General features: G+C 42.7%; 1 protein-coding gene, 1 long non-coding RNA gene and 1 pseudogene across 2 annotated transcripts; 2 read left to right on the top strand and 1 right to left on the bottom strand.

The window, feature by feature from the left end:
• Positions 1-130,960: 130,960 nt before the first annotated feature.
• LOC124723217 lies at positions 130,961-551,112 on the top strand. The gene is made up of 3 exons (XR_007006542.1): positions 130,961-131,204; positions 282,707-282,777; positions 550,801-551,112. It is a non-coding gene; the product is annotated as an uncharacterized LOC124723217 (long non-coding RNA).
• Positions 418,546-418,663, bottom strand: LOC124723458 (annotated as a pseudogene).
• A 28-nt stretch (positions 551,113-551,140) lies between the features above and the next one.
• On the top strand, positions 551,141-860,636 carry LOC124722367 (FMRFamide receptor). The gene is made up of 2 exons (XM_047247540.1): positions 551,141-551,821; positions 860,127-860,636. The coding sequence occupies exons 1-2, from the start codon at positions 551,141-551,143 to the stop codon at positions 860,634-860,636; spliced, it is 1,191 nt and encodes a 396-aa protein (XP_047103496.1).
• Positions 860,637-1,153,433: the final 292,797 nt, after the last annotated feature.

Genomic DNA, 1,153,433 nt, shown 5'->3' on the forward strand with positions numbered 1-1,153,433 from the left:
GCAAAATTCTCAATCACTAGTAGCATCTTCAGAACGGCAGTCTTATATTTGCGTAATTTCCGTGACACAGGGTCATTGTCACCAACTTATTTTCTACATAGATGGATTGTGAGAAGCTAATTTTCGGCCTGATTATCCAGAAAGTGAAGGGAATAAGCTGACAATGACATTTTTTGTTGCCTTTCCTCACGATTTCATTGTTATTGCAAATGCTACAGGAATTACATTAGTCAGCAAATTTAAACTTTTCACCAGCAGCTTGTTTGTAATAGAGTGGCCATACTCAATTTTTGGGCCTTGAATTCATAGGAGAAATCAGCTTCTCTTTATCAGGTAACATTTTCTAGACATACAGCAAAATATAAATCAGTGCTTGTGAGCACGAACAGAATTAAAACAGACAAGAAATACATATCTAAAACTTTAGAACTGTAGGTGGTCACGGTCGCCTACGGTGGACTGGAAGCCGAGCGGTGACCTCCCCAGTTGACAGGATGCTAGGAAATGACTGTGGACGCGTCAGAAACGCCAAAGAAACATTGTTAATTCATGACACCATTATTTCTGCCGAGTACAATGTGGCCCGCGTAACACAGGCTGGCTGAGCGTGGTGATATCAATGACCTTCCCCGTGTCCTCGCTGACTCGGAGCGATGACACCAGCTCCGGGCCGCACTAGTCTTACTAGCGCAGCGCCGCGTGCTGTGACGTAGCAGTAGAATGCCCTTCGGCCGCGCGTAGCTGGTGGCGCCCGGCTGGCCGGCCGGCTCGGCGGCGGACAGCAGGCCACTGTGCGTAGGAGGCTCCAGGTTGGAGTCCTGGCGCTGTCAGCACGAGAAGCGTTCTCGTAGTGCGGAGTGTACTCTATCCCACCCCTTCTTCTTCCCTGCTCCTCCTGGTGGCTTCCGCGGTGGACGGACAGAACGGGCTGCAGTCCCCCAGCGTTGTCGGCTCACCCGGTTGTGACGGCGGATGCACAGGGTCTAGGCCCCACACAATCTCGACGACGGCTCACTGATGTGGTCATCAGTGGCGGCGAGCGAGTCTGCCGCGATGTCTGCTAATCCTTGGTTGATGATTGACAGCGGCAGCAGAGAGGACCAGAGCTGGTACTGTCCCCTCACGTCTGCTGCTGGATGGGCTGCCCTTACTGCAACATCTCCTTAATAAAGATTAACATGTCGATCACCGAGATGAGCGCTACACAGCGTCCCAGTACACATCTAACTGCAAGTCTAACTGCGAGTGTCTTGTTGCTATCAAAGCTGGCGTATTTAAAGGGAGCACGAGCGACGTCCTGACGTCATGCTCGTTTGTAATGAACGCATTCGTTCCACTTATACTGCTGATTTATCTGTCGTACTCGCCCCTTAGGTGTTCTTGTGACAGAGTTAAGTATTGTTACGACAGACTTACGCGAAGTTGTGAAATGCAGTACAGCTGACGCTATACCTCTGTCTTACACTCTACGAAAGTCTCCGTCTAATACAAACCCGCGTGCTAAGCAATTCTGTCTCGCCTGTTGTGTGTAACAAGGCCACTGCCCCTGCGTGACGACACATTCCGATACATGTGCAATCTTCTTACCTCTTGGCTAACCTACTGCCTCTGGTTCTCGGCATAGGCAACGAAACTTTGACAATATTCCACGTTTCCAACTCTTTACTATTCCGGGACACTACAGAACACAATAATGTTTAATATGTATACATGGACATGACGGCCATAGAAGTGTTACATTAGTTCACAACAAATTATCATCTTATTTCTTCTTTGGTATTCGTAAAATATAACAATGATGCCCTTTCTTTATTTACTGTTTCTTAATCGAATCTATCCTAGTGAACATTTGTAGAACTTCTAGCACTACTGTACCAAAAATAATTACAAATAAAAAATTGACATCCAAACAAAAGAACAGTAAGCATCTAAATACGGAATACAAACAATAAAAATCCCTAAAAATTAAAGACTCTTACGTGCTAGAATATTTTGAAAGATTGATTTGGATTCTACACACCAAAGTACATTCTAAATGACATATCACACATATCGGATGCCAAATGGCTGTTGAGTAGTGTTACTGGAGATTGCATCACTTGTTCAGAGAGACCTGGGTTTATCTGTAAAAGACAGCATTAAAAGATAAGAATCCAATCAATACGCAATGTCCTTTTAACACCTCATCTATCAGCATCACGTAACAATAAGTACCCATCGAATGATACGGCGCTATGATTAGCACACATTTGGAAGAACGGTGATTCAAATTCCTGTCACTCCATGCAATTTAAGGTTTTCCATGTTTTCCCTAAATCCCCAAGCAAACCGCAAGAATGGTCACTTTGCAAAGGATACAGTCTATTCCTTTCCCCGTCCTTTCGCCAATACGAGCTTGTGCTCTGTTAGTGGTGACTTTTTCGTCGACGGATCGTTAAACTCCAATCTTCTTTCGTAGCTACTCGTAACTATGAAAACGTTCTAGCAAATAATTGCCTTTCGAAGCTAAATTAGCTATAAGACTATGTAGCTACTCTTGTGCCAAAATACATTTTTACGAAGTCCACATTAATCACTCGATTCTGTTCGATTTTAATCCTAGTCACGTGCCATTCAGTCACACACGAAAATTTATTCACATTTTAAGTTATTTAATATCTAATCAAGAATAAATTGTATGTCATGAAGGCTAACGTATCAACATAGTTTTATAGCGTTTTCAAGGTCGATTTCCAGGACGGAATTTCCATTTCTTTCATATCATTAGTGCAGTTGTAAATCAGTTACAAATGAGGTTAAATAGCCGTAAGAATGAGTACAGCTCTTCCTCCGTCCTTTAATTGTTCCTTACGGCTAGCGACAAAGGAGGTAATTCACGAACCTCAAGGCAGCCTCCGCTGCAACTACATTTCGTACAAACATAATTCCGTGGCAACTGCGCGGTACAATAGCATTAATTGGCCACAGTGTTCGTCCCGTAGCATCTGTTGTTCCGGTTACGCTGCACCAACATCTAAGATGCTCTGAGGTCCCTTGCCTTCTGTAGATGTCGCTGACGCTAACCAAGTTAAATAGATCCCATTCATTTACTGCGAAACGCAGTTACCGCTTGTGGCTTACATATCTTCCTACTACATCTTGTTTTGCAACGTGAAGTAAAATGTTTGGTGTCGTAATCAACCGCTCTTTATAACACAAGATTTATTATTACCTCTGAAGTGGTCTGGGACGCGGTATAATGTCTCGAGAGAGAACAGTGTCTATCGCGACAGAATGAAGTTTGCTTACATGTCTCATTTATTTCCTTAACCTTTATACAAGAGGTTATTACAAACGATAGGACAGTGAATTCTATAAAGCCTCTCCATGTTCTGCACTAAAGTCTGAAGGTCAAAGAAGCTTTTTTCCAAGTGCAGAGTAAGTGATTCTGTAAAACAACTGTAGGAGATTTCTTTAAAGATAAATTTCACAAATAATGACATTGGCTAATGTAATTGCATGACTACTATATCCAAAACAAACATTCGGCGCTTAAATGTATTTTCCGTCTCTCATTCAACATTGAGACTACTTAAAATTAGTTCTTATTTTCCTTCTGTTGGACGTCACGTTAATGGAACTGAATTCTAAATGTCCTAAGAGCCAGAATGAATATTTTATGACGTTAAAACAGTAGAGATACCATTTTCTTATAACATATTCAGACATCGATAAGTTTATACAGCCACTGAATACTTGGGTTCAAATGGATCTGAGCACTATGCGACTTAACTTCTGAGGTCATCAGTCGCGTAGAACTTAGAACTAATTAAACCTAACTAACCTAAGGACGTCACACCCATCCATGCCCGAGGCGGGATTCAAACCTGCGACCGTAGCGGTCACGCGGTTCCAGACTGAAGCGCCTAGAACCGCACGGCCACACCGGCCAGCAATGAATACTTGACTGTGCTTACTTATACATCTACATACGTACACTGCAAACTACGGTGAAGTGCAAGGCATGACACCATACGCCAGAGTTTCTTTCTGTTTAGTAGCAGCAATAATGACTGCTTAAATGCCTCAGTGCGTGCTGTAATTGGTGAGTTAGCTTGTTTGTTAGTTACATGTAACATAGATCGTTTATAAGATTCTTTTGTCGAAATGACGAGGAAATAGTCAGTTTACGGGATATGTATGCATGATCATTGTTAATTAATGAACACATTATTTTTTAGTCATACTCATGCAACTACATTTAAAAACAAGTTTTTTTGTTTTTGCTGCATATTGAACTCCTTTCTGAGCCACGGACAGCTACACATCTTCACTATAATCCACAAGTCACCTAGCTGTATATGATTTTAGTAATGGACAATTGAGGTCTTTTTTCCTTTGTGTTTTAGGTATGGACATCATTGTTATTCGTAATTGTGATGGATTATTTATGAATATTTTGACGGTGCTGTTAAAGCGCGCAACGCCTTGAAAATTTATTATTATTGTTATTACGGCTCACTTTTCTGTAAATCAATGCTGTCCTTCTGAGAGGTAATCCACACACAAAAAGTATTCCATAAGGCATTATTGAGTGGAAACATACAAAGCGCATCAAGTGTTTTATTATTTTGTTTCCAATTAATTATGACAAGAACAACAGTAGCTGAACTTAACTGTAGGAGTAGCTCAGTAATATGCCTCTTCGAGTTCAGATTTTCGTCAGTGCGTACACTCAAAAATTTGGAGCAACCAATCTATAAACTGACACCTGTTGAGAGGCTACATCAATTGTTGATAAGTCTCTTGCACAGAACTGAGTATAGTATGGTCTAATCTTGTGTTCGCGGTCGCTGTGGAGCAATACGTAGGGACCTGAAGAATATCTCTAGATTCTTCACTTAATACCTGTTAGTGAAATTTTGTGAACAGGCTCTCCCGCGATACTTGACGTCAAACTAACCATTGGGTATCAGTTCCGCATGTTTCTTTTTGTATACATTCAGCAGCTCCTGTTAGTCCTATCTGGTATGGATCCCACACACGTGAGCAATATTACACGTTGAGACGCACAAGTGATTTGTAAGTAGTCTACCTTGCAATTTCCTTGTATTCTGCCAATGAATTGAAGTCTGCCACCTGATTTACCAACGTGGGGAGTGCTGAAGAGTAATGCTTCCGAATTTTTTATGTGAAAACTCTCGAAACTTTCGAAATAACACAAACGTTAGTAATATTCTACATCTTTATTCTTCATGTCTTCATACTTGCAGCCGTTTGCCACTAAGGCGCACCAAATTGCAGCGTGTAACATGACGGCGTGTAAAGTAACTATGTCGGTGCGTGAGAAACAGCGTGCTATAATCGAGTCTTGAATGCGAAGAGTTCGTCCACACATGGAGCAGCCTCTTCTTTACCGTGGAAATGCCAGACAACACATGAGCGCGGTGACCTCTGCAACACTTAGACGCCATCGGTTCACTTTCATCGATCGTCCTCCATACAGTTAAGACTTGGTCCCGATTTTTATCTGATTCCAAAACGTAAATAACAGCTTCGAGGACTTTACTTTGAGTGTGATGAAGCGGTGCGAGTAGAGACGACGTTGTGGTTTCATCAAGAGAGTGAAAGATTCAAACATTCTAGAGGGACGTTATCTACAAACTGGGTTCTGGTTGGGAGAATTATGTTCGTTGCCAGGGTGACTATGTTGAGAAATAAATATGTAGGCATGAAGAACATAGATGTAGAATCTTATTAACGTTGTTTTATTGAAAGAGATTTAAGTGTTTTCACATAAAATAATCGGAGGCATTATTTTGCAGCACTCCCTCTTACGTCTGATCCTCTGTAATACATCTACTGTATACCATATTTATGTGACTTATGGCAATTTTTATACATTTTACAAGAAAAATTCCTTTCCTAACCGAGTATTATAGTGAAACATGAAATGTTATGGACATGATTTTTTGTGAAAATGATTTGCTTTCATTTCTTACGGACGTGTCATATTGTAACGTCCCCTTAGGACAATTATACATGACTGTGCTTAAACTGACACACAATATTTTTAGCGCAACGGAATCTGACTTTCAATAATCCCTACAAAAGAATAGCCCTGACTAACATTAACCTATACCTTTCACAAATCACTTACCTCACAAAAATCTTCGTTACTCGAACTACTGCAATACAGCGAGCGCCACTACTGCCAGCTAAATAAAGGATTCAAACTACGGAAGGCACTAACTACTGATAGGCATAGATAGCAAATGAAAGATATTAACAGAGAACAAACAATGTATTTCCCTTAATAGTCATAATATATATAGCAGTTCATGACAAATTACAAAACTCCGCCATCTCTCTCCCCACATCCATCACTGCTGGCGGCGCACCTCCAACTGCGCAACGCTACGCGCTGTTAACATCCAGCTGCCCAACACTACAATGGCAGACAACAATGCAAACAAGCCACAGACTGCACACAGCACAGCCAGTGATTCTCACACAGACCGCTACGTAACGTTGCCAATAAGAAAACATAAACAGCCTACTTACATAGCCCCCATGCTCCCCACAAAAAATTTTACAAATTGTTTTGGGCAGTGGCCAATAATGATTTGATAAAATTTTTCATAGTTACAATAACAAAGATATCAAACGCACACACTTATTGATACATTGTTGGTCAAAAGCTAAAATTTTCTCTCAGTCCATAAAGACAGTCCTGATCATTCTTCACAGTAAAACTGCCGTTTCTTTTCTCAATGTCTGAGCAGTAAAAGACAATGCACACAGAAGTAGTGGATTTCCATGCAGTCTTGAAGAAGTAGTGTTGTCCTTCCAACGGAAAGACACTGCTGACTCTTGACATGCAGACAGGTAATGGGCCACAACAGAGCAAACCCACAGCTGAGTCAGTCGAAGTTTTGAAGAATACTGGTAGGTAGGTCATCACAGAGCAGACCCACTGTAGTCCAGGTAGAGATTATGGTATTGGTGGGCCACCAGAGATGCAGACTCACTGCAGTCCTTGTAGAAATAATGGTACTGGTTGGTCATCAAAGGGGTAGACCGACTGCAGTCTTTGTAGAGATAGCTAGCAGCCATCCGTTGCGGACTGTGCAGGTGCACAATCACCATCGAAGAGTCTTGCAGAGAATATAGCAAGTCCATAAACCACCACTTGTGCACTCACAAAATTTCTGGAATTGTCCTTAGAAGTCTTGCAGACAGTATAGCAAATCCATAAACCACCACTTGTACACTCACAAAGTTTTTGGAATTGTCCTTAGAACCAGCAATGCTGTTATCCAGTCCCTTGCTGAATGATTAACACACGTGCAAACACTAACAGTCCATACTTCTCACATATTGTCCATATACTATGACGAACAGAAACGTGTGCAGTGAAATGATACTTAATTTGAAGAACTGGTGTCAATTACAATATCATAACATGAGAATACAATAACAAAGGTACAAAATACATCATTAAAGAACATAACAATACAGATAACATTTGTAGTAAAACAGGCTTTACAAAAGAATAGAAATAAACATATACATCAGTGTTACAAGAATTATGACATAAGTAAGTATATAAAAGATCGGAATAACTTTTGAAACATCAACTTCACACATGTGCATTAAAACAAAACAGAATAAATAATGTCTAAACATCTTTACAAAGAAAATAACATATTATAAATGCAAATTATATTTGAGGATAACAGTATTCCTCATCATAGTGAATGTAGCTCAGTACTAGAAAAATTCTACAACATAAGTCTTATCAGATAAACACATAAAGACAGGAAGTACACAAATACACAAGGGTACACAAACACATAGCATAATAATACAAAAGGAATGGACAGGGTTTGTTTTACTGCAGTATTTTGCAAACAAAACTTTCTTTACTTCTTTGAGATCTCCCTTCATTCATCATTATTCCCAAAAAGTCCTATCTATACCTGCTTTCTGTATTCTATTCATATTTATTTCAATATAATTATTTCTCAGTGTACAATACTCATTTTGGCCCAAATCTTTTTCATATAACTTCGCAACGCATTCTTTACCTATTCTCCATAGTCAGTTTCTTATATAGTCTACCCCTCTTAAGCTAACTTAAATCTACTGAGGTCAGATGCTAAACTAAGGGACGAGGCAATGCAGCAGCACAAAACAATTAACACAAACAGCAATGATAAAAAATACAAAAGGCAAAGCAAGCAGCATAAATTAGCAGAGCAATTGCAATATTACAACTAATATAAGGCAGTGTGCAGCAAACAATAAAAATAAATCAGTAGTAAAACTTGCTTAACAGAGTAATATAAAGTCAAATTCAGTAACACTATGCCTGGCAAACAGCAGCAGCAGATGCTATAACTTATACCTAAACATGACAAAGCTCAAGCAGAAAAAATAGTACACTAAAGACAACAACACAGTAAGGGAAATGTATATTCACATCTTAATATCTATGTCATTAAAGTGGTGCACCACAACTTATTCTACAAAATAAATTACCAAGTACTTGAAAAGAAACTTATGTATGCAGTTCCTGTGAAGGTAAATGTCCTTTTGTGCTCCCTCATTTTTTTGGAAAAAATTATTATTTACTCGATCTGTAGACAGAAAATATTTATATTGGTACATCTTTAAAATTTTATTTTAACCAATGCTGCAGTGCAGCTAGAAACTAGATATTAAACAAAATAAGTTAATAAATACATAAAGCAAGCCATATGGCATTTCTCTCAACTATCAAGACAATAGCTGTGAAATGTTTCTCATCGTTTCATTAGGCATTTTAGTAAATATCATAAATTAAGAGCTCCACTGTATACTCATATGTTTTCAAGTTTGAGCGTGTCGTATTTGCGATGCTTTCTACAAAGGAATGTCAATAGCGAGGATAATGGCCTCCCTTTTTATTTTTCTCCACCTGCGCCTCTGAAACGCACACACTAATGGCTTTTTTTTCCAGGCGTCTGTCACGCAGCTGGGTGCTTACAGAGACCTACCTTTCTTCCCGAAATATTTACGACAGCAGTTTCCGCTACAGTGACAGTCTCATATAAAAATATTTCACAGGGCGTGAATTTGAGTTACAAATCTGTAGAAACAAAATCCTATTGATATAACAGTGTCCAAAAAATTTTCGTTTGCGTTGTAATACATTCACGCATTTACATGCATTTCATAACTCTTAAAGTACGATTCTTGGTTTCCAACAACCTTTTTCACAAACCAGCGTAATCAAATAACTCGTATAGTATCAGCTTATTGATCATAAACATACCGCAACAGCATAATACACATAGTCATCGTAATAATAACATCATAACACCTCAGTCAACTCTCAAAATCGTCGTAGCTTCCTCCAATAATTTCAAAACCTAAAAAATATTCTCTGCTCATTTCAATAGTGTCATCTACCTCAAACGTACCTTAAAAATCATGCTCCCTTACCAAATACATCATTCAAAGCTCTTATAGTATCACAATGGTTCCTAAAAAATATGAACAGTTTACAAAGTACAGACAAAATACAGTTTCATAAGTGTGAAGTTATCCAACTGTGTGATTGCGTAAACATCTGTCACTGATGTAGTAAAAAAAATGTTTATCTCTGTCAAATAATCAGATAGCTGTGTAATTCTGTGTTAGAGAAATATGGTACCGATGTGTAAAGTTGTATAAGCAAATACCATATTAGCTAGGGCTCCTTGTGCTTGCCAATTGTATATTGTCACTCATTAGTAGCGTCGTGATAAAATCGTGTAGCTGTCACATAAACTAATCACTGTGTCATCTGGTATCTCACTGAAAGTACTTTAAATCCAGAATGTATTTTCAAGTAAACCAAAATGTTGCATTAAAATCTCATTAGCAGTACCAGTATGTGTCCTAAGTATGTAAGCCTGATAGTCGTTATGTAATCGTGCAACTAACAAGCAAGAATGTACAAATACAACACTGTGTCGCCTGTTCACTATAACAATACATTCGTAATTTCTGTTTAAAAATGTTCCCTAGGTTCTAGACTGGATGTTTAACTTAAAACATTGTTGCATGTTAACAGTTTCTTAAATCTGACAAAGGATACTAGAAATGTGAAGTGAAAAGTTTTATGGCAAAGACAAAGTTAAAAAGCAGATTATCTCTCAATAAATGCTTTTACATGTGAAATGTGGTGTAAACCTTTACTCTTCCTAGTACGCAGAGTTTCAACTTCAACGCAATTATCATGTGGTATACGTCGGATTCTGTATGGTCCATTGTAAACTAGAAAGAATTTGTGACTCAAGTGTTTCTTCTTATGTGACAATGAATGAGCTTTAATGAGAACTTTCTGACCAATGTATAATTTCTTTCCATTTGCTTTACCGTGTAGTTTTCTCCTTTTGTCTGCTGCAGATTTTATATTTTTAATAGCCAAATCAATTATGTCTTTGTGTCGAAGTTTACGTGTATTCGGGAAAGGTACAAGCTCTCTGATTCTGTTCGGTGGTTCTTCATTCTTTAGTACAAGAGTAGGTGGTAAAGCAGTGGAGTCGTGAGGCATTTCATTCAGCACGTTTTGAAATAAGTGTAAATATCTGTCCCAATGCTGATGCTTTCTGTGACAATAAAGTCTGCAAAGCTTATTGATTTCTTTCATAATCCGTTCAGACGGGTTACAATGTGGTGAGTACAATGAAATAAAAACAGGTATGATTTTATGATTCCGAAGCGTGCGTGACCAAACAGCAGATCTGAATTGCGGTCCGTTATCTGAAATGACTTTACTAACGTGTCCAACTTCACGTAAGAAATTTTTAACAAAGGCGTTGGATACAGACCGTACAGTGGCTTTACGTAACGGAGTGAAAGAAACAAATTTTGAAGTAAGTTCAACAGCGACTAGAACGTACGAAAAGCCATTAGATGTTCTGACAAGCGGTCCCAAGAGATCAACAGCAGCAAATTCTTTTAATTTAGAAGGAATAATAGGAAACAATGGAGCACGATGTGAGACAGTAGATGGTTTCGCCTTTTGACAAAGTTTACAAATAGACAAGACTCTTCGAATTCTTTTTTCCATATTGTTAAAATAACAAGTCGTTCGAAGAATATGATAACATTTTCGTGGACCAAAATGTGCGTAGCTGAAATGAATGTACCAAATGAGCTTATTAACAAAATCGTCTGGAATGCAAAGTACCCATAGCTTGTCATCAACAGTGCAGCGTTTGAAGAGTATGTTGTTTCTAACCAAATAATAATGCCGAATCTGTGTGTGTGTCTTTTCATGCCATTTGCTTTTGATGTCTTTCCAAATCGGATCTTTATCTTGTTCATGAGCAATGTCCTTTAAAGATGTGGTGATGAAGTTTTCAAAGGCGACTTTCTGAATGTAAAGAATACTGAAATTTTTCTCGAGGTTACCTTCTGTGTTACTTTTCTCAAGCCCAGCTGGTGCGCGTGACAGTGCGTCTGCAACAATGTTCTCCTTGCCGGGAATGTAGACTATTGTGAAGCGGAATTCTTGCAGAAAGAAATTTTAAAGACATAAGAAATTGTAATGCACGATGATCACTGTATACTTTTACGTGCTTACCAGAAAGAAAGAAACGGAATTTGTTAAATGCCCAAACGATAGCTAAAGCTTCTAATTCAGTAACGGAATAATTTTTTTCAGATTTTGTTAGCATTCGGCTAGCAAAAGCAATGGTTTTCTGAACAGTAGTGTCATTTTCTATGGCTTCTTGAAATAAATGGGCACCAAGACCGACTTTAGAAGAATCGGTGCTAAGGCAGAAATCTTGTGACAGATCTGGATGAGCTAGTTTTGGCGCGTTAAGTAACGCTTCTTTCAAAGAATTGAATTCCAACTGTGATTGTTCGTCCCAGTTCCAAATAGTATTTTTTCCAGTGAGCGAACAAAGTTTTGGTGTAACAAGAATTTGCATATTCAGAAAACGCCGGTAAAAATTTACGAGACCCATAAAACTGCGGACTTGTCTTTTTGTGGATGGAACTGGAATGGCTCTGATTGCTTCTAACTTTTCAGGATCTGGCTGAATGCCTTCAGAAGAAATAATATGTCCCAAAAACCTCACCTTTGACCTACCGAATTCAGACTTTTCCAAATTAACTGTAATTCCAGATTCTGCAAAAATACGTAACAAACTGTTAAGGATGCGATTATGTTGTTCCCATGAAGCTTCTGCTATTAGAATATCGTCCACATATAAGGTGATGTGACGTTTTAAGAACTCAGGTAATATGGAATTTAGCCCGCGAATGAATGCTGCTGAAGAAATGTTCAAACCAAAGGGAAGTTTCCGAAACTGATAACAAACGCCGAAACAAAGGAAAGCTGTGTATTTTCTACATTCTGGATGGTTGGTTGGTTGGTTTTGGGGAAGGAGACCAGACAGCGAGGTCATCGATCTCATCGGATTAGGGAAGGACGGGGAAGGAAGTCGGCCGTGCCCTTTGAAAGGAACCATCCCGGCATTTGCCTGGAGCGATTTAGGGAAATCACGGAAAACCTAAATCAGGATGGCCGGACGCGGGATTGAACCGTCGTCCTCCCGAATGCGAGTCCAGTGTCTAACCACTGCGCCACCTCGCTCGATCATTCTGGATGAAGTTCGATCTGATAAAAGCTGGATCTGAGAACAATGGAAGACAACACTTTTACACCATTAAAATTTTGAAGAAGTTCTTCCAACGTTTGCGGCCTGTCTGTTTCAGGAATAATGATGGTATTGATTTGTCTCGAATCTAAGACAAGTCTGATCGATCCATTTTTCTTCTCAACAACATGTAATGGATTGTTGTATGAGCTTGCTGCAGGCTCAATAATGCCCTCGTCAAGCATAGATTGTACTTCTGTTCTAACACGGTCCCTATAATGCGCCGGAATTACGTATGGTCTAACACAAAATTTAGTATGCTCACGAACACGAAATTGGTATTGAAATCCCTTGATTGTTCCTGTTTTGTGAGTAAAAACTGTGGAATGTGCTTGTTAAATCTCAAAAAGGTCCTGCCTATCAATGTCATTACAGTTCTCAATTGCTTGAATTTTATTCTGAATTAACTCATTAGTATCAAATGCGCCGTCGATAGACTTACCTTCTTTTTCTAAACTTATTTCAGCATCGTGAAAGCTTAAGATTGCTTTGTATTCATTCAAAAAGTCTACTCCCAGTATAATTTCCGTCGACAATAATGGAACAATAAGAAAGTTCATAGAGAAGCTGTGGCTTTGACAAAAGAATTCTAAATTGATTTGTTGGCGTACATCTACACTTTTTCCAAAGATTGCACCTTGTAATTTAATCTTACGTAACGGAAGTGTGGGGCAATCGTTCGATTTGTTACATTTGCTAAAGGCTGTTTCACTAATTACTGAAATGGGACTGCCAGAGTCAAGTACTGCCGTAAATTTTACGTCATTTACTGTAAAGTGAATCACAGGATATGCAATGTTGTTATGTTTTACGTCGTGTTCCTGGAGTAAGAAGTCCCTAATGTCTTCCATTTTTACGTAATTACTAGCTCCGGCAGCTGCGTCGTCAGTTTCATACGTACGTTTCGTGGCTGCCAGCGGTATGAGTCATTGCCTATTGTCTCTTTGTTGGCGCGCGTCGTTATTGGGATTTGGAGACCTAACTTCTACAAATTCACCTCCTCATGAGGGCCCTGCTCTGTTTGAATCCCGCCAGTTCTGATGCAATTCAGGTCTGTCGTTACGATCATATCGTCTGTCGTCATGTCGGTAGATTCCATAGTTTCTTTCTTGTCGGTCACATGGAGGAGAATTTCTCCCTGAATCGTAACTGCGCGCTGGACTGTTGCGTCTAAAGTTATTCTGTCTCCCCTGATAATATTTATTTTGGTTCCCATATTGTCTGTTTCTCTGATTGTCTCTGTGATATACATTACTACGGAAATGCGATCTTTCTCTGTGACTATTATTACTCTGCCAGTGGTTGTCATATGGGTGGTGTCTGTTTTGGTCACGATTTGCGTTGTAAGAATAGACTTGTCGTGTCCAGTTATTGTTTCTGTCGTCACGGAATTGTGACGGATGTGACCTGTAGTGATTGTTTTCCTGTTTTCGCATCCCGCGACTGTCAGTGTCAATTTCTAATTCTTGTAAGAGTCCCAGAAAAGCTTCAATGTTAGCTTAAGAGGGGGTAGACTATATAAGAGAATGAGTTGCGATGAATTGGAAGAAACGCATTGAGAAGATATAAGAAACAGATTTGGTAAAAATGAGTATTGTGCACTGAGAAATAATTAATTTGAAAGAAATATGAATAGAATACAGAAAGCAGGTATAGATAGGACTTTTTGGGAATAATGATGAATGAAGGGAGATCTCCAAGAAGTAAAGAAAGTTTTGTTTGCAAAATGCTGCAGTAAAACAAACCCTGTCCTTTCCTTTTGTATTATTATGCTATGTGTTTGTGTACCCTTGTGTATTTCTTTTCTTCCTGTCTCTGTGTACTGTTTCATAGAAATTTTTTTCTGTTCTAGTACTAAGCTACATTCACTATGATGAGGAATACTGTTATCCTCAAATATAATTTGCATTTATAATATGTTATTTTCTTTGTACAGATGTTTAGACATTATTTATTCTGGTCTGTTTTAATGCTCATGTGTGAAGTTGATGTTTCAAAAGTTATTCTGATCTTTTATGTATTTACTTATGTCATAATTCCTGTAACACTGATGTATATATCTATTTCTATTCTTTTGTAAAGCCTGTATTACTACAAATGTTATCTGTATTATTATGTCTTTAATGATGTATTTTGTACCTTTGTTATTGTTTTCTTATGTTATAAAATTGTAATTGACACCAGGTCATCAAATTAAGTAACTTGTAAGTTCCATTTCACTGTACACGTTTCTGTTGGTCATAGTATATGGACAATATGTGAGAAGTAGGGACTGTTAGTGTTTGCACGTGTGTTAATCATTCAGCAAGGGACTGGATAACGGTATTGCTGGTTCTAAGGACAATTCCAAAAACTTTGTGAGTGCACAAGTGGTGGTTTATGGACTTGCTATATTCTCTGCAAGAATCTTCGATGGTGATTGTGCACCTGCAGAGTCGCAACAGATGGCTGCTAGCCATCTCTACAAGGATTACAGTGGGTCTGCATCTTTGATGGCCCACCTGGCAGGGTCGCCATATGAAACGTCCCCTTAGAAAAATTGTACAAGTCTGTGCTTATCCTGGCAGGGTCGCCATATGTAGCGTCCCCTTAGAACAATTATACATGACTGTGCTTAAACTGACACACAATATTTTTAGCGCAACGGAATCTGACTTTCAATAATCCCTACAAAAGAATGGCCCTGACTAGCATTAACCTATACCTTTCACAAATCACTTACCTCACAAAAATCTTCGTTACTCGAACTACTGCAATACAGCGAGCGCCACTACTGCCAGCTAAATAAAAGATTCAAACTACGGAAGGCACTAACTACTGATAGGCATAGATAGCAAATGAAAGATATTAACAGAGAACAAACAATGTATTTACCTTAATAGTCATAATATATATAGCAATTCATGACAAATTACAAAACTCCGCCATCTCTCTCCCCACATCCATCACTGCTGGCGGCTCACCTCCAACTGCACAACGCTACGCGCTGTTAACATCCAGCTGCCCAACACTACAATGGCAGACAACAATTTAAACCAGCCACAGACTGCACACAGCACAGCCAGTGATTCTCACACAGACCGCTACGTAACGTTGCCAATAAGAAAACATAAACAGCCTGCTGACAATATGACCAGATGTCAGTAAGAACACTTTTATAGGAAAAAATTGTCTTGTACAGTATTTAAATAGAACTTCATTAATCTCAAAAATGCATGCATTTGTTAGTCGTATGGAATATTAACTCAGACACAACTGACCAGCATGTACTGCAGTTGCTTTCTAAAAAAAAAAAAAAAAAAAAAAAAAACTGGGACGTACTCGGGTTGTTTAATACAAGATGATTTTTATGATAATTACAGTTAACTATCATTGCAGTATATTAAAAAAGTCACTTTTGTAAAGCAAGTACTACACGCTGTAATTTGCAGCAAGTAATGTATATGAATGGTTTTCTTTCTGTAAACTATAAGTGTAAATACACTAGTATTTCTGTTTCATATTCACATATTTCGACGTGTTCTGGAGATGACCTCAATAATTCGTTAAGTAATTTTATAGGATTAGTGCCATTAAGGGCTCACTAACATGTATGTCTGTAAATCTTAAGGAAGCTTCAATTACTCCAGTGTAACAGCTAATGGGATTAACATTTTGTCCCTCTTTGATTAGGGTGTAGCTTGGTGTTTTTAACTGCAAGATACTATGGTAAAATAAATCATTCGTAGGATTGCAGGCAATTGGTTCCACACTGGGCACCAAAATGTGATAAAATAAATTGGTTGGATGAATGATATGCAAACTGTCACACTGGGCAACCAAAATGTACTACATTAAATACAAATATGACAAAATGCGTGGAAAGATTTATATTTATTGTTAATATTATTATTATTAGTATTGTCAGCCACAGATCAACAACATAAATACAATCGCAAGACCGATTTGACTTGGCGTAGACACGATTAAGTAATTAAGCAAATAAAGAGGGGAGAAATAACCGTTTCATTTCACCCGTTAATGAGTTCGGTGTTGTATGCAATGGTATGTGACTGACTCAATGTTGACGCGACCGGTCGATTTTCTCCAGCGTCGTGTGGCTGCTGTTGGACAGCTGACAGTCTTCATCTACCATGTCCCACAGCTCTTAGGTGGCACCCTCTGCAGGTTTAACTCTTTTTGCTTTCACTACCTGACAGATGGCCTAACTCCTCTCCAGTCAGAGTGATGCCCGATGTCTGACACGGTGCACGGTGTACATTTCCCATTTCCTGCAGTGATTACCTAGCAAAGGCAGCGATGAGGTCATATTTGGAAGTTGTTGTCAGACGAAGGATACAAAGTTAGGCACTCAAAGACTGAAGTGGTGGTCCACAAGGAAGTCTGTCCGGCAAGTAATGGGAAATAAGGACTTCATAGAGTGACGCTGGACATCGGAATGAATGCAGGGATCAGATTCAGAGCCAGAAAAATGAGTTGACAAAAGCTGAAAAGCTTTCAGAAGGCATGATGCATAATTGATCCATCAGAAGAAAAAAAAATCCACTCACTTCTCACTGCTCTATAAATGACTGCTTTTACTGAGTCCTAATGTTTCGCTCACCGATCATATCACTCAATCAATGGGTCATCCTCTCTCTCCTTTCTCACTCATCGATCACGTAGCTGTCCGAGCTCAGTAAGCTTGTTCGTTTTCTCCCATTCTGACTTCCAGTGAGCTGCAATTCCAAACACATCGTGTTTGTCATTGGCGGGCTCAGTATCCAATCTTACCCAACGAACAATCGACACTGGTAAAACCGCCCATCAACCTTTGTGCAGGGGCCCAAAATTTCCGACCTTGCAACTCGAAAAGTTCAAACCAGTGGCTGGTGTGTAGCATGGGAAACGCCAGTTGCTTTCACACTGGCTCTTTGTTGTGACACCTCCCAGCGGTGGCTGCTGGTTTCTTAGCAGAGTGCATATCTAAATTTCTCGTGAACGATACTAATAAATCCTGTAAGTCGTTATCTGCATTCCTGAGTTGTCAAGACGGTTGCTGCCTATCAATGGACCGGGTTGTTTATAAGGGAATGGCTGTAAGCCTTCCCTCAAGTGTCCCAGGTGTTAGGGACTCGAAAGCGTTCTTCTGCTTTTAGTGATTATTTACTGGACAACCGTTTCAGAGCGAAGCAAGCACTTCAGTTAAATAATAAATATCTGGTTTCCGGGAAAGTCTCACTATGTTCAGAGGCGGCTTAAGTGGAGCCCTTTTGTCCTAAGCGTCTGACAGCAAATTGTCACAGTATTTTTTCCTTGTCGTGTGAGTCCTATTTCTAACAAGGAACCAATTAATTTCTCCCCATAAATTCTTGAAAAGGCAGTTATACAGTCATCATCCGGCAACATACCTTTCTTGATACTTGCTAAATCCCATTAGCTTCTGGAGTCAGGACAGTCGATATCATCTGCTACGTTTCTCTCCCCCTATGAACTGCTTTTGTTATCAGTTGAACTTCAGTATATCAGTAAATATTGCGCCTCAAGACTAATATGAACCAACGAAGGTGAGATTTAGACACTAAAATGAAACTGAACGAACTTCAGGGCAGAAAGTACGCGGCGATGAACTGAAGGGAAGTAAGGAGTTCTATCGTCCAGTAAGAGTTTGCAGTATTGATGGAATAAGATGTCACTTCTGACGAATAGTACAGAAACGGGGAAGAAGAGAGGAGACAAAACAAATAAATAGTTACACATACAATAGATGTTGTTTATAATCTGCTTTATGTAACTTCTCGATCATTTCCGAGTTCTTCTGTTCTGCTATCGGCGTCTAAGGTCTTTAGTGACGCAACGAAACTCTGAGCAGCTCGTACTCGCTGCCCTAGATGAAGTAGACAGTGTTACCTGTCAATATCATGTGGGAATAGCTTTCCCCATTCACCGGAGTCGATGTCCTCAAGCTCAACGAAAAATTATCATAAAGATCACCACATTTCGCTGTTTTTCTGGGGTTTGCAAGAGATATATAGTGTACAGCTGCTCAACGAATCTTGTACGCAGTACAAACACTCTGAGATAAACTAGGATATTCTTTGATTTTCTTGTTTCAAAGCAAACATTAAATAATAAAACATTTGTTTCATTTTTGCAGCTCTGTATTAGCCAATTTTTCTTCATGTAATCTTTTTCCAACCCAATAAATTTGATTTTTATTATTTTACGTGCATAAATGTACGCCCATAATCAGTAAAAATTGCTCCTGGGACAGGAAGGTTTCTACATGATTGGAATCTAACCAGGAGCCAGCAAAGTAGAGCCACTGCTTTATTGGTGCTCAATATGCGGCCCACAAAAGTAGCCACTGCACACTACCAGGTAGTAAAACTGTGATGAGGAACCAAGTAGAATGATTACTTGAGTTATTTCAGAAAACTAAAAGAAGGCTGCAGTTCTGTATCACGTGAGGATGAGTTATTAGAGACGCACTATAAGCTTAGATTGTGTATGGATGGCGTAAGAAGTCCGTTGTGACCAGATATAAATATCTTAAAATTCACTTTATGCAACTTCGGAAAAATCGTAAGTTATTTAAATCCGAATATTTGACTGGGCTTTATTTGCTGTACCATTGAAATAAGAGTCTCGCTCGATCTAAGTTTTGAATCTGATATATACATGAAATAACTGTGACATTATGTTGATAATGTTGATTATCATGCTCTTGGAATGTTATACGATGTTGTGCTGAAAAGTAATGGCCCAGAATCTTTTATCTGAAAACACTTAACGCTTTTTAAATAAAACAAACGTTGTTAACATTCTACCTCTTTATTCTTCATGTCTACATATTTATTTGTCAACATAGTTACAGTGACCACAAACATATTTTTCCGAACGAGAGACAAGTTTGAAACTTCCTCACGGAATAAAACTGTGTGCCGGACCGAGACTCGAACTCGGTCCGGCACACAGTTTTAATATGCCAGGAAGTCTCATATCAGCTCACACTCCGCTGCAGAGTGAAAAGCTCATTCTGGAAGAGACAAGTTTGTTGATAACGTCACTGTAGAATATTTAAATGTTTGACTCTGTCGACGGAGCCACAACCTCATCTCTGCTTGCCTACCTTCATAACTATCAAAGGGATGTCCTCGATGATTTTCTTTAAGTTCTGGAAATAGGTAAAAATCGGGGCCAAGTCGAAACCGTATGGAGGACGATAGATGACAGTGAACTGAAGGCGTCGGATTGTTGCAGATGTTGCAGCACTCGTGTGAGATCTGGAATTGTCATGCTGAAAGAGAGGGTGTTCCATGTGTGAACGAACTCTTTGAAATCGAAATTCGGTCACAGCACCCTGTTTCCTAAGCATCGACATAGTTACGTTACACATCGATATTATGAAGCCTACAATTCTAAGCCTTCTACATGCAGAGAGCTGTAAATACACTACGTGATCAAAAGTATCCGGACACCTGGCTGAAAATGACTTACACTCTCCATCGGAAATGCTGGAATTCAGTATGGTGTTGGTCCACCCTTAGTCTTGATGACAGCTTCCACTCTCGCAGGCATACGTTCAGTCAGGTGCTGGAAGGTTTCCTGGGGATGGCAGCCCATTCTTCACGGAGTGCTGCACTGAGGAGAGGTATCGATGTCGGTCGGTGAGGCCTGGCTCGAAATCGGCGTTACAAAACGTCTCAAAGTTGTTCTATAGGATTCAGGTCAGGACACAGTGCAGGTCAGTCCATTACAGGCATATTTTTGGAACACAACCTACTACCAGTTTAGAGACAGATGTGATGACACTTTTTGCCGGACCTGGCCATCATTTTGCAGGACAATGCTCAAGCACGTACAGTGCAAGCTGTTTCCGATTTGTTTGACTGATGGACCTGCTAAGTGCTACACCAGCTACTGCACTCCCCTGACTTAAGCCCTCGTGAGTTCAACTCGATTTCTAAACTGAAGGAAACACTTCACGGCATTCGCTTCAGAACTGCTACAAATTCGTCGCGCAATAGACCTCGCCGCTCGAACTGTCAACACAACTGGCACTGCTAAGAGTATCCTACGACTTCCACATGGCTGGCAACGGGTTATACACTGTGCTGGTGACTACTTTGAAGGTCAGTTAAACTTTGAAACACGTATCTGTTTTGTACGAGCTGTAAGTAAATAGTTGCCACTATTAAAGTTCCAACCCCCGTATAAAGTTCTGGATGATGCCATCGACGTTGTAAAACACGTAAGGGATGTAGAAGATCCACATTAATATTCACGTTGTCGACAGCTGTCATGGTGCCATCGATTACTGCCGCATGTTCCCCATAACATAATACTTCCCCCGCCGACCTGGGTACATGGGGCAGTGCACATTTCGAGCAGTGTTCGTATGGATGACGGCGCATCCGGATACGATCGTTGAACTGGTATAACAAAAAGTGATATATCCGACAAGGCGTTTCAATTAGTCCACGGTCCATTCACACTGTATCTGCGTCCTCTGCAATTGTAATTGACTATTTCGATAGCTCAAGATGAAAAAAGAAGGGGTCTGCTGCTGCGAAGCTCCCTGTGCAACTATGTGTGCTATACAGAGTACTCCAGAAATACCTGTTCCGGCACAAGCTTTGTACTCTGTCATAAGATCTGCCACAGATCACTGCATATCCTACTGTGCAGAGCGGGCAACCTCCGACTCCACGTTCCGTAATGAGGCGTGGACCTCCAGCACCTTGTCGCTTATTTGTGGTTTCAATAACTTTCCATAGAGACACACAGATAGCCTCACGTGCATAGTCGACCAGTTTCACTGTTGCCGGGAACATTGTTTGCATCGTTGGATCATATCACCACCACTACCGTGGTACAACAACCGAGATAGATAACTGCTACGGAAGCAAAGGGAACTTCACAGCAAACATAAACATAGCCAAAGCCTTTCAGACAAACAAAAATTACACGAAGCGAAATGTAGTTTGAGGAAGGCTATGCGAGAGGCGTTCTACGAATTCGAAAGTAAAGTTCTATGTACTGACTTAGCAGAAAATCCTAAGAAATTTTGGTATTATGTCAAAGTGGTAGGTGGATCAAAACAAAATGTCCAGACACTCTGTGACCAAATTGGTGCTGAAACAGAGGATGACAACAGACTAAAGGCCGAAATACTAAATGTCTTTTTCCAAAGCTGTTTCACAGAGAAAGCCAGCACTGTAGTTCCTTCTCCAGATTGTCGGACAGATGACAAAATGGTAGATATCGAAATAGATGACAGAGGGATAGAAAAACAATTAAAATCGCTCAATAGAGGAAAGACTGCTGGACCTGATGGGATACCAGTTTTATTTTACACAGAGAACGGGAACGAACTTGCCCCCCTTCTTGCAGAGGTGTACCGTAGGTCTCTAGAAGAGCGCTGTGTTCCAAAAGATTGGAAAAGGGCACAGGTCATCCCCGTTTTCAAGAAGGGACATCGAACAGATTTGCAGAACTATAGACTTATATCTCTAACGTCGATCAGTTGTAGAATCTTGCAACACGTATTATGTTCGAGTATAATGACTTTTCTGGAGACTAGAAATCTACTCTGTAGGAATCAGCATGGGTTTCGAAAAGACGATCGTGTGAAACCCAGCTCGCGCTATTCGTCCACGAGACTCAGAGGGCCATAGACACGGGTTCCCAGGTAGATGGCGTGTTTCTTGATTTCCGCAAGGCGTTCGATACAGTTCCCCACAGTTGTTTAATGAACAAAGTAAGAGCATATGGACTATCAGACCAATTGTGTGATTGGATTCAAGAGTTCCTAGATAACAGAACGCAGCATGTCATTCTCAATGGAGAGAAGTCTTCCGAAGTAAGAGTGATTTCAGGTGTTCCGCAGGGGAGTGTCATAGGACCGTTGCTATTCACAATATATATAAATGACCCTGTGGATAACATCGGAAGGTAACTGAGGCTTTTTGCGGATGATACTGTAGTATTTCGAGAGGTTATAACAATGGAAAATTGTACTGAAATGCAGGAGGATATGCAACGAATTGACGCATGGTGCAGGAAATGGCAATTGAATCTCAATGTAGACGAGTATAATGCGCTGCGAATACATAGGAAGAAAGATCCTTTATGATTTAGCTACAATATAGCATGCCAGCAACTGGAAGCAGTTAATTCCATAAATTATCTGGGAGTAGGCATTAGGAGTGATTTAAAATGGAATGACCATATAAAGTTAATCGTCGGTAAAGCAGGTACGAGACTGAGATTCATTGGAACAATCCTGAGGAAATGCAGTCCGAAAACAAAGCAAGTAGTTTACAGTACACTTGTTCGCCCACTGCTTGAATACTGCTCACCGGTGTGGGATCCGTACCAGATAGGGTTGATAGAAGAGATAGAGAAGATCCAACGGAGAGCAGCACGCTTCGTTACAGGATCATTTAGTAATCGCGAAAGCGTTACGGATTTGGCAGATAAACTCCAGTGTAAGACTCTGCGCCGGCCAATGTGGCCGAGCGGTTCTAGGCGCTTCAGTCTGGAACCGCGCGACCGCTACGGTCGCAAGTTCGAATCCTACCTCGGGCATGGATGTGTGTGATGTCATTAGGTTAGTTAGGTTTAAGTAGTTCTAAGTTCTAGGGGACTGGTGACCTGAGATGTCAAGTCCCATAGTGCTCAGAGCCATTTTTTGAAGACTCTTCAAGAGAGACGCTCAGTAGCTCGGTACAGGTTTTTTGTTGAAGTTTCGAGAACATACCTTCACCGAGGAGTCAAGCAGTATATTACTCCCTCCTACATATATCTCGCGAAGAGACCATGAGGAGAGAGATTTGAGCCCACACAGAGGCATACCGACAATCATTCTTTCCACGAATAATACGAGACTGGAATAGAAGGAGAACCAATTGAGGTACTCAAGGTACCATCCGCCACACACCGTCAGGTGGCTTGCGGAGTATGGATGTAGATGTAGATGTAGATGTAGATGTAGATATCAGGTTGCCCTTTGTCAAAAGTCCTTATATCATTTGCGGCCTGTATCGTCGCCAGAACGACTCCACATTTGTATCTGCTCCTCCTTCCTTACCGAGTCACACGCATGCAAAACTACCAGGCGGCATTCATTGCCGCGGTGGTCAGTGGTCATAATGTTTTCCTCAAAAGTATATGCACTGATCAGCCAGAACATTATGACCACCGACCTGCTATCGATATAAATCTGTCCAGTCGATAGCAGCGTTACATGGCGAGGAACGACTGCTTGTCAGACACACGAACGGTACATGGAGTATCTATGAGCGTGTGTGTAATGGGAAAGGCGCGCGATCTGAGCTTGACCGTAGGCAGATTGTGATGGCCCGGAGGCTCGACACGAGCATATCTGAAACTGCATGACCTGTCGAGTGTTCGAGGAGTGCTGTGGTGAATGTCTTTAACACGTGGCGAAACCAAGACGAAACCATGTCCAGAGGTCGTGGGCTGGGCGGCCACCCCACATTACAGATGGGCATATTAGTAATACAGGACAGGCGGCGAACTGTGGTGGAGCTAACGTCAGACTTTAATTCAGGGCAGGATAAAAGTGTGTCTGAACATACAGTGCACCGAACACTCCTAATGATGGGCCTCCGCAGCCGACGACCCATGCATGTGCCAATGTTAACACCACGACTGAACCGATTCGAACTGTAGTAAATGCTAATCTGAATGTGGAAGCATTTGTATCTGACATGGAATCTTCAAATATAAAAATTATGTGGAACGTAAAAGTTAAATTTCGGGAATCACGGTTCAAAAATCATTTTTTGCAATCCGCGTCATGCCTTAAAGCTATTAAGGAATCATCTGGTTCACGGTGGATACCGTCGAATGTCTGCTAGTTGGCTCAGAATCTTCTGGTGTCCACTACTGCTAGAACACTCAGGGAGTGTCCTAGCAGTAGTGGACATCAAAATGAAACTTCCCCTTAGAAAAATTATTGAATTACTGTGCTGATAAACCTCTTACATTAGTTGATTTTCAAACAGCTGAGCAGAACTGAAAGTACTCAGACATTTCGCTCTTTACCTATTCTGATCAACACTAAACTGACACACAATATTTTTAGCGCAACGCAATCCGACTTTAAGTAATCCCTACAAAAGAATGGCCCTTACTAAATTAACCTATACGTTTCACAAATCACTTACCTCACAAAAATCTTCGTTACTCAAACTACTGCAATACAGCGAGCGCCACTACTGCCAGCTAAATAAAAGATTCAAACTACTGAAGGGACTAACTACTGATAGGCATAGTTAGCAAATGAAAGATTTTGATAGAGAACAAGCAATGTATTTACCTTAATGGTGTTCAAAAGTCATAATATATATAGCAGTTCATGACATCCATTCTTACAAATGTACTGTTTCTGATGGACACACGTCCAGATCATCCGCTCTCAAAAATCCGCCATCTCACTTCCCCACATCCGCCACTGCTGGAGGCTCACCTCCAACTGCGCAACGCTACGCGCTGTTAACAGCCAACTGCACAACGCTATAATAGCAAATTCCAACAATGCCACCCAGCCACAGACTGCACACAGCACAGCCAGTGATTTTCATACAGAGCGCTACGTGACGGTGGCGTTACCAGTAGAGGAACCTAAACAGCCTACTTACAAGAAAATCCTGAGGAAGATCCCAGCAGAGGAGTCGAAACGTCGATCATTTTAGAAGAAACATGACACGGCCTAATAACCCAGAAGATTTTAACTTCAATAAAAGTAATGTCCGTGACCGGGCTGATGGCGTGGCCCCAGGAAGATTTCAGCCTTCCTTCGCAGTGGCCGATAGTCTTGGCCGCTATTTACCACTGGGAAGATCCCCTGTACTCATTTGACAGGCTGAGAGAACCTGGGCCGCCTAGGAAAGATTGAAACGAGGAGAAATTCCAGCCGCTATCCAAGTAATAATAATAATAATAATAATAATAATAATAATAATAGACAGCAGTATCAAAAATCCCGATGATATTCACAATTGTGGGTTATGCATGTGTGCACGGTGCGCTTCTAAGCTTTTACGTGCTGCGGATGGCGAGAGATTTTGTGGGGAGGTCACCATCCACAGCACACCTGCACGTGATTCCCACCTTTTATTCTAGTAACTGTGGAAAATACTAAGTGTCTCGTTGTCCAGTTATCGTGGTAAACGAGGAAATGGTGATCGAATAGAACAAATATTGAGAACAGGTTCCTGTATAAAAAGATTGAGAGGCAAGCTCTTTGAGAAACGGGTAAAAGGTGGATCACGACAGTAAAAACAAATCCTAAAGCTATATTATGTGCATTTTTATTGTTTCAACATTTCATTCGTATAAATAATTTATATCTACTTGTTCAAAATATTGTTTTCATCCACAGAAATTACCTGACTTGAACATTAAATAGAAAATTTTGTGAGCTGCCTTTGATGTATTTATCTCTTTACAGAATCACCATATTCGGTCGGCTGCTTAAAGATGCGTCCAACGCATGCTGGCAGACTGACGCAGATTCGCAAAGCTACCTCTTACGTTATACGAGAAATGGTGTAGCAGAGTTCTTCCCGCCCCTTGTATCAGCTCGCTTTCTTCAGGAACTAGCCGATGTTACTCTTTCTCGCCTTGTTTCGTAATACTGGCTTTTACTTCACAGCTTCAGCGTAGGCGGTTTATCTTCTGTGAAAGATATCGTTTCCATTACAGGATTACGACCGCGCCTGGTGAGTGATCCAGAAGGATTTTCGCCATTTTTAAAGCTTACGGCTTTCTATAGGCCCGTCTCCGAACAAAGGATCGGTATGTTATTGCCGGTAACCCTATAAACACCTGCGCTTATTTTTTTCTGACGTTTTACTGAAAGATATTTCCTTTGTTCCTCCAATCATACGAAATACGGTAGCCACAGCCACTGCAATTTCGTTTTCACGCCTGCAACCTTCCTCGAGTGGCAGAACAGTGAAACTAAATATATAGGGCGATAGGTCTACAATAATCAGAAAGACGTGTGAAACCTACAGGTCTCCTTTCACCTTAACGTAATGCAAAAACTATGTGGTGTTCGCTTGAACAGTAAAAGACACTTCACCTGACACACTATGAAGTCATGCAGTTTAGCTCTTGTAGACAGAATCTTTATATTTACTAGTAAACGACAGCAAATTACTTCACTGTGGTCAATAAAAACGCAATAGAGGCTATATCTGCTGAATGTTATTTCCAAATTTATTTTAGAAGTTCTGTAGACTATTGATCAAATCAGGTCCATAAATTTGTTTGGATTGCGACAGCATGTTACCCTGTAAATAATTACCAAATAACTTCTCGTAGCACATATTATGAGCTTATTACTAGAAAGATACTGGTCTACAGAAACACGCACGAAGACACACCGATATCGGTTGAGCGTGAAATAGTTCTGCTTATTGTTTCGACGCTTTAACAGTGGCAATAAACATGTCACTTAAGTAAAATTTAAATTTTTGCATGCTGCAGTTTGTTTAAAGTATGCAGTGTTGGAATTCCATAAACCAACAGAAGCTGCAGGTCTAGTGCTAGAGATATCACGACTCGTACCGCGTTCGATTACGTTGCAATGGGGGAGGTTTGGCATAATGACTGACTGCACAAGTGTACGTGGTATATTCTGTAGAAATATGTTCCGAAATCTCTAGATGGAGTAGAAGCAGGTGTAAATCTTCTCGTACACTGCGATCATATTTTCTGCCCATTTGAGGTGCTCATCCAATGTTTTCTGATGTAGTACTGTGATACCGTCTTGAAGAGTAGCGGGCAATTTCTCGCCGAAATGTAATTAATTTTTGATGTGATACAAAAGTTGTTGGCTACTTATTCGCATAAAGTATTGGGTTTAGCGGCCGGTGACCATTCCATACCAGATCGTCATTCACCTGGACGAAGGCAGTAGTGATGTCTCCAAGTGTAACACTGCTGCATATCTGGAGGTCTTCGGCATAGAAATAATAATTACAGGCCCGAATTGATGTCATGTCATTAACATTCAAGGAAAACTATATTGAGCCAAGGACTGACCCCTGTGGCACTCGTGGGAAAACATGGTCCCAGGCTAACGTTTCATTCTCAACTTCCTCAAGTAGCTTTCAAGCAACTTCAGCGCACTATCTGCAAATTTTAGCTATCGCAATCTTTTCAGAGCTGCTTGTCGAATTTGACGGTATGAAGTGCGTGATTGAAATATAGTGGTGCCAATACTGAAGCCTTACAGTTATTATGGCCTATTTAATGTCAACAGTTATCTTAATTAGTACAGTTTCGGCACTATGATGTCTAAGAAATTCTAAGTGATGTATGACGTATATGTGGACGAAGGGCAACAGACAGATTCCAGATTGCTACATTTCTGGGTAGCGTTTGACACGATGGCTCACTTCAGACTGTTAACTGAGTTCCGAGCATATATAGTAGGTTGTCAGGTATGTGAGTGTCTCGTTGAGTTCGTCGATAACGGAACCCAGTACGTTATCCTCAACGGAAAGTGTTCATTAGAGACAAGGGTATAGTTAGGAGTGCCTCAGCAAAGTGTGACAGAACTGCTCTTCTTCTTTATTCAGGGTGGAGATAAATAGGCTGAACAAATTGTAAGGGTGTCGCTGGATAGGTTGTGCTGATAAACATTTTTTCAGAAAAAGTTATGTAAGTTTCTCCGTTCCAGATTTAATTAGCATTGACTTTAGCAGACCGGTTCGTTGCGTGCGCAAATTCAAGCACTTGTGCGCTCTAAAATGCGGTAATGCACAGACATCTGTTGGTTTGTCAATTACCACTTGTTCAACTACCCATTACTAGTTAAAATGTGCCTCTTTCAGAAGTAATAAATTTAAGCTAGGTGAGAAAAAGCTACGTTTGTTCGGTTTGAGCAAACCGATCGAAGAACATCTTTGGCAAGACTATCTCTGGCAAGCTGCTTGAATTTGTGCGTGCAGTGACGTGACTGGCTAACTTCACCGCTAATTAAATCGGAAACGGTGCACTATATCGAATCTTTTTCTTAGCAGTTATTTCTCAGCACAACGTACCATGCAACGCCCTTATAAGCTACTCACACTTTCTTTCTCTCGCTTACGCCATAGTCTCGCAGCGATCGCAGGGTCTGCGTGGCTACAACGGATGTGGCAACATTAGTTTTAGGGATGTCAGGATGCCCTTCCTGCCGCCACCCCGTACCCCCCAGGACGGAATCAGTGTACTCCAACTGTCTGCGGCTAGTGTATATCGTGAAATAGTGCGGTCGTGTTTCAAATGTCTGCGACGCGTGTAACTGAGGCGGAACGTGTGGACCAGCCCGATATTCACCTAGCAGGATGTGGAAAACCGCCTAAAAACCATATCCAGGCTTTCCGGCACACCAGCCCTCGTCGTTAATTCGCCAGGCGGATTCGATCCGGGGCCGGCGCGCCTACCCGAGTCCAGGAAGCAGCGCGTTAGTGCTCTCGGCTACGCTGGCGGGTATAAGCTATTTACACTGCTTATATATAAACAATCAGACGAATAGGGCGAGCAGCAATCTGCAACTGTTCGCTGATGACGCTGTGCTACACGGGAAAGTATCGTCATTGAGTGGCTTTACGAGGACACTGGATTACTTAGACAGTAGACTAGAACAACATTTTAGATAGAGCGGATTACGTTTGATGTTTTATCATTCTTAAACTCTGAATGTCGAAGCGAAAATATTGAGACTTCCATAACGAGAGATTTAATAGTTAACTGCTTGCAATGAATACTTAAAATGATGAGGTACTGTACAGAGTGTTCTTGCTTTTAAAAATTTGTGATATCTGCTAATAAAGTTTAATAAGTTAGGTAATTAGTTGCTTATTCTTCCACCAGTCATTTGACAATTATCCTAGTAACGTCAGATTAATAATTAAAAAGCATCCAGCCGAAGTAATACACTGTTCCGTCACACTAATGTGACCATCTGTCAGAAGCATGAATGACCACCCTTCGCAGCGCGAATAACTGCGCAACGTGGAGGAACAGTGTCAGTGAGATTTTGGAAGGTATCGACATGGATATCTAGCCATTCCGACATCAGTGACGTGGACAGTTGCGCTAGGATTCAAGGTTGACCACCCATGGTGCGACATCCCGATCGAGATAGTCTGACAGATTATCGAGTCGGTTTAAATCTGGGGATTCTGGTGGCCAGGAGTGTACGGTAAACTCATACTGATGCTCTTAGAACTACGCACGTACACTGTGAGGTGTGACACGTTGCATTGTCCTGCTGGTAGATGCCGTGCTGAGGAAGAATAAACTGCTTGTAGAGGTGGAAATGGTCCCCAAGGATAGATGCGTATGCATGTTGATCCATTGTGCCTTCCCAAATGACAAGATCACCCAGGGGAAGTCAAGGAAACATCCCAAAGACCATAACGCTCCATCCTGTGGCCTGGATACTTCGGACCATTGTTGCCGGGTGTTTGCTCTCAAACATGTCACGCTGTGCACGCCAACGGCCATCTGTCAAATGGAGCATAAACCGTGATCCTTCTGAAAAGGCCACCTGTCATCAATCAATGGACGTCCAGTTGCTGTAACGGCGCGCAAATTCCAACCTTCGACGCCGATGAACAGCAGTCAGCATGGGTGCTTTGGAGGCACATACGCTGCAACGTTCGCTGAGGAGACACTTTTCGTAGCTCTTCTGTTCATCTACGCGGTAGCTGCTCAGCAGTTGTACGTAAATTCACCCGCACACACCTCTTCAACTGTCGTTCACGCTCGTCATATATGACCCTTTACTGCACGACAATTGCCTCGGCAACAGTTAAGGATACCACCACTTAGCCATGCACGGTATACTTTAACCAGAGCGACATGCGATCTGTTTGCAGTTTCGCAAATGGTTCAAATGGCTCTAAGCCCTATGGGACTTAACATCTGAGATCATCAGTCCCCTAGAATTTAGAACTACTTAAACCTAAATAACATAAGGACATCACACACATCCATGCCCGAGGCAGGATTCGAACCTGCGACCGTAGCAGTCACGCGGTTTCGCAAATGCTTCCACCCATGGCCCGAATGTCAATAAACATACCCTTTTGGACATTAGATTAAATCGTTCCGTTTCCGCATTACTACGACTGCACTGTTGCCCGCGTCTTCCTGACACGCTTTATATACCCTCCAGAGATAGCGCTGCCACCTGCCGTCTGTGAGTGGTTATTGGTCGCTGGCGTCGAACATAGGCGATGGTCACATTAATGTGTCTGGACAGAGCATTTTAATATGTTGTAAGGTCTCGGGGATCTCTAATGGGTAAATGTGGGCTAATCTACTAACGTTTAGCTTTGTATCAGTTGATTTGTTTATTTTTGCCCAGGTTACAACAGGGGCCTTGAGATCACGTTGACAGGCTTGGGTTAGGCGTGGAACACATTGTCATTAGTAGTGTTGTTGAGTAGTCGCCTGCAGCCGCCACGCTCAGAGTATCTTATGAGCAGAGTGATCCAACGTTGTTGGCATTCCAGTCTGGCGTCCGAACTGGATCAGTTGCTGGCACTGCCCTCAGGCATTGCTATGCTACTAACAAGGTTGGCTGGAGGTCTGACCCATTCATGGTAAGTGACAAGAACGTAGTGTCTAGCTTTTGGTTGCCCAGCGGACTCCAGCTGCTAGAGTCTCAGTTCGACCCTCAGCCCTTCAGTGCAAAGGCTAGGCCCCAAAATCAGGCAGTCCTGTAGGATGGTGAACGAAGATGGCTCCTCCAGCAGATGGTGGGTGATCAGTGATCCTCCTCAACCTCAAAGGAGTAGCCCACTCCATGTCAGTCGCCGATTCAATCCTCCTGCAGGCTGGACAACCAGTATTTATATGCGACACGGTCAGGCTGAAACGTCCCATTATAAAAATTAATGAATTACTGTGCTGATAAACCTCTTGCATTTCTTGATTTTCAAACAGCTGAGCAGAACTGAACGTACTCAAACATTTCGCTCTTACCAATTCTGATCAACACTAAACTGACAGCCAATATTTTTAGCGCAGCACAGTCAGACTTTTAATAATCCCTACAAAAGAATGGCCCTGACTAACATTAACCTATACGTTTCACAAATCACTTATCTCACAAAAATCTTCGTTACTCGAACTACTGCAATACAGCGAGCGCCACTACTGCCAGCTAAATAAAAGATTCAAACTACTGAAGGGACTAACTACTGATAGGCATAGTTAGCAAATGAAAGATTTTGATAGAGAACAAGTAATGTATTTACCTTAATGGTGTTCAAAAGTCATAATATATATATATATCAGTCCATGATATCCAATATTACAAATTTACTCTTTCTGATGGACACACGTCCAGATCGTCCGCTCTCAAAATTCTGCCATCTCTCTCCCCACATCCACCACTGCTGGAGGCTCACCTCCAACTGCGCAACGCTACGCGCTGTTAGCAGCCAACTGCCCAACTCTACAATGGCGAATTCCAACAATGCAAACCAGCCACAGACTGCACACTGCACAGTCAGTGATTTTCATATAGAGCGCTACATGGCGTTACCGACATAAAAACCTAAACAGCCTACTTACAAGGCGTCTTGCTAAGCAGACGCCCGAGCTTGCCGTATTGCTGATGAAGCGTCCCAGATTTCGGTAAAACCGTTGGCCATTGACAGAGTAGACGTGCCGGTGTATCGAGGCAGGCTTGGTGGCGAAATATTGTGCCAGCTGATTACTACAACGAGCTCTTGTACCAGCCAGTTAATTCTCTATAGCTCATTTTATACTTCAATGGTGTCCAAAATTAAAGCAGCATACTGCTATTTCCCCATCCTGTGTGTAATTCACAATATAATCATACAGGCTCTCAACAGATGTCGTTACGTTCGTGTTCTGCGCGGAAGATGGCATTTCAATCAAAGGACAACCACGTCAGAAATGACGTCAGGGCACCTATTAAGCTGGGTATTGCTTGCAGGGTAGTCCCACATCCACAATCGCCGCGTACACAGTCACAGACAATGTAGTATGGCACAGAGCAGATGCCTACAGACTGTCTGCCATGGAGAGCCATTGGAAGAATGGAAGCAGGAGATGTGGTCCGATGACTTAATGTCAATTGTTCTGTTGTTTCTCGGATGAGGTGACAGTTTATAGAGACCGAAACTATATCCCGGAGACCAGCACAGGGCCGACCACATGTGGCATCAGAAAGAATGAACCGTTATTTGTCCGTAAGGGCACGATGGTACCGCCTCAGTACAGCACTGTAACATTGTGGAACGAGACCAATATCGAGGATCCCTACTGGTGTGGGCAGGGATTATGTTGACCACTACAACATCTCTTCATGAAATTGAATGGGTAAATCAGCAAGATTTAACTGTTGTCAGGTACCGAGAGTAGATCTTGGGATCTCATGCACGGTTGTTGCGAGGTGCTGTGGGCCCAGACTTCGTATTGATGGACGACGATGTTCGACTTCATAGAGCACGGGTGGTTGAGGTTTTTTTGGAAGCAGAATATGTTGCACACATGGCGTGGCCTGCTCGCTCTCCCGATTTGAATCCAATGAAGCATGTCTGGGATGCAATAGGGAGACGGATTGCATCACGTCAGCATTACCCAATCACTCTCCAAGATTTGTGAGCAGCTCTGCGTGAAGAATGAGCATTATTGCCTCAACATGAGATTGATGACATCATTCACAGCATGTCCCGTCGTTGTCAGGCCTGTATTATTGCCGGAGCTGGCCACACCCTACACTGAACACGTTAACGAGTTGTCAGAATGTGTGTGCAAATCCGTTAAGTTGGAAAACAACGAAGAACATTTTTGTCTACAGTTACGCATGTTGCCGTTGATTACGTTCTGTATTCTTTACAATTTTTCTACCTTACTATCACCTACTTACATTGTTTCGTGGCAAAATAAACGCAACCTTCCAAAATTTCCGTTCTTTTCTTTAATTTTGTACACCAGTCTATTTATTCATATTTCATCCTGGGTAACAGCATACATTGCCACTACTTCACATGCTACATGTTCATCCTGTCGATTGACGTCGGAACATGACAATAACTTAGCCAATCCAATACATTCCTTCTACTTTCTCACATGTTTGTCTGAGAAACTCAGTGAGCATCCCTCATCATCAAAGAAGATGTTGAGTTCTTGAAGATGAAAAAGGCTTAGCATTTTCACCAGAGATCTAGAGCACTGAATTTTCTAGTTACATTCTTGCTGCGCTGAAATGACAGAGGAGCTTCTGTTTTTAGTTTTTATCAACCGTTACAGTTTCAGCAAGTACTAGTTTGTGTTATTTAAGCAATCATTTATTTTATAGTGTGTATGATATAGTATGTTCGTTTTACCTACTAACACACACGTTATCCATTTATTTCATTTCCTTGGCAATAGAGTACGATTCCTTGACAGGAAAACTGATTTTAATTATTTATTTAACTTGTTTCTCTTCTTGTAATTTAAATGTGGGTTTTGTTTGACGATAATGAATAGAGCTGTTAATGTAATAGATACTACTGTCTTTCCCAGTGTGCATAATAGGTCTGCCTTGATTATCAGATAACCTGCGTTCACAGGCTGGTAGGCAAACACACACATGCAAAGGAAAGAGATACTGAGATGACTGGAAGGACTTGCAGATCAGAAAGGTTTAGTAAGGTGTCGCGGTGCAGGATCTTTAAAGCTTTGGCTCTGCTCGGTTGTCGCTGGTGCGCTTGCTACCGTGGGCGGGAATACGACCGTAACTCGATTCCACTTCAGCGATCCGAGAGGAAAAGAAATCGACCTAGCGGCCGCCCGAATGCGGGCTTTTCACACACATCAAGGGCAAATAAACCGGGAACCCTAGACCCTGCCCCCTACATCTATTCTCAAGATTTAGTTTTTAGCACTTAGCCGTTGGCTAACATCGCGGAATCGATTATTCTCATACAGATGCTCCTGTATATAACGGATACAAAAACTGAAAGAACAAGAAATTAAAACACGTGTCAAATTGTGTGCAATTGTTGACTAACTGCTCATGTTTTCTCTGAATCCTTAAGAGCTACGGTAGGGAATAAGATCTGTTGACTCATTGTAAATATATAATTTAGCACTTCATAGCTGCCGCTATTGTTATTTCACCTCATTGCGAAGGGCACTGGTACTGATGTTATCCGTTCCTATATTAAAGTGTGTCTGTTGCTAATGAAATATAATTTCTCGCATCGCTAATCTTGCGTAAAAGTTTGTCGGTTTTCCTTCTGCTTCAAACAGGAATAAAAATTTGTGCTGCTAATGATAATGTAGATGTCTTCGATGGGTGTAATGTCTCTTAAATCTGTCAATGTCAAGACCTCGAACCACGCACCACAATGATCATACTCACTGTCCCAATAACAGTTATTATTGTTAGCACACTGGACATTAGCCACTGCAGGGGAAATTATACTAGTATCGGGTAATATCGCTTCTACCTTGAAAATGGCTTCAATTCGGCGAGGGAGAGGGTCCACAAATTTTTCGGGTATGCCATATCCAACTCATTGGTGACATGTTTATCGTAACGTGTCACCCACTGACCAAATAATTCCAGAGGTTTTCTATGCTATTAATGTCGGGTTATTACTGGGCCTGTCGACGCCGGAGGGGTGATTGAGTGTTAGTCAATCCAGGAACATATGCATGCCTCTCTAAAGACGATTGTTGGCATCTTCGTCGCCGGAAGTTTTCCCAGCGTACTCACAATGAAGGTGTAGAAGTAAGAGCAACACATGTTCACCGACAGTTTCGAAGGAAACACTTGAACGAGTGGGTCCAAATCACGGTACAAAGAACAATCAAGAAATATAGAGCACTTGCCCGCGAAAGGCAAAGGTCCCGAGTTCGAGTCTTGGCCCGGCACACAGTTTTAATCTGCCAGGAAGTTTCATAACAGCGCGCACTCCGCTGTAGAGTGAAAATGTCATTCTAGAAACATCCCCCCGGCTGTGGCTAAGCCATGCCTCTGAAATACCCTTTCTTCCAGGAGTGCTAGTTCTGCAAGTTTCGCGGGAGAGCTTCTGTGAAGTTTTGAAGGTGGGAGACGAGAAAATGGCGGAATTAAAGCTGTGAGAACGGGACGTGAGTCGTGTTTGGGTAGCTCAGTTGGTAGAGAACTTGTCCGCGAAAGGCAAAGGTCCCGAGTTCGAGTCTAGGTCCGGCATACAGTTTTCATCTGCCAGGAAGTTTCATATCAGCGCACACTCCGCTGTAGGGTGAAAATTTCATTCTAAAGCAATATCACATAACCACCTCACGACTGAACTACACCTTCCACAAAGAGTCGGTTAAACGCCTCATTGGATCGTCACTGCACTCGAAGCATTACATGATTTGAAAATAAGCAAAATCGCGATTCGTCGGATCAGATTAAACGCCTCCTGTCAGCAACTGTCCAGTTTCTTAGTTATTTTGCCCACTGAAGTTCAAAATGGTTCAAATGGCTCTGAGCACTATGGGACTTAACTTCTCAGGTCATCAGTCCCCTAGAACTTAGAACTACTTGAACCTAACTAACCTAAGGACATCACACACATCCATGCCCGAGGCAGGATTCGAACTGCGACCGTAGCTGTCGCGTGGTTCCAGACTGTAGCGCCTAGAACCGCTCTGCCACCCCGGCCTGCCCCACTGAAGTCATGAAGCTTATGTGCCCCTGTGAGCAAGACCATAGTGCGAGGTACCCGTTTCCACATTTCTACTGCATGCAGTTCCCTGCGCAGTGTTCGCTCTGAAACTGGTTGAGAATTACCTGTACCCACTGACAGCAGAACTTCTTTCTGCGGTCGAAACCGATCGTCACTTACGAGACGTGACACTCGTCTCTATCTGTTAGACTCCTTAACGATCACTGATCTTTCACAGTGCTACATTACTGCAAGAGGTACACCTTTCCTGGTATACACATTGGCCAGTCTGCCTCAACACACCAACAAACCGGGCAACCTCACAGACCGTGTGGCTATGCGCACGTCCACCACGATAGATCTTTTCCGCCATTGTGTCACTTCCCCACATCGACCCTTCTCACTGTACTAATTCCATACAACCGATGGCGCATAAGACCATTTCACTGGCATGAATTATGTCAGCTGTGAATTGCAATATGAGCTGGTACCATTTGTACATCAACTACAGTCAAGCGACCGGTGTGCTTTTTTAAGGGGGTGGATAATACTTAGTCCGATGGGCTTATCTTCTGTTCTCTATGTTATGTCTGATGACAGTATCCTTGTAGGTCGATGCGTGGGACAAGGTCGTTGTTTCGTCAAACATAATTCTATAGTTTATTTATGGTGGCTCTGCAATCGACTGGCGATTAAATATTAGAAACAGTAACAACTTTAAAATATCAGTGGTATGCGTTGGAAGCTACGTAAATGAGAACGACCATCTAGAAATAGTTGTAGTAAGGGCAGATGACAGACTAAGTTCCTTGGAATAATCTCAAGCAAATTTAATTCATCCACGACACAAGTAACTCACCTAACGCCCATCAGATAGATTATTTAGAGTGCTCATCAGCCTGGAATCCTTACGGGATAGTATTAATAGAAGAGACAAATATTATTCAAAGAAAGGCAACACATTAAGTCGCGGGATTCGTATAGTAATCTCTCGAACGTCACAGAAATACTCGTCGAACTCTATTCAGAGAATACACATTGCAAGAAAAGTCAAACAGCGTCTCACCACGATCCATTAAAAAAATCATTTTAATTCCAGGGTCTGGGACTGGATTGATGGTGTTAACTGGGTGACCGCCGATTCTGTACATAAGAAGCTGGTGTGTACATAGTTCCGCGTAGTCAGCGCGTACACAACTTTCCTACTAGAGTGCGCCCCGCTAAGCACAACAGCGCAGGTGCAGCGCTCGTCCGTCTCCGCCCTACGAGATGGCGCTGCCATAGAGATGGACCAAATTCTGCTTCCGCCGATCCGCGTATTAATATGTAACGCAGCCAATGAGACTGCTGCTAACGTAGAACCTTTTCTCCTCAGTGATACATGAACGCGCGAGGTATTATAACAAGCGTACAGACCTCCGATTAGTCAGTCTGCATTTGTCTGCACCAGTCTGTACCAGTCTGCATTAGTCTGTACCAGTCTGTATGAGTTCTACATTTGTCTGTACCAGTCTATAGTCAAGTTTCTGTCTGCGCCTATTAAAATTACCATATTCCGGTACATAGCCATGAAGATAAATGTATAGACACTTTTGTCAAGTATCAGAGATACATGTGAGAATAAGATTAACGCCGGCCGGTGTGGCCGAGCGGTTCTAGGTGCTGCAGTCTGGAACCGCGTGACCGATACGGTCGCAGGTTCGAATCCTGCCTCGGACATGGACGTGTGTGATGTCCTAAGTTCTAGGGGACTGATGACCTCAGATGCTCAGAGCCATTTGAACAATAAGATTAACGTACCAATACCAAAGGAACTTCAGATTGTAAATTGTAAATAGCATCCAGAACCAAGTTAAGTAATTTTTATGCTTGTTATTATTTTAATAAATGTGTGTGAAAATTAATCAAGTTCTGTTTAAAGTTGGTCACCATCAATCTGCTACTCTAAGCGTGCAAGTGGCATTTCTATCGTCTGACCTAACGGCAGAAGATAAACACGCCACGATAAGACCACGAGACATATTGCTGACACTCGCCTACTTCGTTAGAGCGACAAGTCAAATAATCTGATGGTGTGTGTACTGAAGGTTTTACAATACGCACACCACAGAAGGCATTGGGACGTCAGATATCTATATTCCCTCGCCTCTCTGACAAACCATCGCTGGAGGCCCCACGCAAGACGGTCATCAATCTCAGGGACATTGAGCTGACTGGGGATGCAGTTTCTTTTCTGGAGAAGGGACTTAATTTTACTGGCACACCTAGCTTCACGCCGGTAGCGCACATTCAGTGCAGTTGGACATGTTGCTGCGCGACTACCACCTGAAACAGCTGAAGAAGTACGCCAGGAAACCTGCCGTGCTCTGAGGAGAACATAACTGATTTAGTAGAATATTATCAGCAGGGAGAGGGCAGACATTCGAGACCTGAGACAGAGCCCTGAGATTGTTGTCTTACCGGCTGACAAAGGCAATGCTACGGTTGTTCTTTCCCATAAGGACTACATTGAGAAGGTGCAGAGCCTGCTAAATGACGAATATTACAGGAAGATCAACGCCGACCCCACAAAGAAGGTATAGAACAAGACTAGGGCTCTCCCCAATGAAGCGAATTTACCAGAAGGTGTCCCCAAGAAATTTACACCTCAAGGACTTGTACCACAAAGACTTTATAGACTCCCTAAAGTCCACAAAGAAGGGGTGCCGTTACGCCCAATTGTCAGCAACATTAGGGCACCTACATAATTGCTGACCAAATACCTGGCAGAATTACTAAGCCCTTATGTGGGTAAACGCCCTCATCACGTTCGTAATTCTGTGGATTTCGTAAAACTTTTCGACAGCTTCAAGCTGAAAGACTCAGATATCCTGGTGAGTTTTGACGTTGTTTCATTATTCACCAGGGTGCCTCTTCGAGAGTCAGTTGAACTTATTGCACAGAAATTTGACGAGAAGACGACCGACCTTTTCAGGCACATTCTGACCTTCACGTATTTTCTCTTTAATGGAGAATACTATGAACAAACAGAAGAAGTCACAATGGCGAGCCCCCTCACCCCTGTGGTCGCGAATTTCTATATGGAGTACTTCGAGGAGGAAGCTGTGGCGTCATCCAAATGGAAACCTACTTGTTTTCTCCGTAATGTGGATGACACGTTCGTGATCTGGCCCCATGGAAGGGACAAGCTCCTAGACTTTCTTACACACCTGAACTCCATACATCTGAACATCAAATTCACAATGGAGACCGAAGCAGAAGAAAGATTACCATTCCTGGAGGTCATGGTCAAAAGAAGAGCGGATGGCACCCTAGGACACAGGGTATACAAGAAGAAAACGCACACCGACCTGTATTTGCATGCGGATAGATGCCACCACCCTTCGCAGGGGATTGGGGTGCTAAAAACACTGGTGAACAGGGCGCGCACCATCTCTGACACAGAGAGAACACCTCAAAACTGTATTCCGAAGAAACAGATACTAGCAATGGCAGATCAGACGCGCTCTCCGCCCCACCTCTACAGTACAGCGTGTGGAGACGGAAGAAGTCACGGAGGAAGAGATAGGCACTGCCTATATACCGTATACTGGCGCAGTATCGGGGAAAATAGGACGAATGTTGGGGAAACACCGAGTGGGAACTGTCTTTTGTCCACCCAATAAAACACGAGTATTACTGAGAAGTTTCAAAGACGATCTCGGTTAGCGGAAGGCCAGTATATACCAGATCCCGTGTCAGTGTGAGAAGACTCATACTGGACAGACAGTGCACACCATCAAAGATCGTTGCCGAGAACATCAGAAGCCCACTCCATTTAGATACCCCAACAAGTCGACGGTCGCAGAGCACTGTTTGTCCGAAAATCACGAAATGGACTACCAACATACCAGGATCTTGTCACAGACTGGGACAGCGTCGTTAGGGAGGCTATCGAAATTCGTACCAGGGATTGACTCATCAACCGAGATTGCGACTATAACCTCAGCAAGGCATGGGAACCAGCATTGAGTCTAATTAATAAGACGCTCAGCAAAGAAAACGAACGGGGGACCAGGGAGGATGAGGCACTTACACCGACGCCATCACAGACGCCGACGCCAGCGTCTCAGCGACCGCCGACGCGCGGCCGCGGGCACGGACCGCGGAGATAACGCCTCACAGGGGTAGGGGATTTAGGACGGCCGCCCGCCCTTAGGAACTCAGTCAGCGCACCTGACGATAGTGACATGTCTGATCGCCGAAATATTGAGGCCGTTGGACACTATGGGCCGGCAGTACACCCGTGGACTGTTCGAGCAACATAGACGCTGATATGAGGCCAGCGTCATTGATCTGTATATATTTGTCATTGTATGTCTAAAGCTTTATATATATTATTGTTTTTAAATCTGCAGCCCGAGCTGAGTGGTCAGCACAAAGTGTATATTGGTCAGACAGAAAGAAATTTCAAGTCTCATTACTTTATTTTGCAAGTCTGTCCTGATCACACGAAATCTTTCACACTTCACGATTATCGCTTTCCGCTACTTTCATCTTCAAATTTGTTACAAAATAAAACATGGTTTAACCAACTAAGTTCATTTTGTTGAATCTAAATCTATAAAAGGACTAGTGCTACATAAGGCAAATAAAAAGTATTTCCATGATTAATCGCCAAGCACACCAGCCATACATACCATACTTATTCTGAAGAAGGTTTCAACGTAAAATTATACATGTAGATACACAGTAAGTGCTGGTGATGATTTGGATGCGTCTGATATGTACACAAATAACTGAGACCAGCAGAGGGTACATGACTAACCAGTATCGCAAATTTAATAGTTAAAATCCAGTATGTGCAGTCATTAACTGAAATCACTTCGCATAGCAAAATGAGCATCTAACAATTAAACGTCTACTGATGTACAATATGTGGAATTAGATCCATGGTAATAGCGTGCAGCTCCTATCTAGCAAAATAATATACACATCTGTGTAAAAGCCAGTACAAAAAGTTTAGAAATAAATTCACATCTATAAATTAAAATCTTCCAGCATGACAAAACAATTAAGCCATAACCGTAAGTGTAAGATGATTAACGAAACAGTGAATATTAATTAGAAAGTTGATAGTCGATAATACATCCGGAATGGGATCTCAATGGTGCCGCCTCGTGACATCTCTGTATGATGTCCTTAGTTTTCCTGCGGCCCAGTCTCCTCGCCGCCGGTGGAATTCGCACGTGACAGTACGCGAAGCTGCTGGGGAGGTCGACGCTGCTTAGACTAGTAGGATTCTGAATACATCAAAATACGCGTCCAGGTTAAACTTATTTTGTTCACTTAGCAGTAATTATTCCTGTTGCCGTTTTCTGTGTACATAAATCTCCATTTCCTCGAGTAGGCTTAGTAATTGCTCCTTTGCTGCTCTATGCAACACTTTCATATTATTGTCAATGTTTCCTGCCGAATGTTTTTCTCTCGCCATTACAATTTTCATGTGTTTTCAAACGTGTTAATAACCTTGCATCGCCGGCCGTAGTGGCGAGCGGTTCTAGGCGCTACAGTCTGAAGCCGCTCGACCGCTACGGTCGCAGGTTCGAATCCTGCCTCGGGCGTGGATGTGTGTGATGTCCTTAGGTTAGTTAGGTTTAAGTATTTCTAAGTGATGGCTGGGTGTTGTGTGCTGTCCTTAGGTTAGTTAGGTTTAAGTAGTTCCAAGTTATAGGGGACTGATGACCATAGATGTTAAGTCCCATAGTGCTCAGAGCCAGCCAATAACCTTGCAGACAATGAACGGAGAAAGATGATGGTGAGACATAGGAAGAAAACTTCCAACTTACAGATAAAGTATAATGTAAGGGTAGACAGAAGGCGGGAAATCAGGCATCAACTTGCAGACAGGTTGGAAAATCTCATGACAATAAAAATGACGGATAAAGAAGTGGATCTTCTGAATAAGGGTTAACAATTTAGTATTACCCCCAAATTGAGCCCAGGTATAATCAAAAATACCATTACAGAAGTAAAAGATTTATGTGACGTATCTAAACTCAGTAAATTTGATCAAATGGACATAGCAGTGGAAACTAACAAATGTATAGCCGAAGTAGGCCGCTACGAACATAATAATTCAAAACATTTAGAAGCACTTAACAGCCTAAATCATAAACTAGAAATGGAAAGGGCGACGGTTACGAAGATTGACAAAGGAAATTCGGCTTCGTAATTTATGATTACGACTACATCCAAAAAACGGAAAAATTACTTGCAGATAATAATGTAGTCGAAGTTAAGAGAAATCCTGTGAACATGTTTCAATCAGATACAAGAAAAGCAATTGAATACAATATCTTTTTGTTTCCAGATGAGAAAGAGAAACGAACATCAAAAATGGTGAATCCGTCCATTCCTGTGTTTCGTTCGCAAAATAAATTACGCAAGACGGAGGAACCGATTAAGCCGATTATTAACAGTATGTCGTGTCGCCAGGAATGTAACAAAAGACTGAGAGCAGCATATACTTATAAAAAGACATTCAGTGTCAGGAATAGTTATGGATTTGCGAATGATATTAAGGATGTACCAATCCCAGCTGGAGGTACATCGGCTTCCTTTGACATTGTTAACTTGTATACTAACGATACGTTGGAGATAATAAGGAAGACCTTGCTAACATACAACAACATTAGTCAAGGGGAAACAGTAGAACTGTTAGAAATTTTATACATTATGTTGTCATTTAATTACTTTAAGCTTAACGATAAGACTTTTTATCAGAAGGACGGACTCCCAATGGGCAACAGTATGTCGGGCACTTTAACTAACGTATTTGTAAATGAGCTAGAAGATAAGTTTTTTGAGCAAAATCCTAACATCTGCGAAAAAGCTGTCTATTACAGACGTTATGAAGACGACATTATACTACTGAAAAAAGGCGATGAAAATTAAATATGCGAGGTAGTAGAAAGAATGGGTGAGATGTACGAAAAAATTAAGTTCACAGTGGAACTGGAAGAGGAAGTAAGTGTGGGCATACTTCAGAGCCATTATTTACAGGATGCTAAAACTACCACTCACCGCTAATGACGAAGTGGAAGAATTAAATGTGATTAAACAAGTAGCAAAGGCAAACGGGTATAATAAGGACCGTGACGTAATGAACATCTAAAATCAACTAAAGTAAAAAATACGTGACAAGGAGGAGACAATAGGACCAGAGGGCAAGAAGTTTGTTGCTATGTTATACAATGGTGCATTTTCCGACAGAATTGCACAGGCTTTCAGGAAAACTAAAGTGAAAATTGGATTTCAAACAAAAGGTGCAATTAGTTCTAGACTACGCCACAAAGCTGGCAACAACAGCAACAGATAATTAGAATCTTTTGTCTATAAGATCAATTGTCAGAACTGTGACAAGTTTTATATGAGTTCAGACGCGAGGTTTCAAGACTCATTTTAGAGAGCACACGTATAACGAAAATAATAGCACTTTCGGTACACATTTGGACAGAGAAAAGAAAATGGGCCTTCTTCCGCCTGCTCCACCGCAGGAAAACAAGTACGTCATGCAGAGAACCCACGAGGCGACGCCATTGAGATCCCACTTTTTAATTAATAGTCACTGTTTCGTTAATTACCTTACACTTACGGTTATGATTTAATTGTTTTGTCGTGCTGGAAGATTTCAATTTACAGACGTGAGTTTATTTTGAAACTATTTATTCTGGCCTATGAAAAATTATGTATTTTACTTTGGCATTCTAGGAGCTACCCATTATTACTCTTTTCACTTTTAATCTGGATTTTAAGTATGGATGTAATTCTACATATTGTATATCAGTACATGTTTTATTGTCAAATACACATACTGCATCTTAACTATTAAATTTTCGATACTGGTTGCGCATGTACCCTCTGCTGGTCTCAGTTATTTGTGTAAATATCCGACGCATCCAGATCATCACCAGCACTTACCATGTATCTACATGCGTAATTTGACGTTGATAACTCCATCAGAATATGTTTGGTACGTATGGCTATTGTGCATGGCGGTTAATCGCGAAAATACTTTTTATTTATTTTACATAGCACTAGGCCTTTTATAGGTTTAACTTCAGCAATCTGAACTTAATTGGTTACACCCCGTTTTCGTTTGTAACAGATTTGAAGATGACAGAAGCCGAAACCAATAAAGTAAAGTGTAAAAGATTTTGTGTGATCAAGACGGACCTCTAAAATAAAGTGCCACAATATGATTACGGACACATTTTCGGAGTCTATGTCTTCAACTGATATTAAAGACTCATTTTAGAGAGCGTAGTTGTAGCCACAATAAGAGAGCATTCAGTATACATTTGGATTAACAAAAACATGTGGCGAGAAATATAGACGATAATATGGAAGTGTTACATAGGGCAACAAAAGGACAATTACATTGCGCTTAAGGACCGCGAAGATAAGCTGGCGGAAATTAGGGCTTGTACGGATACGTATAGACAGTCGTTTTTCCCTCGCTCTATTTGCTAGTGGGACAAGAGGGGAAAAGACAAGTAATGATACAGGGTACCCCCCGCTTGCAGAATATCTGTGTAAATGTAGATGTAGATTGAACATATTGGAAGAAATGGAAATTTACGTCCATAGAAAACGGCAACCACCATTACTGCTGGATGACCAGAATGAGTTTAACTTGAATGTTTATCTTGATACATTCAGTAGCTAGCTTGAGGGGGGGGGGGGGGGGGGGGAGGTGGAAGGTTGCACCGGCCATCGGCGGCGCGGAGCCTGGGCCTTCTTCCGCAAGCCACAGGAAAACAAAAAACTTGTTACTGGGAAGCTACGTGGCACCGTCACTGACATTCTACTTCGAATGTGTCATTGACTGTCAAGATTTTAATTAATAGTGACTGTCTTGTTTAATTATTTCGTCATGCTGAAAGGTTTCGATTTATAGATGTGATATTAGTTTTAAATTTTTTATCGTGGCTTTTTCACTATAATGTGTTATTTACTTTGCCAGGCTAGTAGTTTCCTGTTATTACTCTTTACATGTTTTTTGAAGATTTTAAGTATACATTCATTCATATTTAATGTCAGTTAATGTTTTATTGTCAAACGCTCATTTTGACGTGTGACGTAAATTTAAGTAATGACAATGCATAATGGATTTCTACAATTGAAGTTACAATATTGGCAACCCATGTACCCGAGCATTATTGCTCTCTGATGACCTCAGTTATTTGTATAAATATTGACGTATCCAGGAAATCACCAGCTCTTACTATCTACCTAGATATATATAGATTTTGAAGTTCACACCCACGTCAAAATATTTTGATGGTATGTATGGCTGTTAATCATATTAACATTTTAATTTTTCTTGTGCATCACTAAGCCTGTTGAAGATTTTGATTCAGATATCTGGATTATATGATTTCACCACTTTTTTTCTAGTTTTCACAGATTTAAAGATCGCAATGGCCGAAACTGGTATTGGTGAAATGTACAATTTATGTGATGAAGACGGTCCTTTAAAAGTGATGTGCCATTACATGGTCGTGGGCTCATTTACAGACTTTCTGTCTTCAATTGATAATCAGTTATTATTTTTCTCTAAAACGCTCTTTAGCATGGAATGCCATTGTCTTAATTTTATTTTTAGATGTTCTCACATGATAATCATTTGCTACCTTGTGTAAGGATCAATGTGGTCTTTCTAGTTTACCTTCCGAGTCCGATAATATGAGGACCGCACCTACTCGTCATCGCCGATCTTGTCGAAGTTTATGGTATATGCAGGTCATGGCCAGAAATGAAAGAGACAGAAGTAAGAGCTACAGATGGCCAAGTGTTTAGAAAAATTATCATTTTTGACGCAGGGCGGGCAAGGGACGCGCCGTTGATCTTAGTTTAGTTTCAAGGCAGCGCTTGGCGCAACAGAAGGAGTAGAGAACCATAATCTGAGGGTCGTTTGGTCGAGTTCCTATGCGGAAACTTTGTTTTTTAAAGGTTGTCATCTTGCTTTCAGCTGCTAGAGTTTATTTTAAGATTGGAATCTCGGCATTATGCCATTTTCAGTATTTATGTTACTCTTAATATGAGTAAATCGAATAACGCTCAATGTACGGTCTGTTAAGTAAGATCGCAGTCGGGCAATCAGTAGAAACATGTATTTCACAGCGCACTAAGACATACACATACATCATATATGAATAAAAGAATCACAGTTAATAATACGTCCGGTCAGACACAGCGTCGGTAGTTGCTTGGCACCTTCGAGACATGCTTGAAACAAAGTTTTCGGTGCAAGAGACCTCAAAATGCGTGAAATTTTGCTTGCGCTTGACGCACGCAATGTTAAGAGTGGGTTGCCTGAAAAAAGTTTGATAATCATTTTATCCAACTTTGGATTCGCCTTACCGACTGAGCCACGTTCTTCAAAATTATCCACGTGTTTAACCAATTTATAGCACGTTACCTACTTTGGTACAACTGACTCTGATTTCCCCATATATTTAGACGCTGCGGCATGACTCATTTCAGGATCTTTGTGATGGCTGCAGAGAAACAAAGACTCATAATGCTACGCGTAAGCTGCACTCATGTCTCTTGTTATGTATCTCAGTCAAGAATTCAAAGTTAAGTAATGCCTTATGGACATTGCATGAAGGACAGGACTCTGAAAGAACTAAGTCGATATTTTTATCATCTGTGCATAATGGCGACCACGCTTTTACTTAATAAATTGTATTGTTTTTATAAATAATTTCTTTCTGTTAGTTGATTCTTGGGCAGGACAAACAAATCCACAATTGTACAATGAGATTTTGAAGATGAAGGAGGATTGCCATGGTACAATATTAAAGTGACTCTCCCGAAACGCACTCCGCTAGAGCAACTCAGTGATGTCTCTTTTTAACGCAAGGTAAAGGATTTGATCTGAAAGCTTCTATACTGCTCTTATCTCATAGAACGAGAAAATAAATCACATCACGAGAAGACTGCATCGAAGTACATTCCGTGGTACATCACCAGTTATCGTCACCAATATTTGGTGAAACGATGCGTTACTCGTGGTTTACTGCCAAACGGTGTGATGAGAGAGAACCTTCAACAATTGCAAACCAAATTTGTTTTTCTACATAAAAATACGGTGTTAGCCACGTTTCGAAAATGCCGAGAAGATTAAAGCCTCTCCTGTTTTTACGATGACTATCACCCCAGCACCTGTAAATCATGAAGTATATACAAAGTTCTCGAGTACACCTCGAAATTTATTTACAATTCCAAATTTCCCTTTGTCTTTCCTTGTCATGCCTTTTAAGAAAATATTAATAAATATGATATAATGAGCATTATGAAAATAAGAAAAAAGCAGTTTCCATATTGGGACTCGAGCAAACAACAGTCGAATTACCGTTCGGAGCTTCTTCAGCTACGCCCTACGCTGCCCGGGAAGTGCCCTACCATATACAGCTAACGCCTGGACGGACCCACGACAAAAATTTTTACGATTTCTGAACGGATGGCCAACTGGAGCTATGAATTCTGTCCTCATTTCTGAACAAGCCTTGTTTATACAATAAATGTGGACGAAATCGGTGACGACGAGTAGACGTAGTCCCTTTGTAAGATTTTTCCACCTTTGCAAACGGAATTGTATTTATATTTTCGTTATTAAGCTTATGATGGTGCAATTATTTAATCTTCCATGACTTTACGACGTTGTTTGTGCTTTAATGTTGTTTCGTATGTACATAGCTTGTATTACGCCTATTAGATCTAGGTGTACCATTGTTTTCGATTTTTTTCCGATTACTTAACTCTGTTAACTGTATCAAATCTTTCTCAAACTCGATAAAGGTATGTATGTGGGACAAATGTATTCACAAGACATCGTTATCATATTTGAAAACATTAAGTGTGTCTAGTTTGTTAAACAAAATTCACACTTCCATTCAGTTAAATATCCCTGTAGTTTGTCCATTTGATTATATTAAAATCTGCACTCATGCTGGTAGTGAGTGTGTTCCAAGTTAAAAAAGAACTTCCGTTAACTATCACAGACGACGTGACGGCCTATAAGAAGACGAACACGGGAGTAGGCCTTTGGCAGGAGGTGCTCGAGGGGAATGTCAGTGTGGGCGTTGTTATCAGAGCCCAGGTGTTACACCGACGAGGTGCGGCTGACGAGGCTTGGCTGGAGATCGATAAGTTGACAGAGCATCGGTGGCAGGGCGTCAGGCGGCCAGCGCCGGCGTTAAATCGCAGCTGCCATCGCTTGCCTCGCTTCGCATGTGGTCACCCCGGTGTGCCACGTCAGCCATCGACAGCCGTGCGCCGCGATTATCTCTGTGCGGCGCACGATTACAAACTTCTCTGGACGATGGTCTTGTATACAGAGACGTCACGACACTAGAAAATCGGAGGAAATGCAGGAACATCTGAGAGAATCGACGCCTCGTGCAGGGAGTGGCATTTGCCCCTCACCGTAAACAAATTTAATGTATTGCGAATACATAGACACAAAGACTATTTATTGTATAATTCAAATGGTTGAAATGGCTCTGAGCACTATGGGACTTAACATCTGAGGTCATCAGTCCCCTAGAACTTAGAACTACTTAAACCTAACTAACCTAAGGACATCACACACATCCATGCCCATGGCAGAATTCGAACCTGAGACCGTAGCAGCCGCGAGGTTCATGACTGAAGCGCCTAGAACCGCTCGGCCACCGCGGCCGGCTTTATTGTGTGATTACAAAATTGCAGAACAATCATTCGAAGCAGTTACTTCCATTAATATGTAAAAGTATAAGTACGTAGCGACTTGAAGTGGAACGACCACATAAAATTAATCGCATGTAAGGCAGATGACGGACTGAGATTCATTAGAAGAGTCCTTAGGAAATGCAACAGAGGGAGTAGTATAGAAAAGCCTCGTTCGACCAATACTTGAATACTGCTTGTCAGTATGGGATCCGTACCAGATGGGACTGATAGAGGCAATAGGGAAGGTCCAAATCAGAGCAGTATATTTCGTTACAGGTGCGTGAAAGCGTCGCGGAGACGCTCAGCCAACTCCAGTGGAAGACGCTGCGGGAGAGGCGTTCTGTACAACGTTGTTGTCTAGTGTTAAAGTTCCGTACCGTACATTACTTGAATAGTCAACTAATACACCGTTCTACGCATATCTCGTCAAAATTTTCATGAAGATAAAATTAGAGAAATTAGAGGGATTCCAGCTCACAAGGAGGTGTACCAACAATTGTTGTTCCCGCCAACCATGCTTGACTGGAACAGGAAAGGACAAAGTGACACTGATACACCAAGTACCCTAAGCCACAAAGCGTGAGATGGCTTGCGCAATGAAGCTGTAGCTATAGATGTAGGTCATATTGTACTACGATTTTGTTGGCAACTAGTTATGACTGTACTGTATTATAGCAGTCCTGACGGCGAAGGAAAATTAATCTCCCGTCTATTTAGAAATATTTATGAATTATATTTGTTTCATCGAAATTGGTGAATATATTTAACTGCTAGTTTTATACCGGAACATTACCGATTTCTCTACACTAAAGCACTGGATTTGTATGTAAAAGTATACATCGAGAACAAAACAAATCTTGAACCATCCAAAAATCCTCATTCAATAGGAGCTATCCTCAACAAAACCATATTTTTCAGATCGTGTTGTCAGTAAACAAAAAAAAAAAAAAAACTTTGTGTTACATGAAAACCTCTCCAAGTAGTTAAATGATGCAACGTGGAGCTTACACTCTTTCACGCTGCGCATTGCCGCCCATTCAGTATACTGTGTAATGGCAGAATACACAGGATATCGATATACATACTGCTAACAATACGAAGAGATACAAAAATATCTTCAAGCAAACTACGCTTAATGTTACAGAGAGAGAAAAATGGTTCAAATGGCTCTGAGTACTATGCGACTTAACTTCTGAGGTCATCAGTCCCCTAGAACTTAGAACTACTTAAACCTAACTAACCTCAGGACATCACGCACATCCATGCCAGAGGCAGGATGCGAACCTGCGACCGTAGCGGTCGCACGGTTCCAGTTACAGAGAGAGTTCAATTCGTTTATCTTATTCTGCATTCGGGGGGTCCCATTTATTTTAATCACTATGAATAAACTTGGTCTGAAAGAAAAATAAAAACGACTCGAGCAAATGTCTTTTAGGTACCCGAGTGACATTAGCGAACCGTGACTGCCTGTCTTGTGACTTATTTCGTTAAAAGGTTTGAGTTGTGGAACAAAGAGAGTGTGACACCACTTATGATATAAAGTACATACGTTGCTTAATTAAACTGATAATGTAGTCCTCATAACCCACAGTTACGCTAATTGATTTATGAGCTCTTAGGGGTAATGCATCCTTATGAGAAAGCCCTCAAACCTCCCCTTCCACTCCTCCTCTATCCCTCTGGGAAATGCCCAGCCCTCCTCTCCCTACCCCCTATTGGAGAGAAATTCAGTAATTAGTGGGAGGTTTAAATTCTCATTGTAAATTAGTATTTTTGGTTTAAATGTAGATGGTAATTACACTCATTGCAATGGACATAATAATAATAATTATAATCAATAATAATATATTCTTTATTTAGAAAAATACAATTTGCATGCTACTGGTGTGGAAGGATGTAGGGTACTCTCTTTATTTCATCGTCTTTGGAATACTGACATATCATAACAATGATATCACAATCTAAGATGGCCAAATCAGAATGTTGGTGCAGTCTAACTCTTCTCCTCCTATTGAAAAAATTGGTGGGAAAATCCAAATTTCTTTCTCTGGCTGTGAACTATGAGAGTTGGGCAATGGTAGATACCACTGACTGAGCACTAGAGAGTAACTCTAGCCAGTCTCATCAATAACAGCTGGATGTAGAGAGGATAATTTCGCTATTAGTCTAGGACTAGAAAGTTGCTCCAGCCAGTATAGTCAATAGCTCTATGTGGGAAAAGTGGGCAATAATAGTAGAACAGCAAACTATTACTGAAGTGCAAGAGAGAGGCCTCCTGCAAATCTGCAAGGAAACAGCTGCTGAGAGGGACATAAGGATGGGTAATAATATTAGCACAGCGACCCAGATTCTCAGTGCTGCTATAAATCCCTGCCCTTCTGTACAAGAGTCCTGTAGCGACAGTATAGAAAAATTAAACACACTTATACCACTTAACGAGTTTAAAGTCGTATGCTAGCCAACAGAAACATGGGGGACACATCGCATGATAGTTTTAATGAGTGTACTGCTCATTATCTGACTTGAGTACGGCATTTTCAGTCTAGTCCGGCGCCATCTACCGAGTGTACTGCGTCCCTGAAGGGCCGACTAGGAAGAACCTTTCTTTATATCTGGTCAGTCAGCACAGGCAAGCTACGGCTTCTGGTCTGCCAACCCCTCGAGAACACCCCTGCCGTGGACGAGCATCGCCAACTCCTACCACAGTGCGAGACAAACGGGCACGGTTTGGGCGTATAGTTCCAACTGCAATTCCATCCACAACATACACTTTCTCCAGTTTAAAACAAAAAATCTACTTCACCCAATCACAGGCTGGGATGTTGTTGTCCTTTCACCCCTATATTTTCAAGTGAAATGTAGTTTCCTCCTTTTTATGAGCGTCATTTTCGAAGACAGAAGGAATCAGAGCAAACACACGTTTTCACATCGCTAAAGTGTCGTTCTTAGTGGTAAAATTCTGTACAACAGTGTGGCGTAGGCTAAATATCCTCTAAATACTCTCTCATCTGTTAAAAAGATTTCTTCATATCAGTTTAATATCTGTCACATCCTGCATCACAGAGCTAGAATGCTAAACTCATTTTTGGCTCACGACGGAGTGCTAAGAAGATGCCCTACTTCTGTCACAGGATGCCTCCGCATTTTCGAACTCTCTTAAGGTAGTCAAATTTCTCGTTACATATGAAGTCCCTAGGGGGAGTAAAATAGCAGCACAGAGGAGTTGTAAATATCAGATTAATACTACACACCACTTTTGAAATTCTGTTGTATAGGTGATTTCATTACGATGGACTTCTTTCCCTATGTACGTGGGAAATTTAAATTTCATTTAAAGATCTCTACGCAACGAAAAAAACGGTTGATTACCACTCCAACCCGCGATTCATATTCGTGGCGCTTTTGCCATCGCTTCCACCCACCCAGTGGCACGTCATTGACACAAAAATGCTTAACAAATTAATTAAATTGATCATAAGAGTCGCTTTGGATGGTAATTTTTAACCTGCAGTCAGATTGTGGGGGCTTCTCACAGGCTAGACACACATCTCTTCCGATATTAAAATGACTTGTAAAATTCATCAAATAGCTAAAGACTCCAATGCTAATTACTGTCAGTGTGTCGATTGCATCGTCATAGTGGTGGAAGTAAGTCACTTAGAATTCTGGTATACCGCTCCCGAACTAATCTTGCTGAGACCTGTCGGTCTGTTGTGGCTGTAGGATGTTTCATTCTGTTTTACGCCTCCAAAACACCTCCGCCCCCATGCTCGCCACCCCCACGGTGTCGCATGAGAGCTGTGGCCACCGCCGTCAGCAGGTCGTGAACTCCCGCCCACATGCCAGGGCTGTATCGCTCCTGACTTACAAGCCACCGCACACTGTACCGGGTAACTGTTGATGATTCCTGACTCACAAAAGTTGTCCTATTCGTTTCGGAAGGACTTTGTGCTTAAATATTGCCGGAGTTAATAACAGGAAGTTTAACAGTGTACTTCCCTTGTCCCACCTGCAAACCGAATAGTTGTGAGATTTGTTTTCGAAATACCGCAGAAAGGCCGACGGAGTGAAAAATAACAAAGAACAGTCTTGCTCAAAAGTATCCGAACGACCTGAATTGCATTTCGCCTGATTCGCATGCAACCGGCATAGCGCAGCAGTCTAGCAGGTTCTCTAATCGCTCCTTGGTACAGTCGTTTGACTATTGAAAATGGTTCCAACAAGTCACCACTAGGAAACACTGCTCTGTATCGCTATAACTCAAGATATAAAGTAATACCACGATACTGCAAATATCAGGGAACACCTTATGACAGATAAGACTGTCCTTAAGGCTTGTAAGCTCACATTTATTACAATAAATGACATACCTGAAATGTTACCACTCTCATTATTACGTCAGATGGGTAATGCACGTAGTAAGTTCGTCGTACTCATTATTTACTCTTGGAAGTAGCATACCGTACTTACTATTTAACACAAAATGACATAAAAAATTGAAGTTATTCACGAGCAGCTAGTTGAGAATGTGTATGAACTTCAAATGACACGACGAACAGTCTCGTTCTGCATATGGGTTCAAACCCAGGTCATGCAAACTAAGCAAAGATTTCGTGACTGACGGAAACTAACAGTCATTCCTGATTAGGCATACAGAGAGTGATATACCTCGATTTTAGACAGTATCAGTTAACATGTATCAACTTTAAATTACATAACGCAGACATTTTTAACGGACGCGAATTCCTACCCAGCATCTACTGTCCCTGTTAACGACCTACGAGAGATGTTAAATATTGCTTCTTCACAAGTAACTTACTTGAAATGCAGTGAGGTAAAGCTTTGTGTTGGACAGGGATTCGAACCCAGAACCTAATCGGATTGATATCGAAGCACAATCAACTGTGACATATCGGATTTTCTCGGCAGTAGCTAGATGTTTTAACTGAAATGACGAAACGAAACATTAATTTTTTCCTTCCGAGGACTCCAACGCGGCACCTATCGCTGTTATATTCTAGAGAAAACGAACGTTAAATATGGGTTTGTTGCAACAGCAGCGACATGTGAGTATGTTTGAACTAGAAATAATATGACGAAGAGTTCAGTGGTGAATGGGAATAGAGCCCCACACATATCGTTGTTGACTACACACAAAGGGGAGTCAGCTACCGAATTCTTCTCCACCAGCAGCTCCCAATAACATCTCGAACTTACAGTGATCTCCCAAATAGTTCTGTGTCTCACTGGGAGTCAAAATCGTCAAATATCGATAGTGTTGACAACGAACGAAAATACATTAAACATCAAAATTATTATCCACCAACAGATAGGTGTTCTCATGCTAGAGCTTGATAATACATAATGAAATCTTTAGTGCCGGACCAGGATTCGAACCCATTCATGTGTAACATGTGGAGATGTTGAGGAGTCTGTAGTTTTGAACAGACAACAAATTGTAGCCGAGCTGTATTGTCACGAAGGGATCAAATTCCGCGTTAAGGGCGGTCTGAGTTGCATTCCCAGTTCAGAACCAATATCATCGACATACAGAAGCTCAAATAAAAGATGGAATAAGTGTCCTGTGACCCTACATAACGTTTGTTTCGTCACTAGAAATAAATAACTAGTATAAGAAAGGTTACTGGTGACAGAGTTTCTACATGTCGCCACATAGGCTTCCAGTAGTAATTTGCAGCATGTTCAGTAAATTCATTTACTTGGTTGACCGAATCACCATGAACTAGCTGCCTCAGATACCCAGTCCATTCATTCGACTCTATTTTGTAATCACCGAAATAGAATCACGTAACTGCCACCTACACAGATCAGCCAACAGTGTAGGATGCAGAAATTTAAATAGGAAGTGTTCCTTTCCACTTGAGCTACCGTATTGCGCTTTCTGATTGTTGAAAACGTCGTGCAGTGCAAGTGAAAAGCTGTAACTGTTTGTCTCTTAGAAGTCTAGACCCAGCTATATGCATTATCTCACAACAGAGTGGAATGCAGAAGTTCTGGAGGAATTGTTGAGTTAACGATAAGTGTCGCGCACTGGAGATAAGATGTCGCGAGTTCGAGTACATTCGTTGCTACGTTTTTTAAAACACAATTCTGCTGTCTGGTAAAGTTATCAATCTAATGGAACTTCGAACATAATTCCCTTCACTTCTCAACCCAAAATAGTCGCATGTCAAAAAAGGGCTAACTTCTGCGACATTTTGTTCTTTTCAGGCTTAATAGACATCCAGGGAGCAGATGCATCTCGAAACTTTTGTATTGTGTATGGGGAGAGCGCATCATGCCAAAATACGCCAGAAAAGTATTTTTTACATTAGCTGTCATGTGGTAGTGGAATTTTATTCTTCTTCAAACCTTGTTTGACAGCTTTAACTCAGAACAAGTTTTCTACATGCATGTAATCAATAAGCTGCGCGTGCATTGTCAGACTGTTATAGATAACATCAGATAATTCGCATATATCCTTGATGATTAATATCTCTCTCATGTTTACTATTGTTTTAACAACACTAAAGGAAAACTTACGAAAATTGTGCGCTGTATTATAAGAAATGAAATAAAACTACCCACGATAACCTTACGACGAAAGTCTGTTTTAATAAAACTGAGTATCTGTACACAAGCGTGCCTCTATGGTGCACGAATTAGTAAAATACTACTCATTTAGATTTTGATTGGGTCTGTGTTTAATTGGTATGCTGTGACATACTTAAGGGGTATACAAATGTGGCATTTCATAAATTAAGTTACATATTCCTAGAACCCAAAATTTTCTTGCCAGCAGCGGAAAGAGGCGTTGCCTGTTGTGCAGCATTGTAAGTTTTTCACTATTGCACCATGAGCCTAAAGTATTTTCTTGCGATTTCCTTATCGATGTTTGATCTGACTGCTTGTAGCTCTTCCACAGAAAGGATAAAAACGTTGGAGTTAGTGAGACTGGAACTGCGAACAATAATATACGCTTTTTCACAGGTCAGCACGTTACCAAAGAGCTGGCGAAGAGGTATGTGTGTCAGCTTCGTCTTACGAGGCCAATGGTTGCTAGAACTCGTAAACCGCTATTTAAAGGACGAGATTAGTTGCGATTTCCACGTGCAATGACTTTACTGGGCTGAAAACCGAAAATTTACAATCTTTTATTCCACCTCAAGCGATAATAACTCAGATTATTCAATGGAAATGACAGGTAAAATCAAGTGAACTTTGAGGCTTACTTCCGTGCACACCAGGAAGTAACTCGTCGATCACAGAGTTGCCAAACATACCCTGCCTTGTTGCCAAATCTCAGTTACAGTATCAGCAGGAAGAAGACGAACCGATGTGATCCTACAGCGGGCTGTGAAGTGACCATAGCTGGCGTCTCCAAGTCGCGGCTGCTACGGCCTGGAATACGTAATGCGTCTGATTCGCATTTCTGTAACTAGGTTTAGGGACTGGAGCGTAGTTACTAATAATACTCAGAACTGACTGCAAACTAAGCATCATAAATCAGTAACTCAAAACTAAGAACTCATTCACAGAAATTTTCGTGCCTCCCTGATAGTCGAGCACAACAAACAAATAAAAATTAAAAAAAGAGAGTGTGTGTGTGAGAGAGAGAGAGACAGAGAGAGAGAGAGAGAGAGAGAGAGAGAAATCAAAAAGAGTGAGAGAGAGAGAGAGAGAGAGTACAAAATTGTTGTAACGAAATTGAATCAAGCAAAAAGCTTACTGACAAATTTCACAGAAGGAAAAGGGTGACGAAATGTCGCTCCCTGGAAGGACATGTTGTTTTATTTAAATGATTACAAAATCAGGTAAAACAAACAGGCAGGTTGTCGGTATGAGCACATTACTGTTGTCAGTATGATGTTGCACTGCCCAGGGCCTGTAATGATAAAGGGCCCGTTTAGATCAGGCATATTATATCCAGAAGTGGAAGAGAGAGTACCACTAAGTTCTACAACCTGTATGCATTGCATACGCACAGAAATTATTGTTACAGTGTACTTATGGAGCCAAATGAGTGAATTGTGTATTTTCCAGTGACAGAGAGCGCTGGCAAACAGTCTTCGCTACATTAGGTTACTCAAACTGGTGTCACTCTGAGCTAGAATTTATGGTCAGCAACTAAGTGTAAGGTCAATGAACTGGATGCGAGTTTTGCGACTATGAAATACTTTCCTACATTATGGAAGCGAATGTTAAATTTGAACTAATATTGCGAAAATTTAGTACTTGGATAGCTTAAAATGAAAATCTTTCTGTTTTTTGCAAAGGAAAGCAGCGAATGTACTCGAACTCGCGACATCTTATCTCCAGTGCGCGACACTTACCATTAATTCAACAATTCCTCCAGAACTTCTGCATTCCACTCTGCTGTGAGATAATGCATATAGCCGGGTCTAGACTTCTGAGAGACAAACAGTTACAGCTTTTCACTAGCACTGCACGACGTTTTCAACAAACAGAAAGCGCAATACGGTAGCTCAAGTGGAAAGGAACACTTCCTATTTAAATTTCTGCATCCTACACTGTTGGCTGATCTGTGTAGGTGGCAGTTACGTGATTCTATTTCTGTGATTACACAATAGAGTCGAATGTATGGACTGTGTAGCCGACGCAGCTACTTCATGGTGATTCGGTCAAGCAAGTAAATGAATTTACTGAACATGCTGCAAATTACTACAGGGAGCCTATGTGTCAGAATTCTCATCCAGTGTGGCGCAACGGCGTTACGATAGAAAAATGAGTCACGGAGAAAAGGATTGGGTGGTTTCTTGGACTAATGACAAGTTCATATGCCTACAGTCTGCGTTCGATTCGAACTTCTGTCAATGATTTTATATAGGAAGAGACAGATTCCATTCTCTTCTGGCTACACCATGTGAAGAAGATATAATGACACTGTGGTCTGAAATTCACATTAAAAATGATATTCCTCCTCTACCAAGCAGAAATTAGTTTGAACCTCAATAAAGGCTGGAGTGGCGACATGTAGAAATTCTGTCACCAGTAACCTTTCTTATACTAGTTATTTATTTCTAGTGACGAAACGAACGTTATGTAGGGTCACAGGACACTTATTCCATCTTTTATATGAGTTTCTGTATGTCGATGATATTGGTTCTGAACTGGGAATGCAACTCAGACCGCCCTTAACGCGGAATTTGATCCCTTCGTGACAATACAGCTCGGCTACAAATTGTTGTCTGTTCAAAACTGCAGATTCCTCAACATCTCCACATGTTACGCATGAATGGGTTCGAATCCTGGTCCGGCACTAAAGATTTGATTACGTATTATCAAGCTCTAGCATGAGAACACCTATCTGCTGGTGGATAATAATTTTGATGTTTAATGTATTTTCGTTCGTTGTCAACACTAACGATATCTGACGTTTTTGACTCCCAATGAGACACAGAACTATTTGGGAGATCACTGTAAGTTCGAAATGTTATTGGGAGCTGCTGGTGGAGAAGAATTCGGTAGCTGACGCCCCGTTGTGTGTAGTCAACAACGATATGTGTGGGGCTCTATTCCCATTCACCACTGAACTCTTCGTCATATTATTTCTAGTTCAAACATGCTCATATGTCGCTACTGTTGCAACAACCCCATATTTAACGTTCGTTTTCTCTAGAATATAACAGCGATAGGTGCCGGGTTCGAGTCCTGGGAAGGAAAAAATTAATGTTTTGTTTCGTCATTTCTGATAAAACATCTAGCTACTGCCGAGAAAATCCGATATGTCATAGTTGATTGTGCTTCGATATCAATCCGATTAGGTTCTGGGTTCGAATCCCTGTCCAACACAAAGCTTTACCTCACGGCATTTCAAGTAAGTTACTTGTGAAGAGGCCCGCATCTCGTGGTCGTGCGGTAGCGTTCTCGCTTCCCACGCCCGGGTTCCCGGGTTCGATTCCCGGCGGGGTCAGGGATTTTCTCTGCCTCGTGATGGCTGGGTGTTGTGTGCTCTCCTTAGGTTAGTTAGGTTTAAGTAGTTCTAAGTTCTAGGGGACTGATGACCATAGATGTTAAGCTCCATAGTGCTCAGAGCCTTTCTTACTTGTGAAGAAGCAATATTTAACATCTCTCGTAGGTCGTTAACAGGGGCAGTAGATGCTGGGTAGAAATTCGCGTCCGTAAAAAATGTCTACGTTATGTAATTTAAAGTTGATATTTGTTATCTGATACTGTCTAAAATCGAGGTATACCACTCTCTGTATGCCTAATCAGGAATTACTGTTAGTTTCCGTCAGTCACGAAATCTTTGCTTAGTTTGCATGACCTGGGTTTGACCCCATATGCAGAACGAGAGGGTTCGTCGTGCCATTTGAAGTTCATACATATTCTCAACTAGCTGCTCATGAATAACTTAAATTTTTAATGTCATTGTGTGTTAAGTAGTAATTACGGTATGTTACTTCCAAGAGTATATCATGAGTACGACGAACTCACTACGTGCATTACCTATCTGACGTAATAATGAGAGTGGTAACATTTCAGGTATGTCATTTATTGTAATAAATGTGAGCTTACAAGCCTTAAGGACAGTCTTATCTGTGATAAGGTGTTCCCTGATATTTGCAGTATCGTGGTATTACTTTATATCTTGAGTTATTGCGATACAGAGCAGTGTTTCCTAGTGGTGACTTGTTGGAACCATTTTCAATAGTCAAACGACTGTACCAAGGAGCGATTAGAGGACCTGCTAGACAGCTGCGTTATGCCGGTTGCATGCGAATCAGGCAAAATGCAATTCAGGTCGTTCGGATACTTTTAAGCACGACTGTACGTATCTACCGACCACCTCATCCTAAACATGTATGAGCCTGAAGACCTGTGCTTACCTGAGAATACAATCCTGTAGATGCGTTCCTATTAGCTCCAGCCAAATGAGTTGACGGATGTTTCGGGTAATCATATGGGAATCCCTGGGTTGAAGGTATTTAAGGCTGACTGCAAAAGTATCCACCTGCCCCCAATATACTTTTCGCATAATGTCCACGAACGTAAGATACAAGGACTTATCGCTCAAAGGGAGACATGAAGAGAGTCTTTATCTGCCTCGCTTTACTTGCAAGCGGAACAGGGAAGGAAGTTGAAATGGCTCTGAGCACTATGGGACTTAACTGCTGAGGTCATCAGTCCCCTAGAAATTAGAACTACTTAAACCTAACTAACCTAAGGACATAACACATCCATGCCCGAGGCAGGATTCGAACCAGCGACCGTAGCGGTCGCGCGGTTCCAGACTGTAGCGCATAGAACCGCCCGGCCACTCCGTCCGGCAGGAAAGGAAGTGACTAGTATTGGTACAAGATACTCTCCGCCACACACCGTACGATGGCTTGGGAGGTATGTGTATAGATGTTGTTTTAAATTTAGTCTATCTGTTAACATGGCAGTCCGTCTATTTTTACTCACACAAAACTCAGTGAAGGCTGTTGTCTCTTATTTACCGAGAAAACAAAAGACAGAACCTCTGACGCCTTTTGTCTCTCGGTAAAAACGGCCGTATTAGCCCCAAATTTTCTCATTGTAGTCACTCCAGGAGACGTTTGTACCGTGTTGTAATGTCTGCACACAGCACTTAGAAGAAACTGTATAGAGTTCACCTCTCAACTTCCCTTTCGTCAGAGTATCACCTACCTACCACACTCTCAAGAATCCTCCAGCCTTCGATAGATAGCATTTGAGTCCACCTGATTTCCACGAGTAAGAGACGTCCCTGGTCAAGTCACAGAAGCCTGTTTATTCTCTTGAAATGGCATCACATTCCGACAGCACTGTTCCATTAGTTAGAGAGTTGAGTAGGCCACCCCCGTCACTGACTAGGTAGAGATCTATTACAACGAGGAAAAAATCACACTAATGCAGAGGAGGAAATTCACAACAATACAGAGTATACGTAAACTGCACAAACAAATTCAGAAACATAACACCTACAACTTATCGATATCGGATGACTGTCTATAAATGTCACCCTGTACATATCCTGATCTCTTTATCATATTCCTAAGATTACTACACTAGAAATAAGACACTGTAATGATGTCAGAGTCTTCATTGACAACACAGTTTTTCGTGAGAAATATATAACCTATTTCCAAATGGAGTACACCTTCGTAATACGAATCTAACAGTATCACAGAGCTTCCTATACACTATCCATTGAGTCATTTACTTTGTTGCAAATCTCACATGTCCACTCATTATTCGGAGCTACTACAAGAGTGGCGTGGACGGCGCGGAAGGGGGGAGAGGGTGGTGTACACCCATGTACTGTTCGATAGTGGACCGGTATGCTACTGTATTCCGTCTAGAGCTGGAGGTAATAGAAGCACTTCTATAATGTTGTATTCTGAGGGAAACACAGGTCTTCAGCTCCATACACAATAGGGGTGGGGAGATCAGCTGACATGCATTTTGCTATTTTTCACTGGGTCGTCTTTTCTGCGGTATTTCGAAAACATCTCACAATCATTCGGTTTTCAGGTGGGAAGAGGGGAAGTATACTGTTCAACAAGCTGTTATTTACCCCAATGACATTTACGCACCCAACCCATCCGAGAAGAATAGGACAACTTTCGTGAGTCTGGAACGGGCGGAGGTTCACGATCTGATGACGGCGCGACCCGATGGCGGTGATGGGCATGGGAGCGGAGGTGTTTTGGTGGGTGTGGGTGGGGGGGGGGGGTGGAGGGGGGGGAAGAGACTGAAACATCCTGCGGCCACCATAGACCGACAGGTCTCAGCAAGATTAGGTCGGGAGCAGTATACCATCTACAACTAGATGTACTCCGCAAGCCATGGTGCATGGCGGAGGTACCTACATCTATATCTACATTTATACTCCGCAAGCCACCCACCGGTGTGTGACGGAGGGCACTTTACGTGCCACTGTCATTACCTCCGTTTCCTGTTCCAGTCGCGTATGGTTCGCGGGAAGAACGACTGTCTGAAAGCCTCCGTGCGCGCTCTAATCTCTCTAATTTTACATTCGTGATCTCCTCTGGACGTATAAGTAGGGGGAAGCAATATATTCGATACCTCATCCAGAAACGCACCCTCTCGAAACCTGGAGAGCAAGCTACACCGCGATGCAGAGCGCCTCTCTTGCAGAGTCTGCCACTTGAGTTTATTAAACATCTCCGTAACGCTATCACGGTTACCAAATAACCCTGTGACGAAACGCGCCGCTCTTCTTTGGATCTTCTCTATCTCCTCCGTCAAACCGATCTGGTACGGATCCCACACTGATGAGCAATACTCAAGTATAGGTTGAACGAGTGTTTTGTAAGCCACCTCCTTTGTTGATGGACTACATTTTCTAAGCACTCTCCCAATGAATCTCAACCTGGTACCCGCCTTACCAACAATTAATTTTATATGATCATTCCACTTCAAATCGTTCCGCACGCATACTCCCAGATATTTTACAGAAGTAACTGCTACCAGTGTTTGTTCCGCTATCATATAATCATACAATAAAGGATCCTTCTTTCTATGTATTCGCAATACATTACATTTGTCTATGTTAAGGGTCAGTTGCCACTCCCTGCACCAAGTGCCTATCCGCTGCAGATCTTCCTGCATTTCGCTACAATTTTCTAATGCTGCAACTTCTCTGTATACTACAGCATCACCCGCGAAAAGCCGCATGGAACTTCCGACACTATCTACTAGGTCATTTATATATATTGTGAAAAGCAATGGTCCCATAACACTCCCCTGTGGCACGCCACAGGTTACTTTAACGTCTGTAGACGTCTCTCCATTGATAACAACATGCTGTGTTCTGTTTGCTAAGAACTCTTCAATCCAGCCACACAGCTGGTCTGATATTCCGTAGGCTCTTACTTTGTTTATCAGGCGACAGTGCGGAACTGTATCGAACGCCTTCCGGAAGTCAAGAAAAATAGCATCTACCTGGGAGACTGTATCTAATATTTTCTGGGTCTCATGAACAAATAAAGCGAGTTGGGTCTCACACGATCGCTGTTTCCGGAATCCATGTTGATTCCTACATAGTAGATTCCGGGTTTCCAAAAACGACATGATACTCGAGCAAAAAACATGTTCTAAAATTCTACAACAGATCGACGTCAGAAATATAGGTCTATAGTTTTGCGCATCTGCTCGACGACCCTTCTTGAAGACTGGGACTATCTGTGCTCTTTTCCAATCATTTGGAACCCTCCGTTCCTCTAGAGACTTGCGGTACACGGCTGTTAGAAGGGGGGCAAGTTCTATCGCGTACTCTGTGTAGAATCGAATTGGTATCCCGTCAGGTCCAGTGGACTTTCCTCTATTGAGTGATTCCAGTTGCTTTTCTATTCCTTGGACACTTATTTCGATGTCAGCCATTTTTTCGTTTGTGCGAGGATTTAGAGAAGGAACTGCAGTGCGGTCTTCCTCTGTGAAACAGCTTTGGAAAAAGGTGTTTAGTATTTCAGCTTTACGCGTGTCATCCTCTGTTTCAATGCCATCATCATCCCGTAGTGTCTGGATATGCTGTTTCGAGCCACTTACTGATTTAACGTAAGACCAGAACTTCCTAGGATATTCTGTCAAGTCGGTACATAGAATTTTACTTTCGAATTCACTGAACGCTTCACGCAAAGCCCTCCTTACGCTAACTTTGACAACGTTTAGCTTCTGTTTGTCTGAGAGGTTTTGGCTGCGTTTAAACTTGGAGTGGAGCTCTCTTTGCTTTCGCAGTAGTTTTCTAACTTTGTTGTTGTACCACGGTGGGTTTTTCCCGTCCCTCACAGTTTTACTCGGCACATACCTGTCTAAAACGCATTTTACGATTGCCTTGAACTTTTTCCATAAACACTCAACATTGTCAGTGTCGGAACAGAAATTTTCGTTTTGATCTGTTAGGTAGTCTGAAATCTGCCTTCTATTACTCTTGCTAAACAGATAAAGCTTCCTCCCTTTTTTTATATTGCTATTAACTTCCATATCCAGGGATGCTGCAACGGCCTTATGATCACTGATTCCCTGTTCTGTACATACAGAGTCGAAAAGTTCGGGTCTGTTTGTTATCAGTAGGTCCAAGATGTTATCTCCACGAGTCGGTTCTCTGTTTAATTGCTCGAGGTAATTTTCGGATAGTGCACTCAGTATAATGTCACTCGATGCTCTGTCCCTACCACCCGTCCTAAACATCTGAGTGTCCCAGTCTATATCTGGTAAATTGAAATCTCCACCTAAGACTATAACCTGCTGAGAAAATTTATGTGAAATGTATTCCAAATTTTCTCTCAGTTGTTCTGCCACTAATGCTGCTGAGTCGGGAGGTCGGTAAAAGGAGCCAATTATTAACCTAGTTCGGTTGTTGAGTGTAACCTCCACCCATAATAATTCACAGGAACTATCCACTTCTACTTCACTACAGGATAAACTACTACTAACAGCGACGAACACTCCACCACCGGTTGCATGCAATCTATCCTTTCTAAACACCGTCTGTACCTTTGTAAAAATTTCGGCAGAATTTATCTCTGGCTTAAGCCAGCTTTCTGTACCTATAACGATTTCAGCTTCGGTGCTTTCTATCAGCGTTTGAAGTTCTGGTACTTTACCAACGCAGCTTCGACAGTTGACAATTACAATACCGATTGCTCCTTGGTCCCCGCATGTCCTGACTTTGCCCCGCACCCGTTGAGGCTGTTGCCCTTTCTGTACTTGCCCAAGGCCATCTTACCTAAAAAACCGCCCAGCCCACGCCACACAACCCCTGCTACCCGTGTAGCCGCTTGTTGCGTGTAGTGGACTCCTGACCTATCCAGCGGAACCCAAAACCCCACCACCCTATGGCGCAAGTCGAGGAATCTGCAGCCCACACGGTCGCAGAACCGTCTCAGCCTCTGATTCAGACCCTCCACTCGGCTCTGTACCAAAGGTCCGCAGTCAGTCCTGTCGACGATGCTGCAGATGGTGAGCTCTGCTTTCATCCCGCTAGCGAGACTGGCAGTCTTCACCAAATCAGATAGCAGCCGGAAGCCGGAGAGGATTTCCTCCGATCCATAGCGACACACATCATTGGTGCCGACATGAGCGACCACCTGCAGATGGGTGCACCCTGTACCCTTCATGGCATCCGAAATGACCCTTTCCACATCTGGAATGACTCCCCCCCGGTATGCACACGGAGTGCACATTGGTTTTCTTCCCCTCTCTTGCTGCCATTTCCCTAAGGGGTCCCATTACGCGCCTGACGTTGGAGCTCCCAACTACCAGTAAGCCCACCCTCTGCGACTGCCCGGACCTTGCAGACTGAGGGGCAAGCATTTTGTTAAGCATTTTGATATCAATGACGTGCCACTGGGTTGCTGGAATGGTTAGTAAATCGTCTTTCGTTGTTTCGAGATCTTTTATCGACATTTAGATATCCCACCTACACTAACAGGGAAGGCCATCGTAATGAAATCACCTATATAGCAGAATTTGTGAAGTGATGCGTGGTATTAACCTGATAGTTACAACTCCTCTGTGCTGCTATTTGACTCCCGTAAGGGACTTCGTATATAACGAGAAATTTGACTGCCTTAAGAGAGTTCGAAAACGCCGAGGGATCCTGTGACAGAAATAGCACGTTCGTCTGACAACTCCGTCATGGGCCAAAAATGAGTGTAGTGTTGTAGATCTGTGATGCAGGATGTAACAGATATTAAGCTAATATGAACAGATTTTTATACCGGATGAGAAAGTACTTAGAGGAAACGTAGCCAACACCATAATGTTGCACAGAATTTTCATACTAGGAACGACACTTTAGCGATGTGAAAACGTGTGTATGCTCTAAATCCTTCGATCTTCGAAAAAAATGCACATGAAAGAGAGGGATCGACGTTTCGCTTGAGAAATTCGAGGTGTAACGACAACAGCATTACCGTCTTGGATTGAGTAAAGCGGATTTTTTTTTAAACTGGAGAGAGTGTATGTTGTGGGTGGAATTTCAATTGGAACAATACGCCCAAGTCCTGCCTGCTTGTCTCGAACTGTATTAAGAATTAAAGAAGCTGGTCTGCAGCAGACGTGTTCTCGAGGGGTCGGCCGACCAGAAGCCTGTGCTGACTGGCCTGGCCAGGTATAAAGAGAGCTTCTAGCTGGTGAGCTCTTCAGGAACACAAGCACTCGGTAGACGGCGCTGGACTAGACTGAAGATGTCATTTTCAAGTAAGATAATGAGCACTACTCTTATAAAAAATATCATATGATGTATTTCCCATGTTTCTGTTGGTTGGGATGCGACTTGAAACTCATAAATAGGTGTAAGTGTGTTTCATTTCCCAATACTGTTTCTATAGGACACTTGTATGGAGGGTCAGATGTTTGAGCAGCATTGGAACTGTTCGCTTGAAGATCCATAAGAGGTCACTTCCCTGCACTTCAGCAACCGTTTGCTATTGTATTATTATTATACATCCTTTCTGTATAGGGCTATTGGCTAGACTGGCTGGAGCAACTCTCTCGTGCTAGACTAATAGCGAAAATACCATCTCTACATCCAGCAGTTATTGACAATGCCAGCTACAATTAGTGTCTGGTGCTCGATCAATGCCATCTACCACTCCCCAGCACACATGCTTCACAGCCAGAGGATAAATTTGGATTTTCCTGTGCATTCTTGAATTGTCCACTAATAGTAGGAGGGGAGTTATACTGCACCAGTAATCTAGGTCAGCGTTCTTGGATTGTGGCGTCATAGGTAGATTCTGTCAGTATTCCAAAGATCAAAATTAAAGAGAGTACATATATCCTTCTACACCAGCGATATGCAAATCAATTTTTTCCAAATAAAGAATATATTATTATTGATTATTATTATTATTATTATTAATACTATTATTACTATTATTATGTCCTCTGAAATTGAATGTATTAGCATTTGATTTTACCACAAAAATTTGTAGTTGACACTGATTTTTTAATTTCTCACCAGTAGAGGGATGGGGAAAGCTGGTGATTTTCCAGTGAGGAGGGGACAGGAGGAGGTGGTGGGGTGTGGGGTTTCTCAGAAGGATTGGTTGTCCCCTGGGGGGTCAAAAACCGATTAGCAGAGCAGTAGATATCCCCAGGAGGTCATAAATCATTAGCATAACAATAGGTCAGTGGGATTACATCATAAATTTAATTAATTGGCATATCAATTTGATATCAAAAGTGATGTCATACTCTCTTTGCCCCACTACTGATGTGAACTGTGGTTTATTCTTAAATAGCACCCTATACTTATACACTATTTTAATCTGTCACCGATATCCTTCCCCAAAAACCTATTAAAAACTGTGTCACTGTGTACGATTAATGGAAATATGACGTTATTAAAAAAGCTAGCTGATATAAATGTCATGGTAAAAGGCAGTCAGTTATGCTGTGGACCATGGCCTGATGCCCATAAATGAAATATCGGTAAGAACACAAAACTGGAGTTGAGTCTCGTGCACTAGCACACAGTGCACACACACAGTGTACTGTTACTCTTCCAGTTGCTGGAGTTGACAGTAAATGAGTGCGAATAAGGAGGATTCACATCCGTCACTGAGTCAATCGTCTAGTTTCTAAGGTTTGTATTTGTAGAGTGTACACTAACGAAGAGAAGGTAGAAATGTTACAAATTTACTGAAATGTACTACAGTACTCTGCTAGCTGTACCCATATTGTAAATAAGAAAATATTATTGCAATTATTGTTCTGCTAACTTAAATTCTTCATATATGAGTGAATTCGATGGTGCACATTGTACTCACACAAACTGCGGCGTTGCTGGTATGAAAATCGCGTAACTGCTTACTGCTTCTTTCATCGTACTGTCAACCACAAAAGTTCCACCTACCTCAGTACGGCGTCTGGTCAACAACTCGCTTCTCTGCAACGTAGATACTGTTCTGAACATGTTAAATGCAGCGTTGAAGGAAAACATCGTCAATACTTACGTTAGCACAGTCCGCATTAACTCTGTAGCTAAATGTCATGTAAATAACTTATAGCAATTTTCGGGTGGAGGGCGATTGGTTCATCTCTTAGAAAAATGTCAAAATTCGGCAGATAATTCTTTATTTGCTTTAGATGCCAAATCAAATAGGTGTCATCAACCCGCATTTAAAACTAACAGCTAATATCATCATCTTGCAGCTTTCACCATTTAGTACACACACAAGACAGCCAGAAATGTACCAAAGTTCAACCCGAATTGTTACGCGATTTTCACAGTTTATACTCAGTTACAACATGAGTTTTACATTCGGTCCTTTTCAGTGGATTTCTTTAAAAGAAATTGCTCACCAACTATTCCGTATACGATTACGAAATATGGCACGCGGAATTCTTCACAAAGGCCGAGATTTCACACGCGTTTATCTCTCCTACTAATTCCTTCACAAAGCTCAAATTTTCACAATCTGTCCGTAAATGCATCTGCTTTCACGGCGATATAAACCGAACGCGAAATAACAGTACCTTCTTCATTTGACATATAACTCTTTCGGACACATTCAACATGACCTGGGCGTCTGACAGCGAGACTACGACTGTCTCAATGCCGTTTCTCACAGCGCATGTACTACTCGATAGAGTGCGGGAAAAAATTCACTCTGATTGGTTGCTCAAATGAACAGCCAATCAGATCAATCTTTCAAGATCATATTCGCGCCTAAACTGTTTTACTACAGTCAACATTCACAGATGCATTTACATCATTTTATGCTGCAAATATTAATAAAATGTTCAACCAAACCAAAGGAAAACTAATCTCGAAATAACTTTAGAAAAGCATTGCTCTACAAATAACTATTCTGACTGCTTCTTACAAAAACAAACACACTTGGACATAAGTCATCATCAATGAAGGGGAATGACAGCTTTTGTTGCAACAGCTTGTTGCACACTTTCCCATGACCAAGTTACGTAATGTTTCGCAGGAGATAATATTGGATCTTTACGTATGTCCCGCATACACACTCTCATTTACTCTCATTTATTTACACAAGAAAACAAATAGTTATTAGATAAATATTAATTCTTACTGAATTCTCTATTACGCAGACGAAAAAAGTGAGCGTTATTTAAGTATAAAAATTCAAACATACTGACCTAACATTTTGTAAACTTTAGTAATGATTCCAACTGATAGCAAAGGACAAACTGTTATGCATCCGAACTGACAATCTTACTAGTGTCGGTTTTTGGTATTTTTGGTAATTTTCTCTAACTTTGAAAGTATCCCAGTCAGAAAGCTGAAATTTTGCAACCAGCTTTTTTTATAACAAATGGCTAAATATAAAGTTTTTTTCGAAACTGAATAAGATTTAGTATAGTTTGTTTAGATTCTTAAGGATATGAGTATTTTGTCGCTGGAACTGACACAAGTACGCTTCCTACGGTCGTGCTAGGCACAGGTGCGAGTGAATCACGCCGAGATACAAGCAGCTGTCACCGCCACCGACTCCAAAGCTACGAGCCCGTACTGCAAGGGGTAGCTTACTGCAATAAAATGCTATTGCGGTTTGACTCGCGACGTAACAAAACCTACAATTGAAATCGTTTGGCTCAGTGACTTATGTGAATCTTACATGTGTTTCCATTAGTTTAATATTAACTGCAAGTAAACGAGTCCCTTTACTCCGTGTACCTTCACTATGTGCCAGTACAAGAAAGTGGAAGTCAATATTAGTCGATACTTTGTTACGTTTGGAATAACGTCATGTTTGCGGGAATCGTACACCGTCGTACGTTTTCCAAAAGCTCTTTAGAACCTAATAAAGAAATATAGGGTGTCTGGTATCCGGCTCCTCGGACGTTGAATGCCCGCAGAAGGTAATGGACCTAGATGTCCGTTAGAAGGCCCAGTCCCTCCGCAGCGCTGACAGCGCAGCGTGTACGCGCCACCTATCCCGCAGCGTGAATACACCGGCCATTTGTGTTCCCCGCGACCGATGTACTGTAAACACGGCCGCCCAGCGAACGGTCAGTCACTTCTCTACTCACGTCTGATATTTTCGATTACTGTCATTGTTGTATTAACCGGCCACGATTTTGTTAATCCTAAGAGTGAGGGCGCTCCGGTTGGCTTATCATGTGTTTTTACCGTGATATTTCACTTGGACATGGCCGAGCGGTTCTAGGCGCTACAGTCTGGAACCACGCGACTGCTACGGTCGCAGGTTTGACTCCTGCCTCGGGCATGGATGTGTGTGATGTCCTTAGGTTCGTTAGGTTTAAGTGGTTCTAAGTTCTAGGGGACTGATGACCTCAGCAGTTAAGTCCCATAGTGCTCAGAGCCATTCACTTGGACACGGTTTACCATTTGATAGTATGCGCACAACTGTCCTGACAGCATCCACAATGTGATGTGTTTTCTTTAGCCACCATTGTACATGTTTACTGCAACGTCACCGCGTGTTTCCTACTACGAACACGGGACATCAAGTACAACAATATCGTGGCTAGGTAGTACTGCGGTCTATCAATAATAACCTCGCTTGGAGCTTGGTGTTTCTCTCTAGGCGGGATTCCGACTCTCTCTCTCTCTTTGCTCGTGGCCTGTTGACATCGTTGTGACGAAGGTTTGCTTTTTTTGTTTCCATAGATTCCTCTGGTCTTGTCCTTGTTTGTGACATATTTAGCACGGCTGCCGCTTGGTGCCGAATTCTCTTCCGCCTTGCGGCTTTAGGTATTTTTCTCGTGGGTTCTGACACGTGCGCTGAAATCCGCGCAGATATAGCAGAGTGCTATTTTAAAAAAGAAAAGAAAGGCGTCCTGCCGTTGAGTCTCCGAAACAAGTGTTTTATTTCTAAAGGATTTTCGTTAAAACAGATTTTCAATTGACGGCTGGCCTGTCTGTTATTGACATCGAATAGCTGGCGTTCTTGTTTACTTGGGCTGGGTTTGAGCAGCCGCATATGACAGAAGACTGAGAAGTTATTTGTCAGTATTCTTTCCATTCCTTCAGCTCGTCTTTATTCCAGTTTTAGATAGTCTTATACAACACCCATGTTTTCATCCGGTGTCCTTCCTCTGAGTTTTATTACAATGAGATCAACAATGTTGTTGACTGTTTGACTGCCAGTTTTTGTTGCTCGTTTAACACCGCCCGGGAGACACGTGTAGGGAAAATTAAAGGTAAATTCTAGAGTCGTGAGCTGCAAAAGAGAACTGCAGTCGGCGATGTTCATTCTAAAACAAGTTTGAGTTGTAAATTATTCCTGTGGTTTCCTGTTAATAAATATTTTCAATAATACAGTGCCTGACAACAAAAATGTGGCACTGGAAGACATAGTCGGATATCAGTGAATTTTGTGCACGTACTCACCATCGCAGGTATGGAAATGATTAGCGCTGTGGCAGAACAGCCACACGAGTGCATTAGTACTGTTTGTGTTTAGTGTTCTTACCAGGCCAGATACGGTGTATATGGAGCGTGTACAGCGTCATATGTTGACATATTACTTTTAGAAATTTAATTTCGTTTCCTCCTCCCTTCTGGACGATCCACCTTTTTTGTCATTCAGAGTATAAATAAGACACGGTGGTTAAGATAATTACTTGTACATTTACATGATACCATACTGAGCACTGAGTAGCGTGTTTCAACTGGTGTGAGTGGTACAGTACACACTGTGATATATGCGCACACCACAAATCAAAACAGATGTGGTCGAGCAGTACGGGGTAGTATGGAGGAGGTTTTGGAAGCTGGGGAAGGGGGAGGAGAGGAGGAATAGCGCACGTGTAGAAGTACTCGAGCATTGTGTCAACATCTGAAGTGAAGTGTTCTGGTCTGTCGGTGTTATGCAAATAACATTGTTTTGCTCTAGCGCTTCTGCCGCGTACCACATGGTCCACTGCAAGGTAGTGAAATGGAAATAGGAACGGTAACTTTGCTTTTTATAGAGAACTTCTGTGTAATTTAATTCCTTCCCTTCATTGTAGTGAGTTGAGTGAAGTGAAACGTTTCGATTGTGGCTTAAGAATAATTCTCTCAAGTGGGAATGAAACTAACTAGTAATTTCTCTGACACAGCTTCGTCCTCGTTGTTAGATCACAGAAGTCAATATTAACTACTAAGCAGAAAATTTACTCACAGGACGTGTTAGGTAACATGTAAATAGAGTCACAGCACATTTGTGCAACCAAGCATTACTCATTATATTTTTGCGATATGCATGGTTGGACAATTATATGGAAACGAAGAAAACACAAAACATTACCATCCCTAATAGAGTATAGGAAAAGAGTTAGCATTCAGAACAGCTTTGCGCCGTCTCAGAATAGACAAATACAGTTCCGGTGTGGCTATCAAGGGTACCGTATATCATTGTTCTTGGAAACTAGTGGCAAGTTCAGGTTCAAAATGACTCTAACAAGGGAACCCCCCATCGCACCCCCCTCAGATTTAGTTATAAGTTGGCACAGTGGATAGGCCTTGAAAAACTGAACACAGATCAATTGAGAAAACAGGAAGAAGTTGTGTGGAACTGTGAAAAAATAAGCAAAATATACAAACTGAGTAGTTCATGGCAAGATAGGCAACATTACGGACACTGGAACCGTAGCAGCGCCGTGGTCTCGTGGTAACGTGAGCAACTGCGGAACAAAAGGTCCTTGGTTCAAATCTTCCATCGAGTGAAAGCTTTAATTTTTTATTTTCAGTTTATGTGACAAACTCTTATGTTTTCATCACTTTTTTGGGAGTGATCATCACATCCACAAGAAAACCTAAATCGGGCAAGGTAGAACCCATTCGCCAAGTGTACAAGTTAGGTGGGTCGACAACATATTCCTGTCATATGACGCACATGCCGTCACCAGTGTCGTATAGAATATATCAGATGTGTTTTCCTGTGGAGGAATCGGTTAACCTATGACCTTGCGATCAAATGTTTTCGGTTCCGATTGGAGAGGCATGTCCTTTCGTCTACTAATCGCACGGTTTTGCGATGCGGTCGCAAAACACAGACACTAAACTTATTACAGTGAACAGGGACGTCAATGAACGAACGGACAGATAATAACTATGCAAAAATAAAGAAAGTAAACTTTTCACTCGAGCGAAGACTTGAACCAAGGACCTTTCCTTCTGCAGCTGCTCACTCTACCACGGGACCACGGCGCTCCTGAGCTTCCGTTCTCCTTTATGTTGCCTATGTGGCGAAGACTGATTACCAGTTTGTATATTTTGCTTATTTTTTCACAGTTCCACACAACTTCTTCCTGTTTTCTCAATTGATCTGTGTTCAGTTTATCAAGGCCTATCCACTGTGCCAAGTTATAACTAAATCTGAGGGGTGTGCGATGGGGAGGTTCCCTTGTAAGTACTATGGGACTTAACATCTGAGGTCATCAGTCCCCTAGACTTAGAACTACTTAAACCTAACTAACCTAAGGACATCACACTCCTCCATGCCCGAGGCAGGATTCGAATCGGCGACCGTAGCAGCAGCGCGGTTCCGGCCTGAAGCGCCTAGAACCGCTCGGTCACAGTGGCCGGCGCAAGTTCAGGTAGTGATGATGGAAGCGGATAGTGATCACACGTTCTTCTCTCCTACGTAGTACACCAACAAAGGGTCATTAATATTCAGATCTAGTGACCGTGGTAGGCTGAAAAGACGCGACAATTCATGATCGTACTCACAAAACAAGTCCTGGACAGTGCGAGCTATGTGGTAAGGGGCACTGTCGTCTTCGATTACAGCATTACCATTGGCGAACAAACATAGTACCACTATATGGGCTAGGTCTGCTAAAATGGTCACATAATTCTTGGTAGTAATGCAACATTATAGAGTAACCTCGCGGCCCATGAAATACTGCCATATGGCTGCCCAAATCATCAACGAACCCCTGCCATGTTTCACTATTTGGACATAAACTTAGCTAGAAATCGTAAACAGTGTGAAACAAGACTTACCCTACCAAATTAGTTTCTTTCATTGGTCCGTAGTCCAGGTTTTATGTCTTGGGCACCGTGTTTTTCTGTTACGGGCACGTCTTCCACTGAAGATCGGTTTGGAATTACAAATGGCTCTGAGCACTATGGGACTTAACTTCTGAAGTCAGCAGTCCCATAGAACTTAGAACTACTTAAACCTAACTAACCTAAGGACATCACACACATCCATGCCCGAGGCAGGATTCGAACCTGCGACCGTAGCGGCCGCGCGGTTCCACATTGTAGCACCTAGAACCGCCCGGCCACACTGGCCGGCTGGAATTACAGCTCGCCTTGCATTTCCATGCTTATAGAACTCCCTTCGTTTTGTTTTGGAGTTGAAAAGGTTCGCGAATGCGACATGCAGTTCCGCAGTGGTTTTTCTGCTGTCGTTCTCGTATTTTTCGTCACAATCCTCTTCAATGACCGTCTGACACGATCACTCAACACACACTCTCGTCCACGTTCTTAGTGGATGATGTTCTCCCGCTTTCCCTACATTACGGCGCTGATAACATAGTCGTTGAGCGCCCCTAACCTACAAACACACACATCAGCACGGAGCCGCTTGAAACACCAAACACATCGGCTAACTTAGTTAGGGAAGCACCCACCATACGAGCACAAACAATTTGCCTAGGTTCGAATTCACTTAGCTCCGTGTAATGCACGCAAAGCGTCAGAGAACACCGTTCTGAACACGTCTGACACATGTAACGTATTGAGGACACTACTCAGCTGACGTTCGTGGTCAAATACAGAAGCGCAACAGGTTTGCGTAGCATCTGCATGTCGAAATACGCATTTCTCGCTGTGTTTCCTTTCTTTGTCCAATCTTTGTATTTCAGAAACTCTTAACGATAAATTTAAAATATCAGTTTCATGTAAACTGTGTGTTGCCACTGTGGACAAGAAACGACCCGTTGCCCTTGTAACAAATACACTCCTGGAAATGGAAAAAAGAACACATTGACACCGGTGTGTCAGACCCACCATACTTGCTCCGGACACTGCGAGAGGGCTGTACAAGCAATGATCACACGCACGGCACAGCGGACACACCAGGAACCGCGGTGTTGGCCGTCGAATGGCGCTAGCTGCGCAGCATTTGTGCACCGCCGCCGTCAGTGTCAGCCAGTTTGCCGTGGCATACGGAGCTCCATCGCAGTCTTTAACACTGGTAGCATGCCGCGACAGCGTGGACGTGAACCGTATGTGCAGTTGACGGACTTTGAGCGAGGGCGTATAGTGGGCATGCGGGAGGCCGGGTGGACGTACCGCCGAATTGCTCAACACGTGGGGCGTGAGGTCTCCACAGTACATCGATGTTGTCGCCAGTGGTCGGCGGAAGGTGCACGTGCCCGTCGACCTGGGACCGGACCGCAGCGACGCACGGATGCACGCCAAGACCGTAGGATCCTACGCAGTGTCGTAGGGGACCGCACCGCCACTTCCCAGCAAATTAGGGACACTGTTGCTCCTGGGGTATCGGCGAGGACCATTCGCAACCGTCTCCATGAAGCTGGGCTACGGTCCCGCACACCGTTAGGCCGTCTTCCGCTCACGCCCCAACATCGTGCAGCCCGCCTCCAGTGGTGTCGCGACAGGCGTGAATGGAGGGACGAATGGAGACGTGTCGTCTTCAGCGATGAGAGTCGCTTCTGCCTTGGTGCCAATGATGGTCGTATGCGTGTTTGGCGCCGTGCAGGTGAGCGCCACAATCAGGACTGCATACGACCGAGGCACACAGGGCCAACACCCGGCATCATGGTGTGGGGAGCGATCTCCTACACTGGCCGTACACCACTGGTGATCGTCGAGGGGACACTGAATAGTGCACGGTACATCCAAACCGTCATCGAACCCATCGTTCTACCATTCCTAGACCGGCAAGAGAACTTGCTGTTCCAACAGGACAATGCACGTCCGCATGTATCCCGTGCCACCCAACGTGCTCTAGAAGGTGTAAGTCAACTACCCTGGCCAGCAAGATCTCCGGATCTGTCCCCCATTGAGCATGTTTGGGACTGGATGAAGCGTTGTCTCACGCGGTCTGCACGTCCAGCACGAACGCTGGTCCATCTGAGGCGCCAGGTGGAAATGGCATGGCAAGCCGTTCCACAGGACTACATCCAGCATCTCTACGATCGTCTCCATGGGAGAATAGCAGCCTGCATTGCTGCAAAAGGTGGATATACACTGTACTAGTGCCGACATTGTGCATGCTCTGTTGCCTGTGTCTATGTGCCTGTGGTTTTGTCAGTGTGATCATGTGATGTATCTGACCCCAGGAATGTGTCAATAAAGTTTCCCCTTCCTGGGACAATGAATTCACGGTGTTCTTATTTCAATTTCCAGGAGTGTATTTTTGTCATTCAGAGCACTTACAAATTGTATACTTTGCCTGTGACTATATCGCGGTTGCGGAATATCACTAAAAAAGAATATATGACAGAGCTATAATTGAGCTCGAGGATGGCTTAGTTTACATTAGCATAATATCTTTTACGTACTACTTTGTCGAGTCCACCAATAATTGTTTTGTAGGAAATTCTGCTGTGTAACGATAGATCGTTTGGAATCCATATCTGTTCGGTGTAAGTTATCTTTGCTCTGCCACATTGAATGTTCTGAGCATGTAATCCTGGATTTGTGGCTTGACATTTTCCTTTGACACCGCACTCTACTGTATTAACGGGGGATTTCTATTGAAATTCATCTCGCAATGAGATACAGCCGATATTGAATATTGAATGTTCAAAATTTTTCTTAAAGTAACAGCCAATGTTGTCTCTATTGTCTCATGTTATATCATTCTGGAGCCCAGATTGCAAATGGAATTGCATAAGTGCGGGATTTTTAAGCTCGAGTTTACATCACCTGCTTCCCTTCTCCCCATACCCCGAAAAGTAACTCACCATGGAATGATAAATACAGTACCTAAAATGTTTATTAAGGCGGCAGTAGTAACAGTTAACACAAACTATTTACCATATGATTAGACGTCTTATTGTACCTAGTAATCTACTCAGTAAATAAGACCTCCAGCGTAAATGGGTGTTACATGAGGACTACAGATACCCCTGTAATATTTTTAATCTGTTGATGTGGGCGCTATTTAGATTATCTGTTTTACTTTACCGTTCGAATTCACAGGTAAGCGTGCCTCGTGAGAATATTGCATGCCATCGAAGTGTACCGGTAGGCGTTATTGGTATCGATCGCAAGACGCAGACAGCTGAGTAAAAGAAGAACTTCAAGCCTCCGCTATTCAAACAAATATTTCACCCACAGTAAATCTTTGACAACGTTTCCTTACACGAGCTGTACTTTGAAATTTTTGGAACCTGAAAGTGGCTGGTACCTTGTAAGTTCAACATCTCCAAGCTGCAAAAGACTTTTGCGTAACTCCTTATAATTCCAATCCAACCAGCTGAAACATATGTGGAACGTAACATACACTGAAGTGACAAAAGTCATGGAATACTTCGTAATATCATTCCGGGTCTCCTTTAGCTCGACTTAGAGCAGCAACTTGACGCAGCACGGACTCAACAAGTCGTTGAAGCATATAACCATTTCCAGTCAATGATCGGTTCAGTTGGACCAGAGGACCAAGTCCATTCCTTCAACCACGGCCCACACCGTTATCGAGCCACCTCCAGCTTGCACAGCGCCTTGTTGACAACGTTGGTAGACAGCTTCGTGGGTTCTGCGCCACACTCTGGCCCTATCGTCAGCTCTTACCAACTGAAATCTGGACTCATCCGACCAGGCCATCGTTTTTCAGTCGTCTAGGGTCCAACCGATATCGTCACGACCACAGAACAGGTGCTGCAATCGATGTGATATGAGCATAAACACTCGCTAGGTCGTGTGCCGTTATAGCCCATTGACAGCAAATTTCGCCACTATCCTAACGGATACGTTCACTGTACGTTCCATATTGCTTTCTGTTGATAGTCTGCGCAGTGTTGCTTGTCTGTTAGCACTGGCAACTTTACGAAAACGCTGTTGCTGTCAGTCGTTAAGTGAAGGCCGTCGGCCTCAGAGTTTTCCCTGGCGAGACGTAACGCCTGAAAGTTGTTATTCTCGGCATCCTGTTGAGACTGTGGATCTCAGGATATTGCATTCCCTAACGATTTCCGAAATGGAATGTTCCATGCTTCAAGCTCCAGCTACCAATCCGCATTCAAAGTATGTTAGTTCCCGTCGTGCTGCCATAATCACGTCGGAAACCTTTCCACATGAATCACCTGATTACGAATGACAGCTCCGCCAATGAGCTGCCGTTTTATTCCTCGCGTACGCGATAATAAAGCCATATGTATATGTGCATATCTCTATCCCGTGACTTTCGTCACCTCAATGTGTAGGTTAAGAGATCTTGAGCCTCTTACCTTGCCCGTACACAATTCTCTTTTTTCGTCAATATTCGGATTGCTGTAACTACCTGCACCATTTATTCTCGCTTATAACTGTACACAGAAAGTAAACTGTTGCTTTTCGCTAAATAATATACCATTGTGTAAAAGCGCATCTGGAATGAGTTAAGACGTTCGAATTCCTACGCGCACCAATTTATGGGGATGTGAAATGGAATGTTCACGTAGACTGAACCATAGGTATAGTATATGGCAGACTTCGGTTCATTGACTGTATGCTGTAAGGCTTGATGTTACTATTGGCAACTGTTACGGTTTGAGTGTATTTAGTTATATAATGTCATTGTGTTTATGGAACTATTTTGTATTGTACACCAGAGCATGAAACTTCGTCAGGCTGTCTCACGTATCCTGGTTGGTGCAAGTTCTGTTATTTGTTGAGGAGAAGGCGTAGAAAAGGACACAGTCGTTTGCACGGAAGCCCTTCCACAAGGATGTATGCGAAATATAGACTGGCGGCCACAGCGATGCTTGCAGTAGAAATTAGTAATGGACAGTTGGAAATGTTCTTTCCGGTAGTGAGGATGCAGCATCGGGCTTTGTGCGAACTAGTGTTTGTTCAGGACTGTAAATCTTTGGCAGGTAAAAACGTTTTCTTTCCATGCCCTTATGACTAACTTAAAGTAATCTCACGGTGATATCCTAAAAACAGAATTCGAAGCTACTTTTAAAAACACATACGCACTCACTCACGTCTTTAGGTTACATGTGATACGTCCATCTTGCCTAGGTAGAGCAGGTGTAAATATTGGTTCCATTTAAACACCCCAGTACTCCCTGGGGACTTCAGATGTACTTTCTCCCTTCAGCAAATCTCCTGTTCTCAACATTAAAAAGAGAACAACCACTCTGGAAAGAAAATAGCAAGTGCTGGAACTCTTAAAAGATGAGTTGATCAAACTGCTTGGTACTGTCAGGGAGAGGTTATTGAGTCCGTTATTGGAGACCAGCTAAAGGGCAGGCGTGAGAAGAACTAAGACCTGCAGGAAAACAATATTCAGCTGATTCTTCATTTGACCCCTGCAGCCCTCCACTTTTGGACACCAATTATGACCTGGTTATCAACGGTGGAAATAAAAAACACTCTCTAATGTTATGACTCTTCCATGATAAAAATTTCTAATGAGAGACTTGCGATGAAGTGTCAATTAAATGAGGCACGTGCCAAACGTGGCCACACTTTGACTGCGGCCTGGCTGAAGGGGCTTTCAATTTTGCTTTTCTTGATAATAAATTTTGTTGGATTTTCATTTAAAACGCTTAAATATACAAGTTGCTCCCTGTAGATTAGTCTACCGTTTTGTGTTGTTTTTATCCTGTTTTACTAAAATACTTTGAAATATTTTTGGTAACTTTTTGGAAAGGGCCCATATTTGTACACCATTAGTGCTATTTTACAAGGTTGTTCGGGATATTGGTTTGCGAGTATAAATAATTATGTTTCTTCCTCTCGCTTATTAAATTCTTTATAGTTCTTAATGAAGGTCAAATAGCTCCGTATAGTTGTTAATGAAGGTCACATATCTCTGTATAGTTGTTAATGAAGGTCAAATATCCAAAAGCGTGCCTTTAAGTAAAAACCAAAATATCTTCTTTCACATTAAGTTCCTTTGACAATGATAAAGTGCCGGAACGTTTCACGAAGAACTAATATAAATATTGTGAGGTATAAGACGGGACTTCCATTATAACTGCAGAACAGGACCGCTGTTAAGATTTCACGCAATATGTATCGAAAATGTACTAGGTGTAAAAAGTATATTGCTTGTATAACACTCGTACGACCTATCCTGCAACATTCCTCCAATACCATATGATCACATATTTGTTAGACTCGTGGAGGAATACCAGGAAAATGATTAAAAACCGGACGTGACACACACCTGCGCAGTAAACGCCAACCATGCCACGAAAGCCTACTTACAAAGTTTCAGGAGTCAGAAGTAAGTGAAGAGTCTAGACCCTACTTATCGTTCCCGCAGCACCGCAGAAACAACATTAGACTAATTACAGCACATACAGAAGAACATTAAGCAGGCATTCCTCCCACGCTCCGTACGCGAATGGAAAGGGAGGAAACCTAATATGTGATTCAACAGGAAGTACCTTCTCCCGTGTGCGTCACAGCGGTCGACAGAACGTAGTCATAGATTTGGAATCATTATAACATGGATGTCAGGTTGAAAGCAGCGTGTTTGTTAGCTGTTTCATTTACTCACTATTTATTTTACCTTTTTGAAGATCTGCAATAGTTGCATTTTGCAACTATCTTTGAAATATTTAGTTAACTAGCTTCAGTATACAGGATGATTATAATTAAAGTTCCAGTTTCAAAACGATGTAAAAAAATGAACCAATGCTCAGAATGAAGTCTAATTTGAACGGAATACTATCGAGAAGCACTGGACGGCTTCGGGTTTGGTTACAAATGACAGATAAATTGCCGTACAATGGCTATGGTGTGACTTGCACATGAAACGAAACGGACCGTGCAGTGTGTATGACAACAAAAATTATGAATTAAACAGTTGTGGCATTGTAAGTTAAAAAGGTTCAAACGTGTGTGAAATCTTATGGGACTTAACTGCTAAGGTCATCAGTCCCTAAGTTTGCACACTGCTTAACCTAAACTATCCTAAGGACGAACACACACTCCCATGCCCGAGGGAGGATTCGAACCTGCGACTGTAGCAGCAGCGCGGTTTCGGACTCAAGTGCCTAGAACCGCTCGGTCACAGCGGTCGGCCATTTTATTTTCTTCTGCTTCAGACCGTGCAGGTGTCCGTCGTCCCACTCAAGTAGACTTCCGCCCACTCGCTCTGGTCGCTCTGCTTTGGTGAGGACGCAATCACGTTGCCCGTGGACAAGTTGCGACAGCCACTGCGTAGCGCGCTACTTCAGCAGCGATATCTTCTATGATGGCCGCAAGTGGTTCAAATGGCTCTAAGCATATTGTATCTTGAACCTCAGGTGTTAACCTAACCACTGATATACTGTGAACCTTCATAAATTTACTGTTACTTATAAGCGGTCATATCCTGTTTCAACCTTACATGTTCAGTTATTTTTATTGTTAGTTATACTGTTCGTTGATTGCCGGACGTGGTGGCCGAGCGGGTCTAGGCGCTTCAGTCTGGAACCGCGCGACTGCTACGGTCGCAGGTTCGAATCCTGCCTTGGGCATGAATGTGTGTGATGTCCTTAGGTTAGTTAGGTTTAAGTAGTTCTAAGCTCTAGGGGACTGATGACCTCAGATGTTAAGTCCCATAGTGCTCAGAGCCATTTGACATATGTTCGTTGATTTGTTTTCATAATAAAGATGAAAAGAGAATAATAAGAACTAGTAGAAGAATAGGAAATCTGTTCACTGAAATAAACAGTCCAGTCAGTGTTTAGATACTGATCTATGACCGAAGTTCGAAATAAATGCCAATCGATCATATCGCTGTACGATTATTCATCATGCTTTCATCATCATTTTCTCTCTTCACTAGCAGTTATCCCCATCTCCTAACCCATTATTTTTTTTAAGACAACACACGTTTCTTTGCTACCTATACAGAATTAGAATGGCAATATAATGTTAGCGACAAGTGGCTGATGTTTTCAATAATCTGCACTGATTAGGGTTTCTGAAAGAAGCACTGCTCCCCATTTAAAGGCAGACGAAATGCCAGAACAGTACCATTTATAGCTTAACAACTTCTTGTTTTCTTATATCCTGTCATAGGCTCTTGTAGTGGAAAAACAGAATTTCAGACAAAATTTGTAACAATCGTGCATATCAGTCACAGAATACCTGCTAATGCTGGAGACAGAAATTGTCTAACTTATGTTTTGATTATGATATCTACCTGTATTATAATTACATGTTTTTTTTGCCGATTTTGTGTTTCATTTCAGGAAATCAGGTGATTAAGGAAGTTTTGTATAAAAAATGAAACACCTCCTAAAATTATTCTGTTTTCATGTTAGACGCTACTTGTTTTGTTGTCGCATAATTAAGGATCTTTGTTCATGTAACTAAGCAAACACCGTTCGTCGTCAGCAATTGCTGGACCCATTAGTTACACCCCAGTCCTTGCTTACTCTTTTTCTGGCGAAGTTTACGACTCACTTAGTTGCCTGCTTTGCTATGTTATCTGCGTTGTCGTGTGTGCTAGTGACTGCGTTCAAGGTAATAAAGTGTTACATATAACGGATTGAATGTACTAGTGGGTTTTTCTGAGTTCTGGAAAAGCCTACCAACCTACTGGTCTGTTATTAAAAGCCAGAATCTGAAACGAATTAAAACTGAGCTGACACATTCCAGAGGAATACATGTTACCGACATTTGGATGATTTTCCATTCATTATTCTCGTTGTAAGTGCGGCGATGCAATAATTGTCAGGAATTCCAGTCTGACGCACGAGGCACCAGAGGCGTCACCATAGTTTCGCCACCCCGAGCTTCGTGAATGGAAGCTGGCGGGACTTTCTTGTTGTCCCTGGCAGCAGCAATCTGAGAATCCCCGCCCAAATATCTGGGTCGATCTCTGACGCACTGGAATGCGGCTCCTGTGAATGAAGCGTTGCTGGTCTTGAATTATCGAGTGAACTATCTTCAAAGCTACAAGCCCTCTGCTCTCCTGAATTACCCTAGAAATACTGGCGTGCTACTAATTAAACCTGTTTTTCTTTGTAAACGGGGAGAAAAATTCTGCGACGTGTCTTTAAGATTGAGAAGTTTCCCTGCTATACTTTTCTGCAGTCACCTAAAATACTAAAGTATTAAATATGTTATAAATGACAGCTATGTGGCTATGGCTTTTATCGCATCTGTATTTTGTTCCTGTAACTAAGAACCTAATTCACCAATTTCCTCTTAATATGCAGTAATGGAACTTATTTCATATAGTAGAATACTTGGTATTCGTTATTATTATTATTGGTTTTCCCACCCTAAGCTTACTGCAGTTAATGAGTATTTTTCACCAGACACGTTTCGCTTTTATTTATAAAGCATTTTCTGTGATCATTCTGGAAATGTGGGTGCCGAATACGTCTCTTAATTTTGGTATGCATAGATTAAGATCAGTATTTCCTTATAAAATTGTCGCACAATTTTCCAACGACTTTTTGCTTCATGTTTACGTATCCTGCAAACTACTGCTATTTCCTTTGTTGGCAGCGGAGGTTGAGATCGGAAAATAATTAGTTGCTCATTCACTTTCAGCTATGTTTCACCTTTCGTTGAAACCATTTTTTTTACTATGCTTTGGTATTTCTCTACTTCACCGCATTTTCGTAAAATTTCCCCAGAGAAATAGTCTTCTCGTTCCACGTGTTCCGCACTCAGCACACTGTTTATGTTCATACATTTTTTCTCTGTGTAGGTTATTAGTGTTGCCAAGCTCCGCTAACTGCGAAGGAAAAACCAGTGGTTCCATGAAATATGTTATTAAGAGATAAGAAAAAGCTAGTATATAGTGGGCCAATGTTGTAAGCAAATAATGTTTTAATCTATAAATACCTAAATTTAGGGAAATTTTATGTATCCATATCTCCAGAATGACCACAGAAGATGCTTATAAATAAATTAAGAAACTAGAAACCAGCCTCGATTGCGAAAAAAGCACCTAGAGCTAATCTAGGTTTCGGCGTAGATAACTACACCTTCTTCAGAACAATAAAACCCACAAGTGCCTAAGAAGACCTTTGTCAATGATTAAAAGAACACCATAGCTATACATTTATAAACGAAAAAAAGGAAAACACAAAGAGTACATATGTACAAAGTCAAAACCACTACTTAATGGTGTACGCTCCACCTCACACCGGCCTATGTTCGATGGGCCATGACCCGCCATAAACTGCAGTTTGTGCGGTGGAACGTACACCATTAAGTAGTGATTTTGACTTTGTACATATGTACTGTTTGTTTTTTCCTTTTTTTCGTTTATAAATGTATAGCTATGGTGTTCTTTTAATCATTGACAAAGGGCTTCTTAGGCACTTGTGGGTTTTATTGTTCTGAAGAAGGTGTAGTTATCTACGCCGAAACCTAGGTTAACACTAGGTGCTTTTTTCGTAATCGAGGCGGGTTTCTAGTTTTTTAATATATTAACCAACGATTGCTGACGCGCTGCGATGTTGAAGGTTCTTATAAATAAAGGCAAAACATGTCTCCTGAAAAATAATCTCTCATTGCAAGTAGCTTAAGATGAAAAAACCGTGAGATCACCGAAGTTAAGCGCTGTCGGGCGTGGTCGGCACTTGGATGGGTGACCATCCAGGTCGCCATGCGCTGTTGCCATTTTTCGGGGTGCACTCAGCCTCGTGATGCCAACTGAGGAGCTACTCGACCGAATAGTAGCGGCTTCGGTAAAGAATACCATCATAACGACCGGGATAGCGGTGTGCTGATCCCACGCCCCTCCTATCCGCATCCTCTACTGAGGATGACACGGCGGTCGGATGGTCCTGGTAGGCCACTTGTGGCCTGAAGACGGAGTGCTTTTTCTAAGATGAAAAAAATCAATAACAATTGTTTATAACAGCTGCTGCAGAAGATGGGCAAAAATTTCTTGTTCTATTTTGTGCTACGTGAAGTGTATCAGAAGACGGTCCGTCCGACCTGTGTGTCAATGAGGGGTGCTATATTTTTCAACTAGATTATGTGAATGGATGAAATACACTTAAAAGAATATTTAAAACGACTAACGTCAACTACAAAGCCTGGTTCCGTAGTAAATTGCCACCTAGTAAATAAAACGTAGACACGTATGCAAGCCGTTCATCGAGTTCACATCACGCAGCACTTCAAGTATACTATCTCGTAGAAAGAAATGAATCATCACAATTATAGGCTATCTGACATCCAGTACTGAATATAGGAACACAGCTCCCCTCTCCAGACTTCAGCATGTATTCCGGTTACAGTCGACGGCTTCATGTATCCTTCCAGTCATACAGCTTTAGGTTTTCCGCGGATTTCTTAAAACGTCTAAGGCAAAGTGATTGTTCATATTCATTTGGTGCGTTCGACACTTGGAAGTGGTCCAGTGTGCTGTATCCAGCTTCTACTTTTCCTTGATTAAATTCAGTACATTTTTTATTGTTATTGTTTAAATCATCTCACTGACCCTATTGTCGTACAGTCAGATATAAATTAGACCTTATCAAAAGAATGCATTCAGTGATTCCCTACTTGTCATTTTCGATTCAAGATGTCATTCATTTGTGGTTTTTTCCCCGTGTTATTTTAAGTATGTGTAATTAGGTCAAGCTGCAACACAGAAATTTTTATAAATTTCTATACAAAGTAATAACTCACGACACGATTATTAAAAGAGACAATGTCTGTGTGAGCCGTGTATACTGAATATTTTTTCAGTATTTAAATTTTTGTGGTTGTCAAAATATGAGTACAAGTCTGTAGCCACGGTTTCGCCACTTTGAATGAGCATAAACTGCAAACTGAAGCCTTAGAGATCGCAAAACCCACTATTGTCTTAGATTTGATAAAGATAGATCTATTTCTTACCTTTTTTCAGCAACATATCAGAAAAATATGATATTCCGACGACAGGTGATTGCTCACAATGTTAACTCTTAGCAAAGAATTCATGTTTTTAACGTAAATTACATTTTTACTTCCTAATTTAGACATCTTTGTTTTCCTGTAGGTACCTTATTTATAATATAAATGGCATTTACATTTCAGAGTCCCAGAAAAAGGACGCGAGAACTGGCGTAGTGGTAAGTCACGAGACAGCATTCCGGAGGACGGCGGCTCTAATTCCGTTTCTCATATAGAGATATAGATTTAGCAAAGTGTCCTTGCAAAACGACATGGTTTATTTTCATTCCCATCATTTCATAATCCGAACTTGGGCTCCCTAAGTCTTCCTTCTTCCCGGATGCAGAGAAGAATGAAGGCATACAACGAATGCCTGCAGCAGAGACGCCCGCTTGTATGGCGTTTCCGCTCTATTTCTTCCCGCAATGTTTATAAGCTCACAAGTAACGTCTGCTATACATTCACCATTGTGAAAGAATAATTATTTCACGGGTTTCATTTCCTAGAGTGATATACTGGCTTGTGTTCTTCACTACATCGATGAAAAGGTCAATAGAATCAAATTACCAACCGCCTCATCAATGACGTGACATTAACATTTCCCTATAATTCCAAAAAAGGCCTCTAAGCATAAATAATAAAAATGAACTTCTGATGTATGATTTTGGCCGACTTGGAACTCAAAATAACCATATAAGATACATGGCAGTGGAAAATTCCTTTACAAGATGACTGACTTAAAACATGCGTAGGAATAAGATAACATTTGTTGATGATAATTTCAGGGGCACAATAATTTTGAAATTGCTATTTTTAGACATTTGGCAACCAGAGTAAAGAAGCAACTGTGATTTTTTAAAAATTCGACAGCGTGCTGAAAAGTAGTGATTTCGAATTTTTTATTTTGGTCTCAATATCGGCATGTGTCATGTATTTTAATCGGTCGACTTTCCCAATTTGCTGACTCAAATTGCTGCATCCCTCTGTCGCTAGAGGACTCTGAATTGTGCTGTGTAACGTGATAATGTGAAACGTAACACTGTCTGTGCGTTAGAAACAGTGTGCTGTAATAGAAGTGCTATCAACAGAAAAGTCTCTCCAATTGAAATCCATAGAAGAATGCTAGACCACACATGAACGCTGCAGTATCTGCAACAATTCAACGCCTTAGGTTCACTGTCATCGATCACCCTCCATGCAGTCCCGACCCGCCCCCATCTGATTTTGATCTGTTTTCAAAACTTAAAGAACATCTTCGAAGACCTCACTTTTATAGTGATGGAGTGATGCAAACAAAGGTGAGGTTGTGGCTCCGTCTACAAAGTCAAACATTCAACAGCGACGGTACCAGCAAAACGTTGAGAAGTACATATGTAGACATGAAGAATTAAGATTTTTCATGTAACAGTACGAAGGCATTATTCCTTAGCGTGTGCTTGTAAATTATACACACATACCTTATGAGTGATGCTCTAAATACGCAATGAATTAATTGTTTCTCATTCCTGATCCCTAATCATAAGTTTTAGATTCAGTGCAATGAGAATATTGCTTTTCTTTGTTTTATTTGGTGAAATTAGATGCGCCCTCCAGGTTAGCCGAGAGCGATAATGCGCTGCTTCCTGAACTCGTGTAGGCGCGCCGGCCCGGATCGAATCCGCCTGGCGGATTTACGACGAGGGCTGGTGTGCTGGACAGCCTGGGTGTGGTTTTTAGGCGGTTTTCCACATCCCAATAGGTCAATACTGGGCTGGTCCCCACGTCCTGCCTCAGTTACACGACTCGCAGACATTTGAAACACGTTTGCACTATTTCATGATTTACACTAGATGCAGACAGCTGGGGTTCACTGATTCCATCTCACGGGTTATGAGGTGGCGGCAGGAAGGGCATCCAGCCACTCCCTTCAAATTAACCTTGCAAATCCGATTGTAACCACGCTGGCCCTGCGAAAACTGCAGGACAAAGGCGTAAGCAAAAGAAAGAAGAAAGAAAGATTTGACGAAATTAGATGGACGATGTCACAGGCCATTTGGCACGCTGGAAAAAAGTTAGTGTTTCCCAGGAGACGTCACACTAATACACTGTCACATCGCCTCTGGTCGTAATAATGGCCACGATTCGCCGAGAAGGCTGGTGCTACACAAATTTCTTCAGGTATGCCATATCCAGATGAAATATCTCGTTGCTGATTACATCCCTTACGGGTGCCAAATCGTGAGCAAGTTGACAGATATCTTTCACCCCTTGTTGCACATAGCCCCAGACATTTTCTCTGGGATTAAGATCTACTGAATTAACGGACCAGTCTGGGTGCGATGGGATGATTGAGTGTTCGTCAAACTAGAAACTTTTGCTAGAGTCCTGTGAACACCTTGGAACATGGAAGGCTCCACACTATATTCAGCACGAATATGTAGAGGAAAGGGTAGTACGTAGTCACACTGAATTTTTAAGTACACATCATGATACATGATCTCAGAAACCTAAGTGAGTTTATCCTAGTCAGAGTACGAAAAACGCCACCAAAACATCATAGAACCATCTCTAGCCAGAACGACACCTTGAACACATTGCATGTTAAGCACCTCCATCAGCCGTCGAAACACCCGCGACTAGCTTCGTTTGAAAAGAGTCAAAATTACCATTCGTCGCTTCAGACTACATACCTCCAGTCAGCTACTGGCCAGCTTCTAGTTGTTTGGCCCATTGTAGCCCTACGGCTGCAAGCGCAGGCCTTTTCCGGGGTACCCTACCCAAAATGTCTCTTGCGTGCAGTTCCCTTCGCAATGTTCTCCCGGTAGCTATTTGAGACTGACATGCAGTCAATGACAGCAGCAATCCCTGCCGGGTTTGCAACCAGTTGTCATTAAAAAGCATGACGTCCATCATCGATCCCTGTCGGTTAGAATCTTGAGACAGTAAGCACTGATAAACCAACAAATCAGGAAATTTCATTCGCGGTGTGGTAGTGGGCAACTTCTAACACGATGAATGCTTTCTGCCATTCTGCCACATCTACAGCACGACCCATCTTAAATGAGCTTACTGCATACAACCGACTGGCACATACTCACCGCTGCAATGACTTAGGCAGCGGTGGAGGGTCGAATGAGCGCTTTGTACCAATTATACATCATCTACTCCTTTAAAGCACTCCAAAGCGACCATTTTGCTCTTTCAGTGTGATGACTAATATTATGTGCACTAAGATTGTACAGGCTGCAACTGGTATTTACGTCATTTGCAGACTGATAGTTATAGCTATCACAGTTCGTAGGTTTTCGGGATGGGCAGTACATCAAAGTACATGTGGCAAGAGCAAGGCATTAATGCTTATTTTCCCCTGGGTAGCGGTACGGGTATTGAAGTGTGGCTGCGTGGACGCAAAACGGTTAGTCTATATTGACAGGTATAGTCCACTTAGTGGTGCAGTTACGACCGTGCAGAAAATATCCGGTCGTAAAGCTTGCGACACGTTTGTGGGAACACTGCTCGAGGCAGAGAAAAAGCGACCAACACAATGATGTGTGTACATATTGAGATACCACATATAAAAATGTCTGCATTTATACCCGTTACACCCGGTATTTGTGGTGGAAACTTGTAGTTTATGCTTTATGTTATATGGTTTGTAGAATTATTACACTGATAGTGGTACACAAACTGACTGCAGGAAATGGTAATCGCCAAAACTAGAAGGAACGTTCCTGTAGTAAGTCCGAAAACCAGGGCCTGTTGAGATGTGGTCAATCTTCCCTCTCATTCCCATTTTTTACGTAGAAGTGGATACTACAGGGAGTGGTGCATGTTCTTACCACGCATACTTCAGCCCATTTTCACAGTGTATTGAGCTCTCTTTCAAATATACCTTGCTCCATTCTGTTTGCGCCACATTCGTTGATGACAAGCTCCTGTGACGTTTGCACATTGTCGATGGGTTGGGCAGACACCAGTACCTTCCAACGTCACCAGAGCCATAAACCAGACGGATTCAGATCCGGTGAACTTAGAGGCCATACTGATGGACCTCCTCGACCAGTGCAACGCCCCTGAAACGTTGCGACGAGATACCGTCGTGCGATCTGTAGAAAACAAGGTGGTGTCCAGCCGTGCATGCAACACAGTCGTCGTCTTTCTGCCAGAGTAATGTTAGCCAGTAGAGCAGGTAATTCATCGCTCAGAAATCGACGAAACACAAAACCTGTTAATCTGTTTGGTGAAGTTCCTACATATACAGTCATACTGAAATGGTCGCCTCAGCTCCATGTGCGGCGGCGCGGTTCTTTCCGTCCCTTTACGACGAACCTGCACCTACCTGTGAACATTGTCTCAGCAGATCATCAGTAGGAAAGCCGAGTAAAAACTACTGTACTTCCTGTACTTCAATGTGAACCAGGTTGCAATTGAAGTCACTAATCTACGTTTCGGGAGAACGTTTTGACACAATGAAAGGTTGGAAATTTTTTCCTCAATTAATGTATTCTGAAACTTAGGTGAACAAGTATCACTGCCAAGCCCGTGCTAGTCTTAACACAGTCACTCATAATCCCTTTCACTCACGTTAGCAAGTTTATGGTGTTGCATTTCCCGAAAACGTAATAGATACAAAAATACTAATTGTTTTTGATTGATAATGCTCGCCAAATATTAAGTCTGTCGGTACCAAATGTAGTCACAGTTTTTAGCCACCGACCTGCTCAATACGCCACGCGGAATATATGTCTCTTCTCGTGACAAAATTCACTTAAAAATTCCGAAATTTCTACACACACATCGGAATAATTATGCCGTCACTTTACAACACTTTTGATGTATGAAACACTGCTAGATCCGGCAACTTATCATTTCCATCGGAACTACTACTACACACGTCCGTACTGTTTCATGGCTAGGCTCCGACTCTTCTCTAGAGTACTCTAAGTCTTCTCTTCCAGCAGAGAAAGGCGTGCGAAGAATATTGCTTTACCACTGGTCAGTTTACTCAACAGCCAATAGCAAAACAACATTCTCCCGCGTCAATCAGCGCTTTTCATCAATAACCAATCGCATAATGGTAAACCTAACGACTGTACTTTTTACCGACGTAATTATTTAATATGCTGAAGTTTAGCTTGTGCATAAATTTATTTACTATTGTTATTTATACCTGAGTTAGCTTTCCCTTTACCATAAACTTACTTTACAAATCTATTCTACAAAAATCCCCATTGTCCACATCCATACTTCTTCGAAATGTTCCCACACTAAATTCCAGTACATAACTCGTCAAACAATTATCTTAATATTAACTTTAAACCACACTCACGCATCATTCATACTGCTAAAACACATTTATAACGTTTTACATACACAGAAAGAAATAATAACATTTTATGAAAATACTAGAACAGTTTATGAAAAACATTCTATTACTTTAGTGCACTCTAGTGGGCACAATCGAAACTAAAATCACAGGCCCCCAGTCCAGTATTGTCCTCTATCGGATGATACATAAACTACGTGCGCGTCCAGTATCGCGTCACCATCTGTCACCATCCAGCTCTGAGACACATCTCCAACTTAACCGCCTCCAAGGCAGGATCGGTATACGGTGCTGCGCCTCACTTGATTGCTCCAGGTGCGTGTTGTGGCAACTTACTATGACATATCTTGTGAACCCTGCCTGCATCAACGAATGCTATTACTAGTAGCCAGAAGAAAAACGGCACTTATCGCAGGGGGTATTGGGTCTGGACACATAAAGTATTTGACCAATACTACCTCCTCTAGGACTGAAGAAATCCATCTTGGGAAAGATAAGATGAGAGTCATTCGAAAGTGGATTCCAAAGAAGAAACAGGTAGCCAAGTATACACATTATAACTAAGTCTTGTTGTAAAAATATATGTCATGGACAGATTTCTGTTTGTGACACGGCACAATAAAATGCGTAAATCAAAGATATTTTGCTGACTTAAATGGATTATTAGCCATAAGACTGGACTCGCTAACAAATAAATACTGATAGGAAGGAGCCTGCATAGGTACCAACTCCTGAGTATCGTTGTTAGTCGTATACATAGCCTTTCCATTTCAAACTAATAAAACTCAAACTAATAAAGGACTCTAGATCAAGATTAACATAAAACTGATGGTAATGGAATATACGTCCATTATGTGCGGATTGTGTTCTCTCTTTGTCTTTCTTTTTTTTATCCTCGGGAACGGAGAGACAGTAATCATTGTTATGTTGTTACTTGTTCGTCTAATTTCTTTCTAAGAACATAAACGAGCTACCATAGCATAATTAATTCTGTAGGCATCGGAAAGGATTTCCCTAACCTTTACGTATTTATTTTTGTTATTGGGATTTACAAGGGTACGAACATGTTTACAATATGTTTCAAACACGGCGATAGCTAAAGTTGAAGTAGCACAAATGTATTTGTGTTCCCCTCATTTTAATAAAATACATGAAATACATGACGTAACCTAAATTTATATTCCCAGTATATTTAGATAAATTTAAAGAATACCATAAGACGCTGCGGACGAGTTTTCAACTGCCTGCACCGGGGTAGGAGGTTGAAAGATTTGTATCGGGGGGAGTGTTGGTGGTGGATTTAGTGGCCAGGGGTATGAGGGTGGATGGTGGAGGGGATGAGGTGGGGCGGGCGACAAATGGTGGAAGCCTCCTGCAGTTTGTCTGCTCTCAGCAGCTTAGATGCGCGGAAACACAACACGATTCCCTCCTACTGATGGGTTCTGCGAAACGGCTCAGGAATATATCGCGTGAAGAATGTTTCGTGGCGCTGCAAAACTGCGCTGCGGTGGTGGGTAGAACTACCATATTCTTGTCGCTCTCCTCGCATAAGTAAGTGCATCATTTGTTTGATAAATGTCACCCTAGGTAACAACTCTCAGCTGTTATCAGTTTCTTTTCCTTTTTGTCGCACCAGTGTAATTCAACGCACGTAAACATATGGTAATTCAATGTAGATTTCATTAATGAAGTCAGTAAGGACAGACATTATGAAAAGTAAGCGGGGACCTCGAAGCGCAAGGAATATCTACCAGCAACTCCCTAGTTTCGGGTAATGAACGATAGTAGTGATAATACTATGCCTTGTTTTGACAGTGAATTCTGTTTTTTACTCTCATCCCATTAACAATTCTAGCTATTGAAAGAGATCTTATTTAATAGACACCTCTTTTCATCTTAATGTAAATATTTATAGAACAAGTAAAAGCAAGGAAGTTCCAAAGACGACTTCTTTAGATGGGGTCCAGTATGAATCTTATCTACACTGATCAGCCAGAACATTATGACCACCAACCTACTGTCGATGTAAACGTAAAACTTAAACTTTACAGGAATCGTAGTTATCTACGCAATGAACGTGATCCAATAATGAAAATCAGACAGTCCAAAAATAAAGCAGGTCCGAAGTAGAACAGGAGGCGAATTGTCGCGGAACTAACATCAGGCTTTAATGCCGGGCAGGGTACAAGTGTGTCTGAACACACAGTGCACCGAACACTCCTAACGATGAGCTTCCGAAGCCGACGACCCATGCATGTGCCAATGTTAACACCACGACATCGGCAACTACGACTCGAATGGGCACGTGACCATTGGCACTGTACGTTGCCGCAGTGACAGAGCGTTGCATGGTCTGACGAATCCCGGTACCTTTTACATCATGCCGATTGGAGAGCGCAAACTCGGCGTCTTCCTGTCTTCCAGGGGAATAGCGCCTTGACTCCCTGACTGCGGGACGGAGACAAGCTGGCGGCACTACGCTGCGGGGAACATTTACGTGGGCCCACATGAGACCAGACGTCCAAGGAGTATAGTACATTGATTGTACACCACGTACACCTCATCATGACAATCATGTTTCCCGACGGTAGAGACATTTTTCAACGAGATAATGCGCCATGTCACAATGCCAGGAATATGATGGAGTGGTTCGGGGAACACAGTGGCGAGATCCAATTGATGTGCTGGCCCCCATTCTCGCCAGATCTGAACCCGGCCTAACACATCTGGAGGTTGAAAGGACACTTGCACTCTGCCCAGCAATAAAGTCTGATGTTAGTTCCGCCACACACGGACAGCACACTCACAGATACTACTACATGAACTGTGCGTGTGTCTGACTAGCGCTCATACTTCGCCAGGTGCTATAGCCCGGACGGGTCGTTTTTCTATTGGAAGCGGCCAGAAAAATACGCCTAGATTTACACAAGAAAAAGAAATAAAACAGCGGAAATCGCATTTAGCGGAGATTTTCAATGGTGTCCTTAGTTGTTATAAATAAAAATATACATTTCCTGGTGTAAGCTCAGACGTGGCCCCGAGCCAGGATACGTGTTCTTCCAGCTTCCGGAATACCGGGAGAGGCACCTTGAGATTGAATTCCACTTCCTGACTTTTCCGATACTTGACACAGTGAGGAACATGGAAGGGTGGGGGGGTGGGGTGGGGGGGAGCTGCAACGTATAAGCAACATAGCGCGACTCCGATGTGATTATATAAGCACCGACATGTAGGCGACCGATTAGTGTGGCATCATGTCTTTCCGAAGTACGTGCGATAATTGCGGAAACGTGAACTATTCCGACACTATAAGCAACGTACTGTGAATCTTTTCATGGCATATGAAGGACAAACAGCGGTGGATATCCATCGGACAATGAAGTATGTATATGGTGCAGCATGTCTTTCGAAAATCACAGTGGTGGAATGGTGCACCAAGTTCCGTGCTGGTCGTGGTTTTACACTGAACGTCTGTCGATCTAGGAGGTTGACACTGAACGTCTGTCGATCTAGGAGGCCACCCTCATCCATTGCGGACAAGTGAGGGACACTCGAGCACCCGTCATATAATCCTGAGCTCTCCTCATACGATTCTCGTGCTTCGAATCCTTAAAAAGGGCTTGAAATGTTGACAAATCCTGTCTGAAAAAGATGTGCAACAGGTAGTTGCAAACTTCTTCACGCAGCTGGACACGTTGTTGTACCAGATGGTTAGCCGGCCGATGTGGCCGAGTGGTTCTAGGCGCTTCAGTCTTGAACCGCGAGACCGCTACGGTCGCAGGTTCAAATCCTGCCTCGGGCATGGATGTGTGTGATGTCCTTAGGTTAGTTAGGTTTAAGTAGTTCTAAGTTCTAGGGGACTGATGACCTCAGATGTTAAGTCCCATAGTGCTCAGAGCTATATGAACCATTCTTGAACCAGATGGTTATCTTCAGCCTCGTGCGTAGGTGGGATTGTTGCCTCAGTGCTCAAGGCGATTCTGCCTGACTGGCATAACGATGCTGCACTGTAGGACTTTCGAACCAAGTTTTTTTGATCTCCCCTTATGTATTATTGAAGCAGAGATGATGCTGGAGATATTCACTGATGTAAGCGACTTTGGCTACGTGCAGATTGCTATGGACCAGCGTCTGGGCACGTAGCCGTCCATTAGCGTGTACCAACGGGTACTTCCACCCTCTTTTTCCATGCTTCGAGTTACTAATGGCGGTGTCCTGCTCACTTACTAATCTCTCAGCCCCATGACGTGGGAGAGGTAGAATTACGTGTTAGACTATAACACTCCAATGAAGCAAAGACACAGTTTACGCAAAATGAAATGAGAACTTCTAGAAGCGTAATTACATAGGTACAAGGTACAAACCTTGAGAATACCCTAGAGCTACAGCACAGTCAGTAAAAGTGGGAAACGTTGGTGAGGTACTTGCTATGAACACAACTGGGTACATAGAATTCCTCTAAAATTTTCCGCCGGCCGGAGTGGCCGAGCGGTTCTAGGCGCTACAGTCTGGAACGGCGTGACCGCCACGGTCGCTGGTTCGAATCCTGCCTCGGGCATGGATATGTGTGATGTCCTTAGGTTAGTTAGGTTGAAGTAGTTCTAAGTTCTAGGGGACTGATGACCTCAGCAGTTAAGTCTCATAGAGCTCAGAGCCATTTTTAACATTTCCCTTTCCATCCTGTGCCCTTCCGACGATTGTCGCAGGGTGTTTGCTTTCAGTCGTATTACGCCGTACTCGCCAATAGCCCTGTGCAAGATGGAGCCTGAGATGCGATCCATCTGAAGAGGCCACCTGTCGCCACTTAGTGGACGTCCAGCTGCGGGTTTTTTTTTTTTTTTTTTTCATCAGTCTACAGACTGTTTTGATGCGGCCCGCCACGACTTCCTTTCCTGTGCTAACCTCTTCATCTCAGAGTGGCACTTGCAACCTACGTCCTCAATTATTTGCATGACGTATTCCAATCTCTGTCTTCCTCTACAGTTTTTGCCCTCTACAGCTCCCTCTAGTACCATGGAAATCATTCCCTCATGTCTTGGCAAATGTCCTATCATCCTGTTCCTTCTCCTTATCAGTGTTTGCCACATATTCCTTTCCTCTCCGATTGTGCGTAGAACCTCCTCATTCCTTACCTTATCAGTCCACCTAATTTTTAACATTCGTCTATAGCACCACATCTCAAATGCTTCGATTCTCTTCTGTTCCGGTTTTCCCACAGTCCATGTTTCACTACCATACAATGCTGTACTCCAGACGTACATCCTCAGAAATTTCTTCCTCAAATTAAGGCCGGTATTTGATATTAGTAGACTTCTCTTGGCCAGAAATGCCTTTTTTGCCATAGCGAGTCTGCTTTTGATGCCCTCCTTGCTCCGTACGTCATTGGTTATTTTACTGCCTAGGTAGCAGAATTCCTTAACTTCATTGTCTTCGTGACCATCAATCCTGATGTTAAGTTTCTCGCTGTTCTCATTTCTACTACTTCTCATTACCTTCGTCTTTCTCCGATTTACTCTCAAACCATACTGTGTACTCATTAGACTGTTCATTCCGTTCAGCAGATCATTTAATTCTTCTTCACTTTCACTCAGGATAGCAATGTCATCAGCGAATCGCATCATTGATATCCTTTCACCTTGTATTTTAATTCCACTCCTGAACCTTTCTTTTATTTCCATCATTGCTTCCTCGATGTACAGATTGAAGAGTAGGGGCGAAAGGCTACAGCCTTGTCTTACACCCTTCTTAATACGAGCACTTCGTTCTTGATCGTCCTCTTATTATTCCCTCTTGGTTGTTGTACATATTGTATATGACCCGTCTCTCCCTATAGCTTACCCCTACTTTTTTCAGCATCTCGAACAGCTTGCACCATTTTATATTGTCGAACGCTTTTTCCAGGTCGACAAATCCTATGAAAGTGTCTTGATTTTTCTTTAGCCTTGCTTCCATTATTAGCCGTAACGTCAGAATTGCCTCTCTCGTCCCTTTACTTTTCCTAAAGCCAAACTGATCGTCACCTAGCGCATTCTCAATTTTCTTTTCCATTCTTCTGTATATTATTCTTGTAAGCAGCTTCGATGCATGAGCTGTTAAGCTGATTGTGCGATTATTCTCGCACTTGTCAGCTCATGCCGTCTTCGGAATTGTGTGGATGATGCTTTTCGGAAAGTCAGATGGTATGTCGCCAGACTCATATATTGTACACACCAACGTGAATAGTCGTTTTGTTGCCACTTTTCCCAATGATTTTAGAAATTCTGATGGAATGTTATCTATCCCTTCTGCCTTATTTGACCGTAAGTCCTCCAAAGCTCTTTTAAATTCCGATTCTAATACTGGATCCCCTATCTCTTCTGCGGTACTGTCGTGCAAATTCAAGCCTTCGTTGCCAATGAGTAGCAGTCAGCATGGGTGCTTGAACCACGCGCCTGATGCGGAAGCCCATACGCTGAACGGTCGTTGAGAAGAGAATGTTGGTATTCCTTAAGATCATCTGGACGGTCAGTTGCTCAACGGTTGCATATCTATTCGCTCCTGCACATCACAGCAACCGTCGTTCACCCTTGTCACCTATGGTCCGTGGTATACCACAGTTGCCTCGGCGTCAGTTTTTGATTGCGCTATGTCGCCATGCATGGTGTGTTTTAACCACGGCGGGACGCAAACTGTTTATAAATTTAGCAGTTTCGTAAATGCTTCCAATCCTGATCCGAAAGCCAACGATCATTCCCTTTTGGCCGTAAGATAAGTCGCTCAGTTCCCGGACTACAATAATGACTGCGCTGTTATCCATGTCGCCCCGACACGCTTTATATTCACTCTACTACTACTGCTGCCACCTGCCGTCTGTGAGTGGTTATTGCACGTTGACGTGGAACATCAGCGGTTATCACATTAATGTGAGTGGGCCGTGTATTATGGATGGTGCTGCCAATGCCATCAGAGGACACCGCCTTCGGTTCCACTCGCTGCGTTACAATCTATCCGCTCGCACGTATTCTTAAGATTAACACTCATGACATACGCAAGGGTAAAACCACTCAATACAAAACAGCCATTGGTTTCTAGACTTATCATCAATGACTATGAACGCTAGGTGGGAGCCGGCCGGGGTGGTCGTGCGGTTCTGGGCGCTACAGTCTGGAGCCGAGCGACCGCTACGGTCGCAGGTTCGAATCCTGCCTTGGGCATGGATGTGTGTGATGTCCTTAGGTTAGTTAGCTTTAATTAGTTCTAAGTTCTAGGCGACTGATGACCTCAGAAGTTAAGTCGCATAGTCCTCAGAGCCATTTTTGCTAGGTGGGAACTTTGTTTACTATAAACTTTAGCATTTGAGAAATTCTCAAATCCTCCATAGGATGCAGCACAATGTTATAACGATCTCTGATGCCATCCGGACCATGTCGGTAGAAGGACCCTGGGGGTGTCACTTCAAACGTATCCGATCGATCTGTAGATCAGGAGAAGGAGAGCCTAATTTTGACTCAGAAGACGCAGTTTGGAAAATGTAGTGGAAATAAACTGTGACCTAATCACTGACAAGAAAGAGCTAAATACATGGATGACTGATGAAAATCAGTGAATCTGGAGCACTAAGAGTTCCGGAAAAAGAGTCTATAGTATCCTGCCAGACGTTAGAGAATTTGCAAAAATGAGTCACCTAACTCCTTCGAAGGTGTTGATCCACATGCTTACGGAACACCGACCTTATCCAAATAATCTCCACAACGCCAGTGTAAGAAGCAACGACAGATGCATTTCCAGAGAAATGGGAGCACCTGACCATCTCTGTAGATGTTGGGGCTGTCAGTTTAGAAGACCGTAGTGTTTTCGAAGTACGAGAGAGAGAGGTATGTACTGCTCTGCACTGAGTATCGGAAACATTTCCAATGTGAGGGCTGGTAAAGTATCTTTTCCTTCAGAGTGGAAAATAACATGAAGTTAGGTAATGTGTAACAGTACCGCTTCACTGTAGACCCAGTATCAAAGGGAACACTGCAGAACAAAGATGACCGACTCCATCACATGGCACGGACAGCATTATGTTCCTAGTACATATCATGAGTATCGACTCCTTAGTTGCTTTCAGTACTAGCAATTCCATCCTTGTGTGAACTCCAGCGGTAAAATGTGAGAGAATACGTGTACGAGGAGGACTTCAGTGACATCAGGTGGATGACACCTCATTTGCCAACAACATGAAGATCAGTGTGAGAATGCACAAAAATGAAGGAGGCAACGTTTTCTGGGTCCTAAACTGTGTGCCAGGGATGTTGCAGCGTTTCGGATACGGACTTACAGACTGCGATTGATAGACTACCATTGAGCAAATGGACTTAAAACAGTAACGGAATTATGAATAATTACTACCTAGGCTTAGTAAATTTTACTAAGTCCATTTATCACAGTACTGTTAGTTTTATTGGTTCTAACTTTTGCATGAGAAAAGCAAGTTTCTGTCAAGCTACAATCTCATTCTTTCCTTGCCATTACCTTTCCTCCTTCTCCCCACCACTTACTTTTCATTAATTCTTTTTGTTCTTTTCAAGTAGTTAAGTAGTAAAATGTAGTGTTGAGTTTGCAGCTATAGAGAGAACTGTTTATAAACGACGGAACTTTTCGATTAGTGTGCTGTGGATTGTAACGATAATAATAATAATAATAATAATATAACGACTCTGAAACACTGCAGGCAGTTTCTTCCAGGGCGCATCTCAAATGCAAAAACAGCAACTAATAGATAAACAAGCAAAAGTGAAGCCGCAACAACAGTCATCCTGCTGACAATCCGTGGTGCTCCAGATATTGTTGCACTGTACATGTTGTGGTTGTGGTCTTCAGTCCAATGACTGGTTTCATGCAATTCTCCAAGCTACTCTATTCTGTGCAAGCATCTTCGTCTCTCAGTAACAACTTCAACCTACATCATTCTCAATCTACTTACTGTATTTATCTCTTGGTCTCAGTCTACGATTTTTACCAACAGACTTCCCTCCAGTACTAAACTGGTGATCCCTTGAGGTCTCGGATGTGTCCTACCTACCGATTCCTTCTTCTAGTCAGGTTGTGCCACAAATTTCCTTGCTCCGGGGTTCTATTAAATACCTCCTCATTAGTTACGTCATCTACCCATATATTGTTCAGCATTCTTCTGTAGCACTACGTTTCAAAAGCTTCTATTCTCTTCTTGTCCAAACTGTTTATTGTGTATGTTTCACTTCCATACATGGCTACACCCACACAAATACTTTCAGAAAGTAATTCCTGGCGCTCAAATGTATACCCAATGTTTACAAATTTCTCTTCTTCAGAAATGCTTTTTTTGCCATTGCCAGTCTACATTTTATATCCTCTCTACTGCTGTCTTCGTCAATTACTTTTCTGCCCTAATAGCAAAACTCATCTACTACTTATAGTGTCTCGTTTCCTAATCTAATTCCCTCACCATCATCTGATTTAATTCGACTAGATTCCATTACGCTCGTTTTGCTTTTGTTGATGTTCATCTTACGTCCTCCTTTCAAGACCGGATTCATTCCGTTCGACTGCTCTTCCAAGTCCTTTGCTATAACTGACAGAATCACAATGTCTTCGGAAAACCCCACAGTTTTTATTTCTTCTCCTTGGACATTAATTCCTACTCCAAATTTTTCTTTAGTTTCCCTTACTGCTTGATCACCGTACAGATTGCATAACATCGTGGATAGTCTACAACCCTGTATTACTCCCTTTTCAACCACTGTTTCCCTTTCATGCCCTTTACTCTTATAACTGCCGTCTGGTTTCCGTACAATTTGTAAATAGCCTTTCACCCCCTGTATTTTACCCCTGCTATCTTCAGAATTTCGAAGAGGGTATTCCAATCAACATTGTCAAAAGCTTTGTACATATGGATACTTTACTTGCTGGTAACAAGACCATTTCCTGTTACAAGGCACGTGATGTGGCTGTACAATCCTGCACACTATAGCAAACAATATGCTTACCTTCTCGGACGCTGAGATGCTGCATGGCGTGAGTGTAGCCCTTTTGGAGTCACTGAACGTACCGATACCATATCCAAACGACAGTAGTGATATCCTAACCAGCGCAAACGGCAGTATAGCGGAACAGAAAACAACAGTTTCGATATGCCGGTTTGGAATCACCTGCTGGTACTCGTTTCACCTGCTTACTCGAAGAATAACACTATCTCCTCACAAACATACAACATTAAGATACGATTTTTGAGTGAGAAAACCTGCTGCGTATCTCTCCTGACAATTGGAATGTAGATGACGTTGCTCCTACATACTAGGGGCGGCTGTGCTGCAATGTTTATCAGTTACATATCCAAGCATGTGGAACACTTGGTGCCAGTTTCATGTCTGTTGCATGCCGCCTTCATGGTGCTGCAATTTTAGTGGTCAGCAGTGTAGTTCTAGTGAATTTAGTTAGTACTTTAGGGCAAGTAATATGTGCAAATTAGAATTCTGTGTACTCGTAAAATGTGGTATAACGTAGAAGCGATGACGATTTACTTACTGTCTGATGCCTCGAGTACGTTTCGTACAAGGGCATTGTACACATTTGTTGTAGCAGGCTGTTAAGTGCGTGGTCCGTCAAACAATTTGGCAGGTCTCATTTGGCCAAAAACTAAACTTACGTCGATGAAAATATATCAGCTGATAAATACACAAAAGTTTTTCTCCCAGGAACGTTACAAACAATAAAGGTTTGCCCGTAAAGTTTACTTCGGACAAGATAGCCACATGTAGTGCTTTCAACTAACGTAATCGAGACATCCCTTTTAGACCGAATCGGCACACCCGTACTACGGTGATACGGCCATGTAATAAGGTTGGAGGCTACAAGAACAGCCCAAATAAATTTTGTAAGATAGGTGGAGGGAAAACGTCCTGTAGGAAGATACGGAAATCGTTGGTTGAACATGATCGAGGATGACATCGCTGTCAGAGGAAAGACAAAAGATGATGTTTTCCGAGACAGTTTATACATGCGTAGGAGAAAGTGGAAAAAACTCATTAACTGTACCTGCGAAACTGGAGCTGTACGATGATGATGATGATGATGGTGATGATGATGGAGGTGGTGATGGTGACAACGAGAAGCTGTGTAGAAGTAAACTCTTATTAAATGCAAAACTAAATATCAGCTTTTTTATTTCATTTCAGTCAATTTAAATACTTAGTTTCTTCGACTTACCTCTTCCAATTTTGTCCATCTTTATTGGGTAGCACTACCGAAAATATAAAGTACACTCTGACATTTTTAGTCACATCGCTTATTTATTCCCAGTTCATTTCAATAATTTTTCCCGAAAAAAAAACAGTTGCATATCAGTCTACGATATGAAGATGAGAACGATGGAGCATTTCACAAGTTTGTAATCGTTCGGAGCTGCCAATACCCGATCACCTTCCACTGTTGCTCTTAGCCACGGTGTAGGGGAGCTGAGGAAACTTTCTTGTATGACATAATATGGGGAGGGGGAGTCACATGACAATAGGCATCGGCTGTATATCTACAACGTTACTTTATAATTAATCGGAAACGACCATTAACAGAAACTTCAGAGTAAGCCTGTGACACTCCTAAAAATAACATGTGAACGGTTTTCGAACCTTATTGTGCTGAAATATTTTAACGACATTTGTAAACAACATGCTTCCGAAAAATATCGAATGCACTTGGGGATGCACAGTTAACTAACTGCAAGATGCTGAAACAGGCAAGTTTGTGCACCAGTGCTAATGAAGCAACTTCATCCTAGCAGCCTGCCGTGTGTACTTCCGCGGCTTTTAATTATGTAACTATATTCAGAGTCAATATTTATTTTCAACATACGCTGAAAATTACGAGTAAACTGGAAATTCCTCTCGAGCGTTGGATCTAAGCATAGGCGTAATTACACGTATCGACGAAAACATTCGTCAGGGAATAAGAATTGTCTTTACTGTGTCTCGACTTTATTGACTTTTATCTATTTTCCAAGTCCTATGAACACTAAATTTACGAAAAGAAAAGAAAATAAGGATTTTATGTCCCACCGATATGAGACCGCAGTTTCTGTAACAAAGTATGATTGAATAAATTGTCTCTAGCATGGAAACCATGCATCTCCGGACGTAAGTACATTAGACCTTTCTTGTTCCGTATCCCCTCATCGATCAACCCCTAGAGTTTGTACACGTTGGAAAAAATCACCCTGTAGAGGCATCACAAACTTACCTGTTTTTTTACTACACTGCTAACTACAAAATGAAGGACTGTAGACACGTGTTGAGTGATTAAGTGATCACTGTGAAGGGCATGGAGATAATCCATACTCATGTGAGACGTCGTTATCAGTAACCTACAGGGTTTGAAAGTCGCTTCCATTGGGCCGCCTGGTCGAATCGCAGAGTATACAGATTTGTGGGTCATTCAGATGTGACAGTAGGCCAATGTTGGACTGTATTTGAATTTGAGGACAGGCGTACGCATCATCAAGGTTCCGGTCGTCCATGTCCGAGCACAACGGAGGACCACTGTTTTGTGCACCTTGCATATCGCAGTCCTTCCACATCTGTGTCTGCGATCCGAGAAGAAGCTGTAATATTCTGTGTCACCCAGCACACTTGGTCAAAGACTAGCAGCAGCCGATCTAGCGTTTTACCGTCCCAAGCATACGGTGCTGCTAACAATGCAACACTTGAGGCTATGTCTAAAGTGGAGGCGTGACTGGGAAGCATGGAGTACTGATGAAGTATATCGCATTGTGCCCAGCGATGAATCACGGTTCCGCACCACCCCGTATGACCATCGTCAGTGAGCATGTCGTCGTCTTGGGGAGAAGCACCACTTTTCCAGTGCTTTGGAGAGGCACAGAGGTGCAACCCCTGGCGTCATGATGTGGGAAACCATCGTGTAAGCCTTCAGGTGACGACTGGCAGTGTTTGCGGGAATTCTGACGGCACAGTGGTACGTCGTGAACATCCTGCGTTCTCGTATGTTCCTTCTCATGCGACAGTATAATGATGCCATTTTTCAACCGGACAATGCTCATCTACACATGACACTTGTCTTTATGTACTATGTGCGTGATGTTGAGGTACTCGTGTTGTCAGAAAAATCCACTTATTTGTCCCCAATAGACCATGTGCATGGCCATCTAGAACATGAATTGCACCCCTGTGCTAGTATCTAGGATATCAAGATCCAGATACAACATTTGACGGCCACTTGAGTTCAGAAAGGATATATCGCGTTTATTACTCTTCCCAGCTTAATCAGTGCATGCAGCGAAATCAGCTTGGGTGTAACGTCCTTAATGATAGGTGGGCACATACTGTCAAATTCTTTGTAAATTTCACTCCTTTTTGTAATAGCCGAAATAACATCACATAACGTCTCAACCTCTAAAGTTTCATTTCTTTTAATACTCCCCTTCTGAGTGGTTTACTTTCTTTTGTCAGAAAGTGTGTATTCCGCACGCCATTATACGGTGTGTAGTGGAGGACATCTAGTGTACTATTGTTACACCCCTTCTTTCCTGTTCAGTCGTGAATGGTCCCCAGGAAGAACGACTGTTGGTAAGCATGTAAATGAGCTGTAGTCCCTATCATCTGTCCTTCATGGTCGTTTCATGTGTATGTGCTGGAGAAAGTAATATAGTAGTTGACTCTACTAGGAACGTACGTTCTCAGAATTTAGTAAATTACTGCGTAATGTGCAACACCTTTGTGGTACCTTGCAACACACAGTATCTCCATGATCCTTTCGTTTTTAGAGAATGCCGTATCTTCTTATGTATCTACAGGTTTTTGATAAATCTTCTGATTGCTATCGAAGCTTACAATACACCATATCTAAAATTTTGATAGTATGGAAGCATTAGATTTTCATTTTATCACTAAGGATGATAATTACTCGAGAAAAGTTGTTAGATTTGTAACAGGAAACTATCGTTATTTCAATTTATTCTGCGATACATCTGCCGTTGCTGATGTACTCCTAAGTTTCGTCAAGAAATTTGTTTCAATAATGTAAAACTTTTAATATTTTGATTGTTTAACTTGCAAGAGACGGTATATGTCCTATATTGCTTGTAAATCTGCGACGTGTAAGAGTGGCCTAAATACCAAAACTACTACATAGCTGTAAGTTTACTGTGTTCGGAATATTTTTGTTTAGTGCACAGGTTTGTATTTCATTGCATTCTCAAGTTGTTCCATCTAAGCAAAGAGTAATTTCCGTATGTTATGTATATAAAAAGGTCCTTTTGTGTTGAAAAAATTAGAGAAAATCTTAAAAATATATTAAAAAGGAATCAATACTTTTAGACAGTGTCGGTAACGGTACGTTTGTTCCAGGTTATCGATTTGTCCGTATAACTCTTGTTATAGGTATCGATCAAAAAATTCTATCGAATGTGACATAGGAACGTCCCTCCAGTTAGCGTGCTAATAGCATGACTTCCGCACGCACCGAGTGTAGCAGAGTCGCTATCGATGAATCAACGCAAATGTCATGCACATGTGCATGAGGAGACATACAAAAAGGACTGTCGAGCTATCAAAGACGCGCGTGGTCGTGATCGGTAACTGCACTATGCCAGCTGGGGTTCCTATAGTCAGTGAGTCGTTGACCTTCCTCGAGGACGTTGAGAGGAAATCAATACCTTCGGTTGTAATATGTCAACAAAAAATATCACGAAGCTGAACTCACTGAATTTAAAAGTTAAACACTGTAGCTTCGTAGGGTGGAACATATACATCGGAAGAAATATTGAGCGTAGTTTAAGTGATAACGAAAGTATGGATCTATTAAGTTGAAAGAGCGGTGATGGGTCACCAAGAAATGTTACTTTACTGCAGTCGGGTTACTTGTCTGAAGAGGAGGAATCTATGATGACTTAATTGTGGGTCTGCTGTAAAACCTGAATTGGTGGAACTACAAGATAGACGTCACCTATCCCGCAAAAATGTACCTGCAAAATTTGAACAACCTGTATTAAGCGAGGACTAAGGAAATTCTCGTATATTACAGCCCCTTACGTACCGCACCCGTAGGAACCTTGAAGGCACGATTCGGTTAATTAAAGCGCATACAGAGGCAATTAACTAGTCATTCTTGCCGTGCTCCATACTTGAACGGAAAACGAAGGAAACCTATTCCGTAATACAATGCACTCCAAAGCGGTTTCCAGAGCGTAGATGATGAGATTATCGGTAGCTACATTAGACGAAATACGCGAAAACGATGAATAGGGCTGAAAATCTTTTAGACTTTTTTATAAGAGTAGAAGGTACGATAGCGAATTGATGGGGATTAGAATGAAAACGTTTTTATCAGTTGATGGGGTGTGGCAGAAAAAAACCAAGAGCCTGCCATAGTCAGTGAACGGGATGGACTGTAAACAAAATTAAGGCACAGTCTGTCTAGAAACATATGGATTCCTTTTTGTAAAAGAAAATCGAATTCCACGTAAATGGTATGAATTGTTTTATCAGGGGAAGAATTTGCAAGAATTCGTGGAAAAAATATCTAAACTGGAAATATATGCGTCCTACGGAAAGGTGAGGAATAAAAATGTGAACTATGGTACCGTACCGAGAGCAGTATCTCTTTAAGGCTATGCAAGACGCATATGATTTCAATAAGCATCTACTCCTAGACCTACATTTACATCTATACTCTGCAAACCACACTGAAATCAATGGCAAAGTGTACTTCCCATTGCACGTGATATCAAGCTTTCTTTCCTTTCCATGCACGTATGTGGCGTGAATCGAATGACTGCTTAAATCCTTCTATACACGCTTTTATTCTAATCTTGTCCTCGTAGTTCCAGCGATACCGATATGTTTAGGGTTGTAGCATATTTCTAGATTAGTGTAGTACTGGGTTAAACGTATCTGTAACTGATTGTAAAATTGTAAGTTATGTGCATATTTTATTTGTATTTCTGCAATGATATGTGATTGCCATACGATTAATAAGCTAGATTCCTCAGTTAATGCAGGCTGTTGCTACTTCGTAAGTTGGTTACCTTAGGATAGTTATCGCCTATCGCTTGCTATTTTAGGTTTATAGCATGCCAGTGACGCTCTTCTGTGTGTCAAACACACCTGGGACCATTCGTGCAGCCTCTCTTTGCATACGTCCTATATCCCCTGTTACTCCAATTTGGTTTAGGTCCCATACACTTCATCACTAATCTATAATGGGTCTCAAGAATGTTTTGTAAGCAATCTGCTTTGCAGACTCATCTTATTTTCGCAGTATCCACAAATGTGTAACGCTTGTTTAACTTAAGACTAAGTCTCTGTGATCATTTCATTTCAAATTCCTACCAAGCGTCACATCCAGGTACTTGAATGAGCTGACTGATTCCACTTGTTACTCAGTGATGTAATGATAGGCTACTGCGGTTTTACGCCTTGTCTTCTTTTCTGATTCCTGGTCTTTGTCCCAAGTCTTCATGCTGTCGGTATCTTAATTTTTGGATAGGGTAATATTAGTGGTAGAGCGTGGCCGAATGCCATTCCTGGCGCCACCCCGTACCCTATACCGTGACGGAATTTGCGTACTCCAAATATCTGCACCTATGTTGTCCCATGTAAAAGTGTGTCTACGTTTTCTGAGTATTTGCGTATCGTTTAACTGAGGCGGGATGTGGGCTCCCACCTGTTATAGACCTATTCGAATGCGGGAAACCGCCTAAATACCACACCCAGACTGCCCAGAACACCGGTCCTCGTCGTTAGTCCGCCAGTCTCACGACTGGGGCGTCTCCCGGAAGCGGCATTATAAGGTGTGTGACTGACCGAGGACGTCGTTTTTGCGTTTTATGTCAAGTGCACAATTTTACATTTCTGCACATTTAAACCAAGTTTTCGATTTTTGCACTACTTCCCTATCTTATGAAGGCCTCACTGAACATTTGTGCTGCTTTTCCTCAGGTTGTGTATCATTTACAGACAACTAAAACACCTACAACAGTCTGAGGTTACTATTAATATTATTTGCCTTGCAACAACTGTGTTACATTTTTTCATATAATTGTTATAAGGGCTCATAAACAGATTCGGAAGAAACGTACGTGAAAAGGAACAGACTCCTGAATATTAGGAGTAGTTCGTTGCAGTGTTCTTTCTCCATACGGTAACTGAGTGGAGAGGTGCCCCATTCATTAACGTTGCTACAATGTGATGGGAAGCCCCCGGGCGATACGTGGTAATCACCAAAATTTTCAGTGCTGCAAATGATGGTGACACAATGTCGCCAGAATCTGTATCGATCCTCTGCACAACAGCGACTGGAATTCTCGTTGCCACCCATAGGACGAGAGCGGTCTCCGTCGCCAGACTTGGCTGCCGACGCTATTATACTGTAATAGAGAGCGTCCCTGAGGGGCAATCCCACGTCGCTACACAGCTGCCTCACCGACTGGAGAATACTACTGATACGCATATGCCTGCTGACTATTTGTGTCCACTCTGTCACTAAGCGAATCAGCAAAGTACTAGACTATGATGCTAACGTAACAGACTGTAAATACAAAAAGGTAAAATTAGTCAGATGTTCAGTAAAGTAAACAACTGATGTACGCCATATACAGTTATTAAGAGTCAGCATACGTAGAAGTTGATGACTGCTACAGCAGAAAAATAGTTCTGAGAAAACGTCTTTGCCGCTGTAATTAGAGAAACTAGATTCAATTAATCCACAATTTCTGTTTAGGATAGAAAAAATGCACATGATAGAGAATCCTAAACTGAGTAACTGAAGGTAAAGTATCAATGGACGGAAATGCAAATTTCGGGTGATATGAACTTTTGAATGAGGCGTGAATGGAAGGAAAGTATTGGGTAAATGATTATGTTTCTGTACAGACATTGGGAGCGATACCTTGAAGTACAGTACACAAAATCCAAAATTTCTTACCAGATCAAAACTTTGCTCCAAACCTAAAAACTTTGACTTTGGCGGGTAAGGCACATACCACTGATCTGTTCAGTTGAGAATGACCCGCGCTCACAGCATTACTTCCGCCGGCACACCTCACCTACTTTATAACCTGTAAAACTGTGAGGCCGGGTCGAGTAATGGACAGATAGGCAAGCCTTTAAACAGATAATTTTGAGATCTAGTGTATGGTGTTGGGTTCAAAGTCATCTTGTATCGGAGGTATTGCGATATACTGGGAGAATAACTGGGCGCGTCTGATTTACACGCTGGTGACAAAATCATGGGATAGCGATATGCACTCATACTGACTGTGGCGGTATCGCGTACACAAGATATAAAAGGGCAGTGCATTGGCTTTGCTGTAATCTGTATTTAGGTGGTCCATATGAAAAGGTTTCCGATGTGATTATGACTGCACGACGGTAATTAATAAACTTTGAATGCCGGATAATAGTTGGAGCTAGAGGCATGGTGCACTACATTTTGGAAATCGTTAGGAAATTCAATATTCCGAGATCAACAGTGTCAAGAATGTGTCCAGCATACCACATATGAGGCGCTAGCTCTCACCACGGACAACGCAGTGCCCGACGACTTTCACTTAGCGATTGCGAGCAGTGATGTTTCGTAGTGTCGTCAGTGCTAATAGACAAGCAGCAGGGCCTCAAATAACTGCAGAAATCAATGTGGGACGTACGACAAACGTATCCGTTACGATGGTGCTGCGAAATGTCTCGTTAATGGACTATGGCAGCAGACGATCGACGCAAGTGCCTTTCCTTACAGCGCGACATCGCTTGCAACGCTACTCCTGGGCACTTGACCATAATAGTTAAACCCCGCACGACTTTAAAACCGTGGCCTGGTCAGACGAGTCCCAATTTCAGTTGGTTATAGCTAATGGTAGGGTTCGAGTGTGGGGCAGATCACACGAAGCCATGGACTCAAGGATCCTTTTATCATTTGGGTACATGGAGGCCATTTCCAGTCATTCATGGACTTCATGTCCCCAAGCTACGACTGAATTTTTGCGGAAGACAATTCGCCATGTCTCCGGGCCGCAGTTGTTAGCGACTGCTTTGAAGAACAATCTGGACAGTTAGAGTGAATGATATGGCCGCCAGACAGTTGACATGAATTCCATCGAAGATAACTGGCACATAATCGAGAGGTCAGTTAGTGAACAAAATCCTGCATTGACAACACCTTCTCTATTATGGACGACTGTGGAGGCAGCATGGGTCAGTATATCTGAAGTAGTCTTCTAACAACTTGTTGTGTCTGAGCCACGTCGATATGTAGCACTACGCTGTGCAAAAGGAGGTCCGACACGATGTTAAGAAGTATCCCATTACTTTTGTCAGCTCTGTGTCTTTAGCAAGAGAGTGAGAGTAAATGAAACGAGATTCGTAGGTCTATGTCGTTGAAAACATGGCGGCTCACTTATCCCTGATCAGACAGTTTAGAAAAATTGTAGATTTATGCTAAACAGGTGACGGAGTCGAATTCAATCTCTACACCGAATCCATTCAGTCAAAAGACTGCTATTACTGTTGATGAAAGAGCTTTGCTGAAATCACTTAGGCTTTCTGGAGAGAAGTGCGTAAATGCTCCATGAAAGTGTAACACACACAAATATAAACCTCATAAAAATGCAAAGATGGAAGGAAATCTGAGATACCCTGCTACCTTTATAGAAAACGTTGTTCGCAAGAGTAGATTGAAATTTTTGACTGGATCATCTGTATGCAAACAAAAATGCCTGCATAATAGTTTCCTGAGAGATCCAATCTTACAGATACCTAGTTTCCCACCTTCGAAAAAAGAGAAGTTTACTATCGAGGACAAGACATATCATTCAATTCAGAATTTCTGAATCATGAGCCCAGAAATATCAGGTGTGGTACCATTTGGAAATAATTTCAGTCCCAGTGATTTCGAATCTCTGTTCCCAAAGTGTGAAAACTCCAATGAAGGAACAAACGACCATGGTACCGTTAACTCCTAAGCTCTTCACACCAGCCATTTAGTACTGACAATAACAAATGATTACGAAAGCAAAAGAACCAAAACAGTTTCGACATCGGCACCAAATCGTGGAACTCAAGTACAGACTTGCTCACAGCAAGCTCATGTCAAATGCGATACGGTTTGATGATAACTATTTATATGTTTGACAATGTGTCAGATGGTGGGGGCGATCTGAATTGTTATACTGTTCTGAAATATCAAGTACGCCAAGATCGCTTGTAAATCCTTTTATTAATTACCGGTTTAGATAGATCTGTGCTGTCATTATCGGATCTTGTAACACGTTGACAAAAGTTCATGATCTTTACAGACTTGTAAGTCACATGGTGATGTTACGTCGTGACTTGCAAGTTTGTAAAGACCATGAACTTCTGTTGATGTGTTACAAGATCCGGTAATCAATAAAGATATTCGCATGCGATCTTGGTGAACCAAACATTTTAGAATAATATAAGATGTAACTACTGATGAATTGGCAGGTTATTTTGATGTTTTTGTGTATGTCTCAAAGAAGAAGATCCACATGTTTGAAACGATGTATATTTAAGTATCCAGGTTTAACCCTTTCAGACCTGAATTTTTTTCTGGAAGAAGGAAACATTTTCTTTATGCTGTAATCGTCTTAGGTGATTTTTAATGATTTTAGATGCAAGATTTATACAAATATATATAACCGTTTTCAATATATACTTTGTAAAATTGGCTTCATTTTATGGACAATGATAATTCAATAATTACAATACAACATAACAATAATAATATTAGATTATGCAGTGGAGTATTAAACTTCCTGGCAGATTAAAACTGTGTGCCCGACCGAGACTCGAACTCGGGACCTTTGCCTTTCGCGGGCAAGTGCTCTACCAACTGAGCTACCGAAGCACGACTCACGCACGGTACTCACAGCTTTACTTCTGCCAGTGCCTCGTCTCCTACCTTCCAAACTTTACAGAAGCTCTCCTGCGAACCTTGCAGAACTAGCACTCCTGAAAGAAAGGATATTGCGAAGACATGGCTTAGCCACAGCCTGGGGGATGTTTCCAGAATGAGATTTTCACTCTGCAGCGGAGTGTGCGCTGATATGAAAGATGTGAGGACGGGGCGTGAGTTGTGCTTGGGGAGCTCAGTTGGTAGAGCACTTGCCCACGAAAGGCAAAGGTCCCGAGTTCGAGTCTCGGTCGGACACACAGTTTTAATCTGCCAGGAAGTTTCATATCAGCGCACACTCCGCTGCAGAGTGAAAATCTCAACCCAGTGGAGTATTGTTAACCAACAACTACCGCGAACGGTTCTAGGCGCTTCAGTCTGGGACCGCGCGACCGCTACGGTCGCAGGTTCGAATCCTGCCTCGGACATGGATGTCTATGATAACCTTAGGTTAGTTAGGTTTAAGTAGTTCTAAGTTCTAGGCTACTAATGACCTCAGATGTTAAGTCCCATAGTGCTCAGAGCCATTTGAACCAACTACCACGAATTTTGGCGGTCACAAGTTGCTGCCCTCTGTTACAATCACTTGTTGATACTTTTTCAGTGACACCCAACAGGTGGGAGCACTTGTGCATGATGAAAGGATTGAACATTCGCAAATTGTGTACTTAGGTTTCCATTGAGGAAAAATATTTCTCTTGCAGCTAATACACTCTAAAAATTAATGTGCACAATTGTAGCCAGTGGGGCTGGAAAGGGTTAAGAACTGTACATATCATAAGTGCTGCAATTTATCGACTGCTGCCGTTTCAGGCTCCCTTTATTTTATTGTGAAAAACAGTTTGTTTTTAAGAAATTCTTTAAACTTCTCAGGTATGGTGAGAAGCCGTTAAATATTACGACGCTAACATTCATTAATCATTTAGGATTGATTTCCGGTAAACTTAGCCCTAACGTGACGTGGGGAATAATAAATTGGGTTACATTTACTAACTAAACGAAACACAATTTTAGCCTTGTTTCACTAACTCTATTATTGCTGGACGACTTAGGTTTCGGGGTATAACCCCATTTTCCAATACAAAGCTGAAAGTAAAGGTGAGAGCAAAGCATAAGTAAATACTTTTTTTAATTCTAAACTATAAAAGTTTTCTGTTGACAGTTTTTCCACTGTTACATAAGTATTTCAGAAAATTCGTTAGGATAGCATTTACAATAACCATACATAAATGCAGTGGAATAGACTTACGTGCACAGTAATGAGAGTTTTGTCGTTATATATTTATGAATGAAAGAACCAAGATTCTTCTCGTATACAGAGGTTGTAACATTATCTAAATGGGCGAATAATTGAACTGTGGTTGATCATTCAATAGCAGATGTGGGGATATACTGTATGTTGTCTTTCAGATATTTCAGGTAACGTAATATTCACTAGTATCAAGCCATACTTCCAGTGACCACCAGAGTACGCTTGGAACTACCTAAGCATTGAGAGAAGAGGTGGACGTTTCTGTTTGATTTTTCGTTCTTATGTATGTGTGCGCTTCCCAACGTCTTCCCCGATCTCTCCTCATTCATTAATTTAATCTTGTTTAATTTTTTGCATGCTCTTATACATTTGAGTGGACTTTCTCCTAGTGAGATAGGGTCTGGCAAAGATAGCACGGGTTTAGTTGGAAGTTTACTAGGTCCCTGCTCATCAACTTCACAAAAGAAACCAAAGACGTGGGTGGGGAGCTTCCTTCAGCCGGGATTGGCCAATCTGGTTGGGCGGCCCTCCCCATCACCGTCAGAAAGTGGAGGGAACTGAGGGTTGGCGCCACTGCGGATCGGGGACTGCTGGAGAGAAGAGGCTGGTAGTAGAACACAGCAGATGTACTTTGTTTAGTGTTATGAAATGAGAAGCCATCTCCAGCACTGTAAACATGTTAAATATGTAAGTTGTAATATTAATCAAAACGCTTCTTTTTGCTGATAATATTTTCTGTTAATTGACAGGGGACATTTCTGGCTGATGGGGTGTTAACTCAGTAGTTAGAGCTGCGCTATACCTAGGTCCTTTGTTCAGGTCACGATCCACTTCTTTCTTCAGGTTTTAGAAGTTAGTTCTATGACAACGTGTGTTACAGATAACTGAAATATTTAAGTGTGTATGTTAACTGTAAGTTGCTATAAAAATTCGATACATTAATGTAAGAAATTCTTTCATTTTCTGCGTGTAATACTTTGTTAAATGGCCAAGCACATGTTGTGGTGAGTAGTCTACTCAGTATATGTACCGCATTTGCACTGAAATAGCAGCAAGGAAAATAAAATGTGCTTCAGCCACATCATAAGTTGAGAAAATGCGAGTGTAGAAATTAATTTGGAATTAGTACATGTCCAGTAATCTTCTCCATGCTATTCATGGCAGAAGTTGCAAGGTGATAACCGTGAAACGTGATGCTGTTCATTGTAAGCAGTGACGTGCGCTACAATTAGACAATGAACGCAACACAATGGAAGAAAATTGCGTGTGCAGATTTAAATATGTACTTGGGGTCGATACACGGTGAGTACATACGCTATCGATCAATGGTTCGGTAAAGGCTTCATGGTCTGTTGAACGATATGCCTTACCGATCCCTAAAAATAAATTTATATACTAGGAAGTGGTGCGTGCAGATTTTTTTAAGTAACAGAATCATTTCACATTGTTTTGTCATTATCATTTTCCAAATGTCCAGAAGAGGTCATTCCATAGACAAGTGAGCAGTGGTTAATTGCATGACTATAATTTTATTGTCCAAAAATGTGTGTGACTGGTGAATGAGTGTAAGTTGTTTGGTTTGTGGGGTTATTCAAAGTAGTTACAATTTTGGGTTGTGAGGGCACAGTCATATCCTATCCAATCTGCACATTGCTATCAGATTAAAATAAAGAGAGACCACAGTTAACGTTAGGATGAAATCAATGAAAGTAGTAAAGTATTTGACATACCGCGGACGCTGCACGCGCGGTATCTTAGTGAATCACAATTGAGAACAGGTGCCTCGGGTGACGTGAGACGAAGGTAGAGAATGTTAAATTATAATGGCAGTAGTAAAAATTTTATTAGTTAGATGGATAGCCATAAAATAAATATTTGGATGATTCTGGAAACGAGAATTTGTCGGTATTAATAATTCAGTAGCAGTGCCACTCTCCCGCCATGTTTATTTGCCATGAGGAAAAGTTTAAGTTAACGGACAAGAGATCCGCCTCTGAACATCACTGATAGTGACTCTGGCATGGTTTGAGTAAATACAGAGTGGTTCAATGAATATTCCCCTCTCAGATTGCGAAGTATCAAATAATAGCTTTTGTCTACTTTAGGACAGACAATCAGAAAAAATATCAGAGTTGGTGATAGAAAATTAACTTCTGAATTACCGCATAGTGGAGGCTATAGCTGGAATTGAGATATTTCACAAATGTAACGTCGCAGCTAAACAGAGGTTGCTGCGCAAACGCCCCTCTAAAAATATAATATTATGGAGCAAGATACATTAGTTACAAAAACAAAGTCACATATCTGAAGGGTTCCCCACAGATACACAAGAATAGGGATACCGAAATGTAGCTTGGAGCCACTAATCGGAGCGCGTAACATAAGGATAAATGGCGGAAACTCCTCCGACAATTTTTTTTTCAAAAATTTAACAGATATCCTCACAATATGTTTCTTAATTTCCACTGTTTCCCACTGAGTGAGATCTGAACTTTTTCCCTCCATGTGTAGCTCTTGTACATCTATTATCTGTTTGTAGTTTTCGCTTTATCGATGTTCGGCAAAGGATGAATTTTACTTCTTCAATATCCAGCTTCTATGGTGTTATTTGAGCCTAGTACGTATTGACCTCCTGTCTGTCCAGTACAGCAGAACTGATAACTCATGCCAAATAATGTTATAAATCCCAATTTTCATGTGGATGGTTCTCTATCTTCTGAGCTAAGGAAACTGATTCCTAATTGTAAACGGTCTCCTAACGAATTTTGTAAAATATATGTGTAGCTGTGTCAAAATTTTCAACAGAGATAACGTTTAAACGAGGGCGTGCTGGAAAGTAATTCCTCCGCAAGTTTTGTGTGAGAATTCTTAAAACTTTTTAGATAAAACAATCGTTATTAATATTCTACATCTTTATTCTTAGTGTATACATATTTGCAACCCTCTGCCGCTAGAGAGCTTTGAATTGTAGGAAGTAAAATGGCAGTATATAACGCAATTATGTCGGTGCGTGATAAACAGCGTGCTGTAATCGAGTTTCGAATGCGATGAGTTCGTCCTCACATGGAGCACACCTTCTCCTAGAGCATGACAATACCAGACCACTGTTCAACAATCCCACGCCTTGGGTTCACTGTCATCGATCATCCTCCATACAGTCCATACTTGGCCCCATCCGATTTTCACCTGTTTCCAAAACTTAAGGAACGCCTTCGGCGACCTTATTTTGATAGTGATGAAGCGGTTCTAGCACAAATGTGGCTGTAGCTCCGTCCACAAAGTAAAATATTCTGCAACGACGGCATCAACGAACTAGTCTTTCGTTGGGGGAAATGAGTTCGTCGCTGGGATGACTACCTTCAGAAATAAATATGTAAACATGAAAAAAAAGATGTAGAACGCCAATAACGTTTATTTTTCTTAAATAAGAGTTTTCTAGTAAAACCTTCAGAGGAATTGCTTTTCAACACTACCTAATATTTTAAGTCAAGAAGCCAGACATTAAGGAGTCGTTTATTAGATCAGTTCTTTATTGAAATATGGGCTTATGACCCGAAACCTATGTCATACAGTGATGATAATATTGAAACAAGTCTACAAAAGTTTTTCGTTCAGTTATTACGATGTACAGTATTTCACCAAGAACTCACATTTTAAACAATTAAAAATTATGTCGTATGTTTTGAGATTAAAAAAGAAAACCTGTAAGAACACTGAACATTGGCCGCTAATGTCAACATTTCGGAATAGAGCCTCGGTTCGGTGCACAGTTTTAGTCTACCCGGGATTTTCAAAACAGCGTCAAATCCGTTGTAGAGTGAAAGATTTATTCTAATTACGTAATGTGTCTGTGATTTGTCCACGGTGGATTTTGTCCTATGCGTGTACATGAACTCATTGGTGTCTGCAACCTCTCTCGTTGAAAACTATCCCATGAAATCTTCGCACACATATATGGATACAACGCGATTGTGGCTCCCAGTTCTCTTTGCAGTTCTTGTGCGTAATCATTTGCATCTGGCTTTTTCCAAAAGTTGAATGTAAATACACTGAATGAGAAAAAAACTGAAGCTACCAGAAATCGAAGACAAAAAGAAAAAAGAAAATTCGTGTGCTGAGAGGGTATGTGATGTTATTTCAGTGATTACAGAATCGAGAGAAATTTACCAAGACTTTGGCGATATTCGTCAGCTCACCAGTATGACGTAGCACCCTCTATGATTCGGACGCATGCGCTGTTTCGCTTGGGAAGGATGTTATAAAGCCGTTTTATGCACTCCCGTGGCAAGCTGCCTCGCCACTATTGCACTGGCACTGGGGCGGAGTTTACGTCAGAGCTGCTCCCACACAGATTCTGTCGGGAACAGATTTGGGCACCCTGCTGGCCACGAGAGTACCTGACCGTCACGCAGACAGTTCAAAAAGACACGTGTCATATGAGGACGGGCATTGCCCTGTTGAGAACTGGTGCCATTACGCCGTCGCATGAGATGCAACACAAGGGGACAATGGATGTCCACGACGAACCATTCTGCCCGATGAGTTACCTCAATCACCACGAGATGTGACGTAAAGTTATACCGGTTGACTCCACACTTTGACGTCAGAGGTAACACAGTTGTGACTCTCCAAAACATTGGCAGGCCTACATGTTGACAACGTAGTTTCGACTACGCTGCTGCAGTTTCACTGGGAAACCCTTACACAGTCCCGATCTCTCCCGATGCGATTTCCATATTTTTGGTGCCCCGAAGAAAGATATTCGTGCCCGTCCATTTGTTTCGGGCGAAGAGATGCACGCCACGGTACAGTCACGGTTCCGTAGGCAACGGCAAAAATTTCTCCTTGAAGTCATTGACCATCTTGTCTCTTAGTGGGATAAATGTATTAACAGTTACGGTGATTACTTTTGAAATAATAAACAGCTTACATACGTTGTTGCTATCTGTCTCGCTTTCATTTGACTGCCCATTGTACAGTGTGAACATCAATTAAACCGACAAACTGCAAGGACTGATTCCTGATTGGAAATGAAGAGACCTATGAACATGTTTCCGGTAGTGGAGGTTGTGCGTGCAACGACAACAAATCGTCCTGGAACACAGCACAGAGCTGTATCGCATCCAAGTCACAGCAGATATTCAAAGTGGTCTCTATGGGATGCAATGCAAGCTGTTGTCATGCAGGATACACATAACCGTAGTTTGGCTTACACGATGTTGGCGGTCACTTGCCTGGAACTTGTACTAGGGTTCATCTCAATATCCTGTAGACCAGGACCACCAAATCTGGTGTACTCACAGTTCGCCGCCTCCCGGTACGTACGCCTGTCTGAAATGATCGATTATCACACAAACGCCCAAAAAGGGCTTGAAATATTGTGCGGTGTGATTGGTGTCTGTGAATATACTTGTTTTGGTATAGTCGTGCTGCTTCTCGACTGTTTACATTTGCTTGACCGTGCACAAACACCCTTTCGGCTTGTTCCTGACATGAATACCGGACCATTCTGCTGCTTACAGTACGCTGCGTCAATTACACAGCCAACAACACACAAGGAACACACGGCATGGGGTCAGAGGAACTTTCATTCGTCAGCTCCATCTACCGTGGCAGCGATGAGTTTCTGGACATATGTTGATAGGAACTTTTTTCCTCCATTTCCTGGCAGAATCCGTCCCTGCAGTTTTTTCAATTTTATTAATGTTCACCCTCCAAATACAGAAGTCAAACTTTCGAATAGCACTGCCATACAGACAAGATAAACATCAAGTTTCGTAGGCTTCCTGCACTGTAGATGGTGCAGAACTGATAGTAGGCCAATCTGTGACCCTCCACCGCTGATGTTCGTCATGACATTGAATTGATGAGTACGTGTCAATCGATTATACGGAATCAGCGTTGTAAGATGTGTCGACGTGGTGTAGTGCCAAAAGGGTTGTACGATTTGTTAGTATATCAAATGGCTCTGAGCACTATGGGACTTAACTTCTGAAGTCATCAGTCCCCTAGAACTTAGAACTACTTAAACCTAACTAACATAAGGACATCACACACATCCATGCCCGAGGCTGGATTCGAACCTGCGACCGTAGTGGTCGCGCGTTTCCACACTGTAGCGCCTAGAACCGCTCATCCACTCCGGCCGGCTGTTAGTATATCAACACTGACTTCTCAACGTATGTGTAAGGAATGGGGTCCACCTGGCAGCAACGTAATATGGCGTACAGTGTTCGTATAAATACCGTAATAGACATGGATCGGTGACGACTGTAACACCTCAACAATAACATTCGGCTTTCAACTTGACGGGAATTGTTACCGTCAGTGAATACAGGTACACCTCAACCTGCTTCAGAATGTTGCGTAGGAAACAGCAAGCAATGGACTTTTGGAGTGAAATATCTCAGAAAAGGTCGTAGCTCACCACTGCACACAAAGTTTCAATTCTACAATGGGCCAAATAACACAGAACCTGCTCATATCATATTGAAGGTATGTAGTGTGGTCCGTCAAGTCGCGATCTTGCGTCTGTTCAAAAGATGAAAGGCGCCGAGAGAACCTGCTGCCTAATAAGGTGTTAAAGCCGTGCTGGGTGGAGGGTGAAATTCAGTTCAGAGGTGATTCGGTGCCTTTTTTCTGGGCGCTTAATGTACCATTAGTTGGGCCCGCAGAATTATGTTGTCACGGACATGAAATGAGTTGTTTTTTTCAACAGTCTAGGTTACCTATTGTTGCCCTTTCTTCTACGTCTAGAATGATGAGTATTCTATGGACACTCACTCCATCCAGGATACACATCCGGGTTCACAGGGTAGCATGCACACGTTTCTTGTTTGACGAATACTCAGGCACCTTATTGTTGCGCTAAATCACTCGAATATAATCCCACATCACTCGAATATAATCCCACTGAAAATGTCCGGTACTGTATGGAACTGCAAGTGAAACGTAGCAGTCAACATCTCCGCAGTTTGGTAGCTCTGTGGTATCTGATCAGTAATGAGGGACCAGAACTGGACGTGTGGTAGCTAATGATACAAATTCTTTTCCTCACTGTTTTGTATCAGTTATCAAGGCCATAGGAGTGTTATACAGCCCGTGTATGACTTATTGTTTAGTGACCTTAAGTTGGCATATTCTTCACGTATTTTAATGCTTGTAACACAAGCATGTTTTGTGTTACGTACTACTTTAAGAGGACGGGAACAGGGTCAGACATGAAAAATCTGGTGTCAGACACATAAACATGAATAGATAATAGAGACGATATTGCTGAAAGCGACAGACGTAGTTTGGAACAACTTGGTTCACAATAAACTCTGCACAGTGCCAGGTGATGGCCATCGTTAACATTCTTCGCTGTGGAATAAGGGTGCTGAAACGTAAGGACTGATCTTACTATGCCTTACGTAATTCCACTTGGCACGTTCGTCCTTGCTGCATGAGTCTAGGATGTTGATCACTGGACTTCGACGAGCATTTAGCGCAACTTAGGACATGTACTGAGAATGGCCGAAATATATAAACCTGTAGAATGGCTGGCAGATACTCATAAGAGGTCTCTTACTGCGTTCGATGAGATAAAATAGTGCCGAGGACATAATATAAGGTATAATTATCATAAGGTGACATTAGAAGACATGCAGGACCAACACGGAAAAGTGGGCCTACAAACCATAACAGCTAGTTTGGAGGTGGCCTTTATTGAAGAGTGGAAGTTACATGGCCGAGGAGGAAGTGTACTGTCTCTATCCTAAAAAATAACACAATACCTGCTACTGCTTTATGGATATATCATTCGCTTACATAAATGCCAACATCTGGAACCTCGGGCAGCGTCGCACGAAAGTGCCAATTTCATCCACGGTCAGAATCAACTTATTTGTGGAACGCAAGACAAAATTCAAATGGCTCTGAGCACTATGATACTTAAAGTCAGAGGTCATCAGTCCCCTAGAACTTAGAACTACTTAAGCCTAACTAACCTAAGGACATCACACACATCCATGCCCGAGGCTGGATTCGAACCTGCGACCGTAGTGGTCGCGCGGTTCCAGACTGAAGCGCCTAGAACCGCTCGGCCACAGCGGAACGAAAGACAGACTAATCGTCAGATAGTTCCGTTGATTAACTAGAAGGGTCTCTTCGTCGGGCCCGGATTCATTCCCCTCACACTATACTTCAGAAAACCGTTTTGATAACAAATGCCAGCCTCACTCTAATCCGACGGGCCTGATGTCACTACTTCAATACCACTACACTATTTCAGTTACACGGAAACCAATTCAGGTTGTTAGCTTTATCAACATAGTGCATCTGATTTTCGATACGTGCTGCTTTGTACGAAGCACATGCGTAGGCCTACATCTAAACCAAACTGCATTCCAGAAAGCCTAAAACGCATTTCAACATTCTTGTGTCTCCCAGACTAGAACAAATGGGCCTACTTTGTGCATCACTAACTTAGAAATCAGTGATAGTATTGAAACAGCGGCTGAGTTTCAGAGAGCCCATGATTCCTGCAACCAGGTGGGCTGCCGACGGAATTATCTATTTCACGGGGTGCAACAAGCTCCATGAATGTTTTAACTTTGAAGCCTGACAGCAAATCGGTCTCTTCAGTAAAATGTTAGAATTTACATTGTTCATTTCCATTATTATTTCAGCCGAATCGCACAGAGTTGACAGAAATAACATCGTCTACATGCTGCATAAAAAGAAGCTTGCGCAGCTGATTTCTCAATCATAAATTACGTTGGGTATAGGCTCCTAATGTAAGAAAGAGAAATGTCTACCAGGACATGTTTCCAAACCGAACTGTCGGGACTGCGGTTTGTCATTCGGCGATGTTGGCTCGCGCTGTTCGCGATGCCACGAGTCTCATATGAATATGGAATCGATGGGCTTAGGATGCCTTTACTCGACGCCATTCAGGATCTCAGCTGCCTCGTATGATTGGCGCCGGAGAAGTCAGGCATATTGTTCACTCTGCCATACAGGACCGTGTAGAACGTCCGATACATTGAGTCCGGTATTAACTCGTCTGCAGGAAGGCAAGTTACCGTACGGTCTATTGGGCGCACTTCTGGATTATAACGGAAAGTCGGCACGGTCAGAATTCAATGGCTTCCATTCACGCGGCATTAGAAGCAGGCTCGCCGACATTAGTGCACCCAGTGGTAGCGCTGGACACAAGAGAGGCTTTCGGACGAGTTTCAGTCTGCATACAGCATCAGTATGGACGTATCTGTAAGTGGAGGCTCCGAAGGCTTGCAGACTGCGTTCGTCATTGTTATACGGGCTCAGCTCTGGACGTGAAAGTGTGGGATGCCATTGGGGAGGAAAGATCATCACCTGATTTAGACAACAGAGCAGTTACACTTTTGATGTGTTTAAATCGGTAGCTGAGCCCTGTCTTTGACATTTACGTGGTGTTATCTTTCAACAAGATAATACAAGACCGAAAGTTGCCCTTGCTGCCCTCACCTACTTATACATAGTGTTGCCATTCCAGCACGTTCTCCGATCTCTCACTCATTGAGAACATCCGATTGTGGGTTGCTCGGAGACTGGCACACAACCACTCACCATTCATTGAGATTAACGAACTCTTCCACAGAACTGAAAGAGTGTGGAATGACGTACGCGTATTTGTCATCCAAGGTCTGTTCGACTCGATTCCCAGCGAGGTAAGAAGCATGGTTTCTGCCAGAGGTGGCACCTCTGATACTGAAATTCGCATTCTGTATACCCCAAATCACCTTATAAATTAATCGTGATATCTTACTCCTATACTGTAGACGCACAATAAGACAAATTTCGTTAGGTGTTTCTTATCATGATATGGCAGTGTGAATAGCCAGCAGCCTCACTTGTGGAACGTGGTAGATTACTAACGTACTGACTCATAAATCACTAACGAAACAGCATCTCAGCTCCAGAGAACCCACGACTCCTGCAAGTAGCACACTTCATGTAGTTTCACAGTTTGTTTCTGATGGTTGCTAATGACTGGGCCTCTTTTAACGTTCAGGCCTTTCAGCCAGTGAGCTTCAGGAACAGAAAGCAGGGATCTTCACTGCTATTTCGTACCCCACCCAACAGCACTCTTCTGGGAAGTCTCGCTTTCTGCCGGGACATCTTACTTTACCAACATCACTGTGATAATAAAACAGAACATGGCCGCGTGCGAAGGAAATAGAGAAGATCCAAGAAGAGCAGTGTGTTTCGCCACACTTTCATTTTCGGTTACTGTGAAAGTGCCAGTGAGATGCTAATCACACTCCAGTGGCAGGCGCTACAAGAGAGGCCTTATGCATCACTTTATGGTGCACTGCTAAAATTTCGACAGCGCTTGTCACCAGAAGAGTCAGCTAACCAATGTAATGCTTACTCCTACAATATCACGAAGGTAAAATTACATCGATTCGAGCTCACACGGAAATCTACTTACGGTGGTTCCTTCTGCGCTCTACTCGCGAATAAGTTACCTCCGACGCTCTCCATAAGGTGCTTCGCAAACTGCAGATGTAATCTTGCAAACGCCAGATTCGGTTGGAGATCACTTGGTGTCACATTAATCTGTACGGGACCATATGATTGATCGAAGCCATCTGTCCAGAAACTTTGTGAGCATAATGGCATTTAAACTTAGGACGACACAGAAAAACCCGAAATACTAAATCTTTTCCCAAATCTGTTAGACAGAGGGCACTCTAGAGCCTCCTTTAAATCGTAGCACGAACGATGAAATGGCTGATATCTAAATATGTGACTATGGGATAGAAAAGCAACTGAAATCCCTCAACAGATGGAAGACCACTGGATGTGACTTAATATCAGTGTGATTCTGCATAGAATATACGAAAGAACATGCCCCTCTACTAGCAGCAGTGTACTGTAGGTGTCTGAATCCGCGAAGTGTTCCTGACGATTGGGAAAAAAACACACGTTGTTCCAGTTTTGATGCAGAGTCGTCAATGACAAGCACAAAACTATAGGCCTGTATCTCTGACGTTGGTCAGTTGTAGAATTTTGGAACATGTTTTGCGCTCTCATCTTATGATATTTCTGGAGACCTAAAATCTCCTGTCTAGGTAACAACATGGGTTCCGAATACAACGCTCGTGTGAATCCCAGCTCGCTCTGTTCAACCACAGTACCCAGGAGGCTGTAGACACCAGCGCCCAGATAGAGGTCCTGCATTCGATACAGTTCCTCACTGCCGCCTAATGACCAAGATAAGAGCGTGCGGAGTGTCGAAGAAACTCTGTGAATGGACTGAAGAGTTTCTAACGTACAGAACGCAACTTCTCATTCTCAATGGAGAGGCGTCTTCAAACGTAAAAGTGACTTCGGAAATATCCCAAGTGAATGTTATAGGTCCAATACTTTTCATAGTATATACTGTGTTGCAAAACGATACCGACAAACATCGAGGAGTTGTAGAGGGTGTCTTGGGGAACGAGCTGATTATAGGAACCCACGTCCGAAAACATCATCCAACGACGCTGGTACAGAGCATCCACGTTACGGGTTCCGACGTCTGCCGCTAGGCCAACCCTTCAGCAGCCAGCATGACATTGTATGGTCTTGCATTTTATTTTTCTCCTGTATACCGAAAAACATTGGAGAGTTTAGAAAGTTACAGGACAAAAATAAATTGTAAGCGAAAACCCGTGTCCGAAACCGTTGTCCACCGAGGCAACAGAGCATCGTATTCCTAGGAGACCAGGCCTGTCAACAGAGCAGTTAGCTCTCTCTTCTCCACTAGCGAAAGTGGCAGTCAGTCGCTGTCAGTGAATAATTAACAACATTACGAGACGTTCCACCTATGAAATAACAATGAAATCCAGACCATTAGCTGCTTACAGGCGTTGATAAATATCAACGGGGACAGTTGAAATTATGTGCCCCGACCGGGACTCGAACCCGAGATCTCCTGCTTAGATGGCAGACGTTCTACCCGACCTTTTTATGCTACTTAATCTAACTTAAACTAACTTACGCTAAGGATAACACACCTACGCCCGAGAGAGGACTCGAACCTCCGACGGGGGAGCCGCGCGCCCTAGACCGCGCGGCTACCTTGTGCGGCAACTAGGCCATCGCGGACACAGAGGAGCCGGCCGGTGTGGCTGAGCGGTTCTAGGCGCTTCATGCTGGAACCGAGCGACCGCTACGGTCGCAGGTTCGAATCCTACCTCGGGCATGAATGTGTGTTACGCCCTTAGGTTACTTAGGTTTAAGTAGTTCTAAGTTCTAGGGGACTGATGACCTCAGATGTTAAGTCCCATAGTGCACAGAGCCATTTGAACCATTTGACACAGAGGATAGTGCGACTGCAGGGCCTTATCTCTGGCACGCTCCCCGTGAGACCTCCATTTCCTACTTACTGGCCGGCTGGTGCGGCCGTGCGGTTCTAGGCGCGTCAGTCTGGAACCACGTGACCGCTACGGTCGCAGGTTGGAATCCTGCCTCGGGCATGGATGTGTGTGATGTCCTTAGGTTAGTTAGGTTTAAGTAGTTCTAAGTTCTAGGGGACTGATGACCTCAGAAGTTAAGTCCCATAGTGCTCAGAGCCATTTTGAACCTAATTACTGTCAACACTCGACATTTGTAGTACCCCTGCCCACTATTCTCATTACTCGCGGCAGTCAATCTACCAATTCCCGTAAGAGTTCGAGCAATGTGAGTGCATCCGCACTGAAGAAGATCATTGGCCGGTAAGCCTTGTTTACATGAAGATTGTATCTGTTCTTTCGGGCATGTCCGAAAGAACGGATACCATCTTTATGTATTCCATCTATGGTCCGTCAGCGTACAAAGTCACATTTGTTGCCGAAGAAGTGGCCCAGCGGTTGACACTGGCGCCTGTAACTACGATGCTCAGTAGCGTCGTTGGATGATGTTTCTGGTCAAGGGTTTCTATCCTTAATTCGTTCCTCGAGATACTAAATACAACCTCCCGATGTCTGTCGGTATCGTTGTTTAATACCCTGGTTGTAAATCACATTGTAGATAACATCGAAAGTCGCATGAGGCTTTCACGGATGACGCTTTTTTATACAGAGACGCCTCAACGGTAGTAAATTGTAGCGAAATACAGGAAGACCTGCTGAGGCTCGACACTTGTTACAGGGAGTGGCAACTGATCCTCAACATAAAAAATGTGACGCATTGCTTATAAATAGGCAGAGAGATCCATTACTGTATAACTACACGATTGGAGAACAATCACTGGATTACTTCCATAAGATATCTATGAGTATGCTCTTGGAGTGAGCAAGAGAGGCGTTATGCATCACTGTTGAAGTTCCGAGAGCGTACGTCCCTAGAAGACTCAACAAATATAATGCCTCCTCCTACGTATATCTTCCGAAATGACCATCAGTATAAAATTAGAGAGATTCGAGGCCACACGGAGGCTTGCCGGTACTCGTTCATCCCGCGAATTATCGGCGACTGGGACAAGGAAGGCGGAAAGTGACAGTGGTACAAACGTACCTTCTACCACACACCTCAAGGTGGACTGCGAGATGTAAATGTATGATGATGGTCGTTATTCAGTTCACTTATTATTAGTTATAAAGAAACCGGTGGAGAAATTCTCCTGTCGGAGCACAAAAAGGGCTGATATGCTCCTGTTTTAAAAGACTAACTGAAAAGTCGGATACCAGCTGCCTCATCCTACGTTCTTCAGCATCTTTAAAAACTCTCCCAAAAATTTTGGCATGTAAGCATATTCGCTCTCTTTTTAACATGTAACTCTCAGCTCACTCTTAAGAGCTCCCCTAATTGTAACTCGCTCACTCTCAATATTCCATCGCTGTAAGTCTCTCCTACCCATCTACCCGCACTTGCCAATCACCACTCACTCATTCAGCCAAATTAATAGTCTTTATCTCCTTGTTTCTCTCTCTCACTGACTCCTGTCTCACAGCCACATTATTCTTCATTTGTCGTACTATTAATGTCTCGTCCCCCTGTCACTGTCTCCCTCTTGCTCTCTGTTACTGTTTCCATCTCATTCATTCCTTCCCACTGCTGCTGATTCTTCTCGCTGTCACTATCTCTCTCTTCCTCGTTGTCATTGTCATAGACTTTGCCTCTCATTATCACTGGCTCTCACCGACTTCTACTTTCTCCTTCTCTTCATTCCTCTCCCACTCGCACTGTCTCCTTCACTCTTTTCCTAGTACTGTTCTGTCAATTACTTTTCATTGACATTTTATCCCTCTCTTTCTTTCACACAGCCGTTGTCTCTACCGCTCTTTGTATAGCAAACCACTATCTACTCACGTGTTCGTCTCTTTCCCACTGCCACTGTCTCCTCCTCTCTCAGCATAAGAAAGCGTGAATATGTTCAGGTGCTAAAATTTTTGAGAAAGTTTTTAAAGGTGATGAAGGTAGAATTGGGCAGCTGTTACCCTACTTTCCAGTCAGGCTCTTTTAAAACAGGAGAATATTAGCCATTTTTGTCCTTCGATGGAAGCGTTTTTCTGCTGGGTCCTTTCTTTTCCCTGCTACAGCAGGGCATCACACTCATATGATGTGAACTTTATGTGTCATTAAAAGTTTGACACCTTACTTATGTAAATTATAAATAACGCAGAATTAATATAGCACCCCAGGCTATATTGACCACACACAAAAATTTTACATGTGATTCAGTACTACAACATGGCGTTCTCAAAACCCTACTGCTTGTAACGGAGACACTTTACAGCATGTTTTTTCGTGCAGCGTCATTTTATGAACAATCTTTTCATCTCATACCGTATCTTACATGCGTACTTTAGCTGTATAAATATGGTAGCTTTGAACTTCTCTATCTCGGAAACGGATAAAGATATCAAGCAAATTTTCAGAGTTGTTTGAGACCGGTATCTTAGAAATATGACGTAAAAATTACAGTCATCTGCTGTGGATAGTCGTCTCGGAATCCACGACTCGGTTTTGGTACTCAAAAAACATGATCTTTGGGGTAGTTCTCGATAATGGACAAAGATTTTTGAAAACGGAAACATGGCTTTTCTAGATAAATGCATAGAGAATATACTGGTGAAATTTAAGCATTTTTTGTGCGGTTATTTATTATTTAGATTTCGCCTTATCCCATTTTACGTGTAGAAGTAGCGTAACTTTGAACCTCTGTATCTTGGAAGCTGATGAAGATATCAAGAATATTTTCAAAGCTGTTCGAGATCGGGATCTTATAAATATACTGTAAAAATGTCAGTAACCTACTGTGCAGAGTTCTTGCAATCCCCTGTCGGATTTCAGGCGCTAGTGATGGCGAAAAAACAGTAAAAAAACCCTTTTTGTAGGGTTTTCAGAGGATCCGCCCGTGGATTAATGGTACCTCCATAAATCCCAACGAGTCTACCGTAGACCGCGTCAAATGCAAAAAGAACCAACTGATCTGCTCCATTTGCCCAAGCAGAAATACAGGGTGTTACAAAAAGGTACGGCCAAACTTTCAGGAAACATTCCTCACACACAAATAAAGAAAACATGTTATCTGGACATGTGGCCAGAAACGCTTACTTTCCATGTTAGAGCTCATTTTAGTTTCGTCAGTGTGTACTGTACTTCCTCGATTCACCGCCAGTTGGCCCAATTGAAGGAAGGTAATGTGGACTTCGGTGCTTGTGCTGACATGCGACTCATTGCTCTACAGTACTAGCATCAAGCACATCGGTTCGTAGCATCAACAGGTTAGTGTTCATCACGAACGTGGTTTTGCAGTCAGTGCAATGTTTACAAATGCGGAGTTGGCAGATGCCCATTTGATGTATGGATTAGCACGGGGCAATAGCCGTGGCGCGGTACGTTTGTATCGAGACAGATTTCCAGAACGAAGGTGTCCCGACAGGAAGACGTTCGAAGCAATTGATCGGCGTCTTAGGGAGCACGGAACATTCCAGCCTATGACTCGCGACTGGGGAAGACCTAGAACGACGAGGACACCTGCAATGGACGACGCAATTCTTCGTGCAGTTGACGATAACCCTAATGTCAGCGTCAGAGAAGTTGCTGTTGTACAAGGTAACGTTGACCACGTCTCTGTATGGAGAGTGCTACGGGAGAACCGGTTGTTTCCATACCATGTACAGCGTGTACAGGCACTGTCAGCAGCTAATTGGCCTCCACGGGTACACTTCTGCGAATGGTTCATCCAACAATGTGACAATCCTCATTTCAGTGCAAATGTTCTCTGTACGGATGAGGCTTCACTCCAACGTGATCAGATTGTAAATTTTCACAATCAACATGTGTGGGCTGACGAGAATCCGCACGCAGTTGTGCAATACGTCATCAACACAGATTTTCTGTTAACATTTGGGCAGGCATTGTTGGTGATGTCCCCATGTTCGTCCACCTACGCTCAATGGAGCACGTTATCATGATTTCATACGGGATACTCTACATGTGCTGCTAGAACAGTGCCTTTACAAATACGACACAACATGTGGTTCATGCACGATGGAGCTCCTGCACATTTCAGTCGACGTGTTCGTACGCTTCTCAACAACAGATTCGGTGACCGACGGATTGGGAGAGGCGGACCAATTCCATGGCCTCCACGCTCTCCTGACCTCAACCCTCTTGACTTTCATTTATGGGGGAATTTGAAAGCTCTTGTCTACGCAACCCCGGTACCAAATGTAGAGACTCTTCGTGCTCGTATTGTGGACGGCCATTCTCCAGGGCTGCATCAGCGCATCAGGGATTCCATGCGACGGAGGGTGGATGCATGTATCCTCGCTAACGGAGGACATTTTGAACATTTCCTGTAACAAAGTGTTTGAAGTCACGCTGGTATGTTCTGTTGCTGTGTTTCCATTCCATGATTAATGTGATTTGAAGAGAAGTAATAAAATGAGCTCTAACATGGAAAGTAAACGTTTTCTTTCTTTCTTTCTTTGGGTCAGAGGAATGTTTCCTGAAAATTTGGCCGTACCTTTTTGTAACAACCTGTATGTGTGTAATATTCTTACTCTGACCCGGCGCTGTAGAATAGTTACAGTAAGATGATTCTTCCTTTCTGTGTACAATTGTCCCTAGCCCAATGTCTATCTAAGACACTTGACCGTACCTATCTATCACCAATAGAACCCGCGGTACGAGCCACGGAACAACTCCGCTTTTGTGCACGGCGTTTTGGAACGTAAGTAGCCATAGAATGGCTGACTGCAGTACACCTCGTCGGTTGGTGGTGGCTGCTGACGAGTGGGCTTCCAGCAGGTCTGGCGGCGCCAGAGGCTGCGCGGGCGGCGCGGCGCTGCGCGTTCGATCTGCGCCAGTCTCTGGCACGGCGCCGCGGCCGACAGACGCCTCACACAGCGCCGGCCCGCTGCGCCGCCAGCCGCCAGTCGCCGCCGAAATTCGCCTGCGTCCGTATTTACTCCTGCGCGCGCTCTAGCTTCCGCCGCGCACGGCACTCGGTGGCAGCGCCCGGCGTCCGCGGACTGCTGCGCTTGTGCGGACTTCCGCACTTCGCATTGCTTTGTAGAACCGTGCGCCGTTTTGACACCGCACTTTGTGGAGAATGCGGAAATCAGCGCAACAGTGTCGGTTGGCTGCTTTCTTCAAATGATGGACTACACTGAAGGTGAAAGATGCCTTACGTATTGGCAGCCAACAACACGTTAGTTTTTTGTTGTTTTTTATTTTATTTTATTTTTTATTTATTTAATTTATTTTATTTTTATTTATTTTATTTTATTTTATTTTTTTGTTTTGTAATCAACTTGTTTCACTAGCGATGTACCCATATCATCTTGTGTGAAAATTCGGATGTCAGAAAATCATGTGTCAGAGTGTATTACACTTGTTCGTCTTAATTTTTATATGAACATTTGATGTCGTTATTTATGTAAAATACACATCATAATATTAATTTTTCGTGAACTTTAGTATCTTCTTAAATACTGTAGTATTCCGTTAGCTTGAAAGTTAAATTTAAATAATGAAATCCCGAAAATGACAAAAGATTTTTTAATTCCACACTCCTGCACATTTAGCTTTTAATGGAGCGACCACAGACACACAACAAAGCCCGATAAACTGTATAGTTCACTCTTCATTACTATAAACGTGTGCGGCGTTTACACCGAGGTCCCACCACATTGTCGTACGAACTTGATCGAAATGAAAGGCTTAGTTCATTGAGTAATTTTATAATTGTGAGATTATTCCACACGGACACCGTATTACCGTTACGTTTTACGTTAATTTTTAATGTGTGAAGGGAAATTCTCTGACAGAGTGGAAACCTTGCTATAGTAAGATACACTGTAGCTGACAGCCTAGCATAAATGATCAACACGTTGAGTTAACAAATGAAAGGCTTAGTTCATTGAGTAATTTTATAATTTTGAAATGATTCCACACGGACACCGTATTACTGTTAGGCAATGAGTGGAGCGATTAAACCTGATCAGTTTTACCTCGTAATGCTTTGGTGAATTTTGTGTCAACACTGCCACACCCAATGTATTTACAGCAGACAGCAGTCTGCGTTTCTAACTCTCAAATAACTATTCCCTCGCATTTTTCTAAAAGTGTGACATGTGCAGCAGTTATTCTGACATCATATTAGTAGCATCTAGGAGATCTCTTGACTCAAAAAATTTTCGCTTAAGCACTAAGGTCAATGATGTGGGGCAGTTCTTTATAGGCCACATAGGCCTCCTCTCTGAAACAAGTAACAGGTATGATTCAAAGGTAGATATAGTTTGAGCATAGCTTTCACGGTAGGCTTATTTTTATGGACCAACAGGCTACTGTGGTACTGATTTTAAGAAATATCAGTAGATACGGTAGTGCAGTGCAAGCTCGCAACAAAATTTTGGTACAGTTATTGCAGCGTTTAACATATGAAAGATCAGGTTTTTAATGTAAGGTATTACATTTTTTCATGTCACAGAAAACGCGTTGCACCTACAATGAGTATGCTGATGATCCGAAATGTGCCTATTCTTTCAATAAATTAATGGAAAATGTCTGCATAAAAACTGTAAGTGTTTTGTCAAATAACTTGATTGATTTACTATTTTTATCCAGATAATCAGAACACGATTTAATGGTATGTTTGTTTATACATGTATATGTGTCGCATCCTTCGACATCGTTGTATGGTTTTCCGATTGTTGCTTGTACAATAATTCATGATCCTAAAAAAATTCTAGACGCAATACGTCAGTTCTCGGTCATTCTACCTATGTCGGAGTAAACAAGGATACTTCGTGCCACCAACATACCCAAAAGTTTTGAAGTATAACGAGTAGTTTGTTATTTTTAATGCGAGGGTATGTTAGTAAAAATGTACCGTCTGTAAAGTGCACAATACTATTAACATGTTGCACCAAGTACTCAGCGTCGGAGCTGCTTGTTAAGAACAAATAAACTGCATGTTACGCAGCTGCCGGTAGTCTAACAGAGATTCTTACTAATGGGACGCTATTGTGCATCCTTCGGCAGTTGGCAGTGAGGAAACTAAACGTGGCCACTGTGAGCAATGAAGAGCGATCATATGAACGCGGCGCGTCTATACATAGTGGATTATATTTAGGCGCCGAAGACAAGCTGGCACACCTGCTCCTCTTGTTCTCTCTGTTCATACTCTCAGCCTCTCTCTGTCTAGCAGCCACTAACCGGCCTTAACCGAAACATTCTAATTGCTGCCTACCACGACATATGTCACGTTTTACGTTAGTTTTTAATGTGTGAAGGGCAATTCGCTGATAGAGTGGAGACCTTGCTGTAGTAAGATACACTGTAGCTGACAGGAACACAGAAGTGAAAGACGATGCTGGTGTAGTAAGACAGCAGACTGACCCTCGCGTCTAAAATTTTCTTCACATTTGCCATGTGAGATAGAGAATAGCAGCGAGCACACTTTTTAACAATAACGTTTATTACAGTCAAAAATCGCGTAAATGTTTCTGTGGCTGTACTGGTTATGGCTAGATAATCTTTTTCAACGAGTCTTCGCCTAAAACTGGGTCATAAAAATTCAGTCCTCATGCGAGGCTCCTCGTAGTTGCCTCATTTCATTGTATTATAATTACCTTTATTGTCTCGAAGAACTAAACGGGTTTCACTAAAACATTAAGTCATTTATTACCGAGATCGCAGTCTCCATACATATTTTCACTCAGTGCTGGCGCAGACGGCATATGCAATAAACACAAATCAATGAGCAATTTCTGGATTCCTTAAATAAACACCAACTAGTTAGAGAAAAAGTAAAAAATGTGTTTGAAAGTCAAAATGCTGCTTCAGAGTAAGTGTTTTTGCTTAAATTAGTAGCGAATTAATGTCACATATTTGTTATTGGCAGACATAAGTCAAAAGTAAGCTTTATTAGTGAATCAGTGAAATAATAGGTGCTGACGACATGCAGATAGTTTAAGTAGAATCTCAACTACGAATAACTACGAGATATGTTGAAATATAGTCACCATATGCCAGAATTTAAATTTTCCTCCACATTCACCATATGGATTGTCAGTTTGTTGTTTATAACACAGTTTACAATGACGGCTCTCTACTTAACACACACATTTAATAACTGACTGAAAAGATTACTGTGTCAGCACCAACTGACGGAATTAGGCGTTTTCAGCATTGTGAGATGCATCTGTCTGTGGAGAGCTCAAATTAAAATAGACCCTTTTATCGAAAAATATGTGAAACAGCTCTTAGGAAATGACAGATACCTATCTGGTCACGGACATTGTTTCCCGAAACCAGTCATAGGGATCAAGTAAAAGCATTTCGAAGTATAGGTGGCTTATTGCGATCTCCCGCAGCGGCCTTCAATTGAACAGCAGCTGCAAAGTTCCCAAATATTTAGTATTGATGTAATAATATTACTAAAGAGAAGTTACACGCTTGCTAAATGGCCATGTGAGGAGAGTGTGAACGTGAAAAACAAATGATGCAACAGCGCAATTTTTTAAGTGATTGGACCTGTATTGTGGACGAGATGGGTGGAAACCGCTGTCCAACGAACCTGACTTAGACCTAAATTACTTCAGGCGAAAGCCGGTATGGTCCCCTTCATCGTGCTACAATTGTTCACTTTTTCTAATCCAGAAATGCTGGGGTGGATGGTAGATCGATCGTTAACTTGGCTTTGTTTCAGTAATTCACTTTAACACATATTGTTTCAGCCCCTTTCGGTAGCCAGCCACGACATTTCGCTCTCATAACAAAAATATCGACCAATCTGAAAATAACGACTTACCTTAACCACGCGCTTTTCTGTTCGTACTTAACCGTCGCTGAAAGATAAGGTGTCACAAAAATCGATTATGTGCAGTTCTTTTTAATAAAAAGCGTGTAAGGAAACCGTTTGGAAAACTTTCACAACATATTTCTCACAAACACAAGAAGAAAATATGGTGTACTGACGTGTGCACGGAAACGTTTTATTTTCACGTTGTAATTCATTTTAGAGATTTCTTCAGAGTTCATTGATTCCGGAATACACATAGAAACCGAACGTACGATAATAGAACATGAAACTCAGGGCATAGACTAATATTTTGCTTCGTGATCGCCTAAAACACATACCTAAAACACAACGTACTTCGTCTACGTTGCATCTTCTACTTATTCAAGTGTTAATCTCCGTCGACTGTTGCTAAATAACATATTCCTTGACGGATTAAAAGGAAGAGGTAAATCAGTTGCCTGACCGCCACGCCCTACGGACTTAGCCAATTATAAGCCCTTGTGTGTAGAATCCCGTTATGAGATGCAGAGTGGCATCAACACTGTAGGAGTCAGCGAAAACAAAAGCTATATTTCTAGAATATATCGGCACATGCGGGATTCAGTGAGATGTATGATGCTCGTATAAATGATAAAAGAAAATGTATTTAACATACAAGGTAAATTAGAATTTCATGTTCCTGTGTTATTTCCCTTGATTAAGGTGATACGAAAATTTCTAGAAAAATTTAATGTAATCCATATCGACATTGCGGTTTTGCTCGATATTTGTGGGAGAACTGTGATCTAATATTTTGGTCGTACTTTTCTTGTTGTTGTAGTCTTTACTCCAAAACGTACTCTGCAGCTCTCCGTTCTAGTCTGTACAATGTCAGCCTCTTCATCTCTGCATAACTACTGTAAGCTACATCCATTTCAACCATGCTTATTGTGTTCAAACCTGAATTTCAAGAAATATTAGTAAGTACCTGTTGCTTATCTAATTGTGTGGCGGGAATTATTAACCTCCCGGCCTGGGGCGCTGCATACCTCTGAACCGAAAAATGTTTTCTACTTAAAAGTCGAGGACTTTATCCGTACTGACTTTAAAACTATGCCATCTATCTCATACATGAGTCATCTTAGTTAAATTAGCTGTCCATTAATGTACATTACATATGGAAGGAAGGAACACCAAAGTTTTCCGTCGTATCACAGACGCCGTCATTACGGTCGGGTCTATGTACGATTGAACAGAAAGGCCAAGAAAATCAGCCTTGTCCGTTTCAAAGGCACCATCGCTGCAGTCAAGTGAATAAAATTAGAGAAATCATGCAATATCTAAATCCGGAAGTTAGAACGGGAATTTAAAAGCCGTTCTGAAGTGTATATACCGCCGCGCCACCAGCCGCTGTAGCAAGGTTACATTAACAGTATTTTAAAACCTCATGATTATTATCAATGATTAAATCGTGTATGTCACTCTAGTAAAGATTAAATTTTCAGAACATATACGCTTCATACCTACAGAAATTTACGTCAGGAAAATACAAAGCCGCCCGCAATTACCGAGCGGTTCTAGGCACATCAGTGCGGAACCGCGCTGCTGCTACGGTCGCAGGTTCGAATCCTGCCTCGGGAATGGATGTGTGTGATGTCCTTAGGTTGCTTAGGTTTAAGTAGTTCTAAGTTCTAGGGGACTGATGACTTCAGGAGTTAAGTCTCATAGTGCATAGAGCCATTTGAAACATTTGAAAATACAAGAAGGCGTATGTATCACAGAAAATCGTGTACAATGTAAGTGAATATATACCGAAACGGGGTAAAAGCCGTAGTGAATATCAATAAATTTTTAATTTTTCTAAAAGTTGCCCGGCCCGTTTTAATCACCTTTTTAAGCTTCAGTGAATTATTAGCGGTTGTTGTCCGCGGTGCAAAGGAAATAATTGACCTACTGACCTATGCTGACAGCGTATGATCTTACAATCTTGCATATAAGAACAAACGTTCAAACAGTGGCTCGAATCAGTTAGTTGTAATATTAGTTCGTTCCTAATTGTTAGGCAATTAAACGCTATGACCGACTATTCAGACTTGCTTTCAGCAAACAATACGTAAAAGAATAAACCCAAATTAAAGGTGCAATCCTGGCTAACAATCTGCGAACAGATGCTTAGTGTTCATCATTCATCGCCATTATGTAGTTAACGCTAGAGCCATGGAGAACACGTTACAATCTATTGACAAACCTCGGATGGGCTTAACCCTCGAGAAGAGCGAATTGAAAGGAAATAGGAACACAGTCAGAAAAAATTTTCATCGGTATCAATTGTTCTGTCTTGTATTTAAGCATGTTAAATCATTTGACCATGATATAACATTTTGCTGTAGAACGTAATTACTGTTCCGACTTCCAGAAAGCACCAGTAACAGTGTAGTTGAAGCTAATCTCTGATTTACGTCGATGGCTCTTACTTGCGTGCTGCCAGTTATGAGACACCAAATGGTCACACCAAACGAGTGAACGTAACACTCTCTTTCCCGCAATATAAACGTCTGCTGTACGGAAAACGAAACTACCCACCGAGTTGCATAGCACATTGTTTCATACAGGCGCTGGCTGTCGCCATCATTTGACAGTGATCACACATCATACTGAATCAAATCATTCAGATTTGACATCGGGCTTTACTCACTCTACGAAACTACACAAAACCGCTAAGAAAAACTATCTGAGGGTTTATCTTACACATTTTAAATTCTGAACCCAGAGAATGTTAGTTAAATCGTAACCGTAAGGGGTCACAAGAGAAAAATAAAATCAAACTAAAAGACCAACTGAAGACTGATGGATTGTCATCGCTTTAGTTTGCCTGAGGTGCAGCAGAACATACTGCCTACTAGATCATACAAAAAACACGCATCTTTTAACGGTTGTTTACGATGTACTTAAATTACTTAGAACAACTTTACCTAACCAGTCAGGGTCAACGAAAGAGGTGACGCACTAGTATGAGACAGGACTCGCATTCGTGAGGACGGTGGATTAAATACCTGCCCAGCCAGTCTGATTTAGGTTTTCCGTGGTTTCCCAAAGTCAGTTAAGACAAACGTTGGGATGGTTCCTTTGAAGAGCAGGTTGACAGTTCACTTTCCCATCCTTTGCTAATCTGATTGTGTACTTCGTCTCTGATTACCTCGCCGTTGACAGGACGTAAAGTCTTAGTGTTCCTCTTCCGTTAGGGTCATAACCTCATAAACCTTTGCATAATATTTGCAAACATGAGACGATGTTGATAATGTTGCTATATCCTGTGTAGTATCTCTCGAGAAACACCTACATCTCAAAGATGATGAAGTGGCGAAATGTTATATATTGTCACTCATCGCGCCTCAGACGAATATTTGTATCCCATGTGTTAGATTTACGTCGTTTAAATGCTTAGTTTCCGCACTGGTATATAATGGATCACTTTAAAGTGTCATCATCACAACCCTTCGAATTAAACGATGTGTAAGTTAACAAACAGCTACAGTATATTTTACGTTTGTGCGGTGAGTGGTATAATCTACCTAAATACAAATGTTTTCACTCACACCATAATCCCTGCAATAATCTGCACATTGTATACAATATAAGGTTCCTGTAAATACCAACCCCATTATGATGAGTCTACGCTGCTTCGAGAGCTCGCTAACAAGACAATAAAAAAATTTAAACACGTTTTAAACCGACTGGTTGCGGTTTCCACGCGGATCAACCACTTGTACTTGAGAGGCCGATATGACCATACGTCATGTCTCCACGTGATCAGGAAATGAATACACATGAAGTCACCGAAATTTCAGGGATCAAGCACACAACAGTAATGTGTTTATTCCTTCTCTCCCTGACCTCAACATAGAGACTGATGCGGGCATCTGAGAAAAAAATTTAATCCTTTCTAAGGTAACAACGACTGTAGTTTTTATTATTACACAGTATTGTTTCAAACAGCCTTCATATCTCCCTCGGCAGACTGTTCAGCTTTGGTCGTACGGAGATGCAGTTCGGGTGATGCGTCTGGCGTACGCCAAGCACATAAAGCAAGATCAGAGGAACAGAGAACTGTTTGGTCCAGAGCCAGAGGTTTATGGCTGAGCTGCCAGGTCCACCATGTGTTTATTTACCGCCTGGTTTTTTGGCGGGCTGGAGGAAAGGCCTTTCCTTGGGGTACTCAGTAGCCTAACTCCTGGAAGATTTTAATTTAAATCGTAGAATTCCAGATAGAATCAAAATTCAAAACTTTTAGTGCCTCGTAGTGGTTCCAATGTACCTTCCAGATGCTATTAGTTCATGCTGTTTATAACGAACAGCGTCGGGATAAACGTATTGCTTGTAAGTGGCTAGCTTCAATGTAGGTCATGTTGATCCGCGAAACATGGTATGAGTTCTCAGGTAGTTTCTTAGATTCACTTGTGGCATTAACTATCACCCTAATACGTCTCAGTCAAATTTTGGTCCACGAAAGGACCTCAGTTAGCATAACTGAGAGCAATTCTAGATGCAGACTATCAGCAAATTGTGCAGCGGGCAATTGTGTTGTTGGTCCCAAGCTGTGGAGCTATATACGAAGAGAGCAAATTTCTAGAGCCACTATGTTAAATCATGTTATGTGCTGATGATTTATAACAGTATTTAGTTCGAGAAGCTAAGTTCTATCAGTTACACTAATTAATTGCAAAAACTGCAGCTGAATGTATTATTTGCGAACAAGCTCCAATAAAAGAATTTGTTACACGAGCTGGATGAATTAAGGAACATAACAGTTACCCATATTTCGACGACATTACTCTTTGTTATTGAAGCTAGATGAATCTCATAACCCTTTGCATAACTTATCCTCAACGTTATCTAAGATTGGAAAGACCACAATAATATTTGCATGCTCATTGTTTTAATAATAATAGCAGGGTCACAGGTTGCTAGTTACTATGTGCATTGAAACAAATGGAACAATGGCGGGGGAAATTTTCTTGGAATGCTTTAGTGCAAGTCATAATCATATGATCATTTAGCAGAAGGCGTCGTTGTCTTATGAGAGGCGTCCACCCTGCGCTCCTGAGAAATGGAACCTCGCGAAGTGTATTTCCATTGGCCAGGTCGGGCTGGGCCATGTATCTACCAACAATTACTGATAGACATTGCTGAAAACCAGAGCTAAAACGTAACTCTAAGGGTATCACATGAGGACTACTACAGTTTCAACTGTGAAATAATTACTCTATCACCGCATTCGTCAAAGTTTCCTCTGACCATATTCTCTGACTGCCCAGTTTATGACACTACCACACACCTTTTTTACACATTCATACAACGGGTGTTCGGCCAATGTGTGGTCTGAAATGATAACTTGGGCTTCCTCTTTATATTCTGGTTCAAATGGCTCTGAGCTCTATGGAACTCAACTGCTGTGGTCATAAGTCCCCTAGAACTTAGAACTACTTAAACCTAACTAACCTAGGGACATCACACACATCCATGCCCGAGGCAGGATTCGAACCTGCGACGTAGCGGTCGTGCGGTTCCAGACTGTAGCGCCTTTAACCGCTCGGCCACTCTGGCCGGCTACTTTATATTCTGGACCAGTACAAAAATGCATAATTCACCCTTCAACGTAAAGTATTTATGAAACAACGTCTTGGGGTAAACCGTGAGCTATATTTAAAAATATTTAATTGCCTGCCCGGTGTTCAGACATACAGCCCATGATCAATGGCACATATTCTTTACATCTGTATTACATGACGTGTGTGTGTGTGTGTGTGTGTGTGTGTGTGTGTATTCAAGCATGAAATCTTTATTGTGTGAAAACTGAAGTGATTCTCTCAGATACAAATGTTCTCGCCTGTAAATTTTAGAGCTGTCAAACGCCAACAGCCACACATCTTGCTCGTTTAGCACACTGTTGTGATGGGATGTAAACGTGGAACTGTCTTTTAAAATGTGCTTAGAAGCTGCAAAGCACTCAGCATACTAGATTTTCACATAAAGAAAGCTGATTTTGAGACACTGAAATTATGTAAGGTACTTTGATGAAACTGATACACTGTAAATAATTTCACCAGTAGACTCTAGTTTTTGTACATGTATTTGAATCGCTAAAGTCTTTAGGCAGTGGCATGAATAAATTTTCCCGTAGCGAACTGAGAGCTCCTCAGTTTCCTCCACCTAATCTCCCATGTATAAGTTTATGCTCAGTTAATTCTAATTGGATTGTAATTTTCATTATGAAATACTATCAAATGTTGATCACTACTTAAGTAAAGTAATAACCAGATGTTAGTGTAAAATTATTATAAATTCAAAGTGTAGTGCCTTTATTGCCATTATATCACCGTATGTATACCTCCAAGCGCAGCCCCGATCCAACTGTCGTCACTTCCTTGCCGTCTCATATGCCATCTGAAGTACACTCCCACCATGTCTTGTGCTAACGGACTCATCTCGCGAGATAATAACACAAATTGTTTAATGAACGTACCTGTCAGTTTGATAAAAAAAATGTTCAAATTTGTGTGAAATCTCATGGGACTTAACTGCTAAGGTCATCAGTCCCTGAGCTTACACACTACTTAACTTAACTTACCCTAAGGACAAACACACACACCCATGCCTGAGGAAGGACTCGAACCTCCGCCGGCACCAGCCGCACAGTCCCGGCTCGGGACTCCATATATATATATGGAAATTTGCCATTTTTGCGTCACAGGCTGCAGTCTCCATTATGATGGTCCTGGCTGACTGGCTGACCATCGATCGTTGGGATTTCCATTCGGCCGTGACTCTGTTAGCTCTCTCTCCGCACCAGCCTGTCAACCTTGTTTATAATACCTCCATGTACCATTGATGGAGTGCCACAGCACGGCGCCCACACTTTCTGATAGCGCCGTTCTGACATGTAATGCCACAAGCTCGAAGTATTTGTCTCACCAATAGAATATTTCATAGATGACATGACTGCTGCTGTGTAACCTTTCGTTTCGTATTCATAAAAGAATTCCAGTACTGAGTAATACTTGTTCATCTGAGATCGTACAACTCTGCGAACAATTGGAACAAAAACATTGTCAGGTTCTAATACGGGTGCGGCCCTTCTGCAATACCAAAGATGTACAGACCTATATTACACTTTGGGTCTGTCACTCAGACACGCAGCTGCAAAAGCTTTCGAGATGCGCTTGCAGCGTCATTGTCAAGCGAGCTGTGCGTCCTCTATTTGTTGATATAGGTAGTTTGGGGACTCTACGACTGTGTGAGTGATGTGAAGACGGGGAACATTCCTTATACGTTTATAGGTCCATGGGGTCTCATGTTTTGTGGCAGTGTTTACGCATGTTTTCCTACGGATGCTACTGGTTTTTCGTGTGTTCGTGGGGCAAAATTGCAACAACGTGAACCGTTTTCATTACCAGACGATATATGAGGGGCTGAATCACGAAATTACCTTCTCTTTCCTTATGTGAGCTGATTACCCTGCCTCCGTTGCTCTGTTTCTCATTGTCCTTCGATTTGGAGGAAGCCAGTTCGAATCTCAGTGGTGGAAGAAGTTTCCATCGCCAGTATTTGGCCGGCAATGGGAAGAGAGTTCGCTCCTGATCACCATCCTGGAAAGAGGCAATATGAAACTGTTGCTGGTGATTCATCTATCGCACTAGGACGTTACGTTTGTCGACTCTCAGGGTGCTTTTCGAGGTGAGTGGGCTACATGCTAGCACTTCCCTCTCCAATTATTATCAACAACAACATAAACATGACACTGAAAGTTACAAGCATTTATAACAGTCACCGACACGAAAGAGGAAGAGCTGACACACAAAATTCACCCTTCGAAATGAAAGTTGCCAGTATGCACGTCTAAGAGAAGCCACTGAAGTTCAGACTCTAAGGGGTACCTCAGGCAATAACAGCACACCACTTTACCTCCTCCACTCCCCGTTTGTCTTCCTGTGTTCTGTCAAGCGTCTGTTCTCATTTACTGCTGACTGACTGCCAACTTCAGCTAAATCACCCATCTACACTCCACTGCGTTTCATGGCGTGCATCAGCTCTGGACACGTGTCAGAGATATCTTAATTTATCAGCCTTGTTTGGCTGAATCAAATGAGTGAAGCATTCATGCCACAAGTGTAAGAGCTCCGATGCCCTATCTGATTGACCGATGTATGACATTCCACACTGACTCGGGATGCTGTAAATTCCGAGCTGGCATGGGTCTCACTAACATTTAACGATTGCAAATAAGTGTCTTATCTTATTCAGTGGGCATGCCACATCTTTTGTGCTATACTTAAGGGCTCTTCCTATTTACCCATAAATCACCCCTACATAGGGGAGGGGGATGGATATGCCATGGCGTTTGTATTTTCCATTTTCTTTTTCTCTTTCCACGTGGTACTTTTATGCTGAAGCTGAGTGTAATAGGTGTTCGTGAGACAAAATTGCCATATATGTAATTCAGAAGCAACCCTAGCGTCACCAGGCAGGCTGTGTGTATAAAAATCTTCTATCACGTAAGAATGGCGTCCTGAAGACTTTGGTACACAGAGAATGGAGCATTTGCTGCTTGCATGTGTTAGAGTTGCAGCGTATTTGTGAGGGTTACGGAATGAGGATTGGTGTAGAGGGAAAGCGAGGGGTTGTGCTACTGCTAGAGTTCATCTTATGTACAAATACTATACTCAAACTCTCAGAAGTTTTCTACAAATTGCCCTATCATTTTGGTGAAATGGTAACACGCTTGACTCGTATTTAAGGGGATGGCGTTTCACACCTTTTTGGTCAGCCATATTTAGGTTTTCTGCCGTTTCCCTAATTCGCTAAATGTAAATGTCGGGTGGGTTCGTCTGGAAAGACATCTGACATATTGATCTGCCCCTAACGATCTCGACATCCCGTTAGCCGCCAATATTTCTTCCTTTCTGTACAACACGAACGTTAGCTCACACTTTATACTTCGCACATCTGACATTACCAAACGTCTCTTGCGTAACCTCCAAATCCTCTATCTTCTCCAATAGACTTTTCAGAGACCTACAACGCTTTCTTTTCAGCATAAGATTAATTGCTCCTATTTCCTTTCCCTTCATGTGCAATCTAAATATTACAGGTGTTTAGTTATACCAATTATACCGGACATTGTTCAACTTCGTTACATTGCTTACTGGTGGTTATTATTACTAACAGGAACTGGCACAATGTCCAGCACCTTCTGTACAAGAGGCATTGAAGAGTAGTTACCTATTTCTCATTACTTTTGTGATTTTTCTTTTAACTCTGACATACAGAATTTAAAGTGCATTAAAATATAACTTCAAACACGAGCTCATTTGGAATATAGTCAAGTTTCTTCTCTACGTCTGCTTTATGACATCACAATTACTAATATTCGATATATATTTGATACTAAGAAAGTCCTCGTATGATCGTCTTCCTTTCAGTTACGCATCCCATCCAGGTTAAATCTGAAATAAACCTCGAGCTATGCAATACCTGTAGTAGCTTTTCAACTGTAACTTTAAGGACATCTCCATATGGGTACAGAGGGTCTATACTACAGCCGGTCTTTATAGGCCGTTGCAAACATTCACTACATTTTCTTTTCCATTGTTCCATTATTTCCAGATGATGTACTGCACGTGGAACTATTGTGCTATCTAAGGGGTGGTAAAAATAAAATCTGACCTGAAAATGTTTATAAATTTATAAAATATTTACAGCACATGCTTGAAGTGGTCACTGTTGACGCTGATGCTGCTTTGTGCGTGATTTATCTAACTGTCAATCACGAGCAGCAGCTCTTCCTGACTTATGGCAGCAATGGAGTTTTCAGTGTTTCTCTGGAGCTCTTCCAGTGTGTCCGTGTTATCTGAGTATTCCTGATATTTTAGCTTGCCTCACCGTAAAAAATAACAGGGCGTTTGCTGTTTGTACTGTTTTTACATTCCGATAAAGTATTCAGTCGTGATTTCAAATGATTTCATTGCTATTTGGATTACGTTGTCCCGAAATGGCGAAATCACGTCTCGTTAGAGTTTTATTTTAATCTAGATGTACCTCTGTGATGATACCCAGCAAACGTATAAAACGTAAACTCTATCCGCTGGCCTAGGCTGGATCATCAGTACCGACCGCGCACCGTGTCGGGCGTGAAAATGGCGTCATTAGATGCGCTGTGTAGGACGAGGTGTCAGCACACTGCTCTCCCTGCCGTTTTCTGTTTTCACAACCTGGAGTCGCTAATAATCGCTCTTCAGTTTACATCACGTGGTTGATAGCATCACTTCCTATCATCCCAGAAAGAAAAAAAAAAACCCTTGACAGTACCGGGAATCGCACCCTGGCCTCCATATGACCACTCAGCTACCCAGGGGGACCTAATAAAGCTGTTGGGATGGCGAAGAAAAGTCTGTAGGGTTTCTCTTAGATGATTGTAGCAGCGTCGGTGTGCTTCCTAGCTATACAATCTACGACAGCTGAGATGCTCGCTAAGGGTTTTAGGTCATTCACCCATCTATTAAAATGGTTCAAATGGCTCTGAGCACTATGGGACTTAGCATCTGAGGTCATCAGTCCCCTAGAACTTAGAACTAGTTAAACCTAAGTAACCTAAGGACATCACACACATCCATGCCCGAGGCAGGATTCGAACCTGTGACCGTAGCAGTCGCGCGGTTCCGGGCTGAAGCGCCTAGAACCGCAAGGCCACCATGGCCGGCCCATCTATTACTGTTTAAAGAATTTGATATAATTTTCCGAATTAAGGTTAAATTTACTGGAAAATTTTATTATTGTTTTCTAAAGTTATGTATCATTCTGATGGTGGTGGTAAGTTCCTATGGGCCCAAACTGCTGAGGTCATCAAAATGGCGCTGAGCACTATGCGACTTAACTTCTGAGGTCATCAGTCGCCTAGAACTTAGAACTAGTTAAAGCTACCTAACCTAAGGACATCACACACATCCATGCCCGAGGCAGGATTCGAAACTGCGACTAGAACCGCACGGCCACTCCGGCCGGCTCTGAGGTCATCGGTTCCTAGGATTACACACTACTTAATCTAATTTAAACTAACTTACGCTAGGAACAACACACATAATCATGCCCGAGGGAGGACTCGAACCGCCGACGGGGACAGCCGCTCGAACCGTGGCAAGGCGACTGAGACCGCGCGGCTTATTTTGATGAAGTAGATTTGTCATTAGTGCGTAGTGGCTGATAATGTCTCTGCTGATATTCGTACGGCCTACATTCAAAGACAATATGATTAATATCTCTTACTACAACATTGTCACATTCACAGTAAGCAATATTTCGACGTTTTTTGGTGGAGATGAATGGCGAATGATACTTGATTAAACCTCGTGCGAATTAAGATACTTGCAATTCTATTATTCGTTTTAACAGTCTGTTGCTGAGCGGCGAGCATGTCTCACAACCACGAATGGGACCTGGATTCCATTCCCTGTATTTCCAGCGATTTTTCCTTGGTGGCAGGAACAGAACGGAACGCAGTCAATCACGTGGCGCCATCTAAGGCGAAAGTTTAATGATAATTAGCCACACCAAGACCAGGAAAGGCTATCTTCACTGCATCAAAATGACGCCATATGGTGGTGCAGGATAATATGGTGGCCGGTCATTATGGCATAGCCCTGTGGGGCTGACGCGTCGTTACTTCTTGTTTTCTTTTGGAAGTAGCGATTCGAGAGAATGTTGGGTTGTATTTTAGTCTCCGAAAGTTGTGTATTCTCTCGTTAAGACGCGGAAACGTTTTCTTAGGTGCCTTGCACTAAACCCAATTCGTACTTCTGTTTCTGCATCTGTACAGTGGGTCAACGCAGTGATTAAGACACTATACTCGCATTCGGGAAGGCAGTGATTCAAATTTTCGGCAGCTATCAACATTTAGCTCTTCTAAGATTTCCCTTACATGCTAAAGGTAAATGCAGAGATGGTGCCATTGAAAAGGACACCATGCATTTCGTTCCCCATCATTTCTAAATATGAGCGTGTGCTCAGCCTCTAATGACCTGTTCGTCGATGGAAAATTAAACCTACATTTCTCACTGTTTCTCTTCCACAATATATGGTGGTCAGAAACAGTCTCAAAGGCTTGTAAGGGGGTTTCAGGGTAGGTTATGCTGAGAGACAGCTGTTAAGAAAAGAATTAGGTACGTTGTGCCGTTTCCGAGGTAATTAAAACTGAACTTCACCAATCAGGAGCACGCAAATTCAAGCGGCCCGCCAGATACAATTAATGTCAGTCGTTCTCATAGCGTAGGTGATAGCGCAAGAGACTGCTCAGACTTTGGCTCTGGTTCGATCCTTACAACCGTATCGTCCTCTTTTTGGTCTTACGAAAATAAAAAAAACAAGCGAAGAACTCGATTGGCGACGCCGACCTGGCGGACCGCTTGAATTTGCGCACGCAAAGGCCTAATTGGCTAACCTCAGTTCTGATTAACTCCGAAACGGCGCAACATACAGATATTTTTTCAACAATTATTTCTCTGCACAGCCCACACTGAAATGACCTTATAATCTTTTCTTACTTTTTCTGGCCACTTGGTATATGCAGCACCTTCACATGAAATCGCCACGTGGTTCGGGCGCAACGTGCAGATCGGTGTCCAGATTGCTTCTGTTATTGCAGCTGTCGCCACGGACATATCTGAAATAGGAGACGGCGGATTTGGTCGCCCTCAGCGAGACAACTAACGAGCAGCGCCACGAGGCTGACCGCAGTGGCGGGTATACTGGCAGACACAGGCGCATCGCAGCTGCATTGGGCGTGCTGGCGTTGCCTGATACCAGGATGGACGGCAGCTGTGGCTGACTGATGGAGCGATATGCCGGCCACAGGGGTACACTAGCTGTGCTGCGCTCTCCCACCTGCGGCGTCCTGTACGCAACCGAGCGCAGTGAAAGGGCCGTGGACCGTGCATCGCCTTCAGCATGTGCGTCTTCAACGTCCGCAACGCTCTTCTCAACATCTCTGTCACAGTGTTGATAAAAGTAACATCGTTTGCATCTACAAACATACTTCGCCGGCCTCAGCACAATGCTTGATGAGGACAGTTCTTACCAATACTCAAATTAGCGACTTGCTGCTTTATCCCACTCACGTAACGGGTGAGGGAAAAGTGTCTGTCTGTTTACACTGTACGCCCTCTAATATTTGTTACCTTAACCTTAAATACTGACCTTACGACTTATCTTAGAAGAATGATTAAGGAAAGGCAAACCGGCGTTTCTAGCATTTGTAGACTTAGAGAAAGCTTTTGACAGTGTTGACTGGAATCTCTCTTTCAAATTCTAAAGGTGGCAGGGATAAAATACAGGGAGCGAAAGGCTATTTACAATTTGTACAGAAACCAGATGGCAGTTGTAAGAATTGAAGGGCATGAAAGGGAAGCAGGGGTTGGGAAGGGAGTGAGACAGGGTTGTAACCTCTCCCCGATGTTATTCAATCTATATATTGAGCAATCAGTAAAGGAAACAAAAGAAAAATTCGGAGTAGGTTTTAAAATCCTTGGAGAAGAAATAAAAACTATGAAGTTCGCCGATGACATTGTAATTCTGTCAGAGGCAGCAAAGGACTTGGAAGAGCAGTTGAACGGAATGGACAGTGTCTTGAAGGGAGGATATAAGATTAACATCAACAAAAGCAAAACGAGGATAATGGAATGTAGTCGAATTAAGTCGGGTGATGCTGATGGAATTAGATGAGGAAATGAGACACTTAAAGTAGTAAAGGAGTTTTGATATTTGGGGAGCAAAATAACTGATGATGGTCGAAGTAGAGAGAATATAAAATGTACTGGCAATGGCAAGGAAAGCGTTTCTGGAGACGAGAAATTTGTTAATATCGAGTATAGATTTAAGTGTCAGTAAGTCGTTCCTGAAAGTATTTGTATGGAGTGTAGCCATGTATGGAAGCGAAACATGGACAATAAATAGTTTGGACAAGAAGTGAATAGAAGCTTTCGAAATGTTGTGCTACAGAAGAATGCTGAAGAGTAGATGGGTAGATCACGTAACTAATGAGGAGGTATTGAATAGAATTGGGGAGAAGAGGAGTTTGTGGCACAACTGGACAAGAAGCAGGGACCGGTTGGTAGGACATGTTCTGAGGCATCAAGAATCACAAATTTAGTATTCGAGGGCAGCGTGGAGGGTAAAAATCGTAGAGGGAGACCAAGAGATGAATACACTAAGCAGATTCAGAAGGATGTAGGTTGCAGTAAGTACTGGGAGATGAAGAAGCTTGCACAGGATAGAGTAGCATGGAAAGCTGCATCAAACCAGTCTCAGGACTGAAGACCACGACAACAACAACAACAACAACAACAACCTTAAAATGCTCCTGAACATATTTCGTAAGTAATCTGCCATTTACGGCAGATTATAAAGTGATGTCAAGTCACCGAACTTATAAGAAAATGAATACAAATACTGATCTCAGCAGGCACTACACATTTAATAAACACTGGATGCAAGCATATACAGGGTGTCGCAGGATAAATGAACTATATCCAGCGATATTACATGAACGATCACTCATAACCAAAAAGCGTACCAAATGCGGTCTCTAAAACGAATATCTCAACAGCTAAGAACAATTCTTCATCTTAGATACCGTTATACAGATCTCTTTTGCAAGCTGTTTGTTTCCCATATTTTGAGGTGTGGCAGTACGGACCAAAAAAAAAAATTCCACTAGTCACGGGTGCGAAAGTGCTTACCTTAACAGCTATGAGCACTTGCGCATTTTAGCAACAGTAAGAAACGTCTCTTCTACTGAATAAGTGCTCACAGCTCTTAAGGTATGTAAATTAGAACCCATATTTACCAAACTATTTTTTTCTTGTTTTGATCCATACTACCACCCCTTAATGGTTCAAATGGCTCTGAGCACTATGGGACTCAACTGCTGAGGTCATTAGTCCCCTAGAACTTAGAACTAGTTAAACCTAACTAATCTAAGGACATCACAAACATCCATGCCCGAGGCAGGATTCGAACCTGCGACAGTAGCGGTCTTGCGGTTCCAGACTGCTGCGCCTTAACCGCACGGCCACTTCGGCCGGCTACCACCCCTGAAAGCTTATCTGTTGTTCCGTACTATGGACAACGGTTTCTTTTAATTAGTGCTACTTAGCTTACATCCTGTTGGACTTTTATTCCACAATTTTTGTCTATCTTTAGCTACAAAGTGCTTACAATTAGTTTCGGTATCACACTAGATTCTCTAAACGACTTTCTTCTTTTCGGACTCTGTATTAAGACTGTCTTCTTCTTCCGATACATCTGCTTCTCATCCTGCCTCTTCTTCGTGTTCTTCTTCATCTAGGGGTTGAAACAGAAGATGAATTTTGTCGTCAGAGATATAATATGGTTTTCTAAGAGCAATAAGGTTCCTTAGAAAAACAAAATCATCCTATTAGACAATAAATGATGGCTTAGAACACTTGGAAAAATAACTGATGTTTTGTAGTTCTATGAACCTCGTATTATATCCCCGACAGCACGTGTCCATCAGAAACGAGGGTATCGGCAAGAGTAAACTAGGGCAGTGTGGTAGGACGCTCTTATAACCTATATACATAAATGATATAATGCACTGGGCGAGGAGCAATCTGCGGATGTTTTATGATGACGCTTTGATGTATAGAAGGTGCGGTGAGTAATCGTAGAAGGCTAGGAGACGACGTAAAAAAAATTCTAGTAAGTATGATGAATCATACCTTGCTCTGAATGTAGATAAATGTAAGTTAATTGAGATGACCAGGAAAAACAATCCAATAGTGTTCGAATACCGCATTATAAGTGTACTAGCTGACACACAAATGTTCAAATGTGTGTGAAATCTTATGGGACTTAACTGCTAAGGTCATCAGTCCCTAAGCTTACACACTACTTAACCTAAATTATCCTAAGGACAAACACACACACTCATGCCCGAGGGAGGACTCGAACCTCCGCCGGGACCAGCCGCACAGTCCATGACTGCAGCGCCTCAGCCCGCTTGGCTAATCTCGCGCGGCTAGCTGGCACAGTCACTTCGATTAAATATTTAGACACAACGTTGCATACCGATATGAAACGAAAATAGCACGTAAGGATGGTAGTAGGGAAGGCAAATGGTCGACTTTGTTGCGACCCATTCTTGAGTGGCGCTCGAGTATTCTGGATCCCAACGAATCAGATTAATGGTAGGATTGACAGCAATTCAGAGGCCGACCGGTGTGGCTGAGCGGTTCTAGGCGCTTCAGTCTGGAAGCGCTCGACCGCTACGATCGCAGGTTCAAATCCTGCCTCGGGCATGGATGTGTGTGATGTCCTTAGGTTAGTTAGGTTTAAGTAGTTCTAAGTTCTAGGGGACTGATGACCTCAGATGTTAAGTCCCATAGTGCTCAGAGCCATTTTTTTTAGCAATTCAGAGACGTGCTGATAGATTTGTCACCAGTAAGCCGCGTCGACCCCGGCCCTACCGCACCGCCCTTCACCACGTCGCGCTGCGCAAATCAAAAGGAAGAGATTCCTCACAGTGCGGCGCTTCCGGCATGGACGTCAAACCACGCCGCTTTGCGCAACAACGAACACGTTCCGCGCAGTGTTTGTGCATCAGAGCAATTGGTTCATTCGTGTACGCTCTGTCTGGACAGCATTTTTCGTTCCCAGCTTCATCAACGCGACGCACACAATGGAACATTGCTGCGCAGCTACGAACACTCTGCTCCACTGTGCGCTGTTTTGTCCGGGTCTGCGCAGTTTTGCGCTATTTTGCGCCACCCGTTTGCGCGTGGCGCAGTGCTGCGCGGCGCCTCCGGTGTGGACGCGGCTGTAAGTTCCATCAGCACGTGGTTATTCTGGAGATGATTTGTGAACTGAAATGAAAATCCCTTGAAAGAAGATGTCCTATCTGCGAAACACTATTGAGAAAATTTAGAGAACCGGCATCTGCAACTGATTGCACAACGATCTGCTGCCACGAAAATACATTTCCCGTCTCGTCCACGGAGATAGGAAAAGGGAAATTAGGGCTCTTACTGAAGCCTATAGACAGTTTATTTTCCCTCGCTCTATTAGCGACGGTTCAATCCCGCGTCCAGCCATCCCGATTTAGGTTTTCCGTGATTTCCCTAAATCGCTTCAGGCAAATGCCGGGGTGGTTCCTTTGATAGGGCACGGCCGACTTCCTTCCTCATCCTTGCCTAACCCGATGAGACCTATAACCTCGCTGTTTGGTCTCTTCCCCCAAATCAACTCAACCCAACCAATCTATTGGCGAGTGAAATAGGAAAGGAAATGACAAGTAGTGGTATAGAGGCCTATAGACAATCTGTTTTCCCTCGCTCTATTAGCAACGGTTCAATCCCGCGACCAACCATCCTGATTTAGGTTTTCCGTGATTTCCCTAAATCGCTTCAGGCAAATGCCGGGATGGTTCCTTTGATAGGGCACGGCCGACTTCCTTCCTCATCCTTCCCTAATCCGATGAGCGGAACAAACACTGGTAGCAGTTACTTCTGTAAAATATCTGGGAGTATGCGTGCGGAACGATTTGAAGTGGAATGATCATATAAAATTAATTGTTGGTAAGGGGGGTACCAGGTTGGGAGAGTCCTTAGAAAATGTAGTCCATCAACAAAGGAGGTGGCTTACAAAACACTCGTTCAACCTATACTTGAGTATTGCTCATCAGTGTGGGATCCGTACCGAGTTGGGTTGACAGAGGAGATAGAGAAGATCCAAAGAAGAGCGACACGTTTCGTCACAGGGTTGTTTGGTAAGCGTGATAGCGTTACGGAGATGTTTAGCAATCTCAAGTGGCAGACTCTGCAAGAAAGGCGCTCTGCATCGCGGTGTAGCTTGCTGCCCAGGTTTCTAGAGGGTGCGTTTCTGGATGAGGTATCGAATATATTGCTTCCCCCTACTTATACCTCCCGAGGAGATCACGAATGTAAAATTAGAGACATTCGAGCGCGCACGGAGGCTTTCCGGCGGTCGTTCTTCCCGCGAACCATACGCGACTGGAACAGGAAACGGAGGTAATGACAGTGGCACGTAAAGTGCCCTCCGTCACACACCGGTGGGTGGCTTGCGGAGTATAAATGTAGATATAGATGTAGGTACCTCCGCCATGAACCATGGCTTGCGGAGTACATCTAGTTGTAGATGCAGATGAAAAATAAATGCCAAAAGAATGTAATGAATAAAAAACAACCGATTAAATATATTTCTATAATTACACGCCTGGTATATTTTTGTCCCAGAGGACGCCTAAGTAAACGTTAAAACACGTCAACCAGTTGTAGATGTTCTGACAACGTTAGTGCTTCTTCTGATACTTGCAGACACTTCAACAAGATACATGAAATGTGTCAGCAGCTCCGTATACGAACAACCACCAGCTGAATAAGGGAATGATGACAATGAAAATTTGTGCCGAAATGGGACTCGAACCCGTATTTCTCGCTTTACGTGAGCGGTCGAATTAACCGCTTTGGCTATCCGTGAACGACTCAAGGCCAGATCCCAACTTCTATCTGCCGTCGTCCTACGTCACAACCTATACTCGTACACACCTTATTGGATTCCCGTACAAGCGAGGACACTTTAACTGAAAGTCAGCGGAGAAATACGATATTCTAGTGCCTGTGCTGTTAAGAAGAAAGACGCATTGTTCCTTTGGACATGCATCCCGTCCAGTTTATATATGAAACAAACCTCCACCTACGCAATACCATTAGTAATTTTCGTACTGTACAATCGAGACTATATCTCTTAAGACATTTCCATGTGTGAGCAGAGGGTCTATACAGCATCCTGTCTTTGTTGGCCGTTGCAAACATTTACTATATTTGCTTTTTCTTTGTTTCAGGATTTCTAGATGATGTAGTTGACATGGAACTATTCTGTTCCCTAAAAGGCGCCCAAAATAAAACTGCGCCCGAAAATGTTTATAAATTTATAACCCATTTCAGCGGATGCTTCAATGGTCACTATTGTCTTCGATGTAGGTCTTTGCGTTGCTTATCGAGCTGTAAAACGCGGGCAGAGCTCTGCCTGACGGATGGCACCAATGGGATTTTCAGTGCTTGAATATCCGAAGGAACATTACATAGTTATTCTTAACACCAGAAGCACTGCAGTACTGCAGGAAACATAACAAGATCAAATACCCCTTCTTCAGTTTGAATGATGAGTTTTATTCATCGGCGTATGTACCGAAAGGTTAATCCTTAAAATCCGCACTTTGTAAATACTATAGTAGCAGCTGAACTGTGCGTCACTCCCCTTGGAATACCAATTCTCTATATTTACGCAACAAGGCTGGACGAGAACAATATAGTGTATTTCCAAATAGTTCCGATTAAGATTGCTGAGAATTCCTGGGCTATGGACTAAACTGGCCAGCTTCTTTCCCAATAACGAGTCTCTAAATATGTTCAATGTCATGCCTCCTTGACAAGGACTCCAAGCGGCTGAGCAATGCTTTGCAACTTGTCACTCCAGCGCCTTGTATGTGTTTTCCTTTAAGATGCACTGTACTCTACGGGAGACCTTCTACGTCTTACATTTGCTTTCCTTACTACAACTTGTAATTGTTAGTCGTATATAGAATTGCTTCTTACTATTATATCTAAATATGTAAACAATATGACTGGCTCAAGATGTTCGTCTCTACTGTTGTAATTGAACACTGTTGCTTTCTTTCTTTATGTCAGGAGCATTAGCTTTCATTTACTCACATTGTAAGAGAGCTGCCGTTCATTACACTATGTTATCCAACTTTTTCTGAATTTACGTACGCCCGTATAGTAATGGTACTACCCTGTAGACAGGAGTGTCGACAGCAAACAAGCTGATAGTCCTGTAGGCCCTAACTAAAATTTGTTTAAGCATTTGGGATGTATCTGAGGTCCTAATACACTTCCACGCGGCACAAAATGCAGATTGCTTTTTTGATGAACAATCGCCATCGAGCAAAACGTACTGGGTTATATTAGTAAAAAATTCCACGGTACTCAGTACACGTATCTTCCTTATTAGTCGACGACAGTGCGAAGTGCAGAAAGCCATTAGGAGATCTAAGAAGTAGAGATGAGATACGGAGTGAGTACCAGTCGAATATTCTGGATGCATACTACACAAATAAATGCGCCTCTTTTACATCACGGTAACGGGCGTCCTTCGTTCCCAGTATAGTTTCACGAATATGTCGAGTCTTGAGAAAGGTGGCACTGCCGTCGATTCATACACGTCGACTTGTTCTCCCTTACTGAAGCGTCCAGGAGTGTAAGGCTACTCGTGACTACTTGTTAGTACAGAAATGAGAACACGAGTTGCTGTTGTAAATTAGTGCTGACAATGCGAAATGACCGATTGTCGAGATCAGATGTCCTTTGACGAAAAAGTCTTTTATGAGACTGTGGAAGGGGCAAGACGAAAATTAATTGATGGAAAGTACAGAACGGCAGATGTGTCCCATTACAGGAGGAGTGACATCAGGAATACGTTTCATGCCATAATCCATGCTCCGGACAAAAAACATACAAATTTCGTCCAATGCTAACAAAATAGTTGTATTCTTGTTTATTCGACCTATACCATGAGAAAATATATGTGCTGCGTCAGACGAAAACTGGGCACAGAGAAACGTCACAGTTATATCCCAGCGACGAGAATGAGTGCTATTTCTGTATTCATTTGGTCACAGCAGCTTCCGTTTATAGGTTAACAGTGAGTTGCATAGCTTATCATTCATTTCTGTAATTTATTTCAATAATTAATCACCATTTAAAGATTCCAAGTCATTCTCATGTCATGTTTTCTGGTACTCTTGTTACACAGTCGGTCACGCCTGTGTATATGGCAACGTAATTGTTAGACATTCTCGGAATATATATTAAATGTGAAATAGTAAAGTGATTAATTCTGAGCCGTATTCTACATGAAATCTAAAAGAAATTCCATCTGCACCTGGAGCGTTGCTCGCGTTGGCTAGTTCAAATGGTTCAAATGGCTCTGAGCACTACGGGACTTAACATCTGAGGTCATCAGTCCCCTAGAACTTACAAGGGAACCTCCCCATCGCAACCCCCTCAGATTTAGTTATAAGTTGGCACAGTGGATACGCCTTGAAAAACTGAACACAGATCAATCGAGAAAACAGGAAGAAGTTGTGTGGAACTATGAAAAAAATAAGCAAAATATACAAACTGAATAGTCCATGCGCAAAACATCAAGGACAGTGAGAGCTCAGGAGCGCCGTGGTCCCGTGGTTAGCGTGAACAGCTGCGGAATGAGACGTCCTTGGTTCAAGTCTTCCCTCGAGTGATAAATTTAATTTTTTATTGTCATCAGTTTCTGGGAATGATTATCACATGCACTAGAAAACCAAAACTGGGCAAGGTAGAAGAATCTTTTTACCCATTCGCCAAGTGTACAAGTTAGGTGGGTCGACAACATATTCCTGTCATGTGACGCACATGCCGTCACCAGTGTCGTATAGAATACATCAGACGTGTTTTCCCGTGGAGGAATCGGTTGACCTATAACCTTGCGATCAAATGTTTTCGGTTCCCATTGGAGAGGAACGTCCTTTCGTCTGCTAATCGCACGGTTTTTCGGTGCGGTCGCAAAACGCAGATACTAAACTTATTACAGTAAACAGAGACATCAATGAACGAACGGACAGATCATAACTTTGCGAAAATAAAGAAAGTAAACTTTTCACTCGAGCGAAGACTTGAACCAAGGACCTCTCGTTCCGCAGCTGCTCACGCTAACCACGGGACTATGGCGCTCTGGAGCTCAGATTCTCCATGATGTTGCCTATCTTGCGCATCTACTACTCAGTTTGTATATTTCGCTTATTTTTTTCATAGTTCCATACAACTTCTTCCTGTTTTCTCGATTGATCTGTGTTCAGTTTATCAAGGCCTATCCACTGTGCCAACTTACAACTAAATCTGAGGGGAGTGCGATGGGGAGGTTCCCTTGTTAGAACTACTTAAACCTAACTAACCTAAGAACGACACACACATCCATGCCTGAGGCAGGATTCGAACCTGCGACCGTAACTGTCGCGCGGTTCCAGACTGAAGCGCCTAGAACCGGTCGGCCACTCCGGCCGGCCGTTGGCTAGTATTAGCCTAACTGCCATAATGGGGAAGTCACTAGCATTTAAGCCAGTGTAAATCCTAGTATAATCCCAGGATTATAGAAAGTCTGATACATCATCTCCTGGCTGCACAAAGCCCCTCTCCCATCTAATACTGACAGCAGTCTCTGGCGTCCACAATAGCCAAAGAACAAGCCCAGAGGCGCCGCCAGAGAATATGTAACAAGAACTGATGGCGCCAGTATTATACAACACTGTCAGTGTAGGTGAACTTCCGGACTCCATAGGAAGAATAAGGATTTAAGCTCAATGCCAAGAATATTCCAAGAACACAAAATGCATTTTCTAACAGAACGAGGAACTCAGAATTATCTATCCATGTTTTGAAATCAGAGGTGAGCAACTATTTTATGTATACTGATTTGACCATCATTGAACAAAAGCAATTTTTGAGCTCCAATAAGCACCAGAATTTGAAGCAGAAAAGTATTTTACCGTGGAGTTTTCTTTTCATACTTGATACATCTGTTCCAAATGAAATGTCTAATTATGCCCTTGGATACACGCACACAATGTTACAGGGCAGAAAGAGACGTCGTCAACCTTTCTCAGGAAGTTCTGAAGCTGTTCCACAATTGCGCAGTAAGACGTTTCTTTTGTTCTGATGCGGTACCACTTAAACGTAATATTAATAATTTATAAGTTCTAAATAGCCATAAATAACAATAATTCTTCGCCACAATAATTCCAAAGCGCCAACGTACAAAGCATATGTTGCTACGACTACACTCATCAGTGAACCATACTCTATCTCAGTTGCCATACCAATTATTTTGAAAGCTTATGAAGCTTTGACGTAGTTTTAAGGCGAGAAATTCCAGTCAACTGAATTATACAAATATATTTTATTATATTGCGATGTCGCGATTTTTTCAGTGATAATGAGTCTCGTTGAAGTACACATCATAGCAGTAGTCGAGCAACCAGTCATATTTCGGTAATGCGGGAAGCGTCAAGAACTCATATTTGCGAATGAGCCCATTAGGACTACGCAAAGTACGTAATGCATTTGCGTTTCTTTCTGCCCATATTTCTTTCATTCTTTTGCTGTGGGCTTCTTTTCTTTCTTGAGACCACGTTGGTCCAGTTTTCTTCTTTGGTTTCTCCTCTTGGTCAACTTGCCACTTGTGAATTTTGGATCTGAAGATTTCCCTGTTTTAGATATCCTCTGGTGTAATTCCTGCTAGTTCGAGATCTGTTTTGATTTCGCCAATCCATTTCCTTGGGTCTGTTTTAGATTTACTCCTGCTTTCATAGAATTCAGCTATTTGCTTTGTAAGTCTTCCCGCATTCATTCTTTTGATGTGTCCATAGAATCTCAATTTGCGTTTTATAATATCACTGTAAATATTAGAGTATTGTTTGATTTCCTGTTTGCCTCTGAGCCGATACTGTTCATCTACAAGTTGTACGCCAAAAATTTTTCTCATTATATTGTAAAAATTACAATGTTTCATCAATCCACAGTCAAGCCATTTAAAAATATTCAAACATCCAGTATTACAGGGTAAGAAGGATGTGAAACAATTTTAAAATATCAGTTATACAATTTACCAGTTGCGTCTCCTTAGCGTCGTCAGGTATATTTTCTCTGGTCATGACTGAGGTACCACAATTTGAAATTTCGTGATGTTATAAATACAGGTCATCACGTGCTTCATGAGACGCCCAGTGTCAACGGTTAATTTAGAAGAATGGAACGAAAGACAGAAGTCAACTAGGGGGAGATAGCATCAGATTGGATTGTAGAAGGCTGAGGAACAACGCACACTACTGGCCATTAAAATTGTTACACCAACAAGAAAAACAGATGATAAACGGGTATTCATTGGACAAATATACTATACTAGAACTGACATGTGATTACATTTTCACGCAATTTGGGTGCAAAGATCCTGAGAAATCAGTACCCAGAACAACCACCTCTGGCCGTAATAACGGCCTTGATACGTCTGGGCATTGAGTCAAACAGAGCTTGGATAGCGTGTACAGGTTCAGCTCCCCATGCAGCTTCAACACGATACCACAGTTAATCAAGAGTAGTGACTGGCGTATTGTGACGAGCCAGTTGCACGGCCACCATTGACCAGACGTTTTCAGTTGGTGAGAGATCTGGAGAATGTGCTGGCCAGGGCAGCAGTCGAGCATTTTCTGTATCCAGAAAGGCCCGTACAGGGCCTGCAACATGCCGTCGTGCATTATCCTACTGAAATCTAGGGTTTCGCAGGGATCGAATGAACGGTAGAAACACGGGTCGTAACACATCTGAAATGTAACGTCCACTGTTCAAGGCGCCGTCAACACGAACAAGAGGTGACCGAGACGTGTAACCAATGGCACCCCATGCCATCAAGCCGGGTGATACGCCAGTATGGCGATGACGAATACACGCTTCCAATGTGCGTTCACCGCGATGTCGCCAAACACGGATGCGACAATCATAATGCTGTAAACAGAATCAGGATTCATCCGAAAAAATGAAGTTCTGCCATTCGTGCACCCAGGTTCTTCGTTGAGTACACCATCGCAGGCGCTCCTGTCTGTGATGCAGCGTCAAGGGTAACCGCAGCCGTGGTCTCAGAGCTGATAGTCGATGCTGCTGCAAACGTCGTCGAACTGTTCGTGCACATGGTTGTTGTCTTGCAAACGTCCCCCATATGTTGACTCAGGGATCGAGACGTGGCTGCACGATCCGTTACAGCTATGCGGATAAGATGCCTATCATCTCGACTGCTAGTGATACGAGGCCGTTGGGATCTAGCACGGCGTTGCGTATTACCCTCCTCAACCCATCGATTCCATATTCTGCTAACAGTCATTGGATCTCGACCAACGTGAGCAGCAATGTCGCGATACGATAAACCGCAATCGCGATAGGCTACAATCCTACCTTAATGGAAGTCGTAAACGTGATGGTACGCATTTCTCCTCCTTACACGAGGCATCACAACAACGTTTCACCAGGCAACGCCGTTCAACTGCTGCTTGTGTTTGAGAAATCGATTAAATACTTTCCTCATGTCAGCACGTTGTAGGTGTCGCCACCGGCGCCAGCCTTGTGTGAATGCTCTGAAAAGCTAATCATTAGCATATCACAGCATCTTCTTCCTGTCGGTTAAATTTCGCGTCTGTAGCACGTCATCTTCGTGGTGTAGCAATTTTCATGGCCAGTAGTGTAGATGTTCCAGCGTACCGACAAGTGCCGGCACGAAGATGAAGAACGCTTGAGCAGAGAAGGCTGTGAAACGACGTCAGCCAATAGTTCGCTGACTAGGACCGCATGACGACAGGAGCGGCATCTGCAAGAAGATAATACACTCCTGGAAATGGAAAAAAGAACGCATTGACACCGGTGTGTCAGACCCACCATACTTGCTCCGGACACTGCGAGAGGGCTGTACAAGCAATGATCACACGCACGGCACAGCGGACACACCAGGAACCGCGGTGTTGGCCGTCGAATGGCGCTAGCTGCGCAGCATTTGTGCACCGCCGCCGTCAGTGTCAGCCAGTTTGCCGTGGCATACGGAGCTCCATCGCAGTCTTTAACACTGGTAGCATGCCGCGACAGCGTGGACGTGAACCGTATGTGCAGTTGACGGACTTCGAGCGAGGGCGTAAAGTGGGCATGCGGGAGGCCGGGTGGACGTACCGCCGAATTGCTCAACACGTGGGGCGTGAGGTCTCCACAGTACATCGATGTTGTCGCCAGTGGTCGGCGGAAGTTGCACGTGCCCGTCGACCTGGGACCGGACCGCAGCGACGCACGGATGCACGCCAAGACCGTAGGATCCTATGCAGTGCCGTAGGGGACCGCACCGCCACTTCCCAGCAAATTAGGGACACTGTTGCTCCTGGGGTATCGGCGAGGACCATTCGCAACCGTCTCCATGAAGCTGGGCTACGGTCCCGCACACCGTTAGGCCGTCTTTCGCTCACGCCCCAACATCCTGCAGCCCGCCTCCAGTGGTGTCGCGACAGGCGTGAATGGAGGGACGAATGGAGACGTGTCGTCTTCAGCGATGTGAGTCGCTTCTGCCTTGGTGCCAATGATGGTCGTATGCGTGTTTGGCGCCGTGCAGGTGAGCGCCACAATCAGGACTGCATACTACCGAGGCACACAGGGCCAACACCCGGCATCATGGTGTGGGGAGCGATCTCCTACACTGGCCGTACACCACTGGTGATCGTCGAGGGGACACTGAATAGTGCACGGTACATCCAAACCGTCATCGAACCCATCGTTCTACCATTCCTAGACCGGCAAGGGAACTTGCTGTTCCAACAGGACAATGCACGTCCGCATGTATCCCGTGCCACCCAACGTGCTCTAGAAGGTGTAAGTCAACTACCCTGGCCAGCAAGATCTCCGGATCTGTCCCCCATTGAGCATCTTTGGGACTGGATGAAGCGTCGTCTCACGCGGTCTGCACGTCCAGCACGAACGCTGGTCCAACTGAGGCGCCAGGTGGAAATGGCATGGCAAGCCGTTCCACAGGACTACATCCAGCATCTCTACGATCGTCTCCATGGGAGAATAGCAGCCTGCATTGCTGCGAAAGGTGGATATACACTGTACTAATGCCGACATTGTGCATGCTCTGTTGCCTGTGTCTATGTGCCTGTGGTTCTGTCAGTGTGATCATGTGGTGTATCTGACCCCAGGAATGTGTCAATAAAGTTTCCCCTTCCTGGAACAATGAATTGACGGTGTTCTTATTTCAATTTCCAGGAGTGTATAAGCACCGTTCCTGCCAGCCTCGGCCGCTCAGTACTCGGTCGGCACTACGAGAGCAGTTATTAGTGTCCCATAACCATTGCTTGTATATACATAGTATATAGAGAAAGACAGTGGCTTGCCGGAGTGGCCGTGCGGTTCTAGGCGCTGCAGTCTGGAGCCGAGTGACCGCTACGGTCGCAGGTTCGAATTCTGCCTTGGGCGTGGATGTGTGTCATATCCTTAGGTTAGTTAGGTTTAATTAGTTCTAAGTTCTAGGCGACCTCAGAAGTTAAGTCACATAGCGCTCAGAGCCATTTGAACCATTTGAGAAAGACAGTGACTGTTTGCCTTTCGCCCATCGCCTGCGACACGTTCTTGTAATACAAAGTATTGTCAGTCATCTTTATTGTAATAAAAACTATTAATGTGATCTTCTTGCATTCTTGTATAGCATTCCGAGAACGCAGCATCCTTCAGGCACACTATACGAGAAGAGTGGCCAGGGCCCCACAGTAGGAAAACGCGATACATGACTTATTTGAGAAGATGTAATGAAGAAAGGCAAACCAACATGGGCGGAATCCGTAAATTTAGAGAAATATTTTGAGACTGCTGACTGGAACTAAGTCTTTGACATTCTGATGTTATCAGAAGATGCACCGAAATCAGACTGCAGTTCTAAAACTTGAAACAGGTGGGAAGGCAATAACTGAGATGGGAGGGAGACGGCCTTGTAGCTTAACTCACATTTTGTAGATAGAGCTATTATTAAAGGAAAAAAAGGAGATTTTTAGAAAAAGGATCAATTTCAAGGAGATAAAATCAAAACTTTCAACGTCTTCTTATGACATTGTAATTCTGTCTGAAATGGCAAAGGACTTAAGGATTCTGAACAGACTTGATAATAAAATTTTGGAAAGCATTCTTGACTAGAGCACAGAGTTCGATATAAAATGTTAAAATAAAGAAAAGCCTAGAACGCGTTGTCAGATTTTTTCATTTGCTGGCAAACGGTTTTGGCCCTTTCCTCGAACCATATCCGCAGAAGTGAGCAGCGACAGCCATACTTATACAGATCTCGCACCGTCTGCCGCTACCAGCGGCTGTAATGGCGGTGTAAGCCTGAAGATCGTTCGAGGAAACGGCCGAAACCGGTTCTCAACAAATAAAAAAAAAACCAGAAAAAGTGATCGACACTGTTTTTATTGATTTTTAAGACTAGATAATGTCTTGAAAAGATGTTATACAATGGATATCAACGATAGTAACACAAGGACAGTGAACATGAGGCAAAAGCAGCACCAATTCTTACCAGAGTACAAGATTTTCGTTTTCAGCAAGCTAGATAAATGGGTGGCAGAATCAAATAATGACAGTTAGGAACTTGATACACTCAGCTCTCGGCAGGGTTGCGTAGAGAAGTATGGACCTAGAAGAACAGTTCGTGGTGGGAGGGACGCACAATGATACACAGTTTCTGTTATGAAATGGTTACTATTCACAGTGTGTGTAAAACGAAGCTGTACTTAAAAAATGCTAAATGAAACGGGTATGGCTGTCAAAAGTAAAGCCTTCAACGATTACCGTAGCAGAAACTCACCGAAAGTTCTCTCACAAAACCCAAAGAAATCCTGACCATATGCACACATAAAAAATGTTTTGTATCACCTCGGTTCCGAGAGTTCCAGAACCTGTACAAAAAATTGGAATAGAGATAAACGTAAATATCATTTCCGCCCTTTATATTGCTCATGAAAACCACACATTGCATGTTGTACCACCACACAGCGAGACCTTCAGAGGTGTTGGTCCAGATTGCTGTACGCACCGGTGCTTCTAATACCCATAGGCCATCCACAAGTTCATCAAGGCACTGTTGGTCCAGATTTTCCCAATCCTTAACGGCGATTTGGCGTAGATACCTCAGAGTAGTTCGTGGGTCTCGTCGTCCATAAACAGCCCTCTTCAATCTATCCCAGGCGTGTTCGATAGGGTTTATGTCTGGAGGACATGCTGGCCACTCTATTCGAGAGCTGTCGTTATCCTGAAGGCGGCTGGTCCCAGCGGAGGTTCGAGTCCTCCCTCGGGCATGGGTGTGTATGTTTGTCCTTAGGATAATTTAGGTTAAGTAGTGTGTAAGCTTAGGGACTGATGATATTAGCAGTTAAGTCCCATAAGATTTCACACACTTTTTTTTTCATCCTGAAGGAAGTCATTCACAAGACGTTCACGATGGGGACTCGAATCGTCGTCCATGAAGACGAATGCCTCGCCTATATGCTGCCGATATGGTAGCACTACCGGTCGGAGGATGGCATGCACGCATCGCACAACCGTTACTTTACGTTCCATGACCAGAAGCGGCGTACGTCGGCCCCACATAATGCCACCCCAAAACAGCAGTAAACCGGCACCCTGCTGCACTCGCTGGACAGTGAGTCTAAGGCGTTTAGCCTGACCGGTTGACCTCCAAACACGTCTCCGACGATTGTCTGGTTGAAGGCATATGCGACACTAATCAGTGAAGGTAACCTGATGCCAATCCTGAGCGATCTATTAGGCATGTTCTTGGGCCCATCTGAACCGCGCTGCTTGGTGTCGTGGTTGCAAGGATCGACCCCGTCATGGACGTCGGGAGTGAAGATGCGCATCATGCAGCCTGTTACGCACAGTTTGAATCGTAACACGACGTCCTGTAGATGCACGAAAAGCATTATCCAACATGGTGGTGTTGCTGTTAGGTTCCTCCGAGCCATAATCCGTAGGTAGCGGTCATCCACTGTAATAGTAGTCCTTGGGCGGCCTGAGCGAGGCATTTCACCAACAGTTCCTCTCTCTCTGTATCTCCTCCATGTCCGAACAAGATCGCTTTGGTTCACTCCGAGACGCCTTGACACTTCCCTTGTTGAGAGCTCTTCCTGACACAAAGTAACAATGCGGACGCGATCGAACCGCGGTGTTGACCGTCGAGGCATGGTTAAACTATAGACAACACGAGCCGTGTACCTCCTCCCTGTTGGAATGACTGGAACTGACCGGCTGTCGGACCCCCTCCGTATAATAGGCGTTGCTCATGCATGGTTGTTTACATATTTGGATGGGTTTAGTGACGTCTCTGAACAGTCAAAGGGACTGTGTCTGTATCCACAATCAACGTCTATCTTCAGGTGTTCTAGGAACCGGGATGATGCAAAACGTTTTTTGATGTGTGTATAAAGGCTGTCAATAACATCAAAGATAGTATTCAGACACACATGGGTGACTCAACAACAGAAATTCAAGGTGGCAGGACAAAAGCAGAAATGCGTATCTCTGATTTTAAATGTTCTTTTACGAAGGAAATCCAGTAGTATTGTTACAGTTTAATTCTCGCACAGCTCCAGAGATCGGTAACAGAGATATCAGTGTCAATGGCGCTGGGAAGCAGCTGAAATCGCTAAACTGGAGAAAGCAGCATGTCCCCTAAATCTCTGTCAGATTCTATGCAAAATGTGCAGCTGAGTTAGCTCCCATTTCTATCATACCACATCGTAGATTCGTCGAATAAAAACTTTGTCCAGTAGTTAAATCTTAGGTCACAGGTTCTACTAGTAGACGTGATCTGCATATGTAATTCAACACCTTTTTCCTGAAAGCAGATCAGTTTTATTCAGAATTCTAGTGCCGGCCATGGTGGCCGAGTGTTTCTAGGCGCTACGGTCGCAGGTTCGAATCCTGCCTCGGGCATGTCTGGTCGTGATGTCCTTTGGTTAGTTAGGTTTAAGTAGTGTAAGGTCTAGGGGACTGATGACCTCAGAAGTTAAGTCCCATAGTGCTCAGAGCCATTTTTGAGAATTCCAGTACATCATATTCTTCCCAACTATTTTGACTACAAACCCTGTTTTTCAATATAACATTCGCTGAATGCGACGGCCTTACGCCACCTAACGCGAAGGCCTTTCCGCCCACACGGTACCACTCTGCTGGTCAACGTCGGAAAAACGTCTTGCTGCATGATAACGCCCTCCTACTTCTTCACGTACTGCTTCCCGTTCAGTGCATCCTTCACATTGGGTCAAACAGATGGAAGTCGGAAGGTGCGAGATCCGTGCTTTAGAGTGGATGAGAAGGAACAGTTCATTGAGGTCCTGTGAGATCCTCCCGGGTCGCAGACTTCTTTGAGTACTTGCATTGTCATGGAGAAGGAAAAGTCAGTTGGCAACGAACACACAGAAGTCATTTCTTCAATTTCCAACATTGCAGAAGTCACACCTGTCTGCGGCCGGCCGACACGCGGGAGTTCGCACAGCTTTGCACGATCTTGTTGCAACGATGCAGACACCTCGCCCAACGGCTCGTCGTGCTTTCGTCACTGCCAGCTCTCCATAGATATTCTACAAGCGCCTTTGAATATCTGCGATTCTTTGGTCTCCGCCAAAATAAATTCAGTGGTAGCTCTTTGCGCGGAACGCAGCTCTGTCACAGACGCCATTTTGAGGGCTACATATAGCAGTGCCACCTATCGGAACTTCTTGAAGCAATAGAGGCTGAAGCGGAAGTATTCCACGACGTCCCCATCAAATTCCACAGTCTTTCAACCGAAATTAGCAGAGATGGAATGGGCTGCATTACTTGTTAACCGTCCCTCGTACAAAACGACCGTTCAATTTATTTGACATCGATCTGTTGTAGTACACCCGAGCTCAAAAATAGGTATTTCGAAGAGAAGGACTTCTTTCATGCCAACCACGATCTATTCCGCAAACATCAGTCATGAAGACCCAACTCATGCTTTTCTCACAAGGCGTCCTAAAAACCCATGTTCCAGGCAGTCAGGTCGATTTAGTATTTTTTGACTTCCGAAGAGCATATGTACTATTTTCACACCGACGCTTTTTAATGACAGTGCGCATATGGGATATGTAACGAAATTTTTTGCTGAACTGATTATTTCATAACATGAAAGGCGCAACAAATTATTTTGGACTTAGAGATATAGACAACTCTAAGAAGAAACTTATGCGTGCTCGACGGAAGGATGCTCGCTACCACACAACATTAATAGTAACCTCAGCCTTCTCGCATATGATAAAGATAGAAAGAAGTACTGTCTGAACAAAGCTACACGTACATTCTGTTCGTTGTAGATGAGATCAAGATGTGGCACAAAGACTGGACACTTTATTTAAACGCTCATAAATATAAAATTGCGCATTATACGAAACGAAAAATTTTAGTATCTCCTGACTACAATATCAGAGGGTCACAATTGCGATCAGTCAACTCATTCAATATTTTATGTGGGTCTACCACTTTGTACGGATAAGATATTGAAGGATTACATAGGCTCAGTATAGGTAAAACGGTTCGCAGATTCCGGATCATTTGCAGGATAGGTAAAACGGTTCGCAGATTCCGGATCATTTGCAGGATAACGGCAAAATGCAGTCTGTCAAGAGAGGAGACTAGTAACAAAATACTTGTGCGTCGCGTCTGAGAATATTCCTCCAGTGTGTGGAGCCCATACTATACGTTACTAATAGTGGTTATTGAGCATATACACGTAAGCGCCAAAGAAACTGGTTAAGGCATGCGTATTCAAATACAGAGATATGTGAAAAGGCAAAACAAGGTGCTGCTGTCGGCAACGCCTGTGTAAGACAACAAGTGTCTGACGCAGTTGGTAGATCAGTTACTGCTGCTACAGTGCCAGGTTATGAAGATTTAAGTGAGTTTGAAAGTGATGTTACAGTTGGTGCATAAGCGATGGGACACAGCATCTCCGAGGTAGCGATGAAGTGGGGATTTTCGCGTACGACCATTTCACGAGAGTACCGTGAATATCAGGAATCCGGTAAAACGTCAAATCTCCGACATCGCTGCGGCCGAAAAAAGATCCTGCATAAATGAAACCAACGACGACTGAAGAGAATCGTTCAACGTGACATCATCGACACAGACTTTAGGAGCCGATGGCCCACTCGTGTACCGTTGATGACTGCACGACACAAAGCTTTACGCCTCGGATGGGCCCGTTAACACCGACATTGGACTGTTGATGACTGGGAATATGTTGCCTGGTCGGACGAGTCTCGTTTCAAATTATATCGAGCAGATGGACGTGTACGGGTAATGAGACAACCTCATGAATCTGTGGACCATGCACGTCAGCAGGCGGCTGTTCAAGCTGGTGGAGACTCTGTAATGGTGTGGAGCGTGTTCAGTTGGAATGATATGGGACCCCTGATACATCTAGATACGACTCTGACAGGTGAAATGTACGTAAGCATCTTGTCTGATCTCCTTCATCCATTCATGCCCGTTGTTCATTACGACGCCCTTGGGCAATTCCAGCGGGACAAATCAACACCTCACACGTCCATAATTGCTACAGACTGGCTCCAGGAACACTCTTCTGAGTTTAAACACTCCCGCTGACCACCAAATTCCCCACACACGAACATTATTGAGCATACTTGGGATGCCTTGCAACGTGCTGTTCAGAAGAGATCTCCACCCCCACGATCTCCACCCCCTCGTGCTCTTACGGATTTATGGACAGTCCTGCAGGATTCATGGTGTCAGTTCCCTCCAGCACTACTTCAGGCATTAATCGCGTCCATGCCACGTCGTGCTGCGGCACTTCTATGTGCTCGCGGGGGCCCTACACGATATTAGGCAGGTGTACCAGTTTCTTTGGCTCTTCAGTGTAAAAAGAATGACAGACGCTTCAAGACAGACACCAGCTCTCCCGCGAAGGTCTAGTTTCAGCTTTACAAAAACCATCTATATGTGAGGAACCTATTAATATGTTATAACTCTTTACTGATCGTCACTCAAGGGGCCACGATTGTAAAATTAGAATCTTCACAGTTTGTACAGAGGCTATTAAATAATCATTCTTCTCGCGCTCCATACGCGAATGGAGTAAAACAATGGAACGCATCCTCTTCTACAAACTTTGCAGTGCTTCGCAAAGTATAGATGTATATGTACATATACACTCCTGGAAATGGAAAAAAGAACACATTGACACCGGTGTGTCAGACCCACCATACTTGCTCCGGACACTGCGAGAGGGCTGTACAAGCAATGATCACACGCACGGCACAGCGGACACACCAGGAACCGCGGTGTTGGCCGTCGAATGGCGCTAGCTGCGCAGCATTTGTGCACCGCCGCCGTCAGTGTCAGCCAGTTTGCCGTGGCATACGGAGCTCCATCGCAGTCTTTAACACTGGTAGCATGCCGCGACAGCGTGGACGTGAACCGTATGTGCAGTTGACGGACTTTAAGCGAGGGCGTATAGTGGGCATGCAGGAGGCCGGGTGGACGTACCGCCGAATTGCTCAACACGTGGGGCGTGAGGTCTCCACAGTACATCGATGTTGTCGCCAGTGGTCGGCGGAAGGTGCACGTGCCCGTCGACCTGGGACCGGACCGCAGCGACGCACGGATGCACGCCAAGACCGTAGGATCCTACGCAGTGCCGTAGGGGACCGCACCGCCACTTCCCAGCAAATTAGGGACACTGTTGCTCCTGGGGTATCGGCGAGGATCATTCGCAACCGTCTCCATGAAGCTGGGCTACGGTCCCGCACACCGTTAGGCCGTCTTCCGCTCACGCCCCAACATCGTGCAGCCCGCCTCCAGTGGTGTCGCGACAGGCGTGAATGGAGGGACGAATGGAGACGTGTCGTCTTCAGCGATGAGAATCGCTTCTGCCTTGGTGCCAATGATGGTCGTATGCGTGTTTGGCGCCGTGCAGGTGAGCGCCACAATCAGGACTGCATACGACCGAGGCACACAGGGCCAACACCCGGCATCATGGTGTGGGGAGCGATCTCCTACACTGGCCGTACACCACTGGTGATCGTCGAGGGGACACTGAATAGTGCACGGTACATCCAAACCGTCATCGAACCCATCGTTCTACCATTCCTAGACCGGCAAGGGAACTTGCTGTTCCAACAGGACAATGCACATCCGCATGTATCCCGTGCCACCCAACGTGCTCTAGAAGGTGTAAGTCAACTACCCTGGCCAGCAAGATCTCCGGATCTGTCCCCCATTGAGCATGTTTGGGACTGGATGAAGCGTCGTCTCACGCGTTCTGCACGTCCAGCACGAACGCTGGTCCAACTGAGGCGCCAGGTGGAAATGGCATGGCAAGCCGTTCCACAGGACTACATCCAGCATCTCTACGATCGTCTCCATGGGAGAATAGCAGCCTGCATTGCTGCGAAAGGTGGATATACACTGTACTAATGCCGACATTGTGCATGCTCTGTTGCCTGTGTCTATGTGCCTGTGGTTCTGTCAGTGTGATCATGTGATGTATCTGACCCCAGGAATGTGTCAACAAAGTTTCCCCTTCCTGGGACAATGAATTCACGGTGTTCTTATTCCAATTTCCAGGAATGTAGATGTGGGTGTAACGGTGTGAAATCTAGTTAAATCATTTGCTACTACGTTGCTATATTGAAAGTCGTAGACGTGTTTTCTAATGAACAGGGGAAACATCTGTCATCAAACAACTAAAGAAAATATAAAATTTAGACTGGTATTTGCAACACAATCTCTATAGAAAAGAGCAGTATCCATACATTTTCTACAAATGTGTGTTTGGTTGTATGGATGCTCTACATCTCCCCCTAAACCTAACGTTGCTACCTCCGGATCACGGGGTCTCGGGTCCGATTCCCGGCCGATTTGGGGATTTTCGCTGCCCGGGAACTGAGTGTTTGTGTTGTTCTCATCACTTCATCATTATCGTCATCATTCGTGACAGTGGCGTGATGGGACTGTGAAAAAATTGGGACTTCGTACGGGAGCTGATGACCGCGCAGTTGGGCTCCCCACAAACCAAACATCATCAACATCATCATCATCATCATCATCATCCTAAACCACTGGACGAATTTCAACTAAATTTGTTCAGCATGTCACTTACTGCCTGCAAAGATTAGCTGCGAGGGTAAGATAAACATACCTATTGAAGGGGTGGGGGTGAAAAAGTAGTATAGCCGACGAAGTGCGAATAAGCATTAATTCAATATTTGAGAAGGAGATCACTAACTGACTCGTAAAAAATCTTTACACGTAATTTCAAGCATTTCCATTTTTTATCCTCACTGATAACCGACAAAACATGATGAAAAGAAGAAAGGTTAATTGCTTACTACATTTTCGTCGTTCATGCAGTAAAACTGCCACATCGAGCATGTCGTTTTAATTTATTACTTCTTTACTACTAACTGTATTTCCGATACATTTTGCAGACAGTAGTCACATATACCACTAAATATATTTGAAAATTATATCACTGTAAGACACACAGTTCAGGAGATACACCGAGCGAGGTGGCGCAGTGGTTAGCACACTGGACTCGCATTCGGGAGGACGACGGTTCAATCCCGTCTCCAGCCATCCTGATTTAGGTTTTCCGTGATTTCCCTAAATCGCTTCAGGCAAATGCCGGGATGGTTCCTTTGAAAGGGCACGGCCGATTTTCTTCCCAATCCTTCCCTAACCCGAGCATGAGCTCCGTCTCTAATGACCTCGTTGTCGACGGGACGTTAAACACTAACCACCACCACCACCTCAGGAGATACGACTTCAGGAAAACTCAGATGCTCGAAATACTGTCGCATATTGTCTTACGTTTATATTTATTACTCCTTCGCTACTAACTCTTTTCGCAACACATTCCACAGACAGTATTGAAATATGCTGCTGAATGTACACTACTGGCCATTAAAGTTGCTACACCACGAAGATGACGTGCTACAGACGCGAAATTTAACCGACAGGAAGAAGATGCTGTGATATGCAAATGATTAGCTTTACAGAGCATTCACACAAGGTTGGCGCCGGTGGCGACACCTACAACGTGCCGACATGAGGAAAGTATCCAACCGATTTCTCATACACAAGCAGCAGTTGAACGGCGTTGCCTGGTGAAACGTTGTGATGCCTCGTGTAAGGAGGAGAAATGCGTACCATCACGTTTACGACTTCGATTAAGGTAGGATTGTAGCCTATCGCGATTGCGGTTTATCGTATCGCGACACTGCTGCTCGCGTTGGTCGAGATCCAATGACTGTTAGCAGAATATGGAATCGATGGGTTGAGGAGGGTAATACGCAACGCCGTGCTGGATCCCAACGGCCTCGTATCACTAGCAGTCGAGATGATAGGCATCTTATCCGCATGGCTGTATCGGATCGTGCAGCCACGTCTCGATCCCTGAGTCAACAGATGAGGACGTTAGCAAGACAACAACCATCTGCAGGAACAGTTCGACGACGTTTGCAGCAGCATGGACTATCAGCTCGGAGACCATGGTGGCGGTTATCCTTGACGCTGCATCACAGACAGGAGTGCCTGCGATGGTGTACTCAACGACGAACCTGGGTGCACGAATGGCAAAACGTCATTTTTTCCGATAAATCGAGGTTCCGTTTACAGCATCATGATGGTCGCATCCGTGTTTGGCGACATCGCGGTGAACGCACATTGGAAGCGTGTATTCGTCATCGCCATACTGGCGTATGACCCGGCGTGATGGTATGGGGTGCCATTGGTTACACGTCTCGGTCACCTCTTGTTCGCTTTGACGGCGCTTTGAACAGTGGACGTAACATTTCAGATGTGTTACGTCCCGTGGCTCTACCCTTCATTCGTTTTCTGCCAAACCCTACATTTGAACAGGATAATGTACGACCGCATGTTGCAGGTCCTGTACTGGCCTTTCTGGATACAGAAAATGTTCGACTGCTGCTCTGGCTAGCACGTTCTCCCTATGTTCACCAACTGAAAATGTCTGGTCAATGGTAGCCGAGCAACTGGTTCGTCACAATACGCCAGTCACCATTCTTGATGAACTGTGGTATCGTGTTCAAGTAGCATGGGCAGCTGTAGCTGTACACGCCATCCAAGCTCTGTTTGACTCAATGCCCAGGCGTATCAAGGCCGTTATTACGGCCAGAGGTACTGATTTCTCAGGATCTATGAACCCAGTTGCGTGAAAAAGTAATCACATGTAAGTTCTAGTATAATATATTTGTCCAATGAATACCCGTCTATCATCTGCATTTCTTCTTGGTGTAACAATTTTAATGGCTAGTAGTGTACCGAGAAAATTATATCATTGTACGACGCGTAATTCAGGAGATGTAACGGCATAAGCATTAAGCTGCGTAAAAATGAAAGTGCACTGCGTAATTCACTAGATATACAGGTGAGTTACATGTAAAAATAGCTCTTACGTGTGAAATATGTTAAATATGGGGGATTATCAATAAGCAGTGCAATTTTCGGAATTTATTGTGGGTCTTCGTGGAATATTCCCGCTTCAGCTTCTATAGTTTCACGAAGTGGCGACAGGTCGTGGTGCTATACGTAGCCCTCAAAATGACCTCTGTAGCCGGCCCTGGTGGCCGAGCGGTTCTAGGTGCTACAGTCTGGAGCCGTGCGACCGCTACGGTCGCAGGTTCGAATCCTACCTCGGGCATGGATGTGTGTGATGTCCTTAGGTTAATTAGGTTTAAGTAGTTCTAAGTTCTAGGGGACTGATGACCTCAGAAGTTAAGTCCCATAGTGTTTAGTGCCATTTGAACCATTTGACTTCTGTAACGGAGGTGCGTTCCAAACAGATAGCTGTCACTGAGTTTCTTTTGAAGGAAGAACCAAACATCTGAAATACTCACAGGCGCTTACAGAATGTCTACGGAGACTTGATAGTCAACAAAAGCACGGTGAGTCGTTTGGCAAGCATTCTGTCATCATCGCAACAAGGTCGCGCAAACTTGTCCGATTTCCTGCGTGCTTGCCGGTTGTACACAGCTGTGATTCCGGCAATGTTCTTACTTCAGCGTGTTCGTCGTCACGAAAATGCAAACGGACCTCTCACGGTCCATGACAACGCACGGACCCTCACATGTCTGCGCCCTTGAAAAGAGCTCAAAAAACTCCATTGGACTTTTCTTCCTCATCTACCCTACTGCCCGGATTTCTCTCCTTCCGACTTCCACCAGTTTGGCTCAATGAAGGATACACTCCGTGGGAAGCAGTACGTCGATCATGGAGAGGATATTCATGCAGGAAGATGTTGGTTCCGACGTCGAACTGTAGAGTGGTATCATGAGGGCATACAACGACCCCTCCCCCCTCCGCATGATGGCGTAAGCCCTTCGCATTAAGCAAATATTATGATGAAAAAAAGAGTGGGAATAATATGGTGTATTCGAATACTGAAGAAAACTAGCCTTCATCCAGAAAAAAGGGTTGCATTACTCATTGAAAGCCCGTCGTATATGTGACATGTGATTACGGGGGCACCGCCACGGGTGAAATGCTCCTCCTGAACCTCTGGATTGATTTCAGCCAATCTTGGTTAACGTACTACTTACCATCTGGAAAGAAATACTGTGGGAGTAAGAACCAACAGCCTCATATTGGGATAGTGATAATAATGTGGACAAAAAAGCGGTAGGAGGAGATGGACAGATAGAGAGTGTGAAGAGGGAGATAGACACAGATAAGAGGAGGAGGAGATGGACAGATGGTGGGGGAGGAGGAATTAGACAGAAAGGGAAAGGGAAGAGGTGGATAGAGACAGGGAGGGGGGAGCAATAGATGGGCAAAGAGGGGAGGAGGAAGGGATGTACAGAGAGAGGGGAGACAAGGAGATGGACAGAGAAAGGAGGGTTGAGAGAAGGAGATGGCTAGAGAAAGAAAAGAGGAGTTATGGACAGAGGAAGAGGAGGATATGGACAGAGAGAGGGGGAGCGGAGGATATAGACAGAGAGCAGGAGGAGTAGATGGCCCAATAGGAGATTGGAGAATACATACTCGGGCAACGCCAGGAACTCATCTATTGTTAATATAATATAGGGAATTCTGTTCTGAAATTATTTGTCGGGATCGTTACAAAACACAAGAGCATAGAAGCATTTGAAATGTGTTAGCACAGAAAAGTTCTGAAGATTTAGCGGGTGAATGGGATTACCAACGAAGATGCATTGAATGAAATTGGGGACAAGATTAATTTATGGCACAACATGAGTAAAAGAAGGCATATGTCGATGTCCTGAGACATTAAGAATTATTTAATTTGGTGACGGAAATAAGAATGTGTGTCTGATGGGTGAAGGGGAAACTCAGATTGTAGAACCAGACCAATACTTGACTAGAGTAAGCAGCTTCAAATTGGTGTAGGTCGCATTGGTTACGCAAATGTGACGAATTGCATAGCACATTCTAACGACAAGATTCGTGTCAATACAGTCTTCGGAACAAAAAGAACAGCAACAATAATAAATATTACTATTACTACTGCTACTACTACTACCTGCGTTGATGATGTGTTCACTAGTTACCGACCCTGGATGGTCTTGATAAATAACAGGTTTTATTCTTTAATCCATGTATGCTTTCGTACTGTCTGGTTTGTTCACAAATTTTTAACTTGTGGATTACCAATTTCTCATTGCATTATTCACGGATTCCTCAGGATGAAATCTTATGAGTTGAAAATCGATGATAGTGTCATTTGAACATTTGGCTTACTGTTAACTTGGTAGCTCCAGTAGCTTCTCGTTATTCATGGAATAAGCAAAAAGAAACGAAAGAAAAAAAAGAAGAAACTTGGTTTACAGTTCCTTCAGTTGAAAATCGTTTGACTTTAAATGAGGCACCTATTTTCTGCCAAGACGATTTTTTACAAAAGATACTAAGTATTTGAATTTATGACACCTGAAATCACTTCGTATCAAGTCTTCGTAAATCTTGCATAGTTATCGAAGCTAATTTAATAGGAAGCATATTTAATAATTCGTGAGCTAGAAGCATTCACAGCTGGGGGTAAACAAGCTATTGCTCTTCCCTCAATGTATATGGAGATGATAATTCTCCCGCAGCTGTGATATATCAGAAAGAGGATGACGTCAGACGGAAGACCGCGCGAGAGATGATGTATTTCTCCCAGACCATTCAGCCTGAAAGTTCAAAGCTCTGGCCGGCCGAAGTGGGCGTGCGGTTAAGGGCGCTGCAGTCTGGAACCGCAAGACCGCTACGGTCGCAGGTTCGAATCATGCCTCGGGAATGGATGTTTGTGATGTCCTTAGGTTAGTTAGGTTTAACTAGTTCTAAGTTCTAGGGGACTAATGACCTCAGCAGTTGAGTTCCATAGTGCTCAGAGCCATTTGAACCATTTTTTTTCAAAGCTCTGCTGAGGAGTCTCAGTTTGGTGTGTTTTTCGTCTGACAGTGTTAACACGCGATTTAATTATGGCATTCCGCCATTATCATGAATTCCACGGATTCAATAAAAGTTGTATGAACTAGCCAAGAAAAGGACACCACTACAATATATGAATGCATTCAGAAATAAGTCGATAAAGGGGAGAAGAAACAGCATAAATTCATATACAGGGTCAAATGCAAAGAATTTTTCCAGAGAATCGTCATGTAAGAGGCCAAAAGTATTAGAATAATGGAAGGTTAAACACGAATTTGTACAAAGGATTTAGTTAGATAAGTTCGAGAAGTGAAATGGTTTCGTATTTAGGCGCAAGTCAGGCCACAACCCCCCAGTGAAAGCGGCCTTCAATACATCGAATTAAGTACCTTCGGATTTTATTTTCCCCATTAACCGGTGAAGCAGTCGTTTCAGAGACAGAAAATATTTCGTTTAGTTTGTTGACAACAGACTTACCGTAAGACGTCAGTTAACAAAGACTGTTAAGTTTTCAGAAATATCCATTTCATTTTTTTTTCCTTCCCCATAATTACACATGTGAATAAATGGTAGCTGTTATGGTAGAAAGAATATTTCGTGTGGAATTTGTAGAATTTTGTCCTTGAATGCGTCCTGGTGTAAGCTTATAACTACAGGTATCAGGAAATTAAGAAATAGTATTAGACCACGATGGGAACAACGCTGAGACATGGTGTTGCGCTCACAGAAGCGATATTTTCATGAAGTAATAATTTTGAAAGCTCTTTCGATTGATTCATGGGTTTCATGGTCTGAAATCAGACCTCTATGGAAGCAGCAACTGCCGAATTCCTGCTTTTCATTCCACGGTGTACTATAGAACGGAGGTTCTCGCGCCACTGGGTTTTCTTATAGCTCAAGACAGACGTAGTAATGCTTATGACATCAATTGCATCGTAAATATAAACGGTTACAGTCATTATACCTTTTGTGCAGGAATTACAGAATAAGGTTTCGCCGTAGTGTAAATGCAGGACTAAATTCTTCGTTTGTGTGGCCATAGTGCTCGTAGTTGTTTACAATTCTTGATGGTATTTTGGTTCTGTCATTGAAACAACAAAAACGTGTGAATTTCTTCACCATTGGCCACTCCGGCCGGCCCTCTTGTGAATCTTAGAAGGGGAAGGCATCAGACGCGGCGAACCGATTCGGCTCAAATTTGGCAGGTCGCTTGCGTACAACCTAAAACGAAGGAATCTAAGATATTTTGGATCGACACACCCTTTTTTGAGAAAATCACACCTCAAGGCTATGACGAGCAATCGACCCAAAATTGGTGGGATCGATAGATAATTGTAAATATAGCATTTTTCATCATCAGGTATGGAGTCCGAAAACGCATACTTTTCCATAAATCGAGGTAGGAAACTTTTACAACCACCGCATCTGTACCCACTTGGTAAACGCGTAACGCCGACAGCACCGATAGCGCAACGGCCAAGGTAACTGGCTGGGAATCGGAGACACGTAGCGGATGTTCTTTTTTTTGTTTGTATTTTTCCATATCTCAATTGACAGGGATAGGAGGGTTAATAAGATAAGTAAATCAACAAGGAATGATAACAATAAGGTAGAATGAGATTTTCACTCTGCATCGGAGTGTGCGCTGATATGAAACTTCCTGGCTCGGGACCTTTGCCTTTCGCGGGAAAGTGCTCAACCAACTGAGCTACCCAAGCACGAATCCCGAGTTCGAGTCTCGGTCCGGCACACAGTTTTAATCTGCCAGGAAGTTTCATATGAGCGCACACTACGCTGCAGAGTGAAAATCCCATTCTGGAAATATCCCCCAGGCTGTGGCTAAGCCATGTCTGCCAGGAAGTTTAATAATAAGGTAGGCTAATAAATTTCCCAAAAACTCTTGGGATAGTAATCCACTAAAATGTTACTCCAGGTCACTTTACAATGGCTCTTCCAGTCACCGTTACGTGTCGTGCAATCTTTCGACGGCTACACTGTTCCTTTCGAAAAGTCAGTGGAAAGCAAACTTCGCTAACATTTAAAAATATGTCTTTTCCGGGAATTAATTTTGATGCGTAGCACGCATTCGATATCATGCCTGAAAAATCGGTGCTGAAGGTTGGTTGTGAATTATGCTGTGAATAGTTATTGCATGCGTGCGGTTCTGCGATTCCCGCTGGGTTTCCAGAGGCACACTGCAATTCTGAAGCCTGGAGATAAAGTTTTTAACCTGGCGATAGAAATAAACATCACACGGCTGGCACACAGGTGTGCGGTTTGGCGGTATTACTTTTACTGTGCACGTCGGCTGACCCTCGCCATCTATAAACATTGTCTCATATATTGTGGTATTAATTTGTCCATCCCAGGAATCCAATATTAAACAAAACTTGGTATCAGAAACGTATGGTTTTAAAACATTCTCAAGGAATGTTATGTAAATCGCATTCGTCAGTTTCCCGGATTTGGAGCAGGTAACGCAAACATTTTTCAACGAGTCGGTTAAAGGATTGACCTCTTCTATAACCCGAGGACCAAATGTAACATTCGTTTCTTGTAAACACAGGAAAACCTTAGGCAACACTTTTCCAGAGGCTGTGATGGCATATTACGCCGTGTACGAATGTGTTACTTTGTTTTTACTACCAACTGCGACAAGGGTTCGCTTTTCTCCCTTATGCGATAATGTGCGTCGAATGTTCACTCGATACCCGCAACCTGTTTGATTGGTGTTGATCACGTAATAACGATTAAAACCGGTCATAAGTGACGCCGTTTGCGTGCTGAAATGAGCTGCCACTTTCTGTATATCTTCTATATTTTGTACCTCCTTAGGAGAGACGTATTTAGTGACGTGCCGTTGACGAATTTTTTACTCCGATTAAAAATTTCTTGCCCAAGATAATGTTGCAGCAAACGTAAAATCCTTGTTGGCCGTATATCGAAGCGCTGCACCTGCAGCCCACTCCTGAAGTATTCTCGTGGTTACATACTCGCTAGGACAACGAGGTTCGACAATTCGGTCGTATGTCCACTTATTTATCACCTGGTATTTGTCGTATCTTGTCCCTCACTTTCCCACAATTTCAATTCCTTCCTTTTCAGGGCTGTTGTTGCTCCATTATTTTGCAGTGTTCGTAAGTGCCAATTTGGATGTTTCAAAAATGGTTCAAATGGCTCTGAGCACTGTGAGACTTAATTTCTGAGGTCGTCAGTCCCCTAGAACTTAGAAATGCTTAAACCTAACTAACCTAAGGACATCACACACATCCATGCCCGGGGCAGGATTAGAACCTGCGACCGTAGCAGTCGCGCGGTTCCAGACTGTAGCGCCTAGAACCGCTCGGCCACTCCGACCGGCCATTTATCAGTCTCCTAAACAAAAATGAAGGCATTTAAACAAATAATATCCTTCGCCTCGCCACGCAAAGAATCATGTTCTCATCTACTTTTGCCTCAGGTAAAGAGAGAGGCTTTAAGTTATCTGCTGTACTGCTGCAATACTTTCTTTATATAAACCAGCGGTAGTCAACGTGGTCCCCAAAGACCACTCGTGGCAATTCCAGCTTTCATGGTGGGCGGTTGGTATTAGAGGTTTTAAAAATATTCCCATTGGTTTTCCATAAAACAGTGATATAAAGTACTTCGTAACTAACTGTTATTTTATGTTTCAAATTCTTGTGACTCTGCTTCATAAACTTCGTATGGCAAAGTTAATTCCCTACTTCATAAATCACCATTACTGAAAAAGCAGTGGGCGTTTATAAAATTTCACTGCTAACAGAGATGTAAAACTGGGCGATAGGTACAAAAGATTGACTACCCTTGATGTAAACGAAGCAAAGCTGCATCATATGCTGAAGTAGATTTTCGGTATACGTTTTACATTATGCATGAGTAACTGAAAACCACAAGTTTTGGATTCACATGTTGTTCCCCCATACAGGTCCTCTGAAACGACTGCATTCAACTGGAAGTCACTTACGCGACTAGCATAGCCAATTATCCAACCGGTTAAAGTGGATACACAGTAACGTGGAATCCGAACTACGTTTAGTTTCTGGCGAATCTCTAAATCATTGAGAGATGAATACTAGATTAAAAGGCAGGGCGAATAAAATATTTCATGCTCGGGATTAGATCTCACATTCACTCGGTTTCCAGACACACGCTCTACCGCTTTTTTTTGGGCTGTTGATGACTGGAAATCGAGCGGATGGACGTGTACGGGTATGGAGACAACCTCGTGAATCCATGGACCCTGCATGCCAGCAGGGGCTGTTCAAGTTGGTGGAGACTCTGTCATGGTGCGGGGCGTGTTCAGTTGGAGTGATACGAGACCCCTGATAAGTCTAGATACGACTCTGAGAGATGACACGTTCGTAAGCATCCTGTCTGATCACCTGCATCCATTCATGACCATGGTGCAGTCCGACGGACTTGGCCAATTCCAGGAGGACTCCGCGACATCCCACACGTCCAGTATTGCTACAGAGAGGCTCCTTCAACAATTTTCTGAGTTTAAACTCTTCCGCTGGCTCATGAGGACCCTACACGATATAAGGCAAGTGTACCAGTTTCTTTGGCTCTTCAGTGTACGTCCTAAAAATCGTTCTCGAGCAGTTGAGTGATGGGTCATGTCACCATCGACTGGTGAAAAAGAGGAGTGCATTGCCACCCTCTGCTATTGGGGGAGGGAACTAAAGTTAAATGCTTCTAGTCGGTAGCTACTTGTGTCAGGCAGATGATACTTAGTGTTGTATAGACTAGTACTCAGCAAGGTCTATCACAGTGTGCAAATATCCTCTTGTGTATCATCTGAGCGAGTCGGTTAGCAAACGATTGAAGTTAATCAGGCAGAAAAGACCCATCATTCCGGAAAGGCTCTTGCATATATCTTGGCCCACTGCGCGACGGAAGACTGGAAAGGTGGGTGATGAGCAATAAAAGCTAGATAATACGAATTACAGTGTACGTGTGTGTGTGTGTGTGTGTGTGTGTGTGTGTGTGTATGTGTGTGTGTGTGTGTAGTCCTTTGGAAATAGCTCGCTCTCCATTTCACTGGTCATTCTACGAAATCAACATTCGTCAGTTGTGTGACATAGATAAGAAATAGTATGTTTTTCCGCCGATGGTGTAAATTGTTACTGGTCATTCAAACCTCTTACCTTTTCTATTCAATTAGTGGTTCTGCTTGCTTAAACAGGTCATCCGATACCACCTATGCATCTAAAGAAAACCGTCCAGTGTGCTGTCCATATTTCCCAGGCATCATAACCTATTAACCAAAACGTTATGACCACCTGCTCAACAGCGTGTTGATCCAACACTGGACGCAATACAGCAGTGATTCTGTGTGCGATAAATTCAACAAATCGTTGGTACGATTCCGGGGATATTTGGCACCAAATGTCTACTCGTAAGTTACGCAATTCCCGCAAATTGCGGACCGGTGATTTGTGGGAGTGGAGCTGGCACCTGACTGCGACCCAGATGTCTTCCATCTGGTTCACGTCACGCGATTTTGATACCCTCATATGATAATAGAACGAATCTGGTCTTCTGACAAGGACAGTTATCCTGCTGGTAGATGATGCCATACGGGAGATATAAAACAGTGTTCATGTAGTTCACAGGTGTCATGGAGTCTTCGGTTACTGCTAGAGATCTAATGTAAGCCCATGTGAATGTCACGCATAGCATAATACTTCCCCAGTGACCTTCGTCTGGTGCTTGATGCAATTTCAGAGGAGTCATTTTTCTGGTTGACGTCATATACAGAGACCACCATGCCCCATGCTGAACAGTGTGCATTGAGCTGTGTGCTCGGAAATGTTCATGCCTCTACCTGCAATTTACTACATCGTCAGATCTACCGAAGATCGTTATGGAACTTACTCGTACTTTACAGAGCGGGAAAGCATTCATCACCACCACATAAAGAAAGGGATGCAGCGTGCTCAGTGTGGTGTCACCCGACCGGTCAGGCTTTGCGAGGCGCTGCGCTTACAGAGTCAAGGCGTGTGCCCTTCAGCGTTTTTAAAACGATTTTACAGAATCTCTTCGATAAAAAAAGAAAAAAAAAACTTTATTTCCACATTACTTGTAGCTTCGTAAGTCAGCTTCGTTTCGTTAATGGTCACATTTGTTGTGATATTTCCTACATAAACCATAAATTCTAAAACGTTACAATGAAAACTTGGGGTCGCTATGATTCTGCGATTGGTGCATATTAGACCACATGTTCATTTCCGACCGTACTAGAGCACGAATGAAATATTCATAACATCTCTCATATCTCCTAAACCGTTCGAGATATCGAAACGAGAGTTTGGACAATGATAGCACGCAAAGAGAAGACTGTTTTGCTGTATCCTTAACATATGGAATTTTATTTACGGTGATGTAGCAGAAGCTACAGTTTTTACAGTTTTTTAATCCACAACTGTAATTTTTTAAGTCATGGACAGCTGGTGGAAACAGAATTTGTCAGTATGAAAAACATGAAATTTCTTCTCTTATGTTACTGTAAACCGACACAATGAGATCTTCCGTAAGGTATTGACCTCTCTGGTCACCAACTAATTGTTTAATAAAACATCCTGTTTCAGTGTCCTGTCACAACAGCTAATGCAAGGTAATTTTGTGCAAAATATATTGTGATTAGGCAAAATAAGTAAAATTAAACCTGTCAACAAAAGAAATGTAGTCCTTACTCATAAATGATGATGCTTCTTCAAATGAGAAAAGGTTAACATTTTAAACAGAAACAAAACGCCAATTCTGTTGCAATTTTGGCGGAATTGTATAACCTACCGTATTCTTAATACTCAACAGCAGCGACTGTGACATAACAAAGGATTTTCTTCCTGTTCTTCGTATGAGAAATTTGAAAATCTTTCACAGCAATAGTGAATTATCCTTTCTCTCCTATATCCATTCAGAGCGAACAGGTTACGTCTCCACCTTAATTACTTTTTGGTGTGTTAAAGATAAGTTATACATATTTCTAAACTACTTTAACCTTAATGAATTGTCTCAAGCGGTTCATAAACTAATGACTATCTTATTTTCGCAACCTTATCAACCACAGATAAGAAGGCATCAAATATGTTATTTTAAATAGCACAATTCTGCATTTTTGCTCCAGACCAGAACTGACACAGTAAAACACTTCTGTAACTCTGAAACTGTGAAAAGCAGACGACTTGCAAACCTTGGTAAGTATTGATGGAAGTCACTTTCTCTAATGAATTAGGGGATATTTCTAGTAAAAAGAGTCAGTCCCTCATTCTGACATAGATAGGAACGAACTGAAGGTACGCTATATACAGTAATTTTTCGTATGTCAAAGATAATTTAAGTGTAGAAAGAAAAGCTTTTGGAAAGTTTCATTGTGTTGATTTACAGTAGAATAAGAGAAGAAATTTCGTTTCTTTCATACTAGCAACTTCTTTTTTCACTAGCTGTCGACGACGTTTCAAAAATACAGTACTGCTTTGAAAAAAAAATTAAAATAAAAACTACAGCTTCTGCTATATCACCTTAGAAAAAAATCCGTATATCGACTACAGGGCAAAATACTCTCCTCTCTGCTTCATATCATTGGCCGAAATCTCAGTTCATTATCTCGAACGGATTACGAGATATGAGTGACGTTATGAACATTTCACTTCCATGATCATGCGAACTAAAGTGAACATGCGACTTAAAATCCATTCTCTCGAGATTTGAGACAGCTGCAGACCTCCTCTTAAGTCTAAAAAAGAATTCAATATCTTAGCTTAATTTCATTGTCGGCAAAATTTGGCGTAATATGAGCCAAACGTAGAATCTTAGCGACCCCAATTTTTCATTTCAACATTTTCGAATTTGATGTTTATATAGGAAACAAGTCAATTAATATGACAATTAACGACTTGATGGGCATTTTAACAAGAAGTTGATATATAAAGCTACAATTAACGTAGAAATCAAAGTTTTTTTACCCTGTAGAGGGTGCAAAATCGTTTGAGAAACATTGCGGGGCGTTCGCCTCGATCCTGCCAGAGCAGCGTCTCGGTTCGTTACGTAACACCGAATGCACCGCGGTTTCTCTTTAGGTAGTGGTGCTTCGACTTCCACATTGTGTGATGTTCCGTATACAACCAGTACTTGTCGCATACTCATGGTTTCACCGTTCTTCAATCATCTTGCGTAAATGCTCCCGACAGCAGCACACGAAGAGCCTACCAGTTCCGCCGTTTTCAAGAGGCTCGCTCCCAAGCAATGGGTCATAACACTCTGCCCTTTGTCAGAGTCACTTACATGAGTGGATTTACCCATCTTAGGTTCGTATCGTTGTTTTAATGACTCTTCATTCGTCTCTACCCCTCTCATCTAGTTCACTTACCGAGTCAGCGGCCGGCCGGTGTGGCCGTGCGGTTCTAAGCGCGTCATTTTGGAACCGCGTGACCGCTACGGTCGCAGGTTCTAATCCTGCCTCGGGCATGGATGTGTGTGATGTCCTTAGGTTAGTTAGGTTTAAGTAGTTCTAAGTTCTAGGGGACTGATGACCTCAGTAGTTAAGTCCCATAGTGCTCAGAGCCAGAGAGCCGAGTCAGCGGCCTCAACGCTTCCGGAGCAATTCATTATCGCATTGGGTAATTAACAAAATATTTTGGCCCAGTGTAAATTTTGTCGTCCAGTGTGATCCCAGGGAACGCAACACTACATATAAAACAGACAAAACAGCTTTGTGGGCTTCACTCGTCCGCTCAGCCTCTCACAGCGTCTGAAATCCTGACATTCGCTCACGCTATGAGCATTTGTGTAGGGCGAGGAATTCAACACTCTCTGAGCCTCTCACAGCCATTTGAACGTTCACTTCCTCAATAGGTAGTGTATCGTTTGGACAGACGATGAACCCCGTTCTTAAGGTTGGCCCGGTGCTGGAGACGGAATGTCGGTCCTACCTGTTGAGACTAATTTATGGCGGCAGACATCAGAGGGCTTAGACAGGAAACACAGATACTCTAGCCGCACAAATGAAGAAAAAACCCATTAATCATCAATTCATAATCGGACAGCGAAAAGTGTACGAACATCGAGAGATTCTCCCGCTTACTGTGAATGTTAAGTTCAGGCAGTAGGAAACAAAATGTTTCAGATTTCGAACAAGACTTTCACAAACGCCTCTTGAATACAAACAGCCATTTTCTCTTTCACATATTTATAAATATGAACTCGAAGCCCCTGAAAGAAACATCTTGGAATACACATCTCAGTGAGGTTGCAGAATGTTGCACCGTACACTGACGGTCACAAAGTGAGTCTCCAGTTCAGCAATGTGGACGAATGTCTGCGACAAACGTTCATTTCATGTATCCCTCCTACCCTCCTCTGAACCCAAAGCAGTTAGAAAGCAAAATATATTCCGCAGCTTTCAAGAATTTAGATTAAGGGTATTCAGGTCTATTATTCTGTAGACCTTTCTCTGTTTTTGCGACTCCCTCCCGTCATCGGACACGGAAGGACGATTGCGTAAACAACGATCCCCTAAACGACGCAAAAGGAGGCACCGTACGATATTGGAACGGGGTTCATCGTCTGTCCAAACGATACACTACCTATTGAGGAAGTGAACGTTCAAATGGCTCTGAGCACTATGGGACTTAACTTCTAAGGGCATCAGTCCCCTAGAACTTAGAACTACTTAAACCTAACTAACCTAAGGACTTCACACAACACCCAGTCATCACGACATCTTTACAACATGAGTTGCATCAGAAATGTTTGTTTGTCAAAATCGGTTTAAGAGTTTACGACCCATCTGATATTTTAGAAAACAAACCTTTCTAGTGCGGTTCATGGTGTGCAAAAGATGTTCTTTAATAAATATATGATTGTATTTTGCCAGAACCCCACAACTACTTCAACGCAGATTTTAGAGTATTTTTGGCCGTTTTGAATGGTTAATCAGGTGCATTATCCTCTAGCAGATAAGAGAAAAACGAGAACAATAAATTATTTACTATTTACTCGGGTGGTGCAAGAAACGAACGATTGGTGATACTATTGTGCGCTTTGTAACTAGAGGTCAGGAACCATTGAGAGAGAGAGAGAGTCTTTATGTTTCCATGATGTTCTCATTCACGGTTGTGTTCTGGATGCAGTGTCTATGAACGAGACCAGCGTACGAATAGATTTCCTCCATTTACCACGAGGGAATCGTTGCCTATCGGGATTGTGAACTATCGTACCGTGAAATTGGCTCTCGCGTAGGAAAAAATGGAACCACAGAGAGATGGATACAGTTTCAGTGAGACGGAGGACGAAACAGATGAGTGACGTACAGGAGTCCAACAGCCCATTTATACCAACGAGTGCGAGGATTGACATCTCGAAAATACGGGCAATTACAGACTACTACAGACTGTCATACCACTCAGCAGTTATAGTCTCCATCAAATTCTACTAACTCTTACTGCAGCCGCCTAGGATTACATTGTAGCTTTCTTGATCCGACTTGAAGGAACGAATCTGACGCAACTTAAGAGGAGCAGTCAAATGAAAAAGAGACATATAGAAAAAGTAAGTAAGCTGTTCATTATTTCAAAATTAATAGCCATAACTGTAAATACATTTCTCCTACTATGAGGCAACGCAGCCAATGCCTTCACGGGCAAATGTTTGCAGTTGCCTACGGAGTCATGATTGTGCCCAGGCGTGCACCTCTTCGTCCGACGCCAACCAGTGGCCAGAAATGTCTTTATTCAGTCTTCAGTCATATGTGTTGTCAGTATTAAACGCATCAGATTATCATATTTTTTGCCTCTCTGCATACGTTTCGTAAGATTCAATTCTATCCCTATTTCTTTATTTTACTTTTACGCTGACGACGTGCCAAAGCCAATTTTTTGTACCCTCGTCCTACTGTTCGCCTGCAGTACGCGTTTGCTACCCTCCAGAAATCCTAAAGGTCCCTCCTGCTCCATCTCAGTTACTTGTGCAATCAGTGGCTGCTTCAGATTGACCTCTCCAAAAATACAGGGAATCATTTTTACGATGAAGCTCTGCAATATACGTTAATTTCGGTGTCATATATTTCCATAGACAGTGGGCAGCCTCCAGGTGGAGCCGCTGCGTGCTGATGACTGAGATGTTCCCCACTATGGTTCACCTGGTCCTTGTCATTACCGTCATTAACCACCGGGTTTTATAAATAGTCAGAGGTTAATTACTATCGTATTATCTTGGACACTGGTTATTGCTAAGGTAGTTATAGATCAATGAAGTTTCAACTTGTTCTTGAACTTTAGGTATGTCCCTGATGTGTCGGCAGCTGGGCCAAAACCTTGTAGATCGAGATGGCTGAAAATGCACGCTAGACTAACGCAGACGGGCGTGAAGTACTGGAACAGGCTACGTAATTAATGCTATGAAGAAAAGTACGTAGCTGGATTAATACTTATCTTTAATCAATCATTGTGGTACATCGCTCTTGACGATACACAGGAGACTTTAATTACAATCACTGTAAGGCTAATGGCGCCTTGCTAGTTCGTAGCCATTAACTTAGCTGAAGGCTATTCTGTCTCTCGGCTAATGAGAGAGAAAGGCTTCGTACATCTAGTCGCTAGCTAGGTCGTCCGTACAACTGGGGCGAGTGCTTGTTCGTATCACGAGACCTGCCTTGTGGTGGCGCTAGGTCTGCGATCACACAGTGGCGACACGCGGGTCCGACATGTACTAAATGGACCGCGGCCGATTTAATCTACCACCTAGCAAGTGTGGTGTCTGGCGGTGACACCACAGGCCCCATTCGTAGATTCAGTACAGCTATCGCGTTGAGAAACTTTTGATACGCATTTGAGACAGGCGTGTTATATCATGGCGCACTGTAATAGTCACATTTCGAACGTATCCTGTCTCGGCTAAGTTCAATTTAATATCCAATTTGGCGTACTCCGCTATGGTAGTGACTGCGGTAACCCTCTGTCATAAACTAATATAGATAATCTACCTACTGACCCAGTACAAAGTCCTTAATTGACTAAAAACTATTCAACGTACTGAAAAGCTAAACATGGGGATTGAATCTCACTGCCATCTCCTGCTGCTATAAACACGTGGTCTGACACATTTTCTCCTACAAAACTTCCATCACTCCCTGTACACTCTTAAACGCCATGAATTCCATAATACTTCAAGCATCTCATTACCCGCCAGAACACGAATACATTATCAGGTCATAAAATTCTCCAGCACCATGTGTGTATACCATTAACACCTCAGAAACTCCACTGCAATAGTCAAATAAATTCCCCCAATATCTAATCCTGTTCCACTGCTCTACAAAAACCAAAAAATCCCCCAAACTCTACATTTACCACCATTTCCACTTCCACAGTCTGCTGCTCTTACATACCTTAACTCACAATAAGATGGTCTCTTCTCTCCTCATACTTTCATTTTATTTCCCCTTCATGACTATGGTAGAATACACCCCCCCTCCCTCCCCCCCCCCCCCCCCCGCCAACTACTTACCCACCTGCAATACATTCAGACGCATATAACAACCCATCTCCGCAGATGCTAGGCTACATCTTACACCATTACATAATAGGTCGACCTTACCCCTCCTGTCAAATCCCTTCGCAGTACTTGCTCGTATTCAGTACAGTCCTTCAATGTCGGTTCTCCAAATGTCCTCAATAGCGCCTCTCGAAAGAACGTCGTCTTCCCTCCATGGATTCTCATTTGAGTTCACGAAGCATCTCCTTAATACTTGTATGCTAATCGAACCTATCAGTAGGCAATCTAGCTGTATGTCTCTGAATTGCTTCGATATCTTCCTTTAACTGGACCTGGTGGAGGTCCCAAGCACTCGGACAGTACTCAGAAGTTGGTCGCACTAGCATTCTATACGCTGTCTCCTTTTACAGATCAGCTACACTTTCCTTAAATGCTCCCAACGAGACGAAGTAGAACATTGGTCTTCCCTACTAACTTGGAGTGCTCTTTCCATTTCATATCACTTTCCAACATTACGCTTAGACATTTAATCGATGTTATTGTGCCAAGAAGTACACCAGCAATGCTGTATTCGATAGTTAAACGATTGGTTTTCCTACTCATCCGCATTAACATACATTTTTCCACATTTATAGCAAGTCACCATTCATCATTTACCTGAATATTGGGGAATTCTACTGCAAAAAGTCTATCCTCGCCGCTGAAAAGCAAGAGAGTGAAATGAATGTTTAACTATACACTGCGTTGGTGCTGGAAACGTTGTGCTGTCCTTAACTTAGGCGCCAGCCGGAGGCCTCGGTACATTATTACATGTGACATGTGGCAACTTTCCCGTACGGCTGCCAAGTCATTGTTCATGGCGTTTCCGGATTTCTCAAGGCTAAATCTTGTCAGTCACTAAAGTTAATATCTTGGAGTGAATTTTAACTTAGAGAATTTACAGAGTGATTGTAGTTAAAGTTAAACTTTCAAACTGCTGCAGAATGACGTCAAATTGCAAAGGAATATTATCGGAGAAGGGGGAAAATGTATGGCAGAAGAAAACCAAATAGCTACAAAATGTAGCAATAGATGGCTCTGTAAGCATCATAATTTAATAGTGGTCGACTACAAATGACAAATTAATCATACAACAATGCCTAAGGTGTACTTTTGACGTTAAAAAAGCTGTACTACTCAGTGTGCGTGGGTGTACAGGTGTGGTGCTGATAGTTACGTAAGCCCATCCCCCATGGTAAGATCACATCACATCAGATGGTAAAAATCGGTTTTTAATTGTTCTGAGGCCAAAAACCGCATAAAAAGCATCAGTCAGATTGGTTTTTAATTGTCCTGAGGGCAAAAACCGCATGAAAAGCATCAATCAAAATGAAATCGGAATATTAATTTCCGTGTGATTGGCACAAAGCATGTTTAGCATGCTGTTCACCGTTTTCTGCAACAAGTTGAAATCAAGAAAGAGCATGTTCCACAACTGATCGAAGTGTTTCCGGGCTCATGTTCAGAATGTGTTGCGGAGTGCGTGCCTTCAATGCAGCTAAGTTTGCAACCGGAACACTGAACGCAACATCTTTCAGATAGCCCCACAGCTAGAAGTGGTCGGGACGGCCAGGCTGTAGTGAAATGGCGGCTGATAATTCTAGCATTTCCGAAATGGCGCTTCAGCAGCTGCTTAACTACAGTTGCAATGTGCGGAGGTGCGCCATCTTGCATAAAAATTTCCCCACCACACACCCACGCTGTTGCAGAGCTGGAATGACGTGGTTGCGCAAAAGACGCTCGTAGTGCTTACCAGTGACGGCGCAGGTAACAGAACCGGAAGCACCTGTCTCTTAGAAAAAATATGGCTGGTTGATTTGCGTGTGTATTTTCCGTTGCCCATATTCGACAATTCTGTGTATTGATATATCCGGTCAGATGGAAGTGGGATTCGTTTGCCCACAAAATCTTCCACGGCCAACCATTGTCCACTTCCATGCGAGCAAGAAATTCTACAGCAAAGGTCTCTCTTGCTGGCAAGTTAACAGGAAGCAACTCATGCACATGGGTAATTTTGAATGGATGAAAAAGAAGGCTGTTTCGCAGGATTTTACGCACCATGCTCACGGGTATGTCAAATGTTCGGGAAATTCTCCGTGCACTACACGTGTACATACCACCACTCGTCTCCTCCTGCATTGCCGTGGCCACTGCTTCCACTGACGCCGAATCAATTCGTTTCCTTCCTCTGCCAGGTTGCACACCAAAAGAACCCGTCTTTTCGAATTTCTCAAACACTTTCTTCAGACCCGTGGTAGTCATCAGACCAACGCCTTTTCTTCAAACCCTTCAGTGTCCGGAACTTCTGCAGAGCGACGTATGCACAGTCATCATTCTTGTAACACAGCTTTAAAAGCAGAGCGCGATCCTGCTTTGAGACAATCATAGCGAACGTCGCAGATCCGAAAGAGAGGAAAAGCTGTGTACCCGACGAGTTTATACTAACTTGAATTGGTCGTGCGCTTGACAGGTGTTTTTATTTACATATGCTGACACATACAGCGCCATCTATTCATCAATGTTCACACTATTTTTTTTCTTCTGCCGTACGTTTTCCCCCTTCTCCGATAATATTCCGTTGCAATTTGACGTCATTCTTACCAGTGGCTTAATTTCTACAACGTTTTGGAAGCTTAACTTTAATTATAATAACCCTGTGTTACAAAGTTTTCATTTCCAAAAGAACCATCCGATTTTACAAGCATATACATTTTACAGGCATGAATATACAATCATTGGGTACTTCTTACATTGATGCTTGGTTCGAAGTTTTCTTTTTCTTCTTAGATCTTCAACCACCAGTTTTGGTTAGCAGCAGTTCGCCATGCATGTCCTCTTGAGAGCGCTATAGGTGGTGCAACTGGTATCCTCTGCGATATGGTTGATGTATCCTAGCCTCAGTCTGCCTCTTGCATTTTTCCCTTCTGCTGTCCCTTCAACGATACTACGAATGATAACATCATGTCTCAGCAGATGGCCTACCCATGTGTCGGTTTTCTGTTCGATTAACTTCAGAAGACAAGGCTTCTCTTTCTCGACTCTGCGGAGTACCTCTTCGTTTGGCATCATCTCGTCCCAGGAAATCTTGAGCATTGTGTGGTCGCACCACATCTCGATGTTTTTCTGCTTCTCCGATTGTCCATCTTTCACTACCGTACAGCACCACCCCCCAAACAAACGTCTGTACGAGCTTCTCCTGAGATGTTTGTCTGTGCTGCTGGATGTGAAAAGGTTTCTTCCATTGTTAAAAGCATTGGTGGATTCCGCTTACAATGGCCTTCCTTGACCTGCCGTCTGATGTAATTTTACTCCCTAGGTAGGCAATGAGCTCGATTGTCTTCAGTCGCTTACGGTTAAGTGAGCGTGGGGCAAGGGTGTTTTCATTTACCTTTAACTAAATCTTCAATGTGATCTCCAACAGAAGCACCACGAACATCTAGACGATACCAGAATGTATTTTCACTCAGTAGCTTAGTGTACTCTGATTATAAACTTCCTAGTAGACCAGAACTATGTGTAGGACCGGGACTCGACCCAAGAAGCTTTGCCTTTCACGGGCATGTGCTCACTCTTTAAACTACCCAAGTTTGGAATGTAGGAGATTGAAGCACTGTCGAAAATAAAGATGTGAGGGTGGGTCGTGATTCGTATTTCGAAGCTCCAAGGACAGAGTCCCAGTGTAGCACACAGTTTTAGTCTGGCACAAAGTTTCATCGAGATGAAATTCCTAATCCTTCTATAATTTTGGGAGCGTTTCTTGAGGTACTGCATCCACTGCTGTCGCCATGCTGCGTCCGAAGTTGTTGGAAGAGGTGGCACATAAACGGAGTCTTGTACGGAACGCCAAGAAAAATACAATACTGAAAGATCAGACAACCTTATAGGCCAATCGTACACCTCTTACGCTGTAGGAGGTGTAATGCTGCTTTCCCGACGAAATTCACATGACGCAAATGTAACAGATGTGCATCAATTGAAAAGGAGAACACAAAACGACTTTTATTGCTATGTCATCAAGCAGTGAGTAAGCAGTGAGTAAGCTAACTGTACAAGTGAGATACATACGTGCAACAATATGAACCAATAACTTTCAAATGGCGACAAGGCCAAGTACCGATGAGTATGCTCAAATTCCCCAGAAATTACTGCAACTCTCTATCTCACGTGCGCACCGTCCGTTGTTGGCAGTGTACCACAACAAAGAGTCAATTAACTTGCAGTGTTGGATTAGTGCACAGCAACCGGCGCACTCAGAACAAGCGTTATTTAACAACTGCTACGCAGAATCCTGTACGCAGCCTGTTTGACTTTCGCCGACAGCAATGGAAAACAATACATTCTGCCTGCGTGGACGGTATACAGTATGTTTGACCGATGCTCAGCCGAAGGGCAGACGGTAGCCGTTGCGGCCAAGCTGCAGTGGCGCGTAACAGACGTCAAATAAAAAGTTATTGTAATTAGACCATTCAGAAAAGCGGCTATCAAACCGAAGTTTGGGTCGAACACTTCTGTATATTATTGAATGTGGCTTGCCGTTGACTTCCTCCAGCCTTCTGAACTGACTAACGTAACCAGTTACAGGGCTACCTACAGTTTAACGGATATTCCGAACCACGGTGCAACTCAGCCTCTTTCACAGGTCATCAATATTTATGCCAATGTGTGACCAGCAGACATTTCGTCACGCGGCCAGTTTGACTGACTAAGAGCGATTGGAAAAAGGCGAAAAAGGATTCTTTACGGTCAGTGGCTAAGATGATAACCTCTCTATTTTGGGAAATAAATTTTTAGTTTCTTTTTACTGACACGAACAACTTGCACTTTGTAACAACAACTTTTTCTCCTAACAACTGCTCATAATGACGACCGCATATCTCAATGCATCCATTGCAACGTAATCAATGAAAAAACCTGAACTGAATGTTCCCTGCTCACATTGTTTTGGGATATAATTTATGCTCCATTAGTACTTCCACACTGCGTTCTTCGAAGTGTAGAATTTACGGACAGTTTCACTCTTATATTCAAACACCATCTCCTTAAATTTTACGGCACACAAAATTCTTTGTTGATGACCTTCGTCAGCACTTTACTGTTAGAACGACGCAGTTACTCCTACATTTCTAAGCACGCCGATAATTTTTCCCAATACGGTTGCCGCTTTATGCTAAACTTCTCTCTGTCCTTTTTTCTCTGCTTTGCAAGCAATATATCCCACAGCACCACACATTAAACGCGTGTCTCCAAATTCCACCAACGAGAATTGCTACATCTTCCCATATCATTCATTAACTGTAAACCGGTACGCTCAGAGATAATGGGCTAATATTTTTCTCGGTAGCACTATAACATCAATGCGAAAGGCAGTTGATTTTTAATAAACATACTTGGTTTACAAATACAAGCCTCGGATGCACTGATCGTTCCGCTTCTTGTATCGCTTGAAGTTCTCATTTCCAGTCGTGGGATCCTAATATCAGAATACCTTGTTTAGGATGTTCTACCATCTGCGTCATTCTGACTCAAAGTTTTGGTCACTCTATGGAACTTCCCTTAATGAGGAATCCTGCCTAGTAGCATTGGCATTGGTTACTCTGGTTGTATTCTCGGAAGTTGTCTAATGCTTCCCGGTTCACCGATTGGACTCCATCTGTAGATGCGATGGAGCAAAACGCTACCCTACCCCCTTGTCTTTCAGATACAAATGTTACTTGCGTTTATTGAAGAAGAGTGACCAACGTAGGTTTTGATGGACTTTTTTTATTGTATCTAGTAATTACACCAAATAATCACTATAGATTTAGTGAACGATTTGGCAATATCACTGAAGAAAATATTGTTACCTCAGCCGCACTTTTTATGAATGATTTATCTCGCCGTAAGCAGCTTCGGGCATGATCCCATCGTCAGACGGCAGCGAGTCTTTCTTGTAAAAATTTCACGTTTTGAACCTATACTATATCAGAATATTGATGATTTTCTTGTTTACGGAAGCTTTTGCTCTGTGTACAAGTTTTTAACATTTTATTTCCTTGAGAAAAGGTTATTCTCTATATATTACAGCATATGGAACCTGCCGGAAATGAGCTTCACTGAAAACATGGTGGTGGACACATGACATTAACTTAACCAGTAATTTGATTGGCTGTACCAGTGAACAAAATGATTCAGTACTGGGATACTTCTTCAGCTATGATGAACATTATTGTAAAGATTCTGTTCTTTAATCAAATGGACTGTTACTGCTCACATAGACCAACATACGACACAAAGGCTACCACTCAAGAAAACTTAGAAAAACTACATTTTGCTGAAAATGAAGTACAGATGAATTTGTTGGGACAAACAGAAATATACAGCCATATCCACAACAAACCTGACACCACCTTGAATGAGTAAATATGGCTAAGAAACAAAATATAACAACAAAATCTTATTCAAATTTTATAAAGCTGTACTGATAGAGGGAATGTGTACACTGCCATAGTAAACGAAGTTAATTTTTAAAAAAAATATTTCAGTCTACATTGGCAATATTTTCAAAAGTTAAATATATAGCTTCCGTCACGATATAGGGTAAGAAAAAGAATATTTGCAATGTTATACATCATAGTTGTAGAAACACGCCGTTACTGCAGCATCCCGTTCATTGGTACAACCAATCCTATCACTAGCTGACTTAATGTCATATGTCCGCCATCATGTCGTTTTGTAATTTATAGAGAAAAATTCTTCCTCAAGTAAATAAGAGGTTAGGACCTTACATACATTGTAAAAGCTTATGTAAATAAGAAAATCGTCAATATTCTGTCATAATATAGATTAAAAATGTGAAATTTTTACAAGAAATCCTTGCTACCATTTGACGATTTGCTGACAAGGGAACCTCCCGGTCTCGGAAATTCAGTTCGGGATGAGACTTCACAGGCTGATAGTATTCCTCAAGGGTGGTCACTCATAGAAGTCTCAAAGCGCACCATCCACAAATATGCGAGAAAAAAGGTTCTTAAGTTTTAAGCGTAGTTCATACGGCTCTCATATGCAGTCAGAAGTAGCATTCCAGCAGACAAGCCAAATAGCCCAGTCATGAGTCTGGCGTTAGCAGTCGCCCGGGGTGTACGTGCCGTACTGCGGAGCGTGTGAGCACGTGTTTGTTTACATTGTGACTTGACCTGCACGTAGGCTTCACGCACTGAGATCATGGAAAATAAGTTCAGGAAATCGACAATACATTTCAACTTATGCCCGTAATATGCACAACCGAAAGCCTTAGATGTGGAACGTTTCCTCCGTGAGGAGGCGAAGATCCCGACATTGGAACTTCTGGGTATCCACCTCTCGATTCTCAGCAACACTGTTTAGGTTAAAACGATCAATGATACTGCGAGTGAGTGCGTTTTGAACGTGACCAAATAGGGACTTCGTTTCCGTTACGCTGACGGTAACGTCGGGGTGGACAAAGTCGAACACGCGAGGTTAGGCGTTCGAACTATTCTCGTGTCCCAACAACCATTCGAGGTTCCAGCAGAGGACGTCATAGCTGCTTTTCGGGCATACGGCGCTGTTCATGATCATAAGGCAGAACGCAGGGCCCACATCCGTACATATCCTGCTCTTAACGGAGTGCGTCAAATCGCAATTGATCGGCGCAACCATGTTCCGTCATATGTGACATCAGCGGATGTCGAGCAGTAATCATGTACGACGGACAACCGCGGACTTGTTCTGGGTGTGGAAAAGAGGAGTGATGATGATGATGTTTGGTTTATCGGGCGCTCAACTGTGCGGTCATCAGCGCCCGTACAAAGTCCCAATTTTTACACAGTCTAGTTTTTTTCACAGTCCAATCTAGCTACTGTGACGGATAATGATGATGATGATGATGATGATGATGATGATGAAATGGTGACGACAACACAAAGACCCAGTCTCCGGGAAGAAAAAATCCCCAACCCGGCCGGGAATCGAACCCGGGATCCCGTGAGGTAAAGAGGGGCACATCACATCTGAATATATGCAGCGACGGATAACGCTGCTACCAACTGGAGCCGTAGTACTTCCCTCATCGTCTACGGTACTTCCGATCACATATGCGACGGCGCTTAAGTCGCTGCCGGCCGCCCGGCGGCTCTCTTAATCAAGTGAACAGCTGATGGTAATTGTTACGCTCCTTCCTGAACCGGTTGCGGACGAGATGACTGACGATGTGACTTCAGCCATATCCTCAGTTCCGGTGGTTGCTCCGGCTGCAGCCGTGACTGACGCTGATGTGGAACGTGACTCCTTAGTCGACTCTCTGGCTGCCCGACGGCGGCCTTTCTGCCTGACCGGCGCGACTCCCTCCCGTCATCGAACACGGACGGACGATTGCGTAAACAACGATCCCCTAAACGATGCAAAAGGAGGCACCGTACGATATCGGAACGGGGCTCATCGTCTGTCCAAACGATACATTACCTATCGAGGAAGTGAAGGTTCAAATGGCACTGAGCACTATGGGACTTAAATTCTAAGGACCTCAGTCCCCTAGAACTTAGAACTACTTAAAGCTAACTAACCTAAGGACATCACACACATGCATGCCCGAGGCGGGATTCAAACCTGCGACCGTAGCGGTCGCGCGGTTCCAGACTGTAGCGCCTAGAACCGCTCGGCCATCCCGGCCGGCGGAAGTGAACGCTTCGGTGTCGGAGACCGTGAACGACAGCGTCGTCACTGTATCTGTTGACTGGCGGCCCTAAGTGGCTCTCGCATCGACGGAACGGAATGTTCCTGCTAGTGAAGCCCCTTCCGGAGAAGGAGCGATCCCAGTGTCGGCAACTTTTGAACATACGGATACCACGGCAACGGAGTCACCGCGGGCGTGGATGGAGGATTTTGAAGAAAGAGCGATTCCCGTACAGGAGAGATGACCGTTAGGGAAGGCGACCTGTTGATGTTAATTCCTGCGCCGTGCGAGGAGCGCCGGCAGCTCCTGCTTCCGGGTTCCCCCGCATCTTCACACCAGCGACCTGCTGCCTCCCCCCCCCCCCCCACCCCCTCACCAAGGTAGGGCACAGCTCCACGCATACCGTATCGCGACATTGAATGTCAACGGGATCAGCGCGCCGGTTAGAATATATCTTCTGAAAGAAGTGATATAGGCCTCGGAAACAGACATTGCACTGTTACAAGACGTGCATTTTTAGCAGCGCTACCCCTGATGGTAGGATACGACTTCTATGCCTCTCATGGCAACCACATTGGCCGCTGAGTGCCAGTCTATGTACGCGAAGGCATCCCGATTGACGGCATCGTCTATCTCCCGTCTGCCAGGGGTATGCATTTTACGATTCACTCCACGCGGGTCATTAATGTCTATGCCCCCTGTGGTACTGGACGTCGGCGTGAAAGAGTACGATTTTATGCGGAGGAGATAGCCCTACCGTTCTTAGGTCGGCACGTACATCTTCTCTTTGGAGGGGACTTTAACTGCGTACACGGCGGAAAGATTAATACCTCAACTCTACATCGTGCCAGGAGCTGCGTCTCGGCGCGCCGACGACCCGGGATTTACGTTTCACACGAGACATTCGGCTAGTCGGTTAAAAATGGGTCAAATGGCTCTGAGCACTATGCGACTTAACTTCTGAGGTCATCAGTCGCCTAGAACTTAGAACTAATTAAACCTAACTAACCTAAGGACATCACACACATCCATGCCCGAGGCAGGATTCGAACCTGCGACCGTAGCGGTCGCTCGGTTCCAGACTGTAGCGCCTACAACCGCTCGCCCACTCCGGCCGGCGCTAGTCGGTTAGGGCGCACTGATGTCTCATGTAAGCTGGTTGATGCAGTGCTCGATGTTGAGCGCTGGCCTTTGATGTTCTCTGACCACTGGGTGCACATATGTATATTGCTGCTTCCCCGCCAGGAGGCTTAAAGGAGTCGGGTACCATGGAAACTCCACACTCACCAACAGCAGGATCCTGATTGTCTCCAACGTATCACTGAGACGTTGACAATAAGCGAACAGCGTCTCCGATCCTGCGAGTCTGTCGTGGACTGGTGGCTGAAGAATCCTAAACGTGACCGCTTGGTACAAGTGCACTGCCGACTCCTACTTCCGTCCTCCGCGACCTTGATAGCCAGCCACATTCCCCGGAAGTACAAACTGGACGCAGCATGATTGAGGATAAGCTACTAGCGATCGCCGGAAACTACAGGGAGCTTTGGTGCGTGGCCGCAGACCTGATGTGATTTTCCGGGAGAATCACTTCATGCTTCATATTGTGCATGATCGCAGACACCGCAGACAAAACTTAGTCACAGAACTCCAAATCATTGTGAGCAGCGGCTCACCTGCCAAACGGACATAGTACACTACTGGCCATTAAAATTGCTACACCTCGAAGATGACGTGCTACAGACGCGAAATTGAACCGACAGGAAGAAGATTCTGTTATATGCAAATGATTAGATTTTCAGAGCATTCACACAAGGTTGGCGCCAGTGGCGACACCTACAACGTGCTGACATGAGGAAAGTTTCCCACCGATTTCTCATACACAAACAGCAGTTGACCGGCGGTGCCTAGTGAAACGTTGTTGTGATGCCTCGTATAAGGAGGAGAAATGCGTACCATCACGTTTACGACTTTGATAAAGGTCGGATTGTAGCCTATGGCGATTGCGGTTTATCGTATCGCGACAATGCTGCTCGCGTTGGTTGAGATCCAATGACTGTTAGCAGAATATGGAATCGGTGGGCTCAGGAGGGTAATACGGAACACCGTGCTGGATCCCAACGGCCTCGTATCACTAGCAGTCGAGATGACAGGCATCTTATCCGCATGGCTGTAACGGATCGTGCAGCCACGTCTCGATCCCTGAGTCAACAGATGGGGATGTTAGCAAGACAACAACCATCTGCACGAACAGTTCGAAGACGTTAGCAGCAGCATGGACTATCAGCTCGGAGACCATGGCTGCAGTTACCCTTGACGCTGCATCACAGACAGGAGCGCCTGCGATGGTGTACTCAGCAACGAACCTGGGTGCGCGAATGGCATAACGTCATATTTTCGGAAGAATCCAATTTCTGTTTACAGCAACATGATGTTCGATCCGTGATTGGCGTCATCGCGGTGAACGCACATTGGAAGCGTGTATTCGTCATCGCCATACTGGCGTATCACCCGGCGTGATGCTATGGGGTGCCATCGGTTACACGTCTCGGTACCCTCTTGTTCGCGTTGACGGTACTTTGAACAGTGGACGTTACATTTCAAATGTGTTACGACCCGTGGCTCTACCCTTCATTCGATCCCTGCGAAACCTTACATTTCAACAGGATAATGCACGACCGCATGTTGCAAGTCCTGTATGGGCCTTTCTGGATACAGAAAATGTTGGACTGCTGCCCTGGCCAGCACATTCTGCAGATCTCTCACCAATTGAAAACGTCTGGTCAATGGTGGCCGAGCAACTGTCTCGTCACGATACGCCAGTCGCTACTCATGATGAACTGTGGTATCGTGCTGAAGCTGCATTGGCAGTTGTATCTGTACACGCCATCCAATCTCTCCTTGACTCAATGCCAGGCGTATCAAGGCCGTTATTACGGCCAGAGGTGGTTTTTATGGGTACTGATTTCTCAGGATCTGTGCATCCAAATTGCGTGAAAATGTAATCATATGTCAGTTCTAGTCTAATATATTTATCCAATGAATACCCGTTTATCATCTGCATTTCTTCTTGGTGTAGCAATTTTAATGGCCAGTAGTGCAGATGCTTTGCCGAGCATCATCGTCGAGTCTATCGTGCCGATGATGGGGCCTTCCTGGACTACGATCCTATCGTCGTGGACGTTCCGCGCACCCTCACGGTTGAGGAGGGGTTTACGTTAATTGAACCTTTCACGTCCGAGGAGGTCACAACCGCTATCTTCAGCGGTGCGCTGTGCAATCCACCAGGCATCAACGGACTCCCTACTGAATTTTGTCCTACGTTTTGTGGTCTCATGCCTACACAATGGACGGAGATGTACAATGAACTGATCACACCTGCAGCTGCAATTACGCCAGCCTTTGTTGAGGACATTATTGTTCCCGTTCGTAAGCTGACGCCTGGAATTACGCCGGGCCGCTACCGCGCTATCACTTTATTAAATAATGATTAAAAGATTTTTGCGCTGTTGGCAGCGCGCTGCAGACCCCACTTACAGCGCGTCCTCTCCACAGCTCAAACTACGCCAGGTTGCACAGTTAACGTCCAGACAGCACTGGAGGCTGTCGTGACGTGATTGCACTTATAGAGGTGTGTAGACGTAGTGCGGCGGTTGTTGCCGTAGATTTTGATAGCGCGTTTGAAAGGGTAGGCCATGACTTCCAGTATTCTGTCTTAGAACGGATGGGCTTCGCTGCTGGTTCACCAGCGTTCTTCGGCAGCTCTATACCAGCCCGCGTTCACTGGTCCAGGTCAGCGGGCGTGTGGCGGGTCCGATACCCACTCTACGGTCGGTCCGATAAGGCTGCGCCCTGGCCATGTACTTTTATGCAGTGGCGCTGGAGCCGCTCATAAACCTGCTGACAACGCAGTTATCTGGACTCATCTTACACAGTTACACCTTTCGATGTCGTGCATACGCTGATGAACACCTGATGCTCGTTCGTTCACGGGAGGAGGTCGCACGAATCCTCGACTCCATCACGGCTCATGGGAGAGCGGCTGGAAATTTGATGAATGTTCGCAAATCAACGGCGCTGTCTGTTGGTCGCGGGCTAGCTCCGGAAGTTCTGGCGCCCCAGGCCCTGTGTCCAACATCTCCGATATCTTGGGATCACCTTCACATCGTCAACGCATCGTACAGCGGCGGTCAACTTCCGTCAAGTTGTGAGAATTACCAGCATAATGATCAGTCACAGTTCCGTACGCCGCCTCGATCCTTTGCAGCGTGTTGCCTATCTGAATGCCCATGTACATCCAGAATGGTTCATATTACGCAGGTTCGACCGCTGCCGATTACGATAGGACGCTATATTCAAGCAGCATTCAGATATTTTCTGACGGCTGGGTCCATCTTCAACGTCTTCAAAGTACGCTGTGATACACTCACTCGCCCACCGCATGCAGGAGGGCTTTGTCTTACGAACGTCCGCTTTCATGTGGCAGCACTTTTCATGGCCACGATGCATGAAGAATGGCGCAGTATCGAGACCTCCATTACACACCATTTACTTGCCGTTCTTGTGTCAGCGTCCCTCTCACCGCCGTTCCCGGTCGGTAGCACCAGGCCCGCGTTTGCACACATCGCTACTTTCATTGCGGAGCTCAGTTATGCTCACTCCGAACCCCCACGAATTCGCCTGCCCAAAGGCTAGTTACCATCATTGCGGTCGACTTAGATTTGGTTCCTCATTCATCACAGCCTCTTTCCGACACATCTCAGATCGACTTGGCAGTATGTGACTTGTGGGAAGTGTCCAACTAATCAGCAGCTCCATGCCATAGGACTCTCCACTCTGCGCCGTCAATCTTAGCCGTTGGTGATGTCTGGTTGTTGGGGCGACAAATGGTCGCGTGTTTTCTACGAGTGCCGCCGTATGTTATTGAACCCGCGTCCTTTCTTTACCCAGCGGTGGAATATTTTCCTGCAACAAAGTCTCGGGCGGTTCACTGGACAAAGGGCGGGACTTGGGCATATGTATACGAAGACGCCCATCACTCGCTCCTTGATTTTTGGCAATACTTGCAGACTGCACATGCGGAGGTTGCGCACAGTTGCCGTTATCGCGCGAAACAGTTCGCGTCTACGACGTGCAAAAGGCTTCCTTAAAAGCTGACCAGTGAAAACAATTGTAATTCATTTTCAGTGTTTTTAGTAAGTAACTGCAAATGTTTTGTAGAGGATCCACTGTAATCTCTGTATGACGATTAAGACGCCAGATACCGTACCACGCAGACTATTTTAGAAAATAAAAGCGAACAAGCTTCGACCTCCTGTATGCTAACCACTGCCCCAGCTGCACGGCGTTATTGTTTTCCCTGACAGAGATAGTTACCGGAAGTACAGTGTTGCCAGACTGCCAAATGGTTCAAATGGCTCTGAGCACTATGGGACTTAACATCTGAGGTCATGAGTCCCCTAGAACTTAGAACTACTTAAACCTAACTAACCTAAGGACATCACACACACCAATGCCCAAGGCAGAATTCGAACGAGCGTCCGTATCGATCGCGCGGTTCCAGACTGAAGCGCCTAGAACCGCTCGGACACAACGGCCGACCTTTTGTCGGAGACATTTTTGTATTGCCAACATATGAGGAATCGCGTTGCGAAGTGAGAGTGCGCGAATTTTTCTTCACCCTGTGTACAGACAGACAGACAGACGGTCAGAAAGTGTCAAGGCGCGCACAGAATTAAACGAGCAATGGGCTAAAGCGCCAGTTCATTCCTAACTTTCGCAGAAGCTGCAGCGCTCTGTACTTTGAAATATTAATGGAAATTTTACAGTATTTGAATTAACAATGTCTGTCAACGAAGACATATCGAAAGTGTCAGAAGCTGCAGATTCATTATATAGTGAAGTGTCGAAGGTGATGTTAAAAGATGCTGTTGTTTATTACGAACGCTTGCTTGTTGCAAATAATTTGATTGCATCTGAATCTTAAACAACAATTTCTCGTGTAACAATGTTGATGGATGAAGAAATTTATAGACGTACTATGGGCATGTTGACTGAAGAAACACTTGTGGCTGATGATAAACTTGCTCACGAAAATGAAAACTGTGAAGGAGAACCTTTCGAAAAGCACGACGACCACAGCTCATTGGATGAATATGAACCAATAGAAAAGAAGGCAGAGCAGTAGACCTTCTTTCTTTGGATTACAAAATGAACGTTGTTAATTTTGCGAAGGTTCACCCCCCGTGGACACTACAAACAATACAAAAAAAGAATCACGGGAGAATTATCAGCAAGTGACAATACGGAATTTACTACAGTGTGCTTTAGTAGCAGCGCAACAGTTTACAGATTTTGAATTTAAAGCTTCTGGCTATTGGGTTCAAAGATTCAAAAATAAGGACGAAATTAGTCAGCCGAAAGTGACAAGATTTGTTTGAAGAAAAGAAACAGCGACGATCGAAGAAACCTAGGTTGCTGCCGACACTTTTCGAACCCAGACGTTAAAACTGATACCGAATTTCAACAAAGATTTTATTATCAGTACTGAGCAGACTTGTATTTATTGCAGGCTATTTAAAAATTCATTTTATTCTCTAGTGTTACGATTCTCTGACAAATCCTTCAATTTCGATTGTTTTTTCTTTCCAGGGTGTCAGTATCAGTTGGTGTTCAACAGGACTCAGAATCAAACCTATTGTCGTCAATAGACACGACATGAATAAAGTGACGCGTACAGATACTGCTCAGTAAGCTTTCAGTCTTTCAGGAAGTATCCTACCTCAAGTGAGTGTGTGTGTTTACAAGAGGCAACCGGAAACTTCAAAAAACAGTAAAAGAATACGAGCAAAATTATAACAAGTTCGTAATAACGTCTTCCAAATCTGAGAAGGTAACGACAAAACTTTATACTGATTTTCTCAACTGGTATCAGGTGTCATCGCCAATTTTTAAGGGGTTGGGGTTGGGCTGTTTTGGGGAAGCAGACCAGACAGCGAGGTTATCGATCTCATCGGATTAGGGAAGGACGCGGAAGGAAGTCGGCCGTGCCCTTTGAAAGGAACCATCCCGGCATTTGCCTGGAGCGATTTAGGGAAATCACGGAAAACCTAAATCAGGATGGTCGGACGTGGGATTGAACCATCGTCCTCCCGAATGCGAGTCCAGTGTCTAACCACTGCGCCACCTCGCTCGGTCTTTTAAGGAAATGATCCAATATGCAAGGTACGCTTCCAAGCTTTCTGATGAAAGAGAAGTTTTCAGGAATGTCAGCGAAGTATGTTTTTCAAAAGATCTTCCAGTAACCAGTCATACTTCATAATTGTGCAAGATGCCAAAATAATTTTTGTTTCAATGTTTTCATGACAATTGTCATTCTGATGCTTGCACCTAACACACAAAGTCGACAAATGGACATGATATTGTAAAAAAAATTATATAATTGAAACCCCACCAAGAATTTTGTGACAGTGGTAACTAATTTACCTGCATTAAAAATGCATTTGAAATTATTCAACTTCTTAAAAAGGTAATATTGATGAATTTAGTTCACATTTTGAGTAGCTGTGACAGCCATTTCATTAACAAAATTAAATTATTTGTGATTTACTTGATAACACTTTATGTAGTCAACTTCATTTAACAGTTGTTATAAGTTTTAAAACAATTAAAAACACGAATTTCATGAAGATTCTGTAATATTATAGGACGGAAATTTGAAATCTTTGCTCCCTTCTGACTATGGGTTTAAATTAAAAACTAGTTCAGGCGAAACGAATCATTCATTCGGAAAGCGTGGTTGTTTGCAAAGTTTCTTTTCGATGATATTTACGAAAACAGCTGCTGTGTTCAAAACGACCATGGATGAGATAATACTTTTAATAACTTTGACTCTCGGACATACATTTAAATCCTGAAGTTATCAGGGGTAACATAGAAGGTTCTGAAGGCCAACCATAACTTTTTCAGAAACAAAACAGAAATGGTAAGAGTAGAAAGAAATGAATGGGAAACAGTAGTGGAGAAATTTGTTAAAAATATTTTTAGCCGGTCTCTTGTATTATTCAGTCTGTGTAAAGAGCAATCAATAAAGCAAAACCTAGGCGATATCGGAAAAATGAATTAAAGTTCTGGATAAATAATCAAAAACTTAAGGTTTGCCGATGACGTTGTAATGTCGGAGACGTATTGTGTCTTGGTAGATGAGTTGAATACAGAGGAAAGTGTCTTCAGAATAAGTTGCAAAGAGAATATGAATAAAAGCAAATCAGTGATACCTGACTGCAGTTGAATAAGTCAGGGGACGCTAAAGGAACTAGATAAATAAGACGTTGAAAGCTATAGACGAGTTTTGCTATTTGGACATCAAACTAGCTATTGATGGCAGAAGAGAAGAAGGTAAGAAATGTACACTAGCAAGAGAAAGAAAGACTTTCCTGAAAAGTAAGGTATGCGGACATTTAATAGACAAGATTTGAGTTTTGGGTAGTAATTAAAGAGGGTTAAAATATATAGACTAGCTGTACCATGAAATACACTCCTGGAAATTGAAATAAGAACATCGTGAATTCATTGTCCCAGGAAGGGGAAACTTTATTGACACATTCCTGAGGTCAGATACATCACATGATCACACTGACAGAACCACAGGCACATAGACACAGGCAACAGAGCATGCACAATGTCGGCACTAGTACAGTGTATATCCACCTTTCGCAGCAATGCAGGCTGCTATTCTCCCATGGAGACGATCGTAGAGATGCTGGATGTAGTCCTGTGGAACGGCTTGCCATGCCATTTCCACCTGGCGCCTCAGTTGGACCAGCGTTCGTGCTGGACGTGCAGACCGCGTGAGACGACGCTTCATCCAGTCCCAAACATGCTCAATGGGGGACAGATCCGGAGATCTTGCTGGCCAGGGTAGTTGACTTACACCTTCTAGAGTACGTTGGGTGGCACGGGATACATGCGGACGTGCATTGTCCTGTTGGAACAGCAAGTTCCCTTGCCGGTCTAGGAATGGTAGAACGATGGGTTCGATGACGGTTTGGATGTACCGTGCACTATTCAGTGTCCCCTCGACGATCACCAGTGGTGTACGGCCAGTGTAGGAGATCGCTCCCCACACCATGATGCCGGGTGTTGGCCCTGTGTGCCTCGGTCGTATGCAGTCCTGATTGTGGCGCTCACCTGCACGGCGCCAAACACGCATACGACCATCATTGGCACCAAGGCAGAAGCGACTCTCATCGCTGAAGACGACACGTTTCCATTCGTCCCCCCATTCACGCCTGTCGCGACACCACTGGAGGCAGGCTGCACGATGTTGGGGCGTGAGCGGAAGACGGCCTAACGGTGTGCGGGACCGTAGCCCAGCTTCATGGAGACGGTGGCGAATGGTCCTCGCCGATACCCGAGGAGCAACAGTGTCCCTAATTTGCTGGGAAGTGGCGGTGCGGTCCCCTACGGCACTGCGTAGGATCCTACGATCTTGGCGTGCATCCGTGCGTCGCTGCGGTCCGGTCCCATGTCGACGGGCACGTGCACCTTCCGCCGACCACTGGCGACAACATCGATGTACTGTGGAGACCTCACGCCCCACGTGTTGAGCAATTCGGCGGTACGTCCACCCGGCCTCCCGCATGCCCACTATACGCCCTCGCTCAAAGTCCGTCAAGTGCACATACGGTTCACGTCCACGCTGTCGCGGCATGCTACCAGTGTTAAAGACTGCGATGGAGCTCCGTATGCCACGGCAAACTGGCTGACACTGACGGCGGCGGTGCACAAATGCTGCGCAGCTAGCGCCATTCGACGGCCAACACCGCGGTTCCTGGTGTGTCCGCTGTGCCGTGCGTGTGATCATTGCTTGTACAGCCCTCTCGCAGTGTCCGGAGCAAGTATGGTGGGTCTGACACACCGGTGTCAATGTGTTCTTTTTTCCATTTCCAGGAGTGTACTTATCTGGAAAAGTGACGTGTGAGAACAACTCACACAAATCTTAAGTTGCAAAATATTCCTATCGAGTCTAGTTTTATGTGGAAGTGAAGTGCACGCGATAAATTGTGTAGTCCAGAAAGGAACGGAAGCTTATGAATTGCAGTTTTGAAGAAGAATACTGAAAAGTGGATATATGGCTCGTGTAACAACGAATGAGAGAAAGAAGATATTTATAGTACAACTCGACTAAAGAAAGGTACAAATTGGTAGGCTTCAAGGAACAGTTAACCAGGTCATGAACGGAAGGGTGGATGATAAAACTTGTAGAAGAAGATCAAAGATCTGACTACAATAAGGAGCTTCAATATGAAGTTGATGCAGTAGCTACACATAGATGAAGATACTTGCCAAGGGTAAACTAGCGTCGAAAGCATCATCAGACCAATGCTCGGACTGAACACTACAATAGGAACAACGCGATTTGGGTTTGTGATCCCAGACTAGATGAGAAATCGTTATGTGCTGCTCCTAAAATGTGTTATTTGTTTAGATTATAGACGAAACATTGTTTTTCTCTGTATGAGAAGTTTTGTGAGAAGTCTTGGAGACAAGGAAAATGGACTGTTCTGTGTCGTTATGATTTGTACACTATGTGATAAAAGTATCCGGACACACCTAAAAACTTACGTTTTTCATATTAGGTCCGTTGTGCTGCCACCTACTGCCAAGTACTCCATATCAGCGACCTCAGTAGTCATAAAATATCGTGAGAGAGCAGAATGGGGAGCTCCACAGAAATCACGGACTTGGAACGTTGTCAGGTGACTGGGTGTCACTTGCGTCATTCGTCTGTACGCAAGATTTCCACACTCCTAAACATTTCCAGTTCCACTGTTTACGATGTGATAGTGAAGTGAAAATGTGAAGGGACACGTACAGCACAAAAGCGTACAGGCCGACCTACTCTGTTGACTGACAAAGACCGCCGACAGTTGTAGAGGGTCGTAATGTGCAATAGGCAGATATCTATCCAGACCATCACACAGGAATTCCAAACTGCATCATGATCCACTGCAAGTACTATGACAGTTAGGCGGTAGGTAAGAAAACTTGGATTTCATGGTGGAGCGGTTGCTCATAAGCCACACATCACGCCAGTAAATGCGAAACGAAGCCTCGCTTGGTGTAAGGAGCGTAAACATTGGACGTCTGAACAGTGGAAAAACGTTGTGTGAAGTGACGTATCACGGTACACAATGTGGCGATCCGATGGCAGGGTGCGGGTATGGCAAATGCCCTGTGAACGTCACCTACCAGCGTGTGTAGGGCCCACAGTAAAATTCGGAGGCGGTGGTGTTATGGTGTGGTCGTGTTTTTCATGGAGGGTACTTGCACCCCTTGCTGTTTTACGTAGCATTATTACAGCACAGCCCTACAATGATGTTTTAAGCACCTTCTTGCTGCCCACTGTTGAAGAGCAACTCGGGGATGGCGATTGCTTCTTCAACACGATCGAGGACCTGTTCATAATGCACGGCCTGTAGCGGAGTGGTTACACGACAATAAAATTCTTGTAAAGGACTTGCCTGCAGAGAGTCCTGAACTGAATCCTATAGAACACCTTAGTGATATTTTGGAACGCCGACTTCGTGCCAGGCCTCACCGACCGACATCGATAACTCTCCTCAGTGCAGCACTCTGTCAAGAATGGTTTGCCATACCTCAAGAAACCTTCCAGTACCTAACTGAACGTATGCCTGCGAGAGTGGAAGCTATCATCAAGGCTAAGGGGGGGCCAAAACCATATTGAATTCTAGTATTACCGATGGAAGGCGCCACGAACTTGTCAGTCATTTTCAGCCATGTGTCCGGATACTATTTATCACATAGTGTAGGTCTCAGGGCTGCTCCGATGCCATATCGAAAACCGTCGGTCTAGTATTACTGGATTTTTCACTGTTCACGATGGTGGACAGGTCACTATGCCTAATAGAGTAGTTTTTTAGTTCGATGATGATGTTTGGTTTGTGGGGGGCTCAACTGGGTTGTTATCAACGCCCGTACCAATTCCCAACCTTTGCTCAGTCCAATCTCGCCAATTTAATGAATGTTGATGAAATGATGAGGACAACACAAACACCCAGTCATTTAGAGGCAAGTGAAAAACCCCTGATCCCGCCGGGAATCGAACCCGGATCCCCGTGCTCGGGAAGGGAGAACGCGACCGGGGGGCCACGAGCTGCCCACAGTTAGTTCGAAGTATCTCTGTTCGCACGTTGGTGACAAGAGGAAAGAAGGCCATTTTCTTACCCAGTGCTCTAAGCGAGTGCCGGATTTCCGCTGCTTTCGACAAATAGTTTACGTACTTACTTATTTTGGCGTAATATTTCTATTAAAGGTAATAAAATGGTAATAGCTGTTTATGATCAAGACAATACTGATTGACCTATGAGTATAGGAAATTGATGATCTAAGCCGTAAGAAGACTGTGTCAAAGGTAAACTGCGTGGTGGGACAGCGTACTTGTGACTGGATACTGTTTCTTAATGGAGTGGTATCCAAACGGTACACGGTTCTCTGGTCACGAGCGTGTTCGATAGATAAACTAGTCTCCCTTCCCTGATCGTAAGTAAAAGACGCAGATAGGTCGCTAGGCTACCTCAGAAACCGAGCAGCGAGGACTAATGTTGCTTCTAGCCGAGGTAAACAATCTTAGTTTCTTTCCACCGTAAGATGCAATATGTTTTACTGATTTACCTGTGTATATATTTACTATGTAAGCAAAGTTATCATTAATGATGTAGCAAAAATATTGTGAGTAGGTGTTCTGCACTTTTCTGTGCACTGTTAACATCTTGATGATTGTGTAAATAATAATTCGCACAATTCATCTAGTGTTCTTACTGAAATAACAAACGTACTTGTGACCATTTATTTGATATGTGTATAACTAATGCAGTAATTTTCGCCGAATCCATCGCGCTGTGTGACAATCCGTTCTTCCAGAGCACAAAACGGTGGTAGTGAAAGAGCAGTGGACGTAATATTTCGCAGTTTCTATGCGTGGTTCGAAACTACACTACCTACGCGCTCTTCGAAGTAGTATTCTGGCTGATAGGATGTGGCCCAGATGTTCTTTTTGTTTCTTAAAGAACTGGCATTAGGTATGTGGCAACACATCCTAGAATATTGCAACGTTTGAAAAAAAAATGCCACCAGTGTTTTATTTACATGTCGTTGGCTAAACCTACTGCTGAAATCATCAATGATTAGAACTGCACTTCTCCGTGATACGTAGAACGACCACGAGGGCTCATTAATGTTATTCGCGTTGTTATCCGGCCTGATATGTAATATAAAGGGCGTGAACAGCATCAGGTGATGAGAATTCACTGTGAAGATAAATTGTAATCGTCTGAGATAGCGTTGTCAGCAACTGACAGTTGAAAGGAGCCTTATTCCTGATTTTTATTTGGCAGACTGGTGGAATCGTGCTGGGTGCAGATATGTGGGGCGATGTTGGACTGTATGGGAAAGTGAGAGTAGGTATACCGTTCGTCAAGCTTCCTGTCGACCATGTCTGACGCCCAGAAGAGGACCATCATATTGTGCACCAAGCACATCGTAATGCCTTCACACCTGCACCTGCCATTCGAGAACAAGTAATGCACTCTCACCAACATTCTGTGTCATCCCGCACCATTGGTCAGAGGCTACCAGCAGCCAAACTGGGAAATTACCGTCCGATGCATTAGCTGTCATTAACACCACAGCACAACCGGCTGAGTCTGAAGTGAGACCGTGATCGGGAACCTTGCGCTGCGGAAGAATGGCGTGTCATTGTGTTCAGCGATGAATCGCAGTTCAGCACTATACCCCGAATGAAAATCGTCGGCGAGTATGACGACGACCTGTCAAGAGTCCCCATTCTTCCATTGTTTTATATGTGCACAGCGGTATTACTTGTGGTATAATGGAATGGGGTACCGTCGGATATGTCTTATGGTCATGGCTGGTACAGACTGAGGAATTCTGAGTTACTCTCGTGGCAGCACGATTCTCAGATTTGTCCCCGATAAACATGTGTGAGATCAGCTCGGACATCAGCTGCGTCGCAGTGCCAGCATCCAGGAACTGTTAAACAGAACTGTTACACAGTCGTGTGTCAGCATCCCTCAGAAGATAATAAAACAGGATTGAGGTGTTGCATCATCTTACTTATAACTGGACTCATTCTGTCAAGTTGTTTATAAATTTGTTTCTATTTAGTAATAACTGAAATAACACTCTTAGCCGATTTCCCCCTCCTGTTCTCGGTGCTCCACTTTTTTTTTTTTTTTTTTTTTTCAGGCGCTTCAGTTGTGACGTTTGCCATACCAAACCGTAGTTGTGCGTATTTGTACAGTCTGAATGGTGAGTTGATTACCGTGAACAGCTGCGTATCTTCGTCTAGTTGTATTTATAGGTTTTCATGCGGTAGTGTATTTTAGAAAAGTTAACAGCTCCTCTGAGTGCCGTGTGGTATGCGTTTCTATTACCACATTTATGGCCGTTTTAAAATCGCTGAGCTGGCGTAGTATACAATTGGGCGTTTTACTACCACCGTGCTTTCCACAGACTCGACGAAATTGGTTTCTATCGCCCATGCAGCCCGTAACGTGTCGGGTTCAGCTTTTACGTCTGTTAAGGTACAGGGGGTGGAGTTGAGCACGACAGAATTTTGAGTTGTAAGGCCGTTTGCACAATACATCTCGTGAATACACAATGCTGGAACTTGTAATATCACAGTAGCCATTCCAGTAATCTGGCGCATAAGAACACCGGAGGCCAAATTAACGAGCAACAAATCCATTTAGGTGAGGTCTCTTTTGGTTTAAACCTGATGGACATTAGTTTGCTAATCACCTTCATGACAAGTGTAGAAAAGGAACTGACAATCGGGGTTTCGGACATCTACCACAAACAATTTTTATGCACTACAGTTGTCCCTGTGATCAGTTTTGATGAACTTTTAAAAATCTTTCCTACATTGAGTGCATCAAGCAAACCAGAACTACATACATGAGTCTTAATGACAGAATGTTTCATAGTCTGGTCATCCTGAATGGTAAATGAAACATGAAAGAAATTGGACAACACTTACACGAGTTAGTTATTTAGTTAGCTGCATTTCTGTGGATCAAATTACTGAAGGATGCGATATAAATCAGATTAGTTATACAGCTACATTCTGCAAACTATTTTATTTTATTTTGTGGTGGTTATCATTATATTTTGCTTTCATTTCTGTTCCATTCTTAAACAGTGCCTGCTAATGACAACTGTCGATCACAGTTATCATATATATGACTTGTTAATGTGTATGGCTACATCCTGGTTACTAAATCATTGAATATTGCATTGAATCAAATTTAATGAAAACTAATGTACAAGTATGTGATATTATTATTGAAATACTTGAATTTAACAGAAAAGTAGACACGTTTATCTTCTACAGTACCGTATACATACTTCAAATTTTTAATTAAAAATTCTTATGAAAAGTAAAAGTATTTCAGATTTGTTTTGTTCATGTCTGGAGCAGCAAACATAGGATGAAATTTTCTTGTAGAAATAACAAACACCCAATCAGGTGCAAAATGGAAGATATATTAAAACCTCTTTTCCATGGTTTCAACGTTTATAAAATCATCTTCTTCAGAAGGAAATATTGACAACTGGGTTGCATGTTGCTAGTGCTCTAGCCGAACATTGATGAGGAAATACCAAGTGACAAAAACCATGTTGCGCATGTTTTAATTATTATTATGGAGAAATTTTATATTTGACTGACGCCTTTCGGTTGCGTTTTAACGTACCTCTGCCACAATATGTAATCCAGCTGTCGATGTTTCCTTTTGAAGACGATGTTGCTGTTAAGGTTGAAGCAATGGTAAAGGGGTTGAATAAACCTCCATTCTTCAACTAATTGGCTGTTTATTGTTTCTACAAGAATATTTCAGATTAGGTATAGCATTTTCTTTCCTTCTGTCAGACGTTCTACCTCATCCTTCAAATGTTCAAATATTTTTGTGGCTACACAGTAGGTATGGAAGTTTTTTTCCTGTTAGTGTTGTACAGTCGGTGACAGACTTCGCGAGACTCCTCGCCTTCTCGCTAAACACATACACACACTGTAGTGTCATAGTATCTTATGCCATAAGTTTCGTTAATATTTGCCAAGTACATGTAGAATATACCTGAATGTTTTTAAATTACTGTGTTTCTGTCAATGGGACAACACGCTCGTTTTGGCACATACATCATGACGTCACTCACACATTAGTAATTTATGGGTGATGCACATTTGATAGAATTGTTGAAATTCAGCCACACACTGTATTGTCAAAGTACCTCACGTCATAAATTACTTTAATATTCACCACCATGTTTCAAAATATGCCATGACATCATTATTTTATACATAGACTGTAATGTCAAAGTATCTTACCTCTGAAATTATGGTAATATATCTCGCCATTTTCCATGTACATATCAAATGAATTCGCAACTGCGAATAAGGACTATCATCAGCTGTAGAATGGAATGACGACAATGAAAATTTGTACCAGGCCGGCGCATGCATACATGCCCAAAGAAACTTTACGTCGTAACCAGAATAACACAGACACTGCAATATCGTATTTTCTACGTGGGATAACTTTGCTGTTGGCTCTCCATGATCCTTCAACACGAACGGTCCTCGAGCGACGAAGCTTGCGCAGTTGAAATAATAATGAAATTAATTTATTATATTGTTTATAACAAAGATCCACACCTTGACCCCAGTCAAACCATACCCTCTCACGTTGGTGCACAGATCTCGAATGACACGGTCCACACATTTGTTCTCGTAATAAAGGGGGGGGGGGGGTTTGGGAACTTGAATATATTGGTCCAGAGAGAAAGGGAGAGCGGTGGGTGGAGGGAAGGATGTCGGCTGTAAAACACACAGGCACCCTACGGGTGTGTGCAATGTATTGGGTTGAATGTTGACCTTGAAGATAACAAGCCAAATTGCCTCATGTGCATGGACAGAGCTCCCATAAGCCTTATCGTATCAGCGAAGATCTTATTATATCAGTTACCTTGCAAATCGCGCTCGTACGCCCACTGTCCTTCTGCTAACGAAACCCTCATGTCTACAATCAGGGCTGACTAATCAGTTATATTTCGTCTGCGATTCACCTGACACTTTTTTTAGCTGTAAAGCTGGCGTGCAGACGTAGTGTACAAAAGACAAGCCGTAAGTAAGGACGAGAAACGGTATGTTAATGAAACTTGCAGGTACGACCTGATGCAGTAATGCTAATACCCTGAGCATCTCAAAACAGGCGCTAGTGTACAGTGTTTGTGAACACTGCACTCTCGTCTTAACGTGTAGTGTAAGTGCGAAGAACATCAACTTATCTAAGTACTGTGAATAGTCTCTGTGACACTTATATTTACACTCTACCTTCCAGTGGTAGTGCACATAGTCCCTCATTTCAGAAACCCTCAAACAGCGCGGAGAATAGGAAAGGCTTCTCACAAAAATTCAGACTTAACAATACAGCAAAGAACCGTTTCGAATCCCGCAAGTTGTTTTTCACAGCTCTAAACCTTATTGTACCAGATGACTTGAAGATAGATTGGCAGACAAGAAGATTGACACCTATTTCATTTCTGTTAACGGAACGAATGTTTGAGTTACCGCGAACACTGTCGACTATATTAAACAGAATTCGAGTTGGCGTGGGAAGATACCGAAGATTCTACTTTTGACTACGAGGTGGCTCTGACGTTGGACACTTTCTGACGTGTGCAGAAACTGGTTTTAAAGTACTGATGACGTCTATTTTTACAAGTTGATACATTGTTCCTGGGACTTCCCACTCCTGTTTCTTATTTATATAAATGATATGCCATCTACTATTACGGGTAACTGTAAAATGTTTCTGTTTGCTGGCGACACTAGCTTGTTAGTAAAGGATGTTGTGTGCAACATTGGCCTAGTTTCAAATAGTGGAGTTCATGACCTAAGTTCATGGATTGTAAAAAATAAACTAACGCTAAATCACAGTAAGACTCAGTTTCTACAGTTTCTGACACACAAATCAACAAAACCTGCTATTTTAATTTCAAAGAATGGGCACATGATTTCTGAAATTAGCCGGCCGATGTGGCCGAGCAGTTCTAGGCGCTACTGTCTGGAACCGCGCGACCGCTACCGTTGCAGATTCGAATCCTGCCTCGGGCATGGATGTGTGTGATGTCCTTAGGTTAGTTAGGTTGAAGTAGTTCTAAGTTCTAGGGGACTGATGACCTCAGATGTTAAGTCCTATAGTGCTCAGATTCATTTGAACAATTTCTGAAATTGAACAGTTCAAATTTCTAGGTGTTCAGATAGATAGTGAACTGTCGTAGAAGGCCCACATTCAGGATATTGTTCAAAGACTTAATGCTATCATTTTTACTATAAGAACAGTATCTGAAGTGACTGATCGTTCGACACGAAAAATAGTCTACTTTGCTTATTTTCATTCGCTTATGGGGTAACCCTTACCATTCTAAAAGGATATTTTTGGCTCGGAAACTGGCGGTCCGGGCAGTAAGTGCTGTAAATTCACTAACCGCTTGTCGACCACTGTTCATGTGTCTGGGTATTTTGACATTGGCCTTTCAATATAAATATTTTTACTGTCATTTCTTGTCAACAATATTAGCTTATTCCCAAGAATAAGCAGCTGTCACTCAGATAATATTCGGCAGAAATCAAACCTGTATTTTGATCGGATTTCCTTAACTCTTGTGCAGAAAGGTCTGCAGTATACTGCTGCATCCATTTTCAATAAGCTACCGCTCGACTTCAAATATCTTAGCGGTAATCCATGCGATTTCAAATCGAAACTGAAGAGTTTCCTCATGGGTCACTCCTTCTACTCTGTCGAGGAGTTCCTTGAAAAATTAAGCTAATTCTTGTTTACTTGAACTTATGGATTAACGTTTTTCGGGTTCATGAACTTTTTATTTTTATATGTTATTACTGTTATGTTGTAATTTCATGTACTGACATGCTCGACAACCTTGGAGATTTGCTCCTCTATTTGGTTCTACAGAACTTGATGTGTAAATAAAATAAAAATAAAAGAGTGAAGTTCGTTCCTAGCATTAATTATTTATACTTACATTTTCAAATCCTATTTATTACAGTCTATTTACGTATGAAATTTGTATACTGTACGTATGTGAGAAGTATTTCTTCTCTTAAGGTGCTGTCAAACAATTTGTTGGTGGTATTGGACGGGAACAGTTCGTGACTTTGAAGAAGATGTAACGTTTCCTCGCCCAAGGGCGCGTTACACCAGAGGGGCTTAATAGATGACCTGGGCCTCATTAACTCTTTCGAGATCCAAACTGTATCGCCCGCTGGACACTTTGCCTGCTAGGTATGCCGCGCAGTCATAAAACCCTTCCGGGAGAAGTATTTCCCCGTTACACCATGTATTAAACTTTAAATCGCCCTAGGGTCGCCAGTCTCACAAATTAATCCGTGCCCTGCCAGACTATGACTATGTAACACTGATTAATCCTACAGGATCTCTGGTTGTATTCTCTAGAACATTTCTAGAGATCAGTACGTGCATCGGAACGAGATACACATGAAATTATTAGTCTGTTAAGTTATCCTTAAGAAAAATTCATAGACACGAAAGGATAAACAAACTACACTCATTAACATCAGGATATGATAACGGTTATAAAATTATTTCATTCTGACTTCACTCGCTTTCGAGCCTCACTGTATTTCTTTTCTTTGGCCACCTCTATGTAATCTACCTTAGTAGCTGAAACATATTTAGTTTGCTGCTCCTGCTAACTACAATCTGATGCCGAAGCCGGAAGATTCTGTGTTTATGACAGTTTTCACCAACTCGTAAATTTGAAAATCAAACCCGTCTCAACTTTGCCACTATTTCTATAAAAAGCAAAAATAAAAATGCAATCACCAGACGCTACAAACCCAGTTAAAGTTTTTTACTCCATCTATTTTCTAGTCTATGTTCCCTCCTTTCTCTTCTTCATGTTGTCGCAATCCAGTAGCTGCTACGTTAAGATAATCATTGGCATCTATTAGCCGCCCTCGCTAATTCAAAACTTTTCAACTACGGAACCCTATTGACTTGTTACATTGACATGTCATAGGCGGTTACATGGAACTTACTTTTCCTCTCAATGACGTTACCTGGGGACAGTAAGGCTACTGAGGAAGTCCCTGTTTGTTTTTGCCAGATTTTGGTTTCTTTCCCAGGGGTCTGATAACTTTCCCATGCTTACAAACCTGCGAGATTCTCCTTCTGAAACAAAGTTGAGCAACCTATTGGAGTGCCCGTGAAAATTTCTGATATCTGTAAGCCGGCATAATATGTCGAAACCACTGAATAATTTGTCATCGGTTAGCCATCTGTCCTCCATAAAATAGATGAGGCGTCAACGACTACCCAAACCTGCCCCCCTCAAACCCCTCCTCCAGCCCCCCCCCCCCCCCCGACCCCACCCCCCGCCGCCACCAGTTCTCATCTCTTACGACACGTTAAATAGGCATCCCAACAACACACGCCTAAAGTTATTTACAAAAGTCGCACATTGAGGATGTCTCCATTTGTGTTTTCCTCTTTTCCTTCTTTATTTGAGTGCAATAACAACGGTAGCTACTGAAGACATCTTAAAATATTCTTAAATGAATCCAAGTGGAAGATAAGTTCCATTAATTCACAAATAAATGCCTTTACCAATCGTGTATCTCTATAAATTACTAATGCTGGTGTTGGACTTCTCGTCTGTGATGATATGCATGTGTTACACCGTACTTCACGTCCTCAAGCTGATTTTTACTTCTGTCTATGCTAAGTTATTTTTAGTTACCTCTAGATTTACATATAAATTCCGTAAGTCAGTGCGTAGCGTAACTCGTTTTGTACGAATATTTCCTTTCGGCCAACGAATATACTTTTTTGTAGACAGAAACATCAGAATTTATCGATCTAATACTACTGTTAGGCCTATTTGATGAATCATTTATATGTTTGAGAACGTTAGAGAACCTATCAAGCTTCTTTGGAGCTTGCCCGAAGTTTCTTTTATTTCCGCTGAATCCAGTATCACGTACATGTACATGTTAAAAGCTTCTCGTATGCCAACGCCAATGTCAAATGATATAATTAAATGGGTCACGTAACACGAAACTTCCATTCCAGTAATGGACGATCTAAATACGGGACAACAGAGGAAATTTCGGAGAAGTCCACCCACATTTCGGATTTTCAAAGAAATTTAATTTATCTTGCAAATCGGAGACGACATTTAGCAAACGTCATTTTGAATTTTTATGTTCTTTTACGTTCCGAGCCAGTATTCAGTTTTCTCATAACACCATTCAGTTTCCTTGAATCTTATGTTTATCTTTGACGGTATATTTGTAGATCATTTACTTCCGTTTGCAGGAGACATAATACTGCAAAAAAGTAATTTGGACAGTTCTGCCAGTACAGATGCCAATATCTATGAATTGCTTTCACCTTGTTATAATTTTGCAACATAATAAATACTTCTCACTTAATATGTAATATAATGAGTTTATTCAATATCAGAATACCATAAACTGATAAAATTAGTGTGCCTTTATTACAAAGTAAAAACGTAACGAAAAGTTATCATTTACGTTTACTAAATTTATCATAAACAAAATTATGTTTTCACGTTATCATGCCGGCCGGTGTGGCCGAGCGGTTCTATGCGCTTCAGTCTGGAACCGCGCGACTGCTATGGTCGCAGGTTCGAATCCTGCCTCGGGTATGGATGTGTGTGATGTCTTTAGGTTAGTTAGGTTTAAGTAGTTCTAAGTTCTAGAGGACTGTGACCTCAGATGTTAAGTCCCATAGTTCTCAGAGCCATTTGAACCATTTGAACCACACTATCAATTTTTGCTGCTCTGCTGCATTTCGTGTGATGAAAGGAAAATTCAAAGCTACTTTAAAAATATGATTCTACAGACCTTAAACGACAACGCAACCAAGGAAATGGGACTGAAATGCTACCGTTTACATTGCATGAAAATTGACACTGAAATTAAGACAATATACGTATTCAGTACATTTACATTTAATACTAAATAATATACATATATATACGTATTCTGAAAATCTGCATCACATCTCCAGAATCGCTCTCTGTTTTGCCTCATATCGATATTTTTCGTGATACATGTATTGAACATGTCTCTACGCATGCTCTTCGGTCCAGCAGTATTTACGTTAGAAATAAGTATTCTGCTGGCCTACTTAAATTTATAGTTATTTTGGACCAGTTTTTTCTAGAATTCCCTTGACCATCAGACACCATTTTTTAACTACCATTCTGAATCTTCTTAATATAACTCAGGGCATTTTTTCTAAACACAGACTATATATTTTACCAATATATGTGTAAATTATGTATCATTTAGTCATTTATCGCTTTTTCGGTCAATTTTTTACTCTGTGCGAAGTTCAGAAGAAATTAATAATGCATAAATACCAAGTCTTATTTAAAATATAATGTACGTAGTGTTTAATCACTACCAAAAATACCTTATCTGGATGAACGTTGCAGGTAGACAAAAGCTGAAGAGCCAAAGCGAAGTAAATATTATGTTGGCGCATAGCTTCGTAGCGTTTTTGTTTTGCCTGTTGGTCTTCCAGATGCTGTGTGTTTATTTAATGATTGTCATTCTTTATTTGTCGTTCACTGATGGAATCTGAGTTTATATATTGTCATTTGTCTTTTGGAGATAGTGATGGAGCTGTGGACGCTAGAAAATGGAGTGCCAAGTGGCGGAATCGAAACATTCCCTACATATTCTGCTGTTTCAGTTCGGTAGAGCAGTGACAACAGCGGAGACAGACAGAAACATTTGCACCGTGTATTGTGATAGTATCATTTGACAGTGCACGGCAAGAAAGTGGTTTTCTCGTTTGAAGGATGAACGTTTCGACATTAGTAACTCTCCACGTTCAGTAAGACCTTCGAGATTTGCTGAAGATCGATTAAACTCATTAATACACACATGATCTGTGTTAGTGTCTTAGGGAACCGGTAGATGTGATGAACTGTGATCATTCTGTCATCGTGCGACTTTTACATTCAATGAGGAAGCTTCAAAAATGGGGTGTATGGGTACCACATGCTCTAAGCCAAATTCACAAAAATCAGCGTGTTGCCATTTGTGGATATCTGCTTGCTCTTCATCAACTGGCTAGTGAACAACGCCGAGCATTCCTATACTTTATCGTTATTGGTGACGAGAAATGGTGTCTTTATGCTAACATAAGGGAAATAGAAGAACTGTTGAAACCAAACAAAGCGGTAATTCCCCGCACAAACACTTGCACGCTTCCACAAAAGATAGCGTTATGCATCTGGTGGAACAGCGACGCTGTAGTGTACAACGAATTTCTTGCTCTAGGTGTAACCATCAATACTGACATTTATTGCCAACAACTGAGACGTTTTGCAGGCCAAATTCAAGAAAATCAACCTGAAAGACTGCGTGAATTGATGCTACTTCACGACAACGTTCGCCCACATTCTGCTAGACTGAAGAAAACGGGATACAGGAGTTGGGTAGAGAAGTTATTCCGCGTCCACCTCATTCCCCTGACCTTCCACTTCATTCCCCTGACGTTGCTCCCTTAGATTTTCAGCTTTTCCCCTTTCTGTCGAGAGACCTTCAACGAATTTCAAAAAAATGGATCAAATGGCTCTGAGCACTATGGCACATATCTTCTGAGGTCAACAGTCCCCTAGAATTTAGAACTACTTAAGCCTAACTAACCTAAGGACGTCACACACATCCATGCCCGAGGCAGGATTCGAACCTGCGACCGTAGCGGTCGCGCGGTTCCAGACTGTAGCGCCTAGAACCGCTCGGTCACTCCGGCCGGCCAACGAATATCCGTTCCGAATGTAAATGCGCTTCGAACATGGCTTGACTAGTACTTCGCATCAAACCCATCTGATTTCTACAGTCACGGAACCGAAAAGCTACCTCATCGTTGGCAAACTGCTGTAAATAGTGAATTAGAATATACACTGAAGCGCCAAAGAAACAGATATAGTCATGCGAATTCAAATACAGTGAAATGCCAGCAGGCAGAACATGCCGCCTATATAAGAGAACTAGTGTCTGGCGCAGTTGCTATATCGGTTACAGCTGCTACAATGGGAGGTTATCAAGATTTAAGTGACTTTGAACGTGGTGTTATAGACGTCACACGAGCGATGGGACAAAGCACTCCGCGGTAGCGATGAAATGGAGATTTTCCCGTACGACTATTTCACGAGTGCACCGAGAACATCAGGATTCCGGTAAAACACCAAAACTCCGACATCACTGCGGCCGGAAAAAGATTCTGCAAGAACGGGAGCAACGACGACCGAAGAGAATCGTTCAACGTGACATAAGTGCAACCCTTCCGCAAATTGCTGCAGCCGGCCGCTGTAGTCGAGCAGTTCGAGGCGCTTCAGTCCGGAACCACGTAGCTACTACGGTCGCAGGTTCGAATCCTGCCTCGGGCATGGATGTGTGTGATGTCCTTAGGTTAGTTAGGCTTAAGTAGTTCTAATTCTAGGGGACAGATGACCTCAGATGTTAAGTCCCATAGTGCTTGGAGACATTTGAACCATTTTTTGAATTGCTGCAGATTTCAATGCTGGGCCCTCAGCAAGTGTCAGCGAGCGAACCATTCAACGAAACAACATCGATATGGGCTTTCGGAGCCTTCGTAGCCGAAGGCCCACTCGTGTACTCTTGATGACTGCACGACACATAGCTTCACACCTCGCTTGGGCCCGTCAACACCGTCATTACACTGTTGATGACTGGAAACATGTTGGCTGGTCGGACGGGTCTGGTTTGAAATTGTATCGAGCGCATGGACGTTTACGAGAATGGCGACAACCTCATGAATCCATGGACTCTGCATGTCAGCAGGGGACTGTTCAAGCTGGTGGAGGCTCTGTAATGGTGTGGGGCGTGTACAGTTCGAGTGATATGGGACCCCTAGATACGACTCTGACAGGTGGCACGTACGTAAGCATCCTGTCTGATCACCTCCATCCATTGCTGTCCATTGTTCATTCCGACGGCCTTTGTTAATTCCAGCAGGACACTGCGACATTCCATACGTCCAGAATTGCTACGGAGTGGCTCCACGAGCACCCTACTGGGTAAACACTTCCGCTGGTCGCCAAACTCATCAGATATGAACATTACTGAGCGTATGTGGGATGCCTTGCAACGTGCTGTTCAGAAGAGGTCTCCACCCCCTAGTACTCTTACGGATTTATGAACAGCCCTGCAGAGTTCATGATGTCAGCTTCCTCCAGCACTAATTAAGGCATTAGTTGAGTCCATGCCACGTCGTGTTGCGGCACTTCTACGTCCTCGCGGGGCCCCTACACGATATTAGGCGAGTGTACCAATTTCTTTGGCTCTTCAGTGTATCATTGATGAATAAAGTCTCTTGTATGTTTATTTGTTGTTTCGTATTAAACTTACGGAAAAACGCTACGAACGTATATACAACTTAATACTAATGTTGCAGGAGTAATAAATTTTATGATAGGCTGGGGTCCATTTCAAATTATATAGCTGCTTTTACGTCGAATATTACGATGAAGATCGAATGTAAATGGTCTCACATCAGAATATAAGCCTTATCCTTGTAGTATGTGTTTTGTCAGGGTGGAAGACGGATTTTAAGAGAATAATCTTGATTTTAATGTGTGAGGGTAAACAGAATCGGCACCTAGCGCCGCGGACTTTGATGTTCGTGAAAAATTTGCGAGCCGTCTGCATCTCAGATACTCGGTTTAGTTCTGGATACCCTTCGTTGCTGTTAGCTGTCCTCATGCACGTATGATTAGTATCGAAGTTCATTTGTGAGATATCGACTTTCACTCCATAAAGCTGCAGGGAGATAGCCTATCACTCGCCGAGAAATAGGTTTTTTCCCGCAGCCCACCAGCAGAGGTCCTTAGGGGATAGCGGCGATATAGTATGTTGACCACAAAGAGAAGGCACCGAAAATTAAACAGTTTCATCACTTTCTCCTGACTTGGAAAATGAGATATTATTTTACGGTTGTTCACACAGATCTCTGGACCTAGAGGCAAAATATTTCGGCAAAGGACAATGTTGCCATCATCAGGTGTGTGAATAAACAGATTCCCGTTGGTTTTATCTACATACGCGCCCATCTTGCGTCAAAAGGTATGTCTATGGCAATAATCTCTCCGATTCGTGTCCATTCCCCAGTCAGAGTTTCGCATTTAAACGGGCGTACTATGAGCAGTGCTTCAGGTGGTGCTTTATCGGCAACATTTTGACACTCTTTCTTTTCTTTTTTTTTTTTTTTTTGCTAACATGGCTTTGGCTTCGTTTAGTTATTGATTAAGTTCTCTTAGGTTTCTTATACAAATTTCTGACATGAATATTAAGCTATAACGGGTCTTTTCTGTTCCTCACTACCTTGCTCATCACAAACTCTGGAGTATTGTTTAATAATTTACAAATTGATCAGTTGAAACACCATATTTTCTAAAAAAATGTCATCTGCTATGCCTTTGCTGTAACACTTGACATGATGGATATACACTGACGGAGAAAATTACACCACTAAAAAGTAATTAATTTAGAGCGTTGAAATTTCTGGAATGCTTTTGTCCAGGTAATATATTTCAGTGATTAGCATTGCAAGATCAGAGGTTAATGTCAGCTCGAGATAAGCTACTGCAAATGTGAAATGCTGGCACGTTAATAACCGGTGTAGCCACCATAATGTTGAACCTAAGCATGCAAACATGCATGCATCGTGTTTGACAGGTGCCGCATGTCATTTTGTGCGGTGGAGTTCCATGCCTGTTGCACTTGGTCGGTCAATACAGGGACGGTTAATGCTGTCTGCTGTTGCCGCTGACGCGGTCATTCTTTGATATCCCATATGTACTCGATCGGAGACAGATCTGGTGATCGAACCGGCCAAGGCAACATGTCGACACTCTATAGAGCATGTTGGGTTACAACAGTGGTATGTGGGCGCGCATTATCCTATTGGAAAACACCCCCTGAAATGCTGTTCATGAATGGCAGCACAACAGATCTAAACACCAGGCTGACGTACATATTTGCAATAAGGGTGCGTGGGGTAACCACGAGAGGCTCCTTCTGTAATACGAAATCTAGTGCCATAGCATAACTGCAGGCGTGTGGGTCCAGAGTGTCTAGCACGTAGGCAGGACATAAAATGGTCTCCTTCTAACCAATACACGGACATCACTGCCATCGAGGCAGAACCAGCTTTCATCAGAAACCACAACAGACCTTCCACCCTGTCCAATAATGAGCTATCACTTTACACCAGTGATGTCGCAAACAGCATTCGTTTGGGGTCAGTGGAATGCACGCTACAGGCCGTATGTATGGCTCGGAGCTGTCTTCGAGGTAACCGATCTTTAACAGTTCGTTGTGTCACTGTGGTGTCAACTGCTGCTCGAATTCCTGCTGCAGACACAGTACGACATTTCACAGCCATGTTTCGGATACGATGGTTTTCCCCCTTGTTAGTGCCACGTGGCCGTCCGGAGCCCTGTCTTCTTGCGACCGTAAATTCCCGTGACCACCGCTGCCAGCAAAGTACCTTCCTGCCAAGTCTCTCTGCAATACCGCAGAAGGAACGTCCAGCTTCTCGTAACCTTATTACACGGCCTCCTTCAAACTCAGTGAGGTGTTGTTAATGGCGTCTTTGTCGCCTTAAAGGCATTCTTGATTAGCCTCAACTCAGCATGTCCAATCTCGAAGATAGCTAACGCTCACGACCGTTACAACGTGTATTTGAGGCAAACCTCGGTTGAATACTCATAGTGGCGCTACCAGCACGACTCTTGCGCGACTGGCGCGAAATTTGATTAGGCGTCATCTTCCATATGTAGAAATACGCCTACCGGCTGCCGTTTATATCGCACAATTCCTTCTTGGTGTCGCAATTTTTTTTCCGTCAGTGTATTTTATGCGCCTTTGACGCTTCCCTTCACCTTTGTTATTTACAACTTGAAAAATCTGTACTTATTTCGCTTTATGTGATCGAATTATTCTCTACAACAACTGCGCCCTTGCCACTGGTGTTCTTCCAGTCCTTGTGCTACATACTTCATTAAAATTTCATTGCTATTTACTGTCGTTTTCCGTTGACATCTCTATCCCACTATGTACGTTCGCTTCTAGTCGACTTCTCTATTTCCTGTGCTAAATGTAACTTATAACCGTTAGTAACTAAGACCAATTCTGGAATCTTATTATTGATGATCTTACAGGTAACTGGCACCTCTTTTACTTACTAATAAAGAACAGAACTCTCGATTATATTTAATGGCCGGCCGCGGTGGTCTCGCGGTTCTAGGCACGCAGTCCGGAACCGCACGACTGCTACGGTCGCAGGTTCGAATCCTGCCTCGGGCATAGATGTGTGTGATGTCCTTAGGTTAGTTAGGTTTAAGTAGTTCTACGCTCTAGGGGACTGATGACATCAGAAGTTAAGTCCCATAGTGCTCAGAGCCATTTGAACTATTTGATTTATATTTAATGTTTCCTGTGAAGTACTCCATCCAGAGTTGGCATGTAATACACTACTAGCCATTAAAATTGCTACACCACGAAGAAATGCAGATGATAAACGGGTATTCATTGGACAAATATATTATACTAGAAATGAAATGTGATTACATTTTCACGCTATTTGGGTGCATAGATCCTGAGAAATCAGTACCCAGAACAACCACCTCTGGCCGTAATAACGGCCTTGATACGCCTGGGCATTGAGTCAAACAGAGCTCGGATGGCGTAAACAGGTACAGCTGCTCATGCTGCTTCAACACGATACTACAGTTCATCAAGCGTAGTGACTGGCGTATTTTGACGAGCCAGTTTCTCGGCCACCATTAAGCAGACGTTTTGAATTGGTGAGAGATCTGGAGAATGTGCTGGCCAGGGCAGCGGTCAAACATTTTCTGTATCCAGAAAGGCCCGTACAGGATCTGCAACATGCCGTCGTGCATTATCCTGCTGAAATGTAGGGCTTCGCAGGGATCGAATGAAGGGTAGAACCACGGGTCGTAACACATTTGAAATGTAACGTCCACTATTCAAAGTGCCGCCAGTGCGAACAAGAGGTGACCGAGACGTGTAACCATTGGCACCCCATACCATCACGCAGAGTGATACGCCAGTATGACGATGACGAATACACGCTTCCAATGTTCGTTCACCGCTATGTCGCCAAACACGGATGCGACCATCATGGTGTTGTAGACAGAAAACGGATTCATCCGAAAAAATGAAGTTTTGCCATTCGTGCACCGAGGTTCGTCGTTGAGTACACCATCGCAGGCGATCCTGTCTGTGATGCAGCGTCAAGGCTAACCGCAGCCATGGTCTCCGAGCTGATAGTCCATGCTGCTGCAAACGTCGTCGAACCGTTCGTGCAGGTGGTTGTTTTCTTGCAAACGTCCCCATCTGTTGACTCAGGGATCGAGACGTGGCTGCACGATCCGTTACAGCCATGCGGATAAGATGCTTGTCATCTCAACTGCTAGTGATACGAGTGTTCCGTATTACCCTCCTGAACCCACCGATTCCATATTCTGCTAACAGTCATTGGATCTCGACCAACGCGAGCAGGAATGTCGTGATACGATAAACCGCAATCGCGATAGGCTACAATCCGACCTTTATCAAAGTCGGAAACGTGATGGTATGCATTTCTCCTCCTTACACGAGGCATCACAACAACGTTTCACCAGGCAACGCCGGTCAACTGCTGTTTGTATATGAGAAATCGGTTTGAAAATTTCCTCATGTCAGCACGTTGTAGGTGTCGCCACTGGCGCCAACCTTGTGTGAATGCTCTGTAAAGCTAATCATTTGCATATCACAGCATCTTCTCCCTGTCGGTTAAATTTCTCGTCTGTAGCACGTCATCTTCGTGGTGTAGCAATTTTAATGGCCAGTAGTGTAGATTATCAACTGAATGGAGAAGTTATAACCGCAGATGTGCACACCACACGTACAGTGCCGCCCGAGCAGTCGCTTCCTGCATGCAGTGCAGTGCGCCTCTGATCTACGAAGGCGTGCTGAAAAGTAATGCCTCCGAATTTTTTATGTGAAAACTCTTACAGCTTTTTGCATGAAACAAACGTTATTAACATTCTACGTGTTTAATCGTCAAGTCTACATATTTCTAACCTGACATGGTCATCCAGGCGACCGACAAACACATTTCTCCCAACGAGAGACCAGTTTGACGATACCGTCACTGCAACAAAGTATGTTTTACATTGTCGCCGAAGCCACAACCCCTCCTCTGCATGCACCGTTTCGTAACTATCAAACTAAAGTCCTCGAAGGTCTTCTTTAAGTTTTGGAAACAGATGAAAATCGGATGGGGCAAAGTCGGGACTGTAAGGAGGTTCGGGCCGGTCGTTCTGGCCGAGCGGTTCTAGGCGCTTCAGTCCGAAACCGCGCTGCTGCTACGGTCGCAGGTTCGAATCCTGCCTCGAGCATGGATGTGTGTGATGTCCTTAGGTTAGTTAGGTTTAAGTAGTTCTAAGTCTGTGGGACTGATGACTTCAGATGTTAAGTCCCATAGTGCTAAGAGCCATTTGAACCATTTTGTAAGGAGGATGATCGATGACAGTGAACCCAGGGCGTCGGATTGTTGCAGATATTGGAGCCGTTGTGTTTTGTGTGGCATTGTCATGATGAAGGAGAGGGTATTCCACCTGTGGACGAACGTTTCGAATTCGGAACTCAATTACAGCACCCTGTTTCTCACGCACCGTCATGTTACAATTCGGAGCCTTCTACCAGCAGAGGCTTGAAATTATGTAGACACGAAGAATAAAAATGTAGAGTGTTAATAACATTTGTTTTATTTCAAAATCTTTACAATTACTCACATAAAATTTCGAAGGCATTACTTTTCGGCATGCTCTTGTATTAAGGCGACCCTACAGTGCTCCACCAGATAAAATAGTTGTGGAAGTCCGCATTCGAAACTGTCGCAAAATCATCGAACGAGCGTGAAGTAAATAGTTGAAAAAGTCTGGAAGAATAGTGTGTTAGGATCTTGTAAAGAGGAAGAAAATCACGAGCAGTGAATCCACGCAGCGTGCGATGCTGACAGACTTCTCTCATTCTCACTTGGGAATGTAAAAACATGATTAAACACTATACTCGCAATCGGCCAGCCGAGAGAAACTGAAGATGGTCCTACATGCAGGCGGCAATCCTCATTCCTGCCGACATGAATACCATATGCCAGTCGACAGTATCCTGTGCGCTCAATAACCGCCAAGACAACCTCCCCTACGATTCGGGCAAGATTTATTGGAAAATAACCGAGTGCGACCAGCCAGCTATTTTCCAGTCGCTCCTCCGCATTGGGGAGAAGAATGTTTTTATCGTCAGCCACAAACATTTATGTTTTTCAAAATTGTACTCAGTCTTTAAAGACCTCCTAGTCGACTAGACGTTATATCTTAACCTTCTATTCGTTTCTTTCGATGCAATACTGCCGCGAACTGTGCTGCATGCAGCGTGGTGTAGCAGTTAGCGTCTCTGTCATTGCCTGTTGAAATCAGATCACCAGCAAATATTTGTTATTTGGTATTTATTATTTCTAGAAGGACTTCGAAATTTCTTAGCAGTTCTCTTTCATTCAGGAAAAGTTCTCTTCTGTGCGTACGTTGTTGCTGCAGCAAATATGATTTCAGTGCTAACTGTTGTACTTCACTGACTACTCTACCATCTGGTTTGGAGTTGATTTTCTTATGACGTGACAGTATTATCATAGAGTTTAACTCTGTTTCGATTGCTTATAGCATTGGTCCCCTGTTCGAAACAGAGCACATGGCGTCATAACGATGTTGACTAATGGAATGGATACCTCGAATGACTGACCTCATCTCTTTATTGTGTAAAACAGAATACTACCGACCAATGTTTCTCATATAGCCTTAGGTGGAGGAAACAGTCACCTCGATTACCCCGGAAACTTTTTCATCAAATGCGAAACAGTTCTGAAGCTCCTCTAGTTGTGTGCGCGTAGCACACATGGTTTCTCCAGTACCGTTCAGCGGCCATCCTTATGTTGATCTGCGCAGTCCTGTCGCCGTATACAAGGTGCGTCAAAAAATGTATACACACTTTGAAGCGTCATAGAAAATTTATTTCCCGTTCTACAATGTTAAATTTTTGGAAATGGAAAGCTTAAAGTCCAATTGGAAAAATAAAAGTACTTTGAAAATGTGATTAATGTGGCTGGTGGCCTTCAGCATCAATACATTTCTGAGTACGAGTCACCACTGATTCCGTACATCGTACCAAAGTGTCCAGTGAGATTTCTGCGCACAACCGACTCTCATTCCAAAGTGTGTCCAGGTTACGTGGTTTACGTTTGTACACCTCATCTTTTACTGTGCCCCATAAGAAGAAATCCAGCGGCGTGAGGTCTGGAGAGCGTGCAGAAAACTCGATTGGTCCCATGCGTCCTATCCACTGGCCAGGCACATTGTGATCCAGGTATGCTCGTACGTCCCTATGACAGTGCGGCGGGGCGTCATCTTGTTGGAAATAAAACTTATCATTACCGTATAATACACGAATGGCAGGGAATATAGAATCAGCAAGCAATGTTAGGTACGTTTCTCCAGTAACAGTACCTTCAAAGCGGAAAGACCCAATGAGTCCCCTTGCCACAAACCACACCACACATTTACACCAGGCAAATTCACAGCCTTTTCAACTGTAATGTGAGGATTAACTTCAGCCCAGTACACACAATTGTGCCTATTGACAGTTCCATTGAGTTTGAATTGGGCTTCATCCGACCAAATTATGCTACCCATAAATCCCGGTTCACGTCTCACCATCTCCTGAACCCATTCACAAAATTCTAACCTTCGATCTGAATCGACGTCACTTAGCTGTTGCACCAGCCTTGGAATGTATACACGAAACTTGCCATTCTTCAGAATGCATAGCACACTACTAGCACTTCTACATCTACATCTACATCTACATTGATACTCCGCAGACCACACAACGGTGTGTGGCGGAGGGCACTTTACGTGCCACTGTCATTACCTCCCTTTCCTGTTCCAGTCGCGTATGGTTCGCGGGAAGAACGACTGTCTGAAAGCCTCCGTGCGCGCTCTAATCTCTCTAATTTTACATTCGTGATCTCCTCGGGAGGTATAAGTAGGGGGAAGCAATATATTCGATACCTCATCCAGAAACGCACCCTCTCGAAACCTGGCGAGCAAGTTACACCGCGATGCAGAGCGCCTCTCTTGCAGAGTCTGCCACTTGAGTTTATTAAACATCTCCGTAACGCTATCACGGTTACCAAATAACCCGGTAACGAAACGCGCCGCTCTTCTTTGGATCTTCTCAATCTCTTCCGTCAACCCGACCTGGTACGGATCCCACACTGATGAGCAATACTCAAGTATAGGTCGAACGAGTGTTTTGTAAGCCACCTCCTTTGTTGATGGACTACATTTTCTAAGCACTCTCCCAATGAATCTCAACCTGGTACCCGCCTTACCAACAATTAATTTTATATGATCATTCCACTTCAAATCGTTCCGCACGCATACTCCCAGATATTTTACAGAAGTAACTGCTACCAGTGTTTGTTCCGCTATCATATAATCATACAATAAAGGATCCTTCTTTCTATGTATTCGCAATACATTACATTTGTCTATGTTAAGGGTCAGTTGCCACTCCCTGCACCAAGTGCCTATCCGCTGCAGATCTTCCTGCATTTCGCTACAATTTTCTAATGCTGCAACTTCTCTGTATACTACAGCATCATCCGCGAAAAGCCGCATGGAACTTCCGACACTATCTACTAGGTCATTTATATATATTGTGAAAAGCAATGGTCCCATAACACTCCCCTGTGGCACGCCAGAGGTTACTTTAACGTCTGTAGACGTCTCTCTATTGATAACAACATGCTGTGTTCTGCCTGCCAAAAACTCCTCAATCCAGCCACACAGCTGGTCTGATATTCCGTAGGCTCTTACTTTGTTTATCAGGCGACAGTGCGGAACTGTATCGAACGCCTTCCGGAAGTCAAGAAAAATAGCATCTACCTGGGAGCCTGTATCTAATATTTTCTGGGTCTCATGAACAAATAAGGCGAGTTGGGTCTCACACGATCGCTGTTTCCGGAATCCATGTTGATTCCTACATAGTAGATTCTGGGTTCCCAGGAATGACATGATACGCGAGCAAAAAAACATGTTCTAAAATTCTACATTACTCTCACGTGCCGCTTGCCTCGAAGAATTTTGAGGCGAACGCTGAAACAGTTCCAAGATCGCAGTTGTGGAATCATTACTTGTAGCTGTACGAGGTCGCCCTGATCGACCTTTATACACATCACACACTGTTCCATGAATTTCGAATTTGTCTCGCAGACGTGTAATTGTTGACCTTGAAGGTGGTTCTGTACCATACTCACTTCTCCACTATCTTCGAACCGCAGCTACATTCTCAAACTTCCAGTGACAATTATCTGCTTCCGCGCTTCAAAGCTCAAACGCACGTCCTCTATGTTGCAATTACTTCCTTGACACTGCTGCCACCTGTTGAAGAAACATAACATTACTTTCTCACAGTCATTTAACCTTGTAGAGCGGGAAATAAATTGACTATGACAGTTCAAAGTGTGTATACATTTATTTGACGCACCCAATATAATAGTTTGAGAAAAATAACGTCGAAGGATTTTTCACCTTTCCATTTTTATTCTGTCACCACGGCTGGAAAACTGAGTTGTGTAGTGTCATAGTTTTTGTGGATATTGTGGTATATAAGTAATGATAATTATATATATATATATATATATATATATATCATTACTTACCGCCGGCCGGAGTGGCCGAGCGGTTAAAGGCGCTAGAGTCTGGAACCGCGCGACCGCTACGGTCGCAGGTTCGAATCCTGCCTCGGGCATGGATGTTTGTGATGTCCTTAGGTTAGTTAGGTTTAAGTAGTTCTAAGTTCTAGGGGACTTATGACCACAGCAGTTGAGTCCCATAGTGCTCAGAGCCATTTGAACCATTACTTACCTACCACAATGTCCACAAAACCTATGACGAAAGATGATTTTGTTCTCCAGTCACCGTCACACGCTGTAATGGTGAACCGATCTTAACGTTGCTACTACAAACGTATAGCGCGTATTACAGAGTCAGAAGTAGAAATTGCGGCCTGCCTATCTTTATGCCTCACTACTGCTTGTTTTTGAATATCACCATGTTGGCACGTTTGTGGGTATTCTATGTGAAATTAGGTAACATACAACAGTTTTCAGGAGACATGCAGCTGTAAAAATGGTTCAAATGGCTCTGAGCACTATGGGACTCAACTGCTGAGGTCATTAGTCCCCTAGAACTTAGAACTAGTTAAACCTAACTAACCTAAGGACATCACAAACATCCATGCTCGAGGCAGGATTCGAACCTGCGACCGTAGCGGGCTTGCGGTTCCAGACTGCAGCGCCTTTAACCGCACGGCCACTTCGGCCGGCCATGCAGCTGTAACACGGGTAAAAGTTATTTGAGGCACAGAAGCTATTTTAAAGGAGTATTAGAGTTGAGAAAAAAATTAGGTAAACTTCAGGATTACTGGATTGTGCTTTATGCCCCGCTGTCCCCGAATACGAGAATAATTCCCGAAGGATAGAGACACCCCGCTAGGTAGTATAGAACATCACTTCATCACTCGTACCACTTCAGCATTTCTATAATACAGAGGTTTTGTTAGATCCATTCCTTGCAGAAACTGTTTAAATGACACAATGTACAAAGGCCTGCCTCAATATTATACTGACTGCTGCGCTGTTTTCATATGTATGTTACATTGACAAAAGTGGGTCCCCTCTTTTTCTATGTAAAGTATTTCAGAGACGTCACGAAGCTAATGTAGGCTCTGTTTTATTATGTGACGACAACTGTTGAACATTGACATTGAAGGGAAGCATGCCGGGTGTAAGAAACGTTCATAGCATAGGAAAATGTATCTGCGAGTTGTATCAAACAGACCGGAATATATGGTAGAGTGGAAGCTGTATTATTCTTAAATCGTTGTTCAAGTACTACGAAAACGGTAAGCTACTCTAAAATAATTCTTCTCCTTGTCATCATATTCCCTGATTTTCTTGATGAATATTTGCTGTCTTAGGTGCGGAGTGTGCTTTTCTTCTTGTTCGATATTTTACATTCATATATTTTGTATCAATATATTATTCAGTCACTTACATACAGCTTTTTTACATCCACTGCTGGTAAGTCGCTCTCAGTTGTGTCTCAGATGACATCGATATGGCTGAGACGTCAGTTTGTAACTTATCTTTCTTCCCTTCTAGTTATATCTTCTGTTTGGTTTCTAAAGTGGTGTCTTAGTTGTCTAGTAGCAGCTGATTTTCGAGATGTTTCCCTATGATATTTGATACCCTCCCGAGTTTTTCTTAGAATTATTTATCTGGTGGTATGAGTTCCCAGATATCCTTGTTCTGAGGATTTTTCTCATGATCTCTCTTTCCTTTCAGTTTCTTACTGCCATATGTTAGCGGACGCGCAAGAATTTTGTTTCATTACTATCTGGGACTATCTTCACTTAGCCTTTAAATTCTTTTGTAGCAGTGGCATTCGTTTTATTTTTGAAATACATGATTGTGTAATATCCTGCTCCATTATTCGCACAGTTCTTTGACTGTTGCTCTGGTATCGAAATCTACTGAATTCAACGCATCTGATAACATGCTGATTTCCAGAAAACAAGCTTTTGTGAAGAAACGAAACATCGGTTGATAGAAAACTAAAGTGAAAGTGTCCAACAGCATCAAAGGGCTGCGTATTTACTTTGCGTTTCTTTACTAGGGGTTTTCCACTAATTCATTCGTTTCAAATTTCCCCTCGGAATGGTAACTTTGTTACACGAGTTGTACTCATAAACACACAAAATACAAATCAGAAGCGCCTTTTAGGTGATTAAACACACACACACACACACACACACACACACACACTTAAGTACTTAAGCTGATCGTCGGTAGTGGGTTATATTGGAAATTGGTGTTAAGTACTATGGGACCAAACTGCTGAGGTCTTCGGTCCCTAGGCTTACACACTGCTTAATCTAACTTAAACTACCTTACACTAAGGACCACACACACCCCATACCCAAAGTAGGTTATAACGCACCCTTTTAATCATTACTGCACGAATATTTTTCTTATTTGATAAGGCGCTGCTAATGGATATTATTTCGGTTGCAACATCTTTACAGGCGTGACTTGTTATCGCGTTCAGCTGTATGAGCTGATATTAGAAGTTGTTAAGGATTATTCTTCAGAGAAATACGCTTTCTTTCCGTAAATTATATGCTCTACGTAAAGATTACCTAGGTAGCAAGCCTGGCGTATCGTAAGTAACGAGTGGAGTGTCATTCATAGCTGAAGAGCGGCTGGCGGACGGAGCATTAAGAGGCGTGACTGTAGCCTGTAAATGGGATTAGATGGAACGGCTTTCTATCCGATTACCAGCGGGCGACAGCCACTCCGTCAACAGAGAAGAGAAGGCCGATGACTAACACCAGCTTCACCCGCAACAAAGAACTCAAAACCTCGCCCCAACGCAAAGATTCATGTTCATTTACACAGGGCCACGGGAGATATCACACGACAAGAAACCGAAGACGCTATCCACATTATGGTACCAGTTGTTATTCTTACGCCATAAAACAATCCGTTGGTATTACGAAGAGGGGAACTACAAATTGTCTCAAACAGGAAAAATTATGAGGACAGTAAAGGACCATAAACTGAGTACATTGTGTTCAGCAGCAATGGCAGAAAATGAATATTTCAGGCTGTACGGGGTCTAGAATGAACACGCCTTTGCCACCTCCTTATGTTTCTTGATAAGCAACTGCCTTTCTCTTCTCCGTGGTCGGCGGTACCTTACAAGCCAATACCCGAACGTCTGCTGTATTCACCATTGTATACCGTTCATTACTTGTCGTCTAAGATCGACCGTTACACGTTGCAGGAATTCACAGCAGCAGGATGTGGTGTAAGTAGTATAATTTTTCTAATAGCGCATCACTTTAGTTGTATGGAGATGGACTCATAATTGGCTCGATATTATTTGTAGGGTTCATAGTTTCACCTTCGGCAACGCAAACCGAGGACAGGCTTACCGAAATATGTGTGACAGGTGCCCATTTGAAATACCGTGAGCGGTAGGAAACGAAGACCGGGTGCACACCCGAAATATAATAGGGTATTCATTTCGCAGTGAAATTTTTAATATTCACAGGTCAAAGTTTATTTAACTCTTGAAAGAGCGTTACAGATATGCTGAATAACATATAGCATTAGTTATAGCAGCTAGAACAATTAACGTAGTAATAAGCTTTATTTTAAAAAAAACTCGAAATAAAGTCATAATAATAAATACAATTCCAACCACCAAAATTTAATAATCAAGCAATAGAAATTAAAATAGCAACATCACCAATACGATTAGATAAAGCAGTTAATATATCTGCTAGGGACGTACGTTCTCGGAGCTTTAACAGTAGAACATTCTGTGATGCAGAGCGCCCGTCTTGCAGCGTCTGCTAGTGGGATTTTCTGAGCATATTCGTGAAGCTTTCACCCTTACTAAATGAACCTGTAACGAAACGCGCTGATCTTGTTTGGATCTTTTAACTGCAGCTTGCACAGAGGCATGTAAGCAGTCACTTTCCCATGCTCCACACGAAAATGGAACAGAAAGCATAGTATGGGCTACAATGGGGTTTATCCTCTGCGTGCACTTCACTGTAGTTTGTAGAGTAGGGTTGTAAAACTAGAACAAGTGACCAGAAAGCCAGCTCAATAAGCTTTCGGGAACCTATTACATTTTCTCTGCGCTGATGCACGTTAGCTTAAGTTAATCTGAAGAGTAAGTAGTTAAGACTGTTTTGTGTTTCTAGCTCTACAAGATAAGCTATTTTGGGATGCGGAGAGTTCATCATAACAAGAAAAGTTAAACTAAGTTTCCCAGCACCGAATCCACTATAATTTCAATCAAGACACAATTTCATTACAAGCACATCACAGAATGTAAAGATTTTGCATAAGGTAATCAATAGGGAATCTACTTAAGGACTAATAAAATCTAGGAATACGGACGTAACACAAAATGCGGGTGAATTTTCTTGTTATTCATATTTCACTACGTTCGATAATGTTTTGACAGAATCACCTTCTCGAGTTGCGCATACACGCCTTGAACAACTTTTTTTCAACATGCGTTTCCAGAAAAGGCTTTCTGCTGTAGACAACAGTATGCATGAACATCAGGGAAAACGCTCACCGCTCAAAATGTTAATCTCTCTCTTAAAATAGCACACTGGTCAGTACTGAGCGCTGTAGATTGTGTAGAACTGCTGATTCTACCCCTGACGAAGTAATTCATAGCAGCGGAGGTGCCAAACTGTGGGTCGACATGGAGACGTCCGCAGCTCGTGGTCTCGTGGTCGCGTTCTCGCTAGCCGAGCACGGGGTCCCGGGTTCGATTCCCATCGGGGTTAGGGATTTTAACCTGCCTGGAGATGACTGGGTGTTGTGTTGAGCTCATCATTTCATCATCATTCATGAAAGTGGCGAGATTGGACTGAGCAAAGTCTCGGAATTTGTACGGGCGCTGATAACTGTGCAGTCGAGCGTCCCACAAACCAAACATCATCATCGACATGGAGACTTGACTTAATAGCAGAAAGTAGCTGTCAGGTTTAGACGTTCCCGTGACCACACCATGCACGAAATTACCCAATTTGTGGAGTATCAAAACAGACTGTTCAATGTGTCTACAAGGGATAGTTCACCACTAGCCACCATGGAACGGAGCTGGAGAATAGTAGTGCACAAAAATTAAAAAAACATCTATAGGGATCAGAAATAAATGTCAGTCTGTGACAAACGGTTTCTATCCCGAAAGGAATTGCTGCCACCGGCCGGGGTGGCCGAGCGGTTCTATGTGCTACCTTCTGGAACCGCCTGACCGCTACGGTCGCAGGTCCGAATCCTACCTCGGGCATGGATGTGTGTGATGTCCTTAGGTTGGTTAGGTTTAAGTAGTTCTATGTTCTATGGGACTGATGACCTCAGAAGTTAAGTCCCATAGTGCTCAGAGCTATTTGTACCATTTTTTTGAATTGCTTCCATCAGTGAAAGCAGGACCATCTCAATCAGTTACCGGGAGAACATGCGAAGCGAACTGCATGCAGTACACGTTCGGAGTAGCGTACCTTGCAAAAGGCCATTGCTCAAACGTGCATACAAAGTTGTATCTGTACCTCTTCGATGCTAGAAATATAAGGGAGTAAGTTTTGGTGAACAGTGTGACTACGCTATTGAACTCCCTAGACCAGTCCATGGCCCATTAAATGTTTGATTTCAGTTGATAGGACACATGCTAAGGAATGAAGGACTCGCTAATTTAGGGCTGGAAGGAAGTGTATGTGTGTGTGGGGGCGGGGTGTTAAAATTATATAGGTAGCCCAAGGCTTGGATATACACTCCTGGAAATGGAAAAAAGAACACATTGACACCCACCATACTTGCTCCGGACACTGCGAGAGGGCTGTACAAGCAATGATCACACGCACGGCACAGCGGACACACCAGGAACCGCGGTGTTGGCCGTCGAATGGCGCTAGCTGCGCAGCATTTGTGCACCGCCGCCGTCAGTGTCAGCCAGTTTGCCGTGGCATACGGAGCTCCATCGCAGTCTTTAACACTGGTAGCATGCCGCGACAGTGTGGACGTGAACCGTGTGTGCACTTGACGGACTTTGAGCGAGGGTGTATAGTGGGCATGCGGGAGGCCGGGTGGACGTACCGCCGAATTGCTCAACACGTGGGGCGTGAGGTCTCCACAGTACATCGATGTTGTCGCCAGTGGTCGGCGGAAGGTGCACGTGCCCGTCGACCTGGGCCCGGACCGCAGCGACGCACGGATGCACGCCAAGACCGTGGGATCCTACGCAGTGCCGTAGGGGACCGCACCGCCACTTCCCAGCAAATTAGGGACACTGTTGCTCCTGGGGTATCGGCGAGGACCATTCGCAACCGTCTCCATGAAGCTGGGCTACGGTCCCGCACACCGTTAGGCCGTCTTCCGCTCACGCCCCAACATCGTGCAGCCCGCCTCCAGTGGTGTCGCGACAGGCGTGAATGGAGGGACGAATGGAGACGTGTCGTCTTCAGCGATGAGAGTCGCTTCTGCCTTGGTGCCAATGATGGTCGTATGCGTGTTTGGCGCCGTGCAGGTGAGCGCCACAATCAGGACTGCATACGACCGAGGCACACAGGGCCAACACCCGGCATCATGGTGTGGGGAGCGATCTCCTACACTGGCCGTACACCACTGGTGATCGTCGAGGGGACACTGAATAGTGCACGGTACATCCAAACCGTCATCGAACCCATCGTTCTACCATTCCTAGACCGGCAAGGGAACTTGCTGTTCCAACAGGACAATGCACGTCCGCATGTATCCCGTGCCACCCAACGTGCTCTAGAAGGTGTAAGTCAACTACCCTGGCCAGCAAGATCTCCGGATCTGTCCCCCATTGAGCATGTTTGGGACTGGATGAAGTGTCGTGTCACGCGGTCTGCACGTCCAGCACGAACGCTGGTCCAACTGAGGCGCCAGGTGGAAATGGCACGGCAAGCCGTTCCACAGGACTACATCCAGCATCTCTACGATCGTCTCCATGGGAGAATAGCAGCCTGCATTGCTGCGAAAGGTGGATATACACTGTACTAGTGCCGACATTGTGCATGCTCTGTTGCCTGTGTCTATGTGCCTGTGGTTCTGTCAGTGTGATCATGTGATGTATCTGACCCCAGTAATGTGTCAATAAAGTTTCCCCTTCCTGGAACAATGAATTCACGGTGTTCTTATTTCAATTTCCAGGAGTGTAGTTAGTAGGTTCAAATTGAGGTGGGTTGCAACTGTGAAACGTCTCTGTTAGATTCGTTTCATACTATTTAACTTGTTTTTCGTACAGTTATTTGTATTTTAGTTTTCCATTTCGTGTTTGTCCCCATTCAGTGGTACAGAATTACACTGAAGTATCAAGTTTTCCAGTAAGCATCCAGTCCTGTGTACATTATCTACATATTGTGCTCTCAAATTACTTTCATTTTTATCATCTGTATAAATGAGTGAGTGAGTGTGTATGTTGAATTTGTCTTATATATGGTGGCAGTACAGCATATACCTATCTGCTGTGGTTGTAACACCGAAGCAACGTAGCTTTCTCAGTCAAGGCAAAGTGGTTTGTACCTTTACGGCAGTCATTCGACAGCAGTTAAGTTGGTGACGAAGGACCCCTCCGGTCTCTTCCGGCTACGTGGGGGAAGTTCTTTGCAGGGAGAGAGTGCTGGACCTCTGGTGAGTGAAGACGGTACTCTTAAAAACGACTTGGTGTTGGTGAGTGTGTTAATATGTGATCGTGTGTAGCTATTCCAACTTTTGTACACGTTCGATCTGCTGGTTCATTGTTAAATTCGGCAGTCGAACTCTTACATTTTTCAGAGTATGGTTTTCTGTATGTAGGAAGTTTCTCCGGTCCTCGCTTTGTGTAAACAGAACACGTGGTGTAGGAAGTTCGTTACTCCAGCGCAGATTTCAAATTCAGTTGTCTGACTTCTTTTTTAAGTAGAATGTATGTGTAAACTTCTCTCATATGTATGTGTTGTATTTCTTCTTCTTTTCATTTCGTTTCAGTTTTAAGATTGTGCAGCTTTGTCCATGTCACGTATTTCGTTTCAGTTTTAAGATTGTGCAGCTTTGTCCATGTCACGTGGTGGAAATTTCACCCCGTGTAGCTTCAGGACAATCTTGGATATGTTTTGTTCTTAATTCCGCATGATATTTTATTGCTATTTGTGTCTATACGGTTTACATTTGTGTTCTTGAGTATTTCGAGAGTATTAGTAATTTTCCTTTGCTCATGAATATTCAATGGCATTTACGGGTGTTTCACATGACCGTAGCTTAGTTTCATGTGCAAGGTGATGCAGATAAATTTCTTGGTCGGAAAGTGTTCCATAGTACTCATATTCACATTAGTTCAGTCATAGCGATAGGGATCACCCTCTGAGCCTGTGACTTACTGTGATGGACTAGATTCTTTTTATCTTGAATCGTGTATGTTTAAGTGAACTTTTCCCAAGCGAAGATTTTCTTTTCATTTACCACCGCAACGTACGATAGTGCACAATATCATAATAAGTGAGGTAATGAATTACATAACAGGCATCGACAGATCATAATTTATAATTATTTTGTGAATTTTTAATATGGTGTTCTATTTTAATAAACTATTTTAAACTGTGATGACTGTTTCTCAGACAAACCCAGTCCGCTTTAATAAGTTTATTCTTAATACGTCCCAACTGGCGTTCCTGGAGCGCAAAACGCAGGCTTTATCTGATTACCTTATTCTTTTTGTTGAGGCTTAAGCTCCTGCTTCCTCTGAATTATTTGATTTAACGGTTGCACTTAAATTGTTCCCATATGCTCAGTCCATATATTCACTGGGATCCTTTTATTAATTTTAACACGTTAGTTGGGCATGGATGTGTGTGATGTCTTTAGGTTGGTTAGGTTTCAGTAGTTGTAAGTTCTAGGGCACTGATGACCTCAGAAGTTAAGTCCCATAGTGCTCAGAGCCATTCGAACCATTTTTGAACCACTCTCCAGATAACCATTGACCCATTAATAACCATTACACTGTTACGCAGAGACGAGCCTTGCACATGTAGACATAAAGGATGGTATGGTGCCCCATCGTGTATAAACGACAGTCGTTTTCTGCCTGCAGGCATTACATTCTCCAGTGGCGCGATTAAATTATCACACAACTGCTGGTAGCAAAGAGTTCTTGCTCATTTGCCTGTTATAGTGTATTGCCTCAAGGGGGCTACCTGCAACATTCCCTGTTCAAAATCAATGCATTAGATAAAAATCGAAGTACGTATGTATTTATGTATGTGAGTTCCGTATCTCCTCCTGAACAACTGGACCAGTTTCAAACTTGGCAGACATACCAGTTACTGTCTGGAAGGAATCGCTGTGGGCACAAGAACCACCTACCTCTGAAAAGAATTTGTGGTGGGGATGAAAAAGAAGTGTAGCCCACGACGCACTAATGCCCAAACTTTATTCATCCAGTATTTGAGAATGAGAGCATTTAGTGAGCTTTAAACGCGCTTTGAAACCCTTACGAAATTTTTTTCTCATTGACAACACCCACAAAATGATGAAAGAAGAAAAGCTGTTCATGCAGTAAAACAGTCCCATCGCGCATGACGCTTTACATTATTACTTCCTTACTACTAACTGTACTTCCGACACACTTCCCAGACAGTGTTCACAATACCAGTGAATGTATCTGAATGTATATCATTGTAAGACACATATTTCAGTAGATAAGAGCTGATAAACACTGAGATGCGTGAAAGACAGCCGCATAATGCATGCCGTTTAAATTTATTACTTCTTTGCTACTAACTATATTCACCGACAGTATCAAAATATGTCGCTAAATGTACCTGTAAAATTACATCATTGTACAGTACATAGCTGAGTAGATATGACGTCATAAACACTGAGCTCTTGGAAAACGAAACTGCACGGTGAAATTCACTAGAGATGCAGGTTAAATATGTGCTCAAATATGTGTGATATATGTACTTTGAAAAGCGCATAATTAGGCTCCAAGCGCATTCATCCTCACTGCAGAAATCAATGACTTTTCTGACAAACATTTTACGATGAAGACCGGAAGTCAGTGTCCAACGAACACAATATTTCGACAAGCGACCACACTGCCGACATCAGGTGCGCTGATGAACTGATTGCGTAGGAGCTTGTGCAAGGCATTGACCTCTTCAACCCCTCCCTTCGAGCTGACGCTCTCTCAGCGGTCAGCACACAGGCTCCAGCACGTCTTCCCCCTCCGAAAGGAGTCATTTTGGAAAAGGGGAGCGATGGGTAGCCGACCCATCGCTCCGGCTTCGGGTGAGGGTGTCGCCAGCGTCTCTGCTGTAGCTCCACCTGCTCCCGAAATCAGTTCATTGTAGAATCTTTCCTTCCTCTTCTTAACGTAATTGGAGGTTCCCAGGCCTACTAAGGTTATGGCCACAGTCTTGATTGATCAGCTGTTCTCTTACCCGAATATCCATAGGTTGTTTAATGTCACAGTCTGAAATAATAGACGTCTGTGTAAGAACCATAGTATGGTCGAAATCCCCAGCGTATACCCTGCCTAGTCAGATTAATCTGACCATTTGTGAATAACCACCTTTAGCAGCGGAGACCGTTACGAGATTTGCACGAACATAGTCAGTGAAACAATTAATATAAAGTACTCGCAGGGACGCAGCCCCATGCCGGCTCCAGCGCCGTGGCCAGCTGCGCTAAATTTCTCGGCTGAGGACCCACGGCAAGAACAGCCCGATCGAGATGGTCCAATAGTTTCTTTATTAGGTTTAATTCCAGGGAGTTTGGTGACCAGGGGCGTACGGTTAACTCATAATGGTGCTCTTCCAACTACGAACGTACACTGCGAGCTGTGTGACATGTTGTCTTGTACCCAGCGAGGTGGTGCAGTGGCTAGCAAAATGGACTCACATTCGGCAGGACGACGGTCCAATCCCGCGTCCGGCCATCCCGATTTAAGTTTTCCGTGATTTCCCTAAATCCCTCCAGGATAATGCCGGGATGGTTCCTTTGAAAGGGCACGGCCGATTTCCTTCCCCGTCCTCCCCCAATCTGATGAGACCAATGACCTCGCTGTCTGGTCTTCTCCCCCAAACAACCCAACCCAACCCATGTTGTCTTGTCCTCCTGGTACATGCCATCGTGCCGAGGGTAAACAAACTGCATGTAGGGGCCGACATGATACCAAAGGATTCATGCATACTTGTGTTGATCCATTGTGCCTTCCAGAATGACGAGATCACCCACGGAATGCCACAAAAACATTCTCCACACCATAAAGCATGCAGGGTGTTTATTTTCAGATGTTTCACGCACACTCCAACGGCCATCTGTCCTCTGGAGCATAAAACGTTGTTCATCTGCAAAGGCCACCTAACGCCATTCAGAAGACGTCTTGTTGCTGTACTGGCGTGCAAAATTCAGTCTCCGTAGCCGACAAACAGCAGTCAGCCTGGATGCATGAACCGGGTGCCTGCTGCGGAGGCACATGCACAGCAACGTTCGCTGAAATGCCGTTGAGGAGACGCTATTGGTAGTTCCTCGGTTCATCTGGGCTGTTAGTTGCTCAGTAGTCGCACGTCTAGTCGTCGTTCACCCTTGTCACCTATGGTCTGTGATGCACCACAGTTGCCTCGCCGCCGATTTTGGATAGCGCCATTTTTCCATGCACGGTATACATTAACCACTGCGGCACGCAAACAGTTTATAGACTTAGCCGTTTCGGAAATGCTTCCACACTTATCTTTTGGGCGTCAGATAAATCGTTCCTTTACGCTGCAGTGTTTTCCGTGTCCCCCAGACACATATACCCTTCAGTGCTAGTGCTGCCACCTGCCGTCTGTTAGTGGTTATTGCACTAACATAGGCGGTGTTCACATTATTTCGACTTGACCGTGAGGTTCCGATAAGCAATGTTCTGCAACTGCCGACGTCTTAGACTGCTTCATTCTTGGTGCAGTTGGTGTTCTCGGCAACGATTTTTCACAGTACGCGCAGCATGTCCGATGTTCGTCATGCCACATTGGAAGGTTTTTTCTAGGCCTTAGGGTCCAGCAGTATAAGGCCGTCCTTGACAATACCAAACAGTGCCCGTGTCTTAGATGGTGGGTGGAAGACAGACGTTACTTGGCATTTCTGAAAAAGTCGACCTATCTTTCCGGATAACGGTCCACAATATGGAATAAACACAGTGGCCACATTCTTATCAGGTTCCTCTTCTGTTTGCGTTTGACCATAACTCTACCGAATTTCGGTGTCAATCAGATCCCTTACCAGTGTGGCAACACGTACATAGTGCATACAGTTCGTTGTGTGGAATATCGTTGCCGAAAACACTACCGGTGCCCGAGACAGCGGCAGTCGAAGAAGTCGGCAGTCACGGGACATTGTCTGAATTATACGGAATGGATTATGACCATACTAAGGTTCTGACATAGATGCCTATCTTCTGGAATTCTGCCATTAAAGTAGCAGCGGGAAAACTTTCCCATCAGAGCACAAAGAATGTGAATATGTTCCTCCGAATAAAAAATGTGGTACCAGGTACCTCATTCTACATACCTCAGCATCTTTCAAAATTTTACCACATATTTTGGCATGCGAACATATTCGCTCCTTCTTAACATGCAACTCACCTCAATTTCCCACAAGTTCCCCATACTGTAACTCACTCACACCAACTAGTCCATCGCTGTAAGTCGCTGATACCTAACCACTTCCAATTGCTATTACTCACCCACTTATTCAGCCAAACTCATTGTCATTATCTCTTATTATGTCTGTGTGCCTCTCTCATTGTCTCCTGGGTAATAGCCACAGTTCTGTCGTACTACTACAGTCTCTTCTCACTATCTCTGTCTCCCTCTTGCTCTCTCTTACTGCTAACATCTCATTCCTTCCTTCCTACTGCTGCTGCCTCTTCTCACAGGCCCTGTCGCTCTCTTCCTCGTTTTCGTTGTCATATACTCTGTCCCTCATTATCACTGGCTCTCACTTACTTCCACTTTTTTTTCTTTATTCACTTTATTATTTTTGTTATAGCTATGAGGAAGGTAGAATGCGGCATCTGCTACCCAACATTTCAGTCAGAGTCTTATAAACGAACATATTCGCTTTTTTTGTCCTCCGGTAGAAGCATTTTTCAGCTGGTTTTCTTCCTTCTTACCCTTGCTGCAGCGAGCATGTAACTCATATAAAAAAAGGAATATTTGGTCAGTAAAATTTAGATAGTTTACTGAAGTGAAACCGATATAACACAAAACTAATGTTACAACTCAGACTGCATTTGACGCGAAAAAATAATTGCATGTGCTTCAGTACTACACCATGGGTTCCCAGATGATATTGAAGATATTTTACAGCATATATTCCGTGGTACGTCACTTCACAAACTACGTTTTCGTCTCACACGGGATGTTACGTGAGTATATTACGTGTACAACTAGGGTAAATTTGAACCTCTGTACCTGAACCCTAGATCGGAATCAGGAATAAGTCGTAAAAATTACAGACATTTGCTGTCCATAGCCGTCTCGGAATCTGTTGGTTAGTTTTGGTACCAAAACAAGATAATTTGGGGTGTCTCTCGATATCGAACCAACTTTTTTGAAAACGTGGAGATGCTTCTTCTAGAGAAATGCCTAGAGTATATACCGATAAACTTTTAGCAATTTTCTGCGGTTATTTATTATTTAGATTTTGCCTCATACCGTATTTTACGTCTAGAAATACGGTAACTTTGGACGTCTATATCTTGGAAACGGATGAAGATGCCAAGAAAATTTTCAAGGTTGTTGAAGATTGGGATATTAGGAACACATCGTAAAAATTTCAGGCATTATTTATGCATAGCCGTCATGGAATCCTCGACTGGATTTTGATCCGCTGGTGACGGCGAAAGTATACTAAAAAATTCCTTTTGTTGGCGGTTTCCGCGGAGCTGCCCATGAACAACGGTGCCTCCGTAAGTCCCAGCATACCCACTGTAGGCCACATCAAATGCAAAAATAACCAATCGATCTGCTCCATTTGCATAAGCGGAAACAAGTGTGTAACATTCATACTTTGATCTTGTACTGTAGGATTGTGACATTAAGACAATCATTCTATTTAACATAGCAATGGTCCCTAACCCAAGCACTATCCGAAACACTTGACCCTACCTTCTTATTACCAACTGAACCCGAGAACTGTCATAGGAAAATCCCTTATCTATGCGAGGCGTTTTGGAGCATATTATGTACGCATGCTGTCGTATGCATACCAACACATCGAGATTTGAGTAAGGGAACATCTAATCAGTTGTGATCACTTTTAGTAAGGCCTGGGAAGCAGATTAAGAAGAGGAAAGAGACATCCCACAAACAACTGACTTGGGGAGCTGGTGGAGCTACCGAAGAGGCGCCGGCAGCATGTCTGTGGGATCGTTCCTCGTACGGAGCGACGTGTCGGTGGGAGGGCAAGGGTAGGATATGCTGGGCTCACCCCCGCGCCTGGGCACGGACCAGTGAAAGAGCGCCACGTCAGTGGGAGAGGGGGGAGGACATGTAATAACTGCGCCAGTTCCTAGGTAATCAGTTCATCAGCGCGTCTGATCATGGCAACGTTTCGTCCATTGGACACTGGCATCTGGCAATCCACCTGTGAACTATTTCATCATGAATTACGCTGGAAAAAATTGATGGATCACATTTTTTTCTTTGCGGATGGTTCGCGCACAGTGAAGGCAGACGTGAGCCTTTCTTGGCACTGCGTGCCGAAAGGTGACACGAGCCGAGGAATAAACGGCGACGCTGACTTTGAAAGTGAGACTAGAAATGCTGGCTTCAGCCCCCTTATTGAGGAGGCCGGTAAAATATGGCGCAGCGGTCCAGCAAGGCCGCCGGAGACAAACAGCGAGCAGGGAGCAGAGAGGGCAAACAGCAAACAGGCAGCTCGCCGCCTGGCGCCTGGCGCCGCTCCAGCCGCGGCAAAAACCGCCGCCCCCGCTGTCGCCAAATGGATTACCCTCCAGTCATACGTACCCGCCGACTCCCTCACGTCGCGCACACCAAATTTCCCACCGGCGTGGCTCGGAACGCTGCTGCGATACAGGAGAATACAGTCTCATTGTCACACGAGGAGATGTTTTCGCTGAGAAGTAGCTTTATAGACTTAAAAATTGAGCGGCAAACAACTGTTCGAAGTACTTTTCCTGCTACCCACTAAAAGACGATATCGAGATGGAATCATATTGTGATATACGCTTTCATAAACCCGTGAAACATCACAGAAATAATGACAACTCGAACAGTCATACATCGAATGTTATAAATCTTTACAGAAGTGAGCAACAAAGAATATGGCATTAATAAAACGTAAAAATACGTCTCCCGAAAAAAAAGTGTGCTACTGAATTTGAATGTGTTTCCACTGATCAAAATAGCAGAGCAAGAATAACGTCAACAGAAAAACATTTAACGGTACTCAACAAGAAAGTTAACCAAGACTTTGCTTTACTATACTTCGTAGAGCGAAAGAAGAACCCTCACACCTAGTAGCAAAGTTTCTAGCTTTCAGCTGCTCAGAGTAAAAGGTTACTGGCGGTACCAAACCTACGAGGGTAAGTGAAATGACGTTGTTAAATATCTTTAAAATTTGTTTAATTGAAGAAAGGGCAACACAGGTGTATCATTTTTTGGCAAAGTCTCCCTGTCGTTCAACACACTTTCTCCAGTGCGCAATAAGTGCACGGATTATATACCCTAAGGCGCCAAGAAACTGGTGTGCCAGATGTATTCAAATACAGAGATACGTAAACAGGCAGAATACGGCTCTGCGGTCGGCAACGCCTACATAAGACAACTAGTGCCTGGTGCAGTAGTTAGAATGGTTACTGCTGCTACAATGACAGGTTATTAAGATTTAAGTGACTCTGAACGTGATTTTATAATCGACGCACGAGTGATGCGACACAGGATCTGCGAAGTAGCGATCAAATGGGGATTTTAACGTACAATTTCACGACAATGCCGAGAATATCAGGAATCAGGTAAAACATCAAATCTCCGTCATCGCTGTGGCCGGAAAAAGATCCAGCAAGAAGGGGACCAACGAAGACTGAAGAGAATCGTTCAAGGTGACATAAGTGCAACCCTTACGCAGATTGCTGCAGATTTCAGTGCTCAGCCATGATCAAGTGTCAGCGTGCGAACTATTCAACGAAATATCATCCATATGGCCTTTCGGAGCAGAAGGCGTACTAATGTACCCTTGATAACTGCACGACACACGGCTTAACTCCTCGGCTGGGCCCGACAACACCGACAATACACTGTTAAACTCCGCCCAAATAGGCCATGAAAGCCCAATGGTATTTACCGGCCGCCGAGTCATCCTCAGCCCACAGGCGTCACTGGATGCGGGTATGGGGGGGGGGGGGGGAGGCATGTGGTCATCTCACGGCTCGCCCTGCCGTTTGTCAAATTATGGGACTGGAGCCGCTACTTCTCGATCAAGTAGCCCTTCAGTTTGCTTCACAAGGACTGAGTGCACCCCACTTGCCAATAGCGCTCGGCAGACCGGATGATTACCCATCGAAGTGCTAGCTCAGCCCGGCAGCGTTTAACTTCGGTGATCTGACAGGAACCGATGTTGTCACTGCGGCAAGGCCGTAGGCCAACAATACACTGTTTATGACTGGAAACATGTTGCTTGGTCGGACGAGCCTCGTTTCAAATTGTATCGAACGGACAAGTACGAGTATGGAGACAACCTCATGAACCAATGAACCCTGCATGTCAGCAGGGGACTGTTCAAGTTGGTGGAGGCTCCGTAATGGTGTGGGGTGTGTGCAGTTTGAGTGAGATGGAACCCCTGATACGTCTAGATATGACTCTGACAGGTGACACGTACGTAAGCATCCTGTCTGATCATTTCATATTTATTGTGCATTCCGACGGACTTGGGCAATTCCAGTAGGACAACGCGGCACCACACACGTTCAGAATTGCTACAGAGTGGCTCCAAGAACACTCTTCTGAGTTTAAACACTTCCTCTGGCCACCAAACGCGCCAGACATTAACATTATTGAGCATATGTGGGATGCCTTGCAACGTGCTGTTCATAAGAGATCTCAACCCCTCGTACTCTTGCGGATTTATGAACAGCCCTGCAGGATTCATGGCGCTAGCTCCCTCCAGCAGTACTTCACACATTTGTCGAGTCCAGGTCACTTAGGGTTGCAGCACATCAAAATGGTTCAAATGGCTCTGAGAACTATGGGACTTAACTTCTGAGGTCATCAATCCCCTAGAATTAGAACTACTTATACCTAACTAACCTAAGGACATCACACACATCCATGACCGAGGCAGGATTCGAGACTGCAACCGTAGCGGTCGCGCAGTTCCAGACTGTAAAGCCTAGAACCGCTTCTGCGTACTCGGGGGGGCCCTACACGATATTAGGAAGGTTTACCAGTTTCTTTGGCTCTTCAGTGTACTCTCGTGCGCAATCTGTTGTACCTCTCTGCTTCATCGGAAAAACTTCTTTCCTCCAATCGCCTACCTGAATGGGTCAAACATGTGGTATTCACTCGGAGCCATCACTTTCTGCTTCAGAGCGTCGCAAAGTTCTTCACAGACGTCAACGAGTCGCTTTTTCATTTCTGGAGTCATTTCCTGTGGCACCCAACTTGTAGACGCTGAGAAACTTGAGCACTTCATGAATGATGTAATGCACTGAGTCATGTCTAGTGATCAGATTCGCGGCTGTTTCTTCAGCCATCGTACGGCAATTTTCTGTCACATTGGCTTCAACTGCTGCAGTGTACTCTGTTGTAATGTGGTGTGCCTGACCCAGGCGCTGAGCGTCTGTACGGAAGTCACGACTTTTCGAACTTTCTACTCCTTCTATACACTTACTGCAGTGATAGACATAATTCATCACACTATGGCTTCATTCGCCGATGGATTTCAATAGGTTCCGTATCTTCAATGGTCAGAAAATGACAGAACGCTGTTCTCTCTTGGCGCTTGTCGCAAGTGGGGCAGCCATTTTAAACAGGTTTTGAGGCGCGTTTCGCTTGTCTGTAGTATGCTGCAACATGTACGGTATTCCTTACATCATTGGTAACATCAGTGACAACTTACAGAACAGTGGTAACAAATTTCGATTTTTAATTGCACTTTTAAGGTCTTCATTTGACTCCGCCTAGTATGTGACTAAACGCGACAGTCGTCTATGTATCTGCCATCCATACTGGGCGTGGCCACAAAGACGTACGCAAAATCGAGTTACCTGATACGCTGTGGCAGACGCGTGAAGCAGGCACGCCAAGCCCACATCAACCGACAGGGGTGTATTTTCGGCGTGTGGACTATACATCCCGCGTCTTAAAAGTTCCGAGACCAATTTTATTCTTGCCGTATAAGCGAAGTCATCGTAGTAATCACGGTGGCAGCTAAGACTAACAACTGTAAACAACGAATGTGCATTCCATCAGTCTATTGTGAGCAGGTAATGCATGTGCGGCCGTAGTGTCTCACTGTTGTGGCACAGCGCGGGGTAGCCGCGCGGTCTAGGGCGTATTGTCACGGTCCGCGCCGCTCCTCCCGTCGGAGGTTCGAGTCCTCCCTCGGGCATGGGTGTGTGTGTTGTCCATAGCGTAAGTTAGTTTAAGTTAGATTAAGTAGTGTGTAAGCTTAGGGACCGATGATCTAAACAGTTTGGTCGCATAAGATACTACCACAATTTTTTTTTATTGTTTGGGCACAAATTGCAATTGACAACAAACTATACATCTCTAAATCAAGTGTTCGGGACACATTCTTCATAATCTTTTGAAAGTAGACAAAAGTGTTCGCAAAATTCGTCGCTCATGTTTTGAATCCTGAACAAAAACAACAAAAACCAGGATGCGTTGACGGCTACTGCGAGTTGAGTTAAATTCTTTTCTCGAAAAAAATCACCAGGTGTGATGGGACGCGGCGTTATCAATACCAATCTACCAAAAATCAGCAAAGTGCAGAAATTCATACGAAATGTTCATGCTTTGACGACGTAACTGACACTATTTATTTATTTATTTTTTATGGTATGGAAATACTCATGCAGTTTACAGCTATATTTACACAATACAATATTTATACATAACCAAAGAAATGTACAAGAGTTATGGTTACTAATTATATCACAAACTGATATCCAGTGCTGCTGGCGAGGCGTTGATTATGTCGTTCCAGCCTCCACTAAAACATCTAAGGGAACATTCCTCTACAATGTGTTCAACAGACTGTTCTGCTCATCCACAGTCGCACATCGGGGAGTCTGAGAGACCCAATTTGAACGTCAAGGCCTTAGTTCTTCCATGTCCACATCGGATTCTGTTGAGCACACACCAGGTTCTTTTAGGTAGTAAGAAGCCTGATATGCATGTAGGGTCTTCGAGGCCACGGCGAAGTATGCTGGTGCCGTTTTCCCATTTCTCCTTCCACACATCTTCAATCTTGAATGGCTCTGGTTCTCGAGCTGTCCAGAATGATTTTCTTGATTTGAGTCGCGTGCAGGGTGGATTGAGCAGTATTTTCTGGGCGAGTAGCCTTTGGGGAAGCTTTTCGTTATTAGTCTTTTCCCGTTCGCGGGCCGCTCCTTCTTGTCGTCTCAGATGTGGTGGGGCGATGGTACTGAGAGCAGACAGCCAAGGTAGAGGGGTTGATATCACCTGGTAAGAGTCCCAGTCTGGCACAGAAGCCAATGTGACGCACGAGTAAAACAACGTGGGAAAGAAGGACTTTTCCTATAGTTTCGTAGGGTTGTATTATGGACATATGGTGCATTGCACTCGTGGAGGTGGCGAGGGGGGCGTGGGAGGGAGAGTGTTAAGCACAGTCATCTTCTTTCATGTACTATGACGTTGCCTGCCTAGTGTTACAAGCGGAGTTCGAAATACTGTGCAACTTTACAGTATTTATCCAAAGAAAATCATTGTGAGCCATGAAAAGAGCAATAAATAATATAACTTTTTGGAAGGTTTTGTAAGAAACTACTGAGTAACATGTCGTTGGGTATGGGATTGTTGTGCTGTTGTTGCCGCTGCTGCTAGGCTGGCAGTTCCCACTATCTAAATTTTCTCTCCAAGTTTGTTCTTGTGCCACTGACTTACCGGAGAGATTGTATGTCAAAATAGGATTAGACGACACTCAGTTTTCTGGTGTAGGAAACAAAGTGAGAGAAATGACTTCTCCGTCATTAAAGGAATTTAATTCTTCTTATAACATAAAACTCTTCTTCGAAATTAGAAGGTTAATAGAAACTATAATTCTTATTGAAAATCAAACCCTTCCAACAACTTGAATTTCTTCACAGAAATAGCTCTTAGTAGAAAACTAAAACTCTTCTCAAGAAAGAGAGATCGAGCTCAGTAGGGACGTTCGGATACTTAAAAAGACCAGATATACATCCACATTTGTGCTCTGCAAAACACATGTCAGTGAGCGGCGAAACGTACCGTGTGCACCACTGTCACCCATTACTATTACAGTCTGGAATGGTTTGCGGGAAGGACGTTTGTTCGTAAGGCTCAGTGTAATCTAAGATCCCCTTCACAATATTTTCGCAATGTCACGTAGATGGAAGCGATTTAATACACTACTGGCCATTAAAATTGCTACACCACGTAGATGACGTGCTACAGACGAGAAATTTAACCGACAAGAAGTAGATGCTGTGATACGCAAATGATTAGCTTTCCAGAGCATTCACACAAGGTTGGCGCCGGTGGCGACACCTACAACGTGCTGACGTGAGGAAAGTTTCCCACCGATTTCTCATACACAAACAGCAGTTGACCGGCGTTGCCTGGTGAAATGTTGTTGTGATGCCTCGTGTAAGGAGGAGAAATGCGTACCATCACGTTTCCGACTTTGATAAAGGTCGAATTGTAGCATATCGCGATTGCGGTTTATCGTATCGCGACAATGCTGCTCGCGTTGGTCGATATCCAATGACTGTTAGCAGAATATGGAATCGGTGGGTTCAGTAGGGTAATAAGGAACGCCATACTGGATGCCAACGGCCTCGTATCACTAGCAGTCGAGGTGACAGCCATCTTATCCGCATGGCTGTAACGGATCGTGCAGCCACGTCCTGAGTCAACAGATGGGGACGTTTGCAAGACAACAACCATCTGCACGAACAGTTCGACGACGTTAGCAGCAGCACGGACTATCAGCTCGGAGACCATGGCTGCGATTACCCTTGATGCTGCATCACAGACAGGAGCGCCTGCGATGGTGTACTCAAGCGACGAACCTAGGTGCACGAATGGCGAAACGTCATTTTTTCGGACGAATCCAGGTCCTGTTTACAGCATCATGATTGTCGCATCCGTGTTTGGCGACATCGCAGTGAACGCACATTGGAAGCGTGTATTCGTCATCGCCGTACAGGCGTATCACCCGGCTTGATGGTATGGGGTGCCGTTGGTTACACGTCTTGGTCACCTCTTGTTCGCATTGACGGCACTTTTAACAGTGGACGTTACATTTCAGAGGTGTTACGACCCGTGGCTCTACCCTTCATTCGATCCCTGCAAAATCCTACATTTCAGCAGGATAATGCACGACCGCATGTTGCAGAACCTGTAGGGGCCTTTCTGGATATAGAAAATGTTCGACTGCTGCCCTGGCCAGCACATTCTCCAGATATCTCACCAACTGAAAACGTCTGGTGAATCGTGGCCGAGCAACTGGCTCGTCACAATACGCCAGTCACTACTCTTCATGAACTGTAGTGTCATGTTGAAGCTACATGAGCAGCTGTACCTGTACACGCCATCCGAGGTCTGTTTGACTCAATGCCCAGGCGTATCAAGGCCGTTATTACGGCCAGAGGTTGTTGTTTTGGGTATTCATTTCTCAGGATCTATGCAACCAAATTGCGTGAAATTGTAATCACATGTCAGTTCTAGTATAATATATCTGTCCAATGAACACCCGTTTATCATCTGCATTTCTTCTTGGTGTAGCAATTTTAATGGCCAGTAGTGTAGTTACATCTTCTAGGAACGCACGCATGCGGTACTTTAATAGGAAACCATGCCGTGGGTTTGTCTTGTAGTGTACACCACTGGCGATGTGTTACTAGCAGATCTTTTTTTTAACTTCTCTTTTTCTTTATCGATATCACCTGGTAAGGGTCCCAGACGGTCCAGCAATACTCAAATATCTGTCGAATGAGGATTTTGTAAGGTAGCTCCTTTCCTGAGGCGTTTTCCAATGAATATCACTCTGTCATATGCCTTCCCTTCGGTTAGTTACTTGTGGTCGTTACACTTTAATTCGGTCCGTATGCACTCTTCCAAACATTTAATAAATGGGCTCGCATCCAGCGGTTGTTCGGCAGTGATGCAGTCATACAATAACGGGCCTTTCCGCCTGTTTAAGCCCAATACCTTACCTGTGTCTATGCTGAAGATCAGCTGCCAGTTCGGGACCAAGAACAGATCGCCCACAAGTCCTCCTGCATTTCGGTATATTTTTCTAGTGTTACGACTTACATATATGCAACAGCATTGTGGGCGAACAGCCTCAAGGTGCATCCGACGTTATCCACCAGGTCGGATACGTGTGATGTCGTTAATGATGGGGCTGACGAGTTCCATAACAAGTAAATGGCACCCCTGTTTCAAATTAGCTTTCAGTAAATTAAGGATCAGGGAAGTTGGATCGCGAACAGCAACTCACATTTGACCAACATTCCAAACATGCTCTACTGTGATGACGTCGAACTGGCTACCCAGTAGGCTGACTAGACTATTTTTATCAATACCCAATGATGAGACTAGGCTTATGCTGCTTTGCCACAGAAATAACCATCTATTGCATCATTACGGGGGTGTACACAATCACCAAGAATGGCAGACCTTGGCATTTACTACCTCACATGGAGTGACACATAAATCCTCTTCACAGAAAGATAGTTCCTCGCTCAAAGACATCCCACTCCCAGACGTGTTACGGTTTCTTGCTCTGCAGTCCCATCTAGCGTCCGCCCCTGGTATCTGAGTGGTCAGCGCGACAGAATGTCATACCTAACGGCCCGGGTTCGATTCCCGGCTGGGTCGGAGAATTTCTCCACTCAGGGACTGGGTGTTGTGTTGTCCTTATCATCATAATTTCATCCCCATCGACACGCAAGTCGCCAAAGTGGCGTCTACTCGATAGACTTGCACCAGGCGAACGGTCTACCCGACGGGAAGCCCTAGCCACACGGCATTTCCATTTCCAGTCCCGTCTAGCTCTTTGCAGATTAACGACCGAGGTCGCGCAGTGATCAAGTATTCGACAGGAGATAAAGGAGGAGACTTTAATCTAGTGTACGTTCCTAGTACAGTAAATATACATTTCACTTACTCGCATTTCTCGTAAAATGATCGTCATTGGAAAACCAGAGAAGCGGGAACCCATATGGAGGCTTATTGGTATTTGTTCTTCCCGTGGACTGACTGCAAATGGAACAGCACCCGAAATATTCTGCGACACTCAGTATAAGGTGGATAGCGGAGTATACATGGGTATGTAGAGCTACGTGGTGAAACTAATGTCTTTAATTATTTTTATCATTTAAACACTGACGTACAGAATTTTCCCAGACAAAGACACCTCCGACTTAACCTATTCATTTACTGCCAACAATATACTAGCCCAACGCAATCTGACTGCTGTACAGTGACAACATGACATCCAACACTTAACGCAAAAGAATGGCCCTGTGCTGCAAGAAATCCTAACAGTAATAAAATTCCAATAAATATGAAATTAAAGAAATATGAAAGTAACTCCAGCTCTGTTAATTGCCTAAATTCATTTCAATTACGAATCCCATTTTTTTTAAGTCAATTACCTCAGAGAAAATGTTCATAACACGAACTACAGCAATTACAGCAAGCAGCAACTACAGTCAACTAAATAAAAACAGTCTAACTACTATAGAATAACTGCTAGGAGGCATATGGCTAGCAAAAGAAAGATTTTGTTGAAGAGAAAACAATGTATTTAGAAAATTTTACCTTACGCATGTGACACCCAGTTCCAAAAATTATATAGTTGTCAATAATTCCACTGCCCAGACATTATCAACAACATCTATCCTCATACAATTCCTTCCGTCTCACTTTTCAATGCATGTCCTACCGACACAGAGTCTCCACTAAGAATATCATGTCCATACACTTCCCTAACCACGAGCAGAGCGCTGTCAGCGATATTAAAACAGTCTATAGCACTGCCAACATACAACCAGGCTACTTACAGTGGAAATATAATGCCTGATAATAAAAATGAAGCATCCAGAAATTCATGAGTCGAGAGGGTATATGATGTTATTTCAGTTATTGCAAAATCGTGTAAAATTTACAAAGAACGGCGGTATGCACCTTTATCTGAACCACCAGCCCCCTGCCCTGGCCCAGATGCATGCAGTGATTGGATTGGTACACGTGTCAGGAAGCCATTGCATCGTCTTTTGAGGGAAACAATCCAATAACTATCGGAACTAATCCTTGATACACCGGATGATAGCAGTGGGACAGAGTTGATGTCCAACAGGTTGTTGCATATGTCCTATTGGGGACAGATCTGGGGATCTTGTTGTATACGAGGTACCTCAGCGTCACACAGACAGTTCATAGAGACACGTGTCATGTGTGAACAAGCACTGCCCTGTTGAAACATGGCACCAGGTCACTGTCGCGTGAATGGTAACACAACAGGACGCACGATGTCCGTGACATAGCGTCGTGCCCTCAGAGTTCCCTCAGTCACTGCTAGCCGTGACCTGAACTCATACCCGACGGCTAATGGCACGATGACGCCAAGAGTAACACCGCTATACCTCTCGAAAAGTTTGGGAGAATGGTACCTCTGCCAAGTCACCGCTGTACACGTGGACGACCTTCATCCAGGGTAGTGCAGAAGCGCGGCTCATCGCTGAACACAGTGTGGCGTCATTCATCTGTAGTCCATGCTCAAAGTCATAGTTCTTGTCACGTCTTCAACCGCACCTGCTGTAATGTTAACGACAGCCTACGCATGGGGGCGGTAACTGCATAGTCTTAATGTTGCTTTCGTGCATGGAAGTAGAGCAGCCTGCCCGTTCTGGTGATAACACGCGGCAGCTTGCCTGCCTGACTAACATGTAAACATGGGCAGGTTAAACGCAGAATGTATACACCTCTGCATCCAGAGCCTCCTGCCGAAGAAACAGGCCACGCGCTACGATGCGCGACGCTGGAAAAGCACGGCCGCAAGTCACGGATCGGATCCAGCGCGCGAGTACAGAGTGTTGGCGCCCAGCTTAAGTATCCTTACATCGATAGTTGGATTCGCTCGTCTGTGGTCTTTTCTACGAACCAAGATATCTAAAACGCGAGGTCTCCAGTTTATTCCTCTCCCGTGGTGAAGCAAATGCTCGGATGGTGGAAGTTAAGATTTTGAAATATGGGTTGCTGTACCATTCGGCCGTATAGCGAAATTATCATCTCTGAAAACATTTAGGTTTCAAAATCACCACTGAAGTGATTTTAACACTAAGTCTTCCATAAAAGTGTTAACTACTATGGGCGAAAGAGGGGTGCTCATAGTGACACCGTCAGTTTGCTCAAAATATACACTGAAGCACCAAAGAAACTGCTATGGGCATGCATAATCAAATATAGAGATATGTAAACAGGCATAATACGGTGCTGCGGTCGGCAACACCTATATAACACACATAGTGTCTTGCACAGTTATGTCGGTTACTGCTGCTACAGTGGCAGGTTATCAAGATTTACGTGAGCTTGAACGTGGAGTTATAGTAGGCACACAAGCGGCGGGCCACATCATCTGCGAGGTAGCGATGAAATAGGGATTTTCCCGTACGACCAATTCACGACCGTAACGTGAATATCAGGAATCCAGTAAAACATCAAACCACCGACATCGCTGTGGCTGGAAAAATATCCTGTAAGAATGGGACCAACGACGACTGAAGAGAATGGTCCAACGTGACAGAAGTGCAAGCCATTCGCAAATTGCTGCAAGATTTCAGTGTTGGGCCATCAACAAATGTCAGCGTGCTAACCATCCAAAGAAACATCATCAAAAATGTTCAAATGTGTGTGAAATCTTATGGGACTTAACTGCTAAGGTCATCAGTCCCTAAGCTTACACACTACTTAACCTAAATTATCCTAAGGACAAACACAAACACCCATGCCCGAGGGAGGACTCGAACCTCCGCCGAGATTAGCCGCACAGTCCATGACTGCGAAACATCATCGATATGGGCTTTCGCAGCCGACTTGGACAACTCCAGCTGGACAATGCGACAACCGACAGGTACAGAATAACTACAGACTGGTCCCAGGAACACTCTTCTGAGTTTAAAAACTTCCGCTGGCCACCAAACTCCCCAGACACGAACATTATTAAGCATATCTGCTATGCTTTGCAACGTGCTGTTCAGAAATGATCTCCACCCCGTGGCGGTGTTACGGATTTATGGACAGCCTTGCGGGACTCATGGTGTTAATTCCCTCCAGTACTACTTCAGACATTGGTCAGGTTCATGCCATGTCGTGTTGTGCCACTTTTGCGTGCTCGGGGGGGCCCTAAACGATATTAGTCAGGTGTACTAGTTTCTTTGACTCTTCAGCGTAGTGTTAACAAATGGTTCAAATGGCTCTGAGCACTATGGGACTTAACTTCTGAGGTCATCAGTCCCCTAGAACTTAGAACTACTTAAACATAACTAACCTAAGGACATCACACACATCCATGCCCGAGGCAGGATTCGAACCTGCGACCGTAGCGGTCGCGCGTAGTGTTAACACAACAGATGCCCTGCTCATAAATATTTAGCAGAAATACACACTTTAAAGCGCTTATTTCCAAACTAGTGAGTGGACAGCGCTTGTCCTATCCACAGATTTCCACCAAAATCTCCTGACTTTAAGCCACCACACTTTATCCTCTGGGTTCATGTAAAACTCGGTCTACGGAGTAGGTTCCAACTACTTTGAAGCATATGAGAGAACTCGTTACTGCTGCGTGTAAAGCGGTAACTCGAGACATGTTGACAACAGTGACTTTCTGAGTTATACAGCGTGGACGGAGTTTCGAACGCTCAGATAGTGTTATTGGGCGCTATCGGTATGGGCAAAGCACGACCAAATTTTTTAGCTTGACTCGCTATGATATCATAGGCGTTGGTCATGCACCGTCGCTTTGAATCTCATACAGTTACTACAGAGTTGACCGTTAACTCTTTAGGTAAATAGAGTCAGCCAATAATGTATTTAAATGAGTAAAATGACTGAATAAATCTCATAGGAATAATGATGTTGACAAAACCTTAGCTTTGTAGTTTGAACCAAATAAATACACTCCTGGAAATTGAAATAAGAACACCGTGAATTCATTGTCCCAGGAAGGGGAAACTTTATTGACACATTCCTGGGGTCAGATACATCACATGATCACACTGACAGAACCACAGGCACATAGACACAGGCAACAGAGCATGCACAATGTCGGCACTAGTACAGTGTATATCCACCTTTCGCAGCAATGCAGGCTGCTATTCTCCCATGGAGACGATCGTAGAGATGCTGGATGTAGTCCTGTGGAACGGCTTGCCATGCCATTTCCACCTGGCGCCTCAGTTGGACCAGCGTTCGTGCTGGACGTGCAGACCGCGTGAGACGACGCTTCATCCAGTCCCAAACATGCTCAATGGGGGACAGATCCGGAGATCTTGCTGGCCAGGGTAGTTGACTTACACCTTCTAGAGCACGTTGGGTGGCACGGGATACATGCAGACGTGCATTGTCCTGTTGGAACAGCAAGTTCCCTTGCCGGTCTAGGAATGGTAGAACGATGGGTTCGATGACGGTTTGGATGTACCGTGCACTATTCAGTGTCCCCTCGACGATCACCAGTGGTGTACGGCCAGTGTAGGAGATCGCTCCCCACACCATGATGCCGGGTGTTGGCCCTGTGTGCCTCGGTCGTATGCAGTCCTGATTGTGGCGCTCACCTGCACGGCGCCAAACACGCATACGACCATCATTGGCACCAAGGCAGAAGCGACTCTCATCGCTGAAGACGACACGTCTCCATTCGTCCCTCCATTCACGCCTGTCGCGACACCACTGGAGGCGGGCTGCACGATGTTGGGGCGTGAGCGGAAGACGGCCTAACGGTGTGCGGGACCGTAGCCCAGCTTCATGGAGACGGTTGCGAATGGTCCTCGCCGATACCCCAGGAGCAACAGTGTCCCTAATTTGCTGGGAAGTGGCGGTGCGGTCCCCTACGGCACTGCGTAGGATCCTACGGTCTTGGCGTGCATCCGTGCGTCGCTGCGGTCCGGTCCCAGGTCGACGGGCACGTGCACCTTCCGCCGACCACTGGCGACAACATCGATGCACTGTGAAGACCTCACGCCCCACGTGTTGAGCAATTCGGCGGTACGTCCACCCGGCCTCCCGCATGCCCACTATACGCCCTCTCTCAAAGTCCGTCAACTGCACACACGGTTCACGTCCACGCTGTTGCGGCATGCTACCAGTGTTAAAGACTGCGATGGAGCACCGTATGCCACGGCAAACTGGCTCACACTGACGGCGGCGGTGCACAAATGCTGCGCAGCTAGCGCCATTCGACGGCCAACACTGCGGTTCCTGGTGTGTCCGCTGTGCCGTGCGTGTGATCATTGCTTGTACAGCCCTCTCGCAGTGTCCGGAGCAAGTATGGTGGGTCTGACACACCGGTGTCAATGTGTTCTTTTTTCCATTTCCAGGAGTGTATTTATTTGAATAATTTTCACACACGTGTGAGTGGTAGCCTTACATAAATTGCAGATTCCTATAAAAATATTTACAAACAATAACTGATGTATGTAATGCGAGCGGAGCATCATATAGAGAAACACAAGAACATTTGATCTAACTACAAATTAGTTCACGACAGTCAACAGTAGACACTCGAAGTCAAAAATATACAGTTTACCAATACCAATCGTGACGTAAACTAAAGTTGATTATCAACTGTGAAAACAAATAAAAAGTCCGTCACAAACAGAAACAAATATCAACTGCAGCAGACAATTAAAGTTTGCAGCCACCTCAAATCCCATAAACAATGTTAAAGTTCGTAAAGTAGTACAAAATCAATCACAGGAAACACAGTCAAATGAGATAAGTCTTATGAAAAGTTATAACATGCATGAGAGCGTGCAGAAAAGTAACCCCTCGGTATTTTGTATCCTGTTCTCCATGTGAGTAGAGGCATTACATGTCATGCACATTACGTGGTCGTCTTTCCTGCTTCGCTGATGCAAGTTGCAACCCTCTGCCGCTAAAAACTTGGGGGTGTGTAACGTAACTAAGTCGATGCGTCGAAAATAACGTGCTGTAACTGAGTTTCTAACCGCAGGAAACTTCACCCACACATGGAGTCTCCTCCCCTTCAGGTTGACAATGTCAGAGCACACTCGAGCGCGGCGACATCTGCAACAATCCGACGCCATGGGTGTGTGTGTTGTCCTAGCGTAAGTTAGATTAAGTAGTGTGTTGGCTTAGGCACCGATGACCTCAGCAGTTTGGTCTCATAAGACCTTACCACAAATTTCCAATTTCCGACGCCTTGGGTTTACTGTCATCGATCATCTTCCGTACAGTCCCTACTTGGTTCTATCCGATTTTCATATGTTTCCAAAACTTAAGGACCGCCTTCGAGGACTCCATTTTGATAGTGACGAATAGGTGCAGGCAGAGATGAGGTTGTGGCTCCCTCAACAAATTAAATCATTCTGCAGTGATGGTATCTACAAACTGGTTTCTTGTGGGGGGAAATTTGTTTGTCGCCAGGATGACCTTGTTGAGAAATAAATATTTAGATATGCAGGATAAAGATATAGAATATTAACAGAGTTTGTTTTATGTAAAAAATAATCTGAAAGCATTACTTTTCAGTGCGCCCTTCTAGCTCAAGCTCATAAAATTATTCCATGTCTAACGGAAAGTTGAAGTATGTAAGTCACTTGGCTGCTAGGCCCGCAGACCACTTGACAAACTTATCAGCACTGACTAGCAAATGACAACCAAAAGATCATCTGCACCTTACTGATCGCCCTTGAATATTTTCTGTGACGCCACTCATTACTGAATACATTTGAGGCACTTCTATAATGACGATAATTCATATCCAAATCTAATTTTACGTAGATTTTAAACGGTTATTAACGGGTGAGTAGTTAACTGGAATTTGATTTTCAAACAGAAACTGGCGGACATTAGTGAATGTGGAACTCTACAGTCTTTGCTGGCTCGTCACCCAATTTAATTAAAATTGGGAAGATTTAATATAAAAACTTAATTAATCACTAAATTATTAAGCATTAGAATCGTGTAACAGATCCAGGCGAATATATGGAATGTGCATATGGGAACAATTAAAGTACCCATGATTGGAAGCACAGAATGCAGGTAATGTACATAGGATTGGGTGTTTTTAATGTAGCACTTTACCACTGAATGGTAACGAACACGAAGTACAAAGCTAAATCACTAATGACTGGATGCGAAGCACGAAATACAAGTTAAATAATATAAAAACGAATCTAACAGACGTTTCAATGTATGATATTACAATACTGCTAAAACGTTTTCAGTAATTTTGTGGCCTCTAATTAAAATAGCAGCTGGCCTCAGTGGCCGAGCGGTTCTAGGCGCTTCAGTCTGAAACCACGCGACCGCTACGGTCGGAAGTTTGAATCCTGCCTCGGTCATGGGGTGATGTCCTTAAGGTAGTTAGGTTTAAGTAGTTCTAAGTTCTAGGGGACTGATAACCTCAGACGGTAAGTCCCATAGACCTGAGAGCCATCTGAACATCAAAATAGCAACACAGTATTAAACGTGTCATTACTAAAATTCGTTAATCATGCCCACATCTGACTTTTACAATGTGAGAATGTTTACGTCAGACTGTAAATACATATAGCCAATTTGAAGAACGAGTGTCCGTCTGCCTTTTAGTAGAATGTGTTTCATTTTCAGCCTTTGTTCCTCACAATTCACACTTACGTGGCTATTTTATACAATTTTACTAATGGCCATTTACATAATTGACCCATCAAAGCATATCATAGAGTAAATTATGAATACTCAGTTAAGGATCATCAGGCAAAGATCTAGGAAACCCAGACTGCCTTCGTGTTTCATGCAACTGTGGAGGATTTATAATATGGGGACATCTGCATATACACTTTTAATATCGTCGTCTGTAATTCTCTACACTCGCACCTTATTTGAAAAGTAGCTTCTTGTCGTGTTAAAAGATGCCGCCAGCTTGATTTTGACGCTTAATATGATCAGATTGCCCCAGTATCTCAGTTTTCATTAATTTCATAGTGTGTCATAAGTAAAACCGTTGTAAGTTTTCAACTATTTATTCGAGACTTATCCTTAAAGCTGCAATGAGCTCGTGCCGTCGCTGCGGTTTTTCTGGTGTTCTTAGTTTTACGGTATCATGTTTGTAGGGTCTGCAATATAGTTTCATTGAAAATATAACATTCATCCGTCATTTCCTCCACCTTAGTTGTCCCTGAGTCTTCTCCATCCTGTGGCGAAGCACGAGCCTGTCTGCATTCCTCGCCCGGTCGGCTAACCGCTGCGAGATGCCAAAGCTCCCACCACAGTCTCTCCCTCCGAGAGGTCACAAAGCGACGTAACCTAAACGCTCCTCACTTGAATATTCTCTTTAAAAAAATTACCAACGGAATTGTGATGGCATATAACAGTATCTTCCACGTTTCTGTTCCACAAATATGGATTTCTGTTAGTAATGTATCACTGATGTACAACACTTTACCAGAGCCCAAATGTCACAGAATACTACACAAATGTAAAGAAAAGTATGTCATTTGACTGCCATACATAGTCATAAATTTTATGTGAACAGTGTAATAATTATGTCACTAAGAAACATTTCATTACGAGCATCAGTTATCTTTATGGCTATCTTATCACTTGTTGAACATTGTAGGAGACAAAAATGGAAATTACTGATCTTTTAAAGCCGACTGCGTGACGTACAGTGACATAAAATTGCGTTTGGTTCCAAAAAGTTTAGATATTTCAATACGTCAACGTTATGGAATGACATCACCTCTCAACCCTGTGGCGCGAGTTTTCGTAAACATTGAAACGACGGCAACAACGACACAAAATTCCTTGTCCTGAATGCATTCTTACTCAGTAATTTCTTGTTAGACGTACAAAACAGTTATTCCACTAACACAGATGCGTACTATGGGGCAAGAAAATACCATAGTTCGATAGAAAATGGCCACTGAATTTATCTCGGTGATCAATTAAGTTGCAAAAACGAGACGACCTTCGTTCGTTATCCATCATAGGTGTCGGTGGGAACGTAGCCACATATAGTAGTAACAATAAATGAAACAGAGTCAGGCTGCAGATAAAGTGTTATAAATATTATTGCGTGTTCGATTTCGTGGCTTCATGCTTCACTCTATGATGCGCTTCCATACATGAGATTACACACAGCAGTGCATATAAAACAAGAAATGTAATTTCTTTCGAAGTTATGACCTAACCAGTCTACTTGTCTTAACGTTACGTTGGAGATCAGTACTAAATCATAATGCACTGAGGCAACAAAAGTCATGGGACACCTCCTAATATCGTGTCGTACCTCATTTTGTCCTGCGTAATGCAGCGTCTCGACGTGGCACGCCCTCGACAAGTCGTTGGAAGTCACCTGCAGAAATACCTAGGCACGGTGCATCTATAACCTTCAGTAACTGCGAAAGTGTTGCCGGTGCAGGATGTAGAGCACGAACTGACTTCTTGAAAAAGATGTTGGATGGGACACACGTCCGGCTATTCGGGTGGCCAAATCATTCGCTCTAACTGTCCAGACTGTTCTTCTGGGCTGTTGGGCTGTGGTGGTGGAGGAGACCAGACAGCGAGGTCATCGGTCTCATCAGAGTAGGGAGGGACGGGGAAGGAATTCGGCCGTGCCCTTTCGAAGGAACCATCCCGCATTTGCCTGGAGCGATTTAGGGAAATCACAGAAAACCTAAATCAGGACGGCCGGACGCTAGATTGAACCGTCGTCCTCCCGAATACGAGTCCACTGTGCTACTCACTGCGCTACCAGCTCGGTCGACTGTTCTTCAAACCAATCCCAAACAAATGTAGCCCGGTGACACGACGTCGTTGTTTGAGAACATGAAGGCTCTGAATGACTGCAGACGGTCCCCAAGTAGTGGAACATAACCGTTTCGAGACAATAATTAATTCAGTTGGACTAGAAGCCCCAAGACATTCCTTGTAAACTTGTTGGCAACTTCGTTCCATACTTTCGTGGGGTCTGCGCCACACTCGAAGCCTGCCATCAGCTCTTATGTAATCGGTACTCAGGTGACCAGACCACGGTTTTGTCGTCTAGGATCCAACCGATATGGTCACGATCCCAACAGAAGAGCTGCAGGCGATGTCGCGCTGTTATCAAGAGCACTCGCGTCAGTCGTCTGCTGCCATACCCCACTTACGCCACATTTCGCCGCACTTTCATAGCGGATATGTTCGTAGAAAGTCCCACATTGATTCCTGTAGTTATTTCAAGCTGTGTTTCTTGTCTGTTAGCATTGACGATTATAGGCAATCACCACTGCTCTCGGTCATTAAGTGAAGGCCGTCGGCCACTGCGTTGCCCGTGGTGAGAGGTAACTCCTGAAATTTGGTATCCTCAACACACTCTTGAAGTTGTGGATCTCGGAATATGGAATTCCCTAACGATTTCCGAAATGAAATGTCCCATGCGTCTAGCTCCAACTACAATTCCGCGTTCAAAGTCTGTTCATTCCTGTCGTGTAGCCATAATGACGTCGGAAACCTTTTCACATGAATCACTTCAGTACGAATGACAGCTCCGCTAATATACTCCCGCTTTATACCTTGGACACGGGATACTACCGGCCACTGTATACTTGCGTATCGCTATCCCATGACTTATTGTCACCTCAATGTAAGTGGGAAATACAATTAGTCGTAGTAAATCCCAGTTATAGTGCAGTAACGTTTCTTGTCACTAGCGTGGATTGTTTCCTAATTGTGCCACTCATTTACAACTTACTTGCTGTAGTTGGCTCACTGTGAAGTTATCAAGGAGGTATAAGGAAAAAGGATAATCCGTTTTAATTTATTCATACTCGCAGTTTCTCTAAAACATTTGTTCTTCGAAATTGAGTCAACAGATGTAGACAAGTCTGGAGGAGAAGGCAGTGAATGAACAGCCTGGACGACCTGTTAACAGAGGGAACGAGCAGTCACAGAGAATGAGGCTAAAGAACGATATTTCCTAAGGGCAGCGAAGCTGAAATCCATTCACACTTTATGATCTCAATTAAGCGCCAAAATTTAATGCTAAGGAGTAATCCAACGGCGAATGATTGGACGGAATAAGCTACTGCGAATTAAGTTTACCTTTCTGGCAGAGAAATCAGCTTTACGAAAACCTGCTCACGAGCGGCTGAATGAAGAGACAACGCGTATAATAAAAGAGTTACAGTGTTTAATATAAATCAAACGGCATTTGTTTCAGTTATTTTAGATCAGATCCGTAAAAGAGAAATTCGTTATATGAGATGTAACACGAAGGAATAATATGGAAGAAGGAACTGCAACAAAGCAGGTGAAATAGAGAGAAAAGTATTCACACCTGGTTAACATTTAGAGAGAAGTCTGGCTATCTGAGAATTTTCTTTATCATAATCTAATAGCATCAGAAAATTTTTTCTGCAAGCTAGTGTGAACGATAATGACGTACTGCTTTACCATATTATGTGCATCGGAATTACTTCAGTCCTCACCCGTAATGTACCACAACTTAAGACATATTACTAACAAGTTTTAAGTGATAGGACTAGCCAACATTCGAAGCAGCTGTAAAAATTAGTCTTTGCTTAGTCGGAGGCCCCTAGGTATAACCGAGACCCTGTCAAGTTCTACACATACATGACGAATTAGGTCTACTGTTGATCATAATTCACCCCATAACCTCTTGGTGCGGGTTATATTCCCCGTGACTAGAAAGTAATACCTGCAAAATAGTTCCACTTCGTAAGTGAGTGATCAGAGGATGATCTGGAGTCATTTCCCCGAATTTCTAGTGTCCTATTCTTGGCAGGAGGTCTGGAACTAGGTACGCTTTGGTGATGCCAGTTGTTAAGTTACTTTAGTGATAAAAAGCGGTTCTAATGTCTGTGAAGCTTACAACGGCTGGGAGAGTTATGTGCTGACTACATGATCTCTCCCACATCCTAATATCGCATTCGAATTGTGACACTGGCAGAGGGAGAGACTGCGGCCGGTCAGCAGCGAATGGCCCGTCACAGACGGTACGTGTCACACTTATCTACAAAGTAGGAAGTATAACTGATGTACAGGAATACCACCCTATACCATATCTATTTGTAGAAAAATTCTGTAACATATTTTGTGCTCATGTGATCAGCCTGGAACAAAATGAACTTCCAGGGGAAATCAGCATGGGCTCCGGAAACAATGATCGTGCGAAGCTCGTCTCACGATCTTCCCATACGATCCTCTCTGCCATGCGTAGAGAAAGCCAATTTGACTGGTTGATTCAGACGTTTGTGAACGTTTTCTTCAGGTACTGAATTGTCTAATCTAAGGAAACTACGTTCCTGTGGGATACAAGCCAAACTTGTGTCGAGATCGAAGATTGCCTAACCGTTAGGACACAGCATTTTATCCAGAATTGAGAGTCACCTACCGAGTCTGAAGTTATATCTGGTGGACTTAAGCGGAGTTTAGCAAATCCATTAAAGTTCACATTATACATTAATGACTTTTCTTATACAATTAATTATCAGATGATATTATAACAGACGAGGTAATTTTGTCGAATAAATGTTGCAGTAATATCCAAACATCCAGTCAGGTTCGACAGAATATCATCCTGTCCAAAGTCTGGATGCTAGCTCTTATTACAAGGAAATGCAAAGGTGAAAAGTCCTTGTAGGGATAGTCATGTTATACACATACATACTGCATAGAGATTTCAAATACAATGACCACATAGGCTCAGTTTGAGGTAACGTAAACCGCTGGATACGATTCATTGGTTGGATACTGGGGACCACAGTTTTCCTATACATGAAACTATACAACATGTAACTGTATGTAACACCCACACGACGCTGACCTAGTGTATGAGACTCATATCAGAGCTTATACAAAGTTTATATACAGCTCATACAAAGAATAGCGATGCGAATTGTCACAGGCTTGTATCAGTGGCGAGAGTGTGTAACAGAAATGATGAACTATCTTATCTGGCAGACGTTCGAATGACATATCGCAAATCTGCCGAGACAATGCGTTGAAAACGTCAAGAATCGTCTTTCGGGTGATAAACTACATGATGTTCTTCAGACCCCTATGCACATAATCTGTACAAATCGTGGTCGATAAATTTCACAAATATCAGCTCACTCAGGGTCTTAAAAACTGTCATTCTTTCCACGCTTCATCCATTAAAAGAATGGTAGGGAACCTCAGCATTTGGTACAAAAAAATCCTCGGAAACATATTCCTCTACGTTTCGTAAAACATAGATGTAAATGTAGAAAGAAATAACAACTATCACTTTAAATATATGAGTGTTCACATGATAGCCTGAGTCAAGACGTTTTGCTGCAGCTTATTGTTTCAAAGGTCCCTCCACTAGCGTAACGTTCGCTGGAGCTCACTTTCCGCGATGGTGCTCAGTTCTCTTATCGCGGCCTCTGCATTCTTCTTCGTCTTTTCTAGATGAGGTCCTCAGAAGTTCGTTAAAGTTTGAGAAACAGGAGACAATCTGCAAGTTTAGTCCGGAGCCCGGGCAGGGGGGGGGAAGGGTTGGGGGGGGATGTTTGAGTAGGTCACTTCGGATGCCGGATGCTTTGTTATTTTATTGTGGGTGGAGGGAGATGTGCTGCATTGTCGAAATGAAGTATTAAGTTTTGACTTTGTGCAGATTATTCATCAGAAGAGGTGATACATCCCTCTTTTTAAACTCTTAGATCATTACTTGTGTTGGAAATTATAATATACGGTGTGAAACACAAAGGTATGAACCCACCCGCACAGCCGAGCTCGTTAACGGGCTGCTGATGAGCAGACCAGCCTGGATGTGATTTTCCGGCTGTTTCCCACGTTGTTGTTGTGGTCTTCAGTCCAGAGACTGGTTTGATGCAGCTCTCCATGCTACTCTATCCTGTGCATGTTTCTTAATCTCCCAGTACCTACCGTGAACCATGAATTTACTTTCAAAACCTTTTCTTAAGAATTTACTTTATTTAGTAGCGATTCATCAAGAACATTAACACATTTAATCACACTCTGTGAGCGTGGAAGTAGTTGCCAAAGGGTAACTGATGAAACAATTAAAAAAAATGTTTTTTTCAATAAATGGAAATTGCAATCCTAAAAGACCATTTTTTGGAACAGATTAAAATTATAATCAGAAAGCTCCCTGTAAATATCAAGTTACAATTTATTCAGAGGCAGAAATAACAATTTCTTTTTTTGATAGTATGAGCTTTCGGGCTGAGAACCTTGCCGCTCCCTTTTAACACGGCCGTAGTCACGACCGCTCACAACAACCTCTGAAAGACTACACTGTTGCAAATCTGCAACACACTAGATTACTTTAAACTATTAGTGTCGTTTTACACCACAAAATTTGTGAAAATGTCGTTCCAAAGGAATAGGGGACTTTCATTTACGCCATTTGTGACACCTCCTGATGCTTTTTTGTGTCGATTCCAGGCAGCGGTGAGTCCGAAATGTTTTCCTAGGCCACTTATAAGGAAATCCATGATTTGAACGCTGTGCGTCGCATTTATGACCTCTGTAGCACAGGCATTAGGAGGCGGCCTGTTATATGGGTTACGTAAGGTGTGACGACCTTATCATGATATGTCACGACAACGATGCTAATGCGACATTATTAGCCCATCTTACGCCGTACATGAACGTCTACACTCTGGCCACTTCCGTTGCACGTGTCGACACCTTGCTTGAAGCATCACCAAGCCTGAATGTGACATCCCAAGGCGCCATAGTTTTGCACCATTACAGAAAGAGTTTGGAGGTATCTTAGAGCCAGATTACAAATATATGTATCGATCTGGTAGAAAATGACATAGTTTCAAAACAGTGATCCTCATATTTCGTTAAGCAGCTATTTTTGAGAATAGAGGCACCAAACAAGGTGGCTGGTACCATGGTGCAACATCAGCTTTAAATATCAAGACACTACTCTACAATAAAAGGGAAGATAGTTCATTTACATCTTTACTCAACGGCAAACCGAAGAGTGGGCCATGGAGGGTAGTCCCCCCCCCCCCCCCCCATTCCCATCCCGTCGCCCCATCCATGTTTGATCGGTGGAATAAAAACAGTCGGCACCTGTACAACTTATCCCAAATTGATCTACTTGTGCCATTACGCCAGACGTCACTTGGATGAATTGGTATGTGTGTTCACTAGTATGACAATGTCTCCCGCTGCATTTTGTTGAACGATTCCGTAACGCTCTCACACTGACCAGCCAGACCCATAATAAATCGCTCAGTTCTTCTTCGGATGTTTTCTATCTCCTCCATACACCCAGCTCTGCAAATGCGGACACAAATGGAAAATGTTGACGTTTGAACATGTTGATGGATTCTAACGAACTATTATTCCAGTATTTCCATGCCAGTCGGTTATTCTGATCAAAAGTTCACCCTTCTGCAAACTTATTTTCAGTATAGAAAAGAGACAGCCCTATAGATGAATAATGGTGTGAGTAAATGATAGCTATTAAGTATGTCAGATGCTAAGGGAACGTGTGAGATGAGGATCGCAATATAACACGCGCAGATGACGTGTACACACAGTTTATCTGACATTTTTTGTATTTTAAGGTAGGCATGATGGACATTGAGGCGTCATACTGACAAATCGCACAGAAAGGTCGCTGTAGTGAAATGATTGCAGACCAAGTGGTGACTGTATGAACTCAGGACAATAGTGAGAAGAAGGGTAGACACATGTCCTTGGAGGAGGACTGTATGTACTGCAAGAAAATCGTACGACTATTCGACTGGCTCTGGCATAAATATGGATGACGACAGCTGAAATCCTGACTGAGGTTACCTGCAGAATGCCATCGAGAAACATCGGAATACATTACCGGAAGATAGCTGTAGATTTCGAGTTTCCACTCTTCATTTACGGCCCACATTATGCCACTGACAAGAGATGATGTAGAGCCAGAGTCTATACGGTGTGCAGCAAAGAGTCTCACTTCCATCTGTGGCAGTCAGATAGAAACCTACGTGTCCGCAGACTAGCAAGTGGATGACAGAAGACACAGGCCTGTCCAACTTCTGGAAATGTAGGATGCAGCGCTACTGGTTGTGACAACAGGACTGCTAGGGTAATCGCGCAAGAGAAGCTGAATGCTCGCAAGCATTAGGCAAGAGTGATAAACTCTGTTGTCGACCCTTCATAATGACGCTACCAGCTGGCATATTCCGCTGGATAATGCAAGATCCTACACTTCAGTTCAGACTAAAATCTCTTTGAAGAATATACGAAGGCATAAGTTTCCTTCTTGGTCTCCAAATTCTCCACTCAAAGAGCAGATCTGAAATGCGATGGGAAGACGTATACTTTCATTCCACCCTCAACAGGCAATCTTTTTGAACTGACTCCACATATGAATCAGGCATGGTTAGAAATTCCCCAAGATGACATGTCGAGGTTGTTTGCTTTCATACCATAAGAAATATAAGCTCATTTGTGTGAGTGAGCGTCACATTTCATTCTGATTTTGATGATGAATGTTAGCTGTGAATGGAATGAAAGCTTCATTATTTGACACTCCACATAGTTCGATAAAAGTTGGACTAGTGCATCATGGTGACACTTCCCAATTCTCACAGAATATTACACGTGGAGCACATTTTTCTGCTTCTTTCTTATAGCGGTTATCCCTTCTAGTACGGGACCCGCTTTCCCAGGATTTGGCAGATTTTATTTCATTATTCTCCGTGTGATCCATCTGCCCATCCTGACACCAAAAGTCGTCAAGGTAACCTATTTGAGGGGAATCGTGTGCGCCATCTGTGTGTGACTCATTTAAACTATGTACCGTGTGGTATCGTATTCTGTCTCTGTATCGTAATCTCTGATACGAAATTTGATGATCAACCCAGCATTTGCCTAAACGAACGCCAGAATCTACCTAAAAACCGTAACCAGGCTGCCCGGTGTACCTGCTCACAGTCGTTGGTCAGCTGCGTGGATGCGATCATGGTCTGATTCGCCTTCCTTTCTCGCAAGGCAGCGCGAAGAAAATTAATTACCTTTTACTTTAACAGCATGGATTTGACTTTTCCATACGGATTTCAGGTGTTATCATTTCAGGGTGTTATTATTTCCGCCGGCCGAAGTGGCCGTGTGGTTAAAGGCGCTGCAGTCTGGAACCACAAGACCGCTACGGTCGCAGGTTCGAATCCTGCCTCGGGCATGGATGTTTGTGATGTCCTTAGGTTAGTTAGGTTTAACTACTTCTAAGTTCTAGGGGACTAATGACCTCAGCAGTTGAGTCCCATAGTGCTCAGAGCCATTTTTTTTTACAAAGACGAAACTTGTCTAGCTTGAAGGGGGAGCCGGCCGGAACGGCCGAGCGGTTCTAGGCGCTACAGTCTGGAACCGCGTGACCACTACGGTCGCAGGTTCGAATCCTGCCTCGGGCACGGATGTGTGTGATGTCCTTAGTTAGTTAGGTTTAAGTAGTTCTAAGTTCTAGGGTACTGATGACCTCAGCAGTTAAGTCCCATAGTGCTCAGAGCCATTTGAACCATTTTTTGAAGGGGGAAACTTGATGCCGCAATGGTTGGCGCGCTAGATGGCGCTGCCATAGGTCAGACGGATATCAACTGCGTTTTTTAAAATAGGAAACCCCATTTTATTACACATTCGTATAGTACGTAAAGAAATATGAATGTTTTAGTTGGCCCACTCTCTTCGCTTTGTGATAGATGGTGCTGTAATAGTCACAAACATGTGTCTCACAATTTTAGACGAACAGTTGGTAACAGGTAGGTTTTTAAATTAAAATACAGAACGTAGGTACGTTTCAACATTTTATTTCGGTTGTTCCAATATGATACATGTACCTTTGTGAACTTATCATTTCTGAGAATGCATGCTGTTACAGCGTGATTACCTGTAAATACCACATTAGTGCAATAAATGCTCAAAATGATGTCCGTCAACCTCAATGCAATACGTGTAACGACATTCCTCTCAACAGCGAGTAGTTCGCCTTCCGCAATGTTCGCACATGCATTGACAATGCGCTGACGCATGTTGTCCGGCGTTGTCGGTGGATCACGATAGCAAATATTCTTCAACTTTTCACACAGAAAGAAATCCGGGGACGTCAGATCTGGTAAACGTGCGGGCCATGGTATGGTGCTTCGACGACCAATCCACCTGTCATGAAATATGCTATTAAATACCGCTTCAACCGCACGCGAGCTATGTGCCGGACATCCATCATGTTGGAAGTACATCGCCATTCTGTCATGCAGTGAAACATCTTGTAGTAACATCGGTAGAACATTACGTAGGAAATCAGCATACATTGGACCATTTAGATTGCCATCGATAAAATGGGGGCCAATTACCCTTCCTCCCATAATGCTGCACCATACACTAACCGGCCAAGATCGCTGATGTTCCACATGTTGCAACCATCGTGGATTTTCCGTTGCCCAATAGTGCATGTTATGCCGGTTTACGTTACCGCTGTTGGTGAATGACACTTCGTCGCTAAATAGAACGCGTGCAAAAAATCTGTCATCGTCCCGTAATTTCTCTTGTGCCCAATGCAGAACTGTACACGACGTTGAAAGTCGTCGCCATGCAATTCAATGTGCATAGAAATATGGTACGGGTGCAATCGATGTTGATGTAGCATTCTCAACACCGACGTTTTTGAGATTCCCGATTATCGCGCAATTTGTCTGCTACTAATGAGCGGATTAGCGGCGACAGCAGCTAAAATACCTACTTGGGCATCCTCATTTGTTGCAGGTCGTGGTTGACGTTTCACATGTGGCGGAACACTTCATTTTTCCTTAAATAAGGTAACTATCCGGCGAACGGTCCGGACTCTAGGATGATGTCGTCTAGGATACCGAGCAGCATACATAGCACACGCCCGTTGGGCATTTTGATCACAATAGCCATACATCAACACGATATCGACCTTTTCCACAATTGGTAAAAGGTCCATTTTAACACGGGTAATGTATCACGAAGCAAATACAGTTCGCACTGGAGGAATGTTACGTGATACCACGCAATTATAAGTTTATGAGTATTACAGCGCCATCTATCACAAAGCGAAAAAAGTGGTCCAACTAAAAAATTCACATTTCTTTACGTACTACACGAATACGTAATAAAAAATGGGGGTTCCTATTTTTAAAAACGCGGTTGATATCCGTTTGACGTATGGCTGCGCCATCTAGCGGGCCAACCATAGCGCCATCTGGTTTCCCCCTTCAAGCTAGATGAGTTTCCTTCTTCGTAGTTTTTTCGTTTGATGCTTATTTCTTGAGATATTTTGCCCACTCATTATCAATGGACCACTCTGTATAAATAATTAGTACGGAAGTTTATGAATAACAGAAACATATTTTTTCATACGTTTAGCGTAGTACTGAAGCCGAGTCTGATATATTTTTGTCTCACAGTTTTTACTATTTTACTTGTTGGTTAAGAACATTGCGATTTCTGGTTCTGTATGATAAATCTGTATTGTTTTCTTTATTTTTACTATATCATCCCTTTGACGTTACAAATCAAGAACAATCGAATGAAACCTGAATTAAACATAGAAAATTTCAATTTTGCTGTAAATATTGCTTACTTTTAACTAACAGATATTACTAAGCAGACCAAAAGCTCGTCACCTGCCACTTCATACATCTTCACTTAGTTTCTAGACGCTTCCGGTTTTTAGGGGAATCTAGTAGTACTCTTATCACATACATAAAGAAATTAATCGTTGTGATGTAATGCCTGATAGCTATGCAACACACCTAATATACAGGTACGACCTTAACTCTACTGTATTTTATGCTTACTTGTGATACTCAACAGATGCCTACAGTAGTTCTACAATTCTATTAATAGTGATGATGATGTTTGGTTTTTGGGTCGCTCAACTGCGCAGTTATCAGCACCCGTACAACCTTTGCTCAGCCACTTTCATGAATGATCATGAAATGATTAGGACAACAGAAACACCCAGTCATCCCGAGACAGGTGAAAATCCCTAACGCCGCCGGGAATCGAACCCGGGACCCCGTGCTTGGGAAGCGGGAACGCGACCGCGAGACCACGAGCTGTGGACGTCTAATAATGAGGCATCGCACTTAAGGGCTTCAAACACTTGACAGGATTTGGAAAGCTGCGTGAGGTGCAAACTCGAACTACTTCTCAGCAAGTTGCAGCAGCATGTAAACCAGTCCGTTAACAGGGGTAGAGCTGTGAAAGTTGCTGGTTGCAACCAGTGCCCGGTATGATGGCCCATACATGCCACAGGTTAGCAAGTTGACAAGGAGACCACATGGATTTTTGTAATGTTTGATATTTATGCTGTGTGAACTTCAGAATTCAAATATCAAACACGAAAAGCTGCTAAGCGCAACTGTAAAACATTCTCGAGAAAATCGACTTCGAAGTCTTGCGAGCATCTTTAATAAGTTAAAATATAGTGGTTGTTTTCTACGAGCAGCCTGTTTTTAGAATTCTCGCTCACTACGATGGAGGCCAGTGTTCTGTTCCCAGCAGAATCAAAATGTAAAACAAAGATGTATATTCTAAGAGCATTTCCGTGAAGCGTAGAATACATAAAAATGTCATTTTCTCATTATTTTCAATTCATTTCGAATACCTACGTCATTTAATATGAAATGCATCAAATACATTCTAATTAAGACATCAAATTGTCATATTTATGGAAAATGCATGTCTCTTAGTTTCTAATTACATACCACTCACAAAAATCCAATTTTCATTGCAAACATAAATTCTTAGCTTTTGATATTTTATAAAAGATTGTTAGTCAAGATTGTTTACATAAAAATGTAGATTAAATTTTATCCCATCTTTACGTGTTTTACAGTTCACAGGAATGCTCGTAGGGCATGCACCTATGTAAAAAATTTGATCCCGTCAGGAATCGAATGCAGGCCGCCCACAAAGACACCGATCACTAATTTACTTATTTCACGAGAAAAATTAAGAAGTAAGATGGTCGGAAAAATCCGAATTCGATATTCTAGAGAATGTTCGAGAGCTGCGTGGAACTGCTGCGGGGGACCGATATTTGTTTTCTGAACTTCACGTACCATGAATGTAAAAAATACTCTACTTTTGAGTGCACCCCGCCGCGCTACAGGACGCTCTTTGGGTCGCCCGCACTGTCCTAAGAGTTATCGGGACAAAATATGACCCTGACGTCATGAACCACTTGATCCCTACTCCGTCAATGGATTCTTGCAATATGGTTTTGTGCGATTACCTCCTACAAGAAAGCAGTTCCTAAATAACTCAGGGCTATTCTTGAGAGTGGTCTGTCGTTGAAGGAGCAATGAAACAATCTGAGAGTGAAGGTCGCAGCGCCAAGCAACATGTCAAAAGTACAAGTCAGGGAGCAAGCACCTGCCGGCCGATGTGGCCGAGCGGTTCTAAGCGTTTCAGTCTGGAACCGCGCGACCGCTACGGTCGCAGGTTCGAATCCTGCGTCGGGCATGGATGTGTGTGCTGTCCTTAGGTTAGTTAGGTTTAAGTAGCTCTAAGTTCTAGGGGACTGATGACCTCAGATGTTAAGTCCCTTAGTGCTCAGAGCCATTTGAACCATTTGAGCAAGCACCTGTGCTTCATGCATGGGCTTCAGCTATATGCTACTCGGCAGGAGTAACCCATCCTTCACATGTTTCACTGTGTAGTACAATTCCTGCCACTCGGAACAGGCTGGCATTGCTCTTCGCCAAACTTATCGACAGGTGAGGGATGGGTGATACCTCCCTCAGTCGGAATGATTCAAGTTTTGGATGGAATAGTACCATCCGACATCAGACGGATAGAAACTGCCAAATTCGAAAGGGGCAAAGTTAACATTGATGATGGACACGGGGCACGAATTTGTTGCTCAACTTTTAAACATTACGAAAATTTTTGTCAAGTAACGCCTCCCTGGTGAAGCCAAAGACAAAACAGAGACTTCAGCGCTGACAGATCAGAAATAAACGTGTTTGGATACCACCAAAGAGAAGCTATCCCCTTGAAGCGTCGAAATAACTGACGATGGCCAAAGTAGATAGGATATACAACGTAGACTGGTAATGGCCAAGGAAGGTCCTCTGAAGAAGAGAATCCTGTTAATAATGAATATTGATTTACGTGTCAGGAAGTCTTTTCTGAAAGTATTTGTGTGGAGTGTAGTCATGTATGGAAGTGAAACATGGACGATGAAATGTTTAGACATGCAGAGAATAGAAGCTTCGGAAATGTTGTGCTACAGAAGAATACTGAGGATTAGATGGGTAGATCACTTAACTAATGAGGAGGTACTAAGTAGATTTGGGGAGAAAAGAAATTTGTGGCACAGCCTAATGACAAGAAGGGATCGTTTGACTGGACACATTCTGAGACATCAACGGATCACGAATTTGGTACTGAAAGTAATTTTGGGAGGAAAATCGTAGAGGGAGACTAAGAGGTGACTACAATAAGCAGATTCAGAAGGATGCAGGTCGCAGTAGTCATTCGGAGATGAAGAGTCTTGCAGAGGATGGAGTAGCACAGAGGGCTGCATCAAACCAGTTGTCGGACTGAATACCATAACGTCAAACCTGTCAGGTTAGAATGGAGACTACGCCATAACCAAGATGCCTCTTGCAATTGCAGTACTAATCAAACGGTGAGTCATTTCCTTGACAGCCCCGTTTACATCATCTCCTCTCGCACTGTGATGCATGAGGATCAAGTATCAGCAGGCCCTAAGGCAGTGCATTTTGTTGGGCTGCTACGCTAAATCTAAATGCCATCGACATAGTTGTCATCGAAATGATAAGAAGAAGAATTACCCTTAATTCCATCCACGTATGCTTGATTTGTTCTGCTACGAAGTTAAGAATGTACCCAAAATAAATATAATCTTCTATTGTTACTGTTAGCACATACAATCTGATAATCATAAAAAGTACCAATGTGGGAGCTGTACCGGAGGTTTTGTATGGTGTCCCGGATTAATATTCAGGGATATGACAAGAAGGATCATTCAAGCAAAAAAAGTCTAGTAAACTGGGGCTCTAAAACACATACTTCAAGAGCTATAAGCACTTCATTTTCGATACTATGAAACAAATTCCGTCTCTGTAGTTCTTTACTTTCCATATTACTGGACGAAAAGACATTTTTATATTTTTATAACTAAATCTGCTATTTCATACATGACTGCAAACGATTCATAGAAAACTTCAGTATTGCTTTAATCGGCATATGAATAGCACTCCATTGCACATCAATTATTCACCAAATACGGGAGTACAAACTATACACTGAAATTTATAACAGCATAGGAATACTACAGTATGTGTATTTCATTGAAATAGGACTGAAAAGCCGGCCGCTGTGGCCGAGCGGTTCTAGGCGCTTCAGTCCGGAACCGCGCTGCTGCTACGGCCGCAGGTTCGAATCCTGCCTCGGGCATGGATGTGTGTGATGTCCTTAGGTTAGTTAGGTTTAAGTAGTTCTAAGTCTAGGGGACTGATGACCTCAGATGTTAAGTACCATAGTGCTTAAGCCATTTGAACCATTTGAACGACTGAAAAAATATGTTTCCTCTTAAATACTGCAAAAAAAGAAATTAAAAATTATTGTATGAATATCATGTGATGGAACATTGTGTCTCACACAGTATACAATCACTGATATTGATACAATCTCCGAGTAAACTGAAGATATCAGAGATTATATAAGATCTTATAATAGATTCTTTACATCAACATCTCTCAAAATTTACGATAACACCTACGATAAATAAACTAGCGGGACACATAGTGTAATGCAATAAGAACTGGTTCCCCGTTGTACGGGTATATCAAATATCATTGTCACGTGGTTTGTGTCCACCTCGATAATGAAGGTACCACAATGAAGAAAACTATCTACTAAGCACATACATTACAATGACACAGTACGGTGTTACCTTAACTCAGAACAGCGGCATCACAAGCAATAGAACGCTTCCCCGAGTTTCTCAGCACCCACTGCAGCCATATGTTATTGAGACCAGTTTGAACAGTAAGCGAAAGTTTTGAGCTAAAACCCCATAGCTCCGGTGCCACTCTTTCAACGGCGAAGCGTGCTTCTCGACACGGAAGTACAAAAAGAAAAGTTAAAGAAAGCTCGGTGAAAATGATGTGCTGACAAGCCCTTAAATTAGGAACATTTGGAACAAGCCGCCCGACAAATTGTACGGGGTACTACTGTCGATAGCGGTATGACACAGTCAATCGTACCCCTTAAGCATCGCTGGTTCGTTCAACAATGTCCAAGCAATACCATTCACGCCCGTTAATTCGAGGCTTTGCTCAGGTTTCGAGTGGGACGTTCGTATGCACCTAGTCAAGTTTACAAATTTTTCGACGTATGGAAAGGCAACTGTGAGTGATTCGCCGTTGTATTCGCAGCGGATGAGCGTAATTACTGGAAATGGAACTGAATTCAACTTTCGTGATGAGTATAGTTGCTCCTAGGCTTTGTTAAGAATTATGCAACTTACTAGCTCAATATACCAAGGAAATAGTCTGAACTGCTGTTCTATCAAACAAGATTTTAGTTTAAACTGAAGAACTAACGAATTTAATATTTGTAAAGAGAAGAGATGCGTTTTTGTTTAGGCAACTCAGTAAGGTATCATTAAAAGCGTGTTCTTTCGGTCAACCGCCGCTTACCAACGTCCGATAGCTGAAAAGAAAACTGTTTCAGTTAAAATTGGGCAAATATAAGAGGCTGCAAACGTAAGGGAACGAATTTTAGAAAGTGTGCGAAATAGGCGACTAAGGCAACTGGAGAGATTTTAAAATTTGAATTTTTCGCAGTGGAAGATAAGTGAGATATGAGGAACCTTGGAATTTGGAAATCAATATGTAGGATGAAAAGATGAAGCTAGAAGGAGTGAAGAAGTCAGCGACGTTGACTCAAATTGTTCGGCACTGTTCATAAAACATTGTAAACGCTTCAGTATCGTGACAGTATTATTCGCAAGACGCAGAGCACTTTATTACGGGGCGCCCATAAAGGGATGTCCTCAGTTACAAATTTTAATAGTATCAACTATAAGCGTTGTAAAGTGTTCGTTCAAGGTCACAATTAAAGAGTATCTTAAACAGTTTTACGCCAGTATACGTGTGAACACTGCTTTGTTGTTTTCCTGCTTGCAGCGCCACATACGCAAAACGGCGATTCCTGAGACAAGGGTTGGGTTGTTTTGGGGAAGGAGACCAGACAGCGAGGTCATCGGTCTCATCGGATTAGGGAAGGACGTGGAAGGAAGTCGGCCGTGCCCTCTGAAAGGAACCATCCCAGCATTTGCCTGGAGCGATTTAGGGAAATCACGGAAAACTTAAATCAGGATGGCCGGACGCGGGATTGAACCGTCGTCCTCCCGAATGCGAGTCCAGTGTCTAAGCACTGCGTCACCTCGCTCGGTCCTGAGACAAGGGCATCGTCAGAAGTGCCCTAGGGACTTGTAGTAGAACTACTCTTATTCTCTATGTACATAAATGATCTGACCGACCGGTTGAGCAGCAATTTATGGCTGTTTGCTGATGACTCTGTGCTGTACGGGAAGGCGTCATCGTGGAGAAACTCTAGGAGGGTATAAGATGACTTACACAGAACATCAAGTTAATGTGATGAATGGTAATTCTCTCTAAACGTAGAAAAATGTAAGTTAAGGCGAATGAATAGGAAAAATAATACAGTAGCTTTCGAGTAAAATATTAATAATATGCTGCTTGATACAATCACATCGATTAAATATTTAGGTATAATGCAAAGCGATATGGAATGGAATGAGCACAACAGGTTGGTGGTTTTATCGGTAAAATTTTGGGAAAATACAGCTCATCTATAAAGGGAGACGGGGTATAGAACGCTAGTGCGACCCATCCTCAAGTACTGCTCGAGTGTTTGGGTTCCCCAATAGGTCAGATTCAAGAAAGACGTCAAAGAAGTTCAGAGGCGTGCTGCTAGATTTGTTACCGGTAGGTTCGATCAGCACACAAATGTTATGCGGATGCTTCGCGAACGAAAATAGCAATCCCTCGATGGAAGAAGGCGCTCTTTACACGAGGTACTATTGCAGAGATTTAGAGAAATATAATTTGAGAACGACTGCAGAAAGATTCTACTGCCGCCATCGTAAACTTCGAGTAAGGACCACGAAGGTACGATCAGACCAATTACGGCTGTTACGGAGGCTTATAGGCAGTCGCTTTTCCTTCGCTCAGTTTGCGAATAGAGCTGGATAGGAAATTACTAGTAGCGGTACGTGATACGCTCCGCCATTCACCGTACGGTGCCGTGGCTTGCGGGGTATGTATGTAGACGTAGATTAAGCTGTTTAGTCTCGCAAGCCAGCTGGAATGCTGTGTGCACCGGACGGACGACGCCTCGCGACACATGACAGGAACGCAAACCGTGTGTACCTCTAAACGGGGTTCTGGCTTGTATGTTCCACATGGAATTCGGTTTTGCATTACAACGTAAGACAACAGAGTCTGAGCGCGATGTCACCGAAATGACAGGACATACTGCATCGCCTTTGAAGCAGTGCTTGCGATTCCTCGTGATGCGTTCGCGCTTCGGCTCCCAGGCTCTGCAGAGTTCTGGCGCTTGCAAGGGTACTCCGGTGTTATCCAGGTTGTGCGCTTCCTGCCAGTGCAGTGGGACAAAAGTGGTAGCCTATGCTTTAATATGTGGTTGTTATGTGAACGCTTTTATGAAATGAAAATCAGCCGACAAAAAAGAGATATCGCATTCACAGCCTTCAGAAATAGCTTTGGTTCTCCTAAAGAAGAAGCCAATTCGAAATGAACAGATAATGGTTCAATCGAAGAAAAGCTGTACTTGGAACGTAAATGATGTATTCTCAGTTGAAGTTAACCTTTCATTAACTGAATTATTGTGCAGTTTTATTTTTAAAGAAAACATCAGTCCTTATCTCCTACAAATCAAGGAATTTTGAGGTGTTGACTTTTCCATGTGATATTCTGTAACAATATCATAAACCATTAAACTCAGGTCCATAGATTTAAATATTTCGAGCTAGACTCAGTTGAACTTCTCTTCAATACGTAAGCACTGGTATCAATTTTTCCCAAGATGGCATTCTTAATGTCTCTTTTTCGATTTCCAGATATCATCACCGAATTTCCGAGAGAAGAACTGCTAACAAATCTACCGAGAACCAAGTACAGTAGCCTTCAGGTGAGTACAGACTCAAGTAGTCATTAAGTACAGCACATCCTTAAAAGTGACCACCGGCTGATCGTAGATGTGGAAGAACGTCCCTTGTTGTAGTAGAGGGCAGCCTACGATGCGACGTTTTAGGAGAGTATCTCGCTAACACAGTAGAACAGCTTTCTTATTTAAGGCACTAGCAGGACATCGTGACACAGCCTTCCAATTTTGTAAACCAAAGCAACGGCCCAGTTCCTTAAGTAAGGACAAAGAGAGTAAATTGGTGTGACATAAGTTGATCTTTGGTGGTCATTCTATGGACTTTGATGTTACAATCATACGCAACGAATGTCACGCAAACTCATATTATATGGTTCATATACATCTATAACTATTTGATTCTCTGCAATTTACACTTAACTGATTGGTAGACTGCTCATAAAATGACTTTAAGACTAGTTCTCGAACTACCCACCGCCGAATAGCATGTGGGAAAAATTAACAGCTAAATATTTCCATCTGAGCTCTTACTACTTTTATTTTATTACGATGCTCATTGCTCTCTATGAAGGTGGAAGCTAACAAAATATTTAGGAATTCTGAGGAAAAAGTTGGTGATTGACATTTCGTGAAAGGACCTTGCCGCCACGAAAACCCTTTGTTTTAATGATTGTCTCCTCAAATCGCTTATCATATCCATGACACACTCTCCCTTATAACGCAATAATACAAAATGAGCTGCCCTCTTTTGAAGTACTTCGATGTCCTCTCTCAGTCCTACATCATAAGGCTTCCACATCACTTAGGAGTACTGGAGCAGAGGACGGACACGTGTAGAGTAGGCAGTCTAGAAGACTTTTGCGTTACATGGAAAACATGACACAGTCATCCAATAATGTCACACTGGATGGCACGCCTCTGTAGACTTCTTTACTCATACGTATATACAATCAGTGTCTATGCCATACAAAAACATTTCTGCGACAGAAAATTCATGACAAGTGTTAAGACATTAACCACGCGTAGTTTCCATGACCTGAAATCCACTGCGAAAGCAGTGGCCAGGCGCACATCAGGATTGGTACAATACGACCCGACGCGCGTGAATCTGAGGGACACTATTTTCGTTAAACTTTTCTGTAAGTTTAACGTGTAATGTGTAACAGATAAATAATAACAGCAGTTATAGTTTGATATTTGCTAATCGTTATGGAAATCGAAAAATAAAGAGCAAAAAAAAAAAAAAAATCGCCTGTATGCGGAAACATACGCAATGTGTGTCCTCATAGCAGTCACAGTTTTAAATGTGAGAAGCGGAGCTCATGTAGTTTCCGTCAGGCATGTTAGTATAAAAAGTGTATCTCTCTATGTTGACTGCCGGCCGGTGTGGCCGTGCGGTTAAAGGCGCTTCAGTCTGGAACCGCGTGACCGCTACGGTCGCAGGTTCGAATCCTGCCCCGGGCATGGATGTGTGTGATGTCCTTAGGTTAGTTAGGTTTAAGTAGTTCTAAGTTCTAGTGGACTGATGACCACAGAAGTTAAGTCCCATAGTGCTCAGAGCCATTTGAACCATTTTTTTCTCTATGTTGACTGAGAAACTAAAATTTATATTTTGTCAGTGTAATTTTAAAACATTTTATATTCGGTCTTTATTTCTCATGCAAAAATTGAGTTGCTTAAAATGCGGAATAATTTGGTAACATCAGTTGTATGGCAATATACTAACGGGACCAAATCCACTCGACTAGTGCCCAAAAGGAACCACGCTACTTGCTTACATTCAGGGACACTGAGGCCTTAGCTATGAAATAATCGTCATGTGACTTGCCATGCTCCCTTCACTGTGACACCATTCATAATCTAAGAAGCCACATCTCATTTCCTGGAACTGTGACAGCCATTAAATTGAAACAACCAATCAAATATCAATAATGTACAGGTCATTAAAACGAAACAGACAGTGACAATATAGTCCTAGAGCCACCACCTTGGCCCTGTTCAAAAGCAAATGCATTACCTAAATTTTTTGCACTCATGTTTAAAAGTATTTGCCAACAAATGTATAAGACATACACACTCTGTCACACACACACAAAGCACTTGTGAAGGTCCACAGTTCGGTCACTATACCACACATGGTGCAAAGCAAAACGGGTCCTTACACTAAATGTTTTCACATCTACTGGATGCCCCAAAAGAGCATTACCATTTGAGAATTCAGTACTTAACGGAATAATGTAGGTAAAGAGGTACAGTTCGATGGACATGTTCGAAGTGACTTGGAGTCTTATTCAAACCATAAAAATTCGCACGAAAAGACAAACAGTTGGCGCTTCATATAATACAAAAGCAATAATTGTCGTAATAACTGATTTTTAGCAAAGACCATGTTCTTAATAACAAATTGTCAAGATATTGGGTGTCATTCATGACCACCTGTAGCAGACACACAACGTTGTGAACAGCGCTGTGCAGCATACTAGTAGGTGTAATGAGATATCGTCATCCGATGTAGTCTTTTAATATCCCTCAAGACGTCGGGCGATAGCGGTAGACTTGCGACCTCATGTAACCCCACAACCAATAATCACACAGATAGAGGTCTGGGGAACTGGAAGGACATGCATGACGAGTGGCGGCTCAAGCCGCAATCCTCGCTCTACGTAGTGGGCAAGAATTCTTTCATGCGTGTAGCAATAGGAGGTGGAACGCCATCTTGCCTAAGAGTCGTGACTTCTAGCATGTGTTAAACAGCCAGGCTAGGAATGATGCGTTATGTAACATATCGGCGTACCTCGCACCCGTTAGGCTGACAGTTTAAAAGGCAGCCCGCATTTCTAGCGCCATCTGTTGGCCGGATTTTGCACTCGATTTTGGTTTCAATAAAAACCACTATCATTTCAGGCATGTGTACGACGTTTTACGTCTCATCTACATTACTCCGTGAATTGGTATAGTTTCAATTGTTTGTGGCTGTGGGTCGCCCTGTAAATTGCTCAACGAAAGTCATGACGATTCTCAACCGTCAAAATGTTGTTTCTACTTCTAAGTGGCCTGCAAAAATATGTCACCAGCACACAAATGCAATGATTATTTCAATTGCCACAATGTTATTTACACACACACACACACACACACACACACACACGCACACACACACACACAAAGAGAGAGTCATAAGAACGGACGTGTAAAATGTGACACTGGAATCTCAGATTACGTGCCCCCCATGCTGTTACTGCAACAAAATTGTTAACACATGTAGCTAAGGAAACAACCTAATCATGCAGATGATATTTCATGTATAGACCTAAATGGGGCCAACTACCAAAACGAGTGTAACTAGCCCTTTAACTGTACAAAACATGCGTTGGCTAAAATATTACACTAAGCAAGGAAGCACATAAACAAATAAACAGTCTGCATTACTCTCAGTTACTGGGAGAATAATATTACTGTATGATGTTTAAAGCCTGACTGTGAACTCTCAGATTAACTGTCATAATGCTAATCCCATATCTAAATTCTTGTATAAATCTGCAAGACACGTGTAACATAAGAAGGAGGTATTTCATCTTTCACTCCAGTCCTAAATGATGATATGAACAGCAATGAATTTGAACAATCATAATTTCATGGTGTGGGTTCCTGTAGTCATGTCCTAGTTCATGAACCACGGGCAACGTATGAGTGGCCAAGTAAGTGGTCCCGACAGTCGGGATACCAGTTACTTTGGAATAAGGCTGGGCATCTCGGACATATTCTGAATCGTGGTCACCTTTGTACTCATACGGCAAAGACTACCAAATCCACCGGTTAGTCCCTCAGCCGTTAGGGGTAAAACCCAATGGGACTCGGGGCAAGTAAGGCTAGCAACCTGCTTCCCTGGTACTTTAAATATGATGCAGGCAACAATCAGAGCAAAATGCCTCAAACCTTTGGAGGTGACGGACTCCCACCTCTAACTGACAAACCAGGGACTCCAAGGATACAACTTGGCAAACAAATGGTAATGAGATGGGAAGCTATTAATATCAATGGGGGCTACTCTGGTAAGAAGGTAGAGCTGGCAGAGGCTGCAAGTAAGATAGGGCTGGACGTTTTAGCTGTTAGTGACATTCGGGTAAGGGGTGAGAAAGAAGAGGAAGTGGGAGAATACAAGGTCTACCTGTTAGGAGTCAAAGCAGGAATAGCACAATGGGGTGTAGGGCTTTACATCAGGAAAGAAATGGAACCCAGCGTAGTTGCAATAAGGTATGTAAACGAACGACTGATGTGGATAGATTTGACAGTGTCTAGCAAGAAAATTAGGATTGTGTCAGTATATTCGCATTGTGAAGGGACAGATCAAGATAAGATGGATAGTTTTTATGAGGCACTCAGTGATGTAGTTGTTAGAGTAAAGGACAAGGACAGTGTTCTGCTCATGGGTGATTTTAACGCCTGGATTGGAAATCGAACAGAAGGGTATGAAAAGTTGACTATATAATAACAGATCAGGAATTCAGGAAGGCTGTGAGGGACACACGTGTATTCAGGGGATTCTTTGATGACACTGATCATTATTTAGTCTGCAGTGAAATTGGGATTGGGAGGCCGAAAGTGCAGGAGGTCAGGTCCTTATGTAGGAGGATAAGAGTGGAGAAACTTCAGGATAAGGAAATCAGGCACAAGTACATAACAGCGATCTCAGAAAGGTACCAGTTAGTTGAGTGCAGTCAATTACAGTCATTGGAAAAGGAATGGACAAGGTACAGGGACACAGTACTAGAAGTGGCTAAAGAATGTCTTGGAACAGTAGTGTGTAAAAGTAGGATGAAGCAAACAGCTTGGTGGAATGATACAGTCAAGGCAGCCTGTAAAAGGAAAAAGAAGGCGTATCAAAAATGGCTACAAACCAGAACCCAGGTAGACAGAGAAAGTTATGTTGAAGAAAGAAACAAAGCCAAACAGATAATTGCAGCATCCAAGAAGAAATCGTGGGAAGACTTTGGAAACAGGTTCGAGACTATGGGTCAAGCTGCTGGAAAATCATTCTGGAGTGTAATTAGCAGTCTTCGAAAGGGAGGTAAGAAGGAAATGACAAGTATTTTGGACAGGTCAGGAAAACTGCTGGTGAATCCTGTGGATGCCTTGGGCAGATGGAGGGAATATTTTGAAGAGTTGCTCAATGTAGGTGAAAATGCGATCAGTAATGTCTCAGATTTCGAGGTAGAATGGGATAGGAATGATGATGCAAATAGGATCACATTTGAGGAAGTGGAAAAAATGGTCAATAGATTGCAGTGCAATAAAGCGGCTGGGGTGGATGAAATTAAGTCGGAACTCATCAAATACAGTGGAATGTCAGGTCTTAAATGGCTACACAGGATAATTGAAATGGCCTGGGAGTCGGGACAGGTTCCATCAGACTGGACAAAAGCAGTAATCACACCAATCTTTAAACATGGAAACAGAAAAGATTGTAACAACTATAGAGGTATCTCTTTAATCACAGTTGTGGGTAAAATCTTCTCAAGTATTGTTGAAAGGAAAGTGCGAGTATTAGTTGAGGACCAATTGGATGAAAATCAGTGTGGGTTTAGGCCTCTTAGAGGTTGTCAGGACCAGATCTTTAGCTTACGGCAAATAACGGAGAAGTGTTATGAGTGGAACAGGGAATTGTATCTATGCTTTATAGATCTAGAAAAGGCATATGACCGGGTTCCTAGGAGGAAGTTATTGTCTGTTCTACAAGATTATGGAATAGGAGGCAAACTTTTGCAAGCAATTAAAGGTCTTTACATGGATAGTCAGGCAGCAGTTAGAGCTGACGGTAAATTGAGTTCATGGTTCAGAGTAGTTACAGGGGTAAGACAAGGCTGCAACCTGTCTCCACTGTTGGTAAGAGTATTTATGGATCATATGTTGAAAACAATAGACTGGCTGGGTGAGATTAAGATATGTGAACACAAAATAAGCAGTCTTGCATATGCGGATGACTTAGTTGTGATGGCAGATTCGATTGAAAGTTTGCAAAGTAATATTTCATAGCTAGATCAGAAATGTAAGGACTATGGTATGAAGATTAGCATCTCCAAAACGAAAGTAATGTCAGTGGGAAAGAAATATAAACGGATTGAGTGCCAAATAGGAGGAACAAAGTTAGAACAGGTGGACGGTTTCAAGTACTTAGGATGCATATTCTCACAGGATGGCAACATAGTGAAAGAACTGGAAGCGAGGTGTAGCAAAGCTAATGCAGTGAGCGCTCAGCTACGATCTACTCTCTTCTACAAGAAGGAAGTCAGTACCAAGACTAAGTTATCTTTGCACCGTTCAATCTTTCGACCAACTTTGTTGTAGGGGAGCGAAAGCTGGGTGGATTCAGGTTACCTTATCAACAAGGTTGAGGTTACGGATATGAAAGTAGCTAGGATGATTGCAGGTACCAGTAGATGGGAACAATGGCAGGAGGGTGTCCACAATGAGGAAATCAAAGAAAAACTGGGAATGAACTTTATAGATGTAGCAGCCAGGGCGAACAGGCTTAGATGGTGGGGTCATGTTACACGCATGGGAGAAGCAAGGTCACCCTAAAGACTCAAGGATTCAGCAGTAGAGGGTAGGAGGAGTCGGGGCAGACCGACGAGAAGGTACCTGGATTCGGTTAAGAATGATTTTGAAGTAATGGGTTTAACATCAGAAGAGGCACCAATGTCAGCACTGAATAGGGGGTCATGGAGGAACTGTATAAGGGGGGCTATGCTCCAGACTGAACGCTGAAAGGCATAATCAGTCTTAAATGATGATGATGATGATGAATGATGATGATGATAATTTCAGGGAATGAGAAGGTAACGCACAATTTTACGTCAAATCTCACAAGGATTTTTTCGACTTCAAAATGTCACTCCAAATACATAATGGATGTAACTTACACTAATGCTGGTCTCAAATATATGTAAAAAATTGTAGATCTTTCCTAGTAATGAAGCACCTAACTAAGGGAAGTTTTAGGGGGGAGAAGATAACGAATCAGGTTCTACACCAGTAAAATATAATCGACGGTACTGACGGGCTAATACTGATTTTATTACATATAAGCATATTCGCATTTGTGAACAAGACAATCTTTTGGGGAAGGCTCCAATGTTTACCAATCGGGACTGTGGTGCCCATTCTCCGTAAAGCGTTTACAGATAGTATTTCGGTAATCAGCAACTAAATAAAACCTAATCCTAATGATAAGACTCCTTAATGCGACATGTAAACGCAAAACATTGAAAAAGACAAACTGATAGACCTAGCACCGTCTTAGGAGAAGAAACACTGCAGACAACGACGCTCAGGTTGATGTTGTATCCCTTGACTTCAGGAAGGCATTTGACACCGTCCCGCACCACCATTTAGCTGACCGAGCTTCCTAGTATCCGGCCACATCTGCGACTGTATTCAGTACTTCCCTGCAGATAGAACTCAACAATTCGCTCTTAACAGAAGAAAATCAACACATATGAAGATAATTTCCGGATTGCCCCAGGGGAGTGTGAAAGGACCGTTATAATCTTACAATGTGTACAAATAATCCAGTAGAAAGCATCGGAAGCTCTTTAAGGTTGTTCGCAGCTGATGTCGTTGCTATATGAAGGTACCAACGGCATAAGACGGCAAAGGACCTAGAGAGGGTTGATGATTGGTGAAAGGACTGGCAGTTGACCCTAAACGTAAATAAATGTAATACGTTGCGGATAAACGGGAAAATAAATCCACTCTTATACAACTACAGTTTTGCTGGCAAATCGCTGGAAACCGTATCTAGCGTAAAATATCTAGGAGTAACTATCCAGAGCGACCTTAAGTGGAATGATCATATACGTAAAACAAATAGCAGGAAAAACAAGTTACAGATTTAAATTCATAGGAAGAATCTTAAGTAAATGCAATTCATCCACTAAAGAAAACTGTTGCAGGGCTCTTATTCGACCGATTCTTCATTATTGTTAATGTGGGAATGTTACCAGGTAGGACTGAAATACCAGAGAGAGAAGAGCCAACGAACAGTGGCGCATTTTGTTACGGAATTGTTTGGTCGGTGCGAGAATGTTACAGAGATTCTTAACAAACTCTAGGGACACACGTTACATGATGGTGTTGTGCATGACGAAGAGGTTCACTACTGAAATTTCCGGGAGGAGTCAAACAACGTATTACTTGTGTATTATATTGTGTATTGAAACCGGGGACCTAGATACGATGGAGATGCTTCGTCCCACCGTAGCCCTCAGTGGTCCACAACCCCACAACACGCCAAAGCTATACACCCAGCCCACCGCCGCCCCACACCGAACCTAGGGTTATTGTGTAGTTTGGCCCCCAGTGGATCCCCTCGGGAACGTCTCATACCAGACGATTTTAACCCCTAATGTTTACATGGTAGAGTAGTTGCGGTGTACGCGTACGTGGAGACAGTGTTTGCGCAGCAATGGCCGACATAGTGTAACTGAGGTGGAATAAGAGGAACCAGCCCGCATTCACCGAGGTAGATAGAAAACCGCCTTAAAAACTATCCATAGGCTAGCTGGCACACCGGACCTCGACACTAATCAGGCGGGCGGATTCGTGCCGGGGACCGACATGCCTTCCCGCTCGGGAAGCAGCGCGTTAGACCGCGCGGCTAGCATACACATCTCGCGAAATGACAGTAACAAGAAAATTCGAGAAATTAGAACTAATACAGAGGCTTACCGACAATCAGTCTCCCATGCAGCATTCGCAAGTGGTTCAGGGAAGGGAGGATCAGTTTTCGTAATGGAAGTACCGTCCGCTACCCTACGTTAGGTGGCCTGTGGAGTATGATGTGGATGTAGAAATAGGTGTTTTGAAAAAATCTTTATTGCATTGTAACAGTTAAAGATCTTATTCTCATAATAAACATGGCAACTTCCATAATGTATGGAATACAAATGTAAACAGCGCAGTAAGGTTCCGTACACAGAGATGAAACTTGGATATCTGTGATCTCCAACGAAAATTCGATCTATCTAGCTTCCAAGAACAAAACACATGTTGCACTACTGTCATAATTTAATTTTTCTGTAACCTTGAAAAGAAATATTCATGGCTCTCATACTAACTCCACTGATAAAACTTAAAGGTTAAGGTACACTGATGATGACTGGAGTTCGATTATTGTACCACACTTTCCAAGGCTCACTGTAGCCTAAAATTAAGTATTTCCACATCTAAATGATCTACATATATTATTTACTAAAATATTCATGGACTTCTTATTCGCACGACTGAAATTAATTATAGGTTAGGCAATGAAAAATGGCTCTGAGCACTATGGGACTTAACATCTGTGGTCATCAGTCCCCTAGAACTTAGAACTACTTAAACCTAACTAACCTAAGGATATCACACACATCCATGCCCGAGGCAGGATTCGAACCTGCGACCGTAGCGGTCACGCGGTTCCAGACTGAAGCGCCTAGAACCGCATGGCCACACCGGCTGGCGGTTAGGCAATGACCACAATTCAATCTTTGTGCCACACATTAAAGAAATCGAAACACACAAAAAATAGTTCTTTAACATTACAAAAGTGTACTTATTGACTGTAGTAAATTGATTTCTGTACCAAAGTAAATAATATTTTTCCTGACCGTTTCGATCTTCAAATGCTGTTTCCACATATAAATTTATCAAACAAATCTCAGTTTGGCTGAAGCAGATATCAGTCAGCCAAATATCATAGTGACTCGATTTAGGGCATTACCTTTAATGTGCCACAAAAAAACGAATGTCACCTTTAGGTGATAATCCTCATTGTTGCGTACATAGCTATATTGGTAAGAAACGAAAATTATTACTCTTTCCAACTGCTTTTCAAAGAAAAGAATATAGTGACCTAATTGTGTATCAACCTTATCTGGTAGCATAAGACTTTTTGTCATCATATGTAACTGTACAGTAGAGTCTGCATTTCACTTCACGCCATGCATAGTCATTTTACAGCAAAATTTTAAGGAACTGTTCCATACATGATCATGTTGTAACATTTTGGGGCAATGATGGTCAGATTATTTGTATTTGTATTTTAAAATGTGGCTAAAAGAAATTACTGCAAAACAGTAATGTAATGTGTCATATATCACAATATTACAGTCAAATTGTAACAACTACCTGTATAAACCAAAAAGTAAGAAATTTCCCCAGTCATGTCTATGTTACAACAGAATTCCAAGAGCCTGCCCATATATCTACATGTTGCAACATAATTGGAACAAAATACCAAACACATCAAAGTTTACAGCCAAATTGTAACATACTGCCTCATGGTACAGCGAAAGGATAAGAAATTATGACATACATCGCTAATGGATAGTGGATACCTTTGGGGCAATTAAGGTCAGATGATGTGGTAAGTACCATTACAGCCAATCCAGTTGGGGGCAAGGATGGACAGTTGTAATATCGTGACACTCATTACACCAAACACATGATGATAGCACATGCACGGCAACAGTGTGTGTTGCCAATGACTGTCCGCTACTGGATCTTACAACAGTGTTCTAACACTAGCAGCTTACAGTGTGTACGTGCTGTGTGTTTCAGTTACTCATGGAGTCTGTAATAAGTCGAATGAGTCTCTTTGATGTTTGGTATGTGTGACTGAGATGGTGTGTGTGTGTGTGTGTGTGTGTGTGTGTGTGTGTGTGTGTGTGTGTGTGTGAGAGAGAGAGAGAGAGAGAGAGAGAAAGAAGGGGAAGGTTCTGTGAGTTGGGCATGTGATGTTTGGGTGTGTGGTGTCTGCAACTGGAGATCGTCTATGACTGGGCAGTGTCTGTGACTACAGGGCGCCTGTAAATAAGGGGTTGCCTGTGACTGTGTGGGGGTGCCTGTGACTGATAGAAGTGCCTGTGACTGGTGCTGCCAGCATTATCCGCTAGCGGTGTTAGCTACTGGGTGGACGGGGGGGGGGGGGGAGGAGGGGAGGTGGTTGTCAGCATTAAATACTCAGTATGCCAGCTACTGGGGGTGTAAGTTACTAGCAATCTGGGTTTCACCTACTGGTTCTTAAATCTGTGTTGTAACGCAAGTAGCTGACAGTGTCTACATACAGTAGACGATTGCCATTGTCCCAAATACACGGTTGATGCTACTACTGTGGGGCAACGATGGTCATTTTACAGGATGCACAAATTGTGATCAGTTTATAGGGTGGACAAATGGTGATCAGTTTACAACGTGGGGAGATACTGATCAGTTTATAGAGTCGAGCAACGTAAATTAGTTCAGTGCGTGAGCACAATTACGTTCAGTTGCCGTACGATGACTGCCATTAACCCAGATACCATACTACACCATGCTGTTACTACAACATCAGAAGCTAACAGTCTGTGTGACATACCTTGGCAGTGGGTAGTAGCTACTCGATCTCCCTTTTTTATATTAGGCTACAAATAAATTTTAGCAAACTTCGTCATTCATGGTCATGTTACAGCAAAAGTGGACCAAGTGCCCCATAACATCATGATGTTGGATCAAAATTTTGCCTAATTGTCCTATACAATATCATTGTTACTAACTTTCACAAGTTACAGCAAAAATTGCAATAGATTACCATCATACATCGCTAAGTTACAACAAAATTTCAACATAATTATGTCACCACCGTTAAGCAAAAACGTAGGAAACTGCCCCAAACATCACCGACTAAGCAATTTGAGGCTTCTTCTAACAAGTTACAATTTGTTCCAACAAGCAAAAGCTACACATCAGCAAGTTAGGACATATCCATACCAACAAGCTAAGACTTGTTGCAGCATACAAAGCATATCATGCAGGCTAGGTCAATGACTAGAATGTGAAGTCTTGATATAGTAAGAGGGAGCACGGATTGCTATATCTACATCTAGATTTGCACTCCGCAAACCGCTCTACAGAGCATGATGGAAGGTGTCTTGTACCACTACTATCCGTTCTTTTCCTTTTTCTACTGGCAAACAGGGCAAGGGAGAAATGACTGTTTATGTGCATCCATACTATTTTGGACTAAGCAGTTTCATCACTCACTCTTTAACACAGCTTTCATCGATATGGTACTGACCTGGGCAATTGGAGTCATGGATCTTATAAAGTGTCTTATTTTTGGAACAAAGACTTTACTTGCTAGTACTGATAAGTCTCAACTTGCAGACTAATATCTATTGTAATAAGGCACTACTTGACTGAACCAATATCAGTTTGCTTAGCTGGTGATGTATGGGGCAGTTTGTTTCCATTTTGTGTAATATGGAGACATTTTGGTTTAACATAGGGATGTATATTGGCAAGTTGTAATTTTTACTACAAGGCTGGCATTTTGTTTCAATTTTTGTGACAATGGTGATTTGTGTGGCAAATAGTTACAATGTTATTGTAACTTGATGAGTATAACTTAATTTCTTAGAATTTTGTTGTAAAATGACAGTGTTTGGGGAAATTTGTTACAATATAGTTTCTTGCTTATCTGTATTTGAATATGAAATGAGGGATATCCTGTAACAGAAACTGTTACACCAACTGAAAAATTGTGGCATATATACTATCAACTTTATGTGTATCAATATTAGTACCATAGGGAATGGTAGTCATGCACTTATTTGACTGCAGTATCTGGGCTAATAGCAGTCACCATGTGTCAATTCACTGTCATTGCCCTGTAATAGTGACAGCCATGTATTCAGGGTAATGGTTGTCAGCATATGCCAGTATATCAGAGACAATGACAGTTAACATATCATCTGCACATTATTGCCCCAATTATATCCACCAAGTATGTGTAAATTTGTTAAAATTTTGATGTAAAATGAGGTAGTTTGTTACATTTTTGCTACAACAAGGGACAATTTGTTAAACTTTTCCTGTAAAATAAGCCGATTTCTTACTTTTTGCTGTAACATGGGGCAATTTGTTACACTTTTGATGTAACATGGAGCCATTTGTTACAATTTTTCAGTAACATTGTGATTTAACGGGCAGTTTATTAGCATTTTTCCATGACATGTTGCGTGTGTGTGTGTGTGTGTGTGTGTGTGTGTGTGTGTGTGTGTGTGTGTGTTTTGCTGATGATGAAGTTTATGTATTTTACATGAGGCAATACTGCAAGTTAAATGCATTACATATTTTTGGAAGCAGTTTTGAATATAGAAGCTAAAAATTCAAATCATTCTTACAGTTATGTGATTGGCTGTTTCGTTCTTATTTCTAAAACCATAACAAGACTATTGGATTGTAAAAAACACGAACAATTATGGGGGGGGGGCATGGCTCGTTGCATGATGATGTCATCATACATAAGGAGGCGTTGCTTGTGAAGTTCCTTCCAATACTTGCAGGCAATAAGGGTGACTCTTCTCTAGCGCTAATTGAGTGGGTTTGGTCGCATTAGCAGATTACCGTCCTTGTAGTTTCCTTCCTTATTATTTCATTCTGTTCTTTATTCTCATAGGTGTGTTGCATGTAACTCTGTACATGAACAGGGAGTGAGAAGAAGGTTGTTGGATTCCGCTCACAACGACAATGTACAGGAGGTCAAGCAGTCAGGACTTACGGGTGCGCATCTAGGGCTACCGTGAAATGACAGAACAGGAAATTGGGTAAAATAAAGAGAATATATAGTATTTCAGTGTACGGTGTACAATGGGGCGTGCCTAGGGTCAGAAGTTGCAAGGTGTAGGCCAGTATAGGAGGACTAATAACTAATTGAAATAGGCAACGGAAGGGGAAGCAGTTCATGCTAACTTATGTTGGTGTCCGGTCACGGGGCACAGAGCCGAAGGCTCTGACTCTCAAAAAAAATGTCTGTTCTGCTCGAGGTCTGGATCACAAGAGAGCGAGGCAACTGTGTTCTGCATTGCAGAAAGCTCCAGCGTCCACACATGTGACCTGTATCCCACGCACGCTATTGGCGAAAACCGATGGCGTGAATTCGCTAGGAGTTTTAGCAGAGAGCTCAAGATGTCTCTTTTCAGTAGCTTTAACTGGAAAGAACTCCCTCTGTTTTGAAAGATAGGCAGCTTGTGTCACCTAGGCACAACCGAAGTTGCTGTGGGAGAAAACTTGTAAAGATCTGACTGGGGCATTTGAAAAAATTTTTTTTAAATTTATTCCGTAAAATATTCCTTGACTTGTTGCCACCCTCACACTCCTTCTCCCTTCAAGAAGAGTGGTGACTCACATTACTTACAAAAGTGTGTCTGTCACTCTCTGGAAAGATTGTTTGCGCTAGTAGGGGCCTTAATGCTATGGGAGGGATCTCTTATAACATTTCATTTAGTGTAAGAGGGAGGTGACTTACATGTTGGCAAGTTTATCAACTTTCACGAGTTAAAAAATAGTAAAATATTAACTGTACACATTTTCTACTATAATTGAAATCATCATCGTCCAGATAATCAGTTCTTAAACTAAACAAAATTAAAATCGAGCCAGAAAACTTCACAAAAGAGGAATGAACTATTATGGTTTCTGTTAGGTTGAGTGGAGAGAAATCTGTTATTACTGCTGTTGCAGTACTAATCTCATTCTCATTGGAAGTAGATGCTGGCTGGACTGAATCAGCACTGATCTTTTAATGGTTTACAGGCGCCCCTAGAAATATGTAGTTGTTTGTGTTGTCTGGCAAATATTAATCTCGTTGCCACATAGTGGAACGAATACGAAAATATAAATTGTAACATCAACATAACAAAATACAATGGAAAATCCAAAATTTTAACAAAATACTTAAACTAAGATAATCAAAGTATTTCTGTAGCAACATAATAAACCAGCTTACTGCAGAACATTAACGTGTGGCTTGGGTAAAAATTGGATTAAGTACATTTGAAAAAGAACAGTAACCCAAGTAAAATCTAGGTACATCATCTGACTATTTTTGCGGGTAGTAGTTGCACAAAGTTGCTCAGGCTACAAAATATTAACAGATTTCAGTAAAATGGAAGATTCAGTTACTAAGCCAAAGAGATGGGGTTCTATGAAACACATAACACAAACCTTATCTATATTAACCCATGTTAAAACAGAGAAGCACAAAACCTTTTCTTATACCGACAAAATGCTCCATTCTGAATGAAATCAGGGGATAGCAAAGGCTACCCACCAAAAGTCCTTGAATTCCTGATACCAAAATGCTACCTTCTTTCTTTAAAATATCTTAAATCGCTTCATGGAGCAATAGTCCTTCGAAACATGGCATACTGGAATACACAGTGAGAGAGAGAGAGAGAGAGAGAGAGAGAGAGAGAGAGAGAGAGAGAAATGTTACACCTAGGTCAAAATTACTCAGTAGTTTCAACTTCTAAAATTGAGGCATAAACTACCCAGAGCATTTGATGAGCTGTCGCTGCCTCAAATTGGATAAATAATTGTAAATGGCCAATGGAGCCAAATGATAGTTAAAAACTCAGAAAAGCCAAATGAAAGCTATACCTATTCATTTAAAAATTATTTTAAATTACTTCATGGGATAATAGTCCTAATGCACATCGCTTAATTTGTCATAACTGTGGCAAATGGAAATTAACAGGGTTGAAATGTGACTAAGTTGTGATTTATCTGACAAATAATATAGGTCTCATAAGTGGGTAGGTATAATAAATATTTCTCATAAGTTAGTGCTCAAGATCCAACAAAAGATTGTCCAGTTGCCAAATGAGGATCTGGTATGACCTTAACCACTTAACATAAAATCCCGAGTGTATTCGTTTTTTTAATTCTGACGAAATAATAAAACGCCAAGTATACTCGGGCTTATCATTTCCGACTGGCACACGTTTTAAAAGGCCGAATTTACTCGTTCTATCTCGTGTTTTTGCAGTTCCTTGATATTTTCGTAGATGTCACTGTGGTGTGTTACTCTGAAGTGTGCTCTATATTTCTGGCTAGAGATTGAATCAGGCAGTTGTACTAGCGTTCACTCTACAATCTGTTCTTGCAGTTTGCCTGTTATTTCCTCACGTTTTATGAAAATGGAGAATGACGATGAGTTTGATAATGAATTTAGTGGGTCTGAGAGTTCTGAAGATAGCTATGAAGAGAGTTCGGAAGTAGGAAGTGATGAATCAGTTTCTTCTGAGTGTGACATTGCGAGCGCCAGAGTGTGGTACGAGATAGATCCATCTAAGCCACTGCCACCTGCTCCACCACGTTTTCCTTTTACAGGTAAACCTCAAATTAATTGTGAACCCTTATGGAAGATGTCTTGCATTATTTTAGAGAGTTCATTGATGACGGATACATGGAAATTTTTGTTACCGAGACCAACAAATATGCAACACAAACAAACGTCCCGGCATGGAAGCCAACAACAATTGATGAGATGTTCATATTTGTTGCTGTAATATTGTTACAAACCATTGTGAAAAAACCCACATTTCAGATGTACTGGACAAAAAGAGCTACATTAGCCACACCAATTTTTAGAGAGGTTCTACCGTTCAAGAGGTTTATCAATTTGAAGAAGAACTTACATTTTTCGGGCAATGGTACCTATAACGCAGAAAGCCATCCACAACCCAAACTGAATAAAGTATGGCCTATTGTGAGCTACCTGTCCGCTAAATTTAGAAACAGCTGTGTTCCAGAAAGAGATGTCACCTTAGATGAAAGCCTGCTGTAATATAAAGGGCGACTGGGTTGGATCCAGTATTTGCCGCTCAAGAGAGCTAGGTTTGGCATAAAAACATTCATGTTGCGTGAGTCACAGACTGGATATGTTTTGTCCCTAATTGTTTACGTTGGCAAGGGCACAACATTTGAGGAAGAATACAAGGATCTGCCAATTTCGTCACAAATTGTAATGACACTAATGCAACCCTTGCTAAATATTGGATACTGCTTGACTCCAGATAATTATTATAGTTCTCCCCAGCTAGTTGACCTTCTGCTAACAAAAAGAACAGATATGTATGGCACCGTGCGTCCTACAAGAAAACAAATGCCGCCTTCTTTCCGGACCAAGAAACCTCCAGCGAGGTAAGCTGACTGCACTGAAATGGAAAGATAAGAGAGACGTCTGCATGCTGTCCACTATCCACAATGCAGAAATACAAACACGGAAAATAAGAAACAAGTACATTGCCAAACCAGTGGCTGTATTTGCTTATAATGACACAATGGGAGGTGTGGATGAAGTTGATCAGCACATCGCAAACAATCCATTGCCACGCAAGAGGGGTAAAAAGTATTGCAAGAAGGTACTTTTTCATCTATTGGAATTAGCAGAATGGAATGCCTTTGTCCTATATAAAAAACATGGACGAGAGCTCACTGCCCTTGACTTTCGCGTGGCTGTCGCTGAACAGATCATTGCCAAACATCAGGGGGAGGAATGTTCACCCAAAGCAGCGGGCCGTCCATCAGCAAAATCAAGCCCAACGCGACTTGTTGGACGTCATTTTACATCTACGATTCCTGCGACCAAGAAGAAGCAGAATCCATCAAGAACGTGTAGGATGTGCAGTAGTGTTCGTGATGCCACAGGGAAGAAGGCACGGAGGGAATCAAGATACATGCGTAAAGACTGTGGTGTAGTTATGTGTATTGATCCTTGCTTCAGGGTATTTCACACAACCACAAACATATAAACAATGGCTCTAAATTTTAATGGTTAGTGTTGCTGTTCACTTTTAGTGCCTCGATGCAAAGAGTTACTGTAATTTTAAGAAGAAAAATAGAGGTTAAGCGTATCACGACTATACTCGTGATTTTAAACCAGGCGCTATTTAGAGATGAAAATGTCCATTGTTAAGCACCTAAAAAATAATTTCATTGTCACTGTCATTATTGTGCTTCACTGAATATATAATTTTGGCAATAAAAAATTAGTTGACAAAAGAACCATCATATTGTAAATAATACATATGTTAAGAGGTTAAATATTTGTAGGGTGAATGCACCTAGCGTAAGAGCTTACTATTCATAATACAGTTTCGACTTAGACTCATTAACTGTAGAAAACACACACTAATTTAAATGCTCTCTAATTCCCAAAACCACAAAATAAAAACGTCAACACATATCACTTCATTACATCACAGTTATAAAAAGAACACAAAGCAAAAGTACTTGAGGGAACAGATCTTTGCGAAATCGTTAATATCCATTACCTTGCATAAAATATTGCTCATTATCCCATCATACCGTGGTACCACCCTCAATCCCTTTACTCAATCCCTTTAGCAGGAAACACATGAAAAATAACTAATTTCCATTATCTAAGTAGATAAAAATATGAAAACATGCTCTGGATAAGACACAGCTTTAATATTTTTCCCAACAGTGTCACTCAACGACAGTGTTGTGCAAACATGTTACAATAATCATTAACAAACTGTCCTCTATAACTAAAATTAGAACTAGAAAAACTTAAGAACAAGACCAGAACAGCCCCTGTTGGATTGTTAATTGAAAATGAGGATCGGTTACAACCTTATTTTTTCCTCTAAAACGGCGAAGTTCAAGAAAAATATCTGCCTTGTCAACTGTTATTAGAGTTTACAGTTTTCAGATTATCGGTGAACCTTCATTGGCTTAACATAAGCTTGTAAAACAAAGTTATTGCCATTGAGAACACAAGGCAAAACTCTTGAAAAGACTATTAAAATCTGTGTCCACAGTGGCAAAACAACTAACAGTATCCTCGTCCTATCCATAAGACTTCACATAAAAGAAGGGAAAGAATGTAGTGAGTTTACAATCAGTTCGTAAAATACGAAAAGGTTCACAGCTAGAATGTGTTCCTGCGAGACGGATGTGCACGCAGTGTTTGTGAGTAAACATACTTCTGACTGATGGGCGAAGAGCACGTGGCTTGTCCAGCGGAGAGGGAGAGATATGCGTCTGTGACGTTGAAAAACTTTAAAGGCGCTTCTCTCTGGTGGGTTGATGGAAGGGGGTATTACCTGTGGCGTAGCGCAAGTCCTGTGGGAGGGGGGAAGAGCAGAGAGGTAGGGAGGTGGAAGGGCGAGAAGGGTGAGGGAGAGGTAGCACTTTCAGCACTCGGCACAGCACTCGTGCGCTTGCAAAGGCTGCACCTACATTCCATCCGGAAGTCGTCCGATCGAACCTGTCCGATGAAGGGCGATAAACGTGTCCTGGCGTCATCCGACGTGAATGCCTACACTGACTCCAAGGGGATCCCGTAACGGCGTGCAGCTGACGCACATGGTACACTGGCTGCCAGTTGCCATCACATAAACAATGGAAGAGATTACACTGATCGTCAACCCAGTGTACTGTCGTCATTCATGAGTATTCACACTGGAATAAGTTACACGCTATAGGTCAGCAATTGCAGTTGCTGAGATGATATCATGGGTGACTGGGATGATGATTTTTTGTGTTGGCTGCTGCTAGATAAGAACATTCGCCTTTAAAGTTATAGGCAAAAGACTTGGCTGCATCGTTTTAATAAAGGCAGATCTGTTCAAACATTACTACCACATGTCTATAGAAACGTTTGACTATATATTTGAATGCATAACAGGCTATATAACTGGCCATTATAACTTCAGGGAATGTATCACTCCAGAAGTAAACCTTACCATCACAATCAGGTAAGTCAACTATTTTGTTATTGTGAATGGCATAACTAGTAAAATAATATTAGAATACTATAAATAAATTCTGGCATCAGTTACAATAAAATATATTTATTAACATAGACATATTTTTAACGTTCCTTCTCAGTTATATTAGACATTATTAGCAAATAAGCTACTGTTTACAAGTATCTATGTATATATACTAAGATGGTATCTGTTCTTTCGGACATGTCCGAAAGAACAGATACCATCGGTGACCAAGCACCTCGTTAGAATGAAATTACAGGCGTTGACATACGTCAGCAGGGACTATGTATGATCTGAAAATCACACTGAAACAATTTTTAGTTCAAGACTGACAAATATTAACACTGAATGCCATGAGAATAATTGTGGAAAATAATGTGTAGTTTATACATAAGGACTTGTTAACAGCACATTACGGATAGTCCATTAAAAAGAGTTTTTCAACAGGTTGTTGGGCAGGAGGACACATTTGAATTACACTCACAAAAGAAGACGAATCTTGCCGTGGTGGTACTTTGATCACATGGAGAAAGCTCATTCTCTTTCTGTGTGGCAGGCTAGTTTTCTGAGCTGGGCCATGATGTTATAATGCCTTTCAAAAACAGCATGCTTTTTAAATAGGGCCATTTATCAAATGCAATAAATTCCTGACTGTTCTTAGAGTCATGTTGTATTTTATATTTTTTCCTAAAGTGTCTCGCAAGTTCTGCCACGTTACCCGAGCCTGTTCACCTGAAAAAGGAAACGTATATCTCACAAAATCAGCACATAAGTTGTACTCAGTTCTTAGAACAAATGTTCTGTTATTGCTTATGTATGTTTAAGGTCCGTAAAATATCACTAACAAAGGATACATACATCGTTTGAATAATATTCCATTATCATTTCACCCTTTCAGGTACTTAGCAACAGGGATGTCTTTTCACTCCTAGGGTCTAACATATCGACTGAGTGATTATACGGTAGGTAAGTGTCTCTCGGAAATTGTGGATGCGATATGGAGGAATGCCTATGAGCGACAGGGGAATGTTTCCGGCTTCTACTTTGTCTGCATTCTTGGAGAACTATCATGCTACACTACCGCAATCTTCACCTGTCGATGGAATTACGACAGATATGCCGTTTGTCTTGCTTGGAAATGATGCATATTCTTTGAAAATTTATCTGATGAAACTTCTTCCAGACGCCATCCCTCAAACGAAGAAAAAGTTTTCAATTACAGATCATCGAGGTCTAGAATATGTGTGGAGTGTGCATTTGGTATCTTGACTGCCATGTGGTGTTTACTGGGAAAAGTACTGAAACAGAACCTGGCAAAGCAGAGAGGATAGTGAGATGTATTTTCTTACTGCACAACATAATTGTTGACCGTGAAGGTGGTGACTTCTTCAACTCCGCAAGCTTAGAAGACGACGTAATTGCATCACCACATCAAGAAAGTGGTTCATCAAGAACATTGAACAGACTGTCTACAACAGGCTCAAATTATTAGAGAGAAATTCAAGTCCTTCTTCAATGGGATTAGCGCCATACATTAAAAGTAACTTGATTGAAATTAGTACTGATTTATAGTAACATGTAGTGATTTGAAAACAAGCATTAAAACGATTGCAACATAATTTAGATATTTACCTTTGACTGATACTTGCTCTCCAATAGATTCTCACAGTTCTCGCTTCATATTCCAGTTATGGTAGCATTTAATCCACTGGTCCCACAAGCGAGGATCATTCCTCACGAGATGAATTAGAAATTCCTTGTCGATCATCCTGCTCGTGATGCACCGCCGGACTGCCCTCCTGGACTGGAGACAAACATGTTTGGCCAGCCAATCCAGCAATCCGGGGCCAGACGACGTATTACTGCACTTCTCCCTCCAATGTAGGCATGTGCATTAGTTACCTGGTGTTTGTTTTTTACTCCAGCATTAGCCAGCGCCGGACCGGATCGGATCGGACGACTTCCAGATGCAATGAAGGTGCAGCCTTAGTGTCTATCGCTAGCACGCGCCACCAGCTGTACTTTAAAAATGTTTTCTTCAAGATCGCCTCAGGCTGCACCTAAATTTCATCAGCAAGTCGTCCGTTACGATCCGATCCGGCGCTGGCTAACGCCAAAGTAAAAAACAAACACTAGGTGGCTGATGCACGTGCCTACATTGGACGAAAAAGCGCAGTATGACGTCGTCTGGCACCTGATTGCCTAATTGGCTGACCAAACATGTTTGTTTCAAGTCCGGCAGTGCACCATGAGTGGGATAATCGACAAGGAATTTCTAATTCATCTTGTAAGGAATGAGCCTCGCTTGAGGGGCCAGTGAATTAAAGGCTAGCATAAACGGGATATTAAGTGAGAACTGTGGGAATCTATTGGGGAGATACTATCAGTCAAGGATAAATACGGAGTTTATGTTTTAATAGTTTTAATGCATGTTTTCAAATCTCTACATTTTACTACAAATCAGTAGTAATTTCAATCATATTACTTCTAACATATAATTTTTTTATCAAACTGTCAAAAAGCAATAAATTTTTAATTTCCAAAATACTACTCGAAGCGTTCGTTTTGCCACAGAATGGCGCCAACCCGATTGAAGTATGACTTGAGTTTCTCTCTGATAATTTGAGCCTGTTGTGACTGTCTGTTGAATGTTCTTGATGATCCAGATTCTTCACATGGTGGTGCACTTTCGTTTTCTTTTAAATTTGCAGAGTTGAAAAAGTCACCACCTTCATGGTCAATAATTGTTTTGTCCAGTAAGCAGATACAATTAACTATCGGCCTCACCTTGCCAGGTTCTGTTTCAATACATTTACCCAGTAAACGCCAATTGGGAGTCATGATACCAAAAGCACATTTCACGCATCTTCTAGCCCTCGATAATCTGTAATTGAAAACCTTTTCTTTTTGTGAGACCTGTCGTTTGGATGAAGGTTTCTTGAGGTATGTTTTCAAAGGATATGCATCATCTCCAAGCAAGACAAATGGCATATCTGTAGTAATTCCTTCGACAGGCAAAGGTTGCGGTAACGTAACATGACAGTTCTCCAAGAATGCTGACAAAGTAGAAGTCGAAAACATTCCTCCCTCACTTTGTTTTCCATAATCTCCCACATCTATAAAAATAAATTGATAACGATAGTTCGCCACATCTCTAAAAGCTATTGAAAAAACATTTTGTAATTAAAAAACGTAATTCCACAGGTCGTGGAATCCTCTCGGTATTCCTCCAAAAATTTTCATATCAGGAACGGATAGACGTCACTCACAGAAATTCCTCCATATCGCATCTGCAACTGCCAAGACACACTTACCTACTGTGTAAACACTCAATCGAAATGTTAGACCCATGGACCGAAAAGACATCCCTGTTGCTAAGTACCCGAAACTGTGAAACGATATTGGAATATTACTCAGTCGCTGCACCCAAGTCGTTTTCCTACGTCTTTTAAGGCTAACGTTCTTGTCTAGCACGAGCCAACACAAAAAAATCATCATCAAATCACTCAGGATAGCTTCTCAACAACTGCAACTGCTGACCTATAGCGTACTCAAGTAGGACGGCGCCGGGGCACGTTTATCGCCCTTCACCGGACAGGTTCTGATCGGACGACTTCCGAATGCGATGTAGATGCAGCCTAAGAATGCGCAAAAACAGAGTAAGACAATGCTGTCTTACAGCAGGTTAAACACTAAGTACAGAGTGACACCAAATTTGTATATGGAAGGATCTTATCTTTTGTATGACAAAAAAAATGGTTAACAAGTGTTGGTTCGGACTGTTAGTACATTACTTTTTTTAATTTAAAACTGAAATAGAATGACAGAGTGCATCTCTGTGTTGAATTTCAGCAAACACAAAATTCGGAAAACGCTGGCTAGTCGTTTCAGGAATTTGTTGTCTTCATAAAAACTGCAATAGAGTCGCCTCAATATAACGAAAATTCCCATACGTAACGGTTGGAGCGTGTTACAGAGTACTGCAGGACTTAATATGCCGTGTAAAACACTTAGGTAAGAAAAACGTTAATGTTAATATCACTGGAGGCAGGTCAAGAAAGCTTTGTAAAGAGATACTGAAGGAAATGATCAGTTAAAAGGACATAAGAATTAAAAACGCGCAGTCTTTTATAACTCTTAGTGACATCTTGAAAGAAATCAGGGAAAAAAGTGCTTATAAACCGACAGTGGACTAAGCTCATGCGCAAAGCAGTGGAACAATGTATTATTAGTTGCAAAGATTCGCAGTATCGCAATCTATTGAGCAATAAAAGACCAATGGAATAGACGCTACAAAGAGATGCTCTACATTCTTTGTTTGACAACAATACGAAACATTTCAGGAAGCAGACTTGTAATAAGTACTAGTATAGAAAAACTTTCTTTCGAAAGACAACACAAAATCCTTGTCAATAAAATGCCAACTGCAAGTGTACTACAGTACGACATCAAAATTCTGCAACAAAGCTGAACAAAGCAAACAGCGAAATTCATCACGTGACGAAAGCCTATACAGTTGTTGGCAGAGCGCACCTTTAAATATCTCAAAATCTTCAAAATACCTAAACTCTCCACGTAATAGAAATAGGCATGCACGTGGGCCATCCTTCTGAAAAAATATTAACAGTTACTTAGAATCACTTAATATTTGTACAATCTGTAATTTTATCAGTAAATTGTCATTCAAAACCTATACAATAAATGACTTATAAATCATATAAAAATTAAACTTAATTAAGACAGACAAGAGTGAGAGAAGTGATAATGTGTGATGCGTGGCTGGCTTATCGCAAGGCGACAGCTGTGCTGATCCATGTGTTTGTACCATGCAGTTGTCTCAACTGGAAACCCGCTGCATGGTAAAATGAAGCATGGTTAACGGTTCTGCTCTGACATCTGGGAGCGACAGCATAAAATAGACCAGTTAACATCACTGAATCATGTTCTCCCATACAATTAGCAACATAACTAACATTCATTGCATCCTCTTCAGATTCCACAACGAAACAGTATCTGTGCAACAGAAAGAACAGCACTTACAGCACCTGACTCAGGAACTCTTGGCTACACATAATTACCTTCAACCACTAGAACGACAGGACGTATTGTCTGCTCACAAATTACCTCAATAAATCAATCTCATATCTATCTTCACATTAAAAAAAAAAAAAAACTTCGCTACACTCTGGGTGAAACAGCTGGAAGTCACCATATCCTCGCGAAGCTCACAGGGTTACAAGAGATCAACTCTCCTTTATCACTCGTTATAACTCTTATTACGGTACGTAACTTAATACATCTTAGATCCTTGCACTGAGTTAACCAGTTAAGCAACTACCAATTACGAAAAACAGAAGGCATGGACGGAAAAACAATAAAACATCGGGGAAGAGAATGTAGAGAAATTCAGAAGAAAAAGAAAAATAAGGTAAAAAAAGTTCATTCCTTTCGTTCCACAGTCCGGCGTACCACACAGCGTCCTATAGGTTTCGGCAACACAGGTGCTAATCGTATTCTTACGACTGCGTATGCGCTTAGGTTCTCAAGTCGCCTAGTACCAACCTTAAACTGACAGACAACACCAAGATCGTCAGAATCTATGGTCTGACGCTTTTCTAACAACGCCTAGACATTGATTTCGCGTTTGTGTCTGGTATTGCAATAAAAACAAACTCCCATCAAGGTAAATGGATTTAGGGCGCCAACGATTTCGGAAACCTTGAAGACGCGGTTTGGAGGCATACGAGGTTACAGAACCCTTAAAGCGCTCACGTCTGTGGAGCAAGGAGTAGGAACCTACTTTCATCAGACGGCGCAGAAATGATGCTTATAGGAAAGATGGAAGAAACTTGAATTGATCTTGATACGAAAACAAAATGTCATGAACGACTGGGAGACTCTGTGTTTGCCAAACACATTGTGCACGCTGCACATCCATGGAGATTAAACGAAAACTCTCAGGGATATACCTTAAGAAACTACTCACCAAAATTACTAAGCATGATGTACTTCGACAACAGAGACTGAAACAAGGGCAAGAAATCCACTGCAATACACAGGTCCTAAGGAAGTATGTGTATAAATTACACATCCATTAATTACCCAACCAACACAAATCTTAAGGGCTTATCAAGGACCAATTACACATTTTATCGTACCTCATAGTAATTAGACTCACAAAAATTTAAAGTTCAAATCGTCCTAGGTAAAGACACCTCCAAAAAACGAGCAATAACTGCAAAAGACGCAAAATTTAACTGTTTATTGCAATTTACTGATCTTTAAGTTCTTCTCTGAACAAATGGCTGCAAGTGCCTTAGTACATGGCAACACTCACTCTAGAGTCGTCGCGTCGTGACGCGCAGAAGCGCGGCGACGGTAGGGTGGCGCCTGAGGGCCATACGCACGCGGTACCGGTCTAGCAGCGGCATGGGTGGCGGGGCGGCTGGTTGCATGGCGACGAAAGTACGCGTCCCGGACGTTGAGTCCAGGACCATAAAGCAGGTGGCAGTGAGTGGCTGGCCAGTGGCGAACGTGGGGCGGTATTGCGGCAAGTAGGCCGCGTAGCTAGTCGGCACCAACAGCAGAGACCGCGACGCGGACATCTCGGCCCGCGTGTGGCGGCAAAGCTTCGTGGCTTGCCACACTGCACTCAGCCGACTGGCGGCATCAGAGGCGACGGAGGTAGGAGATAACAGCAGCAGGTTAACGGAGGCAGCGGCAAAGAAGCCGCGCCGAGGGTGAATAGTGCACCCGTGCGCTCCATGAGCCACAGCCCCGATAAGGACGCCTCGCGCATTTTCTTCATGTCTCGGCGCCGGCTCAGAGTCAGCTAGCGGCGACTGAGAAGTTGGACATTCTGCGACCGTCAAATGGCGCCGCAGCGCACGCAGCCCGCACTTGGGCTGTGAGGCGCAGCTCGGTGTACTCAGCGCGCACGTGTTGGTGCGGCGGGCTGCGACAGGCAGGAAGTAGACTTTGTCCTGGGCGTTGGAATAGGCTAAGACAGCGTCTGGCGCGGCATCGCAATTGACGGGCTGCAGCGCCCATGCTCTGCTCGCAACGGAATAACAGCGGCGAATACTGACCGACTACAATACATCGAACATGAACAAAAAGTAATGTTCCGAAGGTGGTAACGAATCGCGTTCCTGACACCAATGTACATGGGCAGGGAGATGGAAGAAGGTTGTTGGAGTCTGCTTACGACGACAATGTACAGGAGGTCCAGCGATAAGGACTTGTGAATGGGCATCTAAGGCTGTCATTAAATGACAGAACAGGAAATTAGGCAAAATAAAGAGAATATATTTCAATGTACGCTATACAAGGGGCGCGCTTAGGGTCGGAAGTTACCAGATGTAGGCCAGTCTAGAAGGTCTGACAACTAATTGAAATGGGCAACGGAAGGGGAGGCGTTTCATGTTGACTTATGTTGGTGGCCGGTTACGGGGCGCATAGTCAGAGGCTCAGCCTCCCAAAAAGACGTCGGTTCTGCTCGATGTCCGGATCACAAGAGAGCGAGGCAACTGTGTTCTTCACTGCAGAACGCTCCAGCGTCCACACACATGACCCGTATCCCACGCACGCTATTGGCTAAAACCGATAGCGTGAATTCGCTAGACTTTCAGCAGCGGGCTCAAGATGTCTCTTTTCAGCAGCTTCAACTGGACAGGACTGCCTCGGTTCTGAAAGACGGGCAACTTGTGTCACGTACGCACAGCCGAATTTGCTCTGGGAGAAAGCTTGTAAAAGTCTGACTGGCGCCTTTGAAATACATTTTTTAAACCAATTCCTTAAAATACTCCTTGATTGGGTGGCACCCTGTACAACTCTGTATTTAATTAAGCATAGTCCATGCTAGTTGACTAGTTTAAAAATAGCGTGAACATGGTGGTTCTTCCAAAATTAATCATTTTTAATACTCAATCATAAATACAGCGTAAATAGATACTAAATTTTTATTATTTTTTATATGATGCGCTTCGAAGGCTTTACTCTATTATCATGGGGCAGTTATGGTATTTAGACAAGGTCCATTTCTTCTACTAAATGAACAATGTACATGTGTCCAGAACGTTTTAAGTTAATCACTTTGATTGAAAAATGATTTTGATGGATTTATGATGGAAATATTGTGGACCTGATGTGGCAAAATTGCAGTCGTGTGCACCTTAGTCGTGGAGATGCATAAAGCATGTATTTGTTCCTCACACATTAAATAATATCTTCTCGGTTTTCAAGCCGTATCAGTTTGAATAAAATTCTGGAGCTCACCATGGCTCAATAATTCAACCCGACGTAGGGGTCGTCTTCTGGTCGTTTACACCATTGGTCGACTGCTGATGGTGTCACTCCTGTCTACATAACGGCAGGAAACTATGGCTGTCTGCGTCATCGTCGTCAGGAATAAAACTACTGACTGCTGGGTCTGGCAAGAATTTTCGCTCTTAAATAGCCACGATTATGGCCTCTGGCTCTGGCACCAATCAAAGAGGGCCAAAACGACGAGGACGCGGAAGGTGACTTGAGCAGCTAATAGCAGCTCAAACCCGCAGACATCTACATCTACATTTATACTCCGCAAGCCACACAACGGTGTGTGGCGGGGGGCGCTTTACGTGCCATTGTCATTACCTCCCTTTCCTGTTCCAGTCGCGTATGGTTCGCGGGAAGAACTACTGCCCGAATGCCTCCGTGCGCGCTCGAATGTCTCTGATTTTACATTCGTGATCTCCTCGGGAGGTGTAAGTAGGGGGAAGCAATATGTTCGATAACGCATCCAGAAACGCACCCTCTCGAAACCTGGACAGCAAGCTACACCGTGATGCAGAGTTCCTCTCTTGCAGTCTGCCACTTGAATTTGCTAAACATATCCGCAACGCTATCACGCTTACCATATAACCCTGTGACGAAACGTACCGTTCTTCTTTGGATCTTCTCTATTTCCTCTGTCAACCCGATCTGGTACGGATCCCACACTGATGAGCAATACTGAAGTATGGGTCGAACGACTGTTTTGTAAGCCACCTCCTTTGTTGATGGACTACATTTTCTAAGGACTCTCCCAATGAATCTCAACCTGGCACCCGCATTACCAACAATTAATTTTATATGATCATTCCACTTCAAATCGTTCCGTACGCATACTCCCAGATGTTTTACAGAAGTAACTGCTCCCAGTGTTTGTTCGGCTATCATATAATCATACAATAAAGGATCCTTCTTTCTATGTACTCGCAATACATTACATTTGTCTATGTTAAGGGTCAGTTGCCACTCCCTGCACCAAGTGCCTATCCGCTGCATATCTTCCTGCATTTCGCTGCAATTTTCTGATGCTGAAACTTCTCTGTATACTAGAGCATCATCCGCGAAAAGCCGCATGGAACTTCCGACACTATCTACTAGGTCATTTATTTACACTACAGGCTATTAAAATTGCTACACCACGACGATGACGTGCTACAGACGCGAAATTTAACCGACAGGAAGAAGATGCTGTGATGCATATGATTAGCTTTTCAAAGCATTCACACAAGGTTGGCGTCAGTGACGACACCTACAACGTGCTGACATGAGGAAAGTTTCCAATCCATTTCTCATACACAAACAGCAGCTGACCGGCGTTGCTTGGTGAAACTTTGTTGTGATGCCTCGTGTGAGGAAGAGAAATGCGTACTATCACGTTTCCGACTTTGATAAAGGTCGGATGGTAGCCTGTCGCGATTGTGGTTTATCGTATCGCGACATTGCTGTTCGCGTCGGTTGAGATCCAATGACTGTTAGCAGAATATGGAATCGGTGGGTTCAGGAGGGTAATACGGAACGCCGTGCTGGATCCCGACGGCCTCGTATCACTAGCAGTCGAGATGACAGGCGTCTTATCCCCATGGCTGTAACGGATCGTGCAGCGACGTCTCGATCCCTGAGTCAACAGATGAGGTCGTTTGCAAGAGAACAACCATCAGCACGAACATTTCGACGACGTTTGCAGCAGCATGGACTGTCAGCTCGGAGACCATGGCTGTGGTTACCCTTGACGCTACATCACAGACAGGAGCGCCTGCGATGGTGTACTCAACGACGAACCTGGGTGCATGAATGGCAAAACGTCATTTTTTCGGATGAATCCAGGTTCAGTTTACAGCATCATGATGGTCGCATACGTGTTGGGCAACATCGCGGTGAACGCACACTGGAAGCGAGTATTCGTCATCGCCATACTGGCGTATCACCCGGCGTGATGGTATGGGGCGCCATTGGTTACACGTCTCGGTCACCTCTTGTTCTCATTGGTGGCACTCTGAACAGTGGACGTTACGTTTCAGATGTGTTACGACCCGTGGCCCCTCCCTACATTCGATCCCTGCGAAACCCCACATTTCAGCAGCATACTGTACGACTGCATGTTGCAGGTCCTGTACGGGCCTTTCTGAATACAGAAAATGTTCGACTGCTGCCCTGGTCAGCATATTCTCCAGATCTCTTAACAATTGAAAACGTCTGGTCAATGGTGGCCGAGCAACTGGCTCGTCACAATACGCCAGTCGCTACTCTTGATGAACTGTGGTATCGTGTTGAAGCTGCATGGGCAGCTGTACATGTACACGCCATCCAAGCTCTGTTTGAATCAATGCCCAGGCGTATGAAGGCCGTTATTAGGGCCAGAGGTGGTTGTTCTGGGTACTGATTTCTCAGGATCTATGCACCCAAATTGCGTGAAAATGTAATCACATGTCAGTTCTACTATAATATATTTTTCCAATGATTACCCGCTTATAATCTGCATTTCTTCTTGGTGTAGCAATTTTAATGGCCAGTAATGTATATTGTGAAAAGCAATGGTCCCATAACACTTCCCTGTGGCACGCCAGAGGTTACTGTAACGTCCGTAGATGTCTCTCCATTGAGAACAACATGTTGTATTCTGTTTGCTAAAATCTCTTCAGCCACAAAGATGCTCTGATATTCCGTAGGCTCTTATTTTGTTTACCAGGCGTCAGTGCGGAACTCTATGGAATGCCTTCCGGAAGTCAAGGGAAATGGCATCTACCTGGGAGCCTGTATCTAACATTTTCTGGGTCTCATGAACAAATAAAGCGAGTTGGGTCTCACACGATCGCTGTTTCCGGAATCCATGTTGATTCCTACAGAGTAGATTCTGGGTTTCCAGAAATGACATGATACGCGAGCAGAAAACATGTTCTAAAATTCTACAACAGATCGATGTCAAAGATATAGGTCTATAGTTTTGCGCATCTGCTCGACGACCCTTCTTGAAATCTGGGACTACCTGTGCTCATTTTCAATCATTTGGAACCTTCCGTTCCTCTAGAGACTTGCGGTACACGGCTGTTAGAAGGGGGGCAAGTTCCTCCGCGTACTCTGTGTAGAATCGAATTGGTATCCCGTCAGGTCCAGTGGACTTTCCTCTGTTGAGTGATTTCAGTTGCTTTTCTATTCCTTGGGCACTTATTTCGATGTCAGCTATTTTTCCGTTCGTGCGGTGATTTAGAGAAGGAATTGCAGTGCGGTCTTCCTCTGTGAAACACCTTTGGAAAAAGGTGTTTAGTATTTCAGCTTTACGCGTGTCTTCCTTTGTTTCAATGCCATCATCATCCCAGAGTATTTGGATATGCTGTTTCGAGCCACTTACTGATTTAACGTAAAACCGTAACTTCCTAGGATTTTCTGTCAAGTCGGTGCATACGATTTTACTTTCGAATTCACTGAACGCTTCACGCATAGCCCTCCTTCCGCTAACTTTGACATCGTTTAATTTCTGTTTGTCTGAGAGTTTTTGGCTGCGTTTAAACTTGCAGTGAAACTCTCTTTGCTTTCGCAGTAGTTTCCTAACTTTGTTGTTGAACCACGATGGGTTTTTCCCGTCCCTCACAGTTTTACTCGTCACGTACCTGTGTAAAACGCGTTTTACGATTGCCTTGAACTTTTTCCATAAACACTCAACATTGTCAGTGTCGGAACGGAATCCCAGAGTGACGTCATGCGTCACGAGGGGCCGACGCCACAATTGAAACTGCCGCTCTCGCCTCCCTACGAGCGAAAAATATCCGTCGTTGTTTCCTTTCGACATCCAAATCCCCCCACCTCCAAACCTAACTCAATGTGTACCTTGGTCTCTGTTCATTGTAATTTCAGCTGCCTCTTATATGACGGAATCCCAGTATGCTGACGCATGTATGTGTTCTTAAACTGTATTTTGTGTACGTTTTCCGGACAATGTTCAGCTATGGCCGACTTATCAAGCTCCTTTTGTTTAATATGTCTTTTGTGCTCGGTACAGTGCTCTGAAACTGTGCGAACTGTCTGATCTATATGGACGCTGCGGCACTCGTAAGGGACAACATACGTTGCCCTACATTCAACATCATCCTGCATATGTCAAAGTCAGCCATACCTGCTCCTTCTTCTTTCACCCCGCTGCAGGTGTGTCTCAAGGCTCTGTTCTCTCACCTGTCCTTCACATCCTGTACAATGCAGACACTCCCAAGCCGCCACCCCCAACATACCTCCTGCTGTACGTAATACCCTTAAATTCTTTCATGCCTCCCTCCAACGCCACCAGGATCTCCTAGCCGAGTGGTTTAATACGTGGAAACTTAAAGTAAACCTGCAGCAAAGCCAAGCCACCAGCTTTGGCCGCACCAGTTGGCGTTTCCGTCGTCCAGGTTTCTATCTCTCCGTTTACAATCAACCCACTCCTCTGACTAATACAGGAAAGTATTTAGGATTAACTCTCGACAGAAAACTAAAATGGGACGCACATCTCCTTACCATCAAACACAAAGCCCAAAATCTACTACAAATAATAAATTGTAACAGGCCGCACCTGAGGTCTACATCTTCCTACCATTATCCTCACCTACAAATCTCTCATTCGCGCTACCTTAACCTACGCTAACATTGCCTGAATCTCTCCCTTGCCTAAACTCTGTAAGTCCCTCGACATCCTGGAAAGACATGCACTCCGCGTCGTCTTCTGCACCCGCCTACATTCCCTAACTCACATCCTGTACCAACTCATTCGCTTCCCACACCTCCTTCTCTTCCTAGATCACCTTCGGATACGACACATATATCGCGAAACCTAGTCCTAGCACCCAATCCATGACCCACTAATCACCAATCCAGGTACCCTGCTGCACCATTACATCCATATTTCACCTTCCACGCACCTCCATGCCTTATTCCTCCTCTCGTGCAGGAACGTTAACCAATTCTCACTCCCCAACGATGAAATCCGTGCCGAGATATACACCCCTTCCCAACCCTAATCACAATGCTTCAACTCACACCATCCTCCATTTTTCTCTTTACCCTTTCTCCACCTTGCTGACTTCAAGTCACTGTCTGCTGTTCTGCAGGACCCCATAGTCATATTCATCATTGCACCTTCATCATGTCAATTTTTTCGTGTGTCACTTACGATCACCATTACACCATGGGATCATTCACGTTCAAGAGTGACTTTATTTTAAGTGTAGTATAAGATCGTCAAACGAGTTTGAACAACCATCAGTACTTTCATCTCTGTTTGTTTCACAAATCCTCGTTTATTGTCACTTGATTTTATGTAAAAATCGTCACTATCGTCCACCTATGTATTTTTTAGAAAATCAGTTGTCATTGCCACCTTTTATATGTTTTAGCCATTTGTAAATACAATTTTTGTAACCTTTGGTTCCCACTGTGTTGAACTGAAATAACAATAAAGAAAAAGAAAAAAAATCAGCCCCCACAGTAAGCGGTTTTTTCCTGGCGACGATGACGTGGATAGCAATCGAAAGCTGAAGAACTTTATTTGAACTGACGTGGCTTGAAAACCGAGAAGATTTTATTTAGTAATGCTGTATTTATACATTCACTATTTACCAGTTATACCAGATTTGTTACTGGTATATCGCGTTTCCTGTTTTATAGAGATATTGTATGTCATTTTCTTCCTGTGATATACGAGAGTTATTGCAAAGTGTTTTTGGAAGTTTTTTCCTTTGTGGGCATTGGACCATGATACAGGGCATATTTCTCTGCTTAACGTCTTGTCTCCCAATGCTGGTGACAGTATCAGAATTCATAACGACATAGAAATGAGTTAAAATCTGAAACAAGCTCATGAAACCGAACTTCTTTTACGAAACCGCGCCATCAGGCTTCATCAGTCCGCTATCTAAGATCTTGGAGTCGAACTGATTTTTGATATGAAGATTTCAGTTTGGAAAAGTTGGTGCTGTTTATTTTATTTACTACTAAGGCTCACAACCTCTCTAATTTCAGTGTTTCTCGTTTTCTGTTGGAGCTGTTTTTTGTGTTTTTGAATTTATATTGCCGTCTATGTACATCCTAGCAGAGTGATAATTCGATTTTGATAAAACTGTGGTATCAAAGAAACGATTTTGGTGGTCCTCTGGTCACTGAGTATGTTCTGCTACCTCCCATTTATCTATGGTGCCCAAACGACAGTTACTCTTTTATTCCATAAGGCGGGTGTTGATGCTTGTTTTTGCAATTCCTATGTCACTCGACCGCATGTGAAATGCGTTTTATATAGTCCGGCTGCGGCAAGCGGAGGGCTTAGGTCTACTGCAGATGTTGGCGCACCTACGAGATACATACTGTGTCTATATCATGTCTTCTGGTTACTCTGCTGATGCGATTTGTGACAGATTTTACAAATGGGGGGAAAACTTTCCTTCTAGTTGGTTCTTCATTATAAGCTGCAAATACCTTAGGATTAGCCCTCCATGTATTTTTCTTGAAAGCTGTTTTAAATATTCGAGCGCGTCCTCCAAGTACTGTGGCACATAGTTTCTTCCAGTCCGGTCCACCAATGTTTCGGTAACTCCTCTTTCCGCTTTGGGACGGTGACTGGAATATCTGTGAAGGAATTTCTATCCGTAGACTGGGATTTCTGTAAACATTGTGCCTTTTAAGTTTCGTCGGTTTTTCTAAGTATCTGCACATCCCAAAAATGTATGCGTACAAATTATTCAGTTTCCTGAGCATGTTTGAGACTATAACTGCTTTCTGAATGGTTATAGCCGCTGATGATGTCTCTAGAATCGAAAGGCGAAGGGTTAAGCAGAGAAATATGCCTTTCACAACGGCATAGTGTCCATAAATCAAATATCACCAAAAATGCAAATACCGGGCGTGGATGCCGGCATTATATAGATGTTATATAGCTATACAACTTCACCTTTTCTACATTATTTCTACACTACTGAGAGAAATGTTAGGTTTAATTTTCACATACGTCATCCGTATACTTCATTAATAATACATTTTACTTGATATGTATTCTGAGTTTCGTGATATAAATTTAAATGAACAGGTTACCACACGTACATTGTTTCTTTAAATTAATGTTGTTTGTATACTTTTTGCGATAGTGTTGTTACGTCTAAGTTATTTCTAGTTCAGAAGTTGATGTTGGTCTTACCTTTCTCCAGGATTTTTTCTATCTGTAGTAAGGACAAGCCAGTGTTTTGAATGCTTTAATGTGGAATGCCCTTTTGTTTGTTTATTTGTTTCTTTTTATTTAATTTGTATTCGATTAGCTATTCACTTCTCTGGGTTACAGATTATGTTTTTCATAATTATGTTGATAGTTTCAATTTTATAATTACTTTTCGTTACTAATTTTTTTATGATATACATTTAATTTGACAGAGGTATTATTACTACTATGTGGATCATACTATTCAAGCTTGTTAATATTTGTGATTTGGGACGGCACGTGAAGTTGTGAATGGTCATTTCTGTTACTGCTGATCATTTTAGTTTGCATCTACGTTCTGAAAACGTTTAAGTTATAACAGCGTTTTCTCTTTATCGTACTCCAATAGCTATTTTCTATTATTCACCTGTCACGTGATATTCGACGTTCTTTCCGTCTTTATCTAATGAATTTTCAACATTTTTAATTTTCTGCCACATGATCATTATCCGATGATATTCGTAAGACCGAATTTCTTTCAATGAATTTAGCTGTTTCCAGTCAAGTGTTCTTCTTTTACGCAATGTATCATCCTACGTCAACTGCATGCTGTAAACTCGTGATAAAAGGTAGTAAGTTAAATTTCATCACCAGTATTTATCTATAAAAGTGAGTTCTGGTTGTGCATGCAAGTCCTCATCATTAGTATGTGCACAGATATCCGTAATTAACTATCTTTGCAATGTCTCATTTTTAGAGAGTGGGACAATATTGAAAGTGACAGTCCGTCATATGGGGACGTTAAGATCATCGACTCACTTGATACTTTTCCTGGCCATTTACACCATATACGCTAAAATCTATCAATAACCATAGGAATTCCACATCACTGGCTTAAACTGTACAAAAACGTCAGTTGTTAGCAGTTAGATAACGTGCAGGGACCCAAAGTACATAGATTTATGAGAACTGAAGCAACGGTGGGAAAATTCCGTCGTGAGAGATGTCAAAAAGCAAATGAAACGAGTGAATGGCGAATTAGAAAAGACGGCTACATTCATCAAACCTTCAGTTACCTAGTGTCACCTCAGCATATTACAGAGCGGTTCATTCTCAATAAAGTGATATGTTATGTCCCCAACTTAATGCGCTGTTTTAAGTGTGTGCTCTATAGACACTAGTTCAGTACGTAGTAAATTTGGGCTGGCTACACACCACTACCACCGTCATGCCTTAGCAAAAGATCTATCTGAAAACCCAAGGAAATTCTGGTCTTACGTAAAATTGGTAAGCGGGTCGAAGGCTTCCATCCAGTCACTCACTGATCAGTCTGGCCTGGCAACAGAAGACAGCAAAACGAAAGCTGAAATTTTAACTTTAGCATTTGAGAAATCTTTCACGCAGGAGGATCATACAAATATACCGCCGTTTGAGCCTCGTACAGATTCCCGTATAGAGGACATAGTGATGGACATCCCTGGGGTTGGAATGCAGCTAAATGGGTTGAAAATAAATAAATCGCCAGGTCCTGATGGGATTCCAATTCGGTTTTACAGAGAGTACTCTACTGAATTGGCTCCATACTTAGACTGCATTTATCGCGAATCTCCTGCCCAACGTAAAGTCCCGAGTGACTGGAAAAAAGCGCAGGTGACGCCTGTATATAAGAAGGGTAGAAGGACGGATCCTCAAAATTACAGACCAATTTCCTTAACATCGGTTTGTTGCAGGATTCTCGAACATATTCTCAGTTCGAATACAATGAATTTCCTTGAGACAGAGAAGTTGCTGTCCATGCATCAGCACGGCTTTAGAAAGCATCGCTCCTGCGAAACGCAACTCGCCCTTTTTCAATATGATATCCTGCGAACCATGGAGAAAGGTATCAGACGGATGCCATATTCCTTGACTTCCGGAAAGCGTTTGACTCGGTGCCCCACTGCAGACTCCTAACTAAGGTACGAGCATATGGGATTGGTTCCCAAATATGTGAGTGGCTTGAAGACTTCTTAAGTAATAGAACCCAGTACGTTGTCCTCAATGGTGAGTGTTCATCGGAGGTGAGGGTATCATCTGGAGTGCCCCAGGGAAGTGTGGTAGGTCCGCTGTTGTTTTCTATTTACATAAATGATCTTTTGGATAGGGTGGATAGCAATGTGTGGCTGTTTGCTGATGATGCTGTGGTGTACGGTAAGGTGTCGTCATTGAATGACTGTAGGAGGATACAAGATGACTTGAACAGGATTTATGATTGGTGTAAAGAATGACAGCTAGCTCTAAATATAGATAAATGTAAATTAATGCAGATGAATAGAAAAAAGAATCCTGTAATGTCTGAATACTCCGTTAGTAGTGTAGCGCTTGACACAGTCATGTCGATTAAATATTTGGGCGTAACATTGCAGAGCGATATGAAGTGGGACCAGCATGTAATGGCAGTTGTGGGGAAGGCGGATAGTCGTCTTCGGTTCATTGGTAGAACTTTGGGAAGATGTGGTTCATCTGTAAGGGAGACCGCATAAAAAAACACTAATACGACCTATTCTTGAATACTGTTCGAGCATTTGGGATCCTTATCAGGCCGGATTGAGGGAGGACATATGAGCAATTCAGAGGCGGGCTTTTAGATTTGTTACTGGTAGGTTTGATCATCATGCAAGTGTTACGGAAATGCTTCAGGAACTCGGGTGGGAGTCTCTAGAGGAAAGGAGGCGTTCTTTTCGTGAATCGCTACTGAGGAAACTTAGAGAACCAGCATTTGAGGCTGACTTCAGTACCATTTTAGTGCCGCCAACCTACAGTTTGCGGAAAGACCACAAAGATAAGATAAGAGAAATTAAGGCTCGTACAGAGGCATATAGGCAGTCATTTTTCCCTCGATATGTTTGGGAGTGGAACAGGGAGAAAAGATGCTAGTTGTGGTACGAGGTATCCACCGCCACGCACCGTATGGTGAATTGCGGAGTATGTATGTAGATGTAGATGTAGAACATGGAAACACTTGGTCATCCCGTCCCTTTCACATGAAATACAGAGACAGCCATGCTGTTTGGAGCTGTGACTGCCAAATATTCGTGGATTAAAAGTAGATTCTGGAGATGAAAGTCACAAGGAGAATATATTTCTGGAAAGCAACTCCGCAACGCAGACTTTGTCGATGGAAGTAACAACAAACATATACACGTTTAAGTGGTCTTATAATGGCGGAGTTCTCGTAAAGGCAATTACCTCACCCACACAAACAGCGAAAGCATGAGACAAACTTTTCCTACAAGTTACAAGTTATATAGCACAGATTTTCAACCTTTTCCCACCCACCACACCTTTTCCGATGCAAAAATTACTCAACGCCCCCAACCCTTTTTTTCAAGGAAAGGAAATCAGACGCAGGTCCGATCTATAAATAAATAACATAAATTTTTCCAACAAGTTTTGATCATAACACGCTTTTCGAACAATAATTCAATGGCCAAAGCCTTCGTCCTGGAATGCCATATTACAGGCATATGTGTTCAAACTTCAGCTGGTTCATATCTTGCAATTAATATGCAATTCTCAATAAGGATTGAAAAAGTTATTTTTTAAATTATTTTATTAAAAGGTATCAGCAATATTGATGTCGTCCTCAAAGATTGACTAACAAATACATAATTAAAAATTACACAATATATTTAGTGAGAGGGGTGAACTTGGTGTAAAGACACTAATTTTTTAGTATTTGATGTCATGTTTGTACGAGTGTGAGTTAAATGAAAACCTTAAATTTGTAATAACAATTAACCTGTAAGTTGGTAAGTGTGCTACAAACAGCGTACAGAATGGCCTGTAGGTGGCAGCATAGTGCAGATGCACACATACCGTCGCAGTATCAGTATAAAGTTGGCCGCCCCACTTGCGACTTGCACCAGGGAAGAACAGCGTTCTATTATTCGGTTTTTGCGTAGTGAAGGTGTGAAACCTATTGAAATTCATTGACGAATGAAGGTTCAGTACGGTGATGCATGTTTGTCACAGCAGCAAGTCTACGAATGGAGTAGGAAGTTCGCAAATGGTGTGACTTCAGTGGAAGATGCTCCTCGTCTAGGTCAGGCACAACGAGTTGTGACTCCACAGAACATTGCGGCAGTTGAAGCCATAGTGAAGGAAAACCGCCGAGTGACAGTAAATGACACTGCAGCATGTTTACAGATTAGTCATGGGTCAGCACACCACATTGTGCATGATGTGCTTCAGTTTCACAAAGTGTCTGCAAGATGGGTGCCACGGCAGCTGACTCCTGAAATGAGAGAACGATGTGTTGATGTTTGTGAAGAACTTCTTCGGCGCTTTGAACGAGAAGTTCCTAGATAACAGAATGCAGCATGTCATTCTCAATGGAGAGAAGTCTTCCGAAATAAGAGTGATTTCAGGTGTGCTGCAGGGGAGTGTCGTAGGACCGTTGCTATTCACAATATATATCAATGACCTTGTGGATAACATCGGAAGTTCACTGAGGCTTTTTGCGGATCAAGCTGTAGTATATCGGGAGGTTGTAACAATGGAAAATTGTACTAAAGTACAGGAGGATCTGCAACGAATTGACGCATGGTGCAGAGAATGGCAACTGAATCTCAATGTAGACAAGTGTAATGTGCTACGAATACATAGAAAGAAAGATCCTTTATCATTTAGCTACAATATAGCAGGTCAGCCACTGGAAGCAGTTAATTCCATAAATTATCTGGGAGTAGGCATTAGGAGTGATTTAAAATGGAATGGCCATATAAAATTAATCGTCGGTAAAGCAGACGCCAGACTGAGATTCATTGGAATAATCCTAATGAAATGCAGTCCGAAAACAAAGGAAGTAGGTTACAGTACACGTGTTCGCCCACTGCTTGAATACTGCTCACCGGTGTGGGATCCGTACCAGATAGGGTTGATAGAATAGATAGAGAAGATCCAACGGAGAGCAGCGGGCTTCGTTACAGGATCATTTAGTAATTGCGAAAGCGTTACGGAGATGATAGATAAACTCCAGTGGAAGACTCTGCAAGAGAGACGCTCAGTAGCTCAGTACGGGCTTTTGTTGAAGTTTCGAAAACATACCTTCACCGAGGAGTCAAGCAGTTTACTGTTCCCTCCTACGTATATCTCGCGAAGAGACCATGAGGATAAAATCAGAGAGATTAGAGCCCACACAGAGGCATACCGACAATCTTTCTTTCCATGAACAATACGAGACTGGAATAGAAGGGAGAACCGATAGAGGTACTCAAAGTACCCTCCACCACACATCGTCAGGTGGCTTGTGGAGTATGGATGTAGATGTAGATGTAGAAGGTGATGGCTTCCTTGCAAGAATCGTTACTGGGGCCGAAACGTGGGTTCACTTCCACCATCCGGAAACGAAGAGAGCGAGGAAGGAATGGCGCCATTCCTCATCACCAAAACCAAAGAAGTTCCGAACAGAACCATCAGCAGGGAAGGTTATACTGACTCTGTTTTGGGACGAAAAGGCAGCTTTTTGGAGCATTACATGCCTAGAGGCACCACTGTCACCAGTGCATCATACACAGATCTTCTAAAAAATCATCTGCGGCCTGCAGTCAAATCAAAGCGATGTGGATTGCTGTCAGCAGGTGTCCTTTTGCAACATAACAATGCAAGGCCCCACACTGCCCGTACAACAGTTGCAACAATCAAAGACCTACATTTTGAGTGTCTTCCTCATCCACCATACCCACCAGACCTCGCCCCAAGTGATTTCCATATGTTTGGACCATTTAAAGACGCAATGGGAGGAAAGATATTAAAGGTTTTCATTTGACTCACCCTCGTATCAGCTATCTCAAAACATCGCGTTCTGCAGCTGACATTCTGTTTCTCTTCTTCATAACTAACATGCCAACGACGCTAAATCCTCTTTCCGCTGAATGCGAAGATGGGGAAGCAATGAAATACTTCTATGAGGCAGCCCATAACTCTGGATACAATGTAACTATCTGCCTCTGAAGCCAAAATTCTTGATTTTCATTTTTTAATATTAATTTTCAGTTATCATTTGTTGCAAGTTCTGTCAGCTTTATCTGCGCCCAGCGTAATGTTACTTTCTCTCTGTGATCACAGAAATGCATCAGGGAGATCTGAATCGTGTGCAGCATTTTCCCTGCTTTGTTCAACAGTGGTATTTGTTGGTTGCACTGAAGAAGTCAGAAGAAATAGAAAATTCCTCCCACATTCAGGCCTCGTAGATTCCATTGCCCTCATGAAACTGTACTTAAACCTATTAAGCAACCATCTTGATTATTCTAAGATTCAGACAAAGTGGTGGATGATTATGTGCTCTAAGGTCCTTCCCACGTAACTCTTGAAGCCAACACTACGATAATATTCGGCAACGTGTGATCCTCTTCAGGTTCCGGCAGGGGGAATAAAATAACCTCCTTTCACGGGTATGCGAAATGTCCTGTTCCAAAACTTAACGTATAAGCATGGAAGAGAGATTTTTTGGAGTTTGCCTTTAAGTGTCACACCATGCTGCAATGAATGCTGTCGTGACCTTTGACCCTTACGTGCTACAGACAGTGCCAATTTCAGCTCCTAGAGCGAGAAAGGGAGGTTGTAAACTTCATTGTTGGTAAAACTAAAATGAACACTGCCTCTCTCAGTGATGGTTCAACAGTAACGGAAAGCTAGGATCTGTCTATCATTTGTACGTGCGAAACGGTCCAACATGATCCGCACAAAGTCTCCTTCGCTGGTCTGGAGAGTAATATTCTGCATTGCAACGGTACTGGGCATCTTGTACTTCTCGCTGAAATTGTTCTGGAAGCGTCCCATACAATCGACGGCTTTGTGAAACAGTTTGTTAGTTCCGGAATGCCTGGCGTGATATTTTATTGATCTCTCTCTTCATACGGTGGCATTTCGCTATCAGAAACCGAAAGACTACGAGGTTTCCAACTGATAATGTGGACTGAAACTTTCTGAGTGCCATGCACCTGTCCTTCATTGCGGAACAACATTCTGCATTCCTCCACGGAACAGGCAGTCTTTTTAGTTTTCCAAAGAAAGTAGGAATGGATGCATTTGTGACGTGGTAGGTCATGCCGGTGATGTGATCCACTCGTTCCTGGAGCTTGTTTCTACGTTGCAAAAATGCAAGATGGCTATACGGGAGCGGTTCTCGACGGGGATGGTAATGAGGTCTGGTTGGTGGCTCGGTATAAAGCAAATTAAGGGAGTATTGACGGCCACTTGTTGCCCACCCCCCTCCCACCGGGGCAATACTCGCAAAGCTGCGGTGGAAAGGTATAGTGAGATCAAAAGGTATTAAAGGCTTGTTTCAAAAACAACAGTTCTATGTTAGTTCCAACAATTTTTGAGAAGTATTAAACGTCAGCTTGCTTACCAGCTGAATTTTTTTATGTTGCAGTCTTTCCTTAGATACACCTCCTGCTGCGCCCTGGTATCTGACGCATGTGCGCAGTGAGCGAGTAGTAGCAAAAGCAAATTGTTACTGCTTTTGAGTCGAAATTTGCCTTGCACAGATATAATTTAGGTCGAAAACAATTTCGCCGGTTAAAACATCTTTCTTCTGTGAAAACAAATGATGAAAATTTAGTATTTTGTCGGCACTTGAACGCACTTAAAGAAGATTTGGCATGCGAGTTTTAAGATCTCCTTAAAACAATCAATCCAGATTGAGCACTGGAAACTTTCTTTCATCCACAAACATCAGAATTATCCTTTCAGGAAGAGCTGACAGAACTTTCAACAAATGACTAGTGAAAATAAATATTCTGAAATTTATATATATATAAGATTCGCGAGTGCGAAATTCTGTTCTGCAATGACGTTCTCAGGTATGGTCTTCTTATTTTTCGTTACAATCCTCTTCAGTGACCATCTGCGACGCTCAGTCATGACGAACATTCGTCCGCGTTGTGACTTAGCTCATGATGTTTTTCTGCTTTCCTTGTATGCTGTATAAATTTTCGGTGTCTCTTGAAACACCAAACACTTCGACTCCCTTGGTTACGGAAGCACCCACGGTACGAGAACCAACAATTTGTTCACATTCGAAGTCGCTTAGCTCCGACATAATGCACTGACAACTTTGCAGAAAACTGTTGTGCCTAAGGCTTTCCAGTGCAACGCATTGAGAACGTAGTACAAGTGCCGTCAGTAGTCAAACACAGCAGCGCAACGTGGAGGCTCGGCTACCATCTGCATTTATCTTCAAGCATGTATTTCTCTCGGTGTTTCCATATTTATGTCTACGCCCTATATGTGACGCTTTCACGCATGCTTAACGAACATGTGACAAAACCCACTGCTCTCTTCGGATCTTCTTTGTTTCTTCTATGAACTCAGCCTGACGACCAGTACTCAAGTACCATTCGAACGAGAGTTTTGGAATCTACCTGCGCAGACACGCCCCGTAACTACGGGACTTCCTAGGTTTTGCCCATTCTGGTTGACACTGCTTCTTTTCTAGCTAAAAACCAAACACATCTCCCATAAATGAAAGAGAGCAACCTTTAATGTGTTGGTTGGCTCAGTCGATGATATACCACGTGTCTCTTCTAAGAATCATATAAACTACAGTTGCAGGTGCCCAGTGTATGAAATATGCATTGAAGAAAACAATCTGGAGGGATTATAACCAGATCTCTATTAATTTTCTTCCGAAAATTGTCATTAGGCAATTGCTAACCCCATTTTAGCATTGTATCAGAAGGAAATTATGATGCTGGAAGCCACAATCGAACGTTGGGAAACGAATGGTTACTGATTGCTCGTGACATCTTTAAGTTTGTCTCAATATGACAGATACCTGACGTGGTCGTTTTCCAAAACACGAATGTAATTTGAACAGATGTGTCATACGTAAGATGCATCGTTCCGGGGTCGCTAGTGTCTACAAACGTTTGGCTTGTTAGTTAAACAGCAGACTGATGCAAATGGAATGAAAAAAATATACAGACGATGTAGTATGTAGTGGGGTTGCAGTCAATGTATTATAAACAAGATCGAAGTGTTGCCTGACACTGATAATGAATTTGAGGCAGTGCCACACACTTCTCTAGTACCTCCTCGATTTCTGCGCAGATGAAAGAAACTATAAAACGAAATTGGAGAAATGGGGTGAGGATGGGGGGGGGGGGGTTAATTTCAATCAACACTTAGGAATTCCGTTAACCGCTGTGCATTCTAAGAGAAGCATCATTGTACGAGGGGCGTCCAGTAAGTAATGCAGCATATTTTTTTTTCTCGGCCAGCCACGTTAGAGAAAATGCAGAATTTGTTGTGGGTCTTCGTGGAAAAAAACGGCGTTTTTACCGGAGGTGTGTTCCAAGCAGAGAGCAGTTACTGAGTTTCTTTTGGCGGAAAAACAGAGTGTCGTAGGTATTCATAGGAGCTTGCAGACTGTTTATGGAGATCAAGTACTGAACAAAAGCACGGTGAGTCGTTGGGTGAGGTGTCTATCATCATCGCAACAAAGTCGCGCAAATCTTTCTGATCTGCGTGCCGGCCGGCCGCACACAGCTGTGACTCCCGCGATGTTGGAACGTGCGGACATTCTCATTCGAGCAGATCGACGGATCACATTCAAACACGTCGCTCTACAGCTGGGCGTTTCTGTTGGTAGTGTTGACACACTCGTCCACCGGTTGGGGTACTCAAAGATGTGTACCCGCTTGACTCTCGCCGTCTAACAGAACACCATAAAGAGCCACGAATGGCCACCTGTGCGAAATTGCTTGAGCTTTACAGAGCTTTTTTTGTCGAACACCGACACAGGCGTTGAAACATTTGTTCATCACTTCGAATCGGAAACAAAACGACAGTCCATAGAGTGGCGCCACACCACCTCTTCCCCGAAAAATAATTCAAACCGCACCCTCAGCTGGTAAAGTAATGGCGACAATCTTCTGGGACTCTGAATGTCCTCCCTCATGGTGCAACAATCAACTCTGGAGTTTACAGTGCTACTCTCAATAAATTTAAGAAAGCAGTTCAGCATGTTCGTCGCCTCAAAAATACAAACGAACTTCCCTTCCTCCTTAACAACACAAGGCCTCACATTAGTCTGCGAACCCGTGAGGGGCTCACAAAACTTAATTCGAACGTTCTTCCTCATTCACCCTACAGCTTGGAGCTCGCACCTTCCGACTCCCATCTGTCCGACCCAATGAAGGATGGACTCCGCGGGGAGCAGCACGTGGATGATGGGGAAGCTGTTGATGCAGAAAGGCAGTGGCTCAGACCCAGAGCAGTAGAGTGGTACCATTGCAGGAATACAGGCCCTCCCAGTAAGACGGCGTCAAGATATCACATTGAACGGTTTTTATGTTGGAAAGTAGGGTTTCCTTGCTAAAAGAGTGGGGTATAATATGATGTATTCGAAACCTGAGCAGAATCAATCAGCTTTCAGAAAAAAGTGTTGCATTACTTATTGAACGCCCCTCGGAATGCCGAGTATTTTTAGGGGGTATTGCAGCAGCTACAGGGCTTGCGATGGAACTACTGTAGGTAGAGGACCGAAAGGTACACGGCATCATATAGCAACAGCTGGCCTGCTCATGTCGCCAATCACCACACATGGGGAAACGACATCTGACCCTTTTTCAGTCCTCCTTATCATAAATTAGAAGTGTTGTCTGCTACTGATAACAAGCTTAAGCCAGTAAGACACACTTCTACTGCTCTAAGGCCTACAGTAACCTATCATGTGTGGAAGAAGTTGGTTAGATGGTCATTACTGAAAGTAAACATCCACAATTATAAATGAAAAATCACAAAATTGTGGCTATCTCGGAGTAATACTTTTTATTTCTAATTACGTTCTTCTACGAAACAGTGACGGAAGAATATAGTAACAAACATTAACTTTATCTTGTAACTCTTCCATTTGGTCAGTGTTTGCATAGAAAAACAACAATATGGGAATTATGAGTCCAATTTTTATGCAAAACACTTTGTTATTCGTTTGCTTATATATTCCCAATGTAGTTTGAGTGACAAATATCGCCATCGTTAGTCGGTTATTTAAATCTAAAACCTGCAGAAAACTGTATAGTTATACAAACACTGTAACACATTATTACATTTTTACTGTTCTTTTTTGAAATATAGTTTTCTGTCGATACTTTCATAATACTTTATTTATTGTAGGTTATGGCATGTTTGTAACAGTTGTTGTAGCTGTTTGCGGCATATTTCCTTTGCTTTTTCTGTTGTTTTTCTCAGCGTACATCATGTCATCTGCCACTTTATGAGCGGCTGTTAGTAAACATATATTAAAAAGTGAACTTACGAATGTCAGCGTTATACACTTGGGGCTGCGGTAGTGTTGTGGAAACAGTTTCCGCAACCCCAAATGTATAACGCTGACATACTTAAGTTCACCTTTTAGTATATGCTTACTAACTGCCGCTCACACAGTTGCAGATGACATGATGTACGCTGAGAGAAACAACAGAAAAAGCAAAGGAAATATGCCGCAAACAGCGACAACAACTCTTAAAAACACGCCATAAGGTACAAGAAATAAGGCAGTATGAAAGTATCGACAGAAAGATAGACTTCAAAAAACGAACAGTAAAAATGAATTAATGTGCTACTGTGTTTGTATAGCTATGCTATTTTCTGCATGATTTAGATTGAAGTAACCGACGGATGAAAGCGATATTTGTCACTGAATCTAGTTTGGGGAATAAATAAGTAAACAAATAACAAATTTTTTTGCAAAGGCGGACTCACAATTCCCATATTGTTGTTTGAGTAATAAACACGTATGATGAAACAATTTTGTATGTTATTCTAATAACTGTCTTACCTATAAACGTGAAGTATTAGTAAAATAAAAAGTTAGTAGCTGTTCATCTGGTCTTGAGCTGAACCGTCCGCTTGAATTAGACACACTGGTGATAATGTGAATCCTATTATGAATTTTGAAACCAATGCCGTAACGCTTGAGAAGGAAGAATGTCATAGCAGGAAGAACTACTGGCAGATGCCAAAAGTTGGGTATATACCTGAAATTCTTCTAACTTGCCTATGAGTGCACAGGTTGCCTAGAAAAGGAACTGGTACATTTGTTGGAGTAGACAAGACACTTAAAACCTCTAAGGAAACATAGCCCATACGTGGACCGTTTGGAAAGTGACCATGAAAGACTGGAAAACTTTGTATCTGTGACGCGCTGCCAATCACCAAACTGATAATCTGAAGTTGTTGAAGACTTGAGAGAAAATGAAGAAATCCAAAGTTCATTATTAATATTAATCTGTCGTCATGCCGTACTTCTACAGGATGGTTGTAGCAGTCTAGATTCGTTATAGAAAAATTAAAATTTCATAATTATCCTACAAGAGATACATTCCAGCGAGACCGTTTTGAGACCATTTCCTACAAGTACAGGGACGAGATATTTCAAAAATCCACACGAGTCACATATGTTAAGTTTTTTTGCGTCAAAGATTGTTGATACCTTCTCGGATACCTTCATCGAGAATTGAGATAAATAATCATGACACAATTTTAGCAACAGTGGTAATTAGTGTTCAAAGGACTACTAAGAATGTGCGAAGAAATGGACACAAGAACTTTTCCTATCTTTCAAGCGAGTGGCTGACCAGGCTGTACTAAATGTCTACTGATACAACGCTACAACTATCAAAATTTATGAGACATAACAAGCTTATCCCTAAATGTTGCTCACAGTGAAGTGCATTTGGGCAAAGAGACAAAGGAACGTGGCAGCTTAATACTCCGTGGGCAACAAGGCCATTAAAGATTAGTCATATACTCATCTGGAAAGAGTGTGGAAGACACAGTTATGAAGGTATCACCCCGGCATTAACCATAAGTTGTTTGGCACACCACGTAATAGATAAATATGGAAGGCTCAACAAGGATTAGTACTGTGCTGCTCGCATATACAAACTAAGGTATTCACTAGTCACGTTTCTTTAAATGCACTAAGATAAAAAGTAACTAAAGCTGTCCTCGAGTCAGAAGTTGATTTTAATGCAGCAGTGTTCTGCAAGCTAAGATGTTACTGGAAGCTGTATGTCCCGCCATACTTAAGCCTTCGAAAGTATTTACCCAGTCAGTTACAGGCTAAATTGCAGTTTCAAGTGGGCTGTGGATTCCAAATTAATTCCAACTTGATATTTTTCACATATACAAATCATTCTCAGTTGTGGAAGAAGCGATAACACTCAAAAGATGTGCCTATATCGTTTATCGTTGCTAAAAGAAATGAAAGATCGGACAACACTGAGTTATGACACTGTCGTCGTTGACGGGTCTCATGTTTCAAGACGTAAATCAAGTAGTATCTTAGATGCTAGTTTTCAGAGAATATCACTGTGATGACTGCGATTCAAGTGGAGTTGTGTAAGACGACGTGACAGCACGTATCTTACAAATGTCGGAAATCCACCATGCTTCATCCCACGACCTGCGTTGCATCGCCTCACTCTGTAAAACACTGCAGCGACGTTTACAGCTTAACTCAAAATTAAGAAACACATACAACAATGTTTTCCATCGCCTTCGTACAACGATTTAGTGAGGATCAATTGTTCCACAAGCAGGGCACGATCCGAAAACCTGCAGTTCCAATACAAGTAACCATTGCGTTCGCACTGAGGCAAAATACTGTGATGATCATACGTTCTCTTACATCATTAAAACGTCTGTGTCCGAAAGCTGAAGGAACAAAATAGTATTCGAAATTTTACACTTTGCTTCCAAATGTTCATCAGGCAAAGGAAAATTATTGCTATTATGCAGATAGAACATTTCAGCATTTTTAGCCTTCCCGAAATATACCTTATATGTACTTTAAGCAGATGTTTTGTCCTATAACTTTGACTGAAAAAATACGACTGAATTTCTTTCTTATTGGTACTTCAGAATGTCTTCCTTAGCTTTAAAATATGCGAAACTCTTACTGAAAACATTTGTATAACAAGCTGTTCAGTAATACTTGTGATATATAGAAACCAACAGCATAATGCAATCACTTTAAACACGAATTAGTTGTGATGGAAATAATGGCAAATGGCGCTCGGTAGTTGCGAAAATTTAAGTCTAGCCGCTTTATTAATTGCGATACATTCAGTAAAACAAACTAGGTTTGTAATGATTCATCTCAGGAGACCATTCTGGAAGGAACTCGATGGTCACAGTGGGCAGCAAAATAGCATGGGACGATAACACAGATTTAGTCGTGGGTAAAGCAAATAACAGAGTTTGATACTGAAAACTCTTTGAAAGCTACTGTACGCAGCTTTTAGATGACATACTTCTCAGTAGTGGTTGAGTTAGCTGTTTGAAGTTCAACAACAGAGAAATCGTAATGTTTACCCAATAGGGTATTACAGAGAAACACATGTTTATCTAGCTCTGGGAGGATGATACAAAATGCTGAGATATCTGGAATAACATATTTTCGATTCAAGGAGCCGAATACCTTATAACTTACTTGCAGGATTTAAAGAATAGGTTATTAATGATGAGTATTCATTGCTACCCATGTACCATTTGAAGATATGAATAGGTAGTGACAATCACACGAACAATATAATGAGACTTTTGTTTCACTGTCTAGTAAAGAAACCCGCCCTTGGTCATACACCTACACAAACTTACCAGTTGTTAAGTTAGATGTATTTACTTTTACGAAGTACCGACTCGCTGTAAGAATGAAACAGCTGTCAAAGTAACGTGGTTAATTTGACACTGGTATACCAAGTTTTCCTCAGAGGAAAGTGAAAAACCGTGTTCTAGCGTTCTAAAGCTGATCTCTAGGATGTTTTTGCTGTGTGAAATGTTCGCTTTAGGAAACATTTTCACCACGTTTCCAGATCGCTATATCATCTCAATATATGAGAAATTAAAGTGTTAATTGACAGGAAACAACTATTGTTTCTAGGAGCTTCATTTCTTTTCCATGTCTAAGACTCCATTGTTGTCAGAGGTGTCTTATTTGCTAGCAAATGACACTTGGAACAATAAACGCTGTGCGAGCCTTCTGTGTCCAGAGGGTGCAAACGAGAACCGTTAACGAACACCAGGGACCGGCAATAACGCTCGATTGCCGTGGTGGCAATTGTACGCCGCCCTTCCACTGTCTCACAGGATTTGCTTCCCGCCTACGTAGTAATGTGATTTTCTGGCTCTGTTCACTATCCTCCAGTAGTTGCAAATATAGACTGCTCTCTTGTATTAGGGTAATGTAAACACTAGGTGCTCCACCTTTCCCATTCAGTACCCTTTAGAAATTCAGTGGTATTCAGAGCGGGAAGATCTGAAAAGCGCACGGAAATAAATTGTTATCTACACAGTGACCACATAAAATATCTAAAGTAATTTTATAACGTTTCTAACTCGATAACTAAAGGTGTCCTCAACGTGAGCTTGCGTGGTATAAGTATGTGGAAAACAATAACGTAACATTTTATATGTCTGTTTTTTCTTCAACTTTCTTTGTATTTTGAACACATTAGAAACACTGGAGTAGTTCGCTTTACGAAGAACGTAGGAATACTGTAGGGTAGCATTCTTCGAGAAATAATCTTGACATTCACATGGCTTTCGTATTTCCTGCAGAAATTGCTGTGAATCTGAATTTCATTTCTACATTTTATGTATAGTAGTGTGTTGTGGCATCCACGGTGAAGGACTGCTTTTGTTCTTGGACAGGTAAGGAGATTTATCTGTCAGTTCTGCACATTATAGTATTTTATATTCTTAGCGTCGATAAAAATGATGTCGGACCCTATATTCAGCACAACATGCCATTCAGTGTAATGCGAAGTAATGAATTTCAGGGCTTCAGTCAGTTCCAGGTCTTATCGGGATTTGTAGTTTTGTGAAATGTAAATATTGTTAAATACAATATGTCATCATAAGTCAGCATTTATTGTGATAACAACTGTCAGAAGACGCTCATGATTTACACTGGATACATTTATGCACTATGGTCAACGTACATTTGGTTGAAATTCTCTAATTCTAAAAGTGTATTGTAGGTCGACATGACCTATGATTACATTAATTCGCTCTTAAGTGACGCTTGGCGTCTCTCCAAAATCTGTTTGAAGACATCCCTCTCTTCACTAGTTTTAGAGATGTGGTGCAACAAAAACGAAATGTAAAAACGTATTTACTAATAGAACAATTCTGCCTGAAGGCTACTCCTATTTTCATTAATGTTAGTATTAACTGAAAGTAGTTTGTGTGTTGCATATAAATTTTTTTTGAATATGTATTAATGTGATAGCAGTCATTCTTGATTCCGTTATTAATTCCACAAACCGGTCGGCTGTCTTAGCAAAATGAATTAAGCTGAATTTTTACAATATTTAAAACACTAGAGAATTTTGTGTAAAGTGTCTCGTGTTGAATATATTTTTTGTGCTACCTCAAAAATGTGTCTTGTATTTTGCAAGTCTCTTGTATTTTCGAGGTTAATATAATTATTTGTGTTTTAGCTGTACCGATACATCTGATGTATTTGGAAAATAGCTGTATGTTTAAAAATGATCTTTTGTCTTATAGCATATGCTGAATAAGTGTAACTTTTGAAAACAGTCTTTTAATTTAAATGTAAATATTGCGCAACATCATCTTTCTTTAATATACGATAGAATTTTGAAATTAGCCAAATCTGTTGGCGCCTCATGAAACATATTATCCTACTATTACGCTCTTTTTTGTTATTGATTGTCAGTTAATAGTAGCATATATTGTGGGATAGCGTTTTAAAGAGCTTTCAACATCCGAAACAAATATTTTACACAGGAAGCCTAAAAAGTAATTTCGGAAGTACTGAATGGTATCCATGAAATCGAAAAGCAATCAACAATGTTGTTCTGTTCTCATGAATATGTTTTGTGTATGAGAGGAAACTAGAACACATTTGATATAACTTTTGGTAAAGATCGAAGAGCTTGTGGCCCTCCAGCCAGCTCGGTATTTTGACCATCTAATGCTCCAGTTCGATAGAATTTGGTACGATATCCTTCAGCAGGAAATCCGACAAATCTGTCAGTCAATGCCAAGACGAATAACATTTTGTATAAGGACAGAAACTGAACAAACGCTGTATTAACTCGCTCAATTTTTGAAGCTCTTTCTCTTGAATAAATCAACCAATTTTTCTGAACCTATAGTCGTCTCTTTGTCTGTACATGTACGTCAACTACAGGGTTATTACAATGATTGAAGCGATTTCACAGCTCTACAATAACTTTATTATTAGAGATATTTTCACAATGCTTTGCACACACATACAAAAACTCAAAAAGTTTTTTAGGCATTCACGAATGTTCGATATGTGCCCCTTTAGTGATTCGGCAGACATCAAGCCGATAATCAAGTTCCTCCCACACTCGGCGCAGCATGTCCCCATCAATGAGTTCGAAAGCATTGTTGATGCGAGCTCGCAGTTCTGGCACGTTTCTTGGTAGAGGAGGTTTAAACACTGAATCTTTCACATCACTATGCGTGAAACTTGCCCGCACGCGTTCAACCGTTTCTTCGCTCACCGGAGGCCGACCCGTTGATTTCCCCTTACAGAGGCATCCAGAAGCTTTAAACTGCGCATACCATCGCCGAATGGAGTTAGCAGTTGGTGGATCTTTGTTGAACTTCGTCCTGAAGTGTCGTTGCACTGTTATGACTGACTGATGTGAGTGCATTTCAAGCACGACATACGCTTTCACGGCTCCTGTCGTCATTTTGTCTCACTGCGCTCTCGAGCGCTCTGGCGGCAGAAACCTGAAGTGCGGCTTCAGCCGAACAAAACTTTATGAGTTTTTCTACGTATCTGTAGTGTGTCGTGACCATATGTCAATGAATGGAACTACAGTGAATTTATGAAATCGATTCAATCATTTGTAATAGCCCTGTATATCTATTACCGAATCTATTCCATCTCATTCGAATAATTCGTTCGTGTTGTGTCATTTTGTTCTTAGAGTGTATTACAGATATTCTTAGCTCTAGATTTGTAAATCCCCGTAAAATTTGCGACTGCAGCTGTTACCATTTAGCAGTTCCCGTCAGTCTCTTACTGTCAGTGTAGGGCTTAGAACATTACATTTTGTACTTGCTTTGTATTTGACGTATCATTGGACGCCTCAGAACTGTAATTCACTAGTGTATCAACCTTAGATTATGACTTACTTTTACGATCGTTTAATAACACCGTGACATTCTCCCATCCCCCTCCCCCTCCCCCCTTAATGTTCTAGGGTTAACAAACTACAGTGGCAGATGCTACAACAAAGGCGTCGTGGATAACGGAGGGGTTTGCCTTAGAAATTACGGAGTAGTACGTTGCGGGATAAGCCGGGCAACATATTACTTCCTTTCACATACATCTCTGAAGTGGTCACATTCTTACCACGCGCTATTCGCCAATGTACAAAGAACGACGGAACAGATAGTGGTGCCGGAAGCTCCTCCACATACCGTAAAGCGGCCTGGACAGTATAGATGTAGATGTTGGCACTCGCAAGGTTTTTCATCAGCGTAAGATCTAAACATTCAAAACTATCGCAATGGAACTTCTGTAATACTCAGTGCCATACCAGTTGTCAATGTTGACGTTGAAAATTGAAACTTGGAAAGAAATTAAAAATGTGCGTCGAGGTCAGACTTTAAGCCAGACCCCATATATCGTAGACAACACTCTAATCTACTGCGCTACGTAGCCACGTCAGAAATTCAGTTTCATACTACCTTCACTTAGGGGCAAGAGTTCTCCCTAGAGGATAGTGTACCATGGAACACTCAACGTTTTTTGGTCGCGTTTTACACATTTAAGTGATGTACACTGATCAGCCAGAGCACTATGGCCACTGGCCTACTATCGATATAAGCCCGTCCAGGCGTTAGCAGCATTACCTGGCGAAGAATAAGTGCCAGTCAGATACGCACGGTGCGTTTAGTGTCAGTGAGCGCGCTGTCCGTGTGAAGGAAGGGGAAGGCGTGCGATCAATCTGAGTTTGACCGAGGGCAGATAGTGACAGTCCTGGGGCTCGGCACGGGCGTTTCTGAAACTGCACTACTTGTCGGGTTTTCGAGGAATGCTGTGGTGAGTGTCTTCAATACGTGGCTAAACCAAGGTGGAACACGTCCATACGCCGTGGGGCTGGGCAGACTGGCAGAACAAGACAGGTGGCGAACTGTGGCGGAACTAACATCATAATTTAATGCTGGGCGTAATATAAGTGACAACCCCTATTCATTAGTCTGGGTGTTCTAACATTGGCCTCTCAATATACAGATGTATATTCTTTAATGTCGTTTCTTGCTAACAGTATCAGCTTATTCCCAAGAATTAGCAGCTTTCACTCAGTCAATACTAGGCAGAAATCCAATCCTCATTTGAATTGCAGCTCCTTGATTCTTTTCTAGAAAGGCGTCCAGTATTCTGGCGCATACATTTTCAGTAAGCTGCCATAAGAAATCGAAAATCTTAACAGTAGTCCACGCGCTTTGACATCTAAATTCAAGGGTTTCCTTATGGATCACTGCTTCGTTGGACAATTAAGATGGTTCCTATGTTATATTGTTGCGTTTTTATATACTTATAGTTTGTTGCTCTTTAGGATTCATAAAAAATTCATTTTATCTGTTAGTACTTTTGTGTTCCAATTTCATGTACTGCCACTTTCCATGACAATGGAGATTTGCTCCTCAATTTGGTCCTATGGAGCTAGACGTACAAACAAAGAGTAGTGCACCGGAAACTCCTAACGACGGGCCTCCCCAGGCGACGACCCATGCATGTGCCAATGTTAACACCACGACATCGGCAACTACGACTGAGATGGGCAAGTGACCATTGGCACTAGACGTTGGACACTTGTCCTGCAGGACGGAGATAAGCTGGCGACGGCTCCATTATCGTCTGGGGAATATTCACATGGGCAGCCCTGAGTGCAGTGGAGCTCGTCAAAGGCACCATGAGCGCCAAGGACTATCGTACACTGGATGTCATACACTGGTTGCAGACCACGTACACCCCTTCGTAACGATCACGTTTCCCGACGGCTGTGACATTTTTCAACAAGATAATGAGAGCTCATCACCCCATTCCTCGGAATTTGCGGGCATTAGGTGACTTGTGTGCTAAGATTTGTTGCCAGTAATCTCCAGTGATCTACCAAGGCTTCATTGTTTCCATGCGATAACGCGTCGCCGCTGTTATCTGTGCCAAAGGTGGACATACCGGCTACTAGGAAGCTGATCATAATGTCCTGGCTTACCTGTGTGTATGGACAAACTTTCAGGGATGACGGAGAAGAGGAAATGCATCAGTTTGAGGTAATGGGCGCAGTCTCTAAACAACATACCCGAAAGCTGTAAATGAAAATAGTTGTAACTTCTCTGACAGTGGAATACGTAGACCGGTATTGTTGTTGCTAGGATGGTATGGTAAGCAGCTATGAGAAGCAGTAGTATGGACTAAAACAAGAAATAAATATCAAGCAAACATGGTCTCTAAAATGCATACTTTAAGAGCTATGAGCAATAATTCAGAAGATTGATACAGTTACCCTTTCCATCATCCCTGAATGTTTGTAAAATCATTACAGAATCATCCTACATAACGGATGGAATGTGCACAACCATGTACCTTGAAACAGAACAACGTGTTTTTTTATTTATTTTACCATGGAGCATGTGATATTTGCAAATGAAGTGAGTTTCTTTAATGTTTTAAAAATTTTACCTATCTTACAAATGGAAATTTGTGTTAGTCGCCATAGATTCTACTTCTGAATACACAGACGGAAAACTGTCACAACATCTAGAAGGAGCTGAGCGACGTAAACGTAAGTTGGTAGGGGCGTTTCTACTTCTGAAAGATGATGTCTATTCAGATTTCGTGCTAGTAGCGCCACTATTAGTATGAAAATCAGATTTACTTTAAATATATGCTGTAACGGTCGTCAGCGTTACTTACCTTTGAGATTGGCCGTGGTGAGTTAATGTTAGTGAAGAATGTCTTTCAGGCGACAAAGATGCCATTATCAACACCTAGCTAGTGTGAACGGTGTCGTGTAGTGGGGCTACGGGAAACTGGATGTTGCTCCCGTGATACTGCAGAAAGATTTGGAAGGATTGTAGCCACTGTACATGACTTTTGGCAACGGTAGTCAACAGAATGTACTCGCAAGAAGACCGGGCTCCGGATGGCCAGATGGCACTATCGAGAGGGAAGACCATCGTGTTCGGAATATGTTCTGCCGCATGATACTGCATCTGCAGCAGCAATATGAACAGCAGTTGGCACCACAATGATCAGTGGACTCTTGCAAATCGGTTACTTAAAGGACAACTCCGAACCAGACGCAATGTAGCGTGCATTCCACTGTCCCCAAACCACCAACATTTGCGACTTCAGTGGTGTTAAGTGAGAGCTCACTGAAGGGTAGGGTGGAGGTCTGTTGTGTTTTCTGATGAAAGGTGGTTCCGCCATGGTGCCAGTGATGGTCGTGTTTTGGTTAGGAGGAGGCCAGTTGAGGACCTGCAACCAACCCGTCTGTGCGCTAGACAGTGGAGCTACACTACGAGTTAAGGTCTGGGGAGCGATTTTGTATGACAGCAGCTGCACTCTGGTGGTTATTCCATGCACCATGATGACAAATTTCTACTTCGATCTGATGATTCTATCTGTTGTTCTTACATTCCTGTTTTCAACCTGGATAACCCTCATCTCCATACCACTGTTGTAACCCAACATGCTCTACAAGAAGTCTCGGCTTGTTGCCTTGGCCTGCTTGATCACCAGATCTGTCTCCGTCTCCAATCGAGCACATACAGGACATCATCCAACAAACACTCCAGCGTCATCCACAAACAGCATTAACCATCCCTCTATTGACTAATCAAGTGCGATAGGTATGGAACTCCATCCCACGAAGCAGCATCCGGCACCTGTACATCATAATTCATCCACGTCGCGTTTTTGCGTTCAACACTATGGATGTTACCCCGTTTATTTGTGTAGCATCAGTTCACAATTGTAACAGCTTATTTAGCGCTTACATTAGCCTCTTACCTTTAAATGTTAATCACTTAAATACACTCCTGGAAATTGAAATAAGAACACCGTGAATCCATTGTCCCAGGAAGGGGAAACTTTATTGACACATTCCTGGGGTCAGATACATCACATGATCACACTGACAGAACCACAGGCACATAGACACAGGCAACAGAGCATGCAAAATGTCGGCACTAGTACAGTGTATATCCACCTTTCGCAGCAATGCAGGCTGCTATTCTCCCATGGAGACGATCGTAGAGATGCTGGATGTAGTCCTGTGGAACGGCTTGCCATGCCATTTCCACCTGGCGCCTCAGTTGGACCAGCGTTCGTGCTGGACGTGCAGACCGCATGAGACGACGCTTCATCCAGTCCCAAACATGCTCAATGGGGGACAGATCCAGAGATCTTGCTGGCCAGGGTAGTTGACGTACACCTTCTAGAGCACGTTGGGTGGCACGGGATACATGCGGACGTGCATTGTCCTGTTGGAACAGCAAGTTCCCTTGCCGGTCTAGGAACGGTAGAACGATGGGTTCGATGACGGTTTGGATGTACCGTGCACTATTCAGTGTCCCCTCGACGATCACCAGTGGTGTACGGCCAGTGTAGGAGATCGCTCCCCACACCATGATGCCGGGTGTTGGCCCTGTGTGCCTTGGTCGTATGCAGCCCTGATTGTGGCGCTCACCTGCACGGCGCCAAACACGCATACGACCATCATTGGCACCAAGGCAGTAGCGACTCTCATCGCTGAAGACGACACGTCTCCATTCGTCCCTCCATTCACGCCTGTCGCGACACCACTGGAGGCGGGCTGCACGATGTTGGGGCGTGAGCGGAAGACGGCCTAACGGTGTGCGGGACCGTAGCCCAGCTTCATGGAGACGGTTGCGAATGGTCCTCGCCGATACCCCAGCAGCAACAGTGTCCCTAATTTGCTGGGAAGTGGCGGTGCGGTCCCCTACGGCACTGCGTAGGATCCTACGGTCTTGGCGTGCATCCGTGCGTCGCTGCGGTCCGGTCCCAGGTCGACGGGCACGTGCACCTTCCGCCGACCACTGGCGACAACATCGATGTACTGTGTTGAGCAATTCGGCGGTACGTCCACCCGGCCTCCCGCATGCCCACTATACGCCCTCGCTCAAAGTCCCTCAACTGCACATACGGTTCACGTCCACGCTGTCGCGGCATGCTACCAGTGTTAAAGACTGCGATGGAGCTCCGTATGCCACGGCAAACTGGCTGACACTGACGGCGGCGGAGCACAAATGCTGCGCAGCTAGCGCCATTCGACGGCCAACACCGCGGTTCCTGGTGTGTCCGCTGTGCCGTGCGTGTGATCATTGCTTGTACAGCCCTCTCGCAGTGTCCGGAGCAAGTATGGTGGGTCTGACACACCGGAGTCAATGTGTTCTTTTTTCCATTTCCAGGAGTGTACACTTGCTCCGGACACTGCGAGAGGGCTGTACAAGCAATGATCACACGCACGGCACAGCGGACACACCAGGAACCGCGGTGTTGGCCGTCGAATGGCGCTAGCTGCGCAGCATTTGTGCACCGCCGCCGTCACTGTCAGCCAGTTTGCCGTGGCATACGGAGCTCCATCGCAGTCTTTAACACCGGTAGCATGCCGCGACAGCGTGGACGTGAACCGTATGTGCAGTTGACGGACTTTGAGCGAGGGCGTATAGTGGGCATGCGGGAGGCCGGGTGGACGTACCGCCGAATTGCTCAACACGTGGGGCGTGAGGTCTCCACAGTACATCGATGTTGTCGCCAGTGGTCGGCGGAAGGTGCACGTGCCCGTCGACCTGGGACCGGACCGCAGCAACGCACGGATGCACGCCAAGACCGTAGGATCCTACGCAGTGCCGTAGGGGACCGCACCGCCACTTCCCAGCAAATTAGGGACACTGTTGCTCCTGGGGTATCGGCGAGGACCATTCGCAACCGTCTCCATGAAGCTGGGCTACGGTCCGGCACACCGTTAGGCCGTCTTCCGCTCACGCCCCAACATCGTGCAGCCCGCCTCCAGTGGTGTCGCGACAGGCGTGAATGGAGGGACGAATGGAGACGTGTCGTCTTCAGCGATGAGAGTCGCTTCTGCCTTGGTGCCAATGATGGTCGTATGCGTGTTTGGCGCCGTGCAGGTGAGCGCCACAATCAGGTCTGCATACGACCGAGGCACACAGGGCCAACACCCGGCATCATGGTGTGGGGAGCGATCTCCTACACTGGCCGTACACCACTGGTGATCGTCGAGGGGACACTGAATAGTGCACGGTACATCCAAACCGTCATCGAACCCATCGTTCTACCATTCCTAGACCGGCAAGGGAACTTGCTGTTCCAACAGGACAATGCACGTCCGCATGTATCCCGTGCCACCCGACGTGCTCTAGAAGGTGTACGTCAACTACCCTGGCCATCAAGATCTCCGGATCTGTCCCCCATTGAGCATGTTTGGGATTGGGTGAAGCGTCGTCTCACGCGGTCTGCACGTCCAGCACCAACGCTGGTCCAACTGAGGCGCCAGGTGGAAATGGCATGGCAAGCCGTTCCACAGGACTACATCCAGCATCTCTACGATCGTCTCCATGGGAGAATAGCAGCCTGCATTGCTGCGAAAGGTGGATATACATTGTACTAGTGCCGACATTGTGCATGCTCTGTTGCCTGTGTCTATGTGCCTGTGGTTCTGTCAGTGTGATCATGTGATGTATCTGACCCCAGGAATGTGTCAATAAAGTTTCCCCTTCCTGGGACAATGAATTCACGGTGTTCTTATTTCAATTTCCAGGAGTGTATGTTACCAAGACAAGTTTATTCCAGAAATTTCATTACTCTACATTAATTGCTGTTTGGTGTTCCGATTCGTTTTCGCCGGTCTCTATTTATGCTCTGATAAAACTTCTGCCTTATTCGATCACCATTACTGATTATTGGTGCATAGTAGAGCTATAATGTAACAGAGAGACTATCAAACACAATATCGACAACATTTTCTCGACAACAGCGCTTTTAAATTTGAAAAGAATATTTGTTCCTAGGTACATGACATTTTGTACCACGGAACATGTTTTCACATTTGGAAAAAACCTTAAGTCCTGGGAATATTTTTGTAATTTCTGAAAAACGTTACAAATAAGAAGTGAATGCCATTGTTAAAAATAGAAGTGCGTAAAAGAATTAAAGGATCACTTTTTCGAAACCTCTTAACTACCACACTTTGCGACGCTTTGTTCTTAAAATTCGGTTCAAAGTTGCGTACAGTCTTCCTCTGTAATTGTGCAAAAGCACGGCGCCCTGCGACTTTATCCTCGGGTTCGACGATGCTTCATGTTATTAACACATGGGAAAAAAGGTCGCAGCTCAGTTAATGTGAAGCATAATGTTGGTTAATGGTGTCATACTGGTACCAAATTTCACCACAATTCTGCCCAATGGCAGCGTTGTTGTGTCACATGATCGAGGTCTTCACAGCCCCTCTTACCCAAATTTCGCCCCTTCTTCTGCTGCCACTGGGATGGAAGTCAGAACCTCCGCCATTAAACGTGCTCTGCACCTTTGGATCACATCGCGACTGTAGTTTTTCTGTCGTATAATTTTGGGATCTATTAAGGACCGCTCAACACCATTCGACGAAATCTCAACGTGAACTGATGCAGAAAATGATGCCTGTGCTTCCTCATCCCTCCTATATTGCATCCCCATACGACGTGATCATGAGGGGATGTGACATTCGTACATACATAGATATAACAGCAAAGGGTCCTTCTTGTTCGGTAAAACCCTCGGTCCCATCCACTCATCTTTGTTGAGCAATTTATAGATGTACCTGTGCAGACAGAACGCATGGCAAGTGTGATAGATGCCTGCAGGCAGGCTACGCGGGTGCTCTTCCGCCGCTACACTACTGCTCTTGCGGCTGATAGTACATCATCCGAAATCGAAATGTATCGGAAGGGTTGCCTGTCTGAGAGCGCTTAGACCTACGACAGGGGTTCTGCCAATACAGGTACATTTTTGAAAATGCCAATAAAGGCTGGTGGGTGCCGAACTGGTCGGTGTCAGACTGACTCTTCGCCGTTTGATTCATGCATGTGTCAATGTGGCATCCACAGGAGGACACAAAACTGGGGCTCTTCTTTGGATCACTTTCAGATTTCATAGAACACTTTTGAACGTTCCCTAACGGTCCAAATCTGTACACGAGAGTAAAAATTGCAGTCATGCTGCGCTCCAAACGGTTGCGATCACGTTCGATGTGGATGCAGCCCCTCAGTTTCCTTAGACAAGGGTTGAAATCCCGTTTGGCGTCAGCACTGTCAAAGGTTGTTAAGAACATCTTCCTGTAGCTCATCGCACTGTGAAATTCCGTTTTCGACCATTCAATGTGTGGGAATTAGCACACCAAAGAAAGGGGATATTTCAGTGATGTGCTTTATGCCACCCCCAGCGACCTTTCTGTGCCAGTTCTCAGCGATGATATGTCTGGAATGTTTCTTCCAGCCACTCACAATAAAACCACGTAATTTCAACGATGTGCGTCACAGTTCTGAGCTTCATCGCTGAGGAGTCAAAATAAGGGGTGAAATTTGGGTGAAAGGGAGTGTGACGAACTTCTCATCGTGTGACACGTTCAAGACTGGGCAGAACTGTGGTCAAATTTGGTGCCAATGTGATACCATTACCACAGCAGGAACCTCACATGAACTTCTGGGCTGTGGCCTTCTTGTTTTTCGACTGTTTCGACACCTTGCTGTCTGAAGGGTCGTCGAGTCCGAGGGTGACCTCGCAGGGCACCACGCTTTTGCATCATTACAGAGGACAGAAGTACGCACCTTTGAGCCAAATTTCAAACCTAAGCGCTGCAATGGGTGTGGATTACAGGGTTTATAAAGTGTGCTTCTCACAGCATTACATCATTTTTCATTCTATAATAAGAGCTGTTGTTCAGAAGCTAGATGAGAACCACACTAACTATCCCTATACTGAAAACCAAGTACAGCAATCATTAAAATTATCTTAAATTTATGGCAACATGCTGCAAACTAGAAGGAATCCTACATTACTGTCTTCTGTCTAGGATCAAGTTTTGATGATTTTACTCACATTATTGAAAAGACCATGTTTTCAGAATTGAAAGATATTCATTGTGAGCAAGAAGAAACTGAACGAGACAGGCAACTATTCCCGTTTGTTCAAGAATCATGTCTAACATCCATGATATCACATTTCATCACCTTCGGTTTCATCTGGCAGCATAAAACAACTGAGTTAGTTGTCATTTCCTTATGTCTGCACCTGTACATTCAGTAGTTATATCAAATAAAATTGGTTTAATATTTCATTTATGAGAGGCTATGGCAAATGTTGGTATACACGCACTGAAGGTGAGGAAACAACTAGAACAGAACTGTGTAGTCAAATACATTTCAAGTTCAGGTCAGGAAGCGAAACCAGGATCACAGACGAGTTAGCTATTCTCACTTCGTCTTCGGGGCTATAATGTGATGGCCACTACCCGATTTTTTGTGTAACGGTCTTCGCGGCATGTGCCATCACATTATTTCGTAAAGCATGGTAGAGCAGTTCACCTTCTCATTAACCCAATTACCTAGGGAATTAGGTTATTTTAAAATCACTTCGGTCACGCTCATTAGACTATAATGAGTATGAGCCATGAAGATATTTTACCATAACGACTAGAAAACGTGGCGTAGTTTTGGAAGTGCTGCATAGTCCGCTAACTACTTTCACAGAAGATCTGAGCAATTTTACACTATTCCTATACATCTGACAGGAAAAATAAACATGTGTATTTCGTTCATTTAGATCGTTTTAAGAACTCTTTTTGGCGTATCTTTACATAATTTACTCGAGACTTCCGTGATACGCACAAGAAAAAAGCAACAAGATTTTCCACCCAAGCATCAACGTCGCTTCAACAACAATACGTGTCCTCATATAACCATTGCTAGTAAATATTACAAAAAAATAAAACAGCGTGTGAATGCTTTTCATCGGTACCTAGTAAAGGGCGCATGTAATTTACTTAATATATGAAATTATTGCGAGTGACACTGTTTCAGGCTGATTTAAAGTACTTTCAAACAGAACATTCTCTCCACGTAAACAGGGTGTGAAAGTTCCACATAATGACACTACACTTTTAAGGAATTAATAAAAAGACATAAATGCTCATCTCCGTTACAGGAGGAACCACGCAATGCTTAAGAAATAGAACTGATAAACTAAGTATCCGATTAAAAATTTAAACAAATCAAAACACAAAGAATGGTTCATCGATGAACCCCTGTTTATTCACTCTCAGTAGGTTCTCTTCGACAGTACCGCATTGCTGTGACCACCTGTCATAGCACCCGTTTTAAAGATTACTGGGCGCTGCACCATTGAAAGTACATCTATATATACAATCATACTAGAAGGTATCAGATAGATTATATAATGGTAAGACAGAGATTTAGGAACCAGGTATTAAATTGTAAGACATTTCCAGGGGCAGATGTGGACTCTGACCACAATTTATTGGTTATGAACTGTAGATTAAAACTGAAGAAACTGCAAAAAGGTGGTAATTTAAGGAGATGGGACCTGGATAAACTGACTAAACCAGAGGTTGTACAGAGTTTCAGGGAGAGAATATGGGAACAATTGTCACAAATGGGGGAAAGAAGTACAGTAGAAGAAGAAATGGTAGCTCGAGGGACGAAGTAGTGAAGGCAGCAGAGGATAAAGTAGATAAGAAGGCGAGGGATAGTAGAAATTCTTGGGTAACAGAAGAAACATTGAATTTAATTGATGAAAGGAGAAAATATAAAAATACAGTAACTGAAGCAGGCAAAAAGGAATAAAAAGTCTCAAAAATGAGATCGACAGGAATTGCAAAATGGGTAAGCAGGGATGGCTAGAGGACAAATGTAAGGATGTAGAGGCTTATCTCACTAGGGGTAAGATAGATACTGCATACAAGAAAATTAAAGAGACCTTTGGAGAGAAGAGAACAACTTGTATAAATGTCAAGAGCTCAGATAGAAACCCAGTTCTCAGCAAAGAAGGGAAAGCAGAAAGGTGGAAGGAGTATATAGAGGGTCTATACAAGGGCGATGTACTTGAGGCCAATATTATGCAAATGGAAGAGGATGTAGATGAAGATGAAATGGGAGATACGATACTGTGTAAAGAGTTTGACAGAGCACTGAAAGACATGCGTCGGTACAAGGCCCCTGGAGTAGTCAACATTACATTAGAACTACTGACGGCCTGGGGAGAGCCAGTCCTGACAAAACTCTACCATCTGGTGAGCAAGATGTATGAAACAGGCGAAATACCCTCAGACTTCAAGAAGAATATAATAATAAGATGTGTGAGACAGGCGAAATATATAATAATTACAATCCCAAAGAAAGCAGGTGTTGACAGATGTGAAAATTACCGAACTATCCGTTTAGTAAGTCACAGCTGCAAAATACTAACGTGAAATCTTTACAGACGAATGGAAAAACTGGTAGAAGCCGACCTCGGGGAAGATCAGTTTGGGTTCCGTAGAAAGATTGGGACACGTGAGGCAATACTGACCTTACGACTTACCTTAGAAGAAGGATTAAGCAAAGGCAAACCTACGTTTCTAGCATTTGTAGGCTTAGAGAAAGCTTTTGACAATGTTGACTGGAATACTCTCTTTCAAATTCTAAAAGTGGCAGGGGTGAAATACAGGGAGCGAAAGGCTATTTACAATTTGTACAGAAACCAGATGGCAGTTATAAGAGTCGAGGGGCATGAAAGGGAAGCAGTGGTTGGGAAGGAAGTGAGACAGGGTTGTAGCCTCTCCCCGATGTTATTCAATACGTATATTGAGCAAGCAGTAAAGGAAACAAAAGAAAAATTCGGAGTAGGTATTAAAATCCATGGAGAAGAAATAAAAACTTTGAGATTCGCCGATGACATTGTAATTCTGTCAGAGACAGCAAAGGACTTGGAAGAGCAGTTGAACGGAATGGACAGTGTCTTGAAAGGAGGATATAAGATGAACATCAACAAAAGCAAAACGAGGATAATGGAATGTAATCGAATTAAGTCGGGCGATGCTGAGGGAATCAGATTAGGAAATGAGACACTTAAAGCAGTAAAGGAGTTTTGCTATTTAGGGAGCAAAATAACTGATGATGGTCGAAGTAGAGAGGATATAAAATGTAAACTGGCAATGGCAAGGAAAGCGTTTCTGAAGCAGAGAAATTTGTTAACATCGAGTATAGATTTAAGTGTCAGGAAGTCGTATCTGAAAGTATTTGTATGGAGTGTAGCCATGTATGGAAGTGAAACGTGGACGCTAAATAGTTTAGACAAAAAGAGAGTAGAAGCTTTCGAAATGTGGTGCTACAGAAGAATGCTGAAGATTAGATCGGTAGATCGCATAACTAATGAGGAGGTATTGAATAGAATTGGGGAGAAAGGAGTTTGTGGCACAACTTGACAAGAACAAGGGACCGGTTGGTAGGACATGTTCTGAGGCATCAAGGGATCACAAATTTAGCACTGGAGGGCAGCGTGGAGGGTAAAAATCGTAGAAGGAGACCAAGAGATGAATACACTAAGCAGATTCAGGAGGATGTAGGATGCAGTAAGTACTGTGAGATGGCCGGCCGAAGTGGCCGTGCGGTTAAAGGCGCTGCAGTCTGGAACCGCAAGACCGCTACAGTCGCAGGTTCGAAACCTGCCTCGGGCATGGATGTTTGTGATGTCCTTAGGTTAGTTAGGTTTAACTAGTTCTAAGTTCTAGGGGACTAATGACCTCAGCAGTTGAGTCCCATAGTGCTGAGAGCCATTTTACTGTGAGATGAAGAAGCTTGCACAGGATAGGGCAGCATGGTGAGCTGCTTGAAACCAGCCTCAGGACTGAAGACCAAAAGAACAACAACTTCCCTAAATCGCTCCAGGCAAATGCCGGGATGGTTCCTTTGAAAGGGCACGGCCGACTTCCTTCCCCATCCTTCCCTAATCCTATGAGACCGATAATCTGGCAGTTTGGTCTCTTCCCCCAACCAACCAACCAACCAACCAACAACAACAACAACAACAAGCCAGAACATCATGACCACCGACTTGTTATCGATGTAGGCCTGTCCAGGCGACAGCAGCGTCACCTGGTGAGGAATGACTGCTAATCAGATACACGCAAAGTGTAGGTAGTATAAGTGAGCGTGCAGTCCGTGTATAGAATGGGGAAGGAGCATGATCTGCCTGAGTTTGACCGCAGGAAGATTGTGATGGGCCTGAGGTTCGGCACGAGCATTTCGGGAACTGCACTACTTTTCAGATGTTCGAGGAATGATGTGGTGAGTGTCTTCTAATCGTGGCGAAACCAAGGGGAAACCAGGTCCAGACGTCGTGAGGTTTTGTGGCCGCCCCTCATTACAGACGTCAGACGTCGGAGGCTGTGCAGCCCGGTATGTTGCATGGTCTGATAAATTCCGAGAGCTTCTCCGTCTTGCCGATAGGAGGATGTGAATTCGTTGTCTTCCAGGGAACAGCTCCTTCACGCCTGTTCTGTGGGACGGAGACAAGCTGGCCGCGGCTCTACTATGCTCTGGGGAACGTTCACGTGGGCATCCATGAGTCCAGTGGAGCTCGTGCAAGGCACTATGACCACCAAGGAGTATCGTACACTGGTTGTAGACAACGTACACCCCTTCATGACGATCATCTTTCCCGACGGCAGTATCATTTTTCATCAAGACAATGCACCATGTCACAAGGCCAGGAGTGTGATAGAGTGGTTCGAAGAACACAGTGGCGAGTTCTAGTTGATGTGCTTGCCACCAACTCGCCAGATCTGAACCTCCATCGAACACATCTGGTATACGATTGAACGAGGCGTCAGAGCTCACCGTCCCCCAATCCGGAATTTAAGGGATTTAGGTGACTGTGTGTGCAGATGTGTTGCCAACTCTCTCTACCGACCTACCAAGGTCTAGCCCTGGCACTTGCTTCCAAGCCAAGACGCGTCGCCTTTGTCATCCGCGACAAAGGTAAACATACCGGCTATTGGGTATATGTTCATAATGTTCTGGTTGATCAGTGTACATCAGTACTCCGCAAGCTACTATGCTGTGTGTGGTAGAGGATACATTGGGAATCACTGTCCCCTCCCTCCTTTCTTGTTACTGTTGCCAATGCTGCGCGACGTGAACGACTGTGGCAATGTCTGAGTGTGAGATCAAATATCTCTAATTTTACCTCAATGGTCTTTTTCTGAAATACACGCAGGAGGAAGCAGTAAACGGGTCGACAATCCCAGAAACGTACGTTCTTCGAATTTCAACAGTAAACCACGCCGTGATGTACTGTGAATGCATCCCTAGCAGCGTCTGTCACTAGTTTTGGAGGAGCATCTCCGTCACGGTTTCTCACGTACTAAACGAACCTGTGTCGAAATGCGCTGCTCTTCTTCGGATATTTCTACACTACTGGCCATTAAAATTTCTGCACCACGAAGATGACGTGCTACAGACGCAAAATTTAACCGACAGGAAGAAGATGCTGTGATATGCAAATGACTAGCTATTCAGAGCATTCACACAAGGTTGGCGCAGGTGACGACACCTACAACGTGCTGACATGAGGAAAGTTTCCATCCGATTTCTCATACACAAACAGCACTGACCGGCTTTGCCTAGTGAAACGTTGTTGTGATGCCTCTTGTAAGGAGGAGAAATGCGTACCATCACGTTTCCGACTTTGATAAAGGTCGGATTGTACCCTATCCCGATTGCGGTTTATCGTATGGCGACATTGCTGTTCGCGTTGGTCGAGATCCAATGACTGTTAGCAGAATATGGAATCGATGGGTTCAGGAGGGTAATACGGAACGCCGTGCTGGATCCCAACGGCCTCGTATCACTAGCAGGCTGTAACGGCTGTAGCGGATCGTGCAGCCACGTCTCGATCCCTGAGTCAACAGATGGGGACGTTAGCAAGACAACAACCATCTGCACGAACAGTTCGAAGACGTTTGCAGCAGCATGGACTATCCGCTCGGAGACCATGGCTGCGGTTACCCTTGATGCTGCATCACAGACAGAAGCGCCTGCGATGGTGTACTCAATGACGAACCAGGGTGCACGAATGGCAAAACGTAATTTTTTCGGATGAATCCAGGTCCTGTTTACAGCATCATGATGGTCGCATACGTGTTGGGCGACATCGCGGTGAACGCACATTGGAAGCGTGTATTCGTCATCGCCATACTGGCGTATCACCCGGCGTGATGGTATGGGTTGCCATTGGTTACACGTCTCGGTCACCTCTTGTTCGCATTGACTCCACTTTTAACAGTGGACGTTACATTTCAGATGCGTTACGACCCGTGGCTCTACCCTCCATTCGACCCCTACGAAACCCTACATTTCAGCAGGATAATGCACGACCACATGTTGCAGGTCCTGTACGGGTCTTTCTGGATACAGAAAATGTTCGCCTAGTACCCTGGCCAGCACATTCTCCAGATCTCTCACCAATCGAAAACGTCTGGTCAATGGTGGCCGAACAACTGGCTCGTCACAATACGCCAGTCACTACTCTTGATGAATTGTGGTAGCGTGTTGAAGCTGTACACGCCATTCAAGCTGTGTTTGACTTGATGCCCAGGCGTATAAAGGCCGATATTACGGCCAGAGGTAGTTGTTCTGGGTACTGATTTATCAGGATCTATGCACCGAAACTAAGTGAAAATGTAATCAAATGTCAGTTCTAGTATAATATATTTGTCCAATGAATACCCGTTTGTCATCTGCATTCCTTCTTGGTGTAGCAATGTTAATGGCCAGTAGTGTAAGTTTGTCAACTAATTAAACGAAGGAAATGCAGCTACTGATGAACCACAATCATTGAAACGAACAAATCCATTAATATGGTGTACCTTAAATGAAAGAAATGGCCATACAGGATTACCAAGTACTTTGCAGTGCACCTTGCTTGAGTGGAAAGCGAGAGATCCTCCATGTGGCAGGTAGCGTCCACTGTCCACATCGCCAACATTGACCGGGCCACTGAAAAGCTATAAGGCGGTGTGTTAATAGCCACTCAGCGTCTTGATGAAGTGCCTATCCACGGAGCGTGGCAGCAAGTCCGCCGGTGAATAAGCCTCGGCATGCAGGAATCTCAGATGTCTGTATCTAACAATGATGAGCGCCAGTAGACACTTCGTATAACTGCAGCCATTATCAGTATTATGGTCTCTCCCCTACAATTGTTTCAAAGATAATATTTGTGGCATTAATCGTAATTAATAAGTTTTTCTCCGAAGGAAGGAAGCAGCTACTTGCTACTCAAGCATCTCAGTTCCTCCTCAGAAGTTTTTTTCCACCCGAAAAATTCATTGGATTTCACCCAGGCATTTCGAAAGCGCCATAGGTAGCTCCACTTGATTTCCAGTTATAATATACATCGAGGAACTGTGAATATGGACTTCATACGGTGTTGTTTCAGTTATAGCCAGGTTTAAATATAGCCCACAGCGTCTGGTGTAGTAAAACTTGTTCAGAATAGAAGCAGCTGTATTAGAAAAAGGAATGAAACACTTTACGACCAGGTTTGCTTTCATAAAGTTATAGGATTGCGAAAACACTGTAGAACGAACATTGGCAGATGATGATATTATGCTAGTTCCTTAAAAGATTTGTGACGAAAGATTAATGACTACATGCCAGTTGCAGACCGCACGCAGCAAGGCAGGCATCAAATTCTATTAAGTAATGTCAATCCTGGGAGAGTTTTTTCGGTTGAATCTTACTTTTACAACCAGTAATGTACTACTAGAATGAATATTTGCCACTACACTGCAGTGAGCACGCTTGTGAATCATCTTACCAAATTAAAACTTCGTACTTACGGGAGGGTGGAAAAAACGCTTAGAGACATCACTCACGCTGGCAGCGTACCAGACGAATGATCGTTAATCTGTGGTGTTTATTTAATGCGCGTCTCACTCACCTCCCCGTCTCGGAAGATAGCGATTTGACTCTGTCGTCAATTACATACATTTTCGTGATTCTTTAAACAAGGTACGCTGAGGTGACAAAAGTCATAAGATATATCTTAATACCGTGTCAGACCTTCTTTTGCCCGGTGTATTGCAGTAGGTCGATGTGGCATGGACTCAACAAGTCGTTGGAAGTCTCCTGCACAAATGTTGACCCATGCTACATCTTTAGTAGTCTATAATTTCGAAAATATTGGTACGTGTAGGAGTTTGTGCACCAACTGACGCCTCGATTATGCCCCATAAATATTCGATCTGATTCACGTCGGGCTATGTGGATGGACAAATTATTCTTTTGAATGGTCCAGAATGTTCTTCAAACCAATTGCGAGCAGCTGTTGCCCAGCGACACGGAGTATTGTCATCCATAAACATGTCCGAAAGAACAGTTACCATCTTCATATATACAGGGTGGTCCATTGATAGTGGCCGGGCCAAATATCTCACGAAATAAGCGTCAAACGAAAAAACTACAAAGAACGAAACTTATCTAGCTTGAAGGGAGGAAGCAGATGGCGCTATGGTTGGTCCGCTAGATGACACTGCCATAGGTCAAACGGATATCAACTGCGTTTTTTTTAAAAATAGGAACCCACATTTTTTAGTACATATTCGTGTAGTACGTAATGAAATATGAATGTTTTAGTTGGAACACTTGTTTCGCTTTGTGATAGATGGCGCTGTAATAGTCACAAACATGTGGCTCAGCCGGCCTGGGTGGCCGAGCGGTTCTAGGCGCTACAGTCTAGAACCGCGCGACCGCTACGGTCGCAGGTTCGAATCCTGCGTCGGGCATGGATGTGTGTGATGTCCTTAGGTTAGTTAGATTTAAGTAGTTCTAAGTTCTATGGGACTGATGACCTTAGAAGTTAAGTCCCATAGTGCTCAGAGCCATTTGAACAATGTGGCTCACAATTTTAGACGAACAGTTGGTAACAGGTAGATTTTTTAAAATTAAAATACAGAACGTAGGTACGTTTGAACATTTTATTTCGGTTGTTCCAGTCTGATACGTGTACCTTTGTGAACTTATCATTTCTGAGAACGCATGCTGTTACAGCGTGATTACCTGTAAATACCACATTAGTGCAATAAATGCTCAAAATGATATCCATCAACCTCAATGCATTTGGCAATACGCGTAACGACACTCCTCTCAGCAGCGAGTAGTTCAACTTCCGTGATGTTCGCACATGCATTGACAATGCGCAGATGCACGTTGTCAGGCGTTGTCGGTGGATCACAATGGCAAATATCCTTCAACTTTCCCCAGTCTACTGTAGACACTGACGGAAATGCAAGAACTGTGTCTTATAAGACTGATTAACACTGAGAGATTCAGAAACTAAATTACCGAAACACACGTTAGGCTAACTATAAGTAATTCGCTCCTGGTTGGGAATTCATAAAATGTCATGAAATCGGTCACTTTCCTGTTGCTGTTCTGTGTTGGCTGGCTGCTGCTGTCTGACTGTTACTGCCAATGAGCGATCACTAGCTTTCAAAACAAACGTACAAACGACTATCGACACGCGCTACGAAAGTCTGCTGTAAACACTGACGAATTCATAAACTGAACTACGAAACCACATTGGTGAGAGTAAATAATTCGCTCCTGGTTAAGAACTTGTAAAATGCTGAAAATAGGTTACTTTGCGACAAAAACGAAAAGTCGAAGGCTGTGTCTGTTGAATATTAAATTAACACGTAGAAATTAAGGAAACTAAACTACCAAAGCACAAAAAACTGCTGCCTGACAGTGTGGATTTCTCTGTCCCATGACTTTTGTCAGCTCCGTGTGATTGTATTGAAGAAACTAAAAGTACAAATTAGTTTTATTCCTTTACTCAAAATAGAAATGAAGAATTGTGGCATTTATCACCTCTTGTATTCTATAACAGTATAACAATCCATCAAAATTCATAGATTTCCATACTTCTTCCTTCCATCCGTTGTTTGTTTTTCCTCACAAGCACAGATTTCAGTCTTTTTCACGTTGGAATTGCTACTGTCTTTAACTGGACCCATCTTGTAGATCTCTACAGTATTTCAGAGTGCAGAATTACTGTTTTTGATATTATATTTAGGTATTAATAAAGCTCGAGAAAAGAAAAACTTGTAACAGTAGATACAAAAATTAGCGATGTAAAACGACGGCGGCGACCATCGACTGATCCAGGTGTGGAACGTCCTTTTTTTGTAGATTTGAGGCAGATAGTACTCCCAAATGTGTAGTAGCGTGCACACCACGAAGTGATAACTTAGAAAAGTACCCCGCGAACAGCGTAGGGCAACTTCTGACCTCAGGCACTAGCCAATAAGATACTAAGCCAAGAAAGGAAGATTACGGTTTAACATGTCATCTTTTACGAGGTCATTAGGGACGCAGCACAAGCTGGAATCGGGAAAGGGCATCGGCTGTGCCAGAGGAACCAACACGGCAATTTCCTAAATCAGTTTAGGAAAACCATGGAAATCCTAGATCTATATGGCCATACGGGGATTTCAAACGCTGTTCTTCTGAATACGAGCAGCGCGGTCTGCTCTCGCGGTTAGAGGCGCTATGTCAAGGATTGCTCAGCCCCTCCCGCTGAAGGTTGGAGTCCTCCCTCGGGAATGGGCGTGTGTGTTGTTCTTAACATAAGTTAGTTTAAGTAGTGTGTAAGTCTAGGGACTGATGACCTCAGCAGTTAGGTCCCTTAGGAATTCGCATTTGAACATTTGTTTCTGAATGCGAGTCCTGTGTCTTACCACTGCACCACCACGTTTGACGACATTAAGCAGAGTATTCTGTTCGAGGAAGTGAATCTTTGGCACTTAACATTCCCAGGAGGTAGCAGTGTGTCCGCAAGCTTTACAGTTAAAGATGTACACACATTTGAGGCTCTCATGAGTGGACTGTGCCTACTTGTCGTCACCGTTTTCGTACAGATTTGAGACATTTGCAGAGCTTGGCCAGAAGTCATAGCTCCAAATGGCGGAGAGCTTAAATATTTTTGATGCGGGTTGGATAAGGTATGAGCCTTTTATGTTAGCGTAGTTTCCAGGCAGCAGGAGGCACAGCAGAGAAAGTTCAGAAACCGAATCCTGGTATCGTGTGCTAGAGTCAACATGCAGAGACTTTTTTATTTCTTTGTTTTTCAATTCTTACCTTAGTTACACTGCAAATAAACTGAAGTAATGATCAGTATATTGTATTTATTAATATTTTCATTAAATTCATTGAAAGGAAAGGCAAAGGAATTTTTGGTGATGAGTATACGGAAAATGTAGGAATGTCGTAACTGCTTCATCAAAATCTGAGAAACTTACACCAACCTTACTGAATAATTTTTGGAATGTTTTGATGAAGCCTTACATGCAGGAGAACAAATATCTTCTGTTAACTGACTCTTGGGATGACTAACAAATCCACAATAATATGAGATTTTTCGGTATGAAGTAGTATTCCCGTCATGCAGTATTCAAGGGGACATGGTACATGGAATTCGTTGAAGTTTGACATTTTCTGTTTTCTACTCCATAATGTACTTTGGACTTTCCTGAACATTTTGGTGTATAATACATTAAAATCAGACAATTGTGAGACCTTCAAATAATATTTTGAATGTTGACGTGTGACTGTTAAATTTCGTGGCTACGCATATACTGCCACATTGAGCAGTCATATATTGGGAACTACACGGTCTAGAAGGCTGTGAATTGCTTTGTTTTGTGCCTACTGCTACGTCTGAGAAGTTAGCATTATGGATAAAAAATCAGTCCTTTGTTTCTGATACTAGCCTTCATTGAAAGTAGTGTCATTATCGGCAATTTTTGTAGTGAGCTAACTTCTATTGCTTTTTATACGTAAATAAAATGACTAAGTGTAAAAGTAACTTCAACAAACGCAAATATGCGGGTAATAAATATGCGAGACCTGCATTTTCTTCTGGAGTACTTGCAAAACGTGTGCTAACAGTGAACGGAACCAAGATAATGTTTCTGAAGTGACCACGCCCCCTAGCGCATTGAAAAGGAAAGTAACTTTAGAAACGGGTGACAATGGTAAAAGTAATGATATTATGGACAATGTCATTATTAATCTGCAAATCCTTACACAAGTTCTTTCTAAAACTGTCTCTTGCTGTCTTTGTGGTGGTGAAGTTAAGCTTTATGAACATACTGGAACTAGAATAGGTGTTGTGTCTAAATTAGTTATTAAATGTCAGAGGTGCAAAAACGAAGCAGCATTTCATACTTCATCAAAGTTTTCAGGTAATGAATTGTATGAAACTAATGTGAGATTACTTTTGAATGCATTACGGGAACAGCAGTGATCAATGTCTTATAAATAATTACTATTAAAAACAGTCTTGATCACGATTTATTTAACAAGGTGACCGGTTTCGACCACTACTGTGGTCATCTTCAGACCATTGAGTAGGAACCTCTTTCTGTGGGAGAATCACTAGAGTAGTGATTCTCCAACAGAAAGAGGTTCCTACTCAATGGTCTGAAGATGACCACAGTAGTGGTCGAAACCAGTCACCTTGTTAAATAAATCGTGATCAAGACTGTTTTTAATAGTAATTATTAATGTGAGATTGTTCTTGGCCTTAGATGCATTGGTAAAGTTCCAAGGGCTGGTAATGTATTCTGCACTGTGTTGAATTTGCCAAAACCACCTTCTAGGTATACGAAACATGTAACAGCAATTGGGGATTCTGTAAATGCTGTGGCTGAAGATTCAATGGTTGCTGCTACATCAGAAGCTGTTGAACAAAATGAGGGTGACACAGCCATCAATGTCGGTACCGGTTTGAATTACTGCGATCGACGGTTTAAAATCTGCGTGTGCTTGTAGGCTGAATAAGGGAAATAGGCTTGTCTCAGATTGATGTAACAATTTATTAACGATACCCTGCCGGCGGAATAGACAATAATACACTGCAATCGATAACTCGTGTGAAGGTGTGAGAAAAGTTCAGTACGGTAAATTATTCCGTATCTAACACACTTCGATTCACGCTTTCGCCAAGGAGTAGAACGTGGAACAGAAAACTACAATCAAAGAGTAAATCACAGAACGAATGTCTCTTGTGTATAGCGTCTCTGGCGTTCAGCGGGGAAGTTTCTCGGCTCTGTACTTTCAAATAACCGCGCATGTCACGCTACTGGAGGATGACTGACAGAAGACGCCACATCAGCCCCCATGGTGGAAGCGGAGCGTCACTCCAAATAGCGTGCTGGAAAACTGTCATGTCGCCCGTACCTTGAGATGCGTGGTGATGGGTCAACTGCGGCCCCCGGCTGCGTCTGTGTCGGCGACGAAGTTGATGGAATGATTGCTGAGTGAGGCGGAAGTCGTGGTAGGTCAGACGTCGTTGCTTCCGGAAAAAAGTACGCCGGTTTCACGCGGTCAGTGGAGGCTGTAGTCAGTTTCCCATTGATCAAGACGTCCACGGTCTTACTTCCTCTGGTTACGACACGGTGTGGGCCGGAATATGGTGGCTGGAGCGAGGTTTTAATACCTTCCGTTCGTAACATGACGAGTGTGCAGGAGGATAGGTCACGATGGACAAACGTGGCAGGCGTCCCGTGTCGGTGAAGTTGCTGCGGACGGAGGCGAGCCACATGTTGTCGCAGTTGGCGGAGAAATTCCGGCTGGTCGCCAGTAGGATTCGGCAGAGCGTCGGTAGCCACGAATTCTCCCGGCAGGCGTAATGCTTCGCCGTAAACCAATTCGGCTGAAGAAGCATCCAGTTCTGGCTTGAATGTGCTTCGGAGTCCAAGTAACACCACAGGGGGATGCTTTGGTCCATCCGGTGCAATGATACACTAGGGCAGCTTTTAGGGTACGGTGCCATCGCTCTATTAAACCATTGCTGGCAGGGTTATCGCTCGTCGTCCGTTGGTGAAGAGTGCCACAAAATTTTGTCAACTCTCGAAACAAATCGGACTCGAATTGACGTCCCCTGTCCGTCATAATGTGCAGCGGGAAACCAAAACGTGACACCCAGTGTGTGATGGAGGTGAAAGCGATAGTTTCCGCCGTAGCATTGTCCACTGGTGCAGCTTCTGACCACCGAGTGTACCGGTCAATCTACATCTACATTTATACTCCGCAAGCCACCCAACGGTGTGTGGTGGAGGGCACTTCACGTGCCACTGTCATCGTAAGTACGTAACGGTGACCATCGGATTATGACAGTGGGCCAACAATTTCAAGGTGGACATGCGTGAATCGTGCTGCTGTGATTGGAAAGCTTCCTACCGGCGGGTGGACGTGGGGATTTATCCTGCTACGCTGGCATTTCAAGCAGCATCTCGCCCATTCGCGGCAGTTCGTTTGCATTCCAGGCCACACGTAACGCGCTGTTACTAAGCGTGTCGTAGCTCGTATGCCTGGGTGACATAAGTTGTGCAGCGAATGGAAAACTTTCTTCCGAAATTCCTGAGGTAGGAAGGGTCTCGGCTTCGATGTGGACATGTCACAATATAGCTTTACATCGCCTCCAGGAATGTCTACCAGTTGCAGGTGCAGCGATGATTCACCATTTGACAGAATTGCTTGTAATTCCGCATGAACTTGCTGTGCTGCAACGAGGTTGGCGTAATGGATGGTATTGGCGATGCTACTGACTCTGGACAAACAATCGGACACTACATTGTCGATCCCAGACACATGATATATATCAGTGGTAAACTGAGAAATAAACATGAGCTCGTTGTGTTGTCTGGGGGAACAGTTCATGTTGTTCTGACGAGATGCCTATGTTAGTGGCTTGTAATCCGCAAAGATAACAAAGTCACGTGCTTCTAGTTGCGGCCTGAAGTACATGACAGATTCGTAAATGGCAAGAAGTTCTCTGTCGTATGCACTCCAAAGTCCTTGTGAGGTTTTCAACTTGCGTGTAAAAAATGCGAGTGGCTGCCTCGTGTCACTATATTGTTATCGTAACACAGCGCCGACTGCGGTCTGGCTAGCGTCGACTACCAATGCTAACGTGGCGGTAGGATCTGGATGTGCCAGCAGGGCAGCGTTGGCGATGCTTTTCTTGGCCGCTTCAAATGCGACAGTCATTTCGTGAATCCAAGTTATGGGCGTGTTACCCTTTGCTTTCGGACCAGTTAGCGCTGCGACTAAAGAATCCTGTATTTCAGCAGAGGGTGGCAAACGGCCCACAATACAATTTTAGTAATAATTCTAGTTCATTGTATCTAGAAAGGTGCATTCAATAATTATGGAAAATTATAAGTTGGTAACTTAAAGAGTTTCCAAGATAATGGGTCACAAAATTCGATAATTTAATATTGGCGGAATAGGACATAGAATGCCCCTTTAGCCCGTCCGGTTGACCGTGTAGTCTAACGCACGGCTTTGCGGGCGGGAAGGAGCGCCTGGTCCCCTGCACGAATCCGCCCGGCGGATTTGTGTCGAGGTCCCGTGAACCGGCCAGTCTATGGATGGTTTTTAGGCGGTTTTCCATCTGCCTCGGCGAATGCGGGCTGGTTCCCCTCATTCCGCCTCAGTTACACTATGTCGGCGATAGGTGCGCAAACAAGTTCTCCACGTACGCGTACACCATTATTACTCTACCACGCAAACATAGGGGTTACACTCGTCTGGTGTGAGACGTTCCCTGGGGGGTCCACCGGGGACGAACCGCGCAATAGCCCTGGGTTCGGTGTGGGGCGGCGGAGACGTGAAGTGGACTGCGGTTGTCGTCGTGGGGTTATGGACCACTGTGGCTGTGGCGGGGACGGAGCCTCTCCGTCGTTTCTAGGTCCTCGGTTAACATACAATACAATGTCCCCTTAAGTAATTTTCTCCGTTCTCCACCTCCAAACGGCTCTCGCTAGTGTATCCATGTGATATATTTTTATCGTCAGGTAAATAATTTGATCAAAAAGCTTCAAAACTGCTCTGATCTCATCTGGAGAGAAAACGAAATCCATTTTAGAGAAGGCTGCATCAGAATACTCGTACACTTCGTTGCCAACATTTGCTGAAATTATGCATTACGTGTGATATTAGAGAAAGCGTTTTATGGGTATAAACCAAGTTTGTTTTTCTATACAAACTTCTAAAACTACCATGTGATTTAAAAATTCGGCGTTTATAGCGTGTGCAGGCTTCCAAGAAAATTTTGCAAAAACACACATAATGCCTGATTGGGATAACAGCAATCAGTGATTTTATAATGTTACTTATAATCAGTCTTGTGAAATTTGCTGGATTTGGACGGGTTACTCCTGTAACTGAAATATCAGATCTGAAGATGGTTCTGAATGAACCGAAACCGGTCATATGAATAAAAAATTTTGCAATCAGAACTGATTATAAGTAACATTCCAAGAAAATTAGTCGTTGTCCTATTTTTATTATGAGTGTCACCCATCACATGTAAATAATCGGGTGTAAAATAATAAGAGTATCTAACATTATGTTCCGGCTTAACAACAAGCGCCGGCACAACGATGAAGAACGGAAGAGCAGAGAGGGCTGTGAGACGGTGTCAGCCAATACTACGCTGACCAGGACGACACCAAGACAGTAGCGGCATCTACACGAACAGAATACAAGGGCCGCGCCGCCGCCCGCGGCGGGAGAGGAAGAAGAGCCGTCATACAAATGCTACAGCAGTGACTTACGAACTGTTATGTTTTGCTTGCATTGAAATTGTATATACCGAAGGGCAATGATTATTTGCCTGTCGCCATTTGCTTTCGATACAACTTTGTGAATACGCAGAGTTAAGTAGGTTCAATTTAACTTCTTGTAATAAACTCCATTAATTCGAGTTGCTTGAATTGTTGTCTAGCGATCCGATAAAACAGCTTCCTAAACACCCTATATTAGACACGTGGGTAGGATACTACGTACTATATACGAAGTTTTCGTGCACGCTTTACAATCTGTTCGTGGAAATTTATCTGCAATCGCAAATTTTCGTTGAGCTTTCCATTATTGTGCTTTATGCGTATATTAAAAAAATACAATATATAGAGCATTATTTCGTTTTATTTGCAGTGAAAGAAGAGTAAAAAGTGAAACAAAGGAACAAGATTATACAAATAGATTCGAGCCTACAACCGTCGAATTCCTATTCTGTACTTCTTCCGTTGTACAAACTGTTGCCTGGAAATTACGTCAACATAAATCACTCATGCCTCGCCCTAGCCGCACCAGAAATGATACGTTTTCTAAATGCTTGGGCATCTGCAGCTCCGGCTTCTGCTGTCACTTTCATTTCTTGCCAAGCCCTGCAAGTTCCACACAATTGGACAAAGCGGGGATGACCAGTAGGCGCGGTTCCCTTGTGAGACTGAGTATTTTGAGATGATGTTGTTGTTGTGGTCTTCTGTCCTGAGGCTAGTTTGATGCAGCTCTCCATGCTACTCTATCCTGTGCAAGCCTCTTCATCTCCCAGTACTTACTGCAACCTATATCCTTCTGAATCTGCTAAGTGTATTCATCACATGGTCTCCCTCTATGATTTTGACCCGCCACGCTGCCCTCCAATGCTAAATTTGAGATCCCTTGATGCCTCAGAGCATGTCCTACTAACCGGTCCCTTCTTCTTGTCAAGTTGTGCCACAAACTCCTCTTCTCCCCAATTCTGTTCAATACCTCCTCATTAGTTATGTGATCTACCCATCTAATCTTCAGCATTCTTCTGTAGCACCACATTTCGAAAGCTTCTATTCTCTTCTTTTCCAAACTGTTTATCGTCTATGTTTCACTTCCATACATAGCTACACTCCACACAAATACTTTAAGAAACGACTTCCTGACACTTAAATCTACACTCGATGTTAACAAATTTCTCTTCTTCAGAAACGTTTTCCTTGCCATTGCCTGTCTACATTTTATATACTCTTTACTTCGACCATCATCAGTTATTTTGCTCCCCAAATAGCAAAACTCCTTTACTATTTTAAGTGTCTCATTTCGTAAACTAATTCCCTCAGCATCGCCCGACTTAATTCGACTACATTCCATTATCCTCGTTTTGCTTTGGTTGATGCTCATCTTATATCCTCCTTTCAGGACACTGTCCATTCCGTTCAACTGCTCTTCCAAGTCCTTTGCTGTCTCTGACAGAATTACAATGTCATTGGCGAATCTCAAAGTTTTTATATCTTCTCCATGGATTTTAATACCTACTCCGAATTTTTCTTTTGTTTCCTTTACTGCTTGCTCAATATACAGATTGAATAACATCGGGGAGAGGCTACAACCCTGTCTCACTTCCTTCCCAACTACTGCTTCCCTTTCATGACCCTCGACTCTTATTACTGCCATCTGGTTTCTGTACAAATTGTAAATAGCCTTTCGCTCCCTGTATTTTACCCCTGCCACCTTTAGAATTTGAAAGAGAGTATTCTGGTCAACATTGTCAAAAGCTTTCTCTAAGTCTACAAATGCTAGAAACGTAGGTAGGTTTGCCTTTCCTTAATCTTTCTTCTAAGATAAGTCGTAGAGTCAGTATTGCCTCACGTGTTCCAATATTTCTACGGAATCCAAACTGATCTTCCCCTACGCCGGCTTCTACCAGTTTTTCCATTCGTCTGTAAAGAATTCGCGTTAGTATTTTGCGGCTGTGAATTATTAAATTGATAGTTCGGTAATTTTCACATCTGCCAACACCTGCTTTCTTTAAGATTGGAATTCTTATATTCTTCTTGAAGTCTGAGGGTATGTCGCCTGTCTCATACATCTTGCTCACCAATTGGTAGAGTTTTGTCAGAACTGGCTCTCCCAAGGCCGTCAGTAGTTCTAATGGAATGTTGTCTGCGCCCGGGGCCTTGTTTCTACTCAGGTCTTTCAGTGCTCTGTCAAACTCTTCACGCAGTATCGTATCTCCCATTTCATCTTCATCTACATCCTCTTCCATTTCCATAATATTGTCCTCAAGTACTCCGTCCTTGTATAGACCCTCTATGTACTCCTTCCACCTTTCTGCTTTCCCTTCTTTGCTGAGAACTGGGTTCCTATCTGAGCTCTTAATATTCATACAAGTGGTTCTCTTTTCTCCAAAGGTCTCTTTAATTTTCCTGTAATCAGTATCTATCATACCCTAGTGAGATAAGCCTCTACAGCTTACATTTGTCCTCTAGCCATCCCTGCTTAGCCATTTTGCAATTCCTGTCGATCTCATTTTTGAGACGTATGTATTCTTTTTTGCCTGCGTTCTTTAGTGCATTTTTATATTTTCTCTTTAATCAACTAAATTCAATATTTCCTCTGTTTCCCAAGGATTAATACTAGCCCTCGTCTTTTTACCTACTTGATCCTCTGCTGCCTTCACTACTTCGTCCTCCAGAGCTAGCCATTCTTCTTCTACTGTATTTCTTTCCCCCATTCGTGACAATTGTTCTCTTATGCTCTCCCTGAAACCCTGTACAACCTCTGGTTTAGTCAGTTTATCCAGGTCCCATCTCCTTAAATTCCACCTTTTTGCAGTTTCTTCAGTTTTAATCTACAGTTCATAACCAATTGATTGTGGTCAGAGTCCACATCTGCCCCTGGAAATGTCTTACAATTTAAAACCTGGTTCCTCAATCTCTGTCTTACCATTATATAATTTATTTGATACCTTCTAGTATGTCCAGGATTCTTCCATATATAAAACCTTCTTTTATGATTCATGAACCAAGTGTTGGCTATGGTTAAGTTATGCTCTGTGCAAAATTCTATCAGACGGCTTCCTCTTTCATTTCTTACCCCCAACCCATATTCACCTACTATGTTTCCTTCTCTCCCTTATCCTACTCTCAAATTCCACTCACCCATGACTATTAAATTTTCGTCTCCCTTCACTTCCTGAATAATCTCTTTTATCTCATCATACATTTCATCAGTTTCTTCATCATCTGCAGAGATTTTGAGATAAGGATACAATAACCGGAAATTAGTATTTCAGACTCGACGAGGCCTCGCATGAGCAATGCATATGTTTTTTAAACTGTTTATGTTTCACTGAAAACAACTGCCTGGCGCATCGGCTTTGGTGGCTCGTGTAAATCAGTATTCAGTTGTTTGGGACTTGTGCACAGTCGAGTTTACCACTATTTACAATTACCGTCTAGTTGTCGAAGATGGGCCATCACTCGTCACAATAACTTTCTGATATGGAATTAATGTAGTCTGCAGAACGATACAGTATACCGGAAACAGAGCAGATGTACAGACAGAAGTTTCTCAGCCGACTTCATCCAGAATGAAAGAAAACTCTCGAGTAAGAACTGCTTGCGCAGAAGAATTTGAGAACAAATTATTGGATTGTGGGAGGAAGATTCATCAATAAGGGACCGTCAACGGAAAATGAGATGAAGATATAGAAAACTACAATGTATAGAATAGAGATGGATCAGCAGCTACACGTCTTACATGAACGATTGCAAACAAAGTTACCAAATGTTTCTGAACCCAGACTTCTGGTCTATCAATGCACTGTATTGTATTGCACTAGTTGAGACTGGCCATAGTAAATTTTGACAGTTGCTGTGACATAAAGTAAAAATTATGAGTTGTAAGTACTACATGGTAAAATACATTCGTTTTCGGCTATTATTAAAACGGCATGCCCGAAAGGAAAGACACGATTATGACCTTGCGACAGGGACAGTTATCTTGCTGGAAGATGTCATTATTGTAGGGGGAGACTTCAAGCATGAAGCCGTGCAGGTTGTCCGCAACAATGTTCACGCAGTTCACTGCTGTCATGATGCCTTCTATTACCATCGCAGATCCCATGGAAGCCCAACTCAGTGCACCCCATAGCATAGTTCTGCCCTCACCGTCTTGCATCTGTGGCACGTTGCGTGTGCAGCCATTGAGCTGGATGACGGCATGTAATGACCCGGCCATCGCCCTAGAGTAACATGAAATGCGATTCATTCGTCATGCGACTAATTTATATCGATCCACGGTGAAAACTCAGTGATGCTGTGCCCACTACCATCATAACGGACGATGTCGTTGGGTCGACACGAGAACGCGTAGGAGTCGCGTGACGTGGAGCTCCATGTTCAACAGTGGCCTTTGAACGGCGTGCTCCGAAACACTTGTGTCTTTAACACCACTGTATACTCTGTCGTCAGATCTGCCACAGATCGCTGCCTATCCTGGATTACACAATGATGGATTCACCGACCTCTATTTTTTATGATGAGATTCAAAATGGTTCAAATGGCTCTGAGCACTATGGGACTTAACTTCTGAGGTCATCAGTCCTCTAGAACTTAGAACTACTTAAACATAACTAACCTAAGGAAATCACACACATCCATGCCAGAGGCAGGAATCGAATCTGTGGCCGGCTTGTGATGATACATGGTCGTCCAATACCGTATGGCCTACTCGTTATTTCACCATACCTCAACCACTTTCATTAGGTTCTCAAGACAGTAGTGCGCCAACAGGTGACCAGCTTCGCAGTTTCAGAGATTCTCATTCCCAGTCACAGCACCAAAATCATGTCCCCTCTGTCAAAACCGCTTATATCAGTGAATATCCGCATATGCGGTCTGTATCTTCGCTATAATGCCCATTATCCCTCTTTTGCTTACATTCTTTCCTTACTGCGTCACACCACCACGAGGCATTCAAGCTCGTGGTGGGCAGCGGTCATATTGCTGTGGTTCATCAGTGTGTGTGTGTGTGTGTGTGTGTGTGTGTGTAAATCAGTTCCTTGTCGCAACAATGGCAATTGTTTGTGTGACGTAAGGTGGAAGCATAACGTAGTCCGTGTTGTGTGTGTCCAACAGTACGACAGTTATGTAATGTTGGCTGCATAGCTTCAGGCGAAATTTCTCACCAGGCCCTCGTACTTGGCGGGAGGCTCTATTTATAGACATCATTACGCGCTCACTGTGAGCTCATAAATGAGAAGAGCGACGTGATGCTGTCTAGGGTCATACTAGAGACACTGCCCAACACATATGTGCAAATCTTTATCGGATTTTCATAGTCTTTTCCATTTCGCTACCGATCGGAACTTACTTTCTGGACACCCCTCATATTGCGAGGTAGCTTGCTGGCATGTACCAGTTTTATAGTCTCTTCACAGGGCCAGACAGACTGAGGCAAAACTGAAGGCCGCACAAATGAGCAACAATTTGTAGTAATTTATTAGTAGAAAATATACAGTACATTAAGTACCGTGTGGTTGCAACTGCAGTGCAGACAGAGGTCTGCTGTGGGACGTAATTATCTTATGACATCGAAACTTGGTAGATACTCTAATCTGTTAATGCGGAACCGATTTACGCTGAAAGAAGATTAGCTCCCATTTTGGCCAATGAGTGCAAATCTGGCACTGTGTAGTACCTTATCGGCGTCTCCGGTGCTCATATTGAACAAATTCTGTAAGCGATGGTTAATACTACCACAATAATGGACAGCCATTCGCTAATCCCAGATAAGAGCATACACATGGCTCCGTTGAGACAGTGTTTATCAATAGCCAGTTCGACAGTATCAACACCTTCCCTCAGGAGAACGCCAGGACTTAGAGTCGCCCCCCCCCCCCCCCCAAAGAGCCTGACATTATACTAGTAATATATACATTGGTTTGCAAAACTTCAGGAGGAAAGTAATTTTCGGATGATGCGTCGCTGCCAAGTAACATTGCTTGATGAAACTTGGTCCATACATAGAAAGAACTGTTACAGTGTAATACATAAGGTGTCTAAAAGAAATAGGCAATGAGACTACCTTGAACTACGAAAGTTGAGGAGCTCTTGGAACGAGAGAATATTCGGTGAACGTGCTGGTCTAACTATTCCCCTGGACTAAACCTCATCGAGCAAGTGTGGGATGCGTTGGGGAGGCGTATTGCAGAACGTCTATATGCACTAACTACCAGCCAGTAGGTGTCAACCGCGCTGTTGGAGGAATAGAAGGACCTCCCACATGAATTGCTCACCAACCTTCTGGCCAGCAAGGGAGCATGTTGATGAGTATGCATTGCTATCCGTGATGATCACACACCCTATTTTGAATATGCCCCGCCGTTTTTAATGTCCTTATCATCGTAAATCGCGGTGGCTTCAGTGCAGTTATTGTCATTTAATGTGTCATTTCTGTTCGTCTCATTGTGTTATACTTTAACTTGCGTTTTGCGTTACACCGTAGCAGTTCTTTTTATGTGTGAATCAAAGAAGATTATGGTTCAACGTCTTGTCGACATTGAGGAGGGATTGGGGGAAGTAACAGAAAATTTAAATCAGGACGGTTGAACGCGTATTTGGACCGTTGTCTTCCCAAATACGAGTCCAGTGTGCTAACCAGTGCGGTACCTCGCTCGGTCTTTGTATATACGCTCAAAGTTTGATCCAGTTATGTTATTTAACTATAACACATAATACAAAATTTGCTTTCGTCGTCAAGTTTTGCTCATCACTGTATCAATCATTAATCACTGGATTCAGGACTAGGCCATTGTTCAAATATAGATCAGCTCAAGTAAACTTATGACAATTTTGCTACGCATCATCTACACACGCAAGATACTGGGTGGTTGTAATTAAAGTGCAGTTACACACATTGGTACAGGGTGGGCTATATGGCAGCGAAACTCAATGGATATTCTAATGCGGAACCGACTTACTCTGTAGAAAAATTGTTTCCAATTTTGGACAACAGGTGCAAATATGATACTGTTAATGCAAGAAAGACATACAGAAATATTTCAGTATGTAATGGATTACGGGAAGTATGAAAGGCATAATTGTGGTAGTATTAACCATCGCTTACAGAATTTGTTCAATATGAGCACCGGAGACGCCGATAAGGTACTACACAGTGCCAGATTTGCACTCATTGGCCAAAATGGGAGCTAATCTTTTTTCAGCGTAAATCGTTCCACATTAACAGATGAGAGTATCTACCAAGTTTCTATGTCATGAGCTAAATACATCCCACAGCAGACCTCTGTCTGCACTGCAGTTGCAACCACATGGTACTTAATGTACCGTATATTTTCTACTAATAAATTACTACAAATTGTTGCTCATTTGTGCGGCCTTCAGTTTTGCCTCAGTATGTCAGGCCCTGTGAAGAAACTATGAAACTGGTACATGCCAGGAAGCTATCTTGCAATACGAGGGGTGTCCAGAAAGTAAGCTCCGATCGGTAGCGAAATGGAAATGACTATGAAAATCCGACAAAGCTTTGCACAGATGTGTTGGGCAGTGTCTCTAGTATGACCCTAGACAGCATCACGTCGCTCTTCTCATTTATGAGCTCACAGTGAGCGCGTAATGATGTCTAGAAAATAGTGCCTCCCGCCAAATACGAGGGCCTGGTGAGAAATTTCGCCTGAAGTCATGCAGCCAACATAACATAACTGCCGTGCTGTTTCTTCTTCAAGACAATTCTCAGCCGGATTCTGCAGGGCAATGAGGATGCTCCTGCATCGTTTTCAGCTGCTGAAAATATTTTATTACCCATAGCACTGCCTGTAATTGTCTCCCTCTGAGATTCATCTCTGCTCACATGAACCACTGGCTATGAAGACAACATTTTGGCACAGACAAAGAGCTCTACGCCAGCGTAGAGAATTGGCTGAAAGCACTGGCGGCTGCCTTCTATGATGAGGGTATTGGAAAGTTGGTTCAACGCTACGACAAATGTCTAAGTCAGAACGGCGACTACGTAGAGAAATAGCTGGAAGGTATAGCTAACTATTACAAATAAAACATTTCTAACTTTCAATGTGGTTTTCATTTCGTGATCAGTCGGAACTTACTTTCTGTTCAGCCCTCGTAAGAACTTCTTTCTGTGGTAGGGAATTCTTTTGTTGTCACTTTTATACGTGACCAAGAGTATTTAGTGAATACCACACTTTTCCATTTAGGATCTCTACAGTCCGGATAAGTCTGACATGAAAGCTTTTAAATACCCTACATATAAGCCACCGAAACCAAGAAACAGTTCCACACAAAATTCGAGAGGAAGAATTATCTTAAGATGGTGAGAGCGTTACCAATGAACGGCAAAGATTTTGAATTCGGATCGCCATCCGACAAATAGTTCGATCAAAACAAAGCTCCACACCTCTCCACAATGTTGAGTCCTAAGAGTTTGCTGCCAGAGGTTACCCATTGATTAGGACCTATAATTTGCTTTCGTAAACAGCGGGACTTTATTCACCCCTCGTATATCCACATTGAAGTGTTTATTGGTTTTTCAAAATCACTTCAAGGTATTGCCAAGACTTGATATGATTCTCCGTCTGGATACATCAGAACGCGTGCTCCGTCTACAGTGACCACATTAACGGAACGTTAAATTTCACGCTTTATTTATTTGTTTTTGAGCTGTTCTATTCATTTCGATATACAATGATGTGTACGGCAAATCTGTGTATTATATTATTCTTCCTGTTTTCTTATAGATCACAGGACTTTCTTCACAGTTAAATAAAGATGTAAATTATAATATTCGTCACTTTAGTCAGGGTTGTTCTGTTGGACAATATTCCTAGCTTAATGGCATAGTAGTGTGAATCCCAAGTCTAGATTTGTATTTAAATACATCTTACTTAAATCTATCCCATCTAAACACACAATATGCTCTTTACATGCTGTTCCATAGGCTTGAAGAAATTCTTGAATCAATAATTTTCCGCCCTGGGCAATGAATTCAGTTATCTTTGTACCCCATCGGTCAGTTCTGACATTTAAGTCATTCTCAAGAGAAAACGTTTGATGTTAATGGAATGTATCACAGAGATGAGCAAAAATATCACTTCAGACCTTGAATACATCTAGTTGTACTCACTAATACGACATATATGCGATTTAATATTCGCAGTAAATCACAAACAAATTAAAGAATGCACGTTAACAGTCTATAGTCGCATCTGAACGTTCGTTTTAAAAATGTATCCCAAAATAACACGTTATACTTCAGGCTTGTTGATACATAGCGGTATGGGCCAAAATATTACTAGCACCTGCTTAACAGCTTGTTCGTCAACGTCATTCATCCAACCAGGTGACTCGTTTCCACTGATCCGAAGCCCAGTGTCGATGATTCCACGCCCACTGCAATCGTAATTGACGTTTTGTTGGGTCAACATGTAAATATACAGGCGTCACAGGAGTCCCCAGTGATTGACAATATGTAATGAACTGTGCGCTACAAAGCACTTTTGCCTGCACCAGGATTGCACACTGTCTTCAAATATACCACAGATAGTTGCCTACCCTGTTTTTACAGGGAGAGAAAGACTCCGAGGCACGGACATCCCGCACCTTGTCGCCCACCCGTGGTTTCACCATCCTTCAACCACTTATCGTGGGTGCTCAAGAAATTAGCATACAAATAATCGACAAGCGTCGCCGTTACCTAGCTGCTCCTTCACAAGTGTCAAGCCGTAAAGCGTTACACTCTGCTCTTCCTCAAAGTCGTTCGTTACTACATAGTGTAACATTTAAAGGATCATTACTTTAAAGCCCACTAATTGTTTCCAATTGCAGCGCAGATGTTTAACATTTGGCTTAGAGGTGCCTACAACCTTTCTCTGTAATGCTGCAAAAGCGTGACGCCCCGAAAAACCACCTTCTGGTTCGGCGACGCTTCAAACAGCAAGGTGACGACACATGCGGAAAAAGGAAAGAGCTCGGAAGTTCACGTGAGCTGTAAGGTGAGTTAATGATTTCACATTGACACCAAATTCACCACAACTCTGCCCAGCGCCATCATGGACGTGTCAGACGGTGGGAAGGTCGACATCCCCGCCCTCCATTCTTATCCACAGTTCAGCGCTTCGTTTGGCGGCTCTGCAATGAAGTGTCGAACAAAGGGGCTCGAGTGACACCAAGGATGTTACCGAAGGCATTCACGTGTGTGTCAATGTTGCAGACGTCCGTGGAAGCACCAGAGGAGGGCGTCAAAAAGAAGGACTGAGAAAGCATAAACACCCTTTTCTTCTTCGGACCATTTTGAAATTTCGTCGAAGGGTTTTGAATGATCCCAGGTGGTTCCCCCCTGTATACCTAAGTATTTTCTTAAAAAATTTTACCTTTTTCTAGGAAATCGCGCTTCCTAGCGCTACGTGATAAATCTGTTTCTTTTCTTTTTTTTAATTTTTACTACAACATCGCTCTGTTTCAAGTTACAGATCAATATTGTTCAAGTAAAACCTGAATGAGACATATGAATTTTGCTATAACTACTGTTTATTTTTAAGTAACAGAAAGGAGAATAGCTATGTAGAACATACGTGGCCATTTACGTACCCTCACTCAGGTTCTAGACGGTTCACTTCAGGTTTCTAGGGGTATCTAGTAAGGCACTAATCGCATACTCAAATAAAGTTACCGAAATGAGCTTACGCTCGATAGATATGCAACTAACTTAGCGTACAGGTAACCCCGTTAGGATCTTAGCTGGCCAAGGCTTCTAGGGAAACTACCATAGTCTCCACTACTTACGATAGTCTACGCTAGCTTCATACAAATCCACATATAATGCATTTACATTATGTCCCATGTTTCATTCGAGAATGACGCTGGGGTGGTAATTGGCCAATCGCATGTTTAACCCTTTCAGATACTCTGGCTCCAATTGTGTGCATTAACTTTTACTGTATCTTCAGTGCAAATGAAGTATTTTTTCCAACTGGAAACCTCAAATACATATTTGTTAATATTCAACATTTTCTTCATGCAAAAGTGGGGCCGACTGTTGAGCATTACAGTGAAAATACCAGCAAGTCAATGTAGCAGTACGTAAAAGCTCTTGACCACCACTCTACATGGATGTTATTGGTTCACTATATTCCACTATGTAAGTGAATATTGTCATAGTAATTTTGCATGGTAATTATTAAATGATCATTTTACTATTTATAACAATAGAGAATATTTCGTAATTAGTTATTTTAGTCCATAAAATGAAGCCAAGTGTACAAAGTATGTTTTAAAAACGGAAACCTATTTTTTTATAATTCTTGCTCTTAAAATAATTAAAAAATCACTTAAGAGCATTGCCACACAAAAAAATTACTTCCTCCCGGAAAAATTCATGTCTGAAAGGGTTAAATTAATATATTCACTGTCCCAATAGGAAAAACCTCTTCATTCAAATAATACTATACTTCTTGACGAAACGAATTCGGAAGAAACTCGGTTCTCTAACTTTAGTACCCCCACCCCCACTCTCTCGAGTAATCTCGTCATCACCTCACATACAGCGAGTTAAACGCTCAAAAGTAAAATAATTTAAATAATGTACGCTGCATCTACGTCAATACGTTTGAGATGTGGCAGTTCTGCTCTTCAATTGTTTTCAAGGTTCGCCACACGCAACGTGACTACACTATCAGTATCGCATTACCTGACATCCGTCCAGAATTATGTCCACAGATAACCATTCGGAATTAATTTCTGCCATTGACTGAATTCGGCACTGGCCAGTGGCACTCTACCTTAATCTGATCTGACGCCAGTTTTATTTGTTCAATTCCTGTCTGCGTGTGTGATTCGACAAATTTCGATGTATTGAATGTATGAGAATGCTGCAAGTTTGGTCTGTGAGGCAATGACCGCTGGCTCGAATTCTGTAAACAACTGGGTTTCTCGAATTTTGTGACTGAAACCTTCGATTGTATAGAACTTCAGCTGCTGAACATTTATTTCAGTGAAATCCGCCGCCTTAGCTGAGTGGTTAGCGCGTTTCACTGCTATGTAGTGGGTCCAGTTTCGATTCCCGGAAGGGTGGGAGATTTTCTCCTCTCGGGGATTGAGTGTCGCGTTGTCCTCATCATCATTCCATCATCTTCGACACTCAAGTTTCCCAGAGTTGCGTCAACTGAAAAGACTTGCATCTCGGCGGCCGAACATCCGCATGTGGGAACTCACTGCCATCAATGCCATACGCTCATTTCATTTCATTTTTTTCATTTCGGTGGAACTTTATCTCTGATCCCTAAGTGTTTGTTTTTCCTATAGCGATGGTACCTGCTTCACAACAGGTTGTAATGTAAACATAGTTGCTGCATGTTTACTGGTAACTACATGTAGATTACGTGCGACAATATTCACAATAGAAGGAAACTATTAATTTTCTTTAAGAAACTATCTGCTGTGGGTTCACGGTCACATTCATGATGTCCTCAAGGAATTCTGGTAGTGTCCAGAACGTATCTTTTAATGTGTAGCAGTTCTCAATTTCTAGTGCAGCGGGCAGAACTATTGCTAGTAGATTTTCCTGTATTTCTACAGGACTGTCGTAAACTCAACTTCGCATACGATAAGTGCTATAAGTTGACCGTCTAACGTAGTACACGTCATCCTATTTGACTTATTGCGTACCAGGACAAGCAACTCTGAGACTTTTCTCCTTCTTTCAGCAGACGTGGACGCGTTACATATCTGAAGGGAAAACTTCATTGCACGAAACCAGCATGTTTCCAGTCATGAGTTCCTATTCAAAATATCATGTACTCACTCATCTATATAAGTCCTAGAAGTTCGTAACTGGAATTTATGAACACCCTGTACAAATCTGAATTAAACTCGTTTGCTTAGCCGCCTGCTGTGGCCTAGCGGTTCTAGGCGCTTCAGTCCGGAACCGCGCTGCTGCTACGGTCGCAGGTTCGAATCCTCCCTTGGGCATGGATTTGTGTGATGTCCTTAGGTTAGTTAGGTTTAAGTAGTTCTAAGTCTGGGGGACTGATGACCTCATAAGTTAAGTCCCATAGTGCTTAGAGCCATTTCCGTTTGCTTACATTAAGGAACGCGTTAAAAGGATGTTACAATTCTTTACAGCAATTATTTGTAAACGTTAGACATTGGAAACGGGTCACTCCGAGTACCTCTCAACTTTTTTCCAGAAAATCAGCGCTGACTTTCCCCACTCAGACGTCCAGTACAAGATCTAATATAATCGTGGCCACTCAATACAGTAAAGTACTTAGTTCTTCGTGGTAACAAAATGGTAGTATCTTTGACATTTATTTTTGAATCTAATACCCTCTATTCTTCATTCACTGAGAGAAGATCCCTAACAGGTAGCAGCGCTACTGACAGCACTCAACCGCAAAGTGCAAAAGGCTGCCGGGTTTAATTTTTTGCTACAACGTTCACGCGCTAACAGTATTTTCCTCACACACACGAACGCACACGCACGCACGCATGCATACACAAAAGAGCCACTAACAAGGAGCATCAAAGTTCCCAAATGCCAAGTATGAAATAAAAATGAAGATCTAACATTTAATTTTCTTACGGGGTAAACGTCATGATCATCTTTATCCGACTAATGGTTTGTCACGACCGCGCTAGAGTTCCTATTTTCGCTGCTCCTATCCTCATCATCCCATAAGGAGACCACAATATTTTGTACTTTTCCTTTTCTTACGCTCTCCTCTCTTAAATATTCTCATTCTACACGTGATTACTTATGTTCTTCTATTACTCTGGCATTATTCGTGTATCATCATCGTTCACCTTTCTCTCAGATTCTCGCTGCGTAATTGTTTTATTTCGCCCCATGGCGTCTGTTTTAACTTGAGGCTTAGAACTTCAAACGCGTTGAGATTTCAGTGGTACGGCTGAAGACGTATAACTTCGTGTGTCTGGTTCTGTACTTACAAATTGGTCATATTTCGCTTTCTGTTGTTCTTTTCCTAGGGCCGTTGCAACATAATGCGTACAAATAATTCGCTTGCTTGGTCTTCCAGGTTAATTTCATTTACAAACCTCGTCTTACCTTTGATTCAAAACGCAGCTTTCACGATACGCTTAAGGAATATCACAAATAGAATTCACCGCAACACTAGTTGAAAACCATAGTTCGTTAGAACTGCCGCAACACAGATTGAAAACTATAGTTTTTTAGAACTGAAGCAACAATGTGTGTGAAATCTTATGGGACTTAACTGCTAGGGTCATCAGTCCCTAAGCTTACACACTACTTAACCTAAATTATCCTAAGGACAAACACACACAACCATGCCCGAGGGAAGACTCGAACCTCCGCCGGGACCAGCCGCACAGTCCCGGACTGCAGCGCCCCAGACCGCTCGGCTAATCCAGCGCGGCGATGCGTACTCAAATTTGTGTTACGGATGATGTGTGTGATTTCCTAAGGGACCACTGCTGAGGTCATCGGTCCGTAGACTTTAACTAACTTATGCTAAGAACAACAGACACACCCATGCCCGAGGAAGGAATCGAACCTCCGGCGGGATGGGCAGCGTAGTCCGTGACATGGCGCCTCAAACTGCGAGGCCACTCCGGGCGCCTTGTGTTACATAACTGGTCGTGGTAGACGTGCGAAGCAGCCATGCCGTACTCACTTCAACTGTCGCGGATTTTCTGCAACAGAATGGACTGTCATATGTGATGTGTACCGTCCTTACTGTCAACGGCCGTGGAGCGCTGGATACACCGGTTCCCGTCGTATCACTGAAGTTACCCACCGCTGAGCATGGCCAGTATTCTGGTGGGTGACCTTCCATGTACGCTGCCCGCTGTTGACAGTTTCTATTTTGTCTTTATGACAGAGGGGACAGGAGGAGTGGTGCCGGAAGTGCTTGATCACCAGTCTTCGTGCCAATGTCTTGTGTTAAATTCCAACTCCTCCACAGTGTTTTATAAAATTTAAGTATGCTCCATTTTTTATGGTAATCCGTCAGTTGGACGTGGACGTTACGCTCGGAAGGTCTCTTGGTGCTGTTCGAGAAGAGTAGGCTATGCTTCGGCACTGGGTTTCACCTCTACCTTCTCTCATTATCATCCAACACATAAATGACACCACACTGAACACACAAACTCCCTGAAGTTATTTACAATCAACAATGTTAACGGTTGAATAGCTCGCAACGCTCACACTTGCCAAAGGAAATGTGCCTACAGGTGCGAAGGACAGAAAACACCGCCGGCCGGAGTGGCCGAGCGGTTCTAAGTGCTACAGTCTGGAGCCGCGCGACCGCTACGATCGCAGGTTCGAATCCTGCCTCGAGCATGGATGTGTGTGACGTCGTTAGGTTAGTTAGGTTTAAGTAGTTCTAAGTTCTAGGGGACTGATGACCTCAGAAGTTAAGTCCCATAGTGCTCAGAGCAATTTTTGAACAGAAAACACCTTTCAAATTCAGGCGGCTTAACCTGCCCTTTGGGACCTTCCAACCACACTACTTTATTTATATCCTCCTTGAGTGCTTTACCCGAACAGGACAGCGTATAATACTAGAGTGTATGTGAAATGGTAATCTCTAAAGCAGGAATTGCCAAGACTTCGAAGTGATCGTGAGGGGGGGAGGGGGGGGGGGGGTAACTGTGAACCTGCGGAATTTAAATTGCATTGCAGTTGCAGTCCTATGATTTGATTTTATATTTCACGTTTCTCAACAACATAGACCAAAAACAAAACAATTTTTTTATTATTCAATTATTTATGGCGCTCTGAAAACGTATAACTTTTATTGGTACAAACTGTCGACATACCGATAAACGCAGACAGTTTCACAAGATTTCCCACTCAGGTTGCCACGTAATGGTAACTAATATAGTTCCATAACCGAAACGTCTTTCACAACACATATATTGATCGAAATATTCTAGAACTTTTGTAACCACATTATCGACACGTGGAAACTACCTAAAGAAAGCAGTGCAGTCGTTTTGGACAGAGTTAACGTCAAAGGGATTTGTCTTTAGGACGGGAATTACCTTGCAGATCAATCAGTTACATCTGCACATACACAGGGGCGCTTTCAACTGAAACTGCAAATAGTCTCGAAAACAGATGAAAGACTGTCAGCGTTCTCAAAACGTATAGGAAACTAACCTTGTAGTTCTCTCAAGTTCACAATAAAATCTTCAAAGCTCAGGTTCTCTTTAACGCCAGTGAGCTTAGGAAACTTGACTGTATTTGTCAGAACACGCCCTGTCTACAACGTGACATTTTGTTTAAATGCATCCTAAAAAAAACAGAAATAAGTTGTTTGTTTTCTTGCAATATTCTACTGTGTACACTGTGCAGCAACTCCATTTAAAATGCAAGGTCTGGAATCCATTACGGATGTTCTAATTTTCGTTTCTGCACTCTATTTTCCTTCATAAATTCAACAATATTGGGACTCAAATCGAAAAATCGTTCGAGGCTTGCCCCTTAACTTGGACAATGTATTTTGCAGTACTATATAAAGTCTCCATTCTCTTCGTTCAGTTTCATCGAAAACTGTAACAACTGACAGCAGAATAACGGGTGCGACTTCCGAAATGTTGCTATTCGTGTCACCAATTTCTTCATGCGATCCATACCTGAAAACTTTGCACAAAATGCTTCTTGATGTAGAGAACAATGAATCCTGCCCGTCGATAGTTGTAATTTTTGTCTCTTTCATTGTCAACTAGATCTTTAAATTCCTTCTGCATGCATTGTAATGTCGTTGTATAGCAAATTTGTAATACTGGTTCCTTATGCGATTGCATAATGTATATTGAGAATTCTCATCCCACTCTTCCGTCAGTCCCATTCATTTTTAAAGGCTTGAGGCGATAGATCTTACTTTTTTTTTGCAAACAGCCACTGGACCTGTGAACGTTCTCCATAACACGAACAAATAGCGAAGGGCAGACAGTGCTGACACCATGATTCTGCTGAGCTGATGGTAGTTCTGCCGACCGAAAACCGCCACAGTGCAGTACAGAATGAAGTGTCGCCCTAGTCGGTTACTTCTGCGGAGGACCAGGGAAAGCCAAGACAGTTCGTGTCTTGGCCCGCACACAGCCCGAATACTCTGCACGCGTGAAGTTTGGCACGCCGTGGCCGTCCCTAATCTAAAGTAAAGGCATTATTTTTAATTGACGTTTATGCAACTGCATTTCACTGGTTTCTTTTTTTGGTAGTTGTTTTCTAGAATTCGTAGTGACTGTCAGAAAGAACCAACCTTAGAATGTTTAAAGAAGGATTCAGCTACATAGTGATGTCGTCCTTTTGGGCTATACAGACGTGATAGTGTGAGCTGTTTGTTCTGCGTGACGTCCTGCGCTTCTGATTCGTTGTGGCTATTCACTGATGAGTGTCAAGATGATGAGTTAGCTTTTCCGCTATGCCACAGACGTCAACGAATGCCTTACTGCCAGAAATGAAGGCAACTCTGCCTCAGATACTTCACTGTCTAAATTCGAAAGGCTTGTTAAAAGAAGCACAGTTTGTGACAGAAGAGCTCTTAGCGAATTTTGAGGAGCTATCCGGCGAATATTTTCCTTGGAACATTGTCTGAAGAAGCACCTCCCCTGCCTCGTAGCAGAAATGTTACTGCAAGTTATTTTATCATCAGAAACAGATATTCCCAGAGACTACGCTGCTGTGATGATAGCTACAAGTATAATGTCATTTCCGGGGTCTCTTGCTGGAAATAATTTTTGCGACTGGAGACACGGTATTCCAGCAAAATCGAGAAAGATGCGAGAATACAGGATGACTTACACAAAACTTCTGTTTGGTGTGGTAAATGGCTGTTTGTTCTAAACGTAAGATAAATAAGTTAATGCAGACGAGTAGAAAAAACGATCCCGTAATGTTCTAATACAGTATTAATAGCGTGCTGTTTCATACAGTCACGCCAATTAAATATTTGGGCCTGACGTTGCAAAGCGGTACGAAGTGGAAAGAGCACGTGAGGTCGGTGGCAGTGTAGTGTGAGGAAGGGACTTCAGTTTACTGCGAGAATTCTGGGAAAGTGTGGATGGCTCCTTTTGTATGTGAGCTCAAACGTTGGGTGTGAAATTAATATCACGTATGGTTCCTTTATATCTGGACCTTCTATGCCCTGCTTTTGTAGTCACGTCTGGCTCACGCCCTCAGTCTTCGCTAGCTTGTATGCCAATCGATAAGATCTGAAAGCAATATATGGCATGAATGACTCCGTGAAATGATTAATCTTGAATTTCTGTTGCGCAGCGAATAACGGCTTCAGGATTCAGTTGGAGATATTGTACCACGGGCATATACCGCCAAGAGGAAGCTAAAAGTCGTGAGCAGTCAAATTGTAATTGGGACGTGACGGGCTAGCCTCTTTTACCTATCACTAGTTTTAGCCCATCATCATTATTATTAATATCTTTTGGGGTTCCGTAAATAAATGATTAGCACAGAGAGGTGGCGGTGAAACATTGGGCGCGTTTCCTCATTTCGGAGTTATTTGACTATACTGCTGATTTGTGACGTCTACTCGACAGGGTCTTCTCGGTATGTCACAAATATGCGATATTGAATTCAATATTATTCTGACGTTTTGTTAAGATTATCCAATACATAGCAATGAAAGAGTTGGGTTTTCATTTAATCAGAAGCAGGCCGATTTATCAGGCTTTGGGGTTGAAATAGACATCAAGGTCAGACTCAAACACTAGAGACTCATAAGGGATATATGGAGCAATTGACTTACTCTGAGTGAACTGACTTTCAGTAGGACATAGAGAGCACAGCAGAGAACCAGATAGATGCACATTGTTATGCCTTGAGAATTCGTCACTACCACAAGCGGAGGTACAAAAACATAAAAGTCATCGACGGGCTGAAATTTTCTATACATATATGTAACCATCTTGCCCATTAGACCTACCTTGCAATAAACTTCGATTAGAATTACGGGACTATGCACATTCACGATAAAACACATGGTGGTTGATGGCCAAAATACATATTTCGTAAAAATTCTGCAGTTCCAAAATTATTCAGTTACGTCACGCATACAGGGATTCCCTGAACTGAGAAAGCGAAGATCTATGCATTAAATACGGTCAAAGTGGTCTACCTTTAAGATGGAGAACACACGCCGGCTGATGGCTGAAATTATCAGGCACACGATGGGAACACCATCAGAGATTAGACAAAATGTATAAAAACAATGCAGTTTGCACTTACCAGGAAAATGGTATCTCTTGACAAGTAGACCTCTTTATCTGTACACAGCAAATTGTAGCACACGGCACTAGCCTAATGGGCATTTACTTGAATGGAGTAAGATACACGAAGTTCCTTCAATCACGCGAATTCACACCACAGTACCGATTAACATCCGCAAACACTACAAATTGTTGTGATAAACACCAGTCTAAATTAATTCCAACATTAAGTCAATGCAAGTTTAAAAAACGCTTTCTCCACTATCTCAGAGCAGAGCAAGCCATGAAGGTAACAAAATATCGTCGACGTACCGCCGTGCTGTAAGGGTCCCGCGAATGATAACCAAATGGGTCCAGCTTGAAAAGAAATGGCACCCCACCCAATTACTCTTGGTTGCGGGCCGTATAGCGGGCGACAGCCAGTTTGGTATCACATCACTGTCTGGGGCGTCTGCAGACACGTCTGGATTGTCATTGATTGGATTAGAACCGTTTTAAGTGATGGTCCCAATTCGAACTGAGCCCTGAGTACTAGCAAATGCTAAATGTCAGCAGCACCCTTACAGTACAGTGATAAGTCCACGACATTCTAGTTGATACCCTTCATGGCAAGCCAACCTGGGTCTGCATTTCAGAAAGGTAATGCCTGTCTGTACTCGGTGAAAATTTCTACTGCTTGTCCTCGTGCTTGTCAAGCCCTACCTTGGGCAGCAAGGTCGCTAGATCTCTCCCTAATTGAGAACGATTGGAGCATTGTGAGTAGGACTCTCCAACCAGCTTCACTTCTTTGCCTACAATGTAACCGATTCAGATCATAAACGGTCATTTGTTTCTTTGGTGGTCTTCGCATAGTGTGTAAGGGTATGTTCCAGAAGTCTAACTCGCTAATTGGACAGAATTTGACACGATATCCCTAAGGAGGACATTCAACAGGTGTCAGTCTATGCCAAGCCGAATAACTGCTTGCATAAGGGCCAGAGATTGTCAGAGAGAGGGGCAGATGCACATGGACAGAGAGAGAGCGGTAGGATCAGATTGACAGAGAGAGGGGTAGTAGCAGATAGTCAGGGAGAGGGACAGCAGCAGATGGGGAGATAGGGGGGCAGTGGGTGATGGACAGAGATGGAGGCAGTAAGTGATGGTCAGGTAGGGGGGGGGGGAAGAGTAGGTGATGCACAGAGAGAGGGGGCGGGGGGCAAGAGGTGATGGACAGAGATTGGCAGGTGGAGGAAGTAGACAAAGATAGGATGCCGGGGGAGACTGGCAGAGAGAGGAGAGGAGGAGGTTGACAGAGAGAGGCAGACAGAGAAGATGAACAGAGAGAATGGGGTGGAGGAGATGAACTAATGGAAGACTGGAATGAATACACACCCAGGCAACGCCAAGTAGGAGGAGGAGATTAGTGTTTATCATCCCATTCACAACGAGGTCATTAGAGACAGAGCACAAGCTCGGATTGTGTCAAGGATTGGGAAGAAAATAGGCTGAGCCCTTTCAAAGGAACCATCTCGGCATTTTCCTGGGGCAAATCAGGGAAATCAATGGAAACCTAGATCTAGATGGCCAGACACGGGTTTGAACCGTAGTCCTCTCGAATGTGAGTCCAGTGTGCTAACCACTGCGCCACCTCGCACGCCAGGTATTCAGCTATTTGTGCATATTGCTAGTTGCAAGTAAACAGTGAGTAGGGAACTGTATACATGTGCCCAATGAATAATAAACAGCCCAGAGGGAAGGTTCGAACAACAAAAGCGGGTACGGCTGACAGTCACATCCATTATATCACCACAGCACTCTCACGAAAAGATTAAATATGATAGACCATACCTAGTAAAATCATTAATATTGAATGTGCCAAAGCGTCACGAATTCATGTTACTTAACATTAATCAAACCAATATACAGAAAATATTCATAGGAATTATAACAACAGACTCTGACAGCGACATGTAGCTATCATCGCTGTCGGAGATCGATTCTTACCTGCAGCCCCCAGCATCGGCGGCGTCGCCATCTACAAGCTGTCTGCGTAACCGACTCTCTGGGAAGAGGTCACGCCCCATGTCGCCTGCCGAGACTCCGCGACCACTGCCCGCGTGTAACCATGACCCTTCTCTCGTGTGCTCGACTGGGGAACTTTCCCTTCACCAGCCGCTATCTGGTGACATCTGCTTTGATTGCAGCCTACGCATGGATTTTAATATTGGTCGGCTATCAGCTATTTGTGTAACACCTCCCTTAACAGTTATTGAATTTACTGTGTGTCTGTACACTGCCGTACGTCGCCCAATAAATTTTGGTCATAACAGCAGACTTCATCAGAGGTGCCGAGTAATTCCGAACTCGCAGTGCACCAATATATCTCACAATATGGACCCGTACCGTGCTTTATGAAGCAGCAGCTTCTTCAGCAGCAGGAACAACGGCAGCTTACTAGAACAACAGCAACAGCAATCATATCTACAGCAGTAGCAAATCACAGTGTTTATCAGGGGCGAGAATACTTCGGCATTTCCACCGTTTCCTTCGCTTCTGGATGGCGTTGACGCTTGGGAAACGAACTTACAACGTCTCATCAATCATTTCTTGGCCTACAAGGTAACCTATTCGGATCATAAACGGTCATTTGTTTCTTTCGTGGTCTTCGCATAGTGTGTAAGGGTTTGTTCCAGAAGTTGTTCCCCTCCATTTGCTGAATTCGTAAGCTTTTGTTCAGTCATTATGGGTGTCATTACCGTGTGGCGTTTCTGGGCTGCAATTTTACCAGCGTTGCAATCGACCGTCGGATGTCGGATATATATATATATATATATATATATATATATATATATACCTCCAACTCTACTCGGGTCGTGTCTTCACGGCCTAGCCGTAGATCTCGATTCGTTTGTTTATCAGCAGTCGAGTGGGGCAGCGTCTGTTCGAAAAGGCATCGCTGTTTCGTTAGTCGGTTTGCCCTAGTCGTTTTGTTCGAATTTTCTCTCCTTAATTTTGAGCTATCGATGAAGCCGTCATTGTGTTTGCTACTGTAGCTTTTACTCTAGTTTTGATTCTGGTTATTTCTGTGGCTATTCTTCTATTGCGGTTCTTAAGGTTGTCGAAAATAAAAAATACTGAAAAGCGCGTTTTTCTTAGCGAGTGGGAGAGTCACTAGTTTTCTGTACAGAATTCCGATGAAAAAAAAATCAGTGTTTAATTTGCGAAAAATGTTTAAGTCAGTACAAAGTTCATAAACTTGCTTGATATTTCCCTTCACTCCATGTAGTCATACACAGACGTAGGGCGTTACTCTCCTGACGAAAGATACCCTTTTTTCGATAACTTCAAAAAAAAAAGGTAGAAGAGTTGTCTCAGTCATCGAATCTTAAAGAAGAGAGTTTGTCTGCATCGTATGTCTTACGCTTAAAATTAGCTGATGTTCAGAAACGCGTCAGCGACATCTTACACGTAAAATTATCTGCAATAGATGTGGTAAAAGCGTTTAGTTTCGATAATGCCGCAGTACACTTCAAAACAGTTGCTTTTCCACGTAGCATTCTGAAATCATGATATGGTACATAGCATAAAAAATAAACAGTAATTTAATTGTGAACTGTTGGCATTATTTTTGTGTGTGTGGACTCGAGCACTGATCTAAAGATCCTAGTTAACTATTAATTCTTTTCGCATAATAAAGGACGACTTCCCTGGAAAGTTGCCCGCTTTAGTTCCGATGCTCAGAACAACAGGTTTATGTATTTTAATGTGTTTGGTTTTAAAGGGTGTTCTGCACTTTTTGCAATGGTTTACAGTCTGTGGCCGGTAGCGAAAATGGTTTCGTCTATTGCATTTTTCATCAGAAAGCACCATCTGGGAAAAGCCGCAATGATAGACGTAACGAAAATTACGAATATAACACGCAGAGGAAATCAATAATTTAAACAATTTTGGAAAAAGTTAACGCGTTACTTTTTCATTCCGAATTTCGTTGGTTGAGTGCCGGAAAAGATTTTATTAGTTTCTTTTAACTTAGAATAAAATTTTCAAGTTTTTGGGTAGAGAAATAAACTCGGATATTATGGAATTTGAGACTGAGCTGAATGTTTCACTTTTTTTAATCAGAATCACCCTTTCTAACAGATTTTACAAATAAATTACATAATTTGAACTTACTTATGTAAAAAAGGAACACGCTGTTTTTGATATGTTTACGGATATTAATGGATGCCGGTGTAAACTGACGTTGTTTATATTACTATTAAACAAGGGAAATTTGTGTTATTTCTCGAGTTGCTGTAAATTCAAACAGGAAAACATGGAACTAAAATTTTCAAATTTTACTTCCATTTTTGGTGATGTCTCCAGTGGTTGGCACAGTTGTTTTAAATATTTAAAATTTATAGAGCCGGATTGCTTCATAATGCAATGAAAATTGGTCTTCTTCAAGAAGTGGTTTGCAGATTACAAAATGATCCATTCATGCTATCTAGAACCTAAACAGATGCCGAAATTTTGTAATTATGCCACAAGATCGGTATCCAGAAATCACAGATTTTTCATGTCAACATCATTTGTGAAAATACATTTTCTTCGATGAGTACATTATATCTGCTCATCGTAATGGAGTGTCGAATGAACCACTGGAACTTCAACTCCGTTTCGCTACAATGCAAACTAAAATCGAATTGCAGATGTTGTCAAGACCAAAAATAGAGCTAACCTAAACATTTAAATATTTCATCAATGTAAATATAAGAATTTGAGACAAACAGCTAAATAAAGAGCAATGTCTTAGTGGTGTATGTCTTTTGCCGTTTACGTTTAGGGAGTTCGTATTATAGAGCTTACGATCCCCGAGAGACAGTTGTCCGACGTGGCCGTGTCGGGGCAATGACGTCACCGCACGAGTCGATTTGGTGGGAAAGCAATCGCTGAAGAGGAATGGCTCTCGAGTCACGGTTTGCCAGGTCTGCTATAAAGAACTGATCACTGACATTCGTGGTCTTAGTCGCCGTTGTTCTTCTATGTGCTCCGAAGAATCACGCCGGCGATAGTATGCCAATTCCTTCATTCGGGACTTGCCTATCCAAAGTTCTCCCTACGAGATACTAGGCACACAGGCTTTACGGAATTTTTATCCTTCCTTAGAAGAAATCCTTAAAACTGTTCAGGATTTCGAATTCACTAAGGAAACCGAAATCCAGTTGGATACTCGGTCTGCAGTTTCACCACCGGTTTGACGGTAAACACTTACTGTAAGTACAATAGGGAATCTAAGGCTCGTGTCGGCCGCCCCGGTAAACATGTTACGCCACGGTCCTCCTCTTCAGCATGGCGGCCTAGAGGCACACGAACGGGGCCGCGACACTTCAGACGATCTCTCTCCGGTAGCTCATTTTCTGAATCTTTTCAGAGTTCTCCGTCTCAATGGAAATTCAATCCGCACCGTTTACCTTCTTGTCCTCAGTGTTTTCACAAACACCGTCGCTCCCTCTGCCCACATCGGTCTGCTACTTGTTCTTCGTGCTGCACTGGGGATAACAATAACAGCTTGTCTCGGTTGTCCGACATACGGAAACATCGGTACGCTGCGGAGTCTGGTTCTACCGTTTCTCCCCTTGTTGTATGAAGTCACTGCCGTCCTTATGAAGGCCCACGAGAAAAACAAGCCGTTGCGGGTACGTCACGAAGGTAGTCCTGAACTCGCTCGCTCGCTCAACTCAGCAGACACAAAGTACTAACGAGAATTCCATCTTTCACTCGAAACTGCTATTATGAAGTCTTACTGACTAACAGTACTACAGCAAAATTTAATTTAAGATCTATACTCGATATAAATGGTATAACGGCTTGGTCATAGCATTTAGTCTCTTCTGCTTAACAGTACTCATTGCATGCTGGAAGTGGTGCCTTATGCAACTGATAATCATTTTAGCATGATTTTATTTTATTGTACGCCAGTACAGCCGTAATAAATTATAAGTAGGCCCATGGACTTCCCATCATTATAGGACTGCCGGCCGTGGCGGCCGAGCGGTTCCAGGCGCTACAGTCTGGAACCGCGCGACCGCTACGGTCGCAGGTTCGAATACTGCCTCGGGCATGGATGTGTGTGATGTCCTTAGGTTAGTTAGGTTCAAGTAGCTCTAAGTTCTAGGGGACTGATGACCTTAGAAGTTATTGTCCCATAGTGCTCAGAGCCATTTGAACCATTAAAGGACTAATAACAGTAAGATTCCATAATAGCGGATTTCAGTACAAGATTCAGTTTTAGTTTGTACGGACATGCCTAGTTACGAGGTAACAGGTGTAGAATCATGGTTTGTCTGCTGATTTGAGCGAGCGAGCGCGACACAATCTTCTTGACTGTAAGCGCCGCGGCCTGTATTTCTCGTTGGCCTCGCGTCCTTATGAGGCAGCGGACTCTATTGAAACATTGACTCAGCCCGCTGCAGGTACACTTTTCAAATAATTATTAATGCTACAAGTGAATATTTTGAAAGTCCGTTTTCAGGCTCATCCAATTCTCTTATAGTACTACCTACGTTGCGTTAGGTTCTGCTCAGCTACAACCTTTTCTTAGGGGAGTAACGGCGTATGATGACCATGACATACACGTGAAAGGTGTTTTTGTAATAAAAATCTCTCATAAAAATTATATGAGTGCATGGCGTCTGTTCTTTCTGACGCGGTATCCGCACCTGTGATACATATTATATAAATTGAATGAGGATGCGGGAGAAAGGAAAGGGAAGGGAAGGAATTATTTATTGACGAAGGCTGCACGGCGACTTTATGCGGAATCATTAGCTAAAAGTGAAAATGTGTGTCGGGGCGTGATTCGAATCCGAGATCTCGTGCCCACTAGGCAGTTGCCCTTAACCACTGCGACACTAATCAATTACAACAATGCATGGTGTCTGTTCTTCCGGACGTTCATTGCCTATCGAGGCGAATCAGTTATATGAATGCTGGGTGACTGTCCTTCTGAACAAGACTGAAACAAAACATATCACGCAGTCACGTGATAGATTCGCGTCGACGGGCAGTGAATCCACGAATCTGCAATGCGGATGCACAATTGCTAAGACCTCCTGTGGGAATCACAAAGGCTAGCATGGAGGACGTGGCCATGGACTGCGGATAGGGCCACATGCAATACCCTTAGGGAGCCATGATGGACATCTTGGAAAATTTAGAGATCTTCCTGCACAATAAACAGGATACAACGGCAATTCTTAATGAGCAAATAGTAAACTCTGATAATAATTATTTTGAAATCTTCGCAAATATTATGAGTTCATGACGATACTGCTCCTCCTTCTCAGCTATGTTAATATTGTATGACGATGTATATTGATACTACTTTTATTATAGTGTTTTAATTTTATAATGAAGACCTACAAAGTTTAAAGATTTCCTTGTATAAGTTGGTTGGTTGGTTTGGGGAAGGAGGCCAGACAGCGTGGTCATCGATGTCATCGGATTGGGGAAGGATGGGGAAGGAAGTCGGCCGTGCCCTTTCAGAGGAACCATCCCGGCATTTGCTTGGAGTGATTTAGGGAAATCACGGAAAACATAAATCAGGATGGCCGGACGCGCGATTGAACCGTCGTCCTTCCGAATGCGAGTCCAGTGTGTAACCACTGCACCACCTCGCTCGGTTCCTTGTATAAGTCCTAAAACATTAATATGTAATTCAGAAACAACTTTGTGTATGAATATCCATAATACAACGACTTACGTAGATCGATGGCAGCATGATGAAGGGAGGATTGTGATACACCGATGCTACGATATCGAATGCCGTGCTACAACAGACGACACGTACGAGGAGGATACTATAACGACGGCATGCTAGCCAAATAGGCTAAGGGGCACCGATATACTTCTTTTTCTAATATGTTAATATTATAACGGAGATTACACTGATTCAGAAGTTTTTTATTAATTACTAGGAACTACTTTTATGGACAGCAGCCAGAACACACCACGACAACCCATGCTGTGCAAAGATAACGCCGCAGCAGAAGACCACATAGATTGACAACAAAATGGCGGAAGAATGATTATGGTACGCCGTTACCATAACAACGAACGCCGCGCAAATGTGGTATTACAGCAGACGACTTATTCGAAGTGGCTACCATGACGACAGCGTCCCAACCACACAGGCTAGGGGGCGCTTGATATATACTATCGCCCATGGCAACGGGGTCCCTACCACAAAAGGTAGAGGGCTCTGTTCTATCCACAAATGATGTGAAAAATGAATGGGACAAAAGTTGCCTGAATTTTAAATAATTGTAAATTTCTCGAGGTTTAATTGGTTATATTTATTATGTATTGTGCTTTATATGACAACTGGAACAAACTTTAAACTTTACCGTCGGTCACCGTGGAGGGCGTTACCGTCTGCCCACAAAAAAAAAGAAACAATAGACTTCTGCTCGTCACTTTCAGCGCACCAGCTGAATGTAACTGAATAATCGCTATCAATCCATCGTCATTCAGTTTCTGAACTTCAAGTGTATGCAGGATGTCTGTGAATAAGGTAATGTCGTAATTGTAATAGTGAATCTGAGAAGTGGTAGTGAGTGTATTGTGTAAAGTATGGTCGTGCTTTAGTTATCGCTATAAAAGAGGAATAGTGACTGCACAACTCTGCTTATTTAAGAGCAGATCTATAGCCATACTCAAGAAAACATAATGTAGAGGTCTTACTTCCTCAATATGTTACGACAGTCAACCTTGAGGACTACGGATTCGCTGGGAAAAGAGAATGGTACTGCTTGCAACGTGTTTGAGCGGGTAAAATCATGAAATGTGTGTAATGTGCTCTCGGATATTTATATGAAACTGATTAAGCCTCGCCGCCATGTGAACGCTTTTGATTACTACATGTTCCTTAGACAACATGTACCATTACTATATGATATATATCGCACAGATTTTATTTGCTACTTCGCTTGTTTAAAAGGGGTGAACTCATTTCAAAGTATGAGCCCTGCTTTAAACACTATGATCGAATGAGCGTTGCCACATTAATGGACCTCCATCAAATAAGATTTATTGTAAAGGTTTTTTTTTAAATTACTGCTACCAGTAACAAACTTTGTTGCCTATTGTATACTTATTTATTTAGCGACATGTTTCGAGAGAATACTTCATCTTCAGGCTAAATGGCATTACAAAAACAATTTTACAATAAAGTCATACCGATGTTACATAGTCTTTTCATAAATGCTGTTGTTATCCTGTGGAAGAAGAGAAACGTCAGTAAGAGAGTAAGAGACGATGTCACTTTGGAAGCTAGACTGATGTTTGCGTGAAAATCTTTTGTTCTTCTGGCGTGGCAGTCTCGTTGTGATGCCCTGAGGTGTTTCCATTTCCTTGGCTCTCTTGGTCACTATTCACAAATTTTCACTGACGTAACAGTAACTTGGATACAGCAAAATGTCTTCAGAGATTTGTTGTATTGGTTATATAGCTGAAAAGATCAATAGCAATAATAATATCTGCTCCGTAACGTATTTTTTTACTTCATGGTTTCTATTATGATGAGAGCAGACAGTTCATGTTTAAAAATATGGCAGACACAGAAAGTTCTGGTACATTAGAGACACTCTCAGCAAGCATTGCATCACCGAGCCTTTTCAAGGATGTGACGTACGCTAAAACACGAGAGAATGCAGCCGGCCTGTGTGGCCGTGCGGTTCTAGGCGCTTCAGTCTGGAACTGCGTGACCACTACGGTCGCAGGTTCGAATCCTGCCTCGGGCATGGATGTGTGTGAGGTCCTTAGGTTAGTTAGGTTTAAGTAGTTCTAAGTTCTTGGGGACTGACGACCACAGATGTTAGGTCCCATAGTGCTCAGAGCCATTTTTTGAACGAGAGAATGCGAAGTCGTTAACTCATTTCTACCATACAAGTCACTGGGATGATCCTGACATGCCCTATAAAGATATGGTGGCGTCCCTTCGATTATTCGGCCATTATCTACGTGAAGGGGAAGGAGAAGATCTCATGCATGCATCGGATCTTCAAGTTTGCTGCTATTCAAGACCTAGAATTCTATGGGTACCCTGCTCTCCGTGAATTCAACAAGAAGAAGACGGGGCCATTATCTACGTGAAGGGGAAGGAGAAGATCTCATGCATGCATCGGATCTTCAAGTTTGCTGCTATTCAAGACCTAGAATTCTATGGGTACCCTGCTCTCCGTGAATTCAACAAGAAGAAGACGTGTGAAAATGCTTATGAAAATGTTAAATTACTTTGAGAAATGAAAGAAATTTTCCCTCATAATATGTGCATGATTCCTCTTTTCCACTGTTCCTGCTTTGAAACATTATAGTTTCGTCCAGTTAGCATGTCTGTGGTACTCATACATATAACTTTAGATATGTTTGCTTCATGAGTCTGGAAGCGGACGGGGTTATGTGCCTCCTGCTCCCATAACACAACACGTGCTGCACAATGGACGTAATTCCATGCAACCATTCGATATATTTTGTTATTCTCGGTCTTAAACTTCACCTCCATAACAGCACTCATCTTCAGAAAAACTAATGTCATTTGTGTCCTACACAGCTTTTATATATACTTACGTAATGCAATAGGGGTTAGGTTTTTTATCCTAAATAGTAACAACAACAAAGTCATATGGAAGCGGATTTTTTCGTTTATTGAGTCCACAGAACTAGAATTCGGTTCTTGAGATCAAATTTCATTTCTTGAGATACAATATAGTTCCTGAGGTACAATTTGACTCTGTTATTCCAATGCAAATATACTTTTAACTTACATGCTGCAACATAATACTGATCGAGATTATTGTCTACAATTTTTTTGCAGTAGCATTGGATAACAATGGTTACAATTTTTTTCAGATATGTAAATCTACGCTAAAACTAATGCCGACATACTTTTTTTACTACTACAATTAGATTCCACTGTTCCAGTAGCGTAGCTTTTACAATAATTGTGATGGATTGTGTATCCTTAGAATATAATTTCAACAGCCCCAACAGCAAAGGTTTTTACAATGATAATAGTAATTTTGGTGAACTGTGAGCTATATAGATACATATACTAAAAAACTAATCTGATTTGGATGGCTAGTGGCAGGTGAGAACTTAAGAACTGTTCTAGTCTGTAGCTACGCTGGCTGTCTCTCCTTATATGCTGAGCTTCAGATCAGCACATGTGTGAATGTTCGCCTAGTAAATGCCGTCCTTCAGGTAGTCCAACAACCATAAATCACATCAGGTGATCCTGCCATCCAAGTATATGGAAAGCCTTTTCAATAACTTTAGCAAACACTGATGGCATAGAAATAGATCTAAAATTGTCTTCATTATTCCTTTCTCCCTTTTTATAAAGCGATTTTACTACTGAGTACTTGAATCGTTCGTGAAACTGACCATTGGTAACGAAAAATTACAAATATTGTTAAGTACAAGGCTAACATGCGCACACAGTACTTTAATATTCTGCTAGGCACTCAATCGTATCCATGAGAGTCCGTAGTCTTCAGTAATTTGATAACTGACTCAATATCCCCCTTGTCAGTTACTCAGAGCAGTATTTCAGACATCAGTGTCGGAAAGGCATTTGCCAAATTTTTGTTTAATTGATCAGCAATGCTCCGAAAATAATTGTTAAATACTTACCAGTAACCGAAATATTTTTACTACGAACTGAATTTATATTACCGAACTTGTGCTGCTGACCAGACAATTCCTTCACAACTGACCATATGATTTTCATTTTATCCTGTGAATTAGCTATTCTATTGGCGTACCACTCCTCTTTGCCTTCCTAATAAGATTTTTAAGCACGTTACATAACTTTTTGTAGTGGGCTACTGTAGCTAGATGGTGACTACATCTAACATTTTTATATAATTCCCGCTTTGTTCTATATGATATCCTTATCCCACTAGTCAGCCACCCAGGCTGCCTTTTGTTAGTACCCCGTTTATAACGTTCTAGGAAAGAGTTATATTTGTGACCTATGTTATCGCCACTGTAAACATCCTGCCACTCTTGTTTCCTTAACGAGGTTTAAAAAACTCTCTACTGCCGTTGGATTAGCTTTACTATATACACTCCTGGAAATGGAAAAAAGAACACATTGACACCGTGTGTCAGACCCACCATACTTGCTCCGGACACTGCGAGAGGGCTGTACAAGCAATGATCACACGCACGGCACAGCGGACACACCAGGAACCGCGGTGTTGGCCGTCGAATGGCGCTAGCTGCGCAGCATTTGTGCACCGCCGCCGTCAGTGTCAGCCAGTTTGCCGTGGCATACGGAGCTCCATCGCAGTCTTTAACACTGGTAGCATGCCGCGACAGCGTGGACGTGAACCGTATGTGCAGTTGACGGACTTTGAGCGAGGGCGTATAGTGGGCATGCGGGAGGCCGGGTGGACGTACCGCCGAATTGCTCAACACGTGGGGCGTGAGGTCTCCACAGTACATCGATGTTGTCGCCAGTGGTCGGCGGAAGGTGCACGTGCCCGTCGACCTGGGACCGGACCGCAGCGACGCACGGATGCACGCCAAGACCATAGGATCCTACGCAGTGCCGTAGGGGACCGCACCGCCACTTCCCAGCAAATTAGGGACACTGTTGCTCCTGGGGTATCGGCGAGGACCATTCGCAACCGTCTCCATGAAGCTGGGCTACGGTCCGGCACACCGTTAGGCCGTCTTCCGCTCACGCCCCAACATCGTGCAGCCCGCCTCCAGTGGTGTCGCGACAGGCGTGAATGGAGGGACGAATGGAGACGTGTCGTCTTCAGCGATAAGAGTCGCTTCTGCCTTGGTGCCAATGATGGTCGTATGCGAGTTTGGCGCCGTGCAGGTGAGCGCCACAATCAGGACTGCATACGACCGAGGCACACAGGGCCAACACCCGGCATCATGGTGTGGGGAGCGATCTCCTACACTGGCCGTACACCACTGGTGATCGTCGAGGGGACACTGAATAGTGCACGGTACATCCAAACCGTCATCGAACCCATCGTTCTACCATTCCTAGACCGGCAAGGGAACTTGCTGTTCCAACAGGACAATGCACGTCCGCATGTATCCCGTGCCACCCAACGTGCTCTAGAAGGTGTAAGTCAACTACCCTGGCCAGCAAGATCTCCGGATCTGTCCCCCATTGAGCATGTTTGGGACTGGATGAAGCGTCGTCTCACGCGGTCTGCACGTCCAGCACGAACGCTGGTCCAACTGAGGCGCCAGGTGGAAATGGCATGGCAAGCCGTTCCACAGGACTACATCCAGCATCTCTACGATCGTCTCCATGGGAGAATAGCAGCCTGCATTGCTGCGAAAGGTGGATATACACTGTACTAGTGCCGACATTGTGCATGCTCTGTTGCCTGTGTCTATGTGCCTGTGGTTCTGTCAGTGTGATCATGTGATGTATCTGACCCCAGGAATGTGTCAATAAAGTTTCCCCTTCCTGGGACAATGAATTCACGGTGTTCTTATTTCAATTTCCAGGAGTGTAGTTTTTAATTATATGTGACATTTGTTTGAGTATAAAAGCCCTTTAGTGTTAAAATTTGTGCATCGTGGTCTGAAAGACCATTCACTCTTTCACTAACAGAGTGCCCATCTAATAATGAAGATTGAATAAAAACATTGTCTATGGTTGTGGTACTGTTCCGCTGCATCCTAGTTGGAAAAAACACAGTCTGCATCGTATCATATGAGTTTAGGAGACCTACCAACACCCTTTTTCTTGCACAATCATATACGCCGGTGGCGTCGGGAACGGCGGCGTGAGCGAGAGGCGTGCCGGCAGCTGCAGCTTCTCGCACGGCGACCAGCGGCGCCCTTGCTCGCGGAGCCTTACGGGCTTCGCCATCACTGGCACCCAAGCCACGGCGTATTGCAGGAATTGTTACCCGTACGCAGCCACGCAGCCGCTTTAGAAGAGTGAAAGAATAACGAACACAATTATGTACAACGTTCCAGACACTGCTTGCTGCAAGGAAAGAAAGAACATAGATTATTTGAAACCAGAGTGTGTACTACCTATTTCGCTCTGTTCGTTGGCATCTCCCTCATCTCCTCACCCAGACGAGGGTCTTCCTCCATCCTCTTCACCCAATGCGACCTTTCGACCTTACCTGAACTGACAAGAACAAATCGATTCATCACACTGATATCACCTGCAACAATAATGATCTAATAATAAAATCTACGGGAAACAAAATTATTTTTTTTACAAAATGTAGTTACATTAGGTCTGCGATAGCTACTGCATACACAGTATGATCAAAAGTATCCGGACACCCCCAAAAATATTTTTTTCATATTAGGTGCATTGTGCTGCCACCTACTCCAAGGTACTTCGTATCACCTTCCTCAATAGTCATTATACATCGTGAGAGAGCAGAATGGGGCGCTCCGTGGAACTGACGGACTTCGAACGTGGTTAGGTGATTCGGTATCACTTGTGTCATACGTCTGTAAGCGAGATTTACACTCTCCTAAACATCCCTAGGTCCACTGTTACCGAATCGATGTGATAGTGAAGTGGAAACATGAAGGGACACGTACAGCACAAAAGCGTACAGACAGACCTCGTCTGTTGACTGACAGACACCGCCAACACTTGAAGAGGGTCGTAATGTGTAATAGGCAGACATCTATCCAGACCATCACACAGGAACTCCAAACTTCATGAGGATCCACGGAAAGTACTACGGCAGTTAGGCTGAAGGTGAGAAAACTTGGATTTTTGGTCGAGCTGCTGCTTATAAGCCACATATCACGCCGGTAAATGACACGGTACACAATGTGGCGATTCGACGGCAGGGTGTGGGTATGGCGAATGCCCGGTGAACGTCATCTGCCAGTGTGTGCAGTGCCCACAGCAAAATTCGGAGGCCATGATGTTACGGAGTCATCGTGTTTTTCATGGAGGGGGCTTGCACCCCTTGCTGTTTTGTGTGGCACTATCGCAACGCAGGTTTACTTTGATGTTTTAAGCACCTTCCTACTTCCTACTGTTGAAGAGCAGTTCGGGGGTGGCGATTGCATCTTTCAACACGATCGAGCACCTGTTCATAATGCACGGCCTGCGGGGGAGTGGTTACACAACAATAACGTCCCTGTAATGGACTGGTCTACACAGAGTCCTGACCTGGATCCTATAGAACACCTCTGCGATGTTTTGGAACGTCGACTTCGAGCGAGCCCTCACCCATCGACATCGATACCTCTCCTCAGTGCAGCACTCCGTGAAGAATAAGCTGCCATTCCCCAAGAAACCGTCTAGCACCTGATTGAACGTATGCCTGTGACAGTGGAAGCTATGATCAAGGTTAAGGGTGGGGCAGCACCATATTCAATTCCAGCATTACCGATGGAGGGCGCCAAGAACTTGTAAGTAATTTTCAGCCAGGTGTCCGGATACTTTTGATCACATACTGTATCTCCAGCACATACCCCTCCCTGTCCACCTTATTCGTCTGCCGGAAAATCATTTAGTACAAAAAATACGCGACATATTTCATGAATATGACGACATTTAATTACGTATGCAAAGTACCATGGAGATGAAAAAAGTAATGGATACATATATACTAAATTAATACGGAATTCTTAGTGAAAAGAAAAGAAGGAACGTCTCATTGATTTTGATCCTTGCAATCATGTACAACAACAACTGCTATATATTACGTAAACGCTGAAATTTTTTGGAAAGAAACTATCTATAGATGACATATACTGCAACAATACGAAATTGTTAGTGAAAAACTAATATTTATCGATTTTGGTCCCTCGAAATCATCTACAACAACTTTACACTCCTCGGTCACAACACATTTCTTAATCGATGAAAAATGTATGTACTACGTACGATAATATTGCTGCTGCTGCAGTTCCTGCCACTGCTGCTGCTGTTGCTGTTGCTGCAGCTGCAGCTGTTGCCTCTCGACCTCTTCAATTACGCGCTGGATCCATGCTGAAACAGTACGACATGTATTCAATACGAAATTTTTGGTGAAAAATGTTACAGTTATCGATTTTGGTTCCTCAAAATCAACTACAGTCTTCTTGGTCACCACAAGTATTACAAAGGTGGAGTATCTACCGTACTTACACTACTGCCAATGCAGCTGCTGCTGTTGCACCACGGCATGCATTTCATTCACGTTTTGTGTTGGTGGATATGCGCTGAAAGGATAAAAATAAATGTATTCAATACTACGAAATTCTTAGTGGAAGAGCAAAATTAGTTAATCTGTACTTACCAGATAATTCCCCATCCTGCTCAGTCTCTGCCACCCGCCGCTACTTCTGTCGACGTTGCTTGATGCAGCTGACTGCTTCATTTCTCACCTCAACTGGTAATACACACGCAAAAACGGAGCAAACTGACGATTAGCGAACACGATCAGGACCTCGAACTCACACTACAGTGGTTGACGACAGAATGAGGGCTACTGGCGGTCATAAGTTCTTTAAGGCTTCTTGCCTTGGTGTGTCGTAGGTTAAGCAGCCTATACTGCTTTTCCTACAGCTGCCTATGGACTTTTTTTTTCTCAATTATGGATTTCCTTCTTGGTGTCACTGTTTTCGGCTTCTTGCTTCTTTCGCTACTGGTGCGTGTTCGCTACTCGCGGAGCTGCTTCGGCTAGCGAGTGGTCGGTCAGCAGTGGACTTGGCTTCAAAGGCCACTGACGAGTTGCTTGTTGGATGCTCTCGTTGCCGTGTAGAAACTTGTAGCCGGAAACGCTATTTCAGCGTCAGTATTTCGGCAACTTGTGTAGGTCCCTCGTGGGGAAATCACGTGGCAGGTGCAGTGCAAGCGTGAGGGCTTTGTTCTGCACGGTTTGTAGCAGCTTCACTGATTTGTCGGTCGCGTTTCCTCAGACTACGGCAACGTATTCCAACACTGGCCTGATGAGACTTAAATACAGTGTCCTGTCGCAGTCTGGAGGAAGTGTTGACTCAGGGTTCAGTAGCGGGTACAGAAGGCGCTTCTTGGCCTGCGCCTTTGCCCGCACCTCTCGAATATGCGCCTTCCGCGTCAGGTTTGTGTCCAGTGTAACGCCGAGGTTCCGACCAATGCGTGACCATAGGATAGAACCTCCCATGATCTGCACTGGCCTGATGTCCGCTGGTACCTTCTTCCACGTGAAAATCACCGCCTGGCACTTGCCTGCGTTGAATTTGAGCCGCCATTTGGTGGCCCAAGCTGCGATCTCGCCGCAGGCGAGCTGCAGGCGGCGACGCAGCAGTTGCACGTTCATGCTTTTCGCGAACAGCGCTTTGTCGTCCGCATAAAGTGTCAGGTGTACCATCGGCGTTTTCGGGATGTCAACAGTGTAGAGACAGTGCAGTAGGGCGCCGAGGACGGACCCCTGTGGTGCTCCCGCTCGGATGGGACGAGCTGTTGATGTACCATCGTCGACTCGCACATGGAAGGTACGTCCGTGTAGATATGATTGGAGCAGGCGGACGTGCGAAACTGGCACCCCGTGTACGAGCAGCTTGTACAGAAGGCCGTTGTGCCAACACAGTCAAAGGCGCCAGCGACGTTCAGTAGCACCGCCCCGAAGTACTCGCGACATTCCAGAGCCCCTATCGCGTGCTCCACGAGACGCAGCAGCTGCTGTTGCGTCGAGTGTCCTCTGCGGAACCCGAACTGCTCGTCAGCAAGCAGACCTTCTTCCCTGACATGGCGGCGCAACCTTCTTGCGTAGAGGCGCTCGAACACCTTTCGGGTGGACGGTAGCAGGCTGATCGGTCTGTAGTTCTGGGCCAGAATGTTGTCCTTCCCTGCTTTTGGAATGGCCACCACCTCAGCATGCTTCCACGCCGAGGGGTAGCTGCAGCTCTTCAGAACGGCGTTGAAAATAGCCGTCAGGACGCGGACTGCGACCTGCGGCAGTTGTTTCAACAGCGCGTTGTTGACGTCGTCGCAGCCACCTGCCTTCCTGGTTGGCAGGAGGGCGAGCTGTTGTTGCCCCTCTTCTTCTGTGGTTTCTTCAATCTCGTCATCTTCCGCTCTGACGGCCAGGAAGGCAGTAAGCCGCTCTTCCACCAGGCGGACGTGTTCGTGGTCGATGTCGTCTTCCACCGGCGTTAATTTTTCCGCAAACGCGTTAGCAAACACGCTGGCTATGGTGTCGGGTTCTGCGAAGACGTCACGCTCCGCCTGCAGCGGCGGATTGCGTTGGCGACGTCTCAGGAATCTCTTGGTGGTTTTCCACGCGCTGCCCTCGTCAATCCTGAGCGTTGCGATGAGGCCGGCCCAGTCTCGGTTCCTGTGGTCGGCTAATGCGGCCGCGATGTGGCAGCGGTTTCGGTTGAGCTCAAGTTTCTGCGGCGGGGTCTCTCGTAACCTGCTAGTCACGACGGATTCTGTTCTTCTCCCAGATGACATCTATGATGTCAGTAGGCAGCTAGTGGGAGTGGTACTGTGGTTTCCTTGGTCCTTGCGACGTGGCTGCGTCTGCTGCATCCAATGAGTATCGCGTGAATGCTACGATGGCCGCGACTGCTCCCAAGACGTCCGGATCGAGGGTGGCGGTTCTGTCTGTGCCAGGAGCACTCGAAAGTGCTCCCAGTCGACGTTGTACAGCGTTCTGGGGCTCTCCGGTGGTGCTACGCCATCTGTATCCAGGTCGAATATCACTGTCAAGTGATCTGGCGACAGGGCACAGCGGGTGGACACGACGGTGTTCTGTGCTGCCCCCTTGATGATGGCGACGTCGAGGACGTCAGCGAGGCCGCGTCGTGGGTATATGATACAGTCACAGGGCCCTGCCACAATCGCATCGTGATTCCTGGCCACTCGGAGTGGCCACTGGCTGCTGCTGTTCGTTACTCGGGAGTTCCACTCCGAGTGTTTTGCGTTAAAGTCGCACTGCCAGCAGCGCCTCGAAGTCTGCTGGTTGTAGTGTCCCTCTCGGTAGCTGGTATGCTGCAATGAATGTTATCTTCCCCGCCGACGTACTAACAGCGACACCTGTAGCTTCCACCTTCGCCAGCTCTGGAAGTCGTACAGGATGGTATCGCAGCGATGTCTTGACATACACCAGCGTCCCACCGCCTGCCGTTTCTCGGCCTGTGCCGTAGGATCGGTAATTTACTGCCCGCACGTTGACCCCAGGTTTCAGGTGAGTTTCCGTCACGAGGCATACGTCCACTGCCTCGTTGTGCAGAAACCGCCGGAACTCGCCTTCTTGGGTGCGAACACTATTTGCGTCCCAGAAGCAGGCTGTGATCCCCAATAGTGGTGTTAACCATGTCTGGGCGTTGTGGATGCTGTTGTGGTGTTGGCCTTGGCGGCCGCTTGCACTGTAGCCACGATAAGCTGCAGAATTTGCATAACGAGTTGTTTGAACTCGTTCAACATCGCCCTGAGCTCTGCTGCGTGAGATGTTGCCACTGGTTTCTCCTGGTGCGGTGTCGTCTGTTGGGCTTGTGGCTTGTTCTGCGGTTTATGAGTCGGTGGCGGCCTGTGGTGGCCTTTGTCAGCGCCTACCGTGCCCCTTGCCCATCCTGGCTGGTATCTGTTGCTCCGTCTGTGGTCCGCACCCGATAGTGTCTGCCGCGGTAGGAGCGTTCTCCGTTCAACGTCCGCGGCCATGGTCATCTGTGGCGGCGTTGGACGTTTTTGTGTTGGCCTGGGTGGCGTTGGTCTCGTTGCTGTTGCTGTGGCGTAGCCCCTTTCCTCTTGTACTGGCCTGGAAGGGGCCGCTCGTCCTCTCTGGTTTGAGGCTGCGCGTTTGGAGGTGCTGCAGCCTCGGTAGTTCGCCACGTGTTTATGTTTAAAACTGTGAAAGATTGGAACAAATGACGCTTTTAGCTGCGAACAGCAGCAGCTACACAAAAAATAACGGAACTTTGTAAGATCACTGTGTATTTGTTTGGCGGTGTCGGGCGCTAACAATTACGAGCATTTCACGACTGCTGGTGATTTGCCCAGAGTCACATTTTTTGTGGCTTCGGAAACATTAAAAAATTTCAAGCTTAGCACGAAAGCATAGCACACTGAATTCAATGACATGATGATGCTTAACGGTATGACAGCACATTGCTAATTTCGATGCTGTCAAACAAAGTAACTGTCCATTACTTTAAGTGCTCCTATAGTGCACTTTTGCTTTGTGCTTTACGTCAGCTAAATGATCCTTAATATCTGCTCTTCCCCATACGCAATAATATCCTAACACTTAGAAATCACACATTCTGTTTCATATTCACGCCTTCTTCGTTTTATGAAGAACCGCTCATGTGAATATTTTATTTGGAATGAACACTTCCTCTTCGGCATTTTGAGTACACTTGAAGCAATTAAACATCTTAATAAAAAATTAGTCGCGATACGCCTCAGAGAAACAGAGAATCACGTATTTGCAAAGCGTAAACTAAAGTAAGATAAAGGACACTGATGGTGGTCCATCAATGTAAAAAAGCGCATTCGAGTCGTAGTGCTTAAATCACGGCTCATACTTTGAAATGAGTTCACCCATTTTAAAAACGTGAGGTAGCATATAAAATCTGCGCCATATATATATCACACAGTAATGGTACAATCATGCTCAAAAGTATCCGAACGACCTGAATTGCATTTCACCTGATTCCCATGCAACCCACATAATGCAGCTGTCTAGCAGGTCATCTAATCGCTCCTTGGTACAGTCGTTTGACTATTGAAAATGGTTCCAACAAGTCACCACTGGAAAACACTGCTCTGTATCGCAACAACTCAAGATGTAAAGAAATACCACGATACTACAACTATCAGGGGACACCTCATCACAGATATGACTGTCCTTCAGGCTTGTAAGCTCACATTTATTGCAATAAATGACATACCTGAAATGTTAGCACTGTCATTATTACGTCAGATAGGTAATGCACGTAGTAAGTTCGTCGTATTCACGATTTCCTCTTCAAAGTAACATACCATACTTGTTATTTAACACAAAATGTCATTAAAAATTCACGTTATTCACGAGCAGCTAGTTGAGAATATTTATGAACTTCAAATGACACGACGAACCGCCTCGTTCTGCATATGGATTCAAACCCAGGTCATGCAAACTAAGATTTCGTGACTGACGGAAATTAACAGTCATTCCTGACTAGGCGTAAAGAGAGTGATATACCTCGATTTTAGACAGTATCAGTTAACAATTATCAACTTTAAATTACATAACGTAAACATTTTTAAAGGACGCGAATTCCTACCCAGCATCTACTGTCCCTGTTAACGAACTACGAGAGATGTTAAATATTGCCTCTTCACAAGTAACTTACTTCAAATGCAATGAGGTAAAGCTTTGTGTTGGACAGGGATTCGAACCCAGAACCTAATCGGATTGGTATCGAACCACAACCAACTTTGACATATTGGATTTTCTCGGCAGTAGCTAGATGTAGCAGTTGAACGAAATGGACAGTGTCTTGAAGGGAGGGTATAAGATGAACATCAACAAAAGCAAAACAAGGATAATGGAATGTAGTCGAATTAAGTCGGGTGATGCTGAGGGAATTAGACTAGGAAATGAGACACTTAAAGTAGTAAGGGAGGTTTGCTATTTGGGGAGCAAAATAACTGAGGATGGTCGAAGTAGAGAGGATATAAAATGTAGACTGGCAATGACAAGGAAAGCGTTTCTGAAGAATAGAAATTTGTTAACATCGAGTATAGATTTAAGTGTCAGGAAGTCGTATCTGAAAGTATTTGTATGGAGTGTAGCCGTGTATGGAAGTGAAACATGGACGATAAATAGTTTAGACAAGAAGAGAATAGAAGCATTCGAAATGTGGTGCTACAGAAGAATGCTGAAGATTAGATGGGTAGATCACATAACTAATGATGAGGTATTGAATAGAATTGGGGAGGAGTTTGTGGCCCAACTTGACTAGAAGAAGGGATCGGTTGGTAGGACATGTTCTGAGGCATCAAGGGATCACCAATTTAGTACTGGAGGGCAGCGGGGAGGGTAAAAATCGTAGAGGGAGACCAAGAGATGAAGACACTAAGCAGATTCAGAAGGATGTAGGCTGCAGTAGGTACTGGGAGATGAGGAAGCTTGCACAGGATAGAGCAGCATGGAGAGCTGCATCAAACCAGTCTCAGGACTGAAGACCACAACAACAACCTAGCTAGATGTATTAACTGAAATGACGAGACGAAACATTATTTTTTTCCTTCCCAGGCCTCCAACCCGGCACGTATCTCTGTTATATTCTAGAGAAAAGGAACGTTAAGTATGGGTTTGTTACACCAGCAGCGACCTGTGAGCACGTTTGAACTAGAAATAATGTGACGAAGAGTTCAGTGCTGACTGAGAATCGAACCCCAAACATATCGTTGTTGACTACACAAAAAGAGACGTCAGCTACTGAATTTTTCTCCACCAGCAGCACGGAATAACATCCTTGAACATAGAGCGATCTCTCAAATAGTTCTGTGTCTCACTGGGAGTCAAAAACGTCAGATATCGTTAGTGTTGACAACGAATGGAAATGCATTAAAAACCAAAATTATTATCCACCAGCAGATAGGTGTTCTCATGCTAGAGCTTGATAATACATAGTGAAAACTTTAGTGGTGGGCCAGGATTCCAACCCATTCATGCGCAATATGTGAAGATGTTGAGGAATCTGGAGTTTTGAACAAACAACAAGTTGTAGTCGAGCTGTATTGTCACGAAGGGATCAAATTCCGCGTTAAGGGCGGTCTGAGTTGCATTCCCAGTTCAGAACCAATTTTATCGACATACAGAAGCTCAAATAAAAGATGGAATAAGTGTCCTGTGACCGTACACAGGGTTTGTTTCGTCACTAGAAATAAATAACTAGTATAAGAAAGGTTACTGGTGAAAGAGTTTGTACATGTCGCCACTCCTGACTTTATTGTGGTTCAACCTAACGTGTACTTGGTAGAGAAGGAATATCATGTTTAATGTGATTTTCAGACCACAATGCCATTATACCTTCTTCACTTGGCGTCGCCAGAAGAGAATAGAATCTGCCTCTCCCTATCAATAAACATCGGCATAAGTTGGAATCGAACCCAGACCACCATCATATGAAACTATCATCGGTCCAACAGACCACCAAACCCTCTTCTCTACGACTCATTTCTCTATTGTAACACCGTTGCGGCACACAAGATGAGAATTCTGACACACAGGCTCCCTGTAGTGGTTTGCAGGATTTTCAGTACATTCATTTACTTGGTTGACCGAATCGCCATGAACTAGGTGCCTTGGCTACCCAGTGCATACATTCGACTCTATTTTGTAATCACAGAAATAAAATAACGTAACTGCCACCTACACAGAACTGCCAACAGTGTAGGATGCAGAAATTAAAATACGAAATGTTCCTTTCCATTTCAGCTACTCTATTGCGCTATCTGTTTGTTGAAACCGTCGTGGAGTGCAAAAGAAATGCTGTAACTGTCTGTCTCTCAGAAGTCTTGACCGGCCATATGCATTATCTCACAGCACTGTGGAATGCGGAAGTTCTGGAGGAACTGTTGTTCACTTCCAGAGCTGGGTCGCTGTGTCACAGCTAGTAGCGTAACGGTAAGCATCGCGCACTGTTGATAAGACGTCGCGTGTTCTATTACATTCGCTGCTACATTTTTTAAAACGCAATTCTGCTGTCTGCTGAAGTTATCAATTTAACGGAACTATGAACATAATTCTCTTCACTTCTCAACGCAAAATAGTCGCATGTGGAAAAAAGGCTAACTTCTGCGTCATTTTGTTCTTTTCAGGTTTAATAGACGGCCAGACACAAAATGCGTCTCGAAGCTTTTGTATTATGTATGGGGAGACCGCATCGTGCCAAAATGTCAGAAAAGTATTTTCTACATTAGCTGTCGTCTGGTAGTGGCATTTTATTCTTCTTCAAACCTTGTTTGACAGCTTTAACTCAGAACAAGTTTTCTACATGCACATAATCAATAAACTGCATGTGCATTGTCAGACTGTTATAGATAACTTCAGAGAATTCGCATATATCGTTGATGATTAATTTCTCTCTCATGTGTAGTATTGTTTTAACAACAGTAAAAGAAACCTTACGAAAACTGTGCACTGTATTGTAAGAAATGAAATAAAACTACCCACGATAACCTTACGACGAAAGTCTGTTTTACCAAAACTGAGTATCTGTACACAAGCGTGCCTCTATTTGCACGAATTAGTAAAATACTATTCACTTAGATTTCGATTGGGTCTGTGTTTAAATGGTATGTTGTGTCATACTCAACAGGTATGCAAATGTGGCATTTCATAAATGAAGTTACATATTCCTAGAAACCCAAAATTTGCTTGTCAGCAGCGGAAAGAGGCGTTACCTGTTGTGCAGCATTGTAAGTTTTTCACCATTGCACTTTGAGCTGAAAGTATTTTCTTGCGATTTGCTAATCAATTTATTTCCTTCACACTTATCACCCTGGCATGTGAGTCTTAAGTGAAGAACAATATTGAATTTCGTATCGTTGACGGTCGATTCGAATTTCTTCAGAGACGCTTGTATTGTATAGCAGCTTGGCAGTCAGAAAGCCGAGATCTACGACCATTAACACAACTTATTGAGTCGAGCTGCCAAGAGGATTTGATGTGTAAAGGTTTTCTTCTGATTTTGTTACAGAATATTTTATGGGAATTCGCAGCTCCATGAAATAATACAAAAAAAAATCGCACGCTCTGCCCCTAAAACGGTTAGAACTGACGATTCCCTTAACCGTTGGAACACGAGACTCGGGCGGTGCCACGGGGCTACGGACACACTGCTGCCAGTACGCCACTCTGATCATGGTATTGGTCGCTCAGCCTTATAACGCATCGTGAAAGATATTAAAAGTTGTCACTTATGTGAAGAATAGCATTTCTGTAGCCAAAAAATTGAAATTTCTGTCTCAGTGTCTTAGTTTACGTGAGGATTATGTACCACGAGTCATTCAAATGGAAAGGGAATATCAAGTGAATTTAGCGAGTCAATGAGAGTACGAGGAATGTGAGCTCTAGCCACGAATGGATCGTGTTTCTCAGTACACCGCAGCGGTATTTGCTGTTGTCAATATCCTGTCACACGATTGTCTCTTTCCACCCTCTTTCCGAATGTAACTGAGAGAATCAGTCAATTTGGGGATTCCATAGTTGTTTTAAAAGAGAGAATGGACTGACTAATAGTGGTCGGGAACTCTATAACCATGACGGTATAAATTCACTTCGAATTCCAGCGACGGAAATCATTACTCGTTCAAAGTTATATAGGCAGTGGTTTTCCTTTTGCTCTATTTACAAGTGGAACGGGAAAGGAAATGACTTGTAGTGGCACAAGAACCACCCACACAGTTGATCGCATAATGACTTGCGGATTATGTACATAGATGTAGATGAATCAATCATCATAGTCTTGATTTTACGGTAACTCTCCTGAAGAATTTGTATGGGGCTAGAAGTAATCATCCGCATTATGAATAACTCGTAGAAACTCCTGACATGACAACAGAACGAAAATACTTGCGTATAATACAATGTTGTGGCGCTAAAACAAATAGTTCACGTTTTGGTTAAGGTGATCACTGTCGACTACGAAATTACTCATTATCGAACCTCACCTATCAATTCTTAACGATATCCAAAGTGTGATGTCCCTAATTTTTAGCTCCAACTACTGTTCCACGTTCAAAGTCTATTAATCCACGTCGAGTGGCTATAATACCGGCGAAAACTATTTCACAAGAATCACGTGAGTACAAATGACAGCTCCACCGATGCAGTGCAATACCTTGCGTACGCGTTACTGCCACCATCTGTATATTTGCATATCACTATCGTGTGACTGTCACCTCAGTGTAAATGTTCCACACTCAGCTATCAGCAGCACTTGGGCTTGGAACTCCTGCTTCCAACGGCATCATAACAGTCTGTTCATCAGCGATCGGTCAAACGATTGGCTTAGGAGCTACAGACTCATCGAGCAGCCTCACCCTCCACGCAATAGGTTCCCAACCTTTCTGAGACCACTGACCGCGCCTTCTCGTTATCACCGAACTTCGTCAAAATTTGTAACGTAGGTGGGGCTCGACGAGATATTTAAATTACAAGTGATAGGTCCATATGGCCAAGTGTTCAGAAAGAAATACACTCCTGGAAATTGAAATAAGAACACCGTGAATTCATTGTCCCAGGAATGGGAAACTTTATTGACACATTCCTGGGGTCAGATACATCACATGATCACACTGACAGAACCACAGGCACATAGACACAGGCAACAGAGCATGCACAATGTCGGCACTAGTACAGTGTATATCCACCTTTCGCAGCAATGCAGGCTGCTATTCTCCCATGGAGACGATCGTAGAGATGCTGGACGTAGTCCTGTGGAACGGCTTGCCATGCCATTTCCACCTGGCGCCTCAGTTGGACCAGCGTTCGTGCTGGACGTGCAGACCGCGTGAGACGACGCTTCATCCAGTCCCAAAGTTGCTCAATGGGGGACAGATCCGGAGATCTTGCTGGCCAGGGTAGTTGACTTACACCTTCTAGAGCACGTTGGGTGGCACGGGATACATGCGGACGTGCATTGTCCTGTTGGAACAGCAAGTTCCCTTGCCGGTCTAGGAATGGTAGAACGATGGGTTCGATGACGGTTTGGATGTACCGTGCACTATTCAGTGTCCCCTCGACGATCACCAGTGGTGTACGGCCAGTGTAGGAGATCGCTCCCCACACCATGATGCCGGGTGTTGGCCCTGTGTGCCTCGGTCGTATGCAGTCCTGATTGTGGCGCTCACCTGCACGGCGCCAAACACGCATACGACCATCATTGGCACCAAGGCAGAAGCGACTCTCATCGCTGAAGACGACACGTCTCCATTCGTCCCTCCATTCACGCCTGTCGCGACACCGCTGGAGGCGGGCTGCACGATGTTGGGGCGTGAGCGGAAGACGGCCTAACGGTGTGCGGGACCGTAGCCCAGCTTCATGGAGACGGTTGCGAATGGTCCTCGCCGATACCCCAGGAGCAACAGTGTCCCTAATTTGCTGGGAAGTGGCGGTGCGGTCCCCTACGGCACTGCGTAGGATCCTACGGTCTTGGCGTGCATCCGTGCGTCGCTGCGGTCCGGTCCCAGGTCGACGGGCACGTGCACCTTCCGCCGACCACTGGCGACAACATCGATGTACTGTGGAGACCTCACGCCCCACGTGTTGAGCAATTCGGCGGTACTTCCACCCGGCCTCCCGCATGCCCACTATACGCCCTCGCTCAAAGTCCGTCAACTGCACATACGGTTCACGTCCACGCTGTCGCGGCATGCTACCAGTGTTAGAGACTGCGATGGAGCTCCGTATGACACGGCAAACTGGCTGACACTGACGGCGGCGGTGCGCAAATGCTGCGCAGCTAGCGCCATTCGACGGCCAACACCGCGGTTCCTGGTGTGTCCGCTGTGCCATGCGTGTGATCATTGCTTGTACAGCCCTCTCGCAGTGTCCGGAGCAAGTATGGTGGATCTGACACACCGGTGTCAATGTGTTCTTTTTTCCATTTCCAGGAGTGTATCATTTTTGGCGTGGATCGAGTGAAGCGTTAGCCATTTATGTTAGCGTAGTTTACAGGCAGCGTTTGGAGATGGGGAAAGAATGCGGAACGTCACTCCGAGGGCTCCGTATGCGGAAACATTTTTTTCATTTTCAATTTCTACATTATTTACTCGGCAAATGAATCGAAATAACGCTTAGCATAAGGTACTCATTAATATTTACATAAAAGACATGAAAAGGAAAGGCGAAGCAAACTATTAAATTGCAAATAAAATTCCAGGAAGACATTCTAAGGCGTATACGAGAATTTCATCCGTAAACTTCGACATTTTTATTATTTTGTAGTTGGTGATTTACACGTGCAGGTGAGCAGAAATTTTCTCGGCATGTTTTACCCGTTATAAAAGGCGGCGTTTTACAACTACGTAGCTGTTTCAAAGTTTCTATAGAGAAACAAACTTAGTTCACAATCATAAAAGATTCTCTCTCGTTGCACAGTTTGGCAGCAAACCATACGTAACGCCTCATGTGGCCAAATATTGGTGAGGATAGCTGGTGATGCACAACGTAATTTATTTTGATGCGAAGAGGTTCAAGAAACAGCCTAATAGCTGCAAAACAATGGTTTATTAGCTATTGACCTAAGTTTCGATATTTCTAAAAATATCTTCTTCCTAAAGGGTAGGCCCCCTTCTGGAGAAGACATTTTTACATGTGTTGAAACCTAGGTCAATGGCTAATAAACTTTTGTTTTTCAACTGTTTGGCTGATTTTTCAACCTCTTCAGATTTACACAGTTGTTGTTTCACAACCATGTTTAAGATTTTGTATTTTGATGTAGTTTTCTCAGGATGTGATTTCTATCTCTCTCTCTCTCTCTCCTTCTCTCTCTCGATGAGAGGAGAGCAGCTTTGAAGCTATTTGATCAAACACTTCCATTGAAAAAAAAAAACTGAAAGATATTGCCGTGTCGAATTAGCAGCCGAGGGCTGCTCGAAGGTCAAAACGAAACCAACGGAATGCGAAAGTTTTCACTTTAATTACAATCGCTTCTCGGAATATTATTTGCACAGTCTTGGTGGGAGCTGTAAATACAAACATTTCTTGGAACTTTATTTGCACTCCCAAAATGTCTTTTGCCTTTCCTTTTCATGCTTCTCGTGAAAATATTAATCAATACAATATAATGAGCATTATTTTGGTTTATTTGGAGCGTAAGTAATGTGAAAATAGGAAATAAAGAAGTTTCCGCATACGGACTCGACCACACTACCATATGATTACCTTTCTGTGCTCTTTCCACTGCGCCCACCGCTGCGTAGGATCTACGTCAACACGAGTAATGCCTCATGCCTCGAGCGCCCCGCCCCCAAAAAAGCTATTTTTTCTGATCACTTGTTTATCTGGAGCTCTCACTTGCGTCACTCCCATCTCTGGCCAAGCCATGCATATATGAGGACATGCTGAAAAGTAATGCCTCCGAATTTATTATGTGACAGCTCTTAAATATTTTTAAATAAAACAAACCTTATTAACATTAGACGCCTTATTCTTCATGTCTACATATTTGAAACCCTTTGCGGCTAGAGTGCACCGAATTGTAGCGTGTAACGTCTATAAATGGAACTCCCTCTCCAGCAGCATGACACTGCTAGACCACACATGAGCTTTGTGACGTTTGCAACAATCCGACGCCTTGGATTCCCTCTCACTGATCATCCTCCATACCGTCCCAACATTGTCTCATTCGATTTTCATCAGTTTACAAATATTAAAGAATACCTTCGAGGACTTCACTTTGATATTGATCAAGTAGTGCAGGAGAGGTGAGGCTGTAGCTCCGCCGACAAAGTCAAACATTCCACAATGACGGTGTCAACGAACTGCTCTCTCGTTGGGAGAAACATGTTCGTCGTCAGGTTCACTATGTTGAGAAATAAATACGCAGACATGAGGAACAAAGTTGTGGAATGTTACTAATGTTTGCTTTCTTAAGAAAGCTTGAAGTGTCTCCACACAAAAAATTCTGAGTCACTACATTGCAGCATGCCACTTATCACAAATTTGGACGAAATCGGTGATGCGGTGCGGGCACGATCTCCTTGTGTGTGCAAACCGATATTACCTAGTATCCCCTTGTCTCTCCGTCCATTCCGTCACCATCGTCAACATTAGCACGTAACCACACTTCAGAAAATATGGAATTTTCTTTGAACATTTTTAAAATGACGAAAGATAATGATATTTAGTTTTCATAGGTGTTTTATTACACCACGAACTAATGAGCCAATGGCAGAGCTGATACTGCCCATTTCTAATATTCTTTTTTTTAAGTAGTGAAACAATACTCACAAGGGGAACGCAGCAAGTACCATCACCCAGTTTCCCAGTAATTTCATTCGCGATTTCACCACCTCCAGAAATAAAAGTAATAAACATTTAAGTAACTGATGGGCAGAAACATTATACATACATGTAACCAGCTTGAAAATCATCTCTACCTTTGCTATATGCTCAGATTAGTATTACAGGGCTGTGCCTATTCACGATGATAACAAATGTCTGATGGCTAAAATCAGTAAGTTTCGTATAGATTCTATAACTCCGAAATCATTCAAAATAAGCGACCATGTGTCTCGGGTTATCCGTAGATGCTCGACCGTTTCTCAGAAAACGACGGTCAAAATTTTTGCAGTAGCTGGCAGTATATTGAATCGAAGAGGTGACACAGTGGCTAGCGTCGAAGCTTCACGTTTTTGTGTCCCATGTTGGAAATCCGTTTTTTTTAATATAATTAAATCTTATTTCATTTATCTTCCAGTGTTCGTAGAAGGCTCCCACACAAATGTTTCATAAAAAAATTTATATAAAACGTAATATTATGTCTGGGTTTCACAAAAAAGTGCCATACATTTTTGTATAATAAATACTGAGGTGACGTAAGGTCGTGAGAGATCAATATATCCTGGCATATATAGACGGCTGTTGTATCGTGTACGGTAGGTGTAAAGGGGCAGTGAATTGACGGAGCTGTCATTTGTACTCGGGTGATAAATTTGGAAAAGGTCCCGACATGATTATTGCCCCACGAAGGGAATTAGACTTTGAAAGCAAAATGGTAGTTTGCGCTAGATGCGTAGAACATTCCATTTCGGATAACGTTAGGGAATTCAATACTGCGTGTTTCACAGTGTCAAGAATGTGCCGAGATTACCTAATTTCAGGCATTGCCTCTCAACACGGACAGCGCTCCGATCGAGAGCAGCAGCGTTTCCTCAGGGTTGTCACTGATAGCACTCCCACCAAGACTGTGCAAATAATATTCCGAGAAGGGATTGTAATTAAAGTAAAAACTTTCGTATTCCGTTGGTTTCGTTTTGACCTTCGAGCAGCCCTCGGCTGCTAATTCGACACGGCAATATCTTTCAGTTTTTTTTTTTTTTTCAGTGGAAGTGTTTGATCAAATAGCTTCAAAGCTGCTCTCCTCTCATCGAGAGAGAGAAAGAGAGAGAGAGAGAGAGAGAGAGAGAGAGAGAGAGAGAGAGAGATAGAAATCACATCCTGAGAAAACTACATCAAAATACAAAATCTTAAACATGGTTGTGAAACACTGCGCGAAATAACAGCAGAAATCATTGTAGAATGTACGTCGAAAGTATTACTTAGGACAGTGCAGTGGAATGTGGAGTTAATGAGCTATGGCAGCAGTCGACCGACTGGAGTGCCCTTGCTAACAGCACATCTACTGCAGAGCCTCTCTTGGGCTCGTGATCATGTCGGTTGGACCTTAGACGACTGCTCGCAAATAACGATGCCATGTCAACGAGCAACAACTGTTCACGATTGCTTTGAAAAACGTAGCGACACATTTGGCCACCCAGATCGCCCGACGTGAATCCCATCGAACACTTATGGGACATAATCGAAAGGTCAGTTCGAGCAAAATATCCTGCACCGGCAATAACTTCGCAATTATGGACGCCTGTAGAGGCAGCTAGGCTCACTTTTTCTGCAGGGGACTTCGAAGGACTTGTTGAGTCCATGCCTCGTCAAGTTGCTGGACTACGCCGGGAAAAACGACGTTCGACACGATATTAGTAGGTACTCCATGACCACGACTTCCGTCGCCTCAGTGAATGAGTGTATCGTATTTGCAGGGGTTACAATATTTTAACATTTTCGATTCCTTACCTTTAATTCTTATATCAATTCTTACATCTTTTTCGTAGTTTAATCTTGAGGAAGATTTGGTTCAAAATGGTTCAAATGACTCTGAGCACTATGGGACTCAACTGCTGAGGTCATTAGTCCCCTAGAACTTAGAACTAGTTAAACCTAACTGACCTAAGGACATCACAAACATCCATGCCCGAGGCAGGATTCGAACCTGCGACCGTAGCGGTCTTGCGGTTCCAGTCTTCAGCGCCTTTAACCGCACGGCCACTTCGGCCGGCGGAAGATTTGGTACATTCTTTTGGTTGATACCGATCTAAGAAACGTTCGAAGCATACAAATTTCGAACACCATGAGCATCGCCACAGTGACATTTCTTCGTATGAATCTCATTTGGGAAAGAAACATCGTTAGCATTGCTGAAGATTTCACTCATTGGCAACAATTTCGCCGCAAAAGAAGCACAACGTATAATTTTCAGAAAACCGGCGCTTGTAACTGATGAATCAAGATACACTGTAGGAATTCCGGTGAAAACTGTTTCAAATAATTTTATCATTCTTTTATTGTTTTTTTCTTTAATTTTCTCAATAGACAGACAATTAGCTGACGAAAAACGAGAACGTTATTTCAGCATACACTGGAAAACATTCATGTAGTAGTCTTCTACGGACATGGGCGAAAAACACAAAAGAGAAACAAAATTAAAAACAATAATCGGGATTCAAATTCGGGGCGCAAGACTGTGAAGCCGCGATGCTGACCACTGTTCCACTGCTTCGCTCGAACTAATTATGCGCTAAAAGGCATATAGTGAATCTCGAATAATTTGACCGTTGTTTTCTTAGAAACGGTAGAGTATCTACGGATAAGCCAAGACACGTGATCGTTTATTTAGACCGCTCTTTCACTGAGCGATGTTTCTGGGAATCAGGTTATGGCACTTGCCGTGTTCTTCTCGTCAGTGCATCCCGAGTGCTACCCCGAACTCATTCTAAGGCAAGAAAACCAACTACCCACATTTAAGATAAACACTTGCTACAAAATATGCTTTCCTACTGACACTTACTTCACCCACACCGTGCACCTCCATTAAAAGTCAACAGAGTTAGAATGTGTACTCCGTAGCTACCGTCCGTATACCACTTAATTACTAGCGTCCTTACATCTTAACCGGCAGAAACTGAAAGACTTCAGACTGCAACTACTTTTTGTCTGACCACTACCACCTCCACCACTACCATCACTACCACTACTACTACTATTGCTAGTAATAATAATAATAATAATAATAATAATAACACTGTGTAGGGCTCGCGCACGCCATTCGGGCAAAAGTGCTCGTCCTGCAAGTGCTGGTGTGGATGTTGCTCATTCCATTACATTACAATTGGAGAAAAACAGTAAGTACAGAGACTAAAACAAATACCAATTGATAAATACTGTAGCAGGAGAAGCTGAGTAGCACCATGGTGTAGTGGTTATGACACTGAACTGTTGCATGGAGGGTCGTGAGCTCAAAACACACCGACACTGTACAGTTTTAATTTCTATATTCGGTCCGAGTACATTCTAGAAGTATCCAAAAATGTCAAGAATCATTAAGTTCTGTAGCTGTATACATACTGTATGTGCTCTGGCCGGAGGCAGTTAGCTCCGCCCTCTTGTATGTGCAAGTGCTGAATAAACCTTCGTTAAGTGAAGTTAGTGTTCGTCATTCATCTACTTACACCTACTTCTAGATGACAATACAAATTCGTGATTAGTAATAACACACATAAAATGGTGTACGAAATTTGCAACCAGTCGTAAAATGTTTATTCAATTGTGTCATATTTTTAGATATCAGTGCAATAGCTCTCGCTGTAAGAGATCCTCTCCAACTCCAACAAGAAAGAGGTAAAAAAAATTGACTGGCGTTACCCTTACACACGTCACACACTTTTTGTACGAGAGACAATTATATTATGTTGTGTTTCTTAGTAGAATGGTTCTTACCAATGAACACTGTCGCTTGGAAAGAAATGAGTTATCCAATAAAACAATACCAATCGCAGTTATTTAGGTTTTATTTTTAGGCTACTAATTTGGACGACACATTACGTCATCTTCAGACCTGCTTACATCAAGTAACCTTCGTGTTACAAAATACAATAGCATTCTTAACTGGTCTCGTAACGATTATTACGGGCATGTGTGCTCCTTGGACAACTGTCAGCAACTCAGGAGCGCACCGCAGCCCCATACTCCAGACAAAAGATGGAGTTACATTCATAGAAATGAATTAAGTTTTACTTCGATTTTCCGTTATAAGTTTGAAAGGAACATCTTTTACAGTGTAGTGTGATGATTATTAATAACTATGTTTGAAGCACTTTCAATCCATGTTCAGTATTTCTGGGTGACAACTTTTTTCTTTTTTTCTTTTGTTTTCGCTAGTACTGGCAAAGTCTGCCAGACGTTGGACCAGGGTATTGGTGGAATATGTAGTTTCCATTTTGAACCTCAACGTTGTCATATTTTCCCAGAAGTTAGTGAGGTATGCAGAAACATTGAAATAGAGTCTTCTCTGTATCCTCACTGTATGTCTAGTGTTTGCGTGTGTCCTGTGAATGAGTATGGTAGTACATGATCACTGTAATGTTGGATTTGTATATTATCGATAATGGAAGTGAAAAGAAGTAAAACAGGATAATCCGTGGCCGATGGATATTGCACTACTCTAGAAATTCGCAGATAGTATACAGCGAAGGATGCCACGAGTTTGGAATTGTCACCATAAAATTATCGCGTAGTTTAGTTATCATATACTTTAGTAATGGCCTCAGGTTATGTTAATAAAAAATGTAAATTGAAAAGACAAAATGTAGTGATAATTTTAAATGATAGTCAGTGTTTCCCAAAAAATCAAAATCATACTGTCTACAGGGTGGTCAATTCATTTAGGGTCAAGATTATAGATAGGGTAGAATATCCTACGCATAATATACTGAGATTAGAAAACAATGGTCGGAAATGAATATTTTACACGGTACGACTCTTGAACGAGCATTGTATGTGAGGTTTGTATTTGTGAACTGATTACCTTCCATTAGAAACAAGATGCTGCTTCGACGTTGGTGACACTACCCCGCGCGATGAAAATCCATACGCGAAGCTGTTCTCAGAACACAAGCAAACATTCTCCAGATAACTTGTGATGTTACATTGCACAAGATAAATGAATAGGAGCTGATCATCTCCCATGTAGTTTCAATGACAAACGATTTCTGATATTTATTCGAGATGTACTGCCACATTTGTACATCTTGCTGATGACAAGCGGTCGTAGTTTCAATTATAGTGTACATTATAGTGTACCTTCCTACATGAATGTGTGTCCTCATTGCACGAAAGGAAAGGCAGCTTCTATCAAATGACCAGCACATGAATTTTTTTCCTACGAAGTTAAATCATTAATACAAGTAACCTCCGTGGAGTCTGAAGGAGAAATGCTTCATAAGATCCCTTGCTGCCTGCCCATTGTACAACAGACAACACGCATATACGAGAGGGTGCGCTAAAATTGTTATAATTCACACATCGAGACTGGCGGCCATTACTTTGAACTGTTACCATGAGCTTAAGTTGTTGCTGTGACAATTACTTTCCTACCTTAATGTTTACAATTTAGGATCCTTTACCACGTGCATTATCCCGACTAAGGATCTGAGGTATTTGCAATACCTGTAGATTATATAAGAAAGTATGAGTCTTGCACTTCTGTTAGGAACGTGATTCAGGCATAAGGAATATTAGTTTATTAGACGATAAGTGTTTGTCATGTTTGAACTTTCATTGTCAGCAGAGTGTCTTGTTTATGTCACAAAGGGGCTCTTTGAAATCTGTTTTTCACGACGGAATTCGAAGGCGCCTTTGATGCAGGTCAGAACACACTATTGTCTCAGCAGCGTTTATTGGCCACAGAGCGCCAATCCAAGGTTTTGACGACGGTTCCGCGACACAGGAAATGTTCGCCGTAAGCCATTGCGCGATCGACCACAAGCAATCAGTCCACAACGGGAACCGATTTGTGGCCTGAACTGCACGACGAAATCTAATAATGTCTGCAAGACAACTGTCTCGAGAGCTTGGAAATGCCTCAGGAGTTGCAGACTGTGTATCAGATAGACGGAGCAGCTGGTCCAGTCCGGCCGTGTGTGCCCAACTCACAGCAATGCGGAGACGAGTCCGTTTGAAGCTCAGACTGGGGTTAGCCATGCGTACGAAACCCTAATCCGACCCCTCTCCGCATATGAAAATGTTGCGTCGACTTCATCTGCTTCCACACTTTACTGCTCTCTCCAAATCTTAGAGTGACACCTACTTAGCGAACTAATTTTTCCCCGTCCGTCTCCCGTACCAGCTTATGCATTTGGTAACTGAAGATATGAAGACGTAGAGCACTGTAAACATTTCATTGTAATGAAGATAGTCAGATAATAATTTTGTCACTTTATATTGTACCGCTTACGGGCTTAGATCTTTCTTACAGGTCATCTTTCTCTTCACCTTCGTATTCATTGTCCTATATAAATCTCAATGTATCCATTAGAGCACATTTCTGCGCATGTCTGTTATGCTAGTAGATTGAGGACCTAAAAATAATTTCGAGTAGTTGATTAGTAGAGGGGCAAAACCCTGTTCGACATGCCGTGATGATTTGTGGCTCCTGCATTCGGGAGGATGACGGTTCAATCCCGTCTCCAGCCATCCTGATTTAGGTTTTCCGTGATTTCCCTAAATCGCTTCAGGCAAATGCCGGGATGGTTCCTTTGAAAGGGCACGGCCGATTTCCTTCCCAATCCTACCCTAACCCGAGCATGAGCTCCGTCTCTAATGACCTCGTTGTCGACGGGACGTTAAACTCTAACCACCACCACCATTTGTGGCTCCTCAAACTGCTAGCAGAACAGACGTGGAACAGTTTATTGAAATGGATATACTGCTATATGGATGAAGATGACCTGCAACAGTGATCGAAACCGGTAATCGGAACATACATAAAAAAATTTTGAAGTTTCCACTCTCAAACACCCAGAACACTTTCACCTGTGGTACAGTTCCCAAAAAACTGAGTCTTATCACCATTTTTATCTACCGTTCTCGCCAACCATCACCAGCTGCATCATCTCAACAAACATGTCCTACATTTTCTCCGTCACGAAACGCTTCACATCCTTCCCCAGTGTAGTTCTGATCAGATTTACCTCCAAGATCATGAAATCATTTCCTTATAACTACCCGCCGTATCACCTAAACTGATACTACTGCTCACTCTGCAATTAAAGGCCTAACCCATCTTTTTCGTACCTAGTGGCAATTCCTCCAGCCCATTCTAACACATACATCCCATCTATTGGTTCTGTCCTATACACAGCCCAACGTTTTTCCTATGTTATCCTCCGCGATAAAATCTCTACCCAATCCTTCCAGCTAACATTACCAGGGAACTCCACTATCATCATCCCAAACGAACAGGTAGAACTTACGTACCCAACATCACACTATTCATTTCGTTATCGTTATTTTATCTTAATAAAAAAATTGTTTTCCTTTTAACCATTTTAAGTCGACAAAAGAGCAACAGATTGTTTGCTGCTACGTTGTTCACCTCAGGGAGGACATAAATAACAAGCGAATGCAAATTAAGTCCAGATCAAACTGCCGGCTGAGGGAATGTAGTATTTTCGTGCGTATTTTGTTCCAGTTTGTTAAAGGTTTGTCCTCGCACGCTGGTCTATTGGAAAATTAATAAACGAAACTCCTCCAGAACAGTCCATGAAGGCCCAACGGTACCGACCGGCCGCCGTGTCCTCCTCAGCCCATAGGCGTCACTGGATGTGGATGTGGAGGGGCAGATGGTCAGCACACCGCATACCCAGCCGTATGTCAGTTTCCGAGACCGGAGCCTCTACTTCTCAATCAAATAGCTCCTCAGTTTGCCTCATAAGGGCTGAGTGCACCCCGCGTGCCAACAGCGCTCGGCCGACCGGATGGTCACCCATCCAAGTGCTAGCCCAGCCCGACAGCGCTTAACTTCGGTGATCTGACGGGAACTGGAGTTACCACTTTGGCAAGGCCGTTGGCTCGGGAAATTAATGGCAGATATAATTAGAGGGACAGCGTGGAAATAGCCTATTCTGTTGTGTTGTAGTACTTGTGTGGAAGACAACATATTGAATGAGCGCTGATACTCTAAAGAATAACATTGGCGCTGAGATGTCTAAAGACGAGATACTGCAATCATACGTGTGACGACTTAGAGATGCATCATTTACAATATGTGTGGGACTTACCTGCTAAGGTCATCAGTCCCTAAGCTTACAGCCGGCCGAAGTGGCCGTGCGGTTAAAGGCGCTGAAGTCTGGAACCGCAGGACCGCTACGGTCGCAGGTTCGAATCCTGCCTCGGGCATGGATGTTTGTGATGTCCTTAGGTTAGTTAGGTTTAACTAGTTCTAAGTTCTAGGGGACTAATGACCTCAGCAGTTGAGTCCCATAGTGCTCAGAGCCATTTGAACCTAAGCTTACACACTACTTAACCTAAATTATCCTAAGGACAAACACACACACACACACACACACCCATGTCCGAGGGAGGACTCAAACCTCCGCCAGTACGATAATGCCTGCCTGCAGTGAGCTGTTTTCTTGAATGAGTTTATTTCCGATGACGATAGCCACCACATGGACTGGCGAGTGAGGATGTGAAATGTACAGGTTATTTATGAGATACATTGGAGAGACGGCTTCCAGCTCATCAGTCGTTGCCGAGAATGCTTCCTGAAATCCTGATAGCTTCTTCTCAGGAATGAGATCAAATTTCAACATGGCACAGCGATGCTAAGGATATATGGTAGTTATCGATAGCCGTGTGACGTAATAACAGTTTGTTTAGAGGAAGAGGTTCTTTAGGTTTTCATTATTTTTTTATTACTGTGCGATGAGATTCACAACCTTTCTAATAAGGAAACAGTTTGTTCACAAGTACGTGCCAAATATCTTGTGTTGAGGTGTTACCTCGTTCTGTAGCACTTTCGACAGTCTGTTCAAGGAACCAACATTTACAGCTGTACTTCGCAAGCACCTCACGTGTGTGTATGAGAGGGTACTATATGAAACAATGTCACTTCCCCGTTTCCACGAGAAGAACGACTGATAGTAAACTTTCGTGTGAGCTCTCTAATTTTGGCAAGAATTTTTCGTGAAATATAATTACGAGGAAGCAATTTATTGGTTGACTTTTATTGGGACTTATGCTCTCTGAATTTCAACACTAAATCACACTGTGATACACAAGGCGTCTCCTGTCGCTCTTCCATTGGAGCTGGATGAGCATCCTCGTGATGCTTCCGCGCTTTCTAAATGAACCTGGAACGAAACGGGTTGCTCATCTTTCGATCTGCTCTGTTTCCTTCATCTATCCAAGTATTAGTTGAACGATGATTTCGTTAACTATTTCCTTCGTGGGTGGAATTCGTTTCCTGAGGATGCATCCAATGACTTTCAATCTGGCAACCAGCTTGGCTCCAATTAGTATTATGCGGTCGTTCCAATTCAGATCTCTCCGTTCGCATTCTCCCAGATATTTTCCAGAGATTGTTCTGCAACCGAGTTATTATTCAAAAATGGATCTTTCTCTCTATTTATGATCAATGCATTACATTTATTTAAGGCGGGCGACAGTACTGAACTGTTGAACCAGATGTCGATCGTTTACATGTCATCCGGCAATTCGACAGTTTCTTAACGTTGCAACCTCTCTACATAAAACAGAATCACGAGCGAAAAGCCTCGCGGAACTTCTGACGTTATGTGTATGAAATGTGTGTGTAATATTATCGGACTCAACTGCTAAGGTCATCAGTCCCTAAGCTTACACACTACTTAATCTGAATTATCCTAAGGACAAACACACACACCCATGCCCGAGGGAGCACTCGAACCTCCGCCGGGACCAGCCGCACAGTGCATGACTGTAGCGCCTAAGACTGCTCGGCTAATCACGCGGGGCTCTGACGTTATCCACTAAATCATATACACCGATGATCAGAAACATTATGACAACCTGTTTAATAGCGTATTGGTCCACTATGCAAACACAGTACAACAGCGATTCTGAATGTTACGGATTCTACAAGTCCTTGACAGGATTCCAGAAGTATGTGGCATCAGGTGCCTGCTCACAGGCCAAGCAATTTCCGCAAACTGCGGGATAGTGGTTTACAGACACGTAGCTGGAGCCCGATATGTGTTCTAGTGGGTACAGATTAGTCACGTTTGGTGGCCAAGATGTTAATGTGAGTTCACTATAATGTGCCTCAAACCACTGTAGCACGATTCTCACCTTGCATCATGGACAGTTATCCTGCTGGGAGATGTCATCGCCGTACGGGTGGCCCGCAATAATGTTCACGTAGTTTACTGCTGTCGTGATGCCAGTGGTAGCCCATCTCAATGTACCACGTAGAATAACTCTGCCCTAACCGGTCGCCGTCCGTAGCGCAGTGCATATTTCGTGCAACCATTCACCTGGATAACGGCATGTAAGGACCCAACCATCGACCAGGTGTAACAAGAAATGCGATTCACCTGAGGTCATCGGTCCGTAGACTTACACTCTACTTAAAATAATTTATGCTAAGAACAACACACACACACACACACACACACACACACACACACACACAAACACACCACGCGCAATCCGTGACACGGCGCCTCAAACAGTGCTGCCACTTAGCGCGGTGGGAACTCTTCACTCCAGTCACACTGCTGATATTGCGTACGTTGATATTTCGTTCACAAGGCGGAAATTGACCTGTATTGAACGCTTTCTGGAAATCAAGGAACATGGCATGTTCCTGGGCATCATTAGTCACTCTATTTCGAGTCTCACGAACGAACAGACGGAACTGTTTCACGCAATCGTTTCCATCGTGTGATTACACTTGAGGGTTGAGTGATACTGTATACAACTGTAGCCGTTTGCGACTCGTCCGTGTACATTTATTAGGTCCAGTAACAGAAAATCACATCAGCTATAATGTTCTTAAATAACAATGATCATAGTTTAGTATGATTTTTCCTCCATCCTCAGGCATCTGTGAAACTGAATTATGTATCTTAATCTGTCCATCCATGGATTTCGGCCATGTAGGTCAACAACAGATCAGATATTTGTGTGAGGTACATACGCTTGTCAGTACCGGGTGATCAAACAGTCAGTATAAGTTTGAAAACTGAATAAATCACGGAATAATGTAGATAGAGAGGTACAAATTGACACACATGCTTGGAATGACATGGGGTTTTATTAGAACCAAAAAAATACAAAAGTTCAAAAAATGTCCGACAGATGGCGCTTCATCTGATCAGAATAGCAATAATTAGCGTAACAAAGTAAGACAAAGCAAAGATGATGTTCTTTACAGGAAATGCTCAATATGTCTACCATCATTCCTGAACAATAGCTTAAGTCGAGGAGTAATCTTGTGAACATCACTGTAAAGCATGTCCGGAGTTATGGTGAGGTATTGGCGTCGGATGTTGTCTTTCAGCATCCCTAGAGATGTCGGTCGATCACGATACACTTGCGACTTCAGGTAACCCCAAAGCCAATAATCGCACGGACTGAGGTTTGGGGACCTGGAAGACCAAGTATGACGAAAGTGGCAGTTGAGCACACGATCATCACCAAACGACGCGCGCAAGAGATCTTTCACGCGTCCGTTGGACATTTTGTGAACTTGGTTTTTCTTTTTGGTTCTAATAAAACCCCATGTCATTCCAAGCATGTGTGTCAATTTTGACCTCTCTATCTACATTATTCCGTGGTTTATTAAGTTTTCCAATATATACTCACTTTTTGATCACTCAGTATAATATTATAGACTTCAAGCAGGCCCTCGATAGTGTTGATAGGGCAGAAATGTTAAATTATTTGCTACTGCTTGCTATACCATCTAAGTATGTTTCACATATTCAAGCATAACTGGCTGGTTCCAAGGCTGTAGTGCGAGTGGATGGAGAACTCAGAAAATGCTTTGGCGTTAGTAATGGATTCAGACAAGAGGACGCCCTCTCCACAATGCTTTTTAATTCGATTCTTGAAGCAGTCTTCCGGAAGCGTCGAATACCTGGTTACATAGATATAAAGCCAACCAAGATATGTGAAGAATATGATGATGATGTTGCAGTTACTAATAGCAGTAGGTTTTCACTTTCGAGAACAATAGATGTGCTGAAACAAGCTCCGTAGAGGCTTTCGGTTAATTAAATGAAGACCAAGTACATGAATTTCACTAGGAAGAAAAATAATAACTTTCATAAACCATCAGCAGCAGGTTTCAATTTTGAACATGTGCAGAACATTGAATATATGGGGTCTAATATTAATAGGACAAATTCCATGTCAACTTAAGTAAAACTGCGCGTCCTAAGTGGTAATACATGCTTCCACACCTTTATAAAATTGTAGGCCTCAAGGTTACATTAAATAGACAGCTGAAACTGCAAATTTATAAAATCATGATCAGGACAGTTGCTATCTGCGGATCTGAAACATGGGCACTAACGCGTAGTGATGAGCAGCAGCTCAGTATGTTTGAACGCAGGGTTCTGCACAAGATCTGTAGAGCTGTCAAGGATAACAGTGATTTTTATAGATCCAGAACAATGAGCCGTACCGCTTTATACAAGGAGCTGACATTATAAGAATAATAAAAAGTAGGATAATAGTCTGGTTTGGGCGTGTCTTTAGCATGAATATCGAAAAACAGCTAAAACGATATTTGAATGTAAGTCAGTTGGAAGAAGATGGAGAGGAAGACCACGAAAGTGTGGATAGAGGAAGTGGAAGACGATTTAAAATCTGATAGATGCTACGCTGGAGAGGGCAGATTGGAGGAAACTTGTTGAAGCGGCTAAAATCCATCCTAGATTTTAACGCCATGAGAAGAAAAAGAAGAAGAAGAGGAATAAGTTCAGGTAAAATTTAAGTGAATATAACCAAAATTAGTACCTTTGTTTCTGATTTGGTCGTCAGTCCGAAGACTGGTTTGATCCAGTTCTCCACGTTGATCCATAAAGCTCAAGTCTTTCTTGTCTCTACATAACTACTGCAACTTACATCCATCTGAACCTGCTTGGTCTTCCTCTCTAATATTTACCCCTCCCACCCACCCAGACACAACTTTCCATACCAAAATGATTACTCGTTGATGCCTCAGAATGTACCCTAACAACCGATAGCTTCTTATAATCAAGTTAGTTAGGCCATAAATTTATTTTCTCCCACACGCATTTTAGTACCTCCTCATTACTTATCCGATCTAACCATCTAATCACCCACATTCTTTTACAGAACAACATTTCGAAAGCTTCTACTCTCTTTTAGCTTGAATTGTTTATCGTTCGCGTTTCTTTTGCATACAGGGCAAAACTCTTGACGAATACCTTCAGAAACGACTTCCTAACACCTAGATTAAATCCAACAAAAACAGTTGAAAAATATTAGTCCTGTAACAATAAAATATTTTTCATAGAAGAGCAAATTGCTTTAATGTGGACAATACAAACCACTCGGCAAAAAGTAATTTCCCAGCCTCCTGTTGTACTTGGGTCATGGCAGCTCTTAAAAACTATTAACTAAGCTAGTTACATCTTCTATCACCATAACCACGGTTATTCCATGCAAAATACACTCCTGGAAATTGAAATAAGAACACCGTGAATTCATTGTCCCAGGAAGGGGAAACTTTATTGACACATTCCTGGGGTCAGATACATCACATGATCACACTGACAGAACCACAGGCACATAGACACAGGTAACAGAGCATGCACAATGTCGGCACTAGTACAGTGTATATCCACCTTTCGCAGCAATGCAGGCTGCTATTCTCCCATGGAGACGATCGTAGAGATGCTGGATGTAGTCCTGTGGAACGGCTTGCCATGCCATTTCCACCTGGCGCCTCAGTTGGACCAGCGTTCGTGCTGGACGTGCAGACCGCGTGAGACGACGCTTCATCCAGTCCCAAACATGCTCAATGGGGGACAGATCCGGAGATCTTGCTGGCCAGGGTAGTTGACTTACACCTTCTAGAGCACGTTGGGTGGCACGGGATACATGCGGACGTGCATTGTCCTGTTGGAACAGCAAGTTCCCTTGCCGGTCTAGGAATGGTAGAACGATGGGTTCGATGACGGTTTGGATGTACCGTGCACTATTCAGTGTCCCCTCGACGATCACCAGTGGTGTACGGCCAGTGTAGGAGATCGCTCCCCACACCATGATGCCGGGTGTTGGCCCTGTGTGCCTCAGTCGTATGCAGTCCTGATTCTGGCGCTCATCTGCACGGCGCCAAACACGCATACGACCATCATTGGCACCAAGGCAGAAGCGACTCTCATCGCTGAAGACGACACGTCTCCATTCGTCCCTCCATTCACGCCTGTCGCGACACCACTGGAGGCGGGCTGCACGATGTTGGGGCGTGAGCGGAAGACGGCCTAACGGTGTGCCGGACCGTAGCCCAGCTTCATGGAGACGGTTGCGAATGGTCCTCGCCGATACCCCAGGAGCAACAGTGTCCCTAATTTGCTGGGAAGTGGCGGTGCGGTCCCCTACGGCACTGCGTAGGATCCTACGGTCTTGGCGTGCATCCGTGCGTCGCTGCGGTCCGGTCCCAGGTCGACGGGCACATGCACCTTCCGCCGACCGCTGGCGACAACATCGATGTACTGTGGAGACCTCACGCCCCACGTGTTGAGCAATTCGGCGGTACGCCCACCCGGCCTCCCGCATGCCCACTATACGCTCTCGCTCAAAGTCCGTCAACTGCACATACGGTTCACGTCCACGCTGTCGCGGCATGCTACCAGTGTTAAAGACTGCGATGGAGCTCCGTATGCCACGGCAAACTGGCTGACACTGACGGCGGCGGTGCACAAATGCTGCGCTGCTAGCGCCATTTGACGGCCAACACCGCGGTTCCTGGTGTGTCCGCTGTGCCGTGCGTGTGATCATTGCTTGTACAGCCCTCTCGCAGTGTCCGGAGCAAGTATGGTGGGTCTGACACACCGGTGTCAATGTGTTCTTTTTTCCATTTCCAGGAGTGTATAATAACACATAGTTAAAGGGTATTACGTCCTACGTTTAATTGTCGTCTCTGTCAACGAATTTCGTTTTGTATGGTTTGACATCTCTTTTTGATACATGGCGTTTTATGTATAGGCTATAGTTTGTAGTGATTCTCCTTATCCGCATGTGAATATTTAAAATTCAGTTAATATACTTTGTTATTTTGGTTTTGTTCCTTGCGCTTTTACGCTTCGGGTGTCCTTCATAAAAAAAAACGTAAGCTTAACTGATAGACGTTAGTTTTAATATTAGTATATGGTTATGATTATTTTCTTCATGTGGGGTATAACAGCCGTGGAAGGTGGAATCTTGGAAACGTCTTCTAACAGTGAGGATTATTCAATTTCCATGTTCAAAGTAATTTCGTAACATCGGCATGATGTTTTTGACTTGTGGTAGGTTAGGAAGTATTGCCTCTTAATTAACTGTTGTTGTAATTTCCACTGAATTATTATGTATGTGGAAAATGAAGCTTTAACTGGTACTGTTGATAGTTCTTAACAGTAATGCTAATGGAATTTCTCATTAACGCAAGTTGAGAACACAATTACATTACAAATCGTAAACGTAAAATTCGTATCTACATAGAAATGAAATTTTCTATGGTGGCGGGTGGAGACTGCCACGATGTGATACGGCGGGATTGCAATGATCGCATGTTACCATTTATGCATATTCTGGAAAGCATGGTGAGTGCGATTCTCCTTGCTGCGCCTTGAACTTTGTGCTAAAATACGGTAGAGCACGTCTTCCCACAACCTCTGGGACAAGGATTTCTTCTACAGCAGGGGCAGCGATATAATCGCCTGTTCGGATCCACAGGCACGTTCAACCGCTGTCGACACTAGGATGAAGACGGTTGCTCTTAAGTGATTTACGACAGTAGACCTAGCATGCACAGCTCAAGGATGTTTCCTGTACCTCACCCACTGAATTCGTACCAACACATCTTTCGTCGTAACGTGCCTAATCGTAAGTTGGCCACACTCATGTTAGAATGATTCAGAGTCTCATAAATAACGTGGCTCAAATGTTAAATGAAACAAAATGAAATTTAACTGGTGCTTGTCATTTAAACTAATGATCCGCCAACCTTCTTAATTTTACGAGTATTTCGTGCCACTTAAACTGTATTAACGGAGCATCGGATTATTTTGTAATTTTTTATTTATGAAAAACCGCAAACCGTTTTCGACACACGCGTGTGTCGGAGACTTAAATCGAAACAAATTCATCGAACTGTGTTTTCAACCTCTATGTCAAAGAAGATCATTTCCTCGCAACTTCATAGCATGTACTGACAGCAGCAACAATCTGAAGTATTATGGTAATAACGTAAGAGTAACTGCATCATACGCCGAAGGACGACGTTATTTTCACTATGACTGCCTTAATTTAACCTGCTGTTCGCAAATTTCAACTAGTAGCAATTGTCAAAGGGTCTAGTCCATATGAGTGACATTAAAACAACAATCGTATAACGCTACATACAATCGCTAAAGATGAAAGCATGAGTCCTGAAACACTGAGCGCATTATATATTCTGTGATACTTGTAATATACAACTACAGCTTACATAATGTCGTCCTTCAGAAAATCTCAATTGACTGAGACCTAACTCAAAAAACTAATTATATCATAGTTTACTGTCAAAACTCATTACATTATCGAAAATTCAATTTTATTTTGTACGACTGTAAGTGTAGCACGATTATGAAATTTTAAATACAGCTCAGTACTCGGCACTGCCTATATCGTTAATAATTACCATGCTGGTTATTTTGTAGTGTGGTGCAGAGTGATGGCTCCCCAGCAGATGGTTCTTCGGGTTTCAGAACCATGGAACTACAAATGTTACAGACAGTACTGCTAATCAAGCGTCCCGGATGTCAGCGTTCGCAATATTCCATCGCCACAAGACAGATGTTCGAACAACTTCGCTTTGTAAAGTCGATATGCTGCTGAATGAATGATATTTTGATATTCGACAGGTTTCCTAGTTCTCCTATCCGCAGCTTTTAATGTTTCACTTACGTTATGCGTTGGTGAAATTGTGTAGAACGCCCGTCGTAAAATTTGATCGGATGCGGGATCTCACACTATGTAATGAAAAGCACCCGGACACCTGGCTGAAATTGGCTTACTAGTTCGTGGTGCCCCACATCGGTAATGCTGGAATTCAATATGGTGTTCGCCCACTCTCAACCATGATGTCAACTTCCACTCTCGCAGGCATAAGTTCAATCAGGTGTTGGAAGGTTTCTTGGGGAATGGCTACCCATTCTTCACGGAGTGCTGCACTGAGGAGAGTTATCGATGTGGGTCGGTGAGGCCTGGCACGAAGTCGACGTTCCAAAGCATCCCAAAGGTGTACTATAGGATTCAGGTCAGGACGCTGTGCAGCCCAGTCCATTACTGGGATGTTATTGTCGTGTAACCACTCCGCCACTGGCCGTGCGTTATGAACAGGTGCTCGATCGTGTTGAAAGATGCAACGCCTTCACCCAATTGCTCTTCAACAGTGGGAAGCAAGAAGGCGCTTAAAACGTCATTGTGGTCTGTGCTGTGACAGTGCCACGTAAAAGAACAAGGGGTGCAAGTCCCCTCAATGAAAAACACGACCACACCATAACACCACCGCCTCCGAATTTTACTGGTGGCACAACCCACATTGGCAGATGACATTCACTTGGCATTCACCATACCCACACCCTGCCATCGGATTGCCACATTGTGTATCGTGATTCGTCACTCCACACAACGTTTTCCACTGTTCAGTCGTCCAATGTTTACGCTCCTTACACCAAGCGAGGCGTCGTTTCGCATTTACTGGCGAGATATGTGGCTGATGATCCAAGTTATATCACCCGCCTGTCATACTACTTGCAGTGGATCCCGATGCAATTTGGGATTCCTGTATGATGGTCTGGATAGATGTCTGCCTATTACACATTACGACCCTCTTCAACTACTGGCGGTCTCTGTCAGTCAACAGACGAGGTCGGCCTGTACGCTTTTGTGCTGTACGTATCCCTTCACGTTTCAACTTCACTATCACATCGGAAACAGTGGACCTAAGGATGTTTAGGAGTGTAGAAATCTCGCGTACAGACGTATGACACAAGTGACACCCAGTCACCCGACCACGTTAGAAGTCCGTGAGATGCGCAGAGCTCCCCATTCTGCTCTCTCATGATGTCTGATGACATCTGAGGTCGCTGATATGGAGTATTTGGCAGTAGGTGGCAGCGCAATGCACCTAATATTAAAAACGTATGTTTTTGGGGTGTCCGGATACTTTTGATCACATAGTGTATTCCCGAGTGTTCATGAATGGAATGAAAGAATCTCACAAAAGCGTATATTGAAAGATCTAGGATACATTGAACATCAGTATAATATAGTACACACGTGAAATATTTTCCCTTGCTGTATATATTGCCCCTGTGTGTATAGTAACTTGTTTCATAGATCGTATTCACGATAAACGTGCTAATGCGGAACGTGTCAACCGATCAAACATAGGAAATACACAAGCTTCCACATGCACATTACATTAATTTCTCAGAAGGCGTTGTTACCGTATCGTTTGACGCAGTTTTTCTGGATTTCTCCCCGGCCAATTTTCTAGTTTTGAATTGTGTGCCTAATATTTGCCTCTCTTGTATATCAAGTTGTTGTTCCTGCCCACTTCAGGCATTTTTCGCTACACCGAATCATTTTATTGATACAATTTTAGCTTTACTATGAGTTTCGTAGTATTCTACAAGCTTTCTAGTTAATGTAGCTTGTTCCTTTCCTTTAATATGTTCATAGAGTTTTATTCTTCATTCTTTCGTATACGACTACATTTTGGTATACTTTTAAATCTCCTTAGTAGTTCTTAGTTTGTATGTTCATTCTTCAGTATAATTTGGGCCTAAAATTTTGCTGACTCATTTTCTTCTGTTTTGGATTTCATTTTCTTTTCTCTCGGTTTGAAATGAGTGTCTCTGCTTCGCCGGCTCCTGTGTCCGAGCGGTCGCAGGTTCGAATCCTGCGTTGGTCATGGATGTGTGTGATGTCCTTGGGTTAGTTGGGTTTAAGTAGTTTAAAGTTCTAGGGGACTGATGACCTCAGATGTCAAGTCCCATAGTGCTCAATGCCATTTGAACCATTTTTGTCTCTGCTTCATAATGGCACACTGTTGTGATGACAGTGTTGCTCAGTCTCAGTTTGGCGTCTTTTGAGAGGCAGTCTTGTTATATGCAAGTTGATTCAAAAGTAGTGTACCATAGGACAAAGGCTACAGTGGTGATCCATTAGTCTGGCCCATAGGACAAAGTCGTTTTCAGTGTTATTACGATATTTCGAAGCATAAAAGTCTAGTAAACGTGGACTCGAAAAGGCATACGCTAAGAGCTATGAACACTTGAGACGAGTACTAAAATTAGAATACATAATAAGACTACAGACCACAATATCGTTATGTGATTGGAGTATATTTCGCTGTCACACACAATTCAACTAGAGGTCCAATATTTTCCGCCAGTTTTAAGGATATGTCATGACGACTTTTTTATTTATATAACTGAGAATGGAAATACAGACATGTGAGAGGAATTGGTCTAAAAATGTAAACAACAATTGGAGGCGTGAGGCGTAGAGCGTTACATTGTGCCTATTGAGATCGCAACAGCTGTGAACAGTCGTACAATATGGAAAGTATATGCAGCACAATATAGTGATACGCAAATCATATAAGTGGTGCATATACTTTGCAATACTTCAAAAATACAATCTTGCAACTTCGCAACAAAATTTCGCAGAATTTTTTATATAAGTACTATAATTATTTAACCTCATATATTCGTTTACTCTGTATTACATAGTTTGGAAGTTAGTTATGTTCACATAGGGCGCTTCTAACATTGTTTTCTACCGTAGGCCACCAACACTTCAAGAATATTTCGCTACAGTGGGAGAATAAAAATCGAAAACTGACGATTATGTAAAGCGCATCTTGTGAATCTTGTGAACATCCATCTAATGATGAACTTGTCAGTTCGAAACCGGTTACGACGCTATTTAATTCAATAAACAGCACTGTTAATAGTGTCTGGTTACTGTCTTCTTCTTTCTAAGAATCAACCTACATTAATTGTACACAACCTCGGTCTCATCATGTCAGTTTTAGCCAAAATAGCAAGGAGGAATTAGAAATAATGCCTGATATGGGGATTCAATTAATTGTAGCCACAGGAATGATTAAGAAACCTGTTAAGTATAAAGTGTTGATGCTTCTTAGAATAAATGATATACAACTGTATCATAAATTCCCAATAATTCAAGGATTAACTGTAAACATGTTGAAAAGTGTGGATCTTTCAATCAATATAAAGGGAAACAAGGTGTCAATGAGGATTCTATGATGTTGGAAATACGGGGAAGAAACGTAATTATACCATTTTCTAGGAAAAAGAATCTAACTGCGGGGGGCTTGACAGTTTTCCCAGGAGGTATTGTAGAAAAAGGGAATGTATGAGCGGGTATAATGAATACGGCACTGAGGAAATGGGATTAATACAGAAGAGTTGCTGGTTGCACAGGACAAGGCAGAAGGGGAAGTAGAAGAAATACATTAATTCAATGAAAGCCAGAAGGAAGAGTAAAGAGCATAAAAACTTTTTCTTAGGTCAGCCAGAATTATTAAGGGATTATCAAAGCTATTTCACTGTGAAAGAAGATGCATAGTTTTTCAAAATACCTAGAACAATTACAGGAAGAGCATAGGAGAGCAGGAAGCGACTTCATCCAAAAAACGCATAAGTGGGGAATTATTGAAAAAGCTGTAAGTTTGTGCAACAATCCATTAATTGTGGTTATTAAGAGAGATGGATCTGTGAGCCATTTGTTGGATACTAGGGCTTTTAATAAAATTGTTAGACCAGAAAGTGATAAGCCTGAAAACATTGATAAACTGTTACAAAAATGTAAAGGGGCTTAATTCTTGATTTCAATGGATGTAACACGTGGCTATTGGAATTTGCCACTATCAAAGGAATCTGGGAAGTACACAGAATTCTTGTTTGCAGGTAAGTGTTATCAATATAAGGTTGTACCATTTGGATTAAGTATAAGTACTTGTGCTTTTCTGAGAACTATGTCAAAAGTTTTAGGTGACGAACTACTGAGAAAAATAACTGTTTATGTTGACGATGTTTTGAATACGGCTGTAGCCTGGGTCAAACATTGTATTTTATTAGACAAGGATTTGGATACAAATGGAGTAGGGAGTCTGCTGAATTTGGTAGGAAAAACACTTGGTGAGTGATCCCTCCTCTACCTAGGTGTGTCCATTCTTATTTTCTCGTTCACTCTATCCTAACTATTTTCTCTCTGGGCTCTGTTCCCACTGTGCTCTTCAATTTTTGTTTTACTCTTTTCTATACAGAGTCTATCCTATTAGATGTGACCACAACTTCTGTGGATTAGATGATTTGGTAAAGGAATTTTCGGTACAGTTATACAATTGTAACAGCTGCCATCTCTTGCATAAAAATTCTTACAAAGTAGGGCAAGAAATGATTATAGAAGTTAAATTTGGAAGTAATAATGTTCTGGTATCCATTCTGGATTATAAATTAGAGTCCGCTGTAACGTTTGGTAAAATGAAGGTTTACTGTGGTGACAGGAGGTTAATGATGGGTAACAGTAACAATATTGAAGAAAGTAAAGTAGAGAGTGCCTCAGTGAAGGTCAGTGGTTATTGAGTACAGGCAGTAGGATCAGAAAATGTTGTGTTTGCAGGTAGTAATGCACAAAAAGGGGTTCTTACTGCAATGAAGAGGTGGAAGTTTAGAATGAACAGGCAGTGGTTTCTGGGTCATACGTTGTGGTTGAAATGGTTGCTTTAAGGAGATAAGAGAGGTGTATGTGGAGGAAATAGACGTTGACGTTGTTGTGATAGGTGAAGGTGTAAGCGATGAAATATAGCTTAGTGAGGTAAGTTCTCTTACATGCTGTATGAATGTAAGTGTTAAGCAGGCACATTTTCTTTGTTAAGCGACGTGAAAGTAAGATGGAGAGAGAATTGTATTCTAGTAATTGGATGGCCAGGGAAAGTTAAATCCAGAAATGGACACCTCAGGGTTTTGAGTTTAGTAATGCTGCAGGTACCGTGCAGATAAAAAAAGGAGTTGGGGTAAATATCTCATAGAGCATTACACTCTTCGTAGTGCTAGGTAATTGACTATTACTAGGTTCTCGAGTTACAGACAAGACTACTTCAGTTTCTATTCATGTTGTCAAACTTCCTCTTCTACCACTCTGAACTGTAGTCTATCATCTTCAAATTTTTCCCTTCTATAGGAAAGTTTAAGCAGCAGGGGGTATTGTCATGTTTAAGGTTATGAACAGAGAGAAATTTTTAATTGTGGAAGGGAGGATTATTAAAATTTGAAGTGATTACAGGATGTGGTTTTGAAAATGAAGTGATTAATGAGGATTTGGGGTAACTTCGCGTAGTGAGACGTGTTCTAATGAAAAATGGGTAGTGGAATATGAATTGTTTATGTATAGTTTACTGAACGTGACATGGGAAGGAACATATTAGTAAATGGAGGCTAATGAAGAATAATGTGTTTTGTTGCAACCAGAGGTGTTTTGTCACGATGAAAAACAGATAACAGTGAAGTAAGATGTCTTGTTGCAAGGAGACATCGTGTAATTCCGATGGAAAATGGTTAACAGATTTTTGTAACATAGAAAAATACCAGAAGTGAGGGTACCACAGAGCCAGAATACGGTCCCCAAAGTGCTCCACCAGGACATCAAACACACTCCCGCTTAGTTGGGATCGAGCTCTGTCTCATGAGCTGTTTGAATTCTGTATGGGAGGAGTTCAGGTCCCTAACAACAGTTTGTCGCGGTGTCTCCCAGTTGATTCTCACCTGTTGTGCAGCACGTCTGATCGATTTCCTGGGGCTGGTCTGAAACACAGCGCGTGTCTTCTCGATGTTTTCAGGTGTCTCCACCCTTTTTGGACGACCGACATTGCCAACACTGTCTTCACGAATGCTACCCAATCTCTCAAATTTGCGAATAAAATTCCTGATTGTTGGCACAGTTGAACCGGTTGTCTTCAGCTTGAATTCGGTCGCAAACGTCCTTTGAGCCGCAGTTGTTCTGTTACTTCTGGGATAGTATGCCATAACAAGCACTGTATCTCAGGCACGCCGTTCCGTGACTTTTCACGTGCAAATAGCCGACAACAAGGCTCATGCGCATACTAATTTCCATCATTCTCCGAGGCCAACTGTGCATTTCTAACGTGATGACACATACCGTTCAGAAGTTAAGATGACTTCATTTCATGTTGTATTTGTAGTCTTCAGTCCAGAGACTGGTTTGATGCAGCTCTACATGCTACTCTATCCTGTACAAGTCTCTTCATCTCCGAACAACTACTGCAACCTACATCCTTCTGAATCAGCTTAGTGTATTCATCTCTTGGTCTCGCTCTACGATTTTTACCTTCCAAGCTTCCCTCCAACAGTAAATTGGTGATCCACTGATGCCTCAGAACGTGCCCTACCAACTGATCCCTTCTTCTAGTCAACTTCTGGCACAAATTTCTCTTCTCCCCAGTTTTATTCAGTACCTCCTCATTAGGTACGTTATGTACCCATCTAATCTTCAGCCTTCTTCTGTAGCACCGCATTTCGAAAGCTTCTATTCTCTTCATGTCTAAACTGTTTACCGTCCATGTTTCGCTTCCATACATGGCTACACTCCATACAAATACCTTTCAGAAAAAATTACTGACTCTTAAATCTATACTCGACGTTCCTCTCTACTTCGACCATCATCTGCTATTTTGCTCCCCAAACAGCAAAACTTATTACTACATCATGTGTCTCATTTCCTACTCTCATTCCCTCAGCATCATCTGATTTAATGGGACTACATTCCATTATCCTCGTTTTGCTTTTATTGAAGTTCGTCTTATATCCTCCTTTCAAGACAATGTCCAATCTGTTCAGCTGCTCTTCTAGGTCCTTTTCTGTCTCTGATAGAATTACAATGTCATCGGCGAACCTCAAAGTCTTTCTTTCTTCTCCATGGATTTTAATTCCTAGTCTAAATTTTTCGTGTTTTTCCTTTACTGCTTACACAAAATACAGATAGAATAACATCGGAGATAGACTACAACACTCCCTCACTCCCTTCTCAACCACTGCTTCCCTTTCATGCCCCTCGACTCTTATTACAGCCATGTGGTTTCTGTACAAACTGTAAATAACCTTTCGCTCTTTGTATGTGACCCCTCCCACCTTCAGAATTTAAAGGATGTTATTTCAGTCAACATTGTCAAAAGCCTGCTCTAAGTCTACAAATGCTAGAAACGTAGGTTTGCCTTTCCTTAATCTAAGATAAATCGTAGGGTCAATATTGCCTCACATGTTCCAACATTTCTACGGAATCCAAACTCATGTTCCCCGAAGTCGGCTTCTACCAGTTTTTCCATTCGTCTGTAATGATTTCGTGTTAGTATTTTGCAGCTGTGGCTTATTAAACTGATAGTCGGTAATTTTCACATCTGTCAACACCTGCTTTCTTTGGGATTGGAATTATTATATTCTTCTTGATGTCTGAGGGTATTTCGCCTGTGTCATACATCTTGCGCACCAGATGGTAGAGTTTTGTCAGGGTTCGTTCTCCCGAGGCTGTCAGTAGTTCTAACGGAATGTTATCTATTTCCCGGGCCTTGTTTCGACTTAGGTCTTTCAGTGCTCTATCAAACTCCTCACTCAGTATCGTATCTCCCATTTCATCTTCATCCACGTTCTCTTCCATTTCCATAATATTTCCCTCAAGTACATCGCCCTTCTATAGGCCCTCTATGTACTCCTTCCAACTTTCTGCCTTCCCTTCTTTGCTTAGAACTAGGTTTTTGATCTGAGCTCTTGATATTTATACAAGTGGTTCTCTTTTCTCCAAAGGTCTCTTTAATTTTCCTGTAGGCAGCATCTATCTTACCCCTAGTGACATATGCCTCTACATCCTTACATTTGTCCTCTAGCCATCCCTGCTTAGCTATTTAGCACTTCTTATCGGTCTCATTTTTGAGACGTTTGCCTGCTTCATTTACTGCATTTTTATATTTTCTCCATTCATCAATTAAATTCAATATCTGTTCTGTTACCCAAGGATTTCTACCAGCCCTCATCTTTTTACCAACTTGAGCCTCTGCTGTCTTAATTATTTCATCCCTCAAATATACCCATTCTTCTTCTACTGTATTTCTTTCCCCCGTTCTTGTCAATCGTTCCCTTACGATCTCTCTTAAACTTGCTACAACCTCTGGTTCTTTCATTTTATCCAGGTCCCAGCTCCTTGCATTCACACCTCTTTGCAGTGTCTTCAGGTTCAATCTACAGTTCATAACCAATAGATTGTGGTCATAGTCAACATCTGACCCTGGAAATGTCTTACAGTTTAAAACCTGGTTCCTAAATCTCTGTTTTATGCTCTGTGCAAAATTCTACCAGACTCCTTCCTCTTTCTTTCATTTCCCCCATTCCATTTTCGCCTACTACGTTTCCTTCTCTTCCTTTTCTTACTACCGAATTCCAGTCCCCCATGACTAATAAATTTTCGTCTTTCTTCACTACCTGAATAATTTCTTTTATCTCATCATACATTTCTTCTATCTCTTTGTCGTCTGCGCAGCTAGTTGGCCTATAAACTTGTACTACTGTGGTTGGCGTGGGCTTTGTGTCTATCTTGGCTACAATAATGCGTTCACTATGCTGTTCGTAGTAGCTTACCCGCGCTCATATATTTTTATTCATTATTAAACCTACTCCTGCATTACTCCTATATGATTTTGTATTTATAATCCTGTATTCACCCGACCAGAAATCTTGTTCCTCCTGCCACCGAGCTTCACTAATTCCCACTATATATAAATTTAACCTATTTCCCTTTTTAAAGTTTCTAACGTACCTGCCCGATTAAGGGATCTGACATTCCATGCTGCGATCCGTAGAACCCCAGTTTTCATTCTCATGATAACGACGTATTCCTGAGTAGTCCCCGCCCGGAGATCCGAATGGGGGACTATTTCACTTCCGGAATGTTTTATCCGAGAGGACGACATCATCATTTAAACATACAGTAAGGCTGCATGCCCTCGGGAAAAATTGCGGCTGTAGTTTCCCCTGGCTTTCAGCCGTTCGCAGTACCAGCACAGCAAGGCCGTTTTGGTTAATGTTGCAAGGCCAGATCAGTCAATCATCCAGACTCTTGGTCCTGCAACTACTGAAGAAGCTGCTGCCCCTCTTCAGGGACAACACGTTTGTCTGGCCTCTCGACAGATACTTCTGTGTTGTGGTCGCAGATATGGTACGGCTATCTGTATCGCTGAGGCACGGAAGCCTCCCCACCAACGGCAAGGTCCATGGTTCATGAGAGGAGGCTTCATTTCATATAGTTCAATAACTGTCACTCTGTATGTTATGTTATGTTGTAAATATTGGCGGAGGATGATTTTCCCTAGATGAAAGTTAATTTTGCAAGACCTTGAATCTACCTAACGTAAATATTTCAGTTAGCTAAATAATTAAACAAAGTGTTTGCATTAACTACCATACTTTGCTGAAGTTTCGGAATTATTTCGATTTAATTACTTATGGTTCGAAGTAAGTTTAATTAGATGCCACTTCAATGCACTAGTTATAGTAAAGTCTCTGTTAACTTACTTAACTGGGAAATGAAATGTAAGAAACATATGTAGAAACGATCCATTTCAGGAAGACGTAACTGTTATTTGTAGGCTTAGACGAAACTATCTTTTCAGGAAATATGGGCTTCCAACCGAAGCCCAGACTGTGGCTGAAGGTCAGACGCTATGGACGCCACATACTTGGGTGGCCTACGTATGTGAGAAACGTGTATAAAAAATTTGTGACGCTAGATCACGCCTTCATTCTCACTCATAACTAAGCACAATTACAATAGCATTAATAAATAACTAGAAAACGGAACGAACAGATCCGCAAATAAAAACGACAGTATGTTGACTACAGCTCCAAGTATTCGTCAGCTAGTGACCACCACCAGATAGCATAGAAACTACACAGACTCGGGCACCAGACGCTACTAGATCTGTGTGTGACTCATACTGCACGCCTGTTCACTGCAGTTACGACCTCAGTATTCACGATGTAAGGCTCTACGCCTCACCCGCTTGAATTATGAAAAAAAAATTTTGCAAATAAAATTTTTTGAATAATTTAACTCAAACTTTGGGTCAATTCCAAAAAACCAAAATATAGTAAATTACATTTCCCTTACGTCAGACTTGGTAGTTGTAAAACTAACCTAGCCTATGATTTAACAAAGCTATATTGCTGCCAAAAACGGCAAATTAATTTTTATACAAAATTAGTTTTTTCACACAACAATATAACTTCTGTTTTCTGCGCAGTTTGCAATTATTTACAAAAAATTTCTTTTTCTCAGTGTATGGCGTCTCTCTATTTTACACCAATTAAATTCTCTGGTGACCCCTAGTGAGATAAGCCTCTACATCCTTGCATTTGTCCTCTAGCCATTCCTGGTGTTGTAATGGTAATCGCCAGCTGTGTATTTCATTTATATTTAAGTGTGTGACTGATACATAAGGATTAAGAACCTAGGTAGCGAATTATGCAGATGAAAATCAGCAAATAATTACATATACTTTTACTTCTAGAATCAAATATTCCACATCGTATATTTTCACATAGCGCACTATTCACCGTACCAACTGCTTAGATATAGCGAACAGAATGAGGAGAGGTGTCAGATGCTTTAATGAGCCATAAAATTGTTACCACTGCATACAGTAAGATTTTTTGCGGCTTTTGGCGTTGCGGACATGTGACGCGGCAAGGAAAATATATAAATGGAGCAGAAACGAATAGGAAATCACCACAGCATGGTGCGCCCTGCAAATGGGGAAGTCATCAGGCATAAGCGGCTGACATAAGGGACACACTGTCATTGGCCACACCCTGGGAACGAGTATCTCGGAAATGGGTCGACTGTATGCGTGCTACTATCTTGAGTATCTATGGAAAATGGATGAAGGACTGTGGAATAGTGAGTAGGCTACAATGTGTTGGACGTCTACGCCCTATCACAAACTGTGGAGGTCAGAGGCTAACACGCTTTGTAAATTGAGATACTCGGGGATCTTAGCTGATCTGACTAATGAGTATAATGCTGGTGCAGGCACAATTATTTAGGAGCAAACTGTTTAGCATACCTTGTTAAAAATGGAGTACTACAGCAGACGACCCGTACGTGCTCCCATGTTGAACCTACGACGTTGTCAATTACGACAGCAGTGGGCACTGGATCTTCGAGAGTGGACCCTGGATCAGTGGACACTCGTCTACATGTAAAATGAATCACTTTCCTAGTTACACCAAGCCTATGGCCGTGTCTAACTACCCCGTCATCCAGGTGAACGGCGACTCGAAGCGTACACTGCACAAATGACTCAGGCCGGTGGGGGCTGTATTATGCTGTGGGGATATGCAACTGGGATTCTGTGGGACCTGTGGCAGTAATCTAAGGCACTAGGACAGGTCTGGACTACATGAACGTTACTGTGGCCTACCCGCATCACTTCATGCTTGATGGCTTTCAGCGATATCACCTGCCAGCAGGATAACTATCCGTTTCACGAGTACAGCATTGCGCTGCAGTGGTTTGAGGATAATGGTAGTGAACTAACTTGGCCCTCCAAATTCGTCTGTCCTTCACCCTACACAGGGTGGTGAAAAACGCTTTGAAAAGCTAGTAAGGATGCTGTAGAAGTTAACAAATCAGGAAACTGTGTATGCAGATTCGAGCGGCCCGCGAGGTACAATTGTCAGTTTTCCTCATAGCATAGATGACAGCGCACAAAACTACATCTACATCCATACTCCGCAAGCCAGTGGCCAGCAGCTATACAGTCAACATCGTAGGTGCCAAGTGAGGCATTCGGAAGCCAATTTATGTCGAAATTGCCTCGGATGTGGTTTCGGCTATAATATGGTGCTCTTGTATTATGGAATGGCTCTAAAATGATTAATACGTCGCCAAGAAGAAATTTGAAAGGAGTCTTAAACAGCAAGAAGTGAGACCAGATAGCCGCCACGTGCTTGCCACCACTATTCCGCCGCTGCTCCACTAACTTCAGGAAATCAGATATGTATTTTAGTATGGACCAGTACATTTGTGTGTGTTATACAATAATAATTTCCGTGATAAAAATATGTGTTTGAACTTTGAAATTGCCCTGATCATGAAACCCATACAGGGTCCTATCCTTAACGTGCGAAAGACCGAGTGTCCTGTTTCTGAATAATCAGTGATTTGTTTCGACTTTGAACGTGCCAAAGTTTCAATGTTAAAGTGTATAAAAGATGCTAGTTAAACCACCTGCTTCACAGGTAATGAAAAAGGCACATAATTTGACTTACAGGTAATTTGATTTGGCCTTTACTATTACCATAAACTAATTTCTGAAGTTTTATTTGAGAATAACATTTGAGTAAAATGCTATATAGTTTTGAAATATAAACAAATTCAAGTGGGGTTACAAAGTAAGATTAGTGAAATAGTTACAAAATTTGCTGGCAGAGTGAATGATAGTTTATGGCCCCCACTATATTCTTCTCTATAATGAGAAAGTTAAACTAAATACTGCTTTTGCTAATGGAATCTGAAGTATTTCCATAAAAGAGAGAGTATAAAAAAATTGTTTGTACAGTGTTATTTTATTGCATTTGTGATGTTTGTGTGTTAGTTAAACCAGGACTCTTGTCACGCTTTACTTAGTCTCGTGATGTCTTTGATGATATTCTGGCGCTGAATTGATTAATGATTGAGATAGTAATTATTATCAATAGGAGTAAAATGCCATTTATCTTTCTGTGATTGCCACTTTATGCAAATGATAAATACTACTAAACACTGTTCAGTTCGTCTGGTAGTCGTAGCCGGCCGTTATGGGCGAGCGGTTCTAGGCGCTTCAGTCTATCGGTTCTCCCTTCTATTCCCGTCTCGTATTGTTCGTGGGAAGAAAGATTGTCGGTATGCCTCTGTGTGGGCTCTAATCTCTGATTTTATCGTCACGGTCTCTTCGCGAGATATACGTAGGAGGGCGCAATATACTGCTTGACTCCCCAGTGAAGCTGTGTTCTCGAAACTTCAGCAAAAGCCCGTACGGAGATATTGAGCGTCTCTCTTGCAGAGTCTTCCACTGGAGTTTATCTATCATCTCCGTAACGCTTTCGCGATTACTAAATGATCCTGTAACGAAGTGCGCTGCTCTCCGTTGGATCTTCTCCCTCTTTCTATCAACCCTATCTGGTGTGGATCCCACACCGGTGAACAGTATTCAAGCAGTGGGTGGGCGAATAAGTGTAATTTAACCTACTTCCTTTGTTTTCGGACTATATTTCCTTAGGATTCTTCCAATGACTCTCAGTCTGGCATCTGATTTACTGACGATTAATTTTATATGGTCATTCCACTTCAAATCACTCCTAATGCCTACTCCCAGATAATTTATGGAATTAAGTGCTTCCAGTTTCTGACATGCTATATTGTAGCTAAATGATAAAGGATCTTTCTTTCTATGTATTCGCAGCACATTACACTGCTCGCTTTTGATCCTTACTAGCGTCCGACGTCCAATTTTTGTATCGCTCTCTCGTGCGATTTTAGGAAACCAAACGGAGAACACCTTTGGCGACACCGTCTCTGGCTGGGCGCTTAAATTTGCGATCGCAACGGCCTCATTGGCTAACTTCAATGCTAATTAACTCGGAAACGGGGCAACGTATTGAATATTTTTCTTAACAATTAATTCTCACCACAATCTTTCCTGCAACACCTTTGAAACGTTTTTTTTTCAGGCAGTTTCTGACAAATCTGTACAAAACATCTGGGATAATATCGCGTGCCAGTCCCGTGCCCACGAACCACCAGCTTATAATTTAAGGAAACTACGGGACCTGCGCGCGGAGACCCCTGGTGCCACATACACGGGCGACCTGCCAAGGACTTGTAGGACCCATGCAATGCAGGATCGTTGTTACGTTGTTTGCCATATGTGGGCTAACATACTATCAAGCAGGTGATCGTTAAGGTTTGTCTCATCAATATATGTCTGCTTATTTTCGTCATTTGTCGAAATGTTTGCTGTAGACAGCGAGAAGTCAATTTCGATAATGATTTTCGGTACAGGTGTTTTGTTGCTGCGCCTACTAAGACTGTATGAAAGATATTTAACTCCTGCAGTCACAAAGAAAGATGAATGTAGTACGTATCTGTAAACACATATTCTTCACCGTCGGTTATGCATATCAAAGCTGCTTTCGTCTTCAGCTTAGCGAACTTAACGCTACATCGCGTGTAGGTAGCTACGTTATTTGACCTAAATACATACAGCCTATCGCTCTCCATTAAAGGTGTAGTGTTGGCAAAAGAGCCAACACTGTTTTTCTAGAGGAGGCCGAAATGCACGCGTTTAATTACGCGCTGACTGGCGTTAGGTCTGGAACAGGTCAGAGAAATAAGACTAGCAAAACAGGAGGTAACTGGTAGAATACTTAACTTCAATCCACAATTGTAGAACATCTCTCGTTACGGTACATGCTTCATAATATTAATTATCAATTGAATACGGCGCCTTGCTAGGTCGTAGCAAATATAGCTGAAGGCTATGCTAACTATCGTCTCGGCAAATGAGAGCGTATTTATCAGTGAACCATTGCTATGAACGTCGGCTGTACAACTGGGCGAGTGCCAGTACGTCTCTGTAGACCTGCCGTGTGGTGGCGCTGGGTCTGCGATCACTGACAGTGGCGACACGCGGGTCCGGCGTATAGTAATGGACCGCGGCCGATTTAAAGGCTACCACCTAGCAAGTGTGGTGTCTCGCGGTGACACCACAAAAGACACCATTGAATTTTTTTCCCCAATACTGGCATTATTCCGCTTTCATTGCATAGCTCGTAACGCATGAGCCATCGCACACCAAGAATATGAGAAGATGGCATAGCGTTACGTTAGTAAAGGGAAGGATTATTAGGCACGGTAATATTTTGAGCTGTGTGAACATTTTCAGTGGATTTTAATTTTTATCCGTTTATGTTGTATGTTAACCGGGGACCTAGAAACGACGGAGAGGCTCCGTCCCCGCCGCAGTCGCAGTGGTCCACAACCCCACAACGGCTACCGCAGTCCACTTCACCCCTCCGCCGCCCCACACCGAACCCAGGGTTATTGTGCGGTTCGACCCCAGGTGGACCCCTAGCGAACGTCTCACACCAGACGAGTGTAACCTCTATGTTTGCGTGGTAGAGTAATGGTGGTGTACGCGTACGTGAAGAACTTGTTTGCGCAGCAATCGCCGACATAGTGTAGCTGAGGCGGAATAAGGGGAACCAGCCCGTATTCGCCGAGGCAGATGGAAAACCGCCTAAAAAGCATCCACAGGCTGGCCGGCTCACCGGACCTCGACACAAGTCCGCTGGGCGGATTCGTGCCGGGGACCAGGCGCTCCTTCCCACTCCGTAAAGCCGTGCGTTAGACCTTCGGCTAACCGGGCGGGCATTTTTATCCGTTACTGTACCACGTTGCTGATGGAGAGAATGTGTGGTACTGTCCGAGGCTGTTCCGTATCCTAAGGGTGATCACAAAGAAGCCACGTTGCCCCCCAACTTGAAATAATAACAGTCGTTACCCGAAACGTCGATTCAATAAAATTACACATATGGTAGGAATCCAAAACTGAGTTCTGTAAGGTAAGAAACTAATTGTCAAAACAGACTATTTAATTTTTATTGACGTACACTACGGTCACCTTCCACTAACAGCTTATGTTCACAGTAAATGTTCAAAGTTACAAGTGCCGGTCCCAGTGTATCCATTACAAGGTCGCATAAACTGTTGTACATTCCGTCAAATAACCACACTGCCCGTTGTGCAATGAGACGGGAAGCCAAGTTCTTATCAGTCTGTTTCTCTTTCGTTTCTATTGGGATTTCATATACCAGCTACATTATATAACCCTACACGAAAAAGAAAACACAGCGGTAAAAATCTGACTCTATATTTTTGTTAAGGTGCCGCAAGAAATTTTGAATTAGACACTTAAGTAGTTTATAAACACATGCCTCATATGTATTACTCATTTAAGACCACGTCACACGTGAAATAATCATTTCCGAGCTTCAGTTGCTAATACTCAGTTTTAAATCCTGTAACATCTAAAATGAGACACTTAAAGTAGTAAATTTGGGGAGCAAGACTCTCACAGCCAGGAGCACCTCCGAAGATGTCCAACTTAGCTTTGGACGAAACGTTAGGGATAAAAGAGTTCCATGGACCATGGCCATACAACCCGGAAGAATTCTCGGTAGCTGAAACATTCGGTCGTGAAAGCCTTCATTGTATGGCCGTACATTGAGGTGACAAAAGTCATGGGACAGTGATATGCACATATACAGATAGCGGTAGTATCGTGTACACAAGGTTTGAAAGGGCAGTGTATTGGAGCAGCTGTCATTTGTACTCAGATGATTCATCTGAAAAAGTTTCCAACGTGATTATGGCCGCACAGCGTGGATTAACATATTTAAAACGCGGAATCGTAGTTGGAGCTGGATGCATGTACATACCATTTCCGAATTCGTTAACGAATTTAACATTCCGAGATCCACAGTGTAGAGTACCTAAAATTTCGGGCGTTACCTCTCGTCACAGGCAACACAGTGGCTGACGGCCTTTACTTAACGACCAAGAGCAACGGCGTTTGCATAGAGTTTTCAGTGCTAACAGACAAGCAACGCTACGTGAAATAACACCAGAAATCAATGGGGAAAGTGCGACGAACGTATCCGTTGCGGTAGTGCGGCGAAATTTCTCGTTAGGGGCTATGGCAGCAGACGTCCGACGCAAGTGCCTTTGCTAACAGCACGACATCGCGTGCAGTGCCTCTACTGGGCTCGTGACGAAATCTGTTGGATCCTAGACGACTGGAGAACCGTGTCCTGCTTAAAGGAGTCCCGATTTCAGTTCGGAAGAGATGATGGTAGAGTTCGAGTATGGCGCAGACCCCACGAAGCCATGGAACCAAGTAGAGAACAAGAGACTGCGAATGCAGGTGGTAGCTCCATAATGGTGTGGGCTGTATTTACATGAAGTGGGCTGGGTCCTCTGATCCAGCTGAACCGATCATAGACTGAATATCGTTAAATGGCTATTATCGGCAGCTTGGAGACCATTTCCAGCCATTCAACGGTGGAACTTTTATGGATGACAATGCGCTACGTAAGCGGACCAGGTTGTCACGATTGGTTAGATGAACACTCTGGACAATTCGAGTGAATAATTTGACCACACACATCGCCCGACATGAATTCCATCGAATAGTCAAGGAATATAATCGAGAGATCAGTTCGTGCACAAAATACTGCACCGTCAAGACATTCACAATTAGTGACGGCTTTAGAGGCAGCGTGGCTCAATATTTCTGCAACGACTGCCAAGGACGTATTGGCTCGTTGCCACTTTGAGTTGCTGCACTGCGCTGGGCAAAAAGAGGCCTGGCAGGAGATTAGGAGTTACCCTATGACCTTTGTTAGCTCAATGTAAGGTTCAGTAATCAAATGAATGGTAGCGTCTGCAGCTGGCTGTCATCTTGTCTGAACACTGATGTAGCATGGAATTAGGAAGTGATTAACGACAATGGTGTTCGTACGTGCACTTTCAGCATACGTTGTTGTCACGGCAGTTGGCTCGAAAGTCTGTGGTCCCGAACCGAGGTACTTAAGGTACACTTTTAACACGGTGACACAGGAAAAGCCAACTGAGAGAGAATGCCCCTTGCGTTGGGCATTAAAGATGTAGCAGTGATCAAGTGTGCTTTGGCTAATCCAAACGCCGATGAAAGTGCAAGATCGCAAACCCCGGTCACGTGAGAGGCAGACCTATTCCATTTGCTGTATCGACAGGAGCGCAACTACCTCCAATTCAATCCCGCTGATCTTTTATAAACAAAATGAGTTTGCATTCTATTAAAAATACAATTAAGAATTTTAAAAACACTCCTGGGGCTTTGTGAAAGGGATATCACATGTGCATCAACGAACTTTTATTTGTGGTGCTACTAGCTGAGTTTCATAAAATAGCCCAGTTACTAATAATATTATATTAGATATTGCTCTAATTGTTACAGAATTACGCAATACATTTCACTCCCTACAGCTAGGATTTCCACATACAAGTTATCACGAGAATTAAGAATTCGACACTAAAATCTTTCTTTTTTGATTATCTATTCGTGTCACTCTCGTCAAACGTTCATACGACCGCTGCAGATGCTGCGAGTGTGTTACTCTGAAATTATTACGTTTCTGGACAGCCACCTAAATACAAAATTGGCTAAAATTAATTAAGGACTTCCAGAGTATAATGTTCACGTATCACCACTTTCTCACCCCTCCCCACAAAAATAGCGGTGATTGAAGAGTCTTACCCACATAGCAGCTTCTTATATACAGTACACGACATTTGTACTAAGTTTGATTGCAATTGCACCTCGCATTCCATAATTATACTTTACTTGCCCCGTTTACTATCAAAATCACCACATCAAACGTTTAAATGTGAATCGTACCCTCACTAATCAGACAAGGGAACACACAAATTGCGATTCCACTCTGATGTAGTACGCCATCAATTAATTTTACTTCCCATCTTTCCAATTGCCCCCCCCCCCCCTTCCTCTACTCCCACCATTGGCGTCACTACGGCTATCGAGACGAATCCAATGATGTGTAACAGTAAGGTCTTTGAAGGTGAACGAAGGTCAAAAAGGTGGCATAAACATCCATTTACAGAAGGTGCTCGAAGTGACAAATCAACTTATGATTTATTTGATTTATTTCTTCCAACGGGCTTTGTTTCTGTGAAAATACTTTCATATCAATGAAAATGACTATAATGTGCAACCTTTCTAACATGGAAGTGTCTCTTCAGGAGCAGTTCAGAATAGCGTCGTTGTTCCGCTCTTCCACTACATTCAGAGAACCCACACATGCGGCCCACCCTTCATCCCTAAATCTACCAAATGGTTCAAATGGCTCTGAGCACTATGGCAACATCTGAGGTCATCAGTCCCCTACAACTTACAACTACTTAAACCTAACTAACCTAAAGGCATCACACACACCCATGCCCAAGGCAGGATTCGAACCTGCGACAGTAGCAGTCGCACGGTTCCGGACTGAAGCGCATAGAACCACTTGGTCACAGCGGCCGGCCGTAAATCTGTCCTTACTGCTGTGTATCCCTGATAACGTACAGCTAACAATGCAGAAAAAACAAACTAGGGACATAACCGAGTAGTGCTGAATGCAAGATTGAGGGCGTAGACTAAAATGGGCATTACTTTTGTCAACACCAAGAATCATGAGTGAATGAACAATATTGTCTCGTATTTTTGGCCTCTAATACTGTTTATAGTAGAAAGCAAAAAATGGTTCAAATGGCTCTGAGCACTATGGGACTCAACTGATGAGGTCATAAGTCCCCTAGAACTTAGAAGTACTTGAACCTAACTAACCTAAGGACAACACACACATCCATGCACGAGGCAGGATTCGAACCTGCGACCGTAGCGGTCGCGCGGTTCCAGACTGTAGCGCCAGAACCGCTCGGCCACCAGCGGCCGGCAGTAGAAAGCATAAGAACTGTTCGTTACCCTACATACATACATATCCAGTAATCACAGGCCCTGCAGACGACGCGATGCTTCCACAAGCTTCGCAATTCCTTTCTGATTTGTGCTCGGTTCCTCCAGGTGTCTTCGATCCCCGACGCTGCCACATCCTTCGCCAGGTCGTCCATCCAGTGCTGCCTTCGTCGTCCTATGCCCGCTAGATTGTTTTGTTCTTCAGCTTCTGTAGGATTGTTGGCGGTTGTTACATCAAGAAGTAGATTTGCTCATACTTCCTCCTCTGCCATTCTCCTTTATCTAAGACAGGTCCACATATCTTCTTCATCACTGTTCTTTCACTTATTAACGGTTTTATCTTGTCTCTTTTAGTCATGGTCCAGGTTTCTGAGCAGTACGTGACTGCTGGCACGTCACTATGTAACACATACTCATCTCAGTATCCACTGATATTGATTTTGAGCTGAGCGTCTGCCTGAGGAAATACATGCATTTCATTTCCACTGCTACTCTTTCCTTGATGTCCAGTCCATTCCTATGATGTTGTCACTGGAAAACCAAGATCCCAAGTATGTGAGCCTGATGCTATCTATTTCTTGAAGTTCTCCCTGCTCTTATCTTTTCAGATACGTTACTGTGTAAGAAAAGCCATATTGTTACAGTGACTACTGAAGATACACTAAAATAAAGCGAATCGCGTGTGGTTTTAATAAGACTTTCATTACAGTCGCAAAAGACGGTGTTAATCAATACAAAGTGTGCACCGATATCAACTGTAAATAGATAGCACTTTCACTATCAGTCCTCCCAGCGATGCGGCCATCACAGATATTAATGACACTGAACAACAGTTTAACTATCGATTAACATTCGTTATATTTTATCTTCAAAAATTAGTGGATTATGATTGCTGGACAATGGTAAATGTTCTCTGTGAATTCACAAAGCTCTTCAATTGCATTTGTGATGTAAATTTTGACGTGCTATGGAAATCTGCAGAAATAGCCCGTTTTCCTATTTTTGCTATTTGTTAGTTTTGTCTAAATTGAGTTTCTCCACCACTGCAGCACTGTATTTTACGTTCGTAATTCAATTTTCGTCAACCACAGTAAGGACTGTTAATTTTTATCACACTAAGCCACACGCTGTCTGTCGTTTTCTGTTCTGAAGAGGTACAGATCACTGCGCTTCTGTACCTGCTGCTGTCTGTCTTGCTTTCCGATGTCTCGGCGCTTTTTCCGATATTACGTAAATACATCGAATCATTAATCTTTCCGTAACTGAAAAAATGGCCTGTTTAAAAAAGTACAAAAGAATTTGGAGCGGCCCGAGTGGATAGTACCTACCTGCACAAACAATTTATGAGATAAAGCTTCATACAGAAATATTCAGAACTGTTATGCAACCTTTGTAATGGATGCATCGCCTGCCGGTTATACAACGACCGTTTAAATAATATTCGGATGAAGCAGCCCCAGGTAGCGCTCACAATCTGATACACTATTGCTAGTACGCTCGTTAGAAAACTATGACTATAGCGTCAAAATGTTAGGGGATTTAAAAAGCACCACTCTGCACACTACTCAAACACTAAGTATATGAAGCAAGGAAATCACTATCTGATGATGTGTGCGTTCGACTGGTAAAAACGGTTATAGTGAAACAAATTGTGCGTGACCTGCGGCTGCTTTATCTGATTATAAATGAGATGAATAGAAGAGCAGAAATATCAAACGTTCTAAGTCCTATTCATTTCACAGAAGGCGATTTGTGTTGTGTTGTCTACTCCGTACTCAGTTGCATGTCCCCAAGACTTGTTGCAGGTGCCAAATCCCTGAGAAAATGTTTCGAACATTCATTACTAGATGGGTTCATGGTCTTTGTGCCAACAGTTCACACTTCTGGAGTTCCAGGTGCCATCTGTCAAAGCCTTTGTTCCTTTAGATTTACACAATATTGTTCAGCTATCTAAAGGTATGAATTCGTTCTACACTACTGGCCATTAAAAGTGCTACACCAAGAAGAAATGCAGATGATAAACGGGTATTCATTGGACAAATATATTATACTGGAACTGACATGTGATTACATTTTCACGCAATTTGGGTGCATAGATCCTGAGAACAACCACCTCTGGCCGTAATAACGGCCTTGATACGCCTGGGCATTGAGTCAAACAGAGCTTGGATGGCGTGTACAGGTACAGCTGCCCATGCAGCTTCAACACGACACCACAGTTCATCAAGGGTAGTGACTGGCGTATTGTGACGAGCCAGTTGCTTGGCCACCATTGACAAGACGTTTTCAGTTGGTTAGAGATCTGGAGAATGTGCTGGCCAGGGCAGCAGTCGAACATTTTCTGTATCCAGAAAGGCCCATTCAGGACCTGCAACATGCGGTCGTGATTTATCCTGCTGAAATGTAGGTTTTCGCAGGGATCGAATGAGGGTTAGCGCCAGGGTCGTAACACATCTGAAACGTAACCTCGACTGTTCGAAGTGCCGTCAATGCAAAGAAGAGGTGACCGAGACGTGTAACCAATGGCACCCCGTACCATCACTCCGGGTGATACGCCATTATGGCGATGACGAATACACGCTTTCAATGTGCGTTCACCGCGATGTCGCCAAAGACGGATGCGACCATCATGATGCTGTAAACAGAACCTGGATTCATCCGAAAAAATTGCGTTTTGCCATTCGTGCATCGAGGTTCGTCGTTGAGTACACCATCGCAGGCGCTCCCGTCTGTGATGCAGCGTCAAGGGTAACCGCAGCCATGGTCCTCGAGCTGATAGTCCATGCTGCTGCAAACGTCGTCGAACTGTTCGTGCTGATGGTTGTTGTCTTGCAAACGCCCCCATCAGTTGAGTCAGGGATCGAGATGTGGCTGCACGAACTGTTACAGCCATGCGGTTAAGATGCCTGTTATCTCGACTGCTAGTGACACGAGGCCATTGGGATCCAGCACGGCGTTCCGTATTACCCACCTGAACTCACCGATTCCATATTCTGCTAACAGTCATTGGATCTCGACCAACGCGAGCAGCAATGTCGCGATACGATAAACCGCAATCGCGATAGGCTACAATCCGACCTTTATCAAAGTCAGAAACGTGATGGTACGCATTTATCCTCCTTACACGAGGCATCGCAACAACGTTTCACCAGGCAACGCCGGTCAACTGCTGTCTGTGTATGAGAAATCGGTTGGAAACTTCCCTCATGTCAGCACGTTGTAGGCGTAGCCACCGGCGCCAGCCTTGTTTGAATGCTCTGAAAAGCTAATCATTGGCATATCACAGCATCTTCTTCCGGCTGGTTAAATTTCGCGTCTGTAGCACGTCACCTTCGTGCTATAGCAATTTTAATGGCCAGTAGTGTATGTACGTCCAATCGATGACATTGCTTTCATTGATTTCGAAGATGCTATCAAAGCAGGAGTGCTAGATTTACAGTTACGGTATGACGAAATGTCTTATACTCGTTCATCTGAAATGGCTATTAAAACTTCATGCACTAAAATAGAAGAATGGAAATATGCCCTTGCATTTAAAGTAGGCTGATGACATGTCGTTCTTCATCGGAAAGAAGAGACGCGCCTGTCAGCTGTACAACAGGAAGATCTGTTGACGGCGCTGCCATTTTTTCCTGAACAGCACTGGGAGTTCAAAATGGTTCAAATGACTCTGAGCACTATGGGACTTAACATCTGAGGTCATCAGTCCCCTAGACTTAGAACTACTTAAACCTAACCAACCTAAGGGCATCACACACATCCATGCCCGAGGCAGGATTCGAACCTGCGACCGTAGCAGTAGCGCGGTTCCAGACTGAAGTGCCTAGAACCGCTCGGCCACAGCGGCCGGCGGAATTCTACAGTAAACTTTGCAACATCTGATCGCAAGAGCGGGGTGTAAGAAACAGAAGTCTGTAATGATAGCTTTTACTTGAATTTAATTTTGTTGTTCCCTTGCAGATATTCAAAAGATATGAGAAATGGTTTTTGCCGACTACATTACTACAAATTAAAGCCTTACTGCCGTGTTTCTGCACTTGTATTATAACAAATAAAACTTAGTGCCTCAGTATTAATGACTTTCATTTCGGCAATTTGAACAAATGAGTTCCCTGGTTTTGTACGTAGATAGATTTTAATACAATATATATTTTTTAAATTTGTCTCATTTTTAGCGATTATGGAGTAAGCAGCATAATTCTGTTGTATTAGTATACCTTCAATTTTTGGATTCATCCGAAACATTTGTACTCCGGCCTGGTGAAGCAACAGCGGTTCCATGTTTCAAGTAAAAGACAGTGTCTGTTTCAATGTTTATTGATTCATATAGAGTTTCGCACTGTCAGCGCATCATGAGATTAACTGCAAAACGTTACAAAGTAATTATTACATGAATCATTGATTCACGAAACTGTCTAAGCCATTAAGTGGCGGAATAAGCTAATGGTGCGAGCATCAAACATACGTTAAAAATACAGCAGGGGCTGCATTTGTCAGAACTGAAAGCCCTGGTGGCATGCACCTCGGTGAATATTAAGCCACGGAAAAAACGGTTGCAGCGGAAACACAATCGTCAAATTGAAGATAAAAAGAACCTGAAACGACGAAAAAAGTGATCATGCAGGAACGAAAAACCACGAAATACACGAGCAGCCGGATATCCAAGATAAGTGAAGTAAATGCAGTCACCAAGCACCTGTAGCAAACGGTGTAGATAGGCTGGCGTTCAATGGCATGTGCCTCTCTAATATATACTACTGCCGCCCGCATCTCGTGGTCGTGCGGTAGCGTTCTCGCTTCCCACGCCCGGGTTCCCGGGTTCGATTCCCGGCGGGGTCAGGGATTTTCTCTGCCTCGTGATGGCTGGGTGTTGTGTGCTGTCCTTAGGTTAGTTAGGTTTAAGTAGTTCTAAGTTCTAGGGGACTAATGACCACAGCAGTTGAGTCCCATAGTGCTCAGAGCCATTTGAACCATATACTACTGCCGATGAAAGGTGTACTGAGGCGTGGAGGACGCGGAGTTAGTTGAGGTAAAAGTGGAAGTAAATGGGAAGGACCAGGTGGCAGCTCTAGTACTGAAGGTAAGATTAATTAAATGACTTACGTAACCTGATAAAATTTAAATAATGAAATACTTAACAGGAAGTTTTGACGTTTGACACTTCTACAAGCAGTTATATAGGCTTCATGATTTCTGCATTTGATTCTCCTTAACTCTGCTAACGTTACTAGAAAACTTTCTTTGCCCTTCAATTGGTGCGCAAAGCCGACGACCAATCGATCGCTCCCTGGGAATCGCAAGGACCTCTACGTTTACGGGTGAAACGATGTCGCACAGATGTTAGGACAGGATGTCGCGTTATCTTTTACTGCTCTCCTAACGGTTTCCTATTCGCGTGTAATGTTTTCTGTACTCGAATCTCAAGTTGATATCCACACAGCGAACTTTTCCTCCCCTAACCGGTCCATTTGTTGGGAATGCTGGGTCGTAACGAGTGGCGTGCGGATTTCCATCTGGGCGCGGCAGGAAGCTGGTGAGGACAAAGGCGAGGCGGCCCCTTTCTTCCTTTTGAATTCAGCGGCTTCCTTTCCGGCCGTGCCGGCCCGCGGCAGCCAGCCCTGTCCGTGTTTAAAGAGCATTCCCTTGCACTTAATTGGCGCGCTGGCGGCAGGCTACGCGGCGCAGCGGGCCACGCTTGACTCGGCCGGCAAGCGGCCTGCGAGATTAACGAAATCGTGTTACCCAGCGCGTCTCATTTGATTAAAAAACGCTCTCGCACACTTAAAAAGAGCACATTTTCCGAGTAGCTTGTAAGGTTTTTAAACTGAAGAGGTACGGCAACAAACAACCTCTCTCTGTAACGTATAAGGTGAACAAAATTCCGCGCATACCAACATTTCTTTCCATTACCACTTACCCCGGCTAGGACAGGCTACCCTGTGTTCAAATTCTGACAAATTTATTTTGTTTAACTTCGACGTCAGATGCCTTTCTCACTGGTGGAGTCTACGTTATCTAAGGGAGAGAAGTAACGTGCGCCACCAGTACAGCATTTGCGTAACAGAGCGTGGGAAACAACCTAAAAATTCCAGGATGAAATTTTCACTCTGCGCTGATATGAAACTTCCTGGCAGATTTTGGCTATGTGCCGGACCGAGACTCGAAATCGGGACCTTTGCCTTTCGCGGGAAAGTGCTCTACCATCTCAGTTCCTCAAGCACGACTCACGCCCCTACCCCATAGCTTTAGCTCTGCCAGATCCCGAGTTCGAGTTTCGGTCCGGCACATAGTTTTAATCTGCCAGGAAGTTTCAACCTAAAAATTACATACGTGTTTGCCAGTACATTAACAACGAACGTCAATCCGCCACGAGGTCTCGATTCGGGTGTGTCTTACCGTGCTGTGTTGAAAGTCAGCACGCTATGAGCAGATTTCGTACGTATTAACGCTACACTAACTTACTTTTTTAATTTTTAAAGAACTCATTTTACAGCATTTATGTTTAATATCAATATTTAGTTTGCCACGGCACTTTTTGTCAGTACGTTGACATTATTGGGTTCCTGTACATTAACTACACATATCTTCTTTATAACTGTACACGACCCAGGTGCGGTGTTTTGTTGTTGTTGTTGTTGTTGTTGTTATGTGTGCCAGTGGGGTTAGGTAGTGAAGTAGTGCAGCACTTTGCCAAGCTAGACGTTGCCATACGCATGTTTCTGGATAGAGTCCGCCTTTAGCAAAACACAGTTTTGTTTTTTAACCCAAACATGTTTCACTGCAGTTGCAGCATCTTCAGTGGGCTTTTATTTTTCATCTGTTAGAGACAAATGATGTTTTTTACTGTTTGTATACATGTAACTATTAGTTTTTAAATCATAATTACAGATATTTAAAAAAACACACAAATTATGAATTCATACATGTTTACCACATGGTGTGGTTTTTCTGATGTGATGTGTTTCTGCAGTGACGGTTTTGTTCCACAGTTTGTTATCTGCAACCACTCACATCTTAAAGTAGATAAATTGTTTAAGCCAAAATCACGATTTGAAAATAGTTATTTCTGTGCGTGAAATTAATTAATTCTATGTGTGTGTGTGTGTGTGTGTGTGTGTGTGTGTGTGACTATTTACAATTGTTTCACCTACATTCCCTTTTTCCTCATCGTCATCACGGTCAAATACTATATACTGAGTTGCCACTGTCACTGTTTCACTGTTTACCAGCTGTAAAAACAAACATGTTGGGCAATGGAACAGTTGAAGGTGTAAAAACAAGATGGCTGACAGTGAAACAGTTGAAGGTGTTCCTGGCGGTTGTTCAGAATCTTTCAGAGGTGTCTGTGAATTTGTGTGTGTGTGTGTGTGTGTGTGTGTGAGAGAGAGAGAGAGAGAGAGAGAGAGAGAGAGAGAGAGAGAGATTGACAGTAGGTTTTAGAATTGTTTTGTGTGTGTGTGTGTGTGTGTGTGTTTATTTATTTGTGTGGAGCGGTGGGCTGGGGTGGGGTGGGGGAGGACTGGCTAAAGTGGCTCTGAGTACTATGCGACTTAACTTCTGAGGTCATCAGTCGCCTAGAACTTAGAACTAATTAAACCTAACTAACCTAAGGGCATCACACACATCCATGCCCGGGGCAGGATTCGAACCTTCGACCGTAGCGGTCGCTCGGCTCTAGACTGTAGCGTCTAGAACCGCACGGCCACTCCGGCCGGCTGGGGGAGGGGGTGAGAGCTCTATAGATTGGTCTTGTCTAATAGTTCTTTGAGGGCAGGTAACAGAGTTCAATTGCAGAGGGCTGTGTATTCATTTATTACTTGTTTGCCTTCCACTGTGGCTTTTTGTATCTGATAATTTTCTTCAATTATTAGTTTTTGTGGGGGGCTGTTGCTGCATTTGAGAATTTTCAAACTGGTATTGATGTTTGTTGGATTATGTTTCTTGTCCATGAGGTGTTCAGCAAATGTGGAATGACAGCTGTTACTTTTTAATACTCTTCTGTGTTCTGTGTATCTGGTATTAAAGTTTCTTGATTGTCTGCCCTATGGAAACCGCTTTGCAGTCCTGGCATGTTAGCTGGTAAATACCAGATGTGTTGTGTTTGTTTGTGCTTGTGTCGGCTGTCCATAGTTTTCTCTGTGTTGAGTTGTCTGTCCTGTATGCTATTTTTACCCCTTGTTTTTTGAGTATGTTGCCTATTCTGTGGACTGCTTTGTTGCTGTAGGTGAGAGTGAACCACCTGTTTGTCATTGTGGGTGTTTCTTGTTCATGTGTGCTCATGTATGGGTTGTGTGTGTTTGTAAGTTGATGACGAGGCTTTTGTTTTTGTGTGTTGGGTGTCCTTTTTAATTTTGTTTTAATTTTGTGGTTCAGTTTATCTATAGTGTTGGTGTCATATCCATTCTCTACTGCTATTTGTCTGATTGTCTGCAATTCATTCTTGTAGTTGTTTCAGTGAGTGGGGTTTTGTTCAGTCTCTGCAGCATATATTGGAAGGCGGCTAGTTTGTGTGTAATCGGATGATTAGAATCTTTGTGAATGGCTGTGCTAGTGGTGGTCGCTTTCCTGAATGTAGAGAATTGGTGTTGGTTCTTATGTCTGTATATTGTGAGGTCAAGGAAGTTTAACCTTTTGTCGTGTTCTGTTTCTATGGTGAATTTTATTTTTGGGTGTACTTGGTATATATCACTGTGGAGTTGTTGGATGCGACTTTCACCTAGAAGACATATGATGTCATCTACATAACGATACCAATATATTATCGGATATTGTTTAGGTCTTACTATTGTTCCAAATAGGAAAAAGAAAAAGTAAGTGTAACATTATGTAAATAGATACACACACACACACACACACACACACACACACACACGCATAGAATTAATTATTTTCACGCATAGAAATAACCATTTTCAAATCGTAATTTTGGCTTAAACAATTTATCTACTTTAAGGTGTAAGTGGTTGCAGATGACAAACTGCGGAACAAAACAGTCACTGTAGAAACACAACGCATCAGAAAAACCACGCCATGTGGTAAATAGGTATGAATTCATAATTTGTGTGTTTTTTCAAATATCTGTAATTATGATTTAAAAACTAATAGTTACATGAATACAAACAGTAAAAGACATTCTTTTTCTTTAACAGATGAAAAATAAAAGCCCACTGAAGATGCTGCAACTGCAGTGAAACATGCTTGGGTCAAAAAACAAAACTGTGTTTTGCTAAAGGCGGACCCTATCCGAAAACATACGTATCCTAAAGCAAACACGGAGGAAGAAATAAGCTTTAACCCCAAGACGATTACTACTCAATCTTACTGAAGCAGTGATGTGTGTTGTTTTTGAAATTCCTAAGCCTGTCGCAGACCTCATTCCGATCCATATAACACGGATACATTTGTTTTAAGTTGAAGCCACAGTTGAAAGGTAACTAATGGTGAGTTTGGACCCAGAATTCTAGAATTGCTTTATGGAGCCCCAGTTGTCCCTATGAAAACATCGAAATCTGGTGAGCAAATGTAGGACCAATTAAAAAGATATTTGAAAGATGTTTTCTTTCCTAGTAAGGGAGAAAAATCTATGTTATTGTTAAATTCTTGGGGCTATCATTGTGAAAGAACTGTATAGAGCATCGTACGTAAGGACAAGGAACTTGTTTGTCTGATGATCCCAAAGGGCTCGAGGACACAGACACAGTCGTGAGGTGTATACCGCTTTCGGTGGGAGGACTTTGTGAGAGTTTCAGATCAATTTCTGTTGAATGATTATGATGTCAGTCTCCACTTGGGAAACAATATAATCAAAATTTTTTGGAAATTTGTGGTAAGGTTCTACGGGACCAAACTGCTGAGTTCATCGTTTCCTAGGCTTACACATTAATTAAACTAACTTACACTAAGGGCAACACATGCACCCATGCCCGAGGGAGGACTCGAACCTCCGACGGGGTGCGCCGCGCGAACCGTGACAAGGCGCCTTACGGCTACCACGCGAGGCCCAATATAATCAACCTGCTGTCACTATAACATAATCAATTCTCTTCTCCAAGGCTTACCAACATACTGAAACATCCCTGATGCAAATAAGAATATTTAGAGGGTTACCGGCGACAAATCGATATTTTGTATTGTGTTTGCTGTCGTGTATTTTTTTTCGGTCATTAGCCTTCTGACTGGTTTGGTATGGCCCACCACGAATTCTGCTCCTTGTGCCAACCTTTTCATCTCACAGTAGCACTTGCGAGCTACGTCCTAGATTATTTGCTGGATGCATCCCAATCTCCGTCTTCCTCTACGCCGTACGCACCATGGAAGTTATTCCCTTGATGTGCTATCATCCTATCTCATCTTCTTATCAATGTCTCTCACATTTTCCTTTCCTCGCCGACTCTTCCTCATTCCTTACTTTATCGTGTATGTTGTTGTTGTTGTTGTTGTTGTTGTTGTTGTGGTCTTCAGTCCTGAGACTGGTTTGATGCAGCTCTCCATGCTACTCTATCCTGGGCAAGCTTCTTCATCTCCCAGTAACTACTGCAACCTACATCCTTCTGAATCTGCTTAGTGTATTCATCTCTTGGTCTCCCTCTTCGATTTTTACCCTCCACGCTGCCCTCCAATACTAAATTGATGATCCCTGATGGCTCATTAAGAAAATGTATAGCCTATGTCTGTCCCAACCTTTGTCAGAATATAGTGTAAAAATGTGAAGTAAATCAGTCAAAAACTTTTCGAGATTTTCGCTAACAACGTTTCCCTCTTATACCCCAAGACACAAAAAAGACGCACCACGAATGAATTATCTGAGTGGAACAGAAATCGGTAAATGTGATGGACATGTACAGGAAGTGTCAAGGTGCCGCGGATGACAACCAAAGGGGCTATGAGAAGAAATGGCACCGCAGACCGTCACTCGACTGTCTGGCCGTATGGCGGACGACAGCCCGGTTGGTATCCCATTGCTGTCCCAGGCGTCTCCAGACACATCTTCGGCCTGGAATATCATTGACAGGAGTAGAATTATCTTCTGCGATGTGTCCCACTTCTAACTGAGCTCCGATGGCCTGCAATGACGCGTCTGGGAATGCCCCGGACAGCGGTAGGATATCAACCGGACTGTCGCCTGCCATATGGCCCGACAGCCAGCTGTAACTACGATATTGCAGTGCCTGTGTTATTCTCAATACGATGCAAAGTTCTTTTCATGCACTGCAGCGACTGCAGCCGATATGAAATACACTAAATGTATCCGCAATTGCGAATATGGACAATCATGGGCTGTGGAATGAAAAGACGACAATGAAATTTGTGCTGGGCAGGGACTCGAACCCGGATTTTCCTCTCATCGCGAGCGATCGCCTCGCCATTTGGCTATCTGTGCACGATTCACGGCCAGATGCAAACTTCCATATGTCGTCAACCATGTGTCGACAACCTGTACTTTACTTTCAAGTAAAACTTCTCACCTGTGGGGAATATACATAATGGATGTACGAGTACAGGTTGTCGACCCATGGTTGACGACATATGGAAGCTTGGATCTGGTCGTGAGTCGTGCACAAATAATCAAATGGTAAGATGACCGTTCGCGATAAGCGGAAAAGCCAGGTTCGAGTTTCAGCCCGGCACAAATTTTCGTTGTCGTCTTTTCATTCTACAGCTGATATTTGTCAATATTAGCGTTTGCGAATACTTTTAATGTAGACCAGTAGTAATGGTTTCGGGAGCCAATTCTTTTTCGTAGCAGGAGTTCTTCGGTTGTCATCCGCGGCACCTTTACAGCATAGCGGTACGTCGACGATATTCTACGCACCGTTTTGTTGCCCTTCGTGGCAAGCCAGCCTGACCTTACATTTCAGCAAGATAATGCCCGCCTGCACACGGCGAGAGCTTCTATTGCTTGTCTTCGTGCTTACCAAACCCTACATAGCCGGCAAGGTCGCTGGATCTCTGCCCAGTTGAGAATTATTGGCCGAATAGTTCAACCGGCTCGGTATTTTGACGATGCAACACGCCAATTGGACAAAATTTTGCACGACAGTCCTCAGGAGGACATCCAACAACTCTTATCTTTTATTGTCAAGCTGTATAACTGCTTTCATGAGTGCCAGACGCGGAACATCGCGTTATTGGCTTGCTCGATATGCTAAGCTCTTTCTCTCGAATAAATATCCAATATTTCTGAAATAGTAAACATTTGTTTTTTCTCTACATGTGCATCATATCTACCGATTCTCATCTCAACGTTTATTAGAGTAGCATGCAAAAATTTGAAGTAAATCGCACGAGAACCCTTTTCGTAACAACTTTAAGAGATTTTTTGGTAACCACGTCAAACGACGACTTTCCTTTATATACTACGTGCTTAATCGTTAACCCAATCGCTTTCGCTGGATGCTGCTAGCCGGCGTGGTGGGCTTAGGTGGTATGCAGTAAGTGTAGCGGCCGGCCGACTGGCGGAGCGGTTCTAGGCGCTACAGTCTGGAACCGCGCGACCGCTACGGTCGCAGGATCGAATCCTGCCTGGGGCATGAATGTGTGTGATGTCCTTAGGTTAGTTATGTTTAAGTAGTTCTAGGGGACTGATGACCTCAGCAGTTAAGTCGCATAGTGCTCAAAGCCATTTTTGAAGTAAGTGTAGCGCGTTAATCGCATAAGTTATTTCTAACATGCATAACATAAACACTTCAAAAGGGAAGAAAATTTATTAAGCAAGTAGATGCTGTAACTGCCTCCCTTCGTTGTTCAAGCATTTTTGATACCTGCTAAGAAAACTGCTCATTCCACTCAGCAGTTCCCTCTGAGAAACGGCAACAATTACGTGACAAATTTTATTTTAAAGTTTATCTAGAGTGTGTGGATTTGATTATTACACTTTCTCCTTTAATGTCCCACAGAGATAAAAATCGCGCGGTGTTAAACCGGGGGAACGAGGAGGCCGTACCTTGTTAGTAATAACTGTATCCTGAAACACCTCATGAACTTCCTGTCGTGAGAAGTTGGCTGCATGTGCCTTAGCAGAGTTCTGCTGAAACAGTGAAAGCAAGTTCTCTCTCAGTTAATTGGCCAAAAAACGGCCACAAATTGTTTTCATATATCTCTCGCTGCTAACTACTTCCTGGGAAAAATGTGGCCTATTATTCTCTCACCGCTAATAGCGCACAATACTCCATTTTTTCGTTCATGAAGGGATGCCTCGCGTACTACGTTAGGGTTTTCAGAACTCCAGTAACGGTTATTTTGTGAATTAACGCATTAGCTTACGTGGAAACATGATTCATCCGAAAATAAATTTAATTTTTCCAACATGCACCGTATTCAAAGTCCATTCATATAACTGCAAACTTTTTGCAGAGTCATCCGGTTTAAATTCTTGCACTGCGGTTATTTTATAGAGTTCACTAGCTTTTTAGCCGTTTGAACAGAGCCATAGGAACTCTCATTTGCTGATATACATGTCAAACCGACTTTTTTAGGAGACCTTCCCAGAGCAACGTTAACGAATTGTACGTAGTTGTCTATGTTTTCTGTTACGTTTCACGAAATTTATTTATCTCAAGTTATAGATATCGATTAGTAATAGGTCTTCAAATCGTCATCCAAATTCGAGATGTATTGACATATCGGTAGAGCTAAGTTCACGATTTGAATAGGTCGAATTTCGTTAGATCTGTAGGGAAGACCTGTTTATCAATACATGGAAGTGCGAGAATAGCTGGTTGGTATTCCGATGTGTCGATGGGACACAGATCCTCGTACTGGACCAGGAAAGATCGATATATCGATAGGCCGAAGAATACTCAAGCAGCAGGTCTATGTTCGTTACTCGCTCTCATGATTTAGATACGTCGCCGAGTCGAATGTTGATATATCGGCAGCTCGAAGTTCGATATACAAAAGGTGGAAGTACGATAGCTCCACAGGAGTTATTTCGGATGATCGTCAGTCTGAAGTACGATATTTCGATAATCGTAGTCTGGTGGCTCGGCATATGATAAATCGATAGGCGAAAGTCTCGGTATATGTATAGGTCAAGGTTCAGTACAAAGATGGGCTTAACTTCGACATACTGAAAAGCGCAAACTTTAAGCAACTGTTTGTCGAAGAATGACATCGATAGATCGACATTCTAATTGGATTCGTAAGAACAGCGAAATTCAACCGACTTATTTACCTAAATTCATCACGATATACATGCAACTTCTACCTATAGGTGTATGAAAGTTCGATCTACTGATGTGTTGTGCTTTGACCTATCGACACGTAGAACCTCGAACGATCGATCTGCTGGACTTTGACGAATCGTCACGTAGGGCTACCGCCGATCTATCTATCGAACATCTACCAACCGACGAAACTGACTTTATTCTATCTGTGTACCGAAATTCAACTTATCGAACCATAGGACTTTGGCACACAGAACTATAGGAATTAGTCTATCGACGTAACTATATAGTGGACTTAGATGATTACGTACTATAAGGTCTGTAAAAACGCAAGTACAATACTCTAATACTAACGGAGAGGTTTTGGGATGGTTTTACTCAACCTTTTACAAGGTTTCGACGGATGTAAACTGGTACTCTTTAGAAAGATATGTAACTTGTTCTGACTTAGATCTAAAGACCCAAGGAACTTAAGCCTACTGAACAGTCTATCATCGATGCACGATATGTCGAATTTCGACATATAGTTATGTCCTAATTCGACGTATCGATGTATTCTATGTATATCTATCGATTTTTCGTGCTCCGACCTATCGATATTTGGAGCTACCACATACCTATACGTCGAAATTCGAATGTCGGTGTCTCGAACTTCGACCTACCGAATCATCTCTATCCCTTCATTTGGTACAGACCAATCAATGCATTGTGGTGCATTGTCAGACACTTAATTTTAATCATTCTTCTGCCGCTACGCTCGCAGGTTCGAATCCTGCTTCGGGCATGGATGTGTGTGATGTCCTTAGGTTAGTTAGGTTTAAGTAGTTCTAAGTTCTAGGGGACTGATGACCTGAGATGTTAAGTCCCATAGTGCTCAGAGACATTTGAACCACCATTCTTCTGTAAAACCATACCTCACAAGAATCGACTCTCCTCTTTTTCGGTTTTCAAATGAAAGTATAATTGTTTCACAGTAATTATCGATTTGTTATTCCTCAACCTGTCTGTCTATCGAATGTGGTCCTACTGATACATCGTTTGTCAACCGATCTATGTATCAGACCTAGTCTAATGTATCTGTCGGATTCGACCTATTAATGTACTGAGCTTCGATGTATCTATCTGTTGTACTTAGTCCTATCGATACGTTCTACTTCGACGTAGTTGTCCTTCGTACTTCGACGTATCGATCTGTCTTACTTCGCCCTGCCGTTTAGGATATTAAATTGCCTTCCTGTATTAGAGAAGAACTAACTAATTGTAAGTACTAAATATTCTGCTTTAATTTTAAAATGTTTGGTCACAATTAACGAAGCGATGTTAAGGTTCAAAATTATGCTGAAATTGAGGACATTGGGACGAAGTCCAAGTGGGAGTTCATGTCACGCAAGAAGATGGTCACAGGACGTACCTTTCCTCGGGGGAAGAGTAAGATTGGCGGGTATGAGTATGTTATGACGCCAATATACACTGTTCAGAATAACCCTTCCTAGGCGGTAAGACAATGTAATCTTTTTAAGAAAAATAATTACTGTGTTATGATACCCTTGATGACATTCTCGTGCTGTCGCCAACAATACGTTGCTGCAGCAGCTGTCCCTTGCGGTTAAGTGTGCTGAGAACTCTATTGTCAACCGTACAGTTTCAACCATAAATTTACTGTTTTATGTCACCTCTGTACACTCCTGGCGGTATTTAAACATGCTGAAATAATAGTAAATTAATCCAAAGCAGCCAACCAGTTGCAGCGAAAGGTGGTTTTATTCAACATTTTACCATACTTTCGACGGATTAAACCCGTCTTCTTCAGAAAGATATATAACCTGCTCCGTTTTCAGTTTGACGTCCATGGATTAACATGGACATAAAACTGAATATAGTCAGAACAAGTTACATATCTTTCTAAAGAGTACCAGTTTACATCCGTCGAAACCTTGTAAAAGGTTGAGTAAAACCATCCCAAAACCTCTCCGTTAGTATTAGAGTATTGTACTTGCGTTTTTACAGACCTTATAGTACGTAATGATACGGCACAATTATCACATGCTTTAGGCCAGAGACCTATACTCAGCTACAAAGGGGTATTTTGGGCACGACAATGTCGCTCTGTAGTACATTGCGTATGCAACTGAAAATGAACAGTCCAAGTTCGCGATATAAGCGTTGTACGTTGCACTGTTGTGTGGTTTTTAAAAATTTTTTATCATTGGTGTGTATTTGTTATAATAACATAATTTCCCAGTGATTATGAAAACTACGTATAGTAATAAATTCGAACTGGGAACTCAAATATAGGCGGTGATATTCAGATATGAGGGCTAGTTGCACCCAGCTCTGCCCAAAGAGGAGAGGGCAAAGTAAGTTCCTGACGAAAGTTTTATTTCGGATCTGACCAATGAAGAAATGCTTTACAGAAGGAAAAACCACAAAAAATACGTGGCAGGTTTTTCACCTGCCGATGAAGGAATTTCACAGGTTCTCGTGTACCTAGTAGTGTGGTGAGCGTTCAAAAGTAAAAAAAAAAAGAAGATAAATAATATTTTCTTTCTATACACAGTACATCACTCATAGACACGAAGTGCTGTTGTGGTTGGGGTTATGGAAGCACGATATCAACTCATTAACGCCAGAGCTTCGAGCTTTCTTAACAAGTATCTACCACAGAGATTCTATAATGATTTCTTTTTCACATGTCAGGTAATCATTTTATTGGTTGCCATTGTGGTATGGAGAAGCTGTATGTCTAATGATAATGACCAATATTCCACTATGAAGCGTGTCCCTTGTATATGTAGACGAGCAGTGTGTTAACGCTCCCAAAATTGCGTCTCAATCTTAATAAATACGTTTTCTTATAGTAAAATTTCCTGGGATGACGGGTGAAAAACTTCTAACACGTAAAATAAAATAATCTATGTTCATTGTTATTCGAATCACTGCTAGTACTTCTCAGAAATGAATCTTTTGAGTCAAAGAGGTGGTCAAGCCGAAATCTCGCCATTGTTTCAAACTGTTGTAATCGGAACACAACAACTAGTTCATTTAAGACCACTATATGGCTTTCATTTTGAATGTAAAGAAAATTGCGCAAAATTAAACTACAGATCAGTTTTCTCTCCCTAGAAAGAGCTGATATTTAAGACGACGCTGAAAATTAAATGAAAACATAGCGACAGGAAAACTTCACTTCCAATATGGCAGCACGACCACCGACAAAAAATTCATCGATTTTACGGCTGGTATAAAACGAAAGATTTTTCGATATAGCTGTTAGGTTCGTGGCAGATAACGTCTAGCATCGCCATACAACACATAACAGTAGGTCATAAATCTGTCAGCTGATAGGGGAAAATACGGGCGGCTTGCAGAGGAATGACGAATGACTGAGAGGCGCAGATGTCAAATGCTTGCCACTCGCTACTAACGACATGTCGAATATAGAAACAAATGACGGAGTGCAGCACCGCACCTCATGGGTTTCCTTGCCCATTTCCGTAAACGCCGTCAGCCGCTACTCCGTAGTTAAAATTGTCAGTAGTGCGTTCCTGCTACTCGCTCGGCATTCTACATATTTTACTCGTTTTGAGAAGTACTTGTTAGCACACTGAGCCTTACCATAAACTTTGTTCTTACTTGTCCCTTGCAATGGTACAATTTCTTTCTGTTTGTTGCTATGGCTTCTGACTAATGAACTTCGAGGGACAAATTTACCGCTAGCATCGAATAGCAGGATGCATATCCCATTATGTCATCATAAGAAGAACGCCGACTGCATTTTCTGAAAGTTTCTCAAAGTACTGCTCGTACCTTATTCCAGTTTCTAGCTATCTGTTCCATAGAGGAATTTCTATTATTGTATTGTGTAAAACGTGGTAGATACGAATTACTATCTCATATCTGTATTCTTTTTTAAAAACAAACAACCTTATAAATGTTCCACAAGTAACCATGTTTACAAATTAATTCGCGAAGTGAATATAAAATGATTCTTTCCACATCATTACGATTTATCGTGCAAAATGATCAATGTAACATAAAACCATCTAACCGACTGTATTGTATTTTATGGAACTGGGGACCTAGAAACGACGGAGAGGCTTCGTCCCCGCCGTAGCCCGCAGTTTTACACAACCCCACAACAGGCTACAACAACAAAAAAAATGGCTCTGAGCACTATTGGACTGAACATCTATGGTCATCAGTCCCCTAGAACTTAGAACTACTTAACCCTAACTAACCTAAGGACATCACACACATCCATACCCGAGGCAGGATTCGAACCTACGACCGTAGCAGTCGCGCGGCTCCGGACTGAGCGCCTAGAACCGCTAGACCACCGCGGCCGGCCAGGCCACAACAGTCAAAAAATGGTTCAAATGGCTCTAAGCTCTATGGGGCTGAACATGTGAGGTCATTAGTCCCCTAGACTCAGAACTACTTAAACCTAACTAACCTAAGGACGTCACACACATCCATGCCCGAGGCAGGATTCGAACCTGCGACCGTAGCAGCAGCGCGGTTCTGCACTGAAGCCTACAACAGTCCACTCAACTCACCGCCGCGCCAAACCGTACCCATGGTTGTTGTGCGGTTCGGCCCTAGTAGACCCACACGGGAACGTCTCACACCAATGTCTGCGCAGTAGAGTAATTAAGGTGTACGCGGACGTGGAGATAGTGTTTGCGCAGCAATCGCCGACATACTGTAACTGAGGCGGAATAAGGGGATCTAGTCCGCATTCGCCGAGGCAGATGGGAAACCATCTTAAAAACCATCGACAGACTATTCGGCGCACCGGACCGCGACATTAATCTGCCGAGCGGATTCGTGCCGGGGACCGGCACGCCTTCCCGCCCGGAAAGCAGTGCGTTGGACCAAACGACTAACCGGGCGGGCTGCATCTAACTGACTAATTAACTGACTAACAACTAACAACTTAACGCCGATCACAATGTCCAGCGTGATGATGTATAGGGATAATGTGATGTATGTAGGACTTAAGTAATGTGGCATGGTGTTTCGTCTACATCAATATGACTAGTCTGCTGTTAAAATACAGCTCTTGGCAGATGGTTCTGTGTCACTTTTAGACTATTTCTCTACCGTACCAGAGAGAGAACTGATCGGTACTTTTATCTTTGCAATTTGATTTACATTACAAATGAAAAGCATACAGCGATCTTAAGTGACTTAATTTTTGTGTTATGATTACATCACTTCGAAAGTCATGTAAAGTATCTTCTGCAACTGTGGAATTTTAAATCAAAAGACTAATTTCTAATAATTAGCAACAATGATTCGAACAACAGTGAACAAAGTTTGTTTTATACTGTTAAAAGTCGTTCACCTACATCTCTCCGTGCGAACTTTGATTTCTCTTATTTTAATGTGGTAGCAATTTCTCGCTGTGTAGCTCATAGTTAGGAAAATATTTTCGCAATAGAAGGAGACAGTTGGTGACTGAAATTTTGTGAAAAGATCTCGCCGCAGTGAAAAACGCCTTTGCGTTAATGCTTACCACGCCGGATCACGTACCATAACCGTGACACTGTCTCCCGTATTTCGTTGTGATAATAAACGAGCTACCCTTCTTTAAACTTCTTGACTGTCATTCAGTTCTGGTTGGTAAGAATCCCATATCGCACAGCAGAGGACGAACCTGCCTAGTGTTGGCAGTCTGAAAGAGAGAAGCAAACGAATGCTTTTCTATATTCTGTCAGAGACAACACGTCCGTTAAAGGCAAAATGACCCTTAGTGGTCTAATTTATATGGAATTGCGATAAATCGCTGTTATCAAGGTACTGACGTAAGACATGGTAGTGTAGCAGGTCGGGATTATGTGACAATAGATATTGAGTGTCAGTGATAGAGGGGAGCACAGGTCATTATTTTGTCAGGGATGGCGGGAGGGAAAGTCACACTTTGTGGACGGAGGAGTGGGCTCTTTCCTTGACTCAGTGGCTGAAGTGAGAGTGAAACATTGGTGGTTCTACTATCAGTCATTTATTAAAAAACGTAAGACCCTTTAAACAAACAGAGTAATACACTGTGTTTTAACTCGCTCAACTCCTCGCGGCAGCGGTGCTGTGCGTATGCGTAGCATACAGATTATGCTGACCGATGATACGGCGACGGCTCGTGTTGCAGCGCAGAGCCAGAAGGCGTATATTCTGTTCAGTACCGTACCCGTGACCCACTGCGACGGCGGCGCGGTCTTCTTGTGAATTCGCTCGTCGCGTTATTAACAAGCAGCTACAGCGTGGTGCGAAGTGCCCCGTCCCTGAATCGAACAAGCGATCCTCAGGTTCGGCATCTTCTGGCGGAGTTCATGAACCTCTAGGTTCACAGGTGACCCGTTTGGTGGGGTCGCAGTCCATTCGTCCTCACCAACTACCTGGGTAAGTACCACGCGACTTCTTCCTGGCAACATCTGGGATGGAATCTTCTGCATTGACCTACTGGCGCGGTAATGACGCCATCTTCTGTCGAGCAGCGTAGCAGCTAAGACGTTGCAGGGAAGTATGACGTCTGCTGACTAGCCATCGGTCCGTCCGTCCATGCAACGTTTCTTCTTCTCTCCTATCTCCCCTCAAAGGACCACCTCATGCCCATTTGTGGGAGGTAGTTTTTCGGTGTTTTCGTCAATGTCGCTAAGTTTCTAGGGCGGCAACTGACTCTTCGACCGTTAATCTATGCTTCTCACGTTGGGCAGAAACGTGACAAATGTCGACTCACGTGCCGGCTTTCCTTGTATTACCTCGATGCTGGCGTGGTCGAGCATTGCGCTGTCGTCCTTCTGCGAATCGCCAGATACGTCGCATACGTGAGTTCAGTATGCTGACAGTTCCTGAAGTATTGATCGCTGATGTGCAATCTGCTCGGTCGTTGATCTGTCGAAGTGCTGACTGCTGCTGCGAAAACTCCGCTGATCATCGACCTCCTTGTTCGACTACTGCCGCTTCCGAATATTGTGGCTTAACCTGTCAAAGTCTCTAAAATGTTCGCTTAACCTATAATAAATCTTAACGTATTTTTCTGCCGGATCTCTGCTTTGAACAACCATAAATACAACATAATTATTATACACAATAGTAAATGACACATAATTATTATACATAATTATTATACACCATACAGTAGGATTCGTGTGCTAGAAATAACGATTGGTAATTTGGCACAGTTATGAGGTGTATTGCATTGAAATAATTTTGTGGTGTATCTGAGAAGAATTGATTTACCGTAGACAACATTAAATCAATTATATTGGAACTCGAATACATCAGTTACACGATTCCAAGAGAAATGGCACACACAGTCTTGTTGTCAAATATTCCAGCATGATGCTACATGACTGCCACAACACTTTCGTAAGTAGTTTGAGGTTGCTAACTTCTCTAGCCTGACACCAAAGCCAATGTACATGACCAGCATATAGCTGCTGGAAAAATAATGAAGTGCACAAGTCGACATAGGTAAGATTCGTTGACAGCAGCAGTTTGAGCAGTAGCAACTAAGCAACTTGTGATCAACTGATAAAGGAACATATGTAGCTGTCTTCAATAAAACCAGAATTTGGAGATATTCACATAGATATTTTTGTATCCCGCCTGGAAGACGGCGCATGGGTAGCAGCAGGAAAAGGTGAAAATCTTTCGGTACTGCACTGTGAATTAAAATCACCTTTACTTTAGCTACAAGAGTAATACATAACTTTGCCCTGAGGTGCGAAGCTGAAGCGAAGTGTCCACGCCGTCAGCTCTTGATCAAATAGGCAGAATCAGGAGCGGAGCTCGTAGATCCCTCCAACTCCGGCTAGAGTGCGCTGTCGTCGGTGTCTCATAGTGCCAACTTACGAAACTATGCCGTAGCATCGTTGCTATGGATACCACATCCCTCTCCCCTGAAATGACGTACCGGGCGGCGCAGCTGACGGGGCAGACAGCTGAACTGCCGGGGTGCGCTGTCCATACGCGATCCCGAATTGCTCTCGAGGGGGCGAAGAAAACGCCCCGTGGAAAACCTGCCCAGGCCGCGCACCGCCACTGGGTATGCTCGGATGAGGAGGCGGAAAAACGACCTCCATGAGCGACGGCGGCGGCGGCGTGACGTCAGCCTCAGCGTCCATCGGTTCTGCCGCCGCGGAGGAACACGGCGGCGGCAGTGGCTGGAGGTGGGGCCGTGGCAGCGGCGAGAGGCGTCCGTCCGGTGCAGGTGACCGGACCGGCAGCGGCGACGCCGGCAGGCGCTTCCGCGGCGGAGGCGCGAGCGGCGGAGGCGCCGTCGGTGGAGGCAGAAAACCGAGGACGGCACGAACGGATCTGTTTCCCGTATCGCTTGACAGTGCCTGAGGGACCAGAAATGAGAAATAAGGTGCGGCCAAGCTGGCGAAGAATGCGCCCCTGCTCCCAGCGCTGCCTGCCAGAGAAAACGCGATAGAACACCAAATCAAGCCAGAACGAGGCGAAGCGGCGGAAGTGCGCGGCGGCGGGTGCAATAGATGCAGGAGCGACCGATGGGGAAAGGGGGCCGCGCGGCTGAGAGCGATAGGAAGCAAGGAAAGTACAGAGCGCGCACTCGCGTGAGTGCGTGGCGCGCAACTTGATCATCTGCGACTTACACATACGCACAAAGCGTTCAGCCTCGCCGTTCGACTGGGGGTGGAACAATGACGTCAAAGGCTTATGTTCATTGTCCAAATAGAACTTTCGACTGTACAAAAAATCATGAAACTATGTCACTCCATATACAATAGCTAAAGCTTCTTTCTCGATTTGAGAATAGTTTTGCTGGGCAGAACTGAGCAACTTAAACGCAAAAGCGATCGGGTGATCGACAGAATTAATGCGGTGCGAGAGAACCGCTCCGATGCCGTGAGAAGATGCATCGACAACCAAATCAGCTCGTTTGGAGGGATCGAAAGGAGCAAACTGCGATCAATAACAAAGCAGATTTGGGCTTGTGGAAAGCAGCGTCACATTCCGAAAACCAAACAAAAGTAACGTTCTTACGCCGAAGGCAATGCAAAGGCGCTTGCAATCTGCGCTGCATTTGGTATAAACCGAATATAATACGTAATTTTGCCCAATACAGACCGAAGTTCTTTCAAGTTCCTGGATGCTGGCAAGTCTGTAATTGCACTGAGATGTGACGGCGATGGGTGGATACCTTGTCCGTTAATCATATGTCCTAAATACTGAATCTCAGTTTGAAAAAATTTGCACTTCTCCTTGTTACACTTTAGTCCTGCCTGCAAAAGTACAGTAAATAAGGCACGCAAATTCTGCAAATGTTCGGCAGGGGTGCGACATGATACGACTATATCGTCCAGATAATTGGAACAACCAGGGACAGTGGCACACAAGTGCTGATAGTAAGACTGAAAAATAGCGGGAGCCGAAGCACAACCGAACTTGAACAATCCAAGGTGGGTGTTGATCACAAAATAGCGCTGCGACTGTTGGTCGAGCGGAATCTGAAAGTATGCGTCCCGCAAGTAAATCGTGGAAAAGATTTTTCCCGCACCAAGCTTATCAAAAACGTCTTCGGGACGTGGTAAGGGAAACGTAGGTACCACCGTCTGGGGATTTACTGTAGATTTAAAGTCAGCACAAATACGGAGACGACTGTTTGGTTTCTTCACACACACTATAGGCGAATCCCATGGCGAAGCAGAAACAGGTTCAATGACACCACTGTCTTGCAATTGCGTAAGTCCAGCAGCTACGGCGTCGCGCAGTGCGTGCGGTACCGGGTGCGCGCCGGAAAATAGGCATGGCATTGTCTTTAACTACAACATGCGCTGCAAAGACTGTGGCTCAACCAAGGCCATCAGAAAAGAATTCAGTAAGATTATCGCATAGTGCGGCAACACTGTCTGCATGGTCACTAGCGTTGATGCCAAGTACATTGTCCTGAACTGCGAGGCCAAAAAGTTCAAATGTGTCCATGCCAAAAATGTTCGTAGCATCACTAGAGCGGAGCACATGGAAAGACACTGTACGGGTCGTTGCACCATATGTGGCTTGCAAACTACACACGTCGAGCATTGAGATTTCCTGTCCAGTACATGCAGTCAGTGTGGAATGTGAACGACGAAGCGGGGCGAATCAAGCAAGTCATACGTTGATTTGTTCAGTATAGAAACCGACGCACCAGTGTCCAGCTACATGCGAAGAGAACGTCCACAAGTGTTCAAAGTCACAAAAAGTTTCCTCGCATCGCGCTGAATGCGAGAGGAAGTGTCTAGCAAAACTTAATTCACACGACGAGCTTTCGAAGCACGTGAAGCAGAAGGCTTTGAATAAATGGCATTAACATCCATAGGCTGATGTGAATCATGATTACGACGGTGTCCGTTCCGGTGACGCCCACGTGAGTCACGCGAACGGGAGACAAATTCGGAATTAGATGGTTGGTTGGTTGGTTTGGGGAAGGAGACCAGACAGCGAGGTCATCGGTCTCATCGGATTAGGGAAGGACGGGGAAGGAAGTCGGCCGTGCCCTTTGAAAGGAACCATCCCGGCATTTGCCTGGAGCGATTTAGGGAAATCACGGAAAACCTAAATCAGGATGGCCGGACGCGGGATTGAACCGCCGTCCTCCCGAATGCTCGGAATTAGAGTTTCTCTTACTACACACAGCTTGCACATGTCCTTTCTTATTACAAAAATAGCAATGTGCTTGACAGGATGGGCAACTGTCCCGTGGGTGGGCACGAAAGCAATTCGGACATGATTTCAGTTTCTGATTAGGTGCCAGGCGTGAACGTTGTTTACGTGCGCGCGAGCAGCGCGGCGTGTCTGGCTGGGCTGGGTGGAAGGGCAACAGTACACACACCCGGGGTCACATCGAACGTGGAAGTAGCCATATCTTATGTATCTAGTCTTTCTAGCAAGTCTACTACTTCCTGCAAAGACGGGTTTTTAAGTTTGAGGATTTTCTCTAGGATGCGGTGATCCGCCACATTTTGCGCAATAGGTCTCTAATAATTATATCCGCATAATTATATCCGCATATGACCGTCCACACGAGCAATTAAAGTGACAATCAGAAGTTAGTCCCTGAAGGTCCTCTAACCAAGCTTTATTGGACTGATAGGGACACGCCTGAGACGAAAGAATTTGTAGCTACAGCTACCACATTTATATTGTCACGGAAGTGGGAGTTCAAAGCATCAATCACTTCGTCGTACATTTTAGTTTCTTGGTAGGAAACAATTTCACGAGCACACGGTATAGCACAACACCCGCGTTGGCAATGAAAAAAACAAGCCGCTCTGTACCTGGTATGTTGTATGCTACGAAGTGTGTCTCGATCTGGGCGATGTATTCTGGCCAGCGTTCAACATCAGGATTGAAGGCACGAAATGGCGGCGCGGTCGACGAGGGCGTCGGTACAGGCGGTGGCGTCGGAGGCGCCGAAGTAGCTGCAGTTTGTAGCGTGACCAGTCCATTTATGGCAGCAAGCAGCTGCGTCATTTGCTGAGCCTGAAAACGTACAAGATGGGACAGCGAAGCCTGTTCCTGTGGCGAAGCCACGGTTTAAACAGTTGAAAGTCTTATAGCGAATGGTGGGAACACTTAAAGACAGTCACTAAGCCACACGGGGATATCACAAAAAAGCTAAAGCAGTACCGAGCAAAAAACGAAATGATAGAAGGTGAAAGGGGAGTCTTCGTCGCCAACTTTTGTATCCCGCCTGGACGGTGGCGCGTGGACAGGAGAAGGAAAAGGTGAAAATCTCTCGGTACTGCAGTGTGAATTAAAATCACCTGTGGTTCAAATGGCTCTGAGCGCTATGGGACTTAACTTCTGAGGTCATCAGTCCCCTAGAACTTAAAACTACTTAAACCTAACTAACCTAAGCACATCACACACATCCATGCCGGAGGCAGGATTCGAACCTGCGGCCGTAGCGCTCACGTGGTTCCAGACTGAAGCACGTAGATCCGCACGGCCACACCGGCCGGCCAAAACCACCTTTACTTTAACCACAATAGTGATACATAACTTTGGCCTGAGGTGCGAAGCTGAAGCGAAGTGTCTCGGCCGTCTGCTCTTGATCAGATAGGCAGAATCAGGAGGAGCTCATAGATTTCTCCCGTTCCGGCTAGAGTGCGCAGTCTTCGGTGTCTCATAGTGCCAACTTATGAAACTATGCCGTGGCATTGTTGCTATCGATACCACAGATAGGGCCTATTTTTGCCCTCAGTCTCATTTCATGTGGTTCCTGATTTGTGGCTAACTTCGTCAGTTTCCGAGGTGCTCTACTCTTTAAGTGTACTCTCCTAACGTAAAGACATGCAGGGACTTCACAGTTAATCCGGACGACGAACATTCCCGTGTCGATGCCCACTGTCCCACTGTTTCCTAATTCCATTAACTTTATGTTCTTTTACTGTTGTGTCTTCACATACAAGGAGTTACGGTCCCCTACTGTCTCGTCTGGAAGCCTGGGTGTCCGAGCGATGTGTGATGGCTTCAACAGTATGTTTTGTGGGAGGCGAAGAGACTGGCATAGTCCTCCCTTTATCACAGCTTATAGGTGTTTTATGTTCGTGTTTGCTCTTTTGCTCCATGTGACCGCTGGGTCCAGAAGCACTGGCCGTATAAGCATCTTATATAGCGTCACACGGAGATGTGATACCGGCGTGGGTGTTGCATTTAGTATAAGGTAGAGCGCCCTCATTCTGCCAAGTGATTCGCCTTTGAGATTTTTGACGTGCTGGCCGATGATCTTCCCTGACGCCGCCTTTATACCTGTCTTCTGTGGACTGTAAGGTCTGTCGTCTAACAGACGCTTCGTTTTTTCTTTCTTTTATTTTCTTTCATATTTTTGATTCCTCATAGTTGCGCGCTGTCAGCAGCTATGTGGCCTCTGTACACACATACTGGTTTTGTATATAACGTATCTGCAAATAGAAATATTAAAGTATGATAAAAAGGTAGATTTCGTTACTTTGATGTGATGACCTTGATAAGACGATGAATTAATTCAGTGAATTTTATCCATTGTGGATGATTTTGAACTCCGTGACTGTTCCTTTATAGGGTGTTGAAACATTTCCGCAACCAGTCACAATAAAAGATTATTTATTCGTCACACGACCGATTTCAGGCTTGTGCCCAACCTCAGGTGTTTATACATTCTCGTACATGTTTATATTGCTGGAGATCAATTAAGATGAAGCATTATTATTACAATTACGCTTTGGTGACAGTTCTTCCACTTAGCTGCACATTTGTCGTCATTTTCACCATATTTCGTTATTTCTTGACTCGTGAAGAAGAACGTGTTTACAAACAAACATGTATGTTACCACAGCGTAATTGTAATAATGATGCTTCATCTTTGTTGATCTCCAGCAATATAAACATGTACATGAATGTATAAACACGTAAGGATGGGCAGAAGCCCGAAACCAGTCGTGTGACGAATTAATAATCTTTTATTGTGATTGGTAGCGGAAATTTTTCTACACCCGATGAATTGATTCGATTGAGGTCTGCTTTGTGTTGTTACGGTGCAGACGATTTCGATTATGGAGCTCCTGACGGTACACCAAATTCTCAGGACCAGCTCTTGGATAAATGTAAAAAAAGCTGTGTGACAGGAACAGTCGGAGTGAAATCGGAGGTAGGACATTGGTGAGGAATTTTGAGAGGATATTAATAGGATAAGCAAATGAAGGAGTGTTTGTGGGAAATGGTATAAGGACCAAATGGTATTTTTTTCAGGAAATGAAAACAATATCTCAGATGTTACGTATTGTTTCTTTGCCATTAATAATGGTTTTTTTATCATGAATACAAATATAATTAAAATATAATTAGTACTGAGAAGGAAAACTTTCAAAATAACAGATACAAGAAAAGGAAAACGTAAGCGTTTAGAAAATCAATTCTAATTTTCTGTTTTATTCAGCTACCTCACTGGTAAATGTTTTTGTAAAACACAAGGTATTTCTTATCAATGTAAGGAAGCATAGACAGAAAATCCTTCTTTTTTTCAGCACTTGTTTGAAGTGACGCATTTAACTGATGAAGATCCTCCAGTATGTCCCATTTTGCATTGTATAACCTTTCTTGAAGACTGAATAAGCATTCCATTCCTTAATTTCACTGAGATAACACATCTTTCCATTCATTCGAGAGCTCCTTACACGTATATTAGCATGTTACCAGAAATAAAATAATATAAATACAATATGTTATATGAAATAAAAATTGATAAGCAGTTATTATTACAATATTTGCAAGTTTAATTTATAATAACATCATGGTTCACAAAACATATTTTGAGGTAATAAAGACAATACATATCTATCGTACTGGAGTTTCTGCTCATTTATTTACCCCTATTGACGTAGTGCAAGCCTTTCCATGAACTCTCACATCTTTCCTGGGAGCCACTTTGTTCCTGATAGTATTACATTCTGTTTTGAGGTCCATCTTCATGCAGTAAGATAATAAATAACGAACTGAAACACGTTAATGTGTATGTCATTGGTAAAGGTCAGAGAGAAGAATGTATAGAACGCCTCTACGCTAACGGTCTCTATGGAAAGTGTAATGGAGGCATTAGAGGTGCCATGTTTGGACAAGCCTTTGAACTAAATGAGAATGAACCGGCACTTGCATTGTTTCTTACAGTATTAACAGTAGTACATTGAACGGTTTCAATGCAAAAATGCGGACTGAGTTCCGTAGTAGTGGAAATGATGTGCTACGTAATTTTGGAGTGAGGCTAAAAATAAAGCAAAAAAAAAAAAGAAAGGAGGAGAGTAGCAAATGAGAAAAAAATACACTGTTTCTAGGAGTAAGAGGCGATGATGTTTATCAGATATACGGAAAGGTTTTCAAGTTTGATCTGTTTTAAGATAAGGTGTCGTTCACATTACTTTTTGTGTGATGTTAGGCCTGTAATGTCACGAGTTGTTCGGTTGGAAAGGTATATCGATAGGGAGAATGGGGACGGATAGCCTTACTTTCAAGGGGCTAGTCTGCTTGGGTTACGTCGAAAGTTTTCAGTTGGGTGGGATTTGTAGACGGTAGGTTAGTAGGCTGATTACTTGGAAGTGCCAAGCTCTAGCTAACATATATCCTCTTTTTCTTCAGATTAGTGAATAAAGATTTGGGCAACTAAACGAGAATAACCAGGATATGTTTCGAATTTTTCTTCTCAAGCAAAAACACTGCCATTTTATGGTGTCTGTCCACTGATGTAAACATGGATGGTCGATTTACGCGGCTCCGACGGAGATAATAGACTTGCTGTGCTAACTATCGCACTGCCTCAACTCTTCTCTTACGAGTTAATTCCGGAAGGCAATGGCCGTCGCTTCAACTCCACAACTTTGATTACTAGTTGTCTCTGGTCCTAAACAAACACTCACCACCGGATAGGATTACGGCCCGGAAAATCATGTCTCTGCCATCATCTCATCGCGGAGGTAGTACCCAAGGACTATAACATACCACAACCCGCCAAAATATCTATGTGTGTTTGCAAATGACAAGGCAGTACTAAGCGAGAGAAAAATGAAGTACTACGGCTCGTAAATAATTTGCTTAAGAACTCCATTCCATCTAAGCAGCAAGAAGGTAACTATCCCACCATTCTTCGTCAGCTTGTGTCTGCTCCTCGCTCTGCTACCGCTCACAGGCTTTTTCCCCCAGATGCCACTTACATCCACCTTACTGCAACGTCACATCGTTCAGATGTCTCCATTGTTCCGATACTTATTCTCGTCTGACGCTTAAACATTCTGAACCCACTACAAACTTAGCATATTCCATATCTACACATCACTAACAGGTCTAGTATCCAGTGTGCTCTGGAATCACACAAGGGTACGTGATAACTACAGATGCAGATTGTAGTGTCGGCAGACTTGCCAACACTACGCACACTAATTGAAAGAGGCGGCCAAGATGCACGCGCTAACTCACGCAGGCGGGCGTTAGGTCTGAAACAGGATACGTAATGAATGCTATAAAGAAAAGTACGTAGCTGCTGGAATACTTAACTTTAATCCATCATTTGTATACAACGTTCTTGATTATACAAGTGAGACTCTCCCTCTAGATAAATGCAATATAATGCTAATGGCGCCTTGCTAGGTCGTAGCCATGGACTTAGCTGAAGGCTATTCTAACTATCTCTCGGCAAATGAGAGAAAGGCTTCGTCAGTGTAGTCGCTAGCTAAGTCGTCCGTACAACTGGGGCTAGTGCTAGTAAGTCTCTCGAGACCTGCCGTGTGGTGGCGCTCGGTCTGCGATCACTGACAGTGGCGACACGCGGGTCCGACATGTACTAATGGACCGCGGCCGATTTAAAACTACCACCTAGCAAGTGTGGTGTCTGGCGGTGCCACCACACAGATAATAGTGGAGTTGAAGAAAAATGAGTTACCATTACACAACTCATACTATATTTCGAAGAGAACGAGAATTTAATTATAGAGAGAGATAGAATGTAGCCGTCGGTGAAGGTAAGGAACAGAAAATACGCCGGAGCTCGGTACTTACAAGAAAAATGAAAGAAGATCTGTATGAATGGAACTCTGTGCTGTGCACTTGTCATTAGTAGTAAATTAACTTTTCGAGACGTAAATATACATGTAAGGCGCAAAGGGCTCAGAGACGATAGCAGAATGACAGTTATTGTACAAAAAACATTCTGTAATCAAGTTAAGCATTGCAACAACAATATAACATTTATAGTTACCATAACCTGGTACTAATGAATTATCAGTTAAAAGTCAAGAAGTTAAAGAGAAAGCAAATCAGACACAGCAGCTAGGAAGAAGGAATTACAAAGTGGACTGTCTTGGAATACCATAAACTAGGAATAATGTCACTTCAAAGACTTATTGGTATGATAAACAGACGGAGTTGCCTTAAAAGAAATGTATGTAAAGCAGCAGAAAAATCAGAGACCCTTCAAAAGGCAGAGAAGTGTTAGTCATAAAATATGAGACAGTGCTGTTAATAAAGAATCTACGAAAACTTAAAAGTATTTAATGTGAACAATGGTATAGGTCACTCAGACACGAAATGTGAGACTCGTCAGGCACAGGTGGAAATGCAGCATGATACGGTTCGCTGATGACGTAGCAGTCACAAAAAGCGAATAGCAATACATTCAAGTACTTAACGAAGTGGAGCCAGTTCTAGCTGGCGGCTATAGCATGCACATGAGCAAAAAGAAAAAAAAAATGAGGTAATAATGAGCCAGCGCACATGCCGGGCAGTTAATGTTTTATTATAAAGTCTTAAAGAGCTAGGTAAATTTTTCTGCTTCAGACGAAGAGAAGTTAAACAAGAAAGTTGCCAGTGGCGCGTAGTAGAAAGGACCGCAAAAGACAAAACGGGTTTCTATAAAAAGCTACAGCTGCGAACATCCACAGGTATAGACGTCATTACCAGACAAAAATACATGAAGACTTTGGTTTGACCACAGCTCGAAAAAGAATTGAATACATCTTGCAACGAGTCATCGAGAAAATGAAGACTGATAAAAATATAATATACTGAAAAGATATTCGTTCGACAAATATTCCGTCATGCGTCGTTGCTGTAAAATGTAGTTGAAGAGATGAAGAAAGAAGAGACTGCAATAGGGAAGCCAAGGTATGACTATGTAAGACCGATCGTCGGAGATTTCGAACGCGGCGCTACGCAGCAATGGATACCTACATCAAATAAATAGTGCAAGTTAATGGCGGAAACAGTAAGTTCAGCGGGAAGATACTAGATCACAACTGTATTTTCTTTTGCAGTGGAGAATGCCGCATCCTGCTAGCCGCTCTCTGTTGGCGTCTCTCATGAGGTTCTGGTCGCCGCCTGACGCTCTTTGAACTATTAGGCGGCCGTCCTCTGTGCAGTTAAGTCACAGGTCACACTCCAGCAGTCAGCAAGTGGGAACATCCGGTGCTGTTGTTGTCTGACAAGCTTTAGCCTCGAGGTCTGCCACGTAATCCATGATGCTCCGGGATGAGGATGGTCAAATCGGTGCCACTGCAGAAGCCGCTAGAAAGCTGGCCATTGAATCTGCCGAGGACATAAGGCGTGTAGCTTTGCAAACTTTTAGAAAATCCTGGTCGCAAGAGAGTAATGTCTTGCAAATGGAAGACACAGGTAACCGGGTTCATTCCGTCTCTCTAGACTTCCGAAAGAGGTTCGACACTGTAGACCATCGCCAGCCAATAAGCAAAATACGACCACACTCAGTCTCTTCATAGATATGCGACTGACTCTATAAATTTTTGACTCATGGAATCCAGTACGTCATAACTCGACTTCAAATGTTTCACGAACATTAAATGCACAACGGTTGTGCCGCAAGTGAGCATGGTGACAAACGTGTTTTCAAGGCGTCGGAGGAAGGGGGCGGGGCGTCATGGATCTTATGCCACACTCACAGAGGACATTTTACTGAAAGCTTATATATTCTTACGTGTACAAACTTCCAAATTTCGCGAATAACATTCAGAACATAAAGTAGCTTGATTACCGAGTGTCTCGAAAATGGCAGGGTATTCCAGAAGTTACAGTCTAACAAAGGATTTTATTATTTTTTATTTACACAATTACCTATAAAGATGACCTGTTCTGACCGTCTTAAAAGACCATCCAAACTTCTAAAATAAAAATTAAGGCTTCTATGTCCAACATGTTTAGAGAATATTATATAATGCTGCAACTAAAATTTTTGATAACTCATCCAGTGATATACACTGGGGTAACAAAAGTCATGGGGTAGCGGCATGCACTTATACAGATGGCGGTAGTACGGTGCAGACAAGATATAAGGCGCAAAAAATGGCTCTAAGCACTGTGGGACTTAACATCTGAGGTCTTCAGTCCCCTAGACGTAGAACTACGTTAACCTAACTAACCTAAAGACATCACACACATTTATACCTGAGGCAAGTTTCGAACCTGCGACTGTAGCAGCAGTGTGGTTCCGGACTGAAGCGCCTAGAACCGCTCGACCACAGCGGCCGGCCGGGTATAAAGCGACAGTGCATCGGAGGATTTGGCATTTGCACTCAGGTGATTCATGCGAAAGGCTTCCGACGTAACTTTGGCTCTACGATGGCAGTTATCAGACTTTGAAAGCGTAATGGTAATTGGAGTTACACGTATGGGACACTCCATTTCGTAATTCGTGAGGGAATTCAATATTCCTAGATCAAAAGTGTCAAGAGCGTGCCCGGAATACCAAATTTCAGGTATTACCATCATGGACGACATAGTGATCAATAACGTTCTCTTCGACCGATCGTAAAATTGTTAGTGCTAACAGACAAGAAACAATCCGTGATGTGACCACAGAAATCAATGTGGGATGTACGACGAACGTATCCGTTAGGTCAGTGCGGCGGAATGTGGCGTTAATGTGCTATGGCAGCAGATGACCGATGCGAGTGCCTTTGCTAATAGCACGACGTCGCCTGCAACGCCTCTCCTGGGCTCGTGACGATAGCAGTTTTACCGTGGACGACTATAAAATGTGGCCTGGTCAGATGAGTCCCGATTTTAATTGTAAAGAGTTGATGGTAGGGTTCGAGTGTGGCGCAGACCCCACGAAGTCATAGGACTCAAGTTGTAAACAAGTTACTGTGCAAGCTGGTGGTGGCTCCATAATGGTATGGGCTGAATTCACATTGAGTGGACTTGATCCACTGGTCCAACTGAACAGGTCATTAACTAGAAATGGTTGTGTTCGGCTATTTGGTAACTATTGGCAGCTATTCATGGACTTAAGCTTCCCAAATAACGATTGAATTTTTATGGATGTCAATGCACCATGACACCAGGACACAATTGTTCGTGATTTGTTTGAAGAACATTCTGGACCATTCGAGCGAATAATTTGGCCACCCATATCGCCCGACATTGATCCCCTTTAACATTTATGGGACATAATCGAAAGGTCAGTCCGTGCACAATATCCTGCACCGGCAACACTTTTGTAATTATGGATGGCTATGGAGGCAATGTAGCTCAGTATTTCTGCAGGGCACTTCCAACGACTTGTTGACTCCATGCCACTTCGAGCTGCTGCACTACACCGGGAAAAGGAGTTCCGACTAGATATTAGGTGGTACCCCATGACTTTTGTGAACTCAGCGTAAAAGGTCTGAGAGATGATGAAGTCCCATACTCTGTGACGGAGCGTAGGGGAACGATGCGGGAGACCCGCACCGCCGTACTCGGCAAGGTCCTAGTGGAGGTGGTTTGCCATTGCCTTCCTCCGACCGTAATGGGGATGAATGATGATGATGAAGACGACACAACAACACTCAGTCATCTCGAGGCAGGAAAAATCCCTGACCTCGCCGGGAATCGAACCCGGGACCCCGTGCTCGAGAAGCGAGAACGCTACCGCGAGACCACGAGCAGTGGACGTCTGAAAGATGGCAGATTAAAATTTGAAAACAAACTGAAGAATTTTGTCCTTGACAACTCCTCCTATTCCTTAGAAACATTTACATTATGGCCATGAATAAAAGGTGGTGGGCAGGAATTTTTAACTCTCATCTGTATACTTTAAATGTAGGATACTTACTCGTATAAATGTAGCAATATTTACGAATTAATTTGCGATGTGAATGTAAAATGACTCGTTTCGCATCATTACGATTGTTGGTCTAAAGTGACCCATGGAACGTGTAGCTAACTAACATAATAGCTGCAATATAAAATGAAAGTTGCAACACACGAAAGTACCAACAACATAAAATACACTAGTATGTAATGTAAAGGAGCTACAAATTTGAGCGAATATTTCTAAAAATAAGTGTTAAAATTTCGTTTCAAATTCAAGAAATAAGAATTATAAAAAAACATGTTTACCAGTTCCGGTATGTACACTGTGCAGGGCTGAGCCGGCCTGGGTGCCGAGCGGTTCTGGGCGCTACAGTCTGGAACCGCGTGACCGCTACGGTCGCAGGTTCGAATCCTGCCTCGGGCATGGATGTGTATGATGTCCTTAGGATAGTTAGGTTTAACAAGTTCTAAGTTCTAGGGGACTGATGGCCTCAGAAGTTAAGTCCCATAGTGCTCAGAGCCATTTGAACCATTTCGTAGGGCTGACGGGAAGAAATTTTCTGACGTGTTAGAAAGAACAAATATACGACAGTAACAAGTTGACACTGGAGGTTTACTTGAAAACTGAAAAACATGACATTAGAAAAATCGTACAAAGTCTACAAATTTTGCACACATCCAACACGAGACGTTATGTGGACACACTAAAGGTTCTAGAGCTACATAGCAAACAAAGGAACAGGAGAAACTACTGATGGGACGAAATAAATTCGTCGAGTACGCGTATAAACGAGCAGTCGAAGAAGAAGCGCCAATATTTCATGAACTTTTGTAATATTGACACTGCGAGAAGAAATAAGAATCATTCAAATCATAGCAAAGTAATGAAATTTTAAATAGAATGTTCGTGCTCCTCATTTTAACGAATCCGTTTAACACACGTAATGTATCCAGAATGAGATTTTCACGCTGCAGCGGAGTGTGCGCTGATATGAAACTTCCTGTCAGATTAAAACTGTATGCCGGACCGAGACTCGAACTCGGGACCTTTGCCTTTCGCGAGCAAATGCTCTACCAACTGAGCTACCCAAGCACGACTCACGCCCCCTGTCCACAGCTTTACTTCTACCAGTACCTAGTCTCCTACCTTCCAAACTTTAAAGAAGCTCTCCTTTCTTTCAGGAGTGCTAGCTCTGCAAGATTCGCAGGAGAGCTTCTGTAAAGCTCTGGGTAACTCAGTTGGTAGAGCACTTGCCCGCGAAAGGCAAAGATCGGGAGTTCGAGTCTCGGTCCGGCACACAGTTTTAATCTGCCAGGAAGTTTCACACTTAATGTATAATTATCGCTTTTGTAACCACCACTAGATGGCCATAGTGGAAGGAAGTTTATTTTTAGATTCTACTAGGCCTATATATAATATTTCAGGATACTTTTATGTTAGTCACAACACGTGGTCCACCTGTGTGGCAACTGAGTATGAGAAATTCACTATTTCATTATTTTATAATGCTACATATGTTTCACATGTGACATAACAAATTAAATAGAAGCTTCAAATTTTATTTTTAGTCCTGAAAATGGCTGTCTGAGACAGTGGAAACCGACAATCTGTAAATATAATTGTGTTGCTTCGGAATAAAAAAAGGAAAAGACATTTCAACTGATTTAATAATCACGTTCGTCTGCAGATGATATATAAAAATAATGTCATGCTTCGTAGAATAACACAGGATACTTTTCAGTTTCTTCATGGTTCCATCCAAGGGCAAGGGACTGGGCTTGAGGCACATACACAGGCTGATTATACCTGCTGCCAACAACAAATCCGACACAGTGCATGAGTCCACAGGTGGATCCGGCATAGCATATGAGGTTGAGTAAAACTAGACAGAAATGGGAAAACTGTCCAATGAGGATATAAGGAGGAAGTGGAAACGACTTAAAGAAACTGCCCCCCCCCCCCCCCCCCCCCCCCGCTGCCCCGCCGCCCCGCCGCCCGCTCCCCTTACAAGCTCGCATTTTCATAGTAATTCGATATTATATCTTTTAATATCGTTTAAGTTGTGAGTGTATGCATCTATTAGATTTCTATTTCGTAACACATGAACAGATACCATTGGTGATCTAGCAGCTCTTGAAGAATGAAATTACAATGAAATGCAGGTCATTAGCTTCTTACAGGCGTTGATAAATATCAAACAGGAGTGATATGAAGATGGTATCTCATCTTTCGGACATGTCCGAAAGAACAGATACCATCTTCATATAGATGAGGCTTACCGCCCAATGATCTTCTTCAGTGTGGGTGCACTCACATTGCTCTAACTCTTACGGGAATCGGTACATGGACTGTCGCGCGTAATGGGTATGGTGGGCAGGGTCACTAAAAATGTACTGTGTGGACAGTAGGTTGGAAGTGTAGGTCTCACGGGAAGCGTGCCAGAGATAAGACCCTGCAGTTGCACTATCATCTGTGTCCTCTGTGGCTCAGTTGGACTGAGATTCTGCCATGTAAGCAGGAGATCCCGGGTTCGGGTTCTGGTCGGGGCGTCGGGGCACCATATTTTCAACTCTCCCCGCTGATATTTATCAACGCCTGTAAGCATCTGATGGTCTGCATTTGATTGTAATTTCATTAAAATTACATCGACACTCTAAAAATTTAAATATCTGGAAAGTAATTTAACAGGTTCAAATTTGGACTTGCGAAAAAGGGGGAGAGTGCACCACGGTCAGAAAATATCATACTAGCAACTCTCGAAAACTATCAGAAAACAGTTAGGGCTAAATTCACTCTTCCCTTAAGACTGTTTGTGGAGCTCGGATTTTGTGGATAAAAATTTCCAAGCCCTCCAGTATGTTTAAGGCATGTTCCTTTGGGGCTCTATGCAGTACCTCCTTCCTTTCACTTATCTTACCTAACTTACGCTTTTCCGTTAAGTGCGTCTCAGTGCTCTACCGCTCTCGTTTGGTGTAAGGAATGGCAGTTTGTTTAAATGGGGATATGTGATAGCTAACGCCTGTACAGATCTTATAAAGATGATAACAATGCAAGATAAATCATTTCTGTGTACTGACAACGCTGGACTGATGCAGACTCGAATATCCTTCAGAAATCTTGGAAGACAGAAAATATTGGTCCAACTGTATCTCTCACGGATCAGAGAAAACTGATTATAACGATAGGTCGAATTTATCACGACGAAATTGTTTCAAATAAACAGAATTCAGTGTAGGACAACTTGGTGCATTATTCACGTGAGAGTTTATCTGAACAGCTTCAACAGAAGCTGCATATTTTTCATGTCGAAAGTGTAGACTGTAGGAGCAGTACCGGACGTCGTACGATACCAAACAAATATGTAGTCTTTTGAAATAATGTGTGCCTAATACAACAGTGGATGAAATTAAAAATAAAATAAAACTTTATGTTCAAAATACTGCCAAAAGGTCACTACTTGTGAAGCTTCAAAGAGGAGAGATATGGGAAATGAAGACGTTTACGAATCAAAAATGTTTTGACTAGTTTCGTTTCCAGAGCGTGCACCTGTTATGTATGAGTAGCGTTTGTGAAGCCCAGCACGGATCGGTAAAAAAAAAAAAAAATGAAAAATCCTCACAACTGCCACAATGATACCACAAACAATCGCAAGACGCTCCATTCTCATGGAATTAGTGAAGAAGTTATGAGAACGACTCTAACAGAGCTTCTTTCTCCCATTTCCCTACCTTTTGTTTTAGCCTCCACATCATGGACATCATTGCTAATCTACTGTCATCTACCACCTACATCTCGCCTCTTATATCATCATCTCCAGATCACATACAGTCAAACCCTTCACCAGAAAAATGCAGCTACAAATCCAGAATACCATCGTCTTACAGATTTGAAGACCACACCAACACCTCATCATGTTTGAGACAATCGTTCTTGTTCCTGCGTATGTCCACTGACGGAAATGGATAAATGTTCCACCATGAACCACCAGTCCAGTATAAAACCATCCATTATGCAGGTGTTCACCACGTAGCGGGTATTAAATGATAAAACTTTCATTCCGTGCCCAACATCAACATCGGTATGAGGTTCAAATGGCTCTGAGCACTATGGGACTTAACTACTGTGGTCATCAGTCCCCTAGAACTTAGAACTACTTAAACCTAACTAACCTAAGGACCTCACAGACATTCATGCCCGAGGCAGGGTTCGAACGTGCGACCGTAGCAGTCGCCCGGTTCCGGACTGCGCGCCTAGAACCGCTAGACCACCGCGGCCTCGGTATGAGGCACGCTTATACTATTCTATTCACAATACATCTTGTGACATCTCATTAAGATTACCGGGAGGAGGCTGGTATGAAAGTATACGTCTCTCCATCTTATTCCCTCTGTGAAAAATTAGCTAACTGGATAGGTCAGTCAAGGCTCCATTCAATCTCCAAGACACTTGTGGTGTGAACCGCAGTATAAGTTCGTGCGTTACCATTTTGGACTAGGCCATTTGGAACGCTGGTCATGAGGGGAATGACAAGTGTTTATCATTCCTCCTAAATACTGGTTAGCACTCAGCCTCACTTCTGAAATAATACCAAATCAATCCCGTTGTCATATCTAATAACTCCCCACTCTGTCGTTTCTTGATTTGGAGAAATATCGGACTTGAGATTTGTTGTTTTCTGCGACCTTTCCTCAAGTCGTCTATGCACAAGTTGGGCTCCATTTAACCGCGCCAAACATAAGCGAGACTCGACGCTGAACATCATAGATTGCCACTCGGTGCCCATTCGACTCTGGTAGTACACAATGGAAGTCACTGTTCCCTGTGGTATTACTTCAGTTGTAAACCGCGCATGGAAGCTGGAGATGCCTACCACGTTTTCAGTAATGCGTTTCCTATGGTTCGTGATGACACTCTGCCTGTAATCTTAGCCAGAATTTCAGCTGTTGTGACCTACAGGGCCCGTCAAACAGTTCTTCTTGTGGTCTAGTTCTTCTGGAAGGGTCAGCGACTGCTCGTCTTGCCACACTGTAGTGCTGAGTTGACTATAGACCACTCCATGTGCAGTCACTACACTACAGCCAATTAACTTCGAGATCTTTCGATACGATGCTCCCATGCCCCTCATGCCAATTAATCTACATCTCTCAAAGTGTAGAACCTGGCGATGATCTGCACGTGAACGTCCACTGGGCTTGCGGTACTGCAATCTGTATCACATCTAATCCCCATCTTGTACTCACCCCACAAGCTCACCGGACAAAATATTAGTCACCACTATGCGCATACACAGATGAATCATTAAGAATTTACAGAGTGCAAAGCGTTCTAGTCTCGTGCTCAACCGAGTGCACACTGTCTCTACGTAGCGCAAGACAGTAGCGATCAGTGAGACATTTATGTTTCAAGCGCACATTTTGTTTAAACAAGGCTAAATGCAAGGGCGTGACAGAGCGACGAAATGGAGCAATAGTGTTCGGCCGTGCCCATGACTATACGTGTGTGAAGTTGGTGTTTGGCGGCGGACTGTTCTGCATGTCTACAAGCAGTGTTGTAACACACGTAGCCACGAAGACGACTTCAGAATTGTGGTCGAGAAAAGATCCTGACTGAGAGGGATCAGACAGGCGTTGCACGGCTTGTGGATCAAAATCACCTCCAAAGCCACCAGAAATTGCTGCAGGCACTGCATGAAGGTTCAACCCTATCTGTTAGTAAGAGTTCATTCAGACGGGAACTGCACACAATGAACATTTGTCGTCGGTCACCTTGCAAGAGGCTACTGCTCACACAGTGCGCGAAGATAGCAGTAGTCAAGTTCATCGTTCTGTAAGAATACATGACTTTTTTCCGAAAACCCCACTCCAACCTACTAATCTCAATTGGCCTGCAAAATCACCTGACTTAAACCTCACAGAAAATCTGTGAGACACGCTGGATCTACCGGTAAAACGCCGACATGAGCATCCCTGCAAATTGGTGGAATAGTGCGATCAAATCCTCGGCTAGTGACTTAACCTGGATGCAACGTGCCTGTACATTATGGACTCGCATCCTAAACGAATCCAGGCAGTTATCAAGTCCAGGGGTAGAATTACACGGCATTAGATGATGCTTGTAATAATTCCTCTAATCCGTTCACCTTATGTAGGAATGTTTTTCCTGCAAGTTAAGTACTGTAAGTAGGTTTGCGTTTGAATAAAATATTGATGAAAATGTGCCACAGACATGGATGTAAGGAAATATCTAGTTGCTAGCGTTCGGTCATCATGTAACAATTTAAATTTTCGTCTGTGTAGTTTTAACTGTTATGTTCAAAAGTTTAAGTGTGGTAACATGTCCGATGCCAGCCCATCCCCCGGCTGAGGTAATGTAAATAACGGATTAATAAATAATGACTTACTAACTGCAAACCCACTTCATGATCAGTTTGTCTTGTTTAAACCCATGTCGGTCTACTATGTGTCAGGTGATGAAATCAGCATTAAACTTACGATTACAGCGTTCCCAGTAACCGTGAAGCCGGAAAGATCACGGGAACAACCGCTAAGGCAGAATAATAGGAGCTGTGTACATGGTATTATTTATTCTTTCATGAGCACTTAACCTCATTACAGAAAACATTTGACAGTAGAACACTAAACGATCAGTTCGCAGAAGTGTAATCTCTTTTATGACTGCAGTACCTTATTCGGAGTTTCCCCTCTGTGGTAATTTAATGGAGTCTGTACCTGTAGAACTTCTTCCATAAAAGCTCTCGGGTTTCTGCCATAGAATTTATGATACTTGAAAACTAGCTACAGTTATCAGGAAAATGGGAGAAATGGTGATATTGTGCAGCATGCGGCAGACAGCTACAGTATTGCAAACAGCATACTGTGTACTGCGTTAATGTGTAACACTCCACACGCGTATTTCGCTTCAGTGACTTACTGTATCCATGTATCATAAGTCATGACTTTCGGAACTGGCAATGGAACGGAGAAAAGTAACTTGTTAAAACTGCACAGACGCATTACATTGCAATGTACAGTTCGGTACAAACGGATATGTAACCTTTGAAAATACTGAGCTGAATGAATGTGAGTTTTGTTCCTCCGTTACGGTAGTCCATGTCTTGATATTTCAAACTAATAAAATATAAAGAAATTGCAGTTCTAGAAGAATCAAATGCTGTTATAGAGACATTGACTGTTTTAAGGTCTGCTGACGGCTCTAAAGAGAGAACCTGTTATATGTTTAAACAAATTAAAATGCGAGAAAGAATGTGGTTTCAGCAGACTTTTTAGATATTACATGTTCTTCTAGTACCATCTATATTGTAGGGAAACAATATTTTCGACTAATGTAGCGCCGATGTCAGCGGATTTAGAGAAGGAGCCCAAAATAGTAATAAATGAGGATGGACTACACCCCTCCAAATGCGACTCCAGTGTCTTAATCATAATCTCATCTCGCTCGAGGCCAGCCGCTTAGTGGAAAAGAGAGATAACACCATATAGCCGTATAAACATTAAGCACTAAAACACTGCGTTAGGTATTGGTTAAAAACAGTCTTGGTTGCAATTTTATTTTATTTTTTTTATTTTTCAACCACGCGTTTGCCCGCATCTCGTGGTCGTGCGGTAACGTTCTCGCTTCCCAAGCCCGGGTTCCCGGGTTCGATTCCCGGCGGGGTCAGGGATTTTCTCTGCCTCGTGATGGCTGGGTGTTGTGTGATGTCCTTAGGTTAGTTAGGTTTAAGTAGTTCTAAGTTCTAGGGGACTGATGACCTAAGATGTTAAGTCCCATAGTGCTCAGAGCCATTTGAACCAGCCAACTACGCGTTTCGCCTTATTTAGGCATCTTCAGGTTGATCTACATAGAAAACAGAGAACAAATACATCTATTTATGAATAGCGATCGCGTTGTGCAAACTTGGATAACCCTAAAAGCATGTATAAACAGATCAAATACTGAAAGAGCAAATACCTTAATTTGGTATTTCTTAGAACGATCCTTTAGACAGTGTAGCCAAAGGGCATCGTCGAATACATCAAGCAACATCGCCTTCGTTAAACTCAGCGAAAACTAAAAATATAAAATAGTAAAAACAGATCACCAGTGATCGGACACTCAGAAATGTAATCATATTGCAGAAGCCTTATTGTACGGCCTTACCTTTTCTTGATGGACGCGAGTGACTCCAAGACCTGCATAACTCGTTCCCGTTCACAGGGGCGAGTAACAGAATGAGATGGGGCTCAGGTAGTAAGCATAATGCACCACAGCGTCGTGTGCTAGTACTGACGCCCAATACAGACTCACCTCAACAGGTGGCGCTGCCACGCAGCTGCTGGCAAGAATGAGAGAACGTAAACTGGATATACATACCCACTAAAACTTAATAAATGTAATGCACATAAAACATTAATAAGATGAAATTACTAGGAGCAACACCTGCGTTAGGTTATTACGACGTGTGAAGGACTCTGTGGCTGCTTATGATAACTGCATCTTGGCTGGACCACTTCGGGGAGAGTTTCTCTCAGAAATCGCGTTTAGATATCAAATATGATATAGCTACCTCTGTAGAAGCCGCACGCTCGCGCACGCCTGCGTGAGTGCGTGCGTGGGTGCCTGTGAGAGAGTGAGTGAGTGTGTGTGTGTGTGTGTGTGTCACTTCTGAATCACCCTTTAACCAAACTGTATTTATTTTATAAGGACAAAAGCTAGAAAGAAGAGTTTTAATTCTTTCTCAGTTCCATATTGTAAGCTTATTATAAGTCAGACTGAATGAATTTGTAGTAGTCAGGCAGCAGCAGTCGGCCGAGACACAAGCAGCAACAATGAAGTAACCGATTTTGTGACTTTTATGAGTTCCTAGCCAGGAACGAATTTTATCATATCATTTGTGTGCTTTAATAATTTAGTTTCTTGAGTTTCTGCGTGTTAATTAAATATATAATAGCCACAGTTTACGTCGGAAAGTAAACCGATTTTGTGACATATTACAAGTTCCTAATCTGGGGCGAATTATTTAGTTTCACCTAAGTCCTTCGGTAGTTAAGCTTTTAAATCCCTGCGTATTAATGTAATTTATTAGACACAGTTCCTGCGTTTTCGTCGGGGTCTACACTAGAGTTGCGCATCATGTGTCGATAGTCGTTTTATCTGCGCAGTTAAGTTTTCCACGGTCTTTAGTATGGGCAGGGACTGCGATTGTAGTGTGCGGATGTGAGCCGAGTTGGTGACCCTTCGCTCTCAGCTTCAGGCTGTGATGCCTTCCGTTTCAAAGCTTGAGGCTGCAGTAGATGGGCACCACAGTTGTGGGCCGGCCGTGGGGATCCAACAGACGTCCAGCACGTCCGAGTCCTCCGATCTGTCCTCACTGGTGGCCCGCTCAGTTACTGCTTGCACTGCGGTTGACCCCTCACCTGTAGTCGAGTGGAAGGTCGCCCCGGGGCGAAAGATTTTGTGACATATTACAAGTTCCTAATCAGGGGCGAATTATTTAGTTTCACCTAAGTCCTTCGGTAGTTAAGTTTTTAAATCCCTGCGTATTAATGTAATTTATTAGACACAGTTCCTGCGTTTTCGTCGGGGTCTACACTAGAGTTGCGCATCATGTGTCGATAGTCGTTTTATCTGCGCAGTTAAGTTTTCCACGGTCTTTAGTATGGGCAGGGACTGCGATTGTAGTGTGCGGATGTGAGCCGAGTTGGTGACCCTTCGTTCTCAGCTTCAGGCTGTGATGCCTTCCGTTTCAAAGCTTGAGGCTGCAGTAGATGGGCACCACAGTTGTGGGCCGGCCGTGGGGATCCAACAGACGTCCAGCACGTCCGAGTCCTCCGATCTGTCCTCACTGGTGGCCCACTCAGTTACTGCTTGCACTGCGGTTGACCCCTCACCTGTAGTCGAGTGGAACGTCGCCCCGGGGCGAAAGATTTTGTGACATATTACAAGTTCCTAATCAGGGGCGAATTATTTAGTTTCACCTAAGTCCTTCGGTAGTTAAGTTTTTAAATCCCTGCGTATTAATGTAATTTATTAGACACAGTTCCTGCGTTTTCGTCGGGGTCTACACTAGAGTTGCGCATCATGTGTCGATAGTCGTTTTATCTGCGCAGTTAAGTTTTCCACGGTCTTTAGTATGGGCAGGGACTGCGATTGTAGTGTGCGGATGTGAGCCGAGTTGGTGACCCTTCGCTCTCAGCTTCAGGCTGTGATGCCTTCCGTTTCAAAACTTGAGGCTGCAGTAGATGGGCACCACAGTTGTGGGCCGGCCGTGGGGATCCAACACACGTCCAGCACGTCCGAGTCCTCCGATCTGTCCTCACTGGTGGCCCGCTCAGTTACTGCTTGCACTGCGGTTGACCCCTCACCTGTAGTCGAGTGGAAGGTCGCCCTGAGGCGAAAGATTTTGTGACATATTACAAGTTCCTAATCAGGGGCGAATTATTTAGTTTGACCTAAGTCCTTCGGTAGTTAAGTTTTTAAATCCCTGCGCATTAATGTAATTTATTAGACACAGTTCCTGCGTTTTCGTCGGGGTCTACACTAGAGTTGCGCATCATGTGTCGATAGTCGTTTTATCTGCGCAGTTAAGTTTTCCACGGTCTTTAGTATGGGCAGGGACAGCGATTGTAGTGTGCGGATGTGAGCCGAGTTGGTGACCCTTCGCTCTCAGCTTCAGGCTGTGATGCCTTCCGTTTCAAAGCTTGAGGCTGCAGTAGATGGGCACCACAGTTGTGGGCCGGCCGTGGGGATCCAACAGACGTCCAGCACGTCCGAGTCCTCCGATCTGTCCTCACTGGTGGCCCGCTCAGTTACTGCTTGCACTGCGGTTGACCCCTCACCTGTAGTCGAGTGGAAGGTCGCCCCGAGGCGAAAGATTTTGTGACATATTACAAGTTCCTAATCAGGGGAGAGTTATTTAGTTTCACCTAAGTCCTTCGGTAGTTAAGTTTTTAAATCCCTGCGTATTAATGTAATTTATTAGACACAGTTCCTGCGTTTTCGTCGGGGTCTACACTAGAGTTGCGCATCATGTGTCGATAGTCGTTTTATCTGCGCAGTTAAGTTTCCCACGGTCTTTAGTATGGGCAGGGACTGCGATTGTAGTGTGCGGATGTGAGCCGAGTTGGTGACCCTTCGCTCTCAGCTTCAGGCTGTGATGCCTTCCGTTTCAAAGCTTGAGGCTGCAGTAGATGGGCACCACAGTTGTGGGCCGGCCGTGGGGATCCAACAGACGTCCAGCACGTCCGAGTCCTCCGATCTGTCCTCACTGGTGGCCCGCTCAGTTACTGCTTGCACTGCGGTTGACCCCTCACCTGTAGTCGAGTGGAAGGTCGCCCCGGGGCGAAAGATTTTGTGACATATTACAAGTTCCTAATCAGGGGCGAATTATTTAGTTTCACCTAAGTCCTTCGGTAGTTAAGTTTTTAAATCCCTGCGTATTAATGTAATTTATTAGACACAGTTCCTGCGTTTTCGTCGGGGTCTACACTAGAGTTGCGCATCATGTGTCGATAGTCGTTTTATCTGCGCAGTTAAGTTTTCCACGGTCTTTAGTATGGGCAGGGACTGCGATTGTAGTGTGCGGATGTGAGCCGAGTTGGTGACCCTTCGTTCTCAGCTTCAGGCTGTGATGCCTTCCGTTTCAAAGCTTGAGGCTGCAGTAGATGGGCACCACAGTTGTGGGCCGGCCGTGGGGATCCAACAGACGTCCAGCACGTCCGAGTCCTCCGATCTGTCCTCACTGGTGGCCCACTCAGTTACTGCTTGCACTGCGGTTGACCCCTCACCTGTAGTCGAGTGGAACGTCGCCCCGGGGCGAAAGATTTTGTGACATATTACAAGTTCCTAATCAGGGGCGAATTATTTAGTTTCACCTAAGTCCTTCGGTAGTTAAGTTTTTAAATCCCTGCGTATTAATGTAATTTATTAGACACAGTTCCTGCGTTTTCGTCGGGGTCTACACTAGAGTTGCGCATCATGTGTCGATAGTCGTTTTATCTGCGCAGTTAAGTTTTCCACGGTCTTTAGTATGGGCAGGGACTGCGATTGTAGTGTGCGGATGTGAGCCGAGTTGGTGACCCTTCGCTCTCAGCTTCAGGCTGTGATGCCTTCCGTTTCAAAACTTGAGGCTGCAGTAGATGGGCACCACAGTTGTGGGCCGGCCGTGGGGATCCAACACACGTCCAGCACGTCCGAGTCCTCCGATCTGTCCTCACTGGTGGCCCGCTCAGTTACTGCTTGCACTGCGGTTGACCCCTCACCTGTAGTCGAGTGGAAGGTCGCCCTGAGGCGAAAGATTTTGTGACATATTACAAGTTCCTAATCAGGGGCGAATTATTTAGTTTGACCTAAGTCCTTCGGTAGTTAAGTTTTTAAATCCCTGCGCATTAATGTAATTTATTAGACACAGTTCCTGCGTTTTCGTCGGGGTCTACACTAGAGTTGCGCATCATGTGTCGATAGTCGTTTTATCTGCGCAGTTAAGTTTTCCACGGTCTTTAGTATGGGCAGGGACAGCGATTGTAGTGTGCGGATGTGAGCCGAGTTGGTGACCCTTCGCTCTCAGCTTCAGGCTGTGATGCCTTCCGTTTCAAAGCTTGAGGCTGCAGTAGATGGGCACCACAGTTGTGGGCCGGCCGTGGGGATCCAACAGACGTCCAGCACGTCCGAGTCCTCCGATCTGTCCTCACTGGTGGCCCGCTCAGTTACTGCTTGCACTGCGGTTGACCCCTCACCTGTAGTCGAGTGGAAGGTCGCCCCGAGGCGAAAGATTTTGTGACATATTACAAGTTCCTAATCAGGGGAGAGTTATTTAGTTTCACCTAAGTCCTTCGGTAGTTAAGTTTTTAAATCCCTGCGTATTAATGTAATTTATTAGACACAGTTCCTGCGTTTTCGTCGGGGTCTACACTAGAGTTGCGCATCATGTGTCGATAGTCGTTTTATCTGCGCAGTTAAGTTTCCCACGGTCTTTAGTATGGGCAGGGACTGCGATTGTAGTGTGCGGATGTGAGCCGAGTTGGTGACCCTTCGCTCTCAGCTTCAGGCTGTGATGCCTTCCGTTTCAAAGCTTGAGGCTGCAGTAGATGGGCACCACAGTTGTGGGCCGGCCGTGGGGATCCAACAGACGTCCAGCACGTCCGAGTCCTCCGATCTGTCCTCACTGGTGGCCCGCTCAGTTACTGCTTGCACTGCGGTTGACCCCTCACCTGTAGTCGAGTGGAAGGTCGCCCCGGGGCGAAAGATTTTGTGACATATTACAAGTTCCTAATCAGGGGCGAATTATTTAGTTTCACCTAAGTCCTTCGGTAGTTAAGATTTTAAATCCCTGCGTATTAATGTAATTTATTAGACACAGTTCCTGCGTTTTCGTCGGGGTCTACACTAGAGTTGCGCATCATGTGTCGATAGTCGTTGTATCTGCGCAGGTAAGTTTTCCACGGTCTTTAGTATGGGCAGGGACTGCGATTGTAGTGTGCGGATGTGAGCCGAGTTGGTGACCCTTCGCTCTCAGCTTCAGGCTGTGATGCCTTCCGTTTCAAAGCTTGAGGCTGCAGTAGATGGGCACCACAGTTGTGGCCCGGCCGTGGGGATCCAACAGACGTCCAGCACGTCCGAGTCCTCCGATCTGTCCTCACTGGTGGCCCGCTCAGTTACTGCTTGCACTGCAGTTGACCCCTCACCTGTAGTCGAGTGGAAGGTCGCCCCGAGGCGAAAGATTTTGTGACATATTACAAGTTCCTAATCAGGGGCGAATTATTTAGTTTCACCTAAGTCCTTCGGTAGTTAAGTTTTTAAATCCCTGCGTATTAATGTAATTTATTAGACACAGTTCCTGCGTTTTCGTCGGGGTCTACACTAGAGTCGCGCATCATGTGTCGATAGTCGTTTTATCTGCGCAGTTAAGTTTTCCACGGTCTTTAGTATGGGCAGGGACTGCGATTGTAGTGTGCGGATGTGAGCCGAGTTGGTGACCCTTCGCTCTCAGCTTCAGGCTGTGATGCCTTCCGTTTCAAAGCTTGAGGCTGCAGTAGATGGGCACCACAGTTGTGGGCCGGCCGTGGGGATCCAACAGACGTCCAGCACGTCCGAGTCCTCCGATCTGTCCTCACTGGTGGCCCGCTCAGTTACTGCTTGCACTGCGGTTGACCCCTCACCTGTAGTCGAGTGGAAGGTCGCCCCGCGGCGAAAGATATCCCAGGCGGCCGCACGTAAGGCGTTTGACAGACAGATTCCAGGTGCTGTCTGTAGCTGACACGGTGGCTGAGCCAATTGCTGTCGCCTGTTCTGCTTCAGAGGAAACCTCTCAGCCTGCAAGATCCGGACAATAACAGAGGGTGGGATTATTGATAGTTGGGAGCTCCAACGCTAGGTGTGTTATGGGGACCCTTAGGGACATTGCTGCCAAGAAGGGAAAGAAAACCATTAAGCACTCCTTCTGAATACCGGGTGGAGTCATTCCAGACGTGGAACGTTCCCTCCCGGATGCCATAAAGAGCACAGGGTGCAGCCAGCTGCAGGTGGTTGATCACGTCGGTACCAATGATGTGTGCCACATTGGACCAGAAGAGATTCCCTCTGTTTTCGAGCGGCCAACAGAAGTGGTAAAGGCTGCCAGTCTTGCTTCCAAGATGAAAGCAGAGCTGACCATTTGCAGCATAGTCGACAGGACTGATTGCGGACCTCTGGTACAAGGCCGAGATGAGGGTCTGAATCAGAGACTCAGACGGTTCTGCGACCGTGTAGGCTGCAGATTCCTCGACTTGCGCCAAAGGGTGGTTGTGTTTCGGGTTCCGCTGAATAGGTCAGGTATGCACCATACGCAGGAGGCGGCTACACGGGTAGCAGGGGCTGTGTGGCGTGGAAGTCTTCAGTCACAAAGGGTGGAGGTCGAATACAGGAAGAACATAGATACAGGAACCATTGGTATAACAGTTGTAAATTGTCGTAGCCGTGTTGGGAAAGTACCAGAGCTCCAAGCGCTAATAGAAAGCACTGATGCTCAAATCGTTATAGGCACTGGAAGCTGGCTAAAGCCGGAGATAAGTTCAGCCGAAAGTTTTGCGAAGAACCTAACGGTGTTCCGAAAGGTGGAGGCGTGTTTGTTCCTGTTAGAAGTAGTTTGTCTTGTCGCGAAACTAAAGTAGAACTTCCTGTGAGTTTGCATGTTTGCCTGGGCAGAGGTCATCTTTTGCAACCAGAATAAAATAATAATTGGATCCTTTTACCGACCTCCCAGTTCAGATGATAAAATTGCTGAAACTTTCAAAGAAAAGCCCGCATCTCGTGGTCGTGCGGTAGCGTTCTCGCTTCCCACGCCCGGGTTCCCGGGTTCGATTCCCGGCGGGGTTAGGGATTTTCTCTGCCTTGTGATGGCTGGGTGTTGTGTGCTGTCCTTAGGTTAGTTAGGTTTAAGTAGTTCTAAGTTCTAGGGGACTGATGACCATAGATGTTAAGTCCCATAGTGCTCAGAGCCATTTGAACCATTTTCAAAGGAAACTTGAATTTGATTTCAAACACGTACCCGACTCGTACGATTATAGTTTCTGGTGACTTTAATTTACCCTCAATATGTTGGCGAAAATACATGTTTAGTTCCGGAGGTACGCATAAAACATCATCCGAAATTGTGATAAACGCATTGTCTGAAAATTATTTCGAGCAGTTAGTTCAAAAGCCCACGCGAATAGTAAAGGGTTGCGAAAACACACTTAATCTCTTAGCAACAAACAATTCTGAGTTAATAACGAGCACCAACACCGATATAAGGATTAGTGAACCAAGGGTTTCGTAGCGAGGCTGAATATCGCAATCTCTAAATCCTCCATAAATAAACGAAAAATATACCTTTTCAAAAGAGCAGGTAAAAATTCACTTGACGTCTTCTTGAGAAAAAAATCTACACTCCTTCCAAATAAATAATGTCATCAAAGGTTCGAATCCTGCCTCGGGCATGGATATGTGTGATGTCCTTAGGTTAGTTAGGTTTAATTAGTTCTAAGTTCTAGGCGACTGATGACCTCAGAAGTTAAGTCGCATAGTGCTCAGAGCCATTTGAACCAAACATGTCAAATTTAAACAGACGGAAAATCTCCAATATAACACTAATGTGCTATACGTCACTCTTCCCTAACTACCGAACATTAAGTCCTGTTACCGGAAACGTCACATATAACACCAACCTGCCGTGACACAAGCTAAACTTACCCTCTGAGAGAATTTGGGAAATTTTGACCGCGTGCTTGCCTAATGAATGAAGGTATTGGACTGTAATTTTTAATATAGTGAAATTAATAGAAAAATAAACAGCCTTTAATTTTGTGGTTAATAAAAGTAGAAAATTTCATACACGAATGCCCAATTAGGGACATTACTTTGATAATATGTGTTTAAGAGAATTAAATATTAGTTAGTGAAGTCACTTTCATCAATATTTCAAATGGTTCAAATGGCTCTGAGCACTATGGGACTTAACATCTATGGTCGTCAATCCCATAGAACTTACAATTACTTAAACCTAACTAACCTAAGGACAGCACACAACACCCAGTCATCACGAGGCAGAGAAAATCCCTGACCCCGCCGGGAATCGAACCCGGGTCATCAATATTTCCCTTTGAACAGTACACAGGATACAAACGGACACAGGGCACTCTGAGCTGTGAGTAGCAGCTCTCACCAATACTGAACGTACTAGGAATCATAGGAAGCAAAATTTGTACCAAACTTACGCTAGTAAGAGCTACACTCAAGATTATTATTTGAAGCAGTACTGAAATGTTACTGCAAGAAGTGCAGGACTAAAATTGGCCATGAGGGGGTTCTGACTTAACTGAAATATAAATACCATAAATAAAATTAAATAATGTTTGGGTAGCTCAGATGGCAGTCTGCCGCCGGCACTGCTGCGAGGCGGTCACGTGCCAGAGCGCTGCGGGCGAGGCGCGCACGGTGTGTTTGTGTTTACTTCGGCCGCTGTAAGTGCCGTTTTTCCCTTCTAGACCACCATGGCGCACAACTATCGGAAGAAGACATTACGTTTCAACTTTTGTTCCGACTTCGCCCGACCCAAGGCCCTGGAGGTAGAACGATTTATTCGCGATGAAGTTAAAATACCACCAACGGATCTAATTGGTTTCCACGTGTCCATAGTTAGCAGTACCGTCTACGTCAAAATAATCAACGATACGGCGTGCGACAAGGTGCTTCAAGAGGCAAAACGTGGACTGCGCTTCTGTCATTCCGACGGCAACGTCGGATCCGTTACCGTCGATCACGCAGGTCTCGGCACACGGACGATAAGCATCTTCGAACTGCCGTTCGAACTACCTGCAGACGTCGTCATCGAGGCGCTCCGCCCCTATGGCAACGTTCTCGAACATGTTGCCGAACGATGGGTACAATTTCAAACCTATCCCGTTTTAAACGGTGTTAGACAGGTCCGCATCGAGTTGCAGAAACACGTGCCCTCCTATCTACATATCGGAGGCTGCCGTGCCATTATAATGCACGACGGCCAACCTCGGACCTGTTCCGGTTGCGGGAAAGTAGGTCACCTACGGTCTGAATGCATTCAACGACGTGTCGCGCAGCTCCCGTTGTCGGAAGCGACCGTCACACCCACCATGACCGCCCTACCGGTCACTTACGCAGCGGCTCTTGCCACGTCTACAGTTTCGTCCAGTCCGTCGCCCGGTCCTTCCGATCGGCACGTCCCACCGTCCCAGTCACCTATGGACGGTGCGGACGTTCAACCTGACAACCTTCCCGCCGAACAGGCTCCCACACCGGACGCTGAGGAGAACAGTACTTCTTCACAACACCTGTTTAACAATTTCATTGTACCCACCGACGCCTTCGAACCAGGTCGACGCTCCTCCTTGCCGTCGTCCGACACTGAGGAACACGTGCGCAAACAACGCTCGCCACGTAGGCGCAAACGCCGTCGCCGTTCACCCAAGGGCTCTCAAAGCGTCACCACCCGCGACGACGAAGACGACACCCAACCAGCCGACATTTCCACGCAGAGGTCGGCGGACAACTTTCACGATGAACAAGACGTTTCGCAGGACGGGACCACAATGGAGGTCGCCACGCACAATGTAACGATCGGTGCGCCGGTTGAGACGCTTGTCTCCCCGCCGACAACTCCACATCTCTCTCACCACGACCCAGTTCCCATGGACATTGGACAGACCCACGGCACAGGAGCATGGGCCGATGACACTGAGGAAGGTACGCCCCCTCCTCCGGATGAATTACCTCCGCCGGACAAGGCTGCCTGGTAACATCAAAAGCGAGGCACTGCAGCTGATGGGACGGGATTTCCTGTCGGTGCCCTCCTCATACTTCCCTTGGTGATGGTAGATGCGCGTCCACCACCACTGAAACAAACGTACCGGTTCGCCACACTGAACATCAGCATGATCGGCACTGCACCCAAGCTGCAACTCCTATGTGGCATGCTTCGGGCCTCTGACGTCGACGTCGCCCTTCTTCAGGAAGTACGCGTTGCCACACTACCACCAGTCTACGGCTACGACTCATACACGTCCACATGAGATAAATCAGGGCGTGGAGTGGCTTTCTACATACGCGAAGGAATCCCACTCAAGGACACGACAATCCTTCCCTGTGGAAGGGGCATGGCTGTTACCATCTTCGACACGCGCGTCATCAATATCTACGCTCCGTCTGGCTCCACGAACCGTCGGCAACGGCCCACTTTCTTCGGACATGACGTGGCGCCCCTGTTTTCTGGATGCTATGATCTCCTTATCATGGGAGGCGATTTCAACTGTGTCCTCCATCCGCAGGACCAAGTGCCTGGTTATTCGCCATGCCCGGCGCTGCTCACCTTAATCAAAGATTTTCATCTAGTGAGAAAATTCATGGCAATACCCCCGGTTTTACCCATTATACAGCACATTCTGCGAGCAGACTGGACCGGTTTTATGTCTCTGCCCATCTTGGCAATGAAGTCGCCCAAGCTAAACGATGGCCCCTTGCATTTTCGGACCACTGCGCCGTCATTTGCTCCCTGGTTCTGCCATCTCAGTCAGTGTGGCGCAGCAGAGGTTATTGGAAGCTTAATACCTCCCTCCTTAATGATCCACACTGTCGACAATATATTGCCACTACATGGGCGTCTTGCGGAAGACGCCTCCCGCAGTACACATCCACGTTCCATTGGTGGCTCAAATGTGCCAAACCTGCGATCAGAAAAGTCTTCATGCAATGTGGCAAGGAAGCAGCAGCATGGCATCAGGACACCACAAATTTTCACTACGCCGTCCTCCGTGAGCTCGATGCGCTCTCTCCACCACTGACACCCATAGGGAACGACAGCGTACTGAAGCTCGTCTCCTGTCTCTCCAACGTGCACGACTGCATGGTGTCGTGGTGCGTTCCCGACGACATGACCTCCTCCACGACGAAACCCCATCCACAATCCATGCTACATCCGACCACAGTCGTCGACGTCGACGTTTCGTCCCCAACATCACGACCTCCGATGTTGTTCACCACACAACACAGGCGGCAGTGGTGTCTGCCTTTGCTGAACATTATCGCCAATTTTATGATGATGAACCGATGGCAACGCCAATTCCTGATGATCTCCGTCCTTCCCCTGATCGGACCCTCACCGTCGCGGAGTCAACGTCCATGATGTCTGCAGTCACCGCAGAAGAGGTGGTAGATGCGATCAACAAAGGGGCCAAGAACAAATCACCAGGACCAGATGGTCTCCCAGTGCAGTTTTACCGGGCGTTCACCACGTTAATGCTTCCTCGCTGGACGGAAATGATTCAGGAACTCTTTACTCCGTCCTTCCCAATTCCACCCGAATTCGTCACTGGCATTCTTCTACCTGTGCCTAAGCCAAAGGGAGGGTCTCATGTCTCTGCATATCGCCCCCTTACACTACTGAATGCAGACTATAAAATCTATGCACGCCTCTTAGCAGCGGGCATACGCACCGTCTTACCTACGGTCCTTTCACCGGAGCAGACTGCACGTGGTTTTGGGGCCACCTTACAAACAGCCCTAGGAGAATGCCGTGACCTAATCGCACTGGCGTCGGTTTGTCGCCTTCGTGCAGCACTGATATCCGTCGATTTCACGAGTGCCTTTGATCGCGTTCGACACCCATTCCTCCTCATGGTGGCTACACGTATGGGGTTCCCATTACTTTTTGTCGATGCCATTCGCCGGTTACTACTTCCCGCTGTCTCGATGGTCCAAGTCAATGGGAGGCTTGTAGGACCGATTCCTATGCGCCGCTCTGTGCGTCAAGGATGCCCTATGTCTACTTTACTACATGCCATTGTACTTGAGCCCCTCATCACTGGTCTTATCTCTAGACTGCAGGATCTCTCTTTGCGTGACTACACCTTTCACTGCAGGGCTTATGCGGACGACCTCCTCTTTCTCACCTGCTCCCCCACAGAACTCAATGACGCCATTCAATGGATCCACCAGTATGGACGTCTTTCTGGTAGCATTATTAATGTCCGTAAATCGACTATGATGCACATTGGGCGCGGCCTTCCGGCTACGGTGCCGACCCCACTCCCAGTCAGTACCACCCTTCGTTACTTGGGTATCGAATTTACGAGCTCCACACACCGAACAGTGGCCCTGGCTTACCGGCGGCTTTTGCAGTCGATTCGGCACCATGTCCACGGTCAAGTGCACTGTAACTTAAACCAACTCCAACGTGTGTCCTATGTCAACATGTATGTCGCCCCTAAACTGGTACACGTCGCCCAGACCCCCCCCCCCCCCCCCCCCCCCAGTGCCGTTACTCCTTGGCCGACGCATCCAATCAGCCTTTGGATATTTCATGTCAGCAGGGGCACTTTTAAAAGTCCGCTACAACACTCTAACACTGCCTCCTGCAAAAGGTGGCCTCGGACTCGTCAACGTGCGGGCACGATCTTCTGCACTCTTTGTCCACACTCTGTTGCGGCACTGGCAGGGGCCGGTCCCGTCCTTAACGCGCAGTCTCTTAGATATCCTCCGACCAGCTTCTCTCGATCCACCGATCAATGTGGCACCTATTTCTCCATTATTGTACCACGTCGCCAATTGTTTCATAGAATTCAGCTACGTTCGGGCCGATCTTCCAGTCACCCGTCCTCCACGTACAAAAGATTATTATCGTTTGTTTATGCTGCCCAACCCTTGCGACCCCATGGTACTACAGCATCCTGACATTAACTGGCAAACGGTTTGGGGGTGTGTGCCTGCACCCTTTTTACCGTGGTCTGTGTCTGCATTCTGGTATGTTTTAGTCTATGGAAAATTCCCGACTAATAGTCGACTTTATCGCATAGGACTGGCCACCTCCCCACTCGGCCCTGACTGTCAGCTCGAAGACACCGACAAGCACCGTCTTACGTGCCCCCTGAAACAAAACGTATGGCTCCTCATCCAACGAATCGTGGGCTTGTACCTCCGTGCCCCGCCAACGACGGTAACCCCGGATTTCCTGTTGTTGCCCCAGACATTTCACTACCCTTTTGCTAAGCACCATACCCTAATCTGGTTTCGAGGACAGGCTTTAGAATACCTGTTTCAGAGTGGTCCGCATACAGTCCTTGAGTTCTGGTACAAAGTTGTGACCGCGCATAGCACCCTCACCCGAAAACCATCTTACCGACAAACTTTTGCCGGTTATCTCCGCAGCGTCTTCCTTGACCCCCCCTCAAAGTTGGGGTGTGCCATGCCTACCTGTCACATGATGCAACATCCGTATCCACGTTCTCATGCATCGGCCGAAAAAAAAGGAAGAAGACAGAATATGTTATATTTTGTTGTATTTAACGTTTTTTTAATATTTTTTTGTTTAACTAACAGTCATTTGTATGTGTTTAAATGGTAGCTTGAAGAACTCTTGCATAGTGAATATATATATATATATATATATACACTCCTGGAAATGGAAAAAAGAACACATTGACACCGGTGTGTCAGACCCACCATACTTGCTCCGGACACTGCGAGAGGGCTGTACAAGCAATGATCACACGCATGGCACAGCGGACACACCAGGAACCGCGGTGTTGGCCGTCGAATGGCGCTAGCTGCGCAGCATTTGTGCACCGCCGCCGTCAGTGTCAGCCAGTTTGCCGTGGCATACGGAGCTCCATCGCAGTCTTTAACACTGGTAGCATGCCGCGACAGCGTGGACGTGAACCGTATGTGCAGTTGACGGACTTTGAGCGAGGGCGTATAGTGGGCATGCGGGAGGCCGGGTGGACGTACCGCCGAATTGCTCAACACGTGGGGCGTGAGGTCTCCACAGTACATCGATGTTGTCGCCAGTGGTCGGCGGAAGGTGCACGTGCCCGTCGACCTGGGACCGGACCGCAGCGACGCACGGATGCACGCCAAGACCGTAGGATCCTACGCAGTGCCGTAGGGGACCGCACCGCCACTTCCCAGCAAATTAGGGACACTGTTGCTTCTGGGGTATCGGCGAGGACCATTCGCAACTGTCTCCATGAAGCTGGGCTACGGTCCCGCACACCGTTAGGCCGTCTTCCGCTCACGCCCCAACATCGTGCAGTCCGCCTCCAGTGGTGTCGCGACAGGCGTGAATGGAGGGACGAATGGAGACGTGTCGTCTTTAGCGATGAGAGTCGCTTCTGCCTTGGTGCCAATGATGGTCGTATGCGTGTTTGGCGCCGTGCAGGTGAGCGCCACAATCAGGACTGCATACGACCGAGGCACACAGGGCCAACACCCGGCATCATAGTGTGGGGAGCGATCTCCTACACTGGCCGTACACCACTGGTGATCGTCGAGGGGACACTGAATAGTGCACGGTACATCCAAACCGTCATCGAACCCATCGTTCTACCATTCCTAGACCGGCAAGGGAACTTGCTGTTTCAACAGGACAATGCACGTCCGCATGTATCCCGTGCCACCCAACGTGCTCTAGAAGGTGTAAGTCAACTACCCTGGCCAGCAAGATCTCCGGATCTGTCCCCCATTGAGCATGTTTGGGACTGGATGAAGCGTCGTCTCACGCGGTCTGCACGTCCAGCACGAACGCTGGTCCAACTGAGGCGCCAGGTGGAAATGGCATGGCAAGCTGTTCCACAGGACTACATCCAGCATCTCTACGATCGTCTCCATGGGAGAACAGCAGCCTGCATTGCTGCGAAAGGTGGATATACACTGTACTATTGCCGACATTGTGCATGCTCTGTTGCCTGTGTCTATGTGCCTGTGGTTCTGTCGGTGTGATCATGTGATGTATGTGACCCCAGGAATGTGTCAATAAAGTTTCCCCTTCCTGGGACAATGAATTCACGGTGTTCTTATTTCAATTTCCAGGAGTGTATATATATACTTTTAGTTTGTTCAATAAAGACTATTAAAAAAAGTAAAAAAAAGGATGAAAACGGGACATGTTATATTTTGTTCTATTTAATGTTATTCTAATAATTTGTTTACCTAACACTCATTTGTATATGTTTAACTGGTACCTTGAAGAGCTGTTGCTTTGTGTAAATATATGTACTATCAGTTTGTTCAATAAAAAGAGTAGTTGGTTGAGCACTTGCCCGCGAGAAAAAGAAAAGATGGTAGAGCACTTGTCCGCGAAAGGCAAAGGTCCCGAGTTCGAGTCTCTGTCTGGTACACAGTTTTAATCTGCCGGGAAGTTTCATATTAGCGCACACTCCGCTGCAGAGTGAAAATCTCATTCTGGAGTTTTCTTATAGTCAATTTTTCGATACTTTCCCAAAATTTCTATTTCATTTTCAGTCACAGGCGCTTATTTAATATCACTTTGGATGACATCAACTTTAACTTCACATTTCATATAATCGTCTTGGATTTCAGTGGTTCACATATGTTCACCTGAGTCTATATTCTCATGATTATCAAGAATATTTACTTGTTTCGAGTTTTTCATCAGCCAAGATCATTTCATCCACACTATTAAGGATTTCATTCTCCTCCAGATCCCTGTTGATACCGACCATGTTTCTATTTTTTGCACCAATTTCTATAACATCGGCAGGTCGCATGCTTTGCGTGGCAACTTCCTTTCTCTTACCAACCTGTTCCTCTGTAATTGCTGCTCGTGCATCTTGTGCAGCGTTAACTACTTCCACCTCCTTTTCATTTTCGGACAACGCCCTCTTTTTGAGGTTTCCACTTTCGTTTCTCTCTTTTATTAAATCTCTGGTTTATAACCCTTTTCAAAGTTGTCCCTCTCATATTGCTTTGTACTGTAGAACAAATCGTCACGCCCTTATCCGATCCCTGAAGACTCACTGATGCGCAAATTGTCCGTATTTTCACTTTTACTTAATAACATGTCCAATTCTCTTTTCATTTTGGTGATATTCCCTACGGGAATAGGTCCACTGAATTCTCTCGCAACGCCATCTCTTCCTACTGTCGTTACTACAGCCGCACGTTGGGCAGCTGATAGCTCCGCCAAGTTCAATGTACGCGGTGGTTTAGTTTGCATGCTGCAGCGTGCCGCATGTTCTCTTGTATGTAACTCATACATGCCATCATCTGTGGTTCTGTGCACACCGCCTTGTGACACAGCTCAGCCTTTTGCTCATGCCTAACATTCACTTTGCTTCAGCCGGTATGACTTCTTTAGTTTGGGCCCGTTATATTTGTCTGCGTGAATCTGGCCCGTAAAACACGTGGGCCTTAGTTTTCCGAATCGTTTCGGTTTTGAAAATTTCGCGACGCAAATCGTCTATCGCGAAATGACGTGTTATCGCGACCCTTGCCTCTACTTCTCTGTATCATATTTACTCGGTAATATTCACTTTCATTTTGCTCATGATGCTCAGGATTTTCCCTACTCCGGATGTTATTGTTTTGGCGATAATCACGGTTTCCTCTCCAGTGGTCCTCGTCTACCAATCTTTCCAAAAAACGACGAGAAGCTTTTTGGCTACTTCCCACATAACGTTTTGAATCCTCCAGGAACTTTATCCATGATTCCCACACTATTTCGGATTCTGTTCGTCTATTTCTCAAGTGTGTCAATTTTCGAAACCACATTTCGCAGAATTCTTTCACTAAGTTCTTGCCTCTGTTGTCATATAATCTGGCCATGATAAATTCCCGCCATAGGCAGTACTGTTTTTGTTCTGACCAGTATTCCTCTATAAATTTTTATTTTAAATTCTTGGTTCAAATGGCTCTGAGCACTATGAGACTTAACATCTGTGGTCATCAGTCCCTTAGAACTTAGAACTACTTAAACCTAACTAACCTAAGGACATCACACACATCCACGCCCGAGGCAGGATTCGAACCTGCGACCGTAGAAGTCGCGCGGTTCCGGACTGAGCGCCTAGAACCGCTAGACCACCGCGGCCGGCTTTAAATTCTTCAAATGACATTTCTTCCCTATCGAGATTTAGTTCCCATCTTTTTGCATCACCTGCCAAAGCGCTAATGACTTCATTGATCTTTTCCTGGTCTGTTACATAATCAAGAAAATTCCTTTCACAGTTTTTCAAAAAATCTAATGTGTGCCATCCATTATGTCTTTTTGCCCGATCGAATCGTTCTTCGTCCTCCACCAGTTTGCTACAAATTATCCTATCAGTGGAATAATTCGGTTTTTCTCTTATTTTCCGTTCAAGGTCACTCGCTTTACCTTGAATTTTTGAAGTGGTCTGCTCACACTTCTATTCGCATGATGCCACTTGTTTACTTAGTTCCCTTTCTGTGTCGTTCACCGCTTGTCTCAACTGAGAAATTTCGGTGTTACATTTGCTCATTAATTCGGTTTTGAGGCCGAAAACACTTTCATCAACTTTTGTTATCACCAAAGGTTTTACAGTATCTTGAATTTTCATTATTTCTGCATCGAATCCATCGTTGATGTTGTTAATCTGTCCCTGCATAGTAGCGACATTATTTTTGATAGTATGTATCTCAGTTTTTAATTCCTTGATTGCACTTTTATTACGACTATTTTTAAGTCTACTTTTTCGATCTGTTTACTGCTTTTACTACCTTGTGCATTAATTTGATGACCTTGTGCTGTAATTTTTACAGACAACATTTTTATCAATTCGGTCATATTCATTGGTTTTCCGCTATTTGTTCTTAGGTGGCATCATATTCAGGTTCTATTTCTCATATTTCACTCGGTTCACATTCGACTTTCGATGAACTGAACTCATCCATTGGGTCTTTAACATAACCTCTGTCTACGGTCGTGTTGTCTTCCCTACCTTGTTTTATTTGCGTTTAGCTCATCGTCTGAATTCGAGCTCTAATGTGCGCATGGTACTCCACGTAAGCTTGTTGCCGTCCTGTGGCGTCATCTATGTTCTTGTCTAGCGAACTATTGCTACCTAATGCACTAGGTACTTTTTCGTCTCCCTCATTCTGACCTACTGTACTCTTTGTATCAATTTTAATTTTGTTAACACTTTACATTCTATTGTTTTAAGGCCTATAAAGTAATCTATTAATTATTTCGCCTGACCTGTTGCAAGTTCGCGCCGCTGGATATTCAGAACTCGTCTTACACTTGTTTCACGACCAATATTTACGTTCTGAACTATATTCTAGTGAATCCTCTTTGTGCCGACATTTTAGTGCAGTGTTTACAGTGAGTGATCAGTGTTGTATGTCTTTTCCGAAGTGTTACGAACGGCCATCATACCGTCCCTGGGTGTGATTTTATATCTCTTGCGAACAGAAACCAGACTCTCGCCATGTTTTTTAATTATCTGTCTACTATGTTACCTGTCTGCATCCTGTGTATTTTATTCGCTATGCCACACCTTTGCTTTACGTTTTAACTTTCCCCAGTTTATCAGCCATTTTACAATTTAAGTCCCCGTTTTATCGCCTGCTTTTATTGTTTCTTAACTTCTCCTTGCATTTTAAAAATTCTGTACGCTGCAGAGCAGCGTAATAAGCTGCTGCCAGCCCGCCCCCTTTGGGGGGAATCGAAATACAGTACAGGAAAAAAAAGTAGTGAATAAAAGTGACGAATGTCCTGCCACCTAGCCCCACGTATAAAACTAGTTTGTTATACGTCACTCTTCCGTAACTACCGAACGTTAAGTCCTGTCATAGGAAAAGTCACGTGTAACACTAACCTGCCGTGACACAAGCTAATGTTACCCTCTGAGAAAATTTGGGAAATTTTGACCACGTGTTTGCCTAATGAATGAAGGTATCGGACTGTAATTTTGAGCCGGCCCGTGTGGCCGAGCGGTTCTAGGCGCTACAGTCTGGAACCGCGTGACCGCTACGGTCGCAGGTTCGAATCCTGCCTTGCGCTTGGATGTGTGTGATGTCCTTAGGTTAGTTAGGTTTAAGTAGTTCTAAGTTCTAGGGGACTGATGACCTCAGACGTTAAGTCCCATAGTGCTGAGAGCCATTTTTTTGTAATTTTGAATATAGTGCAATTAGTCTAAAAACTAAACAGGCTTTAATTTTGGGGTTAATGAAGGTAGTAAAATTCATATACGAATGGAAAATCGAACGGTCGCCAGCCCAATTAGGCACATTAATTTTGAAATATATGTTTAAGTGAATTAAATATCAGTTATTGAAGTTACTTCCATTAATATTTCCCTTTGAATAGTACACAGGATACAAACGAACACAGGGCAATTTGAGCTGTGTGTAGCAGCAGTCACCATTACTGCATGTATTAGTAATGATAGAAAGGAAAATTTGTACCAAACTCACACCAGTAGGAGCTACATTCAAGATTGTTACTTGGATCACTACTGCAAGAAGTGCAGGACTAAAATTGGCCAGGAGGGGTCCTGACTTAACTGACATATAAATACCACAAATAAAAATAAATAATACCACAATTACACTCTTTATGCTCCCATATACTGAAATGTATCAGATTTCCTTAGTAGCAATAATATTCCAATTACTTTTCTAATATGAGAAGAATATGGTGGGGACCCGTAAACTTATATTGCATCACTAGTCGAACTCTATGATTATTTCAGTAGCAAAATTCAGTTCAACTAAATGTAATTTTTAGTTTCACTATGAATAGTTTATATTTTTAATTTTTAAATCAAATTATTCAACACTGTAGGGCAGCGGCCTTGCCGCAGTGGATAAACCGGTTCCCGTCAGATCACCGAAGTTAAGCGCTGTCGGGCGTGGCCGGCACTTGGATAGGTGACCATTCGGGCCGTCATGCGGTGTTGCCATTTTTCGGGGTGCACTCAGCCTCGTGATGCCAACTGAGGAGCTACTCGACCGAATAGTAGCGGCTCCGGTCAAAGAAAACCACCTTTACCACCGGGTGAGCGGTGTACTGACCACACGCCCCTCCTATCCGCATCCTCATCTGAGGACGACACGGCGGTCGGATGGTCCCGATGGGCCACTTGTGGCCTGATGACGGTGCGCATTCAACACTGAGCTCAATTAAATTCAAAATTCGTTAATGATAGTAATCAAAGCTAAATTAAGTTTCAAATGAGTATAACTTATTTGCCTTTTTTCATCACCTGTGAAGCAAGTATTTTAGACAGTCATATTTACACAGTCTGGCACTGGATTTTAGCAAAACGACTTTTTGCAATAAATTGAGAGTATTTTCGTAAAAAACTTTTAATAATCCTTGCAGATCTCATAAACATAAATAATCAATAATAGTGCGTTTGAAACAGGATACTCGGTTTTATAAACACTAAGGAGGGGATTCTGCATAGTTTCATGGTCAGGATAAAAGTTATGGCTCTAAACACAGATTTATAGCACTTGGATTATTATTAAAATCACTCTCACAAATTAACTGGTCCATGCTCTGATACATATCTGTATGCATGAAGTTGGTGGAGCAGTGGCGAAGGTGTGGTGGCAGGCGATGTGGTGGCTAACTGTATTCACGGCTTTTTATGTTTGAATGCTCTATACAGTTTCTTCTTGGCGACAGATTTTTAATGTGTTAGAGCCATTCCTAATTGCCCAGAGTACCATGCAACAACCAAATCGACATCCGAGGTAAAATTCCTTGCAAAGCGGCTGCCAATATCCTGTCTTGGCACAGTCGATGTGTATCGTGCAACGGCTAGCCACTGACTGCGTACCGTTCACACCAAGGAGACGCCCAGTTCGATCGCCAAAATCACCTTTTACATCTCGCCAAGCCACTTCCGTTGCGGAGCGATTTCCCTTCATCTTTTGCATTTTACAATACAAGTGCCCTAAGCATGAACCAGCTTCCAATATACAATGTTTTTCTTCTAAATATACACATACTATAAAATTTCATTATTTTAAACATCATTTAGCTTTTTCCATATATACTTTACTACTTTACAAAACTTTAAATTTCATGACGCAAATCAATGACCTTAATCAACAAAGAATATGTACTTCGTAATTACAGATACAGTTACATAATATAAACTTACTTCTAATCAATATATGTGTTACACCAAGATTGGCGATCTCTTACAGAAGCTCGAAATTTAGCGCGGACTTCAATGCGAGATCCTTATAACAGTTTCCACAACGAAACTTTGTCTCGAAACCTACCAGAAAATCCAAAGAGATTTTGGTCCAATGTGAAGTATGTTAGCGGCAAGTAACAATCGATGCCTTCTCTGCGCGATTGCAATGGAGGTACTATCGAAGACACTGCTGCTAAAGCAGAGTTACTAAGCACAGCCTTCCGAAATGGCTTCACAAAAGAAGGGGAAGTAAATATTCCAGAATTCGAATCAAGAACAGCTGCCAACATGAATAACGTAGAAGTAAATATCCTCGGAGTATTGAAGCAACTTAAATCACTTCTGGTCCAGACTGTATACCAGTTAGGTTCCTTTCAGAGTATGCTGATGCATTAGCTCCATCCTTTATAATCATATACAACGGTTCGCTTGACGAAAATCCGTAGCCTAAGACTGGACAAATGCACAGGTCACACCAATATTCAAGAAAGGTAGCAGGAATAATCCACGTAACTATAGGCCCATATCGTTCACGCCGATATGCAGTGCGATTCTGGAACAGATATTGTGTTCGGACACTATGAATTACCTCGAAGAAAACGGTCTATTGACGCACAGTCAACACGGAAAACAACGAGCTCTTTTGCCGCAAGAAGTTTTGAGTGCTACTGACAAGGGTTTCAGATCGATTCCGTATATCTGGATTTCCCGAAAGCTTTTGACACTGTACCACACAAGCTGCTTGTCGTGAAATTGCGTATTTATGGAATATCGTCTCAGTTATGTGACTGGATTTGTGAAGTCCTGTCAGAGAGGTCACAGTTCGTAGTAACTGACGGAAAGTCATCGAGTAAAACTGATTTCTGATTTTCCCCAAGGTAGTGCTACAGGCCTTCTGGTGTTCCTTATTTATGTAAACGATTTGGGAGACAATCTGAGCAGCCGTAATAGGTTGTTTTTAGATGTCACTGTCGTTTATCGACTAAAAATGTCATCAGAAGATCAAAACCAACTGCAAAACGATTTAGGAAAGATATCTGAATGTTGCGAAAAGTGGTAATTGAACCTAAATAACGAAAAGAGTGAGGTCATCCACATTGGTCCTAAAAGGAGTTTGTTAAATTTCAGTTACACGATAAATCAGTCTAATCTAAAGGCTGCAAATTCAACTAAATACCTAGGAATTAAAATTACTGACGACTTAAACTGGAAGGAAGACATTGAAAATATTGTGGGGAAGACCAACCAAAGACTGCGTTTTATTGACAGGACACTTAGAAAATATAACAGATCTACTAGAGAGACTGCCTACACTATGTTTGTAGTGTAGGCTCTTTTAGAATACTGCTGCGCGGTGTGGGATCCTTTCCGGATAGAACTGACGGGGTACATCGAAAAAGTTCAAATAAGGGCAGCACGTTTTGCATTATCGCGAAATATGGGAGAGAGAGTCACTGAAATGACACAAGATCTGGGCTGGACATTATTAAAAGGAAGGTGTTTTTCGTTGTGACGGAATTGTCTCACGAAATTCCAATCACCAACTTTCTCCTCCGAATGTACAAATATTATGCTGATGCAGACCTACATAGGGAGAAACTATCACCACGATAAAATAAGGGAAATAAAAGCTCGTACGGAAAGGTATTGGTGTTCGTTCTTTCCGCGCGCTGTACGAGATTGGAATAATAGGGAATTGTGAAGGTGGTTCGATGAACCCTCTGCCAGGCCCTTAAATGTGATTTGCAGAGTATCCATGCAGATGTAGATGTAGAAACAAATTTATTTACTTGTTAAGCACCATTAAACGTGATTTTTGCTTAGTTCCAGCGATTCCAACGCTAATCATAATTCTGCTGTGCAGATATAGGTTATAGATATCTTCCGACAAATAAAAAGAAAACTACTTACCAAAGATACATATTGCCTGTTAAAAAAAGCGACGCACGCAGAAAGTAAGGAGCAAACCAAATGAAACTTCATGGGTTGAGAGGATATGTGATGGTGTTGCTTTGATTACAAAATAGTCAAATTTTCAAAGAATTAGGCTGTGTGGCACAACGATACTGTCGCATGAAAGGTGATACATGAAGAGGCAGGATGTCGTTACGTACTGTAGTGCTGTTAGACATCTCTCAGTCTCTACCGGCAGTGACCTGAAGTCAAACCAAATGACTCTTCACTCCACGTCACCGTGATTAATATTGTTACGTCTGTGCAAAACATTCGAAGGATGAAACCTCTCCTCAGGCCACCGCCGTACTCGCCGACGATGCACATCCGAGGTAGCACAGAGCTGTGTTTCATTGCAGAGCGCAGTGCGATGCCATTCTTAAGCAACCGACACTGCTCAGTCACAGCATCACTCCCAAGGCAGCAGTCTGTGTTGTGATGCTAAAGACAGCACACGCATGTGACGGGAAATCCCTAGTCCAGCTGCTGCGTCTCCGGCCAATTCTTTCATGGAGTTCTTTCATATTTTCAGATGCCAGGCGCGTATGTGAAGCTGTTACGATGTACTTGTATATCGATCCCTCCTTATGTTGGTCAGACGTGGTCGACGGAAACCTTAACGACAAGTATGCCTGCCCTCACGTTTCCATACAGTCCAATTTCGGGCCACTATCACCTCACAAGCCCTGCATATCTGCATGGTTCGACCAGCCAGCCAAATGGAGACCGACTATGAGCTCTCTTTGAAACGCAGTCAGGTACCGATAACACCATGTCGCACGAGTACACGACATCTCCATATCCTTCAATGTGATCATTCGACATCTGATGCTGTCCACACTCCTTATATTGTTGATGTACAGGTCTAATGTCTATTCTGTGCAATTGAGTGCCGAGCGGTTCTAGGCGCTACAGTCTGGAACCGCGCGACTGTTACGGTCGCAGGTTCGAATCCTGCCACGGGCATGGATGTGTGTGATGTCCTTAGGTTACTAAGGTTTAAGTAGTTCTAAATTCTATGGGACTGATGACCTCAGATGTTAAGTCCCATAGTGCTCAGAGCCATTTGAACCATTTGTTATCTACTCAAGAAATTTCAATCACCAGTTTTCTCCTCCGATTGCGAAAACATTCTGTTGACACCCACCTACATAGAGATAAATAATCATCGCGATAAAATAAGAGAAATCAGGGCCCACACAGAAAATATTAAGTGCTCGTTTTTTCCCGTGTGGCGTTCGAGAGTGGAACGGCAAAGAGACAGCTTGATGGTTGAACCCTCTGCCAAACACATTATTGTGAACAGCAGAGTAATAACGTAGATGTAGATGTCAGCAATGTATAGAAGGGCAAATGAAGCAGCGCCATCAGGCCCGAGAGACCATGCTATAGTTGATGGACTACTGTTTCATCCTCACTCATCCTTCATCGGATGGCGTGTGGAGGAGCATGGAAAGTCCAGTAGAAATAGCAATGTGTGCGTTGACGAATATCCACACACACTCTTGTGCTGATATACAAACACACTTTTCTGTAAATGTATGGGCCGGTTTTGTCGACGATTTTGTGCCTGGACCTTACTAGCCTCCTGATACAATTAACGAATTCGTCTACAGTTCGTTCCTTCAATATGTCATGCCACAGTTTCTAGAAGATATTCGTCAGGCTATGTGGTTTCAGCATGAAGAGGCGCCGACACGCGTTGCTCTTGATGTTAGGAACCACAACGAAGTATAATTAGGACGGCAGAGGTCTAGTCTATGTGGTCCTTTTTGATAGCGAGCTCGGTCGCGAGATATGATACAAACGGACTACTTCTTCCGGCGGTATGCGAAGAGCCTACCTAGTTTACGAGTATCCAATCGATACTCACTCTGACCTGGCTGCTAGGGCACAAAACCCCTGGAATTCTTTGGTATGTAAGACAGTCCATGGTACGTCTCTGTACACTCTGCCGTGATCATGGTGTTGGACATTTTGAACAGTACCCGTAAGACAGCAGTTCTGCAGTTGTTACGTGCTGTACTATACACAGTGTGATAAAAATATACGTGTTTTATCTGATGTTTGTTACATTACTCTTTGTTTTATGCTGCACGTTTTTGTAGATGCATATACAGGCTTCTTCATTGTTGTAGAGGTACTTTGACAGAAACAAGGGTGGTTGCGATAACAAACCGGATATTTCATAATAACGTTATTACTGCGTACCGATCCGCCGGTGGTCATGGATCCCTCGGACCAAAATTCACAAAATATATCCCAGGACAACCCCTGAAAGTCGAACTACTACGACAAGCTCTTGGGCTCTCCTTCTACTTGCGCTAGAACCTCGAGGACCGGAAAAAATTCTGTTACCTTATACATTAAAACTTAAGTTCACCTTGTAAAACAGTTTATGAAAGTGTCGCTCAAAAAACAGAGAATTTTTCAAATACCTCTACTACATTTTTACACATCAGAAGCGAAATTTAAAGAATGTTGTCGAACCTGACAAGCGAAAGATGATTTTTGATTGAACTTCGAATAAGAAATGACTGTGAATGGGAAGGAAGCATAGATACTATTCAAGTAGCATCTTACCAACTTTCTAGACAGTAAAAAAGACTCACATTACATTTCTGTCGCAGGCAATAATCTGGAAAATTTCAAGACGTTAGGCTGTTGAACATCAAGAGTCATCTTTCTTTTCCTTGTGTCATTGTCCCGCATCTGCGCGGGGTCTGCAACCTTACTGTTGGTTGTGGCGTGATTAATTTAAAGGATGACCTCATGCCCTTCCTGTCGCCACTCCCCGTTGCCCCCCCCCCACCCCCACCCCGCTCCCATCCCTGTCCGGGACGGAATATGTGTAACGCGACTGTCTATGTATAGTGGTGTTATCCACGTAAAGTGCGACCGTTTTTCTAAATGTTTACGAAACGTTTAACTGAGGCGGGTCTTAGTGCCCAACCAGATATTAATGTAGTCGAATGTGGGAAACCGCCTAAAAACCACATCCAAGCTGACTGGTGCACTGCGCGGATTCGATCGGTGTCCGGTGCCCCTGCCCTCATCCTAGAAGCTGCGTCCTAACACGGGCGGCTATATGGGTGGGTCAATGAACATCAAGAGTCACCTTTCGAAAAGTCTCCTCGATTATTTCCATGAATTTTCGAGTGATGTCGGTGCAGAACAGGTTGTATGCTCTTATCAAGACATCAATGTAATGGGAATACCGTATCAAGCTCGTTAGAATACCAGTACGACGGGAAACTACAGTAGCTAACTTCAGCGATATGTACGACACGCAATTCTGGGATTAAAAGCTATGTTACAAGTCTTAAGGAAAAGAGAGAAAGGAAATATGAGCTAATGGATACACAATTACCACGTAAGATTACATGTCTTTTGCTAGTTTTCTAATTTATAAGCAAAGCTACAACGTGTCAAAATGGTGTGTGATGGAAAAAACAGAAGTTACATGCAGATTAAGCATCAGAAAATCATGTAATTAAGCTTTTACCTAATAAAAGAAATAAAAGTATGGTTTAGTTTACTTGTGTAATTATTAAGAAATTGCCAAATGTGATACTAGCCATTTCGTAAATCAAAATGAAAAATCGTACTTACGATGGATGGAAGTGTCAACAGCAAAGAAATTTTCTTGGAGATTAGAAACTGTATACCGGAATGGGAGCGGATCACGGACGTTTGGATTTCCAGGGCTTTCTCCTCTCAACTTAGCCACAGAGCACACCTCAACTTATCTTCCTATAGGTGTGATCCTTATGAAACTATAGAATCTAGCCTGCAAAAGCCTGCTGGATTAGCATTCATAATAAAATGCAGAATGGTTAAGTCGCAGCCTTGAGATTATTTGCAGAATGAACTCTTCATCTTGCATCAGGATTTCCTATGAAGGAACCTTCTGTCATTAAAATATCAGGATGTATGGAACTCGTACCTTTAATCAGCCTTTTAGAATATGTGTCTTCATAAATAGTTCGTTTTTAGGCGTATAATAACATATTAACTAATCAGTGCGCAATGTTTAATTTGATGTGAATTAAGTACACTCTTAAGTCTTAATAATCCTTGGTAAAAGCTATTCCGGTACGACAGAGATTCTATGAAAATTCATTAAAAGTACTGTCAGCATTTACTTCCACATTTAGACCCCGCAAGCCACCTCAAGATGTATGGATGAGACAGCTCTGTAACGCTCTCACGCCGATTAAACGATTCCTCGACGGACTGCACCGCTCTTCGTTGGATGTCTTCCCTTATATTAACCAAACTGATTACGGTCCCAGAACGATGAACAATACTCAAGAATCGTTGAAACTAGTGTTTTCTATGCCATTTCTTTCGTGGATAATTTACTTTTCTTTAATATTCTTCTATTGCCTCTCAGTCTGACATCTGTTTTCCTACAAAAAGTTTTATATGGCCATTCTACTTCAGGGCGCTACCGACTGTTACTCCGAGGTATGTTACAGTTGTTATTGGTTCCAGTGTTTTATCGCCCCTAGCGAACACCTGTTTAATGTATAATATGTTATATTTTTTACGTTCATGGTCAAATTCCGTTCTTTATAGAACTTATCAACCCCGTTATTTGCGCGAATTTCATGACCTTTTCGTAGACATCTAATGCCACGTACCTCCAAATACCTAGCAACAAACTGTCGTATCCCATATACGCAGAATCAGTGATTAATTTCGTTCCAAGCACGGACAAACATGATTTAAGCAAGTGGTCATAATGTTTTGGCTCATCAAAGTAAATCTTCGATAGGGTGCCTCTTGAAACACAATACACATCCTGTCTCTTGATTACGGAAGCATACATCATACGAGCACCAACAATTTGCCCGTTCCATTTCACTTAGCTGCAACGTAATGCACCCGAAACTACACAGAACACTGTTCTGACCACTTACAACGTACTGAAGACACTGCACAGGTGCCATTCGTGGTTAAATACAACGCAACCTGCAGCCTTGGGTAGCATCTCCATTTATGTCCAGGCATGTATTCCTCTTGATGTTTCCATGTTTTCTGTCCAACCCATATATTTAAAGGGTGATGCAGCTTAGACAGGCCATCCCAAATACATTCAGAATGAATAAATACTGCATATCGAGGAGCGATTTAAATGTATTTGTGTTATCAAGGTAAAGGAGACGACGGGTTGAAGTTTTATATTTATTTGTAGACGCTGTAGTCCACGTAGTTGCTGACACTCCAGGCAGGGCAAAGCTACGGGTTTTCCGCCTTTTACTGGGACGTGAATGCGTTACCTCCGGTTGTGCAAATGCCTGTTAGGTAGGTGTTGCATAGAAGGCAGCACCTGGTCGCATTGAGGTGTTTGGTTCACCCAGCGTCAATTTGTCATCAAAAGGCGATAATATTGTGTTCAGTGGACAGGAAATGGAGCGCTATTGTTGGGAGGAATGGAGAGACATGTACTGTGCTTACGGGGCGGCGGATGGAAATGCTCACGCAGCCAACGTCTGCTCGTTCAGCCGTTTCCGAATCGTTGAGTGCACATTTACTGCCATCCATAGGACCCCACTAAACACAGTTTCGCTTGAAGTTACCACTGGCACGTTCTCGTAATGTCACATGTATATTTAAGGCCTACTTCGTAAGCCGGGGTATTCATTTTGTGTTACAGATGCGAAACCCTGACAGACGTGGTCTTCAACGCACATTGCGTACAGCAGGGCTTGAGTAGGACACTTTAGCACTGCTGGAAAACAGAACATTAACAGGCTGGAGGCATGTTGCCCGGGAAATGGGTGTAGGCCTTTCCGCAATTTGGCGTGTATGGCATGGAGATGATTTGCATCCCCAACCGCCTTCGGAGGGTTCACGCCCTTAACCCAGACGATTTTCCACGTCGAATGTAATTGTGTCAGTGGTTTTTGCTAGTGTTTTCCACTCAGTTGGACTTTATGAGCCATGTACTTTTTACGGGTGAGGCATCATTTACACGAGAGGATACAAGGTATGTTCAACAGCCACAATCAACACATGTGGGCACAGAAATATCCGCACGTCGCCTATGTTCGTGATCACCAAGATAGCTTCGATGTCAACATCTGGGCCAGCTTGGTGGGCGATAATCTGGTCGGTCAATACATGTTCGCTCAGCGACTGAACACAAACAGATACTGTTTATGAGAAACTCTGCCAGAGTTGTTAGAACATGTTCCACTCAACGTGCGACAACGAATGGAGTACCAAAACAATAGTGCACCGGCGAACTTCGCACATGCAACGCGAATGCATCTGGATGAAACATTTGGTGAGAACGTGGTAGGGCACGGTGGGCCTGCCGCATGGCCTGCACATTCACCAGGCTTGATTTCCACTGATTCTTTCTACTGGGGCCACCTGTTGACTATGTATCACCCATTTCTACTGATGAAGAGCTGATAGCGCGCATTATGGCAGCCTACGATGCAATTTCCACTTTGCCAGTAGTGGGTGAGAGAGTGCGACAATCACTCCAGCGTCGTTCTACGACGTGAGTTCTGGCAGGAGGGCGTAATTTCAAGCACATTTGGTAACTGTTTTCAAATAAAGGTTGTGAAACTTCACCCCGACTTTTCATTTACCTTGCTGCCACAAGTACGTTGAAAATGTTGCCCTGCAGACCTGCTCGGATGGCATGTTGTGTGCCTACCCTCTTGGCGAGTAGCGACACTATTCAAGGGCGCCTAGCGCTTGACGATAAGGGATGCAGACATGGGGTGCTATTTGAAATATGCTTCTTATGACCTAGTACTCTATATGTACTCTAATAAACCTACGGGCAGACATAGGCTACATGTACGTCAGAAGATTTATTAGAGTATTGTTTCAAAATTTGAACTAAATCGCTCAACAAATTTCCGAGATTTTTGCTAAAAAATCTGCCATATAGCTTGTTGGTTGGTTGGTTGTTTTGGGGAAGGAGACCAGACAGCGTGGTCATCGGTCTCATCGGATTAGGGAAGGAAGTCGGCCGTGCCCTTTCAGAGGAACCGTCCCGGCATTTGCCTGGAATGATTTAGGGAAATCACGGAAAACCCAAATCAGGATGGCCGGACGTTGGATTGAACCGTCGTCCTCCCGAATGCGAGTCCAGGCCATATAGCTTGTGCCCGCCCAACCGCGTATCGGAGTATCGTACCTGAAAGTGAAGTCAATCGCTGAAGAGTTCTTCGAGAGGTTTGGCTACAACGTCACACTATGACTTGTCTTTGTAGTAGTATAGATAACTGTAGTTAAAACCGAGCGCTTCTAGAGTTAAGTCACCACAATCCTGCTTTCCTGAGGTACTTTGTTTCTGAAGATATAACATACTCTGATGCCATAGCGTTACTCCTTATTTCCTTATTTTTGTTTTTTAGAATAGATTATTGAGCAGCTCCACTCATTTGGAATTTTATGTTATTGTGCCACACAATAAACCGGTAAAGAAATAACTGTATCACCCATAAACGTCTCCACAAAAAAAATTATCAGTCACATATTTGACGTCATCGTTGGTCTTTCCAAAACGTTACTTATCTTTATTAGAGTTGTACATCCTGTAAGGATCGTAATATGTAGAAACATACCGATATCTCTTTAGTGTAAGCAATCCGCCGACACTTTGCCGAAAAAAACCGAGGCTTAATTAGCCAAAATATTTGTTGGGTAATAGTTGCAAACAGATTTAAACATGACTGTGCCGCGATTGAGTTCAGTTTCTCGCGAATAGGACATATGTGTAACCACTGGCATGCCTCACTTGCTATTATGTGTACGTATCGTTGAAATACGAAACACAGTAAATGGCTCTGAGCACTATGGGACTTAACATCTATGGTCATCAGTCCCCTAGAACTTAGAACTACTTAAACCTAACTAACCTAAGGACAGCACACAACACCCAGCCATCACGAGGCAGAGAAAATCCCTGACCCCGCCGGGAATCGAACCCGGGAACCCGGGCGTGGGAAGCGAGAACGCTACCGCGCGACCACGAGATGCGGGCAAACACAGTAAATAAAATTTCGTTTCTTGCTGGGTTGTTTTGGAAATCAGCTTTACGTAAACACAATTAGTTTATTTTTATTAGCCAGCCTTTGTGGCCGAACGGTTCTAGGCACTTCAGTCTGGAACCGTGCGACCGCTACGGTCGCAGGTTCGAATTCTGCCTCGGGCATGGATGTGTGTGATGTCCCTAGGTTAGTTTGGTTTAAGTAGTTCTAAGTTCTAGGGGCCTGATGACCTCAGATGTTAAGTCCCATAGTGCTCAGAGCCATTTGAACCATTTTATTTTTATATTTACCCTGACATGTTTCGACACCAATGTGTCGTCTTCTGTCGGTCAAATTTTTATATCTGTAAAGTAATAGCAAACATTTATAATAATTTAACTGCTGTAGGCCTAAGAAGTACAATACTTGCAACACAGTACAGAAGAATCTAAGACCTAAGAACACCTCTGTAGACAAATTCTCCAAAGCTGGAGTATATCAGTTAACCTGCAGTTCATGCCAGTCGGTCTACATCGGCCAAACATGCAGAAATTTCAAAGCGAGGTACTCCGAACACGTCAGAGCCCTAAGAATTGATAGTACACACTCCACTTCTGCAGACCATGTAATACAAGAAAACCACCACTCAAAAAACATGGAGACTGATCTTAAGATCCTCAGAGAAAGCAACAGTCTCTATCAAATACTTACAATAGAAGAGAACTACCACATAAAAAAAGCAATAATACAGGGAAAGAGAGTCCTGAACGAAAATACAACACTGTGCAATAAAACACTGTTTGGAACGCTCAACAACACAACACAAAAACATAACAGGAAAAAAGCTACTGTTTTCTTGGCTCCCTCCTCACCCCTCTTTCCATCTCTCTCTCTCTCTCTCTCTCTCTCTCTCTCTCACACACACACACACACACACACACACACACACTCACACACTCACACATTCAAAATCAGTGCCATAACAATCACAAGGCCGACGATGAGCAGGTGAGCAACGACAATAACATGACACCTCTCACTGGGTGTGTTGTCAGAAGTGTCTGTTCAGATCACATTCCGCCATATTTTGTGTAAGTGCATGTGAGCGGAAATTTTCTGAGAAACTGAATGAAAACAATGCACTAAATAGTAACTGACTGAGACAACAGCAAGGGACACGAAACAGGACGGAAAATGTAAGTACAGAAACGTACATAATCTCTACCCTCGAAACAGCTCTCCACAAATAGGGAATAATTATCTTCATTGATAGTTTGCAGATGACATGCTGTCAAAAAACAAAAAAACAAAAAACGACGAAAACGAGCACTAAAGTCGATGTATAATAATACAGTTCAGTTAGCGATGTAATTTTAAGGTGAGTGTCTAAGCAAAACGAAACAAATTGCAAATATAGTACTTCTTAGGCCTACAGCAGTTAAATTATTAAAAATGTGATACAGTACTTTACAGATATAAAAATTTGACCTACAGAAGATGACACATTGGTGTCGAAACATGTCTGAGTAATATAAAAAGAAACTAATTGTGTTTGCATAAGGTTAATTTCCAAAGCAACCCAGTTTTTAAACCGCAAACACGGAAGAACGAAAAGAGAAGCTTCAAAACTTAGTAAATGAGTATCCGTTCCTTACCTTTTCTTTCGAACTTACAGCCATGGAACTGCTTGATAATGAAGAAATTCACCCTTTTCCGCAATTATTTCAGGGATCGGAATGCCAACACGAATATTCCACTCAGTGATATTTTACTTCTATTGTTGAAGTTAATTGTTTTAAGATAGTGTGGAGACAGGGGGATAGCACAAGTCACTGATTGCTCGAAGAAAGTTGAATCCTTTATTTATTTCCCAATAATTTGCTATACAAGACTCGTGCTTACGTCAGGCGGTCAGTGGGTGGACTGCGTCGAACCCACGGTTCACACTGCAGCGATGTGTGGATGAGACGAAGCCATCAGTCGCTACTATCAGCTCGGCATGACGGCGTGGCGATCTTGCGAGGTGCCAGGCTAGCAGTCACGGGTGGCCGTACTGCACTGAATCAGCTGTTGGCTAGGCTGCAGGTGAGGCGAGTTGGCGGATTGCCTTGCCGTATGGCTTACGTCCAGTGGACCGTTGGCTGGGAGGTCCTCAGTACGCCTCGCGGACCATTTGTACTGTGGCTGTACTCCCTGGCAGGCAGTTGTGTCACGATGACCGTTGAGCGTTAGCGAACTTACGGTCGAGGACCACACTACGGCTGACGCTGACACGATGACGTGCTGATGAGTTGCCCTAGCCGGGCAAGGTGGCCAGTATTGATACGCACCAGAGCGGGCTTGCAGTTGAGCGGACGCGCCAGGGGCCAAGTACACGACTTGCCGCAACACCACCGAGGAGACTCGGACTGTGGTAGAACCTTTGGACATCTGCCAATCGGTCGTGCTTGGTGTACTGAGATAGGCGAAGTGGCGAAACGCTGCTCCAGATTGTTACGATAAAGCAGAGCGTTTACGACTTCTTTGGCTCGCCACACGATAGCAGGAAAACCTGCTTCATACTTCAACATAAATGCAGGACCATTCGTGTGAGGTATTTTAATCATAAACCTCTTTGGTGGTACATAGTAATTGTTTCCTGTCAACGACATTATTGATAGCTCCATATTAAGGCAGTTACAAGAAAACAAAGTTTCCTGTGAGATTGAGGTTAACTGCCTTCCTGATTACTATGGGTCCAGACGTCGAGAATAGTTATTCCTTGCCAAAAGCAAGACAGTGCAATGAGTGGGCAATTTAATTCTACTGTTTTTTAAACAATGTTTACGCTGTGCTAATATACCGGCTGCTTATAATAAAAGTGCCGCTACCCACTTGTGTGTGCTGTAATTATCGTATGGTAGCGAAACTTGGTAGATATTCTAAAGCGTTAATGCGGAACCGATTTGTGGTGGAAAAAAATATTTCTAAGTCTGAATAGCAGGTGCGAATCTGGCGCTGTGAATGCAACAAAGACATATAGAAATGTTTGCATACATAATGGATTAGGAACAGGACATGGGCAGAAAAGGTCAAACAAGTGAGAAACGCGTAATGCTGAATTTTGTTAACTACCACTTTCACAGTTTCTGTAATATGAGCACCGGGGACATCGATGAGATGCTGTACAGCACCTGATTTGCACCTGATGGCCAAAATTGGAACTATTTTTTCCAGCGTAAATAGGTTCCGCATAAACGCATTATCAAATCTACGAAATTTTGCTGCCATACGATATTTGCAGCCCATACCGGACCTTCGTGAGTAGCTGCAATTTAATGATAACTACCCGGTACATTCAGAAGTCAGAGATTCATTATCAGTGCATCCACATGTTGTTTACATAGATTTTTGAAGGTCATGTTTGAAAATTGTGCAAATAACATGTGGAAGTTTCTTCACTGTGTTGTCATATGGGGCAGTAATTAGTTCAAATGTTCAAATGTGTGTAAAATCTTATGGGACTTAACTGCTAAGGTCATCAGTCCCTAAGCTTATACACTACTCAACCTAAATTATCCTAAGGACAAACACACACACCCATGCCTGAGGGAGGACTCGAACCTCCGACGGGACCAGCCGCACAGTCCATGACTGCAGCGCAGTAATTAGTAAAATTCGGAAACACGCGTCTCTAGTGTGTTGACATCGGGATGATGGTCTTTACACAAGAACTGAAGTCGTGATGATGAAGTTGTAGACTGTCAAAGTAAAAACGCTGTTGAAAAGGTAGTAGACCGATTTTATTATCATGTTAACCAACAATTTCGACTCCTACATCTGACTGAATGTCTTATAAACAGCGCGCTGTTTCTAAGAAATAACACGAAAACCTTTTAGCTTCCCATGGTCGGGGTTCACACTAATGTAGACTTTTTTAAGGGACATCATATTCGCCGTTGACTGTTGAAATTATGTATTTCACAATTTAAATTTTGGTCTTCGGGTCATTTTCAAGTGGTACTGCAACAGATTTTGCTTCAGCACATGTCAGACTTTAAAATCCTCCGACATGTATACACGTCATCGTCAAAAAAAAAAAAAAAAGCCTTTTCGCTGTAGAAGTACAGTAACAACACGAGTGTGAAGCTCTGTACATCGTTAAATGACGTAAATTACGTGCAATGTTACCACTGGTTACATCTATCATAAACCGCTAAAAATCAATGTTCTAACACACTGTTTAAGTGTGGACTACGCGAAGGATGTTAACATTGCTAACATTTCACTTAATTTACATCATTTCACGGTATACAGAGCTTCGCACTCACCTGATGTTACTATATTTCTACAGTGAAAATGCTTGTTTTTGACAATGACACGTATGCATTTCGGAGGATTTTGAAGTCTGACATGTGATGAAGAGGCAAAATGTTTTGCAGTATCACCTGAAAATGACCCAAAGACCGAAACTGTAATTATGAAATAAAGAATTTCTACAGTCAACGGCAGGTATGATGTCCTCTTTTCATTTAGAAAAAAAGTTAGCATTGCGTACATAACCGAATATGGTTTGGGATTACGGTTGGCAACCTATATTTTACTACGCGTTCTTCACTGACGCTAAGTGAACAGCTGGAAGAACTTGCCAGAATGTAGCAAGTCTAGGCAGAGGTTTTTCAGGGGGTCGGCATTTTTCGGGAGGCCGAAAGCCGCCCCGTGCTGTCGAGGGAGGTCGTCGCACTGCGTGGGGTGCGGCCTGTGGGCGCTCTTTATACTTCATGTGAAACAGACCGCAGCGACAGCAGCCAAGACTTATTGTGCTGCCGTATAATTCTTCCGAGGCAGAGGACGGCTACGAGCTCTTGAGGCGCCTGCTTTCCCCGTCGCAAGCACCAGCGGCCACGTCCCCTATCCACCTGCCTCTTAAGCTAACAAAGGCCCTAATGAAATATCGCGACTTGGAGACTAAGTTGCAAAAAATTCTCTACTTGATACGGTACAGTGTAGCGATCTAATTTTGTCAAATAGATACTGCTTTGAAATATAGTGTCAACGTATTAATTAATCTGTACGATTGTAAGTTATTGCTACCTGTATGTACGAGTAATTTCTAAACACCTACTTTTATTTTAGACACAATAAGGTAATACGATAACAATTATTACTAGCTTCGGAAATACATTGGCCATCTGTAGGTTATACAATAAGAAAAGGCGAAAGTGCACTCTAAAATATTACACCTATAAAAAATTTTGCAAGTTCTATTTGCACGGTCAAAATACGCGTGGTTTATATCTATACGACGCAGGCGGAATTCTGCAAGCAAATCGCTCACGGTATGAGATATGAAACTAAATCTAACGGGAACCTCTCTTTCTGCTAGATGCGCATGTCCTCTGTAGTGAAAGTAAAACCTGGCAGATCTTTAGCGCAGAAAACACGGAAATTTACAACGAGTAACAGGGAAATAGAATTGCTTCAGAACTTTCTTTACACCACTAAGTTTGAGTTTATGTCTTACGTTATAAACAGATTTTTAAGCCTTCCGTTAGTCTATTCTATCGAAACTACTAATTTATGCCTAAAGGTTCTTGCCAAAATAGCGCTAAAAGAAAAAAAAGGCAACCAAAGAAAAGAAAATGAAACAAAAGAAATCAAAAACATACGAGGGTGAGTCAATAAATAAATCGCAGACTGAGATAGACACATCAGAGCCCAGTTGCCAGCCTGAAATTTATTTTTCGTTCAATATGCTCCTCTTGTAAACTTAAACACTTATTCCATCGTTGGACAATGCGTTAAAAGTCTGCAGCATTGAATTCTTGTGACAGCGTTCGCATCAAACGTGTAACCGCTCGGGATGTAATAAGTTTATTTGGTTCCTTAAATTGCTGCAGTAATTCCCCTGGACGGTGAAAGTAGTTCAATCATTGGATAGTCTATGTGGCTAGGATGCTCCTTGTTTGTGTCTTTTTTGTCCTGGTTGCATTCCTTTATCCGACTAAGCAAAAATTTTATGAAATGCAATTCCAACCATATCCGGTACGATTCTCGCTATGGGTGTGCTCTGCAGGCAATCCATCTGCTCACAAAAATCGCATTGTTCTATTAGGCACACATGCATAACACTCCTGCCATCCCGGTCTGACTGCAAATCTATAGCAGTTGGCCGCGAAATATTGGGTATTGGCTACGTTTACCCAACATGCGCTGCCACGTTCTAGATACGTATAAAATTTAAAACGATATGCTGTATTCTGGTTTTGAGACTTACTCATTGACTCACCCTGGTTATTGTATGAATGTTATAACTTCACCATTAGGTATTAGCGCACTAAGATGTTTGTTGTGTACAGAAGAATAGCTTAATTTTACGCTTTAGGGCGGGAAATATGTGTATATATCTTTCACACTATCGATTCATATAAAATTCCTACGTTGTATTTGAAGAGGGAAGTGTGTCTCCTCCCGCCTCATTTGAAACTTCTCTTCATTTTTGTTGTCATTATTTCGTAAAAGCTGACCTGTGTAGGATCTGGTCCACTAAAGGCGGATTCTAACTACCGAGAGATATTGCCATCAACTGTGACCATTCGTCCTGACAAAGTATTTTCTTAACAACTAATTGTCTGAAGAAATCATCTTGAATTTTTTTCTGGAGTATATTCTGTTAAGCAGATAGTTTTCAGTGTTCAAAGCATCTCCCGAAATTTGTTAATCATTGAACTTCTTAGTCAATCAACGCCTTAGCTATAGAATACTGTACTTTCTTTTGACTCACGAACACTGTAATTACTTCAGAATCCTTATCTGCTTATAACAACACAACACACTCGACCAAATATGCCAGACTGACCAAAATTGTTCTATCGTATCACGGGAAAATAATCCCTACAATGAAAGATTTCCCGATTGCCACCCTAAGCTGGGAATTGGTAGAAATTCTCCTTGTCCATCTTCGACTACCGACAAACAGGGTACTTCATTGTGTGTGTATCCTAGGATACAATCCTAAAAATGACAGGCAATCTCCTCGTCCATCTTCGGCTGCCAACAAACAGACTATTTCATTGTGTGTGCATACTGGGATACCATCCTAAAAATGACAAGTAATTTAGGAATCCAGGAACGGAGGGGTGTCAAGGTTTGCCTATATGCCGATGGCTAGGACTCTGCCACAGGTTATCTCTGTACAGGTACATTTTTGAAGTGCTCAACAGAGGTGCAAGGGTGGCACTGAGGCTGGTACTAAAGTGGTGGATGTTAGAGGAACAATTTGCCATTTTATTCACTTATGTATCAATGTCGCGATCACGCCACAGGAGAGCCAAAAACGGAGGGCTGGAAAGCATAAGCACCTTTTGCTGCCTCAGGTTATATTCAGATTTCTTTAAATGTTTTTAAATGGTCCCTAGAGTTTCCATCTTGTACACCAGAGCATTAACTGCGGTCGCACTGCACTCCAGAGGGGTGATATCACGTTCAGTGGAGATGTTGGCCCACAATATCCATAGAGAAGGATGGAATCAACTGGAAGGTGTCAGTAGCGTCAGAGGTCGTCAATAACGTCGTCCTGTTGCTACGAACTGTCGTTTTCGACCGCTGAATAGGCAGGAATCAACGCCCCAAGAAAAGTGTTGGGTCCATTGACGTTCTCTATGTCATCCCCTGAGGCCTTCCCGCGTAGATTCTGACTGGCAGTACGTCCGAAATAATTTCCTCGACCACCAATAATATTTAGTTGGTACGTAAGTCCTTGGTGTTTACCGTAAGAGAGAAAATCTCATTCTTGAAACATCCCCCAGGCTGTGGCTAAGCCATGTCTGCGCTATATCCTTTCTTCCCGGAGTGCTAGTTCTGCAAGGTGTGCAGGAGAGGTTCTGTGAAGTTTGGAATGTGGGAGACGAGGTATTGGCGGAACTAAAGCTGTGAGGACGCGTCGTGAGTCGTGCTTGGGTAGCTCAGATGGTAGAGCACTTGCCACGAAAGGTAAAGGTCCCGAGTTCGAGTCTCGGTCCGGCACCCAGTTTTAATCTGCCAGGAAGTTTCTCATCAGCAGTGATGGTAACACCTCGGGGAAGCAATTCGTAGTAGACGACACTTCGGTGTTCCACCAGATGCATAACATTATCTTTTGTGGATTCGCGCAGGACTTTGTACGGGGAGTTTTTATTTTGTTTGGGCTCAATTATTCCTTTCCTTTCCTTATGTTAATATAAAGACACGATTTCACTAGCGATAGAGGATAAGAATGGTCGGCGTTGTTCATGAGCCAATCGATGACGAGCAAGCAGAGATGCAAATATGTCCACCAGCAGATTTTTGTGATTTTGACTTAGTGAATGTGGTACTTACACACCGCTTTTTGAATGTTTCCCACTACATGCAAATGTCACCCAATGGTGGAATGATCACAGTTCAACACATTTGCCAGTTCTAGAGTACAATGGCGTTGAGAATTGTGGATTAATGCGTTTAAACGATCTTCACCAAACCACGAACGTCTTCCTGAAGGTATAGAGTCATTAATGGCAAAACAATTCGTAAAGCAAGAAACCATTTCCTTGCTACGATCTGTTCAATAGCATTATCCCCATAAACAGCGCAAATTTTTCTGGCAGCCTTCGCTGCTTTCATCCCTCTACTGGATTCAAACAGAAGAATATGTCGAAGATGTTCCAATTTCTGCAGTTTGCTCTCCATTTTTTGGCGTCTACAGCTTAAATCACCATATCCAAATGACAGAAGACAACATGTAAACTCAAAATTTAACAGCAAACTACAAATTAAAAAATCAACAATGGACAAATAAACCAACAACAACAGGAATACCATCATCCAAAACAAAAACGCTGCGAACCTATGCACCAACTTAATAAAACGGCGTGATTTCAACCCTCGGCCTTGTGACATCAAAATAAGAGGTGAAATGAGAGTAAGAAAGAGTGTGACGACGTTCATATCGGGTGACACGTCCACGGTAGCGTTGGGCAGAATTGTGATGGAATTTGGTGCCGATGTGACTTCATTAATCCACCTTACACCTCACATCAGCTTCTGAATCCTGACCGTATTTTCGCATGTGTCAACTCTTTGCTGTTTTCAGCACCGCCGAGAGCGAGGATGACGTCACTGGGTTCCACGCTTTTGCGTCATTATAGCGGAGGGTAGTAAGCACCTTGGAGCCAAATTTCAAACTCCACGTCGCAATGGGAGACAATTGTGGCGCTTCGTAGAAGCGACTATTTGTGTTGCGCAGCGTAAAAGATGAGGTAGTTCGTCGCAAATGATGAAATTAAGCTGAAGACTAGAACACACGACATGATAAAGATGAAACATGAAGACACAAAGAGTTAATATTCTAGAGTTAATATTCTAACTTGGAGCAATTACTAAATGTTTCAGTCAATTTGGAATTTAAAATTGTGCGGGGTAGTCTTACGTTAGACAACAGATAACCGTAACACAATAAACATGTTTGACGTCGCATAGTCATCTCTGACCGCACTGAAGCAGGTCATAGCTGGAATTGCTAACTATATATTTTGTACGCCGAGTTTCGGAATATCATGACACAACATCATAAATACACTGAGGCAGCAAAAGTAATAGAATATGTCATAATATTGTGTCGGACCTAGTTTTGTCCAGAGTAGTACAGCAGTTCGACGTGACGCACACTCAACAAGCCGTTGGAAGTCCCCTACAGAAATATTGTCATGCCTCCTCTACAGCCGTCCATAATTGCGAAAGTGTTGCCGGTGCAGGATGTTGTGCACGAACTGACTTCTCGATTATGTCCCATAAATGTTCGATGGGTTTCATGTCCCTCGTTATGGATCCACCACAAGCTTCCACAGTGCCTTGGGTCGATGGCTTCGTGGGATCTCCCCTACTCTCGAACCCTACCATCAACTATTTTCAACTGAAATGAGGACTCATCTTACCAGGCCACGGATTTTCAGTCGTCTAGAACAAAACCGATATGGTCACGAGCCACGGACAGTCACTGCAGGTGATGTCGTGCTGTTATACAAAGGCACTCCCGTCGGTCGTCTGGTGTCATAGTCCATTAACGCAAAATTTCGCGGCACTGTCCTTACGGATACGTCCATACCTTCGTCGTACGTCCTACACTGATTTCTGCGTTTGTTGTATTCTCCGCACAGTCCTGACACAATGGATCTCGGAATACTGAATTCCATAACAATTTCCGAAATGTAATGTCCCATGCGTCTAGCCCCAACTGTCATTCCGCATCCAGAGTCAGTTAATTCTTGTGCGCATGGGAATGTATGTTAGTTAACTAGCAGATCTTTCAGCCATATACCAAAAATCCCGTGGTTGTCTGTGTTGTCATCATATACGCTCTCATCTCGTTGTTGAGACACAGAAACATGTATCGCTGAGAAGAGAACTAGCCTGTAATACTGGAAGATAAGCTGTGGATACAAAATTGACTAATTTGCCTTTATTTACCTCCCTTATGGCCGTACAGACGTGACAAGGTCCTTCCCAATTGTCTACTGTTGGACACAGTCTGAGGACATATGGCTTCTTTCTCCAGCGAGAGGAACTTTAAGTGTGTGGTGCATGCAGCATATGGTTTTCATTTGGGTAAATTTTGACAGACAGTGTGTTGCACTCAGGCAAAAGGAGAGACGATAGTTTACCTACATATATACAGTGTTTTTTTTAGCAGACACTGACACGAAAACGGTAGAAATTTCAGGATTCTGTGAAATGTCCACCCCATTCACTACTACTAGATATGTATTCAGGTTGGCTTACGTCACCTAATCTTTGTAATTCTACTCAAGTTTCAAGTAGGTCTTACAACAACGATGTTGTTTAAAGTTTGACTGACAGTGTCAATGAGACATACAGACACAGAGAGAGAGAGAGAGAGAGAGAGATGGTGAAAGAAATTTTAACTGAATCTTAGCTCAGGCATTTCTAAGTTTTATACAGTTTCAACATAGTCGTTTCAGACGAGCGGAAGATGAACCACAAACTTGTCTAATGCTAGGTTCAAGACACCGTCTTAGATATTCAACGTTACGCCTTAAGCATGTTTTAAATAGTTATTTTCCACGGTAATGAGCCCAATTACCTGTTCCCTATTCGTGAACGGTTTTTCAATTTTACGCAGTTCCTCCAACCCGCCAAGAAACACATAAAATTTGTAACTGACAATTACAAGACTGGAGGAATGGACAGTTTTTTTTTTCAGTATCCTATACAGAAATCTCTAGAATTCATTTTAAGCATTCGCGTTGTGTTTTTAATGATCCGCAAATTAGAAGCAAGAAAGTAATTACAAATTTTAAATAAACGCTGAGGTTAGCCTGTGACTCTTCATAGTTTAGTGGGAGCTTCCAGTATTTCACAGTACGAGGGCTGTTCGGAAAGTAAGGTCCGTTCGGCCGCGAAATGAAAACCACAGTGAAAATAAAAAAAAAAATTATTCGCAACTATTAGCCATACCTCCCAGCTACCTCTCTAAATAGTCGACACTCCAACTTAGACATTTGTCGTAGCGTTGTACAAATTTTCCAGTACCCTCGTCACAGAAACAAGCCACCTGTGCTTTCCGCCAATTCTTTATGCTGATGTGCCTTTCGTTGTTTGTGCCAAAATGTTATCTTCGCAACCTGCGGTTCATGTGAGCAGAGATGAACAACGGAGGGAGCCAATTAAGTGCTGTACTGTGGGTGATCAAACACGCTGAAAACGCTGCAGGAGCGTCTTCATTACCCCTGCAGAATGCGGGTGAAAAGTGTCTTGAAGGAAGAAATGCCTGACTTTTATGTTATTTGGGCTGCATAGCTTCAGATGAAATTCCTCACCAGATCCACATACTTGGCGGGAGGCACTGTTGTTTTAGGCATTTCTCGGTAATGACTTTGTGCTCTGAACTGAAAAGAGCGACGTGAAGCAATCGACATGCACACTAAAGACACTGCCCAGCACATCTGTGTAGAGTTTCATCGAATTAAATCCAGTTAATTTTCCATTTAACAAATAATAATTTGAAGGTAGGGTTTAAACGACGTAAATAGTACGTACCGGAAATAATAAGTTAACACTTTTTGAGTTTTGACTGCACTGAAGTGCCAAAGAAACTGGTATAGGCATTTGTATTCAAATACAGAGATATGTAAACAGACAGAATACAACGCTGCGGTCGGCAACGCCTATATAAGACAACAAGTGTCTGGCGTAGCTGTTACATCGGTTACTGCTGCTACTATGGCAGGTTATCAAGATGTAAGTGAGTTTGAACGTAGTGATATAATCGGCGCACGAGCGATGGGACACAGCATCCCCGATGTAACGATGAAGCGGGAAATTTCCCATACGACCATTTCACAAGTGTACCGAGAATATCAGGAATCCGGTAAAACATCAAACCTCTGACATCACTGCGGCTGGAAAAAGATACTGCAAGAATGGGACCAACGACGACTGAAGAAAATCGTTCAGCATGACATAAATGCAACCCTTCCGCAAATGGCTGCAGATTTCAATGTTTGGCCATCGACAAGAGTCTACGTGCGAACCATTCAACGAAACATCATCATATGGGCTTCCGGAGACGAAGGCCCACTCCTGTACCCTTGACGACTGTACGGCACAAAGCTTTACGCCTCGCCTGGGTCCGTCAGCACCGACACTGGACTGTTGATGGCTAGAAACATGTTGCCTGGTCGGACGAGTCTCGTTTGAAACTGTATCGAGTGGATGGACTCTACATGTCGGCAAGCGACTGTTGACGCTTGTGGAGGCTCTGAATTGGTGTGGGGCGTGTATAGTTGGAGTAATATGGGACCACTGATACGTCTAGATACGACTCTGACAAGTGACACGTACGTAAGCATCCTGTCTGATCAGCTGCATCCATTCATGTCCTTTGTGCATTCCGACGGACATGGGTACATCCAGCATGACGACGCGACATCTCACTCATCAGAATTGCTACAGAGTGGCTCCAGGAATACTCTTCCGAGTTTAAACACTTCCGCTTGCCACCAAACTCCCTAGACATTAACATTACTGAGCATATCTGTGATGCTTTTCAACGTCCTGCTCATAAGAGGTCTCCAGCCCCTCGTACTCTTACGGAATTATAGACAGCCCTGCGGGGTTCATGATATCAGTACCCTCCAGCAGTACAGCAGACATTAGTTGAGTCCGTGCCACGTCGTGTTGCGGCACCTCTGAGTGCTCGTGGGGGCCCTACACGATATTAAGCAGGTGTACCAGTTTCTTTGGTTCTTCAGTGTATTTCTGTATTAAACTGGCAGCATCATCACCACATTGTACGGGTTGGTCAGAAACAGTTTGAAAATCTTGTAAGGGTCTTGCAGGGTAGGTTGTGATGAGAAATAATTGTTAAAGAAATTCGATACGTTGAGCCGTTACCGAGTTAATTAGCTTTGAAGTTAGGCAATCAGACCGCTGTGCTCGCAAATTCAAGCGACCCTACAGACTCTTACAGCGTAAATGACAGGGCACGATACGGTTTCAAGAAACCGAAGAAAGCACACGTTTTGCAACACGTCCCTGGCGTGCCGCTTGATTTTGCGCGAGCAACGGTCTGATTGGGTTCTTCAATGCTAATTAACTCGGAAGCGGTGAATTTCTTAACAATTATTTCTTAGCAGAACCAACCGCGTAACACCATTACAAGCTTTGCAGACTGTTTCTGAGAACCCTGTATATCAACACAAGTCTGACTTTCCTTCAAATGTATAATTACGAAGTAAATTATCTGTCGCTTGCCTTGTCGGAAGCAGAGCAGTTGAGAATCGGATACAAAATTTCTTTCACTGTATTCTGACATTTCATATTATTTAGGTAGACAAAATACGCCATAATGTCCACCTTCTGGAAGAATTCATGCTGTGAGATGGTGCAGTCCGCAGCTCGTGGTCTCGCGGTAGCGTTCTCGCTTCCCGAGCACGGGGTGCTGGGTTCGATTCCCGGCGGGGTCAGGCATTTTCTCTGCCTCGTGATGACTGGGTGTTGTGCGACGTCCTTACGTTAGTTAGGTTTAAGTAGTTCTAAGTTCTAGGGGACTGATGACCATAGATGTTAAGTCCCATAGTGCTCAGAGCCATTTGAACCATTTTTTTGAGATGGTGCAAGTCTTGCAACAACACGAATTTCCTTGGATACCTCTGGCACCCATGGCTGCAATTTACATGAGACGACCTGTTACTGCAGGAATACTAATTGTGGCCATGATGGGTAAATTGCATCAGCGTTGGCACAAAATATTACAATCTTGAAAAAATGCACCACAACGTGACCTCACTCAACCACTGCTAGTCTGCTACTTTCTCTCACTTCAGTCTGTCCGCCGCACGCCTCGTTCCAAAGATTAGGAGTTCCACAAACGGAAACGACAAGGGCCACGTGCCATCCCTGTACCATCACAGTCTACTGCGTCAGTCTAGTGCACATTTTCTCTTACAAAAAAGACGTTTCAGAAATGGAACAAGAGAAAAATACTGGCAGTTCTCAGGCTTAATGACTTCACAACTTCGTTAGATGAATAGTACTCTCTTCATTACAATAAATTATTGCTTCCTCGGAAGAGACAAAACTTCAAAAACAAGATTGTCTTAAATACGCAGGTAAATAACAATGTAATACACTATTAGAATCATTTTGTAACATCTCCCTCTCAACATTCATCTCTAAATATTGGTTCAAATGGCTCTGAGCACTATGGGACTTAACATCTGTGGTCATCAGTCCCCTAGAACTTAGAACTACTTAAACCTAACGAACCTAAGGACATCACACATATCCATGCCCGAGGCAGGATTCGAACCTGCGACCGTAGCAGTCGCGCGGTTCCGGACTGCGCGCCTAGAACCGCTAGACCACCGCGGCCGGCTCTCTAAATATTAATCGACACACTACCTAAGTGCAAAAGTTTGACACAGACCATGTTATACAAGATTGTGTAACAATTCCGTTGCACAGTCTTGTGTAACGTGGTCTGTTTCATTCCATATGAAGCATACTGGTAGTTTCCACATGTATGTAATGTATTTTTGATAACCCCAATACTCATTACAGACTGTGTCGGGTTTATACTTCCATTTTGATTGATCTTAAGCCATATGGGACAGGGACGGATTAAAAGATTTGCACGAACGTTTCGGTGAGTCTGCTATCTGAGCTTTATTATTTCGTTTGGAACGTCCATGGGGATGCTACTGACATGAACATTTGCTAGGTGTCTTCGACTATACTAAAAATTTAACTAGGGTCAGAGACATTTGCCAATGTTAACTAAAAGTTACCTGTACAGTAATGGATTCCTCGCTCATACAATAACTTATAGCATAGTTTGAAGTAGTAGACCGACTAGTTAGTATTAAATTTCAGATTGTCTACTTGATCTCTAGTTAGTTTAATTTAAGAAGTTGCCCAGTTGTGGATTTTGAGAGTTGTTAACCGTTCGTTGCCCTTGACAAATTCCAGTTTCACAGTATTCTTCAGAGGGTGAGTTTCCAGCGGTCTTCATACTTTTTCGCACAATTAGGAAAGTGTGAAGAATGCCACTTCTCTCGTAACCTGTCTGTATAATAGACACTAGGCAAGACTGCACGAAAAGCACTTGTAAGCAATGGCTGCAGCGCACGCAAGTAAGCTCTGCGACACTGGCCGCAGCCACTGAAGGATTGGAACTGCACTGTACAAGTTGGTCTAGCTCATTATTGTTCACAGCTATGGGTTCATATTTTCGTGTTTTAATGGACATCGTTGGGGTCGGCCAACAAAATCAAAAGACGATTGATGAGATGTGATTGGTGTCATTGCTACGGGGACGTCAGTGGCTTCTCAATCTGTATGTTTCGATTTGACTGTCTACTTAATGCCGTGTGCTGTATGTCAACAGAGTGAAGAGTTCTGACGGGAATTTTTTGTCTTTTATTGCGTCACTGACGCAAAGACAAGAAACTTTCGAAAATCACATTACAACCACACATTGCTGATCGTCAGGAGGAAGAAGAAAATGGGAAATTAGAATAAAATCTGCGAATGTTCCATTTTTCAATAAAATAAACAAAATATTATGTCACACTGCTTAGAGTCCCGGTATTTTTCAATCGGAGACTTGGAAGAATACGAGTATGTGGTATCTCTCCGTGTTTTCCTTTCTCATAGTATCAGAACACGACCACTGTTTTGTTAAAACCCGTTACGCTGCAGATGTCTTTGTGATTGCACCTGTAAGAGAATAAAGTAGTGTAGTAAGTCAACGCTCTCTGAGGTAACAGAATGAAATTTTTATGCAGCGGCAACAGATGCTGATGAAATGACGAGAAAAATAAAAAATGCTAAATATCACAACATTAGGTATATAGTGTTGGGAGTGTATTAAAAATCATCGTGAAAATAACTTACAGCACTTGTGATTCGTGGAACAGAAGAAGACAGATTCTATACTTTTTAATACCGAGCAGCGTTTCAGTCTGGCGGCAGATAGTGTTATCCATACATAACATACCGCTAGCGTCTGCCACCGTGAGTTGCCAAATGTCCTTGTTCGCAGCGGGTCATTCACACCTTTTAATTCTTCTTTTGCACAACACACAAATTATTCGATTGTCTTTCGGGCGTACATCCGAGACAATGTTATTTCTTCTTCCGATATTTCTGCTGATAACTTTACAGCCACCCTCAAAGTGAGTCGCTTGCACAATTTAAATCATTTGACACAACACTGTGAATTAAAGACTCATGCGTTAGGTGTAAACTGCTGGCAACAAGATCGTCCAACACAGGTAAAATTTTGTGTGTTCAAGATTATTAAAAAATAAAAAAATCGTACAGTCAGTAAATCCACATAATTTGAGAATTATGTGGTGATTATAAAAAGTGGATGGCATGTGAAGGAATGACAGACAGTGAAGACTCAGAAACATACTTCCTTTGAGAGCGCAGACGTGAAATGAGCTGGAAGCCCTAGTGTCGGTGGAGAGGTGCTAATCGTATTTCCACAGCTTCCTTGATCACTGAATCCCAACAGGATCATGGGTGGTTAGTATATTGACTTCCCTTTAATCAATAGAATGGCCAATGGAAGCACAGTGTTCAGCCACTACAGATTTGACGGGCTGTAGAAAGTTTTTCTAAGTATTTTTTGCGCTATGTAACTTTTAGCACGCTGAAAAGAAATTTAGTATATACTCTCCTTTCGCAAAAGCAAATCGTGTCTCATATATCCCACAAGAGCTGCCGCCTTGGCCGGTGGGAGGAAGACCGAATCCACTTCATGCTTCTTCATTACTCTGGCAGTTTTTGAAGAAACATTACCAGAATAACGAAGTAGCATAATATGGGTGTAAGCTTCCTCCTACCGGCCAAGACGGCAGTTAGTTTTGGTCAACAAATGATTTTACGGAAGACGGGTATGTGAAATTCCTTCTCAGTTTGGTAAAAGGCACAAAGAGCAAACAATACACACTATACAATAACGGAACGTCATACTCCAGCAACACCCCAACAAATCTTCAGTGACCGATCATAGTTTTTCCACTGGCCATTCCATGATTTAAAAAAAAAAAAATGTTGGTTACAGACTAATCCTGTTGAGATTCAGTGGTCAAGAACCAACAAATCTTCAGTGACCGATCATAGATTTTCCACTGGCCATTCCATGATTTAAAAAAAAAAATGTTGGTGACAGTCTAATCCTGTTGAGATTCAGTGGTCAAGAAAGTTGTGGAAATACAAGTAGTGGACAACCTTCTCAGGATAGACGAGGGCTTCCAGCCCGGCACATACTGTAATCGCCTCATTTCACGTCTGCGCATACAAAAGAAGCACTGTTCTAAGTCATCGCTAACTGCCATTCCATCACATGCCATTCATTTTCACAATAAACCACGTAATTCGTAAGGACCGTGTATTTGCTGACCCTGTTCGTGCAGTTTTAATTAATTTTTACTTATAAACGCATAAAGTTTTATTTATTACTGACGCTTTCGCTGCTGACAGTGCTACCCCTGATGAACAATATTGGATCAAGTAGCCTTCCTGGTTAGCCATGCGGACTAAAGCACTGCCTTTCGGGCAGGAAGGCGTGCCGGCCCCCGGCATGAATCCGACCAGCGGATTAGTGCCGAAGTCCTGTGTGCCGGCCATTCTGTGGATGGTTTTTAAGGCGGTTTTCCATCTGTATCGGGGAATGCGGGCTGGTTCCCCTTATTCCGCTTCAGTTATACTACAGACTATGTCGGCGATTGCTGCGCAAACACTTTCTCCACGTACGCGTACACTCGTCTGGTGTGGGACATTCCCGGGGGGGGGGGGGGGGGGGGGGTCCACTGGGAGCCGAAGCGGCGCACAATAACCCTGCTGGGTTCGGTGTGGGCTAGCGGTTGGGTGAGTGGACTGCTGTAGCCTGTTGTGCGGTTGTGTACCACTGCGGGCTACGGCGGGGACAAAGCCTCTCCGTCGTTTCTAGGTCTTCAGCTCCGTACAATACAATACAATTGTATCAAGTGGTTTAAATTCTACCAGCGACTCATCTTGAAGATGGCTGTAACGTTTTCAGCTGAAACACGGGAATAAGAAATAACGCTATCCCGGATGCACGCCCAGAACAAAACAGAATATTCTATCCGCTGAGAAAATTTCAAGACACACAACACTTTTTTTTAATTTTCAGTAGCTTTGAACCTGATGCAGTTCGAAGTCGCATAACTCATGTCAAGCTTTGTGTCTAGGAATTTGTTACGTCTCCAAGCATCTTTCATTTGAAGAAGTCCGCCCCGGTAGCTGAGTGGTCAGTCTGCCGCCGGCAGTGCTGCGAGGCGGTCACGCGCCAGAGCGCTGCGGGCGAGGCGCGCACGGTGTGTTTGTGTTTACTTCGGCCGCTGTAAGTGCCGTTTTCCTTCTAGACCACCATGGCGCACAACTATCGGAAGAAGACATTACGTTTCAACTTTTGTTCCGACTTCGCCCGACCCAAGGCCCTGGAGGTAGAACGATTTATACGCGATGAAGTTAAAATACCACCAACAGATCTAATTGGCATCCACTTGTCCATAGTTAGCAGTACCGTCTACGTCAAAATGATCAACGATGCGGCGTGCGACAAGGTGCTTCAAGAGGCAAAACGTGGACTGCGCTTCTGTCATTCCGACGGCAACGTCGGACCCGTTACCGTCGATCACGCAGGTCTCGGCACACGGACGATAAGGATCTTCGAACTGCCGTTCGAACTACCTGCAGACGTCGTCATCGAGGCGCTCCGTCCCTATGGCAACGTTCTGGAACATGTTGCCGAACGATGGGTCCAATTTCAGACCTATCCAGTTTTAAACGGTGTTAGACAGGTCCGCATCGAGTTGCAGAAACACGTGCCTTCCTATCTACGTATCGGAGGCTGCCGTGCCATTATAATGTACGACGGCCAACCTCGGACCTGTTCCGGTTGCGGGAAAGAAGGTCACCTACGGTCTGAATGCATTCAACGACGTGTCGCGCAGCTCCCGTTGTCGGAAGCGTCCGTCACACCCACGATGACCGCCCTACCGGTCACTTACGCAGCGGCTCTTGCCACGTCTACAGTTTCGTCCAGTCCGTCGCCCGGTCCTTCCGATCGGCACGTCCCACCGTCCCAGTCACCAACGGACGGTACAGACGTCCCGCCGGACAATCTTGCCGCCGAACAGGCTCCCACACCGGACGCTGAGGAGACCAGTACATCTTCACAACACCTGTTTGACAATCTCATTGTACCCACCGACGCCTTCGAACCAGGTCGACGCTCCTCCTTGCCGTCGTCCGACACTGAGGAACACGTGCGCAAACAACGCTCGCCACGTAGGCGCAAACGCCGTCGCCGTTCCCCCACGGGCTCTCAGAGCGTTGCCACCCGCGACGACGACGACGACACCCAAGCAGCCGACATTTTCACGCAGAGGTCGGCGGACAACTTTCACGATGAACAAGACGTTTCGCAGGACGGGACCACTATGGAGGTCGCCACGCACAATGTAACGATCGGTGCGCCGGTTGAGACGCCTGTCTCCCCGCCGACAACTCCAGATCTCTCTCACCACGACGCAATTCCCATGGACATTGGACAGACCCACGGCACAGGAGCATGGGCCGACGACATTGAGGAAGGTACGCCCCCTCCTCCGGATGAGTTACCTCCGCCGGACGAGGCTGCCTGTTAACATCAAAAGCGAGGCATTGCAGCTGATGGGACGGGACTTCCTGTCGGTGCCCTCCTCTTACTTCCCTTGGTGATGGTAGATGCGCGTCCACCACCACTGAAACAAACATACCGGTTTGCCACACTGAACATCAACATGATCGGCACTGCACCCAAGCTGCAACTCCTATGTGACATGCTTCGGGCCTCTGACGTCGACGTCGCCCTTCTTCAGGAAGTACGCGTTGCCACACTACCACCAGTCTACGGCTACGACTCATACACGTCCACATGTGATGAATCAGGGCGTGGAGTGGCTTTCTACATACGCGAAGGAATCCCACTCACGGACACGACAATCCTTCCCTGTGGAAGAGGCATGGCTGTTACCATCTTCGATACGCGCGTCATCAATATCTACGCTCCGTCTGGCTCCACGAACCGTCGGCAGCGGTCCACTTTCTTCGGACATGACGTGGCGCCCCTGTTTTCTGGACGCTATGATCGCCTTATCATGGGAGGCGATTTCAACTGTGTCCTCCATCCGCAGGACCAAGTACCTGGTTATTCGCCATGCCCGGCGCTGCTCACCTTAATCGAAGATTTTCATCTGGTGGACGTTTGGGAGAAAATTCATGGCAATACCCCCGGTTTTACCCATTATACAGCACATTCTGCGAGCAGACTGGACCGGTTTTATGTCTCTGCTCACCTCGGCAATGAAGTCGCCCAAGCTGAACGATGGCCCCTTGCATTTTCGGACCATTGCGCCGTCATTTGCTCCCTGGCTCTGCCACCTCAGTCAGTGTGGCGCAGCAGAGGTTACTGGAAGCTTAATACCTCCCTCCTTAATGATCCACACTGCCGACAATGTATTGCCGCTACATGGGCGTCTTGCGAAAGACGCCTTCCGCAGTACACATCCACGTTCCATTGGTGGCTCAAATGTGCCAAACCTGCGATCAGAAAGGCCTTCATACAATGTGGCAAGGAAGCAGCAGCATGGCATCGAGACACCACAAATTTTCACTACGCGGTCCTCCGTGAGCTCGATGCGCTCCCTCCATCACCTGACACCCACAGGGAACGACAACGTACTAAAGCTCGTCTCCTCTCTCTTCAACGTGCACGACTGCATGGTGTCGTGGTGCGTTCCCGACGACAAGACCTCCTCCACGACGAAACCCCATCCACAATCCATGCCGCATCCGACCATAGTCGTCGACGTCGGCTTTTCGTCCCCAACATCACGACCTCCGATGGTGTTCACCACACAACACAGGCGGCGGTCGTGTCCGCCTTTGCTGAACATTATCGCCAATTTTATGATGATGAAGCGATGGCGACGCCCATTCCTGATGATCTCCGTCCTTCCCCTGAACGGACCCTTACCGTAGCGGAGTCAACGTCCATGATGTCTGCAATCACCGCAGAAGAGGTGGTAGAAGCGATCAACAAAGGGGCCAAGAACAAATCACCCGGACCAGATGGTCTCCCAGTGGAGTTTTACCGGGCGTTCACCACGTTAATGCTTCCTCGCTGGACGGAAATGATTCAGGAACTCTTTACTCCGTCCTTCCCAATTCCACCTGAATTCGTCACTGGCATTCTTCTACCTGTGCCTAAACCGAAGGGAGGGTCTCATGTCTCTGCATATCGCCCCCTTACACTACTGAATGCAGACTATAAAATCTATGCACGCCTCTTAGCAGCGCGCATACGCACCGTCTTACCTACGGTCCTTTCTCCTGAGCAGACTGCACGTGGTTGTGGGGCCACCTTACAAACAGCCCTGGGAGAATGCCGTGACCTCATTGCACTGGCGTCGGTTTGTCGCCTTCGTGCAGCACTGGTATCCGTCGATTTCACGAGTGCCTTTGATCGCGTTCGACACCCTTTCCTCCTCATGGTGGCGACACGTATGGGGTTCCCATTGCTTTTTGTCGATGCCATTCGCCGGTTACTCCTTCCCGCGGTCTCGGTGGTACAAGTCAATGGGAGGCTTGTAGGACCGATTCCTATACGCCGCTCTGTGCGTCAAGGATGCCCTATGTCTACTTTACTGTATGCCATTGCACTTGAGCCCCTCATCACTGGACTTACCTCTAGACTGCAGGGCCTCACTTTGCGTGACCACACCTTTCACTGTAGGGCTTATGCGGACGATCTCCTCTTTCTCACCTGCTCCTCCACGGAACTCAATGACGCCATCCAATGGATCCAGCAGTATGGACGTCTTTCTGGTAGCATTCTTAATGTCCGTAAATCGACTATGATGCACATTGGGCGCGGCCTCCCGGCTATGGTGCCGACCCCACTCCCAGTTAGTGCCACCCTTCGTTACTTGGGTATCGAATTTACGAGTTCCACACACCGCACAGTGGCCCTGGCTTACCGGCGGCTTTTGCAGTCGATTCGGCACCATGTCCGCGGTCAAGTGCACCGTAACTTAAATCAACTCCAACGTGTGTCCTATGTAAACACCTATGTCGCCCCTAAACTGGTACACGTCGCCCAGATCCTCCCACTGCCGTTACTCCTTGGCCGCCGCATCCAATCAGCCTTTGGATATTTCGTGTCAGCAGGGGCACTTTTCAAAGTCCGCTACAACACTCTAACACTGCCTCCTGCAAAAGGTGGCCTCGGACTCATCAACGTGCGGGCACGCTCTTCTGCACTCTTTGTCCACACTCTGTTGCGGCACTGGCAGGGGCCGGTCCCGTCTTTAACACGCTGTCTCTTAGATATCCTCCGACCAGCTTCCCTCGATCCACCGATCAATGTGGCGCCTATTTCTCCATTATTGTACTACGTCGCCAATTGTTTCATAGAACTCAGCTACGTTCGGGCCGATCTTCCAGTCACCCGTCCTCCCCGTACAAAAGATTATTATCGTTTGTTTATGCTGTCCAACCCTTGCGACCCCATGGTGCTACAGCATCCTGACATTAACTGGCGCACGGTTTGGGGGTGTGTGCATGCACCCTTTTTACCGTCGTCTGTGTCTGCACTCTGGTATGTTTTAGTCTATGGGAAATTCCCGACTAATAGTCGACTTTACCGCATAGGACTGGCCACCTCCCCACTCTGCCCTGACTGTCAGCTCGAAGACACCGACGAGCACCGTCTTACGTGCCCCCTGAAACAAAACGTATGGCTCCTCATCCAACGAATCGTGGGCTTTTACCTCCGTGCCCCGCCAACGACGGTAACCCCGGATTTCCTGTTGTTGCCCCAGACATTTCACTACCCTCTTGCTAAGCACCATACCCTAATCTGGTTTCGAGGACAGGCTTTAGAATATCTCTTTCGGAGTGGTCCGCATACAGTCCTTGACTTCTGGTACAAAGTTGTGACCGCGCATAGCACCCTCACCCGAAAACCATCTTACCGACAAACTTTTGCCGGTTATCTCCGCAGCGTCTTTCTTGACCCCCCTCAAAGTTGGGGTGTACCATGCCTACCTGTCACATGATGCAACACCCATATCCACGTTCTCATGCATCGACCAAAAACAAACACAATTTTATTTATTTATTTATTTATTTATTTTACAAAAAGGAAGAAGACAGAATATGTTATATTTTGTTGTATTTAATGTTTTTCTTTTTTAATATTTTTTTTGTTTAACTAACAGTCATTTGTATATTTTTAAATGGTACCTTGAAGAACTCTTGCATAGTGAATATATATGTACCTTTAGTTTGTTCAATACAAATTTTTAAACAAAAACAAAAACAAAAAAAACAAAAAAAAAAGGAAAACTGGATATGTTCTAATTTGTTGTATTTCATGTTATTCTAATAATTTGTTTACCTAACACTCCTTTGTATATGTTTAACTGGTACCTTGAAGAACTTTTGCTTTGTGTATATATATATATGTACTCTCCGTTTGTTCCACACAAAAAAAAAAAAAAAGTGGTCAGCGTGAAAAAAAAAAAAAAAAAAAAAAAAAAAAAAAAAAAAAAAAAAAAGTGGTCAGCGTGACAGACTGTCAATCCTACGGGCCCGGGTTCGATTCCCGGTTGGGTCGGAGATTTTCTCCGCTCAGGAACTGGGTGTTGTGTTGTCCTAATCATCATCGTTTCATCCCCATCGACGCGCAGGTCGCCGAAGTGGCGTCAAATCGAAAGACCTGCACCAGGCGCACGGTCTACCCGACGGGAGGCCCTAGCCACACGACATTTCATTCGAAAAAGTCTTTTGAAAGAGAGCACTTATGATTTAGTTGTTGTTACCTTGCATTATTTTGAAAATTAATTCATTACTACGATCGTAATGTGCATTTTTGAAACCTAGACACGTAATTATATTTTTAGACAGCACTCTTTTGACTGGTTTCATGAGGCCCGCCACGAATTCTTGAATTTGTCTGCTCCACCAAACTTTTCATATCATAGTAGCACGTACAACCTACGTCCTCAATTATTAATTGGATTCATTCAAGTCTCTCTCTTCCTCTGCAGCTTTTACCCTCAACAACTCCATATAGCACCATGAAGGCTATTCCCTGATGTCTTAACATATGTCCTATTGTCCTGTCTCTTATTCTAGTCAGTGTTTCCCATTTCTCCTTTTCTCGTCGATTCTGCGGAGAACCTAATTCCTGACGTGTCAGTTCACCTAATTTTCAACGTTCGTCTGTAGCATCGATTCTCTTCTCTCCGGTTTTCACACAGTCTACGTTCCACTACCGCACAATGCTGTGCTGGAGACGTACATTCTCAGAAATTGTATCCTCAAATTAATGGTTATGTTTGATACTAGTATAGACTTTTCTTGGCCAGGAATGTCCTTTTTGCCAGTGCAAGTCTGCTTGTCATGTCCTCCCTGCTCCATCCATGATGGGTTATTTTACTGCCTAGATAGTAGAATTCCTTAAATTCGTCTAAGCCAGCCGCGGTGGACGAGCGGTTCTAGGCGCTTCAGTCCGGAACCGCGCGACTGTTACGGTCGCAAGTTTGAATCCTGCCTCGGGCATGGATGTGTGTGATGTCCTTAGGTTAGGTTAGTTAGGTTTAAGTAGTTCTAAGTTCTAGGGGACTGATGACCTCAGATGTTAAGTCCCGTAGTGCTCAGAGCCATTTGAACCAAATTCGTCTATTTCGTGTCTCCAGTTCTGATGTCAAGTTTCTTGCTATTCTCATTTCTTCTGGATCTCATTACTTTTATCTTTCTTCGATTTACTCTAAATTCACTTTCTGTAGTCAATAGACCGTTTATTTCATTCAACAGATCCTATAACACTTTCTCACTTTGACTGATGACAGCAATGTCATCAGCAAAACATATCATTGATATCCTTTCCCCTTGAATGATAATCCCAATCTTGAATCTTTAATTTCTTTCCATCATTACTTCTTCGATGTATAGAGTGAAGGAATACATCCCTGTCTTACATCCTTTTTACTCTGAGCAATTCGCTGCTGGGTTTCCAGTCATATTGATCCCTCTTGGTTCTGGCACATATTGTACATTACTCGTCTTTCCCTCTAGCTTACCCAGGTTCTCCTCAGAATTTCAAATATCTTGCATCATATTACAGTGTCGAACACTTTTTTCCAGGTTAACAAATCCTATGACCGTATCTTGAGTTTCCTTCTGTCTTTCTTCCATTATCAACCGTATCGTCAAGACTGCTTCGTTGGTGCCTTACCTTTCGTAGAGTCCAACCAATACACGTCTAACAGATTCACAATTTTCTTTTCCATTCTTCTGTATGTTATTCTTGTCAGAAATTTGGATGCATGAACTGTTAAGCTGACGGTGAGATAATTCTAATACTATTTGGCTCTTACTATCTTCGTAATTTGTGGATGATGTTTTCTGAATGTCTGAAGGTATATCGCCAGTCTCATACATTTGATATAAAAACGTAAATAGTCGTTTTGTTGCCACTTCCCTAAAAAAGTTTAGATATTCCGATGGAATTATTTACTCTTAAGTTGTCTAAAGCTCTTTCATATTCTGATTCTAAAGTTCGATCTCCTATCTCTTCCCTTGTGGACTCCTGTTCCTTCTTCCATCGCGTCATCAGACAAGTCGTCCCGCTGATAGAGACCATCAGAGTACTATTTCCACCTGTCCGCGTCTTCTCTGCGTATAAATGTAGAATTCCCACTGTACTCTTAATGTAACTGCCCCTGCTTCTGCTTTCAGCTAAGGATGTTTTGACTTTTTTCTATGTTGAGTCATTTCCTCGGATAGTCATTTATTTCTCGAGTTTTTCAAATTTTTCACGCAGCCATTTCGTCTTAGTTTCCCTGCACTTCCCCTTCATTTGATTTCTAAGTGACTTGTGGTTCTGTATCCTTGGTTTTCCCTGAACATTTTTGTACGTCCTCCTTTCGTTGATCAACTGAGGTATTTCTTCTGTTACCCATGGTTTCTTCGCAGTTACCTTCCTTGTACCTACATTTTTCGAGAAATTTTAATAGCCAAGATCACATTTAGTAATAGTACTGAAAGCTATTTTGGCTATCCAATATTCTCTACAGCAATTCAGGATTGCCCCTTTTAATCTCTAGTTGTGATAAATGTCAACCTACATTTTTCTGTCCAACTTCTGTGATTCAAGTAAGTTCATGCTGGAAAAATATTAGAATTTACAAAATAATGCTCTTGAGTTCAGATGTTTTTATACAGTGCAGTTTCAATACACATATCATGCAGATATAAATAAAATTTGTGCATTTCATTGAAACCCTGAAAGAGTAACTCTGAATATGAATATACCTCACTCAACACCAATTGCTACTGATCATACTTTTTACTAGTGCTATAATCTAGAAATGTACAGGAATTTAACAGTGGTAAATACATTTAGAGTGCTCGAGATGGTAATTTTGAGCTGTTTGTGAAACAACATGAATTTTTATTAAGTTTTCCACCTTCTATGCAAAATGAAATATTATTAGGTGCCGAATATAATTTAAATTTTCTAAAACATATTTATTCCAGAGCCTTACTAGAGTTTCGAGCTACTCCATACCACCCAAATACCGTGAAACAATTGTTGATCTGTATTATGGGAACTGGAAGTCTGATAACTATTTTTAGATACACTAACACCGAGAAATTATTGTGTAAATGTTATAATAAGCACTTTCCCTGGTCACAAGGCTCAGATTATAACCTGTAATATTCTTGGGTTTGATACAAAAAGAACAAGAAGTGCAAAAACACGAGGAAACTAAATGCGAAAGGAATTGAGGAATTCATGTAGTGAAACATAACATATAACCCGAATAGATATATAAGAAATTCCTGGAGAAAGTGGAATATACAACAAATTCTGGAACGTAGTCGTAGGTTGCTTCATGAGAGGTTGTCTTGAAACAGGAATTTTTTCTATAGATTGCTTTTCTCAGTACTTGAGGTTACAAATGTCACAAAATTTATACAGAACTAAGAATAGATATCGAGAACACTTATGACTAAAACGTTAAATCAAATTACAGAGTTCGCCTTAAAATTCTAAGCAACTATAAGAATACTGATATGCAGGAATTGTAGCTGGAACACGTACAGTCTATTTGGATAAAGGTAATTCTTACAAAACAAACTATTTTGATAATAGTAGAAACGAAAGAAAACAGCTCAAGTAAATGAGCAGATTTCCTTAAATGTTACATCTTCAAATAACATTTTTAATGTGATCTACTCTCTTAAAACTGGATGATCTGTTGTCAGAGTGAAAATGATGGGGAAATAATAGAGCGTTGCTTACCTGATATTTCTTTTATTGACAAATTTTGTGCTTCTGTGTATCAAACTTTCTAGCTCTGTTATTACTTTAATTCTCATGATTAAGTTGAAAAGTGTTTGCAAAGCTTATTCTTACAAGGAAAAATCACCAACTTGACCTCAGACTTGAAGGAGAAAAAAGCCATATGATCCGATCCCACGTAAAATAACTGGGCCAATTTCGATTATACACAGTTATGACTTCCGAAAGTAGAGCGTTTCAACTTCCCGCGCACCAGCTGTTTGTGATTTGGTCAGCCACAATGCAGCAGCTCAATGCCCGGCCGCGAAGTGCTATACAGTGTAATGAGTAAGAGGTTTGTTAATGCTGTTTTCACATTATTTACATGCTGTGTTCATTGTGCCAAAGTGCGGGGTTTTTAACCCACATTAAATGAACACTTTTATTTATCAATTCACAAACACAGTGTAAATTAACGAAACGAAATGAGTGTGCCATTAAAGAAGCGGCGCAACGTTATTTAATTATTAACATCGAAATTCTGCGCTATATTCTTTAGATTTTAAGGCTAGCATTGTGAAGGTGAAGTACATTTGCAGGAGATCCACTAGTCTTCAACGTGACTGACATGGTTAAATTGCAAATCTAAAATCATTAATTTCATTTCATAATAATCGTACAGTCGCTTAGGTTTATTCACTTTGATTTTGAGACTTATTTATAGCTACAGGATATCGGTAGGAGATTATTGTTGAAACAATATTGGAGGTGTATCTGCATGAGATTGACGCATTGTGTAATCATATTCCCCACTATTTTTCGACTAGAATAAATTTTTTTTCTCGAACAGGATTTCGAAACGCATTGGGCAGATGTGTGTACCTTCAGCCTCCTACTTCCACGCCTTCGTTATCGCGTGAATAAGAGGGCCCTGGTTGCCACTCCGCTGTACAGTTCCTCCCTCTCTGGCATAAGGCGGCTGCAGTGAAGCGGAGGTAGTTGCAAAAAAAAAAAAAAAAAAAAAAAAGGTTAAACGTTGTGCTTTCACAAGGTGATAACAGCGTACTACCAGAATTATGGCCCAATTTTTCACGGTGGATCAATTTCTGGGGCTGATTTCCTGCAAGCGTACGTTTTTCTCTTTAAAATACGAGGTTAAGTTGGTGAAGTTTACTTGTTAGTTTAGAAAGAGATAAGATGCAAATGTTCGACTTACGACAATAGACATTCATCAAATTAGTGCTATTAATCTAAAACGTGTTATTTCTCTGTTTTAGGTTACTTCACGTGCAGGAATGCTGACTGCAGGTGGGAATGAAAAGTGGAATCTGTAGACAAAGAAATTCTGAGGAACTGCTCGCACTCTAAGTAGCTAAACTGAACAATGGAAAGAGTAATAAAGGATTGTTACTTAATTATGTACTTCTGGAAGTTTAAAAGTACCACTGAGAATAGTCATCTGACGTTCGCGCACAATATTCTGTGGCAAGTGGAGGATGATCGTGGAGTAGAAATGGTGAATTATTAGGAGAAGAGGGGGGAAAATTTTGGTGGAGCAGGTGGTGCCGGTGTTTCCGAAGAGAGCTGTGCGACGGGAGTGAGCAAGAAGGCGCCAGCATGAACGACAGCTCGTGCTCGCAGTCCAATGCCAGCAGCACGGACGGACAGCTGCTCTTCGAGTTCGTGGCGTACGGCGTGCTGCTGAACCTGATCGGTATCTTCGGGATCGTAGGCAACATCATTTCGATGATCATACTATCGCGGCCACAGATGCGCTCGTCCATCAACTACTTGCTGATCGGGCTGGCGCGCTGCGACACCGTGCTGATCGTGACGTCGGTGCTGCTGTTCGGGCTGCCGGCCATCTACGGGTACACGGGGATGCTGATGGCGTACTTCTACTACGTGTACCCGCTCGTGGCGCCCATCGTGTTCCCCGTGGCGCTGATCGCGCAGACGGTGTCGGTCTACCTGACGCTGACGGTGACGCTGGAGCGCTTCGTGGCGGTGTGCCACCCGCTGCAGGCGCGCTCGCTCTGCACGTACGGCCGCGCGCGCCTCTACGTTCTGCTCATCCTGGCACTCGCCACCGTCTACAACCTGCCGCGCTTCTGGGAGGTCACGCACGTCGAGGACTTCAGCCCCATCACCAACTCCACCATCTACACTGTGGCGCCCACCTCCCTGCGCGACAACCGCATCTACATCTCAGTCTACATACACTGGCTCTACTTCATCTTTCTCTACATCCTGCCGTTCGCCTGCTTGGCCGTGCTGAACACCGCAATATACCGTCAGGTAAGCTAAAGCTCTCCTCGCTGTAGTAAAAATTGAGATAATTAACTATAGAATTTGAGATTTTTCTTAATATGAAGTTTAAAATGTAACAGCTCATTCGTTTTTTCATAGATTAAATAAATTCTAGAGTTTCATACACCTGTAAGTATGGTTTGTATGCTGTGCAAAATTCATCGAGGCATCTCTCTTATTTAAGAAGGGAAGTGTACCTACAGCAACAAATGCAGCCAATAGTAAGTGAAAAAACTATGAAAGTTGACAGTAAAAAAATTGCTTTGTTATGTTTTTGAACTTCCACTTGTATGAGTGTGAATCCTGAATCCTTCCTAGTCATGCTGACAAAGTTTTATGAATTTATTTGTAAGAATATAGACGGTAGAAATTAAAATCTCGTGTGGTGCCTCTCCTACTACTAGTCGGCCCACTTTGACGTCCTATCTTCCTTAAAGAAAATAGGAGACATCGGCGCTGTGGGGCGCCGAAAGTGGAGTGCAATGGCGTCGTAGCTTCTTCGGATTCCGTTTCGTAGACTAATTAGTTACGCAACCCATTACCCATGAATGTAAAGTGGATGCACGGGACGCTTAAGTCGTATGTTGGGCAGGACGATAAACAAATTATTTATCTAAATGGAAACCGTATCCAGAAATATATAGTTGGGGCTCTCTGGTGCGTTAAAATTATAGAACGGTTCTGATATGGTCTTAGGTCGATGTTCCGCGTTAGTTACGAAATTCAAAAAAGAGCGTCAAATTACGAGGTGCGACAATAAAGTAATGAGACCGATTTTCTTTGCAGGATGTGGCAACCCTGCAGGCTTGTGTAGGCACAATGTCTTTGACCTTGGCCTATATGTTACTTCTAGTCCAAGTGGCACATCGATGAAACTGCTCAGTTGTGAGTTGTGCTGCAATAAGTTAACACGTGTTTTTGTCTCTCGTTACGGAAATGGAACCGCATAATATTACGCAACGGTATGCCATTTCTTTTTGCATTAAATTGGGTGAAAACGCGACGACAACTTACGGGAAGCTTCAGAAGAATTTTGGAGAGGAGGTTTTGTCAAGAGCTCAAGTTTTTCGTTGGCATAAAATGTTTAGTGAAGGCAGAACGAATGTTGAAGATGAAGACCACAACGGACGACCATCAACCCCACGGACGGATGTCAACTTGGCCAGGGTGCGTGAACTCCTACGATCTGACCGAAGTTATCCGTGAAAATGATTTCCGAAGAACTGAACATCAGTCGAAAACCGGTTCGTCTAATAATAACTGAAGATCTTGGTATGAGAAATGCGCCATCCCATACTGCACTGTCAGTACAGCAATTTTTAACCTCAAAACAAATATCAGTACTACCACAACCACCTTGTTCACCAGACATCGCTCTGTATGACTTTCTTCTATTTCCAAGAGTCAAAACGGCGGTCAAGGGACACCATTTTCAAACAACACAGGATGTCCAAAAAGCTGTGACGAGGGTCTTGGAGGATATTACAGATAATGAGTTCCAGAAATGTTACCTTCAATGGCAGAAGAGCTGGAAAAAGTGTGTGCCATCGGAAGGGAACTACTTTGAAGGAGACAACACTAAACTTGATTAAAACGCTAAGCAACATTTTTTTCACATCAATCTCATTACTTTATTGTCGCACCTTGTATACTGGACACTACAAAAGTGATTCAGAAATTTTACTTACAACTACTAGTGTCTACATCGGTTGAGAAATACACTCATAAACCGAAACATTATGGCTACGATCAACGTGAGACTGAATGCCGCCGGTTAGCGATGCGAGGACGCGACATGGTAAGAAAAGCATATGAGCGAAGCAGAAACGAATGGAAAAACATTCTAGTTACCATAAGTGTTACAAACGATGAAAGCAATTGATATAAGTGTCTCTGAAATAGTAAAGATTGTAATGGATCGACGTCTGTGAACGAGATCTCGGAAACGGCAAAGCTGGTAGACTGTTCGCGTGCTACTCTTGTGAATGCTTGAACTGCTTGAAACACGATGTAACCAAGTTTAGATGACAAGGTGTTGGACATCCACGCCTCATCGCAGAACGTATAGGTAGGAGGCTTCCTCGATCTGTAAGGTAGGATAGGCTGCGATCTGCCGCAGATATGACGCACATTGTACAATGATCGTGAAAGCAAAAGTGTTTCGGAACACACCTTTCAGCAAAGGTTTTTGTAAATGGGGTTCCGTAGTAGATGAACACTACATATTTTCGTTTTTAGCCAACGGCATTGTCAATTACAATTGCAGTGGGTACGGGATCATCGAGTTTGGGAGGTCGTCTGTCATATCCGGATATGCCGTCATTTGAACGCATGACTGTTCGAAGTACGCACCGTGCCGCTTATGATGGCCGGTAAGGATTGTCTTATGTCATGGGGGACATTCATCTGGTCATCCATTGGCCCTGTGGTGGCAATTGAAATCACCATCTCAACTGTGGACTACCTGAATATTGTTGAGTGCCACGTGCTTTCTTTCGTGCTTGATGCTTTTCTCGAAGACGATTGCATCTTCCAGATGGGTAAATGTCATTCTTACGAAACCATAATTTTGCTACAGGTGTTCGAGCTGCATAACAGGGAACTCGCATTGATGTCTTGGCCACCAAATTGACTTGATTGGGGCCCGATGGAAATCATCTGGGATGCTACCAGGTACCAGCTGTGCACTTCCAAACCACGGCCCAGATTTATGGGAAATGCGTGACCTGTGAGTACGCATATGGTACCACATACCTCAGAATACCTACGAAGGACTTTCGAATCCACGCTACAAAGAATCGCTGATGTATTGAGTTCCTAAGGTGGATCCACACACGATTAAGAAAGCGGTCCTAGTGTTTGGGTTCATCGGCATAAGTGCAACTATGTGTTCAGTATTTCAGTCACACAGAGCATGGATTTTTGATACAACGTCCTCCTCTGATGTTAAAGTAGTGACGGGCACAGTGGTCTTTATAGTTCCTCACGGAAGACAGGCAAGAGGTGGTCACGGAACTGGTCCCTCTACAAGGTAGGAAGAACAACTCTAAGAAAATTGATGTAGAGCAGTCCTGTTAGTGTGGCCGTAACTACGGAACAGTTATTGTGCGTAAATTAGCTCACCCAAATGTTCGCAATGAACCTTTGTTTTAGCCTTCTATCCACTTGTGCATGTGAATTTCCGCCAACACAATTATAGGGGTTGTGCAAATTCACAATGCCTTCTCTGAAGTACCAGAGCAGACAATGGTGGCTGGAGTAGGCAGCGCTGTAAATACCATTGAGCAATCTTTACTCACCTGGGCAGTCTTCCACTACTATTGCTTCGACATTGTGCAGAGTGTATGGATGTATATCTTGATCTGAATACGTTAAATGAGATATGCTCTCCACTTGGGCCACATGAAGAATGCTCTTGGGCGGTTTCTCTCTTAAATGTTCCAAAACCTCCTCTGTAAAAGCAAGCATTTGAACGGAGCATCAGCAGAAATTTGTCACTCCTAATACCAGAAATAAATACAGAATATTCGATACAATGTTAACTAGGCCGACATTGCAGATTTCTCAGTATCGCGCTGTAAAATGTAAGAGGCGCGGAAAATGAATGTTGTTACGCGTACACACATTCCATTCAAGAGTTACGGGCACTACTAGCGACTTTTCGGTCTTTTGTAGTCTTGTCTCAGTTGCTACGAACATCAGATGGGGAGGAATATGGGATAGCTCTAAGTCCACAACAAAATATTGGTACGAATGTTTTCCGAGTATTTTCGTATAAAGGACTCGAAGTCTCTTGTGCCTTGTCACATATTAATTGTACACTCCTGGAAATTGAAATAAGAACACCGTGAATTCATTGTCCCAGGAAGGGGAAACTTTATTGACACATTCCTGGGGTCAGATACATCACATGATCACACTGACAGAACCACAGGCACATAGACACAGGCAACAGAGCATGCACAATGTCGGCACTAGTACAGTGTATATCCACCTTTCGCAGCAATGCAGGCTGCTATTCTCCCATGGAGACGATCGTAGAGATGCTGGATGTATTACTGTGGAACGGCTTGCCATGCCATTTCCACCTGGCGCCTCAGTTGGACCAGCGTTCGTGCTGGACGTGCAGACCGCGTGAGACGACGCTTCATCCAGTCCCAAACATGCTCAATGGGGGACAGATCCGGAGATCTTGCTGGCCAGGGTAGTTGACTTACACCTTCTAGAGCCGTTGGGTGGCACGGGATACATGCGGACGTGCATTGTCCTGTTGGAACAGCAAGTTCCCTTGCCGGTCTAGGAATGGTAGAACGATGGGTTCGATGACGGTTTGGATGTACCGTGCACTATTCAGTGTCCCCTCGACGATCACCAGTGGTGTACGGCCAGTGTAGGAGATCGCTCCCCACACCATGATGCCGGGTGTTGGCCCTATGTGCCTCGGTCGTATGCAGTCCTGATTGTGGCGCTCACCTGCACGGCGCCAAACACGCATACGACCATCATTGGCACCAAGGCCGAAGCGACTCTCATCGCTGAAGACGACACGTCTCCATTCGTCCCTCCATTCACGCCTGTCGCGACACCACTGGAGGCGGGCTACACGATGTTGGGGCGTGAGCGGAAGACGGCCTAACGGTGTGCGGGACCGTAGCCCAGCTTCATGGAGACGGTTGCGAATGGTCCTCACCGATACCCCAGGAGCAACAGTGTCCCTAATTTGCTGGGAAGTGGCGGTGCGGTCCCCTACGGCACTGCGTAGGATCCTACGGTCTTGGCGTGCATCCGTGCGTCGCTGCGGTCCGGTCCCAGGTCGACGGGCACGTGCACCTTCCGCCGACCACTGGCGACAACATCGATGTACTGTGGAGACCTCACGCCCCACGTGTTGAGCAATTCGGCGGTACGTCCACCCGGCCTCCCGCATGCCCACTATACGCCCTCGCTCAAAGTCCGTCAACTGCACATACGGTTCACGTCCACGCTGTCGCGGCATGCTACCGGTGTTAAAGACTGCGATGGAGCTCCGTATGCCACGGCAAACTGGCTGACACTGACGGCGGCGGAGCACAAATGCTGCGCAGCTAGCGCCATTCGACGGCCAACACCGCGGTTCCTGGTGTGTCCGCTGTGCCGTGCGTGTGATCATTGCTTGTACAGCCCTCTCGCAATGTCCGGAGCAAGTATGGTGGGTCTGACACACCGGTGTCAATGTGTTCTTTTTTCCATTTCCAGGAGTGAGGGGAAATTATGTGCACAACATGGCGAGTTTTGAATGTATGCACAGCGTGTCTTTTTTATTTCCAAACTTGTTCTGTTCACTGACAGTACTTCCTGTTGACAACAATAATGGGAGCTATACTTCTCGCCCTTAAGCTTGCACTCGGTACCTCTCGAATCTGGCTTTGATTTGTTTTTGTGGCAAAGTTAGCTGTACTTTAACAATGATACACAGCATTATGAATAGGTGCACTGGTGAGGAGTTGGCCAATATGCAACTCGATTACAGGTCCACTGAAGGCAAAGTACAGAACGGCATAAAGACATTACACTCGCTGACCACGTACGACGGTAACCACATCACGGTAGTACTTCTGCAGCTGTAAATAGTCTCCTTACTAGAAACTCTATCCTTTCGTGTTATAGTAACTGTATATTAGAAGTTTTTTCGCTGCTGTGAAGTAATTGTCACAGGAAAATCTTCCTTGTAGTATGAAAGAGAACGAAACTCAAATGTAATATTACTCTGTAATGAGTCACAGGAGACGCAGGTCCTTTATACTCAAATACTCGTAATACACCCCTAAACAAGAAATAAAATTTTGTCGGAGGAGTTCAAGGTTACGCTGTTTATATGTTAGAATACATTTCCACAAAAAATCTGGCTAATTTTGGACCTTTCACATCAACTTTGTCGTATGTAAGAAGCATATTTCTTTACTTGTGTACTAGTTTTTTCGCTGCTGTGAAGTAATTGTCACAGGAAAATCTTCCTTGTAGTATGAAAGAGAACGAAACTCAAATGTAATATTACTCTGTAATGAGCCACAGGAGACGCAGGTCCTTTATAGTCAAATACTCGTAATACACCCCTAAACAAGAAATAAAATTTTGTCGGAGGAGTTCAAGGTTACGCTGTTTATATGTTAGAATACATTTCCACAAAAAATCTGGCTAATTTTGGACCTTTCACATCAACTTTGTCGTATGTAAGAAGCATATTTCTTTACTTGTGTACTAGTACATGTCGTAATGCTGGCAATAATGTCATTGCACTGGTGTACAACACATATCCCGTTATGATAAGAAGAAAGAGGTGTGGGAAGACAAGCTTATGTCCATTGGTGCTGTTAGGCGCAGCCTGTAGATACCTTTACGCTGATGGCTAATGGGTTGCCTAATTAGTTAGGGTAGCAAACACAATATGAAAATACACTGACGCCACCGTTCTCGACATTCTAAAGCTACCAAACTATGCATATCCGAGCTGGAAAATGACGAGTTTGCTGTCTCGTACAACTTACTAAGCTTGGTGGAAGTTTTTCGATACACCTCATGTAGATGATCCGGGTGCAGCGTTTAAAAAAAAGTAAGGGCCAGTCGAATGAAAAGAGACAGATGGGAAAAAGTAACGAAAATGTTTATTATTTCAAAAGTAATCGCCATAACTGTTGACACAGTTATTCCACTGTGAAACAAGACGGCCATTGACTTCATGAAAAATGTTTGAGGTTGTCTACGGAACCACCATTGTACCCAGGCGTGGACCTCTTCATCACAAGCAAATTGGCGGTCACTAATGTCCTCCTTCATGGCTCTAGGAATATAGAAGTGGCATGGGGAGGTATCTGGGCTTGTATGGAGGATGTACTAGGGCTTTCTAGTGAAACGTCTGTAGCCTAGTCGAAACGATGGGCACGCCAGCTTCCTGAAAATTTCTTTGACTACAAGGGCCCACTGCTCACTGCTTTTTTGGAACACTGCACCACATTCGTTCTCGTCCATTTGCTTCCGACGAATAGATGCACGCCTGAGTACAATAACGGATCCGTAGGCAACCGCAAACATTTTTCTATGAAGGCACTGACCGTCTTGACGCACATTAGGGTTGCATGTATTAATACGAGTAGTTATGCCAATTACTTTTGAAATATTAAACAGTTTACTTACTTTTTTCCACCTGTCTCGTTTGCATTTGACTGTCTCTTGTACATTAAAACAACAGTTTCACTTGCTTTGTCTGCAAGGAGTCCCATTGTTTCCTCAGTGAGTATAGTATTGGTAACAGAATTTTTTATCCATGACTAGCAGTATTGGGAAATTGTTAAACTGTTCGCTTTGATCCTGTGCCCATTACACATGTTGTACAAATGGAGATGATATTTTAATTACTGACGACGCCTTTTGGCATAATTGTTTTATTATTCTCCAGTGCATGATGTAATTTTAGAAGTTTTACTTCTGATGAAGGTATATTTATATGTACCGAAACCTTGGTCAAGAATTATAATAAAAAAATTCTATCCTGCAACTGTTTTTGGCTGCCATCCTTTATTGTGAAGAATTTTAACAGTTGCTGCTGCAGCCATGTTTAAAATCTTGAAGTATTGGGAAAGTAATTCATGAATACGAGGAACAGTGTTGGACCTTATATGTTTCTCTGGGGAACCTCTATATTAATGTATTATGGTTCTGAGATGTGTTTTATCAAAATTTTTGCCTTATTTGAAGTTTCTGTAATATCTCAAATTGTACCCCTCTGTAGGATATGACCCATTCGCTATCTACACCTCTTACTCCTAATGTTTCTAACTTATTTTGGCAAATGTTGGGATGGCTCCTTTGGAAAGAGCATGGACGATTTCCTTCCCCAATCCTTTCGCAATCCGAGCTAGTGTTGCATCTCTAACGACTGTTCTGTCGAAAGCCAGCCGGAGTGGCCGAGCGGTTCTGAACACTACAGTCTGGAACCGAGCGAGTGCTACAGTCGCAGGTTCGAATACTGCCTCGGGCATGGATGTGTGTGATGTCCTTAGGTTAGTTAGGTTTAAGTAGTTCTAAGTTCTAGGGGACTGATGACCTCAGATGTTAAGTCCCATAGTGCTCAGAGGCATTTGAACCATTTTTTTTGTTCTGTCGAAGAGTCGTAAAACTTTCAATTTTCATCCTCTTTTTATGGTCAACAGTATCAAAAGCCTTAGAAAGATCTAAACGTATGTCTGTGACACACTCGTCCATGTCAAGAGTATCATGTATAATTTAATTGAATTCTACTACTGGTCATTCTGTACTTGTACACTACGACAAACCGGGAAGGACTTATAAGGCTAAATTTATTTAAGTGATTCCTTACCGTTATTTCATAATCACTTCTATTGTTTTTGAGGCAAATGACAGCTGAGAAACGGGCTTGTAATTTTCTATATCTATCTGTAGCAGAGACACAGCTCGTTTCCGGTTTAAATACTCTGGAAAGTTCCATTCCGCAAATGACTCATTTATTATATTTGTCAAGGGACCTTTTTTTTCTCAGTATGCATTGTTTTAGCACAGATATTGGCACTTAATCTAAACCTATTGAATTCTATTTTCTTAGGTTTTGTACGATTTTATGCACTTCATGAACTTTTGTGCTTAATAACGTCATTGTATGCCTACTTAGTGTTCTGTTACCTACACAGTTTATATTTGTTTTTGAAGATTTTTATCTTTGCGGCTTCTCTTAAATAACAGGAAAATGCTCGTTCATGTAGCTGACTAGTTTGTGAAGATAATTTATTACTTTATCGCCCTCCGTAACACCTATGTTATCGTGCTTTCTTGTCTGTTCCTGTCTCCTCTTTAATGACTTCCAAACAGCTTTCCTTATATTCAATTCATTCTATAATTTTTTTGTCAAATGACTTTTTGCAACAATCAGCGCTCTCCCATAAACCCTTTGTACTTGCGGTGGAAATTCAAAACCCTGGATCATTGTGACTCTTTTCATTGTAACTGAGATACTTATGGGTTTGGGAGGACTTCCTGATACCTGCTGTTATTTATTTGTTTTTATGAGATACTGCTGCTGATCTAAGTACTTCCGAAAATATCTTTCTGAAGTTCAGTTTAAATATACCGCCCAGTCACATTAATGTGAGCATCTGTGAGAAGCCTGAACAGCCCACTTTTGCCGCGCGGACCGCTACGAGATCTGCAGGAATAGAGTCAGTGAGGTACCGACAGGAATGTGCAGCCGTGCCGACTCCAGTGCCGTGGCTAGCTGCCCTGAATTCTTCGGCTGAAGATCCATGGGACATGCAGCCTGGTCGAGGTGGTCCCACAGATTCTCGATTGGGTTTTAACCTGGGGAGTTCGGTGGCCAGGGGAGTGTTTTAAATTCATCCTGGTGCTCTTCGTACCACGCATGCACACTGCGACCTGTATGACACGTGGCATTGCCCTGTTGGTAATTACCACTGTAATGAGGAAAATAAAACTGCATGTAGGGGTGAACATCGTCCACGAGGATAGATGCATACTTCTGCTGATTCATTGTGACTTCCAGAACGACGAGATCACCAACGGAATGCCAAGAAAACATTCCCCATACCGTCACCAACGGAATGCCAAGAAAACAGTCCCCATACCGTAACAGCCCGCATCTCGTGGTCGTGCGGTAGCGTCCTCGATTCCCACGCCCGGGTTCCCGGGTTCGATTTCCGGCGGGGTCAGGGATTTTCTCTGCCTCGTGATGGCTGGGTGTTGTGTGTTGTCCTTAGGTTAGTTAGGTTTAAGTAGTTCTAAGTTCTAGGGGACTGATGACCATAGATGTTAAGTCCCATAGTGCTCAGAGCCATTTGCACCATACCGTAACATTCCCTCCTCCGGCCTGGAGCCTTCCGATGATTGTTGCAGGGCCGTACACGCCAAAAGCCATCTATCAGATAGAGCATAAAATGTAATTCATCTGAAAAGACCACCTGTCTCCTCTCAGTGGACGCCAAGTTGCAGTATAGGCGTGAAAATTCGAGCCTTGTAGCCGATGAACAGCACTCAGCATGGACATGAACCAGGTGCCTGCTGCAGAGGCCCATACGCAGCAAAAAAAATGGTTCAAATGGCTCTGAGCACTATGGGACTCAACTGCCAAGGTCATTAGTCCCCTAGAACTTAGAACTAGTTAAACCTAACTAACCTAAGGACATCACAAACATCCATGCCCGAGGCAGGATTCGAACCTGCGACCGTAGCGGTCTTGCGGTTCCAGACTGCAGCGCCTTTAACCGCACGGCCACTTCGGCCGGCTCATACGCAGCAACGCTTGCTGAACAATAGTTGAAGATACATTGTTTGTAGCCTCTTGGTTCACCGGGGCGGCTAGTTGCTTAACAGTTTGCAGGTCTATTCGCCTGTACCTATGTCAACAACCGTCGATCTCCATGTTATCCAGGGCTCGTGGTGCAGTACAGTTGCCTCGGCGCCGGTTTAGGATACCGTCATTTTGGCATACACGGTGTACTTTGACCACGGTGACATGCGAACGGTTTACACACTTCGCCATTTGAGAAATGCTTCCAACCTTGGCCAGAAAACCAATGATCATGCCCCGTGCGACGTCAGATAAACTGCTCCATTTCTACCTTACAACAACCACTGCACAGTTTTGCGCATCCCCTGACATGCTTTATATACCGTTCACTGCCAGTGCTGCCTCATGACGTGTGTGAGTGGTTACCGCACGTTGACGTCAAACGCAGACAGCGGTCACATTGATGTTACTGGATCGTGTGGCATTGAGAACTCGGCGAATTTTGCATTTACATTGATTTCTCTATTCACACATTCAAAGCTTTGGTTTCCTAGTTCTCTCGGAAAATTGGGCATTTTGCATTTTGACTTCTGATGTAGGAACTTTCTTCCAACTTTATTTCACTGTTGTTATTTATCAAAAATTATCTAAGAGTCCAAGATCTTGTGAAGTTATAGCACACTGTTCCCTGTTCCTATTCGTAGTCACATGGTCGATTACCGATGCTGTTGTTGTAGTTGTCCATGTTGTACTGTTGACCAACCAGACACGCTGAAACGGTCATAGAAGTTTCAAAGTGTGCACCTAGTTTCTTCTGTGATATTCGCATTTATAAAAAAAATAAAAAAATAAAAGAAAAGTGCAGGCAGACAAAATGACTCACTTTTTGTTGATGTCGAGCCCTGTTAATTCAATAACTGATATTTAAAAGAGTTCGTCTTCACTGACTGTACTAAGATCACGTCTCGAAGTTTCTTTCCCGAATTAAATGCGTGATCCTCCACCTTTTGTAGAAGTTTTGCTATAAGAGTCTGTCCTTTCATATTATCATAGATGAGCATTGATTTGAGAACACTTCTCGCAAGGCAGAGAACTCATTGAATGAACTCATTGTATCTACATTATGAGACAAAATAAATAATACAGTATTGCAATTGTAACTGTCGAATGTAACTGTTGAATGTGCGCCGAGGGCATTTACTCTCTTAATTATAATCGGAAAAAGGCTATATTCTTATTAGGAAATAACGAAGAATAATTTCAAAGAATGTATAGTCCAGAAATACTACAGAACAGTTATGCTCCTAGCAACGTTCACTTTGCATAAGAGACCTAATGAAAAACTGAAAGACCTTTATACAGCTATTTTCCCTTCGTTTCGGTAGCCATCGGGACAGGTGAGAAGGATGATTATAATTGTACATCGTACCTCCGTCATGCACTAAAAAGAGACTTGCACGATGCATAAGTGGAAGTTAATTGCGTTATGGCCTCGTTTCGCTAGTAAAAGTTTTTTATCACCGCCATAATTCGTCAGGCAGTGTACAGGCGAGGTGAAACGTGCCAACTAGAGCGCACGGCGTCTGCGGCGTCTGAGGGAGCGCGCCATATCGGCGATAAACGCGCAAATTATGCCGCCTGCATCCACTCAGCGGGAACAACAGTAGCCACACCACGCTGTATGCAGTCGAGCACACTGGAAAACACCGCCAACCCACAATCGCATCCTACTAACACTTTCAGCGAAGTTATGGCACATTACAGGACTCACCTCCAAAATACGAGGCGTATATATTCACACTATAGCCTGTTAACAGAAATTCGAGCAGCACAGGCAAACAATATTTTCGTTAAGGGCAACACTAAAGTAATTCAGCTTCCGTATAGAAATCAATGCTAGTTCGGTGTTACCTGCTCCATCTTAATGCCGGATGATGCCGCCCAGAAAGTGTCGTCCGAGGGGCTATCACAAAAAAACGCAGAAAGCCTTACACAAAATTTCCACATAGTCTAATGAATAGGGCAGCTCTGATTAAAAGTGGATAAATGCTTGATAATGTTCACAATAAAAAGAAATAATTTAATAGCATCCAATTAAAAGATGAGTTGTAAAGTTCTATAGACGATCACGTCATTTAAGTGTTTAGGGGCAATGCTAAACTTATGTGTGAAATACACGTTCCAGTCACATTAACGTGATCACTACCTGTGTTCGATGTCAACGTTCAAAAACCACTCACACACGACATGTTGCAGCACTAGTATTGGAAGATATACAGGGTGTTACAAAAAGGTACGGCCAAACTTTCAGGAAACATTCCTCACACACAAAGAAAGAAAATATGTTATGCGGACATGTGTCCGGAAACGCTTACTTTCCATGTTAGAGCTCATTTTATTACTTCTCTTCAAATCACATTAATCATGGAATGGAAACACACAGCAACAGAACGTACCAGCGTGACTTCAAACACTTTGTTACAGGAAATTTTCAAAATGTCCTCCGTTAGCGAGGTTACATGCATCCACCCTCCGTCGCATTGAATCCCTGATGCGCTGATGCAGCCCTGGTGAATGGTGTATTGTATCACAGCCGTCCACAATACGAGCACGAAGAGTCTCTACATTTGGTACCGGGGTTGCTTAGACAAGAGCTTTCAAATGCCCCGATAAATGAAAGGCAAGAGGGTTTAGGTCAGGAGAGAGTGGATGCCATGGAATTGGTCCGCCTCTACCAATCCATCGGTCACCGAATCTGTTGTTGAGAAGCGTACGAACACTTCGACTGAAATGTGCAGGAGCTCCATCGTGCATGAACCACATGTTGTGTCGTACTTGTAAAGGCACATGTTCTAGCAGCACAGGTAGAGTATCCCGTATGAAATCATGGCGGTGAATCGAGGAAGTACAGTACATACTGACGAAACTAAAATGAGCTCTAACATGGAAATTAAGCGTTTCCGGACACATGTCCACATAACATCTTTTCTTTATTTGTGTGTGAGGAATGTTTCCTGAAAGTTTGGCAGTACCTTTTTGTAACACCCTGTATAAACCGTACCGGGAAGACACGGCAAACAGTGCCGTATCTGTCGTAATGCGGAAACGGAGCGGTTTATCTGATGCCCGGAAGTGCATGATCATAGGCTTACGAGCCAAGGGTGGAAGCATTACCCAAGCGGCTAAGTTTGTAAACAGTTCGCGAGCCACCGTGGTTCATTAGTACAGTGGATGGCAAAATGTCGCTAGCCAAACACGACTCCGAGGCAACTGTGGTGCGACGTAGGCCACAGATGACTGGGGTGATGATGATGATGATGATGATGATGATGATGATTGGTTTGTGGGGCGCTCAACTGCGCGGTCATCAGCGCCAGTACAAAGTCCCAATTTTGACACAGTCCAGATTTTACACAATACATTCTAGCCACTGTCACGAATGACGGTGATGATGATGAAATGATGAGGACAACACAAACACCCAGTCTTCGGGCAGAGAAAATCTCCATCCCGACCGGGAATCGAACCAGTGATACAGAGGCAGCAACGCTAGCTACTAGACCACGAGCTGCGGACGAAGACAGGTGTGAACGATGGCTACGGGGATGTGTGCAAACGAATAGACGTGCGTCTGTTGATCTTGTGACCACTTAGACGAACCAAGGGGCTACCAACATATGTTCTCAACGACCATTCAGAGAACACTGCTGTGTTTGGGTATCCGCAGCCGGCTGCTGGTTCATGCACCCATGCTGACAGTTGTTTATTGCAGACGAAGACTAGAATTGGCACACCAATACCGCAATTGGACGTCCACTTAGTAGCGACAGGTGACCTTGTCAGATAAATCATGTTCTATACTTTAACGGACAGATGGCCGGGGGTACGGTGTGAAACATCTGAAAGTAAACACTCTGCAACAATCGACGGAGAGGTCTAGGCCGGGGGAGGGTGCATTATAGTCGTGGCATCCCTGGGTGATCTCGTCATTCTGTAAAGCACAATGGGCCAACACAAGATGCATCTATTCTTGGGGACCATGTCCCGGCATATATGCAGTTTGTTTTTCCTTGGCAGTGTCACCTACCAGCAGGCAATGCAACGTGTCACACAGCTCGCAATGTGCGTGCGTGTTCAGCGTACTCCTCTGGCCACCGAAATCCCCGGACTTAAAACCAGTCGAAAATCTACAAGACCATTTCGATCGAGCTGATCGCATCATGGATACTAAGCTGAGAAACGTTTTGTAGCTGGCCACGGCAATGGAGTCGGCATGGTTCAACACCCCTGTCGATATATTCCACAGCCTCATAGACTTTCTTCCTGTACGTCTCGCAGCGGTCTGTTCTGCAAAATGTGATAACTCAGGCTTTTTGTAGGTGGTGACATGAATATGGCTGGACAGAGTCTAACGAATATGAGAATTCTGTTGTAGTGAAGGAGAATGAAAGACTTAGATCTGCTGAAAGGGTTATGAAAAAATACAGTGGTTTTGTAAAGGAAATTGCTCATCAGGAGGAGGTAGAGCGCCTCTGCAGTACTGATCCTGCGTTTGCAGCAAGTAGGTACGACAACAGACATCAAAAGAGCTGAGAAGTACACTGCTAGAATCGTAACTTGTTGGTATAGCCCTGACGGAACTGTGACGGAGATGCTTTGTAAAATAAAATCAGAGTGTTTGGGAGGAAGAAGACGTTATTCATGCGACTTTCCTTTTTGGTATGCTTCGTAAATTGATGTTGGAGGAATAAATTCAACAATCATAGCATATCTCACACATGCGTCATGAGAACAATATAAGAGGGATCAAGGCTCTATAGAATGAAAAAGGCAGCCATTTTTTCCTCGATGAATACGAAGACTCATCAGGACAGACAGTCGCTAATACTGATACGAGGTACCCTCCACGACACTTCGCAAACTCGCTTGGGGAAAACTTATTCGTTGAAGCACAATTCGTACACAGTGACTCTCAGAAAAATCCCCCGTATATTAGCAATACAGAGGTGGCTGTAGCCAAATTTGCATATTTTCAATAGAGAATGGACGTGTAAGAGTTGTAAGTTACCTGGCAGTAATCAAATGGTAGACACGTAAATTCTTGGAATACACTTTAACATCACTACGAATTTAATATAGTAGTTGGTGTGTTGCGCTAAAATTTTCGAGATTGAATGTTCGATTCGAAACGTATATCTTGTTATTTATTTGTCTGTTTGCGGAATTTGGCGGAATTTGTAATTTATTTTGATTTCAACGAAAGTAATTCGGGCTAGTCAATCCAGATATAGACTGGAGAGAGTGACGGAAAATAGTGCGTGACATGAGATCATATTGAACACTTAAAGGAAATATGCAGGGTGTTTACATGTCTTCTCATCTAACATCTAGGGATGATATCTCACGTCATCAGGCACAGCTTCTGTTCCGGAGAAAATGTTCGCTGAAGCTTCCCAGCGACGCTAGGCGTCTTTCTATTGAATTGGATGGCACTCGGATAACGAGATTTCATTAGACTAGCTGGGCCTACTAACTAAGCTCGAACAGTTTTGCAGAGTTTCTCCAACTATATTGGAGCAGCATATCATCATCGAACGATTCGACGCTGTTCGAGTTTACAGGCAATACCAAGTAGGCTGAGGCGTCAATGGGAATTTGGACAGAGGAGGAAGGCGAGCAAGGGTAGTCTGTGCTGTTGTACAAAGCCACTGTACCAGGTTGTCGTAGTGATTGGTGCATCTACCTAGTGAGTAGGAGACCTGGGTTCAAGCCCCGGCCCTTACACGAATTTTCATTCGTCACTTCAGTCTGCACACACACATTACAGATGTTTGAGACTTGAAAAAGGTACCTGGAACCATATAATTTCATCTAATTAAAGCACCGATGCCGGGTTGTCAGGTAGGATCCAGGATTTCGTTCTATGCTGAGGTACTATTCCAGTAAAGCTGAACAGCCTCTGCAATGCTGTTCGAGTTTAGGGGGAGTACTAAGTGGGTTGAGGCATGAATGGTAATTTGAATTGAGGAGGAAGGCGTGCTAGCGTAGTCTTTGCAGTTGTGCAAAGCCCCTGTGCCAGGATGGCGTAGCGGTTAGTACACCTGCCCAGTGCACCAAGTTCGAACCCCAGCCTTGGTATAAATTTTCATTCACCGCTTAGGTCTGCATATATGTACATGATAATAAAACGACACCTAGCGTCTCTGGGAGCGTTATCAGACATTTTATCTCTAAAAAAACTTCTTTCCCATGACGCGATCTCCCATCCACAGAAGTGTGATGCAAAGACTTTGAAACACTGAGTAATTCATTAAAAGTCGAATAGTAAAAACCACTGTACATCTTCCTTTGTGATAATATTACATAATTTCCTGTGTTGAAAATTACTGTCTAGACATTTAAAGCTACATATCAACCCATACAGATTAAAATTAGCAGATAACAGCAAAAATGGTTCAAATGGCTGTAAGCACTATGGGACTTAACATCTAAGGTCATCAGTCCCCTAGACTTAGAACTAAGTAAACCTAACTAACCTAAGAACATCACACACATCCATGCCCGTGGCAGGATTCGAACCTGCGGCCGTAGCAGTCGCGCGGTTTCGGACAGAAGCGCCTAGAGCTGTTAGGCCACCGCTGCCGGCCAGATAACAGCAGATCTGCCTACACCTAAGAATCGAATCTTCCACTTTGAGCATTCTAGTCAAACTCTGAACTCAATGCATTAATTAAACAGTGAGTTTATTCCGTTTTAAATGAATACTTTTGTCTATCATGTGATAGCGCTGTTGCTAAACCTCCATTTTCGTCGTTCGTTTTCTACCCAAAAGATGCGAGGGACGAAATTTTATTGTAGTTGTGTTTGTGGTGTTAGTATGCAAGGAACCGAATCGCACCGTTCTAATATCCGAATTCTCTCCACCTCGATTATCTAAATGTATACTATTTCTATCTGCTTCCTGCGTCGAGAGCGAAGGGAAGGAAAGCGGGTCAAGGTCTTGCGATGTCACTATGACTGCGGGCTCTTACTCTCGAAGTAGATGGAAGATTTGAATCGATTCACAATCGTACAGGCGCTAGCAAGGGCAATTCCGACAGTAGCCCGCAACACTACGAGAGCAAACAGGTGAGGACGGAGTACGGGACGCATGACGTGGCGTACATTTGCCGCGCGAGCGGCTGCGCGGTGTCGCGTCCACGTTCCCGTCCAGCGCGCTGTTTGCAGCAGACCGCAGCTGCTGCCACCGCGCCGCTGCATATGCATCTCCCGCCCAGATAATGGCCAGCCGGATTTGCAGCTTCGGGTTAAAGTGTCACTCGCGGATGTAATCACGAATACTCGCCCAACGAAACTATGCCCCGCTCGTAATACTAACCCCTTGGCACTCGCTCGCGTAAGTTGTAATTCACGTACAGCTGTTGGCTTAGATATTTACTTGTATTGCTGAGTTATACTGCAGCCAACAGATACTGGTAAAATATACAGACATGAGATGTATTGACTTCCCGAGGGACTGTTTTCATTCAGAAGGCATGACAGCATTCGCGGATTTATTTTACTAAAAAAGTGAACATACTTCGCACAAACGATACAGAAATGAACCACTGCATTACCTAAAGCATAAAATACATTCTGTAATATAGGACCAATAAATGGAAATAGACCCTACTGTAATGAGAAATTTATGTAGTCAACCTTGTGTGTGTAATTTAAACAAAAGAATTCTTTGCCATCAGCTGTATATATTTAAATTTTTTGTTGCCCCGCTTCTGTTATTTGAACCACGATTACTGGAGGATTGAGGAATCAAAAGAAATGTATAGTTTACAGAGACGTGAAAATCGAAATATAAAGATGGCACCTCTGAACGTCAACAACATATACAGTGCTTACATAGCAATGCGACAATAATGTGGTGCCATTTTTCAACAGAACTATCCTCGTCCACACATTGAATGTGTCTCTGTGAACCGTCAGCGAGATGTTGAGATACTTCCATGGCCAACAAGATTCCCAGATGTGTTCTCGATAGAACACGTGTGGCACCATCTCGGATGTCAACACCGTCCAGTGACAGTTTCCAATACTTCAAGGTCCATTAACAAAAGTTGTGACGTCGCGAGGTGGCGCAATTGAATTGTTAACCTACTGAACTCGCATTCGGTAATACGGCAATTCAAACCCCCTTCCGGCCATCCTGGTTTAGGTTTTCCGTGATTTCCCTAAATCGCTTCAGGAAAATGCTGGGACGGTTCCTTTGAAAGGGCATGGCCGACTTCCTTCGCCGTCCTTCCCGAATCCGATGGGACGGTTGACCTCACTGTTTGATCCCCTCCCCCAAATCACTCAACCAACCAATGGATGTGGGCCAGCTTGCCTCAGGAGAGGGTACAAGGGCTGTATGACACCCTTCCCAACCGAATCAGAACATGCATCCAGGCCAGAAGGGATGCAACCCAATACCGATAAATAGTCTCATATTGTCAAGGTCTTCGTAAATTTGACTCGACTTTCTAATCACTGAATTATCACACATATCCTCTTAACTCGTGAAACTCTATTTCGATTCCTCCTCCCCTACCATGTGCTTCATTTTTATCTCAGACAGTGTAGATTATACGCGACTGGCGAACTCCAAGAATTTTAAAAAAGGTGTTCACACATGGACTTTAGTAGTATTTGATGGTCCTGAGTACAAAATTAGTTTCAGAAACGAAAATAGGCGCTTTCACTGACACATAGATTAGTGCGTGAATGTCCGTAGAAGTAACTACATTCCTTAGTCTGTATCCGTCTGTCCTGACGTGCAATGAATCCAGCCATATGAATTCCAAAGCCGGCCGGGGTGGCCGAGCGGTTCTGGGCGCTACAGTCTGGAACCGCGCGACCACTACGGTCGCAGGTTCGAATCCTGCCTCGGGCATGGATGTGTGTGATGTCCTCAGGTTAGTTAGGTTTAAGTAGTTCTAAGCTATAGGGGACTGATGACCTTAGAAGTTAAGTCCCATAGTGCTCAGAGCCATTTGAACCATTTTGAATTCCAAGTACTCTTCGAAACAAGCATTTATTTACGCGTCAACAAATTAAAATAATTCGAAGATATTACTAAACAGTCTGCTAGTTTCTTCATATTTGTAAATAACAACTGGTAGTGTCACAGATAGTCTGTCTCAGTACGTACAGATCTCGTGAAAGGTTTTAGGTATTTCGCAGTTTGCCTATGCTAGACTTCTCTTTAATGTAACGTTGTGGTAGCATTTTCCTTCTGATAAGCGGGGATATTTCAAATGATTCGGAAGAGCATGAGTAGGCGATGTTTTCACTGCAGCAAGGTATACCAACATACGAAGAGCAGCCATTATTCAGCCTCAGTATAACTACATGGAAGTGGATCGTGGTTTAACGTTCTACTACCCAGGAGTCGCTAAATGACGCATCATACGGTCAGTTTGAGGAACAATCGGAAGATAAATAATCCATGACAGTTGCAAAGGGACCATCACGGCATGGATCATACGTCCAGTTTGAGGAACAATTGGAAGATTTATCATCCATGACAGTTGGAAAGGAACCACTACGGCATTTCCCTTAAGCGATTTAGGGAAACCACGAAAACCTAAATTCTGGACGCCCAGACGTGGAATTCAACCGCCTTCGGTGCTTTAACGAGTCTTATTTGAGATGTGTAGACATTCAACAGTGTTGATCGTTTAGTTAACCCACGAACAGTACAGAGGTACCTCTGCTAGATGTCTTGAAGCAATTTAACCGGTTATGTGCAACACAAAGTTCACTTTGTAGCAGGCCTATAGGATCTTCCCCACTAAACGGAACTGTGATTTCATGCTATTTCTCTGCATTTCATTGACACTATACTTTTTGAAGTATTTACTATTATGTTAAAAAAGTAGTTGACATTTGTTTTTATGGTGAAATGACTAAGCCATTTTCACGAATCCACTTCATCAAGTTTTTCACATTTCTATTGAACTAGGTGTTGTGTCTGCCTCTATGCTGAATGTGACGTAGATGTATACATCGCACACGAACAAAGAGAGTATAATAATGTAACTAATATTCTTTCTATGACTGGAACATAAAAATTGGCCCAAGAACAAAACGTTCTGGGATGTCACTTTCCGTAGTACTAGTTCCCGTTAATGAATTCCCTGCACGTATACAGGGTGAGCAAAAATTCGCGCACTCGGACTTCGCAGCGCGATTCCTCACATACTAGCAGTACAAAAATGTCTGTCACTAAATTTCGTCCTGCGCATATTTCTGGCAGTAAACGGACGTTAAAGACTGGCAATTGGCAACATTATAGTCACAGGTACAGTAACTATCCCTGCCAGCACAGCGAAATAATGCTGTGTATTTGGTGCAGTGGATAGCGATTTGGGTCAGCATGTAGGGGATCGAGGGTTCAATTCTGGGGCGGAAGCTCATCTGCTTTATTTGCTAAATGTATTCTGTGTGGTACGGTATATGGCGTCTTAATCGTCACACAGCTATTGCAGTGAGTCTCCTACAAAGCATTTGTAGTTACATATTACGAACACAGAAATGGAACTGCAATCACTTCCATTGGTCAGGTTTTAAAGAAGCCTTTTGCGCGTCGTGGACGCGAAATGTTTCGCACCACTGCATCTAATAGATTGTACTTCCATTTTTGTGTTCACTGTATGTAATTGCAAATGTTTTGTAGAAGACCCCTCTAATCGCTGTATGACAATTAAGACGCCAGGTACCGTAACACACACACTACATTAGCAAAAAAAAAAAAAAAAAAAAAAAAGACAAATTCACTTCGACGCAGCATCGAACCCTCGACTTCCTGCATGCTAACCCAAAACGATTCGTACCCACTGTACCAACTGCACAGCGGTGGGGTTGATGCTGATAGAGGTAGTTCCTGTACATGTGATTACAGTGTTGCCAGATTGCCAATCTTTAACGTCCATTTACTACCTGAAATATGCGCTGGACGAAATTTTATGACAGACATTTTTGTATTGCTAGTATGTGAGGAATCGCACTGTGAAGTCCGACTGCGCGAGTTTATCTTCACCTTGTGTATACGTTATTTCGTGTGAAATGATAGAAACCAGAGAATGACTCTATGTTGGATATTAGTTCATTGTAGTTGACTGAACAATATTTAAATCAGGACGTAGCCATAAGGCGTTGGTATGTCAGCATATCGCAGTTCCATACAGAACTGTATCCGTGAGAATTTCAATACAACTTACCTTCCTCCAACACCGAACCGAGAACTTGATAAATAGATGTTCTCTGTCCACTATTATAACCGTGTATTAACCGTGGGGCTAACGGCTTTCTGGAGGTCAATGGAACTGGCTTCTACGCAGTATATTAGATAGTTAGATTTTGTACAGCTTGTGAGCTATTTCCTCGACTCAGAACTTTGTGTGTTTTCCTGCTATATTACTCTCCTGACAGAGGGAGGTGGCAAAGTGGTTAGCACACTGGACTCGCATTCGGCAGGACGACGGTTTCAACCTGCGTTCGCCCATTTTGATTTAGGTTTTCTGTGGTTTTCCTAAATTGCTTCAAGCAAATGCTAGGAGAGTTACTTTGAAAGGGCACGCCCGACTTTCTTCCCCATCCCTCCACAATCCACTGGGACCGCCGAGCTCGCTGTTTGGTCCCCTCCCACAAATCAACCAACCAACCTACTCTCTCCGAAGTTGTGCATTTTATGTTTTACGATATACTCTGCCACAGATCTTTAAAATTTTAAAGAGTTTGGAGGATGCTTAATGGTGTACTTTTCGATATGTAAATAATGTTTAGTATTGAATACTTAGTTATTCACTGAAATAAAGAACTTAAACGTTACAGTAACAAGTTAAGCGCATGGCAGCTGTTAATACTGACGATCGTCAGTTGAAATACATGCATTACACCGGGGCAGAAGATTTTGCCACAGCCGTTCAACATCCCCTTCCTGTAGTAGAGTCGGACAAGCTGCTAGGAACGTAATAGGCAGCTCCTCTTTAGTTGCTACTAGGTTTCAGGTACCAGTGACTTCCTGTAAGCCGATACGAAAACATTCGCCGTTGATCCACAGGAGACGATTGTTTATTGTTATTGTTTTGTGCGGCAGGCAGTTGTTTATCATAATTCATAAGCAGTTTAGAAATACGTGCTTCGGACACAATGCACATAAAAACATCGTATTGCATGATTTATTAAGTTCCGACCACTTGTTTTTTTATGACAAGATATGAAGTTTAGATCATGTGTCGAATGTATAATATTTGTTCTAAGTTCTTGTGCCACCGTGCGTATAGCATTGCGGAGGGTTAGAGCTAGGTTGCGAGAGACTCGGTGAGAGCGCAGTCGCGCTGTACCAGAGCGCCGTCTCTGGCGGAGTTTCAAGGTAGCCGCTGTTGCTTACGAGGTGTGAACCAGTGTTGTTTATTTGGCAGAGCAGGGAACTCGCGTTCGACGTCAGACGTCTTAGCTACTACAGCTATTTCCGCCTGTGTCATCGGCTTCTTTGAAGGGAATATTTAGATTATCTGATACTTCATTTACCCCTTATCCTTCAATATATTGTGGCGTAGCCTAAACGTTTGCTTCTGTGAAATGTTCTCCGTGGACGTGGCATTATGAAAGAAGTATCACCGTTGGCGATTACGTAATACCTGAAAATTCAGTCACATTTGACAGTATGTTGTTTTCCTGATGAGGACTATGGTACTTATGGTCGAAAGCTCGTATATTGTACAGATGTAAAGGGACAACTTAACGGTGAACGTTTTATACATATTCTGGACATGTTTTCCCCTATAGTCCTTCTTCTCCAAGCACTTCACTGAGAAAAGCCAGTTATTTTCACTATTAGAGACATCATGAGTTTGGTCATATGTTGCACACCGAATACGCCGCTGACACTGGCTCCCTGTGAGTTTACCACAGGGCCATCTCTAGTGTGGTCAAATACTAGATGGCTCTGAGCACTATGGGACTCAACTGCTGAGGTCATTAGTCCCCTAGAACTTAGAACTAGTTAAACCTAACTAACCTAAGGACATCACAAACATCCATGCCCGAGGCAGGATTCGAACCTGCGACCGTAGCGGTCTTGCGGTTCCAGACTGCAGCGCCTTTAACCGCACGGCCACTTTGGCCGGCTAAAATACTAGATGACTGAAATATAGCAGAGTGGCTGAATTGCACTACACAGCGCATCCAATACATTCAGACACCTTCTGGGAGAAATCTGTCTTCCGAAATTTATAGCACAATTTATCGAAGAAACAAGTGATTGTTTCTTGTTTGACTCATTCAGACATGTGCTTTATCTGGGTAGATTTGATCGGCGAGTCAGTGACTCCCGATAACACTTCTTCTGTAATATACATATCGGCTTCGAGGATGACATATTGCCTAAACGTTTTGATAGCAATAATATACGTGTCTAGCTACTTACAATAAAATACGTTTCTAGCTGCTTCGTATGAACGGTGTCTGCCTTAGTGAGAGAATTCGCTGGTACGGATGTCGGAAGATCCACTTTTATCTTGAATGAGATTTTCACTCTGCAGCGGAGTGTGCGCTGATATGAAACTTCCTGGCAGATTAAAACTGTGTTCCCGACCGAGACTCGAACTCGGGACCTTTGCCTTTCGCGGGCAAGTGCTCTACCATCTGAGCTACCGAAGCACGACTCACGCCCGGTCCTCACAGCTTTACTTCTGCCAGTATCTCGTCTCCTACCTTCCAAACTTTACAGAAGCTCTCCTGCGAACCTGGCAGAAGTAAAGCTGTGAGGACCGGGCGTGAGTCGTGATTCGGTAGCTCAGATGGTAGAGCACTTGCCCGCGAAAGGCAAAGGTCCCAAGTTCGAGTCTCGATCGGGCACATAGTTTTAATCTGCCAGGAAGTATCACCTTTATCTTGCTTTTCACCGTAGTTTCGTTATTCTCAGTCAGTTTTCCTAATATGAGATTGAACGGAAAGAGATTAGCTTACCTAACAGTATTGGATGTATTCACTGTATTCTCGCATACAGTGCTTCAATGCAATTAATTACCCCCTTGCTTAATACCGACAATTTTTATGATGTCTCTAATTTGTGAATCGGTTCCTCAGTCGATAATTGTCTCACTTAAAGCTCACAATTCACGTTAAACTGTAGGTTGCCCAATAACTGGCTATGTCATTTCAAATGTTTGAGGAAGGCAGCAGCATACTAGATATAAAAGGATCATTCCTAGTACACAGTTGGCTGTATAACCCTGTGCTGAAATAGGGAAGATTAAAAAGCACTAACACCACGATTCTTCCGAACTGAAGAGAGTTGTGCCTACCGAAAACTTCCACACTGACGTACTCAATGAAATGTCTTGCTGTAATGAAATGTCTTGCTGTTCCGTCACTTCCGAGAAGGACCGAACAAAGCCGAGACAGACCGAGCCTCGGCCCGCCCGCACTTGGCACACCCTGCACGCGTGAATTTTGGCATGACTTGACTGGTCTTGCATTAAATGGTGTTTCCATTATTTGCTACTCTCTTGGAATCTAGCAAAAACTTCCCTACGTCAATCTGCTCCCCTGGATACATATCTTCCCTTGCGCAGTTTCATTGTCAGCACAGTAATAAATACGTCATCCAGTCCATTCATTTCCTGGACGTATTCGTTTGTTTCCTGACTTCCTGGTAACTCCTGACATGCAGCTCTCAGCTATCGTCGATGTTTAAATAATTTTCGCAGTAAACTTCACTACCATACGTAAGAAATGACAATAGCCGCTGGAGTGGAAAACATACACGCAGATGAAGAATGCATGAACTACGTCTGCTCTCCGTGGCAGCTGAAGACAGACGCATTATGGAGGTTTAAACATTACCCTTTTTTTACCACGTTCCGTCACTGACAAATTTTGCCACGGTAACTCCTTCCTTGAAATTATTAACCTAAAAATTAAACTTTGCAAGTTTGTGGTAAGGTCTTATGGGACCAAACTGCTGAGGTCATCGGTCCCTAAGCTTACGCACTACTTAATCTAACTTAAACTAACTTACGCTAAGGACAACACACACACCCATACGCAAGGGAGGACTCGAACCTCCGACGGGGGGAGCCGCTCGGACCGTTACAAGACGCCCCACACCGCGCGGCTACCCAGCGCGGCCCTAAAAATTAGACAGCACAGATATCCTCTTGTGTCATTAGACGTTGCGTCCTTAATCTGAGAACCAAGAAGATTTAATTCTTTCAATAACACTTAAAATACACTATCTGTTCAACATTACACGGATACCATTATGTAATGCAGAACTGAATACCGGGTGTCTGGAGAGGCTGCACCGCCGATATAAAAAGAGGCGACGTGTTGAGCAGTCAGAACAGAAGCAGTTAAAACAGTATGGTTCGGTAAGGAGAGATCCATGCCTTAATGTGGACTAGTCACTGGATGTCACCTGAGTAACATCACGGACATTTCAACTCCTCTAAAGCTGCCTAAGTCGACAGTTGAAGATGTAACCGTAAAGTGGGAACGCGGAGAGAAAACCACAGCTAAAGCAAGACCAGGTAGACGTCACGTACTGACGGGCGGAGATCGTCGGGTATTGCGGAGGGTAATTGCGTATAATCGCATGGAAGCGGCAGAAGGAATCACGGGTGAGGTCAAACGTGCTAGCATAATGACTGCGCACGTGGAGTTAATAAGAACGGAGTTGAATCGTCGAGTAGCTCAACATAAGCCACAAATTTCTGTATACAATGCTAGGTGAAGCTCAAGGTGGTGAAAACAGCGACGCCAATACACAGAGGATGACTGGAAACGAGTTATTTGGAATGATGTATATCGCTGTAGCCCGATGACTGTGTTTGGATTTGGCGCATGCCTGGAGAACGTAAATTGCGAACATTTGTTGAACTAATAGTAAAATGTGCAGAAGGTGCTGTTACGGTATTAGGGGTGGTCACTGAATGAATTTTCAACTGCCAGGATTCCTAAATTCATTTCTTCATATTGATTCTCGAATTCGGCAATTCTCTGTTGCCATCTGCGGATCTGCAAAGGTGGGACCGAAAATACTAGGCTACAACAACTAACATAACAGCTAACATAATTATATCCGAGATTTGGAAATCATAAATTAACAACATACCTATGTTTATATCGTCATAGAATCTTTTCCTTCCGTACAATGAGCGGTGCCATACAATGTGTGCCCATGTTGGTCTCATGAGCTTTACTAGAAGTCGACGTGTGTGTTTTAAAGAAGCTTCTATGCACACACATGTTATTGGGCCGTTTACAAAGACTTACATTCATCACTACTTTATAACTAACAGATCCCAGCGTAAACATTCTTGGTAATACATAAGTACATCAGATGGCGCAGTAGTACGAATCGATATTATCATCTCTCATGGATCAATTGTTCCTTAATCCTTATAACTGCATATCTGTAAACCATTATCATAACATACGAGCCAAGTCAGTATTCTTCATTTTAAAAAAAGAAACTATCTGTTAAATCATGTGCTACATTCATAAAATATAATTTATACATAAACCTTTTATATCATTTTAGAAAACTTTCTAAACATCATTTTATAAAAATTTTTGATTATCTTTACCAAATTTTGCTTTATACGAAATCACAATCAATATGACAAACTAGAACCCCTTAAAAGCTCTTTAGAAGTTGATTTTGATACATCCAGGAATAGCATGACATCTACAGGCACTGATATGATATTTCATCAAGAATACGTTTAAAGTGTATGTACAAACAGTGGAGCTACTTAATGTTTGTGCTTTTGTTGTCAATTACGATATCTATATGAGCTTATCCACGACAGCACGTTGCTCGAAGTCTAAGCAAAATCTCGTCGTCTGACGCCAGTGTGCAATCTGATGACCTGATATCTAGGTGACCAGTCTTTCAATGTTTAATGTTACCTTTGTATAATTATTGCACCATGTGGGTTTGCAATCGCTCTTAAACTGAGCTCATGATGTAACATTACAAGCTAGTTCTTACAAATGCGTACTAGAAAAAATATCTTCACGTTATATCTACCACGAATGACTAATGTCAAAAATTCGATCATGTAACAAAATGTGGCCAGTGTCTAAATCATCCTAAATAATTAAAAAAAAAACCAATTTTTACTTCAAGAACTTAAGACAAATTTTCACACTGAATTACGTTATGTGCCAATATTTATGTAAAAAGCTATTTAGAAAACATTTATAAATTTTTAAATATTTATTAATATTAAATTACATAAGAGGAACCTTAAACTCTTATAAAAAGTCCAGTATATGTCTTATAATCCCATATGTGAGCGAATTTTATTACATCCACAAATACTGGAAATAAAAGGGGCAATTAATGCATTACGATATTTTTCGTGTGAAAAATATACACTGTATCTATTTACCAAATGGCTGCAACTAGCATTCTGTATTTTTTCCAGCAAAAATGCTGTTTGTACTAGCTTCTATGCGGCAACTTGTCGCTCGACGTCTAGATGACAGTTCGTTATGCTGTGTCTTCCTGCAATTTCCTCACCCGAGGTCTAGGTGAAATCTCTTCCACATTTGATACATCACTGTACAATTAATGTACCACATGCGATTGCAGTTGCTCCTGATTGAACCCGTGAGGTATGTATTTAGAAAATTTTCTCATTTTGTGATGTGTAATGTGCAAAATAATAACACGTTTTACTACGTCTGTGAATGATTACAACCTCAGATCACGGGTTATTTTACAAGCATTTGTAACCTAAAGGGGGTTATAATTATGGGCTGATTATAGCAAACATTGGAACAGATTTAATCTAGACATCAAGTGATGTGTTTGTAGTTAGACGTCGGGTAACCTGAGTTCACCTAGACATCATACAACGTGTTGTTGTAAATAAGTTAATTTATACATTGCACCTTATAAAAGGAGAAAAAAAAATAAATACATAGTTCGCGGGTTCAGTTTGGAGCAACTCCAATAACATGTGATAAATTAATTTTACACTGATCCATCAAATGTGGAAGAGATTTCACCTTGATATCGGGTGACGAAATTGCAGTTAGACATGGGATAAATGGTTCTCACCTAGGCGTCGAACGACATACTGCGAATACAAGCTAGTACAAACAACATATAAGTTGCGGCCCTTTGTTAAATAGATACAGTGCATATTTTCCAGATAAAAAACATCATAATGTATTAATTGTACCTTTTGATTTACAGTATTTGTGGAGGTAATAAAATTAGCTCACATATGGCATTGTAAGGCATACACTGGACTTTTTAAAAGAGTTTAAGGATCATAATATGCAATTTCGTATTAATGAATGTTTAAAAAATTTGTGGAAAAGTTTTTTAGATGAAAATTGCCATAAACGTAATTGTGTATCGAAATGTGTCTTAAGGATGTGTTGCAAATTTTTACAATTTTTTTTAATTATGATGATTTGGACATTGACCATATTCTATTACATGATAGTAATTTTGTTATTAGTCATGCAGGGTGAATATCACGTCAACATATTTGTTCTAGGACAGGCATACTGAAGGAATAGTGTGTGTAATAATGTAAACATAGATATGTTGTCATTTCATGTATTTCATATCTTAGATTTAATTATTTGTATAGTTATATTAGTAGTTGTATCCAAGTATTTTCGGTCCTATCTTTTGCACATCCGAAGATGGCAACAGAGAAATGCCAAAATCGGTTATTTGTATAAATAAATGATTTTAGCGATCTTGGTAGAGGAAAATGTTTTCAGTGTTCATAATACTACACATCGCTCCCACGTTGACAACGTCAGAAGTGTATCAAGTATTAGAGGTGTTTCCCGTGGGTGGGGTGTGGGCCCCGTATTGGGCTTAAGAAAAATCGAAATGCGGAATGATATGAACACAGTGTACAGGATTATGTTCTGCTTACACTAGAAGAACTGTTCTGAGACGGTGAATGTTTATGTCATCATGACAAGGTACCCTGTCATACAGCATCATCTGTGAAGTAATATTTCTTGCACTGCAACATTGCTCAAATGGACTGGCCTGTCCAGATCTCATATCTGAACCCAGTGGAACACCTCTGGGTTGAGTTAGAACGTCGACTTGGCTCCGAACTCCATCGCTGTCGCTACCTTGCCTGGCTGCGGCTGTTGAAGAAGATTAGGCCGCCGCAACTCCACAGACATTGACAGATGACTGAAAGTGTCCACAGCAGGCTGTAATGAAGGCGGAGTGTTGGCACACTCCATTTAATATCCCCTAACGGGTGTCCGAATTCTTTTGATCAGAGAGTGCATAAGGGTTTGGCACTTTGATGAGCAGTACTGTACTCACTATAATGTGGTTGAATCCCGCGCAATTTGACGGGAGCTCAGTTTCTATCTCCGTCCATTTACGTGCTGTTAGATGTATTATAAACACTCTTCAAGTAGATTCTCAATGAAGTGGCTGATGTCAGTAGTTGAACTGATCGAAACCAATGTACTGTAGTTATATGTAACCGTTTTCTGTTCGATACGGACTTTAAGTAGAAAACCGGCTGTATTTAATGCACTCAAAATATTAAAAATTAAGAAATTTAATGTAACATTTAACCGACCTTCTATTTTATATTTCAATTCTGCTTTCGTAGGCGTAGATGCTCTAAATCCAGTAGCTCAAGTTGGCTGAGACAAGAAAGCAGTGAACGTCATTCAGTTTCTGTGGATGTAATTATTTCGATCAGCCATATCGTCGAGATTCTCTTTAGATCAGGGGCAGTCAACATTTTCTACCTACAGTCCACTTTTGTATCTCCGTTAACAGTAAAATTTTCTAACGGCAAACCTGTGGGATAATTAATTGTGATTTATAAGGTAGAGAAGTAACGTATTTCATAAAATTTATAAAGCAGACTTGTAGTAAGTTAAAGCATATAATATAAATTACTTACCAAATAGTTTATTTCAAAATTTTATGAAAATCTAATGAAAATATTTTTAAAATCCCTACCATTTATCGCCAACCACGAAAGCTGCAACTCCAACTAGAGCACGATACGGACCAGGTTGACTACCTCTACGTTAGAGGAAAGGTATATTACGTCTCGTGGTCCTAGTCTAGTTGGAACACTCTCTACTGTACCAGAAGTTTACATTAGTTTCCTTCGTGCTGCACAAAATCAACCCATGAACAAGAAGAGAATCGTTCATGTACACTTAAGAACAACAAGAATTGTCACTCTTTGGAATATCTACGGAAGTCATGTTTACTTGAATATTTCAAGTCTGTGAGAGAGAATTTCGTAGAATTTCTTCTCTTTTTCCACTTCCGTTGTCATAGATAGCAAGGTCATATAGAAAATATATAGCATGTGAACGGAACAATTGCTTCTTAACAGTTGCTGGTAATCTTACGTAATGGTCCGAACCTTGAACAGGGTGGAAGTTATTTTAATTCATTGCATTTGACCTAGCGTTGGTCGTACTTCTGCCCAGTTATAATGATAATAAAAAGTATAAAATAAAATTAAAATACTATATTACTCTTCTTAGCTTCATATTACCATTTAGCGTCATGCTTCAAGTGTGCTGAAGTAAATACATTAGAGAATTTAGACCAAAGTAGACAGTGTGTATTATCTGTATTATTCTGAGTAGTGTTGTCGCCAACGGTCGATACATGATTAGATCACGTTGTAGATATTTGTACTAGAAGTTATATAGCTAAGTTCCAGAGTTATCATTAGTTTGAAATTTCAGACCTGCCTGAATTTTTACTATATGCGTTGTAGTGAAGAAATTATTTACACTTTTCAAATGTCTAACATTAAAAATAACGACTAAATTTATAAAATTTGATTTGATAAGCTAATTAAACTAGAAACCTTCTAAACGTTCGATAAAACTTTATTTATTAGTCTTACGTGCTTCCAGTTTTAAATTTTGTTTTTGAACTGGAGTAAGGTAGCTTAGTAGCTCATGAAAATGAGCTTAGCCAGCAGAAAATGTTTAATATCTACTACAGAATATATTAGATTATTTGAAGCAGATTAAATTTTTAGGTCATCTTGGTGTAATGCAGTTCTTTGCGTGCATTTCGAGCACAATATGAGAATGTTTGGTTGAGCTAAGACTTTTTAAACAACAAAATGTAGAAACAGTATATTAGAAAGGGAAACCTGTGATTACAGTAACTTTTTCAAACCGCTCATGACGAAATCATAATAAAAATTACTATTCTCGTAGCGTCTTGCACAGCATTCCCAGGAGAGGAGGTAAGAATTCAGGTTCCCGCGTGCGACTGGACGACTTGCGTGAATACGAACAAGAGATACGGCGTACGCCCCAGGGAGTCGGCACGTGGTGTGGCGAAGCGGAAGCAAGCGGGGCGGCCGCGGCCACAGCCCATCTGCCTGTCCAAGGCTCTCGCGGTCAATGCATTCAAATGCCAGCCCCAGCCGCCGACCTCCTCGCCCGACCCGAATCCTCGTGCGCCTCGGAGGATCCATTGCCGACGCCGTTACGTGCCGACGGATACAACGAGAATTTCTGCAAAACGCCCAATTCCGGCAGCAAGTTTGGGAGAGCGTGTCAGTTAGTCCCAGGGCTGTCATAACGAAAGAGTAACGGCTGGGGCACCTCTCACATCACACGAAACGTGTAAATGGACCACAAATATTTCAGGTGTTTGGTAAAATACATTGTAAGTGCATGAATTATTGTGGCCAATAAATAATACTGAAATGTTTAGTAGCTTCGTACTTCCTAATTTATTTGCGGCATCACCTGTTACGAAATTACATTTCAGCTGATTTGACTGTGATCTGTTGGTGATTAACCGTAATTGTTGCATGACAAAGCACAGTTTTTGTCCATGTTACAAAACTGAAGTGTAAACGAACAAGTTTTCGAGTTTAAAGCCTATTTTCGATTATTAGGGTTTCGAACATTTAATTGCTGTCTTCTAGTGCACTAAAACGAAATGTGCTCGTGACTAAGCTACCACGAGGGCCGACTGGTCGCTAGTGAAAGCATTTTTAGTTTACGTCACTGCGGCGATTTGCGCGTCGATTAGTATGAGATCATGAGGAAAACAGCAGATATCCAGTCCCCGAGCGGAGAAAATCTCCAGCCCGGCCGGGAATCGAACCCGCACCTCTCCCATGGCATTGTGCCAAGCTGACGACTCAGCTATGGAGGGGGTTTCTGGTGCACTATGTAACAATGAGGCTACATTTACAAAACCAACTGAGAGTCAATGCGATATACGTTAAGATCCTACTATACACAAGCTGAATGTAAGTGAATATATTGTATATTATCTAATGGTTTTCAGGTTAACCCGAAAGGCCTAAGGATATAAAATACACCAAATGTATGCGACATTAACTCCAAGTAAATAATGTAAACTGTCACTAATAAGTCACATTTCTTATATCTTATTTCTCATCATTTAAATTCTACGATTGATGTCATGACAGATTAACAAATGGTTCAAATGGCTCTGAGCACTATGGGACTTAACTTCTGAGGTCATCAATCCCCTAGAACTTAGAACTACTTAAACCTAACTAACCTAAAGACATCACACACATCCATGACCGAGGCAGGATTCGAACCTGCGACCGTAGCCGTCGCGGGGTGTCACACTGTAGCGCCTAGAACTGATCGGCCACCAAGGCCGTCACAGATTAACAGTTGTGCAATCTGCATTCTAACTTATTTTATATTTCACGACTGCTTTAGCTTTAAGGTTTCGTAGGAGCCGGTATCATTAGAAATAATTTTGCAGAAACAACATCTGCGTGTGGAGAGGGAAGTAGATGACGTCAGCGTCTTTGCTGTGATGTGAACGATCAGTTTGACTGTGAGATACGAATTTTGTAAGCAAGGTACCTGTATGCGGACGAAACGAAAATATGTAATTCAATACGATGAAGATTAATTTCTTGAGAACATGTTCATCTCAGCTTCAAGGTACGCGTATATATCCTGCCCAACTTCACAATGAAAATAAATAATAAGTCACCTTTCTTACCTTGAAATACAAAGCTTCACTTACGCCAATATCAATGGGTAGCACACTGGACACGCATTTGGCGGGACGACGTCTCAAATTCACGTCCAGCGATCCAGTTTTAGGTTTTCGTGATTTCCTTCAGTTGCTGCAGACAAATGTCGGAATGGTTCCTTTGAAAGGGCACGGCCGTTTTCCTTCCCCATTCCTGAAACAACCCGAGCTTCTGCTCCATCTACAATGAACCAGATGTCGACACGAGACATTAAACTCTAACCTTTCTTCCTTCTTATGCTGATACAACACACACTTCCCATAAAAAGCATAGATAGCCCACAATATTTAAAATTGCCATTAAGCTTCACTCGTACTGCCCATATTGCATTTGTTGGTATTTCGTAGAGAGAATCGTTAGCCGAATAAAATTCTTTTGGGTTTCACAAAATACTTTACTATCTCGCTACTCTAGCACCACTTCATGGGTCGGGGCAAACGCGTCACATTGGGGTAGTCCTTGGCTCTCAGCAGGAAGTAAACAATACGGCCGGCCGGGGTGGCCGAACGGTTCTAGGCGCTACAGTCTGGAACCGCGCGACCGCTACGGATGCAGGTTCGAATCCTGCCTCGGGCATGGAAGTGTGTGATGTCCTTGGGATAGTTAGGTTTAAGTAGTTCTAAGTTCTAGGGGACTGATAATCTCAGAAGTTAAGTCCCATAGTGCGCAGAGCCATAAATAATATGGTCGCGACTCGAGAAACCTACTGTCAGCCGGCGAAAGTTGCACGGTAAGGGAAAAGTGCCATGTGTGCATGCACAACACGAGTACCCAAGTCTTAGTGGAAAACTTTAGAAGTCTCATTGTTACCGTGGTAAATGGGGGAACATTGGTAGTCGAGTGCCGTGTTGTGACTTTTCCTGGCGAGGGGAAAGCGCCTGGCCAGCTGGGAAAAATCGGCAATTCGTATTTGATTACTGACGCTTCAGTACGCCGATTCTCTGATACAACTGTTCCCTGTACTGATGTACTGCTTTCTGTACCTGGAATTTGAACTGGAAATCTGTGTGACTCTGACTTGCTGTTTAATACAATTTTGACTTTGTTCATCGGTAGTGGTTTGAGCTCGGGTTATTTGTACTCGTCCAGCTGAACCCGTGGAACTGTAGGTCTGAAATGTACACTGTAACATACCTGGGTCTATGAAGATTATCAGCTATGAGAAAAACCTTGCACACATTGATGGAAAGAAAAATCAAATAATGATGGAGGTAGCATTTCGGGTCTTCCCTTGCCAACGTTTGCGCAACACTGTATTAGAGATTTTGTGTTGTTGTTCGTTTTGGCCGCCATGAGACCAAATTGACAGTAGAGAGGCGGCAGTGTTTTATTTGGATCAACGCAGCACACTTAGTGCCTCCAAAAATGCAGCGCAAACACCTGTAGTATTGTCCTCACTACCTGCAAGTCATAATTTGTGTGTACGGACATAATCTCGTATTTTTGAGCACGAGCTGCTAATAAGAGGCAGATCTTCAATGCTTTGTCTCCCACGATAGTTGGTAAAAGATTGAATGACGTCGAATGTCCGAAAATTTCGTGTGCCCTTTTCCAAACAAGTCTTCTTGCGAAACAGTAAGTATACTAGGATGGTCTGAGCTTCAAATAACAGATAAAAGTGAGACGTTAATTGATATCCTAATCTCCGCACTGGATATTGTTTCCCATAAAAGTAAACAAATATCAACTAGTCTCAACTGAACACAAACTAAATGAAATAAGTAAATTATAGCAATAAAACATGAGATTTGTAACTCCATTAATAGACTGCAATGTACCATTGCACGATGTTCGCGGAAAAAATGTATATTGATAGTATTGCGCTGAGACCGGCCATGGTTTGACAGCGTCACGCAAAATTTTATGGTGATCTGTCCACTTCGGTTGCAGAGGGCTGATTGTTTCAACGGGGAACTGGTTCTTAGCCAAGGGTACTAATTTTAATTTGGGTCTTAGATTCATTCCGGTCACCACATCTATTCACTCCAAGTGCTTGTGTCGGTATTAAATTTACTACATTCATTTGAAAACTTTAACACTCTGATGACAAATTACATTCACTTATTACCAACACAATAACTATTTACTCACGTTCACATATATCCCTACAGTACAAGGTAATACAAATTCAAACCCAGATAAATTTAAATAAGAAAGGGAAATATATCAGCCGAACGGTGTGGCCGAGCGGTTCTAGGCGCTTCAGTCTGGAATCGCGCGACCGCTACGGTCGCAGGTTCGAATCCTGCCTCGGGCGTGGATGTGTGTGATGTCCTTAGGTTAGTTAGGTTTAAGTAGTTCTAAGTTCTAGGGGACTAATGACCTCAGATGTTGAGTCCCATAGTGCTCAGAGCCATTTGAATCATTTGAAATATATCATCTGTGTCTCAGTTGACCTTAAAACATTATATAAGGTATCTCAAATAAATCACCAATACCATTCAAAAGACAACACTTAATAGAGATAAGAAATGTATAGGCTTTATCACATGCGATACCGAGATCAATATTATATAGTTGCAATTTCACAGATAAACGTCAGTTCATTACACATAAGCATAAAATACTGAAAACATTAAACACACTAAATCACATAAAATTGCACATATATTTTATAATTTTCGCTGTCGTATAAGGCCTTTATCAAAGCTCAAATCAATCACACCTAAAAAGAAAACAATAAAATATATTTTCAATACCTACTCGAAGTCATCTAATTGTTACTCGAGACACAATTCGGCACACTGCACTGTGCTCACACACAGACATTAAGCACTGTTTTAGGATGACATGGGTGAAATGAGTTTTACAAATACCGCAGAGTGATGGACATCGTGGGGGCAAAAATTATTCTGACACCGTCCTATTCAGAGTTTATCATGTCTGCCTCCTTCAGAAACCATGACTTGTGTCTTAGTACACAGTGATGTATCCACAACAGAATATTCATTACCAGTGCTACTCTTTATTTATATGCTTATCAACGTTACCTATTTCATTATTAATTGTGGTCAGTCTGATCAGAAAGTCTGTGTTCATGATGACAACGGTACAACATTTAATCTCTAAAGGGCGTCACATATTGTTCGTGACAAGCGCCTGAGTAATCTAACATTGCTCATATTGTCCATGTAGCTTAATTTCATCACAATGCAAGATCATGACAAGTCTCTAGGCAGTGTCCTCTCACTTAACTAGTCATACTAATCGTTTATTCAAATATGTCTTCTAATAATAGTCAAAGCAATACGCTTTAGAAAAATTGGTTCCGTGGGCAGAAATTGTCTATTTGCAGACCTGATGAAAACATAGCATGGGCGCGACAGAATTTGAGTCAACCACAGTGGCAGGAAAATTAACTTTTGTCCCGTTGCAGATGCACCATGATCATCAATATCACAACAGTAATGGTTCTCTGTGCTCCAGTTACACGATTGTTGATGTATGTGTTTACATAGACAGACAGGCATACATTTTCAACTGTGCCCGTTGATATTTATCAACGCCTATAAGCAGGTAATGGTCTGGATTTGATTGTACGAGTAATTTCATTCTTCGAAGGCTGCAAGATACCATCATCAGACAGCTTACACAGTTACGTTGCGGGCAATAGTAGGCAGTTGAGCCTTTAAGTCGGGCTGTTATCTGTGTCTAGCCGTTTATAGGCGCCGCAGATAGACGGGACCCACCGCACTGCGTCGGCTTGCACATGGGGCATGGTGCAGCTGACCAGGTTTTGAGACCTCGCCCGTAGTTGCGTGAGTCAGGTCGGTGATGCATGGAATAGGCCCTGCAGCTGAGCATCCCCCACCAGGGTGGAGGCAGCGGCCTTCGGCTGTGTCAACTGCGAATGTCTCAGGTCGGTGCTCGGCGCTTTAAGTGTCACCTTGCCCTAGCACTCGCTCTCACATGTCACGCCCCGACTTCGTGACTCATTTTCCCTCAAACATTGATATAATTTACGATCATTAATAGTAAATACAAAATTACGCATTGGGACCAGAAATTGCTTAACATAAAAGTGTACAATCTTGTTCCTGACAGTTATTAAAACTTTTTTTTATACTTTTAATGTCTGCTGATGGGGATACAAAACCTTGCATTATTCACTTTTACAATCTACTCTTTGGATTGCGACGTGGTAATACTAACACATTAACATCAGTCAATATTGTGCAACACCGATTGTTTAATATCTAGACGTTGAAATAATGGGTTCAGATAACGTGGACTGAGAGTAGGGTGTTTCCATCTTACCGTCAATCGTCCCCTTCATGCATGTAAACCACTTCATGAACTAAACGTCTAACCTGAGAATATGCAGATATACTTGCTGTCATACCTTTTAGACTACATTACGTGGAAGAGCAAAAACTACTGTGGGCCCCACTCAATGTACATCTCTACGTGCAAGCAGGGCATACCACATGCATGAAAAAAATTAAAAAAAGTACAGATCATTTCTTTCTTTCTCGCCAATTTCGTTAAAATTTCAGTGCTTTTCTTCCCTTCATACGTCCCTTGTATCCACCAAAGATATTTGTTCATTATGGTCTTTTCGTCCAGCTGCAAGACGACATAAGAACTGTATGAGGCCACTATTTTCAGGGCGTAAGTAGAGTTGGTTCTCTGTCAAGAGACACTCTCCCAGTTCGCTTGATGCCAGTTTTCCTCGGAAGGATAGTAGTGACCTGCGGTAGCTGGTAGGCGCAGTGATGGTTCAAATGGCTCTAAGCACTATGGGACTTAACATCTGAGGTCATCAGTCCCCCAGACTTAGAACTACTTCAACCTAACTAACTTTAGGACATCTCACACATCCACGCCCGAGGCAGGATTCGAACCTGCGACCGTAGCAGCAGCGCGGTTCCCGACTGAAACGCCTAGAACCGCTCGACCACAGCGGCCGGCGAACGAAATGAAGAAAAAGTTACACAAGCCTTGGTTCTGACACCAATATATTAAACTGATTAGGGACTCTTCAGAGACAGAAGGGTGTGGCGGCGATCTGGGCACTCAATGCCGCACGACAGTATCTTATATTTTCATGAGAATACGAGCTGCTAAACATATCTGTATACGCAGATATGAGGGTGTTCTCTTAAAAGGAAACACCACCAACTTGACATCTTATTTTAAGGAGAAAAAAGCAAAATATCAGCTACAGCAATCAATCCCGCGTGAATATTTGAGTCATAATTTTGATAGTGTCCAGGTATGAGCTTTTGGAGGTACAAATTTTAAACTTTCGCCCGTACCACTTACTTGCCTCTCCGTCCGCTTCATTGCAGCCACTTCCTGCGCCAGAGCGAAGCAGTGTACAGCTGAGGGTTTAAGAGGTTTATGAAACATTGTTTTGGCATTGGCAACATGCACTGTTCATTGTGCCAAAGTGTGCGGTTACTAACACTGCTTTGAACATTCTTACGTTGTGATTCATAAATGCAGTTTAAATGAATGAAACGAATGAGTGTGCCATCATTAAATAGGGTAGCGCTATTTAATTACTAACATCGCTTCTCTGCGTTATTTTTTCGTAATTTAGAGCTGACGCTGTTAACATGATGTACATTCCTAGGATTGATGCTATTCTTCTACGTGAATGGCATGATAAAATTGTAATTCGAAAATGATTACTTTCATTTCATAATACATCTTCAGTTGCTTATGTTCATTCCTTTTTATACACAGCTGCAGAATATCAATGCATATACATCTACATCACTGCTCTGCAGTTCACTCTTCCGTGTCTGGCAGATGGTTCATTTAACCAGTTTCACACTATTTCTCTAGTGCCTCACTCTCTGATATCGCGTGGGAAAGGCGAACACTCAAACCCTTCCGTGCGAGTTCTGATTTCTCTTATTGTATTACACTGATCATTTCTCCCTACGTAGCTAAATATCAACAAAACATTTTTCCATACAGGGAAAAACGTTTTTGTTTTAATAGCTGCCATCTCGAATCTGGTATCAAATCCGTGACATTCTGTCCCCTGTTTCGTGATAATACAAGACGAGTTGCCCTTCCTTTAGGTTCTTAGATGTCCTCGATCAGTCCGATCCGGTAAGAATCCCATACTGCACAGCAGTAATCTAGCAGAGGACAGACAAGCATAGCGTGGGCAGGTACTTTAGTGTTGGGCCGGTCATGGGGTGCCAAATTTCACGCGAGCCTGTGTGTGAAGCGCGTGCGGGCCACTGCTCGTCCTATCTCGACTTTGCTCGTTCCTTCACGGAAGTACCAGGTACAGCGCGACATTTCATTTAGGACTGCGGTGTGACATTTTTTTAGTCGACACAGCAGTCCTCAGCTCGGCAGAATCGTGGTGTAGCGCTCTTTTCCTTTTCACCGTTTGTTCATACGATGAAGGACATTCACAGGTCCAGCGGTTATTTGCACAAAAGAGGTAGTCTAGCGATCTATCGTCACGGGCCTTTAAAAAACCATTATGGATGATAGAAGAGAGGGATGAGAATTCTCTATACATAATATGCAGTCGCATAAGCGACAGGTACTGCAAAGTTGCTATGAAAAAATATTACAGTTCCATGCAGAAAGATTTTAAGGGTTTGGTTGACAGTGAAAGAGCAAAAAATTGCTAAAAACTGCCAGACGGGATTTATTGATCTGTATGCCGAGAAGCACATAGTGCTAAATTTTCAGGCATGCACCATGTGAATAAATTGATGGTATGAATAGTAAAATTTCTAGAGTCACACACTTTATACCACCGTCAGCTGCAACGGTTTTCTACTGAACTGAACGAATAGTATGGAGACTTTATATATTACTGCAAGAGACGTTATAAATGTGAAGCACATGTCTGGATCAATTTTGCGTGAACGAAAATAAGAGAAGCCACGCTGGATTGCCGGCCTCGCATGTTAAGTGCAATTGACTGTACATTGCCCACAGTAAAACATTGTAAGGTGACAACTCATTTCTGATTTGATGGGAATGAATTCAGAAAGAAAATCGAGTTATTCGTTGTCCTTTCGCATTAATATGTATACTACCTATGTTCAACATGAATATACAATAACCACTCACAGCCGGAAGGTGGCAGCACTAGCAGTGGAGGCTATATAAAGCATGCTGAGGGATGCGGAAAATAGTGCAAGAATTGTCATAATGCGTAATGCGTAATGGTTTTTCTGACTCCAAAAGGCCATGATCATTGCCTTTTGTGCCAAGGGTGGAAGCTAAGACTGTAAAGCGTTTGCGTGCTGCCACGGTTAAAATAAAGCGTGTGTGGTAAAATGGCGCTATCCAATCCGGCACCGTGGTAACTGTGAAGCACTACAGAATATAGAGGAGAGCATTGAATGACCCTGTGGAGATATGTATGGGTTAATATACGTGCGCGTGTTGACCAACTGACAGCACAGATGACCCATGAGGCTACCAACAGTGTCTTCTCAACGACAATTCAGTGAATGTTACTGTGTAAGAATCTCTGCAATAGGCACATGGTTCATGCACTTATGTTGACTGCTTTCCATCGGCGAAGAAGGCTAGAATTTTCCCGCCAGCACCGCCATTGGACGTCCACCGCGTGGTAACAGGTGACTTTTTCAGATGACTCACGTTTAACACTCCATGTGACAGATGGCTGTTGGCGTGTACGGAGTGAAACGTCTGAAACCAAGCACCTTGCAACTATCCCTGGAAGGGTCCAGGACAGAGTAGGGACCGTTGTGGGCTGGGGAATTTTTCGTGAGATTACATCTACATCTACATCTACATACATACTCCGCAATCCACCATACGGTGCGTGGCGAGGGTACCTCGTTCCACAACTAGCATCTTCTCTCCCTGTTCCACTCCCAAACAGAACGAGGAAAAAATGACTGCCTATATGCCTCTGTACGAGCCCTAATCTCTCTTATCTTATCTTTGTGGTCTTTCCGCGAAATATAAGTTGGCGGCAGCAAAACTGTACTGCAGTCAGCCTCAAATGCTGGTTCTCTAAATTTCCTCAGCAGTGATTCACGTAAAGAACACCTCCTTTCCTCTAGAGACTCCCACCCGAGTTCCTGAAGCATTTCCGTAACACACTGCGTGATGATCAAACCTACCAGTAACAAATGTACCAGCCCGCCTCTGAATTGCTTCTAGGTCCTCCCTCAATCCGACCTGATAGGGATCACAACCGCTCGAGCAGTACTCAAGAATAGGTCGTATTAGTGTTACCTGGCTGATCTCGTCATTCTGGAAGGCACAATAGACCAGCATAAGTATGCATCTATCCTTGAGGACCATGACTACCCTACATGCAGTTTGTTTTTCCTCAGCACGATGACATCTACCAGCAGGTCAACGCAATGTGTCACACAGCTCGCAGTGTAGGTGCGTGTGGCAAAGAGAACCAGGATGAATTTATCTTACTTCCCTGGCCACCAAACTGCTCAGATTTAAACCCAATTAAGGGTCTCTGTTCGCGGCGTGGGTCCTCAACCGATAAACTTAGCACAACTCAACACATCATTGGATTCGGCATGGCTCCGCATCCCTATCGGTAGCTTCAAGAAACTCACTGAATCTCTTCCTGCACATCTTGTAGCGGTACGCGCTGTAAAAATGTGGTTATTCGGGCTTTTGAAAGTTATTCACGTTACTGTGATTGGGCATTGTAGAAGGGACAAACACTGACAACCACAGTCCAATTCCTTAAGCTCACTGCTTTGAAAGAAAACGCGAGGTCTGAAGAATTCATTTTGACCGTGAATGAGTTTTAAGCGTAGTTTGCTAAACATTTTGAGGACAGTGCCAAGACTAACATCAGTTTTTGAACTGTTTTAGAGACCGTTTACTGTTTCAAATGGCTCTGAGCACTATGGGACTCATCTGCTGTGGTCATAAGTCCCCTAGAACTTAGAACTACTTAGACCTAACTAACCTAAGGACATCACACACATCCATGCCCGAGGCTGGATTTGAACCTGCGACCGTAGCGGTCGTGCGGTTCCAGACTGTAGCGCCTTTAACCGCTCGGCCACTCCGGCCGGCTACTGTTTCAGTTAAAAGCGCCAGTGTGCATGTGCAGATATTACTGACTGATCTGCAGGGTAATTTCCTTTTTAATGACAAATGTCTTTGCGTTCAAACTGTCCAGAGCGTCCTCCATGCTTTCCTTATGTATAGTTTCGTCGTCTCCATAATGAGGTTGCAAAAGTGCTACGATATTTCCATCGAGATATTTGTGTGGAAGACCGTTTTCGATTATGAAACTAATTAAGTCACGATTACGTAGCCACCAGAGTGCGGAAATGTGTGAAATTGTCTGCGTCTGTCCGTTTGCACCAGATAAAAATTATATCATGTGTTCATCACGCAAAAAATAATTAAATAATACGGAAAATATGTTTTGTTATTGTTTTTGTTGCTCAGAAATGTGAGATATAACAAAGAAACATGCAGTGCAACTGCACGGCCAGTTAAGTGCGGCACGTTTGTAGTTTCCCGACAGCATGGCGTGGCGATTGGAGCGCTATGGCACTCGTGCCAGTGCACATCTCGTGAACCGAAATCTTTCCCTTCCCCCACCCTCACCACTGCTACGGTAGACCTGTTGCATCTTCAGTGTTCTGCCAATAAAAGTCAGTGTTGGTTTGCATTCACACCATATTATCTATGTAAGCATTCCTTTTAAGTTGTACGTAATTGTAAATCCTAGGTATTTATTTGAATTGACAGTCTTTGGATTTCTGTGATTTATCTTTTAACCGAAATTATTCCATTTATGGTCAATTGCACCATACAGATATTTTGTCTAAATCATTTGGCAATAGTTTTTGATAGTCTAATGCCTTTACTAGAGGCTAAATGACAGCATCAGCTTCAAACAATCTAACAAAGCTCCTCAGATTGTGTCCTAAAACGTTAATACAGATTAGGAACAGGAGAGGCATATAACATTTCCTTGGACAACACCAGATGCCACTTCTGTCTTATTCGATGACTTTCTATCAGTTACCATGAAGTGTAACCTCTCTTACTGGAAATCGCGAAAGCAGTCACACAACTGAAACGGCACTCCATTTCAGTAGAAGCTGCTTATGAGTATCGGTACAAAAAGCCTTCTGGAAATCTAGAAATATGGAATCAATTTGTGATCCCTTCTCTGAATCACTTATCATTTCATGAGAGTAAAGAGCTAATTGTGTTTCACAAGAACGATATTTTCTGAATCCGTGGTGATTATTTGTCAACGGATCTTTTTACTCGAGTTAATTCATAACATTCAAACAAAGTACAATTTCTAAAATCCTACGGAAAATCGAAGTCAGTGATGTGGCTATGTAATTCATCGAATTACTCCTACATCCATGCTTGAGTAGAGGTGTGATCTGTGCCACTTTCTAGTCCTTAAGTACGGATCTTCCGTCGAGCCAGCTATTATATATGATTGTACAGTATGTGTGAAAACTCATAAAGTTTTTTAAATAAAACAAATGTCTTAACATTCTTTATCTTTATTCCTCATGGCTAAGTATTTATTTTTCCAGATAGTCATCTTTTCGACGAACATATTTCTCCTAAGGAGAGACTGGATTCTGATAACGCCACTGTAGGACCTTTGACTTTTTGACGGAGCTGCAAACTCAGCTCTGCTCGCGCCGCATTTTCACTATCAAAGAGAAGTACACAAAGTTGTTGTTTAAGTTTTGCAAACATACGAAAATCGGATGAGGCCAAATCGCGACTCTATGGAGGATGGCCGATGACAGGGAAACCAATACGTCAGATTCTTGCAGATATCTCAGAACTCATGTGCTCATGCTGAAGGAGAGGGTGCTCGAAAAAAATGTTCAAATGTGTGTGAAATCTTATGGGACTTAACTGCTAAGGTCATCAGTCCCTAAGCTTACACACTATTTAACCTAAATTACCATAAGGACAAACTCACACTCGAACCTCCGCCGGGACCAGCCGCACAGTCCATGACTGCAGCGCCTTAGAGCGGGTGCTCGAAGGCGACAAACTTTTCGACTACGAAATTTGAATACTGCAGCTTTTCTCACGCGTCGACTTAGTTACGTTACGCAGTGCCATGGTACTCCCTACAATTCGGAACTCTCTAGCGGGAGACGGTTGCAAATATGTAGACGTCAACAATGAAGATGTAAAATTTTAATTACGTTGGGTTTGTTTAAACAGCTTTAATAGTTTTGACATAAAAAAATTAGGAGGCACTAATTTTCAGCACGCTCTCGTATATCGGCATATTTTGAAAGGAATCTAACTAACATACAATCCGGACCGGATGACTTAGCTTTATTAAGGGATTTAAGCTGTTTTGATAAGCCACAGATACCTACTGCTCAGTTGGTAGCAGTTCTTGTTTCGAATTCTGGAATACTTACTTCGTTTTCTTTGGTGAAGGAATTTAGGAAGACGGTTTATTGGCACTTTCATCAGTAACATTACCATTTCTGCGACACAGTAAATATGTTGAATGTGTCATGCTGCTAGCTTGCTTCACATGTTACCAGAATGCCTTTGGGTTTTCTGCAGATTTCGAGACAGGCTTTCGTTGGGGAACATATTAAAAAACTTCTCGCATTGAAGTTCGTGCTAAATTTCGAGCTTTTGTAAGTCATGGCCAATCTTTGAGACTTTGCGTTTTTTGAGTTGTGCATATGTTTTTGTTGCTTCTGCAACAGTGTGCCGACCTCTTTTGTGTACCATGGACGATCAGTGTTTGTTAAAATAGCAGTGAACGTACGTGTGTGGACGGTTGACCAGTTACGTTCATATTACTTAACATTTTTCATATGTGTTCTCGAACAAGATTTAAAAATACGTTGTTAGTCGGCTGTACATTAAGCTTACTACGCCCTCGGGTATTAGACGTCTGCAGAGCGATGGAGCAAGTGACAAACAATCGGTTCACGCGAAACTCTAAAATCTATACTTTCAGAAGCTCGTAACTACGTACTGTCAGTACTGCGTAAAGGGCACACGTCTCGATAAGCAACATAAAAGTGTAGGCACTTCATCTTCAACAAAAGGATGAGCAGCGTATGAACTCAGTGTGCAACTCAAGCAGTCCTTTGACCGAAGTTATGGAGCTGTGAACACGTTTCGTGTACCACAACCACTGAAGTCAAGGAGCGCTTCGAAGATACAGCTAAGCAACGACACTCAGTTACCCCATTGGAAAGGATGCGCATATCGGCATAAACTATCCGCGTAAGACCGGGATAATGCACAGTCGGCTCAGAGCATATATGGCACCAGAAACAGGCCAGATTTGGGAGGTTGAGGATAATGAATGAGAATGCCACCACTTTTCATAACGACTGGGTGCAATCATATAATGAAGGCTTTCACGACCGGATGTTTCAGCTGCTGAGAATTTTTCTGGGTTATATGGCAGTGGTCCATGGAACTCTTAAATCCCTGACGTTTCTTCCAAGGCTACGTTGGACATCTTCCGAGGTGCTCCTGGTCGTACTGAGTCTTGCAGACTGACGAGGCGGACGTCGAAGAGCGGCCTAAATATCGTGGAAAGTGGGCGTGGTCTGGATTTCACGTGATAGAAGAGATAAACATTGTGAAAGATAAAATTTTTTAACTATCGATTATAGTACGTCAAAGATAAAAACTTCTCATAGGTTCTGTAGCGCCACAGCCGACCGCGGTGGCCGATCGGTTCTAGGCGCTTCAGTCCGGAACCGTGCGACTGCTACGGTCACAGGTTCGAATCCTGCCTCGGGCATGGATGTGTGTGACGTCCTTAGGTTAGTTAGGTTTAAGTAGTTCTAAGTTCTAGGGGACTGATGACCTCAGATGTGAAGTCCCATAGTGCTCAGAGTCATTTGAACCATTTGTAGCGCCACTGTCCAAATATCACTGAGCTTCATGGCTTTTTCTTTTCTGCCAAAATTATCCCCATGTTTATATATTTCGATGGCTTCTCTATATAGCCGTGGATAGTAGTTCGCCATAGTACATAAAACTTAAGTTTCTGAAAATTTCACCACGTGATCCTCTGATTGAGGAGCATATTCCGCCACGGCTGATTTGTCAGTTTTCCCTAGAGGGCAGAGACTTTTATGCTCCTTCTACCGTGTATTCACACACCTCTTCGTAGTTCCAATGTAGACCTAGCCACACGTAGACGGAATCTTATATAGACCACTTGCAGACAGAGAGGGACGTTTGTCCTTAACGGAACGAAGAGCTTGGCCTATTTTCTTAGTTGGTCTGAAAATCGGTCGAGCGTCATCTTTCCTTAGAATTTTGCCGATCTGACCCGTTACTTTTTTGATGGAGGGAAGAGAAACCGTGTTCTTCCTTCTCTGTGTCCTATCGTTGTCATTAGGCCTCGTGTTATTCGGTCGCAAAACTCTATTTATTTCCTTGCTAGAGTACCCATTAATCTGAAAAGCCTGCTTTGGATGTTTTAACTCGGCGTCCAGGTGTTCCGGCGTACAAATCCTTTTAGCTCTGTCCACTAGATTTTTAATTACAACTTTTTTCTGGAAACAAAAATTGCGGCGTGAACGTAAAATTTTTTTGCAGATAAGGAGACACAGTAAAAGAGAGTACAGAATTAGTTGATGACTTAATGTAGACAGTTGCTCCAAAAAGCGCAATTAAAAACGCGATGCTTCCGCTATTATGCCTAAAACGTTCGTTATATGGAAGGGTAAGACGCCAGTGTGAAGGCAAATAAGATATTTTGGAACGCAATAAATGTAAATATCAAGAACAAATACAGCCGAACGTTTCTTAGAAATCTCAAGTTCACAAAGTTAAACCTAATAAAATGTACTTAAATTTGGTTATTACTCATGACCTCTAATCAAGCACAATTCCCCAGTCACCTCGCTGAATATACATGGGAAAGAAACCTTGATGTGAAGGTGGTATGTAGAAATGGAAAGCATAAATGACGTTTTGTTGGCATCTTTGCTCTATGCAAACCACCAAACGGAACTTCAAGGACAGTTAACAGATACAGTCAGTCATTACTCACTGACAGGAGACTCTGCTCATCGAAATGATATATTAATTTTGAAAGCAGTAATACAAAATTCAGGTAAATGTCATATTGCGCTGTAAAATCATACAATGTTCCTAAAGCCCCAAGAGATATTCGTATGGCCAACAGACCGAAAGCCATACAAAAAGTTTTCAAACATTTGTTCCAAATTAAGAATCGTAAACATTTCGCATTTAGTTTGTCTGTAGGTACTGAGATTCGTCAAAACAGAAATCGGTTGATTATATGTGGGATATTATCCAAAACGCTTTTCCACCTATAAAACGGTTCATAACGAAATATCTACTTTTAAAAGTTTCTTTGTAGCGTATAGCAAGTAGACATTTTAATCCGTCGGATAGTCACATAGGTCTTATAAATCTACAAAGAGTCTTTCGAAACATTTATTACATTATTTTTGTTTTTATAGCTGTAAAAACTGGCCCTGCAGCTCTGTTACGCTGCACATACTTTGCGATTTTCCTTATTGCCCCTTTATGTTGAAAAAGATAAATTCTTCGGAAGAGCACGCAGCAGTGGTAGCGGAGGAGGACAAGTGCAGCTCATGAATGCGAAATGAGGACGTGGCAACAGGCTTACCTGCTCCCGTATGCAGGTAGGGAGCGCTCCCCTACCGCTTTAGTGGGAAACACCTGTTTTCTTAGCTGCCGTTTGCAGCTACCGATGCTCGCCTTATGCGAGTGTTACACATAGGCATTCAATATTTGCTCTTCCGTCTGATTTCACTGTGCAGGGGGAATTTCTTTACCTGAAATACGGCGTTATTATGTCATATCTGCTAACCGTGACACAAGTTCTGTTCTGATAAAAGCTGGGCATATCTCGATTTTAAATTACAAAGATAATTAGAGGTATCATACTAGCAGCTTACATTTGCTTCAGCACGTAATTTAGAGGCTCCTGCACACATTGTCGCTCCAGTGACCTTTTTGTGCAATCTTCATCTACAGCTGCTCCTTGATAACCATACGTTAGTATGGGGGATCAGTTTTCTATAAACCTACAGCTTTTTTATCATTGGTGTGGAAGAATGGTGAGCCTTGTCGAGGTTTTAGACCGTTTTCGACCCTCGTATCGGAAAATTCTGGGCTGGACACGATCTGTGATCGGGATGGTTCCTTTGAAAAAGGGTATGGGCGATTTCCTTCCCCATCCATCCCTAATCCGAACAAGTGGTACGTCTCTAATGGCTTTGTTGTCGACGGGATGTTAAACCATAATCTACCTTCTTTCATACCAATCTACATCTAAGAATATATTATATAGAAACAGTTAGAATATAATAACACAAAGAGAAATGTTTGTACGACTAAAAGGCTGATGGGAGCATCGACCCAAAAAGTCAAATAAAATAAATTTATCGAATCACGAAAGTAGCGGACCCCAATTGACGAGATATGCGCTAGCGCACTACAAAATAATCTGAAAAAAACCGAACAATCTCAGAAATTTTGTAAGTGGAGTTCAAGCTTTGTATATACATACAGAGTGTGTCAGTAAAAGTCTTTGCCTCTGTTAACTTACAAAATAATACGTGACGGGGAAACTTATTCCTGTAGCTCAACATAAGACATGTTACACTTCCTGGAGAGCTATGAATATAGGTTATTGTGTTATTTTCGGAACAGATACAATTTTTAAATACAACAATAGTTCTTTCCATCATGCACTGGAATCATTGAAACCAGCTGTGTAAAAATCGATTTAAATCACATTCCTGTCACCTTTAGTTTGGGAGCTACAAACCTTCAAATTTTCAAGCGTGGACACCACACGCTGTACATAGTACGTGACTGTGTGGTGATGGATGTTTTGGCGGCGGAATTTTGATTTAAATGATGTGTTCAAATGTGTGTCCGTCTTCCAGAATGCACAACGCAGTGCGCCTTCTAAAGGATCTGCAAATGGGGTGTAACGTCGTCGCTGTCAAGGAGCAACATACTTCCTCGATGCCCCGTTGTAGATCATACTGGGTTGTGGGCTCAGCGACATAAGGACGATTATTTTAATATCTCCTCAAAAAGAAATCAACCGCTATTAAAACGGGGGACCGTGGGAGCCATTTATGAGGGGCACGGCGCATCAACCATCTTCCAGAGAATCTGCTGTTCAGTTCTTCCGCAACAGCATGCGCAGAATAGGCCCGGTCACCATCGTGCTGCTTCTACACATGATCTCTGCTGTGTTGACGCACATGTTCAAGAAGAGGTCCAAACTGTCGACTGTAAAAGCTCGATACATCTCACCTGACAGTATATCCGTGATGTAGTGTGGACCGATGATTTCATCCCCAAGGATTCCACACCATACATTAATAAACCATCGACGTTGATGTTCGACAGGTCGTATTCACCGAGGATTGTCTGCGGTCCTGTAGTGCATGTTATGACGGTTTGCTGTTCCAATATTTGTTCACTACACCATAATTTGTGAACGTGGACCCATCAGAGAATATAACATTTTGCAAAGAATCCAGAGTGAAATTACGCGTGGCCCATTCACAGAAAGTAACTCTCCGATCGAAGTCGTTACCATGTAGATCGTGGGTCAGTGATCCTGTACTATGGCGCCGCACAGATCTAAGGCTGATATCAGCGACTGCAGCAACGTCTCATAAGCTCACACCGGTGACGTTACGTCTCGTCTGCAGCACCTTTACAAGGCGCACTACCTTATGTACAGCGTGTGATATCCGCCCCTGAAACTTTGAAGTGTTGTAGCTCCCAAACTAAACGTGATAGGAATGTGATTTAAACCGATTTGTACACAGCTGGCGTAAACAAATCCAGTGCATGGTAGAAACAACTTGTGTTACATTTAAAAAAATTTAATCTCCTAGTTGCATCTCTTTGGAAAATAACACATTAAACTATGCTCGTAGTTTCGCGGAAACGGTATTTTTTATCTTGAGGTACACCATTAAATTTCTCCGTCACGTATTATTTTGTAAGTTGCAGACGGAAACACTTTTATTGACACACCTTGTATATATATGAAGCTTGAACTCCACTTACAAAATTTCTGAGGTTGTTCAGGTTCTATATATCGTAGTTTGGGGTCAGCTGTTTTCGTGAATTCATAAATTTCTTTTATTTCACTTTGTGGATGGACTTTCCCATCACCTATTAGTTTGTAAGTTACACAGGCAAACACTTTTACTGAAACACTCTATATATATTCCACACTTTTTGAACTGGTGTGTGTATATACACTCCTGGAAATGGAAAAAAGAACACATTGACACCGGTGTGTCAGACCCACCATACTTGCTCCGGACACTGCGTGAGGGCTGTACAAGCAATGATCACACGCACGGCACAGCGGACACACCAGGAACCGCGGTGTTGGCCGTCGAATGGCGCTAGCTGCGCAGCATTTGTGCACCGCCGCCGTCAGTGTCAGCCAGTTTGCCGTGGCATACGGAGCTCCATCGCAGTCTTTAACACTGGTAGCATGCCGCGACAGCGTGGACGTGAACCGTATGTGCAGTTGACGGACTTTGAGCGAGGGCGTATAGTGGGCATGCGGGAGGCCGGGTGGACGTACCGCCGAATTGCTCAACACGTGGGGCGTGAGGTCTCCACAGTACATCGGTGTTGTCGCCAGTGGTCGGCGGAAGGTGCACGTGCCCGTCGACCTGGGACCGGACCGCAGCGACGCACGGATGCACGCCAAGACCGTAGGATCCTACGCAGTGCCGTAGGGGACCGCACCGCCACTTCCCAGCAAATTAGGGACACTGTTGCTCCTGGGGTATCGGCGAGGACCATTCGCAACCGTCTCCATGAAGCTGGGCTACGGTCCCGCACACCGTTAGGCCGTCTTCCGCTCACGCCCCAACATCGTGCAGCCCGCCTCCAGAGGTGTCGCGACAGGCGTGAATGGAGGGACGAATGGAGACGTGTCGTCTTCAGCGATGAGAGTCGCTTCTGCCTTGGTGCCAATGATGGTCGTATGCGTGTTTGGCGCCGTGCAGGTGAGCGCCACAATCAGGACTGCATACGACCGAGGCACACAGGGCCAACACCCGGCATCATGGTGTGGGGAGCGATCTCCTACACTGGCCGTACACCACTGGTGATCGTCGAGGGGACACTGAATAGTGCACGGTACGTCTAAACCGTCATCGAACCCATCGTTCTACCATTCCTAGACCGGCAAGGAAACTTGCTGTTCCAACAGGACAATGCACGTCCGCATGTATCCCGTGCCACCCAACGTGCTTTAGAAGGTGTAAGTCAACTACCCTGGCCAGCAAGATCTCCGGATCTGTCCCCCATTGAGTATGTTTGGGACTGGATGAAGCGTCGTCTCACGCGGTCTGCACGTCCAGCACGAACGCTGGTCCAACTGAGGTGCCAGGTGGAAATGGCATGGCAAGCCGTTCCACAGGACTCCATCCAGCATCTCTACGATCGTCTCCATGGGAGAATAGCAGCCTGCATTGCTGCGAAAGGTGGATGTACACTGTACTAGTGCCGACATTGTGCATGCTCTGTTGCCTGTGTCTATGTGCCTGTGGTTCTGTCAGTGTGATCATGTGATGTATCTGACCCCAGGAATGTGTCAATAAAGTTTCCCCTTCCTGGGACAATGAATTCACGGTGTTCTTATTTCAATTTCCAGGAGTGTATATAAACTCAAAAAATAGTGGAATGCTTGTTCAGATTTTGTTTCTAGCACTAGTGTGCAGTTCCACAGTTGAGAGTTGCTGCAGTGAACATTTGAACAAAAAGAAATTTGCTTACCTTTACGACATACCTGAACATATTCTTCGCAAATATGCGAACTTTCTGTTTTGCAGGCTTTAAAACGAATTTGAAAGTACTAACTGCAAAAAATACACTCTTTCTTAGTCCCTCTAGCATTAACAGTTATTTCATCCCTAATTTTTATAAGGCGCTGCGGTCATCACTTCGAACTGTCACTATGTGATGATGTTTCTCTGACGAGGTATAAGTTGTTCATGCCAATAAGAATTAAACATTTGTTTTGTACAGTTACTACCTTCGCCAAAAATACTAGTTTGTAACTCTACCGTCTATTCGATCACAATTAAAGAATCATATACCTACAGATTTTCTTCGGCAACGTTTTCAGGTTCTTGTATCGTATACGCCAACTACGCGAGAGTCTTTTATTGATTGTCTCACAGAGGTGTCAGACATCGTATCTGGAATTAGTGTCCACATTAATTCCATCTATTGTTGCATCTGGTGACGAGATGCACTCGCATTTCGCTGACACAAACAGAAGCTGTTCTAAGACGTCGCTCATGTGGCGTGTCTGGTTTTCGAGATGGCTGATGGCTGATGGTGTAGATAGAAGCCAGGGAGCGTACGCTGAGTACTGCAAGAGGTGTTACACGGCTGTTATCTTGCGAGAGGAGCTCATCTCCGCGGATTCCACACCGACGTCTGTACCCTGCAAACCACTGCAAAGTGCATGTCGGAGGATTCTTTCCATTGTACTACATATTACAGTTTATTCCTATTCCAGTCGCGTAGGGGGCATGGGAATAGCGACTACCTGAATGCTTCTGTACGCGTTGTAATAAGTTTAACTTCTTCCAGCGTCCGCCTGTTGAGGTTTCTCCGAATTTCTGTGTCGCAGTCCCGTGAGAAAAACAAATCTGTGACCAATCGTGCTGCCCTTTTTTCTATAGTTCATTATTACCTGTTACATGCGGCTGGTATTGATTCCGTAGTCCACCTCTGGAGGTGAGTGGTCGCCATAGATAGTTGGCATGCGGAGGAAACGAGTTCGATTCCCGGTACTGCTAAGGATTTTTCCTTGGTGAGAGGACTGGTACAAAGTGTACTCAGGCTCGTGATGCTAACTGAGGAGCTACTTGACCGAACAGTAATGGCTCCATGGTTTTGAATGTCTGCAAAACGGCCGGGAGAGCAGTGTACTGATCATACGGTCTTCCATACCGCATACGACTAACGCCGGAAGGCAAATGGTGACACGGCGGCCGGTAGACATCACACTGCCCTTCACAACTTGGTGAGGACCTCGTTATTGTCTCCAGACTAATTGCATTTGAATAGTATCTTACAATCGACCCAAGGCCTTACCTACAACAGAGTCTGTGTGTTAATTCAAACAAGATGTTACACTCAGGTACCTATATGAGTTGCCTGGTTCCACTGTAGCTCAGTGATACTGTAGTCATGGTATACCATTCTGCAAATCTAACTAAAAATGACTATATTCACTAAGCGTAAACGTTGTGTTTCAAAGTTGTATGTCAAATCTTGGTTTCACTGGTCATGGCCATTAAGTTAACTTGTCGGTAAGAAGTTTGGTGAAGTAAAGGCCTTTGTATAAAGATATTTTACAATAAATGAGAAGTAAATTGAAACAGTAAAATCTGATTATCACTCATGAAAGTAAATCCTTTCTACCAACAAAACCAAGTTCTGTAGCTCCACGTAGCGTCTTCGGTGAATCAAGTTTAGAATTTCTGCTTTGTCAACATTACTGTTGTGGCTGTGCCCTCTCGTAACGTTTTGTGGTTCCTGGCTGGATGAGGAGAGGGTAGTATGATAAGCAGCTGGCCGGTTTCCTCTCACTACAACAGAAAAAGCACACGTGGTTAAAATACACTTTCTTACAGGCACCAATTGAGTATTTAACTTCAATGATGTCCAGTCTGCTGTTCTGTGATTAACAGCAATCAAATAACTTGTACTAATTCTTGAATCTTGTATGTGTCCATATCACAACTATATACAATGACTGACGTTCTCTCACAGCTAGGTAAGGTACGAGGCGACGACTATCATTGTGGAAGAGTAGGTTCAGTGCGACGTATTGAGGCGCAATGCGAACTGCGTCCCGCTGGGACGTACAGAGATCGAGAGATTGGCCCAGCTCGGTCGGCGGCGGCGTCCTATATGCGTGCTGCCCACGGGGCATTATTGTCTCGTAGACTGGGGGGGAGGGGGGAGGGGTGTCTTAGTCTTCTCTTGTCAAAGGCGCGCTCAGTTCAGGGCCTGCTATACAGTGTTTCCTAGCGCCAACCGGTGTGCTGGCGAAGGTTTATGCCAGCGTATTCCTCACATAGTGTATTGGAGATGCAAACGACAACGACGGTGAGGGGGCGGGAGGCAGGAAGCTGGACATAAAGATGAGCCGGAGGCATAGCTATGGGGGATGGCGTACTCCCGGCCGTATTCCACCATCTGGCTTGCGAAAGCAGAGAAATGTCCCCTCGAAAACACTTTCCAGGATACACGTCCAGTCCTGGGGCGATGACAGCGACTTATTTATTTATTGTCTGTTATAGACCTGTTGCCTGATGTTTTAAAACTGGTCTTAAATCTAAAATTTTCCCTTCTTTTGTTTCATCTACAACATCTAGCTTTCAAAATAACAATAATTTAAGGTTGAAATATAAATAAAATTTTGTTTCTTTAAGAAGAATATAAAAGATGATAGGATAGAGGAGAGATTTGTTAGTGCCATCACCGATTGTGACTGACGGTGAATACCTCGGAATGGTTTTTTTCGAGCTGTTGACCGCCAGACACAGACACATACACACACACATACACACACACACACACACACACACACACACACACACACACACTCACTCACTCACTCGCTTTGCAGAGAAATAGTGTTGCTAATCCTATATATTAACTTTAAGTGCTCATCCGTGTACAGCATTTGGTGATGTTTTGGCAAAATAGCCAGCACCTTATGCTTATTTACTGTCACATCTCGTATTCCTCCTGTTCTTCCTCATTGTTACTGGTTTCGTTGTCACTGTGGGTATCGCTGCCCACCCTCTGAAGATTGTTGTTACGTTGCATATAGGCACGCCTGTTATGTCGTGTCCGCAGGTACTCTTCATGTGTTGTTCTTGAAATACTGTTTGTCAGTACGTTTAACTGAGCCATTGTTCCTCTTCTCTTATCGCTCGTGTATATTTATGTCTCTTTCTGTGTAGTATAAGTCTATTGTTCTCAGAAAAAGAAAGTGTGTTCTGGGGAACCTTCTTCCCCGCATGTGCATGTGGGTGTCTGCCTCAGACTCGCGCGATTTAAATGATTGGGATAAGGTCGGTGTCCGGGTAAGAGATGTACCATACCACCGCTGGGATCGATATATTTCATTCTCAAGCGCTTCCTTATGTCAGGGAGGAAGATGACTTACATCCCACTCACCTTGCCATGTATCCAAACTCTGTATCGGCACAACAGTTATTGTGTGTACCCTATCTAGTCTCCCCATCTTTAACCAGTATCCTGCGGATCTGTGTTTGATCGTTTTATCTATGGGGCATATTCCGAGCACAACACATAGTGTATCCACTTAGGTGGTGCCGAAGGCTCCAGATAGCCTAAGTAGGATACTTCTCTGCCCTCGTCTGACTGATGCTTTGTTGGTGACGAGTTTCAGTCTGCGTGCCCACGTACTAGCTGCGAAGCTGAGTACTGATACGAGGAGCGCACAATGGTATGTCAGTATGACTGGTAGAGGTAGTCTGTACTGTTTTGAATTCAGCCTCACCAGTTTGTGTAGTATTTTTTCTGCTTTGTCTCTTATTAGCCTTATGTGTTCGTGGAAATTCTATTTTTCATCTATTTGTTCCCCAAGATAGCCCGCAATGTGTGCTCGTTTGATGTTTGTGTCCCCAAATTTAACCGAAGGATTCCTTAGGAGTGATCCTTTCTGTAATGTGTATGTTTTGTTTTCGGCTATCCTGAGTTTACTGTTGTGACACCATTGTGTAATTGTTTGTTGTATTCCACTGGCTTTCTCTTTTAACTAGGATCTGTTGTTTGCAGTGACTACAACTAATAGGTCATCTGCGTAGGTGACAATTCCATTTAACCTGTCATCCCCATTTAGAAGCTGTAGGAGGGCTTCGATTGTTGTCCCAGAAGATGGGGCCGCAGTTAGACCCTTGAGGAAGCATTCGGTAACTCTTTTATTTACTTTGCGGCTGTCCATCCGCCATTCGACTACTAGGTCTTTACAGTAGTCTAGGAAACGGAACACTTGTTACATGAAGAACGCCATTTTGTTCACAAACTTGTTCAAAGTCATGTGACGTGAACTGAGGTCAGTTGTCCGTAAAAATGACGCCAGGCAATCCTTCAGCGTAAAAAACTGAGGACAACACTTGAATGGGGCCACGAGACGTGTAGAGTTCATACGCCCCGCAAATGGAAACTTGCTAAAAGAGTCTACCACTACGAGCCATCAAGTGCTCCAAAATGATCCTGCAAAGTCTATGTCCACTCGTTGCAATGGGGATTGAATCTTAGAACAAGCTGAGAATGTCTGTGGCGGAGCGCACTGGGTGTGACGTCATCTGTTGAATGTGGGCGTCCATGCCCTGCGAAGTTCAGTTGCTACGGTCGCAGGTTCGAATCCTGCCTCGGGCATGGATGTGTGTGATGTCCTTAGGTTAGATAGGTTTAAGTAGTTCTAAGTTCTAGGGGACTGATGACCACAGCTGTTAAGTCCCATAGTGCTCAGAGCCATTTGAACCATTTTGAACCAAGTGCAGTGCCAGCATTCTAAGTATTTAGTGCGAACAATACCCCAATGGCCTTGATGAAGCAGTTGTAACACATCCTTTTGCAACACTGTAAGAATGAGCACAGGGAATTTTCCGCTGTCAGATTGTACTTAAATAACACCTTGTTGTACTGAAACGTTATGCCGACGAGTAAAGTATCGGCGCACTACTGAGTTCTGAATACTGTTCAATGAGCGAGGTCAAGACGTGTGAATGTAATGCAACAAAATCTTCAGATCAGGATTCGCTCCCGTGGCCTATGCAATTTATTTGTAATTCACTGGACACGATTGCAGCAATTTAGAGTCCTGCGCATCGATCTGGCAGCAAGATGTGTCAGAAGAATCAAAATCAGTGTAGGGGCCGATAGAAAGGACGTTAGCATTGCCATGCTATGCCGTAGGTATATACACTATGTCGTACTGATACTGGAATAGAAGCAAAAGCCAACGTTGCAGGTTTTGAGTAGTACGTTTAGGAACCGGCTTTGGCAGATGAAACAAGGACTGCAAAGGCTTGTGATCTGTCACTAAATAGAACTTGCGACCAAACAGTGGTGGAATTTTGTCACAACATACATAGCGAGAGCTTTTTCAATTTGTGAATAACTACACTGAGTTTGAGTTAACAAATTTGAGGCAAAATCAATAAGTCTGTGTTGTGCACCAATTCTCTGCGAAAGCACAGCGCTGATTCCGTAAGAGGAAGCGTCTACTTGTAAAATCACTGGATTGGCAGGATCAAAATGTACTGAACATCTCCCAATGAGCAAGGGATTTTTGAGTTTCTCAAATGCGTCGTGACACTCTTTGGTCCACACGAAAGGCACATTTTCCCGACGCAAGCGATGCAAGCGGGCCGCGATCTGTGAAGCGTTCGGAATGAAACGAATGTAGTATGTCAACTTGCCTATCACTGACTGCCGTTCAGATACTCTGCGAGAAACAGGCAGACAACGGATTGCAAGCAAATGAAATTGGAGTGGGTGCACGCCCTGACTGTTTATCATGTGACGGTTCTAGGCGCTACAGTCTGGAACCGCGCGGCCGCTACGGTCGCAGGTTCGAATCCTGCCTCGGGCATGGGTGTGTGTGATGTCCTTAGGTTAGTTAGGTTTAAGTAGTTCTAAGTTCTAGGGGACTGATGACCCCAGAAGTTAAGTCTCATAGTGCTCAGAGCCATTTGAACCATTTTTTTGTTATTCATGTGACCTAAGCGCTGTAGTTCTCTCTGAAAATAAAATGACACTTTTCGAGACAACACTTGAGTCTTGCATCTGACAACAATCGAAAAAGAGAACGCAAATTGGCAATGTGTTCCTCTGGCGCAGTTCGAACAGAACAGCACTTGAGCAGTGAGCTGTTCGAAGTAACGTTGAAAAATGGCGAACGCGGAGGTATTGCCCAAGGGCAAAAGCAAATACTTGGACAGGCCTAAGTGTGTAATAACAACAAATACTTTCTGTGATTCTTCGTCTAGTGGCATTTCTAAATTATCATGAAGCAAATGTATCTTAGGAAAGTAACGACCTGCGCCAAACCCATCCATAAGTTCCTCAGGGCGAGGAAAAGGATAAATGTCCATTCTTTTCTATGGATTGACTCTAGTTTCGAAGTCAACACAAATGCGAATGCGATCAGAAGGTTTGGGCATCAAAACCAATAGACTTGCGCACTGACTAGCTTGTACCGAAGCAATCACACCACTGTCCTGCAATTCATTCACTGGCTACTTTGTCTTTTAAATCAATGGGAACGGTCCGAGCCCGAAAGAACCTAGGCTGTGCATTGTCTTTCAGGGTAATGTACGCCATAAAATTATTAGCTTTTCCAAGTCCATCAGAAAAGAGTTCAGGAAATTCCTTAAGCAAACTAGTTAGACTGTGTTTTGAATTAAAAGCAGTCACTGAAAGTATATTGTCTTGGATACTAAGGCCAAACAAGTCAAACGAATCTGAGCCAAAAATATTTTCACTCTCTCTTGATTGCAACATATTAAATTTTACTGTCCTAGTGTGAGACTTGTAAGTGGCAGTCAAACTACACTGTCCAAGTACTGGAATTTTCTGTCAGTTGTATGCAGTGAGTTGCGTGCAAGATTTTGACAGTAGTGGTGAGCCTAATTGTTCGTACATGGCACGATTAAGCAGAGCTACAGAACCACATGTGTCCAATTGAAAGTCAACACGACGGCCAGCAATTTGTAAGATTACAGATAGTTTGTTGGAATGGCGTCGCTTTATACTGGGGCGAGATGAGAGCACCACGTACTTGAATTACTGATAGAACCTGTTGTCGGTTTTGGAAACACTGGATTCACAGAAAGTGCATGAGACCTGTTGTTGCGACAGCGGGCAGAGTTGGCGTCATTTTGCCGTTAGAAGCAAACTGCCTTGACGTGGCCTTTCTTTCCAAATGAGTAACATGTCGCGTTGCACAACTGGTGGTCTTGCCACTTACGGCGAGCAAAACAGCGAGGGCAAGACTTTACTAGATTCACAGGCCAGGCTACGTGTTTACTAGGCCCTCTGCGCGTATGTGTGAGCGCTCTTTGTGGTGCCTGAGTGGGGCGGTCGCGGGCAAGAGGCGACTCGACCCGAAAAATCGGAACCTGATCAGATTCATCGGCGGCCATGGCGTCGGAATCGAATTGTTCTAATATTTGCAACACTTAATGGAGCGAAGAAACTGAATACTTGAAAACCTGTACTCTAATCCTGCTATCGGGGAAATTGTATCTGATCGCATCAAGGATCGTCATCTGACTATAAAAGTTGCCTCAACTACGCTTGAATTTACACTTCCCAGTGAGACCCTGTCAGACGGTATGCCACTGACGGTACGACTGTTCGGGCTTTTTCTTAAGGCGAAAGAACTGAAATCTGGCTGCCGCGACCTGAACCTGCTGTTCGTAATACTAACTTAATTCGCCTACTACATCTAAGGAGAGTGCTTTGGGAAACGACGTAGGGAAGGGTTTTTGAATTAAGCGAAACAAGGGTTACCTCGACGGCCAAGAAATAATGCGATTTTACAGTACCTCGAATTCGATGGACTCGGCAGTGGGCCTGGAACTGGGTGAGACATTCGAGCCATTCCTCTTCTTTTTCCATCGAAGTGCCGGAACGGTGTAATGTTGTTTGGAGGCACTTGTTGGATCGGTTGGTTGGTAGGTTGGGCAGCCAACGCAACTTTTGCGGCAAGCAATTGCTGTACTGTAGACAGCAATGTGGCGATTTTCTGCTTCTGAAACTGAAAAATCTGATTTCGTTGCAGAACAGGAGCAGTCTGCAGCTTAAGCGCACGGCCATGGACTGGAGTGGGCGTGGTAGCTATTCTAACGCTAACAAATTTCAGCAAAATATGAAAAGACAAATAGAAAAGCAATGTACAAAGCCTCTGGAAAGAGAAATAGATTAGTTCTCCAGCTCCCCTCCTGTAATACATGCAATAACAAGAACAAGTCAGCAAATAGAATCACTGTAACGACAGCTCCCTTGCAGCAAAATAGAATACATGATAAGCAAACAAAACTTGGTGATCAGACTGGTCGCCACTTGTTGTGGCAGTGGCGTCTTGTAATGTTTTGTGGTTCTCAGCTGGATGAGGAGAGGGTGGTTAAAATACATTGTATTACAGGAACCAATTGAGTACTTAACTTCAGTGATGTTCAATCTGAAGTTCTGTGGTTAACAGCAATAAAATAACATGCATTAATTCTTGAATCTTGTCCGTGTCCATATCACAACTATATACAATGACTAATGTTCCATCACAACTAGCTAAGGTGCGAGGCGACGACTATCACTGTGGAAGAATAAACCACAATGCGACGTATTGAGGCGCAATGCGAACTGCGTCCCGCTGTGACGTACAGAGATCGAGAGATTGGCCCATCTCGGTCGGCGGCGACGTCCTATATGCGTGCTGCCCAGGGGGCGTTATTGTCTCGTAGCCTGGGGGCGTCTCTTGGTCTTCTCTTGTCATTGGCACGCCTAGTTCAGCGCTTGCTATACAGTGTTCTGAGGTCATCAGTCCCCGAGAACTTAGAACTACTTAAAACTAACTAACCTAAGGATATCACACACATCCATGCCCGAGGCAGGATTCGAACTTGCGACCGTAGCGGTCACGCGGATCCAGACTGAAGCGCCTAGAACCGCTCGGCCACACTGGCCGGCTGTCCTGAAGTAAGAAACTGACGTAGCTTATAAACAATACACTACACTTCGTCGGATAGTACAACTGGTCACTGATGTGGTCTTGCCGCTATCGTGTCGCTTGGTTGTTTCCGCACTCTCAGACATTCATCACTCACGCATTATGAACTCTAACTGAATCAAATTCAGTGAAATAACATGCATGAAATTGATGAGCATCAGCTAATTGAAATGAAATGGCATGAAATGAAATAAGTGAAGTACACTCAGAAAATGCTGAACTACATTATAATGAATACATAGCGATTAATGAAAATTTGTACAGGCTAAGTCTCGAAGCCGGATTTACAGCTCAATAAATTTCATGGTTAAGATAAGTGATAAGAAGCAGGTAATCCAATGTAGAGTTGGACAAGGCCACAATTTTTACATTACCTTAGACATATTGATGATCTGCTGTTTGTTGATACTCCGTCCCAGTCTTCTCCTCGGTTGCGAGTGCTCTCTTTCACTCCCTGCAGCCATTTGTCCTGTGGCCTTTCCCCTAGTGTCTTGTCTTTTGTCTTCGTCTCTGGCGTCTTCCTAGGCATGCCCATATCATGGGTTCATGTTTTATCTCCTTAAAAGTATCATTTCTCGTCTGTTCTTACTTTACGACCTACCTGACCACTCAGAAACTTCATTCCAATTCCTCGCTCCTTAATTGTTTCCCTTTCCTTCATGACCCAAGTTTATGAGCGTACAACAGAATTAGTATGTAATTCGTTTGGCGTATCCCCTTCTTACATTGCTGGGGTTTCCTCGATCCATATTGTTAGTCTTGTATATTTCATAAAAGTACAGTTACAGAATGAGGACAGGTGGGAAGCTTACAACAATACACAAATGCAATACGAATTCAGACTCAGCCGGATATCTTAGAAATCAATTACACACATAGAGAGGCTCATTTTTCAGGAAACGTAATTGCACTGAAATAGGTAGCAAGTTCTTTCGCCGTTTAATATTAACATAGAATAAATTCTACAGTCATTGGTCAGTTAATTTCAGAATATAAGTCATAGGCTATGAAGAAAAATAATAGAATGTGAGGCGAGCGATAGAGATATCATCAAATAAGATATGTAGCATTAGAATATTCAACGTTTCCTGAGTTGCGGTATGGATGATGTTTCGGTTCCGTAACGAACGTAGTGTATTATTGTTAATTCGCTAATCAGAACATAAAAGCAAGAGAGGAAAGATATAGTCAAAATGATCACTTAAAACCTGAAACCTTCCTTAATGTTCTGTGGCTTTTAGTGTCAAGTGGACATGTACACGCAAGGCACCTACACTGCAGTTCTCTGTGTTCCGGAAGCTGACTGTAATCTATGCGGTCTCTATGTTGGTCTCTAGAAGACGAGATACAGTGAGAACGAGATTTCTTCTCAGATACTATGTAAAACCTTTAGCACCCAGGAAGACCGTCGACTGATCGTAGCAGCACTGTTGTTCATCACCACATTTAATGGGTCTTGGTAGAAAGCACTGAAGCGACCACTCTCTGATGTGAGGTTGCCATGTTCTGTATGCGTTATACCACACTTCGTTTTAAATGAAATCACCAACGTGACGATAATAAGATACGTATTAATCCCATCAGGTATCGAGACGCAAAATATTAAGAAGAATGCTCATGCTGCAGTGAAACACATGTACGTTATTATACTTTCTGGGTCCCCCTCGAAAAACATATAAGTTTAATACAGTGCCTGACAAAAACAGTTAAGCATTCAGAATGGAAGAGAAACGGAAGGAAACTCGATGGTTTGACAGGACATGCGATGTTATTTTAATGATTACAAAAGAAATTCAAAATTGCAAAGAACTTGCCAACATGAGCACACTTATCAGTATGACGGTGCAGCCCCATCCAGCCTTGAAGCATGCTCTGATTCGGTTGGGAGGGGTGTCACAAAATCATTGTGACTGTAACTAGTCGTGGATACAGGAAATGGGAAAGAGATGACGTACGAGCTGGTCCCGCACGTGAGGTAACACATGGGGAACGGGATGTCCATGACGTAACCTGACCGAAAGTCATACCCGTTGACTCTCCACACCATGGCGTCAGGAGTAACACCGCTTTGCTTATTCAGAACACTGGAAGAACCAGACCTCTCCCCTGGTTGCCACTATACTCGCCAACGATGGTCATCCAGAATACTGCTGAACTGCGATTCATCGCTTAGCAAAATCCGACCCCATTAATCAGCAGTCCATGCTTCTCAGTCACAGCAGCACTACAAACGCAGCCGTTTGTGCTGTGGTGTTAACAACAGCCTACGCTGCTGCTAGTCTGCAAACAATTGTGTGTGATGACACAGAACGTTGCAGGCAGTCGATTTTTGTTGTTGGATTGGGGCGTAGATGTCAAGCCGTTACGACGTGATTGGTGCACAACGCGGCGACCCTCTCTCGAGGCAGTCAGACTTTTTCGATCCAAATGTCCTACAAATCTGTGTATTGCACGATTCGACAAGCTGACCAAATAAGTATCTGAAATGAGGCCACTTTCAGACTGTGACAGGTGCTGATAACACTGTGTCACACAAGTACGACCTCATCTCCGTATCCTCCATAATGTTTAGTTATCATATGATGCCGTTCAAGCTACCAGCATAAAATCCGGTGATGCTGCCTGGCGAAAAGTCTTTTTTAGGTGGTTTCCCTCGTCCCACTAGGTAAATACAGGACAGATATCCGGATTCCGCCTCAGATACACGCTACGAAAACGTTTAGAAAACGTTCTCAGACTTGCACATAGGATTAAATCTAGAAGCAGACAGCCGTGCGGGATAGCCTTGCGGTCTCGGGCGCCCTGTCGCGGTTCACGCGGCTGCCCCCGTCGGAGGTTCGAGTCCTACCTTGGGCATGGGTGTGTGTGTTGTCCTTAGCGTAAGTTAGTTTAAGTTAGATTAAGTAGTGTGTAAGCCTAGGGACCGATGACCTTAGCAGTTTGGTCCCATGGGAACTTACCACAAATTTCCAAAATTACCTAGACGCAGACAGCTTGGGTGCACAGTTTCTGTCCTGGGAGATGAATAAGAGACTAATTACTTTTGATGCTTATTCTCTTGAAACCTGCAGCAGCTTTACTAGCTCGCTGGAATTCAGTTAGTTGCCGTCCTAGCCGTCGACGTGCTACCATTTCTACGATGTTTACTAATAGAGTATGAAACTCGAAACAACATACTAATCATTCAACAAGTAAATTGTAGTTATATGGGCTCTGCGTTTTCAAGCTCCGATGGTTGTTCCTACCTCTGTCGTAAAAAGAAGACTGTTACTGTACTGTTTTTATTAGCCCATGCAGAAATGGTGTTTTTGCGTCACTGCTTTGGCAGCAGTTATTTTAATTTTTGAACTGTTAAGTTATAGTTTCACTAAAAACGACCCAGAACACTCAATATTATGTTAACTGCATCATTGCTTCAACGCAGATAATTAACAGAATAAGCAGATGATTATTTTAGTAAAAAACAATACTGTGCTAAGATAAATTTGGAGGCTTATGGAATTTACGCTGCACAATACAATTAAAGGATAATGTTTCGAAAATTTGAAATTGTCACCCACAGCAAGGTATAAGTTTGAAATTTGGGTCAAAGCTGCCTACAACCATCCGCTCTGAAGCGCAAAAGCGTGGCGCCTAGGGACGTCGGCCTCGAGCTCGATGACTCTTCACAAAGCAAGGTGTACACTCATGGGGAAAAAAGGCTAGTGTTGAGAAGTTCATGTGAGGAGTAAGGTTGGTTAATAATGTCACATTGGCACCAAGTTAAACGAAAATTCTATTCAACGATACTGCGAACGTATCACAATGGGAAGGTCGTCTAACTCAGTCTTATCCACATTTCTCTCCTTCTTCCGACCCCTCTGCGATTGAGGTCAGAACCACGACTTCCAGAATTAAAATTACGCTGTTTCCTTCTGGTGGCGGAGGAAAACATTTCAGACACGCTAGCGCCCAGAATCGACACGAAGAAGCCTAAGGGGGTGGGATGAAGGGCGTCATTGAAGCCACACCTTTACTTGAGCGTTGATTCCCCCACATATCACGGCCCTGACCGACAGTTTGCTGTACCATGAGCAATAAATCGACATTACTGACAAGCTTTGACACCGATGACTCTTCTCTAAACCAATCGTGGGCCAGCATCCTTACTGAACTTGATCGCACCCCTTTGTAGTGCACTGTGACCGCCAATTTTACTCAGGTGTTCAGGGTGGAACCACTAAGGACTCTCAAGAACTGTTCCATGAATTCTGAAAGTGATCTGAAGCAGCAAGTGAGCACTTCAAAAGTCTACCTCTTCGGAGACAAGCCGTGAGGGAAACCTACACGACTACATATTGCTGCTCTATCACATGTTAACAGTCTGGCGGAATCGGAAGGGTGTTGCAGGGTTGCCTGTCTGCAGGCGCCCTAAACTCTATCACTACTTGTGACTGTATAAGCAGATGCGCAACAAAGAAGGGCGGAGACCACCGAGGGTGTTGCCGAATGGAGTTGTTTTAGATGGAAGCTTTGCTGTTTTATTCACGCAACTGTCAATGTCCCACGTCTCCATGATAACGCCACAGGAGATCGTGAAGCAAGAGGTATGGTACAGCATAAGCGCCCTCTTCTGCTTCGGATCATGTTCAAATTTCGCCAAATAGTTTCTAACGGTCCCTGTTTTCTGCACCCTCCACACCAGAGCAAAATCGTGGCTGTACTGGAGTCCAAACGGGCGCGATCGCGTTCAGTTGAGGGGGGGGGGGGGGTGGCTGTCAAAGAAGGCGTTAAATGTACTTAAGAAGGGTGCATTGACCTCCCCAACGTGAGACACATCCACGGTTGTGTTGGGTGGAATTTCAGCGAAATTTGGTGGCACCTTACATAAACTTCTGAGTTCTGGACTTTTTCCGCATGTGTTACCTTTTGAAGCGTCGCCGAGCCCGAGGATGACTGAACAGGGCGCAATGATTTTATGTCATTGCAGCGGAATGTTTCAGGCACATTTGAGCTAAGTTTCAAACTCATGCGTCGCTGTGGAAGACAATTACGTGGTTTCGAAAAAGTGATCATCTAATTATGTTGCGCAGTGTATATCTGTTGCTATTAATCGCCGAGAGATTTCTATTTAATGACTGAGCAGTTTGGAGCACTGGTTAAGACACTGGAAAAGGGGGTTTCATATCCTCGTTCAGTCATTTTACCTGGTTTTCATTTCTAATATACACGTGTAACGAATTTTTTCTGTATGTGAGCAAACGTAGTTTTGACTATATCTGCAGGCGATGAAACTACCCTGGTTTAGGAGAGTATAAACGCTGAATGTTGCACCCTCGGCTGACTTCTTACATGTTATTTGTATTACCTTCATATCACAGGACAGACAGAATTCAATTCACGTTTTTGACAGCCCATTTTTGCTCTAAACAGTAGGCAAACTTAGTTATTTTACGAAATTCTGGGTCTCAAAACTCCAAAAGATAAGAACTTTATCGTAAGCGTTCCTCCGCTCGTATTTCAACCAGCTGAAACTCTCTTTTAGTCTCTGTTTTGTTCAGAGTGTCTCACTTTTCATAAAGCTTTAGGGATAATAGAAATATTAGTCTCTGTGGTAACTCATTCGTTTCGATTTACTTCAATAGTTTTCTGTAGCTACGAAACATATTTTTAATGAATGTGTTCGGAGATTCTACGTTACACATAAAAATCTTTTTGAAGTCTCAGGTTTCTGTTAAAAAAGCTATAACTCTACTTTGCGGTAAGTGTACTAAAGGGACCAACTTTGTTGAGATTTCTGGGTTTCTTTTATATCAAACTACTTCAAATGGGTTTCTCAGTGAAAGTCTTAGTGGTGTCGTATATAATTGTTATTTAAAAAATCAGACTAAATAATGTAATACTGCGCTAAATTTCATTCAGTGACCCAAAATAGTGATAACTGAATATCATTTTATGAAATCACCTCGTAATCCGGAGACATAATCTCTTGTCTTAGTAGTTGTTGTTGTGGTCTTTGAGACTGTTTTAATGCTGCCCTCACGCTAGATTGTTCTTGGAAGTCTCGTCATCTCTACGTAATTATTGCAACCTACATAAGTTTTGACATGTATAATCTAACCAAGCTTCAAACTCCCTGTATAATTTTCATTTCCCAAACTTCCATCTCTTGCCTAACTAACTGAAATATGATGTCCATGGATATGCCCTATCAGAGTGTTTCTTCTTTTAGGTAAATTGGGGCATCAAACTCTTTTCTCCCCAATTCGATGCAATACCCCTTCATCAATTTTACGAAAGGAGATCAGGCAGTGATCGTGGGTAGAGCTGGGAATAGGGACGGGGAGTATGATGTAGGTTGTGACCTGGTAAAGACAGGTACTCAAAATGGTGGCAATAATGTGTAATTCGTGCAAATGCTTCGACGTCACAATCGGCCTCATCTTAATGCTGCTGTTAGGCGTGGTAACATGAGACTGTAGCAGGCACTGATCGTGGAGGGCATGGCTCACACTGCAGTGTTGCCAGTTAATTCTATCAATAGATCCGTTTCACTCTGCATGGCCTGCACCTCAATAGGTATGTGGAAGCTTATAGGTGACAGTGTACTGGGCGATAGTGGGATCACTAATGGGAAAATTCCAGTAGTGTTTGGTATTAGAACTGCATCTTTTTTAGATTGAAGTCAGCTGATAGGTATCCCCTCTTACAGAAAGTCACCTTCAGAGGAGGTTAGGTATCCAAGTAGTGACGGAATTAGCATATTTCATCAAAATATAAGAGATATTAGAGATAAAGGTAGTGAACTGCTTATAGATGATGACTCTGAAATTATTGGTATATCGGAGCACCACTTAAATAATTTGACAATTCAGAGGCTTCCTTTACCAGGATACAGATTATAAGGCTGGTAGAGGAGTTTTCATGTACATAAACAAGAGTATTTCGTTTGAGTACATAGACGTATCATGGCACTCCACTGAACAGATATTTGAATGTTGTGCAGGGGCAGTTGAATTTAATGAAACTGAACTAATTGTATATAGGTTCCCTAACTCTGACTTCAGAACATTTCTGCTCATGTTAGAGAAGTTTCTTGATTCACTTTATAGGAAGTACCAGAAATTAGTTATATGTGGTGACTTCAATATAAATTTTGTGTATAATGGTGCAAGAAAAAGGATGTTGGTAGATCTCCTAAATTCATATGATCAGATGCAGACTGTGTTTTTTCCAGCTTGGGTGCAGGAGAACAGTAGCACAGCCATAGACCATATTTTTATTCATTCTTCATTATTAGATGGGCATTTCCTTAGTATATGGATGAATGGCATTTCAGACCATGATGCACGAATTTCAACACTGAAGGGCTTTTGTAGTCAAACAAATGTCACATATAATTACAAACTACGTAGGAACGTTGAACCAACAGCAATAGAGAGATTTTTAAACCTCGTCAAGGAACAAGAGTGGCAGGACGTTTATAGTGCCGATAACATAGATGACAAATATAATGCTTTTCTTAACACATTTCTCATGCTCTTTGAAAGGTGCTTTCCATTGGAACGTTCTAAACGGGGCACTAACAGTAAAAGGCAGTCTGGGTGGCTGACTAGCGGGGTAAGGATATAATGTAGAACAAAGTGGGAATTATGTCAAAATGTCAGAAGCAGTCGCAATCAAGCAACTATAGCACATTCCAAACAGTATTGTAAGGTGCTTAAAAATTTTATTAGAAAGGCGAAGGATATATGGATGCAAATAGAATAGCTAGTTCACAGGATAAAATTAAAGCCGTATGGTCAGTCGTGAAAGAAGTATCTGGTCAGCAGCACAAGGTCAACGACATAAAGTCAGTTCACAGTAAAAATATTTCTGTTTCTGATAAGTCAGAGATATATACAGTATTTAACAATCACTTTCTGAACATTGCCGGTGAACTAAATATACGAGAGCAGTTCAATAAGTAATGCAACACTTTTTTTTCTCGGCCAATTTTGGTTCAAAAAACCGGAAACTTCTTGTGGAATATTTTCAAACATTCCCGCTTCGTCTCGTATAGTTTCATTGACTTCCGACAGGTGGCAGCGCTGTACGGAGCTGTTAAAATGGCGTCTGTAACGGATGTGCGTTGCAAACAACGGGCAGTGATCGAGTTTCTTTTGGCGGAAAACCAGGGCATCTCAGATATTCATAGGCGCTTGCAGAATGTCTACAGTGATCTGGCAGTGGACAAAAGCACGGTGAGTCGTTGGGCAAAGCGTGTGTCATCATCGCCGCAAGGTCAAGCAAGACTGTCCCGCGTGCGGGTTGGCCGTGCACAGCTGTGACTCCTGCAATGGCGGAGCGTGCGAACACTCTCGTTCGAGATGATCGACGGATCACCATCAAACAACTCAGTGCTCAACTTGACATCTCTGTTGGTAGTGCTGTCACAATTGTTCACCAGTTGGGATATTCAAAGGTTTGTTCCCGCTGGGCCCCTCGTTGTCTAACCGAACACCATAAAGAGCAAAGGAGAACCATCTGTGCGGAATTGCTTGCTCGTTATGTGGCTGAGGGTGACAATTTCTTGTCAAAGATTGTTACAGGCGATGAAACATGGGTTCATCACGTCGAACCTGAAACAAAACGGCAATCAATGGAGTGGCGCCACACCCACTCCCCTACCAAGAAAAAGTTTAAAGCCATACCCTCAGCCGGTAAAGTCATGCTTACAGTCTTCTGGGACGCTGAAGGGGTTATTCTGTTCGATGTCCTTCCCCATGGTCAAACGATCAACTCTGAAGTGTATTGTGCTACTCTTCAGAAATTGAAGAAACGACTTCAGCGTGTTCATAGGCACAAAAATCTGAACGAACTTCTCCTTCTTCATGACAACGCAAGACCTCACACAAGTCTTCGCACCCGAGAGGAGCTCACAAAACTTCAGTGGACTGTTCTTCCTCATGCACCCTACAGCCCCGATCTCGCACCGTCGGATTTCCATATGTTTGGCCCAATGAAGGACGCAATCCGTGGGAGGCACTACGCGGATGATGAAGAAGTTATTGATGCAGTACGACGTTGGCTCCGACATCGACCAGTGGAATGGTACCGTGCAGGCATACAGGCCATCATTTCAAGGTGGCGTAAGGCCGTAGCATTGAATGGAGATTACGTTGAAAAATAGTGTTGTGTAGCTAAAAGATTGGGGAATAACCTGGTGTATTTCAATGCTGAATAAAACAACCCCTGTTTCAGAAAAAAAAATGTGTTGCATTACTTATTGAACTGCCCTCGTAAACATTGTTTCTACAGGTAGTCATATAACTCTCTTGGAAAACACCTCACCGAGACTTATGTCTGAAATAGACCTCTGTATACTGATTCGGGGGAGGTTGTATCAATAATTAAATCACTGAAGACTAAGGACTCTCATGGATCTGATGGAGTGCCTAGCAAAATGTTAAAGTACTGTGCTGCACATGCTAGCCCTGTATTGAGCCATACTTGTAATTTTTTTGTTTAATAATGCACAGTTTCCTGAACGAATTAGGTACTTAGTAGTAAAACACTTTATCAAAAGGGAGAAAAGGATAATTTAGACAATTTTAGACCTGTTACTGTGCCATCAGTGTTTGCTAAAGTTACTGAAAAAGCTGTTGATCTAAGAATAATTGATCATTTTATTTCATATAATTTGCTATCAAATATACAATTCGATTGTAGAAGTCGTTTAACAAATTAAAATGTTATATTCTCCTGTCTCTGTGAGGTACTGGATGGATTAAACAAATGGTTTCGAACGCTAGGCGTCTTTTTTGATTTAAGTAAGGAGTTTGATTGTGTTGATCACAAAATGTTGCTCAGAAGGTGGACTATTGTAGAGTACGGGGAGTAGCTCACAATTGGTTCACCTCTTACTTTAACAACAGACAGCAGGTCACTATGCACAGTGTTGATAATGGCTATGATGTGGGGCCTGAGTGGGGCATGGTCAAATGGGGGTTGCCCCAGAGATCTGTGCTGGGGCTGCTCCTGTTCCCTATTTATGTAAATTATGTGCCCTCTAGTTTTACAGGTGACTCTAAAATATTCCTGTTTACTGATGATACTAGCTTGGTAGTAAAGGATGTTGTGTGCAACACTGGCACTGTTTCAAATAGAGCAGGTCATGGCTTGTAGAAAATAAACTAACGTTAAATCACACTAAGACTCGGTTTTTATAGTTTCTAACACAAAATTCATCAAAACCCGACGTTTTAATTTAGCAGAGTGGCATATGATTAGTGAAAATGAACAGTTCAGACTTCTAGGTGTTTAGATAGATAGTAAACTGTCGTGGGAAGCGCACGTCCAGGATCTTGTTCAAAGGTTTAATGCTTCTAATTTTTGCTCTTCGAACAGTATCTAAAGTAAGTGATAGTCCGACAGGAAAAGTAGTGAAGTTTGCTTATTTTCATTCGATTATGACGTGTGGTATTATATTTTGGGGTAACTCTTCCCATTCCCAAAGGATATATTTTGCTCAGAAACAGGCGGTTCGGGCAATGAGTTGTGGAGTCGCGACCCCTACTCATTGGTCTGGGTATTTCGACATTGGCCTATATATACATATATATATGTATATTCCTTACTTTCGTTTCTTGTTAACAGTAGCAGGTCATTCACAAGAATTAGCAGCTTTCACTCAGTTAATGTTAGGTAGAAATCCAATCTGCATTTGGATCGCATTTCCGTAACTCTTGTGCAGAAAGGTACGCAGTATACTGCTGCATCAGATTTCAGTAACCTACCTCAAGAATTAAAAAATTATAGCAGTAATCCACGCACTTGCAAATCGAAACAAGAATTTTCCCAAGGGTCACTCCTCCTGTCCTGCAGAGAATTTCCTTGAAGAATTAAGCTGATTCCTCTGTTATATTGTTGATTGCTTTTACATAAACTTATGGCTTGCATTTTAGGGTTCATAAACATTTTATTTTATCTGTTATTACTTTTATGTTATAATTTCGTGTAATGATACGTTCCCTGACCATGGAAATTTGCTCCTCAATTTGGTCATACGGAACTAGACGTGAAAAATAAAAGAAAATAATAAAATCTGTTGTTCAATGTACGCATCTAAACTGCGGCATGTTTGTGTAACAACAAATTTCAAAAGCTTACATTGGCATCTTGTGTGTCTGCTTATCATCCACATTTTACTTCCATCTAACGCTACACTTGAGACACATACTTTCATAAAAAACATCGTAACACTTAAAGTTGTACTAGACGTTAACACGACTTCTTTTTCAGAAAAGCTGTTGGATGTAGTGGAAGCCTGTCTTTCATACCTTGCTTACTTCTGTCATCGTCAGTTGTTTCGCTGCCCAGTAGCAAAACTCGTATACTAGTGCAGTAGCTCATTTCCAAAGTTAATTCGCTCAGAATCGCCTGATTTAATCGACTACTGACCATTATCCTTGTTTACTTTTTTATATTCATCTTATAAACCTTTTCAAGATTCTATCAATTCTGTTCAACTGATATTCGAAGTACTTTGCCACCTTGTTTTCAAACCTTTAATTTCTGTTTTTCTCTTCATGATCTTTAATCTTTATTTTCCAAAATAAATGGTTCAAATGGCCCTGAGCACTATGGGACTTAACATCTGAGGTCATCAGTCCTCTAGAACTTAGAACTACTTAAACATAACTATCCTAAGGACATCACACACATCCATGCCCGAGTCAGGATTCGAACCTGCGACCGTAGCGGTCGCGCGGTTCCGCACTGAAGCGCTTAGAACCGCTTGGCCACCGCGGCCGGCTTTATTTTCTAAATTTTAGTGACTTTTCGTCACTACTTACTTTACGCACAGGTTCAGTATCATGTGGGATGGCTTTCAATCTTGTCACACTCCCTTCTCAGTTACTGCGTCCCTTTCATGTCGTATCCTTAACATAGTGAAATCTATCCCTGATAACTTCAAATTGCGAAGAGTGTGTTCCCATAAACATTTTCAACAGATTTTCTTTCATCTGCAAGTGCTTGGAATGTGGGATGGCCTTTCTTCAGTCTGTTTCCCAAGATACATCGCGTGTTCCTCTATGTCGGCTTCTACCGTTCGTACCATCCATCTGTAGATAATTCGTGTTACCATTTTTCAGTCCTGATCATTTAAATGGATAGTTCCATAACACATACCCGTGCTAGTATATACCTTGTTTTGTTTTGTATTGGAGACTTAAATTATGAAATGCTAAATATTCAATGCCATGTTAATCTCAGAGGCACAGGTAGCTTACAGTAACGTTTAGCTTCCGATCTGATGATACCCGATTTGAACATCTGTGGGAGAAAGTATTTTCAACACAGGTGGGAGCGGTCGAATGTAACCTATTAACTACCATACAGAGAAGCACGACGTAGGTTAACTTTCGAACTTCTTCACACGTCTTTGCTTAACAAAATAAAATTTCTCAGAATTTCTTGTGAAGTTGACACAACGTTCATTGTTGTTTGTGAGGTGAAGCTGTTGGACCAGGTGGTCTCTCTGCCACAAGAGCCAGTCGCTATATTTTACTTTACTATGACCGTATTAAACATTTATTAAGTATAAAAAAAGTACACCATAATTTGTAACGTATCCCGTCGGTTAATCACCAGGCCTTTTTATTGTGCGTCTGAGTCTATCGGGAACGAGTAAACGGTTCCAAAGCGAAACGATGTGAAGAATATATACAGTTCACCTGTATAAAACACAGCAATCACTTAACTTAGTTCTAGTAATTAATTGATATTAGCTGGGTTGATAATGTTAGGACTGAATTGTATTCCGGTACTCAGGAAAGATTTTTTTCTGATTAATTAATAACAAGAACGCCGTAAGTCCACTAAGAACGAAGGATATTGTTCTAGCTTTTACGTTATGAGTCGGTTAGTCTCGTTATTTGAACTGTAATATGCACAGAGAATTGAGTAATTTCTGACACACGCTGTTTCACTAGATAAAAACAATAATACTACGGTAATTTCAAAGATGCTCTCACACACGTTTAAATGAAAGCGTTTGAAAAATTTAATTACTAACCAGCTTGATCTAATACACACTGAACCTTTGTAACCAAAACTCTTTTGAGTCAAACAAACAGTTCCTCTTACAGCACTGTGAACAGCAAAAGACGAAACCACTTTGAAGTACGGCATGCCAGACAACACGCAAAACACGTAGTACATCATCTGTGTAAGAAAGCTACAGTCATCTAATACACTGTCTGCCAAAATATGCAAGGCACGCATAAGATATGTCATAATGTAAGTGTAACTTAGTGCACGTCCACACTATCTGCAGTTATATAAATGATTACAGTTGCAATTCTGTATGACTGGTACGATGGCCACAAGAGTGCATTAGTGTCCTTCGTGTTCAGAGTTGTTACCAGAACCGGTAGGGTATGTATGGGGCCTGAACAGCGTCAGATGATGAGTGATCATAATGTCTGATACGGAAATTGCCGGGTATTCGTGTGTCAGTTTTATCTGCACCACAAAGAGTTTGAAACAGGCCTAATTGTGGATCTCCATTGGGCTGGCTGATCGAATCGTGAAACGTCCAAATTGTGGTGTGTTCGGATGTGACAGTATCCCAATTTTGGACAGCATGGAAACGTGAGGGTAAGCGTACTCGTTGTCAGGGTTCCGGTCGACCACGTCTGACCACCACAAATGATGATCGTCGCACTGTGCACCGAGTACGTCCTAACTGCTTTACACCTGCGCTTGCAGTCCGACAACAAGTAAAGGGAACCCTGCAACCATTGGTCGGAATTATCGTTCTATTCGTAGGCTGCAGTTAACTCTACAGCAAAAACGGCTGCTTTTGGAGTTTTGCTGTGACCGAGAAGCATGGACTGCCAGTGAACGACGTTGGAGGGCATTCAGAGGTGAATCGCGGTTCAGCAGTATCCTGGATGACCGTCGTCCGGGATTATGGTGGCTACGTGTGGAGTGGTCCAGTTCTTCCCATGTTCTGGAAAGGTAAAGCTGTTTTGTGCCTGGCGTCATGGTGTGGGAAATCATCGGGTGTGACTTCTGGTCACAGTTAGTAGTGATTGAGGGGGATCTAACTGTACAGCAGTATGGACATCCTATCACTCATGTGTTACCTGTCATGCGACAGTATCGTGGTGCCATTTTTCTACAGGACTAAGTTCCTCCATGCATGGGTCGTGTCTTTTTCAACAGTCTGCGTAATGTTGATGTACACTTGCTACAAGCAAGATCCCCAGAATACACATGTGTCTAGCTCGGTCGTCAACTACGTCCCAGTGTCAGTGTCACGGAGTCAAGGTCCAGTTACAATAGTTGCGGGCCAGTTTACTTCGAGGAAAGATGCAACGGATCTGTGATACCCTTCCTAAGTGAATCCGTACATGCTACCACACTAGAGGTGGAGCAAAGTCTTAATTATAATTGAACTCATTGTACCGAATTCCTCCTAAATTAGATTCGATTTTGTGCTCACTGTAATAACATCACACAGCACCCCTAACCTGGAAACTTTCATTTCGCTTACTCCTCCCCTTCTGGATGATTCAAATTTTTTCTGGCGGTTTATATAAAAATAATCCTTTATTTCGTTTACATTTTATACATTTCTGATATCATTTATTAAGTACTGAAGTATTTAGAGCAGAAAAATCTTTTATCAGCGTCAAATATAACTGAGTAACCATTTTTGCAAAATTTTAAATACAATTCTAGTTAATAATATTTTATCAGTCACTTTTCATTTCGTATTCGTTCATAGTGATACTCGAACATTCAAATAGGGTAATAGGAAGCTGGACATTATTCCAGGTAACAATGGGTGAGCACGATATAACTTTACAACCCACGTACACTTACATAAAGCACTAATTTAAAATTAAATCTGTCAATAAAGAAATTGCTACGGTAATTTATACAGTCTAAAGCCTGTTAACGTCGTTCTTCTTACGGAAGCAATGCCGGCTGTAATGAGAACGTAGATGTGATGCCATCGTATGGTGAAGACGACAATATTCGAATTGACTCTTCTTGAATGGGCCTTTCTGGATCATCACAATGGTGTTGTAATTATGAGTGGAAACTCATATCACTGACGATAATGGAAGCTGCTAACACAGAGTGCGAAATTCATGCCACCTAGTACATTACATATCTAATATGCATATTTCGCATATACTCGTGAGCTCCAACATGCCATAGACTGAACTTCACGAGCAGCCAGAGATGAGCTCACGAATTGTTTCCCAAGCAATTTGGTTTGACATTATTCTATTCCTGGCAGTTATTATGTGCGAAGTCCCTTCCACACTTCCAGCGATGTTATTTACAGATAAATTTACACACTACACACAGTACTTTTTACGTGAATTTACTGATACCACACTGCAAAAATTACAATCAGCACCGTTAGCTTTACACATGTAAGTTGTCATATAAAGTTATAAGAAACACCGGTATTGCGGTATTACAAGTTAACATGTTCTCTAACAGATATACACCCTACAAATGTGGCGCTAAACAATCGGAGCGAAAACGCCAAGTCTTTTTTTTTTCTTGTTCACGACGGCAGTATGGCTTTGCCGAAGCGCACTTCCTCTATGCAGAGACTCATCATCAGTCAACATTTTTCAGCTCTCTAGTACACCGCTTTTTGTTATTGACTGAATGCATATATTCCTAGAAATCGAGAAAGTAATGTTAATAAGGAAGACTGAGAAGTGCTATCGCTTTTCAGTAGCTTAGTCTTAGTAACATTCGCGTTGATACCGATTTTAGCTGAACAGAATTATACCGTTCATACGTTTGGTAAGGACCAATTTGCTTGTATTCGGTCTATGTGTGGGCTGACATAACATCAGCTGTTTGCACTGGAGTAATTGCATGGCGACAGTGTTTGAACCGATGCCGTCTCTGTCCTTTGTACAGTAGTGACTAAAGCAGTTGACAGAGATGACGTCAACGGTCCCAAGCTTTTGGGAATCGATATTTAAATTACTTTAAATCCACTTTAACACTTAAGAATGTATTTTAATCGTTTAAGATGCACAGCAGCTAATGTCAAATGGTTCAAATAGCTCTGAGCACTATGGGACTCAACTTCAGAGGTCATCAGTCCCCTAGAACTTAGAACTACTTAAACCTAACTAACCTAATGACATCACACACATCCATGCCCGAGGCAGGATTCGAACCTGCGACCCTAGCGGTCGCGCGGTTCCGGACTGTAGCGCCTAGAACCGCTCGGCCGCTCCGGCCGGCCCAGCTAATGTCTTGAGACAATATTATTATATTTTCAGACAAAGTCACAATGAAAAGTACACAGTGTTTCTCATATCCTTAAAATAGTGACAAAATTACCAAGAAAATGTAGGATCCTACACTTTTATGTCCACAGTAATTAACTGCTTCTACAGTTGTAGCGTTCTAACACTAGTTAATTATTATGCCCATCTTGGACACCGAGTATCCGCAACGGTCATTAGTAATGTGAATACATAGCAGTTCCAGCTATATAAATATATATACGCCAAGCTCTAGTGATTAGGCATTATTTCACTTTGGTTTAAATACATAGAAGTAGCATCTTAAAACGTGAAAGAAACGGCCAGATACAGTTATGTATGCAAATTATTTCGTACCGACGCCTCAGAATTTTTAAGTGAATCGCAAACAGAAATGTGCAAAACTTACACAAGGGATGTCTATTTCAGAGTCCGTGACACCTCAAAACACAATGGTGGGCAGGAGTGTCGTTTCAGTGATAAGGAGAGCACCGAGTAAACAAGACAGCCAATAACAGGCAGGAAACGTGGCCTAAACAACAACGGAATACATATAAACATCTGAAAAGTATTTTTTAAAGTGAAACACGTGAAACAAATAGGCTACATAATCCATAGAACATGTAAAGTCTAGCATACGGCGCTCAAATCAGATATACAAATATTCAAGGATAAGTGTCGATACGACAGTGAAAATACCTATGCAAATAAATGTCGTGTTTCCTTTGATCGAGCATTCAAATTGTCTTCAGAAATAGTTTTTCTCAATAGTGTACTTATTAAATCTGAGAAAATGACAGTGTTAAACTAATTATTGCTATTTTCGGAAGAATTCTAAGAGAATACCACTACTAATCCCCAAGCCAATGAACCATGGACTTTGCTGTTGGTAAGGAGACTTGCGTGCCTCAGCGATACAGATAGCCGTACCGTAGGTGTAACCACATCGGAGGAGCATCTCTTGAGAGACCAGACAAACGTGTGGTTCCTCAAGAGGGGCAGCAGCCTTTTCGGAATTTGCAGGGGCTACCATCTGCATGACTGACTGATCTGGCCTTTTAACATGAAAGAAAATGGATTTACTGTACTGGTACTGCGAACGGCTGGAAGTAAGGGGAAACCAAAGTCGTAATTTTTCCCGAGGACACGCAACTCTACTGTGTGGTTAAATGATGATGGTATTGTCGTGGGTAAAATATTCCGGAGGTAAAGTAGTCACCCTATTCGGATCTCCGGGCGCGAACTACTCAGGAGGACGTCGGTACCTTGAGAAGCAAATCTGGCATTCTACATATCGGAGAGTGGAATATCAGATTCCTTAATCGGGAAGGTACACTATGCGATCAAAAGTATCCGGACAACCCCAGAAGCGTAAGTTTTTCATATTACACTCCTGGAAATTGAAATAAGAACACCGTGAATTCATTGTCCCAGGAAGGGGAAATTTTATTGACACATTCCTGGGGTCAGATACATCACATGATCACACTGACAGAACCATAGGCGCATAGACACAGGCAACAGAGCATGCACAATGTCGGCACTAGTACAGTGTATATCCACCTTTCGCAGCAATGCAGGCTGCTATTCTCCCATGGAGACGATCGTAGAGATGCTGGATGTAGTCCTGTAGAACGGCTTGCCATGCCATTTCCACCTGGCGCCTCAGCTGGACCAGCGTTCGTGCTGGACGTGCAGACCGCGTGAGACGACGCTTCATCCAGTCCCAAACATGCTCAATGGGGGACAGATCCGGAGATCTTGCTGGCCAGAGTAGTTGACTTACACCTTCTAGAGCACGTTGGGTGGCACGGGATACATGCGGACGTGCATTGTCCTGTTGGAACAGCAAGTTCCCTTGCCGGTCTAGGAATGGTAGAACGATGGGTTCGATGACGGTTTGGGTGTACCGTGCACTGTTCAGTGTCCCCTCGACGATCACCAGTGGTGTACGGCCAGTGTAGGAGATCGCTCCCCACACCATGATGCCGGGTGTTGGCCCTGTGTGCCTCGGTCGTATGCAGTCCTGATTGTGGCGCTCACCTGCACGGCGCCAAACACGCATACGACCATCATTGGCACCAAGGCAGAAGCGACTCTCATCGCTGAAGACGACACGTCTCCATTCGTCCCTCCATTCACGCCTGTCGCGACACCTCTGGAGGCGGGCTGCACGATGTTGGGGCGTGAGCGGAAGACGGCCTAACGGTGTGCGGGACCGTAGCCCAGCTTCATGGAGACGGTTGCGAATGGTCCTCGCCGATACCCCAGGAGCAACAGTGTCCCTAATTTGCTGGGAAGTGGCGGTGCGGTCCCCTACGGCACTGCGTAGGATCCTACGGTCTTGGCGTGCATCCGTGCGTCGCTGCGGTCCGGTCCCAGGTCGACGGGCACGTGCACCTTCCGCCGACCACTGGCGACAACATCGATGTACTGTGGAGACCTCACGCCCCACGTGTTGAGCAATTCGGCGGTACGTCCACCCGGCCTCCCGCATGCCCACTATACGCCCTCGCTCAAAGTCCGTCAACTGCACATACGGTTCACGTCCACGCTGTCGCGGCATGCTACCAGTGTTAAAGACTGCGATGGAGCTCCGTACGCCACGGCAAACTGGCTGACACTGACGGCGGCGGTGCACAAATGCTGCGCAGCTAGCGCCATTCGACGGCCAACACCGCGGTTCCTGGTGTGTCCGCTGTGCCGTGCGTGTGATCATTGCTTGTACAGCCCTCTCGCAGTGTCCGGAGCAAGTATGGTGGGTCTGACACACCGGTGTCAATGTGTTCTTTTTTCCATTTCCAGGAGTGTAGGTGCATTGTGCTGACATCTACTGCCAGATACTCCATATCAGTGACCTTAGTAGTCCTTAGACCTCGTGAGAGAGCAAAATGGGGCGCTCCACAGACCTCTCTGCCTTCTAACGTTGTCAGGTGATTGGGTGTCACTTTTGTCGTACGTCTGTACGTGAGATTTCCACACTACTAAACATCCCTAGGCCCAATGTTTCCAGTGCGATAGTGATGTGTAAACGTGAAAGGGCACGTACAGCACAAAAGTGTACAGGCTGACCTCATCTTTCGGCCGGTGTGGCCGTGCGGTTCTAGGCGCTTCAGTCTGGAACCGCGTGACCGCTACGGTCGCAGGTTCGACTCCTGCCTCGGGCATGGATGTGTGAGATGTCCTTATGTTAGTTAGGTTTGAGTAGTTCTAAGTTATAGGGGACTGATGACCACAGATGTTAAGTCCCAAAGTGCTCAGAGCCATTTGAACCATTTTTTTGACCTCATCTGTTGACTGACAGAGACTGCCGACAGTTCACGAGGGTCGTAATGTGTAATAGGGAGACATCTGTCCAGACCATCACACAGGAATTACAAAGCACATCAGGACACACTGCAAGTACTATGACAGTTAGGCGGGAGGTGAAAAACTTTGATTTCATGGTCGAGCGGCTGCTCATAAGCCACACATCACGCAGGTAAATGCCAAACGACTCCTCGCTTGGTGTAAGGAACGTAAACATTGGACGATTGAGCAGTGGACAAACGTTGTGTGGAGTGACGAATCACGGTACATGATGTAGCGATCCGATGGCAAGGTGTGCGTGTGGCGAATGCCCGGTTAACGTCATCTGCCAGCGTGTGTAGTGCCAACAGTGAAATTCGGAGGCGGTTGTCGTGTTTTTCATGGAGGCGGCTTGCACCCGTTGTTAATCAGCGTGGAACTATCACAGTACATTGACGTTTTTTCTCACCTTCTTGCTTCTCACTGTTGAAGAGCAATTCGGGGATGACGATTGCGTCTTTCAACACGATTGAGCACTTGTTCATATGCACGGCCTGTGGCTGAGTGCTTACACGACAGTAACATCCCTGTAATGGACTGGCCTGCACAGAGCCCTGACCCGAATGCTACAGAACACCTTTGTGATGTTTTGGAACGCCGTCTTCGTGCAGGCCTCACTGATCGACATCGATACCACTCCTCAGAGCAGCACTACGTGAAGAATGGTCTGCCACTCCTCAAGAAACTTGAAGATTGAACGTATGCCTGCGAAAGTGGAAGCTATCATCATTGCTAAGATTGGATCAACACCATGATGAATTTCAGAATTACCGATGGAAAGCGCCACGAACTTGTAATTCTCTTTCAGCCAGGTGTCCGGATACTTTTGATCACGTGGTGTAGGTTAGAAAATTTAAAAAGGGAAATAGATAGGTTGAAGATGGATATAGTGGGAATTAGTGAAGTTCGGTGGCAGGAGGAACAAGTCTTCTTGTCAGGTGACTACGGGATTATAAATACAACATCAAATATAGGTAGCGCAGGAGTAGGTTTAGCAATGAACAAAAAGAAAAAGAAAGGAACGCGAATAAGCTACTACGAACAGCATAATGAAAGCATTATTTTATCCAATATAGACACAAAGCCCATGCCTACAACAGTAGTACAAGTTTATACGCCATTTAGCTGCGCAGATGATAAAGAGATTGAAGAAATGTATGATGCGATAAAAAAAATTATTCAGATAATTAAGGGAGACGAAAATTTAATACTCATGGGGGACTGGAATTCGATATTAGGGAAAGGAAGACAACGAAAGGTAGAAAGAGGAACTCGCCTGGTAGAATTTTACACAAAGCATAATTTAATCATACTTTTAAGAATCATGAAAGAAGTTTGTATGCGTGGCAGAGACCTGGAGACACCAGAAGGTTTCAGATTGATTATATAATGGTAAGACAGAGATTTAGGAACCAGATTTTAAACTGTAACACATTTCCAGGGGCAGGTGTGGTCTCTGGCCACTATTTATTCGCTATGAACTGTACATTAAAACTGAAGGAACTGCAAAAAGGCAGAAATTTAAAAGTTGGGACCCGAATAAATTGATAAAACCAGAGGTTGTAGAGAATTTCAGCAGGTGCATTAGGGAACGACTGACAAGAACAGAGGACGAAATACAGTAGAAGAGGAATGGGTAGCTTTGAGAGATGAAATAGTGAAGACGGCAGAGGATTAAGTGGGTAAAAGGGCGAGGGCTAGTAGAAATTCTTGGGTAAAACTAGTAATATTGACTATAAACGATAAAAGGAGAAAATATAAAAAGGCTATAAATGAAGCAGGCGAATGTAATACAAACATCTGAAAAATGAGAGCGACAGGAAGTGCAAAATGGCTCAGCAGGAAGGGCTAGAGTGGAAATGTAAGGATGTAGAAGCACATATCACTAGGGTAACATAGATGCTGCCTACAGGAGACTTAAAGAGACCTTTGGAGAAGAGAGAACCACCTGTATGAATATCAAGAAGGAAACCCAATCCTAAGCAAAGAAGGGAAAACAGAAAGGTGGATAGAGTATATAGAGGGTCTGTGCAAGTGGAATGTACTGGAGGGCAATACCATGGAAATTGAATGAGTTGTAGATGAAGATTAGATGGGAGATGCGGTACTGTGTGAAGAATTTGACAAAGCACTGAAAGTTGTAAGTCGAAACAAGGCCCCAGGGATACAACTACTGAGAGCCTTGAGCAAGATGTATGAGACAAGCGAAATACCCTCAGACTTCAAGAAGAATATAATGACACCAATCACAAAGAAAGCAGGAGCTGACAGGTGTGAAAATTACCGAACTATCAGTTGTATAAGTCATGGTTGCAAAGTACTAACACGAATTCTTTACAGAAGAATGGAAAAATTTGTAGAAGCCGACCTCGAGGAAGATCAATTCCGGAGAAATGTAAGAAAACGCGAGTCAATACTCACCCTGAAATTTCTCATGAGAGACAGGTTAAGGAAAGGCAAACCTACGTTTATAGCATTTGTAAACTTATAGAGAGCATGTGGCAATGTTGACTGGAAGAATCTCTTTCAAACTCTAAAGCGCAAGTGGTGAAATGCAGGGAGCAAAAATCTATTCACGATTTGTACAGAAGCCGGAAAGCAGTTATAAGAGTCGAGGGCAACGAAAGGCAAGCAGTGGTTCAGAAGGGAGTGAGACAGGGTTGTAGCCTATACCCGATGTTATTCAGTATGTATATTGAGCAAGCATGAAAGGAAACAAAAGAAAAATTTGGTGTAGGAATTTGAGTCCAGGGATAAAAAATAAAAACTCTGAGTTTACCGATAATATTGTAATTCTGTCAGAGACACCAAAGGACTTGGAAGAGAGCAGGATATAAGATGAACGTTAACAAATTCATAACGATGATAATGGAATATAGTCGAAATAAATCAGGTGATGCTGAGGGAATTACATTACGAAGTGAGACACTTGAAGTAATAAATTAGGTTTGGTATTTGGGAAGAAAAATAAATGATCAAGGTCGAAGTAGAGAGGATATAAAATTTAGACCAGCAATTTTAAGAAAGGTGCGTCTGAAGATGAGAAATTTATTAACAGAATATAGGCTTCAGTGCTAGGAAGTCTTTTCTGAAAGTATTTGTATCGAGTGTGGCCATGTATGGGAGTGAAATATGGACAATAAACAGTTTAGACAAGAAGAGAATAGAAGCTTTCGAAATGTGGTGCTACAGAAGAATGCTAAAGATTAGATAGGTAGATCACGTAACTAATGAGGAGGTACTGAATAGAATTGGGGAGAAATTTGCAGCACAACGTGACTAGAAGAAGGGATAGGTTGGTAGGACACATTCTGAGGCATCAAGGTATCACCAATTTATTATTGGAGGGAAGCGTGGGGGTAAAAATAGTAGGGGAGACCAATAGAAGAATACATTGAGCAGGTTCAGAATTATGTAAGTTCCACTAGTAGCTCGGAGGGGAAGAGTCATGCAAAGGGTAGAGTAGCATGGAGGGCTGCATCAAATCTGTCTTTGGACTGAAGACCATAACAACAACAACAACAACAACAACAACACTAGTATCTGTAGCCAACGCCTAGAGTTTGTGTTCGGATTTTTCCACGGTTGCGCGTGTACATTATTGTTGTTCGATACGGCGTAGCAGAATTTACAGGCAACTGTTGAATAACTTGTTTTCTTGTTCGAGAATTTCGCTTCAAAAGTGGTTCAAATGGCTCTGAGCACTATGGGACTTAGCATCTGAGGTCATCAGTCCCCTAGAACTTAGAACTACTTAAACCTAACTAACCTAAGGACATCACACACATCCATGCCCGAGGCAGTATTCGAACCTGCGACCGTAGCAGTCGCGCGGTTCCAGACTGGAGCGCCTAGAACCGCTAGGCCACCGTGGCCGGCTTTCGCTTTAAATCATGATGTTGTCAATGGACATTTTGTTCACTGTCTAGACAGGCGAAGTCCGGCGCCTTGATTGCTGGTCCTACGCTCTCTTGCGCTTTTTGGCGTTGGCGCAGCTCCTCACGACTGACCGGCCCTACTGCCATGCATTTATGCTTTCTTATTTGGTGTCATCTGAAAATGGAGCTTTAGCCTTTGAAACTCGTCACGTAATAAATAATAAACTTACTAGAAACTTAAGAGGATTTTTATTCCTTTAATTAAATTAAAAGATATTTAGATTGACTTTATCTGTGTACAAGTTTAGGTGATCTGACCAGGAGGTAAGTTTCTTCCATTTGGAACCACAATTAATACTTCTTATGCAGATCTGAGACAGCAAGATGAAGACAATATGTATGATATTTAACAATAACTAACCTAAGGACATCACACACATCCATGCCCGAGGCAGGATTCGAACCTGCGACCGTAGCGGTCTCGCGGTTCCAGACTGTAGCGCCTAGAACCGCTCGGCCACCCCTGCCGGCTTTCTTACACAAAACAGAACTGTTGAATTCAGTTACAGGCACTTGCCCTAATAGATGGATTTCGTGTACCTGTTATCCAGTGTATCAGAGTATTGTATTTTCAGAACTATTTTGAGGGCAGCAGAAATCAAAGAGTAATATTACTTCAGTTTAGGCTGTGACCCAGAATCGTTCCTCACTGAAGGAATTAGTCAGATTTTGACCTTGTACATACAGTACGTCAGTTTGCAGTACATAATATCCAATATATTCCTAAAGAACCATTTCAAAAGAAAAGAAAAGCAATTAAATCAAGGAAGATTAGAGTTTATCGTCGTGTTGACAGCTCGGTCATTACAGACGAACCACAAGCTCGAATTACGAAGGAATGGGGAAGCAATCGGGCGTATCCGTTTCAAAGGAACCATCCTGACGTTTAACTAGAGCGGTTAATGGATAGTAACATTAGCAACAACAACGCATTACCAAAGAGTGAAGGGGGAGGTCGATTACTTTATGTGCACCATAAAAAACTTTTAAAAAAAACAAAATTACAAAATTTTAATAATTGTCCTTGACTTATATCAAAAACATATTTTTTAAACAGATACTGATGTGTAAGTACGATCCAGAACCTTAAATATTTTAGCACATTCTTGCGAATATCAACGCATTTTCGGTAATGTGTACCACTAACGGGGTTGTTACTTTATGCCCATCGCAAAAAATTTAAAGAATGCAAAATTCGGTGATTATTGTTGACTCTTACCCACAACATACTTTTTGAAGAGATACTGCTGCGTAATTAAACGTCCATAACCTGAAAATATTGAATGCGATATTCATTGGGAGGAGTCACGTTTTGCTACTAAGACTTAAATTTTTACGTTATATTTTTTAACTGACTAGATTACAGTATTTTGTAAAGGTGGGCATGAAGTGTCGACCCCCTTCGTATAGCGACGGTTGAGAAAAAGCTACACCTGGAGGGTTGAACGGGGATGTGAACCGTCGCCCTACCGAATGCGTGTGCTGATCAATGGTCACCTCGCTCAATTCGGAAAAAAGGGATCGGTTGGAAATTTAAACGTGGCGTATTTTCTATAGATGGTCGGCGGTGTCATTGTTCCCACAGGAACTCGCAGTTAAGTACAGGTAGACAGCTTGCGGTTGTTTCAATGATCTTAGCGAACAACCCAAGCCAGTCGTGGAAGCTCTCATGATTGGACGGGTGGGTGGGATAACAGTTTTGTAAAAATCCCATTGTCTGGAGAATCTGAAGAAGGGTTTAACCAGCGTGTGGCCCAAGGATGGTGTCTGCAATATTTTGCAGAGAAACACATATTATATCCAGTCCGAGAGGATTGTTGTTAACAGTGCAAAGACAGCCAGTCAGGTGGCCTTGCAGTAGGGAGTGAAATGCAAGTGGCTGCCCATAGAAGAGAAAAGATGTAGTCAGAACAGAGAGGGGCCCAGCATGACCGCACTTGGCGAGAGAACGAAGATGCCGGGGAAGAGTTGAACAGACGCAGGCTTGGTGAGCGTAATAGACGTACGACAACACAAAGATAAAATATTGAACCATTTTACCTGTATGAAATGAAAAGACTGAGGTATTCTCGTCTAGGGAGGGACGCCGTAAAGTGCAACTGAATAACAGAAATCCCTGTTACGGGCAGGAGAGGGACATGCAAAAATTTAAATAAATGTCCATACGCGTGGGAAAAACTTGATTCTGCTGAATGACGTTAAAATAAATAAAGGCTATTTTGTAATTCTATATTCATTTATAATTTTGTTTCGCTGTGCGTAGCCTATACTATTTGTTTCCCTATCTGTTTTTGCATTACATGTTGTGGCGAAGCTTGTTTGTTGATAATCATCCCGTATTTCTGCGATATAATGCAAGAGCCATGGACCTCGAAGACTGAGGTGATCACTAGGCTTACGAACGTTTGATAGGTTGAAAATGCTCGTCTCACAATGTTCTGAAGATAAAGGGAGGCTGGTGACCCTAATATGCAATCTGTTAAGTATGAAGAGAGCCAAAACACAAGTACGATAATTTTCTTATTTCATTACGGATGTGAATGATAGCTCAAGGTAAACTGGTTATGGTTGCAAAATAAACACGAGGGGAGAAGGAAAAGGCACATTGCTCATTAAGCACGAAAGACAGCAAATAAATGGGATCTTACCGCACTCTCTATCTTTAATAGGCGTTTCTTTCATTTGTCTTTCTAATCCTCTGGTTTATAACATATAGTTTTTAAAACTCGACTAAACTTGTAAAAACTCTGACATGGCTTTTGTAATACTGGAATTGCACAACAAGTCACTAAACTACTGGCCACATGCCTGCCTCAACTCGCCGTTTCTGCTGATGGAGGATACTGTACCAGAGCCGTGCAGGAACGATCTGCAGTTAACTTCCCTACAATGGAATTTATGTGCTCGTTCCGTTTAATCGTTTCACGATGTTATGAGTTCATGCTGGGCACTCCCGTTAACGAATGGAAGGAGCCCAGCGTCAATATCCCAGTACCCAAGTCGGAAGGGAGCTGTAAATTTACCAGCTGCCATCAAAGGTTTGTGTGCGGTTTTAGGAAATAGTCTCCTGACGAATACTGGACGCAGAAAAATTTTCCAAGCGATGTACTGATTGCCTGTGTCAGCTAGCCGACTTCAAGTGCATCTATCGAGTAAGATATTGAGTGATACTTAAATCATATCGTATCCGCGGTAGTATCAGAGAATGTGAGATGTTAATTGGCTTAAATTAATTAGCAACTACAATTGAACTGCCAGTCATTACTGTGGCTTCGGCTCAGTTATTTCTGACACCAAACGCTGTTTTTCGTATCTGAACGCAAGATACTTCTCCCTTAGATGAACCCTAAATGAAACGAACCATAGTCTCACACCTATATATAGAACATTGGTTAAACCATAGAAATGTTACACTAATGTCCATCGGAAGGTGCTAAATTGAGGCGTTTTGCCATTATGGCTGCATGCGAAATAAAAGGAGAGGGTAACTACCAGTGTTACCACACAACCCGATTCTCTCGAATAGTTTGTAATAGTCGGCCGATCTTGACGTTTACATCCAGCTGGCCATTAATACAGACCCATGTCTTGGCCTCATGTGACATTGCGGAGGGGTTTTTAGGTTAACACATGATATATGCTCGATGTCAATCAATCTTTACGCAATCACGTCTAATTGTATTTTCGATCATTTTTTTCTTTTATGGTCTCATCTACAGATGAAGTTGTCAGTCCCAGATATGTTATATAAAGTTAAATAAGTACGCCGACCCAATGTATGTATATGTCGTATGCTACTGGGGCATAACAGGTCAAGTATGGTGGCGATAGGTCAGAGTTTCACGTCCTGTCGACTTTGAGGTCGAGAGTGGCGGCGTTTTAGCTAACGCGGGTGAGGATTTGTCCGTGACATTCTTCAAGGAATCATCTGCGCTTTGAAGGAAGAGATTCAAGGAAACTATTGACACTGTAATAATTAACAGACTCCGAATTGTTGTAACAACACAGTTATGTATTTTTGGCTTTTTATTAAGTTGACCATGCTATCTAAAGCACGGAGCATAGTACTTGTACTGGCGTATGTAAAATTCGGCATTTAATGTTGCGCTGGAGAACTGATATGAAACGTATTGCATAGGTTATGAACCGTGCAAACCCTGTTATCAAATTAGTAATACGTAGAATGGTCAAAGAATATGAGAAAAGCGTAAGTTAACGTTGCTACAGATCCATTCAAGACAAAACAATTAACAAATCATACTGAAGTGTTTCACTCAGTAAAAATATTTGTAATATACTGAAATCAATGGTACGACAATAACACAAACGTGGTAATAACGGATAAAAGAGCAGCTAAAATGTTTTAGAGCAGATACAACGCAGCCACTTTATGTATCAGTGATGGTAGAATCCAACACCACTTACTTTAACGTACGTTTTTAGATTCAGGCCTACTTTCTGACACACTGTAATCAATCATTTGGGAAGGGTGTGCTATATTTAGTATACCAGCACAGGTTTTACAACATACTTATTAGAGGAGAAAATTTTCCAATTGAGGAGACGAGTTACAGTACTAGATCCACATTCATGCGAAGCGAGACTCCAGTTGAGTTTGACCCATCCTGACTAATTATTTTTGTGGTATTCCTTATCGCTAAAACTGTTATTAGGGACTGCGCGCTTAGCAGGACCAAGACTAATGCTCACCGCATTTTTTCCTACTTAATTCATTTAGACAGTAGATTTAGCTCGGACTCAATTGTCTGTAAGTATCTACTGTATCCAGAGTGACATTTTACTTACACAAAAAAATGAAGTGACCTTTCGAGAACACTCCAAGAAGTAGAAGAGCTGCATATCATTTCTCCGCAAACAAACGATTATGGAGCTATCACTACTTTTCTGTAGCTCACAATTGACAGTCACCAAATTATAAACCTGTTTCATTCGTAAAATTACCATATATAAACCTGTTTCATTCATAACATTACTATAAGATTTTTATGGATGTGCTTCGTTTAAAAGCGGAACGTTCATCGCAAAACGTACGAAAGGTTTCAATAGTAAATCATTCGAGAGATCGGTGTAACACTGTACTTCCGTCAGACTTGACTGGTAGGTCTACATGCCGAGTGCCGTCGAGTGAATGTGGCGTACTTCACCTTGTATATGTCTGTTGTGCCAGGAAAGCTCTCGTGTGGCTGCGTGTTTCAACATCAACGCCCAACTGGCTTTTCTTACCTCAGTCAGCTTCAGACGCTTCGAGTAGGACCCACCCACCGGGTGGCATCACCTGGGCGGATCCAGTTCGAAGCCCAAAATCATATGGCTCCTAAACCAGCGGCTTCGCCCAGTTGATGACGCTGCTCAATGAAGCTGTATCAGCTTGGTGACACATTCGACAGACGCCAGGCGCAGAGCCTGTGCAGGTCGAACACACGGAAACAGTGGAATGCTGCTATCAGCCGAGCTGCGAGCACCACGATAGGGGCCATGTACTTAACTCCGGCCTGGGTTATCTGAAGGATTCGGGTGCCCGCCGAGAAGTCGGCTGTTGAAATGTTGTTTTGTACCATAGCACGAATTAATCTCGTCCTTCGCTAATGGTAGAACGCCGCGCTTCATGGTATTACGCAAGCATTAATGCAGTATCCAATGTCGATAGCTGGCTCGCATTTTCCTTCGCTGCCTGTGATGGCCTACATGAGACTTATGCTTCAACAAAACAAAAACTTCTGATTTTAATTATTGACTAAACCATTGATCAAATAAAAAGTGGAAGATAAGTTTTTCTGCTGGCAGTATAGGCATTGAGGAAACACTGAGTTGATAGTTAATAACGCGCATCTCGCAACATATATTTGTCAATTAATGTCAAAGATTTCAAGTTAGATATAATGTTTATACGGAAACCTGTGTAGTGTGAGGAAGACACCTTCTCATTTTTTTGGTATCCAGGTAGTGCGCTTCTGGAGATACCAAAATTCTTTGGCTGGACCTCCGTGACATCTACCTGCTTGTCGGTGGCTAGACAACATATAAGTGTTGCGCTGTCTACATTTCTCATGTGATTAGAAACTATCAGGTGACTTAAGAGGCATTTATTCAGAAATACTGTGGCTTCATAATATAACACGATACAAAAAACACTTCTCTAGAGTCAGTTGTGTGTGTTACCAAGGTAGATAGAACCAAACCGTCAAAAATAATTTCAAGCATGCACCTTTCCACACACGCTTTCATCAGCACTAATTCGGCGGCCTAAGTTTATGAGCTTTTTTGGAACAACTGACAGGCGACTCGCACCAAACTGTTCGCTTTGGAGAATTAATTGGAGGACGAAGGTAGGAGGGGTTTGTAGCATGTTTCTAAGCTGTGTGGTCGCCTACAACGTTCGAGCATTGTGTTACGTCGTTATCAGGTATACAGTAATGTGAACGACGAAACACAAACAAATTAAAATAAACCCATAGTCTACCATACCATAAGTTTATGAATCTTTTTAGTAATTAAATTGTTAGACAATTAAATTGCGTAAGAATTGAAGGGAGTGTGGAGTCCAATCTGGGGTCTGGCTACCGAATCATTCGCGCTATTTTCTAGTGGCGAACATGCATACTCTTACCTTCAACAGACAGAAGCACAGAAAGAAAGTCTAAGTTGATATACCTGATAACTTTACGTAAGGCAATACAACTTTGTAATGCAGTTTGAAACATTAAATGTCCAGAGACTGAATCCTTCTCCTACAACCGCACACGATCAAGTAAAGAAACATTCTCAAATACCCTTGAAGTCGATGGTCGTAATTTCTGTTATTTTTCTAGTGAACGGCTCTGAATTATTATTATTCTTCACCGTCTGTGAACCTCGGTTTTGAAGAAATTGCTTTATAGACTGAATCGCCTGTTATTTAGCTTCAAATATTTTTCAGACTACTACTGAACGATGCGACACATTTCGCGTGCCTCCGAACGGTACGCATTTATTCCAAAACGAAATGCCGAAGTACTGTGACAAAATTCATTGTAATTGTGTGTAATGGACTATAACAGAATACGCAAGAGTGATTTATAATTATGCGTGAACCAAAAATGTCACGCTGGAAAAAGGAGCCACGGACGCAGTTGATCGATGTAAACCTGTGGGGTTAAAAGCGTGCAGCTAAAATTTACGGCGCACAAGTATATAATACGGGAGTGTATAACCGGCTTCTGGTTTTTCCATAATTCGAGCGGCAGTAATGTTCATATCTAAAGCTTTGCAAGTAGTAAATTGAGTAATATTTTAGTGAAAAATTCCCTTTGGCGATAACTAAGGCAACGTGCCAGTCGATCTTTATGTACAGTGGAAATGGCGGCATTGGATCAACTTAGTGTCTGAACTTAGATGCATTCCTTTTCACTGCCATATCCATAGAACCACCTTCAGGTGTCCAGTTGCTCCTCCAGCTCAAGATGTGAGCACTGTTCGCTGAACTATAGTGCCAGGTTTCCGATCTCATTTGAGTTCAGCCCACTTATTTGAAAAATAGAATTTTAGGTTATGTGCATTCCAACGTAAGTAATGCATTAAACTTCCTGGCAGATTAAACATGTGTGCCAAATCGAGACTCGAGCTCGGGACCTTTGTTTTCGTTGGCAAGCGCTCTACAAACTGAGAAAACCAAGTATAGTTCCCGGCTCCTCCTCGCAGTTTCTCTTTCGGCAATACCTCCTCTCCTACCTTACAGACTTCACAGAAGTTCTCCTGCGAAACTTCTGGGGCTAACACTCATGGAAGAATGGATAGTGCGGAGACGTGGTGTAGACATAGTGTGGGGAATGTTTCCATAATGAAATTTTCTCTGCAACGAAGTGTGCGCTGATATGAAACTTCCTTTCAGTTGTTATAGCACTCCCCCGCGAATGGCATAGGTCTCGAGCTCGAGTCTCGCTCCGACACACAGTTTTAATCAGTAGGAAGTTTCATATCAGCGCATACTTCGCTGCAGAGTCAAAATGTCATTCTGGAAACATCCCCCAGGATGTGGCTAAGACACGTCTCCACAACATCTTCTCTACCAGGAGTGCTTGTCTCGCAAGCTTCGTAGGAGAACTTCTGTGAGGTTTGTCAGGTTGGAGACGAGCTACTGGCGGAAGTGAAGCTTTGAGGAGGTATCGTGAGTCTTGCATCGGTAGCTCAGTGGGAATGCAGTCGCGCTGGAGTCACTCATAAGCCTGCTGATGACGCAGTTGTCTGGTTACACCTTCCGATGTCGTGCATAATCAGATGACCTCCTGGTGCTCGTTAGTTCTCAGGAGAAGGTCGCACGGATCCTCCACACCATCACGGCTCCTGGGAGAGCGGCTGGAAGTGTGATGAATGTGCGCAAATCCACGGCGCTGTCTATTGGTCGCGGGCTAACCCCGGAAGTTCTGGCGCCCCTGCCCTGTGTCTAACATCTCAGCTCTCGTGGGATCACATTTACGTCGTCAACGCGCCGTACAGCGGCGGTCAGCTTTCGTCACGTTTTGACAATTACCCACATGATGATCAGTCACAGCTCCCTAAATCGCCTCGATACGTTGCAGCGTGTTACTTACCCCAATGTCTATGTTGCATCCAGAATGGCTCATATTGCCCACACTCTTCCGCTGCCGATTTCTATAGGACGTTGTATTCAAGCGGCATTAAGATATTTTCTGACGGCTCGGTCCATCTTCAAAGTACGCTGTGACATACTCAATGGCCCCCGTGTGCGGGAGGGCTTGATCTCATAAACATCCGCTATCGTGCGGCAGCACTTTACATGGCACGATGCACAAACAATAACAGTGTCGAGGCCTCCAATACGCACCATTTACTTGCGTTTTTGTGCCAGTGTCCCTCTGTCCGCCGGTCGCGGTCGGTAGCATTAAGGACAGCGTTTGCACACATCGCGGCCTTCATTGTGGAACTGAGTTACGCTCGCGCTGAATTCCCACGAACACACCTGCCGAGGGAGAAGGATTTTTACGTTCTTTTCTTGCGTGGTGTCTCCTGTAACGTACTAGAACGTAAGTTCCCATTGTTGCGGTGAACTTCCATTTGGCGACACATTCCTCATAGCATCTTTTCGAAGTATATCAGATGAACTTGGTATTATACGACCTGCGGGAAGTGTCCAACTAATCAACACCTCCATGCCATAGGACTGGCGGACTCTTCCGTCGGCGCTGTCTGTCGTTATGTCGACGATGATCCTCACCGACTCAACTGGGTAGCGGTTGCGGATGCCTGTTTGTTGGGGCGGCAAACGATCACGTGCCGCCAAATGTTATTGGAATATTTTCCTGCAAAAAACGTCTTGGGCAGTTCTCTCGATAAGGGACTGGACTTTGGAATATCTATGTGGAGCTGTTCCTCACTCGCGCCTTGATTTTTGGCAATACTTGCAGACTGCACATGCAGCAGTTGCGTGCAGTTTCCGTAATTGCGCATATTTTGCCAGTTATCTTAACAGAGTTTTTACCACGTCTCCACTAAGTTGGCGTGTTCCTGGCGTCGCAGGTGCTCGCTCGATTAGGAATGAAACATGAGGGGCCTGCACCTTGGACTCGGCCCGCCAGCCATCCTGTATCACATTGCGGGATTCCCAAGTTTCCGGATAGGTGGACTAGTTTTGATTTGTTTTCCTCAGTATACATGTGGACAAAAAATTTAAAAAAAGTAAATAAATAAGTAAAATTAACAAGAGCGGTATGAGGGTGCAGCACGGCGGCGGGAAAGGGGATGCAAAGTGGCCAGGCCTCGGGATACGAACCCTGCCCACCTTGTCTCCTCCAACCTGTACCTGACTGTGGCCATAACAAACCGAATCAAGGAACATGGAATCAACCTGGGCGCCTTTGTGTATGACGCTCTAGAGCCGGCCGGTGTGGCCGCGCGGTTCTAGGCGCTTCAGTCTGGAACCGCGTGACCCCTACGGTCGCAGGTTCGAATCCTGCCTCGGGCATGGAAGTGTGTGACGTCCTTAGGTTAGTTAGGTTTAAGTAGTTCTAAGTTCTAGGGGACTGATAACCACAGATGTTAAGTCCCATAGTGTTCAGAGCCATTTGACCCATTGACGCTCTAGAGTACGTAAACTAAGAAAGAGAGCAATGAATCGCGGTTTGTTTATGCAATTTCTTTAAAGATTTCCACATACATTTTTTCTTATCACGTGATGGCAAATTTTCACATGATTCCTCTTAATTTTGTTTCTAAGCTCAAAAATGGTTCAAATGGCTCTGAGCACTATGGGACTTAACTGCTGTGGTCATCAGTCCCCTAGAACTTAGAACTACTTAAACCCAACTAACCTAAGGACATCACACAAATCCATGCCCGAGGCAGGATTCGAGCCTGCGACCGTAGCGGTCACGCGGCTCCAGACTGTAGCGCCTAGAACCGCACGGCCACTCCAGCCGGCCTTCTAAACCCATCTTACAAGGGAACCTCCCCATCGCACCCAACTCAGATTTAGTTATAAATTGACACAGTGGATAGGCCTTGAAAAACTGAACACAGATCAGTCGAGAAAACAGGAAGAAGTCGTGTGGAACTATGAAAAAGTAAGCAAAATATACAAACTGAGTAGTCTATGTGGAAGATGTTCAACATCAAGGACCATGCCAGCTGACGAGCGCCGTGGTCCCGTGGATAGAGTGAGCAGCTGCGGAATGAGAGGTCCTTGGTTCAAGTCTTCCCTTGGGTGAAAATTTTACTTACTTTATTTTCCCAAAGTTACGATCCGTCCGTTCGTTCATTGACGTCTCTGTTCACTGTAATAAGTTTAGTGTCTGTGTTTTGCGACCGCACCGCAAAACGGTGCGATTATTAGACGAAAGGACGTGCCTCTCCAATAGGAACCGAAAACATTTGATCGCAAGGTCATAGGTCAACCTATTCGTCCACAGGAAAACACGTCTGATATATTCTATACGACACTGGTGACGGCATGTGCGTCAAATGACAGGAATATGTTGTCGACCCACCTCACTTGCACACTTGGCGATTGGGTAAAAAGATTCTTCTACCTTGCCCGATTTAGGTTTACTTGTGGATGTGATAATCACTACCGAAAAAGTGATGAAAACATAAGAGTTTGTCACATAAACTGCAACAAATGCATGCAACAGTTTCACAGTCGCACAGTTTTCCCTGTGCTCTGTCAAAACATATGAATTTTACGTTTTCAAATGTTTCCGTGTGTAGACCGTCAAATCCTGCATATGTCCAAGCAAATCTGAACATGTCCTGGAATTTTGGAGAGCGAAGTTGATTATGTGTGAGTGTCTGAACTTTGATAATTGTCTGAAAATAAAAAATGAAATTTTTCGCTCGAGAGAAGGCTTGAACCAAAGACCTCTCGATTCGCAACTGCTCACGCTAACCACGGGACCACGGCACTCATTAGCTCATACTCCCCTTGATGTTGCTTACGTTGCGCATGGACTGCTCAGTTTGTATATTTTGCTTATTTTTTTCATAGTTCCACACAACTTCTTCCTGTTTTCTCGATTGCTCTGTGTTCAGTTTTTCAAGGCCTATCCCTGTGCCAACTTATAACTAAATCTGAGGGGGGTGCGATGGGGAGGTTCCCTTGTTAGTAGTCAGTCTCTTTAGGTCTCTCTTTACTAGTTAATGTTAGCGAATACATATCCTCAAATAATTTTAACTAGCGAGATTTTCGCCTTAATGTCATGAGATCGTACTGTATAAAATGTGTACACCAGACGCACGAGAGTGTGATTACGTGCAGAGGGATGCCGTAAGGAGAACGCTGGCTCTCTGTAAAAACAATTCACTTGCATTAAACGTCGTTCATTGACAAATTAACGAACTTTAGAATCTCAAGAGGACAAAGAGCAATGAAATTTGAAAAATTAACATTCATTACATAAACAAGTATCTCTGGGGTTTAAGTAGGTGATGGCTCCAAAACTACAAGACATACTGAAATTAGACAAAAATGAGTTAATAGAGTATTTATCCACGTTTTCAACTCGCATTAGTAGTGCTCAAGGCTGACAACGTTTGCGACACGGCGAACGTCAATATGTGCGTGCATTTCATCCAAGTCGCAGACACGAACTGGCCGGGAAGACGCAACAGCCTGCATTGCCTGTCTGCAAACGTGAACAAATGTGAGGGCGTTGCTGTAAGCTTTATGCAACGTAGCCCGACTGCGATCCAGGTCTATAAGCGCCGAATTGTAGTGTGGCATTCATGCGTTTCCGGCGTGTTAGCAGTAAATGCGGACACGTGAACTATGGCGACGGTATTACCAAATGAGTCCAAATAGGACCAACATGCTGTAATACTTATCTTGGCTGCCGAAGGGAAAAGACCGGTAACATCCATCGGATAATGAAGTATGTGTATGGGTAACATGTCTGTCGAAAACCTCCGTTGTGGAATGGTGCACCAAGTTCCATGCCGGTCGCGGTTCGACATAAGACACTGGTCGAACTGCGAGGCCAGACTCCTCCATTACGGACAGCAACTCAAGTGGTAGACTTTCGAGCACCCTGATCTCTCGCCATGCGATTATCAGACTATCAGTCTCCAAAAAGGCCATGAAGGGTCGAAGATATCTGTAACACGAAGAGGCAGTCACCGACTTCTTCACGCCGCAGAACACGGTATTTTACCAAACGGGTATTTTCAACCTGCTGCGTCGGTGGAATTTTGCCTACTTGCCATACCGACTCAGGACTGTCTGATCTTCGAACGGAAACTTTTCTGTCCCCCATTATAAAAAAAAGAACGGATGATTTATCAACATATGCTGACACGCCTGCCGACTAGTGAAACTACGCCACGGCGCCCATTACATATCGAAACTGGGAAGGATGTTCTGTCATTTAATATGCATCATTTCCCTATATTTTTTGTAGTTTTACTGCAGCCTTCATACGAAACACTGAAAGTACTCATGAACAGCGCTGTAGAATATTTTTAAAGGGAAAGCCAAGCATTTATCTACAGCTGTTATTTTAAAAATAAAATATCAATTGCCAGTGCTGTAGCTTCAGTCTGTCAGCTCAGTCAAAAGATGTCCGAAAGATAGGTCCGAAATTTCAGTTGAACAAACGGAGTTTCCGCATCTGCAAATCTATCTACCATATTAACACGAAAGGTTCCATCTCGAGTTCGTTAATGTGGCCACTTTCCGCAGCAAGTAAATAAATGTCCGTGTATAAATCCATAAAAAAGCTAGAAAAAGGTTTCACTTGGTACATAATTCTTAAGTTTTCGTCTAGAAATAACTTCTATGATTATAAAGGGCTTGTTTCCTATTAAAATCTACAAATTACTGCTCGAAAATATTTAGGAATTCAGAGCTAAGAATTTGGAAGAATTTGTGGTTCACACCAGGCGTAACTCGTAACGTCGAGAAATATTACATACACGGTCGTACAAGGAAAAATACAGCCGGTCGCGGTGGTCTCGCGGTTCTAGGAACTCAGTCCGGAGCCGCGTGACTGCTACGGTCGCAGGTTAGAATCCTACCTCGGACATGGATGTGTGTGATGTCCTTAGGTTAGTTAGGTTTAAGTAGTTCTAAGTTCTAGGGGACTGATGACCACAGATGTTAAGTCCCATAGTACTCAGAGCCATTTTTTGAAGGAAAAATACATCTTTGGAAAAATGGAAGGCGAATTGAAGGGAGTAACTCCACACTATATACAGTAACTTACCTCTGCGTCTAAATCGACAATAGCACCTTCTAATAACTAACTTCCTTTATGTAACTAGATTCTATAGGCGGGTTCAGAAGAGAGATAGGTGGCAATAATTTTTGCTGGTTATTTGCTTGAGGCGGGCTGGGAGTGAGGAGACGGACGCTTTTTCCAGCGGGTCGTGTTCCCTCTGGAGGAGGCAGTGTTTCCTTAATTGCTGGCGTGATGTACATCTCGGGAGTAGGAACGCAACAGCACGCGGGGTGTCGCTCTCCACACCGCTACCGCCAGCAGTTTGGCGACCTCTGCTGTTATCGTCCTGCTTCACTTATCTCACACCGACTCAGTATGTGGCCAACGGTTTTCTCCCAAGAGTGTAGGCTATGGGATTCCCTACTTGTGCATTAGCTGTATATCTGGTTTTATTAGCTGATGTTTTAGGAAAAAAGGTAATTAACTTATTTATTTAACTAACCTGATATCATTAGCAGATCATTTCGTAGGAATCAGGTATCACACATAACGTACCTTTTTTACATCACAGTTACCTAAGAAAAATTAATTTTAATGTGAGAAGTCGTATTAAGCCGATCTGAGTGTAAATAGTGACAATGTGAGTAAATAATACCTACTATGAACTAATAAAGTTAATGTTAGCAGTACCTCTAGTACTGCTACTGCTGTCCCTAATAGTGGTAATAGTAACAACAGTCCGCAGCTCGTGGTCGTGCGGTAGCGTTCTCGCTTCCCGCGCCCGGGTTCCCGGGTTCGATTCCCGGCGGGGTCAGGGATTTTCTCTGCCTCGTGATAACTGGGTGTTGTGTGATGTCCTTAGGTTAGTTAGGTTTAAGTAGTTCTAAGTTCTAGGGGACTGATAACCGTAGATGTTAAATCCCATAGTGCTCAGAGCCATTTGAACCAATAGTAACAACAACAATAACAATAATAATATTGGCAGAAATAAAAACAATTTACAGGAGTACAAAATAAATGTTTTCTGATGTAGCGAGTTCGTGAGAAAGGAAGTTTAAGGAGACTGCACCAGCTAAAAATACCGGGGAATGAGAAAGATCTGGTTGGAAAGAAGGATGTACAAGTGTAACGAGTGCTACAGGGACAATGGTAATCATTATTGTTGATTTAATAGCTATGTCATTAACTGTCGTCTGAAATTGGAGATGTTGGTTAGTTGGTTGATTTGAGGGAGGCGACAAGACAGCGAGGTCATTGGTCCCATTGGATTAGGGGAGAATAGGGAAGGAGGTCAGCCGTTCACTTTCAACAGAACAATCACGGCATTTGCCTGAAGCGATTTGGGGAAATCAAGGAGAATCTAGATCAGGATGGCTGGACGTGAGTTTGAACTGTAGTCTTCACGAATGCGAGTCCAGCGTGCTAACCACTGCGCCAAGTCGCTCGGTAAATTGAGACGTTGTTCAGTTCTGTAATAGAATGAGGGCGCTTACTCCAGATTCAGGTCCCTGCAACTGAGAAGGACTTCGAGAGAGCGGCTGAACGATGGAGTGAGAGATTTCGATCTGAAGGGAAGGGGCGTTTCTGCCGTGTTGTTCAGACAGAGAAGTATGAAGAATAGTGCACTTTGATAAGACAGTAGAGAAGACAGAGAATATGGAAATTCCTGCGCTAGTCTGTGTATTTGATGGTGAAATAACGAACGCAGGAATCATTCATAATCAGCTCCCAGCGTCTAGAGTTTTCCTGAGGAAGGAAATGCCGGATAACACCGTTCTTTGTCAGACTAAGAAGCAAGAGCTTTTTATATTTTTGTAGGGCATGGAAAGATACTGATGCCTTTTTGCACATTGCAGTAAAGTCCAATTTAGATTTTCATCTGTTATTACTCCTAGATTCTTTACTGAAGGAAAGAAGTTAATATTCGTCCCATTTAAGGTAGCGATTCCCGATATTTCGGGCTAATAAGCCTAGAACGACCAACAAGTAACATTTGGGTTTTGTATGGGTTGAGCTTTAACCCTGTGTCATGCGCTCGTTTTGGAGTATTGAGATTCTCGATAGATGTCTCCAGGTATTTTGGTTTTGCATTTATATACAACTGGAGGTCTTCAGCGTACACGTCCTGTTTGCAGCAGGACAAAACTGATGACACATATTGACATACAATTAAAAGAATGTTGGACCTAATACTACCTACCTCTACTGTGAGTTTATGGTTATGGATGTAACACATTGCTGTCGAGACATCGGGTATGAGCGAAAGCATTGCACCGTAGTTGGCCAGAAATTAGGCTGCTTAGTTTTCCAAAGCTTTGCGAAGTCTAAGAACCATATTATAGTCGCCGCCTTTGCACACATGGCAAGCTTCAGGCCATCTGTTTATCTTTATTAAGGTAGAAGTTGTTCTGCAATGTTTACTGAAACCTTGTTGTTAATCGTGAGGTAGGTTGTTTGCCTTTAGGTAGTTTGTTAGCTGGTCATGGATATATATTCTAAGGCCTTGGGCAGTGGAAGAAGAATTCAGATAGGTCGGTAATCAGAGGGTGGGGCAACGTTCTTTTTCGTAGTGGCTTAACTAATTCCTGTTCCAAAGCCTCAGGGACAAACTTGTGGTCAGTGTGTGAAGGTATCTGTTACAGTGGGCAGTGGTGGGTCAATAACGTGCTTCATTATATGGGTTGTCATGCCATCGTGCCCTGCAAATGCAGATATAATACTCATGGTCCACATGATTTGGGCGGTTTTGCAAGTAACATGCTTTAGATAAAATGTTTCGTGGCTACAGTCGTTTACCCCATCGAAGTAATCAATGAGCCTCAGTTACGATTTTGATTCAGTTGGGATGTAAGTAATGTCAAACAACGGTTCAGTTCCGCGGCCAAGACAATGGGATCAGCTGAAACTTTTAACTTACATAGACCAAGACCACTCAGGTGTCTCCATAAGACAGCTGGTTGATTTCTGTTGTCAGCAAATGTATTGGCATACCCGAGTTTTTCAGTTCTCACAGTTTGACTGACTTTGTTCCATTTCTGTTTAAAAGTAATATTACTTCCAGGCGTGAGGTGCAGTTTGTATAGCGTCTCTGAGATTCATGAGCTGTTTCAGTTCTTCAGCTAACCAAACTGGAGGTTTTTTTCATTCTTTTCCTGTCTTTAGCGGAGCATATTTCTAATGCAATTGAGTTAGTTTGTTAGTAAATCCCTGAAGTTTTTCGTTTACGTCCGAGAAGGGAATAGATGAGGTCTCCCAAACCATTTCTTGCGTCTCAGATACAGGTTAAGGTACATTAATACGCTTGAAGTCTCGGTATATAGTCGGTTCTGAAATCTGTCTGAGACATTCTAGCGAGCACGTCATGTAAATTACGTAACGGGCAAACATATCACGAGCAGATATTTGAGAGGTACAAGTTACTCTAGGCATTTCGTTGCAAATATGCCTATGAGACGACAGTCATTTTCACTTAGTAATACCATGTCATCAGCAAATGTCTTACGTTTTATTTAATTTTTTCTTACTGTCACACCACAATTTTCTTAGAATCAGTTTTTAACTAAGCAGACTAAATCAGAATACGTGGGAGATTTAGTCTGGAACCACGCGATCGCTACGGTCGCAGGTTCGAATCCTGCCTCGGACATGGCTGTGTGTTATGTCCTTAGGTTAGTTAGGTTTAAGTAGGTTCTAAGTTCTAGGGGACTGATGACCTTAGAAGTTAAGTCCCATAGTGCTCAGAGCCATTTGAACCCAATAAGTGGGAGATAACAGCCTTGTCTGTCCTCTCTCCCAATTTTAATTCGTTACCTCATATCCTGTTATTATTTCTTCTTCGTTTGGTATGTAAATTGCTCACTAACCTCCGTTTCTTCTAGGCAGTCCCGACTTTTTTCCGGACATCTAGAAGTTTAGTCCACCGATCGGTTTTTCCAAGCCACCAATAACTGCACAAACATCCCTAGGAATCGTTTCCCGGCTACTAATAACTGTCTAATTGCATCTCTTGTGACTTTTCTACTTTTGAAGCCGAACTGCACTACGACCAATTCTCTCTTAACTTTTCATGGCAATAGTCTATTCGTTATTCTACTTTCAGTTGTTACCGAATGATATATCAAACTTCTTATACTATGTACATTAAGGTCCTTGGCTTAAGCCTTCGATGGGTTAATTCAGATTCTCCATCGGTTTCCTTTCCTCATTTCGTGTTCTTAACCCGCATTTCAACTTCTTCCATAATGGGTGCAAATCCTATGTCCTCTTCGAGCAATTCATTTTAATTCTCCATATCCGAAGCATCATTACGACCTCTTACCTGTCATAAGTGTTCTAAGTACTCGTTCCTTCCTTCGCCTTTTGCAATTTCATTATTATTTTCATCTTAAGCATCAACAAGGTGGCTTCCTTCCACGTCCTGAAATCCACGTTATTTACTTCCCCGTACGTTGAATCTTACCTCTCCTTCCTTTCTATTTCGTCAGTTTCTTAGTATTTCCGTTGTAGCCTTTCAGCTCTTGCACTATAAGTTTCTTTTCCGAGTTGGTAGTTTAGAGCCCTGTATTTTTTTCCACCGCCTTCCGTGGCAGACTCTTTATATTTTCGTCTTTGTTCCACCTTCTCCAACATTTTTGCTGTTAATAATGGTTTATTTTCTCTATTCTTATTTTTAAGATATTATTTCTGCTACCGCTTCCTAGTTACAGTTCTTAACACCAATGCAAAAGTTTTTACTGCCGTTTCATAAGTTGCGTATTTGGCTATTTTTTCCTGTAAATTTTCTTCAGATACCTTCCTCAGTTCTTCCTCTGAAGCTCCTCCAGTTTAAATTTTCTTTTCATTCATGTTTTTTTAAATTTTTAACCTAATAATTATTTCTCTTTTCAAGGGGATATAATCTGAAATGATATCCGTCCTTGGAAATGTCTTAGAACTCATCAAAAAATTTCTAAATTCTTTCTGCGTCAAAATGTAGTTAATCTGGTATCTGTTTGAGTCAGTTGGAGTGCGGATCGTGTGTATCTTCTTCTTCCATGTTGTTCATGCAATGTGTTTCCTAATGTTAAGGAGTTTTTCTTTTTTCTTTGGCAGTGCACAGTGCACGAAATGGTTTACTCACTCATTCGTCTTTCATAATCTGTTTTCCCACAATTATTCCATCTTGACCTAAACGTACTACCACATCCCATGCATCCTTTACTGCTGTACATATATCCTTCATTTCTGTCTCAATTATATCCTCAATCTTGCCACAGTTTTCGTTTATATTGATCAGATTGACTTCTATGGGACATGTATATTTGCATTATCACTAGTTTTTTCTACGTTCTTTGAGTTTTCACTGTGACCAACAGTTCAGCTATATATCTCATTGACATCACTTTATCCTTAACATTTCGTCCTAATATTATACCAACATCACCAATTCCTTTACGTTTCTCCAAAATAAAATACGGTACTCTGAATTGGTAACCTGAAAGCTCTCCATTCCTTACCCATCTCATTTATGAGATTAACATTATGTTAGTTCAGTTTCTTCTAATTTCCTCCTTATGATCCTCCTCCTAACCAGCATCTAAAAGGTGTTACCATTCCATTAATATTCTACTCTTTCTCGTTTAAATGTTATTCCCTGTCAGCACCTCCCCCTCGGACATCCGAAGCGGGAGACACTTTACGTCCGGAATTAATTTTTCTCTTGGAAAATCACGTCCTGCTATCTATGCAGCTTACCTACGGACTTCGTAAATGCAGTATCTCCACCTTGTCTTATATGTGTTATAAGAGGCCGCCGCCCTTACGCTGTGAACACAATTGATGACTGCACGCAACATGAAGAACAGATGCGACCGGATGTTTTCCAGTGACATTTTTGCATTAAAGTAACACCAAAGCCTGTTGCGGCCTCATCCGCCCGAAGCCGTTGGCTTCCTTAGATAATTGGGTTCTTTACCACCGCACAATTCTCGGTGTTAGCGGCTTACCAGCTGTTTGCCACCACAGCCTACCATCCCCCTTTGCCTCTTTCCGAGCTTGCTTTTATTAATCATACGGGCACTGCACAACCTGATTCAGGATTTCGCACATTAGGTTATGATTTATTAATCTAAAGTTTGGTGCTGAACTAATTTCTACGATATAAAATAAAGTGAAAGCAATACTAACTTGTTCTTCGTAACACTCTATACGCTGCCGGTGTCTGACATTTGTTTATCAATAACTAGGTTGCGTCAAAACATGCTATAAATTCGATATAAAGACATTATGAAATTGGTTGTGACCATAGGTAAATAGCTGAATTTTCGTCTAATCATGGGAGGACACTGGACTCACATTCAGGACGACGGATGCCCAAATCAACATCCGGTGATCAAGATTTATGTTTCCGGTTGTTTCTCTAAACCGTTTCATTCAAATGCTGAAAGGGTTCTGTTGCGTATAAACGACTCATTTCCTTTCTCGTCCACCTCTAATCGACGCTTCTGTTCCGTCTCTAATGATCTAGTCGATGATCTGGCGTTAAACCCTTATCCCCCTTTCCTTGTTTCTCTTTCTCTCATGCCATAGTCATGAAGGTTTAGGATTCATTATAGCCTATAATGCTACTTTAGTCGATACTGTAACTCGTAGAACATATTATTTTTCTTAAGGTAGCTCCTTAAGGATTTAGTTTGCAGTGTTCTGACAGTAATCCTCAGAAACGTTAATAATTTCTTCATATCGTTTTGTAGTACTTAATTTCACAACGCAGTCTATGGTCGGTCATTGTCCTGATGTTAACCCAGATGATCAGTTAAGTACAAAAAAGTTAGTAGTTATTGGTATCATGACATTATGGCATTTATATGCTGAATTATGAATAGTTTACATATTATCAAATGTTCTTCATCTTTAATGGTAGACAATGCCTGTGTGAACCCAGTGTTAACTATGGTAATTAGACAATTTACGGAGAGAACATGGTTGTTTCAGCCAACCAAAGGATCATCTGTAAATTTAACAGATGAAGGCAGATGCGAGCGATCCCTTCCTTCCATTCACGGAACTCGCAAAGAGCAAGTAGCATGTAAAACAAACTTGCATCCGTATTTCTGCAGAAGCAAAAGTGATACAATTACGTAACGATCCCTTAAATGATTTCAAATAATCTAAAATTGAAATTATATTTCCAAAAATTACAAAATTATTTGATGATGCTGTTGTACACAGAGAAGACACAACACTAGAAAATTGTAGCGAAATGCAGGAAGAAATGCAGAGTGTCGAGGCTTGGTTCAGGGAGGGGGAACTCGACCCTTAACATACAGAAATGTAATATATTGTACTACATAGACAGAAACACCCACTGTTGTGTGATTAAACGATTGGAAATGAATCACTGGAAATAGTTGCTTCCATAAAATTCCCAGGAGTATACATACGGATCGATTTCAAGTGGAACGAATACGTAAAATTAATCATAGGTAAAGCAATTGCCAGACTGATTCATTGTAAGAAACCTCAGAAACTGTAGTTCACTCAAAAAGGAGGTGGCATACAAAACCCTAGTTCGACCAATACTCGAAATTGGTCGACAATCTGGGTCCATACCGCATAGAACTGATAGAGGAAATACAGAACATCCAAAGAAGAGCAGCATGTTTCGTTAGAGGTTTATTTAGTAAGCATGAAAGAGTCACGGGGATGCTCAGCCAAAACCAGTGGCAGACGCTGCAAGAGGGTCGTTCTGCATTTCTACATCACGATGTGATTTACTATTAAAGTTCCGATAGTGTATATTTCTAGACAATTCAACCAACACATTTCAGCCTCCTAGATATATCTCACGAGAAGACCGTGAAGATGAAATTATAAATATTCGATCCCACACAGAGGCTTGACAGTAATCATTATTCCCACCAACCATTCGCGTCTGGAACAGGAAAAGTGAGAAGTGATAATGGTCCATAAAGTACCCTCCGCTACACACCGTAAGGTGACTGGCGGAATATAGCTGTGGATGCAGGTACAGATACTAATGGAGAGCGTCTGGGTTCACTACTGCGTTGGTGAGAGCAAGTTCAGTCACGCTCAGCTTGGTATATGTATTAAATATTTCGTCCAGCAGAGGTCTTGTGCTCATTTACCCAGGCAGCGGATAGGTTTTGAACCCACGGTCTTCGACGGCGATGCGTTATCGTTTGATCCTCTACGGCCACCATACTCAGCGTATCTCGGGAACGGAGAGACTACGCATGAGGTGAGAAACAAAAGTATTGACATCCAGGGTATAAACCACGGCCTCGACGTCTGGCTGGCGGCTCCTGGCGCCGATGGACGCCCAGCGTATCGTCGGCGAGGAGGGTCTCAGTTCGACACTTGGCCCATTGCTTTGAAGCTTGGGCCCGCAAGCCAGGCGACCCTTTAGGTTGTCGAATGGTCATGACTACATCAGCGGAAGGTGGTGGGAGACGGTGCCTAAGCGGCCTCACGGTTGTAGCCCGCTCCACATTGGTGACTGACTCAGTGGCTCTTGGTGGCTGGACGACCAGTATTTACACTAACGTGACAAAAGTGATGCGATAGCGATATACACATATACACATGGTGACAGTATCGCGTACAAAATCTATAAAATGGCAGTCCTTTGGCACAGCTGTCATTTTCATCACATGATTCATGTGAAAAAGCTTCCTACTTCATTATGACCGCACGACGGAAATGAGCAGACTTTGAACATTGAATGGCAGTTGGAGCTAGACGCATAGGATATTCCATTTCGGGAATCGTTAGGGAATTCAATATTCTGAGATTCACAGTGACAAGAGTGTGTCGATAATGCCAAATGTCAGGCATTACCTCTCACTACGAACAACGCAGTGACCGACGGCCCTCACATAACGAACGAGAGCAGCGGCGTTTTCGTTGACTTGTCAATGTTAACAGGCAACAAACACAGAGTGAAATAACCACAGAAATCAATGTGGGACGAACGACAAACGTATCCGTTAGGACTGTGTAGCGAAATGTAGCGTTAATGGGCTGTGGCAGCAGACGACCTACGTGAGTGCCTTTGCTAGCAGCACGACATCGAATGCGGCGTGTTTCCTGAGTTCGGGTGTGCCGCTGACACCACGAAGCCTTTGACCTAGGTTGTCAACTAGACACTGTGTCATCTGGTAGTGACTCCATAATGACGTTGGCTGTGTTTACATGGAATGGACTGGATTCTCGAATATGTTCGGCTACTTGGAGACCATTTGCAATCATTAATGGACTTCAGGTTCCCAAAGAACAATTGAATACTTGTTGTTATTGTTATTGCGTTTTCAGTCGAAAGACTGGTTTGATGAAGCTCTCCATGCTGCTCCATCCTGTGCTCGCCTCTTAACTTCCGAGTAACTACTACAACTTTCATCCTTTTGAATCTGCTTAATGTATTCATCTCTTGGTCTCCCTCTACGATTTCACCCCCCACGTTTCCCTCCAGTAACAAATTGGTGATCCCTTGATGCCTCAGATTATGTTCTAACAACCGATCCCTTTTTCTCGTCAAGTTGTGACACAAACTCCTCTTCTCCCCAGTTCTATTCAGTACCTCCTCGCCGGCCGCGGTGGTCTAGCGGTTATAGGCGCGCAGTCCGGAACCGCGCGACTGCTACGGTCGCAGGTTCGAATCCTGCCTCGGGCATGGACGTGTGTGATGTCCTTAGGTTAGTTAGGTTTAAGTAGTTCTAAGTTCTAGGGGACTGATGACCACAGATTTTAAGTCCCATAGTGCTCAGAGCCATTTTAGTACCTCCTCATATGTTCCGTGATCTACTAGCATCACATTTCAAAACCTTCTTCTTCTTGTCTAAGCTATTTATCATCCATGTTTCACTTCCATACAAGGTTACACTCCATACAAACACTTTCAGAAAATACTTCCTGAGACTTAAATCTATACTCGATGTTAAGAAATTTCTCTTCTTCAGAAACGCTTTCATTGCCATCGCCAGTCTGCATTTTATATCCTCTCTGCTTCGACCATAAACGCTATTTTGCTTTCCAAATAGCAAATTTCATCCACTACTTTAAGTGTCCCATTTCCTAATCTAATTACCTCGGCATAACCTGATTTTATTTCAATACATTGCATTATTCTCATTTCGCTTTTAATGATGTTCATGTTTCATTCTTCTTTCAAGACACTGTCCATTCCGTTCAACTGCTCTTCCAAGTCCTTTTGAATAACATCGGGGATAGGCTATAACGCTGTCTCAGTCCCTTCTCAACCATTGCTTACCTTTCGTGCCCCTCGACTCTTATAACTGCTATCTGGTTTCGGTACAAATTTAAATAGCCTTTCGCTCCCTGTATTTTACCCCTGCTACCTTCAGAATTTGAAAGAGTGTATCCCAGTCAACAATATCAAAAGATTGCCCTAGGTCTACAAGTCCTATAAACGCACGCTTGCCTTTCCTTAACCTGTCTTATAAGATAAGTCGTAGGTCCAGTATTGCCTCACGTGTTCCTACATTTCCGCGGAATCCAAACTGTTCTTCCCCGACGTCAGCTTCTATCAGTTTTTGCTTTCGTCCGTAATGAATTCGTGCTAGTATTTTGCAACCGTGACTTATTAAACTGGTAGTTCGGTAATTTTCACACCTGTCAGCACCAGCTTTCTTTGGAATCGGAATTACTATATTATTCTTGAAGTCTGAGGGTATTTCACATGTCTTACACATCTGACCCACGAGATGGAAGAGTTTTATCATGGCTGGATCTCCCAAGGCTGTCAGTAGTTCTAATGATTTGTCTACTCCCGGGACCGTGTTTCGACTCACATCTTTCAGTGCTTTGTCTGATTCTTCACGCAATACCATATCTTCCATCTAATCTTCATCTACGTCCTCTTCCATTTCCATAATATTGCCCTCAAATACATCTTTCTTTTGTAGACCCTCTGTTTACTCTTTCCACCTTTCTGTTTTCTCTTCTTTACTTAGGATTGGGTTTCCATCTGAGCTCTTGACATTGATACAGGTGCTTCTCTTTCCTCCAAAGGTCAAGTTAATTTTCCTACAGGTGACATCTATCTGACCCCTAGTGATATACGCTTCTACATCTTTGCATTTGTCCTCTAGCGTTCCTGCTTAGCCATTTTGCACTTCCTGTCGATCTCATTTTTGAGACGATTGTATTCCTTTTCAGATGCTTCCTTTATTGCATTTTTTATATTTTCTCCCTTCATCAGTTAATTTCAGTATCTTTTGTGTTGTCCAAGGATTTCTACTAGCACTCATCTTTTTACATACTTGATTATCTACTGTCTTCATCATTTCATCTCTCAAAGCCTCTCATTCTTCATATACTGTATTCCTTACTCCTTTCCTTGTCAATCGTTCCCTAATACTCCCTCTGAAACTGTCTACAACCTTTGGTTTTTCTCAGTTTATGCAAGTCCCATCTCCTTAAATTACTACCTTATGCAGTTTCTTCAGTTTTAATCTACATAACCAATAAATTGTGGTCAGAGACCACATCTGGCCCTATAAATATCTTACATTTTAAAACCTCATTCCTAAATCTTTGTCTTACCATTATACAATCAATCTGAAACCTTCGGGTGTCTCCAGGTCTCTTCAATGTATACAACTTTCTTTCATGATTCTTGAACCAAGTGTTAGCTATGATTAAGTTATTCTCAGTGCAATATTCTACCAGACGGCTTCTTCTTTCATTCCTTTCCCCCAGTCCATATTTACCTACTACTTTTCGTTCTCTTCCTTTTCCTACTATCGAATTCCAGTCCCACATGACTATTAAATTTTCGTCTCCGTTAACTATCTGAATGATTTCTTTTATCCCATTACACGTTTTTTCAATCTCTTCATCATCTGTGGAGCTAGATGGCATATAAACTTTTACTACTGTGGTAGAGGTGGGCTTCGTGTCTATCTGGGCTAGAATAATTCGTTCTTTATGTTGTTCTTAGTAGATTAGCTGCGTTCCTATTTTTAATATTCATTGTTAAACCTACTCCTGCGCTACCCATATTAATATTGTATATATAATTCTGTATTCACCTGACCAGAAGTCTTGTTCCTCCTGCTACCAAACTTCTCTAATTCCCACTATATCTGTCTTCAACCTATCCATTTCCCTCTTGAAATTTTCTAACCTACCTGCCCGATTAAGGAATCTGACATTCCACGCTCCGATAGATAGAACACCAGTTTTGTTTCTCCTGATAACGACGTATTCCTGAGTATTCGCCACCCGGAGATCCGAAATGGGAACTAATTTACCTCCTAGATATGTTACCCAAGAGGATGCTATCGTGATTTAGCCATACACTAAAGCTGCTTGCCCTCGGAAAAAATTACAGCTGTAGCTAGCCCTTGCTTTCAGCCGTTCGCAGTACCAGCACAGCAATGCTGTTTTGGTAGATGTTACAACGCCAGTTCAATCAATCATCCAGACTTTTGCCCCTCCATCTATTGAATAGGCTGCTGCCCTTCTTCAGGAACCACACGGCTTATGTGGCCTCTCAACATATGCCCCTCCGTTGTGGTTGCACCTTCAGTACGGCTATCTGTATCGCTGAGGCACGCAAGCCTCCACACGAAAGCTGAGGTCCACGGTTCATGGGGGCGGTGGATAGAATATTTATAGACGACAATACGTTAAGTCACCACGCCACAATTGTTCGCGATTGAGTCGAAGAACATTGTGGGCAGTTCGTGCGAGTGAATTTCCCTCCCTGTCTGCCCAATATGAATCCCATTGAACATTTATGGTACATAATGGAGAGGTCAGTTGGTGCAAAAAATTCTGCACCGCCAACACTTTCGCAATTATAGACGTCTATAGAGGCAGCATGGCTCAGTTTTTCTACAGGGGACTAACAACGACTGGTTGAATCCATGCCACGTAGAGCTGATGCACTGCGCCAAGTAAAAACAGATGAGACACGACATTAGGAGGTATGCCATAGCTTTTAGTACGTCAGTGTACGTGCACCATTGTGATCGTGTTGGTTAGCAGGCACCCCAGCTGTCACGCACTACAGGACCATGTTGCTGCAAACAAGCACAGTGGTGACTAAGAAATACGAAACAATTATGAATGATTTCAAGGCAGTTGTGCATAAACAGTCAAGTGGTGCACGGTGTACTCGTGAAATATCACGATAAAAACTCACGATAATCAGACCGAAGTGTCTTCATTCTCAGGTCCAATAATGGTGTGGTCGACTAATAAAACCTTTGCTGCAACACTGATGAAGCATCCCTGATTTCACTTGCGCCGTTGGTCATGAAATGGGCGGTCATGGCAGTGTACCGAAGCTGGCACTGTGGTGAAATGCTGCACCCTCTAATGGCAGCAGGCAGCGTGATTATGGTAACGAACACTTGCACCGACCATCGCCGCTACACCAGCATACGGTGCTCCTGCAGACAGTAGTGCTTTTTTAGTACTTTACGGAAAGACGTCAGCACCAGCCAGTTTCTACCGATTCATATAAATTTTGTGTAGGTGTTATACAGCTGTAATGAAAATTAAAAATTACAGTACGAAATAAATTTCCGCATCAGTATATTTCATTAATACCGATCGATTTCGGTCTAGGATCAGACCATCATCGGGTCCGAAAACATCTCAGCTGTGCAGTTACACAACTGGAATAACAATTATCAGCTGTAGGCTGTCCCATCAGTAGTATTAGCTGTATATGTGTAACATATATATCCTATTAACATCGGAGAGGCTTGCGTGTACCTGTTATCATGGACTCATGAGCTTCGCATGCAGGCATTGTAACACGTACACACAACCGTCTCGGAGGTTAAAAGGACATACAGCTAATACTAGCGATGGAACAACGTACAGATGATAGCTGTTATTCTAATTGAGTAAATGCATAGCGGAGATTTTTTTTTTTGTACCCGATGATAGCCGGATCCTAGACCGAAACAGATACTCTTTTATAAAGTATACTGATACAGCAGTGTACTTGATAATGCAGTTTTTAAAATTCTACTGATTCCTCCATTCCCAGAGTTCCCACGGGAAGTGCCAAGTTATGTTACGTATTTTGTATTCATAATAATTAATTACTAACAAAGCACAATGTTTACCATATCGATAGGAAAATCCGACAAATGTAAAAATAAATACTGAATTATACGAAATCTGATTAACATAATTGAAATTATGAAATGATCTAAATGGAATATAGTTTCAGGCCAAGAATCTATTTTTACGAAGAAAGAATAATTAAGATGTTGGATATCCGCGATTGTTAATTCTCCGCTTCCGGGATTCGCTGTGGCGTGCTGGCCTCGGATCGAATCTACCCGGCAGATTCACAAGGAGGGCGGGTATACCAGCCAGCCTGGATGTGGTTTTTCAGGCGGTTTCCCACATTCGAATATGTGAATACTGGGCCAGTACGCACGCTCCGCCTCAGTTACACGATTCGGAACTAATTGTACTTCGAATACGTTTGTACAATTTCACATGGGATGAAACTAGGTTCAGACAGATTAATTCCGTCCTTCTGAGGAGGGGGTAGAGTGGGGCGGGGGTAGCAGCAGTGGAGCCAGGATGTGTATCCGTCCACCCTATGCGATTAACACTGCCGAATTAACGCGTTAACACGTCGACCCTTGAAGCCTGGGATAAGGTCACGAAAAAGAATAACAGATGTACTCCGAGATAGGGTCGCAGGCGCACACTTGTTTAAGCTCTTATGAACGGCATTGAGATGAACATTTGTTGGACAGATAATCGAGCCCAATTTCTCCATACAGAGCAAAAAGTAACTATTTGAAAAGTTAAGACTGCACGGATAATTTATTTTTCAGAATATTACACCATATAAACAGGAATCTAGATTCGAGAATTATTCTGACTCATATTTTTAATTTTTCATGGCAGGGGTTCACAGTCATGCAGAATTTTTTGAAAGATGTTATAATCGCCACTGACTGTAGAATGTTTTCCTTTTCACAATTTGAATATCGTCTTATCGTCCTTAAGGTCATTATCAGCTAGTGTACTGCAGACGACTGTGCTTCTGAGTATGTTTCAGTACTTTACAAATGGCTCTGAGCACTATGGGACTTAACATCTGAGGTCATCAGCCCCCTAGAACTTAGTACTACTTAAACCTAACTAACCTAAGGACATTACACACATCCATGCCCGAGGCAGGATTCGAACCTGCGATCGAAACTGTCGCGCGGTTCCAGACTGAAGCACCTAGAACCACTCGGCCACATCGGCCGGCAGTATTTTACATATTTATTGTTTGACGTGTGCAGAAACACAGTCATCTGCAGTAAAGCAACTGACACTGCCTTAAGGCCTGAACTGCCATTGTGAAAATAAAAAACTTTCTATAGTCAGTGTAGAATATAACGTCTCTGAAAGACATATTTTTAAATTTTCGTGAATGTTCATCGCAGCATAAAGCGGAACAGTTACATCGGCCTGTTTTATCTGCCCTAAGTGACAGTCAATCCCATACACAAGACACGTGCGCTGGCTACAGATGCGAGAATCACATGTTGTTCTCCTCTGACGTGGTATGACGAGTTAAGTATGTATCGGTGTGGTGTGGATTGCTCTGAAGGGTTGCTTGTGGAGTGTAGTTTTGTGTTGTTATGATCAAGGGATGGGAGAATTGAAACCCAGTTTAGGCATACAGCTCCCTCCTCTCCAATGCAACCAGTGGGATCGTCGAGCTTAACGCCCAATCCAACGGACTTGGCTCCATGACAAATCACAGTTTGGTATCTCATCAAGGATTCTGAAGTAGCTTCTCGTGAGCATAATTCAACACTGCCACCTCGCATTCCCTCACACGACATATAATGACGCACCAGGATTCCAACCAGCTACCTCCTATCACACTGATACCTCGTGTCGCTCGCGGAACTGTTTTACAGGAGGCAGAGGTGCCGCAGCATTTCAGTCGGATTATCTGGCTGTTTCCCGTTGGACAGGAACCGCTAGTACATTCAGCTGACTGTCTTCTGAGGATGTTATGCCATCAGTTGTCAAATGTGTGACATTTTTAGCACATCATATTTCGGGGCTACGTTATCCCATTATCGAATTCTATAAAATAAGGACTAAGGACATGAATCAATACACACACACACACACACACACACACACACACACGTGTGTGTGTGTGTGTGTGAATTCTTATGGGACTTAACTGCTAAGGTCATCAGTCCCTAAGCTTACACACTACTTAGCCTAAATTACCCTAAGGACAAACACACACACACACCCATGCCCGAGGGAGGACTCGTACGTCCGCCGGGACCAGCTGCACAGTCCATGACTGCAGCACCCGAGACCACTCGGCTAATCCCGCGGGGCCATGAATCAATAAACTGTAATACTACACACGTGCTGACAACCATATAAAAATATTTATATTATCCTGTAGTATAACGGACCTTAAAGGTTCTTTGCCATTAGGCACAATCAGGAGTAAAAACCCAACACTGAATATACAGTGTCAAACAAAAAACTCTTCGTACAACATCTCATGTTGGTGCGCTATACTCTCGAAAAACTGCTGTAAACCAAGAGCAGTCGCTTTCACCCGCCACAGACAGTATTTTCCAGCAAAGCATATATCACAGGCTCCAACGATGCTCACGCTTGTTATCCTCAAATCAAGGTAATTCAAAACACCCTGTTGCTCATGCTCTACTGTGAATATTACATACTTAAGCATTTTATCAATGTTACTCGCCAATTAGTTTGTTTGAATATAAACACCCATATGCGTAAATTAGCATCCTTCATAAATGCTGTGCATGGGACTAATTCCATTCCGCTAAGTCCTCAGAACAAGGATGAAGAAATGAAAACACTTAGGCAAATATAGTTGGAAAATGGTTTTGAAAACTAGGTTCGTAGAGAGTGGGGATGCAGTGGTAGGGCACAGAAAACCACAAAACGACAAAAATCAGCAGATTAGAAAGTAATATCATATATGGGAATCATCTCACACGAACTGGCGTGCTTATTTAACGAGAAATGGGTAAAAACCGCATTCAGGACGGACGACTAACTGGAGCAGAGGCTGAAGCATAATATAGACAAAGGAAGAAATGCGTGGGGAAAGGGACAGTTTATGAATTAAAGTGTCAGGATTGCGAAGTGAAGTGGGACAAACGGGAAGAGACTATAGAATAGGGTACATAGAGCATAATAATAAATAGAAAGACACATCGGAAGTAGCGAAGCACCTCAAGAATGAGCAGCATTCGTTGGGTAACGCCAGAGGCAGCATGGTGGTATTGCACTTATAGGATAATGGGTAGTTGTAATCAGATTTGGAGGAAGGAATTCCTCATCGTGATAAATGAAAAGACAGAAGTTTCCAAGAGGCATTTCTGAAGCCACTTTATCCTTATCAACTTTGGGAGCAGCCATCAGCTTATTCGAGCTGGCGGCGTTAGGTTTGTTTCCCGTTGAGCGTTCTATACGGACACATTCGTTGCAACATGGATGTAGTATTGTATTTTAGAATGTACTCGTACTTGCCATATAACCTTCACAGATTTTGTTATAGATGCAATGTTGGGGGCTGTAACGTATGGGTTGCGGGATAGTACTATCGTTAGCAGATGAAAGGGCCTGCCCTTAGTTAACAACTATGCTTTGAGAGCAAAACACGACAACATGGGATGTTCTGAGAAGAATTTTGTGTTTGACAATGCATGTTTGCTGCTGGAATTTTACTTTTGACGGTACGTAATAGTACGGAAGCTGTGATGTATACTACAGGATACATGATTTTCAGTACGTGTAGTATCGGGATTTATTTATTCGTTTCCTTGATTTATAACATTTGATAATGTGATATCATAGTCTCGAAACATGTCGTGTTAAAAATGTCACACATTTGACAATTTATGGTGTAACACTTTCAGTAGCGCTTCATGAGAACTTTGTACGATGGCTTCACACAGGTAACTGCCTTCTGTTTCCTCAGATATTTGTGATATATTGCAGCACTAGGAAGGATAGCCGCTAATGATATTTTAGTGGGTGTTCGTATTTGGTACAGGAGCAAGACCGCCTGATTAAATTTTGAAATGAATTGAAAGTGTACATGGAGTGAAATTTAGTAAACAAAGCTGACACAATCAGCTCTAACTGAGGTTGTGAGACAGATACTGTCACATCATTCCACGTTGTTTCAGCTTTGTGCCAGAGTACATCAGTCGGAGTGATGACGTGTTAGGCTCTCGGTTCAAATGGTTCAAATGGCTTTGAGCACTATGGGACTTAACTTCTAAGGTCATCAGTCCCCTAGAACTTAGAACTACTTAAATCTAACTAACCTAAGGACATCACACACATCCATGCCCGAGGCAGGATTCGAACCTGCGACTGTAGCGGCAGCGTGGTGCCACACTGTAGCGCCTAGAACCGCTCGGCCACCCTGGGCAGCTACGCTCTCAGCAACCCATGGCCAGATGTTTTCGTGGGTGAGAGATCCCGAGGACGTGAGTTTACTGGACTAAGCAATGCGCCACCTCACGCGGTGGCAGTTCATAAAGATTGCTGGCTGGAGGCTTGTTTGAATGTGTAAGTCTTCCAATGGAGTACCTGACATGCTTTACGGGGAGGTAAATCGGGGGCCAGGACAGGACTGTCGACGATCAGTAAGGTGTTTCTACGGTTCTGTACCTCAGTTGGAAAAAACGGAATCCTTACAGGATAGCTTTGTTGCCTGTGTGTGTCTGTTTGTCTGTCTGTCTGTCTGTCAAACTGTTAATAACCCTTTTTCTCCGGAACGGGTAGACTTCCCAAATTGAGATGTATGTCACATACTGAGATGTATGGTCCCTTGGTGGTAAAACATAGAGGCTTTTAAGTCAATGCAATCAAAAGATACAATCATTTATGTCACATATTTTAATACACGCAAACTCACTCATAAAATCTTAAAGGGTACCTTCTGTTGGACTCGGTCAGCCTGAATAGAGAACTGCTTATTATTACAGTAATGGTAACCTGCCTCCTACATGACTTTGTCACATTTATATTGCTGAAATTAAAAAAATTCTCGAAAATCTTGGAATTCCTAGGACTTATATATTGAGAATATCTGGGTCAGCAAAAATGTGTCAGGCAAAAATGGACGAGATTCTAGATTCCCGGAATGGATGAGCTGTCTATACACATAAATAAGTTTGTACGGAACCCTCAGTGCGCAAGTCCTTCTTTCACCTGGGCAGTTTTCTGTGTGACCTGCAGAATGGGGTCTTGTAGTATCCTGCTGGAATACGCCACTTGGTTCCCTGGTCGTGAAGCTACGACAACAGGGTTTCCCATTCTGACCACATATTGGCGAGCGTTCAACAGTTGTCAAATGAATTCTACTGTCATATCCGATAGCCCTTACATCCATGTCAATAGGAGTTGGAGAGGTGTGAGTCTCGAGAATCGTTTTGTTACCTAAGCTTTTATCAGTTCGTCTGCGGACACTTTCCGATTTGTCTAACTGCCATAGACAGTTATAAAACTCATCATTGAAACGACAGAATGACTCTGGCTGTAGCCCATGCCAAACTTTCTCTTCTGCGACATGGTGTCAGCAGTAAACGACGCTTGTCGGCAGCTTATAACCTAGCTTCCAGTAATCTGTTCCGGACAGTTGGTAGTGACACGCTGGCTGTGACCTCTTCTCATGCGTCAACTGTTGTGATCGGTCAATTCGATAGACCCAGTCGAATATCGAGCAGTCCTACTATCTTCTGATAGTGCAGTTCTTATGGAAAGGCGAGTGGCTACTCGTCTTGGGACATAGTTGTCCTCGATACGATACTACAGAGCGCGTGTTGCTCTGAACTACGATACAATGTTCCTTAAGGAACAAGTACTGCGGTGACTACAGCCGTTAGGAAATACGTAAAATGTATTCGCAGCTTCAAATATGGACAACCATGAACTGTGTGATGGAAAGACGACAGTGAAAATTTGTACCGAATTGGGGCTAAACCCCAAATCCCTGCTTAAAGCGAGCGGTCGCTCTACCATTAGCCTATCCGAGTACGCTTCTCGTCCAGACCCAAACTTCCATATGTTGCCCCAGTCCGACCCAAATTTTCACTGTCGTCATTCCACTATATAGCTGATAGTTGTCCATAATCGTAACTGCAAGTAAATTTAATGTATTTCATAAAGGCTGTAGTCGCCACACTGTCTTTTCCTTCGGACAAGCATGTAAGAAGGAACATTTCATCGTACTTCAGAACAATATAGGCATTGCAATATCGTATTTATCCGCCGACACTGGCCAAGCGATTCCAATTAAAATTGCTGTCCTGTACGGTGCTATATGTAATTGATATACGAATATAGGTTGACACATGGTTGACGAGGTATGGAAGATTGGGTCTAGTCGAGAAGCGTGCTCGGATAATAAGAAATCAGGGTTCGAGTCCCTGTCCGGTACAAGTTTTCATTGTCATCGTTCCCCATATTCGCGACTATGAATACACTTGACGGTAGTCTTCTGTCCATCCTGTGACCACTCGATCAGCTGTCACTGTAATACAGCCAACAGATGTCTCTACGATCTGTCGGTACGATGCTCCCAAGTCGCTGATGCTACTGATTCCACGTTTCTCAAATTCCTGAAGAAGGCGATAAGCTGCATTTTCACGTTTCCAGAGTATGCTGTGTGTGATTTCCACTTGAGGAGTTCGAATAATGTAACACAACCATTAGAAGTCATGTACTCGTGCCATTCATCCTTTGCAGGAACAGCACTTTTCCATAATGAAAATACTGAAAAGAAGCGTGTTCTGCGCGAAAGATGCTAATCTGGTAGCCCCTCATTCGCAAACGCTGTGCACACAGTCATAGAAGGTGCAGTATGGCACAGAGAAGACTCCCGGTGTTGGAGGACCATAGAAAGATAGGAATCAGGACAGTTGCAAACTGAAATGGCACGATGGCTTATTGTGTATCGTTCTGTTGTTTGTCGGATGTGGCGCCAGGGCAGGGCCGACCACGTATGACTTCAGAAGAGAGGACCTGTAAGGGCAGAAGAGTACCGCCTTAGTACTGCACGGCAACTGGCATGGGAGGTCGTAGCATCCACTGGACGTCCTGTATCGAGACAAACGGTGTGCAGAAGGTGTGGCAGAGTGTCCTTTACTGTCGGAGACCTGCTGTATGTCTACCTCTGACGCATCTTCACAGAAGGGAACGTCTAGAGTGGAGTCATCAACATGGCACTTGGACGGTCGAACAGTGGGCCAATGTTGTTCTCACAGTAGAATCCCGATTTAGTCTGGAGAGTGAGTCTCGATGGATTCGTATTTCGAGGGAACGTGGAACACGACGGGCTCAAACATTGTGGAAAGAGATGGTGTGGGCAGGGATTATGTTTACCACTCGAATCCGTCTTCACTAAATTGTACGGGTGAATCGACAAGGTTTAACTGCTGTCAAATATCGTGACGATATCTTGGGACGTGGGACGTCATCTGCGGTTGTTGCGAGTTGCTGTGGCCTCAGACTTCGTACTGACGGACGATAATGCTAGACCTCACGGGTCGTGGGCGTTTTCTTGGAAACGCAGGATTTCCACGCATCGCTTGGCCTAGTCGATTTCTGATCTGAATGCCATAGAGCATGTCCGGGATGCACTAGGGAGATGGCTTGCATCACTTCAGCGGGCACCAACCACTCTCCAAGACTGCGAGCAGCTCTGTAGGAAGAATGGGCGTTATTACCTCAAAATGAGACTTATGACATCATTCACAGTATGCCCCATCGTTGTCAGGCCTGTATTGCTGCCAAAGGTGGTCACACCCCATACTGAGCGCATTAACCAGTTGTAGGAATGAATGTGCAAATCCGTTGAGTAGGAAAATACGACGAACATTTTTGTCTACCGTTATGCACGTTGCAGTTGTTTACGTTCTGTATTCTTTACATTGCTTCTACTTTACTATCACCTGTTTACACTGTTTTGTGGCAAAATAAAAATCTCCGATTGCAATCAGTTACGTGCCCCTGGTGTGGCAAGTAGTGCAACGAATTAAGGTATTATTTATGTGTCAACCCCCGTATGTAACTGAAAACTGTACTGTATCTTCTGCTTATTTGATGTATATTACTTCCATTCCAATGCAAGCCACTCATTGATTATTATAAAGGGCAATCTAAAAGTCTCGATTGAAGACCGTGCAATGCACAATTGATATGCCAATCAGGCAAAATTGCCGTGAACAATGAGGCGATGATCACACCGACACACCAGGTTGCAGATGGTCGTTTGTTAAAACACGGTGTCCAGCTGCGTGAAGAAGTCGGTAACTGCCTGCTGGTCATCCTCGTTCGAGAGGAATAGTTTACTCTCGAAGGTGTTTTTTAAGGTGCCGAAGGCGTGATAATCACATGGGGAGACATCAGTACTATAAGTCGGGTGTTAAAGCATCTCCCACTTGATTTGGCGTAACTTCAGCGCTACGAAATTTACGATATGGGGACGTGCATTATCATGAAGCAGCAGCTCCCCTTGCCGCAGCCCGCATCTCGTGGTCGTGCGGTAGCGTTCTCGCTTCCCACGCCCGGGTTCCCGGGTTCGATTCCCGGCGGGGTCAGGGATTTTCTCTGCCTCGTGATGGCTGGGTGTTGTGTGCTGTCCTTAGGTTAGTTAGGTTTAAGTAGTTCTAAGTTCTAGGGGACTGATGACCATAGATGTTAAGTCCCATAGTGCTCAGAGCCATTTGAACCATTTGAACCCTTGCCGCAGTTTCCCCACAACGGTGGTTTTCGACGGACATGCTGCCTCATACATATTCTTCATTCACCGATGGATGACTACCGGTGTTTGTCCTTCGGCAGCCAAGAAAAGGATGGTAGGACATTGGTCCTATTTGGACTTATTTCGTAATAATATTGTCATAGTTCACGTTTCCGTATTTACCGCACACATGTCGAAAAGGCATGAATACGTGAATGCCACAGTAATCTGCTACCTACTTGTCGGTGCTTATATAGCGGCATCGCGCCACGTTACATATACGCCGCAGAAACGCCCTCAAAGGGTAACTTCTTGATTGTCCCTTATACACTACTGGCCATTAAAATTGCTACACCTAGAAGAAATGCAGATGATAAACGGGTATTCGTTGGACAAATATATTATACTAGAACCGACATGTGATTACATTTTCACGCAGTTTGGGTGCATAGATCCTGAGAAATCTGTACCCAGAACAACCACCTCTGGCCGTAATAACGGCCTTGATAAGCCTGGGCATTGAGTCAAACCGAGCTTGGATGGCGTGTACAGGTACAGCTGCCCATGCAGCTTCAACACGATACCACAGTTCATCAAGACTAGTGACTGGCGTATTGTGACGAGCCAGTTGCTCAGCCACCATTGACCAGACGTTTTCAATTGTTGAGAGATCTGGAGATTGTGCTGGCCAGGACAGCAGTCGAACATTTTCTGTTTCCAGAAAGGCCCGTACAGGACCTGCAACATGCGGTCGTGAATTATCCTGCTGAAATGTAGGGTTTCGGAGGGATCGAGTGAAGGGTAGAGACACGGGTCATAACACATCTGAAATGTAACCTCTACTGTTCAAAGTGCCGTCAATGCGAACAAGAGGTGACCGAGACGTGTAACCAATTGCACCCTATGCCACCACGCCGGGTGATACGCCAGTGTGGCGATGACGAAAACACGGTCCCAATGTGCGTTCACCGCGATGTCGCCAAATACGGATGCGACCATCATGATGCTGTAAACAGAACCTGGATTCATCCGAAAAAATTACGTTTTGCCATTCGTGCACCCAGGTTCATCGTCGAGTACACCATCGCAGGAGCTCCTGTCTGTGATGCAGCGTCAAGGGTAACAGCAACCATGGTCTCCAAGCTGGTAGTCCATGCTGTTGGAAACGTCGTCGAACTGTTCGTGCAGATTGTTGTTGTCTTGCAAACGTCCCCATCTGTTGACTCAGGGATCGAGACGTGACTGCACGACCCGTTACAGCCATGCGGATAAGATGCCTGTCATCTCGACCGCTAGTGATACGAGGCCTTTGGGATCCAGCAAGGCGTTTCGTATCACCCACTTGAACCCACCAATTCCATATTCTGCTAACAGTCATTGGATATCGACCAACGCGAGCACCAGTGTCGCGATACGATAAACTGCAATCGCGATAGGCTACAATCCGACCTTTATCAATGTCGGAAACGTGATGGTACGCATTTCTCCTCCTTACACCACGCATCACAACAAAGTTTCACCAGGCAACGCCGGTCAAGTGCCGTTTGTGTACGAGAAATCGGTTGGAAACTTTCCTCATGTCAGCACGTTATAGGTGTCGCCACCGGCACCAACCTTGTGTGAGTGCTCTGAAAAGCTAATTGTTTGCATATCACAGCATCTTCTTCCTGTCGGTTAAATTTCGCATCTGTAACACGTCATCTTCGTGGTGTAGCAATTTTAATGGCCAGTAGTGTATATGCCTACCGTGCACATGTACAGTATGGGCCTTGGTTTCACATTGAACCTTAGTGTGAAACTGTTAAATAAGGAGCCAAGCGGTGGTTAAATACGCTAGTGTATGCATCTGCCATTAGTAACTGCTCTGCCTTTCAGTGTGAAGAGCTGTCGACTAGAATCTGCAGAATCCAGTCAGGTATAGGTGATCGTTCTTTTTGGAGAACGATGCAGAGGGCTAGGGACACACTGCGGTGTGCGAGTAGAAGCGCCAGACTGATGAGACGCAGACGTCTGGGGAATCCGGCAGTACATCACGCTGGCCACTGCCGCACTTATGGCATTGTCCGCTGCTCAGCGACGCGGAAAACACACGCGAAAGAACCTCCGTCCCTCTAAGAGCCCGTAAAAGCTTTACGTCCGTGCCTGCCAGGAGTCAGACTGAAATTCCATTCCTTTAGTCCAGCAGAAATCAAAGCTGCGTCGACACTTACATGACGTACGACAATTCGTTGTTTTGCTCTTGTAACACCCTCTTTGACTAGTACGAACATTGATTTTAACGCATTCCATTAATATCATTGCAATAGAACATCACCAGAAAACAGAAATAGTTCCCGAGAAAGAGGTTCGTCATTGCATGTATAACAGTGGAGTGTGTGAAAACATCGCTTTGAGGAGAAATCCCTTCAACGACAACCGTCCACTCATTACATCGCAAGAGGACCGTAAACAGACATGGCATTCAAACAGTCGATATTACAATTGTAAGAATTTTACATGATCTACGTAGATGGACACATTCACAGTAGACCGTCCACATGCTACCAAAAAATTAAAACAAATTATTTATATACCATGAGGGCAGAAATGCTCTCAAAAGCTTATAAAAGTGTAGCAGGGCAGGCTGTACTGAGAAATAAGTGTTAAGAAAAAAATTCGACACGTTGTGCCCTTTCCGAGTTATTTAGCATTGAAGTTATCGCATCAGGTCGTAGCACGCGCAAGTTCCAGCGGCCCGCATGGTACAATTGTTCTCATAACGTAGATTATACCACACGAGATTGCTTGGCAGTTGGCTCGGGTTCGATCCTTACTACCGTCCCGCGTTCAGTTTTTGAATCGCTCTCTTGTTCGGTTTTAGGAAACCAAACGAAGAACACGTTTGGCGACACCTTCTATGGCAGGCCTCTTGAATTTGCGCGCGCATCAGCCTGTGTGCTAACTTACCTAAGATTAACTCGGAAACCGAGCAATATATCTAATGTTTTTTCTACCAGATATTTCTCAGGGCGTCCGCCCCCGGTAGCTGAGTGGCCAACGCGACAGAATGTCAATCCTAAGGGCCCGGGTTCGATTCCCGTCTCGATGGGAGATTTTTCTCCGTTCTAGGAGTGGATGTAGTGTTGTCCTAATCATCATCATTTCATCCCCAACGGTGCGCAAGTCACCGAAGGGGCGTCAAATCGAAAGACTTGCACCTGGCGAACGGTCTACACGACGGGAGGCCCTACCCACACGACATTTATTTTCTTTTTATTTCTCAGCTCAATTGCCATAAAGAAAACAGTATACCTTTTTTGAGGTTTCAAATTCACTCAGGAGCTATTGTTCTAATAGAGCATATGTAATACGTGAAATGATTACATTTACAGATGAATGGCGCAAGTACTTCTGATGTATCAGGTATCGACCCACACTGAAACACCCATGTGGTACAGCCTCCACGGACGGCAATGTAGATGCTGATTCTGACATCCAGTCGATCGTACAGATGGTGAATACTGTACTGGGATACGTTGTTCCAGCCCTGCTCGACTTGTTCACGTAGTTCTGTATGAGCTGTTGGTTGAATAGTCACACGAGTCACATCTTGTCCCAATACTTTCCCTATTGAAGACAAGGCTGGAGATCGTGCTGGCCAGAGAAGTTGCTGCACGTCTTGCAGAGCACGTTGAGTTTCACGGGCAGTGTGTGGACGAGTATTGTTCCGTTATAACAACACATGATATTCTTGTTTCAAGAAAGGGTCTAACAACATTTTACACGTACCGAGCGCTGGTTAGCGTCCCCTCCATAAACACAATAGGCGAACGAGAGCTGTAACTTATCGTATACCAGACCATAAGGCCTGTGGTGGGACCAGCATATCTTGGTCGAAAGCACTCTACAAGTCATCCCTCACCACGTCCTTATCATACACGCGAACGACCATCACCTACATTTGCATTCTGTCTTCCAAGTGATCCTCTGACGTCACGAGTCGAGCAATGCACGTCGATACTGTAATGTGAGTGGAGGATGCGCTAGAGGTGTAGTCCCACTGCTAATAACCGGTTCGCAACAGTTCGTGTTGACAAGTCCGGGCAAACTAACCGAATTAGCTGTGTTGTGGTAGCTATACGATCGGTGTGCGGACATTTGCCATGCTGGACATTTGCCACGATTTTACCTGCTCCGAAGGGTTGCGTCCCTTGTCTCCCCCCCCCCCCCCCCCCGCCTCTCTCCTCCTCATCCTCCTCCTCCTCATCGCTTACTGAGCCTTTCTGCTGGTTTACTTAACATGGAACGAGAATGTCTTTGGATTTTCCGCCACATTTCTAGAGAGAGTTTCGTTGCGGAAGCTAATTAAATGCATCTCGCACTGAAATCCGCACCAAATTTCGAGCCTCAGTAAAACTTCGCAAACTTGGCGATTTTGCGTTCGTTTAAATTATACTTGCCTTTTTCGGTGCTCCTGCAGCAGCTTTCTGTCGTGTTTTGTGTACCATAGGGGATCAGTTCCGTCTGTTATTAATTTATTTGGTATGAATCTCTCGAGTGCTGTTGATACTATTTCTTTGAACTTAAACCACATATGGTCTTCACTTACATAATTTGGAAGGATTGGAGACTGTCTCTTAGAAATACGTCAACCGAATTTTTAGTTGCTTTTATAAATAGATATACTTCGCGTTTTGTTTTGGTGAATTTCTTTGTTACGGAATTGAGCCTCGCTACGACTGTATTCACTGTATCCGTCGTGATGCTCAGCATTATTTGTGGCTAAGAGGTCAAGTGTATTTTCGTAAACATTTATAATTTGAATGGCCTCATGAACTAATTGTTCGCCGGCCGGTGTGGCCGTGCGGTTAAAGGCGCTTCAGTCTGGAACCGCGTGACCGCTACGGTCGCAGGTTCGAATCCTACCTCGGGCATGGATGTGTGTGATGTCCTTAGGTTAGTTAGGTTTAATTAGTTCTAAGTTCTAGGCGACTGATGACCTCAGAAGTTAAGTCGCATAGTGCTCAGAGCCATTTGAACCATTTGAATTAATTGTTCAAAATAATTTAAAAAAAGCATTTAGAACAATTACGGAAGTTGTTTTCTATCTACAATAGAGTCTGAAAATGTATTTTTGTCAACATACAAAAGGTAGATTGCAGTCACTGCCAACTATAATTGTATGAGTAGGGTACCTATTTGTGATGAGACTCAAGTTTTCTTTGAACTGTTCAGCAACTGTTTCATCTGAGACCGGGGGTCGGTAAAAGGAGGTAGTTATTAATTTATTCCGGTTGTCGAATATAACCTCTGCCCATACTAAGTCACAGGAACTATCTGCTTCAATGTCGCTTCTGATCTGGAACACACATTACTTTATTTTTCCTTAAGTTGTGGCTCAAATGGTTCAAATGGCTCTGAGCACTATGGGACTTAACAGCTGTGGTCATCAGTCCCCTAGAACTTAAAACTACTTAAACCTAACTAACCTAAGGACAGCACACATATCCATGCCCGAGGCAGTCGCGTGGTTCCGCCTTAAGTTGTGCCTCGTGTTTCTGTTGTAGTGCAAATCATTATAATTACGGATTTTCCCTCCAAAACCTAGGATGCTTTCTCTGTGACCCTCTAAATACCAGAGCCAAACAATGTAGAACAACAACGTACGTTACAAGCATAGCACTCTGTATTACTTCATTTCCTTATTTCTAACATTTTAAAATTGTACGTCCACTTTAGATGACATGTCAATCATAGACGTTCTTATCTCTATTTAGTGAACGTATTTTCAGTAATGTTTTGAACATTCTCCCGCTACACTTTATTAACTTTATTAACTTTATTTCTAGAGAGTAAATTAATATGGAGTATGTCGTTCTTCTTTTCAAACGTTCACACAGCCATTTCATCTTTCCTTATTGTCTTTTGGGCATGCAGTTGTAGTAATTAAAGTAGGCACAAATGGAGTGATCAAAAACAAATGACTAGCGTATATTAGCATTTTCTTTACATCGTTCCTTTCTTGCTGCTCCCATGGCGATGCATTGTTTCTATCGCAATCAGTAAGCGTGAAAGGAAGCTACCGTACAGACAGATGGATCTATATTTATACTTGGCAGAACTAATCGCATATTGACATAATCGCCGGTATTGCTTTTGTTTCCCAAAAGTTATAAATATTTCGATTTCGGAAAAGAAGCTCTATATTTGGCCAAGATGTCGAAGAAGAAGGTCCCTCACGTACTGGTTGTATCGAGTAAGATGTGGAGACGGCGGTTTGAAAGCGGACAGAAGTAGTACGAGGAAGGGCGTCCCTTACCTGAGGGATCGCTACTTGGCGAAGGGGCAAGTGTGGCAAACGTCCGGCGTGGCAAATGTCCGGCGTGGCAAATGTCCGGCATTCATACGATCTGCCACAGCTATCCTAATAATAGACCGATCCTGGCGGGCGTCTGTGCTGCGTGGATGTCCAGAAATTCGTCTGCAGGTATGATAATGTGCACGTGACCACTGATACCAGCAACGTTGCACAACTGACGCAGCACGGCCAATTTGTGTGGCAATTCTCCGAAAGAGCCATCCCGCCACACACAAGGCCATAATGTGACCGCTTTCAAACACGGTCAGTTCGCTGTAGGATGTTCGACTGTATCCCCATGGCACAGTTGCCTGCTTGCTTCACATGTTAGCACCACAATGACCCTTTTCGCTGTGAGCATTCCCTGTTGAAGAGTAGATACAGATGGCGCTCTGACAGCTGTGCCACTACGCTGTTGGCTGTCTGTACATAGTTCCATTTTACAAAACACAGTTGGTGTCGCAGTTCAGCAGTTGTAAACGTTAATAATTCTTGCGTAAGTCAGATAATTTACCACGTAGTTCGCTACAGCTTAGCGAAAATCGCACCTCCATATATTTAACCTGCATTTGTATACTTGTCATGGTCTGTGTATCACATTACTCCGAGTAAGGGAAACAGGATTGAAAATTAGCGTAAAGGCACGGATATTTTTAGGAAAATTCACATTGCCACTTGAAATAATTGTGCATAGTGTAAATACTATAGTATGAGATCCAGTATACCGACAATTGCATGAAATGGTATCGCATTTGATGTCAGTAGTACATTATATAACAAGATATGAATGATTCAGGTAGAAGAAGGGTGTAAGTCGGTATAAAGGCAGTCGGCTCTCTGCGGGGTCACTGTGTGCTTACGTGCCTTTACTGCAGATAGGAAACAGACAACTTGTTTCTGATTTACAGTCGACAGTAACTGCCATATTCCTGCTTTTGCACACTGTAGAGAACCTTTGCTAAATACTTGCAAGTCATGCTTATCGCAACAGAAGGCAATTTAAGTCCATAAGTGAGCTGAAAACAGCGATACGAAAAGAGTGGGCGACAATTTCACTGCAAGAACTACAAACATTTAACAACACCAATGCCGAAGAGAATTTTTCAGGTAATTGGGAAGAACGGAGGTTGGACGAAGTAGTAACAATGCAATAACACGATAGGACAGTGAGCGCTTTTGTACCAATTTCCATCCACGAAAGGCAACGGCTTTACTGTGTTATGAAATAAATATATGGATCTACTACTTTCATTATAAATTCAATACATATGTGCTTCAGACACCATACGATTACTTTCGTAGAAACCCTACCTTTCTGCTGATTTCCGCTACTGTACGTGACACTCTAACAGCTCCCAACAGAGTAATGACCGTAACTTTCGCGGAACCGAGTGTTTTTCGGCAACCTCAAGAAATGTATCACCTTATATTTCACATCAGAACATCGTATCTCTCGAGGTAACCGCACACATGAATGTTGAACAGCAAGTCGCTTTTTTCATGTTATCACGATGTGGTCGTAATATCCAACATCTTTCACGCGTCACGGACCCGCAATTTGGCCCACGTTTGACATAAACGCATGGCCGTTGGGTTTTTTGAGGAACAACGACAGGTAGGGTGGACGGCGACAGCGCTTGTCCGCACAACTTCCCGGCGGCTCAGTTCAGCACTGCAGCGCCCAGCGACCGCCCAGCCAGAAGTTTCTCTTTTTTTTCAGCTCACTTTTTTTTTCTCTGCTGGACGGGGTGGCCTGAGCAGGTAGCGAACAATACAGTCATTCGTATCTCCCGGGTTGAACTCTTCCGCGTAGTGACTTTCTAAATAAAACCAGGATACTTACTTGCTTCAAAAAGTTCACATTACAGTTTTATCCCTCATCAGTTCTATCGTAATCATGAGCTTCTTTCCAAAAGACATTCACATCTTCCTGCTTTAGTACTACTCTCAACCCAATTTAGCAAAATGAGATGCAGTTACGACTCCTTATATTCAAAGTAACTACACATGTTGTTCCCAGATCTGCTTACCCAGGAGTGTACTCACATGCAATACACACTGGTATTGAGTATTGCTGAAGGTTTTCTTCATTCATTTACTGTCTGAATGATGCTGTAGTAATATTTTCTAAAATAATATTGATAATTGGATACTCTCCCGTCCTGTCACAAGCATGTCCCCTCGAAAGCTATAACCCCACATTCTTTTGGAAACTGCTGTATTGTCCTTTTGTGGGAAAATTACGGTCTGTTTTTCCCCAGCATGACACATGCTTCTATGGGTAGATGGACTCGCTGAGAGTTTCAGGTGAATTTTACATTGAACTGTTTTGTAAAACACCGCCGGCCGCGGTGGTCTCGCGGTTCTAGGCGCTCAGTCCGGAGCTGCGCGACTGCTATGGTCGCAGGCTCGAATCCTGCCTCGGGCATGGATGTGTGTGATGTCCATAGGTTAGTTAGGTTTAAGTAGTTCTAAGTTCTAGGGGACTGATGAGCACAGATGTTAAGTCCCATATTGCTCAGAGCCATTTGAACCATTTTGTAAAACACCTGCCAAATATGAAGTCGAAGAAAAGTCAGTAGATAAACACGAGTACATTGGCGAATATTTGGGTTTCGTACGTAGACACATTTACAAGTCTGCTACCGCCGCTACACACTCGAATTCGTTAAAAACGTAAATTAAAACATTCATAAATTTCTTCTTTCAAATTGGCATATCACTTGCAAAGCGAAACACAATATTGCGAATGCCGTTGGACACTGTGGACTTCTGTTATCGTTTCGGATAAAACATGACGCGAACAGTCCGAAATGTGTTCATAACTGTTCGATAAGCGTTGAAATATAGTGTGATCTGCTGCAAGTATATTGTGAACTGTTGGAAATTTATTTCAGACCCAAGTAAACGCGAGAGAACAGATGCTTAAAAGCGCACAAATAACCCGAAAGAAACTATAAAGGAAATATAAAAGCTTCTATTTCTGAAAATACCCACGATTAACTTTTTGAATAATTCGCTGGGAAACCCGACATTGTCCGAGTATTTATTTATTCTAGTCTTCCATTAGTTTATCACCTAGTCCCTCTTCTCTCTATCCATTTCCTCCTCCTCCCTCTCTCTGCCTATCTTCTTCCTCGCTCTATCCTGCTCCTCCTCCTCCCACCTCTCTCTACCCATCCCCCATCTCTTTATCCACTGCTCCTCCCTCCTCTCTGTATCCACACCCCCTGCCTGCATCCATCAACCCGCACCTCCCTCTCTGTATCCATCTCCACTATCCCATCTCTCGGTCCATCTCCTCAACCACCGACTCTCTGTCAATCTCCTCCTGCACCTCTCTCTGTCCATTTCCTCTTCCCCTGTCTCAATCAATCTGATCCTCCCATCCACCAGCTCCTTCCTCCTCTGTCCATCGCCTCTCCCATCCTTTAATTCCGTCTCCGCCTCCCTCTCTCTTTGTCAATCTCCTCCTTACTCTCGCTTGGTCAGTATCCTTCTCCCCCCCCCCCCCCACTCTCTCTCTGTCCATCTTCTCATCCCCCCTTTCCCTGTCCATCCCCCTCTCCCCTTCTCCCTCTTCATCTCATTCATCATCCTTTCTTTGTTCTTCTATTCCTCTCCCTTCTCTCCATCCATCTCCTCCTCTTGCCTTTCTCTGTCCATTTCCTCCTCCCCCTCCAGCGGGTCATCTCCTCCTGTCACACTGCCTGTCTCTTCTGCTGCTGTCTCTGTCCATTTCCTCCTCTTTCTTTCTCTTCCCATCTCGTCCTCTCCCCTCTTTCTCTGTCCAGTGCTCCCTGCCCTACCTTTCTCTGTCTCCTCCTTCTCCAATCTGCACAAATCACTCCCTTTCCCTTTCCTGTCTGTGCATCTACTTGTCCTCTCTTCTCTTTCCATGTTACCACTCTCACCCCAATGGGAGGTTGGTGGTTGTTACTTTTACACTCTTCCTTTTCGGGTTGTAACAAATATGTACACTAAATTTGATTGAAATCGTTCCAGTGGTTATGGATGAGCTTTTTACCTATGGCTTTGCTCGCGTACTCACATGTCAAATACATTTCACACATACTGAACTTATTTCACGCGTACTTGTACACATATTTCACCTGCATGTGTAGCGAATTTCGCCCTGCACTTTCATTTTTACGCTGTTTAATGTTTATGACGTCGTATCTCTTGAACTGTGGACTGTACAAAGATACCATTTTGCAGGAACATCCAGTGATATATCTGCCTACCGACTGCGGGATATGTTGCGGATAGAATTAGTACCAAAAAAGTAATAAATTAAAACGTCAAACATAATGCGAAAGTTTCTGACGCGTCTCAGCATTTGATGTTACGTCTCCTGAAGTGTGTGTCACACAACCAAATATTTTTATAGCTTTACTCAAAGGGAAATGTGGATGCCGTCTGCGAAAAGTGTTGCTGATAGAGTTTGTAGCAACGAAGTAATAAATTTAAACGTCTTTCATGATGTGGTAGTTTTTCTCGCATTCAGTGTTCATAACGTCGTATCTCCTGAACAAGTGTTGTATAGTGAGGTAATTTTTCTGGGAGATTCCGTATTATATGTAAATACTGTCTCCAAAATGTGTCACGAATACAGTTAGTAGTAAAGGAGTAATAAATTAAAACGCCATGCTTCATGTGGCAATTACACTGCATGAACAGCGAAAACGTAGTAAGCCACAAACATTTTTCCTTTCATCGTTCTGTGTGGGTCTTCAGCAAGACAATGTTTCACGAAGGTTTGAAATTATGTGTAAAGCTTGCTGAAAGTCTCTAAGTGCTCTCATTCTCAAACACTGGATAACTAATGTATGCGTATTCTAGTGCCGTGCATTACACTACTTTTTCAGCCCCACGCTGTTGACAGGTGGGAAGTTCTTACGCCCCCAATGATTCTTTCCAGACAGTAAATGATATGTGTACCAAGTGTGATTGAAATAGATCCAGTGGTTTAGGAGGCGATGAGGATCATACATACACAAATTCGCACATCTGTTTCTATAATTTGCATCGATTCCGTGAAGTTCAAACTTTAAACTCTATTCTCCTCGCTCATAAAGATCATTTAGCATTTAGAACGCATGAAAACAATTGTGAACATTGGTCATCAATTTTACGGAAACTTGAGGGATGTCGCGAATTTCACATGGTAGCATCCACACCACGTGATGTTTAAATTGTTTAGTTTTACCCCATGAAATGCTGCTCAGATTCGTGCAAAACAAGGTCTTACCATGTGAAGGAGGCTAAGTGTTTCTAGAACATGTTTGTGCTGTCCTCTTGCGTAAAAGCAGAAAGAGAGAGAGAGAGCCTCGGTTGATAAGACACGGGCGTCTGTCAGGTTAACTGCGGACGTACAAGAATTCGTTCAGTACGTTGCATTCACGGTGAACTATGTAGGGAATCATCAACTTCCTATGTGTTAATTTTTACCTCACAAAACTACACGGTATGTATTTTGTAAATATTTAATAGATACATAATCAAATTTCTCCATCAGTACGCCACACTTGTGATGCATCCCATAAAGTTTCACTTCAGTTACAATGTCATGCTGCGTGAAGTTGTAGAGAAATATCAGAACTTACGTGTTTTGATGTTTATGTACTGTTTCACTTCAGTTACAATGTCATGCTGCGTGAAGTTGTAGAGAAATATCAGAACTTACGTGTTTTGATGTTTATCTACTGTTTATCTCCAGCGCCAAGCGTAACAAAGGATTACTAGCCTTGTGCCTCTGAAAGTGTGGCAGATGGAAATCGAGGCTCAGAGTGCCACTCTTAATACATATAAAAGCGGAAGAAGTTTTAAAATTCCTAACTCGCTCCAAATAACGTTCAGGTATTGCACTGCAGAAAATGGTAGATCGATGCATTTTCCACTCATTCGTGAACCATTTTGTGATGTGAAAGTATACAATGTCACAGACATGACCATTGTTTTGAGGCTGTGTGTACACGAACATAAGCAACTGATGGGAAGCCGTTTACATGAAAGCACTATTATTTTGTGTTTTCAGTGAAATAAATATACAAAACAATTGACTGTTACATCTCAGAGTCACTGGGCGTGGGTAGGAGTTAAACTGGGCACAAGTGAAAGTCAATGCAACTCAGAATGCAACTCTATGATGAATTACAAACGATCGTTACGCACCTGAGTGAAAAACGAAAGTTCCTCCTTTTTGATGCCACCTTGATGTCGTAAAATTGTTGGACGTTGGATCTCCTGGTGCTCTATGTCTCATTGAAGTGCCTCTCTACACAGCATACTGCAAGTAAGCCAGTGGATGACTATCAAAATGTGATGATGAAGGTAGTTATCTTGAATAACTGCGTAGAATATAGAAAAATACCTGCGTTTCACTGCCCTGAAATGTACTATAATTAACCTGGTTCTTTCATGAAAGTTGTATAATGGCTGGAATTTAGACGTTAATCTGAGTAGATTGGGTGCAGTGAACTGGTTCCTTGAAAAGATTTCTGATTTAGAGAGAGAATTATACACTGTAACTGAAACTCTCTGTTGCTCGATCTGTGCTTATGCGCAACGACCTATATATCTTGTCTGTTTTGCATCCCGTGAGCCTGCATGGCGACGAACTTTTTTGCCACTGTTCAGAAAAATTATTCCGACAGTGACAGAAACTGTTACCTCTAATTTACTCCCAGTCCATTGGAGATTCTCTTCTACTACTACATATATTTTGGTCCGTCTCCCTGTAGCTTGATATGAGTGGAATCGCCCAGGTAACATGATGCCGCTAGCGTGCCTTGGAGATCACATGAAGCTCGGCGGCGCCCACTCGGCTGTTTTCCGATACTACGCTGAGCAGAAGGCAGTTCTTTCTTTTAGTGTTGTAGATATGGGCAACGCCATTCTTTCAAATTGTGATGAATTATTTATGACGAATTTTGTTAGTGAATGTACATTATGTGATCAAAAGTATCCGGACACTTGACTGAAAATGACTTACAAGTTCGTGGCACCCCCCGTCGGTAATGCTGGAATTCAGTATAGTGTTGGCCCACACTTAGCCTTGATGACAGCTTCCACTCTCACAGGCATACATTCACTCAGGTCCTGGAAGGTTTCTTAGGGAATAGCAGCCCATTCTTCACGGAGTGCTGCACTGGGGCTAGGTATCGATTTCGGTCGGTGAGGACTGGCACGAAGTCGACGTTCAAAAACACCCCAAAGGTGTTCTACAGGATTCAGGTCAGGACTCTAGATAGGCCAGTCCACTACAGGGATGTTATTGTTGTGTAACCACTCCGCCACAGGCCGTGCATTCGCCTTCCCCGAATTACTCTTCAATAGTGGGAACCAAGAAGTTACTTGAAACATCAATGTAGGCCTGTTCTTTGATAGTGCCACGCAAAACAACAAGGGGTTCAAGCCCCCGCCATGAAAAACACGACCACACCACCACATCACCACCTCCGAAATTTACTGTTGGCACTACACACGCTGGCAGATGACGTTCACCCGGCATTCGCCATACCCACACCCTGCCATCGGATCACCACATTGTGTACCTTGATTAATCACACCACACAACGTTTTTCCACTGTTCAATCGTCCAACGATTACGCTCCTGACACCAAGCGAGACGTCGTGTGGCATATACCGGCGTGATGTGTGGCTTATGAGCAGCCGCTTAACCATGAAATCCAAGTTTTCTCACCTCCCCCCAAACTTTCATAGTACTTGCAGTTCGGAATTTCTGTGTGATGGTCTGGATACGTGTCTGCCTACTACACATTACGACCCTCTTCAACTATCGGCAGTCTCTGTCGGCCAACAGACGACGTCGGCCTGTACGCTTTTGTGGTATACGTGTCCCTTCATATTTCCACTTCACTATCACATAGGAAACAATGGACCTAGGGATTTTTAGGAGTGTGGATATCTCGCGTGCAGACGTATGACACAAGTAACACTCAACCACCTGACCACGTTCGAAGTCCGTGAGTTCGGCGGAGCGCCCCATTCTGCTCTCTCACGGTGTCTAATGACTGCTGAGGTCGCTGCTATGGAGTATCTGGCAGTAGGTGGCAGCACAATGCACCTAATATGAAAAACGTTTGTTTTTGGGGATGTACGGATACTTTTGATCACATAGTGTATATATGTACATTGTGCTGGTGCAGTTAAAATACATAACTCCCTGAAGAGCCAATCTACAAGATTACTGCAGGTGAACACCACATGTTATTCTTATTTCTCGCTTTTCTGCAAGCAATACTTTCCTTCTAAGTGATGAGTTACCCAATAAAAGTATTGCATAACATTTTACTAAATCTAAATATGAAGCACAAGTTAGGAAGTTGATTGGTTTGTTTCCAAAACTAGGAATTACAGAAAGGGAAAAAGTAGCTCTACTTAAGTATCTGAGCAGCTCAGACATATATTTATTGCAGTTCAAGTTTTTGATAAATATGTAAACACAAACATCGGAAGCGTTCTACTACTTTTGTGGACTCATGTTCAGTTGTTACATCGATTGTTAGTATAAGCTTATTTTTTTATACAGAACTGAATAAAATGTGTCTTCCAAGCATTAAGTGAGGCCATATGGCGTGTTTTCCCAAAATTAAGGGAGGATCCGTTTCCAGAAAACCGCTTAATAAAACCTTTGAAATATCATTAAAATGTCTTTTGTTATTTCCTCTCTAATGCGTTAATTATAACACAATTTTCAGTTGCAAAAGGTATCAGGTTTGCTTGGCGAATAAAATGAAAAGTCACTCGCAAATATAAAGGAGTACACCCAGACTTGAACCTTCGTGATTTTTCCTCTGTCACCTAGCCAGCGAGGTGGATCCGTGGTTATCACACTAGACTGACATTCGAGAGGACGAGGGTTCAGATCCCCGCTGGGCTATCTATATTTACGTTTTCAATCATGTACCTAAACTGCTCCAGGCAAATGCCGGGATCGTTCCTCATAAAATGTTGTGGCCGAATTTTTTTCCCCAATGCTTCGTAATCCGAACTTGTGCTCCGTCTCTAATGATCGCGCCATCGACGGGACTTTGAGATCTAATCTTTCATCCTTCCCACCAAGTCACTACAGTTTTCTGTCGTTCTAAGCTTGTCTGAATTAATCACCGCAACTTTATGCACAGTGTTTGTGAGATATGATTCAGATCAGTTGTCTGTAAAGCCAGCAATTCCATGAAACTTAAGCTTTTCTAAGAGAGTTCGTGATATACACAATCAAACGCCATGGACAGATCACAAAAAATACAAAGTTGCTATATTTTTTCGTTCAAGACATTTAATGTTTGGTGAAGGAGTGCATAAATGGCAATATCTGCAAAGCAACACTTCTGGAATCCAAACTGTCATGTGCTAAGTAAACTGTTTCTAGTTAAATGTGAGACTACTCTTTTGTACACCTACATTTTGAAAATTTTGGGAAAATATGTCAGTAAGGAAATTGGACGACAACAGTTTAAGTCCTTGTTGTAGCCTTTGTTATAAAGATTTTATTTTTGTCTCAAAAAATTCACTGAGCCACTAATGTATTAGATGTATCACTAAGGACATCACCTATTAATTTAGAACAAATTAACCTTACTAAATTTTACGATTTTCATAGAAATTACATGTTCTGTTGAAGTGAACCATTAGATAGTATGAGATAAACTTCCATTACTGAACCTGTATTATTAGTGTAACTTGACCGCTACAGCTACAATAACATCTCTTACAATACCTACAGTGTGGAGTGGAGGTGTACGTAAGAAAGAGGTAGAGGCAGGACACACAAACCATGACCTCAAGGTTATTTTAACTCAATACATCTATGTCAATTTTTCACATCATTTCTTTTATCTGTATTTAGATCTGACTTCTTGAATTTGATGCCGAATGCACAAGCTGATCTGCGCATACCTGTTGTTGGGAGCAGAGAACTGGAAGTGGAGCAGAACGATGTCGACTTCCTTATTCTGAGTTACACTGAAAACATTTGAAAACACAGTGTGTGGGAAACACGTATCTAAAGCGGAAGTCCATAAAAACGTATTGAAGAGGTGAAAAGGGTTGAAAGATCAACTACATATATCGTACGATGAATGAATTTGACAACATGTTTATCAAGGGCCTTCTATCCTAATGGGCGACAGGTCAATATTGTTCAAAAGTTGATTCTTTTATTAAAGAAACAGCATGAATATTGGGTATTAAAACACTCTTAGAGACACAATATGTACTGTAACACTTTCGCTAGGTGAAACGCTCATGAACTCGTAGACCCATACACAAATGTGGAATACCTGCCACTGAAGACAATGTGGTGCGCGTGCGCATCGTTTTTCATGTTGTCAGCTTCTCCTCTGAAACTTTTCACACATTATACAGTATTTGTAACGCTCCATGTAACAGTACTTTTAAGAGAGATCATGAACCTCGTACCAATGGAGGAAGGGCTCTACTGTGTAACACTTACGCAGGAATCATCTCTTCTAATGTGATATCACGTTGAACAGCTGTATCTGAGACTACATTGTGAACTGTACGATGCTACTATATAAACTACTAGCTCGACTGAAAAGCGCGTTTCTGGCGAAATATTTAACAATGCATGCGCTGCATTTTTACACTATTAAAAAAATTATATACTTCTGTGAAAAGTTCTTCGCGTTACTGGAAGTTCTTTACGAATCCTCGACGTGTCTTCGTCGCCAAGGTTAGTAACGCACACCTGTTTGGCGGCAGTCGACACTGAGGATGGTGGTTCGTATCCTGATGGTCGAAGAAGTTTTTACCTCCGGAATTTGCTTCGAAGGAGAGGTGGTGTGGTGTGGTTCTTGATCATCAGACTTTACGCAAATGTCCTGGGTTAAATTCCACCTCCGCAATATCTCATGAAGTGTCAGCGTGTGATGTATTGGTCGTGATACGTCGGTCGGACGAGGACGCTCATATCGGCAGCCCCGTTGTGGGCATTCGAGAGGAGAGGCTATGTGCTCGCACAGAGTTTCACACGCCTTCTTTTCTCAATAACATAAAACATAAACACATCTCCACGCGATAGATACATCGTCGAAATCTAAATTCACACACATACTCCACAAGCCACCATATGTCGCAATTCGGAGGGTTAATTGTACAATCACTATTCGTTTTCTTTCCTGTTCTACTCGTAAACAGAGGGAGAGATGAAAGAATTTCTGTAAGCCTCCGTACGAGCCCTAATTTCTCGCCGGCCGTTGTGGGCGAGCGGTTCTAGGCGCTTCAGTCTGGAATCGCGCGACCGCTACGGTCGCCGGTTCGAATCCTGCCTCGGGCATGGATGTGTGTGATGTCCTTAGGTTAGTTAGGTTTAAGTAGTTCTAAGTTCTTAGGGACTGATGACCTCAGATATTAAGTCAGAGTTCAGAGCCATTTGAACCATTTGAACCTAATTTCTCTTATCTTATCATCAAGGTAATTACGCGAAATGTACATTGGCAGCAGCACAATCTTCCGGCAGTCAATTTGAAATGCAAGTTCTCTAAAGTCTCTCAATATTATATCGCGAATAGAACGTCGTCTTCCCTCCAGGGATTCCAATTTCAGTTCATGAAGCACCTCCGTAGTATTCGCGTGTTGATCCAACTTACCGTTGACAAACCTAGCAGACCGCCTCTCAATTGCTTCGGTGTCTTTCTTTAATCCACCCTAGTTGGGATCCAAAACACTCGAATAGTACTCAATAAAGGGTCACACTAGTGTTCTACACGAGGATACCAATACAGGTGAACCACGCTTTTCTAAAATTCACTGAATAACCCGTCAACCAGTCGTCTCCCTACTACCGTCCAGGTGTATTCTTTCCATTTTATGTCGCTTTTAAACGTTACGCCTTGATATTTTACTGACCTGACTCTGTCCAGCAGCACACTATTAGTGCGGTAATCGAACATTACGAGGTTTTTTTCGCCAGTCATCTGCAATTAACTTACATTTTTCTCTATTTAGATCAAGCTGCCACATATCAGACCAACTACAAGTACTGTACAGGAGCCATCTGGGCTTTCTACGGTTGCTTCGGACTTACCCACAACCATTACAGTGGCCTACATCAAACAGATACACTCAAGACATAACCTTCGCAAATCGCGAAGCATGGCAAGGGGTCACTCTGCGTGGAGGAAGGTTAGTAAGTGGGTAACATTGCCACGTGCGTAATGTTTCCTTACGGCTGTCGTAAATAGTAGTGATTCATATGACACGCCTCTGTTCCTTTAAACATATGAGAACTCAGATAAAGTTCAGCTCGACATTATTATTACTGATATAATCGAAAGAACCACAAGTAGAATGAAACCCATTGTCCCGTTTTCCACTTGATTACCAACACATTTTGTTAAGGAAACAAGGCACTTCTGTGGCTGTTTGAAAAAGGGTTCCTAAAATACTGTTAAGATGCCCTAATTATATTATTAAACTGATGAGGAATTTCTTTTTCGGTATTTTCCGTATCTAAAGTATGTATGAATCACGGCAAATACCACACTTCGATAACCACTTCCAGAAGCTACGTTTGTTCACCTTAAACTCCACTGAAACTGGACGTCATCTTCGTAAGTTGCTATGATCAGGGTCGAATTAGCGCTATTCGTTTCGTTTCTTTGTTTATATGAGGTATAGTGTGTTTAAGGCTGGATTCAGTTTACAGAAATTCTTCTACAGCTAATGCTAATTGATTCACAGAAGCTAGAAAATCTTACTGTTTCTCACACTTTTACTCTGGGAAGCTGGGAAATGAAGTGTGAATATTTGCTGGTGTGTCCGCGCGCACGTGTGTGTGTGTGTGTGTGTGTGTGTGTGTGTGTGTGTGCGCGCGCGCGCGCGCGCGCACGTGTGTGTGTGTGTGTGTGTGTGTGTGTGTGTGTGTGTGTGCGTGTGCGCGTGCGCGCGCGGATGGCTGGATTGGGGAGAAGGGGAAGGGGGCAGGATGATGTGTCAAAGCCCCAACTTGCAAGCGATAAGGTGGATTACGTTCAGCGTGTAGTGAGACTCTTCTAGTTATTGGAGCTGTACACTCGGTGAAATATGTAGATCTCCGGCGTACATATTGGTCTCAGACTAGAGATTAATGCTTGGCAACCCAAGGTCGAGGTACTGTAAAGGAAACGAAATAAAATGCAGTTCTGCTTCATCTACTGACAACCAGTGCGGTAAAATATTATTGCTGTGGCTATTGTTTTCTTTCTTTTTTTGCCAAGTCGTAGTACAGTGATAAAAGATATACAAACAACTATGTGAAACATACATAAAGAAATATGTATTTTATTGGTTCAAATAGCTCTGAGCACTATGGGACTTCACTTCTGAGGTCATCAGTCCCCTAGAACTTAGAACTACTTAAACCTAACTAACCTAAGGACATCACACACATCCATGCCCGAGGCAGGATTCGAACCAGCGACCGTAGCAGTCGCGCGGTTCCGGACTGAAGCGCCTAGAATCGCTCGGCCACCGCGACCGGCTTATATTTTGTATAAGGACTACAAAAGTACCTGTCGACTGCCATTAATGCTTTCCTTCATTTAGCCGTCAAAAAGTAAATGAATCGTCCTCCCTGGCTTAGGAATGAGATGTTGAGTTCAGCAGAACGAAAAGATTAATCATTGGGTATCAGAGAGTTATTTGTATTATTTTTACCATCCTGTACTCTGTATTATTTAAATTGTTATTTAAAGTGGGATAATGTATTTATGAAGTACACTGTAGAGTCGTCTGTAAACATTTATGTTTAGTATCTCTTTCTAATATCTTAGACTATATATTGTACAAATCTGTTAGACCATACAAAACAATTTTTGAATTAATATATCTCTTTCTCTTGGTAAATGTAAGTTATTGCCAGTTATTATTTGATGTTTTCGTTTTTGTGAGAACTGATAATGTTTACTTATTATACTGTACGGATTGATGGATATGCTCCTACCCTGCAATTAATATCCTCAATACAACGTTTTAGTTAACCTAATTACTGTTTTAGTTACTATTCGTATAGCCCTTGTCTGTTGGGCATTTATTCCCTCAGAAAGATTTCCGTAATAAAAATCTGAGTACACTACTGTGTGAGTTTGCGGCAGTGGCTACGATATACATATGACAGAACTCTCAAGGCATGGTATACTGCTGGCGTTCTGTGTTGCGGCAGCCATTTGTACTTCATGGCTGAAAGGTGGCAACAGCGCATTTAGCTGACAGGTTTATTCTTTTGTTATAAGCAGTACTGCAAGTTAAATGACAGCGTGGTAAACTTTCGTTATAAGCAGTACAGCACGTTAAATGAGAGCGTGGCAAACTTCTGTCATTCATACAACTTATGACAGCAGTGTACATTGTTGAACATCCACAGGATTTTCGTGTGCGTATTCGACCATATCTGGCTAAGAATTGTATCAGGTCTTCGGCGTGGAATCTCATTCACGAGAGTGGAATTGTCTTCAGTGTTGAGTCCCGCTTCAAACTGAGCCCAGATGACCAGCGAAGACGTCTCTAGAGATGCCTCACGTAGTGTTGGGACACCAGCCTGATTTTCGGCCTCCATGCGGCCGACACCTGGAGTGATGGTTTGGAGGGCCATTTGGTTGTCATTCGCTGCAACCTTGCAGCACACTGGTACGTTGACGATAATCTACGCCGTCCTTTATGGGAAGCCATCCTCGGCTCACGTTTCTGCAGGATAATGGCCGCCCGCACACGGCGAGAGATTCTGCTGATAGTTTTCGTGCTTGCAAAACCATACCTTGGCCAGCAAGGTCACCAGATCTCTCCCCAATTGAGAATGTTTGGAGCATTATGGGTAGGGCCCTCCACCAAGCTCGGGAGTTTGATGATTTAACAGGCCAGCTGGGCAGAATTTGGCACGATATCCTTCAGGAGGACATGCAACAACTCTATCAGTCAATACGAATCCAAATAACTGCTTACGTAAGGGCGAGAGTGGACCCATCGCTTTACTGGCTAGCTCCATTGATGAATCTCTTTCCCTTGAGTAAATCATCCAATTTTCCTGAAATTGTAATCTTTTTTTGTGTATGCACACCATACCTACCGATTTACGCCCCATTCGGATATTTTTTTTTTGTAGGGCGTCGTCCGTCGTGTATCACAAATCCTACATATCGCTGCCATACGGATCAGTAAGGCAATATTAGACTAATTAAAGAGCGTACAGAGACATTGAAGTAGTCATTCTTCTCACGCTCCTTACGTGAAAGGAACGAGAAAAGTCCTAATAACTGATAAAATGGTACGCACCCTGTGCGATGCACTTCATAGTGGTTTGCACAGTATAGACGTAGACGTAGCTTCATTGCTATGTTTGCTAGAAAATTTATGATCATTCGCAGACCGGCTTAGTTGAAGTTCTTATGTGAAGAACCTGAATACTGGAAAGCCTTGTCAAATTCGAGTAAGTGGGTGTAAATGAGTGAATGGAAGAAAGTAGCGGCAGTGGCACTGTGAGGCAAGGACGAACTTCACCGCTGCTCTGTTATTTTTGACTACTTAAACTCATGGTACAAATATGTCTTAATAACATAATCCAAAACGACCGAAGTTTAAAGATAAATCAATTGCTTGGGATATTGACATACATCATATCCAGCTGGACTAAATATGAATTGTGACACGAATTATCTGAACGCGAAGTATGGTGATCTGATGGAAAAGAATCCATCTACTTCAGATAAACTATAATTAACTTCATAAACGTACCTCCACAAAATAAACATATCCTGACTCAAGAAACGAAACATTAATAGATGTGAAGGTAAACTGTATGTCTGATAGAAAAATGTTGTCAAAATAATTAATACTTAGACCCAAATAGTATTTTCCGTTATTATATCTACAATGTTCACTGTTTTCCCAAGGCATTAGGTTGTCCTGGCTTCTTCGCTCCCTCCCCTCCACCCCCCCTCCCCCTTGGTTAGTTCCTCGGCCTCGAATTCGGATGGATGGATCTCCGCCGAGGTCCGAAGGATTCCATCCCCGCGGTGGTGTTCCGTTCCTTTTTCCGCCAAATTTTATGGGAGTTTCGGGATGCTGTTGTTTTTTACACTGATTGCTTAAATCTGCTGATCATGTGGGGTATGCCTTCACGGAAAACCATATGCTGCCACCAACATGTGGGGTGTTTACTGCCGAATTGATGGCAATTTACCAGGCCCTTACCTTTATTAAACAGTCCCAACACAACCGCGTTTTGTTATGTACGATGAGTGGCCTTCTTGCTATTGACCGGTGTTTTTCGCGCCATCCCTTGGTCTCTGCCATCCATGACCATCTCGCTGATATTCACCGTGCTGCTTAATCCATTGACTTCCTTTGGGTCCCTGGCCATGTGGGTATCCCGGGTAATGAGCTCGCTGATCGTTTGGCTGGGGGAGCAGTCACTTACCCCCCGTTTTCTGTAACCCCTCCTGCAGCGGATCTACGGCTTCTGATCAAATCCCACTTCTCACAGTCATGGGCCAATTCTTGGGAGGCTACCCCCCCCCACCCCCTGTCCAATAAACTTCGTGCGATTAAGGTGACACCAGGCCTGTGGCGTTCTTCCTTTCGCCTCTCCCGAAAGGACTCGACCACACTGTGTCGTCTCCGCATTGGCCATACCAGGCTGACCCATGGTTTTCTTTTGCGTGATGAGCCACCCCCACTTTGTGGTTGTGGAGCCTTCCAGTAAGCCCACATTTTGGTTGAATGACCCCTTCTTTTGGCTCTGCGTGCTAAGTACAGACTCCCCCACACTTTACCTTTGATGTTGGCTGACGATTCCCGGATGGTCTCTCTGGTTCTCGGTTTCCTCCGGGAAAGTGGTTTTTATTCTCAGTTTTAAGGTTTTTAATCTCTCTCTGGTGTTGGGGCAGGGCGGTGAGTGTTTGGGTGTCTCCCACTGTACGCCGTGTTCGGAGATTCCCGATTCACCCTCCTGACCGAGATCCTCTTTTCTTCCCCTTTTACTCCGTTTTTACCCTTTTTTCTAATGATTGGTTAGCCTCCTTTTCCCATACGTACTTCTACATTCTAGCGGTTGCCCCTTTTAAGTCACAGGTGGTCTGGCCTATGCTGCTTCAGCATAGCGTTGGGTTAGTTCTCTTGCTGACTTCCCTCATTTTGTTTTTACCATTGACAACATGACTGCCCTTTTACGTATTTAGCTTTTTCCCTTTTATTGTTCTGACTTTCTTGAGATGTCCCATTAGCTGAATGGACCATATTTGAAACAAGGGACTGATGACCTTGATGTTTGGTCCCTTAAACCTCAAACAACCAACCAACCAAGGCATTAGGTCTTCAGTTACAGATTAATGCAAAATATATATCAGAAACTGAGAGAATACTTATATCAAACGACTAATTTTCGTAAATAGCCCAGCAGAGTTATCCGAGTATTTGTGGTAGTTAACTGTTTTGTGTGTAAACAACCCATAATTTTAAGTACGTCGTTTAGGATACATTAGATAATGTTCAACTCTCATCATTATTGTGGTTACAGTCATTAAACACAATATTACATGGGCATATGGCAACTTTAAACTGCGTAAGAAATAATAGGACTGCAGTAATGGAGTAGCGCGTTAGCAAGACAGGTACCTCACGATCGTTATTGTCTACTTGCGTAGCCCTCCTTGCCAGTGTTATATCGACCCGATCCAATTCTTCAACGAAACAAATTCCTTTGCATTACACGCAATTTTAATGCAATGCCCAGTTACTCACCTTTGACCTACACTTCCGTGGACACTTCACCGAAGTCATGACTATCAACTAAAGCTACAGGATAAATAGACATGCGTGCCCTAGCTTGGACTATTTTTACAACTTTACGTTCTCTCCGGAAGTACGGTGGATAAAAGACACACTTTATAAAGAGTAATGCTACGGAATCTGGAAAAGACTCGGTCATATACAGAGTGCTATAGTTATTAAAATTAAGCCAGATAATCCGAATGTAAACGACAACAGCTCTTTGGTGGAACGTAGGCTAACCTCTTGCCAGCCGGAGATCCTGGCTTACTGTATCGCCGCGTCTGCCGCAGCGCACGACACGTTTGCGCTCCATGTACTTACATAGCGCACGCAGCCTGCCTTTACAGAATATAAATGTCGAGTAAAATAAATCAGTCCTTCTGACTGTTTGCTGATCGTAATAGGAAATGAACATCATATAGAAGCATATTTATTTTCCTCATTGGAATGAATACTATGTTAATTAGGGACTGCATTTGGCATGTAATATTAATAACTTGGATATGAGGATAGCCGAAGTAATTTAGCACTTATTGAGAACCTATATAATTACATTCGGTGATTTAGCCTACATAATCATTTTTGTATCGATTATCGAACATTGCTAGTGAGTTGGTGGTCTTATCAAGAATGGATAATTGAAGAGATAAAGTACAGGCAAAGAAGAGTATAACTTTTCCTCAAGGGTTCATTTAGAAAACGCGATATAGTGTCAGAAACGTTCGTTTACCTTTAGTAACAGCTACTAGAAGGAAAGCTTTTTGAGTCTTGTTGAGGATGACTGTTAAAATTCGAAGTGTGTGCGGAATTGGTAGCTTTATTAAACGTCACGCTGGTAAAAAGTTATGCTGCGACCCTTCTGTCCTATGAAGCATTTTAATGTCTGGTAGGCGCCAGACTGCTAAAAGCAAACCATCGAAAGTCAAATTTATAACTTTGGGACCTGGTTGCAAGAAGGAAAACGGCTAATTGTGAATCATATACACTGCAAAAAGTCCTTTATTAACTTGTATTTTAGATAAATAAGTGAGCTCGTCTGACTGTCTTGTGGAGGGTCCGGGTTCTATTTTCCTTGGTGTGAAGGCCAGCTGAGTAGCTACTTTCATGAAAAGTAGCGGCTCCTACTTTTGGAAAGGTGACAAAGACTTGGAGACTGGTACCCCGAACCCGTGCCCCTCTATACCACATTCAAATGACGACATACATCATAGGTTGACACGACGGCCGGTCATTATTCCTGGTCCTTCGGATCTTATTGCGGAGCTATTTTTTCCAATCAGAGAATGAAACGGCATCACTTGTCCTGGCTGCAGGATTTACTGTATAATAATTATTCCATGAGAGAGGCATGATACACAACAAATATTTGTCGGGCTGCGTTAAGTGTCGGCCCCGTAGTACTGAAGTCAGCTGAGTCTAATATGGGTAAAATGAGTAAAATTGTTAAAATAAATTATAACAGAACGAGAAATGAAAACTTTATCTTTAATATCTGTGAAGACACACACACACACACACACACACACACACACACACACACACACATACAGGCGCACGCGCGCACTTACACCATTTGTCATAAGATATAAATCTAAAGTCCAAGCTCAAACAAAGGTGCATTATACTATCACAAGAGATACATGTGACTGGCATTTCCATAAACAAAAATTGGATGTGCTAACCACCTGTTTAGGCTGGTGTCTGTCCATTTCAAAATATTTTAAAACGTGTACCAAAGTCGTCTTGCCTTCACGTGAATGAGGGGCAAGTGTCCACCTAAACTTACTGCTGCGTTCTCGTCAGAATATAAAACAAAGTCAGTTAAAATGTTGTGTATAGGTTACATACTCGACAAGCTTCACAAATTGATAGGTGAGGACAGTCAAGTCAGTTGCTGAAGATTAATACAGCCAGCCCGATCAGCAATGAAGTTAATGAGTTAGTTGTTTGCGTGTTCCCTTGATCAATCGCACGGTACAGTAGCCATTATGATGTGGAAGGTGTCAAGTGCACAAGAAATGCACATATGAAACAAGATTTTTTAGTACAGTGTTAATGATTAATATTTCTGTTATTTACCCCATTCCTTTAAATGGCACAATATGCATATACTATGTTTATAGATTTATTTATTACTATTGAAGAATTCATCTATGGTATAAAAGGAGTTGTTAGGGAAATATGATTCCTATTTATTTTTGAAGCTATTACTGCTGTCTGTCCAACATTTTATTTCATCTGACAATTTGTCAAAATTTTTATAGCAGCATATTTTACCCTTTTCTGTGCCAAAGGTGGGTTGAGTAAACGATAGTGTAAGTCTTTCTTTTTTCTGGCATTATAATCATGAATGTCACTGTTGTTTTTAAACTGATCCATGTTGTTGATAACAAATTTCATTAGTGAGTGAATGACCTGTGAGGATGTAGTAACAATTCCCAATCTTTTAAAAAGATGCGTACAAGATGTGAGACTATGAAACCCACACATTATTCTAACCACTTTCTTTTGAGAAGTAAATAAATTTTGTCTAAGTGTTGAATTACCCCTAAATATTGGCTTCAAATGGCTCTGAGCACTATGGGACTCAACATCTGAGGTCATCAGTCCCCTAACTAACCTAAGGACATCACACACATCCATGCCCGAGGCAGGATTCGAACCTGCGACCGTAGCAGTCACGCGGTTCCGAACTAAAGTGCCTAGAACCGCACGGCCACCTCGGCCCGCCCCTAAATATTATTCCGTATGACATCAGAGAATGAAAGTATGAGAAGTATGATACCATACTAATTTCTATATCCTCAAGATTGGCAATTATTCTGATTGCAAGAGTTGCTTAACCTAATCGCTTTAGAAGATCCAAAATATGAATTTCCCAATTAAGATTTTCATCTATATGTACACCCAAAAACTTAGTATGCTCTACCCTGTCTACTGACTTCTGTTGATGTGTTATATTTATTGAAGGAACTGTACATTTTGCAGCAGAAGATTGGATGTACTGTGTTTTTCCAAAGTTTTGAGTAAGCCAATTTGCGGAAAACCAATTAATGACTTTTCCAAAGACCTTATTTGTATTATTTTCAATTGGAATTTCTTTTACTGGACTAATAATGATGCAAGCATTATCAGCAAACAGTGTCAGTTCAGCTTCTTGTTTCAGATAAGAAGGGATGTCGTTCACATATATCAAGAACGGTAGGGGACCCATGATTGAACCCTGTGGAACACCTAATGTAATTTCACCCCAGTTAGATGAAGTTGCAAACTTATTTAAATCACTTGACCCATACAAAGAAATTTTTTGTTTCCTGTTCTGTAGCTATGACTTAAACCACTTATATGCTATTCCATTTATACCATTGAATTTTAATTTCTGTAACATAATGATATAGTTCACCGAATCAAATGCTTTGAAAAAGTCACAGAAAATTCCTGCTGGAGACATTTTACTATTAGAAAGACTCTATTATGTGGACAGTGAAATTGTATATTTCAGTTTTTGAAATCTGAACGGTGATTTACTAAGTATCCAATTACTGTTGAGATGACTAACAAGTCTTGAGTACATTATTTTCTCGAATATTTTTGAAAATGCTGTAAGCAAGGATATTGGACGATAATTATCGACATCTGTGGTGTCCCCCTTTTTGTAGAGAGGCCTGACAATGGCATATTTTAACCTGTCTGGGAAAATATCACGAGTTAGTGATGCATTACATAAGTGACTCAGAACATCAGGTGTAATTGCTCTGCATTGTTTTAATATCTTATTAGAGATGTCATCTACTCCAACAGAACTTTTATTTTTCAAAGATGTAATAATTTTACTTATTTCACAAGAGATTGTTAGATGAAACTTAATCTGACTAAAATTTTTCAAATCTGTCACGCTTCTTCTTTTGAACTATTCTCACCAATTTTTTTTCCTACACTTAAGAAATGGTTGATAAATAAATAGCTACTTGTGTATTGTTGGTTAGGTTGTCCCATTCTCTTTAAGAGTAATACTACCTACTCCAGTGTTTACTTTTCCTGTCTCCCTTCTAACAACATTCCATATTGATTTGATTTTATTGCTGGGGTTCTTAATTTCTTCTCTAACAGACATATTTCTTGTTTTCCTTATAACTTTTCTCATTGTCTTACAATAATTTTATAGTGTAAAAACACTTCTGGATCTTAGTAGTTCTTGCTGTCTCATACAGTTTTCTTTTTCTTCCTGAATACACTTTAATACCTGTAGTAATCCAAGGTTTCTTTGAAAAGTTTGTGGTGTTAGATTTAGAATTTTTCTTTGGGAAACAATGTTCAAAAAGGGATATAAATTTATCAAGAAGTATGTTGCATTTATCATTAGCATTTGACTCATAATATACATCTCCCTAATTAACATTTCTTAAACTTTCTCTAAAATAACAGGTTGAGCAACCTCACACTTTTACTTAATCGTTTCTGAACAGTACACCCTGTTAGGTTTTGTAGGTTAACCAGTTGTGCATCATGGTCTGACAATCCGTTTACCATTGGGAAAGCATGTGTTTGCTTTACATCCTCTTTCTGTACAAGTACTTTAGAGTGCTTCTGTGTTGTGCTATATGTGTAGGGAAATGGACCACTGATTCTAAGTTATATGGTGTTAATAACACTTCTAGTTCAGTCTTCGTAACAGTATTTCTTAGAAAGTTTATATTGAAATCACCAAAAATTAATAACTTCTTCATTTTGTCTGACAGACAGCATACTACGGAGTCAAACTCTTTTTATGAATAGCTCCCAGCCTCCTAATGGGAACCTGTACACTGTTGCTAATATCAGTACTACATTATCTAGCTGAAGTTCACATGCACAAACCTCGAAGTGCTGATTAACACAAAATTTGGTTACTTCTGCAGGTTTTTTATTTATATCCTTGTTTTTATGAGAATGGCAACTCTTCCTTTATCCATCCTAGAACTACAAGTGTAAGATACTAAATTATACCCATTTATACTGACACTATCCGTCCCCACAGTTACATGGCGTTCAGACTGACAGAGTATTTGAATCTCATTATTATTTTTGAGGTCATCTAAACACACTAATAGCTCATCTACTTTATTTTTTATTCCCCTGATGTTTTGATGAAGTAAGTTGATACTGCCCTTAGCTTAGCCCAAATTTACTGTACATGAAGTTTCTTTTATTTTTAGAAGTCAGTCAATAAGATCTCCTCTTATGCGTCCACTCATTTTTATTTCATTTGTCTCCAATCTGCTGTACCCCGCTGGGACACCACTAAATATCCGTATCGTGCCATTTCCCAAAATTAATATATCATTCTGACAATGATGGAAGCTGTTGGTGTATGAGTGTGTAACTGTGTCATATTTGTGTGTGTGTGTGTGTGTGTGCGCGCGTGTAGAGAGAGAGAGAGAGAGAGAGAGAGAGAGAGAGAGAGGGAGGGAATAACTTTTACGGATATGCAGACGGGGCTAAGTAGCAAATTCATGTATTGTAACAACTGCACGAAATCTCACTAGAATCTTCTCAATCCATGTAAAATATAAAAAGGGATGTACGTATGTATGTATGTATGTATACATACGGCCCGCCAGGTTATCTGTGCGGTCTAACGCACTGCTATCCAGGCGGGAAGGTGTGCCAGTCCCCGGCCGAATCCTCCCGGCGGATTCGTGTCGAGGTCCGGTGTGCCGGCCAGTCTGTGGATGATTTTTAAGGCTGTTTCCCATCTGCCTTGGCGAATGCGGGCTGGTTCTTCTTATTCCGCCTCAGTTACACTATATCGGCGATTGCTGTGCAAACACTTTCTCCGCGTACTTGTACATCATAATTTACTCTAACACGCAAACATTGGGGTTACACTCGTCTGGTGTGAGCCGGGTCCACTGGGGGCCGAACCGCACAATAACCCTGGGTTCGGTGCGGGGCGGCGGTGGGGTGAGTGGACTGCTGTAGCCTGTTGTGGGGTTGTGTACCACTGCGGCTACGGTGGGGACGGAGCCTCTCCGTCGATTCTAGGTCCCCAGTTCAATATAATACAATTTATACATATGTATGACGAAGACTTTACGGGAGCTCAGTGGCGGGGTTATCAGCGTATATATGTATGTATGTTCCACATACCCTCCCAACCCATTTCAACCAAACTTTGTACACATATCATTTACTGTCTGGAAAGAATCTCTATGGGGGTAAGAACCACCCATTTATCAGATGGGTAGGGATGGGAGTGACAAAGCATTGCAGCCCATCACGCGAGAATAACCATACTTTAGTCATCCAGTATTTGAGGATGAGAGCACGTAAAAACTAAGAGAAAACTCTCTACGTAATTTCGAACTTTCAGGAAACGTTTTCTCGCTCACATTCCTGACAAAATGACGAGAGGAAAGGAGTTGGTAGCTTACTACATTTTTACTGTTCACGCAGTATAACTGCCAGATGAAGCACGCTGCTGCAATTTATTATTTCTTTACCACGACCTGTATTTGTTACACATATGCAGACACTATTAATATATACAAAAATTACATCATTGTATGACTTTTAGTTCAGAAGATACGTCGTCATAAACAATGAGATGCGTGATACACTGCCGTATCATGCATGATGTTTTAATTGATTACTTCTTTACTACTGACACTATTCGCAAGACATTCCGCAGACGGTAGGCATACATACCACTGGATGTACCTGCAAAATTATGTCATCGTACAGCACAGTGGCCGCGCGGGATTAGCCGAGTACTGTAAGGTGCTGCAGTCATGGACTGTGCGGCTGTTCCCGGCGGAGGTTCGAGTCCTCCCTTGGGGATGGGTGTGTGTTTGTCGTTAGAATAATTTAGGTTATGTAGTGTGTAAGCTTAGGGACTGATGAGCTTATCAGTTAAGTCCCATAAGGTTTCACACGCATTTGAATATTTTTTTTTTTTTTTTGAACAGCACGTGGTTCAGGGAAGATACCACGTCATAAACATTAAGCTGCCAGGAATTGAAATTTCATGGGAAATTCACTAGACACACAGGTGAAATATGTATAGAAATACGCGTGAAATATGCCAAATATGTGTGAAATATATTTGAGATGTGTGTGTACGACCAAAGACACAGGCAGAGAGAGTATCCTGAACTCGTGGAATAACTTCCATCAAAGTAAGTTCACCTATAGTTACAATCTGGAAAGAAATACTGCAGGCATAAGAACCACCAGCCTTCCATTGGGGTGAGTGAGATAACGTGGAGAGAGAAGGGAGGACGAGTAGATGGACAGACAGCGAGGGGGAAGGAGAAGACAGGCACAGTTATGATGAGGAGGAGATGAACGGAGATAGGGGAGGGGGGAAAAGACAGAGAGAGGGTAGAAGAGGAGATGGACAGATAAAGGGAAGAAGAGGAGGTGGGCAGATAGAGGGGATGGGGGAGATGGTTCAATAGAAGACTGGAACAAACACATACACAGGCAACACCTGGTACTCAGTTTGCAAAAATTTGTAGTATTTGTCCACCTGCTGTGCAGTGTGTAGGGTGTACAGTTCTATGTACATAGGGTGATTCAGCTGCCCCTACCGATGTCACATTATGCAACCCACAATGTTATACCCGCCATTCAAAAACCACGTACGACATTTCCATTTTCTGTTGCTCTCTACGTGCCAACTATTAGACCTACAGAAAAATGAACAGGACCTTTATATAAGAAATTTAATGTAGTTAGATTTTGTACTGGGATACATTTTCGCATGAGGCCAGACAGGGTATCCTAGTTATTCAAGGTAAACGTGCAAAAATGACCTTCAACGAAACCTCCACCCCCACACACATCCCTCATCAGTCAGCATTTCTAGTATGTTGTTCATGCCACTTCCTGTTACAAACTGTACTAAATTCCCGACTACATGAACTATTCCTGATACTTTACCTACTTTGTTCTTTATTGACTGGGCTTTTAGGCCACCAGCATAGTCGGGTATTCCGTTGACGTTATTGATTTAAACGTGCCCGTGAGGGTAATGAAAGAAACACGACTTCCGGAAACGTTACGCGTTACTTAATCATGTTGACAATGCGATCGAAACTTAACCCTTAAAAGAACAGTAGTTATGTAATCAGAAGAACTGGTGAATAATGATTTACTTGTTTAATTAATGCTGTTGAAATTCACAAAGCTGTTAGGTAAATTTTACACAAATATCAATTTTACAATTTATAATTGCTCGACTAAGCCTGTTATGTAATAAGGCCAGTAATTGAAGACCGAAGAAGTCTGAGTTTGGGAAATAATTGGTGCAGTCGCAAATCTTTGTTCCGTGGTAGAAGGAAGCGTGAACAACATACAAGAGATCGTCATCAGTGGGGGCTGAGCGTAAGGGCGGGAGTACTTCCGTACGATTTCCTTGGATAAATCGAAAACTTCAGCCTATAGCGAAAACATATTCCAGTACACAATTTAACTATCTTAAATGTAAAGCCCGGTGTGTGGTTTTTGAAGGCCACATATAAACATTGTTGGTTGCATAAAACGACATCGGTAGGTGGTGTAGTTGCCTTCTCAACTAGGCTGCGGTTCACACTTTGTACAGTCGGATATTTTCTTAACTATATTCGTGCCACACTTTGTACAGTCGGATATTTTCTTAACTTTATTCTTTCCGTTTATAGAGGTCTAATGTCTTCTAAAGGCGGTGTAAAAAGCGGAAGACAGGAGAATAAAGACATAACAGTTTAGTAGGACATAATGGAAGTTTGTTTCTTGTAATTAGTATAATGTTCTGCAAAGGGGTAATGTCCAATTCAGTTCACAATGAATGCGATGTTTCGATAAGTCACCACATTTGTATTAATAATGAGCATGCGTGAACCGTATCTACCAAGTAAAAATAGCGGATCAATTCTCCGTTCACGCATGCAAATACAAAAACCGGCACAAATTGAAGCTCTGTACGTAGAGTGTTGTCGCAGTCGAGGCACGAGGAAAAGGAGAGGTAATATCGCACACCTCGACGCACGGAAGAGCCGTTTACGCTGAAGGTCAGCTGATACGAGAGTGTATCGAAGCTTCCCACTCCAGGCTCGCTTCCGCACGATTTTCCGTGCTACTGAGTTCGCCTCATTTATTATAAGCTGGATGACGTGCGCTGCTCAAACCAGCCAATATCCTGCGGAGGCTGCATAGTTCTCCGAGCGCACCGCAGTCCCAAGGAACAATAGGTATCCGGTCATCTATTAAAATGCTTTTTTAGCCAATGTGGCTTGCGAAGTTCTCTTCACTTATCGTAATTTACATTACCTACCTCAAGGTGCATTAATTATTTTACGGGCTAGTGTTGTTGTGCCAAACCTCCGGTATTTTTCCTTTGAAATTACACAAAATCTCATGTATTTTCGAAAATTGCTTGTGAAATTCACGAAAGAAGCAATTGTGAGGACATTCAAACGTGTATCTCGTGTACAAGTGTTGACTAAGTGAAAGTCAGCCTAAGAAATCACGTACGTAGTAAACGCCACTTAACCAATATGTGGAAACCAAAACATCGTCGTGTCAGAGCATTATCTTCACCACCTTTTGTAGTGTGTGTCTTAAAGCTTAAAGATAGACCTGCAAGTTTTCAGTTCTGCTGGTGATTACTAAATGAAGTGGTAAAGGTACATTCGGTTCCTCAGTTTTCATTTCTTCAACCGGGGCTCGATTTAAACTGTCCGAGAATGTGCAATCACAGAATATGCGCAACCATACATCATGAAATCATCACCAGTACGTGTAATAGCTTCTGCATTGTATAAAGTTTTTATTTTGGCCATCTATTCTTTGATTGCCATTAAAGACCTGAAAGCATACTTGCACTGAGCTGGGCTCTTTGAATGCCCAGTTACGGAATTTTGTGCGTCATATGTCGGTGAAAGCAGGAAAGGTTATATGAAAGGTTTCTATGTCTCTTCGAAGTGCCGGCCGATGTGGCCTAGCGGTTGTAGGCGCTTCAGTCCGGAACCGCGTGCCTGCTACGGTCGCAGGTTCGAATCCTGCCTCGGGCATGGATGCGTGTGATACCCTTAGGTTAGTTAGGTTTAAGTAGTTCTAAGTTTTAGGTGACTGATGACCGCAGATGTTAAGTCCCATAGTGCTCAGAGCCATTTGAACCATTTTGAACCTCTTCGAAGTCAAAGGTAGTCTTGTGACTTATTTACGGTGTCGCAGGGGGAACGAATGATCGGTTATCTAGAAGCTTATCGGTGTGGCACTGACCTTCATTCAGGTATTCCTTTGTATGGTACATTCCTTAAACCAAAGCAAAAACTCATGTAACTTAAGTGACCCATTATTACGGAAAGATGTAGAGCCCAACACATTTCCAGACCTGTCTTCCAGCAAGGAGTGCTCGTCCACTTTTTGGATGTGATAGTGAAAAAAAGTTCTTTCATTACCGTAGCCGGCATGTCATCTAGTTTCTCCTGCACCTGATTCGTCATTCACAGAACATAATCCTGGCTTCATCGCATGGAGATTCATTTGTACTGCTATTGCTGTGCAGCTGAACTTTGGATTGATATAGAAGATAAAAGAAATGAAGATCGCTGGGAGCACTTTGAGAGTCGCTGTGAAACAATGCTAGGAGCCATAGACGCTGCTAACACAGCGTGTAGCTGTTCCGTCAAACTTCGATTTTGGTGTTCTGTATTACTTTCATGTTTCTTACATAGCCACACGTGATCTGAAAGGTAATGTCAGAAGCTCTGTAAGTCACCCTTTTAATGATGCTGTTCTATATTTTAATTTTGCAGTGCCAGAAACACTAAGTGATATACAGGAAAATCTGCGGGGGACTGACACTTACCGCAAGGACTGGCAGTTGAGCTCCTTTCTTCTTTCTTCTGTCCTAATCTCGTATCTTCAGGAGATCGGTATGTCTGTTTTTCAATTTGGCAATTTGAGTGGTAGATCGTGGTCAGAGGTCGCCAATACAACTACTCTGGGAAGGAATTTGTGTTCATTTGTCTGCGTCCAGTGTTATCTCATTTGGAAGGCTGATAATGTTTTCGAAGGGTATGAGATTCGTGTAACTGAGGCGGGACGTCGGTATCAGCTAGGTATTCATTTATCCGTATCTGAGAAACCGCCTAAAAATCACATACAGGCTGGCCAGCATACTAGCCATCGTCGTTAATCAACGGGGAGGATCCGATCCGGATCCGACGCACCTCTCCGATTCCAGGAACGGCTTGAAAACGCGTGCGGCTATCCGGGCTGGTCTGGAAGTTGGTTCAAATGGTTCAAATGGCTCTGAGCACTATGCGACTTATCTTCTGAGGTCATCAGTCGCCTAGAACTTAGAACAAATTAAACCTAACTAACCTAAGGACATCACACACATCCATGCCCGAGGCAGGATTCGAACCTGCGACCGTAGTGGTCGCTCGGTTCCAGACTGTAGCGCTTAGAACCACACGGCCACTTCGGCAGGCTGGAAGTTGGCCTTCAACATAATTAAATAATAAAGTTACTTAATTTCATGTACCATACATAATTTCATTGATTGTTTTTAAAGAAATGATGTGGAATGAGCTAGTTTACAGAATATGTGTACACCACAACATTCAATTCCTCAGCACAACACATACAACTACACTTGAAACATAATTTTTTTGCTGGTTATCAGTTTTGAAATGAAAAGAGATGAACTTCTTCACAAGAAATAATTTTAGGTTAAATTTGGTACCTGTCAAACATTTTATGTTATTGACAAATATTCAAAATTATCTGTAGATGCATATTGAACTCCTGTCTGAGCAACTGACCGCTTTAATTATATATAATAAAGGTCACATTATCTTATAGCGCTGTAGGTACAGACATCTGCATTCCTCTCAAACTGTAATGTGTTACTTAAAACGAATAACATTAGCGAATATATGTATTGTGATGATGTGGTTCAAATATCTAACTCATTGCAGAGATACCTACTAGATGACCGTGCGTGATCTCCAGTTACTATTCTTACAGCGCGCTTTTGAGTAGTGGAAAATTATATTGTAAGACATTATTTAGTGGAAATATGCAAAGAATATTTGGAGGCTCATCCGTTTCTTTTCAAGACTAGTAATTACATGAAGAGTAGAAGCAGCTGTAATTAACTGTTTGAGCACAGCTCAGTGATACACTTCTTCCAGTTCATGTTTTCATCGATATGTATACCTAAAAATTTGGAGCAGCCTACTCTATTTACTGACTCCTGTTCATGTGCTAAATCAATCGCTCGTATGACTGAATGTTGTACAGGACTGAATATAGAATGTGTTCTCAGAATTTGGGGAACCACTTAATACTTCATTGAAAGACATCATTAAAAATTTATACTGTTGCTCTCTCTAATGGGATATATTATAATATAAATTTTAGCGTATAATTATGTCGGCGAGGCTATTATTGTTTGTTGATGTTATTTGTAACGGCCGTAATATATGTAAAAATATTCATTCAGGCGGCAAAGTAGAACAGCCACATAAAAGTAAAACTAGAAAAAACAGATTTAAGGTTGAGGTACTATGAAACAATGTCAAGAAAACGAAACCTACTCCGAATGAAATACACTCCAGGAAATGGAAAAAAGAACACATTGACACCGGTGTGTCAGACCCACCATACTTGCTCCGGACACTGCGAGAGGGCTGTACAAGCAATGATCACACGCACGGCACAGCGGACACACCAGGAACCGCGGTGTTGGCCGTCGAATGGCGCTAGCTGCGCAGCATTTGTGCACCGCCGCCGTCAGTGTCAGCCAGTTTGCCGTGGCATACGGAGCTCCATCGCAGTCTTTAACACTGGTAGCATGCCGCGACAGCGTGGACGTGAACCGTATGTGCAGTTGACGGACTTTGAGCGAGGGCGTATAGTGGGCATGCGGGAGGCCGGGTGGACGTACCGCCGAATTGCTCAACACGTGGGGCGTGAGGTCTCCACAGTACATCGATGTTGTCGCCAGTGGTCGGCGGAAGGTGCACGTGCCCGTCGACCTGGGAGCGGACCGCAGCGACGTACGGATGCACGCCAAGACCGTAGGATCCTACGCAGTGCCGTAGGGGACCGCACCGCCACTTCCCAGCAAATTAGGGACACTGTTGCTCCTGGGGTATCGGCGAGGACCATTCGTAACCGTCTCCACGAAGATGGGCTACGGTCCCGCACACCGTTAGGCCGTCTTCCGCTCACGCCCCAACATCGTGCAGCCCGCCTCCAGTGGTGTCGCGACAGGCGTGAATGGAGGGACGAATGGACACGTGTCGTCTTCAGCGATGAGAGTCGCTTCTGCCTTGGTGCCAATGATGGTCGTATGCGTGTTTGGCGCCGTGCAGGTGAGCGCCACAATCAGGACTGCATACGAGCGAGGCACACAGGGCCAACACCCGGCATCATGGTGTGGGGAGCGATCTCCAACACTGGCCGAACACCACTGGTGATCGTCGAGGGGACACTGAATAGTGCACGGTACATCCAAACCGTCATCGAACCCATCGTTCTACCATTCCTAGACCGGCAAGGGAACTTGCTGTTCCAACAGGACAATGCACGTCCGCATGTATCCCGTGCCACCCAACGTGCTCTAGAAGGTGTAAGTCAACTACTCTGGCCAGCAAGATCTCCGGATCTGTCCCCCATTGAGCATGTTTGGGACTGGATGAAGCGTCGTCTCACGCGGTCTGCACGTCCAGCACGAACGCTGGTCCAACTGAGGCGCCAGGTGGAAATGGCATGGCAAGCCGTTCCACAGGACTACATACAGCATCTCTACGATCGTCTCCATGGGAGAATAGCAGCCTGCATTGCTGCGAAAGGTGGATATACACTGTACTAGTGCCGACATTGTGCATGCTCTGTTGCCTGTGTCTATGTGCCTGTGGTTCTGTCAGTGTGATCATGTGATGTATCTGACCCCAGGAATGTATCAATAAAGTTTCCCCTTCCTGGGACAATGAATTCACGGTGTTGTTATTTCAATTTCCAGGAGTGTAGCTTACAAAACCCAACATTCATTTGATCGTTTCTTGAATGCCTCGTAGTTGGGATCCTTACATGCAACAATAAAATCCGAGATAAAGGAAATATGAAGATAATTTCCATATATCGTTACGGATGCGTTTAGTAAATGCAGAAGCGTAACGCAAATGATCATCAAACTCAGATGGCAAACTGTGTAAGAGAGGTGTTCTACATCACGGAGAGTATTGAAGTTAAAATTCCGAGATCGTACGTTCCTAAGTATAATGTTTTTTCTCTGACACATATGGCAAAATGACCAAGAGAGGAAGAAAAACAACGGAAAAAGCAGAGAAATTCGATCTTATAAGGAGGCTGACAGACAGTCATGCTTCCCACGCATCATTAGCTAACTGAATAGGACAAGATAGCAGGGCATGAGAAAGATGTTGGAGGCATCACAATGACTTGCGGATACCACAAATGCCGTCCGTTGCATAGCCCAAGCTACAAGTTGGGTTGCAGTGTGCAGATGTAGATGAAGGTTAACATCGAATAAATGAATTTATTTTTATTCCTTCCTGTTCAGTGACACATACAAATCAATATGTTTGTGCCTTCAGTCTGTGGTAATAAAACGCTCTTCAGTAAAAGTTAATCCACTCCCAAAAATGTCCTACATTTATACTCGAAAACTCATGATCATTAGACTGGCATCAGTAAAATTAGTCTCCGTCCTACATCACTCATTTGTACCACTTTAAATAGAGCCAAGATGACTCCTTGAATGGTCATGTGATAATTGCTCAACTTTGACCTTATCCACTCCACTCATCACCATCGAGATTCATTGATTCGTTGAGTAGAATCGAAATGTAGATGATTCATTGTTGCCGTCGGCCAATATGTTGTGCATAACTGCAGTCAAACGGAAATAAGATGAAATATAAAGAATCGTAGATATAAACTAAATTTTTATTCTTCACAAGAGTTCTGTTGGACTGATAGTATCATACAGATTCTGGTAAATTGAAAGGCCTTGCAACCTACTTAGCAGACTTCATGTGCATAATAAACTTTCCATACATCTTAGCTACGAGGCCTGAAACGTTAATTGTCTGTAAGCAACATCTGCTACTTCCAGACATTACACCACTGTCATACGTTTTACCTACAATAACTTTACTTTTGTAAATCACGAATATTCAAAGTAATGCAGTTAATATGCGGACTTCAGGAAGGTCATCTTTTAATGCAAATCACATTCTGCCATCCTTCCAGTGTTTATATGAGTACTTCCGTAACTCTGCATCACAGTTCTTGATAGTAAACACATCGTATTACATTTGGGACCACTGTGTATTCATTCAGTGACAGATCAAACTACGTCCCTCGACAGAAAGCTAGTAAACGCATTTCCTGTTGTTTTACAAAGATACACAATAGATGTATTTAGAAGGCTTTAGGTAGCCACCCACATGTACGTTTCCTGTGATTTGAACAAATTACTTCAGATGATATCGTGACTGGTTCCTTTTACTAGGACTTGTGCCTCTTGGCCATAGCGAGATATGCACTATCTCTTAGGACATGGAAGCTGACAGAGCGTTTTATCTCTCACCTCACTCTCATTCTTCCTCTGTGACTAGGGTTGCTGTCAGTAAAAAGTAGGGAGCGTGTTGCTGTCAGTTTTTCGAAGTCTGTTCATTGACCGAGGACTCGGAATGCATGCATGATAAAAACTGAGAAGATTCCTTGATTAGTACGATGATCCATGGCAGTCAGATAATTGCTATAATGGTAAACCCAGTTGAAAAGTAGACCATTAACAACAGCAAAGTGCAAGTTTTTTCACAACTAAAATCTGCAATGGTAAACAGATAGATCAGTAGTCCTCAGAAGTCTATTCTATGATGCCCAGTATTTACCTAACAAAATTTCAGTGAATAAACGAACGACTTGGACATGTTGTAGTAGTCCGACACAGGGCTTCTGATATTTTGATACCTACAGAATTACCGCGGCTAGTCAGTTACATGGTCCACAGGTTATCTGCACAGCTTATATCGAACTGGTATGGACCTAGGCAGTTGACTGGCGATATATATAGGTGATTTGTTTCCCTGTGAGGCTGAACGCAGACCATCACGAAACAGTACTGTGGCTTTAAGGTAGGAAAAATGAAGACATTCCTCATTGTCACTACTCATAATATAAATGAAACACAATCTTCAGAAAAAATAAACATATGTTTTCTACTAACCTGTACATGGTGCCAGCGTTTACTTCAATATTCGTTTGTAGAACAGCAGGAGTTCAGAAGAAAAAATATTTTCAGAGTAGATCTACAATGATCTTTGCAAAATGTTAGGCTTTTTATGTTACTTTTAAGTTATACTGAACACCTTTTTGAGGGACTGCGAGTTTTAGTGGGTATTAAAGTCATTCTTATCTTCAGTTTTGTGTCAGTTGATATCTACATTCTCTTCAAATTTCTGAGCTAATTTTGACACATTTCATTAGTAAACGATAGTAAAATGCAGGTGCAGTGAATGCAGTTAGTATGCCGAACGTCTTCAAAAGGCGAAATGTGAGTTTGGTTGAACACCATTTATTATTCTAGTTGTTCACCTTTATTTAGTCAGTACTTTCTGCCTAAGCATTGAGTTACTGTAGAAATATTTACCACAAAATATTAACGGGAGGAAATGTACTAGGACATAAATTTCTTTGTTTCGAAAACTAGTAGTTAAGATAAGAGAAGAAATTAGTAACCTTAGCTATCTGAAAAGCTCGATAACGAGTTACTTCGGTTTCACCCGTATTTTCATTAATACGAATATCTACATCCAAAATATTGAGTATTCTCATCTATTCTGATGTGTCGGCAGCTGGGCCAACACCTTGTAGTTCGAGATGGCTGAAAATGCACGCTAGACTAACGCAGACGGGCGTGAAGTACTGGAACAGGCTACGTAATTAATGCTATGAAGAAAAGTACGTAGCTGGATTAATACTGATCTTTAATCAATCATTGTGGTACATCGCTCTTGACGATACACAGGAGACTTTAATTACAATCACTGTAAGGCTAATGGCGCCTTGCTAGCTGGTAGCCATTAACTTAGCTGAAGGCTATTCTGTCTCTCGGCTAATGAGAGAGAAAGGCTTCGTACATCTAGTCGCTAGCTAGGTCGTCCGTACAACTGGGGCGAGTGCTCGTTCATATCACGAGACCTGCCTTGTGGTGGCGCTAGGTCTGCGATCACACAGTGGCGACACGCGGGTCCGACATGTACTAAATGGACCGCGGCCGATTTAATCTACCACCTAGCAAGTGTGGTGTCTGGCGGTGACACCACATTCCTCCCCCGCAAATCGGCGAACGGTCGTGAGATAAGGCTTCCGCCCGCCGTGGGGAGGACCCCATGTTGACGTATGCGATGAGGTGGGGAGCCTAACAACAGGCGAGGCTGTGCCACCCGCACCCGGCCATTCGGTCCGAGGGGAGCTAGGAAACGCCTGAAAACCTAGTCCAGGGTGCACGTCAACATGCGGTGTATGCGCCCGTAAAGAAACAGGAGGGGCCGAAGGGTCGACCTCCATCGCGTCGGGGTAGCCGACGCGCGATGACGTCATGTGGTCCGGAGCGGGCGGGAGTTCCATGGCGGAGGACAGCTGGTCACGGGAAGCGATCGGCGGCGCGTGACCCTGGGAGGCGCTTGGCGGTTGCAGCGAAGCGTCGAATGCGGGCGGCGCCGGCGGGAGTACCGGCGGCGGCGGCGGCGGCGGCGGCGGCTGCGGCGGCGCGTCGCCATGGGGCAAAATGGAAGGCATCGTCGGTAACACCTGGGGATGAGGCGAGCCAGTAGATGGGTCCCCAGGGCGCTGACCGGATGGCACCGTCGCTGAAAGCAGACGGGGAGCGGCAGAACCCGTGCGACGACAGAGGCGCAGCTGATTGAGATGCCGACGCACCTCACCAGAGGCCCCCAAAACCAAATACATCGCGCGGCCGAGGCAGCGAAGAATGCGCCCTGCGAGCCAACGCCGTGAACCTCGATAGTTGCGATAAAATACAACGTCGCCTGGAGCAAAAGCAGGAGTCTGCCGCTGCACAGGAACCTGATGCGGCGGATGCAGCAAAGACATCAAGGTGCGATGAGGACGACCATGGAGCAACTCAGCCGGCGAGCGACCATCGCGGGGCTGAGAGCGATACGAAGACAAAAAGAGCAACAATGCGTCCTCCCGAGAATGCGACTCTTTCAATTTCAACATCTGTGACTTGAAAGTCCGGACCAATCGTTCACCGGCACCGTTTGACTGAGGCGAAAACGGCGCGGATGTCAGATGTTGAATACCATTGGCCTGGCAGAATGACTGAAATTCTGCGGACATGAATTGTGGGCCATTGTCGGAAACAATAGTCTGCGGAAGACCTTCAATGCAAAAGATAGCAGACAACGCTTGGATGGTGGCGGAGGACGTCGTGGAAGACATCCGGACAACAAAAGGAAAATTACTGAAGGCGTCGACCAGAACCAACCATCTAGCATTCCAGAAAGGACCAGCAAAATCAATGTGCAAGCGTTGCCAAGGGGAAGTGGCGTTTGGCCATGCAAAGACTTTCCGCGGCGGTGCGGATTGTTGTTCGGCACACGCCATGCAAGAAGAACACATATTCGTAATCGCAGCATCGATTCCGAACCAAGTACAGTCCTGACGAGCAAGTTGTTTCGTTCGCACTATACCCCAATGTCCTTGGTGAAGAAGCCGTAAAACAGAGGACTGTAACGAACGTGGGACCACGACTCTGGACTGATCATTATCAGAACGCAACAACAAAACACCACGTCGAACAAAAAGTCTCTCCTTGTGAGCAAAAAATCGGCGAACCAACGGATCCTCGATCCGAGACTTTGACAAAGGCCATTGCGTAGCAACAAAACGTAAAACAGTAGCAAGGACAGGGTCAGCAGCTGTGGCTGTAGCTACACGACGAAAATCAATCGGAAACGATTCGACCACTTCATCCGTTTCCGAATCAATGGACATGCAAGCAAGTTCGGAAGAATCGAACGCTTGATCCTCAGCAACAGGCAAACGGGACAACGCATCGGCGTTTCCATGCTTAGCAGTGGACCGATACAAGATATCGTAGCGGTACTGCGAGAGGAAAATAGACCAGCGAATGAATTTCTGCGCTGTACGCGGAGGTACAGGCTTGTTCGGATGAAAAAGCGATGTCAAAGGTTTGTGGTCTGTGATGATGGTGAAGTGACGACCATACAAGAAATCATGGAACTTAGTAACACCAAACACGAGAGCCAAAGCTTCTTTCTCTATCTGCGAATAATTTCTTTTCGCAGACGAGAGCAATTTGGACGCAAAGGCAATAGGGCGATCATGCGAGCCAACTTTGTGCGCAAGGACAGCACCGATCCCGAAATCCGATGCATCTACCATCAACAAAAGGGGTTTCTGGGGATCGAAAGGCGTGAGGCAACTTAGAAAGCAACGCCGATTTCAACTGGCGAAAGGCGCGTTCGCATTCCGTCGTCCAGACGAACGGAACACCTTTACGGTGTAAGCGATGAAGCGGAGCTGAAAGAGAAGAGGCATTGCGCACATTAACTCACACCTTGTGATTCTACATTGTTCAATGTTCTTGCGACCTCATGACGCAATGCGTGAGGAACAGTGCGCGCTCTGAAAAATTGCGGTTGCGCGTTTACTGTCAGTTCCAAATGTGCTTCATAGTTTTTAGCGCAACCTAAGCCCGGTGCAAAAATGTCTGCAAATTCTTCACATACACTAGAAACACTGACCGTAGGCCCAGTTTGATTCACTGATAGCACCTGATTTACAATAGACATGTTAAAGAAATGAAATAAATCTAAGCCAAACAAGTTCACTGCAGAAGAAGAACGAAGAACATAAAATGACACAAGTTTTGTTTGTCCCTTATATGTTGCAAGAAGAGTGCACTGTCCTGACACAGGAATTGTCTGTCCGGAATAACTTTTTAACTGAACATTTGCGGCACGCAACGGAGGTGCGCCCAGTTGTTTGTACGTGTCGTGATTGAGCAATGAAACTGCAGCTCCGGTATCGAGCTGGAATGGTATCACTTTGCCTTCAAAGTCTAAGGCCACAAAAAGTTTATTGTCCTGCTGACGACAAGAGCGACAGTTTTGTGCAATTTGAACAGACACTGGTACAGAATCACTTGCTAATTGACGTGATTTCCGGCGACGTCGACGCACAGTTTTTGTGGGACGAACACAGTCACTGTTAGAGAAAGTGTCACTGGACGAAGTGGAATTAACGACATGAATGTCCATGGGCGAAGGTCCACGATCCTGAGTGTCCTTGGTTCGATTCCGGCGCGAAGCAAAGGGCCTGGAATGATTGTGATTGTCTGATCGGAGCTTTTTCTGGCAAAAACTTTGAACATGTCCTTTCCTATTACAGAAAAAGCAAATAGCTTGGCGTGACGGGCAATGTTCACGCGAATGTCTAGTAGCACACCGCGGGCATGATTTCACTGCAGTTGTGGGCTGGCGCGGCACACGTGGCTTAGAGCGCGGCGGCAGCTGCGTTTGTTTGCGCGATGGCAGTTGACCGGGCCGCGCAGCTCGCCCGGCGGGCCGGTTAATGTTACACACTGCTGGCGAAATTTCAAAAGAGTCCTGAGCACAGTCAAGTGTGTCTTGTCTATCCAATATGTCTATCACTTGTTGAAGGGAGGGATTAACAAGTTTCAAAATTTGCTCCCGTATGCGAACATCAGAAACGTTTTGTGCAATTGCATCACATACCATTGTATCTGAATAAGAAAGACCACAGTCACAGTCAAAAGAACACTCCCTAGTAAGTCCTTGCAATGTTGCTACCCACTCCCTATTAGTTTGACCGGCCGTACGTTTTGTACGAAAAAACGTATTCCGTTTTGCAACCACATTAACTGTTTCTTTGAAATAGGCATCTAAAGCAGACAAAATTTCCTCGTAGCACAGAGTTGCTACGTCGCGTCGGGGAAACAATTTCACTATCACACGGTAGGTGGACACACTGACACAAGAAAGCAAAAACGGCTGCCGCTCATTACCTTGAATTCTGTAGGCGGCGAGATGGAAGGCGAACTGGCGGGACCATTCCCGCCAAGTCTCGTGGTTTTCATCAAAACTTCGAAATGGTGGTGCAACGGCAGGTTGTGGCTGCGGTACCGGTGAAGCGGCGGCGGCCGCATCGGTTTGAATGGCACGTTGACCCTGGACGAGCTGTCCAAGGGCATCCAATAACGCCTGCGTCTGCTGATTCTGCAAGCGATAAAATTCGGACAGTACATCTGGAGATTGTGGCGAAGCCATGACACAAATAAATTAGGGCAAAGTAAAACACAAGATCCTTTGTAGACTCGTCGCCATGTGATGTGTCGGCAGCTGAGCCAACACCTTGTAGTTCGAGATGGCTGAAAATGCACGCTAGACTAACGCAGACGGGCGTGAAGTACTGGAACAGGCTACGTAATTAATGCTATGAAGAAAAGTACATAGCTGGATTAATACTTATCTTTAATCAATCATTGTGGTACATCGCTATTGACGATACACAGGAGACTTTAATTACAATCACTGTAAGGCTAATGGCGCCTTGCTAGTTGGTAGCCATTAACTTAGCTGAAGGCTATTCTGTCTCTCGGCTAATGAGAGAGAAAGGCTTCGTACATCTAGTCGCTAGCTAGGTCGTCCGTACAACTGGGGCGAGTGCGCGTTCATATCACGAGACTTGCCTTGTGGTGGCGCTAGATCTGCGATCACACAGTGGCGACACGCAGGTCCGACATGTACTAAATGGACCGCGGCCGATTTAATCTACCACCTAGCAAGTGTGGTGTCTGGCTGTGACACCACATATTCACTGTCAGTACTTCATAAGTTTCAATGATTACTGCTGATTTATTTCTTGTACCGAGCTGAATACACTGTATTCTTCCGGTATAAAATGAGAGTCTCTTGGCAGAGAATCGCTTGTTAACTGAATACACCGGCTCTCTGGTCTTCTTCCGGATACCGCTGTGTAAATTTCGCAATATTCCTCGAGGCAACTGCTAGAGATTTTAACGTGATTGTTGCTGGCTACTGTTTCAGGTGGCTTCTACTGGATTCTGTAACCTGTTAATTACAACACTTACGTCATCTGCAAAAAATAAAAACTCTGCTTGATGTATATCAAGTGTAAGCCCATCCACATGCATAAAGAATACAAGAGGAAACCAATCGGAACCCTGTGATTTACTTTTTGGATTTCCCCATAGTCACTGTCTGTACTGTTCGACTTATCAGTAACACATTAGAAATACTTTTGGCTAAATATCATTAAAACAAGCTGTTTCTAACACTATTTGGTACGAAAAACTTAAAATTTTTGAAGTTTCATGATCTACACAGTCAATTTGTACATATCTATTCGGAATACCTAAGGCATAAATGATGGAGTTTCCCTATATTAGTTTACATAAGCTTCCATAGATTGTGAAGATCACTATTCCCGTTAGTTTCTGCCATGTTATCGACTGTTTCATTAATTCCTGCAGACGACTTGAGTAGCACCGACCAATGAACATTGTTTGTGGGATGTGTCCCAACAAGATGAAAACAACGCGGTGTCTGCTGCTGCATACTTGACTAATTATGAGTAAGCAACGGATGGGGCAGTCTGTTTTTTTCGACGTCACCAGCGAGATTATGGCGAGCTCCTCATTGCTACGATGCTTCACATACGAAAAGAAGCAACGTCAGAATTTTCCTGTTGACGAAACAGTGCTAGATTAAGGAATTAAAATTTAAGGATTGTTGTCTTCTCCGTCAGTCAGCCGTCATGCTTACTGACAGTGTGTGTCATACTACAGAGCACGTACACTGATGAGCGAGGACATTATAACCACCCGCTTAAGAGCTTGTTTTTCCGTCTTTGGAACGAAATACACCGCTGATTCTGCGTATCAGGGATCCCACAGTTTGTTGGTAGATTTGCGGAGGTATGTGTCATTAGATGTTTACCCACAGGTCATGTAATTCGCGTAATAACAGGCCACTGATTTGCTTACGCAGTGACGGGTTCCATGGGATTTACATCAGGCGAATTTGGTTGGCGAGACATCAACATGAGTTCACTATAATGATCCTGAAACACCTGTAGCACGGTTCTGGCTCCAGACACGGACAACTGTACTGGTGAAAGATGAAATCACTGTCGGAGAAGACATCAAGCCTAAGGGATGCAGGTGGTTCGCAGCAGCCAGCGTGTTTTCGATCACTACCATAGGTCCCACGCAAGTGCTCGAGAACGACTCCCATAGCATAATACTACCCCCATGAGCCTGCGTCCTTGGCGCTCTGCACATTTCGAGCCGCCGATCATATCGATGACGGCATCTGTGGAGACGACCATCGACCTAGTGAAGCAAAAATTCGATTCAGCCGAAGACCAACACGTTTCCATCGATCGACGGTCGACTCCCGATGGTACCATGTCCCCGCAATCATAATTAACCATGTTGTTGGTTCAACATGTGAACACATAGGGGTGGTCTGCTGCGGAGCTCGATGTTCAACAATGTACAAGGAACGGTGTGTTCCCAAACACTTGAAAGTGCACCAGCACTATGTTCTTTAGACAGATATTCCACAGGTCACCATCTATCCTATTTTACAGAGCAGACAAGCCTCCGAACCTTACGTTCAGTGAACAGTCGTAGATGTCTAACAGTTTAGCGCCTAGTTGTGCTTTCACTGTCATTCTACCTCTTTCCGTAGATGCTCACAACAGTAACACGTGAACATTCGACCAGCTTCACTGTTATCGAGGTACTCTTTCACAGGCCCTATGTAATTATAATCTGACCTTTTCCAAATTCTCTTATCTCAATGTATTTCACCATTTGCAGCTAATATCATAGCTGGGATGGTCCCCCGTCTGTGTGGGGTTCATTTACATACGTCTGTTACTGCGCCCCCTGCCCGCAACGCCACCAGACGCATCGAACGTTGCGGAGGGCAGTGTTCGTAATATATTGGCCTATCAGTATACATTAGTGCATTCGGCAAGTGATCATATGTTGATCACAATCACCTCTACACCCATCCTTTGACAGTTATCATCGAGTGAGACATGACCCTCACATCCGTGAATTTTAGAGAACGGTGGCGACGTATTTCAAAGAACAGCTTCAAATTCTAGGAAAACTGGATGTTCGTCAATGAACTTCTTCGAGTCAAATAATAAAATAAAATATTTGCGGACAAGTTAGTAGAGAAATAGGTATGTGAGGATTTAGTTATTAAAAAATACTGCCAAAATAGATTATAGTAGTCATCTAGCCAACAAACTAAATCTGCTCGTCCTAGGAGTAGTTAACCCTGCTGTTCTGTTCACTTTTACTTGACATATATACTGTTCGGGTCAATATGACCCGACATATCAAAATGCTTTAGAAACATAAATTTTGGTACAGTTTTAGCTATCGACATTGTTGTTCTATTCCAGTACCTTGTTAGTAATAATAATAATAATAATAATAATAATAATAATGGTAATAATAATAATAATAACAATGCATACAACTTTATTGAGGGATATTTTTCATTTAAATATGCACATAAATTTGAAACAACAGACAGTTTCCATTACAGGCATTCAACTTAGAAAGCACTACAGTTTTTCCATACTTCTATTCTTATTGTTGACAGTTTAGACGTAAGTATTGACATTTTCTAACAACAGACAGTTGTCATTACAGATATTCATCTTAGAGCACACTACAGTACAGAACACACTACAGTTTTTTTATTACATTCCAACATAGAAAGCACTACAACTTTAGAATCCTCTCTTCTTACTGATTGTAGTTTAGGCACAAGTATTCACATAAATTTGAAACAACAGAATTTTCAATACAATCATCTTATAAAATACTACAGTTCTTTTCTTACTGCTTGCACTGTGGACACAAGTAGGTTACATGTTTCTTGCAAATATGTTTACTACATTTTCCACACACCATGTTTGTTTTATTGTCATTACTTGATGGACAGAACTTACAGCGTGCACGTTTTGTAGATTTTCTTGTTGTTACCGATTCTGACACACCACCCACATCATTCGGGTTTTGGATGCTTGTGACCATTCTCAAAGAATCTTCTGTTCTTGGGAAATGCGTTCTTGATGCAATATGTTCTTTTATCAGTGACTTTCCAAGTTCCTCCAAGAATATTCTCCTTCTAGTCAATTTGCTTGCATTCCAATTAGGGTCAACCGAAATCCACAAAACGTATGCATTATAAGCAGAAACATCAAGAATATTGTAGAAAACTATCATTGGCCACCTATTACTTTTTCGTTTGCATGTATATGTACCTAATAACTGATCAAGCGTGTCTACAGCACCTTTGGTTGAATTATAGTCCAAAATCATTTTTGGCTTCTTATCAGCCCTGTCACTGATTTCCGCATCATGGTGGAGAGTGCTCATAAGTACAACATTCTTGTGTCTCTTAGGAATATAATTAACCACAGTAGTGTCATTTGTGAAGTAAAATGAAGAGCTGTGTACCTCCTTGTTGGTCATTTTGTGTGGAAGCTCCGGCTTATTTTTCCGTATAGTTCCCAACATAGTCAATTTCCTTTTCAGAAGCAGCTGCCCCAAATTGTACGACGTAAAAAAGTTGTCACACGTGATATTCTGACCACGTAACTCAGAAGTGAGATCAGATACCACCCTCATTCCCTGATTTCTTTCTGGTGCCGCTCCACTCACCTTTCCTGTATAAATTTGGGCTTTCAGTACGTATGAAGTTTTGCTGTCACACATGGTCCATATTTTGATCCCATATTTTGCCGGTTTACTTGGGATATACTGCTTGAATGGACAGCGACCTCTAAATGCTACTAACTGCTCGTCAACAGTAACATTTTCTCCTGGATTATACAGTTTAGGAAGGACCTCTACCCACTTCTCCCAAATACTACGAATTGCGGCAAGTTTGTCAGTACGTCGTCTTTCCTCTCTAGTAGATTTCTTGTCAAATCGCAGGACACGTGATATCTTACAGAATGTTTCATGAGACATGGTTGCTCGAAATATGTTTCGCCCAGTATCTTTATCCCACAAACTTTTTGTAGACTCCCCATGAGATCGATATACACCCGCTAGGAGTAAGAGTCCTAAGTATGCATGGAAAACAGAACCATCAATATCTGTCCACTGTTCACCATAAACTCGCTGCCCTTCAATATTTGTCATCTCTATTATTTCATTTTGAAGCGCTGTGTGAAATACTGCTTCAAATGAACATTTTACATCAGATATTCTGCTGACTGCATACCTGGTAACTCCTGGGGTACTCTTGATGATGTTCGAAGCTGGTAGGCGACCATGTTGTGCTGGTGGATGCAACTGCCATTCTATATTCCCATTTTTAGAAAGAAAAGTCTCTACACTATTTTGTATGGGCTGTGGACTGTCGTAACTGTCATCGGAACACTCGCTTTCAGATGCATTGCTGATGTGATCTTCAAACTCAGAAAGTGATCCTTCATCTGGTGAGGCATTTACTATTTCTTCCAACTCACGATCATTCAATGGTCTCATCGCCATGGTGTCACAAGTCAAACTGGGCAGAAACAAAGCATTCCAATTATTGAGAACTGCCAATTATTATTTCCTGGGGAAAGCAACAAACAAGCCCATTGTTGTGAACGCATGGAGCTTTAGGTGATTGTTGAGAGTAAGTTGGAATGATGCAGTCACTATTCCCACACAACACAACAAAAATAATTTTCGCCATTTCCAGATTTTAGAAATAAATACGAGTTACACTAAACATATTTGTGTCGGGTCATTATGACCCGAACATTACATATGCAACTATTACAGTTGAAGCCCAAACTTCTTAAACTTTTTTAAAACCTTTTAAAACACATGCTGCTCATCCATTTTCAGACAAAGTCACAAAGTTTCATAAATATATATTGGTATTTACATAATGTAAAATAACGTTCATATTCGTTTCGGGTCATATAGACCCGAACAGAACAGCAGGGTTAAAAAGACAGGTGTCGACATTTCTAGGGATAAATCTGTAGAATATGTGCAGTAAGTAATGCCACATAGCCGCGCGGGGTAACCGCGAGGTCAGGAGCGTCCTGTCACGGTTCGCGCAGCTCACCCCGTCGGAGGTTCCACTTATTCCTCTGGCATGGGTATATGCGTTATCCTTAGCGTAAGTTAGTTTAAGTTAGATTAAGTAGCGTGTAAGCTTAGGGACCGATGACCTCAGCAATTTGGTTCCATAGGATCTTACCACAAATTTACAAATTAATGCCACATAAATACATCCAAATCACAATTTTATTTGACTAATATGTTAAGAATGGAATTAATACTCCCAAACTAAAAGTTCTAGAGAGTTGACAATATCTTCAATATTTCACTAAAATCAAATTTTTTACCTATATGTTATATTACAGCCGATAATTGGTGACTGAAGATGTGCAGCAGGGACAAACCCTGGGACAACTTTGTTATTGTAGTATAGAAGTAATATTCCTCTTTTCTGGCGATGGAAGTAATAATTAAAACTCATGCAGAAAATTCAACAGCTGAGAATCTAAATAAAATTTACAATAAAGTTCTTAAATGATTCGGACCGCCTTTGCACGTAGTTTATCTCCAGGGGTGCACTGTTTCATGTTGACTGTCCAAAGGGAGACACAATTCTTGCTATAGTCCCAAAAACATCTATACATGCATATTTGCTTGTGTATTTGTTTAGCTAGGATATATTGCTTTGCTGATGTATGAATATTGTGGCTGTGTCATGTTTGTTTGTTTGTGTGTGTGTGTGTGTGTGTGTGTGTGTGTGTGTGTGTGTGACAGAGAGAGAGAGAGAGAGAGAGAGAGAGAGAGAGAGAGAGAGAGAGCGGAAGGGGAGGGGGGGGGGGGCAGTATATCATCACAATATGAAAGGCTCTTGTGTATGCTTCGATGGGTTCATCTCGAATGAAAAGTGACTGTTCAGGATATACAGAAGGAGCTAAGTGGTATATTTATGCGTTTCAACATGGAGTCATGAAGTCATGAAATGGGTTGCACGAAATGTTACAAGTTACGAGGAAAGTCTGAATTGGCAGTAACGTGTGATTTATGGGCGTTCCAGTGATATAGAGTCCCCGCAAGCACTCAGAAGTGCCGCAGCACGACGTGGCATTGACTCAACTAATGTCTGAAGTAGTGCTGGAGGAAACTGACACCATGAATCCTGCAGGGCTCTCCATAAATCCGCAAGAATATGAGGGGTTGGACATCTCTTCTGAGCAGCACGTTGTAAGTCATCCCAGATATGCTCAATAATGTTCATGTGTGGGGAGTCTGGTGGTTAGCGGAAGTGTTTCAACTCAACAAAGTGTTCCTGGAGCCACTCTGTAGCAATTCTGGACCTGTGGGGTGTCGCATTGTCATTCTGGAAATGCCCAAGTCCGTCGGAATGCACAGCGGACATGAATGGATTCAGGCGATCAGACAGGATGCTTACGTACGTGTCACCTGTCAGAGTCATATCTAGACGCATCGGGGGTCCCATATCACTCCAAGTGAACGCGCCCCACACCATTACAGAGGCTCCAGCAGCTGGAACCGGCTCCTGCTGACATGCAGGGTCCATGGGTTCACGAGGCTGTCTCCATAGCCGTACACGTCCATCCGCTCGATACAATTTGAAACGAGACTCGTCAGACCAGGCAACATGTTTCGAGTCATCAACAGTCAAATATCGGTGTTGACGGGCTCATTCGAGTCGTAAAGCATTGTGTCGTGCAATCATCTAGGGTACATGAGTAGATCCGGATAGATGCTGTTTTTACAGCATTTCTTTTATTTTCACCAAATAAAATTAGTATGTCCAACTTATCGTCATTGGCGTACATGTCTGCACAGCAACTAATGTTGAAACAGAAATGAGCGGCCTGAAGTGCAGACAAGTAAACAGGCAAATGTGTTGACATTCTGACACATCGTAGCACGACAGCTCTGCTGGCAGTGTTTCCACCGGTAATGCCGTTTGCGACCACTGTGCTCTCAAATTCTAGAACATTTCTCAAAGTTTATACGCCGGGTTTCAACGTTAACATTAACAAACGCTATATCACTGTAATTCTCTAGTCAGGAGCTGTCGAACGCGTTATAAAAAGTATACAGTTCCATTTAAAAAAGGTACTTGCTTCAATGTCTCCGTTGATACCAGCATAAAAACAGTAACTAAACAAAAAAAAAGTGTCCCTCGACGCTCTAACATTTAATTACTCTACATTAATTATCTTTCTGGTGTTGCGATTTTTTCCACAGTGTTTATGTTTAACACCAAAGCTGCTATTTATTTACTGATTGACTAGTTTCCGGCTTTGATCGTTTTTACAGCCACGTATTTTGTGTTTAGGGTACATTTGGCACGAACCGTTCTGTTCATGCCATCACACTTAGATGTAGCTCCGGTCTTCATTATCCAGCATGATGCGATCCACAAGACAACGATATTTTATATTGACTGGAGAATATGTTATCACTGGATTGCTGTGTATGTAATCGTAAATTTGCCTTTCCTTCAAGTGAGAACCCCACGCGGCCTAATGACGTGCATGCATGGTGGGTAACGGGTGGGTGTAAGGTTAACGGAACTTGCAGGGACTGGTATGCAGCTGATGAATTATATGAATAAAACTGGGGAAATCACTGCCTATCGGCCGTTTCCTTGTCAGACACGTATCAGAAATCACCGCTAATCTTCTGTCCCTGGACCGTTAAGATGCCGGGCTTCTTTTCTTGGCAAACGTTTCATCTCATATTTGATATTTTAATCTAAAGGGGAAGGGGCAGTCGGAAATTTGCAGAACACTAATAGCCATAAAATGCTATTAAATTTGATCACACAGAGTAGTTAGAAATCTTGAGAAAAGCTTGTAAGGATATTGCAGGGTAGCTTGTGCTGAGAAATAATGAAAAAATGGCATACGTTGCACCGTTTCCGATTTAATTAACAATGAAGTTATCCAATCAGGTCACAGCGGATGCAAATCCAAACAGTCTACCCGAGGTGGTCATGCCAAATGTATCCTTCGTATGGTTAGCATAAAACATGGGGAACTATTGGACGGTAGCAAGATCGATCTTCGCTACCTTCCACATCCTGTTTTTGTAATTCTGTCTTGTTTGAATTGAGGAAACCAAAGCACATGTTTGGCGACACCGTCTCTGTGGTACCGCTGGAATTTGCACCCGCAACGACCTGACGGGCTAACTTAAATGATAATTAAATCAGAAACGCTACAACGCATAGAATTTTTTCTTAATAATTAATCCTCACCACAACCTACCCTCCAACGTCTTTACAAGCTTTCCACACTATTTCTGACCACCCTCTATATTGCAGGAATTCACACAAATGCGAGGTAGCCTATCACAGTGTTTCATAAAAAGTATCCTCGATTTCTGATATTCAACTGAAATTATTCAAAGAACTGAGAGTTCCTAGCCATGAGCTGCACATTACTTGCACAAACGCAGAGACGCAACGAAAGAGCTCATGACATAGCGATCAGTGGATTACCGATGTCAGATCCTCCGGACAGTCTTAACACAAGGCTGCTCCCAGGGAGACGGAAGGCAACGCTTGCGTACCAAAAAGGCGGTAACTGCGTTGTGAACTCGTCCAAGATCAACAACCGAATGTGGCTGAAGGGTGACTTCCCGCGCTATTTATAAAGTCGGACGCCACACCACACTGCGTGCATGCGCAGTTAACAAATAGGTTCCCACAGATATCACGACAATGGGAGGAAACGAATCGTTGGTGCAGCCTCGCTTCGGCAGGCGGCCCTGTCTCTTTGACTCTCTAGTTGGGACACCTGTTTTGGTGCCAGTTCTTCGAACGAGGGAGGAACTGGTATGGCTTCAACTTAAATTCCAATGTAATTGCCAAGAACTTTTACAGAATTTCACCATCTTGATCACCTCCTACATTAAATAAATGGTGAACCTGAACATTACTTCGCCCCCTCCATTGACTGGTGTTCCATGTAGGGAATCCATCTGTGGTTTTCATTGGCTGGGGAAAATAAATCTAATTGGATAAACTGATCGACTAATTTTTATGTCTTTTTAGTTGATGATCTGTCGAGTATGTAATTATTGTCAATCAGCTGGGAATTCTTTTATGAAGCCATAAGCTGTGGTTGGAGCTATGAAATTAATGCCATTGGCTGTTTTTCTTTGGGATAGGGAGAGGCCTGGACTGCTGTTATCCACTACCACACGCGTTGCATACCCTCAAAATGTTATAAGCTCTTCAAGTGGAGACTACTTACAGTCTTCCCAGAGGACGTGCACATTTACCTTATCACATTTTGCAGGAGGTTTGTACCAGTGACATCAGGGACATGAGAGCATCATACTGACACAGCACCACACAGTCTGTCTGCTTTAATGGCATAACTGCTGAGTGAGTAGTGACTCGATGCACTCATGAAAACAACATGACTATAAAATTACGTGACGAGTGTCCTTCTGATAGGAGCAGACCATATGAAGATCGGTTGTTCGAATAGATCTGAAAAACAATTACAGCAGCTGATACCCAGCAACGTCTTACCTTCGGAATTTCACCACGAATCGTTAGGAACGGATTACTGGAAGCATGTTGATATCTCGATTTGCCATGCATCTTTACCCCTAACACCATATCATACACAAAAAATACTTGCATGATGAAGAGTCAATTGGGACACTGAGTGTCATTCTGTGGTGTTCAGCTATGAATATGACTTCTATTTCTGTCAGATGGACGCCATCGTGTCCATAGACGTCCTGGGGAAAGATCACAGGAAACAGCCAATCTCCAGACACACATCTCTTCAGCGTCTAGAATAATGATGCTTGTAGCTATTGGATGTGACAACAAGCCCGATTTGATAACTGTTGATGGGCCAGTAAGTGGTAATAATGGCGATCTCTGTGGTGTAGCCTTTAATACCCAATGTAACAACTGGAATAATGTGGCAGGATAATGCAAGATCCTTCCATACCTAACACGAGAAACGACACGGGAATCCACAGATCCCCGACAGTCCTACCCGATCGTACGACTTGTTAGCCATAGAGCAAGTGTGGGATGCGGCTTTCAAGACAGCCTCCAGTCAGCAGCCTTTATCAACTGATACAGCAGGTGTTTTAGGCAAGGCAAGTTATTCCTCGACGACACTAGGAATGGAAGAGTGTATTCTTGCTCTTTACGGGGATGATGATGGACATGTACACAAAATTTGATAAAAATCTAAGTGGTGTTTCTTGGTGTACAATTTTCCATTTCCATCAGTGTACGTGGAGGAAATGAATTCATGTTTCCAAAGATAATTCAAATAGTACCGACAGAAAGAGCTGCAAATCCGCCCTATAAATTGGACAGACAGAAGCCAACTACATTCCTTAGTTTTAAAATAAGTTGTCAACTAAACGACGTTTCCGTAACTGTCATCAGATGAATGACAGGTTGATTTTTGAGTATAGTACAGCTGACTGGTGACGATATCTACTGCTAGAACGTAATGATTTGTGGCAATATTCGGAGACCCTTCGAAATTTCAGCCGCCTAATAAGCGAGCTTTTGTTCGTTAGCAGACAACATTTCCTGTTTGTGAGTTAACTGTATCATTTTCTTTGCACTAGCTCTTGTGAGTGCGTGTAGAGTGTAATATGATAATATATCATAAAATTCTACGCGTTGAAAATTTCGAAAGAACCCGAGAGAACGTTAGCCTTGTGCAAAAGCTGGCAGCTATCTCTTCATCTTTTTCACGGCCGTGTCTTCAAGGAACCGCAGTGTTAGTGGTAGACGCCGGATACATTTTCTGTCGCCGCGGCTTCCCCTCCCCCACTTAACGCCCCACCCTTCCCCGCCACACGCACGGAACTGAAAGACTGTGGACGTTTCCTGAATGTATACGAATCGGGTAACTGAGGCGGGACGCTGGTCCCAGCCCGATTTTCAACTAATCGGATGTGAGAAACCGCCTAAAAGCCACATTCAGGCTGGCCGACACACCAGTCCTCGTTAATCCAGCGGGCGGACTCACTCCGGATCCGGCGCGCTTCTTCGAGTCCCGGAAGCGGTGTTCTAGGAGGTATCCACTTAACAAGTGAGTAATTAGTCTGTCCGTTATAAACTTTCCGAGACTGGTTTTCTATATGGCGTATAAGCGACGTCATCGCAGTAATTGCGGTGGCAGCTAGATATTCTTTCGATCAGTTAGTTGTTAGCAGATACAGTCACTTATCACAATGGACCAATATGTCTAAATGAAGTGTTTAGTACATTTTCAGAAATCTTTTGAAGAAGAGAAAAAGTGTATGGAAGGTTTGTCTCGGTCGCCTTGTCTGTCGAACAGAAACAGCGATGTTGGTCGCCCATTCGCCCATTGAAATGCAAACCGTGGGCAAGTTTTTGCTGAAAAATCATCACCGGTGACAACCTCACAGTGACACTGTACAGAAATGCCCATGAAGGGTAACGGCTTGACGGACATTCAAGCCAATGTGTCTTACGAGTTACACAGCATCACAAAAAGGGACTTCACCTAGAATTTCACATAGTTGTATGAAGGTTTTGTGCCCCCTATTTGAAATAGTGAGTGAGGAGGGATAGAGGGGGGGGGGCTATAAAAGAAGTTGAAAGCAATCTGAATGACCGAATTTCATTATAAACTATGAAAATTCATTTCGCCCGATTCTATCTTATAGGGATCGCTCAGATAATTTTTAGCATGTCGCAACTCGCACAGAGGCATTTTATTCCCATACATGGAGCGCAGAGAAAACGTAATATACGCAACAATAAAATTCACTGTCTACCACGTACTTTTCTGAGATTCAAGAAATATTAGCTGTAATTATAGATGTAGATGTGCTCGAAATAACGTAAATTTTAAGATGGGAGTAAGTAATGTATTCATCTCGAAGAACATAAAACAAGCCGCCGAGTCCAACGTCCGCATTTGGAGGACGGATCGCTGTCAACTGCCCCACGTGCATTCACTGCATAAAAATTAGAGAATGGTGACAGAGCCGTGTGACCACGATGTACAGTCATGCTCAAAAGTATCCGAACGACCTGAATTGCATTTTCCCTGATTCGCATGCAACCCACATAACGCAGCTGTCTAGCAGGACCCCTAATCGCTCCTTGGTACAGTCGTTTCACTATTGAAAATGGCTCAAACAAGTCACCACTGAAATCACGGCTCTGTATCGCAATAATTCAAGATGTAAAGTAATACCACGATACTACAAATATCAGGGAACACCTTATCACAGATAAGACTGTCCTTAAGGCTTGTAAGTTCACAATTATTGCAATAAGTGACCTACTTGAAATGTTACCACTCTCATTATTACGTCAGATAGGTAATGCACGTGGTAAGCTCGTCGTATTCATGATTTCCTCTTCAAAGTAACAGACCGTACTTGTTGTTTAACACAAAATGGTATCAAAAATTTAAGTTATTCACGGTCAGCTAGTTGTGAATATGTATGAAATTCAAATGACACGACGAACCGTCCCGTTCTGCATTTGGATTCAAACCCAGGTCTTGCAGACTAAGATTTCGTGACTGCCGGAAACTAACAGTCATTCCTGACTAGGCATACAGAGAGTGATATACCTCAATTTTAGACAGTATCAGTTAGCAAATATCAACTTTAAATTACATAACGTAAACGTTTTTAACGGACGCGAATTCCTACCAAGCATCTATTGTTCCTGTTAACGAACTAAGAGAGATGTTAAATATTGCTTCTTCACAAGTAACTTACTTGATATTCCGTAATGTAAGGCTTTGTGTTGGACAGGGATTCGAACCCAGAACCTAATCGGGTTGTTATCGAAGCACAATCAACTGTGACTTATCGTGTTTTCTCGGCAGTAGCTAGATGTTTTAACTGAAATGACGAGACGAAACATTAATTTTTTCCTTACCAGGACTCCAACGTGGAAGAAAAAAATGGTTCAAATGGCTCTGAGCACTATGGGACTCAACTGCTGAGGTCATTAGTCCCCTAGAACTTAGAACTAGTTAAACCATTCACGCGCAATATGTGGAGATGTTGAGGAATCTGCAGTTTTGAACTAACAACAAGTTGTAGTCGAGCTGTATTGTCACGAAGGGATCAAATTCCGCGTTAAGGGCGGTCTGAGTTGCATTCCAAGTTCAGAACCAATTTTATCGACATACAGAAGCTCAAATAAAAGATGGAATAAGGGACCTGCGACCCTACATAGCGTTTGTTTCGTCACTATAAATAAATAACTAGTATAAGAATGGCTACTGGTGACAGAGTTCCCACATTTCGCTACTCCTGGCTTTATTGTGGTGCAACCTAACGCCTACTTGGTAGAGGAGGAATATCATGTTTAATGTGAATTTCGGACCGCAATGCCATTAAACCTTCTTCACTTGGCGTAGCCAGAAGAGAATAGAATCTGTCTCTCCCTATTAAAAACCATGGGCAGAAGCTGGAATCGAACCCAGGCCATAATCATAGGAACCCATCATCAATGCAACAGACCACCAAACCATCTACTGTACGACTCATTTTTCTTTCATGACACCGTTGCGGCACACTCGAGAATTATGACACACAGGTTCCCTGTAGTGGTTTGCAGCATGTTCAGTACATTCATTTACTTGGTTGAGCGAATCACCACGAACTAACTGCCTCGACTACCCAGTGCATACATTCGACTCTATTTTGTAATCACCGAAATAAAATCATGTAACTGCCACCTACACAGAACTGCCAACAGTGCAGGATGCAGAAATTTAAAGAGGAAGTGTTCCTTTCCATTTGAGCTACTCTATTGCGCTATCTATTTGTTGAAAACGTCGTGCAGTGCAAAAGAAAAGCTGTAACTGTCTGTCTCTCAGAAGTCTAGATCCGGCCATATGCATTATCTCACAGCACTGTGGAATGTGGAAGATCTGGAAGAACTATTGTTGACGTCTGGAGGAGCTGTAGCTATATGACAGCTAGTAGCGTCACGGTGTCACGAAAGTCTGTTTTGATAAAACTGAATGTCTGTACACAAGCATGCCTCTATCGGCACGAATTAGTAAAATACTACTCACTTAGATTTCGATTGGGTCTGTGTTTAATTGGTATGCTGTGTCATACTCAACAGGTATGCAAATGGGACATTTCATAAATAAAGTTAGGTATTCCTAGAGACCCAAAATTTGCTTATCAGCAGCGTAACGAGGCGTTAACTGTTGTGCAGCATTGTAAGTTTTTCACCGTTGCACTATGAGCTGAAAGTATTTTCTTGCTATTTCCTTATCAATGTTTGATCTGACTGCTTGTAGCTCTTTCGCAGAGGGGATAAAAATTTACATTCAGCCAGACTTGAACCGCGAACCATAACAGACGCTTTTCTAGAGGTCAGCATGTGCCCACAGAGCTAGCGAAGAGGTATGTGTTGCCCATTTCTTTTACGGGGCCAATAGCATCTAGAACTCGTAAACCGCTATGTAAAGGCCTTTCAAAGACGCGGCTGCGACGGCCTGGAATGCGTAATGCATCTGATTCGCGTTTATGTAACGAGGTTCAGGGACTAGAGCGTAGTTACTAATAATACTCAGAACTGACTGCAAACTAAGCATTATAAATCAGTAACTCTCATAGTTGTTTTTATATTTCTTTCGTAACTGTACTCAAACCTAAAAAACTCATTCACGGACGTTTTCGTGCCTCGCCGATAGTCTAGCACACCAAACAAATGAACAAATAATGTGTGTGTGTGTGTGTGTGTGTGTGTGTGTGTGTGTGTGTGTGTGTGTGTGTGTGTGAAAGTGTGTGAAAGAGAGAGAGAGAGAGAGAGAGAAATAAAGATAATGAAGAATGAGAGAGAGGGTAAAAAATTGTTTTGAAGAAATTGAATACTGCTATGGAAAGAAATCTTCCATTAAAATAACACGTTCCGCGTCATTACGAAGTGTCGTATTCATGATCTATGGAACACGTATTAATGCAATTTAATCTAATCAATCATATTGCTGACTAGCCGTGAAGAGTCATGAATTACCGAAATTTTTACCAATATCAGTAAGCAAATCTAAACTTGAAAATAAAAGACGACAGTTTTTGTAATAAATCGGGACTCCTATCAAGACCCTTTCATCCCTGTTAACTAACCACGAAAGATGACTGATTTATCTCCATTCAGAAGTAACAAAGTGTGTATGCATTTAAAGATGAAGTGCATGATGTGAAGTTCTGTGACGGAGTTACGAACCCAACACGTAATTGGATTGATAACAAAGTAAAATCAAATGTTACGTATCGGTTTTTCTTACCAGCTGCTAGGTGTTTGAATCTAAAATAAGGACACAAATTTTTGTGCCTGAGCGACAATCGGACCGCACTCCTATCGTTCTTCTTTTCGTCCACGAAAGTAGCTTAAGTATCAGTTGCTTACCCGCTAACAGTAAGATGTGTGCGTGTTTGACCAGAAATTCTTGGCACACTTGAACAGACATTAAAAATACACGTTAATTTTCACTAGCAGGTCGGTGTGCACATGATACGGCTTGAAATGAAATGATGAATATTTTTGTACTGGGTCAGGAATCGTACCCACCTACATACCTTTGGAGGTCACCTTGAGAAGATTGCAGTCTTGTAAAAAGGAACGTAATTGTTGAACTATCCTGTTCCGAGAGATTCAGATCCTCGAAAGAGGAGATACGAATTCGAATCATAGTCCAGCACCAAATTTTTCAACGTCTCTAGTTCAATCAAGTACAAGTAAAATGAGAGCCCTGTTCCTTTAAATGGGTATCGGTTCATCAAATAAAATAAAACTTTGTAATGTAAGTAAGTTTACTGGCGACAGTATTTCTGTTTACAGTGACCTCCGCCTGCATCATTTCCCAAAGCAAACCGGCTCTGTCCAGTAGGGAATGGAGGATCGTGATGTTTAATGCCGATTCTGGATTATAACGTCTTTCTCTTGAGGTTACCAGAGGTAAAGTAAATCTGGTTGTGCCTCTTAAAAGTAAATGCTTGCATTCACGCATTGCACTTGTGATAGTTCGTCCCACCAGACCACATTTCCCAGCCCCCCGGAGTGTGCTGTAACGGATGATGTGCTTAGGTTACAAAATTAGTCACGGTGGGAAAAATGGGAATCTATTAAATGGTTAAGTAGAAGGAAGCTTCTGACGCGGAGATTATGCTATTCTCACGTCGGCACTATGTAAAGACTCTTCTAGGCACCATAGCCTTGATGTGTAACCATTTTGAAATTTTCACTAATTCAGGAAATATCTTAGTTTGAGAAAATCCACTGTGAAGTTTGAAGTTACCGGATAATTCAATTATTACCGTGCTTATTACTACCATTACTATCATACTGCTCGTAGATTACATTAAAACTAAAGTAATTAATGAAACTTTACTTGATAACAAAAACGCGCTGCCTTTCTTCATTTACTTGCGGCTAGAAATGGCTGTCGAATACTGCCAAACCAAAAGCCAAGGGATCTTACTGCCTTCTGAAATACGTCGCTGTCAGTTCTTCCATATGATTGGGTCGACGTGACCTGTTTCAAGTTGAGTATGACAGAGAATGTTTTATAAAATCAATTGTATAACTTTGCAATAAACAGAAAGATTTTCATTCTAAGCTCTCTAAGTTCAAAATTTTCGGAATATTAGTTCAAATTTAATATTCGTTTCTATAATGTAGGAAAGTATTTCACAGTTGAAAAACCCACATCCTACTCATTGTCCTTACACTGACCATAAATTATAGCTCAGAGTGACACCAGTTTAAGTAATCTAAAGTAGCGAAGACTGTTTCCCAGTGCTCTTTCTTATCGTAAAATATGCAATTCACTCATTGGGCTCCATTACTACACTATAACAGTAATTTCTGTGTGTATGCAATGCATACGGATTGTAGAATTCAGTGGTGCTCTCTCTTCCACCTCTGTATACAATATGACTGACCTAAACGGGCCCTTTATCATTACAGGCCCTGGGCGGTGCAACATCATACTGACAACAGTAATGTGCTTATACTGACCACCTCACAGTTCGTTTTACCTGATTTTGTAATCATTTAAATAAAACAACATGACCTTCCAGTGGGAGACATTGCGTCTCCCTTTTCCTCGTGTGAAATTTGTCAGTAAGCTTTTTGCCTTCCAACCAGCGAAATGCGGCAGAATACGGCCTGTAAACGATTCACAAACCACGATCTAGTGCCGTTAAGACGATTTCTTTAAACAGTGGCGTAGCTGAAGGAATTTAGTTTTTTCTTAAATCGTCTTATGCAGCAACGTTTACAGATATCTCAAATAGGAAAAGCTCTTTATCCAGGTACGAAGGTTGTAAAACAAACTTCCCACAGTATGTGTCAGATTGATCTTTTCGTCTGATAGCACTGCGTAAGTATTTTGTCTAAGAGGTATCACAAGTAGTGTTCCTATAGCTGTGGGAATCATTGGCTGAAAACTAGTTTAACACCAGTGGGTACAGCACTTCTATATATTCAAAATGATTATCAACCTGAGTTCATCCACAAACTGAGGCATATTTATAATATTGTAGCTAGACTGTTGTCTTCCTTGAGTGGGCATCGGAAGGCGTTTACACACACGTATACGAGGGTAATCCCAAAAGTAAGGGCTCCTAAGGGACACGCATGTGCCAACGCAGGCACAAACGAGAGATCCTTAATTTTAATGCTAAGCAAAACCCAAAATAGTACCTGCATAGTGGCAAAGTGACAAAGAGCAAGAGAACGGATACGAAGGTCTCAGGTTCAATCCGTCGTTAGGCCCATGATTTTTATGTGACATTTTACACTTATTTGCTGACAGGCAGTGTTTGTTGGTGTGCAAAATGCCGAGTTGCACTGTGGTCCGAAAGCGACACTAAGCTGTAGTTTCCCCTATTAACTGGCTGGGTAAGTCAACTCAAAGGTCGGCGGGAGGCAATGACATACTACCTCCAACAAGACCGTGCCTATTAAAGCACTGTGGTGTTCAAACCACTCTTCCGACTGATGACTGCTTTACTTTCTGTGGGTTCTAATGATCTTCGCGTTATTAACATTTTTGTGTTTTCATGCTGTAGCTTTGATACCAGCAAACGTAAGTAACCAGCCGAGCACTGTCACCGTTCGAGTCGTCGAGGTGGTAGACGACGATGCTGTCTTGGTCATAGCTATGTTTCAGTCGAATACCTCCATGTGACTTTCTACGTATTTCAAGATATACTTTTATACACTTGGTACGCATCCAAATTTGTATCTGATAGAGCTGTATTTATCAATATGAATCAGATATGTATTTCGTGCCGTATATCGGACAACACGTCAGTGCAGCGAGATTTCGTTTGTGTGATACGCATGGTGCAAGAAATATTTGTGTTTTGCTTGCTTATGTGATAGTTTTCACCCAACTGAATGCGAGAAGGTCACAAATAGACTGTCAATAACTGGAATTACGCAATAATACACTTAAAAGTTGTATTTTTGCATTACGTATCCCAGTGAAAATAACAGTAAACAATTTATATGCCTACTTGCTTATTATTCGCGCTTCTCAATGCTTTCCTCAAAAAATAAAAACAAAAACAAAAAAAGAGAGACAGAGAGAGATAACAGAAATGTATTTCAAATATCAGCTCGGTGACGCCATGTTCGTCTCGTGATGTAAAGCAAGGATAGTTGATAGGTAATATCTCGTTGTACTAGCGGTATGTATGGCTACAGGGTTCTTTCTTTTCTCTCTGCAAACAATCAGAACAGAATTCAGTAACAAAGTGGTAAGAACACCTATGTAGTGGGCCAATTAAACACTCAGATTATCTTGGTTATTTTGTTAATCGACTGTAATGCAGTAACATCCTCGATTACTGATTCGTTCTTACTACCATTTTTATTGTTATTCGTCAGTACACAACAGCTTTCCTATCATTCATTGCTGCCGATGCATGCAACGAATGGATCAAGATGAATGGAATATGGGATGTTTCGTCACGGAGAATATACACATTTATCTCGGCTTCTTGTGTTCAGGGTAATATGAAAATCTCAGTAAGAGAAGACGATAACGGGATGCCGGTGATGCAGGCAATAACACCCAACTATTTCTGTCGACTTAACACCATGACGACAGAAAAATTGGCGTCTCTCTGTATTTTGATTATAATTCGTTTTAATACCTCGTGGGAGTAGGCATAATATTTTGCTTTTTGAACACCGAAAATTAACACACAAAGATAGTAGATGCAAGGATGCAAAGAAACAATCAGATTCATGGGTGTGTATCTACTTCATCACTAGAAAACTAAACAAGAGGGAAACATTACGAAAGCAATAAATGCGCTGGTTAGTATATATTATTTGTATATATCTGAAGATGAAAAAGTACAGATCTGCTCAGTGCCCGAATCCGCACTTTAGTTTCTGTCTTAATGGGCATAATTTTTAGTTTATTCTCTTCTGAATTTTCAAATGAATTGATTATTACGTGGTACAACATAATTAGTTAACTGTGTTTCTTACAGCTTCCGTTTGCACCAACATTTTTCTACATTCTCGTGCAATTCATGAAATTCTACTTGTATGATCACAAGACTGCACATAGATGCAATCAATTTCGAGGTGCAAAGTCTTTGTTATCTTACTTTTCGTGAAAGGTGGACAAAGTTGATTTCCAAAGACTTTTTATTGTACTGAAATAATCTTTTGTCACAAAGTAACAAGGTAAGTGTTTTATTCGTATATATTTTGTGGGAAACTGTAATCGTGATGGAAGATTGCACACCTGAATGTTTGACGCAACTGGTAGGAGAAGACGCTGCATATTAACCAAACCCCGCGTCTCCTCTCTATATCCTCCATTGTTATAACGCTACAGAGCTGTTCCTAGCACAGCTGAGAACTGGTAACATCGTCACAAACATTTGGCAACATTGTGACAGTGCAGTGACTTCCGCGTATGGTACTGAATTGACTCACCTATCCATTTGAATGACTCGTGCTATATAATCCTCATGTAATCTAAGACACTGAGTCAGAAAATTCAATTTTTGGCTAAAGAAATGCTGTTCTTCACATAAGTGACCACTTTTATTATCTTTCACGATGCATTATGAGGCTGAGCGACCAACTCCATGATTAGAGTGGCGTGTTGTTACCAGTGTTTCCATAGCCCCTTGGTACCGCCCATGTCTCGTGCCGCAGCGGCTCAATAGGTCGTCAGTTCTAACTGTGGTAGGGACCAGCGTGTGCAGGCTTTTTTTCTGATTTATTTTATGGGGCTGCAAATTTCCAGAAAAAATCTGTAACGAAATCAGGAGTAAACTTTTAGACAACAAATTCTCTTGGTAGCTCGACACAGTAAGTTGTACTACGATATATTGACAATTTTTACTTATGGACCGCCTGACAGCAACTGAATAAAGACAATTTTAATGTAATACGCGTTTCGCCTTTATTTTCTGCAAGCCATCATTGTACTGTATACGTGTGTGTGAACACCTAGCAGCTGGTAAGAAAAACCGAAACGTAACATTCGATTTTACTTAGTTAACAATCCGATTACGTGTTGGGTTCGAACTCCGACACAGAACTACACATCATGCACTTCATCTTTAAATGCATACACACTTTGTTACTTCTGAATGGAGATATATCATACATCTTTCGTGGTTAGTTAAAAAATATTCATAATTTCATTTCAAGCCCTATCACGTGCACACCGACCTGCTACGGAAAATTAACGTGTATTTTTAATGTCTGTTCATGTGTTGCCAACAATTTCTGGTCAAACACGCACACATCTTACTGTTGGTGAGTAAGAAATTGATACCTAAGCTACATTCGTGGACGATAAAGAAGAACGATAGGAGTGCGGTCCGATTGTCGCTCAGGCACAAAAATTTGTATCCTTATTTTAGATTCAAACACCTAGCAGCTGGTAAGAAAAAGCGATATGTAACATTTGATTTTACTTAGTTAACAATCCAATTACGTGTTGGGTTCGTAACTCCGTCACAGAACTTCACATCATGCACTTCATCTTTAAATGCATACACACTTTGTTACTTCTGAATGGAGATATATCAGTCATCTTTCGTGGTTAGTTAACAGGGATGAAAGGGTCTTGATAGGAGTCCCGATTTATTACAAAAACTGTCGTCTTTTATTTTCAAGTTTCGATTTGCTTACTGATATTGGCAAAAATTTCGGTAATTCATGACTCTTCACGGCTAGTCAGCAATATGATTGATTAGATTAAATTGGATTAATACTTGTTCCGCAGATCATGAATACGACACTTCGTAATGATGTGGAACGTGTTATTTTACTGAAAGATTTCTTTCCATAGCAGTATTCAATTTCTTTACAACAATTTTTTTCCCTCTCTCTCATTCTTCATTATCTTTATTTCTCTCTCTCTCTGTCTTCTCACTCTCTCCCTCTCTCTCTCTCTCTCTCTCTCTCTCTCTCTCTCTCTCTCTCTCTCTCTCTCTCACACACACACACACACACACACACACACACACACACATTATTTGTGTACTTGTTTGGTGTGCTCGACTATCGGCGAGGCACGAAAACGTCCGTGAATGAGTTTCTTAGGTTTGAGACCAGTTACGAATGATACATAAAAACAACTATGAGAGTTACTGATTTATGATGCTTAGTTTGCAGTCAGTTCTGAGTATTATTAGTAACTACGCTCCAGTCCCTGAACCTGGTTACATAAAAGCGAATCAGATGCATTACGCATTCCAGGCCGTCGCAGCCGCGTCTTTGAAAGGCCAGCTGTGGGCACTTCGCAGCCCGCTGTAGGATCACATCGGTTCGTCTTCTTCCTGGTAATACTGTAACTGGGATTTGGCAACAAGGCAAGGTATATTTAGCAACTCTGTGATCAACGAGTTACTTCCTGGTGTGCACGGAATTCAGCCTCAAAGTTCACTTGATTTTTCCTCTCATTTCCATTGAATAATCTGAGTTATTATCGCTTCAGGTGTAAAAAAGATTGTAAATTTACGCTTTTCAGCCCAGGAAAGTCGTTGCATGTGTAAATCGCAAATGAACTCGTCCTTTACATGGCGGTTTACGAGTTCTAGATCCTATTGGCCTCGTAAAAGAAATGAGCAGCACATACCTCTTCGCTAGATCTGTGGTGACGTGCTGACCTCTGGAAAAGCGTCTGTTATGGTTCGCGGTTCCAGTCTCGCCGAATGTAAAGTTTTTATCCCTTCTGCGAAAGAGCTACATGCAGTCAGATCAAACATTGATAAGGAAATCGCAAGAAAATACTTTCAGCTAGTGCAATGGTGAAAAACTTACAATGCTGCACAACAGGTAACGCCTCGTTACGCTGCTGATAAGCAAATTTTGGGTCTCTAGGAATACATAACTTTATTTATGAAATGCCACATTTGCATACCTGTTGAGTATGACACAGCATACCAATTAAACACAGACCCAATCGAAATCTAAGTGAGTAGTATTTTACTAATTCGTGCCGATAGAGGCATGCTTGTGTACAGATATTCAGTTTTATCAAAACAGACTTTCGTCGTAAGGTTATCGTGCGTAGTTTTATCTCATTTCTTTTAATACAGTGCACAATTTTTGTAAGGTTTCTTTTAGTGTTGTTAAAACAATACTAAACATGAGAGAGAAAATAATCATCAACGATATATGCGAATTCTCTGATGTGATCTATAACACTTTGACATTTCACATGTAGTTTATTGATTACATGCACGTAGATAACTTGTTCTGAGTTAAAGCTGTCAAACAAGGTTTGAAGAAGAATAAAATGCCACTACCAGACGGCAGCTAATGTAGAAAATACTTTCTGACTATTTTTGCACGATGCCCTCTCCCCAAACATAATACAAATGCTTCGAGATGCATCTGCTGACTAGCCGTCTACCATACCCGAAAAGAACAAAATGTCGCAGAAGTTAGCCCTTTTTCCACATGCAGCTATTTTGTGTTGAGAAGTGAAGGTAACTATTTTCAAAGATCCATTAAATTGGTAACTTCAGCAGACAGTAGAATTGCGATGTAAAAAATTTAGGAGCGAATAAAATGGAACTCGCGACATCTTATCTACGGTGCGTGACACCGTGTCGCTACTAGCTGTCATATACCTACAGCTCCTCCAGACGTCAACAATAGTTCTTCCAGATCTTCCACATTCCACAGTGCTGTGAGATAATGCATATGGCCGGATCTAGACTTCCGAGAGACAGACAGTTACAGCTTTTCTTTTGCACTGCACGACGTTTTCAACAAACAGATAGCGCAATAGAGTAGCTCAAATGGAAAGGAACACTTCCTCTTTAAATTTCTGCATCCTGCACTGTTGGCAGTTCTGTGTAGGTGGCAGTTACATGATTTTATTTCGGTGATTACAAAATAGAGTCGAATGTATGCACTGGGTAGCCGAGGCAGTTAGTTCATGGTGATTCGCTCAACCAAGTAAATGAATGTACTGAACATGCTGCAAACCACTACAGGGAACCTGTGTGTCATAATTCTCATCGAGTGCGCCGCAACGGTGTCATGGAAGAAAAATGAGTCCTACAGTAGATGGTTTGGTGGTCTGTTGGATTGATGATGAGTTCCTATGATGATGGCCTGTGTTCGATTCCAACTTCTGCCCATGATTTTTAATAGGGAGAGACAGATTCTCTTCTCTTCTGGCTACGCCAAGTGAAGAAGGTGTGTCTCGCCGCGTCAGCCGTGCTGTGCGGACGCGTGCTGAGTTTCGTGCGCCGCGGTCTGCTGTGCTTCGGCGTGGTAAGTCGCAGTGCTTCTTGTATCGTTGCAGAACTTCTACGCATATTGAAATTTGAAATATGAATCCGTGATGGCCCACTTGAACAGACAAGATACTTTGAAATTCTCGTTTGATCGCAATTACGCCCGACATAAACTACACGAAATCGAAGATTGTTTGGAATACGAAGTGAAAGTTGATTCTGAGGATGTCATTGGAATGCATCTTTCGATAGTGAGCAGCGTTGTATTTGTGAAATTGAGGAATGCTAACTTATGTGACAAAATAGTTGAGTCTTGCGGAGGAATTATGAAATTTAAACATTGTGATGGAAACGTAGGCGAAGTCACCGTAACGCATGCAGTGTTTGGAATACGAACTATCAGGATATTCGAACTACCATTCGAAGTACCGGCGGAACAAATAAACGCAGTGATAGAGCCGTACGGTAAAGTTCTCAGCAATGTTGCCGAACGGTGGTCCAACGCGCGCAAATTCCAAGTTCTCAACGGAGTGAGGCAATTAAAGGTCGATTTGCACAAACATGTACCGTCATACATCAGCGTCTGTGGTTACCGAGGGATCGTTATATACGACGGCCAGCCGAGGACGTGAGCGGCGTGCAACTCTCCCGGCCACGTCCGCGCGGAGTGTTTACAGCGGCGAGTGGCGCAGCTGCCGGCTGGCGAGGCGCCGCGACCGCCTGCTATGACTGCGCTGCCAGCGACTTACGCTACGGCTGCCCCCGGCCAAGTCTTGACCCTAAGCCCTGATGTGAATTCGGAGAACCATCCAACCCGAGAAGAAGCCCAGATTGCCACCACTGACACAACAGAAGCTAGACCACCCGAACCTACAGAAATCGTGGCAGCTGTAACGGTTTCAACACAACAGACACCGAAAGATATTGGGAGCCACAGCAAATTATCCGATTCCTCCGCTGTTGAGAATGACATGCAAGAACCATCCCGGAATGAGCAACCTCATAGTAAACCGATTTCTCTATTGACACCATCATCCACCAAGAGCACGGACGACAATTTAGCTCGAAACACCACCCGCTTAGAAGATTTGAAGAATGCTGAGGAAGACAACATCAGACAGCAGCCGGTGAAACCTAAACGGCAAACACGAAAACAGAGCCCTGAAGAGATTCAAGAACTGGAGAAAAAACTCTCCAGTACCAAAAAAATTCTTAAAACATATCGAAGCGGAAAGCAAGGCGTGGTAGACATCGGAAAACCAGACATCCCCAACCAGAATGAGGACGTACAGATGAACCTCGCCCCTCCAATTGAGGAACCAATGGACACTGTTGACCGCTGCGGAACTGATATAGGGACAGCATGGTCTGGCGACACTGAATGCGCTTAGTTGGACTACCGAATGACGCAGGCGTATAAAATCGCCACGCTCAATGTAAACAGAATAGTTTCGGACGTAAAGTTACAATCTGTGAAGGACTACTTATATGCCGCCGACATTGACATAGCGATGTTACAAGAGGTAGTTACGACCAAAATAGCGGATGTGAACGGATATGAGGCGATCTTAAACATAGGCACTGAATGTGGAACAGGAATACTGTTCAAACACGGCATACCATGTACAGCAAAAGCAATACTTGAATCTGGACGAGGCATAACTCCACAAATATATGATCTGCTTCTTGTTAATATATATGCTCCCTCTGGATCCAGCGGAAAACGAGCAAGGGGCAACCTGTTCCGGAACGAAATTGTCCCATTAATAACGGATCCTCTACTGCACATAATTTTGGGTGGAGATTTTAACTGCGTATTGCGTCCAGAAGATCAAATCCCGAACTTCAACTTTTGTGAGGAGCTGTTGCTGTTAATTAACGGGCTAGATATGATAGATGCTTGGTGCCACCTTTGCCCGCACACCCGAGGATACACGTACGAATCCAGTACTTCGACAAGCAGACTAGACAGGCTGTATGTAACGAAAGGTTTTATCCATAATGTAACTGACTGTGAAATTTGGCCTCTTAACTTCTCGGATCACTGCGCATTTCATATAACCGCGAGGCATACTAAACAAAAAACATTCCTGGGAAGGGGCGTATGGCAGCTAAACGTGTCACTTTTGGAGGACGCAGTACTGAAACAGGAGGTCCATGCTACATGGCAGCGTTGTCTTCGGATGCAATCCAGACATCCAACACGCATCGTGTGGTGGCTACAGTCTGCGAAACCGCAGATAAAAAAATGCATCGCACGATATGGTCGCATGAAAGCGTACTGGCGAAAATGCACCTTGGAGTATCACTTTCTTTGCCTCCGCGAACTATATGATGACCCCATGGGATTAGTAGCAAACAGCTCTAGAATAAAACGCACTAAAGTAAGAATAACGGCGTTGGTACGACAATCACTAGAGGGGAAAAAAGTTCGATCGCGTCCTCCGATTGAACTGACGCAGGAGAATACGTCCGTATATCACGTGATACGGGAAGCCAAGAGAGGTAAACAAAAGTTAATCCACACTCTCAGTGATGAACAGGGGAACGAATACGATCAACAGGTCACAGTAAAAAACTACGTGGTGCAACATTATACAGATTTTTACTCCGCATCGGCGACTGACGCGACGACAAGTGAGCCGCTTTTATCCAACATTCAATCCACGGTCCATCCGACTGACAACGCCGACCTTTGTAGCCCACATAACTGAGGAAGAAGTATGTGCCATAATCAAAGACTCGCCTACAAGGAAATCTGCTGGTTTAGATGGCGTACCCATAGAATTTTATGCTTGTTTTTGGCACATCATAGGACCGGAATTCACCAAAATATGCAATGAATTATTGGGAGACGTGCAGATGCCATCTCAGTTTACCGAAGGAATGATTGTACTGATCCCCAAAAAGCCACGTAGCACTACGCTGAAGGATTTTCGACCACTAACACTCCTCAATTCCGACTATAAAATCTTCACCCGACTCATAAATTGTAGACTGAAGACGGTACTGCCGAAAGTACTTGGCCCTTATCAAATGAGTGCTGTCCCAGGGAGATCAATGTCGAATGCATTATGTGAATATAGAGACGTAATATATTTGTCGTGGCTATGCAAATGCAATGTTGGTCTCATGTTTTTAGACTTCGATAAGGCTTTTGACCGCATCAACCACCACTTTCTACTAACTGTAATGCAACGGATGGGATTCAGTGCTCATTTTATTCAGATCATACGCAAATGTATAGTCGGCACTTCCTCTCGAATCAAAATTAATGGTCAGCTAAGTTCACCAGTCCCGATCAAGCAATCAGTGAGACAAGGCTGCCCCCTTTCTATGGCACTATACGCAATCGCCGTAGAACCGTTACTGTTAAACCTGCATCACAGGTTACAAGGTCTACAGGTGTTGGGTACAAAAACCGTGTGTCACGCTTGTGCTGATGACGTCAGTGTAGTAGTTAACACGCACTCAGAAATGGAAGTCGTTCAACAAATAATCCACGCTTACGCCACCTCTTCCGGAGCCAAACTCAATGAACAAAAATCGAAAATTTTACCTGTCGGACCCCATATGGAGACCATTCAAAGAACATGGCTACAAAGAACAGAGAAGACGAACCACTTAGGTATGATTCTAATGGCCAACCCAAGAGAGATGACAGTAGCCAACTGGGACCATAAACTACATATATTCAGGGCTACTCTCCGTGAACACAAAACTGGAACGCTCAATCGGATACAGAGAGCTCTATTGATTAACAGCTATGCGCTAAGCAAAATATATCACATCGCAGCAGTGTTACCAGTACCCAAGGATACAGCGCAAAAGCTTTTAGCTGCAGCGTATTGGTTCATATGGAGCGGAAACATCTTTAAAGTCGCCATGCCAACCATAGTGTTAACCCGCGCCGCTGGTGGTTTGGGCGTCAAAGACATCAAGAACCAATGCACTGCCGTATATATGGACCGAATCCGCAAAATACTGCAGTCACCCCATCCGACAATTACGAAAACGTTATTCAACAGGTTAGCCCCAACGAGCAAAAAGGCCCCAGTCGATGTTGGTCGCATCAGCGCTCAACTCGATCACGTCCGGACTTATTACCTGGAAATGAGCTATATTCAAGATACTTCACAGCTGCTTAACACCAGAAGGACCTATTACCACCTCACGAGACACCATAGGCAAAACCCAATTGAAGCGAAATATCCAGCGGTTAACTGGAGTAACGTCTGGAAAAACACTAACAATCCCATCCTCCACTCCAAAGTAGTGTCCACGTGGTATGACATTGTGAACGAGAAGGTCCCCACAGGTGAAAAGTTGCACAACATCAAAATGAAGCAGAGTCCGTACTGCGATCATTGCCATACTGTAGATACCTTGGCACACATTCTCATCTGCCGCGACCAATACCACATATGGAACTGGACTAGAAAAAAACTTGCAATAATTACTAGAACCACAGACACTGCTGTAACACTTAAAGATGTACTTCAACCAGACTGGCATTGGTTTCCTGCAACAAAGCACAATAGCTATGCTTGGATTATCGGCCAGTTTGCATATTTTGCAGTTACGAATACACATGCGAGTATAGACGAGTACATACAGTATATAATGGAAGAGCACCACAACCTTAAAACGAGTCGGAAATACAAAGCTTTGTTTCAACATTTCTTACTTCACACTTTGCCATAATGAAGCGGTAATTTTTTTTTTTTTTTGGGTGGTACACAACACTACAGCGAGTCGATACTAATTGTGCTTCATTATAATTAAGTTGGCATTTATTTATTTATTTATTTTTATAGTACAGCAGGTGAAAGTGCCTCAGGAAAACTAATTTTGCCAGAAGCCGTAACATAAAACAAATCAGAAGTGCTTGATTGATTTCGTGTTCTTCTGTTTCACGGGCATTGGACAGATTGTCACGGGAAGAAGATTTATTCAGTTCCTTTATATATTATTTTTAAAAAAAAATAATAAAAAAAATAAATAAAAAAGTAGGTTAAGTTAGGGTGAAAGTGGCGGTGGCAACTTTGGGGGTGATTAGGATGATAGGGGCCAACGCCTGAAGTGGAAGAGGTCCAGGAAAAAAAAAAAGTTGGTAGAGCACTTGCCCGCGAAAGGCAAAGGTCCCGAGTTCGAGTCTCGGTCGGGCACACAGTTTTACTCTGCCAGGAAGTTTCATATCAGGACACAAAAAAAAAAAAAAAAGGCATTGCGGTCCGAAATTCACATTAAACATGATATTCCTTCTCTACCAAGTAGTCGTTAGGTTGCACCACAATAAAGTCAGGAGTGACGAAATGTGGGAACTCTGTCACCAGTAGCCTTTCTTATACTAGTTATTTATTTATAGTGACGAAACAAACGCTATGTAGGGTCACAGGACCCTTATTCCATCTTTTATTTGAGATTCTGTATGTCGATAAAATTGGTTCTGAACTTGGAATGCAACTCAGACCGCCCTTAACGCGGAATTTGATCCCTTCGTGACAATACAGCTCGACTACAATTTGTTGTTAGTTCAAAACTGCAGATTGCTCAACATCTCCACATATTGCGCGTGAATGGGTTCGAATGCTGGCCCGGCACTAAAGTTTTCATAATGTATTATCAAGCTCTAGCATGAGAAAACCTATCTGCTGATGGATAATAATTTTGATTTTTAATGCATTTTCATTCGTTGTCGACACTAACGATATCGGACGTTTTTGACTCCCAGTGAGACACAGAACTATTTGAGAGATCACTCTAAGTTCAAGGATGTTATTCCGAGCTGCTGGTGGAGAAAAATTCTGTAGCTGACGTCTCTTTGTTTGTAGTCAACAACGGTATGTGTGGGGTTCGATTCCCAAGTAGCATTGAATCATTCGTGATATTATTTCTAGTTCAAACATGCTCACATGTCGCTGCTGATGTAACAAACCCATTTTTAACGTTCGTTTTCTCTAATATATATCAGCGATAGGTTCCGGGTTGGAGTCCTGGTAAGGAAAAAATTAATGTTTCGTCTCATCATTTCAGTTAAAACATCTAGCTACTGCCGAGAAAATACGATAAGTCACAGTTGATTGTGCTTCGATAACAACCCGATTAGGTTCTGGGTTCGAATCCCTCTCCAACACAAAGCCTTACATCACGGAAATTCAAGTAAGTTACTTGTGAAGAAGCAATATTTAACATCTCTCTTAGTTCGTTAACAGGGACAATAGATGCTGGGTAGGAATTCGCGTCCGTTAAAAACGTTTACGTTATGTAATATAAAGTTGATATTTGCTAACAGATACTGTCAAAAATTGAGGTATATCACTCTCTGTATGCCTAGTCAGGAATGACTGTTAGTTTCCGGCAGTCGCGAAATCTTAGTCTGCATGACCTGGGTTTGAATCCAAATGCAGAACGGGACGGTTCGTCGTGTCATTTGAAGTTCATACGTATTCACAACTAGCTGATCGTGAATAACTTAAATTGTTGATACCATTTTGTGTTAAACAACAAGTACGGTCTGTTACTTTGAAGAGGAAATCATGAATACGACGAACTTACTGCGTGCATTACCTATCTGACGTAATAATGAGAGTGGTAACATTTCAGATAGGTCATTTATTGCAGTAAATGTGAGCTTACAAGCCTTAGGGACAGTCTTATCTGTGATAAGGTGTTCCCTGATATTTGTAGTATCGTGGTATTACTTTACAACTTGAATTATTGCGATACAGAGCCGTGTTTTCAGTGGTGACTTGTTGGAGCCATTTTCAATAGTGAAACGACTGTATCAAGGAGCGATTAGAGGACCTACTAGACAGCTGCGTTATGTGGGTTGCATGCGAATCAGGCGAAATGCAATTCAGGTCGTTCGGATACTTTTGAGCACGACTGTACATGTGTGCCAGCCAATACGAGTGATGGGAAGGAAGCGGACATGCTCGGTGCCCTCGCGCTAAGCTGACGTAGCGACCTTATCGAGGCAGAATTCTTTCGCTGGTTGGTTTAACGTATAATGACTTAGAAGCTTAAAGTACGTAAAACTTTACTGAAAATAGAAAAGTATCGCCTCTCTGTACGCTTCATTAACTTCCTCGTTGTATGTGTATTTCACTGTCATTGCTAAATGTAACAAAAAGGAAACAAAAGTATCTCAGTAACTGGTTTTTCCTCCTTCCGCACTCATCTATTTTCATTTTTATATTTTGCTTTCAAAGTAGATATCTGCCTCCGCTAGGAATTACCCACGTCGGAAGTAAAGCAGGGATACAATACAAGCAGCAACTGCTAAATGAAACGTGGAACCTTTGCCGCTAAGTAAGTCTATTAGATATGTACGTGAATGAGATAATTTCAAATGAAACAGCAAATCAGCAGCAATGTTTCGAGGATGTGAATGTTTTGGCTGTAATCATAAAGATATGCTCCAGAAAACATAGAGCTATACATTGATTCAGCCAACTTCTGTTAAGTTATCACATTAAAAAGAAGTTTGTTGTTACCTGCAGTTAACCTGTTCTTTTCCGCCGTTCACTTTAACTCAGAAAACAACTTCACATGAAACACTAATTACAGTGCATTTTTGAAATAATACAACACTGAATGTACTGCACGTCAAAGCTGCTCTCAGCGTGCTCACCTAACGTTAGGGCCTCATCATAAGGCACTAGAATGCATTCAGACGAACTACAGTTCCAAACCCCGTCTGGCCATCCAAAGTTACGTTTTCTTGGATTTCCGTAAATCACTTAAGGGAATTCCAGAAAGTTTTCTTTCAACTGACGCGACTAACATCTTTTCCAACAGTTCCTCAATCCGAGTGTGAGTCGTCCCATAAAATCTCGTCGACGACGCGACACTAAAATTTGATAACAAGGTATGGGGAAATTTAACATGTAGACCATTCGCGACGAATGCTCTGTCATTGGTCGCCGCACCCTGACGTCACCGAGGAGACAGCAGTGCCGCGTACTTACGATCTCTGCTGCCTTAAGTGCTGATCGCAGTGTTGCTCCTGTGTATATTTTTCGTACTGAATACAAACAATTATCCTTACGCCTATAAAAGGTTGATAATGAACGCCTGTGCGGTAGCTCTCGACTATGAGATAAGCTGGCTGGAGTCCTTGTGGTGACATAAAGCTTCACTGCTAGTATTTGACCCCCGAGCTGAGGTGGTGGTTCAAAATTTATGACCAATAATTTTTACTCCAATGTGCTGGATTAAATTCCAAACCTCTTTGTAGTCTCTCAAAATGTGAAGAAACGTAACATTGTTAACGTTCATCCTTACGTCGGACGGGGACGTTAGGCTCGGCGGTTCTCTTGGTGCTACTCGAGAGGAGAAAGCTATGTGACAGCAACGGTTTTGCACAACCTTTTTCTCTCATCATCATCATCATTATCATCATCACCATTATGCAAAAAAACATAACACTACACCATACGCACACCCACGATACCTGTCCACTAAAAATACACACGTCATAACTCTCACACATCCGCAAGGAAAAGGGCCAACGTGCGTTGAAGAACAACACCCTTTCCTAAAGGCGGCTGAACCCACCCCGTGAGATGTCCCGATCAACAACACCATACGACATTTTGATTTATAAACTATTACACCATTGAAGTCTACTACACTTTAAAACCAGTTGTGATAAGTCAGCCTAGAAACGTTGAACAATAACCGCGTTGAAGGTAGAATGAAGCCCCCAGTAGCAGAATGCTGCACAATCGGCTTTACCGACTCTCCCCGTTCTGTTTAGAATAATTATAAGATCTACGTGAATACCAGTTAATACCCAGTACTGTTTCAATGAGGTACGGCAAGCCAGTTATAAATAACAACCGTGCTTCTTATATTTATGAAAGTATGCCTGACTATCAATGTACTCAGCCATTCACGTGATTAATATGAGAGACCTTCTCTGCAATTCACAGTAATCCAGTCATGATGTGCTATGTCTTTCGTATCAGGCAAACAGTTCTTTGTTTGACCTCCCAGTGAAGTAGTTCAGTGTACTTTGTGCCACATCTTCACTGGGATATGATGATCAATCGCCGGCCGGTGTGGCCGTGCGGTTAAAGGCGCTTCAGTCTGGAACCGTGTGACCGCTACGGTCGCAGGTTCGAATCCTGCCTCGGGCATGGATGTGTGTGATGTCCTTAGGTTAGTTAGGTTTAATTAGTTCTACGTTCTAGGCGACTGATGACCTCAGAAGTTAAGTCGCATAGTGCTCAGAGACATTTGAACCATTTGATGATCAATCGAATGCAATATTTAGAACAAGTTGTCTTCGTTTCTACCTTTGGCATTATTATAACATGAATTACTATTTAAGATGACGTCTTGTTTGACATATAACAGACAGTAAAGGCAGTTTCAAAATCTGCATTGGTTTCTGCATTGGTTTCTCCCAAAGATTACAATTATTAGAGAACACAGAAGTATCCTTTGCCATGCGGTTCAACGCTCCAAAACGGACGAGGCAGTTTCATTAGCGATAGAGGAGAACTGTTTAAAATCTTCGAAGAGGTAACCTATGTATTCATAAAGACAACATTGATAGTCGAATAAGTTACATCTGCTAATTTAATACTCCAGTTTACGGTGTCCCGCACCGCATGTGTGGTGTGGAATGAGCCCTTATATTACGACTTTGTCATCACAACAACTCGGGTGATCATCGAGTAATTAAAGAAGCATAACAATCAGAATTACACACTGGAGCTACTGCTTGTGACATGGGAGCTGAATAATTTAAATTTATGGAAATAGCTTGGGTTACCCAGAAATAAAACGTATTTCTCTAACCATGTGGTTCGTGATAGGATACTGTTGCTATCCTGTATTGTATCCGTTGTTGAAACCGATAAGAAACCACTTACTATACGAAGGACTCGTTTTGCCAGATATCATGACCGTGACAAAGAAGTTAATACAAGATCTGCTGGATCTTGAGAATGTCTTCCTACTGCGTTTCATAGGCATACCTGAAAATTACTGGACCGGCACGCTAAAGTGTGACGATAGCTGCACAATTACTTTCACACCACTCGCAGAAGTTGTGAAGACCGTTTTATTGAAGTAAGAACGAGAGGTGTGCAACTGGCTATACCCCAAAAATGAGTCGATTTCCCTGAAAATCGACTGCGGCCTAAACCCTAAAAACCGAGGGAATATTTTAGGAACTTTTTTGGAGTTTTGTTCGGCCATGATTATAGATAAATTTGTCTGTCTCAGAGCATTCTAGAGACGAGTTTTGACGTCCGTGAACTCAGCAATTTTTCTCTTTAGCGATGTACTGAATATGGAAGCATCTTACATACTGACTGTTAGCGTAAACCAGAAGTGAATGAGGAATTACGTTTCCAGAGTTTGCGGTGTTGATGTATTCCACAGCGTTATAAATAAAAACCAAGATAGTCCTCATAATACCCAACAGAAATACAAATGCTGTTCCTTTTTCTGATGATGCTGTGTTGTTGAGGAAGGAAGTATCTGCTTCCATTGCACTTTTAACAACGACAGAAAGCTCAACTTCAGATATCTTCGTAATTCGAGTCTGTCCTGATGTGAATCGCTGTGAAAAAATAAACTGCATATCATTACTAACAGTCTTATGTTCCATTTTATGCTAATGTAAGGCGTAAAATGACCATTTTATTCATCTGTTACTAATGTGGCTGAATCTGGAATTGATTTAGTATTTTTTAAAAACGATAAGCATGCGTCCCGCGTTTCATGGGTCATTACGTTAAGCAACATCACTATTCGCACATGAAATCGTTACGACTTGGAGACTCCATCAAGCGTCGATTTTCGTTCTGTTGTCGTGCCACCCGACTGACGTCACAGCAGGCAGCCTTGGCTGAACGACTTTAGCGCAGGAAGCCGGAATACAGCCCCCACGCCTTACTTCCTGACTGTTTATTCTCAGCCTACGCTTCCTGACTTTAAGTAACAGGCGAAAGAACACACTGGCAGTCGCGACTCCTACTATTTAAAGGTAACCGAAGAGGTGACAAATGTTGTGGAAGTTGATGCATTTTTTTAAAAAGTCTGTTACATGGCTTGTTTTGTCTAAAAGTATAGGTCTCACTATACACTTCCGTCTTTAAGTATGACATTTTAATGTCCCACTCATCCAGATACACACAGTCCGACTCGGAGTGTGGCAGTCACATTACTTGTGGGGCACAGAGCTCGGCTCTTTGCAGTCAGGAGCCCAGAAATCATGACCAAGGATAGCATTTCCTACGTTTCTTTCTGATGGAATGTTAAACTAAAATTGTGTGGTAGCAGTTCAGTTAAGAAGATACTCTCTTTTGTATAACCTTACAGCGATGCTTGGCTGTCTACAATTAAACGAGATAATCTCAAGTAGAGTACTTTCGTACCGTAACGTAACACTAACGAGACACATCACTGTCGAAAACCACAAAACGTGTGTAAACAAAAATCGTCATTAAGTTGATGACTGATGATGCTGTAGGGAGTCAACGTTACGACCGCAAGTAAAGTGCGCTACACTGGCGTCTTAAATTAAAGCAACAATCCGCTATTTCCCCGTTCTCTGCCTAATTCACGATATAATGATACAAACTGTCAACAGACGTCTGCACGATCGTGTTCTGCACGGAAGATGGCACTCCGGTCAGCAGACAGCAACACCAGCGATGACATCAGGGCACCTATCGAACGAGGTAGTGTCTTTCGGGTAGTCTCACATCCACAATCGCTGTGTGCACAGTCACAGTAGGTGCAGTACGGCACAGAAAAGACGCCTACCAGATTCTCTGCGGTGGATGGCCATAGGAAGAATGGGAGTAGGACAGTCGCAAACTGATGTGGCTGATGGCTTAATGTGAATCTTTCTGATGTTATACGGATGTGGCGATAGTTTATAGAGACCGAAACTGTGGTGTTACCGCCAGACACCACACTTGCTAAGTGGTAGCCTTTAAATCGGCCGCGGTCCATTAGTATACGTCGGACCCGCGTGTCGCCACTGTCAGTGATAGCAGACCGAGCGCCCCCACACGGCAGGTTTACAGAGACGTACTGGCACTCGCCCCAGTTGTACAGCCGACGTTCATAGCAATGGTTCACTGACAAATACGCTCTCATTTGCCGAGACGATAGTTAGCATAGCCTTCAGCTACATTTGCTACAACCTAGCAAGGCGCCGTATTCAATTGATAATTAATATTATGAAGCATGTACCGTAACGAGAGATGTTCTACAAATGTGGATTAAAGTTAAGTATTACATCATCTACGTACTTTATTTACAATTCTCAAGATATTGTCCTGTTCCAGACCACACGCCAATTAGCGTATAATTAAACACGTGCATTTCGGCCTCCTCTAGAAAAAGTGTTGGCTCTTCTGCCAACACAACAGAAACTGTTCAGGAACCACAAAGGGTGCAGATGTTTTAAGACAACATTTAACAGGAAACGGAGGTGGGCAGGACTTGTAGCCTGGCAAATGTATGGAAGATAGGGCACGTAGTTCTTCCAAGAGGCAAGGAAAGAACGTTTTCGTTTCCTGAGCTTATCCCGTGTCTTTCACGGAGTCTGCACGTTAATTTGGATTTGGACATGTTAGTGGTACAGGTTGGCAGGATGCCCTCCTTTCACCATCTCCCTCCCACTCCCTAGCTCCAAGAGGGAATTTGAGCACTCTCTACGTCTGCGACTAGTGTCACCCTATGTGAAAGTTTGTGAACGTTTTCAGAATGTTTTCTTACCAGGTAAATTAGGCGGGACGTGGGTAACAGCCTAGTATTTACTTAGTCGGATGTGAGAAACCGCCTATAAAACTCTATGCAGGCCAACACACATGCTCTGGTCGCTAATCCGTCGGGCGTATTCGGTCTGGGGCCTGCATGCCTCCCCGAATTTCGGAAGCAGCGTCTAACGTGCGCGGCTATCCGGACCGTTCGAGAGACAAGGAAAGAACGAGATTTTGAAAGGACGTTAAAAAGAAAATAAGAACAACAACATAACTGCGTATAGCTGGGTATCATAAGGCATGGAAAAATCTGGAGGAGGTCTTTATCTGGCAGTGAATGTCAAATAACTGATAACGATCACGATAATGATAAAGATGACACATCGTTTACTTCGAAAGGTCTTAAATTATCTAATGTTTTCTTGTATCAACAGGTGAAGCCGCAGGAAATACGGAGGATTATCCCATGATCATAGATTCTCCTTATTGTTCACAGCAACCGTGTTAATTAAAAATATGAATTAGTTACAAATTGTTTGGTAGAAGCCGTATTGTTTCCTCCATTCTGGTTTGCAGTGAAATCTGTAAATCGTTTCACCTGAATGCCAGGACGTTCCTTTATTGATGTGCGGGCGAGTTTCAAACATGGATGATGCACCTCACTTAATGAACGCACAATCGGTAGAGCTTTAAGATATTAAGCAACTCTCATAAATATGAGTAGGGCTGGGGGGAGGGGGGTTGCGTACATATGAGGGACTTAATTATTGTGATTGGCAGGCAATACGACATGTCCCCCGCAGCGGAGGGGCTGCCCCGCTCTCAATATGCATAAGGACAGCTGTCCGCGACGCCAACGGCCGCTTAGCTCGCCGTAATTTGCTGACAGCGGTCGACGCTGCCGGGGTTTCCGCGCTATTCCGTTTTTCCCCTTCCTGTGCTCCCTTGCAGCCTTATGACCAACAGTCACAACATACTTTAGTGTTTTCATTCTACGTCGACGTGGTCTGTTTAGAAACAGAGGCAGCGAACTGTAGCTAAGGATACAGTCATCCCAGAGCCGAAATAGGCGGCTGCGGTGACAGCGGTTCTACGCGCTTCAGTCCGGCACCGCGCGACTGCTACGGTCGCAGGTTCGAATCCTGCCTCGGGCATGGATGTGTGTGATGTCCTTAGGTTAGTTAGGTTTAAGTAGTTCTAAGTCCTGGGGGACTGATGATCTCAGATGTTAAGTCCCATAATGCTCAAAGTCATTTGAACCATTTTTTTACAGCCGAAATGCGAGTTTTTCTCTTAAGATCTTGCCAAGGATGTTCTTCCGAAATGTTTCGTAATTCTATCGACATAAAACGTTTCCTATAATGAAGGAAAGCTATATTTACTGTTACGGTATTTCAATGACAAAATTTCAGCCAATGGAATTATTTTAATGTGTCTAAGGCGTCCTACTGCGGAAATCGCCACACACTTTCGAGAAAATTTATCTGTTTCAAAGTTCAGTGAGTACGTGGTTCACTTCATGTTTGACTGATAGGAAGCAAAAGGAAATGTTAGAGAGCCGGTAAAGTACTTGCGATGAATCGTCTTATCATTGGCAATAATAGCAATTGGTAGTCCAGAGGGTTCAACGTTAGGACCGCTCCTCATCATACTATATAAAAACGACATACCGTGACATAGTAGTGTTAGCTGATCACGCAAGAACGATACTCAAGCGGAACGGAGATGGATCAACTAAAAGAACAACGATTATTCTGAAGAATTACTGATTTAATCTCAGTAAAACATCTGTCATATAACAGGAAAAACACAGGCCATTCAGTTACTGAGATTATCGAGCGACGTGGCTCAGTGGTTACCACACTGGACTCGCATTCAGTAGGACGACGGTTGAAACACACCTCCAGCCACCCTACTTTAGGCTTCCTTAGATTTTCGTAAATCCGTCCAGGCAAATGCCGGGATGGTTCCTCTGAAAGAATGGGACCGATGACCTCGCTGTGTGGTCTCCTCCCCCAAATCAACCAACCAACTAGTCGTTCAGTTCTGTATAAGGCAAGCTGTGTCGCCATTAAAATTTGTAGAACATCGGAGAAAATACATGTGTGGCACACTGATTGTTCAAATTAATGTGCGAGCATGTTGATCAGAAGTGAAACTGTATAAAGCATAATGTAAATTTTCTATAATGCTTGAGTTCAGAAAAATTTCATCTGATAGTGGTAACAGATTTTTCTTGAACAAAAAATGAAAAAGTTGACTTTCTTTGGAACTTTCCATTCATTTCCGCACCTAATTACTCTATGGGCAATTCTACACTTACAAATAAGCTACTGACTCAACATAAAACTCATTTGCGCAGCTGTTGAAAAAATTAGGAAAATTATCAATGGACACGCAACACATTTATTTTCTTACCCATTTTCTTGTGAAGAACCCGTTGTATTTACAAAATGATAGTGTTGTTATAATTACAACAAAAATGACCTCCATTAACTCCAAGATGAACCACACTGTTGCACAAAGAAGAGCAAAGTATAGAACAGCAAAAGAGGTTGAAAAAACAAAAAACAAAACAAATGCTGCACTTGGAGATCGGCATTTAATTCCTCATCTCACTTCAAAACAAAAGTGCATCTAGCAAAACCTAGCCCCAGCAATAGGCTCTGGCAACGCTGTTACTGCGTGTAGCGAGGCCGGTAGCAGGTACCATCAACTCTAGACGATGCCGGCGGTGTCCCATTGGCTCAGTGAGATGAGGCAGTGCAGTGGGAAACGGATATGCTGACTCACCGATGTTCGAATCGCTTTCGCTGTAAACAATTCACTTGAAGCATCGAATTGCATTCAGATAGCACCTCCACAATGCGATGTCTTGCGTATTCCTTTCTGTTACTCTTACCTTTGTTTAAACATTAACTTCTTACTGACGTCAACAGCCACATTGTTTCGTATATGACAAAGACAAAGCTAACAGAAAATAATAGTGGATACAGTAACATCGTCTGTATCCAATGAGGTGCAAAAAAGCAATAGGTAAATTACACTATGTTGCCCATTATAGTACCCAAAAATTCCATTCTGTGCGTTTGACATTCATGTTTAACTTCACAGAGCCGGTACGCACACGGACGAGCAACGTTCGCTATAGAGGAGATGTTCAAAGCAACCACCTTCCACTTGCAAACATTTCGTCTGTCTCTGGATCATACTTGCTGGACCCTATGCAACACACCTGCATCCACCATTGCCGAAGTAGCATACCAGCGAAATGTTAGTTAGGTCATGTACATCCATGTGTGGAATACTATGAACTTTTTCTATAAGTGTCCCCAGAAATAAACGTCTAGTGGATTAAGGCCCGGGGAACATAGAAACCGGAACGCTGGAGCTCCACGAACTATCCATTTCCTTGGAAACGCTTCATTTAAACTGTTACGCACATTCATTTCAAAGTGCGGCAGTGCGCCATCATGTTGAAGCCATAGCTGTCGCCGGTGTATTCTAATGCGTCAGAGGAACACAAAGAAACATACGATACTGAGGCGCATTTAACTTCTCCGGCATTAGATAAGGGCTCAAAAGCTTCCACGATTCGAGCCCACATGTTTATGCCAAAGCGTGCCTGAAACTACGTTCGCGGCTGACATGTGGGTCGTGATCCTACCAATAATGGCTGTTTTGGAGGTTGAAAATACCTTCAAGAATGAAGGTAGATTCATCAATCCTTATCACGTTATTTTTAAAATGTTCGTTATCTTCCACTTGGTGCAAAAGTCATTCAAAAAACTGTACTCGTCGAATGCGGTCATCTGGCCCCTGACGTCGAGTTAACGTGTAACGATATGGACGCAGTCCAGCACTTCAGCAAACAGTGTATGAGATATCTCAACTGCCTTGGAATATCACTGGTACTTTGTTGAAGTGACTGGTGAAGGGTTTCAAGAATCGCGTCCTCTGTTTGTGTAGTAAGTTTAGTCCGTGGACGACCTCTCCCCGTTATTTGTGGACGAAGATTACCAGTTTCCTGAGGGCGTTGCTCCAGGGGACGAGACGCACGGGGTAGCCTCGGGGTTGAAGGCGCCTGGCCACGGTTCGCGTGGCTCGCTCCGTCGTAAATAACGAGTCCTCCCTCTGGTATGGGTGTGTGTGTTGTCCTTAGAATAAGTTATTTTAAGTTACATTAAGCAATGTGTAAGCCTAGAGACCGATGATTTCAGCAGTTTGGTCCCGTAGGAACTTACCACAAATTTCCAAATTTTTTTCCAGGCGACGAAAAACAATCTTACCGGGATGACGCCGTTGAGAGTACCGTGCGGCATACATTCGAACATCAGCAGCCGCAGTTTAATTATCAGACGCATCAGCGCCAAAAGCATATTGCCGTTTCCATCGTTCGTATACTCTATCGGGAAGCGTCCTACACTACTGACCATTAAAATTGCTACACCACGAAGATGACGTGCTACAGACGAGAAATGTAACCGACAGCAAGAAGATGCTGTGCTATGCAAATTATTAACTTTTCAGAGCATTCACTCAAGGTTGGCCCCGGTGGCGACACCTACAACGTGCTGACATGAGGAAAGTTTCCAATCGATTTCTCATACACAAACAGCAGTTGACCGGCGTTGCCTGGTGAAACGTTGTTGTGATGCTTCGTGTAAGGAGGAGAAATGCGTACCATCACGTTTCCGACTTTGATAAACGTCGGATTGTAGCCTATCACGATTGCGGTTTATCGTATCGCGACATTACTGCTTGCGTTGGTCGAGATCCAATGACTGTTAGCAGGATATGGAATCGGTGGGTTCAGGAGGGTAACACGGAACGCCGTGCTGGATCTCAACGGCCTCGTATCACTAGCAGTCGAGATCACAGGCAACTTGTCCGCATGGCTGTAAAGGATCGTGCAGCCACGTCTCGATCCCTCGGTCAACAGAAGGGGACGTTTCCAAGACAACAGCCTTCTGCACGAACAGTTCGACGACGTTTGCAGCAGCATGGACTATCAGCTCGGAGACCATGGTGGCGGTTACCCTTGACGCTGCATCACAGACAGGAGCGCCTGCGATGATGTACTCAACGACGAACCTGGGTGCACGAATGGTAAAACGTCATTTTTTCCGATGAATCCAGGTTCTGTTTCGAGCATCGTGATGGTAGCATCCGTGTTTGGCGACATCGTGGTAAACGCGTGTATTCGTCATCGCCATACTGGCGTATCACCCGGCGTGATGGTATAGGGGGCCATTGGTTGCACGTCTCGGCCACCTTTTGCTCACATTGACGGCACTTTGAACAGTGGACGATTGGACGTTGCATTTCAGATGTGTTACGACCCGTGGCTCTACCCGTCGTTCGATCCCTGCGAAACCCAACATTTCAGCAGGATTATGCACGGCCGCATGTTGCAGGTCCTGTACGGGCCTTTCTGGATACTGAAAATGTTCGACTGCTGTCCTGGCCAGCACAATCTCCAGATCCCTCAACAATTGAAAACGTCTGGTCAATGGTGGCCGAGGAACTGGCTCGTCACAATACGCCAGTCACTACTCTTGATGAACTGTGGTATCATGTTGAAGCTGCATGAGCAGCTGTACCTGTACACGCCATCTAACCTCTGTTTGACTCAATGCCCAGGCGTATCAAGGCCGTTATTACGGCCAGAGGTGGTTGTTCTGGGTACCGATTTCTCAGGATCTATGCACCCAAATTGCGTGAAAATCTAATCGCATGTAAGTTCTAGCACAATGTAATTGTCCAATGAATACCCGTTCATCATCTGCCTTTCTTCTTGTTGTAGCAATTTTAATGGTCAGTAGTGTATATGAACTTGACAGAACTAGTTATGGCTCTGCACAGTGCGGGTAGTGCGTAGACGCAAGTATGCAGTTTAAAGGATCCCACTGCCATATGATAGGGTATTGTCATAAGAGAAAATAATGTCATGCTTATAAACGACGAGAACTAGGGAATGGACATCTAAAAAATAAATAGAAACCTGATGAGGGTTCGAACCATAACTAAATGATGAATGAGAGTATGATACACCAGCCGTTTAGTCGGTGAACTGCGACGTCTGATAACGTAGAGCACCTGATACACTTTTCTCTGTACATTCCGATGCGCTGCAAGCTGTGATGTTCTGATTTTGCTAGATAAACTTTTGTCCTGAATCTGGATGAGGAATCACATGCAGACTTCCAAATGCGGCATTTTTCTTCTCTCTTTATATCTGACCACTTCCCTTCACAATAGCAAGTGCTGCCTGAGGATGGAAACATAAAGAAAGATAAATTATTGCTAGAAAACATTTAATTCCTTATCGATGAATTTCTGAGTAGCTGAAGAGATGCCTAAAACCGGCCTTTAGACTAAAAATATCAACAACTGCAGTAAGATAATAACTGTGTATGTAGGGGTTACAGTTGTTATAATTCATTTTAAATTATGATTAAAATGAAGTAATATTATGTAAATGGGTATCACGTAACCTTATTGTCATTTGGAACACAATATTTATAAATGTAGCGATTTCTTTTCAAAAATAAAACCTGCGGAACATCCAAATTATTCAACTAAATTGAATAACACTCTCGAGTTATCACTTTAAATGTCGTATCCAGTCGCATTCCAAAGGTTTCATCGTTCATTTGTCTTGTTTTCGAGTGGTGGACATGAAATGATCGTATGACATTGATGGCAGGTAGCCCCACCTGGGGAAGTTCGGCCACCAAATTGCAAGCCTTTTCATTTGAAAGCACATTGTGCCGCTTATGTGTCGATGATGATGATGAAATGATGATGAGGACAACTCAGCACCCTGTGTCCGAATAGAGGAAATCTCCCACCCGGCTGGGAGTCAAACTTGGGCCCGTTGCATTGCAGTTAGACGGGTTGACCACTCAGCTAAGCCCGTGGACGGTTGGTGGAAGCTATTTATCAACTAGTTATCTTCTTCTACTCTCCAACTTCCCCAAAACCTCCTATGTCCAGTCCCTGCTGATATTCAAGATAATTATCGTCAGACAATGTTAACAAAAATGGTTCAAATGGCTCTGAGCACTATGCGACTTAACTTATGAGGTCATCAGTCGCCTCGAACTTAGAACTAATTGAACCTAACTAACCTAAGGACATCACACACATCCATGCCCGAGGCAGGATTCGAACCCGCGACCGTAGCGGTCGCTCGGCTCCAGACTGTAGCGCCTAGTACCGCACGGCCACTCCGGCCGGACAATGTTATCAGAGTGTTGTGAAACGATTATGGCGCCTGTAAGTTGACTATCTTTATTGCATACAACAAAATCTTTACCCTTATTAACTGCTGACGAGAAGTTTAGAATGCCTTCTACCGCCAAGTTCTTGGACGCCTAATAGCTGATGGTAAATAGTAAGCTGCCAAACTAGCATAATCCTCGGGGAACACATAAGCTGCTGCCACCCCTACCCCCCCCCCCCCCAACATGCGTCTTCAAGCAGACATCGGTGGCGGTGGCCGTTCTCTTGCTGAAAGTCTGTAACGTAACTCCACACCTCGAGCAGGGCTGTGGGATGCTTTCTCCAGGCGCCGTCTACGACGTCAGCCAGAGTGCCCTGTCACTTTCTAAACGTACTGCTGGCCATCGGGACATTTTCAGTGTGGCCTGTCAGCAATATAATGTGACATAGCTGCCTGTTTATTGTGCAGCCCCGTCACTGCAGTAGTCAAGACTTTGATCCATGCAGGAATCATCTTTAGGGGCCCCATGTCACGGATTCCACGGCCTCTCCCGCCGAAGGTTCGAGTCCTCCCGCGGGCATGTGTGTGTGTGTGTGTGTGTGTGTGTGTGTGTGTGTGTGTGTGTGTGTGTGTGTTGTTCTTAGCATAAATTACTTTAAGTAGTGTGTAAGTCTAGGGACCGATGACCTCAGCAGTTTGGTCCCTTAGGAATACACACACGCGCGTAAACACACACACACTGGCTTTGCGTGAGCTCTACCTGCTCGCTTGGCTACCGGCAGTCGTGAAAGAAGACAGCTATGTGTCCATGAATAATAAAGGTATATTCTGTTAAAAGTGCCTTACTAGCGCCTCAGGGTTTTCAACAGATCCTCATGCCCGCACTCTGCCAACCTGGCAGTCATAGAGGCCACAGTATCGGCTCTCTATAGTTTTATTCGATAGGTGCCAATTTCAAATTCCTGTGAGACGAATGATTTTGATGTCCAATATTTCGGAAAGCACTTCATACCAATGCTTGAGTGGCTCCTCTTTGCTGTCTCGCATAGCTGGTGTAAGCGGTCTAAGAATCTTACTACATATTGAAGTTCTTATGATCTGTTTCACTGCAATGTTACGATGGATAATCATTGTTTGAAAACTAATTTTCTACTGATTTTTCAAGGATACCTGCATTTCCTGATGACTTACAAGCTAACAGTGTATATTTGTCAAATTTGAGATTTAACTTTTGTAAATGGTATACTAAGCTAATGGGCCTAAGAATGGAAATAGAATTTATATTCTAAGAAATACAGTGTTGATGATGCTGTTGTGGCCATTTATATATAAGACGGAAGCAGTTCAGTATTAAAACGACAGTATCTTATTTAATCAGTATATTTATAATCTGAAGGATTATTGAACTTCAGAAGAGTATTAACGAAAAATTCCTTTTTAAGGTCAAAGACTGACCTATCTACGTATAAGCAGTAAGTAAATATATGCTTAACAAATAAAATTAATGATATAGGCACTCACCCAATTCAGCTGTAAACAAAATAAATAGAGGTTAGATTCTTATACTTTGATGAAAAAAAGTCACAATACCAAGGAGTAGTGCATCATAAGCGAAAATGTTTCTACAACAGAAGGATGATACTTATCCACACGCTGAAACGGTCGTGGGCGCTAGTTACCTCAGAGATTGGACGTGGTGAGATGACTTTGGTCGAGAATACCTTTAAGGCGACAAAGACACCATTATCGATTTCTCACTGATTTTGAACGAGGTCGCATAAAAAGGCTACGAGAAGCTGGCTGTTCCTTGAGCTTGGCAGGAATGTAGACACTGTACATAACCGCTGGCTGCGCTGGCCACGAAAATGCACGGTCACAAGGAGACCAGGCTCCGGACGGCCACGTGACACTACCGAGAGAGATAACCATCGTGTTCGGCGTATGGCTCTGGCCTGTCACTGTATATCCAGCAACAATTTGAACAGCAGTTAGCACCACAGTGACACATCGAACTTCGGGTACTCCAAGGACAACTCCGAGCCGGACGCCCTGTAGCGTGCATTACATTAATCTCAAATCACGGCCATTCGTGACTTTAGAGGTGTCAAGCGAGAGCTCTTAGATGGGCAGGGTGGAGGTTTTTTGTGTTTTCTGGTGAAAGCTGATTCTGTCTAGGTGCCAGTGATAGCCGTGTGATGGTTAGAAGGAGGCCAGTTGAGGGTCTACAGCCTACCTGTGTGGGTGCTAGACACACTGGACTTACAACAGGAGTTACGATCTGGCGTGCGATTCCGTACGACAGCACGAGTAGTCTCGTGGTTACCCCACGTACCCTGGCTTCAAATTTGTACGTCAGTCTGGTGATTTGATTCGACCTGTTGTGTGTTTTTCAACAGGATAACGGTCACCCACCCATCGCTATTTAACATAACATGATCCACAGAGTGTCGACATGTTGCGCTGGCCTACTCGATCATCAGATCTGACTCCAATCGAGCATATGTGGGACATCATCGGAAGACAGCTCCAGCGTCATCCACAACCAGCACTATCCGCCCGTATATTGGCCGGCGAAATGTAACAGACATGGAACTCCAACTCACAAACTGACATCCACCACCGGTATACAGCAATGCAAGCACGTTTACATGCTTACATACACCTTCTGGCAGTTACGCCGGCTATTAACGTACAAGCATTCCAAATTAGGCAAATGTATTCCTGAAATTTCATTTCTCAACGTAATTGTTTTTTTTGGCGTTTGGATTTTTTTCTTCGTCAGTGTATTTCAATGACGATTAAAAATTAGAGATGTTGACACGCAAAAGAAACAAAGAATACTAGTAAGGGTCTTCTTGTATCACGTGTTGGCTTAGTAACTTGGTACATGGAGACTTATCACACCAGAGTATGAATATTATCGATCAATACACCGAAAAACGTAATCGTTTAATATCACGAACACATTGCTTTTACTCTCCTTTGTTGACATTACAGATGCAGCCTGTCTGTATTACCACTTGTGACTACGTTATGTTTTCCCTTCAAGAAATTATGTCATCCCACAGTTTTTAACGTGAAATTAAATTGAGAAACTGAAAGCCCTTCGATCCGCCTGACCGAATTATATACTATATTATTTGAAGTATTCAAAATTAAGTTGACAATATGGACCGTGGAAAAATACTTTCAAATCAGACTATCATACGCATCAGCTAGTTTTTATCCAGAGTAAAAAACTGATTTCATCACACACAGCAGCAAAACCACTTTTTAATCGTTCCTTTTGCTAGCTCACCTTGACAAAAATTATGCAGCTTCCTTCCTCTTTTATTAGCCGTTTATTATGAGTGCTGGGTATCAGACCCCTGAAAGTAAATATAACAATGAAAACTATAGACTACAAAAATCTAATATAAATGAAAGGCATATATTAGAAAACCAGATATAGAAAACTAATAAATACGTGTGGCCGAGCGGTTCTAGGCGCTTCAGTCTGGAACCGCGTGATCGCTACGGTCACAGGTTCGAATCCTGCCTCGGGAATGGATGTGTGTGATGTCCTTAGGTCCGTCAGGTTTAAGTAGTTCTAGGGGACTGATGATCTCAGATGTTAAGTCCCACAGAGCTCAGAGCCATTTGAACCAATAATAACAGATCACTTCATCTCAGAATGCTTGATCTAGATAGATAGTTAGTTTCGCATTATTTACCCCAAGTTGTCCCCAGGATCCAGTTGCCATGTTCTTTACAAATGTTTACAAAAGCGGTTGAGTCGTGGGGACTTGAGCGATAAGGAACTGTTCTCCTTCATATTTGTAGCACGTAGCGTTATCCATTTTGCCAGGACGCTCTCGCGTGTCAGATAGGATTGAAGATGAAAGCCTTCGACCTCGTACGTGCGTGGGTTGGATAATGATAACTGCTGTCCTTGATACGAACCGTGTGTAGAGATCCTGAATACTAGTTATCCAGCAAATGACCAAAGTTAGTCAGCTTACAAAACCAACAGAGGGCGAAGATGCATGTGAAATCTCGATCTCCCTGTATTCTACCTTCCGAAACACAAGTCTTTGTCCCTTGTGTGCCATTCCTTAGAAGTAATACTTTTTCGTCAATGACTGATTGGACTCGCTGTTCTAATTTATTACCTCCTCTCGGTTTACTGGCGATTTTTTTCACTCCTACAACTCATCAGATTTAACCTGTGTGTCGGTTTCGGTCCTCTCAGAGGTACAGTATCATATATCTTTGCATACAGCAAGTATAGAGTTCATCCTGTCTCAGGCAATAAAACAATCCAGGGAGTATGTACTAGACAAATACGCAGGATGGATTTTCATTGTATATCCGTAAAGCTGGCACATCAAAGTGTCTATTGGCCTATTGTCTTGTCTGTTGTCACTGAAAATACGTTTTGTTGGAGAGAAATGTCTCCAGAAAGTTGGGAAATTCGGTATATATTGAGGGGATAGAGGTGATCTCAGTATCAGACGGTGAATTTATGGCTGGCTTCCGGAAGGCAGTCATGAAAAAACGACTTATGACCTCATTGTACAAGGCAGACACCGCAAGCAGGGCATGACTCTGGTTCTGTAAAGTCTCCATAGGTATTAATTAGAAGCCGTAATATCTACAGTGTTTTCCTGAACTTTTCTCTGGAATGTAGCAGATATTCATACAATTATAAATGCTGTCGAAGTGACCCCACAGGCTTTTCAACTGTTTTACTACTCGTGGAAATTTAGGGCACAATGGAGTCACGGCCATATTCCTTCACTATCCTTGCCCCTCCAAACTTGTGTGTAGTCTCAGCTGACCTTATCGTTAAAAGCAGCTCTTGTCATCGCAACGATTGTTGATGGTGTTGACTGTGAAAAAAATGGATCAAACTGACACCTGAGGCTTATGTAAGGTCACATGAAAACTGAATACTGCTTTAGTATTCTTACAAACAACTTTCATTCCTTCATTATTAATGTCTATGATTAAACTAGAGTAACGACGCTTGAAAAAAGTGGTGTTCAAATAACATTCAACGATGATCATCAACATGTAGGTTACCCTTGGCTTCTTCGAATCAACTGAAACAAATGCTGAGAACTTTCTTGTGAAAATAATAGGCACAATTTGCTTCAGTAGCCTTCCTCAGTCAAGTCTATTGTTACAACTCTGATACCGTCGTTGGCCAAACGATACCCTGTAAGTTTATCTCTCCTACAGAGAAGTGATTTGCAACGACCGTAGCTGAAGTGGACACGTTTACGGCCATTCCTCCTAATTATGATGTAGATGAACAAATAAAACCTTTTTACTTGTTGCGTTGTAGTCAGCACGTGTACAGAGACAGCTCCTCGGCTTCAGATTCGAACACGCAACCCGATATGCTGGATTGTTGTGGTAGATATGTGTGTAGTAGCCTCCTTTATTTATCTGAACGACGGATTGTTCCACTGTGTCGAGCCTGTTGGACATACCCCATTGTAGTATACGTTCTCCGGAGTCATGAGTGGCTCATGGAACTCCGCATTCACGACAATGATTACTCACGATTATCGCGTTACGCAACTTCCGATACACTTTGTCGGAGAGGCATCCACTTCCACAGCCGAGGTCGTTATTCCACGTTTCTCGGTTACCAGTTCGTATCTCAGCGGTGAAAGAAATCCTCTTCGACAGTATTTATCTTGTAGGGGGAGGAGATTTGGTGCTGTACAGTACATGATAACGAGACTTTGCGTCAATGTCTTCTGTCAAATTACAACGATCTCAATTGTGCCTCATGGACTGTGAGTATGTGGCACATTATTTCGTGGTCCGTCCGTCGGATGGAGACATTTAAAAGGATCTAGGATTCAGCCTCTACCTTCTCTCTTGCCACCAAGTACAAAACAAACACAACACAAACACTCCAAATGAACTCATCACAGTCACCTATATTCAAAAGATACTCTTCAGACAGAATTCTCACATTTCCAAGAAGTGGTATTTGGTGCGATGGCAGAAAGGAACAAGGCCGCTAAAGCTGTCCCTAGGGCTCCCCCAGAGAGCTATGGCATGTTTTTTTGCCTCATTGGCATGTGAACAGACCGTTGATCTGGTACATCGGCCACCCTGAGTGTGAATTTAAGTACTATTTCAAGCTATTTTAGGCAAATGCTACCTTCAAAATTACTATATAAGAACTGTTAAAATTCGATTAGACAAAGAATAAAGTTTACTCGATTCCTAGACACAAGGTGCACAGGACTTCTCTCCCTTAGGTGAACTGACGGCTGGGGCGACAGAATACCATAAATTTGAAATACAATTGTCAACTCCTGAAAAAAGCGAACCCCGTAATATGAGATAAACGCTACAGGAGAGAAAGGCAAGGTATACGAACCGTTTACGATCCCCGCCGTTTCAGAAATACAGCTCTATTTGATCCGAAATCCGATAACTCGGGTAAGCCGATTTCGTTGCTGATGACGACAGTGCACGGGTCCCTTCCTTCAGCCAAGCACATCCCTTCACAAACATCACGAGCTTTGCATATTAAATGTCACATGTAGAGAGAAATACAGCTCGTTTTTTTTTTTTTTTTAAAATTAAGAGTATACCATTGGTTTACTTTATCCCATTTTGCAACTATGGTACGATTCTTTTATGTAGCCTGGTGTGAAAACATTAAAAGTGACGACATGAACTGAGGTACTCACTGACCACAAAACTCTGTATGCCTTTATTACCTTGTCATGGATATTCAGACCAGCGCATTTTTCGAAAAGGGAAAGCAATATCTTTATGCAGCAAAAATGAAATTTTTGTACGCATTGAATAACGTTGCTTAAATAACCTAGAATTAAATAGTAAGAGAGAGATGTGAAAATCACCAAGTTAACATGGAAGAAGGAAAACGAGATGGAAACGTGGAGCTAAGGACTGCGGTTGTCGCTCCAAGATTCCATTGTGCCTCGTTTAGCGTCAAGAGGAGGTTACATTAGCCTTTCTTGACTGAATATCTTCGAATAGGTGTATTTGGAAACTGATAGCATCCCATGCTAGATTAATTGAAAAATTGATTACGCTGAGTGTACTGTATTTTCTGCTTTGCAGTTTTTATGCATAGTTTTCAGGCCAGTAGCAGGAACGAAAACCCACGAAGAACGATGAACGAGACATGCTACATAATGAACAAACTATTTAAAGGGAGGGCAATATTTTGAAAGCTTGGAGTAGTTGTATAATTTTTGGTAAACTAGATAAATTTCCTAGCTCCATTGACGAAAAGAAACTTCTGTTCATGTGTGAGCTATGCTTGTGTATATAGAGGCCAACGGGGGACAACATCGAGTAAGTGGGACATGTACGACCACAAAATCGTCGACCCTACCGGACGCTGATATTCAGAACTTGCAAATTAGCAACTACAGTATCAGCATTGTCATTTTTAAAGGTCTTGCTTAGCAGAAAACCTGTTTCTGATTTGTGCAGTACAGATTAACTGAGGGAGAGATGGGAGCATGGCTGGAAACTGCAGAAGTTTTCACTGAAACGTGTCAATAGAAATCCGCTTTTCCTGTGAGACAAATATCACTGGGGATCTGGTGCTGTCAGCTAGTTATGGAGCAGGGTAGGGGCTATCACAGCCACACTGCGTAGTGGTCTTCACGATATTCCACGGGCGCCTAGAAACTGTGAAGCAGCACATCTACCAGTTACGAAACACACCGTTTAGTCACACTGGTGTGATCACCTGTCAAAAGCCTTAATGAACACCTTTTAAAGCGCGGAATGCTGCGTGACATACAAGAAGAGAGTCCATGAGGTGGTGAAAGACACCGACATGGATGTGGAGCCATGCCAACTCCAGTGCGTGGGCAGCTGCGCTAGGTTTCTCGGTTGAGGTTCAATGGCGCTGACAGACCGATCGAGGTGGTCAAATAGATTTTCGACTGAATTTATAGCTGGAGGGTTTAGTGGCCAGGAGAGTACGGTAAACTCTTCCTCGTTCTCTTCGAATCACGCACGTACACTGTGAGCTGTGTGTCATGTTGCATTGTCCAGCTGGTAGGTGCCACCGTAACGAGGAAAAATAAATTGTATGTAGGGATGGACATGGCTCCCAAGAATAGATGCGTACTTAAGCTGATCCGTTGTGCCTTCCCGAGTGACGATATCATCCAGGGAATGCCACGAAAGTATTCCCCACACCATAACGCTCCTTCCTCCTGCCTGGACTCTTCCGACAATTGTTTCAGGGTGTTTGCCTAGAGTCCGATGGAGCATAAAACATGATTCGTCTGAGAAGGCCATGTGTCAACACTCAGTGGCCATACAATTGCGATATTGGTGTTCAAATCCCAGCCTTCGTCACCGATGAACAGTAGTCAGAATGGATGCATGATACAGGCGAAGGTTGCGGAGGCACATACTCAGCAACGTTCACTGAACGGTGGTTGGGGAGACACTGTTGGCAGAGGCTTGGTTCAGCTGGGTGGTCAGTTGTTCAACAGTTACACGTCCTTTCGCCCTTATAAACCTCCGCAGCTTTCGTTCACCCCTGTCATTTATGGCCTGTGGTGCACCACGGTTACTTCGGTGCTGGTTTTGGATAGCGCAATGTTCCCATGAACGGTATACTTTAACCACTGCGGAAGCGAATAGTTTACAAACCTAGCCGTTTTGGAAATGCTTCCATCTGTTGCCCGAAAGCCAATAATTATACCCTTTAGGACCTCAGATAGATGGCCCCGTTTCCACATTTCGACAACGACTGCACTGTCGTCAGCGTCCTTCCGAGCCACCTTATGTACTCTCGACTGCCAGTGCTCACACTTGCTGTCTGTGAGTGCTTATTACACGTTGACGTCAAATAAAGGTGGTAGATTGAGGCAAACGGCTATGCGTCTAAATATAAAAAGAGGTATTTCCTTATTATCTTCTGATTGCTTTGCTTTTTAAAATGACATTTGTACTTCGCAACCCTTCATTCATTGTCTGGCGGAGGATATTTCTGGTAACACAATCATTTCTGCGCTTTTCTGTTCTATTCCCTAATACTTTACCATAGTTAGTAAGCCCCTGTATGTACTCGAGCTTCGCTGGTTTTACTGTTCTAGTCAGTCCACGGTTCACGTACGTGTAGGTGTAATGGAAGCCTGCAATGTAAAACTTAGTAGCAAACTGTTGTGAAACGGACTCAGGAGTGAATGAGCCGCGTAACTATCTGAAAAGAATTCGAACAGAATGAAACATTGCTCGAGTGAAGAAATACTCAGCGCCGTATATGTGTGCTAGTGGGAATTAAGAGACCATCGTGTCGAAACATTGTCCAAAGGACCTGAATCTGTGCCCATAAAAATTTACTGTTCAGTTCGAATTAAAGCGTGCAGAGAAACTTTCTCATATTCAGTTCTCCCAGTGGCTTCTGAGTGAAGTGCAATCATTTCTCTTGGATCTTGAGATTTTCATTTATTCTGATGAGGCCCGATTCATCCAGTCAGGGTATGTGAATTCACAGACTAGGCGCCTATACAAGTCAGAAAATCTCCATCAATACTTTTAAGGATTGCTGTTCGGTGAACGATGTTTGATGGCTGTATCGTAACAGGACTCCTTCACCAAACTGTTAAAAAATGGTTCAAATGGCTCTGAGCACTATGGGACTTAACTTCTGAGGTAATCAGTTCCCTAGAACTTAGAACTACTTAAACCTAACCAACCTAAGCACATCACACACATCCATGCCCGAGGCAGGATTCGAACCTGCGACCGTGGCGGTCGCGCGGTTGCACACTGTAGCGCCTAGAACCGCTCGGCCACTCCGGCTGGCACCAAACTGTTAATCCTGTCTGGTATATCTGTACTCTGTTTAATCTATATATGGATCAACTCACAGAAGATGAACGACTATACTGATATGTTCAGAAAGACGCCACCTTCCACAACCTTGTCCCAACTGCACGAGGTGTTCCATGAGGAGAAGAAAACCAGCAGATGCAACGAAATCGGATGGCCGTCTCGATCGCCTGATCTGTCTCTGTCTCTCTCTCTCTCTCTCTCTCTGAGATTCTTACCTGTGGTGGGGAAAACTGAAGGGTCAGGTGTACTCAAATAATCCTCATACACTGGGAGAGTTACAGCAGAACACGCAAAACGCTATTGCTGCTGTCCCTCAGACAGAGCTGCTATCCGTGTCTTACAATTTGATGCATAGAGCAAAGCGTCGACGTCAGCGAAAGTGATTTCCAGTATCTTCTGTGATGTTCATTAATATGGATCCATCCAGTGCTGCCTTATAGTGGATACTTTCAGGGCCAGTTTTATTGTGCCCAGCCTGCAGCAGCAACTACTGAAGTTGATTAGCGTCTTCTCGAAGCTCTCGTACTAAGCTTTTTACTGACTGTACCTGTGACGACGCATACCTCTTTTCTTTGGATCTTATCTATATAGTTTATTGTCCGCCGGCGTAGCTGAGCGGACAGAGTAGGTGGCTGCCGTGCAGAGGACCCCGGCTCGATCCCCAGTACTGCCAAGCATTTTTGCTTCGTGGGAGGGCTGCTACGGGGTGCACTCACCCTCGTGGTGCCAGGCGAATAGCTACTTGGTCTAGTAGCGGCTCCACGGTCTGAAAAGTCTGCAAAACAGCCGGCAGAGAGGTGTAATGATCACATGTCCCTCTATACCGGATTTACATGACGCCGCAAGGGAGAGGATGGCACGGAGGCAGGTAATCATCCTTTGGGCCTTCGCTCCAAGTACGAGGAGCTGGATTTTGTTCTTTTCTACTTTATTAATCCTATGTGACGATAAATACTCAGGAACCTGCCGAAAGAAAGTTTTGTAAATTATCTCTTTCGTGTTTTATGCTTGTTGTTGGGAAAGGTGGATTTCGATCAAATGTTTTTCAAATGAATTCATTGAAGACATTTTGCGCACATTAATAGTGGCTCTTTAGACAATAAACTTCCAAAGTAACATTTTTAATCAAAGTATGTCCTTTAGCCCTAATAGTGGCTACAGCAACAAATGTTTACCAGAATGAAGTGTTGAAATACAAAGGCCGAGTAATACAGGCGAACTTCATTTACGTCAACTAATTATTTAAACGCCTCTGGATGAAGGAGAATTGATTCATAAGCAGCGTTATCATGAGAACCCCAGCCTGATCTGTTCATTCTGGATATCTAGGAGCATGTAGATTTTCTAGCCCAAATTGCCATGCTTCTAGGCGCCTTCGACAAAGTTCTTTACAGTGACCTAGTAGACAAACTAACTGCTTATGGTATGCTGGAACAGGAATGCAAGTTAATTTAAAAGTTTGTACCAAACACAACTCAGTATGTTGTTCGTCAAACGTAGATTTATTCAGTCAGAAGCAGATGTAGTGACCTCCTTATATGCAGAAAGTATGATGGGACTGTCAATCCCCATGACATATGGGACGAAGAAAAGTTTTCGCTTTTGAACTTTACTCCGCGATCGTTGCATATTGGCAGTACTAAAAAGGTTTGTATCTAAACTTCGTCCTGTGTGTATTTTCGTGAGAAACTGGATTTCAGATTAAGGAAATCTTGCAACAGTGTCATCATACATACGACAAGTATCTTCATTCTGTACGATATAGCCTGGTTTCGAACGTAGCAGAATAACGGGTGCGAAACAATACACTAAAATCATGTTTATATGTAATACTTAGGATTCAATTGTACCTGCTTAGAAAAACCTACCAATTCAATAGTGGAGATAGTAGAAGCAGGGGTAGACCAAAATAGAAATGGGAGGTGTAATTCCTTTCTTGTTATATTGGATTGAGGGCTACAAATTAGAAACGAGGAACCAGTGTTGCCAATAAACCGGCAGGACTTGTGATTGAGAAGCTAGTGTATCACGCCACGTAGGCTAAAATAGTCCCACAGCAGAATTAGAACCCTCTATCTGGGATATTGTAACACAACAGAACATGCTCCGCACTAACTGCGCAGCGCTACTGTACCGTACTTAATAGGGACACTTGTCAACATGCGACTGCAGTATTACCAAATACATTCATACACTGAGCTGACAGAGGTTATGGAATATTGATGCCGGCCGAGGTGGCCGAGTGGTTCTAGGCGCTACAGTCTGGAACCACGCGACCGCTACGGTCGCAGGTTCGAATCTGCCTCGGGCATGGATGTGTGTGATGTCCTAAGGTTAGTTAGGTTTAAGTAGTTCTAAGTTCTAGGGGACTGATGACCTCAGAAGTTAAGTCTCATAGTGCATAGAGCCATTGGATTGGAATATTGATATTTACATATACGGATGGCGGCATTATGGCGTACCCACGGTATAAAAGGGCAGTGCGTTAGCGGAGCTGTCATTTCTACTAAGGTGATCCATGTGGAAAGGTTTCCGAAGCGATTATGACTGTACGACGGTAATTAACGGGTTTTGATCATGGAATGGAAGTTGGAGACTGACTCAATGGACATTCAGCTTCGTACATCATTAGGGATTTCAATATTCCGATGTCCACAGTTTCAAGATATTGCCGAGAATACCAAATATCAGACATTACCTCTCACGACGGACATCGCAATGGCCGACGGCCTTCACTTAACGGCTAAGAACCGCGGCGTTTGCGTAGAGTAGTCAGTGCTGACAGACAAGCATCACTGCCTCAACAGGGGCTAGGACAGCGCGGTGAAATACGAGATTAATGGGCTGTGGCAGCAGACGACCGACGTGAGTGGCTCTCCTAAAAGCACGACATCGCCTGCAGCTCCTCTCCCTGGCTCGACATCATGTCGGTTGGATTCTAGACAACTGGAAAACCGCCGGCCGCGGTGGCCGTGCGGTGCTGGCGCTGCAATCCGGAACCGCGGGACTGCTACGGTCGCAGGTTCGAATCCTGCCTCGGGCATGGGTGTGTGTGATGTCCTTAGGTTAGTTAGGTTTACGTAGTTCTAAGTTACAGGGGACTTACGACCTAAGATGTTGAGTCCCATAGTGCTCAGAGCCATTTGAACCATTTTTTGAACTGGAAAACCGTTGCCTGAACAGATGAATCCCAATTTCAGTTGGTAAGAGCTGATTGTAGGGTTCGAGTGTGGCTCAGTCTCCACGAAGCCGTTGACCCAAGTTGTCATCAAGCCACTGTGCAAGCATGTGGTGATTCCGTAATGGTGTGGGCTGTATTTACATGGATTAGACTGCGTACTCTGGTCCAACTGAAGTGATCATTAACCGGAAATGTTATGTTCGGCTACTTGAAGGCCATTTTCACAAATTCACAGACTTCATACTTATGGATGACAATGCGCCATATCACTGGACCACAACTGCTCACGATTGGTTTGAAGAATATTCTGGACAATTAGAGCGAATGATTTGGCCACCCACATCACCCTATATGAATAACGCCGAACATTTATGGGACGTAATCAAAATATTACTTCCTGAAAGAAAATCTGCACCGACAACATTTTCGCATTTATGGACGGCTATAAAGGCAACATACCTCAATATTTCTGCAGGGAACTTTCAATGACTTGTCGAGTTCATCCGACGTCGAGTTGCTGCACTACGCCGGGCAAAAGGAATTCCTACACATTATTAGGAGGTATCGCTTCACTTTTGTTACCTCAGTGTACAGTTATGGTACAGAAATCACCCAAGGGACACTAGAGTACGGTATGGAGACTGTTTACGCACTTCTCTTCAGCAACAGCCAGGAGAGAGTCGTTTCCTCGGCTGTGAAGAGACCTTACTATTTCGATTTCGGCCGGGTTGGGGATTTTCTCTGCCAGGGGACTGGATATTTGTGTTGTCCTCATCATTTCATCATCATCATCTTCATCATCATTCGTGACAGTGGCTAGATTGGATTGTGAAAAAATTGGACTGAGTGAAAATAGGGACTTTTCACGGGCGCTGGTGGCCCCGCAGTTGAGCTCCTCACAAGTCAAACATCGACATCATCAGATCTTACTTTTAGCCGGCCGGTGTGGCCGTGCGGTTCTGGGCGCTTCAGTCTGGAACCGCGTGACCGCTACGGTCGCAGGTTCGAATCCTGCCTCGGGCGTGGATGTGTGTGATGTCCTTAGGTTAGTTAGGTTTAAGTAGTTCTAAGTTCTAGCGGACTGATGACCACAGATGTTAAGTCCCATAGTGCTCAGAGCCATTTGAACCATTTTAGCCAAGATCTTACTTTTCCACATCTGATCCGAGTTAGTCAACACGACGTGGTTAATAATGATTGAAACCCGGTAGTTTGAAATACAAGTTTTCAATACGCAACTAATCTGGATGCAGCGAGGGCGGTCACTCCGATTTCCAGGCACTCAGAGGATAGAAAGTGCTGGCGGACTGGCTCCCGGCGCCTCTACAGGCTAACTGGCGAGGCCCCAGTAGGATGTCTCATCTAAGACGAGAGAATGCTTATTCTGCATTACATTCTACAATCTACTGAAGGCTGGCTTGTCTTCTTATGTGATGTGTAGTGACACTGATTAGCACCGGCAGTCACTGACAAAGCGTAACCATAAGCGTACTAAATACAATGCGCATGGAATGTCGAAGCTCAGCGTCAAATAAGTGTGTCTGGGAACTGCTGAGCCATCGTGCTGAACAGTTCTCATCTCATCAGTATACCAAGGCCAATGTTATTATACTGTCTGTTTGCATATCGGCCCCCCACGTTCTAGCTAGTCTTGGCAACAAATTTTGCGACTTTTCACTTCTTGAACTGCTTTCCGAAAGCAGTGTTCATAGTGAAATACTATTCAGAGTGACATCCATATAAGGCTACAAGTCTATTTACTCGGCATGTAAACTGTTTACTGCTTAGTTGCCTGCTTTCGTGATTAACTTCGGGGACTACAATACATTCTGCTCTAAAGAATCGTTTGGTCCAACACTAATCATGAATACAATAAATTTATTATTTACTCGAATAATCCTTTTAGAGAGTGTCGTATATCATCTTTCGTCAATCTTCTTTCTGTTTAGCTTTATTTTCTCGATGACTTCCTTAATCTTTTCATAGCGTCGTACTTTTTCTTTCCAGGTCTACTCCTATCCATTTGCTGATATCTTTCTTTCATAAAATCCTGCCCTTATTCTAAAATAATGCGAGGCATATACTTTTGTGTTGTCTGTGTGTGTGTGTGTGTGTGTGTGTTTATTACATGAGTACGTTCAAAACGTTTGCACTTTTGTGCCGTTGTAGTTTTCACAGACAAACGTACCTACATCTCAAAATATTTTTTCCAGTTTTTTAAATTTCATATAGAACAATATTCCAGGGAAAGTCATTATTTATAAGTGATATTGTCATTGTACTTCTGAATAATAACATCTCTCTTTATTACCGTGCAAATAATATACAGTGCTGAATAATCTAGATCTGTCTTTAAAGCGAGGCAATTTAAAACAGTTTCATAACACAAATTCTCTAACGAAATTTATTATAAGTAATTCTTTCATGTATGAAATAAGTAATAGCGCATATAACTGAAGCGTCCTGTTTCATAATTACCGCAATTACTGTTCTTTAATCACGGCTTTGGCTCACAAAATTATGAAGTCGGCTCCGAAAAATATTTTCATCCACGTGCAGAATGGCATGAGATAACTGATGAAAGTTAAAGTTAGAAACTAAACCATTATATTTAACCTTGAAAACTGTTTCCGCGGCGTAGGCTACTTTCATGCCGAATCTTGTGACATACATGTAAATTAAGAGGGGAAGTACATTCTGTTGTTAAACCTACACATTTCTCACTATAATCTGTACTCGATTGTAAATCATTAGTATTCACTCTTATATAAAATTAAATACGTCGACAGCCTGCAATAAACTTGTTCCATCATTATTATGTATCATGTAAATGATCTTTGGAACATGTAAATAACTAGGTAACTACCAAAATTTCTTTCGATTAGTTGAATGGTAAGTTTTACAACACGGTTAGTAATTGTTTGTTGATGTAACAGTAACGAAGACTAGTCGAAGTGAAAATCTTTGCGTGGTCCATGTTCAATGAACCACAAGTATGTTTGTACTGACGATCAAAAGTGCAGAACGGCACAGTATTACGTATAAACCATGCTGTTTCAAACTGAGTGTTGTAAATATTCTATACATATATAAAACCACTAAAATATAAGGGATTTATTTATTTTTTACTCTTTTCCTTACCGTATTGTAGAGAGAAACCTTGAAGGAAACATTAAAGAAGACACCAAAAATTTACAGAGATAAGATTTACCATTAGATTAACCGTTTTCCTTTGGAAAGTATAATTTCACCTTTCCACAATACTGTTACGTGGATGAGGACACTGTCACAATGCAAATCCAAATTCACCACTTACAATATGGGATCCTGCATACGAACTCAGAATAAACAGTGGTATTACTTCCATTCTCACTTAGCTGCGAAGTCCAATGCGTTGAATAATGCATAGCATTCGGTCGTTCTCAGAATTTGGAAGTTATGCGCTTAGAAGATAATTAAACGAAGCGCGACCCAACTGTCGACCGGATTTGTAATTCTGATTACTTGTTGAAGTGCCTAGCTGTTTGGTAAATATTCTCGAGCTTCCAATACATCAATGAAATATGGTAAATTAGTTGCCAAAACCACGTAACACAAACGCTATTAAACTAATGAATTCATTAAGTCATTGAGTGACTCTATGGAGCCCTTTTTAAATATATAAATCTGTCTACATTAAAAACGTGTTTTTAGTTTACGGCATCGAAATTTGTTAAGATTATTAGTCAGATGAAGTTTCTTCGTGAATAATGGCTCTAGGAGAATTCCGTAAGTTTCCTTGGGTGAAAGAAAACGACAAAAATATCATTTACCTGTTATTCGGAAATACAATACAAGCATTCTAGAGAATTACTTTTTGACGTTTCATGAGGGAAAGAAAATTATTTTCTTGTTGTCATCTGGTTTAATTTATCTGAGTTCTAATCATCCTTGTGATTTTTCCCATGTCACCAGCTATAAGGGATATATGTCTCATTCCGGGTGATATACTCTACAGTTTATCTACTAATACTATAAAGGAAAGTCATATTTTAACTTTCTACTTAGCCTAAGTATATTTTCACATTATTCAGTCAGTAATACCGCCAGGAAGTATGTTACGGAAGAGGTCACACATTGTATGATACTTAGATACGAATACGGGATTCTGAATGACAATAATTTAATTCTTCCAAATCCTTAACGCCAACTAATCTTGAATGTGTTGCAAGGAAGTGAAATAACATAGGCTAACATTTCCTTAATATAACAACAAGTCTTATTATTTCCCCAAGTTATGCATCTTATCTCTCTCTTCTTAGGTTCTACTGTCCCTACAGATTTCATTCATTATGCTCACTCAATGCAGTGGTGCTTACAAGTCACATCAAGTGCAAATGAGCGCGGGTGTCTGACTACTTCATTTTTATATTTCTTAAAGGTCCTTGGTTTGTCTTGAGCTGTATCTAGGAATAAAACATATATTCTACACACACTGTTTCGCACATTAAACTAAAAAGTAACCACAGACAAATAATTTAACTGACAACTTAATTTAAATTTTTAATATGAACAAAGCTTTCATGGAAATGTAAATAAGTAAACACCTCTTTACTGCATACGGATTAAGTGTCCATTGGTTTTTATTTGCTTTCTCTCCTTCTCCTTAAAGCGTCTACTATCAATTTCCTCCGATGGTTTGCCTGTTGTGCGTCCCGGTGAAGTGGCCAACAGTAGTCCGTCAACATACTGGTATTTCGGACGTCATGATCTCATTACTTTCGTGTCTTGATGAAGGCATTCCGAGTGTCCCTCAATGACGTCATCCAAATTTCCAGCAAAAAAAAAAAAAAAAAACGAGGTGAACGTAAAAAAGTTAAATGTTAGGACTCGTCACATAGCCTAATGTTCTGAAGTTATCCAGCATTTTGCCTGCAACAGAAACATGGTATGAGTCCATTTGCTGTCTGAGAAATAAGTAACTACCTTCTTGAGTGAGACCCAACCTCGCCAACAGTCATTTTGGATTGTTGAGATCTAAAATGATTTTTGGAGCGTGAGGTCTGACAAATGCACCTCCTTGCAATTTATCTTCTGATAGATGAGTAAATTTCTCACTGAGATATTTCTATCACTCTCATTTAGTGATAGAGCCATGTTAATCAATCGCAGGAAGGTAAACGTCCGACACACGCACTATAGGTCTGCTGACAATCCCCGTTAGCTTCGACAGGTGGCACGTCAGCGTGGAGGATACGAACCATCAGCTCACATGTCCGTTTTTCATAGACGGAGGAATGAATGCGCACAAGTATCGCAGCGTGCCAACAGGTCATCTTCCACTGTTCGTATCTGTGTTGCAAGTTTCAGGTGATTCTCCCTGTATACCTACCAAATGCGTGCCACATACACAGAAAATTTTACTCTACGCACCGATATTACATTAAAAACACTATTTGAATGGAGATAATTATTAAGGAGTCTATATAATCCTCAAATCTGATACGCTCCATTCCGAAACATGATGCAGGTTAATTTCTCAAAGTAATACACTACCACCTACTGCTCACTCACCTGCCACACAGCGGTGAACCACAGGTTGTCGCACTTCGCATACGCCAGTAAGACAACCGCTAGGGACTACACCATTAGCAGTAAATCAACGGCTGACTAAAATTTAAAAAAGTTTAAAACTCCCGATACTAAAACCTCTAAAAAGAGAAAGGGAAATATGTATTGCCCCTTCAAGTTTAATATAAGTATTAATATCTTGATCCAAGCATCGTCGCACGGAGGGACCTCTATGTAAACAAAAGTAAAAGAAGTCAACGGCAGCTATCCTTTCTAGAACAGTATACTTTCTTCATTGCTGGGTACATACCTCTTCTGTTGGCGTCACCTCTTCCATGTCTGTGCGTCCCGCATCCACACCTCAAAATTAATATTGAAGTTATAATTACGTATCATATAAAATATGAAAAACCAAACCGTCTTTAATTAGTCCAATATTGTTAAAGAATAGAGTTTCCTATTTATTTTATATCATATTTTTACATAATCACGTACGAAGTTGGGTTTATTCATTAATCTATCTCTGAGACCTATGTCCTGCAGTGGTTTAATGGTAGCGTATTAATTCACGCTTCATTAAACCGCGAGTGCGAGTTGCACGGTGCTTGGTATACGTCACGTTGGCGTGTCCAAGTGCAGCGCCCGAAACGGATAGTCGCGTGAGGGCAGGCATTATTAACGGTTGTGTCTACATTGCAAATTATTCGGAGTTCATTAATTAATACCCAGACTCACCGATTTGATATTGCTGTTTTGATATTTACTTACGATGGCTAGGTAGCTGACTTGTATTTGAATTTGATACTTTATCTTTTCTAGATGTATTCCGTTTTTATTTTATTTACTTAGCTGCCCCCCGAAGCGACAACTCTTGGGTCAAAATATAGCCACTTATATTAAATTTAAATGGGCAATACATATTATTTTTTAGAGGTTTCTTGTGTCGGTGTTTTTCAAATTTTTTAATGTAAATTTTATTTTATAGTTTTTAAACTTCAAATTTTAGTAGTAGACGCGATACAGTCGACACTGACACTCGATCCCCACATTCACAGAAATAGTTTCTGGACGAAACGCGAAATTTTGATGCGAATTCTTTTTCACTTATGTGATTTACGTGTTTCTTTCTTTTAATTTACACATATATTTATTGACTATGATTTAGTATCCATTTAGCTAACGTAGATGACATAGACAATAGGCAGTGGCGATAATTCTAAATCAAGTCGTAAGAAAATAGGCTGCCATTCCATATTCTGGCAATAGGCTTCCTAAACTATTAGGGCAAAATCATTTGATTGAGTACTGAATTGTAGACTTCAAATAGTACAACAAAAAAGTCTGGGAGGGCAGATGTTTATCTTTTACTGTTGAGTCACAGTCACCATTTCTCTGCTTTGTAGGCGCTGAAACACGCGACTTCCAAAGACAAAAATCATCACTGTTGGTGAACCGCAAAAGAAAAACATATGTTCTTGCGGACTTTTATTGGGATTTTTTTTTCGAGCTCCCCAATTTCGCTCTCCATAATGTGGGCTTTCAAATAAAATGATGAAAGGGTGTGAGCTGGTGGCTCTCAGATACGTACCCTCCGACTCAGAGTTCCAACATTAAAACTTTTGGCAGGTTTCGTTGTCTATGGGCTGGGATGCATAGTTGCCGCATTACAGGCCAAATACTGCTGAGTCTACAGCATACAATAAGAATACGCACATGAATCGAATGGTCTAAGGTTTCTATCACTTGACAATTGCGAATTATGAATGTAAAAAATAAATTTATAAATGGAAGACTGCAATTAAATAAAATCGGCAGGTACTATCTAAACGACTTTAAATGATGAGTAAGATAGTAGAAGTACTTTTGAGAATGCTGTATATTCCTGCGAAACACTTATTGGTGTCGATGGTCCAGCAATTAACTAAAATATATGTTGAATAACAGGGGAACAATAGATTCCTACTTCACGTAATTAAATATGAACAACAACATAGCTTGTGAAATATTCACTTCTGAACGTATACTACGTCTTCACTTCCCCGTGTCCTGTGCCGTACTGTTCAGAACTTTCTCTTGTCCTCTGTACTAGTACCGAGCGCTGTGATTGGCGATAGCGCTCCTGTCATGTCTCCAAGCCAACGCACACTCGCAAACATTTTGAAACACATTCGAAGTACTGGATTTACATTTAAATAACTTGAAATTAAATAAATATTCTGTGCGGCTGGTCCCGGCGGAGGTTCGAACCCTTCCTCGGGCATGGGTGTGTATGTGTGTTTGTCCTTAGGATAATTGAGGTTAAGTAGTGTGTAAGCTTAGGGACTGATAACCTTAGCAGTTAAGTCCCATAGGATTTCACACACATTTGAAGATTTTTGAAATAAATATTCCTACGGATGGACCATAAACACGCTCTAACACACATTATTAAATACATAAACAAGTTAAATAAACATATATCAAAGGAATAGAAACTAAATTAAGCCAGTAGTCTAATGTCTCTGCGCTTTCTAAAACACAGTAAGTAAGTGATCAATTTCTTCATGAATAGCATATATCGATTATAAACAAAGACATAGATGAATAAATATATTTATAAGCGCGCGGCTACTGTTTTTTCGTGTAACTGTGGAGTACTTACGGCCTGTCTCAATCGATAGTAATCATCCACTTTGACATACAATAACTCATGTACTATTGAAGTTACATGCCTGTAATTCATACCAATTTAGGTTTACACTAACAGCTTCCTAGAGACAAGTCGATCGATGAAATCGGATGAAGCGCTTACATTTTGGAAACTCGTTGCTGGGTGTTTCTTGTATAATTTACAGTCAGATACTAAACTGTAAAATAATAAAGATATTGAAAATCTGATTACACCATCAGAATCGTCGTTCAAGTAATGCTAATGTACATGTTTCTTTTTGAGATATCGTCATTCATCTGGCTACTATTAATTTCTGTACGAACTGTGAAATATCTGTCATCAAGGTTTCACAAAGTCCGCCATCTGTGGCACTTCCAGCGTGTCTCCTTCATCGACACAGTGTCGCCATGGAATTCCCAGCCATGTGGCCGATGGACCCCAGCTAACGTTCGACACCACGTGGCCGCCGACGAGCCGCGGCCCGCCGAGACTCCCCAACGCGACCACGCCAACGCCAAACATAAAATACACTCCTGGAAATTGAAATAAGAACACCGTGAATTAATTGTCCCAGGAAGGGGAAACTTTATTGACACATTCCTGGGGTCAGATACATCACATGATCACACTGACAGAACCACAGGCACATAGACACAGGCAACAGAGCATGCACAATGTCGGCACTAGTACAGTGTATATCCACCTTTCGCAGCAATGCAGGCTGCTATTCTCCCATGGAGACGATCGTAGAGATGCTGGATGTAGTCCTGTGGAACGGCTTGCCATGCCATTTCCACCTGGCGCCTCAGTTGGACCAGCGTTCGTGCTGGACGTGCACACCGTGTGAGACGACGCTTCATCCAGTCCCAAACATGCTCAATGGGGGACAGATCCGGAGATCTTGCTGGCCAGGGTAGTTGACTTACACCTTCTAGAGCACGTTGGGTGGCACGGGATACATGCGGACGTGCATTGTCCTGTTGGAACAGCAAGTTCCCTTGCCGGTCTAGGAATGGTAGAACGATGGGTTCGATGACGGTTTGGATGTACCGTGCACTATTCAGTGTCCCCTCGACGATCACCAGTGGTGTACGGCCAGTGTAGGAGATCGCTCCCCACACCATGATGCCGGGTGTTGGCCCTGTGTGCCTCGGTCGTGTGCGGTCCTGATTGTGGCGCTCACCTGCACGGCGCCAAACACGCATACGACCATCATTGGCACCAAGGCAGAAGCGACTCTCATCGCTGAAGACGACACGTCTCCATTCGTCCCTCCATTCACGCCTGTCGCGACACCACTGGAGGCGGGCTGCACGTTGTTGGGGCGTGAGCGGAAGACGGCCTAACGGTGTGCGGGACCGTAGCCCAGCTTCATGGAGACGGTTGCGAATGGTCCTCGCCGATACCCCAGGAGCAACAGTGTCCCTAATTTGCTGGGAAGTGGCGGTGCGGTCCCCTACGGCACTCCGTAGGATCCTACGGTCTTGGCGTGCATCCGTGCGTCGCTGCGGTCCGGTCCCAGGTCGACGGGCACGTGCACCTTCCGCCGACCACTGGCGACAACATCGATGTACTGTGGAGACCTCACGCCCCACGTGTTGAGCAATTCGGCGGTACGTCCACCCGGCCTCCCGCATGCCCACTATACGCCCTCGCTCAAAGTCCGTCAACTGCACATACGGTTCACGTCCACGCTGTCGCGGCATGCTACCAGTGTTAAAGACTGCGATGGAGCTCCGTATGCCACGGCAAACTGGCTGACACTGACGGCGGCGGTGCACAAATGCTGCACAGCTAGCGCCATTCGACGGCCAACACCGCGGTTCCTGGTGTGTCCGCTGTGCCGTGCGTGTGTTCATTGCTTGTACAGCCCTCTCGCAGTGTCCGGAGCAAGTATGGTGGGTCTGACACACCGGTGTCAATGTGTTCTTTTTTCCATTTCCAGGAGTGTATTTCCATGGCGCCACAACTCGCCCGTTACCTCAAAGTAACTTGATTTAGCTCTCACGTATTACATAGAGTGTATCAAGAGAGCACACTGGCGGAAAACACTTTTACTTAATTTAGCTGACGAAATTTGAATGGCTGAACAGACTTTCGTGGAATATAGCTAAGAACTGTCCCGATTAAACCAGCTTTCAAATTAAAAGAAAAATCTGTACTGAAATCGCACCTTTCGTTTGGGAGCTACGATTCCACAGACATATACACAGATACTCTAGTTAAAATTATAATGATCTGCTGTTGGCGTAGGGGGTCAAAAGGAAAATCCTTCAAATAAAAAAGGAATAGGCCAAAAGCAGAAGAGCCAGAAGGCTTTGCCTGTGGCCAGAGCTGTGGCAAGAGCATAAAAAAGAAAGGAAACTGACGAGACTGATTCTGTGTCTTCGGAATCTTTCGTGACAGCATACATGAATAAAATGTTCTCATTTTTCAAGCGACACCAATTAGAATAGAATTCTCGAGCTTTCGATCACCATCTCTGCCTTCATCGTCAGGAGTTCACTGACTGCTGCGGCTGCTAAGCGAGAAACCGTAACAGCCCTGGCAGTCAGTGAACTCCTGACGACGATGGCGGAGACGGTCATCAAAAGCTCGAGGATTTTATTCGAATTGATCCGGCTTGAAAACCGAGACTGATTCTGATTCCGACATAGTTTGAAGAATGACGTCAGCATGGATGATGTTCATACCTTTAGAGAATCCACTTCTGATCCTATTGTAGTGACAGATACAGCACATGTAGTCGAAGGAGATTATATCTTGGTTAAAATTCAAGAGGAATAGAGGAATGGTTCAAACAGCTACAGATATATCTGCAGAATACATGATCTGCACCATACATCATCTGGAAGTTATGGCCCTAGACTCTGTGTATAGGGACAAAATAGTTTTCAAATTAAATAAAAAATACATTTATCTTACTAATAGGAGTGGTGTGAGCGGGAAAATGCTAATTCCTCATGTTGCTGCTGGGATTCGAAATGTTAAACCAGGAATCAGCTTACTGTTTAACGCTACCGTTGATTAGAAGGAAGGTCAACGTTGGCCGTAATATTGACGGTTTATTGATAGCAAAATCGATTTTCAATCACATAGTGATCATCTTCAGTGCTGTGGTGTACAAATTAAACTCTTAGGCACTGGTATCAAGTTATTATCAGTAACCAAAGCTAAGAAACGATAAAAAAAATGTGTGTGATATCTTATGGGACTTAACTGCTAAGGTCATCAATCCCTAAGCTAACACACTACTTAACCTAAATTATCCTAAGGACAAACACACACACCCATGCCTGAGGGAGGACTCGAACCTCCGCCGGAACCGGCCGCACAGTCCATGACTGCAGAGCCTTAGACCGCTCGGCTAATCCCACGCGGCAAGAAACGATCACCGTTGATGATATGAAAAATAATAGTGATTCTGTTTTGTGTATCTCTTACTTTCGTATAGGTGTTATTATATTAAGAATAATTGTGGATATTTCCTGCCCAATCCTTGTTAAATTGACAGTATTACAAGTAATAAAAACAAATTAAGTAATTTCAGAAGTCCAATCTGACGTACGTTTCATGCCATTAATATCCTGAAAATAGTATCCCGAGAAAAATCCCAGTTACACATTTGTACCGTTTTGTGAGTTCGCTCTCTGCTTTTTAAGACAACAACTGTTGATCTTCAGTGCATATGACAATGATTACACGAGTACCGTTTTTTGGACCAGCAAAATCATATTTAAGAATTTCAGTCCAAAAATTATACACAGTTTTTATTTTGTCTAGTCTAAATTTGTAACTTTAATGAATTAAAAACGCTGTCATTTATACTCTCCAGGAATTAACGTTTTTCGTAACAGGTCCTCTTTTTCTTTCAAAAACACAAATTTTGTGATTTTGCTTCATACTTAGGTCACCTCACCCTTTATGATTTTTTCCAGGTCATCTGTCCTTGGACTGGTTTAATGCTACCCGTCACGACTTCCTCCTCTATGTCAACCTCTTTATCTCAGAGAAGCACTAACTACTAATGTTCTCATTATTTTCATAACGTATTGCAATCTCTGCCTTACTCTACAGTTTTTGCCCTCTACAGTTTCGTCAGCACGCTGGAAGTTGTTCCCAGGTTTGCTACCACGCTGTGCCTCCTCCTAGTCATTGTTTTCCCCGCATCCATTTCTTCACAGATCCGCAGATTAATTTACAACATCCTTCTGGAACCTACAGCTCAAACGGTTTGATGCTATTCCTTTCCAGTTCTGTCACAGCCCATGATCCACTTCCATACAACTGTGTGCTACAGATGTACATTGTCAAAAATCTTTAATGCCAGTTCACTTCTTTCAGCGATGAATGTCCGCTTTTCCTGTGTTAGTCTGTTTCTTATATCCTCCTTGCTTCGCCCGTAATGCCTTCGTTTGCTATGAAGACAGCAAAATTCCTTCACTTCATCTACTAACTGAGACGTTAAAATTATCGCCAATGTCGTTTCCGATGCTTCTCATTACTTCCGTCCTTCCTCGGTTCCCTCTCAGTCCACATTACATACTCACTCGACTGTTAATTCCATTACATTTCCTGCAATTCCCCCTCTCTTTCGTTGAGGGCGCGAATATCATCACAAATCTTATCATTGATATCATTTCACCCTGAATGTTAATCCCACTCCTGAATCTTTCTTTTTCCCATTCATTGCTTCTTCGATATATATGTTGAGCAATTCTCAGCTGGTCTTCCATTATTATTTGTACGCCTTCTTTCTTGTTCGTATTGTACATTAAGCGTAATTCCCTGTAGCTTATACCTGTTTTTAAAATAATTTTAAACATCGGGCACCATTTTACTAGTTTTATAGGTAGACAAGTACTATAAAGTTGTCTTCATTTTTCTTAAGTCTTGCCTCCATATCATGCACAATGTCAGAATTTCCTCTGTGATGTCTTTATGAAATTTCGAATAATTAAAACTTTCAAATGCTTTTCTTTCAGTTTTCAGTGTTAATTGTGAAAAATGCTGGGTAATGTCCACACAGTGCGTATGGACCCACGGTCTCAGATTGGTAGGTCTTCAAGCGCCGAGTCCCGGGTATCTCACGTCCTCAGCTTGTTGCAATGAAACACATGCTACTTGTACTGGAGTACTTTTACTTCCTTTAGCCAGTAGTTGCCGATAACGCTTAAATATTACCTCCATCACACACTGAGGTGACAAAAGAAATAGGGTAGCTATATGCACATGTACAGACTGTGGTAGTATCTTCTACACAAAGTGTAAAAGGACAGCGCATTTGAGGAGCTGTAATTTGAACTCAGATGATTTATGCGGAAAGGTTTCCGAAGTGATTATAGCCGCGCGATGACAATTAACAGACTTTGAACGCAGAATGGTAGTTGGTGCTAGACGCATGGGACATTCCATTTCGGAATTCGTTAGGGAATTCAATATTCATAGATCCGCAGTATCAAGAGCGTGCCGCGAATACCGGATTTCAGCTTTTACCTCTCACCACTGACAACGAAGTGGCCGAGCACCTTCACTTAACGACCGAGAACAGAGGTGTTTGCGTAAAGTTTCAGTGCTAACAGAAGAGCAACACTGCGTGAAATAACCGAAGATGTCAGTGTGGGACGTATGACGAACGTATCCATTAGGACTATGCAATGACATTTGGTGTTAATGGGCTATGACAGCAAACGACCGACTCGAGTATCTTTGCTAACAGCACGAATTCGCCGGTAGCGCGTCCCTTTCGCTCGTGACCATATCGGTTGGACCCTAGACGACCGTAAAACGGTGACCTGGTCAGATCAGCCCCGTATCAGTTGGTAAGAGCTAATGGTAGGTTTCGAGTGTGGTGCAGACCCCACGTTGTCAACAAGGCACTGTGCAAGCTGGCGGTGGCACCATAATGATGTGGACTGTTTTTAAATGGAATTGATTGGGTCCTCGCTTATATTTGGCTACTTGGGACCATTTGCAGAAATGGATTTACTTCATGTTCCCAAAAAACTAAAGAGTTTTCATGAATGATAGTGCGCCATGTCAGCGATAACATTTCGCGATTCGTACGAGAAACCTTCAGGACAATTCGAGCGAATTATTTGGCTCCCCAGATCGCCCGAAATGAATTCCGTGGAACACTGATAGGATATAATGAAGAGGTCGGTTCATGTACAAGATACTGCAGCAGCAACACCTTCGCAATTATGGGCAGCTACAGAAACACCATGGCTCAGTATTTCTACAGAGGCCTTCCAACGACTTGTTGAGTCCATGTTAAGTAGAGTTGCTGACCTACACCGGCCAGAGGGAGGTACAATACCACATTAAGGTTTATGCCATGACTTTTGTCACCTCAGTGTAGATTCCTGCGGTCACCATGAGTCCTTTATCATTAGTCGAGGAACGGTGTAGTTCACAGACCAAAACTGACTTCGGTGGACGGGAGACTGAATCGAAAGATGTATGGCTATTGAATGTCATTATAAGCAACTTGACGCGTATATACGTAGTGTCTCAGCGTCGAGTACCTGCATCTATGCACCACAAAGATTAAAGCCGCCGACCTCATGACAGTTTCTGTGACACGTTCTGACCTGTACGGCCTCTTAGATGACGGAATACTAATAACGGTATGTGTGGGGCAAGATAAGCCAATCACAGCAACCGTTACTACAATCGGTGGTTCCATACGTGGCGATGGGGATTTCCGGCTGAAGTTCGAGTCTTCACACTAATCTGATGCGGCTAGAAGACAGTGAAAATATTATATAATGACATCTTCGCAAGAAACTTCATTCTCATGTTCTTTAGATTTGTTGGTTCTGTGCTATGTGATGCTTCCCCAAATATCTTTTCATGCTCAGATTAATCTAAGTCATTTCATGTTCACGAAATGAGAGTTGAGCAGATGCGGGAATTTCGTATGCCTTCCTCGGAGCCACTATGAAATGTCAAATATGCATCTGTGGCGTATGGATGCCTGTTTTGAGTGCTTGTACGGTGTAGTGTTGTGTGTCTATTATGGAATAATGGCCTACTGCTCTCGAATAGCATCAAGCGAATCGCTGGCCTAATGTCCTCATCACACGGACGGATCGTCATGAACGGTGCTACATATCTCCACTCCTAGAGACACTGCAGAGATGTCTGGAATTCAACTCAGGATATTAGTGCAATGAGTGATGGTCTGAACCTGTACGCCATCACCACTTTTCCACTCGATAGCCAAACTCTAGAAATAAACATTTCTTCCACGAGTAGGATTCGAACTAACTAACGCGGAGTCGAGTGCCTCTGCGAAGTCCTACCGTAGAGATTTCGAATACTGAAGCACGTCATGCTGATATGCCCTCAGTTGTCGGTCTATTAAACAAATCGGTATACGAAATTGAATGGAGCCATTCTAGCCTTTGCCTTAACATATGAATCGTTGTGATAAAATGCACAGACTGAAACAAGCCGTTTATTTCAATATTAAACCATATACATTTGCCTCGAATGTTTGAATGCTGAGCTCATATATATATCTTGCCACTATTAAACCAGTCCTGTACATTTGATGGATTTAATTATTTTATGAGTATCACCCGGCACTTCCCCCTCGGCCTCTACGCTCTTCACAGCAGCTGCAGTGAATCAAATTACTCCCTCTAATTAGTTTAATCTTTCTTGAGGTGCAATGATAAATGTAGTTGTCCGCAGACGTTCGTAATTCCACGAGCTTTTAGGATAAAACAGCGCTCGAGGGATATCCCGGATTAATTATGCTCTAGAGAAGTACGGAAGATATTTCTGCAATTTTGCGGAAGCTAATAGTCTGTAGATCGCGGAGCCTTTTTCTGGTATTTAAACTATCTTTTCTGTACACTGGTGGAAAATATGACGACTATGCAATATATAAGCCTAACGTAGCTAGTCAAAATAAGGAAGTTTCGGTTAGACATGCAGGTTGTTCAAGAGGAAATATTATCTCACTGTGATAAAGCTAATTGGAACATCCCTGTGGTGATGGTAGATAACAGGATATTATCTGGTCACAAAGTCCTGGATAGTACAAAAACTACTTCTTATGTTGACCTGATTTCCTATTATTCTTTTCCACTAATCTGTATTTATTGATGTCAGATTAACGTTGTATGCATTTTAGAAGCGCCTTCAGGGATGTAGGGAACCAAATGAAATCCGCAGTCTATGTCATATCCTGATGGAGATCGCGACAAAACTGTTTCTCATGTGTCAACACAAGCCTGAACACTCCTTAGTTACTATAACCTGTTACTAGTGAGTGAGGGAAGTGGTTACACTAGTGACAGGTTTTTTGTAATTAAGGTCTGTTCAGGTTAATGTTGATAAATAAAAAACTACTTTGTCACGGCCCATATAATCAGATGATATAGACTGGGCACTTGGATTGATTCCTGTATTCTGTAATTACAGCCGGGTGAAAAGTGTGTGTGTGTGTGTGTGTGTGTGAGAGAGAGAGAGAGAGAGAGAGAGAAAGAGAGTATATGTATGTATGTATGTATGTATTTCGTTACCTTATTACTTGAAGGTCTACAGCAACCAGCAAATCTTTGCTAAGACGCGTAGCGCGCTTTCGCTCATCTTCAGTTGGTGTAATACATTTATATGTGCGACAGTATGGCGTTTGTGTCGACTGCAATTTGAACGATTTAGCTGCTCTGGGCAAAATAACAATTGGTACAGCTACCAGGCTTCTAAAGCCTCGTGGTCGAAGGCGACTTGCCACGGTTCCCGCGGCTATCCGCGTCGGAGGTTCGAGACCTCCCTCGGACATGCGTGAGTGTGTGTTGTCCTTAGCGTAAGATAGTTCAAGTTAAATTAAGTAGTGTGTAAGCCTAGGGACTGATGACCTCAGCAGTTTGGTCCCATAGGAACTTACCACAAATTTCCAGTTCAGGTCTAATTAACAGTTGGTGCACTTCATTTTATTCTGTATGTGTTAGCTCGTTTATGCAGCTTAATATACACCACACAAACACTTTTAAATTTACCGATGCTCTGATGCAGGGCATCGTTTGCCTTATTGACCGACTAATGCGTTTCTTTACGTCAAAAATTACATCTCAGGTGAAGTTAACATTTTCTTACACGTTCCAAAACTACTTCTGAAATTGGTTACACTTATTTAATTAATTTTGACGACATTAAAATTCGATATTTAACTACGTATGGTTGAAATTGCTTAATATAAGATGTATGAAGTACAGTAATTAAATTGTGCTGAATTTACATTTTACATGTAAACAGTGATATCACACGTTTTCCAAACATAGGGCTAACATTTTAGAATGAGTACAACAAGAAGTAAGTTACTTATACTACATAAAGTTACAAGATTTTCCGTTTCTCACGTTAGGACGGAGAAAAAAATGTGGTGTTCTTTTTTTTATTAGTTTTGTATCTTGCCAGGACTGGATTTGATGTGAAGGTTATGTAAGTATTAAATGCAAATGTCTTTGAAACATTATGTTGGTTAACTCTGATGGCTAAGGTTGTCATTTCGGGCGTACACTTATGACAATAAATTTCTATTTTTTGGGACCAGGTTCATTTTCTTGTCTTTCTTGGTCAGGTGCAATATTTGTAGGTTGTAAGCTCTGTCCGTCACTCGATGCTAATCTTCAGCTACATATGCGGAAAACTGGATTTGTTAAGAATTTTTAAATGAAGTATAAAGTAATGTTATTTCTCCTGTGTAGAGAATGTAATATGAATTCGGGTGCGGAATATTTACTAATCACCTTGCGATTTACGTGGACTCAATCCGAAAACTGAATCCGAATTTGTAGATGCAGATATGAACCCTTCACCTCTCGAATACCAGTCCAATATCTTGCTTTCGACGTTTCTTATTCAACTGCTTCCGACATTTCTTATTCAAGTCCAGTAAGTACGTTAGAAGTGTACAAAATTCTTATTTCAACATGGACTGTAAGAGCCACAATACGAAATTCGAGACTATAATGCCATATGGACAGAAGTATTAGCATAATCATTTCATATATTAGGGAACTTCACTTTTTAACTTCCCTTTTAATTTATAATGGCCAGATTTCTGAGCATCAGCGTCATAACATTTATAGGACGTTGAACTCAAAATTGTCACATTTTGAAAGTAAGGAGTCCTATTGGTACGACAAAGATATTATTCTTGATGTAGTAACCACAGGACGCCAGCCTAACGCAGTTTTCTACAGCTGTAGCACTGTAACGTAGCTACCAAGCAATGACAAAGTAGGCGAGCGGTCTCAGGCGCTGCAGTCATGGACTGTGAGGCTGGTCCCGGCGGAGGTTCGAGGCCTCCCTCGGGCATGGGTGGGTGTGTTGGTCCTTAGGATAATTTAGGTTAAGTATTGTGTAAGCTTAGGGACTGATGACCTTAGCAGTTAAGTCCCATAAGATTTTACACACAGTTGAACATTTTTTTAATGAGACAGAAAATTATAGCTGATCTTGTTACAAGTTATCAAACGCTTCTCATTTTACAAGAATAAATCGTATTGTATTTTGTCTAATGAAACAAACAGGGAGCTCTGACTGTTACCGCAGTACCAACGGATAGAGAGCTGTGCTTAAAATGCGGTACTTGTGCTACCCTTATTACTCATGGCCTTAAGCTACGTGGAAAATAAACGGTCACCAAATCCGCGTGTACAGAAGCACTTTTGAACTAATTAGTTAGCAGCCTAAATGCTATTTACTGATAAAGAAATATTATTGAACTGAACGACAGTAAAAAATAAGCAAATTGGTCAGATATTTCTACATTTGTTCACCACGGTAACATATTTAATAAGTATTTTTCAGTGTATTGAAAATGTCTGGTTATGTTTGACTTTATACAGAAATTGATTATTAAGTTAATAGGAAGTACTCATCGGAAGACTTAGAGCTACTTACATAAGTTTTGTTACTTCAAGTTAAAGAATGTATCAGTACGTATGTTCTTTATTATTTTTGAGAACCATATTCGCCTTTATTACTAAATGTAATTACTAACACATCCACATTATTGTATCTCACGTAACAAAGAACATTGCATGACAGTAGCAATATTGTACCCTAAAACAGATAGAAAGAAAAAAGGAAAATTTTGTACATGACAGCAAGCACATTGAAATTGCAAAGTGTCTATTTTCTGTGCAGAAACGCTACTTCACTGAAGTACGCATTCTCATTCTGAAATGCTCTCAAGTCGAGGCTTGGCTGATGTGGAACTGCGATGGCTATGAAAATACCAATGTGAACCTTATTTCTATCCAAAACCATGTAAATCAAATCAACGAGCAGACAGAAATCTACTGTAGGGGAATCGAAAGAAAGTATGCAAGAACTCTGGAATTTATGTACGAAATGCGTTAATTTATGAATATATACTAGCCTTACTGTATAGTTAATGATGATGGCGTCCTCTTGGGTAAAATATTACGGAGGTAAAGTAGTCCCCCATTCGGATCTCCGGGCGGGGACTACTCAAGAGGACGTCCTTGTCGGGAGAAAGAAAACTGGCGTCCTACGGATCGGAGCGTGGAATGTCAGATCCCTTAATCGGGCAGGTAGGTTTGAAAATTTAAAAATGGAAATGGATATGTTAAAGTTAGATATAGTGGGAATTAGTGAAGTTCGGTGGCAAGAGGAACAAAACTTTTGGTCAGGCGAATACAGGGTTATAAATACAAATTCAAATAGGGGTAATGCAGGAGTAGGTTTAATAATGAATAAAAAATAGGAATGCGGGTAAGCTACTACAAACAGCATAGGGAACGCATTACTGTGGCCAACATAGACTCGAAGCCCACGCCTACTACATTAGTACAAGTTTATATGCCAACTAGCTCTGCAGATGACAAAGAAATTGAAGAAATGTATGAAGAAATAAAAGAAATTATTCAGATAGTGAAGGGAGCCGAAAATTTAATAGTCATGGGTGACTGGAATTCAACAGTAGGAAAAGGAGGAGAAGGAAACGTAGTAGGTGAAAATGGATTGGGGATAAGAAATGAAAGAGGAAGCCGCCTGGTACAATTTTGCACAGAGCACAACTTAATCGTAGCTAACACTTGGTTCAAGAATCATAAAAGAAGGTTGTATACATGGAAGGAGCCTGGAGATACTGACAGATTTCAGATAGATTATATTATGGTAAGACAGAGATTTAGGAACCAGGTTTTAAATTGTAAGACATTTCCAGGAGCAGATGTGGTCTCGGACCACAATCTATTGATTATGAACTGTAGATTAAAACTGAAGAAACTGCTAAAAGGTGGGAATTTAAGGAGATGGGACCTAAATAAACTGACTAAACCAGAGATTGTACAGAGTTTCAGGGAGAGCGAAAGGGAACAAATGGCAGGAATGGGAGAAAGAAGTACAGTAGAAGAAAAATGGGTTGCTTTGAGGGATGAAATAGTGAAGGCAGCAGAGGATCAAGTAGATAAAAAGACGAGGTCTAGCAAAAATCCTTGGGTAACAGAATAAATATTGAATTTAATTGATGAAAGGAGAAAATATAAGAATGCAGTAAATGAAGCAGGCAAAAAGGAATACAAACGTCTCAAAAATGAGATCGACTGGAAGTGCAAAATGGCTAAGCAAGGATGGCTAGAGGATAAATGTAATGATGTAGAGGCTTATCTCACTAGGGGTAAGATAGATACTGCCTACAGGAAAATTAAAGAGACCTTTGGAGAAAAGAGAACCACTTGTATGAATATTAAGAGCTCAGATGGAAACCCAGTTCTAAGCAAAGAATGGAAAGCAGAAAGGTGGAAGGAGTATATAGAGGGTCTATACAAGGGTGATGTTCTTGATGACAATATTATGGAAAGGGAAGAGGATGTAGATGAAGATGAAATGGGAGATATGGTACTGCGTGAAGAGTTTGACAGAGCACTGAAAGACCTAAGTCGAGACAAGGCCCCGGGAGTAGACAACATTCCATTAGAACTACTGACGGCCTTGGGAGAGCCAGTCCTGATAAAACTCTACCATCTGGCGAGCAAGATGTATGAGACAGGCGAAATACCCTCAGACTTCAAGAAGAATATAATAATTCGAATCCCAAAGAAAGCAGGTGTTGACAGATGTGAAAATTACCGAACTATCAGTTTAATAAGTCACGGCTGCAAAATACTAACGCGAATTCTTTACAGACGAATGGAAAAACTAGTAGAAGCCGACCTAGGGGAAGATCAGTTTGGATTCCGTAGAAATGTTGGAACACGTGGGGCAATACTGACCCTACGACTTATCTTAGAAGCTAGATTAAGGAAACGCAAACCTACGTTCATAGCATTTGTAGACATAGAGAAAGCTTTTGACAATGTTGAGTGGAATCCTCTCTTTCAAATTCTGAAGGTGGCAGGGGTAAAATACAGGGAGCGAAAGGCTATTTACAATTTGTACAGAAACCAGATGGCAGTTATAAGAGTTGAGGGGCATGAAAGGGAAGCAGTGGTTGGGAAGGGAGTGAGACAGGGTTGTAGACTCTCCCCGATGTTGAGAGCGCAGTGAAGGAAACAAAAGAAAAATTCGGAGTAGGTATTAAAATCCATGGAGAAGAAATAAAAACTTTGAGGTTCGCCGATTACATTGTAATTCTGTCAGAGACCGCAGAGGACTTGGAAGAGCAGTTGAACGGAATGGATAGTGTCTTGAAAGGAGGATATAAGATGAACATCAACAAAAGCAAAACGAGGATAATGGAATGTAGTCGAATTAAGTCGGGTGTTGCTGAGGGCATTAGATTAGGAAATGAGACACTTAAAGTAGTAAAGGAGTTTTGCTATTTGGGGAGTAAAATAACTGATGATGGTCGAAGTAGAGAGGATATAAAATGTAGACTGGCAATGGGAAGGAAAGCGTTTCTGAAGAAGAGAAATTTGTTAACATCGAGTATAGATTTAAGTGTCAGGAAGTCGTTTCTGAAAGTATTTGTATGGAGTGTAGCCATGTATGGAAGTGAAACATAGACGATGAATAGTTTAGACAAGAAGAGAATAGAAGCTTTCAAAATGTGGTGCTACAGAAGAATGCTGAAGATTAGATGGGTAGATCACATAACTAATGAGGAGGTGTTGAATAGGATTGGGGAGAAGAGAAGTTTGTGTCACAACTTGAGTAGAAGAAGGGATCGGTTGGTAGGACATGTTCTGAGGCATCAAGGGATCACCAATTTAGTATTGGAGGGCAGCGTAGAGGGTAAAAATCGTAGAGGGAGACCAAGAGATGAATACACCAAGCAGATTCAGAAGTATGTAGGTTGCAGTAGGTACTGGGAGATGAAGAAGCTAGCACAGGATAGAGTAGCATGGAGAGCTGCATCAAACCAGTCTCAGGACTGAAGACCACAACAACAACATACTGTAAGTAATGTGTGAAACCCCGTGGTGGAACACACACACACACACACACACACACACACACACACACACACACACACACGTGTCCGCGTGGCGTTATAGGGCGGGAGTCTTGGTGCAAATACCCTTATTTGACGCCACTTCGGCAAGTTGCGCATCGATGATGAAGAAATAATGATCAGAGCAACACAAACATCCAGTCACAAGTGGAGAAAATTTCCCAACCCGGTCGGGTATAGAACTCGTGCCCCGTGATCGAGTTTCAGCAACAATAACCTCAAGACCACACACCACGAACTGTTGACACAAAGCACAGAAATAAGCTGAAGAGCCAGAGTAATTGGTACACCCGCTTAACTTCGTGTAGGACCCCAGCCAGCATGGAGAAGTGCCGAACGACTTGGCATGGACACGAGTAATGTCTGACGTAGTGCTGGAGGATGCCGTTACCATGAATCCTGCAGGACTGTCTATAAATCCGTAAGAGTACGAGAGGGTGGAGATCTCAGTCGAACCGCACGCATCAATGCATCCCAGATATACTCAACAATGTTTATGTCTGGGGACTTTGGTGGCCAGCGAAAGTGTCTAAACTCAGAAGAGTGTTCCTGGGGCCAATCTGTGGCAAGTCTAGATGTGTGGGGTGTCGCATTGTCCTGGAACTGCCGAAATCCGTCGGAATGCGCAATGGACATGAATGGATGCAGGTGATCAGACAGGGTGCTTACGCACGTGTCACCTGTCAGAGTCTTATCAAGACGTATCAGGGGTCCCATATCATTCCAGCTGCACAGGCCCCACACCATTACAGAGCTTCCACCAGCTTGAACAGTCCCCTGCTGACTTGCAGGTTCCATGGATTCATGAAGTTGTCTCAATACCCGTACACGTCCATCCGTTCCATAAAATTTGAAACGAGACTCTTCCGACCTGGCAACACGTTTCCAGTCATTGAAAGTCCACTGTTGTTATTGACGGACCCAGGCGAACCATAAAGCTTTGTGTTGTGCAGTCATCGAGGGTAGACAAGGGGGCCTTCGGCTCCGAAAGCCCACATCGATTATGCATCCTTGAATGGTTCGCGCGTTGACATTTGTTGATGGCCCAGCACTGAAATCTGCAGCAATTTGCGGAAAGGTTGCACTTCTGTCACACTGAACGATTCTTTTCAGTTGCCGTTGGTATCTTTCTAGCAGGGTATTTTTCCTGCCTCAGCGATGTCGGAGATATGATGATTTACCAGATTCCTGATATTCACGGTACACTCACGAAATGGTCGCACGGGAAAATGCCCACTTCCTCGCTATCTAGGAGATGCTGTGTCCCATGGCTCATGCGCCACGTTCAATCTCAGTTAAATCTTGTTAACCTGTCATTGCAGCTTCAGTAACCGATCTAACAACTGCGGTAGTCACTTGTCTTGTAAAGACATTGCCGACTTCAACTGTCTACACTTTCCTAAGTATTATGCATTAACTGGTAATGAAAAAAGTTGTGAAGATCATCGCCTGCACTTATGTTTTGTCTAAATTCAGTCTGGAATTAAGTCAGAGAGTAGCATTTCTGGGATCTGTTTCGCACGACGTGACATGTAAGTCTCTACTGTGCAATGCCCTAAGTTAGTGCTATCAGCATAAAATGATAAACGTTTTGTAAAGCAAGATGAAATCTTACCCTTGAGACGGGGTTACTATAAGTTTTGGCTGACTTTGATATTGGCTTAGCTAAAGTAAAAATGTTTTTTGGTAATTAATAGAGAAAGTTTAGATGTGGGAATAACATTGTTTTCTGCGGTACAAAGATCGAAGTATTCACGTCGAAACGTGCAATTTAACCTGTTAGATCACCAGTCGAGCCATACGTCTTCTGTAATGTAATACATCGATTCTTTGCGTATTTCTATAAATAATACACACAATTTCTGGTTTATTTAATTTATGGTAGAAAGATGATACTAAGCTCAAGTACTGTTTAGTTATAACTTACGCCAGTAGTGAAAATATGAGAGCCATGTGTACCTTCTTTCACGTTACAGAACAGTTATATTGTGACAGTAGTGCTGTATACGGCTTGTACTAGAGATTTGTAGGTTTTTTTTTTATAAATAATACAGATAATTTTATTTTGATACAAGTTCGATTTTCTTTCGTCACCATACTTACGTGATTATACATGCGTATTACAGTAATACCATGCGTGTGTTTTGTACTCTATATCCCTACATGTTTGATAAAAAACTTTGTTTAAATTCAAAGGTCATATTTTCGATGTTTTGAACTTTAATGTCTGTGTGTAGAACCTTGTTGCTCATTTTTGACCATGTTGTGTTGTGTGATAACATTTCTTATAGGCTATGTGATCAAAAGTATACGGACGCCTGGTTGAAAATGACTTATAAGTTCGTGCCGCTCTCCATCGGTAATGCTGGTATTCAGTATGGTGTTGGCCCACCCTAAGCCTTGACGACAGCTTCCACTCTCGCAGGCATACATTCATTCAGGTGCTGGAAGGTTTCTTGGGGAATGGCAGCCCATTATTCACGGAGTGCTGCCCTGAGGAGAGGTGTCGATGTCGGTCAGTAAGGCCTGGCAAGAAGTCGGCGTTCCAAAACATCTCAAAGGTGTTCTGTAGGATTCAGATCAGGATTCTGTACAGGCTAGTCCATTACAGGATTGTTATTTCGTGTAACCACTCCACCACAGGCCATGCATTATGAACAGGTGCTCGATCGTGTTGAAAGATGCAATCGCCATCCCCAAATTTCCCTTCAACAGTGGGAGGCAAGAAGGTGCTTAAAACATCAATGTAGGCCCGTGCTGCGATAGTGCCACGCAAAACAACATAGGGTGGAAGCCCCACCACGAAAAACACGACCACATCACACCACCGCCTCCGAATTTTACTGTTGGAACTACACACGCTGGCAGATGACCGGGCATTCTTCATACCCACACCGTGCCATCGGATCGCCACATTGTGTACCGTGATTCGTCACTTCACACAACGATTTTTCACTGTTCAGTCGTCCAATGTTTACGCTCCTTACACCAAGCGAGGCGTCGTTGGCATTTACCGGCGTAATTTGTGGGTTATGAGCAGCCACTCGACCATGAAATCCAAGTTTTCTCACCTCCCACCTATCTGTCATTGTGCTTGCAGTGGATCCTGATGCAGTTTGGAATTCCTGTGTGATGGTCGGGATAGATGTCTGCCTATTACACATTATGACCCTCTTCAACTGTCGGTGGTCTCTGTCAGTTAACAGACGAGGTCGGCCTGTACGCTTTTGTGCTGTACCTGTCCTTTCATGTTTCCAATTCACTATCACATCGGAAACAGTGGGCTTAGAGATGTTTAGGAGTGTGGAAATCTCACGTACAGACGTATGACACAAGTGACACCCAATCACCTGACCACGTTCGAAGTAAGTGGGTTCCGCGGAGTGCCCCATTCTGCTGTCTGAAGATGTCTAATGACTAGTGAAGTCGCTAATATGGAGTACCTGGCAGTAGGTGACAACACAATGCACCTAATATGAAAAATGTTTGTTTTTAGGGGTGTCCGGCTACCTTTCATCACACAGTGTATCTCCATCTACAGGTATACCAGTAGCCTGCAGTTCTCACTTAAGTGTATTGCGAAGTTATTCTTCCGAATTACGAAAATATGTACTTTACGTGATGCAACACATTAAATATTTCTTCAAAAGATATTATTTTTAGAACGCTTCGTTGTGCTGAAGTGACTAAAAATGTAACTTCGGTATATAACAAGCTAGGACAGGTATATCCGAGATCAAAAGTAACAGAAAGGTATATTAGTTAGTAACATTGATTACCCTTTTCTTGTTTAGAACATGATGTGCTATCTTCCCCCCTGTCCCCCCCACCCCCTGATTTGGTGCATGGTGGTACGAGGCATTACTGAAAATCTTCGAAAACTGTCTATTGATCATAGTTCGACTTTTGTACCATAAGAAACATAGCTTTAAGAAGTCTAGGGATTGAAATGCCAATATATTTACGTATTTTGCTAAATAGAAACAGAATTTTCGCAATTAACAGTAAAGTCCACTTCCGTGTTTTACAGGGAAAAAGCATTTTCGCAGTTAACTGTAGAGCCCACTTCCGTGTTTTAGGTGTCAGGCAAGATGCACATTACTTGCACTCTTCCAGTAGCTGACAGCTATAGAAGAGTAATGCAGACTGCTTGACTGTCTGTGAGCTTGACTGTTTGGTGCACTACTTCAACCATAACTTGTTTTCTACAGTTACATAGTATCTGCAGGTTCGTATTGGTGCATAGCCTGATTTAGGCCTAAAATTTAAATGTCAGCTGCCTGTTATTTTTACGCCTATGTGTTTTGTTCTGTTGTAGAAATGAATCGTTACAGGGAGGTGAAACCTACTCGTGAGGCAGTACGGCATTTGACACAAACATCTTTTCGTTGAATATAAAACAGAGAAGGAGAGATGAAATTTACTGAAGAGAGAATACAGTATTCGATGTATACATTTTATAGAGATGGAACGTTACACTATGTGTGTGTGTGTGTGTGTGTGTGTGTGTGTGTGTGTGTGTGTGTGAGCGCGAGCGCGCACGAACGCTTAGTTTTTGATGTATAATTCTGGTTGTTCATCATACAGCAACATTTTTGAACCGGCCGCTGTGGCCGAGCGGTTTTAGGCGCTTCAGTCCGGAACCACGCTGCTGCTACGGTCGCAGGTTCGAATACTGCCTCGGGCATGGATGTGTGTGATGTCCTTAGGTTAGATAGGTTTAAGTAGTTCTAAGTCTAGGGGACTGATGACCTCCGATGTTAAGTCCCATAGTGCTTAGAGCCATTTGAACCATTTTTCAACATGGCAGCTACATACTAATTGCCTGTTTGGTCGGTATTTTCAATTTCCCGCCATTGTGATCTCATGCAATGGTTGTGATCTCATAGGGAAATGGGCATGGTTTGTCATGCCATGATCATGGCCTCGTTGATATGGGCATGGCTTATCACACTATGATTATAACGTCATACGGGACATGGCTTGCCTCGTCATTACAATGTCACAGATAAAGGGGCGTAGCTTGTGACGGTATATTTAGGTCACTGGCCTCTGCACGTGACATCAAAAACGTAAAGAGTAACGCCTTTGCCACCACAGCAACACTACTGGCATATAATGCGTAAACCAGAATACAACTACCTACTGCAGTGTTCTTCACATATTGAATCCTTAGCTATTTGATGTAGATCCTGCAAGTAATAAAAAAAAATGTATTCAACGCGAGAGATCTGATTATCTATCAGGTACTATGGCTTACAGTAGCTTGTTTGCCTTGTAGAGTTTCTTACGAAATTTTATAAATATGTAGAGGGCTTGAAGGTGGTCTCTTAATCATAACTAGTTGCCTGGAAAGTAGAATTCATAGCAGTAAAGTTGGATGGTTCCTCGATGTCGCTCTCTAAATCTGTCTTATGGCAAAGTCTTTTGAACTACTAGGCCGAGCTCACCTATGAATATCTTTGCATTGCTAGTTTTCTGTTATATGCTTTTCGTACTGCTTCAGTTTACTAGGCCTCAAATACCTAACAGAATATACATAATATTTTTCTACATACTTACATAAAAGCTATTTACTGAAAAATAAGTAACACAGAGGCCTTATTTTAAAAATAATGACGGATTAGTACTTACAGCCTAAAAATGATGTACTCCGTTTCACGTGTCAACTGTGGAAAGTCAGTAATTTGACAAGAAAAGTATAGCACCCAGGAGGGGAGGAAAGAACAAAATAAAACTTCATGTGTTGCTGATATGCGTAATGTTATTTCAGCCATTACAATGTCGAGTCAAATTTACAAAAAACTTGACAGTGGAACCCAGTTTTCAGTACGATATTGCACCCTTCTGGCCTCGATGCACGCTTTGATTCGGTTGGGAATGGTGTTATGAAGCCGTTGCATACGCTTCTGAGGTAAGTTGGCCACAACTGTTGTAAATGATAATTGATTTCATGTTTACGGCCACTGTGACTTTTTGACGTCTGACCTCGTCCTATACATGTTCTGCTGGAGACAAATCTGTGGACCACGCTGGCCATGGGGTACATCAACGTCACGAAGACAAATCACGGTGACAGATGTCATGTTTGTACAAGCATTGTGCTGTTGAAAAATTGCACTTCTTTACTGTTGCATGAGAGGTAGCACGTGAGGAAGCAGGATGTACGTGGCGTACCAAAGTTCCCTAAATAGCTACCAGCTGTTATCTAAAGTCATACGAAATGGCTTGCCAAACAGTGGTCTGTCATCCGGGCTAATGCTAGCACCATGATTCACTGCTGAAAATAACACGACACTATTCACCAGCAGTCAACGGAACCGCTCCAAAAACAGCTGGTTGTTTTGAAGTGCCTACAGCAACCTACCCATGGGACAGGTGTTCTCTCGTCCGGCATCTGCTAGTCTCTATTAAGTGGTGCGGACTGACACGGAAGGTTGGAGGGAGTCCATTAGTTGATTTCGGATGGTAAGCGCAGATCTGAATAGCTTACAATGCGCTTGGAGTTCAATACAGTAATCCCCCCTTAAGGTGGTTAGAAGCGGTCAGCTGGAACCTTAAGGGCGATTACGACTGCCCTCATGTTTCCATGCAGTCCGACATCAGACCAGGGTCGCATCAGTATACCCCATAGACTTTGATATTACATTATTTCGCCACCCGTCCAAATGGAGATCCACATTAAGACCCATTTCAGACTCTGTCATTTGCTGGTAAGGCTGTCTCACACGAGTACGCAATATCTTCCTGTCCCTCGCAGTGATCACTCAATATCTGATGCTGTTCAGGCCCTTTACATGCCCTACCTAACCTGGCAATAACACTAAACACCAGTAACACTAATGCACTATAGTGTCTATTCCACTTGTACAGAGCATTGTAACTCAAATTTATTTACAAAATTGCGAATGATGTGCGTGTGTACGAAGTTACAGTGACATCCGACCAAGATCTTTAGTAGGTTCACTCTCTTTTGTCAGGCAGTGTATTTTCTAGATCCTCTACAATTAAAACACATCTGAGGACGAGATATTTCCAGCAACACCGTGTACAATACGATCCAAAAGATAGCGTTACGCTAACAGTTTCGGTATTGAAACAGTACAGTCCTGAAGAATGGCTGTTGTACGACACCGTTTCCACAGTTAGTTCATTAGATGTACGATAAATCAGTAGCACAGTTTCTTTTGAATTCACTTGAACGAGTCATTTTACAGACTGTATATACATAATAGAAACAGGAAATGGATTGGATGATTCCAGGATTATTACAAATTCCTTAAAAATCTTTTGGTATTGTTTAAAAACAATCGTTTTGACACTGTAGCGTAGAATCGGAACAGTTCGTACCATTACGATAGATGGTGTCTTTCACCCAATCTCCATCAGCGTACATATGTTGCAGTTGTTAACTATGTATACATAATGGAAATAAGGAGTGGGATGGATGACTGCACGAATTTACACATTCCTTAAACATATTTTAGTACTCTATAAAACAAGCCGATTTGATCGTGTGCCATAGAATCAGAACATTTAGAATAATTATGGCAGATATTGTCTTACCCCAACATCACTGAGTGGGTGCATGTTTGCTTTCTGTAGCAAACGAAACTGACATTATTGCATCATGTGTTGCGGTATTCACAGTCTTAAGTTGTCTGATGTTGATCTAGATAGCTGAATGCCGTTTAGAAACGAAGTATGACAGACTTTCAACCTCGTCGAAATTGAAACCACCGTGAATATACGATGATGCTTTGACCAGATGTTTTGTACAATGTTTCTAGAATGCCTGTCGATCGTGTCACGGCACACTGTTGAGTTCTGAACGCACAATGAGATAGTAAAGATGCTTAGAACAATAGACTCTCCCACCACGTCGGAAGTGACTGCTGAGTGCTTCCACCATATTTCATGCTTCCCAAAGAACATAACTGTCATGCGTTCCCTAATTCGTGCAAATGTTTGGCCAGACACTGCAGGTGTAGCGTTTCACATGGAAAGTGGATGATCATCCCCAACAAAACCCGGACATGGCTCACTGCGATTTTCATCTCTTCGCTGGGATCAGCAGCTGGCCATGACAACATCATTTAGACACAGACAGCGATCTTCAGACCAGTGTAGGGAAATGGCTATGATAAGGTTACTCGAACGTTAGTACCATGCTACGGCAGATGTCTAAGTCGGAGCTGCCATTATGTAGACAAGTAGTTGGACCGTGTAGGTAAATGTTGCAAATAAAATATTTTCGATTTTCAGAATGAATTTTTTCACTCGGGAGATGAGTGTATTCTAATATTAAATTTCCTTACAGATTAAAACTGTGTGCCAGACCGGAATTTGAATTCGGAAACTTTGCCTTTTTCGTGCAGATGCTCTACCAACTGATTCTAATTCTTGACCCATCCGAGCTTGAGAAAAATAGCCTTCCAATGATATAAATACTGTTGTGGAACATTAATGAAGTGTATTTAAGTTTAGTAATAATGTTTGCTTAAGAAGGAAAATAGCAAAAGTAATCAAATTTAGTATAACTAAGGTAAGATAGTAATCACATTGCCTACAGCGTAATCTAGGCATTCTCATTCTTATGACAGAGGGATAATGATAAATTGAATAAATATGTCTTCAGAGACAGTAATATTTGTCAGTATCAAATGAATTCCATTCGACATATTTCAACAACTTCAAGCTATCAAAATCTCATTTTGTTCATGACTGAATGAGTGGGATTATAATTCGTTACACATTGATTCATTATGTAGCACCCAGTGCCCAACATCTGGCTGGAAACAAATGACATGCAGACTGTCAGTGCGGGAGGGAAGCGGCCTCTCACGCGCATCTGGTGCCCGTGATATACTGTACGGCCGCAGTGGCAACTCAGTCGGCGCATCTGCCGTGTATGACGTGCCGCAGATGTCCCCCTCCCTCTACGAAACAGCTTCATCATCAGCAACTCTTTCTCTTTTCAGACAGTGGTTCAAACCATAATGATTACGATTCTACGTTAAGTATTGTTGCACCTCCACCCCCCTCCCCGCAGCCCGTACACACACACACACACACACACACACACACACACACGCGCGCGCGCGCGCGAGCGCGCGCACAGTGACAGAAAGAGGGAGGGAGGGAGAGAAGGAGAGAGGGGGAAAGAGAGAAAAAGAGAAAGAGAAAGACAGAGACAGAGGCAATACATGTAATTATTGTAAATTCCTAAAACAGAAAAGGAAATCGACTTCTGACCGAATAGAATAACGTAACACAGTAACAATGTATCAGGGTCATCTTTTAAGATTTTAAAAATACTCGATGGAGGTCGCTATTGAACTGTGACATTACTATTGTCGTTGGTTATTATTAAAATAATAGCAGCTCAGAAACTGGCCACTTAATCAGCTTACATTGAGTGTTTAAAGAAGTAGTGTTTTGAAAAACGAATATTTTCATGTGAATTATTTTCGTAGGATGATTTGTTACGATTTTCTTTAAGGTTCAAATGGTTCTGAGCACTATGGGACTTGACATTTGAGGTCATCAGTCCCCTAGAACTTAGAACTACTTAAACCGAACTAACCTAAGGACATCACACACATCCATGGCCGAGGCAGGATTCGAACCTGCGACCGTAGCGGTCTCGCGGTTCCAGACTGAAGCGCCTAGAACCGCTCGGCTACAACGGCCGGCCTTCTTTAAGGTCAATCTCATCAACGCTGAATCGAATAACTTCATTAAACACGTGGTCTTCCACTAACATCCGAAAAGACTGTTTGATGAATTTCATTGTGGTTGTTGTACTTCCGTCACAGATGAATTTCATGAACATTGTACAAAATCGGTTATTTTCCAAAACAACAACCATTATGTGCGCAACACAGCTGAAGGGGGTCGGCATGTAACGTAGCAAGATATAGAGGTATTCCTGGGCATAGCAAAGACTGTAGTGCATTTTATAACAGACGAAATTCTGTTTCTGACAAATATTTGTTCTCAATGGATTCCACATATTCTGACCAATGCTAAAAATTAGGCTTCACTTAATTGACTAAATTAAGAACATCAATCGAGGAAATGTAAAATCCGTATATAACATTTAACAGGTATATATCCGTAGGAACCGCAGATTAAGTAGCAGTCGGCTGTTTGGATATTCCAAGATGAACTAAATTCAACGAAAGTAGTTCGTTCGGGAAGCTTTTCTTAGCTAAAGGAAGTTTGTTTCTTTGGTAATTCTGTAGATTATTAGTTTCTACATGTTCGGAGGCTGTCGATTCCGCAACTATATGTTGACTCGACAAAAACTGTTTCACTTGCTAATACGATCTATTGTCGCGTCCCAAGCGTGGGTATTGCGAGGGATTGAGCGACACGGTTCGTGGATGGGATTTAGCCGGTTGACCTTAGTGAGAGGGAGACTTTTTGATCTGGCTAAGATGTAGAAATCCCCGGTGTGAAAACACAAGGCTAGGAAGCGGGTAGAATTAAAGTCTTGATAACTTTAACAAATTGCAGTTTATTCTAAATGAATACAGCTCACCCTAACTGCGCGGTGATTGCATTCACAGGAAGGCCAAGTCTAATACAGAGACGGTGACTGACTCCACCGTCCCGACTGCCTACTAGAAGTTCTGCAACGTTTCTCAACACCCTACGTTAGAGTCCCGCGGCTACGCCCTGACGCGCTCCAGCGACTATCTCCGGTGCCTGCCTACAGCCCGTTCCCCAGCAGTTTGACTGTCGCCTCGGCTGACCCCTCGGCCACGCCTGGCGTCCAGCGCTACAACTTTAACTTCTTCCTACGTACTATTCTCAAGGTACTGCAATTAGACTTGGCTTGTTCCTGCGGTTACAACACCTCCCCCGCTAGGGAAATTGGCGTTACTCCTCAGAGTAGCGTCAATTGTGATTTTCTCTTTTTATTTGCTTACATTTTCTTTTGTTACATCAACACTTCATATGTTTTCTTTTTCCTTCATATACACTTAATTCCATTAAGTTCTTTGTGAGACATAATCATTTTATACATACATTTATCAAGATACACTTTTTTTTTATTTCTAATCATTGATACAATTACAATCAAGGTACATTTTTAAAAGCATTGATACAAAATACCATTTTCATTCAACATTGGTAATTACAAATACGTACAGTTTCAAAATGGACAAAACACTAAAATAGATTACACCTTTTCATAAGACACTTCTAATATAATTTAACTTTTGATTTTACTTAACGCCTGTTTCTGAACAGAACTGACTCTTCTTGGTTTTTCCCACCTCTTTCATATATTACTACATCTTCAGTTTCTGTATTAGCTTGTATTCTGCTTAAGCTAGTCTCTGGGTATTGATTTACTATAGTGTTTCTTATACATACTTTACCACAACAGTTATTATCGTCAAAGTACTTCCATAAACTTTTGAAGCATTCTTTACAGCATTTACAATTTTTACAACAACATGTTATTACAATAACAATGACTATTGCTATAGCTATGTATGTAGTTATTGAGTAATGTGCAAAGTATCTGGAGTATTTTAGTTCTTCCTCCTGCCTTTCAGCCATTCGCTGGACATCATCCAATCTTTTCCCAGCTACTTTCAAGTCGTCTAATTGTGTTACTACTTGATCCAATGGTAAATCTAACGTTAGCATTCAGACATTTTTCTTTTCTTCGTTTACAACACAACAGTCAAATTCTAAATTAATCTGAGGTATTATATCTTTCTTTGTTACGTTACTATGAATAACTCTATCTGTTTGTATGAACACTCTCGTTCCATACCCTTTACATTTACTATAAAAACTTATCTTTCCTACCCCTTTCATTAATAAGTCTTTCGGGGGTTCCTTTCCACATAATACTGTCAGTCCTTCTTCCTTAGGAGCTACATATAGCCATTCGTTACTGTTTAGATGGGTCCAAAGGCTCTGATTCAGTGCGGCTATTTTTCGCACACAATCTTCCGGAATTTCTCTTACCGGTTGTAATAATTTGGCTTCGCATTCCTCATGGTCGAATGTCGATAGCAATGCGAATGACTGTCTGCACAGTCTTCTGTTCTTACTCAGTTCTTTACATTTTAGATCATCCGCAGAAAGTTTCGCGTACTGCCTTTTGGGTTCATCTATCAGTAGAAATTCTTTCTCTGGCTGTATGTATATGTACCTTCCTTTCATATTTGGAATCTCCTTTGGTAATGGGAGAACTCTGTACAAATTGGAATTATTATTACCTATTAAAGGGATATTAATTACGTGCCCTAGTATGCTACCGGAAATGAAAACATCTAAATCAATTATTCTCAACAAGAGGTAGCCTGATGACTCCGCGAGAGGAACAGGAAACTTCACGTCCTTTAATTCGTCTCGTATTAAACTTAGGTACTTCACAATTTGCTCTGGATTAATGATGTGAGGCTGAAGTATTCCCTTTTGAGCATTTACAATAGCATTTATCATTTGCTCGTACTCTTCTTCGATTTGGCCAAACACTGCCGCTAATTGTAATACTTGTTCCGTTACAGTGGCAAAAGATGCTACTCGTTTGAAACCCATATCTGTTTCCTTCACGTATTCCTTCATGAACCTTTCTAGTCTCTGCATTCCTGTCCTTAGAATGTGTTCATTTGATTCTAGTGTATATACTGTTCTGTTTACTCCCGCTAATGTGCCCCTTACCACTGCCACCTGTTCCTTAGTTAACCTCAGCAACCCTTTCCATAGCATGTATTCTTTCTTTATAGTACGCTGCGTCTGCTTCGTCCAATGTTCCGAATAGTATTTTACTTACCTGTCCGACGAAGTTGAATACTCCACTCTTTCTTCTGGTTTCGTGTTTTGTGAGTTGCTGTACAAGTTGCTGTAGACCTGTAATCTTTTCCACGTGATGTGTAACTTGCTGATCTAGTACTCTACATTCTTTTAATCCTACGTTTAACTGTTTCAATGTGTTACGGCACCTCTGTACCGCTACCGTACCGTACCTCTCTGCTTTTTGAAATCTTCCTGTTATTACATCTAAGTTAACATATGTGACTATTCTCCATGTGGTATTGTATATTTCTATTTGTCCTACGTGATCGTAATATAGTCCTGATGAACTTGGTATTGAGGTCACTTTGAAATCGTTCGTTTCGTATCCTGATGCAATGACGCTGTATGTTGTTATCACTATGCTGAGTTGCACCACTTGCCACTTGAGTGCCATACCTGAAATTTAAAAGAACTATTTCAGCCTGTTGGCATGTACTTTTGTTTCCTTATTTCTCTTAACTCTTATAACTACGTTAGGACCTTCCACTTTTAACACTTCAAATGGACCTCTCCATTGCGAATCTAGTTTCCGAGATCTACCACGTCTCGCTGATTCGTCGTGTAATAACACCTTGTCCCCTGCATTAAATTCTTTTGGGTTCTGTTTCTGATCATACTGTCCTTTACTGATTACCTTACTCCTTATAATAGAATCCCTAGCCACTCTATGGGCTTCCTGCATTCTTGCTCTTAGCTTATTGACATACGAATCATAATCGTAAGTTACCTGCGGTGTTTCTTGCTGCAGTACTCCTGGTATGTTAACCTTTCTTCCGTACATTATCTCGAATGGTGTATAACCTGTGCTGCTGTGTGGTGTAGTGTTGAACACAAAAATTGCATACGGCACCCATTTGTCCCACGAACTTTGATCTCCTGTTACAAAGTGTCTGAGATATTCTACAATTGTTCTATGACTCCTTTCTAGAGCACCATTTGACTCAGGGTGGTACGCTGTGGTATTTATACGTTTTACCTTCACCAATTTACATACACTTTTAAACACGTCACTCAGAAAATTCGATCCTTGGTCTGTTAACAAAACTGATGGAATCCCATATCCTAGTACTATATTTTCTACAAATGCTTCCGCTACAGTTTCAGCGTCTTGCTTGTCAATCGGGACTGCTACGGTGAATTTGCTCAGATCGTCTTGGAATGTTAGCATGTACCTTTTCCCTGTACTAGATACATCTAGTGGACCCATTATATCCATTGCACATTTTGCAAATACTGTTTCAGCTGTGTCTGTAATTTCTAAGGGCATCCTTGTTTTCATTTGTATGTTTTTGTTCTTTTGACATGATGGACACTTCCTAATATAATTTTCAAAGTCCCGCTTCATTCCGCGCCACTGCTTGTACGCTTTTATCCTTTCGAATGTCCTATGCATTCCTTGGTGCCCTCCCAAGGGATTATCGTGCATCTCTTTTAATATACTCTCCTTTTCTTCGGGGCTAATTTCCTCACTACTATTTGTTTCCTGGTCTATCTCACCTGATACTAGCGCTTGCCGCACGTTTACGGAACTCTGTTCCGCCTTTGCTTGTGCTACTGAGGTTCTTTCTGCCTCCACATTTCGCTTTGAACTTATCTCTTCCTTTCCTTCCTGCCTCATCCGGCTTAACGCGTCCGCATTACTGTTTAGCCTTCCTGGCTTATATACTACCTCGTAGTCGTACTCTTCGAGCTTCAGTCTCCACTTTAGGAGCCTCGAACTCGGATCCTTCACACTAAATATCCATGTTAGCGGCTTATGGTCTGTCACCACTGTGAATTTTCGCCCATACACGTATGGTCTAAACTGCTTTACCGCATACACTATAGCCAACAACTCTTTTTCCGTTGTACTATAGTTCAGTTCTGCTTTGTTCAGTGCTCTGGATGCATATGCAATCGGCAAGTCTTCGCCAATCTTTTTCCCTTGCGATAACACGGCGCCAAACGCTGCGTTACTCGCATCCGTTGTGATTATAAACGGTATCGTAAAGTCAGGATACTGAAGTAACGGAGGATTCACTAATTTCTCTTTCAGTTCCTCGAACGCATTCTTCTGTCGTTCTCCCCATTGGTACTCTACTCCTTTCTTTAAGACCTCATGGAGAAGTTTCACAATTTTGCTGAAATTTGCAATGAAACGTCGATAGTACCCTATCAATCCTAGAAACCCTTTTAGTTCTTTTGTTGTTCTCGGCTGTGGGAAGAACTTCACCTTCTCCACCTTTGCCATATCTGGTGATATTCCCTTGTCCGTGATACAATGACCTAAGAAGATTACTTCCTTCCTCAGAAATTCACACTTGTCTGGTTGCAACTTCAAATTGTGCTCTCGCAACCTGTCAAATATTTCCCGGAGTTTTTCGTTATGCTTCTGCAGGTTTTTACCATAACATAATATGCCGTCCAAATAGACAAAACATTTCACACCTTGTAAACCTGCCAATACTGTGTTCATCAGTCTCTGGAAACATCCTGGGGCTCCCTTCGGTCCCATCGGCATTCTTTTGTATTCGTAATGTTGATAGTTTGAGCTGAATCCCGTTTTCTCTCTGTCCTTCTCGTTCGTCAATATTTGATGGTACCCGCTTGCGAGGTCAAGCGTCGAGAAGTACTTGGCTTGCCCTAATTGATCCAGGATATCGGAGATATTCGGCAGTGGAAATGCATCTCTTACCGTGATGTCATTTAGTTGTCGGTAGTCCACTACTATTCTCCATTTCTGCTTGCCACTTGCATCCAACTTCTTTGGAACTAACAGTAACGGTGCGTTCCATGCGCTCTTGCTTTCGACAATTATGTCATCCTTGAGCATCTGTTCTATTTGTTCTTTTAGCACTTCCTTTTGCGCTTCAGGGATCCTGTACGGTCTAGCGTTCACTACCTTCCCCGCGTGTTCCGGCGCAATCGGTATTCTATGTTTCACTGCAGAAGTGTAGGACAGTTGGTCCCCTGGTAGATGAAATACATCTCCGTACTCCGTGCAGACCTCTCCTAGAGCGCTCTTTTCTTCGACGTTCAAATGATCCATTCTGAGTTGCCTTCGCAACACACTAGCACGGCTTTCCGTCTTACCTACTGCATCAGTGCTACATTTTACTTCGCGTACTTTCGCTATTCTTTCTAATTCTTCCGTTATTAATCTGACATTTCCTAGTCGAACTCTGTCCTCTGACACGTTCAATGCACTTACTATGCATTTCTCATTTCGCACTTTTACTAAGGACTCAGGTACATGCACCCCTTGTGCACTCTCCTGCCTCGGTATGACCATTTCTCTTTCGATTCCCCGTGGTACCTTTCCGTTCACTTTCAGCAACATTATTCTTTCTTCCCGGGACCCTATCTCCCCGCCTATTTCTGAATCTGCTTCTATCTCTTGTCCCTTTGGTTCTTCCTCTACTACTAAGGGTATATCTCGCCCTTTTAGCCGTGTTACTTTACCCGCATAGTCCAGCTTGACTCTATGCTCTGTTAAGAAATTTTTTCCTATCAGTCGGTCGTACGGAATGTCTAGACCTTTACCGTACATGTGAAATTTCTTTCTCACCTTTTCAGATTCGTCTATACTTAAGTGTATTTGTACCGTTCCTATTGTGCTAACGGCTTCACTCGTTACACCTTTTAACCGAAGCCTTTCTGCTTCATTGATTCTAAGCATACTCTTTACCGGAATACTCGTCCTCTTTAGCAAACACAGTTGTGCTCCTGTGTCTATTAGTAACTTCAAATACTTCTTTAACTCCACGCAGTACAACATTACCACGTCGTTTTCTGTTGCACAGTCGATTACCCTCACTGTGGGTTTACCTATCGCAACAAGGCCCGACTGCGCGGCCTTGCCGCCTCTTAGTTTCCCTGTGCCACCTTTCCTGTTTTACTCGATACTGGCACCCTGCCTTTTCTCCAGGTGTGCCAGGGCCCTTCGTGGCAATTTTTCGCGTAGTGGCCCTGCCGCTTACACTTAAAACACACAACATCTTTTACTCTCGTGCACGGAACTCCGCAGTTCCCTGGTAAATTACACTGTGGACATCTCCACTCTCGTAACCCTCCATCGGTTTCTCTGTGATTTCCTCTGAATTCCCTTACATCTATCGGGTGAACTTTTCTTAACCGCACCCGGCATTCCATGTCTGTGTGTCCCGGCTTGTCACACCCATAGCAAAAGTTTGTAAACTCTTTGCCCGTCATGGCCCGTACTCTATGCTCTGGCCTGTTTTTTCTACACCTGCTTGCTATGTGGCCTCTCAACCCACAATTGAAACATCTCAACTCTTTAATTTCTCTCGCGTTTTTTACCGCTTCCTTATTTCGGGTGTACGTTACCCTCGGGGCTAGTCCCCGCTCTTTCATGGACATTATCGCACACTCTTCCTGCAGTGCCAACTCCACTCCTGCTGCCAACGTAATTTCATCGCCTCTGCTTCTCACTTTTGTTTGTATTCTATCATTACTTAAACCCTGTATAAAGCACGCTCTTCCTAAAGAATCAACCAGTTCTATCGCACCCTTCAAGTTTTCTCTGGCCGTAACTCTGTTTACTGCTTCTCGAAAATCTTTCTGCATTTCATCAATTCGGCTTGCCCACATTGCTATTGGTTCCCCTTGTCCCTGTCTTGCTTGGAAGATCTTACATGCATAATAGTCTATGGTACGCTTACTGGCATAGTTTTCTTCTAAAACGCGTTTCACCTCTTGCCACGTACCTGTGCGTTCCCGCACCTGCAATCTCGACCTGGCCTCACCGGTTATCTTTACTTTAACGAACTTCAATAATGTTTCGTGTTCCTCTGGCTTTACTAATTCAAAAGCCGCATCTACATTTTCGATAAATTCCCTTAAATCCTTCTTGTTTCCTTCGAACACTCTCGACACAATACATAGGGCCTCCTTCACTGACATCTTACCATTAGTGGAGGATGACGCAACTTCATAGTTTGGGGCATCTTAACTAAGTTAATACTTTACACAACAAAGATACATTATTCTTAAGACAATTTTACAAGTACCGCTTCTCTTGTGGTACGTCGTCTGCTCTGTTGATCCGCGTCGTCCCGCGCTGCTTCGCGTTGTCCCGCGCTGCTCCGCGCTGTCTTTGTGCCCGTGCTGTCTCGCGCTCCTCCGCGCTGTCTTTGTGCCCGTGCTGCTCCGCGCTTCTGCGATGCGTCGGCCGCCGCTCTGCTGGGCTGTGCCGACCCCGTCGCTCTCCTCGGCTGCCACTGCTACGGCTGCTGCCACTTCTGCTGCTGCTCGGCCCGGACCCTCGGACTCAAACGCTGGCTGCTTAGGCACCTCAGTGCCTCGTCGCTCCGCGTCGCGCTGCCGCTGTCCTGCGTTGCCCTGCACCCGCGGGGACTACCTTTCTGGACTCTGACGTACTGGCGCTACTAATGCTGAAAGTTGCGATTCGCCACAACTTCCTGCCAATTGCCACAGTCGCTGTAACAAAATCTAATGGCTCCTACCTCCTACTTGCCTATGCGACTATGCGATAACCCCACACCTGGCACCAAAAGTTTTATTTATGTTGCGTCCCAAGCGTGGGTATTGCGAGGGATTGAGCGACACGGTTCGTGGATGGGATTTAGCCGGTTGACCTTAGTGAGAGGGAGACTTTTTGATCTGGCTAAGATGTAGAAATCCCCGGTGTGAAAACACAAGGCTAGGAAGCGGGTAGAATTAAAGTCTTGATAACTTTAACAAATTGCAGTTTATTCTAAATGAATACAGCTCACCCTAACTGCGCGGTGATTGCATTCACAGGAAGGCCAAGTCTAATACAGAGACGGTGACTGACTCCACCGTCCCGACTGCCTACTAGAAGTTCTGCAACGTTTCTCAACACCTTACGTTAGAGTCCCGCGGCTACGCCCTGACGCGCTCCAGCGACTATCTCCGGTGCCTGCCTACAGCCCGTTCCCCAGCCCAAGTCGGCTGCTGCTATCACTCTCTAACTCTTCGACCTCTCCAGACAAGACCCGACAAGACCCTCAGAGCGGCGTGCTCTCGGGTTTTGTTAGCGTTTCCCCTTCGACCCCGCCAGCGCTTGGCATGACGTAGCGTCGAAGGCAACTTGTCCTTATTTGGTATCGTTAAAACATTGTTGTTGCTATTATTCTTCAGAGGCTGAGTGGAGGGGCAGAGGCGCCTCTCCCTATATGGTCACGCACTGCGTCCTGAGCCCTTCATTGGCTCCTTACGACGTAGCGCTGTCCCCACCAAGGGCCCTCTTTCTTTCTCTCTCCACTCCCAGACCTCTCTCTCTAGCCAGGAATGCTTACTGTTGATACTTCTTAGTTGATTGCTTATCATGAGTCCCTACACAGACCTTCGTTTGTATCTGCTGGCTGTTTGCTTTCTTATCAAGCGCCGCTGCCCAGCAGTCTGACTGCCGCCTCGGCTGACCCCTCGGCCACGCCTGGCGTCCAGCGCTACAACTTTAACTTCTTCCTACGTACAATTCTCAAGGTACTGCAATTAGACTTGGCTTGTTCCTGCGGTTACAACATTATATTAAGTCAGTGACCAATTTCAGCCTTTCCAGCAGACCATTTTCAAGTGGATCTGAAAATGGCCTGATTTAAAGGCAGAAAACTCTCGTTGACTTAATGAAGATCTCATTAGCACCTATAGAGTGTTTTCGTAAATTAACTTTGGATACGTCGTGGCCATAGCTTTGGAGCTTCGAAGAATATTTACCGCTGAATGGAACAAAAAAGCACGATTGTCACAAGTCATTCAACACATAAAAATATTGATGCTTTGGCGGAGAAAAGCGTCGAATTAATCCCTCGTTGGCCTTTATCACTTGAAGTATTTACTCACGTCCGTTGCGGACGTAGAATCAGAATTAACCGGATCGAATTATGCGTCTGGAAGAAATTTTCACCGCTAGTATTTCGCCAGCAAGAGAAGGAAAGGTGAAGGGGTAAGGTACCTAATCAACAGTCTTTTGCTCCAAGGCCTTGGATTAAATTCGAACTCTCTCTGCAGTGTGTCGTGGTGGGGAGCATGTAACACTTTTGATGGTGATTCGTTCTTCGGATGGGGGCGTAAGGCTCGGCAGCAGCCTTGTTGCTGGTGGGGTAGTAGACTGTGTGCCGGCATCGCGTTTCACCTACTCCCTTGTCTTATCGTCACCAAACACGGACATGAGATTACGCTACACACAGCCATTACAGTCACCTACACTTATCAGATTTACTTAAACAAACAACTCTTACAGTGGGTAAAGGACAGGTAGGTCAACCTACCCGCGGTGTGCTACACGAATTTACTCTGCTCGATTTAACATCACCGATTCTGGATAGCTGTTTTGATCACCACAAGATTAATCCTTTCGTAACCATGTTTTTGGGTCCCAAAATCAGAGTGGAAAAACTCTTTCTAGAATTTGCTCGAATATTTGCGAAAGTGTATAAATGCTAAAGGCGAATATTTTGTGAACCAATATAGCAATTTGTATCATAAACGACTTTTTTAAATTTTTGTAGTGACTTGCAAGGCTGCCCTTATACCGTGTGTAAAAAGAAAGTGTGCAGAATTTGTAGTCAGGAGCCTCTAAAAAGGCATTCTCGAAGTGGCAAAGGAGAAAATAGACCAGAGATTGTAATACGTTATCCACAATGACAACGGCCAATCATTCCACCAACAGAAACCCATCTTCAAATCAAAAAATAGGCACCAATGAGAGGCAGCTATGACGATAGTAACTCTAAATGTCGACAGAATTACAGGAATGCATTATGCATTCAAGAATCTCACAGAGGCAGAGAAGGAAAAGTATCCGAAATACAAGGACTGCGACAAGCGGTGGAAGATCGCACCTCAAACATGGCAGTCATATATTTAGCAGACCAGAAATGATGGTGAACTCTGTGGATAAAACCACAAATAATGCCCCTGTAATACTAACAATCGAAATTGGAAACTTCACAGTGGCACATGTGTACAAACCTCCAAGAGAAAACTTTGCTTTCTCACCGTCAAAACATTTTAACAAGCAAAATTCCAAATTCATAGTAGGAGATTTCTGTTGCCACAGCACCAACAGGGGTTCAAAGAAACACATGAGAACGGACACCTAATGGAGAAGTGGGTAGACACAAGTGCTCTCTTTCCTTCATGACCAAAAACTTTTGTGATCCTTTACGAGTAAAATATAGAAGTGAAGCTACAATCTTTGTAACTTTATCACCAGTTCTTACATACAACACTGCTGTATTAAAATGGTATATCAGCCCACTCATCGAACCCAAAACAGGCTAACTGGGATAACGGTGTATGCCACAGATAAGGACACTACGGTGCCCTTCCGCAGAAGATTTAACTTCAGGAAGGCGAAATGGACATTTTTCAGGAGGAACTTGACAAAGACAATGTGTACCTCATCACCACATCTGAAAATTACCCAGCATTTGTAAAAATATTATAACGAATCTCAATATAACACATACTACGAGACTGCAGACAGAAATTAATCGCCAGCCGCTGGTGGCCGAATGGTTCTAGGCGCTTTAGTCTGGAACCGCGCGACCGCTACGGTCGCAGGTTCGAATTCTGCCTCGGGCATGGATGCGTGTAATTTCCTTAGCTTAGTTAGGTTTAAGTAGTTGTACGTTCTAGGGGACTGATGACCTGAGATGTTAAGTGCCATAGTGCTCAGAGCCATTTGAACCATTTGAACAGAAATTCATCCTCTCGCATGTATCTGATATACGTCTCATATATGTATTAGGAACTGTATCAGAAAGACACTTTCAGTGAATGAACCATAATATGAGATGCAACGCTAATGGAAATCCTAAGTGAAGCGAAACAAAGTAGATCGAGACTTTGCGGAAGGTGGACATGACGCACTGTAGCAAAGTAGCCTGGAATCTTATCAAAAAGTTCAGCGATGATCCAAAAGGCTCGGACAGTCTGCTGAGGTAACACCCACCCAGTGGCCCACCAACTCCTCTTGAATCTAAAGTCCAATGAAAAGCACCAAAAAGTAAAAATCAACTGTGTCTTCAGTCGGAGACTCGTAATTTCTCAGCGCCTTCCACAACGAAAGTACTCGACTATGGCCTCTATACTATGAGAAATGGTAAAGCGTCTGGGGTGGATAATATGTGCACATAGCAGATCATACATTTTTGTCCGGCCGCCGAAATGTGGATTTGGCTACTCTTCAACCATTGCCGCGAAACTCATAAGATCCCCAAGATATGAAAAAAAAGGCAAAGCTAGTGGCGCTGCTGTGGCCTGGGAAGAAATCAGTCTCGCCGAAGATCACCAACCACTATCACTTCTTTGTCACCTGTAAAAATTGTATTTTAACTGCGTGGCAGACTTTATTGATCTGAAACGATTCCACAACAAGCTGGTTTTAGATCTGGCAAACCATGCACCAGCCAAATTCTTTACCTGACAGAACATATCGAAAAAGTGCACGAAAATGTAAAGGTTACAGAGCTAGCATTGGTTGACATCAGCTCTGCATACGATAGAATACTATCAAAATACCGGATGATCAAAAACTCAGTATAAATTTGAAAACTTAATAACCCACGGAATAATGTAGATAGAGAGGTAGAAATTGACACACATGCTTGGAATGACATGGGGTTTTATTAGAACCAAAAAAAAAATATTGCAAGACGCGTGAAAGATCTCTTGCGCGCGTCGCTTGGTGGTGATCGTGTGCTCAGCCGCCACTTTCGTCATGCTTGGCCTCCCAGGTCCCCAGACCTCAGTCCGTGCGATTATTGCCTTTGGGGTTACCTGTAGTCACAAGTGTATCGTGATCGACCGACATCTCTAAGGATGCTGAAAGACAGGACGCCAATGCCTCACCATAACTCCGGACATGCTTTACAGTGCTGCTCACAACATTATTCCTCGACTACAGCTATTGTTGAGGAATGATGGTGGACATATTGAGCATTTCCTGTAAAGAACATCATCTTTGCGTTGTCTTACTTCGTTATGCTAATTATTGCTATTCTGGTAAGATGAAGCGTCATTCCAAGGATGTGTGTCAATTTGTACCTCTCTATCTACATTATTCCGTGATTTATTCAGTTTTCAAATTTATACTGACTTTTTGATCACCCGGTATATCCGATAAATCGTATCCTTCTAAAACTCAGCAAGCGATTTCTACGTTCGATCTCGGCTACCAAAGACAAAGCTCAGTGTTTCCTGTAATAATAGCACATTGGAACACACAACTTGTCTGGGTGTGACCTTTGATAGAACCCTAACATATAGATAACACTGCAAAAAGATTCGTCATAATGCGGCTCGAGAAATAATATTTCGGTGAAAGTCGTAAACAGTAAATAGAGTGCAAAACGTACTCTCCAGAGAATCACCGCACTATGCGTCTCTACAGCACGATGCGTCTCTACGCCACAGTATGCGTCTCTATAGCTGAGTATGCCGGCCCAGTATTTACCAGATCAATCCCTGAGAAAAAGGTCGATATAAGCTGTAATGAAGATTGTCGAATCAAAAAAGCTGTGAAAGCCACGTCGCTACCAATACGTTACAGAGCTGCTTGCCTTGAGGGTCCCATGTCCCTAAGAATATCTCACGAATTCAAAGAGAGGTTCAGACAAACCATCGATGAACGAGATCCACTCCTTGGCACTTAGTGCGAACCTGGGTGGCTGAAACCAGTAAAAGCTTTTAAGACACGGCCATTGAAGAACCACCACCTGACTATCCAACACCACAAGTATAGCCTGGCAGTTTCACAACAAGCTTGAATACGTGGAGAACCCGGAACCGTATAAGAACATGGGTGGCCCCAGTCAAACCAACATGATCAGGCAGGGTCATGGTAACATGGTAACATGGATGGTGCTGTACATGACATGGAACACCTCCTGGACTATTCAAACTGTTCCTACAGACGCAGCCTCGACGATCTGTGGCTGGACAAGAAAGAAGCCCTGGACGTGCCCCAGTACCGGGCTGAAAGACTGTATTTCGTTTCCGGTCTCGAAAAGGTAAAGGGAGTGTAGTTAGTTACATGTGCAACAGATGATTTGCAAGATATCCGTCGAAATGATGAGGGCCATTTCAGTCTACACCTTATGTATACGTGACTTGTTTAGATGTATGGCTCTATTTTGCTTATTTGCCGATTTTAGGTTGGCTGGTTTGTGGGAGTAAAGGGACCAGACCGCTACGGTCATCGGTCCATCCGATTTTAGGCACTAATTTACTATGTAAATGTACTTGCAGGTGGTCAAGACGGGATTTAGATGTCACGGATCCGAGTTTATAGCATTCGTACATTTTCAAAGAACACAGTTGCATAAGTAAACGAACTGAATAAACAGAAGAGACGTATTATAGCCGAGCTGCTCTTTTGCATCTTGTTACGAAATCTGTTGCAATTTACTGACCACTAAACAGCACAACAGCTAAAGGTAATGAAAATAGTAGTGTCTGTCTTAGTCACCACTCGTGTCGTAAGTGAAACACAGAATTAACAACAAAGTAAACATCTGTATCTGCTTTGTCTTTCCCGGCTAGTTGCAGCAATGTTGGGGTTTCCAGTCAGGTGAACTGCTCAAACTGGCCCAATCTTCTGATGATGGCAGTAAGTGACAAGGAGAATGTGTCTACCGAACCGCAGTACGTCTATGCTACATACATGCTATGCAAACTGTGACGTGAATGGCTCTGTATCGTATGTTGGGGTTTCTTGCGAAGCGTGGAGAGCTGAAGCGTATTTCTAGAGTCTCCTAGTAATAGTGGTTCTTGAAACTTTGTAAGTGGCATCTTTCATTATCACTGCCATCTATCTTCTGCAATCTGCCAAGTTCAGTTTATCGTCATTTCTGTGAGATTCTCCCTTCACTGAATATCCCCAGTTAGTCCTATATGGTACTGGTCCCGCACACTTGAGCAGTATTCTGAGATGAGACATACATGTATTTTTTCAGTAGATCTTTTGTAGACTAACTGTATTTTGTCGGATATTGCCATCTTATTTTCCTACGACTGAGGCTATATGAGCACCTTTTGTCATATCAATCTAAATTTTTACAATCAGGTATTTGTGTAAGGGCGTCTGATTCCAACTATGTCTCACTGAAAGTGTCATCATAGGATTCGACATTTGTGAGTTGTATGATGCGCAAAATTTTGTATTTCGAAACACAAAGCAAGATGCCGACATTTCTATCACTTTGGAAGCTTCTCTATGCCAACCTCAATATTTGAGCAGCTTTTTTCGTGGAGTACTTCAATATCTGTAACACTATGCAAGTAATGTGGTGGACAGTAACCCCAGCGTGTTAACAGGTTCCCTATTTTACGGCTTCCAGAGGCAGCAAAAATTAAATTTTTAATATTCCATACAGTTATTGAGCGAATTTAAAAATATAAAATGCTGTCATAATTTGCTCATTAAAAGCAATAACTTTATGTTACAGGTTTAACACAGTAAGACAAGTATTATAGTAAGAAACTGTAGACAACTTAACTCACGTCACACAGATTATATTCACCCAGGATGCGAAAATGAGAGCACTTATTTACATCAAACACTCTTTAACTATAATTTCGAACCATTACGATTTACTAATCTCTTACACTCCCTAAAAATGATCAGAGGAAAAGTGTTTATTCTTTAGTAAAATTTCGCTACCCATGTAGCCAAACTTCAGCATCAAGGAAGACGTTTTAATTTATTACTTCTTCTGGACTGACTTTGTTTGCAAACAAATTTGCAGATAGCATCTACATATACCACTGAAAGTTTCTGTGAAACTACGTCATTGTACCATAGATAGTTAAAGAGATATGATGCCATAAATATTGATATGCGTGAAAGACTTTTTCTGAAAACGGAAGGCAAATTACGCACACCATATTCATCCAGTGTTTCATAATGACAGCACTTAGTGACTTCCAACGTATTTTAAGCGCATCTTAAAAGCCAGTTCTGAGCTTTTCCTCCCCTACATATTTAACATCAGATGCGTAACACAATAACTCATTTTGACTGATTCAACCGTGTGCGCTTGACCAATCATTGTATATTATATTAACTAAACGAAACAATGTTTTAGTTCCACTAATGTTATTAATATTGTATTACCAATGTTTCGGGTAATAAGTCCATTGTCTAGCACGCAACGGATCCCAACTGATCATCTGTGTACTAGAAAATGGGCTTCTAACCAAAAACCTAGGTCGTATAGTAATAATAAAGTTGGTGAAACAAGACCAAAAATTGTTTCGTTTGATTAGTACGATTAACTCATTTGTTAAGTGATAAGAATCTTGAAGCTGCTTTATACATAGGAATTCGAGTCTTTAAGGTATTGGGAGTTTACTTTTAAATATGTGAATCATCTACAAACATTGTGAGAATCACTGAGAGAGGCCTTCCGGAAGAACAACTACAGCATTGTTCTACCTAAGCAAGCATTGCGAATTAAGCGCTATGACGAAATAACATAGGTAGAGAACAAGCGACTAGGTTTCATATCAAACATGGGACCAAAAACAGCTCACATCTCAAAGACACTGAAGAAACACGGTGTCTGAACAACCTTTCGACCATCATAAATCATTAGCTATCTTGTTGACTTGGCTGAGGATCCATTGTAACTGCGCACGTTTAACGTCTGCAGCATTTAGCGTAAGTGAAGACTGCAGAACATGGGACAGACACAACGCGACACTGGAGACGGCAGGTATATTCACCTATGACACGAAGGTAAATCGGTGGTTATTGAATACAGCTTGAGCGAACGCCACGTGTTCGATTTTCAACGGGTCTGCAAATGCACTTTGTAGTGCCAGTGTATTTTCCGAAAACATAATACAGGAAACCTTTTATATTACGAAAGATTGTGGCCTCGTAAACAGACACGGTGTCACCTGAGCTCTGCTCCGAATCTGTTACTGGGCACAATAAGCTGCGAGCGGCTCCAACCCAGAGACACCCAAACGGCGTGAGAGATGGAGCCAACCAGAACACGCCGGAGTTCGAGACCGGCTCTTCCCGCCTTGTGGTGCTGGGATGCGGTGGACCAGTCCCCGCCATCATGTTGCTCCACACCAAGAGGACATAGAGGCCGTTTTGACACTTCCTTCAACATGATGGAAGGATGACCAATCGAAGATCTCAACTGGCTGTAAACCTAAGAACATATAAATATAGTGTCAACTATCCCACACATATTAGCGGTGTTTGATTCATTACTCGTGTACAGAATACAAGGGGGTGTCCAGAGGAAGTACTTTCATATTAAATTTGGAGTCTGTTTCGTTACCTTTCACATATTTTGCGTCATTGGACAAGCAATCAAAGATTTTTGTGGCTAATTTGAATTTCTTTCTCAGGCAATCACAGATTTAGTAATCAGTAAAGAAAGTTATTTATAAGTTCCCACCAGGTTTTGTAGCTGTTCGGAGTAGAACGTGCCCCAAGAGGAATGGTCAATATTCAGGGATATCAGAGCAAAGCACTATTTCGAATGGTTTCCGTAAGAGAACACGTTAATGAGGAATAGGAGTGGATCCAAAATTTGAATCTTCCGGGACTCACGTCGTGATTTCTCCTCAGTATAATTAACTGGCCACCAAGATCGCCAGAACTGACACTATTACATTTTTGTTTACAGGGCTGGGTGTAGCCTGGGATGTATAAACGAAAGTTGAATACGCGAGATGAACTGCTTCTCCACATTATTGGCGCTGCCGCAGAATTCCGAGGCACTCAGACAAGCAACACAACATGTTCTCACAAAAGTGCATTATTGCACTTAAGTACTTAAGTTGACGGTGGGACATTGAAATACTTACCGTGAACTGTACAAACGCTGTAATGCGATAATGCTTAGAGGTGAACGTGTTAAAAATGCATATTTTTGTGTTGAGACATTATAAAACGCTTTTTATACTGGAGTTCTGCAATAGATTTCAGCTAGTAATAGCGAATATTCTGTTCAAGAATAACACGAGAAGGAGGTATACTTGGAAATGACCGGGAGATATGGGAAGATTTCAGTCAGATTACTTCATGGTCAGACAGAGATTTCGAAATCAGATTCTGGATTGTAAGGCGCATCCAGATCAGTTTAGTAATGATGAAAAGTAGGCTGAAGCTTAAGAGGCTAGTCATTAAGAAACAGTGTGATAAAGAAGTACTAAGGAATGAAGAGATACGCTTGAAGTTCTCTGAGGCCGTAATAAGTAGCTCAGTAGCAGTTCTGTTGATGAGGAATGAACATCTCCATAAAAGTCAGTCACAAAAGTTGAAAAGAATATCGTTGGTACAAAGAAGGTAACTGCGAAGAAACCATGGATAACAGAAGAAATACTTCAGTCGATTGATGAAAGAAGGAAGTACACAAATGTTCAAGGAAATATAGAAATAGAAGTCGCTTAGGAATGAAAAGAAATAGGACGTGCTGGAAAGCTAAGGCGAAATGGCTCCGTGAAATACACGAAGTAATCGGAAAAGAAATGATCGTCACAAGGGCTGATTGAGTATATAGAAAATTCGAAAGAACCTTCGGTGAAATGAAAAAAAAAAGGCCTGCGACATTAAGATTGCAATGGGAATTCCACTGTTAAGTGCAAAGGAGTTGGCGGATACATGAAAAGCGTACATTGAAGGCCTCTATTAGGTGGAAGACATGTCTGCTGAGGTAACAGAAGAAGAAACAAGAGTCGATATAGAACAGGTAGGGGAACCCGGTAATAGATTTAGAACTCAAAAGAGCTTTGGAAAACTTAAACCAAATAAGGCAGAAGGGATAGGTAACATTCCACCAGAATTTCTAAAACTATTGGAGCAAGTGGCAACAAAACGACTATTCACGGTGGTGTGTAGAATGTATGAGTCTGCCGATACACCGTCTCACTTTTGGAAAACTATAATCCTCACAATTCCGGAGTATGCAGAGTGGAGCGGCGGGTAAATTATGCCTTCTTCCCGTTCACAAGAACCGAAAAACTATTTCTGCCGTCAGACAGAAAGCGATGGAGAACATACTGACCATAATTTCCTGTCTGCAAGTCCACTTTACTCATTGTGTTCAGTGAAAGAAAATTTTCCTACTTGCTATTTACTCAACAGACTCAGGAAACTATCACTATAAATAAAAGTTTTGAGTTTAAACTGATTGACATGTTCAGTAAAAGTTAACACACACACACACACACACACACACACACACACAATGTATAATAATATTTCTAATGATAATAATAATATCCTTATGGGAAATAGCACTATTACCAGTTCAGAAGCGACCTCTACGTAAAGTTCCAGGTAAAATGGTCTATCGGCCTGACTTTTTATCACCAAAGTTACTTGCTCTCCTGAAAAGTGGAAAGCAATCTCTCCGCGTTTTTTCCAACACTACGGGCGGCACACAAACCCTTTCTTCCGTGAAATCTATGCGATCCAGGACTGTGTGCACTCCCCGCGAGTTCACTTCCTGCTTTTACCGAAAACTGTTTTTGTAGCTATCAAGCTCTGACGTCATTCGATGCACAGAATTTCCAGACAGTTGACTGACGGGGACAGATTGATATCTCGGTGCAACGTGTCTCTGCCCACTGTCTATCTGGCCGTATTTATATATAGACGCAGTGGACCACCGAACGGAACATCTGCTATCAACCACTCCAAGCACAGATAGCAGCACCTAAGTGGCCCCTTTCTCGGTCACGTATTAATTAATATCTCTGTCATTTAACAATTTACAATCTTCATAATTTTTACATAATTAAAGTTAAGTTTGCTTTAGTTAGTGAAAATGTTTAGCGCGGATGCATGTAAACTTTGCCAGCTATAATTTTTAGACCAGAACCGACAGTAGAACATGCCTTCTGACCTGCTTGTTTAAGATTGTTTGTAATGATTGTTATTTACAATAAAGTCTTGAAACCTGGTATAACAGTATTATTTCATCAATGTAATCGAGTGCAGTAATTAGAACATTCTAATACAAATACAAAAGATAGTTAATCTATTACGAAAACGGTTTTTTATTTCCAAATTTAATTTTTAATAAGTAACTTGAAAACTGTTAGACGTAGCTTAATGGAGTAACATAACTAAGACTACATAAGGATTTTCGTCTCTCTAAGTCTAATATTAACGCCTTCAGTATGTTATAAAAGCACCAGTTTTGACCAAAATATCACCCTAATCGAGTTGAGACTTGTATCTTTTGGTTGTGAGATACATTTGCACATTCTAAACAATTCTTAGCTTTCTAGCTTCATTATCTAGAACCACTTATTTATTCCAAAAATAATATATTTAATGAAACATATTTATTAGGTCATTCTAGGAGATGAGTTCGTGGTGGGCCGCTTTAAAACAGTCGTAAGACTGATGACTCACCAAAAAACGTTTCGTAACCGTTGTAATTTTGTCATGGTCCGTACCTCTGTATGTGCACAGTGAGTCTACTAATGTGCGCAGACATAGCTTAAGACTTAGCGCGCAAATGGACAAAGTATCAGAACTGTCTTCTCAAGCCCAGGGTGTTAAACAGACATTCTAAATAAATATGAACTTGGCCCTGTAAGGTAGCTAGTATCACGTGCGGATCGTAACAAAATCATTAGAAATTCGGCTGTCAGGTAAGTAAAATGCATGAATTAACAAAGGTGAAAATTTGGGGTGTATTCTAGAGAGACGAAACAGCTATTCCCTTTTTTATTATACATATAATTTATCAACTGTGCTTTTAGCGTTCAAGTGATACACAACAATCATGTTCAATCACCTTTGACGCTCAACAACAAAATATTTAACTCTTGGATGTATTGAATTGACGATTATTAAAATGTTATCTCTACACACAAATTTTTTATCACAGGAAAGAATGATTAAATATCTTCATCAACTCATGCTGGCCAGTGCACTAAGTTGCTGGTGAATAAATTTACTTTTTGCGCCAATGAGAAAGCTCTCATGTACTCAATGTGAGGGTAGGTCCGTATCCTAGCTTTTCATATTCAATGGTAAAAGAGTACTTAAGTTGGAATGAGCAGTTCTAGACTCTCACACTTGCTAAGGGTTGGAGCGACGTGCACAATGTATTTTCCCATCTGTCGCTACAATACGTGAAGCATGTCGTCCTCACTTCACAGAAAGCAAAGCTCTCAATGCCTTAGCTATTTCCACACACTTGTGCGGTCCACTGCGAGATGAGAAAGAGAGAGAGACAGAGAGAGAGAGACAGAGAGAGATCTCGAAATTTTAGTTCTCAAAATGCTTTTATATAATGAGAATGTTCCATCAGTGTTGCGTCTGCATCGCCCAGTATGGCTTCAGCCAATCGCCATCTCGCTAGAGGTGAATTTTATTTTTCTTACTGGGTGACAGCCTAGCCCTGTTAATGCTATGCAGCCACTTTCCCTCGGTTCCAGCCGTATTTAAGTTAATAGGAATAATGTATTGTCATCGCCTTTTCCCTTTCTGCACTGGAGTTCGCCGTTCTCTTGTTAAATAGGGTTTTACGGTGACATTAACCACCTGCTCGGTTCGTCTCCAAAATGCGTTTTACTTTAACTAGTTTATTCACGCCCCTGTCCATGTATTGGTAGATATTGTTTTTAGTTTTCGGTACATCAGATTAAATGCAATTTCCTTTTGTCTGTCTAATATAATTATTATTTTCTGAAGATCTCATACTGTATCGTACTGTCATTATAGATCAAACTCATATAAGGTCCATAAAATCTGGACTCCTTACACATACCATCTCTTCTGAATTAATTTTGTGCTGCTGTGATCAATGGTTGAGGAATTGCTCATTGCAGTGAAAAATTATAGATTCAATTAATTTTAATCATTGTCCAGCTAATTGTCTATCTTATGCTAGATAATTTCGTTTTAACATTAATTTTTTTTATTTAAGATGTATTGCTTTACATAGCATTTTCTATTTAGATGCTTACTATTGGTCTTAACAGTTCTTGATAGTTATTTTGACTAATATTACAACATTTTTCTCTCCAGTACTCGTGGTTAAATTCTATTAAAATGGTTCATGCACCCTTTAGATTATCTCTTTACAATAACTTCCGGCACTCCACAATTCTCAAACATTCATGATATTAATGATTGTGAAAGATGAGTGAAGTTAAGGAAGCATTCGTTTGGCTTATCTACTCTCAACACATAAATTATACATCAATATTGCAACTTATCCTCATAAACAGGCATGTATTTACTTAAGTGACGTTATATATGTAAAATAGTTAATATTTTTGCACATTTTATACACATTAACACAAACATTATATTCATTGACATTATCTATCATTAAAAACAGATGTTTCCAAAATACCTACAATACACAAATTCCTATTAACATAAATTTAGATGGACTGGACATTTACAAATTATACATGAAATACAAAATATAAAACATCGTACATTTATTAATATACTTTAATAATTTACAAATCGAATTGTAGAACACAAATGAAACAAATTGAGTACAAATTCTCATAGGTTCAGGTGTAACTCAATATTTGCTGGCATCTCAACCCCTTGCGGAAGTGATTATCTTGTGCACTGTCTAAAATATTACAATGAATTTGTCACACACACCACTTCCCTTCTTCACGCAATTTACACTTTAAACTTTTGGCTGGGTTTGCTTCCCAATGCTGCTTTCGAACAGTGGTGGTTGCTGCTGCTAGTCAGTTGTAGACTCTGTGCAATATTGATGAAGATTATCAACATTTACAGTTCTGAGTGTTTGAGGACAAATGCCATTACATGGTCAATTCCTTGTTGTATTGTTCTGATGACAACTGCTCGTCCAAGGTAATGCCATGATGTTACAACATAGGTGGCACAGTCCTTTATTGGCATCGTTGCCATCGAGGTTGAGGAGTGTGGCTCCTCAATGGTTGCTGCAGATTGATGTTCCCATTATGCGTACTCTGTCTGATTGTTTCATCACCTTGGGTTGGTTTGATAGTTAGAATGAAACAACTACCATGGTTTTGTTGAATATTGCTTTCTGTTGATTCAGCCAAATCGCATATTGCTTTAACGTATACGATTTAGAAAGGATCTTGCTGTCTTCTTTCCCATCTTGGGACCCTTTCTTCTCTTTGCTAGTTACTGTGTCTTCTTGTCTTCTTTCTGGGAACTTGCAACTTCTCGGGCATAGGGATAGGATATGTTATTCAGTGAAAGTTATTCGGAAGGATTACCAGTAATGTTGTTATGAGATATGGCCAAGACTGTATAGATAATTTCGGAAGTAATATACCTGTTTTCAGTTATTAGCTTCTCCATCTGGTATTGAGACAAACTTTATGAGTTTATTTTTCCAGGCAGTTGTACGAATGAGCTGTTACCGAGAGTTTGCTATTGTGTGTCGCTGCTATAGTGTGCCGCCGCTAATGGGGTCGCTTTGCCTTCCTCGCAGGTGTGTGTCCTTTGTCCCTTGCTGCTGGTGGGTTTCCCCATCCTCTCGCTATTGGCGTGAGGCGTGGGACAATATTCTTCCAAATACACCTGGCGCAGTCTCCGCACTAATGTGAATCGTGATACAGTGAAATCCTCACTTCGGTCTCTGGTTTGTCGCCAATGCCACATTGTGCAATCGTATACAGTCTCACACTCAGGCGGTAACTTCCCGTTGACTTTCTGCTTCCTTCGTCAGCTTGGCTTCCTTCCCGAGACAACTGTAGTGACGTTGTTTGTGTGTCTTCTTTGTTTCATTTGTTTACAATGACTTTTTCTTAATGCTACTTCGTATAAGTTTCTCTATTTAAATTTACAATGAGCTTTACATTTGAATATTTACATGAATAATACAAAATGAACGTTTAAATTTTTTTTCGGTACTTTATAGAAGAATTATATCATTTACACAATAAGTTTCTTCATTTTATAACGGTTCCTTTACTTCTTGCATGAGCATGGATTGATGATGTGTAGGTTAGTTAATTAGTACATCATGCAATTAGTTTTCTTTTCCTTTTTTTCTGAGCAACTTTGATGATTTAAATGATTAGATTTATTGTACTATATTTGAATATTTACATGTTTGTAGCTCGTCCTGTATGCCTCTTGAGATCTGCTGCTACCTGAAACATATCTACAATCTTTTGCTGTGTCATCTGTGATCTATTTATATTTTAGTTTTCGTGGCTAATTCCTGTATGACTACTGCAAGTATTCCTATCCAATGCATCTGTAGAACAGCACATTATTCTTCAGCAAATAATGCTGATAAATGTCTCATTTCGTCCAGAACACAATCACAGTATTGGCCTCCCGTCGCTAACATCTTTGTTACTCTCCTTACTATTACGTGTTCTTTCAGAATTATTCTGATCTAAATCGCAACGTTTTTTAGCATCATTTTCATACATGAATTCTACTTCTCTCAAAACAGCTTTGGAAGTTTCTACATTATCGCACCCACATCCTAAAAATGCTTGTTCATACTTCACTGGCAGTTTCGTTTTGTATATTTGAATCAATTCTCCGTCGCTATATGGGTTATCTAAGTATTGTTTCCTTTTAGCCATATTTTCAAAAAATTTGACTGCTGTTTTCTCACGCGAATTTTTGAACGAGACATTTCGTATTAATCCGTTATTTTATTCTCATCTGAGCCTCAAGAGACCAATGTCTTGCTGTAAAGACAGCTCTAAACGATTCATACGAATCGCAAGTTTTTGATATCTTCTGCTTAGTTTCAGCAACAGTTCCCTCCATATGTGCGCAAAGAAAATCTTACTTATGTTTCAGTGGCCAATGTGTCGGTATTCCTGCTTTGAATTGGTCAATAAATGTGCGGGGGTGGAGTATAATTGCATCTTCCTTATAGTGTTGGTATTTCCGTAGTGTAAGAACCTCTCGCTTCTCTCTATAATGTGTCTGCTGGGTTTTCAAGACCGGAATTCTGACCTTGGTTTGCGTCAAATCTACGCAAACGTGTGTAACTTGGTTCATTCTGTGACATTTGTGGCATAAAATCTCTTGCAGGTCTCATTGCGCAATATGCGTTCATAATGCCCACTACCGGCTCAGTGCCGGTCACTGTGGCCGAGCGGTTCTAGGCGCTTCAGTCCGGAACAGCGCTGCTGCTACAGTCGCAGGTTCGAATCGTGCCTTGGGCATGGATGTGAGTAATGTCCTTAGGTTGGTTAGGTTTAAGTAGTTCTAAGTCTAGGGGACTGATGACCTCAGATGTTAAGTCCCGTAGTGCTTAGAGCCATCTGAATCATTTTGAACCGGTTCCTTAGCTTGACGTGTAAGCAATTCTGGCTCGTTAGACGCCGTACTGTAACATGTCGGTATCTGTCCTACAGGTTGTGGCGTTGTGTAACGCGTCTGTATGGTTTGGTCAGCGCATGTCCCGCTTTGTGCTTGAGGTATTGAACCTTGCTGAAAACCACACTCTAGTATTCAAGATTCACCTGTTATTCTTTATTGAACAAGTAGTTGCAATCCAGACTGTTCCCTACGGTTACCGTGATGTTCTGGTTGCTGGTTTGGACTAATTTAACGTACGTGGTATACGATTTCGGACTGGCATCCACATGTGCCTTTCCGTTTTACGTCACACGTAATTTCGCGTACCCTTTCTGTCGTGTTATCGACAACTGTTGATTTTGCTGTATTCGCAGTAGTGTCTACAGACACTAAAGTGGATTCTGTCGTCGTCTGCGACTCTTCACTAACGCTTCCTACGTCACCACGACTTTCGATCGAACGTAAAACTTGCGATCTCAGCCTATGAAACTGGTGTTCGTTTTTCTCTTGCATTTTTAAAATACGAGCATCGAATTTCTTTAATGCTGCTTTTGTCGTTCTTTTGTGAGACGTCGTCTCAGCAATAACGTGTTTCGCTTTCGTCGTAGCTTTGATGGAAAAAGCTTCGACCTGTTGTTTAACCTTGTTTGGACAGTGTCTGTGTCTGTTCTCAATTGTTTGTGCCCTGTCACGAGCGTTTGAAGCGTGATTTGCGCTTCCTTATCTTCAGTTCGTATTTGACCTAATTGGTCTTGAATATTATCACGCGTTTTTTGTATTTCCTTGTTAGTTTCTCCCAGCCCCAGTGTTATGCGCCCTTCTATACGCTTTTCCGATTCTTGAAACTGTGTTTTTTGATGTGTTACGCGCCCCTCTAATTCTTTTTGCCATTGTGTCATGCACCAATCTATACGCTTTTCTGATTCCTGTGATTGTTGTAATAAACGTTACTATATTCCAAATATGTTGACGTTTTCATCTAGACCATTTTCGCCAGTGGCCATCTTCTGCAACCCTAACCTATCTCGTTTTTCGTGCACCGTTTCCTTCACTCCCGAACATAGTGTATGAGCACTAACACTCGTTCTTCCATGCAATTGCAAGCCTGCCTAATTCAACATAATTAGGTTTCTTTCAGTATGCTGTAAGTCACTATCTACAGACTCAGCGTCTAATTCATTAGCAATGCCGTTCTCATGTCCATTCTTTGGACCATATTGAACATCTCGTGCTGCATTTTCGATCTCATACGGTATTTCTACGTGTTCTGTCTTGTGTTTTTCACGCTGATCTACCTGTTGTGTGCCCAACTCCATCCTATCAAGATCATCCATGACTTCTCTTTGTCTCAATCGATTATTTTCTCTCATTTTTGAGCATTCCACTAAGCGTTGCTGTTCACGACTTTTCCGAACCAGACTACGCATTAACATCAGATCATGAAACTTGATTCTACCCCAAAACATCATCCACGTCCCCATATTCAATATTTTAACTCATTTCCCCGTCTTTTACATTGCATTTTGGTTAATGGACTTCATTCAGGACTCAACATTACTCAGTTCAACGATGTGGTGCGACAGCAAATAAGAAATACATGAATACAGTTCTATCTACACTTACTACTCAGTTGAGTCACATTTACATTTACATGTTTTTTCCATTTGCATCAGCTTGTTGTTTGGAGGGGATTGTGTGTTTTGCATGTATCAAAGCAAACTCTCAATCTACCAGAATGCTGTAATTTCGCATCCTGACATGATCGCCATTTTGTCAGCGCACAAATGGACAAAACATCTGAACTGTCTTCTCAAGCCCATGGTGATAAACAGACATTCTAGATAAATATGAACTTGGCACTGTAAGGCAGCTAATGTAAGGTGTTAATTATAACAAAATCATTAGAAATGCTGCTGTCATGTGAGTAAAATTTATGAATTAATAAAAGTGAAAGTTTGGGGTGTATTCAAGAAAGACAAAACAGCTATTCCCTTTTTTATTCTACATGTAATTTATCAACTGTGCTTTCAGGGGTCAAGTGATACACAACAATCATGTTCAATCACTTTTGACACTTAACAACAAAATATTTAACTCTTGGGCATATTGAATTGACGATTATTAAAATCGTTATCTCTATACATAAATTTTCTTTATTACAGAAAAGAATGATTAAAAATCTTCATCAACTTATTTATGTCTACATCGTTGTAGCTGGTCAGTGCACTGGGTCGGTGGAGAATAAATTTTCTTTTTGTACCAATGAAAAAACTCTCATGTACTCAATGTGATGGTAGGTTAGTATCCTAGCTTTTGATATTTAGTGGTCAAAGCATACACAAGTTGGAGTGAGCAATTCTAGACTCAACATTTACTGTGGCCTAATGCGCAATTGTACTTTAAAAAGCGGCACCTGCAACGGCGTTGTCTCTGTGCTGGATCTGAAATGCTAATTCCCTACTCTGGCCTTGACTGAATTCACTCAGTCTCAACTTTCCTGCATTGGGTAGAATGTTAGTCTTTCCCTAGGCGAAGTAATGGCTGTTGCTCACTTGCTAAGGTTTGCAGTGATGTGCATAATTTCTTTGCCCACAAAAATTCCCACAGGAGTAATTATCTACCCATTTGCTATCTGTCGCCACAGAAAGAAAAGCTCTCAACACGCTCACTTATTTCCAATCTCTTGTGCGGTCCGCTGCGAGGTGAGAGAGAGAGAGAGAGAGAGAGAGAGAGAGAGATCTCAAAATTTTAGTTCTCAAAATGCTTTTATATAATGGGGATTTCTCCACCGTGTTGTTTCTGCGTCATCTGGTATGTCTTCAGCCAATCACCATCTCACTAGCGGTGAATTTTGTTTTTCTTGCTGGGTCACAGCCTACCCCTGTTAATGCTGTGCAGCCACTTACCCTCAGTCTTGGCCATATTTATGTTAAAAGGAATAATGTATTATTGTGACTTTATCCATTTCTGTGCTGAAGCTCTATGTTATCTTGTTAAATGGGGTTTACCAATGCCTTTAATCACCTGCTTGGTTCGATTCCAAAATGCATTTCACTTTAACTTGTTTATTCATGCCCCTGTCCATACATTGGTAGATATTGTTTTGCTAGTTTTTGGGACATGTGAGGAACTGAAATTGCCTTTTGTCGACCTAATATATTTATTATTTTCTGAATATCTCATACTGTATCGTAGTGTTGTTATGGATGAAGCTCATGTAAGGTCTGTAAAATGCGGACGCCTTACAATTTGTACATGTGTAAACCAGAAATTGTGTTAAACAATACAAAAAAGAATAATGATGATTGTTAAATGTATTTTATCATTTTGACTACAGCATATATATTTCTCTGAAGTTTCTGCTTCAAACATTCATTCTTGTCATATCCCTGAATACTGACCATTCTCCAAGGACACTCTGTATACATTTCAAATTAAAAATTTGAACAGTTTGAAAAAAAAGTCTTTTGCCTAGAGCAGCTGTTTTTCATATTGCTTTGGGTTAGTATGTATGCATGTATAAATCCTGTACAAGTGATATATGAGACTGCAAAACCAGCTCATCACATCTTGAAAAATGTTGTCTGTCAATAGTAACATCAATAGAAGAAAAAAATGACCTCTTTGACTTACATATGGCATTATCACGAATGTACGATTCCTCAATGAGGCACCTAAAAGATGGTTGTGCATGAAAACCACAGTTTCAGCCTTTGTCCAATGAATCCTTTCTTGCTAAATGACAAGCTGTTTGTCATAAGACTTTAATGAATAGAATATGTGAAAGGCGTTAATGTACTGATTTGCTTGTTTCGCAACTAGCAATTATGAGGCTCTTTGAGAAGCTCGGTAACATTTTCTTTTCTTTTTTTTTTTTCAATGCAAACAGGCAGAACTGACGATAGTACTCTGAGAAACGAGTGAAAGGGCTATGACAGACAAAAATTCTTCATTGTAGGAGATACTGTATTGTATGTAGAATAAATCTATAAAGCTATAGCTCATCGTGAAGACAATGGTCCTCCAAAATGTATTAAAAGTCTCGAATTTTCCTTGAGTAATTTCAGCACCGTTGTACGAGAATCTGATTCAAGAGAGAAACAAGTCTGTATACTTCCGGAAAATAAACAAACAAAGTTTCTGAATTCACGGAAGTACTCATACATAAACCTAACATTCTCGGCCGTTTATCTTCACTCCTTTTCGCAAACTGGTTCACTGAGTGGTGGATATTTTCATTGGAACTATAGTTTGAGTGTTTCTTCTTAACAACAAACATCGAATAACAGTGGTTGTATATCGTCCTTAGTGTACTATCACTGCTCTTATGTGAGACCTAAATACTGCGTCCTCAATCAGCTTCTTAACCATTTCACTACACACCAACGGTCAGGTTTCATTTTTAAGTTTATTCAGTTTTTTTCTACATTAAATAGCAGATCAACATTTGTGCTTTACATACTAACTGTTGGAACTGTAACTCTACTTGTATGTAAGCGAGAAAATAACGAAAGAAAACGGTTCCTCGATCTTTCCCTCAGCTTGTGTTACACAGCAAAGAAATATATACAACTGCTCATAATTTCATAGACTTTAAACTTTGAAATTACACGCCCTAATTTCTCTACAAATGTTTACATTTCATAAATGAGTAATTACACGAAAGACGAAAAACTACTACTGGAGTCGTTACACATATTTTGAAAACAGCGTGGAAACAAATGTTGATTATTACACATTGATCACTATTATATAAAACTTCTTCCAAATTTCAACTGATTTTCATGCAGGTTATGTATACACGGACACACACACACACACACACACACACACATTTACTCATTCACCCATTCACCTTCCCCTTTATTTCCATCATCTTTGGCACTGTAAGTGTTACTAGTAAGCAGAACGTAAATTTAAAATTTGTGACATTAGATTACTAGAATCTTATGTACGCCAATGTAAGACAATAATTCATAATTAGGTTTTGTGAAATGGTATTTTTTTGTATTTAGCTGATCTATTTAATACAAACTAAGTAGAAAAACGTACTAGGTAAGGCACGTATTGTCAGGTACAACATTGTGAACTGAAATACTGGTGTTTTAATCATAAAACATAGATTGATGTTTGTTAAAAAAATAGTATTTTATGATACGTCCTCTCGCACATAGACTGAGATGACAATGAAGGGGGCAGGAACACTGGCTAGGATGACAGTTCAGGGAACCCAGTACACGTCTTCTGTAACTGACAGTACTGACAACTCCGTATCTCCCTGAAGGTTTCTATGGGTATCTGCAATAGTCTTTACGCGAGTGTCATGATAACTCTCAGAACTGTCGTAACTCTTACATAACAGACTGATATCATTAATCACGTGAAATAATTACGAAATTAGGTGTGTAACTTAGTAGATCTGAGGCTTCCCAGCGTAGACTGCCGGTTTTCAGGATGATAGTGTACTTAAATACACAGAAATTCAGTGAAATCACACGACTGTTTCGGAATGTAGCATGAAAAGCATAGTTCCATCCGTTTAGCGCTACATCTAAATGACGTGCTCTACGAAGTCACATCTAACATTCAACCTCCAGCTATTCAGATTTGCATAAAAATCTCTGCCATGGCGTATGTTGTTGTTATAAGAAAATCCAGCGGATAAGAGAAATATTTTGATAACTTTGAGTGTGTGATGCTATATCAGTCTCCTGTTTGTCCTTTAAATTGCTACTTTCGTTTCTTAGACCGTAAGATTTCGTTTCCTCTTTTGCTAATGTGTTCAGTAATGTAACTTCAAGTGTTAAGTAAATGGAATAACTAAAAAGAGACGTTAGCTAACATAAAAACGTGAGTGAATTACCATAAACGCTCTGGGTAATTCAGTTTCGCTTCAGAATGCTGTCAGAGGATGAGTCTGGCTGCGGATAGTTGTCGTTATACTGGTATAATTTATAATGGCAACGAACACAAGAGCTTGCGCCTTTTTTCCTATACACAACAGAATGGTAAAAAATACTGCCTCTTTGCGGCAGCGCCCCATGTTAAAACAAAAGAGTTCCCCACTACTTTGTTTCGCTACGCAAAATCCACGTTTAAACAGGATCCTTATTCCTCAGTGGAAAGTAAGAGGTGGAAGTAGCGTCGAAATTAAAGCAGTACTCACTGTGAAGAGTGGATGTCTGCTGTAATGGATGAATTTCTCTCTCCAGCTAGTAAACTGGAGAACAGACGTTTGTTCTTTCTCATTTATGGCACCATACATAACAGAGACAGTAGATTTGCCTTCGAATTATACAATTTTTTACTTCATTCCACTAAATAAATGTCGTGTGACTAGGGCCTCCCGTCGGGTAGACCGTCCGCCAGGTACAATTCTTTCGATTTGAAGCCACTTCGGCTACTTGCGCGTCGATTGGGATGAAATGATGATGGTTAGGACAACACAACACACAGTTCCTGTGCGGAGAAAATCTCCGACCCATCCAGGAATTGTACCCGGGCCCTTAGGATTAACATTCTATCCCGCTGACCACTCAGCTACTGGGGGCACTTAATTCCACTTGACAGCAGTCAAGAGAATTTAAGTAGATTAAGATTAATCAAAACACACTCTAACACAATAAAAGAAACGACTCACCACGAAGAAATTATGCGAATGGGACGGAAATCGGTAGGTGTGATGTAATTGAACATACAAACAGTTCAAAGCAGGACTCTTCAGTGAAGACTCCTGCTTCGAATCGACCAGCGAAGACGTGTCTGAAGACGATCCAGACAGCGATTGGGTAACAACCTGGTCTCGTCCGCCATATAGCTCGACATCCAAGAATGACTGCTTGGTCAGTTATTTCATTTCTCAGCAGGACCCTTTGCTTGTCATCCGCGGTATCCTTAGAGCACAACGGTACGCCGATAATATTCTACGCCCCATTTTGTTGCCCTTCATGGCAAGTCATCCTGGGCATACATTTCAGCGAGATAAAACCCGAGCGCACACGATGAGTGTCTCTACACCGCGTCTCAGGGCTTGTGAAACTCTACTTGGGTCAGCAAGGTAGCTGGAACACTCCCCAGTTAAAGTTTGGAGAATTATGTACAGGGCCTCCTACCTGCCCGGGATTCTGACTATCTAACGCGCCAGTCGAACAGAATCTAGCATGATATCCTTCAGGAGGACATCCAACTCCTCTCTCAATTAATGCCAAGCCGAATAACTGCCTGCATAAGAGCGAGAGGTGAACCAACACGTTACTGACTTCCTTAGTTTGTGAAGACCGTGCTCTTGAATAAGTCATCCAATTTTTCTGAAACTGTAATCTCTTGTTGGTCTGTACACATACATCACATCTACTGATTTCCGTCGCATTCGGAAAATTCCTTCGTGGAGCATCTTTTTTTAGCTTAGAGTGTAATATGATCTTTCAAAATTGAAATTAAAGACTCGAAGGAAACTACTTTCTGAATAAAATACACAAACCGTTATGTATAATATGGGCACACATACTATGTGTAGGGAAACATCTTTTCAAGACTATAGACCTTGACCACTAACAGGACCAATTGGAGCAATAGTCCTATTATCAGTATTAGCAAAATGATTCCACCTATGTAACATTAACTTATGTATAATTGGATTTGGAGTTACATTATTAACTATAATTCACTGATACATTTTCACTTTAAAAATAATATATCTATATTTATAAATACCTAAAAGTAAAAATACTTCCTTAACATCTTCAGTGTCATGCTCTAATTATAAACTATTTAAGTATATGAAAAACAACATTACTAAAGTAAACATTCAAAAAATAAAGGTTAAATAATAAATCTTGAAATTATAATCATATCAACCTTGAATATATCCAATTAAATAAATAAATAATCTATATAAACCTTGGCCACCAAATAACTCACCTCAACCATAATCAAATGATTTCGATGAATAATAACCTAATTTTAAAGGAACATATCTAACAAACTTTATTGAAAGAATAGGTATAAATCATATAGAACCAGTAAATCTAACAAAAGAAAGCATACTTAAAGAAAACAAATTATGAGAAAAATCAAACTTAGAAATAAGATAGCCCAAATAAGCACCTAAAACAACAACTGTAATAGTCAAAAACTTTAAAGAATAAGGTAAAGCAATCATACAAGGAATAGGAAAAATTAACCAAGATAAAGGACTACCACCTAAAACAGCAACAACTAATAAACCAGTCATACCAAATGAAATATAATAACTTTTATCATCAAAAGAAAATCTAGAATAAAGATTATTATCCCTAGATATTGAATAATAAAATAAACAAGAAGAATAAGAAGCAGTTAAACCAGTAGAAAAAAATAAAGAAAAAAAAAAATAAACAATTAATTCATCTTAAACAAACTATTTCAAGAATCAAGTCCTTTGAATAAAACCCTACCAAAAAAGGGCATACCACACAAAGATAAACTAGAAACATTAAAACAAACACAAATTAAAGGTATAAAATTAACAATTGAGGCTATAAAATGAATATCCTGAGAATCCTTTAAATTATGAATTATTGAACCTGCACACATAAATAATAATGCCTTAAATAAAGCATGAGCTAATAAATTAAAAAGTGCAAGCTGTGGATAACCATTAGTCAAAATTCTTATTATTAAGCCAAGTTGTCTTAAAGTAGAAAGAGCAATAATCTTCTTTAAATCAAGTTCAACATTAGCGCCCAATCCAGCCATAAATATAATTATACGACCAACTAAAAGTAAAAATCAACCACAATTATAGGTCTCTAATATTGGTCTGAAACGAATTAATAAATAAACTCCAGCAGTAACAAGAGTAGAAGAATGAACTAAAGCAGAAACAGGAGTAGGAGCAGCCATAGCAGCAGGAAGTCAAGAACTCTTAGTTATAGCTGCCAAAACAATTAATATAGTAATAACTTTTATTTCAAAAGAATTAGAAATGAAATCATAATAATAAATATAATTTTAGCCACCAAAATTTAACATTCAGGCAATAGAAATGAAGATGGCAACATCACCAATACGATTAGAAAGTGCATTTAATATACCAGCACCATAAGATTTTACATTTTGATAATAAATAACTAAACAATAAGAAACCAAACCAAAACCATCTCATCCTAACAAAATTCTAATCAAATTAGGACTAATAATTAAAAACCCTATAGAAAGAATAAATATTAAAACAATAATAATAAAACGATTTATATTCTTTTCTCCTGATATATAATCCTCTCTATAATAAATCACCAAAGAAGAAGTATATATAACAAAAGATATAAAAATAAGAGACATTAAATCCAAAATTAAAGTTATAACAACCATAGAACCATTCAAATTAAAAACTTCTCATTCAACAAAAAGTCTACAATCAATTATTAAATAATAAATACCTAAAATAAAATTATAGTTCTAGAAAAGAATAAAGAAAAGAACCCAAAGAACAAATAGAAAATAAATTCACAGCCTAAGATGAAAAACTTCATATCATTGATTCCACAAAACAACATTTTCAATTAAAATACTTAAGCAATTTAAACAAAGAAATACTCACACTTTAAACAAAGAATATTTAAAGGCACTCAATGCAAAAGTAAAAGATGATATTCATGAAAATAACCAAGAGAACAAATATAAACCCCAGATTAATAATTCTGGTGCTGAGAATAAGAATACATATATAAAGTATAAACAGCTCTAAAGAAGATAAAAAAATTAAAGCAAAAAATCGAAATGAAGATCAAGACATAATTCTATTTAATAGTCTAAGTTCACCTACCAAATTTAATGATGGAAGGGCAGCTATATTTGATGATCTCAAAAGGAATCACCATAAAGCCATTCTAGGTATCAAATTAATTATACCCTTGTTAATTAATAATCTTTGTCTGCCTAAATTTTCATAAATAATATCAGACAAACAAAATAATCCAGAAGAACATAAACCATGTCCAACCATTAAAGAAAGACAACCCATGGGTGATTTGAGTGAGTTGTTGATACAGGTTTAATATACTTGTAGAATATAAAGTTCTTAAAATTGAGAAAACATAAGCTTGAATTATGGCCACTGCTGATTCTAGAATTAATAGAAGTATTTGTCCAATAATTAGTAGTGAGATTAGGTTTATTGCTTTAGATGGTCCTGTGTTTCCTAATAAGGTTAATAGTAAGTGTCCTACAATTATATTTGCTGCTAGTCGTACTGCTAGTGTACCTGGTCGAATGACATTTCTAATTGTTTCAATTAATACTATAAATGATATTAATGCAGGTGGTGTTCCTTGTGGAACAAGGTGTGTAAATATATGATTAGTATGATTAATTCATCCAAATAATATGAATCTTAATCATATAGGTAGGGCAATTGCAAATGTTAATGCTAAATGTCTTGTTCTAGTAAAAATGTAAGGGAATAATCCTATAAAATTATTAAATAGTATCATAATAAAAATTGACATAAAGATGAATGTTGTTCCATTAAATGATTTTGGTCCTAGTAGTGTTTTAAATTCGTTGTGTAAGGTTAAGTTTAGTTTATTTCAGATAATATTAATTTGTGATGGTGTAAGTCAGAACATTGATGGGATTGATAATAGTCCTAAGAATGTTCTAGTTCAATTTAATGATAAATTGAAGATGTTAGTTAATGGATCAAATGCTGAGAATAAATTTGTTATCATTTTCAATTTAAGTTTTTTATCTCAATTGTTCTTTTTTCTGCTCTTTTAATAGGGTTAGGTTTAAATGAGAAAAAGTTTATTTGATTGAATAGGATTAAAGTAGCTGAAAATATAATGAATAGGGAGAATCATATGAGAGGAGATATTTGAGGGATTTAGATTTAATTTCCCCATCAGAAGTAGTTGTTAATTTACTATTGTTTGGTTTAAGAGACCATTACTTACTTTCAATCATCTGATGTTGCTAGGTGCACTAATTGTTTAGTTATTTCAGATTGACACTCCAATGTTATATATTTTAACTAACTCCTTAGATTATCTTAGATAATCACTTGATAAATAAATTTACTGAAGTTCTTTCAATTTCAATTGGTATAAATCTGTGGTTTGCGCCACAGATTTCTGAGCATTGGCTGAAGAATACTCCAGGTCCGTTTATTGTAAATGTTCCTTGATTTAGTTGACCTGGTGTTGCATCAATTTTAGCCCCTAGAGCAGGAACAGCTCATGAGTGAAGAACATCTGATGCTCTTGTTAATACTCGTACTTCTGTATTTATTGGGAGAATTGTTCGGTTATCTACGTCTAGAAGTCGAAATCTGTCATTTTCTAGATCTTGTTCTGGTGTTATGTAGGTGTCGAATTCTACGTCTATAAGGTATGAATATTCATATCTTCAGTATCATTGTCGTCCAATGGTTTTGATTGTAATTATTGCATCTACTGTGTCATCAAGTAAGTATAGTAGTTGTAATGATGGTAAAGCAATAAAAATTAGGGTAATTGCTGGTAATGCTGTTCAGATTGTTTCAATTAAATGTCCATGAAGTATGTTTCGGTTTGTATAGGCAATAAATAATATACAACTTAGGGCATAGCCTACAATTACTGTAATTAATAATAATATGACCATAGTATGATCATGAAAGAATGATAGTTTCTCCATGAATGGTGAAGCTCCATCTTGAAGGGATGAATTTGATCATGTTGCGATTTGAATATTTTTCTAATAAAAGGTCAAACCTTTATTTGTAGAGCTTAAATCTACTGCACTAATCTGCCATATTAGAATCTAGATATTAATGGTAATTCTGAGTAACTGTGTTCTGCAGGTGGATTATTTTGTAGTCATTCTGTTGATCTTCTTATATTAGCTCTAAATATAATTGCTCGGTTTGTAACCAGTCTTTCTCATATGATTACAATGAATATAATAATTCCTACAATAGAAATTGTAGATCTAATTCTTGATACAACATTTCATGATGTATATGCGTCTGGGTAGTCTAAATATCGTTGTGGTATTCCTGCTAACCCTAAGAAGTGTTGAGGGGAGAATGTTAAGTTTACTCCAATAAATATAATTGTAAACTGGATTTTTAATTATGCATTGTTTATAGTAAATCCCACTTACATGAACCATGGACCTTGCCATTGGTGGGGAGGCTTGCGTGCCTCAGTGATACAGATAGCCGTACCGTAGGTACAACCACAATGGAGGGGTATCTGTTGAGAGGCCAGACAAACGTGTGGTTCCTGAAGAGGGGCAGCAGCCTTTTAAGTAGTTGCAAGGGCAACAGTCTGGATGATTGACTGATCTGGCCTTGTAACAATAACCAAAACGGCCTTGCTGTGCTGGTACTGCGAATGGCTGAAAGCAAGGGGAAACTACGGCCGTAATTTTTCCCGAGGGCATGCAGCTTTACTGTATGATTAAATGATGATGGCGACCTCTTGGGTAAAGTATTCCGGAGGTAAAATAGTCCCCCAATCGGATCTCCGGGCGGGGACTACTCAAGAGGATGTCGTTATCAGGAGAAAGAAACTGGCGTTCTACGGATCGGAGCGTGGAAAGTCAGATCCCTTAATCGGGCAGGTAGGTTAGAAATTTTAAAAAGGGAAATGGACAGGTTAAAGTTAGATATTGTGGGAATTAGTGAAGTTCGGTGGCAGGAGGAACAAGACTTCTGGTCAGGTGACTACAGGGTTATAAACACAAAGTCAAATAGGGGTAATGCAGGAGTAGGTTTAATAATGAATAGGAAAATAGGAATGCGGGTAAGCTACTACAAACAGCATAGTGAACGCATTATTGTGGCCAAGATAGATACGAAGCCCACACCTACTACAGTAGTACAAGTTTATATGCCAACTAGCTCTGCAGATGACGAAGAAATTGAAGAAATGTCTGATGAAATAAAAGAAATTATTCAGATAGTCAAGGGAGACGAAAATTTAATAGTCATGGGTGACTGGAATTCGAGTGTAGGAAAAGGGAGTGAAGGAAACGTAGTAGGTGAATATGGATTGGGGCTAAGAAATGAAAGAGGAAGCGGCCTGATAGAATTTTGCACAGAGCACAACTTAATCATAGCTAACACTTGGTTTAAGAATCATGATAGAAGGTTGTATACATGGAAGAACCCTGGAGATACTAAAAGGTATCAGATAGATTATATAATGGTAAGACAGAGATTTAGGAACCAGGTTTTAAATTGTAAGACATTTCCAGGGGCAGATGTGGACTCTGACCACAATCTATTGGTTATGACCTGTAGATTAAAACTGAAGAAACTGCAAAAAGGTGGGAATTTAAGGAGATGGGACCTGGATAAACTGACTAAACCAGAGGTTGTACAGAGTTTCACGGAGAGCATAAGGGAACAATTGAAAGGAATGGGGGAAAGAAATACAGTAGAAGAAGAATGGGTAGCTCTGAGGGATGAAGTAGTGAAGGCAGCAGACGATCAAGTAGGTAAAAAGAAGAGGGTTAGTAAAAATCCTTGGGTAACAGAAGACATATTGAATTTAATTGATGAAACGAGAAAATATAAAAATGCAGTAAATGAAGCAGGCAAAAAGGAATACAAACGTCTCAAAAATGAGATCGACAGGAAGTGCAAAATGGCTAAGCAGGGATGGCTAGAGGACAAATGTAAGGATGTAGAGGCTTATCTCACTAGGGGTAAGATAGATACTGCCTACAGTAAAATTAAAGAGACCTTTGGAGATAAGAGAACCACATGTATGAACATCAAGAGCTCAGATGGAAACCCAGTTCTAAGCAAAGAAGTGAAAGCAGAAAGGTGGAAGGAGTATATAGAGGGTCTATACAGGGGCGATGCACTTCAGGACAATATTATGGAAATGGAAGAGGATGTAGATGAAGATGAAATGGGAGATACGATACTGCGTGAAGAGTTTGACAGAGCACTGAAGGACCTGAGTCGAAACAAGGCCCCCGGAGTAGACAACATTCCATTGGAACTACTGACGGTCTTGGGAGAGCCAGTCCTGACAAAACTCTACCATCTGGTGAGCAAGATGTATGAAACAGGCGAAATACCCTCAGACTTCAAGAAGAATATAATAATTACAATCCCAAAGAAAGCAGGTGTTGACAGATGTGAAAATTACCGAACAATCAGTTCAATAAGCCACAGCTGCAAAGTACTAACACGAATTCTTTACAGACGATTGGAAAAACTAGTAGAAGCCGACCTCGGGGAAGATCAGTTTGGATTCCGTAGAAATACTGGAACACGTGAGGCAATACTGACCTTACGACTTATCTTAGAAGAAAGATTAAGGAAAGGCAAACCTACGTTTCTAGCATTTGTAGACTTAGAGAAAGCTTTTGACAATGTTGACTGGAATACTCTCTTTCAAATTCTAAAGGTGGCAGGGGTAAAATACAGGGAGCGAAAGGCTATTTACAACTTGTACAGAAACCAGATGGCAGTTATAAGAGTTGAGGGACATGAAAGGGAAGCAGTGGTTGGGAAGGGAGTAAGACAGGGTTGTAGCCTGTCCCCGATGTTATTCAATCTCTATATTGAGCAAGCAGTAAAGGAAACAAAAGAAAAATTTGGAGTAGGAATTAAAATCCATGGAGAAGAAATAAAAACTTTGAGGTTCGCCGATGACATTGTAATTCTGTCAGAGACAGCAAAGGACTTGGAAGAGTAGTTGAACGGAATGGATGGTGTCTTGAAGGGAGGATATAAGATGAACATCAACAAAAGCAAAACGAGGATAATGGAATGTAGTCGAGTTAAGTCGGTTGATGCTGAGGGTATTAGATTAGGAAATGAGACACTTAAAGTAGTAAAGGAGTTTTGCTATTTGGGGAGCAAAATAACTGATGATGGACGAAGTAGAGAGGATATAAAATGTAGACTGGCAATGGCAAGAAAAGCGTTTCTGAAGAAGAGAAATTTGTTAACATTGAGTATAGATTTAAGTGTCAGGAAGTTATTTCTGAAAGTATTTGTATGGAGTGTAGCCATGTATGGAAGTGAAACATGGACGGTAAATAGTTTGGACAAGAAGAGAATAGAAGCTTTTGAAATGTGGTGGTACAGAAGAATGCTGAAGATTAGATTGGTAGATCACATAACTAATGAGGAAGTATTGAATAGGATTGGGGAGAAGAGAAGTTTGTGGCACAACTTGACCAGAAGAAGGGATCGGTTGGTAGGACATGTTCTGAGGCATCAAGGGATCGCCAATTTAGTATTGGAGGGCAGCGTGGAGGGTAAAAATCATAGGGGGAGACCAAGAGATGAATACAGTAAGCAGATTCAGAAGGATGTAGGTTGCAGTAGGTACTGGGAGATGAAGAAGCTTGCACAGGATAGAGTAGCATGGAGAGCTGCATCAAACCAGTCTCAGGACTGAAGACCACAACAACAACAACAACTTATAGTAAATCCTGTAAATAGTGGGTATCATTGAATAACACCTCCTATAATTGCGAATACTGCCCCTATTCGTAAAATTCCTGCCTATTGAGATATTGAACAATGTTGTAGTGTAGAACGAATATCGTTGTAACGAGCATTAGAAAGTCTTAGACGCAGGTGTTATAGTAATATAACACCTATCACATTTTTCGGGAAAAATTTTCACGAAACAGGCAAAAAGTTTTTAAATGTGAAGTCTCAGAACAGTAGAACAACTCAATTCCTCACTGTCGTACAGTGTAGAGGTACAGAGTAGAGTGCTGCAACGCTCAACGTTTGACCGGTCACGTCTCGTCTGTTGACGGGGGGACCGAGCCGCTCGTGTCCGGCCCCACACGACTCGGCTCGGTCACGTACTCGCCCCATGTCTGTCGTCCGGATTCCGGACACGCGGATAACCGAGCATGACCGGTCACCGCTGACGTCTCAGCTCGCCTCGCCCCGGCTCGCTGCACTCTACTGTGCAAATCCAACGCCCCCCCCCCCTCCCCCCGCTCTCTCTCTCTCTCACACACACACACGCACACACACACACACACACACACACACACACACACACACGCAATGTATTTATCTCTGTCTCTCTTTCTCTTTTAATGCAAAAGTAACGTTTCCAAGAACGGGTACGTAACACAGCTAAATTCATAGAGCACTTTCTTTTATAGTATTTACTTCTGTCTTCTTAACGTCCGGGAATTTTGTTGTAAATAAAACATTGTTCACAAGAGACCAATCTGTGCTAACGTAATGTGTTGTAAGCGTCAAATAGTGCACCTGATTATGCGAATCAGTCCATATATCAACTGTCGCAGCACACTTCCGTAATAACAGAAGGCAGTATGCTGTTTCGTATTGCATCAGCTTGTTTTTTGACATGTCTGCTTATAGTAGAGGGCTGTGGCATGACATCTGCCACGTTAACTCCTCCATAATGCGCACCTAGATGTACTAATTCTTGGCCTAGTTCTCTGAAACCTTCACCGGAAACAGCATTAAAAGGTCTCATATCTTTAGCACACATTGCAACACACTTTGCTGTAATACTATTTTTTATTACTGCCGTTATTCCTGAAGGAACTGTATCTTTGTGAGATTTCTTGCAACTGTGTTTCTTTAAATGAGTGGTTCCCGATTGGAAACACAATAATGTGGAGCAGTTTATGCACCATACGTACCCAGTAGACGCACTGTTTTCGTCTACAACCAACAAAAATGTGCTCCATACTTAGCTTTTTAGACCTTCCCGTCTCTTCAGTGTGTAAACATTGGTTTCAATCTTACGTCTTACTGCACTGGCTTCCTCGCACTGCATGATTACAGAGAGAGAGACACACCACAAATGAGAATCCCGTACTGGCTGCAGTCTCACACGGATAATGACACGTGTAATGTGTTGGAAGTTACGTGCTACGTATTCGGTCACGGCATCTACGCTCGGTCACTAGTACTAGTGCGGGCAGCCTATCTAGTTAGGATGTGCTCGCCCCATCTCGTATTTTGTGCTCGCTTACTCGGTCATGCAGGACTCTAGTACAGAGATTGCTATGACCAACATTTATGGGCGTCACATGTAGCGCACGTACCATTTATATTAGGGAAACGTCTCAGTGCAACCATTAAACAACATTATGACTTTTACACTCATTTTCAAAAATTTTCAAAAATTTTGCTAGTGCAGAACGATAATGAGAAAGTGAAGAATAGTTAATTGAATATCTTGGCAGAGAAAGGAAGTTAATACAATGAATGACACTCACTCACGGTAGCTCAGCGTGTTCGGTCAGAGAGCTGTGTGCTCTCTGTATTAAAAAAATTGAGTCAAGGAATCATCAATCAACTTTAACAGATATCTTGTGACGTCCGCCCAGACCAAAAGCAATGAACTATATCGAAAAAAAAAAAGTGGTCAGCGAGACAGACTGTCAATCCTAAAGGCCCAGGTTCGATTCCGGGCTGGGTCGGAGATTTTCTCCGCACAGGGACTGGGTGTTGTGTTGTCCTAATCATCATCATTTCATCCCCATCGACGAGCAAGATGCCGAAGTGGCGTCAAATCAAAAGACTTGCACCAAGCGAGCGGTCTACCCGACGGGAGGTCCTCGTCACACGCCATGAAATTAACCGTTTGTCAATAACTAAGGACGGTTCATGACATGTGGGACACCCTAAATTTTATAATAAATGAAGAAAAATTAACAAATGCTTCCTCCAAAAACAATAGTTTCGTGTTTCGTAAAACAGAGCATCACAGTTATCGTCTTCGTCATTATTATCATGATCTTCATCGTCATCATCACATCACTGCCGCAGGCCATTGTGTAGTTGAAGAAGTAGAAGACAAAAATTAATTTGATTGACAAATGATCAATCATGCTTCGCAGTAAATGACACTGGTTGTCGTTAAGAAAGATCAGTCTGATCCAGCGTGGTTTATTTGTTGTGTGACATATGACCTAGTGTGACACTTCTGTTAGAAGCTGTGCCTCTCATTTTACACTCACGATAATATAAATAAATGTTACACTCTAAAGCGGTTCGTTTCTTAAGTTAGCTCTATTCTCATTAGAAGAAAGTACGGTGAGAAAACGGTAGGAAAATTATGGTTGAACTTCCCGCCCATGACGAGGTCATTAGAGACGAAATAAAAGTGTGGAGAGGGCTAGAGCTGGAAATGAAGCAAACACAGCTTCTGTATTGATGAGGAAAAGTATTATGACAACTGTGTACCTCGAGGTTGAATGGCGCCTGGTGGCGTTACAGTGCGTGACCCGGAAAGCAAGATATACCTGTTGTAAATGTCGTGTGAGTAAGGCCTCCCGCGGGAAGACCGTTCGCCGGGTGTAAGTCTTTCGATTTGCCGCCAGTCCGGCGATTTGCGCGTCGATGGGGATGAAATGATGATGATGATGATTAGGACAACACAACACCCAGTCCCTGAGCGAAGAAAATTTCCGACCCAGCCGGGAATCGAGCCCGGGCCCTTAGGATTATTCTGTCGCGCTGACCACTCAGCCATCGGGGACGAACATATACCTGCTGAGCATAGACGACGGGAATCGCTACAGCCTCGACACGGGTCACAAATCCAGAAATCAACTGACGTAAGTGACTTTGAAAAATGACACATCGTTATGACCAGGCGCCTGTGAATGGTCATCTGGGAAGCTGTTCATTCGAAGCTGTATTCAGTACCGGAAGGCCTGCTTATTTTGTAAAGGAGCATAGGCGGCCATGTGTGGCAAATCCGACGACAGGTTATACCATAAGACTGGCGCTGGCGCACGTATTTCGGAGCACACAGGACAGCGAACATTATTTAATAAGGGACTCTGCAGCAGACGACCTCTATGAGTTACCTTATGGCCATATTGGAGCAGCGACATGGTCAGTTACGACTGCAGTGGACACAGCATCTTAGTTTTGGGACCGTGGATCAATGGAATCTTGTTACCCGGAAGGATGAATCTCGTTTCTTGTTCCACTGAATGATCACATCCGTATACGCCGTCCTCCAAGCGAACGGCTGCTAGAAACATGCAACTCGTCACGAGCTAAGGCCAGTGAGGGCAGCGTTATCCTACTAGAGACATTCACCCGGGATTCCACTGGGCATGTGGTGGTAATCGAGGGCGTCATGACAGTTGTGGACTACGTGGAGACTGTTGTGGACCATCTGCACCACTTCATGCTCGAGATCCTCCCCGGCGGCAGTGATATCTTCCAATAGGATAACTGTCCGCATCATAAGACAAGAATCGGGCTGTTTCGGTTTGAAAACGTGATAGTAAACTCACGTTGACTTGTTGCCCATCAAAGTTGCGTTATCTAACTTGTTGAAACCATGCCACGCACAAGCTCTCCAAAAGGAGATCAATATATTATTAAATGTGTTGTCGTAATGTTTTGAGTCATCAGTGTAGCCCATCTTGGCGTAGTATTTCTTTAGGAAACTCAATATATGCGTGCGTATTTGGTTCATCAGTTAATATATTTTGACGATTCTACTTCCAGCAAAACACTATTTCCTGTTGTTTCAACACCATACACCTTTGATAATGTCACACCAAAATCAATGCGTTTCCCTTTATTTTACTTAAGAGCGCATTTTAGTTTATCCTGCTGCACATTTGCGATTTCAGTACACTGCGTCATCTGCATTTCTGTTGTGGATTCCACGTTATTAAAACTGTTCAAATGGTTCAAATGGCTCTGAGCACTATGGGACTTAACATCTGAGGTCATCAGTCCCCTAGAACTTAGAACTAGTTAAACCTAACTAACCTAACGACAGCACACACATCCATGCCCTCGGAAGGATTCGAACCTGTACCGTAGCGGTCACGTGGTTCCAGACTGAAGCGCCTAGAACCGCTCGGCCACAATGGCCGGCTATTAAAACTGTCTGAACTGTTTTCAGAAGACGCTATATTTCATAATTTACAGCAAACATTCAACTATTCCGACGTCTTTTTTGTTTGTGAAGCTGTAAATCGTGTTAGAGTTTCTCCTATTAATCGTCAGGTATATTTCCTCTGGTGTTCCGTAACATTTTTCAGTTTAGTTTTGTAGCTGGAGCCGATCCAAAGAAAAAAGTTTCCCCACGACTTCACTGTCAAATGCATACGTCGTTTCCGTTTTAGCTATTCCCAGACTTCCTACGATCAACTCTTTTCGGAATAGGTTGGCAAACAAGATCCTATACGTTTGTGTGCCTTCGCATAATGACAATGGCATGTGGTATCCTACGATTCTAGTCGACAATGTCAAGGATTTCTTACTTACAAAATAGGGATTTTAGATGACGTATAAAAAGAATATAGGTCAAAGTCTGACGCGCTAGTTGGCGTAAAAGTTCCGCACGTCAGGTCCATTCAGTAGGAAAGAAATCCACCAAGTAATGTTGCTTTAGGTATAGAAGTGAGCGGAAAATTGACCCTGTATGAATCATATTTTCACATTCTTATTAGTCTCAGATAATTCCGATAGAGAATCGGCCAGAAAATGCAAAATTCGTTCTCCTGAAAATTTTGCTAGTAGCACACGTAGCCAGCCAGATTACAGTCGATAGTTTCATACTGGATATTTACACCATATTATTTTAATGTCATCGTAAATGCGTTTCCTTTGAGTTTACTTCCATTGACTCGTACACACTATGAGAATTCACTTTAATCTGAACTGTGGAACAGACTTCATTAATGAAAATGAATATGCTTCAGAAATGATTCTCTTACCACAGACGAGATATAATAATGTGTAGGTGAATTCGTAAGGGACCAGACTGCTGAGGTCATCGGTCCATAGACTTACACACTACTTCAGCTAACTTAAATTAATTTCTGCTAAGAACAACATACACACCAATGGCCGAGGGGGACTCGAACCTCAAGCGGGAGGGGCCGCGCAATCAGTGACATAGCGCCTCAAACCCCTTGAACACTCCGCTTAGCGATATTATAATGACTCATAATTTATACGATGGAGTGTTTTGACATTCCTGTAGCACCGATGAGAATCCTAGAACTTATTTTTCGATTGTCAGCTTGTAATCTGTCTCTAATAACGTCGTCGACACGACGTTCAGTCCTAATATGCTTTCCTAGAAAGACCAGGCAGTACCTAGTGTTTTGAATAGAATCTCTTTCGTAGGAAAATTGCAGGTTCCCAGTGTTTTAGTCTGACTTCATCTACAACTGAGTTTATACGTGCAATACATTTCATAATCCTGCACGTCGTTATCACAAATACTTCTATAATGTGACTGACTATGGGTGTATCTCATTAATCCAGTAGTCAAAGGATACAATGCTCTTAAAATTTGTGAGGGGGACAGCTTTACATTCCTCTACTTTAAGGGGAAGTGCCAGTCACTGCATAAGGCTGACATGTGGTGGAGACCCAACTGGATTCTACTGGAATTTCCTCCGGGTGTAATATCGACATACATTACAGTATCATCTGCGAAAAGCCTGAGATGACAGCTAATACTGTCCGCTATTTGAGTAACGTATGCAATGATCTTCGACATTTCTGTTACATTTCTCTGGAGCGCTCTCTTCAGTTCCTGTACATGACTATCAGTCTAGGAAAACGTATTGCATCCCACCGGTCAGGAAATCTTCGATACAAACGAGTATCTGGTTAGATATCCTAGAGGAAGAATTTTCTTTAGAAGCCGTTGATGTGGTACTGAATCAAAAGCATTTCCACCATCCATATCACTTTGGATATCGTGAGTAAAGACGACAAGGTGAGGCTCATTCGATCGATGTCTTCGGAAACCATGCAAGTGCTACCTCCAAGACTGGTGAAGAACCTCTACCATTACTTTTCCCACAGCCTGTACTGTTGTCGTCGTAGAATTACTCTATTGCAAAATAATCTGCCATGTGGATAAAGCTGTTATTTCCCCTGAATGCGTGGCCGGCGATGGTATGGTCGTTGGGAAACAGGTACCACTTACTATTATTTTTGTTGCCCCCCAACAGAAACACTCGTCAGCTCCATTAAAAGTTTTGACATAAGTTGCTACTGCTTGATGAGTGATGTCTAATGTAGATATTTTAAAGTAATAAAGAGATGCTATTTTACTGTCAGGAACTAGAGGTATCCAACTGCATTGTCTCCCAGGACGTCAACGCTGATCAAACACTTTGATTGGCCAAATATCAAGGGAAGGCATTGGATGCGATGTTAATAGCGATTCGCTCCTACGTGAGCGCTCAGAACTGTAGTAACACGTCGAAGCATCAACTCACAGCGTTGTTGGAATCGTTTTGGAGAGACATTGAACCACAACTCTTCTAGTGGAACACCCAAAATTGTAAAAAAAATAGCACTGTAAGAATGTAAACATTAGAATTGAACCATGATAAATAAGACCACTTCAGCTGTATAATAAATATTTACTTCTGATCCAACTACTTTCACGGCCTTAGAGTCACATCCTCAGTGATACAGATTTATTTCATAATTTATTCCAAACGATAAGCAGCAAATGACCCAACATTCTTTTTCCAATTGTGATAAAATTGCTTAACAGTCAAGAGGTCGGTCCAATTTAAAATAGAGCAGAATGCAGGGAACATCATCCCTATATGGGAAAAGTAAGGCTTAACATCGGCGTGACAACATGAAGTCCGCTGTGACCTCCTAGATAAGTTCATTGGACTACATCATGTTGGGTCATCTACTAGTTATCGTTTGGACTAAATTATAAAATAAGTCTGTGTACCTATACCTGAAAATGTAGCTCTAACAGCACGAAACTAGTTGGATCAGAAATAAAGATCTGTCATACAGCTGAAGCAGTCTTGTTCACTGTGACCCAAAACTGTTCTTGTATAGTTGGTGCTGGGGAACGTACACTGGTATGGACAGCAGTCCATAAGTTCATAATCAGGTTAGGATCAGCTGATCTAGAAGATTAACCCATCGTAGTGAACTTACATGAGTGTTCATCAAGTCACCTAAGTGCAAACAAGGAGCGGTGATACTTCACTTATTAGGGTACTCTGTTGCCAGAAAGGGATGCAAAGAATGTCGTCATAACGAGCACCGGTCGTTGGTGACTGTAGCCGTACAATGAGACCTAACTGCGGTCATGCAAACACATCCCAGACAACACTGAGTCACGCCCTGACAAAATCTTTTGACAAGCAATACCCATAGTTTCATGTGGAATAACTAAACTCGTACTCGGGCAGCAGATTTATACAACTGAAACTTGGATTTAGCAGGCCATGCTACATGCCACCACTCTTCCATGGTCCAGGGTCGATGTTGACGAGCAAAAGGACGCGAGTCGAAAATTGATGGCTGTGGTGAATGTTTTGCATTTACTGTACTGTCATAGTGAAAACTGGTTCCTGACGCCACACATTCAAATCGGCGGTGATCTGACTGTCAGCAGACCGTCGATCACATTGTACTGATGTACAGATGCGACCTCACGTCTGTTCATCAAAGACTTCTTGTGGGTCTGAATTACGCTAGTGAAAACATTGCTTCTAGAATACTGAAAACCTAGTTAGGCACTGCTGAGGCTGAGAGTCCCCACACTTGTCTAATTTGTGACATGATACTATTCATGCCTCCTCCACTGATTACCATCTCACATCGGAAGTCCGTACACTCGGTGTCATGTCCAGTATACACCACTCATTAACAGACTCCACAAATATCGTCCGCACTCGGACTATATGCCGCACGAAACCGCGATAGTCGGGAATGGTATAAGACACAACTTGAAATGGGACAACTTTCCCTATGCTTTGTGACCACTCAGTTTATATCTTCATACATAATATGCCGATTGTATTCACACTGTTTACGTTTTAGAATAAAAAGTGGTTCAAATGGCTCTGAGCACTATGGTCATCAGTCCGCTAGAACTTAGAACTACTTAAACCTAACTAACCTAAGGACATCACACAACACCCAGTCATCACGAGGCAGAGAAAATCCCTAACCCCGCCGGGAATTGAACCCGGGGACCCGGGCGCGGGAAGCGAGAACGCTACCGCACGACCACGAGCTGCGGACGTTTTAGAATAAATGTCATAGTAAATAACACATCATAAGGTAACAAGTATGTTTAAATGTTCACCCCGCTGTACACCTGGAAAAAGGATTACCACGAGTGGTATGTGATGTTACCTCTGCCGGAACCTAGAGCGGCGCGTTTCGTCACAGGGTTATTTGGTAACCGTGATAGCGTTACGGAGATGTTTAATAAACTCAAGTGGCAGACTCTGCAAGAGAGGCGCTCTGCATCGCGGTGTAGCTTGCTCGCCAGGTTTCGAAAGGGTGCGTTTCTGGATGAGGTATCGAATATATTGCTTCCCCTTACTTATACCTCCCGAGGAGATCACGAATGTAAAATTAGAGAGATTCGAGCGCGCACGGTGGCTTTCAGACAGTCGATTTTCCCGCGAACCATACGCGACTGGAACAGGAAAGGGAGGTAATGACAGTGGCACGTAAAGTGCCCTCCGCCACACACCGTTAGGTGGCTTGCGGAGTATCAATGTAGATGTAGATGTAGATGTAGCGAATGACTTTCCAATATGCTAAATTTTAATACAAAGAGTTTGGAAGTCTGTATGATACATTCGGCCCGTTTCAAATTTACAATAACACGTAATATGAATTTCAGGGACAGAAGTATCTTTCACCAAGTAACATAGCTGGATGAAACTTGGATCATACATGGAAATAACTACTACAACTTAGCACAGAAGGTAACTGAAAGAAATGCGTAATGAGGGGAATGGAAATGACATTTCTTTTCAAAAACAATAACTACATGGAAATCAGCGAAGTTTTCTAGACATTAAACACGGCGTGACGTGGCTCTCAATATATGTGATCTCCACGGAGTTCGCTGAAGTCTCACATTGTCATCGATAAAATTGAATTCAGGGCGGAATGCTCCTCCTAAAAGCCTCACGTGGGGAAGGTGTGTAGAGTCACAAGTGACCCTGACTCGTGAGTGTATCGTGTTCTATGGTTTGGAGATCGGTACGACTTTGCAATATCATGCCTTCCTACACCATAGCGCCTGGACTATCAAAACGATCACGTTCGACAATGATGGACGCACCCTCACAAGATGAGAAGGGGGAACACGCAATGCACCGAGGAATCCAAGTGTCATCGAACTATATTACTTGGCAGGGACACATCGTGAGAAAGTTACTTGCGTCCTTAAGTTTTGCGTACCAGTATATAATACTTCAGACCTCATAGATGACCTTTGCCTAACATAATGATTATTTGTTATTAAATCAGTTCACTTCGGCACCTAAACAGCAAGACTCTATCACCACATAGTTACTAGCGTCAAATACTTTTACTACGAGCCCGGCCGGTTCTTAACCAGCCGGTTTCTGGTATGGGACAACCTATCGAATCGAATGGCACATAAGCTCTCCCACCTGTTGGATCAGTCAGTTATTGCTTCTTAAATACAGCCCTGACGGATTCAATCATGGGAAGTCTCAATAATGTATATCAAAATGTAACTTTACTTGTAAGCAAGTAACAAAACTGTATAAAAATATGATTCATTTTGATCACAATTGTCACACTGATTTCCGTTGAGAAGGGTACTTTTCCCATCTACATCACAGTGTTTGAAATAAAAATATGTTCTTGTGACCTCTTACACACAGATGTGGGTAATGAAGGAGACTAGTTCAGTGGATCACTACTACTTCCTTTCCTTGCAGATGAGCGTGACCTGTGCTCCTTTCCAAACATTGCTTATATACTTGTGTCTCCACTGAAAAAAATGGTTCAAATGGCTCTGAGCACTATGGAACTTAAAATCTGAGGTCATCATTCCCCTGGAACTTTGAACTACTTAAACCTAACTAACCTAAAGACATCACACACATCCATGCCCGAGGCAGGGTTCGAACCTGCGACTGTAGCTGTCGCGCGGTTCCGGACTGAAGCGCCTAGAACCGCTTGGCCACCGCGGCAGACTCTCCACTGAAGATATTTGTGCTAAACAATCGTCAAGGCGGCGTTAATTCACTCGGAATTTTTGTGTAGAACTAGACTGAGTTACCGCAGGACCTTAATATCTTGTTGAAATGAGTTTGCCGGCCGGGGTTGCCGAGCGGCTCTAGGCGCTACAGTCTGGAACCACGCGACCGCTACGGTCGCAGGTTCGAATCCTGCCTCGGGCATGGATGTGTGTGATGTCCTTAGGTTAGTTAGGTTTAAGTAGTTCTAAGTCCTAGGGGAATGATGACCTCAGCAGTTAAGTCCCATAGCGCTCAGAGCCAAACATACATGTGCCATGGCATTTTTAAAAAATTCGACCATTTTAAAATCATTCACCTCTTTTTACGTCAACACCGGCAAAGTGTTGTAAGTAATTACGTCGTAGAAAATAAATTTGTTAACGAAATATGTATTGTTGCAGGTGAGGAAGGCCAACCAAGAACGGCAACGCCTGTCCCGGCTGCAGAAGAAGGAGATTGGGCTCGCGACGATGCTCCTGTGCGTCGTCATCGTCTTCTTCCTCTGCAACATCCTCGCTCTGGTAAACAACATTCTGGAGGCATTCTACTGTATAAACATCGACCAGCTGGTCAAAACGAGCAACCTGCTCATCACCATCAACTCGTCGGTGAACTTCGTGATCTACGTAATATTCGGGGAGAAGTTCAAGCGTCTGTTCCTGAAGATGTTCTGCTCGCACGGCCGGTGGCTGGGCCACGGTGGCCGCGACTCGCCGGACGGCACGCACGACGACAGCCTCGTGTCGAATGGCGACGGCCGCCACTACTCGATCCGGCTGCAGCGCAGCGTCACCAGACATGCTAGCCGGCGCCAGGGGCCACGCGCCCCCTCGCCTGGGCCCTGCGTCTATTATCCCAAGCGCACCCACGAGTGGGACGCCACCACCTCCACCACCGTCAACAAGCTGTGAGGTGGGCATCGTCGGTCAGAGTCACGTGCCCGTGTGGTCTACCCGAATGCCACCACGACAGGAATGCCACCTCCCCCACCATCATCAAAAAGTTGTGAGGAGGACAGCGTTAACCATAGTCTACTACTCAAAGCACAGCCTCGAGTGTTGCAAAACCACCTTCATCCCTGTCAATAATCAGCGAGGGGGGCAGCGTCAATCACAACCTTATCCCAGTAGTAAATACCCTAAGTACAACCATCAAAGTGATGCCAGTACATCCTCCACCATCCACAAGCGGTGTGTTGGTCATCATTGGTCACAATCATTTCCCGTGAGGACTACCCCATGTGCAGCCACGACGGCCACCACCGTCAACAAGTTGGGAGGAGGGCAGCATCGACCATAGTCTACTACCCAGAGCACAGCTCTGAGTGTAATGCCACCACCCCAACACAGTGAATAGTCTCTGAGTAAGGTATCAACAGTCACAACCCTCACACCAAGTCAAAAACCCTACCTGCAGCGACGAGAGTGATACCAGTACGTCCACCGTCGTCAAAATGTTGCAAGGTGAGCATCATCAGTCACAATCGTGTCCCCAGACAGGAATGCCACCTCACCTCCACTGTCAAAAACTGTGAGGACGGCAGCACCAGCCATAGCGCATTGGTCGAAGTACAGCCTCAGTTGTGACGCCACCATGACATCCACCACCGTCAATAATTTGTGAACTGGGCAGAACCAGTCACGACCCTGACCCCATGTCAAAAACCCAAAGTGCAGCCATGAGAGTGACGCTAGAACCTCCACTACAATCATCATGGACGCGGCCATCCGCAAGACCGTTAACAAGCTGCGAAAAGGGTACCAATTCTCGACACTCACGGTGGTGTCGATTTTAAAGCGGTACCTTATCACCACTAGACACATGCATGGTACAAATTTTTAGTTATCATTTATCACAATGTTACTTATATTGACTGAGATACTATAAAATCATTTCCATTGTGATGCTCCCTCACAACTTGTTTGAAATCATTCCCAAATTGTTTGTGAAACAATGTTCAACTCCACTGGCTCCTTACTAATATATTTTTGAGATGTCATACGTTATGACGTCGTCCGTTACTATGTCGCCATGAAATAATTGCATTGTTGTAAACACATTTCTTTAGTGATCCCTCCCAGAACACCTGGAGGAACTGGTCCAGATTGGTATAATTGATCAAATTCGATACTCAATATCAGTGACTCTGCCTCCCCACCATGTCAGTTTCAAAACGATGCCTTCGTCCACTGTATCCCAAATAGCACATATTTGAGAAATTATTTATTTCATCTCCATCCATCACAATATCGCTGTTTATTTACTGACACATGGTCACGTCATGTCTATAGTGGTCCAATGCACATCACGTTTAAGATCAAGTTCATGTGAGAATACTATGGGAGGTAAAATACTCAAAAACAGGGACCAAGTCTCCCCGCAAAATGACTTTTAAATGACAGCATACTCCACTGATCCTTCCATAGAATACATTACTGGCACCAGATGATATGTCGTCATCCATCACAATCGTTGAAATACTGTAGCGTAGTTTCTGTAGTTATCCTGCAACATCTCATTTGAGATCTTGTCCTTATATATGTGTACTTGGACAGATACAGCAGAGAACGTCATGGACCACCTACACCTTCTGCAGTGGTGTCTCATGCAACCTAGAGAAGAATTGCCAAAATATCGAAGGTCCACTAACCATCAACGCCTCATCATACTGTTAATTTATTGATTTTATATTCTACATGTGGAACTATTGCAGTTAGCTCGGCGAATCAAAGAGACGTTCTGCAGCAGCGAATGGCGTCTCTTTGGTTACCGCTCTGAAGTTTCCACCTTATCTGACTCATCTCGCCAATACGTCCATAGCTGATAACTGCAGACCCTGTGTGACACTATAGTGTTGCCATCACTACCCTCTTATTTCCATATCAAGTGTACTCTTCTTATCTTCATTTGCTACCACACGAGCATACACCGCCGGGTGCAGCCATCAACACATTCCATTCCAGGTCAATGACTTTTCATAAGTGCAATGTAAGGCATGAACAGAACGTAAAAGATAACCTTTCCATAAGTGCTGTTGCCGCTGATGTCACAGAAATAAGGTGAAATTAAAAGGCATATAAATTAAATGGACACCCAATAATTTCCTTTACAACATTTTCCTCAACGTTCACCTGATGAACAACAGTAAGAACCCGTTCGTTTTTCTCCCTTGAAATACCCTTTCTCCAATTACAAAATGAACCTTGAAAGGCTCAACGAAACCAAGTGCAAAGTATTTACAGCCAGTTTGTGATACAGGGCTCATTAATCGAGTAGTAAGGAACTCGTTTAACTTCACTTAAGTCACAGTGGGAAATTGGGAGAGTGACAAGAGGCAGGGATTCAAAGTGTCAAAATTTAAAAACACTGTGCACTTTTAGAACTGCAGCTCACTCTATTTAAAACCTACCAGTTAACCACGTGTTTTAAATTTAGCTCTGTATCTTCTATAGGAATCCTATCTAACTGGTGAAGCCTCCAAAACATCAAGCTGCCGTGAAACATCATCTAAGATATCTACGTGGGGCGACTCATGTTTCATGTCGGCAAGCAGAAGAGTCTTGCATTATGCTAGAAACTGATTGCCGATATGAAAGATGATTCGCCCCACGTAAGTATGTCTTAGCTCTAAAAGCTACTGAGAAGTGTGAAATATGTTTGTCAAGAGAAGAGGACTCTTGTTGTTTCATTTATGTGACTGCTCAACTAAATACAATAAGCCAAACGCGGATGCTGCATTTAAATACTGTTGTGGTACAATAGCCAACATTCTGCAAAGTCGAGACATGGGCACTGATGAGATTTATGTCTTGTGTGGTGTATTAATAGGATAATGTGAAACCTATTTTAAGTAAGACACAGGAAGAAAGCAGGTGTACTGTCCACATGGAAGCCCTACGAGTACTATACATTCCTTGGCACTGTGACATCCGTATGTTGCCACGATTTACGGTACTTCCCTTGATATTATTCCAATATATCACTGATTGTGTGTGTGTATGTGTGTGTGTGTGTCTGCGCGCGCGCTCGCGCGCGTCAGGAGGAGTATGTGTGGTCATGTGTGGTTTTGTCGTTCGTAAAAAATCGCTAGAATCACAATATGCTAAGGCTCATTGTTAAGTAATTATTTAATATCTTTGGAATTAGATTCTTTCGTGTTACATTTTTCGCTATTAACGTTCTGAGCAGAGACAGAGACCCATTTATTATGTTATTATCTCGACTGTGGGTAACAGGATACTATCCGTCTGTAGAGGGTGTCTCTCCTTAGAGTCATCAAGTGCATTTTCTCTGCTGTTTGAGAAGATAATTCCAATTTAGTTGTTGCATTGTGTTCCTGGAGCCAGCCCAAACAAATAGTGATCGTTACGTCTTTCACCCAACGTCAACAGAAAGCATCGGTTTGTTTCCCTCAAAAAAAAAAAAAAAAAAAAAAAAATTTAAGCAGAATTTTACGTGCCAATTCGATAGAATGATCCTACATTATTTTAGTGCGATATTTTTTCTGTCGATATGCATTACCAGGGACAGTAAATCACGAGGAATAACTAGTAGTCAGGAGCGACAGCACCGAACTGGCTCGCGCTGACTACTCCCGCCAAGCAGGAAGCGCTACTTAGTCGCTGCTGGACTACTGTTTATTCTTCGTGATTTACTCGCCCTGTTAATACATACAGATAAAACAAATATCGCACTATACTAATCTGGAACCACTCTACCGAGTGGGCACGAAAAATTCTGCTTTAAAATCCATTTTGCTTCTAATGGCAAACAAACCGACGCTCTCTGCTGACACTGGCTTTCGCATGAACGATGAGACAAGCAGTAATAGTTTGAGCTGACTTACGCAACACGTTGCGGAAACGAAATGGAAAAGATCTAACGAAAAACCAGAGAAAATACAACTGACGACTCTTAGGAGAGACACCCGGTATTTTTCTATATGCCCTACCGATATTGAACCTTTGTCCCAATTCCCGGTCTGAAATACCATATTTGTAAGCTGTGACGAAGACAGTATTTCGTGAGTAGCTCATTTGATTTAATGCTAGTGTTTAATGATTTTTGTAGTAAATATTAAGTGTCTGACCTATGAGTTCATCAGCTGTGTGAGTGGATCCTGTTGTCGTACAAGCAGACCCCCCTTCCGATCAGATAGATCAAGATAACGTCGGTGGGCTCGTCACTTTTTTCTTCGCTACATTCTTGTCCACTCCTTACAAGAACCTTTCCTAAGTTTCGTCTGTATTAAAGCATCACTACATCAATTAATGTTTTAGTTACTTTTAATATGCGCATGTCCTGTCGCCTGTCATTCTGTGTTTATCTCTTTTACGCATCTTTGTGTTAGGTGTGTGATAGGCGTTTCCAACATTTCAGTCAAGGATTTATAGATGTTTCTTGCTGAAATATGTTTGCATTACGTTCCAAATCAGTTATATTGGATTTAAATCACAGCTGGAAGGAGATAGCAAAACATCAGGAAACTCGATTTCTTCTAAAATCTACACAAAATTACACAAGCATATGTTTATTTGCCTTGAAAATTACGAATATTTCTCCTTTGATGATGTTTTCTGCTAATGATATACTGTTTTTCTTACGCACGACAGCGTATTTTCTTTACATGGTATAACATTTGAGATTTTACTTTCACTAACTATATGAAACGAAGCATTGCCAAATACAGCACTGCATCTACATTCTGTATTTGAGATATGTTATTAGCACAACCGTTTGACGTAATTTGTACTGTTCATGTAATATGCTTTTAGAAATTGAGTAGTGATGCCTTCGTGTCTCCGTTCAGTATAGATATATACTACTATGAAATCACATCACTAGCAATGATTTCCTTGGAGGTGTCGCCTTTTTTCGCATATAAGCAAAGTAATACAGCAGACATTCTTCAGTGCAGAGCTGGCCCGCTGACTAAACTTACTGATCGCAGGAGGGCACGTAATTCCCCAATTCCGCAACCCACGCAACTCGTGCAGCTAGTTCCAGCATCTTCCCCCGGTAAAGGAATTTCAGGCTATAAGACGCACGTTGGTGAAAAACAACACTGTGGGTCGTGCCTCGGGAAACACTGAAACTATTGTCGCCACCGTCGTCTAATGATGTAACGTTTTATGACCAACGAACTACTATTGCAAGTGAATTGAATTCCCGAATTACGCTGAAGATCATCATTGGCATCAATCATCAGAGCATCACCAAAAATCAGGGCACAGCAACACAGTGTTCCTAGTATTATAAGAATTCACATAAAATTCGAAGATTAGTCGCCAAAGACAACTCTCAGGATCCATTGAAGGACTGGAGACAGTTCTGTATATAGTAGGGGGCAGTACTGTATATGTGTACCTGAGAAATAAAAATTTCGTGCACTATTCCAGAAATGTTATTATCGTAATGCTGATATTATTGCAGTATTATATCCACGAGTTCGAGTTTAATTACCAGTACGGAAGAGGCAAACGACAGGGTACCATAAATTATTAGACACTAAAGTATATGAAAATTTTGTAAAAAATTACAGTTACAATCATGTCATACTTAATGGCACCTTTATTGAAACCAGACTTACGTATGTAATAGTGCAGTGAATACTAGGATTTCAATTAGCTGCAAAATGTTACTTCACAGTATCCTGCTACGACGAATGTGGTAGAATTTATATCAAGAAATAAGAGTAATATTGGACTGTAGAAAACAATGGACTGTGCTTTTAAAGAAAAGCGTATATATACCGTATCAAATGTTTTGCGTCCGCCGAAATACTGTTGTATCTGTTTTCTGTCTATGCATTCGAGAGTGTGGGATGTAAAAGGTCCATATAGTATTATATCGCAAATTTCTGGTAGTACTCGAAACGAAAAAAATATGCTGTAACCTCTGGAAAATTGAGCAATTAATTCCCATAATTATACTGAACGTTAGAAGCTAACATGAGCAAAATCTTTATTCCATGATAGATGGAAGAAATCGGTAACCACAAAAAATATTTCATAGTCCCTCTACCTGTTCCTAAGCAGAAAAGATTTTGTATTATATTAGCGTAACTGGTGAGAAAATTGTTGAAATGGATGTAATCACTTTATCTCCAGTATGTGTCAACTACTTTCAATGAAATATTTGCTTAAGAATTATTGTATATTTTTCTCACAAGTATTAGTAGCATACATGTGTCATATTTCCCTAATGGCAGCAGTAACAGCTGTGCTAAATATAATTAGGGGCAATCGAGCTATATAAATATATATATATCTTGAATCCTTCGAAATGAAACATATTTGCCGCTCTTTACTATGTGAGAGTACATATTTAGGAAACTCCTATTTTTACAATATAAAATCAGAAGTATTGATCTTAATTAAATGGTTATATCTGTGGACAACAATACTACGAAACTTAACAATATTTGACGCTCCCTTCTTCCAGTTTTAAGCATTAGTAGTTACATCCTGAACCCTGATTGATAGCGGAGTGTATAAAACACCTGTACAGCAGTCTTCCAGTAATGGAGTTCTTTGACCGTTATGAACTAAATGCTATCGTGTATAAGCTTTCAAAAATATTATATACTGTAATCATGGAATATTGTTGTACAGCTGTGAACCATGTTTTCCTTGTTGTGTGATTCTTTCCTTTATTCCTGGTGTCATGTTTCCTCTATCTCTATTAAATAGTGTTATCAACCTTTTTGTAGTTTGAGATGCTTACTCATATACGGGTGGACATGTGAATTATTATGTGGAAAAGTGTAGTATTATTCCTTGAAACCCTGTTTAAGTACAAACTTGAAAAACATTATTCGTGTAGCAAATACTCGATTATGACTAAACTAAATGTCCTTTCTATGGTGTTTTGTGTAAAACAATTATTACGTAATTACTTGAAGACAGACACTTCTTGTATTGGTCTACGGAAGCAACAAAGGTTGCGCAATACTTCTTTAACTGAACAGAGTTTCAACTAGTGAAATATAACAGCAAATAATGAATAATGAGGAATATTTTCGATCTGTCTGGAGCAAAGTGCAACAATTTCTGGAGACACACACAAGTGAGAACCAGAGATTTGGTACAATCTATGTTAATTTAATTAAAATTGAAACAAAAATTTCAAATCAAATAACTAAGATCAACTATCTCAAAATTTTATATATTTCGGAAAATATTTGGGTTTCGAAGAACAGATAATTTTGAGAAATAATCTGGCGTTAGAATATCTTACTAATACAGGTAAATCACTCCCCATCCATCAACGGACACAAATTTTAATATTTTTAATCGTCGATAGCAACGTCACAAGTGTTTTATATATCTGTGGATAAAAATGTTTCATATTCACATGTTCAAGCCATTTCATTACTTCAGCATACACGGTTCATGTGAAAGTTTAAACGCAACTTCACCATGTGCTTAAAATAATTACTATGCGAAGAGATGGCGGTATATAAAACAACTATACGTGTGTGAGTACAAACGGAAATGCATTCGGCAACTGACGAGAATCTGCCAACAGTCCTCGTGATGTAACTCTGAGAAGTATTAATAAATAAGCTTACAGTGCATACACACTACACTATACATGGTGTATTGTAAACAGGATATGAAGATTTATGAAGATTGTTAACCTATTTAACGCTACCTGCTTTGTCCCCACGAGTAAATGTCATTATTTTCGAATTATGTGTTACATAAGGTATGCATGTATGACATATGTTTACGCTTTGTAAATAAATGCTTGATTTCCTCAAACTGTTTCATTTATAAAAATCGTACTATAAAACAAAAAGACGAAGTCTCATATCCCCTTATTAAGGAGTTTTTGCCAACCCACATTGACGGCATCGTGAAGTGAGTGTATTGTGTGTAACTGTGGTGTATTCTCGTCTCAATAGTGATCCAGCAAGTGTTCTCAGATGTTGTAAAATCAGTATCATCGAACACTAAAACTTACATTCTGATTGCTGGCTTTTCATTGAAAGGAGTACTTCCCATGTTTGTTGCAGCTAAGCAAATACTAAATGAAAATGGCAACATGCAAAACATTCCTGTGTCCTGTAATGATCAGGCCGACATCAAGGATCTTGACAGAAAAAGGATCTGAATAATCGAGTTTCCTGTAGGTAGCAGTTGGTATGGTTGTCTGGAGATTAAGATGGAGGAGTGCTCAGATGAAATATCAGAATTTATGTGGACATGGCTGACCGAAGAACCAAAACAAAAATTCACTGACGCCAGTTAGGAAATCAAAAGATCATTGTAGATCATCACGCCGACTATGCAGTTAGCTCCAAGGAGTGACCTGACAACGAGTGATGTACCCCACACATATGTGGTTGATCAAGATAGTTACCTAAACGTTTAATAATTTATTGACGTTTAGTTTCTTTTCTTCCGAGAGCCGCGTCAGCAGTCTACGTTCTTAAATTTCACATTAATGGAGTGTGGCTGTATGCTAACATACTACTGCTCTACAAGCTTCTAAATATTTTCGCCGAAAAGGATGACACAGCGGTATACATACTAGGCTCATATTCTGGACGAATATGTTCCAAATCACTACACAGATATAGAGATTTTGATCTTCCGTCTATTCCGTAAATCACTTCTGGCTAATACTGCAAGTGTTCCTTCAACAAGGCAATGGTCGATACATTACTTTCTTTGTGGCCAGTCAGTGTCTCACCACAGACCGACATCAACATTTATTTATGACTTTACAGTATCTAGATTCGTCATTTACCATGAGATGTTTGAGACCAGTTTGGAAGGCAACTAAAGCAGTGGATACTGCAAGAGTGACGAGTCCGAATTCTATTTATGGGTCGTAAGATCAGTATTGTCTCCGTTTGTCTATGCCTCGAATTACTGTATGTCACATTAAACCTGGTGTTGTATTGCATCATCTGCTTTCTTACAACGTAATATCTGCATAGTTACCAAAATCTGACACCTCTGATGTATTATAAAACTCTGCCGCCTTATAACATTTGGACAGAACCTTGATACGGATCAGCGATTCTTCCCCTATGTTAAGAAATGTAAGTACAGTTCACGCCAGTCGCCATTAACAGATTACATTCACTCCAATTACAGGCAGAACACACAATTTCAGCGCTGGTACTTTGCAGCAAAAATGAAAATGTGGACTATTAATTACTGAAACTATTTTAGTAGACCTTCACTGAGATTATACCCTGCAGTCACCATACATACCTCTAATATAGTTGTCTACGTAACAAGAAACACATATTCGAAAACTAGCTCGTATAAATTCAACGAGATAAAATAAAAAACAAATAGCATTCGAACACAAAGGATGCACTCAACTCGACGATAAAGTAATAACAGTTTATAAAGACAGAAAGTTAAAAGACTTGGCTTTCCAATTTGTAAACTACTTAAAAAAGTAACTGTTACACAGTTGTAGCATTAGCAGTGTTACATTTAACAATCTTCACACTATAGGATATCAGAGAGTTTCGTAGAATGGAAAATACTTCCCAAGACACGCCAACACTCAAAGAGGGACTCGTATAGGAATGGACAAACGCTAAACAAGATAACGAATTTCGTCGCTACGTCACTCAGATACTAAGGTGAAAAACGATGTAATAAGTTTTCTATCAACTTCTTTTAGTGTCAACAACATCCCCACAGAAACAAGATTCTAACGAATTTTTTGAAGGTGACGTCTTCCTAAACCTGTGAGTCTACTTGATTTCGAAGGAAAACGTTCTAGTTTTCAAGTTCTGTTATACAAATACTTCAGTTGACAGCTACCAGCTTTTGTAGAAAGAAGTTCTCTTTTTATTTCAGATAAAATACGCACCCGCGTGCACACACACACACACACACACACACACACACACACACACACACACAAATACGGGTGTCTCAAAAGGTATGCTACTATTTTTAATTGCTACAGACAAACAAATTTAGATATTCACACCATGTTTGGCTTGTGTGACATATTATCTCTTAAGGTATTCAAGCCAGTCAGTCAGTTTCAACATGTGTGCCTTTGGCGGTATACATAACATCAAGTTGTGGGGTGGCGAGTGAAATTTTTGTGTGTGTTCGCTATTAATGTAAACTAAAATGATTTTACAAGGGTCTGAAAACTATTTGTAAGGACAGGCGGAAAGTGATGGAGACAGTAATATCAAGTCTTCACTCCTCAGGTCAACTTGTGAGCTCCGCTAGACTGAAATAAAGTGTTCCGACTCTCTAAGATAATTGCACGCGGTATTCTCTAATATAGCGGGTGCCACAAGAAGAAGGATACGGATACAAAACATGGGCTTTCCAGATAAGTTCTTTAGCCAAGTAAGTTCACTTTTACACAGTTTCATCAATTACACCGAACACAATTACGTCAACCATAATTTAGACCACTGAGGCATAAGCGGAAGCTGGTCTGTGCAGACACCTCACTATCGTTACGCAAGCGAAAGCATGCTTACCAGTATTTTCCAAAACACTTCGCATAAAAACAGGATTTTCAGTGATCGTACCTCGAGTTTTGTTGGTGATCAAAAGGTGGGTTCAAGTGTTTTGGGCAGCCCTGGGGCACCATGAGTATATCCATCAGAAGGATCGTCTTGGTATTACTATCCTACAAAACAGCGTAGAAGTATAAACGTTTCAAACTTCCTCCTGCTTAGACAAATGGAGCACATCAGTTGGCTGTTCTTTTTGCGTTTGGTGTGATATACGGTTGGCTCTTTGGGAATTGTGGAGGAACCATTAGTTCATGTGCGGTTACGCGGTAAACCTCGAAAAAAGCGTTTTCTTAATGTATTTTAGCCGTCACCAGCGGACCAAAGCCCAGCCAAGGATTCCAAGGTGGCTACGCACAGAAAATGGCTCAAATTTTTACAATATATTCCTAAGATTCCGATCTCGGAAAACCTTGAAAATTTTCTTGATATCTTTACCAGTTTCCAAGATACAAGATTTCAAAGCTACTCTACTTCTTCAAGTAAAATCTGGTTTGAAGTGAAATTTGAATAATAAATAATCGAAGAAACTTATATAAAATTTTAAGGGTATATTCACTAGACATTTACCTAGAAGAACCATCCCACAGTGTACAAAAAATATTTATCCGTTTCGAGGAACATCCTCAAAACTCCTTTGTTGGATACTAAAACTCTGCCGCGGATTTCGAAACAGCTATGCACATCCAATGGTTGTAATTTTTGTGACATATGCCTAAAATATCGATTAGGAATTACCTTGAAAAATTGTCTTCATATCTTTTTTAGATTTCGAGATACAGAGGATCAAAATCACCCTACTGGTACAAGTAAATATGCGCGCAACATCCGGTGTGAGGCGAAAACTTAGTTTATAAAAATATTTAGCACAGGGAAATTTGCTGTAATATGTCTCCATTATTATCTAGGAACCCTATGTTTTACACTGAAGCATATTCAAAATTTTTTGCGCTTGAAATTCGGTCTGAGGTGTAAAAGTAGTTTTGCGTTATTTCAATTTCACATGAATAAAGTGTCTAAGATTTTACTGACCAATACGTTTTGTTTCTCACATTAGTTACATGCCCTGTTGCAGCAGGGGAAAGAGAGGGCCCAGTGGAAAAATGCTCCTGACGGAGCACAAAAAAACGACTAAGTTTCCGTTTATTCAAAAGACTCTAACTTAGAAGTGCGGTGCCAGCTGTCGAATTCTATCTTTCTCAGAACCTTTAAAAATTTTCCCAAAAGTTTTAGTATGTGAACATATTCACTCTTCTCTATGCTGAGAGACAAGAAGATATTTCCAGTGACAAAGATACGGAAAAGTACTAATTACTGGAAGATAGCAGACAGTTTATTTCTTATAGAAAGAGTGAAGGAGACAGTGACAGAGTGAGAGAAAGAGAGTGACATAATGGCAGTGGAACATGGTTGACAGTGGCATAACAGCGCTAGGGAAAGAGTGAAGGCGACAGTGCAGGGGTGGGGGGAAAAGGGAGAGGAATGAAGAGAAAGTGGAAGTGGGTGAGATCCAGTGATAATGAGAGACAGAGTATACGACAATGACTGGGAAATGGAGTGACAGCATAAGAGAAAGCACCAGTAGGAAGAAAGAAATGAGATATTAGCAGTAAGTGTTATCAAGATGGAAGACAGTTACAGTGAGAGGAGTCTGCAGTAGGACAGATCGAAGAGGACTGTGGCTGTGACACAGGTGGATCGGCATGAGCGACTTACAACAATAGAAGAGTGGGTGCGAAGGAGTTGTAATTAGGGGAGCTTGTTGGAGGGTGTGGTGAGCTGCATCTTAAAAAAAGCACGAGTATGTTCACATTAAAAAAATTTCGGAAAATTTGTATAGGTTCTGAGGAAGCTAAAATGAGGCAGTTGGTATCCAAATTTCTGTCACAGTATTTTTTTTTACAAAAAGCAACATATTCTGCATTTTTTGAGCTCCGATAGAAGCATTTATCCGCTGGTTTATACACGCTTGCTTCAAAACTGTTTCGGGAAACAACAACAGCACTCACCCAACGCCCTTTATAAATACAAAATAGAAGACTAAAAACGATCCCAATTTTTCTGTATCTCCGTACATTATTTATGTTCTATAAAATTCTTTGCCCGTAGGTCTTAAACTTCGAACTCCACAGTCTTCCAAACGTAACACATGGTAGTGCTTCTTTTTGAATTTCTGTACCTTTTAATATTGTCACATTACGTTCAAGCTTGGGACAGTTTCATTATTACATATCTCAAATATAGTGCTACCTTTATAGCCTTGTAGCTTAGCAACAAAGGTTACATAATCTAACTCGTTTTACTAAATTTAAATACAAGATTGGGTTTCTTCTTAATAACTCGAAAAGTTGATATGGTATTTTCATCGAAACCTCTATCATATATTTTTATGATAAAGAGACCCTAATTGCAAAAGTCTACCTCTGCAATGTTAAGAAAGAAAATGGAACTTTTTTTCGTTTTCCGTCGTTCCGTTGTTGCTTCCAATTTCATGGAGGTGTGTTCTGTCTACACAGCTAAATGAAAGGCAGTTTGTTTTTTGCCTTACGCTTTTCGTTTCTTTAAATTATGAAGTATTTTCAGTCGCCTGTAAGTCATGTTTCTTTTCATGCATATAGTAAATGTGTAGGCAGTAGTTACAATACTGATTGTGTTATATTTTCTCATGTATTTCTCTTGTTTTTTAGATTAGCACCGACTACTGTAGCATAAATTTCGTGTTATTAAATTATCGTTTGGTGTTACGATTTCCTGTGTTGTTAGTCCATATGTGTGGTCCTGGAGATGTGCTCATTCGGTCCTCATGCTCCAGCTGGCCGATTTCTGTAGTTTTTTCACTCACATTTATTATAAGAAATCACTTGCAATTTTCATTTTTTGATCAACCTGCGTGTGTTTACAGAGTGCAACGTTAGCGATTGCCGCTGTGTGTTTACTTTTCGTCTTTTTGTCGTGTTATGTGTGTGGTTTGATATTTTTCGTGTGTTGTGTGTGTGCATTTTGTTATGTGTCGTTCCTTGTGAGAGCTTTTTTCTTCAATGTGGTGATATTTGTGTGTGTGTGTGTGTGTGTGTGTGTGTATTCTGGTTGTTATTGTTTTTGTGGCTAACCACATCAGGGACTTATTTCATTGCAATCGCTGTTTGTATATGGAAGTTTTCTTGTTGATGGCAGGAGTTTTTTTGTTGTGAGTGTTCGCTCTAATAATTCTGATGTCTTGTTTCTTGTTGGCTGGTTCATGTCTATGTTTTATTAGGTGTTTGGCCAAGGCAGAATGACTATTTTCACACTTCAACCTTCTTATATGTTCTTTCCTGTCTGTCATATCAGGATATTTGGATTCATATACTTGGCATTCTAGTTGGTAGTAGTAGTAGTAGTAGTAGTAGTAGTAGTAGAAGTAGTGTAAGCGCACACTCTGCTGTAGAGTGAAAATCTCATTCTGGAAACATCCCCCTGGCTGTGGCTAAGACATGTCTCCTCAATATCCCTTCTTCCAGAAGTGCTAGTTTCTGCATGGTTTGCAGAAGAGCTTCAGTAAAGTTTGGACGGTGGGAGACAGGTACTAGCAGAATTGGAGCTGTGAGATCAGGTCGTGAGTCATGCTTAGGACGTTGGCACGTTAGCTCAGCGTGTTCGATCAGAGGGCTAGCTGCCCTTTGTAATAGAAAACTGGGTCAACAGCTCAACACTGAACTTGAACGAGTGTGCATCCGTACCGAACAAATGCAACGAACAACATCGAACAACATCAAAAAAGAAAAGGTAGCTCAGTTGATAGAGCACTTTCCCGCAAAAGGCAAAGGTCCCGAGTTTGAGTCTCGGTTCGGCACACAGTTTTAATCTGCCAGGAATTTTCATATCAACACACACTCCGCTGCAGAGTGAAAATCTCATTCTAGTAGTAGTAGTAACTTTATTCAACCGTATATCCCTTTTTACAAGGATATAGAATATGTCAAATTATTTACAACTTTAGACCAATTTATAATAAGTTTATTCATTTACACATATTTACAGACTTCTAGCTAGAGACAATCATTAGATTTACTCCTGGTACACAATACATTTGTACAAATAAATTATTAAATAATGTAATGCCACATTGTCCACTCATATCCCACTATCAGTCACTGCATACACTATACACACACTGTTTCGTAACACTTCAGTCACTACACACACAAACACACACACACTGGTGGTCTCTGAGCCGTTTTCTGTGCCACAACTTCCCTTTTGCTATACTGAAGAACTGAGTCAGCATCCATCTATAATGAGTGAGATGTTGAGCTTGGGAACAGGAATTGGTATTAGTATTGTGTAATGCATAACTTCAGTGTAAGTTTATGTAGAAAAAGAAAAGGAAGGAAAAAAACACAGTCTGAAGGTGTTATGTCGAATGTTGGATGTTTTATAACCATTATTATTATTTATCTGTATAACATTTTTTGTACCAAACCCCTACTCTGTTTTATCTAAGTAATCCTTCACTGTATAAAATGTATTGCCTAACAGGTACTTTTAGCTACCTTGTTAAACAAGTGTATTTTTGCAATTCCTTTTATCTCTTTTGGTAATTTATTGTACAGTTTTATTCCTTGGTAGAAAATGCTGTTTCTAGTTTTTTGTTTATTTCTTCTTAGTAAGTCTAAGTTGAGTCTACCTCTTGTTCCATGGCCATGGACAGAACTGTTTGTGCAGTAATTACCAATGGTATTTTTGATGTCTACAACTGAGAGGTAAATGTGTTCACACAGAGCACTTAAAATCCCCAGTGTTTTGAACAGATCTTTACAATGAGCTAGACTACCAGTTTTGGTTATGATTCTTATGGCTCTTTTCTGGAGTTTGAAAATTGTGTTCATATTTTGTGGATTTGTTCCCCAAAAAAGGAAGGCCATAGCTAAGAATTGAGTGCACATATGGATAGCATGTAACTAAAAGACCATGCATGTTACATACTGATGATAGGATCCTATGGTGCATAATAAGATGCTAATGACATTCTGTTTGCAAGTACCTTTGTGTATTCACACAACTTCAACTGAGAATCAATATTCATTCCTCGAAATTTACCATTTGTTACTCAGTGTATAGAGGTGCCATCTACATTTTATTTAACATTGTCTTTTCCATCTTCAAACTGAAATTCATGGTATTATTTTTCTTTATGTTCAGTGTCTCTTTATTGCTTATTGATCAATCATAAACTTCCTTGAGAGCTTCATTTGCTTTCTCTGCAAGGAGGTCTCTTGTTTTCTCAGTGACTATAATACTGCTGTCATCAGTGAACAGAATTTTTTCACCATGAGTAACACTACTGGGAAGGTCATTGATGTATATCAGGAATAGTGTTGGTCCTAATATGGTACCATTGTGGAACCCCTATATTAATTTATTTTGGTTCTGATAAATGTTTAGATTTATTTGAAGTTTGTGTTATCTCTGCTCTTTGTACCCTATCTGCTAGGTATGATTGAAACTAGTCACTAGCTACCCCTCTTATTCCTAATGATTCTAATTTATTTAATAGAATCTTGTCGTCAACTGTATCAAAGGCCTTAGAAAGACCAAAAAATATACCTGTGAGACACTCATCTTTGTCAAGAGCATCAAGTACAACCCTTGTGAATACTGTGGCTGACTCCGTATTTTTGCCACTTTGGAAAGCACACTGTGATCTGCTTGAAAGACTGTATTTATTCAGGTAATTCACTAATCTTTCATCCATGGTTGGTTCGAATATTTTTGAGAATGGTGACAGCAGGAAAATGGGCTGGTAATTTTCTATGTCTTTTGCATTACCTTTCTTAAGCAAAGGTATAACTCTTGCCTGTTTTAACTGCTCTGTAAATGTCCCTGATGTGAAGGATTCATTTATTACATTTGTTAAAGGGCCTTGTGTAATCTCTATGCATCGTTTCAGTACACACACTGGTACTTCATCTAAGCCTATGTTCCTGCTCCTTGGTATTTATGTGATTTGTCTGTTGTTGTTTGTAAATGTGACTAGAGAATGTTTCTTGCTGTATAAGCAATGCGTAATCCCTGTTTCTTTAAACTATTTGCTTTCCTGCGTGTAGATTTGTGTTTCTACGTTGAAGTGCACCATTTCTTTCTGTTAGTCATGTCATGAGTGTTATTGTTTTCTGATTTAGTGTGTGCTGTAGTGCTTGTCAGGTTATTTGGTGTTTGGGGGTGGTATTATCTACTTGTTTTCTTTAGTTGTGTTCTAATTTTTTGGTTGAGTCTTTGTATTATATAGGTGTTGTAACAATTGTTTGTGGCTATGAGTTACGTTGTTTGTAATTATTTTTCATAGTTTTATTTGCAGAGTGGGATATTGTTTAGCCTGTGTAACATGTGTCATAGGGCTGCTAATTTTTGATCTTGCAGGTGGTTGGATGAAGCACTTATATTTCTGATTGTGGCTGTTGGCTTTCTGAAGTTGTCAAATATGTGCTTATTGGTGTCTCTCTTAATTGTTTTATCCAAAAAGCGTATTTACGATTGTGCTTCTTCTTCCATGATGAATTGAAAATTTTTGTGTGTATTGTTATGTCGGTATTAAGTTTATCTATTTTCTGTTTGATTCATCTACCATGCAGATTATGTTATCCGCATATCTGCGCAAGTAAACAATTTTGTATCCTTCCTCCATGATGACAGTATCGAAGATTGTGTTTTCTATTTGGTTCATGAATACGTTTCCCAATGATGCGGATATTGGGGATCCTTTTGGAAGCTCATCTTTTTGTAAGTAAAATTACTTTTCTAATTGGAAGTAATTTTGGGATGTTATTTAGGGTTTTGGTTATTTCATTAATATTGTCCGCAGGTAGATAGTTGTATGTTAATAAGTTTTCTTCAATTAGTTTTGTTGTGTATGCAGCGGGTATCGAGATGCACATATTCTCCAAGTCAAAAGATATCAGGGATGCTGTTTGTGAAATATATAAGTGTTTTATTTGTGTTATAAGTTCATTTGTGTTTTTCACTGTTTTGCTGTTCTTCATTTTATTGCACTACGATTATTTAAATCTGTTTTTCCACATGGCATAACGATGGATTTGTGAAATTAGTAACAGGCCTTAATTGAATAAAGGACTTCCTGAAGTTCGGGCTGGCTTTTTAATGTTGGTGCTTTTGGGTTCTTGTGTTGTTTTCGTTTATCTCTGAGTATGTGTTTGATGTCTTTGAGGGTGTTTCTTATGTGTGTCTGTAAACATGCTGTTGGATCAGATTTCAGTTCTGTGATACTATTTGAGGTGATAAAATGTTTAGATATTTCTATACATTGTTCTTTATTTTCGGTACTGTTCTGTTCGGTTTATCAGCTCTTGTGACTATGATGCTGTTGGATTATAGTTTTTATTTTTATTTTTTAGCGATATTATTTTCTGTTTCAGGCTTCCTGTTTTGCTCTGTCTTTGACATTGTGGTTATGTTGTTTATTTCTCAATTCACTAGTTCCTGTTAGCACAATATTTACAGCATTGTTTTCTTGTTGCTCTTCCACTGTGAAGATGCTTTCTGTTCCTACGATCAGATTTTCTATGTAGTGATTATCTATTTTTTTTACCGATTTTGTTTATGATCCCTTTCTCCAATAGTTGTGTTTCTTTCTCTGTTAATTCTGTATCTGTGAGGTTCATTAATATCGGGTGAAATTTTTGGTGGTGGGTGTATCCTTCTTTGTTGTGATTCCTTTCTGGTTGTTTTTGTTAGAGAATATTCTCATTTCTCTTTTGTGTTTGTGCTGTGTACATTGGAGTGTTCTTGCTGTGATATGTTCAGTTTCTTGTAACAACATTCTATTAAGCATGAGTTTCTTGTTATAAAACGATTTTATTTCATATTTTAACCATTCATTTATTAACCATAGTCATTTTTACTTTGGCAAACCCCTGATAAAACATGGACATGAACCATTCAACATGGAACAAGATGTCAAAATCATTAGAATGAACAATCACAATAAAGAACTGATACTATTACAAGAAAACTTCCATATATAAAGAGCCCCTGCAGTGAAAAACAAAGTAATTAATCATCAGACTTCCTGATAATGTTGCCCACAAAAACGATAACATACAGAAATATGGAACATAACCAGAGTAAATAATTAATGAATCTTTCTCCTCCCCTTATTTTCTCTCTCCCCGCCCTCTTTCTCTCTCTCTCGCTCTATCTCTCTCTCTCTCTCACTCCCGCCCTATCTCTCTCTCTCTCTCTCTCTCTCTCTCTCTCTCTCTCTCTCTCTCTCGCACATACACACACACACACACACACACACACACACACACGCACACACAAAACAAACAAAAAGTATCAAATTACACACACAACACAACGAAACTCGAAAAGTAAACGCATAACGACACTTGGCCACACTGTACTCTGTAAACACACACACACAAGTTGATCAAAAAATGGAAATTGCAAGTGATGTGTTATAATTAGTGTGATTGAAGAAACACCGGACATCGGCCAGCTGGAACATGAGGATCGAATGAACACATTTCCAGGACCACACATATAGAGCAACAACAATGGAAATCGTAAGTAACACCAAATGATAATTCAACATCACGAAATTTGTGATACAAAAGTTGTTTCTAATCTGAAAAACCGGTGAAAAGCGTGAAAAAATGTAACATAGTAAAATATTGTAACTGCTACATAATACATTTATTATATGTATAAAAAGAAACATTATTACAGGCTACTGAAGATGCTCCATAAAGAAAATAACCGAAGCATGTATGGAAAAGTATAAACCGCCTACCTTTCAGTTACTTAGACAGAATACATCTTCATGAAAAATGGAAGAATTCTAAATGTAAAAGGGGTAGCTTTCTGGAAACATCTACCACGTGTATTCATGACAAACTGCACCTAATTCCAAAAGTAGAGGTCTAGAGCTTTGTTACTGCATGTCTCTCAGAATTTTACAAGAAGTGGATTTTTGAAGTAACTAATTAAAGAATCATGTTGATATTAACAATTTTTAACATTTTCTTGGTCTTACATAATCTAACTAAGTTTCCAAGTTATATTTAAACATTTAAGTTTTATGTAAGGGTATGTGTCAGTTTCTTTGTTAGCGGCTCACGGCATTTTTTCTGGCGACTGGCCTTGACTGAGTGACTGGGCGAAAGATGACTACTTCACTCGACGTACCAGTATGGGCTTGCTTCCTACACAGTAAGTATTCAAACTCTATCCATAGTCGGTGCAACATATCCGCATCAGTGGCAGCAATGGCAGCAACGATTCCGTTCTTCAATTCTTTGATGTGGTTGACAGACGTGTGGTAGACTCTGAGCTTGACATACCTGCATACAAAGAAGTTCTTCAGTGTGATGTCAGGCGAACATCCCTGCCAATCCAGCGATCTGGAAATACCTAGTCTGGAATGTATCACACAATTTGGGCACATTGTTATGGTGCATCATCTTCTTCGAAAACTGTTGTGTCTTCGCGACTATGCAGTTGTGTTAACGTAAACAGCTTAAGGGGAATAAAAAGAATCCCACAACGCGATAAACCATCAAACAACACCACACATTCACTTTCTGGCTGTTGCGTACCACTTCCGTCACAGTATTTAGGCTGGTTGTGCCCCAAATGCGAAAATTGTGTTTGGTTGCCTTACCACACACTTGGAATATTGTTTTAGCAAAAAATGTTAGTTTGTGTAGAAAACTTTCGTCCTCCCCTAAACAGCGAAGAACGTCCTCAGTGAGCTACATACGTTGTGGCTTTTGATCTGGTATCAATGCGTGCAACAGTTGCAGTCGGTATGAATACATGTGTAAACGTTTCCGAAGGACGCAGTGCACAGTCGCCCTAGGAACTTGGAGCTCCAGTGACGCCCTCCGAACAGATTTCTGCGGTGCTGGAAAGCCAGCTGTAGCTATTCTGTGTCGGCTTCACTTGTTCCATGTCTGCCAGTATGATGCTTCACCTCAATACTTCCCGTATGCATAAAATTCCTGTACCACCAGCATATCGACGTCCGCGAGGGTGATTCATTCCTATTCTGTGTTTCGTTGTTCCTTTGAACCTCTGAGTCTGATTTGGTCCGAATAAACCCTTTTGAGTAGGCTTCACTCACGAAAACCTGGAACACGTACAAACAAAACTTGAGAACTTCTGTCTCATAGGCCTAATTATCTTAATTACTTTTAGAACTATAAGACATTGAATTTGTAGCGTACCTTTTGTGACACCCTGTACATATTATAGACTGCAGTAAAAGTGCTTGGAGAGAATGTTAATCAAATGCTTGAGTATCGAAATACGTTAAGGAATTCGATAACCATAGCTGTCCCCCCCTTCCGCCCCCTTTTACGTGTAATACATACACAATTCAAATGCAATGTACAGGTCTGTGCTAAATTTCAAAAGTTAAGGGAAAAAGACGTGAAAATAATGTGTTCTGTGCAACGTCGTATGAGTAAAAACGTTGCAAATTTCTCGACTGCCGAGACATTATGTTTAGACACGTTCAGTTTAATTGGACATCAATTATGGCTGATTGACATTACTACAGTATTGATTTTCTGCAGTAAAATATTTACAATAAAATTAAAGGAGCACGTTCTCTATTTCTTCTAGCGTAATACTTTCATAGAATTTTCTTGATATACATGTGGTAGAGCAAGGCATGTGATAAAAGTTTATAATACACAATTCTGAAGATGACTTTCAACTGTATATGTGAAGTATGTAATGCATGGAAGAGTCTAGGAAAGAAATTTATCGAAGAGTGGGTGTCAAATGGGTGACTATGTGATCGACTTTCAAGCACCACTCAAAAACATATGGTAGATTACTGTCTAAATATCTGAAATACAATGACAACTTGTACTAATTAGAAGGATTACTACGAAACAATAGCTGATCACATGTAATTTGGGAAGGTAATTGACAGCCGAATCCCTCAAGTTAGTAAAGTCTGTATTTCTTCTATTAGTTGCTCCAATCATTGGTGTTCCACCATGTTAAGAGTTTGAGTTACTATGCACAGTCGCTTTATTGGTGTTGTGAAGCGACCATAACAAGTCCAACATGTGCACTAGAGATCTGTGGCCAGATGAGAAATGTGGTGGCTAAGGTACTAGTGGTATAAGGAGAAGCGTAACAATAATGATCAGAAGACGTTAGCACGGCAGCAGACAACGTGATATCCAGTCAGGACATAGAAACTGTTGACTCTGTTATATTGTAAGTCCCACCTAGAGTACGCTGAAAGAAGCATGGCAGAAGAAGGAGTCCGAATAAAACAAGTAGTGGAGACAACAGGAAGGAGAAATATAGGAGAAATATCTGTTTTGGAGACGAAAGAGGATCTTCCTTAACTCTGAGCAACGAATTCACTATGGTCTGCAGCTACGAAATAAAAGCAGTAACATCGCCAGAAATAAGTAGAAAGCCAGGAAGGCAAGACCTGAAATTCAGTCATGTATGTATGTGTATGTATGTACTGAACTGGGGACCCAGAAACGACGGAGAGGCTTCGTCTCCGCCGTAGCCTCAGTGGTATACAACCCCACGAGAGGCTACAGCAGTCGACTCACCCCACCGCCGCCCCACACCGAACCCAGGGTTATTGTGCAGTTCGGCCCCCAGTGGACCCCCGGAAACGTCTCATTCCAAACGAGTGTAACCCCAACGTTTGCGTGGTAGAGTAATTATGGTGTAAGCGTACGTGGAGACACTGTTTGTGCAGCAATCCCCGACATAGTGTAACTGAGGCCGAATGAAGTGAGAACAGCCAGCATTCGCCGAGGCAGATGGAAAACCGTCAAAATCCAGTCATAGATAGTATGATGAGAAAACCGTTGTTAAATTACCCGTGACGACACTAGGTCTGTTTACGTGCAAGGCAGCTAGTGTAACTCTTATTATGTCAACAAGTCGCAGTCGTGGTAGATGAAAACTGAGGAGCGCAGCACTTGCTGCTATCTGATAAAAAATAAAAAAACAAAAAAATTCCTTGCCTGATGATCCTCATGTCCTCAAGTCTTCGTGTCAACTCTCCGCACGCCACAGGGACCATAGAAAATGTAACAGACGATCAATGTGTCGATGAATGGGTAACGCACATCACACAGTCCGAAATTACGAAACTTAACGTACCTCAGTAACACCGAACCGAAGCTACCATAGCATGAATACTCAGAGCCGCTGAATTAAATACAGATGTGGGACAGAGGGAGGTCTACAGTCCCTCTGCTGTCTATTGGTCATCGACACGGTAAATGACATAAGAATGGGCAAGATACACAATGCCACCTTATTTCGGTGCGGACATCAACGAGATTATGCTTCGCGAGGGGCACTCCTGAAGTCATCCAAGCACTGCGCCTTTCTTGTGTAACCGTTACATTAAATGCAGATGTGGGACAGAGGGAGGTCTACAGTCCCTCTGCTGTCTATTGGTCATCGACACGGTAAATGACATAAGAATGGGCAAGATACACAATGCCACCTTATTTCGGTGCGGACATCAACGAGATTATGCTTCGCAAGGGGCACTCCTGAAGTCATCCAAGCACTGCTCCTTTCTTGTGTAACCGTTACATAGGTTTTCTATGAGTACAGACGCCGCCAGAATATACTACCGTGGACAATGAGTTGTTGATTATAGGGGTCGCCGCTTAATATTGTGGATTGTAACAGCGGATAAACGAGCCACAACGCAGAAAAGCACTCAGCACTTCAGTGCTGGACGAGAACAACAAATGGAAAAAGAGTCATACATGACACATGGGACGTTCCACCTCCAAGGCGGAGCAGGCACTGCGCTTTCCACCGCCACTATGTCAAAACTGCATCATTAGTGCTCCGTCACAGGGAGAAAGCCTGCCATCAGATGCATTTGCAGAGACCTGCTTATTGCTGGGATCACATCGACTATCAAGGATTGTAACAGTGGGTAGATGGATCACAACACAGCGGGAGATTACTCGCCAAGTCCGTGCTTGAAAACAGCAATGAGTAAGCAGTCTTATAGCTCGGGAGCTATAACCCATAGCGAATCCACCATTCCACATGTGCTTTTCCGCTCACTGTACGCCACAGCAGACAGAGATTACCGAGGATGCAAGCAGCGTCAACACTTTCATTGGACGGCCGATATGTAAGACAAGATCGTTTCTTCAGAGGAGAAGATATGAGAAGATATGAGGAGGTCGCAAAGCTGCAAAATTGTAGCGAAATACATTGGTATAGAAAAATTAAAGCAACAAACCGTCATTTCCCCGTCTTGTGTGTAGTTCGCGGTATAATCATATAAACTGTCAGCAGATGCCCGTGAAACCGTGTTCTGCACGGAAGGTGGTGTTCCGGTCAGCGGACAACCAAGCCGACAACGACGACAGGGCAGATACGAAACGGGGCAGTGTTTGCCGGATAGTTCCACATCCACAGTCGCTGTGTATACAGTCACAGACGGGGCGATATGACGCAAAGAAGACGCCTACCAGACTCTCTGCGGTGGAGAGCCATAAGAAGAATCGAAACAGGACAGTCGCAAAGTGATGTGGCCCGATGGCTTAATGGGAAACGTTCTGTTGTTTTTCGGATATGACGGAAACAATATCTCGAAGACCAGGGCAAAGCCGACCGTGTGTGATATCAGAAAGAGAGGAGTGTTATTTGGCTGCAAGGGTACGGTGGTACCGCCTTAATACTGCACGGCTAGTACCATTTGACCTCGCAGAATCCCCTGGTCGTGTTGTATCGAGACAAACGGTGATAGATGGCTTCGGCAGAGTGGCTTTTACTGTCGGAGACCTGCTGTATGTGTACCTCTGATACGTCTTCACAGAAAGGAACGTCTAGAATGGAGTCGTCAACATGGCGCCAGGGCGTCGAACAGTGGGCCAATTTTATTTTCAAAGATAAGTCCCCATATGGTTTGGAGGATGATTCTCTAAGGATTTGCATCTGAAAGGAACGTGGAACATGATTTCGGGACCCAAACGTTGTGGAAAGAGACCAATATCGAGAAGGATCCCTAATGGTTGAGGTAGGGATTATGCAGACCTCCCGAATACCTCCTCATGAAATGGTACGGGTGAATCGGCAAGGTTTAATAGCTGTCAGGTATCGTGACGAGATCTTGGGACTCATGTGCGGTTGTTGCGAGGTGGTGTGGACCCAGACTTCATGGTGATGGACAATAATGCTCAACTTCATAGCGAACGGGTGACTGATGTTTTCCTGAAAACAGAAAGTATTACATGCATGGCGTGGCCTGCAAGCTCTCCCGATCTGACTGCCATAGAGCATATCTGGGATCCACCAGGGAGACAGATTGCATCACGTCAGCATCCACCAACCACTCTCCAAGAGTTGCGAGCAGCTCTGAAGGAATACTGCCTCAACATGACATTAATGACATCATTCCCAGCATGGCCCGTCGATTTCGGGCCTGTATTGCTGCCAGAGGTGTTCACACGCCGTGCTGAACAGATTAAGCAGTTGTCGAAATGTGTGTGCAAATCGTTTCAGTTGAAAGAAAAGAAGAACATTTTTGTCTAATGTTATGCATACAGCAGTGATTTATGTACTGTATTCTTTGCATTGTTTGTACTTTACTATCACCTGTTTACACTGTTTCGTGGCAAAATAAACGCAACCTTGGAAAATTTCCTTTTTTGCTTTACTTTTGGACACCAGTGTACATGAAGAGCCGTAGAGGATAAACGCTTCTTGCAGGAAGTGGCAGTTGACCCTCAATATAATCAGAGTCAATATTTTATATATAAATAGGTGTAAAAATCTCTCATTGTACGATTACACGGCTGTCGAACAAATACAGGAACCATATCATCCATTAAATACCTAAGAGTAGGCGTATGGAGGAATTTAGTGTTGAAAGCTCATATGAAATTTATCGCAATAAAGGCAGAAGGCAGACTAAAATTCAGTTGAAGAGTTGATCACCCGCAAAGGATGTAGCTAACGAAACACTCGCTTGAACGAAATTTGAATACAGGTCGTCAGTCTGGGACCCATAACAGATAGGACTGACAGGAAATACAGAAAATCAAAAGAGGGACGTCGTGTTTTGTCACAAGTTCGTTTAGTAAACGCGAAAGAATCAGGAATATGCTCATACATCTCCAGTTGCAAATGTTACAAAAGATGAGTTTTGCGTCACGAGAGCGTACACTACTAGAATAGTCGACGGATATTCTGTTCCTGGCTAATTATATCGCGCAGAAAGACCATGAGGGAAACTTAGTGATGTTCGAGCTTTCCTTCTGTACAGCTTTCGCGACTGGGGCAGGAAAGATGGTTAGTATCAGTGGTATACAAAGTAAGCTCGTCTACATACCATAATGTGGCTTGCGAAGTGCACTCTAAGACTAAAGAAACGACGACACGCCATGAAGAGGTCACAAATTAGTACTGAAAAAAGTATCGACGGAAAAGGCAAAATTATAAGCTTTGGAAGCCTGTGGATAAATGTGTGACGCTGCAGTGCAATTTCACCGTGCAGCTGGCAAGGACCGTAAACATGTGGATACCAGGGCATAAAGTATTTGTGGCTTTCATTCCGTGTACTCAGTTCGACAATAACTATGACTCACAGACAGGCGAGTGAATGGTATATGCGGATGTCATGATTTAAGAGAGGACGTGCAGTCGGGCTCAAAGGAACCGGTTGGAGTAATCTGCTAATCGCTTTGGACAGGAGCGTTGACACCATTAGACGATGTTGGCAGGAGTTGGTGAACGGTAGCAGAACACAGAAGCGGTCGATCTAGACAGTCGATAGAATAAGAGGACCGAGCAATCGTCAGAGAGGCACTCAGAGCCCCAGAGTCATCATTATCGTCTATCCGACGTGGAACTGATGTTTCAGTGATCACAAGGACCATTTATCAGCGGCTCACAGAATGGGGTCTGAACTTGCGCCGACCACCATTGACTTCTGTACACCAACAAGCTCGTTTTTAGTGATCTCAGGCACATTCTACCTGGAATCTCATTGTCTTCAGTGATCCGTCCAGCTTCTAACCGAGCCTCGATAACCAGCGAAGACATGTCTGGAATCGCCCCAGACAGCAGTGGGATACCAAACTGACCGTCGCCCATCGTACGGACCAACAACCAGGAGTGAAGATCTGGGGTGTCATTTCATTTCATACAGGCCCCATTTGGTTGCCATTCACGGCACCCGTACAGAGCAGCGATAAGTCCAAGATATTCTGCCCCTCTTTTGTTACATTTCATGGAATGCCATGCTGGGCTTGGATTTCAGCGAGATAACGCCCGCCCGCACACATCGAGAGTTTCTACTGCGTGTCTTCGCGCTTGCTAAATCCTACCTTGGTCAGCAAGGACATCTGATCTGTCACCAGTTAAGAAAGTTTGGAGCATTATGGGCAGGGTTCTCCAACCAGCTCGGCAGTTTGACGATCTGACGCGCCAAATGGACAGAAGATGGCACGGAATCCCTCAGTGGGACTTCCAGAAACACTATCAATCAATAACAAGCAGCTTAACAGCTCACATAAGAGCCAGAGGTGCCCCAACGAGTTATTGACTTGCTCAAATTGTGACACTATCATCAAACTTTTCTGAAATTTTAATGATTTGTTTGACTGTACGTGTACATCACACAAACCGTTTTCCGTCCTATCCCGTTAATCCCGTCGTAGTAGGTATTTTCTTTTTTTTTATTTTGTCTTAGAGAGGATAAAAGTAGATGTACACAGAGACATTGAAGACCTTACGAGGTGAAGCGTCCCTCTTACCAACAGGGCACTGTTCAGGCAAGTGATGCAAGGGGTAAACTGAGGCGCCTGATGGATCTGCCAACATCTCTCACTGGTGACTTACACACTGCCCAACCATGCGCCGCAGTTTGTTTGTCTGCGGCACTCGATGGTAACCTATATGTTCAGGTTGCCCCAGCGCGTCTCTTCTGTGACCAAGGCGACGTGGAATGCTGAGCACTACTAGGTAAGTGACTTTAATTCAATTGCTACTGGAGCTCGCATTCACAGTTTAACATATGTCTAGAGCTACAACATGTGAGGAATAGCTGCGCTGGAGGAGAATTAAGTAGCGCACTGTATTTAGTGGATAATATAACAGTATGCCACCTCCTAGCTTAGGATAATATCATGAGGAAATGTAGGTACAGTTCTAACAAAACTGAAATTAGTTAGAGCTCCAATATATCTGAAAAATGTATAATCTTGTTGTCAGAATAATATTTACATATATCACCGAATTTATTACACATCACGGATTCTGACGATGTACTCGCACATGATTGCCTCCAAAAGTCCCCTGAGGAAATAATATGGCAGTAAAGCTGTGGATGAAGATAGCAGAGACGACGGCAAATGCACGATACTCACAATGGCTTGCGGTTCTAAAGAAACATGATACAACTCTTATAGGTTTGATGTAATTTACAACATAGAACATTTACATCCACATCTGTATGATTACTCTGCAATTCACACTTAAGTGTGTAGCAAAGGGTTCATCGAACCACTTTCGTACTATTTCAGTACCATTTCACTCTGGAATAGCACGCGGGAACTTAGCACACAGTCAAAGAGCCACAATTTATAATAATGCAATGTCGCAGTCGCTACTGCGCATGGGACTCAGAAACCCTCGAACATTATATGAATGGATTATACCAAAACGTGTTGATCGATGAAAGATAGTGAAGAAGCATTTCCAGTTTTCTAGTTTCATTGGGATATCAGTCAGTGATAAATCTGAAACAAAGTTATGATCAAATTAATTATTTATAATCTCTTAGACGTAATTCGGGCAGACAGCTACTCATCAAAGGTAATCTTGCAAAAGCCCAGAAAATATGATCGCTAATTTATCACTTCAAGCTGCTGCTGATGCCCAAGAATGGAAGGCCGTGTCAGTTGACTTATGAAAGAGCCAGATTGTAATCAGCTAACAGCTGCTAGGTCTGACTAATTCAATGGAGCAAATGGGCATTCGAATATGTGACTCTAATGCTTATCACTACGTTTGAGGCTCATACTGTGGAAATAACCTCTTGAAAATGCAGCAAAAATTTTAGGATACCTCACGTAATGAAAATACGCTGAAGAGAATAAAAGCACCGTATCAGTGTGTAAGTGTAGTAGTCCTACGTAGGGTCACCTTGAATAATATTAGAACAAGCGGAGGAAGCAGATGCAGAACGACTTGGATCCAACCTTCCTTATTCTTCTCAGATATGAGACTAGAGCTTCACAAAGTGTCATCCACTGAAATTTCAGACAGTACTTCTAGAAAGTAGACAGGTGCATGCACAATATTATGTTCATGGTGAACAAACAGATTTCCTGAACGTTGTTGCTTACAGTGATAAGGAGTCAATAAATAAACCTTTTCTTTCGTGTATCTATCACCTAAATTGTAAGACGACAAATGCAATAACATATTAACTGAACGGATTAACGCCCTTAATGTACACATGAGGCATTCTTTGTAAGATACCTACATGAACTTACTGACCGTAGATAAATGAACGATATAGGAAGTCGGAGTGAACGATATTCAACAACGACTGGAACGACAATGTCCTCAAAGCGTTACGGAAATATACGAAACTACCGTGCTAAAAGCACAAACCATTTTTTTTAACAAATTAGTGAATGATATTCAGGAACGCTTTGTTCTAAACTCGTACCAGTCATTAATGGCTGATTCGAAGAAAATCATAATTTCCCAGACGTAGGGAATTTGTTTATGACAGATAAGGAGTTACTTCTGCAACAATATTTGGAGCACATGAGTTGATGTTTCCAAAGACGGTACGAATGTTGGAAATCCATCCAATAAAAAAGTGGTAAATAACGCTCTTCATTTTTGTATAGAGAGTACCAAAAATAATTTTCGACCATAGACTACAATCATGTTAAAGACGAACGAATAGTTCAGTTTAATGCCCCCTCGACGACGTGGCCGGCAGAGTACCAGCTCTGATTGGAGAATAAGGGGGAACAGAATCAACTTCTTTGAAGGATCGATAGTAAAATTTCTTTCAAACGATTCAGGGAAGCCCCGGAGAACCTTAATCTCCAATGGCCGCATGAGAATTTCGAACGTAATCTTTCAGATTCGAGTGTCGTAAGCACTGTGCCACAGCTCTCAGTTCGACTTACGGTATGAGCGTCACAGTCAGTTCCCTGAAACTATCTTCCGTTTTGTTGTGAAATATTTCAGGAGTTGAAAGTTATTAGAATTACTAACCGATAACTTCGTCTTAGCTGAAACTGATATACACAGCGCTTATGATAGCATTGCCTGACCGGTGACGACTACGAAAATGGTGGACTAATGAAGGGTCTTATTGATTTATTTTGTTGTGTTTTGGTAATGGTAATGAGAGAAAATCATTACGAATGTCCGAGGATGATAAGCAAAATACTTCCTCAGGTATAATACCTATCTTCTCCAGCTTTTCACTGTGATCACACTGTAGCTGCAATGTACTTGTGGTTCTTTCCTAGAGCGGTTGACAGTTTCACGGTGTACTAACGAGCTCCATATTTTATTAGTGCTATAAAGGAATACGAATTGTTACCAGTCCATGTATGGAAGTGCCTCTTTGAGTCGATACAGATTTGACTGGTTTCTGGAACGATGGAATGTGGAATGTGCACTGAGAAATAGATCATGTATGTTGTACCTTAATATCAATAAAGAGCAGGATAAAGAAGTGTGTGCTATCCATATAGTAAAGCTGACAACATACTCTAAACGTAGACAGATTATTACTTATGCACTTAACGAAACATGAAAGCGTTATATCTTTTGACTATGTGATTAACACATCACAGGTTAAATCAGACGTGTTATAAAATTATTTGAGAGTAACAATGTGTAGTTATAAAGTGGAACGGTCACACTGACTCACTTGCAGGAAAAACAAATGGCAGGTAGCAAATATTTAAAAGGAAACTGGGAAATAACAAATTATTTACAATAGATATCACGCTTGAAACACTTATAAGGCGCATAAGTGAGTACTGTTCTAGTATCTGTGGCCCGTATAAGGTCGGAACAACAGGGTAAATCGAGCACATACTAAGGAAGCTGTTGCGAATGCTCGCAGTCTTGTTTGGCTGGTTGAAGAGTGCAAGAGAAATATTGAAAAACCTTACGTGGCAGACACTCGAAGTAAAGTGCCAAGAACCTGGTGCAAAACCTAGCTAGAAAAATTAAAGAACCATCTTTCAAGGCAGAAACATATCTATCCCGCAGAGAACGCGCAGGTACTGTTGACAAATAACAATTCGCATGGAGCCATGCAAAGCGCACAATTCCTAATCTCTATTCGTGGACGAACCAGGAGATATAATAAATGGAGCAACAAAAAGTGCCCTCTGCCACGCAAATCTCAGTGATTCGCAGAGAAGAGATGCTGATGAACCCCTCGTTCGCCTTCACATTTTGCCTCACATTCTAATACAAATCTAAACCGTCTAGGGCCATTTTTGTAAAGCCCAGTTTATAACTCTGCAGTGTTGGCCAATCTCATAAAAACAGTATTGAAATTATCTCCACGGAATTAATGAACTGTGTAGCGACCTCAATTTACACACTTCCTGCAAGATAATTTTCTTTCACTCCAAATCAGACCTTTTCTAAAGGTTTGTGATAGAGACTTCAACAGCCACAGTCATGTATGCTGTTATACACATGACGACAAAAATGGGGAACCAGTTCTGTCATGCGCTGAAACTTTTCAAGAGGTCCTGATTCACGGTATCAAACATCCTCCTTCTTTCAGCAGTGGAAAATGGAGACGAGGCTATAATCTACACCCTCTTTTTGTTAGTGAATGTATTGTACATACATGTTCCAAAGCCGTATGTCGACCTATATCAAACACAGAACATAGGCCCATCATATGTAAAATTTTATCCTCAATAAAACCTTAGGAAATCCAATTTAAACGGAGATACAGCTTTAAGAAAGGTGACAGGGCAAGATTTTCCAGTGGATGAGAAATTCTGAGCATTACTTCAATTCCTGGAGAGTACGACCATCTTGTCGACATTGTCCAAGTTTCCTCTAAGGCATAAATTCCAATGGACTGCAAAACTAACTGTATGAAGGGCATTAAACTTGAAGAGGATCTTTCCAGCGCACAAATCGTACTTTACTTAATATCGCTGGCTAAGAGAGTCGAGTGGTTTCAGCACACATTGTGACATGATTGAAGGCACTCAGAGAGACTGAAGACTAATATACGCCGTCTCAGTAATGATAACACCCAAGCCAGCATGTCTGCTAGTATAAAGTTTGAGCAAAGTGCCCATCAACTGCTACTAAACGGAAAACCAGCTTGATCTAGAGAGAGAACTAAGTCCTGGAAAGGCTCATCTTTCAGAGACTGAAGAAAAATTGAGCCTTCTCTTATGCCACAAAAAGCTGGCTTCAGAGAAGAAAAGAGCTGCACATCACAGATATTAAACTGGGATTAAACTTAGTTTCGAGAAACGGCTCGTCACAGGCACTGTATCCATTAACCTCTCTGTGGTTTAGTATATAGTCACTCATTAGCTTCTTCTAACAAAGTGTATGACATCACCAAAGACTTGAACCTCGTGTGGAACACCAAAAATATTTTCCAGAGCCGGAGATTATTTGTGGAAATCCAGGGATAAAGAAGCAGATGGCTAACACAGAAGTATGGATTACCGCAAGGCAGAGCGCTCGCACCATTATTATTGAACATCTACACTAAAGATCAGCCATTGCCTGAGGTACCTATAGTTGTGTCTGTGCTGATGAGTGTCAAATCACTCCTCAGGCAGACTGTTTTGTAAACAAGAAGGAAACCTTGTCTAAAGGTACAGAAGAATTTACCGTTTAGCGTAATGAAAATCATCTGAAACTCGATCCTGCCAAAACTCAGATCTGTATATTCCACCAGGGAATAAACAAGTTGCTAACTCCTCAAATCAACTGAGAAGGAAATACCTTAGACACTGGCCGCCTCCAAAATATCTGGGAATGACTCTGGGCCGTACACTTACATATAATGAACACTATCTAAACATTAAACAGAGAGTGTCTGCCAGAAACAGCATAGTGCTCAAACTGACAAATGAGGAGTTTACCAGCGCACAGTGATAACTAGAGCTCTAGCGCTGTGTTCCTCCAGAGATGAATATACATGTTTGGCACGGTACAAATCCAGCCATGCCACAAACTCAGATGTCGCGCTTAATCAGAGCTGTCACTTATTGTGTAAGTCCTACTCCCGTACATAAACTCCGATGTTATGTTGGCAAAGCCCTCCTAAAATTAAAGCGAGATACCTGCTACGTGCGAGAAGAGCAATGTTATGATTACGAAAGCCCCGCTGGCCGTCAGCCAGCATATCCTTGGCTGATATCAAAAAAGGTCTTCCTGGCAACTGCTGAAGTTCCTATAGGAACACCCTGCGAGCAAGGATCTTAAAGTGGTGAGGAAAAGGTCAACATTTGGAAAAATGGATAATTCCGAACAATGAGCTCCTTCCTGGTCACTCAGAAAAGTGGACAATATGGAAGACTACGCTCTGGTACGAAGAGATGCGGAAGTGGGGCCTTCCTGTGCTGATGAGGGCGACACCGAATGGACACGATGTGGCCAGTTTCTTGTCAACCAATGTATAAACTGTTGTCGATGATCCATTTCCTTTTGTTCATTATATAATTTGTACTTCTGACAAGATAACGATAAATAAATATAAAAATGACCTTATTAATCAGTAGCATGTTGCTTGTATAATGAATACTTTCCTGTAAATCACTTTATTTTTTATGTTTTTATTTTTGGAAAAGCCATTTGCACGGCATTTTGATTTTTGAATTGGGTCTTCAAATGTTTGCTATCAGAATTAGTGTCTATCCATTTACAGAAAAGAAAATCTCGTCTGTACCCAGTACCTGGAAACTGAAAATGAAAATGTTTCTTGGTGTGAGTTTGTTTATGACGGCTGATGTTGTGGAGATTAATTTTGCTCTTTGATAGCCAGCTTTCACCCACATGACGGACTTTTAAAGGTTATTTAATAAATATTTAGAGAAATTTGGACATATAAACGCTCCATATTCCTAATGTAAAGAAAGAGATTAGGCGAAATTAAATACTGTATGGATTACTTCCTTGTATTACGAGGAGCCTCAATTCCGAATAATGTTGAGGAAAATTATAGCTTACCACATCTTCAGTCAGTCACGCTAACGGAAAACAAATAGCAGCAGCAAAAGATAATTAATGTAGAGTGATGAAATTTGGGGAATTCATTTATGTAGTTAACTATTTGAGTGATTAACATGCAAGATCGCAGGTTAATGTTAGCGTGAGATAAGCCACTGAAAATGTGAAATGCTGGTACATTAATAACGGACGCATCCGCCAGAATGTTGAATGCAAGCATGCAAACGTGCATGCATCGTGTCGTAAAGGTGTCGGAGGTAAGTTTTGTGGATACAGTTCATTGCATGCTGCACTTAGTCGCTCAGTACAGGGACGGTTGGTTAATGTTATTTGTGAGTGACGCTGGAGCTGTAGTCCGATCGTGTCCCACATGTGCTCTATTGGAGAAAGATCTGGTGATCAAATATGTCTAGGCAACAAGTCGACACTTTTTGGAGCATTTTGGATTACAACAGCGGTATATAGTCAAGCGTTATCCTGTTGGAAACACCCCGTGGAATGCTGTTTACGAATGGCAGTACAATAGACAGAATCACCAGACTGACGTACAAATTTGCAGTCAGGGTGAGTGGGACAACCACGAGAATGCTCCTGCTGTGATACGAAATCGCTCCTCAGACCATAACTGCAGGTGTGGGTCCAGTGCGCCCAGCAAGCAAACAGTATGGTAGCATGCCCACAACTGGCCTCCTTCAAAAGAACACACGGACATCACTGGTATCAAGGTGGAACCATCTTTCATCAGAAAACACAAAAGACTCCCACCCTGCTCTCCGAGGAACTCTCGCTTGACACCACTGAAGTAGCAAATCGTTTCGGGTCAGTGTAATGAATGCTACAGGACGTCCGTCTCGGAGTTGTCATTGAAGTAACGTATTTGTAACAGTTCCTTGTGTCACTATGGTGCCAACTGATGCTCAAATTGTTGCAGTAGGATGCGTCAGAGCCATACGCCAAACACAATGGTGTTTCTTCTCGGTGGTTTCGCATGGCCGTCAGGAGCCCTGTGACCGTACATTCTCGTGACCACCGTTACCAGCAATCATCTACCGTAGATTCATCCCTGCCAAGATTTTCTGCAGTAGCGCAGAAGGAACATCCAGCTCCTCTCAACCCTATTACATGACTTCGTTCAAACTCAGTGAGGTGTTCATAACGAAGTCTTTGTTGCCTTAAAGCCATTCTTGAACTAACATCAACTCACCAGGTCGAATCTCAAAGGTGACTAACGCTCACGACCGGTACAGAGTGGTTTTAAAGCAAGCCTGATTTGCATCCTCATAGTTGCGTTACTGGGGCCAATCTCATGTGACTGGTGCGAAATCGGAATAGACATCATCTTTCACATGTACAAATACGCCTACCAGCTTTCGTTTATATCGAAAAACTCCTTCATGAAGTTGTATGTTTTTTTCTGATTCTGTATTTTCCAACTTCAACACGGAATAACACATAAATCAATTCGTGTTTGCCTGTCCCAAAGTGTTTGGTAGTTCATGTCTACTCTAATTTTGTCCTCAAACCGAGACGCCGTCGCAGGATGATCTAACGTGCTTATTTCTCATGTAATATCCTCCCTCCCCTCCCAGCCTTCCCCCATGGAGTTGGGCCTAGACATGTAAAGAGCCTAATGCTATTAACTGTCTCAACTCAGTCTTACGGAATTCCCTGCTAAGGCTTTTAATTTCTTCTATGGCGGTGGTTATGTTCTGTCTGTTTATTTAAAGTCGAATTGAATTTGCTTGGGAGGGTGGTAATGAACAACGGCATTTTCCCAAGTGCTGAGGGAAATGTTCATTAGACCTCAGCAAGAGTGTGTGAAATCTATCTTCTCTTTCGTTATTGTCTAATTACTGGTGATGTCTTCTTCGTCGGTTCTCCTGTAATGTATTTTAGTTTCCTTTCGTCTACATATGCAACGGATTTTGTTTTAGTATTTGTTATTTTTATAGAGTTCTGATAATGTTCTGAAGGTATCGGTATTTTTTTTCTTTTTATTTCCTGTATTTGAATTCGGTGTGCTTTTCCTCGAGAAAGGAAGGAAATGCGATTACGGTTTAGGTCCCGTCGACAGCGCGATCACTAGTGAAGAACGCAAGCTCGGATTACGAAAGGTTGGGGAAGGAGTAATACTGCTTATTGATAGCCGTAGAGTATAAATTCGCGGAGTCGTTAGATATTAGCAGTGGGATGGATAGGGTGTGTGCGTGCTGTGTGCTGGCGCAAGAGGAACTGGCCGCGGTTCGCGAGCAGCTGAGCGTGCTGCTCGCCACGGTCAGCTGCCTTCAGGCTGCTGCCTCGAGGTGCAGCGACGTCGGAGGGTCTGGCGCGTCGCTTGAGACACCCCAAGTGTCGCTTGCTGTGTCCGCTGACTCAGCCGCCGAGGCACCTTCTAGTGTACCCGGCGCGTTGGGGCCGCCCTCACCTCAGGGTGAGTGGCGGACTGCAACGCGTTCACGTCTCTCAAGGCGGAGGGTCAATGTGGAGGCTGTCCGGCGGGCCTCGCCCGTTCGTCCTGTCACTGGACAGGTGGCCGCTCCTTCAGCAGGGCCCGAGCAGGCACAAGGGGCCAAAGGCTTGCTGGTTATTGGGAGCTCCAACGGTAGGCGGGTGATGGAGCCCCTTAAAGAAATAGCGTACAGGGCTGGAAAGAAATCCAACGTGCACTCGGTTTGTCTGCCGGGGGGCCTCATCCAAGATGTGGAGGCGGCCTTGCCTGCGGCTATCGAGCGTACGGGGTGCAGTCGTCTGCAAGTAGTTGCTCACGTCGGCACCAATGATGCCTGTCGCTTTGGTTCTGAGGCGATCCTCAGTTCGTACAGGGGGCTGGCGGATTTGGTGAAGACCGCTGGCCTCGCACGTGGGGTTCAAGCAGAGCTCTCTATCTGCAGAATCGTTCCCAGAGTGGATCAGGGTCCATTGGTTTGGAGCCGAGTGGAGGGTCTCAACCAGAGGCTTCGTCGTCTCTGTGACGGTCTTAGCTGCAGATTTGTAGACTTTCGCTATTGGGTGGGGAATTGTAGGACGACCCTAGATAGGTGAGGGGTGCATTACAAAAAGGAAGCGGCTACTCGGGTAGCAGAGTACTTGTAGCGTACACATGGGGTTTTTTTAGGCTAGGCAGTAGCGCGAGGTGTCCTGATGAACACTCACCAGTCGACGTGCAGGCAGAGAAATCACGACGTGCTCAGTGTAAAGACATTCCAGCTATCAAGATATTAGTAGTGTTCGGAATAAAGTTCCTGAATTTACTGCCCTCCAGGAAGCGTGTGACGCGCAAATTATTCTCGGGACTAAGACCTGGCTGAACCCTGAGATACGAAGTTCTGAAATATTTAGTGAGGGTTGGAACGTGTATCTGAAAGACAGATTAGACACCGTAGGAGGTGGTGCCTTCATTGAAGTCGACAAAAGTATTGTGTCAACTGAGGTCGAAGTAGAGTGTGACTGTGAAGTTATCTGGATACGTTTAACAGGGCTAGGGGAAATAAAGTTAATTGTGGGGTGTTATTACCGGCCACCAGGTCCCACTGTGACAGTTCTAGAATCATTCAAAGGGACTCTACCTCCTGTGTCGCAGAAGTACCCGGATCATGCTATATTAGTCGGAGGTGACGTCAGCCTACCTAGTATAGACTGGGATGTCTATGCATTCATTACAGGTGGTACAGACAAGCCGTCGTGTGAATTACTTTTGAACACATTATCCGAAAACTGTCTTGAGCAACTAAATCGACAGCAACGCGTAAGGGACATATTTTAGAGATCTGGTAGCCACGAACAGACCAGACCTCATCGACGGTGTCAGTGTTGAGACAGGGATTAGTGATCATGATGTTGTCATTACGACTATGGTTACAAAAGTTAAAAAGTTGGTCAAGAAGGCTAGGAGAGTATTCTTACTAGAAAGAGCAGATAAGCAGAAGTTAGCATCCCACTTAGTAAATGAATCGACTTCATTTACTTCCGGTACGATGGACGTGGAAGAATTATGGCAAAATTTTAAACACATTGTAAATCACGCATTGGACAAGTATTTGCCGAAAAAGTGGGTTACGGATGGAAAAGACCACCGTGGTTTAACAGCGCAATTCGGAGAATGCTCAGGAAGCAAAGGCAGTTGCACTCGCGGTACAAGAAAGAACGGGAGAACGAGGACAGGCAAAAGTTAGTAGAGATTCGTGCTGCTGTAAAAAGAGCGATGCGCGAAGCATTCAACCACTACACCGTCATACCTTAGCAAAAGATCCTGCTGAAAACCGAAGGACATTCTGGTTCAAATAGCTCTGAGCACTATGGGACTTAACATCTGTGGTCATCAGTCCCCTAGAACTTAGAACTACCTAAACCTAACTAACCTAAGGACATCTCACACAACCATGCCGAGGTAGGATTCGAACCTGCGACCGTAAGGCACGCGGCTCCAGACTGAAGCGCCTAGAACCGCACGGCCACACCGGCCGGCGGAAATTCTGATCTTACGTAAAATCGGTAAGCGGGTCGAAGGCTTCCATCCAGTCACTCACTCATCAGTCTGGGTTGGCAACGGAAGACAGCAAAACGACAGCTGAAATTTTAAATTTAGCATTTGAGAAAACTTTCACGCAGGAGGATCGTACAAACATACCGCCGTTTGAGTCTCGTACAGACTCTCGTATGGAGGACATAGTGATAGACATCCCTTGGGTTGTGAAGCAGCTGAATGGGTTGAAAATAAATAAATCGCCAGGTTCTGATGGGATTCCAATTCGGTTTTACAGTGAGTACTCTACTGCATTGGCTCCTTACTTAGCTTGCATTTATCGCGAATCTCTTGCCCAACGTAAAGTCCCGAGAGACTGGAAAAAAGCGCAGGTGTCGCCTGTATATAAGAAGGGTAGAAGGACGGATCCTCAAAATTACAGACCAATACCCTTAACATCGGTTTGTCTCAGGACCCTCGAACATATTCTCAGTTCGAATATAATGAATTTCCTTGAGACAGAGAAGTCGCTGTCCATGCATCAGTACGGCTTTACAAAGCATCGCTCCCGCGAAACGCAGCTCGCCCTTTTTTCACATGGTATCTTGCGAACCATGGATGAAGGGTATCAGACGGATGCCACATTCCTTGACTTTCAGAAAGCGTTTGTCTCGGTGCCCCACTGCAGACTCCTAACTAAGGTACGAGCATATGGGATTTGTTACCAAGTATGTGAGTGGCTCGAAGCCTTCTTAAGTAATAGAACCCAGTACGTTGTCCTCGATGGTGAGTGTTCATCGGAGGGTATCATCTGGAGTGCCCCAGGGAAGTGTGGTAGGTCCGTTGTTGTTTTCTGTCTACATAAATGATCTTTTGGATAGGGTGGATAGCAATGTGCAGCTGTTTGCTGATGATGGTGTGGTGTACGGGAAGTTGTCGTCATTGAGTGACTGTAGGAGGATACAAGATGACTCGGACAGGATTTGTGATTGGTGTAAAGAATGGCGGCTAACTCTAAATATAGATAAATGTAAATTAATGCGAAGAAATGGCTCTGAGCACTATGCGACTTAACTTCTGAGGACATCAGTCGCCTAAAGCTTAGAACTAATTAAACCTAACTAACCTAAGGATATCACACACATCCATGCGAGATGCAGGATTCGAACCTGCTACCGTAGCGGTCACTCGGCTCCAGACTGTAGCGTCTAGAGCCGCACTGTAAAATTAATGCAGATGAATAGAAAAAAGAATCCTGTAATGTTTGAATACTCCATTAATAGTGTAGCGCTTGACACAGTCACATCGATTAAATATTTGGGAGTAACATTGCAGAGCGGTATGAAGTGGGACAAGGATGTAATGGCAATTGTGGGGAAGGCGGATAGTCGTCTTCGGTTCATTGGTAGAATTTTGGGAAGATGTGGTTCATCTGTAAAGGAGACCGCTTATAAAATACTAACACGACCTATTCTTGAGTACTGCTCGAGCGTTTGGGATCGCTATAAGGTCCGATTTAGGGAGGACATAGAAGCATTTCAGAGGCGGGCTGCTAGATTTGTTACTGGTAGGTTTGATCATCACGCGAGTGTTACAGAAATGCTTCAAGAACTCGGGTGGGAGTCTCTAGAGGAAAGGAGGCGTTCTGTTCGTAAATCGCTACTGAGTAAATTTAGAGAACCAGCATCTGAGGCTGACTGCGGTACAATTTTACTGCCGACAACTTACATTTCGCGGAAAGACCACTAAGATAAATAAGAGAGATTAGGGCTCGTGCAGAGGCATATAGGCAGTCATTTTTCCCTCGTTCTGTTTGGGAGTGGAACAGGGAGAGAAGATGCTAGTTGTGGTACGAGGTACCCTCCACCACGCATCTTATGGTGGATTGCGGAGTATGTATGTAGATGTAGATGAAGGAAATCGGCCGTGTACTTTTCAAAGGAACCGTCCCGGCGTTTGCCTGGGTGAATTAAGGAAAATCACGGTAAACTTAAATCTATATAGCTATACGCGGATTTGAACCGTACTCGTTGATTTGACGAAAGAAATAATTAATGACATCCTATTGCGCTGTCTTTTCGGTACGTGCACGTTATTCAAACTGCTGGACCGCATCGTGGGTGGTCAGTCGCCCCCACCTTTGGCGAGTGTCTGTTGATGCTCCGCGTCCGGCGGTAGCGGAAGCACGGAACGTCAGTACAAGGTCCCACATACTACTGGTGTTGTACCCGTGGCCTCTGTTCATCGTACTTCGTGATAGGATTCTCACTGTGTCCTTGACGGCACTGTCGCAATGGGACGAGGCTTGCACCATGATAAGTGTTCCGTCGTACTGCACAGCTCGCTGAAGTGGAAATAGGTTCTTGGCACCGGGGAATTGTTGAGACAGAGTAGCCTTCGTTAGCCCACGTGTTTATTCAGTCTCTGTTGCACAGTTTTAACTGTCCGATCGATTTATTTTTTCCTGCAGTCTCACTGGCGGCAGTGTATTCCTGGTATTCGGAGGTTGATGATTTCTCCGACCCTGCCGAGAATCGCTCATGTTATAGTTGCCAATGAAAAGGGGGGTGGGTGGAGGGACGACATTTTTCATCTTAACATTCGGCTGATTCATCTCAGTGTAGGAAGACCGTGGGGCGCGGTTGTTCCCATGGCTATAGTATGCCATTTAGAGCGTCTTCTCCGGTGATCACCGTGCCCGTTCCTTTGGAACACAGTTTTCGTATATTGTAACTGGTGGTCGAGTCTTCATCGTCGGAATGAACTTAGACTATGTGAATGACTGAGCTGAGTGCATTGTTTCTGTCCGTCGGGTGGCGGCAAGTTGACGCGTGGTAGATCAGTGTGTGTGGATATCTGTAGTGTCAATATCTGCATCTGTTTTAAACTTTTTCGGGTACTGAGCCGGGTAGAATTGTCCAAATGGTATAATACACTGCCGTAAAAAATTAGGACACCTGTTAATAAGTTTCTAATTCACTCAAAATTAGTTGTTGAAGCACCGATTATGGAGTGCATAAAATTATTACATTTACAGATTAATAGCACAAGCGGCTCTGAGATACCAGGTATCGAATCATACTGAAACACCTATATTAGTATGTAGTGAAGCCTGCACGGGCAGCAATACAGGGCGCTGACTTCCGCATCCAGTCGATCGTACAGACAGGGAAGAGTGTGCAGGGATACCTCATGTCACGCCTGCTCAACTTGATAACGTAGTTCTGTAAGAGGTGTTGGTTGACGAATCGCACAAGTCACTTCTCGGCCCTTCATATCCCACACGTGTGCGATCGGAGACAAGTCCGGAGATCGTGCTGGCCAGGGAAGCAGCTGTGCGCCTGCAGAGCACGTTGAGTTTCACGGGCGGCGTGTGGGCTACCATTATTCAGTTGGAACAACACATCACGATCTTGTTGTAAGAACGGCAAGAGAACGGGTCTAACAACATTCTGCACGCACCAAGCACTGGTTAGCGTCTCCTCCAGAAACACCAAAAGTGAGCGAGAGTGAAGTGTGTCTTGGGAAAACGCACTCTACGAGACAGCACTCAGCTTCACGTCGTAAGCGCAAACGACGATCACCTGCGTACAGACAGAATCTGCTTTCATCTTTGAATTCCACGGTGCGCCATTCCATCTTCGAAGTGATCCTCTGACGGCACCAATCGAGGCCCCGGCCGGAGTGGCCGTGCGGTTCTAGGCGCTACAGTCTGGAGCCGAGCGACCGCTACGGTCGCAGGTTCGAATCCTGCCTCGGGCATGGATGTATGTGATGTCCTTAGGTTAGTTAGGTTTAATTAGTTCTAAGTTCTAGACGACTGATGACCTCAGAAGTTAAGTCGCATATTGCTCAGAACCATTTGAAGCAGCCGGCCGAAGTGGCCGCGCGGTTCTGGCGCTGCAGTCTGGAACCGCGAGACCGCTACAGTCGCAGGTTCGAATCCTGCCTCGGGCATGGATGTGTGATGTCCTTAGGTTAGGTAGGTTTAACTAGTTCTAAGTTCTAGGGGACTAATGACCTCAGCAGTTGAGTCCCATAGTGCTCAGAGCCATTTGAACCATTTTGAACCATTTGAAGCAACCAGTCGAGCCGTGCACATCGATGCTGTGGCGTGAGTGGAAAGCGGGCTACAGGTGTACTTGCCCGTAGTTCCACTGCTAGCAATCGGTTAGCAACAGTTCTTGTTGACACGCCTAGGCTCATAAGCCCTCTTATCTGTGCTGTGGTAGCTGTACGGTCTCCTACTTCTGCCCTTATTGTACAAGCATCCTGGGCGGCGTCCGTACTATGTGAACGTCCAGGTGATAATGTTCACCTGACCACTAATAGCAGCATCATTGCACAACTGAAGCAACACGTCCTACTAGTGTGGCAATTCTCCGAAAGGACCATCCTGCCACTCGGAGTGAGACAACTGGACGCCATCAATCTCTCTCAGTTGGCTGTAGGAATTATAAGTGCGTCTCCGTGGCATGGCTGCCTGTTTGTTCCACACATTTGCGCCACAGCTACGCTTCTGGAAATTAGCTTTCCCTATTGACTGCTAGACGCAGATGACGCTATCGTAGTAATGCCTCTACGCTATCTTCCGGTGGACGACGTTGAAACTGTTGTGATTGTATCTACTACCCCAAATGTGTCATATGCCGTCATAGGATCAAAATCGACGTTGTCTTTTCGGGTGCATAAGGTGTACAATTTTTTTTCAGTTGTGTACTTGGCTCGTTACCATCCACAGGCGGTCCTGATGGTATATCTACAGCTACATAGGCCTAAGTAACCTGCAAGCCACTGTACGGTGAATGGTGGAAGGAAATTGTACTGTTAATCTGTCCCATTCAATTCGCGTGTCGAGAGAGAGGAATGTAACTGTTATCTCAATGGTCAAAGTATTTATGAGTCATCTCTTCAAACGATCGCACTGGTCGATTTGTAGCGTTGTAGGTGGTGTAGGACTTGTAATAGCCGTTTCTCTGACCTCCACCGCTGATGTAAGTCAAGACAAGAAGAGTAATCTTAGAGCCCTGTCACAACGGTGGACAGGAGCTTTTGTGTTTTAACGTTCTCATAACCTCAAACTGAATGAAGTTGTCAGATTTGTTGACATATCAGTGAGAACTCTGCAACGTGGTCTACCATTAATAGCCATGTGACATGGGTCGTAATGCGATCCTAGCCGACAAGCTCTGGATACACCTTGTCAGAGAGAATCGATTTTAAATCCGACAGGAAAACCAACTGTTAGTGGATGCAGGTCCATCTCACCAGTTCCCGTGAGGAAATGCGAAGGGAACTGCATACAGTGTACATTCGGAGTCGGCTACCCCGCAAAAGGCTATTGCTCCAGCGGTACATAAAGCTGCACGTCTTCAAACACCCGCACAGTAGTTAACTGGAGGCGTGTGATGTGGCCCTACCAGTCGTGATTCGGCCTTCTTTTTCCAACTCATACAAGGCACCGTATGCACCAATGAGATATTTAACGCGAACAGTGTGTGTGTGTGTGTGTGGGGGGGGGGGGGGGGTAGGGTTTTGGGGCAGCAAGCAGCAATCAAAATCCTCGAAATTTGGTATCTCTGCGGGTTGCAGTAATCAATGTATGACTTCACCTGTATGTGACATACTTGAAACAAGTAGTAGACACTCTTCCTCGTCCAAGTGACGCTATTATCATGGCTACGGGCAGTACTAACGTGATGTCTCCAGGCTGTCATAAATCATTTGTCCGGTGTGCTTATACTGTTTGAGGCAACGAAGACAAGCCACCACAAATATACCCAGAATGAATAAATATATCAAGGTGCGGTTATAGCAGACAATATGTACATTTTGTTTTGTTTATAGTCACCTTTACGACACAGAATTTTTTTTTCTAATACAACTATATACTTGAACTTTCTGGCAGATTAAAACAGTGTGCCGGACCGAGACTCGATCTCGGGACCTTTGCCTTTCGCGAGCAAGTGCTCTACCATCTGACCTACCCAAGCATGACTCACGACCCGTCCCCACAGCTTCAATTCTGCCAGTACCTAGTCTCCTACTTTCCACACTTCACTGGAGCTCTTCTGCGAACCTGTCAGAATTGGCAGAATTGAAACCGTGGGGACGGGTCGTGAGTCGTGCTTTGGTAGCTCAGATGGTACAGCACTTGCCCGTGAAAGGCAAAGGTCTCGAGTTCGAGTCTCGGTCCGGCACACAGTTTTAATCTGCAAGAAAGTTTCATATCAGTGCACAGTCCGCTGCAGGGTGAAAATCTCATTCTGGGAACTATATACTTTTTCGTGGCATATGGGAGGAGCATCTAAGAGAACTTCAGCGACATAACATGTAAGGGACGTGATCAAATAGTAGGAAGATAATAGCGCTGGAAACCATTGTCCAGTAGTCAGGACAAGAGGTCCCTCAAACGTCTGCCCCACGGTACGAAATGTATGGTAAAACGTAATTCAGTTATGGTTCATGTATTTATTATTAAGGCTGTCATATCAAGTGCTCAAAACGTTGACTTTGAGCATTGCTACGCACTATAAAGTGATTCTGGAGAAGCGATACAGCACGTTTAAATTCATCTGGAGTTAACGGCAGCACAGGCCCGAATTAGGAGGTATTTCATATCATCGAGAGTTGTCGGTGTTTCCTAACAGACGTTTTGTTTTTGTTTTCCCCACAGATAAAAGTATCGGTGTGTTAAGTTTGATAAGTATGAAGACCATTTTGCGTTTCCGCAACTTCCTTTCCAATGCTTCCCAAATGTTTTCTTAACAGAGTCCATCATTACATCTGCGGAATGAAAAGGCTTTCCGTCATGTTGTTATCACATTAATTGCCTTATGACCAGTGTGATGTCTTCCAATTACTCTGGGGGCACCATATCTTAGGAATTCGAGATACTTTAGTGTATTTAGATTCCCATCGATTAACGTAGACCAATGATGCAGGTCTTGAGAAACACCTTTCTTACACAAACTTTTTGCATAGATGTGCAGCATTACTTTACACTTTAAGTAGATAACACTCGCAGAGCTGTAACCAATTTTGCAAATCATTAGCGTGCAGCTGTAAACGCAGCAAAATGTAAAGATGATGAAATGCGATCGAATGTAGTGTTCGTACTTCGCAGAACTCTCGTATGGTTAATACCTCTCGTACCCCCGAGAGCTCTCTTATTGGCGTTTTCATTGTGTGTTACTGCTGTTGAAATGATAGTTTCATTTCTTTCTTCAGTTTGTCCACTATTTCCTTGGCGTATTTTATTCTCAACAATTCCAGTTTCTTGTACTTCCTTTTATAACACTTGAAAAGACCGATCGTGAGTTCTTGACACGATCTCGACATTCTTTAGCGTATAACCGCATTGCTGCTCAAATAGTTCGGCAACTTTCGCCATAAACTATATTCACTTTTTCGGCTGTCTCATGCATTGTGAATGTCTCAGTACTTTTGGGGACAAGTTTTCTGATTGCTAGAACAGCAGACCCAGGCTGGTGGCAGTCAAGCGTACTGGTAAACACAAGAAGCATACTTGCGGTGTTTTCCTACACCTGAGGCCGGGAAAATGGTTCACGGATATGTTATCTTGATGCTATTTGATCTAGTCCCCTACATGTTATGTCGTTGAGGGTTCTCTTATCAGATTCTTTCAAACACAACGGAAGAAGTATTTAGTTTCATCAGAAGAAAAAGGTCGGTGTCGTGATTCAGCGACTGTAATCGACAGAAATTACTAGAGAACGTCTGGAAGTTTGCCATACTGTCCGCTACAAATTGGTGAACACAGCTCCTTGATCTGTTTATTCATTCCGTATATATTTGAGGTGGACTGTCTGAGTTGCCACATCCTATATATCCCTTTGTGTAAGCCCTAAACATTCATCACATTTTTAGTGATCCCTCAGAAGGTATAATGTGGTGTTCGCATAATGTTCGAACAGTCGTATCCGAATACAGTTTCTCGATATTCACCCAACGGGATTTCGAGAGATCCTCAAAGTATTCCCCTCAAGATCCTCGAGATGATTTGTTACACAGCCGGAGGGGCCATAGCAAACTAATTACGATCCTACTAAGGCGTCTCAAAAATCTTCGATGGCTGTTGTCATGCCTATTAGATAAGAATTCTGACCACTGGAACAATAGTCCAGAACTGGTCGCAGTAGCATCATATATGGTGTTTCCTTTACAGGTGCGCCGCTCTTTCCCAGAATCGTTCAACCAAATCTAGGTCTTCCATTCGTCCTCGGGTAGCTTCGTGAGATCCTCCAATTTCAAATCGCTATTTCGTATGGACACGAATTACTTACACACTTAGCCGACAAAAGTCATAGGATAGCACCTCATATGCCGTTGGAAGTCCCCTGCAGAAATACTGTGCCATACTGCCTCTACTGTCGTCCATAATCGCGAACGTATTGCTCGTGCAGGATTTTGTACACGATCTGACCTCTCGATTACGTCAGATAAATGTTCCTTGGGATTTATGTCGGGCGATCTGGGTGGTCAAATCATTCGCTCGAAAAGTTCTTCAAACCAATCGGGAACAACTGTGTCCCGGTAACAAGGCACCCATAAAAAGTCCATCGTTGTTTGGGAAGATGAATTCCGTGAATGGATGAAAATGATCTCCAAGTAGCCAAACCGAACCATTTCCAGTCAATTATCGGTTCAGATGGACCAAATGACCCAGTCCATTCCATGTCAACACAGCCCACAACAATAAGGAGCCCACAGCAGCTCACACAGTGCCTTCTTAATAGCTTGGGACTAGGGCTTCGTGGGGTTTGCGCCACGCTCGAACCATACTATCAGCTCTTACCATCTAAAGTCGTGACTCATCTGACCAGGCCATGCTTTCCTAGTCGTGTAGGGTCCAACGGATATGCTCACGACTCCAAGTGGAGACGTTGTAGGCGATGTCATGCTGTTAGCCAAAACACTAACGTTGGTCGTCTGCTGCCACTGCCACTTATCACCAAATTTGGCCGCACTGTCCAAACGGATATGTTTTTCGTAGTCCCACATAGATTTCTGCGCCTATTTCGCGCAGTGTTTCTTGTTTATTAGCACTGACAGCTGTTAGCAAACGCGGCTGCTCTTGGTCGTTAATTGAAGGCCGTTGGCCACTGCGTTGTCCGTGGTGAGAGGTAGTTCCCGGAATTTGGCTCCCTCGACGCTATCTTGACACTGTGGTCCTCGGAATACTGAATTCCCTGTCGATTTCTGAAACTGAATGTCCCATACGTCTAGTTGCAACTGTCATTCTGCGTCCGAAGGCTGTCAATTCCTGTCCTGCGGCCATAATTATGTCTGAAACCTTTTAAAACGAATCACCTGAGTACAAATGACAGCTCCGCCAATGCACTGCCCTTATATACCAAGTGTACTCGATACCACCGCCATCTATATATGTGCATATCGCTAACCCATGACCTACGTTACCTCAGTGTATTTTTTCACGTGCTAAAGACGCTCACCAGCAATCTGATACGATCGGGTTCTTTCCCTGTCTCAAAATCATTATTTTGTCTTTACCTACATCTGAAGAGAGCTGCCGGCGGTTGTAGCCGAGCGGTTCCAGGCGCTTCAGTCTGGAACCATGCGACCGCTACGTCGCAGATTCGAATCCTGCTTCGGGAATGGATGTGTGTGATGTCCTTAGGTTAGTTAGGTTTTGGTAGTTCTAAGTTCTAGGGGACTGATGACCTCAGATGTTAAGTCCCATAGTGCTCAGAGCCATTTGAACCATTTTTAAAGAGAGCTGCCATTCATTTCACCAAGTGAATAAACATAGAGTAGTGCTGCAGCGGTCCCGGTGGAGGTTCGAGTCTTCCCTCTGACATGGGTGTGTGTATTTGTCCTTAGGATAATTTAGGTTAATTAGTGTGCAAGCTTAGGGACTGATGACCTTAGCAGTTATGTCCCATAAGATTTCACACACATTTGAACATTTGAACAGTGCTGCAGCAATTTGAGTCATTATCCGTTATATTTGACAGCAGACCACGAACGTGTCCACAGACGCGCTACTACAGTTGTTACTGGTCGGTATAACCCATAGGTAAGTGTGACCGATGTGCTTCGAAAATTTAAATAGGAATCTTGGGATGACAGGTGATATTCTCACGAAACCGTGTTGGGTGAACCACAGGAATTGGAATTAGCAGAGGTCTGTGCGACTTTTTGTGGCTTCGACTTATATGGGCTGAGCGCTGAAGCGTTGTTCCTGCAGACATCCCTCCTCCCCTGGTCCTTTTGAAAATTCGGCAAACAATTCACAAAGATTATCGACAGATACAAAGCACCCAATAACGCATAATCTGCGGTATAATTTTGAGGTCTCTAGAATTATAAACCTTCTGACCACCAAGTGTCCAGGCCTTTTGCTTAAAGACTGCGTTAAATAAATTTAATTTCATACGTTTTTGGGTGGTTTTCGCCTTTAGCAAAACACAGCTTTGTTTGTTGTCCCAGACATGTTTCACTGCAGTTGCAGCATCATCAGTGGCTTATATATAGTAAAAAACACACTGATGGCGATGCAGCTGTAGTGAAACATGTCTGGGACAACAGAACCCACCCAAAAAGTATGATATTACAACAGACCCCACCCAAAAAGTATGTTATTCTTTAAGCAAACACAGACAAAAGAGCTTCAACCTCGAAATTTAATTTCATTCTCTCCCACCTGAAGACACGCCCTTCAAATCATTGGACAGCGTGCTCTACTGTGTTCTGGCGAGTTTTCTTTTGCAATCTTCAATACTCTTCCTCCACAAATGCATCCTGTCAGATAACTGGTAGTCTTTTTCACTATACTGGATCCATTAACGAATCAAATGCCGCAGACGTTAAGCCACTAACGGAAACGGCTACAATGCTCCTACAAGGGGTGCTGAAAAGTAACGCCTCCGAATTTTTTATTTTGTTCCCATTATCAGTTGAAGTATTACACATCACGTGATCCGAACAGTTCCTCCACACGTGGAGCAACCTCTTTTTCAGGATGAAAACGTCAAACCACACTCGAGCTCTTTGACGTCTAAAACAAGCCAATGCTTAGGGGCCATTGACATCGATCTTCTTATGTACAGTCCCGACTTGCGCCCATCAGATTTTCTTCGGTTTCCAAAACTTAGAGAACACCTTCGAGGACTTCAGTTTGATACAGACGAAGTGGTGTTAGGAGCGGCCAGATCGTAGCTCCGTCAACAAAGTCAGACATTTTCTAGTGGCGGCATCAACACACTGGTCTTTTCTTCGTCGCCAGGGTGACTCTGCTGAGGAAAAAAGATTTGTTGTTGTTGTTGTTGTGGCCTTCAGTTCAAAGATTGGTTTGATGGAGCTCTCCATGCTACTCTATCCTGTGGAAGACTCTTCATCACCAAGTAACTACTGCAACGTACATCCTTCTGTATCTGCTAACTGTATTCATCTCTTGGTCTCCTTCAACGATTTTTACCCTCCACGCTTCCCTCCAGTACTAAACTGGTGATTCCTTGATGCCTGAAAATTGTCCTATCAACTGATGATCCCTTCTTGTAGTCAAGTTGTTCCACAAATTTCTCTTCTTCCCAGTTCTATTCAGTACCTCCTCAATAGTTACGTGATCTACCCATTAAATCTTCAGCATTCTTCTGTAGCACAACATTTCAAATGCTTCTATTTTTCTTCTCGTCTAAACTTTTTATCGTCAATGTTTCCTCTATTGGATTCCTTTCCCTTGTTCTTGTCAGTCGTTCCCTAATGCTCCCTCTGAAACTCTCAAGAACCTCTCGTTCTTTCAGTTTATCCAAGTCCCATCTCCTTAAATTCCTGCCTTTTTTGCAGTTTCTTCAGTTTTAATGTGCAGTTCGCAGTTAATAAATTACGGTGTGGTCCACATCTACCCCTGGAAATATCTTACAGTTTAGAACCTGGTTCCAAAATCTCTGTCTTCCCATAATATAATCATTCTGAAATCTTCCGGTGTCTCCAGGTCTCTTCCACGTATACGACCTTTTTTCATGCTTCTTAAACCAATTATTAGCTATGATTAAATTACGTTCAGTGCAAAACTCTGCCCGGCAACTTCCGCTTTCATTCCTTTCTCCCAGTCTATATTCGCCTATTACTCTTCCTTCTCTTCCTTTTCTACTACCGATTTCCAGTCCCCCATGACAGTTAAATTTTTGACTTCCTTAAAGATCTGAATAATTTATTTTACCTCGTCATAGAATAGATTTCCTCCATTTCCTCCTCATCATCGTAGCTGGTTGACATGTAAACTTGTACTACTGTGTTGGGTGTGGGCTTCGTGTCTATATTGGCTACAACAATTCGTTCACTATTCTGTTCATAGTAGCTTATCCGCGTTCCTATTTTTTAATCCATTATTAAACCCACTCTTGCATTTTCCCTACTTGATTTTGTATTTACAACCCTGTATTCACCTGAGCAGAAGTGCTGTTCCTCCTGCCACCGAACTTCACTAATTTCCACTTTATCTAGCTTTAAACTATCCATTTGAGTTTTTAAATTTTCTAACCTACCTACCAGATCCAGGGATCCGTCATTCCACGCACCGACTCGTAGAGCGCCAGTTTTGTTTCTGCTGATAACGACGTCCTCGTGAGTACTCCCTTCCTGGAGATCCGAATGGGGGACTATTTTGCCTCCGGAATATTTTACCCAAGAGGACGCCATCATCATTTAAGCATACAGTAGAGCTGCATGCCCTCGGTAAATATTACAGCTGTAGTTTCCCCTTGTTTTCAGCCGTTCGCAGTACCAGCACAGGCAAGGCCGTTTTAGTTGATAATGCAAGGTCAGATCAGTCAATCGTCCAGGCTGTTGCCCCTGCGGCTACTAAAAGGTCTACTGCCCCTCTTCAGGAACCATGCAGTTGTCTGGCCTCTCAACAGATACCCCTCTGTTGTGGTTACAACTACGGTACGGCTATCTGTATCGCTGAGACACGCAAGCCTCCCCACCAACGGCAAGGTCTATGGTTCATGGGATTTTACTTAACAAGTGTTAAGACTGATTTACATAAAAATTTGGAGGCATTTCCTTCTAGCACGCCCTAGCATTTGCAGTTGACGTTTTTCTGTAAACCAAATAAGCTTTTCTGAGAGTACGACACGACCAACTCTCCAACTATACTTGTAATATGCGACCTTATGCTCAATTTAAAATTATTTCTTGTGTATGGGACGGTAAACCATAATGTCCTTTCTCCCTTATACTGCATTATTATCTACACGGCTCTTCTAGGAAAATTTTAAGTTTCTCGTATAATGGCGGGAACCTAGCACTGTGATAGCAATGACTTTCTCAAATTTTTGCTTCAATTTTTATTTTACTCATTTCTTAGCTTTTAAAGTTACACTCAAGCCATTCAGTCACTGGATTGCCTATGACAAAACTTTTACAATACGCAGACGCGGGCTCAGCAGCACATCACCTAAACGTCCACGAGAGACCCTGACTGTGAAGTAGCAGCTCCTTTTAAAATCTCCACATGTTGTCGAACTGTAACAGCGACAATACCGTCGAAATATAGTGTAGCTCCAAGCTCGCTTTTTCCAATAGATCTAGGCTCAGCTGGTGTGCTTTCTCGTACCGCAGAAATGCTCCTAATACCTGCACGGAGCCTCGGAGAACAAATTTTGTATCAGTCAATAAGACTCTCAATATAACAGATAAAATAAGGTTAAGTAAAGTAAAAGTAGGCTCTGTATACTTCATCCCTCGTCAGGCGCCTCACTATTACTGAAATTTAGAAACCTTATAATCCATTGGGAAAAAAAATCTTTATTATTTCAAAAGTAATCGACTAACCGTTAATAAATTTATCAACGGTGAGGCAAGACGATCAGTGCCTTCAAGGGAAAACGTTTTCGGTGGCCTACTATTACAAACCACTTTGTATTACTTTTAAAATCCAGTTATTATTCATGTGCAGATTTTGAGGCATAGTAACACTAAGCCAGTGCCACTAGTTTAAGATGGAGGGAAGATCGAAATAATAATTAAAAATAAAATGTACTAAAATGATTCTTGTAGCTTCTCGTCGATAGTATAACTCGTTGAAAATATGGCTCACTGAAAATAATACTTCTGTATGTCTAGGCGTTACGATCGAGTTCTTTTGCGTTTGACAGTTTGGACACTGAATGATTAAATTTCTTCATCTTTCCTCTCATTATCTTCATCTCATATTTCAGAGTAATGTCACAAACCAGTCTCCATTCTCGTACGATTTATTCATTTGAACATAGGAACTTCGTATCAACTTCTCCAGAAGTACATCTCACGCCAGCTCCATAACGACAACTATTCCATGACTGCTAGTTAACATCTGCTACTAACTCGACCGTAAGTACAAAGATACAAGAATACATAGTTAAGCGATCTTATAATACATCGATAATTTACATCAAAATAGATTAACATACAATTAACTATATCTTTCATAAATATTATCAATTTATTATATAGGACCAATTATATAAAATACTGATAATTTCAAATATCATTACAATTTCAAATTAACTATAAAGTACGAGAAAACTAAGTTTTCTGAAAAATGAATGTTATGTTAACTTCATGTTTTATTTCTGTATACGAAACATGGAAGACTAAATTGTGTTATCGGAAATATAATAAATACAAAGTTACGAATTTGGTTCCATTGGATCGTGTCATGACTTTAATGCGAGTACCATATTTTCCGGTACCTGACAGGGATACGAGCACTGACCAGTTCCGTTAAGCTGTGGAACCATGATTTTACGAAGACAGGCACTTCTTTGTCTGAAGAATATCGACGGCCACGAATGTTTCTCTTCGGGATTCTAAAAATCGCATGGTTAGACATTGGGACTGTATGAAGGATGTTAAAGGTCTTCTCAGAGAAACTTCTGCAGTGTACTCCAAACAACCTTGGCATCATTTATTTATTTATTTTACTAACGAGACCATTATACCTCCCCTAGAAAATGTTTTATAACCTTAACCAATCGTTACACACCCTCACACGCAGTTCTTTCACAGCTGTGAGTTACCATCACACTCCACAGCTAAGCTTATCACTTCAACCAACATGCTCGCCTCCAAGCCCACACTTCTCGAGAATTGACTTCTTGAACTCTCCTACTCCACAGTTTTCTTGGATTAGTAAATGTGAATCCGTATTACAACTATTTATGCCAGACGTTATTCATCCCACGTAAAACACGAACAGAAAATCGGCGTATCGCTTTACAAAGAAAGAGAGAGAGAGAGAGAGAGAGAGAGAGAGAGAGAGAGAGAGAGAGAGAGAGAGATGTTAGGAAGCACTCCGCTTTCAGCTGATATAAATGTTGTTTATTGAAACACGACCGGTTTCGTAGCTTCAAGCCACTTCATCAGATGAACATCGTTAAAAGATCATAGGCATACCCATCGCTCCTAGTCAAAATTTTCTGTTTAGAGAATATCGTCAATACTATGGCGAGCGAAAGGTAAAGAATACGTACCCAATTCCTGAAAATTTGCCTGTATCAGTGTGACAGCACGACAGCTCAGTGCAGGGAAAGGCAAAAGTGGCCCTCACGAACGAGAAAGAGAGGCTCTCTTTGTCGTACGTGAGGGCCCCTTTTGCCGTGGCCTGCATTGAGCTGCCCAATGATGCAGGAAAATTTGACAAATGGGGCACTCCTTGTTTACGTTTCGCTCACCATAGTGTTGACGATATTCTCCAACAGTAAATTTTGTCTAGGAGCGATGGGTATGCCTATTATCTTTTAACTTTGTTCACCTGATGATGCGGCTTGAAGCCGTGAAGCCGGTCGTATTTTAATAAACAACGATTTTCGAATTCTTCCTAACACCACTCCTTTCAAAGATGCGGCTGCCTGGAATATAAAAAAGTTTGCAGCAAAGAGAAAGTGCCACCCAGATACTTTTTACAGAATGCCGAAATCTTTACCTAACACTGACTGTCCTTAGCATAGTGTTCCTGGAAGGCGACTTTTTGGCAGAATACAAGATTCCTTTGAAATATGTTTTGGCTGGATGAGCCCGCTTGTAAAAACCCAGACTCTTCACAAGCGCAGGTGATGGTCTCTCAGCAGCAACGATTTTTGCCAAAGTGGCCCTGGACCGAACATTTTCCAGGGCGCATTATGTGACAAACTGCAGAGATTTGACTCGTGAATGTGAGCACTGACAATGGCTGGGTGGCTGGTAGGTATCTATTCTGGGTGGTCGCCACGCCTCATGCTTTCCTCTGAAATGGTAGGCCACAGCCCCCAGGGACACAGTCCAAACATCAGCTCATCAGCCTGGACCATTGTATCCAGCCTGGCTCTATTTACCCAAATACACTACAACATGAAATGCAAAACAGCGACCAGGGAAGCGATAGAATTAATGTAGAAGTAGACAGCTTACTCCTGACCATCACTGACGCTATTAACTAGAAACATAACTATTTTATTAATCAACAGGGATAATTTTCAGGTAGTAATGATTATAAATCGATTATCAATAGCACATGATATGTGCTGACATATGTAACCCTCCCTGTCTCTGTCCATCTCCTCCTCTCCCTGTCCAACTCCTCCTTCCCTCGTTTTCTGTCCAGCATCTCCTCCCTCCTCTCTCTCACTATCTCTGCCTGTCCCACTCTGAGATTTCACACCTCCTCCTTTTCTCTTCCACCTCCTAGAACCCAATGTATCTTCCAATCTCCTCCTCCCTAGGCTCTCAATGCCACTCCTCCTTCCTCCTTTCTGCATCCATCTCCTCCTCCCCATTCTATCTGCAGATCTGTTCTTGGTCCCTCTCTCTGCCCATTGCCTCCTAACCACTCTGTATCTGTTCACCTCCTCTCACTTGTCTATCTGTTCATCACCTCCTCGCCTGTCTCCGACTGTCCACCTCTTCCTTCTCCTCTCTCTTTGTATACTTCATCCTCCAACACCCACTCATGTACCCACCCACCCAACCAAACTCCCCCCACTCACACACATGCGACACGCGAGCGCGCACACACACACACACACACACACACACACACACACACACACACACATCTGAGATTCTGACCAATGCGGGACATGCACATGCGTGAGCGCGCGCGCGCGCGCGTGTGTGTGTGTGTGTGTGTGTGTGTGTGTGTGTGTGTGTGTGTGTGTGTGTGTGTGTGTGCCCAGCGTGACAAGGATATGGGTGAAAACAGGTACGAACCCCAGACATCTACTCAACCCTATATGGTTGGCATATTAGGAGGGTTGTATCAGCAAGTATTGGAGGGCCTACACATGTGGGGGGTACGACTTGGGAAATGGACTGTGTGGAGCAGATGGACGGATACTGGGAGAAGGTGAGGATGAGTTATACAAAGAGAGGGGGGATGGAGATGATGGGCAGACAGAGAGGGGCAGCAGGAGGTGGACAGAGAGAGAGGGGCAGAGAGGAAGTGGACAGATAGAGGAGAGGGCGGAGGAGGAGGTGGACGGATAGAGTGGGGTTAGAGGATAATGGACAGAGAGAAGGGAAGAGCAGATTTAGAGTGGTGAGTAGGAGATGGAAGACACAGGAAGAGGAGGGTATGGCTGAGAGAGGGTGAGAGGGATATGATGAGAGAGAGGGAGGAGGAATGGTTAGAAGCGAATGATGGAACGAGGAATTGGATGGAGAGAGGAGAAGGAGACAGATAAACGACATGTGCCATCATATATCCTCTGCTACACACACACACACACACACACACAAAGCAATTTTATCCTGTTTTAGTCCATACTGCTTCATGTGAAAATATTTAAAGCACACATATTGCAGTAGAAAAAGACTGGTTTCACAGTATTGAATACGAAGAAGTGCTGATAGCTAAGGTACGCACTTTACAGACCATGTTTAGTGGAACTTTTCTGCCTCTAGTATCGTATACTTTGAACGGTATTCATTTACATATTAATTATGATAAGCCATGTCTATATGAATTTTATTTTCACTATCAAATTCTTCTTGTCTTCATTGCAAATACTTACTAGAATGACTGGTTTCAATTTATCAGACAGTCTTCCTCAGTTCACAGAAGACTTGTTACAATGAGTAATGCGTCATTTCCACCGTACGCACATGCTATGCCGTTTGACTAGTTACTCAGTGTAACTACGTTTTTGTGATCTAGAGACGATTGCCTGGTCAGTCAAAATCACTCATCCTAGTAAAAAATTGGCGGTCAAGACAAAACATGTCCTACGTTTTATATTATTAATTTTTCCTTAACTTTTATTTTACTCCTTTCTGAACCCTCAAAATTTCAGTCACAACATGCAGTCATGCTTCTTATATACCAATTGATACTTAATCGCATGAGATGTGATCACTGAGTAATGGAGGATCAGGCATAATTGCGAGCTGGATGAGATCTACAACAGATAAAATGTTGTAGGCCTGATGAGAATCAAATGTCTTGTATGGGCAGTTAATGTCATTTGCATGGATAAACATCGGAATCCATGGAATTTACTCGCCCCTGAAGAAGACTACTAGGTATCCCAAAGAAATGTTGAGAGATGGAATTCATGAGGACCTGGAGCAGATTATCATAGAGGGTGATTGGCAGCAGAAAGTGAGAAACAGAATTCAGTGAAAGATGAGATTTGTACCTGGTCCTCTGGCCCAGATCGCGTAAGGTAAGTGTGTTATTTATATTCAATTTATTTTAAACAGATAAAGATCACATGAAAGTTTCAGAAAACCATAAGAGAAACACAAAACTCATGTGACTGTCACTGTTAAACATTACCAAAATACTAGGGCGCATTACTTTTTTCCTTAATATATCTCTCAAAGTCTTGACTCATAACAAAGGACATCCAAAACATTGCGTTGTCTCTGTTATCATTGAACGTCTCACATCGTTGACTTGTTGTTGTGGCGACTCACTGTCATCCCCGGCGAAGTTAAAACAAGGAAATTAGAAGTGTGCAATGTTTGCTAGCCGCACTTAGAGACGACTTTATACCTCATGCAAATCCTGCGTTTTTGGATGTGTAGTGCCCATTACTCCATGATTAATCCAATCACGTAACACTTCAATCTGTCATTTTACAGGTTGTATAGCTGCTTAGGGCTCCTGTTTCTGCATATTCTGTTCTATAATTTATTAATCAATAGTTCTGCGCAACCACTCTACGCCTGCTTATTTTCAGCAAATAGGGAGTTTGAGAACTTCTACGCACTTCCAGTTTCTAACAACTCCGTGGTTCATACCGAGCGAGATAGCACCGTGGTCAAGACATTGGACTCGCATTCGGGAGTGGTGGGGTTGAATTGCTCCTCCAGCGATCCAGACATGTTTTGACATTGTAAGTGTCAAGAAGTTCCCTAAACTGCATTAGGAAAGTGATGGTATGCTTCCTTGAAAATGTTTTCTTTCCTTCCTCAGTCCCTGCTAAAGCTCCATCTCTAATGATGTCGTCGTCGGCAGGACGTTACAGTCTAATATTCCGACCTCTGCACAATTAACACATCGTTCCGACTTCTCCACAATTCTCGCATCCTGTGAAGTACAAACCTGTTACGTGTTTTTCAGATCTTCCATTTGACATAAGCACACGTGTTGGCCACCATCCGCATTACTTACTGGTTACACTATCTGCAGTCGTCTTCGTTCCAGTTTTTCACTATGGCGACACTTTGTTCCAGGTTCCGTGTCAGCAGCGCGTTCTTCCATGTCCACTGTCAACTCGAAGAAAACAAGGAAGTAACTTTAGGTTTTAATGTTCAGTTGATGACGTGGTCTTTAGAGATAGAGGACAAGGAAGGATGGGGAAGGAAATCGGCCGTGATACTTTTAGAGAGATGGAGAGAAACCAATGGTGAACTCAAATTACGATGGACAGCATAGCATCATTCTCGATAATCATTCTACGTTTTAATCTAATAAAATTAGAGAGGCCAAGACTAAACTTGTGGGCTACGCCCCGAGCAAACAAAACTTGCATGCAGGCCTCCGAGCGGCCAGTGCAGATCCTTTTTACGTCTCTCCCCATTCTCGCACTGGACAGCTAAAAAACTGTCGTAACGGCACGAAACTCTCAGCCTGCTTGATCTGAAAATGGTAGACCTTCAGATCTCAGCTAGAGAATTCTCACGACCGCCTCGAACGTTCTCAAAGGCGACTGAGCCGTAATTGCAGTCCCCTTGCTAAGTATCCCAAACAAAGGTATCGAAATATATCGGGTTTGCTAAAGGAATTTTACATGCTATTTAATCATTCTAGAATGCCACTGTCTCCAAAATCTTCATGGGCTAACATTTTCTCCGCCGTTGTCACAACATTCACTTGCTAGTTTAGACGCACTCTGGTGACGATTTTGGTTTGATCCCGCATGCGCATTAATTATTTTTCTATCACAAAGATACAGTGACTGGCCCTTTTTGTACTAACTCATTTACTTCTTCATTTCTATAACAGCGTATGATGTATCTGGAGGTGGATAAACTCAATTACTGTTTCTTTACGCTTAAAAATATTTCCCGTATATAAACTCTTTTCTAAAGACAATCATTCCGTCCATTATATCTTCCCATTCTGTTGCTGGCTCTAAAAGAGTTACAATGTCGTCGGAAAAGCTGCAGTTTTATTTTTCCTCTAACTTTAATTCCCTCTCAAAATTTCTCGTTGAATTTCGTTACAACTTGCTCAATGTATTGATTGAACAACATCACAGATGGACTACAACACAGTCAATTCCATCTCAGCTACTGCCTCCGTTTCATCTCTTTCGAGTTTTATAACTGCCGTGTAGTTTATGTAAAAATTTTCGCTTCCCGAATTTTACTCCTGCTACCTTCAGAATTTCAAGGAATATATTCCCGATGACTACATTTTTCTGAGTAGTCCTCACTGGGAGATATTAAAAGGGGGACTCATTTACTTCCGAAATACGTAACCAAAGAATATTCCATGAGCTTTAAATCATACAGTGGAGCTACATGTCCTCGAGAAATGTAACGCCTGTAGCTCTCTTAGCTTTCGACCCTCAGCAATATGAATATAGGAAGGCCATGTTGCCTAATATTACAAGAATAGATCGTTCAGTTATCCAGATTGTATCCACAGTAACGACTGAAAAAGCTGCTCTCTCTCTTCAGGGAGGAAATGATGGACAGGCATCCCCACAGACACCACTCCGATACGGTTCCACCCACACTAAGTCTGTCTGTAAAGGGGAGGCACACAAGCCACGCCAGAACGGCAAAGTCAATTTATGTGCATAGGACAAGAAATTGAATATGACATGCAGCTGCGAACCAGTAAATTTAAAAAAGTGACATCCTGTACCTGGTATCCTTGTCATTACGGATATTCATCCATTCCCTCAGTCGAGAGTGAGACCATCGGTACGGTGTCGACAGCTTTAACCACAGAGCACACTGAGCAGTTGCACTGGGCAGACAGAGCCACCTGTTTGTAGGTACTCAACTGCATTTATCACGGAAATGTTCGCATGTGAAAGTGAGTTGGGTCTCGAGTTCCATTTCAATCTTCGACATGGCTGTCTGAATCCATAGGTTTGCTAGACGTAAGCTCAAGGCATTGTAACATGACTTCTCTGCTGACGTCGTTTGGGTTACATGGCTCACATGGCTCTGGGCACTATGGGACTTAACATCTGAGGTCAACAGTCCCCTAGAACTCAGAGCTACTTAAACCTTACTAACCTACGGACATCACACACATCCATGCCTGAGGCACGATTCGAACCTGCGACCGTAGCGGTGGCGCGATTCCAGACTGAAGCGCCTAGAACTGCTCGGCAACTTCGGCCGTCTCGTTTGGGTTAATTGATCAGTGATGAAGGTCACATGCGTATTGTCTCCCGGAATACTAGAGATGCAGCTTTTCTTACATCCTCATACGAAATAAATAAGGTCATGATCAAAGTTGTGTTCTACCAAAACTACGGTTCGGGAGTTTCTGTAAGCTACATAGATGATGTAGTATATGGTAGGGTTACCGGTAGTGGCAGCATTGGCAGCATTGGCGGGAAAAGAAAATGAAACTAACGTGTAAGAGAAAAAGCGCGATCAGACGACTTCTTTCTCTTTTACTGTTTGGTTGTTTATTTTGCACATAATCAGAACTGCACATCAGTCAGTGTTACCCGATTGTGTATTTTATATCCTTACAGAAAATAAATTGCATTTAATAAATAATAAAAATTAGTTGATCGCGTAACTACAGCGCTTTTCTGAAACAGGCAAGTACTGTCTACATGCAGAAACGTGTATAAATATTCGTATATATAATTCTTGCCATTATTTTGCACTTATTAGAACGTTCTTCATCGTGATCAAGTGTAAGAGTTTCGTGTTATTATTGATAAATGTGAAACAGCTGTTTATGAACAACAGAAAATATTTCATATAATTACGACGAAGTGCCGAAGCGATGTTTGATGTTTTTTCGTGCTTTTTTTATTTTTTACCTTTTTATTGAATAAATAGCGTTTTCTAGCTGTATATAATAAACCAATATCGCTTTATTTATTTTTACTGCAGCATCCCTCTGCTCCACGTTACAAATCAACAATTCTCGAATAAAACCTGAATTAAACATAGGCAATTTCAGGTTTGCTATAAATACAGTTCATTCTTAAGTGACAAACAGGAGGATAACTACGTAGAACACAAGCGTTCCATAGATTACGCGTCCCTTTATATATCCTCACTCAGTTTCTAAAGGGTTAACTACTTCCGTTTTTTAGGGCAATCTAATAAGACACTGATCGCATACGCAAAGAAAGCGTTCGTTATGTGGTAACGCCCGTCAGGTGTGGAATATACCCAGTTTGCAGGTAACAGAGGTACGACCTTGAATGACCAAAGCTACTAGGAAAACTACGCTTACTTATTGTAGTACGGTAGTTTTACAACTCTAACCACGAATATACAGGGTGAGTCATAAATGAGGAAAAATATGTCTAGGACCGCATAGTGCTATGCGTAACACGTGACGCACCGTTGTTAATTTCGTTCTCCTTGGTGTACTGTGTACGTAAAACAGAAACACCTGTTAACCATTGAACGAGATACCGACGAGCCTCACTATCACGACATGTCATTCACCCATAGATACAACACATGACACACCAATGAGCTGATGTGTATCTGCCAGCGTTAGAAAGATACGACAAAGAACAAATCCCATCGTAATATATGTGAAATTGGATCAGAACTTGTGAATCACACGTTGTCGGCGGTAACGGAGTGTACAGTCCCATGTTAGGGAATGTGTGTCCTGTAAGCGGAAAGGGTGGTCAACGGCGGAAGTAAAACCGCGGCGTGCATGACGTGTTTACAAAACCTCTGCGCTGCTCACTCTGCCCGATACTCGCCGTGTCGACAGCTGCTAACGGCCGCGTCGCAGTGTTACTACAGTACCATGGCAAGTTTCACAAACGAGGAATACACCGACATCCACCTCACCTACGGGCTTGAAGAGGAAGAGCTAACGTTCCAAGGCACGAGAGGTTTCCTAGCCGGCGCCTTCCATCAGCAAAAACGCTTTACTTTGTGGACAGGCGCTTGAGAGAGTATGGTGCATGTGTAGCACCTCCAGGATTTAGTGGTGGTCGTGGCCGACCGTAGACGTACAGCGCGGATGGCGAAGAAAACTGCCGTCGGAATGTCACATTTTACTGTTATGCGAGTACTCCATAGGAACCATTACCATCCCTTTAGCATGCAGAAGGCACGACAGGCACTGTTGCCGGAAGACTACCAGAGGAGGCTGGACTTCTGCAACTTTATCCTACGGCGTCAGACCCACGACTAGCATTTTTCACGAACAATACTGTTCACCGACGAAGCCTATTTCACGAAGGAGGGTATAGTGAATTCGCGTAATTGGCGCGAGTGGGCGGAAGAAAACCCCCACAGCACGGTGATACGAGGGTACGAACAACGATGCGGTGTCAATATCTGGTGTGGTATTACTGATAACCATCTCATAGCGCCACATGTGCTACCAAAAAGGCTTACAGGATAGCGAAGTGTGCGTTTCCTGGATACTACACTAGCGGAATTGTTGGAAGACGTTAGTTTGGCCTCTCGTGTGAACCTGTGATACGTGCAAGATTGTTCCCCGGCTCACTTCAGCGGCACAGTGCGACGCCACCTGGACAATGCCTTCCCTTCGAAATGGATCGGTCGTGGAGGCCCTGTAGCATGGCCAGAAAGATCGCCAGACCTGAATCCAATGGATTTCTTTTTGTGGGGCCATCTGAAATCTGTGATTTATGAAGGAGAGATTGTTGATATCAGCACACTTCAACGCAGAATACAAAATGCCTGTGATATTACGCAAAGAGATGCAGACATGTTGGATAGTGCTGAGCAATCCTTTCTGCGAAGAGTTCAACTTTGCCGCACACATCGTGGCCGCCATTTCGAACAGTACTTATAAACCGCCAGTGCAGCTTCTGGTCATGTGTTGCTATGTTAGTTTCGATTTGTACAGCTGTATTGTATTCGTTTGTATTAACTGCCACATACCTGTGTAGTTGTATTTTGTATTCTGCTTCTATGTACTCGTTTCTTAAAACTAAGTCTGGGACACGAAAACCAAATTATAAATCATACATGTAGAGTAGTGCAGCCCCTCCTCACGTTCGTGTCCCTATGCCAACTAGCCACGATACATAATACCTGCCAACGTAACCGGTACGAGATAGATGTGGGCGCTGACATTGCTCGCCGTATCACGCAGACCTTCGCTTGACGCCGCATATCTCGCTATACTACCTACAATACTCGCCTGTTGTGCCCTGTTGCCGATCTGTCCCCTTGGCCAATGTCGGCGCACAGTAACACCCGAAAGTCCACTTCATATTTCCAGATTTTTACCATTCAATTGCATTGTCATTTATTGACATAATAACATGCGGAAAACGAATTTATGTTTGCAGCTCAGTGTATGAAAATTTGCACGATATATTTCTCCTTATTTATGACTCACCCGGTATACGCGGGACTACACTCCTCTCGATTAAGGCTCATAACATGCAGTTTGAAATCCGGAATGAGGCTATTCAACATAATCTCGTCACATTTGTTCAAATATATCAGATTTATTAAAAGCGTTGGTAAAACAATCTCCTCTTGAATGTGTATAACGGGGTCCATGTGTTCGGAATGTAATTGACGAAAGACATTTCCTAATTTCCTGGCTATTGTACGTTTTGTGCCCATATCATTTATGATGGAAAGCCTCACACTAGTGCAGTATGTTAGGCAACTGATAACGTTTGAGCACAGTATACCAGGATGCGTATCAACACTATTCAAGTAACAGTGGCTACAACAGGTTCCTTGTCTACTCTCATCAAGCTATTGCAAGGTTCTCATTGTCCTGGTACCGACAGTAAATAATTTGTAATCTCCACAAGATACTACCGGCCATCGTAGGCCACCGAGACAGCAGCTACATCTGTTTTCAGTATCACCTACAGGATACTAGCTACAGCGACATCCAGCAACCCCGCTTACAGAACTCGATTAAAAAACATATCATCTTTGCCTCAAAAATATGACAATACTAATTCCCCCCAAGACAAAACCAAAAACTTGTTGAAGTTACAACATTAATCAGAGAACAAGGACAGAAAGCGTAGATTACAATACATTAAAAGGGTAACGAGGGAAAACAGCAAAGCAGAGCCTAAAGGCGACGGCACATGGGCCGTACTCTCGAACGTTAACGTTGAGCGTGCCGAGTTCAAAGAGCTGCTGAACGCTCAAAAAGGATGCGACTTGTGTATACGGTGTGTGTGCCTCAACCTATTACACGCGATTGCAGCGCGCTCCAGCAGCAGTTGTTGTCCGTATCGCACTGTTTACGAAACGAACGGGATTGAATTTCCTACTTTAGCTCTATTAAAACGCACATTTCCTCCCCTCCCCATACGCAAACCATGCTGTTTTGTGTGTAGCACACACAAAAAACTTTCATATCCATGAACATGCTATGAGGCAAAAAGGAAAATAAGATGTGGAGTCAACAAGACATCGGCTTAACAAAAATTACATTACAAATAGTGCATTATAGATTAAAATAGTTCTCCACATAACATAAAAATTATTTCATCAATCTCACATTTTCGTAATACCTTGACGTAATTCTTTCTTGACCACTGTTTGTGTTCAATATCAGAACCTTTACAACAAACGAAATACGAAACTTACAACAGGAGAGTGGGAAATATCTTATTGCTTGTAGTGCAAGCTGTGTTTTACATTAATCAAATCGAACAAAATCATTCCTCACAAAGAGGACACTTATTTCTACGTAAGATCGTATGCACATTGAGGCGACGAAGGTCATGGGATAGCGATATGCACGTGTGTAGATCTCGATAGTATCGCACACACAAGGCATAAAAGAGCAGTGCATTGTCGTACCTGCCAATTTTACCCAGGTGATTCATTTGAAAAGGCTTCCAACGTGATTATGGCAGCATGACAAGAATTAATAGACTTTGAACGCGGAATGGTAACTGGAACTACACGCTTGGGATGTATCATTTCGGAAATCGTTGAGGAATTCAATATTCCGAGATCCACATTGTCATGAGTGTGCCGAGAATACAAAATTTCAGGCATTATCTCTCACCACGGACAACGCAGTGGTCGACGGCCAACACATAACGACAAAGAGCGCCGGCGTTTGCATACAGGTGTCAGTGCTAACAGACAAGCAAAATTGGGAGAAATAGCCGCAGAAATCATTGTGGGACACAGGCGACCGTATCCGTTAGGACAGTGCGGTGAAATCTGGCGTTAATGGCCAATGACAGCAGGTGACCGACGCGAGTGCCTTTGCTAACAGCATGACCCCACCTGCAGCCCCTCTCTGGGCTCATGACCAGATCGGTTGTACCCTAAACGACTGCAAAATGTGGCCTGGTCAGGTTAGGCCCGATTAGTAAGAGCTGCTGGTAGGGTTCACGTGTGGCGCGGACCCCACGAAACCTTGGACCAAAGTTGCCAACAAGGCACTGTGCAAGCCGGTGGTGGCTCCATAAAGGTGTCAGCTGTGTTTACATGGTATGGACTAGGTCCTCTGATCCAACTGAACCAATAATTGTGTGGAAACGGCTATGTTCGGCTGCTTGGACGCCGTTTTTAGACATTAATAGACTTCATCTTCCAACACAACGTGGAATTTGAATGGATCAGAATGCACCATGTCACCGGGCCACAAATGTACGCGAATGGTTTGAAGAACATTCTGGACAATTCGAGCAAATGATCGACAGACATGAATTATGTCGAACATCTGGAGGACATAATCGAGAGGTCAATTTGTGCATTGCATCGGCTGCACTTTCGCTATTACGGATGGCTGTAGAGGCACCATGGCTCAGAATTCCAACGACCTGTTAAGTCCATGCCACGTCGGGCTGCTGCATTACGCTGGCCGAAAGGAGGTCCGACACTATATTAGGAGGTATCCCGTGACTTTGACACCTCAGTGCAATAGAATATACATTTACTAAACCAGGAAACACAAAGATTATAAAGAACAATATTTCGATGCAGTGAGACGCGAACCAGCTTACGATTCTATCATACTGCTCATTACGATACGCCGACCATGAATTATTTGCTATCATACTCAGCATTTTAGCATCCCCTGAAAGTTTTAATTGTAGATGTGTTATTAACTGACATTTAATTATAACAAACTACAACAAGAGCAACGGGTTTTTGATGAATCCTCAATGTACCATTGCATTGAAACGGCATTCTTTCATAAGATGCAAGTTACACTAATTCTGTAACCACCAATACAACGGTTCCAGTCATTTTATTGCAACGAACAGTACAATTTTCGACGTGTTTTAGAGGGATTTTCAATTTGCTAGTGTTTACAGACGACATGTAAGCCAATATGATATCTCGCTACTTTGTACTGGAGAGAGATGGCGTGCGTAAGACGACCTTCTTCCATATCACTGGTCCCCTTTCAAACGCACATTCAGAATATCTGACATGCTAGATATTGCTCTACACCTTCAGAAAGACTCCCAATGCACTTTTTCCACACAATGCTGTCAGAAACTCTGCACGCTCAACGCTCACCGTTCGAAAGCACGGTGTGTGTACCGACGGATTAACACTGAACATTCACAGGGTTATTACTGCAAATAGACTTGCCATTCGACTGTAAACGAACCGTGAACCTTAGCTAGAGAGCGATGGGACTCAGCCAAATCTGATACCTATTACCAAACAATAATTTGATCAAATTACAAGTAAATGTATACTGCTGGCAACAAAAACTATAACACCATGAAGACGACATGCAACTATGCAGCAATTAGCTTTAAGTGTACAACATGCTTCGACATCCGAACGATTAGCATTGCAGCAGATCTTCACACATTAGGTATGAGTAATGCCATATACCTTCTTTAAATAAAGGGAGGTTACACAAAGTTTTTTTTTTCATTCAGCTATCGCATTTGAGTGTTGTTTGTTTAGGAGAGTATTTACGTATGCCTCATATATGGAAGAGAAACGTCTAATAGCAATTGACGCAATTCGACAATGGCAGAATAGTAGCCCATTCAGGCTGTGACTTATCATTTCACGGTTTTTGTTGCTCGCGTTGACTGGAACCTCACGACTGTCATGCGAATGTGGAATCGATGGTTTTCGGAGGGACATATTCAACGACATGCCAAATCTCCACCGCCTTATGTAACTAGCGACCAACAAGACAGACATATTGTTCGCTCGGCCCTGAAGGGTCGTACAGCCACGTTACGTATTTTTTGTAAGGAAATGCTCTTTTTTCGCAAACACTACACGGGCAGTGCAACGACGTCTGGATTCCCACTGCCTGCCAGCATGGTGACCACCGTTACAGCTTACCTTAACATGGTTGCAGAAAGGGGCACGCCTCAATTGTGCATCCAATGATTGGAATGGACACAGGACTGTCACCACTTCATCTTTTTAAACGAGTTCAGGTTCGGCATACAACATCACGATGGACGTATCTGTGCCTTGTATCTCCGAGGAGAACGAAATTTGCCAGACTGCATATTTCATATCTGCCCAGCGCCTGGCATGATGGTTTACGGTGCCAACGTGTACACAACATGAGCATCTCTCGTTGACATTTGCCTCCCTACGTTCAGACGTATGCATATGCGTCCATTCCTGTTGCGTATGTGTGAGACAAGATTAGTGTCGACCCAGAACATTTACAAACGTTACTCTCCTGCGAATATTGGCTCGTTTCATTTTTCAATAACATTACCACATCTTTGTTAAGTTTGTAGTGGAGTAGATTTACCGTGAATATGTAAAATGAAGGTTTAATTGTTAACTCATCGCAGATATTACCTTGAAAAGCTGTGGCATTAGTATTGTCCAACAACTGCAGAAAGCGCTTAACAAGATTAGGACGTGAACGTGGTACTCTAAATAAAAATTAGTGTCCTTGGTGAAAACTTAAAGAGGAATGAAATCTATTGATTTAGTGAAACTAGAGTACAATTTTTACGACGTAAGACAAGTACACAGCGATTATAATTCAGATTACTGTCCGATCTGTTGCCTGCTACGGGATATGGTACGAGATATTCGTAACTATTCTATTCAAACCAGTTCTATGCACCATTTAGAACGAGAACTTCGACGTGAGCGTAAAGGACTGATCCACAAATCGCAGGAAACAGAAAGAAACCTGCATAGTAATTTGGGCGATACAAAAAGACGTGAAACAACATTCCTGCTGAAGTCATCCTATTAGTGAATACTTTGACAGCAACATCACTCCTAACTCGTCGTAAATCATGAACTCGCCCTGAATTTCACGTGCGACGAACTCTTAGACGGTTTTGAAAGCATCCCGAGAAAAAATACGGGTATAATTTAGGTAACCAACTAGTTTCTGCGTTTAACAAATTGTTACAGACTACCACTATATCCCTCCCTCCATCCCACCCGCCATGAACCATGGACCTAGCGGTTGGTGGGGAGGCTTGCGTGCCTCAGTGAAACAGATAGCCGTATGGCAGGTGCCACCACAATGGAAGGGTATCTGTTGAGAGGTCAGACAAACGCGTGGTTCCCGAAGAGGGGCAGCTGCCTTTTCAGTAGTTGCAGTAGCAACAGTTTGGATGATTGACTGATCTGGCCTTGTAACATCAACAAAACGGCCTTGCTATGCTGTATCCCGAGGACATGAACCAGTACTGTTCGGTTAAATGATGATGGCGTCCTCTTGGGAAAATTATTTCGAAAGTAAAACGGTGCCCTATTCGGATCTCCGGGTGGGAACTACACAGGAAGACGTCGTTATCAACAGAAACATAAATGGCGTTCTACGGGTCGGAGCGTGGAAAATCAGCTACCTTAATTGGACCGATAGCTTAGAAAATTTAAAAAGGGAAATGGATAGGTTAAAGTTAGATATAATGGGAATTAGTGAAGTTCGGTGGCAGGAGGAACAGCATTCTGGTCAGGTGAATGCAGTGTTATAAATACAATATCAAATAAGGGTAATATAGGAGTAGGTTTAATAATGAATAAAAAAATAGGAACGCCGATAAACTACTACGAACAGCATAGTGAACGTATTATTGTAGCCAAAACAGAAACGTAGCGCACCCCTACCACAGTAGTACAAGTTTTTATGCCAACTAGTTGCGCAGATGATGATGAGATTGAAGAAATGTATGATGCAATAAAAAAATTATTCAGATAGTTAATGGAGATGAAACTTTAATAGTCATGGGGGATTGGAATTCGATAGTAGGAAAAGAAAGAGAATTAAAAGTAGTAGGTGAGTATGAACTGGGGCTAAGGAATGAAAGAGGTAGTCGCCTGGTAGAATTTTGTATAGAGCATAACTTAATCATAGCCAACACTTGGTTTAAGAATCATGAAAAATCGTTGTATACGTGGAAGAGGCTTGGAGACACTGGAAGGTTTCAGATAGATTATATAATATAGACAGAGATCTAGGAATCAGGTTTTAAATTGTAAGCCATTTCCAGGGCAGATGTGGGCTCTGACCATAATTTATTGGTATGAACTGTAAACCAAAACTGAAGAAACTACAAAAAGGAAGGGATTTAAGGAGACGAAATCTGGCTAAATTGAAAGATCTAGAGGCTGTTGATAGTTTCAGAGAGAGCATTAGGGAACGATTGATAAGAACAGAAGAAAGAGATAAAGTAGAAGAAGAATGGGTAGTTTTGAGGGATGGAATAACGAAGGCAGCAGGGACTAAGTACGTAGAAAGATGAGGGCTAATAGAAATCCATGGGCAACAGAAGAAATATTGAATTCATTTGATGCAAGGAGAAAATACGAAAATGCAGTAAATAAAGCAGACGAAAAGGAATGCAAGCGTCTCAAAAATGAGATCGACAGGAAGTGCAAAATAACTCAGCAGGGATGGATAGAGGACAAATGTAAGGATATAGAACCATGTATCACTGGGGTTAAGATAGATGCTGCTTACAGGAATATTAAAGAGACCTTTGGAGGAAAGAGACCCAAGTGTATGAATATTAAGAGCTGAGATGGAAAAACAGTCCTAAGCAAAGAAGGGAATCAGAAAAGAGGAAGGAATATATAGGGGGTCTATACAATGGGGATGTACTTGAGGGCAATATTATGGATATGGAAGGGGACGTAGATAAAGATGAAATGGGAGATATGATACTGCATGAAGAATTTGACAGAGCACTGAAAGACTTAAGTCGAAACAGGGCTCCAGGAGTAGAAAACATTCCAGTAGAACTACTGATACGCTTGGGAGAGCCGTCCATGACAAAACTCTTCCATCTAGTGATCAAGATGTATGAGACAGTTGAAATACCATCAGACTTGAAGAGTAATATAATAATACCAAACCCAAAGAAACCAGGTGCTGACAGGTGTGAAAATTACCGAACTATCAGTTTCATAAGTCACGGTTGCAAAATACAAACATGAATTCTTTAAACACGAATGGAAAAACTGGTAGAACCCGACCTCGGGAAGATTAGCTTGGATTTCGAAGAAATGTTGGAACACCCGAGGCAATACTGAGCCTACGACTTACCTTAGAAGACAGGCTAAGGAAGGGGAAACTTACGTCTCTAGCATTTGTATACTTAGAGAAATCTTTTGACAGAGTTTACTGGTATACTCTCTTTCAAATACTGAATGTTGCAGGGGTGAAATACAGGGAGCGAAAGGCTATTTACAATTTGTACAGAAACCAGATTTCAGTTATAAGAGTTGGGGGCATGAAAGGGAAGCGGTGGTTAAGAGGAGAGTCAGACAGGGTTGTAGTCTATCCTCGATGTTATTCAATCTGTATATTGAGCATGGAGCAAAGGAAACAAAAGAAAAATTTGGAGCAGGACTTAAAATGCACGGAGAAGAAATAAAAACTAGGAGGTTTACCGATGACATTGTAATTCTGTCAGAGACAGCAACGGACCTGGGAAAGCAGCTAAAAAGGAATGGACAGTGTCTTGAAAGGAGGATATAAGATGAACATGCACAAAAGCAGCTGATACTGAGGGAATTAGATTAGGAAATGAGACACTTAGAGTAGGCCGGCCGGGGTGGCCGAGCGGTTCTAGGTGCTACAGTCTGAAACCGCGCGTCCGCTACGGTCGTAGGTCCGAATCGTGCCTCGGGCATGGATGTGTGTGATGTCTTTAGGATAGTTAGGTTTAAATAATTCTGAGTTCTAGGGGACTGGTGACCTCAGAAGTTAAGCCCCATAGTGCTAAGAGCCATTTTTGAATTTAGAGTAGTTGATGAGTTGTTATATGGGAAGCAAAATAATTGATGATTTTCGAAGTACGGAGGATATAAAATGTAGACTGGCTATGGCAAAGAAAGCGTTTCTGAAGAAGAGAAATTTGTTAATATGGAATACAGATTTAAGTGTGAGGAAGTCTTTTCTGAAAGTATTTGTATGGAATGTAGTCATGTATGAAAGTGAAATATGGACGATAACTAGTTTAGGCAAGAAGAGAATAGAAGCTTTCGAAATGTGGTGCTACAGAAGAATGCTGAAGATTAGATGGGTACGTCAAGTAATTAATGAAGAGGTACTAAATAGAATTTGGGAGAAGACAAATTTGTGGCAATACTTGACTAGAAGACGGAATCGGTTGCTAAGACACGTTCTGAAGCATTAAGGGCGCACCAATTTAGTATTGGAGTTCAGCGAGGAGGGCAAAAATCGTAGAGGGAGACCAAGAGATGAATACAGTAAGCAGATTCAGAAGGGTATACGTTGCAGTAGTTACTTGGAGATGAAGAGGCTTGGACAGGATAGAGTAGCATTAAGAGCTGAATCAAACCAGTCTCTGGACTGAAGAGCACAAAAACCCCTCTATCCGAATTTTTATAGAAAATGTTATTTTTGTAATTCCTATAGAAATCGCCCCCACACTATTCCAGACTCTCGCCTTGTTTTTGTCAATTGTAAACTGATGACACGTTCTCTTAACGCTGGAATGACGCATCTTTCACTTCTGTCAATTGGACCTTCACAGGCATGTTTCACGCCAGGGCGTTCCATGATAGACATACTCCTTCCCTATATAGATATTGTCCGTCGCTGTAAATGGCTTTGCTTGGATTTCAATAAGAAAATTAGATGGAGTAGAATACACATACCGACATGGAACTTGTCAGTTGCTGTACATGGTATTATCTGGATTGCCAGCAAGCTTAAGCGTGAGTTACATCATCCATGGGAACATTTCAGTTCTTTTTAACTCTTAATGGGTTTGTTTGGATTAAAAACGGAACTTATAATGGGGTAGAATACACATACCTATATGAAACTGGTCATTTGCTGTACATAGTATTGTTTAAATTTCCAGAAAGCTTAAGACGCAATGTAATACACACGTATTCTATCATCCATAAGAACCTTTCATTTTCATCCAACATTTATTGCTTCAATAGAAAATCCGCATTCGTATTTTGGCTTCGCGGACTAGAATCTAAATGAACCAAACCGCAAGAAACTATGTGCCACTCGAACGAAGCCTCAAGAACTAATGTCCGTTGTCGCTCACTCCGTCTGCCACTGCCATCGAGTCCATTCGTTGCAAATTTCACCGTAATCTGATAGGCTTTACATTCCATAGACTTAAAACTGGTTCATAAGTTTGCGCATAACTTTATACTTACTTTGCGTAACGACAAAGGTGTATAAGCAGTTAAACACATTTCACTTGAAGACCAACAAAAGAGCTTGGCTAGGCTACAGAAGCTTCGTGTGCACCCAGTTTCTCCTACAACTATTTAGCCAAGTTTTGGGGAACGTTACAAACATAAATTCACATTTTGTTAATCGAAACGCACGATTAGCTTGCTGATAAATCTATGTCGGCGCTGTCACCCGAAGAGCATGACGAACACAAGTTTTCGTCACTTATTCTCGATGAAGGTTGAAATGCATTCTTCCAGCTACTACATACGTTAAGGCTGTTTATAGAGAAGGACTTTAATTTTTTGTCAGTGGAATTGGGGTTTTATGTTACTTTAAAAAGAAAAAAAGACTTAGATAAAAGAGACGTCCTTTTTGTCTATTTTATAAAAAAAATGCTGCTGAATCGACAACGTTGAAAATTTCTGCGGAAATATTGTAGATTCGTCTCTAGGTTTGATTCCTTTTGCCCTAAGTCTCGATAGAGTATTATTCTGTCCCACTAATTTAGTTTTTATGATACAAAACTGATGGCCTAAGGTTATTTTATCGATGTCTGATCTTGTGAACTCTGCGCCAATTAAGGTTTGTTGGTGAATAAAGAATCAGTCACAATTACGTTTAAAATGCATTATTTCAATGCCTTAATGGGTTTCAGGCTATCATGCTCATCTTTAGATGGCTAACGTATCTAATTACGTTAACATTTTCATCAGCAGCATCTCGTCCACACGTGCGATATGTTCCACTGGACGGCACTTGTCTTCCTATGGTCCTCATGTGTTTAGAACAACGCACAAGCTGTTTCAGCTTAAATAGCGCACATAGTCGAAACAAATTGCTGTGGCACACTAGCTCTTCATAATATCCTTCATATTAATTTGAGGTTCAAACATGGGCTTTACATTTATCGCGAATATCTCACCCAGCACAAATTACCAAGCGACTGGAAGAAATTGTAGGTGACTTCAGAACAAGAGTAAAAGAACGGACCCGCAAAATTAAAGACCAATATCCCTAAGTTCTATTTGCTTCAGAATCATTGACACATATGCTCAGTTCTAATATTATAAACTTCCCTGAGACTGAGATGCTTATGTCCACGAATCAGCAATGTTTTAGAAGGGATCGCTCGTTGGAAACTCGGCTTACCCTTTTCTCACATGTTATACTGCGTACTGTGGATCAAGGGCAACGGGCAGATTCCATACGTCTAGATTTCGGGAAAGCTGCTCCATTGCAGGCTGTTAACAAAGATACAAGCATATTGAATAAGTTCACAGATAGATTCTTAAGTAATAGAAACCAGTATCTTTTCCTCAACGGCAACTGTTCATCGGAGGCAAATGTTTTGCCAGGAGTGCCCCAGGGAAGTGTGTTACGGCGGCTGTTGTTCTCTATGTTCATAAATGATTTAGCTGACAAGGTGGGTAGCAATCTGTTGTTGTCTGCTGATGGTGCTGTGGTGTACGGTAAGGTATCGAAGTTAAATGACTGTAGGAAGATACAAGACGACGTGGAGGAACTAATGCGTTAGGATAACACCATCACAGTCGTACACGAGAATCACCATAACTTTAGACCGCTCCATTCGCACCACCTACAGAAAAGGCTCTGCTAACGGTATAGTACGCCTTCCACATCGCTGACAGCGGGTTCTATACAACGCTGGTGACTACGTTGAAGGACAGTAACAGGTGCAAACATGTAACTCTTTTGTATCGGTTGTGAATAAATAGTTGGCACTATTTAAGTTCCAACCCTCGTACTTAAAACTCGTACACACCCAATCGATGCCGGAACAGAGCTTGTGATCTCTACTGCAACACCCAGAGATGAAGAATGTCTGAGTTCATCAATAGTACACTAAAATTCAGAAAGATTTTCATGACCATTTTTCGAGTTTTAATGTTGTAACCGCAACACGTTTGCAGTAAAAAACCAGGCATTGATGACAGCCCACTTCGGTTCAGTTCAGAATGATTCTCAAGTGTGGTAACTTGAGCGTTTTATTCGTAAAAGTATAGATTCAGCAGGTAAAGAAGAGTTCCAGAGCTCTGAGGACTAGTGGCTCTGCTCCTTTCTCATTAATGTTTTTGTGGCGGTGTTCGTAGCGACAAACACTTGGCTGTAGAAATGGCTTACGAAGTCACCGCCACACTTTTAATAGCGGGCTGACCGGTCCGCTGGAACAGTGAACAGAAAGATGAAAGCCCAAACACTCAGATTAAATAGAAGTCGGTACTTATCTTTATTCACGAAGATACAGAAACAAGGTCGTGAACTCCGTGTCTACGGAAATCTGTCTAGTTCAAGTCGGAGCGGCTAGGTCAGCGTCGGCTGACTACAAACAACAACTCTGCTGCGATGAACACACAACTGACTAGCAAGTACACAATTCGGTGGCGAGTATACAACTGAGCGGCGAATACAGAACTGTCCTAGCGCTCGCGACTCCAGCGCTTAAGAAGCCAGAAGCCAGCGGTGGCGCGCGTAGACTTGCGGCGATTTCCTGTATCGCTGGCGCTGCTTATACGGACGGCGTCCGAACTTTGATGCTGCCAACCTTTCGGCAGCGGGCTCGGGTGGCATTACTGGCTAGGACATAACAAATGTGACAGAAAATAGTAACTTGTATCGGTATTTTTTAGTAAAAGAGCTTAGAGAATTGCAGAATGTGGAAGTTACTACTTTCTCATTAATAAGACAACAAAGGTAATAATTGGTTTCCACTATTTAAGTTCCTACCCTCGTACTGTGCTTATTTGTATTCGGTTATAACATACAGCATTATATTGAAGGGTAACTCTTCCCATTCTCAAAGGATATTTTTGGCTCGGAACGGCCATTTAGAACAATATGAGCTGTAAGACTACGAACCTCTTGTCCATCACTGCTGAAGAGTCTGGGAACTCTGACATTGTCCACTCAACATATTTTTTTCTTTAATGACGTTTTTCTGATTCCCGAGAATTAACAGCTTTCACTCCGTAAATTCTAGGCAGGAATACAATCTCAGTTCGAATCGAAACTTCTTTATTCTTGTGTAGAAAGGAGTAAATCTTCCTCGTGAATCCATTTTCAATACGTTACCACAAGAATTACGGAATCTTAGCAATAATCCTCGTTTAGAGTGAAAAATGTCCTCACGGTTCCCAACTTTTGTTCTCTTGTGGAATTCCTGGAAAAAATTTAAGCAAGTTCCTGTGTTCCATTGTTGATTTTGCTAATACACCAGGTGACAAAAGTTCTGGCATACCTCCTAATAACATGTCGGTCCTCCTTTTGCCTGTCGTATTGAAGAAACTTGATGTGGCATGAAATTCGTAAGTCGTTGGAAGTCTTCTGCAGAAATATTGAGCCATGCTGCCTATATAGCCGTCCTTAATTCCGAAAGGGTTGACAGATCAGGATTTTGTGTACGAACTTTCGATTATGCCCCATAAACATTCGATGGTATTATTGTCGGACTATCTGCGTGACCAAATCATTTGCTCGAACTGTCCAGAATGTTCTTCAAATCAACCACAAACCGTTGTGGCCCGGTGTCAAGGCGCATTGTCATACATAATAATTCCATCGTTATTTGGGAAGTCCATGAATGGCTGCAGATGGTCTACAGGTAGCCCAGCTTAACAATTTCCAGTCAATGATTGATTCATTTCATGCAGTCACAGCCCACACCATTATGGAGCCACCTTCAGTTTGCACAGTGCCTCGTTAACAACGTAGGTCCACGGCTTCATGGGGCCTGCGCCCCTCTAATTCCATTATCAACCCTTAGGAACTGAAATTGGGACTTATGTGACCATGTCACGGTTTTCCAGTCGTCTGGGGTACAACCGATATGGTCACGAGCGCAGAGGGCCATATCATGCTGTTAGCAAAGGCACTCGCGTCGGTTGTCGACGGTCATAGCCCATTAACGCCAAATTTCGCCACGCTCTCCTCACAGACATGTTCATCGTACATCCCACAATGATTTCTCAGTTATTTCAAGCAGTGCTGCTTGTCTGTTAGCACTAACAACTCTACGCAAACTCCGCTGCTCTCGGTTGTATTCTCGGTACGCTCTCGATACTCTAGGTCTTAGAATATTGAATTCCATAAGGATTCATGAAATGGAGTGTCCAATGCGTGTAGCTCCAAATTCTATTCCGCGATCAGAGTGTTTTAAATCCAGTTTTTCGGCCATAATCAAGTCGGACACGTTTTACATAAATCACCTGAGTACAAACTCTGCTAATGCAGTGCTCTTTTATACCTTGTGTACGCGGTACTACCGTCATATGTATTAGTGTATATCGCTATCCCACGATTCGTCACCTCAGTGCATACACTCATCAACTTGTCCTCTGCACAGTATTAGTGTAAGTGTTACGTTAAATAGTATTAACTTTTTTGATGTTAGTTCATGAACATGGAGATTTCCTTCTCGCCGGCCGCGGTGGCCGTGCGGTTCTAGGCGCTTCAGTCCGGAACCGCGTGACTGCTACGGTCGCAGGTTCGAATCCTGCCTCGGGCATGGATGTGTGTGATGTGCTTAGGTTAGTTAGGTTTAAGTAGTTCTAAGTTCTAGGGGACTGATGACCTAAGATGTTAAGTCCCATAGTGCTCAGAGCCATTTGAACCATTTGAGCCATTTCCTTCTCAGTTTTGTTCCACGGAACTGGACGTGTAATATAAAATAAACTATACACTTTATAAGCATATTTTGTTAGCCTTTGAAGAGACATGCAAGACTTAACTACACAAACCCAGAAAATACACGGTTAAACACAAACCTTTTGAGCACTTAGTAACATCTTCACGAAACTGCACACCCGAAGGGCATTACGGAATGTAAATTAGAGTACGTTGTTGCGCTCGTGGACACACAGTTGTCAACGTAACCACTCATGTGACTGTGCTCCGAAACTACCACGGCGTAGCGCGAAATGATCCTCGCACCACAGCCACTCAGCGCAGCCTCTGCGATTGGCGGGGCGCGAGACCAATCACGCTACGACTGCTCGTCAAATTTACTCGGAAAGGTTTATTGGCGCTTCCAGATTAATTCTCTGCGGCACTTAAATACTGAAGCATTCTAAATAAGACTTGTCAGCCTCGCTTCGAGCCGCCTGACAGGATTAAAAACCGTCACCAATCTTGCATAACCCATAAGCGCCCTGGAGCTACCCAACTACTTACAGAAGGCTCTGATATCCGACCATACCCTGTCTCCAATTGGTATCTAGCAGTTTTCGACGGTAATATCGTACATAAACAGAAGAGAGTAACAGCCTAAAATCAAAGAGCAGAAAGACATGCACAAGAACTGAATACTTCAGATTACCGTTACAGGAAAACTAAACTTATTCTCTTGTCATAAGACCCTCCATCTTTACTTAGTTGGTTCAACATCACAGCCAGTTAACGAATGGCTGCACGTTATGCTATGTATCCTGTCCCTAAAGAGTACAGGTTGGTTGTAATTAAAGTGCAGCTACTTACAGAGGTTCATTGTGGGCTGTAATTACCTTGTGGCAGCGACACTTCTTGATAGACATGCTACTGCGTTAATGCGGAACTGATGCACGACGAAAAAAATTAGTTTTGATTTTGGCCACCAGTTGCAAATCTAGCGCTGTTTATTCAAAAATTTTATACATTACTTAACGGCTGTTGACAGTCACCTTCCAAAAATGTTTACGCATAGAAATGTTTGCATATGTAGCGGATTACGAATGAGATAATGGCAGAAAATGTCAAAGAAATGAGAAAGGCATACGAGTGGTCTAAGGCGCTGCAGTCACGGACTGTGCGGCTGGTCCCGGGGGAGGTTCGAGTCCTCCCTCGGGCATGGGTGTGTGTGTTCGTCCTTAGGATAATTTAGGTTAAGCAGAGTGTAAGCTTAGGGACTGATGACCTCAACAGTTAAGTCCCATAAGATTTCACACACATTTTTTTTTGAGAAAGGCATAATTCTGATTTAATATTAACCACCGTTTATACAACTTGAAATTACATTTAAATCAATACCCTTAACTGCTGACGGGCGTTGATGTACATCAACGGGGACAATTGAAAATCTGTGCCCCGACCGGGACTCGACCCCCGGATCTCTCGCTTACGTAGCAGACGCTCTATCCATCTTTTTTAACCCATTTTGATCTATATTGTTCGTTGAATTTGTTCGTGGCGGACGTCCGATGACACTCGTTCAGGTTGTTCGTAGATCCGTGCTCTCAGTTTTTTATTACAGAGGGTAGCTAAATCCTCTGACCGAACACACTGAGCTACCGTGCCGGCGTCCATCTGAGCCACCGAGGGCACAGAGAATAGTGCGACTGCAGGGATTTATCGCAGGTACGATCCGCGGGAGACCACATTCTCAACTTATAGTCCACAAACTTCATTCGTAGTGCCCCTGCCATTATACCCATTACCCGCGGCAGACAATCCACCGAGTCCCGTAAGAGTTCAGGCAATTCGTGTGTACCCGCACTGAAGAAAGTCATAAGCCGGTTAGCCTTAACGATATGAAGATGGCATCTGTTCTTTCGGACATGTCCGAACGACGTGACGAACAGTTGCTCACAGCAGTTCCAGTGGAATCTGAGCACCGTGTTGCTGTATACCGGCCTTCAGATCAGGTGGAGCCCGAACGTGTCCGTGGTAAGCCCGTTCATTTAGATATCGTCAGAGCCAAAAGTCACTCGCGTTCTGGTCAGGTGGTCTTGCAGGACATGCATATGGGAAACCTCTGGAGATAACACATTCGTGGAATGCTGCGTTAAGCAGGTCTTTCACTAGCGACCGACGTGAAGTGTTGCCTCATCTTGCTTGAAAACAGTGGTTTCTACACAGTTGCGTTCTTCCAAAGCGGGAATCACATTCTGTACAAGGAGGTGTTGATAACGTTCAGGTGTCACAGCACATTTAAAGGCCCTCTGTGTGTATTATTCTCGATGAAGAGCGGGCTGAGAATTAAGGTTCTTGTGAATTCACACCATACAGTCACATTTGCCGAAAGTAATGGGTCTTTGTGCGCTGCACGCGGTTTAACAGTACCTCAGATTCGGAAGATCTGTGTATTCGCTGCATCCAGTAGCGTAAAACGGGTCTCGTCATTCCATACAATATTGATATTCCACATGTCATCAACTACGATCTGTACTGGGAACCGAAGAGCTAAATCAGAACGTAGCTGCGGACACTGAGGTCTCAGATGCTGCACGGTCTGGATCTTGGATGGGTACCAGTGTAATATAGACAGAGAAACTTTCCATACTGTTCACCAAGGGATGGACAATTCTCGGGACTCTGCATGAGCACTAGCGCACGTGCTGTATGGTCAGTTACGGCATCAACAACATCGACAACAACTTCCACAGGGATAGTAGTAAGCCTTCTGTTCCACGTACCACACCAAGCTCACCTGGATTTTCGAATTTCAGTATCATCTTCTTTAAACCATTTAAATACATCGGGTCTCTCCTCAGACCTTTCAGCTGGCGATACTTTCTCAATGCAGCACTTTAACTGCTGCTCTTCACATAAAAAAATTTCACTAATAGCACCCAGCCTCTCGTCTAGATGTTCATACTGTTCACTCACATTATGGCTTGTCAGATGACAGCGTGTATGTCATACTGACATACAAACAGCATACAGCGCCAGATTTGCACCTGGTGGCAAAAATTGGAACTAATTTTTTTTAGTGTAAATCGATTCCGCACTAACGCATTAGCTACCAAATTTCTCTGCCATACGATAATTACAGCCCAAAGTGGACTTTTGTGAGTAGCCGCTCTATCTAGTCACTTTTCGCAAGGGGAGAACAACTTTATTAATCACTCACTATCGACGTCTGTAATACACTCTGCGATACTATCTCTGCCTCAGAGGATATAAATATTATCTCTTGCACACAAGGAGGGCCACTAGCCGACCGCTCTAATCCGCGGACTCCAAACAGCTGCACGAAATTGTTTTAGCATGTAGCCCTTTCAGTCGGTCAGTTTCCAGAAGAGAATGTAGACACTTTAGTTGGTCATTTCATGCTAATGCTTACAGCATTTGCTGTACGATTCTACTCCTTGCGAGAGCTTTCATAAGTGTTTTTCCAACGACCCGTTCTCCTCAAGCAGCAGAGAAACTTCGTTCTCCCCAGATCAAGGGAAAAGGTCCTTCCGAACACGACAGCCACAGAATGAGCACACAGATTCGGTTAGGAAAAGATATTTTAAATGCGCATCTCTCTGTCCACTTTACTTATGTTTTTACCAGTGTGTACCACGGCGTATTACCAAAACGCCTGCGACTGGTGTAGGTTAGGTAGACGACAGCAGATGTCGGAGACAAACAACATCCTTACTCTCATGATACGGAAAATAAGATCTTGTTATATACTTCCCTCCAGAAGACAAAGATTGATTTAAGTGCCGCAATAATACAATTTGTGATAATATGCCCGTACCTTCCTCTGATATAGGCGACCTACAGTTCAACTGTTTAACAAAAACAGTTTAACAAGAACAAACAATGGCTGTTCTTTGGTATAATTGTAGTAAATTAATTGCCAGTTAAAACACGTTCACATTATACAGATTTGAGTAAAGGAAACCCACTGACCATCGTGCGAAGGTGCTGCAAAATATTTGGGTCACTATGAAAAAACAGTGTGTTGCATAACAGGGAGACCTTATATCCAGTAATAGAAAGTATATGCGGTGCTTGGCTAGAAATGTGACAGCAATGGGAGTACCAGAGGGCCAAGCCCTTAGTAAAATTAGCGTTTTTGGCGTGGATCGGTCGAGGTATAATCCTTTTCTGTCAGCGCAGTTTCTAAACAGCGGTTGGCACAGCAGAAATAGTTGAGAACGGCAGTCCGAGGATCGTGGGGTCCAGTTTCTATGCGGAAAAATTTTAATTTCTTATTATAAATTTTTACTTTACGCAAATAATGCTCAGTATATTGTGTTTATGAATATTTTTGTAAAAGGCATGCCAAGGAAAAGCAAAGGGAAATTTAGGGCTGCTCATTTCGAAGAAAAGATGGTACTTAACAGTACTCTGAAAACAGACTTCCAACAAGGGATTGTAATTAAAATGTCAGGATTTCGTACTCAGTCAGTTTCATTTTGACATCCGAGCAGACATCGGCAGATGCATGCCAACAATAGGTTTCCGCTGCAGGTAAAATCATCCCATCGGCCACGGAGAACAACAATGTTTGGTAACGGTCTTGGATTGTAGTTTACATCTTTTGGCCGAAAACGATCGGGTCACATCAGAAAGTTCCTCAGAAATAACCGAAGGACACATTGAAATTAAAAGTAAAGTGTGCGAGAAAGTAATTGAGATTTAATAGGGTTTCTGCGTTAGTGTGCTTCGATCAGTTCATTTGGTCCGATGAAGTCGACGGTCGAGGGGAATGTGAAGAAGTGGAGGGAGACTTCCTGTCAAGCGATGACTACGAACAAATCGAAAAAGAAATGAAAAATGATACAGATTTTGTTTCACTAGATTACAAAGTAATGGTGGTTAATGTTGCAAAAACACATCGAAAGTATAATATGAAGAGTCTGCAAACGAAAGGAGAATCTCGCTTGAAGAATTTGTGAAATCAGAAAATTTGAGATCACATTAGAAACGGATGGAGACGAAAGGATAAATATAACACATTTGGTACCTGGAAACATGACCGCTTCGTAGAGACTTGTAGGTATAGCCAACAAGTTACCACAAGAAACTTGCAGCAAAGAGAACTTGTTTTTGTGAGTCATTGTCCAATTTTGGAAAGTCTCGAAAACCTGAGGAAGAGAGTTCAGACATTAGCATAAAATTCCCCTGAAAAGAGAGCCACTATTAACGAAACCCTTGCTGCAGCAGAGACGTTTCAAGTCCAAATTCGGGCTCTTATATCTACTTACGAAAATAATTTTGCTATCAACACCGATGAAACAGGTAAGGCGAGAATTCTTCGTCGAAATACTATTCTTGACGTCACGTAAAGTAAAATGTTTATCTTCGTATGTTCTCTTTCTAGTCTGCCAGTACCAATCGACTTATAACCGGACCATGCACTATCGAAGGGCGAGAGTAGTTCTGTTGAAACGAAAGGATATGAGCAAAGTAACCCATTCGTATGCAGCACAATATGCTACATCCCATTTCTTTAACATGATTTTCAACAGCCAACGCATGACTACAAGAAAGTAATGACTCTTTTGGACCGAGGATTCAAAAAACTTGGGATGAGCGTGCGACAAAATATAGGAATGTTGTCATTACTTCATGAAAATTTTGTGGACTTACAACAGCCTAATACAAATTTTTTTTTTACTGAAGTGGTGAAGTCCTGCGTGCAGGAGAACAAATTTATTTTGTTAACTGACTCATGGGAAGGACAAACAAATCCACCATTCCCCGACGACATTTTGTAAATTAGACATGGATTGTCGTCGTGTAGTATTAAAGGGGTTCCGCCCAATGCACTCTGGTAATACAACCCTAAAACGTCTTTTTTTCGTCCGGTAAGAAATTTGATAAGAAAGCTGAAGAACTGCTCTTATCTCATCGAAAGAGGAAAAGGAATCACATCCTGAGAAGACAACATCAGAACACATTCCATTGTACATTACCAGTTATCTTCACCAATATTTCGCGAAATGATGCGTTACGCATGGTTTGCTGTCAAATTGTGCTGGCAAAGACAACCATTTATCAGCGTAAACCAAGTTAGTTTTTCTACAGCAACTTTAAAATAACCACGCAACTGTAAACGCTTGGCGTTTATAAAGTGTGCGGAATGCCTATAAAATTAGTGCTTCCCCTTTTTTACGCTGAATGTCACACAATCTCGGTAAATTCTCAACTATAAAATACCGAATTATCTACACTCCTGGAAATTGAAATAAGAACACCGTGAATTCATTGTCCCAGGAAGGGGAAACTTTATTGACACATTCCTGGGGTCAGATACATCACATGATCACACTGACAGAACCACAGGCACATAGACACAGGCAACAGAGCATGCACAATGTCGGCACTAGTACAGTGTATATCCACCTTTCGCAGCAATGCAGGCTGCTATTCTCCCATGGAGACGATCGTAGAGATGCTGGATGTACTCGTGTGGAACGGCTTGCCATGCCATTTCCACCTGGCGCCTCAGTTGGACCAGCGTTCGTGCTGGACGTGCAGACCGCGTGAGACGACGCTTCATCCAGTCCCAAACATGCTCAATGGGGAACAGATCCGGAGATCTTGCTGGCCAGGGTAGTTGACTTACTCCTTCTAGAGCACGTTGGGTGGCACGGGATACATGCGGACGTGCATTGTCCTGTTGGAACAGCAAGTTCCCTTGCTTGTCTAGGAATGGTAGAACGATGGGTTCGATGACGGTTTGGATGTACCGTGCACTATTCAGTGTCCCCTCGACGATCACCAGTGGTGTACGGCCAGTGTAGGAGATCGCTCTCCACACCATGATGCCGGGTGTTGGCCCTGTGTGCCTCGATCGTATGCAGTCCTGATTGTGGCGCTCACCCGCACGGCGCCAAACACGCATACGACCATCATTGGCACCAAGGCAGAAGCGACTCTCATCGCTGAAGACGACACGTCTCCATTCGTCCCTCCATTCACGCCTGTCGCGACACCACTGGAGGCGGGCTGCACGATGTTGGGGCGTGAGCGGAAGACGGCCTAACGGTGTGCGGGACCGTAGCCCAGCTTCATGGAGACGGTTGCGAATGGTCCTCGCCGATACCCCAGGAGCAACAGTGTCCCTAATTTGCTGGGAAGTGGCGGTGCGGTCCCCTACGGCACTGGCGTGCATCCGTGCGTCGCTGCGGTCCGGTCCCAGGTCGACGGGCACGTGCACCTTCCGCCGACCACTGGCGACAACATCGATGTACTGTGGAGACCTCACGCCCCACGTGTTGAGCAATTCGGCGGTACGTCCACCCGGCCTCCCGCATGCCCACTATACGCCCTCGCTCAAAGTCCGTCAACTGCACATACGGTTCACGTCCACGCTGTCGCGGCATGCTACCAGTGTTAAAGACTGCGATGGAGCTCCGTATGCCACGGCAAACTGGCTGACACTGACGACGGCGGTGCACAAATGCTGCGCAGCTAGCGCCATTCGACGGCCAACACCGCGGTTCCTGGTGTGTCCGCTGTGCCGTGCGTGTGATCATTGCTTGTACAGCCCTCTCGCAGTGTCCGGAGCAAGTATGGTGGGTCTGACACACCGGAGTCAATGTGTTCTTTTTTCCATTTCCAGGAGTGTATATATACAGACGTTTTCGATATGCAACGGAAGATCCGGTAGATCACTAATGAGCGACATCAGACAGATCATGAGCAAACTTTCTGTCTCTACAGCCCCTGTTAATTAATCGATCTTCATATTGATAAACCTTCTGAGCCACCATGTTAGTCAATTTTGTGCTATTATCCATTTTTTCTTGATTTCTCTTGGTGCCTAAAACTCCTTAGGTGAATACCATTTGTTTCCATCTTCTTCTGAAGAAAATATAGACTGTAGTCAGTGTCGTCGCAGGCAACATAATAATACAGGGAGTATAGACATCAGTAAACGGTTTCAGTTTTCACAGGCTATTGTGGCACTCCGCGCTGTTCTAGTACCTCTTACGTACTTACCTGCTTGTAACAGACCTAGTGGGCGAGGAATGTAGCTGATGCTGCTACTGTTCTTGGCTGGACAATGCCGTTGGACAGGTAGGTAAAGGATGACTAATTTGTGTTGTCTTATCATAAGATATACGGTGGTATTTCTGAAGGCAGACATCAAATTATAGTCGTCGAAAATGCCACTTAAACATCCACAGAGCATAATGTAGGCCTGATCGTGATGTGTTATTCTAGCAGTTCTTAAGAACACTGATTTTGCTGCATTTCAGCAAGACACGCTGACTTCCGTGTCTCGTATGCATGACATACGACATTCGCCAGAGGAGGCTACCTTTTATACCTCTTGTATTCTTTATCAACCAGCAACACTCTACTTTCGACCAAGCGAGGAGTGCAGTGACTGGCACGCTGGACTCGCATTTGGCAAGACGATGAATCAAATCTCCAACCAGTCATCCGGATTTATGTTTTCCGTAATTTCCCTAATTAGCTCCAGGCAAATGACAGGATTTTTTTTTTTTTTAGAAAGGTACTACCCATTTCCTTCCCCATGTTCATATAATTCGAGCTTTTGCTCCATCTCTAAGGACCGTGCTATCGATGGGCTGTTAAACTCTCATCTTCCCTTCTTCCTTATTTACTTCCAGCTACGAATTTGTAGTGCAAGAATGATACAATCGAATTTATTTGATTTCCTTGAACGAAGAACTATTTAACTGTGGATTGTTATTGATCTTCCTAAATTATGGTGGCTGAACCCACCACAATGTCTTAGAATCTACCAACTGCCGGCCGCTGTGGCCGAGCGGTTCTAGGCGCTTCAGTCCGGAACCGCGCTGCTCCTACGGTCGTTGGTTCGAATCCCGCCTCGGGCATGGATGTGTGTGATATCCTTAGGTTAGTTAGGTTTAAGTAGTTCTAAGCTCTAGGGGACTGATGACCTGAGAAGTTAAGTCCCATAATGCGCCGAGCCATTTTGTTCCAGATGTCAATCCAAAATTTGTGGCCCCCGCACTTTACATCACAGCATGGCCTATAAAATTATCTAATGGGGTACGAGATTGATCGCTCAAGGCAAAAAACGACAGTCCCCAACATTTTATTCTCGAAGCTAATGTCAATATTTGTACCATAACTGAAACATGGTTCAAACGAAACGAACTGTTCGCGCTCCCAAGATACTCTGTCTTTATAGAAGGTTGAGATGATCTCTACGGAGGTGCAGCGTTGTTGATAAAACTCGATATTTACTTTTCTGTTGTAACTACTGGCATTCAGCATGATACACTGAAAACGGTGAGTATCTGACTGCAGATTAAGGACCTCCAACCGAATTAGGTCTCCTCATACAAAGCACCTAACGATAGACTTTCCAAACGACAGTTGACAACGATAATTGCTCCATCGAGAAACCTCTTCTTCTACTAAATGGCTTTAACGGTCACCATATGCTGTGGAGCGTACAGAAATGCTAAGGCAATGGGAAAAATGCTAGTGGATTTACTAGATTCAGTAAGATTTATAGTATTAAATGAGGGCTCATCAGCACGGATAGTCCGACCAAATGAAGTCCCGATGGCCGCAGCCTTCAGCGTGGCATGCCCTGCACTGTCTCCCAGAACAACAAGGGAAACGCAACCAGATACTTTACGTTCGGATCACTTGCCAATTCAAATCGTAGTAAATGCACGACGTAGGGAGACTGTCAAACGTATAATCAGCCGTAAATGGGACACAAACAAAGCCAATTGGAACCTATACGAAATATTACTGGAAGGTAAACTGAAATCAGTCATCGAAACAGAGAACCCGAACAAGATTATGGAATCTCGGTGTCGCTTATATGTTAAGCAGTGGACGTCTCAATACCTCTAAAATAACGCAAGCAGTCTACTCATAGGCGGTCACATTGTTGGTGGGATTCAGAATGTGCCGCAGTCCTCAAGGAACGAAGACAAACATTAAGGAACTACAAAACTCTTTCAAATGATACTAACTTTATTGCTCTTTTGAAGCACAAGCTGCAGCCAAGAAGTTATTCTAGTGCCAGAATAGAAAATCTTGGCATAATATCTGCACTGCAGACTGCAAAGAAAAACCAGGATTTGGAATGAAATAAACTTCATTAAAAACGGTCTGAAAATGTACATGCGCACACCTCCACCTTCCGACGAACTTGTAGAATCGTTCTTATGAATGACAGCCCTAGCTGACGTAATGAACTAGGAAGACGAGCAGAATACGAAGAGAAGAATAGTGTCATTACACAACCCTTTTAGCCGGAAGGACTCAAGACTGAGCTTTTCCAAAGGAAGGTACTGCTCGTGCCCCCGATTATATTGCCCATCCGATGCTACGACAATCGCCCACAAAGTGAAAATGCTGCTACTCAAAATTTGCAATGGCGTATGGATTTAAAAGTTCAAACTCGACTACCCAAAAGCACTCTTGCGTAACATGGTAAGCTTCGTGATCAATACGAAAAACAATCATTTTGCAACAAGGAACTACACTGGGATCCAGAGAAGCTCGGCGAGGACTCCAGCAGGGACCAGTCTTGGCTCCCTTATTATTTACTCTCTATACTGTTGAACTTAATGAGACTTTTGCCAGTGCCAGCCAAATATTACAACACGCAGATGAGGCGTGTATATTTTCCGAAGACAGTTCTGTTCAGTCCTGTCACACGACAAGACACATCACTCTCATACGTCCACCTGAGTCGTTTACAGAAAATTGGTTCGAAATATCTGATAGCAAGCCTACTCTTTTGATCTTTATTCGCCATAGGATTCCACTTCCCCAAAACAATGGAACTGGGACAAAAAACTTTCGCAGTTACGAAAACAATACAATATCTTGGATGATAAACTAAGATGGGCTCCGCATATCGGATATATCGTTAGCAGATGTTAAAAAGCCTGCCATCTCATTGAGCAACGAAAAAGTATGGGTGGGCTCTGATCGGCGGTCAGATATGACTTTATACCGGCCCCTATTACGGACACACATTGGCTGTGTATACATGTGCTAAAGATAAACATCAGGCAGCACGCTCCAGAGTCTCGACATTATGCATTACAAAGCCTTGGGTTTAGTTACTGGAAAGAACAAAAAAAAAAAAAGAAAACTGGTTCAAATGGCTCTGAGCACTATGGGACTTAACAGCTGAGACCATCAGTCCCCTAGAACTTAGAGTTACTTAAACCTAACTAACCTAAGGACACCACACACATCCATGCCCGAGGCAGGATTCGAACCTGCGACCGTAGCAGTCGTGCGGTTCCGGACTGAAGCGCGTAGAACCGCTCAGCCACACCGGCCGGCTGGAGCGAACATATCAACAACAAGCAACGCATTATTGATTGAAGCGAGTGAGACTCTGTTAAAGTTGGGACGTACATTCCCTTCCGAGAAATCCCTCCTGCACCTCTATTTCGAGGAGTGTTTGCTGAAAATATTGGATAAATAAGCTTCTACCTGTCGTGGTTGCATATATGGAAATGCAGGCATTAAGGCGCAATGTGTCGAAGAGTCCTCTTTTGCCACATACAATAGGTCATACCAAACGTCGACTCTGCAGATTGATTCCAGGACCAGTTTAACGTTTCAAATCGAGGATCGAACTAAGGCAACTTCAATTGAATTCCTGTCTCACTGTCACGATAGACGAGTGGTTTATGCAGATGTACCCAAGTGTAGTGACGGCGCTGATAGTGCCTGACGGGTACCCGGAAGCAAACGACAAGGCCTCTACTGGGTGGATCCACATTCCACTATGGTGATAGCAGGGCTGATTGCCATTTTTGAAGCCCTGCTATTTTCACAGATGTCCACAACAGACATAACAGTCATCATCTCTGACAGCTGATCCCTACAACTCGTTAGAAACCATCACACTAGTTGCACTGTAGCCAATACGTATTACTTCATCCCATTATTCCAAGAGTACCATGGTATAACAAGATACAAACAGGGAGGAGCTTAACGGCAGTTATAGCACTGCTGAAAATCAATCACTGAAAGCTCTACAAATATCTATATTGGCTCAATCTAAACGCCACCCCTCTCTGTGTTTGCGGAGAGGTAGATGATGCAAACCACATATTCGTACACTGTCTTCGGAACACGTGTCAGCTAAACATTCTTGCAAGTTATCTTCGGGTTCTTGATCATCAGTTCCCAAGCAGCCTCTAAGCTTTGTTAGCATCCAGCGATATAGCAACGTATAAAATCCTGTACGAGTTCGTTAACAGTGCCAATATCCAAATACAAGCTCCCTGTGCTGCTGATCTAATGTTCTTGACAATCAGAATGCCAGGGGAGCACCAAAGCACAGTTAACTTCCTATATTGCAACGCACTACTCAGCAGGATGTGGAACGCCAGTCTAATAAATATGTGTCACTATTTGCCTCCTGTATGTATGCCTCTGAATACTGGTACATCTACATGGTGCGGCGCTTAAATCTGGACAGTTGAAACTTCTTTTTAAAAGCAAATTTATTAAAACAAAATACAAATGAAAATGAAAACTTTTTACATAAAAGTAGGTCTATCTTACAAGAGTAACATTACTCGATGTAACCCCACTCAGCCACAATGACCGCCTCCAATCCTGTCCTGAAGCGATCGCTCGCAGTCATTAATACAGCTCTGTCGATATTCGCGAATGCTGCTGCGACAGCGGTGCGTAGAGACGTGACATTAGGGTGCCTCGTCCTAATGGTAACTCTTTCGACTACGCTCCAAACACGGTAGTCCAGGGGATTTTAATCCGGGCTACTCGGGGGCCAGAACTCCCTTGACCAGAACATATCAACGCTACCGAGAGCCTGTTTTGTTCTAATTGACTCGAATGAACCGGTGCACCGTCCTGTGGAAAGACAAATTGTATCCCCGGGGCCATAGTCACCATCCACTGTTTCACGACATTCGTGCAGATAAACTTCTTTTGTGGCAGTTTGTCTCTTCTCAAAGAAACATGGCGGCATGATATCACCCTCACTGGACGCAATAGCAAGGACATGAACCCTAGACTTCTCCGAAGCATTATAATTGTCCACAATATCGTAAAGAGTTGATCTCGTGTACCCGAAGAATCGAACTATTTCAGTGGGCGAATGCCCAGCGCGAAGACTTTCGATAATCGCGAGTCTTCGTTTGTACTCCGCACTTGTGCATAACATCTCGGCCGTTTTGAGGTTCTGACTTTTACTAGATGCTTATGGCTTTCAACAACGCCAATCGCGACCTCCTGTGGATCTACGATATGGCTGGAAATTCAAATTAAAATTTGTCCGGATTTACGCGCCGCACCCTCGACATGTATAGCTACAATACCCAAATCTAGTTATTGTATATTGCTCTCTTGTTCTGTCTAGATGAGACATTTATACGTGCCCAAATATTCAGTTCTCTATCCGCAGATTTTGAAAGAATTCCTATGCGGCATAGAAAAGAACATTTCGTTGTTAATTTAGATACACGCTCGTTAATATGGATTGAATCGGGAGTATCCCAAAGACGTACTAGCGGCGCTTTAGCATTTCTTTTTGTTTTAGCACTAGAATTTTGTAGCGTACTACCTTTATGTTTGTTACCTTTCGTCTTGATTACGTATTTGTGTATACTGCGGATGTAAAATTTGTTTTATGTCGGAATCTGTCGTTTTGTAAGCCTATGTAACTTCTTACCAGTGTAACGTTATGTATATCATGAATTGTCAAAACCAACTGTTGTGTAATATTTCCAGTGGTGAGTTGGCTATATTGGCACGTTCCGAAAGCCAGCAAATAAATGGCTCTGAGCACTATGGGACTTAACATCTGTGGTCATCAGTCCCCTAGAACTTAGACCTACTTAAACCTAACTAACCTAAGGACATCACACACATCCATGCCCGAGGCAGGATTCGAACGTGCGACCGTAGCGGTCTTGCGGTTCCAGACGGCAGCGCCTATAACCGCACGGCCACTTCGGCCGGCTGCCAGCAAATAAAAAAAAAGAAAGAAAACAACTTCTGTCTCTCACAGTATCTTAGAGCATAGTTTAACCTCAAAGCTTATAATGATCCTGGAGGGGAAAAAAAGCCTCTCTTAGCTGTGCCCGAAGAAAACGTAGTCCTTTCAGGTTGTCATATGTATCAGTGACTTATCAGATAGAGCCAGAAAAGTAATCAGATACCTTACTGACGATGCTGTTGCGTAGAGTGAAATATCATCGTTGGAAGAATGTAGGGATATGTGGAAAGACCTTGACAAAATTCTCGCTTGGCGTAACGAATGGCAGCAGTCTCTAAATGAGGATAAATGAAAGATAGAGAAAATTAAAATTCGAGGGTAAAAAGATGGTAAACCACACATCTTTTGAATGTTTTCCCTAAGAAGCTGTACTAAATGTGATGTACTGTTGTTATATCGTGGTCCACACTTCGGTAACCACAGTATTCTGTTTTAATTAAATGTTTGTGCAGAGTTTAATCTTTAGAATAGTTAAATTGTGTGGTGTTAGTTTATGCGTAAAAGGGTCAGATAATTCATTAAGTAACGCACCAAGGTGGCTAATACACGGTCCAGTCACATCAATGTGACCACTGTCTATGTTCGACGTCAACGTGCAACAATCGCTCACAGTTGGCAGGTGGCAGTACAAGCAGTGGAGGGTAGATAAAGCGTGTCGGGGTGACGTGGCAATAATGCAGTCGTTGTCGCAATGCGGCAATGGAGCGATTTATCTGCTTCCGAAAGCGCATGATCATTGGCTTTCGGTTCAAGGTTGGAAGCATTTCCGGAACGGTTACATTCGTAAATTGTTCACGCGCTGCCTTGGTTAAAGTATACCGCGCATGGCAAAATGGCACTATACAAAACCGGTGCCGAGATAACTATGGTGCATCACGAGCCATAAATGACAGGGGTGAACGACGGCTGCGGAAATATGTACGGGCGAATAGACGTGCAACTGTTGAGCAACGGCCCACGCAGATGGACCAAGGGGCTACCAACAGTGTCTCCACAACGACCGTTCAGGGAACGTTGCTGCATATCGACCTCCATACTGATTGTTGTTAATCAGCGACGATGGCTGGAACTTCCACGCCAGTACCGCAACCGGACGCCCACTGAGTGGCGACAGGTAAATATTTCCGCTGAACCACATTTTATGCTCCATCGGACAGATGACCTTCGGCTAGTACGGTGTGAAACCTCTCAAAGTAAACTCAGCAACAACCGTCGGAAGGGTCCAGGCTGGAGTGCATTCCTTGGGTGATCTCACCATTGTGCAAGGCACAATGGACCAATACAAGTATGTATCTACCCTTGGGGACCGTGTCCACACCGACATGCAGCTTGTTTTTCCACGGCGCCATGGCATCTACCAGTAGGACTACGCAACGTGTCACATAGCTTGTAGTGTGCATGCGTCGTTCGAAGAGCAGCAGGATGTATTAACCGTACCCCCCTGGCCAGCACACTCACCGTATTAAAACTCAGACGGGAAACTTTGTGACCACCAAGATCGAGATGTCTGAGCCATGGATCCTCAACTGAGAAACATAGCTCAGCTGGCCATGGAATTGGAGTCGGCATGGCTCTACGTCCCTGTCGGTACGTATCAGAACTTCAGTGACTCTCTTTCTGCACGTTTCGCAGCGGTCCGCACTGCAAAAAGTGGTTATTCAGGCTTCTGACAGGTGCTCATATTAATGTGAGTGGACAGTGAACATAAAAATTAAAACATACCATAGTGTGCATGTATTCCAGGGAGTGAAAGTCTTAGGAAAGTGTTAAGAAAATATAGGATATCGGACCATGAAGCATTAACGTTGTCACGTACGTGTATAGAACTGCTGCAAATAAGGATGAAAAACATTACACAATCTTTACAATAATACAATGACTTAGTAAGACCAAACATTAACTAGGTGCACAAAAAGTAAGACTCTGCGGGGAAATTTGTCTGGACAACCGTAGAGGCCGACCAGAGTGGCCGAGCGGTTCTAGACGCTACAGTCTGGAACCGCGCAACGGCTACGGTCGCAGGTTCGAATCCTGCCTGGGGTATGGATGTGTGTGATGTCCTTAGGTTAGTTAGGTTCAAGTAGTTCTAAGTTCTAGGAAACGGATGACCGCAGCAGTTAAGTCCAATAGTGCTCAGAGCCATTTGAACCATTTGAACAACCGTAGAGACATATGTTTATGGGTTTTTAATTTCATGAGTACCTCGGGACAAGTCTTAAAGAAAGTCCAAAAACTACCGCAATCCTAGACTGGACGAACGGCTCTTTCCAGGTAGTGGCGAAGGTGGTGGTGCAGCTCATATGCCTCGAGTCGTCGGCTGGGTGCGTTACATCTCTGATCATCTGGATGAGAGGGCCTGTATCACTTTTAGAAACATAGTTCGGATCATGCGGCAGTGGTAAGCATAAGCTAGGATACAATCCAATGCGGCAGCGACCAGTGATGCCTCTTGACTATTAAACGACGACAGTAGAGCAGTTACTAATGGTTCAAATGGCTCTGAGCACTATGGGACTTAACTGCTGTGGTCATCAGTACCCTAGAACTTAGAACTACTTAAACCTAACTAACCTAAGGACATCACACACATCCATGCTCGAGGCAGGATTCGAACCTGCGGCCATAGCGAGAGCAGTTACTGCCACCAAGTCTACCTCTCCAAGGATCCAACCGAAAGGAAATGTCTCGAAAGGATTTCTCCTGCCCTTCCGTTCTTTTCCTAGGATTTCCTCTCCTTGTGTCTATGGCGTGTAATAGCAAGTCTAGTTCAGGAGGAGGTCGAACAGATATTGCAGCACATAAACAAAAGTTATCAGTAATTTATATATACTTGAACATAGTAAATACTTTACTTTGGAAAGAAATAATATCCACACAAATGACATAAAACTGATGCGGTTTCTGACACTTACAACCTTTAGCAATTTTTTACAGAATGATAACTTCACGTCAGAGTACAACAGTGTTCAACTGATGATAAGTCCAGAATAACTGTTCTATTCGCATGCGGCGGGATCTGTACTACGATGATACTGTCGTCCTAAGCGATGACTACAACTGATTGCTGATCACGTAGAGAAAGAGGTGAGCACATAAGTGACCTTCGGGCTGCTGCGGAGGCGTAACGTAACACCAGGGGGCGTGTCTACGCCGTTGTCTCCGATTCGCAGCGACTGTCATTATTGTGGTGCCGTCTTGAGGTACCAGCTTTTGCATAATACTTCGTTCTGCCGGCGACACCACTGGCTCAACTGTTGTTCATTCTGCAGCCAGTTGGGTGTGACGTTACAAACTCGCAGTTTGTACTTAGAGCCCCTCCGAATACCACTGGTCATGGCTAGGTTACCTATACATCGGCTTTATACCATCTACTCGACTACAGCTGTTGCGCTTTAAGTGTAGCTGCACCGCCGTGTCACAGTTGCTCCCAAGGGACGGACAATCGTCGTGTCCTGATGGATGGACTGGGACATAAAAGAGATGGTACAAACCATCTGCCACTTGACAGCTAACATGATGATTCCACGAAGACTTTTCTTGACATACTTCTACATTTACATCTACGTGATTACTGTGCTATTCACAATAAAGTGCCTGGCAGAAGGTTCATTGAACCACCTTCATGCTGTCTCTCTACCGTTCCACTTTCGAACGGCACGCGGGAAAAACGAGCACTTAAATTTTTTCGTGCGAGCCCTGATTTCTCTTATTTTATCGTGGTGATCATTTCTCCCTATGTAGGTGGGTGCCAATAGAATGTTTTCGCAATCGGAAGAGAAAACTCGTGATTGAAATTTCATGAGAAGATTCTGTCGCAACGAAAAACGCCTTTGTTTTAATGATTGCCACTCCAATTCACGTATCATGTCTGTGACACTATCTCCCCTATTTCGCGATAATACAAAACGAGCTGCCCTTCTCTGTACTTTTTCGATGTCATCCGTCAGTCCCACCTGATGCGGATCCCACACCGCACAGCAGTACTCCAGAACAGGGCGGACAAGCGTAGTGTAAGCAGTCTCTTTGGTAGATCTGTTGCCCCTTCTAAGCGTTCTGCCAGTTAATCGCAGTCTTTGGTTTACTCTATCCACAATATTATCTATGTGATCGTTCCAATTTAGGTTATTTGTAATTGTAATCCCTAAGTATTTAGTTGAATTTACAGCACCCAGATTTGTGTGGCTTATCGCGTAATCAAAATTTAGCTGATTTCTTTTAGTACTCATGTGAATAACTTCGCACTTTCCTTTATTCAGGGTCAATTGCCACTTTTCGCACCATACAGATATCTTATCTAAATCATTTTGCAAGTCGTTTTGATCATCTGATGACTTTACAAAACGGTAAATGACAGCATCATCTGCAAACAATCTAAGACGGCTACTCAGATTGTCTCCTATGTCGCTAATATAGATCAGGGACGATAGAGGACCTATAACACTTCCTTGGGGAACGCCGGACATTACTTCTGTTTTACTCGATGACTTTCAGTCTATTAGTACGAACTGTGACCCTTCTGACAGGAAATCACGAATCCAGTCGCACAACTGAGGCGATACTCCGTAGGCACGCAGTTTTATTAGAAGACGCTTGTGAGGAACGGTGTCGAAAGCCTTCTGGAAATCTAAAAATATGGAATCAATTTGACATCTTCATGAATATAAAGAGCTAGTTGCGTTTCACAAGAACGATATTTTCTGAATCCGTGCTGACTATATGTAAATAAATCGTTTTCTTCGAGGTACTTCATAATGTTCGAATACAGTATATGTTCTAAAACCCTACTGCAAATCGACGTTAGTGATATAGGCCTGTAATTCTACGGATTACTCCTACTTCCCTTTTTGGGTATTGGTGTGACTTGAGCAATTTTCCAGTCTTTAGTATACCTCGCTCTCCCGCGCACTGTTGTTGTGTACTGATTCGTACGGAATTCCTACACCAATATATTGAATCATATCACACGCAAGCGCTGTCACCTGCCTATCAAATAATATAACTATTTCTATCAGCGCATGCACACAATTCTGTCGCACATGCACACAATTCTTCGCTATAAAATAAGTACTGAGGAAGGCGGATGTAGGGCTTTGCTTACAAGAACCTAGTGCGATCAGTTCTGAAGAACTATTCAGGGATTTGTGGTGCCTATCAAATACATTTGACAGCAAAACTCTAACGAATTCACAGTCGTGAAGCAAGGATCGTAAAAAGGCGGCATAGCCCGTACAAAACCGTTACAGAGCCGTTCGCGAAACTTAAATGAGAAACATGTGTACATTCTCTAGAAGTACTGTTGGATGAATGTAGGAAACCGGCATTGGAAGACTTCATACGGATCCACTTCCATCACTTTGTATCTCGCGTAAGAGATCATGAGAATAAGATAAATGTGATTATGTCGTGTATGTATTAATTTTTCATCCCTTGCTGAATACCCGAAGTGAATTGGGCAGAAAATCGTTCACACACTGTACTCTAAGTTGTGGAGTATTTACAGAGTTCGGAAATTCCCGTCACTAACTTCTGGAAATTGAAGAGGGAACTGAGTAGATAATATTTTCAACTGAAACCCATGTCCGGAAAGGTACCGTTACCGTTCTGACACCATTTGAAGACAGGTTGTTAAAGCGACCACTTCTACAAGTAATTGATTAGGAGTGACCAAGTACGTTAGTTATTTTACAGTTCCACTCATTAATAGCCAAATAAATTTTTCGCGCACTCATTGACGTGTTCTTAGTCAACGTGATGCAGAACGGCTTCTTCCAATTGGGGTGTGCGGTGTCTGCTTGAAGCACCACAGTCACGCCTGCTGATGGAGAAGGTACCCTTTCTCGAAGGCGTTGCGTAATAATTGTGGCGAGCAGGGTATGCGATGGAGTCGGACGTTGTGGAGAACGATCTTGATAAAGGCTAGGAACAGCTCTTCCACCCCTGTGAGCTTCGCCATTCAGAAGGATCATGTCGTTGTATTCTACAAACTTGTGCTCATCGATGTTGCTCTAACACTCGCAGATACGTGAAGAGGCTCGAAACAGGTAAGAGAAGTAGGATAGACGTCATACGACATCAACCGATCCGACATAACCATCCCCAATCATGACTACCCTGTTGCATACCTAAACAGCAAACATATTTTCGAACGGCTGTAGCACGGAAACGGTACGTTTTCGGATATGGATTTCTACTCAGAATATTATGCACTCGCTCCCCTCTACAATTCCTAGAAGTTTGTAACGGGAATTTTCGAACACCTTGTATGTATACGAACATGTTGTTTACCTTATAAATAAATAACTTGGCGCCAAAGGCGAATAACATCAAGTTTATCTGCTTTAGTAGATTGCTTCCAACCTACTACATTCGGTATAAAGAGGGACTAACGCCGTAAGCCGCAAGTTATAAACGTCATACTTAAAAGATATTCATAATAACATGACTCCACTTCGGTAGGCCTTTAACAGAACAATTTCATCATCTATACTCTGGGAATCACTGTGAACCTGTGGCAGAGGCTCCTTTCTGTAGTTCTTGTACTGTGGCTTCCTCTCGTTCCATTCGAGGATTGAGCACGAAGAGTGACTGGTTATACATCTCTACCTCAGCTGTTAGTGTGCGGTATTTCACGAAATTTAAGTCTTCCTTGGAGTATCCTTTACAGTGTAAGATTTTTCAAAATTTCTGTTACACTCTCTCGTCAATCAGTTGTACTCATGAACATTTGCACAGCACATCTTTGTATTTTATCGATATCTCCTGCTTCTTTTGCTTAGAATGTATGCAAAACACATGAATAATACTTAATTATTGTCCATACTAATGTTATATATGATATCTTTTTGTCGTACAAGTGCCTACCATTTCCTTTTCCCAATGTTTCGAGAAATAATTGTTACACAGAGGTAGTGTTGGAGACTCTGCCATTGGAGCTACTCCCGCCAGTAACGAGATTCTGCAATGTTTGTTCACTGTTTCACAAACTGATCTTCGTGTAGCAGCAATCAATACGGTACACTATTTACATTCACTCAGCTAGCAGTCCCTTCTATTTCGCTCGTAAACGTGGTACAAAATCAATCTCCCTCACGTATTAGCCTTGCCACATAGAGAACCATACAGCATACTAAATCGGATAACTCGCTAAGTCGATTCAACAGCGTCAGTAATAAAACATCTCCCACACGGCTCCGTCCTGTAGTTGAATAAGTCGTTAACAATTCAGAATAGCCCGTAAGCACGAAACAGCTGATTACACGGAGGATATGCATTTGTCACACGGTCCGCAGCAAGCAGACCAGGCTAGATTTCACGGAACTGTACGGGCTCATAAAACTGTCGGTTGCATTCAAAATTTCTAAATATCTCGCAAAATAATTTGCATCAACAGCAGACTCATACAAATGTACAAATTTTTTTATACATGCTTCCCGGCAGAATTAAAATTTGCAGCTTTTGCAAGTGTAACGTAACTGTTGTTAAATGAGGCAACAAGCGGTAGCGAGGGTTTTTCGTAGCCAAGCCTAAAATTCCAACATGCTTGGATGCAGCACTCATCCACCCTCACGAAATCAGGTGTGTTTGCAGACTTGTTATGCTACACACCATTTCTTTCCCAAAACTGAATATTCAGTTCTGAAATGTTACAAACCAGAAATGTTATGGTAGATCGTGGACACAGAGATCAGTACGATCGAATGTGAAATCAAACCCCTTTCATATTTGCAAACACTGACTGCTGGGAAAGTTTAGTCCAAATTATACTTCTATGAGATGGAGAGGTACGGTGTTTAAACGTATCACACGTACCTCCAATTGATGCAAAGTAATAGAAACTATTTTTCAAAAAAGTGTTAAAAGTGTAGCGCAAAGACGACAAGAGAAATAAAGCATTATTGACCAAGATTTACTTGGCCCTAGTAGAAACCTCGAGCTGATTAATAGTGACCGTATGGATTGTGCGGTACTTCCAACAATATTTCAGTTGCATTTCTGTCGTTAGTTGTTATTCTTCGTTGTTGGCGTATTTTACGTGTCACTCTTCTTATAATGTGAGCAAAGATATATGGTTAGGGCATACACGATAACGATAACTTTCGACACCCAGCCGCACAGCTACTCTATCATTTTCACAACATACTGCAAAACGAAAACTAAATCCACTTTTTAGTTTGTCGTATGCATTAAGAAAGTCTGAACAGTTTTATGAGAAAATCATTTGGTCGCTAAAACATCAGAAAAGAGACTAAGGATCTACAAGCGAACAGTTTTTTTCTTTTTTCAAATTATTCGGGGCCGCACATACTCAACTGAATTGTATATTCAGATAAAACTAAGAAGTGTGTTGGTATAAGCAGAGAAATGTAAGTTTTAACGGGGAAGGGGGGGGGGGGCAAGTTGACAATTTCTCAGATTTTTCTCCTTTGCGTCTAGTGGGTAATGAATCGAAATGCGATGAGATTTAAGATAATGAAGTAAAGATTTCCTTAACGGTTTTCAATTTGAAAGCTTGTAGCACACATACGTTTAGGCCTCTAGCGAGATTAGAAAGTAGAGCTAATAAAGCTAATGCAGCATTCGCCGCACAAAGCTTCAACTGTAGCACTTTTTTTTTCTTTGTACAGTGTTTCTGGATGATGTTACTTTTGCTTCTGTCATCGCCTAGCCTAACTTATAGTCAGTAGGGTAGAGAAATCACGTTTAATGTGTACCTGGAATCATAGTGGAATCGTTATGTTCCTCCTTTGGCGTTGCCAGGGGTAAATAGAATCTACTAGCGCCTATTAAGAAACCTCTCCTGAAGTGGGAATCGAACACAGACCCTACGTATATCAAACTAGCATTCAGTGCTCAGATTTTTTTTTTCCAGTCGCTCGGTTCACAGGCAAGCGCCTTGTTCTTTTTTTAGATAGTTCTTCTCCAAAAGCCCATGCATACAAACACACACGTCACTTCACCACACTATCCGTCAAATGTCACGTGTACGAAAAAATTAGACCAGTAGTGAAAAAAGTGGAGAAAAGAAAGAGCGGGACGCGATCCACCGACTATAGAGGCACTTTCTTCTTTGTTAAACTGAAACAGCAGCTACAAATAGTTGAAGGACTAATTACATGCATAAATGTCTTTTTTTTCCTTTTTTCTCTATATATATGGCAGAGAACACAATTGGTGGAAACTCCTTGCCAGAGACAGAAACGAGAAATGACAAGGGTCACATATGCCGACAGGGTTCCTCGACGTCTCTATCAGATAGGTCCATCGGTCCGTTGACCACCTTTACCAGCAGCCTGTCTGGTAAAACGTTAGTGATGTGGCAACCGGCTTCTTTTCAACAAGCTATATATAGGCCGGTCGATTGTTTTTTCGTTCAGTCGGTTTTTTCAGTTGAATGAAAACAACCGATGTTGCTACGTTACTTTCCAGGTTTGAGTGGTTTCATTTACTGTCAGACAACCATCTGACAGTCTGTCGGTTACGTCAGCTATATGAATGGTTTTACTCAGTGATTCGAACTTGCAAAAAATTTTTTTTCACCTATCCCAGTGGGTCGTCGTCGTGGTTGCTCCTGCTGGTGTCGGGGCCAGGGTTACAGCCGGTGCGAGGAGGTAGCGCGGTGGCCGGTGCGAGCGCAGTACTGCTGGCGGTGCCTGGCTACCTTCTCCTGCCGTCTGCCACCCTTGCCCTGGGCGTGGCAGCCCCTGGATGCTGACGAGCGGCAAAATGGTTAAAATGGTTTTTAATTAATGGGTATCATCACAGCTTTTCAGTAAAACTGAGTGCAAACAACTGCAAAAATTTAGCAATGTCTTTCATCTTCACGCACCCATAAAAGAACTTCTGTGCTTTCTCAACTTCGTATGCCCAACGTAGCTTATTTATTAGTTACGCGTTAATTACACCTGGAACAATTTAATGCGCAACAACCTGTCTGTTTTTAATGGTGAAAAGAAGACCTAGTATGCAGCACATAATTGCTTATTTTAACTTTGGTGTTCCTATTGAAATGTCTCCGTGTACATTCGGGGGTGAGGCTACGCTGTGGGGGGAGGGGGTGTTTGTATTGTATACATACCACTGCTTTACTTACTACATGCTGATTTCTCTCAGAAGAATAACTCAGTCAAGTACACTACTAAACAGTGCTTGCGATTGAATGAACGAACGAATACGTGCTTAACCAACCGAAGAACTAAGGACTGGTTTCACTTGAAAACAAAGAATGAGTAGTCCACTCACAAGGGAACCTCCCCATCGCAACCCCCCCCCCCCCTCAGATTTAGTTATAAGTTGGCACAGTGGACAGGCCTTGAAAAACTGAACACAGATCAATCGAGAAAACAGGAAGAAGTTGTGTGGAACAATGAAAAAAGTAAGGTGTAGGCGTTCATTGCTAGGTCTGTACCAAGAGGAAGCCAATTCCACCGTGTGAATCGAGAGACTTACGTTGGCCCATAAAACCTTCCAACGACCACGCTGTGATAACATTCAATGGGATTCGGCAGACAACCCCGCCCTTGTGAGCAAGCAGGAATTGCGTCATGACCACTTGCCGCCTCAAAGTGTCGTTCCCAAGATAGTTCACTGCAATATAAAATTCTCGAACGTGACGCAATTTGAAACGAACGCGACCTGCGTCAACAGGTGAAGCAAGACTCACTGGCGGTACGAGAGTGAAGAGTCGTGACGTGATATTATGCAATTCACGGGTAAAGATGAGTATCATGCGTTGGAGACACAACGCAGAAGCCTTACATGTGGTATACGGAGACAAGCCTTCTTCTGTGCGCGGTTTCGTCAGAACCGTACAATGTAGTTTAAATATATGGGCTTTCCATATAAATCGCCAAGACAGTTGCCGCAATTTATTTGTTACCAATTTGAGGACGGTAAAGATCTGCGACATGTAATATGCCTCACACAAAATATAGGTATCCAGTATTCGTACTTTCTGCAAAATGGTGAGCGAACATCGTTCATTTTGTAGTGCGGCACACTGAATTTGATCAGTAACAGATTTCCAATTCAAAGCCGCCATCTTCAGTGGGTCCGAACTATGATGTTCCCACACCCGAGAGATTTTAACCCGACAACGGATCAGCAGCTTGACGCAACAACGGTTCAAGATACAGGACCAAGACATAGAGAATAGTCTGCCATGAATCACTCCACAACAGAGAACCACCGGCGACGTCCCCCGTCCTTTGGCCACCACCGATGCTGCGATAGTCTTATACAAGTTAAAAAGAACGTAAAAAGCACAATGAATAAATGTAACATCCCAACATTGAGGTTTATCAATCGCACAGTTAAGTGAAATGAAATGAAATGTCGTGTGGCTAGGGCCTCCCGTCGGGTAGACCGTTGGCATGGTGCAGGTCTTTCGAGTTGACGCCACTTCGGCGACCTGCGCGTCGATGGGGATGAAATGATGATGATTAGGACAACAGAACACCCACTCCCTGAGCGGAGAAAATCTCCGACCGAGCCGGGAATCGAACCCGGGACCTTAGGATTGACAGTCTGTCACGCTGACCACTTTTTATTCTTTTTTTTTTCTTTTTTTTTTTTTTTTGGGTCTCCTTCCTCCCCTTCAACCCATCCTTGCGCTCGCCAATTTCTGCCTTCTCGGACTGGCTTCTATGCCATTAAAAGAACGTTTAACACAAAGGATGCTTCTTCTACATCAAGAAAAGAAAACATCTTGTCACTGCAGTGGAAAGTTCAAGGTGCGTTGCCTCTGCAGTAAACGAAACGTTTCATTCCTGTTGATGACTCGTTGCTGCAAAACTGTTATTTTCATCTTGTTTTTTTTTTTTTGTTTTTCTTGTTAACTTATTTAATATACAAAGGATTTTTTTAATTGTTTGTTTCCACTATTCTTTGCGTGAGACATCTCGGCTTTTTGACGGCACTCAACGCTCGTCTTCTCGAGGGTTGCCTATTATGGTATACCCCAAGCATATAGCTTGGTCTCGTTTCTTTTTCCCCGTTTGTAAGTGATCTCCTATGTCGGCAGTTGTCTTCTCTTAGCACCTGAGTGCCCAATTGCCGGACGCCACCCACTGGTTGTGATGTGGAAAAAAAAAAAAAAAAACCACTGCCATCAACGTTATTAACAGTCGGACACAGTGCATACATCTACTTCGTCGTTCCTTGTTCGTTTTTTTTTCATCGTCTTTGTCGTTCATAGTGTCGTTATTCTCAATGCTGGTATATAGTTCGCGAACTTTTGTCTGTATTTGTCATCCTTCATCAGCAGTTGTGCTTGTGTGGCTAGATATACTCTGTAGTCCTGGTAAGATGGCGCATCTTCGGCTTGAATTAGGTAATGCAGAGTATGTCCTGTCAGCCATGTCCATATATTTTTCTACGTGATGTGGTAGTAAGTGCCATCAGGTTGCAACACCGATGTGATGGAGATTGTCTGTCTAGCTGTCCTGCAGATAGAGGCAAGGTTCATTCTGCACCATTCCCAGATCAATTTATTTTCTCCGCAGACACATCTGTGTTGCAAGTTGTTTATGAGGACACACTCCCTACATCTGTCAGTTGCCGACAATCGCATTCTGTGTAATTTTTCTTTCGTAGGTATGGTCTCATTAACTACTTTATACCACGTTGATCTGATATTTGTTCCGAGCACTTTGTTGTGGATGTTCTTCCAGATTTGAGCCCAATCCCGTAGGGGATATTTCGTTTCCATGCGGTTTACTCTTCCACTAGTATTCATTATCCGGTATAGTTGGGCGGTTGTAAGGTCCTGTAGTGGTGCGCTCAGTTTCGCTCGGAGGTAACTAACTTCGAGCAGAAACATCCTGATGTGGTTTGCTTTGTAGTGGGTTTTCCCCCAGGTTTATCGGTATTGCCATATTAGTAGGTGTATACATCCGTAGGGCCATATGGAGCGCGCTGTCTGGGTAGTCTTGAATCAGCTGAATAGTTCTACGTATAATAGGCGCCCTTTCTCTGGTGGGAGAGTAATAACATTAATTCCCACTTTGAATATTTCGCCCCCCCCCCCCCCAAATATACCAACCAATTGCCGTCATTATTTGCTTGGAAATGCTTTGACCACAGGGATTGTCTGCCCTACATACCATATTTTCGAAAGTATCATTTTATTGATAAACTGTACTCTTTGTATGAGGTCCTGTTCTCTGCCTTTATTTTGCTGGAGACAACCGCTCATCATAGCCAGAAGCTCTTGCCAGTTGTCCGTAGTAGTTTTCAGAGGGCAGCGACTCATTCGTATTCCCAACAGCTTGATACTCTCGTGTACTACATATGGACAGTTGTCATCGATTCTAAACCCTCTGCCGATCGGCTTTAGTTTAGTCTTTCGATAGTTGAGCTTTGAGCATGAGGCTCGTTCATACTCCCGTACACTATTAGTGACTTCTTGCCGGTCTCGCTCCGAACGTACGATGACACTTACGTCATCCGCGTATGCCACACATTTTACAGTCGTCGAATACAGGGCTAAGCCCTTAAGAGCACAGTTCAGCAAACGGACAAGTGGCTCAATGGCAATGATAAAAAGAGGCATTGACATGGGCACCACTGTCGAACAGATTGCTCAATAGTTATTTGCCGGGAGAGTTGCCCATTGATGACGATCCTAGAGCAAGCAGAGATGTACATATTTTTGACCATAGTAATAAAACCGTCACCAAAACCTAAATGGTTCATAATATGAAAAAGGTAGCTGTGCGAGATCCTGTCAAAGGCTTTGCATTGATCTGGAGATAAAATTGCAGCCTCCGGTTGGGTAATAGCACTAAAGGAGATGATCTCCCTATAATCTGTGAGACTTTTAAAGATCGTTCGACCAGGGACGGCTGCTGTCTGGCTATCATGTATGATTTTATGTAAAACATGTTTATTCTCGCTGATAGAACACGGGCCACAATTTTGTAATCGGAGTTGAGGAGGGAAATAGGACGAAATTTATTAACATCATCTGGTGGGTATTCTTTGGGGACGAGTACAATTAGACTATCACTGAATCCTGCTGGTAGTTGCCGACCCGCTTTAATTTCATTACATATGGTCAGAAAGCAATGTTCGAGTAAGTACCAGAATTGTTTGTAGAATTCAATGGGTAGTCCATCTTCCCCGGGCGATTTATTACCCTGAGCCTTCTTCAAAGCCTCCCGAAGTTCTTCCTCAGTGACATCACTTAGTAATAGTTGTCTGTCCGCCTCGTCGAGGGTCGCCGTAAGGTAGTTTTTCATGGTCGTAATTGCCTTGTCATTCGTGGGCTCTGACATGTACAGCCGTCGGTAATAGTCGGTTATATATTCCTTTACCTCTTTCTGGGTTGTGGTGACACTGCCATCTTCTGTTTTTAATCTGTGAATCAATTTCTGTCTTGCGCGGCGTTTCTCTTTCGCAAGATGGAAGGAGGATGGGCTTTCGTCATAGGCGCTGTTACCATCGCGAGAACGTATTTTAATTCCTTCCAGTTGTCTTCGTTTCAATAGTGTTAGCTTCGCCTTAATCCTTTTGATCTGTACAAAGTTCTCCTGTGTGACGTGAGGAGCAGAATGCAGCTCACGGAGACATCGAAAATAAAATTCGAAAAGCTCTTTCTGCTGCCGGCTCCTTTCATAGCTGTAACCTTTCAAGCAATTAATAAGTTTGGGCTTTGCGCAGCGGCACCACCACAGCATGACCGATGGGAAAGTTTGTTGGCGCCGTGAGCAGAGATCCCATTCTTCCTGCACCCGTTCTCTTAAAATTTGGTCATTGAGTATTGAAACATTCAGCTTCCAACCTGCTCTGCCACGGTACGTTCCCTGCCGTACCATTTGGATTGTACAGTGATATGCCTCGTGGTCGGAGAAGTACAACGGCCACGTCTCCGTTGCAGAGATCTTGTCCCGCAGGCGTTTTCCTACATAAATTCTGTCTATTCGGCTGGCAGTTAGAGCGGTAAAATACGTAAAACACTGTCGGTCCCCGTTCAAGATTTCCCAGGTGTCTTCTAGGTCCATCAGTCGAACAGTTTGGGCAAGTGTCGCACAACCGTTAAAATTCGGCCATTGGTCTTTAGGCTTTAAAACACAATTAAAATCCCCGCCGACGATCACGTCCTCCTCATTCCTCCGTAAAAGATACAATAAGTCAGTAGCGTAAATATGTGCTCTGGCAGCTCTATTTTGATTCCCCGAGGGAGCATAGATGTTTATCAATCGAACTCCATTAATAAGGCACGAGATTCCTCTGCCAGACTCTAGTCTTTCCACGTCCGAGACAATAATACCCTCTTTGAATAACAAAGCTGTGCCTGAGGAGCTATCTGGGATGGTATTTATCAGTACTTTATACCCAGGAAAGTCAGGTAGGAAATGGTGAGCCACCTCTTGCAGCATCGCGATGTCTGCATCACAGCTATACAAATAATCACGGAGGCTGTGTATCTTCTGCTCAGAAGTTATTTTGTTTATGTTTACAGTGACTATCTTATAGTCCTGAAAAGGAGGCATGAAGTTCTCTATGTTAAGAGTCACTGACCAGTCAGCACAAGCATGATGTCGGTGAGGAACTTAATACGTATCCGAATCATCATCTTTCCTCAGGTTCGTTGAAAGCTGTCGTGTCACAAGTAATCCCGCTCTCCCGGCTGGCATAGCCTCTTTTGGTGGTTCAGACGTAGTCAGTCCTCGATCCACCGAGATGTCCTCGATATCATCAGCCCAGCTGCCCGCATTTGACATGTCCATCTTCTGATCTGAGCCCTTTCCCGTTGGACACTGTTCTTTTCTCCCCTCTTTCAGAAGCTGCTGAGAGACCCGATCCTCGTCTGTTGAAACGTGATTTCCAACCCCAGAGTTCGGCGTGGTCACTGTTATCGCCTGGTCATGGCCACTCGATGCTTCGCATCTGTCCTGCCAAGAGTTGCGTCCGTTAATTCGCGGGCAATTTGCGCACTTTTCTCGCGCAGCAGTGGAGCTGTTTTCTCAGCATCCTTGTGAGCGATCCGTGCCTTTTTGTGTTTTCTAGGAGAAACGTCAGCCCTTTCATTTGCCACAGTCACTGAGGAAGAGCTGCAGATTGGTAATCCGGTGTTGTCGTCGCTTCCCATCGATTTAGAATCCGCTCCTTTGTCGGTGCGTGGATAATTCTCAACATCTTGGGTTTCCTCGCCAGCCTGGGCGCTAACCAAACACGCAGTCTCCGGATCGTTCAGTTTCATCGTCATGTCGGGGGTGGTGTCAGCGTTGCCCTCTGGGGTGGCAGTCTCTATTGGTGTCTGGTCAACTTCGGTGGTGTTGACAGTTGTGTTCATTTGAGTGACCTCCGTCGCTGCCATTGTCGAACGGACTGCCGCCACATAAGTTAGAGGCATTGATGACATCTTGTTACTAGCAACACTTTCGCCTGGTGGCAACTGTGTCACTCGTCTCTGTGCGCATTGTGCGCGAGCATGATCACTTGCACCACACCCAGAGCAAGTGCGAGGCTGTCCATCGTATATAACAATGGCCCTGTATCCACAGATCGTAATATATGATGGAATGTGTTTCTCCAGTTCTATTTTCACCTGCCCAACACCGTTCAAGACAGGAACTTTGCAGGACATCCACTTTTCCGCAATATTGCTGATAACCGTGCCATAATTTTTCAAAACTGCATTTATTTCGTCAGCAGGAACTTCAAAAGGTAGTTCGAAAATTCTAACTGTGCGGACACTAAATCCTGCACGAGATATCTGAACTTCGCCAATATTACCATCGCTGTGAGTAAATTTATGGCTACCACCGCATGACTGAACAATCTGATCGCATATTTCAGCAGTTTTAAACTTTATGTGCGCAATACTGCTAACGATCGAAAGATGTACACCAATTATTTCATCAAAAGATCGTTTCAAAACATTCTCAATCCATGCTTCGAGTTCGTAAGCTTTAAGTCGTGCATATTTCGGATCGAAACTGAATTTCAAAGTATCTTTTCGTGCTAGTTCATTCATAGTCAATGCGTGACATTTTTCACACAGTCACCCTTAACTGTGTACGCTACAAGAGCGTCAACTCACCGTAAACAGCGCTCAGCCGGCAGCAGCAGAGACGTAATCACCAGCGCGCGTCCGCTCGCCACGGCCGCCGAGGGCCGACTGCCCACTCAGCTACCGGGGCCGGACGCACAGTTAAATAACAACGACAATGTGCTGTTCACAGCCTGTGCAACAGTTTTGTAGTCAAAATTGAGTACAGTAAGGGGACGAAACTCAGCCGCTGTTAAGCAATCATGATGCTTCGAAATCAGAACAACACTCTCCAGCTACGCCCGCAGGCATAGCTCTCTCCCGCAAAATATCGTTTAAACTAGAAGTAAAGTTAGAACCAAAGAGATGCCAAAAATGTAATTGAACTAGTTTCAAAAAGCCGTCCAGACTCGGTGATTTATGGGAGGGGGAATCAACATTCTGTTCAGGCGTAATCATCTCAGCAAGGATCGCAAAACTATTATAGGAAGGGGGAGGGGGCACAGTGTCATTCGCTACATAAAACTGTGCATAGTATTGATGTAAAGCTTGAGTCCCCACTCCTTGAGAAGTGAACTGACGAACATCCTGTGCGACTAGCGAAGTAATGGTTCAAATGGCTCTGAACACTATGGGACTCAACATCTGAGGTCATCAGTCCCCTAGAACTTAGAACTACTTAAACCTAAGTAACCTAAGGACATCACACACATCCATGCCCGAGGCAGGATTCGAACCTGCGACCGTAGCAGTCACGCGGTTCCGGACAGAAGTGCCTAGAACCGCACGGCCACCACGGACGGCTAGCGAAGTAATAAGAGAGTGACGACGATGAGTGTGACGACGAAACAAGTGATACAAGGATGTCAGTTCCTTGTTAATGAGAGAACGTGGAGTAGACTTCACCCTAAACACTTCCATCTGTTATTTCTTAATCGGCAGAACTTATACTTGATCCGCTTAACGTCAGCGACTTTCACACGGGCGTCACCTTCTCGCGCATATAGTCCATAAAGCATGATACAACGAAACTCATACATGTTCCGAAAGAGTCTCGCCCTTGCAGCACAATAACGTATCAGAGTTTTTCGGAGTCGTGTTTTACATCCTCAGATCACCATCCACGTAAAGCTGGGTGACACTCTACCGAGAGGAGGCTGAACTACTGCACTAGTCACGGCATCAATAGACCTATCAAAAAGACGGGAAACATTAAGCATTCACTGAGCGCCGCTGGCCGCAGTAGCCGAGAGGTTCTAGGCTCTTCAGTCCGGAACCGCGCTGCTGCTACGGTCGCAGGTTCGAATCCTGCCTCGGTCATGGATGTGTGTGATGTCCTTAGGTAAGTTAGGTTTAAGTAGTTCTAAGTATAGGGAACTGATGACCTCAGATGTTAAGTCCCATAGTGCTTAGAGCCATTTTTTTCACTCAGCACAGCAGTGTTTAAAGGACTGGAGGTTGCTAGTTGCTGCAACAGCACAATTAATAATGAAAGAGTCTGGGATTACTTCGACTACAAGAATCTAACGAGACAAAACATCGGACAAATAAAACCTGTGAAGTTTGCTTCTAGAAGTTGCAGTACAAAACGTGAATTTTACCAACATCGGAAATTTATGTTCCCAAACATTCCTCAAATGCATCGTACTAACCAATTCATGGAGATCACAACCAAATTAAAATGCGGGGACTCATCAACGGGACGCAACACGCAGTCGAAGTCACCACCCAGCAGAAGGTTCAGATGATTATAACGCAAAAGATTCGGAGCCTTTATCTGTAAAATTTCGAGCGAGCCACTGTTTGATCCGCGCCAGTCAGTGCATAAATCACCACCAAAACTATAACCAATCCCGCAGCCAGAACCTCAATGTCAGTGACGGGGAAACCTTAATGATAGAATAAAGCAGCGGCCGTCGAATCTTAAAGTTCTACTTCAAAGAAATTGTTGAAACCAGGGAGAGAAAAGGTGGTAAACAGTACTTCCTGCAAGAATATTACATTTGCACTAGTACCATAAATAAACTGACGGAGAGCAGCGGGACAAAGCTCAGATCCAATGAAATTAACGTTCAAGTTAACAAGGGTGTATGCCTGAGTGCCTCTAGTGACAGGTGGACAGTCGTCTGTGCTACTTTTCTTTTGCTACCACTTGATCAACTATTACACATATGATGTTGCTGAAATACGCTGCAAAGGTTCTTTCGAGTGCCACAGAAAATTTACGTAGTTACAGTGAAGAAAAACGATGTTCCTGTCATAACTTAGAAACTATAAAAGTAAAAAATTAGTTATATACGTCAAAAAATTTGCCACATTTTCCTCAATTATTTACCGAAAGCTGTATCTCGATATATTTACTCATTCTGAATATATACTGCCGGGAAAAAGTAGCACCCCATTCTACAGGATTCCAATACAATCTAGATTTGCTTTATCCAACAGTCTATGCGGATTACATGAACTGATTACATTTACGGATCAATAGCACAAACATCTACCCTTGCTGAAACACCCATAGTACGTGGTGTAGCTCCATGGGAGCTGCTAGGCGGGGAAACTATGGAGATGATAGATAGGAGGTGAAGCGGATAGTGGGAATACAGACGATTCGAAAGACAGAGGGTAAGAGGGATTGTGATGGTTGGAGAGCGTAGTTAATACAAGAGGAAAGCGATAGGGATGGATGGAGAGGGAAAAAGAGAGAGGAAGCCTAATGTGGGGTGGAATTGATGGGGAAGAGTTGAAGTTGGTGAGAGGGATATATACTGGGGCTCATCTCACTGTGTGGGAGAAACTGTTGTTTAAAGTATTGAATTGTTCTTTTTTTTATTTCGTTCTCATTTCATTCCCCTCGTCCCATGTTGGCGGGGCGTGGGCTGTCAATGGGTACAAAGCGCTACTCTTCAATCGCATGAGAGCAAAAAGAATAAAACATATTATACAAAATTATACGCGGCAGCTGAAAAAGTGGACTGTTTCATATTAATTACTTTTTATTTCATTACTGAACTGTTCACACATGCTCTTACACACTGAAGAGCCAAAGAGATAGGTACACCTGTTTAATATCATGTAGGACCTCCGCGAGCACGCAGAAGTGCTGCAACATGACGTGGCATGGACTCGACTAATTTCTGAAGTAGCGTTAGAGGGAAGTGACACCATGGATCCTGCAGGGCTGTCCATAAATCAGTAAGAGTACGACATGATGGAGATCACTTCCTAACACCACGTTGCAAGGCATCCCAGATATGCACGATAATGTTCATGTCTGGGGAATTTGGTGGCTAGCGGAAATGTTTAAACTAAGAAGACTGTTCCTGGAGCCACTCTGTAGCAATTATGGACGTGTGGGGTGTCGCATTGTCCTGCTGGAACTGCCGAAGTCCGTCGGAAATCGCAATGGACACGAATGGATGCAGGTGATCAGACAGGATGCTTACGCATGTGTCACCTGTCAGAGTCGTATCTAGAGGTTTCAGGGGCTCCATATCACTCCAACTGCACACGCCCCACACCATTACAGAGCCTCCACCAGCTTCAACGGTCCCCTGATGACAGGCAGCGTCCATTGATTCATGAGGTTGTCTCCATACCCGTACACGTCCATCCACTCGATGCAATTTGAAACGAGACTCGTCCGATCAGGCAACATGTTTCCGGTCACCAACACTCCACTGTCGGTGTTTTCTGGCCTAGGCGAGGCGTAAAGCTTTGTGACGTGCAGTAATCAAGGGAACATGAGTGAGCCTTCTGCTCCGAAAGACCATATCAATAATGTTTCGTTGAATAGTTAGCAAAGCTGACACTTTTTGATGGCTAAGCTTTCAAATCTGCTGCAGTCTGGGGAAGAGTCACAGTTCTGTCACACTGAACGACTCTCTTCAGACGTCGTTGGTCCCGCTCTTGCAGGATCTATATCCGGCCGCAGTGACATCTGAAATTTGATGTTTTACAGGATTCCTGATATTCACGGAAAACTCGTGAATCTGTCGTAAGGGAAAATCTCCACTTCATCGCTACCTCGGAGATACTGTGTTCCATCGCTCGTGCGCCAGCTATAGCACCACAGCCAGACTCATTTAAATCTTGATAACCTGCCATTGTAGCAGCAGTAACCGACAGACACTTGTTGTCTTACATAGGCGTTCCCGAACACAACTCCGTATTCTGTCTGTTTACATATTTCTGTATTTGAATACCAGTTTCTTTGGCAGTTCAGTGTACTTCAGACAGTAGCTAATTTGAGAACAAATTATTTAGTGCATTCTGCTTTTAGAGGACTCATTAGCCTGCCATCAGCAGGAATACTTTGATTTCTTTGCATTCTTTAAGGTATGTGAGCTAATTCCGTGTTGGCGTGATTTCTAGACTTAATACTGTTCTTTTTGAATGAATTTAGGCTTTCAATGTGAGGCTGTACACCCTCACTGCACGTGATCTGCCTATATGGGAGTTCACGTACTCCTATGAATCAGGCAGTCGAGTATTCTGTCAAGCTCCCTTTTTCTCCATAGAACAATGAAAGCACCGCCTACTCTTGAATATTTCCGCTAAACCGTGGTCAGAAGGCACTATTAATTATCCTTTGATCAAAATTTAGTAGGAAAGGGGAAATATTTTCAAGCGATTTTACTGAAGTCAAACGTCTTAGGTACTCAGCTTAGTTCAAGAAGTACGTAGGAGGAGGCTACCAGTTTGTTGATGGAGTCTTCCACTGGAGGAAGCATATCAAAGAGCTGTTCAGAACACAAGTTCAGAAAATTTTGCTCTATATATGACTGATATGTTTGGAAACAAACATAGAAACATTATAACAATATTTGTGTATTTCCACTTAGTAAAGCCTTACAGCATAATTTTCTAGGGTAGCAAATGATTTTTTTTGTTCACCCACAGTCAAAATGTTGTTTGTAGACACAGTTACTAGGAGTTAGACATTCTAACTCGTCCTCCACAATATAAATACTGGTTAATCAAATTTGTAATAAATAATCCCTCACACATTGTTGTAACTTGGTTGTGCTTGGAAGAGAAGTCTGTCCGTTCAAAGGCGGTCCTGAAGCACTGTCTCATGTGCCGGCATCTCCTTCGAAACGGAAGAGGGAAGTAGTGAGGGGATCAGGTAAGGTCAGTTGAAAAGAACAGGGTACCCTGCTGTTACTCCGACATATGCATACGCCCTAAAGTCACGAGGTGACCTGTGTCTTTGTGAGATGATTCAGAATAATCTCTCCTCCTAGAGCGCTTTTAGTAAGCCAATAATTTTATCTCTGAATTTTCTTCTTAGTTTCATGTAATGTGTGTGGGTATAAGTTGTGTTAATCTTCGTGTGCATTAGTAAGTGCTGAGATTCATATCATATAAGGTGTTGCACTTATGCAAGAAGTTTACGAAGGGGCGTAAAGGGGGCATTTTGGTGTTGTGAAAGTATGTCTTTGAGGATTAAAGGAACTTTCAACTGAGATTTCTTTTTATGTGGACTGTGTAATGGCTGTAATGTCTATAGTGGAAATTTAGCGTGTTTAATTTAGTGTGGTAGGAATGAATTGATATTTCACTAAGGTGACAAAAGTCATGAGATAGCAATATGAACACACACAAAGGGCGGTAGTATCGCGCACGCAAGGTATAAAGAGCACTGTATTGGCAGAGCTGTAATCTGTACTCAAATGATTTCACATAAAACGTGTCCAACGTGATTATGGCCGCACGACAGGAAAGAACAAACTCTTAACGCAGAGTGGCAGTTGGAGCTAGAGGCACTGCAAATTCCATTTTGGAAATCGCTAGAGAATTCAATATTCGGAGGTCTGCGGTGTCGAGAGTGTGACGAGCATAGCAAATTTCAGCCATTACCCCTCCCGACGGACAACGCAGTAGCCGACGACCTCCACTTGGCAACCGAGAGCAGTGGCGTTTACGTAAAGTTGTCATTGCTAACAGACATGTAACAATACGTGAAATATAAGCAGAAATCTATGTGGGACATACGACGAACGTATCCGTTAGGACAGTGCGATGAAATTTGGTATTAATGTGCTGTGGTAGCAGATTATCGACACAAGTGCGTTTACTAACAGTACGTCATCGTCTGCCGCGCCTCTCCTGGGCACGTGACCACGTTGTTCGGACCCTAGAAGACTGTAAATCCATGGCATAGTCATATGAGACCCGATTTCACTTGATAAAAGCTAACGGTAGGATTGGAGTGTGGCGCAGACCCCACCGAGCCGTGGATCCATGTTGTCAACAAGGCACTGTGCAAGCTAGAAGTGGTTCCATAATGGTGTGGGCTGTGTTTACATGGAATGCACTGGGTCCTCTGGTCCAACTTAACCGATAACTGACCATTTGCAACCATTCACTAACTTCATGTTTCCAAAAAGGATGGAATTTTTATGGATGACAGTGGTCCTGGTCACCAGGCCACAATTGTTAGCGAGTGCGTCGAAGACCATTGTGGACAGTTCGAGCGGATCATTTGGTCACCCATGTTGATTATTTTGTGAAGTGTGTACCTGTTAGGGTAACAATGATTTTTGTAGAAACAGTTGCACAAGCTTGTAACAGGAATTTGGTTGTCGCTGCGTATAAGTGTGTGTCTGTGTGCGTATGTCGTGTTTGTTGTGTGTGTGTGTGTGTGTGTGTGTGTGTGTGTGTGTGTGTGTGTGTGTGTGTGTTTGAGTGTGTTTTGTGTTTAGCTTCAGAGTTAAAGATTTTGAGGTAGTTCCGCGCACTGCTTTCTACTTTGGAGTTGCCGCCGTGCCGGACCAAGCGAGTCAGAATTGGCCTACGGTCCCAGTGCCATGTGAACTCAACTTGTTTCACTGAGTGAAGCTGCGTATGAGTGTCCCATAGAGATGATTGCAAGTAAAGCTCAATTTTTCCAAAAGGTAGTGTGTCATTAGCTCTTTTCAGTACATGATCCCGTGGTCATAATCTACACGTGCTACGACCAATGTCGCGGAAATAGCGCAAAACGATTTGAGCTGCAGGAGAAAGGGCTCTTGATAACTGGCTGCCACTGCAATATTTATGGACCTGCCGTCCTACTACGCGTCACCATCAACGGAAGTACAATCCTAAATACCACATACTCGCAGCATTACTTACGGACTTACCGTCTGAAATTCTGCCAAAAGTAAACTTAAGCTATCTAAATGGCACCTCGGACCAAATCCCTGTAGCCTTCCCGTGCTACATACTGGCCACTCAGAATGGCTGTGTGTCGATGGAACTTTTCATTGGATATGTAAAAAAAGAAAAAAAACCTTGTTGATAGGATTTGTTTTTTGCCACATCAAGAGCAGAGTTGCCCTGGTTCCATCTTCCGCACCATTCGACCTGCCGGATCATATTAATGGTGTTGGCATGGGTAATGGATGACTTAGTTTTGAAGAGTTGAGGTGAAATAGTAAAAAAAATCATGACTCAAAGACTCAGTGACTGAGGGGCATGAACGTGGAATGTTGTAAATGCTTTAAATATGAAGATGAAAACGAAGAGTACTGGCATGAAACATCTATGATAGTGTTCGTACTGTAAGCTTGTGTTTTATTTGGGAATCTGCGAAGTGCAAAGATGTAAGTGTATCAGCATCTCTGATTGAACCAGAAATTCAGTGAGCAGAATTCTTCCAAGACGGAAAGAAATGCAACGACACGGGCCCAAACGGGGGCTTGGTGCCATAATCCAGGCGCTAGATGGCATTACGCCATCACGGCGTCTCCGCGAACACGTCCAGTACCGTGGGACAATGTCCGGCGTTAGAGACCTTTTGGGCGCTTACCGAGTCTCGTATGTGACACCTGCAGTAACGTCCCCTGCTCTCTCATGTATTTGCAGCGCCTTTCACTTGCTTACATCAGTGAATGCCAGAATGGGGAATATGGACCTTCTGAACATTTAACTCTGTAGGCTGCGCGGTACAACCACTTACATAGCAATACACCAGAAATTACCACAAAGATACTACGAGGAACACTCGGAGATGCAGACAAATAGGGACTATGAAATAAACACACACATCACGTCTTCGAAATTGAACCCACTATCTCTAAAGAAATGAGACCATTTCGACATCAAGTTAGACGATTGCGAGACGAATGGATTAATTGAAACAAAGACTCCAGCACAACGAATTCCTCTGAAGCTACCACCAACGACGAAACAAAAGAATAGTTACCATATACATAACACATACATGACACTGATGATGAAATAGGAACACACAAACAAATTAGAATAGAAACATGTTAATCTACTAAGCAGGCTAATTAGTGGTCGGTTATTGTACCAGGTGCCACGTAAAACATGTAATTATACTGCGTTAACACGTAACACAAGTAATATAGCAGATAAAGTCGAGACAAAATAAACGACACTAAATAAAGAAATAGTGACATACAGGTAAAGTAGAATAGAAACTTCTCAACAGATTATGTAGGAGAGATCATGGCCGGTCACTGTACCACGTGCAACGTTGAACCTGTAACTAGATTACATTAACATAGAAAAACTGTCACACATGTACTCTAGGTAATCGACACACTTAGATATTAGAACAGTTACGAGAGAGATAGATCGACTCGTGTCTTTCGAGACGTGATAGTTCACGATTTGAGCTAAGGGAGCAAGGGCTGATGATGAATGGCTGCCACTGCAATATTTATGGACCTGCAGTCCTACTACGTGTCACCATCAACGGAAGCATAATCCCGAATACCGCCTACTCGTGTAATAAGCTAACAACTGGATGCACTCCTCAGGGGCGACTGGCTCGAGGACGCATTCGGATAGCACGTCCTTGAGTAGCCTCAGTTAGGAGACAACTCTTTTTAACACTATTATTTCCCACCTTCTTTTTCTTTCCCTTCTTAAAAATTAAAGTTTTATGTTTTTCCGTTTCGGAATTTCATATGTCATAATTTTAAGAAGTAGTCACTGTTGTATTTAATACAAAAAAGAAAAAAGATTTCCACCCAGCCCACCTCCACGTGGCGCTGCATTGGAAACGGTGCCCGTGGTCTCAGCACTGTAGTCAGATTTCAATGTGCGGGCAGGGGCTGTGGGTATCGGCTAATTGTAATAAGTGGAGCACTACGGTAGCGCAAAATTTACCAGTGGTGGACTCTAGTTGCGTAAATGTAGCCTTCAAAAAATAAATGCAGCCTAGCATTTACACCAGGCTGATGATGGGTACAGCTAGGCATCGAATCGGTGTCCGCTATGTGTAAGGCTTCCGCCAACGAGGCTCCTGACGTTTCTCTACCATCTCGACGGGACAGCCAGCCCGACGGTGCAGCCGCAGCTTAGATAGGCCGATGGTCGAACTAAGGCCCTCGTAGTCCCAAGCCATTTCGGACGGCCACTGCCAGCCGCACTTCTCCAGCCACCGGTGTGAGGCTGGCCCTGGACAAAGCCGCGGACTGCAGATGGATTGCAGATGGACTGGCTGCTTCACCCGCAGTTACGACAACTTAATGCGCCGCCGCCTGACAACGCACTGCGCAGCAACTTGGAATATGCAGCTGGAGAGCCAAGTGGGCGAGAAGCGCTGACACCGGCGCGTCTACATCATTCTGTCTCAGCTGAAAGTTCATCACTTGCCACACGCCGCCCGCCTCCCTGGGTGCGTCTAATAAGAAAGTCAATAAATTGTATCAACGTCAAGACTGCAGAGTTAAATCCTGGGTTGCCTATCACATCCTTTCAAAGGTTTGTTTGTGTCGAAAGGAATACAATGGTGTCCCAGGAGGAATAGTCAATGTTCAAGGATACGACAAGTACGATCATTAGAAGCAAATGGTATAGCAAACACGGGCGGTGAAATGCGTACTTTAAAAAGCTATGAACACTTTTTCATCTTCGGTACTGCGAAACAAATATGTTTTACTCAAGCTCTTTGCCTTCCATGTTTTGCGAGAACGTAATCAAATCACAACTAAAACAATTGTTTTGTAAACATGGGCTCTAAAATGCATACCTTAAGATCTGTGAGCACTTGTTCACTAGAAGAGATGTGTTTCACAGTAGATAAGATGAACAGCTGCTCATAGCTCTTAACGTATGCACTTCGGAGCACTTTAGTGGACGTTCTCCTCTTGTTTTAGTCCATTTTAACACTTGTCGAAACATGGAAAGTAAAGAACTTACAGTAGAAGAGATTTGTTTCGCAATATCGAAAATGTAGTAGTTCCTATAGCCCTTAAGGCATGCACTTACGAGCCCAAGTTTAAGATACTTACACGCTTCGGATGATAGTTCCTGTATTATCCCTTAATGCTGATCATTCCTCCTGCGACGTCCTGCATAGTGAAAAAAAAAAAAACGAATTACGTTCACTGGAGTCAATGAGATAAAATCTTTGAGATGCAACACCACGAAATAAAAAACAGTGAAAACCATTTACATGTGCAAGACCTGCAGAGTAACATACCGCGCTCTGCCAACGTGAATGTACACCCATATAACTTCTGACAGTGTCCTTGAGACATGGGGCTGATAGAGATACTTTTTCGGTCCCATTGTACTACAGCATGTTTATTAATGTGAAGCATATCGATGGTATGCAGTAAAAAACCCCGTAACTCCATCTCTCTGTGAAAACCTAGCCATTCCAATAACGAGTAACTCCACTATCAAAGATAAATTTCAAAATGCATGGTTTTCTCTAATCTGTCAATAACTAGGCTTCTACTATACAGTTAAACATGTAGCAACATTACCTGTATCATTTCATATACGGTGTAGGACGTCGTTTTTGCTACTCCTGTAAATTTGAAGGAAATTGAATTATTACGTTTTCATTGCCTACCATAGATATGTCCCCTAAAGACGATGGTGGAATGTTACGGACCGAGGGTAGCAGGGCAGAACTGAAATCAGAGTGAAATAAAATGAACCAGGGCGGAATTAAGTGTAAAATCAACATCGACGATAGTACCACAGGCGGACACTAGAAATTCGTCGAAGTTCTACCTTGGCAGCTCCCGTAAGCCGAACTGCCTGTGTCAATGGTAAGTAGATTGACAGCTAGGGGGCAATGGTGTCTCAATGTAGACAAGTGTAATGTGCTGCGAATACATAGAAAGAAAGATCCCTTATCATTTAGCTACAATATAGCAGGTCAGCAACTGGAATTCCATAAATTATCTGGGAGTACCCATTAGGCGTGATTTAAAATGGAATGACCATATAAAGTTGATCGTCGGTAAAGCAGATGCCAGACTGAGATTCATTGGAAGAATCCTAAGGAAATGAATCCGAAAACAAAGGAAGTAGGTTACAGTACGTTTGTTCGCCCACTGCTTGAATACTGCTCAGCAGTGTGGGATCCGTATCAGATAGGGTTGATAGAAGAGATAGAGAAGATCCAACGGAGAGCAGCGCGCTTCGTTACAGGATCATTTAGTAATCGCGAAAGCGTTACGGAGATGATAGATAAACACCAGTGGAAGACTCTGCAGGAGAGACGCTCAGTAGTTCGGTACGGGCTTTTGTTGAAGTTTCAAGAACATACCTTCATCGAGGAGTCAAGCGGTTTATTGCTACCACCTACGTATATCTCACGAAGAGACCATGAGGATAAAATCAGAGAGATTAGAGCCCACACAGAGGCATACCAACAATCATTCTTTCCACGAACAATACGAGAATGGAACAGAAGGGAGAACCGATAGAGGTACTCAAGGTACCCTCCGCCACACACCGTCAGGTGGCTTGCGGAGTATGGATGTAGATGTAGAAGTTGTACCGAACAAGCAAGCTATCGCCACATAGGGAAGCGACCGAGTGCCAAAGTCCGCAAGTAAAGCGTAATGACGTCATGGAAGCCGAAAGATACCGTCATACTAGTGAAGAAGCATAGAGTCCTAAGGAAGGCTAGTTACAATGCTACAGTAAGTATTCAGGTGCTGAACCAGTGGAGGCTGTTGAGGTCGAGCGTCGACACGCCTAGCTGTCTTCGATCGTCTATGGAATCATGAGTCCGGCTGGAAGAACGCTGCTGCTCCAGCTGCGCAGCCAACTTCTTAGGCAAGACTGATGCGGCGCGGAATGAAAACGCGCACTCCAATGTACTTCCAGAAAAAATATATATCTTGAAAGAAAATCTTAAAACGTGCATTGCATTTTCACACGAATACATTAAAGAGTCGCTTACATTGCTGTAATTAATAACAAAAAGAGATTTTTTTAGTTTAACAATGAGATCAATTTGGCAAGTGATGGCTTGCTGACGGGACCCGCAGTACCAGGAATATAGGAAACATGTTTCTTAGCCATGTAGGTTTTATCATGTTGACAAATTAGTATCATTAAATGCAACACCCAAAGCTGCATCACATATGCACACAGTATTCTACGACCCCCAGATGAACCAGATACAAGAGTAGACCATTAAAATGTAGACAGAAAAAGATGCAATATATGAGAAGATTAAACTTGTTATGGCAAAGGAATAGGATAGGCAGATGATTTTCTACGATGTATATAGCAATACACACAGCAACCCACCCATGTCCGACATATCTATAACCAGAAAAGACATATACAATAGTACCCAGACACCAAATCACTCGACCCTACGCAGTGCCACTGAACACAATCAATTACCAAACTGAATAGCCACAAAAACGGATAGGTAGAAAAGTAATTATAACTAAAGAAGCATAAGGTAAGACACGATCATTTCATGGTACCAGGAATGGTGAATAAAATACGCTATTGAAGAAACAGTAAACAAATACCGGGTGTCACAGGAGAAATAGTAAATATTCATGTATAAGACAGAAACCATCATTGGAAGCGAAAAAGTCAGTAAACATGAGGTCTAATAACAGCTATGAGTACTTCTTCATCTTCGATACTGTAAAACAAATACCTTCCAGTGCAAGCATTTCTTTATTTTGGATGGAGGTAGTGTGGATCAAACAAGAAAAACATTGTCTAGTAAACATTAGCTTTAGAGTGCATATCTTATGAGCTATGAGCACTTGTTGAGTACGAGAAATGAGTTTCGTAGCACCGAAAACGAAGAAACGCTCATAGTTCTTAAAGTATGCCCTTTAGAGTCCATGTCTACTTAGCGCCTTTGCTTCTGACGATACATCCGACCATTCCTCCTGGGAAGGAAGTAGACCACTCCATTCGCACTACCAACAGAACAGGCTCTGCTAATGGTATACTACGCCTTCCACATCGCTGGCAGTGGGTTCTACGCAACGCTGGTGACTACTTTGAAGAGCATTAACAGGTGCAAACAGGTAACTCTCTTGTATCGATTGTGAATAAATAGTTTCCACTATTTAAGATCCAACCCTCGTACTTAAAACTTATACACATCCAATCGATGCTGGAACAGAGCTTATGATCTCTACTGCAACACGCAGAGATGAAGAATGTCTGAGTTCATCAATGTTATACTAAAATTCACAAAGATTTTCATGATCATCTTTCGAGTTTTAATGTTGTAACAGCAACACACTTGCAGAACAAATCGGGCATTTATGACAGCCCATATTGATTCAGTTCAGAATGATTCTCAAGTGTGGTAACTTGAGCGTTTTATTTGGAAAAGTGTAGATTCAGCAGATAAAGAAAAACTCCAGAGCTCTGAGGACTAGTGGCTCTGCTCCTTTCTCATTAATGTGACAGCAAAAACAGTTACTAGTATTGGTATTTTTTAATGAAAGAGCTTAGAAAACTGCAGAATGTGGAAGTTACTACTTTCTCATTAATAAGACAATAAAAGTAATAATTAGTATTGGTAATATTCTGTAAAAGAAGTCAGAGAATTGCAGAATGTGCGGGCATTAAATCAATCGAATCTATCTCAAATCAGATTCAGGTTACTTTCCATTAGGAAAGTGGATGCAGTCTGCGACTGTGATATGATTTATAAATTATAGAGCGCAGCAATCAGTCGTCCTTTTTTTTGCAGGTTTTATTTGGCAAATCCAGATTTCGGCTAGTGCTTAGCCATTATCAGTGCACTATTTTCTAGTCTCGATGTATGTCAGTTCCCTGTTGTTCGGGTGTCAGTCACAGTTCTTTGAATACTAGTAGTATTCAAAGAACTGTGACTGACGTCTGAGCAACTGGGAACTGATATGCATAGAGACTAGAAAATAGTGCATTGATAATGGCTAAGCACTAGCCGAAATCTGGATTTACCAAATAAAACCTGCAAAAAAAGGACGACTATTTGCTGCGCTCTATAATTTATAATTCATAACAGATTGTTGCTTAGGTGTAAAATTAAAATATATATTCATGTTACAAATACCTGAACTCATTAAGACGAAATACAAGTAATTTAAACGAACAGGTCAATAAGAATAATATTTATACTTTTCATCGGTACCAAAAAGTGTAGAAACTATAAACGTTACAGTGAAAAATCACAATATTTACAATGTTGTACAGAAAACAGTAAAGAAATTGTATATACGAATACTGAATGTACACATGTTTTAGAGGATTCTCAGAAATGTATCAACAAAACTAACGATACATGACAACAAAATTGAGTGAGTGAGTAAGTGTGAGGGAGGGAAGGAAGGAGAGAAAGTTTTAGAGAAGCTTGGAGGATATAAAGTTTATTTGCTCATGGCTGCAAAGAAATGGTAAACGCTTTCCATTATGCATTCCTTAGGGTCTGCAGAGTAGTACTCGTAGATATATTGTAAAGACATTTTATGTATGTTACACTAGGAAACATTAGCTCGTAACTAAATAACATAAGCAAAAAACTTACCTCAAACAATGCAATAGCACTAAAAACAGACAAAGAAAATAGTTTAGGCCTAATGTATAACAACGACTACAAAAAAAAAAAAGGAAAAAGGTTTCTTCAAAGGAAAAACCAAAATTAACTGTTATCTCACCAACAAATATACCAAAATTGTGAGACACTTCTAAGTGAGCCTGTAAAAAGAAAGTACTCAGTAATGAACCCACAAACACCTAAATTTTACGGACAACCACAAATCCACAAAACCCAAACTCCAGTTCACCCGATAGTGAACTGTATAAATAGCCCAGCCTATATAATTAATCATCCGCTTGCACAATATTACACATACCAGAAATAATCACAAGATATCACTGAACTACTAAGACTAACATTATACGAAAATTGCCTCAAGTTCAGTAATGAAATATATATTATCAACATAATGGACAGCCACTGATGCAGCATAGCTGGCAAAATAGCTAACATATCTCTCAACAACTTACAACAAAAATTCTTCAGCACTAATAACACACGCACTAAGAAAATTAAATGCTATTTCCGATATGAGTAGCCAAGATGCAAAAGCTGGTAAATGCATTTTGTCGATTTTGAGTTGAGCGCAGAATCGTATAAATTCTTTCACCGCCGACACGATGCAATAGGTATCAGGGTGCAGAACCCGCTGTAAACTGTTGAAATTCGCTGTAGAAAATCGTGTTCGATTGCAAAAGCAGCTATCAGCATTCTCTTCGGGTGCAAAGCCCGCTAAATATCTAACTGTTGCGAAGTTCGCAGAGCTCTGTAGACATGGCCGGCGTCGTGCCATGTCAGAATGCAAGGACATCAGACTTACCAATCTAGACATTCAAAGCCACCTTTCAGTTTCTTACGATTCGATGAGATATTCTTCTTGTTCAAATTTAGGCTGGCTGCCATTGTAGCGAACTAGTACGCAACAGTGAAGCTCGCGCTGCTGATGCGTTGTCGAAATATAGGCTTGTAAGCACAGTTCAGCTGATCAGTAGGACGTTTGTGGGGGTATTTGGGTGAGTGTTTTGAAGAAAGTAAGTGATTTTGTGGAAGGTTTAAATGCTGCAAACGATGGTACAAACGAAATGAGAGTAACTGAAACAGCAGGAATTCTGCAAGAAGTCGAAGCCATCGTTGTCGTTAGAAATGACCAGAACGAGGCCAAGGGCGACGGTCCGTCCCGGATAAGGGAGAGGCGTCCTGATCAGTGGAAAAGAAATGTTTCCAAAACAGAAAGGTAATAGCATGAAAAGTATTGTTAAAACAATATTATGCAATAAGTACTGTGTTGACACTACTTGTTATGACATACGTGGAAGGATGAGTAAAAGTTACTGATACCTTGCATACCCAGATTCTGAAAGTAAAAGAAATCGTAATCACGAAAAGCAAAAACAAGAAAATTTGTCTACTTCGTGGACAGCACTTCTACAACTTTGGTGCTGGAGACAAGAAGAGCATCCTAAACAGCGGAAAAAATTTCAGCAAAGGAAACGGCCCAACACCAATCACATCTGGTGCAAAACTTTCGGAAGCCAAACTTGAAGACGTCAGAAAACTTTTGGAGCTCCATTTTGGTGAAGAATGGGGATCAATGACAAACTTAAATTCTACGCCAAGGTGTTAGACGAGCAGGAGGGCACTATTAGAGTCGCTCTGGCTGGGGCCGGAAGCGATATCACTGAACTACTAAGAGTAACATTATACGAAAATTGCCTCAAGTTCAGTAATGAAATATATATTATCAACATAATGGACAGCCATTGATGCAGCATTGATGGGCAGTGTTGAGGTCGATGTCACATTAAAATCAATTTTCAGCTGATTTCATTTACTAGGAATTTTTGATTTAGCAAAGATGCAACTTTCCACCAGTTTTATTATTTTCTAAAATTTTGTCGATGTTCTACTAACATGCAATTTGAAGCTTATTTTATTTTCTACAACAATATGTTTGATGTGAAAAACGTGATGGTGTATTTAAAAAACAGCTGATGTTGAGCATAATGTCTATTCTCTTTTTCACGTTAACTAAGTCAGTTTTACCTGGTAAAATAATGTCACCTTCGTATTTTTATATGCTTATTTTGTAGAAATTTCAGTCTTTGAAATAAAAGTTTTCTGTTTATATTCGCAATAATTAAATTTCACCTCTTTGTCATTCCTAATATATCATCGAATAGCGATTTTTGCAACCGAATGTTTGTTTTGTAATTGGATGGATAAATTTGCAATACTCACTAGCTGCACAAATCGGATGCAAAAACCGCTAAGTCAATATTTCGCTTAAGATTTTGACATATGAAACATAACCTCAGATTTCCGCCATTAATACCGTGTAATTAATTACCTTTTTACTTAGTTTTAGAAAAGAAGTGAAGTCTTTAATTGTTTGGATGGAACGAGTTTTTCGCGATTATCTCAGTTTGGCTTATCATGCAGTTAGCGACTTTTTCATCTTATCTACTCATATGTAGATCACACTTCACTACCAATAGACAGTTCGAACAATAGCATAAAGGAGATACATGCAACAGCAAATGAACTTCTTCATGACATGAAATTCACAATAGATCACCATCACGACAAAACAGATTACATAAGCTACTATTACATCAACCAGATATACAGAAAGTACTTGAAAGCCTCAAATACATAGAATAACAGAGCAGTTTTCATCCCAGTATAGTCAGCCCCATATTTGAGCAATTAAAAACTCCAAGCATACCAAAATTCATGCTGACATGAAACTAACATGACAGACACTGAAAAAACGGAAAACCACATACATACCACAAACATATATAGGAAATATATGAGACAATCTAAATTCATTATTAAAAAATACTACAGTGAGATCTGCATACCGTACCAAGCACAACATAAAAACACAAATCCATTCCAGTAAAACAAAACCATCAACACACATGTAACCAGCTGTACATAAAATCAATGGAAATGACTAAAAAAGTCCGTGTAGACATAACAGGACGAAATTTTCTGACCAGATATCGAGGACACACCAGAAACATCGACACAAGTCTCTCCTCATTTTTCTGCTATTTTGAAACAGAAAACCATAACGTAAACCAGTTCGACCACGCAATATAAATCCTACATATAATGTCTAAGGGCCCAATAATGACCCTTTTAGAAGAAATAAAAATACAGGCACACACACGCGCTTACGAAAATACCCAGGCAAAATCCCAAACTATCAGACTGAACTTAATCATAAAATATTTATTGATAATCTCGTCGACAGTTTAGAGGACAGTAAAATATAACGTGATAAGCAACGACTACCCACACAAGCTTATACAAAGGAACAATAGCCATCACCAACTCCCTAAATGAAAAAGGTAAATATGTAACCATACAACATCGTTGTCTTCTGTCAAATGAATTTGTTACATTTATAGATAACGAAAATAAACTTAACATGTAACTGGAGAGCTCTTGAATAAAGCTTCAAAAAGTAGCAACGTCCTGGTACAACAAACGGAAAATGTCTTTACTTCCCATTTTGCCAAGCACTGCAAACTATTTCTGGGGACAATAAGGAATAAAATTTTATCGCCACTGAAATACGGACACAGCAAAGTCCCGAGGAGAGCAGTTGTAGCCGTTCAGGATCACTCAACGGCAAGGAGACTAACTGTCGTTGGTAGGCGGCAGTTAGTGGTGGTGAATGCACGGAATATTTTAAACCATTTGTAGCGCTGGAATTCCGTCTGACGTGACTCACACTGTAATTTCACTTCAAGGTCGATGTCATCAGAGTGAAGATGCGGACTGGATGAGGGCAGGAAGTCACGTCGTATATGGTCCTGGTTAATCACCCCGAAGCTCACAAGCACCCAGGGTAATCTCAAATCAGTACCTACAGTTGAAACGCTCTGGTCCTCCCTAAATCAAGTGTCACAGGTAGTGTAGAACATGGAACTCGGTTAAGGATAACGTTTTTATGTAATGCCCAATTGAAACACACACTCAGAGCAATTTAGCAGCAGTAAAATATTTCGTAGAACCATGGTATTGAAAAGGATGTAATAATTTTAGTATCATGGCCACTTCCTTACTCGATCTCTTAATACAGAGGTCACTGAATGTAAAGATAGAATAAGATAGCTGGACAAATAGTGCTGATTAATCTTATCGTATACGTATGTGCGAAGTTTCAGTATGCTCGCCATCCAGGAAGTTGGAGTTAAACATATTTGGGCACGTATGCAAGGTGTCACAGAGTGAGCGCTGAGTGATAATTCGTTAGCGCATAGATTATAGAATGCACTGAATTACACCACAAGTTCACTGATAACCGGTGTATCCCAACAGATACCGAAGATGCGATGCAACAGAGCAAATTACAGATTCTAGGACCAATGACACAAGTTTTGGCTTAATTAATAACACTGCAAAACATTTCAAGTTATCTGGATTAAGGTAGTTCACTAACACAGTGTCCATTTAACAGGTTGCCATTCAGCCTACATCTCCCTCATGAGCGCGTGTGTGTGTGTGTGTGTGTGTGTGTGTGTGTGTGTGTGTGTGTGTGTGCGTGGGTGCGTGTGCGCTCGTTTGTTGAAACATATTCTTTTAAATTAAAAACAGCACGTCTATGACAGAAGAAATTTTACATTATTACCATTTTGTATAGAAATTTAATTTAGAAATTTTTGTTTTACATTAACTCTTGATGTAGTTGCTCGAAGTTCTACACTGTTTTCATTTTCTATAGAAATTTAATTTCTTTAGAAATTTTTGTTTTCCAGTAACTCTTGGTGCAGTTGTTCATTTACTTAAGCTTACATAAACTCTGAAAGGAGTTTTAGTTTCCTTGTCTAGTGGCACTGACTTAACAGAAATTATGGTCTCTTAATCCTGAGAGAAGTGATAATTATGGTCATTGAACCCATGAAACATAAGAAAAATCAGCGGAGAACAGCGAGGTGGCGTAGAGGTAATTATGAAGTGTTGAAACTGAACATTCACAGTAAACCATTAGATTAGTGTGTGAGTAGTTGATATTTAATACTTGGAATAAGGCCTTAAAAGTTTTAATCTAAGTGGCCGAGGAAATCTAATGGACTATAAGTCCATCAACTACTTTTCTGCCGGCCGTTGTGGCCGAGCGGTTCTATGCGCTTCAGTTCGGAACCGCGCTGGTGCTACGGTCACAGGTTCGAATCCTGCCTCGGGCATGGATGTGTGTGATGTCCTTAGGTTAGTTAGGTTTAAGTAGTTCTAAGTCTTGGGGACTGATGACCTCAGATGATAAGACGAGAATGTTTAAACTCATCAGTGATATAAATTGAAAGTCACCAAGAATTTCAAGGTAATCTTGGGGTTTTTAACATCGCTCAGCAGCTACGTCTTCAGAATAAATAAGGTATTTATTAACTACCGAGTGTGTTTTCCAGGGACTTTACGACGCAGTGTCCTCAAAACCCTCAGCACGCCTAGAAACAACATCTTAGATTCCATATAATTTATGCTAATCACCTAGTTGCCAAAGAGTACTACTCAAACAAAACAAAAAATGAAAAAACTGCTTTAGAAGTAGTCAAATTCACCCAAAACCCATACGAAAACTTACCTTCGTGCCTAAAAGCTTGTGAGTTCCGATACTTAGAAACATTGTTAAATATGTACAGGGTGTCCCATTTATCTTGACCACCCTAAATAACTGTTTGTCCAGATGCAGATTACAAAATTTTTCAAGCAAATGTTCTTTAGCAGTAAGGGGGACATCAGTCAGCATGATTGCCTTCGTTGTAGCTCTGTTTCTTACAAAGATATGAACAGCGGTATGACTTTTTTAAATGGCACCCTGTGTTTTTTATTCGGTAATTCATTTCCTCTTCTACAGATCTATTCAAAAATGTATCAGTCTACCATTGACTGAAACACAACGTTATTAATTACATAACACAACACTGACGCTGACGCTCCCAGCGGTTAGTGCAGGTACTCGGGGTAATGGAACACATCCACGTGCTGACGTTGACAGAGGACAAATGTAAACATAAGTAGAATGCACACCCGTCATTCCGTCAACCAACGTCAGTTGTAGACTTATATGAATAGAATGTACACCAACGAAGAGAAGGCAGAAATGCTACTCATTTGTGGGGAATGTAATTTAGCAGAACAGTAACTGCAATACTGATTTCTTACGTACGGGTACATTTAGAAGAGTAGTTTAGTCCTTTTAAATACTACTGTGTAGGGTAGGCATACAGTAAAGGCTGTCCTTCCTACAAACTGCATCGACATAACGTTTCTTTTATTGTTGTTGTTGAAAGGAGGCGAAATGCAATGCAGGCAGCGGTACTGTACAGAGAGCGATATCCTGACAAGAACCCACCTTCCCGATAGATGTTTTCTCGTCTTGTTGCGACGCTTCAAGAAACGCAATCGTCGTTGCACTCGCACAGGTGAAGCTGCCGAAGTTACTGTTCTCGCTTTCGTTGCTATGAATCCACATGTGAGCACATGACAGCTTGAACAGGAGAGTGGCATTCCTAAAACCAGTGTACATCGTATTCTTACACATCACCGGTTCCATCCTTACCACGTACACCTACATCAAGAATTGCATGGGAATGATTTCCAGAATCGTGCACATTTCTGCCAGTGGGCACAGTAGCAAATCCTCGACAACCCGAACTTTTTCTCCAGTGTTCTATTTACCGAAGAATGTTCCTTCTCAAACGAAGGACAGTTAAATACAAGGAACATGCATTATTGGCATAGACACATGGAACATTAGCGTCACTGGAGAGTGAACGCCTGGTGTGGGATGCTTGGTACTACAATTATTGGCCTTTATTTCATCAATGGTAGTCTAAAGGGCACAGCGTATGCCAACTTCCTCCTCTCTGGATGACGTGCCGCTATGAAACAGAACGTTTATGTGGTATCAACACTATGGATGTCCAGCACATAATGCCTTGCGTGTACGTCGTGTTCTGAACCGAAGGTATCCTGCCAGATGGATTGGTCGAGGAGTAACAGTTACTTGGCCTGCTACGTCTCCTGATTTAAATCCTCTGGACTTTCTTCTTTTGGGATGCATGAAAGACGCTGTCTATCGCGATATTCCAACATCTCCAGAGGACATGCAGGAAAATATCGTGATTGCTTGTAATTCTCTTTAGCAGGCAACACTGGGAGCAGTAGATAATTCTTTCATTCAACGAGTGCACCAGTGAATCGTTGTCCAGGTTCACCACTTTGAGCACCTTTGAATGTTCTACTACCGGGAAATGGTACAGGAGAGTCAAAGTCAGTTTTGTGATATGTTTTTGCTTGTTTTTCGTTTGTTTTCTGACAACTCTAGCAAGTGGACGAGTTTGTGATTTCGGGTTCAAAGTCAGTGTTGTGTTACGTAATTAATAACGTTGTGTTTCAGTGAATGGTACACTGTGATACATTTTTGTTCATATATTTGTAAAAAAAACAAAGCTACAGCGAAGGTAATCATGCTGACTGATGTCCCCCTGACGGCAAAAGAACATTTTCTTGAAAAATTTTGTAATTTGCATCTGGACAAACAGTTATTTAGGGTGGTCAAGATAAATGGGACAGCCTGTATACGACTCCATCTCCAAGGAAAGAACGTGGCATTCTGACAAAAACATTGAAACAAATTGTAGATACTGAAAAAAAAATTTTCACGCCCAAAATCACAATCTAAAGAATTACTTTCCTTAACTTTCGAACTACCTCCACATAAACCATCGTGTTGTTGCAGATGAAGAGCTATCCAAACAGTCAACGAAAGTCCTGTGACGTGCAGTGTTCAGTGGCTTGTGGAGTACGTACGTAGATGTAGATGTTGATGTAAAGCCTGATCGCCTAGTAATTACGGTCCAAGATTGCATTACACGAAATAATGGTTTGGATTTAATTTTCACTCGCAGCTGTTATCAGAAATGATCTTGAACTTATATATTTAAGCAAAGTAATGACGCACTGAAGATTGCACAAAAGTGTTTAGGTAAATATGCGGAGCCCAAGCACCTAAGATTCTCAGTTGGACTTGGACTCTCTGCTGCCTGATAATTGTATTAGCAGACGAATGAAAGAGCGTCTGAAAACTGAACATAGGATGAGATTGTCAAATGCAAACAGAATATTAAAAATTTCTTTTTTTTAACTACAGCGCAAACTACGGAGTTCATCTCGTAAAATGCAGCTGTAGGTACAACCAGGTATGTGGTTTTCTGTTTTCCATTATTCGCTGTTGTAGTCGTTGAACATGACAAATCACAATGTCGGCTGTGGTTTCACTTTTCCCAAGTTCGTTAGATCCATCAGCCGCACACGCAAAGCTGCAACCAGCAACTCGTATACTAATTAGTTGACAGTTGTATCCACTCGACCAGGCGACTGCAGTCAGTTGGCGTTACATATTCTCAGCCTGTGGACAGAAAACTTGCTTATCGGAACTTTAACAGCAGCTCGCACTTTGGGTGATGATGTAAGTTTGAATGGCCCTGGAGTACATGGGTATTTGGAGCTGGAAATTAACAGCGTAGTGGAGATTACATGTAGCTTAGATAGGATACCTTCGTCGAATAAATCAAATTTTAAGAAGCATATCAGGTTTGTCCTGAGTGACTGAGGAACCTAAATGCTTTCCATTTACATGCGCATATGTGAATGCTAGCTCCATTAATAAAACAGTATCTAGCTTTGGTCAAAAACATAAGTATTTATAAGATAATTTCTTCTGTTTGTGTAGATCTTTAAAAAGGCATGACAGAAAAATCGGTTCGTTCCTTAGATGTGTTTTCTTAATGATGTAGCATCCGTCCATCACGTAACATTTGCTAATGGAATTCTGTATTTATGTACATGATAGGATTGTTATGAGGAACACCACAGACGCTGGACATTATGCCTTTGGGGAATGAAAATTTTTTGGCTTGAAAGTCGAGTAACCGCTGAATATTTGAAAGGTTTCAGTATATTTCAGTTTCACTGTCTTCTGTTACACACAGTGTTTCAAAATTAAGTACAGGATTTAGAACGCAGATGTTAACTAAATGAACATGAGATCGGCGACACTCAACTTTTTATTATGGCAGTAGACGGCTAGGTGCATTCATTCCATTATAAACTGTTTACTAATTTAGCTGTGGTTTCACTACCGGCAAGCACTGCAATAGGTGGTGTTAAATAAATTATAAAATTTGTAGCGGAACAGCTAAAACTATCGAAACTCTGATCGTTGCAAAGTGATAAATGATTCGTGTCCTTGAACACTGACTTGATCATAGAATGGCAATTATACCTACGAGTTCTTCATCACTGTTAATGGGGCTGTGATACAAATGAACATACATGTGTTCGCAGCGAAAAAGTCAGATAGGGATGAATAATGTAAGGGACTACAGCTACATAGTGACAGAAAACCGATCATCAAAATTGTGGGAAAACGTAGCTCAACGATTTTATTGGGCCCTAGGGAACAGAATAGGGTCTTTTTAGCCTATGAAGCATTAAGTTACTACTATTTCACGCAAAAACCATACAACAACCCAGTTACGATTGGAGAAAAAAGTTTCCAGTTATCTGTTCAGTATTTTACCCGTAGAGATGGCGAATGTAGTCACACGCAGCCCACCAAACATTTCTGTAACTAGCATAAAAACTGCGAGCACTGAAATGTATTCTAAATCATGTATTGTTTTCTAACATTTGGAATACTATTTCTTCCTAATCTGGTATATGTACTGTATATTACGTTGTTGACCATGAGGTCAAGAATTTCCCTCTAATGCGCCCCTCTTAAGAAAACGACACTAATGCGGCAAATGTTCTCCCTTTTGGGAGTTGTATTTTGGACAGTGTTTAATGCACAAATAACGTGCTCATTTCATAATACCTGTAACACCAAAGATAAAGAGCGTTGTGGGGCGGCAGGTGGAAATTTTTTATGTTGTTGCCATTCTCAACACAGGCTCTCTAACTACAATGTTGGCAACCAGATAGTCATTAGCAAAAACATGGTGCCTGTAATTAGAGTTCACTGTGCCCACTCTGATGGAGAAATACAGTTATTGATCACTGAAGTTCATTACGCTGAGGATTTAAGATGATGTCTGGGATTTATAGAAAATGCAGTTTACTATAACAATTTTCACTATATTCTGAAAACGATAAAGCGTAAAGTTCCAGACAAAAGTTTATCCAAGCAATGTTGCTATCAGCTCTTGTACTACCAGAGCTGTTCAGAGTCTATTGTGCGGATCCTATTATCCTTAGATAACAAAACTGTTCAATAATAGTTATCGATGTAAATGTTCAAAGATAATGCTCGCCGAAATTTGATGTCAATACTCATCAAACGCCACGCTAATAACGACAGAAAGTCTGTCCTGCGGCAACACGTGAAAATACGACATACGCAAACTGAGAACAAATCACTGAGGTCATTCCACAATTTACAAAAATGGTTCAAATGGCTCTGAGCACTATGGGACTCAACTGCTGTGGTCATAAGTCCCCTAGAACTTAGAACTACTTAAACCTAACTAACCTAAGGACATCACACACATCCATGCCCGAGGCAGGATTCGAACCTGCGACCGTACCGGTCGTGCGGTTCCAGACTGTAGCGGCTTTAACCGCGTGGCCACTTCGGCCAGCCCACAATTTACACTTCACCCCAATGCGAACTCATTGTTACGTGCATACCGAGTTACGTAATACGGCGTCCAAGGCTGTTCCTAGTAACTGCACCGACGCGATGGGGCTTCCGACACGGATTGCGCGCTGGTACAAATCTAGAAGAGAACTGGAGCTTGCTTCTAGCTCGTAGCGCTCTTATTCACACAGCCGCGGTGCGGACTGCCGAAAGCGCAGCCGACTGAATTTGCCTTCCTGACTAGCTGCTGGGGCTAGTAGAGCACCACTTCAAGTTGCTAAATAATTAATTGCTTCATTCGCTGAAGGCCGATGAAGCTCTCAATTTAATTGTGCAATCAGCACAAAGGTAAGTATCTATCATAAAATTATGATAAAGCTAGGTTAAATACTTTTGGCGAGAGAATTATTTTAGTTGTACTGCACACAATAGATGAGCTCTGAACTTGCCCTTTGGATAGACGCTACAGCTATAGGTTTATAGCTAAGTTTTGGAAACTTCTCATATCTTTATTATTATAGCGTATCTCCATTCTACCTAAATCTAAATATTCTAGCTTTATCTAATCACTTACTTAATCTATCTTGCTTCCGTACTTTTAGGACACAAAAACAGAAAATCATGAATTTTAACCAAAAGAAAACTTTGTGAAATCTAGCATGTTGTTTCCATTAAATTACAATGAGAAAGGAATCCGAATATAATGTTTGAAGTTTTTAGCTCTTTCCTGTTGCGCTGATGATTTTTATGTAAACGTCCAAATTCCGAAAACTGTTTAAGTTACTAAACTGAAACTTGACACATTATCATTTTAACATTACTCATGACATGCTATTAACTTTTTAGATTATTTACTTTACCTTGAAAGTATTGCACAACATTCGTGACATCATAGCTAGTTACTGCGGACTAGGCTGGCACACAATGGAAAGCATATGAATTCTATACGGCGTGAGTGGGCTGGTTCCATACAGTGTGTCTGCAGCTACATTCTACGTGAAACATCTAATGTTCTACAATTAGAAGATTACAGGATATTAATCAGTCTTATTTGCAAATGCATTACGAAATCTGCTTTACATGATCACACAACATAATAACTCAACATTTCTACAAAGAAATATTGTACAAATGTTTGTGGTTGTCAGTCCAAAGACTTGTGAAATGCAGCCCTTCACGCTCATCTATGATATGAAAAATTTCTTTATCTGTCCTACGCATATTCATTTGAATCTACTTACTGGTAATGTATTCAGACTTAGGCCTCCCTCTAGAATATTTAGTCCCCACAGATCACTTTATTAATACACACATCAAAAAAAGTTTTGCATCACCCCAGTTCCCAGAACTCCTGAAGATAGATGTTGACTGTGGATATTGTATCACATACACAGTCTCTTTGACTGTTCAGTGATGTCACCAAACCCGCCCAAAGGTGTAAACAACCATGCATGGGCAGCGCCTATTAGACAGAGGGGGTTCGACAGGCGATCAGTTTCAGTCGTTCCACCAGGAAGGAGGTACACGGCTTGTGTTGTCTGTAGTCCAAACATGACTAGATGGTCAATAACGAGGTTCGATCATGTCTGCATTGTTACTTTGTGCCAGGAAGGGTTCTCAACAAGGGAGGTGTCCAGGTGTCTCGGAGTGAACAGCCGGCCGGAGTGGCCGAGCGGTTCTAGGCGCTACAGTCTGGCTCCGCGCGACCGCTACGGTCACAGGTTCGTATCCTGCCTCGGGCACGGATGTGTGTGATGTCCTTAGGTTAGTTCTAAGTTCTAGGGGACTGATGACCTCAGAAGTTAAGTCCCATAGTGCTCAGAGCCATTTGAGCCATTTCGGAGTGAACCAAAGCGATGTTGTTCGGACATGGAGGAGATACAGGGAGACAGGAACTGTTGAAGATATGCCTTTTTCAGGCCGCCCAAGGACTGCTAGTGCAGTGGATGACTGCTATCTATGGATTATGGCTTAGAGGAACCCTGACGGCAACGCCACCATGTTGAATAATGCTTTTCGTGCAGCTACAGGACGTCGTTTTACGACTCAAACTGTGTGCAGTATGCCTTATGATGCGCAACTTCACTTCCGAAGTCCATGGCGAGGTCCATCTTTGCAACCACAACACCATGCTGCGCGGTACAGATGGGGGGCATCACGTTCTCTTCACCGATGAGTGTCACATATGACTTCAACCAGACAATCGTTGGAGACATGTTTGGAGGCAACCCGGTCAGGCTGAACGCCTTAGACACACCGTCCAGCGAGTGCAGCAAGGTGGAGGTTCCTTGATATTTTAGGGTGGCAATACATGGGGCCGACGTACTCCGCTGGTGACAATGGAAGGCGCCGTAACGGCTGTACGATATGTGAATGTCATCCTCCGACTGACACTGCAACCATATCAGCAGCATATTGGTGAGGAATTAGTCTTCATGGACGAAAATTCGCACCTCTATCGTGCGCATATTGTGAATGAATTCCTTCAGGGCAACGACATCGTTCGACAAGAGAGGCCAGCGTGTTCTCCAGACATGAACCCTATCGAACATGTCTGGGATAGATTGAAAAGGGTTCTTCATGGACGACGTGACCCACCAACACCTCCGAGGGATCTACGCCTAATCATCGTGGAGGAGTGGGACAATCTGGGCCAACAGCGCCTTGATGAACTTTTGGATAACATGCTCCGACGAATACAAGCATGCGTCAATGCAAGAGGACGTGCTACTGGGTATTAGAAGTACCAGTGTGTACAGCAGTCTGGACCACCACCTCTGAAGGTCTCGCTGTATGGAGGTACAACATGTAATGTGTGGTTTTCATGAGCAATAAAAAGGGCGGAAATGATGTTTATGGTGATATCTGTTCCAATTTCTGTACAGGTTCCAGAACTCTCTTAACTGAGGTGATGCAAAACTTTTTTTGATGTGTGTAATTAACTTAAACCTATCTCTCGTTTTAATCAAATTGTGCTATAATACTATTTTATACCCATTTAGATTCAGAATCTACAGAATATTTACTTGCTCTGCCCATAAAATCTTCAGCATTCTTATGCAACATCAAATTTCAAAAGCATCTGTTTACTTATTGTCAGCACAATTCATCGCCAAAATTTCCCATTAATATAAGGCTACCCTACAGTCTCACACTGTCAGAGAAGAGTTCCGAATTTTAAGTTGGTTCCAGACACAGTGTTGCTCGAGTATATATAAGACATCATTGAACCTCACCTCAACCTCCTCAAAAGCACTATCCTGGGCGGCCACAGCTATCTCATCAGCGTAGATGGAGTTCACTGCGTCATTCGGTACTGTATGATGGCAAGCATAGGCGTCCGCAAGGGTAGCCAATTGCGCAATTGCAGCTTCCTGGAATCTGGGGAGTAGCTTTTTATTATCTCGAAGTACTAGCAGTCATTGTCTGCGACTCCACTAAACTGCAAATTTAACACTGCACGTCGCGATGAGAAATACTACGCGTTTAGTGATCACAGTGGGCCACATGGCCTGGGTTTTCTGCGTTTCCACTCTAGTCATAGAGGGATTATGCCGATTCCTTACAGCACCAGAAGTATCGACACTGATGTTCAGTCAAAATGAATACGAGCCTTTACAGACCAATGCCAAAATACAGTGAGGTAACAAAAATCACGGGATTCCGATATGCACACATACACATGGCGGTAGTGTATCGCTCACAAGGTTCAAAAAAATGCTTCAAATGGCTCTTAGCACTATGGGACTTAACATCTATGCTCATCAGTCCCTTAGAACTTAGAACTACTTAAACCTAACTAACCTAAGGACAGCACACAACACCCAGCCATCACGAGGCAGAGAAAATCCCTGACCCCGCCGGGAATCGAACCCGGGAACCCGGGCGTGGGAAGCGAGAATGCTACCGCACGACCACGAGATGCGGGCGCTCACAAGGTATAAAATGCCTGTGCAGTGGCGAAGCTGTCATTTGTACTCAGGTGGTTCATGTGAAAAGGCTTCCGAAGCGATTATGGCAGCAAGACGGGAACCAACAATAGACTTTGAACTCAGAATAGTAGTTCCAAGTACACACATGGGGCAGTCAGTTTTGGAAATCGTTAGGGAATTTAGTGTTCCGAGCTCCATACTGTTAAGACTGTGTCGACAATACAACATTTCAGGCATTACCTCTCGCCACGGGCATCACAGTGGCCTATGGCCTTCACTTAACAACCAAGAGCAGCGGCGTTTGCGTAGAGTTGTCAGTGGTAACAGACAAGCAACACTGCCTGAAATAACAGCAGAAATCCATGTGGGACAGCTACCAATGCATCCGTTAAGACAGCAAGAAGAAATGTGGCATGAATGGGCTATGGCAGCAGACGACAGACATGAGTGGCTTTGTTAACAGCACGACATCACCTGTAGCTCCTCTCCTCGGCTAGTGACCATGTTGGTAGGAGGACCCTAGGCAACTGCAAGACCGTGGCCTGGTCACATGTCAGATGAGTACCAGTTTCGGATGGTAAGAACTGATAATAGGATTTGAGTGTGCTGCAGACCCCACGAACTCATGAACCCAAAATGACAACAAGGCGCTGTGCAAGCTCGTGGTTGCTCCATAATGGTGTGGCTGTGTTTACGTGGAATGGACTGGTTCCTCTGGGCTATCTGTACCGATCTTTGACTGGAATTGGTTATTTTCGGCTATTTGGAGATCATTTGCTGGCATTAATGGACTTCACGTTACCCAAACAACAATGGGATTTTTATGGATGACAATGCACCATGTCACCGGGCCACAGTTGTTTGCGACTGGTTTGAAGAACATTCAGGATAATTCGAGCTAATGATTTAGCCAACCAGACCTCCCCCATATGAACCCCATCGTAGATTTATGGGACATAATCGAGAGGTCAGTTCGTGCACAAAATACCGCACCGGCAACACCGTCGCAGTTATGAACGGCTTTTATATTTTGCAAGCTTTTAATCAATAATGTTGGTAATTTTAGATCAAGACTCTTTGGTTATTTCTTTTTGGGCACTTAAATTAATGGAAGAAACATGTGTACTACAATTCTTTGTTTCATTGTATTCCAGGTTAGTTCTATAGGATTCAAATCGCAGTTGTATGGTGAGAGCCTCCGAGAAATTTATTCCTTACGCTTGATAAATGCAACTGGTTTAATAACGAGGTTTGGGTTATTATCACACACAATTTGCAAAAGGTTCATATCTTGTTAGTTTTACAAGTTGCTGTACAGGAGGCTTCATTCATCTTATCAGAATGTCACGGTGCATTATCAAGAACAACAATACCACCATTTCTAATAAGTATCCCCGTTCATATAATCGGGATGATTTTGGATTCTGGATTCTGCTCCTCTACCGTGGACAACAGTAGCTCTTTGGGCAGCACTGTCAAGATACGCATAACTTCTTCCGCCTGGCACCATTTTTTCATGCTGCTGTGCAGACGTATGGGCTCAGGTTTCATCCGTCTGTACCACTGGTTTATTTGGCCCTTTTTCATTATTTCTAATTTTTTTCAAGTAAGATGCCCGCCTTGAAAAAATTTCAGAACGTGCTATTAGGATGGTACACTTATTTTTACATTTTTTAAAATGGAATTTCACTTTCCGAAATTTTTCCTGTCCCCTCTGAAAACGTATCTTAGTTTTTTGAAAGATCCGCAGTTTTCATAAATTTAGGATTTCCTCCTCGTGCTCATAATACTTACCGAAATCGGTACTCATAGCTACATCCGGTTTCTTCCGCCTTCCGAAGCCTTTCAAGATTTATTTTCTAGTGTTTCTGACATCCCTACCATTTTTTCCGCCCCCAAAAGGTATGCTCTTTCTTCTTCTTGGCAAAATTGCCCAACTTTGAATATAAACACCTTTCTTCCACCTGAATGTGTCCACTTTCCTGACATCTGGTTCTCTTTACCTCTCTGGGGTATTTGTGATCAGGGATAACACAACACTGCACTACTGACGATGTTTCAAGAGGACACACTAAACTACTGCCGTTATATCCTGCCTAGTTGCCAAAGATGGGGTGTTTAAAATACCTGCTTCTCGGATCGCTAGACAATAATTCAAGCAAATCATATTAAATAGCTTTATTACGAAATCAATCAATGAAAATACTTAACATTGAGAAATACATAGATGTGTCGCAAGCAAAGATCGACGTGTAATATAATAAATGTCCTTCAGTATACCGATTCCAATAGAAGTGAAGTAATAGAGTGGATGTTTCCATCCAGGTCGCTAGTCCTGACGCTTCCCGACCAGTCGGGAGCGGCGCTTACGTTCTCTTTGCCTAGAGGCCGTTGCCGTCGCGTTCTCGTCCTAGACGGTGGTCGGTCAGCGTTCTGCAGGCTGATGTTTTTTTCACAGATCTCTCTGCTCTAACGTTCCAGACTGGTGTGCTGGAGCTTGACTTCACGCTGGAACAACTACTACATGCTCAACTGATCTCAAAGCATAGGTATTGCGATACGTTTTCCACAGTCACCTCTATACTTGTTCATTGTAACGTCAAAGCGAGTTTCCCGTAGGGGCAACGGGAGGACAAGTACAACAATATCATGGTTGAGTAATACGTGGGATCAGAGTTGCGCTCTACCAGAACTGCGGTTTGGCAGTAAATGGTAGGGTTACCGGGAGTATTGATAGCACGTAAATACAACCGCACATCGTTCAGTGTTAGGCCATTCTGTATTTTATATCCGTACTAATTATAAATTGCAGTTTATAAGTAATTAAATTTAATTGAAGCCATAACTTCTACGATTTCATGCTACCAATGCAATTAATATTGAAGCAAGTACAAATCACAAGCACAAAAATAAAAATCCTATGTAATTCCTGCTGCCATTTTTTACTCAGTAGAACGTTCTTCATCAGGACCAAACGTAATAATTTCCTCTTATTGTTTATAGGTTTTAACGTTATTTATGAATAACAGAAATTTTTTATATAAGCTTGAGGAAGTACTGAAGCAAAGTTATATATATATATATATATATATATATATATATATATATATATATTCAATTTTATCTGTCTTCAGGAAATTGTGTTTTCCAGCTCTGTACTTTAAATCTGTATTGTTCTTCTTATTACTTTTACTACAATCTTCACTCCGTTTCGCGTTACAGATCAACAAGGTTCCAATAAAACCTGGATGAAACATTTCAGTTTTGGTTTGAATACTGTTTATTTTTAAGTAACGGAGTAAAACTGTGTAGAACAAAAATGCTCCGTAAGTTAAGCGGCCTTTATATATCTTCAGTTACATTCTACTTGGATCACCGCTTCACGTTTCTGGGTGAATCTAGTAAGACACTGATCACATACAGAAAGGAACGGGTGGAAATGAGGTAACGCTTGACAGGTATGCAACACATCTAACGTACAGGTTACGCGATTACGATCGTAGCTGACCAAGGCTATTAGGAAAACTTCTGTAGGCTACGCTTACGCAACTGTAGCCTACGGTGGCTTTACAACTCCACAGGCTAATCATGCATCCACAGTTCCCATAACGCCCCATCCTCTTGATGCACAACGGAAACACAATAGCAATTTACAGTTTGTCTGTGGAAAAAAAAGAATCCCATGCTGGCTTGTTTCTACGTTCAGTTTTACGAGACAGGACTATTGTTGTACACCTGGTAGAATACACCCATGCTATATTGTAGGTGCGTACGTATACACTTAATCCCAAAGACAAGAACGGAAAAAATAAAAAATAAATTGTTTTCTGTCCCAGAAGAGGGAGTAAAAACTGTGAAGTAGCAAGAAGGAAGAAAATGTGCCCGCCAAGATTAGGACCTTCTCTGAGTCTATGGGTGCAGCACAGCCCCACATCTAGTTAGACAGCTATGAATTCAACGTTCCAGTTGGCATGCTGTACACTTATGTGAAAAAAAAAAATTGAGAGACGAAAATGACCTTGGTGCAGTTCTCGGCTGCTAAAACTTCATTCTACCCTCCAACGTGAGCAACAAAAAATGTTCAAATGTGTGTGAAATCCTATGGGACTCAACTGCTAAGGTCATCAGTCGCTAAGCTTACACACTACTTAACCTAAATTATCCTAAGGACAAACACACACACCCATACCCGAGGGAGGACTCGAACCTCCGCCGGGACCAGCCGCGCAGTCCATGACTGTAGCGCCTGAGACCGCTCGACTAATCCTGCGTGGTGTGAGGAACGCTTTTGGCGATTTTCCATATTCTTCTTCTTGTATACTAGCCCTGGACTCCACGTCACCAACCCAGAAAATGTTGCTTTGAAAACACGGTTTGTTTAGCTTCAGTTATGCCAATCCACAATGAAATACAGAAATCATAAAAGTAAAGCAATAAATTCATTAACGTGGACAGACGTGATGTTCTGTAAGCATCCAAAGTGGTACAGATGGTATCAAAGTCTTTTTAAAACTTTATTTGCAGTTTCTCCACGTCAAGGGATGCATTTGTGGCACATTTGACGATATCCAGCAAGATTTCCTGAATCATTCTGACTTTTTTCTTACTGCAGATTTCTAATTTTCCATTTCCACCTAAGATTATGTGGGTATGAGTACATTATTTTCGTGAATACTTTTTAGCTTTGTTTCATAGCTCGTTGTGTAACCTGAAATTAATCCCATGAGAATGTAATTTCAGATTATTGAATTAAGAAGGCGGCATCCAGTCGTACTAATGAAATAAAAAGGCACGTATTTTTCATATGCTATTGATATACCCTTACCATTTATGTACCAAATTAACGTATTTTAAAAATGCTGAATGGGTGACCATCAGCCTTTTCACATATAAAATGTTTTATGTACATCTAATCACATTTACGTCTTTGGAAAGACACGCTCTCAGACTCACTAAATCACTTACATACAAACTAGCATGTATGAATCATGAGCCCTCTTTGAAAAATTTTTGTGGACTCCCATGTTGGTAGCTACGAATGTTAAACAGAACTGCCTCTATTACGCTGCTCTCAAGTAGACAATTCTGAACTTCCACCACCTTTCTTTTCCATCACGGAAGTCCGCTATGAATATGCAGTTTTCGAGGAAGCCTCTGATCATCATGGTGAATGTGCAGATGTTTTGCTCCGGTAGTTTAACAGTATCGTAGGCGGCAGTGACATCTAGGAACGCCACGTCCATAATTTTAAGGTATTCGGAGCCATTCGAGACGAACTGTGTGAGGCTTCGTGGTGTCGTCCGAAGGAATAGGTCCCATGTCAAAGTTTTTGCCTCATGACGGAACCACAAATAATGACAGTCGCTGTCTGACGCAGCAGCGAATAGGAGACGTCAACGTAGACACGCCGTCAAGAGGTTCCATACGCCAACGCGGCTGAATGCTTGGTTACGTCAGAGCGCAGCCCAGTCGTTAATCATTACTTACGCCGAGAGCACGGTCTTACTTCAGTTCCAGCATTTCATGTTGTCTTAGAAGCCAGACGATGAAAGTTTATAGTCAATTGTGTATTGAAATTCGACTATCATTCTGTATCAAAATAAGTGATAAGTTTTGCTGTTCAGCGACAGTAACGTATTCACAGTAACAATCCTGTAGATCTGGATTATTTCCAAGTTAAGTACTCTATGTTGCTCAAGCTTTAATCAGGTACTCTAATAATTTCTGTGTGGCGTAATATCTAGTCGGCCCCCTCGATAAGGAAATCTAGAATTGCGACAACGCCACTAAAGGTTTAATATTAGAGAAGTGGTTATATTTATTGCACGGTGCGTTCAGCTCCATATGAGAGGTGGTATAGTAGCATTCTGCACAGATACTACAGATATGGGGGCGGAGGGATAAGACACCCCATTAAAAAAAAAGCACACTGGTCGCTTTCGAACGTTGTAGACGGTGCAGAACTGGTACCAGGCGAACATGTGACCACTACATGTGACGTAAGCCAAGACAGCAAAGTGGTGTGTACCAATCGATTGTGTGGAAACACTGCCGTGTCATGGGTCGACATGGAAACGTGAGAGAATGGCAGAATTGAGCTGTTGTGTTTCAACGTGTCCTTGTCTACGCCATGAATGAAGTTGTCCAATTTGTTGGAGTAACAATGCAGACTCCCCAACATGCCTTCCGTGTACTGCTCGCAGCTATGTATCTCAATGTAGACAAGTGTAACGTGCTGCGAATACATAGAAAGATAGATCCCTTATCATTTAGCTACAAAATAGCAGGTCAGCAACTGGAAGCAGTTAATTCCATAAATTGGGAGTAGGCATTAGGAGTGATTTAAAATGGAATGATCATATAAAGTTGATCGTAGGTAAAGCAGATGCCAGACTGAGATTCATTGGAAGAATCCTAAGGAAATGCAATCCGAAAACAAAGGAAGTAGGTTACAGTACGCATGTTCGCCCACTGCTTGAATACTGCTCAGCAGTGTGGGATCCGTACCAGATAGGGTTGATAGAAGAGATAGAGAAGATCCAACGGAGAGCAGCGCGCTTCGTTACAGGATCATTTAGTAATCGCGAAAGCGTTACGGAGATGATAGATAAACTCCAGTGGAAGACTCTGCAGGAGAGACGCTCAGTAGATTGGTACGGGCTTTTGTTAAAGTTTCGAGAACATAGCTTCTCCGAAGAGTCAAGCAGTATATTGCTCCCTCCTACGTATATCTTGCGAAGAGACCATGAGGATAAAATCAGAGAGATCAGAGCCCACACAGAAGCATACCGACAATCCTTCTTTCCGCGAACAATACGAGACTGGAATAGAAGGGAGAACCGATAGAGGTACTCATGGTACCCTCCGCCACACACCGTCAGGTGGCTTGCGTAGTATGGATGCAGATGTAGATGTAGACGCAAGAACTATGCCTGTAAAATGATCATACACTAGAGGGACCAGAAATGAGTGTCATGCCTGCACAACCACAATAGATTTCAAACGAAAGAGAAATTGCTGATGTCAGTGGATGCACGTTCATCTCAACCAGCCTCCGACGGACAACTGCAGTAGTACACCAAAGTACACTGACGGAAAAAATTGCAATATCAAGAAGGAGTCGTTCGACATAAACGAAACTTGGCAGACATGTTTCTACATCTGAAAGATGTTACCTATTCTCATTTCGCGGCACTCTCGTAAGAGTGGCGCTAGTAGCGCCACTATGAGAATGCAAATCAGGTTAGCTTTAAAGACACGCTGTAACGGGCGTGATCGTTATTTACCTTTCAAGTGGGACGTCGTGAGTTGATGTTAGATGAAGAATGCCTTTAATGAAACAAAGACGGCATTATCAGCATCTCACTGAGTTTGAACAGGGTCCTGTAACAGGGCTACGAGAAGCTGGAGGTTCCTTTTGCAACATCACAGAAAGACTTCGAGGAAAGTAGTTACTGCACATGATTGCTGGCAGCGGTGGTTACGGGAAGATATGGTCGCAAGACGACCGGGCTCCGGACGGCCAGTTGGCACTAAAGACAGCAAAGACCATCGTGTTCGGCGTATGACTCTGTCGTGTCGTACTGCATCTGCATAAGCAATCTGAGCACCGTTGAGACCACAGTCAAACAAGAAACCTTAACAAATTGGTTACTTCAAGGACAGTTCCGAACCAGAGGCCCTGTAGCGTGCATTTCACAGACCCCGAACCACAACCGTTTGCAACTTCAGTGGCGTCAAGCGAGGGCTCATTGGAGGGCAGAGTGGAGCTCTGGAGTGTTTTCTGATGGAAGCTGGTTCTGCTTTGGTGCCAGTAATGACCATGTGCAGGTTAGAAAGAAGTCAGCTGAGGACCTGCACACACCGTGTCAGCGTGCTATACACACTGGGCCTACAACTAGGGTTATGGTCCGTGGTGCGATTTTGCATGACAGCAGGAGCACTCTTGTGACTATCCCACGCACCCTGACTGCAAATTTGTTCGTTAGTCTGCCTCGTGATGACTGGGTGTTGTGTGAGGTCCTTAGGTTAGTTAGGTTTAAGTAGTTCTAAATTCTAGGGGACTGATGACCACAGATGATAAGTCCCATAGTGCTAAGAGCCATTTGAACCATTTGTTCGTCAGTCTGGTGATTCGACCTTGCGCTGCCATTCATGGACAGCATTCCAGGGCGCGTTTTCCAGGATAACGCTCACAAGTATACCGCTATTGTACCACGTCAAGCTCTACAGAGTGTAGACATGTCTCCTTGGCCTGATCGATTATCAGATCTGTCTCGTAAAGAGCAGATTTGGTTCATCATAGGACGACAACTCCAGTGTCATGCACAAAAACATTAACCGTCCCTGTATTGACCGACCAACTGTAACAGGCCTGAACTCCATCCCAGGAACTGACATTCGGCAGCCAACAACATAGTTTATGCACGTTTTTATGCTTGCATTCAAAAACCTAGCGATTACTCCGTTTATTAATCTAAGGGCACTTCCCATTTGTAATGGCTTATCTCGCGCTTACATTAACCTGTGATCTTGCCATGTCAATCCCCTAAATATGTTACCTAGGGCAAATGCATGACGACACTAACCATACCGTATAATCCATGAATTCATCATCATCATCACGTGACTGACTACGTCCCATTTCTATGACATCACAATGCCCTTCTCTTACCCTCCCTTCCCCCTTACCTTCCCCTTACCTTCCGTCAAAGCCTAGTATTTTATCTGCCATTTAAGCGAAACAGTCTATAACAGCGCGGTAGTGAACTGGGCACTGAAATGAACCAACCAGTCACAATGTAGCTGGCATTTTCAAAAGCATCTGATTTTTTTCGCCATGTTCGAAAGCATGTGACAATATAGCATTTCCACCCCCGTATTATTTAACAAAATGATTATGTGAAATATTTTACCTGTCAGCTCACATGTTTGTACACAGCATCACAAAAATATATAAGCTCCACCTGAATTGCGTAAAATGGTGTCCTGTTAAAAAGGTATTGCCAATAGTACCATAGCTGTATGTCGGAAATGATTCTTAGTTTTCACCTGAAATGCATAAAATTGCGTCATGTCCAGAGATGTTTGCCAATACTAGAACATGTTCACAAGATTACATAAGCTTCATTTCAGTCGGATAAAACTAGTGCCATTTTCATATTTCCAAATACAACAGTGTTTCTGTGTCGAAAAGTATGTAACTTTAGCGTGAATTGGCTACATGTCAAGAAAAAAAGAAAAAGATATCGCCAAGCTTTATCGCCTGAATTGTGTAAATTGATGTCATTCAGTGCACAGGTATACATCTCTATATTAGATGCGTCACTTAAAAAGTAGTTTATGTCAAATATTGTGCTTGTTACGCATGTCATCTCTCTTTTACAAAGTAATCTAGGAAGTGTTTTCACACACACACACACACACACACACACACACACACACACACATATGATAAAGCATGAAAAATGTATTACACACTCGAGTGCACCTAGAAGGCTGGAGAGAGAGAGAGACTTTGAGCTAGTGTGACATAGATCCTCTCAAGTTAGCAATGAGGTGTTTGATAACAGGTCTATCCGCAGAGACGACACATGCTACACCGCGTCTCTCCCACTACGCACTGCTGTTTACCTACAGAGAGAGGCATTAGCCTATTAGTATATAAAAATAATGTTCTAAAATGACCCACTATTTGCATTAAAAATTCGTGTCCACGATGCAAAAATACCCTCCTAATTACAATTTTATAATCTTGCAAGCAATAGTTCGGGAGTTATTATCAAACTATCGATGTTTAAAATGTAACTGGGATTCCATAGACGATTGAAGTTACGAACAGCATATCTGGTATGAGCTTTCAATTATATATTATTCTGTTGGGCTTAGTGTCATGTTGTGTAGCTTTTGAGTCTACTGTGCTAATAAACTGCCCATTTGGAATTACATCAAGTCGAAAATATATCGAGGAAATCATTAAATGTCATATCGGTGTTAACATGATTGGTGAATACTTGCTTCCAATTACAATCGTCTTGTTTGAAAAGAGCAATGACGGCTAATGTTGTTTCTGTGGAAACAGCCCAAAGGGCAAAATGCATGTTGATTAACTCTTTATTAGATAACCTGAGTTTGATGGCCATATACGTGACGCTGTCATGCATACTAGACGAGCTCATCTTCTCTTATAATATAGTTAGTAAGGATTCCAGGACAATTAGCAATAACATAGAAGCCGTCGAACGAGTGTTTCTTAAAACACTTTTTTCATGATCGCCTAATATTTACTCAGGATTTAACCAATAAATCTCAGACTTGCTTGTGTTTTACCTACTACTACTGTTACTTTTATGTGGTATTTCTACTTTACGGAACTCCTGGTAGTTACTCCTAGGTATGCTCCTACGGTTTTCAGTGATTTGTTGCCAATAGTGTAACCTGCGACTAGTGTTTCTGCTTATTTATGTTTAGTTACATTATTTATGCTTGGTTACATTTATTTACGTTGTGGGACAACAGAAAGTTTCTGGAGCAGCTGGTAATTCTCTATAGTCTTATCTTTCGTATATACAACTGCATCGACCATCATTGCCCCCCAGGGTATAATGGTGGTCAGCCTGTCAATCGCACATCACTTCTGATGGTGACCGCAGCCCAGCAGCCTTCTAAATTTAAGAGGTGTATGGTGGTCATGTTGGCAGTTTTTATTTGGGCTTTCAATGGGATAGAGTGTCTGTTGCAAGCAACGCTATAGTACATATAGCAATGCATGGCCTGTTTCAGTGTTTCTGCTGACATACCAAGTACTGCACAGCATCACGGTAAGGCCTACTTTTATATCTCAGAATTTTTTATTAAGGATTTTAAGCCTATTGCTTTGTAATTGTTAAATGAAATCATGCGTTCAGGATAATGGCACTCACCCTGTAAACTGACTACCATTTCCCAAATGTAATCCATATATATATATATATATATATATATATATATATATATATATATATATATATATATATACGTATGTATATATATGAATAAACATAATGTGCTGCGAAGGATTTGGAAAAAACGGAATGAGATGATGATGAAGGTTTATCGATTAGAAATGCAGTTGAAAATTTTAAAATACCTTTTAACGTACTACAAATTAGATTAGATGGAGCTGAGCTTAGGAAGGAAATATATTCACCATGTTAAAACACCTGAAGCTACAGTGCGGCTGAAGCAAGCACTACAAATTCACATAAGACTCGTTTCTCATCTGCTACAGAGATTAATTCAAGAAGGACACCTATCCCAAAAGGAGAAGAAGACAGGACAAAACTAGGAAGATGAAGCTAAGAAACAACGTATTTATGAAAGCTTGAGGCAGACAGGAAGAAGAAGAAGAAGAAGAAGAAGAAGAGAAATATGATGAGAAAGATGGTGATGGAGAGGAAGAAGAATCACGAAAGAGAATTGTAGAAGAGACAGCGAGCAATGTAGCACCATCATTTTCGTAAGCAAATAGACGATCACAGTCCCCCTTGGTTTGTACAAAGCACTATTAGTCTTCAAGGATGTGTTGACTAAGAAAATGCAAAATGGATGTGTGACTACTCACAAACGACGATTCAGACTCACCAGGTAATCGAAAATAAAGTTCACCCCTTTCCATTAGCAAATGAATCATCAATGCTAACTCGTCACTCCCCGCGAAAAACAATCATGAATGTTACCAGGGCACACGATACACGAAGTCATCGTTACCGATAAGGGTTTAATTTCAGTTCCACCTGAATTTACGTAATATGATACTAAAACCATCACTCGCGAGAATCGTGTACTGCTTCTAACAAATGAGTTTACTCTTTATAGAGTGTCTTTACTCAAAATCGAATTAATGCTATCCAAAATTCACTGTTCACGTGGGTGGAGAAACAGCATGTCTTACTTACTTGACCACAGAGCAGGGACGGATGCTGCGGTTCTTCCTGTCTGTGCCCTGGTAAATTTAGTCTAAAATCTAAACTGCCTAGCCTGTGTGTACAGAGAGCAAACAAACGGGGTTGGGCGATACACCGACCGATCATCAATATCAGTTTGCTGGTAAGAGCAGGTATCTCCTCCACTCGTAAGACAGGAGAGGAACGCGTGATACTTTAGTCTAAGCTTTCCCACTCCGTAACGTATTTGAAATTTTGAAGATGGTGTCCCAGTGCTTGGATTCGAATGGCCGAATCGCATGGGCACACGTCTAGGGACGTGGAGCTGACTGTGGTAACAGAGTGTCGCAATATAATCTCTCCACCAAAGCTGGCTTCGAAAATTACATTCAGCTGATTTCCCAGGTTGTTGCTGCAAAAATAAATCAAGAGCTTCCACCCGAATTTGTCTATTTGCATGCATTTGTAATTAGTCCCATACTCATTCAAAACCAGCAATCATCCATGTTTGTAACAGGTAGTTATATGTACTCATTGTGTTGACTATTAGCGGAAATTAAGATGATAATCAACATACACAGTTCAGGTTGCCAGCGTGATCTTCATCCCTGGCACGGAAAATATGAGCAACTGCAGGCAGAGAAAATATACTCTGCAGAACCTGAGAAAGCAAAACCACAAAATTAGGTGAGAAGGAAATTCATTGACTCTTTTCATTAGGTTCTTATAAATTATCGTAAAATTCTCAGACTAGCAGTGCTTAGAAGTAAAACTATCTCCCCCACGGACTGTTAAATTCAAACAGAAGCTGTAAATATACTCATATTGTTAAGCCTGAATTTAATAAGAGCGGCAGACCATTACTGAGAGATGGTAACATATGTATTTGTGTGGGACAGGACAAAAACATGAAGTTCGTGACTGGAATAATCCGAATGAATTGGGGGCGTGATTAGTTTTCTTGCTAGGTGTAAAAGCGGTGGGCAGTAATTGGCGTGTTAATGAAATAATATCAATTGAAGAAGGCTTTGCAAAGCTTTGGTTGTTGCTTGAATTTTGCGACGGCTGTTGAAAATAATGAAAAGAAATGCTAAATAATTGACTGGTAATTTGCGTATTAGAACATTCCATAAGTTAAAAAATACCCACAAAGGTGCATTTCGCAGACTTGGGAACGATACACGTAATTATTGTGTGCGGTTTCGCATATTGAACAACACGCAGTGGATCTTGGGAACATAAAGTTAGGGACTGTATTCGATTTCAAAGGAGAATTGAAAATATGTACCAGTAGTATCTTTATAGCACCAATATTACGAGGAAGCATATGATGGCAGCGTATAGGCAAAGAGAAAACACATGCATTTAAGACTGTGTTACGTTTTCCTTGAATGTGCGTATCTTAAGGGACGCCTTCATGGTGATGTCCCCTGTTTTTTGAAATGTGGAAGAACCCATGTAGCGGAATATGATGCAGATGTCGTCTGAACAAGATTTTAAACAACTTGCTGACTCATCATTTTTGCCTATTTGAACAGGTCGGAGCAACTCGGAACCAATTTAAACTTATTGACTCAGCAGAAAGGTGTGCTATGAAGTAGAGCTCCCAGAGGAGGCAGATTGTGATTGTTGATGGACAGTCACAGATGTCATCGTAATCTTCATGCTCATTGTCATTCTTTCAGTACTTTCTAGTCTTCCTTTTGGACACAAAACTTAAGACTGACATCCACTACACACTAATTCTACTAATAAAATTTATAGTTTGGCTATCATTTACTTGTTGTAATTAAATGAAGCAATTATTCTTCTGCTTATATGTTGCAGAATTTAAAGCAGCTGCATGAAATGTATTTGCAGTCGCGAATATGAGCAACCATCAGCTGCATAGTGGAATGACGGCAATGAAAATTTGCGCCGAACGAAGATCCCAATTACCAGGGACGGTCGCCTTACCATTAGGCTGTCCGAGCACAATTCACGGCCAAACCCAAACTTCCATATGTCGTCAACTATTTGTCTACAACCTGTAATCGTACATCCATTATGTATAATCCCGTACAGGCGAAACATTTTACACGAAAGTCGTTTTCCCGGTGATGGCAGATAAATACGATATTGCAGTGCCTGAATTACTCCATGCAGTGTTCCTCGAGATATATATGCATGTCCGAAATAACAGAGGGTAAATTTTTATATTGTATTTATTCGTATTTATTTTTATTACTTCATAAAAAATTTCGCCATTTACATGCAACTGAAATAAAGCTTATGGGCTGTGTGTGACAGGTACACCATTTTATACAAACAGTTATCTTAAACAATAAAGAACTGGAGATACAATATTTTTACACATTTCTTAACGTGGCTAAGAAACTCAGGTGTGTCATAATAAAGTGAGTGGCTGTTTCATTTAAATAGCTACTAAAATACTATGCTGTGATTTGCAGTTTGAGGGGAGTGGAGGTTAGTGGGGAAGGATGGTGAGGGCATGATGATGTCAGAGAAAGGGTGTGTGGCTTGTTACATAATGATGACGATGATGATGATGATGATGATGATATACATAAGAGAGGTATGGCTTGTGATGTCATGCATTTGCTCCTGACATGTAGCTAGTGCACATTACCACTTTCACTTTTGCAGAGTGGGTAAGGAAGTACATTGCTATGCTACTCATAGTGAAAAGATCTGCTTGCAAGTGGACGTCTGGATTAGCGTTCATCGCAAAAGGCCATTGCTCACTACGCTGCATAAATCTGCGTGTCTTCAGTTAGCAAAATACGGGTAACACAGGAAAGTAGACCATAGGAGTGTAGCATGATCAGATGAGTCAAGGCTTCGAGCGCAATGACAACCCAAAGAGACGTTTAATCAACAGTGTGTTAAGTGTGTAGTGAAGGTCAGATGTAGATTTGTGATGTATTTGGGGTGTTTTTTGGATAATGACTTGGACTCGTTCATCAAGTTTAACAGAAACATGAACTGGGATGTTAATTTCATCACTATGTGTGACAGTGTCGTCTTTCCTTCTGTGCCGTCACTATGAATATACTGTGGCCACTGCCAGCTTGAAAGGTGATGACACCCATGTTCTCAAGGTTGGTCGAACACGCTCCTGGTTTGACGAACAGTCCGGCACCCTTTCGCACCTCGATAGGTCGGCTACGTCAAGCAGTCTTAGGCACAATCAAATGTTCTAGGACTGCTGGGACAGCTGGTGAAACATAGTAATAAACATCCCCGGAATCGGGTAGCCCTACAGGTTCTAAATTTCAGATATAGTCAGCATTGCATCTCACATAACATCCGCAAATGAAAGAGGAGTGGAAGGAACGGGGGATGATTCCGTCGACCAGTTTCACTTCTGCCTGTTTTTTCAAAAATATTTGAAAAGGTTGTGTTCAAGCCTCTTCTCAAGCATCTGTTTTACAAAAATATATTGTCCATGTCACAATTTAGGTTCCTTAAGAGTTCAGATATAGGGAAAGCTATTTACATATACACTGAGAATGTACTTAATTCATTACATAACAGATTGAAGGTTACTCTCATTTTCTCTGACTTGTCAAAAGCCTTTGTCTGTGTGAATCACAACGTTCTCTTAATTACGAGGGTTATTCGGAAAGTAAGAAACGAATGGTCGCGAAATGGAAACCACAGTGAAAATCCGATGAAGTTTTGCATAGGTGTGTTGTGCAGTGTCTCTAGTATGTCCATCGATCGCGTTACATCGTTCTTTTTAGTTCTGAGCACACAGGGAGCACATGAAGATACCTAGAACAAGAGTGTCTCCCGCCAAGTACGAGGGCCTGGTGAGAAATTTCGCCTAAAGTTACGCAGCCAACATTACATAACTGTCATGCGTTTTCTTCTTCAAGACAATTCTCAGCCGCATTCTGAAGGCGCAATGAAGGGGCTCATGCATCGTTTTCAATTGAAAATGTTTGATTACCCACAATACAGCCTGTAATTATCTCTCTGCCACATGAACCGCTGGCTATGAAGACAACATTTTGGCACAGTCAACGAGCTGTAGGGCAGCGTAGAGAACTGGAGAAAAGCACTGGCTGCTCCCTTCTATAACGAGGGTATTGGAAAGTTGATACAACGCTACGACAAACGTCTGTCAAATCGGCGAGTATGGAGATAAGTACTTGTAAGTTGTAGCTAACAGTTGCAAATAAAACAGTTTTCATTTTCACTGTGGTTTCCATTTCGCGACCTATCGTTCCTTACTTTCTCAATAGCCCTCGCGCATTAGAATATTATGGCGTCACTGGCATTGCTGCAGAGTGGTTCGAGTCTTAACTAACTAACAGGAAACCAGGAGTGTCTGGTCTGTTACAGTGACAATGCTAAGTTTCTATTGTTTGAAGATGATACAAACATTGCAATAAATAGCAAGTCAAGCACAGATTTAGAAATGGCTGCTAATAAAATCCGCACTAACTTTAATAAGTGGTTCAAAGGTAATTCACAGTCATTCAACTTTGAAAAGACCCAATATATGCAGTACAGTACCTGTAAGAGATTTTCTTCCAGCATACGTATAACATATGAAGACAACGAAGATTGAAGAGGTTGACAGCGTTAAAGTTCTGGGATTACAACTCAACAACAAATTCAGTTGGGAAGGGCATACCACAGAATTGCTGAAACGCCTAAACAAGCTCGTATTTGCAGCGCGAATGATGTCAGATGTACGAGACATAGACATAAAAACTTGCATTCTTTGCTTACTTTCATTCTGTTATGTGATATGGGTTTCTATTCTGGGGGAACTCGTCAAAGTAAGAAAAAAAATTTAGATTGCAAAAGCGTATAATAAGTTTCGTTTGTGGTGTGAGTTCTAGACCATCATGTAGAAACCTGTTCAAGGAACTGAGTATTATAATCACTACTTCTCATTACATTTATTCAATAATAAAACTTGTTGCAAATAATATGTCTCTATTTCGAGTGAGTAGTTCAATAAACAGCATCAATACTAGGAAAAGGAACAATCAACATAACGACCTAAAATCACTTACCTTGGTCCAAATAGGGGTCCAACATTTAGGTACACTCATTTTCAATAAATTTCCACCAACAATTAAAAACTTGGTTTCAGATAAAGTGCAGTTTAAACAGAGTTTGAAAGACTTTTATATAGGCAACAGTTTCTGCTCTGTAGATGAATATCGTAACAGAGACTGTTAGACTAGTTTACTTAAAAATGTGTGGTAAGTTTCGGGATTTGAGCGCACCTGGTCGTAACAGTTAACTATTGGTATTTTGTGAATGATGAATTTATTAAAAGTACATAACAACGTTTCATTCTGACAGTGTATTAATTCTATAAGTATAACAGTTACGTTTTACTGAAATGTGTTCACATGTTTTGGCCATTTCCTGACAAGTGATCAGGTAAGTGAGTATTACATTCAAATGTCTTCTGTTTTTATTGTATACTATCTGACTTGTTCCACACTCACGAGAATCGTTTCATTTTTTGGTTTATGGAACGAAAACTGAGTCTAATCTAATCTATTATAATGTACTCGAGTCACATATCATGCGATGGATTCCTGAGTACAGCTATAGATACAGAATTAGAAAAATAAATTAAACACTGATTCTTCGGTCTGATTTAACTCCGTTCAAAAACTGTGTGCTGTTACCTCGAATAGTGTTGTAACAGATGACGTATACAGACGTTCTTGTTTAAGTTCATGTTCATAATCTACCATGCAGCTGTAACATAACATGAGTTACATTATTAAAAGTGAGAAATGAGATTATCCAGGCGCCAACTGGTTTTTGTTGGGATTGAAGGACTGAACTACGAGGTCCTCGTTCCCTCGGTAAAGAAGTAGTTTATTTGTAGTTATTGACGTCCGCCAAAAATTGGATCGAATTAGGAGAGTATGTATGAACGGAAAATCTAGGCTTTGGTAGGAATTTTGATGCCAGAACTGAGGAATAACTTCAGAAGAAGTAACGGTATGTGGATTGGGCCGGTACATATGCCAGACCGGAGAGGCTCATCTGTGGCTAGGGAGATCCCACCCGCATCCAACACCCCACCAACCCGATTGAGAGCGAAGTCGTTTACAGTGTAAAGAATGGCTTCTAGCATGGAGATTCGTAATAGTGGAAGTTAGAAGACTATAAGCGTAATGGAAATCAGTTTGAGTTACAGTAACAAAAGTAGTTGAGAGAAATAATTAGGTCAGTAGACCGGAGGGACCATGCACTTCTCCTCTAGTGCTCTGCGTGAGACCGGAGTCACCCCTCCCATAGCTGACCCACCACTCATTCGTTATAATCAAAGTGTTAGAGAGGGGCATCGCATCCACAATTAACCGAAGTGCTAAGCCTCAAACGGAAATTAGGGTATGACAGATAAAATGACTAACCGCATCTAAAACCAGTTGAAACAGGATAAAAGGCGAATGATCAAGACAGCTAGAAAAGGAAGTAAGGTCGATGGTTTCCCAGACCCTCCACCCTTCCCGCACCCTGAAAGTGGTTTAAAACATTATTTCGGAGAATAAAAACCACCTTCGGTAAAAAACGGAGAACCAGCTCAAGCTTCCGTGAGTCGTCTGCCAGTACTCGAGGAAAGGAATGCGGAAGACCATGCTGAGCACGGAGAGTCAGAAGGAGGGGGAATTGCATCAGGAAAGCAACAACAATGTGGGAGTGTCTCGATACATAAAGTGAAACTATTGGTTAATCTGGTGTGATAGATGCAGAGGCAACATATAATGATGCGTTCCCTCTAGAAGGAACCGTAGAAAGAGCTTCATGCAGCAGTAATCCCCCGATATTGGGACTTCAATAGGGGCGACGGTATCCCACCAGATGTTACTCCATCTCCTAGTTAGGATAGGATTGATTTGATCCCGCAATTCCGCATCTGGGATAGTCAAAGCAAATGTAGGATCAGTAATCACTTTTCAAGTCAAACGGTCGGAGAGTTCATTCCGTGGGATCCCCACGTTACATATGACCCAGAGAACGAGAACAGAGCAGGCAGTTCGACTGAGGTTAGAGAGACAATCATGTGTAACAGATACCGCAAGCTGACAACAGTAATATCGATCACTGGCCTGGAGACTGCTCATGGAGTAACTATAAATGCAAGCGCTTTCGAGGGAGGTAGGTTTAATTAAACGTACGGCTCTATTCATGGCTATCTGCTCCACCGTTAAAACAATATACGTTCCCTGCCACAAATGTAGCTCCTAACATGCGAGAGACATAAAAGCATATTCCGTCTTATCCCTGGTTTTACAGCCACCAGTATAAGTGATGGTATCACACTCTTACTCCTGAAGAACAGACTTTGAAACGTCACGGAAGCGAATGAAACTTTAGATCCTTGAAATAGATCGGTCATAATTTGTGGTCTGGGTGCTAACCAAAGGAGATGTACAGAAAAACACGGTGAGTACGTTCTAAGGGTGTTAGGCGGCTGTTGTGGGATAGGTTCCTGAGACTCATAACAGCTGCCAATCCTACCCAAGGGCGAATGTCAGAGGGTCTAAGCCCCTTGAATGCCAAACTAATTTGATAAACAGGATGAAAAGGAAATTGTCAGATGGTGATTGCAAAAGTGAGTAAGAGTTGGCACTGTTGAAAACGAAGAGGAAAGAATCCCATTTTGCCAACGAGACCGTCCACAGGACTAGTCCATATGGTGCCAGTTTCTAGTCTTCCTCAATGTTGATGGACTTGATCCAGGAATTTCAAAGCTGGAGTTGTTGCTGAGCCATAATCCTGACAAGCATACTCCAGTCAGGATGAGACCAGGTCGAGTATAAATGTGGGAGAGTGGTGCAGTGCGCACGGAAGGGATGCAGGCAAAGAAGTAGAGAGCGTAATTTTTCGCATGCATCTTATCTGTAGTTTAGTACTATGGGATACCCAGCTCTTTATCAACGAAGAGTCGCAAAAACCGGAACTGTACAACAGTGTCCAGGTGCTTGGTGCCCAGGTAATGTATTGGGAGAGAAAAACCTATGGTTCGACTACAGAAATAAATGACTCGCATTTTGAAGGGGACGATGGGATGTCATGGGTAGCGTCCATCAGGAGGTCCTTTATGTGGCGTCTTGGAGCTCGCGTTCAGCCGCACTACCGACTGGCAGCTACACCTAATCAGAAAGCCATCGACATACAGCGCGGGGGATGATAAATGGTCCACGTAAGTCACTAGATCATCTATGGCAATGGATAAGAGTGTAAAATTCTTCACGGAGCCCTTAGGGATGCCGTTCTCTTATACCCATGGGGAGCTGACTGATGTACCAACTCTAACCCGAAATATGTAGAGTAATGTGAACTGAAGAATAAATATTTGTTAGAAGCCTTGAAATCCCTAGTCCTAGACAGTAAGTAAAATGTGAATGTGCTAAGCAGTGTAGTATGTCTTATTTATACCAAAAAAGACTAGTGTGGAAAGTTTGTGTTTTGAAAATGTCTGTCGAATTACTCTTGCCAAGCTATCCAGATGGACGGTTGTGGAGTGTCCTTCCCAGAAATCATACAGAGAGGTAGAGGTCAGACCCAGATTTGGGAAACGAACACAAATTAACCGTAAATGTGGTGTAAAATTAGGGAACAAAGTGGAAGAAACGAAAATCAAGGCCCTACGACTGAGGTAGGCAGTCAGCACGTAATCTGTACTGGCTGGCTCTGAGCACTATGGGACTTAGCATCTGAGGTCATCAGTCCCCTAGAACTTAGAACTACTTAAACCTAACTAACCTAAGGACATCACACACACCCATGACCGAGGCAGGATTCGAGCCTGCGACCGTAGCGGTCGCGCGGTTCCAGACTGAAGCGCCTAGAACCTCTCGGCCACTCCGGGCGGCGGAATCTGTACTACACCATAAGTCGAAGGAAATATATAGTCACAGAGAATAACTGCAGCAGAGGAAAGCAAGACGTATTACAAAGTCTTGGGATCCCATACTCGCAACGCACTCACTCACAAAGAGCCGTCGCCCCCCTTGGAGAGCGAGAGTGTTGGGGGAGGAGTGGGAGGGGGGATTATAGGTCAACTTGCAGAATCATTGTAAGCGATACCAGGTGATCATAATATATCGGATGATATTAAAAGGCATTGACGAACCCTTAGTCGGTTGGTTCCTTACATGCCCTGCGGGCTATTTGCACGATTTCTATCGGAGTGATGTGGCCACTAAGTTAACCAACTAAGCATACATCAATATCGTTTGTGCGTACGGTTGCATGCTGGCTGCTAACAGATTACTATACCGCAGTGGAGGAGTTAATCTGTTCTTAAATTAACGTAGCTGTGGGAATACCTATTTCTTTTAAATTGAGATGGATTGCTATTAATCATGAATTTCATTAGCCAATATAAACATAAAGATGAATGAAAAGAAACAAATGTTGGCATGCTATATTCCCTTAACGGCACTATAACCATCTTGCAGCGGAATGTCACTTCGACTGAAACATAAGTAACTGAAAATCAATATGGATTCTGTCGAAGAAAAATGGCTGTGAATCGAAATCATGGAACCATTTTAACCACAGTAGGCTGCCGATGGTTAAAATGGTTCCATCATTTAGACAGTACATTGAGGCTGTGGACCCGTATATGAAGAAGTTGAAGGCTGTGAACTGTCTGACATGAACCATCAATTGACAGAAAAACAAATACATGACACTAACAACTTATTATTTTCGACCTGTTTATGGTATTGAGTTATATATTTTTCTCAAATTACCTGAAGTAAAAATGAAAAATGACGTCACTAGAGACTGATATATTTGACTATGTTGTAATGTATTCTTCGTTAAACGGAAGCTGAAATGAAACACGGGAAATAATTATTCCACACTGATTTAAAATATTCATATCTCTGACAGTATGATTCCTTCTATAGAAAATATACGCAGAAGCTTTTCCCTTTTAACACTGTTCAGATATACAATACAGTTTCCCGTAGAGGCGAAAAAGAGCTCGCTGTTTGTATGAATGTGAACGATTGCTGTGTAGGAGGTGATCGTCATTTCATTTCGCACCCTAAATGTGACACACAACTTTCCATTAATCTCGTGCCTCACAACAGACGTTTATGCTGACTAGGACTAAAAAGATTGTCGGCGAGTTGTTAATTTGCGGAGCGTAATTCTCAAAATGAATTGTTTTGGTGGGTTCTGCTCACGCGCACGCAGCCTCTCGTGGTTTGGAATCCGAAACGGCGCTAATTCCTGCGGAGAGCCACTGCGGCTGTAAAATGAGTGGCCGTCCTGTAATGGAGTTTCGGAACTGTTTTCCAAGACAAAAGAAGCGATGTCCGGCGCGTGTAATTACCGTAAATCAAAGCACCGAGCCGGACACAGCGGAGCCAGTCGTGGCCGCCTTCCTCGCCAAACGGATCCACTAAACTTTGTTCCCACAACTCGTTTTCCGCTACCGCGTGAAAATCGTGACATGAAAGTATACATTCCTTGACAGAAACGATCTTCGCAACTGTTGTTATTCACCGTATTTCATACTGATTGAAGCTATTATATTATCTAAGAGTAACACTGGGCGGAAAAGTCGTGAACATTAAAGAAAGGAAAAGCAATGGCACTTATTCTGGCACATAGTCCTAAGAAGTTCTGGTCATATTGGTATGTAATATATGTAATAGCTACGAACAAATTCAAACTTTCTAATCAGTCTCTCGTCTAGTGCTTCACTGAAGTCAATACTCAGAGAACCAAAATATTAAATTCCGCATTTACACAAGTACTTGCTGATGAGAATTCTGTCACACTGATTTTGACAGCCACACACACAATAACGTGATTTACTTTAATAAGCAGCCTATGAACTGAAAGATAATTACGTCTGCCCATCATGAACAAAGCACCGGCACTAGCAGAATTACTATTTGATTTTTCATTGACTGCACTGTGGAACTGACCCATTTACCTTTTCACATTTACCTAGAATCTCTCCCGCAGTTGACCGTACGAAATGACAGGAAGAGAGAGCAGCTAAGGGAAAAGAGTAAAGTAAAAGATGCACAGACTTACACATCCATATCACTAGCGTCCAGTTCTTGCAGCATTCATATTTCAACCTTGAACGTTAAGACAGATTTACCACCAGGTCAGATTAAAAGAATACATCGACGCAATTCAGAGGTGGGCTGTTAGATTTGTTACCGGTAGGTTCAATCAATACGCGAGTATTACAGAGATGTTTCGGGAACTCAAGAGGGAATTACTGGAGGGAGGGAAGGCGGTGTTCTTTTCGACGAAGGCTATTGAGAAAATTTTGATAACCGGCATTTTGAACCGATTGCAGAACGATTTTACTACCGCCAACGATCATTTCACGTAATGACCACAAATATAAGAGAAATTAGGGCTCGTATGGCAGTAGCAAACAGGAAAGGAACTGACAAATAGTGGTACATTACTTGCCCGCGAAAGGCAAAGGTCTCGACTCTCGGTCCGGCACACAGTTTTAATCTGCGAGGAAGTTTCATATCAGCGCACACTCCGCTGCAGAGTGAAAATCTCATTCTAATGGTACATAGTAGGTACGTAGATGCAGACATAGACTACTCTAGAAGATACGAGAGTGTAGAGGCTAATGAACAGTTAGAAGCTGCTTTTCTGCGTATCAGAACGGCGTTAGACACTAAAGAAAATTGTTGTTGCGAAGATAACGACCATACTGAACCTCACAGATATGCTTACCTGAAGGATTATGAGGACATACAGAGACACATGAATCAGATTTCGGCTTGGTTTAACGAGCGAAAATTCTTTAATTGTGCATAAATGTAAGACGAGAAATAAACCGATAATACGGCATCAGATGGTTAGTGATAAAATTCTGGGTCCCATAACATGAGTTGAAATTTGTGTGTAATGGTAAGATACGAGAAGAAATGAGACGAACTCTTAAAGTCAGTAGTGGGGAAGCTGAGTGGCAGAGTCAGATATTTAGGATCAATTCTCGGAAATTGCTGTGCCTCTGTAAAGGAAATATAGTACAAGTTGCCAGTGCAGTCTGTTGTGGAGTAGTGCTCCAGAGTTGGAGTTCTTATCAAGAAGACACGGCACCAGGCATCGAGAGAACTCCGCGACGAACTTCTACAGTCTGTACGTATGAAAGCGTAACAGGGATGGCTCGGGAACTTATATTGGAACCTTTAAAAGTAAATGTGAAGTTTTCCTCGCTAGATCCTGTCGAGTAAAACTAGAATGCAGGCACAAGGTGATGACTACGTGACAAATATGATGGCGCCATCATAAACCTCGCTCAGAGATAAAAGAGCGTAACAAGGCTTGTTGTAAGTCAGTCTTGCCTGGGTGTATAAGTGAATAGGGCACGGAAGAAAATTAGTTGAATATGTTTGAAATAACATCTCCATGGTATACACAGTGCACTGCGGTGTATACTTGTAAATGTAGATGTGGATGTAGAACGAACAAATTTTGTTATTGGTTAAAAAATACAGAAGGTATACACGACAAACGTCATAGAAAACATATTGTGCATAATTCTGGAGAGTAGTCTTTATAGGTGAACCTTCGTAAGTGATCCACAACCAGCACCTCCACGTGCACCACCTCCTCCCCCTCATCCAGTGTCGCTTCCGACCCTCCTTCTCTGCTGATGACCTTCTTGTTCATCTCACTCACCTCCTCTCTGGCCAACTCAATTCCTGTCGCTCCGCCATCTTCCACTCTCTCGACCTCGAACGTACTTACGACCATGTATGGCACTCCGGTCTCCTCTTGAAGCTCCAAACCTTCGCCCTTCCTATCAATTACGTCCGTCTGTTCGCCTCCTTCCTCTCTCATCAACATTCCTATGTTACCTTACACAACACCGATTCCTATACTTTCTACCCCTCCGTCGGTGTGCCCCAAGGTTCCGTCCTTTCTCCTCTTCTCTACCTTCTCTATACAGCGGACATGCTGTTACAACCAATCCCCATCCATCTCCTCCAATATGCTGGTGACAACTCCTTCCTTGCCCTCGCCTCCACCCTTCAACGCTCCCAACGCCTTCTCCAATCCGATCTTGACCTGTTCATTGCTTGGTGCAACCCTTGGCTGCTCACGGTCAATCCTTCCGAAACCCAGGCAATTATCATAGGCAACATCATCCCTTCCTTCCGTCTCCTGGATTTTTACATCACCATCTACAACTGTCCCATTACCCTCACCCCCACCTTCAAGTACCTCGGCGTCACACTCGGCTGCCACCTTTCCTGGAACCCCCATCTCCAGACAGTCCAAGCCAAGGCACGAACCGGTCTCTGCCTCCTCAAACTCCTCTCAGGTCAAACGTGGGATCTGGACCCCCTTCACTATCCTCCACACTTATAAGTCTTTCATCCACCCCATCCTTTGTTATGCCCATCCTGCCTGTATATCTGCCCTCCCAGCTACAATAAGTCCCTTCAAATCCTTGAGCGCAATGTGCTCCGCCTTGCCAATCGCATCTGTCTCCCACCCCTGATGCAGATCCCTTAAGACTTGATTCCTTTCCCGCACCTCCTCCTTTTCCTCAAACAGATAGAGAGATCCTTTACACCTCCCATCGGCTTGATCCTCCGCACCCACATGTCTCTCACATCCTCTCCCACCCCAACCCGCTGCCGCAGCTGCACTCTTGCATCCCACCTGATCTCCATCTTCACACTCTCCACACCCTTGTCCAACGTGGCTTCTGCTGACTCCCCCTTCCTGATGATGTCTTCCTTCCCTCCATATACCCCTCCTATCAGATCTAATCCTCCCCTTCTCTTCCTTTCCCCTTTTCCTCCAGGGCTCCCTCTCTCCTTCCTCACCTTCCTTTCTCCTACCCCTCTACCTCTCTCCCAGTTCCCCACCCCCCCCTATCCCCTCCCGGGTTTCCACACCCAACTCTACCCTCTCCCCTCCCCTCACCTTCCCTTTCTCCAATTGGCTTCTTCCCCCTCCCTTCTTCCCCCCCTAGCTGTCTTCGTAGGTATGTTAAGTATATATGTCTCATAACGGTAAGCTGGAGCCACACCAGCTGTACTTGAGAATTATCTCACGTTACGATGGTGTGATCTTCAAAGACACACGGCTTTCTCAATGTCTTGCAGTGATCGGTGTTGCAAAATGTAGTTATTAAAGGTTTTTACCAGTGGTCATATTAAAGTGTAGCTGTGTCCTGCTCGAAACGACAGAGTCCTAGGAGAGATGGTGGAAAACTAAATTCTTTAGTTACAAAGATTCTGAAGAGAGTAAACGATGAACAGGTCCCTATATAATCAAAGTTTCATACAGTTGTATTCTGTACAGGAGCCGGCCGCGGTGGCCGAGCTGTCCTAGGTGCTACAGTCTGGAACCGCACGACCGTTATGGTCGCAGGTTCGAATCCTGCCTTGGGCATGGATGTGTGTGGTGTCCTTAGGTTAGTTATGGTTAAGTAGTTCTAAGTTCTACGGGACTGATGACCTCGGAAGTTAAGTCCCATAGTGATCAGAGCCATTTGAACCATATTTTTCTGTACAGGATAACCAAAATTAACAGTACTACTTCCTCGGTACTTGGAGGCAACACCATTCATGAAACATGAGGTAAGCATTTTTTTCCTTTAGTGTTCATTTCACACCTGATACAGGTAGGCCAGCAGCGGCATATTACGCCGCTCTTTGGCCACAGATAAAAAAGATACAAAAGGAGACAATCGTAGAACAGACAGGGTGGATATACAGATGTAGACATACAAAACTGAAACACACGGAGCCGTTCACGGGCGCAGAGTTCAAGATAAGAATGTTCAGGCACGTGGATGAGATGATAGATGGCACACGCGAAAGTTGGAGCACAAACGAATAAACACTGGAACACTTGAGCACGAACACGACACCACACACAAACACTAGGCGATGATCTCCAGTACACAAATGTCCACATAACGTGTCTGAGGTAAGGAGCGCAGAACAACACAAGATATTCTAAAGAAACAGAGAGCGATTGAGTACATTTCGAATTTGAAGTCTAACGAATGGCATTACAGGAGACGGAAAAAGAAAAGGCTTAATTTTTTGTCAGAATGAATCATCACAAATCTCTTAGCTATGAACACCGAGAGCATTTCCGGCTCTTTTAGAGGTACCACATTGGTTCTTCAATAACATTTTTTCTAAGACTCTTAATGTGGGGTTTGGTAATTCTGCAGTAGATGTCTCTAGCTACTGCTGTAGAATGCTTTTTTTTTCTTTATTGTAATTTTAATCACCTCAGACAGGCGGGCTGTCAGCAGCATAGTATGGTGCTCTTCAGCCTTAACTGGTACAATAATATGACATATAGGTGACACAGACAATACAATAAAAACGGCGGGCAAAAAATGTAGATACAAAAAACAATATCATGCTGGACGAGAAAAATCACTAACACTAGTTGACTTTGGCGCACATAACATGGATGACGGCGACGGCACACGTGAACAGTGGTGGCGTGACGGCGAAAGAACGCTAAACACAAAACGAAAGCACACACACGAGACACTGATGGCGATGATCTCCGGCGCATGAATGTTCACTGAGCGCGTGCGAGTCCGGGAACCTGCCAAGAGAGGAGGAGGGGGAGTGGGAGAGGGAGAGGGGAGAGCAGAGATGCCACGGGCAGAGTGGATAGGGGGAAGGAGGGAAGGGGGAGGGGAAGCCCGTGGGAAGAGTGGTGGAGGAAGGAGACGGGGGAAAAGGAAAAAGAAGGGCAGGAGGGTGCCTAAAGGAAAGGACACAGGAAGTGGGTGGGGGAGGATCAAAGATGATAGGAGGGGTAGATGGAGGGGAGGAGGACATCATCAGGGAGGGGGAGGTGGCGGAAGCCACCTTGGGAGAGGGTAAGGAGGGTGGAGAGATGGAGACCGGGTCGGACGTGGGAATACAGGCACGGCAGCGGGCAGGGGTGGGAGAAGATGGGCGAGACAAGTGGGTGAGGATGTAGAATGCAACACAAAATGAAAGACTTTGTCGAAAGGCAAAGAGTTTGAACAGAGCTCCTGCTCATAAAATGAGAGCAAAACAATTTTATAAAGTTATGAAACAGAAACTGACCAACAGTTTATCTCTCTGTTTTAATCTACAACAAGTGCAACCCTTATCGAAACAATGAGAGCATTTCCGACTTTTTTAGAGGTACCACATTAGTTCTTCAATAACATTTTTTCTAACACTCTTAATGTCGGGTTTGGTAATTCTGCAGTAGATGTCTCTTGCTACTGCTGTAGAATGCAACACAAATTGAAAGACTTTGTCAAAAGGCAAAGAGTTCGAACAGAGCTTGCTGCTCATAAAATGAGAGTAAAACAATTTTGTAAAGTTATGAAACAGAAATTGACCAACAGTTTATCTCTCTGTTTTAATCTACAACAAGTGCAACCCTTATCGAAACTTGCTATATGGGGTATATTATGTGTGAAAACTCTCTTCGTTAGTGATACTGAAATTAAGTCTTCACATTTCTCCTCCTGGACTGCAGACCAGGCTAGTCGTTGATCGAATGAAGTAGCTTCAGCCTTGATACACGCCGTAAGTAAGCGTAAGTACGAAGAATACGCTAAAAGTATGAGATCTTTTTCTGATGGCTGACCACTGAACAGAAATTTTCATGTAGTTAATTCTCTCTACTGATGGCTTCTAAGAAACTCTAGACTCATTGAGAGAAATACATCTAATATTTGCAGCGTGTGGGCATTATACTAGCCTGCGAAAGATAAGAGTGTTGTTCATCAGATAATGGGAGATGCTTGTAGTCTATGAATAGACTGGAATATATTTAACTTTAAGGACATCTTCCATTATCTGGAGGAGCAAGTAGGAATAGGAGATATGGAATGATTAACACTGGAAAAGTAACTGAAATGGAAATGAACATACATTACTTTTAAAATGGAAACTTCATACTGCTAGGATGATGTATCGGAAAGTTATATGACCTTCCTAAATAGGAGTGTGGTGACAGACCATACAACTGACCGTAATGTTGTCAGTCTGATACACACCATTGAATCATAAAAAAGAAGAACGTAGTCAACCTACTGAAACAGCACTTTACTGACAATTCGAGTCAAGTTGAAAGCCTATAATTGTGTGTTCAACTTCTTGAAAGACATTAAACGGCAAACACCATAGAAGAGCAAGTTGAGGATTAAGAATAAGATTGTTTGAAGGAGGAACCTGAATACCAAATGCTTTGAACAGCGTCTATTACAATTTTGAATGAGTGCTCACAGAATAAATGGAAATTTCTCGTACAAACAGTATGTGGCCTGAAACCAAAGTCATTAATTTTGACTGTATTGCTTGCACTCCAGTTGGGCACATCTTCTTGTTTCTTTGGATACTTTATTATTGTTCAAAATAAAAGTTCAAGAATAGTTTCTTGAATATATCTTATTTAAATTTGCCTCAAAACACGAAATGAGCTCTTTGTGATTTACACCATAGAACTTATATAAAGAGCAGTGTAAATGGTAAATCATTATCGCAAAAATGTCACTACGAGGCATATTTTGCACTGCGGCCCCTATGAACAGACTTAAAGAGATACACAGATTGTATAAATTTGAGTAGCAGCTGAGCCTTTAAATAAAGAGAGATCTTTTCCGACTTATCCCATTTTTTGTTATTCAAGTCATTAACATTCAGATTATGTATAATTATAAAACTCTACTGGATATCAATTTTTGGAATTTCTTGCAAAATTTTTATTTGTGAACTTAGTGTGTTTTGAACAGTCACTCATATATACTGCCTGACAGAGAAAGACGAAGCACCCAGAAGTCACTAGAAGATGTTGATAAACGGGGGCTATTTTTTTTTCAAGATCCGAACGCTTGCGAAATGGAAACCATTGAGATCATTAAAAATGTTTTATCTGAAACATTTAGTTACATCCTCCAGTTACTTCTCTAGATAGTCGCCGTCCCGACCTAGAAATCTGTCGTAGCGTGGTAGCAACTTTCCAACATTCCCGTCACAGAAAGCAGCTGCCTGTGATTTCCACCAGTTCTCTACGCTGGTCTGCAGCTCGTTGTATGTAACAAAATTCTGTCGTCACAGCCATTGGTTCATGCGAGAAAACGGAAGAAATTCGAAGGCTGTATGGCGGGTGATCAAACATTTCCTATCGAAACGATGCAGGAGTGTCTTCGTTGCAGCTGCAGTGTGCGGCGGAGCATTTTCATGGAGAACAACACTGCCTGATAACAACATTCCTCTTTGATTGTTCTGAATTGCCTTCGAGGACAATTTTCTTCAATCACCTCATCCACTCGTTAAACGTTATTGTCGGTTGACGCTCGTTTCCTTGCCTCACCACCTGCATCATGAGCGCCCGTAGGATACGGATGTCTAATACCTTTATTTTCTTCAGCTAGTGTTGCACAGTGTTCGTAAATAAAAGAGGGTCATTTAAATAACAACTCAGGAAGACAGACTGAATGTCCTAGAATGTCGTTCTTTTATTTGACTGAGTACTGCTAAGTTCTAAATGTGTAGTCAAAACGTATTATGAATTCTGTGACAATGGTTCTTAAATGCATTTTACATTTCTGTCTTCATGAAAAATTCTCCTTTACATATTGTAAAACAGAGGTCTGATTTTCTTTCACAACCACGGCTGATCAATGAACCGATTTTTAACACTTCGTTGTGACACTGTGGTTCCAACTGTTGCTCATGTTGCTCTTGCAGATGCAGTACGATGCGCCAGAGCCACAGGCCGAACCTGATGGTCTTCCCTCTGCGTAGTGGCATTTGGCCGTCCGGAGCGCGGTCTTTCTGCGACCGTACAATTTCATGACCACACATGGCAGTAATCATGCACAGTGGCTACATTCCTGCCAAGTCTTTCTTCAGGAACATTAAGCTTCTCGTAGCCTTGTTACACGGTCTCGATCAAACTCAGTGATGTGTTGACAATGGCGTCTTTATTACCTTAATGGCTTTCATGACTTGCATCAACTCACCACGTCCAGTATAAATGGTAAGTAACGCTCACAACCGTTGCAGAGTGTATTTAAAGCAAATCCGATATGCATCCTCATAATGGTGCTACCGGAGGCACTCTTATGCGACTGGCGTGAAATCTGAACAGACATTATCATTCAGATGTAGAAACACGCCTGCCAACTTCTGTTCATGTCGCATTAGCCGGCCAGAGTGGCCGAGCGGTTCTAGGCGCTACAGTCTGGGACTGCGCCACCGCTACGGTCGCAGGTTGAATCCTGCCTCGGGCATGGATGTGTGTGATGTCCTTAGGTTAGTTAGGTTTAATTAGTTATAAGTTCTAGGCGACTGATGACCTTAGAAGTTAGGTCGCGTAGTGCTCAGATCCATTTGAACCATTTTAGACTGTGGCCTCACACTCTTCTTCTTCCCGGCTACACGTGAGAAGCATGGGGCACCGCAGCTGACAACCATCTATGCTCTCTCCAGAAGGCGCAGAACGTCGCACTTCGGACTGTCTTTCATACAGCTAGATAGTTTCCGGCACAAGAAATGGAGGTTCTTGCCCGTTTCCAACATCAAGCCCGTAGGATGTACGAGAAGACAAGGGAATCCCCCTCCTTGCTCATCCACCAACTCAACCGATGAAATGACAACAGATACCGTTTTCGGTGGCCCATGGCTTTAGTTGGCATACAGTAACGTCACCTCAGTACGGCCCTGCATCCATGTCACAATTGCTCACGAGACGACACCCCAATACACTGTAGAAATAAACAGAAATACAAACTATTGTTGCAGTAAGTGCCCAAGGGTAAACACTGCCTTATATCCTTCACCACCAGAAAAAGAAGACAACGACAGGAGCACGCCTCGTCTACCGCATGCACTGACCATCACCAGGTACACCAGTGAATAGAAACAAGCAATGAGAGTAAGAAAAACAAACAACTCGTGCAACCTAGTGACGGCAAATAGACGTCCTCGTGCCAGCCTACTATGGTCAACATTCAGGGCATGGCATCCAGTGTATACGACATGAGGAAAATGACCAGTCATGCTTGCACGCAAAGTAACATACGATCAGCAGCAACTGGCTGTCAGTATGATCCTCCCGTCATCTTCATCTATAGAGAGAGGTAGCATCAACAAATTTAGTCGTACGGAAGTACCAACTAATGAAAACACCACAAACAACTACCTTATTGTAACACCCAAAGTCAAAGATAGTGAAAGTCACGAAGCCAACACTACGAAAGACACGCAGATGGAGTGGTTCGAGGGCTTAAAATAACCAGACAGAATGCCAAGCAAGCTAATTAAGTCATGTCACAAGCATTCACAGTTATTGCCCAGAACATTAACAGCGTCCCATTCAATTTAAAAATAGCTGCGCAGCAGCAATTACTTTATGAAGCTGAAGCTGATTTTATCCTCTTACAACAAGTAACACAAGTAACTTTAAATGCACCTGGTGTGAACCTCGCACTCAAAGAGGACACAGACACTGCCACCCTAGTGCGTGAACGTGTCCGAGCCAGAGGGGAGAGGGATCGCATGCAAAAGCCATGTCATTCTTCTAAACGTTTACGACCCGTCTGGCAGTAGCAAAAAGGCAGAAAGAGCTGCCTCCTTTAAAGATGAAATAATTTATCATCTCAGAAAAAAACGCCTAACCCACTTACAGCAGACCACTTTATCTGTGTACTTCATCCGAAAGACCAGCGACTGAATTTTAACTATTGCAAACAATTACCCGACCTTTGAAGAACTTGAAACTCAAGGAAGCATGGAACATATAACACCCTACAAGTGTGAAATATTCATTCCTGCTGTCGGCTTCGGTAGGCCAAATTGATAGAATGTGCATAACAGAGAACATTCGCTGAACTGTGTTCACTACAGACGTTACACCTGCTCCCTTTTCAGATCACTGTGCATTATATGTAACGTTAAACCTAAACGCACAGCTTGCAAACAGATAAAGAGGCCAGTGAATGTTAAACGACTCCCATATAGACGGCGTAGGCTTATATGACATGTCAGAAGAACATGTACCAACTGCCTATGTTCACTCGACAATTTCAAGTCAGAAGCCGACTGGTGGGCCAGACTTCCTACAACGCGCTTAAGACCATGTCTAATAACTCACATAAAACCAGTGAAGTAACGAAAACCATTGAATTTTACTTTACCATTCATGGAGAGTTGTATTAAAAATCTAACCTTAGCCGAGGGCACATGCAACAGAGAAGGGGAATTGAAGGGACACTCATTGCTGTGAAAAGGAAACACGTGGTCTAGAGATCAAATCCAATGAAAGATCCATAGCGTAAGCCGAGACAGAGTCAATGTATCACCTCACCAAACATGAAATCAACCGCAGTCGCACATTCCTAGATGAACTATAAACAGAGGATGGCAGTCTACTATTAATCCAAAGTGAGATGATAAATGAAACACCACGACATTACCTGAACCTCTACTCTGTGAATCACACCTATGATTTGATAGCCGAAACTATACAACCGATAAACAGAAAAATTGGGAATTTGTCACTGATTTTAGCGTGGCTGAAATTTTTGAATTCATTGTTAAGCCACCACCACACATAAATCCAGGCCAGAAGCAATTCCCAGAAAGTTTCATTACAGATGCTAGGATATCATCTCGACTGCAATTTTAAATCACATAATTAGTGGTGAGATTGTGTCTTAAGAGATGGAAGAGGGCAAAATTGTTCTCGTATCACAGAAGAGCTGACAGAAAAACGTAGACAATCTGCGGCTTTTTATACTGCTGAAGATTGACTACAAAACTGTCATTGAAGTTTTTAATAGCGGGATGACTTTGTTGCTCAGAAACATCAGATTTGCATCCACGGATGGACTATTACGTCACCTGTTGCCGCAGTTAAAGATGACAACCCCGTAGCTGGTGTGACCGACGAAAGATGTGCCCTTTTTTCCATCGATTCGCATGAAGCCTTTGATCATGTCAGCCATTAATAATTAATGAGCGTAATGGAGAAAATGGGTCTGGAAGAGAGTCTGTAGCCTCCCCCTTCCTAATCGACCTACTGGATTGCGATATAAATGACTGTGATCGCATGTGCCTAATGAAGCTTTACTGTTAGTAAGACTATCGTTACAGAAGGAATCTAACGCTGGTTAGCTGGAGGAAAGTGTACAACAGATTCTTCTGAAGGAAGAATCTATTCTAAACATAATCTGAATACTGATGATAATTTTGAAATAGTTGGAATATAGAGCAAACGCTCTCGACCGCACAGGGGAATAAGGGGTACCACGTAATATTTACTACAAAAATCACTGATAACACAAAGAAAAGACTGATTAGTTAAGAAAAGGGATAATTCAACGGTCACCGGCCCGCCAGGGCAACGAATCTCCGGAATTTTGAGAAAGGTAACGGCAAAAAGTTTTAAGCAGGTAATCACCGGTGTGGCAACAGAATGTTTTCACGCTTTTCCACAGCACAACAGTTCACGAGAAAATAAATGAATCAGAAAGCAATGAGTTTGTACTTACTTATTCTGGAATATTAAATTTTGAGAGTAAAATTAAATGGGATTACTGGTTGCATGACTGACTGGCTTAACTTAAACTTCGTTGTGTAAAAAAAAATAACTTTCAATAACCTCAGTGTAACGTAATGCAAAATTTAAAAAAAGACAAGTAATTTACTTTTGATCATTGAAAGATTGAACGAAATTTACTTTAAGGAAATGAGCAATTGGTTAAATTGCGTACTCTTAATTTGTGCTGTATCTTTAGCTATTAGTTTTGCCAGTGAAATTTTACTTTACACTAAGTAGCCTCTGTCATGCAATACAAGAATGAACAGTTACAGTGGCAGAAAATTTAGATTGAAACAAGATTTTAGCAAACACTAACTGGCAGTAAATAGTTAATTACTTTTCATATTCTTAAGACAATAGGTGATTGCGTGGAAAGGATAGGGACAATGCTTGATAATAATGTCTGAGGACAATGACGACACATGTGCCTTACAAGTTTTAACTATTGCAAGTTATTACTCAAGTTATTCATACCTCGTGAAAGAAATTTTGCTGAGCAATGCCAACGTGAGTTTATAATTTTTCACTTAACAGTCTTACGATGTTGCAGCTATGCGGACGACGAAGAATGTAGCCGACGACAGTGCTAAGCTGCCATTGTTGCTGCTGCTACTGCTGTTCGATGAGAAGAACCCCGACTCGTCTCCAGAGCCACAGATAATTATGGAACAGGCAATGGTTGGAATAGGCACATTCCTCCCCCCGTCCACTCCTACCGTACTCTCAATACTCGCTGGTTAAAGAATCAGGTGCGTTTACACTTGAGCGAGCATAGCTGCACACCGTGACGGTGGGAGCGCCCAACAACGCTCCCGCACTCTTTTATAACTCAGGCAGCTCTGCTTCCTGTCTGCTCACAATACGGCAGAGACTCTCCATACACAAAGATAAACAACGACACAGCTACTACCATTTTGTCGTTGCGATCGATGCATTTCATTAAAGTTCCTTTGTCTATTACCCAGCAATTTACAAGATTTTCGTTATAATTACAATCGATTACACTATGGGATCAAAAGCATCCGGACAGCCCCAAAAACATACGTTTTTCTTATTAGGTGCATTGTGCTACCACCAACAGCCAAGTACTCCATATCAGCGAGCTCAGTAGTCATTTGACATCGTGAGAGAGCAGATTGGGGGTCTTCTGGGGAACTTACAGGCTTTGAATGTGGTCAGGTGATTGAGTGTCACTTGTGTCATACGTCTGTACGCGAGATTTCCACGCTCTTAAACATCCCTAGGTCCACTGTTTCCGATGCGATAGTGAAGTGGAAACGTGAAAGCACACGTACAGCACAAAAGCGGACAGGCAGATCTCGTCTGTTGATTGACAGAGACCACCGAGAGTTGAAGAGGGTCGAAATGTGTAATGAGCAGACATCCATCCAGACCATCCCACAGGAATTCCAAACTGCATCTGGATCCAGTGCAAGTACTATGACAGTTAGGCGGGAGGTGAGATAACTTGGATTTCATGGTCGAGCAGCTGCTCATACGCCACACATCACGCTGGTAAATGCCAAACGACGCCTCGCTTGCTGTAAGGAGCGTAAACATTGGACGGTTGAACAACGGAGAAACGTTGTGTGGAGTGACTAATAACGGCACACAATGTGGTGATCTGATGGCAGGGTGTGGGTATGGCGAATGCCCGGTGAACGACATCTGCCAGCGTGTATTGTGCCATCAGTAAAATTCGGAGGCGATGGTATTATCGTGTGGTCATATTTCTCATGGAGGGGCCTTGCACCCCTTGTTGTTTTGCGTGGCAGTGTCGCAGCAAGGTCTACATTGATGTTTTAAGCACGTTCTTGCTTTCCACTGTTGAAGAGCAATTCGAGGATGGCGATTGCATCTTTAAACACGATCGAAAACCTGTTAATAATGCACGGCCTGTGGAAGAGTGGTTTCACGACAGTAAAATCCCAGTAATGGAGCCGCCTGCACGGAGTACTGACCTGAGGCTTACAGAACACCTTTGGGATGTTTTGGAACGCCGACTTCGTGCCAGGCCTCACCGACCTACATCGATATCTCTCCTCAGTGCAGCACTCCGTGACGAATGGGCTGTGATTCCCAAAGAAACCTCCCAGCACCTGATTGAACGTATGCCTGCCAGCGTGGAAGCTGTCGTCAAAGCTAAGGGCGGGCCAACACCATATTGACTTCCAGCATTACCGATGGAGGGCGCGACGAACTTGTAAGTCATTTTCAGCCAGGTGATACTTTTGATCACATAGTGTATATACAGTCAAAAATAAGTGCACTATTACATCGATTACGTATTAAACATAGTTCCTGCAATATAGCTTACAGCTTCAGAATCAACAGCACATTGCAAGTTATCAACGGATATTAAATGGAAAAAAGTTTTGGATGGTGCAGAAGGTATTTTGTCTTCATTTTCGGTGTTATAAGTGTAATGAAAGTAATTCGGAATATGATCACTGACTTATTCGCTAGGGTACAAGTTTCTTTTCGTGATATCTCTGGAACCGTTGCTGCGATTTTTAACGAAATGTTATTAGATGTTTCAGTGTCTGATCAACTGATAGTCGTAAGAGCATATGCTGATGACGTCTCTGTTGTAATAAGAAGAGAAGATGGCATAGGGACCCATCGAAATAGAAACTGAGAAATATAGAACTACGTCGCGGACACAATTCAAAGAGCAAAAATTTAAAATACAAACATGCGAGGATTTGGCTACCTGGACATACCGTGGGCCCAAATTGTGGACAATCTCAAAACGTTATTAATCATCTTGTGCAGATACCCTCTAAGGATGGCAGCAGAAGTTCTAGATCCGAAGCAAAAAAAACACAATGGGCAATCGTGGAAAATAACTTGTGTGCCATGAAACTAATTCAGTGTATTAGAAAACCAACACACGTTTATTCTTCAAAGCATATTACGCTGCACAAGTCTTTCCAATTCCAAACATGCTACAAGCCACAAGGATAATGCGACTAAGTAGCAGATACATAAGAAAAGGAGGCCTATTCGAACTGTAATGCGATACGCTAGCCGTATCTAAGGGGTCTGTAGGGCTCGAACTTATTCACAGTAACAGAAAAGTAATGGGGTTGTTCTTATAAAGAATAATAGCACTGCTGAACGCAGTCCAGGCAATATCGCAATTAACTTTTCAAAGTCGTGGCACCACCAAGTGCACATACTCCGAGCGGCGTAACAAGATTAACTACAAGTTATAATATTTTAGAGAATTCTACCTCCAAGGCAGTTACATACATATCTTAGAGGGAAGTTATCACACTGGACTCGCATTCTGCTGGACGATGGTTGATCTCCCTATCCGGCAACCCAGATTAGGTTTCCCGTGATTTCCCTAAATCGCTCCTGGCAAATGCTGTGGTGGTCCCTTTGAAAGGGCACGGTCGATTTCGTCCCTCATCCTTGACATAAGCCGAAATTTCGCTTCGTCTCTAATGACCTCGATGTTGACTGGATGTTACACCCTTATCTTCCTTCTTCCTAAAGAGCGACCAACTGACAGCAAGAGATTTCCGACGTGAACCGAAAAAGTCGGAAAACCCCGTAAATACAAAACACAAGCAACTAGTGTGGAGAATCATAGCCTCTAAACTACGTATAACTGACGTTACGTGTTATAGGGTTGCTAACAATAACGTTGCATCAAATGAATAGCTGCACAGAGTAGGACTTAGTGACACGGATAAACGCTCCTTATATGTTTGGTTAATTCCCATTTTCATTGTAGCATTTTCTGAGGTCATTTATGCAACTTCAGATGGATCAGTAACAGATCTGCCTCGCTGACAAGAAGCTCAGAAACCGACTGCACGACAGACATTCTGCTGAGGACGGTATCCAAACTTTATACCATCACAGAAAGTAACACTGCACTGTGATTATTGGGACATGATGTCAATTATACACTTAACACCAGAGAGGATGATAACTTTACCAAATTCATTACTCACGTGAAATAGTCTACTGGAAAACCGAAAAGGCTCGTAAGACATGGAAGTTATTTCGCAACATGCTGGGAATAACATTTGACAAGCTTGGAAAGGAATAATCCATTGGATGACTGACGCCAGATGGGGAAGAGAACAGTATACTCTACAAGGAGAAATTTAAGTTCGACAATAAATTACTTTTAATGTTCAAGAACTTTTTTATATTTCTTCTCTATTAAAATTATTTAAGACATGCATTTTATTGTGATTTTCCATGTATATAATTAACGTTTGTTATTACACTTGTACGATAGTAAAAACTTGTTTACTCATGCAATGCATCTTTGTCGAACCTAAAAATGGTTCAAATGGTTCAAATGGCTCTGAGCACTATGGGAGGCGAGGCGAACCTAAAAATAAAAGGTGTTCCAAAACGAATATACGTATTACAAAGTATTATTTTGTCCAAACTATCGATCGCTGCGCCTCGGCCCGGTTATTGGAGAAACCAATACATAGTCTAGTTTATATTAATAGCCGCTAGATGTCAGTTGTCTTCTGCTTTGCTTGGTAACCGTCGTATATTTAAAATGGCTACTCCGTAGCAGAAATAGTTTTGTGTTCGCGAGTTTGCGAATTACAATTCCGTGATTACAGTGCACAGTCGTTTCAGGTCGAGGTACCAAATTGATCCTCCGAATGGGTTGAACATTCGCAGATGGTATCGGCAGTTTCTAGATACAGTATGTGTGTGTAAAGCAAAGAGTCCTGGCCGCCCTCGTGGCCCTGAAGAAAATATTGCACGAATTCAAACTGCTTTCCAATGTAGTCCTTGAAAATCAACTCGTCGTGCCTGTCTGGAGTTACAACTGCATGCAACAACAATTTGGCGTGTTTTGGGACGTCGGTTGGTTACGAAGCCGTACAAGTTACAGTTGTTACAAGCTCTGCGTCCTGATGATAAACGCAAGCGTGTGACATTTTGTAACGAGATTCTTGATGCTATTGAAGATGATAACACTTTCACACAACGCATCGTGTTCAGTGATGAAGCGACTTTCCATGTTAGTGGTCAGGTAAACAAACACAATGTTTGAATTTGGGGCCTACAGAGCCCACATCCAACCACTGGGCATGTACGAGATTCGCCCAAAGTCAATGTGTTTCGTGCGATATCCCGATTATCTGTTTAAGGCCCATTCCTCTTTGATGGAAACACGGTTAACAGTCAACCGTATCTCGCTATTTTACCAAACTGGTTGTTTCGGAGGCTGCACGAAGACAAGTTCATTTTTCAACAAGACGGGGCACCCCCACACTGGAGTCGCCAACTGCGTGAATATCTGAATAAAACTATCGAACCGTTGGATTGGTCGTCGAGGAGCTGGTGACTTAGCATTTCTCAGCTGGGCTCCACGGTCACCGGATTTAACTCCCTCTGACTTCTTCCTCTGGGGTTTCGTTGAAGACAACTTTTATGTACCACCACTTCCACAGAACCTGGAAGAGTTAAAGAACCGGATCCGTACTCCCATAACATCAGTGACAAAGGACATGCTTGCCCGAGTATGGGAGGAATTTCAGTATCGATGTGTTATTGTTCAACTCGCTGATGGAGGACGTATTGAACATCTATAATCTGAACTTGAGATGTTCGTAAATAGGTGTGTATAGTTTCAAGTTCGTATGTCTTAAAGTTTAATAAATATATGCATTCAAAATACGTATATGATTTCTGAAAGACCCTGTATTAAGAATCTTTTAGCGTGACGTTCAAGGCGTTAACCGGAGTCTACCAATGGGAACGAAAGACACATACAAGTTAGGTTGTTTCTAGCATCCTGTCTGAATCACCAACGATTCAGTACTTCTCGTCTCGTCTTCTACCTGGGCAGCACATACGTAACAAGCACCGATTCCGACATTTGTCAAGTGTGTAAGATGGACGCTTTTGACCAGCATACTTCGATGTAAATGGTGAGATGCATATATCTGCGGGCGCTACAGTTGCTTTCATATGAATCAGCTTACTACTACGTTATGACAAAGTCGACACAACTTCACGTTTGTATTCAACTAGAAATAACAATGATAGTGGTCTGTAATCTCAAGTGACTTTCAGAATATACAATGCTATTTGCTTGAGGGTCACAATGGACTCGCATGTTACCTTAGAATTTATTTTTTGTAAGTGATTCTCAGCAGTTAAGAAGTTCGGTATTGTTACAGCACTCAGAGTTCATACGATGATGGACACGACAGATTTGCGATTCATAATTTTCGTCAACAGGAATTATGCTCTCAGCTTTTTAGGTGGTAATTGATGACTGTTAGTAAGGTACGTTACATGAGCTAGCTGAACGCGCGAGATGCTCATTACCACACGATGAGTTCGCACGTACTGGAGTTTGCGGTTTCCACTACATATAGAGTGTTAAAATGGTATTATCACCAAGTAACTTTCTTCCGTAGTTGTGTGTCGTGCGTAGCAATAAGTAGACACAAGTCAGGTCTCGTTATCCATAAATCATATTCTCTCTCTAGGGATATATATCAGGCCATGAACAGTGCTCACATTCCTGTGTGAACACTTATGGTTCGCTCATGAAGGAATGGCAGCTTTCACACCACTATCTAAATAATTTCGACCGTAAGGTTTTTGAATGCTTAATAACTTATTTAAAAATGTTGTGCAGTAAAAATGAGGCAAATGTATCATTGTTGTTAGAGCATGAATACAACTTATGGGCATTGCTACACTTGGAGTACGAACCGATAATTTTTCTTACATCTACATCTACATTTATACTCCTCAAGCCACCCAATGGTGTGTGGCAGAGGGCTCTTTACGTGCCACTGTCATTACCTCCCTTTCCTGTTCCAGTCGCGTATGATTCGCGGGAAGAACGACTGCCGGAAAGCCTCCGTGTGCGCTCGAATCTCTCTAATTTTATTTTCGTGATCTCCTCGGGAGGTATAAGTAGGGGAAAGCAATATATTCGATACCTCATCCAGAAACGCACCCTCTCGAAACCTGGACAGCAAGCTACACCGCGATGCAGAGCGCCTCTCTTGCAGAGTCTGCCACTTGAGTTTGCTAAACATCTCCATAACGCTATCACGCTTACCAAACAACCCTGTGATGAAACGCGCCGCTCTTCTTTGGATCTTCTCTATCTCCTCTGTGAACCCAACCTGGTACCGATCCCACACTGATGAGCAATACTCAAGAATAGGTCGAACGAGTGTTTTGTAAGCCACCTCCTTTGTTGATGGACTACATTTTATAAGGACTCTCCCAATGAATCTCAACATGGCACCCGCTTTACCAACAATTAATTTTATATGATCATTCCACTTCAGATCGTTCCGTACGCATACTCCCAGATATTTTACAGAAGTAACTGCTACCAGTGTTTGTTATTCTATCATATAATCATACAATAAACGATCCTTCTCTCTATGTATTGGCAAAACATTATATTTGTCTATGTTAAGGGTCAGTTATCTCTCCCTGCACCAAGTGCCTATCCGCTGCAGATCTGCCAGCATTCCGCTGCAATTTTCTAATGCTACAACTTCTCTGTATACTACAGCATCATCCGCAAAAAGCCGCGTGGTACATCACACGTGGATATATTTTTCTCCATTTCTTATTTCAGTGAAGCTGAAATATTTTGCGTCTTCTGAGCTGTCATTCGTATTAGCTGCAGGAAAAAAAATGACTATAGACCGGCGGCACACATATCTTGGGCAATTATAAGATTTTTGTCTTACAAACCTGCGAATGGAAGGTTCAGGATACGTCCAAGACCATCATATATCGACCACTTACCCATTCACAAGCTATACGACCGGGTGGTGCACATCCGTTCTGTAGCAACACACGATACAAAAGGGCGGTCTTTCAGTCCATGCAAAAAAAAGAACAGTTCTTAGTTCTTTGTGTGCTACTTCGTAAGTCAAGTCTTGATCAATATTTTTCACTGAACACATACTCGAAAATGTAATCTTACCTCTCACGATAAATAGCTTTACCGACTGAGTTATCGTGGCGTCATTCACGAATCTCCCTCACAACTACAATTTTGCAGCACTTATCTCCCGCATACTTCGCGTAGGAAGTCTATTGTGACGATATGGAGTAGTCACAGTGTAAAAATAGTTTCGAGAATGAGTCATACGTTCCACAGCGGAGTATACGCTGTTTCATAACCCGCTGGTACATTATAACTATGCGTTGGACCAAGGTTTAAACCCAGAAGATCACCTATCCTGTACCATGTCTTTTCCGTCTGAGCTACTCAGTCACGACTCACGCTCAAACCTTACACTTTCATCTTGAAAGTCTCTTCGGGTCTGCTGCCAGATCCTAAAATCAACTTGACTCGATATTTCGGCGATCCAACTGTTCGCCATCTTCAGGAAATGCTGCTTCTGCTGATGAGTCCCGCTGAGAACTGATGCCAGGTTGCAAATCGACGTCCTATATAGGCCACCGTTCAGTACACGGCGCATGCGCCGCCCATCACGGTTTCTGCCTTCCAAAACAGGGAGGTGGCGCCGCCCTTAGTGAAACACTGCTGGCAACGATATATCGCAATCAAGGCCGCACCGAAGAACGTTCAGTTTTGATGCGAGATAATACAGGACTCCACGTTTTGCTAAGAGGAAACCCATTGTCTCTGTTGATTAAATTATCAGCCAAACTAATTTCAATCGCCTCTTTATAGACACTATTCCAAAAACCGGAAATGTTGGCAATCACAACAGTATCCTCAAATTTCATTTTGTGTCCCTCATTTAGGCAGTGTTCTGCTACGACCGATTTTCCGGCTGTTGTAGCTGCGTGTGGCGGCGATGTTCCATACACCTGTCATGCACTGTTCGAATAGAACGGCCAACGTAAGCTTTCCCACATTGACACGGAATTTTGTACACCCCGGATTTCCTAAGTCCCAAATCATCCTTCACAGACCCGAGAAGAGCCCCAATCTTAGAAGGTGGACGGAACACACTCTTAATGTTAAAATTCCTTAAAATTCGTCCAATCTTAAACGATAAGCCTTCAGCATAAGGAAGAAAGGCCACAGTTCTATGTTCCTCTTCGTACACCTCCGGAGATGGTCCAAATTCCATAGCCCGACGAATCTGTTTCTCGGTGTATCCATTTTCCTTAAAAACAGTCATCAAATGCTCAAGTTCTTGGGTTAAGCTGTCTGCGTCGGAAATGGCATATGCTCTCCGTACCAAAGTCCTAAGGACGCCACTACGTCGGTGTGGTGGATGAAATCTTTTAGGGTGCAGATACCAATCTGTGTGTGTCCGCTTTCGGTGAACACTGTGTCCCAAAGCTCCATCTGGTTTTATATAAACCATTACGTCTAAAAATGGAAGCATCCCATCATTTTCTACCTCCATAGTAAATTTGATACGGGGATGAAGACAGTTGAAGTGGTCTAAAAATCTGTTAAGAGCATCACGTCCATGCGGCCAGACGAAGAAGGTATCGTCCACGTATCTCCAGAAGCACGTTGGTTGCAAAGCTGAAGTCCTCAGTGCCATGGTCTCGAAGTCCTCCATAAATAAATTGGCGACTGTGGGTGACAAAGGACTACCCATAGCCACTCCGTCATTCTGTTCAAAAATGTTACCGTTAAATAAAAAATACGTGGAGGTCAGCACATGACGACAAAGCTTCATCAGCTCTTCATCCAGTTTTTCACTGATCAAACTAAGGGACTCTTCCAGAGGAACTCGTGTCAATATGGATAACACATCGAAACTCACTAACAGATATGAAGGACTCAACTTCAAAGATCCCAACCGTCAAATAAAATCCACCGAACTGGATATATGGTGTTCACACTTGCCAACAAATGGACTGAGAGCAGATGATAAATACTTTGCCAGGTTATAAGTGGGTGCACCCAAATTACTAACAATAGGGCGTAGAGGAACCCCTTCCTTATGCAACTTAGGCAGACCATACAACCTAGGCGGAACGGCAGCACCAGGATGAAGTTTCTTACGTAAATTATCTGACAACGAACTCTTTTTCAACAGTGAAAATGTCTTACGTTTGATCCTTTCTGTGGGGTCATTAGATAGTCTTCTGTACGCCGGGTCGTTGAGAAGTAAATCCATTTTTAGGACATAATCATCCCGCGTCATTACAACCGTGGCATTCCCCTTGTCAGCTGGTAAAACTACTACTTCGTCATCATTCTTAAGGGAACGAATGGCTGCTCTCTCTGCGGAAGAGATGTTATCCCGCGGTGGTCGAGCCCGACGTAATGTGTGCGACACTTCTTGCTATATTTCCTCTGCTTGATCCTCGGATAGGCTGTGTACTGCTTGTTCTACAGAGCATATGAACTCTGTGATAGGAAGTCTCTTGGGAGTGGGCGAAAAATTAAACCTTTCTCCAATATCAACACTGTGGACCCATCCAACGCCTTATTAGAGTGATTAATCACAGTACGCCGACGTTTATCCACTTCTGATGCTGTAGAACGAGAAAGAAGCCGTTCAAATTTCGAGGATTGTCTGGTAACGGCGCTCCTATGTGTCCAATCTGATAGCGCCCACGTGGAATCATCAACCCACTGCCAAACATCCCTTGAAAACTGCGAGGACAAGTTCAAATGTAAATAAAATAAATCTTTGGAAACAATATCCAGCTGTCTACGGGTAAAACGAATGCGTTCTCTTAAAAGTGCTTGGCTTGCACGTTCCTTAATCCTATTAGCTCTCTTACTATTAATAAAATGAATAAATCTGGCGAAATTAGGAATAATACCTTCGTCATGGCATCTCAGCAAGAAGGCGAATGTACTCAATAGGTTTCCTTTCTTACTCTGAAGTACCTAACTTCTGTACAGGTTTCACCATCTCCTAACCGTAGAGGTACTTGATGTGATTACGTAGGCTTTCTTGGCGTAATAAGTTTTGAAAGTCTCTTCGGGTTTGCTGCCGGATCCTAAAATCAACTTCACTCGATATTTCGGCGATCCAACTGTTCGCCATCGTCAGGAAATGCTGCTTCTGCTGATGAGTCCCGCTGAGAACTGACGCCAGGTTGCAAATCGACGTCCTATATAGGCTACCGTTCAGTACACGGCGCATGCGCCGCCCATCACGGTTTCTGCCTTCCAAAACAGGGAGGTGGCGCCACCCTTAGTGAAACACTGCTGGCAACGATATATCTTCCTTATGCTGGAGGCTTATCGTTTAAGACTGGACGAATTTTAAGGAATTTTAACATTAAGAGTGTGTTCCGTCCACCTTCTAAGATTAGGGCTCTTCTCGGCTCTGTGAAGGATGATTTGGGACTTAGGAAACCCGGGGTGTACAAAATCCAGTGTCAATGTGGGAAAGCTTACGTTGGCCGTTCTATTCGAACAGTGCATGACAGGTGTGTGGAACATCGCCGTCACACGAAGCTACAAGAGCCGGAAAAATCGGCCGTAGCAGAACACTGCCTAAATGAGGGACACAAAATGAAATTTGAGGAAACTGTTGTGATTACCAACATTTCCGGTTTTTGGAATAGTGTATATATGGAGGCGATTGAAATTAGGTTGGCTGATTATTTAATCAACAGAGACAATGGGTTTCTCTTAGCAAAACGTGGAATCCTGTATTACCTCGCATCAAAACTGAAAGTTCTTCGGTGCGGCCTTGATTGCGATATATCGTTGCCAGCAGTGTTTCACTAAGGGCGGCGCCACCTCCCTGCTTTGGAAGGCAGAAACCGTGATGGGCGGTGCATGCGCCGTGTAATGAACGGTGGCCTATATAGGACATAGATTTGCAACCTGGCGTAGCCAAGGCACGCTCCCGACTCGGTCTCCTCAAGCTCCTCTCCGGCCGTACGTGGGGTCTGGACCCCTCCACCATCCTCCACACCTATAAATCCCTCATCTGCCCTATCCTTTGTTACGCCCATCTGGCTTGGATCTCCGCCCCCCCTACCTTTTATAAATCCCTCCAAATCCTTGAACGCCATGCTCTCCAAATGGCCTATTGCATCCGTCTCCCCTCCCCCATGCGGATCCTGTATGATCTCATCCCCTTCCCCCACCTCCTCCTTTTCCTTGAAAGTATACGGATCCTGTACACCTCCCGTAAACTCGATCCTCCTCACCCACTAGTCTCCCCGATCCTCTCCCACCCCCGCCCACTGCCGCACCTGTATTCCCACATCCCACCCGGTCTCCATCTCTCCACCCTCCTTACCCTCTCCCACGGTGGCTTCCGTCAGCTCCCCCTCCCTGATGATGTCCTCCTCCCCTCCATCTACCCCTCCTATCAACTTTGACCCTGTCCCACCCCCACTTCCGGTGTCCTTTTCTTTCGGCACCCTCCCTCCCTTCTCTTCCCTTCCCTTCTCTTCCCTTCCCTTCTCTTTCCTTTTCCCCCGTCCCCTCCCTCCACCTCTCTTCCCCCGGGCTTCCCCTCCCCCTTCCTCCCTCCCCCCTGTCTCCCCTGTCCGTGGCATCTCCGCTCTCCCCTCTCCCTCTCCCCCCCCTCCTCCTATCTTGGCAGGTCCCGGACTCGCACACGCTCAGTGAACATTCGCGCGCCGGAGATCATCGCCATCTGTGTCTCTTGTGTGTGACGTCGTTTTGTGTTTTTTAGTGTCCGCCGTCACGCTTCTCCGTTCACTTGTGCCGTCAGATTCACCAGTGTTCTGTGCGCCGTGTCAACGTGTTTTCAGTGTCGTTTTCGTCTAGTGTGAACGGCTCCGTGTTTTTTGTGTATCTGTGACCACTCTTTTTTGCACGTCACTTTTTTCATACTGATTCTCCATTCTGTGTTCTGTTCTTGTCAACACTATGGCTGAAGAGCGGCGTAGCATGCCGCTGACAGCCTACCTGTTGTTTAGGTATTAAAATAACAATAAAGGAAAAAAAAGTAACCTGGCGTCAGTTCTCAGCGGGACTCATCAGCAGAAACAGCATTTGCTGAAGATGGCAAACAGTTGGATCGTCGAAATATCGAGTCAAGTTGATTTTAGGATCCATCAGCAAACCCGAAGAGACTTTCAAGACTTATTACGCCGGGAAAGCCTACGTAATCACTTACACTTTCACTTCTGTTGGTACCCTTCCTCTGTTTTCCAAACACCACAGAAGCTTTCCTCCATATTTTTCCGAGATAGGCAGATAGGAAGAAGAAAGTTATAGACTCAGGTTATGTGTAACATAATTTAAAAAAATTTAGAAATGTTATCGGGTGTTCAGCTGGTTGGTGTTGTGGAAACACCTGAGTACAGGGAAAGCATAAACCCACAAACAAAACATTTACCCGAAATATATTCGTATACGGAGTATAGATGATACAAACTTCGGAGATGACGAAACAGGGAAGATGTGCTAATCTGGTAAACTAACACTGGTCCATAAATGTCTGAATCGAAAGCAAAGAGCGCAAACGTGCTACTTTAAAAGTTAGTGTTGGACTTCTGACGATGGTAAATTGTAAGTAGCTATTTTTCCTTAATAAATTTGTGTGTCTGGACAATTTGCACAAGATGCTACATTAATAGCAGTGATTCAAATGTGCGTCCCCTATTGTCTATTCCAGCATGGCACATTGCTGAAGGATCTGACGCACCAGTTAAAATAAATGCAGTCTTCCATGAAAGGGAGAATTTTCTCATCACACCACCTGAAGGAATTTACTGGACGAGCTTTCCGCGAAACACCATCACCTCTTGGTACCCAACTTTCACGGAACGTCTGGCGCAGGTGCCCTCAAATTAAATAAGCAAATTCATTTGTGGTTCACCATTTTGGAACCAAATACGTCCGTGAAAATTATATAGTCCATATTCAAATAAAACACTGACACTGCCGAATTTTTTGGGTTTGCCAACCTGCTTACATAATTAATCAATTTATTAAATCCTACAGTCAACCAGATTTAAATTCTAGCATTTCTTGATGGAAGTCGTTTTACTGCGTAGGCTGCTTTATTTTGAAATAACCACATTATTTCATTATTTAGCGATTATCTAATTTCTTCCCTCTTGGACATTATCAAGCTACTTAGAAGTAGAAATATCGTAATTCATACAGCATTATATATCACACACATCCGTGTAGGGGAAGCAGCATGTGACGCCGTCCATAATAAAGGTTGCGCACAACCGTAGTAATTACGAGCACAAATACGTCAGACGTGAAATATACATGTAAAACGGAATAAATGAGACGTTAATGTGTGGCTCGTTACTGTGTCGTCATGTAACACAGTAATGTGGGCTACTGTTACTATGTGAAGTGAAAATATCCGTGCCATTGTTACTGGCAGTATTATTCATCAACGCCTTTGGTTTCATAGCTTTCAGCTTAGTACTTTCCTGACCAGCGTTATTAAGGTCAAATTAACATATGTGCCTCCCTCCATCATCCACAAAAATATCTATCATCATTATGGAAACAACTTGCATGTTTGGGCTGTAATAATGTCAAACATCTCCCATCTCTTGCAGCTCTGGAGTCAATTTTTGATAATGTACAAAAATTCTGGTCCCATAGCGGCAGGAAATTCGTCTTTAGACATGAGAGGGATACATGTCTGGTAGTATTTACTGTTATTGTTTCCATGAAATTATTTTGTCAACACCAAACATCCATATCAACATTCATGAATGTAAACAGTTGTCTCTCGGAAGAAATTGCCTCTAGGTAGGCAAATGTCTCCTAACATCAAAAAAAGCTCGCTATTTATGACGATCAGACATGCGTCAAAGGGTATTTCAGAGTAAGCACAGTGCGTCAGTATTATACACTGACGGAAATAAAGCGTAGCATAAAAGAAAATAAATGTAGATTAATGATATTTCCGTTATACATTTGTCTGTGTAACATATGTAAGTGATTAACATTGGAAGGCTACAGGTTAATGTAAGCGTGAGACAGGCCATTGCAAATGTGAAATGCTGGTACGTTAATAACCGATAACCGCCAGGATGTTGAATACAAGCATTTAAACGTGCATTCATTGTATCGTACAGGTGTCGGATGTCAGGAATGTCAGTTTGTGGCATGTAATTCCAAGCGTGTTGCCCTTCGTCGATCAATACAGGGACGGTTAATGCTGTTTGTGGATGACGCTGAAGATGTCGTCCGATGATACCCACTACGTTCTCCATTTGCGACACATATGTTGATCGAGCACGCCAAGGGAACATGTCGACGCTCTGTAGAATATATTGGGCTACAACAGCGGTATGTGGGCGAGCGTTGTCATGTTGGAAACCACATCCTGGAAAGCTGTTCATGAATGGCAGAACACTAGGTTGAATGACCAGAGTGATGTACACATCTGCAGTCAGAGTGCATGTGATAAACGCGAGAGTGCTCCTGCTGTCATACGAAGTTGCACCCCAGACCATAACATAAGTGTAGGTACAGTGTGTCTAGTACGCAGACAGGTTGGTTGCAGGCGCTCAACCAGCCTCCTTCTAACTATCACATGGCCATCACTGACAACGACACAGAAACAGCTTTAATCAGGAAACAGAACAAACCTCCACCCTTCCCTCCAATGAGCCCTCACTTGACACCACTGAAGTCAGAAACGGAGCTCGTTTGGTGTCAGTGTAATGCACGCTACAGGGCGCCTGGCTCGGATCTGTCCTTAAAGTAACTTATTTATAACAGTTCATTGTGCCATTGTGGTATCATCTACTGCTTAAATCGCTGCTGGAGATGCAATACGATGCGCCTGAGACACACGCCGAGGACGGTGGTCTTTACTTTCGGTAATGCCATGTGGCCGTCCGGAGCCCAGGTTTCTTGCGACCGTACATTCTCAAGAACACCGCTGCCAGCAGTCATGAACAGGGGCTGCATTGTTGCCAAGTCTTTCTGCAATATCTCAGAAGGGACATACAGATTCTCGTAGCCCTCTTACACGACCTATTTAACACTCAGTGAGATGTTGATAACGACGTCTTTGTTGCCTTAAAGCTATTCTTCACTAACATCAACTCATCACGTCCAATATCAAAGGCAAGTAACACTCACGACCGTCACACCGTGTATATAAACCAAAATTGATTTACATCATCATACTCGAGCTACCAGCGCCACTCTTATGTCACTAGCCCTAAATATGAATAGACGTAATCTTTCAGATCCAGAAACACGTCCGCCAACTTTCGTTTATACCACATATCTCCTTCTTCATGTTGCCATTTTTTCCGTCAGTGTAAATATTGAACCAAAGACTCCGTTCTATTGCAAGAACGTTTAGAAGATCCAACAAATCTACTAAAGGAAGTCTACAGACTACAGTTCTCCGCCCACTTCTGCTTACCAGATAGGATTGATGAACAACATCAGAAAGAATGACATTTTCACTTTGCAGCAGAGTGTTCGCTGATATCGAACTTCCTGTCCGATTAAAACTGTGTGGTAGACCGAGACTCAAACTCGGACCTTTGCCTTCCAGGGCCGAGTTCTCTACCGACTGAGTTACGCTAGAGCACTTGCTCGTAAAAGGCAAAGGTTCAGAGTTCGAGTCTCGGTCCGATACACAGTTTTAATTTGCGAGGAACCTTTAACAACAGAAAGTTCAAAGAAGTGTTTTTTTCGTATTATCATGAAATACGGGAGATAGTGTTACAGATATACACAGTCTGACGAACATTATCCTGTTGAAAAATGGCACCATGATACTGATGCATGACATGTAACATACAAGGGGAACATTTAAAAGATTCAAGAAATCTACTAATCAAAGTGCATACACTGCATGTGTCCGTCCAATTCGTGAGCATGGCATCCTTACCAGACAGGATTGCCGAACCACATCAAAACGTTTAACTAAGTGTAGTTTTTTGTATTATAGTGATATATAGAAGATAGCGTCACAGATACGCACAGTCTGACGAAAAACATGAAACACTCAAAAGGGAAAAAGGAAACGTAATAAAACTCTAAAACCGTTGTGCCGTCAGAGTTCCCTCAATCACTGCTAGCGATGATCTAAAAGCACGCACGATGGCTCCCCATACCATGGCACCAGGACAAGCCCACTGCGCCTCTCCAAAACATTAGAAGAGTGGGATCTGCCTCGTGGTCGCTGCCATATTCGCCAACGATGGTCATCCGGGGTAGTGGACAAATACGATTCATTGCTGAATACAATGTGATTCCATTCATCAGCACTCCATGCTTCCCGTTCACATCTCTGCAAGTGATGCCTTTGTATTATGGTGGGAATGGCAGCCTACGCACTAGATGGTAATTCCCAGTCCAGCTGCTACTTGTCTCAGACTAATAGCGCCTGATGACACAGAATGTTTCTGGGAGTACATTACTAATTCTCAGAGGCAGGTGCAAATACGGAGGGCCTACAGTATGTTTGGTGCACAATAACGTGATCTTCCCTGGCGGTGGTTAGACGTGGTTGACCAGAAAATTAACGATTGACGTGCCTGCCTTTATGTTCCCAGACAATCCAGCATCAGGCCACTGTCACAACCGAATTCCCCACAAATCTGAATATCGTACAATTCAAAATTCAGGCAAAATGCAAACCTACAATCAGACCCTTTTCAAACTCTGCACGATCTGATACATCTGACGCACGTAATACATGTTATCTCTGCGTCCTTCATAGCGTTCAATCAACTTCTGACACAGCTCGTGCTCCCTTCATGACGTATGAGAGCTGGTGACAAAACAGAACACGAACAAAAGTAACGTTCTCTAGTGACTGTTCTACCTGTTACACAGAAATACAACTCTAATCATATGCGTACTCGCCGCTGATTTGTAAGTGTACGAAGTTACGAGTGTTACATTTTTCAAGAACCTAGTGGTCTTGAAATTAAAACCACCGTGAATATCTGATGAATCTTTGAGCAGATGCATGGCGGAATATGAACATTGATCGAGTCACGTAGCACAATTTAGTTCTGATAGCACAGTGTTCACCTATAGATGCCTAGGACAATAGAGTCCCTACAAAATGTATAAAGAGCGTGCTGTCATTGGATTTCTTCATGCAGAAGGGTTTGGTCAGAGATCATTCACCCCACATAACGCAGCTGTCGTGCACGACAGCAAAGGGGGACAGTGATGCAGGAACTTCAAAGCAAGACGTTGGGTAAGGATGTCTAATTAAGCGATACATCAAATATTGTGATGATTGCGTTAAAATTTCAGAAACAAACAGCATATAGTGCAGGTCGTCTGCTTTCCAGTCCTATATACGCAGCGCTCTTTGGGAAGTGTTGGCTCAAATGGCTCTTAGCACTATGGGACTCAAAATCTGAGGTCATCAGTCCCCTAGAACTTAGAACTATTTAAACCTAATTAACCTAAGGACATCACACACATCCATGCGCAAGGCAGGATTCGGTAGCGGTCGCGCGGTTTCAGACTGAAGCGCCTAGAACCGTTCGGCCACACCGGAAGGCTTGGGAAGTGTAACGACTACAGCAGTTTCTGTGCACCGAACGTTGGGAAAACGCACTTCTGAAGAAATACTGAACTGAGAGGTAAATATCAATGCAAAAATGATAATAATTGTTGATAAAGTAAATTACAGTGAATCAGTTTATGTCAATACGTTACTAGACTTTAAAATTGCTACACCAAGAAGAAATGCAGATGATAAACGGGTATTCTTTGGATAAATATATTATACTAGAACTGACATGTTTTTACATTTTCACGCAGTTTGAGTGCATAGATCCTGAGAAATCAGTGCCGAGAACAACCACCTCTGGCCGTAATAACGGCCTTGATACGCCTGGGCATTGAGTTAAACAGAGCTTGAATGGCGTGTACAGGTACAACTGCCCATGCAGCTTCAACACGATACCACAGTTCATCAAGAGTAGTGACTGACGTATTGTGACGAGACAGTTGCTCCGCCGCCATTGACCAGACGTTTTCAGTTGGTGAGAGATCTGGAGAATGTGCTGGCCAGGGCAGCAGTCGACAATTTTCTGTATCCAGAAAGGCCCGTACAGGACCTGCAACATACGGTCGTGCATTATCCTGCTGAAATGTAGGGTTTCGCAGGGATCGAATGAAGGGTAGAGCCATGAGTCGTAACACAGCTGAAATGTAACGTCCACTGTTCAAAGTGCCATCAATGCGAACAAGAGCTGACCAAGACGTGTAACCAATGGCAGCCCATACCATGACGCCGGGTGATACGCCAGTATGGCGATGAAGAATACACGCTTCCAATGTGCGTTCACCGCGATGTCGCCAAACACGGATGCGACCATCATGATGCTGTAAACAGAACCTGGATTTATCCGGAAAAATCACGTTTTGCCATTCGTGCACCCAGGTTCGTCGTTGAGTATACTATCGCAGGCGCTCCTGTCTGTGATACAACGTCAAGGGTAAACGCAGCAATGGTCTCCGAGCTGATAGTCCATGCTGCTGCAAACGTCGTCGAACTGTTCGAGAAGATGGTTGTTGTCTTTCAAAGGTCCCCATCTGTTGACTCAGGGATCGAGACGTGGCTGCACGATCCGTTACAGCCATGCGGATAAGATGCCTGTCATCTCGATTGCTAGTGATACGAGGCCGTTGGGATCCAGCACGGCGTTCCGTATCACCCTCCTGAACCCACCGATTCCATATTCTGCTGTCACTCATTGGATCTCGACTAATGCGAGCAGCAATGTCGCCATACGATAAACCGCAATCGCGATAGGCTACAATCCGTCCTTTATCAAAGTCGGAAACGCGATGGTAGGCATTTCTCCTCCTTACACGAGGCATCACAACAACGTTTCACCAGGCAACGCCAGTCAACTGCTGTTTGTGTATGAGAAATCGATTGGAAACTTTCCTCATGTCAGCACGTTGTAGGTGTCGTTAGCGGCGGCAACCTTGTGTGAATGCTCTGAAAAGCTAATCATTTGCGTATCACAGCATCGTCTTCTTGTCGGTTAAATTTCACGTATTTAGCGCGTCATCTTCTTGGTGTAGCAATTTTAATGGCCAATAGTGTATTATAATAATCTTGTGGTTACATAGTACTGCGACAGTTCCCCGTTTGATGCTTCATTTTCTCATTTTCTGTAACATGGTGTCTCACTCAAACAGGGTTTCACAATATATATAGACGAAAGATGTGAGTAAATAAAATAGTTCATGAAAGAGAAGCTAATCATGTATGCACATTCTGTCAAGCATAGAGCAAAGAAGTATATAAATGTCATTAATCCTTATGGTGCTAAAAGGACGGATAACATTACCAAGTAACTCTTATTATGCCATGATGATGTAAAAGCTTTTTCATATTCTGTCACACCAGTATGATAGAATAAGAGTAATTTCTATATTTTGGCTTGTAGATTTTATTCTGTTGTCAACAATGGGAAAAGAAAAGAATAACACAAAACTTGGAAAACGATCTATCGAACCATAAGTTGGAAGAATGCTTGAACTGGTTGTAACGAAAGTTTTCCAGGAACACTGGAGCACTTACAGAGCTTCAAAGTTTTGTCCAGTCCCTTGATTCTCTTTTCGGAAAATGTCGTGAATGGTACAGAGCACTTCCAATGCAACACAGACCTACTTCAAAAATCTGAACTTGGAAGAGCGGAGCCTTTTGGTCTCTCTTAGGAGGTAGAACTATACATAATACGTAATTAAAATTCCCGAAACCGGATTTGGTCTATCTCTTATCCCTATAAGATATTTTGCTCACAAATTGGGAGAAAAGTGTAGAGCAGTAAATTAAAGTTTTGAAAGGAAAATTGCAGGAAAAAAGTGATTTGGTGGTTTTATGAACCGATTCAATCCCACATTACAAACACCTGAAAACTTATCTAGGTAGCGCACATTTTTTGTAAATCCGGTATTAACTCATGGATTTTATAACGTTTTTTGGAAAGTCATTGATGGACACAATTTGAGGAATTCCCCGCATCAGATTTGGTTTTCTGTGAAACAGGTGTGATATTGGTCAGAGCTGAATGAAAAACTGTCCTTGTGTCCTTAAATAATTAAATCTAGTTCAAGATGGCTGCGATACCCCCTTTTGACTAAAATTCAATCCCACCAAAGGGCCGAGCACCCTCTTTAGTCTCCGATAAACCAATTTCTGAAGTTAATTAGACCTCAGAGTAAGAGCGTATACGGTTTAGTCCTACATGTGAACCTTCCCCAGCCGGAAAACTCTCATAAATTCTTAGTCTGCAGAAGTTCACATTGTACACCAAATATAGGGGCAATAGTGACCCTGAACCTGGCTTAGCTTCTATAAAACAACAAGAAAAAGTGGAGAGAAAAAAGAGGAAGAAACGCTAAATCTCATGACAACACTATATATTCCGCGTGCAATTTGGACTATAAATGTGATATACAGAATCGCGCTGGAACAGACTGGATGCACTGTAGTTTCTATCCTCACTAGTACCACAAAAAATGTGACGTTCTATTGGATATTATGACGAAGATGTTTATGTGTGTTCAGTATGAGCATGTAAAAGCTTTTGTTTCAATAAAAAGATAACATCAGCTTTCGCCCTCTGCTTAAGTTCAGTAATTGATTTACTTGCTCTGCTTTTTTTATTTTTTTAAAACATTTCCCCCTTTTTTCCTTACATAAAATATTTTTTACTTCGTCTCATGCACCCTGACTACAAACTTGTAAGTGAACTTGGTGATTCGACCTATTGTGCTACCATTCATGAACAGCATTCCTAGTAACGTTTTCCAACAGGATAACGCTCTCCCACGTACTCCTGTTGTAACCCAACATGCTCTACAGAGTGTCAACACGTTGCCTTGACCTTCTCGATCAGCAGATCTGCCTCCAATTGAGCAGATATGGAACATCGTCGGACGACAAATCCAGTGTCATCCACAACCAACATTAACGGTCCCTATATCAACCGACCAAGGCATGGAACTCCATCCCACAAACTGATATCCGGCACCTGTAAAACACACTGCATGCACGTTTTCATGCTTGCATTCAGCATTCTAGCGATTATACTTTTATTTAATGTGCAAACATTTCAATGAGTTATCTCACGCTTTCATTAACCTGCGATCTTGCAATGTTAATCACTTAAATATGTTACCTAGATGAATGTAGCCCAAAAATTACATTACCATACATTATTCAAATTTTGGTGTTGCGGTTTTTTTCCGTCAGTGTATTTCTTCGAAGTAGTAAGACGTATGTTGAGAAACTTTTCTCCCTCTTTTTCTTCTGATGTCCGAGAACTAGATGCTGCTATACCAAACATGAAATTCATGTTTATATATTCCTGTAATCAGTACTACTCCATTTTCAACAACGACCTGTAATTGTAAACGGTGATGAATACCCTGGACACCTGACGGGCAAATATGCGTTTTTCTTTATCAGGGAAATGAACAATGACTATGAGGGTTATAGTTGTTTATTATGAAATATAAGCAATTTACAAATAAGCGATTTGCAAACCAGTGCCTGACACACTTTGCTCATTCAAGACCTCATACCACCTGCAATATTCCTTTTCGACAGTTGGTTTCACATTTCACAACACGCAGATTGGGATGCTCTACCTTTGGTATAATTTCGACAGTAAGCGTTTGGGACACCTCGTACGTAGTGATTAAAGGCCTGAAATATTGTTTAGTATGTTTCTAAAGCTAGTTATCAATAATCATACTTAAATTATTGATCTGATGGTTACTTCAGTTTTCTGTCTCGGTTTTACTGGCTTAATGATTACTAGTTTCCAACGAATTCGTTCATTACCGAACCATTAGCTACAATAAAAGTACTTTGTTAGTCAAAATGTGAAATCCAAATATTAATTAACATAAAGTTTCCTAGCACAATTAAAATTATATCGTTGTTCAAAATGTTGAATACAAAATTCTAAAGGAAATCGATAGTTTTCTGACACTGTGAATGTTCGGAACACAATAGTTCATTACAATGGTTGTAGCATACATGTGTGGTTCTGAAATGATTAATGAAGTGACAGTTGTGCATTTTGAGCTATTTACAACTTTTCAGCTTCGAACATTCTGTATCTTTAATGTAAGTGCCTACCATGCCGTGAGTCATCTTTTAGTGGAAAGTGGTAGGAGCATTTGACATGAGCAATCTGCGTTTCTTATGTATACCTGTACACTATTGTCTTAGTACATTACTAGCAGGCTTATGCTAACTTTCATTATTACCCCTTCTAGTGTAATGTTCTATATTTGACAATAGTATTTGGAGACTTAGTATATATAGCTCTTAACGGAGTTTAAAACAGTGTGACATTAGATATAAATAAGCAAATTAGGTGTGACGAAACTATAGTACTACGTGAAAAGTCTCTGATACGCCATGCCCAATGTCGGCCAAACAACACCGCGCTTGGCGAAAGATGTTCCTCCATAGATACAATTCTGTAACTATAATGAAGAGTTTTTTTTTAATGTCGTATGGAATTTCTAAGAGATATAAAGTGCTTCTGCTTCTCAGGAGCATAACAACGTGTATGAGGTAAGCATCGAACTTGTGTGGTGTAAACGATGTTATCTTTGAAGAAAATTCAGGTGAAGGAGGTAACAAGCACTTTCACGGCAGTTCATTGTGACATTACCTTTCAGAGCCACGACTCTGTTTCTCCTTTCCAAGCCCCGTACACAGCTATCTTTCAGCTTGGTGCTTCACGTGTCGTAGCAAAATAGGATGAGTAGACTCGATAGTTGTAATAAGAGTAGGAAACACAGGATATGTTACACAGAATATCTGTCGAAACAAGAGAGTATGAGTAGACCAATTTTTATCGAATCTATGGCGTCTTTTAACTTAATCGATTTGATAATACCTACCGATGTAGATATTGTCTTCTAGGTGTAAAACTCTTCTGAAAAAATGACATTTTGAAACGCATTCAGTTTAAAAAAAATGATTCATAACTACACAATTAAGGTGAGCTCCTCGTAGCCTACAAAGAGTGGAGTAAAACTACGATATTATGGAACAAAAAGAAAGCCGTAATACCAGTTAATGACGTTTCCAACCGATGTAACGTTGAAATCAAAGTACATAACATATTTTTCAAAAATGGTTCAAATGGCTCTGAGCACTATGGGACTTAACATCCATGGTCATCAGTCCCCTAGAACTTAGAACTACATAAACCTAACTAACCTAAGGACATCACACAACACCCAGCCATCACGAGGCAGAGAAAATCCCTGACCCCGCCGGGAATCGAACCCGGGACCCGGGCGTGGGAAGCGAGAACGCTACCTCACGACCACGAGATGCGGGCTAACACATTTTTATGGCAGAAGTAACATCTGAAATGTCTTTGGCGTATTTTTATTTTCGGTCGTTCGGAAGCTGGTAGTCCTGATAAACGTGATGTGAGTCACTGGAAAAAGCATCTCGATAATAACAGGCAACGTTTGCACGAACTCACGTAATACCAAATTTGAGGAAATCTATAAAGGAGGATCTTATTTGTCCCAATCATGAATTATAGTGGAACAATATTCAAGTCTGTCAGTTACGGAAAACGTAGTTAGGTACGTATTTCATACACGTTTACACTAGTAGTGACGAAATTCAGTAGAGCAAATCAATTCACGGACTGTATACAAGTGATGTTCCTGCGAGTTTGAATGCATACGGCCATTAACACATAATAGATACCATATGGGCTTTGAGTTAAAAAAAGGTAACATACCAGTGTATGTCACTACTGCAGTTACAAGGGAAAACTAATTTAAAAACAAAGTAAGCATTTATATCTACTACATTTTACATGCTAAAATTGCATAATTAAATATTAATCAAAAAAGTAAAAGGAGTTATAGGTAATAGCTGATTTCATGTTATATTTAAAATTTGGTCTGTTACCGGTTTGTTTGTTATTGGATAAATGGGGTTGTATGATGAACTCATTTCCGAGCCATTGACAATTTTGGTAATGAGTATCGATGGTCAATTACCTACATCGTTGAAGCTGTGGAAGTTATTGTTATTTGCAACTGCGACTGACTATTGATAACGAACTTAGATAGCGAATATGTATCTTGAGAGACACCAGTTACCCATAGGTCAACACTTACGAGGAAATGAGAGTTACTTAATGAAGTGACCTACTCCGCTGCCTCAAAAGGACCTTGGAATAATAATTTCAGTGTTATTGAGGGCGACTGAGATGCAAACGTTTTGGATAAGCGGTGACACGTTTCTGCCACCCAAGACAAATCATCAGGGGATATCTGAAAACAATTAAAATACACCAACTAGCCAGGCACCTGCTGGAGCACTGTTTTTAACATTTGCAACAACCGTCGTTCGAGACTCGAGACTTAAAAACGAAAAATTGTATTTTACAGGTTGGGAGCATTGAGACTTGACTGAAGTGAAAAATGAAAACGAATGTACCCGGCTGCCTAAAAAAAAAAAAAAAAAAAAAAAAATGAAGCACTCAGAAGGGGAAGAAGAAACTTTGTTGGTTTAGAAGGTATGTGATGTTACTTCAGCGATTACAACATCTACTCAAATTTATAAATGACTTTGCAGTATTAGCAGTCTTACCAGTATGACGCATCACCGGCCTTACCTGGATGCATACGCTTATTCGGTTGTAAACACAGTTATATGCTCTCCTGAGGTAAGGTGCTCCAAAACTTCTCTAGCTGGTCCTTGATATCCTGGATGCTGGCACGGGGATCGGATTGACTTCCGAGCTAGTCCCACACATGTTCTGTTGGGGTCAGATCCCGTTATTTTGGTAGCCACAGGGGCACGTCAACATCACACTGACTTTTCCTATAGCCACATGCCACATGTGAACTACCATTGCTCTGTCGAAAAATGGCACCACTTCACTGTTGCATCAGAGGTAACACACGAGGACGCAGAATGTCTATGACGTACCGTTATGCAGTCAGAGTTCCAAATAGTTCAAATGGCTCTGAGCACTATGGGACTTAAACATCTGAGGTCATCAGTCCCCTAGAACTCAGAACCACTTAAACATAAACCACCTAAGGATATCACACACATCCATGCCCGAGGCAGGATTCGAACCTGCGACCGTAGCGGTCTCGCGATTCCAGACTAAAGCGCCTGGAACCTCTCGGCCACACCGGCCGGCAGTCAGAGTTCCCTCAATCACTGCAACCCGTGATGTAAATTCATAGTCGTTAACAACCCACACCATGACACTAGGAGTAAGACCGTTGTGCTTCTCCAAAACATTGGAAGAATGGGACATTTACCCTGGTTACCTCTATACTCACCGACGATGATCATCTGGGAAGTGCAGAATCACGATTCACCGCCGAACACAATAAGAGTCCATCTATCACCAGTCCATACTCCCAGGTTACTGTACCACCCCTAATGCAGCCGTTTACGTTGTGGTGTTAACAGCAATCTACCTGTGGGACAGTAATTCCCTAGTATGGTTGCTGCTAGTCTCCGACCCATTGTGCGGGATACCACAATGTGGCACGTAGTCCATTACTTGCCCTTAAAAGACAGGTGAAGATGTGAAGGAATTACAATGTGCTTGGTTCACAATAGAGCTGTCGTCTCTTGTGGTGTTTAGACGTGGACACCGGGAATTGGAAGATAAGTATCCCTCCCTCGTGTTCCCATGCAGTAAGTCATGGGGCCACTGTCACAACCGAACGAGCCCACAAATCTGGATACTGCACGTTTGGGCTACCCTGCCAAACGTAGATACTTTTCAGACTCTGTCAGGTCGTGATAGCACTGTCTCACATGAGTGCACTGCATCTTTGTATCCTTTGATAACCGGCAGTCAATTACTGGACTGGAACATCCTATAGTCTATTCATAATTGTTTCAAAACCTTTACTATCCGAACTTTATTTAATTAATAAAATAGTTAGCCTTTGTAATTAATAACGTCAGCGCTTGGCAAAAGTAAGCCATCTACTTCTATTAATTCCTTCTCTTCCCTGATGGCCGTCTTGTACGTAATTTTCTCTGTTGTTTACATGGGTGCGTGATGAACTGTGCTGGACGCAGTGGACCAGGCTGGTGACTAAATTTTCGGATCGATATCCCGGACGCTGGGGCCCGTCTTTACAGATGAAAGTGCGAGGCTAGATGACCACCCGGAGTAGGTACCAGCCAGCGACCCGGCCACCGTCCGTGCTGGCGTCTGAGAGTCGCGTCCCTGCAGTTTTTCACGTAATGTGCCCTGCACGATACGAGGCCCAGAGCTACATAAATCGTTAATGTGCTGTGGCGAACACCTGAACATGCAGAGAGTCCAAGTTCTTAGAAGTAGGGCCATCCAACCAAAACACACTAAAAAGAACCTCGTTTTGTGCTGAACAGTCACCTATTCGGATAGCTGTGCGAGGGGCAGTCAGTGACCAATAAATATCTGTTCCTTCTGGGAGAAATGGTCGGATAGAATTGTGAACAGGAATTCCTTTCTCTTTGTAAGGTCATGTGTCACATTTCCGTTGCCGCTATACATGAGATGAATAACCTTTGGTCTAAAAAGTTGTAAGAAGGCCCACATTAACTAATCTGAGAAAAAAAATAGAGTAGGCGAAGTCAGGACGCTATAAAGTGCCGACATGGCGCTGAGTTTATGGCTGAAGTAGCGAAGGAGTGGAAGAGTAAGATAGAACTGTTTAAGAACTTCGTGCATGGAATGCAGCCATTGGTTAATGCTCTGTTGTAAAACGCTTGTCGGGAGGAGGGATAGTCGTCTTATTAGCAAAAATATCAGTGTCCCGCATTTTACAGTTCCGTTTTGCATTGGTGCACAAAAATTGCGTGGTTTGGCAGAGTGGGGAAAGAAATCCGTGTCAGCAGAAAACACATTTCAGGTTTCAGCCCGGTGGAAGGCACTTTGGGAAGAGTTACGGGGTCAGGACACACTTCGACTAGGGCAAAGAGTCCAAAACTTCGTCTGAGAACCAGATAGAATTGATGTCAGAGGTGTATAACATCTCCTTCCATGCCTGCTTCTATATCCGCCGCAACCATTAAAGCAGCTCAATATGTCGCAAAGGATATATAAGACTACTTGTGTTCTGAACCACATTGGTTAAACAGGCCAACTTGAGTTTCCGATTACCTGGAAAGCTTTAAGGGACCCATTCAGCCTGCTGCACCTGACAAAAGGTTGTGCTGTTAGTCCAACGTGACTAGCCAGATAGACGTTTGCACAGGTAGTTTCGCTGCAGTTCATTTATGATAACGGTGCGAGTAGAAAAATGAACACACAAACCTTAAAGGCGATTGAAGAGAAATTAAGAATCGGGCTCATGAAACAGAGCAAGCCCAGAAACAGAAAAATTTTCTTATGTTTAAGAAGTGTCTTCAGCTAATTCAGTAGGCGAGTCGCAATGCAAATTGTGTAAAAAGTTACCAAACTCTGATTCGGGAACCTCGAATATGTTACGATATGTTTGTAAATTTGTCCAGCAGTTTCCTCACTTCATCAATATTTTGGAAGAGGACAAGGAGTTAGTGGCTGATAAGTGTGTGGAAGTGCGTGCAAGAAACTTCAGGTCATTTAGCAGTATATAGGCTTTCGAAATGTAGGGTAAACATTGACTGAAATAGGAAAAAAAATATGGCTGAGTGGGTATTAGAAACCACGTTCTGGTGATATGCAAAGTAGTGCGAAGAAAGCTTAGTACAAAAGCAACATGTACTTTGATATTAACATAATATAAAAAAGAGCTTAGAATTCGTTAAAGCGCATTTGACGAATTTAAAATGAACTACAAGGTGTACAACTTTGCTTCTGCCGTTTTTTCCCCAATATTTGAGGCTTTAATGATACAAATTGGTTACATATGTATCATTCAAATTATTTTCCATAGATTGGCCAATACTTTCTCCCATCTTTCGGGCAGTGTACGAATCCCGCGTCGAAAAAATTGTTCATCTTTTGGAGCGATTCACGAATTGATCCAATTTGTGACTTCTTCATGAGATCGAAAGTGTTGGTCAGCCAGCCCATGCGCCATTGATCTAACCAGGTGACAGGCAGAGGGAGCAGTGTCTAGATATTACGGCGGGTGGGGTAGGACTTCAAATTTTAACGTTTTCAAGTACGTTTTGACCTGTTTTGCAACGTGGGGTCGAGCGTTGTCGTGCTGCAAAATCACTTTATCTTGTCTCTCGATGTATTGCGGTCGTTTGTCTTTTAATGCTCTACTCAAACGCATTAATTGCTTTCGATAACGAGCATACATGATTGTTTCACTTGGTTTTAACACCTCATAGTACTCGACGCCGAGCTGGTCCCACCAAATGCAGAGCGTGATCTTGGAGCCGTGAATATTCGCTTTGGACGTCGACGCGGAAGCACGGCCGGGATATCCCCATGATTTTTTAGGGTTGCCGTAATGAACCAATTTTTCGTCCCCGGTCACAATGCGATGCAGAAATCCTTTCCGTGTTTGCCTCTGAAGCAACTGATCACAAACACACAAACAGCGTTCAATGTCTCTTGGTTTCACATGGGACCCAAGTTCCTTCTTTCTGAAACATGCCCATAGCCTTGACACGTTTTGAAATGGCTTGCTGTGTCACTCCCACTAATCGTGCCAATTCTTGTAGAGTTTGACGCGAGTCTTCACTCAGCAATGTCTCCAATTCTGCGTCTTCGAAAACATTCTCTCTTCCACCACTATGCCCGTCTACGACGTTAAAATCATCGTTCTTGAAGCACTGAAATTACTCCGACACGTTCTTTCACTAATAGCGTCCGTACTATACGTACTTGAGAGCATTCGATGAGACTCACCAGCTGTTTTCTTCATCCTGAAGCAAAATAGTAACACATCCCGCAAATGACGAGAATTAGGCTCGTAAACTGACATTTTCAACCAAGAACAACTTTATGATGCAGACACAAATCGACTAATGTTTGAATGAGGTTATGTTGACCGAGGTCCAAGCTAACTGCCTGACGTCTGCGATCTGTTTCTTTCGACCACTACTTACCGTTGTCGCCACCTATCGGCAAACGACGGAACCAAAGTTGTACACCTTGTATTTTGGCCACTTAGAATGGATTCAGTTAACCTGCAATACACATTCACGAAAACGTAGCTAAATTGGTATGAGTGGGATTACAAGGTTAGTACAGGAGAGGAATTCATGGCGGGCCACATCAAACAAGTCATAAGAGTGATGATAGAATAAATAAATGGTGTCATCTTTGGCTGAAACACGCTAGGGATACAGAAACTAGACTTCCGGTCCTTACTTGAGTTCGCGTCGCAGTATTACAGATGTCTCCAGGTTCTTATGTTCAAAGGATCTCGACTTTCAGATATGGTTCTGCTTACTACAGAAAACATTATTTGAAGATGAGCTGATGATGGTTCTAATCGAGAATAGTTAGTAGAATGGTGAAGTCGCAGAGAAAACTGTTTACATCTAAATAAATATATGAACACGATTCATGCCGAAAGGGAAAAAAAAACAGAAAATCCATCACTTTCAGGCCAACAATGACCTAAAATGAATGTTTATTTCATTGACATTCGTCTTTTGATACTTGGATAAATAAAAGAATTTTCATTAAATTCCAAACCCTACTCATAACAGTACAATGAAAATGTACAGAATAAACTGCCACGTAGGGTAGCACAGCGGAAAGACGGGCAGGTAAGCAGAAATCCTGAAGACTGTTTGGGTTGGATGGGAGTATAGCCGCCTGCCCGTTCTGCTGATAACGAGCGGCAGCTTACCTGCCCGGCTAACAGTCAAGCATGGAAAGGTTAAAAGCGAAACTCTGCTTGATGTGTTGCGGTATGCGGCTGATCACGGCACCCGCTACACTTCGCGCATATGAGTGCTGTATATGGTGAGAGATCGCCACTTGGGCGAGCAGATTACGAGAAGTTATGAGAATTTCCGTGTGTTTGAGGGCTCGTTCTTTGAATTAGCCACATTTCACGAATCCAACACTATTCTCCAGTTACTGCAGGCTCATTCATAACTGAATGAGCAATGTTAGTTGCATGTGTAGATTTTCATCCTTCTGGTGCATTCAGGCAATCACTGTGCGGCCACCGCGAGTTTATCTTTCCATGATTCATGCTTGGATTACCGTGTTATGCTATTCAACTAATTCATCGATTCGAATGTTAGAATACTACAGTCCCACGTCAACAACAGTTAATTTTCTTATTCTCTGCATTACTTGTGATTGAATAGACGCTGTAATAATTTGTTATTACGTAGCATTGTGTAAAATCTTGCACTATTATGTTTTCATCTGCTATGATTTATCACACTGGCCTCAAGTAGGGCAGAACGAAAATGTGTTTCCGTATTTATTTTGTCGATTTTAAGGGATATTCAGATTCCTTTCTTTTCCTTGTGGATGACACTATGTGTAACTCTGAAGTGCAGATGTTCGAAGTGCCACCCTGGTAGGTAAAGAGTAACGTTAGCTGGCAGTTTGTAGTATCAACGTATCTTAGTTGACGCTGGATTAGGTTACAGACATGCTTTTATAACAGGATGCAGTTGCTCCATTGTAGAGCATAGGTAATAGTTGACAGGTGCCAAATCGCTTCCTTCCCAACCATTGATCCGTGGTGGGTTCCGGAAACGCTAGCGTGCACAGATCACTGTTTGTTGTGGGACCTCAGTGAGTATACACGCTTGCCTATCCTGAATGTTAGGACAACGTATTTGTTAAAATTGTCGAATTTAGTAAAATGTATTCTCAAGAAGCGCGTTTCTGTGTAATGTTTCACTACAACAATGGGTTTTATGTTCGGTTACAGTTTTAGTAAATTTTTTGTGAATTTGCGGGCGTGCAACAGGTCCACCTGCGTTCAGGCCATATCAGTGGTATCCACGTGGTTTGAAGGTAGTTTCATTTTATGAGCAACGTGAAGTATCTGCGCTAGCGGAATAGAAATGTGGAAAACACAAGTCTAAAAACAATTTATTGGACTCACAAAAACGAAACAATAATACAATCTCCAAAAGAACAACGAACTCGATCCCAACTGCGGATCGCCACCAAAATGAAATAACAAATAACACACATAAAAAAAAATGCATCACCTCGGTTCCGAGAGTTCCGGAATCTGTACAAAAAATTGGAATAGAGATCAACATAAACATCATTTCCTCCCTTTTTATTGCTCATGAAAACTACACATTGCATGTCGTACCACCATACAGCGTGACCTTCAGAGGTGGTGGTCCAGACAGCTGTACGGATCGGTATTTCTAACACCCAGTAGCGCGTTCTCTTGCATTGATGAATGCCTGTATTCGTCGTGGCATACTAACCAAAAGTTCATCAAGGCACTGTTGGTTCAGATTGTCCCACTCCTCAACGGAGATTCAGCGTAGATCCCTCAGAGTGGTTGGTGCGTCACGTCGTCCATAAACAGCCCTTTTCAATCTATCCCAGGCACGTTCGATAGGATTCATGTCTGGAGAACATGCTGGACACTCTAGTCGTTATCCTGAAGGAAGTCATTCACAAGATATGCACGATGGAGGCGCGGATTGTCGTCCATGAAGACGAATGCTTCGCCAATATGCTGCCGATATGGTTGCACTATCGGTTGGAGGATAGCATTCACGTATCATACAGCCTTTACGCTGCCTACCATGACCACCAGCGGCGTACGTCGGCCCCACATAATGCCACCCCCAAAATTGCAGTTAACCTCCACCTTACTGCACTCGTTGGACAGTGTGTCTAAGGCGCTCAGCCTGGGCGGCCGCTGTGGCCGAGCGATTCTAGGCGCTTCAGTCCGGAATCGCGCTGCTGTTACGGTCGCAGGTTCGAATCCTGCTTCGGACATGGATACGTGTGATCTCCTTAAGTTAGTTAGGTTTAAGTACTTCTAAGTCCATGGGTCTGATGACCTCAGATGTTAAGTCCCATAGTGCTTAGAGCCATTTGAACCGTTCAACCTGACCAGGTTGCCTCCAAACACGTCTCTGACGACTGTGTGGTTGAAGGGACAGGTGACACTCATCAGTGAAGAGAACGTGATGCCTATCCTGAGCGGTCCATTCGGCATATTGTTGGGCTTATCTGCATGGTGTCGTGGTTGCAAAGATCGACCTCGCCATGGACGTCGGGAGTGAAGTTGTGCATCATGCAGCCTATTGCGCACAGTTTGCTTCGTAACACGACGTCCTATGGATGCAAGAAAACTATCATTCAACATGGCGCGGTTGCTGTCAGGGTTCTTCCGAGCCATAATCCCTAGGCAGCGGTCATCCACTGCAGTAGTAGCCCTTGGGTGGCCTGAGCGAGGCATGTCCGCCCGGGTTCCCGGGTTCGATTCCCGGCGGGGTCAGGGATTTTCTCTGCCTCGTGATGACTGGGTGTTGTGTGATGTCCTTAGGTTAGTTAGGTTTAAGTAGTTCTAAGTTCTAGGGGACTGATGACCATAGATGTTAAGTCCCATAGTGCTCAGAGCCATTACGAGGCATGTCATCGACAGTTCCTGGGTCTCTATATCTCCCCGACGTCCGAACAACATCGTTTTGGTTCATTCCGAGACGCCAGGACACTTCCCTTGTTGAGAGCCCTTCCTGGCACAACATATCAATGCAGACGCAATCGAACCGCGGTATTGACCGTCTAGGCGTGGTTGAACAACAGACAGCACGAGCCATGTAGCTATTTCCTGGTGAAATAACTGGAAATGATCGGCTGTCAGACCCCTCCGTCTAACAGGCGCCGCTCAAGCATGGTTGTTTACATCTTTGGGTGGGTTTAGTGACAACACTGAACAGTTAAATGGATTGTGTCTGTGATACAATGTCCACAGTCAACGTCTGTCTTCAGGAGTTCTGGGAACCGGGGGGGGATGCAAAACATTTATTGATATGTGTAATAGAAAAGACCCGATTCTTCACGGGGAGAGATCGCAGTCAAACAATTCTACAATGTTCAGATGTTAGTCCATTATACCAAATCCATCCGCAAGAGACCGGCCAACTAGAAGAGGCGTCTTACCGTGGCTGCCGGGGTGGCAGCTCTGTACACTTATAAGCGGTGTGTCGAACTGCCCTTTGCCGGTAGTGCGCCACCCTATCAAGCCCGTTGTTGGATGTGTCTGCCGGAACTATTTGCGATCACGTACCTGGCGTAGCACAATAGTCCCTGGGCTGGCTGCGACCTCTGGTGAAACTGTTCTGCAGGCTCCGCGTAGTGGTCCCTGGTGGCCGTTGGTGGAGACCTTGTGTTGTGTTGTGTTGTGGCCGCCGGTAAGTGTTTGTTGAGAACATAGACGACGTAGGTGTTTCTGATGAATAAATGCCCTTTGTTGCAGGCATCCCGTGTTAGTTGGACGTGAAGTGGGATGCCGACGCAATAGGCGCTACGATGTCTGCAGTGGGCGGCCACAGGATATCGGAGACATACTGTGGAGTGATCTCCCTGCGTATAACTTCCCTGGAGTGCTACTGATTTGCTCGTCCTACCAAATTTTGGGGAATTTTCGCTGCTCGGACTTAGACCAAACGTGACCTTCAGTCACCACAGGTTTGTTAAAGCACACGAACGCCGTTCAATTTGAATTTCTTTCGTTGTGCATTTATTCGAGAAACCACTAGTGGTCGGCAAGCACATTTATAGCGTTTAGCTGATTTTGAATTCTAGAAAAATCCGTACCGAACCTTGGATTCTCAACCACACCATGCCAATATCATGAATACTCGCTGCGTAATGCGTACATAACTTTAGATTCATTTTGGAATGAAATCCCAACGTACTTGCATGTGGCTCGCTCCTCCACCGACTATTTGTTTAAGAAATATAGTATTGGCTAGCTCTTGGCCATTTCAACCCATTTAATTTGTGTATCCAGTATATTTATGTCCATTCTAAATTTTGTCACAATTCTTGACCCTGTTACACGATAATAGTGCGCATTTACGAGTGTTATCTGTTGTGCTGAACGATCAACCACATGTCTGATGTATGACTTGCCCTGATGAAAAAGTTTTTGTCGCTCTATCCCTCTTCCTCTCTCTCTCTCTCTCTCTCTCTCTCTCTCTCTCTCTCTCTCTCTCTCTGTGTGTGTGTGTGTGTGTGTGTGTGTGTGCGTGAATATTTCGATTAGGAAATAGCCCAGTGAAAAATTCATTGCACGTTCCGAGTGTGTAAGATCAATAATGGTACGTTAAATCCACCTCTATACTCCCCTACAACCATGGTCTACTTCGAGTAAGTGTCATTCATTTTATTACGAAACATCAGGCTATTGTTGATAAATACAATGATTCCTAAGGTATTACATGTTCTAATGACTTATATATTCGGTGTAGAATCCAGTACAGGCTATTTGTGATGTCCAGTTGAAAAATAAAAAACGATAAATACTAATTCAAGTTGGAATTCATAGAATCCCAGAATATTTACCCATCCTCCTCCAAATCACTTTTAATGAACTTAATGTTCAAGTCAAGCCCTAACCACTGCAACTTTACAGTTGATTAAAGAATACCTCACCTCACGTCTAGTCAATGAGTTGCAAGGCACACAACAGAATGTGCATCTAAGCTCTATGAGCACATTGTGTTGATAAGTTATCCAACTCGTTATCCATTGTGCATTAAAGTCAGATTGTTATTGAGACTAAAAACCTCAACCCATCAAACATACGGTATATTTGAAACAAAATCAATGGTCATATTACGGAGCAGACTGGAGATTCTGCACATGAGCATCGCTGAGACGCACAAGGCACAATTAATGAGGACAGATTCCTGCACCAGCTCCTCAGTATACTGTACACCAATGGCGGTTTTTTTGTAATAGCATAAGAATACGTGAACCCCCTAACATTTGACACCTTGCGGATTTATTGGTTACTGTTTTTTAATGCTGTTAAACGTAATATAGATGCGGTAATCTGAACTACACGGCACTAAATCTACCACGCTATACTACATAGCTATTCCTCTAAACTCCGTGAAACTTGGCATCAGGTTCGCGAGGACACCTTCAGTTGTGCACGTTTGTAGGGGCTTTTGCGAATGCGCAACTGGCGTGACGTAATTGCCTTATAGGACAAATACATAAGGATTTGATAAACAATGTGCACAGCTCACGATGTGCAGAGCTACCCATCACCATTCAACTACAAGTTTACATCAATGTCACCAGGTGCTAGCACACAGCAGCAGACTTTTATTCCCTTTCGCTTGGCGTACATCCCACTAGACGGTAGCACAGTCGTGATGTATGCCAATTTGGAAAAAGTAGATTGGACATCAGTAAGTGTTACAATAACACTGACAGAAAAATCTATTTTATGTCATTATGAATGATATATAGTATATTAAGTTTTCGATTTTGTCATACAGTAATCTGTTTGAGGTGGTGAGACCCATAAAGCAGACCGTCGTCGATTGCGAGACTGTAGCATTTATTCGTGCTTCTGAAATCAGTTGATCTTATGGTGGGTCAGGTTTGCCTGTACTGTAGGCCCACATTGTGTACATGAACATTTTCGAACAGCTATCTCACTGATTTCTCTGTTATCTACTTAAATGTGGAACCTAAGAGGTGTGCTTTTATTCCTTACAGTTCTCAGCTCCTCATCTGAATTCTAGTCAAGTGCCAATGTTGGTAAACATTACTGCTTGAGTTTCATCACTTCCACAAACAGCAGTTTGTCTTTGGAGTTGGTTGTTTACCATGCAAAAATCGGATTTTGTGTCCAGTGTCGACATGAACTTTGTTGACTCTATTTACATGCTAACAGAAAAGAAAATACCCAGCCAATGAACTATGGCCTCCCACCCAGATTTGTTGATTGACAAAGTGAGGAAATCATATAAGCGTGACTATAAGCGAACACTTAACAAATAAGTGTATAATCAGCACAAGTGGTTGTGTGACTGCAACGTAAGAATGTCTCATTTTCAGCCCGGAAGCTAATTCGTTAGCTAGTACATGTGTTAGGCATGTCATACATTTGTCTGAAAACATAAAAAGCACGAGAACTCCCACTTACGCAAAAATGTGAACAAGGAACAGCGAAAGATTAAACATAATTCACTCTTGCCCTAAACTGTACTTAAGTAGGTAAAAAACAGCAAAATTCAACAAAAACAATTCTTTATTCTTTCAAATAAGTTATATATATTATTATTTTTGTCATAACTGTTAATATTATTGGTAGTGGCTGCAGTTGTATAAATATGTTGATAAGCAGAACGGTTATCCAGCAGATGCTATTAATTTAACACTCTCATAGTTATCTGAATCTCAAAATTTGTGAACACCCTAAATCTATACTCAAGAGCAACCACTACCGAATGCTATGCAGAAGAAAGGAGAATCTTTCACCATTACGTTATACATGTTTTATCGAATGCGGATGAGTCCATGGCCTGTGATCTGAATATTGGCCAATCCAACCGATGTATGTCATTCTGGCATCCACATGGGAATGTCAAGAACTCAGCTGTACTCTCACACCTTCACGGTGAGAAATCAATATCTGACACCGTTCAGCTCCCTCGTATAACCTAACAGCACTAGTAACAAAACTAAACACGAACGACACCAACACACTTTGGTGGTCATTCTACCTGCCCCAGAGAGTTGCAGCTCTAACCATCTACGTTCCCACTCATGGTGTGTACGTTGTGAGCTTTAAACATACCCTTGTGACACGGTCAGTATATGAACCTGGTAACTTATAAAGTGAACTGACTGATCCTCATTAGATCGGAGTGGCCGTGCGGTTCTAGGCGCTACAGTTTGGAACCGCGTGACCGCTACGGTCGTAGGTTCGAATCCTGCCTCGGGCATGAATGTGTGTGATGTCCTTAGGTTAGTTAGGTTTAAGTAGTTCTAAGTTCTAAGGGACTGATGACCTCAGAAGTTAAGTCCCATAGTGCTCAGAGCCATTTAAACCATTTTGAACCTCATTAGATCATGTGGAGTGTGAAGACAAAGCATACAGTAGCACCTGTTCATTTGCTTATGCACATATTGATTTCAGCTAGCTGTGTGTGCGAATTAATTCAGAAAAACAAGACCCTAACACAAAACAAATGACGTCATGTCCGCCTCTTCACGTCATATTCAAATGCTGCTCATGCTTACAAGCCTTCTGAAATGCCGATACAGAGAACAGCTACAGTAGCAGCTTAAAATTTAAAGTTCAGCCCCAGCATCTGTGAGCGCCTGATACTGACTCTCAAAACGACTATCAGCTAAAGAATTCCTGTTGGAAGAGCAAACGAAAGCGAGGTGTTCCCGCTCTGTGGCACTAACATGAAGTCCTTATTTGCTCGCGTTCTAAAAATCCAGTTGGTTCTCCCGGTACCGCATTTTCACTAGCGAACAGCTGTGGACCTTCTAAGGTGTAGCCAATGAAAAATTCATAAAAATACTAGCAGTCACCCTCCTCTTGAAGAATCTATTGTGATTGGTAAGTAACACACATTCCTCTCGTAAAGTGAGGCAGAAAGCAGAAGTTCTCTCCCACTATAAGGTTGGTTTCACGTTTTAACCAAGGATAGCAGCTGCACGTACACACTCTGCAGTTTTCGTCCCTGCTATAAAAGTAATTTTGGGGAGACGATCCTGGTCTTCCTTATAAAACATGTATATCAATACCAAATAGCTTACTCTGAAACCTCCGCTCACTCTGAGTGATTAATGTTTTCCCATCCCGCTGCAGAACCCTATCATTTTAGAAAGGGTTAGAAAGCGTTCCTTTCGCTGCTTCTTATAACGCAAGTTTACGAGTTGCGAAGTTCGGCCCTCTTTCCGCAACTGTACCAGTCACTGGATCACTGAGCACCATCCCAAACAACACCTTTAGCCCAGTGCATACCTGCCAGTGACTCTACTTTTTAGCGGAAACAGTTTTACGACCTGTATGCATTTCTACCGCTGTGGCCTTTGCATTCTCACAGTCAATCAGCTGACTCATCTTACAGGAAAATTACACATAACTTTCACCACTATACAGATATCAGTCAATGAAGAAGTACTGATTAAATTCATAATCATTGGTGTTTCTTTCAATTGCAAACATACTTTTACACATTAATTGTAATTTGAATTGACCTGGTAGTCAAATTTGAATATTGGTTATTAATTAGGTTACAGAGTAGTTTTGGGAAAAACTGTCCTGTAACACCGTTTGTGTAGTTGCAGTGACATCCATCCATGTCTTCTGGGTACTGGTGTGGTACCCATATACAGGCGAGTAAAGAGCCAGGTTAAGGTTTTGAGATGGAGATGTGTAGCGCAAGAGTAATCTCAGCTACGGAAGGGCGAAGCTGATAATAGTGGCAGGGCGTTTTCACGGCCAGGTGAGTGCGCAGACAGCGGAGCGGTTAGTGGCGGTTAATAGGCAGGTTTTTCCTATTATCTGGCTGGGAGCCGCATGGTCTCGTTTCTAGCTGACTGGCAAAATGGTGGCTTTTGTTACATTATGGGAGATGGTGATATTTACATACTTCTAAATACTGTAATAATTCGATGTATTATCATAGTGCAAATCGAATGACGTCAGGGTACGCATGATATTGAGATGTATCTATTCAGACAATAATATTATAAATATAAGAAAAACTACAGAATTTAGATGATCACATTTAGTAAAATAATATACTTACAACCCTCTTTGGAAATTAATAATGGCTGCACACTTCATGCAGTCATAGATTCCGTATTAGATGGTAGATCATGAATCTAGCTATCTTTCATGAAAGCCACACATTTTTACGTAATTTATTTATTGAGCTACCATGTGTTTATAGCTTCTTTTATTATGTCAAAAAAGCAAATAAAAGCAATATGGTAATTATCAGGTCTCGCCAAAGGTTACCATCTTACAGCTATCTAAATTATTAATAGCAGGAAACAGAGCTTACTTTGCAAATATGCGTCTTTTCAGAAATAACCTTGTTACAAAAAAAAAAAAAAGTGCTAATATATAATTCCCTAGTCCGCCCAGTTATTACGTACTGGTCAGAGGTATGGACGTTGACAGAACATGATAGAAATGCACTAAGAACCCTTGAGCGGAAAATACCACGCAAAATCTATGGGCCAATAAGGGAGGAAGAAGTCTGGAGAATATGCTACAATGCCGAATTAAAAGAGTTAAAACAAGGTAGGGACCTAGTAAAATTTGTGAAATCACAGTAAATACGATGGCTAGGACACTTGGACACACACAAAATAAGCGTTTACCTTGTGCTAAAAATCAGCCAAGCTGTGGGCAGTTGGAACATCGGCCTAAGTGCTGAAAACTCGCACAACTTTTGTTTAATTATAGCGTTCGAGTCAGCGCGTAAACATTATGGCACTCTTCCGCCCGCCATCCTTTTCCCTGGCTCTGCCTCACATAGCCCAACATCCTGCCTCCAGGTACCCGCGCAACCCTTCCTCGCGTCCCGAAAAATCCACGTTTTCTCCATTCCTGACCTAAGAAAAAGCCAGGAACCAGCAATGCGCCACTCTGCACACATTTTCCTAAATGTTTTAACATTTTTAATGTTTCCCGTTACTCTTATAAATGTGTAATATTCCTCAGTACTTCTACTTTCTTTGCTGTTTGAGCAGGTTTTCAGGAGTGTGTAACACTTATATCGATCAGAAGTACGTTTATATTATTTAACTGTGTATCTGCAATTTATTAAGTGTGTATTCTGTGTTGTTTAAACTCCTTGATCTATGGCAAGAAAATGACAGTAATTTATATATGAAAAAAAGCAAAAGAATATGTTGAAATGATAAGCTATTATAATATGAGTATGTTCATAAAAAGAAAATATTTGTTAAAAGAGTAATTGTATTTGTAACATGTAAAAGCTGTAGGGAAATTCCTCTGTAATGGAAGTGGCATGGTGCGATGTAAAAGGTGGGTTTAGCAGTCGAACTGGGCGGCTCCTTTGTGTGAACGACACGCAGTATGTGGCTAGCCTTAGCACGGTACACTTCGACGGTGCTAAGAGAGGCAATTGGAAGCTGCATTATAATGGGTTTGCTTCGGATGTGGATCTGGCTATTATTTTGTATTCACTGCATAATGTAATGGCCTCTAATGTGTTGAAAATCTGACTCACAGAAGAGATTATATAGAGCATTTGTACATCAAGAGCCGTGAGTACAGTTAGCTGCCATGTCGCCTGCCACCAATCTTCCCCACTGCTTCAAAAACTTCATACTCTCAGTACATCCAGTACTGTAATCAATGTAGACATGGACCAGTTAATTTGTGTGTTCTTCCAATAATAACCGTATGAAACCTAAATTCGTGTCAGGAACTATATTTTCGATCCTGATCACAAACCTATGTAGGATACTCACCTATGTGCTACTAAAACCGCGTACCCTGATTTAAATGAACAATTCTTGCATTCATGTGTTAAGACGTGATTTTTTTGTCTAAAGTAAAAGGAGTAGTAAAAGTTACAGCTAAAACCACAAAATTGAAATTGGATAAGCTTTGGCTGAAGTATCCTTAGTTTATTATATAATATAGTTTTGTATGGCTACAGTACAAGATTGTGTAAATATTATTGTCTAGAATACCTGCTTCAGAGGTGATTAAAATTCAATTACATACAAATCTTTAATGAAGAGATTTACGATAGTATTGTTAGAAATGAAGTTATACTCATTTTCAAAAATAGTGTGGTTTTGTTTTCTATCATGAATGGTTACTTTTTTTAAGTTAATTGAGCCCAGTGATGTATTTTACTGTCTTGCAAAGTAATTTATGAACTATTCCAAGTGAAGTGAATGATTAGCTTCTTTGTATTAGTCTTTACTACTGTAATAATGAAAGAGCGTTGACTAGTGGAACTATACTACTTTATGTGTCCTCATCGTGTCATTCACCTACAAAGAAAAAAATGAACTATTAGTGTTAGTAAGGAAAACTGCTGATGTAGAGGAACTTAAACATTGTATTTATGATGTTATTCATCTTTATTTGCGTTTTTCATGTCAGTCAAGATAGAAGCACCTCGTGTCCGAATTTAGTTCTGCACTTCATGCACTGACATTTCTCAGCAATCATATACAATCGCTCACTTGGCAAAAGGTTTGTTCCTAAAGACTGGAAAGTAGCACAGGTCACACCAATAATCAAGAAAGGAAATAGGAGTAACCCATTACAGACCCATATCACTGACCTCAATTTGCAGTAGGATTTTGGAGCGTATACTGTACTCGAACATTACGAATCACCGTGAAGAAAATAACTTATTGATACATAACCAACACGAATTCATAAAATATCATTTATTCACATGAAGTAATAATAGCTGTCGACAAGGGATCTCGGATCGATTCTATATTGGTAGATTTCCAGAAGGCTTTTGATACCGTTCCTAACAAACGACCATTAATCAATCTGTGCCACACAAGCGGCTTGTAGTGAAATTGCGTGCATATGGAGTATCGTCTCAGTTGTGTGACTGGATTCGTGATTTCCTCTCAGAGAGTTCACAGTTCGTAGTGATAGACGGTAAATCATCGAGTAGAACAGAAGTGATATCTGGCGTTCCGCAAGGTAGTGTCATAGGCCCTCTGGTATTCCTGATTTACATAAATGATGTAGGTGATAATCTGAGCAGCCCCCTTAGATTTTTTGGAGATGACGCTGTAATTTACTGTCTAGTAAAATCATCAGACGATCAGTTCCAATCGCAAAAAGATGTAGAGAGAATTTCTGTATGGTGCTAAAAGTGGCTGGTTCAAATGGCTCTGAGCACTATGGGACTTAACATCTGAGGTCATCAGTCCCCTAGAACCTAGAACTACTAAAACCTAACTAACCTAAGGACATCACACACATCCATGCCCGATGCAGGATTCGAACCTGCGACTGCAGCGCCTGAAGCGTCTAGAACCGCTCTGCCACATCGGCCGTCCTCGTGCCAGTTTATTTAGGAAGATCAGCAGGACCTCAGGTTGCTAGATTGATGGTATCCGCCATCAAGATGCTTTGGATTAGGAGGCCTGGTTACAACGAGCAGCGCGTGTGAGACTGTTGAGATAAAGCTACACGCTAGCTTTCCAGTTTGACTACTTTGAACACAATGAAAGCAAGAGCCAGTCTTTGTCAACTTGGGTGGAACATGGCTCACGTCCTCCTTTGAGCTGAGGCAGCCTTCCTGGCGCTGTAGCAGAGTCATCCTCGGACTGAGCCAATTACAAAGTCAAATACTGTATAATCATAGCGCTTAATTCATCTCGATCAACCAACTGTGTGCACTGTTTAGTAAGTACTCTTTCGCGCCTCACAAGCACACCAATGAAAATCTTTTCCAAATATGTGAATGTAGGCCTTCCCGGTGTATACTGCTGTTGAAATCTTCTCGTGATTCCATCCGGGTAGCTGCGTCGAAAATCCGCGAAGTTTCGATGAGTGTTATTCTCATCATCTTCTGGCGAAGTGTCGCTGGCTGCTTACATCTAATACTTTCCCCTCTTTGGGGAAGTGTGAGGGGGAGTTTGTAGCCTTTCGGCATTTACTCCCCTGTGTACCTGTGTGTGTGATTATTTCTGTACTTTTTTGATGTCTGTGAGATGTGATGTTTGTTCTGTGTGAGTCTGGTACTTGCCTGAGGTTTGGCGAGATAATTGTAGTATTTTGGGTGGGAGTAGGATTTGGGAATGGGTATTGGGATTTTTCTCTTCGACTTAGTCGTCGAAGATCGTCATGGGGCGATTGTGTTTATCGCGGGACATGTCATACCGACCTAGGGAGTGGATGAGGGCGTTTCCCGACCTGGAAGTACCTTCATAGAAGGCCCTTGCCAGGTCTTGGAAACGCTCTCTCAGGAGTGGGATTTCCGCAGCGGCATGTAAATCGTCAATAGGGAATCCAAGGGGTAAACGCAGTGCCCTCCTGAGGGCGCGGTTCTGCAGCCTCTGGAGAGTGTCCAGGTGCTGCTTCGCCGCGTATCCCCAGACAGGACACGCGTATTCCATGACTGGCCGGATCAGGGCCTGATATACGTTCACTCCTACTGAGCAGGAAAGGGAGCTGGATGAGTTGAGGATTGGGTACAGGATGGACATTCTGGCGCAGACCTTCCTATGGACTTTGTCTATGTGGGGTTTCCACGTAAGACGAGAGTCCAAGGTTACGCCAAGATACTTGGCTGTTCTGCGCCAGGGGAGTTGGGTTCCGTTTAGGTGAAGGTGGAGGGGGGGGGGGGGCGTTGAGGAGGTTCGCGCCTTCCGAGCCTACGGGTAATCAGCATCGCCTGCGTCTTTTCAGAGTTGATGGTGATTCGCTAGCGACGGGCCCAAGTTTCCGTGTCATCTAAAACCCTTTGTAGCCTACGGATGACCAGGTCCTTGTTCGCGTTTCTTGTGTAGAAGGCTGTATCGTCAGCGTATTGAGCGGTGTGCACCAGGGGGGCCCTTGGTGTGTCCGCAGTGTACAGACTGTACAAAACGGGCCCCAGGACCGATCCCTGTGGGACCCCAGCACGAATACGCCTCTTGGTGTAGGTGGCTGTTTCTACTTTGACAGAGAAAGTTCTGTTCGAGAGATAGCTTTTGATCTGCTTAACTATACTCCCGGGGAACCCTTGAGTGTGCAACTTGTAGAGTAGCCCTCTATGCCATACCGAGTCAACGGCTTTGGCTACGTCTAGTAGCACTATCCCGCAGTAGCCTCTGTGGTTGAAGCCCTCTGTGGCTGCTTCAACCACTCTCATGATCTGTTGTGGGGCAGAGTGGTTCTGCCGGAATCCGAATTGGAAATCAGGCAGAATTTGCTCTCTGGTGATATGTTCTTGTATGGGTCTTAGCAGGAGGCGCTCATAGATCTTGCTGAGAGTTGGCAAGAGGCTAATCGGCTTGTAGTGCTGCGGGAATAGAGGGTCTTTCCCTGGTTTGTGTATTGCGACCACTTCCGCGTGTTTCCAGCAAGCTGGGAACTCGCGGGTACGAGTAATCTCGTTGAAGACGTTCGCGAGGTGTTCGATCGCCGTGGGTGGTAGGTTTTTGACCAACTGGTTGGTGACATTGTCATGTCCTGGCGCCTATTTGGAGGGGAGGGACCTAATTACTTTTGCCACGTCTTCAGGGGCAAAAACTGTGGATTCGTCTTCTGGGTCCTCCTCAGCATTGAGGAAGACGGCCAGTTGACGACGGACCACTCTTTCATGCTCATCATCCTGGGGTTCAGCCGCTTGGAACTGCTTCTCGAAAGTGTCGGCGAGGGCGTTGGCCTTTTCAGCATGGCTGTAGGCCATACCCCGCTCGCTGTGCAGTGGCGGCATCGTAGCGCGTCTTTTTGTGAATTGTTTGGTTGCTTGCCAAAGTGTGTGATCGTCTACTTTGAGGCTTGTGAGGCGGTTTTGCCATTGCTGGTTTCTGTGCTCATTGAGCGCTACCTTCAATTCTCTCTGTAGACGATTGAGCAGCCTCCTTGTGGCCTGGTTTCTGGTTATCTTCCACTCTTTTGCCACTCTGTTCTCATGTCGAATTTGAGCTAGCAAGTGTTCCGGGAGCTGTATTTGTGGCGGCGGGCCATCCCTTTGTGGAGGGGTGGCCTCTTCTGCTGCCTGCAGGATGGTACCTGTTAGGTCTTGTAGCGCTTGTTCTACTGTTTCGGCAGTAGGTGGCGGAGCGCGAGCGATATCAGAGGCGACAGTTTCTCGGTATCGCTCCCAGTTTGTACGTTTGTAAGACGTCTGGTACCGTGGGAGTGCTACCCATTCTCCCACGTCGACCTCTAGGATAACTGGGTTGTGGTCGGAGGACATTCTGTTGATTGTCCTCGCGGTCACAAACCCCGTAATCCTCCTAGTGAGAGCTATGTCTAACACGTCGGGCCTGCCTCCATTTTTTGGAAAATCTGTGGGCTCGACTGGACGCCATGTTTCGAAATGGTGGTTGCGCGCTAGTTGTTGCAATCTGGCGCCTGCTCTGGAGGTTACTCTAGAATTCCAATCAGGATGTTTGGCATTGAAGTCGCCACCTATTATGAGTTTGCCTTCAATTTGCCCTAGAGTAGCTATGTCTCCCTCATCTATCTGGTCTTGTGGGGGTCGGTAGATTGCAACGATTGTTAGGGGTCCAGTGGCAGTAGTTACTTCCACTGCCACTGCTTCGATTTTATTGGTAGCTGGTAAGAATACCTGGTCGTGGGGGATCCCTCTTTTTATGTATATGGCCACTCCTCCGCCATGGGTTGGCCTGTCTTTGCGATAGCTAACATAGTTGGGGACTGTCGCTTTTGTAGTGGCGTAGTGTCGCTGGACCGCGGCCGTCCTCTATATATAGCTGGTCAGTGGCGCGCGGCGGCCGTCCCTCCCCACCCCTCCTACCAGCGCTGGGTCGGTGGTGGTGGGCAAGCCGCGCGGGGCCGGGCGACGCCGGCCGCCTGCCTTGCTTAGAATCGCGGAGCGCTAGCAGCTGAGCACAGCCCCGGCGTATAGCAGCTATTGCAGGGTTCCACGCCGAACTTAAATGGCAGCCCTCGTCCCTGTTGAAGAGATTGTCATGTAATCTTAGTACGACTGATTTCTTCATGACGCTCTCCCAGGAGCCACTGGCTCGGCAAAGCGTTTTCGTTTCTTCAAATTGGAAGGTGTGTCCCTCATCGAGGCTGTGTTTTGCCACGGCCGATTTGTCCTTGTGCCCATTAAAATATATTTAAAGAGAAATAAGAGAAGAGCAAACGACCAAATTTGAAAGGGTTTCTAAAATTTTTTTTGCTCACTTGTTATCTGAAACAGCCATGTCGTTTCCAACTTGCCTCTTGATAGAACACAATTACGATGATTCTCGAGCGTTAATGGTGATCGTTATGAAGCGTCATGCTATTTTCCAGGTAGATACTGTTTAGGTTTCCTTTTAGATCCTGTCAGGTCCAACACCTACTGGCCAGGAAGAATAAGCGGCTAGCTTATTCAATATTGGGAATTCTGGCTGGGTGATTTCTCTGTTTTCACAGTTCCGCGGGAAATGACGAGCGAGATATTCACCGCCTGTTGACTAGCGAAGGCTGATCACATCTATGCAGTGAGTGTGTCTTCTGGTGTCATGGCAGTGATTCAAATTTCATAATATTTCGAGCCACAGGCTACCTTAATCAACAGACTTTACCGGTATACTGTTTGCTGCCTTCTACAGTTGAGGTTATTTGTGATGTTGGCCACTTCCAACACTTCAGTTAGCGTTCTCATTCTTCAGACAACAATAATTTAGTTATGATGTTACGTCCATTCTGCTGTTAATGAGAATGAAAATGGAAGAAAGTAGAAGTTGAAAGATAGGAGAAACATAGGCTATCATAGTTGAAAAGAACTAATGGCCCATCGTCATCCAAATATCACTGAGAATATTTTCATATAGGTCTTCGAGGTTCAGTCTCTTGGTTAGGTGTCAAAGGCCCGTTACATTTTCAACATTAAGAGCAAGTACCAACATTATGAACAGATATAGGCACTGAAAGCTGGCTAAGGTAGAAGATAAGTCCAGCCGAAATAATTGCGAAGAACCTAATGGTGTTCCGAAAGAGTAGGCTAAACACAGTTGGCGATGGCGTATTTTTTGCTGTTGGAATTAGTTTATCTTGTATCGATATTGAAGAAAATATTTCCTTTCAGTTATTATGGAAAGAGATCACTTTTGGGAACCGGAAAAAAATAATAATTGGATCCTTTTACCGACATCCTAACTCAGATGATGAAATTGGATATATTGACTAAAATACATGTTTCAATCAGGAGTCATGCATAAAACATCATCCGAAATTGAGCTAAAAACACTCTCTGAAAATTATTTCGAGCAGTAAGTTCACGAGCCCAATCTAATAGTAGAAGGTTGTAAAAACACACTTGACCTCTCAGCAACAAATAATCCTGAGCTAATAATGAGCATCAAAACGGATTTTAGAATTAGTGAACACAGGGTTGTCGCAGCGAGGTTGGTTACTGTAACTCCCCAAATTCTCCAAAAATGAAAGAAAAACACATATATTAAAACAAGCAAATCAAAATTCACTTGACGACTTTCCGAGAGACAATCTACGCTCCTTGCAAATTAACAATGTAAGTGTAAACCATATGTGGCTTGACTTCAGAGAAATACAGTAGTATCGAGTACAATTGAGAGATTTATATCAATTAAATTAACAAACGGCGGAGCACTTCCCCTTAGTAAACAAAACGGGCAAGAAAACTATTGCAGAAACAACAAAAAAACATAACAAATTTATACGATCGCAAAATCTCCATATTGGCTGGCGGTCTTTCACAGAAGCTCGAAACTTAGCGCGGACATCAATGAGAGATAATTATAACAGTTTCCACGTCTGGAAACCTGGCGGAAAATCCAAAGAGATTCTGGCCGTATGTAAAGCATGCTGGCGGCAAGATGCAGTCAATTACTTCTCTGCGTGATAGCAATGGAAATACTATCGAGGACAATGCTGCGAAAGCAGAGTTACTAAACACAGCCTTTCGAAATTTCTTCACCAAGAAAACGGATGTTAACATTCCCGAATTCGAATCAAGAACAGCTGGCAACATGAGTAACTTTGACGTAGATATCCTCGGAGTAGTGAAGTAACTTAAATCACTCAATAAAAGCAAGTCTTCCGGCCCAGACTGTATACCAATTACGTTCCTTTCGAAGTATGCTGATGCAATAGCTCCAAACTTAACAATCGTATGCAACCGCTCCCTCGACGAAAGATCCGTAGCCAAAGACTGGAAAGTTGCACAGACCACAACAATATCAAAGAAAGGTAGTAGGCGTAATCCACTAAATTACAAGCCCATATGTAGCGGAATTTTGAAACATATACTGTGTTCGAACATTATAGATTACCTCGAGGAGAGCGGCCTATTGACCGACAGTCTACATGGATGTAAAAAAACATCGTTCTTGTGAAACACAACTAGCTCTTTGTACACACTAAGTGTGGAGTGCTATTGACAAGGGATTTATAATTGATTTCCAAAAGACTTTTGACACTGTGCCACACAAGCGGCTTGTAGTGAAATTGCGTGCTTATGGACTATCGACTCAGTTGTGTCACAGGATTCGTGATTTCCTGCCAGAGAGCCCACAGTTCGTAGTAACTGACGGAAAGTCGTCGAGTAAAACAGAAGCGATTTCTGGCGTTCTCCAAGGTAGTGTTATAGGTCCTCTGCTGTTCCTTATCTATATAAATGATTTAGGAGACAATCTGAGAAGCCGTATCAGGTTGTTTGCAGATTATGCTTTCGGTTATCATCTAGTAAACTCATCAGTAGATCACAGCAAACTTGAAAAGGATTTATAAAAATATCTGAATGGTGCGTAAATTGGCAATTGACCCTAAATAATGAAAAGTTTGAGGTCATCAGCATGAGTGCTAAAAGGAATTCGTTAAATTCGGTTACGCGATAAACCAGTCAAGTCTAAAGGCAGTAAATTTAACTAACTGCCTAGAAATTATTATATGAAAAATATAAGACATTGTGGGAAACGCAAACAAAAGACTGCGTTTTATTGGCACAACATTTAGAAAATGTAACAGATCTACTAAAGCGACTGCCTACACTACGCTCGTCCGCCTTCTTCAGGAGACTGCTGCGCGGTCTAGGTTCCTTACCGTATAGGACTAACTGAGTGCATCGAGAAAGTTCAAAGGAAAGCAACACGTTCTGTATTATCGTGAAATTGGGGAGAGAGTGTCACTGACATGATACAGGATTTGGTGTGGACACCACTTAATCAATGTCGTTTTTCGTTGCGGCGATTTATTCTCACGAAATTTCAAAATGGTTCAAATGGCTCTGAGCCATCAGAGGTCATCAGTCACCCAGAACTTAGAACTACTTAAACCTAACTATCCCAAGGACCTCACACACATCCATGCCCGAGGCAGGATTCGAACCTGCGACCGTAGCAGTAGCGCGGTTCCGAACTGAAGCGCCTAGAACCGCTCGGCCACAGAGGCTGGCACGAAATTTCAATCACCAACTTTCTCCTCCGAGTGCGAAAACATTTTGTTGACAGCAACCTACACAGGGAGAAACTATCATCATTATAAAATAAGGGAAATCGGAGCTTGCACTGAAAGATATAGGTGTCCTTTTTTCCACTAGCTGTTCGAGATTGGAATAGTAGAGAATTATTGTGAAGGTGGTTCGATTAAATCCCTGCCGGGCAATTAAATGTGATTTACAAAGAATTCATGTAGAGTAGATGTTGACGTATATGTAAATTTAGATATCGAGCAGTAGTTTCATGCGAGATACGTGAAGTTACTTAAACCTGGCTGCTCATAAACTAAGATATTATTGCTTTTCACATAAAACATTGTCATATCTGCACTAACTTTTTGGATTATGACTTACATAGAAGATAACTTTTTGTCCTGCTTTTTCCATGCTGCTTTCCAACAGCTTTTGTAATACTTGCTTCAAGTCCAGCATTAAAGTTTTCTGACCGATTTCAGTATTCGAATCTATGCGCATTGCACAGAGGAATGTTAATTTCATAACGTCATTTTATGTGCTAACGTTTTTCCAATCACTTCGTTCGCATTCCGCTTGGAGTCCCGAGAGGTACGAGTGAGTCACGTGTAGTTTTTTTACGTCTAACTTGCCTTCCGCGACGGGCTGGTTTCTCATAAAGTCTATCCAGCTGAAAAATCGGGGTGTTTTTCACAACATCCGTCTTTCACGCAGTTGTCCTGTGTCCTACAGAGCTCGACATAGGTATAGGTGAGTCAGGATTTACCAAACAAACAGAAGTGGAATACTACATAGACGTCGAAGACACACCAGAAGATGACGAGAATCAAGGAATGGTCGAAAACATAAAACATGGACTAGAAGTTCCAGATGAAAAAGTCATCGAAGAAGGTTTCGCTACGGTGCAGTATATACGCCAACACAAACCTTGTACGTTGACACCATACTTAATTAACCCACGTAAACTGCGAGTTGATGCGATAGAAACCTCTAATAGATTTCAACCTTTCATGTAACCAATAACTAAAGAAGACGACGCAAAGTAGGATAGACAGTATAACCGACCATCGCAATAGGAAACAACACAGGATGACGTTCTGCATTTATTACACAGAAAATTACCTGGTACTCGATGTAGCACTCAAAACAAACATCGCAGGTGAGGCCAACGCAATTTATTAAACCAACAGAATAAAAGATGATTCTGATTCATACACTGATCAGAAAATAAAACAAACTTTTTACGACAGCACAATTTAGATTTCTTCATGAATCTACCTCCAGAAGAGAAACAGCTTTGGGCTGTATTGAAGGGTCTTCCTGGTCAAGTTCCAGTAGACGAGTCGACAAGGGCAATACGCAAAAAAGGATTTCCTGCACCACAGCTTACAAATATGAAAGATGTGAAGTATTGACAAAATATTTCCGACTTTTTCCGATTTACGTCGTCAGATTACCAAAGGACAAAAACAACGACATGGTATATGGACTTCAATATATACTCTACAATGGGACGTGGGTTGAAGACACTGTCACAAAGGAAGATGAGACACAATGTAAGCGCTACCAGCTCTTCGAGCATATGGCGGATTACTGCCACCTTCCACCACGACGAGTACGTGGTAGTGATCACCACTCCGTCAACTGTACACTCCCGCAGACGGCTAAACTTCTATGCTGTAATTGTTAAAAGGAACGCCAGCCTCATACAGAAGCCGTTCAACACAACAAGAACTGCTTCACATATACCAACGACGAGACACTGCCTGACCACCACCATCCAGATGTACGACGATTGCCAGGAAAACATACAAAGAAACTTATCAATTTTCTGAGAAACGACCACAGTTAACAAATTCCACGCAACAGCCTCAGCAACAGCAACAAATGGCTCTGAGCACTATGCGACTTAACTTCTGAGGTCATCAGTCGCCTAGAGCTTAGAACTAATTAAACCTAACTAGCCTAAGGACATCACACACATCCATGCCCGAGGCAGGATTCGAACTTGCGACCGTAGCGGTAGCTCGGCTCCAGACTGTAGCGCCTAGAACCGCACGGCCACTCCGGCCGGCCGCAACAGCAACAAATTCAACATCAGCAGCACCGTCCGCAACAACCCCAGCCACAACGACGACCTTAAGCAGGAGCAGCAAGCTCTAAACCAGCGCTACAGAAACCTGGCAGCGACCTTACCATCATAATGGAGCCCATCTCAGCAGCTCTTCCAGATATTCGCAAGTTGCTGACATGCTTCACAAAAAATCACCAGCATAGTCACCGTTATCGAGGGTATCATGAAAGCATTCATCTCACTTTAAATTTGCCATCAGACAAAGCACTATTCACTTCTGGTTCCGAATATGGAACACAGGAGGATTGAGTTCAAGACATACTGAACTATAAGAATTAAGAACTCACTTTCATCTTCTGACTAGAGGCTTTACTTATTTCTAATACTTATCTGACGGCTAACACGATTTTTAAACTCTGGAATATGCAGGGTCATCGAAGAGATAGAGTTGGCCGCAGAGGAGGAAGCAATGCGGTACTCATCAAGAAAACTTTGGCCCACTCTGTTGAAGAATTACGGCAAATGGCATTCTTGGAAGCGACAGCTATCACAATCTACACTGAGGTCGAGAAAGTACCTAAAATGGAACCCATTCCGAATGACCTCCGCCTACTATTTCTTCCGTATGATAAAATACTACTAGGAGTGTACCTGAATGTAAAGAACACGGTGTGCCATTCGTTGACCACCAATCCCAATTAAGAACAAAGATTTCCAACCTACTTGCAATAGCAAGGACAATTAACTTGTACTAATTTAGAATTCACCTTTATAAAGTCAGGCCAAGTCGAAGAGTCGCCATTAGGGAACGCATTGACGAAACTATCCAAACGCTCACAAACAAAGTCTTAACATCGAGTAAGCGGGCGTCCACCGTTGTAGCGATGCTGGAGCCGACCATTCTACCGTTTACACAATTACTATATGAGTTAAAAATCCAAAGGAACCGGAGCAGCAGAAGGTGAATGCGATTCAGGAATCGGATGGCCTATCTAGAGAATTCCGGCAGAGAGTTGTAGAATGGAGACAGGAATTTGGGAAAGACGTGATTGCCCTATGCCTCCTCATCACAAAAGAACGATTGCAGCTTGATAATCGTGCGATACAAGGTCTTGTAACATTATTCAAAACCCGATAACAAAGTCGAAACCTTGTACAAACGTCTACAACTAGCAGACGACGACTTCCCAACTGCTGATCAGGCACGAACAACACCTCCGACAGTAAAATAAATGACTGATACAGTTCATCACCAAACATCGTCGACAACTGCCGCAGGCTCGCCCTACTTTGACGACGCTTCAGGAATCAAGAAAATTATTTAAAAAATTAAACACAAATCACTCTATCAGTGTTACATAGGCAGTGCGGAACTGAAGCTACTGTCGAGAAAACTCATTATGCTTCAACGTGGATCATTATCGACTATGACGACGAAGTCTTTCATGACGGAGTCTTTGGATAAAAAGTTCTCCGCTTACTTGTCGTGTCAAATTTGTATAAAATACCGAGCTTTCGATGATTGCCTGCATCACTTTCATCAGTGGCTAAGTCGGACTGTTGTGGAACTTGCGAGGCTTCCAATTTTATGCCCAGAGGTCGGCATCTGATTGGCTAGAATACGTCATGAAAACATGACGGAAATGCCATGTACTGAGGTGACGCACTCTGTATGCGTAGATTATGTTTGCGCTCTCTATCTGGAGTAGCTTGCATCGACATTACTCGCACTGAGCGGTAATCTACGAATAGGCTTCCTCTGTGCTCTTTATTTATCAAGTGCACGCTTCCATTCACTCCTAACTGCATAGATGGTGTCTCTATTAAATTTGTTTTCACAAAGTCTAATTTCATCAGCTTCCTTGATCACAGAATGCCAACAATTCGATGTGTGAGCAAGATATCTGATTTCTTCAAAGGAAATCTTGTGCTAATTTAATAGATTGTTCTCGGACAACTCTGATTTTTTGGGATTCCTGCTATTAAATTGACGTTGATATTCAATGCATCGATCGAAAACAGTCGATACAGACTGGCTCACCATAACTTTTGTCAAACTCGCAAGGAATATTACAAATCCCTAGTAGCCTCAGGCCGAGACTATCTATAATGTGCCTCAAATTTTCTTTTTTTAAATTTTTTTTGGGTTGCTGGAAGACTGGTCTGATGTCCTGTTGAAAACTCTGCCTATTTTACTAGTTGTTGTACCGCAGAATGGAAGCCGCGGTATGTGCTGTTTCACATGGTCTGGTTGAACGGCGTCGCCTCTTGGTTTGCTCGACAGCTTTGAACCTGTATTACGGACAGATTACCCTTTCCTTCTGAACAACATCGTCAGATGGTTAAACTTGGAGCCGAGGTGGTCCTTGCCCGAAATATTTCTGGGTTTTTGATTTGGGGTAGTCAGTATAGCTTTCTTCCGAACTGGGTGGTGTAAGCTATGGCTGTTGAAGTACTGGTCTGTAAGCGTCGGTTTTCTATGCACAGAATGGCCGAGCTGTCCATTGAATTTCCGTTTGACCAACGAATGTAAGGCAGGCAAAATTAACAGCTATCTCTTATTGACATACTTTCTGGGAATCCAGAAGACAGCTCAACTCGTCCCTATCACGAAGCATGGCAGAGATTTCTCCAAACGCGAAAACTAAGTTTATTATCAACTATGGGAAAAGTACTTGAACGACTTCTCATCAGTCGACTCACTGACCAGCTGGCATGACCCTACGTTATACTACCGGAGCAGATAGGTTTTCAAGCAAAGTCGTCAGTGAAACTCCAACTTCTCCTGATAACGGAATCCACCGAATCAAACCTCAATATGTCCAACTCCACACTAAGATTCTTTACAGACATCGAAAACAAGGTGACTAAAGCTCCAGGAGACACTTTTAACAAACACTCCCATCAAAGATTGCTACGTGAGGATCGTGGATAGCTACCTTCACGACCGCAAGGTTTTCGTCCAACTCAAGGACAAGAAATGTGGAACGAAATTTGCTACAGCAGGCATCCCACAGAGCTCTGTCCTGTTGCCTTTATTTTAAAATATTTACATTAAAAATTATCATTGGAAAACAACGTTTCTAGGAGTATCTGAGCAGATGATACGGTATTTGTAACCACGGAATGCATCACATCTCAGTCGACCAATGGTATGCAGCGGCAACTAGAGAGTCTCGAAACATGGGCGCTATAGAACTATATTACTGTCAACGCTGCAAAAACTGCAGCGGTTCTTTTGAGCAAGAAACCCCCATCGTAGACGTGGGCTTAACGTTGAGCGATAATCAGGTACCCTGGAACGTGCAGACAAAATATCTTGTTGTCAGGCTGGACAAAGGACTTATTTTTACCATCCACAACAAGGAGAAGAAGAAGACGACGGTTAAAATGAAGCGAACACTAAAGCTTATGTTCGTAAGGAAAAGGTTCAACTCTTCTACCAAGTTTCGAACTGACGAAGCGCCTGTTCAACCCACCATCCTATACAGTAGCGCCGAACGGGGCACTACTTGCAATACCAACATAAAGGAACTCCAGACCCTGGAAAACAAATGCCTTAAGTGGATTTTGGGAGTACCGTTGTGGATGAGCACAAGAGCAATCTGCAGGAGACTACAAGAGGAATATCTCATAGAGTTTATACGCGATTTTGTAACTACTGCATTTACCAGGATACACTACAAACGGCGCATCGTTCTGCAGTTGAAAAATGTTGGCACAGTATACCCGAGACCATAGCATTGTTACAAAGTTCCGCTGCTAATTAGGAAGGGCAGTCGCCGTGTCTTACGTTAACGAGAAGCCTCTGGTACATTCTATATGCATAGATTAGCTGTCATACCCTTCCATTCAACAGCTATATTTCCACAAGTGGAAAGAGCCCATATATGTGCCAACCCTTCTCTGAAAGTGTCAAATAAAAAAAAATAAAAATAAAAAAACCTTTCTACAATCGCACCAAAGAAGTACAGACAGCTAAAGGCGTTAAGCCTTTGGAACACATCACATTTCGTTGCGCCATCGAAAGATGTTGCTGGCTTATTGTTGACCAATATCTTTCAGTTCACAACATTACATAGTTCTTAGCGCCTTCAAAAATCACCTTGGCCCTTCATTGCATATACGAGGGCGTTCAATAAGTAAAGCAACAAATTTATTCTCGGCCAATTGAAAAAGCGCGGAATTTTTGTGGGACATGTGAAACATTCCCGCTTCAGCCCCTATAGTTCCATGAAGTTCCAGTAGGTGGCAGCGCTATGCTGAGTCGTCAAAATGGTGGCTGTAAAGGAAGTTCGTTCGAAGCAGAGAGCTGGTACTGAGTTTCTTTCAGCGGGGAACCAGAGCATCTAAGATATTCATGGGTGCTTGCAGAATGTCTGCGGAACAAAAGCTCAGGTAGTCGTTCGACAAGGCGTCTGTCATCATCGCAACAAGGTTGCTCAAACCTGTCCGATCTCCCATGTACTGCCGCGCGGTCTAGGCGCCTTGTCACGGTCCGTGCAGCTCCCCCCGTCGGGGGTTCGAGTCCCTCGGGCATGGGTGTGTGTGTTGTCCGTAACGTAAGTTAGCTTAAGTTAGACTAAGTAGTGTGTAGGCTTAGGGACCGATGACCTCTGCAGTTTGGTCCCATAAGACCTTCCCACAAATTTCAATCCTTTTTCTCCCATGAACCCGCCGGCCACACACAGCTGTGACTCCTACAATGTTGGAACGTGCGAACACTCTCATTCGAAATGATCGACTGATCACAATCAGATACCTCAACTGGAGTTCTCTGTTGGTAGTGCTGACTCTTTCACCATTTGAGGTACTGAAAGATGTGAATTCGCAGCGTTCCTCGCCGCCTAATAAATTCCGTAAAGAGCTTTATGAGGCTGACCGTGACAAAATTTTGTCAACCTTCGTGACAGGTGATGAAATATGAGTTCATTACTTCTAACAGCAGTCCATGAAGTGGCGCCACAGAACCTCTCCTCCGAAGAAAAAGTTCAAAGCCGCACCCTGAGCTGGTATACCCATGGTGACTGTCCTCTGTGACTCTGAAAGAATTATTCTGTTGTATGTCCTCCCTCATGGTGCAATGAACCACTCTGAAGTGTATTATTTTACGGTCATGAAACTGAAGAAACGACTTCCGTGTGTTTGTGTCCACAAAAATGCAAACAATCTTCTCCTTCTCCATGACAACGCAAAGCCTCACACAAGTCTGCGCACCTGAGAGGAACTCAAGGAACTTTATTAAACCGTTCTTCCACCTCCATCCTACAGCTCGGATTTTGTACTTTCCGACATCCATCAGTCTGACCCAATGAAGGATGCACTCTGCGGGGAGCAGTACGTGGACCGTGAGGAGGTTATTGATACAGCAAGATGTTGACACTGACGTCGCCCAGTAGACTGGTTCCATGCGAGCATACAGGCTCTCTGAGCAAGGTACCCTAAGGCCACCGCGTTGAAGGAATTTATGAGAAGAGTGAGAAATAATGTGGTGTATTGGAATCTTGAATAAAACCAATCAGTCTCCAGAAAATGTGTTGCATTACTTATTGAACGCCGCTCGTATGTTTCTGTCTTCATTTGCCACAAGGAATCTGCTCGTAGTGGATTAACAAACGAGGACGTGCTGAAAAGTAATACGTCAGATTTTTTACGTGAAAACTCTTAAAACTTATTAAATAAAACGAAGGTTATTAAGATTCTACATCCTCATTCTTCATGAAACTTCCTGGCAAATTAAAACTGTGTGCCGGACCGAGACTCGAACTCGGGACCTTTGCCTTTCGTGGACAAGTGCACACTCCGCTACAGAGTGAAAATCTCATTTTTGCCTTTCGTGGACAAGTGCACACTCCGCTACAGAGTGAAAATCTCATTTTGGAAACATTCCCTAGGCTGTGGCTAAGCCATGTCTCCGCAGTATCCTTTCTTTCAGGAGTGCTAGTTCTGCAAGGTTCGCGGGAGACCTTCTGTAAAGTTTCGAAGGTAGGAGACGAGGTACTGGCATAAGTAAAGCTGTGAGGACTGGGCGTGAGTCGTGCTTGGGTAGCTCAGTTGGTAGAGCACTTGCCCGCGAAAGGCAAAGGTCCCGATTTCGAGTCTCGGCCCGGCACACAGTTTTAATCTGCCAGGAAGTTTCATATCAGCGCACACTCCGCTGCGGAGTGAAAATCTCATTCTGGCTCATTCTTCATGTCTACATATCTGCAGCCCACTGCAGCTAGAGGGCTCCCAATTGTAGCCTGTAACATGGCGGTGTGTAACGTAACTATGTTGGTGCGTGAGAAACACCATGCTGTAATCGAATTCAAAGAGATCATCCATACATGGAGCATACTCTCCTGCAGCATACCATTTCCAGATCATACATGAGCTCTGCGACACCTGCAACAATCTGACGCCTTGTCACTGCCATCGACCATCCTCCACACAGTCTGGACTCGGCCGCATCCGATTTTCATCTGTTTCCAAAACTGAAAGTTCACCTTCGAGGACTTCCCGTCGAAAAAATCAAACATTCTACTCTGACGGTGTCAAGAAGCTGGTCTCTCGTCGGGAACAATGTGTCAGTCGCGAAAGTGATTCAGTTGAGAAATAAATAGGCACATACGAAGAATTAATATATAGAATGTTAACAACTTTTGTTTTATTTAAAAAGACGTAAGAGTTTTCTTATAAAAAAATTCGGAAGCATTACTTTCCAACACGGCCACTTATATTACTGAAATATGCCGTACGGTGTGGCCGAAATAATGCAGTAGGCATTTCGAAAAATACACTCCTGGAAATGGAAAAAAGAACACATTGACACCGGTGTGTCAGACCCACCATACTTGCTCCGGACACTGCGAGAGGGCTGTACAAGCAATGATCACACGCACGGCACAGCGGACACACCAGGAACCGCGGTGTTGGCCGTCGAATGGCGCTAGCTGCGCAGCATTTGTGCACCGCCGCCGTCAGTGTCAGCCAGTTTGCCGTGGCATACGGAGCTCCATCGCAGTCTTTAACACTGGTAGCATGCCGCGACAGCGTGGACGTGAACCGTATGTGCAGTTGACGGACTTTGAGCGAGGGCGTATAGTGGGCATGCGGGAGGCCGGGTGGACGTACCGCCGAATTGCTCAACACGTGGGGTGTGAGGTCTCCACAGTACATCGATGTTGTCGCCAGTGGTCGGCGGAAGGTGCACGTGCCCGTCGACCTGGGACCGGACCGCAGCGACGCACGGATGCACGCCAAGACTGTAGGATCCTACGCAGTGCCGTAGGGGACCGCACCGCCACTTCCCAGCAAATTAGGGACACTGTTGCTCCTGGGGTATCGGCGAGGACCATTCGCAACCGTCTCCATGAAGCTGGGCTGCGGTCCCGCACACCGTTAGGCCGTCTTCCGCTCACGCCCCAACATCGTGCAGCCCGCCTCCAGTGGTGTCGCGACAGGCGTGAATGGAGGGACGAATGGAGACGTGTCGTCTTCAGCGATGAGAGTCGCTTCTGCCTTGGTGCCAATGATGGTCGTATGCGTGTTTGGCGCCGTGCAGGTGAGCGCTACAATCAGGACTGCATACGACCGAGGCACACAGGGCCAACACCCGGCATCATGGTGTGGGGAGCGATCTCCTACACTGGCCGTACACCACTGGTGATCGTCGAGGGGACACTGAATAGTGCACGGTACATCCAAACCGTCATCGAACCCATCGTTCTACCATTCCTAGACCGGCAAGGGAACTTGCTGTTCCAACAGGACAATGCACGTCCGCATGTATCCCGTGCCACCTCAACGTGCTCCAGAAGGTGTAAGTCAACTACCCTGGCCAGCAAGATCTCCGGATCTGTCCCCCATTGAGCATGTTTGGGACTGGATGAAGCGTCGTCTCACGCGGTCTGCACGTCCAGCACGAACGCTGGTCCTACTGAGGCGCCAGGTGGAAATGGCATGGCAAGCCGTTCCACAGGACTACATCCAGCATCTCTACGATCGTCTCCATGGGAGAATAGCAGCCTGCATTGCTGCGAAAGGTGGATATACTCTGTACTAGTGCCGACATTGTGCATGCTCTGTTGCCTGTGTCTATGTGCCTGTGGTTCTGTCAGTGTGATCATGTGATGTATCTGACCCCAGGAATGTGTCAATAAAGTTTCCCCTTCCTGGGACAATGAATTCACGGTGTTCTTATTTCAATTTCCAGGAGTGTACATTACACATTGTTATGTAAACATTATTTACCAATAGTTCACTTCCTCGACGATAGAAATCATCTTCTTGGTCACGAAGCCACTTTAAAACTGATGTACGAACGGCCTCATCGTTAAAGAATCTGTGATAAACACGAATCAGTTGCTCAATTGCCTGCTGAGATCGTGCCCAGGTGATCATGTGCCCATGGAATACTGTGAAAGCTGCACCCCTCCTGTAAAACTACATTTCTGCAATTTTTTCCACTCAGATTTAGCAAATTTAATAATTTTTAAACTATGCTTAATAAAAACGGAACACTGTGAAATCTATTGTCCAGTGGGGTTTGATACAAGCAATACATAGATGAAGCGCTTAGCACACTGATTAGAAAAAAAACAAGACTTTCGATACTCTATAGTATGTTATAATTTCATTTGCGTCTCTAATAAATAAGTAAGACCGGCTTCCAGGGGCATTACGGCATCAGATGTTTGAGCATTCCTGTCGATGACAAATGGCAGAGATTACGTTTGTTTAGACGCGTCCTCAACTTAGAGGATCACAGTATATGTGTTTGTAGACTCAATATTACTAGTATAGTCAGATATAAAAGGCTTATTCTTGAATTAGTTTCCATTACTCACCATATTGTATTGAAATCAGTAAGACATTCAATGCTTTATGGTTTGTTACAAATTCATTTGCGCATCTAACACCAAAGTAAGACCTGCTTCCAATGGTATTACAACACCAGATGTGAAACTTCCTGTCAGATTAAAATTGTGTGCCGGACTGAGACTGGAAATCGGGACCCTTGCCTTCATTCTGGAAAAATCAGATGCATGAGTAATGCAGCCGATGACCAGTGGCAGAGAATACGTTTGTTTGAACGAGTCTTCAACTTTGGTGAACAGAGTATAGCTGTCTGTAGACCCAAAGACTAAAAACTTTCGTAATATTACTACTATAATTAGCTACAAATTGCTTGTTTTTGAATTAGCTCCTTTTACACACCAAATGGTATCAAAGTTGGTCGTAGCAAAAGTACTGGCTGGGTGTACAACTAAATTCCATATGCCCTCCCTGTGTTATGCTTGTTTCCTCCACAGTCGGCGCTCGCTTCAGTCCTCAGTAGGCATAATTCGGGAACAGTAGCAAGCCTACGGGCAAATATATTAGTTTCAGTACCTGCTCGTTAGCTTTTGAGACCCAGAAATACCATAGCGAAGTAGCTGGAAGAACTTCATTGCTCAACATCAGCAACCTGTGTAGGCGGCAGCTAAGTGAACAGAGCACTCTGTTGCCACATAAACCATGTGAGCCATGGTATCTGTTCGGTAACAGTCGTTTCTTTATTATGTTACCTGGGCGGAATGATGCTGAAGAAGCTACTCTGTTACAACAACGCGCCGTGAAGTTGTTGGTCGATGGAAAGGCTTCTTCCCCCAGGCAGAAGACGGCAACACGAGGAGTAGGACAACTCAGATACTTATCCCGGTTAATTCTTAAATCGAATTTAGTTCTTGCTTTCTTATCTGGGCAGTTTTGGCGCCCCCTCTGTGCCTGCGTCCTTGGCAAGGACCTATCTCGCCATGCCCCCACCCACCGCCGATCCACCCGTACAGCCCTATTGTGCAGGCGTTGTCGGCTGTGGTCGATGGAGATGGCCTTCATTCCCGATCAGAATCATTCTCGACTGTGCGGCCTTGGTCAGATTGTTGGAACCATTTCACTTCGACTGGACTCGGGGATGCATTTAGGCTGTATACCGCCAGAGTTTCAAATGGAAGCTGTGTGTAATTCAGTTGTTTCTTCAACAAGAATCGTGCAGTCCTGCAAACTTCAACGTTTCCAGCTGGTGAGCTGTTTCACTCCCCATACTGTAATGCGTGAATTATTCGTATTGCATCAGATCTGTGCCTGCAGGACACCAAGAACATTTTCTCGGATAATTCACCACTCTTGTTCCGCAATGGTCCTGGCGTGGGATGACGTGTGTAACTTACGTCTTGAAGTCCTCTTGAATATAAGAGTAATACATTCAACTCTTCTAGTTTTATTATTTCTGTATCTTTTTTATTTTCGCCAACAGTAGTGTAATTAGGGTACTAAAACGTCTACAGTAGTGTTCCAAAACTTCACACTTCCCCATTATGATAGAGCCCTCCCGAAAACTGGGCAACTTTGTGACATTTTTAGCAGTCATTTAAAAATAACGTTACACAACTATATACTGCAATATTTAATTTACACATATATGAAATTTTACGAACTTTGATCTTTAATTTTGCTAGCAATGAAGATTGTATGTCCAATGAACCGTTCAGAATACGGAATTTTAATAGTCACAGTGTCACCCCTCAGCTCACGACAGAATTGTGACGTGAATATTAAGACAGGGAAAAAAGAGTTAGATTCATCTGTTGCTAAAATGGGCTGACTCAGTGTTTCTTAAAGACACTCAGTTATAACTTTGTCACAAACTTGCATAGTGCTGTGAGTTCTCTTTTATCCACAGACACACAGAAAATTTTTTGTCACTAAGTTTGCCGATGTGATAAGATTTATTTCCCTAATTTTGTTAAAATCCAAATAATTATAGGCCTATCCTCCTTGAAACAAAATAAGAAAGAAGAAAGCTAAACTGCACTAGTCGAGGTAATTAACACTTTTACTCACATATTTACACAGCTGTTCAGTGGGACCGTACCAGGAATAAAAGAGGACACAACCCTTCCATTTAATACAATATCGTCTAAGCAAGGTAATAAGACCAAAGTGTTTTTCATTTGTCGCCTTCAGTGATATGAGAGGGAAAAAAAGAAACGAAGTCATGACACATTTTATATAATAGTCTGAGGAACTATATGTCATGTTTGGAAACAAAGTTACAATGCGTCAAAAAACTTTGTCTTTTTTACCAAACGAGTTCAAAAGGTCACTGATTTCATTAACGAGACTTATCTAGAGTTTCAGTTGTTACACTTGTTTCTGCAGGTATATGTGTTGCGATCTGCGGAATTTACTTTCCTCTATTTTCTGCGACAGAGAATATTTCTGTAAAATTTAACTCTTACACAGAACGGTCTGTGTACATAACTTATTTATATGAACTCACTTTGACTTAGTTAGCACTTCTGAGTTACCGGCAGTGGCGAAAACTTTCCAAGAAATCTAAAAAGACGTTTCTTCACCTGCAAACAATATGACTTTGTAATCATCTCAGAGATAATGCACTTACTTGTAGCTCCTATGGCTAATGGAGGCGATATGGAAGAACATACACTGTAGCAGAGCTTTCTTCTGAAATTTGAGCCGATTTACAGTATTTCTGAATAACAGGTGGTGAGAGCTGTCGTCACATGGTTTCTCAGATTTATGGTGCTTAAAATGACACCTACATTTTACGATTCTTCCTCTTTTCCTGATATCAAATCCTTAACACTACTCGTCTCAAAGAGTCAGATTACTTGAAAACTGGAAATACGTACTAGATATTTACAAAGAAATCATTAATAATCTCTATAGCTTTTTGTTACGTTAGGTTAGACATTTACCTCTTCAATTATGTATTCAACATCCCAGTTATTAGTTACACTGCAGTGGAGCCCATGACTTTTCTGTGAAGAAAGGATAAAATACCAATTTACCTCAATCATTAAGTTTTAAATTATTAAAAATAGGGACATCTGAAAATAGGTTTATTAGTTTGGAAAAGGAGTTGCTTTAGGTATGGTTTCAACCAGTATCACACACTTTAGTCTCTCCCTCATTTGTGTAACAGGAGACGGTTTACGGGTAAACATAGTGATAACTAGAACTGCCTCTATCCGAAGTTCAGTACTTTTAAGAGGAGCAACAGTATCTGTTAAATATTCAATGTATCTCTGACGCCAGCTTTGTAGATTCTCCAACTGATTGTTAACAGAATTGGACCGTATGGTATACCAAATATACAAGTATGTAACTTCTAAAGCCTTTTAATTTCAATTTTGAAAGTACATAGGTCTTCCGTAATAAGTTATACTGCACTAAAAATTCATTATTTGGGAGATATTCTGCACTTATTTGACAACGTATGTGATTCTTTCCCTGTGCCACATTCTATTTTCGCCGTGTGTCTTGAAGATAAACTCTCAGCAGGGCACAAAATAAGTCACGTTGTAAGTAACCGTAGCCACTTCAGTACTGGGAACAGTAACTCGGCAGGTTCATACGTCATGGGCAATTAGCGCCACGAAAAGTGCATACCATTATTTGGCAGGGATGGTGATATCCACAGAACCACGTTTTGAAATACAATAACGCGTTGTCCTGTAGGACAGCACTGCGGTTCCGCCAGAAGGCAACCTCGAGTGCTAATGAGTTGAAATGGTTGCCAATCTTCCAGGCACCAGTACTGTACACGGAACGGCCATTTTGAGAATACATGGCAGAGGATTTGAGTGAATTAACGAGGCGTTTGGATACATTCTTCAGTGTATGCTGTAACCTAGAAGATATTGTGTTTATATAGAATCTACGATTTACAGCTCTGTTCACACCATTATGTTCATTCAAGGATTATGCTACTGACAAGCGAATGATCCAGTCAGACATGTCGAAACATGCCATGAAATTTTTTATACGGGATGAATATACAGGAAGAAACACACTGTCAGAATTTTAACTGCGAAGACGCAATGGAAGCATTTTCTTATAAAAGGCTGAAAATTACCAAATCCGAAGCTCACCAGGAGGCTGGAAAAATGTACTCCTCCACCGCAGCTGTAGCGAACTGCACATGTGCAAGAGGGCAGAAGTATATCCTTGGTTGACGGCGCAATGGTAAACGGATAACACCACGCGGCGGGATCGTAGTTTGTAAAGCGAATTTCTGTTTCGTTGATAGTTTCTCTGAAACAATTGTTCGCTGTTACTGTTCGCTCATATTTGCAACTCACTTGATATCCACAATAATTACCAGCTGCTTTTGCCGTGTCCCACGTGTTAACGATGTAGACTAAAGAGTATTAGTATTCGTTGTGTTTAATGGTTAATGTTAAGCAGAGTGCAAAGCCGGTTGTACTCTGTAACATCTGACCGTGAACTGTATAACTGGAAGAAAGACTTGCACGTAGTTATAAATATGAACCAATATGAAACAAGATAAAGTGTGAAAGAAAAACAATGATATTCGAGATTCGCTATTGAATTCTTCGTGAGAGACAGGGCACCGTTACCGATGGAGATCTATGAGACTAGGCCCTTCGAAGCGCAAGTGAGATGCACATAGCTGATTTCAAGGCTTCATAGACGTGGTTAATCAGATTCAAGAGATCATACAGTATAGGGAGAAGTCAAATACGAAGTTTACTTCAAGTAAACATGTAGAGCAGATGCCATCACTCCACAGCTGAGGTGAAGATGAAGTTTGCTGTTATCCCCACATCTGCTGTGACTAACGCTGACCAGTCAGGTTCGGGGACACAACTGCGAGCAAACTACACTTCATTATTTGAGAACGAGAAAAGAGAGACTCTGTTGTGCAACAGATTAACGCTATGGCACAGTCGTATACATCAATGACAGTGATAGCTGTGAATGGATTACTGTTTCCGCTGCTTTACATCTGTGTTCAAAAACTTCAAGACAAGTTAAGACCAAAAATAGAAAAGGACTGTTGAAAGGGTACTGTATGTTCCATTTCAACTGTTCCAATTAATGTAATGTTCACTTGGTATCGAGGCATACTAGCAGTGACATATAAGGTAAACTTGGCACTGTCCTAATCTTTGAGAGAAGAAGTGCACGTTTGTGTTTCATTTTTTATTCTTATGTACGTGTGCGCATCCTAACATTTTCCTTGCTTTTTCCTCATTCAATAATTTAATTTTGTTTAAAATTTTGTATGTTTGGGTTTGTATGAGTAATCTTTCTGCTAGTGAGATGGGGTCTAGCAAAGATAGTAGACCTGAAGTCGGAAGTTTATTAGGTCGATACTCTGCAGTCTTGTAAAAGAAACCAAAGACGTGCGTGGCGAGGATCCAGCTGCAGTTGGCCAATATAGTTAGGCAGACCTCTCCTCTACTCTGTGGAAGTTGAAGGAACTGGCAGTTAGCACCATTGCGGATCGGTGTCCGCTGGAAAGGAGGCCCTGGTGGTAAGTCGGAGCAGGTGTACTTCGTTTAGTGCCATGAAAAGAAAAGCCAGCTCCTACACTGTAAGCATGTGCAGCATCTAAGTTGGAATACTAATCAGTTGCTTCGTTTTGCATACAACATACTGTGTTAATTTATGAGAGGACATTTCTGTTTGATAGGGTGTCAAATCAATAGTTTGAGATGGGCAATACTTAGGTCTTTTGTTCTGGTAATGATCCACTTCTTTTTTCAGATTTCAGGAATTAGTTTTAAGATAGTGTGTGTTAGAGATAACTTAATATTTAAGTGCGTGGTTCTTTTCGACTTTAAGTTGCTATAAATTCAATATATGAATCCAAGAATGCTTTCATTTTGCGTGTGACGCTTTGATCCATGGCCAAGCACGTTTTCTGGCGAGTATTATTAGCACCTATGTCTCCTTGTGGTAAGTACCACATTTGCACTGACATGACAGCAAGAAAACTACAATGTGCTTGAGCCACATCATAAGCTGAGAAAATGCGAGTGCAGACATTACGACAGAATTACTAAATGGTGAGTAAATATCCGGTAATCGTCTCCATGTCATTCTTGGCTGGAATTGCACGACGATAACCGTGAAGCCGGCCTGAGTGGCCGAGCGGTTCTAGGCGCTGCAGTCTGGAACCGCACGACCGCTACGGTCGCAGGTTCGAATCCAGCCTCGGGCATGGATGTGTGTAATGTCCTTAGGTTAGTTAGGTTTACGTAGTTCTAAGTTCTAGGGGGCCGATGACTTCAGAAGTTAAGTCCCATACTGCTCAGAGCCATTTGAACCATTTGATAACCGTGAAAGGTGATGGTGTTCATTGCAGGTAGTGACGTGTGTTAGAATTAATCAATTAACACCAAACAATGGAGGAAAACCGCGTATGCAGATTTGAATATGTACTTGGGGTCTGTCCACGGTGAGTACATATGTCATCGATTAATAGTCCGATGAAGACTTCATGGCCCATTGAACAATATGCTTTACCGATCCCAAGAAATTAAATTTAAACGCTGGGAAGTGGTGCGTACAGACTTTTTAAGTAACAGAATTCTTTCACGTTGTTTTGTCGTTATCATTTGCCTCATTCTCGGATGAGGCCGTTTCATTGTCAGTTCAACAGTTGCTAACTGTATGATCATAATTTTCTTGCCCAAAAATGTTTGTGATTGGTGCGTGAGTGCAAATAATTTTGTTTGTTGGGTTGTTTAAAGCAGTTAAAATCTTAGGTTGCTAGGCCACAGTCATAGTATATCCCATGTGCATAGTGATTACAGTATTAAAAAAAGCGAGACCATAGTTAATGTTAGGACTAAACAAATGATTACAATAAAGTTAGGTACGTGCCTCTGATATATCGCTGACACTTCATGTCGCGCTTTGTGTTACCGAATCGTATTTGAGATTGGGGGCCTCACATTGCATGAGGTTCAGACAGAATGTTAAATTATAATGCCAGTAATAAAATGTTAATAGTTGGGTAAAAGAGTTATAAAATAAACTTGTGCGTGATTTTGAAAATGAGAATTTGACAGGAATATTAATTCAGTAGGATTCCCATTTCCCGCCCTGCTTGTTTCGCAAGACCAAAAGTTTGAGTTAACGGACAAAAGGTCCGCCATTGAACATCACTGACAGTGACTCTGGCATGGTTAAAGTAAATACAGTGTGGTTCGAGGATCATTCTCGTCTCAGGTTGCGAAGTACACAATAATAGCGTTTGTCTGCGCGCGATAGACAATGGGGAACAAAATCAACGTTGTTTATAGAAAATTAACTTCTGAATTATCTCACGGCTCGGGCCATATTTGGACTTGTGTGAGTTTACAAATTTAGTGTCGCACTTGAACAGAGGATGCAGCGACAAGGTACCTTTAGGAATTTCATATTATGGAGTAGGAGACTTTAGTTACAACAGCCAGGTCACATATCTGAGAGGTCAGATACACATGAATAGGGATATCAAAATGTAGACTCAATTCATTAATCGGAGCCCATAACTTAGGAAGAGGTAGCGGAAGCTCCTCCGAACCTCTTTTAAATAATTTAACAGATCTGGACATAACGACATTTGTGTTCGAGGAGGACAACAAAAAACTGTTGACATAATTCTGACTGCACCCAGAACAAACAATGTGACTCTCACTCTTGAGAAAGGTTTTTCTCAGTTGTGGAAAGTATTTTTAAAGAAATTTTCGGACAATATAATTTCTGATAGCGTCACGTCATTTGAGGTTTATCAGGGGAAGAGTATTCTTAAGCTTCAGTCATTTATGCATTACCAGTATGCATCGTTGCGTTTTACGAATTTCAGTAAGTATGCCTGGTATGCAGCACATGAAGCAGAGCAACGAAACAGACCATTTCTTATTCCACCGCAATTTTGTCTATATATAACTAGTAATTACTGTGAAGTGGCTGAATTAATTAATTTTTCTTTCTTTGCGTGTACCTGTTGCAGAAAATATATTCAAATGAAACTTCGCGTTACTGTAACGACTATAGGTAATAAAGAAGGAACTGTATCACCGTTAGTAAACTATACATTATATCTGCAACAATTTAGCTGGTGATATTAACTGCCTCTTATTCAAAAAATTAACGATATGTGACATTTTTGTATGGTTTAATATTTCAAATTCGTGTGAGGCTCTTTTGATACGTGCGCTAAGCGGCCCTACGCTCTCTCGTCACGGCCGATCACGCGCTAGGCAGGAAGGGCCGTATAAACCGCTATCGTAAGCAGTCCCTCATGCGACAGTTTTTAATGCACTGCGTCTTAGCAGCTAAAATTTTGGCAGTGCAGTTCTTCCACCATAAGAAATTTCTAGGTGCGTATGGACACTGACTAAATGACTGAATTATTCCCTTGTGAGCTTCTACGAATATTTATCGTCTTCCTGATCTTAAAGGATCTTTCCTGCTGGAAATACGTGATCTCCACGTTTTCTATAGGAGCCGGTTTGGTGGTATACATACAAATAGTCACTTAAGGGTAATCTGTACTCCCTTACTTTACTGCTCAAATTAACCTCATGTCAGTGAACTGCGCCACTGGGTCTTCCGTTTTTGTAATGTGCGAATCTCGATTGCCTATAGACGGAAGTATTTCTTAAAATAAGAAAAAAATCAGAAGAATAAAAATTGATGTGGAGCACTGCGGGTAAGGTAAATAAAGCTTTTGAACAAAGATTCCGCTTTTTATCAAGCGGAAAGATTACAATCAGTGTTCGAACATTTAGAGTTTCTCGGCGAGTAAGAGAGATATACGTATTTTAAGTTACTAGATTTGCTAGGAATGACAGGGAAATAAATGTACAACAGAACGACTCTAACGAAACACGCAATTTTTATTGTGGTGAAAGTAAACTGGGGTTGAATAACACATGTAGCCAGGTGAAGAGACAGTAGACAGACGAAGGAAATTTTTTTCTGGAGAGCAGTTGCTTAATCCAGCCGACTTTCGCGTACCTGGACCTGTACAATATACTGCATTAAGGTCACGTTGCATGATGAGCGAATAAATGACTTATCGGTTATATTTAATTTGTTGGTACACCTAGTGCGCAGGCTGCTTTAATACGCCTGAGGTATCGTAGTTCGCAAGCGGAACTGCCTGTAGGAGGTGCACATGTAGTTTACTACTTTCTGACATCGAACTGTTGTTTTATTTTACAAACACAACTGTTCATGGACTGTGCGGCTGGTCCCAGCGGAGGTTCGAGTACTCCCTCGGGCATGGGTGCGTGTGTTTGTCCTTAGGATAATGTAAGTTAAGTAGTGTGTAAGCTTAGGGACTGATGACCTTAGCAGTTAAGTCCCATAAGATTTCACACACATTTGAACAACAAATTTAAACGTTTTACTTTTATTTCGTACAGGAGTGTATTATCACAAGTTATTTCAATTTGTTTTGAAAACATTGTTTTGGAAAATAAGAAGCAAGCGCAAAAAATATGCTAGGGCAGATTGGAAAATTTTATAAATCTCTGTATTTACTGTTACGTGACATTCATGTTTCTTCAATTATTTGTGACCGGTGAATGGTTTAGTTTTCGTGTTACCAGAAAATGAGCTTATCGTACGAGGCAGTTTAGCTATGAGTGCTGCAATGTCACTGTGCTGTCTTTTAGACACACACAAATGAGAAACTACAAGCCCCTAGTGCACCTGATAGGGACACTGTAATGTATCACTCCTAACGCAATTACGAGGCGACCGTCATGGTAATCACAGTGCTATAATGGCCACTTTAACGTGTTAGAGAGCGTGGCACTACACAAGGTTCCGCTGTGTTGGAGTTGCTGCAAACTATTAATGTAGTGACGAGTAATTTGATATTAAACTGCATTATCATAAGAGCTATTTTTTAACCTTTACAATTCATCTGTCTGAAAATTGACGACGTTGAAACATTTAAAGCTACGTAACGTATTTAAGATGACAGAGTGAAGTGTAAGTGAGGTAAAAGTTCGCTAACCGGAAACTAAAATAAATTAAAGTATCTAAAATGCCGTGGCATTGATTCTGTTATTGTTAAAGCGAACGCAAGGGGTAGCTGTGTTCAGCATCCTAAGGTTTCCTCTATAGGATTGGTTCCCTCACTGAGATGGCAGTGCCATTTTTTATTAGAACTGTGGAAAACAATGGCAAAGTCGTTTGCTTAACACTTTTTGGTTAGCATGCGAATGAGGTTCTGTGACAACTGGAGATTTAACGCCTATTTGACGACTAGATTATTAGCGATAGATCAGAAGTTCAGATTGTTAGTCTGGGAAAATATGTGGAAGACGATCGCAAGTCTCCTTCTCTTAAGAAATCTTACCAGCGTTCGCCTTAATCGATTTAGGGAAACCACGGAAATTCTCAGTCAGGATGGCTGGAGAAGGATTTGAATTCCGCCAGCATGTGGTGTATTGCTATAGTGCCACCATAGCCTTCACGTATTAGTAGCAGCTCCTGAGAGAGGAGGAATCCGTTGGTTGTGGCACAGTAGTGCCCAGTACGGGGCTTGATTAACGTTACCAAGTTTTATATGAGTGACAACAAGGAAATAGAGAATAGGTCGTGGCGCCAGTTGAAACATAATTTCGATAATTTCAAATTTTCTTAGGTACTATCTAAGTAACAGTGACCTATTTGCAGAAACAGGGTTGCTACCCAAACATAACTTCGTTTATTCCTCCTAACTGCTGGTCAGTAATCTGTCACCTACGCAACAGGTCTGTATAGCCACTCGGAGTGGAATCATGAGCCTTACACTGGTGGGTCACGTGGGGCGTCGGCACAGACATCTTGCTGTCACTTGTACCTACACTCAGCTAGCTAGGACATGCTTTCCAAAGTCAGTATTCTGATGTAATTACATCCAGGCCTCGCAAACGCTGCTGGAGGGAGTGTAGACCTTTTGGATGAGCAACATTATAAGGAGTACAGGACTACCATTTTTAGCATAAGAATCTCTTAGCATTCATGTCCGCAGCTCGTGGTGTAGTGGCTAGCTTTGATACCTCTGGATCACGGGGTCTCGGGTTCGATCCCCGGCCGGGTTATGGATTTCCTCTGCTCAGGGACTGGGTGTTTCTGTTGTCCTCATCATCATTCGTGAAAGTGGATAGATTGGATTGTGTACAGGTTGGGAATGTGTACGGGCGCTGATGACAGCGCAGTTGACCGCCCCATAAACCATTCCCTATCATCACCATCTTAGCATTCACCTTAGGCACTCCCTACTGATGCTGACACCTTAGCCTGCTGTTCTAGCCAGTTAAACACACTATAGCTTGTTGAACTATAGTCAGGTAACTGGATTAATCAGTAGGGACTTACTCACTTCCCAACACTCTGTTTCTCACTTATCTCATAATCATTTCTCTCCGCAATAATTTGGTATGGAAGGGCACCGTGAGTTTAATCACAGTGATTTCTTAACACCAATTTCACTACAGCATCAACATTCTCATTGTCATAGATCACAGGTTCCTCTATCTGGGAGAGTCCCTTCAATTTGATTTTGGTGGGAATTCCACCAGCGCGAGTTCCACAAGCACCACGGGCGGCGCTGAAGACGAAGATATCGACTTCGCCTCGGCCAATCTCCGACCGAGTACAATCCGCCAATGACCAGATGACAACGGACTGAAGCCTACTCGGAAGATAGAAGAGCAACTCTCGCCCACTTGGTTATAGACCATCGTCCAGGGCTGCCTTAGACAGGGAACGTCATCCTGCCTCGGGCATGGATGTTTGTGATGTCCTTAGGTTAGTTAGGTTAAAGTAGTTCTGTTCTAGGGTACTGATGACCTTAGATGTTAAGTCTCATACTGCTCAGAGCCATTTGAACCATTTGAACAGGGAACGTCGTTTAGTGAACTCTCAGAAGTGAACAGACAGTTGTTGTAAATTGCATTTAGTATGTACTGTGAAGTTTACGTACGATTATTTACACTTAGCCATTGAGGGCCTTTTTTGTTTTATATTACGTGCTGTATGGCAGACTTCATTACACGGCTAGTCACAAAGATAAGTAAACATTTTTTGACTCATCTCTATTACTTTGTTACTAATTTATTGGAGTGTTGTAGAACCTTCAATCTCCTATCCTGTTACCTCAATCTGTGGCGTAGCTGTGTAGTAGCGGGAGGAAGAAATAGTTTTAGCGGTGTACTGCACCAGAAGAAGTTTCACGAACTCACAAATTCGGCCTCCGCATCAACAGTGGCAACTCGGCCTCCACAGCAGTAGTGACGAGGCCTTTACGAAATAGACAAACATTTCTGTTGGGTATATTCATTTGCTAGTCTACAGAACACTTAAACAACTAGGAGTTTACAAGGTATCGCAACAGATGTTCGTGTCCCATCTGCGTAATAGCCATTAAGTTCTTGTATATATTCGCAGTGGTGAATTCTTGAGAAATTACCTCTAAAGTCATCCGAGTGGCAAACTCAGTCCCACCTTTTAAAGCCATCAGCGCATTGTATAGCCTTGACAGTATCTTAATAGATAATAAAACGATTACTGCTAGACAGTATATGTATTAATTGCCTTGTTGTACGCGATTAATTGAATATTACCGTGATAAATCTGACGAAACAAGGTGTGTGCTTGGCGAACAAACCAGAAGAATCATAAAATCTATTTCTTATTCAACTTGATATCTAATGCCTTTTGTGACTCTCGGGAAGTTAAGGACTATCTTCTCAAGCTGTTATCATCTTGTCTTTAAATGTGTGCTGCATAGTAATAAACCACCAGCGTATAGTTACAGCTAGCTTACTAGCTTCGGCTAGAGGATAGGAGTAGGGATTATCATATAAGCACCTGTCGTCAGTCTGACGCTCACTTGATTTGCTGCGTCTAATACGTTTGGTGAGAAGTCCGAGCTAATCAATAAATGAGGATCTCATAGTCCAACCATGATTAGATGAACACGTATTACTCTTACTCTGTACATCTAACTCTTCCACTAAGCGACTTCAAAATCCCCAAGTATTTCAATGACCTTACTTTACTGTTCCTTATACAATTTGCCCGTATACTTTCACGGGCAGCGCGCTGCATTGCCAAACAGGAGGTGAGTTTGAATAGGAACTAATGCGACGGCTGATCTGGTACATCCATCAGTCTGGGCTTGTTTTTAGACGGTTTTCCAAGCTTGGTTGCGCAAATTACGGGCTGGTACCAAATCTCTGCCACAAAATAATTCATTATTCAAACAGTTAAAACACAATAAACACAAAGATAAAATTGATGCTCCACATGAAATCCGTTCTTAGGGTAACTGATGGCTATGGCAACAGGAAGGGCATCCAGCCATAAAGTTAACTAAAATAAATTTGCCAAATCATAAAAACAACCAGCACCGTATTACAGGATAAACCATACGAAAGAGAGAATTTTCTGTTCCGTAAGTGTACTAATAATGTGATCTACTCGTAAAATAAGATACTCAGGAACCTCATTCAATTGTTAAAATGAAAATTAGTGTCTTTAAAACAAAGAGAAATGAATGGTTTTCACTAACTTTCTGAACAAGTCTATATGTAGTCGGAGTCATCAAGTAAAATACATAGCTAAAACTTGTATGAAATGAACAAGCTTAAACAGCACTTTAAGAATGTAGAGCGATTTAAAAACTGAGAATAGTAGTTCCATACCGTGTACGTAATACTGCATTTTATATTAAATGATATAGTATTACAAAATAGTATATCACTCGGTTCTTCCAAACACAAAATGTCGTGCTACTTCAAATTCTAGGACTCTTTGTGAATGTTTCGACGTTTTATGGCTAGAATTTAAGTTGTTTAGTAACAGAGGAGACCCATCTTCAAACCCTATCCCGGCCGTAACGGGTGGTGGATCCACCGTCGAACCCTGTCCCTGATGTAACACATTGTAGCTCCGCCTACGAGCTCTACCCTGATCCTATACCGAACCTACCCCCGTGCTACGGGGGCCCTCACGTGTAACCGATGCAGCAACACACGCATACCGAGAAATAGCGCAGTTGCACTAGGTGTTGACAACTGTAACACATTTACAACCAATTGTAGAATACGTGGCGAGAAGTGATGTCATGTTCACAGAGCAGAGGTGACATAAAATCTGTAAAATTAAGAAAATTGACGGAAAATTCGTATAAATTGAGGGGAAATACTCCAAAATGTGAAGAAATTGAGGGAGAATGAGGGAGTACTTACATGTTTGCCTGGTGAAGGAAAACTCTTGTACGTGGAAACGAGTATTTGACAGCAAGAAGAATACGAAAAAAAATTGACATGGAAGCACAAGGAACCAGGGAAACAGTCGTTTTTCGCGGACAGCGATACGACAACTGGAATAGATTGTTTAACATGGATGATCACCAACTATAAAGTAATGAATTTATATATGTCCGACCACAAGCCCAGGTGTGACCCCAAAGTTATCGGCAGCCACATAATAGATGTTTATAAAGTGTCCTTAGCTAAAGAGCGTTGTATTACCAGCTTGGGGACTAATACACAACTATAGAATGGATCGCCTGTTTGACCCTGTTCACGTATTTTAAACTCTAATAAATAGTATTTATAACGTTCTTCTCTGTACTCTCTATCAGCCACAACAATGCGGAGTCAGCTAACAAATACCTCTGAATGGTGTTTTAACAACGTTCTGCTGGAAGTCTATTGAGGTAATAGGGATACAGGCAAGTTGAATGCTTCCTTTGATGATTTTCTGGAAAAGAAAACCATATGCCTCTAAATTAACATGTATTTGCGTTTAAGGATGATAGAAAGTAGATGGAGTAATCTGTTGAAAGGGATTGTAAAGAGATATGATTTAATCGTAGACTGATGAAGCATTCTAGAGAGAGGATGTTGCAGCAAATCACCATTTCTTTCCATTTTCTGTCGGGGGGCATCAGTTGCGTAAACTTGCGATTCACTCGTATTCAGTTGCATGTTCTGTGTGTGACTTTGAGCGCTATCTGCCAGCAATCGTTAATAGCAAACCTCTCCAACCACAGTCAGCAGAAGACTTCCAACACACGTGTGATGAATCGCGTCCACCAAACCTATAGGAAACCAATTCTACCCTCTCCTCCTTAAAGTTTCTTACCATAGTAAGTGGGATAGAGAAGTTGCATTGTGAATTTTTGTCACATGTTGGAAATATATTTCCTGCATTGGGGTATTAACAGCGTTGCAATCCAAACTATTAATATATTGGAAACCACTCTGCTTCAACATTATAGCATGATCAAGTGCAGAACCATAGGCTTAGGAGTGTGTGTTTATGTTGTACGATCATTTCTCTCTTCCCTGTACCTTCTTGGTATGGAATACAAACACTACAACTTTACTGCAGAATTGATAGCACAAGTGATTTACGTAAAATGTTTCGAACTTCTTACGTCTGCAGTTCCATAATGCATATAACATACGTTTCTCCTTCTTCCTAGTCGTATGTTATATCACCACAACACTCCCAAGTGTATCAGGTTCGTATCTGCTATACATCAATGACTGCTGACCTCCTCACCACATATGCATCTAGAGATATCATGTAAGATGCAGCACTAATGGCGAAATCTGGAGACCGAAGGGGTAGCTCGTTTCAAAATAGAGGGCAAAGTGCTGCTGTGGATATGGTTCGTTTGTTGGGGTGGTTATCATCAAAGTTGTTGGTGGGATCTATCAATCTCCGACTTTACCCTACGAATGCGAGAATTGTTTATGACTTCCATCGAAATAGGGGTAGAAGGCAAATTGTAATAAAATCTTACAGAATTTATAAAGTGCTTCTGCTAAGGAACCTAGTTTTTGCACCTCTTCTCTGCTGATGGCTATTTCATACATTAAAAAACAGTATTTGTGTCATGTGATTTAGGCAGTGCAACAGGGTTTGCAATATGTTCACATATATATTACCCTCGCAAAATAATGGAGGAGATGGTTTAGCAATGATGAAGAAATTCAGAATCATGCTGCAGTGTCATTGACTGATAGCATCAACGGAACGAGGCGATGAGACATCTTTTTGATGTGACTACTCGTAGAGAGTGATGGTTTGGACCTTGAATAATTGGATAAAATGCGATGAAATTACGGGAAACCTGGAAAACACGTAAAACTGATGAGAAAACGACTAAAATGTGAAGGGATGAGTGTATTTATATGCTCGTCTGGATGCATGAAAATCATTCCATTGCTCCCCCAGTGGGATTGACATCTGATAGTGCATACTGTCCGTGCTCCGTTAGTTTAAGTCCTGCAGAGTACGCCCTTCTCCCAAATATGGCTAAGCATTATAAGTCATAAAAATGAAAAACGAAGTGCGCAAAGATTTGGAGGCCAGGATGACTATCACCTAGGTCACCGAAACAGCGTTCATACACCTGTGTGCTTATGCACCACAAAAATGAGGAATCAATGCTCTGGGTCTCTTTGAAAATGGAACGCTGAGACATCTGGCACCCTGTCGCTGTGGGAGATGAGATTAAATGCACAGGTCATCACCTTCAGACAGCTGTTTGGAAACGCTCCACAATGAAATAAACTCTTCCAGTTTCCATATGTTGTGACGTCTTCCACAGTTTTTTGAATAACAAACATTACTCTGTCTTTTATTTCAATAATCCTGTGTGTTGTGGGAGCAGCTTTTATACACTATGTAATGTCCAGCTGTGGGAGCCGATGGATCGAAGTGTGTTACTGTTGATTTAGCACCTGACACAGACCTCCAACTCATGATAGAAAAACAAAGTGTATGACTGTTTGCACAGCTGTAATCATACACTGTTTCCGTGAATTACAGCAAAAAACAATGTATCAAAAAGCTTGTGAAACGACAACACAAGAACCCCTGATTGTGATTAATAGTCTGTGGGATATGGCCTTCCTTAAGCACAGGCAACAAATCTTAACACAGGTCCGTGGAAGAAACTTTGATCACTGGCCGTCTGCTCCAATGGAGCACTAAATGTACATTTAATTGGATCACCAAATATGGTGGATGCCAACACGCAGACGGTATTTGTTCCCGATATGTCGGACGAGAGACCTGCAGTACAACCTTATTGAGTTCTCTACTGGGTGACATTAGTGAAGATTTTATAGTTAGTAGTCCTACTCCATTACCCGTCAGATGTTACAAAAATAACGAGGAGAGAGAGGCGGAGGTATTGGGAGAGAGAGAGAGAGAGAGAGAGAGAGAGAGAGAGAGAGAGAGACATGCTGTGCTGTCAGCAAAGTTTCGGACCCTATTACACTGTTGTATGCCTAGCGTGGTACGTTTAGTTTAGTTTAGTTATGTCATATTCCGCAGATAATTTTTACGATTATTTTATAGACATAATGTGGAACAAGTCAGATTACAAGGTATAAATACACACTTGAATAGTGCTAATATTAATATTACCGAAATTTTTAGTTCTACACATGCAACTACATTTAGAGGTACATTTTTTTTACCAGTTCTGTAATAGAAACTCGTCCATGGAATAGAAAGAGTTGTCTAAAAGAAACGATTTTAAGCTTGATTTAAAACTAGATCTGGTTCCTGACAGACACTTTATGTTGTTGGCCAAATGATGAAAGATTTTTGTTGCTGAATAATGTACTCCTTTTTGAGGAAATGACAGCTTCAATAAAGGTTAGGAAAGGTCATTTTTCCCTCTAGTTTTGTACGTATGAACATCACTGTTCTTCGCGAATTGAGATGGATTATTTATAACGAATTTCATTAGCGAATATGTGTACTCTGGTGGTGCAGTTAAAATACCTAACTCCTTGAATAGGTGCCTACATGACGTCCTTGGGTGGATACCACTAATTATTCTCACTGCTCTCTTTTGTGCAATTAATACTTTATGTCTAAATGGTGCGTTACCCCAGAAAACTACTCCATAAGACATTATTGAGTGGAAATACGCAAAGTACGTTAGGAGGCTGATCTGTTTATTACCAAGACTAGCGATTATACGAAGAGCGAAAGAAGCTGAACTTAATTGTTTGAGAAGCTCAGTAATACGCTTCTTCCAGTTCAGGTAGTCATCAATGTGAACACCCAAAAATGTGGAGAAATCTATCCCATTAATTGAGCCCTCTTCATACGCTACATCAATTGTCCGTATGACGCTATTCGGTGCACAGAACTGGATATAGTGAGTTTTTTCAAACTTAAGGGGCAGTCCATTTTCTGAGAACCACTTAATAATTCTTTGAAAGACGTCCTTAACAATATCTTCACCTGCTTTTTTTGGAATGGGTTTTATTATAACACTTGTATCATCTGCAGAAAGTACTACTTCTGCTTGCTGAACGTTAAGTGAGCGGCCATTCACATGAATAAGGATCAGCAGAGGACCCAAAATTGAACCCTGTGGGACTCCTTTTGTAATAATTCCCCATCATTAGAATTACCACCCTCCCAACATTATTTGTGCTATTCAGCACAACTTTTTGCTTTCTGTTCGTTAAGTATCATTCAAACCAACTGTGTGTATAGCCTTCAATTCCACTAAACCTGAATTTTTCTAAGAGAGTCACATGACTCACACAGTCAAATGCCTTGTAAAGATCACAAAAAATACCAACCGGTGATAATTTGTTACGTAGGGCTTGTACTATTCGTTGGGTAAATGTGTAGATAGCATTCTCAGTCGGGTAACCCTTCCAGAATCCGAACTGTGACATGCTGAGTAAATTATTTTCACTTAAATGTGAGACTACTCTTGAATACATAGATTTTTCGAATATTTTAGAAAACGAAGTCAGAAATGACATTGGTCTATAATTATTTAAGTCACTCTTGTTCCCTGTCTTATGAAGAGGTTTGACAATTGCGTATTTTAATCTGTCTGGAAAAATTCCCTGTGCCAGTGAAGCATTACATATATCACTAAGAGCTCCATTTATTAAATTAGAACAACACTTCAAAATTCTGTTAGAGACTCCACCAATACCACATGAGCTCCTGTTTTTCAGTATATTTATAATTCCCTTAATTTCAGTGGGGGATGTTAGTGCTGTTTCTGAGGGCCTAAAGTCCTGGGAAATAACATTTTTAACATATTTTTTTGCTTCTTTAACTGAACCCTATAACACTATTTTTGCTGCTACATTCAGAAAGACACTTTTGAAAATAGTTGCAACTTGTGAATTATCACTCACAACATCATCATTTAGCTTTGTTGCTATGGTATGCCGTGCAGTGTCAGGCTGACCCGTCTCCCGTTTGACAATATTCCATATAGTTTTAATCTTATTATCCGCATTATTAATTTCTGTCAGAACACATAAGCTTCTCGACTTCTTAATAACATTCCTTAAAAATATTGAATTATCTTTTGTAGTAAGCAAGTAACGTCGGATCCTGACTCATTCTTGCCTGAACATATATTTTCCTCTTCCTCTTACACGATATCTTAATTCCCTTAGTAATCCATGGCTTACTTGACTTTGCAATGGCTTTTTTTTAATGTTTCAGAAAAGCAAATCTCAAATACTGAGACAAATTTACGGTGGAATACGTTGAATTTGGCGTCAGAATCATTTTCTGTGTATTCTTCATCCCATTGTACCTCTTCTAGGCTGCTCTTAAAACTCTGTACCCTGTTCGCATCAATAAGCCTCTCTGCCTTGTATGAACATGCCTGAAGTCTGTAAGGTGCTATATGTGTTATCTTCATTAACTGTGCATCATGATCAGATAGTCCTGTAACAACTGGGTATACATTAATTGTTTCTACCTCAGCACTGTCTATGAAAATGTTATCGATAAGTGACTTACGATCCTGCTGCACACGAGTTGGAAAATTTACAACAGATACTAAATTGAAACAACCAAACAAAGATTTTTCCTATCCGTATCTTTTAAGAAATCTACATTAAAATCACCACAAACCACTAGATGCTTCTTCTTGTCTGACAGGAAGCTGAATAATGCCTCCAGATTTTTCATGAATAGCTGATAGTTACCTAGATGGGATCTGTAGATTGTTACTATTACTGTTGTTGTTGTTGGGTCTTCAGTCCTGAGACTGGTTTGATGCAGCTGTCCATGCTACTCTATCCTGTGCAAGCTTCCTCATCTCCCAGTACCTACTGCAACCTACATCCTTCTGAATCTGCTTAGTGTATTCATCTCTTGGTCTCCCTCTACGATTTTTACCCTCCACGTTGCCCACCAATACTAAATTGGTCATCCCTTGATGCCTCAGAACATGTCCTACCAATCGATCCCTTCTTCTAGTCAAGTTGTGCCACAAACTCCTCTTCTCCCCAATTCTATTCAATACCTCATCATTAGTTATGTGATCTACCCATCTAATCTTCAGCATTCTTCTGTAGCACCACATTTCAAAAGTTTCTATTCTCTTCCTGTCCAAACTATTTATCGTCCATGTTTGACTTCCATGCATGGCTACACTCCATACAAATACTTTCAGAAACGACTTCCTGACACTTAACCCTGCTGTTCTGTTCGGGTCTATATGACCCGAAACGAATATGAACGTTATTTTACATTATGTAAATACCAATATATATTTATGAAACTTTGTGACTTTGTCTGAAAATGGATGAGCAGCATGTGTTTTAAAAGGTTTTAAAAAAGTTTAAGAAGTTTGGGCTTCAACTGTAATAGTTGCATATGTAATGTTCGGGTCATAATGACCCGACACAAATATGTTTAGTGTAACTCGTATTTATTTCTAAAATCTGGAAATGGCGAAAATTATTTTTGTTGTGTTGTGTGGGAATAGTGACTGCATCATTCCAACTTACTCTCAACAATCACCTAAAGCTCCATGCGTTCACAACAATGGGCTTGTTTGTTGCTTTCCCCAGGAAATAATAATTGGCAGTTCTCAATAATTGGAATGCTTTGTTTCTGCCCAGTTTGACTTGTGACACCATGGCGATGAGACCATTGAATGATCGTGAGTTGGAAGAAATAGTAAATGCCTCACCAGATGAAGGATCACTTTCTGAGTTTGAAGATCACATCAGCAATGCATCTGAAAGCGAGTGTTCCGATGACAGTTACGACAGTCCACAGCCCATACAAAATAGTGTAGAGACTTTTCTTTCTAAAAATGGGAATATAGAATGGCAGTTGCATCCACCAGCACAACATGGTCGCCTACCAGCTTCGAACATCATCAAGAGTACCCCAGGAGTTACCAGGTATGCAGTCAGCAGAATATCTGATGTAAAATGTTCATTTGAAGCAGTATTTCACACAGCGCTTCAAAATGAAATAATAGAGATGACAAATATTGAAGGGCAGCGAGTTTATGGTGAACAGTGGACAGATATTGATGGTTCTGTTTTCCATGCATACTTAGGACTCTTACTCCTAGCGGGTGTATATCGATCTCATGGGGAGTCTACAAAAAGTTTGTGGGATAAAGATACTGGGCGAAACATATTTCGAGCAACCATGTCTCATGAAACATTCTGTAAGATATCACGTGTCCTGCGATTTGACAAGAAATCTACTAGAGAGGAAAGACGACGTACTGACAAACTTGCCGCAATTCGTAGTATTTGGGAGAAGTGGGTAGAGGTCCTTCCTAAACTGTATAATCCAGGAGAAAATGTTACTGTTGACGAGCAGTTAGTAGCATTTAGAGGTCGCTGTCCATTCAAGCAGTATATCCCAAGTAAACCGGCAAAATATGGGATCAAAATATGGACCATGTGTGACAGCAAAACTTCATACGTACTGAAAGCCCAAATTTATACAGGAAAGGTGAGTGGAGCGGCACCAGAAAGAAATCAGGGAATGAGGGTGGTATCTGATCTCACTTCTGAGTTACGTGGTCAGAATATCACGTGTGACAACTTTTTTACGTCGTACAATTTGGGGCAGCTGCTTCTGAAAAGGAAATTGACTATGTTGGGAACTATACGGAAAAATAAGCCGGAGCTTCCACACAAAATGACCAACAAGGAGGTACACAGCTCTTCATTTTACTTCACAAATGACACTACTGTGGTTAATTATATTCCTAAGAGACACAAGAATGTTGTACTTATGAGCACTCTCCACCATGATGCGGAAATCAGTGACAGGGCTGATAAGAAGCCAAAAATGATTTTGGACTATAATTCAACCAAAGGTGCTGTAGACACGCTTGATCAGTTATTAGGTACATATACATGCAAACGAAAAAGTAATAGGTGGCCAATGATAGTTTTCTACAATATTCTTGATGTTTCTGCTTATAATGCATACGTTTTGTGGATTTCGGTTGACCCTAATTGGAATGCAAGCAAATTGACTAGAAGGAGAATATTCTTGGAGGAACTTGGAAAGTCACTGATAAAAGAACATATTGCATCAAGAACGCATTTCCCAAGAACAGAAGATTCTTTGAGAATGGTCACAAGCATCCAAAACCCGAATGATGTGGGTGGTGTGTCAGAATCGGTAACAACAAGAAAATCTACAAAACGTGCACGCTGTAAGTTCTGTCCATCAAGTAATGACAATAAAACAAACATGGTGTGTGGAAAATGTAGTAAACATATTTGCAAGAAACATGTAACCTACTTGTGTCCACAGTGCAAGCAGTAAGAAAAGAACTGTAGTATTTTATAAGATGATTGTATTGAAAATTCTGTTGTTTCAAATTTATGTGAATACTTGTGCCTAAACTACAATCAGTAAGAAGAGAGGATTCTAAAGTTGTAGTGCTTTCTATGTTGGAATGTAATAAAAAAACTGTAGTGTGTTCTGTACTGTAGTGTGCTCTAAGATGAATATCTGTAATGACAACTGTCTGTTGTTAGAAAATGTCAATACTTACGTCTAAACTGTCAACAATAAGAATAGAAGTATGGAAAAACTGTAGTGCTTTCTAAGTTGAATGCCTGTAATGGAAACTGTCTGTTGTTTCAAATTTATGTGCATATTTAAATGAAAAATATCCCTCAATAAAGTTGTATGCATTGTTATTATTATTATTATTACCATTATTATTATTATTATTATTATTATTATTATTACTAACAAGGTACTGGAATAGAACAACAATGTCGATAGCTAAAACTGTACCAAAATTTATGTTTCTAAAGCATTTTGATATGTCGGGTCATATTGACCCGAACAGTATATATGTCAAGTAAAAGTGAACAGAACAGCAGGGTTAAATCTATACTCGATGTTAACAAATTTCTCTTCTTCAAAAATGTTTTCCTCGCCATTGCCAGTCTACATTTTATCCTCTCTACTTCGACCATCATCAGTTATTTTGCTCCCCAAATAGCGGAACTCCTTTACTACTTTGAGTGTCTCATTTCCTAATCTAATTCCCTCAGCATCATCCGACTTAAGTCGACTACATTCCATTATCCTCGTTTTGCTTTTGTTGATGTACATCTTATATCCTCCTTTCAGGACACTGTCCATTCCGTAAAGCTGCTCTTGCAGGTCCGTTGCTGTCTCTGACTGAATTACAATGTCATCGGCGAACCTCAAACTTTTTATTTCTTCTCCATGGATTTTAATTCCTACTCCGGATTTTTCTTTTGTCTCCTTTACTGCTTCCTCAATATACAGATTGAATAACATCGGGGATAGGCTACACCCCTGTTTCACTCCCTTCCCAACCACTGCTTCCCTTTCATGCCCCTCGACTCTTATAACTGCTATCTGTTCTCTGTACAAATTGAAAATAGCCCTTCACTCCATGTATTTTACCCCTGCCACCTTCAGAATTTGAAAGAGAGTATTCCAGTCAACATTGTCAAACGCTTTCTCTAAGTCTACTAATGCTAGAAACGTAGGTTTGCCCTTCCTTAATCTTTCTTCTAAGATAAGTCGTATGGTTCGTATTGCCTCACATGTTCCCATATTTCTACGGAATACAAACTGATCTTCCCCGAGGTCGTCTTCTACCAGTTTTTCCATTCGTCTGTAAAGAATTCGCGTTAGTATTTTGCTGCTGTGACTTATTAAACTGATAGTTCGGTAATTTTCACATCTGTCAAAGCCTGCTTTCTTTGGGATAGGAATTATTATATTCTTCTTGAAGTCTGAGGGTATTTCGCCTGTCTCATACATCTTGATCACCAGATGGTAGAGTTTTGTCAGGACTGGCTCTCCCAAGGCTGTCAGTAGATAGTGTCGGAAGTTCCATGCGGCTTTTCGCGGATGATGCTGTAGTATACAGAGAAGTTGCTGCATTAGAAAATTGTAGCGAAATACAGGAAGATCTGCAGCGGATAGGCACTTGGTGCAGGGAGTGGCAACTGACCCTTAACATAGACAAATGTAATGTATTGCGAATACATAGAAAGAAGGATCCTTTATTGTATGATTATATGATAGCGGAACAAACACTGGTAGCAGTTACTTCTGTAAAATATCTGGGAGTATGCGTGCGGAACGATTTGAAGTGGAATGATCATATAAAACTAATTGTTGGTAAGGCGGGTACCAGGTTGAGATTCATTGGGAGAGTGCTTAGAAAATGTAGTCCATCAACAAAGGAGGTGGCTTACAAAACACTCGTTCGACCTATACTTGAGTATTGCTCATCAGTGTGGGATCCGTACCAGGTCGGGTTGACGGAGGAGATAGAGAAGATCCAAAGAAGAGCGGCGCGTTTCGTCACTGGGTTATTTGGTAACCGTGATAGCGTTACGGAGATGTTTAATAAACTCAAGTGGCAGACTCTGCAAGAGAGGCGCTCTGCATCGCGGTGTAGCTTGCTCGCCAGGTTTCGAGAGGGTGCGTTTCTGGATGAGGTATCGAATATATTGCTTCCCCCTACTTATACTTCCCGAGGAGATCACGAATGTAAAATTAGAGAGATTAGAGCGCGCACGGAGGCTTTCAGACAGTCGTTCTTCCCGCGAACCATACGCGACTGGAACAGGAAAGGGAGGTAATGACAGTGGCACGTAAAGTGCCCTCCGCCACACACCGTTGGGTGGCTTGCGGAGTATCAATGTAGATGTAGATGTAGATGTAGAGTTCTAATGAAGTGTTGTCTACTCCCGGCGCCTTGTTTCGACTCAGGTCTTTCAGTGCTCTATCAAACTCTTCACGCAATATCATATCTCCCATTTCATCTTCATTTACATCCTCTTCCATTTCCATAATAATGTCCTCAAGTACATCGCCCTTGTATAGACCCTCTATATACTCCTTCCACCTTTCTGACTCCCCTTCTTTGCTTACAACTGGGTTTCCATCTGATCTCTTGATATTCATACAAGTGGTTCTCTTTTCTCCAAAGGTCTCTTTAATTTTCTTATAGGCAGTATCTATCTTACCCCTAGTGAGATAAGCCTCTACATCCTTACATTTGTCCTCTAGCCATCCCTGCTTAGCCATTTTGCATTTCCTGTCGATCTCATTTTTCAGACGTTTGTATTCCTTTTTGCCTGCTTCATTTACTGCATTTTTATATTTTCTCCTTTCATCAATTAAATTCAATATTTCTTCTGTAACCCAAGGATTTCTACTAGCCCTCATCTTTCTACCTACTTGATCCTCTGCTGCCTTCACTACTTCATCCCTCAAAGCTATCCATTCTTCTTCTACTGTATTTCTTTCCCCCATTCCTGTCAATTGTTCCCTTATGCTCTCCCTGAAACTCTGTACAACCTCTGGTTTAGTCAGTTTATCCAGGTCCCATCTCCTTAAATTCCCACCTTTTTGCAGTTTCTTCAGTTTTAATCTACAGTTCATAGCTAGTAGATTGTGGTCAGAGTCCACATCTGCCCCTGGAAATGTCGTACAATTTAAAACCTGGTTCCTAAATCTCTGTCTTACCATTATACAATCTATCTGATACCTTCCAGTATCTCCAGGATTCCTACTATTACCATACAAGTATATTACAGTAGCAACTCACAAGCACATGCTTCAAGGATCTGATATACACAAAAACTATTTGTTTCAATATCTTTGACTTTGTGTGCAGTTTTTACATAAGTAGCAACATCTTTTTCCATGTTGACTCTGCACGAATAAGATGCTAATCTGTAGTCCCTTGAATTTAACTTCTCGGTCCCTGCGGTTACATGGTTTTCAGAGGGACACAAAACATCTATATGTTGAGAATCTACCCCATTTTCTAGGCATACAAGAAGCCCATCTATCTTATTTTTCGATGCCCTAATGATCTGATGAAATACACAAATTTTATTTCTTTGGATACTGCTACAGACATTATGGCACTGTTGCGTTTTAATCAGAGGAAAACGATAAAGGAAGATATTTATAAACCGTAATTCGGTATCAATGAACCGTAGGTGTCATACTTCTGTGTGCAGCCCGCGTATACTCTGCATGGTTGTGAATTTCCTTCTGCCAGTTAGTTGGCTATTTTTCTCATTATGATAGCTCTCTACCTAGTCAGTGACAGGTGGAGGACTAGACGGCGCTCTAATTATAGAACTATGCTTCGGAGCATTATGCGATTTAAAGAGAATTAGAAGAGGTCTGTGACTCTGCTTGGGGATATCAGTTCTTACTGCTCTGGCAAACGCCGTGCGAGAAGTTCTGTAATATAAATAAAAGACACGAGGGCTATCTAATTGTAATTACGCCCTTATTCCTGGACGAATATGTGAGAGTGGCGATGGGGTGGGAGGGTTTTGTTATTCGGAAGTTGTGGCAGACCGTGTGAAACGACATCCAGCTGGTGTGAGATTGGGCATACCATAATTTTTCGGACACTATAGACCTATAAATGATAATCACGATACTTGTCTGGAATGTTATGCTGTTGGAACGTAACTTTGCTATGGTTAGTGTTCTGACATATCACCAGACGTGTGTGGGAAGTGATCAGGTGCTGTTCCTGTAAAAGTTTACGTACGTCTACCCGTAAGGGATCAAGGGATCACAAATTTAGCATTGGAGGGCAGCGTGGAGGGCAAAAATCGTAGAGGGAGACCAAGAGATGAATACACTAAGCAGATTCAGAAGGATGTGGGTTGCAGTAAGTACTGGGAGATGAAGAAACTTGCACAGGATAGGGTAGCATGGAGAGCTGCATCAAACCAGTCTCAGGACTGAAGACCACAACAACAACAACCCGTAAGGGGAGGATATATCTGCCTTGGAGGACTGTGATTTCAACACATTGATGAGTATATTCGACCGTAAGGAGTGATGTATTTATTTAAAAAAAACTGCACATTACTCTAATCCAAAAAAGAGTTCAACTGTGTCTGCTATAGCGTACAAACAGGGCGGACAATACGGCCGTAACATAATGGAAATACAGAACGTCCTCTCATTGGCTCAACTAAGCAGATAGTTACATGTTCGTTGTCACATTATCGACTGCGACGTTTATTACAGTACGCCAATCCATATCGGTGATGTCGCTCCAACCCTTTCGTCCTCGGGAGCGCTGTTGGTTATCACATAGTGCCGGACGCCTGTGTTTTACACTTGTTTGACAGAGTCTTGGCGGGATGCAGCACCTTCCGAAAGAGCTGACTGAAAATACTTGCAGTCTGTTCTCAAATCTGATTGCCTGGAAGATCCAAATGTCTATTAATTTCCTAGAATTGAGGAGAATCAAGACACCTTGCCGGTGTATATGGACATAATATAATATGTTCAGACGCTATACACATACAAACGATAATTGCACTGCTTGTCTCAAATGTGTGTATGTGAGGGTGGAAAGTTACTGCGGTCAGAAAAGTTACTGTGGTCAGAAAATGATGTGGCTGGGACTATGTCCGTTCGTAAGGGACGTGTAGATTTGACCTGAAAAACTGCGATTTCAAATCCGTCGACAGATGTACGGGGGTATGAAAGATATTACGTGGAAAATTATATCCACTTATAAGGAGGATATAGATTTACTTTGGAAATTGATATTTCCAGAATCATAGTGGTAAGGAGGAGGTATCTCTGATATTTCCCTCATTGTCGAATATCACCAGATTGGTGCTGTAGTCGTAATATTTAACTGTAATTAAAGTGATAAACTGGAGGCTGGTTTCGTAGGACGACAACGCCTTGCGAGTGGGCTGTGTGGTGGAGGTAGCCGGTAGCCGTAACGAGTGAATATTTGCGGGTTAAGGAGCGAGCCGCCGCTGAGTCTCCCGAACTGGTCAGGCTTTGGATGTATTGACATAACTGCGTCGCCCTCTGGTCGGGTGAATACCAAACTAATACTCAGTATCTGGTGGGCAGAATTCAAGGTAGCGTGAGTTAGGCGTATTCTGTGATTTTTATGTGGAAATTTGAGAGGATCCAATACGGCGAGTTTTTGCGCTGGACAATTATCCGTCCCTCCCACGTAAGTTCACCGGTTGACTGCTTGTACTGCGATTCTAAACATTTCCCGTTTTTATTTGATTGAGAGAACATCGACTGTGAAATGTTGATTTCATCGAGATTGTGAAACACACGTCTAAGAGACATTTCACCATCCTCTAGACATGAGAAACACATACAATTATGAGAATCAAAAGCTTACTTTACTTTTTACGTTACGAGAATTATCTCGAGTCTGTTATATCATTGAAATGGGTGTCGTAAAATTGTTCACGGATGTGAGAAGTTTACAGTTACTCAATGGTTTGCAGAACATCCCACATGATAACCTCGCTAAAGGCTCAGCTTTATAGAGATATAGTTTCCTATCTTTGTCTTCTGAATTATACTGTGCAAGCGATCGGTAGCACACTGATATGTGGTTGATATCGAGAGGGGTCACATAAATGGTACGATATTGTGGCTAACCATGTAAAAATATATGAAATTTTCATATGCTACTCGATGATTTCACCATAAAAGTGTCTCAAATACGTCATTTTTTGGCGTGTAAAATCGGATATTGCAATTGATATCGGTTTAGAGATTGATAAATTAATCCGCGATTGACGAAGCATTTCTCATCGACAGAGCTCAGAAAGTAAATGTTCCTATAATGCCATCGGCTGGAGATGGTCATAACACACTCCAGAAACCAATGCAACAAGCAGGCCATACCTTAAAGAGTACCGTTACCGGACCCCTTTGTACCAGGGGAATCAGCCCAGCCTTTGTTCACCAGTTCAAAGAGAGGCCATTGTACGCGGAGGGCGATCTGATCGCGCATTAGGCCAGCGTGTTTGAGGGCAGTTGCCTTGGGGAATGCTGGCTGCGCTGGATGACTGACCGACATTATGGGAATATCTAATGCTGTGACTATATACGGTGCATCTGCTTATGTTTTTTGGATGTATGTTTTTTCTCGGTGTATGTATATATGTCTGGTGGTCGATAGCTATATATAGGGTAGAGAAGTAATGTTTTTGTATGGTGCAGGATACTGTAATATTTATTTATTTCTTTATTTTGCGTTGTTGGTGAAGGGGGCAATCGATGTAGAGCTTGAGTCTGCCTACTACTATTTTCGAGTGGTACTGTGAATTTTTTTCCACCAGCATAACACCAGTTTTGTGACATCGTGGGTCAACACGTAAACACGCAGGGGTTGTCTGCTTCGGAGCTCAATGTTCAACAAAGTGCGACGAATGGTGTGCTCCGAAACACTTGCGCATGCGCCAGCCTTGTGCTATTTCACCAGAGATGCCACAAATCACAATCTGTCCTATTGCAAAGAGCAGACTAGCCTCCAAACCCCAAGTTCTTTGAAGAATAGAGGACGTCCAACCATTTAGCGCCTAGTGGTACTTTCACTGTCCTTCTACCTCTTTCTGTAGATGCTCCAATCAGTAGCACGTGAACATTCGACCAGCTTTGCCGTTTTCGAGATACTCGTTCACAGGCTCTGTGTAATAATAATTTGCCGTTTTTTAGTGTCGCTTATCGCAATGGATTTCCTCATTTTGCAGGCCATATCTTCGCCAGGAAGATCCCCGTCCGCGGCTGCTCCGTTTACATACGTAGCAGGCGCAATCCAAAGTTGCGGTGAGCCGTGGTCATAATCTTTTCGCTTATCAGCATATACAGAACAAAGAAAATCCGTTATTTGAAATTATTATTATCTGTACGTGGGCACTGTTGGATCACTAAGTGCTTTTACACTACTTTCTCAGATCTCCCCATGATACTTATTCTCCTTCCATAGGCTATTTGCGATTCCTAGGTTCACTTGGTTCCTCGTTTTTAGGAATCTCATTGTAACCTACAGTTCATCTTTTGGTTGAACAGATTCCTGTCGACTATTTCCACTGTTCCTGCCTGGGCTTTCTCGAGGTCCTATTTAACTTGTTTGCTTCATGGTATATTCTTTAATATTCCAACATATGCCATATCCTAGTTTGTAAGCCGTGTTGCTGGGAGTCTTTGAACTTGCCCACAAAATTTAAATATTCATTTTCCATTGGCTGCTACCAGGTTTGACAATATCTCTCTTGTTTTACAGTATTTTGATCTTGGCAGGTACTCTGTTCTGTGTTGGCTAAGAATTTTCACTTACTTCTTCCTTCATGCTGTCTTCGTGATCACCTTTTCTGTTGACAATTACAAGTTCGCTCGCGTACAGAACTTTGGGATTGATCATGTTGTTGTAATGTCTAATCTTTGTATGTATGGATATGCACTTTTTGTTTTAGATGCACCGGCCGGAGTGGCCGAGCGGTTCTAGGCGCTACAGTCTGGAACCGCACGACCGCTACGGTCGCAGGTTCAAATCCTGCCTCGGGCATGGATGTGTGTGATGTCTTTAGGTTAGTTAGGTTTAAGTAGTTCTAAGTTCTAGGGGACTGATGACCTCAGATGTTAAGTCCCATAGTGCTCAGAGCCATTTGAACCATTTTGTTTTAGATGCCAAGCGTTCATCCGGACGCTCTGTTGAGTTTTTGTATTCGAAGTCTCAGTGTTTACTTTGCTAGCTAGCCTCGTTGGTTCTACGATCTCACTGACATACTTGAAGTGTCTGATCCTTTTGATTTGCTGTACTTCGTTTTAATTGCCGAATGTTAAATTGAAAACTTATCAGCACCGTATTCTTAAAGGTTTGTAAACAAACCTTTTCGTCGTATTCTTCGAGGATATATACCTTATAGTAGTGACTTCTCTGTCCGCTAGTATCACTAAATTGCCTGAGAAAGCTAAGCAAGACATATTTAAGAAAAGGAGATCAGTGTCTAATATCCTGTCGACAACGAGGTCATTAGAAATGGAGCAGGAGATCGGGTTAGGGAAGGATGGGGATGGATATCGGCCGTGCCTTTTCAGAGGAACCATCCCAGCATTTGCCTGAAGTGATTTAGGGAAATCACGGAAAATCTAAATCTGAATGACTGATGCGGGTTTGAATCGTCGTCGCCCCCAAAGTGAGTTCAGTGTGCTAACCACTGCGCCACCTCGCTCAGTGCAAGATATAGTCATGTCGTCTTTGCTCGTATAAATAAAACTGGTATTCAAATATTTTGAACATTTTTACAGTTCCATAATGACTGTATCTAAGGCAACATTGAAGTGAGTGTTGACAGTTCACCTCTTGGCGAACTCCTGTTTTAATTTCGAAGTGTTCTAATATTTTGCACGTAAATCTTACTTTTGACATTGCTTTCATTAGTGTCTGGTTAATGAGTCTCACTATCCCTTGACCTAGTAGCTGCACTACTAGAATATCAGACAGAGACTATCAGTCAATCAAGTCATGACTTGTTGAAGCCAACGAAAGTGTTAATCATTGAGCTGTTTCGGGTTGCCTTATTATTTCAGCATTGTTTTTAGTTTGAAGATCTGTTCCACGTGTAAGCACCGCTGTAGAAAAAGGGCTTGATATTCGCCGATCTTAATTTTGCGCTATTCTTGTGTTTTTTGAAATAATATGCTGAGAATATCTTGCATGTGACTTGCAAGAGAAGGACTCCTCTATAGTTATTTACGTCTGTCCTGTCGCCTTTCTTCTGGGGTGGGTGGGTGAGTGCCAATTCCGACCTTCTAGCAGTTTTCCTGAGTGCTAAATTTCCGTGATGATTTGTGTAATTTCCTTAAGTGTGTTTGTCCTTATAAGATTCATTAACACTCCAGTAATTGTATCTTTCCCGGATATCCTGTTGTTTTTGAGTCTAAGGACAAATTTGCGATACCACCTTTGGTGGGTGATTTCGATTCTGGATGAGAGTGGATAGGTACCTCTGGAAACTCTTGAAGGTGAATCGGGACTGTTGCCTAACCCAGAGTAGTATCGAAATTTCTTCTTACAGTTTCCGTGATTTGTCAGAGCAGATTAGCCATCCAGTTTTCTGAAACATAAATTCCGTTTTGTGTCTTCGCCAATCCTTCCACTGAACGTCCTGTAAAGGTCAGCCGGCTTGTGTTACCAAAAGCTATTTTCAGTAACATGGTTCTCTCATGTTTCTCCTGTATGTACGCCTGGTTGATGTTGTCACGTGTTTTCTGATCTCGAAAAGGTGTTATTTAGCATCGGGTGATATTTTTACTGTTATATTTCCGGAAGTCTCTCTACCAAAACTACGGTTCGGTAGTTTTGGTGCACTAGATAAATGAAGTAGTAAATGGTGGGATTACCGGTAGTACTGGTGGCATTCGTATCGAAAGAAACATAAACGAATGTGTGAGAGGGAAACTGGGAGCCGGTGGCTTCTCTCTCTTTCTCTCTCTCTCTCTCTCTCTCCCTCTCTCTGTCTCCCATTTCTTTTAAGGTCAGCAAGTCGTCCAGTACTGGTCCATTGTGTATTTTATACCAACAAAAAATATAAACTACATTTTATAAGTAACAGAAATTAATTTATCGTATACTCAGACGCTATTTTGTAACCAAAGGAATGCCTTTTGATGAAAGGACAGTTTACATGCACAAACATGAAAAATCTATATAATTATTGTTCTTATTTCGTTTTCAGTATAACGTTATAAATCACGATCAAAGGCAAGAATTTCTTGTTATTATTGATAAATACGGAAGTTGTTTGAGAATAACAAAAATATGCTTTATCTAAGCTCAACGGAGCATCCAAGCGAGCCCTGATATCTTACTTTTTGTTTGAGGAATTTTTGTTTTCCAGCACTATGTGATAAATCTGTACTTTTCCTGTATTTTTGCTACTACATCCCTGTCTTTCACGTTACATATAAACAGTTTTCCAATAAAACCTGAATTACACATTTCAGTTTTGCTACAAAATTGTTTGTATTTAAGTAAAAGGCGGGAAAATAGCTACGTAGAACAAACACATTCCGTAGGTTACACGGCACTTCATGTATACCTCAAGCAGTATCATGACGGTTCACTACTTCAGGTTAATAGAGGAAACCAGTAAGACACAGATCGCATACGTAGTCAGAGGTATTGAATTGAGGTAACATCCGGTAGGTATGCAACATACCTAACATAAAGGTAACGCGGTTACAATCTTAATTGACCAGGGCCACTATGCGAAACACCTAGTCTACACTTACTTATGACGGTCTACGGTAGCATACGGTAGTTCTACGACTCCACCTCTCTTTCGTTTTTCCAAAGTGTCTTCACATATTTAATCCCACGAAGGTAGATTTGTGTTGTGCTTCTGCGAGTTAGCTGTTTGGCTTTACGTGAAATCTTGGATTGAACTGTTCTTAGGTGACTGCCTTTTCATTCTCTCAGCCCTCTGTTATCCTCTATAACATTAATTTTTTCTATCCATTTTGTGTAAATTTTTTGAAGGTGTGTACACTTCCAGTGTTCTCTTCTGGGATAAACTAAACTTGATTGCGGACCAGATACGGATGCGAGTCGACTTTTGCGGTTATACGGATTTGTACATCATGGACTTCTTTCTGAGAGCAGTATGTGATAGCAACGATATGGATTCTAAACTCATCAAGCATTTCAATGGGTTACCTCCAGGTCTTCTTCTATCAAAAATTTGTACTCAGAGAGGACGACGTGATTTTAAAATTCTGCTGTGCACACAACACAATCAATCTGACCCCACTCCTGTTGGGGAATTTATGTGATGGGCCATTCCTAATGGTTTCTTGGGATGCTTTACTCAAGCTAAGTTGTGCGATAGCACCGCCTAGTAGGATTCTTATATCGGTTGTTTATAGTTCATCATACCCGAATCAATCTAAGGAGCTCTATGAACGATGCAATGTCGTTCTAGTTTTAACTCTTTTTAGAAAGTTTATATTACTTATGATTTATTTACTACAACGATATTTATGATTTGCTGTGTCTAATAATTTACATAAATATACACTGAAGAGCCAAAGAAACTGATATAGGCATGCGCATTCAAATAAGGAGATACGTAAATACGCAGAATACGGCGTTGCGGTCGGCAACGCCTATATGACAACAAGTGTCTGGCGCAGTTGTGGGATCGGTTACTGCTGCTACAATGGCAGGTTATCAAAATTTAAGTGAGGTTTGACGTGGTGTTATAGTCGGCGCACCAGCGATGGGATTCAGCATCTTCGAGGTAGCGATGAAGTGAGGATTTTCCCGTACGACACTTCACGAGGGTACCGTGAATATCGGGAATCCGGTAAAACATCAAATCTCCGATGTCACTCCTGCTAGATAAAGATCCTGCAAGTTCGGGACCGACGACGTCTGAAGATAGTCGTTCAACGTGACAGAACTGTGACCTTTCCTCAGATTGCTGCAGATATCAAAGCTTGGCCAACAAAAAGTGTCAGGTTGCGAACTATCCAACGAAACATCATCGATGCGGTCTTTCGGAGTCAAAGGCTCACTCGTGTACCCTTGAGTACTGCACGGCACAAAGCTTTACGCCTCGCCTAGGCCCGAAAACACCGACATTTTAGTGTTGATGACTGGAAACATGTTGCCTGATCGGGCGAGTCTGGTATCAAATTGTGTCGAGCGGATGCATATGTACGGGTATGCAGACAACCTCATGAATCAATGGACCCTGCTTGTCAGCAAGGGACTGTTGAAGCTGATGGAGGCTCTGTAATGGTGTGAGGCGTGTGCAGTTGGAGTGATATGGGACCCCTGATATGTTTAGATACGATTCTGACAGGTGACACGTACGTAAGCATCCTGTCTGATCATCAGAATCCATTCACTTCAATTGTGCATACCGACGGACTTGGGCAATTACAGCAGGACACTGAGACACCTCACACGTCCAGAACTGCTACAGAGTGGTTCAAGGATCACTCTTCTGAGGTTAAGCACTTCCGATGGCCACCCGACTCTCGTGATATGAACGTCATTGAAAATATCTGGGATGCCTTGGAAAGTGCTTTTCAAAAAACATCTCCATCCCCTCGTACTCTTACGGATTTATGGACTGACCTGCAGCATTCATGGGGTCAATTCCCTCCAGCACTACTTCAGACATTAATCGAGTCCATGCCACGTCATGTTGCAGCCGCTCTGCGTGCTCACAGGGGCCCTACAGGATATTAGGCGGGTGTGCCAGTTTCTTTGGCTCTTCAGTGTCGTTCAATTAAGTAATACACTCTAAGACAAAGAAAAGACGCACCACGAAGGAATTACTAGAATGGGATGGAAATCTGTAGATGTGATGTATGTGTACAGGGAAAAAAAGGATTACAAAATTAGGAAAGTTGGATGATTTATTCAAGAGAAAGAGCTTCGCAAATTAAGCATATCAATAAAGCGTTGATCCAATTCTGGCCCTATGCAAGTACACTACTGGCCATTAAAATTGCTACACCAAGACGAAATGCAGATGATAAACGGGTATTCATTGGACAAATATATTATACTAGAACTGACGTGTGATACATTTTCACGCAATTTCGGTGCATAGATCCTGACAAACCAGTACACAGTACAACCACCTCTGGCCGTAATAACGGCCTTGATACCCCTGGGCATTGAGTCAAACAGAGCTTGGATGGCGTGTACAGGTACAGCTGCCCATGCAGCTTCAACACGATACCACAGTTCATCAAGAGTAGTGACTGGCGTATTGTGAAGAGACAGTTGCTTGGCCACCATCGACCAGACGTTTTCAATTGGTGAGAGATTGGAGAATGTGCTGGACAGGGCAGCAGTCGAACATTTTCTGTATCCATAAATGCCCGTACAGGACCTGCATCATGCGGTTGTGCATTATCCTGCTGAAATGAAGGTTTCGCAGGGATCGAGTGAAGGGTAGAGCCACGCGTCGTAATGCATCTGAAATGTAATGTCCACTGTTCAAAGTGCCGTCAATGCGAACAAGAGGTGACCGAGACGTGTAACCAATGGCACCCCATACCATTAGGCCGGCTGATACGCCAGTATGGCGATGACGAATACACGTTTCCAATGTGCGTTCACCGTGATGTCGCCAAACATGGATGCGACCATCATGATTGTGTAAACAGAACCTGGATTCATCCGAAAAAATGACGTTTGCCATTCGTGCACCCAGGTTCCTCGTTGAGTACACCATCGCAGGCGCACCTGTTTGTGATGCAGCGTCAATGGTAATCACAGCCATGGTCTCCGAGTTGATAGTCCATGCTGCTGCAAACGTCGTCTAACTGTTCGTGCAGATGGTTGTTGTCTTGCAAACGTCCCCATATGTTGACTCAGGGATCGAGACGTGGCTGCACGATCCGTTACAGCAGTGCGGATAAGTGCTAGTGATACGAGGCCGTTGGGATCCAGCACGGCGTTCCGTATTACTCTCCTGAACCCACCGATTCCATATTCTGCTGTCAGTCATTGGATCTCGACCAACGCGAGCAGCAATGTCGCAATACGATAAACCGTAATCGTGACAGGCTACCGTCCGACCTTTATCAAAGTCGGAAACGTGATGGTACGCATTTCTTTTCCTTACACAAGGCATCGCAACAACGTTTCACCAGGCAACGCCGGTCAACTGCTGTTTGTGTATGATAAATCGGTTGGAAACTTTCCTCGTTTCAGCACGTTGTAGGTGTCGTTAGCGGCGGCAACCTTGTGTGAATGCTCTGAAAAGCTAATCATTTGCATATCACAGTATCTTCTTCCTGTCGGTTAAATTTCGCGTCTGTAGCACGTCATCTTTGTGGTGTAGCAGTTTTGAGGGCCTGTAGTGTAGTTATTCGGTTTGTTAGTGATTGACAGACTCGCTGGATGTCCTCCAAAGGTAAATCGTCTCAAATTCTGTGCAACTGCTCGTGAAAATCCCGATCTGGTTGGCGGGCCCAACCCGTAATGATCTAAACTGGATTCTGAACTGGGAGGAGATCCGGCGATCTCCCTGGCGAAGGTAGGGTTTGGCAAGGACGAAGACAAGCAATAGATTCTCTCTCTACGTGCGGCCGAGCATTATCTTGCTGAAATTTAAGCCTGGGAGCGTTTGCTATGAAGGGCAATAAAACGGGGTGTTTAACATCGTCGATGTACCGCTGCGTTGAAAGAGTGCCACAAATGACAACCAAACGGGCTCTGCTATGAAATAAAATTGCACTAAGACCATCACTCCTGGTTGTCGTGCAGTCTGGCTGGCGACAGTCAGGCTTGCACCCCACCGCTGTCCTGGGCGTCTTCAGAAAACTCGTTTAAGGCTCAGATCTTAATGACTGAAGCAGAAAGTAGAACTGTCTTCAGTGATGAGTCCTGCTTCGAACTGAGCCATGATGACCAGCGAAGACGGGCACGCAGACGCTCGGCACAGTGGTGGGATACCAACCTGACTACATGAAATGTATTCGTAATTGCGAATATGACAACTATCAGCTGTAGACAAAACGAGTACCTATATCTTTCCATATGAGCCTTGATTTCTCTTATTTTGTGGTGATGGCAATTTATGTCTGTGTAGGTGGGTGTCAACAAAATACTTTGGCACTCGCAAGAGAAAGTTAGTGATTGAAATTTCGTGAAAATATCTCTCACCAACGAGAAACGAATTTGTTTTAACGATGACCACTACAACTCACTTAGCACATCTGTGCCATTCTCTCCCCTATTTCGTAATAATATAAAACGAGTTGCCCTTCTTTGAATTATTTCGATACTCACCGTCAATCTGATGTAGAATGAGACCACACAGCGCAGCATTGCTCCATATGACGACAGATGAAGATGGTTAGGCATTCTCAGTAGCGGAATTCTTCCACCTCCTAAATGTTCTATGAACAAAACAGAGTCATTAATAAGCATTCCCATTGTAATAGCAGAATGTTTGTGGGCGGAAGGTTACCTGTATAAGGTGAAGAGGAGGTGCAGAAGATGTAAAGCGAGTGGAAAAAAACATGGGAACACCACAAGCACAGCACAGTACTATATTCTTTGCGGTGTAGGACAATTTTTGACGTTCAAAACAGCTTACATTCGATTCGGAATGGAACGATACAGTCCCTGTATGGTTTCCAAGGGAAGCTTATATCACTCTTTCTGTAAAATAGAGGCAAGTTCAGGTAACGATGATGGAGGTGGAGAGCGGTCACTAACCCTTATCTTCAAAATAGACCTCAAAGGGTCAATCATACTGAGATCTGGTTACTATGGTGTTCAGGTAAGATGTGATTGTACATCCTCATTCTCATGCAACCAGTCTCGGACGATGGGAGCTGTGTGGACAAGGCCCTGTCGTCTTGGACTACAGCATGACGAGTGGGGAACACATACTGTACCATGGGACGGCCCTGATCAGCCAAAATGCTCACAGAATCGTTGACAGTAATGCGACGTCGCAGAGTAGCCATGAAGCCCATGGAATACTAGGATATGGGCGCCAAAATCATAGCCAAACCCCCTCCGTTTTTCACTCTTGGGACGTAACCTCAGCTGGAACTCGGAAACTGTGTGAAACAAGACTCATCCGACGAAATGACTTTCTCCAGTAGCTCAGTAGTCCACGGTTTATGACTTCGGCACCACATTTACTTGTTACAGGCATTTCCATTACTGGTGAGTGGTTGAACTGGTCAAGCAGTTCACTGCTTACGGAGCTCCCTTCTCGTTGTTTTGGTGCCGATCGGTTCGCCAGTGCGCGATTCAGTTCTGCAGTGGCTTTTGCAGCTGCCATCATCTTATTTTTCGTCACTGTACTCTTCAGTGAACGTCCGTAGCGATCACTGAATTCAGATTTTCGTCCCCCTTGTGATTTAATCTTTGATGGTTTTCCACTTTCCCTGAATGCGGTACAAATCTTCGCTACAGTGCGTCTTGAAAAAACACCTAATACTTCCGCTCCCTTGTTTATGGAAGGACCCACGAAACGAGCAGCAACAATTTTCCCGCTTTCGAATTCACCTAGCTCCGACATAGTGCCCTCGAAAATACACAGAAAAGTATTCCGATTACGACGGACACTCGCAACGTATTGAGGACATAGCACAGGTGCCGTCTGTGGGCAAGTACAACAGCACGACCGGCAGGCTAGGTTAGCATCTTCGTTTACGTTCAAGATGTATTTCTCTCGGGGTTTTCGTATGTTATTCCAACACCTGTAAGCAGATAGTCGTTGACGAAATAATTTAACGATCCTTTAGCAAACATGGTAAGAAACTGCATGCCCACGACGTGCTGACGTCAAGTGGCGCGTGATGAACGTTAGTTCGGGACGGGCTGGCACTGACGCTCCAGTGTCAGCGCCTCTCTTGCAAGCAGCTCACTCTGGCGCGTCTATGGCAGCCCGTCCCGAACTAACGTTCATCACGCGCCACTTGACTTCAGCCCGCCGAGGGCACGCAGTTTCTTACCAAGGCCTCACTAGTAGTTACCTCGCAATGCTGAGTCAGATCAGACGGCGTCTTCTCAACTCCCTTGGCTGCGGGGCCACATTCAGCGTAACGGTAGCCTCTGGTGTTGCCCCGGACCGGACCGGAGGCTAGGGAGTGGCGGCTGACGTCGGCAGATGCCAAAGGCTCGGGACTGGGAGGCCAGATGTCCATATCTCTGACTACGAGGAGGCGGCAGGACTTCTGGCAGGCGGTCACGTGGAATGGCGGTGGAGCGTAAGGGACCAAATGGCGAACGTCGTCCGGCAGCTGTCGTTGGTTTGCGACCCGGCTACGTTGACGTTAGCTGCGTCAGGAGAGCGTCGACGACGCTGCGTCAGTGGCCAATACACGGCGAGCACCGAAGTGTAGCCGGCCGTTCAAATAAAATTTGTCGTAAGATCTTATGGGACCAAACAGCTTAGGCCATCGGTCCCTAAGCTTACACACTACTTAATCTAACTTAAACGAACTTACGGTATGGACTACAAGCACACCCATGCCCGAGGGAGGTCTAGAACCTCCGACGGGGCTCTGCAGGCCAAGGGGTATACAGGTTGTATCACAATTAATGGCTTAAACACAAATAGCTGAAAGCACACAATAGTAGAAGCAAAAAGGTCTCCATAAACTTGACCTCTGAAACGCATACTTTAAAAGCTATGACCACTGCTTCAGCTCTACTACCAACTGTTTGCTTTCCATATTTTCAATAGAAGAAAGAAGTATCATTAAAACAAAACCGTTTTTTGGTGCGGTGAGAAATTTTTACGAAATTTCTATCAGCAACTTACTCTGTTAAATGCCAAAATACGTTGCCGAGTTCCGTCTCCAGGGGTAAAAATGAGCATCGTAATAAGATAAGAGAAATCAGAGCTTACACGAGAAGATTTAGAAACTAGTTTTTCCCTCGTTTTATTCAATAGCAGATCGGCGATTGTTGATACCATCTGTCAAACACTTAAGTGTGTGAGGCAGAGTAATCATGTAGATGTCAGTTTAGACGTAGGGAGCCACCTTAAGGTATGACCCATGCAGATTTCTACTTTCTAAGATTAGTAATATTGTTAAACGCATATCTTTCTAAGTTCTGATGGAGACAAATGTTCCGATACTGGCTATAGCTAGTCATAAATAATAGTCTGTTCGGTCTTCGAGAGTATATACAATATTTGTACTTTCCAGACAATAAACGAGATTAGATATTAGATTTTGACTAGTATTTCAAGCGTCTAAATGTTATTATTTATTAACCGGTGTCTTGGGACTTGAATGGACTGTTTCAATGTCCATATTATTTCTTTACTCAATCACACATATTGACTTTTATAAAGAAAAAGTAACGTATAATGCTGATACTGTGCAGACTCTACCCGAATGTGCCCAGCGGGAGCTAGAATTCAGAGTTATTATTCTGTACATAGTTTCATAGTTATAGGAAAATAAGGCAGATTTAAACTCAGACGTGCGTTCAGTTACAAAATAAGACGCATACCAGTAGCAACTGACTGAATGCAACACTTTTCGGCTTATGAGAGGTAAGAAGGCAATCAGTCGGTAATTACGCCTGACTGTAAAGGTAGGTTCATTTTTCTATCTAAGAGCAATCTGGCAAGGGAACAATCTATATCAGAAAAATACATCAAACCGAAGCTATAAGCTTTACATAGGAAAATATAAACGAGACGACATCGTATTCATAATATAAGAATTAGAAGATTGATAGAAACATAACGATGGTAGGCATCTTCAGTAGGTTCTGTAACTAGCTAGTGAAAACAAATGGCTATTTAAAATAAAGGATGTTCGGATTGTTGTTAACACTGATCCAGAAAAGACACCGGCAAAGAGAAAACAAGACCAGGGCAAGACAGAAAAGCTAACAAGAATGAAGGGCAACTGCCCGTGCAAAGTAGGCGCAGTGGCAGTTAACCACGACGCTAGCAATGAATTTATTAGTGTTATCTCGATGCTGTGAAGGGACAATAAAATGTATCTGCCTGCTGAGGCCTACAGGCGGAGTGCAATACAGCTCCTGTCACCATCACACCGAAGTGTCACCACAGTGACTTGAAAATTCAGTGCACATGTGAAGGCAGTAAATATTGATATAATTAGTTACCAAACAAAAAATAAAATTAGTGTTATTAAAGACTGATACGAATATGAAACTTCCTGGCAGATTAAAACTGTGTGCCGGGCCGAGACTCGAACTCGGGACCTTTGGCAAAGGTCCCGAGTTCGAGTCTCGGTCCGGAACACAGTCTTAATCTGCCAGGAGGTTTCATATCAGCGCACACTCCGCTGCAGAGTGAAAATCTCATACTGATACGAACACTATAAAATCAGTATGTGTCGAACATGGCTGGTGCAACATTCACGTCCTGTTATAATGATATATACACTGGCTGCCAAGAAAAGTGGAGTACCCAGAAGATATGGTCGAAAGTCAATGTCATTTCATGCACTCCCGTACCATCATCAAGAATATAAATCATTAGAGCCGTAACTCCCTATGACAGAGTGCCTTAGTATTGTTCATGATTAGTGTTGTTCGTGTTTAGTGTTGTTAGGAGGCCTGGTGGGGCGTATAAGGCGTGTAGACAGCGTCAGATGTTGAGGGATCTTTGTGAGGGACACGGAGGTGCCGCGTACTCGTACGAGACAGCGTTCTTAGCATCTGAAAGAGTTTTAACATCCAAATTTTTGGGGCATTCGGATATGACAGTGGCCCGTTATTGGACGGCATGGGAACATAAGGCATGGTGTATCCGTCATCAAGATTCTGGCTGACCTCGTCTGATCACCACAACGGGGTTATCGTCGTATTGTGCACCATGAACTCCGTAACCCCTTCCAATTTGCATCTGCGTTTCAGGAACAAGTAATGGACTCCCATTAAGATACTGTGTCAAACCGCACCATTTGTTGGGGACAAGCAGTAGCCAGAGAAGTGAATTGCCGTCTCGTGTATAAGCTGCCGTTAACACGCGCAACACGAACGGCTGCATTTTGAGTGGCACTGCTGATGAAATGGGTCGTTTTGTGTTCATTCAATAATCCCTGTTCTGCACTGCCAATGATGACCGTCGGCTTCGAGTACGGCAGGGACCTGAGAAGGGCTCCCATTCTCATAATGCCTTGGAGAGCCACAGCGGTGTTTCTCCTGGCGTCATGGTGTTGGGAAACATCTTGTATGACTTTAGGTCACAAGTTAGCTCTCATGCATCATTATTTTGGCGCTATTTTTCAACAGGGTAACGCTCGTTCACATGTGGCTTGTGTCTCTTTGAACAGAAAACATGATGCCAAAGTGCTCCTGTGACCACCAAGATATTCAGATCTGACCTCGACCGAACATATGCGGACCAACTTGGAAGTCAGTCACGACCCAGTGCCAGTGTCCAGGACATCAGAGACTAGCTACAGCAGTTCTGCGGCATCTTACCTCAGGAGAGAATACAACGGCTTTATGACACCCTTTCCAACCGAGTCAGTGCATCCATCCATGCCAGTGGCGGTGCCACGTCATACTGATAAGCGGACTAGTATTGCCCCTTTCTTTGTAAATTTAACTTAATACTACAATCGATGAAATAAAATCATATACCCTCTCAATCCGTGAAGATTAATTTTATTTCCTCTTCCTATTTTGGGCTGTTTACGTTATTGGCCAGGCAGTCTAGATTGAGGTGACAAAAGTCATGGGACACTTCCTACTATCGTGTCGGACCCCTTTTTGCCCATCGTAGTGCAGCAACTAGACGTGGAATGGATCCAATAAGTCATTGGAAGTCCTCTGCTGAAACACTGAGTCATGTTGCCTGTTTTAGCCGTCCGTAACTGCTAGAGCGTTGCCGGTGCAGGATTTTGTGCACGAACCGACCTCTCGATTGATTCCCATAACTGTTCGATGGGATTCATGTCAGGCGATCTGGTGATATTTTCCGCTCGAATTCTCCAGAATGTTCTTCAAACCAATCGCGAATAATTATGACCCCGTGACATGGCGCACTTTCATCCATAATAATTCCATCATTGGGAACATGAAGTCCATGAATGGCTGCAAATGGTCTCCAGGTATCCGAACGTAAGCATTTCCAGTCAATGATCACTTCATTGGGACCATAGGATCCAGTCCATTCCACGTAAACACAGTCCACACCATTATCGAACCACCACCAGCTTGCACAGTGCCTTGTTGACAACTTGAATCCATGGCTTCATGAGGTCAGCGCCACACTCGAACCATACCATCAGCTCTTACCAACTAAAATCAGGACTCATCTGACCAGGTCACCGTTTTATAGTCGTCGAGGGTCCTACCAATATGGTCACGAGACCAGGAGTTGCGCTGCAGGTGAAATCGTGCTGCTAGCAAAGACACCTGCGCCGGTCGCCTGTTAACATAGCCCATTAACGTCAAGTTTCGCCACACTGTCCTAACCTACACCTTCGTCGTACGTCCCTCGTTAATTTCTCTGATTATGTCTCGCAGTGTCACCACTGACAACTCTACGCAAACGACGCTGCTCTCAGTCGTTAAACAAAGGCCGTCGGCCCTGGCGTTGTCCGTGGTGAGAGATAATCCCTGAAATGTGGTGTTTTCGGCACACTCTTCACACTGTGGATCGCAGAATACTGAATTCTCGAACTGTTTCCGAAATGAAATGTCCCATGCGTCTAGCTCTGAATACGACTCCGGATTCAAAGTGCGTTAATTTCCGTCGTGGAGCCATAATCACGTCGGAAACCTTTTCATATGAATCACCTGAGTACAAATGACAGCACTGCTCTGTTCTCTTATATCTTGTGTAAGCCATACTACCGTCATCCGTATATGAGCATACCGCTATCCCATTACTTCTGTCACTACAGTATATGTTGTATAAGCATATTGTTAAATGACAAATGATGTAATTATTTCTGATATATCAGACCAATCCTTTCTTTACAGTCTGTAAATAATTCCTTATTTCATTGCGTGTCTGCAAGTCAAGTACTGTTAACAAACTAAATACTTTTTATAAATTCACACAGAGTATGTACTGCCCTACTTTTACATATAGTAGGGAGACAAGAATTTTAATACGAAAAGCGTTTAAAAATAAGGGTGGCTAGAAGACCAATGCAGAGACCCATGTTTCGAATTACTAAGAGAGATACAAAATCAAACCAATGGGTAAGGAAGGACAGGAGTGGATGACCTAAGTATGCCCGGAATTTTGAAAAGAAGATAGGCGTCTTATAAAGTGATGAAAAGAATCTCTTTGAGGAGAGGCTCTGTGTGCGAATGTGCCTCATAAATAATCCGCAGTCCAGTGAAGGCTCCTGTTTTATCATTCATAGGTGCACAAGACGCTTTACAGGCTTAGACAGAGACAATTAAGTGTTCGCAACACAGTTAAACGTGCATTGAATATAGTAAGTGTGATTGATAATGGAGGATATTTGAATATACGCTAATACTAACATTCGATAAATGTAATTTTAAGAGATTTTCGCAACTGTGAATGTCTTTAACAGAACCTCTTTGATTATTTTACAGCTACAAACGTACACTAGGTACCGGAAACTGGAACGATACTCAAAATAATAGCCGAACTCTGGGCACCGCGACTGTTCCGCAGTCCAGTTTCATATGCTAATCCTATAGAAATTCATGGTTATAATAGGGACAGAGAAGTTAACCAACGCAATACCAGGAGGGGGGGGGGTGATACTTGATCCCACCTTTCGAAAGAGTTAGCCTTGTTTCACCGTCTATTATTAATATTAAACCACATCCAAAATTTCGGGTTAAAAGACCATTTTCAAGAACATTACTGATTCCCAAAGATGATAATGCACACATAAACATGTAGACAAAACAAAGATAATCATCTCAACTTCTTAAGGTTTCAAAATGCGCGGTCTAGGTTCCTTACCGTATAGGACTAACGGAGTGCATCGAGAAAGTTCAAAGGAGAGCAACACGTTCTGTATTATCGTGAAATTGGGGAGAGAGTGTCACTGACATGATACAGGATTTTGGGTGGACACCAGTTAATCAATGCCGTTTTTCGTTGCGGCGATTTATTCTCACGAAATTTCAAAATGGTTCAAATGGCTCTGAGCCATCTGAGGTCATCAGTCACCTAGAACTTAGAACTACTTAAACCTAACTAACCTAAGGACATCACACACATCCATCCCCGAGGCAGGAGTCGAACCTGCGACCATAGCAGTCGCGCGGTTCCGGACTGAAGTGCCTCGAATCACTCGGCCACCGCGGCCGGCTTGATGGTATCGATCCATAGCTTAATGTACAGTTATGTCAATGACCATTTTTTAACAAATTACATACATTATTACACATCCATCAATCATACTCCAATGACTGGACTAAAGTTATGCATCAGGCAAGATATTATTTAACTACGATGAACTGGGGCCCAAAGTTTTGTCTCTATCCTGCGTTTGTGATCTCATGTAAAAGAGCTAAATAATTGGATTGGGTTTTCTCGTTTAATAACAGATGTGGGAGATATACACAGCTGTGTATGGAACCTTTCTATATAGATGTACATGTCGTATACACTGAGTAAAAGGGGGCCAAACCCAACCAATTAGAAATTTTAGAAATTAAGAAACAGCTGTGTATATCCCCACGCCTATTATTAAACGAGAAAATCCAATTCAATTATTCGCCTCATTTAGACGAGATCACAACCGCAGGATGGAAGCAAAACTTTGGGCTCCAGTCCATCGTCGTAAAAAAATATCTTGGCTGATGCATAACTTTAGTCCACTTATTGTAGTATAATTGGTGAATGTGTGATTATGTATGTAATCTGTTAAAAATGGCCAGTGACATAATTGCACATTAAGCCATGGATCGATACCTTAATAAGTTGAGATGATTATTTTTGCTTTTTCATATTGTTTATGTGTGCATTACCATCTTTGGGAATCAGTAGTGTACTTGAAAATGGGCTTTTAGCCCAGAACCTAGATTGTGCAATAACATTAATAATAACTTGTGAATGAAGGCTAACCACTGTGTTTGTTCAGTTAATTTACAATGTTTTACCAATAACCCACAGTTGACGTAATGTAAATATTGTAATCTAGTCTGTTTCTTTAAATTTAAAAATTTTGAAAATAATTTTTACTGTTTTTAATCAGTACCTGTTCCTGATTAAATAAATAGTTTAAATGTTGCAGTAAAACTTAACATAAGAGTTTAAGTAGTAAATGTCATATTCCCCAATGAATGTCATATTCCATATTTTAAATTTCAGTACCTTGCTTATTTATCAGTACTTCCTTAAAAAGTATGCTGTGAGTGAAAGTCAATAACAATAATTAACGATATTTGCAATCTTTAAATTTGGTCCTTAGGGTGGGCATAATGAATCCCCCTTCCCCCTTTGGATGTACACGTTATTGTTAGTATGCTCATGTTGCTAAGAGTGTGGTAAACAATATTTTCATGTTCTGGACCCTACTAACACACCAGTACCTATTTAAAAATTATATTGCTAACATAAATCCACAACAGTTTATGAATTTTGTTTTTTTTAATTTTTTAGGGTGGGCATAAAGCACCACCAACTGCTGATGCACGATATTGGAAATGCGTTAGTAATGCTAGGGTTAATATATCCATAGTCTCAGTAGACGAGGTGTCAAAATGGTTCAGAACAGTTCAAATTACCAGTTGCAGGACCCAAAGCAATCCATATGTTTTCCAGACAAGAAATGCTCATCCAGCATAAATCACATAAGTGTTAACCATTGGCAAATAAATATTGCTACAAAGAGTACGCAGTTATATAACAGATTAAAAATTCTCACTGAATGTCATAAGGGTCTAGTATGATGTAATAATTAATTTCTTCAGTTAACACGAGGACATATCGCTTCATGCTGGTTAAATAAGGTGACTTCCACATAGATGAAGCTATAACACAGATCTGAAAAAAACATATATTTTTGAAAATTATTTTAGTTTGGTAACTGATTTTTATATAGCTTTTCGCCCTCATGTCAGAAATAATATTGTTTTCTTCTATCACGAAAGATGTGTCTACAAAAAGAGGTAAAACTTTTAGAAAAAATCCTAAAAAGGCTTTATTTTATATCTTATTATTTGTATACAATATTATTAAACCACATTAAACATATATTAATCTTAAACATACAGTAAGAAAAGTTGATAAGGCTTTATTACAACACTATTACAAAGCTTTATAGGAACGTTTCCTTTTTCCTTCCGAACTTCTTTTTGTACAATGCCTGCTGTGGAGTTGAGGATTTTCGCTCTTTAACATCCAATAGTTGTCAGCCATCATGTTCACTTCCCAACGTCCATGATACTTTCGTTCCATTCCTTTTATGTCTTGATGGAATCGTTCTCCTTGTTATTCACTGACAGCTCGAAGATTTTCCGGAAAATAATTTACACGAGAATGAAGAAAATGAACTTTAACACTCATGTTACAGCCGAACAGTTTGTAGTTAGTTAACAGATTGGCAACAATATTCTTGTAGTTTGGGTCTTTTTTATTTCCTATAAAGCCGGTTACCACTTGTTTAAAGGACTTCCATGCTTTTCTTTCCTATTTTTCCTTTTTCCACTCGAAATTTTCATCCTTCATAAGTTTTCTTATATCAGGTCCACCAAATGCCCTACGAAATTGCTCACAAAGATATCTTAAACATTCTCCTTCTACAGGCAATGCTTTGACGAATTGTTTCATCAGTCCTAACTTGATGTGAAGTGGCGGAAGTATAATCTTTTAGGATCCACATAACTCTCCTCCTCAACTTTCTGAACTCCAGGAACCAAAATTTCTTACTGTCCATTCTGTTTTCATATAATGTTGTTTGCGATCACGACTATCCCGTTCACAGAGGTAACAGGGAAACTTCGTGTAGTCACTCTGTTGGCCTAGTGGCATAGAGATCACTTTCAGATCCCCATTAACGGTCCACTTATTATCAGAGTACTTAAGCTGGTTAAGGATCAGTTAAAAGTTCTAACATTCTTTCAAACTAATTGAATGTGCAGAAGCATATTAGTTGCCATTGCGCAGAAGAACAGCTTTCTGTCTTCTTTAGGAGGAACCAATGGAAAGTCTCCATTCGCCGGATTCGTATTTGATATTGAATGTCTCCATCAATCCAAGAACATTAGTACAAAAAACGGGGTCACCCAATCGGGAGAAAAAAGGCACAAACTATTTTATCTACTCCTGTACCAAGAGAAGGATGTTCCATGAAGCAACAACCCTTTTTATTTCAACCTCAACCCTAAAACCTCCGCTGAATACTTTGGCAGGCTCTGGACTTAACCCAAGTCATTTAGTTTCGGCAATATGAAGAGTTTTGGTTCATTGTTGGGGGGCTCATAACTACCATCATTTTCATCGTCATCACTGCCTTAAGGCAACTGATCAACACCATCTAAAATGTTTTGAAGTGTATCTGCAGGACAAGCTACAGGTAAATGAAGCCCACGACAAACAGGGTGCATAGATGCCGGAATGGTCAGATATAAAATGTCCTTTTTATTTTTCAAACAAACACCTTACAGATAGCAAGAGCAAAAACAACAGTCTTCACTGTGATTTTTCGGTTCTCTCGAAATCATAGGTATTGCAAAGCGAAATGATTGCGTCTTACCTTTAAACAATTGTCTCAGTTCTTCTATACACAGAGAACACACTTTGCGCGGAGCCAATGATTTGTCTTTATCACCCAGTTTCGTACCAAAGTAGGCAAAGTATACATTTTTAACAAAATCAGAAATGTTTCTCTGTTACTTGTAAACTATATCCATACCAGTAACAATCAGGAGAGATTACATAACCTCTAGAAACCATTATGAGCACTTCAGCGAAGAAGCAATGGAAGTATGCTGAGCAGAGTGGTTACATCCACACTTAGAGTAGATTGACCCTGCAGTGGAGAGCAGACAGCGGGTGGAGGGGAACGGAGGAAGAGTGGAAGGGATACTGATACAGAGAGCATACTAGCACCAAATCCAGTATGAACCACAATCCACCAGTTTTACCGTACAGTGTTTTTAAGAAAAGAATAGCTGTCTCACGATGGCAAACTAAATTTATATTGATTACATTTGCAAGTTAACTTATTAAGCTATAAATGATATATTTTAAAGTTATTATTTGCATTTTACTGAAAGGTTATAGTTTGTACACATGTTAAGAACATCTTAAAACTAAAACTTCAGTGTGAGATTTGTGGGAAAACAATGGCTGATGGAATTCTTTTACTATTTTTTTCTGTTTTCAGCACAACAAATACCATGAGAATCACTATAAAAATTTGAAACATTTTTTTCATCGCAGAGCTGTGATAATCAGAGACGATATGTAGGGTAAGAAGTCAATAATAAACAGCCTGTCGACGCAGAAGCTGTAGGAGGCGCACGGAAAATTATCTTACACGCAACGAGGATGATTATATAATCTACTCCTTGAACAAACAATTCAGATTTATTTTCATACTTGCAGTAGGGACACAGCAGGTGGGCAAAAATATGGAAACACCAAAAACTCAATACATTACCATGCCTAACATGGTGTAGGAAAACCGCAGGTACTCAAAACAGCTTCCAGTCGTCTTGTATGGTTTTAGAGGTAATCTCGTACCATGCTTCCTGCAAAATAGTTACAAGTTCAGGTAACGATGATGGAGGTGGATAACCGTCACGCACACTTCTCTCCAAAGCGGACAACAGATGATCAATAATATTGAAACCCGGTGACTGTAGTGTTCAGGGGAGATGCGAAAATTCATCTTCGTGCTCACAAAACCCGTCCTGGACTATGCGAACTGTGTGAACAGCGGCTCTGTCAAGTGGAAAACAGAATCAACATTGGGGAATAAACATTGTACCACCTGGTCAGTCAAAATGTACATCTAATCCTTGACACTAGTGCGACCTGGAAAGCTAACCATGGTGCGTATAGAGTATCACGATATGATCATCGAAGCCCCGCCATGTTTCACTTTTGGTACATATTCTTGGTCAGAAGTGGGAACCTGTGTGAAAAAGACGTATCAGATGTAGTGACTTTCTTCAATAGCTCCGTAGTCCAGATTTTACAGGGTTTGGCACCACTTTTACCTGTTATGGGAATGGCCATCACTGATGAGTGGTTTTCGGATTCGAGCTCACCAAACAATTCCGTGCTTATGGAGCTCTCTTCTAGTAGTTTTGATACCGACAATGCGACATTCAGTTCGATTACTATTTAATACGATCACTAGCACACATTTCCGTCTGCGTTATGATTTAGAGGATGATGTTTACCGCTTTCCCTGTATGCAGTATAAATCTTCGATAAGATCCCTCTCGAAACACTAAACACTTCTGCTACCTTGGTTACAGAAGCAATCACCATACGAGCACCAACAATCTACCTACGTGCACATTCACTTTCCCCCGATATAATGCACTCACAACTTCACAAAAAGCTATTCTCATCACAATGGACACTTGCAACGTATTGAGGAAACTGCACACATGCCGTTTGTGGTAAAATAAAACAGTGCAACCTACAGGCTTGACTAACGTCTGCATTTATGTTCAAGCATGCATTTTCGTGATATTTCCATATTTTTGTCCAACTCTTGGGCATGTCCAGTAATTTTTCTGATAGTGGATTTCCTACTTGCCACGTCTTGCAAAAGTTAAGTTACATTCCTTCTGTAGCCATTACTCTAAATAATAAAAAGCTATATTTATCAGATAAAAACACGTATATGGAGACTGTTAATGAGGCTGTTAGTGAGAATATATTTTATACTGGGCTACTAGAACTGTGTAAATTATACAGAAGTTAGCATCTAGCTGTGGACAAAGAGTGCATTGAAATTAAAAAGAACTATACACTGGAGCATGCACACTCACACACACACAACCAATTTATCTATTTCAAACAGATATGGCACAGAAACAGCAATTGTCATAAATCTCAGCTCTGTGGGGCTTATATTTTCCTAGCTCCAATAGTAGCAGAGATATAGTAAAAAACGTGTTTCTCCCAGCTCCTGGTGTATAGGCTGTCCTGTACACAAGAAGCATGTGGTGTGGGAGCAGTACTGGCCAGGCAAATCTACTTTCTTTGCAGGGGAACCTATCTGTCAGGGTAACAAACTATTTTTGGTGCTTGTAGGCTGCCCTGCATGACAGACGTATTGTGTTGGAATAGTATCAGTATGCTTTACTGGCCTGACTTGCATTGTAGCTCGTACATCAAGAGCAAATAAATGATTACGGAACTGCTTATATGTAGCATGTTGTCAGAGTTGTATCGGCCTGTGTTACTGAACTGTATTGCAGGGGTGCACAATCTGATGAACATGTTTGGGGACAAGCTGAGATGGATAGATGAAGTCATAGGCTGAGCGAGGGGGGGGGGGGGGAGGAAGTAATAGACTAAGATGTGGAAGGAGAGGAGATGCATGAGGTAGAAGGAGATTGCAGATGGCTAGTATGCAGGTGGAAAAGGGAGAGTGCAGCTGGAGATGGAAAGAGGGAGGAGGTGGAGGATATGGGCAGAGGGAGGGGAAGGAAGATATGGTCAGAAAGACGGTTGGAGGAAATCGACCAAGAGAGGGGCAGGAGGAGGTGTGTTCAACAACTACGTCGAATGCATAACTGGACAAATCCACAAAAAAAAATATATGTATTGTATATACATATATTTAAGAATCAGCCGTAAGAAAATGTAACAAATAGAAAAAGGTAAACTGTTTATTATTTCAAAAGTAATCACAATAAATGATAATACATTCATCCTATTGTTAGAAGAAATTGTCATTATATTCATGGAAAAATTTTTGCAGTTGCCTGTGGAACCATGATTGCACTCAGTCGTGCACCTCTTCATCCAAAGCAAATTTATGGCTGTGAGTGTCTTCCTTCATGGCTCCAAAACTATGGAATTCACATGGTATGAGGAGAAACGGACTGTATATAAGATGTGTAAGGGCTTCCTAGGAAAACTTCTTCAGTGTTATATGCCGAGTTAAGGTGACCTTCGACTGCTGCCCCTCTCGTTCCTCCTTTCCCCGTGAACCACAGACATTGCCGAGTTGGGATAAATTGCGTGCCTCTGAGGCACAGTTAGCCGTACTGTAGGTGCAACCACAATGGAGGGGTATCTTTGGAAAAGGCAGATAAACGTGTGGCTCCTGAATAGAAGCAGCAGCATATTCGGTAGTGACATCGGCAACAGTCAGTATGAGTGACTGATCTGCCATTGTATCATCACTCGACATTGCCTTGCTGTGCTGACACTGCGAACAACTGCAAGGAAAGTTTGGTTGGTTGGCTGATTTGGTGAGGAATACCAAACAACGAGGTCATCAGTCTCATGGGATTAGGGAACGATGGGGGAGGAAGTCGTCCGTGCCCTTTCAAAGGAACTATCCCGGCATTTTCCTGAAGTGAAAATCACGGAAAACTTAAATAAGGATGGCCAGACGCGTGTTTGAACCGTCGTCCTCCTGAATGCGAGTCCAGTGTGCTGACCGCTGCGCCACCTCGCTCGGTGAAAGGAAGGGGAAAGTACAACTGTTACTTATCATGAGGGCATGCAGCTTTAATGTAAGGTTAAATGATGATGCCATCGTCTTAGGTAAAACATTCTGGATCAAAATATTCCTTCATTCAGATTTAACAGTGGGGGCTACTCAGGAGAACTTCATCACCAGGAAAACTTATGAGCTACGTTCACTAAACTAACTTATATATTTTCTTTCATTTTATAAATTGTATACAGGGTGATCCATTAATCGCGACCGAGCCAAATATCTCACGAAATAAGCGTCAAACGAAAAAACTACAAAGAACGAAACTTGTCTACGTTGAAGGGGGAAACCAGACGGCGGTATGGTTGGCCCGCTAGATGGCGCTGCCATAGGTCAAACGGATATCATCTGCGTGTTTTTAAATAGGAACCCCAATTTTTTAATTGCATATTCGTGTAGTACGTAAAGAAATATGAATGTTTTAGTTGGACCACTTTTTTCGCTTTATGATAGATGGCGCTGTAATAGTCACAAACATGTGGCTCACAATTTTAAACGAACAGTTGGTAACAAGTAGGTTTTTTAAATTAAAATACAGAACGTAGGTACGTTTGAACATTTTATTTCGTTTGTTCCAATGTGATACATGTACCGATGTGAACTTATCACTTCTGAGAACGCATGCTGTTACAGCGTGATTCAAAAAGTTTGTGTGAAATCTTATGGGACTTAACTGCTAAGGTCATCATCCCTAAGCTTACACACTACTTAATCTAAATTATCCTAAGGACAAACACACACACCCATGCCCGAGGGAGGACTCGAAACTCCGCTGGGACCAGCCGCACAGTCCATGACTGCAGTGCCTAAGACCGCTCGGCTAATCCCGCGCGGCTGCAGCGTGATTGCCTGTAAATACCACATTAATGCAACAAATGCTCAAAATGATGTCGGTCAACCTCAGTGCATTTGGCAATACATATAACGACATTTCTCTCAACAGCGAGTAGTTCGCCTTCCGTAATGTTCGCACATTGACAATGCACTGACGCATGTTGTGAGGCGTTGTCGGTGGACACGATTGCAAATATCCTTCAACTTTCCACACGGAAAGAAATCCGGGGACGTCAGATCCGGTGAACTTGCAGGCCATGGTACGGTGCTTCGAGCCGGCCGAAGTGGCCGTGCGGTTCTAGGCGCTGCAGTCTGGAACCGTGAGACCGCTACGGTCGCAGGTTCGAATCCTGCCTCGGGCATGGATGTGTGTGATGTCCTTCGGTTAGTTAGGTTTAACTAGTTCTAAGTTCTAGGGGACTAATGACCTCAGAAGTTGAGTCCCATAGTGCTCAGAGCCATTTGAACCATTTGGTGCTTCGACGACCAATCCACCTGTCATGAAATACGCTATTCAATACCGCTTCAACCGCACGCGAGCTATGTGCCGGACATCCATCAGGTTGGAAGTACATCGCCATTCTGTCATGCAGTGAAACATCTTGTAGTAACATCGGTAGAACATTACGTAGAAAATCAGCATACATTGCACCATTTTGATTGCCATCAATAAAATGGGGGCCAATTATCCTTCCTCCCATAATGCCGCACCATCCATTAACCCGTCAAGGCCGCAGATGTCCCACTTGTCGCAGCCATCGTGGATTTTCCGTTGCCCAGTAGTGCATATTATGCCGGTTTACGTTACCGCTGTTGGTGAATGACGCTTCGTCGCTAAATAGAACGAGTGCCCAGTGGCAGAACTGTACACGACGTTCAAAGTCGTCGCCATGCAATTCCTGGTGCATAGAAATATGGTACGGGTGCAATAGATGTTTATGTAGCATTCTCAACACCGACGTTTTTGAGATTCGCGATTCTCGCGCAGTTTTTCTGCTACTGATGTGCGGATTAGCCGCGACAGCAGCTAAAACACTTACTTGGGCATCATCATTTGTTACAGGTCGTGGTTGACGTTTCACATGTGGCTGAACACTTCTTGTTTCCTTAAATAACGTAACTATCCGGCGAACGGTCCGGACACTTGGACGATGCCGTCCAGGATACCGGACAGCATACATAGCACGCGCCCGTTGGGAATTTTGATCACAATAGCCATACATCAACACGATATCGACCTTTTCCGCAATTGGTAAACGGTCCATTTTAACACGTGTAGTGTATCACGAAGCAAATACCGTTCGAACTGGCGGAATGTTACGTGATACCACGTACTTATACGTTTGTGACTATTACAGCGCGATCTATCACAAAGCGAAAGAAGTGGTCCAACTAAAACATTCATATATCTTTACGTACTACACGAATATGTAATAAAAATGGGGGCTCCTATTTCAAAAAACGCAGTTGATATCCGTTTGACCTATGGCTTCGCCATCTAGCGGGCCAACCATAGCGCCATCTGGTTTCCCCCTTCAAGCTAGATGAGTTTTTTTCTTTGTAGTTTTTTCGTTTGATGCTTATTTGGTGAGATATTTGGCCCGGTCACTGTCAATGGTCCACCCTGTATATTCATCTAAATGTATTCCTAATTAACTAAGATTTCTTCTTTTGATACAATAACTCCTAGGTTGTTAATCTTAAACTGCTGTCTTTAGTATTACGTCATTAGAGACAAAAATAAAATATCTAAAATGTATTTAACGTATGGAGTGTACTATACTACCTACTTTACACACAAGAGAGGTACGGTCTTCATAACACAATAAATAATTTCGGTTTCCAATCTATCACACGCTGCATTTCAGAATACTGAGGAAAACGAATAAAGGGAATTGGTCGCTAATAAGACACCATCGCCCCTATAGGCGAACTGCAGCTTTACCCTAGAGCACCATGAGGTGTTTCTTTTAACATTCTGAGAATTAAGCCTTTTCATTATGTCTATAGCATTGTCGCACTATAGATCTACTAAACTAATTGATGAATCAATCTACGCCGGTTAGCCGAATGATTTGGTTTCCACATCGTAACACAGACAGCTTTAGTGCTTGGGTGCGCTTTGAAATACCTTTTCATGATTCGTAACTGCTCAGTTCTAGATGACAATAGTTCAGTCCCTATTCAGGTTGTCCAAGTGAATGACTTATTTACAATGTGCTTGGCGCTACGTGTCCAACAACGTAACTACGTTTTATATTTGTAAAATTTCATGACATCTCTTTTGTTTTCCATGTGTTGTGATACATTAATCGCAGAACGCTACGTATACATTCTTCATTAGTTTTCTTATTTTTAAGAATAACTATGAAAACTTTATTCCAAAATGATTCTACTTTTATACACGGTGGTCAAAAATAGTCTGTTTCAGGGGAGGCTGTGCTGAGAAATGTTTGTTAAGAAAAAAATTATATACGTTCCAAGTTATTTAGCATTGCAGTTAACGAATCAGATTCAAGCGTTTGTTCGCTCTTGCGCTAACACGCACAGACATTTGTGAGTCCGTGAGCTACCACATGCTGAAATGTTAATTAACGGATAAAATGAGACTATTTCGGAAGTGAGAAGTTAAGGTAGTTGAGCAAGAGCTAAGTGCACTTTGTCTGATGAAACCACACGACGAACACGTTTAGCGACACTGCTTCTGGCAACATGTTCGGATTTGGGTGCGTGACCTTATTGACTTTCTTGAATGCTGAATAACTCGGAAACGGCTTTCAACGTATCGAATTTTTTTTTAACAATTACTTCTCTGCGCACCCTTCCCTGTACCCTTACAAGCTTTGAAACTGTTTCTGCCCAAACTGTATATATAGTGTGTTGTTTCCGTTCGGTTCCATAAATGTGTGAATATGGAAAAATTTAAGTCCCATGAAAATGTGCATCCTGAATGCACTGAGTAAGAATGGAGAGAATATTCAGCAGAGGAAAATGGACGAGATTCTTGTGACACACAAACAGATTAGAAAATTACCAAAAAAGAAAACTGTAAGAGTGATCCTGAAACGTTAACAAAGGGTATGCAAAACATTGTCTAGGAAACGACGGAGAAACTACTTGGACAGATGAAATACAATGTTCAAATTCAAAAATACTGATAATAATAACAGAAGTATACTTTCTTCAGACCTCTCTACCTTGGGAATACGAAAGAACACATAAACAACAAGCGTTGCTTAAAACATTTCCTTCGGGTATTCACACCTCTTTTACGAGATACAAGTTCGAAAGAAAACACAGTATTTGTTGTGTATTAGGACGGCATAAAAATTACAGCAGTTGCACCAATTCATTCATTATAAACCTCACATTCGATAATGCAGAACTATTATATAAACATTTTTTTTCCAAATGAAACATTTCACGATGAAAGTGGCAAGATACATAGACAATTAATCGCGACGTAAAAACCGTAAGGCGCCCAATAGTGAAACTCTGAAAGCCACGCTCACCACAGGGTTAACGGTAGAGGTCTTCGTGTCAGCAGAAAGGGAGCGTACGATGTCCTGCGTTAGGCTGTAAAAGCGGCGGCGGCGGCGGCTAGGTCAAGTACTGACGCGGCCCTATTTCTGTGTACACAGTTGGGGGCTGACAGCGTCAGACATTTGATGTGGCGCTGTCTCACCATCGCCTGCCGCAAGGGCTGCTCAAGACAGCTGGCGGTTTGACCCGCTTACGGGCCATTTAGTGCCGCGCAGTTGGCGGCCTTGGACGTCACACACGCTATGGCTGTGCAGACGCTGGGTAAGACCTAGAGTTGCGCTCTCCCAAAACTACGGTCTTGGTACAGGACATAAGCGACGTAATAAATGGTTTAATTATCAGTAGTATTGGTAGTAAAAGGAATGTGTAGAAGAGAAACTTTGAGTCGATGACTTCTCTTCGGTTTTGTGTAATTTATTTTCTTAAGAATATGAATTAAATTTTATAAGTAACAAAAGTTAGGTGATCCCGTAACTTATACGCTTTTATTTAACAAAAGCAATTACTTTTGAGGCAGGTACGGTTGACATGGGCAAAAATATAATATCAATGTAATTACTGTTGTCATTTGTTACTACATAGAGCGTTCTTCATCATGATGAAAGAGAAGAGTTTCCTTTTATTTTTGATAAGTTCGAAACCTGTTTATGAGTCATAGAAACACGTTTTACATAAACTCGACGAGGTGTTGATGTTTGGTATGATTTCGTTCAGCGTTTCTTTATTTTACCTTTTTTGAGAACATTGCGTTTCCTAGCACTATATGATAAATCTGTAGCTCTTTCCTTTTACTACAACATTCCTATGCTTCACGTTCGAATCAGCAAGTTTCAATAAAACCCGAATTAGACATTGACAATTTCAATTTTCGTACAAATATTGTTTATTCTTAAGAACCAGACAGGAATGTAACTATGTAGACCAAAAATATTTCGTAGGTTTCTTGGCCCTTTATATATCATCACTCATTTTCTAGACTGTTCAACGCTTCCAATTTCTATGGAAATCAAGTAAGACACTGATCACATACGCAAACAAAGCAATCGAAATGAGGTAACATCCGACAGGTAAGCAACACGCCTAACATACAGGTAACACAGGTACGATCTTAACAGAACAAGACGACTAGGTTCAAAAAATGGCTCTGAGCACTATGGGACTTAACATCTGAGGTCATCAGTCCCCTAGAACTTAGAACTACTTAAACCTAACTAACCTAAGGACATTACACACATCCATGCTCGAGGCAGGATTCGAACCTGCGACCGTAGCGGTCGCGCGGTTCCAGACTGAAGCGCCTAGAACTTCCTTATGATAGTCTACGATATCCTACGGTGTTTTTTTTTTTTAATTTACTGGCTTTCAGGGCGTGCCCATACAGCCATCTTATTAGAAGAATGTTAATTAGGACGATACGCACGTGATGACTGCACAACACTCTATACCGGACCCGGCGATAGTTTTACATCTCTAGTAAGACCTACACGGAAATATCGTTGCCTAGGCCTGTGAAGGCGTCTAACATGTTTTACGGGAACGCAAAAGTATGACCAGTAGCCGGGACGTAACAGGCAGTTCTGGAGGAATAAGGTCTACTGATAAGGAGACAATCAGACCTATTAATCATTAATTTCAATGAATGTCAAGTATGTTGCAGAGGAACCTGTTCTCAATACCTGACCTGCAGGTTTTCATGAGAAGGCGACAAGTTTCCGAGAGAATCGATGTTGAATTTTTTTTTCTACCTCCTACGTCTATAATGATAGTTGTGATTCGACCAAGTGAGCATAGCGCAGCGGCTGCGATTAATAGGTACCACGCTGGAAGAACGCGTTCAAATCCTGCCCATGTACTTCACATTTTTTTCAATTTCATCGTAGAGAATATCATTAAATAGCATCTGTCGTGGGCAAAAACATTCAAAAATAGTCATATTTGGCGTAGTAATCGCGTCATTAAATCAATGGAAACACACTTTCTTCAAAGTGTATTCCGTTTGAATAGTTAGTTGAAATATTTAGACAGCTTCAACGAGTTTGCAACGATAGACGAAGCATTAGCAGCTGAAGAGGAGCTCCGGATACGGACGAATGTATTCATCCCTGGTTTTGACCTCAATTAATACCCATTAAACCGGCTGCCAGTGCCAACAGGCGTACAATAGATCCCTTGCGGAACATGGAGCGAAAACCGACCCCTTTGCAGAAAAATATTGACCAACGTTGTGCATTCCCTCACGGCAGAATATATTATAACTGCATCAGGAAAGATCTTGCGTTATCTTATCTATGTAAAATAACCATTCGGGAAATTTGGCCGGACAGTTCGAAAAGGAGTTGACAAGTTGACTCA

The sequence above is a fragment of the Schistocerca piceifrons genome, chromosome X, assembly GCF_021461385.2.
Source record: "Schistocerca piceifrons isolate TAMUIC-IGC-003096 chromosome X, iqSchPice1.1, whole genome shotgun sequence".
NCBI classification, from domain to species: Eukaryota; Metazoa; Arthropoda; class Insecta; order Orthoptera; family Acrididae; genus Schistocerca; species Schistocerca piceifrons.

Coding starts and splice junctions, on each gene's coding strand:
- LOC124722367 (XM_047247540.1), top strand. CDS start 551,141: ATGAACGACAGCTCGTGCTCGCAGTCCAATGCCAGCAGCACGGACGGA. Junction 551,822..860,126: donor ACACCGCAATATACCGTCAG/GTAAGCTAAAGC, acceptor GTATTGTTGCAG/GTGAGGAAGGCCAACCAAGA.